Source organism: Ambystoma mexicanum, chromosome 6q (assembly GCF_040938575.1).
Source record: "Ambystoma mexicanum isolate Mex_15411 chromosome 6q, UKY_AmexF1_1, whole genome shotgun sequence".
In the NCBI taxonomy this organism is placed as follows: Eukaryota; Metazoa; Chordata; class Amphibia; order Caudata; family Ambystomatidae; genus Ambystoma; species Ambystoma mexicanum.
The window spans coordinates 1,246,606,420-1,247,759,852 of record NC_090937.1 but is presented as its reverse complement, the minus strand read 5'-3'; the positions used below and the strand labels follow the sequence as shown (position 1 = coordinate 1,247,759,852).

The 1,153,433-nt window shown below is 46.4% G+C and overlaps 1 protein-coding gene across 1 annotated transcript; it reads left to right on the top strand.

The window, feature by feature from the left end:
- Positions 1 to 201,250: 201,250 nt before the first annotated feature.
- Positions 201,251 to 1,105,845, top strand: STIM2 (stromal interaction molecule 2). Its single transcript, XM_069631845.1, has 12 exons — positions 201,251 to 201,608; positions 503,114 to 503,244; positions 707,947 to 708,061; positions 855,272 to 855,383; positions 969,959 to 970,074; positions 1,030,101 to 1,030,278; positions 1,059,737 to 1,059,914; positions 1,074,211 to 1,074,378; positions 1,085,115 to 1,085,215; positions 1,085,459 to 1,085,697; positions 1,100,908 to 1,101,109; positions 1,104,458 to 1,105,845. The coding sequence occupies exons 1-12, from the start codon at positions 201,392 to 201,394 to the stop codon at positions 1,104,921 to 1,104,923; spliced, it is 2,223 nt and encodes a 740-aa protein (XP_069487946.1). The 5' UTR covers positions 201,251 to 201,391; the 3' UTR covers positions 1,104,924 to 1,105,845.
- Positions 1,105,846 to 1,153,433: the final 47,588 nt, after the last annotated feature.

Sequence of the window (1,153,433 nt, the reverse complement as noted above, 5' to 3'; positions counted from 1 at the left end):
GGGAGATAAGGAGGCTCTCTGCGGGAAGCCATAGCTCATTGGAGCTGGATCGGCTTCTGCTTGCTGGCTACACACCTGCATAGTTCTGTTGCTTAGAAAAGACTGCATCCACTCTTTCACTTGCTCACTGAAGTTGGCTACCTCCTGCAGTTGAATCAAAAGCAGAGGGTGGTCCACTAAATCAAAAGCGGATGATATGTTGGACATCATATTAGACTTCAGCTCCAATAAGGCTGATTCTGTACTGAAGGCTAGTCTAAAGCCCGACTGACTGCCATTCAAGATAGGGTGGTCTTATAAATGGCTCAAAAGTTGCTCCTAGGCCACTCTGTCCATAATTTTTAGTAAGAATGGGGAGTTAGATATTGGCCAATAATTGGTGGCCATTTGGGGTCCTGCCCGTGTTTTTTTAACAGGGGAGTGATCCAGGTACTCTTCAACCTTATGGGCACCAGTCCTTCTTTACAATTTTTGTTATGGAGCTAATCAAAAGCTCCGAACAGGCTTTAAAGGCTGTGGCTGGGAATGTGTCCCCTTTGCAAGAGGAGGGTTCAGTTTGGCCAGGATAGCGTGAAGCTCATCTTCGGTTATGTTCCTAAAATCGAATTTCTGTATACTCTGAGAAGTCAAAATATATATCCATTCGCAATATTTTTAGCTGGCTTAATAGGCCTGCTAATTTTATTCTCTTCATTAGTAATTTATATCTTCTCTGTGTTATTTACCATGGCCTTTTTAATATGAGCACACCACTCCTGATCTTTGCGAACAGGTTCCTGAAATTTAATTTCAGGTTTCTCCAATTCCTTAAGAATAGTAAAAATCACTTTGGAGTCGTTTTGAGCCTGATTTATCAGAGTATTTTTTTGCTTTAATAATAGGCAGTTTAGAATTCCTGACGACAGCTGATAGGATAGCTTATCCGACTCTGTTTTAGATCTTGTCCATTGGTAGAAATTCTTCCTCTTATCTACTCGTAGTAATTTAAGGTTATCTGAGAACAAAATGTTTTTGGGGTGAGAAATCACCTTCCTGTTTTTTTAAAGCTGCTAACGTATTAATGACTTCATCCAGTAAACCAACCTGATTAAAGATCAAAAACCCAAATCTACTACATAAATCTTTTAAAAGAGTGGAAGGTAGATGCAGTGGAAACATCTTCTGTGACCATCGCCGCATTACTGACAGATGGAAGCCCAGAATCAAATTTAGTCTGTCCTGATTTAACATCTGAACAACAGGGGGATATTCAAGATCTTTTGCCCTAGTTTCCCGATATCTTTAATGGAAAACCTTGCGGGGTTAAAAATTGTATGCACCACATCAGAATCCCCGTCAGAAAAGGTGGTGAATTTGAAGCCCTACCTCATCCCCATGGTTAGGAAGGAAACAATCATCAGGGAGGTAGATAACATGTTGGAGGCAGATATCATCGAGCCCCCAGAGAGCCCTTGGTCCTCGCCAATAGTCCTAGTCGCTAAACCAGATCAGCCGTGGAGGATCTGTATTGACTTCTGAAAGCTACATTCCATCTCCCTTTTTGACAATTATTTTATGCCTAGGATTGACAATTTAATTGTTAAACTGGTACCGGCAAAATACATCTCCACGATTGATCTGACAAAGGGCTATTGGCATGTCCTACTGAATCCCTCTCACAAGGAAAAAATTACTTTTTCTACTCCCATGGGGTTGTTTTAATATAATGGGCCTCATCACGACTTGGGCGGTAAATGTGGTGGATTATCCGCCGGACCTAAATGGCGCTAACGCCAAGGCACCCGGCGGATAATCCGCCAGATCACGAGTTATCGTACACGGGCCCTGGTCCAAGGCGTGAGCGCGATTAGCGCGAACCCTTAAATCAGGCGCACCGTGCGCTACTGCCACCTCGCGCTTATAGCGCGCGGGAAACGCCTCACCGCCGGAACGGGAAATAAAGCGGCGGCCATCTTGGAAATCACAATCCGTCGGAAATCACAGCCACTGGAAGCCATCCACGCGATCTGAACCCTGAAAATGAGTCAAGAGCGCACTAGGGGAAAGTCTGCACTGGACAGGGTCAGAAAACCCAGGTTCAGTGACCAGGAGCTTGAGGTACTTGTGGAGGAGGCACTGACGTACCATAATGAACTGCAGCAGCATAAAACCAGAGCCCAGCGCAGAGGCCAAATATGGAGATCCGTCGCACAAAGGGTCAGTGCAGTGGGGCGCGTGCCCTGGGATGGGGAGGACTGCCACAAGCGGCTGAATGACCTGCGCGTGCGAGTGCGAGGCATCCTGTCCCAGCACAGGAGTGCAAGAAGGGGCACAGGAGGAGGGCCACCACCCCCCCACCCGACCTCACACCATGGGAGGAGACATTGACGGGCCTCATCGACGTTGGAACCATTGAGGGCATTGGTGGAGCGGAGGCAGGGACTGGCATAAATCCAACAGCAGGTGAGTCCCATCCCCAAATACATGCATCTGAATGAGAGTGAAGACATGTGTCTGAGGCACTGCATACACCCGTAAGTGAAGGCCACATCCCTAGAACGGTAGTGCTGCCTAGACGACCCTGTACGTGCAGTGCATGAATGACAGGGGCAGAGGATAGACTCCAAAACCCATAGGACAGCTACATAGAGTGGTACTGTGCATCAACACAACCACAAAAGCCTGAGCGCAGTCCACCCCAACCACGCGTTCCCATGCAGTGTACCTCCATCCACATCCACAACAAGCACCGCATCGTGACTGAACGGAATGCAAGTTGACTGCGTCATTGTTACTGTCTTCATTCACACTTGTTTGCATGACCTGCATCACACAAATGTATGTAGCATTGTACTCAAACCACCCCCTATGTACCGCACAGGCACACGTCGATCCCAACAGCCTGGTGATGATGGTGATGAGGCCACACCGACAATGCGCCCACAACACCGTGCCTCCACCAGCACCCCCCAAAGACGCCGCACCCATGGGAGACAACACAGGGGGACACCCACCTCACCCCAACGCAGCCCCGCCAGACAGCAGCGGCAGCCACATGGCCGCAGGGAGGCGACTGGCAGCTCACCAGAATCCACCATCCACAGCCCCGATGCCGAGGGAGAGAGGCCTGAACTGGAGCCCGACGTGGGAGCAACACCTCCACGTGGGCATCATGCCGCCGCACAACACCCGCAGTAGTAATGGAGAAGGGGTGTCAACACCCCATGGGAGGCATGCCCAGGCAGACACCAGGCAGGGAGTTGCCATGTGCCTGTGCATCGCTGCAGCACACCGCAGCCCGATGTGGACACTCCGTCCTATGGCAGTCCAGAGGGCCAGCGATCTGAGCCAGGCAGCCCAGTCCAGTCTGGTGGCATGTCGCCATGCAGCCCTCCCCCCCCACAGCGCCCAATTCGCGGTCCACCACCTGACGCACCAGGAGAGGCCTTTGTCACTGGGGCAGCAGTCATGGTCCGACTGGATATCATTGAGGCAAAACAGGCCCGGGTGGAAGGAATGGCAAGGGTCCAGAGCCGGCACATAAAGGCTGTGTGTAAATCCATCCGGCATGGGTGCAGGTACATTGCGCTGGACAATGCGCGCACATGGCAAGTTGTGCAACAATGCACCGCTGCCCTGACAGGCTTTGGGCAACGAGTCCGCGAATTCACGGAGGCAGTGTCAGCACTGGCAGAACAGCAACACGAGGCCAATAACCTCATGCGCCAGCACATGATGGCCAGCGCTTCCATACCCTCTACTTCCACAACGCCCACAGAGGGTTCACTAGACCCATCTCCGAGGCACCGGTCCATGCGCCACCTGAGGGCACGCACACCGGAGGGTCCTGGGAGAGGGAAGCGCCCGTGCCCATCCTAGTGGTGCATGGCAACATTGTTGTTGACCTGATGAGGCAACTGCACAGTTGGGGGTTGTACACTGGGGGGAGGGGGGATTGTTGGGTGTCCACTGGGGGGAGGGGGGATTGTTGGGTGTCCACTGGGGGGAGGGGGGATTGTTGGGTGTCCACTGGGGGAGGGGGATTGTTGGGTGTTCACTGGGGGGAGGGGGGATTGTTGGGTGTTCACTAGGGGGAGAGGGGATTGTTGGGTGTTCACTGTGGGGAGGGGGGATTGTTGGAAGGAAAATAAATCATGTTACAAAAAACACAATGCATGGACAGTAGCGATTGTAACAAATGCAATTTGATGTTGAAGTGACATGTTCACAATTTACTTATTACCCATTTCTAATGGAATCCATCAATCAATCCCTGTCTGGCCAACCTCCCTTCCCTCTGCCAAACCCTTTGTGCATGTGCAACAACTTCTGGCACTTCATTGCGCTCACTACCATCATCATGTGGCTGCAAATGTGCATCAGGGGGCAGTGGCACATTTCTGCGACAACAGATGTTGTGCAGCATGGCACATGTCAGTACAATTTTTCCAGCTTTTTCTGGTGCATACATCATTGCCCCTCCCGTGCGGTCGAGGCACCGGAAGCGTGCCTTCAGCAGTCCAAATGCCCTCTCCACGCAGATCCGTGTACGGGCATGGCCAAGGTTGTATGCCCACTCCGCCGTCGTGTGTGGGTGACGCACAGGGGTCATGAGCCACGTGTACTGGGGATATCCAGAATCACCTGCAGGGGAGAGGAAGCCGGTATGGGGACAAGGTAAGTCCAGTGGGTGTACAGAGCACTGTCATCAGTGTGATTTTGCCATAATTGGCATCTGGCCTATAACATTGTGGAGTATGCTGTCCTACGGGCACGATTGAATCAATGGGGTACTCTCCACTTGGTACGCCTATGTTTCTGTATGTAACAGTATTCATTCACTTTTTGAAGGATGAGGGGGCCCTTCCATCTACTTCTGCTTGACAGAAGTGGCTGCTGCATGTGTCATTGCAAATCCATTTGGCTGCAGTTGAATTTGCTGCTCTTCACTATTCTGTACTGTTCTCCATGCATTTCCATGGCCATTTTGGGGACAGTGTCTGTGGGATGTGCATTGTCATTACTCGGCCTACTTATGTGTGGAGCATTCGTGGATGTGCCAGCTCATGGTTTGGAATTACATTACTGTCGGATGGCCATGATGGGATATCTGGACTGTGTCAGTGTTGTGAGCCATGGTGCTACTCACACAGGAGGCTTTGTTGTGGTGGGGATTCCATGTGTCACTGTGCCGCCACATGTCTTACATCCTGCCTGGGTGTGTTCTGCTGTGTAGGACATGTCCAAGGTTCATCGTGCAAGGTGCTTGAATGTGTATGCTGCTGTGATGCTGCTGACTATTGGGAATGATGGATTCTGTGACAGGCACCATCAGTTGTGGATTGACATGCTTTGTGGGATACATTTGTACTCACCCAGTGGCCATGGGCCTCATTACGACCCTGGCGCTAAGTGAAAAACGATGGCGGTATATGGTTACCGCCATTGTTTTCCGCCAGGTCCGATCATGACCCGTGACCGTTAACTACGATGCCATTAGCGGCATCGTAGTTAACGCTGCCGCTAACTGCGCTAAGGGTGCACGCACGCGACCGCCCACACCGCACTTAGCGCCATGGCGGAAAGGTACGCAAATGCCGACCCAAGCGGACATGCACCTAACGCCATCACCCAGCCCGTTAAGTACCTTACCGCCATGGTGCTAATAACACCATCGCGAACCAACCGTAAAGGGCCATGTTAAGTGAATGCAGCTGCCACAGGTGCACAGAAACAGCACAGGTGAAGGCAATACAGACTCAGGAAGTACAAAAAGAGCACACCCCACCCCTTCCCACACCCAGTCACACTCCACAATGATACCAATACGACTAGCAATGTTGGGGCTGGAGGACCTGATAGCAATGCATGTGCTACAACAGCAACTACAACAACAACAACAACAACAACAACAGGCAGCACAGAGGAGACGCAGGAGGAGAAGGAGGGCAAGGCAGGCCCAGCAAGCCCCACCAGCACAGCCAGTGCCACCACGCAGGCAGCCCCCAATCCCACGCATCAGAGCCAATCCATTCAACCTCACTGCTCAGCAGATCCACACCCTGTGCCGTTTGGACCGGGACACCATCACCGCCATCGTAGACATGACACACAACGACATCGTCAGCATGATAGAAACTCCAACCGCCATCCCCCCCTACTGAAGGTAGTGTCTGTACTCCACTTCCTGGCCACAGGCACCTACCAGCACACAGTGGGGCACCTGCATGGCATTTCACAACCATTATTCTCACGAACACTCATCCAAGTGCTCAATGCCCTCCTCAAGCACACAGACGACCACATCTCATTACCACGGACTGGCCAGGAGATTGCAAACACCAAAGTGGGTTTCCATGCACTAGCCGGCATACCCGGTTGCATTGGTGCCATCGACTGCACCCATGTGGAATTGGTGGTTCCACGTGCCATGGAGGTACCGTACCGCAACCGGAAACAGTTCCACTCAATCAACGTGCAAATGGTCTGTGACTCCAACAAGATCATCACACATTGTTGTGCCGATTCCCCGGATCAACCCATGATTCTATGGTCCTGAGGAACTCCACAATACCACGCTACATGGAGCGACATGCAGGGCCAAGATCCTGGCTACTCGGTGAGTCCAATGTCATGGAAGTGGGCAGGTGAATGACGTACCGATGCATACTCCACCTGGCTGAAAGGGGGGGGATGCATACTCCACCTGGCTGAAAGGTGGGGGGGATGCATACTCCACCGGGCTGAAAGGGGGGGGGGATGCATACTCCACCTGGCTGAAAGGGGGGGATGCATACTCCACCTGGCTGAAAGGGGGGGTGCATACTCCACCTGGCTGAAAGGGGGGGGATGCATACTCCACCTGGCTGAAAGGGGGGGATGCATACTCCACCTGGCTGAAATGGGGGGGGATGCATACTCCACCTGGCTGAAAGGGGGGGTGCATACTCCACCTGGCTGAAAGGGGGAGGATGCATACTCCACCTGGCTGAAAGGGGGGGGATGCATACTCCACCTGGCTGAAAGGGGGGATGCATACTCCACCTGGCTGTGAGTAACACAGAGAACGGAGACAGAGGACGGGCACTCACAATGCACACAACCCCTCTGCATACATTGGGTGATGGCATGCAAACCAGGCCATGGGAGCGATGAGCATATAGTGGTAGCATTGTGTTAATCAATTAGTGCATGTAGAAGTGAGCCAAAGTAACAGTTGGATGCAAGCCATGGTGGAACATCATGTTCTTGATCAGACAACATGACTGACACATACATTCTCGCCTACATACAGGTGATGCAGGCTATCCCCTGAAGAGGTGGCTCCTTACACCAGTCCGGAACCCGCAGAACCAGCACGAGGAGGACTTCAACCGTGCACATACACGTACTCGTGTGGTCATAGAGCAGACATTCGGCCTATTGAAGGCACGGTTCCGAAGCCTCAGCAGGTCTGGTGGGGCACTCCTGTATGGCCATGAGAAGGTGGCAAAGATCGTCATGGCATGTGTCATGCTACACAATATGTGCGTCAGACGGAATGTGCCCCTGCCCCCTGACGCAGAACTGCAACCACCTGACGATGAGGATGAGGAGGGTGCATATGGGGCGGCACCCCATGGAGGAGGCGATGCACAGGAGGGGTGTGCAATGCGCCAAAGTATCATCGACCACTGCTTCTAGCACACACGGCTGGTGTGTATCACATGGTGACTGCACTTGGGGCACTGTGTGGCTCTGGGACATGCACATTGTGGACTGTACACCAATAAAGCACACATACGCAATGAAAATGTCCACACAATTCTTTTTCGGAAAGAGTATTCAAACTATGAAACGTAGTGACACACCCCCTCCCACCTCCCCCCTGCAGACCCCAACACACCCCCCACCTCCCCCCTGCACACCCCAACACCCCCCCACCTCCCTCCTGCACACCCCAACACGCCCCCCCACCTCCCCTCTGCACACCCCAACACACCCCCCTCACCTCCCCCCTGCACACACCAACACACCCCCCCCACATTCCCCCTGCACACCCCAACACACCCCCCCACCTCCCCCCTGCACACCCCAACACACCCCATGTAGGTGTCAACAGATGCCTGTGACAGTGGCCACAGGCTGTTACAAGCCCCCTCTCCCGGCCCCCGGGGCACCCCTGGCTGTGGAGCGCAGGTTACGTCCGGCACGTCGCACGGGGCTGCTCTGTGCAGAACTGGCAGTGGAGGATGTCCCTGCCTGCCCCCGTGCATGCACGTCCTGTAAGGTGTGGGTGTGCTCAGTGAGCGCACGACGCAAGGCGGCAAGTTCAGCACAGATGTCCCTGGACATGGCCTGCATGGCATCCCTCAGGGTGGCAGTGCTCTGCGCTACTTCGGCCCTTAGGGTCTCCGTGGCCTGTTCAATGGTTGCCCTAGCCCCCACACATTCCGCGGCATGCTCAGTCAGCATCGTGGATAGTTGTTGCTGCCGTTCTGTGATGTCCTCGAGGGTCTGCTGCCCCTGCTGGCCCATGGCTAGTGCTGGTGGTGTGATGGAGGGGCTGCTCCCTTCCTGTGGAGTGAGGACTGGGCATCGGGTGGAAGCCCACTCCTCTACCTCTGTGTGCCCCTGTGTGTGATCCTCATGGGGGCTGGCGTCTGAGAAACAGGGGGAATGTAGTAGGTCAGTGGGGCTTCTGACCTCGTGCTCCATGTCTGAGTCTGAACATGCAGCTATTGCAGCTGTCTCACCGATGTTGCTGCTGGCCGCTGACCCGGTGCCTTCTGTGGCAGGCAATGTCGGTAGAGGTGGAGCAGCTGCTGCTGGCCTGCTGCCTACAGGGGTGCTTGCCGGTGGGACGTCCGGTATGCTCGCAGTGGGTCCTGCTTGTTGTGGGGTCTTCCTCACTGCAGCTGAGGTTGAGGGTGCGGGACGGTATTGATGGCCTTCTTGGCTCTCTTCGTCGCAGGGGTGTCCTGGTCCTCAGGGTGTGAATCTGTGCCTGTGGTGGAGCAAAGGAGGGAGGGCGTTATTGATGGGTCTGCGGACTTTGGAATGACAATGATTGACATTATTCTGGTCAGTAGATGAGGCAGATTTCAGGCAGGGCCATGCAGGTTGTCTCCTTTTAGTGTGGAATGTGTATGCAGGTATGCGGGTGCCAGCAGTGTATACAGGGTGGTGCTCGCATGTGGCTATGGACAGTGTTGAAATGTGTTGCATTTACACTGTAGGGCAACCTTGTGCTACACATGAATGGACTGCAGTGACTATGGCATGTCTTGTTTGAGGCACCTACCTTCATCGCCTGATGTCGGAGCTCCCCTTTCCATCCCTCCAACGCCTTCAATGGATTCCATGCCAATCGTGGTTGCACAGATCTCCTCCCACGGTTGGAGTTTTAGTGGGGATTCCGACCCTCCACCGGTACCCAGGGCAAGGTTGCGGTTTGCAGAGATGACGGCTCTGGCCCGTATGCGTAGGTCATCCCAGCGCTTCCTGCACTGCTGTGGGGTGCGGGGTACAGTCCCCACCGCGCTGACGCGCTCAGCCACCAGGGCCCAGATGGCCTTCTTCTTCGCTATCGCTGTCCTGGTCATTTCCGGGGAGAAAACGACACCTGCGTTGTCTTGCAGGGTCTCCGCAAGCATGCAGAGTTCCTCCCGGCTGAATCTCTCCTGGCGCTGGCGGTCACATGCCTTCTTTACAACTTTTGGCATTTTCGGGTACTTGGATGGGTGGCTGATTGGTTGGGACAGGTGTCAGGGTTGGGTCTGGTGTTGTTCGGTAGGATGGCAATGGATTGTGTTTTTAAAGATGGCCGACGTGCTGTTTCCCGTTCCGGCGCGATGACGCTATTTCCAGTTCAGCTTTTTACGGCCACCGCAAATTACGGTGGCCGCTAATTACGTTGGCCGCTAATTACGGTGGCCGCTAATTACGGTGGCGGAGGTGCACCTTGCTCGCTTTACGATGCCGGTAGGGGCCTTTTCCGCCATGGCGTTAATTGCATTACCGCCATGGCGTAATGCTCGTGCGCGATGGGTCGTAATGTGGCGCTCTTTACGCCATCGGCCCACAGCGTAAACGCTCATTACGCCATGGCGGTAATGACGGAAGATTACCGCCTGGGTCGTAATGAGGCTGCATATGTTTTGGCCTCAGTGCCTTTCCATGAATGCTGGCAGAGTACTGTTGCGTAGGACCATGGAGTCGTGGGTGGATCCTGGGTAGCGGGCACAGCAGTGGCTGAAGGTGAGGCCAGGGCCACATGTCATCTGCACGTTGAGGGAATGGTACTGTTTACGGTTTCTGTAGGCAGCCTCATGTGCCTGGGGTGGTACAAGTGCGACATGTGTGCAGTCCAGGGCTGCTATTACATTCGGGACTTGGGCAATGGCATAGAATTGACCCTTAAACTGGTGCACCTGTGCCTGTGTGGCTGGCAATGCAATGTGTTCGTTCACATGATTCAACAGTGCATCAGGCACCTGTCCCAGCATGGCACTGAATGTGGACTGGGCCATTCCATGCATCATGGCAACGGTATGTTGGTAGCTGCCAGTCCCAAGTAATTGAAGCACAGACACGAGCTTCACTAGGGGAGGTACTGCCGTGCTGGTGGCTATGCGGCTGCATATGTCACCCTGGATTGTGTCCAGCAACTGGGTGATGGTTGCCCTGTCCAGCCGATATTCTGTCACCAACTGACCATCAGTTAGGGCCCAGGGTGTTGGCCTGACCCTGGGGATGGCTGGCCGCCTTGCTGGTGCTGCTCTCCTCCTCTTCTCCTCATCCCCACTGCCCCATGCACTCCCAGGGGCCTGGCCTGGTTGACTGGCCTCTGTAGCTCCAGACGCAGCTGGTAGAAGTCGACATCAAGGCTCCCGGCTCCAAATGGCAGCATGGTGTTGGGGAGGGTGTGTTGTGCATGGGTGGGTCCTTTGTAGGCCTCTGATTTGCATTGCTTCCATCTGGGCCCTCATTGCTGTCTCTTGCCTGCTCCTGCTGGTGTAATGGGGTTGGGGAGGGTGTGTTGTGCATGGGTGGGTTGTTTGTAGGCCTCTGATTTGCATTGCTTCCACCTGGGCCCTTATTGCTGTGGCCTGTGTTCTGTTACCTCCAGCTTTTTGCTGGAGGTATTTTCGGCAGATTATCTGCCGCTTTTCTGGCGCTAATACCGCTTACGCCGGACTTGTGATTGATGATGTTTTAGCGTGAATGGTTCCTGGCGCTGTTATGGCCGGCGCTTGTACAGCCGGCTGTCCTTGCGCCGGCTGTTATTGCGCAAGCGGTATTTGGAGTCGTGATCCGACGGACCCTTAAAATCGGCGCTAAGAGCGTTACCGCCGATTTTAAGGGTTACCGCCTAAGTCGTGATGAGGCCCAATGTCTTTCCTTTTGGACTGCAAGGCTTCCCCCACCCCCTTTTAGAGGCTTATGGAAAAGGCTTTTCTCACTTCTGCGGCACATACCAGGATGATTTTCTAATCCATAGCCAGACTTGGGAAGAGCACGTCCAAATAGTGAGGGCCATAATGACGGCTGGTCTGACTACTAACCCCAAGAAGTGCTATCTTGCTCAGTCTGCTATCAAGCACCTTGGGTTCTGCTGTTTTGGTGAGCAAAAGTTTCTCAGTTATTCTAAAATGTCCAGCAGTGGTTGAAACAAAATATGCAATCTACACTATTGACTTTAAAAGTTAAATCAAGCCTTAGAAACTATTGCAATCCAAAAATTGTTGCTATAAAGTTCTTTACAACACATACAACAAAATTGGTACCACTCTCTCAGTTCCAACACCTTACCTTGACTCTCTCCCAACACGCCAAAACTCTACTCCAAATCTCAGCATCAAGCCCTGGTTGGAGGGACTCCTCCCTCCAGTGCCAGATAGAGGAAGCCATTGAGTTGGCATACAAAACGATAGGTATCATTACAAATTCAGCTGTAATTCGGCAGTAAATCTATGGAATGTCTCCCAAAACAGATTAATTTTACTGCCACTCGGTCCTGTGGATTAACCACAGGATCACAGGTGGTGGCATAATGGTGTTAATCCCCATTTTTGGAGTCCATACTACTCCATGGGGGAAATTTTCAGAATTACTTTGAGCAGTAATTCTGCTGTGGTAATTCGGACATTTTTCAGCTGTAAAGTAGATGATTTAAGCCAGATTTCTTCTGGAGGTATCCCCTTTACTGCCTAAACTCAAAGTACTGCAGAAAGGTAATGGGGTGGTAATCAAATTATTACCACTTTACTGCTGTTTCACGTGCAATGCCATAATCCTAATGATGTCCTATGTTTTTTTTTCCATGGCAGATAAAACACACTGTAAAAAGATCAACCAAAGCCTTGATAAAGCACATGTCAGCTTACACTATCTCTTTTTGATGATCCAATGTAAACCGCTTTGCATGGCAAGTTCTTTGTATATTTGTATGTATGCCTATCTAATTGAATACATTATTATTATTTTTTTTTAACTTTATTTATACGGTTCACGTCAAAATCAGTACATTTAACAAAACAGCTATAACATGCCATAAATCAGGTAGTGCACAGATATAATTTACATAGTGTTGCAATGACAAAAACAGAGCAAACCAAATTTCCCGCCAAAACATATATATGAATATACAGGCTCATGATGAGTGGCCAGTCACAGACAACAAACAGCAAGTTTTCCAACTCTAATAGGAGAGACAATCTATAACCTCATCTTAGGCCCTCACAACATCGTTCACTGGAGTAGAGACCTCTTTCTGACTGAGCAAGGAGGAAAGAGCGAAACGAGCCCCAGACATCCCGAGGTCTAGCAGCCACAGTAAACATGGTACAGTAGTTATGTTCAACCTCACAACCCCAGTTCATTGCATCCAGCTACGACTCACGGGTGGGATCAGCTAGGTTGTTTGAAGGCATCATGAAGTAGACACACAACAGATTCAAAATTGGATCTCAAAAGCTTTATTAACTTCAAAGTCAGGATGGAGTAAGGACTAACTTGCCATTTGCTAAGGTGGAATTTCCCTACCTAAAGAAAAGTAAGGATAGTCTGTGTCAGGAAGTTTGAATCAAATGGCCGTCTGTGTCCAAAACCTATACTTGTCCTCACAACTAACTGAATACAATGTGTAGGGATGTCAGCATCAAAATGAATATTGTTCAAAAGCAAGTTCAGTGCTTCTTTCAGCTCTTGGCTTATAACTGGCTTCCCCTTCCCTAAGTTCAAACCAGTGCACATCGGATTGGGATTCCCTTCTCCAAGAGTTCAAATCTTCCAGCTTTTCAAAACAAACAACACAGTTTCTTGGGATGCTTCCCAGCTCCTTTGACATCAGTACTTTGTACTGGTTCACATAAGTAGTTCTGTTTCCTGACTTCAAAATCACACAAGAGGTTGTTGCAAAACATAAGCTTCTTTATGGTTACTTTCATTGGCTTTTTCATGCAGGGGGCACTTGGTCTAGGCATAGTTGTCGGACCACATGGTCCACCAATTATAGGTCACGCAACCGGTACCTCTTCTTGACTGCTTTCCATCATCAATTGGCCACTGCTTTCCTTTAACAATGAAGCTTGGTTCTTTCATCTGTGTCATACTCTTCTCACCGGTTTTTAGTCATATTTTTTAAATCAATAATTTCGAATGCATTATTGTCGAATCAATAATGTCGGGAAAAAAAATTAGCATTTTTTTGTAATGTTTTTTTTATGGGGGGGGGTTCCTCCCCAACCCCCATTTTTTTAATAACCCTTATTTTACTATCAAAACCCCCAAAAAACATATCAAATAAAAAAAGAAAATATTCCCAAAAAAACATTTCGAAATTTTTTTCTCGAATTTAATGCATTAGAAATTATTGATTCAACATTTTGACTGCACACCCTTCTCACTCTGTAACCTGGCTTGGTTGGCCACCATGCACTTTGTTATACTTTTCTGTCGGCCTCTGGCACTTGCCAATACAGGTTTCTCCTTAACCTGCAGTTCCTTGAACTCCCATAGCTTTGATCAATAGTTTCTCATCTCATACCCTTTGTGGTATTCTCTTGGCTTTGCCAATACGTGTCTCCCAGACAATACATTCCGTGGTATCTGCTACATGCACCACTTCGCTTTCACTCTGCTCACGAGTGCTCAAAACTTGCTTTTTACTATGTGCGGCATTCAAAAAGTGCTTACGATAACATTTAGTTTGTTTGGTATTCAAAAGTACTTATTTCGGCATTCAAAAGTACTTGCAATGACTTTTATTTTGTTCACTTCGAAGATGTGGTCCTGGTACAGGTAGTTGCCCACGTCATGTAGGAGTAGAATTCCTCCTACTAATGTATCCCTCTACTGAGTATATTTAACCAGCAGTGGAATCTATTAATCGAACGATGTGGAGGACACAATACGAAGCACCACTGGCTGCAAAGACAAGACAGTGAGTCAATGCATGCACAGATAATTGAACTTGAAACAAATACTGTAAATGCCAGAGTTTCTCACCTAGCCTTAACGTGAAGACAAGGATAATAGTAATGCATTGGTTTTCATGGATATGGTACGCCCCCTAAAATAAGCAAAAAACCAGGTCAATGTAGGAAGCAATGTTGCCAAAAACAGGTCATAAAATACCAGACAGGCATTGTTCTTACCACTGATGGTGTAAGTTCTTCTTATGGTTCGTAGAAATCCAGGAATACTGAATTCTGCCGGCACAAGGACGCCTAAAGTGTCCGCAATGTTCCAGGAAATACCATCTATTCCTGACGGCACAAGGTCGCCTAATCCAGGTAGGACATGCACCAAAAGGAAGTCTCTAGTCCGTGCAGTGTCCCTGGATGACAAGGATGTGAGACGAGGGAAAAGGTCGAACAAAGGCAGTCCAAAAAGGTAACGTGGATCTGGCAAGCGAGCAGACCAACAGAACAAAGGCAATCCGGGTAAGCAGTCCGAGTCGTTAATGAGCTGGCAGCACGGTACAAAGCAGAAGGCACGAAGTCCATAGTGCGTAAGCAGCGTCGAAGACCAGAGTGTCAGAGCTTGTTCAGGGATCAGACAAGACAAAATCCGTAGGCAAAGCAAGGTTGGTACACAAAAATACAGAGTGGAGCGTACAAGATACAAAGTTGCTACGTGAGATAATCAGAAGCAGCGAGCGTCTGAGAAGGCGGTAATTAAAGGGATTCAAGTCAGCTGAGGACGCTGAGTACGGCTCCTGCAGGACAGCGTACACCGTACTCTGCATCCCAAGAACCAGCGTTTCCATGTTAACACCCAAAGGGAACGCAACGCTACCTTCCAAGCAAACGGCATTGCCGGATACCAGTAAGCGGATCGCGGATGACATGGGACAGAGTATCTCATACTGCTTGTAGCTCTAGAAGTAGTAGATGTGCGCAGAGGAACATGTGTGTGGGCAATGGGGGGCATAGACTTCTGTGGTTTCCTGACACTTTGTTAAAGGTTCCCGGAGCGCCCCGGTATGAGTGTTTCCCTGGTTTCCACTCAACGGTTATACACGGCAGCTCCCTTCTGTTTGTTGTTCTTCGCAACGGGCCTCTCAACGCTCCTGCTTATGCCTTCCGGATTCCCTGAGCACCCCATTTACTTCGCTGCAGCCACAGAGAGCACTACTCGCTCTCCTGGTTTGCCACAGCGGCTGAGGTTCTTGGGAGAGTCACAGCACAGTCACAGAAAAGGTGTTCCTCCCAGGTTTTTCTGTGGATCAGTATATCGTTCAGGAATGCACCACAGAAGTGTGAAAAGGGCCACAATACCTTGTCTATCAGCCTTTGAAACAGTGCTGGGGTCCCATGAAGTCCAGAAGGCAGGACTTTAAATTGGAATAATCCCAGGGGGAGGTGGAGAAAGATGTTTTTTCTTTGTCTGAGGGTTTTAATGGAACCTGCCAATAGCCCTTTGTCAGATCAATCATGGAGATATAGACAGCTGGTCTAATACTGTCAATTAGATCATCAACCCTAGTCATAGGATAATTGTCAAACTGGCAGATAGAGTTCAGCTTTCAGGGGTCTATACAGAACCTCCACAGCTGATCTGGTTTGGCAACTAGGACTATTGGCGAGGACCACTGGCTTTCTAACAGCTCTAATATGTCCTATGAGGGGTCAGAAATGTGAGGCAGACACATTTTAGATTTCTCAACCTACTCCAATTTATTAAATCATAAATTGTATCCAATGCCTCAGTATGCCTACCCTGACAAGGATTTCCCTGCCTATCAAAAACTAAAATAAAGAAACAATCCAACTAAGGATATTTGGCCCCCACACTTAAACATAAAATACACAAGAGAATATATGGCAATTCACAACAAACATCAACAAGAATATCTGCCATATATTCACAGTCTCTCTTTATAACCTGGGTGAGCTCCCCTTCCCCAGATTTCAAGTTAAGTTCATTTCCAATGTTCAACATAAAGAAACAAGGAAATCTGGTTTTGCAACCAAGTTCCAGCTTAGCTCTTAAGTCCCCACTTTGTCAAAAGGAAGTTCTGTTATACAATGTTCAATCAACAAAAAGATCTCCTCTTCTTCTTGATATAATGATTTCCATTTCATCAAACAGCATCAATGATGTTCTGGGTCACAATGCTTTTGCACAATTTTAGAAATGTCATAGAAGAAATGCAATTAATTGTCAGGTTCAAGAAACACAATTCCTGGCAAGACAAAAGAACACAACCTCTTGGTAGCATTTCTCCAGTCTTTCTTTATAACCTTATGAGTCAGAGTTTAGATCTTTTTCAGGATGACTTCACAGCACCACTACTTCCACCAGGATAATCCTCACACCTGGTAAACTTCTGTAAGGATTCGCCATACGGGTCTACTCGCTTGCTCCATAGTGCTCCACATTCAACTGGGCTTCTGAAGTTTAAATCTACTGGCAACAAAAGTTTTATCACAGCTTCAACAGTCTGCAACCTGGTGATTCTTAATAGCTTTCTAGAAAAGACAATATTAACATCAGTGCTCCTCAACACCTGCATGTAGGGAAGGCATGCATCCTCTGAACATTTACCTTTCAGAAGGGCAATCTCTTTGCCATTTTTCTTTCTGCAGCATTAGTATTTACCACAACTTCAACAGTTTGTGCCTTAGTAACTTTGAACAGCTTTTCAGAAAAGACAAGATCCACTTCAGTGTCTCTCAACACTTCCAAGTAAGCAAGACACTTTTCTTCTGAACAACCACTTTGTCAAAAAGGCAGCATCTTTGCCGCGCTTGTCTTTCTGCCACAACACCACCAAAGTTTTCCCTTATGGATATAATTCTAGCTTTTCTCCTTATGCCATTAGTAATGTGAGCAAAACCAATTTTGAAGGAACATTTACATTCAGCAGTTTTCACCTTTTCACAAACTTGTATTTTCCTCTTTACTTCCTGCCCACTAAAGCAGCCTGATGGTATCCCTGTGTTTAGTCTATTTTGGCTGAAGACAAAACCTGCACAATTCTTGGCTTGGACAATGCGTGTACACTCTTGGCTTGGGCAATGTATGTACCCTCTTGGCTTTTAAAAAAACATACTGCTTTCAATCTAAGCCTAGGCAATGCCGGCTTCACTCTTTGCTTGGGTAATATGTGTTCCCGTCATAAAGTACTCATCGGTTAACCTTTACCTCAGAGTTAATTCTTAAGCACACATGACCAGTCTTTCATCTGTTTCAGATAGTTTTAAATTCAATTTGCAGGATTTACAGCGAGTGCTACTTCTTAAAACTTCTCATTGTCCAACAATCAACGGTCGATTTATTGCTTTCACTCATACGCAAGTGATTCTGCTGGACTACAGTTGCCTACCGTTCTTTGTGCAAGGGATCAGAACACTCAGTAACACTCACCGGCTTCTGTCTCGCTCCCTTCACATGCAGCCGTACTTGCACTGTTTTTGGCTTCCTTTGGACACACACCCCTCTTAGGTAACAGTAGCTTCCATCCTGCCACACCACTAAGTAGCCCCTCTCATTCCTGAGACCCTCAACTGCACAACTTCTTTCAGCCATGGTCTCTGGCCCGTTTTCTGCTGCACAATCTCTGCAATTAGGTTCACATGGGGAAAAGCAATCTTCCTTCACGCCTTCTGCTGCGCAGCCTCTGCATTTTAGATTTAGGGGGACAGGACCCTCTCAGGACAGGCAGTTGATATCTGCTTGGTCAAAGTCCCAGCGTCCCTCCATCCCACCAACGTCTGCCTGGATTGCCAACAACTTACTTCTGCTCTGCTGCTACTACGGTTGCGACTCTTAGTAATGCTTACCTGGACTCCTCTGGAGTGTAATACCTTCACAGCCTGTGGTCCTGATACCTTGGAGCCTTTAGGATTCCTTTTCTGTTTAAACAAACAAATGACAACAATAGAAATGTTATGACATCTATTTACTGAGATAATACCAGATGAGATGTGTATTCCCTTAATCACCCCCTTCCAACTCTAGGGCTGAATTCCCTTCTCACCTGTGTTTTATTATTGTGGAGCTCTCCATCCTGCTTTACTACAGTGGCGTGTTGAGATGGAGAAACTATGGTAACATGGGTTGCTGGTGAACTCTATAGCTTCTTGCCTTGAAATGTCTATTCTTTGGAGAATGAGTCTTTGGGTAAGTAAACAGGTGAAGATATTGTAATCCTTAAGGGCGTGAATTGATTCCTACGTTGGAGAGATCTCTCTTTCTAATTACTTTTGTCTTCTTTCTCTTTTTTGCAGGTTCTAGGAATTCAGGAAAGAATTAGGGCTGCGGATGGCTCCAGAGTTGCGCAGGTTGAGAAAACGTTTAAAAAAACATACGTTTGCCAATACGGAGTAACGGCAGCCTTCAAAGTGAGCGCAGTAACAACTGTGAAGTGAAAACTTAAAGAACATTCAGGTACATAAATGCTTAAAAAACGTCTCCTCTGTTAAACTGTTAAATTTGTTTTTAACTTAAATACCTCTTGTGTTGTCTGCAGGTTTTCAGAAAGCTGAAGAAAAAACCTTCAGAAGATGCAGTGGCTGCGGAAGAAACTTCTGACTGAAGATGCTGCGGCCTCGAGTGAAAAACTGCTGACTGAAGATGCTGCAGTTGTGAGTGAAACTTCTAACGGAAGATGCTGCGACTGCGAGCGAATAAATGTTCTTACTGAAGATAACAACGTGAGTGATAACTTCTGTCAGGTAAGTCTATTCTGTGAACTATGGCACTCTGTAACTATTCGGAAAACTAATGTCTCTAATATCTTCTTTCTTTGACAGGTTCTGTGAGGAGAAACGCCAGTAGCATTACCCGCTGTCAGCGGAGGCGGGGCTTAAGTAGCTCCCTCTGAAAATATGAATACAACGGTGCTGCTACTTGTAAATGGGTTTTGCGGCGGGCATGTTAAGTGTATGAAATTACTGTTGAATATCACGGGTGCCTATGGAAGTGGATGCTGTGAATGGTGTAAATGCCATATGTGCCAGGCCAACACCCACCTTTGACCTGCTGATTGATATGATGTTCCCTGCCTAGTCTGAATGCCGGAATGAGGACTAAGCTCACTGACTGGGATCATGACACTCTTTCAGTTACAGCTCCATATACAACTAATGGCCTGCACCTGAGGGTGCTGTTTAAGACTCTCTGCTCCCTTCAGGTATAGGTCATTGTGCTTAATAGGCTGACTACTCCTGCAATATTGCTCTTGGGCCCTCTTCCTCATCGCAGTACCTAAGGGGTTATGGGACCCATGGTCCCAACTAACAGAATTAGATTTTCTTATCAACTTCCTATTTTCAAATGCATAGTTATTTTTCTGAAATGCATTTAATGGGGGAACATTAAAGTTCGCTTGAAAAGAGATAGGCAGTTTGTTTAAACCAATATTTGTAGGTTTCTTTTCACTGGACCTTTGGGAGTAAGGGGACTTTTTAATCTTGGAAGTCTCAAATGGTCTTTCCTTCCTGGGGATATGTAAAGATGTCACACCGGTTTTTCTTGCATCAACAAGTTTAATGGGCATTTCAGACACATCATAATGACAAAAAGCCATTACATGTCTCTGTACCTTTAAAAGGTTCGCCCCCTTTTTTAGATACTGTGTCTTATACCAAAGGATCTTCTCACCACCCTGGGCCTTGTCTCCTCCCAGGTGATCCTCCCGCAGTACACCACAACCAAGGTCAGGATCAGGAAGCATCTGCCTTTCCCTTGCCACATTGGGGGAGACTTTAAGCAGGGTTTTAGGGACGGATCTATAGCATTCATCACAGTCCGCCTCTGTCAGTGAGCATAGTCCTCATTCAGGCATTCAGGCTAGGCAAGAAACATTAGAATCAATCAGCAGGTCAAAGGTGGGTGTGAGCCTGGCACATATGGTATTTACACCATTTACAGCATCCACTTCCATAGACTCCTGTGGTGTTCAACAGTAGTTTTATACACTTAACATGGCCACCGCAAAAGCCATTTACAAGTAGCAGCACCGTTCTATTCATATTTGCAGAGGGAGCTACTTAAGCCCCGCCTCTGCTGGAACGCGCGCTTCGCGTCTGCTCCGGGTAACCCTACTGACGTTTCTCCTCACAGACCCTGTCAAAGAAAGGAGATATTAGAGACCTTAGTTTTATGAATAGTTACAGAGTACCATAGTTCACAGAATAGACTTACCTGACAGAAGTTATCTCCAATGCTGTTATCTTCAGTAAGAACATTTATTCGCTTGCAGTCGCAGTATCTTCCGTCAGAAGTTTCACTCACAGCCTCAGCATCTTCAGTCAGCAGTTTCTTCCGCAGCCACTGCATCTTCCAAAGGTTTTTTCCCCAGCTTTCTGAAAACCTGCAGACAACACAAGAAGTATTTAAGTTAAAAAAAAACTAATTTAACACTTTAACAGAGAAGACGTTTTATAAGCGTTTACATACCTGAAGGTTCTTCAGGTTTTCACCTCACAGTTGTTACCGCACTCTACCTTGAAGGCTGCAGCTACTCCGTATTGGCAAACGTACGTTTTTTTAAACGTTTTCTCATCCTGAGTAACTCCGCAGCCATCTGCAGCCCTTATTCTTTCCCGAATTCCGGGAACCTGCAAAAAAGAGAAAGAAGACAAAAGTAATTAGAAAGAGAGATCTCTCCAACATAGGAATCAATTCAAGCTCTTAAGGATTACAGTATCTTGACCTGTTTACTTACCCAAAGACTCATTCTCCAAAGAATCGACATTTCAAGGCAAGAAGCTATAGAGTTCTTCAGCAACCCAAGTTACCATTGTTTCTCCATCTCAACGCGCCCCTGTAGAAAAGCAGGATGGAGAGCTCCACAATAATAAAACACAGGTGAGAAGGGAATTCATCCCTAGAGTTAGAAGCGGGTGATTAAGGGAACACACATCTCATGTGGTATTATCTCAGTTAATAGATGTTATAGCATTTCTATTGTTGTCATTTATTTGTTCAAACAGAAAAGGAATCCTAAAGGCTCCAAGGTATCAGGTCCACAGGCTGGGAAGGTTTTACGCTCCTGAGGAGTCTAGTTAAGCGTTACAGCCTCCAAAATGCTCTCCACTTTATGAAGGATAATTTCCTTTCACATCTCAGGGATCCTGTAGGGTTTCAAATGAACCACCTTCCTGGGACTGGTGTGAATACAATGCATACAATCTCAAACTCTCCCTGGTTCACTGTTGAAGACATCTGGAAATTGGTCTAACAAATCCTGGATGTCTTGTTGTCGGGATGTTAAATCGGGAGAGATTACGTTGTTTTCTTGTTTTCTGTGATCCCTCTGTTAGCAATGTTGCCCTCAAAACTGAAGCGGTTTCTACTGGTTCACCCTCCACTCCTTCAGGAGATTTATGTGCTATATGTGGGTTTTTACTTTCCGGTCAGGTTAGGCTACCCGATAATTGTATGGTCTGTTTTTTTCCAATATTTTGTACGGCCCATACCATTTTGAAAGCCTCTTGTGTTCCGCTGAACACAAAAGAACAAGTAACTTTTGGCATACAGAAAAGGAGCGATGGGGCAGCCCTTTGTGTCACAGGTTTCCCCCCTTCTCACCTGTCTGTGTTGTTTATTGGAGTTCTTTGATGGAGTCTTCTTGCGCACAGTTCGGTTCTTGTGTAACCCTGTGCGTACGTCCTCGGGTTCCAGCGTGCGTTCAGCGATCCAACTCCTGGAACGTTCAGAATGTCCGGGAAGTCCTGGAAAACGATGAAGAGTGTACTCTGAGACGGGTACACGGAGTTCCGGGATGCAAGAGGTAATAAAGAGGAAGGGGATGAATGACGAGGAAAAATAGCGGCCAGGAACCAGGAATCAAAGAAGTTAGCGAGAACGAACTACGATAGCGCACGTCTAGCCACTGCAAGCGGTAGCGTTGAGACGCGTGGGGCCACGGGGGCGTGGCTTCTTTATAGAATGTGCTGCGCCCGACGCAGAAGCTGGTAAACAGCGTTCCGTGTTTGACGGCCATGTTGGGAGAACTGCTGAGTGCAATCCCCTACGTGTCAGGGACCAGGAAGTCCAAAAGGGGCGCGTCCGATGGTTCATGACACTTTGAGCACACTGAAGCTCATCCTATGCTTATTTACTAGCTTTCTCACAACAGCCATGTGTTCTTCCAGGCGTTGTGTGGTTTGTGATGTGGGAAGGGCATCTTCTTCCCTCTCTTCCCATGTTTTCTGGAGCATGTCTAAGACATCTCTCAAATCACGTCCATAGAGAAGCTCAAAAGGAGAGAAACCTGAGGAAGCCTGAGGAGACTTTCGGATGGTGAATAGAGCCCAAGGGATCAACGTGTCCCAATTGCTCCCATTAGCTTCAACCAGCTTTTTAAGGATGTTTTTCAAAGTCTGGTTAAATCACTCCACTAAACCATTAGCTTGCGATTAGTACACAGAGGTGCATAAGGTCTTTATCTGAAGCATCTCTTTAAATTCCACAATTAGCTTGGACATGAAAGTTCTGCCCTGATCTGTCAAAATCTCCTTAGTGAACCCCATCTGGCACAGGAATGGAATTAAATGTTTCAAGATCTGCTGGGCTGTGTTATTCTTCAGGAGGAATGCTTCTGTATATCGGGTAGCATAGTCGAAAATGAACAATATATATTTGTTCTCCAGTTTTGAAGGTTCCAACGGACCCACAATATCCATTGCAATTCTCGAGAAGGGCACCTCAACAATAGGAAGAGGTTGTAATGGTACTGGTGGTACCAAATGGGTATCTGTCTTTTGGAATAGGGCACACATAGTAACAAAGTTCTTAATGTCGGCATGAACCCCTACCCCTAACCAGTAGAATCGTGAAATGATCGGATTTTGGATTTTTGTAATTCCCAAATGTCCCGATGTTAAATGGCTATGGGTGATTTCTGAACTATCTGTCTGTGGCTATAGGGAACCACCAGTTGGGCTCAAGAGAACCCTTTGGGCATCATATTGCCTCAATATAAGAGCTCCTTTTTGGGAAAAAAGAAAGGTTCCCCTTGTGTTCTACCCTCAACCTCTGAGATGCCTTTTGAAAACGCTTCCGTTAGGATCTAGTCATTGTGCTGTGGAAAGGCCAAATCTGGTAAGGTCTCGTTTTCGTTAGCTACCGGTGTAGGTGTTTCTGCGGTAGTTGAAGCATCTTTTTGTTTCTAGGAGTCTTGATTTATCTGAGATGTTTATGTTGGCTTCCCCAACACCCTTGGTGCCCCCCACTGTGAGTTCCTCTCTTGAACTTCCATGGGTTTGGGAAAGACAGCATACTCCAAAACCCCTTGTGCAATTGTTTCACCTGTTCTTACATGATATGCTTGCTTCCCCTTATTATGAAGCAGAATTTGTATGTGTCCCCGATAGCCGGGGACTATCACACCTGCCACAACAACCAGGCCGTGTTTCCAAGCCAACCCTGACTTGGACACCAAACGGATGCAAGTACCTTTTGGGGGTGATAGAATTAACTCTTTAGGAATTAATTAGCGTTCTCCTACCTTAATGGCAATGTCACTACTGCTGTAAAGGTCAAAACCAATAGATTTGGGAGTAGCAACACTTGGGCTGGAGGCATTAGCACTCAGCTTACTAAATTTAAGGCATCCCCATTTATATCAGTTGGGCACAACCCCATCAACGCACAATATGTGGCACGATGGAGTAAGGAGGCTGACAAGGAGTAATCATTTTGACTATAGAATTTTATTCAAATACAGAAAAGAACCTGTTTCTAGAGGGTTTTTCCCTACCTCAACACGGAATAACATGGGTGCTCGTAAGGATGTAAGTCAAAAACAAATATACTGTCCTCTGTCCAAGCCAACTTCTCCATCCCTACCACTAAGAAATAAACTAAAAAGCATCCAATGAACTTCTTATCAAAGCCACCAGGAGAATGGCTCCCTTCTCCTGGTGAAACAATCCAGTCTTAGACTGACTTAACAGCAGTCTCTTGTTCCGGGGTCTATTTACCAAATATACATAGACCAGGGGAATGACTCCCTTCTCCTGGTCTAACTGGAAGAGTTGTGGAGACTATCCCTTGATAGTCTTTTTTACACATTTTTAGAAGTCACTTCACTTCCTCCAAAGGATTTGCTAACAACCTAGTTAAGGCTTTATCAACTCTTCTTATTGCTGACACTTTGTCAGGACCTTTTATATCTTGAGTATTGGGGAGATTACTCCCTGACAGTTATTTGTGCTTTTGGTATCTTTCACATGTGTTGGATTTCCCACTGTGAGGTGGGAGTGTACTCCTGAGACACTCTTGAGATGTATGTTTTTTCGTATCCCCACTATGACGAGGGAGATCACTCCAGAGAAATACTTGACTCTTGAGTCTCTGGGTATCACTACTGTGATGAGGGAGATCATGGCCGGTCTTACAACAGATTGCACCCCAGGCGGGAAGCATTGTTGGCGCCCCCCTCCCCCGACCTGTGATCTCATGCATGTGTCATGGGCTGAGCAGCGGGAGTGGGGACTATGAGTTAACAAAATTGTCAATGCTGGCATCTGCTGAATTTCATGAACCTCGGAAAACAGCAATAAGAGGGTCAAACCCCAACAGGCCTGGTTATGTTAGTCTGCTTTTGCTCTTCAATTTTAGTAACAATGACCAGTTTGCTGCTGTGACTCAGGTCAGAGAATCGACTATTTCAGATCTACACTAATGTCATTCGGATGACCTCAAACAGTTAGCCACTCTTAAAAGGTACTGCACTGGTCTTGAACAGTGTTACTCAAACTTCCAAGAACAAGCACCAGCAACATACCCACCGATAGCTGTACAAGCCGTCTATCTCAGCATTAAAATACATGCATTTATGCAATATGTATTGCATCAAATATTTCACGGGAAGTTAAATATATTTAGGAGGGACACACGTAAACAATATCACTACTCCATGTGAGTGGTAAAGTCTACTTTAAACATATGCAGAGAGTTAACATGCATGTACAATTCAACATAGCTCCCAATGTTAATGTTGGAAAGGTGGCGTTCTAAAATTATGACATTACAATGTGGACTTTACATTGAAACACACTGCAGTGCATTACTGCGGCAGAGAAATGGCAGTTCGAGTATTGGGGTTTGTTTTGCTCATGCTTGTGAACTCTCAAAATTCTTAAATGTTTCCTTCGTGATCACTCATTTGTGTTCCGGACAGCACCATGAAACCGTATGATCGCAAAGAAAATGGATGTCTACCATCCCAACATAAAAACAAAAATAATCAAATTCTTAAAGGGTGGAAGATGACCTTTTCTTGGGACTCGTTAAGTTTACTTTTTGCAAATTACTAGTCGCGTGCTGCTTGAATAACAGCAGCCCTTGCACATTGTGCAGTGCAAAGACACATTTCATTTCAAGGGATTTGGAGTACTGTGGGTATCAGGGGAAGCATCTCCAGTGTACCCCAAGCGTAGTGCGCTTTGCCCTTCACCCTCACCCCCAGCCTTGCAGCCCTGCGCTTTTTCACTTTCTCCATTATGGTAAAGAACATTGTCCCGATCATGGGAGAGAAATGGACTATGCAGACGGAGCTACCTCCCCAGGGTGTGTTTAGCTGCTGGTGTATCAAATGCAGAAATGGGTAGCATCAAGAACCCCACGCTCTGAAATATCTTTTGCGCACTGGTTGGTCACACGACAGAAAGCGAGAGCAGTTGATTCCCCAACACTTCAACCATTCTTTAGAGACCTGGCTTTGATTAATGTGGCGTTAGCTAGTCATGGCCATTTGCCAGCGTTCGTGTTGAAGGAGATCGAAAGCTGCACCGTGCAGAGTATTTTAAAGACCATGAATTGATGCTACAGCATGTCGCCCCCAATGGAACAAAGAAAGTGAAGCATGCATCCTGCAAGTCTGGATATTTGCATTATACGGAAGACGGGCCAACCGTCCACGCAGACAGTTTCTACTGTAGTTGCAGAGTCGCTTTCCCAAGCCACCTGCTGTGCAGACTTCGCTCAGCTTTTGGTCCAGCGCCTGCATCTATCCTTCACACCATCATTCACAAGGCGCGTTTGAGTAGGTGTTTGTTTATCTCGTTAGACTAGCGTGATTGCTATTCGAAACAAAAGAAGCACAACGACAAAGAAGAGTATAACACAAGTCGGAGCGAACAGTGAAATGTATGAAACTCTTGCACTAAAATAAAGTCAGCAGTGCATTCCCAGGAAAGAGTGAACGACAAACAATATGCTCCTCGCCCTCGAAGCGATTTTGGCCCAGCCAATCCAACCCCGCTGGAACGTGCAACTGTCTAAGATCTGCTGACGGTGACACTCTGCCCAGGTCTTCCGAGAACCGGCCTTCTGATCTCCTGAGGAGAGTCCACCACCAGTGCTCGCTTCTTTTCATGACTACTTGAGCCTTGACAAAAGTATCTAGCTTTGTGGCCTCCAGAGGCTGTTCTTGGATGGCCCAGTCATCTCCGCAATACCATTTTAAAATAAATAAAATGCCTATGCAGCAATAGGCCTCACCTGCAAGGACGGGAGCAGGAGGAAAGAAGTGTGCTTGCCTCGGCAGGCTGTAGTTACTGCCGGGTTTCTTGAAACAAGGCCAATCAGCGAGGGCAGGATGCAGCAACTGTTTGTATTTGCTGAGTCTGCTGCTGCTTGGCAGTGTGTGCTTGTGATGGGAACAACTTCAGGATGTGGTGACCCACTCGCTCCTCTGTTCTGTAATGGCTGGGCCGACAACACCAGCCAGCCCCAATCGATGCACACTTCAGTGTCAGTGCACGCCCATAGCCTTGAGAAGGGCACACCGCACGTGCGCCTATGGGCCTGGCTGGCGCCAGCGCCACCTGGGGCAGGGGGAAGGTAATAAACCAACAAATGTTGCACATTTATTTGCCAATTGTCCTGCCCTGCCTGAGGGCCGAGGCCAGGCCCGTTTCTTGGCCCGGGTGAGGCAGGCAATGGCCCGGGGCGCAATAGCCCTTGGGACACAATTGCCTCAGTCCCTGGAGCCTCTGGAGGGGATGGAATTCCGCAATTTGTGGGGCGGCTCATTGACGTGGGGAAAGTTCCGCAGGTCAGGTGCAGGCGCTGCCCCTTCCGACTAATGTCACGTAGTACAAAAGTACTACGTGACATTACAGAAGTCAGAGGCTCCCTCTGACCACTTTCATGCCACTTGGGGTGGGGGGCATAAGCACACCAATAAAAACACTTTAGGTCCCCCTGCAGCTAAGACCAGCCCCTTCCATCACAATGCCGACAGGAAACTGCTAATGGTGGCCCATTAGTCACTAAATGGTTTCGTGCTGGCATTGAGATGGGAGGGGAGGTTCAGTGGGCTGTGGGGAGTGGCATGCCTTGCAGGGACACACCGTGGGCCCCGACACGGTACAAACGGAGACCCGTTTGGGCCCATGGTGCGTCCCTGCAAGCCCAGAAAATGGCCAAAATAATAGTTTAAAGCAGCGCTATTTCTTTCATGCCGCTTCTTTTCAAAACTATATATCAATTAGACTTTAAACCACTTCCATGGCACTGGTGATGAGTTACTTCACTATGCAGATAATAGTTTTGACAAGTGTTGCTGAGTTAATATTCTTTAAGCTACGAACCGGTTAATTTATTTATGCAATGTTTGTCGGATACCTGTATCCGACACACATTGCATAAATAAATAAGCAGGTACCCGACAAACATTGCATGAATAAATAAATAATCCTGGTCCATGTATCCTTACAACAGTCAAGCCTTTACTGTATCCAAGCATACACTTGATTCCCATTCAAAGAATGTTAAAGTGATTGTTTATTGGGTTCAGGTGTCTCCTTGTCATTGCCCTTTTGGCTTAGGCTGCCCCCAAACCCCTTTCAGCATCTTGTGTTCTTTGTTGGTTGTATATGCTGCATCCCGTGCCATATTCATGGTCTCTTGGTTGGTGTGCCCAGTCCTCATTATCTGCAGCCTAAATTAGACTGGGGCATAAAATTGTCTTGGGCACCAGTGAAAAAGTGGCCCACTGTTGCAAATGGCAATTCATTCCTTGTGTGACGGACTGTTTGACTTTGGGTAGGAGTTCTTTAACGGTGTAGTTTGGGAATGGCACGCAGGGTGCAGTGGGAGTGGTGAGCAGGGTGCGGTGGGAGTGGTGCGCGGTGGGAGTGGCGCATGGGATGGGGTGCGTGGGGGGCGCATTCCTAGTGTTTCGCCCTGGGCACCAAATGGACTAGAAACTGCCCTGGCCGAGGCCACAGCCTGCAGCAGTGCCAGTGGTAGAATACACGTGTAACACGTTCATTTCCTAACATTATAAAAATGAACAGGCACATTCATTTTTATAATGTTAGGAAACAAACTTGTTATATGTGTATTCTAGCACTGGCACTGTGGACTGCTGGTGCAGAGCCCCCTAGAGGCTGACTGACGTCAGGCAGCCGCCTGGGCTGCCTGACGCAAAGACTGGCCCAGAGGGAGATCCCTCCTGAGGAATACTTGACTCTTGGTTTTCTGGGTATGTAACGCTCACCTGAATCCCTCGGAGGCGCAGGTCTGGGCTGGGGGTTCTCGGAGTCTTCTAGGGTCACGCGCAGGCCTCGAATGCCACCCTGGAAAGGGCCTTTCCTCACTGAGATCTTGATCTGAAGGGTGAGGTGTCTGCAATTATGAGAGCAAGGGGTTAATATGGATATATAAGCCTGACTGGGTAAGCTGCCTCCCCTTCCTGGTACTCCCAAGTAGTTCGTAGGCTAAATGTGCTCACCTTATGTAGGTGAAAGCAGAGGTCTCCATCCTGCGTCTGTGCAGGGGCGCCGAAGCCAGTTACTTCACTGGTTAATTGTCCAGCCTCTTGGTTGCAGAGGATGAAGATTTGGAGCTAGGCCGTTGTTAGCAGCATGAACGGCGGTTGCTTGAATATGGAGGTCCGGAGAGCGATGGAATGGCAAAGGTATTGCAGGCAAGTAAGTAGAAAATGTCAATTCGAAGTTAAAAGCACTTCTTAATGTCTCTTTTCCTTTTTCAGGTCGCAGAAGCAGCTGGGTAGAAAAATGGATGTCGAGGAATGCACCGAGGAGTGAGAAAGATGAGCGCTGCCCAAAACACGTGCGTATAGATGGAGTTTTGTATTTCTTAATGATGTCCTTTTGTTTTGCAGATGCGAGTAGCAGCGTCGGCGGAGGCGAGAAGAATGCAGCGCAGGTAAGGAAAGTTTCATGGAGGTTTACTAACCAATGTCTTTACTTCCACAGGGTGCCGAAAAAATGGAAAGCTGCAGCCCGTGGCTTCAGATGCACCGATGGATTGGGTAAGTGCTGCGCTGGTTTTTATCTCGTGCTAACCTGGTGTTCTTTTCCCTTTTCAGATGCTGCTGAAGACGAAGATGGTATTTCGAAAGGTAAGATTGCGGATTTCTCTTCCCCAGATGCAGAAGTTGAAGATTCTCTGGAGCTGACACGGTGAGCGTCTTGCTGCTATTGCAGAATAACGCGAGTCACAGCTTCCAGAATAGTTCCAGTATCCAGTCCCAGGGAGTGATGCTGGCCACACCCAGAAGGTAAAGTAGTTCCAGCCATGGATGGATGAGGATTTCATCCTGCAGGTGAGTGAGCAGCATGGTCTGCAGCAGGTAGGTCCACCCAAGCACCATTCCTTACATCATGAGCCCGGCACGTCCTGTGCCGGGACTGGGTCCCCTTATGAGCCTGGCACCACTGGCGCCAGGACAAGGTCCATAAGGCCCCTATGGGAGCCGATGGGTGCCTGGAAATGAAGTTGTGACCCAGCTTCCGAGGCAGTTGGGCTAAACCTGACTCCTTGGAGGCTGCGGTCATGACAGCACCCCCCCTCAAGGCCCCTCCCAAGCTTGTCTTTTCCGGAGGTTTTGGCTTGTTGGGAAAAGCCCGATGAAATTTTCGGACTAGACGAGGTGCATGTACATATTCTGAGGGTTCCCAAGATCTCTCCTGGGGTCCATATCCTTTCCAATCAATCAAGTAGTATAGTTTTGATTTGGAAATTTTGGAGTCCAAGATGTCTCGAATTTCAAATTCGGATTCTCCGTCAACTTGGATTGGCTCAGGAGGTTTAGTCAAACGGGTTCCGGGTTGCACAGGTTTCAGGAGAGAAACATGGAAGACAGGATGTATCTTCATTCGAGTAGGTCATTCTAGTTTGACAGCCACTGGGTTAATCACGGCCGTGATCGAGTAGGGTCCTAACTATCTTGGGTTGAAGGTGCGTGGCCCTTTTAAAGATAAATGTTTAGTGGACAGCCAGACTTGATCTCCTTTTTGATATTGAGGAGCCTCTTTTCGATGTTGGTCTGCTCCTTTTTTGTATGATTCTTTAGCTCGTTGAAGATGAGCTGTGGCTTCTTTAAATGCTTGAGTTATCGTCGAATGCAGATGGTCAACAGCAGGTGTTCCGAGAGCTTGAGGTGGGTCCAGATTTGAGGTTCGAGGATGACTTCCATACAGCAGGAAAAAAGGGGTTTTTCCCGTCCCAGAATGGATTGAATTATTGTAAGCGTATTCAGCAATCCAAAGGACATCCTTCCAAGTACCCTCGGATTGATGCAACATGCAGCGCAGATATTGTTCTAAAGTTTGGTTAGTTCTCTCAGTCTGCCCGTCGGTTTGAGGGTGATGGCTGGTGGAAAGTCATACATCAATTTGTGCTAAACGACAACAACTCCGCCAAAAATGGGAAATAAATTGGCTCCCTCGGTCAGAGATTAGTACTGAAGGGAAACCGTGCAACCGGACAATGTTTTCAAGAAATTCTCGGGCTAGAATGGAAGCTGTAGGTAAACCCTTCAGTGGGATAAAATGAGCCATTTTTGAAAAAAGGTCCACGATCACTAGAATTGTGTTGTATCCGGAGCAAGGAGATAAATCTGTGATAAAATCCATCGAGAGCGTGTGCCAAGGGCCTGGTGGAATGTCTATTGGACGTAGTAATCCTGCTGGTTTTTCCTTCTGACTCTTGTTTTGTGCACAGATACCACAAGAAGCCACAAACTTTTTTAACATCTTTCCTCCAAGATGGCCACCAAAAATGCCTTTTAATTTTCTCTGAGGTTTTGGCAACTCCAGGATGTCCTTCCATTAGAGAATCATGGTAGCAGGTGATGACCTGTTTTTGTAAGTCAACGCAGGGTAAGAATAGTTTTACTTGGAAATACAATAGGTTCTGATCTATTGTAAAATCCTTTCCTTTCAATTGCCAATTCGATGAATCTTCGGGAGTTATGAGTTGATTGACCCTTGCTTTAATCTCTTCGAGGGATAGTGTGTTGATTGCTCCTAGTATCTTTTGTTCAGGAATTATTGGCACCGGTTTCGGATTAGCTGTAAGTTCGTCTACCCCTATCCGGGAAAGGGCGTCTGCTTTTCCGTTCCTAACGCCTGGTCGATATGTGATTACAAAATCGAATTCTGCGAAGAATAAAGCCCAGCGTAGTTGCCTTGAAGATTGAGCTTTAGCTGACTTCAGGTACTGGAGGTTACGGTGATCCATGATTACAGTTACTGTGTGCCGGGCTCCCAAAAGATAATGCCGCCAGGCCTTAAAGGCGGACTTAATTGCCAAGAGTTCTTTGTCCGTAATTGTGTAGTTGATCTCAGGAGCCGAAAATTTGCGAGACCAAAAGGCTACAGGGTGTAACTGGTGCGTTTCGGGGTCTCTTTGTGACAGCACCGCCCCCATTGCAAGACTGGAAGCATCTGTCTCGACGATGTAGGGAAGTTCTGGACGGGGATGCCTTAAGACTGGAGCAGAGATAAATTTGGCTTTTAATTCTTGGAAGGCTTGTTCGGCTTCTGGAGTCCACTCGAATTTTTTATTCTTTTTCAGAAGAGCCGTGATAGGTTGGACTACCCGAGAGAATTCAGGAATGAACCTTCGGTAAAAATTAGCGAAGCCCAGCATGCTCTGTACACCTTTCACGGAAGTTGGGGAAGGCCATTTGGTGATAGCATCCACTTTTCTTGAGTCCATGTGAACTCCGTTGGGTGACAAGATGAACCCTAAAAATTCCACTTCCTTTGCGTGAAAGGTACACTTCTCCAGTTTAGCAAACACGCGGTGTTGGCGAAGTCTCTGTAAAACCGCTGTGACGGGTCTACGATGATCAGTTTCTGAGGCTGAGTATACCAGGATATCGTCAATATAAACGACTACGCACACATCAATAAGTTCTCTGAGGACATCATTCATGAAAAACTGGAAAGCGGCCGGTGCGTTACATAGTCCGAAGGGCATTACTTGATACTCAAATAATCCATATTTAGTGCGAAAGGCCGTCTTCCATTCGTCGCCCTCCTTAATGCGTACCAAATGGTAAGCTCCTCTGAGGTCTAACTTTGTGTATATGCAGGCGCCTTTTACCTGGTCCAATAATTCAGGAATCAAGGGCAACGGGTATCGGTTTTTGACTGTAATCTGGTTCAGGGCGCGATAATCGATACAAGTTCTTAGGTCACCTTCCTTTTTCGGGACGAAGAACAAAGCTGAGGAAGCCGGGGATTTCGAGGGGCGGATGAATCCGTTAGCCAAGTACTGGTCCAAGTATTGCCTGAGATGGAGGTTTTCTGGTTCAGTGAGGGCATATATTCTACTGCACGGAGGGGTGGACCCAGGTATTAGGTCTATCTGGCAGTCGTATGACCGATGCAGAGGCAGGGTGTTGGCTTGATCTTTCTGAAAGACGTCGCTGGACTCTTGGTATTCCAGAGGTAATCGGGGGTCCTCAGAAGTGATGGCTGCTAGCTTGATTTCGGGCTGAGGATAACAGGTTGAAGCGCATTCTGGAAACCGAATTACCTTGGCTCGCCAGTCTATCTGAGGATTGTGCTTTTCCAACCAAGGCATTCCCAGAATCACCTGAAACTGCGGGGCCTTGATTACATCAAACACGATCTTCTCCCGATGTCCGTCCTGACATAACAACGTTACCTCCATGGTGGTATGAGAAACTGGTCCGGAAGCTATTTCAGTACCATCCACTATAGTGATTACGTCCTTTACCATCTTGGGACGTAGGGGAAGATCCATCCTGATAGCCAAGTCTTGGTCCACATAATTACCGATTGCTCCGCTATCAATGTATACTTTGATAGCATGCATGCGATCTGGTCTATTGGGACTTATGAGGACCATAGGCATTACCAAATGCGAGGTCAAGGAACTGGTTTTAACGCTCGGCAAGCGGACCTCTACGCTTGTCGGGCGAGGTCGTTTCCCGATTCCAGTTTTTCAGCATTTTTATCAGAAACTCCTACGGTCTTCTTGACCGGTTTCACTGAGCAATCACGAAGGAAATGTCCAGAATTCCCACAGTATAGGCACAGCTGTAATTGCCTTCTTCTTTCCCGTTCTTTCTGAGTTAATGGTCCTTTTACTACTCCTATTTGCATTGGTTCCACGGAGTCATTCCCTTTAGCGGAGCTCTGAGGTCTTGAAAGTACCCGGGTTTCAAATCTGGATCGATCGGTCTTCCTGTTCTGTAGCCGATGATCTAATTGGACTACTAGGTCGATATAATCTGAACAGTCTTGCGGCGGATTAACCACCTGTGCTAAAACGTCTTTAAGTTCCCCACGTAGACCTCTGTAGAAGAGCGTGATTCTCTTATCTTCAGGCCACCTGGTCTCAACCACCAGTCTATTAAAGGACGCTCTGTAAGCCAGGAGATCCTGATTACCTTGTCTGAGTGACAGGAGTTCATTGTCCAAGGCCTGCCCCTGTGAATGTCTTGCGAACAACTTTTCCATACTGGTCTGAAAGTCTTGAAAGTTATAGAGGAGCGGGTCATCCTGTGTCACGAGAGGAATGGACCAATCTGCAGCACTACCGCTAAGATAGGAAAGTACTAACGCTACCTTGGCTTGGTCCGTTGGGAATGCGGCGGGTCTACACAGAAAGTGCAAGCGGCATTGATTGATGAATACTGCATATCGCTTTGGATCACCGGAAAAACGTTCGGGCGGGGCCAAAGGCACATTCCCTGGCAGATTAATTTGCACCGGATTACTTGAGGTTGTAGGAGTGCCGCCCCCTCCATAGGGAGGCAGTGGCGTCTGTCCCGCTAGAGCCTGTAGCAACTGTCTGGCCAGATCATCCGTCCGTTCCTTGGCAATGATCAACTCCCTTCGTAAAGCGTTTGTTTCTTGGCGAGATGCGTGTACTTCTGCCCTTAGTTCCCCAAACAATTGAGCCAGTTGATCTGTGTCCGAGGTTTCCATTGCGCCTGGGTGGGAAAATTGCGGTAGGCTTTGCGTTCTGTAACGCTCACCTGAATCCCTCGGAGGCGCAGGTCTGGGCTGGGGGTTCTCGGAGTCTTCTAGGGTCAGGCGCAGGCCTCGAATGCCACCCTGGAAAGGGCCTTTCCTCACTGAGATCTTGATCTGAAGGGTGAGGTGTCTGAAATTATGAGAGCAAGGGGTTAATCTGGATATATAAGCCTGACTGGGTAAGCTGCCTCCCCTTCCTGGTACTCCCAAGTAGTTCGTAGGCTAAATGTGCTCACCTTATGTAGGTGAAAGCGGAGCTCTCCATCCTGCGTCTGTGCAGGGGCGCCGAAGCCAGTTACTTCACTGGTTAATTGTCCAGCCTCTTGGTTGCAGAGGATGAAGATTTGGAGCTAGGCCGTTGTTAGCAGCACGAACGGCGGTTGCTTGAATATGGAGGTCCGGAGAGCGATGGACTGGCGAAGGTATTGCAGGCAAGTAAGTAGAAAATGTCAATTCGAAGTTAAAAGCACTTCTTAATGTCTCTTTTCCTTTTTCAGGTCGCAGAAGCAGCTCGGTAGAAAAAAGGATGTCGAGGAATGCACCGAGGAGTGAGAAAGATGAGCGCTGCCCAAAACACGTGCGTATAGATGGAGTTTTGTATTTCTTAATGATGTCCTTTTGTTTTGCAGATGCGAGTAGCAGCGTCGGCGGAGGCGAGAAGAATGCAGCGCAGGTAAGGAAAGTTTCACGGAGGTTTACTAACCAATGTCTTTACTTCCACAGGGTGCTGAAAAAATGGAAAGCTGCAGCCCGTGGCTTGAGATGCACCGATGGATTGGGTAAGTGCTGCGCTGGTTTTTATCTCGTGCTAACCTGGTGTTCTTTTCCCTTTTCAGATGCTGCTGAAGACGAAGATGGTATTTCGGAAAGTAAGATTGCGGATTTCTCTTCCCCAGATGCAGAAGTTGAAGATTCTCTGGAGCTGACACGGTGAGCGTCCTGCTGCTATTGCAGAATAACGCGAAGCACGTTGCTCTGATCGGGCGTGGTTTAAATAGCTTACTGGAGTGCTTAGGTGTCTCCTTCCACAGCATCCTCGCCCAGGTAAGAAGTCCCAGCTTCCAGAATAGTTCCAGTATCCAGTCCCAGGGAGTGGTGCTGGCCACACCCAGAAGGTAAAGTAGTTCCAGCCATGGATGGATGAGGATTTCATCCTGCAGGTGAGTGAGCAGCATGGTCTGCAGCAGGTAGGTCCACCCAAGCACCATTCCTTACATCATGAGCCCGGCACGTCCTGTGCCGGGACTGGGTCCCCTTATGAGCCTGGCACCACTGGCGCCAGGACAAGGTCCATAAGGCCCCTATGGGAGCCGATGGGTGCCTGGAAATGAAGTTGTGACCCAGCTTCCGAGGCAGTTGGGCTAAACCTGACTCCTTGGAGGCTGCGGTCATGACAGGGTATCACTACTGTGATGAGGGAGATCACTCTCGAGGAAAACTTGATTCTTGGTTCTCTGGGTATTACTACTGTGATGAGGGAGATTGCTCCAGAGGAATACTTGACCCTTCGGGCTCCCTAGACCCCACCCGGCTTTTCTGCAACTCCTGTTACCTGTATCCTCAATGGGGATCATTACCAGTTTTTCCTGGGATATCATGTTGCACATATTCTTGCTTTTTTCTCCTCTTTGGTCTGTGTGGCTCAAAGGAGCCATTGCTGTGGTGGTCTCGGCATGTTTTATGGACCACACGGTCCACCTCGAGAGGCCACGCCACCCCTGGGTTCTTCTTGCTTCTGCAGTGAGTCTGGTTTATTCTGGTGTGCGTGGTTCCTTTTGGCTTCTTCTTCCAAGATCGACTGTCTCTCAATGCTTTCGGGCAGTGGGGTTTACATTTCCTGGGCCCTGCAGGACGGATGCCAGCTTCCCTTGCTGCTCTTCCTGCTCCTGAAAACCCCTAGTCCTTCCTCAGTCTTTACTTTATATTGCTGAGCCCGTCCCAGCATAGAGTCAATGTTTGTCGTTAATGCCTTTGAAGTTATCTTCATGTCTCCTAGTGGCTACTTGGTCACAGTTTGGTAATCACTTCTATCCTTGTTGTGTATGTTTCTTTGGTTCTTCTTCATCTCAATCCTATCCAGTTTTACAAATGCAATAGTAGAGACTTCACAATAACACACAGTAACCGTTTCAAGATGGGAGGGAGAAGGAGTTAATAGGCTAGGGCCATGGCTTCTGGGAACAAGGGTTTAGGGAGGTCCTTCACAGGACAGGATTATTTTCGGGCAGTGGGGGTTTACATTTCCTGGGCCAAGCAGGACTAATGCCAGCTTCCTTCACTGCTCTTCCTGCTCCTGAAAACCCCTAGTATTTCCTCAGTCTTTACTTTATATTGCTGGGCCTGCCCCAGCATAGGTCAATGTTTGTCGTTAATGCCTTTGAAGTTATCTTCATGCCTCCTAGTGGCCACCTGGTCACAGTTTGGTAATCCCTTCTACAGTTGTTGTGTATGTTTCTTTGATTCTTCTTCATCTCAATCCCATCTAGTCTTACAGATGCAATAGTAGAGACTTCACAATAACACACAGTAGCAGTTTCAAGTTGGGAGGGAGAAGGAGTTAATAGGGTCATGGCTTCTGGGAACAAGGGTTTAGGGAGGTATTTCACAGGACAGGATTATGTATCCCCTGAGCGGAGTCTCTACCTATGAGGCCCTCCTGCTTTTTACCACCCCTAAGGGAACTATTGTTTAGCCGCCTCACCTCCCTAGTCTCATAGGGAAGGGCTCCCCACTGGGGGGGGAGAATTGACAAGATGCTGTGAATCCACACAGGCTCCAACATAGACTCTACCTATCCACGGTAGGAGCTAGGCAAATGTTTACTGCACGGGCAGCAGACAAGTAGCTCTTGTCAGCTCACATTTCCGGCGCTGGGACAGCCAGGCCGATGGGGGAGGCAACTTTACCTACCAGGCATGAAGGGATGTGACCCCAAGTTGGTGGTGGATGCAAGCTGATGATCGAATAATGGGCTGTTCCCCTACCATCTGGCCCTTACCAATAAATAAGGTTGCAGTCTTTAACTGAAAATTGTGTATAATGTCTTTATTACTTCTAAGCATTTTATTTCATGTTTCCAGTTATTAAGTATGTGTTTGCTACATATATGAATAAACTCAATGAAAGAGGGTGGCTGACCCCAACATAGGTCCCCTTCCATTCCTGCCAGCACTATAACCCCCAGGGCCTCAGCATTTGGTCCGGGTAGGAGGGGGATTGTGAGGTGGGAGGGAGGATGCCTGCTGCCTCCCTCCGGTGCCAGAGAGACAAAGCCATTGAGTTGGAAAACAACACTACAGGTGTCATTACAAAATCAGCTATAACTTGACAGGTACTCCCAGGAAATACTCCCAAAACTGTTTCATGTTACCGCCACTCGGTCCTGTGGATTAACCACAGGATCACAAGTGGTGGCATGTTGGTTTTAAACCCTATTTATGTCTCAATGGGGAATCTTTCAGACTCACTTTAAGCAGTAATTCTGCTGTGGTAATTCTGACGCTTTTCATCTGTAAAGTGGATGATTTACTGCCAACTTTTGTCTGGAACTATGCCACTTTACTACCTAAACTCAAAGTACTGCAGTGGGGTAATGTGGGGTAATGGAATTATTACCACCTTACAGCTGTTTTACCTGCACTGCCATAAACGTAATGATGTTCTATGTTTCTTATCCGGGCAGGTAAAACAAACTGTAAAAAGACCAACCAAAGCCTTGATAAAGCACATAGGTGCGAAACACTTGTCAGTTGTCATTCTCTCTTTTTGATGATCCAATGTTAACAGCTTTGTATGTCAAGTTATTTGCATTTTTTTATGTATGCCTATTTATTTGAGTACAACATTATTATTGGATAAAAATCCGATAATAAATATACTTATCCTAAAGCTATTTAGCCCATTGTTTAACTTTCTTATACATAAAAGTTTAGATAATATAGGCACTTATCCTCAGAAAAAGTATTAACAAATAGAATTGTCAATGAGTGACTATAAACTATAGGGGAATATTAAACCAAGGGGTTCTGAGTTACATCTGATAGAGAACATGTTGACTATGTTGTGACTGTGAACCCCAAGGTGGAATATTTCACCTTGTTTGACTGAAACCAATATACAACATAAAATTGTAAAATTGCACATGGGTGACCATCAGCCTGTTGATAGTGTCAAAGAACGGCAGGATCCTTTCCTCTTACAGATCCCAGATTTCCTGTTTCCAGAAAGGCCTACATGGATAATATGGGCTGCCTGGAGGCAGGGTGTGGACTGGTGTGAGGCATTGGAGATAGCGGCATGAGTAGGAGCCTGCCAAGGAGTTGAACTGGGGACAGTAGCAGCAGATAGGTGTTCAGTTTTGTGATTTTACTGTACTGAAAAATGACTTTCTTATTTCACTGTGGTGAGATCATATAACTTTCTGAGCAGCTATGTCATTTGGGGGTTATTAGGGGTCACAATGGCGACCCCTCATGACTCCCTTGCGACCTCTGGCACCGGCCTCTGCAACCCCTGGACCAGGGATCACAGATGCAGTGCCAAACCAAAAGTAAAGAGGGGTGTTTCGAGCCCTGTTTACTTTCGGCAATGGGACCCCTCAGACTTCAAATAGAAATAATTTAATTTGAAGTCACTCTCTCTCAGAAATACATTATGTCTGCTCTGTTTTTTCAGTAACAGAAATAATTTCTTTTTTAAGTCAGCCTGGTGGGGGTGAACTAAAACATAATTTTAATGGGCATCCTCGATAAAGCAGGAATGATATGTGTTATTAGTGCCTAGACTGGCATTCTGGTTCAGCCAGTCTAATCATTTCTTCGCATGACATTTTTTACTGCCCATCTGTGATAAACCAAGCATAGTGTCTGTTATTATTTGGCTAGAGTGGCATTTTGATGCAGCCAGTTTGGACATATTTTCTCATTGTGGCATCACATTTTGAATAGCAAAGGCAACAGGAATATGTCCTTACCTGGGGTTACTACCATATATTGGCAAAGCCAGCCTGGACATGTTTTCTTATAGCATCATTAATGGCATTATGCAAAAAGCAAACATGAGTATTTTCTTACATGGAAATACTGGCATATATAGGCGCACCCATTAAGGCCATGCATGGGCACAGCCAAGGTGAAAGTGTTTTTATACTGGCATATATTGTGGGCACAACCATCATGGAAATGCTTTGCGAAATGCTCCTGAGCACCGTTTGTGAATTGCATCTATTGCATTTTTGTATTAGAGTTGTACTACAAAACCAACTGAAAACTGTCTGGCTTTTTACCCAAGTGTGCTGTGTATATAATTGGGCATGAATATGTGCGTGCAAGGCTGGGGCCCAGGCAAGGGGCATTGGAGAATGAATTTGTTCTTATATGTTTGACTGCTATTTTTGGGAAAAGCCAACTTGATGAATGTTAATACATGGAGGAAGTTTTCTGGTGGGTGTGTATAGCACAATCGGACATGCAGACTGGACAGTTTCTTTCTTCAGCATGGCATTTTTTACTCACATAAGGGGAAGGCGAATATGATGTGGGTTCTTACAAGGGGAGGGTGCAGGCATTGGTGCAGTCAGCAAGTAAATGTTTTCTTATGCTGGCATTGCATGTTTTACTGGTGTTAAAGGCAAAGTCAACATGATAAGTGTTCTTACATGTTGGATGGAGATATACATCAAGCCAAACATAGGAATGGTTCCTTAATTTAGCATTGCATGTTTGACTGGCATTGAGGGCAAAGTCAACTTGAGTATTCGTGATTGGTGGAGCAGGGTTTTGGCAAGCATTTGTGAAGCATCAATAACATGTTTTCTTCTTGTGGCAGGAGAGTTCTACTGGCATTAAGATCAAAGCAAACAAGAGAAAGTTTGTGCATGGGCATATTGGCATATAGTCAGAGCCAGCATGAACATGCTTTCTTATGGTATTATTACTGTGCATATTGTCAGTGGTCACACAGAGTTTTGCTGGCACATTTGGGTGTCAGGACTCAGGCGCCAGATACAGCCCCCTTGTTTCTAAGCTAGGTGAATGATTTAAGGTTTGATTAAAACGCATACTTTCATCTTTCACATAGTGCAATGCGCAGTGCATGCGTGGTGGTCCAGACCTGCTCGGAGTGTGCAGTGGCCTGTGCTTTGTTGCTGAGCTTAGGGGGGGCCCCTTAGCGTGACTTGCAGTGGGCCCCACATTTTGTGTTACTCCACGGTAGGCAAAGCCATCACGGAAGCACCGGCACCGTTAAGAACGGTGCCGGTGCTTCCGTGTCCCCACTCCCATAGTGTCCTATGGGACTCTATGGGAATGGGGATTAACAAAATTACCAGTGCCTGACTTCCCGGCCGCTAGACTTGTAATAGCCTGGTGGCACCGGGAAGTCAGGCATTGGTAGCACCAGCAGAGTTACCGACAGACCCGTAATGAGGCCCATTGAGTTTCTGGGGGAAGATGAGGAAAGGGAGAATGCCGCTGGGGAGGTGCAGTTGAAAGTAGGCCTTCTTGTCAAAGTCTGTGATGTGAGGAGAGAAAGAGAGAGAGGATTCGAAGATGACACCAAGGTTTTTTGCCTCACAGGAGCGTGAGGGGAGGTGTCCCATGGAGGGGATCAATGCTTCCTAGATAATGACTGAGGCCTGCTCCTTTTATTACGTGGCCAGGACAGTATATGAATTGGTTTATGTCCAACCCCAGACAGCACAGTGGTTGGCTCGGGTCCTCTGTGTGCAGAGTCATCACTGATTCCCTGGTGATGATCTCTCACATGACCTGCGGAAGGCAGCCGCTACCCGATCCTGATCCTGGGGGTGGTATTATGTGGAGGATCATGTGGGAGGGAGGTGTAGAGGAGGCATGGTATCACAAGTATGACACTGACACAATGGGTACAATTTGTAAAACCTTTAAATTAGTGGGGTTGGAGAAACTCCTATTCTGCCCTATAACTAAGATGGGAGTAGTCATTTTTTTTTGCAATTCAGATTTTATTGATCATATGTAAGGCGCCAACAATGCAGTAAAGCCAACAATTCTGCAACAACGAAAAAGGCTCCAACCAGAAGCCCCATACAGCAAACATCATTAAAAAGAAAAAGGGTGGGAGGAGAGGGAAAGGACCGAACCAAAATAACATATAAAACATGCTAATAAACCATGCTGTCCCAGAGCATTGAACATAGAGCATAAAATAGCCGATAAGCATTTCTGTCCATCAGGCTTAAAGTACATAGAGCAAGAACATCAGGGCACTGTAAAGGCCTCATGTTGTGAGGTTTATGGTGGAGCGCAGGATTATTATTTTCAGCAACATATTGAAGGAAGGGCCCCCATTTGCAAGGAATGTGGGCATCTCGCTTTTTTGGGCTGCTTCAATCTTACACATGGCCAGAATAAACCACAATTTAGTCCACCATTCTCGGATGGCTGGGGCTACAAGTGATTTCCAATTACGCGCTACCACGACCCTAGCTGCTGCTAAGAAGTGCGTAATTAGTCGAGAGATTGCAGTAGACAGTCTGTAGTGTCTACCGGGATTTACATCCCCGAGAAAGTAGCACCAAGGGTTCCAGTGGAAGTTCCACATCGGTGATCTTTTTTTAATTTGGGATGGAACCTCCTTCCAGTACACCTGAATTAATGTACAGGACCACCAAATATGGCAGAGCGACCCAGGGGCCTGCGCACATCCTGAGCAACAATTGGGAACGGTGGGATTCATTCTGTGAAGTCGTGAGGGGGTAATGTACCAGCGAAATAGTAGTAACTGTTGTCTTTCAGGAGAACACACCTGGAGGATTTAGATGCTCTGGTCCACTCATTATACCATGAGAGGTCATCAATAGGGGTATTCATCTCCTCTTCCCAGCGCAACATGCAAGCATGTGGGGGCTTAAAGCTGCATGCATTAGGGTACGATACAATGCAGAAACCCTACAGGGGGATCCCCTATAAATAAGTCTTCAAACAGCATAGTGTCCCGTTTGGCTCCCCGGGAAACCTCAGCGTTAGAGGCCCAGTGACGCAGTTGAATATAGGTGAACTTATCTATATCTCGGACCAAGAAGAGCTGCTTGCATTTATCAAAGGTCTGGGGTTCTCCAGATTCAAAAAGCTGCCCTAGGCGCTCCAAACCCCCCTCCACCCACCTGCTAAACCGAGTCGGTGGACAGCCTGGGGGAAATTCTGGGATGTTACAAACCCGTTTTAGGGGCGAGGTGAATGTGGTCCCTCGATACTTGCCAGCTGCCTTGTCCCAGTATTCCATCAGGACGCTAGTCGATGGGAGGACATCTGCCGCTTTCTTACGAATTACAGGTGATCTCCAACACCAGTCATGTGGAGGAACTTGGATTTTAGACTGCTGGAAATTTAACCAATGCTTAGGGTGCCAAGCAGCCTTCATGCTTTCGAAAAGGGGAGCTAATTGTGCTGCGTATAAATAACTTTCTATGTCTGGGACTCCCAGGCACCTCTTATCCCTTGCCGTCAGCAACATGCACCGGGGAACCCTCAGGGATTTCTTGGCCCAGATAAATTAGAAAATCGATGATTGCAAATCCCTAAAACCTGTTTGGGAACCCAAATTGGGAGGGCTTGGAATACGTACAGTAATCTAGGTAGTAATGTTATTTTGTGGGCTGCAACTCAGCCCAGCCAGGAAATATCTGATAGAGCCCATCAAGCAAAGTCAGCTTTGGAGGAAGAAAAAAGGTCCGGGATAATACGTATGTACAGTTGGGAATGTGAAGAGGCGTTATGAACCCCCAGATACCTAAGAGACGACTCTGACCGCTGAAATTCAGAGGCTCTCTGGAGAACCCTCTTCATGTCGGGGTACACAGACACGTTAAGGATAGTGGGTTTAGAGTAATTCATTTTAAACGCAGAGACCAGATGAAACGATTCTAATAAAAGAGTTATCGGAGGTAGAGTAGTCAGGGCCGTATGCATGTAAAAAAGTAAGTCATCGGTGTATAGGGCAACCTTATGCTGACACCCAGCAATAGGGATGCCGCAAATGTAGTCAGCTAGCCGGACCTTATTTGCTAAAGGCTCCATTGATAGCACAAAAAATAGGGGAGACAGTGTGCACCCTTGGCGAGTGCCTCTAGACAAAGCAAGTGGTTCAGACAGGGCCCTATTTAGTTTTATACGAGTGGTTGGGTGAACAAATTTGGCCAATATCATTTTAGTAATGAGTGACCTGAAACCAAATCCCCTCACCACCTCCAAAAGGTACGTCCATGCGATCAAACGCCTTTCTGCATCAATAGATAGTACTGCAAAATCATGGTTGTGCCTCCTCGCATATTCAATCACATCTAAGGTTCTGTGGATATTATCAAAGGTTTGGCGCCCAGGAATAAACCCAGTCTGACCCATCTGAATTATGCTCGGGAGGATGTCTGCCTATCTGGCCACAAGAACCTTTAGAGTAGATTTGGGAGTGATAATTGTGAACTGCAATAGGGCGGTAGGATGTGCAAAGAGTGGCGTCTTTATCCAGTTTGCCAATAAGCAAAAGCAGGGAGTTCCCCATGGACGGAAAAACCGCACCAGAGTCGACAAAGCTGTTAAATAAAGTCACTAGTTGGGGGGCGAGTAGGTCAATACATTTCTTATAAAAAAGGGCTGAATAGCCATCTGGCCCTGGGGCCTTATTATTAGGGAGAGAGCGTATAACCTGGGCAACCTATTCCGGCGTGATCAGGCGTTTAAGTTTCTGCCGAGCTTCAATGGATATAGAGGGTAAACTCGCTTCTCTGATAAAGGATTTTTGTGCTGCCATATCCCATTGATGTGCGGCGAAGAGGGATGTATAAAAGTCCATGAGGATGTGTAGTTTAGATGCTTCATCCTCTTTCAATTGGCCAGCACAATCACATAGTTTAATAATAGTGTTTTTAGCTTTTTCAGACTTCAATTTATATGCAAGGAGGCAAGAGGCCTTGTTGGAGGTGCTGAAGTAGAACTGCCTCGTCCGGAGCAATTTATAGGAAATATCTGACGCCCATAATGCTTTAAGTTCAGCCCTGGCCACTTGAAGTTGTCTATAAACCTTGCGGGCACCCCCTGTTTTGTACAATGAGTCCAACTCAGCCACACGCTTTTCCAGCGCCTCCATCCAAGAACGCAACTTTCGAGTGGGCTACTTCCTTTCGCCAGACCACTCCATTACTTAGTATAACTGATTGTGCAGCTGTCTTTTACTTCAAAGTTCATTCACAGGTCTGCCTTTCCTCGCGTCTCCCCCACACGCATGCAGCCTTCACTTGTGATAAAATGTTGCTATTTCAAACTTTAACACACACCGGTCTTTCAGGTTGCTGGCTGTGTGCGTCTTTTTCTTGGTTTTTCAATATCCAATTCACGATTCAAGGTTAGTACCACAGGTTTGACCTCACCTCCCCATCTCTGCCGTTCACCCGGGAGGGTCACTGGTGTCCTTGGAACACAATGCAGTCTTCACTTGTGGGATCTGGCCTTCTCCAGATGATTTCCACGGCCTGTCAGAGACAACTACCTCCGGTAGGGAACTCTTGGAGTTTTCGACCCGCTGCTCTCGCCCCTTGGTCTGTCGCTCTACTCCAGTAGGTTTGCCTTGCTTCCGGAAGTTCTGCTTGTACTCGTGTTCCATCTTGCTCAGAGTGTGTCTTTGGATTCTGCCTTTTATTCATGTGAAGAGAGCTAATTGGTATCAGATGTATGCACTTAGAATCAAGTGCCTGACTTTACCTGACCCTATTAGTGGGACATGTCCAGTACGATTTGTGAAAGTTAATGTTGTTACTCTGAGTCACCCTCTTCCTCCGCCCATTGTTTGTGTAAAAAAGCCGGGGTTTGGGACCTCAGAGCATCCTAAAACATAGGATGGGTTGTATAAACAAAATAAGGGGGAATACTGTGTTGCACCGTCGGCTATCCTACTTCCATCCCCTGAAGACTCCTCACCCAGGTGATCCTCTTGCACTGGTCCATCCCCAGGGTCTGTATCCATAGGCGATGGCCAGGCCCTGGCCACCTGACAGAGAGATGCCGGGGACTAGCATGGAGTTTCTCACGGAGGAAACGACTATCAGGAGGAAGTGATGACTTAATTAAAAGAGACACAGTATTCTCCCCCCCACCCGAAACTATAACTTCTAAAATTCTGATGGCATATTGTAAATCTGAACAAAATACCATTGCACAAAATACTCACTTAACATCTCCTATTTCTGACAATCTTAATTTGAACAAAGATCCAAAGCAATACAGCTTTACAAAGTCTAAAATTCCTATGGACTCCAACTCCCATAAAACATATAGTACTGGGACGAGGAAGAGGAGAAAGGAGTTAATGTGAAGCCGAAAACACACCAAGGTAAATGTGCAGTCTAGTTGTTGTTATCCAAATCAGCTCTGCAGGGATTTTAAAAATAGTGTGCCTTTTCAAATGAAAAGGAGAGAAGGAGAACAAGAGAGATGCAGAGCAGGTGCAGCGGAAAGCAAAACCGAAGGCAGACACATGCGAGCGGACAATGCTGAAGGAGGCAGGTGCTTCTTACTGGAAAGGAGAGAGACCAGGAACAGCATAACTGATGCCGACGGGAGACCGCTGAGGAGCCGGCAGCAATGGAGACGCTGTGGGGGATGCGGTCAACACGGACTGCAACGCAGCTAGAAGCAACGGGTCGAAAATGCCAGCAAACACTGATGAGTCTGCTCAAGAGTAATGGGAGCCCCGGGGCACACCAACAAAGATTGAATTTATCCAAGTCTCCATATATGAGATGTCGATATGGGGAAAGTAGACATCTCTCCTCTGCAGGTGCCTCCCTCTGGAATGGCCTCCCTGGCCCTTGCAGACTTGAGCCGGATCTCCTTAATTTCCGGAAGCTTCTCAAGACCTTCCTTTACTCTTCCTCCCTCCCTCTACCACTCCCCAGCTAATTTCCACTTCTACCTCTTGACTGGCTGCTTGGTTCCTTCAAGGCACCAGGCCCTCCACGTCCAGTCTTCCGCTGCACTTGGTCTCCCCTGCCATCACTGTTTTTGAGTGTTGTCTAGATGCTGAATTGGATCAATTGAACACATATACATCAAGGAGTTTGTGTAGTTCAACTATTCTTCTGGTTGGCAGGTGAAATACGTAGTGGGTAGATTGACATTTTCCACTGGTGATTGTTTTACTTACTTCTGGTCAAAATGTGACCTGCAGGGACAGTCAGGATAGGAAACATCTTCACTGACCGAAATGCTATATCAAGTCATGGTGTCAAAGATCACGTGATATGGGTGGCATCATTATGCAAATTACTATTTTTGAAGCTTGAACAATACTACCTCTACTGGGACAAAGAAAGCTGATAGTAAATTGGTACGGGTTGCCATACATTTAGAGAGGTGACTGGCACGTGTACATGTGTATTCTCGTGTTTCAAGGGCGGTTGACAGTAACACAGTTGGGCATGTATGTATAGTCATATTTAGAGAGGTGGTGATGGGTAGGGTTGCAACCACATGATACGCGGGATTAACAAGAACGGCATTTATTAGGCAAGAGCGCAGAGAGTAGCAGGCACCTCTGCCGAGCTCCTTTTCATCTGAAGTCTTGTTCCAGACCCACAAGTGGTCCTGAAACACCTTACAGAACGTAACACATCTTTGCCTTTAACAAGGAATTAACCACAGAGAATACAAAAGTGAACAATGAACAATTGAAAATTCATTATGGCAATTCATTAGTATTGTTGCTGTATGTGGAACTATGTATTGACACCACTAAAATTTAAATTTAAACACAAACGAAATAATTATACTTAATGGGACATTGTTTAACACTTCCACTTACACGTCCCCCATCCAGCACTGTTCTTCTCTCACCAAAACTCTCCACTTCTTCACCACCACCTCTCACTTCCTCACCACCCTTACTGACCACAACTCCATCATCTCCATCCTTAAAGGGAGCTGACCCCTCCTTGCTTAATGCCAACCTACCTTTTGACCATACTTTTCCACCATCAATCACCGGCACACAATTCCTCACTGCTGCAATCCTTTTTGGTCCCAAAAATGTGCTCTCTCAGCATTTGAGACCATACCTAGGATTCTTAATCAGAACCCAATCTCCAACCAGCCATTCACGTTCCTTTACTTTTAAATGTTAATCAAATGCTCCTTTATATTGATATTGTGCCTCTTCCACCAATCTCCAATTTACATTCACACTGCACGCCAACCCTATCCATCCCAGACACAATTTTGTACCTGGTTGACGCCCCTTCAATGAGACAAAAGGGGACACCTTTGTGACCGAGTGGGGTGTGACGCAATAACTCCATACCATGTTTTTCAACACATCACTCCACAATAGCCCCAACCTCATAGCCAGTTGAATACCACCCTTAAGGAATCTATTTACACGTTCTACCAGCCCATTTTCCCTGGGGTGGTATAACGCTGTGCGTGTGTTTAATACCAAACTACATCAAAAATGTCTTCATTGTTTCTGAACAGAACTGCACACCATTAACAGTTACACTTTCTGTGGGAACCCCCTCATGAAAGAAAACCTCTTCAAAAAATGTCACCAACTCTACGGTGGTTGCTTTTCTTACTCCCTTCTACTCTATCCACTTCGAGTGGTAATCCACTAAAACCAAAATTAACTTGAAACCCTCTCCCAGCCCCTGAATGGAACCCATTCAATCCACTGCATCCTTTGCCAAGTTTCCTCTGGCACTTGCACAGGCCGAAGTGGTATCTCACGCACCACTTTACTCTTGTCGCTCGCTAAACAAATTTCACTTTCCCTTATTTTTCTATCAACTCCGCCATCCATTGCTGGCCACCAGTAACTCTGTATCAGCATCCTTTTAGTACTGTTCATTCCACAATGCCCTTGAAGAGCAATTTCCATCAGTTTATCCGTAATACCATCAGGGAGAACCACTTTATGACCCCTCCTGAGTCTCCCTCCAGACAAGAACACCTCATCTCTCACCTCATAAAAACAAACAACCTTCCTGTCCACATCATTCCTGCAAGGCCAACCATGCAATGTCTGCTCCGTCACCTTGCTAAGCACTGTGTTATCTCTTTCGCCAACCTCCATTCCTCTTCATTCAAAGCACTGTGATGAATATTATCAACAACAATTTCTTCTTCCTTCCCATCTACCTGTTCCCCCTCATTACCACAATCCGCTGGGAGACGAGGGAGACAATCTGCCACCACATTCTCCTTACCAGGAACATAACACATCTGAAAATCATACATGTGTAATCCTAATACCCATTTAGAAATTCTGGGTGAACCCTTGGACCAGTTTCCACCAGCTAACACCTGTACCAAAGGTGTGTGGTCCGTTTATACTGTTAACCGTTGGCCCCACAGAAGGAACTTAAAATGCATAAGGGCCCAAAACGCTGCCAAAGCTTCTCTCTCTCAACAACTGAATATTTTTTTTTCTGCACCCCTCAATGGTCTAGATGCAAATGCTATCACATCTTCTTCCTTCCCACAGTCCATTTGTTACAAGGGTGCTCGCAGACCCAATAAGCTGGCATCTAGCATCTAATGTCAAAAATGTCTTCTGTCCACTCACATATCCCCCTAAAGAAGGTGCATTCGAGATCCCTTTCTTAATCTCCTGGAATGCTTCCATACACTAATCTGGTCACAAGAAGTTGACTTCCTTCTTTAGTAACGCTCTCAATGTTGTCGAGATGAGGGCAACATTTTTGACAAACTTGTGATAAAACTTTGCCATGCCCATGAATGACCTCAACTGATCCTTATCCTGTGGTGCTGGGGCCTTACTTATACTTTCTACTAGACTGTGCTTGTGAGAAATTCCTTGAGCTGGAATTTTGTGCCCAAGATACTCTACCTCACATACTCCAAGCTTACATTTGCTGCGCTGCACTGTTAGGCCAATTTCACATAACCTTTTCAAAACATTCCTCAATACCATGTCATGTTTTTCGACATAATTAGCAAAAATGAGAATGTCATCCTGAAACACGATCGCATTACAGACACCCTCTGAAACCTTTTCCATTACACGCTAAAAGACACCCTCAGCTGATGCCAAGTCAAAGGGCATCCTAAGGTACTTGAAAGTTCCTTCCAGTGTAATGAACGCTGTGACGTCTTGACATTCTTGTGACAAAGGTACTTGGTGATAAGAACCTAACAAATCCATGACCGTAAACCAACTTGATTCTCCCAACACAGCCAAAACCTCTGTTATGACTGGCAAAGGGTGTCTTTCCAGTAAAATATTTTTATTAAGTTCTCTAAAATCAATACATACATTGATTTTCCAATTGCTCTTTGCTACTAGGACCTCCAGAGATACCCACTCTGTGTAATGCACACGTTCTATCACCCCTCTTTGCAAGAGTCCATTGAGTTCCCCATGTAGTTGCTTCTTCATGTGGTGAGAAACTGGCCACACCTCATGCATCACTAGCTGATACAGTGTTCAAAATCTTTTAGCTTCACCAAATTCTCTGTGAACACCATTGGGAATTCTGAGGCCCATTTATCGTCCACTTCCGCTATCGTCACTGGGATAGGTGCACTTGCCTGATTACGAACCCCTAGGTTCCTTTGTTCCTGCTATCCCAGCAAAGATGATCCTTTCTTTGTCACTAGGATGTTTGCCGTACATTCCCTTCCTTTATAGCCAACGAGTCCTTGAAACTTCCCTACCAGTTCGATTTCTGTCTCACCATAGCTACACGGCTGGATGTGGGGCAGTTGTTAAGATGGAATTCTGAACTCTGACCTGGTGGGCAGAGGTTCAGAAGGCCAGCCTGATTTCTTGGAACAGGGTAACCTTTTGGTCAAGCCAGACCAATCAAGGTAGCATTGGCGGCGGTCAAGATCAGTTTTCAGGAATGGTGAGGGTGACTGAAAGACCTCAATGAGCACACAGAGTAAAGGACACTTACAAATCATTCCCAGTCAGGTGCATATATATTTAAAGTACAAATGCATTTATTCAAGGCCTTTGAGTTTCAACACAATAGTTATTAACAGTAACACATTTAAGCCAACACAATCCTACTGAAATACATATATACAAGACCAAGTGGCCTAAAGGGTTAATGAATGAAATTTGTCCACAACCTATAAAGGGAAGGAAGCAGGTGGTGCAAATAGTCTTTAGGCAGTTCTGCAGAAATCCTAACTGAAAGGCAGTCCTATTGCTCAAATGTACTTGCAATGCTGGCGCACGCAGTAGTGCAGATGTGCAAACCGGGGTCTCTTGTAGGGTCTGTAGCACCTCAGGAAGGTGGGTGAGGTGATGCAGAATAGGTTCCCACTAGTCGTAGAGGGTCTACCCAAAGGGGCAGAGCAGGTTCCAAGAGTTGGGAACCGATCCATAGATCAGGCTATCTGTGGAAAGCAAAGGGGCCCTCAGGGGCCACTTGTGCGTAAAAACAGGTGGATGCACTAGGGGTCACCGGTAAGGGTTGCAAATACTCACCAACCCCTGGCGCACTCTGGACCAAACTTTGGCAGTCGAGTCCAATTCGGTTGCATGTTCAAATGCTGCAATTATGTGGCTCTGCGACTTTCATCGACAAAGTTACAGCGTTGATTCCCAAATGGGACGGTGGTGATATGTCGCTTCTGGTGGATGGATCAGGCCAGTTTCACTGTAGCAGGCTTCAGGGCACAGAGGGGCACAGCTGCAATGCACCTGCAAAGTTTGTCACCAGGGCTGGGCGACACGGTAACCGCTTATACTCCTGTTTGGGCACTCTCTCTTTACTCCAGACCTGGAAATGCCAAGTGTACGAAATTTGGTGCGAGAGTGCTGTGAACACAGAGCTTGCAATGTACCACGTTTCGAGGGCCTCCTCGAAACGGCAGCAGCATCAGAGCAAAGCTCCTGCGCAAGCTAGTCAGCCCACTGGTTGGCCCAGGGGCACTTCTGAGAAGGCTTATTTGCACGGTTTGATGAAGGTGCAGAGAATAGTTGGTCCCACTATTCCAATGGGTCGAAGCGTCTTCGCAGACCTTCTAGTCCGATTAGATGCAAAGGGGTCCATCGGGACTACAGCGGGCTCAGTGTGCCAAACCTTCCAGCGGGTCACCAGTGGTTCCTCGACTCAGCTTCTTAGTTTCAGGATACTTGGATCCTATCCTTCAGTCAGTGATAACTCAAGGGATCGACATGGTATGGATGATTGGAGCCCCCTCTTATCCAGAATCTCTTTCGCGCCAAAACAAAGAGGACCCAATGGGAGATCTGATCACATACAGGCACACCATATGTGGATCAATCATGAACCACGGTGGTCCCAGGCATTCACAGCACACCAGACTCTCTGGTACCCAGGATGTGTATTGGAACCAGACAGTCCAACCCACATCCTGGAAGCACACACACAAGGCATGCAGAAGCCTGCGAAAGCTAGGCGTTTCGCGGGAGAATGCATGCCCAAATAAGGCTCGACCTGGGGAAGGTGAAGGGACAAGATGGCCAAAGGACAAGACAAAGAACCTTGTGGCATGGCCATTTTGGAGCCAGGCCACCTATTTGTGCCAAACGCAGTTTACCTGGCAGGAAAGGGTTAAAAATATATGAAAAGATAAGCTGCCACCAGCCCTGTCCAAGGCACATCTACACTCCTCCTAAACAAATCCTTTGAGAGTGCCTTTGAGAGTGCCTAGGGCCTTTAGAAATGACAGGAAGACCCAAATGCACTATACTGTAAGGTACATTGTGCACTTGCAACATGTTGCAGAAAAGTTGCAACATTGACAAGGACTAAGGACAAAGGGAAACAAAGTCTCCCAGTACTGACTGTCTGTACCGGCGTATCAGTTTCCACATAATAAAATGAGCGAAAAGCCCAGGGGAGTGCAGCTGGAGCCTGTGCTCCACTGGCAAAGTCAGACTATGGTGTTAAACAGCAGCAAGAATTTGGGGGGTACACAACTGAAGGGAAGACTTCACATTAATGGGAATATTTCCTAACAGCTGTGCTAATTCTTACAATTTTCTTGACAATTTTTCAGTGAATGTGTCCTTCGAGATAATATTCCACGGAGAAGCACTGTCTACCTTCTACCTGTTTGTTTTATGTGTTATATAATATATATGTGGTGAAGAAATAGTGAGTAATTTAAGAAGACGGGAAAAGGAAAAACACGAGATTTGGAAATTAATCATTTGTTTATTTAATTGAATGGATGGTGTTCAGTGAATAAGTAGATCAGGATTAAACATGATATAGAAGGTTTGGAGCTGCGACGATTGGTGCATGCTCATATTGTGTTATTTTTCTGAAACATATTTTTTGAAGGTGTAAAACATAAAGGTGAGTATTGATAGTCAAGTGTGGCGAGTCAAAATGGAGGATATTACTCTGCTTATAGATTTATGGAAGCAGTTACCAAAACATGCACCCAAGCTTAAGCAGTACAGTGCAGAATGGGTTAAAGGCACGGCAGACAAGATGTTCATGCCATGGCCACAAGGGGGATCACTATCAAAGGCAGTTTTGCAACACATGACGACATACTTGCACACAGCATACACGGGAAAAAAATTAGATAAAAGGCTAGCGAATTTAGAGCTCTGGAAAATGTACCAGAAGGAAAGGGAAGAGCCGCCTCCTGAAGACTGGGTACTTAATATATGCAAAGAGGGGGGTGAGGAGCCTGCTGCTCCCCCTGCCGCACCTGAAATAAATGGCGATTGTACGAAGGATGACAGAGTGTGCCCATTGAGAGAATTTAAGGCCGCAACAGGGTACAGTAATCCGGCATATGAGTCTCCTGCACATAGCAGCGACTAGAGTCCAGAGAAGATTTCTGAAAGAGAGGTGATCTCTAAAGTCCTGAGGGACAAGGAGAGAAGGGACAAGGAAAGAAGCGACCGACCGAGTACATCCTTAGATATAGGACAGGAAATAAAGAGATGGAAAGGAGAGAAAGATAAAGCTGATGAGGTAGTGATCATACAGAACGAATGGATGGGCGGTTAGATTTTGCTCAAACTTGATGGAAAGAACATTGAGGAAGTAAGGCAAAAAGAAGATCAAGACGTATCAGAAGGAGTCATATCCAGAGTCCCAATAGTAGATGACGTAGGCCACAAACACGTTTAAAGATTGTTCAAAGGGAATGACTCAAACTCTGTAGGAGTATTTTTAGGGGGCGTCACAAAGATCATTGAATGAAGATATAGTCTCGAGGAGCGTAGACTGTGATATACGTGGGCCGGCCAAGTTTGTCAGTTTGTCTGTTTGTTTTATGTTTTATATAATATATATGTTGTGAAGAAATAGTGAATAATTTAAGAAGACGTGAAAAGGAAAAACATGAGATTTGGAAGTTCATTATTTGTTAATTTAATTGAATTGATGGTGTTTTGTGAATAAGTAGATCGAGATTAAACATGACATAAAAGGCTTGATGCTGCAACGATTGGTGCACGCTCATATTGTGTTATTTTTCTGAAACATATTTTTTGAAGGTGTAAAACATTAAGGTGAATATTGACAGTCAAGTGTGATGAGTAAAAATGGAGGATATTATTCCGCTTATACATTTATGGAAGCAGTTACCAAAACATGCACCCAAGCTAAAGCAGTACAGTGCAGAATGGGTTTAAAGGCACGGCAGACAAGATGTTCATGCCATGGCCACAAGGGGGATCACTATCAAAGGCAAATTTGCAAAACATTTTGACATACTTGCACGCAGCATATACAGGAAAAAAGTTAGATAAAAGGCTAGTGAATTTAGAGCTCTGGAAAATGTACCAGAAGGAAAGGGAAGAGCCGCCTCCTGAAGACTGGGTACTTAATATATGCAAAGAGGGGGTGAGGAGCCTTCTGCTCCCCCTGCCGTGCCTGAAATAAATGGCGATAGTACGAAGGATGACGGAGTGTACCTATTAAGAGAACTTAAGGCAGTGACAGGGTACAGTAATCCAGCATATGAGTCGCCTGCACAAAGCAGCGATGAGAGTTCAGAGAAGATTTCTGAAAGAGAGGTGATCTCTAAAGTCCTGAGGGACAAGGAGAGAAGGGACAAGGAAAGAAGCGACCGACCAAGTACATCCTTAGACATAGGATGGGAAATAAAGAGGTGGAAAGGAGAGAACGATAAGGCTAATGAGGTAGCGCTCATACAGAAGGAATGGATGGGCGGTCAGATTTTGCTCTAACTTGATGGAAAGGGCAATGAAGAAGTAAGGCAAAAAGAAGATTGAGACAACAAGATAAAAAAGAGAAGGGGCGTGTCTTGGAGCACCATCGATGTGCTCCATTAAGGCCTGCTGTGCGAAGCGCGTCGCAACTCGAACATTAATGCGGTCCCACGCACATGTGCAGGAGCCAAATTAATCTAGGGCATCGGAACGCCTGGGCACCTATGGGCCGAAGTGGGGAGCGGAACGCTCTCCAGCAGTGAAGTTATCCGCCCCGGTCCTCCGGGCCGACTCCAATGCCGGAACACCCAAGATGGCGGCCACGCCTATCCCCCGGCTCCGGAGGTGTGGGTGACGGCGCCTGAAGCCGCCTCCAGCAGCGATTCGGCCTGCCGGGGCTCCCGAATCCGGTGTGGGGGAGTCGTGCAGGTGGTCCCCTGGCTCTCCCTCCCACGGCATCCCCGAAGCAGGTGCTTCACAGCAGGGCTCTCTGCTAGCTCTCCCGCCTCCCGTGCTGCCCGTCTGGGCCGATTGGCAGCCCCGCGAAGTGCAGCATCTCGCCTCCGAAGCAGACAATGGCACGGACGCTGCCTGCCAGGTAGGGGCTGCTGGAGGATGAGGCTCGGTTTGGGGGCCCGTCTCACATCCTTCCTGGGCTTCTCCAAAGGAGCCCTCAAGGCGCGCTCCACTTCTTAATGGAGGGGATGCCCCCCCCAGTGGCCCCCAGAACATGCTCCAGCCTCTGCTCCTCGCTCTCTGATCCACACCGGATGGTGCCTTCCAACTGTCCTGGACCCCATGCACTGCATTCCTGGGGCGCCCCGGCCCATGCTCTCACCTGGTGCCTCCTACCTGGCCTGGGACCTGGAGGTCCCTTCTCACCACCTTCTCCGGCTGTGAGATTGAGGCTGGGCTGTCATACGCAGGGCGGTCCCTGCCTGGCCATCGTGGGGGGCCTGCACACCCCTCTCCCTGGCTCCACTATCTACTCGACCTGCTGTCTTGGGCCCTCAGCCTCTCTTGCTGCTTCCTGGGGGTAGCTAGACCTACCAAGCAACGACGCCGCCCACCTGGAGCCCCAGCCCAAGGCTCCCACTTATGGCCCTGGGCACAGCTGAGCTGACTCCCATGCTAGGGCGCCCTGCCTAGGCCTCCCCCGTCTCCGGATAGGGAATTCCCCCAGCTTCAGAACACTTCCAGAGGCAGCGCACTTTGGCTGCTCACTTCCTGGGGTGCCCCGGCCCACTGCTCCGTTTTGCGCTCCTTCTTCTGGCCAGATCCAAATAGGTGCCGGGCAATCTGTTCGCCCCCCGAGACCTGCGCACCTTACCTCCGCCCTCCGCCCTCCACCAGACGGAGGGGACTTGTCCTCCATACAAAGCCTTCAAAACTAGCGATCTTGTTCCTCCACACTAAGCTGTCATGCATCGGCCGATCTCAGGACCAGCACCCTTGTCTTTTAACCCGGTGCTTTGGTGACTGAACGTGTGGTAGGCCTCTTTAGCTCCTCCTCCACCTCACGGTCCGCCACCATGTCCAAGCAGACGAAAACGACCAAAAATGCGGACATTGCCACCATGCTCACCGCTCCAGACAGGGGAAAGAAACCTGAACTTGTTAAGCCCACCCTACCAACTTCCCAAGGTGGGGGAGACACCCCTGCCACCAGAGGCGACCTATTGGCTTTTATGGCAGACATTAAGACTGAGTTCCGGTCCTGTATGTCAGAGCTCACCACCAAACTGGAGCAAACTGACCAGAGGGTGACCGAGGTAGAGCAGAGGCTGGGTGAGGTTGAGGTCCGCTCTCAAGACCAGGCAACCACATTGGGAGACATCCAGCAAGCAGTAAGAGCTCTCCAAGACAAGTGTAAAATCCTCAAATTCAAACAAAAGGACTTGGAAAACAGAGCCCGCTGCAACAATCTTCGGATCTGGGGAGTTCCATCCTCAGTTCTTGACAAAAATCTGCCAGATTATATAGGAAACCTCTTCCAGGCCCTCCTCCCACACCTAGACAAATCCCAGCTTCTGCTGGATCAGACTCACAGATTGCGCCCGCGCAGAGGAGTGGACTCGGACCTGCCTCCGGATGTCATCACGAGAGTCCACTACTTCTCCACGAAAGAACCCATCTCCACCATCAGCTGCTCTCGTGATGAGCTCTCCTTCCAAGGCCTCCCTATTCAGATATACCAGGATCTCTCCCTTCTGACTTTGCAAAGAAGAAGGGCTCTCCGACCCCTAGCCATCTTCCTTCGGGAGCGACAAATCAAGTACAGATGGTTCTTCCCCACGGCACTGCAATTCTCATTCAATGGCTCTCTCCGAAGAATTTCCCACTTGGAAGATGCTACTAAGATCATGCATCAGGCCTCCCCCGAGGGAGCCACCTCGCCGATCCTGGAGGCATTGGGGAGCCCCAAGTCATCCCCCCCCCTCAACCCAGGCGGTCTTCGTGGTCCAGGGCCTCCCGAAACAACAGGAGGAGGTAATTAGACCCTGAGCTACGTTAAATATCCACTGCCGCTTTATCTGCCCAGGCGCCCATCGGCCTCATGGCTAATCTAAAAGCACCACCTTCGGCCCTGCACAGATCTACGATCCCCCATTGCGGCGGGCTTCATCCACGGTTTATGCCCGTTCCAAGATTCATTCCATCTTAAAGTCCTTGGATACATATGTCATTCCTTCAGTCTCAATTGGCTCTGTTGGCCAGGGGTTGGGCTACACCCACAAAGTTACCCACCCCGCCAGTTAAAAAGTTGGCCTCCCGTTGGGGGCCTTTGTTAAAACCGCAAGTGCAGCACAGGTCGCTTCCAAATCACCATTATGATGGCAACTAATGGACAGCCCGTCAACTCCCCCCCCGACCCTGGAGCATCAGATGCTGAGATGCCTTTCATGGAACGTTAACTGGCTTAACTCCCCCCCCTAAGCGTAAATCAATCCTTCTGAAATTACAAGATGAGGAGGCCGGGGTGGCATTACTCCAGGAAACCCACCTCCTCTGGCTGACTTTGGTCGTCTTCGATCCAGCGTCTATCCACGCCAGTTTTTTGCCTCGGGAGACGCCAAGAAGGGGGGCACGGCGATCCTCTTCCGGAAAGATCTACATCCCCAGATTTTGGACTTCATGACATGCCCAGAGGGCCGCTTTGTGGCCGTCAAATGCCTCCTGGTGGGGGACCTCTACACCTTTGTATCTGTATATGCTCCTAACTCGGGGCAGGCAACCTTTTATGACTCATTGGGCTCCTCCCTCTCGGGCTTTGTAGAAGGCCAAACAATAATAGGAGGGGACTTCAATGGAGTACCAGACCCCACCAGAGACAAATCACACCCCCCCGCCCCTGCCGATTTCGCACAGGCCCTCAGCCTCCTGCGCCTCTTCAGAACCCTGGAGGTGGTGGACACGTGGCGGGTGCTCCACCCTACCGAGAAAGACTACTCCTTCTTCTCCTTCGTTCATCGGACACTCTCCAGAATTGACTTCCTCCTATCCTCACCCCAAACTCTCGCTTTCACCATGCTCCGATAGTAATGGAACTTCGCATCCAGAACCCCAACGTTAACGCCCCACGCAGATGGGCGCTGTACGACCCGATCCTAAACGACATGTCAATCTGTGACAAAATTGCTACCACCATCAGGAACTACTTTGAGGAGAACCCTGTCTCAGATACCTCCTCTGCTAACAACTGGGATGCGATGAAAGCTGTGGTTAGGGGAGCCCTGATAGCCCAAGGGGTAGCATTCCACCGAGACCGGAGACGCATCCGGAAAGCCCTGAAGGAACAATTGCAGTCAGCTGAGGAAGCCCAAAAGAAAAACGGCTGGTCACCCAGATCTCAACGAGCTCTCCGATCAGCCCGAAAAAAACTGGAGGCCCACTACGCTGAGCATACTGCGCAGCTACTGGCTGGCTAAGACCAGACAATTCTATTACGCCAAAAACAATAAGGCTAACAAGCTTCTGGTGGCCAAGCTGGCCAAAACAAGACACACCAACACCATTGCAGGGCTCCGAGACCCACAGGGGGTGATTCATTACTCTGAGCTAATGAAACGACAATTAGCTACGGACCACCTAACCCAGGTCATGACGGTACCTCCACATGATCGATCCAAACAAAAAGCATACCTGCGAAAGGCCGCCCTACCACACCTCCCCAACTCCACGCGAGCGCAGCTGGAGGCTCCAATAACTGACGAAGAGGTCAACAAAGCTATCAAGGCCCTCAAATTGTGAGCCCCGGGCCCAGATGGGTTCTCTCCAAGGTTTTATAAAATATTCAAACCCCAACTTATCCCCCACGTGGTATCTCTTTTCAATTCATTCAAGGGGTCGGGCTCTGTGACCCCCTCAATGCAAGAGTCTATGACTGTCCTCCTTCCTAAGCCAGGGAAGGACCCGAGAGATCCAGCCTCATACAGACCCATCGCCCTACTGAATATTGACGCCAACCTGTACTCTAAGATCCTGGATAGCGGCTATCACTCATACTTCCGGACATTATCCACTCCAACCAAACAGGCTTCATCCACCACCGATCTGCGGGGGACAATATCCGGCAAACCCTGAACCTGATAGATATTTCCCACTGAAATTCCCAGGGTCTCGCCCTAATGGCCCTGGATGCAACCAAAGCTTTCGACAGAGTTGATTGGTCATTCATGGAATGCACCCTGGAAGCTTTTGGTTTTGGCCCAACGTTCCGGTCTATGGTCCTAGCCAACTACAAGGCCCTCAAAACTATCCTGAGGATCAATGGCGCCCTCTCAGCCCCAATCCCCATGACCTGCGGGACAAGACAGGGCTGTCCATTATCTCCCCTTCTCTACGCCCTCACTATGGAACCCTTCGCCCAGAGGATCAGGCAGAATGAACTTATCAGGGGCCCGCAGGTGGGCCCATCTCAACTTAAAATTGCCCTGTACGCGGACGATGTACTGTTGATGCTCTCAGAAGCTAGCACCTCAGCGAATCATGCCCTAGCTGAAATAAAGAACTTTGTGGAGGTCACCGGCTTCACTGTCAACTTTGCCAAATCAATGGCGCTGGGAGTCGGCCTCCGACCGGAGGAACGGGAGGCGCTAACTAGACTGTGCCCAATTAAGTGGCGGGATCAGTCCATCCCTTATCTGGGAGTCCACATTCCAGCAAACCCGAAGGACACCTACCAGGCAAACTTCCCCAGATTGTTTCGGAAGTAGAGGGAGACTTGAAGCGCTGGACCACGCAAGAAATCTCATTAATGGCCCGGATCACAACCACCAAAATGAACTTGCTTCCGAGATTCCTTTACGCCTGCTCCTCCCTCTCCGTTCCCATTCCGACGCAAGAAGTCCAGGATCCCCCACAAGACCCTAGTCGGTAACACCAGGCTTGGAGGCCTGGGGGTCCCCGATCTACAGGCTTACAGGGCAGCGGTGCAGTTAGCACACATCCACGCCTGGCAAACAAGCACAGCCCGCCCCAGATGGGTGGAACTGGAACAAGCTCAACTCCCGCTCCCCCTCCGCTTCCTCCCACACATCCAGCCTCCACTTAAGGAACGCTGGAAGAACATTCTGCGGACAACGAAACACACCCTAAGCTCCTGGGACTGAGCCTTGAAACGGAAGGGAATCGCGAGAGGCCAAAGCCCTCTCTCACCGATCTTTCATAATCCAAATTTCTCTCCGGGGGCCCATCCCCGCAACTTCCAAAATTGGATAGATGGGGGCCTCGAAACCCTGGAACAGCTATATTTTGGAAATAAACCCTGTACCTTCGAACAATGCAAAGAGGTCTTTCGGCTCCAGGAGTGAGACAGATTTACGTACTGCCAGCTCCACCACTAGTGCTCCCACCCCTAGACCTTCCACGCGGCCACCCGCCCCCCAACGCCCCTTGAGCTAACTCTCAGAGACTTGCTAGCTAGAGGCAGGACCTCGACCTTATATAGATGCTTTCTGGGGGATTTCCTGGTGACAAAAACTCGATATATGGCCCAGTGGGAGGCGGACCTGGGTCATCCGATTGACGACCAAACATGGGTAGACATATGGACCCGCACCCACTCTTCTTCCTCCTGCGTCACCAACAAGGAATGTGCCTACAAACTCACCCTGCGATGGTACTACCCCCCACTCAGACTTCACCACATGTTGCAATACGTAGATGACATATTCGTCTGTAGCACCTCAGAGGAAGAGTGCAGACATGATTCAGTTCAGTTAATGATTATTCTGGCAGAGAAAGGATATAAAGCAGACAAGGAGAAATTGCAGTATTGTCAAGAGGAAGTGTTGTCCATAGGTCAGTTAATCTCGCATGAAGGAAAGAAAGTTACTCCTGAAAGAGCTGAGGCTATTTTGAAAACAGCAAAGCCACACACGATAAAGCACATGCAAAGGTTTTTGGGACTATGCAATTATGTGAAAGCATGGGTCTTCGATTGCAGTTCATATATAAGGTCCTTGTTGCAGACTCTGAAAAATGCGCGGGCAACGCAGGAAAACATTGTCTGGACTGAGGACATGGAGGAAGTGTTTGATGGGTTGAAAAAAGCAATTGGCACAGCTCCAGTTCTAGGAATTCTCAATTATGCTGAGGAATTCTTCTTATTTTCACACATGAATGGCACAGTCATGACAGTAGTTGTTACGCTCACCTGGCTCCCACAGGGACGTTGATCTGAACTGGACAGCTGCGGCCTCCACCAATGTGACGCGTAGTGCCGAGATGACGGACTGGACTGGCCCACCTAGCTTCGTTTGCTTGGCCGTAGGAATATTCTTCTGCAAATGGAGAAAGGGAATTAACCACCCGTGGAGATGAGCGTTAACCCTCCCCCACTCCCGCTGTTCTCCCCACTGATCACCTTTGATGTCCCCTCTTATAGTCTCACCTGATGGTTTGGAAAGATGAGCTCTCCATCCTGCATTGAGCGCAAGGGCGCGTTGATAACCAGTTGCTTCACTGGCTCGAAGGAATTGGTGAGTTCCAGAACAATATTGACTCTGAGATTCCCAGCAAGACGCCGTAAGTATGTAGTTCGTAAGAGTTCAAATGTCTGACTTTCACTCTTGTCCGATTCCTTGCAGGTTGCAGCTTGACCCTAGCGAAGAGTTCCTCGTGGCAACCGGTAATGTTCAGGTAAGGATTTGTATTATCCAACACAGTTCAATAAAATAATGTCAATATGTAACCTGTTGCTTTCTCCCTTATTCAGGCGCTGAGAGAAAATATTAAGTCTCGGGGAATAATGCCTCCGGCGATAAAATCAGGTAAGTCTATTGTGGTGAGGAGGTTTCCCCTTGTTTGTCCCTTTGTTTCACCTTGCTGTCCTTTTGTTTCCCCTTAGGGGCCGGGGTTCGGCTAGGATGCAGTGGAAGCTACGCTGACCCGTGAAGAGGAATAGTACCCCCGGTGGTAAATCAGGTAAGTCTATGGGGGGTAACTAATATTGCCTCTGTGCATCACCTTTCTGTTCTTGTCTTCCCCTTAGGTGCCGGAGCGGGGCAGGAGAATGCAGAAGGATGCGGTGGAATGTGAAGATGCTGCGAAGGCCGGTGAGTTCAGCGCGGTGCTGCTGCAGGCGAGGGGACACACATAAAATAACTTCTTTCTTCCAGCTCGAAGGCACGATGGATCGGGAATTCAGGTCAGTATCAAAGGTATTGCTCTTGTTCTAACCTTTTCTCCTTCTCTCCCCTTTTTCTAGGAGCTCCAGACTCGAGGCGGGCGTGGCAGAAGACTGGATGCAGACTTGCAGGCACGGTGAGCGTAACGCTGCTGGATGCAGAATAACGCGAACGTGTGCTGCTCTTCGCGTGTGGTTTAAATAGCCTCCAAAGTTGTCCCAGGTAACTATTCCTCCCAAGCCCCACCCGAGTAAAAAATAGTCCCTTAGGTAAAGTAGTCCCTTCCAAGCTCCTTTGGCTTCGAGCTCTTGCAGCATGGTCTGCATCAGGTGAGTTTGCAGCATGGTCTGCATCAGGTAAGTTTTAATCTATGAGCCTGGTGCCTATGGCACCAGGACTGACTCTCCATATGAGCCTGGTGCCTACTACACCCAAATAGCCCCTAGCAGGGGTTGTTGGGTTTGCTTAGCATAACTTGATGCCTGCTTCCGGGGTTGCTGGACTTGGTCTGGGTCCCCGGGGGTAGGCATCATGAAAGTAGCACTCACGCAGAGAACTACGTTGGGATACAAGCCCCTAGCATATTACAGTGGGATTTTGGACCCAGTAATGAGGGGTCACTTCCCCTGGGAACAATCTTTGGCAGCCACCGCGTTCGCCATTGAGAGGGCTGCCAGATAGTAATTGGGCACTCCAAGACGTTATTTGTAAAACATGCTTTGTTTGCTGTTTTGGAAAAACCTAAAGGTATGTTGACTTCCCAAAGGGCTTCTGCCTACGAGGTGGTCATATCGAATCCAGCGATTAAAATAGTTTGATGTAGAATAGTGAACCCTGCCATGTTTATAGCAGAGCCACTGGCAGAAGACAAGCATGCACATGATTACTCAAACTATTAGGCGTTCTATGGTGAGATCCCGAGGGTGAAAGAAAATGCTTTGGCAGCTGGGGAGATTCTCTTTATTGACGGTTCGTCTAGAATCAATCAGAATGATGGACAAAGATATACAGGTGCCGCTGTGGTGAAGCACAGGGTCAATGGGGAGTTTGAAGTATTGATAAGTCCACTACTACTGTCTAACTTTTCGGCACAGGCTGCAGAATTAGTTGCACTGATTGTCACTCTCAAGAAAAATGCAGACCAGGAAGTGACCGTGTACAGTGACTCTGCCTATGTGATGTCGACAGTACACACAGGGCTAGCACGTTGGAAAAGAAGGGGCTACCTCCGAGCGGACGGCACTCCAGTGCAATATGCCGCCTTATTGGAGAGACTTATTAGAGCACTACAACTCCCAGTAGCCATCGCAGTCGTTAAGTGCTCAGAACGTGGATTGAGACCATACTACAACTGGATTTGAAGAACAACATCTTCCCAAACTTTGCCCCGGCGATGACATCCTAATTAGGAATTTCACGAGGAAGTGGCATGAGCCACGTTTCAACAGTCCATTTGTTGTGGAGGATGAGACGCCGACAGCAGTGAAAGTGCTAGGAAGACGTGCGTGGATATTTCTTGGAGACATAAAAATCTATGCTGGAGAATCCCTTTCACCCCCACCCCAGTCAGAAGCAAGCATCGGAGAAGAACCTCAGCATATGCAGACTAGATCCATGACGAGGAAGAAGGATGCAGAGGCTGTCCAATAGACAGATAAAGAGTACATTGGACTGTGGTTCTTACGGGACACTCTTTTAAATTGCTAAAAAAAAGGAGTAAAAGAAGGTTATTTGTTCTTGAGCCACAGAAGCTTGTTATCATTGGACTGAGACACATTTAAGTCTTGATCGAGAAGGAAAGATGCCTGATCTGGAGTTCCTTTTCGGCGACTGGAAGAGGGAACAGTTCCCTGATTCCTTTCTCACTGAATTTCTCCAGCTTCCTGAGTACAGTTTGGAAAGTACACATACCCCTATCTGATGATAATGCTCATAGACTAGTTTGAATGGTCTTCTACTATTTGATTAAGGAATGCCCACATCTTTTCTTAAGACAAACTGATGTTCGCACTTTCTTTTTTTTAAACATCTCTTTATTAATTTTACAACAGTGTTAACTTTGCCCCCCCCCCCCGCTCCCTCCACCCCTCCATCCACCCTATCCTCCCCTTCGGGCAGTAAATTGGTCCAGTCGGGCTCTTGTGTCCGGTGGGCTTTTGGATCAGTGCATGTCCAAGAGTTTCAGTCTTTGCTGGCACCATTGCGCTATAAAGTTTCCTTTCAGGAAAGTGAGTGTTTCTCCCAAGTCTGAGGCAAATTTCTATAGGTTGTTATTTGAGGCGTATGTGGCCCATTCCAGGGACACCAATTCCTAAGTTTTTCTGAGCCAATCCTGCTCAGTTGGTATCATGGGGCCCTTCGACTTTTGTGCTATAGGGTCATAGCTGCTAATGTTAGTATCAACCTGACCCTTTCCCTTTCCCTTCCCTGATGCTCCACCTCTTCCTCCTCTTCTCTCATGGCCATGAGGATTAGTTTGGGGTCCTAGCCTCTCACCAGAAGCCTCTGCCTGTGCTTGGAGGACGGCCCACCAGAATGGATGAATCCTGGGGCATTCCCACCATATGTGTGTTGCGGTTCCCTCTCCCCCACACCCCTTCCAGCAATCCTGAGATGCTCCCGGGACATACTATGTAGGCGTGCCGGCGTGTAATGCCAGGCATACAGATATTTATACCATGCCTTCTGCAGCTGTGCCGCCCGTGCTACTTTTGGTATTTTCCTTCATAGTCTTTCCCACTCCTTAGTTGTTATCGCCTTCCCTAACATTCGTTCCCAGCGGTCCATGTATGGCCATCTTTGCTGCAGCGCCGCCCCTTCCAGTGTTTTGTAAAGGTTTGATATTAAGCCCTTGGTGCTGTCATTTGGCAGAAGGAACTTCTCAAATTGTGTGAGCTGTCTGGTGGCAGCCTGACTCACTTCCTTATTCATGACACAGTGCCTTATTTGGAAATACCTCAGCCTTTTGCCTTCCCTCACCGCAAAGTCTTGTTTGCATTCTTGGAAGGTTTTTATCCTATCTCCAGTGAACATGTCCCTGATCTTCCTACAGCCCCCCTTCCACCTGCTTCCGTCCCGGGTGGAAATCCTTGTCATTTAGCACACTATCCCAAATGTCTGCTAAGGCTTTTGTAAACGCACTCTTGTATAGATTTTGTGGTCTGCTATTGCGAGGGAGCCACAGGACCTCCCCCAATTCGTGTTGGCCCACCGCTCTGTCCATCTGAGTCCATTGCTTCCCCCGGTCTTGAAGGAACCATTCCCGGATCACCCTCATTTGTGCCGCTACATAATATTATTGGAAGTTAGGGAGGGCCAGCCCTCCCCTACTCCTTGGTGCCTCTAGTAAATTGCAGTTTATCCACACCTTTTTGCCTTCCCATATGAAATCCCTTGTCATCTTTCCCAGTTCCTTAAAAAAGTCCCTAGGCATTAGTAGCGGGAGTGCTTTGAATAGGTATAGCAGCCGTGGCAGTGTGATCATCTTCATCGCCGCCATCCTGCCCATTCATGATACCCTCTGATTCCTCCATTTCTGGTAATCCCCCTTAATAACATTTAAGGTGGGTAGGTAGTTAGCTCCTGATTTTAGGGTGGGCAGGTAGTTCGCTCCTGAATTTCCTCTGTCTTTGTGAGTCTGTGCCCCTTTTCATCATTCACTGCCACTATTGTATTCATTCCCTGCGTTTCCCTTAGCAGTCTAGCTAGTAGACTAGACTTTGTTAGCTTTGGCATAAGATTTCTGCCTCATGTAGAGCAACGCACTCTCTGCCTTTTTGGTTCTGAGTATCTCGAGCTGCCCCACTGCACTTTTGTAAGCCCTAAGCCTCTTCTTGTTGGTGAGTTTGCTGCCTTCCGGTGTGCTTTCTCCACCTCTCCTATTAGTTGCAGCTCTAGGGCCTTCATCTGTTTATCCCTCTGTGCCTTTTGGGCAATAAGTTCTCCCCATATAGTGGCCTTAAATGCGTCCCATCTTGTATTTTCGCTCGTCTCTGAGTTTTTGTTCACCTCAAAAAACGTTTTGATTTTCTCCCCAATTTCCTCTCTCATCGTTGGGTCTCTGAGTAACTCCCCCGGAAGCTTCCATTTCCAGACTCCCTGTCTGTGGGACGGTGTGCTCAGAGTCATTGCGACTACCCTGTTGTCGGCTCTTCCCAGTTGGCCCACCTTCACCCCCCTAATTCTGCCTATTAGTCTGGCTGAAGCCCAGATATAATCGATCCTGGATTGGGTGCCGTGGACTCCTGAGAAGAATGTATGCCCCTCCTCTGCCCCTACAGTGCTCTCCAGGTGTCCCTAAAACCCAGGGCCTCTAATTGTTCTCTGAGGTGAGGGGGGGCTACCGCACCCCCTCCTCTACCCTCTCTCACCGTCCTGTCCACCCTCTTGTCCCAGGCTAAATTGAGGTCCCAGAAATTGCTATTAAATCCCTTTTTCTTGGTCGCTGAAAATACAAAATACCGGTCCAAAACACCACAAAAACATCCAATATCTTTGCTGGGTGTTACCCGCCACTTCGTTTAAGTAATCATTATGAACACACAATGTCAGGAAAAGCAGAATCTATCATCAAAATATCCACAGTAAAAAGTGTACTTGCCTGTGAAAATCTGTCAAAATATGGGCGCAGTACCACCGGCCACCTGTATGACAGCTGTCATTAGTTTGCATCAGAAGTTTAAACTTGTGCAAATTAAATCAAATGTCTGGAAATTAAGTGACCTGTTATCAAAAGTAATATAGGTTGCAACTATTTAATCTCCATGGTTTAGAGACTATAATTAGAAATCTAGTTGCCTGTTATAAAATTGCAAGTTTATTTTCAACAAAGAAAAATGTAACAAAGTGACTTTAAAGTAAGCCTGAAGCAAGCACAAACTACAAAGCAACTTCCCCACTGGGCAAGGCACCTCCCTTCTACTCTCTGGACCAGGAACTCACATTCAGGTGTTGATTAAGAGGGGAGGGGCTGCTCCTGGGAGAGACAATGAACCTTCCTTGGCTAAAAGGATATGCAAATTGTAAAGTGTCAAAGTGGCCTCTCCCAGAAGGAAGGGGGCGGATTGCTTCAGACCTGCCAGAGAGCCAAGGAGGCGGGGACAGACAACCATTTGTGGATTCACAAAGCACAGTAAGCATATTTTTGAAAAAGACTAATAAAGGACTGTGCGAATTTGTAAAAATTATAAAATTAATAGCATTGTTAATGTGATTTTTTTTGTGCAATTTTTAAGAGGTGCCAGAAATCTGTGCAATGTTCAGGGAAGACACAGTGAAAATTCTGATTTTGTAGCAATTGTATTTATGCCAGAAGCATGAAACTTCATATGATTATGCCCAGATATCATGTGCATATACGTATAAAATTGTGGACAAATTAGATATTGTGTCCCGGACAAAAAGTGCAGAAACGTGTAAAATCCAGACCCAAGATCTCCCAGCAACGAGGCTTGGAAGAGGGTGTGCTCCACAAAATATGTGATCTATGCATGTTATTGTATAACGATTGTACACATGTAAAGATATATTATATCAAAAATAGATTTTATGTGCAAACGGCAAAGGGGAGGATGTTTAGCCTCATAAACAACATTATCATGGTCACACACTGTTTTCTCCTCCAATCAAGGGAGAGAGAAGACTTTAGCCAATAGACTACCTAGGGGGTGTGCCTAGGATAATTCAGCATACCCACCCCTTTATGAAACACATAAATCGAGACAGCTGAGGACCTAGAAAAACACACATTCACCCACATTCACCCACCAACCGATTTGGCGAAGCACTCTGACGGAGATCCATCCATACTCCTTGTTCCAGACTACAGAAACTTTGCAAGCAGAAAAGCTCAGAGCATAGCTGAACCACTTTCAGCTGGGCCTAACTTCCAGAACCCATCCCTCAACTTAAAAGGGAAACCAAAAGAAGCAGCCAGGCTGTGCTGTAACTGCTTGCTTGCCAAAGAATTATCTTCATAACCAGAAGGGCAGATTAAACCCTGTCTGGTGCCGTGCTGTGCTGTGCAGACCAGAGAGCCATTGCAGTTCCAGTCCAGTCATGCTGTGCAGTGTAGACCAGAGCGCCTTGCTGTCCCGTCCTGCCGTTGCGGTGTCCAGAGTGCCTTGCTGATCGTGGAACCAGACCAGTCCGATGTGCCCAGCAGTCTGTCCCAGAAAGTATCCCTGACCAGAATCCCTGACGGTTCCATTCAAAACATTGGTAGTGAGTACACATAGTATAGGATTGTCCCTAGCCTATGTACTATCCATAATCATCCCTATCCAAATCAAATCTTATATCCAGAACTGTATTGCTAGAAATCATTTTTGTCTTGCCTGAACTCTCTCTCTTATCCTATAGTCCTTCTGTAATAATATTGTTAAAAATCATCTTTGCGCTGATATAGTTCATCTGAAGAAGGCAAGCGTCTCGGCGGGCAAAGAACATTCAGAGACGTCCTGGTATGGTGGCTGTGCTATCGTGTAGTTTGCATCTTCATAGTACATCCTTAGTGTAAAGAAACCTTGTTTGTATTTAAAAGCGCATCCTTGTTTTACAATTTTGCCTCTTTCTGAAAAAAATGACCTCCAAGAAAACGTTCATAACTTCTTCATCTTTTATGCTAGAAACAAAATTTAAGTGTCTACATGAGGCTAACACTCTAAGATTTCTAGAGAACCCGAATCCTCAACTCCTTATAGTTTTTCTGCAATCGCAAATTTTACGTTTGGCCAAAATCTATAACGTGTAAAATAACTTTTCATTGCACCCGACCTCAAAATTAAGTTTTCTACTTGCTTATTACTCTCTAATAAGCTAGTGTTTGTCTGAAACCATACAAAGTGGCTCGCATAAGTATTTAGATAATTTCAGTAACTTAAAACCATGTTCAGTGTTTACCTATTCCATTCAAAGCCAACTTTAAAACCGTTTTTGACAAGTTTGCCAATCAATTCTGTTTTTCTCTGGTGTTTGCTGGGGGGAAATTGGGATTGATATATTTGCTTGAGTTCTGCATTCCTGAAACCTGTTTTCTCTCATTCTATTTCTTCATATTGCATATTGGGGGGATTGAAGGGTGCGCAGGGGGAAATATTAACCACATTGCCATTTGATTGAACACACACAAAAGTATGTTCTGTGCTGCATTATATTTGCTCATTATTACTTCTTGTGATTAAAGAGATTGTTTAGTGTGACATCACCCCACTGGTGATTATTGTATACCCATTAAAAATAGTGTGATAATACTGTGAATACATAAATAAATATTTTAACTTTGGAAACCAGCCTGCTTCCTGGTTCAGTGTGATTGAGGGGGTTAAAGGAGAGGGGCGTGATATAAGTGGCACATTGTTCAGAATAAAAGAACTTATAGACACAAATAAATAAATAATTAAGGGTTTCAGTTGTGCATCCCACGCTAGGCATTGACTTAGGTGAAGTGCCAGATTGAAATCACTTACAATGGACAGATCCAGAGGAAGATGCTTATGTCCAAGACACAAAGTCAAGGCTAAGAATGCATACCAAGAATCACGTGATCAGATACAAAAAGCCAGGAGTAAAAGGAGCTGAAATCAGATAGAAAGTAAACAGAAGACTTGAAAGTCCAGGAAAATCTGCAGAAGAAATGTGTAGATGGAAGAATAGAGGCCAGATGAAGATTTGGGTATCAGTGCTTTCACCAGATGGATGGGAAGAAGGAGTGGTCACATACAGAGCCTGAGTAGTCATTGGTTTCTATCAGCCAACTATTGACATTGTACGGAATGGATGCAAGCCTCTATGACCTAGACTTGCTAAGTTGCTGACATGCGTCAAAGACAAAGGAGAACCTTTGCAGATAGTGCCTTTGGAAAGTACAAAGCTTGTTTCAGAAACAATGGCACAAGAAAAGTCAGAGAGAACCAGAACTGTGGTCGAGTTTTTGATGTACCAGTAATGAACATTGTGCAGCAGTGATCATTGATCACTACTGGGATTGTGGATCGAGAGCATACATGAATCTGCTCAAGGATTGGGGAGGACGATGTTCCATAGTAAACGTTCATGTTCCAGCGTTCATGTTCCTAAAAGTGACTTGGACGTTGGAAGCTTTCCAAAAGTAGATGCTCTCCTGAGGAAGAAGAGATCTGTAGAGCTGATAAATCGAATGAAGAGAGAGAACTATTTCTCAGCTAAGTCAATAGAAGCCTTTGACTTCATCCCATACGAGCACAGATTGTTCAGCCAGACTTTGTTGATATTCACAATGATCTGTATGCCAAAGATCCAAACTGCAGCAAATACTAAGTGGCTGCAGATTACCAGGTGAGAATTGTTGCTGACAATCAACACTACCAAAAAGGGATCCAATTCTATCAGGGAAGATCTGAGAGCCATACGACTGATGACACTTCAGAACAGATATGTCCTAGACATGATCACAACTATGGATGGAGGTGTTTGTGCCAAAATTGGAGAATCGTGTTGCACGTTCATACCTTCTAATGACGACGAGAATGGCACCTTGACAGTGGCCATAAAGATGCTGACGGTTCTACACGTCCAGATGATAGACAAAGTGGAGGACATTGATGATGATAGCTGGTTTGGATCACTCTTTTTGTGGGTTCCAAAATGGATGGCAGATATGTTCACGTTCCTTGGAGCCCTGATAGTGATGATCATGCTTGGATTCTGTGTGATCAGGATAATAATCTCACAATGCAAGAAGATTGCAAAGAAAGCCATAGGGATGAAGATCATGATTGATGTTGAATCCGGATGGAAAACCAAAGAGTTGACAGATGAAGAAATCAGAGATTTCGTGAAAGCAAGCATCCATGCACCTGAGGAAACGAAGTTCCTTTACCCAAAAAACCATAAGAAGTATGTGCGAAAATGGATCTATTGCACTCCAAGTGGACAGTGCATGCTCATGACTTGAAATAAGGATGAGCATGTGAAATCAGCTGGATACCTGAAAGGAGTAATCAAGATATGGGTCCTGAAAAAGCATTTCTTCAGACAAGGATCTCTAGATGTGAAGAATGATGAATCACCCAGAGGGGAGTGTATAGAGAAGGAGCCAAGTACCCCCCCCAAGCATCTCGCCCATATTGCCTATATGTTGGGAACCAGAGTGTGAGACACATGCAGTACCAGTGAAAATACTGAAACCAAGGAGAATCTTGGAAGCAAGGTTCCCATTGAGAAAGCCATACCTGCATATGAGACAGTATGATGGCCATTTGAATGAAATCCCAGAAGAAGCATGAAAAGAGAACAAAAACGTAGATTGGTGACGTCACACAAAGTAATACTGATGCACCTAGAAGAGATGCAGAGACAAGAGGATGTAGATATTCTATAAGGCATGAAGAATGTTTCAAAGATAAGTGAAATCTCGGGCTCGAGATGAAGAGGCTTATGCTACAGAAACAATAAAGATATCAAGTTGTTTTACACCTGTACAAATGCAAAGAAACGCAAGCAGACAAAGTATTCTTGAGGCTAGCTAAGTAGTGAATAGACTGTGGCAAGCGCCAACTTATATATTCATGAGTAAGTAAATTATGGATGATTCCACTACGTATTTTAGCAGAGTTGGACCAAGAAAGGTAGGCCTTTTCCAGTGTGAAGCAGTTGAAAAGCAATTGAATTACAGAAGTGAATCTCAGAAGGGCGAATCCGGTCCACCCCCAAGAAGCCAAGGTCCAGTCAGGTCCATGAACAGACATTAGTTACAATTGTGTGCAAGAACAAAACTCCTGTTCAGAAGATGTGCATGAAAACAAGAAAGACGTCAGAGGTTTATTAAATAATAGTATTTTAAATGCACCAGTGCTCAATTTTGTGGTCTTCAGTCAGGTGGCGGGATGGAAACGGACAAACTTGATGAACCAAACCTATGCAAACCTATGCAAGGAGACAGAGCGTACCTCCACTCCCTCATTTTCTCCAGAGCAAAATAAAATTTTCAAGGCCAAGTTCAAAGCCTTAATTGACGTGCAGACCACTGAGGTGATGATAGATGATATGCTAATTGGTGGGAAGCTATGGTTATGACCAACCCACCAGCACCTGGAAGTCCAGCCTGCATGCTGCTAACGTAGGTGGAAAAGTACTGACGGATGTTAGAGTGCCAACCAATTATAGGGGGCCACGTAATTAAGGGCCCTCGAGTTTGTGTAACCAATAGGGCATTGTGTATTTAGTGACGTTCATAATGACCTGTTTGAGGGGAGGACTAAGTAGCCCCACCTGATGCTAGAGACCCTATCACTTTCTTAGACTAGTATGGAACGTATACTTAGATGTTCCCTCAAAGCCTATCACATTTGCCATTAGGTTTTTGTAGTTTGCCACGTAGGTTGATTTCGGCAATGACAAGTTTTTGCTATAAAAGTAATGTTTTTAATGAAGTCATGCTGTGAGACGTCCATTGATGTCCGTTGTACTCCCTGTTTTAGATAATTGACATTAAAACAACTGCCAACTTCCTGAGTCGTTTTGATTATTGGTGTTTGAGTATCTTCTGCATCCCCATTCATCTCAAAATATTGCTACCTCGTCTTAAAGGGCTGGGTCGGCTGTCCCGGTTCATCCTTCATGTACTGCGTTGTCTGCTCAATACCCCTGGTGAGTTCTACAGCTTGTTCTAGGGTCATGTCTCTTCCCAGCAACATTTCTTGCACCCTAGGATTGTTAGTGCATCTCACCAGTTGATCTCGGATCAGGGAATTTGTTCATGCACCAAACTCACAGGTATGTCTCAATGTCCTCAGTACAGACACATACCCTTTCACTGGTTCCATTGGGTCTTGTGTTCTTTGAAAGAACTTCTGTCTCTCGATAGTTACATTTTTCTTTCGCTCAAAATGTTGCTCAATGTTGGCTTCTGTGCAGCCAAGATAAAGTCAACCAGGTCCCCCGCTCCTTCACCTTACAGTTCTGGAACACCATCAAGTACGCTGAAGCCCTCCGGGCCCAAATTATGCAGTAATGAAGCTTGTTTCCTGGAGAGGTTTGTTAAGGTTGACCCCCCCGGCAGGTAGAGCCATCTGCTAGGAGCCCACAGGTGCGGAACTTGTGGAAGGTCTAACTCCTTCCCAGCCCAAAAGAACGCAAGGTCCACACAAACAGCAAAGTATAACTAAGATTTATTACAGCCAACAAACCACAGGGAACAGGTGCACGGCAGCGCTTCCGGGCACCTCCTGTAAAACTCTGGCTCGCAGGACAGTTTTAGTGATGAATAGCATCACAACTTGCGTCACACTCTGGGTCCTTCTCCAAAACCTAACTTCACTCTGGATGGGCTGTTGAGTTGTAGTTCCCCTATAGGAGCCCATATAGGTGTTAAACCATTGGACTAGGCGATGTCAGGTGTCAGGTTTGGACTATCCCCAAAACTGCTACTAGTAAATTGGTGCAGTGTGCGGACCCCATGATTGGTCGGTGATCCCAGCTACGCACTCCTAGGGCCATGGATTCTGATTGGGTGATCCGCGGGCCTCCAAGCCTGGGACAAACTCTGTTCCCAGCCCGCAAGGCACCTGTGAATGGTGCATGTGGAATTATGTGTCTGTGACTATGTGTCAGCATCATAACCGTGTGTGGACCATTATTGTTGTGAGCATGCTCCGTACCCAGCCCGCAGGTGTAGCTTGGCTGTAACAAATTTGTTGCGACCATTTTCTGGTCTGTGAGACAGTTTGCTCTTCCCAGCCACCAGATCTTCGCAGCCCCTCAGCTCGGCCGATCATGTGTTTGTAGACCACATTACGTTAGTGAGCGCAGGGGTCTGGATTTATTCTGTATTTTATGGAGACTGGCCTCTTTGGCGGCCAGTGTTACTTCGATTCAGGGTGAGGAATGTCACTTGCAACATTGTGACCTTGGCAGTGGCTTTGTTCCCTCTGCAGTGATTCTGCTTGCACAGCATCCTGCAGGATCTCGGGTTTCTCTAAGATGATCATGGCCTACTAGGATTTCCCAAACCATGGTCTGGCATCTACTGTATACGTCTTCCATAGCATCCATAGGTTAGTGTGTTATGGCTGCTAGGTCCCTTGAGTGCTCCTCCAATTCCATATGATTATTTTCATATAAGCATTTGCAAGCATTTACACGTGTCCTTCTTGCTTCTTGCGTTTCTGTGTTGCTGCGACAAGCTAATGGCAAAAATAATAAACGTGCAGACCGTATGTACTGTAAGTGACTCCAATCAAGCAATCCCACTAAGTCAGTGCCTTGTCTGGGATGCCCAAGGGAAGCCATTATTTATGTATTTTTATGGCAAGTTATAATCTGGATGATAAACCCTTGTATAACACCCCTCTCTTAGAATCCCCCTTGACCCCAGTGAGCCAAGAAGTAGGCTTGTTTTGCAAATTTAAAAGGTTTATTTGAAAAATTAAACAATATATATATATATATATATATATATATATATATATATATATATCACACTTCTATAAATAAATTGATAATGGATAGTACACTTGTGAATATGAGTAGTAATCAGCAAGAGGTAATCCTACAGTAGCACAGTTCTTGGTTACTTATGAATAGGAACAGAAGAATGAGGTGGGAAAGAATGCTTTATATGGTTCAAGGAAACGCAATGATGAATGAAATGCAGTACAGAAAATAACTTGATATGGCTTCAACAAAAGACAATGTAATCACTTTTCCTTGACAATTCACTCCCCCCCCCTTTATGCAATATAAGGAGATGGAAAGAAGACACACAGTTCTCAGGAATGCAATCAAATATAATTCAGTTCCCCCCTAGCAAGCTTAGAGGAAAACAGGTATGAGTTTTAACACAGGCAAGATACTTTGATGTGGTTGCAATTAAGTGAAAAATATGCTAAAAAGGCTTTTAATTCCCTATAGGGGGTTCAGGGTGGGTGATATCTAGTTTATATTAGTTCAGGCTCACTTTAGCAATGCTCTATGAGTAACTAGCAGGTTAAAACGAATTTTAGCAAAGGAAAGCAAGGAGCTGCTGATTTTTACACGTGGCTGAAATTGTGCAAAATGTCAAATCGCGGCAAATTTAATCATGTGCATCGAGTGTAATTACGGAGGCCCTATAAGGAGTAGCAAGTCGGTTCCAGGTTCGTTGGAAAGCCTAGAATCTTAGCTTTAAGATGACAGTTAAAACTCGCTCCTAGCACAAACGGTTCCGGAGATACGGCCGATTTAGTCAAGGTAGTTTTTCGGATTTGAAATTTTAAAGCTCAGAATGACAGGTGACAGTTTTCAGTTTTAAAGATGACAGAATGACATGATTCTAGGAGGCAGTTCTAATAGGCTAAAATAGTTTGGATTAGATTATTTTAAACTAAGAGATTGGTTTTTGCACAGTGAGTACTCACTCTATATTTTTGAAATAAGCCGTCAAGGTCTGGTCAGGTTGGACGGGACTTCCGGTGGGTGGTTCTGAAGTCCCGGCTATCTGGGTCAGCTCTGCTCTCTGGGTCTGTCAAGCACCGGTTCTGCTCACAACGGTCTGGTTTGTGGTTCTCTCTGGTTCCGGATACAGCACTGCTTTCTGGATATTGCTACAGGTTCTTGCAAAAGTTCTTGGCCAAAAATTCAAACAGCTCGCCCGGCTGTTGAATAGTTTGGTTAGTTTTGAGGCCTGCTGAAGAGGATTCAGCTTGTGGATTCAGGCCTCTCTGCTACAAATTCTGGAGTTAATTTCTGCTACAGGTTCTGGAGATTGATGGATTTGAAGTCTGGATCTCTGGATGTGAAGTCTGAAGGCTCCCGGCAAAGCGTCCCGCAAGAAAGTGGAAAGTGAATGTCTCTACCTGGGTTTCAGTGGCACTTTTTATGTGTTTAGAAAGTGGATGTGTGCGTGGCATTACTGAGCCTGCCCCCCTCTACTTGTCATTGGCCCAATTCTCCCCTCTCCCATGATTGGGGGAAGTAAATGGATTGTCATCATGATGAGGTCTGTTTATGGGTCAGAGGATCTTCCCCTGGTCAATTTGCCCACAAATCTATATTTGATTCAAATACATATTTCCCAGATACACAAGTGGTTGACATTACATGTACATATTACAGATGAATTAAGACATGTCTCTGTTCAAGCACCATGTTCCTGCGAGCTGGGATTCAGAAATGACAACATTTTGCGCTTTTTGGTCGGTTTACCAATATCAGACATTTACCAAAAATTACACAAATGTGTGCAAGGAGTATGGACATTAATTGATGAAGTGTCCGATTTTTAACATGCAGACATTTGGAGTAAAACCCTATTTTCCGCTAGCAACCCCCCAGAATACACCACAGGGTCCTAACAACTCCTAAACATGCACAGAAAAATCACAAGAATAATAATATTACTTATATAATTCTGACAAGTCCGTACTAGGAATTATCCATCTTTTTTTTTAAATTATGCTCTGGCCCAAAGGGGTGTGGTTTCCCCCAAGCACATGCTGGAGTTTCTGGTTTGTCCACTTCCCCCAAGTTCAGCTTGCTAGCAGAGGCACTGCCCCTCCCAGTTACTCCCAAGAGGAAGCCATTTTACGACCCCCCCAATATAACATTTGCCTGAGTCCAGGACAGGGCTTTGTTCAACTTCCTGCAGTCCCCAGGTGCTCCTCCCCTAACCCAATCAGAGAGGTGTCATCTCCTTTTGGCAGGGGCAGCAGGATGCAGCTAGGCCTGGGAAGAGTGGCTGAGCCGGTTTCTCCTGTCGGGGGTAGTTGTCAGGCAGAATTCAGCTAAATGTCACTTTAGTTCCCAGTTTTCTACATTCAAATCCAACTTACATCCAGTTATTTTTATATATACATTAAATAATTACTTCCTTCAAGTCATTTCAGAATATAGTTTTACATTGTATCCACCTCTTAGCAAGTCTTTCCTTAGCCTGGTTTGGGTTCATTTGTTCAGTTTTACACAAAGTTCTGGTGGTTTTAAAACGCCGGCTTTCTGATAGTGGTGAGCACCAGTATTGCATCCCTTTTGACATTAATAAAATTAATTCCCCACAATTCTGGGTTGCTTTTGGCAATCAGCATTGCCATTCCCAATGGTTTCAGGCTACTGTGTGTGTTGCACAATGGTGGTTTTAGGCAGTGCCCACCTGTGCTCACACCATAGGCAAAAATGCGTGGCAGCCTATTCTTCATGTTTTCCCTGTGCACTCTCTGGGGAGTTCTGGCCATCATGATGTTTTCAATGCCAGTACTGCACAGTTTTATGGTAGGGCTTGGCTGCATGGGTAAAAACATCCCACAGTACATGTGACTGTTCTCTAACCCGTAGTACTGTACGCAAATATTCTTCATGTAGTTGGGTGTGTGAGTGTCCCGAATGTGCGGATGGCACGTGTGCTTCATGTCGGATGCAGCTATGTTGTTGTGGTGACGCTAACGACTTGAGGCATGGCTTCTTGGTGTTTCAGTCGACTCTGTCTATGTGGTTATCTCTGGCTCCGTCTTGTGCATCTTCGTCCACTTCGGGTAGTGTTTGTACGGCTCCTGGGTTGTAGAGTCTGGTGTGAGGATATCTCTCGTGGTAGTGGTCCATATTCATCCCCCATCTGGTCGACTTGTCAACCACACCACCAAAGTCTCTTCTGTCGTCTACCAAACCCCATACCTGTCATGATCCCTGCCCCCAAGCCTCTGGGACAACATACTGGAGCCAGGCCTCGATCACCCACATGGACCGTAAAGGCCTCACTTGGAGTCAGACCTGGCGCCTGTGGCGTCAGGCTCATGCATAACTCTGAGGACAACTTTGCATTGGACTCTGTAATGCACTGTGGGCAATATGGATGCCCCCACATAACTCAGTTCTATGAACTGAACTATGCGGTCTAGCTTTTTGGGTGTGGTTCAACCCAGGGATGCCTGGGATACCTGGAGGCTATTTAAATCATGCCTGGACAGAGGAACATGCTTTGCGTTACTCTGCACCTGCAGCGTGACACTCAGCGTGTTCGGATCGGTCTCCTGTAGGCCTTCGTCTTTTCCTCCGCGTCTCGTGCACCTGCAAGAACAGGAACAGCGTTAGTAGTATACTTACCTTGGTGAGTATCCTGCTTCCATCCATCATTCCTCCAGTCCTGTGGGCAACATCACGGCGGTGTCATCTCCATCTCGGCACGCCGCATCCTGGAAGAAACGAACAAAAGGAAAATACATTATTAGGCTTTCTCGTATTCCAGCTCACTCGAAAACAGCAAGAAGAGTCAAACGCTTACCTGGACTCGAGCCGCTCAGGGTAACTTCAGCTCCGGAGCACTCAATCGACCTGCAAAGGGAAAAGACAAGACAGGTTAGCACATAAAGGACAAGAAGGCGCTGCATATCGCGCTTACTCACTGCACCTTATTCTCTCATCCGGCAGCCACACTGGTAGATCGCAGCACCTGTAGGGGACAGAGAGAGAGAGAGACATTGATCAACTCAAGAAAAAGCGAACAGCGCAGCGCATCGCACTTTCACTCACCAATTAGCGATCAGCTCCCTTAAGCAGCACAACACTATCTCCGACCCCGCCAACACCTAAGGGAGAAGAGAAAAGTTATAAGGGACCCAAAGACAAGAAAAGGACAATTCATTGAGAATCAACAAACCTACCTTGTCAGACCCAATTGGGCCCGCACCAGTGAAGCAACTAGGTTGCATAGCGCCCACATCAACCGACGCAGCCCGGCACTGAAGGGCAGGACGGAGAGCACATCACACCAGAAAACAAGGTGAGGAGAGAACATAGGGGAAGGTTTGGTCCCCAAGGGAAGAGGGGGTTAAGCATCCAGAGACAACAGAGTTTAAATCCGCAAATCCTGTGTTTCAGGCCCAGTCTCCAGCCAAACAGATTCCGGGGAAGGGTTCGAGGTCGTGAGAGGTCCAGGCAGGCTGAGTGACATCCCCTTGGATACCAGGTGAGCGTTACAGAATGCAAAGCCTCACATCATAATCCACCTGGAAGCCATGGAAACATCAGAAACGGACCAGTTAGCCCCAATGCTGGGGCAGTTACGTGCCAAAGTACATGCAGCCAGGCAGGAGACCAATACCCTGAGGATGGAGTTGATAGTCGCTAAAGAATGCACTGATGACTTAAGGCGACAACCTCTCCAGTCACAGGCGGGACATGCACCGTTACCCGGTAACGTGTCTTCAATGCCAGTACCATCAGCTAACCCTGTTCAGATCACCTTTCCTGGGGCAGTTCCTTTGGACCCACCTGAACGATTCACGGGAGATCCCAGGAAGTATGCAACATTTATGAACCAATGTTGTCTGCATTTCCTTTGTAGGCCAGGGGCCTTTCAAATGGCCAATCATGGGTTGCTTTCGTGCTATCCTATCTGAGCGGTAGTGCTGCAGACTGGTCTGTACCCTTTGTCAGTCAAGATGATCCTTTGCTACATGACTTCAGGGGTTTCCAGCAGGAGATGGAAAAACTATTTGCTCGTCAAATTCATGGACAGGCATTAGACAACAAACTTTTGTCCCTTTGTCAAGGAAACCAAGACCTATTAACATACATAGCCACCTTCAATAGGCTTGTGGTTGAAGCAGGATGGCCAGAGGAAAAGAGAACCGCGTTATTCCATCGGGGCCTACGAGGGGAGCTAAAAGATGTTCTCGCACAAGTGGTGGAACCCCCGAAAGACTGTGCAGAATTTATTAACCTTGTTGTTCAATTAGATCATAGGTTGCAAGACCGAAGAGCAGATCGAATCAGACTGGATCCTCGCCCTATGTATGTACGTTCAAAGGACAATGTTTCTCGAACAACAGAGAGTTCAGGGGAACCAATGCAAATCGGAGGGGTCAGGTCCCCCTTGACTAAGGCAGAAAGGGACAAAAGAAGACAGCAGCAGTTATGTTTGTACTGTGGAAATTCAGGCCACTTCCTTAAAGAGTGTCCAGTGAAACCACCAAAGAGAATTGTAGGGGCCGCGGACAAAGAAGATACCAACCAAGAATCGAAAAACTACCAAGCTCGGCAAGTGTAGGGGTCCACTTTGCAAAGAAAGTGAACTACAGACCTCCCATTTTGCATTGTCTGTGATCTTGATCAACCACCAACAACCATCTTGGATGCACGCAGTAAAAGCGTACATAGACAGTGAAGCTGTTGGGAACTATATGGACCAAGATCTCACAGCAAAGATGGGGCTTCCATTATGCCTTAAGTCAACCACAGACACTGTCACCACTGTTGATGGCACGGAAATAGCTTCTGGTCCAGTATCCCAATGCACTGCAGTGTTACCCCTTCTGTGCCAGGATGGACACCGGGAATCTATCGCTTTCACCCTCATCAAGGCGCCCCAGTTTCGGTTGATTTTAGGAATGCTGTGGTTGGTAGCTCACAATCCTCAAATAGATTGGCGTGCAAAAGAGTTGGCCTTTCCCGAAAGTTGTGCTCACATTTGTTATCGCCTAGGGGAAAAGGCAAGTGATACTACTAGAACTCCTACTCATGGAACAGTGGCAACAACTCTGGAGGCAACTGGTACCTTACCAAGTTAATACCAGAACTTTCAAGATGTATTTCAGAAAGAACAAGCTAATACCTTACCACTGCACAGACCATACGATTGCCAGCAAGATCGACCTGATACCCGGCGCACAGATCCCGTGTGGGCGAATCTACGGACTCACCGAACCTGAAAACCAGCATCTAAAGTCCTACTTAGACCAATACCAGGCAAACGGATTCATCTGCCCCTCGAAGTCATCAGCAGCGTCTCCCCTATTCTTCATACCGAAGAAGGAAGGGGACTTGAGGATGTGCATCGACTATCGTGCACTAAACCAGATCACTGTGGACAATCGCTACCCCCTACCACTCATTCCCGAACTGCTTGATCAAGTCAAAGGCGCCCAAATCTACACAAAATTAGACCTTAGAGGAGCATACCACCTCGTTCGAGTGAAAAAGGGTGACAAATGGAAAACCGCCTTTCGTACCAAATATGGCCTGTACGAATATCAGGTAATGCCCTTTGGCCTTTGCAACGCTCCCGCTGCATTTCACTTCTTCATGAACGATGTTTTAAGGGAATTAATCGACATCTGTGCCCTAGTGTACATTGACGATATCCTGATATATTCTGCATCAAAACAGGACCAGGTCAAGCATGTTCGATCCGTGTTGGCAAAACTCTGCCAACACCAACTCTATGCCAAACTTGAAAAATGCTCATTTCCTGTCTCCGAGGTGGAATTTATTGGTTTCATCCTCACCCCAAAACGAATTCGAAAGGATGTACACATGGTAGATGCTATCCTAAATTGGCCATCACCAGATTCATTCAAGGGAGTCCAGAGCATGTTGGATTTCGCAAACTTCTACCGCCGATTCTTCCCGGGGTTCTCGCAAATAGTGCATCCAATCACATCATTGCTAAGGAAATGCAATAAGAAGTTTCTATGGACAGAAGTAGCCTAAAAAAAGCTTTCTGGTAAATCAAGGAGAGGTTCAGTTCTGCCCCGATTCTACGCCATTCTCGTCCAGACCTCCCCCACATGGTAGAGACGGACGCCTGAAGTATGGCAATGGGAGCTTTCCTCTCACAAAAGGACCCAGAAACGGGTCAATTACACCCTGTCGCCTTCTGGTCACGTAAATTCACACCACTTGAGCTCAATTATGCTATCACGGACAAAGAACTCCTAGCCTTCAAGTCTGCCTTTAAGGCCTGGTGACATTATCTCCTAGGAGCCAGACACACGATCACCGTAATAACTGACCATCGAAATCTCCAGTACCTAAAAACAGCAAAGGCTCAATCTTCGTGGCAACTACGCTGGGCCCCTTTCTTCGCTGAATATGATTACGTGATCACGTTTTGGCCAAGAGTGAGAAACGGAAAAGCCGACGCGCTTTCCCGTATGGGTATTGATGAACAGGGATACAAGGTTCCCGACCCAATAGCCATTATTCCAAGTGACAAACTCCTAGGAATCACAGCAACCATGACTCAGTACGAGTTACATGAAGAAATCCGAAGCTTGATGAGTCCCGAGCAATTGCAAGAGTGGAGTACACAAGGGGAACATCACACAATAAAGGACCAGCTACCCTACTTCCGGGACCATTTATTTCTGCCAAAGAACTACGAGAACAAGTCATGTCCGGTTATCACGATTCCTTAATCGAAGGCCATCCTAGAATTGTAAAAACCCTAGCCAAGTTAAAACGAAGTTACTGGTGGCTCATGTGGTGCAAGGACATTATCCAATTCATCCTATCCTGTGGAGTGTGTGCACAAAATAAATCATTAAAGCAGAAACCAGTTGGACTCCTTCAACCATATTCCACCAGCGCCCTGGCACACGCTGTCCCTCGACTTTATTACCGACTTACCACCCAGTCAAGGGTTTAACACCATTCTAGTGGTTGTGGACCTGTTTTTCAAAATGGCACACTTCATTCCTCTTAAGGGTCTCCCAAATGCATCCACTTTGGCAAAAGTGTTTATCGAACATATCGCATGGCTCCACAGGTTCCCTTCAGTACTGGTCTCGGATCGAGGTACTCAATTTGTGTCCAACTTCTGGAGGAAGTGCTGTTCTATGGCTCAAATCGACATCTGGCTATCCACCAGACACCATCCCCAAACGGATGGTCAAATGAAGAGAACGAATCAAACGCTCAAGCGGTACCTCCGCTGTATGCTACATCAAGTAGAAGGAAGTTGGACAGACCTGTTATGGATAGCTGAATATGCCTACAATAATTCTCTACATACCAGCACTGGGCAGACTCCCTTTTTTACCAAATATGGCAGGCATCCACGCACCTCGGAGTTAGATGCCCCATACGACCCTGGAAATGCCAGCAATTAAAACCTTGCACACGACCATTTCTCAAACATTTAAAAGGGCAGTCGAACATTTACTCCAAGCTAAGAACCATCAAAAGAAATTCGCTGACCAGCGCCAAGCACAGGCCCCCAATTACCAGGTTGGAGACAAAGTCTGGTTGGCATCTAAACATGTGCCCATTAAAGGAAACCGGACATTCCGCCCAAGGTACCTAGGCCCATTTGCCATGACCTCTGTGATAAATACAGTAGCAGTCAAACCAGCCTTACCATCCAACATGCAAATTCATCCTGTGTTCCACATATCTCTCCTGAAACCTGTTCAACCTGGAGCCCGTGTTACAACACCACCAAAGCCAGTAGTAATCAATTGGGAACCAGAGTTTGAGGTCAAGGACATTGTGGACTCAAAATATGTCAGATCTAATCTATACTATCTAGTGGACTGGAAAGGGTATGGACAGAACATGGGAACCTTGCAAGTACATCCATGCACTCTGTTTGCTCAAAAGGTTCCATCAAAACCATCCAACCAAGCCAGGGCCAGACAGGAGAACCACCGTGAGGGGGGCCTTAGGGGGGAGCGTTGTCATGATTCCTGCCCCCAACCCTCTTGGACAACATACTGGAGCCAGGCCTCGATTACCCACATGGACCTTAAAGGCCTCTCCTTCTTATTTGAGACACACCTTGAGTCAGACCTGGCCACTGTGGAGCCAGGCTCATGCATAACTCTCAGGACAATTTGGCATTGGACTCTGTAATGCACTGCGGGCAATATGGATGCTCCCACATAACTCCGTTCTATGAACTAAGCTATGCGGTCTAGCTTTTTGGGTGTGGTTAAACCCTGGGATGCCTGGGATACCTGGAGGCTATTTAAACCACGCCTGGGCAGAGGAACACGCAAAAAGGACAATTCATTGAGAATCAACAAACCTACCTTGTCAGACCCAATTGGGCCCGCACCAGTGAAGCAACTAGGTTGCATAGCGCCCACATCAACTGACGCAGCCCTGCACTGAAAGGTAAGGACGGAGAGCACACCACACCAGAAAACAAGGTGAGGAGAGAACATAGGGGAAGGTTTGGTCCCCAAGAGAAGAGGGGGTTAAGCAACCAGAGACAACAGAGTTTATATCCGGAAATCCTGTGTTTCAGGCCCAGTCTCCAGCCGAACAGATTCCGGGGAAGGGTTTGAGGTCGTGAGAGGTCCAGGCAGGCTGAGTGATACCAGGTGAGTGTTACAATACCTTCATTATCCCTGCCGGGTGTCCATAATAGTTGATGTGATCTTCAAATGACCAGTACAGATAGATACAGCGACCCTCGGGTTTGCACCATACCCATTTTCCTACATTATTCTTTCGGTTGCGTGGGTTTTTCTACCTTTGTTCCAAGTGGGAATATGTCAGAAACTACATTTCTGTCTTAGTCTCTCTCTTTCCTTTACAATGCCATCCATTGCTTCTCCATTCTCCAGCTCCATGAGTAATTGCATTACAGCTATCTCTTCCGCTGTTTTCTTGCACCTTCCAATGCATATCTTTATTCCACACAGCGATACAGCGATCCAATACTAGTGCACCCACTATCACCTTCAGCCTGTTAGCCAGCCAAGAAGGCATCCATGACCAGAGTGGCGAACCAGCTCTGGTCCTTTTCAGTGCCCTTTGATTCTTCATCCATCTTTGCGTGCACCTGAGCTAACTGGGCTACTACGTCTGAGAGTGTTCCGTTGTCTTTGTCATTGGCAGGTGTGAAGGTGGAACAGGAACTCCCTATTTTTGTGCAAACTCCTCCTTCCATAGCTGTGAAGAGATCCAAAACATATCTATTCTGGCGGGCCACCAACCTTACTGCTTGAGCTCTTCGTTTATTGCGTTGAACCCATCCACCGTTGAGTTTATGGTTACTATCAACTCCCAGCAAGTGATCTGTAGCCATTTGGCGTTTGCATAAGCCTGTACTCCAGGATATAGTGATGCAAATAACATTTGTGTTCTGCTGAACAATCTGTGAGATGGCGTGACTTCATCCAATACTTCTTGTGATCTTCCCTATAAATTGTACCCCTCTCTCTTCACTCTATTGAGTGTTTTGTGCTGGACGCCCTTCGTTGGTTGGACAGTTGCTGCAATGTTCAGCGTTCTTTTCTTCCTGTTGTTGGATTGCATCTTTGGGAACTCAAAAGGTTTGACATCGTTCTTTGGTACCACTAAGGAGGGCATGTTGACGTGTGCTAAAGAGCACACCCCTCCCCAGTTTGGTGGCAGCTTGTTTTATGCCTTTGCTCCGCAAGCCCAATAGTGGTCTATCAGAACTACTGTCCCTGCTCCCATTTCCGTGATTGTTTCTATTCTTTTGCATCCAACGTTTTATCCTACCTCTTCTTCCCCATTGTGCTGCTAACACAGTGCTAGTTTAGTGAGGGGGATTATCAGCATCGTTGTCCATCCATGTCACCAATTGTGCGCTTTTGTCCCCCTCCTTAAGGCACTTGTCATTTACTTCTTGAACCTTGTTTACTGCTGCCTTTGCTAGAGTTAATGCTTTGCTTCCCACCACTCCGTTTTCCCAGCCGTCGTCTGTGTATTGATCAGCATTTGTGGCCTCTCCCAGCACACTGGCTCTCCTCCTATTTCTCTCGCTCTCAACTTGCATGGCAGGTATTGAAGTGTGATTGTCTTTGTTTCCCCTTTCTCGGGTCCTTCTGTTATGTACTCCAGCCCTTCACTGAGTTGCCAGTAATTGTTCATCATGGGTAGCGTCTTGATATAATTGTCTTCGTATGGAAAGGTCGCCTTGGACATCCATCTCAATGTTGCTGTTCTCCCTTGGACTCTTCCTTGTGTTTGGAACATTGCTAGGTACATCAGGCATTGGGCTGTTGCTGCAGGTATTTCAGTTGCTACGACGGTTCTGGAGGTGCCCAAGGCATAGGGTATTAATGAGCAGACATAACTGCTCTCCCCAGTGGTGTCCCTACCAATTTTGGACATGTGCTTATGCCACATGTTGTTTGTTATGTGTGCTGTGTCTGTGAGATACGTATCAAGTACTTTCATGTCTGTGCCAACACTGCACTTACCTCTCCTTACCTTATCAGCAGTGTCTTCACTTCCACCTGACATGGTAGTACTTGCTGCTTGTGTCTGTGAAGTGTTAGTGTGAGACACAGCGGTGACATACAAAGCAAAATATAGCTGCCAGAAGGCAGTACCTAAGAGCCCAGTAGATAACAGGATACACACGACAAGCATGACAATCTTTATTACATTTACCATAATCACTTACGCCGCTATTGAGCAGCTGATGAGATGATAAAGTTGCCCGCCTGAAAATCGCAAGAAAAGGCGTTATTGTGTTTGTATTTGTAAGTGATATTAAGCTCTGTGTACTAAATAATTACTCAGTGCCCATGCAAAGATCTCTTCCCAAATGTTCTGTATTTATGAGTTTCGTAACTTGGGCAGGACAGGGTATGCACTGCGTTTAAGCTGTGTGTATGTTTGAGCTAAATACTCTATAAACACCAGGAAGTAAATTCCTGGGGATCATGGCTAAAGTGTTGGGGTCTTCGTATAGCATGAACAAATTGATTGGAAAATGCATCGGGGTGACCAATAGGAGGTAACACCAGAGAGCCTTCTATAACAATCATATTACAGTCATAGTACCCTGCATGTGCGAGAAAAGAGAATGTTAAGATAGTGTTACTGTTGTACTCAGGCACAACTTCAGGGGTCAGAATATTTGGGACAGGGTAGTGTCAGTTCAGGGGTCAATTACTTGGGACAAGGCAGTGTTCTTCATTGGTCAACTTACACCACTGTTGCTGTGGGGACCATCATCACTACGTATTTTAGCAGAGTTGGACCAAGAAAGGTAGGCCTTTTCCAGTGTGAAGCAGTTGAAAAGCAATTGAATTACAGAAGTGAATCTCAGAAGGGCGAATCCGGTCCACCCCCAAGAAGCCAAGGTCCAGTCAGGTCCATGAACAGACATTAGTTACAATTGTGTGCAAGAACAAAACTCCTGTTCAGAAGATGTGCATGAAAACAAGAAAGACGTCAGAGGTTTATTAAATAATAGTATTTTAAATGCACCAGTGCTCAATTTTGTGGTCTTCAGTCAGGTGGCGGGATGGAAACGGACAAACTTGATGAACCAAACCTATGCAAACCTATGCAAGGAGACAGAGCGTACCTCCACTCCCTCATTTTCTCCAGAGCAAAATAAAATTTTCAAGGCCAAGTTCAAAGCCTTAATTGACGTGCAGACCACTGAGGTGATGATAGATGATATGCTAATTGGTGGGAAGCTATGGTTATGACCAACCCACCAGCACCTGGAAGTCCAGCCTGCATGCTGCTAACGTAGGTGGAAAAGTACTGACGGATGTTAGAGTGCCAACCAATTATAGGGGGCCACGTAATTAAGGGCCCTCGAGTTTGTGTAACCAATAGGGCATTGTGTATTTAGTGACGTTCATAATGACCTGTTTGAGGGGAGGACTAAGTAGCCCCACCTGATGCTAGAGACCCTATCACTTTCTTAGACTAGTATGGAACGTATACTTAGATGTTCCCTCAAAGCCTATCACATTTGCCATTAGGTTTTTGTAGTTTGCCACGTAGGTTGATTTCGGCAATGACAAGTTTTTGCTATAAAAGTAATGTTTTTAATGAAGTCATGCTGTGAGACGTCCATTGATGTCCGTTGTACTCCCTGTTTTAGATAATTGACATTAAAACAACTGCCAACTTCCTGAGTCGTTTTGATTATTGGTGTTTGAGTATCTTCTGCATCCCCATTCATCTCAAAATATTGCTACCTCGTCTTAAAGGGCTGGGTCGGCTGTCCCGGTTCATCCTTCATGTACTGCGTTGTCTGCTCAATACCCCTGGTGAGTTCTACAGCTTGTTCTAGGGTCATGTCTCTTCCCAGCAACATTTCTTGCACCCTAGGATTGTTAGTGCATCTCACCAGTTGATCTCGGATCAGGGAATTTGTTCATGCACCAAACTCACAGGTATGTCTCAATGTCCTCAGTACAGACACATACCCTTTCACTGGTTCCATTGGGTCTTGTGTTCTTTGAAAGAACTTCTGTCTCTCGATAGTTACATTTTTCTTTCGCTCAAAATGTTGCTCAATGTTGGCTTCTGTGCAGCCAAGATAAAGTCAACCAGGTCCCCCGCTCCTTCACCTTACAGTTCTGGAACACCATCAAGTACGCTGAAGCCCTCCGGGCCCAAATTATGCAGTAATGAAGCTTGTTTCCTGGAGAGGTTTGTTAAGGTTGACCCCCCCGGCAGGTAGAGCCATCTGCTAGGAGCCCACAGGTGCGGAACTTGTGGAAGGTCTAACTCCTTCCCAGCCCAAAAGAACGCAAGGTCCACACAAACAGCAAAGTATAACTAAGATTTATTACAGCCAACAAACCACAGGGAACAGGTGCACGGCAGCGCTTCCGGGCACCTCCTGTAAAACTCTGGCTCGCAGGACAGTTTTAGTGATGAATAGCATCACAACTTGCGTCACACTCTGGGTCCTTCTCCAAAACCTAACTTCACTCTGGATGGGCTGTTGAGTTGTAGTTCCCCTATAGGAGCCCATATAGGTGTTAAACCATTGGACTAGGCGATGTCAGGTGTCAGGTTTGGACTATCCCCAAAACTGCTACTAGTAAATTGGTGCAGTGTGCGGACCCCATGATTGGTCGGTGATCCCAGCTACGCACTCCTAGGGCCATGGATTCTGATTGGGTGATCCGCGGGCCTCCAAGCCTGGGACAAACTCTGTTCCCAGCCCGCAAGGCACCTGTGAATGGTGCATGTGGAATTATGTGTCTGTGACTATGTGTCAGCATCATAACCGTGTGTGGACCATTATTGTTGTGAGCATGCTCCGTACCCAGCCCGCAGGTGTAGCTTGGCTGTAACAAATTTGTTGCGACCATTTTCTGGTCTGTGAGACAGTTTGCTCTTCCCAGCCACCAGATCTTCGCAGCCCCTCAGCTCGGCCGATCATGTGTTTGTAGACCACATTACGTTAGTGAGCGCAGGGGTCTGGATTTATTCTGTATTTTATGGAGACTGGCCTCTTTGGCGGCCAGTGTTACTTCGATTCAGGGTGAGGAATGTCACTTGCAACATTGTGACCTTGGCAGTGGCTTTGTTCCCTCTGCAGTGATTCTGCTTGCACAGCATCCTGCAGGATCTCGGGTTTCTCTAAGATGATCATGGCCTACTAGGATTTCCCAAACCATGGTCTGGCATCTACTGTATACGTCTTCCATAGCATCCATAGGTTAGTGTGTTATGGCTGCTAGGTCCCTTGAGTGCTCCTCCAATTCCATATGATTATTTTCATATAAGCATTTGCAAGCATTTACACGTGTCCTTCTTGCTTCTTGCGTTTCTGTGTTGCTGCGACAAGCTAATGGCAAAAATAATAAACGTGCAGACCGTATGTACTGTAAGTGACTCCAATCAAGCAATCCCACTAAGTCAGTGCCTTGTCTGGGATGCCCAAGGGAAGCCATTATTTATGTATTTTTATGGCAAGTTATAATCTGGATGATAAACCCTTGTATAACACCCCTCTCTTAGAATCCCCCTTGACCCCAGTGAGCCAAGAAGTAGGCTTGTTTTGCAAATTTAAAAGGTTTATTTGAAAAATTAAACAATATATATATATATATATATATATATATATATATATATCACACTTCTATAAATAAATTGATAATGGATAGTACACTTGTGAATATGAGTAGTAATCAGCAAGAGGTAATCCTACAGTAGCACAGTTCTTGGTTACTTATGAATAGGAACAGAAGAATGAGGTGGGAAAGAATGCTTTATATGGTTCAAGGAAACGCAATGATGAATGAAATGCAGTACAGAAAATAACTTGATATGGCTTCAACAAAAGACAATGTAATCACTTTTCCTTGACAATTCACTCCCCCCCCCTTTATGCAATATAAGGAGATGGAAAGAAGACACACAGTTCTCAGGAATGCAATCAAATATAATTCAGTTCCCCCCTAGCAAGCTTAGAGGAAAACAGGTATGAGTTTTAACACAGGCAAGATACTTTGATGTGGTTGCAATTAAGTGAAAAATATGCTAAAAAGGCTTTTAATTCCCTATAGGGGGTTCAGGGTGGGTGATATCTAGTTTATATTAGTTCAGGCTCACTTTAGCAATGCTCTATGAGTAACTAGCAGGTTAAAACGAATTTTAGCAAAGGAAAGCAAGGAGCTGCTGATTTTTACACGTGGCTGAAATTGTGCAAAATGTCAAATCGCGGCAAATTTAATCATGTGCATCGAGTGTAATTACGGAGGCCCTATAAGGAGTAGCAAGTCGGTTCCAGGTTCGTTGGAAAGCCTAGAATCTTAGCTTTAAGATGACAGTTAAAACTCGCTCCTAGCACAAACGGTTCCGGAGATACGGCCGATTTAGTCAAGGTAGTTTTTCGGATTTGAAATTTTAAAGCTCAGAATGACAGGTGACAGTTTTCAGTTTTAAAGATGACAGAATGACATGATTCTAGGAGGCAGTTCTAATAGGCTAAAATAGTTTGGATTAGATTATTTTAAACTAAGAGATTGGTTTTTGCACAGTGAGTACTCACTCTATATTTTTGAAATAAGCCGTCAAGGTCTGGTCAGGTTGGACGGGACTTCCGGTGGGTGGTTCTGAAGTCCCGGCTATCTGGGTCAGCTCTGCTCTCTGGGTCTGTCAAGCACCGGTTCTGCTCACAACGGTCTGGTTTGTGGTTCTCTCTGGTTCCGGATACAGCACTGCTTTCTGGATATTGCTACAGGTTCTTGCAAAAGTTCTTGGCCAAAAATTCAAACAGCTCGCCCGGCTGTTGAATAGTTTGGTTAGTTTTGAGGCCTGCTGAAGAGGATTCAGCTTGTGGATTCAGGCCTCTCTGCTACAAATTCTGGAGTTAATTTCTGCTACAGGTTCTGGAGATTGATGGATTTGAAGTCTGGATCTCTGGATGTGAAGTCTGAAGGCTCCCGGCAAAGCGTCCCGCAAGAAAGTGGAAAGTGAATGTCTCTACCTGGGTTTCAGTGGCACTTTTTATGTGTTTAGAAAGTGGATGTGTGCGTGGCATTACTGAGCCTGCCCCCCTCTACTTGTCATTGGCCCAATTCTCCCCTCTCCCATGATTGGGGGAAGTAAATGGATTGTCATCATGATGAGGTCTGTTTATGGGTCAGAGGATCTTCCCCTGGTCAATTTGCCCACAAATCTATATTTGATTCAAATACATATTTCCCAGATACACAAGTGGTTGACATTACATGTACATATTACAGATGAATTAAGACATGTCTCTGTTCAAGCACCATGTTCCTGCGAGCTGGGATTCAGAAATGACAACATTTTGCGCTTTTTGGTCGGTTTACCAATATCAGACATTTACCAAAAATTACACAAATGTGTGCAAGGAGTATGGACATTAATTGATGAAGTGTCCGATTTTTAACATGCAGACATTTGGAGTAAAACCCTATTTTCCGCTAGCAACCCCCCAGAATACACCACAGGGTCCTAACAACTCCTAAACATGCACAGAAAAATCACAAGAATAATAATATTACTTATATAATTCTGACAAGTCCGTACTAGGAATTATCCATCTTTTTTTTTAAATTATGCTCTGGCCCAAAGGGGTGTGGTTTCCCCCAAGCACATGCTGGAGTTTCTGGTTTGTCCACTTCCCCCAAGTTCAGCTTGCTAGCAGAGGCACTGCCCCTCCCAGTTACTCCCAAGAGGAAGCCATTTTACGACCCCCCCAATATAACATTTGCCTGAGTCCAGGACAGGGCTTTGTTCAACTTCCTGCAGTCCCCAGGTGCTCCTCCCCTAACCCAATCAGAGAGGTGTCATCTCCTTTTGGCAGGGGCAGCAGGATGCAGCTAGGCCTGGGAAGAGTGGCTGAGCCGGTTTCTCCTGTCGGGGGTAGTTGTCAGGCAGAATTCAGCTAAATGTCACTTTAGTTCCCAGTTTTCTACATTCAAATCCAACTTACATCCAGTTATTTTTATATATACATTAAATAATTACTTCCTTCAAGTCATTTCAGAATATAGTTTTACATTGTATCCACCTCTTAGCAAGTCTTTCCTTAGCCTGGTTTGGGTTCATTTGTTCAGTTTTACACAAAGTTCTGGTGGTTTTAAAACGCCGGCTTTCTGATAGTGGTGAGCACCAGTATTGCATCCCTTTTGACATTAATAAAATTAATTCCCCACAATTCTGGGTTGCTTTTGGCAATCAGCATTGCCATTCCCAATGGTTTCAGGCTACTGTGTGTGTTGCACAATGGTGGTTTTAGGCAGTGCCCACCTGTGCTCACACCATAGGCAAAAATGCGTGGCAGCCTATTCTTCATGTTTTCCCTGTGCACTCTCTGGGGAGTTCTGGCCATCATGATGTTTTCAATGCCAGTACTGCACAGTTTTATGGTAGGGCTTGGCTGCATGGGTAAAAACATCCCACAGTACATGTGACTGTTCTCTAACCCGTAGTACTGTACGCAAATATTCTTCATGTAGTTGGGTGTGTGAGTGTCCCGAATGTGCGGATGGCACGTGTGCTTCATGTCGGATGCAGCTATGTTGTTGTGGTGACGCTAACGACTTGAGGCATGGCTTCTTGGTGTTTCAGTCGACTCTGTCTATGTGGTTATCTCTGGCTCCGTCTTGTGCATCTTCGTCCACTTCGGGTAGTGTTTGTACGGCTCCTGGGTTGTAGAGTCTGGTGTGAGGATATCTCTCGTGGTAGTGGTCCATATTCATCCCCCATCTGGTCGACTTGTCAACCACACCACCAAAGTCTCTTCTGTCGTCTACCAAACCCCATACCTGTCATGATCCCTGCCCCCAAGCCTCTGGGACAACATACTGGAGCCAGGCCTCGATCACCCACATGGACCGTAAAGGCCTCACTTGGAGTCAGACCTGGCGCCTGTGGCGTCAGGCTCATGCATAACTCTGAGGACAACTTTGCATTGGACTCTGTAATGCACTGTGGGCAATATGGATGCCCCCACATAACTCAGTTCTATGAACTGAACTATGCGGTCTAGCTTTTTGGGTGTGGTTCAACCCAGGGATGCCTGGGATACCTGGAGGCTATTTAAATCATGCCTGGACAGAGGAACATGCTTTGCGTTACTCTGCACCTGCAGCGTGACACTCAGCGTGTTCGGATCGGTCTCCTGTAGGCCTTCGTCTTTTCCTCCGCGTCTCGTGCACCTGCAAGAACAGGAACAGCGTTAGTAGTATACTTACCTTGGTGAGTATCCTGCTTCCATCCATCATTCCTCCAGTCCTGTGGGCAACATCACGGCGGTGTCATCTCCATCTCGGCACGCCGCATCCTGGAAGAAACGAACAAAAGGAAAATACATTATTAGGCTTTCTCGTATTCCAGCTCACTCGAAAACAGCAAGAAGAGTCAAACGCTTACCTGGACTCGAGCCGCTCAGGGTAACTTCAGCTCCGGAGCACTCAATCGACCTGCAAAGGGAAAAGACAAGACAGGTTAGCACATAAAGGACAAGAAGGCGCTGCATATCGCGCTTACTCACTGCACCTTATTCTCTCATCCGGCAGCCACACTGGTAGATCGCAGCACCTGTAGGGGACAGAGAGAGAGAGAGACATTGATCAACTCAAGAAAAAGCGAACAGCGCAGCGCATCGCACTTTCACTCACCAATTAGCGATCAGCTCCCTTAAGCAGCACAACACTATCTCCGACCCCGCCAACACCTAAGGGAGAAGAGAAAAGTTATAAGGGACCCAAAGACAAGAAAAGGACAATTCATTGAGAATCAACAAACCTACCTTGTCAGACCCAATTGGGCCCGCACCAGTGAAGCAACTAGGTTGCATAGCGCCCACATCAACCGACGCAGCCCGGCACTGAAGGGCAGGACGGAGAGCACATCACACCAGAAAACAAGGTGAGGAGAGAACATAGGGGAAGGTTTGGTCCCCAAGGGAAGAGGGGGTTAAGCATCCAGAGACAACAGAGTTTAAATCCGCAAATCCTGTGTTTCAGGCCCAGTCTCCAGCCAAACAGATTCCGGGGAAGGGTTCGAGGTCGTGAGAGGTCCAGGCAGGCTGAGTGACATCCCCTTGGATACCAGGTGAGCGTTACAGAATGCAAAGCCTCACATCATAATCCACCTGGAAGCCATGGAAACATCAGAAACGGACCAGTTAGCCCCAATGCTGGGGCAGTTACGTGCCAAAGTACATGCAGCCAGGCAGGAGACCAATACCCTGAGGATGGAGTTGATAGTCGCTAAAGAATGCACTGATGACTTAAGGCGACAACCTCTCCAGTCACAGGCGGGACATGCACCGTTACCCGGTAACGTGTCTTCAATGCCAGTACCATCAGCTAACCCTGTTCAGATCACCTTTCCTGGGGCAGTTCCTTTGGACCCACCTGAACGATTCACGGGAGATCCCAGGAAGTATGCAACATTTATGAACCAATGTTGTCTGCATTTCCTTTGTAGGCCAGGGGCCTTTCAAATGGCCAATCATGGGTTGCTTTCGTGCTATCCTATCTGAGCGGTAGTGCTGCAGACTGGTCTGTACCCTTTGTCAGTCAAGATGATCCTTTGCTACATGACTTCAGGGGTTTCCAGCAGGAGATGGAAAAACTATTTGCTCGTCAAATTCATGGACAGGCATTAGACAACAAACTTTTGTCCCTTTGTCAAGGAAACCAAGACCTATTAACATACATAGCCACCTTCAATAGGCTTGTGGTTGAAGCAGGATGGCCAGAGGAAAAGAGAACCGCGTTATTCCATCGGGGCCTACGAGGGGAGCTAAAAGATGTTCTCGCACAAGTGGTGGAACCCCCGAAAGACTGTGCAGAATTTATTAACCTTGTTGTTCAATTAGATCATAGGTTGCAAGACCGAAGAGCAGATCGAATCAGACTGGATCCTCGCCCTATGTATGTACGTTCAAAGGACAATGTTTCTCGAACAACAGAGAGTTCAGGGGAACCAATGCAAATCGGAGGGGTCAGGTCCCCCTTGACTAAGGCAGAAAGGGACAAAAGAAGACAGCAGCAGTTATGTTTGTACTGTGGAAATTCAGGCCACTTCCTTAAAGAGTGTCCAGTGAAACCACCAAAGAGAATTGTAGGGGCCGCGGACAAAGAAGATACCAACCAAGAATCGAAAAACTACCAAGCTCGGCAAGTGTAGGGGTCCACTTTGCAAAGAAAGTGAACTACAGACCTCCCATTTTGCATTGTCTGTGATCTTGATCAACCACCAACAACCATCTTGGATGCACGCAGTAAAAGCGTACATAGACAGTGAAGCTGTTGGGAACTATATGGACCAAGATCTCACAGCAAAGATGGGGCTTCCATTATGCCTTAAGTCAACCACAGACACTGTCACCACTGTTGATGGCACGGAAATAGCTTCTGGTCCAGTATCCCAATGCACTGCAGTGTTACCCCTTCTGTGCCAGGATGGACACCGGGAATCTATCGCTTTCACCCTCATCAAGGCGCCCCAGTTTCGGTTGATTTTAGGAATGCTGTGGTTGGTAGCTCACAATCCTCAAATAGATTGGCGTGCAAAAGAGTTGGCCTTTCCCGAAAGTTGTGCTCACATTTGTTATCGCCTAGGGGAAAAGGCAAGTGATACTACTAGAACTCCTACTCATGGAACAGTGGCAACAACTCTGGAGGCAACTGGTACCTTACCAAGTTAATACCAGAACTTTCAAGATGTATTTCAGAAAGAACAAGCTAATACCTTACCACTGCACAGACCATACGATTGCCAGCAAGATCGACCTGATACCCGGCGCACAGATCCCGTGTGGGCGAATCTACGGACTCACCGAACCTGAAAACCAGCATCTAAAGTCCTACTTAGACCAATACCAGGCAAACGGATTCATCTGCCCCTCGAAGTCATCAGCAGCGTCTCCCCTATTCTTCATACCGAAGAAGGAAGGGGACTTGAGGATGTGCATCGACTATCGTGCACTAAACCAGATCACTGTGGACAATCGCTACCCCCTACCACTCATTCCCGAACTGCTTGATCAAGTCAAAGGCGCCCAAATCTACACAAAATTAGACCTTAGAGGAGCATACCACCTCGTTCGAGTGAAAAAGGGTGACAAATGGAAAACCGCCTTTCGTACCAAATATGGCCTGTACGAATATCAGGTAATGCCCTTTGGCCTTTGCAACGCTCCCGCTGCATTTCACTTCTTCATGAACGATGTTTTAAGGGAATTAATCGACATCTGTGCCCTAGTGTACATTGACGATATCCTGATATATTCTGCATCAAAACAGGACCAGGTCAAGCATGTTCGATCCGTGTTGGCAAAACTCTGCCAACACCAACTCTATGCCAAACTTGAAAAATGCTCATTTCCTGTCTCCGAGGTGGAATTTATTGGTTTCATCCTCACCCCAAAACGAATTCGAAAGGATGTACACATGGTAGATGCTATCCTAAATTGGCCATCACCAGATTCATTCAAGGGAGTCCAGAGCATGTTGGATTTCGCAAACTTCTACCGCCGATTCTTCCCGGGGTTCTCGCAAATAGTGCATCCAATCACATCATTGCTAAGGAAATGCAATAAGAAGTTTCTATGGACAGAAGTAGCCTAAAAAAAGCTTTCTGGTAAATCAAGGAGAGGTTCAGTTCTGCCCCGATTCTACGCCATTCTCGTCCAGACCTCCCCCACATGGTAGAGACGGACGCCTGAAGTATGGCAATGGGAGCTTTCCTCTCACAAAAGGACCCAGAAACGGGTCAATTACACCCTGTCGCCTTCTGGTCACGTAAATTCACACCACTTGAGCTCAATTATGCTATCACGGACAAAGAACTCCTAGCCTTCAAGTCTGCCTTTAAGGCCTGGTGACATTATCTCCTAGGAGCCAGACACACGATCACCGTAATAACTGACCATCGAAATCTCCAGTACCTAAAAACAGCAAAGGCTCAATCTTCGTGGCAACTACGCTGGGCCCCTTTCTTCGCTGAATATGATTACGTGATCACGTTTTGGCCAAGAGTGAGAAACGGAAAAGCCGACGCGCTTTCCCGTATGGGTATTGATGAACAGGGATACAAGGTTCCCGACCCAATAGCCATTATTCCAAGTGACAAACTCCTAGGAATCACAGCAACCATGACTCAGTACGAGTTACATGAAGAAATCCGAAGCTTGATGAGTCCCGAGCAATTGCAAGAGTGGAGTACACAAGGGGAACATCACACAATAAAGGACCAGCTACCCTACTTCCGGGACCATTTATTTCTGCCAAAGAACTACGAGAACAAGTCATGTCCGGTTATCACGATTCCTTAATCGAAGGCCATCCTAGAATTGTAAAAACCCTAGCCAAGTTAAAACGAAGTTACTGGTGGCTCATGTGGTGCAAGGACATTATCCAATTCATCCTATCCTGTGGAGTGTGTGCACAAAATAAATCATTAAAGCAGAAACCAGTTGGACTCCTTCAACCATATTCCACCAGCGCCCTGGCACACGCTGTCCCTCGACTTTATTACCGACTTACCACCCAGTCAAGGGTTTAACACCATTCTAGTGGTTGTGGACCTGTTTTTCAAAATGGCACACTTCATTCCTCTTAAGGGTCTCCCAAATGCATCCACTTTGGCAAAAGTGTTTATCGAACATATCGCATGGCTCCACAGGTTCCCTTCAGTACTGGTCTCGGATCGAGGTACTCAATTTGTGTCCAACTTCTGGAGGAAGTGCTGTTCTATGGCTCAAATCGACATCTGGCTATCCACCAGACACCATCCCCAAACGGATGGTCAAATGAAGAGAACGAATCAAACGCTCAAGCGGTACCTCCGCTGTATGCTACATCAAGTAGAAGGAAGTTGGACAGACCTGTTATGGATAGCTGAATATGCCTACAATAATTCTCTACATACCAGCACTGGGCAGACTCCCTTTTTTACCAAATATGGCAGGCATCCACGCACCTCGGAGTTAGATGCCCCATACGACCCTGGAAATGCCAGCAATTAAAACCTTGCACACGACCATTTCTCAAACATTTAAAAGGGCAGTCGAACATTTACTCCAAGCTAAGAACCATCAAAAGAAATTCGCTGACCAGCGCCAAGCACAGGCCCCCAATTACCAGGTTGGAGACAAAGTCTGGTTGGCATCTAAACATGTGCCCATTAAAGGAAACCGGACATTCCGCCCAAGGTACCTAGGCCCATTTGCCATGACCTCTGTGATAAATACAGTAGCAGTCAAACCAGCCTTACCATCCAACATGCAAATTCATCCTGTGTTCCACATATCTCTCCTGAAACCTGTTCAACCTGGAGCCCGTGTTACAACACCACCAAAGCCAGTAGTAATCAATTGGGAACCAGAGTTTGAGGTCAAGGACATTGTGGACTCAAAATATGTCAGATCTAATCTATACTATCTAGTGGACTGGAAAGGGTATGGACAGAACATGGGAACCTTGCAAGTACATCCATGCACTCTGTTTGCTCAAAAGGTTCCATCAAAACCATCCAACCAAGCCAGGGCCAGACAGGAGAACCACCGTGAGGGGGGCCTTAGGGGGGAGCGTTGTCATGATTCCTGCCCCCAACCCTCTTGGACAACATACTGGAGCCAGGCCTCGATTACCCACATGGACCTTAAAGGCCTCTCCTTCTTATTTGAGACACACCTTGAGTCAGACCTGGCCACTGTGGAGCCAGGCTCATGCATAACTCTCAGGACAATTTGGCATTGGACTCTGTAATGCACTGCGGGCAATATGGATGCTCCCACATAACTCCGTTCTATGAACTAAGCTATGCGGTCTAGCTTTTTGGGTGTGGTTAAACCCTGGGATGCCTGGGATACCTGGAGGCTATTTAAACCACGCCTGGGCAGAGGAACACGCAAAAAGGACAATTCATTGAGAATCAACAAACCTACCTTGTCAGACCCAATTGGGCCCGCACCAGTGAAGCAACTAGGTTGCATAGCGCCCACATCAACTGACGCAGCCCTGCACTGAAAGGTAAGGACGGAGAGCACACCACACCAGAAAACAAGGTGAGGAGAGAACATAGGGGAAGGTTTGGTCCCCAAGAGAAGAGGGGGTTAAGCAACCAGAGACAACAGAGTTTATATCCGGAAATCCTGTGTTTCAGGCCCAGTCTCCAGCCGAACAGATTCCGGGGAAGGGTTTGAGGTCGTGAGAGGTCCAGGCAGGCTGAGTGATACCAGGTGAGTGTTACAATACCTTCATTATCCCTGCCGGGTGTCCATAATAGTTGATGTGATCTTCAAATGACCAGTACAGATAGATACAGCGACCCTCGGGTTTGCACCATACCCATTTTCCTACATTATTCTTTCGGTTGCGTGGGTTTTTCTACCTTTGTTCCAAGTGGGAATATGTCAGAAACTACATTTCTGTCTTAGTCTCTCTCTTTCCTTTACAATGCCATCCATTGCTTCTCCATTCTCCAGCTCCATGAGTAATTGCATTACAGCTATCTCTTCCGCTGTTTTCTTGCACCTTCCAATGCATATCTTTATTCCACACAGCGATACAGCGATCCAATACTAGTGCACCCACTATCACCTTCAGCCTGTTAGCCAGCCAAGAAGGCATCCATGACCAGAGTGGCGAACCAGCTCTGGTCCTTTTCAGTGCCCTTTGATTCTTCATCCATCTTTGCGTGCACCTGAGCTAACTGGGCTACTACGTCTGAGAGTGTTCCGTTGTCTTTGTCATTGGCAGGTGTGAAGGTGGAACAGGAACTCCCTATTTTTGTGCAAACTCCTCCTTCCATAGCTGTGAAGAGATCCAAAACATATCTATTCTGGCGGGCCACCAACCTTACTGCTTGAGCTCTTCGTTTATTGCGTTGAACCCATCCACCGTTGAGTTTATGGTTACTATCAACTCCCAGCAAGTGATCTGTAGCCATTTGGCGTTTGCATAAGCCTGTACTCCAGGATATAGTGATGCAAATAACATTTGTGTTCTGCTGAACAATCTGTGAGATGGCGTGACTTCATCCAATACTTCTTGTGATCTTCCCTATAAATTGTACCCCTCTCTCTTCACTCTATTGAGTGTTTTGTGCTGGACGCCCTTCGTTGGTTGGACAGTTGCTGCAATGTTCAGCGTTCTTTTCTTCCTGTTGTTGGATTGCATCTTTGGGAACTCAAAAGGTTTGACATCGTTCTTTGGTACCACTAAGGAGGGCATGTTGACGTGTGCTAAAGAGCACACCCCTCCCCAGTTTGGTGGCAGCTTGTTTTATGCCTTTGCTCCGCAAGCCCAATAGTGGTCTATCAGAACTACTGTCCCTGCTCCCATTTCCGTGATTGTTTCTATTCTTTTGCATCCAACGTTTTATCCTACCTCTTCTTCCCCATTGTGCTGCTAACACAGTGCTAGTTTAGTGAGGGGGATTATCAGCATCGTTGTCCATCCATGTCACCAATTGTGCGCTTTTGTCCCCCTCCTTAAGGCACTTGTCATTTACTTCTTGAACCTTGTTTACTGCTGCCTTTGCTAGAGTTAATGCTTTGCTTCCCACCACTCCGTTTTCCCAGCCGTCGTCTGTGTATTGATCAGCATTTGTGGCCTCTCCCAGCACACTGGCTCTCCTCCTATTTCTCTCGCTCTCAACTTGCATGGCAGGTATTGAAGTGTGATTGTCTTTGTTTCCCCTTTCTCGGGTCCTTCTGTTATGTACTCCAGCCCTTCACTGAGTTGCCAGTAATTGTTCATCATGGGTAGCGTCTTGATATAATTGTCTTCGTATGGAAAGGTCGCCTTGGACATCCATCTCAATGTTGCTGTTCTCCCTTGGACTCTTCCTTGTGTTTGGAACATTGCTAGGTACATCAGGCATTGGGCTGTTGCTGCAGGTATTTCAGTTGCTACGACGGTTCTGGAGGTGCCCAAGGCATAGGGTATTAATGAGCAGACATAACTGCTCTCCCCAGTGGTGTCCCTACCAATTTTGGACATGTGCTTATGCCACATGTTGTTTGTTATGTGTGCTGTGTCTGTGAGATACGTATCAAGTACTTTCATGTCTGTGCCAACACTGCACTTACCTCTCCTTACCTTATCAGCAGTGTCTTCACTTCCACCTGACATGGTAGTACTTGCTGCTTGTGTCTGTGAAGTGTTAGTGTGAGACACAGCGGTGACATACAAAGCAAAATATAGCTGCCAGAAGGCAGTACCTAAGAGCCCAGTAGATAACAGGATACACACGACAAGCATGACAATCTTTATTACATTTACCATAATCACTTACGCCGCTATTGAGCAGCTGATGAGATGATAAAGTTGCCCGCCTGAAAATCGCAAGAAAAGGCGTTATTGTGTTTGTATTTGTAAGTGATATTAAGCTCTGTGTACTAAATAATTACTCAGTGCCCATGCAAAGATCTCTTCCCAAATGTTCTGTATTTATGAGTTTCGTAACTTGGGCAGGACAGGGTATGCACTGCGTTTAAGCTGTGTGTATGTTTGAGCTAAATACTCTATAAACACCAGGAAGTAAATTCCTGGGGATCATGGCTAAAGTGTTGGGGTCTTCGTATAGCATGAACAAATTGATTGGAAAATGCATCGGGGTGACCAATAGGAGGTAACACCAGAGAGCCTTCTATAACAATCATATTACAGTCATAGTACCCTGCATGTGCGAGAAAAGAGAATGTTAAGATAGTGTTACTGTTGTACTCAGGCACAACTTCAGGGGTCAGAATATTTGGGACAGGGTAGTGTCAGTTCAGGGGTCAATTACTTGGGACAAGGCAGTGTTCTTCATTGGTCAACTTACACCACTGTTGCTGTGGGGACCATCATTTGGGAGCACCTGACTGACCATGGGGTGGCCAGTAGTCTCTAGTTCAGGGGTGTTTGGGACAGTTGTTGTTGCTTGGGGATCATTGATAGTTTCAGCGTTGGCCCTGTCGATCTCTGCAGTTGCTCGTTGGGGCAAGGCCTGGGCTTTGTAGGGCTTGCCATTCTGTAGATGGTTCCAAATAGATTGCCCTTGCAATTTCACTGCTCCGTCTGTTATTGCCTTGATGATGTGTAGGCCAGAAAAGTGGAGCGCGTTCCAGCGACGAACAACATTTTTGAGAAGGACGTGATCTCCGACTTGCACAGGTTGTTACTTGTGAGCTTCCTGTTCCTGTTCATTAGTATCTTCTTGAACATTGTCTTCAGGCCTGCCCTGGGTCTGTTGTATCTGGCGAGAGATAAAAGAAGCGCTAGAAACCAGTGAAGTCACATACTCATACATCTCTTGTCCCAATACATCAGCCACATTTTCGGAGTCCTTCAATGCCCTAGTGGGAGGAGCCAGTGGGAGGTGCATGCGTCGTCCTGTTACCACCTCATGGGGCGTTAAATTGTGGTCGGACCCAGGTTTGTTGCGCAGAACAAACAGTGCCAGTGGCAAGCAATGGAGTCAATTATTTTTGGTGCTTTGTTGAGTTTTGGCAATTCGCTCCTTCAGGAGACCATTGAGGCGTTCACACACTCCATTTGCTTGTGGAGGGTACGCACATGCAAATTTGTGTTTTATTCCTTGCAAGGTAGTGATGTGCTGGAACAGTTCTTTGGCAAAGTGAGGGCCGTTGTTGGACTGCAGGACTTCACAAATGCCCCATCTTGGGAAAACTTCCCGTAACAGAAATTTTGCAGCTCATAGAGCGTTGGCATGGGTACAGGGTCCAGGCTCCACCCATCTTGAGAAGAGGCAAACAGCTACTATCATGCAACGGTATCTTTGATATACTTGGATCATGTCCACGTAGTCAACATGGAGGTGCAGGAATGGGCCTTCGGGTCTGGGTATGGCTCCTCTTACACTTCTGAGGGTGTATCCAGCGGTGAACTGCTGGCACGTCAAACAATTACTGATAATGTTCGCCACATGTTCATTTAGGTTGGGACAGAACCATGATTCTCCAATACCTGCAGCAATGACCTCTTTCCCTGTGCGTGTGGGGTGATGCAACTGGGCTAGTGCAGTTTTCAGTAATGCGAGTGGCATGACCACCTTTCCTGTGTTGATTTGTCGCCATAGGGCGTCTGTGGGGGATATTGAACTGCCTCTCTTTACCCAGAGTTCTTTTTCATCCCTGGGTGCAGCTCCCTACAGTTCCATTATCTATGTTTCTGGAAGGTAATTGTATCCTTCTTTCAACAGCATCTGCCTCCCCCTTCTTTCTTTTTGTGCCCCCTTCAGTTCCCACATCTCCCCAAAGTATGATGCACACTTTGCCTTATGATCTTCTGCTTTGTTTCCTTTTGATAGTGTGCCTTCCCCATTAGTGTGTGCTTGGCACTTCACAAATGCTAGTTCCTGTGGTTATGTTATTGCCTCTATCAGTTCTCCCAACAGCATACCATGCTGTACTGGAGTTCCATCAGCTCTTCTGAATCTTCTCCGGAGCCATCTGGCTAATCCTGAGTGTACTGCTGAGGTTACATAAGGGTTGTCTGAGTAGATTGTTACACTCAGCCCTACAGTTTTTTTAGTGCCAATATCAGTGCCACTAATTCCAGCTGCTTGGGCTGAGTAATGAGAGGTAATCGAACGCTTGCTACTGCCTCACTTGTCCCATCTTCTTTCATCCTCACTACAGCAGCCCCAGTTCTCCTGATGCCATCACTTTGATCAATAGTTGAAGTGCCATCAATGCATAGTACTTCTCCCCCCTCTATTGCATCCTTGTCTACCTTGCGTGTCTCAGTGAATAGCTCAATGTTTTTGGTACAATCATGGGCCCACGCATTTGCTTGGTAGTCATCTGCTAAGAACAGTGCAGGGTTTACATTTTTGCATTTCACAATATTTAATTCTGGTTTTGAGAGTATTATCTCATACCCCGGTACTCTTTGTGTTGTCAGTGTGCTTTTTGGCTTGTACAGTATTCCAAAGAGGGTGTGTTCTATGTACAGGGTGGTAGTGCACCCCATGATTATTGTTGAGGCCCTGTCTAGTGCAAATGCTGCAGCAGCCAATGTTTGATCGCACTGATAATGTCCTTTCATAACTGGGTTGAGCTGTCCACTTTACTAAGCAATTGGTTTGTGGCCCATGCTTGTCTTTTGGGTTAGAACTACCTTCATAACCACACCGTCTGCGTGTGAAAACAGGAGGAATTCTTTGTTATAATCTGGGGTCCCTAACACTGGAGCTGTAGATATTGCTTCTTTTAGCTAAATTAATGCTTCTGTCACTTCTCTTGTCCAGCCCAGTGGCTTTGCCTCTCTGTGTGCTTCTTTGAGAGCAGTTAATAGTGGGCATGTGTAGGAACAATAGTCAAAAACAAAAAACCCATGCTCTACAATAGCTGCACAGGCCGAAGAACCTCTGCAGCTCCCTCACTGTTTTAGGTTGTTGAATGTCACATATTGCGTGGGCTCTCTTTGGGACAATCTGTCTTCCATTTTTGGAAATCATCTGGCCAAAACAGCACTTCCTTTTGACAGTACTGGAGAATGGCCTTGTCTACCTTGTACCCCTTCTCTGCTACTACTGTGAGCATGTGCACTGAATCTTTTCTGCATTATCTCTCCGTTCTGCTGCAGATGAGGATATCGTCTACATACTGCAATACTGTTCTCTCAGTTTGTACATTGCCCAGATCCATGTGTATCGCTCTGTTAAAGATAGATGGTGACTAGCAATACCCTTGTGGTAACATGGTGTGTTTCCATTTCTGGTTGCTGTACATGAGCTTGTCAGACCTTGTGAATCTGGGTGTAAAGGTATTGAGAACAAGGCGTTCTTCAAATCAATAACAGCGAAACAAGTGCCTTCTTCTGAGATGCCACATAAGATCGCTGCAGGGTTTGCTGCCTGCTGTGGGATACTCTGCTTCTACAATGTGGTTAAGAGGGCGTAATCTTGTTTGAAACTCCATGATCCCCATTGGCCTTGCGCACAGGGTACACTGCAGTGTTGTATGGAGATTCTGATGGTACCAAAATGCCTCTCTCAATGAGCACGTTTATAGTTTCATAAATGCCCTCATTTGCTTCTTTGTTCAGGGGGTATTGCTTCACCCGTGGCGGCCTTGCTCCAGGTTTTAATTTTATCTTCACTTCCACTATTACATACTGTGTCGGGTACTTTGGCCAGGTCCTCCTAAAAGAACGGTGGTGGTACTTCCAGTGCCATTGCCATCCTCTGTGCAACTGTAGAGGAGGAGCCAAGTACCCCTACTGCACCTACTCTGCCTACATTACCTGAGAAGTATGAACCAAAGTATGTGACATATACTACACAGATCAGAAGGCAAGAAGAAGAGCACTGACTCTGTGCTGTACCCATAAGAATGCCTATATCTAAGAGAATATGGGAAGTAAATTATCCATTAGGGAAACCATACATACATCCAAGACAATATGATGGCCATTTGAATATGATTCCTGATGAAAAAAAGAAACTGAATGACCAGGATGAATGGTGACGTCATATGAACTGAATCGATTCCATAGATAGAAGATAATCAGACCTGAGAGGCAGATGATTTATGAACAATAAAGAAGTACTAAGGAGAAGTGACATTTTGGGACCAAGATGAAGAAACTTGTGCCACAAACCTAATGAAGAAACATAGTTAGTTTAAACGTGTACAGATGCAATGAAATTCAAGCAGCAATGCAATCATGAAGCTAGCAAATGCTTATAGTAAATAGATTGCGGCAAGTACCAACATATACATATATACCACATAGATACATGTGGATTGAATAAAGAATGAAGATTCCACTACGTATATAGCAGTCTTGAACAACAAGGAAGGCCTCGAAATCAGTGTCACAGTTACTAAAGCAATTGAATTAAACAGAATATATTTCAGCTAAGGAGCTGGATGAGCCAAAGAGCCAAGGTCTTATCAGAACTAAAATTGGCTGACATTAGCTACAATTAACGTGAAAGAACAGAAGCTCCTGTTCAAGAAGGTCAAGTATAAACAAAGATGTCAGAGGACTATTGGAAAATACAGTTAAATTCACGAAAAAGGCTCAATTCATGGTGTCCAGTCACATGATGGAATAAAGTTGGACGCATGAGGCGATCACACCTTTGCACAGAAGCCAGACAGTGCCCATCCTCCTTAAAAAATCCCAGAGAACACTACAAACTCAAAGCCAACTTCAGATACTAATTGACACTGAAACATTCAGGTGATGATGGAGTTTTCTTTTAATTGGTGAGAAGCTGGTATCGAGACAAGCTCACCTGCACCTGGTTGTTCAGTCTGCATGCTGCTCATGTAGGTGGAAGGTTATTGACGGGGGTTAGTAGCCACCCAATTGTAGAGGCCCAAGACATTGGGGGTCCTATAGTTGTGTTTCCAATGGGACGTCATACATTTAGTGACGTTCACAGTGGCCATTTTGAAAGGAGGGCTTAGTTGCCCCACCTGATGTTAAGTATCCAATTATGTCAATCTGTTACTCTATACAGACATTACACCTATATCTAGTAGTTCACTTAAATCCAATCCTGCTTCCTGATAGGTTTTAGAAGTTTGCCATGTAGGATGACATTGATAGTGACGCAGGTCTACACGTCAGTAGTGACACATTTGGTCTATAAATAATGTTTTTTCTTAAATAAGTTGAGAGCTGAGAATCAAGCGATTGTTGATGTTCGTTGTACTCCCTGTTTTACTTACTTACATTAAAACATACAAACTTTTTGCCAAGCTATTTGTGTCATCTGAATTATTGATGTTTGATTAAAATCTGCATCCCCATCCATCTCAAGGGTATTGCTACTCATCTTAAAGAGCTGGAAGTCCCCGGTTCACTTGGTAGCAGAGGATGGTTAGATAAGATACCATCGGCCGTCGCCATAAGTAAACTTTAGGGTCTCAGCAATATTGCACGACCTTTGCCATTCGGCTGACAGAATGTGTAGCTCCCCATAGATCGTGGTTAGAAATAGAACCCCAAAACACTTGCAAGTTGGGTGTGATGGGACCCCTAGTTTGCATAGTAACCCCTCCCACATCTATGAGAAGCGGATCTAAAAACAGCTTGAAGAGGCGGTAACGAAGGCGGTGATCCGGAGGGTCCGAAGACAAAAGCATGCGAACGGTGAGTGAAAGACCAAAAAGTGTGGCAAAAAGGATGCATGCACAGTAAATAACGGCGGGATAAAATATAATGCAAGAGTAAGAGCATAAAATATATGTATATAGGAAAGATATTGACTTGAGTGTTTCCAAGTAATATATGAGGAAAATAGTTGTGAGGTGTAACCACGCTATAAGGATATGCCGTTCCTAGATTTTAAAGAATGCTAGCAGAAGCCTTAATTCAGAGCCCTTTTTTATGAGGGACATATAGGAGACGAGATAAGTTTAAAGACTTTCTTAAAGGAATTGGCTTAAGTTCCAGTCGGAACAAAAATTGTAGAGGGTAAAATGAGTCCTAAGGAAAGGATCATAAGGTGCACGTACATGTGACTGGTCAAGTCTGTCTGTTTTGTTTTATGTGGTTGAAAAGTGTGGTGACGTCACAGTTGAGAAAAAGAAATCTTTTAAGTGATAAAGAAGTGTGGAAGTAAAAAGCGAAAAGCGATATTTTGAGATTAAACTCTGATGGTTGTTTTTTAGCAAGATTAAAGTAAAAAATTGTATTTTACGGGATTGGAGCTTGTGACGATTGGTGCTCGCTCATAAGTGTATGTCGATTGAAAAATAAAACTAAAACTGTAACCACAACATAAACGAAGTGTTAATAAAAGGAGAAATAAAAGTTAGAAATGGAAAAAGTTACGCCATTAGTGCATCTTTGCAAACAGCTACCAAAGCACACACTTAAACTTAAACGTACAGTGCAGAATGGGTTAAAGGGACCGCAGACAAAATGTTTATGCCGTGACCCCAAGGAAAGTCATTATCAAGAAACAGTTCTACGGTATATGATGACATATTTGCATGCTGCATACACAGGGACAAAGTTAGAAAAGCACCTAGCGAGTCTAGAGCTTTGGAAAATGTATGAACACGAGAAGGAGGAGGAGCCTCCATACGAATCACCTATGGAAAGTAGTGACAAGGGCCCAGAGAAAGACATGGAGAATGATATAACCTCCAAAGTCGTCCTGAGGGACAAGGAGAGATGCGATAAGGAGAGAAGTGATCAAGCAAGTACATCTCTAGACAGAGGGAGAGAAACAAAGAGATGGAAGGGAGATAAGGATAAAGCTGATGAGATAGCGCTTGTACAGAACGAATGGTTGGGAGGTTAGATTTTACTTAAACTCAATGGTAAAGGCATCGAAGATGTAAGACAAAGGGGAGATCAAGATGAACAAGACAGGAGAGACAAAGAAAGGGAGGATCGATTGAGAGACGAAGGAACGAGAAGTAAAGATAGACAAAGACGAGAGCAGTTATATCAAGATGAACAAGCTAAAAAAGAGAGCAGAAGAACAAGGAAAGTGTGATAATAAAAGAAGAACAGCTGAGGAAAAAGAAGGTCTAGAAGCCGATGAACAGGAAAGGATAAGAGAGAAAAGAATACAAAGGCGAAAGGATGAGGAAAGACGAAGGGCAAATGAACAAAAGGGATATGAAAAGGAAAGAGGAAGATAAAATAAGAGAAGTGGCGAGAAAGCACTGAGAAGTTGATGATGACATGGAACGCAAAAGGAGACAGAGAGTACGCGGTCTTGAGTATTTGGAAAGGGAAGTAAGAGATCCCAATTCACAGGTAAACTGGGAAGACATCGAGGAATTCTTTCCCAAGTCCGAGCCATTTCCAAGCACTTCTGGAGTAAATCTGGAAGACGAATTTGATTCACAAAGCATTGGGGAAATGATCGATAAAGTATATCACAAAATGCAAGCTCAGAAAGAAGCACAAAGGAAGGGAAGAAATGAGCATCTTGAGAGTACGCAGTTGTATGATACGGGGGAAGCCTCTTGTAGTACGAGACAAAAGGAGCTGTCTTTAAACAGGTTAACAATAAATAGAGACAACGATGAAAGGAGTTGCACAAGTTGGGCACAAGAAGTATCAGACGAAGAAAGGGAAACCTACTTGAGGGTAGTTAGGAGTTTTATAAGTGAGCTAGAAGAACATACGCTGTTGGATAAAGAAGTAAAATGGTCGGATTACAAATTACCTCCTATGACTAAGGCATCAGAGCCACTGACACAGTCAGACCGACATAAGGGGCAACCCCATGGCCAGAGGGGGGAGTCCCCGCCCTATGTAAGCAGGCTAAGGTCATTGCCAGGTAGGCAGCGATGTGGGAATCTTACTCCAGCAGTAGATAGACAAATGATGAGAGATGAGAATGAATTTGGAGCATCGCAGTTCCCTTTGTTAGAAAAAGGAGGAGCAAGGCCACAGTATATACCATGGCCCCAAATGGACAGGGAAAACTTAAAATGTAAACTCCCAAATTTAACTTCCGGCGCTGGAAAATGGATACATGAGTTAGAAAAAATGAAGGGAGGGAATACATTAGCTATAGGAGATATTAAAGGTCTTCTAATCACCATACCTGGTGAAAGAGCTGATGACGTATGGTCATGAGCAGGTTACCCTGCTGTGACTACAGTCAACACCGCGCATGATGGAGCACTGTTTAATAACTATAAGCAGCGATTTGGAAAGCGCTTTGAGTGCTATGTCCAGACACATCCGATATGGGAGCTATAAAGAAAGTTGAAAGAAGGAGAGGATCTGTTGCTTTATATTCAAATATTTCAAGACGCATGGGCGCTTGAAACCCGAAAGGCATGGGGGAAGTCTATACCTGTATTTTCTCATATATTATATGAAGGGCTGCCAGAACAAGTTCAGAAGCAGCTCAAGAAATTAGTGGGGTAGAAGCAAAACCATGGTAGGAAATTCAGTTGACCATCGCACATTATTGCAGACACCTACAGAATAAGAATCGCAAAAAAGACGATGCACGAAAAGGTGAAGGAGCAAAGTTAGTGCAGAAAAAGTTATCTAAGTATGCCATTGAAGGGGAAATGTTAACTAACGTAGGCGGATCAAACCACAGCAAGCAGTACCTTTGCCGTAAATAAATAACCGAAAACAGTTTGATCTGACAAATAATGGATATGCTCCAAGAGGAAGGGGATATCAAGGGAGAGGTTGGCAAAGTAATCAAGGATATTGGCAGAATAATCAAGGAAGTTTTCAGAACAACCAACAAGGGTTTCAGAATTTTCAAAATGGTAATCAAAACATGCAATTTGGGCAGATGGGAAGACAACCGCTTGTGTGTTGGACATGTGGTATGACAGGGCATATAGCTTGTATGTGTAGTAGCCAAGGGATGGTACATAATGTTCAGTTTATAAGACAGGGTATGCCAAATCCACCTGCATATTCTGGCAGAGCACAAATGGAGTTGCGCAAGATCAAACAGTGCAGTAGCAAACGCCGAGAGTGCAGCAAAGCTTGCAACCACAGCAAATGACAGGTAATCAACCGCAAGGACAATCGCAGCAATCTCCTATGCAACTTCAGCAAAACACAAAAACAGAGCAGCTGTTCTGTCTTGATGGTCGTGTAGATTATGAGAACCTCCATCCCCAAGTACCATACGGGGAGATAGTAAAACAACTACCCGTGCGATCCTTGAGGCCACAGGTGTTGAGTGCCAAGAGACAGGAACCAGGAACGCCGGAAACCCCCCTGACCGCTGTAAAGCAAGCAAGGGTTAAGTATAACACAATGGCAATGCAGTTGATACTCACAAATGGATGTGAATCACAACAAGGCTTACCTAGGCGAAAGAGGAGTGGGTGTTAACCATACCCCGAGTAGGGACAAAACAGGGCAGGATCATGCGAATATCCGCAGCAGCAAGAGGTGAGAGAAACCCTGGTTAGCACTCCAGATGGAAACACACTATGCACCTGTAAAGGCAGTGAGGGTCAATGTTCAGTAATCAGAGTGGGATAATCCGTAAGCAGTCCAAATAACGATCCGAGATCAGGAACCAGAGAGTGAAAGCAAGTCCAAGGGGTAATCCAGATCAAAAACCAGTTAGCAGTGCCAGGAGTCGGTAGCCCAAAGACAAACACAAGGCAGTCCGTAATCCGAGGAAGAAACACAGGAATCCGTTAACTTTCCGTAGTCAAGAGCTGTGATCAGAAGGTGAGGAGAACGCCAAACAGTAGTCGAAACGAAGCAGCTGTGAAGCACTGTGTCAGCGCGTACTTGCTTTTCTTAACTGCACTGATGAGTCAGGTGACACACGTCTCAGTGTCAAGTGATGCTTGTTTCTCCAGGCGCTTCCACGTCACGTGTTCCATGATAACATCAGGTGACTGCCTCTTCCTGATCACGTGACACGGAAGCAGGCTGGGCCGGCGGCTACGGCACACCGTTGAGTAACGCCACGGCAATTGCCAATGGAGGAACGGTCGCAATGACCTCGGGCGGCCATCCATGCCCGTCTTCCTCCGGGTGTGCCAATTTTGATCACCATACTGCTGCTGCCGGGTAAGTGGGGGTGAATGGGCAGAAGGGGAGTTGGATTGACGGGTGCCTGGAGGGGTGGTGTTACTAGAATGATGGGGACTCGTAACAGTGTGCATGACAGAGCCCCCCCCAAAGGCCCACGACCCTGTGGGCTGGACGAGTGATCCCGATGGAAATGGGCAACCAAACGAGGGGCATGGACATCCCGAGCAGGAACCCATGAGCGGTCCTCAGGACCGTAACCCAACCAGTCCACAGGATACTGCAACCGCCCTCTAAGGAAGCGTGAACCCAGAATGGTGCTGACCTCGAACACATCGGGGGACACAACAGACACCGGGGCTGGAGGAGTGACAATGCGGGAAGGGTCAGGGCAGGGTTTGAGCAAAGAGGTGTGAAACACCAGGTGAATGCGCCAGGCAGGAGGGACCGAAAGGCGATAGGCAACAGGATTCAGGACCTTGGATACCCAGTATGGACCAACAAACCGAGGGAGGAGTTTGCGGCATCCAGGTATATGCAAGTGATGGGTAGACACCCAAACACGATCCCCTACGTGGTACTCGGGAGCCTCCACCCACTCCCTATCAGCAGCTGCCTTCATAGACGACTGAGCCTCTCGCAGGTGGGCAATGGTGTGGGCATGGACCGTGGCGAGGCCGCGGGCACAAGCAGTGGCAGCAGGAGTCCTAGACGATGTTAAATCAGGGAATGGGAGGGTCCGTGGATGTTGGCCATAAAGGGAGTAGAATGGAGAGAAGCCTGTGGAGGAATGCAAAGCGTTGTTGTAAGTGAACTCAGCGAGATGTAGCAAACTGAGCCAGGGCTTCTGGTACTGGAGAGATAAACAACGCAAGTATTGCTCCAAGGCCTGGATTACCCTCTCCGTTTGCCCATCGATCTCCGGATGGTAAGCGGAGGAGAACCAGGCTTCAATACCAAGCAGTTTGGAAAGAGCCTGCCAGAAAGGGGACGTGAACTGTGATCCCCTATCAGACACTAGGATTGTTGCTAGCCCAAACAGACAAAAGACTGACTTAAAAAACAGTTTGGCCAAAGTGGGGGCAGAAGGGATACCTGTACAAGGGATAAAGCGAGCCATCTTTGTATATGAGTCCACCACTACCCACACTGTATCGTAACCTTGTGTTCGGGGCAAATCGGTTATTAAATCCATTGTGACGGTATGCCAGGGTTTTGGGGGCACCGGTAATGGTTGGAGCAGACCTAATGGGCGACCCCTTCGTGATTTGCACTGGGCACAAAACAAACACGTATTCACATAGTTCTCTACGTCGCGTCTCATCGACGGCCACCAGCACCAGCGTTTTAACAGATCTAGAGTGCGTTGTTGACCCGGATGTCTGTTGATGGCGGCGTCGTGAGACCACTCTAGTGCTAGATTTCGGGTGTCACTAGTGGGCAAGACCAGTTTCCCCTGTACAAAAGGCAGTCCGTCATGATAGACGGGATCCCACTCGGATAGCAAGTGAGGGTGTTGAGTGACCCAATGGCGTATAGCGGACAACCTGGGCTGTGAGGGTGTACAAATACAAACTACATGACCTTGATTGAGTACTGTATCTGGAAAGAACGGGAAAGACACCCCCCCAGGGGAACGGGATAGCACGTCCGCCTTCCCGTGGACCACACCCGGCCTATGTTTGATCAAGAAGTCATAGGCCGCAAAAAACAGATGCCAACAAGGTGAAGCGAGATCCTGCAGGTTCCTATGGTCAGTGTACACAATGGTTTGGTGCTTAGCCCCCAGAAGGTGATGTCTTCAGACTTGAAATGCGTCTTTGATGCAAGGAGCTCCTTTTCAGTGACTGTGTAGTGTGATTCAGTTGAGGTGAATTTACGTGAGTGATATGCAACCGGGTGTAGGTGGCCAGATGCTGGGCATGGTTGGGAAAGAACGGCCCCCAATGCAAAGGATGAAGCGTCTGCTTCCGCAATGAAAGGGAGTTCCGGGTCCAGGTGTTGGAAAGAAGCTTTAAGCGACTCAAAGGCCGCTTGTTGTTCGGCAGACCACTGGAAAGGGACGTGAGGGCTGGTCAAGGCTGTCAGAGGAGCAACGATGGAAGAAAACCCAAGAATGAAACGCCGATAAAAGTTGGGGAATCCGAGAAAGGACTGTAGAGTTTTGAGATTCACCGTAACTGGCAAGTCCGTAATCGCGCGGATCTTGGATTGGTTCATGGTTAGTCCGCCTGGGGAGATGTGGAATCCCAAGAACTCTACCTCCTCTGTATGAAAGTGACATTTTTCTGGTTTAGCAAAAAGTGCATTCTTGCTTAAGCGGGATAATTCTTCTCTGACGTGGATCACATGTTCCTCCAGCGAAGGAGAAAATACTAAGATATTGTCCAGGTATATCACGACATAGGTGTCCAAGATGTTGCTGAACACATTGTTAATAAAACGCTGGAATGTGGCGGGTGCATTACACAACCCGAAGGGCATCACTGTATATTCGTACAAACCCTGTCGGATGCAGAATATCGTCTTCCACTCATCCTCTTCACGGATACGGATCAAGTTGTACGCCCCCCGGAGGTCCAATTTGGTGATCACGGAAGCATGAGTCAACCTGTCTAGAAGGGTGGAAATTAGGGGGATAGGGTAGCGGTTCTTGACCGTAATGGCGTTCAGACGCCTGTAGTCCACACAAGGGCAGAGGTCTGCCTCCTTCTTCGGAACAAAAAATATTGGGCTTGCTGCAGGTGAGGTCGAGCATCGTATGTGACCCATACGTAGGGCGTTTTGTATGTATTCCTTTAAAGAGTGCTCTTCGAAAGGAGAGAGGGAATAGATCCGGCCTTTTGGTATTGGGGCGTTAGTGACCAGGTCTATGGGACAATCGTATGGTCTGTGCGGGGGCAGACCCTCTGCCGATCCCTTGTCAAACACAGCTCGAAAGTCATGATAAACTGTAGGGATGCCAGCCAGGACTGCGCCTACCGTATGCAGGACTGTAAGTGACTCATTGTCCTCAGTTATTTCAAGAAGGGCAACTGCACCAAGTGCTCGTGCGGGTGTAGGTACCCCCTTGGGTTCCACCAGACAGTAATGTTGGCATATCTCGGATTCAAAAAGGACTTGACCAGTTCCCCAGTTGATCAGTGGGTTATGTTGCCGTAACCAGGGTATGCCCAAAATGACCCCAAACTGAGGTTTGGAGATAAGGTCAAAGGAAAGCGGTTCCCTATGGGTACCCTGTATGACTACCTCAAGGGAGGCGGTCTGTTGCCTGATCGGGCCGGAAGCGAAGGAGGTCCCATCAACGGCCTGCACTGGCTCAGGGCATTTCTTGGTGATCAGAGGCAAGTTAAGTGTGTTGGCCAGCGTGATGTCAATAAAGCAACCAGTAGCCCCTGAGTCGATCACAACCTGAATGGGATGTGTGGAATCAGGGGTTGGTCTCAACAGAGCCTGGACTATGATAGGTCTTATGGACCCAAATGCAGGGGTCGACTCGGAGGGGGTCTGATAAGTGCTCACCCTGGCCCCCAATCTCAAGGGCGAGCTCTCTGAAAACCCTGGTTCTTGTTTCTTGGGCGACGAGGGCATTCTTTGACATAATGTCCATTGAGTTCGCAGTAAAAGCAGGCATTATCTGCTCTTCAGCGTTCCCGTTCCGTATAGGTTATGGGACTACGTATCCCACCGACTTGCATGGGTTCACTGGATGCACCAGTTGGAGGGAGCGAGTGAGTGCCAAAAAGACCAGCTTCTGCCCTCCGCTCGGTTCTTCAGGCGTCTACCTGCAAAGCCAGGTCGACCAGGTCAGGGTATACTGCCGGGAGGGATGGTACCACCGAGAGGGTGTCTTTCATAGAACTACATAACCCCCTATAGAACACCACAGCCTTTTTGTTCTCAGGCCAGGAGGTTTCTGCTGACAACTGATTGAAGCGAGTTATATATTCGATGAGGGTTTGTTTGCCCTGAGCGAGATCAAGCAGCTCCAAATCCCGGGACTGGGCCTTGTACCTAGTGTCAAACACCTTGGACATTTCGCCTACCAATAGGTCAAAGTCATAGAGGGCTGGATGGTCGTTTTCTAGCAACGGGTTTTCCCAGGTGGCTGCAACTCCAGACAAATGGGATAACAAGAAAGCAGCCTTGATGGTGGAGGGAGGGAATGCCTGAAGTCGACAGAGAAAGTGGAGCTTACACTGATTCAGAAAAGTGCTGTATTTCCTGGGGTCCCCATGGTATCTTTCAGGGGCTGCTAAAGGAAACGGGGTAGGGACCACCACTGGGACGGGGGCTGGAGGAGTATTGGAGGGACCTGGGGTTTGGGGTGTCGTATCCCTGAATTCGGAATCCACTGGCAGGGGGTGGCGTGTACTCTATATAGAGTCGAGGCGATGATGGATGGCCGTTGTAGCTGCAGCCATTTCTGCCCTAAGGACAGTGACGGCTTGCAATAGAGCGGCCACGGGGTCCCCGGCTGAGGCCTCCATAATCCGGATGACCAGTCAGGCTTCACAGTCTGTTCTGTCTTGATGGTCGTGTAGATTATGAGAACCTCTGTCCCCAAGTACCACACGGGGAGATAGTAAAACAACTACCCGTGCGATCCTTGAGGCCACAGGTGTTGAGTACCAAGAGACAGGAACCAGGAATGCCGGATACCCCCCTGACCGCTATAAAGCAAGCAAGGGTTAAGTATAACACAATGGCAATGCAGTTGATACTCAGAAAACAGGATGTGCATCACAACAAGGCTTATCTAGGCGAAAGAGGAATGGGTGTTAACCATACCCTGAGTAGGGACAAAACAGGGCAGGAGCATGCGAATATTCGGCAGCAGCAAGAGGCAAAAGAAACCCTGGTTAGCACTCCAGATGGAAACGCACTATGCACCTGTAAAGGCAGTGAGGGTCAATGTTCAGTAATCAGAGTGGGATAATCCATCAGCAGTCCAAATAACGATCCGAGATCAGGAACCAGAGAGTGAAAGCAATTCCAAGCGTAATCCAGATCAAAAACCAGTTAGCAGTGTCGGCGTAGGTAGCCCAAAGACAAAAACGAGGCAGTCCATAATCCGAGGAAGAAAGACAGGAATCCGTTAACTTTCCGTAGTCAAGAGCCGTGATCAGAAGGTGAGGAGAACGCCAAACAGTACTCGAAACGAAGCAGCTGTGAAGCACTGTGTCAGTGCGTACTCGCTGTTCTTAACTGCACTGATGAGTCAGGTGACACACGTCTCAGTGTCACGTGATGCGCGTTTCTCCAGGCGCTTCTGCGTCACGTGTTCCGTGATAACATCAAGTGACCGCCTCTTCCTGATCACATGACGCGGAACCAGGCTGGGCCGGCGGCTACGGCACACCGTTGAGTAACGCCACGCCAATTGCCAATGGAGGAACAGTCGCAATGACCTCGGGCGGCCCTCCATGCCCGTCTTCCTCCGGGTGTGCCAATTTTGATCACCATACTGCTGCTGCCGGGTAAGTGGGGGTGAATGGGCAGAAGGGGAGTTGGACTGATGGGTGCCCGAAGGGGTGCTGTCACTAGAATGATGGGGACTCGTAACAGTGTGCATGACAGCAGCCTATGACGCGTAGAATCGGAGGTGTCACTGTAGATGGAGGAAATCCATTCACACGTGATGGAGTGAGGATGTACCCACAATAAGACAGCTCACTGGGGGACCTGATGTGTTCATTCCTATCTATTATGCCAAATCCTCATGAGGAACCGAGGATAGACGTAATTATAGGCGGCAAAGCTTACTCCTTCCTAGTGGACACGGGTGCAATATGCTTGTGTGTACGTGAGGGCACATTTTTTATGTCTGGCGATGCAATGAATACTCAAGGCTTTACAGGAGCTACGAGTCGTGTTCCTTTTACGGAAGAATTACCAGTCTCTATAGGAGAGTGTGATATGAAAGTGCCACTGCTTTATTCAAGGCAAACACCTGTCAACATATTAGGACGAGATTTAATGACAAAAATAAATATGACCATTTCATTTACAAATGATGGCATAGTATGCTCTACATCGGGGATGCATTATTTAAACGTGTGCAAAATGATTAGGGCATACGCAACAAATAGTGCCTAGAGCAATACCATTGGAGCCCGAAGTGTTCCATTATGGGATACGCATTCTGTTAACAAGTCTGCCAGGTCTAGTAGGCAGAACGATCAGAATACCAGATGAGTTTCTATTTAGACCACAGATACCCATGGATGAAGAAGAGGGGTGAATTTTGCCCTTAGACATAGAAGCAGCTATAGTCTGAGGAAATATGGCTTTGCTTGATGCAAATTATGACAAATGTAGACGATGGTGCACAGTGATTGCCATCGAGGAAGGCCGCAGAATGACTGACGTCACTGATGAAGATTTGTTTGGAGATGACAAATCTGACAATTTCATGATATCTGAAATGTGTATTACTTATTGGGTCAAAGCGATTAAGAGGGAGGTCCTGCAGAGAATGATGCTAGCAAAGAAGCGTCCTAAATATTTTGATGAAGATATGGCAAAAGTGCCAATCTCATTGTGGACTATAGGTCCCTATGACGTAGGCTTCCTGAAAGGAGTGGGGGAAGTAAAGAAAATTGAAACCAGGAGCGATTTTGCCTCTAGCACAGCAATATCCCATGTCTCGAGAGGCAGATGAAGGAATTTTTAAGACAATTTATTTATTTATTTATTTATTCGCATTTATTAAGCGCACATCAGACCGAAGGCATCGTGGCGCTGGTTACAGTGTTTCTTAGACTTAGTTACATACAGTTGTGCCCTTGGTTACATTGGGCAATGGTTATGGTTAAGGTACATGTAAATAGAGAGTAAGAGGGTGGGCAGGTGCGCATGTTAGTTGAAGAGAGCAGTTTTGAGTTGTTTCCTGAAAGAGAGGAGGGATGTTTCTGCTCTGAGGTTAGTGGGCAGTGTGTTCCAAAGCTTTGGTGCCAGGTAGGGGAAGCCTATACCTCCTGCCTTGGATCTATTGATGCGTGGCATGATGAGACGGTTGGTGTATGTAGATCTGGTAGGTCTTATGGACTGGGATCTAGACAGGGTGTCGGATAGGTAGGATGGTGCTGTATGGTTGATGCATTTATGCGTCGTGGTGAGGATTTTGAAAGCAATCCTATCCTTGACTGGGAGCCAATGGACAGCTTTCCTAGCTAGAGTGATGTGCTCTCTTTTTGGTATGCTGAGCGCTGCTCTGAGAGCGTTATTTTGGGTGGTTTGGAGCTTTGATAGGTTGTTCTTGGATGTGCCGGCTAGGAGCGCGATGCAGTAATCCAGCTTATCTCCAGTTTGGTCTTGGTATGTACGGGCAGTTATCTTTAGTTAAGAAAGGTTTTATTGCGTTGATGAGTTTGGTGCTTAATGCCGAGGCTGAGACTATTGCGCTTACTTGTTTATCAATAGATAGGGTGGCATCTATGTGGACTCCTAGTGTTTTGACTGATGATAGGACTGTGATAATGCAGTTGTCTATGTTAAAGTTAGTGTATAGTGGGTTGAGGTTGGCGAGAGTGGGCTTCTGGCCTAAGATGAGGATTTCAGTTTTGTCCCCATTCAAGCAGAGGCCGTTTTTGGCCATCCAGGCTTGTATGGTGGAGTAGATTAGTTGAAGGGCGGTGGAGTCTTGATGATAGTTACCAGTCATGGGCAAGAGTATCTGCGTGTCGTCAGCGTAATTTGTGTAGGTGATCCCCATAGCGTCCAGCTTGTCGAATAGGGGCTTGGTAAAGAGATTGTATAGCGTTGGGGCCGTGCACGAGCCTTGTGGGACCCCGCAGTGGATGATGGAAGGCGCTGCATGAGCTGTGTTGGAGAAGACTTTCATAGCTCTGCCTTGTAGGAATGAGGTTACCCATGAGGCAGCGTCTTTAGAAAAGTGTGCTGCATGTGTTAGATGGTTGGTGAGTGTGCTGTGATCTACCAGGTCAAATGCTGCTGATAAGTCGAGGAGGAGGAGGAGAGCGGGCTTGCCTATGTCGAGAATGTTGGTGATTTCGTTTTTTAAATCTAGGAGGGCGGTTTCAGTTCCATGTCCCTTACGGAATCCAGATTGCCTTTTACCTAAGATTGCGTTAGATTCCAGGTAGTGTTGGATCTGTATATTGGCGACTTTGTCAAGTAATTTTAGAAGGAATGGAACTGTGGTTATGGGTCGATAGTTGTTGGGGTTCGTGGGGTCAAGCGTAGGTTTTTTTAGGAGGGGGCGCATCCAGGCCTCTTTGAGGGTGTCTGGGGCTATTCCTGACCTAAATGATGCGTTGATGAACGCAGTGAGGATGGGTGCGAGCTGCTCTGCACATTCTTTGATAATATTTGGGGGGCATACGTCACCCTTACATAGTGATGGTTTGAGATGTTTAAGGATGTTGATGACCTCAGTATTGGAGATTTCGGTGAAGGTGAACTTGGGTATGTTGTTGGCTTTGACATTAGGTTTCATAGGTGTGTGTGAGCTTTGCTTGGGTAAGGAGTTGTAATTGTGTGATATCTTTTTTTGGAGGAGTTTGATTTTTTCTAGCATGGCTGTTTGTATGCCTGTACACCAAGCCTCATCCTTGACGATCTCGTCTGAGCATGTGGGAGCTATGGTTAGTTCTTTAAAGATGCAGAATAGCTCTTTAGTTTAAGAGTTCGCTGTGGTGATGCGTTGGTTGTAGGCTTCGGATTTAGCTAGGAAAATGGCCTCTTTGTATTTTTTGGCTACGGTTTTGAATATATCTTTTGTGTTGTTGCAGGGAATGCGTTGCCAGTTTTTGAGCGCTTGGCGTTTGTCTGTGCGCATTGATTGGAGATCCTCTGAGAAACAAGTGTTGGAGTGGAAGGATTTTTTCTCTTTTTTGCTTTCTAGGGGGGCGGCAGTGTTGACTGCCCTTGTGATGGAATCTTTGAATATTTCCGCGAGTGTATTAGGGTCTGATGGGAAAGGGGGCTTTAGACAGGGCACGTTGAGTAGTGCACCGATGTTGGCTGCTGTGAGTTTTTTGGAACTTCTAGCTAGGGTAGCCGTAGCTTTGGTGGGTACTCTACTGCTCTTGGTGCTGGGGATATCGAAGAGAATGAGATTATGGTCTGTCCACGGGAGGCTGGTGTTGGCTGTGATTGCTATGTTGCAATTGTGGTCAGAGATCCAGTCTATGGTGCGTCCTTTAGCGTGTGTAGGCGTTACGATTTTTTGAGAGAATCCTAGATTGTGGAGGTCCTTGGCTAGAGATAAGGCAGCTTTGTTCTTGAGGTCGTTGAGTCCTAAGTTTAAATCTCCTAAGAGGAGTGATTTCGTGGATTATTTTATGTTATTTCCTACTAGATGGTTAATTTGGCCTTGGAAGTTGGTGGCGGGGCCAGGTGGATGGTAAATAGTATGAATATTAATAGTGCAGTTCGGCGAAGGTGCTAGTTTGATCGATAGGATGTCAACATTTCCCTCTTCTTGGTGTGGTGTGGTTCTAATGGGTAGAATTTCTTTGTGTATAAGGGCAACCCCCCCTCCTGTTTTGGTCAATCAGTCTTGTCTGATGATGGCATACCCTGGAGGTAGGGCTAGAGCGATGGCAGGGCCAGACGCTTGGTGAAGCCATGTCTCGGTAATGGCTAGTATGTCTAGGTCATTAGTGGTTAGTAGATCATGTACTTCTATGGCGTGGGCGTTGAGGGATCTTACGTTGAGGAGAGCGCACTTGTATGGAGTATGGCCGGAGTTCTGAGGTCCTGGGGTAAGAGGATTTGGTGTAGCGGCAGTGTTAATTGGGGTGCAGGGATTGCTGCTGGGTGTATAGACTGTAGACTTACTAATGTGGTATGAGGTATTGTTCCTATGATAGTAGGGTGTGTTGACTTTCGTGGTACGTGAGCTAAGTCTGTAGTTTCTGAGTGTTGTGTGTGCCGTGTTGGCCTGGTGTTGGATGGGGGCTGTGGGGGCTCTGAGTCGGACTAATCTAGTGTTCGAGTCAGGTGTTAGTGCCGTGAGTTGTAGTGACGGTGTGCGTGTACTGAAGCGGTCCGTTATAGTTGAAGGTCTCTGTGAGTGTAGGTCGTGAGGGTGAAGCTCTCTGTTGCTGCTGAGTAATGTGATCATGAGGGTTAGTAGCGCACACAATAGGCAGGTGTGGAGGAGCGGGGGGGACATACTGAGCGTGTGTTTGTTGCGCGGGGCAGACTACCACAATGCTGGCAGGCTAACACAATGCTGGCAGGTTATCATAAATGCTGGCAGGCTAACACAATGCTGGCAGGTTATCATAAATGCTGGCAGGCTAACACAATGCTGGCAGGTTATCATAAATGCTGGCAGGCTAACACAATGCTGGCAGGCTAACACAATGCTGTCTAGGGAGATGCTATGCAGTAACATTAGCAGGCAAGTGGTAGTGACTTACGATTACTGTGTCTTCCGTGAGTTAAGATTGAGCTCATTCTAGTCCATAGTCATTGGCTCAGGTGCCAGAGTTCATGGGTGAGAGCCTTCGTTAGAGGAGAGCAAGCAGGGGGGATCATGGATTTCATGACGATGCAAGGGGGGTGTTTGCCGGGCTCGGAGGGAGAAGAGGCGTTAGGACTGCAGGGCAGCGTCTCACACCGTAGCGCAGTGGCGGACAGGGGCAGACAGGAAGGACCCTTATACTCCATGGCCCTTGTGGACGTGGGCCGGCTTCCGCCTCCGGTTGATGGCGACGGCTGAAATAGGAGGCTTTGGTGTGTTGCTAGGCAACCAGGATGCTATGGAAGCGTTTCGATGGCCGCCATTTTGAATATGCTGGTCGGCGGATTCTCGTGGTGCGGGAGCAGGTTGGGGCAAAATGGCAGCAAATGCAGGGGCCAACGTGCCTGATTGCACAACCCAGGCTGCAGCAGCTGTGTGGAAAGGTGCTTTCACTGCGAGGTGAGGCCGCGCTCCGACGATCACTGGCAGCTGGAATCCTAGCTGCTCCTGCAGCGTGGATCGGGTGCCGGCAGCACGCACGGTGCGTGGCTGTTGTTGCGGGCTCCTGCCCTCGACAAATGTGGAGCTGAGGGGCAGACAGGAAGGACCCTTATACTCCTTGGCCCTTGTGGATGTGGGCCGGCTTCCGCCGCCGGTTGATGGCGACGGCTGAAATAGGAGGCTTCGGTGTGTTGCTAGGCAACCAGGACGCTATGGAAGCGTTTCGATGGCCGCCATTTTGAATATGCTGGTCGGCGGATTCTCGTGGTGCGGGAGCAGGTTGGGGGCAAAATGGCACAATCTCCACATTGATGGACCAAGGTATCCTAGTGATATCAGAGTCACCATGTTGTCAGTCTAGAAAAATGAATACCTCTACTTTGTGACCGAAAACGTATTTTGGTGGCCGTGGGCCAACCGTCTCATGCACGATATGACAGAATATAGGTTTTCGAGTTTGCCAGTGAACGGCCATTTTGATGTAACAAGAATCGCCATTTTGTTTTCTAACCATTGCTCATTGCTTTCTGTTCCTATTGCTTCGCAGTATATTTTCCGCTTACACTGCTCGACTGTAAAACATTGTTGTCTGTATGTGAAAAGGACAAGGCCGCAGGGCCGAGAGGATAACAAGAGTTCGTTGAACACAAATGTAGGCAGCGCCAGGAAGAATGCCCGGCGCCCTCCCGAATGTAGCCTTGAAGCAGAGCTGCAGGGCATTTAATCATTTCGCAGCTGCCAGCCAGTCTTGTTATATGGTAGAATATGTTAGAATAATACCGCTAAAGGCTTGAATTATGCTTTTCTTACGGCCCCCTTTGCTGAGCCCGCTAGAGCGTGTCGGCTCCCAGGACACGAATAGCACCTAATAGATAGCAAGGTCCGGAATGAAACTCTTCTCCCTCATATGTAGCTCGCTTCCAAGAACAGAAGCGCTGTGTTCTATTCAACAACTGAAAGATGCCATTACACTCACAAATTGCAAATTGTTACTAGAATAAATGTTTGAAGGTGTCATAGTAGTCGGAGATGCCCATCATCACAACAAGTTCAAAGAAACCCACTAAAGGCGGCTGTTAAACATGTCATAGCTGATTGTTTTATATGCATTTTGTATATATGTAACTGATGTACGTAATTCACTCTCTTGCGTCCCTCGAGGTCTAGAGATACACGTCGCGGGGCGTGAGACCGAGTTGGCCAACTGAGACTTTTTGCTTTGCAATAAACCCTAGCTTTGGGAATACAACCTTGTGTCTGGCGTATCTATCGTGTGTGGTGACTTGCCTTGTTTCCATAGACGTCAGGGTCCCCTAGGGGCCACTTTCAAGATTGCGCCCGAACAGGGATCCTCCCCCACTTGTTCCATTGCATAATGTTGTAAATGAGGAAGGCGGAGAACGGCGAGTACGGGACAATCGAGCCGGGATCAAGAGGTGTTCGGGGCGCCCTGTAAAAATGATGAGAGACTCCTTTGCAGATCTGCATACATCTGATCCCTGATCGACGTGCCTGGCTAGAGAACAAGGAGGCGAGGGTCCCAAAACGAGGCGGAAGCCAAGAAATGCAGACACAACGTCCTTTGGTGCGTCAGTATACAGACGACTTGATTTATCAGGTGAGTCATTCCCCGATTCAAAGTAATCCTGATATTGGTTGAGAGTTGACTTTGCAAAATCAAACGCCCTAGGTAAGGTTGATTAACCAGGGGGAAGGTTGAAACATGCCTGGGGTATTGTCCACCTTAGCGGGGTTTTTCCGCTGTGGTAGACAATCTTTGGAAGATGGACAAATTGTACCACCTGGGGGAACGCCGGCGTATGAGATGTATGTGAAGTATGGAGTGGGTGCGATAATATTCTGTGAGACTTGGCATAGGCAGACCAGAAAGCAAGAAGACCATCGGTGGCTGATTAATGGTAGTTTTGAGATAGCGAGGATAGACAACCTGGAAAGGGTGTTGATAAGAAAGAAAGCGCGTCCTGCAGCATTTGAGACTATTAAAGACTGGAGAAAGGAAGCAATGCTCCGATTTAAAAGCAGAGCGAAGCATGCGCGCAGGCATAAATCAAAAGGTGAAGTAGCGGACGAGAAAGAAGAGGAGGAGTGGACTGAGAGTCTAAGAAGGGCAGGTAGGCGAGACCAGTTGAATATAGAAAAGATATATCCGCAACGGGAATTACACATAGCAGATGAATTGATAGAAAATATATTGACCCATACAAAACAAGGCCCAAGATCACAAGTAAGACCAGACACGTCAGTAGCTATTGCCCAGACCCCGCCCGTAGCTCAAGCTCCCCCTCCAGTAGCTCACGCCCTCCCACAGCCACAGACCGCACGCGTAACACTTCCTATTAGCCAACCAGGCCCACAACAGACACTCCCTATTCCCATTGTCCCATCCGCGCCTCCCGCCTCAGACACAGACTCGGTACCGTCCATCCCTCCCGGGGTTGAAGTTGAAACCACGGGGGCAAGAGGCAGGACTGACCAACGGGGATGCACGAGGGTAACTCGCAGTGCAATCAGCAAAGAAAGGAAGGCGGAATCGCAGCAACAGGCAGAGATGTATATAGACGGGAATGATTGGACGACAACATTGGCTTCGATATATGACTTGCGTAGAATCAACGAAAGACAGGTAGTGTTGGAATGCATGGGTGAATATTTGGTGGAGAAATGGAAACAGTTAATTGGGAAATTACCACCGCAGCGATTGTTAGATCTGAATGCATTAGCACGCTGTAGGGAGAGGGATGAAGAAGTGACAGAACATGTATATAGACTTTTTGAACTTAAAGATGAATTAGATAATGATTATGCCGAAATGTTTGCTACACCTGGGTACAGGAGTAGGGATATCGGGAGAAATAGGAAGGAAACTGTAGAGCCATATATACAACGACAACATTAAATATTGTCAGTACAAAGGGGCGATAAATTAAAAGTATGTATATGTGAAGCGTTTTGATAGATGTTGGATCCTAGTATTCCCACAATGGAAATACACGAGATATTTGATGAATATTCCATGCCCATGAAAAGAAAAGCACTACAGTCGATGGCTGAACATTTATTAGACTGAGATATAAAAAACGATAAGGCCAGCCCACCCGAAATAATGGCAGTATATAGAAGAGCACTAGAGCGAGGGACAGGAGAAACAGCCCTATCGTTGGATCTGAGAATATTGTTACATCTAAGAGAGGGGGGGTCGGTAAGTGGGGCATTTCCTATGAGAGAGGTCCCACCTACCTTTGTGCCCAAAGTGGAGGTCCCCGCAGTGGGCGGTGCAGCGGCGCAGGTAACAGCAGCCCATTACACCGCCCAATATTTGCATGTCCCCTTTTCCAGACAGGAGGTGAACAACATAAAGCAGACGATTCCTGATATAAGAAAGAATCCTGCAGGGTTTTACAAGGAAGTAGAGTCCTGCCTACAATCATCCGTGCTTACCATGGGTGATATAGACCTAATATTCCCGGTGATCCTGCCAGCAGACATATGGAAACAAATAAGGAAGGTAGATGACCCAACAGCCTTTGGCGCCACATGGGCGGACTTGATAATAGAAGACAGGAATAAAGCGGTTGGAGGGACACCAGGAGCAAACCTGGTGGCATTACCAGCACGTATAGTGCAGAAGTTAAAAGAAATTGTCCCAGAGAAAAGAATTCAATGGGACAAATTGACTGCATGTGTACAAGGCAAGGATGAGTTGGCTATAGATTATGTTAATAGATTTGAAGAAGTATTCACAGACTTCAGTGGGCAGGATGTGGGCTCGGAAGCGGGAAAGAGGTTATTTGTTGACAAATATGTGAGGGGGTTAAAACTTCCAATTCAGGATCTAATAATGACATCAGAGAGTGCATGTCAAGCAAAAACGTTGGGCGAAGTATTACATATGGCCCAATATTATGAGCGCAGAGTGACTGCAGGAAAAGAAAAAGAAGAGAGTGATAGGGTAAATCTGAAAACACGGGTATTAATGCAGCAAGTAGTAGGACATAATAGAGGGCGAGGGAACACACAAGGAAGGAGTAATTCGAATATGCATGGGGGACCAGTGGGACCAAAGCAGTCTGCGTATTGTAAGGAGGAAGGACATTGGCAAGCGCAATGTCCGTATCTACAGAATAGAAATGGGTCTGGTCAGAGGAGACAGCATAGAGGACACCCAGGAGTGAATGGACCAAATAGGAATAGTATGCAGCAGCATCACAATAACGGAGATAATCAAAACCAAGGCCAAAACCAAAATGCCCCAAACCAGAGTCAGGGACCGCAAAATCAACAATATGGAAACCAGAGTGGGGGAAATAGAGGAAAGAGTGGGAACGTTTTCGATAAACAGCCAAACACGTATTACAGTAATAGTAATGATTACACTTCGGATGATGTCTTATTTCCCCAATAGGACAGCCCAGGACAGTGGTCGGAACCAGTGTCTATTCCTGTGAATCAGAGAGGACCCTACGTAGAAATGAGAGTGGGGAATGAGGAGCACCGCTTTCTTGTAGATACAGGAGCACAGAAGTGTTCAATAGACCATCACTTGGTTCCGGATATACCACTGTCAGGGCAAAAGAATACTTCCGTAGGGTTTGCAGGTACACCAGTCATAAACCCAGTGTCCAAACCAGTCCCAGTTACCATAGGACCATTTACTGAACATTGTCCTTTCCTTTTAACAGAAAATTGTGGGGAGAACTTGTTGGGATTAAACTTGTTGAAAAAACTAGGTTCCGTTATATATTGCACGGCAGATGGAGTGTTCCTAATGATTTGGCCACACAATGCCCCTGTGTCAGAATTTATGTCTGAAGCGTTACCAGGGGAACTAAGTAAAGTACCAACCAGTATATGGGCAATGCATGACAATGATGTAGGATGTTTAAAGATAGAGCCAGTAAAGATCATTTTGAAAGAAGGTGTTACCCTACCGCGAATACCCCAATACAAAATTTCGGCTGAAGGTGAGAAAGGATTGAAAAGTATTGTTACAGATTTGATAAAATTAGGGGTAATCGAGGAAATTACAGGCAGTACATGCAACAGCCTGATTCTTCCGGTTTATAAAAAAAGGGGCAATGAGGTACCATACTGTTTCATAATTGATTTGCGCGCATTGAATAAGGTAGTAGATCCACAATTTCCTCTAGTGCCAGACGTCACTACAATATTGGCAATGACACCTGTTTCAGCAGAATATTTTAGTGTAATAGATTTGAAAAACGTTTCTTCAGTATTGCAGTAGACAAGGACAGCAGATATTTGTTCGTGTTCACATTAGGAGGACGATCATTTACATTCACGCGGATTCCTCAAGGTTACACGGAAAGTCCAAGTATTTACAGTAGAGCATTAAAAGAGCAGCTAGATATGCTGGAATTACCCATGGGTTGTGTACTCTTGCAATACATAGATGATCTATTGCTAGGTGCAGACACAGAGGAGATTTGTAAAGAAAGCACTGTATTACTACTGTCACACCTAGCGGCACATGGCCATAAAGCTAGTTTGAAGAAATTTCAATATAATCGAAAGGAGGTGGCCTATTTGGGCTACCTACTTTAGAAAGGAGGGAGAAGACTAACCCCAGAACGCATAGAAAGTATTTCTTGTATGCCTATTCCAAAGACACAAAAAGGAGTCAGAGCCATAATAGGCATGGCTTCATATTGCCGACAATGGATTGGTAATTTTGCGTTAATTGTGAAGCCGCTGGTGAATTTAACTAGAAAGGATGCGGTTATGCCTTTGCAGTGGGATGAGGAATGTCAGAAAGCATTTGATGGATTGAAAACGGCATTATGCTCGGCTCCAGTTTTGGGTACGCCAAATTATGAGAACATTTTTAGACTATTTGTGTGTGAAAGTGAAGGATGTGCATTGGCGGTTTTGACACAGGAACAAGGTGGAAGAAATAGGCCGTGCAGTTATTTTTGTTCTGTGCTGGACCCTGTAGCGTGCGCACTACCACGATGTTTGCGATCTGTCGCGGCGGCTGCTGCGTCAGTGAAACAAACGGAAGGGATGGTATTGGGGCACACTTTAATTTTGATGGTGCCACATCCCACAGACGTTCTATTAAATAGGACACAGACGCAACACCTCACCTCTGCTAGATTGACAAGATATGAGATTATCTTGTTTGCGCCCCATATCCAAATTATGAGGTGTAGCGCTTTGAATCCTGCAGAATTAATGCCACCAACCCTAAAAGAAATTGGGAAGGATGAATCACCCCCCCACGATTGTTTAATGGTCACTGAGGAAGAAACCAAGGGGAGAGTTGATTTAAGTGATATCCCACAGAAAGAGCCAGATGGAGAGTTATTTTGTGACGGCTCATGTTTTAAATTACCAGATGGCACGACAACTGTCGCATATGCTATCACTACCCTAGAGAGCGTTGTAGAAAGCAAAAGAATTCCCTATAATTCAGCACAAGCCGCAGAAATAATAGCATTAACCAGAGCCTGCGGGATTTCTGAAAATTTGAATGTGAATATACATACTGATAGTATGCTTTTGGAGTGGTTCATAACTTTGGTCGACTCTGGGCTGAGAGAGGGTTTTTGACATCACATGGCGCCAGAATTCAACCTGGCCCTTTGCTTGTACGATTGCTATCTGCACTCATGTTTCCAAAGCGCCTAGCAATAGTGAAATGCGAGGCACATAAAAAAGTAACATGCAAAATAGGAGAGGGAAACGCGTTTGCAGACAGAATTGCGAAACAAACTGCCACTGATTTGAATACCAAAATGATGACGGTTCAGACGGAGGAAGTACCCTGTATGATAGAAAATGGAGTTGCCACTGTTAAAGAAATGCAGGCCGAAGCTACGGACGATGAAATACAGGGGTGGGCAGAGGGATCTGCTGAGTTGGATCTGGAGGGTTGTTGGATGGACAAGGGAACTAGAAACTGGATGTTGCCAAATTCGTACGTGACTGCAATGGTCACAATAGCCCACAGCCCTACGCACATCTGTGCGAAGAAAATAATACAGCACCTTTGTACAGTTTGGCAGAATATAAACATAAAAAAGAATGCAGAGAGGTTGGTGCAGAACTGTATCACGTGTTTGCAACACAATGGGGGTCATTCCGAGGTTGGAGGTAAGGGATTACCGGCGCCTGTAAGGGCACCGATGGCGGTAATCCCTTACCTCCGTATTCCGAGTTCTCTTTGCGGGTCCCTCTTTACCTCCTGCTTTTAGCAGGAGTAAATTACGGGACCCGCAAAGTGACCTTGGAGTAAATTACGTCACCGTAATTTACGGTGCCGTAATTGACTCCTTCCCCATTCCCATTGAGCCCTATGGGGCTGAAATGGGAATGGGGAAGGGCAAAAGGTGAATGGGGAATTACCGGTCCCTCCAACCCTGGAATGGACCGGAAATTACTCCATTCACCATGGAGGAGTCGGAGCGGTATTGGAGGCAACCATGGAGTAATTAACTCCATGGTTACCTCCAAACCCGGAATGAGGCCCAATGTAGGGAAGGGAACAGTGACTGCAACAGGCAGTTTTGGCCCGCCCTCCATGCCATTTGAGGTGATTCATTTTGATTTCATAGAGATGTAGAGGTGCCAAAACTTAAAATACGTCTTGGTGGTGATCTGTGCATTCAGTAAGTGGGTGGAGGCATATCCCTTGAAGGACTGCACAGCAATGAGCACGGCAAAAGTAATGTTGAAGGAGTACTTTTCCAGATTTGGCTTGCCCCGTGTCCTATGGTCTGATAATGGACCACATTTTGTGGGCGCAGTGGTATTACAGATATGTGCTGGTCTTCAGATTGATAAGAGATTCCATAGTTCAAGGCATCCGAGTTCTGCCGGTCTTGTGGAGAGGCACAACGGGATTCTTAAATCAAAGATTAGCAAGATTTGTGTGGGAAGCAAGTTGAGTTGGGTGGATGCATTACCAATAGCACTATTATGCATGCGTACGTCTTTACAGGCTAAAACTGGGCTCTCCCCATACGAGATCGTGATGGGGAGGCCGGCAAATGTATGGTGCGCACCACAGCCAAAACGACTTAGTGAGGTAGAACATCCTGTGCTTAGTACTTATTGTGGCCTTTTAATGCAGGAATTGCGTTTGATTCATCAGCAGGTGCAGGAGGCATTACCAGTGAGATACACCGGTCCGGGGCACGCGCTGGAGCCAGGAGACTGGGTGCTGCTAAAGAATTTTGAGAGAAAGTCATCATTAGCACCCAGGTGGCGCGGGCCCTATCAAGTACTCTTGGCGACACAGACGGCAATACGGGTGGATGGAAGGAAGTCGTGGATACATGCCACCCATGCCAAGAAGATTCCAACTGCACTGAAAGACTTGCCTCACACTGATGACCGGAAAGAGACAGCGGTCCCAGAAATGAAAGAAATTGTTGCCAGTAAGCAGCCAACTGATCTGCCAAAACGAGAAGTGAAACTCGAAACAAAGCCTGAGACGATTGCCAAAGAGGGGGAAGGACAAAGAGTGCCCCAACGTTGTCCAGCAGAATCGACATCACTGCTAGCTGACATGAAATCTGCCTTGCAAATACCAGCAAAAATAAATCGTGTACCCCTTTGGCGCCCACCAGCACTTACCAGCACGCCAAAGAACGGATCTGCATCATTGGCATGGCGCAAACCAGCACCTGCAGTAGCGCCACAGGCTGACTTTGAGCCTGAATCTGGAACTGCAACGGCACTGTTCACGGATCATACGATACCATGAGCAAGGCGATACAACTTGCGGCCTCGGAAGACAAAGTGATCCGCAGTTCTTTTTGGTGTTTATGTCAACCTCTGGTTCAGCTCATGGACGGAGAAGGAACCAGAGGTGTAGAGGAGAGAAGCGTGAGAATTGTGCAAGTCGGACAATTCAAGACTCGCAGCTCCTCGGTGCAAGCATAAAAGTACATGTGTCCTGAACCAGAACGGACAAGCTGGGCGCACATGGTACTATGGCAAGTGAGATAACTGATTAAAAGTACATGTGTCCTGAACCAGAGCGGACAAGCTGGGCGCACATGGTACTATGGCAAGTGAGATAACTGATTAAAAGTACATGTGTCCTGAACCAGAGCGGACAAGCTGGGCGCACATGATACTAAGGCGATAAGATAACTGATCAAAGGTCCTCTGAGTAGTATAAGGAAGGACAAGTGATCTTGCCTAAAAACGAATAATCGAATCCAGGCTAAAAAAAAGGACAGGCCGAACTGAACTGTGACAATTCCATTGAACTGATTAACATCAGAGCAAGCGCGACGAAGAGAGATATCCACAACGAACTGTGATAAGAAAGAAGAAGGATGACGAGAAACATGCCGGGACCGGTTCCAGCCTCCTCCTGCACCACCACCGCTGAGAATGAGTCAATTATAAAGACTGTAAGCTTAAGAAAAACGCATGGTAAAACAAATTGTATGCTGGTACTGACAATAATAATGTACTTTATGAGCGTGGTAGCACCAATATCGACAGCCCTAATATTATGGTGGGTGGAAACCATACACCCATTAGAAATGTTTTTACCAATAATTAATGTATCCACTACTGAAAGCCCGGTTCAGGTGATCACTTATACCCTGCCCCCAATGGAAGAAAGACATAGGGAAGGTTTTGGAAATAATACTTTGCTGTTGATCATGAACATGACACATGCAATTCTGAAGAAAACAAATTGCTGGGTATGTGCCCATTTACGACAGCATGCTGGGAGAGGAATAGGGTGGTATGTGCAGCCACTACCATTAAGTTCTGCATGTAGTGCATCCTTAGGTGCAATGTTCTATGGGAAATGGAATGAGAGTAATACAGGTCAATTAGATAGAACCAACAATAATGAGTTTGAGGAGATAATAATGAAGCCTGTGGATTGTTCCATTTTCCATAAAGCACAAGTAATAGCCCCAGAGCCCACGAGGAAAAGTACACGAAAGATAACACAACAAAATAGATGAGATAGATTGTCCCCACCAGAAAAAACATCTGTAATGACGTTTCATGTAAGAACAGAGGGGGACAAAGATGCAATTCCCCCATTTTACACGGTGAATTATAGCCCATGAACTGTCCCTTTTTGTCTAAAAAAGAAAGGGGCCCTCATTACGACCCTGGCGGAAAGCGACTGACCGGAGCGCCACAGCGTAAATAGCGTTTCCGCCATTGCACGAAGGAGCAAAGTGCGGCCCATTCCGACCCATCGGGCACGAGCACCACGGCATGGCGGAAGTGCAAAGTCCGCGATGGCGGAAATGACCCCAAAACGGCCCACACCGCCGCCGTACGGCGCCCTAGGTGCAATACCGCCACCCCTCTTAGCGGTCACCGCAGTGTGCGCCTACCGGAAAGTACGGTGGCCGGAAATATACGGAAACGGAAGCTAAAACATGGGCCCGGAACGGGAAACATCCCGGCGTACACCTATAAATACACTAAAACCACACAACCACTAAAATCACTACCCCGAAACACACCCCAACCCGCCAACCACCCTAGCGAAACCAAGAATAATGGGAAAAGCAGCGAAGAAAGCGTGCGACCGCAAGCGGCAGGTCCACTTCTCCCGTGAGGAACTCACCGTGCTAACAGAGACCCTCCAGGAGAATGCTGCCGTCGTCTTCTCCACGCAAATGACCAGGACGGCACTTGCAAACAAGAAGGCCATATGGGCTCTGGTGGCACAGCGGGTAAGTGCGGTGGGGACCGCACCCCGCACCCCACAGCAATGCCGCAAGCGATGGGACGACCTGCGGATACGCGTCCGCAGCATACTCTCTGCCAACCGCAACATTGCCACAGCCACCGGGGGAGGTCCTGAATCACCCATCAAGTTGACCCCCTGGGAAGAAATCTGTGCCTCCACCATCGGAATGGAGAGCATAGAGGGAGTCGGAGGGATGGAGAAAGGAGTGCAGACATCCGAAGATTCAGGTAGGTGGCCCAGATAAAACAATGCCAAATCCACAAAGTCCATTCATGTGAAGTACCATGTGTCCCCATAGTGCAACAGAAACACATGTCCAGGAGAACGTCCACACACATCGGCCTGATAGCGCACGTTAAAACCCACAATAAATACATAATTAATTAAAAACCCCTAAAACACGCACCACACGTGCAGCAGGCACACCCTAACTGCAGGCTGCCAAACAACTGCACCCTCACTCCACACACAAATGAAACCACCCCCAAGACCCCGACCCAAATCACCCTCAGGCACCACCCCAATGCATGTGATACAATGCCATTCCAATTCCCACTGACCCATCAATAACCCTCGCCCTCCTTTACTCCACCACAGGGTCCGATCCGAACGACGAGCTACAGGACACCCCTACCAGCACACCTGCAAAGAGGGCCAAGACCAACGGCCAGAGACCCTCCACCTCAGCTGCACGCATCAAGACACGGCAGCAGCACAAATCAGGTGGCAGCACAGAGGAGGGAACATCAACAGGCACCCCAGCAGCCAGCATGCCCACAACACCAGCACCACAGGTCCCCCCAATGGATGCCACAGAAGGCACTGCCTCCGGTGGCAGCAGCACCATAGGTGACACCCCATTGATGGCAGCATGCTCCGACACAGAAGACGGGGATGTCGAGGTCAGATCCATCCATGACCTGTCCCAATCCCCCTGTCTGTCCCCTCCCGTACAACATGAGGATACCACGCAGGGGCACCCACAAGACGACGACTGGCCATCCCCCACAAGCCCTGTGGCAAGGCAACATGAGGACAACAGCCCCTCTGTGACACCACCGCAAATGGCCATGGCCCAGCAGAGGCAACAGTCCCTCGACAAGTTAATCGTCCAACAGCAGCAAATGGCCACACTCCTCAAGGGCCATGCCGATGAATGTGGGGGCACCAAGGCAGACATAGAAACATCAACAGAGACACTTAGGGCAGAAATGGAGAGAGGTACAGAGACGCTAAGGGCACAAATTGAGAGTAGCACCGAGAGCCTGAGAGTCCAAATTGAGAGTAGCACCGAGAGCCTGAGAGTCCAAATGGAGAGTAGCACCGATAGCCTGAGAGTCCAAATGGAGAGTAGCACCGAGAGCCTGAGGGGGGAACTGCATGCGACGTCCAAAGACGTATGTGCCGAACTTGCCGCAGTGCGCCGTGTGCTCACTGAGCTCTCGCAAACCCTTAGGGACATGCATGGACGTGAGCAGGCAGACACATCATCCGTTGCAAGTTCCGTCCAGGGCAGCCCCCAACGTAGATCTGGAAGGAACCTGCGCTCCACAGGCAGGGGTGCCCCTGATACCCGCAGAGGGGGCATGCAATAGCGACAGCCCACTGACAATGAGCATCTTTGGACACTGGTGTTCGGGGGGGGAGGTAGGAGGGTGGAGGGGGTGTGTTGGGCTCACTTGGGTGGCGGGTCGATAGGGTGTTCAACATGATGTCACATATGCCATAAAAAGTGCACGATCAACCGATGAGAAGTGTGGACATTGATCTTTGTGTACTAGGCCATCATAGGCGTACAGTCCATATTGTGCATGTCCCAGACACACGCAGTGCCACGAGTCCCGTGTCCATGCATCAGCCACCAGGCGTGAGTGCTAGAAGCATACATCAATGAGATGCTGACGAATGTCACGGCCCTCCGGTGCCTCGCAGACTCCATGAGGTGCTGCCACATCCCCACCCTCATCATGACCATCTTCAGGTGCTTGCAGTTCTGCGTCAGGGGGCATGGGCACATTTCTACGTACGCACATGTTGTGGAGCATGACACATGCCATCACCATCTTTGCAACCTTCTCATGGCGGTACAGGAGTGCCCCGCCAGACCTGCTGAGGCAGCGGAAACGACCCTTCAGTAGGCCGAATGCCTGTTCAATGACTACACGGGTACGTGAGTGGGCATGGTTGTAGTCCTCCTCATGCTGGTCCCGTGGGTTCCGGACTGGTGTGAGGAGCCATCTCTTCAGTGGATATCCAGCATCACCTGTATGTGGACGAGAAACGTATGATGTGGAATGCCATTGATACGTACGCACACCCCCCCCCCCCTTCCTGGCAGGTCATTGCCGCATCACATACCCCACATCATCATGCATGTAATGAGACTCACCGAGTAGCCAGGATCTGTTCCCTGCGTGTCGTTCCATGTAGCGTGGTATTGTAGAGTTCCTCAAGACCATAGAATCATGGGTTGATCCAGGGAATCGGGCACAACAATGTGTAATGATCCTGTTGGAGTCACACACCATCTGTACATTCAGGGAATGAAATTGTTTTCGGTTGCGGTACTGGGCCTCCATGGCATGTGGGACGACCAATTCAACATGGGTGCAGTCGATGGCACCAATGCAACCCGGTATGCCGGCAAGTGCATGGAATCCCACTTTTGTGTTGGTTATTTCCAGCTCCGAGCGTGGTAGAGAGATGTAGTCGTCTGCGTGCTTCAGGAGGGCATCGAGCACTAGCAATAGTGTCCGTGAGAACAGTGGCTGAGAAATGCCATGCAACTGTCCGACTGTGTGCTGGTAGGTGCCTGTGGCCAGGAAGTGTAGTACAGACACCACCTTCAGTAGGGGTGGGATGGCGGTTGGGCTGTCTATCATGCTGACAAGGTCAGCCTGTGTCATGTCCACAATGGCGGCTATGGTGTCCCGGTCCAGACGGTAGAGGGTGTGGATCTGCTCATCAGTGAGGTTGAACGGATGTGCTCGGAGGCGTGGTATTGCGGGCTGCCTGCGTGGTGGTAGTGGCTGTGCTGGTGGGCCTTGCTGGCCCTGCCTTGGCCTCCTCCTCCTCCTGCGTCTCCTCCGTGCGGCTGGTTGTAGTTGGTGTTCGTCTACTTCTTGGAGTCGGAGCACTTGCAGTGCTATCAGGTCCCCCAGGGCCAACATCGCGAGTCCTGCCGGTAGCATTTCGGTGTGGTTGTGGGAGGGGACTGGCTGTGCAATTTATGTGTTTTCAGGCTGTATGGCCTCCACCTGTGGTGATTAATTCCACCTGTGCAAACTGCTCTCCCCTTTGGCCGAGCACGTCCCGCGCACAACGCTGCAATTCGGGGAATGGCATCTTGCTATTGCAATCATGTATTTGTACCCGATGGCCGTGTAAGATTGGTTGATATGTTCATTCTGCTGTGGTCCCATTGTTTCACGTACTATCTGTGCAGTCGCGAACAGACTTGTGAGGGGTCAGTGGGACGTAGTACTCGGTTAACGGTGGGCCCTCATGCATCACTGTACCGAGTTGCAACGACGGGCGGGGCGTCCCATTCGTGGGTGAAGGCAGTTGCCATTTTCACACACAGCCGCACTCGATGGGATGATTAGTGATTTCAAACGGCCACAGATGCCTTTTCGACGTGATGTTGCAAATGAGGTATTCGAAGGGCGGCGCTTTCGGTTTCCAGCTAGCGGCGAGGAGATGCCCACAGGTCTGACTGCAAATGTAACGTTCTATTGTTCTATGTCCTTGAGACAGGGCCCATGGCGAGGGAGCAATGATTGATATGAATAGTTTGGGATGCGCAATAGCTACGTGGGCGATGAGGCCGTCCGTTCCCAAATACATGTTACTTCACAACACTGGAATTACGGGCTGGGGCACTGTGGATTTAGCAGGCTGCATAACGCACAGACTCAATGGATGTTTCTAATGTCATGTGAGTAATTATTCAGGCATTTTGATCCCGGGATGAGGGAATGATGGATGGATGCATGGGCAGGTGATTTGGTACAGAGTTTGCCATGTACAGGGCTTCTTGGGATCTATCCGCCTCCCCTACGCTATGTGATGCAGGGCTGCCATAGTGGGACCATCGTCCATCTGGCCTTGTTGAGCCCTCCCTGTCTCGAGGCGCCCTCAGACACTCGTTTGTGATGGTGTTTGCACCTCGATATAGATGGTTGTGAGTCGCAAGTGGTTTTGGGGTGGTGATGTTCCTTTGGAGTGGGCTAGCATGCATATGGCTGTGGATTTCGTGTGATCATTGAAGTGAGTTGTTCGAATGTAGTTCTGATGGCCATTCTGTTCTTTTTCTTTTCTTTTGGTTGACAGGTATCTCCTCCCCTTTTGCCACTGCCATCTGTATGCCACTCCTGCAGATGGATTTTACTCCCGACACCTGCTGCTTCGTGTTAATCAGTGGAGCAGCATTACGATCTTATGGGACGATCGCCAATGGCCCACATGCCCTTACGCAGTACTGGTGGCTCGGAGCAACATTTCGGCCTTTCAGCTGGACTAGTGCCTCCCCATTGGGACGGCCCTGCGGTTCTGTGCGCTTCCATGTTGCCTTTTCGTACGTGAATGTGGCTCTGTGTACCATGGGGGAACAGGGCGACACACAGGTAGTGGCTGGTCGTTTCTTGCGGAAGCAGCCCACAATGGTGGTTGGTGTTTTGGATTTCATGGCCTGATGGCTGTATGTGCTTGGTGATTTTGATGTGCATAAATGTCTATTCTGATTTGGCCCGTGTAGCGTTTTTCTTTGCAAGTGATGTGGCATATGCCTATTTGGGGGGCGATGTATTGTGAGGAGATCTGCATTGGGTTCCAGCTTCGGGGTTTAGTTGCGTGGTACTGTGCTGTGCGCGTTTGCCTACGAAGCCCAGTGAGGTCAGGGATGGGGGCTGCCAATATGCCAGTTTGAATGTTGTCATGCTCAGGGGCGGGGGATTGGGTTTTGTGTAACAGATGCCGGTCAGCCAGGTGGACTGGTTGAATGATGTGGTTTTCGGTATATTGCTGGTCACAGGTGCCTGTGTTTGCGTGCGTTTCTTGGTGGGGGACTGTGGTCATGTCCATTGGGATGGCTTGTGTATTCGTGCCATCTGTGCCCTGCAGCTCCCATTGGCCCCTGTTGTGTTTCTTTTGTTCGTTGGCATGCATGGGTGACTTGTACATTTCAATGGTTGCATTGTGGCTTCATTGCACCTACGGGGAGTTGTACTTTGTGGGCAGGGAGCGGTGTACAGGCATCATGCCTGATGGCGTTAGGTACATGTCCGCTAGGGTCGGAATTGGCGTACCGTTGCACCATGGTGGTGTTTGCGGTTTGGCATGGCGCGCGCGCGCGTGCTTGGTGCAGTTAGCGTTGGCGTTCACTACGGTGTCGCTAATGGCATCGTACTTTGCGGTGACGGGTCATAGTCGCACCGAGCGCTATTCGATGGCGGTATTGCATTTCCGCCATCGTTTTTCGATTTCCGCCAGGGTCGTAATGAGGGCCAGGCTCTTTTTCAGTCAGAACATATACTGGTTGCATGAATACGGTGGTATTAAAATGGGAAATAGAACCAGTATATGCAGGTGATCCAGTTTATTTTATATGTGGAGAGAAAGCATATCTTTGGTTGCCCAGAAACTGGGGAGGTACATGTTACCTAGGGCTACTGTTCCCAGGAGTATTCCTCTTAGAAACAGCAGCCATGGCCAGATTATCCAGAACTAGAGTCAAAAGGACTGACAAGGGTGTTTTAATAGCAGCTGATGTAGCAAAATCATTCATTCCATTCTTAGGGCAGATAGTGAACTCCTATAATATAAGGCAACTGTCCAGAATCCTAAAAAATACAATAAACACAACAACAGATATACTATTTAACATGACGTTGGAAGAAAGAGGAATCAGGTTAATGACGCTGCAAAATAGAATGGCTCTCAATGTGATCCTGGTTGATCATGGGGGAATTTGCAAAATAGTGGGATCAGCGTGTTGCGTTTATGTCGATGACTATTCCCCCACGATCTTTGAAGCAATAAAAAAAATGCACGTCCTAAGCTTTGAACTCCCTACTTGAGAAGGGAGCTCGGGAATAGGATCTTGGTTTTGGGGAATACTACATTCTTGGGGATGGAAGTTGATCTCAATATTAGTAGTGGTGTTTGGAATATTCCTAACGTGTTGTTGTTGTATACATTGTTTGCCCATAGTTTGCACTGAGGTAACTGAGTGATGTACGGAAGGATGTATGCATATGATGACAAAGAAAAAACAACCTCATGATTGAACTGACCCAGACCCAAATGAGATGAGAGCAGTAAGAGGCAATAGATATTGATAAAGACAATGATGTCTACGATAGCATGCAAAATTCAGACATAAGTACTTCAGACTCATCATCACTAGAGGAGGTTTCAATAAATAGATGAGATGTTTGGCATACGGCCAAAGGATGGTTTGTCAGTCTAGAAAAATGAATACCTCTACTTTGTGACCGCAAACGTATTTTGGTGGCCGTGGGCCAACCGTCTCATGCACGATATGACAGAATATAGGTTTTCGAGTTTGCCAATGAAAGGCCATTTTGATGTAACAAGAATCGCCATTTTGTTTTGTAATCATTTCTCATTGCTTTCTGTTCCTATTGCTTCGCGGTATATTTTCCGCTTACACTGCTCGACTGTAAAACATTGTTGTCTGTATGTGAAAAGGACAAGGGCACAGGGCCGAGAGGATAACAAGAGTTCATTGAAACACAAACGTAGGCAGCGCCAGGAAGAATGCCCGGCTCCCTCCCGAATGTAGCCTTGAAGCAGAGCTGCAGGGCATTTAATCATTTCGCAGCTGCCAGCCAGTCTCGTTATATGGTAGAATATGTTAGAATAATACCGCTAAAGGCTTGAATTATCAAAGGGAAGATCTTGGAGGCTAATCCAAGATTTACGCCCAATAAACAAGATTGTAGAGGCCAAGTTCCCTCTAGTCCCTAACCCGTCCACGATTCTATGTAATATGCCTGTTGATGCACAATATTTCACGGTGATGGACTTGAAAAATGCATTTTTCTCAATACCATTGCATAAAGACTCACAAGATTTGACATTGTTCACTTTTAGACAAGTGCGATTAAAAAGCACATGGCTGCCCCAGGGGTACTGTGAGTCCCCATCGATTTTTAACAGAGTCCTCCAGATGGACTTAAGCAATATTGCTTCAGAAAGCTTTGTGCTGCAATACGTAAAGGACATTTTAGTTTGCAGCACCACAGACACGATTCTGTTCAGCTGATGATTATACATGCTGACAAAGGATATAAGGTTGACAAGGAAAAGTTACAATATTGTCAACAAGATGTGTTGTACATAGGCCAGCTGATTTCACATGAGGGAAAGAAAGTTACTCCTGAAAGAGCTGAGGCCATTTTAAAAACAGCCAAGCCACACATGATAAAACAGATGCAGAGTTTTCTAGGATTATGCAATTATGTTCGAGCATGGGTCTTTGACTACAGCTCATACACTAGGCCGCTTTTACAGGCATTAAAGAAAGCACAGGCTACGAAAGAGAAAATTGTGTGGACTGAAGCAATGGAAGAAGGGTTTGACGAACTGAAAAAAGCCATTTGCACGGCTCCAGTTTTAGGGATTCCAAATTATGCAGAGGAATTCTTTTTATTCTCGCACACAGATGGTACTTTGATGATAGCAGTACTTACACAGAGAACTACATTGGGGTACAAACCCCTTGCATATTCCAGTGGAATTTTTTTTTATTTGTTTTTTTTTTTAGTTCATTACAAACCTTTAAAAAAGTAATTTTTACAAACTGTTTAAAATATTGATTACATTTTCATGTTTGAACTTGTCTACAGACAGCAGCTAAGTATCCTAAAAAAAACAAAAAATGAAAAACAAACAAAAAAATGAAAAAAACAAAGGATTTAGGATATTCTGAGCATCATCAAGGGCTCTCATTCAGTGCACTTGCTCATTTGCTATCACGAGACTCTGACTAAACTTTTCCAGAAAAAAAGATAATGGAAATGTTATTTTGTTGTTAGTGCCCTCCTGCAGAATCTGCCACCAATCCTCTCCACATCGCGCTGGATATTTTCCCAGTTCAGGACCCATATAACTCGTTCTTTCCTCTCTCATCTTGGACCAGATGTTTCAGGGATTCTTCGTGGGAATTACAGAGCCTACATATAAGGTTCGTTTTTTTTCCACATCCTTCATGCCATATCTGACATCGCGTGTATCAAGATGGTTCAATCTAAGCTTCAAGAATGTTGCTCTTATGTTCTTCCAAGGGAACTTCAACATATATTCCGGTATCACGTGCAGTTTTTTAGCTTCTATCGGAGCATTTCTCATTCTTGTATGTTGGATTCTTTTTTCATTTGTTTCGATCCAATCGTGCTCATATAGTTTTTTTTTACTGCATTTGGGTTGCATATTAGCCATTCCTTGTCAGTGTTCAATTGCACTGGTATATTTTCGCAGGCAATTTTCCATTGATTTAGGAGGCTATCCATCTCATTGTCTGTGTCATTATTTAGTATTTTGAATTGAGGTATGTGGTCACCTCCAATCATCTTTTGATATAACACCAGAGCATTCCACATCACTGCAGCTGTCATAGACGATTGGCTGACCTCGTACCTGTCCAGGAGATCCCCCCTTCTCACCTGGGTCCGTTCTTTGCTGGAGTCCTTGGTCGCTGCCTTCTTGCGGACGGACCAGGTTTTGAACAAGGCTGCCCGAGTCTCTTCCGACTCCAGAGTGCGTTCAGTTTCCTGGACGCGGGTCCAGGAATCCGGGACACTAGGAAAGGTGCAACTAGCACACGAGTCGAGGAAATAGGAGGAAAGAAAGGGGCAAGGAACGGGTAGATAGACAGGTACAAGGAAACAATACCGCGAGCTACGGGACACACGTCGGATCGCTACTTTGCAACAGCATTGAGACGCGGGGAGCCGCGGAAGGCATGGTTATTAATAGAATACGTTACGGGTTTCACGCTGGATGACCATGTTGGGAGTATTATGGAGTGCAAGCCCCGTTGTGACAAGGACCAGGAAGTCCAAAAGGGGCGTGTTCTGTAGTTCATGACAGTACCTTATACAGGCTGTTGGGAAGCCTTTTGGTAAATTTAGGATCCTCCTCCAGATAACATGTTCACATCTTGTCCAGATCTCATAATGGCAACCAAACAGCATCTCCTCACCATAGGTCAAGACTGGAATGATTTTGTTACGATAAAAGCGGATAACGGGAAGCATCGAGAACTTGCCATACTTTATATGCAACCTGGCCGCTTGTGCAGCCAACTAGTTGCATTTAGATGCAATTTTCTTCGGCTCATCATTAATATTTGAGTTTATTGTAATTCCCAAGTATTTTGTTTTCTTGACTACATTTAGGGGCTCCTTTCCAAGCGTCCAGACAAACTTTCTTTGTTCTGGTGTTCTTTTTCGTCCCTTGTTGATTTTTAAGCACCAATATCTCAGATTTCTTTACATTTATCTCGAGACTATTTTGAGTAATATAATTTCTCAAGGCATTGATTTTCATTTGGAGGCCGATTGGTGTCATATCAAGGAGAACAATATCATCAACGTATCTCAGTGTGCTAACATGAGTGCCATTGATTTTTGGTGGAAAGGAATGGGCTTCTTCTACAAACCTTCTTGCATCCGAAATTAAGAAGTTAAAGAGCGTTGTTCCCAACGGACATCCTTGTTTCCCTCCTCGCGATGTTCTTATGGGTGCAGTTACATGTCCTGTTGTATCTAGCCTGATTTGTATTGATGTCTCTGAATAAAGCACTTTTATGGCAGCAATTAAGCTCACAGGGCAACCTTCATTAGACATTTTTGCCCATAAGAGCTCACGGTCCACACCATCAAAGGCGTGGGCCAAATCGATGAAGGCGACATATATCGGCGTCTTCTTCCTTATCTCCTCCATTTTCAGGACATTCAGAATAAACAAGTTTAAACTGCATCTCACGCCTTTAACAAATCCAGCTTGTCTAATGTCGGCAACGCCGGCTTGCTTGATCCACATTGTTAATTGGCATAGTAGCTGAATAGCAAAAATGTTCCCCACTACATCAAATAGCGCTATAGGTCTGTAGTTCGTTGGTTGAAGCCTTGACCCTTTCTGATAAATAGGGACAATTATGGCACTTTTCCAGGTTATTGGTACTTTCCCATTGTTTAGTATCATCTTAAACAGTTGATAACAAAAATCCACCCATTCTTCTGGGTTTTTTTTTAGTATAACATTCGTTAGACCATCAGGTCCTGGTGATGAGCTGAGCTTCTTGAAATTATTATAGATGTCTTCCCTCGTGATGACAATATTCCATGGTTCTGCTATTGTTCCTCCTGGTTGTAACAAGGATGTTGTTTTTGGAACAGCTCACTGTAATGTCTAATCCATTTTTCTTCAGTCACCACATTGCAGATGGTGGAATTCTGGGGACACTCTATTTAGTTTACTGTTGCCCAGAAATCTCTAGAATTTCTTTGTGCAAGACAGCTCATCACTCGTTTTGCATCATTTTGTTCCATGGTAATTCTGTGCCATTTTAGCCAGTTTTTATATTTCATTCTGACCTTCTTTTTTTCACTGTTTTTTTTGTCTCGCCCTAGGAGAGATTGCTCTATTTCTCTCAACTTCCTTCGCAGTTCTCTATTTTTGTGTATTACATTTGAATCATACACATGTTTCCTCACTGCAGCTTTTTGGTTTCCTGAATTCTGGGTTTTATATATTTCTAGTAAGACTTTGTATTATAGACCCTTCTTTTCATCTTTCGTGTTTTGATCTACCAAAACTTCAGACAGATTAATGATTTTCTGGCTATTTAGTCTTAGTCGTTTCTTTCCAGGTACAACTTCAAGTTTCTGGTCCTACTGGTCTCTAATTTTCACCATTTCATTTTCAAACGAGTTAATCAGCAGATTAGGATCGCTTTGTTCTGTTTTAATGACTTTCAATTCACAAATCTTTTTCGAGGTGATCATGTAATCAAGGATAGCTCTTCCAGAACCGATGTTCGTAATTTCTCCTTCAGTGCCTTTACTTTTCATCTCTTTGTTTCAGCTAAGAGATCCAAATTAAGATCGCCACACAGAATAAGGCAAGCATTCGCTTCCCCAGTTGTTGTGTTGTCAAGCAGTTCACATATCTGTTCAATGAATTCCATCGTGCCTGGTGCTTTATCCTGCCAATGGACATTAATGATGTTAATCGTTGTCATGTCTATTTCAGCATGATCTCTCAACCCAATCGTGGTCAGCTGGATATATGTGGAAGGATTTCTTGACTTCATCATTTCAAATCCACTTTGCTGTTTGATCAACGTGATCAGTCCGGCCATAGGTCGTCCTTTGGATTGAGTTATCATGGGGTTGAATGCTACTTCATACCCCTCAACAACGGGTGGATCTTCCATCCATGTCTGCTGGAGGCATATAATGTCAAGCGGTAATAGAAGGTTTCGAGATCTCAATATCAAATGCCCAAAGCCTCGGGTATTCCAGCAGCCAAATAGTTTCACATCATCTACCTTTGTGTCCGGGAGTTAGCTCTCCTTCTTCGCATTGAGAGAGCCAACAATCCAGCTCCAATTTTCCTCAGCCATGTTGTTAGTTTTTGAGGTTGTACTACTTGTAGCTATATATTTCCCTTGAGGCTGAGTTTCAATTGTGATTTTAAATGGTTTTTTTCAGTTTGTTGAATTCCATAAATTCTTTATGTGCCTCCTCATGTTCATCGATTTCGTGAGGACTATTTTCAATGAGCGTTTTGTACTCTTCTGACATTGATGACTGAACCATTGACGTCAAGGAAACAGACCCTCTTCTAGCAGGCATCATTTCTCAAGCTCTTTCTTCAGCTTTTTTCGGTGTAATCTCGGTTACATTGAATCCTACATCCCAAAAGTCCTGGGCATTGTCCATTATGAGGTCTCCGACAATTTTAGACTGTATGTGTAGCACAATCTGTCCAATGAAGAGTCTTCAATGAATTCCACAGTTTTTAAATCGGCAGTCGGGATCCTTTTCATGGCAGGAGCATGGTGGAGCAATTGTAGCACGTTAAATCTGTTCATGGTCAATCCATCATTGACTAGTTTGTTTCTTTCCATAAGTATTCGGACTGCCACTTCCCCGCTCCAGCCTTTTTGCAAGATCTTTTCTTTATTGAGGTCCTTAAATCATTGATCAACTCTTCAGGATTTGTTATCCTCAGAAATGGTTTGTTTTTGTTTCTTAGTCGTCTGTTCCGCCACTCTTTTCAGATAAGCTTTATTATAAGCTTCCTTTGGTTGGTCTGCATTCACGGTAGCCTTTTTGGCTTAGCCTACTGACAAGAAACCTAGCGCTTTATGCATTCCCATCTTTCTTCGATCCTCAAATGTTTTAAAAACATATAGATGATTCGCAGGAGTAGTCTGCTTCTGCGGATCGGATCCTACTTTAATGGGTGAATGCTCAAGTACCACCCTTCTCCAGACTTGTTCTTGAGGCATGCCATCTACTGGTTTTGTTTTTATTTCCAGCTCTGCATCAACATCTGGTGGGGATATAGTTTGCTGTTTTGGGCTCATCTCTTGCACTCCGTCTTCGTCTTCTTCATCCGTAATGTCATATGTAGACATATTTAAGAGGTCATCCATAGTACCAGCTTCTCTATCTCATCACTCTCGTGGCAGATTTGAAGGCACACTGGCTACCGTTTTAGGAGATTTTTCCTTTACCTTTTTTGCTGTCAACTCATGCTTTTCTTTCAATTTCTCGACATTATTTTGGATCGTTACATTCAAGGCTTTCAGGTTTCTCAAAAACTTGCCAGTATTTCTGGCATTAGAGTTCTTACAATTTGTCATGTTTTTTGTTTTTTTTCAATCTTTTACATCCAGCTGGTGCCACATTTGCCACATTTATTGGTTTTTCTTATTAAACGTTTGTTTATTGGCAGGAAATTAAGACAGGTATAGCATATTTTACACAGAGATAAACAGAAACCACAGTGTCGCATTGGGCATTACATCATGCACTTTGGAACCAGCTCAAAATGGGGAGGAGGGATTATTGACAACACGAGGGGGCGTGAGGTGCGCAGTACTTATGGTGATGCGTCGGGCGGACCCGGCGGGGGGTGGAGCTCCACTCAACCTCGTCTCTATTGTTCAGATAGCTGCAGAATTCTGTCCACACATTCTTTGGGCGAGATGGCCTGGGCAGGGATCTAATATACTCCTCTTCACAGATTTGTACCCACGTGAGGGCTTTCAACCACATCTCGAGGGTGGGGGGGGGGCTGCGCTTTCAACCTTGTAAAATGCATCTTTTAGCAACAATAGCACTTACATTTAAACATTTTGACATTTTTTTGGCATTTTCTCCGGACCATATTCCAAACAGTAGGGCTAACGGGTCAAGGTCTACTGTGGACCCAATTATCTCTGTGAGCGCTTTCATTACCTCCAGCCAGAACGCCCTCAGCGTAGTACAGGACCAAAACATATGCATGTGATCTGCCTCTTCAGAGTTACATTTCGGGCATGTGTGGGTCGGGGGGTGTGTGTAAATTTCGCTACTCTGGGCGGTGTGTAATAAAGTCTGTTGAGGAGTTTATATTGTATGCAGCGAATCTAGCGCTAAGGGAGACTTTGCGCGTGTGCCCGCACATTTTGTTCCACATATCATCAGTGATTTCTATCTCCAGCTCTCTAGCCCAAGCTTCCCGTGGTTTAAGGGACGTGTTCCCTCGCTTTTGCAGCTGCATTTTATACAAAGAGGATATTATGCCCCTACCGCCTGTAGAGGTGGCTATGTATTGGAGTTCGGGTGAGTCTGGGGGCTCGTCTGGTTAGGAGGGCCATATTACATGGAGCGCCGCTCTTAGCCTGAAGTATTGTAGTAGCTGAAGCACTGAGTTGGAGTGCTCGGGCCGCCACGTTTGGGGGGTGATGAATTTACCGTCGGTGTATAGATCAGTTAGTACTCGATATCCCAGGGCCTCCCAGTGTCGCATGAAATGCTGGTCGTGCGTGGGGGAGAGTCCTGGGAATTGTCGTATGGGGAGCCATTTATAGTATGGGTGATGCTCTTGTGTCGCTTTGAAAATCCTACTCCATGCTCTGATCGTGGTGGCCACAGGGTCTGCTGGAGCGTCTGTCCGGAACGTGTGGTGTAGTAATAGGGTCATGATGTTGGTCCTATCCCCTGCCAGTTTCTCTAATTTGAGGTGGGGGGGCGTGTGTACCAGTGCGTAGCATGTTGGGCCTGTGCCGCAATCCAGTACAGGGTTAGGTCTGGGGCTGGAAACCCCCCTTTTTCATAGGGAGGGGTCATATGTTGCCACTTCTTGCGGACAGCTCTGGAATGCCAGAGGAATTGGGCGCACGCCGCATGGAGCCTTTTGAAATATTGCTTCCCGGGCCACACTATTACGTTGGCAAAGATATAGAGGAGCTTAGGGACCATGATCATTTTTACTAGGGACAGTCTGCCCGCCAGGGACAGAGGGAGGCTATGCCATTTAAGCATCTTGGATTCAATGAGCTGTGCAGTTGTCTCGTAGTTATCCTTCAGTAAGGGAGATTTGGTTAGTGCCACTTGCACCCCTAGGTACTTGATGCCCCCTGGGGACCAGCATAGGGGAAATTCACATGATGGTTGCTGGGTTGCCGCAGTAAGGGGGAATATTTTGGATTTAGAATAGTTTATGGTAAAGCCAGAGTACGTTCCTATTTTTGTTATGTCTCGGATGCTCGGGTCCAGGTGTGTGGAGGGGTTTCTGACATATAGAAGTACGTCATCGGCATACAGTGAGATGATTTCCGGTGTATCCTGTAGGCGAATACCTTTGCTGGTGTGTCGGTCCCTAACGTGGTCTGCCATGGGTTCAATGGCGAGCGCAAAAAGGATGGGGGAGAACGGACATCCCTGGCGGGTACCCCTGTGTAGCGCAAAGGGAGAGGAGACGATGGAGTTGAAAAGCACCCTGGCCATTGGATCAGTGTATAGCAGTTTTATGTAGGAGATCATGCTTTGTCCTATTCCCATTTTTTCCAGCACAGCCCATAAGTATTTCCATGAAAACATATCAAATGCCTTCTGGGCGTCTAGCGTGACCGCCACTGTGTCCGCCTTCGGGTCAATACTGGACAATACATTGAATAATCGGCGGATATTGAGTGCAGTAGAGCGGCCAGGAACAAATCCACTTTGGTCTGCGTGGACCAGGTGGGGCATAAATGGAAGAAATCTATTCGCAATTATTTTAGCAAAAATGTTCATGTCCGTGTTGATAAGCGATAAGGGCCTATAGGAATTACATTCGTCTGGGGGTTTCCCTGGTTTGGGGAGGACGATGGTTAGGGCTTCCCTTAAGGAGGGGGGGAGAGAGGCTAACCAGAGTGATTCGGTCCATACCCCGTGCAATATGGGAGCTAGGATGGCAACGTGTTCCTGGTAGAACTCAGATGTGAGCCCATCGGGACCCGGGGCCTTATTTTTGGGAAGGTAAGAGATTACCTGGACTATCTCATCTAAGGTAAACGGGGCATCGAGTTCTTCCTTGGTGCTCTGGGAGATGAGGGTCATAGGGATGCGTTCTAGCAGGTCGTCTAGGTCGTGAGCATTGTGTTCCGGCTGGGGGCATATAGACTGGCATAAAAGCTAGCAAAGGTGTCAATGATGGGTTGGTCGGACCAGTGTCGTAGGCCCTGTTCGTCTAAGATGCTATCTATTTGGGACCTGCCTCCCTCCACTCGTACTAATTTAGCTAAGGTTCTACCGGGTCTGTCACCCTCACCGTACCGTCGGGCAGCCACGGGGGGAGCAAAGTACCGCACCTCGCTCAGGGCGTGAGGTTCAAACAGTTCTAGTTCTGTTCTGATTTTTGCTAGGATTGCCGGAGGTGGCGCAGAAGCGTGCTATTGTTCTAGAGTTCTGAGCTTCGTTTCTGAGCTGTTTAGGGCCTGCCTTATGGCTTTGAGAACCCCGGCCTCCCTTGAGATGCACATCCCTCTGATATATACTTTAAATGCCTCCCAGCGGGTCCCCTCGGGTGTGTCATGCGTGTTGTTGTTCTCGAAAAAAGGTGTTTATGTCCGACAGGATCTCAGCTTTAAAGACGATGTCAGAGAGAGCCTCAGATTTAAAGCGCCAGCCGGGGCGGGCTTCCAGAGTGTTACCCAGTTGGATCTGCAGCAGCACGGGGGAGTGGTCAGAGAGCGTGCGTGCGAGTATCTTAACGTCCGACACCCTGCCCACTTGGCACCCCGACAGTAAGAACATGTCTATTCTCAAAGAGCTGTCGTGTACTGTGGAATAGAAAGTGTAGTCTCTGTCTTGGGGATGAAGCGCTCTCCACACATCGTGTAAATTCAGGGAGGTCATGTGTGTAAGGAGTCGTTTGGCGGCTCGAGACATGACCCTGTGGGTCTTGGTTGTCCTATCTAGGACATTGTCAAGTATAAGGTTCATGTCTCCCCCCCATATAATGGGAACTTCCACATATCTCATGAGGATGGCGGTCACGGCATCTATAAATTCAGTGGAGTCAGTGTTGGGACCGTATGAGTTCACGAGCAAGCATTCCTCGTTAGCCAGAGTGCAGTGGAGGATCACATAACTGCCCTCTGTGTCGATGTGGGATGCGTGGAGTGCAAATTTTTACGATTTGTGGATGAGAGTCAGGACTCCTCTGGATTGAGTGGAGAATTGGGTATAGAATCTGTTGGGGCCCCAGGACTGTGCAAGGTTGGATGATAGGAGTTTCAGAGCATGTGTCTCCTGCAACAGGAGTACCTTGATTCCGTGTCTTTGTGCATCTGCTGTGATCCTATGGGACTTTGTAAAATTCGTCATCATTTTAATAGCCATGCTGACAGTTTATGGGACATCCCAACTAAAGGGACTAAAGGATCTGCCTCTGTTTACCAACACATGTGCAACCGTGGCACGGATGCGCCTCTTTTCAAGACCAGTCATTCCTTTCCTGATGATTTTTTGATAACATTCCCCAACTTCACCACCCCCCACCCTCACCGCCCGGAACAAACTAGCAGTGTAATAATACCCACCTCTAAAGCAACCAACTGCGTGCCGTTCCCAATTTGGCAACGCTTGACTGATAGCCCAACAGGGGCTTAAACATAAACACTCCACCTTAGAAGGCATTACAGCTGCAGTGGGGGCTACCGCTGCCGTCTGACCAACATCTGTTAACGCATGTTATGATGATGATACATTATTAATCTTTTGAACGGCTGATGAAACTTAGGGTTACAAAAAAGAAACAAGTATGTTCTTAGGTCCTGAGAACTGAGCAATTACTGGCATAGTTCAGTACCTAACAGTTAGGCTGAGGAGTCGAGGTTCAGGACCAGTGTTTTCTATTTTGGTCAGGTACTTTAGGGATGTACCCCCTTCCCTGAATCATGCTCTTGAATATAGCTGTTGGGGCTGTGTAAGGCCCAGAATAGTGCAGAGCAAGGGGGGACAAGTTCGCCCCCTGGGGGGCAGTCTCTAGATAGGGCACGGTTGGTGAGGCCTCCAGTAGGGTCATGCAAGCTTTGATCTTAGTCGTCGTTCATTGGTCCATCTGTGGGATCCGCTAGTGGGATTTGTGCCTCGATGAATTTGACTGCCTCATCGGGACCGTGAAGAAGTATAGCTTGTTGCAGTGAGTGAATTTTAGGCGAGCCGGGAAGAGCATTGCAAACTCGATTTTCCTGTCTCTTAGCATCTTTTTAACACCTCCGAATAGGCATCTCTCCATCTGCACCCCTACAGAAAAGTTGGGGAAAATCCTAATGATTTGTGAGTCCAGCCTTAGTTCCGCTTTCTCTCTGGCCAAGCGAAGTATATGGTCTCTGTCTTTGTAGCTTAGCATTTTTGCAATTATTGGTCTGGGCAAGTCTCCTGGTTTAGGCCGGGATGCCAGTGAGCGATGTGCTCTTTCTACGGTGAAGAATGGTGGTAGCTCAGGGTTATCGAGGAGGTCTTTGAGAAGTTTTTCGACCGCGGTTTGCATACGACCCTTCAGAGCAGATTTGGGAACCCCCACTATGCGAATGTTATTTCTTCGCGACCTCGATTCGAGGTCGTCGCACTTAGCTTTCACCTGTTTCATGTCGCGGACGAGCTCCGTGACTGTGCTCTGTAAGGTATGAACATTATGCTCGTTGGTTCCTATTCTTTGCTCTGCCTCCGTGATTTTGGCCCCATGTTGGTCTAGTTTGGCTCTCAGGGAGGCTACATTTGCGTTTATATGATCCAGTTTTTCATGGAAGGCTGCAAAGTTTTTGGCCATGGATTCCATCATTATAGTTAAGTCAGGCTGAGGTGTGTCCGGCCGGATATCTCCATCTTCGTGTACTATGGAGGAGGACGCTTGGTCCGCCCTGGGCGCTGCCTTGGTGAACTTATCCATGGGCCTACTTTGTAGCTCCTTGCGATCTGTTGGACATTGCTACGATGGGGAGCAGCTCCCAACTGGGCGGGTTTGGTGCTGACCATAGTACAGGAGTCCTGTAGTGGGGGGTGGTAGCAGGCCAGTAGTTTTGGCGTGCCGGCAATTCACACCTAGTATTTGCAGGTATTTGGCCCAACCAGTTGAGGGTGGCCAGCTCAGCGTGGGCAGTGGTAGTGAGCGCTGTGAAGAAGGGCTGGCCAGGGGGCTGTATAATGGCGGGCTCAGCAGGTGCCCGGCGACAGCCGCAGGCACAATGGGTGGAGATAGCAGAGGGGAATCAGGTGGGCTCCTGTGAAGCCAGTATCGAAGTAGGCTTCTCTGGGCAAAATGCAGTGGACGAGGTGAGTGTGGGGGCCCACCAGGGTGAAGAGACGTTGTTGCTGCAGGCTGCAGGCGCTGGTGGAGCGGGGTGCCTTCACCCCTTGTGGTGTACTGTGCAGACCCAGCTCCCCTGTGGTAGATTACCCGCAAGTGGAGGGTAGAAGCCTTCTGGTGTGGGAAGCAGCGGCGTGGGAGGGAAAGCTGGGGAAAATAGTTTGTCCTTGTGTTTCTTGCCGCCTCAGCCGGCGCCAGGGCCAGGCTGTAGCCGCTGTCTATGAGCGGATCTGGAGTCTGAGGCCGGGCTCCCGGGAGATCAGCGAGTGATGTTGGGGCAGGGAGACCGGGCGGCGGCAAGCGTCCCCTCGTAGATCCGGGGCCCAGATACGGGTCGCCGCAGACCGCCCCGCACCCAGGAAGGGACTGCAGGTTTTGCTGGGGCTGAGGGGGAAGGGGAGCAAGCCGCAGCCACCTTGTAGATGCAGCAGGGGCCCGCAGGGGCTCTGGCGAGGCAGCAGAGGGGGCAGCAGTGTACCAACACACCCCCCAGGGCACTCACCATTGCTGCCCCCCATCGGCAGGGCCCACAGCAGCAGATTGGAGGGAGCTCCAGCTGGTGTCGCAGAGCGGCAGTGCGGCCCTTTGTCCCACGGCGGTCGAGCCACACCGGCAGCACATCGGGAGGGCCGTTAGCAGGTTTCTCTCTGGCCCAGCAGCGGTGTATCTCGGGGCTGCTCAAGCGCCATCGCCCTCTGAAGTTTAAGGAGGCAGGCCCAGTGGGAGTACAGAGCCGACCGGCGTGGTCGGCTGTATCACGGCCGCTGCTGAGCCGTAGGTAGCGGTTTTAACGCAGTATGTGTCCCGTAGTCAGGGGGACCGTCCGGTGTAGTTTTTAGGTGTAGAGATGACCGGATTCTGCTGTGTTCGCTGATGTTTATCTGTGGGTCCCAGAGCTCTGTAGCTAGGCGGCCATCTTGTTGGCTGCTCAACAGCACCCCCTTTATTGGTTTTTCTGTTACTTTTTTTTCTTTCTCAAATATAGAGTACATCTCTTTTACGGTCGGAGTCAGATCTTCATCAACCGACGGTATCAAGTCATTGTCCTTTACTTGGTTGTATTCTATAAACAACACTTCTGGCTAGGCCACCGCCTCTTCTTTAGACTCCGCTTGAGAATCATCTTGGATCGTAGTCACGGAAGCCCTCATTTCCTAGTCAGCAGAGGGGCCCTGCGCCTCTTTGGACGTGGAGGGCAGCTCCACTAGGGCTTTTTTGGACTCGTGGCTCAGCAGGGATTTAGATTTCTCATGACCTGATGGGCCAGATCCCTGATCCTGAGTAGATTTTCGCTCCAAGGTTCTCTCTTGTACTGGCATTCACCTTAGCTCTACGTCCGTGTTCTCTTCATACTCTTTGCCCTCCGCTCTTTGCTTTTTTTTTAAAAGAGCCAGAGCGTCTTTTGCCACCTCTACTAGTAGTCTCTTATCCTCTCTTGAGGATTTTAAAGCATCCCTTAAGATGTTTGCAGAATCTCTTCTTTATGCCTATCCATTTGAGTCTGGGTTTTGAGTTCCTGCATATCCATTTCAATTTTTATCATGTTTGCATTTACTAGCGCAACAAGAGTGTTCTGGTTTCTGTAGCTTTCATTGAACTGCTCATAGATTTTATATTAGGGGAGCAATTGTTATTGTTGTAGCAGACATCAGGATGGGCTTTAGCTCATTAATTATACTTTCAATTATTTGTTTGGTACCCCCTCTATTCTCCTGTTTTTCAGTTTAGCTAAACCCGGCTGCTTTGCAATCCTGTAACTAGGATCGCAAAATCAGATGGTGCCCAAATTTACATCAGATGTATCTGAGGATTCGCTTTCTGAGGACGATTCTGAGGTTTCGAGATACTTTTCTTTTACTTTGGCATTTCTCCCCTTCTTGTATATACTAGTTACTTCTCTCCTTGTGAGTCTTTTTTGGGAACAGCAAACAGAAGATGGGGGGCTCGAGTCGATTCTCCTTCTTTTCTCTGGTTGCTTTCGCCCAAAATATTGTTTGCATTTATCGTCTTCACTATTGTGATTATTCGCTGCTTGCGAGGTGTTACAAACAAGAGTTCTCCTCATCATTCTCTCAACCTCTGTTTGTAAGGTCAGACTCGTATCGTTTGACACTCTCTCATTTTCTTACTTCCTTATTTGCATTTATTTGTTTGTTCATCTGATTCAATTCAAGCAGGAGGCGGCATCTGAAAGTCTCCCTCAGCTGGACTGTAGTTCGTGGAGGGAGCACCAAGCACATTGGAGCTTTCCACTATTGTATAAACTTCTCTTTTTTCGGCAATATCCTCAATGCCGTCCTTAAATACTGCATCATCCTCATTGCCATGACCGTCACTATGACTATAGATAAACCTCAAGGGATTACCCGGCCCTTTGCGTCCAAGAGAGGTTGTATCTAATTTGTCCCACAGCAGCTTCGGGGGGCCTGGTAATTCTGGTTGTTGCCCTACAGTAATGCCAGCGACAAACTTGTTAGTTGGTTTGCTCCCTGGCGTGTTAGCACTCTTAGGACAATTAGTTGCGGAACCCGTGGCTTCATGCCAACTTTGATTGCTCTCCGTGGGTGGATCCTCATAACTTTTGGTCATGCTTAACGATGCTGTGAATAGTCTAACCGCCTTTCACTTTCGCTTTTATTTGCAGATTCGTTGTCATTCTCAGTCCGAGTGGTCTCAGAGGGGGCCACTTGCATTGCTTGCATGACTTGTGTCACCAAACCCGCACCCACATGTTCACCCACAACCTCATCCACAGGTCCACCCCAGCAATGTAAATGTCATTGCCATTGTCATTCCGCACACTCCCACATTCTCGCTCACTTACTTTCAAGCTTGATTCGAGAGGGCAGCGCGGCCACGTTGAATCCCTCAACTGTCTCGGGTGCCCCTCTGGAGGAGCAGGGCGAGCTCCCACCGTAACTGACGCGGGAGCAAAGTCACAGCGCCTCAGCTGTGCTCGCGTCAGTGGCTTCTTTCGCGGCTCCATTATACCAGATCCTTTTCTAAGAAAATAGTAGGGGTAGAAAGATATGGGGCCACACGCCACCCGTATCACACAGAACACTCTGTCTCACTCCGTGACGCTTCGCGTCTGAGTGTTTTAAAGGTTCCGCCTCCTCAATCCTGGGCAATGAAAATGAAAGTAAGACTCCTCCAGCAAACTCCAAATTAACAGCCACACAGAACACTCCATCTCACTCCGTGATGCTCTGCGTCTGAGTGAGTGTTTTAAAGGTTCCGCCTCCTCAATCCTGGGCAATGAAAATGAAAGTAAGACTCCTCTAGCAAACTCCAAAGTAACAGCCACATAAAACACTCCATCTCACTCATGGAATTTTGGACCCAGTAATGAGAGGTCACTTTCCATGCGAACAAGGTTTGCCAGCTGCCGCGTTCGCTATAGAAAAAGCAAAAAACATAGTGATGGGATGCTCCATGACGTTATTTGTTCACATGCATTATTCACAATTTTAGAAAAACCAAAAGGCACGTTGACTACTCAAAGGGTTTCTGCCTATGAGGTAATCATATCGACAACAGCGATTAAAATAGTCAGATGTAAAATAGTGAATCTAGCTATGTTTATAGCTGAACCAATCACAGAAGGAGAACCTATACAAGATTGTGCAAACTATGAAGAGTTTTGTGATGAGCTCCCTAGCGTAAAGGAGAATGCATTCGCAGGAGGAGAGATTGTATTCATTGACGGTTCTTCCAGAATCGTTAAAAATGACAGGCAAAGATATATAGGCACCGCGGTAGTGAAACATTTGGCAAATGGAGAATTTCGAGTGCTTGTGAGTACTCGATTACAACCTCATTATTCAGCGCAAGCTGCAGAATTATTGGCGTTAGGACTCGCAATTTAGAATCACGCAGACTAGGAACTGACAATATACAGCGACTCCGCCTATGTAATGACAACGGTGCACACAGGATTAGCGCGCTAGAAAAGGAGGGGCTACCTCCGAGCAGACGGTTCGCCGGTGCAGCATGCAGCCTTATTGGATAGGCTCATTAAGGCACTACAACTCCCAGTGGGCATAGCAGTCATTAAATGCACAGCTCACACAAAAGGCACAGATTTTATCTCGCGCGGAAATCAAGCAGCAGACACTGAAGGCAAGTGCGTAGCAAATACAGATATAGAAATTATGAATATTCAAACCACTGATGTAAATGAAAAAATGACTGTAATATTAAATATGGACGAGGGATACAACCATATGGCTAAAACACAGATAGTAGAACTCCAAGGGGAGGCACTGGAAGAAGAAAAGAACTTATGGAAGCGAAGAGGGTATTCTTTAAACCCCTCCGAAGCATTGTGGTGACAAGACAGCACTGGTAAACCAGTAATGCCTATAGCCTTATTAAAGATAGTGCTAGAACAATTACACTATCCAGCCCATACAACTAGGGAGAATCTTGCTGTAACCACTGCTGAGGATTGGTTTGTACCAAACCTAATGGAACATGTTGCATTTTTTACGGTAAATTGCATTATTTGCCAAAAGTTCACGGCTGGTCATACACTATGCATACTGAGGGGGGTGATCCCAAGACCAAATGGCCCTTTTCAGCACTTGCATATCGACTATGTCGACATGATACAAGTTTGTAATGGATACAGATATCTTTTAGCTGAAGTATGTCCTTTCTCTAGATCAGAGGTCTTAAAACTGTGGGGCGCCCCCCCCCCCCCCCAGGGGGGCGCAGCCGCCTCCTAGGGGGGGCGCCAGAGCCCAGAATGCAATGTGTGTAAAAAAAAAAATTTTTTTTTTTTAGATTGGAGGAAATGGGGGGGGGGGCAGCTCACATGGACCATAAAACGGTCTTGGGCACCAATGAAAACACAGGCAGCAGTTGCAAATGGATATTCAGTCCTTTAGTCACAGACTGTTTGAATAGTACCCAAGGGGTTGCTTTATTCAAATGTAAACAAATTGTGATATTTAAAGAATATTTATTCAGCAACAATGGTCAAAACTACTAGCTGCATAGTGAAGCAACTCCTCAAACTGGCCCACATTGGCCAAAAAAGTGGCCCATTTTGATTGGCCTACACTAGCATTTTGCATTTTTGGTACAGTCATCAAACTATTGCCCTATAGGCCAGTCCAAGCCTGCCGACTCATCCATAATGGGTGAGGAGGCGTCCACCCACTGCCCACCTCACCCATTATGGAGGAGCCAAGGAGCCAGCGCAGTGAAACACTGAGCACTCCCTCAGCTTCGTCATCCAGCTGAGGGAGTGCTCCTGGGCCGGCTGAACTGTCAAAGGGAAACACTGTTTGCCTTTGACAGTTCATTTCCCCAGCCGCACATGATCACTGAGCCATGCAACGTTGGGGTTTTTTTGCTTCGCCAGCCTTGCATAGCTCATTGGAAATGCTGGCTGGGGCACTGCATGTATGTATGTGCGAGGGGGTGCTCCTCCGCCTCCTCGCACATACGGGCAGAGCAACCTGGAGTGGGGCATTTTGCAACCATGCGCAGGCCCCTGCAGAAGGTAAGTTTATGGCGATTTATTTTTTATTTAAATGTGTATGTGTGTGTTTATGTATGTGTTATGGGACTGTGGTGGGAGCAGGAAGGGCGGCAACACTAGGAAAGTGGTGAGAGTGGGAGGGAGCTCAGGGTCTGTACTGGGAGTAGGGTGCAGTGACGGCACGCAAAAGTTCATAGCGATTTCTACATACTGTCCATCCGGCACTTTTAGGGGGGCCCGGCCTGTCCAAACTTGGCTCAGGGGAGGCCCGAGCCAAAAAAGTTTCAAGACCACTGCTCTAGATGGATAGAGGCAGGTCCATGTACGCACCCAAATTCTACATGTGCAGCCAGGTTTTTGGTGCGGGAAGTGTTTCCCAGATGGGGTGAGTGTGAAGTAATGAGATTGGATAATGGACCGCATTTTGTTAACACAGTTTTCAAGCAGATCACTTTGCTGCTCGGAATAAAACATTGCTTTTCTTCGGCTTATCATCCGCAAGGAAATGGTATCTGTGAAAAGCTCAATGGCCTGTTAAAAGAAAGAATAGCTAAATTAAAACTTACTTTGAAAAAAGGGTGGTTGCACTGCCTACCACTGGCATTGTATGCATTAAAAAACCAACCAGGTTCTGACCACCATCTTACGCCGCACGAGATTGTGACTGGCAGGAGAATGAGAATTCCTTAAATGCCTCCATCCTGAGTTAAGTGATGCTCAGCCAACATCAGAAGAGTTAGGACTTGAATTTCACAACTACTTGAACTGTTTAACATCTAGTTTTTCTGTAATTTCAGGACAGTTGCAGAGACGAGGGTGTACAGCAGTACAGAACACAGAAGGAGATGCTTCAACAATCCAAACTCCCGAATTTATACGCCCAAGAATTTACCCTGGTGACAGAATCCTGATTCGTAATCACACAAAGAAAAAGTGGGACGAGCCCCGCTTTCACGGTCCTTTCATTGTCGAGGACGTCATGCCATCTGCTGTCCAAGTACAGGGTAGGCGAGCTTGGATCTTCCTGGGCGACATAAAGATCTACACCGGAAAGACACCTATGCTTACAACCCACCGTGAAGAAGTTACAATTATCGGGGAAGAACCACAGCACATGCAGACGAGATCCATGACGAGGAAGAATGATGCATAACCTGTCAAGTGGAAAGCAGGAAGAACTCTTGGGCACTCCCTTTTTTTCAGCTATATGTAAAAGGGTAAAAGGACACATTTGAACACTCTGTGCATCCTAGTTGCGCAGTAAATGAAGATTTACAGTCGTGAAAGCCACAGTAGGTTATTGACTTTGGACTGAGGCATGTTTAAAGCCTTGATAAAAAAGTGTAAAAGGGTTATTAACTTTGGACTGATGCACACTTAAGCCTTGATAAAAATAAGGATATGCCAAACTTTGATCCTAGACACAGCAATTGGAAAAGGATACAGTATCTAGAATCGTTCCACACAGAGCTCTTGTTCAGAGTTAAATATGGTGTTACTCAGTGATGAGCTTTCTAGGCACATACTCACTTACTTTGAGTTGGTATTGCGTGCATATCCGCGACTGGCGGGTTGAACTAGTCGCATACCAGATTTTCTTGGCAATACTGACAACGAAAAAATTGTTAGACGACTGCTTATAATCATCACTGAAGAGTTTTTTGAAATTACCTGAGTTCATTGAAGAAAACACAAATGCCCCTATCACCCGACGCAGCACATAGACTGGTCATTGTGGTCTTCTTTTGTTTAATTGAAGACTACCCGCATCTCATTGGAAGGCACACGGACGTGGTGGGTGTCATTTCTACGGGACCCAAGAAATACTGCAAATTTGAAGGTGTTCCTGGAAGGCATAATAATCCAGGTGGCGGTCCATTGTGAAAGAAACCACAGAGCTGTATGATACTTTTCCTCCGAGGGACAGATCGAGGAAGTGATCAAACTTAAAACTTTGTTCATGCTGACATGGAAGCTACAATGTCATCTGGTCTGAAGCAGATTCGAGGCATCGATTGGGAACTAATAAATGAAGCAGATTTCATAGAGGGTCACCAAGGACATTTTTCTTCACGATAAAATAACATTTGCATCTTGACTGGTGAAAAAACTGGTTTCGGAGAGAAACAGAAAGACACTTCTTAAAGCATCCAGAAAGCAGCTAAACTGATAGAGGACGAATGCCGAATGAAGACAACGGCTACCAGAACGCAATCTAAAAAAGCAGAGCTATTAAGGATATTTTTCCTTCCTTAGGATCAAATGATCGAGATGGGTAACCAGAGCAGCAACTTTGTGCTGCCCCAAGAGGAGAGAAGGTCATATTGCCCCAGAAGCAGGTGCTATCGGCTCACCTACCATTGCATTGTTTACACATGTATTGTATTCATACTAATATTGCTTTCACTGACAGTTAGAACTGCTTTCTATATAGGAGCAAATGATGCAAACGTTCCTATATATGTGTCTGAGCAGAAGAAAAAAGTAAACGTGGTAACTACAAAACAGGCCATTTGTAGTGATGCCCGTCTCTAGAAACAATTGACAGATACTTGAGATTGAAATAGATGTTATTAGCAACACATCACACATAGTATTTGCTTCAAACACTACTTTTGAACGCCGGAGACAGGGTCGGCAAAACAAGCAAAATAAGTGATTGACAACGGTTGGGCTTACACAGATAATGCATGCAGACACACCTGATCTAGTGACAAAAAGCCCAAGCACAGGTCCCACAAGACAATCACGTACAGAGATGATAGCAGAATCAATATGGCTGTTTATAGCCATTGCCAGAAAGAGACAGAGAGATAAAGAAAGACTAGCTGAACTTTCTTCTACTCAGGAATCCCGGATCGATGTTCCTGCAAATCAACCAGCCAGAAGAAGCTATACCAATGTGTTCAGAGATGTGGTTATAGGAAACTAGAAAAGGACTTTGAGAATTAAAAGAAGTACCCAAGAAGACAATTATGAACTAAATGATTATCTAGACAGCACAGCACACCTGGGAAACAACATATGGTACCAACACATGAAAAAAGTTGGAAGAAGGACATCAGAAGAAGACTGCTTCGTATGTGCACTCTTGCCATACAGCATGGGGAAGTCAAAGATCTTCATAGTAATTGAAATTGATGTCCAAACAGCGCATTGCCTGACGCACATAGCACTCTGCAAGACAAGAGGTCAATTTATGGGAAGCCATGCTTCTCTTAAATGGGCAACTGAAAAGACAAATCCAGATGAAGATGACTACATACGAGATATAAAGACAAGAAACAGAGCCCATATGCGAAATCCCAAGATTAGATATGAGAAGCCAGGAGTGAAAGGAGCTGGTATTAGATGGGAAGTGAACAAAAAACTTGATGTCAAAGGAAAAACTACAGAAGAAGCTCGCAGATGGAAGAACAGAGGACAAATGCAGATTTGTGGAACAGTACCATCACCAGACGGATGGGAAAAGGGAGTTGTGATCTGCAGAGCCTGGATGATCATTGGATATCACAAAGAAACAATTGAGAATGCACAAATGTTATGCAAGCCATTATAGCCAAATCTTGCTGACATGGGTTGAAGACAGGGGAGGACCATTGCAAATAGTACCATTAGAAAGTTCAAAGTTGTGCTTCAGGAACAACGGTACAAGAAAAATGGGAGAAAATCAGAACTGTGGACGAATATTTTGCATCAGGAATGGTACATGGAACAGCAGTAATAATGGATCATTATTAGGCTTATGGATCAAAAGCCTACATCAGACTGCCTAAAGACTGGGGAGGAATGTGCACAATAGTGAATGTCCATGTCCCTGCATGGGTGATTCCTAAAGGTGACCTGAACATTGACAGTTTTCCAAATTTATTTTTTATTATTGTTTTTAGCTGATAAATCAACTTTTACAATAAAATGTTTATATAATACATATCATCAAAAATAAATACAAGCGATTTAGCTTAATGAAGTTCATTGTGTTACTAATTCTCAAATTGTCATATTATAATTAGGTTCCATATTGTCCCTCTTATTTACCCTTCAAATATTGCTTCCAAAAAGTTTTTAATTGCAATATGAACTGACAAACGCTGAGTCTAGAAGAGTAGATTCCATCTGTCATCATCATTGAAGGTAGTAAAATGCATATAGTGTTTGGTTAAGTGCAATTCTCTCTTATGAACTAGATTGGCACACTCTAAAATAACATGTTGTAAAGTCTCAGTTTGATTTACATCATTACAAAAACGACAGAAGTTAAATGAATGGCTGAGTAATTTACGTTTAATCATTACCACTCTAGTAAGCCAATACCTGAACCGTAAAAAGGCTGAACGAAGTGCTACAGAAGGGTAGCGAGTCAGATAATGTTCACATTCTCTGAATGTTTTCCTTGAGAACAGGTTTTCTCTAAAATCTTTATATAGGCAGCATTGGTCTCTCGTTTTTTTATCCAATCATACAAGTATAGCTTTTTCTTGGCTCTATCTGGATCTTCTAATAGAACATGCAGAGGAAGCTCTGCCAAAGCCATTATATTGAAAACTGTGGTTTTCCATTTAGTTCCAAAAGCATGATCAGATTTCAAAACATAACAAGAGAGGGACGAGAGCAAAGTGTTCAAAGTCTTAGCCAACATGCATTTTCTCAGTAAAGCACACTGGCGCCATTGATAGTTGATCGTCAAAGAAAGTAAGCCAATCTCATGGCGTATAAACGCCATAGGAACACATTGAGGTAAGTTCAAAACTGGTCTCCAGTGTTTTCCTTCAAATCTTTGTAAAATGTTATTCTCTAGATGAAGCCATGTTTCTGGGCCATATAAAGGTAATGGGGTTGTTTTTTGGTTGCAATAAGTTACAGCTGAGGATATCAATTTGTACGCCCAAATAGGTATACTGTGATACTACTTCAAGCTTTGTAACTTCCATCTAAATCTATTTGCTTTTGTTTTGGCTACATTGCAGATCATGATCTTAGATTTAGAGATATTAATTGTAAGCTCTTTAGTTTCCATATAACGTGATAACGCTTGCAAAGAATGGGAGTTTTTGAAACTAAGATCAGATCGTCAGCATATAATAGTGCCGTCACTCTCTCTCGTCCCAATCTTGGAGCAAGAAAAAGTTAAAGAGGGCCGCGGCAAGGATACATCCTTGCCTCAGACCTCTATCAACCTGTATCGGCATCGAGAGCAAGACCTCGATGTTCAATCTAACTTGCATTATAGTGTTTGTATGCAATTCGAGGATAATATCCAAGATAGTTGCTGGGCATTTGGCTTTTTGTAACTTTCTGATCAGTAGTTCTTGTGAGACAGAGTCAAAAGCCGCATGTAGGTCAATGTATGCTAAATACAGTGGTTGTTTTGAGCTGTAATGCTGATGTTTAATAGCATATAGCGACATAAGATTGATTGCTTTGCCCATTACAGCCACAAACCCTGTTTGATGAGGATCTCGTTTGGATTTTTGTTTAGTCCAGAAGTTAAACTCTCACAATACAAAGCGAGCGAAAATTGTACTCATTACATCCAATAAGGAAATGGGTATGTAGTTTCGAAGAGCAGATCGATCTCCACTTTTATAAATGGGCACCACCAATGAAGATCGCCAAGATTTAGGAATCGATCTATTCTCAATAATGTTAAGGAAAATGTTGAATATAATTATTGACCAGCTGCTTGAATGGGCTTTTAACATAGCACTACTTAAGCCGTCGGGTCCCGGGGCCCGAGATCCACTTGATTTTTTAATAAAGTACTCAATGTCTTCTGTTGACATTTGGATTTGCCATGATGAGCATGATGTGGGTATGAGCAATATCTTATCCAGTTTATCCATGTTATATAAATCTTTAAAGTGTTGCAGCCATTGTTGTTCAGAGACTCATTTGTTTGGGCTGACGCTTGAGTGTTTCCTGTAGTTTTATTTAGCATCAACCAGATTACAGCTGTACTTTTGGAATGTAGAGCTTTTAGCATATTTTCTCCATCGCATTGGTATCTTTTAGCGTGTCGACCTCTGGTCCATTTTCTATATTGGCACTTAATAACACTCAGAGCTGGTGCTCTTTCTAGCTCCGGTAATAGTTGAATTGCTTTTTTTGCTTCTTCACATTTCAATTTTTTTAATTTTCTGATCAAGATCAAAAGAGTGAGTCGATTGCACTTGTTTCTTGATGAACGGTTTAGTATTTATCTTAAATAATGAGAGGGTGGTTAGATATTGACTATTTCAAAAGATCGCAAGATTACTCGACAGAATGGAGTTCAATACAAATAAACGATGCTCATTCCATTGGAATCGTGACTTGCTATACTTGACTATGAGATTAGATTCATAATGTTGTCTATTTTTTAATTCAGTGATATTCCAATTCCAGGTTAGTTTTAGCATTTTATGATCACTATAAATCTGATCAATCACCTCAAATTTGCTTGCTTGATTGTGTAGTGTCTTGTCAACATATACAAAGTCAATTATGCTTTGTGAGGATCCTCTTGACCATGTGGCTCGGGTGGAAGGTCGCCAGGTAGCGATCCATTTGTAAGAACAAAACTTCTTTCTGCCATTAAAGAAGTCCATTTTAAAGAATTGTTCCTATGATTTGATAGGCTGTCAAGGCAGCATAAGTTCAAATCCCCTGCTAGAATAGTGGAAGTGACTTGGGAATCTAACGCCACCAGATCCAATAAACTTTTAAGATCTTGAAAGAACTTTGAATCCGATATGCCTTTCGGGTTTTTATTAATGTTTACTAGGGCTATCACCCGGTTATGTTGTCAAATTCTTACAAGTTGTAAATAGTTGTTTGGGTCAGCCCATGGCTGTATGGTGAAAACTGTACTTATCTTTACAGCCACCATAAGTCCAGACATTGGTCGGCCTTTTGTGGCAGCAATGGCAGGAAGTAGCTGTATGCTGTAATCATTCCACGTGGGGTCTCGCGGAGCCAGGTTTCCTGGAGTGCAAGTATGTTGCAGTCCTTCAAGTCATTTCTCAGTGACTTTGTGAAATTAGAATATCCGTGGGTGTTCCAGGAAACAAATTTGATGTTACTTGATGTTCCAACTTTGAACAGATCAGTCAAATAGGATAGTTATACTTGGTTAGGTAAATCAGACAATTGTGGCGCCGCATTGCGGCAAATCGATACATACTTTTCAATTATAGGTTTGTAGGTCTTACCTGGGCACATACTCCTCGGGCCTTGTTGGATAATGATTGAATAGTTCAACCTTAGCCATCCAAATAGCATTGGCCACCAAGCCAGAGGGAATCTATAGTCGGACCGTTTCAGGTTCATATAGATTAGAAAATTCTACTCGGGCTATGTACACTGTTGTGACATCACCAAACATTGTAGTATCTTTGAAAATACTTAGGATATTGGCCCGACATAAGGTGGCTTGCTTAAAAGGAGCGGGACGGCACTTCATAATTACTGTGTGCTGTGCCATTTTAGCGTTATTGTTATCTTGTTTTGTCTTTTCCTCATTACGTCAAAGAATAGTTGTTGTTTCTTGCTTTTTTGTGAATTGATTTTTTGTCATTGCTGGTTGGTAAAGATCTTCATTCATCTCTGAAGCAGGATTGGGTAACATATTTGGTGCTAGCTGTTGGTGGCATCCACAATGGCTAGGATCCCTTTTAGTATTTGAGTCCGCAATAGCCTTTCCTGTCGGTTGAGCTGTTGGTTGAAATTAATTCATCTAAAGGCGGGTGGTCTATTGTAATATCACAGTTATCATTAGGCTCTGTGGTTTTACCTGCTTTCCGCAAGTTCTTGTACTTATTGATAATCGCTAGACTAGCATTTTGTTTTTGCACGGAAGCAATTTTCTTAAATAAATTGTCTAGAAGAAGATTTAGTGTTGGCACAAGTAGAATTGATGTTCTTGGTTTTTTTCGTTTTATTCACCTGTGTTTTTTTCGCCATTTTTGTTCTCTTTGCTTTCTTTAGAAGGGTGATCCAGTTGAAAGATGTCATATGTTTGCAGTTTTATAGAAATTTCCAACAAGGGATTCACTTTATCAGATGTGCAAAGGTTTTGGGGTTCTCCAGGAGTAATTTCGTCTATTACTGGTTGAATCACTTCCCTGAAGACCGGTAGGGCAGGAGTTAGTAGCGCCTCTGGGCATCGATTTCTTCGACTCTTCTTGCAAGGAATTTGTCGGGAATCTGTTCACCCTCCCAATCCTTCTCACCTGATCATTCGGAAGATGTGTCCTTGGCAACCGTAACAGATGTCTTGCGGTTCTTCTTCTTGTCAAATGTCAGCCTTTCCTTAAGCTTGCAGTCCTTCCGGTCGTGTAAATAGGGTCTGGCTCCCCCGGAGGCCACCTTGACAGAGATAGAAATCTGCCCTCGGGGGAACCCGGGGAGCCAGCCCCAAATTCAGGGAAAAAGCCGAGAGGCAGAAAAAACCCTGATGACTAAGAATGCAGGAAGGAAGTCTGTGGTCCAGATTGTTAAAGGCTGGATTGGCTAATTTGTTGACAGGATACTGCAGCAAGTGGAAGCCAGATTGGCCAAACTCGAGAAAGGGGTGCCAGGTGCTTCCGTGGAAGGGAGATCCTAACTAGGATAGGTTAAGAAAAAGAATACGGGAGTCAGAAGGGGAACGAAAAGGGAAAGAAGCAGACTAGCTGAGAAGGAGTCCCAGGATAAAAAGACAAGATTGGATTAGAAGGGAGAGAAGAAGAGCTAGTGGCTAGGCTGGAAAGAAGCGAAAATAAGAAATATACACATAGTGTCAGAAAATAGAAAATAGTAGCATACACTGAAACGGACGCTGCCGGAAATGCGGAGAACTGCAGAAAGGCACCCGTATCAAGAGGTAGATCGGGTAAGTAAAGAAAGGCGGGAGTACGCCCAAGGGTAGGTATAGAGGGTGACTTGCGGGAAGTCACGTAAGACACCCGAGTGAAACGGCTTATAGGGCAGCAATTAACGGCTATAGGAAGCCGAAAGTAGGAAAGTAAGGTGAACCGCAGAGGGTCGCGGGAAGCAAAGGAGGCGAAAGAACGCCGATGGATAGAATCCGAGGGAGGAAACGCAGGGTGCCGCGAAAGACTCACAAAAAGCAAGAAAGGTTAAAGAAAAGCCAGCTCGTATGGAATGGAGAAAGATAGAGAGTCACACAGAAGCTGCTGAAGGAATGTCAGACGTGACTGACAAAGGTACACAAGAGGAAAACACCAAGAGTGTGCCTCGGAGCGCTGTCTCTGGGAAAAAACAGATACAATGCACCGAGAGGGGGGCAGAGCCTGGTTTTATACGTGATACCGCCATGTTGGATGAGGACTAGAGCGGGGAGAAGATATAAGCCTAATGTCTCCAGTGATTCCACAGCTTCCACCCAGGGTTCCTGACAGAATTGTTCAAAGTATTTGATTCCTTAAAAGCAGTCAAGGTTTCTATTTTCAGATGTTATTGTCTCGTAATCCAATCCATTATTTGTTTTATTTCAATCGATTATTGTGTTAATTTTCCTTCAAGACTTTCAAATAGAGTCCCCAGGCTAGCAATAGCCATATTAATTGAGGTTAATGTGATTTCAAGCAAGGACTGCTGTTTTAGCTCAATGTTTTGAGAGGATGAAGCGATTGGGCCCCTAGGGGTTGGCGCTTTGAATGAAATTGATACGTTAGGAGACTTGCTAGCTTCTTGTCGGAAAAGCGACGGAGAGCAAGACAGATTTCTAATGTCAGCAAAGCTTGCATGAATTGATATATCTAGCAATGGAGAATGTGCTAGATCTATCATGGGAGGGAGATCATTGGCCATAGGGGTTGAAAACTCATTACTTTCATTCAAGGAGGAAGAGTCATCTATCGAAATGGCCAAGTGATTCATTTGCGAGCGTTTAAATTTCCCACCTCCAAGTTTTGAGTGATGTATTTCTTTAAGTTGTGGTTGAGCAATAGACTCCTGGGCCTGTTTCGAGTTCAAGTTTTCTCCATTACCACTAATTTGGGTCGGTATTTCAGATATATCGAGTGTTTGCAGTCAGTTTTCACTGTTAATTATTTCCTGTCGCAGGTTTTCATTTGTTACCTCTGTATTGGTAAGCGACTGGGAATTAATTCTCCATAAGCTATGGTTAGTACAAAACCCTTGAATATCTGGCATGATAGAGGGTTTACAGTTCACAGGTGTTAAAGTAATTGCTTTTTTGATACACGTCTTAAAGACGCAGGAGTTGTTTGTTTGATGCTCTTGATGAAATTTGGGGGTGCGGGCATGTCAGTTCTTAACGTATACATCCCAGCTCTTCTCATTTAGCAACACTATTGTGTGCAGTGATCGTCACAATAAGAGCACAAGGCGTTACTTGGTGCTACTCACTTCTGTAAGCAGCTAATTTTCGAACAAGTTATCACTGTATTCAGTAAAGAAAATCCGGGGCTAACAGTGGTTTATAAAGTATGATATGTGACAAACAAGTTAAAACATCGATAAACAAAGAACAAGAAAATACTCATAGTAAAATAAAATAAATCAGAATCCCTCGTCATACTTTATAGTACTTTGTGTCAAACACTTGTTAAACTTATGGTAACCTTCAGACCACTGTATACCAAAAGGGGGGTCCCCCAGCGCCCCCAGTCAGCCCAAGACAGCCGTAGACAGCCCTTGCACAACAGCCCTTACTCAGGAAGTGCACGCGCATGAAGAGTGGATTTCCTGTTCTAAATGGATTCTGGGCAAAGAGGGCGGCAACAATTGTACTTAGAAGAAAACCTTCACAGTGAATCACTGTCGAGTCGAGTAGCAGAAGCAACGAGGTGCAGAAAGAAGCAGCGTTCGCAGCCGTAGACAGCCCTTGCACAACAGCCCTTACAGAGGAAGCGCGCGCAGTTTTCCAAATGCAGATGCTCATCTAAGGAGGAGGAGATCTGTGGAGCTGATAAGTCAAACAAAGAGAGAGAATTACTTCACTGCTAAATCAATAGAAGCCTCTGATGCCATTCCATATGAACACAGGCTGTTTAGCCAGTCTGTAACGCTCACCTGATTCCCGCAGAGGCGCCGGTCTTGACTGGGTGAATGCCGTATCTTCAAAGGTGATGTGTAACACACGGTTGGCTCTTTGGGCTGGACCTCTGTGCACTTTATGTCTGACTCGAAGAGTAAGATGTCTGCAGATAGAAAATATGGGATTAATGAACTGGGGTTATTGGGTGCCTCTCTCCTCTTCCCTTTCTCTTCTCCTGTAGAACCCCAAAGGTTAACACCCTCACCTTAGGTAAGTGAACGCCGAGCTCTCCATCTGCCTCGGGCAGGGTGCCGTAACCAGTTTCTTCACTGGATAAGGGTGCAGGCCTCTTGACCTCAGAGGACTGCTGTCCGTCGTTAACTGCACGAACGGTAAGTTCTGGGCATTTCAAATGTCTTAAAAGTCTTTTGTAATGATATCTCTTGTTTTGCAGGGTTCCGGCGATGGCGGATGGCGGGCTGATGAGAGTTGAGGATCGAACCCGCGTGAGGAATAGAAGCGCCTGGAAGCACGTAAGTAAGCGCTTGTAGCCTGCTTCATGATGCGCACTAACTGTCCCTTTTATCTTGCAGGTACAAGTTCGGAGCTTTAGAGAAGCTGAAGGGTGCTGGAATACCCACTGGATTCGGCGTGGGAAGGAGTAATGGCACGTGAGTAATAAAGTTGCCCAATGTCTTTAAACGCACCTTCTTTTGTCTTTCAGATGCGGGATGCAGCGCCGAAGGCCTCCGGAGCGTGCGAAGAGCTGGTAAGCTTTTGTCTTTCAGATGCCGGAATGCAGTGCGAAGACCTCCGGAGCATGCGAAGAGTAGGTAAGCTTTTGTCTTTCAGATGCCGGAATGCAGCGCGAGACGTTGGTGACAGCCGATGGACTAGGTAAGAGATGCGCTGCCACTGAAGACCGTAGTGCTAACCTGTTCTTTCTTTGTCTTTACAGGTGCTGCTGAAGACTGGATTCCAGGATGGTAAGCCTTTGTTCCCTTAGGCCCAGGATCAGAAGCAGAAGACACGATGAGCGTTCTGCTGCAGAGAATGCAGAATAACGCAAAGCAAGATTCATCCATCGGGTGTGGTTTAAATAGCCTCCTGTAGTGCTAAGGTGTCTCCTTCCACAGCCACGCCTAGGTAAGAAAAGAGTCCCTGCTTTCCAGAAGAGTTCCAGTGTTCTGAACCTAGGGAGTGGCTCCTGCCCCACCCAACAGGAAAAGTAGTCCCAAACAGAAGAGGATCAGGGGTTCAACTGGCAGGTAAGTAAGCAGCATGGTCTGCTGCAGGTAAGTCCACCCAAGCATTATGAGCCCGGCACTTCCATCGCTGGGACTGGGCATCTTTATGAGCCTGGTGCCACTGGCGCCAGGACAGGGTCCAAAAGGTCTGGAATTGGGACTGGCTGGCACTCGGAACCGGGGTTATGGGTCTGCTTCCAAGGGAGTCGGGCAAGTCCTGATCTTTTGGAAGCAGAGATCATGACAGCACCCCCCCTCAAGGCCCCTCCCAAACCGGGCTTCTCCGGGGGTTTGGGCTTGTTAGGAAATGTTCGATGAAATCTTTTGATTAGACGAGGCGCGTGGACATATTCTGCAGGTTCCCAGGATCTTTCTTGGGGACCGTAGCCTTTCCAGTCAATCAGGTAAAATAGTTTAGATTTGGAGATCTTGGAATTCAGGATGCTTTTGACTTCAAACTCGAGTTCTCCATCAACTAGAATAGGTTTTGGAGATGTAGTTAGTCGGGTTTGAGGTTGCACGGGTTTTAATAGAGAGACGTGGAAGACCGGATGTATCTTCATGTGAGGGGGCAAGTCCAACTTGACCGCTACTGGATTTACTATGGTAGTGATGGAATAGGGACCAAGGTATCTTGGGTTGAGTGTGCGTGGTCCTTTTAGAGGTAATATTTGGTGGATAACCAGACTTGATCTCCTACTTGATATTGGGGGGCTTCCTTCCGATGTTGGTCTGCTCCTTTCTTGTATTGTTCTTTAGCCCTTTGAAGGTGAGAAACGGCTTCCTTAAAGGCTTGGGTGATTGTAGAATGCAGGTGGTCTACTGCTGGTGTTCCAAGATCTTGGAGTGGATCCAACTCCGAGGTTCGAGGGTGACTACCGTATAAAAGAAAAAACGGGGTCTTCCCAGTTCCCGAGTGGACAGAGTTATTGTAGGCATATTCGGCTATCCAAAGGATATCTTTCCAAGTTTTTTCAGTTTGTTGTAGCATGCAGCGCAAATACTGTTCCAGAGTTTGATTGGTCCTCTCGGTTTGTCCGTCGGTTTGAGGGTGGTGGTTGGTCGAAAGTCTCACATCAATTTGAGCCGACCGACAGCAACTTCGCCAAAAATGAGAAATAAATTGACTACCTCGATCCGAAATTAGAACTGAAGGAAAACCGTGCAGTCGGACGATGTTTTCGAGAAATTCTCGGGCCAGAGTTGCTGCTGTTGGTAAGCCTTTGAGTGGAATGAAATGCGCCATCTTGGAGAATAGGTCCACGATTACTAGGATCGTATTGTATCCGGAGCATGGAGGTAGATCGGTGATGAAGTCCATAGAAAGCGTATGCCAAGGGCGAGGCGGGATGTCAATAGGGCATAAGAGGCCAGCTGGTTTTTCCTTTTGACTCTTGTTTTGGGCGCATACTCCACAGGACATTATAAAGTCTCTGATATCTTTTTTCCAAGACGGCCACCAGAAGTACCGCTTGATCTTTTCCGAGGTCTTGGTCATACCGGGATGTCCTTCCAATAAAGAATCGTGATAACAAGAGATTACCTATTCTGTAAATCTGTGCTGGGCAGGTATAACCGTTCTTGGAAATATAATAGGTTGTCCTTCACCGTAAAGTCCTTTCCCTGCAGATGCCAATTCTGTATGTCTGCTGGAGTTACCAGTAGCCTGGCTTTATCCTTAACTTCCTCTATGGATTGTGTGGTGATTACACCTAGAATTCTTTGTTCGGGAATGATAGGTACAGGTTTAGGATTGATCAAATGTTCTTCCACTCCCATCTGAGAAAGGGCATCAGCTTTACCGTTTTTTGTACCAGGTCGATAGGTAATTATGAAGTCAAACTCGGCAAAGAATAGTGCCCAACGGAGTTGCCTAGAGGATTGAGCTTTTGCGGTTTTCAAATATTGCAGGTTTCGGTGATCTGTAATCACAGTAATGGTGTGTCGGGCCCCCAGAAGATAATGCCGCCAAGCCTTAAAGGCGGACTTGATAGCTAGAAGTTCCTTATCAGTAATAGTGTAATTGATTTCAGGAGGCGAGAATTTGCGGGACCAAAATGCCACGGGATGCAACTGATTGGTTACTGGGTCCTTTTGTGATAGAACTGCCCCCATGGCAAGGCTCGAAGCATCAGTTTCAACGATGTAGGGGAGTTCTGGGCGAGGATGTTTTAAGATCGGTGCAGAGAAAAATCTAGTCTTTAAATTCTGGAAAGCTTGTTCCGCCTCGGTAGACCATTCAAAACGTTTGTTTTTCTTTAACAAGGCGGTGATGGGCTGGACTATTCGAGAGAATTCGGGGATAAACCTGCGGTAAAAGTTAGCGAAGCCTAACATGCTTTGAACACCTTTTACGGAGGATGGTGATGGCCATTTGAGAATTGCATCGACCTTCTTTGAATCCATACGCACTCCGCTAGGTGATAATATGAATCCCAAGAATTCAGCTGCAGTCACGTTGAAAACACATTTTTCCAACTTAGCGAAAAGTTTGTGTTGACGCAATCTCTCAAGGACCATTTTCACGTGTTTCCGATGTTCAGTTTCCGATGAAGAATAAACGAGGATGTCGTCAATGTAAACAACAACACACACATCTATGAGCTCTCTGAGGACATCGTTCATAAAATATTGAAAGGCGGCCGGGGCATTGCAAAGTCCGAAGGGCATGACCTGATATTCAAATAGCCCATACTTGGTGCGGAAGGCCGTCTTCCATTCATCGCCCTCTTTTACTCGTACCAAGTGGTAGGCTCCTCTAAGATCCAGCTTTGTATATATGCATGCTTTTCTGACTTGGTCCAGGAGTTCAGGGATCAAAGGTAATGGATATCTATTCTTAACGGTGATCTGGTTCAGGGCGCGATAATCTATACAAGTTCTAAGGTCCCCTTCTTTTTTTGGAACGAAGAACAAAGCTGAGGAAGCAGGGGACTTGGAAGGACGAATAAACCCATTCGCTAGGTATTGATCCAGGTATTGTCGGAGGTGAAGATTCTCAGACTCGGTGAGGGCATAAATTCTACTACAAGGAGGAGTAGATCCAGATATCAGGTCTATCTGGCAGTCATAAGACCTATGAGGAGGTAGAGAGTTAGCCTGATCCTTCCGGAAAACATCTTGGAATTCTAGGTATTCAGGAGGTAACTGAGGAGCCTCCGAGGAAATTGCTGCCAGTGCAACACCAGGTCGAGGGTGACAAGTAGAGACACATTCTGGAAACTGAACCGTTCTTGCTCGCCAATCGATCTGAGGATTGTGCTTCTCTAACCAAGGAATTCCTAGAATAATCTGGAACTGAGGGGCCTTGATCACATCGAACACGATCTTCTCATGGTGTCCATCTTGACTTACTAGCGTCACTTCTTGGGTGGTATGCGTTACTGGTCCGGAGGCTATCTCCGTACCATCCACTGTAGTAATGACGTCCTTTACAGCCTTTGGACAAAGAGTCAGATTCATCCTCAAAACCATTTCATGATCCACATAATTGCCGATGGCACCGCTGTCGACGTAAGCTTCAATAGCATGTAATCGATCCGGATGTTCAGGGCTAATGAGGACCATAGGTATCACGAAATGCGAGGTCACGGAACTGGTTTTAACGCTCGGCAAGAGGACCTCTTTTCTTGTCGGGCGAGGTCATTTCCCTGCTCAGAGTTTGTGACCCTGGTAACTGCAGCTCCTACTGCCTTCTTGGCTGGTTTCACCGGACAGTCTCAAAGAAAGTGCCCCGAGTTTCCGCAATAGAGGCATAATTGCAGCTGTTTTCTCCTTTCCCGCTCCTTTTGTGTTAGTGGTCCTTTCAGGCCCCCTATTTGCATGGGTTCCCCGGAGTCTACTCCTTTGGTAGGAGTTGGTGGTTTGGAAAATACTCGAGCATCAAACTTGGAATGATCGGCCTTCCTGTTCTGCAGTCTGTGGTCAATTTGAACGACTAAGTCAATTTAGTCCGAACAGTCTTGCGGGGGATTCACTACTTGGGCTAACACATCTTTGTGCTCTCCACGTAGACCTCTATAAAACAGCGTAATCCTTTTGTCCTCAGGCCATCGAGTTTCCACTATCAGTCTTTTGAAAGACGCAATATAAGCCAAAAGGTCTTGATTACCCTGTCGCAATGAAAGGAGCTCATTGTCCAAGGCCTGCCCCTGTGAATGTCTTGCAAACAGTTTTTCCATACTGAGCTGAAAAGCTTGAAAATCATGGAGAACCGGATCATCTTGATTAACTAGAGGGATCGACCAGTCTGCCGCATTGCCACTAAGGTACAAAAGCACGAAAGCTACCTTAGCTTGATCAGTTGGAAAGGCTGCTGGCCGGCATAAGAAGTGCAACCGGCACTGATTAATAAATACTGCAAACCTCTTTGGGTCACCAGAAAATCGTTCGGGCGGAGCCAGAGGTACATTCCCAGGTAGGTTGATCTGCACTGGGTTCGTAGAGGATGTTGAAGGAAGATTTGCCCCTGATGCGGGTAACGGAGTTTGTCCGGCTTGTGACTGTAGCAATTGTCTAGCGAGATCGTCTGTTCGCTCCTTGGAAATAATCAGTTCCCTTCTTAGAGCATTTGTTTCCTGACGGGCTGCATGCACTTCTGCTCTTAGTTCCCCAAGTAACTGGGCTAGCTGGTCGGTATCCGAGGTTTCCATAGCGCCTGGGTGGGAGTTTTGCGATAGGCTTTGCGTTCTGTAACGCTCACCTGATTCCCGCAGAGGCGCCGGTCTTGACTGGGTGAATGCCGTATCTTCAAAGGTGATGTGTAACACACGGTTGGCTCTTTGGGCTGGACCACTGTGCACTGTATGTCTGACTCGAAGAGTAAGATGTCTGCAGATAGAAAATATGGGATTAATGAACTGGGGTTATTGGGTGCCTCTCTCCTCTTCCCTTTCTCTTCTCCTGTAGACCCCAAAGGTTAACACCCTCACCTTAGGTAAGTGAACGCCGAGCTCTCCATCTGCCTCGGGGCAGGGTGCCGTAACCAGTTTCTTCACTGAATAAGGGTGCAGGCCTCTTGACCTCAGAGGACTGCTGTCCGTCGTTAACTGCACGAACGGTAAGTTCTGGGCACTTCAAAAGTCTTAAAAGTCTTTTGTAATGATATCTCTTGTTTTGCAGGGTTCCGGCGATGGCGGATGGCGGGCTGATGAGAGTTGAGGATCGAACCCGCGTGAGGAATAGAAGCGCCTGGAAGCACCTAAGTAAGCGCTTGTAGCCTGCTTCACGATGCGCACTAACTGTCCCTTTCATCTTGCAGGTACAAGTTCGGAGCTTTAGAGAAGCTGAAGGGTGCTGGAATACCCACTGGATTCAGCGTGGGAAGGAGTAATGGCACGTGAGTAATAAAGTTGCCCAATGTCTTTAAACGCACCTTCTTTTGTCTTTCAGATGCGGGATGCAGCGCCGAAGGCCTCCGGAGCGTGCGAAGAGCTGGTAAGCTTTTGTCTTTCAGATGCCGGAATGCAGTGCGAAGACCTCCGGAGCATGCGAAGAGTAGGTAAGCCTTTGTCTTTCAGATGCCGGAATGCAGCGCGAGGCGTTGGTGACAGCCGATGGACCAGGTAAGAGATGCGCTGCCACTGAAGACCGTAGTGCTAACCTGTTCTTTCTTTGTCTTTACAGGTGCTGCTGAAGACTGGATTCCAGGATGGTAAGCCTTTGTTCCCTTAGGCCCAGGATCAGAAGCAGAAGACACGATGAGCGTTCTGCTGCAGGGAATGCAGAATAACGCAAAGCAAGATTCATCCATCGGGTGTGGTTTAAATAGCCTCCTGTAGTGCTTAGGTGTCTCCTTCCACAGCCACGCCTAGGTAAGAAAAGAGTTACTGCTTTCCAGAAGAGTTCCAGTGTTCTGAACCTAGGGAGTGGCTCCTGCCCCACCCAACAGGAAAAGTAGTCCCAAACAGAAGAGGATCAGGGGTTCAACTGGGAGGTAAGTAAGCAGCATGGTCTGCTGCAGGTAAGTCCACCCAAGCATTATGAGCCCGGCGCTTCCAGCGCTGGGACTGGGCATCTTTATGAGCCTGGTGCCACTGGCGCCAGGACAGGGTCCAAAAGGTCCCAATTGGGACTGGCTGGCACTCGGAACCGGGGTTATGGGTCTGCTTCCAAGGGAGTCGGGCAAGTCCTGATCTTTTGGAAGCAGAGATCATGACACAGACCTCATCAGTGTTCACAATGATCTTTATGCCAGGAATCCAGGTAGGAGCAAATACTAAGTGGTTACAAATCACCCAATGGGAATTACTACAGACAATTAACACAACCATAAAAGGATTCAATGCAATCACGGAAGAACTGAGAGCAGTAAGACTAATGGCTCTCCAGAACAGATATGTTCTGGATATGATTACAGCCATAGATGGAGGTGTTTGTGCCAAAATTGGAGACTCATGTTGCACATTTATACCTTCTCACGATGACAAAATGGAACTTTGACAGAGGCAATAAACATGTTGACAAAACTTCATTGTCAAATGATAGAAGAAGTAAAGATATTGCTGATGACAGCTGGTTTGGAAATCTCTTCTCATGGGTTCCACAATGGATGGCAGATATATTCAAATTTCTTGGAGCGTTGCTATTGTTAGTGATGCTTGGAGTCTGTGTGATTAAGATAATGATCTCGCAGTGTAAGAAAACAGCAAAGAAAGCCATAGGGATGAAGATCATGATTAATGTTTAACCAGGATGGAAGCCTAAAGACTTGACTGATGAAGAGATCAGAGACTTTGTGAAGTCTACCATCCATGCACTCTAGGGAACAAAGTTCCTGTATCCAAAGGACCAGAGGACACAGGAAGTATGTGGGAAAATAGATCTACTGCAGTCCAAGTGGACAGTGCACGCTCATGATATTGAACAAAGATGAGCATGTGAAGTCAGCTGGATGCCTAAAAGCAGTCATAAAAATATGGATCCCTAAGAGGTACTTTTTGAGACCACGACGTCTGGATATGGAAGAAAATGTGAGAGTGGTCGATAAATCGCCTAGAGGGGGAAGTGTAGAGGAGAAGCAAAGTACCCCTACTCCACCTACTCCGCCTACATTACCTGTGAAGTATGAACCAAAGTATGTGACATATACTACACCAATCAGAAGGCAAGAAGAAGAGCACTGACTCTATGCAGTACCAATAAGAATGCCTATATCTAAGAGAATATGGGAAGTAAAGTATCCATTAAGGAAACCATACCTACATCCAAGACAATATGATGGCCATTTGAATTTGATTCCTGATGAAACAAAGAAACTGAATTACCAGGATGAATGGTGACGTCATAAGGAACTGAATCGATTCCATAGATAGAAGATAATCAGACCTGATAGGCAGACGATTTATGAAGAATAAAGAAGTACTAAGGATAAGTGACATTTTGGGATCAAGATGAAGAAACCTATGCACAAACCTGATGAAGGAATTTAGTTTAAAACGTGTACAGATGCAATGAAATGCAAGCAGCAAAGCAATCATGAAGCTAGCAAATGCTTATAGTAAGTAGATCGCGGCAAGCGCCAACATATACATATATACATCATAGATACATATGTATTGAATAAAGAATGAAGGTTCCGCTACATATATAGCAGTCTTGAACAACAAGGAAGGACTCGAAATCAGTGTCACAGTTACAAAAGAAATTGAATTAAACTGAATATATTTCAGCTGAGGAGTTGGATGAGCCAAAGAGCCAAGGTCTTATCAGAACTAAAATTGGCAGACATTAGATACGATTAACATGAAAGAACAGAAGCTCCTGTTCAAGAAGGTCAAGTATAAACAAAGACGTCGGAGGACTATTGGAAAATACAGTTAAATACACAAAAAAGGCTCAATTCATGGTGTCCATTCACGTGATGGAAGAAAGTTGGACGCATGAGGAGATCACACCTACGCACAGAAGCCAGACAGTACCCATACTCCTTAAAAAATCCCAGAGAACACTACAAACTCAAGGCCAACTTCAGATACTAATTGACACTGAAACGTTGTGCTGATGGTGGAGTGTTCTTTTAATTTTAACATGCTGCTCACTTAGGTGGAAAGTTATTGACGGGGTTTAGTAGCCAGCCAATTGTAGAGGACCAGGTAGTTGGGGTCCTATAATTGTGTATCCAATTGGACGTTGTACATTTAGTGACATTCATAGTGGCCATTTTGAAAGAAGGGCTTAGTTGCCCCACCTGATGTTAAGTATCCAATTATGTCTCTCTGTTACCCTACACAGACAATACACCTATATCTAGTAGTACACTCAGAGGCAATCCCGTTTCCCGATAGGTTTTAGAGGTTTGCCACATAGGATGACATTGGTAGTGACGTAGGTCTACACGTCAGTAGTGACACATTTGATCTACAAATAATATGTTTTTTCTTAAATAAGTTGAGAGCTGAGTATCGAGCGATTGCTGATGTTCTTTGTGCTCCCTGTTTTACTTACTTATATTAAAACAGGCAAACTTTTTGCCAAGCTATTTATGTCATCTGAATTATTGATGTTTGATAAAAATCTGCATCCCCATCCATCTCAAGGGTATTGCTACTCATCTTAAAGAGCTGGAAGTCCCCAGTTCACAACCTCTCTGAATGTGAGAGATAACCAGAATCACACACTCATCTCCAACATCATCTCTGTTTCCCCTCCGTCGTCTGAAAACAGCACCTCATCTGTTACATGTGTCAATCTGCAGCATTCTGCTACCGCAATTACTGCCCTCCATGCCGTCCCTTGGTCATCAATAGAATGCACTGCCACCAAAAATCTTTCTTGCTACAATTCCCTCAATGTCAATAGATACCATTTTCCCCTCCTTCTCATCCAGGTTTGTCTCTGGCCTGAATAGGTACTCACCTTGTCTCCTCCATACCTTCCCTGCTATGCCTGGCATACATGCAAGGGCCATATCTGTCCCGTACTGGAACATCTTGGGGTCTGCTGGATCCCCCCTCTGCACTGTATTTCCACAATATGCTTGAACGATGTTTCTTGCAGTTAACATGTGTATTGTCTCGGGAGGATAGCTCAGGGGCAACGTGCTTGCCTTGGAAGCAAGACAACACAGAGCAACACAGGTTCAATCCCTGGGTCCGCGCTTAGAAACCTTTGGGTATTAAGCACGTTATAAATAACCAATCATATCATATCATATTCTTGGCATAGAACATACTATGCCCTTGTTTGTGAATGAGATGGTCATATTCATTCTGCTCATTGTGTCGCATCCCAATATGTTTACAGGTGCTTGTTTGGAGTAAAGTAAAGGTAAAGATAAGTTGTGATCTCATATAGATAAGGAGATGTTATCAGTAAAGGAAACCACTTCTCGAGCCCCAGAGAATCGTTAGTGTTCATGGTATCGCCTGACAACGCATATGTCCCTTCCCGGATGCATGACCTAGTCGCACCAGTGTCAATAAGAAAGGAAAAAGTTTTGTCACCTATCACCACCTTTATGCGAGTTTCCTCCGCAGGATTGGGTGTGATCGACAGGATGGTACACAACAAGTCTGTCTGTGGGCTGTCCTATTGTGGGTACAATGATAGTCTGTTCCCTGTGTAAGGGTTGTTCCCCACTATTGTTACCCCTCCCATTTGTCTGATGGGTACCGTTGCCATCGTGCCCATAGGTTCTGGGGTATCCTGTATTTTAGTTAGCTAGTGTGCTACTTGTGAGTATTGGTGTATTAGTGGTGCTGGTGCTGCTAGTGTTTGGGGTTCTGTCATGGGTGGTATCGTCAGTGCAGCCTGAGGCTGTGGCTGTACTGGAGATGCGCCTAGTTGTTGTATCTGTTGTACTTGTCCTTGTTGCTGCATGTCCTGGGGTAGTAGGTGTCCTGCCCTCCTTGGTAGCCCTGCTGCCCCTGCTCACCCCACCCCTGTGGCACCTCCCTGCTTCAGCATGCACGTGAAATGTGTCCTAGCTGCCCGGAGGTCCAGCACTGGGGTGGTTCTTTTGTTTGCCATGGGAAGCCTCCTCCCCCTTCCCCTGGTCCTTGTGACATCTGTTGTGTGTATCCCCCCATGGGTTGGTTTGATTGTGGCCCAAAGCTTTGCCCCCTTTGAAGCCCTCCCCTCACCCCTTCCCATGTATCCACCTCCCATGGGCGGTGTATATTGTTGTATTGGGTTGGATGGCATCTGTTGTTGGTACTGAGGCTGAGGCTGGGTCGCCGTTGCCTGTGTCAGCAGGTTAGGGCTTGTTATTAATGCTCCTTCCAGTCTTCTTTTGTACTCATTTTGCTTCATCCACATTTCTTTCTTCTGCTTTTTGTTTTGCTTTCTCTTGCCATAGCCTGCAATGATGTACTATAGTTAGTTGAATTTCTGGCCAGCCTCCTGCCTCCATCCCCACTAATTTTTTTAAACTTTTCTGTACTGGTTCTGGTAATCCCTGTATCAAGTTGTGATAAAAGATTTCTATTGTTTTGTCCGTCCCACAGCTCTGGAGTTTCAAGGCGCCCAAGCTCTTGAATGTCTTGAATATAAGCAACAGGGTCCTCGAGTCACACATCTTGTGTGACGTGATAGCTCCTATATCTGACGTGTTGGGGTATTGTGTTCACAGGGCCTGCTACACTACTGCCCTGCAATTTGCAAATGGCGCTCCGTCGTGTTCAGTGTTGTGGATTGTCACACCTGGGAACCCCGCTCTCTTCCAAATGTCGTCAGCTGCGTCACCCAATATTGAATTCAGGAGACCCTTGACATCACCCACTGCCAATCTATGCCCTGCAGTCAGCTTCTCCATTTCATAGATCCATTTTTCCTCCCCGACACTTAATGAGGGTAGTTGGTACTTGACATTTTCTTTGTCTGTGTGCTTCCAAGGAACGTATTGTGGTTTTCATCCCTCCCGCTCTAGAAATGGCATTTGGGAGTATGCTGTTCTTTCCTCTGGTGTCCGTCTGTACTGTCAGACCTGGATAGGCCCCCTCTCGTCTTCAATGTCTGCACATGTGCCTATCATGTTTACTGCCGGTGTCCGTTATGGTTGGTCATTGGTCAGGAGGAGCAGGAGTCTCCCCTTGATTCTACAACCATTCCCTCATGCCTCCAACGCCCCCGACCCCCCTACCATGTCATGTTTTTGTCCGTGTGTGTCGTGCTCTCCTCCCCCTTGTTCCTGTGATCGGCATTGCCATGATGCCCCTTCACCTGTTCTAGTGAGGTAAAGCTTGCTGGGCCTCCATCCCTCATCCTCACCACCCCTGTGCTTGTCGTCATGGTCAGAATCTTTGTCTACGTTACTACAGAACCCGTTTGAAAAGTCTAATTTTCGTGTTTTTTGGTTAGGACTATGCAGTGCATTAAGATCGATGTCTGTTAACTTGTATATGTTTTCTTCCTCCTTCACCTTCAGGTGTGCAGCGCCATTCTCTACCGAACCCTCTCTAGGCACACCAGCGCTTTCTTGTACCCTCTGCTTCTCCTCGTCCTGTCTTTTCCTTTCCAGCTCCAGTGCAATTTGTTCACTTACCTGCCATAGCACCCGTGCGTCCTCATCCTCCCTGTCATATTCCCTTACCATTCTCTCCAATCTTAACTGTTTCAACATTTTCTCTTCATACTTACGTGATTCCTGTAATAGTATTTTCTTCCTCCATAGTGCCATTTCTCCCTCATTCTCCTCCTCTCCCTTCTTTTCCCTTTCTTCCCTCTTCTTTTCCCACTCTTCCTTTTGTCTTGTCTCCTTCTGGTCCCATTCTACGATGTCCCTTCATGCCCTTTCTAACATTGCCAGGTACTCTTCCCGTTCCTGTTCTCGTAACCTCACTTCCATTTCTATTTCCTGCCTCCGTTCCCTGTCCTCACGCTCGATCCTTACTTCTTCATTCGGTGTTGCTCCTCCGTTTTCCCCTTCGTAGTGCTTCCATGGCACCCACATCCCAGTTCCAAGCCCTCTATTGCCTTTGTTGCCCCTTCGGCTGCTCCCGTTGTCTTTCCCTTTAACTTTAGAAGTATCTGTGCAGCTATCCATTCCTCCACCCCTATCCCTGCAAACTCTGTTTTTGCCTGCTGCTGCCCCTCCTTGTCAGGTACGGGGCTGCTGGACACCTGCCCTTCCCCTCGCTGCTGTTCGTCTTTTGTGAATGGTGGTGGTTTATACGTGGGGTTGGAAAACCCCTCTGCTGCTTTTGGCTCTCTTAAGGGTTACATGCCCTGCTCCTCCTCCTCTACATCATCTGCATCGTCGGATACTACACTGGGTGGTGCTGAGGCAGAGCAGAGGGATCTGATCCTCCCTCCTTTATCTCCTGTGTCTCAACATTCATGGCTTTTCCTCTTGGAACATGTGCCATCGCTTGAAGATGGACATATGATTTGCTAGCTTCTTCCCCTTATATGTGCTTTGTAAGTGTGTTAGCAGTGATTGCAGCACGTCTTTGGAGAACCTGCTGCTAGGGGGCCATGGTCTTGCAAATTTGCCTTCTGTCTCTTTGGACCACTGTATGCTTAACTTCACTATGTTATCTTTATACGGGGCAGGCTCTTACAAAGATACTGTATGGGGGTCACTGTCCCGTTGTACATAGAATACTGTATGGGGGCTATTGTCCCCTTGTACACAGGATACATAGTACACCGGGTGTTCTTACCGGACCTCTAATCGAGGGTTTCGATATTCCACTGTCAAGTAGAGAAAATTACAGTACGATGGTTATCACTTTCAGTTGTTACGAGCCCAAGCGGCTCTACACCTTACACAGGGTGCTCCATTTACAGTCCCACCTTCACCAGCTCTGCCGCTCTCAGGAACCTAAATTCTGCACAAGTGCCTTCCGCGCAGCGCCACTGGCTCACCCCTCTGCCAGCCCCAGTTCCACAATGATAGCTCCTCACCGTCACAACACACCATCCTATGCACCGACCTATGGGTGACCGCACCAAGCTAATAGTTTATCATGTGGACAGACAACTTACACACACAGCGAACAATTACCTGTAGCTTCAACCCCGCCCAGAAATCCCACAAAGCCACCCACCCACAGCTGTCTTTCCACCTCTCTGTAGTGTAGTATACTCTTTAAATTCTTGTGATTAACTGCACCCCTCACGTCACCTAACGTGTGAAACGCCTCTCTCCAAGAGACTTAACCAGCTAATGCTCCTTCTGCAATCCAGGATAGCTCCAGCTTACCCTTTCAGGGATACCAACATCTATGCTTCAAGCTAAAATGCCCAATTCATAGGAATACCTAATGTACATACTTCAAAAGTCCAAGCCTATCAAATCCATAGCCCTGGTTGTTCATGAGGGCTTTTTACCTCGAAGACCGAACATTCCCTAGACATAAAAAAGGGACTTCTACCTCTGCTCAGGTCCCTACGATCATGCACGTGCTATACTTATTCACTGAACACTATTCACCATTATATCTCACGCTGCTCTGCTGCTGGCTCCCCGTCAACCGCTCATCTCGCCCTTCTGGTCTCCCTGGACACCTCGCCAACCACGGGCGGGATCATTTTTTAAGGCGGCTCCCGACGACCTATCTCTGGTTGCGCTGGCCGGTTGTCTCGCAATTCCTGCGAGGGTCCTGCAGCCTTCCGGGTCCGATGGCTAAGGAGGCAGCTCCTGGCTGGGCTGACATCTCAAACTATCTCAGCAGTGCCTCCAACTTGTTATGATCGACCCTCAGGCAAGCAGAGCCGTCTGCTAGGAGCCCACGGGTGCGGAACTTGTGGAAGGCCTCCTTCCCAGCCCAAAAGAACTCAAGGTCCACACCAACAGTAAGGTATAACTGGGGTTTATGACAGCCACCAAACCACAGGGAACATGTGCCTGGCAGCGATTCCAGGTACCTCTCGAAGAACTCTAGCTCGCAGGCCAGTTTTAGTGATGAATGGCGTCACACTCGGGCCCTTGTCCAAAACCTAACTCCACTCTGGATAGGCTGTTGAGTAGTAGTTCCCCTATAGGATCCCATATAGGTGTTAAACCATTGGACTAGGCGATGTCAGGCGCCAGGCTTGGACTATCCCCAAAACTGCTACTAGTAATTTGTTACAGTGTGCGGACCGCATGATTGGTCGGTGATTACAGCTACCCACCCCTAGGGCCATGGATTCTGATTGGGTGATCCGCGGGCCCCCAAGTCTGGGACAAACTCTGTTCCCAGCCCGCAAGGCACCTGTGAACGGCGCATGTGCAATTATGTGTCTGTGAGGTGCAACTATGTGTCAGTGTCATAACCGTGTGTGGACCATTATTGTTGTGAGCGTGCTCCATTCCCAGCGCACAGCTGTAGCTTGGCTTTAACAAATTTGTTGCGAACATTGTCTGGTCTGTGAGATGGTTTGCTCTTCCCAGCCACCAGATCTTGGCAACTCCTCAGCTCGGCCCGATCACGTGTTTGGAGACCACATTAGTGAACGCAGGGGTCTGGATTTATTCTGTATTTTATGGAGACTGGCCTCTTCGCTGGCCAGTGTTACTTCGGTTCAGGGTGAGGAAAGTCACTTGCAACATTGTGACCTGTGGCAGTGGCTTTGTTCCCTCTGCGGCGATTCTGCTTGCACAGCATCCTGCGGGACGTCAGGTTTCTCTAAGATGATCATGGCCTACTACGATTTTCCAAACCATGGTCTGGCATCGACTGTATGCGTCTTCCATAGCATCCATAGGTTAGTGTGTTATGGATGTCTGGTCTCTTGAGTGCTCCTGCCATTCCATAGGATTATTTGCATATAAGCATTTGCAAGCATTTACACGTGTCCTTCTTGCGTTTCTGCGTTGCTGCGACAAGTTAATGGCAAAAAATATAAACATGCAGACCGTATGTACATGTCACTGTCCAATAACCCGTAGGACTGTACGCAAATATTCTTCATGTAGCTGGGTGTGTGAATGTCCCAAATGTGCAGATGGCATGTATGCTTCATATCGGATGCAGCTATGTCGTTGTGGTGTCTCTAACGACTTGTGGCATGGATTCTTGGCGTTTCAGTTGACTCTGTCCCTGTGGCTGTCTCCAGCTCCGTCTTGTGCAGTAAGTTATGTCTATTTTGGCTAGTATTCGCACGGCTCCTGGGTTGTAGAGTCTGGTGTGAGGATATCTCTTGTGGTAGTTGCCCATTGGGGGAGCAGTGGGAATTGGTATGAGCTCATACGATCGTCGACCATATTATTTTTGGTGCTTCTTCTGGTTGGAGGGTCCTCCGGGACGGGAGGTGTATTCTTGCCTTCCCTCTTCAGGTTAAACTTGTCTCCACCCAGGGCCACAATGTATGTTTCGAAAATCTTCTTCCACCTCTATCTTATTGGTGGTGTCCCTGAATAAGCTAGAAATGGGGTTGGGGTGGTATAGCTGCTGTAGCCATGGCTGTTTGTGAGCAGAAACTTTAAATTGCTTTATAAACTGTGCTGTGTGGCTATTCACTTATTCTTGTCTCAGCGTTCCTCTTTCCTTTCTGTAGACGCTTCCCAATGTCGTCTTGTAGGCTCTCTATGAAAGGGAACACCTTCCCTCTTTTCTTTTTCCTTTTTTTCCTGTCAACCACAGCACATCCTGGTTGTTGTGGCGACGCTTTGCTAATGCCTGCTAAAGGAGAGAGGGCGCTCGTGAGTGTAGTGTGTTGCGTTGTCCTGACAATGCTTTGCGATGCTGACTATGAGGGTGAGGTGCTTGTGAGCGTAAAATCTCACGTTGTTCCTTACTTCCTTGTTTTGGTGATTGCTGCTTCACCCATGCCTTGGACCTTCGCCCTCTGCCAGCGCTGCTCATCCGCCCCCTCTCACCTGGGTCCGGTGACGGATGCTGTGTCGACCTCCTTCGGTGCCTGCCATTGTCTGGAGGGGCCTCTGGGCTCTCCCTTCGCCCCCTTGTGTGGACTTTGCCACCTCATCACCAAAGACAGGTAGGGTTGCAACCACATGACATGCGGGATTAACAGCTTTACAAATGTGAAACAAATTAAACAAATAAATAAACAGTTGTTATTAGGCCGCGCGCAGAGAGCAGCAGGCACCTCTGTCGAGCTTCTTTCCATCTGGAGTAATTTTCCAGAACCATATGTTGTTCTGGAACACCTTACAGAACGTAACAGGTAGTTTGCACAGGCAGGCACGCCTCTGTTCATAGTGAGGGGGTCAGCTGTTAGAAGTAGACATGCGTAGACTCTGCTCCGTTTCTTGGCCCTGGCGGAGCGGGCGGCGAGCTAAACAGCTCAGGAGGGGGAGTGGTGTGCAGTAAGAGGCCCACCCAGGAAGCTGACTCTGAGCTTGCCGGACAACAGATTGAACAGTCTGATGTGCCGGTGAGTCCTCCTCTGTGATGTGCGACTGGCTGCTCTCTGCTGACTTGTGAATGACTGCGATGCATTTGGAATATGCAAACAAAGGAATGCATATTCCAAACCCAGCGTGTGAGATGCTCTGGAGTCACACACTCTGTGGGCCTCATTCTTTGTGCTGACAGCCTTTCAAGTGGGGCAATTTATAAATCTGGATCATTTAACACTTCATTTTATTTGCACAGTATGTGCTTACCGTTTCAGTGTTAAAAACTGAACTTGGGGCATTTTTATTCACCAGGCCAGCACAAGTATCCATTAGCTGACCAAACATGTGCATTCTTTAAAGAGACATCCCAAAACGTTTTTTGTTGGTCTATTACTTTTTTGTTACATATGGCGCATCCCTGGGAAGGTTAACTCTCATTTTCTGGCTTAAGCATTCTAGTGGCTGCTTTGGAACTTTGACTAGATGCATCTGCTCAGCATCAAATGTCTTTTAATTGTCTAAACAAGCCCACCACTGCCTAGCAAGCCCACCAAAAGGCAACTCAATGTCACTTGGCACCTTGATTAGGGAATCAGGGTTCATTGTGTGTCACCATGCAGACAGTAGTCCATGGCAAATCAAAGCAGTGATATGTGTGCTGCAATGATTTGTGTGCTGCACAAGCCACCACCCTATTGGTTAATGGCGTCTATGTTGTGCTCCCTTATGGAACAGCACATACACCTGTTTTTGTCTGATATGCCCAATGTCCATACAAGAGCACACTGGAATGCTTTGTGTATGTGACCCTGACAAGCATACCACCATACTGTGCCCACACTTAAACACTGTGAATCACTCTCAGTTAAAGTGCCCCTCTCCAATGACCAGACCTTAAATATCCACCTAATATACCGCCCACCTGGCCCTCCTGGAACATTCATGGATGATATTAACTCCATTTTAACTAATAACCTTAAAAGTACCTCACAAGTACTTCTTCTTGGAGACTTGAACATGGGTTTTAATGACCACTCAGACCAGCTTGCCATAACTGTAGCTAACATCTTGTCAGACCTGGAATTCACCAAAGAAGTAACACTGCTACCCATGAGAAAGGCAGGATCCTTGATTGGGTCGCAGACTATAACTGTCAGGCTAACATCCTCCCCATCTCGCCTCTAGTTTGGACAGACCACCATCTAGTGTCCTTCCTGCTTTCGACCAACAAGCCTCCACCCCCTGTGGCCATCAGGGCACCTCCCACTCTAACCAGAAACAAAAAAAAACATTACTGCGGACAGGCTCCTACCAATACTACTCCCTACTCTTAACTCTCTTCATGATAACTCAGACCGTGAGAGCTTAGTAGAAGAATTTAATAAAATCATGATGGCCTCCCTGAACCAGATTGCCCCAGCGAAACTAAGACCAAGCAAACAAAAAACTCATTTGAATAATTGGTTCACACCATTTCTAAAAGGCCTATGACAACAAAAAAGAAAATGCGAGGCCATATGGAGCAAACATCCATCTGAAGCCAATAAACGCAAACTTGCTAAACTGTCCTCTGTATACAAAAAAGAAATTTACCTTGCAAAACGCACTTCCTTTGACACACGCATATCAAATGCCAAGTCCAACATAAAGGAATTGTTCACCATTCTTAAAGAAGTAGAGACCCCAATAGCACCACCTGATACTTGCATAAAAGACAAAAAATGGTGCGAGGACATCCAATTCGCCCTTTCTAACAAAATAGCCACTCTTCAAAATAAAATCTCCCGCAAACGAATCAGCCTACCTGATCCCTCTGCCTCCAATTCCACAGGCAAAGCCAGTAGAGGCGATGCCACGCTATTCAACTTCACCAAGGTCTCCATTATTGAAGTGGAAAGAATAATTCTATCCCTCAAACCGTCAAACTGTCAAGGGGATCTATGTCCGGCACAACTTATCAAGGATGCAGCCCGCGACTTATCGCCTTTCATTACCAAACTCATCAACGCATCCTTCACCACCGGCATTATTCCTACCAACCTTAGACAGTCATGGGTACTCCCTTTGTTAAAAAAAACAACTCTCGACCCATCCATACCCACCCACTATAGGCCCATCACCATGGTGCCTTTTCTCCTAAAGATTTTGGACAAGGTAGCTTATACTCAAATTCAAAAACACCTGGAACAACATCACCTGTTAGGAGCTAGACAATCCAGATTCCGCCGCCAGCATGGCACGGAAACTGCCCTCATTGATCTAAAGACACAAATTGACGAGCTAACACTCTATAACATCTTCACTAAGCCCCTTTTCGATGATCTGGATCATCTTGGTATCACCTACACTAACTATGCAGATGATACCCAGATCCTCCTCCCGCTTTCTGGGGATTATGAAAAGGATTTGGCCTTGGTGAATAGAGTGTATATCATCATCCAGGCATGGATGGCCACTCATGGCCTATGCCTGAATGAAGATAAAACTGAACTTATCATCGTAGGCACCCAATCCAACTTACTAAAACTAGGACCCAATTACTCATCGTTCATAATTGATGGCAACATCATAAAAGTAGAGCATGAGGTTAAAACACTCGGCTTCTACCTTGACTCTCAATTATCATTCACAAAACAGGTTAACTCCCTTGCATCGTCTACAACCTACACATGCAAATTGATACGCACAGGTAAACCATTCCTTTCAGATAACAGCTGCATTACTTTGGCCAGAGCTCTCATCCCCTCACGCCTGGACTACTGTAATGCACTCTACCTAGGATCACCCAAAGCCATTATCAAACGTATCCAAATCCTTCAAAACAATGCCCTGAGAGCGGCCCTAGGAATGTCCCGAAAAGATCACATCTCCCAGATCAGTCGACAACACAACTGGCTCTCAACTCACGAGAACGTACTCCTAAAATCTCTATCTCTGACCTATAAATCCCTCAACAATGCTGCTCCCATTTATCTAATAGAGAGATTCCACAAGTACACATCCTCCAGATCTACCAGATCTGCCAACAAAGACCATCTTGTCGTATCCAATTTCAAACGGGCCACAATCGGAGGCAACAGCTTCACGGTGAAAGCCTCTAAACTATGGAATAACCTTCTGTGAGAGAAGGGCCTCAACGACCGGTGGGGGGTGTCTGTACTTCCGCTCCCTATGTGGTGGAGGAGAGGCACAGGAGACCCCAGCCAAGATTCTCTATTATGGTAGCAATGGTCGAGCAATCAAGGCCTAGCTTCTCAGGAGGTGATGCAGGCTGGTTCTTAAGTACAGTGTAGTCCCCAAGCCCCCACAAAGGAATATCCACACTCTGTATTGGTTAGAACACAGTCTTTATATAATCAATATTTAAGGTTATGTACATTTATCATAATAACTCACTTTGTACTCCGGAAAAATCAATAATGGCAAATATATACAATCCTAAAGTGGTACCACCCTAGATCTCATTATAGTGCATGAACAATACTGTACAATGTCACACAGACCAATAGAGTGAAACCAGCAATAGAGAGAGGAGAGAAAATAAGATGGTTGAGCAATAGGCAGAATACTGGCCCCTACCACTGGACACAGTTCTGTGTGGAGATCCCCCCAACTGGGAAACCTGTAAATAAAGATATAGCACAAGCCCAGTCCATATATTGCTCTGCAAGTCTTATTCTCTCCTATAATGTTTTTACCCCCCCAATGTACCTGGTGGAGTCGAGCTCCTTGAAGAGACGTCGACAAACGTCGAGGAACTCGCTGTTCGGCGACGGGGAATCGACGGCCCTTCTTGAATGCCTTCCCTTTCAAGCGGGAGGCACGGGGCGTCGAACGTCCGTCGACAAACGAGGTAGAACGATGTCGATGAGGCGGCAGCTTCGTCCGAGCGGTGCTCGTCGGCGTCGGAGCGTCAGCGTCCTGCAAGGCGGAGGCGTGCGGGGCACCTCGGTGACAATAGTTCTGGACCGCAAAGATTGTAGAGACGGAGGCCCAGCAAGGGCGTCGAGTCGTCCGAGTCTTTGAGGTCGTCGGGTGGCGGGAAACCCACCGGCAGGTTTCTCCTCGGCGCGTTGGTCGTCCTCGACTTTCTCCGGCAGGATAAGCGGTCGACGATGCGGTCGAGAGAGTCCTTCGATTGAATGTTCTTAGGCAAAGGGGCGGACGGCTCCAGTCGTCGGCGGCACGGCGTCAAGTGGTTCCCACGGCTGGGCAACACAACTTCGACGCGCCTCCAGCGGTTACACAAACCTGCGAACCCTGGTCGACGGCAATGGACTTCGACGGCGTCGATGTCCGGGTGCTTCACTTCGATCTCCTCAGCGGTCCCGTCTCGGGCGACAGCCTTTCGAGGGTCTGTCTTCCAGGGCGCTTCGGCCAAGATGGAGCGGTGCTCGATGGTCCCTCGGAGCACGGGAAGAGGGCGCCTTACCAGGTCCTCTCTCGGGTCAGCCCTCGACGATCTCGTCAGCCTTCAGATCGGTCGAAGCAAATGCCACAGCAAGTCTTCTTCTTCCAGCTGGACATTGAGGATCAGCAGTTCCAGTTACTCGTAGAGTGGAGACTCAGCTCCCTGGCTGCTTAGGAGCACAATGGTCGCTTCTCAACCAAAGGTCCCTTCTGAACACTTTTCCAGTGGTGAGAGGTCCCCAGATATAGTATCCTCTCTCTCATCCACGCTGCTGGCACACACTCAGCAGCCAATCATACTGCAGGTCATTCATGCAGTCAGTCAGCCAATCAGGCACACAGTGCATTCAGGCCACACTCCTCCCTTCCAGACACTCACAACAGGGAATGTGGATTGGGACAAGTACCCAGCCATTCAACACTACACACTGCATTCAGGCCAGTTTCGGGCAGGGCTGTCTCAGTCTTTGTCTCTCATGCCAGACACCAGACAACCACAACAAGGAGTGTATATTGGTCACACACTCCATTCACCCAGGTCCCACCCACAGGAGGTACCCACAACATACAGTCACTGGGAAGGCTCCAGTCAGTCTAGCTGGGCCTTCACAACAACACCATACATGGAACTTCCACCCAACAGCCAGTCAGGGGGAAGGGACAGAGACAGGGCTTCCCAGGACTTTGGGAAAACAAGAGAACAGGCAATAGAAAGCAAGAGGCCACAGGGGCCATCTTGTTTTCTATCAGTAATCAACTGATCCCAATGGCAGGGCCTGGGTATCCCCAAATGGAGGACACCCAGAGCACCTGTCAATTTCAGCATGGAGCTGCCACCAGCCCATACCCTGCTCTGGGGCCACCCACAGGTGCCCAAAAACATACACTAGGGGCACAGGGTTGTACCCCTACCCATGGGTGCCATAAGGGTATCCCATGGGTCTGTTCACCAAACCAAAAGAGAGAGCTGCACTGCCAGGAGTCCCACATGGACTCCTGGGCAGAAAACATGACAGAACACACGGTAAAAACAGTAAAAGGACAAGGATTCAGAGGCCCTCTCCCTCAGATGCATTTCCAGCATCACAGTCGCCCCCCCCAGACTGAGGTGGAGGGTGTCTAATCTCCTACGGGATAGACACCCTCATCCAGACGGTCAACATACCTTCTGGAAAGGCCATCTGCATTATCGTGACTCTTCCCTAGTCTGTGCTCTATGGTGAAGTCTATCCCTTGCAGGCTAATGGACCACCTGAGCAATTTCGGGTTCTCACCCTTCATCTGCATAAGCCACTTCAGGGGCTTATGATCTGTTTGGACCTTGAAGGTAGACCCCGTAAGGTAGGGCCTAAAACGCCTAAGGCTCCAAACTATGCTAAAACACTCCTTTTCAACAGTAGCCCACCTAAGTTCTCTACCCTTGAGTTGTCTACTGATGAATATGATAGGGTGTTCTCTCCCTTTGTCATCTAACTGGGACAAGACAGCTCCAATTCCGGTGTCGCAGGCATCCGTCTGGACGATAAAGGGACGGCTGTAGTCAGGCGCACTCAACACAGGTGCCCTACACAGACTTTCTTTCAAGCCATCAAAGGCCCTCTGACAGTCTTCGGTCCAATTAACCTTCCTAGGCTGTTTGGGTGACGTTAGAGCTGTCAGGGGGGCAGCTATGGTCCCATAGTCTGCCATGAAATTGCGATAGTACCCAGTGAGGCCCAAAAGGGCTCTCACCTGGTTTTGAGTAGTGGGAGTCTCCCAGTTCTGTACATCCTGTACTTTACTGGAGAGAGATTGGATTTGACCCCCTCCTACCTCATGACCAAGATAGGTAACTTTCCCCTGAGCTATCTGGCACTTGGTGGCCTTGATAGTGAGGTTAGCCCTTTTCAATGCCTGCAACACCTTATCCAGATGTGTCAAATGCTCTTCCCAGGTGGAACTGTAGACGGCAATGTCGTCTAAGTAAGCCACACAAAAGGCTTCCAGCCCACTGAGCGCATGGTTGACCAATCTCTGGAAGGTGGCATGGGCATTCTTCAACCCAAAAGGCATGACCCTAAACTGGTAGAGTCCCTCAGGTGTTGAGAAGGCCGTCTTTTCCTTGGCATGGTCCGTCAGAGCTATTTGCCAATAGCCTGAGGTAAGGTCAAAGGTGCTCACAAACCTGGCAGCACCGATGGTGTCCACGAGCTCATCAGCCCTGGGCAATGGGTGCGCGTCAGTTTTGGTGACTGCATTGACTCCTCGGTAGTCCACACAGAACCTCCAATCCTTGGTACCCGCCTGGGAACTTGCCTTGGGGACAAGGACCACTGGACTGGACCAGGGACTGGTTGAGGGTTCAATAACACCCAGATCCAACATCTTGGCGACCTCATCCTGGATGTGGTTCTTGACGGTATCTGACATACGGTAGCACCTGCTTTTGACAGGCACACTGTCACCAGTGTCAATTTCGTGCTTACACCACGGTGTAAGGCCTGGCTTCAGTGAAAACAGAGAGGCATACTGTTGGAGCAAAGCCCTACAGGCCCTCTGTTGCTCTGTTGTCAAATCTGGAGAGAGATGTACTCCCTCCACTGAGCCATCCTGAGGGTTGCTATGCAGCAAATCAGGAAGGGGCTCACTCTCATCCTCTTCTTGCCCGGAAGCTAGCAAGAGACATGAGACTTCTGCTCGTCGGTGGAAAGGCTTGAGCCTGTTGACATGGAATATCTGAGGGGCTACCCCAGCGGCTCCCATATCAACCAGATAATTGACTTCGCCCATCTTGGAGATGATCCTGAAGGGTCCAGTCCACTTGTCTGCCAAAGCTCTAGGCTTGGTAGGCTCCATCACAAGGATTTCCTGTCCCGGAGTCCAATCCACTTGTGAGGCTTTAAGGTCATGCCAGTACTTATTCAATTCCTGGCTGGCCTTGAGATTTGCTGTTGCCTGACCCATCATCAGTGTCATCCTCCGTCTGAGGCCTAACACATAGTCCCCCACTTGTTTGGCGTGACCCGGAGGGGTGGCTTCCAAGCCTTCTCTGATCAAGGCGAGGGGCCCCCTTACGGGATGTCCAAAGAGTAACTCAAAGGGGCTGAAACCAACACCCTCTTGAGGTACCTCCCTGTAAGCAAACAGCAGGCATGGCAGGAGGAGATCCCACTTCCTCCTTAGGGGTTCTTCCAAAGCCCCTAGCATGCCCTTGAGAGTTTTATTAAATCTCTCAACCAGACCATTGGTCTGGGGGTGGTAAGAGGTGGAGAACTTGTAGGTTACCCCACACTCTTTCCACATGGTTTTCATGTAACTAGACATGAAGTTGGATCCTCTGTCAGAGACAACCTCCTTGGGGAATCCAACACGGGTGAAAATGCCCAGGAGAGCCCTGGCAACCACCTTGGCAGTAACAGTCCGAAGGGGTATCGCCTCAGGGTACCTGGTGGCATGATCTACCAAGACCAGGATGAACCGATGTCCACCTGAAGTGGGAGGGTCAAGGGGACCGACGATGTCAATGCCCACCCTCTCAAATGGTGTGCCAACCACTGGCAACGGCTGCAGTGGGGCAATGACACTGCCTCCAGTCTTGCCAGACAACTGACAAGTTGGGCAGGTCCTGCAGTGGGACTCCACCTCTACTCCCATCCGTGGCCAGTAGAAATGGGAGAGAGCCTCTGCTTAGTCTTCTTGGTCCCAAGATGACCAGCCAAGGGCACCTCATGCGCCAACTGCAGTAGGAAGGGCTTATAAACCTGGGGTACCACCAACCTCTTGCGGGCACCAGGTTCAGGCTTAGTGGGCTCACTAACAAGGAGCTCACCCTCCCAATAAATCCGAAATGTCCTAGGCACTTCTCCTGGTGCCTGGGCCAGGGCCTGTTTCCTCAGTCCCTCGAGAGAGTGGCACTCTCTCTGTCCCTTACAGAAGTCCGCCCGGGAGGGTCCCCCTTCAGCTAACAAGCATTGAAGGTCAGGATGATCCTCCGGGTTGAGAACCTCTCCCACAGGAGAGTCTTCTGTCTCTTCTCCCACAGGAGTTGAGTTCGGGTTTTCCATTGGACCCAGCCCGTCCGGAGCATGGACCCCAATGGGTGCTGTCAGAACAGCAGGAAGAGAAGATGCTCCCTCCACAGAGGTGGCCTTCTTGGTCTTCCTTCTTCTTGCCTTAGGCCTCGCCTTCGGCTCGGGTACCTGACCCACAGCCAGACCCGGTGTCACCTGTGACCTAGTGACTGCAGCAGCAGTCATGGGAAGACCATCCGAGATCAACCCCAACTCTACTAGATCGTTTCCTAACAAAATGTTAGCAGGGACATTGTCCTGAATCAGGACAGGAAGCTTTGCTGTCTTGTCTCCAATCATGAGTGTGACTAAGGCTACAGGTGATAATTTGGGAGGCCCACCAGCTAACCTGGTGGTTTGCAGAGGAGCACCTTCATAGTCCTCTGGCTTGAGCAGGGTCCTGTCCACCACTGTCATGCTTGCCCCAGTGTCTCTCAAACCAGTAGAAGGCTGGCCATTCAAGAGGACACTTCTCAAAAATCTACGGGTGTTCTGTGGGATAGTCGCCAGTACTTCCGCATACTGGTCCCAGGCCCCAAGGGACACTAAGGAAATCTCCACCGGAGCACCAAATGTGATCCCGGCAGAGGAGGGGAGGACAGTGGCCTCCACCTCAGACACGGGGTAAGGGTAGGTCAGGCTGACAGCCTGTACTCCAAGTGCCTTACCTTTACACTTGGGGTCACCCCTTTTGTGATCCAGAGCCCCACAGTCCCAACAAACGCCAGGAGTGCGGGGTACGGTACTGGAACCACTGGGAGCCTGCTTTGCAGCAGGTGGACCACTACTCTTATTCCCACCCCCAGATGACTTATCCCCACTAGATTTTTGGGTCTTAGGAGAAGAAGGTTTTGGTTTACCCGACTGTGACTGCTTGGGGGACTCCTCAGCTTTCTGAGAGGCCCCCTTCTCTTTGTCCTTGTCCTTCCCACTGGAGTCCTTAGGGGACACCCGGTGGGAGACCCACTTGTCAGCCAACCTAGCCAGCTTAAAGGGGTAAAAAATGTTCTGGTCAGCCACATACTGACGCAGCTCTGGTGAACAGGCTTCAGAGAAATGCTCAAAAAACAAAAGGTGGGACAATTCAACAAAAGTCTTAACCTTGTATCCATCAATCCACCCAATCATGTTCATGTGCGCAGCACTCACCCAGTCAACCCAAGACATATTCTCCTTTTTCTTAAAATCCCTAAACCTTCTAAGGTATTGGGTAGGTGTCTTGCCGAACTTGGCAATCAAAGCAGACTTCATACACTCGTACTGACCCCTTTCTTCCACACTCAGCTTCAGAATACAGTCATACCCGGTTTGAGGCACTCTGCTTAACAAACACTTCGCCCAATCTCTTTTATCAACATCATGAATCGCACAAGCCATTTCAAACGCTTCGATCCATTGGAGGATATCCGAACCCTCCACAAATACACCAACCAAATCTTTCATAAACTTGGTGGCTGGGGACCTGACACTCTCACTGGTTTTAGCTGAAGTCTCCACCCTAGCTTTCTCTAGCTGGATCCTCTGACATTCAGTGTCCTGGCTCTTGAGTTCAAGGTCCTTATTTTTGAGCTCCACTTGTTGAGCCAACTCCTCTTTCTTAAGCTCAGCATCTATTTCCAACTTGCGGTATTCAAAGGCCAATTTCATCCTTAATAACTCAAGCTCCAAGGAATTGCTGGAGTTTGGAACAGAGGCAGCAGGAATGGCGGCATTCCCAGAAACAGATTCAGCAGAAACCCCAGGGGCAGAGTCCTCATTGGTTGCATTCCCCCCCTCATCAAGAGTTTCACTATCAGTCTGGTAGTCCACCAGGGCAGCTATCAGCTCAGCCCTAGACTTATCCACAAAGTCTAACTCCCTAGCTTCACAAGCACTCTGGAGAGCCTCCAAGCTCATCCGAGTTAATTTGCCATTCGCAATAGACTCCATTGTTTGTAATGCAGTTACCTTGTACACAACTAAACCTTAATTTAATAAAGGGCAAATATCCTTTGTAAGTGGCACGGTTATACACTGATTCTTAAAACCATAAGCATCCCACCGCTGCCACCAGTGTGAGAGAAGGGCCTCAACGACCGGTGGGGGGTGTCTGTACTTCCGCTCCCTATATGGTGGAGGAGAGGCACAGGAGACCCCAGCCAAGATTCTCTATTACGGTAGCAATGGTCGAGCAATCAAGGCCTAGCTTCTCAGGAGGTGATGCAGGCTGGTTCTTAAGTACAGTGTAGTCCCCAAGCCCCCACAAAGGAATATCCACACTCTGTATTGGTTAGAACACAGTCTTTATATAATCAATATTTAAGGTTATGTACATTTATCATAATAACTCACTTTGTACTCTGGAAAAATCAATAATGGCAAATATATACAATCCTAAAGTGGTACCACCCTAGATCTCATTAAAGTGCATGAACAATACTGTACAATGTCACGCAGACCAATAGAGTGAAACCAGCAATAGAGAGAGGAGAGAAAATAAGATGGTTGAGCAATAGGCAGAATACTGGCCCCTACCACTGGACACAGTTCTGTGTGGAGATCCCCCCACCTGGGCAACCTGTAAATAAAGATATAGCACAAGCCCAGTCCATATATTGCTCTGCCAGTCTTATTCTCTCCTATAATGTTTTACCCCCCCCCAATGTACCTGGTGGAGTCGAGCTCCTTGAAGAGACGTCGACAAACGTCGAGGAACTCGCTGTTCGGCGACGGGGAATCGACGGCCCTTCTTGAATGCCTTCCCTTTCAAGCGGGAGGCACGGGGCGTCGAACGTCCGTCGACAAACGAGGTAGAACGATGTCGATGAGGCGGCAGCTTCGTCCGAGCGGTGCTCGTCGGCGTCGGAGCGTCAGCGTCCTGCAAGGCGGAGGCGTGCGGGGCACCTCGGTGACAATAGTTCTGGACCGCAAAGATTGTAGAGGTGGAGGCCCAGCAAGGGCGTCGAGTCGTCCGAGTCTTTGAGGTCGTCGGGTGGCGGGAAACCCACCGGCAGATTTCTCCTCGGCGCGTTGGTCGTCCTCGACTTTCTCCGGCAGGATAAGCGGTCGACGATGCGGTCGAGAGAGTCCTTCGATTGAATGTTCTTAGGCAAAGGAGCGGACGGCTCCAGTCGTCGGCGGCACAGCGCCAAGTGGTTCCCACGGCTGGGCAACACAACTTCGACGGGCCTCCAGCGGTTACACAAACCTGCGAACCCTGGTCGACGGCAATGGACTTCGACGGCGTCGATGTCCGGGTGCTTCACTTCGATCTCCTCAGCGGTCCCGTCTCGGGTCGACAGCCTTTCGAGGGTCTGCCTTCCAGGGAGCTTCGGCGAAGATGGAGCGGTGCTCGATGGTCCCTCGGAGCACGGGAAGAGGGCGCCTTACCAGGTCCTCTCTCGGGTCAGCCCTCGACGATCTCGTCAGCCTTCAGATCGGTCGAAGCAAATGCCACAGCAAGTCTTCTTCTTCCAGCTGGACGTTGAGGATCAGCAGTTCCAGTTACTCGTAGAGTGGAGACTCAGCTCCCTGGCTGCTTAGGAGCACAATGGTCGCTTCTCAACCAAAGGTCCCTTCTGAACACTTTTCCAGTGGTGAGAGGTCCCCAGATATACTATCCTCTCTCTCATCCACGCTGCTGGCACACACTCAGCAGCCAATCATACTGCAGGTCATTCATGCAGTCAGTCAGCCAATCAGGCACACAGTGCACTCAGGCCACACTCCTCCCTTCCAGACACTCACAACAGGGAATGTGGATTGGGACAAGTACCCAGCCATTCAACACTACACACTGCATTCAGGCCAGTTTCGGGCAGGGCTGTCTCAGTCGTTGTCTCTCATGCCAGAAACCAGACAACCACAACAAGGAGTGTATATTGGTCACACACTCCATTCACCCACGTCCCACCCACAGGAGGTACCCACAACATACAGTCACTGGGAAGGCTCCAGTCAGTCTAGCTGGGCCTTCACAACAACACCATACATGGAACTTCCACCCAACAGCCAGTCAGGGGGAAGGGACAGAGACAGGGCTTGCCAGGACTTTGGGAAAACAAGAGAACCGGCAATAGAAAGCAAGAGGCCACAGGGGCCATCTTGTTTTCTATCAGGAATCAACTGATCCCAATGGCAGGGCCTGGGTATCCCAAAATGGAGGACACCCAGAGCACCTGTCAATTTCAGCATGGAGCTGCCACCAGCCCATACCCTGCTCTGGGGCCACCCACAGGTGCCCAAAAACATACACTAGGGGCACAGGGTTGTACCCCTACCCATGGGTGCCATAAGGGTATCCCATGGGTCTGTTCACCAAACCAAAAGAGAGAGCTGCACTGCCAGGAGTCCCACATGGACTCCTGGGCAGAAAACATGACAGAACACACAGTAAAAACAGTAAAAGGACAAGGATTCAGAGGCCCTGTCCCTCAGATGCATTTCCAGCATCACACCTGCCTCCTAGCTTAAGACTGAACCAAATTTACCACAAATTCAGAGCTAACACTACTGTATGGCTAAAAACTAACAACCAACTCTCCTAACCTAGCAATGAGACCTACCTATATGACCACGCTAGCCTGCCTCTAGCCCTTACTCTGTATCTCTCGCTTTGGTCCTTTGTATATTATGCTGAAAACGTGTCTCCTTGTAATTAACCCCCCTTGCCTGCATTATGTATATTGATGTGTATATAAGTCTTGTATTACTCTATGTATAATTTTTGGTGTATACTATTGTATAATTCTGTGTGTAACCAAGTCTTGCATATTCTTGTATCTGCTGCGCACTGTTACCCCTGGGTATGACGCGCATTCCAAATAATAAACAAACAAACAAACAAACATAAAGCAATCAAAGAATTTGCCGTAAATTGTAAATCCACTAGGCCAAACACCCTTTCTACACTGCCATACCATGATTTTTACTAGCTGCAGGCCAGCACAAAGAGATGCTAATGTCAGCCCTGTTAGATAAAGCATGGGCCTGCTCTTTTTGCCGAAATAACCCCTGAGGCCTTCGTAATAGTGAGCAGGTACTGGCTGATGAACTGTGGACTCTTCAGCATGCATTAGAAGCTGGTTTTCTTTAAAACGCTTCATCAGCTTATTACTGGTCAGGCTAAAGTCTGAAAGAAGTTCAATACTTTCTGTGTAGATTTTCTGTGCATTGTTGATTGGGTCTCTCTTGTGAAGAATCCTGCCCTGTCTGTAGATATAATTCTCTAAAGATGTTTCTGGATTGGGGTTGGGCATGCCCACACTGAGACCCAGCCCTTCCTCCTCTAAAATTCTTCAGCACCAAGAAGCAAAGGAGTCCTGGTACCCCATTTGAATGGCTGATGTTGAAGCCATTTTATACTCTCATCCAAAAACGTAAGCTGTCTAAGTGAGCATGTATGGTTTGTGGTTACAAACATTTTAACCGTGATGTGAGCACCAAGCCATGCACCCGTTATTAATTTGAGATTCACACATACAATCCTTTCATCAAAGACTTGTTTATCGAATGTAGAGATCTCTGATCGTAATTGTTTATTTGGAGAGCGCTTATGCACAAATGAAGTGATCACTGTTAATAGTTCTGAAATGCTCTGTGATTTAATGTAAAGTATACAGGAATCCTCATTGGTGCTATTTGTCCCCTTTCCCACTCTCAGAGAGGTATTTTGAAAGAGTACAATAAGAGTGTACCAAGTGTATCTTGGAATGATAACCTTCTATCAGAAAATAATTTATATGGTTAGTCTGGTATTGCCCCTTGTGAAATTCAAGTGAGGTGGTACGACATTCAAGTGAGGTGGTACGACAGAACACCTGCAACAACACATGGCCAGGTCAGTGGGCCCTTGGTCCCCAGTAGGCTGTACACACCACTGTGTCAGTATGGACAGTCTGAAACAGCATTCAGGCAAGGCCTTTCCTAAGAGCAGGTGACATAAAAAAATGTACTTGGGAAGCAACAGCTGTGTTTTCACGTTAGAAATCTTCTGTAAAGTACCTGAATTACAATGTAACGTAACCAGCTTAATGTATATACAAATTATTTATTCATATTGACGGGATGTGTCGCCCGACAGCGGTGTTGTTTGAGGAGTGACGCGTGCGCTTCTCGGGTGGGCACATGCTGATGTTTCGCCCTGGGCACAAAGTTGGCTTGAAACTGCCCTGCGTATACTGTCATTGTGTGGGTGGTCGGCCCAGGTGGGCGAGTACATGTATTCTTGGGGAGACATGGGGCGGCTGGCAGTGGCCGCTTTTTGTGCGAGGGTCGGTTGGCACGGATGACTAGGCCTGTAGTGAGTGACTGGTTGCCGGGACACCGTGAGTCAAGGGCAGGATTGGGCCGCGCCTCCCTCGCTGATGCGGCAGGAGCCCCGGGCCACGGTGCTCCGTCCCCCGCCTCGCCGCCTCCCCGCCGTGACGCGGAAGAGCCGTGCGCGCTGACGTAGCGCTGCTGCTGCTGCTGGAGCCTCGCCGCCGGGGCTGAGCGAGCTGCTGCGGGCGCAGCATGCACTGAGCCTTGGAGCTAGAGGCGCGCGCGCGGATCGTGGGGTCGCTGCTGCTGCCGGCAGAGGGTGGCGGACGCGGCGCCGATGAGCTGCTGCAGCAGCGGGGCGGGCGACAGGAGCCCGGCGCCCGGGAGCCGGCGGGAGGATCGCGGCTGGAGCGCCGGGGGCCCGCTGCTGCTCATGATGCTGTGCCTGGTCGCCGCCGGAGCAGCCACGGCAGCCCAGTCCTGTGAGTCCGGCTCCTGCAGCCCGCATACGGTGGAGGAGCCAGGGGCCACAACAGCGGCACCCACCACCGCAGGTGAGATTCTATTGGGCTCTGGACACCCACCACAGGGTGCATCACGCAGCAGCCAGATCGGGCAACCGGGGGCGGGAATATATGATTTGGGTGATGGTATAAATCCGTGTACGGATTTTTGCCCTGTGGCAAGGGTTGATGAAGAGATCTGTGCCCATATATCGGAGCCAATGTTAGTTATGTACGTTTAGACAGTCCCGGTATTGCTCTACCGGTCTAGTACATAGTGCCGGATGTCTGTACCTGCAGATAATGTAGCAGTTTAAGCAGTGTAGGTGTGTGTCCAGGTAGAGCGTTGGGTGGGGTGATCAGTGTGATGGAATATGTTTCTATGGGCAGTGTTGGATTCTGTTCCCCGGTGACGGTGCGGTATCTGTCCCCAGTGTTGGGTGACGGTGCCCAGTAGCAGTTCGGGAGCAGTGTTGGTTTGTGTGCCCAGTCAAAGTGTGGAATCTCGTCCAGATACAACATGCAGCTATGTACCCAATGACTTTGTGAATTATGTGCTCATAGTAAGAGGTTCTGCATGCCTCGAGTTTAGCATAAACCATGAAATAAATTCTCTTTTGGCGCCTCTTCCTGCGTAATGCTGTATTCATTGATTCGATGAGTCCTGCCCCCCACCCTCTTCTGTTGCATACTCAAAGATGCCTGGGGCCGGGCTGTTCCTTCTCCCCTTGCACTGGGAAAGTGGCCTCTTTGCTGAGTGCCTGGGAACTGCTGTGTCTGGTGTGGCTGTGTGTGCGTAGCTCTCTCTGCAGGTGCAGTAACTAGCCATCTGTCATAACAATTAATCATGTGCTGCCTCCTGCACAGGACCGAGGCTGCATTTCTGCTGTCTCTGGATGCAGAGCCTGCCTTGGACATTGGTGTCATTCCTGCACTTGTTGGGATTCGAGACCATGCTTTGCCCCGTACTGTTTATATAAACCGCCTGTGTCCTACTTTCATATATGTAATCTGCTTCTGCATCATTATTCAGCATTTTTCTAGCGGAGTGTGGTCTAAAACGTAACCTCGTTCCATATGATTTTTGTGATGTGTAAGTAGTCGTTTATTGTGTGAATTCAAGGTATAACCAAATACCATCCGCTTACGCAGCGTTGAGGAATGCTTACAGCAGCTGCATAATACATGCATCTATCAACATGCCTAGCCGTGGCTGCCACAGCAGCGGGCATGCCACTAGTGTTTCGGAAGCGCCTCGGTGGAAGGGGGAAGGCATGATGTTCGGCCCGTGCTCCGCTTCGTTTGCAAGCATACAGTGTGCAAAGGCACCCAGGAGGCCGTATATCCTATCAACAACCCAGTAAAGTGTCAAGCCGACAGCATTCCCCTCTGCTGCCAGCCAGCCAGCACAGCTGTACGCCCCGGGTGCCAAGAGGACAGATGTTCTACTTTGGAAGGCAACCTTGCGAATTGTGAGTGCTGTCTCATTTGGCAATTGGCACAACGCGTAACGTCACTCCATTTGCCCCCTTTTTGTTTTTGTTTAAACAATTGACCTTTAAAGAGCTAATTAAGACGGATGAGCAGGGAACAGGCACGCTTACATTAAAACCAGTTACATACCCATTTTGAGTTTAGTCGTTTGCAGAAGACATTTGAATTAAGATTGAGAGTACACACGCTTTGCCGCAAGTTACATTTGTGATGGTTGGCCAAGGTTTTTTTGAGGGGCGGAGGGGGGGGGGGGGTTATTAATGAAATTCATAGGCCAACACACGTTCATGAGGAAACAAAATAGCCAGGTGTTTTCCTTTAATGGAAAAGTGATATTTAATCTATACTTTTAATAAAATATTATATATGAATGAAGCAACATAAGGTGGTTTGAGTGTTTTTCGCGGTTGAAGAATTGGCACTGGGGCCAGTATGCTGTGTGCTACTCTACACATTTCACTATTTAATGAGCACTGCAGCCGCTAAAGGGCTTTGCGTTATTTAGATTAGTTGGGAGCACGCGCTCTCAGATTGGCCCATACATAACTTTAGCTACATGTTGTACGTCCCCCAGCAAAGGTTTTCAGTGGCCATCCGTTTCGATAGTAACGGTCATCGTGTACTGACAGGAAGCCATGTTAAAATATTATACGCAGTGTCATCTTACTTGCTCTGGTGGTGTGAAATAGATGGGAAGGGTAGCTTCATTCACACTTCAGTGACTCACCAAACATGTCCAATGTACACATATTGTTGGTTCCAATCCTTTTTTTATTTTAAAATAGTTGTACAACCCCACTTTTTGTGTATGTATCTGTGTATATAAAATATAGTTTTGTGTCATTATTTCTCTGCCCTGTGCCCAAGAAGTGTCTATCTGCATGCTTTTAATTTAAGTATAACTATTTGTTCACCTAGCATAGCAGGGTGGGTTTGCTGTTGCCTGTCATAGCCCTCTCTGAGTTTTTGTTACCCGAGGCCTATCCGACCAGACGGATGCACGTGCAGCGTTTGTGATCTTTCAGAATCCATCTGGTTGCATGCTGACATGAGCAGGAAGGCGGCTTGGGGCCCGATAACACTCAAGCCTCCGTAGAACCATTTTCAGTTGGTATGGAGCCCGCACTTCCCCACTGGACACTGTTGGCTACCTGGCTTGTCACGCCCATTAAGTATTTGATGTTCCAAGTGTGCATAGTGCTCTGATTTACACCATCCCCGCCGTAGACGGCAAACTCTGGGCTTTCAACCAGGCCTAAAAAACGTTGGCTAGCAGTGTCTGAAACTTCGGTGTGCAGATAAGCGACAGCTGAACGATAGGGAAGCTTTGGAAAGAAAATCCACGCAGCATGTGTGAAGCTGCCTGCTGGTGGGTGCAGATAACAGCTTGTAGCGCTTTGGAAATCTTAAAACACTGGCACAGTTTGCAAACACGACGATCAGTGAGTGAAGTGGAGTGTTCCTAGATATTGCTGAATTCAGCTGGCTCGACGTATGTTGCAGTGCTTACAGGATGGACCGGTGCCCACGGTCGATCGATATGCTTATGGAATTGCAAAGGAATGCTCCCCATTGAGAGGTCAGAGGGTGCAGACTCCGAGCCAGGCCAGTGAGGCACAAGCGTCCCGTAGACAGTTATGAGAGTGAGCACGCCTATAGTCAGCTGGAAGTCAAGAGCAGCTTGGAAGGGGAAGTGCTCTCTGGCCGTCCTCTTTCTCTGACGCCTTGAGTTACCCGCATGCATGTGTGTTTGTGTTCTGGAGCAGCCTTGCAAAGCCTTCCTCGTATCATTGTGGCACCAGTGTGATATTAGTGAGATTATAAACAAGAAGCGATTTGTAGTGATGGCAAATACCTTTTGTTGTTTAGGTTGAGGTAATGTGCTGCACCCTTCCTGCACTGAACAGTAGGTTTATTTTTTGCATTGTGCGTTGCTGATTCGGGAAGCTGTTGCATACCAGAGCGTGAGGGGCAATGACCCCGTCTGTAATTACCCAACAAGAACGTGAAATTAAATAATACGCCTTCATTATATCACGCATGGGATGGACCAAGTACAATCACCAGGCCGTGTTCTTTAAATGCAGCCGAAGGTCGTAGGCCACAGGCCATGCACCCAAGACTCTAAGCCCTGGGAACAACCACCGCAGCATAACGCATCCATAGAATGAAATAGCCATCAAATATCCACAAATCTACAGTTTGTGTATTGTTTGATTTGTATAGTTTGTATGTGAAGTTTTGGCTACGTCATGTAATTAAGATTGTAGAGTTTGGTAACAAGGACTGCAGTATAACATATCCGTGGAAGTAAGTGCTCACGTAACGTCTGGAGCACAATCGCTTGCAGCAGGCACCAAGTGTTGTGAAGGAGCTCTTCATGCGCACCTCACTGCATGTAGACGACTTTACACAGTCCGTGGCCCAGGTCATCAGGGCGGATGGTCGTGGGCCGCCAATGCCACACGAGGACTCTTTATGTGCACAACTCTGTGCAAGGACCATGGCGCACTAAAGTTAATGTGGGTACCAGCCCTGTGCCCGGCTCACTGTGTGTTGCTCTGGATGCCCGCAGCCAAATCTCCTATGTTACGTGGTTTGCACGGCTCAACGAGACGGAAAGTCTGGAAGTGCCAGTCAGCCGCAGCTACTCCCGCTCCGCCGCACCACTCCACAGCTCCCGCAGAGCAGATTTATAGGAGTCTCGGACTGCAAGTTTCCTGATCCAGCAGCTGCACATCGAGGTCGACGGTGATCAAATTAGCGGTGTGCAACAGGATCTTTTGTGCATCAGGACTTCAGTGGGACCGTAGCTGTAACCCGAGCCGCCATCTTACTTGTTGCTCAGCAGCGCCCCCTGATAATTGATTTGCTTTAAGAATCCCTGCATTGGTTCAACTATGTGTCTGCGAATACCATAACAACAAATTAGGGATTGACTAATTTTTGAAAGTACAAGTCTTGTGACACAATTAATGGATGGCCTTGATGAAGTGCTTATTGGCGAATGGCTATAGGGTCGGCAATGTCAATTGTAAAATCCATTTATGATTTTTGAGGCAATGCTGGTTGTACAAGTCTAATGCAGGCAGTGTTTATTAAAAAATACATTGACAGAATTTTGATTGAGGCAATGTCAGATGTATAAATCCTATGTAAGAAATGTGATGGAGTCAGTTTCAAAGGTAATCAATTTGGATTGAGAATTACAATGATTATGTTTGAATAAACACAGATATGTTACGCAGTTCAATTTACGCGCCACAGACCAGTATATGTTTTCTTGCCATTGATGGCATGCACACTTCATCCTGGCAGTGATAGTTCAAAGAAGCAACAGTCTGGTATGGAAAGGTGATGTAGTTACCCTGGTAAAGCAATTCGTCTTTTTCCCCATTCAATGATCTTCAAACAATTGAAAATCATTTCTCAACCAGATATTGCAGTTTGGCAGCGGAGTAAATGTAACCCCTTTTGCTTAAAGAGGACTCAATACTGGTAGCTCACCCTTGCATTAACAGTGTATTGACCATTCATCAACCTATGTGCAAATCTTTACCAGCATTTTTCTGGCCCACCCCAGGCCAGCACAACTGACACGGATTTAGTGATGCACATTTATGCTCTTTAACTTGCGTAAGCTGAGAAAGGCAGAGCCCACAGTTGAGGCCATGCCGTGTAGCATTAGACATCTGGATCAATTGCCACCAAACTATCTGCAGCCATTTGGCATTTGTGACTGCCTTTATTCCGGGGCCAGATAGTATGCAAAGAACAGTTTCCATAAATAACCTGTACTGGGTGGATATCTTCTCCAGGGAATCGTCTGCCTCCTTATTAAAGTAATTTGATCTCTTTGTGCGTGATAGTCTGTGGGTCCTTCTGTCCTTGCACTGTTCCGGCACTGCAGGGAACTGTGGTTTTCTGTTTGGGAGTGAATGGTGGTTTTCCAGGATAATGAGTACTGGGACATGAAGGGTAACCAGGGAACACAAACCATGCCAGGACAGTGGTAGATGAAAGTAAGCTATGATCCTGCATTGCCAGAAAACCTCCATTATTGTAGCAGTTCCATCACGTAATGCTGGCATGGTGAAAGTCCTGTTGCAGTTTAAATTTTGACCAACAGGTACGCTTCCTTTGCCCCTGAAACAAATTGAAGATAGAGCGAGTTTCTGTGGTTTTACTGGTTGTTCATGTTGCCGCATACTTGTAAACCTGCTGACATGCAACGCCCATATACCTCTGCATTTTTTATGACATCTTCTGTATATCCCACCTGTCCCTCTGCTTTAAATGCTGCACACCCCTTCACACACTTCTTGATCCAGTACAGTGCACTGGCTTTATACATCTGTGGTCTTACAGTATACTTGTTATAATCTTGTCATTTCTTTCCATGCACATTCATTTTTGATCTGTTTCTTTGAGTCTGGCATGTACTGTGTGTCTTTGGAACTGTCCTTGTTTCTTGGGGTGACAACCGCATGCAGGATACACACACATATATAACATGAATCCTTATACTGGGTCCTGCCTATTTCTTTCATTGCATCATATGACATATTGGTTCTTTCATAATGATGCTCATCTATTATATTGGCATTCATGTTTAGTAATGTTTGAATTTCTTTTCTATGTCTAGTCACAAGGTTACTTCTAATTGGTGTTAAATTCACTACTTTAGTCATTATTTACCTGCTTCTAGTCCCTATGTTTTCTGTTTTCATCATAGAATAAGAACGAAGGAGAGGGAAAAACGGACAACATACCCCTATATTCATTTTTTTGTTTCTTGCTTGTACTTCAAAGACTTGTGTTGACCTCTCAGTTCTGGGTTGCCCAAATGGCCATACTGTGTCTATACAAACCTTCATAGTCTCTAGTCGGATATGTGTTAAAAACCACATTCTGAAAAGCTTGTTTCAAAATTACAAAGCCGACTTGGTCGCATTTTAGCACAAGCTTTTGGGATCTGTTCATTTGTCCCCGGCTTTCCCTTTAATTTATGAGGGGACATCCCTGCAAGCACCACTCAGCTAGTTAGGCATTTTCGGATTCGTCCTTTTCAACTAAGCTGAATGTGCAGAAAACATGCATTCTGCATTTTATGATACAGTAGTTTATGGCAATACCCTCTAGTCAACTCAACGTTCGTTGATGGTGCTCTCTCTGGTGTCTGCCTCTTGCTGAGGCTCTGCTGTTGTCTCTTTGGGCGTATGTCAAGTACACTGAGGTGCGCCGGTTTTTCAGCTTTACTGCTGTTGGTGTTGCGTAGATGACCTCATTTTGGCCTTTTGCTGTTGTGTTGTCTTGTGTAGACTCGGTCTCCAGGTAGTAGATAAGGTATACATTGAACTCTTCCCCAAGGATATCTACACTCCTATGAGCATCTGCTGTTTGCGTTGGGGAAACAGGAGTGTGCATCCTCCTACCTGTCACCATCTCATGCAGTGACAATTGATGATCCTTGCTTGGCTGGTTGCGCAAACCGAACAGTGCTAAAGTCAGCCAATGTAGCCAGCTCCTCTTTAGTGTGGCACATATTTTTGACAGCTTATTTTTTTTACTTTAAGATAAAACTGGGCAAACAAAGAGTACATACATGTAATCCTGATCAATGGACCAGTACGCATGGAAGTACAAACAATTCATATATTATCATCGGGTCATTGCATTGACTGTACTTTGTTATAGAGGGAAATAAAGAAAACATTGTTCCAAAATAAATTGATAGTAGTGATTCCCTTTTGAATTAACCAATAATGGCTAGATAAGCTCGTAGAGAGTCCAAATGATTTTGGGCCTGCACTTAGGATTCACTGTAGCAATATACATTTCTTCTCTATCAGAGGTATAAATAAGATCACGCAACCACTCGGCGTGAGACGGTGTGCTCGTTGATATCCAATAGCAGAGTATAGATATTTTGGCTCTAATACAAGCTATGTTCAAAAATCGTCTAGCTACCACAGACACCTTGCCAATGTCCCCATGGGAGTTACTTGACAGGCGTTAATACAGGGGGAATGTCCCAACAACTCATGCAGGGTTGCAGCCACACTTTCCCAAAAATAGGCAATGCTAGGGCAATTCCAAGACATGTGAATTTTATTAGCCTGTGAGCGTCCTCACTTCATGCACCCATCTGAGGCGCCCAATGTAAATGTAGCTATTTTTGCCAGTGTATAGTGTAATTGATTAAGGAGTTTGAATTGATTCAGTCTATATGGAGCACATATTGACACCTCTTCTTTTGTAAGTGTGCACCACTACTGCCACTGAGCATCTGAGAATTGGAACCCCAAGTGGCATTCCCATCTCGGTCGCAGACTGATTTGTGAGGGTTGAGCATTTAGAATTAGCCTGTATAATTTAGATACTAGGCGCCTGGGCTCAACCCATGTAACTGTTGCCTTCATAAGCGGGTGGGTCTCTGGTTCAAGAGGTAACATCGGTCACAGATGTTTCGCTGCAGTTCTCATCCGATACTAATGCAGTGTCGTAATAGAGCTACTGCCCAGTTGATTCAGAAAAGCATCTAAACTCTAGATTCATGAGCATCCCACCCGGAAACGGGTCAGCCAGCATTAAGTCAGTGTTCTCTCCCCAGGAGTTCTGCAGGTCTGCATCAAAATTGTGCGCTAAATGTGAGAAATTCTAGAGCAGTATACATTTGTGGTAGAGCACAGTAAATCCCAATCTGTGAAACGGCCTAGCCCAAGCATTTACAATCAGTCATATGGACTGGGTCTAAGGTACAGGAGTCAATGTATTTGTCACAATTAAGGTTGGTAGGGCCGACCTGTATTACTTGAGCGGCAAATGTGCCACTTGAGGCACCGCCAACCCACCTCACTCATATAGTTCAGTAAGCTTCTCCCAACTCATTCTAGCCGCAACAGTTCCCTTAAGAACCCAACAGTCATAGAGCATATTGATGTGAAAAAGGACTATCGTATTTAGCAAAGAAAGTCTTCCATGTTGGGAAATGGAAAGTTTAGCCCAAATTCTAAGTTTAGCCTCTAAGTGTTGCATATAGTCGGCATAATTGTCCACATATAAAGAGCACTGTTATCTAGAACCATTAATGCCCAGATATTTGAACCAGTAACCTACCCAGACAAGTCGGACAAGGAGAAGAGTGGCAGGAGTACCTGGGAACAGCTCTGATTACGTCCTGTTACTACTGTACCGGGAATTCCTAGTGAATTCATGGATCTAGTCCATCATAGGACCAAGATTTACCTCCGGGTCCCGAATGTATAGCCATGTATCATCGGCACACAGTGATGTGACCTGTCGGGGTCCCTTTAACAATGTTGTTTTCACAGAATGTTCCTGCTTTTTATAAGTGAAAATGTGTCATGAATTTACATCATTGTTACTAATAACTAGCTGGGGTACTCAGCGTTGCATGTGTCCTGATCGAGTGGTATCTCGTGTGCCCTGCAGGATGTTGCTCTTGTCTAGGGTAGGGGTAGCCTATGACTCTTCTCTTCCTACTATATGATGCCTTTTTGAGTCAGGCCCCCCTCTAACAAAAAAGAAGGCTCCCAGCCCCCCCTTTCCACCTGTTGCTCTTGTCGGCAAGTCTTGCTTCAGTTTGCTCTGGTCTCATATGCCCTGGAGAAAGTTGCTCTTGTGCTCTGGTTGGCAAATTGTGCTGCTGTTTGTTGTGTTTCAAAAGCTCTTGGTATTGATTTTCGCTTTGCATCAGATGGAGCTTTTCCAAGTGATGTTCGTTTTTTGTGCGGCATGTTTGTCACTCAATGACTTCAGCACATTTGAGAAAATGTCCAAGAAAGATTGATTGATTGTGCTCTCTTCTTTTGAATGAAATTAAGTAAACTGTAACCTTGCCCATTCCCATTTTTGGAGTGGTGTGACATAACATTTTTTTATTTGTTTAAAATCCCCTTTAAAAATGCTTTAATAAATACTTTCGAGCTGTATACAGTAGTAATACATTTCAAAGGAATGACCAACACAGCAAACATTTTGCTTCAGATACGTTTCCACATTTTGCCTCCTTCTAGTTCCTACTGTAGTGAATCAGGGTGAGCATCAGTAAATGAGGGTGTCTACGGAGTGAATTTTTTGCATCCAAACATAGACTACTATCTTGCCCCAGACAAAAGACGGAATCCATGCAAAATGTGCTAGATGTGGATTTGTATAGCCGGACAAACATACACACATACATATATTCAGCTTTATATACAAAGATCTTTTAACATATATGTAAGGACTGTAAACCTCCTTAAACCTATCTTTTGCAGTGCACACTGATGTGTGTCATCTTCCATGCGCTTGCTGGTGATGCAAGTCCTGGTTTGGATTGCATAGGGCATGAGGCTCGACCAAGACTCGGGCCCCAAAAAACCACCCTCGTTATAGACTGCACTTAACCTGCAGCCAGGTCCAGTGTCGACTATACCCCCATAATGTGACCAATGGCCAGTGTTCATGGCTTGCATCCATGGCCAGTGTCCACACTCCATGCAGCATGGGCTTGGTCCATGCTCCAGGCTCGAATAAGCAAAGCTGAGTAGACCTTTGTCATTGCCGGGGGCCAGGCACACTGCACAGGCACCAATGATATATCACTATTTTGGGTACCTACATTTTGACACTTAGGTCAATCTGTTAAGTGTTTTGTTTTCTCCAATGTATGCTTTCAGGTCCTTGCTGATGCGCCTCACGCAAGTTTCCTGCAAACTCGCCCAGCACTTCGGGACTTAGTCCATCATAGGACCAAGATTTACCTCCGGGTCCCGAATGTATAGCAGGGTGTCATTGGCATACAGTGATGTGACCTGTCTGGGTCACATTTTCAGGCAGTAGCTGCAAGCAGAATTTGTTTCCGTTTTCATGCCTGTCCCGATTTTTGAGAATTTGACCCCATAGCTGGTGGCCATGACCACTTTAACCCCATTGATGGTCCCTGGTGGCCATGGCCAGTGGCCAGATTGTTCGCCCATGCTCCGGACAATCTGGCCACTGTCCATGGCCACAGGATGTGCCTCATTTGCATCACTTAATTTTTTTGTACCTGTCCTTGCTAGGAACTAGGCCCACTGCCCACTTTAACCCCATAGCCGGTCCCTGATGGCCAGTGGCCAAAATGGTCTGTGGCATGGCTGAGGCTATGCCTCAGGCACCAAAGTTGTATCACTATTTTTTTTGTATCTCCATTTTGACACAGGACAGACCTACGAAAGCATGCTTTTGGGTCCTTGCCAATGCTCCTTGCACAAGTGTGTTGCATATCCGTACAGCACAGAAGCCGCAAGCCGAATAATTTTTGTGGTTCAGGCCTATCCCATTAAAAAATGTTGGGACCCCCCCTACAATTTTGCCCCTCTTGACAAAATCCCTTCAGGTTTTGCACAAACATTCAAAGTTGGGTCTAATATATTTGCAAACCTTTGTGCAGATTCGTCAAACGGCACCAAATTTGGGACCAGCCACCCCCCTAATTTTGCCCCCTTTGATTAAACGGCAAAATACTTTGCTACAACATTCAAAGTTGGGCCTATAGTTTTATTAGAAAATGTCATGCAGGTTTGTTGAACGGCGCCAAAGTTAGAAGCCATGTAATAACTGCTCTTTATCGACCATGTAATGCGCACACATGCATAGATATCAATTTCACAAACTCACAGCAATGCCCCTGAACATCTGAGAAGAAAAACACCAGATGTCAGGCTTTTTATGGACATATCCCATACCATCCTCATCACCCCTTGCTTCCCCGGAGATTGTTTAAGTTGTTTGATAAGTGTAATATTGTGTTCATGCCAATTTTTACTGCAATGTTCATGGACTATGGGTGCAGTTCGCGAACCCAACATAGCGTCCATTTCAAACCTTTTTGACCCATCTGATGTTTTTAATTGGCCAATCACTGGGTGCGTAAGATGCCAGGGGCATTTTTTAAAAGTCTACTGGGCGGATTAACACCAATTTTACAAAAGCACGTTTTCAGGACCGGGCCACCGCTCCTCACAAAAGTTTGCTGCAAATCCGTCCATCGGTTTGGCTGTCTATATCTGATTTACAGCAGTTTTGTGCCCCTCCTACCCTCTATAACACCCCCCGATATAATATATCTGCTCCCAGACATGGGAGGTACACTATTCTATGTAATTTGAATCAGGGTTACCCACAGAGTAAGGCAGCCTTTGGCTTTTGGAAGTTTGGATTCCAGCAGGCTGTTTGCAGGAAAGCCCATGTTACTCTGTAAATCTTCTGTTGCCAAACTACAAGGCTGCTGGGTGTCGCGGTAGACAGTCCCAGCCAGCCATACATGATTACACCTGTTTCAGCATGCAGCTTTATGAAAGTAAGGTCTGATGTTTCTTTCTGTGATAGAATTAATAGCAACATTTTGTATAAAACAATTACAGGCTTGCTCACCTGCACAGATGGTATTCTGTCACACTGGCCATTAAAACCCTTTTCCAAATTCATGTACCCCTTTCACCTCCCTCAGAAACATCTACTCTCTCACCCCCTACCATGTCTCTTCCCTTTAATCTCTTGGACACTGGATCGCCCGATCTCCCCGCAACACGATGGCCTTCCTCTTTATATGCGTTGATTCTTATATTCCTTCTTCCTCTTTGATGGCAATCATGTGTATCTGGATTAGCCGTTATGAAACAGCTATGTTTGTAACTCTTCACTTAGGCTTTGCTACCTTCTCCAGCTCTCCTGGCACCACAGGCAGGGGTGACGAGGTGGGCATTTTGATGAGCAAGACTTTTCCTCCTGCTAGTCAACTCCTTGCAACACCTCCTCCCCCTTTATATTTCTTATCCTGCCAATCTTGACTTCTTCTTGACTGAACTTGGCTTGCTACTTGAATCCTTTCCCTCTGTGGTCCCAAGAGTACTTGAGGATTTTAACCTCTCGAAGATAACAAAGGCTCACAGACTGCTTTGTCTGGTCACTATCTGGCCCTTCTCAAACAGCCACTTGCATACTTGCTAACTTATTTGACTTCCTCTCTTCTCTTAATGCTGCTACACATCTATTAATCCCTCACCCTCTGACCACTCCCTCATCACTTTTATTGTCTTTGACACTCTCGACCGCCCCCTAAATCCTCATTCGTAAATATAAATTCATACTTGACTTGTGGCTCAAAATCTGCACTCTCCACTATCCATTGGTGACTAGTAATGGACTCTTTTCAAGTAAGAAATGGTGTGCTCAGTGTATGCAGAGAACTGAGGAGGTGAGTGACTTTCTAGGCATCGATCTGTGCCAAGTTGGATTCTCCTTTAAAGTTGCTGCTCCTACCATCACCGGCCCCATCGACCGGCCTTCCTGGAATTCTGTTAAACACTTGTGGGTCTGTTTGAACATAATCATCCTGCTCATTCTTTCAAAAGGCTCCACCTGTATTTACAACCGTGGATCTCAACATCCATCTGCCAACTCTGAATCACCTTTTGCTCCATGTTGATTGTGTAAAACACACATCACTGCCCTTAATGCCGCCTACAAAGGATCAATATTTACTCTATCCCGGACTCTGCAAAACCTTTCTACCATACCAACTGTGAGACAGGCATGGTATCAAGAGAGACACATACTCAAAGAAATTAGTTACAACACCTCTATTTACTAAAGTTCCTGGGTAGGTGTAATGCCTAACTAGCCTTAACACTAAAGGGATGGTTCCCTTAACTGATGTTTCTAAGGGCCATCGAAGTCTGGAAGTCCAAAATAAAAATCTTTGGGCCTCATTTCACGGTAGACGGCAAGGGTTTACCGGTACCGGTAACCTTACTACGAGGTCCTTTTGCGGGACCCGATCTTAACGGCTGGTGTAGACCAGCCGTTAAAGTTGGGACCCGCAAAGGGACCTTGCTGCTAATTACGGTACCGCAATTTGCGGTACCGTAATTAGCCCCTTCCCCATTCCCATTGAGCCCTATGAGGAAAAAATGGGACTGGGGAAGGGCCATGGAGAAGGGGGGAATTACCGCCCCGCCAACCTTGGAATGGGGTGGTAATTCCCCTTTTCTCCATGGTGGTACCGGTATGGTATCGGCGGCAACCATGGTGCTAATAGCACCATGGTTTACCGCCTACTGTGTAATCTGGCCCTTTGTGTCTAAACCTTTGTGCTCACTCTTTGACAAAAATGTGTTACGAAGTCTTTCAAAAGCAAAAAGTGGCGGTTAAACAAAAAATAGGAAATTAGGATTGGTTTCAGGTGGTCTTCTCACCAGATGTAGATTGGTCAGCTTCAAAATGAGTTAAATCAAAAAGTACTGTTAGTAGGACCGTCTCCATAGTTCAAACAATGTCAATGTCCTAAACGTCTCATGGTTCCCTTTCCCAAGCTTCAATTCCTCCAATAACACAAAATAACCAAGATTTCTCTTTGATAGGCCTCTTAAGGTTGCCTTCCCCAAGCTTAGTCCTCTCTTTAAGTCAAGCCAAAATGTCAGCTCTCAGTGCTCCCTTGGCCCAAGATTAGGCCCCTCTTGAGATCCAAACACAGGATCACCTCTTAGGCCTCTCAGGGTTCCCCTGGGCCCTCTTGAGCTTCAAGCACAGGTTCAACGTTTGGGCCTTTCAGGGTTTCCTTCTCCAAGCTTAGACCCCTGTTGAGTTTCAAAAGTTCAGTTTGTCAGGATGCACCTTTCTTTTCGTATACAGTTCTTTCAAGGGATAGCATCAGAGACTTTCGTAAATGCCAGATTCTTTGCTCCTTGTAAGTGCGACCACTCTGAGCTTTAACCCCTCTTTTATTTCCTGCTCTTAACCTTTTGCCTTCAGAGGCTTTCTGCGCACCTTCTTGTTCTCCTCTGTTTTCTTTCTCATGCCCACTGGCACCTTTCTTTCCTTCTCTTGCACATGTGCACCTTGCTTTGCTTCTTGTGCCCACTGCCACTTTCTCCTGCTTCCTCATGGACACTTGCACTCTTTACCTTTCCGTGCCCACTGGCACCTTTTCCAGCTTTCCCGTGAACACTTGCACATTTTTTTTTTTTTTGTAAAAATTTTTTATTGGTGTATACATATAACGGTACAGTATAATAAACAGTGCACATCATTCAGAACATCTTGAGTGTACAGTTTCATGTCACTTTTCCCCCCTGTTACCCTCAACTCCCCCCCCACCATTCCCTTTGGCCTACATCCCGCTGTGCACCTCTGTTGTGTCCTTTTCTGAGAGTCTGTCTCTTACGTTTTTTCGTCCCACTTCCCCGTCATCCCGGTCTGAGATTGATATTGTAGCCACTAATTGTCTCCAGGCCACCAATGTTCCGGCTTCCGCCCCCCCAACCCCCATCTCACCCAATCGCCTCTTGCCACACCTTTGTTTCCGCCTCTGGCCATTTCTCACACTTGCGCATTCTTTATCTTTCTGTGCCCTCTGGCACCATTCTCGCTTTTTCCTGTGCACACCGGCACACTTTCCACTCTGCCAGGTCGCTTGCACCATTCTCTCTCGTTTTGGGTCGCTCACACCCTATTTATTATAGTTCTTTTCCTTCACGCCCCTTCCACACTTTGCTTTACTTGCTTTCTCTTACTTTCTCTTGATCTTGTCACTCGTCTTTCAATATATACTGCTTCGTGGCCCTTTCTGCTTTCCTTTTGCCCGCTCTGCTTCAGTCAACTGCATGCCCCGAGTCGTCGTCCTCTCCTCTCCTCCTCGCCTCCTCTCCTGAGACTCATCCGGCAGCAGCGTGGTGATAGGCCGTCTCTTCTTGCTGTGCTCACCTGATGTCAGAGGCTCACCACCTGCCCCCCAGACACCCAAGGGGCTAACAAGTCCCAAGGTAGCGAGCAATGTTCCAACTGCCCACAGCAGCCGTCCGGATACTTCGCTCTGGCTCTCTGAAGACATGGCTCCATAGCCACGCTACAGCCCCTCAAAAACACTGGGCCAGTGTCTCGTCACACCGCTCTCCTCTGGGCCGTCGATCCTGCTGCTCTTGGCTCCTTGGCTCCTCTGGTTCAAATCACGTTACCTAGCTGGCTCATTCACCTGTGCTGATCCACACCTTTTATAGTTGAAAAAACGGTCAAGTGGAGTCAGATGTGAATGATGATTAGTAAATGCGTGACTCTTGCCTGACTCTATCATTGGGACAATTTAAGTTCTTTCTACAGTCTGTTTCTCTTACACTCCCCATGTTATTCCTATGAAAAATCTTTACTGTCCTGGTTGCCTCTTCCTTGTCCCAGTATTTGTTGGAAGTGGGTAGGGGGAATTGGAATGAATCTGGAAATACCCCATGAAAGCTGAGGGAAAAGGGTTTTCAGGTAGAATGGGATTGTAGGGGAAATTGTGTTAATTTTAAAGGGAGTGGTCTTGGTTCATAGGACACTCTCTTTTAATCTCGTCTGCAGAGTGATTATAGGAAAGGGGTCTTGAGGAGGTTTATGACTTGGACAGGTAGAGGATGAAGGGATCTCAATACAAGAACTCTGCCCATGTGTCACTTGGGTCTTCTCCCCCCCCTCTCCCCTCGGCTAACTGACTCCTTTCTTCCTCTTCTTTGGGTCATAAATGACAGGATAGGAATCACAGGTCATGACTCCAGAATATAAGTTGTAGGAATCAACATAGTCTTTGAAGGCGTCTGGGATTTCCTTTTCCTTCCCTATTGCCCCGTTAGGATACCACGTTTTGCCTGGGGTATCCCACTTCAGACAGCGCGGGTGCCCCTACCCAGGTAATCCTCTCTTGCTCGCCCACCCATAGGGTTGGGCTCGAAAGAGACTGCCGTCCCCTGACCAGCCGAACAGAGGATTCTCTGGGTCTACATGGGAGAATACCCCTAGGTTTCTCACACATCCACATTTATTCTCAGCACCGTAAGTCAGTCCATGCTCATCACACCTGCTCTACTACTCATTTTCTGCAGTCCGCCCCTTACTTGTTCTCAACTCCTGTTCTCACCGATCGCCTCAAATTAACTTAAGTCGCCTTCAAGAATTTGGAGCCTGACTCAACATGAGCAAATTCTTACACAATCCTGCTTGATTTGTGTATACTGTTAATTATTTACTGAATACTGTAAATATACAAACTAGGTCTGTGTGTGCTGTTCCTATATAGTTTCCATCAGCTACCTCCTCTAAATCACCACCACTGGTACTGCTCAACCCTTTATTTGACCTTTTGTAAAATGTTTCTGTTTGGAACACAGTTTAATCCTCTGTAAACAAATGCAAAATGAGACAATATGGGTTGGAGAGTTGGTAGAATTGTTTCTATTTCTACACACATAAATTGGGGCACAACAGGAAGTCAAGGAGGAAGAACAGGACCTAGCTAGGGGACCGAAGATATTAGTAAATATTAGGTCCAGTATTTTGGTGGGTGAATTTTATGTGGATTTAGGGTTATCTAAATCTGCATCTGCATTTTAGATCCTGATCACTTCTGCTTCAATGGGTATAGACAGTAGACTGTGAGCAAAGGTGATATGGGAGTTGCTGCTGGGAGAATTACAAGAAGCACTCTCAGGCGTGACTGGTGCTCTAAGAATAACATGTTGTAAGAGTGGGGGAAGCATGTCTCACAATGCTAAGGGGCAGTTAGTTCATTAATAAGGCTTTGGTGGGATAGCGAAAGATCTTTGGGTTGTAGTCCAGGTTATTTGTAAGAACTGAAAGTCCGACTGGAGTTTCATTCAGATTTCTTATTAAGAATGATATTCTGGGAGCGTTTGTGGTGAGATTTTAGACTGCTTATACAGGGCCGATAATGGAATTAGCCCGAGAAGGTGCGATGTGTGATTACATTTGCAAAGGAGATGAAGAGAAAGATGAAAATGGAATGCTGGCTGTACAAAAAATGACGCCTACTCTGCAGACGTTCAGGGATGAGTAGTAGATGAAACCCATGTTCAGCCCCACCCTGCTACCAAACCAGTAGTGATCCAAATCCTAAAAATGAAATGGCTACAGCCCGATTGTAATACCTTCTTTGCCTCGTGCGATAATGTGGGCCGTTAACAGGCTATCATCTTCAGGAGGGATATGAGCTAGCACCGACACATTCATAACCACAGTAGAAGTGTGGTAGGTACCAATAAATAAAAGAATGTTCAACCATGGTTTTATAAAAATAGGAAACTTTAATTAAATTAAAAATAGAAGCACACTAATCAAAAACATGGTATCCCCCCCTGTAAGAGAAGACACAGAATATTCAGTCTTTGTAATGAAAAAGGGGCACTCTGGGTCTGAAGAGCAGGGTGCACAGGCACTATTTTCAAAACTAAAGACGTTGTTTAAAAGGTAAGAAGTGTACTCTTAAAATGTCACTTTGGCCCCTTAAGGCAGGCTGGGTGGACTGAAGCACTTCAAATACCTTTTGGGATTGTCCTTGGGTCCCAACAGCATAGACTATTTGTTCCACTGGGTAGATTGATCCAAGAGGGATTGAAAAGTGGCGGATGTCAAAGGCAGCTTTGGGTGATTGCAGCGGCTCAATAAGCAACAAGAAGCGGATGAACTGGCTTGAAAGCAGATTGATGTTTGTAAACCGTGCCCAGAGCTGGGTCCGATTGCTGGGTTCCAGTGGTCTTCATTCAAGCCGGCCTGGCTGAGATGGCTGAGGGAAAGGGCTTGCTCCTTTTTGGAAATCTTTGTCTTCACTCTGCTTTGAAGCAGTGGATCTAAGCTAACCCCCTGGGATATTTCATTTCCTCAGGAGAAGGTGAGAAGCCTTCCCAGCTCCCGAGGAGTGTCACATGTATGCACTGTACTTTTCAGCATGGAGCATTCTGAAAGTAGGATCCGATTAGCAGATCTCACTTCCAGAGACAGATTTACCTGCATCATATTCTATGAAGAAGCTCAGGTTATTCTGTCATCACAGATGGCATTCTCGTACACTGGGAAGGCAGACTGACGGGCCAACCTTATGAACGCATCTAAAGAGTGCAATTATTTCCTCTTTGCAGGTACACCCACCCACCCCATCCCAAAAAGACATTGACACATTTCTCGTAATTCTCCAGTTGATTGGGCACTTGGTATACTATTTAATATCCCAAGACTGTCTGGTTTCTTATGCTAGCATTAACAAGGTGGTCACGATGGCGATAAATGTTGCCACCAGGCAAGAATGTTAAAATATCATATGAGAAACTCATGTGTCATAAACTAACCCTGAAAATATTATTTTGTGAATTATTATGGACCTCCAGAATGGGGGGAGTTTGGTTGTCCTTTTTAAGAAACCGTATCAGTTTGTCTGCCCACTGTGATTGCAGCTGAGTCCATAGTGCTTAGCCTTTCAATCAATGACAACCTGACCCACAAAATTCTCCTTTTACCATCCTCCAGATCCTAAATGTTCTTGGATAGCATTTCCAAACACCCCCACAATGGGATAGGGAGCTTCTTGCTCGTTTATTGTGGGTGACTTTAATTTCAGGGTGGATGCTCCAATCTACTCAATATAGTGCCAAGTACCTCAACCTTTTTGTGGCTCATGATCTGAATCTACTGACTACCAATATTTCTTAGGCGAAGGGGTATTGTGTGGACCAAGTTTCATCTAGAAATGCTTGACTTTATCAGGAGGCTATTCAGTGACTTGCTTACCAGGTCTGACTTTGTTCTCTCTTTAAGACCGGGCCAGAAGTCTGACCCTCTCTTAAAGGGGGCAGCAGGGGGAGGAGGGGGCCATCTCAAGCTAGGTGGCCTACCAGGGCAAGGCCAGAACCATACACCAGAGGTGGGGAAAGTGAGTTGAAGGGGACCCCGGCTCCCCGGTGTGCATGGAGCTGTTGATGTATATTGGTTTCCTGAACCGAGGCGTATTTGTTTGTCTGGCCTGGTCTATGTCTCTTATCCTTTTTTGTTTTTTGTTTTTAAATTCTTTTTTATTAGTTTACATAATCATAACAAGAACAAAAATGACAGAATATACAAATGAAAACTGTAACCTCAATAGTGATGCAGGCAGCATTAGTGGCATTAGTTATCCATCAAAGTCTCTGGAACACTGGGGAAGTGACGTGCACAGGATATTAGATACGCCACCTAAGGCCCCCAAATATTCTTTGGCCTTGCGGCAGAATTCAGTGTGTATTCAACCTCTGTCATGTAAATACAAAATATCTGTTTTTCACTGATACAATGGAAGGTGTCCTGTCCACATACCATGGTGACTCTCCACCTCACTAACATCAGCAGAAGGCCCAGGAGACATCTAACATGCCCGCTGCCTCTTTTGTGTACCCCAGCAAGGAAACCAGAGCATAGGGGGCGATACTCTCTCCAACAATTTTGCGTGTAGTGTCAAAGACCTGAGTCCAAAAAGCATAAGCTCTGGAATGATAATAGATGTAGAAGGGTGGCCCGGTGAAGAACCATATCGCAGGCATGCGTCGGATGTCTCAGGGAAAAATGTACATAGATCAGCTATGGTGAAATAGACCTGGTGCAGGAATTTAAATTGAAGCAACTTGAACCTGCTGCTAATTGCTACCCTTTGCATCTGGGCACAACAATGCTGCCAGACTCCATCCGGGAGAGGAACACCAAGGGAGTTCTCCTACTTTACAAGGGAGTCTTCAACCCAACCCACTGTGTAGTCTATTATGTTTGCATGTAGCACCGATACAAACCTCCCACTGCCCTCAGCACTGACCACTCTAGGCAAAACCGGGGCCACATGGTGTGCCATGGGGAAAGAGTGGAAACAATCCCTTAACACAATCTGCAGCCAGAAATATAAAAACACAATGAGTGCTGAAGTACCGCCCTTGCCTCCTAAACTCATCAATCGTTAAGAATTGGCCCCTAAAAAAGACGCTCGGCCAGCAAGAGATGCCCATCTTAGCCATACATTGTATAAAAACCCTTTCGCTGGTCAGTGCAATCCCATTGACATGCGTTACAGGTAGGATCCCGTCGTCCGCGCACATTGAAAATACCAGGCGATGTGTAAACTGGCTTATTCCCTTATGTATATGTATCTATAGTATATGCTGGGATCTGACTAACTCTGCCAACGGTTCCACCGCCAGGGCGATTGGGAGAGAGGACAGAGAGCACCCCTGCCTCGTTCCCACACCCCATCTTAATGGGGTCAGTCAACTGTGCACCCTCAATTGTGTCACCAGGGCTGTGTATAGCAGGGTGACTGGAGACCAAAATGCCTCTCCTGCACCCTTGCGCAGGAATACTGAGAATAAAAAGAGCTGCTCCATGGAGTCGAAAGTCTTCTCCGCGTCAAGAAGGGCCTTTCGATCAAGTGTTGAGAGGAGGACAAACACCCTACGTAGTCCGTACAAAGTCGACCTTCCTGTAATAAACCGTGCCTAGTCTGTCTTAATGCACTTTAACATAAGTGGCCCAAGCCTAGTTGCAAGTCCCCTCGCCAATAATTTACTATCCCGATTTCTGAGAGAAATCGGCTGGTAAAACGAGCATTCCTTAGCGCTCTTGCCAGGTTTTAAGAGCAAGGTAACAGCCTCTCGCTTCGACACAGTGAGACCCCATCCCCCAACGCCTGCTGGTAGACCTTCAGCAGGTGCGGCACCAGAATCGGCATGTAAGCCTTATAAAAGTCTGCAGAGAGGCCATCTGGGCCTGGTGCCTTCCCGAGGGTAAGACTTTAATTGCAGTGTGTATCTCCTGCGTGGTAAGCGGGCCCCCAACCAGTCTTTTTCCTCCTGTGCAAACCAATACAGCACTACCTGATTCAAGTAGACCTCCACTGTGGACGGACTCACCAAAGTTTTGGATGAGTACAATGTACTGTAATAGTCCACCAATCTCTTCATCTTTATGCAGTAGAACCCCAGCTGGGGTCCGGATAGCCGAAATATGGGATCCTGGGGCTTCCACCCTAACTGCGCATGCTAACAGTTTGCCAGGCTGTTGTCCCTCACCATACTGACGCGCCATCACACAATGATATAAAAGCTTCACTTATTGCTCCGCTATATCCCTGAACCATCCTAGTTCCTCATGAAATCGCACCTTTTGCTCATAGTCCGTAAAGAATACAGCTGCAACCTCCAGTCCCCTCAAGTTGGCCTCAGTAGTGGCCAGTTCAGCCAGTATAGTCTTAAGGATCCCCGCCTCCTTGGCAATACACACTCCACGGATCACACACTTAAAGGCTGCCCATAACACAGAGAATGAAGCCACCGACCCCTCATTGTCTGGAAAAAAGGCAATAATACTCTTCCCCCGAAAGGCTACATCGCTGAGATTCTTATTCTTGAAAAAACAGGTTTTGGTGCCCTGCCACCTCCCGAGTATAGCTATTGTTGCGACCACAGAGGGATGATCTGACAGGGTGTGTGCAAGGATATCACAGTTGGATACCCATTCCCTCCTCCACCCCCTTATCGAGACCAGTATGTAATCCGGTATGGTGCACAGAAGACTTGAACGTGTAGCCCCTATCATGTTGGTGACGCTCTCTGCACACATCTACCAATTCCGCAGTGATGCAGATCTGCTGGAGTTTCTGCGTGGGCCTAGGGGCTGTTCTGGTAACCCCCCAGACCTATATCCAGATCAGGTTTTAAAACTGCATTAAAATCCCCTGCCAGATGACCATGTTAGCCAGGTGTTTTCTGAAGTGTCTCAATAAACCCCAATGCATCAAGGGTATCCGTATTGGGTCCATAATAATTGACAAATGTAATCCTCTGGCCCTGCGTCTCCTGCAAGAAGGCCACATCCATGTGATGTCTTTGCATGTATACTTTCCGTGTTTTGGACGGACAATTTAAACCACGCACATTCCAAGACATGCATTTAACCCCAGTAGCGGCCGTGTGAGAGCTAGAATAAAACATTCAGTAAGGCTGGTATGCCACCACTGTTCACCCATGCCCTGAGCCATAAAGCAGATGTGGGAAACAGTCACAGCCATCCCAAGGGTTGACTCCTTGGCTCCTGAGTGAGTAGCGAGCCCTCAATGAGTCTACGCATGTTGACATCCCTTGTCACATAAAAAATGTAACATAGGAGCTCTCATCCCCCCCGCCTCCTGAGTCGTAATCTCATTGTCGCCCTTCCTCCTTAATCTACACTGGGCTCTACCAGATCATAGCCCTCGGCACCATCCCCATAAAGGTGGAAACAGCCTGCCGTTGTGAACAACAAAACAATAAACCAATCCACTACGAACTCCCCCCAACAATAGTAGCTTGCACAGAGGCATGAGGCCCTCTCTAGGCCCATCCACCACCAACCTCCTGCATGGTCACTATATGCCGCATAATTGAGCTTCTACAGCCTCCTGTGCTTCAAAAAAGAAAAGCAAAATAAGGTATAATGCACACAGGTCATCTAAGGTCTCTGTCCTGAGGCTTGCCAGGATTATTGTTTGGATTCAGTGTCTCTGATCCATTTGCCACTGTATCCAGGAAGTCGCTTGTCTCCTCTGGAGTCTGAAAGAAAAGTGCTCTCCGATTATGTTCGACACAAAGCCTTGCAGGCAACAGCATGGCATATTTGATCCCTTTCGCTCCGAGTCTCTGTTTGACATGATGATGATGATGATGATGAAGTTACGCCTGGACTTTATTAGAAAAGTCAGAGAAAAGCTGAATTTGGTCGCCGGTCTAAGTGAGGTTGCCCAGTTCCCTGGAGCAGTGGAGGGCAGAGTCTCTATCACTGTAATTGAGGAGTCTAGCTATAATCGGTCTGGGCGGCGCACCGGGTACCGCAGGCTTCTCTCCCGGAATAGGGTGCACCCACTCCACTACAAACTCTGACAAGAAGCTATCGTGGGCCAAGGCATCATGTAGGATGGACTCTGCTAGAAGCTCCATGGAGCCCTTTTCTGCCGCTTCCAGGACCCCCCACTATCCTGAGGTTATTTCGGCGAGATCTTGATTCCAAGTCGTCCTGCTTCTCAATTGGGGAATGGGTAGGCCTACTGGATGACACGCCGGCATCACTCTCCTTACTGCTCGTCTCTATGCCCAAGATATCTGCCAGATCCACATCTCCTCCTGCGGGGCTGTGATCCTGCGCGTGTCTCTCATTTCAGGCCCCCGGATCCAGTTATCTGTGAGGCTGGGAGCACAATTCACACTGATGCCTGCTGTTCTGCTGAGGGCTGCTGACGAATGTTTGCTCCTTCCACCGGCACTTCCTATCACAGGGACCGCCGTGTGTAGAGTTGTTTCTTCCACGTAGCTGGGCTCCGTACCCTCTGTCACCACTAGCCTGTGTGAGGAACCTGTCCTCTTTTCCCCCCGGTATCCTCTTCCCAGGTGGTCATTGGTTTTGGATCCCGACCCTCGGGTGGATATGTGAGGGAAGATCATCTGGGTGGAGGAAACCTTGGGAGTGGGGAGAGGATTTCCTTGGGTGAGACATGGTATCCCCCTTTTGCCTTTCACCACAAACCCTCCATCTCTCAAGACTTTATTGGCTTTTGCCTATTTTCTATGACTCTCCTAAAATATTCCCCAAATTGCATCAGTATGGTACTGGGACGAAGAAGAGGATGGCTAGACCAACACATCCTCATGTTAAACATTCAACCCCAGCCAAGTACTGGGAAGAAAAGGAGGACAACTGGAGCAAGGCAGATGGTGAGCGGTCTAATCCTTTTTGTAATGGAAGTGAAGGTGGGAACTTTGAAAGATGCAAGCTGAAACCAAATGGAATCAGCTGTGAAGCACTATCAGCTGTGGAGGCACAGTCAGCTGTGTTCAATTGGACCTTTCTGGTGTGGCGCCATGGGAGGAGAAGTGCTCAGGGCCGAAAGGCAGTGCAGAGCATATGCAGCGGGTAGCAAAGGAATATGGAGCTGGTAGCCAGTGGCAATCTATGAGGAGGAGGCTGGTGGGACTGATAGAAGTGGTCGGAAGTATCCGGCTTTGCTGAGGAAGCTCTACTGGGTATGTGCGAGCCACAAGAGAACCGCCAGGAGAAGATGTGAGGACCCGCAACGGTGGAAGACCTCATGAGGAGTTGTAAGACCGTCCGGTGAGTGCAACAAGGAAAGGGGAAACACTGAGCTGCCTGGTGGTGATATAATTAAAATAAAGCAAGGCATTTTGAATATCGAATGCAACGAAAGCAAGTGAAAGCAAATGAAAGGTACTTTGAATATTGAACGAGTTGAAAGCAAAGCGTTTTTAATACCGAACGAGATGAAAGTAAAGCATTGTGAATGATGAACAATAGCAGAGCAGGGTATTTTTGAATACCGAACGAAATGACAAAAGTTGGGAACACACTGGCATATTGAGAAGAGTGAAAGAAAGTTTGTGAACCATAATGAAGAATGTTTTGAACTGCATTAACTGAGAACAGTGCTAGCAAAGCCAAATGGAGCATGGAGAGTTGTATGCGGTATATGATAAATCCAACATTGGCCACAGCCAAGAAACTACAGAGACCTGTGTATCACAAGGAAACCAGCATTGGCAAGAGCCAAGGAAACCTAAGAAGGTGTAACAAGCGGTAGGTGGCTAAATGAGCTACAATACAGTGTTAGGAGAGTGTGACACGTGACTGAAGTAAACCTTACTGCTGAGGAGAAGCAAAAAACCGAGGGTACCGATTGCGTGACCTGTAATGGGTGGACCATGCGGTCCGACAACTGTGCCTAGACCGGGGGCCCTTGAATGGAAAAGCCACTGAAAACACCCAAGAAGAAGCTTGTGTTGTGCAAAAACATTGTTGTGATATTGAACTCTTTTTGTTTGAAAGCTGGGCGATTTGAGCTCATGGGGTTGAAAACCCCTGTATTTGATGAACTACTTTGAACTTGGGGAAGGGGAGCTGATTACAAGCCAAAGAGCTAGAAGAAGCTCTGAACTTTACCTTGAACACTATTTCCTTTTGATGCTGACATTCCTACACATTGTATGCAATTAGTTGTGAGGGCAAGTATAGGTTTTGGACACAGACATATGTTTTATTTTGGACTTCCTGACCTAGACTATGCTTAGTTTTTTTTGGTTATGGAAATTCCACCTTAGCATAGGGCAAGTTAGGCATTACTCCAGCCTGCCTTTTAAGTTAAATAAAGTTCTATTGAGAAAACTTGAACCTGTTGTCTGTGTCGGACTCCTGCTCCCTTTACACCTGCCGCTGCCAGGATTACTGCAGCACTGTTCCCGGGCTCGCTCTCCTCGCGCTTATCCTCCCCTGTAGGATGGCGGGCGTTATACACTATGCTGGGATTTCTAGAGTTTAGGCTTTCCACCCGCAGTTGGTTGGGACCTTCAGCAGACTGTGTTTCACGTCGCTCTAGCTCCAGTATCAGAGGATTCTGTCTGGATTTATTGCGGACGGATCGGGAGCTCGCGCCAGGTTGGCCATCGTGGCTGGACCTTCGAGCGCCCTCACGTCTCTTCTCCTTTAGGTGGTTCCTGAAAGTCTACATTTACCAGTATGCACCTGGTATGTGTAATGGTTCTCAGGAGGGTGCACTATCCAAATAACTACAAGTGACACAATTCATTTGGGCTTAACAGATGAGGCCCGGCTGGAAAAGGAGTAAAACATTGTTGCTCTAATGCGGATGGACTAGGCTTCCCCATTCAGGAGCTGAATGGGAGACCAAACACCCACTACAGACTGCTCCGGCTTAATATAGAGGAGGAGCAACAACAGCAGAACCGGAGCTTGCAGAAAAGCACACGGCTGGGTACAGAAAAGAGCCACAGAACAAACTGTAAGGCTAGGTGGAAAGGGGAAGAGTTCGGATCATCTTAGACAGAGATTGGTCCAGGTAAGAGGCTGTCTCGGGCTGCCAATGGGAGCAGAGCGAACCTTCTTGGCAGGATGGGTGGCTATCAAAAGCCAGCAAAGTCGGTCAGCAATGAGGTGCTTTGGTGAGGTTGGAGGAAGACCATGCAAACAGATGTGAGTGTGCAGCAGGTGGGGGGAGGACCTGGAAGAGACTTTTGGCAAGGTTGGACCACCTGATGTAAAGGTGTTGGGGTTAGAGAACGTGCTACTAATCTTTGTTGTATGACTGAGTTGTGAGTGAGAAAGCGAGAGTGATTGAAGGAGATTAGGGGAGAGGGTGGGAGAATTCGAGAAAGACAATGAGAGGGGGAGAATCGGGGAGAATGGAAGGAAGGAAGGAAGGGAAAGGGAGAGATAGATATGGGCAATCTGGAATGTTAAGCTCGAGTGGAGATGGGAGGGGTGAGCAGACCGAGCGAGGGGCGGAGAAGGAGAGGGAGATATAGGAGGTTGGCGAAGAACTGAGATGTTGGAGTATTGAGGGGAAGAATAGGCTTAGGAGAGAGATGTGTAGGCAGGAGAAGTGAGTGAAATGATAAGACCAGGAGGAAGAGTGTGGATGGGCAGAGTGACAGACGTCGAGAGAGAAAAGGGTTGTATGTCGAAAGAGGAAAATAATTTACCTGACACCGGATTCGAGAGGGCATTCTGACTACCCTGAAGGTGCTAAATAGATCAGACCCTAGGGCCCCCTTATGGTTGGACCAATTTAGACTGTAGGGTAAACTGGGCTGAAGTGAAGCAGTATTTATCAAGACCTTCTGGGAGTAAGAAAGCCTGGGCTAGGGAGATGGGAGGCCCCCCCCTTCAAGGTAGAGGGAAAGCATTCAGGGACCATCCCTATATTTGGAACCTCAATTTCCTGTTTCTTGTATGGTTTATTTTTTAAATAAAAACTGAAAATGTATTTACTGGCGATACAACTTATTGAGAATTGTAACATCGTTTAAACTCTTCGACAGCCCCATCATTGGTGCTCACTTACCTTTCCTCCTGAGGATTGATTGATGGGCGCCAAAAATAGGTTCACCTCTCTCAAACTCGAGTCCCCATACACCTCTAAATACTTGTACATGACAGTGTATCCTGCCCAGCTTTTGCCAAAGCTTTTTATGTGGCCATTGAGAGAGCCGGTGATCTGGTTGTTCGGTCTACAGCAGCCAGGTTATAGCAAAAAGAAATTATCCCTGGTTTTTGCTTTAACCTCTCCTGCAACCAACGGCCTTTGAAATTCTGTAAAGGGGATTTGAAGCTCACCTAAAAAAAAACCCAATCTTGCTATAAGAAGACTACCCTTTAAGCTAAAAAATGTGTTACACAACAGGTGGCCCAAATGTAATGTGTAAACGTTATTGAAGATGTTCTGGTCCTTTGTGACCTTTATGCCCTCTCAGTAACTCTTTGAGACAAACAATGTTTTCTTTTTGAGAAAGGTTCCTGGCCTAGTTGCTACCCTTCGTTTCTGCAAGTGTCTTACCTGTATCTCACCCCCATCCAGGTTATGTCTGCTAAAGGGCATGCCATGGCTCTAGCTCCTTTTTAATCTCCCTGTCCACTTGTTTTCTCCCTCCAATTCTGAAACCGGCCACTCTGACTGCATTGCACCTGAAACTGCCTTCCTCACTGTGCATGGTATGGACACACTACGCCATTGTGGAATGATATCCTTGCAGGAGCTGATGGTTGGTGCAGTCCTTTGTCTTGCCCTGTATGCCCAAGGGTTCCCATGGGCAACCTGCAGTGGAGGGTAGATACAGGTGTATAGGAGAAGGGTTAAGCAGTTGGGGCAGAAAGCTCTCTTTTTATATACACAAGAGGTAGGCTACGCTCAATCCTCTCTAATAGTCCTTTAGGAATGCCATGACTACCTTGCCCCAGGCCACAAGTCTAGGTGTGTTGGTCCTCACCAAGTCGGCAGGTGCCATGATTCCTCACCCTAAAATAAGGATGCGCCACTCCAGGAGTTGGAACAAAACACGGATTCTCATGCATACTGCCATTAGAGGTGACCAGTGGAACCTTTCTTATGACCTTATCAGCTTTGAAGGTGCATCTCTATTTCTCTCCAGGTACACCTAGTTATTGGTTCAGGTAGGAGAGTCATATTCCATTTCCTCCTGCTGGTTCTCCTTTCTTCCGTTTAGCGGAAGACTAGAGCACATGCAAGCAGCTACTCTCTATCATTCTGTGCAGTCTTCCAATGTTTTCCTTCTTTCTCTGTTTCAAAAAACAAGAGTAACTGACATTATTTGCTGCACCTTTGACCCAGACTGCACATTCTCAAAAATCATAATCCATCAAAACCTGTCCGCTCATCCAGACTTCCACAGCCATAGAAGCTCATGCCATCTGGTTGTAGTGTATTGGTCCAGGTGGGGAGGCGCGCTCTAGTCTCTCGCTAGCTCGCCTTTCTCTCTCTCCAATTGCACACTCTCAGGTGGTGTGGTATGAAATGGTTGGAGCCAGTACTGAGCAGAGAGGTCTCTGTGGCAATCTGGGTGTTTTAGAAGTCCTTTTTTATGTTTCAATTAAGACATGTATTGCCCACTTCCTCATGTTGTCTGTTTTTGTCCACAAAGCAATATTTGGCACATGCTCCAACTTTTACCCCGTGTATTCTATTGAGTCTTTGTAACATCACATCTTTACGGACACAGAATAGTTTAGCCATTCACTAGTGATAATTGACTCTTGGTAAGTAAAACATGGTGTGCTTTCTACCTACAGTACTGAGCTGGCGAGTGGCTTTTTTTGGCTGGCTAGTAGCTTGCAACTTTAAATGTTTCCTTTACTAATCACATGGATAATTAATCCACTGCTAATCTGAACCATGGCCGAGTGATGTGATGTTGCTGTAAACTGATTTCCCAACCCCACCAGTTTCTGTATACATTTCTTTAGAGTGCAAAATTTGCACTTGCCACTCTGGCTAGTGATTTTTGACTGTTGGCGAGTAAGAAATGGCGGCTGTTGGTATGTATAGAATTGAGGTGGTGAGTACATTTTGTATGGCTGGCTAATAGCTTGCAACTTGAATTTGATTTGGGCCCAGTAATGTCTTTCCATGTTTGTGTAGCAGGTTGCAAGCCATATCAAAAGCAGTAACAATGAAGATTAAAGTTAATAAGGTCTTTCTATTGGTGAGAGTAAAGTGTAGATCAAAGGCCTGAGCATTTTCTACATAATTCCCGTGGCTGGGAAGTGTAAGTATGAGAAATGAGATAAGTGCTAATATGAGCAGCGGCTAGGTGGACCATTTTTAATTTTTTATTTTGTTTAAAGCGCAGTCCTAGATCGAAAGCAGCGCGCTGTACAGAGTGTGGGTAGCCAGCATTTGGGCTGGCATCTTTTAACAGTAGTGCAATACTGTGATGTATGTGCATCTGTATGTGAATCCATTGGGATTAGTCCTGGTTGGGTGGTGTTGAAAAAGCAATGCTTTGAGAGATTTGTGAAATTGGAGAATTGTGGAGGCATTCTGAGCCGACACCGGGATCGAGCTCCAGCGGGTGGGTGCGTGACAAGAAAAGGATTGTTTGCGGGTCCTCCCTTTGCGGGAGAGTTGTGATTCAAGCCAGTTGGTTGATTTGATGCGTGAGGTGCATGTGCCACTAGATATGTGTAGTTTAGCCGCCAGGTACGCTGGTGTGCTATTCGGGACTGCTTTGTAGATGATACATGCAATTTTGAACAGTATCCTGTCTTGGAATTGAAGCCAATGTGGTTAACATAGGATAGGGTGATTCTGACAAATAGATGTGCTGCAGCATGGTAGGCTTTTTTTAGGGGAGCCAAGTGAACCGCTGGGAGCCCTATTAGGAGAGCATTTCCATCATCGATGTGCAAGTCCACCAGGGCCCGCACTACAGTCTGGAAGTCTTGCAGCAAGATGGGGGGTTTGGTATTTCGAAGGGTAGAGATTTCGAACCAGGCTATTTGGGCCTTCCTGGCTATGTGTTTCTGGAAGGATAGAATGGGGAAGCCTAAGGATTTTGCTGAGTTTGAGAGTTGTGGATCAAATCCTTCTAGGTGCATATCATCGAGCCATTGTTGGACAAGTTATCTTATATAGCGGGAGCACCTACGAGGACAAATTCAGCCTTCAATGGGCTTAGTGTGAGGTAGGTATTCAACATCCAGGTCTGGATGATGGCTAGGTAACTGCAGAGACTAATTATGTCTTGCGCGCTATTTACTCTCATGTACAACAATTTGTGTATTGGTAGTTGGCTATATTGGCATCTTTGAGAAGAGTGTCCAGAGGGCCCATGTAAAGGTTAAAAAGGATGGGTGAGAGGAAGGAGGTTAGAACGTAACAAGTTCATCTGGGCAGCCTTGTGTCTGCCTGAGAGCTAGGAGATAAACCCATTCAGGACAGTGCCAGAGAATCACATCCTGTCAGCAAGGAGGGAGAGAAGGATACGGTCGGCGATGTCGAATGCAGCTGAGAGGTCAAGGAGGACGAGGAAGCACAAGTCTCCGTTATCCATGATTTGGAGAGCATCAACGCCCACCTGGACGGTGACTGTCTCGATTCTACACTTGGGGCGGAACCCCGACTGATATTCATTGAGGAGGTGGAGTTGTTCGATTCTGGCAAGTAGTTGTGAAGGAACTACTTTTTCCAAGATTTTGCCATTACACTTCTATTACTGCCAAAGCTTTTATGTTGGGGTAGGGACCTGCCATTTATCTGTGTGTCTGTGTGTGTAAGGTCCAAATGCTTGGTAGAGCATTGTGGCCCAACTGCCCGACTCTCTAAGCCTGTTTTTACCCTCCATTCCAGAGTGTGTGTGTGTGTGCGCGTGCCATTTGGGGGAGGGGGGACGGTCATCACTATGTGTATAGGATGAGACAAAGGACAGTGTGAAGACTGATAATGGGTCCCTCTCACTTCTTCTCCCCATCCTCTGTTCAATATCTATTTGATTCTTCTCTTAAAATGCCTCAACTCCCTTGGGATCCAATATTTGCATGTGAATGGCATACAGATTTTTAATCATCCAGCTTATGGTTTCTCTGAACTTCCCTTTGATCTCAAATTTGTTGGCCTCTGGATGAAATAGTGGCATCAAGGTTAACTTCTCCTAAATGGAAGTTCTTCTGGTGTGGTTTGGCCACTTGCTGTGCGATCCGACCCTCCATGTTCTCCTGTTTCGCCACAGTCCCTTTGTGAATTTTTGGATAAAGTTAAGAATCTGGCACTGCCTTTGTAGTCCAAGTTCAGCCTTGACACTTATATGTGCACATTGATTAAGGGTTTATTATTTTAAACTTCATGACCCACAATGTGCTCTTCATTCCACGGGACCCTCCTTTACATTGTGCTGGTTTTCTCTTATTAATGCCAGACTTGGTTATGTTGATTTTATCTTCCATCCCTCCAGGCTCCGCGTTGCGGTGTGGCTGCTCTTCGCCTGGAGAGAAAGAACAGGGCTGTGAAATTTCTATAGCCTCATTCCTAGGACAAGTTCTTTGTTGTCAGGGACACAAAGATTTCATCAACATATTGACCTCTGGGCAGGTAGAAAGTAGGTAAAGTCTGGGTAAAATCTGGATAGCTGTTTTGGACTTTCCAAATACTCGCTTTGAACTCCTGGGAACCTAGGAGCATTGTAGCTTCCAAGTGTGTATTGATGAGCAACTATGTTTTGGTTACATCGAGGTGGGAGGACTCTATTGCCAGAGTGGTTGGAATAATGCGATCAGTTTTCCTTTAACGTTGTAATGCTGGTCCCACTGAAATTGCCAATTAAAACGCAGTGATATTAGGTAGTTCATTGGCTTTTCATATAAGTAATTATGATGTATTCAGGTCAGAGGTCTAAAATTGATATACACATTAAGAGTGATTTAGTGTTTAGAATGAAAAGGTCTTCGGCCAAATTTGTCTGTTTTGTGATGCATCTGAGGGGGGTATCAGTAGTAGCAAGGGAGGTGTTGGGAACTAATGGAACTGGCAATGCAGGGAAGAGGCAGGCGATAGTCTTCTGTGGGTATGTAGAAGTGGCTGCGCTTTTTAGCTAAATATGGGCCCTTTGAATGTCTGTTTAGACCATGGAAAGTGGTTAACTACAGGGCAGAATGACCATTTGGAAGGATGCAACAATGCAGAGTGATTGAACGTTTTCAATTAAATATAAAGGGAAATTATATGGGAATCATGGCTGATCCCAGCTAAAATGTCTTGTCTGAACTGTTAATCACACCCTTTCTGTGCGGAACCAGAGGTACCCCAGACATGCTTGTGCAGAATTGATTGTCATCAGTGAGGTTCATCTTGGAACAATAGGCCCATAACCCATAGGATACACGTCTGAGAAGGGATGGGCCAATTTAGGGCAATTGGACATCCCAATTTGACATCTGTCTTTGTTGTACTGAGCCCTTTTAGTAAATAAAATATTAGTCTCGGAATTGAGTGGGGTTTGTTATTAGCATAAGGCGTCTGGGGACGACCTTAACCCCTTGCTGGGCATGTAGTGAAGTCAAACAATTTTCTGTTTTGTGAGTAATCCCTTAGAAGACAACATATTGCCCCTGTTACAAGAGTGAAGGGCATAGAGCTGCATGGTGGGGTAGTAGAGGAGAGGGGGCCCATCCTACAAAGCGCACGACAGCGCAATCTCATGAGACAATATTGACTGAGGTGTTGGGCCCACCTTAGCCAGGCCCAGAATGCATGCTTGTATGTGTGAATGCAGCCTTCTTTCCAAGCTTCCTGATTGGCTAGCGTCCCAGACAAGGGGGCTAATTAGGCGATATAGCACACCTTGATGGGCTGGCCTTGCCAGTAACACTCTGCCATTCCTGTTACGTGCCTAGGAGAAGAGAGAGTCCGTTAGCGTAGGCAGCAGTGTCGTTACCAGTGGGTTCGGCTTGCTGAGGCATGTTCTATCCCCATTAGCACCTGCAAAATTAAAAACGCAGGTGCTAAAACTTTGTACAACAATAGACAAATGAAACAAAAATAAACATACCTGTAGCATCGACAGCGCCACAGGCCTTTGCCGTTTTCAGTGTTCGTTAATATACCAGAAAATGGACTACAGTCGAGCAGCGGTGTTGCTGACGCTTCTGGCTTAAGAACCCTTGTTTTGAAATCATGGACACAGATCACGGAGAGTAGGTATGTGCCTGATGACAGGACGAAATGTGCAGCTCACAAGCTGGTAGGAACGCATACTTGTACTGGAAAATAGAGCTCACGTTCAGAGCTGCCTTGTTTGCTATGCGCCTGTTGGAGAGAATTCTCATTGCTGTGCTAATTCCCTTCAACCTTAGAGACCCCGAGCTATTTTGCTGGTCTTTAGGACTTTTTAATTTTAGCCCTGGAGTGAGTGAGACCTTATACTCACTCTCTCATGTGTTATGACCTGATTTGGATAATGTGTTTCCTCTGTTTTTGGAACCTGACAAACTCCATAGGCGTCTACTTTTTGTATGGTTACACACAGCACACTCAGTGCAGGGTCATAGAGGTTCTTGTGTGAACTACGGTTCCCAAGAATAGTAAAGTGAAATTTACTTTACTTACCTTTTATCTTTGTAGATGCAACCCACCCGATCTTATGTGGAATGCTGGTGGGGTTACCTAGTAGCCCCTTATCCTACACTCTCATGTACCATTTTTTTTTTTTTTTAATGTTACCCTCACTACTTTAAATGGCTTGTGGCAGTTGTTTAATTTTCCTACCATTGTGCTTTTCTACTGCAGGCTGAATCCTCCGCTGCAGTATAGCACCCATGGGCTCTGGTCTTCTTTTTTCGTCATTTTCTGTTTGTGAGGTCGGTCTTGGGTTTTACACTGTATGGCGAGGCTGAGTTGAGCCCTTTGTTAGTTTTGCCTTTGGCGGGCTTCAGTCCTGAAACCCGCCTCTGGCTCCAGTGTGTCTGGAAAAGCAGGATGTGAGAGGTTCCTGAAACTCCCCTGTCCTTGTTTCAGGAATTTCAGAACAGCTACCCTGCTGTGTGATTGACAGCCTAGGCTGTGCATGAAACCTTCTTAAAAGGCGAGGGTTTTGGGACTAGAGTCAAAAGTCGACCACTGGGAGAAACACCCGACAGAACCGTGAATGAAGCTTACTGCATCCTCCTGGACCTTTGAATTGCCCAGGGAAGCCCTGCTGCGCTCAAACTCCTTTTTCTGATCAACAAGAGAAGCTCCGGGAAGGGACGACTTCTGCAGGAACCAAGTGCCGGGTGTCGAGAAATCCGTAGTCAAGTGAAACATCTGAAATCTGGCCAGAAGCTCCAGGAGTCTCCCAAGGACCCACAATAAGCAGAGGGGACTCAACCAGAGCTTGTGCCCCCTCACCAGAATGCAGGACTCAATGAGTGAAGGAAGCCCAACCTGTATCTGAAATCTGCGGTGGTGCTGTTAACCGCACGCTGAAATTGCGAAGTGCTGCTGACCCGAAAAGAGCCCATAGCTGCCGATAAACTCCAAATCCCTGCGGCAGGAGCTGGCCTCCCTCTTGTCCCCTGACTAAGGCTCAGGAACCCCCAGTCTGCACCGCTACAAAAAGACAGAATCCAGCTGGACCACTCTTCTTCAAACCAGAGGTACTGTTGAGGCTTGGGGTACTTACATGTTATGTTATGTTATTCGATTTGTAACGCGCCAAAGCCCGTGGGCATCCAGGCGCCGAGCAACAATAAGGGAGGCGAAATGCTGAGCATGTAGTTCTAGTAAAATAGCATCGTCTTCAGCTGTTTACGAAACACAAGGTGGTCCTTTGTCTTTCGTAGCTGTAGGGGGAGAGCATTACATGCTTGAGCCCCTTGGATGTGAAAGGTGCGACCTAAACCCTGTGATCGTTTTATCCGGGGTAGTTCCAACAGGAAACATTCGGCAGATATTAAAGATTTCCTAGGTCGGTAGAAGATGCAAATCCTTTCCTTCAAGTATAAGGGGGCTTTACCATAAATACATTTATGGCAGGTCGTGAGCAGTTTGAACTGAATATGTGCTGCCACCGGGAGCCAGTGAAGTTTTTTTTTTTTTTTTTTTCTGGCTGCACTGGTGGGTTCTGAGTGTTTCATCTGGTAGATGATCTGCACTGCAGCATTCTGTATCTTCTGTAGATGTTGTATGTCAGCCTTTTTGGCACCTCCCAGTAGTTCATTACAGTAAATCTACACGTGGCAGTATCACTGCCCTTACAAGTTTGATACGATTTTCCACCCAGATTAGTGGTGCCACTTGTCTGAGGACCTTAAGGTGGTAATTGGTGTTTGTGGAGATAGCTGTAACATGCGCCTCGTAGTCTAGACTTTCCTCCATGTATGTACCTAGTGTCTTAACTTTCTGCACTACTTTGATTTGGTTTCCCTCGATGGTAAAATGGGCGTCCCTGTGATCTAATTTAATTTGGGCCTGTCGAGGGCCAAAAAAACATTAGTTAGTCGCATTTAAACAAAGCCAATTCGAAGACATCCATTGTTTTATGACCTGGTAGGCTGCTGCTAGTGTAAGTTGGTCAATGCCATGGTTTCCAGTGATATTTACACCAGTTGGAAATCATCGGCATAGTTGCAAAAGAAGATCCCTAAAGATTCTATTTCAACACACAGAGGGAAGTTGTAAAGATTGAACAGCAGGGCCGAAAGACAGGCCCCCTGCGGGACTACGCATGTCGTGGTCTGTACCTCATTGTCTCTTTAGCTGTGCTCTTCTTAGTTGAGACTTGCATTGGCTTCTTTTGTTGGAGTTGATTCCAACTCTGCTTTTCACAAGTGTAACAGCCTTTGACCCTAGAAGTGATCTCTACAAAACTCTCTAACTTTGTGCAAGACTTTTATTAACTGAGAGGTGCCTCGGCTCCATAGACTGGGCTCCAATTGACTTTGGCTGTCCTGGCTCCCTGCAGACTTGTGTAGTCCATTGACTTTGATATTTGTGTCCCTCATAGGTGGTAACTTGTTTGAGACTGTTATTGCTGGGAAACGCTTATCTAGACTTATTGGAAGATTTAAGTATTCTCACATGCCATGAGAACCTGTTTAACCTGTTTCCTTCCTTTAACCATTCCTTTCTGCAACCTCAGAATCTTCAAGTATAACTAGTGATGTATAAATGCCATTACTTTAATTATGAATGAAGTCTCCTCCGGTTGTAGGAAGTGTGTAAAAAGCATATCCAAAGAGTATCAACTAACTTGTGCTGATTCTGGAGAAGTATTTTAAAGTATATTTGATTGTTACATATCTTGCCCTTTTTAAAGAATGCTTGTTTAAACATTGGTGTTAAATAAAAAAACTATTTATAACTGAAACCTTGGGTGTAAGTGTTATTTGGATACTTGTATTTGCAAATGTCTTTGCTACAGCTCTACGGCTCACAGTTACCCTCTTGCGATAGGCCTGGCTTCTCAGTCACACTACCAACTTGTGTAGTGCAAACCTATACCAAAAGGTGGGTTACCTAATACCAAGCAGATAAGTGTTGTGTAGTATCACACAGTGTTACCACATCATTTCTTGCCTAACAGCACCCATCCAGGGGGCTAACGCAGAGATCTATACAGAACTGTAAATGGTACAATCCTTAGTATTACAGAAAGTAGTTAGGGAACAAGTGCTAAAAGAAAAGCGTGGATGGGTGACCAATTAACATTATCAAATGTGATGCTGCAGAACATTATCAAATGTGACGCCGCAGAAAAGAACATATTTTAAAGTGAACTATAAACATTAATTCAATTGGCCTTTCCTTATGGAAGTGCACAGGACATATAATAGATATTACTTTCAGGAGAAGAAAACACCAGAAAAATACATTGAGAAAGATGTTCCTATAACGTGATTGCCAACGTATGAGAGGCACGTACCTTTGAAACCAGACTCTGAACAGAAAGCATTTGGAGTTTGCTTTAAGTACGTGTTTGTGTGGTCTAGGGGGTACAATTGAATGTGTTTTTGGTTGGTTCCGGCTTAGGCACTGGCTGGTCGTAGAGGCTGCCCAACAAGCTCTACTAATTCAGCTAAATTGTATATGGAATGTTTTGATTTCTAGCCTTAAAACATCCAATGGGGAGACGTCTGCCCTTTTGACAAAAGTGGGTGGATACCGTCTGCCCACATGCCCCCTCGACTTGAGTGCCCTAGCTTTCATTAATCTGGTGCTAATGGAAGCCTGCTTGGTTACCTCTGAGATTCGACCCTGTATGTAATGCACCACACTCTACAGGAAGCACCAGATACCCCACCTCCCCCGTCCCGTTCCCTGGGCCACTCTGAGCACTGCCCTCTCCCCCTCCACATTTTGTGGCCCAAGAGCCGTTGAAAAGGCAGATTTTGTTTTCGGTGGGTGGAAGCCCATTTATTTTAATTTCTTATTTGTGTATTTCTTGAGCACAAACCTAGCTTTGGGAAGCAACTGAGCGTGTTCCAATGATATGGGAACAACATGGCGAGGGAAGCAGAGAAAAAGGGATCAGACAGCTAACGCGGGAGGGTGAGGAATTGGCAGCAGGGGATCTACAAGCAACCAGGGGAGGAGACGGTAGGGAGCAGATCACAAATCCCAGTTAGGTTGGGGAGTGCAAGGTGTTTGGACCTTGGTGTTAGGGAGGAGCCGTTCCTTGAAGAGAAAGGTCTTGAGCGCTTTCCTGAACTGTAGACGTGAGGAGGCATTGACTTACTTGGGCGGGTGAGAGAACTGCGAGAGGTATGAATTTGGATTGGACACGAGGATCATTTATTTTCTCATTCAAAGCAAGCTGATTGATTGTATAATGAAAGAAAACCAACCACAAGACTTCCATTTATCCTAGAGTCAAAAGATGACTACCAGAAAAACGCCGATCATAAATGTGGTTGTCTTTGCTGTATGTGACCTATGCCGGTTTTAGGTTTTAAAAATATGGTTACCATACAATGAAGCTCACGTATTTGTGGGACAGGGGAGTTTGGCCGGGTGCAGTTGTGTCCAGAAACTGGAATCTATTCAGGTGGTTGTAGGAGGTTATGGCGAGACGGAACAATGGGCCAGAGGCTGACTGACTGGTTTCTTGTTTAACAGTGGGTTGGGGGGGTAGGGTTGATTGAAGCTGTATTAGTTTGGTTAAGTATTAGGTGATGAAATCAGAATGCTGATTGGTGTACATTGCATCGATCACTGTGGGGACTCCTCCTCGTGGGATCCTGCCCCTGAGATCTCGCAAGAGTTCAGGAACATGAAGCGCGCTTCCCGAAAAAGCTCAGCAGGAGGTTGAGGAATGCAGTCCAGCCCACGGCGCTCCCCCTGCTGAGACTCTGCTTCAACACCGCCTGCACAACCCAGACCACAATAGCAGAGCGTAATTCCAAGGCTGAGGGCAGCCTCCTGAGTGCTCTTGCTGTTGAAGGATGTCACCTGTGACTCTTGATATGCAGTGATGTTAACTGGAGAGACACAACTGTGAGTACAGACACTGTTGCTGCCCTGGACCTAATACCCCCTCCACCGTTTTCCTACACCAGGTGTCTCAATGAACATCCCTCCAAATCACAACAGTGTCCTGTCATTTGTCCAGGCCACCACATAATTGGCGACAAGGACTATAAAACACCTGTGCAGCAACCATACAGGGTGCCACACCACCCCCTGCATTACTCCCATCCCATGGCACGCCGGCTATCCTGTGGCAGCAATGGGAGCCGCTGTTCTCCATGTAACTGGAAGCAATAGGAAGCACAGACTACTCGCCAGCTAGAAAAAAAAACATGCTGCTCAACGCCATGGGAGTTGAAGGGCAACAGATTATTGCAGGATTGAAGACCATGCCCATCGTGGACGATGACGACTATGTCTACAAGGAGGCGGTCTGCCGCATCGTCAAGAGATTCACCAACAAAGAAAATGTGGTCCTCCACAGACTCGAATTATACACAAGGAAGCAGGAGAGCAATGAACCTGTAGATGATTACATCACCAGGATGAGGGAACTGGCGGCAATGTGCTGGTTTGGGGACAATGTTGAACAAATCATCTGCGACATGCTAGTAGTCCACACTAATTCCTGCAAAGTCCAAGACAAATTCATACAGGAGAAAGAACTGAATCTGGATAAGGCCATACAAATTGCCAGAGCCGAAGAGGAAACCTGGAGCAAGCGCAGAGAAGTCGGAGGGCCGTCACCTGCACACGAGACGGCCGCTGTGCAGTGGAAAGGGCGCATGGAGAGACAGCTCTGAGATACGATCAGGGAAAAAGGACCCAAATCCAGGGAATCGTCCAAGTGTTACAGATGCGCCAGCACCAAGCACATGGCGAATGATCAAGATTGTCCCGCGAGGAATAAGGAATTCTCCAAGTGCAGGCATTTCAGCCCCGTGGCCAAAGCATGCACGTGGCGGGAAAAGAAGGTCACCCATGTCAACGTGACCGAGTCGAGTGATGACAACGATCAGTTCGACAAGCCCATGGTGATTATGGTCAACTCGCCCCGAGCAAGGAGGGAGAAACCCCATTGCCTGGTGAGGGTGGATGGAATGGAGACGTGCGTCATGGCCGATGCTGAATCCGTCCTCCCGCATTCAAACATGTTAGTGCGCGGTACAAATATCCTTTAACATTATCACCACCGGAGTGGTCCTCTGGCGATCTGGTGGCTCTGAAAGAAAAGGGCGGGGTGAGTTAGTGGGAGTAAGCTGGAAAAGCGCAAGAGAGCAGAGAGCAGTGATGTGCTTTTGGCGGCTTCAGCCCGGTCGGTTTGTTGGCTGAGCTTGGGGTGTTTTACGGTCGGTAGTCCTCGTGTGATTTTGTGCGAGTCTATGTGTGGTTTGTTTTGTTGTTGCAGTGTAGTGAAGTTTGTGCGGATTGTTGTGCTGTAGGCTTGTGGTTGCGTTTTGGTCAGAGTTTGAGAGGCGTATGCAGAGGGTTGAAATTGTTAGTGGATTGGTTAATTCCTTCGCCTGGAAGCTTCAAAGCAATCACCGGGCTTACTATCCCCTGGGACCCGGGAATCAAGCTGTCTGGACATGAGGTATTAAATATCTGCATTCTCTCCACGAGGGGTGCGGGAGCATCACTGTGTCTGTCCTGATCTGGGCCATCCGATACGCACAGTCCCTTTTCTTTTTTTTTTCCCCCAACATTATTTTTATTATTTTTGGCACAACAAGCTATGCAAATCTTCAAATGTTACATACTTTTCACACTTGTTATAGCGTTTAAGAAAAGAAAACAGCGCTGGGCATAGCTGAAACATAGCAAATCATGAATATTCTTCAAAAACAAAATCACTAATAACTGGACGGGGTAAAGGGGGTGGGGAAAAGGAGCTATGTGTAGAGTAGGAACAGAAGACTGCTTCACTCAACGTTGGTGTAGCATAAAAGTCTTTGTGTAACTCTGTGTCTGGGCTTAGGATGGGTTCCTTCGGCGGAGGCCTTTCCGGGTCAGTGTCTCTAGCCTGTTCAGCTTTTAGCGACTCGGGTGTATGCAGGGACCTTTCCGCACATTGACCCTGTCTTGTGTCCCATTCTTTTCAGTGCTGGGTTTCCATCCAGCACAGCGCCGGGGGCTGTCTAGCTATGCCAGGGAATTGCTGCACGTAGCCCAGGAAGGGGGCTCAGGTACGCTCGAATTTGGGCCTATTGCCTAATCTGATGGCCGTAACTTTCTCAGCTGCTACAACTTCCCAGCATTTGGACCACCACATTTGCATAGACGGACCCTCCGGATTTTTCCATAGTTAGCGATGGCGATTTTGGCGGCTGTGAGGAGATGGGAGCAGAGGTCCGCCAGGCAGCCTGTTAAGGGGAATTGGCCATCTCCTGTCGCCCCCAGTAGCTCGATTCCCGGGTCCCAGGGAATAGTAAGCCCGGTGATTGCTTTGAAGCTTCCAGGCGAAGGCTGGGGCTAGCTGAGCTGCGAGACAGTACCTCGCTACATCTGGGACCCCTAAGCCACCCATTGCAGCACTCCGGAGCATGATGCGTTTCGGGATACGTGACTTCTTTCCTTCCCAGACGAGGTTCAATATATCCCCTTGCAGCTTTCGTAGGGCCTTTTCCCGGATCACCACTGGAAGGACCTGTGTGAAGTACAGCAGCCGTGGGGTTAAATTCATTTTTATCGCCGTGATCCGGCCAAACCATGAGATTTCTTGTTTTCTCCATCGCCCGATGTCTGATTTCAATTCTCTGAAAAGTTCTGGGAAGTTTGTCTTGTACAGCTTCTCCGTTTTGTTGGGTAGTTGAACTTCTAGGTAGCTGATGCTGCTTTTTGCCCATGGGATCTGAAACTCGGCTTTGAGTGTGGTGTTGAGCTTTCTTGAGACGTTGATGCCCATTTCCACAGATATGGAGATATTTATTGTGAACCCCGAGGCTGCTCGGAATTCTTCGAGGGTTTGTCATAGGGCTCTTATGGATTCTATCGTATGGGTCAGTGTGAGCAGCTCACCGTCCGCGTATAAGGCTATTTTGTATGATTCCCTTTTGATTGTGAGCCCGTGTATCGATGGGTTCAGGCGGACCCTGTCCGCGAATGGCTCCATAGTTAGGGCAAAGATGAGTGGGGAGAGTGGGCATCCCTGTCTCGTGCCTCTGGTTATGTTGATTTTGCCGAATTTGGCCCCTTTTAAGCGCAATCTCGTGGAGGGGCTTTGGTAGATGACCAGGACCCATTTTATGAAATTTGGGCCAAAGCCAGAATGCCGTAGGGTTTCCTTCACGTAACCCCAGTCAAGCATGTCAGATGCGCATCCAAGTAGAGGACTGTCGGCTTCGAGCCCATCCTGTTTGCTGAGTCTATAATGTTGATGGTTCTGCGGATATTGTCCTGAGTACCCCGCCCCAGGATGAAGCCTGCTTGGTCCGGATGGATGATCTCTGGGAGGAGCGGAGCAACCCTGTTTGCCAATATTTTGGCGAATATTTTCGCATCGTTATTTAGAAGAGTTATAGGCCTATATGATGCGCATTGTGTTCGGTCTTTCCCAGGTTTTGTAATCAGCAACGTTATAGATTAGTTCATGGACGCCGTAGTGGAGCCAGTGGAGAGGAATGAGTTGTATAGGTTTGCCAGGTGGGGTGCTCGCAGGTGAGCAAACTTCTTGCCGAATTTTGAGGTCAGCCCGTCCCGTCCGGCCCGGGCGTAGTATTTTTCAGATGGCGGATCGCCTCGCTCACTTCGTCCTCTGAGATTGGGCCCTCCAGGTCAGGCATTAGGGGAAGTGGCTGTCTCTTTGAGATTGGGGCCAAGAATTGAGTAATGGCTGGGCCTGGTGTCGGAGGTCCTGCCATGATTTCTCAAGCTTTTCTGGATCCAGGTGGTGTAGGGAGCCATTTTTGTCGACCAGGGCTTGGATGTAGTTCCTGGTTTGGAGCTTTTTCAATTTGTGTGCTAGGAGCCGGTTCGTTTTGTTACTATTAAGGTAGTAAAACAGCTTAGTATAGGTTAGTGCTCTGGCGGCCCAATCTGCTAGGTGCATCTCCAGCTCTCTTTTTGCTCTTTTTATTTCTCGTTTCGTTGTTTTCGTGTAGCGTTGTTTAAGCTTGTTTTCCAGTTTTCCTAATCTTTCCTCCAGCTTTCGTTGCTTCAGCGGATTTTGACGCTTGAGTCTAGCTGTTGTCCATTGCCACCCCTCGGATCACCGGCTTCATGGCGTCCCACACTGTTGCCATTGAAGAGTCGGGGGTTGTTGTAATGCTCACCTGATATCCACGGGGATGCCACTCAGCCGGTCCGGACTTCCGACCATTTCAAACCCTTCCCTGGACTTGCTCAACCAAGCACTGGGCCTGAAACACAGTATTATCAGAGGTCAATTCCCTATTGGTCTTGCTTGTCTGGCCATCACTTTCTTCCCTGGGTCCCAACCTTCCCCCGGACCTCTCCTCACCTTGTTTTTTGATGTGGGGTGCTCTCTGTCCTGCGTTCGATGCAGGGGTGCGTTGGGTGATGCGGGCTGGAGGGTGCCTAGTTGCTTCACTGGCATGGGCCCGGCGGACGGGGCTTGCTGCGGCTCCAGCCCAACCGGTAATTGGAATGAGTCTTACAAAAGTTCTGATGGCTCTAGTCCCTTTTAATACTGTGTCTTTCTTTCCTTAGGTAATGAAGGTCTTGAGGATGGTGATGCGCTGCTGAAGTAAGTAGGAATGCGGAGTGTGATGCTTATTGGCTTCCTTAGCACTAACCAATGTTCGTCTTTTCTGTGTCCTTTTAGGTGCCGCAGTAACCCAGCATGGAAGCGAGCTGAGGAGATGAGCTGTGGTCAGAGAGCGCGATGTGCGACGCCTCTTAAATGTTTTGTGCTAAGCTGATGTGTCTTTTCCCCTTTTTCAGATCGGTGGGATGCTCCGGAGCAGAAGTTGTCCGATCGACGGGAGTTCAGGTAAGGATTAAACTCTATTTGCAAATTCGAGAGAGCGAAGTATTGCAGAATGCTTACTAACGTCTTTTCTTCTATTCTTCTCCCCTTTGGTAGGGCGCGGCGTGCCGAGATGGAGATGACTCTGCTGTAGGAATCCGCAAGACTGGGAAGAGCTGGACAGAAGTTCGATGCTCTTCGAGGTGAGTATTGGCAACGAAGTTCTTATTCTTGCAGGTGCGCAGACGCTGAAGAAAGAAGTGGGCCTCTTCAGGAGATCCGAGCACGGTGAGTGTCACGCTGCAGGTGCAGAGAAACGCAAAGCATGTTTCACTGGCCAGGTGTGGTTTAAATAGTCTGTAGGTATCCCAGGTATCCCTGGGCTGAGCCACACCCGAAAGACTAGACCGCTCATCCAGTTCAAGGAACTAAATGACATGGGGGCATCCATTGCGCCATAATACATTGCTAGTCCAATACTAAGTGGATCTCAGGACTGTGTGTGAGCTTGGTGCCAAAGGCGCCAAGTCTGAGTCCAAGTAGGTATCTGGGGAGATGGAGAGGCCCTTCGGGGCCGACTAGGTGGCTGTGACCTGGCTCCAGCCTGATATGCCGGGGGGCTGGGGGCAGGAATCGTGACAGTTGTGTTCTCAGTGAAGTAGTTCTGAATCGCCTGAGTGAGGTCGGAGCTGGCCGCTACGTCGGCAAGGATGTGGTCTTGCATTTTCCATTGCCATTGGGTAGGTTCTGGAGATCTATGTAGAAGCGGCGTCATCGTGACTGGCGCATTATCTGAGATTGCTATATGCCCAATTTGGATTTCCTCCACATAGGGGGCCATGGTGTTTGCAGCCAGCAAGAGGTCGATTTGCGAATATCCACTGTGGACATGCGAGAAGAAGGTATAGTCCCTTTCTCGCTGGTTGCGCATTCTCCATATGTCGATTGTCTCAGTTTCCCATAGGAATTCGGCCATGGCCAGGGATTTGCTGAAGTCTTCCCTTGGGTGGAAGGGTCTGGGGGAGGTTAAAATCTCCTCCGATTAGTAAGTGGCCAGCAGAGAAGGCGGTGATGGTAGGGAGGAGGTTGAGGAGACACTGGTCTTGCTCTTTGTTTGGACCGTAGATTGCCACCAGGGTAATCGGTAGTTCAACTAGGAGGCCTTTTAGGAGCAGGAATCTCCCCTCCGGGTCTCATGATGGTAATCTGAGTTAATGGCCGATCTTGACTCGGCAGGATTGCGACTCCTCTTTTTTTCTGTGCGGCTGAGGAGAAGTAGCATTTAGGGTAGCGTCGGAAACGTATCCGCTTTTCATCTTCTGCTATCAAATGAGTTTCCTGGAGATAGACAATGTCAGCTGCTAATTGGTCTAGTCTGTGTTCCCCCGACGTCCGCTTTCTTGGTGCGTTGAGACCTTGTACGTTCCAAGTCGTAATGGTAAGTGTTTTGTTTAACAAACCCATCCTTTGAGCCCAAGGTAGTTAAATTCGTGGTCTTCCCTGAACGTTACTTGTTCCAAATTTTTCAGCGCCTTATTCCACCAGGCCCCCCCCCTATGAGGATCTCCCCCCCCCCTTTTTAACACCCCCTCCAACAATAACAAGGTTTCCGGACCAGCCTTCGACCAATGGGGCAGTCGGCCGGACCGGTGTAATAACTCTGATGGAGGCAAACTGTGCCTCTTCTGTTGACCAGTAAAGTACAGGTTGAGGATATTCGGCGTTTGTTCATTGGCGGGGTTGAGATCAGTTTCCGGTGGTGTTCAGGTCACCCACCCCGGACTAGGCAGGCTGATGGGTCGCCTGGGCGTCTGGGCTTGAGGGTCCTGGGGGATAACTAGTCCATGTTATGGGATCAGCCGGAGCCATTTCGGTTAACCTTCCCGTCAGGTAGGTGATCAGTCCAGGAAGGGGCACGGTGCCCCCCCCCTCGCTTAAAGCTGCAGCTGGTGTGAGCTTCTTACTTAGAGGTTGTTATCCCTTTTAGTTTTGCTTGGTGGACCTTGGGGTATGCGGCGCCCCGCCACCTTGGTCCAGGACCTGGAGGGGTCCCTGTGGAGTCTTTCTGGGGCTTCTGCGGCCCCTACGGGGGCCCCCGCCTCGATGTCCGGGTTCATGAAGCGCTTGGCTTCTCTCAGGGAGGGGATTAGTCGTGACTTGCCCTCCCAGTTGAAGATTAGAGCTGTGGGGAACCCCCGTCGATAGGTCGTTTTTCTCTCCCGCAGCATTCGGTGAGTGGTTTAAGGGCTTTTCTTTTTGCAAGTGTGACCGCTGCCAGGTCTTGGTACAGGGTTATTTCGGCATCTCTGAAGCCAATTCGGGCCGAGCTTCTAGCTTCGCGCATGATTTCTTTATTGACTTTGTAGAAGTGGACTCTCGCTAGGACATCTGGCGGGGAGGTTGCATTTTGTTTGGCTCTAACCCTGTGAACCCTGTCCAATTCCAGGGGGGCTCCGTCTGGGAGCGTTAGGATGAAGCGGAATAAGTCGTTGACATAGGTGTTGAGTTCTTCCTCAGGGATGGAACTCGGGATTCCTCTCAGTCGGATATTGTTGCGCCTAGAGCTATTTTCCGCTTCTTCTTGCTTGTTTTCAAGGGCTTCACATCTGGCCTCTAGCGCAGTGAGTCTGACCGCCCCCTCCCCGATCTCGAAGTTTTGCTCAAACAGGGTTGTTTCTATTTCTTCTGTCCTGGTTTCGACTTCCCCTACTCTCCAGATTTTGCCTTTTAATTCTTCTGTACCTTTTTGGTACTCCTTAGTTATGACAGGTAGGAGCTGCTGGAGGTCTGCTTTAGTAACTGCTTGGGTTGGCATCTCAGTGTTGGGGTCAAGGGGTGCTTCTGCGGTATTATTATGCTCCCCTTTCTTAGTCTTCTTCTCCATAGTGGTGGACAGCAGGGTAGCTATGTCAGTTTGTTTCGACGGTTTTGGATTCCTGGACATTGTTCCCTGCGATTTTAGCGGGAAACAGGGCTGCCCCTCGCCCAGAGTGGGCTGTTTTAGTTCACAGGGGGCCCCCTTTGGCATAGGCCCCCGGGGCTGATCTGTTCTGCCTAGTGGCTCTGACGTGGGGCGCTGAGCGTGACTGGCTGCAGTGCTCTATTAATATCTTAGAGCACCGGTGGGAAGCAGCAGGGCCGCAAACCGCACCCAGCCGGGTCCCCTCCTCCGGGGGCTGGGCGGAGCCTCTGGGGGAAGATGTGCTGGGCTCCCCGGAGCTGCGGGTGAGATAAGGGGGGAGGGCCACGGCCTCCTTTTCGAGTTCAAGTTCGGGCCCCACTCCTGGGGTGATCCGTGGCCGATCAGGTGCCCCACACCCTCCCCTGAGAGCTGGAGCAGGAGAGCTGGCGTGTGAACCCGTGGAAGATCCTGTATGATGCGGCTGGTGCCGCCCTTCCCTCCTCCAAGAGCGGAGCAGACGCTAAACCTTGCACCACTGGAAGTCCCCTCCTCCCCTCGCTCCCGATTCAGCCGAGCTTAGGAGTGGCTCGCCGCACACCCGACTACAGGCGGGATGCCCGCCCCGAGGCACAGGCGGTGGAGAGCTGGTGGGCTTGGGGGGTGGGGGCGGCGGTGCTCCACACTGCTTTCTTCTGTGGCAGGACTCTCCCTGCTGTTGCTGGCTTACATCAGTCCACTAGGTCTCGTCGGGAGATGGGTCCTGCCGCCTTCGCCGTTGGTCTCTGCGGCTGCCGCCCGCTGGTGCGCACGTCTCGCGGGGGTTGCTGGGTGGCTCCGATTCTTGTCGGACCGGAGGAATCTGCCATTGCCATCCCCCGGGTGAGCTCCCGTCACTCCCACCCAGACCGATCGGTGAAAGGAGGCCGGGCTGCGCGACTCAACGGTCCGCCATCTTGAGATCCCGCCACTGCCGTGTCATCTCGCCGGGAGACTTGTGCAGAACTCAGTCCCCCTCCAGGCTAGGACATCGAGGTTGAGGCATAAGCTGCAGCAGCCTCTCAGAGCGCCGACTTTGCTCGCAGGAACTTTGATTTTACTGGGGCATTTTAGGTAAACACACGGTCACGGCCGGGAGCTCTCATCGGACCAAACCGTTCACCATGGCGCCAAGCCACGCCCCCTCGCACAGTCCCTTTCACACATGGCATCCATTCATATTCATAACCTTACCCAAGTTCGGCCTCGACCACATACGTGACACCTGTCTGTATGTGGGGCAGGCAGGCGTTTGTGTGTCCCTTCAAATCTGGCCCAGAGAGCGTTCCCAAACCAGTCGGTGCCAGCCAAGGCTACTCCATCCATATGTGGCAGGTGGTTGGCATTCATCAGCTCATTCAGTTGTTTATGCAGGCTATCGCTTCCAGCCCCTTCGAAACATGGCACATGCCAACGCTTGCAAGTGCCCACATTCACACAACTCTATACAAGTATGATACTGTCGTGGCCACTGGTCAAGGGCCATAAACTGTGTGCCCTGCAGGGTCCCAATGGACCCAGTCCTGGCGCCAAGCTCATTTAAAAGTGTGCTCTGCACACAGTATACTTAAAGCACATGCATCTAGGCCGGGCGTGGCCATACAGAGGCATTGGAAGCACGTGCAGAAGATGGGGGGAGTGGCAAGGTGGGACCACAGGGCAGGGCCTTAAGGGAGTGGCTATATAAGCCAGCCCCACCTGCATGCTGGCACCTCACGTTAGTAACGCTTACCGCCGTCTACAGATCCTTACCTGTTCAATTGCCGCACGAGCATCGTAGTCTCCGTCCTGCATTTTACCTGGAACCAGCCGTGCCATTGCCGGAAGCACTGCTATCTGCTTCCCACTCAGCAGCTACCGTGCGCATCTTACCTGGAACCAGCCACGCCATCGCTGGAAGTACTGCTACCCGCTTCCAACTCTGCAGTCACTGCGCGCATCTTTCCTGAGGCAAGCCACGCCATCGCTTAAAGCAGTACTACCGCTTCCAACTCTACAGCTACTGCGCGCCTCTTACCTGTCTCCTCAAAACCACTACTTGCAGCTCCTTGCATCCTTACCTGACCCGAACGCCCATCAACATGGAGTCCTCTTCCGGCGCAGCATCCTCGCGGATCCTTCGATCTGGCAGTCGGCAGGAATTCAGAGTACCGCTCACCATCAAACACAGAAGGGCTTCACCTGCAAAAGAGACAGAAAGCACAAGGTTAGCAATTGCATAAACTTTAAACGCTGGGCAGCGCAACTCGCAAACTTTGCGCATCATCCGGAAATGCCAATTTACCTCTTGTAGGTTTTCTGGATTGGACTCGCTTCCATTTCCTCATACTTGTGGGGCCAGCTTCATACCTGGAAGGAGAGGAAACGACAATATAACGTTAAGGACAATAATCATTGGAGAAATCAATACGGACAATAATCATTGTTATAAAACACCTACTTTCAAGGCGGGATTGGTCACAGCCGGTCTGGGCCACCACGCAAAGGACCATGACGCATGTTGGGCCCAACCACGGTGCCCTTGCTGAGAGAAAGCAGGACAGAGAGCTCATCCTTATACTAAAACAGGTGAGCTTGCATGAGCAAACTCTTGCTCACTTCATTCTGGCACGAAATGGTCGACGGGAATCGCGACACCACCACTCCATTCTCATTGCCTCTAATCTTCCCTCGGGCAGTGCCAGCATCCAGAGCCTTCGATTTCGCAGCAGCTGGGGATGAGAGTGGATCCAAGGGAGCCAGGTCCTGGGAGGGCTCCAACCATGCCCCAACGTCCCCGCAGATACCAAGTGAGCATAACAGATTCCTGGTAGCAATTATGGGGAGGGTGAGGTTGTTGGCTGGAGTTGGCTAGGGATGCCGATTTCTGTCCTCATGAGTGTCGCTTGTGTCTTATTCGTCTTAGCATAGTCTCTCTTGTTGTAGTAAGAGTTTCTTCTGGTCTGTTCTGGGTGTTGTCAGTGTCATCCTAAATTTAGTCATCCTTTCTGTGTGTTTCGCGTTCGGTTGTTTCGGTTTTTCAGTTTGAATATGTGGTGTTGAAGAGCCAGGTTTTTAGTAATTTTCTGAATTGTAGGTGGTCTTTGGTGTGAATTATTTCTTTCGGGATGTTCCAGTTTTTGCGATTAAGTGGGAGAAGGAGGACTTCTTAAGGTATGGTTTTTGTTCCATGTTCCAGGCGGATTTCGTTGCTTGATCTGAGGAGTCTTAGTTGGCTTGTAGATTATTTCTTTTTTTTTTGGAATTCAGCTCCTTGTGTGCTAATTGCCCTGTGTGTTATGCACATTGTTTTGAAGGTGATGCGATGTTTGACAGGGAGCCAGTGCAGTGTTCTTAGGGCTGGTGTGATGTGGTCTCTTCTGGATAGTTTGAGGAGCAGACTGTCTGCTGTATTTTGGATCAGTTGTAGTTTCTTCAGGATGTATTCTGGTAACCCGAGATTACTGTTTGCATAGTCGATTCTTGACATAATGAGGGTGACGATTGTGAGTGTTTTGTGGGTGAAGGAGAGGAAAGGTAGGATTCTTCTTGCCGTGTGGAGGAGGAAGAAGCATTTCTTGATGATTGCATTAATTTGTGGTTCTAAGGTTAGAGTGTTGCCCATCAGGACTCCCAGATTTTTACTACCTTAGATGGTGTAGGTGCAGTTCCCATTTCCGTTGGCCATGGAATGTAGGTGGTGTTCTCTTGGTTTTTGGGTATAATCATGATTTCTGTCTTTCCTGGGTTGATGTTCAAGTTGTTGGCATTCATCCAGTTAAAGACTTCTTTTATACACTCGATTAGGGTTCAGTGATCGGTTTCAGTGTCTTCGATTTTGTAGATTTGAGTGTCATCTGCATAGTTGTAGCATGTAATGTAGTATTTTTTTGAAGAGTCCGATTACTGGAGTCTGATAGATGTTGAAGTACAGTGGTGATAGTGAGGACCCTTGTGGTACTCGGCAGTCGTTGACTCGTGCGGTGGATTTGAAAGGTTTTATCCAAATTGTTTCCATCCTGTCTGCTATTAATGATTTAATCCAGAGTAGTGCCATGTACGTTATGCCTATGTCTTCTAGTCTTTTGGTTAGGGTGTCATGGCTAACTGTGTCGAAGGCTGCGTAGAGGTCGAGCAGAGTCAGGGCTGAGGTTGTGTCGGAGTCTGCATTGGGTTTTAGGTCGTCCCAGATGGATAGTAGTGCTGTTTCCGTTCCTCTTGCAGGTCTCAAACTGACTTGTGCTTGGTCTAGCAGGTGGTGTTTTTCTACGTGTTCTTGGGTTAGTTTGTATACATAAGTTTCAAGGAGTTTTGCTGGGTAGAGAATGTTTGAGATTGGCCTGTATTTGTAGAGGTCTTCTACGTCGCCACTTGTGTTTTTTTTAAGAGCGATTTGCTATATGCAGATTTGAAAGCTCTTGGTACAGTTCCTGTTGTATGTGAGAGATTTAGGCGGTTTCTGTAATATTCTGATGGCGTTCCTTGTATGAGAATTGATTTGTAGATGTCAAGGGGGCAGGGTTCCATGGGTGATCCTGCTTTCCTGCTCTGTTTTACCAATGCCTCTGCTGATTTATCCGGAAAAGGTTTGGAGTTTGTGCTGTGCCTCTGTGTTAGGTCTGGTAGGTTGAATGTTGTGGTTGGTTGGTCTGTTTTGTAGGTCTGTTTTGTATGATTTGTCGGATGTCGTTGATTGTGTTCTTGAAGTGGTCTGCTAGGTTGTTGCAAAGTTTCTCTGAGGGGGTTGGAGTGTTGTCGCAGCCTAGTGGGTTTCTAATTTCTTTAATGATGTTGAACATTTCTTTTTGTGTGTTGGTGGCATTGGTGATTCTGTCATCATAATGCCTTCTCTTCGCCTTTTGTATTTTCTTCTTGTATGCACAGATTTGTTTCTGGTACAGTATTTTTTGGTCTGGGTTGTATCTTTTACTCCATTCCAGTCCCATCTTCTTGTTGTCCTTTTTCATGGTGTTTAGTAGTGGGGTGAACCATTTTGCCATTGCTCTTTTATTTTTTTTGATGGGTTGAATGGTTTTTCCGGGATGATCTTATCAATTGTATCAGCAATCCATTTGTGTAGTAGCTCCGCTTTCCTGTCTAGGTCAGCCAGCTCTAGTTCTATAGTTGAGGGTTTGGTCATCGCCAGTTGTTCGAATAGGTTGCTTGTATTGACGCTTTTCCAGTTTCTTTTTGTGGTGGTTGTGAGTTTGGGGAGTAGGGTGCAGACTTGAGTTGGTAGTCTGATCACGAATGGGATGATGAGATGGTCACTCCACAGTATATGTATCGGTGGTGCTGTGGTGATGAGTTTTTCTTTGGCGAAGATTGCGTCGAGCGTGTGTCCTGCCGAGTGTGTTGCTCATTTGGCCAGCTATTGTAGTTTCATGGTTGTAAGTTGTCCAATCAGTGAGTTTTGGGAGTTGGTGTGACTTTCTTCAAACCAGATGTTGAAGTCCCCCAGGATGATTAGATGTTCGTGCTTGATGGCTATGTTGGTGATGGCTTCTATGAATTTGTCGACGAAGGTTGCATCGTATGTCGGTGGTCTGTACACCAGGAGGAATGTGATGTTGGTTTTTGGGTTTGCTGATCGGTGTATGACTATGGTTTCATAGTTTATGATGTTGAGAGGTTTGTCTGTTTTTATTTTCAGGTGTCCTTTGAATGCTACTGCGAGGCCTCCTTCTTTTTTCTTTTTCTTTTTTTTTTCCTGTTTACTTGAAGGAATTTGTGTCATGATGCCTACCCCGGGTAACCAGACCAGGTCCAGCAACCCCGGAAGCAGGCATCAAGTTATTTTGAGCAAGCCCAAAAACCCCTGCTAGGGGCTGTTTGGGTGCGGTCCTGGCGCCTATGGGGCCAGGCTCATATGGAGAGTCGGACCTGGCGCCATAGGCGCCAGGCTCATAGAGTAGAACTTACCTGATGCAGACCATGCTGCAAGCTCACCTGATGCAGACCGTGCTGCAGAACTCCAAGCCAAATGAGGCTTGGAAGGGACTATTTTACATAGGGACTATTTTTTACTCTGGTGGGGCTGGGGAGGAATACCTACCTGGGACTACTTTGGAGGCTATTTTAACCACGCCCGAAGAGCAGCACACACTTCGCGTTATTCTGCATCCAGCAGCGTAACGCTCACCGTGCCTGCAAGCCTGCATCCAGTCTTCTGCCACACCCGCCTCGAGTCTGCAGCTCCTAGAAAAAGGGAGGAACAGAAGGAGAAGGTTAGAATAAGAGCAAAACCTTCGATCCTTACCTGAATTCCAGATCCACCGTGCCTTCGAGCTGGAAGAAAGAAGCATTTTACGCGCGCCGCCTCGCCTGCTGCAGCGTCGCACTGAACTCACCGGCCTTCGCAGCATCCTCACGATCCACCGCATTCTTCTGCACGTTCCCGCCGCACCTAAGGGGAACACAAGAACAGCAAAGGTGAGCCAAGGGACTAAACAGAGGCAATAGTAACTACTCCCATAGACTTACCTGATTACCGCCGGGGGTACTATTCCTCTTCACGGGTCAGCGCAGTCTCCATTGCATCCTCGCCCTACCCTGGCCCCTAAGGGGAACAAAAGGGACAACAAGGTGAGACAAAGGGACAAACAAGGGGAACTCTTCTCACCACAATAGACTTACCTAATTTTACCGCCGGAGGCATTATTCCCCAAACTTCATATTTTCTCTCCACACCTGAATAAGGGAGCAAGCAACAGGTTACATTCTGGCCTTATTTTATTGAACTGTGTAGGATAAGCCAAATCCTTACCTGAACTTCGTCAGCTACCACGAGGAACTCTTCGCTGGGGTCAAGCTGCAAACTGCAAGGAATCGGATAAGAGTGAAAGTCAGACATGTGAACTCTTACGAACTACATACTTTTCAATATTGTTCTGGAACTCGCCAATTCCTTTGAGCCAGTAAAGCAACTGGTTATCAACGTGCCCCTGCGCTCAATGCAGGATGGAGAGCTCATCTTTTCAAACCATCAGGTGAGACTATAAGAGGGGACATCAAAGGTGATCTGTGGGGAGAACAGCGGGGGTGGGGGGATTTACGCTCAACTCCACGGGTGGTTAATCCCCTTTCTCCATTTGCAGAAGTATATTCCTACGGGCCAAGCAAACAAAGCTAGGTGGGCCAATCCAGTCCGTCATCTCGGCCCTACGCGTCTCATTGGTGGAGACCACAGCTGTCCAGTTCAGATCGACGCCTCTGTGGGACCCAGGTGAGCGTAACAATTTGAAGTTGGTTCGGAGGCAGCTTTGGAGTGTGATTTTTGTAGTTGTCGTCCAGCCATGTTTCTGTGATGAATAGGATGTCAATGCTGTTGTAATCGAGTAGGTCAAATATCTGAGTGTTTTGACATGGATCTTGCATTTATTAGATTGCAGTGGAGTTTAGCGGTTTGGTTTGGGCTTTATTGTTGTGGTCGTTTTCTGATCGGTGTTGAGGTTTTCTTCCAGGTCGATCTCTAGTTGAGGTGTTGGTACAGGTGCGTCTGTGTCGTCGAGAAGTTGTTCTAAGTTCAGTCTTGGGTTTATGTTTTCATCAGGTTCTTCTTCCAAGAGTTGTGGGTGCCTTGAACGAACGCCTTGAAAGTCAAGGCGTTCGTGTCCAGAGATGCTGTGCCGCCTCGCCTAGCCCAGACAAACACATTAAGATACTGTCACGTTTGGATGATCTGGGATAGGAACCACGATTCACAGTGGGTGTCTTCACCATTTTGAACCAAGAAGACACATCTTACCATTTGAGGTAAACATTTGTTCCCTCAACGACGCATTGAATGCCCCAAAGATAACTATACCCATGATAGATTATCTTACTTACCCTTACACTGGATACATTTTTGATAGAGACCCGGGACTACCATCCATTCCATCACACGTCCTAATGAAGGCCTGCTCATAAAGCTGCACTATACAGCTCCTCGAGGCCGAAACACCTTTGTGTCGACGATATCACCATTTGAACAGTGCACATTTGAAGCATTGTTAATGTGCTTTTTGTATATATTTCCATTGATGTGGGTTTGTTTTTTCTTATGACTGCACAATTGAAATGATCAACCAATAGTAGCAGTTATCTGTTGTTGTTATTGTATTGAGATCCAGCCTGTCTTACTGGATCATACCTATATGTATTGTTTTTTCTAAACATCTCTGGGTGCTCTATCCCCACCACAATTATCCAGATGTCATTAAATACATTTTGTGAAGAATAATGCAGTTAGAAGTGGCTGTTATATTTGCTGGAACTATGTGACCTCTCACCCTGAAGTTTTTGTTATTTTATGTGCAAAGGTTACATACAGAGCAAATAGTCAAACAAAAGATTATGCAATTTGTGCAAAGGTTGCATACAAAAGAGAGCATATAAACAAACATACATAATAGTAAACAAGATAACAGGCAATTCAATATACATAAGTTACAAAGCAGATGTGGGTATAGCATGAGGCATTCCAAGTGTCTTTATATAGTGGGCTGGAGTATGGAAGGCAGGTGTGCAGAACGTGTTTTAGTGCTGGTTGAAGAGCCAAGATTTGGTTTTGGGCTTGAAAGTGTTGAATGATTCTTCAGATCTGATTGTAACTGGGAGGGCATTCCATAACTTGGAAGCTAAGACAGGGAGGTTTATGCCCCCCGCTTTTTGGAGTTTGAACCTAGGGATCGATAGATAGTGGGTCTGGGCGGTTCTTAGAGGTCGGGATGTCGAGTGACGGGACAGCCGACTGCAGAGGTGGGGGGGGCCTTATTCGCCAAGCATTTGTGCGTGAGGGCAAGTGTTTTCAGTGAGATTCTCGGTTTGACAGGTAGCCACTGTAAATTGGTTCTGGATTCGGAGATGTGATGATTTCGAGAGATGTTAAGGGCGGCTCTAATAGCGTTGTTTTGGGTTGTTTGAAGTTTATTCAGGTTCTCTTGGCTGGTTCCTACGTAGAGGGCACTGCAATAATCCATTTTGGCCATAATGAGGGTTCTGGCTAGTCTGACACTATTGGGAGTGGTAAGAAACGGTCTGCAGGCTGCAATGAGTTTACATGTGTACTGCATTTATTTGTCGGGATAAGGATAAGGTGGCGTCAAGGTAAAAGCCTAAAGTTTTGGTGTCTTTCGAGACTTGGATGGTATTGCTGTCAATGGCAAATGACTTGTAGGCAGGCTCTAGTTTGCTAAGGCGTTGCGAAGTGCCCAAGATGAGGAGCTCAGTATTGTCGTCATTTAGGCATAGCTGGCGTTGGGCCTTCCAGGCTTGGATGACCAGGTAGACGTTGTTAAGGGCCTTGGAGTCAGCTAGATAGTCACCTGTGATGGGAATGAGTATCTGGGTGTCGTCTGCATAGTTTGTGTAAGAGACACCCAGATAGTCAAGCACATTGAAGAGTGGTTTCGTGAAAATGTTATTGAGTATAGGTGACACGCAGGATCCCTGAGGAACGCCACAGTGAATCGGAGATGGGTCTGCGGCTGCGGATGGAGCAAAGACCCTCCTGGATCTATTACTCAAAAAGGATTTGATCCAGGCCGTGGCTGAGGTGGAGAAGTGGGCAGCACTTGATTATGTTTTTATTTTTTGCGATGTGCGTTCTTCTGTGTGGTTGTGTTTTGTTGTCTGCTGTTGCTGATTGTAGCGTTAGGTTGGTTCATTCTGGTTACCGGTTGTTTACGAGGTATGGAGTTAAGTAGAGGGATTTGTCTCTTCTCTTAGTGTTGGTTTGGTGGTTGTTCTTGTCAGTGGGAGTGTGTTCTGTTGTTGTGAGTCTTTGTTGCTGTTCCGGTGTGTTTGTTCTTTCTGCTTTATTTCTTTCCCTCGGAATTGGTCGTTTGCGTGGCATGTTGTGGTTGAGAGTTGTTTTGGTCTTATTTTGAGTTGCTTTTGCTTTGGTGCTGGTGTGTTGTGGTGTAATACTGGGTGTAGGGAATTGTCTGCTACGAGTTTGGCTCTGTCTGTAGGTGGTCTAGTGAGTTGGTATTACCGACTTGGTCAATCGCAGTCTTGAGTAAGGTCGGGGAGCTTGTATCATTGGCTGTTAACGCTGGCTGTTCTTAATATGCGTCTCCCTGGACGAGGTTCACTGGGTGAGCCAACTATGACTCTGTGGGGTTAGGAACGATAGCTAGTAACTAAAGAATTGTCCTGATGGGCGTAACTAACAATCACTGTGTCATTTTATGAGGCGTGAGTACCTAATCACAGTATCATTCCACAATAATCAGCCAATGATCTGTCTCACTCCCCAGTTATGCTCTCTAGATGTGTGTTGGTCAGTCACATATGAGCGTCCTATATAGTGGGAGAGAGGCCGACAATCGTCAGTGCAATTTGAGATAAGGCGCCACCAGATTTGGGCGTACCGTACAGTAGGAGACGTCCACGCCTGACGGATCAAATGGGAGTTGTACCAAACACAGCTATGTTTTAGACACAGGTGAATCAATGATTACAATACTAGACCCAGCAGAACTGAGACAGTTGGCCACAAAATTACTCTAAATAAACACAGCTAGATTTGAGAATCCTGCACAGTGGGAGAGGGGCCCACACCCAACAGGTCAAATGGGAGTTGTACCAAACACAGCTATGTTTTAGACACAGGTGACTAAAGATTACTATAGTAACACAGTTAGGTTTGAGACACAATTGAACCAATGAGAACAATCCTAGACACAGCTAGATCTTGAGAGTCCTGTATAGTGGGAGAGAGGCATATCAATGCAACCTGAATGCCAGACAGTGCAGTTTAAAGCAGGATACAGCTATATTTGAGAGACCTGTATAGTCCAAGAGAGGCCTATCAATGCAACCTGAATCCCAGACAGTGCAGTTTAAAGCAGGATACAGCTATATTTGAGAGACCTTTATAGTGGGAGAGAGGCCTATCCATGCAACCTGAGGGGCCTGTGAGTTTGCAGGAGTTTGGATTAATACGATATTGTGCTGATTTTGACAGTGGATGGGATTCTAGGCCCCCCTACCGTACTGGTCCTGGTAGATGCTGGTTGACGGCTGGCCACTGGCTTCCCGGCTTCCCGTGCGGACACCTGCTGACACTTTCTGGAGCTGTCTCTGTAGGAGCCGTCCTTTGCCTTGGGGCCCTTAGCCACAGGGGCTGCCTGGCAGAGGGCTGCCCTGGTAGGGTCAGTTAAGATCAGGAGGAACAATCAATCACAGGCCGTGGGCGGGGTGGGAGGCGGGCTGCAGGGGGAAACCACAGAGGAGATGCTTGGGACTACAAGGCCCACGGGCCTAGCAAACAATTTAAAACCCTAATTTGCTCAGACGAAAGGAGTCGCGCACAGTGGTTCAACTCACCTTCTTCCAAGGATGTTAGTGGCATGATGGGTCGCGACCAAGTTGAAATCGGAAGCACCAAGCAAAAGCCAACTGTATTCGGGGAGCCACTGTACCCTTTTGGGCTATATCAAAGCAAAAATGTAATTCAAGGACAAGTGCACCACGAATGTCTATTTTTTTGTCTGTAAGCCCAGCCGTATTGGGGTGGGACAACCAACATAAGCTGAGCATACGACTAGACCCCACTACCCCAGAACAAGTGCTGCTGGTCTCCTCAGGAGGAGCGCCAAACCTAAAACCAGCATTTCCGAAGTTGTTCTCCGAAACACCCGGGAAAATAAAAAAAACTATGTGCACAAAATCTGTGTCAAACCTGGTGCTGTACCAGTAAAGCACAAGGTTAGACTGGTTCCAGTGTGCATAGATCTATGCAGGCTGAATCTAGAGCTTGTCGCAGACAGCTTTCTGCTTCCCAGCATAAATGAAATCATGCTTATGATGAAAGAAGCAACCATATTTTAAGACTTGGCATGCGTGATGCCTAGCATCAAATAGATCTGCACAAGGCTTCATGGTTGCTCATAGCATTCATCACCCTTTTTGGCACTTATCAATACACAAGAATGCCATTTAGTCAGTCCTCCGCAGTGTTAGGGAGAATTCTCAAAATGTGCTAATTTCCCCTACCTTTTGAGACCCCCAGCAACTTTGCTGGATTTCTAGGATTTGATTTTTCTACCTGGGAATAGTGTGAGCCTTTTTCCCCACTCTTCCATGTATTTTTATGTGTGTTTTTATTTTTGTGTTCTTTGGTTATTGAGTTTTAAAACAACTCCATGGGTATCATCTTTTTCTGTGTGTCACACAGCACCTTCAGTGCAGTGGCACAGGGATGTCCTTCAGACTTCCCAAGGTTTAAATACCTTCTCTGGGACTGACTACCGTCTCCCTGAGCATGTAAAGTTAAATTGACTTTACTAGTCTCTTTAAATTTACAGACCCAGCACACACTATCTTCCTATAGAGTGCTGGAAGGGTAGCCTAGCTTCCTCTGAGTCAAAACACTCATTTAACAATCAAATGTTACCCTTTCCTACTTTAAATGGCTGGTGGCAGTGGTTTAGATCAAACTACCGTGATTTTTCCCGACCGCTAACAACGGTACCTAATAATCAGGTCAGCCATGTTTTTCAATATGGCGCCCAAGACCTATCTGTAAAAACAGACTCCTGTCAACTTTTTTCGCCATTTCTTTTAGGAAAGGTCCTTCTTGTGTTTGTCTCTGCACGCCAAACCAGGTTTGGTCCCTTCGTTCGTTGGCCTTTGGTGGGCTTCAGTGCTGAAGCCCTCCACTGGCGCCAGGGTGTCTGGGGTGGACAGGATGTGAGGGAGGTGCCCGAAACTCCCTGTGCTTAGTCTCCTAGGAGACTTGAATGCACTCTGGCGTGATTGGCCGGCTGGCTGTCCGGCAAAGACAGACACCCTGCTGTGTGATTGTCAACCAGGCTGGAATGAATGGGGAAAAACTGTTTAAAAGCAGGTCTCTGGGACTTGGAAAGCAGAGTTGACCACTGGAACAAAAGACCCGAAGACTAGCTGACGGAAGAGGACTGCTGCAGCTCCTGGATGACCAGTGAAGCCCTGCTGCAGGTTTGAATTGCCTGAAACTCGATCGATAGAGAAACCCTTCAAGGTTAACTTCTTCACTTGAGTTTGGTGGGAACAACCAACTTGTAAGCCACCTGGACACCGTCGCCATCAGGTCGAATTTTCATCAGAGTGCTGCTGAAAACCGGATAGCCAGAGGAAAGGAAACCAGCTTGAGGACTTTAAGGCACTGGCACCTTAAACCGACGTCTTGTAAAGCTTTTGGCCTCATCCCTGGGCAGTGCAGGAACCTCTCGATGTCCTCCTCCTTGTTCCCACGACTGAAGCTCAGGAACTGCGAGATCTGCTCGAACTGCCAGGAACAACTGCCGCAGCTACAGTTCTTCTTCAATACAAAGGTACTGTGCAAAAGTGATCCGGAAATCTTTTCGGCCATTGCGAAAGTTCGTAGTAACTTTCTCAACTTCGAAGGCTTGCCCTTCCCTAAATATTCGTCAAAGTTTTCACATAGCCAAATTCTTCTAAACTCTGTAGCAAAGACTTATCCGTTTACTACCAGAACTGTGCTATCCTATACAAAGACTGTGAACCATTGACTTTGGTCCAGGCCTATGAACTGAATTGCTGGTTGCAGTTTACTGAAACCATTTGCCCTGCCTATGCAAGTATTTGTGCTGTCTTTTCTTATAACCTTCTCTTTTTACCCCATTTGAAAGTATCTGAAGTGCCATTTTGCTCCCACTACAGGGGAGCTGAACTTGTTCATTTACTTACCGGTTGTGTATTTGTGGTTTATTAGTGTGTGATATTGAGCTGCTCTTGCTAGTGTAATGTTTTCAAACTGACTGTGTAAATAAATGTATGTTCTTTTACCAAGAAACCTTGACTTGGTGTTTGTTTGAATCACTGTAATTGTTGGTCCTTTGTGTAACTTGTTCTACTGCTCACTTTACTCTTGAGATAAGTCTGGCTGCTCAGCCATCGCTACCAATTTACTGTGTAGTGCAGGCTTGTACCAAAGGTGAAATTGTACTTAAACTTGTAGTCTTAATTGTGTGTAGTGTTCCCAAAGGGTACTGCACATGATTCTGCCTAACACGCAGCATCAGCATTCCAGAGAATGATGAGCTCCTTGCTGCACGGCATCGCAACATTTGTTGTACTTCCAAGATGACACCTTGATATATGCCAAGTGCTGAGCAAATTACAGAGTGCTGGCGTCCACCTGCGCCACGAGAAGCGCATATTTGGTGCCAGTGAAGTGGAATACCTGGGGTATCGCATCTCGAGTGAAGGGGTGAGCCCCAAGAAAAAACCTGTTAGAAGCCATAGTAGATGCTCCAGCCCTGATGTCGAAGGACGCACTTCAGTCGTTCCTGGGTCTCGCGGAGTATTATGCAAAATTCGTTCCCGCTTTTCCGAAATCACCTCGCCTTTGAGACATCTCTTGAAGAAAGTCACAGCATACTCATGGGAATCCTAAACAAACTGAAGCATTCGCTGAAATCAAAAAAAGGTGCCTGCATGCACCCTGTCTCAAACAATTTAATCCCGAATGGGAAACCTGCATCACAACAGACGCCAGCGCATACGGTTTGGGTGCCACGCTCACCCAAAAGAAGGGGGACATGGAAAACATTGTTGCCTTTGCGTCCAAAGCATTGTCCACCTCAGAAAAGAACGATTCCACTGTTGAAAAAGAGATGCTGGCGTGTGCCTGGGCTGTGGAATATTTCAGGTCATACATATGGGGGAACCAGATTCCGCTTGCTCACCGAACACAAACCCCTGGTACACATGCGGAGTCCTGGCGGAACCAAAACAGCAACCCCACAGCTAGCAAGAATCATTGCAAAACTTCACGAGTATACATACGAAATAGCCCACATCGCAGGGTGGAAGAACGCACAAGCAGACTGCATGATGTCCAGGCTACTAGACCAAATTACCCCGGGCACCACGTTCCTCGAAGACTAATGTATAGTGGCATACATGGGTGATCTCGGGAACAGAGACGAGTGAACCATATTGGCAGGAAGAGATTCAACAGGATGATGCCTTGGGCCGAGTAGCAGAATGGGCCCAAGAAGGGTGGCCCAATGAGAAAGCAGTTCCAGAAGGTATGCGTCCATATTGGAAAGTAAGCGACGAAATCATAGTAATGTATGGCCTGATAATGAGAGGCAACCACGTGATTCCCCCAAGAGGCATCCGCAAAGTAATATTGTGCAGAGTCATTTGGGCAGCAATATGACACGATGCAGGATACGCGGCGCATAGTGTTGGCCCTGGATGGACCGAGACGTGAGGGCAATGATTGAAAGATGCCATGAATGCACCAACAGTGACAAAGGTCTGAAAGTGAGGCAAGCACCAATGATACCCACAGAAATCCCACAAGGTGTTTGGCACAAAATAGGTCTGGATTTCATTGGGCTGCTGGATGGCTTGTCGGCCGACCACAGGTACGGAATAGTAATAGTGGACTACTTCTCCAAGTGGATTGAGATTGAATTCGAACCAGACATCACCATGGGCACAGTTATATGGGCATCTGTGCTATTTTTCAAAGGGAAGGGCTCACTAAGGCACTAAGGAGATCGTAACGGACAATGGTGTGCAGCTAGTATCCAGGGAAATGGAAAGTTTCCTAAAGAGGCACAATATCCGTCGGCTAAGAGCAAGCCTGCACCACTCACAAGCCAGTGGCCTGGTAGAAAGGGCAAACCGTTTCATCTAAAGCGCCTTACAATTAGCATGTGCATCAGGCATGAATCCATACAAGACTGTCAAAGAGACGGTTGCAGCTTATCGCCTCAACCCCAAATGCCATCACAGGAGTATCTCTGTTACAGTTGTTGAGAGGGAGAAGGGCTGCATCCACGCTGGTACCACTGTGGCTACACCAAGTCAGAGAGGATGAGGACATCGACATAAGTGACATTGTGTTCCGCTTGCAAAGGAACAAAGAGATCATGAAATCTCAAGGTGACAAACGCAGAGCAGCACACCGCACAGTGATCAACAAAGGAGACTGGGTGAAAATACGCCTACCCCACAAAGACGCCAGCACGGGTTCCAAATACAGCAAGGCTATAGAAGTAACTCGGAAAGGAACCAATCATGTCCACACCAGCGACGGAAGACGATGGAACCTGGAAAGAGTGGCCGTGTACTGGAAAAGAGCAACACCCATCCCTCCATTGAAGCAGGCGATGGCCATGAACGATGGGGATCGGAAAGCGACCCTCAACAACCAGAGACGGATGTCTCAGAAGGAAGGAACCAACAAGAACATGCCAACATGGGCCCCAGTCCAGAGAACCGCACAGGGAGGCAACCCCAATCACCACATCCTGCGCTAAACACCTTGCACCACCACCCAATCCCCAAGAGCCTCCACCAACCAGGACAGGCCCCAAGGGGAAAGACGAAGGCCAACCAGGTTCTCCGATTTTTGTCAAGGACTAGCAACCACCCTTTCCCACGAAAGGAAGTGTTTGCGGACTCCTCCTCGCGATATCGTACCCCCGAGATCTCGCAAGAGTTGGTGAGAGTGAAGCGCGAAGAGCGATTCCCGAGAGAGCTCGGCAGGAGGGTTTGGAATGCAGTGCAGCCCCTGGCGCTCCTCCTGCTGAGAGACTCGGAATTATGCTCTGCTATTGGGGCCTGGGGTGTGCAGGCTGTGTTGAAGCCAAGGCTGAAGGCAGCCTCCTGGGTGCTCTTGCTGTTGAAGGATGTCAACTCCTGCGACTCTTGATATGCAGTGATGTTAACTGCATGTGCTGGAGAGACACAACTGTGAGTACACTGTTGCTGCCCTGAACTTAATACCCCGCCACCCCTCACTGTTTTCCTACACCAGGTGTCTCAATAAACACCTATCCAAATCACAACAGTGTCCTGTCATTTGTCCAGGCCACCACAATGGCCCACCTAGAATTCGGGATCATTACAGTCGTCTTCCAGAAAGTCTTGTTATAGCCGAGCACATGTTTTCCCCCTCTAGGTACATGTAACAACATCCGTCTCAAAATGTGAAATCCCGGTTCCTTCTAGTTGCCACGTTTCCGATATTACTTAAAAAAGCCAATAAATGCTACTGGTGAGGTGCGACGCTCCTCAAATGCAAACAAACAAACAAACAAACAAGCTTCGCACGCACTTTTTGAACGTACGGAAATGCCGTTTAGGTGTCTTCGTTGCAACTTAAAACATTTTTCCCACTCAGTGTGTTCTAGCCCAGTGCAAAGGAGTCGCTCTTTTTTGTTTGCAATTTGTTGTATTTTCTCCAAGTAGGTTCAAACCGGGCTTGAAAACGTACAGTCAAACTGGCGCACGTCAAAACCGGTAAGGAATGTGTGTTTGTCCACTGAAAATACTGTTTGCAATGATTCTTAATTTCAGCTCGGCGCACAAGTCTGCTCCGGAGATTGGTGCCTGTCTCGGAGATGCCACCGCGACTGGGCAGTGCCCAGTACCTCATTATTGGGACAACACGGGCGAGGTAAAGCCTAGTACGAGGTAGCGACGGTTTACTGAGGGTGGGCGGCGGTGTTCGTGCTCTCCTTGCACAAGGAGAGCGCTTGTAACACAAGAACCGGTCTGCTGTAGCACGAGTAACGACCAACAGACGGGCCCTAGAACGTGTTACTCGAGTGGTATGCCGAGTATGTAGAACAGGTGCTTTGAGACCATTCTTCCCATTTTCTCACTAAATTCCGATACGTTCCTTTCTGGCCAGGGTTATTCCTTTTTGAGTTATCAGCACATGATGCCAGTGACTGCATGCCATTGCTCTGCGATAGTTTAGTAATTCAAGTTAATAAGGAATCGTGTGACTCATGACTGGCTACGATGAGCACCAGTGTATTCCAGATTATGCATAAATGTTTTGTCAGCTGTTCATTGGTTTTCAGATCGCGCCGCTGCTTACAATTAGGTAGTGTTAAGAAGACTTTTGGACAGAAAGCTGTTAACTTTCTTTCCGAGGGTCTATATTTACAAGTGTAACATCTTGTCTTGCATCTTAGAGAAACCCTGTCTCGGGACGCCTATTTTTAACACGCTCCTTATAACTTGCTGCAACTTGTAGCCTCAATCGCTGGGATACCACACCCGATTTGCTTGGACTTATATGTTCTATTTAAACAGCACTTCATACCTACAAAAGTCCAAATATGCATATTGTAAGGGAAGTACATACAGCAATACAAACGCAGTTTTACTGCACGAGCCCTCGTGATGATGGATGTTGAGTTTTCACACATGATTTGCGGGCAAAGAAATTGCCATCCTGCTCGTTTATATTCCTCATAGGGTATTCTCCAAAACCTGCATTTTCAACAGCAGCGGATAGAGGGAATGCATGATGGTACAACCCACTCACAAGAGGCTCTCAAATCCTTCCTTCCTTAAAATTGTCTGCCTGCGTTCCGAACCTGCTGTAATCTGTTATGTTTTCTTCTTTGCGCAAGGGAGATTAGACACGTTGCGTGAAAAGAAGTGGGGTGGAGAAAAGCTGGAGGTGGTGGAAGAGGAGGAGTGGGTTGGGGAGGGTGGTTCAAACCGTCTTGGAATTGTGGAGTAGTGAGTGTGTGTGTGGTGGGAGTAGGACGTTAGTGACGGAGGCTCCAGAGATGTCCCCTGGATAATGGCAGATACAGGGAAGGGACAGTGGAGCCAGGGGAAGGGGACAGTGTTTCTGGGGTATGGCCCCCGATTACCGAGGTGGGGTGTGAGGAAGTCGGCGGGGAACAGGGAGTGAGAGAAATTGATTTCAGAACTCTTATTGCACAAAGAAGAGTTGTTTGAAGTGGGAAAATTACAGAATGAGCACACACCGTCCTAGAGTACTGAAGAAGGCCCATGCAGGACAGGAAATGTCTGAGATAACCGACTTTATGGATGGGAGTAAAGCGAGTGCTCAGAAAAATCCCCCTATTTGAACTAGATCTGTTAACTGGGGAACATAGCATGGAATGCCCTGCACCAGTGCCATAGAAGAAAGATTACATTAAGAGCAAACAACCATTGTCTTGTCCATCAGGTACAAGTGTTTGCAATAAATACAAAGATCTTTTTTTGCAGAGGCTCAAAGAACAATGTTTGTAATTGACCACCTAATATTACAGTAGACATTGGGTGTCATCTAAGTAGTTGTAAAATGTAAAGCCTTATGGCTTCATCAAACGGTATCTGTGTATAAATATTGAAGCAAGGAACAAGGCTAAACCTTGAGGGATGATGGCTTTTTGAAAGGGAGGGAGGGAGATTGTGAAAGCTGGGAGGTTTAGGATGAGAGGTCTTCCAATAAGGTTTGATAGGGATCCTGTGTAAGGTTGCTAAATGAATGAAAAGATTACGCTCTCAACAGTGCCATCATCCACATCGAGCATAGCCTCATATACGCCTGATGTCAACATTGATACCGGCCAGCTGCATGGTTGAAAACCTGCTTCACCTTGACCAAACTAATGGTAGTATTCAGTGAGCTGCTGCCTTTGTTTCATGGGACTACCTTCTTCTAACTTGGGTCAAGGGAGGTTGGCAATTATGCATAAATTGTCCTGCTTTCTATGGCCAAGATTAGTTTTACCAGTATGTATAACATGTGAATGTGTGTAGTGGAGCATTTTGTTGTGGTGATTATAGATTTTAAAGACATTTCGCTCTCTGCAGAGTGGATTGTAATGCATCGAGCCCTTGCTTGGGTATGTGCACAATCACTGTTGTCTGTTCGTTATGTGCATCACCCTGTTCCACACAAAATAAAGGGATGCTGTAAACTCTTATTAACTGCTATTTTGCCTGCAGAAGGGAAGTGCCCAAGGTGGATTTTGTATGGAGATACCAATAGCGGGTGTAAAATAGTTTTCATAGCAAAAGGCAGTTACACCACTAGGGGCGGTGGGGAAGGTGAAAAATCCTTATTATCACGTAAGCATGTACTATAACAACATGCAGGATGCCCATTAGGTTGAGAACCAACTTTATCCACCAAGATGTTGTCGATCCCTACTGGTAATGAGCAATTGTTGCTGTGAGTAGCTGTCCTAGGTGTCCTTTATGTACTGGATATGCTGAGAACATATTTAGTTTTAATAGTAGAAGAAGGACATGGAACAGTGCTTCACATAAGCAAATGAGCTGGCATCCTTAATCAGATATTCTATGTTTGCATAAACAGAAGATATAAACATTGTCTAGCCTGATGGAACTGCACACTTGTCACCAACAAAAGAACTAGCTGGGCCTTAAATCCATTTCACAATCATAAAACCTGACCATTAAAGATTTGTTCAAAACTCTTACCCCTACAACAGTGTTAATGCACATAGACCGTGCATCAATTAGCTGAGCAATTCATCATATCATTATTAAAGGATCACTAGCCCAGGGCATTTTTGCCACTAGAATCGTTAATGAGGAATTGCCTGTGTAATAAATAAAAATGAGTCCTTGTTTCCTTATATTCCCTCATTCTGTGGTCTGCTTGCTAGCCGTCAAATAGTCCCCAGTCATGTAGAATACAGCTGAAAAATCATCTGAATGTTTGTTTTTTATTTGCATATGGTTAAAAATACATTCAACCCTTTGCAAAACATAAAAACGAAAATTCGAAACAATAGCAAAGAAAAAAGAATACATTAAATACCTTACAATTCATCCATTTACAGACATTTAATTTTAATTTAAGACTCTTAATAAAATCCACTACTGCAATTGCCACTAATGTGGGATATCTACTCAACAGTCTATTCCACAATTTCTCAGGATCTATGAAGTCCAATCTGTGAACCAAATTCTTAAAATACACCATACGTAAAAAAGGCAGCACTGTACACTTTAAAAACAGGTGATTCATAGTTTCCTCTGAATTTATATCCCCAGAAAGTCTACAGTAGTCTTGATCTTTTTCTATGATTCCTCTCCGCAACAGAATCTGACCTGTGGGATGAATATTGAATCTGAATCTAAAAGTTCCCTCTCAACTGTTTACATTGGTAAAGGCTAAGAAACGGTGCAACAGTCGCCATTTTCAAATGTTCAAGCGAAGAATATTTATGTAGGCTGTCAACTCTGCCCATTCCTTCTCAAATAACAGCTGTTTGACATGACACGATTTATCTCCAAGATCACATTTTCCCAACCCTCAATTGTAGCAACAAGTTGTTACAAAAATACACCATGTTGTTAACGCACATTTCCTTTTTCGACTTCAGAATATTCTCAGTCACCATACATTGAGTCTTTCGGGGATCAAGATTTAGTGAAATGATCACGAGACGCCATTCGGCTCTGACCCTTAGTGATTTTAGGCCAGGTTTGTACCTTAAAGCCGGCAGAGGGATACAGTCCGGCATACGCAGGGCTTCTGCCAAATAAGGGCCTTGAGTAGAGGTAATTTTTTTGAGGATCCAGAATGGGAGAACTTCAACCCCATATCATATTTTGGGTACGATTTTTACCCTCATAAAATTTAAGAAGGGGCTGAAATGAAAACCTGCCATATTGTGAGCCGGTTTTTAACAATTGCCCATAAAGGGCAAGTGTTTTTGTTTTAATTTTATTTTAAGTCAAAAAGGGACCCTTTATTTGGCTTGTCCATTATGGGGGAAACCTATGTATATCATGTTTCTTCATACCACCAATTTTGAATTATTCATGTACCACTTGAGATGAGACCTTACGGGAAGCAGTCAAGCGGATCACCTTGGTTTTTGTGGGACTAACCCTCAAGTGATTTCCCAACGCAAACTTAGAAAATGAAGTTATCAACCTTTGCAGGCCGATAGATTTTCAAACAAAAAGCATGAAATCATCCCTGTATGCTGCACATGTGAACCCAATTGCACCAATCTTGAGGCGCACAACAGAGGCTTTCAGGAGTTAATCCTCTGCATCCGATACATAAAGGTTAAATAAACACAGAGCAAGAATACACCCCTGTCTTAGTCCAGAGGTTGTGGAAATTGGCCTGGACAATCCTCCGTCCATGTTTAACCTAATGCTGATGCAGGAGTTATCATGGAGTCCCACGTCTGCAGGGATTCCCCGTGATTGACGTTTGGACCAAAGATGACTGTGGCTGACCAAGTCAAATGCACTCGAAAGATCAGTTGACGTCCAGTATGAATGAACGTCAAAATAGAGGAGTGCCCCACCTGACTTTTAATGTCTAGTATACGTTTTTTCATGAATGTACCGAAATGTAAGCTAATTACCTGTGGTGGTCGATGTTTCTCGCTCCTAGGATAGGTCGGAAATGTGAAACGGACAAGTATATAGAGTTTTCACACAATTAGCAATTCTTTTGATCAGTTAGGGTGAGACAAATGGCTAACTCTCCCTAACATCCCAAAACCAAAAGCTAAAGAAAAACGACCTAATGTGCAAACATCTCTGTCCTTCACACTTATTCTCACAACAAACTCATAAAAGGGGTTATCTGGCTGTTCAAACTTCACAACATAACATTTAAGTGCACATAGAACATTTATAAACCTAAATCCTTATATCCAGGGTTCAATCCACTTCCCCTGGATCATTTCAGAATATTTCCAACGTAAAGTCAAAAATAAACAAGTTCTTTAATTAGCCAAGTTCAGGTCACAGTATAGCACAAAGTTCTGTTCCACAGGTTCTTCACTTGTCAACATGATTGTCTTATATCACTTTGCAAGACAATGTTCAAAGTGTCCACAAACTGCTGTTTGATCAATCAAAAAGACTTCTTTAAATGCAAACACAGTTTTGTCAGGATGGTTTCACAATAGTTTCACAACTGATGTACTCTTCCGTTCTACTACAACCTCCTACCACACTGTGGTACTTCAATTTATTCCTGGTCCACTCGCCTGCCAGGACTAACCACTAAGTTTCCCTTTCCTGGTTTTCTCGCCTGCCAGGACAAAGCTCCTACAACTATTAGTACCTTGTGGTGAGGCTTGCTCTAAACTTTCCACACTTTTAATCCTCAATGGGGAAAGTTACGTCAGCAACTGTTTCATGCATTGGCAATATAATTCACACTGTTTCACTTGCCTTCGGCAATGCAGATTATATTTCTCTCCCCCATGACAATTATCACGAGGAGGGATTCTGTTCTGTCAACTGTTTTCCTTTGCTTGCCTTGTTTTGGCTTAGTACAATCTCCTTCTAACAGTTTATCAACTTTACCTCGCTTGAATATTGTTCACTTTTGGCTTTGGTATTGGTTGGTGCAATATTCTTTTTCACTTTGTTTAAACCAATGTTTCTTTTCACCTTTAAGTATTTTCCCCTCTTGGCGTGGACAATGGTGGTTACAAAATCTTGCCCCCTTGTGGCTTGGACAATGGTAAAAATAGTTCTCTTCATTCTCCCTCTTAAAGCGATAAATTGCGCCCAATGTGCCTTAATCCACTAACTCAGTATTCAAAATCATGTTGTATCAGCGGTCGGGTTAGGAGCGCCCTGCAGTCACCTAGGCAAGGCCAACTCACTGGTCTGATTACGCTTCTCCTCCGGACGTGCTGTCTGTATTGCTGCCTTTGGCGGGGAAACACTTGCTCTTGACAGCACCGGTCAGTTTTCCTTTCTCTTGCGTCTTCCGCAGATGGAGCTGCTCTCGCTCCAAGTACGCTCAGGTGAACACGACGCACTGGAGTAGTACGCAGAATGGGGAGAGCATCTTTCTCCCTCTGGGCAGTCAGTTTCTTTACTGCTTCCCGCTGCACACTGTCTGCACTTCACAGGTCTCAACTTCTGCCACAGCTACACCATGGCGTCCAGCTTTCACATCAGCTGCAACCTTGTCTACTGCACAGCATATAAACTGCTGCTTCTGCTGCCTCTCACAACTTCTCCTTCTCTTTCTTCTCTTTATCGCCTGCACCTGTAGGTGTTTTAAAAATTTGAAGGTCCCGCTCAGGTGTGTCATCAGAACCACTAGACTGCATAGTAGTGCAGTTCAGATCCTCTGAGCCCCTCTTTCTCGACTCAGTTTGTTTAATTCCAAGATTTTCAACTTTACAATGGGCCATACGTAGGGTATGGTAAGTAGGTAAGTTATTTATGGTATTCTCCCATTCTGCCTGACCTGAACCTCCCCCCATGTGATCCTCCCACATATTACCGCCCATGGGTCAGGATCGGATAGCTGCTGCCTTTCCCTGGCCACATGAGAAGGGGTCCAGGACAGAGTTACTGGGATGACCACCTCTGATTCATCACACTTAACATTTGTCGTGAGCCCCTTTAGTAAAGAGGAGCTAGCTGATACAATTAAATCTTTGCAACTCGGTTCACTAGTTTCTCAGCCATCCTATTAGTCTTTGGGGATGAAGATGTCCTGTTCCTTCTTCGACTTGTGCTGTAAAAATATTAATTGTAATCCTATAATTATTTCAATCCAATATGTGTAAGGCAGCCTGCATAAAAAGGAATTGTTTTGTTAAAAACAACAAAATGGAACTTATGATTATAGGGACAAGTCCCAGGATATCCAGACTAGGAGACGAATATCTAGAGTTCAAAATAGCAGACTGCAAAATCTCCACTAAAACGAAGATTAAAACGCTGTTTTCTTTGATCAAAATCTCACTATGAAAACTCTACTACGTCTTCTTATTATATAAGACTACTGTCTCGCATACATCCATATCTATCTACTAAGAGCACTAAGACTGTTGCCACAGCAATTATAGGCTGAAAGATGGATTATTGCAGCAGTCTCCTAACTAGAGTCAACAGTGCTATTAGAGCTATAGTTGGACTCAGAAAATATGATCATATCTCAGAATTTAGGAGGTTACATTGGCTCCCAGTTGAGGCTAGGATACACTTTCATCTGCTCACTATCATGCGCCAATGTTTGAACCCACAATAGCTGGCATAGAGGATACAGGAAACCCTCTGGAAAATATTTGAGTTAGGATAAAACTAACATGTTGGTCGACCCAAGTGCTAAGCTGGCTCAAGTCAATAAAAGTGTGTTTTGGTATAGCAGCACCATTCCACCTGACCACAGAGGTGAAAAATAGCTGGATAAGTTCAAGAAGAAACCGAAGACCCTTCTCTTTAGATAACCCTGTATGTTAAGCAGTGCTTCTCCTGTTTGACCGTCTGTTTTTAGGTGATTTCTTTTTCTTCTGTATGTTTTTTTCCTCCCCTACAGGTTGCCATTTCTGTGCTTGTATGCCTCCGGGCCCTTTCTGGTGTGCGCAGTATAAATCAATTAAAGTAAAGCGGTTGGACAATCAAGAAATCTGTAGGTTGATAAGCAGCTTTTTAAATTGGTGGTTAACCCCTGTCTAGAATGGCCACACATATAGATGGTGAATGTTCTAGGGTCAGACCAGTGTTTATGGGAATGATTGAGCCCCGTTAACCTACAATTTATAGTATTTGCTGCAAGAGAAATGACTGTCTTCATAAAAAGGTGTGCATCCTTTATATTCAGAAGTTGCATCTGCCCTCCACTATCTATATGGGGCATTAGGAAATGAGTTAAAGTTTTCTCTTATTTACCGAGGTTCAGTCCGTTCCTGTCCGAAGTGGAGCCGTTTGCTCCAGGTAGTGGGTATTGGAGTGGTATTCTGTCTGGCCTCAAAAGGTACACTCTCCACTAGCCATTGGCTAGTCATAATTGATGTTTGGAGTGTAAGAAATGGTGTGCTCTGTGTTTGAGGTGGCAAGCTACTTTTTAGGCCTTGCTAGTAGCTTGAAACTTGACATGTTTACTGCTGATTATGTCCTGCTCCTGAAGTGAGCAGACTTTGCAGTTCATGCTAGTGCATTGCTGCATACTCTAGGCTTGCAGGCAGCACTGAATGCGGAAGGATCGGTTTATAATCCATCCTAATGCAGAGCAGAACTTTCATGACTTTTGTATCGGTCTAGGAATTGTCACTTCCCATTACGGTTTGTATATCCCTTTAACCGGAAATGGTGCCAGCAGATCTGTAAAGGTGTAGAGGAGCAGGTGGGCGTAGTTTCCCTAGCTTCCGTCCCCTCGCCACCGTCATATTGGAACAGCAGGAGAAGCACCCTATATGTGACCTCATGTGTTGTCCCTATACCGCATTAAATGTACGAGAGACGATACGCACTCGGACAACCATACTGAATGTACCCTTACACTGGAAGAGTGGAAGGATGTCAGCATGCACCATTGGACAGCATTGAGCACTGAGTGAAATCTGATGTGGGCAAAGTGATGTCATAAAGCAGATGTACGAAGACATACTGAAACAATATGAAAATACTTAGTCACAATTTAACTGAACCAATAAGAGAAACATGTATGAAATGATAAAGTAATCATATATGGAAAGAAGACAAAGTAACTTGCTGACCAATAAGGGTAAATACGCAGTAACGCAAGAAAGATGATTAGATATAGAAGCTTGCTATAGAGGCAAATATAACATGACTAGGATGGCCATAATGGGAAGATGGACGTCAGCTTGTGTTAAGACTCAAGCCAGCTACCTCAGAGACAGACCAGGCCTGCAGTGTCCGGAGACGTTGGAGAAACAGTTTTTTGTGTAAAAATAAAGAGGAGTTTATGTTGGCCTGGGATCAAGGATGCTATTGTAAGGAATGTTTAGACACGATCAGCCCTGCAAAATCTTCCACCAAACAAACAAAACATTTATCACAAACCATGAATCACTGTGAAATATTTCCCACTTTGAGATTTACAGGCCGATTCATGGAATCAACGTGCGCCGAAAAAAGGGCGCACGCGTTTGAAAACGTGCGATTCGTAGAGAAACAGCGAAAATCGCAGTGCAAGTGCGATTATCGCACAGAAAACATCGCACATCAATTCATGGAAGTCCGTGCACGCGCGAAATGTGGGATGTGCGCTGAGAAAGTGCGTGGCGCACGCTGGCGCACGTTGGCGCACAGGTCAATGAACGCTGTGCGATAAGGCCACAGCGAATTCGCACATAGCGCGGCGCACATAACAAAAGTAGGCGTAACACGGGGCGCCACACGCAGAATGGGGAACAACTCGTGAAAATGTGGGCGTCACGGGGGAAGTACAGGAGGCAAGTGCGCAGAACGCCCACAGGCTCGCCTACAACACGTATTCATGGAATCGAACAGGGAAAAACAGCGCACAGCCAAAGACGCGCACAGGCCCATACATGTCCGCCACACGAAAGCAGGCGGTAGCGTCCCTGCGCAGGAAAAAAATGTGCGCCAAAGTCCTACACGCGCGAGAAGGCCCACACGCGATCGGGCCTGGGGGAGCGTGTGCGTGTGCGTGTATTCCAGGGGCTTGCGGGTGTTTTTACACGCGATCGGGCCTGGGGGAGCGGGGTACGTGTATTTCAGGGGCTCGCGGGTGTTTTCACACGCGATCGGCCTGAGGGAGCAGGGTACGTGTATTCCAGGGGTGCGCGTGAAGTTCCATACGCGATTGGGCTGCGTGCAGGTATTTCAGGGGCTTGCGGGTGTTTTTACACGCGATCGGGCCTGGGGGAGCGGGGTACGTGTATTCCAGGGGCTCGCGGGTGTTTTTACACGCGATCGGGCCTGGGGGAGCGGGGTACGTGTATTTCAGGGGCTCGCGGGTGTTTTCACACGCGATCGGCCTGAGGGAGCGTGTGCGTGTATTCCAGGGGTGCGCGTGAAGTTCCACACGCAATTGGGCTGCGTGCGGGTATTTCAGGGGCTCGCGGGTGTTTTTACACGCGATCGGGCCTGGGGGAGTGGGTATGTGTATTCCAGGGGTGCGCGTGAAGTTCCACACGCGATTGGGCTGCGTGCGGATATTTCAGGGGCTCGCGGGTGTTTTCACACGCGATCGGGCCTGGGGGAGCGTGTGCGTGTAATTCAGGGGTGCGCGAGAAGTTCCACACGCGATTGGCCTGGGCGCGTGTATTTCAGGGGCTCGCGGGTGGTTTCACACGCGATTGGGCCTGGGGGAGCGTGTGCGTGTATTTCAGGGGTGCGCGAGAAGTTCAACACGCGATTGGCCTGGGTGCGTGTATTTCAGAGGTGCGCGAGAAGTTCAACACGCGATTGGCCTGGGCGCGTGTATTTCAGAGGTGCGTAAGAAGATCCACACGCGTTTGGCCTGGGCGCGTGTATTTCAGGGGCTCGCGGGTGGTTTCACACGCAATCAGGTCTGGGGGAGCGTGTGCATGTATTTCAGGGGTGTGCGAGAAGTTCCACACGCGATTGGCCTGGGCGCGTGTATTTCAGTGGTGCGCGAGAAGTTCCACACGCGATTGGCCTGGGCGCGTGTATTTCAGGGGCTCGCGGGTGGTTTCACACGCGATCGGGCCTGGGGGAGCGTGTGCGTGTATTACAGGGGTGCGCGAGAAGTTCCACACGCGATTGGCCTGGTTTTGCGATCTTGATGGCTTTTCCTTGCACGAGGGCGTACTTGGGGGCGTAACTGGCGCTGCTGCAGGGTCGCTGTGCCACTCTGCGCCACGTCTGCTTTTGGAGGTGGGAATCCATGAATACGCTGTGCGCGGAAATTGATTTTATCGCACGCGGCTGGCGCAGACATACGCACGGGCACGCTGTGCGCCAGCCGCGTGCGACACTTTTGGAAGGAATTACATGAATCGGCCTGTAAGTATCCAGTTACTGAGAAAAACATCATTACGTGATGATCCTTCAGATAGTGTCACTTCTCCCAGTAGATCCCCTCTCCATGAGGCTAGGGAGGTGAGGCTGCTAACCAGTAGTACCCCTTAGGGAGGTAATATGTGGGAGGATCTCTTGGAGATAGACTCCTCTCCTGGTGATAAGGCTGCGATTGAGAGGCAACCCGGTAGGCTGACGGTAAGACCTGAACCATATTGGTCTAAAACCATGTGTTGCTGAGAAACATTGAACTACCCTGATGGTTTGGTATCGGTAGAAATGAACGGAAAAAAGTTTGACCTATACAAAAGATCGTAAATGCATCACACCAAAGGTTTGAACACCAAAAGTTCGATCCTTTGGGGGGCATGCATTTAAAATAAAATACACTGCTGGGGCTGCAGGGGTGTCCCCCGCAGCACCCCGCTCACCATACTATACAGTATGGTGAGTGGGTGTTGCGGGGGACACCCTTGCAGCACACCCGAAGAACAGAAAAAAAAAAACAGAAATAAAACAGAAAAAAAACAGAAAAAAACGGGGGTTGCGGGAGTGTCCCTCGCAACACCCCGCTCACTATACTAGAAAGTATAGTGAGCAGGGGTTGCAGGGGGAAACCCCTGTAGCTGGCCACAAAAAAAAAACAGAAAAGGACCCAGCAGCGCCGGTTCCCGTTCACAAAAGTGAAAAGAAACTGGTGCAAGGTAAGTAAGGGTATGCGTGGGGGTGTTTTGGGGGTGTGGGTGGTGGTGTGGGTTTTGTAGTATTTTTAATAATATGTTTGCATGGGAAATGTACGAACATTTTGTGTTTGTGCATTTCCCATGCAAACTTTTCCATCGCAGTTAAAGAAGCCGCGGTCAGATCACACAGATCCGATGGTTTAGGTACTGAGACGAAGTTCCTGAGAACACTACAAGTGAGTGGGGAAAAAAAACCAGAACAGCGGTAGTCATTGGAATGGATGTTGCATCAGGACGGACCCTACTATATCAGGGCATCCGAAACAAACAAATGCAGAAGGGTATCAAAGGATATCCGAGAGAGTACTATAGAGGAAACCGGAGTGTAAAATCGAGAACCAGAGAGAGATCGAAGCTGAGAGAACACCCGAAGGCAGGCCCGAGAAGCTCGAGCAAGAGACATGGACTGTGTAGTTCAAGAGAACACACAAGGTCGTTTTGCAGGCTGACAGTGTGTTGGCCATGGAGAAAGCAGAAACAAAGAAGGGAATAGGCGTCCCGCATGGAGGCAGAACCCCAAATGCTATACAACTGAAAGCTGGTGGCCGGTGGGTGAGAGACAAGTAGAACAAGAGGAGTGGCAGAATACCCCGGTTGACCAGAAGTATATTGTTCATAACATGCAGGGAAAGGGCCATACCAGTCATCCAAGATTCGGCCCTACCGAACGACAGAGATTGGATCACGGTGGCGTGACCTGTATGGGCCGGGCAGTCCCACAACTGCACTGAAACTGCTAACCCTATTCGTTTGGGGTGGTTATAGTGACCTGTGACCTATGAAAGTACAACAGATGGGCCCATAAGGGTTGGATAACCGGGGATAGTTTATACTCTCCTTCTCTATCCGAACTTCGAATAGCTGGGGAAGCCCCTGCCAAAGGAGAGAATCAATGTACACACTCCAGAATTGTATAGGGCGGGACCATAGATATAAACCCCAACCGTCTTCTGCCGTCAGTCTGTTACACATTGAGGATTGGTCAACACCAGGTCCTGCCAAGAGTTCCGTCTTTTTCAGCTCATGCCTTAACCATGCCTTCTTCAAGATACGAAGAAAACCCTTACTGTTATTTTCTTCGAGCTTGAAAAATTTGAAAAATCAAGAGCCCTTCGAGTATATAAGTCATAAAGAAACAGAAAAGACGGTAAACCATTTTTGTGATACAGTTCGCTGGCCGTCCCACAGGAGGGTGGTACTGCAGAGTTGAGAGGAACTCCAGCAACAGCTTCATTGTCCCAGTGGGACGGATCAAGAATTGTACAAAACCGAACGACAGTGAAAACCTCCCTAAGGGAGCTCCTAACCTTATTAAGAATTGCGGAGGACATTGGGGAACCAGTTAGGAGGAGGGAGTCATTCTCTTAGCCCCACTAGAACTTTGTCAATAATTAACTTTCTCTTGGGTTACAGAGACCCCAGACCTTTTGTGGTACTTTTTTCTATGAGCAGCCTGAGAGGTGTTTAGATGCTTCAGATTCAGGGGAAGGCAGTCATTCTCCTGGATTACGAACAGTAACTGGACTTTATTATGTTGTAGTGACTGGGATAGAGCAGGAGGCTTTCGGACTGGGACAGTTTTTTTGTTTAGGTAGGGGAAACCCCCTTAGAGTTAGGGATAGATAGGTTTGGTTTTCATTTACTAAGTGTCTGTAGCAACCACTATTGCACCACTTGGTCAGTCTCTCCATTCCTTGTCACAACAATAAGCATCTTAATGAAGTTGAATGAATGTATCCTTCTGCATTTCTGGCACATTTCCTCAACCGCTTTAGAAAATTGGACTCCCATCACTGTCCCACACTTGGCTACAAGACACCAGGATTGACCAAAATGGTACTTGGACGTGATTAGAAGTAATTGGAATTCGAGCAGAATTTTCAATATTTGCCAGCAGTCAATAAACTGGTAATAATGACAGCTGCCAGGGGATTGGCAACAATGATCCTGAGGCACAGTTAACAACACTGACAGTGGTGTGCGTAGGAGCACTGTGCAAGTGACTATAACATCACGCCACCACAATTGAAGATCGGCATCATTATTAAGACTGCTACTTGTTTCAGACATAGCCTACCTTCCAACAACTCCACATGCAAGTCATCCCATACTAACGATTCAATCAACAACACCTCAGACACATTTCAACACTCCGCCCACTCCCCATAGGCAGTTTCACACTGGTGAGTTGAGCACATTCCCAACAGTACCACTGTAGGGGAGGCATTGTATCACAAGTATGACATTGACACAAAAGATACAATTTATAAAAACTTGATTAACTTTGTGGGATTTCGAAAACTCCTATTTTGCTCTGTAACTAGGATGGCAGTCGTTTCGACAATCTAATAAAGAAAACCGTCTTAGTCATGTCTGTCAATTCAAAATGGCCTATGCTAACAAAACCTAATGTCTGCCCTATCTCTAGTACAAAAAAGTGTGTAAAGGAGGTATGTATATAAAAGGAAAATCTGTGTTCGACAAAGAATAAATGTTGTTGAATCAACTCTCCTCTCCTCCCCACGTTTAGACAGCACAGAGTAAGGCGCTCTCTATTGGCAGGATGACACACTCAGACTCAGGCTTTAACACAAACAGTTGGGAATGTGGATCGAGGCCTACCTGGCCTTCCACATTAAAGGCTTCTGTTCCAGTCGTCCCCAAATAATGAAACACAAAGTTCACACCGGTCCCCCTCTGTCTTGCTCAGACATCTTCAAAGAAAACAAAAGTTCAACGTTGGTCCCCCTCTGCCGGGCTTAGACCTTGCACAGTTCAACGTTGGTCCCCCTCTGCCGGGCTTAGACCTTGCACAGTTCAACGTTGGTCCCCCTCTGCCGGGCTTAGACCTTGCACAGTTCAGAATTGGTCCCCCTCTGCCGGGCTTAGACCTTGCACAGATCAACGTTGGTCCCCCTCTGCCGGGCTTAGACCTTGCACAGTTCAACGTTGGTCCCCCTCTGCCGGGCTTAGACCTTGCACAGTTCAACATTGGTCCCCCTCTGCCGGGCTTAGACCTTGCACAGTTCAACGTTGGGCCCCCTCTGCCGGGCTTAGACCTTGCACAGTTCAAAATTGGTCCCCCTCTGACGGGCTCAGAACTTTCACAGTTCACCAACACTTGCCGGGGCTCCCTTCCCCAAGCTTTTTACACTTCGGGTCTCCCTCAATCGGGCTCAGACTGCTTTCCAGATGTCGAAGACTGTGCGGGGCATCTTTTACATACAACCTCAGGACCACTTTGACTCAGAATTCAATGATCGGCTTTCCCTTTCCCCTTCTCTCTGGGTTTGCTTTGTTCACTTTCGCTTTTACAGTTCATTTACTCTAATCACCTCAAACAATGCACCTTTCACACAGACTTTTGAGTGGGCTTCTCTTCTTCGCCTGACCACTCTATTACTCAGTATAGCCGATACAGCAACTGTTCTTGCTTTAAAGTTCATTCGCAGGTCTGCCTTTCCTCGCGTCTCAACCACACGCGTGCAGCCTTCACTTGCAATATATTGTTGCAAACTTCAGTCTTTCTTAGCACACACCAGTCTCTCAGGTCGCTTTCCGGCTCACTGGCTGTGCCCGGTTCTCTCTTGCATTTTTGATTTCCAATTCACAAGTCTAGGTCCGCACCACAGCTTGGCCTCGCCTCCCCAACTCTGTCGTTCACCCGGGAGGGTCGCTGGCATCCTTGAAACACAATGCAGTCTACAATATTGGGATCTGGCCTTCTCCACGTGTCGTTCACGACCATGTGGAGGCAACAACCTCCTGTAGGGATCTCTTGGGGTTTTCGGCCCGCTGCCCTCATCCCTTGGTCCGTCGCACTGCTCCAGTATGTTTGCCTACGCCCCGGAAGTTCTGCTCGTACTTGTGTCCCACCTTGCTCAGTGTGTGTATCTAGGTTCTGCCTTTTATCCGTGTGAGGAGAGGTAATTCGAATCGGGTGTATACACTTTAAGTCAAGTGCCTCACTTTGCCTGACCCGATTAGCGGAACATGTCCAGTACAATGTAGAAGAGTTAGTCTTGTTACTCTGTCGCCCTCTTCCTTGGCCTAGTGTTTGTGCAGAAAGGGGGGTGGGGAGTTGGGGCATCGGATCCTAAAAAAAGGAGTGCTTGGATGTATAGAAAAGGGGGAATACCGCGTCTCACCATCGGCTGCCTCACCCCTCCGAAGAACCCTCACAGGTGATCCTCCCGCATTGGTCTACCACCAGGGTCTGGATCCAAAGGCGATGGCTGTGCCCTGGCCACCTGAGACAGTGAGATCCTTGGGGACTAGCGGGTAAGCCACCCTCTGGTTTCTCACAACCACACACGTGCAATCCCCCTTGCATCTTATCAGCAAATCACCTCCCATCACTTATCTCTCAAATCTACATGGAATACTGCATCTCACCATCGGCTGCCTCCCCCCCCCCGAAAATCCCTCACACAGGTGATCCTCCCGCACTGGTCTACCACCAGGGTCTGGATCGAAAGGTGATGCCTGTGGCATGGCCACCTGAGACGGTGAGATCCCTGAGGACTAGTGGGTGAGACACCTTCTGGTTTCTCACAACCACACACATGCAATCCCCCATTTGCATCTTATTGGCACATCACCTCCCATCACTTATCCCTCAAATCTACATGGAAGTAGCCCTACCTTCTGTCTGTACCCTTACATGCCCAATATTACTCCACGTTTCCTTAACAACCACAAGCACATGGGAGGAGAGGAAAACGTGGGGAGTCGAGGTCAAACATGGGGGAACGTAAACAGTAGGTAGGTGGGCAAAAGCAGAGGGGGTTAAAAGCAGAAGCATGAGAGGGGTAAAAGCTGGGGGTAGAACCGGAGGGAAGTCGGGGAGAAAGTTGACTGGACATAAAGAAGTTGGGAAAGCAGGGATAGAAGAGGTTTGGAGAGGAAAAGGCTGGTAAGGGACACCATTGGAACTGGAAGGTCTGGGTCCTAACCTTGATTTCCCTAACATCAGCAACATTATGAAATTTTGGGACGTTCAGTCTCCATGTGATTGTCTGCCAAATGTGGGCATACTTCGAAACAAAATGCGCAAACCTCATAAAACATTGTATTAAACCCAAAAAAGACTTACTAATAAAGAACGTACGTGGAAGAGTGTTTAACAAGACTTGGATTCTAATACCAGCTTCCGCACTTCACCACCATTGTGCAATCCTGGGCACCTCACTTTAATCCAGATTCTTCATCTGCCAACATCAGTGTGGTGAGAAATCAGGTCCGATAGCACAGCGAGTAGAGCGCTCACTTTGACATCTGTGCAGAGCCTGCTGATGCAGGGTCGAATTCCGGCAGGGCCGAACTCAGCCTTTCATCCTTCCGAGGTCGATAAATGAGAACCACACACCATGGATGATAATAAGCAGCGCTCAGATACCTGAGGGTTCGTAGCGTTATATAAATGCTAAATTATTATTATTATTATTATTATTACAGTATACACCATAATGTACGAAAATGTAAATTTATACCATGTACAACAGCATATTTAAAATATTGGAAAACCACTTGGCAGATGTATTTGTGTTATGTTGAATACATTGCTACATTGCAAGCATGCTGTGAAGTTACCGACCTTGGAACCAAAAGATCTAGGTTCTAATACCGGCTTCTCGTTTGATTCTGGACATACCAATCTCTGTCTGTCATTCATTTATCTGAAACATTTTAGAGTGGTCACAAACAAACTGCGCACCAGTATACAGCACACAGGTACCCTAAATAACGTATAAGAGAGACCTTAGTGGTAAAATCATAGACTTGGAAATCAAAAGGACTGGATTATAATCATGGGTATAATTTCACTACAGCGCTGCTGCTTGCAAGCACTGTGGACTGCTTTACAGTCTCTGTGATTTAACCAATCGGACTACTGATTTGTTAAAATTGAGTATGCCTGTAACTTTGGTTGTGTGGTTAGCTAGGGGCTTGTAGCATTAATAAAGTCACATTCAACGTGCTGCAAATTCTGGGTTTAAATAAATATTTTTAAAATCTATATTTACCCGTCCTTTGGTGGCAGACCATTTGATATCTTCCTGTGATATCGATGGGTATGTGCAATTGCACGTCCACAACCTCTGTGACTTTGGTGAAACAATGCCACTAATCCTGAACTTTTCTTTCCCCCTCTGCTTTGGTTTTCTTACCTGACACTTGTTGGCATGCTTGGTAATAAACCGAATACCATTATGAAGGTTATTAAATAAAAAAAGCTTGGCAAGGAGGGAAAACACACAAGATTTGGTCAATTGAAAATGCTGATTTCGGTACCTGTAATGTGAAACCTAATCTTGGCTTTCCTACTGGACCAAACGGTTTGAATTTGTGCAAATAGCTACCCTACTTTGCTTCCGTTTACTCCTCTCCCCTTTTTCTGTTTTCCTGCATTAACAAAATCTAAAATATTCAGGGCATGCAAATGAGAAACTGTAACTTCGCCATGTTCTAATGTTAGGTGGGTATAGCCTACAATTCTGATCCGCCCATGTCTAGGACCCGGACTGGGCACATGTAGCGAATGAGCCATGCTATTGCAACTTATATTCGCTAAGTTTCCCGTCATTTGCTTAAACTCATGTGATGTGTGCTTTTGCCCTTGCTTGTCCTCTTCTCATTTAAATCCCCCAATCCAAGAATTGACAAGAATTCAATACTTCCAACAGTGAAATTTCCCGCGAACCTCGGTTGCCTGTTGGGTTTGTCTTTCACACCTACACAGGAGCTCTTAGTTGTAGGGCTTATTCCCTTTTAGAGGAAAAGTAATTTTCTTCCTTTTCACATTTTGGTATAGATGGCTCCTCTGTAGCAATCTACCTGTAATCCGCCTGCTGGTCACATGTTCGTACACATTATGGCAGGGTCAACTCTTCTGCGGTTGCTAATTATTACCATTTAAATTGGATATTGGTAACACTTATTTACGGTGGTAAGAAAATCTAAAGTCTACAGTAGTCATTTTTTTGTAAAACAAACCAGTTGTTCTCTTGATTCTCTTGTGGCTTCCTTGTCTCCCACAGCCTTAGCTGGTACCATTCCTTCACAGTACTCTTCACTCACGTTTTGTGGCTATGCCTTTCTTTTGCTCATCCCTGAATTTGATTTGGTTAACGTATTCCCAGTTCAAATCCGTGTGTTTACTGCAGTTACTCTTGCGGACTTAGTGCACTAGTCCGCTAAAGCCGACAGTAATGGAGGAGCTCTGTGAGCTTTCCTACTCGGACCATGATGTTTTATGTTTAGGTGTATTTGAAAAGCATTGGACAATACCCAATGCCTTCTTAGAATGCATGATGCTAGAACAAAGGAGGGATGAGATCGAGGGGAGAGGCAGCACATCAATTAATAAAGCATAGTTATTGGACCGCCTCTTGAATCCAACTGGTTTATTGTCCATCCTAAGGGCTTGATGACATTGAATGGTTTGCTCTTTCTGCTTTCTGCTGGCATAGACTCCTGTGTGATGTAGACCTGCACCCGTGTAGTCTGACTGAATATCTGCATTCTGCTTTTAATACCTGAGGATTTAACTTTTTTGGCGACATCTGAACTTGGGGCTATATGCCTAGGTAGAAATGTCAACTCTCGATCTCTTTGCAGTGAAGGTGCTGATTCAGCGCCATACAGGGGGGCGCACTGACCAATTGGGGGAATAAGCGGGATGGGCTGGGACACCCAATAGGGTGGAAACAAGGGGGATTCTGTGAGCTATAGCAAGCACTTTGATCAGGCCTGGAGGGGACCAAGGAGAGGGGGGCACCTTGTTCATGACACATCGACACAAGAAACTTTTATGCAGGAGTATGAGATAGAAGAAACCACAGGTAAGCGCACACTATGGCAAGTTGGGATTCACTCTGACGGATCACTTTGAACACATGACCTGTGCACCACGGTCAAGGGGCGGGGCGGGGAAAGCTGCTCGTCTCTAGCATACCGTAGTCGCTGAGACAGCACTGGGTGATGTAATCAAGGCCGGCAAGCCAGTCCCACGGCTGCTCATGTTACTCATCGACTATCAGGAAGCTGGAGCTTAATCACGATCAATAGCCTTCCCAACCCGATCAACTTGATACTAGAGCCTGGGTTATTCCTTAACCCAGGCCTCCTCTCTCGAGGGAGCTCTTCCTCTAGATATACCTCTCTGCTGATGTCAAGACTGACCAGACAGAGGAGTCGATCAAGTCAAAGAGCGGGTAGCAACACCGCTAAGGACCCAGGCTGCAAGGAAAAAAAAAGGACAAGGTTATTAGCAACCAACACTGTGAAATAGAAAGCAACGTCTGGTATTATAGCAACCTGATTAGAAGGGAAGAGGACTGGGTCGAGCGGAATCGGGTACAGGAGATATGGTCGGGTGTGCTGTTCCTTTGTGCCCAAGGTCAAAATATAGGAGTGATTAATACCCCGGGAAGGGAGTGCCTGTCTATTATGCCAGGAATAACCCCAGAAAACCTTTCTTACCAGATCACACAATGGAAGAATGATTTGGGAACCAACGACAGGAGAAAATAACAAAGAGGAAGGTTAGTACAGGGATCTAACCCAGTCGGAACGAGGGTCGTTCTAGATCCGGGTTGGTGCACTCCGCAACTGCTATGATCAAGGTGGAAGTCCAATTGAAATATCCCAAAGTCTTAGGTAAGGCAAGACAACACACAGGAAAACAACAAGGAGTTTATACCAGTCACACTGTACAGAATGAAGGTAGCTGATAGAACGCTGGGAGAACGAAGCGTTCTGTTCACAGCCAAGGAACGTGATGGACCGCTTGCCTCACCCAGCTGCTTAGTGGAGGACGAAACAGGAGATCGGGACTGCAAGGCTCTGAGGCAAAGCAAAGATGCAATCCTGGGGAAGGTGAGTCCGGTAACTTGCTGGCAGACCGAATCGGAATTAGAAGGCAAAAGGAAGTCCGATAGAACGCCGGGTTTGTTTAACATGCTGGCAGACTAAAATCAGAATCAGAAGGCAAAAAGCAGGTCGAAGAAGCAGGCTGGAGTCGGAATAGGGAGTAGATCGAGTCAAAGAAACAATGTAGTGCTACTGTAGAACAGAATCAATCAGAAGCACTCGACCAACGTTCGGGGCGTGTATTTAAGCGTGTATTTAAGCTAACGTACAAGACGAAGGCTGTTGCAAACATCAGCTGAATTAGTCACATGACCGCCAATGCCACAAAAACGGTGCTTCCATGTGGTGATGGTATAACAGCACAGTCCGGGGAGGGAGGTAACTGGGGCAAGAGTTGGCCTCAGAGCCCCGATTCATGACATAATGGGAGCTGAGGAAGTCAACCTGATGCAGAGAAGCACTCGCATGACACCAAGGCAGTCTTAAATTGCCCGTTGGCCAGCGTGTATGGGAATGGGGAGGTGGAATGGAGATGCATTTCATGAAGAACCAATCAGATGGTAGGTTCTGGTGTCCCTGGAAGGTAACCAACCCCCAGAATATCCACTACAGTGTCAGTGAAGGTTGCTATCTTGCACTAATGTCTGGCACTAAATGTCTCCCTTCCGACTAGTTCAGGGTGCCTTGTGTTCCTTCCGCTTTGGTGCTGGCCAATGGCAAATGAATAAAAGTCAGCACAAATGTTATTACTAATTGCAAAATGTTTAAGGGTGGAGCGGGAACCAATGCGGTGCCACATGGGGAGGAGATGAGCTGGGGGAATGCAGATCTGTTTGCTCTAATCATGTTTGACTAACGTATTTCTAGCTGTAGGGGTATGACGTATTTTAACCAGTAAGCTTTGTGGTGTGGTGGCAAAGAGCCTTGCAGCAAATAAGTAATATAAGCAAATAAGTTGAGGGACACAGACTGATGGTAAATCATGCTTCTTGTGTTAGATTGTGAATACATGACATACAGCAGGATCAGCAGTGAACACAGCATGCAAGTGTTCAAACAGTTTGGCGCACAAAGCTTTCTCTAGCGGCCCCACCCTAGATTACCGGTTTATGTTGCATATAACAGTACTATCACAATGGGGCTGTTACTTGGCACAATATTGCAGATCTTTGGCAAGAACTGTCGACATCTCACTTGTGACCTTGTGACGCAGCCCTGCAGGGACATAGTGTTGTATTATGAATAAGAAGCATTTGCAGAAACCCCTTCTGTTATCTCCCATATATGGGGCTATGGCTAAACTTGTAGAGAATAAGCGGAAGGGAAGGTCTGACGTGTCCTCTGCCCTAGCAGGGGTTTGGGCCTGTCTGGGATGCTGCATGTAGAGCAGGCAGCGGGAGGTGACATGGAGTGTCCAAGGCAAAACTTTAGCCCAATCAGTGTTGTACATCTATCCTTTCCTATTCATGTGAGGCATCCTTTGAGGCGTCCTCCGTAATATGAGATGTCTCTATTTCAAGTGGCAGCAGGCTGGCCTTGATGGGCAAGTTTGAGACCTAGCACATCATGACAGAAGGCAGCGAATAAGAAAAAGTATTCTTGCAAAGGCAGCAGGTATAACAAAAATAATTAAAATACCATGTCGAATGGAAGAGCTCAGTGAACCCAAAAGTGCTTGTTAGCGGTGAAAAAGATATCTGAGCATTTGGAACAAATTTCGGTGGGTCTCTTAGGAGGCAGTGTATTGGCGTAGCTGGGGGTAGAAGAATCCATGGGAAAAGGGATGGGTCATCTTTGGACAAAAAGAGTCACTGATAAGGAGGTTGTAACGCCATTCAGCAAGATTGAACGGGACAGGGATGAAGGGAATTTCCCCCCAGACCACCCCTCGGGCGTACATAGGAGTGTGGGAGCATATCTAGCCCTCGGAGGCATCTATTAGGTCGGTGTAGGCCTGAGAGAACGAAAGAAAATGAGAAAGGTGTTGGTGTCTGGGTCTGGGTGTAGGATGGGGGATGTCGGGTGTTGCAGAACAAACACTATGGTAATGAAAAGTAACATGGTGCAAATACTTCACATTTATTAAAGTAATAGCAGCACTATTTCTAGCTTTAGCAGTCCCACCCTACGCAGATTGGGGCCTTATGCTCAAATGTTCCAAAGAGTTTTATCCGTTAAAGGACCCGGTAGGCAAGAGAGAGGGCGATGCAAATGTTCCGGATCCCTGCCAGGTTGATGACAGATGCGTAGAACTGTAAGAAATCAGCTGCATCGCTTGGCACTCTCAGCTGGCCTCCAAATCCCTTTGGCTGGGCTACTTATGCACCTATACTCCAGGTGTGCAGCGTTATCGTGGCTGCTTGGTGACAAACGCTTTTGAGAGCGATGGGCCACCCATATGAGACAAGGGTAGCAAACATTTGGGAGCGATGGTTCACCTGCTGATGTCGGGTGAGATGGTGGCCACACTCCGCAAATTGTACCTTGGGACAGGTAGCAGAACTTCGTCACTGAAGAGTGCTGGAGGAGTAGTCACCAGTGTTTTAGCTTCTGGGAACACAATGGGCCGCTGAAGAGGGGTTACGTTCTCCTGTATCCCTGCAAATTGCAGCTTTGCTGTGTCTTTGGTGATGGCGGACAACGGGTTGTCTTTGTCCTGGACATCTTGCTGTTTGTTATCGAGTGGAGGTGCTGCTTTCACACTGGCAGGCGTGGATTGCAGCACGGGTTGTTGGGAACTTTACAGTGAGGATGCAGGGATTATTTCCGCTGATGCAATTTCAGGACCACCCAGCCCCCCGGCAGGAGGCAGGTGGCACAGCATTTCAGGCAGTCAAGGCAGAGACTCTTATATTTGCTGGAAGTGAGAACTGACAACGAGAATTAGTCTTTTGCAATATGACACAAGATCATCATTCAGTTTTAAGTTTGAGTTCAGGGGAAGGTGGCACAGTAACTTGCCTTATCATGGGTTTCGTGTGGGGGAACAGAACTCTGTCAGAGTTTATGAAACTGGAAGGCCAGTATGGAAAGAGCTTCTAAGGGGGTCCTCAAATCATAGGTGAAACAGCGCCACATCAACAGGAGCCGGAGGGCCATGGAGGGTGCTGTCAGAAAGTAGACTGTGGGCCCTGCACTTCATAATGGCCAACTATGTATGGCGTAGAATTGCAATAAGCAGGGCTTCAACCTAGGGTGCATTGAGAAGGGCACTACCAATGAGATGCCCCCACCTGGGCAACCTGTAAAATAAAGATATAGCACAAGCCCAGTCCATATATTGTTCTGCAAGTCTTATTCCCTCCTATAATGTTTTTACCCCCCCAATGTACCTGGTGGAGTCGAGTTCTTCGAAGAGGCGTCGACAGATCCTTCTTGAGTGACCCCCTTTCAAGCGGGAGTCACGGATCGTCGAGAGGCGTCGAGAAGCGTTGAGGAACTCGGCGTTCGGCGGCAGGGAATCGATGGCCCTTCTTGAATGCCTTCCCTTTCAAGCGGGAGACACGGGGCGTCGAACGTCCGACAACAAACAGGGTAGAATGGCGTCAATGAGGCGGCAGCTTCGATCCAAGCGGTGCTCGTCGACGACGGAGCGTTGGCGTCCTGCAAGGCAGAGGCGTGCGGGGCACCTCGATGACAATTGTTCTGGACCGCAAAGATTGTGAAGACGGGGGCCCAGCAAGGGCGTCGAGTCGTTCGAGTCTTTGCGGTCCTCGGTTGGCGGGAAACCCACCGGCAGGTTTCTCCTCGGCGCGTTGGTCGTCCTCGACTTTCTCCGGCAGGATAAAGCGGCCGACGGTGCGGACGAGGGAGTCCTTCGATTCAACTGTTCTTAGGCAAGGAGCGGACGGCTCCGGTTGTCGGCGGCACGGCGTCAAGTGGTTCCCACGGCTGGGCAACCCAACTTCGACGGGCCTCCAGCGGTTACACAGACCTGCGAACCCTGGTCGACGGCAATGGACTTTGACGGCGGCGATGTCCGGGTGCTTCACTTCGATCTCCTCGGCGGTCCCGTCTCGGGTCGGCAGCCTTTCGAGGGTCTGACTTCCAGGGCGCTTCGGCAAAGATGTAGCGGTGCTCGATGATCCCTCGGAGCACGGAAGAGGGCGCCTTACCAGGTCCTCTCTCGGGTCAGTCCTCGACGAATTCGGCAGCTTTCAGATCGGTCGAAGCAAGTGCAACAGCAAGTCTTCTTCTTCCAGCTGGGTACCGAGGATCAGCAGTTCCAGTTACTCTTAGAGTGGAGACTCAGCTTCTGAACGCTTCTGAACAATTACCAGTGTTGAGAGGTCCCCAGATATACTATTCTGTCTCTCATCCACACTGCTGGCACACACTCAGCAGCCAATCATACAGAAGGGCATTCATGCAGTCAGTCAGCCAATCAGGCACACAGTGCATTCAGGCCACACTCCTCCCTTTCAGACACTCACAACAAGGAATGTGGATTGGGACAAGTACCCAGCCATTCAACACTACACACTGCATTCAGGCCAGTTTCTGGCAGGGCTGTCTCAGTCTTTGTCTCTCATGCCAGAAACCAGACAACCACAACAAGGAGTGTATATTGGTCACACACTCCATTCACCCAGGTCCCACCCACAGGAGGTACCCACAACATACAGTCACTGGGAAGGCTCCAGTCAGTCTAGCTGGGCCTTCATAATAACACCATATATGGAACGTCCACCCAACAGCCAGTCAGGGGGAAGGGACAGAGTCAGGGCTTCCCAGGACTTTGGGAAAACAAGGTAACAGGCAATAGTAAGCAAGAGGCCACAGGGGCCATCTTGTTTCCTATCAGGAATCAACTGATCCCAATGGCAGGGCCTGGGTATCCCAAAATGGAGGACACCCAGAACACCTGTCAAATTCAGCATGGAGCTGCCACCAGCCCATACCCTGCTCTGTGGGCCACCCACAGGTGCCCGAAAACATACACTAGGGGCACAGGGTTGTACCCCTACCCATGGGTGCCATAAGGGTATCCCATGGGTCTGTTCACCAAACCAAAAGAGAGAGCTGCACTGCCAGGAGTTCCACATGGACTCCTGGGCAGAAAACACGACAGAACACACGATATAAAGCAGTAAAGGACAAGGATTCAGAGGCCCTGTCTCTCTGATGCATTTCCAGCATCACACTGTGCATTGTGTGGTGACTGTGCAAGCCTGTGTTAGGGCAATGTTGTCAGCTTTTGTAAGGAGGAGGGTAGCGTCAGCTACAGGTCTGAGACATTTGGGAAAGGCAGTGGCTACAGGGTATAATTGTAAAGGTCTTTCTCGTGTTTGACTCTTTGTTTGCTGACCTTTGGCGGGCTTCTGCACAGAAGCCCTCTTTGGGCACCTGAAACTCTGGGTAGGCAGGATGTGAGGGAGGGGTTTTAGGCCCCCTGCCATGGGTTCCCTTGGTTATCCAAGTCACACTCCTGTTTGATTGGCTAGGTGACTATCCTGCCAGGACAGCCACCCTGCTGTGTGATTGACAGCCAGGCTGTGTGAATTTGTGGAAAACTGCATAAAAAGCAGGTCTCTGGGACTGAGAAGGCAGAGTCACCACTGGATCGACAGCACCGAAGAGAAGCTGACAGAAGAGGACCTCTAGCACGACTGAACCTCCCGGTGAAGCCCAGCTGCGCGTCCGAATCTCCAAACTTCGACAGGGAAGATCTGCAAGGAATCGTCTCCCGTTGAGCTGGTGGGAACAACGAGTTTGCCAAACTGCAAGCCAGGCCTCCCTCCTCTGGTTGAATTTCCTGTGTACAGCTACAGTGAACCGGATAGCCAGGAGGATTGGGCCCTGCTCGGGTTTTAAGGAGCGCACCTTTTTATTTGTCACTTTGCTCAGCTGCTGGTTTCTTCCCCGGGCAGTGCAGGACCCTCCAGTCTTCCTCCTTCTTGTCAGTCCGACAGTCGCTTCAGGAACCGTGAGCTTGCAGGACCTGCCAGGAACATCTGCCACAGCTACAGCATTCTTCTGCTCTAAAGGTACTGTGCTAACCCGGTTGTTCGTTTCGTCCATCCGCAGTGAAAGTGTTTGAAATATTTTGCCAATCCGAAGGCTTCTCCTTCTCTATTCTTTAAAGTAACTTTTCATCCGACCAACTTCGTTCTGAACTGTGTGATCATCTGCAAAGACTTTGGTCCATTGACTTTGGCCCAGGCCTCTTGATTTGATTTCCTCACTGTAGTTCCTTTTTCTAGATTTCCCAGCTTACTTACTTGTTGGTGCTGCTCAATTTCTGTCTAACTTTCTCTTTCCCTCCCTTTTAAATTAATGGAGTGCCATTTTGCTCACTCTTCATTTTATTCATTATATTTGACCGCTGATATATGGTCCATCTTCAGCAGAATATACAAGTTCACTTTGCCCTTCGTGGAGACTTTGATTGCGAATGACCCGGATAGCAGCTCCAGACAGTTTATGTGCATCTTGAGCTCTTCTGTGCTCCATTTTCCCCATTTCTAGTTCCGCACAGCGGGCTCCCAGCCTGCTCTGTTGGCATCAGACTTTATCACCAGATCGGGTCGGTCTCCGAATATGGCCTTCCCGTTCCAGGCGTCCATATTCTGTAACGACCATTTGAGTTCTGTGCTGGATTGTACATCGAGGGGTACTGATTGGTGGTACTTTAGCCCCTGCTGTAGTTGCTTTATTTGTAGTCATTGCAGCGCCCTGTAGTCGTTGTAGGTGCCCTGGACATATTGCCTGAATCGATTCTGCTAGTAGACCCACTTCTCTCGCTGTCGTCCTCAGGGACACTACGCTCTTGTCTAAGCAGCTTCTTATCTCTCTTTTTTTATATCTTACTTTTCTGGCTGGTAGTTCTAAGGTAGCTGCCTTGGTGTCTATGATGAACCCGAGGTAGTCTATTCTCCTCGTTTGGATCATGTCTGACATCTCTCGATTCACTAGGAAGCCTAGTGATGCTAAAAGCTCCTTCACCCTGCTTGTCTGATACTGGAGCGTCTCTATGCTGTTCGCCAGCCGCAGGATGTCATCCAGGTAAATAATCATACTGATCCCCTTTTTTTTTCCTCAGATCGGTGCCGGCTTCATGAGCTTCGTGAAGGCCCATGGTGCTGAGGATAGCCCAAATGGCATTGTCGTAAATAGCCAAAATCGTCCCAGTCGAACGCTAGGAAGGATCAGTAACTCTTTTGGACTGGTATAGTGAGGTAAGCGTCCTTTAGGTCGATCCCTGTGAGACAGTCTCCTTGTCTGAGGCTATCCGTGAGCTGGTGGATCTCTTCCATCTTGAAATGGTGGTATGTCACCCAGCTGTTCAGCTCTTTATTACGGCTCTTACTTTCTTTCCTGCGCACCAGGAACATGTTGCTTATGAATATTGGGGGTGTGCTGCAAGGCTCTATAGCCCTCTTCTGCGCTAAGCTTCGCAGCTCTGTACGTAAAGTCTTTCTTTACCTGCGCTGTGTGCAGTGGTTAGGGGGGTTGAAGTCTGCGTGGTTACCTGTATAAATTCTAGTTGTAACCCTTTGACTGTGTGCAAAACCCAGGCGTCGTTGGAAAGTAGCGCCAGTTCTCCCAGAAACTGTGTGTTCTGCCCCCAACTGGCGGGTACGGAGTATGTCTCACCTTTGGGGAAGCTTTGTCCTCTTCCCTGGCCTCTACCCCGTCTTCCATTCGGGAAGCACCGTCTTGTGGGGAAGAAAGCATCTTGTTGCTTATTGTCCCAATAGTGCGCCCTGTTATTTTGAGGCCTCCTCGCGGCTTGATAATGACCGGTCGCTCGGCATGCATACCGACCGGTCCTGGAGAAATCTCTGGCTGGGAATATCTTCTTTATAGCTGCCTGGACCTTCTCTACGGAGGTGTAGGTGCCCTCTAATCTCCCCATTTCCTTTCTGAACGTCTCCCCCCAAATAGGAGGTCTTGTTCCACTTCTCCCGCCTGGTAGGAGGCTAGGTCTCCTAACTTGGATCGATCTTTAGGAAGAGGCCTCTTCTGCACGCCGAGGATATGGCACAGTTTGCATTGCCTAAGAAGGAAACAACTCTTTGGGCCCAGTTAGGCAGTATGTCTGGGTCCATCTCTTCCCCAGTGTCCCTAATCTTGGCCAGGGGCCCAGCGATGTCGAGGATCTTCTCCTGACAGCTTTTCCAAGACCTGTCTATCCCCTTCCTGTGGTCTCTGGAGGTCATTGATATGAATGCCAGCATTTTCAGGTTGAGTTCTGACTCTTCCGCCACTTTCCCCGGCGCTTTCAGACATTCGGCCTACATGCGCTGCCTTGCTTCTCTCTCGAGCGTTTTGCACAGCCTCTTGAGTCATATATTTTGTGACTCGTGGTGAGGGCAGCCAGTCTGACGATTTAGGGTTTCTGATATTTTCTGGCTCAAACAAGTCTGCCATCTCATTGTCCTCTGTTTTTAGGTTTCCTTAGCCTTTTCTTAGGAGTAGGCTGTGGCTAGTCCTCTTCTTCCAAGTCCTGCACCTCATCATCTGCTCCATCTGTTTGACCCGGGAGGGTGGGGGGGTCAGAAGAGATCTTTCTTCCGGGTCTTGTTACACTATTGGGGGGGGCCCTTGGGCGTGGCCCCTGTGGAGGTGCTTTCCTCATTATCGGTGCCTTTGTTCTTCTGGCTTAAGAATGTTTTGATGGTTGCCAGTCTCATGCAGGGGTCTCACCTCCTGTGCCACTGTCTCTACCAGTGAGTTTCCCTGCACTTCTCTAAAGCTATAGGCCAGGTCTTCAGCCTGCTCCTCCTCACTCGATTCGAATTCTGCCATTGTATGTGCTGAAACGGTGCCTTGTGTACCTGATTGAGGTGTTGTGGCACGTCCACTCACTCACTGCGTCTTATAGCGTGGCTGCACCAGTTTTGTCCTGCTGAGCAGGCTTCAGAATGTGCTCTTCGAGCTTGTGACCTGCAGCACTTGTCTTGCTGCCAATCGAGGGAGTGGTCGCTCGCTGATATAATTGTTTGGAAAAGTCTTGTTTGCTATGCAACCTCTCCCTGCTTCAGGAGAGGTCAACTGGGTGCACCGTTGTGCGCAAATTCACTTTCCCACTGTGTTACTATTTAAAGCGTGTACTGTTCGTACTGTACGATGCTTCATCCTAATTTTTTCGGGAGGAAGCTCCTCCCTTCCAAGGGTGGGGGCTCTTGCTCCTCGGCTTGCGCTGTGAATGCTCGTTGGCCGAATCGGGAGGCTTGGCCCCACCTCTCTGAGGGTGGGGGCCGCCCCCGCTCGCTCCACCCTCCTGGTGGAGGGGGCTGGAGTCTGCTGTCACCCTGCGGAGAGTGGCAGATCCCCAGGCATGCCGTGAATGCGGCACAGGGGCCGCCAATTGCGTATTACTGATATGCTTACTTAGTTACACAAGTAACTCAATATACAATATACATATGTGCTACTAGGAAAGCCTGCGCTTATCGCTTGACCATAGCTGCGCGCGCTCAATGCCGAATAAATACACTCAATAGGTACTGCGCTAGACAGCTATATAAACAGTTGACTTATCTGCTTAGAGAGCAGGAAAGAAGAGGGAGATGAGAGGAACAGGAAGGACTATGATTGCGTGCACAGGGCATGATGGACTACAGATAGACTGAACCTAAGGGAAAATGTAGTTTTTAAGAAATTTAAAAAAAAGAATGTGTTTTCCCATCTGGGAAGTTATAACGTTTTGATTTTGTTGAAACTGCAGGAGACAGGAATAAATGTGAAGATGAAGCATAATGCTCACCTCCGGTCTTGACATAGAATTGTATTTTACTATATCTGTATGCAAACGACACCCAGTAGCCCAAACTAAAAAGAGATAGCAGCAGTAAAAAAGATATTGTGGCAGCAAAAACTTAGTAACGGAGATGAATGCAGTAACGGTGTAGTGGCAGAGTTATGATGTAGCACTAAAGACTAAATGAGAGATGGCAGCAGGACAGAAAAACAGACACAAAAGAAATGTTAAAGAAATAAAAAGGAAAGCAACTGAAAGAGAATGTAAATACTGAGGACATGTAAAGCACCATGGCAAGCGACACAGGATTCAACAGAAACCGTCTGCAATAGAGTGCAAGACAGAGCAATAGAAAGAGGGTTTGAAGGAATGCATATTTTTAGGGGGATGTCAGTTTGGAAAAAAGAGTTTCACAATCATCCAGGCACCCCATTTATGAGACCGGACTTTAAAAGCGGCGGGCCACGATAAAACCTCTGGCCAGAGGAAAATCACGAGACCCATGATCTGCTTCCAGCCCCTGCTCAATGAATTCCAATTATGACCCCTGCCATTTCAAATGAGGCTTGCAACTATTCAACAGCATTCCACAGAAGGGATGCTTTACTTTCATGGGACAGAACTGGAAACTCTGTAATTTAAGTGGTTTGTGCCTTAATTTTGTACCAAAGTGCACTGTTTTGTATTGCATACATGCTTTGCCGTCCCTTTTAACTATTTTGAATAAGAAAAGACACGCGCACACTCACACATGCACTCATTCAATCACACACTATCGTACAGCCCTCATCAGTATGAAAGCCCACCACTCCTTTTTAGTCTGAGCTATTAGGGGGTCTCTAAAGCACCACCTATAAGCCAAAACGATTGTCTTAGCGTACAGTTGGGAATATTGGCCTATGAGGAGAGACACACAGCTTGTAGGTGTTGTTTGGTATGTTCCCATCCATTGACTGCATTTGGCCATGCTAATCCCTATGAGCATTCCTACGCAGTTCCTTTGAGCTAATTTTATCAAGCCTTACCATTAAACTTTGAAAGAACACTGGCAAGTCAGTAGGAGAGCCAAAGCAGTCTTGAGAGTGTTAAGGACTTAATTGGAGCTGTAAACGCGCTACTGGTGTAATAAAAATATCTTAACCGGGTCTGCTTTCAGCCACTCCATTTATAATCACAATCTGTATACTTGACAAGTCCTGTTAAAAACAAACATTGGCAAAGCCAGCAGCTTTGGCTGGCTTTTGTAGAAGTATTAGGCATTTGCCAGTCGTCACTGCTATTATGTGCCCAGGTACTCGCACCATTTTATAGTTGCTATCATCAATGGCCAGTTAATACCACAACAACAGTGCCTGGCCAGTGCCTTTCCCATGCCTGCACAAAATCCCAAACTATTAGCATTGCCAATGCGTGTTTATTTTTATTTTTTTATTTTTTTTTTTACAGCAGACTGGGTTTGTTTTGAACATTTCATTAGAGTACAGAAAATTAGATTTACCACATTGCCCTCACACCTTGATGCTAGTGGGACACACTAACATTTTGACTTGACAAATGATTTCCAGCCATCAACCACCCCACAAATCCACAGTCTCAATAAAGACCATGCCCTCCTTGATTGCTGACTGCATATACTGACACTTTCAATGCAGAGAAGTATTGGAGAGGATCAGATGCAAATGATATAACATCGATAAAACAGGACCCTGACTTTCACTTGACTCCAGACCCAATTCCCCCTTTTCCGCTTAACCTGCTGTATGGGGCTCCGGCCTTAAACTCAGGTCATGCATTATACTATCTTAAATGATTTATAACGGGTTTCATCACCCCATTCGGCATCTTGGCACCATTCTCTCCTTATTTATGAAAGAAACTTGTTGTTTTTTGTAGTTAACACAACTTTTTTATGACTTTCTACATCTTCAAAGTTAGAACTAAGTGCGCTCCAGAAAGTGGATTTTATGTAGAAGCAAGAGTGCCTACAGGCTCTATCTGTGCAAATCCGGTGATGGCCATGAGGATCCTCGGGTCTATATTTTTTTTAAACTGAAACGGAAAGAGCAGACTTGTTTCATAAAGGGCATGATGGACCAATCAAAGGGCCTTCAACTGCATCAGTCACTTTACTGGAAGTCAGTGCCGGGCCCTCGGAACCAATGTGATATATTCACAACATGAACTGTTCCATCAAAAATAGGCCCCAGCATTGTGACATTTATGCCACGTTTTCTATCCAGAACTTTAGCAGGCCCAGATTAGATTGTTTGTGTAATCCAGATCTGACTGGACCAAGGCTCTAGATAGGATTGAGCTGGAAAAGGAAATGATTTATTTAACATCGTCAGATGGAAGAAACCTGCTTTCACCACATTAGAAATGTGTGGGGAGAAGGAAAGCTCCTTATACATTTTCCAACCTATGATGAAGGTGCCATGCATGTCCCCATGCTCTCAGGCCAAAAGAAGCCTGGGTTCAGTGAACCTATCATCAAGATTTCAGTCTTGGTGGGACTAAACTTGGAGAAATGTTTTCCTATTTGGACTAAGGCGGCAAGCATAGGATATTTAAAAAAAGAAAAATCACAGGAGAAGCTGCAAGGTTTATCGCACACAATCAGAATGTTGTCCGTGTAGTTGATAAAACAGAAGATGAATGAAGGAATCAATTGGGCATGAGGGCGACGATGGACATTCAATAATAGGGGGGTAATGCTGATCCTTGCCGGGCTCTGCATTTACCTCTGATTTGTCAGTGTGGCAGGAATGGTGGTCTGTTGCATGAAATTAGAAGGATAGGAGTGAATTCATTTCAGCAAGAGTCTCTGCTTCCCCCATCCCCAACTCACTAATGCCTTAACGTGAAAGGAGAATGGGATGTTCGACTGTGGTGAAAGCTTCCAAGCCCCATGACACCTGTGCACCCTCTCCGCCTTTGTTAGTGATTGAATGGAGTTCCTCCACAGCTACTAACAATACTGATTCTGTACCTATGTCCAGTCGCAATCTGGCCTGCAAAATTCACAGCAGATTGCAAGTCTGAAAGTTCTGAAGTTTGGTGGCAACAATGGTCTTCAACAACTTTGCTAGGTACGGAAGGATTGGTACTAGGGTACGAATTTGCCAAACACTTTGGGTTTAGTGTAAGCTTCTTTAAAAGACGAGTGAGACCTTCCTCCATTTAAGACCCAGACACACTACCCTGAGTGAGAAGCATTGAAAAATATATCCAATAACATTATCAGATGCAGAGCCAGTTCCTTAAAGCGTGTGCACGGGGGTTTAGAGGGGTGCCCAAGATCTTGCTGGAGGTAATGCATTCATGGTGTTGACTCATGAAATAAATGAGTACTAGAATAAAATGGCAGACTACCAGCCAGGTGGCAGGGGAGGGAAATATACCCCCAAGGCCTCGCCAATGGGACATTTTATTCTGGATTTCTCTAACTTTTCTGGATCTTGGCCGTAAAGAACTAAGCCAGATCATCAGAGGGATTGAGGATGCTGGATAATAATTTCTCCAGAGGACGCCATTTTATAGCACCTAAGAATTCTCAAAAGACCTTGTTTATTTGTATTTTTTTTATTTTTATTGGCCTTTAAAAAAAAGAATAAGGATAATCCAGTTTCTACATATCAAATACATAAAATAGGTTCCCCCTCAGTCAATGAAGACCTTGACTTCATTGACTGAAGCCGCCCTACCACCCCTTGTGCAGAGAGAATTTGTGGTTTCAAGAAAGATTTGAAACTCATCTAAGAACAACGTTAAGGCAAATGTCAATTTTTTGTTCTCTCCAATGTACATCATGTGCCACCACTCTTCAGCATCCCATACCTTTTTGATTATTGGGGGCCTCTGTGATCTGTTGAGAATAAGATTTCTTTTTAGATATAATATCTTTATATAAGATAAGGTACAGATGGAAAATAAATAGCTGAAAGGCATTTTCAATCGAGCAAACATTTTTTTAAGTTGTCAGATCGGACGAAAAGTAAGCCGTGTGTTGGTTGATTTGTTTTTGATATGGACTTCTTTTGCAGGGTGACAATTTTATCAAATGGCCTTCACATCTGGCTTAAAATCCCACAGGTGAGTGCTGCAGGAAGTCAGAACAACCGTTGATGTATGGCTTAGCAGATTAGATTGACTCTGAGAAAGGCGAAGTACCGCTGCAGGACTATTCAAGGTTCAAAAAGATTCCTTCATTTTCAAAAGAATAGTTCACTTTAAAGTGTCCAAAGAGAAAGCAGGAATTGCTATGGAGATTGTAGCATGGTCACCATACTGTGGTGGATCAATTTGATTTGTGTCGGGACCTGAACACGTCAAGGATATGGCCGTAAGAATGTGTGGCACCCTTAACACCGAAGTTGGGTTGTGAGTATTTGGGATGGCCACAAGGTTTTTTTAAATTTTTTGGCTGGGAGGATAAAAGCACTGCCGCGATGTTAAAATCTCCCAACACAGTAAGTGTGGGGAAAGACTGTTGCGAAAAGGCAAATTTATGAGCAAAGAAGAACAGCAGTGTGGGGGGAGTAGAAGAGGAGTATGCAATAATTAAGCAATAGGCCTCGAGCCGGGGGGGGTCCATTACCAAGTTAGACTTGGTCATGCCTGCCCTCCCCCCGGCTCAGGGTTTATTCCTATTGGTACCCGGGCCTGTTAGACCAGGGTACTAATAGTGTTTTTTTTTTTCGGTTGCGAGACGCTTCAGTGTTTCGCAAAAAATGAAAAAATTAAAAATGCCTGCCACGTATTGGGGGTACAAAGTCTGTTCTCCCTTTCCATAGCGGCCATAGTAAACAAAGAAGATGGCCGCTATGGAAAGGGAGAAGGGACTACACGTAGTCCCTTCTCCCTTTACATGGCGACCATTACAAACATTGCAAAAGAAGATTTTATTTTAAAATGGTCCCATGGAACGGGAGAAAGGACTACGGCATGTCGCAGTTTGAGAGCAGACGCGCCAGGGTCAGAAGTGTTTCCGGTGCGTACGCTCCAGCAAAGGACCAAAAAGAAGGTAAGTCGGGGTGGAAAGGGAAATCTGTGGATGGGGGGGTAGGGAGGGGACCACTTACCTTGTTCCCCGGTGGGGAAGATGGCAGCCTCGGAGCAGGGGGATTACCATGTGATAATCCACCCCCCCGTTCCGAGCCTCCTCTTTGGCTGTGACACCCTACCACCCCCCTCCCCCCTGTCCGCCACTCCCCCAAATACAAAATAAAATAAACTGATATGGAGAAAAACATTACATTGTAGGAAAAAAATAATTGTGGACCGTTCTAGGATGTAGAAAACGGTTGGATTGCAAGGAATTTTTGACAAACTAAACATGCCTGCCATCCCCCTTAATATCCCGATTAACCAGGTGACATAAATTCTGTTTGATTTCAGCAGGATCATGGCCTGATTGGTTATCCACTTTTGGTCAGACAGAACTGAACAGACGCCCACTCCGTGGTCTCCAAAATAGTATAAATCTCAAAGCAGCGTTTAAACGCAGATCTGACATGAAGTAATAAAAAAGCAATAGATGAGGAATGGCTAGAATGTCTCAGGTAATGGGAAGTCCTGGGTTGATCGCTGTAACGTTAGCGACTCGGAAATGGGCAATACTTATTTCAATAATACAAGTTCCATGACATAAGACCTGCTGCTTAATTGTTTAGAATTGAAAGTGTCCACAAAACTTAATCATCTTGTAGAAAATGTAATTGTTAGATGGGCGATCGTTTTTATTTAATATGTTAATTTGAAAGGCCACTTTGCTTAGTCCATACAAGATTTACAGTGGCGCAGAGGATATTTGTGTAGTTTTATGCAGCATTGTTTTTGGGATGGAGGAGGGCCAAATATAGGAAGCAAAAACGTGGCTTGTCTGAATGTTAATTTTGAGGTCCCTTCAGAAGACAACTTTTTTCTTAGTTATTTTCCCGAGAGGAGCACAAAATCTCCATTTTATAGATGTGTTGCTATAGATAGACGCACAGAGAAGGGCAGTGGGAAAGAGCTCAGAGATATCACAAAAAGGTGTCTAGGAATGCGAGGCTGCGGCAGATTCAGTTATATGTCACCCATAGGGTGTATATGACCCCCCGGAAGATCACCAGATTTGGGAGTACTGAAGTACAAAAATGCCCCAAGTGCAGGGAGGTGGATGCTGGGATGATCCATATGTTCTGAGCGTGCCCGGAGGTGGGAAAATTCTGGGAAGAAATTAAGCTATGACTATCTGAAAAGGGAATCAAGTTAGATGTGGAATCCGTGTGGGCATGCATGATGGGGGGGATTGACCAGACCACGCAACCTGAAACGTGTGCAAACTCAAGGACCAGGCCTACATTCTAGCCAAAAGGAGAATAGCTATGAGCTGGAAGGCTAGCCATAGACCCAGATTAGAGGTATGGTGGAACGATCTCCTGAAATCGGCAGACGCTGAGACAGCAGTATGGTATGAGGCAGCTAGCAAAGGGGAGGATAATGAAGTGGGACCTGTGATAGCATGAAGACAAATGGTAGCCACATTGTCGGGATCCTCCCATGCCAATTCCAGTGAATATGATACGTCCGAGAATGGCAAAGGGGATTAACCCTAAGAGACGGGAAGCCCGAAGAACTGAAGTGGAAGCTCGAGTTAAAGCGGGGGGGGAGGAGACAGTAATAAATAATATGCAAATGTATGCTAAGAATCTTGTAACCGAAAATGTTGGGTGTGATGGTTATGTTTGCTGTAAAAATCAATAAAATGTATGTAACAAAAAAATAAATAAAAATAGACGCACAGAGAAGCCTTGTCTGCAGGCGGTCCAATTATAGATGGTGTTATTGATTGGCTCAATGCTACTAATTTTGTCAACCTCGAATGAATGAAAAGTTGACTGTATCCTGTAATCGGGTTCCATAGATTTTGTCAGCTTATTCCATCGCAGAAGAATTCATCGAATTTCTTTTTTACAGGACGATATTGCTGCAACTATATTGAGCTCCTCTCTCCCCGTTAACCCCCCTACATTAGTTATTCACCTAAACCCTCCCCCACATATATTTGCGGCAAAATCCATGGTAAAAAACTCGATTAATTCTTCCAAGACTAAATATGATGCAGTAAAAACTCCCATTCCCCGTCATCGTTGCAATCTGTGCATTTTAGGCAGTGGGACTGTGCGTCTTACAGGCTAGAGAATTGTGTTCCGTTTTCAGCATGACCTCATTCAGCACACTACTTTGCTGATTTATCGTGAACTGCTTCGGGATGCTTGCATTAATTAGAATTGTTTGCTGAGAGTCCAGGCCAGCAGATACCACGACATGGGTTTATTCCAGCGTGAAGGCCCTTGACCATCTGCAACCAATAGTGGTATGTGTTTGTAGTTTTCAAAAGGCTTGGGGGAATATCCATTTTTAGTGCGTGTCTGTATTTCCCGTTTGTGTTCTATTATCAGTTGAAGTTAGTCAGTGTTTCGAAGTGTACTGTTTTCATATTGGTATCGATTCCATCGGCAACATTTGGCAATGTCAAGCTATTTATCAAAGCTGAGATTTCCAGCACTTTTGTCCCTTGGACTTGAAGCGTATGCAAGCTGCAAATGTGAAAGCTCCTGTTCTTGATGTACTGGAACAGAGCGTCTCTGGCGAGCTCTCCAAAACGTGACCTCTTGCTTTGAAGGGAGGCGTACAGTGGCATTGTTTAACTGTTCCAGGCCATTGAGCGTTCTGCTTCAGCGGCCACTGCACTACCCAAGCACTGCTCATCACCTGCCGGTGGCCTTCAAGGCAGTTCACCCACTGGCTCAAACCGAGTTGAGATAATCAGTGGTGCCTTTAAAAGGTGGAATAACAATCAAACGTTTCAAAAGGGCTGGTAAACATCACTTGAGAATAAACGTGTGAACATAAAGGGCCTTATTACACGTAGTGCGGTAAACCATGGTGCTGTTAGCACCATGGTTCATGCCGGTAATTTACCGGTACCGCCTTGGAGGAAAGGGGAATTACCGCCCTATTCCAAGGTTGGCGGGGCGGTAATTCCGCCTTCCTCCATTGCCCTTCCCCATTCCCATTTTTGCCCCATAGGGCTCTATGGGAATGGGGAAGGCGCTAATTATGGTACCGCAAATTGCGGTACCGTAATTAGCACCTTGGTCCCTTTGCGGGTTGGTTTTTAATGCCTGCTAAGAAGCAGGCGTTAAAGTACCAACCCGCAAAGGTACCTCGTAGTAAGGCGGTAAGGGTTTACCGGTACCGGTGCTCTTACCGGTACCGGTAAACCCTTACCGCACTACGTGTAATGAGGCCCAAAGTCTGTAAATTGACTCGAAGTTCGATACATTTCACAGTTTATTGATGACATTACCCTTAACCGACCATATCATTTATACTATGCACAACACCCCAGTAGTAGTCTTAAAGCGTCAAGCCTTGTCCGTGTAGATGTGAATAGGGCCCTGCTCAAAGCAGCATCCAGACCCAGATCTGTGGGGGAAAAAGGAAAAGCAAAGCCAAAACGTACATATTTAACTCTCAACATGTAGGGAAATACAAATATAAGGGTGAGTGATACTGATCATCGGGATGAATGTATAGTTTTCAGTGTTTTGACCAAAAGAAAATGTTATTAAAAGAAGCAACGAGAGCTTCACTAATTGGCGGTATAACTTTCATGGAGGCCATTACTAGTAAAAGGTTGGTATTATGTTAAGTCACGTTGTGAATGGCTTGATAGTCTTGAGATGTGCTCAAGAATTCCTGGGATTTGTATGGGCAACCAACCAGATAATTGTATTTGATCCCTTCGTGTAGATGGCCGGAGGGTGTCCTGCTAAATGGGAGCCTGCTGCTGGAGGTGTCCGAGTCGCGAACTAGCTGTGTGCAGAATGAGGACTGGGGATCACACATTGATAGTTCAACCAAAAGGAGAACCCCCACCCCGGGCCATACCAAGATCTCCTTGGGTGGGGAAGAGAAAACAAGCCCTTGTATATTGTGAATTGGTAAATGAGCCACTGGTATGCAGTATGAGCAAATAAAATTAGAGGTAAGGTTGTAAAATAAATGTAAAACAGCTATTAAGGGCAACACTGTAGGCAGCACCTATCCACTATAGGGCCAGATGCAGAGGACCTCTGGCATCTTAAGAACAAGCTCTGAGGCCTACCTGCGCTGCCCAGGGGTATTCAAGTGATGTCCAAAGGTGTTGTCTTCCAGTTGCTCTGAAGCCCACAAACGGCCAGCTCCTATAGACTGCAGCGATGGGAGGAACTATGGGTGATCTTAAATGAGGGTGACATTTGGTCAGTAAGCTCTCTTAGTAACTTCCTTATAGCCGTTCATGTGCCTCTGCCAGTTTCAATAGAGCTTCGGACACTTGTTGCCCCATCTCCATCAGATATGTGGACCAGGTTGTTACATGTACATATGCACACGGGGGTTCACGCCTCCTCTCCATCAACATATATGTAATGTTTTGCCTGGTTGTAGCTTGAAGGGCCATACTGTGCCATCTAATATATGCAACGTTTTATGAAGCTTGAGATGCTATTCTTTGACCAACATTTAACTCTCCACCTTGGTACCCTAGCACCCATGTTCCTGTACACTGGTAGCCACCATCTACCGAACACCACTCTACCCATGAGATAAAGTAAGTTTCAATGCACACACTAATGCATCTTTTTGACGTTCACATAACAAACTGATCAACGTGCCAAAGCCTAGTTACGCTTATGCCAACTCAAACCGTAATATCACCTCTGCTGCCTACCGTCAAGCAACAAGACCATCCGGGGGAAATCATCATGCAACAAATAAACGCAGTACCACATATCTGCATCAAAGCATGGTTTCTCCAATCTGCCGGGCCTCGCCACATTCGCAATAAACATCTAAAATTAAAAATCATACCTAGGTCCTTGCCGGCAGGAGAGAATACTCTCTCTAATCTGTCTGGCATCATCACATTACCAAAATAACTGTTGCTCTTTGTAGTACTGTCCACCCACAGCTCCACTTCTATTACAAGACCCAGGGGACGCATTATATAATACCCAAAATTTGTATTTGTATTTATTAGGTTTATATAGCGCTTTACGCCAAAGCGCTGCACATTTTAACAGGGTATATTTAACGATAACAAATTAACAGTAACAGTAGAAGCCAATTACAATTATGAATTTTGAATCAGACCAACAAAACAGTATGTAGAGCAATTGGAGAGAGGGGGAGGGGAGAGTAGTGGAGTAGAACTGGGAGGGAGAAGGAGGGATGGGTAGGAGGAGGAGAAGGGGAACGGGAGGGGTGAAGGGGGTGTGGAAGGGGGAGTGGAGGGGGGTGATTAAGGGGAAGAGGGGAAAGGTGGGAGAGGGGGAGTGATAAGGGGGAAGGGAATCATGGTGGAGAATGGAGAAGGAGAGATTTAAGGGAGGTATAACACTATTCTTCTTTAGACATGTTCATTTTAGGACAAGGAATCCACTTGATAACAACAAGTGTTGTATGTGTGCATTTATTTATCTTTTTTATAATGCGCCGGAGCCCGCAGGCATCGGGGTGCAAAAAGATTTGCTCAGGCAAACAGATCATAGAGAAGGAACATTTATTTAAACAGAATCGTCTTCAGGCGCTTCCTAAAGGTGTGCAGATCTGGAATCATTCTTAGTTCCACTGGCAGTTTATTCCATGTCGCTGCAGCTAATGCTGGGAAGGAGCGACCATTACCCCTAGCTCTATTAGTATGGGGACAGCGAAGGAGCGTTGTCACTTGACCTGGTAGTCCTCATAGAGTGCTTCAGTTGAATGCTATCCCGAAGAGAAATCCGTGCTGAGCCATACAAGCATTTGTGGGTAATCCTCCCACCAATGGCTAACCAATGAAGATCTTTTATGTTCATTAACAGAAGCTCCTCTGGGAATATTTGTAACAATACGGAATGCATCATTTGGCAGTACCTGCATCCTATGGATGCACCTTTTGTTAGCCCCTGCCAGAACGGCATTACAGTAGTCCAGCCTTGGCATAAGCATTAGAACTAAAAGCAGTGTTACTATGAAAAGCAGGTGAAGGAGCCTGCCAACACCCCAGCTTCCAAAATCTTCAATTAGTATTTGCAAAAGAGTAATTTTCTGTAAGCCTCAATACACACCTGAACCATGTGCCATACGTGGAATGGCAGCCTGCAATGTCTGACAGAAGAAGGAAAGAAACCAAACAGGCTCACTAACATTTGAAAGAATGCATCAGCAGTGGCTCAATGGTTATACTTTGCACCTCCTCCCTCTAACCCGCCTCCAGCCACTAGTGTCTGTAGCTTATGCAACATGCAATGCTTCACCACTTTTCCCACATAAGTAAAGTGAGCTATTTGGGTGTGTTAATCTGCAAACAGGGATCGACGTAGTAAAGATCACTGACAGAAAAATACATTATTTTTCTTCTATTTAAGGAAGCTGTAACATAATATTCCAAGGGTAGATTGTCTTATCTATAATAGGGTTTTAAAATATGAGTCGCTTTAAAGCTGAAGCATTCCATCCCTACATGTAAGTGTACTAATAAGCATCACCAATGAGAAGATAGGAGTCTTTTAAACGTGTCTTGATCCTTAATGTGCAGAAATATAATTCTACCCCCCTCAACCTTAACACTTACATTAAAATGCATTATATACGTGTTAATTTAACTCCTGAAGTGAGGTCCACTAAAGAACTACACAAATAGGAAGAAAGTGTGATCTAAGCACCCTAATTTGGTTTCCATAAAAGAGAAAAGTGCCACTTGGGCATTAAACCTGCTCATGGTTACTCCCCTAATGATCTGCTCCAGAACATCCTAATATTGGTGCTAGTATTTGGGTACCAAGAGATCTGCCTGCCACCATGACGTCCTTCCTGGAATAACCAAACTATCTGTCTTAGAAGAAAATGAAAACCTACCTAAGAGGCAGAAGAGGAACCAACAGAAGTGGAACGGGCAGAATTAGTTTCATCACTCGCTTAGCACTGATGCAGCGAGCACGCACCCAACAGACTGTTCTTTATGGTCATAGTTCCAACGCATCAAAGGGTGTTCCTAGTGGACAGAGTTAATTCTTAATTATGAATTAGTTCATCGCAGAATAAATCTAATGCATTATTTCATAGGTATCAACAGTGGTTTAGGGTCAAAGATTTGAATACAAAGGTTCGAATAACCATACTCTCGAAACAAAAGGACCGGAAAAAAAAATCGAATGCACTTTTTGTTTTGGGGGGGGGTACTCCAAACCCACGTTTTTTGGGCCAAAAAACATTATTTTTACCTATACCAAAACCAAAAAAGAAGACATTAAAAAAAGGCATTCAGTCTTTTTTTTCCCGGTCCTTTTGACGCTAATGTATGGCATTTGATCCTTTTGTTTTCGAATTAATGACTGGACACCATCAACAGCTGGAGTTCAGAGTAATGTATTCGCACATGATGAATTTATATTCGGGTTACAACAACTCCTTACTTCAGTGACATTATCCAATTATATCACATATAAGGCATGTCATAGTTCCCTGCTGCTATTAATATAAAGATACAACTGCTCAGAGTTTCATGTACAATCAGTGAAGCACAGTGCACTTCTGTGGTACTGGACACAAAATATAGATGAGGGCATAGATTAAACATGGGGACAGATTGAATAGAAGGTATAATCATATGGCGTAATGGGGCATACAAAAATAACAGAATTTAAATGCTGTAAAACTTATCAAAATGAACGGCCGATATAAATGTTTATCATCTTGAGAAAATTCTACTTGGTGTCCTTTTGGATTTTAAAAAGTGGCCTGAGCTAGCCACCCCGTGGTAGGGCCTCCCTGAATGGCATTACATTGAACCCTAGAGGCCCTTTTACTCAACGTAACATGTCGTACTCTGGATGGGGCGCAGAATAACTTCTCAAACTAAATAATGAGACCGACTCAGGAAGTTGGCAAATAACTCTCTTAATATCAATTGTCTAAAACAGGGAATATGACGGACATCAACGGATGTCGCACAGCATGATCTCGAACCATTTCATAAAAAACACATTTATACTAAAGGTTTGTCATAAGTGAGGTCATACTATGTGGCAAATTAAGAAAAGCTACGGGAGATTGTGGTTGGCTCAAGGGGAACGTCTATGTATACTTTCTATATGGGATAGGATTGTGATTTGGTCTCTACAGGCAGGTGGGCACTGATGCCCTCCCCAAGTGCAAGTCCTAGTGCAAATCATCTGTGACAGTAATTAGAAACAGAGCACTTCATTGGCTCTTAAACTATAAGGCTCTTCGATATACGGCCTTCCACAATTTGTTAGCACGCTTGTACCCTTCTGGAACATTTGATGCTCTAGCAGCACGTAAGCTAGTACCCCAGGTGCTGGTGGGTGAACTTGATCGTATCTCCCCACCCATAGCCTGACATCTCTCCTCACTCATGCCGTCTGACATTCACATTGTCTTTGAACTCGGCCTTGTAGTAGCTTCTCGTCTCTGGGAATGTAAGGGGGTGTGAGCACTCGCTATCTTAAATCTGGTGCACCATGCCATCATCTATTTTCATCCTCGCTCCCGTGATCAGAGACCGTGAATTTGCTCATATAATGGTATTAAGTTGTCTTTAATAAAGAAACTTGGCACTCGTGGTGTTCTCTCCTTGCAACTTATCAAGGGATGCCTAGGCTTCTCATGTTTTACTGTTCTTCGCAGCTGATAACTAGTTACTGGCTGCTTCCAGTCTTTGACATCCAGCCATGTAGCCTCTTTGGTCTTGATTCAAATTCGAGCCTATTCTTTGCTGCAACACACATAGCTTCCAATCAGTCTTCCTTCATGGAGACTCGCTTATTAAAATGTATCATCAATTGTCCAGAACTCTAAATACATATGTTGGTGGCACCGCCTGCAGTCTATATACTACATATAGCCAGCTTTATGGATACTTAATCTACTTGCGTTGCAGTGTCTGTACAATTGTAAAACGACCTGTGTTTTCTGCAGTGCTCTTCACACGAGGGGCATCATGCCAGGGAAACGGCTGTCAGGCAAAAATTGATTTTCGTCATTTCTTTGTGAGGCGATTGTAGCTAGAGCATAAATCCCTGGTCCTTTACCTGCGAATAATGCCTCTGCCTCCAACAGTCTTTGGATACAAGCTGAGTGATCACCAGGGCTTGAGTTTAAAGACCCACTGTTTGTAAGTGAAAAGTCGGCGGACACAAAGTTCGCCTGATTTCGATCTGCCGACCGGAGATGAGACACTGGGAAAACACACATCTTCTGTGCCCAAAAATCCCTCTAAAACAGCGCCCACTGTCATCCAAAGGCCTCCCCTTTTGCAAACGTGCCTTGCTCGCCTGTTGTTGTTAAACATAAAAGAACTGGAATTTCGTTTGAGTGATGTACAGAGCAAGGGACACATCGACAAATATTTAAGCAAACCTACAAAGCACAATACGTCTGTCTGTAGCTTGAGGTCTACAGAATTCTGCAGAATCATGCCTTTGAAATTAAAAAGAAAATGCCTTGGGAACAGGATGACCAGAGGCACGGTTCAGACTGAACCCAACAGCGTGTGCATGAGTGCAGTTCTCATATCTTATTAGACCCGAGGTAATACAGCTTTCCGCCAAGCTTTGCAGAGCTAAGAAGTAAGGGAAGAGTAGTTGGTGGTAATTAAGATATGTAATGTCTGTGCAAGTACAAGTCTGTGTAATTTGTATTTTCCCTTTTCATCCCTGCAGCTCCACACAACTCCCAACCCTGCACTTTTTTATACAGACCACCATGCAGCATGCCACCGAAGAAACCACAAATGCATTTAAATAGCATCATATAAGACAATATCCACATTGAGGAATTCACTGACCTGGTACAATGGGCAATGTCCTCTCTTGTACTGTCAAACTTTCATAGCACCTAAGCAATACAGAAAAAAAGTTACACATTTGCTCTCTTAAATACCATTGGCTCTATCTTGCTTCGCATGATTCATTCTCAAGACTTAACCATGAAAGCTGCGATGGTGGATGCATGGAGCAACCTATCCAAATCACAACAGTTTTAAGGAATAGGAATGTAATTAAAAATAAAGTATTTTGGTTAGAAATTAACAATTCACTCTTCAAATCACACAAAAATGCAGCTAACGATCATCGGAAAAGGTGGGCCTCATTCCGAGTACGGCGCTAATGGAAAAACGATGGCGGTAAAGTAATTCCGCCATCATTTACCGCCGTGGACTATTCCGACCCTTCACACCGTAATTACCGCCACCGTAAAGTACGACGCCGTAAATAGCGTACCAGTGTCGCGCGCCCGACACACCACGTCGGAAATAACGCCAAGGCGTAAACCAGTGCTGATCCCAAGTAAAGCGGACACGGTAAAAACGGCCTCCACAAGGGCGCAAAGTACCTTAACGCCATGGCGTAATTACCGGCATCGCAGAGAAGGTGTTAACAACCCTGAACAGTGCCAGAAAGAGGAACAGGTGCACCCAATCAGCACAGGTGGAGTCCATAGAGTCAGGCACAGCACAAAAGGAGCACACCCACACACCACACCCCCTCCCACACCAAGATGATACCAATTCTCGCAGCATTCATGGAGCTGGAGGCCCTGCTTGCAAGGCAGCAACGACGACAACATCAACAACAGCAACCACAGCAACCACAGCAACCACAGCCCCCACCACAGAGGATACACAGGAGGAGAAGGAGGCAGAGACAGGGCCAGCATGCCCTACCGGTGCAGCCACAATTACCACGCCGTCAACCCCCAATCCCACGCATCAGACCCACCCCCTTCAACCTCACACCAGAGCAGATACACACCCTGTACCGCCTTGACCGGGACACGATAACCACCATAGTGGCCCTGATACATAACGACATAGTGAGCCTAATAGAAATCAGCACTGCCATCCCCCCTCTACTAAAGGTAGTGTCTGTGCTCCACTTCCTTGCCACAGGGACCTACCAGCATACAGTGGGGCACATGCATGGCATTTCACAGCCCATATTTTCCCGGATACTCAACCAAGTGCTCGATGCCCTCCTCAAGCACAGAAGGGACTACATATGCCTCCCCCGGACTCCCCAGGAGACATATGATACCAAAGCTGCTTTCCATGCACTTGCAGGCATGCCAAATTGCATAGGTGCCATCGACTGCACCCACGTAGAATTGGTGGTGCCCCATGCCATGGAGGTGCCGTATCGCAACCGCAAGCAATATCACTCCATCAACGTCCAGATGGTGTGTAATGCAAGTAAAACCATCACACAATGCAATGCCCGATACCCCGGATCAACTCATGACTCCTTGGTCCTGCGCAACTCTACACTACCACGCTACATGGAGCGACATGCTGAACGACGTACCTGGCTGCTTGGTGAGTAACCGGAATGGGCCATGGCAGTCCATTGGGGCTGTGAGTAGGCTGCCAGCATACTCCACCAGGGTGGTAAAGGGTGGGGTAGAGAGATGCATAAGGTTGGGGCAGTCAACGCCATTGTACGATGTAATGGGGTCACTGTATCCTGGGACATGTGTGCATGGCCAGTGAACACCTGCTGCAATGTCAGATTAGCCCATTTCTCCACCATGATTGCACGAACACTTACCTTCATTCCACTCTCATGCAGGTGATGCTGGCTACCCATTGAAGGCATGGCTCATGACCCCCGTCCGCAACCCACAAAACAGGCACCAGGAGGACTACAATAGATCTCATACCCGTACACGGGTGGTGATAGAGCAGACCTTCGGACTTCTGAAGGCACGATTTCGTTGCCTCAGCCGGTCAGGTGGGGCCCTCATCTACAGCCACGAGAAGGTGTCCAAGATCACCATGGCATGTGCAATGCTGCACAACATGTGCATCCATCGGAACGTGCCACTGCCCCCTGACGTGGGTCTGCTCCCACCAGAGGAGGAGGAGGAGGAGGAGGAGGAGGAGGAGGAGGAGGAGGAGGAGGAGGAGGAAGGAATGGCAGGACAGCATCACGGGGCCGATGCACAGGAGGGACGTCACGTGCGACAAGCATTGATTGACCAATATTTCTGAGTCACAAGTCAGCTGAGGGGGTGAGGATGACAGGACATTGGGCACTGGGTGTGGGGATACGTGTACTACATGCACTGTGAGACATTAAAAGACACATGCACAATGATCAATGTCCACTCTGTTTTCAAGGAAACACCAAACTGTGTATTTTACAATCATGTGAAAACGTGTACAAATAATCCTCCACCTTCCCCCCCCCCCCAACTCCCACGCACACCCTCACCCCCCTCCCCCCCAACTCCCACGCACACCCTCACCCCCCTCCCCCCCAACTCCCACGCACACCCTCACCCCCCTCCCCCCCAACTCCCACGCACACCCTCACCCCCCTCACCCTCCCCCCACAACAGCCCCACAATGGTCCCATCAATACTACATAGGCCACATGTGTGTGGCTTCATAGTCAATGGGCACGCCCCGAGCATGAGGAATCATTTACGCATTGTGCGTTGTGACCTGCGGACCGGGCTGGTCTGCGTGGAGGAGCACTGGGAGGGTGGTTCCTCCTGCTGGGGCTGAGGTCTGGGGGTAGCTGCCTCCAGGGCATCAGCAATCCTGCCGAGCACCTCACAGAGCCGGTTTGTTGATGTAGTGATGACCTCGCCCAGAGCCTGCAGGTCATTGTGATGCACCAACCCTGATTCCCGGTTGTCCCGGAGAAACTCCTCAATCATGGCCGTGAGGTTCTGGGAGTGCACAGCTTCTGCGGCCGTTGTGGGGGATGTGGTTTGCAGGCTCGGTATTGTGCCTGCAGGCCTCTCAGGTGTTGCGCCAGGGGATGTGGGCTGATGTGAGACAGGTGTTGCCCCTTCGCCTGTGAGGCCTGGCCCATCACTCGACCCGGAGTCGCTGTGTGCAACCTGGCTGTATGATGGTGACTCAGGGCTGCAGACGTTGGTCTCCTCCACGTTGACCCCGGAATGGGATGTGGGGCTGTCTGGCACACTAAGGAGGCACATGGCAGCATTCTCCCCTGACATGCTGGATTCCTCAGGGTGCAGCGTGGGGCATGTTTCCTGCGGAACTGCAGCCATGTCCAGGTGCGCGGGTGGGGGTTGTGTACCCTCCATGGGGGTTGCTGGAGCAGGTGGCGTGGAATGGGCCTTATGTCTGCCAGCAGGTATGCGCTGTACCCTGCCCCTGTCCCGGGAGGTACTTGGCCGGGAGCCTTCCTGCTCCTCACTTTCATGTCCGCTACCTGTGGGGGGCAAGAGGGAGAGAGACAGCATGATCAATGATCTGGGGGTCATCATGACTACAAGCCTATGGTAACACATTGGGAGAGCAGCGTCTTGGTGATATTTTGGTTGGTGAGAGAACTTGGCTTGGATGGTAAAAGCATACTGTTGGCGGGGTCAATCATGTTGGCGGAGTACAGTGGTGAGTGACATTGGCCAGCTTTCTGTGTGGAATGGCCAATATGGGTGTCTGCCTTGCACCTGACATCATCCTGGGTCCCACTTGTTACGACATGGTTGCGGGGGGGGGGGCTACGAAGCAAACATGATGTGACTCTTTGGGCGGCCCTTTGCGGTGAATTAAATTAAGGATGCATGTACTGTTTGGACTCATGACACTCACCTGCATCAGCGGATGAGGGGTCACCGCAATCCATTTCGCCCACACCTTCGATGGCTTCTGTGCCCATCATCTCCGCACATGTTTCCTCCCAGGGCATCATTTTAATGGGTGAGCCTGGGCCTCCTCCTGTCTCCAGGGCCTGCTGACGGTTTGCTGACATGATGGCCCGCACCCTGAGACGAAGGTCATCCCACCGTTTGCGGCAATGCGTTGTGCTGCGGGGGGTGTTTCCAACGGCGCTCACCCTCTGTGCGACCAACTCCCATATCTCCTTCTTTCTGAGGATGGTGGGCCTACGCATGTCGCCGCAGAATACGATATCTGCATGTTCATGCAGGGTGTCGACCAGGACCTGTAACTCATCCTGGGTGAATTTTTCTTTTCGGATGCGCGCAGCGCCCTTTTTCAGAACTTTTGGCATGATGATCTTCTCTGTTGTATATTTGGTCGATCTGAGTCCTGTATGGAGTCCTGTATGTCCTGTATGGTGAGGATTGCAATGGATTGTGATTTTAAATATGGCCGCCGTGATGCTTCCCGTTCCTGTGCGATGACGTTATTTCCGTTTCCGGTATTTAACGGTGGCCGTAATTTACGGTCAGCGTAACTTACGGTCACCGCTAATTACGGATTCGATCGAAGGCGGTGGTGTTAAATGCGTCTAGGCTTATGGCGGTAAGGGGTTTGACGGGACCTTTTGCGCTATGCCGCAAGGGAGTTTACCGCCATGGCGGAATACTTGTGCACGCGAAGTCGGAATATGGTGGAAATAGCGCCTTCCGACCACATCGTACATGGTATTTACGCCATGGCGGTAATTACTATTACTTACCGCGAGACTCGGAATGAGGCCCAGTGTGTCAGCGGTGTGTGGGGCAAGCCCAGTGTTCCTCCTTGTCCTGTTATCGTGTCCCCCACCATCCCTGTGTATCTGTCAAGGTACAGGACCTGGACAATAAACCTGTAGTATCTTACCTGGAGTCTCCGAGCTTCACTTCACTACATTCACTACAATGCCTATACAATTATATGGCACCATTCAAAGCAAAAACAGATGAAGAATGGTGGGAAGACTTCTTACAAGGAAGGAACCAGCGATTTACATGTGCTGGAATAAACTTCCTAGATAATTTAATGCAAGAGCAAGAACTGTCGCAGGAAATTGACAATATGTACGGAGCATTCTACTATGACAGCAAAAAACTTTAGACGGTATTTGATGACCGGCTAAACTTAAGATTAAGGAATAAACGTTTTTTTAATTAGGAAACGAATTGAGAAAAGAAACAAAAATTGACATAGAACTTTCTTTTTGTCAAAATGGAATGTATAAAAAGTTTAATTTTAAAACTAAGTCACAATACAAAAATAAAAATAATGTAAAAAGAATTTACAATGATACCCTAGCTGAAATAAACCTGAGCAAACTGTCCAATAGAAATGTAAGACTTTGGTGCCAGAATAACATCATCTCATGGGGGCACGTTAAAATGTATGGTGTTCATTTTATGTGTTGCATGTTTTGTCGTCGGGCTGTTTTTTTCTTTTTGTGAACTTGTGCCCCTCAGTCTCCTTGAAAACACTGGATCATCCCAAAGCTTTACGGTTCTTTACAAAAGGTCCTCCAATGAAGGCCAAAAAGTTGATGTACAACCTCTTGATATGGGTGTCTATCAGCAGACGAGATCTAGGAACTGCTTCTTCAGGACAAACGCAGGGATTCCAGCAGTCTTCGTTAACTGATGGCTCTGAATATAACTGCAATGTAGAGAAAAGGTTCCCGTTTACTTATGCAGCCCACACACCTGCCTTGTGCTAGATTCTTTTCAGTCCATGCAAATCTGCGTCCACTAGGAAGTTTGAAAGCAAGATACCTTTCTAGGCATTGGGTCCATGGCTGCTGACCTTAAGAGTCTTGTGGTGTTAAGCATTTCATCCTGCCATAGCCTGGTATCTTTACAAATGGCCAACTTTTATTTTTTAAACTATTTTTATTAGCATACAGTAACAAGCAGGTATCCGGTTTAGTTACACAGCATCTAGTAAATAGTTATAAAAATAAAAATGTTCTTTGTATGCCTAAAAGATAAAACCCAGCTGGAGGGTCTCTTCCGTGCATGCTGGTATGGTTGCAGGTCAGCAACATTTCCAATCGTAAACCGCAGCTCTGGCAGTTCACAATTATATCCAGACTATATCCCCCTAATTCATAAGCTATGTCATCCTCTGACAAGTGGCTCTTGCCAGTACATGTGTTAACAGGGGTTCAAGATCAGAGGGGGCGAATATTACCTATTTGAGTTCACTCCAAGCGGCCACGTCTATGCTTACTTCTCTCATGCCTCTATACTGCTCTGTACCACGCTGTGGTATCTGCCATCGCCCAGCGCTCTAAGTCTGCCCATCATGCTTCAATCCTGGGTCCATCAGCCGACTTCAAAGCCATGGTTATTCTGCGTTTAGTCAACACACAGATTAGCTCCTTCATCCCAGTGAGGTATGCTGTGTGCTTTTTCCTTTTGGGAACAACCCCAGCAAGCAGGCCTCTGTGGGCTAGGCCTGCATCTGTATTGCTCCCCTGGTTGCTTTATGTGCAACCGTCTGCCAGAGTTTCTTTATCACTAGACAGGACCAAAACATATGCATTATGTCTCTATGTCATGGTCGTAAATGGGGCAGTTCAGTTATTTTGCTCCATGGAACTGAGGCCTTTGAGACCTGCTAGGGGGAACAAGCAGGGCTTTTCGTGGTTAATGTTCATGCCAGGAAGCTCTGTAAAACAATCGGTTATGTGAATAATATGCAACAAATTGACTTCCGGGTGACCAATGTAAAGTAGCATATTGTCCGCATACAGCGAGACCAGGTGCCTGACCCAGTTGATCCGGATACCAGCGTCCGCATATTCTGATGTGAGGAACACTGCCAGTGATTCGAGGGCCAGGATAAACCTTGGGGACAGTGAGCAATGCTGTTTGGTCCCTTTATGCAGTTCCCATGCTTTAGAGATCTGCTTCCCTGTTTGCACCCTTGACGTAGGTTTGGTGTATAGCAACTTAAATCACCTAAAAAATGCTGCCCCAATGCAAAACTGTCTGTGTCTCATGCAGTCAATCCCATCCAACGGAGTTCACTGCCTTGACTGCATCAAGTGAGGCCACTGCTCAGTCCACCTTTGTGTTTAGTGTTGCCTATCGTGTGGTGACGTCTTCACAGATTCAATGAGGTTTTCCTGCCAGCACATAACGAGTCCAGTCAATATGGTTCAAGGCCCCAATCACTCTCTTAAGTTTATTTGCCAACACTGCAGTATGGATCTTGCAATCCTGGCTGAGAATTGAAAGGGGCCTCATACGCCTCTGCAAGCATCCCTAAGAGTTTAGGCGCTAGTATGTCTGTATATGTTTTGTAAAATTCCCTCTTCGGTCAGTCTGGCCCAGGGGTTTTACCAGCCAGTATCTTTATTATGACAGTTTGGATTTTGTCAAAAGTGAGCGGGGTGTCGAGCATTTCCACCTGCTCCCTATCAAGTCTGGGCAAAGCGATCTGGGCCAGTGCCTCTTTGAGATCTTTCCTGCTTCCTTCCAACCCCCTCGAGTACAGGGCTTCATAGTATCCTGAAAATACGTCATTAATCTCTCCCTGTGTTCTCACAAAGACCCTGTTTTCATCTGTAATAGCAGTAATCATTTCACAGGGCTCATCTCTAAAGCACAGCCACAGCAATCGTCTCCCATTTTTGTCCCCTCCTGCATGCAATTTCTGTGTACTTGGCGAAATCAAATCTGCCCAGCCTCTTCCATTCACATATACATGGTTCGAAATTGAGAATCGACGAGGAGTTAAAACCAGCTCCTGGGTGTCGGGCACCACCCTGTAAGCAGGAGTTACTACAGGGGAACCAGGAGCTACCAGATATGCTCCTTTAACTGTCCCTTGCGTATGAAAATTTTGTTTAAATGTGTATTAGATGTGTTCTAATTATTTTTTATTAACATTCTCAAAGTTAATGTCAGATTTATGTCAGATTTATGGAAGGCACCAGTTGGTCCTAAGAGCCAAAAGTAGCGCCTGGTAACTGTTGGTGTCAAGCTAACCAGGCTCTACTGTGCTAGAAGAAGGAGCTAAATAGCTCTCCTCAATTTCGAACCCTGTCTGTACATCCCGCCCTTCTTCCCTCTGCTGCCTCAATAGCCGCTTCCACTTCTGTAAGGGTCTCTAATATGTCTTTCCTGAGTCCTCCCATCCTACAAATGGCTGCCCATCGGATAACCACCTTGGAAGCATCTCATGTTGTGCTAGTTCTCTCAACACTGCCCGTATTAATCTCAAAGTAATCCTTTATTCTGTATTATGTAAGGTCAGTGAGAACCCAAGACATGTAATCTATAGCTATGAACTCGCCCAAAGTCTCCCACCATTGAAAATATAATCAATGCGTATATGCACAGTGTGCAGGGCCAAAAAGGGTGAGTAGCCTCCTGCATCACTGTGTGTCAATCGCCAGTTGTCCCCCGAGTCTAGGTGTCTCAGAAGGGAGCTTAAAGCTTTAGCTGTGACGGGGGGGGATGCGCAGGCAGGTTTCTAGTATTTATCATCAGACCTATCTACAATTGGATTAAGTGTGCAATTAAAGTCTCCTCTCCAAATCCACATCGCACTCATATATATGGCCAATCTCGAATATATTGCGTTAAAGAAGGCCGTCGCATCGTGATTGGGGATGTAGATGTTTGATACACACCTCCCTAATTTTAAGAAATCTGCTCACCAGTACCATCCTACCCTCATCTTTCTATTTGGACTCCCATCAGTGTGAACAGAACCGATGGTACCCATGCAAGTACACCTCTGGCATATGTTGAAAATGGGGAGTTGTCCAGGCCTCCTACCCCCAACTTCCTAGCTATCAAATTTTGCCTGTTGGCCATGAGATGCGTTTCTTGCAATAAGGCTATTTGTACCCTCATTCTCAGTAAATAAGCATGCACCCTTATGTTCTTTATGTAGCTGTTAAGGCCCCGAACATTCCAGGGTACAATTTAGTTTCCAACCCATCCTCTTGTTTCCCGGGTCCTTTTTGCCCATATAGGTCCCACCCATGATCCACCCCGCATTATCGTTGACTTCCCCAATCACAAAAAATCCAGCGCAGTCAGTAAGGAAAGCCACTGTGAACAAGTCAAACCTACCAAACCAAAAAAAGTGAAGAATAGGAAAAAAGCCTGCGATACAAAACCAAAAACATCTCCCAAACCATATAACAATGGTCCAGTAGCAGATCGCATGCTCGGGCCCAGCTGCCTCTCCCACCTCCTTCACTCAGGTTGCCCACAGCAGTGTGATGCCATACAACGGGCATTGTAAAGTACAGTGTCGGCTAGGGTGTTGCAGCCTCCTGCAGTGACCGCCGGACAGGCTCGAGCTGCATGTTTGCGTGTCTCTGTGTTCTTTGCTCCCGCAATCTGCTACTCTTTCATAGCCCCTCTTCGTGTAAAATAATGAAAATAAAAAAGAATCAAAAATAATGAAGGTGTTTGTCTCGGTTGTCTGAATGCTACAGTGCATTATTTCTCCTGTCAGGAAGCTAGGCTATTGCCAGCGGGTTTATCCAGGTGTGTGCACCTCTGCCGTGGCCTCGAAGCATGTGACCTGCCATTGTGGAGCACCTCGAGTTTTGCGGGCTAAATCAACATGCATCATGAATTTGCTCATCGTAGTTGTTCCTTGTAGGGTCCAAACATAGCTCTGTGCCACTGCACCATAGCTCTGTTTTCCAGGTATATGGCCAGCTTTGAAGATGCACACTCAATAGTCCCTCCCTCTCTGGAAAAAGCCAAAATCCTCTCTGTCAATATAATTCGTGATTTTGGTGATCAGCGGTCTTGGAGGGGCACCAGGCGGAGGCCTTCTCGCCAGGGACCTATGTGCGCGTTCCACCGTAAAGCCTTGCATTGGTGTGCCCGGGCCTACCTCCTGCAACAGTAGATTTTCAACATTTGCCAGATCTTTGCCCTCTTCTCCTTCAGGGTGGCCAAGAATCCTGATGTTTCTTCTGGCCTATTTTCTGCATCTCAAACTCGTTACTCCAACACCCGCACTTTGTCAGCCAGTTCAGTTACTTGGGACTGGGTATTCATTGTGTTGGTCATGTTGTCCCTCACTTGTTGTTCTGCTGTGCCTAGACAATTTGCCAGAGCGCGCACCTCTTGTCTCAGTAACCCAACACCCACGATGACTGCATCGATTTTGTGTTCTAGAGACATCTTAAGTGCTGCGATGGCTGAGTATATGGCATTCCCCCTGCTTGTTCACTGATGATTAGTCAATTCCATCTGCCATGGGAGTGGGCTGTTGAGTTGCGTTCCCTCCCTCGATTCTTGCATGCAAAGGCCTCAATGACTGACTGTTCGGCCCTACCCCTGTGCTGCTTGCCCGGCATTTGTAACTGGAATGTGAGCTGCTGTTGAGGGTATGCGCCATCAAACAATGCCAAGTGCGTCAGTCCAATATACCTATCAGTCGTGTATGTACAGTTCCAGAAGTGACCTAGGCGTCAGCTGGGATGGTGCGTCACCAGGTTCTGTACTTGGTAGTCATTCATGGTATTCCTCTGAGCTATGTCTGCTACTGGACCAAGTATCGGTTCATGCACCCTCAAGGACACGCTGAAGTGATACCGCCCTCAGTCATCAGATGCTGCTTACATCTCCCATTTCGTCCTTCTGTGAATCCCCATTGTGCTCTGTCAACAATTGTGCCTGCACCTCGCTCCCACGCCTCTCGCCAAAAACCCCCAGGACCTGCCAGGATTCAAGGGGCACCTCCAGGTGTCTGCTTCCGCTGCCGATCAACTCCCTTTAATCACCATACGTGCATGTCTACACACCGTCCTGCCGTGTGGTCCACTGCGCAGTTGCAGCTCGTCTTCTTGCCTGCATCAGTCAAGCACCCAGTGCCACACAATCACCTCTGCCCAGTAGGGTCCAGGGTGTAACGGGCAATTACAGCCCCCCAAGCTGCCGGGAACATAAGTAGGGACAGTGCAAGGAGATGATGCCCCACCCTCCACGTCCACTGCGCCACTCAGTGCCTGCGCACACCCCAGGGCGTCTGCGCACACTCAGGCAACGGGATCTTGCTGTATTAAAGGAATGGTTCGGTCAGAAATAAGCATATGGGAGAAATGAAAGAACATTCGATCACCTAATCTCTGGAATTAAGGAATGTGTGGATAGTATGGAAAATCAACCACTTAATCAACCAGCATCTCTCCGTAACTCTTGAATGTGAGAATCCAAACTAGTATGTGAAACGGGATCCTGCTGTATTAAAGCTTAAAACCATTCAAATGAATATGCCAAATAATGTCCAATTGACCAAGGGCTACTGTTTTTGAAGTTTACCAGGAAACAAGTCAACGTGCTGAGGAATAGAACTTGACTTGTTGACTTGTTTCCTGGTAAACTTCTAAAACAGTAGCCCTTCGTCAATTGGCCATTATTTGGCATCTTCATTTGAATGGTTTAAGCTTTAAAGGAATGGTTCGGTCAGAAATATTATTGGCCAAAAAGATGGCCAATATTAAAACGGATATCTAAAATGTATATTTTTTTCCAAGTCCCTATGGAAAGTTTCGAGCAAATGAAGCTCAAACTTTAAAATTGGAAGCACTAGTGGGCATCCATTTTGTGATTCCAGGCAGCCTCCTCAGCTCTGCCCTTGCGGCACTAAACAAGCAGCAAAAGCTCCCTAGTGGCAGCTTTTGCTTACTGCAGCCTGAGCAGAGCTGAGGAGGCTGCCTTCACTTTCATTTTACATTTTCTGTGCTCCCCAAGCCCAGGGAAGCACAGAAAACGTAAAATGAAGGCTAAAGCTGAGGCGCACCAATTAAAAATATAACGTTGTATTTGTGATTGCCATGGTTGGAAAACCACGGCATCACAAATACAACAATGTTGTTATTCTGACAGCGGCAGCTTTCGCGTGGAGTCTCCTGTGATCCCCCAACTCTGAGAGAGGCCAGGAGACTCCCAGCGAAAGCTGCCGCATTCAGAATAACAGCGTTTTTGGATTTGTAAATACTGCACAATTTTCAAATACAAAAACGTATTTCTCACTGCGGCAGCTTTCGCTAGGAGTCGCCTAGACTCTCTTGGGGTTGGGGGAGCCCAGGAGACTCCACGCGAAAGCTGCCGCAGTGAGAAGCACTGCAGCATTTCAAAACACCCGTATTGTGTTTCTGCCTACAGCAGCTTTCACTTTGGGGCTCTCGGGCTCCCACCGGGGAGCCCGAGAGCCCCAAAGTGAAAGCTGCTGTAGGCAGAAACACTGCGACATGGAAACACAACCGCGTTGTGAGCACCGGAGACAACGTGGTTGTGTGTCAAAAACGCTTTGGTTTTTCTTTCTAAGTTTCTCAGGCTCCTCCGGCACGAAGGAGCGCTAGAAACTTAGAAAGAAAAACTGCAGCGTTTTTGAAACACAACAACGTTGTAGTTTGCTACCGCAAACATAAATACGTTTTAAAAGCTGCGGTTTTATTTCTACGTTTTCAGGGCTCCTCCAGCCCGGAAAACTTAAGAAAAAAAAACACAGCTAGTGCTTATTCTTTAAAAGAAATTGCACTACCGAGATGCAGCTGCAGCTTTCCTGCCTGTAGGCTCTGGTCCCTGTCCTCTGAGTCCAGCACCAATGAAGCAAAAGCCACCCAATGGTAGCTTTTATTTACTACAGCTGGCTGGCTTTTGCTTCATTAGTGCTGCAAAGGCAAGCACAGGCGGCATCCATTTCACAAAATGGATGCCCCCTAGTGCTTGCAATTTTAAAGTTTGAGCTTCATTTGCTCGAAACTTTCCATAGGGACTTAAAAAATATATATATTTTAGATATTTGTTTTATTATTGCTCATCTTTTTGGCCAATAATATTTCTGACCGAACCATTCCTTTAAAGCTTAAACCATTCAAATGAAGATGCCAAATAATGGCCAATTGACGAAGGGCTACTGTTTTAGAAGTTTACCAGGAAACAAGTCAACAAGTCAAGTTCTATTCCTCAGCACGTTGACTTGTTTCCTGGTAAACTTCAAAAACAGTAGCCCTTGGTCAATTGGACATTATTTGGCATATTCATTTGAATGGTTTTAAGCTTTAATACAGCAGGATCCCGTTTCACATACTAGTTTGGATTCTCACATTCAAGAGTTACGGAGGGATGCTGGTTGATTAAGTGGTTGATTTTTCATACTATCCACACATTCCTTAATTCCAGAGATTAGGTGATCGAATGTTCTTCCATTTCTCCCATATGCTTATTTCCTCAGTTCCTTATTAGTTGAGATTGAGTTTCCATATTACTCCCCATCTGACATACGTTTGTGTCCACTACTATCATGAAGCTCTTTCTAAACATGAACATTCCCATTAGCCCCACATTTTTTTCTCTATAGATGTGTTTTTTTATCTATCTTTATTAATTTGATCCTTTTTTAACAATTTTTGTTACCTAAATAAAAACCATGTTTGTGTGGACCCAATAGTTTTGTCACTACTTTGTCATAAACACTGTTAAGGACATTACACTCGTCGGATGCAATTTTGAGGAAACCCAACTGGGAATAGATGATTAAATCCTATACACCTATAGGGAAGTACGCTTCGACAATATACCCGAGACATTTTCACTAAAACTTCTTTCTCGTTGCAAACATCTGGCCTTTGTTGACCTTTCATTGCAGTTCATATTCTGACCTATGTGCAGTGCCCATCTGCATGCCTTGTACGTAGATGAGTGTACGTCAGGGCGAGGCTCAATATGGCCTGGTGTGTAGCTGGTTGCACATACTGAAAGAGGAGAAGGAAGGGGCTCGAGTGGAAGAGGGAACTGATAGAGGGAGGTACCTGGATGAGGGAAGTGCCCACCTGTTACGCCAGCAATCTAACACACCCTCTTTCCAGCACATGGACCACTGCAGCTACTCAACCTAGACTGCTTCAACGTCTGGAAACTTTGCCTCTAGACACAGGGGTGAACAGTTTAAGTTGAAAGATACTAGTCGAACATAAGAAGTCACTTGCCACCTCAATTCTACACATTCACACAGCACACCATTTCTCACTTGCCAATTTTCATTAACCACTGGCAAGTGCAGATTTCTAGACCTTCTCTAGACCCCTTTACACTTCATCCTGTGTGGGTACAGCATGGCAATGGGGGGTGTGCAATCGGTGGAAAATGCAGAGAATCAAGGATATCAATTACAGGCCAGCACCAAGGTGGAGTCAAAGATCCCCTTATACCTCTGATGCTGATGTTCAAACGCTGTTGTCTTAAGCATTCCTAGTGTCTCTTCTGGTGGAGGCCTTCGCGACCCGAGGATGCTGTCGAGCTAAAACTGCAGAATACAGTCTGCTAATAAAGGCTCACTACATGAAGGAACAGAAGCCAGGAGAGAGCAGAGAGTAGGTCAGCGGCTGAGTGGCCAATGCTCCATCTGCCTCTGCACAGTACCCTCTACACTTTCCTGTCCAGAGAGAGCAGCAGGAACATTTGGACCAGCCTGAGAACTGCATCCGTCTCTAGACCCAGCTCTCGTCCACTACAAGTCTGGTTGTACTTGGCAGACGTTAGCCTATTTTGAAGGCTGATTATCGTGTTTTAACTGCTCAGAACCTGCAGTTTATATGTGGAAAAATATTATTTTTCAAATTAGACACTTGCCCTGTGGGAAATAATCACACATGTGGTAGTGTTAAGTCTGTGTTGGTATGTTTGACAATGCCTGTGCCCCTTTGAGTCTTCCTGTCCTAAGCTTAGTACTGCAAGGAACCAGGCACTATATTTTCATTCAAGATGCTACTGCTAAGTCTATTTTGTATATGCTGGGGTGTTTGCTAGAGCCTTGTCCAGTGGTGCCTCCAGCAAGATTGTATCTGCAAGCCAATATACCAAAAAGCAACCAAAGAACCACTGTCCCAGATAAGGTATCAGGGTTTCATGAACCCCTAGCATTCTGCTAGTCCACTTAATCTTTTGATACCCAAGAAAACTGCCTTTTCGAAGGTTTAGCTAGTTCAACCAAACCGGAACTTTTCAGGATGTTACAAACACTGTTTGTATTCTTAGGCCTCTGCTTTTATGCATGTTGTCTATTTTTGTGTATTTTTTCGGCGTGTGGATTTTACAGGACTGTCTGTGTCTGGACAATGTTGGTATTGTAATGTTTTGTTACACCATATCGACACCCATTTGTCCACATCCTGTGTAGCTGAGACTTGATATTGGGCCACTGCTACAAAGGGGGAGGCAAGGAAGCTTGGAGTTCTGTTTTGCCTTATTAAGAATTACCAGCCTGCTGAGTGGTAAAGGAGCACATGTAACAACACCGTTGAGCCCATACAATGGACCCTTCATTCTACAGGCCAGTGAATGACTGACATGTGTTTGACTGGCCGAGATAGGTAATTTCTGCTACCACTCATATATTACTCTCTAGTGCATCCTACTTTTTAAGCTTTCTCACATTTAAAGACTAAAACAGGCTGTATATCATAATTGTTTTTTTTTTTTTTAAAGGAAAAGTTACTCACGTTTTAGAGGTGCACTCATCAATGCTCGCTGACCTACCCTTCCGTTTTAACCGTCCACCCTTTTGTTTTCTCGGCTAGTCAGAATACCAGTCTTGTCACTGACTGTGCCGCCAGAAGTAGCTGGTATGGTTCAAGGTGCAGTGAGTCAAGGGTTGTGCTTACTTATTTGAGCTCTCTTCAATTACGCAGGGGCCCAATTTACCATGCTTTTCGCAAAGAGGCAGCGTGTGCATACGAATTAGGAACAACACATAAGTGATGTAACCTATGTAGGTAAGACCTATCTATGTCTACCCCCTAAGCTCTTGCTTCAGAAAGGATGTTTTCATCTTGCAAGTCCTCTGTTTTCTGCCAGGGCGCAGCCCCTCATTCTCTTAAAATGTAGACAGACCTTTTACCTTGTGAGTTTCATTTTTAGGCCAGGGGGGATAATTTAAGATATTCTGTAACCTCAGTACTGTCTCTAAATGATCTTGGGCTCAAACAAGCGAATAAACGTATAGGGCTTAGCATTGTCTCTTTTCTACTCCAAATCATCTTAAGTGAGTCGAGGAACTGACAACCTCGGTGGCCTGCGTTCTTGGTATAGCCCCCAGAGCACGCACGACTGTAAACATGCTTTGACATTAGTCCTGAGACTATTGTATTTTGTTATTGGCCCTGGAGGCCTCCTTCCAGAACCACCCTCTGCTCTCTGAATGCCTTATTTAGTTACACAGAGAGGTAGGCATATACTAGCCAGACAAAAAGTGCCATTAAAAAACAAATGAGGTGTCGCAGAGATGATAACCGTATTAGGCGAATAGGAGTCTCAGTGGGAGACACATGAAACAGCCTAGTGAAGGTAGCATCTAGATACTAAAGGTGCTCGTTTCTTTTCTTTTCAGTTTCCCATAGTGACTACGTGCCCCCCCCCTTTTACGCGATTGCAGCATTCTGCTAGTCCACTTTCGTAATGTGTTTCTGCTGGAAGCTCACTTCGCCTATCTCCTAATAAACACGAAGTATAAGCACACAGCTACTACATTGCAGGCATTTCAACAGTACACACCTGTCTTCTATGCATCCACTTAAGAAACATGAAATGCTTTTCACACTGAAGATAAGTACCAATTATTTTCACCATAAAATAATGACAAAAGCACTTATCGCAGACGTATAATCAGCCAACACGCTTTTGTTGTACCGTTTTACAGTGCCAAGTGAAAGAAATGACGGTATAAATACCAAATTTCTTGCCTACGTTCTGCATAAATGATTTTCTAGGCAGCGCGTTATCTTATGCACAAGGTATCCATGGCGTGTTGCTACCTATAACCCCCCTGTTCCGCAAAGCGCCCGGTGGAATGCGACCTCGGAGCCGCGTTGTTAAATATGCCTTGTTTGGTCAAATTCCACGATTCCTGAAATGAGAATACAAGGCATGCCTGCTGCCGCCACTGCCAAGTGCGACCTGATTCCATGTCGTGCCTGCAGTGGCAGGGCTGTGGAGCTAAATGCGGCCTTTTTCTGAAGGAATGAAGGCCGCCTTTATTAGTTACCGGCCTCGTTTCTCCCCTTCTCAGATTGCATTGCAGCTGCACAGTATTCACGCTGCTGCCACCTGAGATGCACAAGGCTCGCAACTTGTTCAGAGTCCGCTGGCCTCTTTGTCAGGGAGTTGGACTACTCTGTTCATTTGGGCATTTCTGATTTGCAGTATGCAACCGGCGGCCCTTATGTCATTTCTGTGATGCTTTTCCATGATCTTTCTTTTGCTATTTGCGCATGTTTGCTTAGAAGGCCCCCGAAAATAAAACCAACGACTCCTCATTCAGTTTGTTTTGATGAACTGTTATTAAAGATGTGCTTGTTTTCCGGGACATTTAATCTTGGCACGTGTGGGTAACTGAAGCTTTTGCATACAGCGGCTTGCAAATGAACCCTACCTGAAATAACAGCAAAGGAACTGGCAGCGCCAAGTTCCCCTCTGCAGCTCAGATTTTCCATGCAAAGCCTCGACTTCTTGACCCATGCATATTTAAATGCATTTACCTGATATTTAATGAAGGGTTTTTAAAATGACTCGCTCTGCATAGATTTCCTTCGAATGGATTGTGTCGTCCAACGTATTCCACATCTTTGACATGTAATGTCCTCTGCTGTGCACTTCAGAAACTTTTTCGGTAGATGGCGTCCTGCGGCGATGGCGTCGGGTCAATGTCCCTCAAAGCCCTCCGTCGAGGGCGACGTCACAGGATGTTATAAATAGGACGTACGGCGCCCGTAGCCTCAGTTCTGTTTTTTCCACGAAGGTGCTAACTTCATGAGACTCGGCGTGCCTTGTGTGTTCATCATTACGATGGCTTTCTCTTCGACCCCTCCGACTCCGCGATCCTGGCTTCACGACCTGCCGGGATTGCAAGTCGAAAATGTCACTCACCGACCCCCACCGCATTTGTTTGTGGTGCCTGGGCGGGTCGCACGACACTGTTGACTACTCAAAATGCCAGTAATTGACTGCCAAGGCCTTGCGAGAAAGGAAGGGGAAGCTCCAGGTAAGTAGGGGCTCTAAGCCTGTTAAGTCCCGGACTTCCAAGTTCAAGGAGGTTTCCACTGACGACTTGAGGGGTGACTCTCCGTGTCGGAAGGAGTCCCGGGGATCTTGGTCCCGGAGTGGTTCCCGCCACTCGTCTTCCTCGTCCCGCCGCTCTAGGAAGCGCCGTCAACGGTCGACTTCCCCGTCCTCATCGGAGGATGGTGCCTCAAGGAAGGTTACGGTGCCCTACGATGTCCTCAACTCCGGAGGAATGGGCGGCGGTTAAATCGTCCATGTTAGCCATTTTTTAATCACAGGGCACGGGTCCGGTCGCGCCTTCTGACGAAGCCGGCCAGAATCGGTCTCGTACCATGGCTCGCACGCCTTCGGGCTCGCGACTTGCATCGGGAGCCTTCGAGGTCCCGTACGGACAAGGAATCGAAGAGTCGTAAGAGACGTATCTCTAGGTCTCGGTCCTCGTCTCCAGCGAGACCGCAGCAACCTATTGAGGGCTCGGGGCCGGCGTCGACTTGTTCGGCGCCGTGTCCGTCCAATTCGGACATAGACGCTTTGCCGTCGTATCAGCCCACGGCACCTGTGGCGATGACGACGTCGAGGTTGTTGACCCTCTCGAAGTCGAAGCCTTCGGCGCTATCAGCGTCTTCAGGGATTTTTTCTCGAAATTTGCCATTGGAGTACCCGGATATCGTGGATCCTCCAAGGAAGGCTACGTCGAAGTCTGTGAGGCCTGTTTTTGCCTCCATGCCCTCTTCTGTCCCCAGGCCTGGGTTTCAGCTCCCTCTGGATGACATTTATGAAGAGAGGTCTGAGGTTGAGGAACCTGGTGATCTTGATAATGATCCACTTTTTTCTGGAAACAGTCAGTTGTAGGAGTTGCGGCAGACCCTCCATGATGCCAGTGGGTTGGACACTTATCCGGAAGTGGAATTCGGTAGGCCTGCAGAGTCTTCGTACAGAAGGCTAATGGCGAGGGTCTCGGAGTATCTGAGCTGGTCCAGTCCTCCTGAAGACTTTGTGCAGGATGATCTAACTGACATTTTAGATCAAGGCCTGTCCTCTGAACTTGTTTTGCCTTTTCATCTTACCTTGTAGAAAAGGGTGGCAGCTACTTGGCAGTCCCCGGACTCTCTTCCGGCTGTCAATAAGTCTTTGACCAGGAAATACTGTCATCCCGTTAGCGACCCCAGCTGTTTATCTACTCACCCCACTCCCAAGGGTTTGGTGGTTCAAGCGGCAACGGCCACCACGAGGCAGACTGCAAACCTACCATCCCCCCGGATAGGGACGACAAGCGCCTCAACGGTTGGACGCGGAAGGTATTTTCTGCTGGGAGCATGGCCCTGAAATCGGCCAACTCCACGTGTGCCTTGGCAAGGTTTTCCCACACTCTGTGGAATTGTTTCCTTGGTGGCTGAGCATATTCCTGAGGGGGAAGAAAGGGAGGGGTTCTTTGCTCTTGTGCAGGATGGCAAGGATGCCATGTGCGAATCCCTTCAGTCGGGTTTGGATACGGCCGACAGTGTTAGCTGATCCATAGCTGCCAGTACCGTTATACGCAGATTTGCGTGGTTGCGGAAGTCGGGGTTTGCTCAGGATGTGCAGGCCCGTCTTTTGAACATGCCCTTTGATGGCGCACATTTGTTTGGCAGCAAGGCTGACAAGAGCCTTGAGAGGTTGCAGACCTCAAAAGCTGCAGCAAAATCTTTAAGCGCTGTGGTGCGTCAACCTCTGCCTTTTCGTCCTTGGGGACAGCAGTGGAGGGGAGGTTCATTTCATTACTCCTCCTCCTTTGGTAGAACGAGAGGGGCCGCCAGTCAAAGGAGCCCGCGAAAAAGTACCTGTGGTGGTCGGGGAAATCCTGGTGCCAAAGCCACTCAGGCAGCTTCCTCTTTGCCTTCAGGCACTGCCGCAGCCTCAAACAGTCATGAGGCCATGTCCCATGGTTCGCCGGTTGGGTGCAGACTGTCAGCATCTCGAAGAATGGCGTGCCATTACTTCAGATGAGTGGGTTCTGGATACCATTGCCCACGGCTACTGCCTTCCCTTCCTTCAGCGGCCTCACGACAATCCACCGGGGAAAATCTCTTTGAAGCTTCCTGATACACTCCTTGCGCAGGAAATCTTGAGCCTGTTGCAGAAAGGCGCTATAGAAATGGTGCCTGTAGCGGAGAGGAACATTGGATGGTATTCCCCTTATTTTTTGATCCTGATGAAAAACTGAGGATTGAGACCCATTATGGGCTTGCGTTGGTTGAACAAACTTCTCAGGAAGGACAAGTTCAAGATGGTGACTCTTTCTCAAGTCCTCCAGGCCCTTCAACTTCAGGATTGGTTGGTGTCTCTGGACCTCAAGGATGCTTACTTTCATGTGTCGATTCATCCCGCGCACAGGAAGTACCTGAGGTTTGCAGCTTGCGACTCGCACTTTCAGTTTCGGGTCCTGCTGTTCGGATTGGCCTCCGCCCTGAGGTTCTTCACCAAGCTCATGGGGGTGGTGGCAGCGTACCTCAGGCGAAGGGGATTCACGTTTAGCCCTACCTGGACGACTGGCTGATCCGGGCGCGCTCTCCTGAGCTGGCGTTGGAACATCTCGGTGTCACCTGCCGCACCCTCCACAGGCTGGTCTTCTCCCTGAATTTCAAGAAGTCCCATCTGACACCTTCCCAACAGCTCTAGTACAATAGGGCTGTATTAGATACGTCCTTGGGGAAGTGTTGGCCTCACAAGGTAAGGGCTCATCACGTTGTACAGATGGTGGACAAGTTTCAGCATGCCCATAGTCTCCCGGCTTTCGAATTCTTAAGGTTGCTCATCCAAATGACATCCTGCATTTTTCTGGTGCTAGAGGCCTGGCTGCGGATGAGATCCCTGCAGTGGGTTCTCAAGATGCAGTGATCACAGTTCTCCAGCAAGATGTTTGATCCCGTTCAGATTCCACTCGCGGTCTCACAGGATCTTCTGTGGTGGCCCGACGAAGGGAACCTAATGAAGGGGGAACAGTTTTGGCAACAGTGGCCGGAGGTGACAGTAGTGACGGATGCTTCCCTCACAGGATGGGGTGCTCATGCCAATGACTTGACTGCCAGTGGTCGTTGGTCTCCGTCGGAGCCCAGACACCACATCAATCTGTTAGAGCTGAGGGCCATCAGGCTAGCCCTGAAGGCTTTTCTGCCCTCTGTACGGGGAAAGAGTGTCCTGATCATGACGGACAACACAGTGGCCATGCAGTACCTCAACAAAAAGAGGGGGGGTGGGGTCATTGCCGTTGTGCAGAGTGGCAATGCAGCTCTGGTTCTGGGCCATCTAGCAGGAAATTTCGATCTTGGCAGTTCATCTGGTTGGAGCCGAAAATGCGGCGGCGGACGCACCAAGCAGGCAGAGCACGGTCTCCCACGAGTAAGAGTTTGCTCAGGAAGTCCTTCAGGAGATGTTCACCCTTTGGGGAACCCTGCAAGTGCATCTATTCTCCACCAGTGTCAACCGGAAGTGCGAGAGATCCTGCTCAAGGGAATTTCCTCCAAGAGGAGCATTAGGAGATGTGTTCGTGGTAGATTGGTCATTCCCACTGCAGTATGCATTTCCTCCAGTCCCTGTCGTTCCTCAAGTGTTGCAGAGGTTACGGTGGTTGGGTTCCCACATGATCCTCATTGCTCCACGAGAGCGTGTTAACCGGACCTTCTAGAATTGTCCATCTGCCCTCCATGCCATCTTCCCTTCCGAGTGGATCTGCTCTCGTGCGCCTTGGGGGGTGGGTTGGGGTTCAGGTTCTCCATCCAGAGGTCAAGACTCTAAACCTTCACGCTTGGTAGCTGAAAGGTTGAGGTATAAGGATTGGGACTTCCCGGATGACATGATGGAGGTGTTGCTTTCGGCCATGTGGCCTGCAACAAAATCCCTGTACCGTTGGCGTAAGTTCAGCGACTGGTGCAGGGATCACAATGTTGATCCTTTTCAGTGCTCCATTCCTATGATTTTGTCTTTCTTGCTTTCTTTGGCCGAAAGGGACCTTCAAGTGAGTACCATTAAAGGATACCTGGCAGTGCTGTCTATTTTGTAACCGCTCGTATGAAGAATGTTCTTACTTTAAGATTCCTTTTGATTTTCTCAGTTTCTTAAAGGACTAATGTTTTCCTGCCGTCCCCTTTCCAGGTGCCGGTTTGGGATTTGAATTTGGTTTTGAAATTTCTCATGGGTGCTCCGTTTGAACCTTTGCACTCTTGTCCTTTGAGATTAATGTCCTTCAAAACTGTGTTCTTGGTTGTGGTTACTTCTGCTCGCAGAGGCAGTGAATTGCAGGCACTTTCATCTAAGCCACCCTTTACTGTGTTTCACAAGGACAGGGTTGTACTGCAAGTACGTCCCTCCTTTTAACCTAAGGTAGTTTCTGAATACCGTTTGAGTCAAAAGGTGTTTCTTCCATCTTTCTACCCTCTTCCTCATCCTGGTAAGGTAGAGGAGCAACCACATTGGTTGGATCGTAGGAGAGCTGAGCTTTTATATTTCTAGGATGTCCAGGGTCAGAGTGGACAATCAACTCTTTGTAGGATATGCTGGACACCGATTGGGCCAGGCTGTTTCCAAACAGACCTTGTCCAGGTGGATTATCCTTACCATTACGGAGTGTTACCGAATGGCGTGTAAGGACCCTCCTGAATGGTTGAGAGCTCATTCCACTAGGGGCGTGGCTACTTCCACCGCCTTCCAGTGGGATGTTCCTATTAGGAATATTTGTGATGCCACTACATGGGCTTCCAACCACACCTTTGTAAAACATTATTTCCTGGATACAATCCGTGGTCAGGATATGGTCTTTATTCCGCAATCTAATTGGGTACTCTAAATTCTTTTCCCTCCTCCATTTACTGGTACTGCTTTGGGAGTCTGTCAAAGATGTGGAATATGTTGGAGGACACAATCCATTCGAAGAACAAGTTACTTACTAACTGGTAACGTTCTTTCGACTGGATGTTCCTCCAACGTATTCCACATCGCCCTCCCAGTCTGCCCCTCAGGAGAATTTCCTATTCGATTGCAGCTTCCGTTTCCTCAAGGCTAATTGCAGTCAAGCAGGCATGAGACTGGTGCAACACGATCTGAGGGAAAACACTTAAACTGAGGCTGCGGGCACCGTGCGTCCTATTTATAACATCCTGTGACGTCGCCCTCGACGGACGCCTTCTAGGGACATTGACCCGACGCCATCGCCGCAGGATGCCCTCTGCCGAAAAAGTTTCCGAAGTGCACAGCTGTGGACATTACATGTCAAAGATGTGCAATACGTTGGATTAACATCCATTCGAAAGAACGTTACCAGTTGGTAAGTAACTTGTTCTTCTGGGGCAGAGCAAGCGTGTGGCGAGGCAACAGGAAACATCCGAAGGCAAGGAGGGCACCCACCTGCAACTATTAACCCATCCTGACAACACTGTCGGAACTGACTGAGAAGCCTCGGCTTGAGTCACTCGGGCACCCAAAACAGCCTTTCGCCAGTCCCCTAGAGCAGGAGAATGTTATGTTAAGAAGATAATAATGGTTGCTTAGGTGGGCTGTGGACGGGCAATGTTGTTACTGGAAAGTGGCAGCCATTATCGCCTTTGTTAGGCGTTTATGATACGAATGTGCTGTTTTGCTGATGAAACCCAAAATATATTCGAGAATTGTGTTCTTTCTGCCTACATAAAATGTATTTCACAGTGTCACGGACATTGATGGCTTCACAAACACTCTATAGTATGGATCAAGGGCCCTTATTAAATATAACTCAAAATGGTTCAGTATGTTAAATGCCATGGCCTTAGCTAGCTCGTGCTCTCTCTCCATCCATCGCTCCCTCCCGCCCTCTCTCACTGCTTCTCCATTATTATTATAGTATTTGAGTACGGACCTAGCTTCGAGAAGCAACGGATCACTTTACAGCGATATACAATACAGATACACAACTGAGTGCTTTACATAGGTATACAACAATAATAAGTCATTATAATGCACACATAATTGTTCATTTATAACACGCTTAAAACCAATGAATGGTTTCTTAGCGCGGGATCTGGATTCAAACCTGTGTTGCGCTGCGTTGTCTTGCTTCCAAGAAAAACGTGTTGCCTGAGCTATCCTTCCTCCCCTTACATAACAGAGCACTTTTCAGAGGTAGCAGAACAGATATACAGCTGGGGGTAGGATACAGAGGGGCACTGAGGTGGCGGGGAGGAGAGGGGCGGACGTCATCTAGCGAGTCAGGTGGCGTGGGGATGAAGTGATGGCCTATGTGTTGAGGAGGAGAAACTCCTTGAAGAGGTGGGTCTTGAATTATTTTCTGAATTGTAGGCGGGTGGCGTCTTTCCCCCTTTCCTCACTCCCACTCGTTCTCTGTAGTTCTCTCTAGTCTCTCACTTGGATGACCACTCTTTCCTTCTCTCTCGCTCTCTCTCTTTCTCCGTTTCTCTCTCTCGGTTTCCCCCCCCTCTCTGATGGTCTCAGTCCTGCTTTTCCCTTTTACTCTCCTTTCTCTCCCCTCATCTTTGCTTCCCTCTACTCACTCCTTCCCTAACTCCCTCCCCACCCATCTACACTCAAGTTTGCATGCGCTCACTGTCGGGTACCACTCTCTACCAACACCTTACCTGTAGCAATCTACTGTGTGACCATAGGTTCTTACACAATCATCCCCACTGACCTTCCTCCTTTTGGTCTCTCAGTCCACCTCTGCTCCACCTGACTGCACCTAAACACCTTTCACCCGGTCTTACATTCTCTGCCATTTTATAGTTTTCTCTTCCTGTTTCTACCCTTCCTCTCCTTCCATTGGGCTGCTCGCTCACCTGACACCAAGGGCCAATCTGGGTCTGTTCTATCTCCGGGGTGATGGGTCTTTACACAGTAAGTCTTCATAAGCCACCCTTTGTCCCCAGTCAGGATTAAAATTCATTTTTGTCCACTGTGGGAAGCCAGATGAAGGACTCTGAGCAGAGGACATGGTTTCCATGTAACTTTATTCAACTTAAAAGAAAAACGCCTCACTAACTCAACTGATAAAGGGGTAATATTCCCTTCCTATCAAAACTAAACTAAGGTGCTTGTCAAAAGAAAAATATTCCTTGGTTCAAACCCAACCACTAAACTGGCCATATCAATTAGCAAAAATGTAAAAGAAAATTAGCTACAGTGTTCTACACGCAAGGTTGTTTACCGCAATCCGGAATTTCTTCCTGACTCTGGTTCGACTGGGGATCCATAACTAACAGTTCTCCTTATTTAAGAGTACTTGGCAGATTATCAAAGACTTTCAAGTTTCCCAAGTTACTGCAAAAACAATCTGACCTAATTTAGGTTGGTGGAGGGATATTTCCCTGATCCCTCACCACCACTTGGGTGGGTCTCTTCCCCACTTGGTTCTGGTGTTGGGTGTCTCTGTGCTCCCCTAGTATCCGTTCTGTGTTCTTTATTAAACCCCTTTTGCTCCCTTACGTTCCTCTGTCCCAATGTCTCTTGTAACACTCTGGGGTATTGTAACCTCTCTCTCCTTGTGACTCTTTGCTTTTGTGGGTTACTGTGACCCTTATGGAGGTTGCGACTACTCTGGTTTGTCGGGCTGTGCCCTTCTCCTTCTCTCGTGCTTGCTCTCTCTGGGCCTCTTTGACCTTGGTATGTGTTTAGGGCAATCATTCCTTCTTCCCCAGTCGTTCTTTCCTCTCTCTGCCTCCATCCAACCTGGGCAACACATGTAACTTCATTGCTGCAGGGCTTGCTCTGTGAAGGATGCTTCTCTTGGGCAGCGGTGGCATTCTCCATGGTTTGCCGCTCCCACAAATTGGGTATGGGCTGTTCTCAGAGTCCACTTGGCTCTGTATTCTCTTGCCTTTTTGCTCTCGCGTTGAGAGTGGAAGATTCACTCCTCCGTCGTTTCCTGGTTTCGGAGTCAGTTCGCGGGCACCGGGTCCACCACGTCCTCAGAATGGTCGCGCCTCCAGGTACATTTTTGTTTTGTGCAGCCTTTGCTTTGCAGGCCCCGAACGTCTGTGTTGGGCCAGAAGCATCTCCATTCACCGTCCACTTAGCTCCGCGCCACAGCTGGCTCTGCTGTTCAGCATGACTCCACCCTTCGCAGACGTCCCCAAGTCAGATGCTCGCCTCTGGGTATGGTTTCTCTGTCCCCATTCAAAGGTTGTTGGGTCTTTATTGTTGCTCTACGACTTCAAAGGGGTATGTTGTTCCCTGTCAGCTGAGGCTATGTCAGGGCAGTCTCTCTTACTCCCATGTAGGCAGGTAATATCATAGCTATAGGGAATTCCGCATTGGAATGGGGGTGCTTGTTCCCTGGAGTGAGGTCAGTCACAGTGAAGTCTCGCTTCTTAAGGGTTTTGGAGAGGGTTTTGCTTGGCCTTAAAGGGAGTGGGTGGCTCCCCCTACGGAAGAAAGGGCGAAGTCTCCAGATTAGTCACACCACCGTGTGGTCTGGTGTATGTGCCGGGTTGCTATCGCCATTCAGTGTGTAAGTGCTTCTGCAGCAGTAAGGTGAGTGGCTCATTGAAACAGGTTTTCTTCAGAGTTTTAGCACAGACTGGCGGTTTACCTCAGTATTCTGCTACCATCTCCTGTGGTTGCTGGGCATATTGGCATGTGAAGTTCTGTAGCAAAACAAAAAGAACATGGGCCAGCATCCAAGCAGTACAGAGTTGGGTGACAGATAATGAACCTGGCGTAGCGAGCATGGCACTACTAAAAGTCACCCACCCGCTTCTGCGGCAGGACCAGCTCTGATAGAAACCCTGGTAGCCCTTCTGCCTCAGGTCGGGAATGGTCCTTGTTACCCCTTGACAGGTCAAGCCTCTGACCCCGTCAAAACCGGTGATGGAAAAGGAAATCCAATGTTTTATAATGTGCATTAGCTTGTGTGATTTGGCTTAGAATTGATTCCAGTGGCAGTACATAAGCTGTGGGGACCGCAATAGGAGGTAATGCATCACTTGCCTGCAGTTATGTGCTGTTGCTCAGCTCATTTGTAGGTTTGCAAGTAGTGCAATCCTGTTTACAAACAGGAGAAACAAAATGTCTGTCACAAAAAGCAAAGGGAGCCCTGGAAAACCCATCTTCTCTTCTCATGGTGCCCAAAATGGGCTTAAGCAGGAGGATCTGGGAGCAGCTGACTAGGACAAGGGTGGGTGACTGGTAGGTTTTTTTATTAACTTTCTATTTTAAAACAAGGTGCTGGTGAACAGGTAGGGGTGGCTGGTGCTTTATGGTTAAGGCTGCTGGGTATTCCTCCCATCAACTGTACCATCAGATTTAGTTTGCTTTACGAGCAATCTAATTGTGACATACTACATGGGTGCTAATTACCATTTTTTAATGAAGCATTTGCCATTACAATTGCTTCTGTGTGTGGAATTATACCTGGCCATCAACGAATGAACCTGGGACTTAACCGACAATATACTGTGGAAAGTGTTGTTTCTTCAGCCACAGTGAGATGGAAAAGTAGTTTTATGTAAGTGAACACCCTGTGCCCAAACAGCCTGTCCCACTATGATGGTGAAGGACAAATGCTAAGGTGGAAAGTTTGGTAGCAACTTTTCTTTCATGTAACTGGGGTCATATTATAGGTCACCCAGTAGGCTGTACTGCAAGACTTCAAGTTTATGGTTTCTAACGTTGGCAGTCAGTGTAGATGCTCCCAGATCAACTTCTTAGATGAAATGCTTTTTGCGTGTGTTTCATTATTTTCAAATAGCAGCTGGGGAAAGGGAAAGTGTGCCAACTTGACTTCTTCCCTGCGGGAGTATAAGGATGAGCAGAGGCTAATGTGCCTACTCTGTCCGCACACTGCTACAAAGCAAGAGCCAACACAATCATAAAGGAAAAACAGGCACAGTTAATAGATATATCTCCTTCACCTTTTGGTAATGAGGGACGAGCAAAGGCTTTGCTCTCAAGAGGGGACTAAATTGTGTGAGTCATTAGGAACACAATCGGTGAAGTACAACATTCCAAAATAAAGAAATATCCAATGGAAGTTCAATACAATGTATATATTTTTAATGAAACCCACCTTATGCAATAGTGACTAAATGGAAAAACAGTACATAAAACCACCCTTGAGGAAAGAAGACCGAATAGGCAAAGATGACACGATGCAGCACTCTATTGAATGGCAAGTAAAAGCCACAACGCTCTTGATGGGGATATGTTCTTGGGTGCAAAAGGGATACAAGTGACCCTAACCAGTCTCTCGGGCCCACAAAATGTACCAAGGGGCGGATATTAGTCAGTAGTGCCATTTTGCAGTTCTTGGCTTCTCTGCATCGAACCAGGCTTCGAGTTGTTGTGCAGGTGGTTCGAGCTGAGTTCAGGTACAGCGTGTTGTGTTGATCCAAGTGGCAAGCTGTCATCGAGCTGGGGCATATGCAGTGCTCAGAGAGTTTCAAAGGCGGCGTCCAAGCGATGCAGATTGTAGTGCTCACCAGGATCCATTTGGTGTCGAGCCGGTTCGAGTAGGGGTTGTAACCTCCCGTGATTCGAGTCAAGGGTCGGCGACTTTTTGAAGTGGTTATCATGATGCTCCGATGTGTGGTTTGACGAAGCAGCAGTTCAAGGTTGAGCTGGAGTCAGTCGTTTGTGTAACAGCTGGTTCGAATTAGCCACTGTCTGCATATGGCATAGCAGTTTTTTGAGTGGACCAGGTGATGGGGTCCACAAGGCATGATGCAGCATCGAGCTGGTACGAAATGCAAGCACGTGGGTTAGAAAAGTTTCATTATGATATTGCATTTATAACGTGCCTATACACAAGTGTTTCAAGGCGCAACAAGGCAAAGGAGGGGAAACAGAGGGAAGACAGAGACCACAATCCTACTAGGCAAGGTGAAATTGAGATTGTGCAAGTGAAGGGGAGGGGGAAGGGGAAATGTGCCGGGGGGAGAGAGGAAGGGGAAGTGCAGTATATAGGATAACAGTAAGTAAATAAAGACAATAAATAAATGTGCGGCTAGCTGGTGGCCAGTGCAAGGGTAAGTACAGACATCGGGTGTCAAGTGCTAGTAGGGGCTGTAGGGATACTGAAACAGTCCCTGAGTGCAAGAGTTGCCAGGGGGCAGTGCAACTGGCGGGGAGGGGACCTGGGCCCGAGATCAGAGGGTAGCCAGGTAACCAGTGCAAGTTCGGGTTCAGCCAGGAGATCAGCAGGGGAGAGCAGGTGAGAAAGCAGAAGCAAAGAGGAAGGTCTTCAGGTGCTTCCGGAAACGGAGATGGTTCTCCTCAAGTTTCAGAGAGACAGGGAGGCTGTTCCAGAGGGAGGCCCCAGCAGCAGACAGAGATCTACCACCAACTCGCTGCCTGGAGACGCGACTAACCCTGAGAGAGTTGGAGGCGGATGAGCGAAGAGCTCGAGAAGGAAGATATTTAGGAAGAGAGAGTTGGAGGTATTGAGGTCCCAGGCCTCAGAAGGCTTTGTGGACAATGCAGAGGGTTTTGAACTTGATCCTTGCCGCCACTGGGAGTCGGTGCAGAGATTTCAGTCCTGGAGAGATACGATCCCTGTACTTGAGGCCAAGGACAAGTTTGCAGTCTTGTTTTGGATAAGTTGCAGAGGGTGGAGAGTAGAGGCTGGCAGATTTAGAAAGAGGCTGTTGCATTAGTCCAGTTTAGCGAGAACCAGAGCTCTGGAGACAGTGAGCTTCTGGGGGAAGGAGAGGGAGGGAGGGAAGGATACCTCTGAGGATGTGCAGCTGGTAGTGTGACTTCTTAGAGATGTCAGAAATATGAGGAGAGAAGGAAAGTGTGGCGTCGAAGATGACCCAAGGTTTTTAGCCTCACAGGTGGGTGTAGGAAGAGGGCCAAGAGAGGCCGGCCAGAGAGTGACAGTAAAGGAGGGAGCAGGTGTGCCGATGAGGAGAATCTGTCTTACTGGAATTAAGGCAGAGATAATTGGCGGCACACCACTCCTGGATTTTGGACAGACAGTCGAAGATGAGAGAAGAGGTGGCAGAAGGGAGCCTGAAAATTAGTTGATTGTCATCCGCACTCAACTAGTGCATAGCACTGAAAGTTGGGGCAGAGAGCGGCAATGCGGTGGGAAAGAAGTGCCAGGTATTGGTCGAATAGCCAGGGAGAGGGGTTAGACCCTTGGGGAACACCACAGGTAGAGATAGAGGAGAGGAAGGATCCAAGTTGGACCTGGGAGGGTCGATCAGAGAGGAAGGAGGTCAGCCAAGCAAGGGCTTGATCAGTGATACCCAGGTTGAGCAGGATGGCATGGTTGACCATGTCAAAGGCAGAAGAGTGATCAAGTAAGATGAGGACACGGGGTGTTGAAATTGAGGTTGGAGAGCAGTTCTTCACGGATGTTCAGGAGAGCAGTTCCCGTGCTTCTGGCAGCTCTGAAGCCAGACTGATGGTCAAGGAGACAACCAACAGATTCAGAGTGAAGATTAAGCCGGGAGATGGCCAGCTTTTCCAGGAGTTTGCCCAGGAAAGGAGTGATGGAGATTGGACGATAGTTTGCCGGGCAGGAAGGGTCGGCAGAGGGTTTCTTAAGAAGAGGGTGCACAAGTGAGTGCTTCAGGGGGGAGGGGGAAGACTGGTGGTGAAGGAGTGGTTGCAGAATCCAGCCAGAGCCAGCAGGCAGGGTGTCAATGTGGTCCTTGACGGTTTGGGAGGAACAGTGGTGAACCTGTTTTGAGGAAACTTTCATAGATCATACTTGTCTAGAAACCTCGTCTGAGGAGAACAGGGAAAGGCAGAGAAGGAGGGAGGAGAGGTGGCCGAAGAAGGGCCAGAGGAAGAGCAGGGAGTAGAGGGAGGTTAGGATGTCTTGAGTTTTAGAGATGAAATGAGAAGCCAGGGCTGTGCAGAAAGCCTGGGAGGGGACATGAGAGGTAGAGACTGCAGCAGGATTGGCCAGCTCCTTGCAGATTTTAGAGTTCCGCCAAGTTGTTAGATGCCGCAGAGATGCAGGCTTGGATGAGGGCTTTCTTCTTGGTGCGGATGGAGAGCCGGTATTGCCTTTGGAGCAGGCGGCAGGTCAGTTTGTGAAAGGATGTGCCAGAAGCACGCCATTTCCTCTCAGCCACCCTGCACTTGAGTTTAAGCGTGACGAGGTCTGAGTCATACCAAGAGTTGCACTTGGCTTTGGGCTTCAAGCGGATCCTCATGACCGGGGCAAGAGCATCGAGAGTATCAGATATAGCAAAGTGGAGCATGGAAAGGGCTGTGTCAGGTTGTGAGTCAGCCAAAAAGGAACAGGGGTGGGGGAGAAGTAGCGGCGAAAGCCTCAACTGACACACGCTTAATAGGCCGGATAACTGAGAAGGTAAGTGGCAGTGCTGGAGTTGGCTTGGCCTGAGGGGTAGAGAGGGTGAGTTGGGAGGCAAGGCGGAAGTGATCACTCCAGGAGAGAGGAGTGGTGAGAGGGATTGAAAGGGGAAGGTCTGAAGAGATCAGAACATCCAGGACGTGCAGAGTGAGTCGGGCCAGAGGGGAGAATAGAGATTGAGAGTTGCGAGAGTCGCAGAGGTCACAAGAGTCCAGTGGAAGGACAGGAAGCATCTAGGTGGATGTTGAAGTCTCCAAGAAGGAGAGTTGAATGGTTGAGACCAGGACGGAAGAGGAGAGGTCCGCCCACTCACAGAGGAAGGAGGAGATCTGACCAGGTGGTCGATGGATGGTAGCCACAGTGAGGGAATGGCCAGGAGAGAGAGCTGCAGACGAGGCATTTGAAAGAGCAGTAGGCCTGCGTAGGAATGACAGAGGCAGGAATCTACTGAGGGAAGATCAGGGCTACACCCCCTTCAGTACGTTTGGATCCGGTACGCGGAGAGGATCTTGTAGCCATCAGGGAGGAGAGTGTCAAAGCTTGTCACAGAGCTGGCCGTGAACCATATCTCGGTAATGTTTATCAAAAAGGGCACCTGGTTGATGCCTTGCTCTACCCAGGTGGGTAGTCGCATATTAAAGAGCAAAATTGAGCAAGGTCATAGGATACCTGGCTGATTAACGAAGGGTGAACACACACCTATGGGGGTTACACCTTGGTAAGTGTGTACAAGTAACTGTGAATGACTTCTAACACAAATATATATCGGGACAGTTCTGGGTACTGCAGTTAGATTTTTAAAACGGCAGTTTGTGTTTTTAGATACACTTGATAGAGAGTAACACAAGATACAACAGTATTTACACATTTTGAAGGTATAGTAACCAGTTTGTGAGTGACAAATTTCAAATATTTGGAAGGAGGAGAGGGCAAGGTAGCCAAGGAGGAGAATGCAGGTGAAGGCGAGGCAGCGGTGGAGGCGAGTGAGTGGAGAGCAGGGGAAGAAAGGAAATTGATGAGGCATGGGAAGTGTCTACCAAAGAGGAGAAGGTTGGCTTGAGGGCCTTGGACCAAGACGATACCATTCAAGTAAACATTAATGATGACCTTAGAGGAGTGGAAGGAGGTCAGGAGGGCCTCCCACCAGGTGCCACCATTAATGGGAGAGAAAGAGAAGGGAGAGAGAACATAGTCCATAAGTCTGGCGAGGAAACGACAGAGGATGTCGGTCAAAGTTTGCCTGGAGGAGGCACTGGTATAGGTGTCAGCGATGGGGAGGCCTGGGTTGGAGACCAGGATGTCCTTTTTAAATTTCTTGCTACCAGACTTAGTGAGGAGAGCAGAATAGTCGATAAAGAAGCAGTTAGAAAAGATAGGAGCGAAAGAGAGCACCATTGAGTAGTTATGGAGTGGAGAGAGGAGGAAGGGAGTCTGAAGGGGTGGGGGAGAACACTAGGGAAGGACAACATGGCAGGGAGCAGAAAGACTAGACAGAGAGAGACGAGATAAGTTGACAATTGGACAAGACAGACGCTTAGATAGTGGTAGAAAGGTTTGCTAGATGTGGGCATCCTATGCTAGGAGGCAAGCTACAGAACGTCACTACTTTCACAATGCAAGTTTTAATACAGGAGGAAACACACCTTGATTGATTGCCAAAGGCAGCACCAGTGGGTCCTTTAGCTCGAGATGCAGTGAACCCGGTTCGGAAGCAGTGTGACCGGATCAGTGCAGTGAAAACAGGGGACCTGGCTGTCTTGACCCTCAGGATGCTGTGAATCCCAATACAGGGTACGAATGGTCATTGTCCTTGTTCTTGGGCTTCGGAACACAGGGGAAGCTGTCACATAACTGCTGGGGTCCTTCAACATGGTGAGGTATTATGTACGGGTGTAGCTGGCAGAGAGGTAGTATTGTTCCAATAGGAGTTCACCCCCATCGGTCCCAGGAGATGGTTAGGGAATAGAGTTTCTCTCTGCTTTAGACTCTGTCTTCACCTCACTGGTAGAGGAAATATCAACTCTCCCAAGAGTTGGCCAATTGATTATTTCTTACGTTTTTGTCCGAAAGTGAATTAGAGAAGGAGTGGGAGATCTGTCTTTTAAAGGCAAAAACCCACAGGTGATTAAAGCTAGCCTGCTTTAGGGTGTCCAATCCCTGTTTTTGAAATAATTGGACTTTGCCTTCTGACATCACATCCAAAGTGCTTTGTGCTACAAAAATTGAAGAGGGCAGGAAGGAAAGATAGTGGCAGAGAGAAAGAAGATGGTGGAACTGTCCTCCATCTGCAAAGAGCTCACTGTCTACACAAACCTTGCCCCTTCCCAATAGAATCAAAGACCTTTAGATATGCAACACCATGGCGCGAGGATACTCTTTTTGTGAATGGGTGCCCTTTGATTCCTGGTCCCTTTACAGCTTCCTGTGGAGAGGCTGTTTTTATGGGGAGGGTGCCACCTGCTCTCACAAAGGAACAGAGGCAATCCCCATCCCCCTCCCACCCCCAAGGCTATATTCCTGCCAGTTGTAGCAAGAATAAACTTATCTGGGAAAAATCCACATAATCCCCTGACAGGGGATATGAAACGTATGATCTGAAATGCTGTGCCCGTAATAATTATCAGAAATACCATCCATGATACCGTAACTCGGGTATGGCATACATTTAAAGATGTATCTCCCTCCAGGAGGCTAGACTTTTGATGATTGGGTTTTGGTAAAGCAGTGCATTTCCCTGCACTGCAATGACTTCGCTGTCACTTCAGATGTCAAATGGGCACTTACAACCTAAAGAAGCTTTGGTGTGGGATCCAGCACCACAAGGATTTCAGGGATCCATATTAAACCCTTGGATATATAATTCTTTATTTGTCAAACCGCATTTGCAAAAGTGAGGGTGCTTGAATCAAACTGAGGTTGGCCAAGTATGAAGAAAATTCTATTTACATATCTTAAGCTGAGAAAGCATTGCTTGCCCCTTTTAGTTGAGTCAATAAGAAGGGGCCAGGAAACATTGAAATTCCTGTTTTTTGTATAACAAAATGTGACCATCACTTAAGCGCTTAAGAGTCACAAACCTGCAACTGGTCCTGAGTATGTGGGGGTAGGGAGGAGTGGCGGGGATGTGTGTGTGAAGAAGAGGCCCTACCTATTTAATATAGTTTGCACTCTAAATGATACAGCATATTAGTTTAATACGGTTTGTTATTTTTTCATTAAATTGAGAAACTAGTGTACATAATTTGGGATTTTGTAGAAATTTGGAGGATTTGTAAGTATTTTATGAATGGTTTTGTTTTTTTCTTTTCATTAAAGCTTCGTGTTTTCATTTTTAAATCAACTTTACTTATTTCATGTTGTACATGCCTATATTTTAACAGCCATGGTATGTATAACATTTTTAACTTCACCCCGGTTTACTATATTTATATAGATTGTTATATAAAGAGGCGTATTAAGACTTCTGTTATCACTGTGAAACAGAGGGAGCAGGAGAAACCAGTAGTCCCTGGGCACTAGGGCGATGAGGTCTATCAAGCCTATTTTCCCATACTCTATTTTTAAATTTGCATCTGGTTACAAAACTGCTATGTTGGAGAGTTATCCCAACCGCCCACTGGGTGTTCTTGTGCCCGAGATTTTCGCCAGTTATGGTAAGCTAAGCAACCATAACTCGTGCCACCACCGTGCACTGCTAAGACTAACACCCAGGACATCAAGATTACATCACAAATGTCATTGATGACATCACATATCTGGTCCACTTGTTTTTGTTCCTTGACATATATAGGCCAGATGGTTTTGTTCACTGGCATTCAGAATAATACAATTTAAAAAGATGCTATATATCTAGATGTTAACCTTGTCATATGTTCTTTAAGTACTTTCCTTAGGGTTTGGTCTCAGCTCATGGTGCACATACACGGTGAAATGAGCAGGCCTCAAACACACAATTCATTTGTATACATGAAGATAAACTTTAATGTCATTAACATTTTCTGATGATGCAGTTTCTTCCTTACTTTAGTTTCCCTGTATGTGCCTCGGATTTGTATGCATTGTGGTGCTTCATATGGATTGTTTGTACCAGCACAAGTGCTGTTAGTCTTGAATTGTTAACTAGTTATTACATGTTTAACATTACTCAAAACTCTGATAAGGGAGCATTCATAATTGTACTATCCAAAATTACAATATTATAAATAGTGTACTTCTATGGTGCATGCTGCAGTCATTGCCTAGGTTTATATATATGATTAGATTTCTGTATTAACAACACTCCAATACAATGATATTAGATGAGTACATTCTTTAATAGGTTGAGTAGTTCATGATGGGTCTCCCGATCACTCCTGACATCTTGTTATCATCAATATAAACACAACTCCTTGTAGAGACTTCATCAAAATGTATTTCACATGTGATGTCATCAGTGATGTCATAAATGACATTTGTGATATCATCTTTGATGTCTTGGGTGTTAGTCTTAGCAGTGCACGGTGGTGGCGCGAGTTATGGCTGATTAGCTTACCATAACTGGCGAATTTCAGGGGTTTTTCGGTTTTACTTGGAACCATAATGTCAGTTTAACAAAGTTTTTTCATTGAATTTCATAGTTTTTTACCAGTGCATGCTATTTTCCTACAACTTACTAATATCATACTTACCCGATATAGCAGTATTTGTGTCCAATTTCCAAAGTTTCACCTTAAAACTCTGCCATTTCCCACCATCTGGAATAATTTTTAACACTTCTATACACTTCTTGCAACTATTTCAACTAGTTTTGCATCCGTAGACGTCTACGAACATCTGACTTCATAGCGGACCTTCCGGACAGTGCCACATGACCATACACTGGCACACAGCATGATGACGTGTCTGAAAACCCCTCCACACTTCACGATAGGATCTCTGCTTGGCGGACAGTTCGGAACTGCATTTTCTACTTATCTAGGAACTTTCAACTTCAAACTTTCCCTTGCACAGCTCCAACACCTATTCCTACTCATTATCCATTAACAATTTAGTACACAGTACAAACTTTTAGCAAACGTGCTATTTATCTTAAAATGGCATCAGCTAATGCCATCCCTCCTCCCCAAGTGCCACCACCACTGCTGTATTCAAGGAGCATGAGAAACAGTGCCCCCGAACTTAGAAATAACACACGCGCAACATTTTCCCTTGTCCACCTAACCCCATATTAGTGTTTGGTTGGTCTTCCCTCATTTCCCTCCCCACCTTTCGTTCTCAGCTCTCCTGCCAAAAATAAATACATCCAAAAACAACAGACAACATATTCCTTTAGGAGCCACCCTTCACAGTGAAAAAGTAGAACTAAAAAAAAAATATGTATAGACTCCATCTACTTTATATTTCACAGTAAAGTATATAGACTAAATAAGATTTTTCAACATTTCCATTTGCATTTTGTGTTATGCTAATGGGAATATTGTGGCGTTCATCATCTGTTCCAGGGACTGGAATGGTGGGTACTGGCCCAGCAGCCCAAGTTATCAGCCCAAGCGAAGCAAAGGTGGATAACGAGGTCTCTGGACCATTATCCCCCCATTCCAGCCCCTATAATGGTGGATGAAGGCCATTAGCACCCTAGGTTCCCAAAGAGGGAACCCGGGGTGCTAAAAAATAGGATTTTTCTTCCAACACCAGGGACGCTTGCGGCGTCCCGGTGTAGGAAGGAAAATCCTTTTCCAGGATGGCCACCATGGAAAGGGAAGGTGAGGGTTCCATACAGGGCCTCTCTTCGCTTGCCGTAGCAGCCCGCAGAAGGCAAAAAGAGAACCCTATGACCATATTACCACGAGCACATTTTTCTTTCCTTTCAAATTTATCCTAATTTCGAATAACTTTACCACAAAGCCAGTCCCAGGTGGACATGGCCACTTTAATATTTTGTTTTGTCCCTTGTGGTCGTGGCCAGTAGCCAGATTGTCCCGATCATGACCTTATTCCATGACCCGGACAATCTGGCCACTGCACATGGCCACAGGCTACCCCTCAGTCACTAAAGGTATACCTCTATTTTTTATAGTTACATTATGACACTTATCAAATGATAAAACACTGGCACATTTTCAAAACCATGCTTGTAGGTCCTTGCCAATGCTCCTTACTCAAGTTTGCTGGAAATCCACCCATGTTTTTTTCAAAATGTCAAATGTATGCACATACAATTGTCATATAACCTAGCCCCCACTTGACAAAATACATTCAGACTTTACGAAAACATCTAAATCTAGATCTATAATCTTTTTGTAAACCTTTGTGTAGATTTGTCAAATGGCACCACATTTATAAGCCTTTCCAACATTTTGGGACCCCCACTCTAATTTTGCTCCCTCTCGACAGAATCCCACCAAACTTCGCAAAAACATGTATATCTTGATCTATTATCAGTTTGCCAAATGAAGTGTAGATTCGTCAAATGGCACCTCATTTATAAGCATTTACATTATTTTGGGACCCTCCCTCTAATTTGCCGCCCCCTCATGACAGAATCCCACCAACCTTTGCATACTCACTCAGAATCAGCCCAGGAATATACATGCACAATTTCATGCAGTTCCATTAAGTGGTGCCAAAGTTATAAGCCATCAAAGAACTGCATTTCACCAACCCTGTAATGCTAAGGTGTTCGCAAACTTTCACAGGACTGTTCGTGAACATCAGGACTGTTTGCGGACTTTCGTGGCAAAAAACACCCGTTTTTTTTTGCTTCAAGCAGCCATATCCCATCCCATCCTCATCACCCCTCTCCTCTCCATAGATTATTTAATAAGTTTGACAAGTGGAATGCTGTGTTTTTTCATATGTTTTTACTGCGAATTCCGCGGACGTCGGCCGCTGTCCGTGAAGATGGCGGGCGTTTCCAAAAATCTGATCCACTTCACGCTCCTCACCATCCAATCAGCAAACACGTTGCATGTCCGCGGACATGACGCAAGCCGATTAGCCAATCAGGACACTGTCTGCAGAGCAAACAGGGAAGTGTGTCCACAGACCGGACATAGATATCACTAATTGTTTGTGACCTACTTTTTGGTCATTTTTAAAAAAACTACTGCATGGATTTTCACCAAATTTACAAAAGCACGCTTTCGGGACCAAGCCGCTGCTCCTGCTGCAACTTTGGTGAAAATCCATCCAGCGGTTTGGGCTGTAGGCGTGAGCAAAATTGTTTTCCCCATTCAGTCTATGGGGAAAAAAAGAAATTTTGGGACCCCCCCTATAACTTTGCCGCCCCTGGACCAAACCAAATTTCATATTACCGAAGCACTAATTGTGACAAAATAACTGAAGTATTATCTTTCTGTGCAGTTGTAATTTTCCTCCAATAACAGAGTGCAGAATCTCTGCGTTTGCAGGGTATGACTAGAGTCACCCTTGTTGACCGTTAATATTTCCTCTTTGAAATGTTATGCTTGCCCACATAGCTTTGTGTATCACTTTGCATATTCTTTTGCTCTTGTTTAAAATCATGAGACGTAATTTTCTCTTGCTTGTCCATTCATTTTGGCTCCATAAGTGAATTACCATCTCACTGTGTAGGTGCCATTTTTTTAAACCATCCGGCGAGTGCTCATTGTCAGCGTTTGTAGGTTGCCGCTATATTTACCCGTGGTCAACCCTAATATTTCCTTAAAATGTCATGTTTGACCACTTTAATTTGTGTACTACATTGCACAATGTTTGTGTCTTTTTTTTAAAAATGTGCTAAAAGTTGGGTATTGATAAATATTTTCTCGTACGTTTTCCACCTAGCTACATCTTGCCGTACTGTGCTTCTTTGGATGCCAAATGCAACTGCTTGTGACCGGCTGTGTGTCCATTACAATTTTGTGGGATGACCGGCCAGGCCCCCTTTGTTCCTACGCTGAACTAGCTATAAGGAGTAACATAACTTCATTTATGGCGGTGTAGGGCAAGGGTCATGGCGCCGTCTTGGAAATCACTGTGCAAACAAAGCGGGTGATTTAACAAAAACGCATATTGTGCGTATGGGAAAATAATTACGTGTGCCTCACCATGAACATTTTCAATGACGCCCTTACAACCATTGTTACAATGTAATTGAAAATGGGATTAGTGCGATGGTCTCTGACAGTTCTTTGTTAAATAAAACTACTTTACAAATTTTAAAATGTTAACGTTCTTTTAATATCCCGTATATCATTTCAAAATGTAAGATACTACGTTGTACCTCGCTGTATGTTTATTTACAAGTTCTGCGTCACGGCACGTACTTTTGCTTTTTGCAGGCTGCCATGGAAAGCGAAGAGGGGCCATGTATGGAACAACCGCCTTCCCTTTCTATGGTGGCCATCTTGAAAAAGGATTTTGTTTTGTAATCGGGCCCGCCACAGGTGGGCCAGATTATAACCAAAAATCCTATTTTTCCGTAGCACACGTTATTGCTTTGCAAATCTATACTATTACTGCAAATCTTATTGCGTCTATGTCCTTTGATGAGAAATATAAAGTACATGGAGTGTATGATATATATATTTTTTTAATATACTTACACTGTGAAAGGTGGTTCTTAACGGAACATTTACTTTGCTAACGGATGGCTTTCTTTTTTGGTAGGACAGGTAATAAGGTAATTTGTGAACGGAAATAAGTAAAGAGGCACCAAGTGGAAATATGGGGGGTGGTAGGTGGACGGCACAACATTTTTGTGTGTTTTGTTATTTGTAAGGTAGGGTCAGTGTTTGTCATGCTCCTTCATTACAGCAGTGCTGCTGTTTCTTGGGGAGGAGGGATGGCCTTAGCTCATGTCATTTTCAGATACCTAGAACGTTTCATAAAAGTCTGTAATGTGTACTACATTGTTAATGGCTGACTACCAATAAGTGTTGGCGCTGTACAAGGGAAATGTTGCAGGTGGACGTTCCTACATCAATATAACATCTGTTTCCACACTGTCCACGAGGCATAAATCTTACTGTTAAGTGTTTACGGATTCTCAGACACGTCACTGTGCTGTACACCAGCATATTGTCATGTGGTATTCTCTGCAAGGTGTGTAAATAAGTCAGAAGTTACTTTACATTATGGTTACGAGCCACTACTATAAACCGATGCTCTTTACCAAATATAATTGGTAAAGGGACGGTATGGTTAAGTTGCCCTACTAAAAACCCGTAAAATTCACTAAAAAAAACTTTAAGGGGACGTTATGGTTAAGTTGCACTACTAAAAGCCTATGCAATTCACTAAAAAAAACTTTGCTAACAGAACGTTATGGTTCAAAGTAGAACCAAAAAACCCCTGAAATTCGCTAAGCAACCATAACTGCCCACACCGCTGTACACTGCTAACACTAACACCCAGGACATCAACGATGACATCACATATGTAGGCCCTTTGTTTTTGTTCACTGCCATATCTAGGCCAGGTGGGTTTATTTACTGACAGTCAGAAAGTTAACTTTCAAAAGGTATTATATTTATTGATATTGCTATTCTCACATGTTCTTACAATACTTTCCTTATAATTTAATCGCATCTTATGATGTACATATATAGGGGAAGAAGCAGGCCTGAAACACAGCAGTCATTTTTGTGCGTGAATACAATTATGTAGATTACACACATTTGCTAATGATACTACCTCTTATTTGCTTACTTTACTTTCTACATATAAGCCCCATATTTGTATGCATTGTCGTCTATTTATGTTTGTGTTTATTAGTAGAAATATATAGTAAGTGATGTATTATTGGCTACTTAGTACATGTTTCACGGTATGGAAATGTCTCATACAGAAGCGTTCAACTTTCTTTTATATAACTTTGGAACATTACAAATATAGCTCCTCTGTGGTGTATGCTGCAGCCAATACCTACATTCTGTATGAGTAGGTTCCTGTACTAGAAAGAACACTGCAATGGAATGTTCTTTAGAACACTACATTGAGTAATGAAGTATGTTGTTTATTACACATCTCCGATAATCCCTGATACTTTTTTTTCAAAATTACATTCACAACACCATGTCCAAAAAGTAAATGCACATGTGATGTCATCAGTGATATCATCAATGACATGTGTGATGTCATCTTTGATGTCATGTGTGTTAGTGTTAGCAGTGCACAGTGGTGTGGGCAGTTATGGTTGCTTAGCTTACCATAACTGGCGAATTTCAGGGGTTTTTCGGTTTTACTTTGAACCATAACATTCCGTTAGCAAAGTTTTTTTTTTTAGTGAATTGCATAGGCTTTTAGTAGTGCAACTTAACCAGAACGCCCCCTTAACAACTTTTCTTTTAGTGTGTGTGTGTGTGTGTGTGTGTGTGTGTGTGTGTGTATATATATATATACATACACAAATGTATATATACACACACTATTTTTTTTATTATGTCACAGCTGACGCGTATCGACCTTTCATAATATAAAACACATTTGTTCCAAACAATTGGAAAAATCTTCAGTTCATTAAAACAGCAATAAACCTAATGTTTGCTGAATTTTTAGAATTTCATTAGTTTGTAAAATGGCATGCCCAGCAGTTAGTCTTTCCCAAAACACTTCCATATACAACCCTTCTTCTCTATGAACAAATCTTTTCAGGAGTTTGGTTCTTAGATCTTGAGTTCCTGCACATTCCATTATATGTTTTAAGTTCTGCACAATGGGCATTTGACAATACGTGCAGGAGCTGGTATATGGAGATTCTTGATTTCAAAGTGACCTTACTTCACCTTTCGGTAGATGATTAAGGTGGTACCTTTAGGAAATGTGTTTTTCCTGTTGGACTTCGAAATTTCCTGAGGCAAGAAAACCCCCTCGGTGTGTCTAGTTCAGACATTGGTCTTGCCACCTTTGCCTTTCGCGCTTGTGTGATAGGGTTTGTCCAGTCATTTCTTAGCAGGGCAATTTTAGGTTTCTGAGGATTATTCAATAGTTAATTTTCTGTACATTCACAGATTTTCAACATTTCACGAGCATCACAGTGAAGCTTGATTAAGAAACTGTTGGTACACGGTTTAACATTACGTTAATATTTTCCAACAGGGATCCTGAACGGGAGAGCCGTATTAGTCAAAACAGTGACAGAACCTTCCAATCCACCTGTGTTTTCATGGAAAAAAGACACAGCTCATATCTCAGGCAGTAAATTGGAAGGCACATTGGTAGACCAAGCACTTTTTTCCATATTCAGCCTTCCAGCCGTGACAAATTGAAGTTCCTAGTCATCGGGTTTACTTCAACACCATATAACAATAACCTTTGATTTGTCGAATCTTATTGGTGGACGTAATTGGAATCGACAAAAGGAATATAACAGTTTCTTCATCTGACATATTAGTTATGTTTTGGTGTCTAATGCAAGCTCCAATGCAGCCAGTGTAGGAAAATCTCTGTTTGAAGTCTAAGTATGTAGTTTCATTTATAATTGACACTATCTGTTAATTCAATGTCCACCTAAATTTCAGAGATTGTTTGTGGGGTCTTTGGAATTAAACTATGTATGATTTAGCGTGGTTTATGGATGGGTCATTAAGGTTTGCATATTTTTGCCAGTGTATTCAACATCCTTTGAAGTCTGACTGGTGCATAATCTACGAGAGCCAAATCGTCTGCATATGCAATCCAATTTAGGGCCTGATTCATGTAACGTTTTCCTATGGGATTGTGCCATTATAAAACACTTCCATGAATCAGCCCCTTAATCTTTATCCCCCTACCTTTGGACCGTTAAGGGCAGATGTCCCAAGTGCCTCTCCCAGATCTGCGAGATAAAGATGGAAAAGGGAGGGTAGGCCATGATGCAACCCTGTCGGACGCCTCTTTCCGTAGCAGTATCATTAGTAAGGTGCCCTTCCATGTTCCATCGCACTTGTAACTTCGAGTTGTCATGAAGTGAAACTATGATTGCCAATAATGGCACGGGTATGCCCCAAGATTTGAGTTTGCTCCTCAGGCGTTCTCTATTTATAGTATCGAACGCCTGCGACAGGTCATCCCAAGCTCCATACAAAATGGGTTCTGCCCTTTTTCCATGATCTTTCACATACTATACTTATTAGCAGGCATTTCTTTTTTTTTTTTTAAACTTTATTTTATTGATGCACACAAGCCAATCACATACATTTCACCATTCCGGCGTAATTACACATCGATAATGATACACAATCAGGTATTCTCCAATTCTGATTCTTCCGCTGTAGCCTTGTCCGCAAGGTATTGCTTGTACCGGTCCCATATATTTCTGGGTCTGGCTACGGGTAGTACAGAGTCCATATACATTTCTTCAGTGTCATTAGTCCACAATGTCTTTCTCCCAATCTGCCTTAGTTGGGGGGGTTACACTTTTCCATTTCAACAATATTGCCCTTTTGGCAATTAGTAAGCTCAAATTTAATAGTTTACGCCACAACGGGTTCATCTTCCCCACCACCCCCAGCAAACATAACTTTGGTGTCCACTGGACAGGTAGATCCGCCATCTCAACAAGCGCAGCGCAGACCTCCCTCCAGTACTCTTTCAATTTTATACATTCCCAGAGCATATGGTAGATATTTGCGCCCTCGGCATGGCATCTCGGGCACAATCCCGAGGTGGAGGGGTAGATTCGCTTAAGCTTTGCAGGTGTGTAATGCAGCCTATGTATTATTTTATAGTGTATAAGCTTATATCTGGAGTTGCACGAAATACTTTTGGTCAGCATACATATTTGCGTCCATTCGTGGTCCTCTATTTGTTGCCCCAAGTCTAGTTCCCAGTTGGTCCTGGACTGGTGGACCCCTTCCGGGCGTGTTTGGGTTATGATTTTATAGAGAGCAGCGGCTGTGACTTTTTGGGTCCCACTCGTGAACATATAGCCCAGCCCCATATTTATTTCTGGTTCTTCCGGGAAGGAGGGGTAGGCCCTTTGCATGGTGTCTTTAATTTGGTGGTATTGCCATTTGTGTCTATTCGTGTTCCCCACTACTTCCTTTAGGTCATCCCATGTGGCAAATAGCCCATCCCGGAACAGTTGGCCACACTGCGCAATCCCCCTGGAATTCCAGTGCATAGCCATCTCCCCATCGAGAGAGAATGGGGAACGCGGGTCCCCCCATATCGGCATACTCGGATGATACAGCTTGCCCTTGCCAAATATATCCGCTATCTTAGCCCATGCTGTGGCTGTCACCTTCGTGGGGTCTAAGGAATTATGGTGTTTCGGAGCTGGTTCCAGCATCTTATGTAGAGCCAGTATTGATTCTCTAGCTTGTTGGCCATGTGGGGGAGGCCCCGGGTCAATAAAGTTAGCGGCCCAGTATGCAGCATAGTAAGCCTGCGCCGAGAGGTAATATAGCTCCAAGTCCGGAGCCGCCAGCCCCCCCCATTGGTATGTGTTAGTTAATGTATTCCAGTTAAGCCTGGGTTGCCCGCCCCAGACGAACAATGTGCAGGCACTCTTTAACTTGGAAAACAGTGTGCGCCCCAGCCAGACCGGGACTGTGTGGAACAGGTAGAAAAGTTTTGGCAGTATGATCATCTTAACAAGGGCTATTCTCCCCATTAGTGATATAGGAAGGGCGCTCTAGCGTTTCATTTTTGCACATAGGGAGTCAGACAATGCGTTATAGTTTAGCGCTCGTGTGAGCTGAGCCGTCCTCGCAATGTATGCTCCCAGATAGAGTATATGTGTGGGGCTCCATATGAGGCCGCATAGGTCACTGGGTTTTGTTGTATTTTTTGTGAGCGGGAATACCTCCGATTTACTAGGGTTGAGTCTCAATCCGGAATACCCGCCAAACCTATTCACTTCCGCTAATACCTTGCCCAGCGTGCGGTCCGGGTCCCTAAGATATAGTAAGATATCATCGGCATATAAGGTGATGATCTGTCTCCTGCCTTCCAACCATATTCCGTATGCGCCATAGCGCACCCTGAGAATGTCAGCCAGCGGTTCTATCACTAGGGCGAACAGTAATGGCGACAGGGGGCAACCCTGTCGAGTGCCTCCTAGCAGTTCCAGGACTTCCGTTAAAGCGCCATTGATTCTGATCCTGGCATAGGGGTGAGCGTATAAGACGTGAATCCACCTCATGATATTGGGGCCAAAGCCATAGTTGCATATCACCCCAAATAAAAAGAGCCAATAAACCGTATCGAACGCCTTTTGCATATCTAGTGAGACCGCTACTCCTTGGGTCTCTGGGGATATTGTTGCTAGAATCTTGTGGCATCGTCTGATGTTGGTTGCTGTGGATCTGCCCATAATAAACCCTGCCTGATCGTCGTGTACCATGTATGGCATTAACGATGATAATCTGGTTGCCAGCATTTTAGCGAAAATCTTCGCATCTGTGTTTATTAGTGACAACGGCCTGTACGAGCCACATTCCTCAGGTGGTTTCCCCTGCTTAAGCAATAGTGTGATCACTGCTTCCCTTGTTGTTTCAGGGAGTTCCCCTTTATTCAAGGCCTCCATCCACACAGTGTATAGCCTGGGCACAAGGAGACCGCTAAATTCTTTGTAGAACTCTGCTCCCAAACCGTCTGTGCCTGGGGCTTTCCCGTTGGGCAGCGCTTTTATCGCTTCGGCAATCTCTGCCTCTGTGATCGGGGTCTCGATCAGCCAGAAGCGTTGTCGGAATTTGGGATAGGTAGGTGTCTATCTCCTCATCAGTACTGTCACATTGAGGGGAGTAGAGTTTCTTATAGAAGTCATAAAATACCTTCTTCACCTTAAGATCGTCAGTGGTCACTGTGCCATCCGGCAGATGTACACACGGTATCGTTGTCGTGCCTCTCTCACCCCTTACCATTCTCGCCAACAGCCTCCCTGGTCTTTCACCCTCCCCATACCTTCGTGCAGCCACTGGTTTGTCGAAATAGCGGATCTCCTGGTCCGCTGCTTCTTTGAATTCATCCAGTCCGGTTTTAATATCAGCGCTTGTTTTCGCTGAGGGGGAGTGTGCATATTGAGTTTGCAAGGCGGCTATCTGTGTTTCTAGTCGTGACAGTCTGCCCCTAATGTCCCTCAGGACTCCGCATTCAACAGCTATAGAGCTGCCTCTGATGCAAACCTTGAACGCCTGCCACAGTATTGCTGGACTAGACACCATTCCCTCATTGATCTCAAAATATTCCTGTATTTTACTAGCCATTGCATTTCTATAGACGAGATCTTGGAGAGCCAGCGGCTTGAACCTCCATGGTGGTTTACATGCCCTGATTCCGGGATCCTTTATTGTTAGCTGTATTGGGGAGTGATCTGAGTACGTCCTGGGGTAAATATGTGTATCTGTAACCCAACCCAGCAACTCATTGTCAATCAGCCATAAGTCTATTCTTGAGTGCATGTCATGTACTGAGGAGTAGAATGTGTATTCCCTTTTGGACGGATTTAGCGCTCTCCACGCATCTTTCAGGTTGAGGTCAGACATGTGAAGATGTATTTTCTGTGCCGCCTTGGTGAGTGTCCTAGACCTTGTTGACGTGCGATCTAGGTTTACATCAAGGATGGTGTTGAAATCCCCCCCGCAAATTAAATGGGCCGTCGGGTAGTTTGCCCATTTTTCGAATATTCCAGCATAAAATTCTGGGTCATCTATGTTCGGCCCGTACACATTGAGGAGGACCATTTCGGTGTCACTAAGGGTTCCATGTAATAATATGTATCTGCCCTCAGGGTCTATTTCGGAATGTAAACAGTTGAATTGAAGTGATTTATGAATAAGGATCGCCACCCCCCCTCGCCCTTCTCGAGTAGGTTGTAAAATATTGATGAGGCCCCCAACTCGGGATTAGATGTCCAGTTAGTTGGGGCCCTAGATGTGTTTCCTGAAGGAAAACCATTTTGGGGCCTATCCTGTTTATGTATGCTATTATCTTTCACTTCTTCATGTGTATACCCAAACCGCGTACATTCCAGCTAAATATTTTCAAGCCGTCAGTGTCTGGTCTAGCCATTATCTAACCATTGATTATGACCATTTCTTTGGATGTGTAGCCCAACTGTATATTCAATAGTTGTAGTGTCGAAGGCTTGTGCGCTTTTCAGTTTAACCTCAACTTTTTCATAACTAGTATCCCAAACCATCTGCCCATTCCCTCCCCCCTCCCTCATAGTTCCCCGAACTTTAACTATGCTTATTGATCCCACCCTCCCTCCTCCCAACATTTAACATGCACCTGCTACAGGGGGGGCTGTAGCGACCACCATTGCCCGGACCTCTCTTCGTCATTTCCAATATGACTGGTTCTCAGTTGTTACTCTCATACATGTCAGCACATGCGGGTGGAGCTAGCATATGTGATAGTTCAGTTTAGTCTTAATCTTCCCACATGTGGGCCACCCGGTAGGGAGCCTTAGCTGTTTGCAGTCCCTTCTGAATCAGCACCATAGTAGCTTTTAGTCTCCCTTATGTTTTATGAGTCTTCCTCGTTTCCAGGTCCCCCAGCAGGGGCAGGGATGTGTGTCTCGACAAAGTTCGCCACCTCCTCAGGGAACGTAAAGAAGTATGTCTTGTTTTGGTGCTGTATTTTAAGCCTTGCCGGATAGAGCATGGCGTATTTTACTTGTCGTTCGCGTAGTAGCTTCTTTACACCCGTGAACAGTTTCCTTTCCTGCTGTACCGTCATAGTGAAGTCTGGGAAGATGCGGATTATGTTGGTCTCCCATCTTAATTCCTGTTTCTCCCTGGCAGTTCTCAATATCAGATCTCTGTCTCTGTAGTTGAGCAGGCGTGCGACAATAGGCCTGGGATATGCCCCAGGTTTCGGTTTGGGTGCCAGTGATCTGTGTGCCCTCTCCACGATGAACATTGCCGACCGGCCAGGGTCCCCCAGTAGGTTACGGAGGAGGTCTTCCACCGCCTTCTCCATTGACCCCTTTAGAGCCTCCTCTGGAACCCCGATAATGCGGATATTGTTCCGCCGAGACCTGGCCTCCAAATCCTCACACTTAGATTTCACTGTTCCCAGTTCAATCGCCATTGTAGACACAGTGGTCTTCAACGCCTCAAGTGCGTCTTCTGCTCCAGAAATTCTTGTCTCCGCCTCTGTAATGCGCGCTGTTGTCTTGTCTAGCTTGTTTTTAATGGATGTAACCTCAGCTGTTATACCATCCAATTTGACATTGAGCGCGGCAAACCCCTGCTGCATAGCTTGGAAGACCGCTTGCGGATCCATCATGGCCGATTGCTCTCGTGGGGGCCCGTCTTCAGACATCAAGGGTTGTGCTCCTTTATCGAGTGCTTTCGTGAATCTTTCAATGGATCCCTTCCCTTTCTTTTGACCAGGACGATTGGGCATTGTTTGTACGGAGTCTACTCCTCACCCCCCTCCTCACGAGGGTCTGGGGACTGTCCTCAACCCGCTTACGTGTGAAGCTTGTGGTATTTCCTCCAGGCTGATTAATGCTAGCGCCGTGGCCTGAGTGCACGTTCCCGTTCCTGCCACCCCACCTATTAGTTGCTTTGTCCTCCGGTACTGGGCCTACTTGTCCGCTGTGATCGCTGTGACCACGCTAGCCCCAAACAGGGAGCACCCCCATCAGCTCCACAACTCCTCTGGCCCCAAGTTCTTCCGTATCCTCTCAGCGTGTTGGGGTGTGATGTCTGCGATAGTGGTAGGCCATATCGGAGTAGTCGGCCCTTATCCTGCACGTGAGGCTGCTGGCTGTTGCAGTATTCCCCCACCGCCAGTGACTTCCAGAGCGCCGCAGGCCCGCCGACCTCAATGACCACCGCCCCCGAGGGCCACTGCCCACCAGCCCCCTCCAAATGTGCCTTCGTGTCTGTGCCCAGTTGTCGAGCGACTACACTCGCGCCAGCCGTGGGATGTCCTTTTGGGGGATGGGGGGGCCTTTCGCCGCCGAGTGTCCACGTTTATTGAAGGGATGTGGTATGGAGGGACGCGCCAAGGCGCCCACACGCGTGGGTGGGAAGGGAGAGCTCCCCGCTGGCCCTCCAAACGGGTTCCTCGGAGTCCCCAGATGCGCGTTAGTGCGGGGAGGCCCAATCCCTCGATGCAGACCTCCCACGCGCCCCGGGAGCAGCAGTCCAGCCTGGCACCCGCGCCCTCCTACCTTGCGGGCCGCGGCCCTGTCTTCGATCCTCCGGTTCGTCTCGTGCCCAGGTACGGGTGGGAGGGGGAAGGCCAGCAGGCGCTCGACGGACTCCGGAGCGCCCGCGTCCCCCACCCGGCCTGCTGTGCCTCCTCCGCGTCCCCGGCAGCCCGCGCTGCCGTCGCCGGGCTCCTCCCCTCTTCCAGCAGCGCTCTGAGCCGTATGATCTTTCTCACGGCGCGGTTCTGTCAATTGAGCAAGTTTCTTCACGGGACTTCGCTTGCAGTTGGATGAGGTGTTGCTTTATAAGTTATTCGCGTTTTTCATGCGAACCAAGTCGAATTATTCATCGTATTGGCTTCCAGGCCTTGGTCGTCGCAGGAGCTCACGCGAGTGCGACCATTCCGTCTCGCGCGCAATAGCGCCCCTCATTAGCAGGCATTTCAATCTTACTATTTCTCCATACATTTTCTTTAAAATTGTGGCCCAAATGTCTATATCAGACTTCAGGATCCAACTCACATGGGAAATCTGCAAAGTACTTCGGTGAACACAACTTCTGTATCTCTTAGTCTGATGCAGTGTCTCAGAGATGTTTGGTATTTTGATTTAGAGTGAGCCCATTCCTTGTGAACTTTGTAATCTCGTTTCTCCCTTCATTAACAGTTATTTCACCCATATACACCTTTATTTTTTTTCAGAAGGGAATGCAAATTTGGCTACTAGCATGTTGTGGTCGCTAGCTACCTGCTGCCGAATCTGGAAACCTTTGCATTTGGAGAACAGAAATTGTGACAAAATTATACAGTCAATATAAAGCCCTCCATACCCTTTTTCCAGGTAAATGTCGGGGGTATGTCACCATCAATGTTCCCGTTTGCCATTTTCAAAGCCCAATCAGCCGTGAAGGTAATCCACTGTTTACCTTTGCTGGTGATCTGACTCGCTTTTTGTATGCTACCTTGTGTATTACCAAGGACGCATTGCGAATTAAAATCGCCTGCAATCAATAGTGTGAAATCTTCATGTGTGTTTTTCAATGCTCGACACCACTGACATTAAAGATTGTAGGAATGACGTCTGACTTATTGCCATAGGATTCCAATATATATTTACTATGGCTATCTTTAGGGAAGATGCATCACCTTTGATTACTATGCCAATGGCCAAGATTCCGGGGAATTTATGACAGATGAGAAAGGACCCTGATATAATTGAGTTGTGGACAGCAATTAACAAACCAGCCAATGGTTGACTTCCCCTCTCTTTTTTTTTTTTTATTTTATAAACACTTTTTTATTAGTTTAGGTCAACTGGTGAGAAGAACAATAAACGGTTAGCACGATTATGCCTACAGCTAGGTTACAATCAACATAACTTCATGGATGAGCGGGAGGTCGCCTCGAACACCAGGGACAGGGCAGGGAAAAGAGAAAAAAAAGGGGAATGGGGTAGAAGGGACGGGAGGAGAAGGAAAATAGGTCTCACTGATTGTCCATCCATTTTCCCCAGACTTTTTGAAACTTGTGTGGGCACCCTCTTGCCATGGCGATGCGCCTCTTCAAGGAAGCGCACTTGGAGACCACACTAGACCATCGAGTTAGACTCCGTGCAAGGCATAAATTAGTTTTCAAATATTGATTAGCAGAATTTGCTAATTAAAATATTTTTGATTAGCAATTTTGTACTCCTATTTTAAATGTCACCAGAAGTTAGTTTTACCCCAAGACATACAATTAGCAAGCATACAGCATTTCTATGTACCTCTGAAGTAATACATTCGTGCAATGAGTGTAAAATGTAAAGGTTCACTGCATGAATGGACTACATAAATAGATCTGATAAAAAAAAGCTCCGTAAAAATGTTTCAGTTCAACGCTCTGTGCAGAGTGATGGGCTCAGACCAATCCACTGACCTGACCGCTACATGACTTTGCCCTGCACTCTGGCCGGGACAGGCTTTAGGTGAACCACCAGTGAAGGCAAGTGGCAGAGCGTGCCACCATCTGCATATTAGACTGTGGAGGGTATCAGTCTCCATGTTGTTCAGTTATTTATCTTGCACTGCAGGAATAAATATGTATTGCCCGGGCTGCTGCTACAGAGCAGTGACAAACGTTGCCTACCAGATCTGTGTGATTACCGTCTGTGAAGGTAGGTAACTGGTGTTAACTTACGTTCAGAATTATACATTTTTAACATTTGAACATCTTTCCATCTTGTGCTGTTGGGTGGGTTGTGTATTTTAGAACGCTCCAGTGGTGCCAACAATGCATGTTTTGTATTTTCCTGTGATATAATTGTTATACAAAGCATTAGTTTTGAAACTTGAAAAATCCTACATCTTTTTGGCCACAAAATGTTGGCAAGTATGCTGCAGGCCTCGGTGCTTGGAAATTGGCAGAAATAATATTTCTCCCGTCCGTTCGGGCAGGAGAAATATTATTTCCAGCCACTTTTTAAGCACCCAGGCCTGCAATAATAACATACCCTGCTTGCAGAGGGCATTTTCTTTCAGTCTTGTGATTAAAGCTTTAATCACGAGACTGAAAGAAAATTAAAAATCCCTCTGTAAGCAGGCTACGTTATTACTGCAGGCCTGGGTGCTTGGAAAGTAGCAGTAAATAATACATCTCCTGACCATACGGGCGGGAGAAATATTATTTCCAGCCACTTTCTAAGCACCCAGGCCTGCAGTAATAACATAGCCTGCTTGTAGATGGCATTTCAAATATTCCTTCCTTCTCGCGAATCACGAGAAGGAAAGAATATTTGAAAGGCGATCTGCCAGCATGCCATTTTACTGTGGGGCTCGGTACTAGCAAGTGGCTGGAAGTAATACTTCTCGTGGCCACTGGCTAACACCCAGCCCTGCAGGCAAGGGGCTCCCCCTCCTCTAACTTCCCTCAAGCACCCCAGCATGACTCCTTACCTTGGATGGAAGCCGGGTCTGTGAGTGGAGCTGGGGTGCTCCTGCTGAAGTCTTCTCCGTGTGACTTCGACGCTGCTCCCGGGCTGGGCTCATACATTGATACAATGTATTTAGCCCAGCCCGGGAGCTGCTGCCTGCTGCCTGCACACTGTCAGTGCACCGAGCGCAGAGTTTAAATAAACGGGCACAGTAATCTGTGCCTTTTAAACTCTGCGCTCGGTGCCATAAATCATATTGCAGTTTCTGCGACATGATATTAAATTTAAAACGCAAACCGGCAGTATCGTATCGCAAATTGCGATGCGATACCGCTTATTTTATGCCTTGCAGTGTAGCATCGGACCCCCAATTTGCAGCGATCGTCCTTTTTCCAGCTCCCAATGCTACTGCCACAAACTGTTTTTCATACTTGGTAAGGCCCAGTTCTCCCCATATCCCCAGCAGTATCAGCTTTGGATCCAACAGGATCTGGGAACTCACCATCCCAGAGATTATGCGCATGCAGTCTCTCCAAAGGTTCAGCACCACATAACACTCCCAAATCATGTGGTAAAAAGTTCCCTTTTGGAGCTTACATCTCAGGCAATAGTCTGCGGTTGTTCCACCCCATTTAGCCAACTCGGTGCCGGAGTAGTAGGTTCGGTGCAATATCTTGAGCTGGATCAGGCGTAGTTTCGCAACTATACCTATTTCGCGAGGGAATATCGGGGCCGCCACCCATTCCTCCTGCTCCAGCTTGTCTATGTCCCTTTCCCATTTACCTTTCAATGTAGTAAGTTCTTTAGTGCCAAATGAGTTTAACGCCTGGTACAGCGTGGAAGTAACCCTGGAGGGAATACATTCTACAAGCACATTAGTTTCTAGCGGGGAACAAGGCGGAACCTCTCCCACGTCCGGGAACTGAGTATATGGCATGTGCAAGTTGCAAGTACCTGAGACATTCCCCAGGCCACAAATCAAAGCGCTCCTTAAGGGTGTCGAACTCAACCATGCACCCCCCCCAGCCCCCCCCCTGAATTACCTGATCCAGTGTATGTATCCCGCGCCTTTCCCAGTCCCCCAAAGGCCCATTTTTTTGCATTTCGGGTAGGTATGCGTTGTGCCATATAGGTTGAGCCAGTGTAGGTCTAGAGCCCCAGCCGATGTTTATGTGCTTCTTCCCAAGTACGACGGATATGAAGTGTCATGCATGGGGTTTTGGCCGTTTTGTCCCGGGGACCGTACAGGACCTAGAGAGGGGGGGCGTTCTAGGCTGCACAGCCGATAGTTCTCTATAGCGAGAAGGAACAACAGGGGAGAGAGAGGACAGCCTTGTCTTGTCCCGCACCTCAATGGAAATACTTTGAATAGTTTACCCTTTACCCCAACTCTCGCTATGGGGGATTCGTATAGAAGCTTGACGCATGAAATGAAGCCCTGCCTGAAATTCATCCCACCCCACCGTGTCGAATGCTTTCTCAAAATTGACCGACAGCACTGCTAGCGGGTCCGATATCATGTGGGCACGGTCCAACGCGAATTGGAGTCTGCGTAGATTCATGCGGGTTGACTTGTTCGGCATGAACCCGCACTGGTCAGGGTGGACCAGAGACTCACTACTAGTAACCTGTTCGCTAGGGCCCGGGCAAGGATTTTGGCCTCCCCATTTATCAGTGAGATGGGCCTATATGAAGCTCTGTGGGTCGGTCTGGCTTGGGCAACACCAGAATGCAGGATTCCCGGAGGTCCGGGGGAAGGGCACCCACGTCTCTGCTCCAGAGGAACATACAGTGCATGTGTGTAGTCAGTGCTTCGCCCATTCGTCTCCAGGCTTCCACCGGGAACCCTTTGGGTCCTGGAGTTTTCCCGGTTTGGAGATGCGCAAGCGCTGCTTGTACTTCGTTCTCTGTGAGTTCAAGGTCCAGAGCTTATTTCTGTTGCGTGCTAAGCCATGGAAGCATAATTGTGTCTAGGAAGTTTGAATGGCCCGTCACAGGGCTCCCACCCAGGGGAGAGTAAAGTTGTTCATAGTAGCCTGCAAAGGCATCTGCTATATCGGAGTCCTCCGTCATTTGGATCGCCTGGACATATCCTTTCCGTTGTTCCCGCCTCTCCAGCCAAGCTAGTGTTTTCCCCGCCCTGTCCCCCCACTCATAAATCTGCTGTGAACCGACCAATGGGGGGCCCGAGCATTTTCTAGGGCCAAATTCCTTAGGCTTTCTTGTGCCGTTTCCAGGTCCTCCTTTGAGGCCTCAGTGCCAGATTTCAAAAACTGCCTTCTGGTCGGCCACCTGTCTCTCCGCCTCTGTAAGCTCCCGAGTGTGGTTCCGCCAGTGGACGATCACCAGGGAAATAGCTTCCCCCCGTAGGACGGATTTATATGCCTCCCAGAGCATAATTGGGCAATTCACAGATCCCTCATTAAGTTCGAAATATTTGTTTGATTTGTTCATCAGCCCTTCCGCAATTTCCGGGAACCCTAGATAATGTGTTCAAGCGCCAGGTGGCGTCCGGCTTCTGTTGTTTACTCTTTAGGGTCACTAACAAGGTGGAGTGGTCCGAGATACCTCTGGCCAGAAGGTCCGCAGATATAAGTCTGTGGGATGAGCTCTGGGGGATAAGAATGTAGTCTAATCTAGACACCGTTTTATGCGCATGAGAATAGAACGAGAACCCCAACTCGTTGACCGGTTCCCGGCGGAGGAAGGAGACCTCTGAAGACAGCCCATCTATTTTCATCTGCACGGATGTCCTAGACTCTCCAATGGCTGTCATTAAGTCTGAGAGGGACAGTGCCTGACTCGTTTCGCCGGGTGGGTTACCCCGCCTGCCGCGGTCATCGGTGGTGGTTACCTTGGCCGGTATGGCCGTGGTATACTTGTCCATTTTGTTCTGCGCCGTGGTTTTGCGAAGCATGTGTAGCCCCATTTAGGGCCCAGGAGTCGGGGACCGGATTATTGCCCTGAGGATTACCCCGGCTTGAGCTCCAGCGGCCACCTCGAGGTCGTCGGTCACTTCTGCTTTCCTCAGTTACCTAGGGCCCCGGGGCGGGGCTCCCCAGTCCTGTCTGCCTTCTGCAGGTTTCTCAGGAGTCTCACTTGCCCGCTCCTTGGCCCACCGGGTCCCGATCCTCCCCGGTCTAGTCCTCGGCACACACCATATTTGTGCGGGTGATATGTCATGGGCAACCCCCCTCTTAGTCCCGGCAGATTCCTTTGCTTATGCGCGGCTCCAGTTCTCTACCACAGACAGTGTGTGTTTATGTGCCCAAGTTGCCCACCGTTCATCCGTGGGATGCTCCACCACTCCTGCGCTGTACTGTGTTAGCCCTCAGTTCCTGTTTGCTGGTGCAGGACCCCCCAGCCTCCACCCCTATGTGCCTCCAAGGCAAGTGAAAATGTCGGCCCGAATGACCTCGGACACCTGTGGATCTTTCTGGGTCCTCCCTCTTGTCCCAGCGCTCTCCCCGGGATGACCCCCAGCAGGGCCACAGGGGGCAGTGTCCTTATACCTCGCTTCTTCACCCACCTTTCATCTGTGGGGTGCTCCGCCGCTCCTGCACTGTACTGTGCTAGCCCTCAGTTCTTGTTTGCTGGTGCAGGGCCCCTCAGCCTCCGCCCGTGTGCCACTACGTGGGGCAAGCGAAAATGGTGGCCGGAATCAGCGCGGACCCCTGGGGATCTTTCTGGGTCCTCCCTCGCTCTCCCCGGGAGGACTCCCAGCAGGGCCGCGGGGGGCGATGTCCTTGTGCCCCGCCTCCACACCTCAGTGTGGAAGGGAGTTGGCGTCCCCGCACCCTAGTAGGGCTAGATGTCTTGGTGGCCTCCCGGACCCTGGCGCTCCTCACCTCCCGATCCGGAGGTCCCGGCCTCCCGGGTGCTCCTCTCTAGGCGCCATTGGGGTCGGGCTTCCTCGCCCGGACCTGCGCCGTCAGCCAGGGCAGAGTGGGTGGGGGTTGTTTCCCAGTGGGCCCTCAATCCAAGCCTGGCTGTCCCTCAGTTCGTCACAGGCAGCCGCGCGGCCGGCCAACTATGCCCCGTCCTTCCTTGGTGCCATGCCACAGCCCCTGAGGGCGAGCCGGGCCAGAGGGGATCGCCAGACCAATGCCGCAGGTTCCTTCACTAAGGCACAGTACCTCAGCCTCCACACAGTCTCCTTCTCCTCAGGGCCGCCGCCGGTTTGCTGCACTCACTTGGTCTGCAAGAGTTGCGGAGGGAGGTGGCGCTGCCCCTCTGCGACCGGCCCAATCCGTGCCGCCATCATTGACCACCCTCCCGCGGAAGAGCAGCTGCGGCTTCCCGTCCAAGTCTCTGCACACCGATTCTGTCCCGATCTTTGTCCGGATGCTGTCGGCCCTTATTAATTCTGCAGGAATATATTTTGAGTCGAATTAGTTCGGGATAATGCAGGATATTGCAGGATTACGGGGAGCCCAGACGAAGCAGCAAGAGACTACATCGGCATCCATCAGCTACCAACAGCGCCCCCCGACTTCCCCTCTCTCTTGATGCCAATTGATCGAATGTGGAGAAATCATCTACCCCCATACGTCTCAACAACCTGGTTTCCTTTAACAGTACTAGATTGAAATCCCCAAAAACAAAACCCCAAACACTTGGGTGTCTGAATGAACTGGAGCCCTGCGTGTTCCAGCCAAGCATACTCGTCTTCTTTCTAGCTAGAGAGATTAATTCACAAGCCCCAATTTCATAAAGACCTGAGTAATTATTTCTGGTAGGAAGTGACAAATCTTTGATTTCATGACGCATCTTTCCTCTTCTTTCTCTCCTCATGGAATGTTTATTTTTTCCCACTCACTCTCCCTCTCATCTGATTCTCTCTATTGCTTTCCTGCAATGCGGTTAAAGGGGGGGATTCTGTCACTATAATCCCAACTTTCCTCAAGTCGGGGCTTGCATCCATCAGTTCACTAGCACCCATCCAAGAGTTTAAGCCCAGTTACACAATGTGTGCGTGATTTCTGTGTGGAAACTGCACATATTCTAAGTCTTGGGATGAGAAAAAGTACAGTGTCGGGATTTTTTTTAAAGATGGATATCAGAGTGCTCCTGTTTAGTGCCTTGTGGCCTCTGCCGCTCTGAGCCTTGCATCCACAGTCTCAGAATGGCAAATGGATTGTCTCTACTTATTGTTTGTGGGCTTTCCTTCATATTTTTCAATCTCTGCAGTCTGGCCCACTAGTTTTTTATGGCCCCACGTCCCTTCCCTTCTCTATCCATCTTTTCTCCATTTATCTTATTCTCCCGTGGTCTCTCACCCATAGATTGCTCTGATGGAATTGAAGCATTGTTTTCTCTTTGACTGACTTTGGACTGAGACGCCTTCTGCCCCTTGAAGATTGGCGCCAGCTTCATCGCCAGAGTTTCCCTTCTTGGCCCATTTTTACTCATAGCATCATTCAATTCACCTGGCAATTTTGGAATTTGATTTTTTGAGTATTGGGCATGATCTGATGGTATTCAAGCTGCGCAAACAGATCTATCTCATTGCGTGTTCTGTCTTTCCCATTTTTTTCTGCTGTTTTGTGTTATCAGATTTTTTGGACTAGTATCTGTCTCTTCTGTCTGGGGCAGAGATATCCTGCTGAAAAAACAGGTATTTGTCACTCTTTTTCTTCTTTGGTTGTTTAGCATTTCCTGCATTTGAGACAAGGGGATACAATGAGGCAACTATTTCTGTGGACTTATTTGGAATTGGCAGCACTGTATCGGGGGCCCCATTGCTCTTTTTCTTTTTCCTTTGAGATTTTACCTGACCCTGCTCAGATGTTAGAAGTACCTGTAGGGGGATCTTACCTTTACGCAGTGTTAATTGATGGAGAGATGGAAATAATTTCACCTACTGTTGTTACGCCCGGGTCATCTCATATTTGTGCTAGCCTCATGAACACTTCTAGTACAGATTCCGACAAAGGAATGTCAACCAGATCACAATACATTACAGCTTCTGTGCCAGGATCTGGGCTATCCCCTTTTGATGGCAATGACTGGAATTTCTCTTCCAAGAAACCTATTTTACCTTTTAATAATTCCATGTGTTGGCTCTTTATTTTGAAGGTTTCATGCATTTCCTCAATGCTCATTGTCTCTTTGATGGCTTCTATTTTCAGGTCTTTTAGGGCATCCACTATTTTTAGACTTGGAACTGTTTGGACATCAACCACAGCTAGTTTGCAGTTTTCCATTTCTTTGGTCATCTCCATTAATGCACTTGAGTGAACCTGAACTTTATCTTTTACCAACTCTAATATATTTACAAGCGAGTTCAGGACGAAACTCGAAGCAGAAAGTGTATTGCTGTTCACTTTCTCCGCTTCTAAATGATCAGTCTCCTGTCTCTTTGATAGAGAGAGATGTTTTGTGGCACCTGGAGGCTGATCCCATGTAATCCTTCTTGTGCCTCCTCAGTGTTTATACTCGTTCAGTTTGTTTATGAATTCATTCATCACTGGAATTTTGGGCGAACTGGGGACTGCACCGTTATCAACTGTCCTCCACATCCTATTGCCCTCTGGAGTTTTGGCATGGTCTCTATCTGCTTTTTTGTTTGGCATGAGATTTATATTGGTGCAAGGTCGTCTCATGTCTCCCAAGCTGCAGCATTAATGAATTTAGAGATAATCATTAATTTTGGCTTTTATTGTTGCAGCTGTAGGGGTATATACCAGGCTCTGAGCAAGTATGAGATCCAGGTCTTGCCTCGCGTTGTCTGCTTGCTCCTCTGACAACTTTGAACAATTGCATTTGTCTTTTTCATCCTCATGTCTCTGTCTCTCTGTCTAGAGAGAGAATGAGAATGAATATATATATTTAGTTAGTTTGCGGGCCTCTGAGATCATCATGTAACAGTCTGCCATGAGGATTGTATGGCCGAGACATTTTGCAACTGCACCCTCTCTTCAGAGAGTAGCAGTTTGTTGTGCAGACGTCAAAATTTGTCTCGGAGCAATGGGTATTTATGGTCCGTGGTAATCTGAGGCATGTATGGAACTTAGTGCACACAGGAAAATAGACTCAATGGGCCACATTACGAGTTTGGATCTAAGTAACTGTCCTTACCAGCATGGAGAAAATACAGTAAAGAGCCCACTAATAGAGGGCCATTACAAGTATGCGAGCACGAGTTTTGTGCCATGCTGGTAACGACATTACTGGCATGCCGTTAAACTCCCGAAAATGGCACTTAGTGGCATCATGGAAAGCGCAGAAAGCACTACAGGCATCAATTGAAACGGCATTAGCGGTGACCGATATCAGCGGTCAATGCTATTAGTGGTCTCCGTTATCAGTGGTCACCGTAACTAAGCAGAACTGGAAGTAGCGTCATCGCACAGCAGCGGGAAAAAGCACGGCGGTCATGTTTAAAAACACAATCCATTGCCATCCTCCGCACCCAGGACCTGGAGCATATTGCGGAGTACATAGATCAACCTCCAACAACTATATAATGCCCAAGGCAGTTAAAAAAGGCGCCTCCCGCCAGCGCAAGGAGTGCTTTAACGAGGATGAGCTCACCATGTTGGCTGAGACCCTAGGTGACAATGCCGATGTCGTATTTGCAAACAGCCTCAAGCGGGAGGCAGTCCTCAAGAAAAAGGAAATTTGGGAACTAGTCACCCAAAGGGTCAGCGTGGTAGGCAACACCCCCCGCACCACAAAGGACGTCCGTAAGAGTTGGGATGACCTTTGCCTGCGAGTCAGGAACATCCTGTTCGCAAACAGGAGCCAGGCCATGGCTACTGGTGGAGGAGCAAGCTCACCAATAAAGCTGAGCTGGTGGGGGGGCGCTGTTGAGCAGCCAAGGAAGATGGCCACCTAGCCTGGGAGCTCCGTTATCGCCCACCAGATTATCTGCTGCATCAGTGTTCATCCTCGACATTCTTCCGTGCTGGTGCCACGATTTTATTGCTGGGGCTCTTCAGCTGCTTTGGCCGGAATTTGGGGAGAAAACGCGGCTTGCATCCAGAAGATTGGGCGCTTGGGCCCGCTGCGGCCTCTCGGCCTGTGGGGGCGCTCTGGGCGCGGGTGCTCCCCCGGGGGCTGGGCGCGGTGCTGACGTCCCGGGCGCTGTCACCTGCCCGCTACCTGTTGCGTCCCGCTTCGCGGGGTGCCCTCCTTGCATCGGGCGGACCCTGGGCCTCCACGGAGCGCCTGCTCGGAGGCCGGTGGGCCGTGTGTGGGAGCAGCCTGCCCCGAGGTGCAGGGGCTGGGCTGAGGATCGGCGCTCATGTGCGCGGGTGCGCTCCCCCCCCCCCCTCTCGTGAGGCCTGGATTGCTGGGGTGGAGCGCCGAGCCGTGCCTGTCATCTTCGCCAGCCCGCTGGATGTGCGGGTCCTTCCCGGCTCGCCTCGTGGGCTTGCCATTGGGCCTGCTGCGGCCGCCTGGGTGAATTGATCTGCTCTTACTGACCTGCAGGGACCCATCGGATACCACCTACTCCGTTCAGTTTATGGTCACTGCGGTTGTGAGGGGCCCTTACCCGCTGCCTTGCCTCCCGGGATTGGGGCAGGCCTGGACTCCGGCGGTGGCGCCCTCGTTATTACACGGACTGTCTTGCGTTGGAGACACGCGGGTTAGCTACCCGATGCAGTGGAGAGGTGGGTGTTCTTGGATGTGCCCCCCTCCTTCCCCTCTACCTGCCTTCTCCCAGTGTCGCTGCTTGGGGGTCAGCCTGCCCTGCCTCCCCCTGATATTCTCGGACAGTGAGTGCATGGCTGACCCCTCTTGTGCGGGGACTGTACCAAATATCACCTCTTGGACGTCTTGATGGCTGCATGCTCGCACTTGCTGGAACGCCCACGCCGCGCACATATTTAACTTAAAGCACTAAAGATAAGGGGGGGCAGCCTCTTCCCTATTACGTTCAGAGGGGGACAGTGTCACCTGCATACGCCGGGAAGGGAATCCGCCGGCCTTGCTGGGGGCGCACTGTCTGTTGAAACCAGCCGTACTCTGGTGCCACTGCCTGCGACGTTCCCTCGGACTACTCCCCCTGGCCTGTTCCCCCTGTGACAGCTTTGGTGCCGCCACTGCTCACCTATCTTCCCGGCGGTAGGAACCCTTCCTCCACCAACACCTATATCTCCGTGTCAGCCTTGATTCTTACCCGGGACAATGTCCAACAGATCGCGTGGCGCTGGCAAAATGGGCGCTATTGACAAGTTCGCCAAGGCGACGCCCAAGGGAGATCAGGCATCATCCGCTTCAGCTCAGGAGGAGGGCGACCTCCTGCCGGACCCTCCGCAGCCGGACTGGGCCACTATGATGGAATCTATGGCCAAAAACTTTGCAGCCTTTCATGAAAAGCTAGATGACATTAATGCAAATGTGGCGTCATTAAGGGCTAAGCTTGACCAACACGGGGCTAGGATTGCCGAAGTGGAGCAGAGGACTGGCACCACTGAGGAAAATGTGCATGATCTACAAAACACAGTGTCAGAGCTGGTCCGAGACATGAAACAGGTCAAATCTAAATGCGACGACCTCGAATCACGGTCGCGAAGGAATAATATTCGCATAATTGGGGTCCCCGAATCTGCACTCAAAGGGCGCATGGAGCTAGCGGTGGAAAAACTCATCAAAGATCTCCTGGCTGACCCCGACCTTTCGCCATTCTTCACGGTTGAAAGGGCTCACCGCTCCTTGGCACCTCGGCCGCGGCCGGGAGATTTCCCCAGGCCTATCATAGCTAAACTGCTCGGTGTCCAGTCAACTGGTCGACAACAAACTGGTCGACTGCAATTTGGTCGACACCATTTGGTCGAATTTTTTTTTTTTTTTTTATTTATGTGTTTTGTGGGTTTTCGTGTGGGGAAAAAAAATAAAAAAGAAAAAAAAGGGGTTTGGGGGGGGGACCCCCCCCAAAAAAAATGGGTAAAAAAAAAAAAAAATTCGACCATTTGGCATTCGACCATTTGGCATTCGACCAAATGGTGTCGACCAAATTGTCTGTCAACCAAATGTTTTCGACCATTTGACTGGTAACCAAACTGCTCAGCTATAAAGACAGGGACCACATACTCCGTTTGGCCAGGGAAAAGGGGGAATTGAGGCTGGACTCACAAATTATCAGGATCTTGCCCGATTTTACAGTGGGGGTGCAGCTGGAGAGACGCAGATTCGATGGGGTGAAAAAAATGCTACGGGATAGGAAGATCGAGTACGCAATGCTTTTCCCCGCACGCCTTAAATTCACCCATCGGAACAGGCTCTACTTCTTCACGGTCCCGGACGAGGCTGTAAAATTCATAGAGGCGCAGATCCCGCTGGTGAAGCCCCCCGAGGTACCGATGGACAACGACTAGAACCGGCCGCTTGCTCTCCCCTTATGATTATGTCCTGATGCCCTTCAATACATGCATCCTTGCTTTGTAACCTCACTTACATCAGCCGATCTTCAAATTAGGTTGTTTAATAGTAATTTGTATTATTACTGGTGGGCGGAACGGCAGCGGCGCCCCCACTGCAGCTGCAATTCCTGTAGAGTCTAAATGTTTGTGTTTTTGCCCCGGTTGAGCGCTTTTCCAGGCATTGCCAAGTTGGGGATGGCACACATTAGGTCACTCTAAGGGTGGGTATTCACACACCGCTAGTTGGGTCAGGGCGGTAAGGGTGGGTGGGGTGGAAAGTAGGGGTAGGTTACAATCAAAATGGCGCAGGGGTTGAGACAGGTTACAAAGGGTGGCACAATTATGATGTGGCAGCACTCATGGCGTTTATCAGTGGCAGGTCCTTTGCTTGGGATGTCCCGTAGGCTGCCTACATGGCGATTACAATGATGTCATGGAATGTTCGCGGCCTGACGAATTTCACGAAGTCTCGTAGGATTGTGGCCTACGCACAAAGGCATGGGGTCAAGGTACTCCTACTACAAGAGACACATGCTCTTAAACACCTATCATCGAACATTGCACTAACTTGGGGTCTTAATAGATATTACACCCAATACTCCACCCAAGCTAGAGGGGTCCTGACCCTCATCCACAAGTCAATCCATTTCACTCTCCGCTCATCCTACATCGATGCAGAAGGCAGATATGTGATCCTACACTGCACCTTGGCTCACAAAGAATGCTTACTGGTCAATGTATATGGGCCCAATACTGACTCCCCCAAGTTTTTTGACGGAGTGGCGGCCATACTCATGAGATATATAGACATCCCTATAATATGGGGTGGAGACATGAACCTGATACTGGACAATTTACTAGACAGGACGACGACCACTCGCAGACCCACACCACAAGCGACCAAACGTCTCCTCTCACACATGGACTCTCTCAATTTACATGATGTATGGAGAACGCTCCATCCCCATGACGGAGACTACACTTTCTATTCAACTGTACATGACAGTTCCTCAAGAATAGATTTATTCCTCTTATCTGGCAGACTGGTGGGGAAGGTCTCGGATGTCACGATCCTGGCACGCACGCTCTCTGATCATTCCTCTGTGCTCCTGCGGATACAACTCGGCGATGCATCGCCGTCGAGACCCGCCTGGCGCTTCAAATCCACCGCCCTAGCTGACATTGTCTTTAAAGCCGAGATCCTAGCGGATATAACCACGTTCTTCGAACAGAACAATGCAACCGACGCATCTGAAGGGACTAGATGGGAAGCCTTTAAAGTTTATATCAGAGGGATGTGGATTTGCCATCCTGCTAAACCGCCTCCGTGATAACCTGGGTATCACTGGACAGGCTCTGGCATGGCTGACCTCCTTCCTTTCCGGTCGACCCTCCCAGGTCCAAATGGGCTCCTTCCTCTCTGACATCTTTTTCTCCACCTGTGGTGTCCCCCAGGGATCCAACCTCTCTCCCTGGCTTTTCAACCAGTATCTGGCACTCCTTGCCCACCGCATCGCCGCTCTCTGCCCCTACTTCCAGTGCTATGCGGACGATACCCAGCTCATTTTCAGGCTACCCTCGGCCTCCTCCTCTCCTTCCCTCATCTCCGACTGTCTGTCTACTATCAAGGAATGGTGTGCCGCCAATGACCTCTGCCTTAACGCCAGTAAGACTGAGATTCTACTCATCGGCACACCCACTCCCTCCTTCCCTTCAGCTCTCTGGCCGGCCTCCCTTGGCCCCCCTCCTGCCCCTACCTGCAAGGCTAAAAACCTCGGGGTCATCTTCGACTCCACACTCTCCTTCTCTCCTCATATATCTGACGTCTCTAAGAAGTCTCACTACCAACTGCACCTCCTCAGAGGTATTCTTCCCTTCCTCTCCTTCCCCCAGAAGCTCACTGTCTCCCGAGCCCTGGTTCTCTCAAGGCTGGACTACTGTAACAGCCTCTATCTAAATCTGCCTGCCTCCACTCTCCGCCCTCTGCAACTTATCCAGAACAGAACTGCGAGACTTGTCCTTGGCCTCAAGCCCAGGGACCGTATCTCTCCTGGACTGAAATCTCTTCACTGGCTCCCAGTGGCTGCGAGGATTAAGTTCAAAACCCTCTGCATTGTCCACAAGGCCTTCTGGGGCCTGGGGCCTAAATACCTTCAACTCTCTCTTCCTAAATATCTTCCTTCACGAGCCCTTCGCTCATCCGTCTCCAACTCCCTCATGGTCAGCCGCTTCTCGAAGCAACGAGCTGGGGGTAGATCTCTCTCCGCAGCAGGGGCCTCCCTCTGGAACAGCCTTCCTGCCTCCCTGAAACTTGAGGAGAACCATCTCCGGTTCCGGAAGCACCTCAAAACCTTCCTCTTCGCTTCTGCCTTCTCTCTCCCTCTCCCCTGCTAAACCTGCTTAACTCCCCACTGAATTCTGCACTTAACCTGCATCTGGGCCACTCTCAGCGACCTCGGTCCAGGGCCCAGCCACTCTCCTCTTGCACTGCCTCCCCTGGCCCCCCCTGCACCGTGGGACTGTCACTGTATCCCTACAGCCCCCTTCCCAGCACTTGCTCTGCACTTACCTCGCACTTGCCACCAGCTGGCCCTTTTTATTCATTATTTATTTTACGCTACTTACCTTGTACTGCACTTTCCCCCCCACCTCCTCCCCTTGCACTTTCTCCTTTTTCCCCTTACCTCTGCACTTGCGCGATCTGAATGACACCTGGCCTAGTAGGATCGTTTGTCTGTCTTTCCCTTGTTCCCCCCCCCCCGCCTCGTCGCGCCTTGAAACACTTGTGTATAGGCGCGTTACAAATACCATATCATATCATATCATATCATATCTCCAGGGAAGCTGGAGTCCTGAAAGCTATAAGGCAAGCCCTAACCATCTCTGAAATCAAACAAAGAACTCGAACAGGAGTACCTGGCCACTCAGTCCCCACTGACCCTAGCTGCGATCAGAGCAGAGCTGGAAAGGTTTGAGTCACAGGCTATGAGTGAGGTGCTATACTATACATGCCCTGTTGCTGCCCGTAAATATGGGGAGGGGGACAGACCGGGCAGAACCCTGGCCAGGTTAGTGCGTGCCGAGACTGGTGGGGCCCGCATTGATAACATCATAGACGGGAGCGGAGTGAGACACTGGGCAGATCAGTCCATATTAGACACCTTCACTAGCTTTTACGCCAATCTGTACGGTCCCCAACCGGAACATTCGGCCCTAGACCTAGACGACCTACTAGAGAGCATCCCTATGACCCTTATCTCCCAAGACACCCGGGAAATATTAGACGCTCCGTTTACTCTGGAGGAAATCGTTCAGGTAATATCAGACCTTCCCAAAAACAAAGCGCCTGGCCCGGACGGGCTCACGTCCGAGTTTTACCAGGAACATGTGGCTATATTGGCGCCTGTTTTACACGGGGTCTGGTCCGAGTCACTTTGTTTGAAATGCCCCCCCCCCCTTAGGGAAGCTTTAATAACAGTCCTTCCCAAACCTGGAAAACCTCCGGATGAATGTGGGTCCTACAGGCCCCTATCCCTTATTAATACTGACATGAAAATCTTTGCTAAGATAATTGCAAACAGGTTTCTTCCTTTCATGTCCCACATGATCCACGCGGACCAGTGTGGTTTCCTCCCTGGTCGTTCCACGGCGCTTAACATCCGCCGCCTGTTTAATGTGGTGTCCAGAATTGATCCAGGCGCCGATGCGGTGGCGGTAACGCTGGATGCCGAAAAGGCTTTTGATATGGTCTCATGGCAATATCTGTGGGCCGTGCTGGAGAAAATGGGGGTGGGTCCAAATATGACCTCTTACATAAAACTTTTATACACGGACCCACGAGCTAGGGTTCTTGTTAACTCTGTTCCCTCCTCTCCCTTCACACTACACAGGGGCACTCGTCAGGGATGCCCATTCTCTCCCCTCCTCTTTGCGTTCGCCATCGAACCCACGGCTGACCACTTTAGAGGACGCCACAGCAATAAAGGCATTCGACTACGGGATGCACCAGAGATCATCTCTCTATACGCAGATGATATGCTCCTATGTCAGAAATCCCTCGACGAACCTGGACCCGATCATCCGTGATATTACCAAAATAGGTACGTTCTCAGGTTTCACAATCAGCTACTCTAAATCCGAAGTTTTCCCTCTAACTGTGGCAACTCAACAACCGTCTTGTGAGTACCCTCTACGTTGGTCCCCGGGTGGGGTTAAGTATCTCGGAGTGCAGATATCACTAGCCAAGTCCTCCCTATTGACAGACAATTACGAGGCCGCGGCACAACTTGTCATCTCCAGGTTTTCCAAATGGCGCAATTTACCCTTATCCCTGGCGGGCAGACTCTCTCTAATAAAGATGATAGTGGTCCCCAAGCTCCTGTACGTCTTTAACGTACCGATCTGGCCTGGGATACAATACTTTAAAAGGCTCCACTCGGAGTGTGCACAATTCCTCTGGCACCCGGGTTCGGTCCGGAAAAAGTGGCAACACATGACGCTGCCCTATGACAAAGGGGGTTTCACAGCCCCAGATCTTCGCCTGTACTGGAATGCGGCACAGGCCCAGCACGCCTCCCATTGGTACACGCTCCAGAATCCGCCCATACATGTAAAACTTGAAACTGGCGGGAGGGAGGACTAATATCATGACCCTGCTACTGCACCGCGCATTCCAAACTGACGCTCAGGCAGACCCGGTGGCCACCACGCTCAGGGCATGGAGGAGCATCCTAGGCTCTGACCAAGAACAGCACCCATACTATAAGTGGCTTCCCCTGTGGCAGTTTCCCGGTCTCCCTCCCACACATGACCAACATCTGGTACACCACTGGGAAAACCTGGGCTACAGTGCCCTTACTGACCTCTTCCCTGATGGTGCTTTTATCACCCCTCAGACATGGCGCCCTGAACATTCCAGCTCTCCGCTCGAAATGCTGCAGTATTATAGGCTTAGAGCTGCAGTGCGGACTATGTGGCCCTCATGCCCTATTGAACCCCCAGACTCTCCTGAAATACAATACATAGCAAACTCCGGAGGCGCCAAGGGTATAATATCCCATCTGTACAAAATGCAGCTGAGTAAATCTGCGGATACCTCTCTCAAACCACGCGAAGCGTGGGCTAGGGAACTCGGAATGGAAATTACAGACAATCTCTGGGGCACAATGTGCACACACACACGAAGGGTCTCCCTTAGCGCTAGATTCTGCTGCATACAATTTAAGCTCCTTAATAGGCTCTACTACACACCGTACAGAGTTGCGTCATTTATAGGAACCCCGACTCCCGTGTGCCCTAAATGCAAATCCCGCGAAGCAGATCACATACACATGTTCTGGTCCTGCCCCGCACTCAACACGTTCTGGGCGGCCGTAACAGAGCCACTCTCCGAAATAGTTGGTTCTCCGGTGAATAGGGAGCCACTTGCCCTATTGTTTGGTGCTTGGGAAGGTGAGAATGTAAGGAAAATGTCAACATTTTTGAATGTAAGTGCTATTGTGGCCAAAAGATGTATATTGCAATGTTGGAAGCGCCGCAATCCTCCCACTTTCACGATGTGGCTGAAGGCCCTTACCTGGACACAAATGTGCGAGGAAGAATACATTGGATCCCTGCCTTCGACATCACGACCCAAAAATGTCTGGTCAGAATTTTGTAGCTACTTGAATAGTAGAGATGAGGTGGAATTGACTCCAACTCCCCTACCAGGTCAGCCCGATATGCCATGTGAAGACTAACTTTTCCTATTGGTTTCTCCTTTCCTGTATGTGCTTATGGACGCCTCTCTGCGATATCACTTTATGTTATTTTCTGATTTTCATCTTAACCATGGTGTGCTGCCAAATGTGTGGTTATGTTGTCAGCTCATTACTATGTAGGTTGTGCTGTGCCTGTCTTAACCTTTATGCCAATAAACAAAAGTTTAAAAAATAAAAAAAATAAAGCTGAGCTGGTGAGAGGAGATCTGTGCCAGCACGATTGGCATAGAGGCCATCGAAGGCGTTGGCGATATGGAGTATGGCGCCACGTCATCGGCAGAGGGAGGTGAGTTGCCTAAGAAAACACTAATGCAAAGTCTGATGACAGTCCACCAATTTGTCTGTCTAAAGAGGCAAGGCATGGCCCAATACATACACATTCCCAGCCTAGTTGTCGTCTGCAGCACAGACAAATGCACATGCCTGCAGCATGGCAATGCCATACCTGACACACACCACACAAATATGAAAATGGCATAAGCCACACTGCACGCAGGCCACAACAGAGATGCATGTCACATAGCATACAGCCGCCCCCACATGAGTCACCCTGACGGATGCCTGCATGATCCACCCATATAGCAAGCAACTTGATCATCAAAACTCCACTGCCTATTCCCCTCTAATATGTAGATGAGCAATAATACAAATATTTGCATGATGCTTGTCAGACCATCACTCATGCCGTCCCTCTCTTCGTCCCCCAGAGGCTCAGATCCTGACCGCGAGGCCCGGGGACTCACAGCCACCGACGAATACACCACGGAAGAGGCCCAGGGATGAAGGCAACATGCCTTCCACTTCCAAAGCCCCACACAAGCCACGACAGGCACCAAAGACCAAACCAGCCGTGCATGCCACGGCACTGGTGCCACCAAGATCCATCACCACAGTACCCACAACACCTGTGGAACCTGCAGAGGAGACAGTTGAAGGGCCACAATCTGCAGAGAACAGCTTTGTTGGGGGTGCGGCAGCTACAGGACCCCTCACAGATGACGTGCAGGGATAGGTGTGTGTGCTTGTCGAGGACGACTCTGCCGACCTGCCTGCTACACCAAGTCCAGCCCCATCCCCCCAGCTCACACCTGTCAACTCATACCATGACACCACCCCGGAGCAGTCTGGGGGGTTGGAGGGGTCCATACAAGGGAGCATGAGTCCCATATAGGACCCAAATGCAGTTGCCCATGTAAAACATGCACCCTCCACCTCCAATGGTGTACTGGCGGGGGTGCAGCAGGCAGGACACTCTGCGCAGCGGCAGGAGGAACTCACTGCCCTGGTGAGACAGTTTGTCACAGACAGGGCCCAAGCAAGGCAGGAGGGGCGCGACAACACTGCCTCCCTGAGGGAGATCATCGTGGAAAGCACCAATAGATTGTGTGAGGAGGTGTCTGCCCTGAGGCAGGTCCTCACCCGCATTGCTGATTCAATGGAGGCTGAGCGTCAAGCTCCAGAATGGAGCAGGCGGCCACCCCATCTTCCTCAAGCTCCACGCAAACCAGCCCCCTACGCAGGTCGGCGGGCACCCTGCGCAGCTCGGACATGCCGCCACCTAGTGCAGGGAGTGGCAGGATGTAGACGGGGCAGCCTGATGAAGGCAATAGACAATTGCTTGGACACCATGTGTGGGGGAGTTGTGGGGGGAGGGAGAGAGGGGAGGGTGTGTGGGGGGAGATGTACGGGGGGGATGAGGGTGTGTGAGGTGGAAGGTTTCAGCACTTTAATATTTTTTGGACAGTTAAATACACCTGGTGTGTGAAAAACAATTCTTGAGTGGACATTCCTTATTGCATATGTTTCATTTATTGATATACAGTGCATATTGTACATCTACTCCCACACCCAGTGCCCTCTTTCCAACTTTGTCAGCCTTTGCACCCATGTGTGTCAGAAATATTACAATCACTGACTGACACACAGCACGTCCCTCCTGTGCATCGGTACCGCGATGATGTGCACCCACATCTTCTTCATCCCCTTCTCACCAGGTGGTTGCAGTTCAATGTCAGGGGACAGGGGCATGTTCCGTCGGATACACATGTTGTGCAGCATGACACATGCCATGATGATCTTGGCCACCTTCTCATGCCTGTAGTGGAGTGCCCCACCTGACCGGCTAAGGCAGCAAAACCGTGCCTTCAACAGGCCAAAGGTCTGCTCGACGACCATACGGGCATGGGAACAATTGTAGTCCTCCTCGTGCCTGTTCTGTGGGTTTCGGACAGGGGTGAGGAGCCACGGCTTCAAGGGATAGCCACTATCACCTGCATGAGAGGCAATAAAAGGTATATGTCAGTCGAATAATGTTGGACAGCTGTACTAGTCACAAATGCCTGCAGATTATCATTGGTCAAATGCACATGTCCCTGGTTGTATGCACACAATTGTAATGCCCTCAATGTGTTCTGTGCCATGGATTTATGGTGTGGGTTGCCTCTCCAAGATCATACACGGTGTACACTGCCTTGATGTTGCTCATGCATTGTGGATGTATACCGCTGTGTTGTGTCAAATTTATGATGTGTTGTGTTCTGTATGATTTTCTAACTGGCAGCGTTGGGAGTAGGCTCTGCAATATTAGGCATTGAGTGCTGATTATTACGATGGTGACATGCTGCACTTCTGTGGTGGTGGCGGCGGCCCTGTGACCAGCTCTGGATTCCCTTGGTGATTTTGTTCAGTGCACTCCCATGGATGCTTGTCCTGTGTAGTGATTTGCTGCTGACGTTTACATAGTGATTATTCACAGAATGTTGCTGGATTGTGTTACGGAGGGTGAGGTACTATGATGGGTGTTGGACGTGTTGCGGCATGTGGGGTGTTTTTAAGTTTGGCATGTTGTGATAGGGGTCTAGCTAACTTCATTTCTATGGGATTTGGGTGTCATGTTCAGTTAGGGATGCTCTGGGGCACAGTGTTTTGTAATGTGCACATCGTGCTGTCACATCAACAATGACACCATGTTGGTGTGTGCATCTATCCCCCCATTTCACTGCCATGTGCCTGTCATGCTACTTACCAAGCAGCCAGGCACGTCGTCCTGCATGTCGCTCCATGTAGCGTGGAGTTCCGCAGGACCATTGAGTCATGAGTTGATCCGGGATATTGGGCACAACAATATGTGATGATCTTGCTGGCGTCACATACCATCTGCACATTGATGGAGTGGTATTGCTTGCAGTTGCGGTACACCGCCTCCATGGCATGCAGGACCACCAACTCCAAGTGGGTGCAGTCGAGGGCACCTATACAATTCGGCATGCCTGCCAGTGCATAGAAGCCAACTTTTGTATCAAAAATCTCCTGGGGAGTCCGTGGGAGGGATATCTAGACCCTTCGGTGCTTCAGGAGGGCATCCAATACTTGGTTCAGCATGCAAGAAAATAAGGGTTGTGATATGCCATGCATGTGCCCCACTGTGTGCTGGTAGGTGCCTGTGGCAAGGAAGTGGAGCACCGGCACTACCTTGAGTAGAGGGGGATGGCGGTGCATATTTCAATGAGGCTGACAATGTCGTTGTGTATCATATCCACAATAGTGGTGATAGTGTCCCGGTCCAGATGGTACAGGGTGTGGATCTGCTCAGGGGTTAGGCAGCACTGCACATAGAAGTTTACGGGTGCTTCGCGATGCTGGTATTACCGGCATGCTAGCATCCCCTATTAGCGCCTTCATGATGCCAGTATTTGCATGTCCGCCTGACTTGTGATGTCCTCCCATTAGCGGCATACCGGTATTGCCGGCCTGAAGGGCCGCGTGCCCGCGCCCTTGCCACTATTAAAGGCACCGTTATTAGCGGTGCCTCTAATACCGGGTCTTAGGTCGGAATAGCCCAGAGTGGTATGCAATGCCGGTAATCCTTTACTGGCATCGTTTTTCCATTACCTCCAACCTTGTATCTTGACCCCCAATGTATCTGTTCAGCAGGAGTTCAAAGGAAGCTTTCCCACAGTCACTCCCACTGAATGTCCCAAGTGCCTATTCATCATGTGGAACCGGGATATGGTCAAAAGGCTGCCACTCAGCACGGGTTCAAAGGAAATCTTCCCACCGTTGCCCCAGCTGAATGCCTTGTATTCTGCAGATCTCCCGCACTCTCTGCATCGCTCCGCGTGCTGCTGCAGTTTTTGAAGGTGGGCTCACACACTCACGAGAAGCAAACAGTTGACACGGAAGAAAGATGCCTGTCTCAATGTAAAATTCGCCAATGGTCTCCGAACACTCCGGCACTCTCCGCTTAATTATATTCATTTATCTGCTTCCTATCAAAGCAGCAGTGACAGAAACCCAATATGTTAGTGAAGTGCTGCAATGGACTTCCATCTGCTAGGGGGACATCTCACAGATTTTTGTAAATATTAAGTATTAATATTGATATTTTATTTCTATCGCGCTCGTACGCAAGTGTTTCAGAGCGCGGCAAGGCAAGGGAGGGGAACAGGGGAGAACAAAACAGCGATCTTACTAGGCACAGTGACATTGAGAACACGCAAGTGCATGGGAGAGAGGGAGGGGAAAAGTGCATGGAAGGGGAGAGAAGTGGAAAGTGCGAAGCAGAGGAGAAACAGATGAATAATAATAAATAATAAAGACAACAAACAGTGGTAGTGCAGCCAGCAATTTGCATGTGCTAGGTTTAAGGCAGCAAACAGGGTAGGTCTGATAAGTGCAGGAAGAAAAAAGAGGGGGGGCTGTATGCGTACAGATACAGACCCCAGTGCAAGGGTTGGACTCTGCTATACTATGCGGCCTCACTCTGCTTCCTATGGTGCGAGAAACAGCAAAATGGCGGCAAAACCCTTGTGCGTGCCAAAACATCCAAAACCGCGTTTTTTCAACACACAAAAAGATGGCTGCACAACCTGCCCCCCATGGTGCATGTGTGGTGGAACAGAGCACACGCTGCAGAAAAAGTGCCAGTGGGCTCCATGACAAGTAAACATGGAGTACAGAGGGAGAAGCAGCGCTTTACAAGTGAAATTCCAAAATTTGCCTGTAAATGACATTTACTTTGCTGCTGAAACTTCAAAATGTCTGTACATAACACTTTACAACACTCAATCTTGCTTGCCGCTAAAATTTAGTTAATCTAATGAAGCACTGTGAATTTACAAAGTCCTGAAATGTTAAGAGCAAAACATTTTCTCAGCAAAACTGGGCTACCTGTGAGTGACAGCCCCTGTCAAATGGGCTTTCCTGATTAAACTTTAAAGTTGTCTAAAACTAAAGATCTGCCGGATTAGCAAATATAAAAGGAATGTTGCTGAAAGGAAAATGGATCTCAGTTGTTTTGATCCCACAGGTTTAAACCTAAGAATATAATTTATCTACGTCATCTGATGCAACAAGTTTCTTTTTATGCTGGATTTCAAGTCAAGAAATAAAAAATTATCTTAGGCTGGCTGGGGCTGCAAGAGGTTGAAAAATAGGTTTCCACCCAAGGGGAGGGCATTGATCTCAGCAGATGATCACTGACAAATAATTGTGGGTAGGCCAGACTTTTGTCTGCTACCAAGGACTGAACAATGGCAGATTCTCCAGGCCAGGAAATGGACGTGTGAAGAGGTCGTAAACTAGGCTTGCAGAAGGAAATCCCAAAGGTGTGGGGGCTGCTCCTTGCCTCCAGAGACAGACAAAAGGCTGATCATTTGCTGCTAAGAATATGTAATGAACATGTTTAGAGACTTATAAACTCGCTATCTGAAGTGCTGAAAAATATAAAAAGGGCAGATTTGTTAATCTAATTTTCTTCCCTATATTTCAAAACGTGGAACTATGTAGCATATTCTGAACAGGAATGGCAATATATGTGGTTTTATGGGAACTGTATTTATGCTAGAATTGTTAAACTTTGCACACACATTCCTATGGTAAGCGCGCATATTTGTGGAAATTTGGAGAACGTTTGGAAAATGTGTTCATGGCGAAATGGACAAAATGCTGCTAAAAGGCGAAACAAGGTCTCACAGCTGTGAGATTTTGATGAACAGATACTCCATAAAATATGTAATCCTTGTATGTGATTTTCATAGAGGTTACAAATGTATAAATATGCATTTAGGACAAAATTAGATCTTATTACTAGGGGAGGTTTCTAAGGATTGTAAAAACTAAACCATAAACTTGACATCATCTGTCTTTGATCCAATCACTCGGATGCAAGGCGGAGATGAGGCTCTGATCCAATCCCAGTTCACAGGGGTAAATTTAGTTAAGCCGGCCCATACACCCATTTTTGTGATGTCATTTGAAAGGATAAATGGAGACATCTGACAACACATACACACTCTCCATTCTGATTCCAGCAAAGCTCTCTGATACAGCATTCAACATCCAGCCTTTAACATCCTTCCAGATCCAGATGCCAATCACCAGGCCAAGAAGTAGCTGAACCATTTTCAGCTAGGCCTCAATCCTCAATTAATCCTCAACTAATCCTTACAACCCAGTGAAGCGCTGTGGTGTGGGGAAGCATCCTGAAACTATCTGGCTTGCTACCATAACGCTTGCCTGATGAACTCGCCATCCCGCTGATCTGAAATATCCAGAAACAAGGAGGACAGATCCCGTGCAGTTCCTAGCTGATCCTAGCTGATGTGCTGTCCTTCCCTGATAGACCCGAGCCATTGACCAGAATCTTTACAGGTCAAACATCTTAAATCCCAATGGATTGTGAGTATTAACAGGACGCTAGAGAACTATTGTATACCTTGCCTTATCTTGTTCCACCCTAACATCTGAACTATCCTTACTTTCATAAACAGTGACGGTGTCAAAATCTTTAGTGCTATCTTATTCTGTCTATTTGCTAAAGCGTCATTTCATAGTCATTTTTATTTGTGTAACTCTGGTCCAAAAATCCCACTTCGAGTGTTTGGACTGGTTCCGCCGGGGAAGGCACTGGGGATCTATTACTGAAATCATGAATCAGTCTCAGAGCTTACTTTGTCCCAAACTGGTTGTGTAGCCTGCATGCTCTAGTTTTGAGTAAAAGCATAATCCATAATTTCTGGTTTTAAACTGAAGTTCTTGTCCAAATTTGTGTCTTTATTTTCGAAAAACACCTCCCACTAAAACCTCCATAACTCCCTCAGTTTTAAAGATAGAAACGAAATTTCAACTCCCACTGATACCTAACATCCTTCGTTACATCCACAACCCAGAACCACATTGCGAAGGTGTAGTTGACCCGTTTTAATCAAAAATCACATAGTAAAAGATTGCCACGAATTTAAGTTTTGCAAAAGTTTTACACATGTGAATTGTCTTTAAATTATTTCCCACTTTGCCTTTGAGATTCCAATTGTTTTCTTTTGATTACATCATTGCTTTTGATTGCTTGCATCTGTTCAAAGCGGCTCCTGCAGAAATGTATAATAATTTAAACATTTTTCACCACATTTAGTGTTTTTGCTCAGCCAGTTTCAAAGCCATTCTGACAGTTGAAAAGTCAAATACGCTTTTCTCTTGTGTTTAAGGGGGGAATATGGCCGTGATATTCTGTTTGGTCTGTATTATTCCTGAGTACCTGCTCTCTCCTCACATCTATTTAAATTGCCTATTGGTGGGTCGAGGGGTGGCGCAGGGGGAACCTCTAACCACAGTGCTATCTGTTCCAAACCAATTCCAAAGTATTATTTTCTTTGCTGCATTCTTTTTGTGTTCATTACCTAATTCCCAGTGCATTAAAGATAATATTCATTGTCTTTGTCACCCCTTGGTGATTGGTGTTAACTATTAAAAATATATTGTGTTTTAAATTCTCAATCCATAAATATTTACCGTTACAAACTAGCCTGATTCCTGGTTCAGTGTGACCGGGGGTATTTTGAGAAGGGTGTGATATGAGTGGTATATCATTCAGAATATTGAATTTACAGACAAAAATAAATGAGTGTTTCCTTTGCGCACTACATGCTGGACGAGACTTGGGTGTGTGCAGGTACCTGGGCCCGGAGGACCGAGGGTGGCCAGGTGCACAGTGCCAAGAGAGAACGGATCAGAAGGGGCGAGGGGCAGCAAAGGCAGAAGAAAAGAGGATGGTCTTGAGGTGCTTCCGGAATCGGTGATGGTTCTCCTCAAGTTTTAGAGTGGCAGGGAAGCTGTTCCAGAGGGAGGCCCCAGGCGAAGACAGAGATCTACCCACAGTTTGTTTCTTTGAAAAACGACTGACCCTGAGAGAGTTAGAGGTAGAGGAGCGAAGAGCTCGAGAGGGGAGGTATTTGCGGAGGGATAGCTGAAGGTAAAGTAGTACCTTACTGAGCTAGTAAATGGTTTGTGCCATGAAGGTCCGGTATGCTAAACAGCGCTCCGTTTTAAAAATAGGTGTTGGTGGGTTTGTACACAAATGGGCCTACCGGCCATTGGAGGATGTAATTAAACTTGCCAACATCCAGGTATAAAATGCCACATGTATACTTTCTGTTGGTCATCCGTAATTGGCACGCCTGCAGTGCTTTTGTCCAAACAGTACCTAGCATAAACAGAAGCAAATGTCACTGTTTATAGTGGATATCATTGATATATCTGTAGCAAGGGATGCCTTCTGTGTATCCTGTAACTGAAGCCACTGTCATGCTGCTCAGATTTGATCTTCTGACTATCCTTATTCACCGACGATGAGGAATGTTTAGTCCCTCATCTAACAATATAGCTTAGGTCCCTCCAGATACCCGTCTGCCATACCGGTCTGTGTTACTCCCTAAAATTATAGTTATAAAACGTGGTGGAACCGTGTCTGTCCTTTGTTCCTGCACTGCTATGTTGTGTTTTAGCCAGCAGCATAGATAGTATACGCCACAGAGGTGTACTATTGTGTCATCTGATAAAAAGGCATCCTGCAAGATAAATATGGTCAATACTGTGAACAAAGAAAATGCCACAATTAATAAGAACTACTTTTTCCCTTTCTGTAAAATATCTTTTCTCACAAATGATCGTCCGTGATAGTTACTTTGCAACATGTATTGATTTATTTCAGTGTTTTATAAGACACCATGGGTAGAAACATTCTACAGCTGAGTACCAACAAGGATACAGGTTCAAGAATTTGATGTAGGAGGCAGGAGTAGAGGGATGGCCTACATCACAGGCTCCCAAACCTTGGTGTGCAGGGTCCCCTCCGATTGAGTAGGAATATGGTTGGTACCCACTTCTGCATGATGCCTGATCTCCTTATATTTCCTATCACCTTCCACTGGCTTGCATTCACAGTGAGACCAGAGATAACATTCCCCGATGCCGATTAGATTTTATTTTTTTGTTACACAGGTACTTACAGAAGATGTTATGTTAAGAAGCAAGCCAAATGGTTCAACAAGAAACTTCAAGGAGGATCTTCTTTTTCAGTTTTATCCACGAAACTGTGGAACACCCTCTCCAAACCTCTGTCTGGAAGTGAACCACCTGACTTCAGGAAACTGCTTCCGACTTGGCTTTTCAAACAACCACTTTGAACGAAATGTAAAATAATAGCAACCGACTAAAAACTATGCGCCAGAAACTTGGGCTAATTTATAACCAGCAATTTTCATAGCACTTGGCACTACTAGCTGCGGGACACCTATCTGATTCATGCCATCTCTGCTGTGTCACACTAATCTGCACCTTACTCTCAGTAAAAGAACCAGGAATCCGCAACACCCTTACCCTCCTCCCTCAACAAACCCCTCACTGAAGGAGTGTGAGAGGGGTAAGGATGCAAGATTTAGCAGAGGACATTTGGGATATAGTGTACTTACCATATTCAGACCCTATCAATCTTCTATCAACAACCATGCTGTAAGTGTTTGCACTCCACAGTCCTGGGACTGCCCATATGGCCAACCTGCCTGGTCAGTGCCAACCACAAACAACATAGAGATTTCCATATTATTGGTACACAAGTAAAGGTACTTCTGACCTGTATCCATCAACCCCAAGGGTTTCTGCATCTGCCTTACTGCTGTCTGATGAACACACCCTGCACTCCTTATAGAGCCATGCACAGCAAGGCCAACATTATTGTCAGAAGAGCATCATATAAGAGCACTTTACATTACATCTGAAATCAAGTGTTAGTTGCTCATAGTGATGCCTCATATGTGAGCATAGTAATAGGGTTTAAAGGATGAGACTATGACTTTGTGCAGGCTGTGCATGGCATTGGTGTCATTCAGCTGACCTTGGGGATCATCTATTCCTACTCGGTTGGCAGGCTATAGGAGCGCAGCTCTAAATGGTGGTGAACTCAACACTCCAGTTCTGGCACAGCACAGGCTAGCTCCTTATGCCCTGGTTAAGGACCCTTGTTTGATTGGGGAATTTGCTGCTGGTTTGGGACTTCCACAGGCCTGCTGCAATGATCGGCGCAAAAGAATCTATACCCTCTGCAAAACATTCCTGTCAAAACAGTTACTCGTTAAGATAGCTGCACACTGATACCAATGTGCGTGTTCAATATAGATAAGTAGCTGGCTATTTGCTGTTCACTAGTTCAGATCATGATGTCATGTCATAACCTAGAGAGCCGAATATATTCTACAACACTACTTAAGTTCCACACTGTCTAACATAAATCATGGTTATAATGACCTGTATCCGTAAGACGTTGACCTGCTGAGGGGGTAAGCTTGTCCCTCTTAAATGGGTTAATTGCCTACCATTGAGGTAAGCTGTGTATCATTTTACATGAAGAAAGTGTGCAATAATAAAAATTAAGAGGTTTAGATGAACAACTTGGATATCTCTCTTTGTAATGCATCTCTGTAGGAAAGAAGCCAGGTGAAGCTAAGGCGGATTCTGACCCTTGCTGGCCTAGAACTCAGTTGAACCGGTAAGGTTGATCATCGCAAATCTCCTTGATAAACATGGCGCCAGACTAGATACAGCTGTATAGAACATCTCGTCTGTGCAAAATAACAATCTCATCAATGTCCTCAGATTTGACTAGGACCACCAGTCTAAAGATAAAAGCAGAAGAAAATGAGGATCTCGAGAGTAGAGTTGGTAGGAATAATATTCAAATAAAAGGTGTGAGCAACAAGGGCGGCATAGACTCCATGGAGCAATTTTTTTTACTTTACTCAGACTTGTTTGGAGTGAAGTCTTTCCCGCCATTTTTCATTGTAAAAAGAGGACACAGAATTCCACTTGCTAAACCTGCACCCAGGGCACTTCCTTGCTCTATTATAGTCAGTTTCCTTATCGAGATGGAGTGCTAAGACTAACTAAATAGAAAGGAAATTTGCAATATAATGTAGATAATAAACCTATATTTACTGATTTCTCTGTTGTGGTCCAGAAAATCCTGCTCAAAGGTAAAGTAATCACTGTGTGCAAAGAACATTACATATGCCATGATATTACCTGCCAAACCTAGGGTAGAGTTTGAAAGACATGCTCATTTTTTTAAAAAAATTTTTGACTCAAAAAACGGCTTCTGACCTCACTGGAACTTTAATATCGACACCTACTAATGAAAACCTACAAACATTGAATGACTAGTACCCTGCAGTAAGGTGTTCTAGTCAATCATAAGTGAGGAATGTTTTGGTTTTACAATAAATGGCAAAAGGAATAGTAAACTATGGTACTGAAACTAATATGAGAAAGAATGCAAGAGACACATCCTGATAACCTGTTGTATTGTCAATGCTGTTAATCCTGCTGGGTGGTTTGTCGAACCCAAGGTGCATCCCCAGTGTGTGCCACTAAAATGTGGGTGTATTTATTTGGTGGATGAGGGTTGCACTGGTTATTTCAGATTGTCTGTGAGGAAGGAATCAAGTTTGGGGTTATTGGTTTTTCTGATGGTTGTACACATTGTTATAGATGCAGGGAACGTGTTGCAAACTGTTGAATTTAGCCTTTATAAATTGGAAGAGTTTTCTAGTGTATATCGAACGTATTTATGAGTGACAGGTAGAAATGATAAACAGACTGTGAGGAGTGGGTTGAAAATGCAAATATTTTTATGCTGCCGTAATATTTTGGTCGAGGGATGGCAGTACATAGAGATTTGAATGTTGAGGAGGGCAGTTCTACAGATCTAATTGTAATTCAGGCTATTAGCTAGCGCTGAAAGCACTATCTTTAAACGCCCAAACTATTGTCATTAACAGAAGAGCTTCAAATATGGGCTTTCAATGACTGTAATGCTTTTCCAATGGCGATGACATTTCAGGAGGGATTCATGGTGTAATCCCTCCCATTCCCGCCTGTAGCCATTGCAATCCCTATGGCTAATACCACCCATTTTTGCCGATCTCGGAACTCTTTGATTTTGTGTGAGCTCTTCCATGGAGGCAGCCATCTTCGATGACTGCCTATAAGGAAGCTCTCCACAAAGCTAGCAGCCATTTTTTAATTGGAAAGATACCATGCATCTCATGTGTGTAATCCGTTTTTAACTCACTAATGTAATTTGCAATAATTATAATCATTGATATTATTCACTTTCATGTTCTGTATGCTTTTTTTACCTTCAATTAATTGTGATTTTATTTTAATTTTATAAATAATCACATTAACCATGTTTTAATTATTTCTGGGGTTATATTTGCTTTTAACTTAATTCTTTAGGTCGATGTACTTTATTGTAAGTAGGGGTGTCACGGTATTAGTTTTATGGCGGTATGATAACCTTCTTGCCAAATGACAGTATATCATGGTTATCGCGGTTTAGCAGGTGTAGTTAACTAATCTTAACAAATATTTTCTTAAAGGTCATAAATTGTCCGAATTTTGAAACTTGTCGCTGCACATTTTTTAGCTGATCCTCCAGGAATCTAAGGCTGCTGCAGATTTGGTCTTTCGTGGTGCTCACTCGTTGATCACCTTGAATGAAAGCGTGGCTACTGGAATTGTTAAAATGCACATTTTGAGCAATGAGCTTGCTGGTCAGTCACAGGTCATCACTTTGAAAATCGGCCTCGACCTGCATTATTTTGGCTTGGGCATCATGACCCCTCGCTGCGATCAGTCAAAAAAGTTTGTTTTGATAACTCTTTATCCCATTAAAAGGAGAAAAATCACTCATGTGTCGTCTGAAACCCCATGTCATTGTTTCTTTTGTCAAAATGTCATAGCCAACACACACTTACTGAAAGGTTGCATATTGATCAAATCACTATAGCTTGTTTACCATCTTCCTGGTGTATTATAAAGGTCTGATGTTGGAGTCACCACTGACCATGTAATCCTAACAGGACAGCGTTCAGTGTGCGCTGTTGATTTCTTTCAATACATGTTCATTTAGCTTCTTAAAGATAGTGAGTGGCACAAAAACATTTTGAAAATAACAAAGTTAAAATGCATATCGGCACAAATATGGCCTAGACCACCACCTCACCACAGCCCCATCATTACCAGGAATGCTTTCGTGGATGGTGTCATAAATAGAGGATAGACCTGAGAAGTATCTCACCCCCATTGCTCTGAATACTTCAAATTGAATGTAGAATCTGTCCTGCTTGCTTGAGTGCAGTGCCATATGCAGAGGGCAGGTGAAGGATCAAGCGAAGCAACAACTCTAGTGCGAATGTGCAAATCTACAGGGAGGGCAATGGGGGGCAGTTCCCACACAATTCCCACACTCCTGCACTGCCTGCCTGGCATCCCCCGCACTTGGGGACTGTTTCTGTATCCCTGCAGTCCCCCTACCAGCACTCAACACCTGTTGTCTGCACTTACCCTTGCACTTGCTGGCCTTAACTTACTTATTGCTATTTATCTATTCCCATGTACTACACTATACCCCCCTTCCCATGCACTTGCGCAATCTGAATGACACCTGGCCTAGTAGGATCGTTGTCTGTCCTCCTCTCCCCCCTACCTCCTCCCTTGCATCTTCGCGCCTTTAAACACTTGTGTATAGGCGCGTTATAGATGGCATATCATATATCATATCATATATACTAGCACAAAGTACTGATAAGGCCCAGTGTTCATACAGTCTTACAGAGCTAACATTTTTTGTGGACATGCATCAGAATGGCATTCAGTTCATTCCCCCTCTCTGAATTCTGGGATGTGTAGTTCCCCATCTTTCAAATTGGTGCGAAAACTACAAATCGGCTGATCTTTAACCCGACTCCACTGATCACAGAGAAAGAGCGGTCACAGCATCAAAGCTGCATTTACTAATGTGTCCTCACTTTCCCTTTGTTCTTGTCTGCCAAACAAGTCCCCCTGGCAGATGCCACATCCCACAGTGCAAGATCCAGACTGTGCAGCACTTGCTTACTGCAGCCTTTCCAAATCAGATTGAAAATCTCACTTAAAGGAATGGTTTGGTCAAAACATTTTATTGCCCCTACGGGTCGGCCATGTGTTTTTAAGCCTAAGTCGCTCGATTTTAGAAAAATTTCCTATGGACCTTACCCGAGTTTTCGTCCATTAAACGCACGTGAAAACAGGTACCAGGGAGCTGCCATTTTGTGATAATCCTATCATTTCCCCCATCGCCCTGGCTGACCTGCTTTTGCAGCACTAAATCATATCCCCCGCCCCTGAGCCTGTCATCAGCAGACTCGTACCGTCCATTTCCCAACGCCAAAGCACGTCTTGTGTCAACATTCGCTGCGCTTCAGCTAATGACGTGTCGCCATGCAAATGGCAGGACGCCTCTTTCCTCAATAAGTATAAACAGACCGTTTCACAACACACAGCAGCGGATTTTCGATTCCATTCCTCTCTCTGTGTTACTTTGAGTATTCTGTGACTCGTTTCTGTGCTCTGGTCAGCTACCTTTGTTGCTTGTGGCCCGTGTGAACATATACCAGTACCACCACTATCAATTATTTTAGTTTGTTTAACACACAATGGATACAATAATTCCCTACATGTACGAGCCCGAGTATACCGAGGAGGAACTACTGGAAAGGGAAACGCGCGAAAACGATGGGTCTTCGGACGGCAGTTGGGAGGACGATTCAACAGCTGAAGAGCCTGGACCTAATCGCATGGAAGGTGTTTCCACCTGGTGCACATGCAATCGGTGCAAGCTAATGCCAACCGAGGACGAGAACTGCTGCTGCTGTGAAAACTCGGGATGCGTGGCCTACATTTCGGAAGGTGAGCCACGACCGCAATGCTTCACCGAGCTGCCAGACTTCAGGGCAGCCTGCCTCACACGGTCTGTGTTGAGGATAATGATGGTGCTTATGCACAAACTTCGCAACTGTTCGTCCTCGTAATCCGAGTAACGAGTAAGTATACTCTGCTTGTCATGCCACTCCCATTTCATGGTCTTCTACTATATCCAAAATTACATATACATATCATTGTAACGCATGAAAGTCGTTCAATAGCTGCAGTGTCTAGATAGCATTTGTCCGAGCAGAATGCCATTAGTTACAAGAATTGTCATTGACAACAAACGTTTATTAAACTTATCTTGGTCATTTAAAAACAGTTTTGTATTCCTTTTCACAGGTGGTACAGGCTGGTGGCCTATCGTTCCTTTACATGGTGGCTTCACGGGAGGCTTGGACACCGCGTTCGAAGAGTGATAGCCGCCTGTGCCGTTCGTGCCATAAGAGAAACGTTCCCGAGTGACAGCGGTCACAACAGGGGATTTTCTCTCGCTGTGCTGCAACCTGAACTATACAATGTGTAAAGTTTTGTATTTTTGTGTCATCAAAATAAGCTACAAAATAAAACACCACATATATTTTAACAACGGTTGTTTCGATTTTTTAAATCAATCAAGTGTCTTCATTCGAGGATGGACGTCAGACACCTGTGCTCGGAATGGGTGAAGTTCAGGTCGCTGTGAAGCGGGGTGGTCACTATCTAAGCTAACATAATATATTATCAATAATGCATGCACTAAATAACACTTGTTCAGTCTTTCAGTCGGTTATGTCTCTATAAAAGTCACACATATATCTATACTATCAATTAACATTGGATTATACAGATGTATTAACTATTGACATGTACATGTGTGTTCGTCCTCACGTGCGTTTTATGCTAACAATATTTTGATACACAGTAATGAAAATACTATGTTTCAGGGAGTCGATGGAGCCTCATTCCGTGCTGTCTAAGCAGATACAGAAAATATAGTCGTTGCAGCGCAAGAGGAAGGGGAGACATGCGGATACGTATCGGAGCAACAGCGTGCAGATGTTGAAGGTCGAGTCAAAAAAGTTGCAAAAAAAAGAAACAAAAATAAGGTTAGTTAAAAACAGTTCATAACTTTAGAATTTTTTTTGTGCTGGGGACTATTTTACGTTTTTTTAAAGTCAGTTGTACTACACTTTATCTTGTGTTTAAACTGAACATCCCTTTTCCAATCTGTCCTCTAGCTACCCGTGGGTCTACGAACTATACATACACAGACAGTGAAGCGAATGAGAGATGTTGCTTGCCAGACCATTTACACTATGGAGGCTATGGAGGAACTATTAATTCAGACGCGGCGTGTTGAGACTCGGGATGCTCATGTCCAATGTACAGAAAATGAAATGAATGTGTCCGGAGAATCCAGCAAAGTTGTATTGGACCATTGCTACAGTACGACCGCACCACCGCAACAACATGATACTGGATGTATTGAAGATAGCTCTGAAGTAGTCGCAGATCAATTTACACAATCTACCCCCGCCATAAAATTGCCACCAAAAAAGCTGTCGACATTGTTGTGTTCTCCCATCAATGTTGAAGTAGCAGATGTTGAAATGACAGAGAATGAACCAGCAGCAGCATTCACTGACGCATCAGAACTTGATAGCAGCGATATTTCTTTCAAATGTGGTGATATGTCCTCAACGTCACAGACCGAAACAACTTTGACGCAGGATGACAGTCTAATGAAAGAGGACAAATACATAGTATTTGACAGTTGTTTGATGGATATTATAATTCTCCAGCATTGGGTCTGGCATGGATTCACATGCTCATGAATATTCCCCGTCGTCAGGCTGGGAATCCTCGGTAAAGAAAAAATCAGTATCAGTTTCGTTTCTGATCTGTCTTTCGTAGTAGTAACCAATCACTGATCTCTGCGTCATACTGACCACAGCCAGTGGCCACCTAAGCCCCGCCTCTGGCAGCCATCTTCAGATTTTTACTGCACGTTCAAGTGTTGGGAGTCCTCGTGCTTAGCTCTCGAGCTTTTACTGCGTGTTTCGCGTTTTTTCAGGTGAATTTTCACTTTTTTTCGGTTAATAGAGCCTCAAGCTCCACCGTTTCTACTCCCGTTAACGGCTACCCGTTGCTGGATTTTCCTACGCCCATCAAGGGTGAAGATTTCATCGAATCAACTTCTTGGAGGATTCCAGAAGATTTGCGGCCTACCTCAAGATGGCCCAGGATGCGAGTTCGTCGCCCGGACCCAAGCTGTTTCGCAGCTGCCCTGGATGCAGGCTGCAGAATGTGTTTAAGGAAGACGAACATTCGCGATGCCTCTACTGTCTTCATGGGGACAAGACTCATGTAGAGAAGGACTGCCAGTTCTGCAAGAACTTGTCGGAGCGGACCATGAGGGACCGTCGATCCCGTCTCGCGAGCTGGTTGGACAAGGGCTCGACGGGTGAGAAGAAGAAGAAAGGGTCCGAGCGGGCTTCTAAGTCCTGTGCGGGCGCCCCGGCGACGGGGGCCCAACACCAGGCCAAGCGCTGCGAGTCCGCTGGCTCCGGGAGCGCCGAAAGATCGGGCTCTTCGGTCGCCAGGCAGGGCGCACCTTCCCCGGCACCGTCAACCACGAGCCAATGCTCCGGTTCGGGGAAGAGAAAGTCCGAGACCCCGGGTAAGCTTCGGGAGAAGCCCCATCCGATCTCGGAAGGGGGGGAGCGAGGCGTCGCCCCTCCCCGAAGGAGAAGGCCCGGAACGCACCTAAGGTGGTGAAGGCCCCTACCCAGCAGGCGAAGGCCTCTATCGAGACTATCGCGGCGACTCTGGCCAAGCCGGCAGAGACGCCGCCAGCGGAGACTGCCTCTGGGACTAGAGTTTCCCTGCCGCCAAGGAGAGAATCCTCTTTTCAGCCCATCGTTGTGGCCGCCATGATGGAAGAAGCGAGGGGGGGCACGGTGCCCTTCTCAAGCTCGGAGTCGGCCTCGGAGGAGGAACTGACCGAGGACGTGAGGAACCTCAAAGTCCAATTCGAGAAGGTTCGATCCCGTCAGGAAGATCCTCGGGAGATAACCGAGGAAGACGACGAGGGTGAGGAAGAGCGGCCTTCCCTTCCGGCGCAGCCGGTCCCTAGGCCTCAGGATGGCTCGGCGGCCATTTTGTCTGCCATCCAGTCCTTATGCTCTGAGATAAGGACGAGATTCCCACGGCCCAGGCCGGAGGACCCGCACCCTGGCCCGTCGGGAAGTCCTCAGAACAAACAACGGAGGACCCAACCCTCTCCTCCGCTCGCCCCCGCAAGGCCTACAGTTCCCTCCTCATCCTCCCACGAGTCGGGAGATGACGGTGCGTTGGGCTCGACGACGGGTTTTGAGGGCGACTACGACGGAACGGGTCTCCCGCCGCCCGACGAGATTGGCTCATTCCACACCATGATCGCCAGGGCGTCCGAATTGTTCCAGCTCTGCCCGGAGGAGCAGAAAAAGGAAGGTTTCCTCTATCAGCACCGGGAGGCCAAGAGGAAGAAGGTCATCGCGGTGCCACTAATCGATGACATCTGGGAGGAGGGCCTGTTGGTTCTCAAAAACCCCACCAGCCAAACGGGACCGGTACGAGAAGAAGTACCGGGTCCCTGAAACCGCTCCCCTGTGCCTCAGAGCCCAGCCAACGCCAGACTCGGTTGTCTCGGCGGCGGCGAAGAAGAAAGCGGCGGGGTCAGGAGCCTTGACGCCGAATTCCCCGCCGGACGGCGGGAGAAAGCAGTTGGATGCCATTCTGCAGCGGGTCATTTCGTCGTCGACGGCGACGACGATCAAAGCGGCCAACGCCCTGGCGATCGTGGCCAGTTACGACAGGGAGCTCTGGTTTAAGCTGTCCCCCATATTGGACTTCCTGCCGGACGACAAGAGGTCCGAGGCCCTGGAAATACTGCAAGAGGGCGAGGTGGCGTCGGACCACGCCATAACGGTGGCAACTGATATTGCCGATACCGGGTTCCGCCAGCTGGGCAACGGTGTTTGCCTACGCCGACGAGGTTGGCTCCGGGTGACCGACTTCCATCAGGACGTCCAGACCAGGGTATTGGACATGCCGTTCGATGGCAGCAACTTGTTCGGGAAGGCGGTGGACGAATCCCTCCAAGCCATAAAAACGGAGACGGCCCGCGCCCTAGGAGCCCTTCAGCAACGACGGCCCTTTCGGAGCTCCGGAGGCAGACAGGGTGCCTCCAAGGGATCCAGCGGTGGCTCGTCGTCCTACCGCCAGGCGGCACGCTCCTCGTCTCAGGAGGCCTACAGGGGTTGCGGCAAGCAGGGAGCGCCTCGCCGCCGTCGGCAGGGTGGCCAGGGCAAGGCCACCACCTCCAAGCAGGACTGAACCGGCCGTGGGCTCGGGCCCCCACCGAAGCACCCCGGTGGGAGGCCGGCTTACGAATTTCGTCGGCGTGTGGAAGTCCATCTCCACCGACCGTTGGGTGCTGGATACCCTGGCAAGAGGACACTCTATCGAATTCTTGAAGAAGTGCCCTCACGTTCCACCTGTGGCCAGGAAGGAAAATCACGTCCCGCAACTGCTGTTGGAAGTATGGGCGATGCTCAGGAAAGGCGCCATCGAGCTTGTCCCGAAGAGGCTCCTCCCGTCTCTCAAGGGCAAGGTGGTGCGGATCTTCACGGACAACACCACGACAATGTTTTACATACGGAAGCAGGGAGGCACCAGATCCCCAGCCCTATCCAAGGAGGCACAGGATCTGTGGCACTGGGCGGTCGCCCAGGGGATGTTCCTGGATCCCTTCCACCTGGCAGGAGAAAGAAACACCATCGCTGACTCGCTCAGCAGGGAGCTGCGCGCGTGTCACGAGTGGGAACTGCGCCAGGATCAGGTGGATCAACCAAATCGACCTGTTCGCAACAGCGACAAACTCGATGTGCAAGAGGTTCGCCAGCAGGTTTCCCCAGCCGAGAAGCATGGGCGATGCGTTCTAGTTCCCCTGGGACGGCCTATACCTGTATGCGTTCCTTCCGTTGCCGTTGCTGCTTCGACTCATCAGCCAGCTCAAGAGGTCCCGGTGCAGGATGATCCTCGTCGCACTGCCGTGGCCGAGGCAGATCTGGTTCCTGGACCTTCTGGACTTGTCAGCGTCCCCTCCCATCAAGCTGTCGGCAGACGCGGACCTACTCTCCAGAGAAGGAGGCGCCATCTTCCACCACGACCCGGCGTTGCTGAACCTGCAGGCTTGGCTCCTGCAGCGCTAGAGTTTGGAGGCTACGATATACCGGCCGATTGCAGAGAGCTTCTTGAAAAGGCCAGGGCGTCCTCGACTCTCAAATGCTACGGTCATAAGTGGAAGAGGTTCTCTATCTGGTGCCGAGCACAGAAGATCAGCCCCCTACGGCTTACGGCCCCTCAAGTGCTGCCGTACCTGCTATCGCTGGCGAAGGCTGGGCTAGCCCGTGCCTCCATTAAGATTCATCTGGCGGCGATCTCCAGATATACCAGAACCACAGGAAGGACGTCCCTGTGGTCCTATCGACTGGTAAAAGAGTTTATGAAAGGACTGTTCCGGTCGTTCCCGCCGGTGAAGGCCCCGGCCCCAGCGTGGGAACTTAACGTGGTGCTGACTAGGCTCAAGGGGCCCCCATTCGAGCCGATGCACTCCGTACCGATGAAGTTTGTGTCATGGAAGACTGCATTCCTGGTGGCCATTACCTCCGCACGACGAGTGGGAGAGATCCAGGCCCTATCCTGCAAAGCACCGTACTTGACTTTCCATGCCTCGAGGGTGGCGCTTAGGACGCACCCCTCCTTTATGCCCAAGGTGCCGTCGGACTTCCATCTTAACGAGCCCTTGGTGTTACCTGTTTTCTTCCCATCTCCTTCGTCGCCGGCCGAGAGGACTTTGCACTCGCTGAATGTGGCTAGAGCGCTGAAGTTCTACGTGGACCGCACGAAGGGTTTCCGGAGGACATCACAGCTGTTCGTGAACTTTGAACCTGTGAATCACGGGAAGGCTCTCTCGAAGTCTTCTATTTCCAGATGGCTCTCCGGCTGCATCATGCACTGTCACCGGTTGGCTAACCGACTGCTGCCAGGCCGTCCGAGAGCCCATTCGACCAGAGCGATCGCTGCTACTACGGCGTTCTTATCTGGTGTGCCCCTGCTGGACATCTGCAGGGCTGCTACGTGGAGGTCGACGCACACCATCACGAGATTCTACTGCGTCGATCGGGATTCCAGGGAGGAGTCCAGGGTCGGCCAAGCAGTGCTGCGCAACCTGTTCACTTAAGGTGAGCCTGGTGAGGAGGTAAGACATGCTTAATGTTGACTCTTTGTATTGCTTAATGTTGAGCCTTTTTGCCACCTCCCGTGGTTGTGCATGTGTGTACTGCTATGTATTCTTATATTCATGAGCATGTGAATCCATGCTAAACCCCATGCTGGAGAAGGAACAAGTTACTTACCTGTAACTGTTGTTCTCCAGCATGGGTCCGGCATGGATTCACATGCGAACCTTCCCGCCTACCCCTCTGCGGCTCTTCACTTGGTCATACTGCCACTTCACGTGCTACCAAATCTGAATATGGCTGCCAGAGGCGGGGCTTAGGTAGAGGGCAGTCATTGGCTGTGGTCAGTATGACGCAGAGATCAGTGATTGGTTACTACTACGAAAGACAGATCAGAAACGAAACTGATACTGATTTTTTTTCTTTACCGAGGATTCCCAGCCTGACGATGGGGAATATTCATGAGCATGTGAATCCATGCCAGACCCATGCTGGAGAACAACAGTTACAGGTAAGTAACTTGTTCCGTATGCTGGAATGTGGGCATTCCGTCAGAGGGAAAGTATGTGGGAAGCTATTGATTCATGTGACTCGTCAAAAACAAGGCAGTAACGTCACAATACATGCCGCCTGTAGACTACATCATACGTTCTCATGGTCTGCACAACCGATGCTGGGGAAACTGGCAGCAGGCAATCTACTGTGTGCAGCTGCATCACTTTTTAGTGGCTCCAGTTTTAGAAAGTTAGTCTTTCTTTCAGTTTGTGGGACTCCATTTCATTTCAAAAACGCAGTACTACAAATACCAACATGATTATTTGTTTCCGGCCATTAGTGATGCTTGGAAAATTGAACAAAGTACATTCGAAGGAAAACTATTCAGGCTAGCCGGCGATGGACAGTGCGACAGCCCTGGATTTTCTGCCAAGTACTGCACCGACCACTTTCAGGACATGGATAGTAAGAAAATTGTGAGTTTGGTGGTCGTGCAGGTAACACAATGTACATCCTCAGTGGCCATGGAGAAACTAGGATTTATAAAATCAGTGGAATATCTGCAATCGAGTGGAATGCACATCGACCTCACAGCCACGGACAGACACGTTTCAATTGCCAAGACAATGAGAGAGCAGTTACCACATATTAAACATCAATTTGATGTATGGCATCTTGATAAATCAATCAATAAGAAAATCTCGGCTGCAGGGAAAAAAAAGGTTTGGAAAGTATTTCAGAGTGGTCCCAGTCTATCAGCAACCATCTTTGGTGGAGCTCCAAAACTTGTGAAGGGTCAGTGGAAATACTACTTGAAAAATGGCGGTCACTGATGCACCACTGTACCAACGTGCACCGCTGGTCAGAAAACCTACATTTCCACCAATGTGAACATGGCCCTTTATCCCCAGTGAAGGCGCGGAAGAAGAAGTGGTTGAATCCATCTTCACCGACACACAAAGCCATTGAGAAGATTGTTTTCGATAACTCTATCAAGAGATTTGAGGGGACTGACAGAATTCTGTCACACTGGAGGTTTGGAGGTGTTCCACAATATGTGCCTAAAGTACAGGCTAAAGCGCTTGCATTTCAGCATACAGGGCATGAGACATAGGACTCTACTTGCCGTCTTGGCCCATAACGAGAATCTCGGCCGTGAACAATCTAGGACTAAGGGTAATGTAAGGATGCCTCGCTACACTAAGGCCTTTTCAAAAAGAAGTAAGCCATGCGTGATCAAACCAGTCTATGAGGAAATGGAGTTCGACTTTGTCAAAAGCCTTATTGTTGCTGTATTGGAGAAGCACAGATATGGAATTTTGAACATTTCTGTGCAGAGCACTGATCCATTGCCACCCAACATTGCCACTGTGCCATGTCCACCCAAAGGAGAGCTGGTTGTGAAGTACAAATCCCGGTTTAAATAATTGTAATACGATTGTCTTTTTGTAAATAAATGTTATTGTACAGTGTGCATACAAAGTACGCTAACCCTAACCCCTACCTTCACCATCCTGGGTGCCGAACTACCTGGGTGTCATTTTTGAATTCTCTCTCTATTCACCTCATATTGCTGACCTTGTCTCTATGTGTATGTATATATTTTTGTTGATGTAACTAATTTTCGCAATCTCTTATAAATGCTGGGCACTGTTAACCGAGGGGAGGCTTGCGTATTGCAAATAATACAACAAACAAACAATAAATCTCACTTTCAACTCAACTCCTCGGGTACTTTATACTTTCCCTGACCTTCTCCAAAACAAAGTCTCAATAGTTATGGTTCTTTGGGGCTTCAAAGCTCACAGACAACGAGGCCAAAATTGGGGGCCTTAGAACGCTCCAAGCGAGCCGTTGCAGATGGGAGAGAAGCCAGTTCGCATTTGCACATTGAGGCGCAGTACATAGATGGATTTGAAACTTCAAGTTCTCACAGATGGCTTTACTACGGGATGTTGCAAAGAAAGAATGTATGCTCATTTCTAGTGAAGGTCAGCGGCTTTGATTTTCAGCTCGCGCCCTGAAGAGGCCCACAACTCGCACTTGCAGTATAAGGTTCTATTGTTTTTTGACCTTGAGAGACAGGGACCATGCCGAAAGAACTTCATTTGAAGGGGGGGTTGGTGGGTGCAATAATGTAAGAGACGATAAGGCAGAACATTTTTAAACTAGACCGAGTTTCATGTTAGTTCAGTATACGAAAAATCGTTGTCAAGAGCACAGTGGGATTTACAGACTGCATTACGCAGAGACACAATGGAAATTGCAAATATAATGTAAGTAACTCTTTAGACGCTTTTATACCGGAATGAAGAATTAATGAATGGATGCATGAATAAATGAATGAATGAAGAGCTTTGAAAAGGTTTGTGGGATCGTCCTTGTAGCGGGCACATGGGCATGCAGGTCCACATTCCACACTCATGTAGACACCGTTGTTTCTCATTGTGTACTAACCTCGATTTATTTCGTTAGTTTTCGCATTGATTTTAGAGCCGAACATACTCCATTGCACTATCCTTGAAAGCAAATAGTTTCAGCTCGGCCGTAATAAATAAAATGAATAATATTAATAAAGATCGGCTGGCGAGACTTATTATACATTTTGTTTTCAAAACAGGTATATTCTTCCATTTTGCCACTGCCACCAGTTTCAGACAGCGGCAGACGGTTTCTTCAGCCGCCAGCTGCAGCTTAATGTAAACACTGCACCATTCCGATGATCTTATGGGACGATCGCCAAGGGCCCATATGCCCTTACGCGGTACTAGCGGCTAGAAGCAACATATCAACCTTTACGCTGGCCTAGTGCCTACTTGATGGAACAGCCTTGCGGTTCAACGTGCAACAAAAGTGCTTCTTTGAACGAAAACCAACACCCTGTGTACCATAAAGGAACAGCGCGTGACTCACAATAAAATTTTACGGATTTGCGGATAGAGATAAAAGAAAATAAATGACTTTCGGAGTTCATATGGCAATTGCTGAATATTCTATAAACATTTAATGTCAAATAAATGTACTTTACCAAATTTACTGTGTTGCTGTTTGATTTTAAAGTACAGTTTCATATTCTGAATTGTGGAGCGCTGTGTTGTGAGCTGATCTGTGTTGGTTTCCGGGTTCTGTGTGAAGTCGCGTAGAAGTCGACTGGGCGTGTTTGCCTACGCAGCACAGAAACGTCACAGAGAGAGGCGGGGAATATGAATGTTTTGATAATGTCAGGCTCAGGAGCGGGGGATATGATTTAGTGCCGCCAAAGCAGGTCAGCCAGGGTGATGCGGCGAGTGATGGGATTATCACAAAATGGCAGCTCCCTGGTGCCTGTTTTTGCGTGTGTTTAATGGATGAAAACTCAGGTAAGGTCCATAGGAAATGTTTCTAAAATCGAGCGACTTAGGCTTAAAAACACATGGCCGACCCGCAGGGGCAATAAAATGTTTGACCGAACCATTCCTTTAATAGCTGCAGGCCCTAAAACGGTATACCGGTATAAACAATGTGACGGTTATTATAGTTCAGTTAAGCTGTTCACGGTATCTATAATAGTATACCGTTATACCCCTAATTGTAAGTGTGTGAGTGGTCTGCAGTTGCTTTGACTCCGGATAATTAGGTACAGCAGGATATTATCAACCTCAACGAATGGAGTAGTCTACTACAGCTTTCTCGGTAACCACAGGAAACAGGTTTTCTGAGAGTTACTTCCTTGCTGAGGCTTGGACAGGGTGTTTGCATGTTATTTTGCATATTATTTTGGATGTAAAATGACCCGCATCTACAACTTGCGTCCCTCCTCTTTCCCCCTACTTGTTTAAAAACCTCTCCAGGATTGGGAAGAAACTAGAGTGGTTTGGCTGCGAGATCATTGTCGTGCAAGAAAGAAAGCGAAACGCAAGGGTGTGTGCAAAACGCGGTGTGCGTAATAGCTGGGTGTGCTATGGCATGCAAGTGCATTTTTGCAGGAGCGCCATCCAAAGTCGCTCTTACCTCTCCCTAGAGGGAGGGCCTCAAACTCGGGTTCCTTAGCGGGTGACTTACTCCCTATCATGGTCAGCAAAGGTGAAACATTTCTCTGAATGACTGCACTTTCGCTCTGCCACCATTTCCAATAAAAACAAACATCTACAAATTATAATGAGCTATAAACCCGCAGGCGCCCACATTCACCTTTGGTCTGGTAGGTGTGCACTGTGCCTCTTTCAGGTAGTAATCAAAATCCCTGCAGGTGGCATTGCCTTTCCAAGGGATTGACGTGGTGTATCAAGTGCAAGCAACGTTTCCAGATCGCACTAAATAGAATTCTAAAGCATGCAACATGTGTGCAGGTTATTTTGATGGGTGAAACGTGGGGGAAAACATGAAAAATAAAGAGCAGAGTATAGCCACGGGCAGTCCAAGCCACAGATGACCTGATATTTTAAGTGATATAGAAGGAATAATAAACAATGACATTCACTTGTGGTAAAATCTGCGGATGTAAAGATTCAAAATAAATATTTTGCTATTGATGTTGCAAGGGAATATTGTCCTTTTGAACACCTCTAACTGTGCTAGGCCCCATGAAACGAAGGAGCTTTTGCAAGAAAGTCCCGTTATGCAATTTCTGACATTTGCACAACGAACTACGAAGAACATTTATAAACACAAGCACAGTCGATTTTACGCCTTCCATTTTAGTTTGGGGTATTAGGTGGCGCTGAAAGCGCTATACTTTGCTGGGTGGCATGCGAGAGCTTCCCGCCCGACCCCCTCCCCCCCCCCACGAGATCCCCTGCCCAGGCATGCACAGCCATCGAGCGCATCTGATGCTTTGCGTACTGGTACTGTTGCTGTCATTATTTGTGTTGCTTCTCTTACCATAAGCCCATATACTGCTGAACTACCGCCAGCATCCGCTAGTGCCCATGCTCACGGATAGTGTTGGAAATAGTCTCATCACGCGCTTTCAGATGGTATCTAGAACAGATATGCTGACATTCTGACACATCTACTGGATTACACCCGAGACATTCTCCTGCCAAACTCATAGTGTTTAGGCTGCATCTCAGAGCACCCTGTTGAGGTGGTGGTTACCTTAAGAAGTGGCAGCCCTTTGTTAGCAAAATGTTGAATTGCGCTCCGAGGATGGGATTACATTGAAATCAACAGACCTGCTGTCTAATTTCTATGTTACTCTACAATGTGTGATCTTGGGCAACTAGTTTATGGTCCCTGGGTTATGATATGATATGTTATTTACAACACGCTTAATACCCAGAGGTTTCTAAGCGCAGACCTGGGGATCGAAACCGTGCTGCTCCTTATCTTGCTTCCAAGGCGAGCACGTTGCCCCTGAGCTGTCCTCCCGAGTTGTTAGATTTGCACCATAAATTCCTGTCAATCTGTTTCAACGCACTCATAGTGGGGGGAGCAAAACAAAAATCTACTTGAACTGAGGGATGATCACATCAACTAGCTGAGTTAAATTCTGAGGTGCCTTTTAAGCAGTAAATACTCCATCACTATCTGTACTTGATCAATCGGGTCCTCTGGATTTGCCAAACACCTGACAATATAAGGAGACCGTGTACTTGTCAGCTCTGCCTTTTTTATCCTCCGTGTTTATCTTCGTGGGTTCCTTTTTCTCTAGTGAAGAACGAGCGTGCATTGAGCTCCTTTAACCTTCTTAAAACATTTGATATATATTTTATTTGAACAAGCATATGAAAATTGTATTAAAATACAGAACGGTGCTGCTGTTAGTGTTTGCAATCATCAAATGTGTGCTGAACTAAAACAGCATGCAAATGATAATGTAGTCACGCGTTGTTCTAGCTCTGCTCATGCTCTGGACCACGTCCTTTCTCTGATTCTGTTATTTCTAAGCCGAGTTGTGTACTACATGCCCGCAGGCAAACCCTTTCTACTTAAGAAAAACAGGAACTATATTCCAATTGTAGGGTCGTTTTCTCGCTGTGTTAAGTAGGACGATTTTTGGAATTGTTACCCGAGTTGCCTTTCTTTCTTTGTGCACAGCTAACCCTCATACACTCGTTCAACTAAGTGGGTCTGAATGGCGCACGTTCAATAAAATCATGCTAACACCTCCTCTTGGGAACTCTTTGAGCTCACTTTAATCACACTTTGCACTTGAGTGCCTGCCATTGTTTTTTCAATGCATTCTGAGAGTTAATTACCTACTTGGGGTTGTAAACTCGCTACTGGCGTACTAAAATGTTTTTACACGACTGCCTTTCGCCACTGGATTTATAAGCACTCTGTGTGCCCTTCACTGAAGTGCTGTTAAAAACAAGCATTGGCGAATGCAACCGTTTTGCCAAATGCTCACATGGTTCGCATTGCAACTGCTTATTTAATATGCAATATTCTATATCTCAACAGATATGGGGTAAAGGTGAGTTTCTTCAAGACTCACCAGAGCCCTATGAATGAATCTGGATTTTCTAAAATGTGGGGGGTGTAAAATAGGTACTCCTTCTCAACACATTAATGTACCCCTCTTTCGGGTTCAGATATGATGAACCCCATGTTGATCCGGAAGGGCGATCACTTATAGTAGCTGGTAGCATCCAGTATAGATTCCGCAGAATATTATGATTGGATTGCTAGTAGACTGATGAAATTTTCGGACACCCTGATCATGTGGTGCGGGGGAGGAGAGGGCGGAGGGGAGGTTTAACAGTGATGGATGCCCATCTAGACAGGCTTTCTACAGTCTCCTTTATGATTTCCAGGTAAACCAAATAAATATTGCAATGTATGGAGGACTTTACATCCAATCCAAGTGAGAGAGAATTTCATATTTTATTCTGCATTCCACACTCCTTCTCTCGAAAAGACTATTTCTTCATGTTACGCGGGTGAGGGGTGGGGGTGTTTGAGCAGAATATTATCCTTCCACTCACACAGTCTGACCACACACATAATAGGTGATGCAGATATAACCCCATCTCTTTAATGGATACCGTTTTTTAATCTGACATACAACAGGAAATGGATTCATTTTTTGAACTGAACAAGAACTCTTTAGATTCCAAAGGAATCATTTAAGTGCTATAATCGGGGAATATGTATCTCCAATGAATCAGTTCCACAAACCATTCTGAATGTCCTAGATAGGCATGATAGAAAGATAAAATAACTTGTGAAGTTCTAAAGAGAGGGAAGCTGCCCTCTCCTTGTAGAAATTCAACTAGCTAAAGGACAATTGCACAGTACTGCTGACATTTTGGGGCAGGACTCTCAAGCAAGGAGTTATGGTGAGGTTGAAAATCCCAGGAAGCTGTTAGCGAGAGTAGCTGGGGCTGGCAAGCAGGATACAAATATCTGAGTGATACAGGATGAATCAGGTATGTTACACAATCCAATAAAGGACATTACTGAGATCTTCAGACGTTTTTATGCAAAGTTCTCTTCCCCCACTGCAACAAATTGAGCGTCATGTAGGTTTATACTGCGTGGAAAAGGAAGAACAGGAGATTATGAAAAGGCAGATATATTTACAGGAGATTAAGAAAGCCATGTTTGATTTTCCCCGAGTAACCCCGTTCTGGTGATTTGACACCAGGATTATATACAGTTTTCAGAAACTTTATGGCACCCAAACTTCTTGGGGTATATCGAGGAACTATCTTAAGAAAACCTTGACCATTTTGAAAACAAATCTATTACAACACCCCTCCTTAAGCCCGAAAAGGTGCGAACAACGGCTCCTTGTATAGACCAATTCCATTAATAAACTGTGACAATATAATCTTTACAAAAATGTTAGCGAGCATGAGACAACCATATACAGCTTAGTGGGTGGCAGCCAATCAATTGGGATTCATCCTGAATAGGTCCACCTGCTACAGTTTGAGGCGCCTCTTTGGTCTGATGCATTTAAATTAGCCAAATCTATCTGTAATTGGGGTCCTCTTGATGCCATAAGGCAGAGCTTTGTGGACCACCACCAGTTGAGGAGTGAGTTGAAAGGTGGTGTTGCTCCAGGAGACAGAGAATTGGTGAGGTGCAAGCTAGGATTCAATCCAGGCAAGAGTTTGATCGCGAATCCCATGAAGAAAGGGAGTATTAAGGAGATCAGAGTGATCAACCGCGACAAAGGTAGCAGACAGGTCAAGGAGGATTGGGATAGAGGATAGATTGAAGTGCTTAGAAGAGGTGATAAAGTTGGTCACATTCATGAGAGCAGTTTCGGGGGTGGGGGGTGATAGGAGCTGAAACCTGCTTGTAGTTGGTCTCTAAAGTTATGCATGTTGAAGAAATTGGTAAGGAGGTTGAACACAAACCCTTTCACTCACTTTAGAGTAGTGCAGAAGGAGAGACACAGGGTGAACATTAGCCGGTAGGTTTGGGTCAGCCCCTTGCTTTTTTGTAGAGGAATGACCGTGGCTGTTTTGAAAAAAGAGGGGGAAAGCAGGTATAGTCGAAAGACAGGTTCAAGTATTCAGTGAGGTGAGCGGCCACTAAAGGGGCAATGGACTTGACTTGCTGAGGCGCAAGAGGGTCTGATGGGGCACAAGAGGGATTAGCCTTCATCTGTAAAGATATCACTTCATCAGTATTAGTGTGACCAAAGTGGGAGATAGACGTAGAGGATGATGGTAGAGTAGGTCGTGTGTAAACTGTAAGATAAATGAGTGTGAGGAAGGTCAGTCTAATTTGGAAAGTTTTGCTGCAAAGTATTCAGCTAAGTCATTAGCTGTGAGAGTGGGGTTGATAGTCATAGACCTGGGAGGAGTGACTTTAGGGTGCCCTGTAGCTGGCAAGGATGGTTGGAGTGAGAGTAAATGAGGGTTGGGTAGCATTCCCTTTTAGCTCCATCCAAGAGTGGACTTGAGAGAGTTCAGGGCAGAGAAGTAGAGTTGCAGGTCCTCATGCGGGTGGGTATGCCTCCATTTGTGCAGCAGCCAACACACATCTGTGCGGAGTGAGCCTATGATTGAGAATGCTGAGACTTGGGGGTGACAGTAAGCAGTGGGAATTAATAGGGGAATGGGTAGTATACTAGGGATTGGAAGCTGGAGAAGGCAGTGTTGGTGCACGAGGTATCCGGTGTGAAGGAGGAGAGTGAGAACTGTATGTCGGAGAGGAAGTGGGGAATGGTAGAAGGTTTATATTTTCTTTTACAAATCAGTGAAGCAAGTGGCGAGGTAAGGTAGGAGGGTGCAAAGGAGATGGTTGTGGAAACAACTCGGTGACCATATATGGATACTGTGACATTAGTATTAGTGACTGAGAGAGGAATGGAGATGTATAAGAGATCCAAAGAGTTACCCCCTCTGCGGGTAGGTAGCTTATGGATCGAGTAGAGGGCATTGTCACTAAGAAAAGACTGAAGTTCAGATTTCTGAGAAGTGGTTGGAGAGAGAAGGAGGATAGATGGAGATGTAAACCTATTGAGGCAGAGCAATAGTAGAGATGGTGAATTTAAGAGGTACGAGAGGACGTGGCATTGGAGATTTCTGAGGCATTGAGGCCGGAAGAGCATAGGTGTTCGACACCTCCACCTCTGCCAGTCAGTCGAAGAGAGTGAATGAAGGATAGTTTGGAGGCATTGTGACGCTACTGTGATGAATCCTGCAGTCATCACAGAATCCCAGGGTAAAGTCTTCTCCCATGTGGCCAGGGTAAGGCAGCCGCTGTCTGATCCTCAACATTGTGGTGGTATCAGGAGAGAGGATAAAATGGGAGAAGACTATCAAGGGAATGTAGTGACTCAGTCAGGGGGGACACAGTGTTCATCCTCAACAGAGGATGAGGTTTCCCAAGTGCCTGAATATTATATTGAATGCCATGTTGTCACAGTAGGGATTCCCCTCCCAGACTTATGCAAGGTGTCCAGTATGAGAACCCAGTGTTTGAGTTATAGATCCAATAGAAAACCATTACTTCTTTTGAAATCTTCCCTTAAAAGTACATCCGCAAACATAGTGGGTAAAATAATGTGAAAACAAATAAGAACATTATGGTTTAGTACTGAGACAAGGAAGAGGGTGCAGAGTTAACCATACTATAATGAGCAGTCTAGTTGTTGTAATGGCCCCCACCTGAGCGGGACCTTTTTTCATTTGTTTACTTTTTTAAACAACTTTTTATTAGGTTTCAAAGCACACATGGCCTCAGGAAGCAACACAACAACGCAGTGTTCACCATTTCATTTCCAGCTACCACCCCCAACCCACCTCGTCACCCCAATCCCGTTCCCTTCCATAGTGTCCATGCTCCCCTCAGACAAAAGTCCACATTCGTCTCGCCCTCTGCCCATCCTTCCCCTGCTCAGATTTCCCCTTCCCCCTTCACTCCCAGTTTCCCCACATTTTCATATTTTCATGGACAGCGTCTCTTCTTGTACACAACCTGCCCCCACTTTTTCACCACATCCATTCCCGACCTCCATGCTGCGATTTTATGAGGGTCTGGGCTCATGCACCTTCCGCTAGCGCCCTTTTGGCAATGATGCGCGCAACGATTAGAAAGGTCCTTTCATACCTGTAATCCTCTTCTCCTCCTCCCCCCCTAGATCTCCAATATCACTCCCATAGGGTCCCAGTGTATTGGCCTGTTCTGGGTTTCTTATACCCCCTGTTGCAACTTTCCCCAGTGACTCAGCAAGTTCGGTCATTGCCATATCATGTGCACGAAGGTCCCTTGCTGGGTCCTGCACTTGCACAGACTGCATCCTCCCCTCTGCCCATCTTTTTTTAATCGTTCCTTGGAGTAATACACCCTGTACAGATATTTTAATTGTACCAGCCTAAGGCGGGCCGCAACAGAGACTTCCCTTTGGTACTGTAAATCTGTCCTCGAGTCCTCCTCATCTATCTCCCCCAAATCTTTTACCCATCTCGCCTGCAGGTTATTCTGCTGAATAGCGGAGTGAGAGCATAATGCCCTGTAAAACGGGAATTCTGTTTCCTCTCTTTCAGCATCAAATACGTTCTGCTCAATTGGAGAGGCTTGGGGGATTTCATCGGGTCTGAGCAGGTGTGGTTGTAAAGTATATCTAAGCTGCAAGAATTTATAGTAAACCTGTCTGTCCAAACCCCATTTTTCCTTTCTTTCTTGGAATGATCTAATCCCCACAACGTGACCACATCCCCAACCGCCCCTATCCCCCCCAGCTAAAATTTTGAATGGCTTTGATATGCCTATTCCCCCAAATTGTGGCAGCAAGTGTGCACTTTGACCCCCACCCTATGTGTTTCTGGGCTTGCATATATGCCACCCCACTGTTGCTAGGTAGGGGAGGTCTCATTAGGGCGCATAGATCCATATAAGGGTCCCTCCCATCCCTCCCCATCAACTTTACCTCTGACTCCTCCATCTTCTTTACTCCTCATCTTGGACCTTGCCAAGAAGGTCCACTTTCACCTTCATCTCCTTATAGGAATTCTCAGTTTCTTCACCTTCCCCCAGGTCCTCTACAGTCTGGATTACAGCCCATTCCTCAACCTGCCCTATTCTTCGCTCCGTCGTATTCTACTAATCCAGAATGGTGCCGCAAGGATCCTTGGCTTCAAGCCCTGGGACCATATCTCTCCAGTTCTAAAATCTCTCAACTGGCATCAGTTGTTGCAAGGATCAAATTCAAGACCCTTTGCAGCATCCACAAGGCTGTCTGAGGCATGAGACGACACCACCTGCAACTCTTTCTCACTAAATACTCTCCTTCCTGATCCCTTCGATCTTCCTGCTCCAACTCTCTGCTGATCAAACACTTCTCCAAGCGGAGAGCTGGGGTAGATCTCTCTCCTCAGCTGGCTCCCTCCTATGGAACAGTCTCTCTCTCTCTCTCTCTCTCTCTCTCTCTCTCTCTCTCTCCCTTTCTCTCTCTCTCTCTCTCTCTCTCTTTCTCTCTCTCTCTCTCTTCCCCCCCCGTCTTCAACTAGACCACCTCAAGTTCCGCAAACAACTCAAGACCCTTTCCTTCTTCTCCTCCTTTCCTCTCCTGTGCTAACCATCCCCTCTGTCACAGAGATTGGCGGCCTCGTCCCTCAAGAGTCCAATAGGGGCCTGGCCTTCTGCACAATTGCCCCCAGCACACCCCCTCAACCCAGCTCCACTGCCCTCTGGGCTTACTTGTTTGGGTGGTAGACCTCCCTCCTCCTCTGGGATGTCTCAGTCCTTGCACTTTCCCGTTGCCTCCCCAACAGGCACCTTTGGCACTTCCTCCCCCTAATGGACCTAATAGCACTTACCTCCAACCCCCCTTTTTCTTTTTCTTGGTACTGCACCGAATGTCACAAGGCCTAGTAGGACTGCTGTTCTTTTCTATTTATTCATTGTCCTTGTACCCTTCCCCTGTGGCGCTTTGAAACAGTCTTGTTGTATAAGCGCCTTTATAAATATCCAATAAAAAATGAATCAACTAGGGTGTCTTTCCCTCTCCGGTATGCCGATCCATTTACTATGGCTAGCTGTGTCACCCAGTAATAAAGTCTTAAATTGGGTAACCCCAGAACCCCTTCCGAAGTGTAATTGGATAAGGTTCCAGTCTTCACCCTGGGTGTCCTCCGTTCCCACAGGAATCCTCACAATATCTCATAAACTCCATCCAATTCTCCCTTCTGCAGCCTGACCAGAGCGTGCTGAATAATATATATAAATCCAGGCAAGGTCACCATCTTATATAATTCTGCTCTTTCCATAAGAGAAATTGGGAGAGTCATCCAGTGTTAAGCATTCTGTTGAAATCTTATAATCGCTGGGACGAGATACAGAGCCACAAAGGCAGATTCCTCCTTGTGGTTTTACATCAGTAGGCACTGTAATTCTCCCGTCTCGGTTCTCAGTGCTGGGTACTGCCTTTGACTACCCTCCCCCCATTCTACTGGGTAGTTGGTGGATCTGTCCCAGTTGAGGGCCAACCCAGAGTACATGCCAAACTCCTCGAGGATGGCCATAAGTCTTGGTATTGAGGTCTCCAGATCAGTGACATAGAGCAGGATATCACCTGCATAAAGCAATAACCACTCCTCCCTTCCCCCGGCTACACAAAACCTGATAGCCCTGGATCTCCCCTGATCCAGTCTGCCAGGGGTTCCAGTGCAAGGGACATCAACATGGGCAAAAGTAAACATGCCTGTCTGATGCGGCGGCCCAGTGTGAACCCCTCAAAGATCCTCTCCTTAACCTTCACCTGGACTGTTAACCTATTATATAGTATCTGGACCCAACCCACAAAGCCTTCTCCAAAATCCATCCGGGGTAGTACCGCAATAAGATACTCCCATTCGATGGAATCAAATGCTTTCTGGGCGTCCAGTGCAAGATTGTCCAGTGGGCACTGCGACTTTTTCATCTCTCTCAGAATCAAATGGAGGCGTCTGATATTTAGTCTGGTCGGTCTGTTTGGGATAAACCCACATTGGTCCTCTTTCACAATGTCTGATATTTTCTTCAGCCTGTTGGCTAGGGCCTTGGCAAGGATCTTGGTTTTGACATTTATCAGGTATATTGGTCTACAAGACCTGCATTGCTCCCTTGGTTTCTCCTCTCTTGGTATAACTATGATTGTGGCATATCTGAGGGCATACCTCTCTCCCTGCTTTCCCTTAACATTTCCCACATTGGCCACGCCGCCTGCTCCTGCAATCTCAGCCAAAGTTCCAGTGAGAAGCCATTGGGCCCAGCTGTTTTTCCCATAGCCTCCTGTATCTCTTCTGCCTGCAGGTCCCCTTTGAGGGCATTTCTATGTTCCTGCAAGAGCGGGGGCACAGTCTGATTTTCAAGAAATCCAATCAAGGCTGTCTTCCCCGTTAGTTGTGATGTGTGCAGCGTCCAGTAGTACGCTGAGAAGGTCGGCACTATCTCCTCGAGTCTTCTGGTCGTTCCAGTGCCCATCCCCTTGCTTATCTCGTAGACATTGCTTCCTCCTTGCTAGTTAGCCAGGCCAGAAGTTTCCCCAGTCTTATCCCCCCATTTGTGTATCCAGGCCCCTCTGTACCGCCAACTCATCCTCACTCACTCCAGAGCCCCCATCTTAATCTCTTCTGTCAACTTCTGTAGTTCTCTTGCCATCTCTTCTGCCCTAGCCTTTCTCATTCTGCCCTCCAGCTTGACCACCCTGGCCTCTTTCTCCTAAAGCACCCTATCCTTCCTCCTTCTTTTGGCTGTAAACCGTGCCATTGCTCTTCCCCGTATTACCACCTTGTATGCCTCCCATAGTCTGTTTTGAATCCACTGAGCCTGAATTGATTGTAAAATATTGCTCTGTTTCAATCCTCAGTTCTTCCATGTCCCCCTCATCGAATAAGTGGTGGGCTCCCATTCGAGAATAAATCCCCCCCCCATCCAATCTGATTCTACATGTTAGCGGTGCATGCTCTGAGAGAACACTGGGTAAATAACTCGCCCCTTCTATCCTGTCCGTGTGAATCCCAGAGGCAAACACATGGTCTATCTTAGAGAATGACTGGTGGGCTGCAAAGAGAAAGGAAAACACTTTTGCCATTGGGTGCTCCACCCTCCACAGGTCTACCATCCTCATTTGTCCAGGAAGGTCCTCAACTTCATGTCCTCATTTCCCCCATTGAGGACCCCCGCTACCTATCCAAGGAAGGTGTGAACACTTACATGGAAATCGCCTGCCACTATGGTAAAACCCGGCTGTACTCCTAACATCCTCCTCTTCACCTCACCCCTTAGAGCGTGTCTTGTAGTAACGTTGGGGGGGGGGTATACAAAAGTAAAGGAGACAGTCTCCTCTCCCCACCGACCTTCCACCCCTACTAGCCTGCACCCCTGTCTTGGAACTCAATTTGGAACTGTGGCAATCTTTTCATAAGTGTGCCCACCCCCGTAGAGCCCCTGGTGAATCCAGTATGCAGCAGACTTCCCCCAAGAGGCGAGCCTCTTGAAGCAGCGCCACCTCTGGCTTGAGGCATTTCAAATGTTGGAGCACTATGCTTCTTTTAAGCTTATCGTTCATCCCCTTAACATTCCAGCAGACACATTTCACCTCTGCCCTGTTGCCCATTGTTGTCGTCATCCCAGATCCAATGCCCTTGCCTCTGCATCTGACCCCCCCCCCCAGTCCCCTATGGTGCTAGGAACACTTAACATATTCATCACAATTAGCACCCAATGTAACCCCTAACTTTGCTCTCATACCACCCACTCTCTTTCGTATATCCCACGGCCCCTCCCCATGCTTTCACCCCAACTGAGATGTAGCTGCCACCCTAAAACAATAAAACCTCTACTAACTCCACTGCAACTGTAACTCCCAGGAATAAAAATAGACCACCCACGCCCTCCCTCTGCCCCTCCCCTCTACACTACCCCGGCTCTTTTTTCCCCCCTTCACCTCTAGCCCCTCCTTTCGGGCCCTCGGCACAATGGGTTCCCGCCAGGTCCCCCATTGCTAGATTAGCCATTCCCCACCATCTTGGGCTGCCCGCCTTTGCTGTCAGTCCCCAGGCTGGTCTCTCATCTCCCCCGTCTGGGGGCTATTTTGCTGTGGCTCTTCTCCCTCACATTCTGGCTCAATTCTGCAAAGCGTCCCTTCCTTGGCAACCCCAACTCTGTAAGACTCTTAACTCCTTTGTGTTGTCCCACCGCTGTCGTAGGTCACCTCCTTGGGAGGGTGTCTGTGCTCCCCACCCCACGAGGCTGGCGCCAATCCATTTTCTGCCCTGTGGGGGCCGGTCCTTAAAGTCCATGTTGTTCTATCCACTCCCCAACCTCTGCGGTTCCTCATACACCCAGGATCTCTCCCCTTCCATGATTCTTAGCTTTGCTGGGAACATAAGCATGTACTTCACTTGGTTATTGCGTAATATTCTCATGGCCTCCTTGAAGGATCTACGTGCTCGTTGCACCTGGAGGGTGTAGACTGGAAAGATGATCACTCTTTTTTTCTCCTGGATGCTTGAAGGGTAATGTCCCTGTCCCTGTAGTGGAACAGTTTGGCAACCACCAGCCTTGGGGAAGCTTCCGGCAGGGGAGGCCCATCAAGCACCCTATGGGCCCTTTCAACCGTGAATAAATTGGTCAGGCCCCTTGGCTGCAGAACATCCCTGATCCATTTTTCCAAGAATAGATCAATTTCCGGGCCTTCAATGCGTTCTGGCAGACCTATAATCGTAATGTTGGCTCTCCGGGACCTCTCTTCAGCATCCTCCACGGTCTCCTTCAGGGCATATGATTTCGCCTGCAGCCCTTGGAGCTGTGTATGCAGCGATCTCGCTTATCTTCCAGCTGGCTACTCTTCTCCCCTGTTTCCCCCACTCTCCCCAACACGGTCCTCAGATCCGCCCTGAGTAGGTTCACTTCCACCCACACCTGCCCTATCTTCTCCTCCATACTCCTCCTGGAGTCTGACACCACACACATCACTTGTTCCATCGTGGGCTTCTGCTCCCCCTCCACTGTGGGGCCTCCAGCATTGTGCACTGTCTCCCCCGGGGGGTGGGTGGGGTGGTTCCCCTCGCCCTAGTCACTGGTGTTATTTCTTTATTTTTTCTATTGTTCATTTATAACGCGCTTAATACCAGCAAGTGGTTTCTAAGTGCAGGATCAGAATTCAAACCTGTGTTGGGCCACGTTGTTTTGCTTTCAAGAAAAATGCATTGCCCCTGAGCTATCCTTCCTCCCCCAAGGAAGGATAGCGCCTAGTGTTCGTGCATAGCACTCCATTTTGCTCTGCAGGGCTTTACTGTGCTGTTTGGAACAAGCCTTACCACAGAGTGCAAGTTGTAGTAGGAGTTTTATCCTGGCAGGCGAGTAAACCAGAAAGGGGGCATAGTAGTTAGTCCTGGCAGACGAGTGGACCTGGAAGAAGATCAATTGAAGTACTGTAAAAGTGGTAGAAGGTTGTGGTGGAAAAGAAGTGGCAATTCCACTACTGGGTTTGATGAACTGTTGTATAACCATCCCGACTAAAGTATATATTTTTAATGAACCATCCTGACTAAGGTGTTGCTTATGAAGGAGAAATACAATGTGATAACAAAGTGATTGGTTTGCCAAGCAGATGATTGGGGAAACTTTAACAACTGTCTTTAAGCGTGAGAAACGCTTTGGAACTAAGATTGTCGCTTTACCAAGTCAAGGACATATGGAATGAAAATAACTTTATATTCTACCTAGACTGGAACTTGGCTAGTGAAATGAAAAGAACCTTTCTGAAATTGAACTTTGGTAGGAAATATCCTGAATTGATCCAGGGGAAGGGGATCCAGACCCTGTCACAAGGATTTCTGTTTATATCTTGTATGCTTGCATTGATGTGTTCTTTTGTGAAGGTTAAACAGCCAAATCATTTATGTATGATTTGTTGTATGTATTTGGGTGAGGGACAGATATGCTGGGACATTTCGGTTTTCCTTTAGCCTTAGTTTGTTAGGTAGGGAAATCCTTGTTAGGCTTGGCAAAGTTAGGCGTTTGCCTCACCCCTTATTATTTATAAAATGGCGACTTGTGAGAAAACACTACCTATGTGTCCGTATCTCATTGCTGACCCTTGACAGTACCATGTTACCTATTAAGGAGAGTGTTCTGGGAGTACCTTCTTAGTACAGATGACACAGTAGCCTCGTGTCGGAAAGGAAATCTTGTTTACTTAGTTAAAGGTTTCATAGTTACAGGATATAGGTACAAGACTGGGACACGTCCACCGGCCATCTTCTCTCTCAGCCCTTGTCTCATTAACTGACATTCACAAAACACTCAACAATGAACATTCACTCAACGTTCTACATCCAGGCATTCATGACCTCCCATGCATTCAGAGCAGAATAGAAGGTAAAGGCAAGTCAAAACAGAGTTGCGAGGAGCTGGGCATAAAGCTCCCTGGAACTACCTTCAGAGGTCATTGGCTATGTGGCTGGCTGAGCATTGTGCAGAGGAGGCACTAGATAATGCCTGCTAGGACAGTGGCTCCGCAGAATCGTTTGTGAAGTAGCACAAAGCTCTCCAAGCCACAAATAGGAGCTTGCAGGGCCTAATCCATGTAGGCACAAGTTGGTGCTGTCATAGACTGGCCCATACAAGGCTTTGGGTGGAAAGCGTGATCTCAGAGCCCATTTTTCTTTTATCTTCAAATGCTTGTGGTTTCACCCTAAGTCGATAAAGGTAATCCAGGTGTGACCCTCTTGCTGAAATACTGCATCACCGCCACACCGCTCTGACGACACCCATTAAGTCAAAGACATGTCCTGAGTTTTGATGTTTGTACTCTTGTTCAGATGAGTTGCCCAGCATTTCAGGGTTGGACTGTCTTTGCGGATGAGATCGGAACAATATGCAAATGGAATTGTTTTCTCCTTTGATAAAGCACAGCAAGTGAAAAATTGATTGTAGGTCGTCGTGAGGGGGCACCTTCCCATAGAACCGGTTATTTGGTGTTGCTCTTTGTCAGTAGACGGTCAGCGAGAGCCACATTTGGGAGAAGTGAGGCAGTGAAAGACCCATGAGACAGAATATGGGCGGTGAGAGTGGTATGGGTGCAATCCATGGCACAGTGGGTTCTGAAGTATTGGAATATTGTATATGCATCACTCTCATTCCACCCTCAAACTAAGCTGCAAAATGCACCTTTGTGACTCCTTTTTTAAATAAACTTTCATAGAAGAGAATCCCTTCAATGGGTTCAAGCATGCTTGCTCTCACAAAATTGGCAAACACATTCATGCCAAATTTCAGCAGAGGGCGCCATGCGTTGATGTCGAGTCGATGGTCCCTCAAAGGCCTCCGTCGAGGGTGACGTCATCGGGTATACAAGTAGCAAGCGCAGCGCCCGTTGGCCTCAGTTCCGTTTTTCCGCGGTACACGTTGCTTCGGAGATTCGGCGTGCCTCAAGTTCTGTGACGCAGTGAATATTACTGATATATGTCAAAATCTCTTCGTCATCAACGCGGACTACGACCCCGAGATCGGGTTTCAAAAAGTGCAAATCGTGCAGTTCGAAAATGTCTATCACAGACCCTCACCGAGAATGTTTGTGGTGTCTCGGGTAAGGCCACAACATGAGGCCTGTACGAAGTGTCAGGCGATGACGGGGAAGGCCTTGCGAGAGAGGGGGGGTAAACTACAGGTAGGTCATAAATCCGACCTCATGGGACCTCAACTCGACGCTAGAGGCAGGTCCCCCTCCACCTCATCCTCGGATGAATCCCCAAAAAGGATGAAATGACCCACAAAACATTCTTCCTCCGAAGAGTGGGAAGCATTCAGAGCCAAAATGATGGAGGTGTTCGAAAAAGCGAAGCCTCGGTCCGTGCCTTCTTCGGAAGCCAGCCGGGAGCATAATCGCTCAGACACTTGTGCGCCCTCGTGCCCGGGGAAGAAGGAAAGATAGAGAACCTTCCAGGACGCCGAGTGAGAAAGACTGCTCGAGTCGACCGCTCGAGGACACCAACGCCATTCGAAACCCAACGCACCTCGAAGGGCACATTTTCAAAGAGCGCCTCGACGCCCTCGAAGCCGGCTCCGTCGACGACCACTACTACGTCGACCCCGAAGCCATCGGCGCCAAAGTCTCCAGTTCAGCCAATTCAGCCAGAAAAGGGGAACGAGAAGGCTGCAAAGCCTGTAATGCCTTCAGGGCCCACTAACACACCTCTCCCACCTCTCCCAGAAAAGGTTTTTAAACCTCTTCCTAGGAAAGAATTTTTCAAGTCGCTGACTTCAATTTTTGAGGAACAGGAGAGATCTGATGAGGAGAGTGTACCCTTTGGACTGGAATATGGCAACCCAAATGTCCCAGAATGCCTGGTTTTGGAAAAAAGCAGGATGAGGGACCTGGTGGAATCCTTACATAATGCAAGTGGCATGGATGCATCTCCTGAAACAGACTTTGGCAGACCAGATCCAGGAGAGCATGCCAGACCCTCATACCGTCAACTAATGACAAAAGTGGTCGATTATTTAGGATGGGCTAGACCACCAACCCAATTCATCCAGGATGATTTGACTGATATATTGGACCATGGTCCCACCGAAGATCCAATACTACCCTTTCATGTAGCCTTGCAAAATAGGGTGTCCAAGAATTTGGAGACCACGGATTCTATTCCTCCAGTGAATAAATCCCTTACTTCAAAATACCGCTCTGCCAGTAGCGACCCCGGCTATCTGTCTAAACATCCCACTCCTGAGAGTCTGGTGGTACAGGCAGCCACAGCTTCAAACAAAATGGCGTACCCTTCTATCCCTCTGGACAGGGACGATAAGCGTGTGGATGGCTGGGCACACAAGGTATTTTCAGCTGGGAGTATGGCATTAAAATCAGCCAACTCCACATGTGCCTTGGCAAAGTTTTGGTACACTCTGTGGGAGGGCATTGCAATGGTGGCAGAGCACATACCAGAAGGGGATGAAAGGGAAGGATTCATAGCCATTGTTAGAGATGGAAAGGAGGCCATGCAGGAATCCCTTCAATCTGGACTGGACAGTGCGGATAGTGTGAGCAGGTCCATGGCCACTAGCACGTTAATACTCAGATTTGTGGGGTTACGGAAGTCGGGTTTCGCACCAGACGTACAGAACCGCCTTCTGAACATGCCCTTTGACGGGTCTCACATTTTTGGCAGCAAGGCTGACGAGGTTGCAGACCTCAAAAGCAGCTGCCAAGTCTGTAGGAGCTGCTATCGGGCAACCTCAGCCTTTTCGTGCGCCAGGAAAATCTTGGAGGGGACAATCCTATTGGTACTACTCCTCATATGGAAAGGCGAGAGGAATGGCCAGTCAAAGGGGCCATAAAAAGGCCGCTCGTGGTGGATGAGGAAAACGTGCAAAGCCACTTCCAGCTGCAGCCTCTTTGACATCAGCGGCCGCAGCCAACCGCCACAAACCACTTTGAGGACTTGCATCACAAGACACCGGTGGGAGGCAGGCTGTCGCAGCATCTGCAACAATGGTGAACCATTAGTTTAGATGTTTGGGCTCTAGAAATAATGGCCCAAGGTTACTGCCTTCCTTTTCTAACGCAACCTCAAAACAATCCACCAGGGAGACACCCTTTGAAGTTTCAGATCCGCTCCTACTGCAGGAAGTTCTAACCCTGCTGGAGAAAGGTGCTATAGAGCTAGTACCTGTAGCGGAGAGAAACAAGGGATGGTACTCCCCGTATTTTTTGATTCCCAAAAAGGACAGAGGACTGAGACCCATCTTGGACTTAAGAAACTTGAACAAGTTCCTCAGGAAGGACAAGTTCAAGATGGTCACTCTTTCTCAGATCCTTCAGGCCCTTCAACTTCAGGATTGGTTGGTGTCATTGGACCTCCAGGATGCTTATTTTCATCTGCTGATTCATCTCAAGCTCAGAAAATACCTGAGGTTCTTAGTTGGCGACTCACACTATCAGTTTTGTGTCCTGCCATTCGGATTGACCTCCGCCCGAGGGTCTTCTCCAAGTTAATGGTAGTGGTGGCAGCGCACCCCAGGAGAGAGGGGGATTCACGTCTACCCCTACCTGGACGATTGGTTGATCAGGGCATGTTCTGCCGAACGAGCGCTGGATCATCTGAAAGTCACCTGCCACTTCCTCCACAAACTGGGCTTCTCCCACAATTTCAAGAAGTCACAAATGACACCTTCCCAACAGCTCCAATACATAGGGGCTGTATTAGACACATTCTTGGGAAAGAGCTCGCCTCCCAAGTCGAGGGCTCAAGACATTCTTCAGATGGTTTCCAAATTCCAAAATGACCAAAATCTTCAGGCCTACGACTTCTTAAGGTTACGCTTCCTCATGGCATCCTGCATCTTCCTAGTGCCAGACGCACGCCTGAGGATGAGATCCCTTCAATGGGCTCTAAGGCTGAATGGTCACAGTTCTCAGGTCAAATGACGGATTTTCTCCAGATTCTGAACAAAGTTCGGCAGGATTTTCTGTGGTGGACTTGCACAGATAATATCGTAAAGGGAGAGCATTTTTGGCAAACATGGCCGAAGATTACAGTAGTGACGGGCGCCTCACTCATGGGGTGGGGAGCTCATGCCAACGATCTGACAATCGGGGGTCGCTGGTCTCCATCGGAGTCCAAACTACACATTAACCTTTTAGAGCTGAGAGCAATCAGACTAGCGCTGAAGGCTTTTCTTCCATCTGTCAGAGGAAAAGATGTCTTCATAATGTATGGCCACTGTGTTGTCCGTCATTATCTAAACAAAAGAGGAGGTGTAGGGTCACTACCTCTGTGCAGAGAGGCAATGCAGCTCGGGTATTGGGCGATTCAAGAAGGAATCTCCTTAACAGCAGTTCATCTAGCCGGGGAGGAGAATATGATGGCAGATGGTCTGAGCAGGCAGAGCACGGTGTCCCACAAGTGGGAACTGGTTCAGGAAGTCATTCAAGAGATCTCCGCCCTTTGGGGAACCCCTCAAATAGACCTATTTGCGAAAGGTATTGCTCAAGGGAATGTCCCCCGAGAGGAGCCCTAGGGGACGCGTTCGCTATAATACGCGTTTCCTGCGATTCCCGTCATTCCTCAGGTCATCAGGAGACTGAGACGGTTCGGAAATCGCATGATCCCAATTGTCCCGGATTGGGCCAGGAGGACGTGGTACCCGGACCTTCTAGACATGTCCATCTGTCCCCCGGTACGTCTTCCACAGAGAGAGGACATTCTCTCACAAATGGAGGGTCAGGTTCTCCATCCAGAGGTCAAGATTCTTAACCTTCACGCTTGGCATCTGAAAGGCTGAGATACAAGGATTGGGATCTTCCAGATGATATCGTGGAGGTGTTGCTTTCGGCAAGAAGGCTAGCAACAAAATCTCTATACCGTTGCCGTTGGAAAAAGTTTTGCAACTGGTGCAAAGAAAATAATGTTGATCCTTTTCTATGTTCTATTCCGGAAGTACTGTCCTTCCTCTTGTCCCTAGCACATAGAGGTCTAAATGTTGGGACCATTAAAAGTTATCTTGCAGCGCTTTCCATCTTCAAGCGCTCGTCGAAAGAATGCTCCTATTTCAAAATTCCTATAGTAGAACAATTCTTAAAAGGACTCGCCAATGTGTTTCCTCCTTACCCTTTCCAAGTACCAATTTGGGATCTTAATCTGGTTCTAAAATTCTTAATGTGTGCCCCTTTTGAGCCCTTGCACACTTGTCCATTAAGATTGCTGACATGGAAAACTGCTTTCCTAGTTGCTTTAAAATCTGCAAGAAGAGTGAACGAATTGCCGGCACTGTCTTCTGTGCCACCCTATACTGTGTTCCATAGGGACAGAGTGGTATTAAGGGTTAAACCCTCAGGGTTTACCTAAAGTTGTGTCCGATTTTCATTTAAATCAGAAAATAGTTCTACCTGCATTTTACCCTCCACCTCATCCTAGTAAGGAGGAGGTAAGATTGCACAGGTTGGACCCGAGAAGAGCTCTAAGATTTTACATCTCTAGGCTTTCCAAGCTTAGAGTGGATAATCAACTGTTCATTGGCTACACCGGAAGGAAATTGGGTCAATCAGTGTCAAACCAAACCATATCACGTTGGATTGTGCTTTGCATTTCAGAATGCTACAGATTAGCAGAGAATGACCCACCAGAAGGCCCATTGCACCAGAGGCATTGCCTCTTCGACAGCCCTTCAAAGAGGTGTTCCCATAAGATCCATTTGTGAAGCAGCAACTTGGTCTTCGCTGCATACTTTTTCAAAATTCTATAGTCTGGATGCTTCCCAGTCTAAGAAGCTGAATTTTGGTAAAGCAGTACTATATTCAGCCATTTAAGGGCATCAAAAAATCTACTCCATCCTCCAAAGAAATTGTCCATACTGCTTTGGGGGTCTATCTAAGATGAGGAATATGTAGGAGGACACATTCCACTCGAAGAACAAGTTACTTACTAACTGGTAATGTTCTTTCGATTGGATGTTCCTCCAACGTATTCCTCATCGCCCTCCCAGCCTACCCCTCTGTAGATTTTTCCGGGTTATTGCCACTTCAACTCTCGCAAGGCTGATACCTGACTACACAATAGAACAAAAGTGAGGGGGAAAAACAGAACTGAGGCCAACGGGCGCCGCGCTTGCTACTTGTATACCAGATGACGTCGCCCTCGACAGAGGCCTTCGAGGGGCCATCGACTCAACGACATCGATGCACGGCGCCCTCTGCCGAATTTTTTTATCCAAAGCAGCTAAAGCTGGATGCAATACATCTAAGATGAGGAATACGTTGGAGGAACATCCAATCGAAAGAACGTTATCAGTTGGTAAGTAACTTGTTCTTCTAGACAAATGCTTTCCATTCTGCGGTACCAAGCAATGCTGTAAACCATCAAAAGCAAATGTAACAAATAATATAAATGGTTAGAAGTGGAAAAATGTTATAAGTGTTTGCTATTTGTTTGCTTTGCAAAGACATTAAAGTTAGCCTAGCAGTTACGATCACAGTTGGGGTAAATATTAACAAAAGCCCCAAAGCTTCAGAAACTGCAACTTTCAATTGTAGGGTGGTAGTCCTTCAATTCTCTCACTTGAGTACATTCTACTTCTATGGTTTGGGAGTAAGCAGCGTTGTGCTCTTAAGTGTTCATGCTGCTGCCATCATCTCTGCCTTCTTGTGCCCACTCAGAAACGTACTTTGTTTGTACTACAACTCGCAAGGAACAAGTTGCTAAGTGGGAATCCATTTGAGAAGGATGTTACCGGACCTTTTTCCTTCACTGGTTTTCCCACCGTTGAGATGGTATTGCCCGTACTTCGAAGGAATGTTGCACTCTTTTGGTTTCTGGATTTGAGTAAGGGTCCTCTGCTCACACTTCCCTGGTGTGTAGTCTGTCCTGCCCATGCTCATGAGTCTCTGCAGACTTTTTATGTAATGTTAATCTACCAAGCGACTAGGATGAACACTGCTGCTTCGCTTTACCTTTTTGCATGCTTCGAGGATTTGCATATGACACTCTTTTTAGTCAAAATTTGTCTGATAGATGAACTGATAAAGAAATGGTGTATTTACATTAATGACACGCCTTCGTGCAGCCACGTACATTAAGTGTTGCCTCATGCTCTTTAGAATGTTCGGCCATCACTTGCTGGAGAATCTCAAGTCAGTTACGTTTTTCCTGTTTGTCATTTAAAACAATATATTTTATTGTTTGAAGAAAGAATTACAACTTTTATAACACGCTTATTTCTGTAGCCATTTGTCGTCATTCTGATCCACAGAAGGGGAAACATAGGGCCTCATTACACGGTAGGCGGTAAAAATCGCTAATTACCGGCATGGCGTAATTAGCGTGTCCGCCCTCGCAAGAGGCCGCAAATTGCGTGCCATTACGAGATCGCGGGCACGAGCCTACTGCCATGCCGGTAACAAGCCTACCGCCATGCTGCAAAAGTCCCCAAAAAGTCCCTTAACGGCATCGTCGAAAGCACTGTTAGCACTTCCGACCTGCCGCCACATGCAAATAGCGGTCTTCGCAAATAGCGGTGACCGCCATTAGCGGTGACCGCTAATAGCGGTTACCGTAATTTTGTGGAACCGGAAATAGCGTCATCGCACCGGAACGGGAAAGAGCACGGCGGCCATCTTTAAAAACACAATCCATTGCCATCCTCCTTATCCAGGACACCTTACCAGGAACCACGTTGGAAAATACACCAAGGACACTGTTAAGATGCCCAAGGCCGTTAAAAAATCGTCTGAGCGGCAACGCAAGGAGAAATTTAGCAAGGAGGAGCTCCTTATGCTCACGCAGACACTAGCAGACAATGCTCATGACGTATTCAATAACGACATGCGTCAGGAGACCATTGTGAAGAAGAAGGCCATCTGGGAAGAGGTAGCCCACAAGGTCAGCGTGGTAGGCACCACAACCCGCACAGTCAAAGACTGCCGAAAGAGGTGGGATAACCTCCGGCTCCATGTGCGGAACATTCTATCCGTGAACCGCAACCTGGCTACGGGCACAGGAGGAGGCAGTGAATCGCCAATCAAGCTCACTGAGTGGGAGGAGACATGTGCATCAACCATCGTGGTGGAATCCATCGAGGGAGTTGGACAAATGGAGCATGGCGTGGCCGTTTCGTCCGATGGAGATGAGTGTATGCATCAAACAATGCACAGTGAAGTGTGATGTTCCCCCCAATCATGTGTCCATATGAATGCCGTGGATCCAGCCACAAACAGACATGCATGCTTCACCACATACCCGTACAACACAGAGTCATTCATGCATGACCCACCCAACATCCCCATTACCTGCATCCACACTAAAGAGCCCGGAATGCATAGAACGGCATGACGTATTCATTTTGCTCAAGGCAGGTCGACCCATTACTGATGGTTGTCAACATTTCTCACCCTTACAGGATCACACACTGACACTGAGGAGGCACGCACTTCCACACCTGCTCCCACATCCAGCAAAAAAGCCAGGAGGGATGCCACAGGGGACACCGCCACATCCGCAAGGGCAGCCAGGACGAGTGACCATGACCACAGGGACAAAGGCAGCCGGAACACCAGTTGCACGCATCCACAGGCCATGGCTGCTCCCGTCGTGGCACCCACGGAAGTGTCTCTCCCAGCAGGTGAGGGCAGCATCGAGGGAATGCACTCTGCTGCCACCAGCTCAACGGGTGAAGCAGCAGCCACGGCACCACCTTCAGATGAGGAGGAAACACCTGCCATTGATGCTGATAGCCAGAGCCCCAGACCAACAAGCCCCTTACTGGCAAGCCCGAGGTACTCTTCAGGTCCGGGTAGTCATGGAGATTCACCCACCCCTGAAGGGATATGGAGCCCCCAGATATCCTCTCCTGATGCAAGTGCAATGGGTCCAGGTGCATCAGCCATCCCACCAGCACCCACCATGCGACATGACCTCTCGACCATCTTTCAGAGGCAGACCGAGATGAGTGGCCTAGTAGGGCAACATGTGGCAGAGACAGCCCGCCTGAGGGAGGACATTGCTACACTTGCACAGCAGACAACCGAATCTGCAGTGAAATGGCCCAACTGCGGCAGGCCATGAACCGCATAGCAGACGCTATTGAGCGTCGGTGCCCACTCACGGCCCAGGAAGAACCAGGCACCTCCTCGTCTGGGAGTTCACGCCATACTAGTCCCCTACGCCGGTCTATGCGGAACCTGCGGCGCACGGCTTCACAACCACCAGATGACGATGCAGGCACTGGCAAATAGGGCCACCAGGATTCGGGTGCCACATGTGGCAATGGCCACATTCACGTCATGAGACTCACATGGGAGTGTTGAGGGGGGAGGGGGGTAAGGGTGTATTTGGGTGTGTTGAGGGGGGAGGGGGGTAAGGGTGTATTTGGGGAGTTGGGGTAATGCACTTTAGTATCACATTATGTCCAATAAACACTGTTCTGAGTTTGAAACCCAAGCGTGGTCTCCATTATTGTGTATGTGTCATTCATTGTGGACAGGGTCCTTTGTGGGCCTCGATACATGCACCAGGGCAACAATTCCCATCTACGTCCATGCTATTTCACCTTGGTGCATGATGAGATTACAGAATCAGATGCTGATGCACATCGTGTGCCTCCTTGGCACTGCCTGTTTCATGTCCTGCCGGGGCATTCCACCCTCACTCATCACCAGCCACATCATACTCTTCTGGTGGTTGCATGTCAATATCAAGTGGCATAGGCACATTCCATCATATGCACATTTTGTGATGCTCTACACGTGCCATGGTTGTCTTTGCCACGGCCGTACAGGAGTGCCACACCCAGGCCGCTTAGGCAGCAGAGCACTGTCATTGGAGGGATGTACATTGTTGTTGTCCTCTTCCTGATGGTTCTGTGGGTTCCGTACAGAGGTTAGGAGCCACCTCCTCAGTGGATAGCTGTCATCGCCTGTATGGTGTGAGGAATGGGTACCTGTTACGGCTCACCTCTGGTGCTGGCTGTTGTTGTTGGTGCTGCACTGCTATCATGTAGTCAAGGCTGTCATGTCATGCTGCTGCTATTGGGACCATCTTGGTGTGGGAAGGGGTGTGGGTAGGGGTGTGGTGTGCTCTTTTGTGCTGCCTGTCTCCATTGCATGCACCTGTGCTGATTGTCTCCACCTGTAGTTGATGGGTACACTGCTCAGGTCTCTTAACGAGTGCTTTTCAATGCCGTTATTAGCGCCATGCCGGTAAGGGTTTTTTGGGTGTTTTACATGCCGCTAATACCATGTCTGCATGGCTTGTGATGGCCTGGTATTAGCGCCTTGGCGCTAATTCCGGCATGGGGGTGGCGCGCCCGCGGCCTTGCCGCTATTAGTGGCACCGTAATTAACGGGTGCGCAGATAGCGGTGGGTCCGGGTCGTGATTGGCTTAGGGAATTAACGGTACCGGTAAATCTTTACCGGTATCGGTATTCCATTACCGCACAACGTGTAATGAGGCCCATAGACTGCCCTGGACGGCTGCCCTGCTCAAAAGTATGCAAAGAAAGTAAATGCAACTTGAGTGTACAGGATAGCAGAGGTATAAGCACTATCATGTTAAATAGGGACCCTTTTGCGAAATTTCAGTACATTCCTTTCTGCATTGTTTCCAATCGTCTTGGAATTGCACCTCTTTGTGGCGAGATGAAAGCAGCTAGACCTACACACGAGCACTTTCCAGAAGGAACCCTTTAGTTGCAAGTTGGGAAAGCAACGGTATGCTTATTGCAGTAACTCCACAGTTTCAATACCCATCTGAAGAGGTTTGTGGAGCCCAATGTATATCGGAATTCAACCATATCTGTCAAGGTAATTGATCAGTGCGCTGTCAATTCTTATATTGAGACTGGTCTGGGCCTAGCCAAATCCCGTACGCTTTTGCTTTTCGTCGCGGTCTTAGTAGCACAAATGGTACAGGAGAAAAGAGAGGAATACTACTTCACCATGCTGTCCTGGCCTCGGTACTGATGTCTTTGGCAGCCCTAACACACACTCTGATTGTGATAAAGCAACACACTTTTTTTCAGTATTGAGATCTTCATTAATACCACAAGTCTATTCAGACTGCCATCCTTGTAAGGTTTTAGTTGAATCTTTTTACGGTGTGGTCTGTGCACTTGAAACACAAGAATTGACAAAGGTAATGAATCTGGGCTTGTAAATATTGAGGGCGCCTTTCTTGTAAAGCCAACAAACAACAAAAAAGAGTATACACTATTTTTACAAAGCCAGATCCATCTGCTTTGCCAATGCTTTTTATGATAGATGTGACATAGAAGAAAATGTCCAGTGCTTATGCTTCATAATGTCTGCCAAACTTCAAAGGGACCCGTTTACTCTGAATGGTTCGGTCAAAGTTTTTTATTGCCCCTATGGGTCGGCCATTTGTTTTTAAGCCTAAGTCGCTCGATTTTAGAAATATTTCCTATGGACCTTACCCGAGTTTTCGTCCATTAAACGCCCCTGAGCCTGACATTATCAAAACATTCATATTCCCCGCCTCTCTCCATGACGTTACTGTGCTGCGTAGGCAAACGCGCCCAGTCGTCTTCTACGCGACTTCACACAGAACCCGGAAACCAACACAGATCAGCTCACAACACAGCGCGCCACAATTCGGAATATGAAACTGTACTTTAAAATCAAACAGCAACACGGTAAATTTGGTAAAGTACATTTATTTGACTTTAAATGTTTATAGAATATTCTGCAATTGCCATATGAACTCCGAAAGTCATTTATTTTCTTTTATCTCTATCCGCAAATCCGTAAAATTTTATCGTGAGTCACGTGCTATTCCTTTATGGTACACAGGGTGTTGGTTTTCGTTCAAAGAAGCACTTTTTTTGCACGTTGAACCGCAAGGCTGTTCCATCAAGTAGGCGCTAGGCCAGCGTAAAGGTTGATATGTTGCTTCTAGCCGCTAGTACCGCGTAAGGGCATATGGGCCCTTGGTGATCGTCCCAGAACATCATTAGAATGGTGCAGTTGTTTACATTAAGCTGCAGCTGGCGGTTAAAAATCAATCTGCCGGTGTCTGAAACTTGTGGCAGTGGCAAAAGGGAAGGATGTACCTATTTTGAAAACATAAAATGTAAAATTAGTCTCGCCAGCTGATCTTTATTAATATTATTCATTTTATTTATTACGGCCGAGCTGAAACTATTTGCTTTCAAGGATAGTGCAATGGAGTATGTTCGGCTCTAAAATCAATGCGAAAACTAACAAAATAAATCGAGGTTAGTACACAATGAGAAACATTTTTGTCTACATGCGTGTGGAATGTGGACCTGCATGCCCATGTGCCCGCTACAAGGACGATCCCACAAACCTTTTCAAAGCTCTTCATTCCTTCATTTATTCATGCATCCATTCATTAATTCTTCATTCTGGTATAAAAGCGTCTAAAGAGTTACTTACATTATATTTGCAATTTCCATTGTGTCTCTGCGTAATGCAGTCTGTAAATCCCACTGTGCTCTTGACAACGATTTTTCGTATACTGAACTAACATGAAACTCGGTCTAGTTTAAGAATTTTCTGCTTTATCGTCTCAAACATTATTGCACCCCCCAATCCCCCCTTCAAATGAAGTTCTTTCTGCATGGTCCCTGTCTCTCAAGGTCAAAAAACAATAGAACCTTATACTGCCAGTGCGAGTTGTGGGCCTCTTTAGGGCACGAGCTGAAAATCAAGGCCGCTGACCTTCACTAGAAATGAGCATACATTCTTTCTTTGCAACATCCCGTAGTAAAGCCATCTGTGAGAACTTGAAGTTTCAAATCCATCTATGTAGTGCGCCTCAATGTGCAAATGCAAACTGGCTTCTCTCCCATCTGCAACGGCTCGCTTACGCAAGCCTCCCCTCGGTTAACAGTGCCCAGCATTTATAAGAGATTGCGAAAAATAGTTACATCAACAAAAATAGATACATACACATATAGACAAGGTCAGCAATATGAGGTGAATAGAGAGACAATTCAAAGATGACACCCAGGTAGTTCGGCACCCAGGATGGTGACGGTAGGGGTTAGGGTTAGCGTACTTTGTATGCACACTGTACAATAAAATGTATTTACAAAAAGACAATCGTATTACAATTATTTAAACCGGGATTTGTACTTCACAACCAGCCCTCCTTTGGGTGGACATGGCACAGTGGCAATGTTGGGTGGCAATGGATCAGTGCTCTGCACAGAAACGTTCAAAATTCCATATCTGTGCTTCTCTAATACAGCAACAATAAGGCTTTTGACAAAGTCGAACTCCATTTCCTCATAGACTGATTTGATCACCCATTGCTTACTTCTTTTTGAAAAGGCCTTAGTGTAGCGAGGCATCCTTACATTACCCTTAGTGCTAGATTGTTCACGGCCGAGATTCTCGTTATGGGCCAAGACGGCAAGTAGAGTCCTATGTCTAATGCCCTGTATGCTGAAATGCAAGCGCTTTGGCCTGTACTTTAGGCACATATTGTGGAACACCTCCAAACCTCCTGTGTGACAGAATTCTGTCAGTCCCCTCAAATCTCTTGATAGAGTTTTATCGAAAACAATCTTCTCAATGGCTTTGTGTGTCGGTGAAGATGGACCACTTCTTCTTCCGCGCCTCCACTGGGGATAAAGGGCCATGTTCACATTGGTGGAAATGTAGGTGTTCCGACCAGCGGTGCACGTTGGTACAGTGGTGCATCAGTGACCGCCATTTTTCAAGTAGTGTTTGCCTTCACATGTTTTGGAGCTCCACCAAAGATGGTTGCTGATAGACTGGGACCACTCTGAAATACTTTCCAAACCTTTTTTTTTCCCCTGCAGCCGAGATTTTCTTATTGATTGATTTAGCAAGATGCCATACGTCAAATTGATGTTTAATATGTGGGAACTGCTCTCTCATTGTCTTGGCAATTGAAACGTGTCTGTCCGTGGCTATGAGGTCGATGTGCATTTCCCTCGATTGTAGATATTCCACTGATTTTATAAATCCTAGTTTCTCCATGGCCACTGAGGATGTACATTGTGTTACCTGCACGACCACCGAACTCGCAATTTTCTTACTATCCATGTCCTGAAAGTGGTAGGTGCAGTACTTGGCAGAAAATCCAGGGCTGTCGCACTGTCCATCGCCAGCTAGCCTGAATTGTTTGCCTTCGAATGTACTTGCTAGAGACAATTGTTCAATTTTCCAAGCATCACTAATGGCCAGAAACAGATAATCATGTTGGTATTTGTAGTACTGCGTTTTTGAAATGAAATGGAGTCCCACAAACTGAAAGAAAGACTCTAACTTTCTAAAACTGGAGCCACTAAAAAGTGATGCAGCTGCACACAGTAGATTGCCTGCTGGCAGTTTCCACTGCATTGGTTGTGTAAACCATGAGAACCTATGATGTAATCTACAGGCGGCATGTATTGTGACGTTACTGCCTTGTTTTTGACGAGTCACATGAATCAATGACTTTCCACATACTTTCCCTCTGACGGAATGCCCACATTTCAGCATACTTATAATATCCATCAAACAACTGTCGAATACTATGTATTTGCCCTCTTTCATTAGACTGTCATCCTGCGTCAAAGTTGTTTCGGCCTGTGACGTTGAGGACATATCAACACATTTGAAAGAAATATCGCCGCTATCAAGTTCTGATGCGTCGGTGAATGCTGCTGCTGGTTCTTTCTCTGTTATTTCAACATCTGCTACCTCAACATTGATGGGAGAACACAACAATGTCGACAGCTTTTTTGGTGGCAATTTTTTGGCGGGTGTAGATTGTGTGAATTGATCTGCGACTACTTCAGAACTATCTTCAATACTTCCGGGATCATGTTGTTCCGGCTGTGCGGTCGTACTGTAGCAATGGTCCAATAAAACTTTGCTGGATTCTCCGGACACATTCATTTCATGTTCTGGCCATTGGACATGAGCATCCCGAGTCTCAACATGCCTCGTCTGATTTAATAGTTCCTCCATAGTGTAAATGGTCTGGCAAGCAACATCTCTCATTCGCTTCACTGTCTGTGTATGTATAGTTCGTAGACCCATGGGTAACTAGAGGACAGATTGGAAAAGGGATGTTCAGTTTAAACACAAGATAAAGTATCGTACAATTGACTGGAAAAAAACATAAAATAGCCCCCAGCACAAAAGAATTTCTAACGTTATGAACTGTTTGTAACTAACCTTATTTTGGTTTCTTTTCTTTACAACTTTTTTGACTCGACCTTCAACAGCTGCACGCTGTTGCTCCGATACGTATCCACATGTCTCCCCTTCCTCTTGCGCTGCAACGACTATATTTTCTGTATCCACATAGACAGCACCGAATGAGGCTCCATTGACTCCCTGAAACATGGTATTTTCATTACTGTGTATCAAAATATTGTTAGCGTAAAACGCACGTAAGGACGAACACACATGTACATCTCAATAGCCAAACACGATTTAAACATTGTGTGGAACAATCAAACGACAAGTATTCGAGCTCTGATGACCTAGTTCGATGGAGATGTCCGTATCCATACCTCTGGCTCTGCATGGACTGCCACAAATGATTGTATTGAAGAGGAGGCATCAGCAACTCCCTGAAACACAGTACTTGCGTTAGTATGGTTTTCAATATCGTAAACATAACACACACTTGGGGTCGACGGCACAGGTACATATAAAGAGATAACCACAAATGTTGCATTGTCTAAAGGAATCAAGGAATATTTGAAAATGATCAGATTTAATCGACTTATTTCTCCGATTTCTTTACATCTGCATCATCTAAATGGGATCTTGTGATTGTAGTGGAAGCTCCATCATCTCCCTGAAACACAGTACTTGCGTTAATAGGGAAGAAAGTATAGCAAATGGAATCACGTTATATGATCACGCTCCATGGAGCTGTCAGTATCCATACCTCATGCTGCTGAAGAATATCTAGGGCTGTTGTCAATGTGGTGCGCACTTCCGAAAGCTGTTGCGTCGATTCGTATCCGCATGGTCCCGCTTCCACCGGAATTACTTGAATGTCAGGCTCCACATCAAGTGCGTGGGTTGACGATTCAACAACTGCCTGAAACATAGTATTTCCCTTAGTAAGGATTAGAATATTGAAAACACAACACACGCTTGGGGTCGACCGCACAGGTACATATCAACGGCTAACCACAAATGAAACATGGTGTAGAACAATCAAACGACAAGTGTTCCAGTCCTGATGATCACGGTCAGTTGAGCTGTCAGTATCCATAACTAGGGCTGCTGAAGAATATCTAGGGCTGTTGTCAATGTGGTGGACGCTTCAGCATCTCCCTGAAAGACAGTACTTGCATTAGTATGGATAACACTAATTATAACTGAAAACAAACACAAGGGGACGACAACTAAGGTGTATATCAATTGGAAAGCACTAACCAAACAATTAGTAAAATAATCACACAATACATACAAACTATTACTTGACATGCATAAAACAAGTCTGTAGCGGAATAGCCAAGAATGATTACCTGATACGCACTAAAAGTGGTTGATAACTGCAAGCACGTGACGGAAGTAGAATGTTCTTGCTTCAGATTCAAGGGATAGTCAAGAAGTTGTAAAGGTAAATTATTGTTTGATAATGAAATGCCAATATTTAAAATTCCCATGTAAGGAGACAGAATACTTGAGTAATGCGCAATATAGCACAGTTCCCTGTGCCCATATATAGATTTCGTTTGTGGGTTATGAAATCTCAAAATAATATATTGATAAATGTCATTATTCAAAAAGATATACACTCATATGAATGTCTAAAGTATTACAAATTGGAAACAACACCTAAAATATCAATGAATCCATTCGGCTACCTACATACTACCGTAAGGCCTAAAGCTAAAAACGGACACTTGACTCACCAGTGGCAGATTGTGGATGAATAGAGTGGGAATAGCGTCTGCGAGCAATTTTCGTGTCGATCGCCGTTTGTTCTTGTTACCCAAGATGTGGCGTACATGTTCGAGGGAAAGTGCCGGCTGCAGATGCGGTATCGATCACCCCTCTTGTCCTCAAAGACTTGTTGGACTCTACTCTCCAGCTCATCCAGTGGATATCCGCAATGTTTTCGGGAATACATGCATTGTAGTGCCTTCAGATTTAGCATGGGTCTTCGAAGGGCAACCGCTAATCGAACAGGCAGGCATTGTTGAAAATTCTGAAAAATATCAAGATTATTATAAAACCTTGATGAATAAAAATGTCATAAAAAAGTAAATGAACCATACCATGCTCAATGCAAGGTTTGTTTTAGTCGCCGGAACTATACCAGTTCATAATGTGCGGCTTAGTATCTGCATAAGTTACAGAAATTTCTGTTTTGTCTTGCACGAAAAGGAACCATGCTTACATTATAGACTGGACCCCCGAAGGATGCAATTCGATGACAATTGACACAGATGAAAATAAATAGATCTATTGATAGCATAACAATTGAAACTCAAGTCAATAGCAATGAGTCCAATGACTGTGTCCATACATTTGGTCGACTGAAAACTGGTCGAATGACATTTGGTCGACGCAATTTGGTCGAAAACCAAATGGTCGAATTTTTTTTTATTATATATTTATTTTTCGGGGTGAAAATAAAAATAAAAAAATTCGACCATTTGGTTTTCGACCAAATTGGTTCGACCATTTGTCCAGTTGACCAATTTATTTCGACCAAATGACTGGTAACCACCAATGACCATAGCTCTATTGGGTACTGTAATAGCAAATAGATTGAAATGTAAAAATGACCGAAATATGACTAGGATACATGGCCTTACCTTGACCAACAAACAGTTGTATTCAGCAGGCCGAGCAGTATGTTGCAGGAGAACAGGTAGATTGCCACAGGTAGCACACTGATGAGTTCGCTCGAAGCGGTCACAGATAGCACTGCGACGAGCAGATTAGCATAGATCTCAGTGCTTCTCAGGTAGAAGGTTCAGGAGTTGACTTGCAAAGCACAAAGATGTTCTCATGAGACATATGAAGTGTTTTATAAAGTATTAGAAACAGGGGTGTGTTTGTGAATGAATGAAGTGTGTATGTCGTGGTATTATGTTTATTGCAGGGGGGCAGCCTGCCTCAGGGGAGGCCTGCCTGGAGACACGGGGTCTGAGGAGGCCCTGTGAGCGGTGGCCCCTGGGCGTGGGATACCTTTTGAAGTGTACATGCTGTTTGGCACCTTGGCCGTTTGCGCCCGTCCCTTGCCCTTATGTGATAACTTTGCATGACATTCGCGTAGATGGGAACACTGAGCAGGACACGGGGCATCCATTTTTGTACCCCCTTTCCACTCCATTTTGGTGACCAGGCCTCACTGCGATAGTACAGCGCGCAGAGCACATGGCCCACAGCCTCGTTCCCACTCTGACTGGAAAACTCCAGAGGTATTTGCAACAGCTAATAAATGTAACACATCACTCTCTGAGATCACGGTCCTGCATGTGAACCGGCCTGAACCAAGCACATGACTCGTTCATCTCCACAAACGTGTCCTTGCCCACGCACCCTCGCCAATGGAAAGTTACTGCCATTCTGACCCTGTGTCCCTGCAAGGTATTCTCTTCATGTGCCAGACCACTGACCACGCCATGATGGCCACCTAGCAGATCCCCAACTAACATTAGATCCCTACTGCAGTATATCGTTGCCTATCAATAACAAATGCCACATATCGGAGATTCTTGTGAGCACAGACCCACACTTCAAACAGTGTATTATAGTGGTCAAGACCCTTGACCTAAGGCCTGTAAAATCCAATGTTAATTGATAGTATTGATATATGTGTGACTTTTATAGAGACATAACCAACTGAAAGACTTTGAACAAGTGTTATTTAGTGCATGCATTATTGACCTGAATTTCACCCATTCCGAGCACAGGTGTCTGACGTCCATCCTTGAACGGAGACACACTTGATTGATTTAAAAAATCGAAACAACCGTTGTTAAATATATGTGGTGTTTTATTTTGTAGCTTATTTTGATGACACAAAAATACAAAACTTTACACATTGTACAGTTCAGGTTGCAGCACAGCGAGAGAAAATCCCCTGTACTGACCGCTGTCACTCGGGAACGTTTCTCTTATGGCACGAACGGCACAGGCGGGTATCACTCTTCGAACGTGGTGTCCAAGCCTCCCGTGAAGCCACCATGTAAAGGAACGATAGGCCACCAGCCTGTACCACCTGTGAAAAGGAATTAAACAAACTGTTTTTAAATGACCAAGATAAGTTTAATAAACGTTTGTTGTCAATGACAATTCTTGTAACTGATGGCATTCTGCTCGGACAAATGCTATCTAGACACTGCACACTATTGAACGACTTTCATGCGTGTATATGTAATTTTGGATATAGTAGAAGACCATGAAATAGGAGTGGCATGACAAGCAGAGTATACTTACTCGTCACTCGGATTAGGAGGACGAACAGTTGCGCGAAGTTTGTGCATAAGCACCATCATTAGCCTCAACACGGACCGTGTGAGGCAGGCTGCCCTGAAGTCTGGCAGCTCGGTGATGCATTGAGGTCGTGGCTCGCCTTCCGAAATGTAGGCCACGCATCCCGAGTTTTCACAGCAGCAGCAGTTCTCCTCGGTCGGCATTAGCTCGTACCGATTGCATGTGCACCAGGTGGAAACACCGTCCGTGCGACTAGGTCCAGTGTCTTCATCCGTTGATTCGTCCTGCCAACTGCTGTCCGAAGCCCCATCGTTTTCGCGTGTTTCCCTTTCCAGTAGTTCCTCCTCGGTATACTCGGGCTCGTACATGTAGTGCATTATTGTATCCATTGTGTGTTGCACAAACTAAAATAATTGATAGCGGTGGTACTGGTATCTGTCCACACGGGCTACAAGCAACGAAGGTAGCTGACCAGAGCACAGAAACGAGTCACAGAATACTCAAAGTAACACAGAGAGAGGAATGGAATCGAAAATCAGCTGCTGTGTGTTGTGAAACGGTCTGTTTATACTTATTGAGGAAAGAGGCGTCCTGCCATTTCCATGGCGACACGTCATTAGCTGAAGCGCAGCGAATGTTGACACGAGACGTGCTTTGGCGTTGTGAAATGGGCGGTACGCGTCTGCTGATGACTGGCTCAGGGGCGGGGGATATGATTTAGTGCCGCAAAAGCAGGTCAGCCAGGGCGATGGGGGAAATGATGGGATTATCACAAAATGGCAGCTCCCTGGTGCCTATTTTGGTGTGCGTTTAATGGACGAAAACTCGGGTAAGGTCCATAGGATATTTTTCTAAAATCGAGCGACTTGGGCTTAAAAACACATGGCCGACCCGTAGGGCCAATAAAACATTTTGACCGAACCATTCCTTTAAGTGCTCAGATCAGCACCTATCATGCATGCTCCGGAGATAAGCTCAATCTCGTTTGAAGGCGTGTTTGGATTAGCCACTGCTCTACGCTAAATTGTTCTTCTTGGGTAACACTTTTCCAATACAGTACACCAACAAATATTACAAGGTGCTTGAAGAAAAGCACTGCACCCATCACTGTCCCCCTCCTCCAAGTAACTCTGTAATACCTAATAGAAATGGACACAATTAAAGTAAGTATCTTGCAAAAACACAAATGGGTAAGCAAATATTTTCTCATCTTCTAGATTAGTAGGGATTCTAATGTTGCCAGCCTCTCTTGTAGGGGTCTAACGCCTACTGCCACTGCATCTATGAGCAAGCTACCTAGGACTTCCTTGAAGTTAAGTGCTAGATCCTGCGCTTGCTACTTCTGCATATCCACTGCCCGTCCGGTGTGCTCTTAAACCGTGCGACTGTCCCCTTGTGTTGGAGTTTAAGAACTCCTCCTTCGTTTTCTCTGTATTTTACAGTTATCTTTGGGTGTACCCATGTGCGAGCTGCCTTTTGATGCGGCCGCTCTGGATGTGTTTATAGTAGTACTCCAATGCAAGCCTCTCAGAGTTATCAGGATTCCGACATACTCCAGTGTTTTGGATTTGAAGTGATCCGCTTCGTGTGTTAAGCCCCTCCCTCCTAAGGGTGGGGGCTGTGGCGCTCCTCTTAAGGCCCAGGAATGCTGAACAATTCAAGCATGGTTTCTGGGGGGGGGGTGTGTGTGTGTGTGTCTGCTGTGACAAGTTCACGCAAAGTCTATAAATCCTACACTAAATACATTTGCAATCCACTCTCCTAAGTCTCACCAGACTATGAACATCTCAGTCTTCCTCCACTATGTCGCTAGGCTCGGCCTACATTCATTATTACTGTTAGTACACTAAGCAGTCTGTAAGAAAGGGTACTTATCTTGCTGAAGAGGAAGGGCATAGAGTCTGGGTCCGAATGCTAGACAGACACAGGAAATAAGGAGAACTACAGAGACCATAGGGAGAAATGGGAAATGTAGTTTTAGTGAGAGAACAAATGTGAAAGTTGTATGACATTTTCTGTTATTTGTTGGAACGGCTGAAGAGTGGAAAGTAATGAAGTTGAAGCATAATGTCGCCTCCGGTCTTGACATTCAATTACAGTATCTTTCAAAAAGACGAATGGGTAAGCAACAAAAATGTTCGAAAAAAAGAATGCAGGGATTCATTCACTATAATGTATTATTGCATTCGTAGCACAGCTCAAGGTTTGACACACAAGTAAAACACAGTCAATAAACACGTTTTCATGGAACTGTCACGGGTAGAAAAAATGACCTTGTCGGGCAGGTCCTTCCATTCCAAGAACGGGCCAGTGAAAATACTGTTTTTTTTAGATGCGACAGTTCACTGAAAAGCACTCTGTAAAATGGCCAACAAATGATGGGAGGCCTTGTTATCATGTACTTTAGACACACTAACAGAGGCATCCACTGACACAAAATAAGGCAGTTCTAGCAACCAAATAAAGTAATGCCGCACGGAAGTATGGAACAAAAATGAATTGAGCAGCACGGAAACAAAAGCCCTTAACTAAAAGCAATATTCGACAAATCTCTCCCAGCTTACATAGAAGAGATAACTTCTACAAAATGGCTGACGCTACAACAGAGCTTTAACCATGGTGCACCCTTTCTGCATCATGGAGCAGTCAATTAAAACCAGATCCCGCCTTACTTACTGCAGCAAGAGCTCTGGCAGAGAACTGAAACGTTCTAGCTAGACATTACAACCACATCTCAGCCTTTCATTCCCATAGATACTGGGACCGTGTTCCACTCGGGCAATCTAGTCACAGTAGATCAGACAATCTAAATGTCCATTCTAGTTTTAGTCTATATATTGGTTCACTTTCATTTTATTGCGTGTAGCAATGCAGTTTGTGCTATATTTTACATATTCTTTCTGCAAAATTGGGAACTAGGAGATTAGGTAAAAACTGTACAGTCTCTACACACTAACTCGCCTGTTGGGACTGATGAGTCCGATCCTGTCAGGTTAGCAGAAGAGGTGATACTCATAATATTGCTGTCAAATTTAGATGCTGTTTGAAGTTCAGGTGCCCACTTTTAATGCTCTTTTAAAGCAAAAAAATAACATTCCCAGTGTCCTTGTAAATAGTACCTAAAAGAAGTTGCAGAGCAAACACCAACTGTTCGTTTTTGGGATAATGGTCAGTCACCTACAGCTATGTAGAATTATCTCAACAGCTTAAGGCAGCCGAATATGAAATTGCTTGCTCTCAATGTTAAAATGCAGAAATATAGTAATACTCGATTGGTGTAAAGCAGAGGCTACATTTGGGAACATAAGTGAGTTGTCTTAAGAAATAAGCTGATACATTTTATTAAATGGGCTGAGCTATAACAATTGAAACACCTTCAAGTTGTAGAAAATTTGTAAAATAGTTTTTTAATCTATTTTTGAGATTTTAATTTGCTTGTGATTTAATATCTACAAATGTATTTGAATATCACAAAGATATCGGGGCAGAATCTCTTTTTTTAACTATAGTTATGTTGCCTTAGGAAGTAAAAGTTGAGGGTTTGATGAATTGGGCTACATGACATTTTATGCTATGTGGAGAGTGTTTCTTTTTAACTTTTTAATGCTTAAAAGATTGTTAAATGTGGTATCTTGGAAAGTAATAGTATTTGGATAACATAGTAATACCACATTTTGTGTAGCCCTTTTAGTATGAATGTGTATGAAGGGTAGAGAAGTCCTTCTTATATATTTTATAATTTTTAGTTGATTAAAAATGTGATGAGATGCGAGGAATGTCTGTCGCACTTTTTTAAATATATTCTTTCATGCAATAATCTTTTGTATTTTCTATTCACCCGTTTTTTCCAAACGAAATACACAACTGCTTTTGTACATTTATCTTTGGATTGTTATTTGTTTTTATGTTTTTCTTATATAAAGTATTGGATTGAATGCAATGCTTGACACTGAAATGCCATATAATTAATAACGTTAAACAGCTAATACAAAGTTACAGGAAACGCATGCTATGTTGAAGGTTTTTATGAAAAAATTATGTGATTTAAAGGAGTTTGTTTGCTATCATGTGAAGGAACATATTAAACGGGGCAACTTGAATTTTTATATTCTATAAGGAAATATTACACAGAATGTTATATATTACATACGAGATCCAGTATATTTAGAACAGAACCTATCGTTCCATTGCCATTGTAGTTAAACACAGTTTAAATTGCATATTTCTGTTACATGGGATTGGATATGTTTTATGAAGATTTGACATTCTGTGAATCTAAGTTTCCGTATCACCCACAACTGTATTTTTGTGCATGTATCAGTTTATCTATTCTCGGACATTCATATGAACATGCGCTGTTAAACTGAAGCAATTATTAATTGTTGTCATGTTGTTGATATCGTGTATGGCTGTAAAACCTAATAAAATATTGCTATTAAAAAAAAAAAAACAGGTATGCACAAGTCCCATTTATCCTTCACTCTGATCAAGGCAGGGAAGACTTAATTGACAGTATTTTTTTTACTTGAAGACCAAGACCCCATTTCCAAATGACAAAATAAATGTTCAATTACCAGTCCATGTCCTTATATTTTTAAGCTGATGGTAAGGCCAACAATTGTAGTGTCTGGTGGATCAGTAAGCGATTACTTTCTATGACTTTGCAGAATGTTAAGGTCTGGATTGCTAGACAGTTCCATTAAGCAGCTAATTAAAAGATCCTGTTGTACTCCCATGTCCTGTCACCCTTCCTCCTTAGTTGTGAGTTTCCTCTCCTGGGGACAGGACTAGAGACTTTTTAGTTGCATAGCAAATAATCACTTGATTTTGACTGACCGTACATATGCACATGTGGGTACAATTACGTCCCTTCAGGCATCAATCCTAGTTTCGCACCGCCAGTCTTTTTCTTTGCGCTGGATGGGACAGAGCAGCTTGGGTGCTGTGTTCCTTGCACTATTTCTTTTTGCTCCCTTTTCTTTTTGTTTTTCTATCTGATTTAGTGGAACTGGTCCTGCGACACTTTGTTGGTCTGTGTGCTCACTCACCTCCTTTAATATTGAGAAGAAGAAAGGCCTCCTCTGCGACATCTTCAAGCGTTCCTGATGGTGAAGAAGTGACGGGGTGTAAGCGATCTTCCTCCCTTTTTGGGCACACTGGCCTGAGGACTCCATCCTGGGAGTCGTCTTCTATGTCCGGGAGGGGTTCCAGTGCCCCTGTATCTTCCAAAGTTTCTAAGGTGATTCCCTGTTCTATGGCAAAGTCTGGAGGAGACCCAGAGGTAGCCATGCCCAGGGGCCTGTTCTGGGAAGTGTCAGAGGATCCCCACAACGGGTCCAAGTCTGGGAACCGACCTGAGATTACCTAGTCTCGGGCTAAGACCAGGAGGATGCCTGAGGTTCCCGTGAAGAGTTAAAAGGGCTATGTTGCCTGGTTTCTCCAAAGGAGGGGGTAGTCGTGATGGGCGGGTGTACCGGCATGGCAAGGGTTCATCAGAAGGCGCATAAGCATGCCAAATGCTTTCACAAGTTGGTGGAGTGTGCCAGAAGTCACAAAATAACAGTCACTACAAGCAGGTTTCTGGTGAAACAGGAGACATCTGGGTCTTAAGGCTAGTCTTTTGGAGCTCTGACCCTTTTGCTCTGGGTTCAGTAGCTAGCCCTACAAGAATCCTTTTTCTTCCAAGTTCTGACCTTCTGTCCTTATCCTCCCTGGCAGTGTTATTCTACTTGTAGTTTTCAGGGTGCAGTGGGCCATCAGGGTTCCAGCCTGTCAGTCATTCTGGTCCTGGCTGGTCCAGCATCAATCCCTAGCCTTAGGGGAGTTCCCTGTATGTAAGACACTGCTGTCCCAGCCACCACCCTCAGTGGTCTCATTGAGCACGTATATTCTCCAGCATGGCATGGATTCACATGCTCATGAATCTTCCCAGTCGCCAGGCTGGGAATCCTCTGTAAAAGAAAAAACGGTTTCACTTTCACTTCCAAACTGTCTTTCTCCTGTAAACCATGTAAATCCATGACAGGCCACATGCTGGAGAAGGAACAAGTTACTTACCTGTAACTGTTGTTCTCCAGCATGGTTTGGCATGGATTCACATGCAAACTCTCCCTCCTGCCCCTCTACAGCTCCTCTTAGTCATACTGCCTCTTTACGTGCTACCAAATCTGAAGATGGCTGCCAGATGGAGGGGCTTAGAGAGAGGGCCGTCATTGGCTGGGGCAGTATGACCCAGAGCTCAGTGATTGGTTTATAGGAGAAATATAGTTTGTAAGTGAAACTGGTTTTTCTTTTACCGAGGATTCCCGGCCTGACAGGAAATATTCATGTATTCATGAGCATGTGAATGCATGCCAGACCCATGCTGGAGAACAACAGTTACTGGTAAGTACATTGTTCCTTGCCATGCCTGTGACAGGTTTTCTTTCTTAGGCCTTGGTGGGGGGCCCTCAACCGCTGGCTTCATTGACTCAGTGCCAGAACCCCTCCTTTACCGCCACAGCCCTCTTTGCCTGTGGGACTCCCCCCCTCCCCCACCCCCTCGTACCAATGCTTCCTGCTAGGCACCCATCTAACCCTGTAGACTTGAGTGAAATGAGTGAACAGGAGGAAAAACCTTGTACAGTGAGGGCATTCCACGGTAGGTAAGGGGGCTACTTGAGTTCCTTGACATCCTCCTGCTAAGAGGGTGTGCTGTCAGGGGTGGTTTTTGCATAGATGAGTGAGAAGTCGTGCGGCATTACCAAAAAGTCAGGGCAGAGGCCCTGAAGATGACTTGAGCCTTATTTGGGCCCTGTGGAAAAAAGTCAGATTGATGACTGCATGGTAGCCTGCATGCCTCATCTCTCACACCTTCAGCCGTTTTCTTCCATCATGGCTGCTATCACTCTCCAATGTAGATCCTCAGTCAGCTCTTTTGTGGCTTCAGTCTTGGGGAAGGAGGATAAGCTTGTTGATACATTTGGCTGGAAGGTTTCTCAAAGCTCTGCCTTTCAGCTCAGACAAGCTAAAAGTTAGACTTTGCTAGCAGTTGCCAGTCAGAATGTGTGGCAGGAGCTTGCCTATTTCAACGGTTTCCTCCTGGGTGACAAACAAGAGGCTGTACACGCCAGTCTTGCTGAGGGTAAACCGGTTGTTCAGGATATTCTACAGTCTGCACCTAACCACGTGGAGCAGTCAGCCTGGGGGATGGCGTTCGGGTTTGAAATGAGGAAGCAGGCCTGTCTACGGGCTACAAAGTTTGTGTCCAAGGCATGGGACAAAATTGTGGAGGGCAGTGACCTGTTTGATTCCTTTACTGATGAGGAACCTCAGAAAAAGGCGGCCAGTACACAAATGGCCAAGTCATTGGCAGTGTTGGCCAAATTGCCTACCAAATCTTTCTCCTCCTCCCATAGATCATCAAAGAGCAGGTCACGTTCCTTTGGGGAGTTTCAAGGGCTTTCTAGTGAGTTGGGCCAGACAGGCGGATTGCTACCCTTCTGATCCCCGGAGGAAGCAGTAGCACTCCAGCCCCATTGGGTCTTCCAGAGGCCTTCTCCCTCCCCCCGCAGAACCTGAATGAAAGCAATGACAAGCTTGTTCGCCTTCATTCAACACTGGTAGGAAGGAGGATTTCCTTCCATCTAGAGGAATGGAAGACAATTTCCTAACTCTTTGGTCCTTTTGGTGGACAGGTGAGGGTATCACCTTAATCATCATCACCTACTGCAGCTCAGCATGCTCTGCTTAGCTACCAAGTAACTGAAGCTCCTGGACATCAAGACAGTGGTGGAGGGTCCCCTTTCCGGGAGGGAGACAGGTTGTTTTTGCCAGCTATTTATGGTACCAGAAAACCACCAGGCGGGACTGTACACCATCCTAGACTTGTCTGTCTTAAACACCTTCCTACCCATGGAATGGTTGAAGATGATCACACTGGCAAAGGGCCAGTCTGCCCTCTCTCAGAGTGGTCTGCACAGTGGATCTGAAGGCTCCCTATCTGCATGTCCCCTTTTGAGAACTGCACAGGCGATGGGGAGGTGCCAGTTTCAGTACAGTGTCTTGCACATCTGGCTCAATGCAGCTCCTATAGCATTTACGAAAATGCCTAGGGTGGGGGCCTTTCTCAGACAAGGGAAGGGGGTCATCCACATTTACCCTTACCTCGATGATTGGCTTGTCAGTGCTTGCAGTCCATCAGTGGTGGAGCTTTTTCTCTGTGTCCTACTAGACCTGATGTACCACCTTTGATCTTTTTCTTTCTTACTCTCTCACTTTCTCTCTTTTCGCAGGACATGCTCTGTCTTTTTGACCGCTTATGACTAAAGTTTGGTGGTTAAAAACTGCTCGGCCTTATGGCCTCCTGCATCTTGTGCATGCCCTATGCCAGGCTCAAGGTGAGCAGGACCAAGCTTCACCTGTCGCTTGTTTGGTGTTGGATGACTCACTTTCATTTGCCACTGTTACAGATCCCCTGTGCCTTAATTCCAGATCTGAGGTAGTGGAGTGACCACACCTGTCTTGTGACAGGAGGGGAGTTTTTGGTGCCTCTCCCCTCCTGGACTATCACCCCAGACTCATACCTGTGGATTGGGAAATGACTCTGGACGACTGGCAGGTGCACGATTTAAGGGGCTCTGACAAGTGCTTAATCCAGATAATCATCCCGGAACTACAGCATATTTTGCATTATTCTTGCATCCAGATACTTATGAACAATACGACTACAATGTTTCATTTGAACAAGTATGGTGGTACCATGTCCTACCAGCTCGTGGCTCTGGCAGTTGAGCTGTGGGACTGGGCCATTGATAAGAACATTAATGTTTAAGCTCTCCACCTTCCTGTGGAGCAGAATCTGGAAGCAGATGCTCTCAACAGGCTGGAGGTCACAGTCCAAAAGTGGGGAACTTCATCCAGTGGTAGTTCAGGACCTCTTTGCTAAGTGGGGGTTCTCCTCTGGTTAGCACCTTTGCAGTGCCCAGCAATGTGAAGTGTCCCATGTATGCCCCGGGCTGGGCAGGCAGAGGAATTCAGTAGATGGTCTGGAGAATCCTTGGGAGTGGATTTTTCCTTATGAGTCCACTTCCCTTCCCCGTCACCCACAAGGATCTCAGAAAGTTCAGGGAGTTGATGCCTTGCTCAGTGTCTGGTGGCGCGCCTGTGCACAGCTGAATTCCGGTTTTGCGACCACAAGAGCCTCTGTCCAGGATTCACCTGTGGGTGGCCCTTCTGTCTCAAGGCGGTGGGAGGATCTTCAGTTGTCAGCCTTTTTCCTGAAGATGTGACCCCTGGGTATCTTGGGTTGTTGTGGCTGCTCGTAGACCCTCTGTGCGTCTGGTATATGGGTGAATGGACATTGTTTTGCTATTCGTGCTTTGATAGGTGGTTGAACCCTCAGTTGTGCAGCTCAGTCCCAGTTTTTTCCTTTCTCTTGCATCTGACATATGGGTGTTAGTGGAATCATGCCATAACTACCTGTCAGTTGTAGTGGCCTACAAGAATATGGAAGGGGTGGGTCCTTCTCTTTCTTTCGTGATGGCGAAAAGACACTTTGAGGGTCTCAATCATTTGTTTTTACCTGTGAAGAACCCTCATCCAATCTGGAACTGCAACATAGCTCTTGTGCTGGCTCAGAAACCGTATGAGCCTGTGGCCTCAGTGGACGTGAACCTGCTTGCATGTAAGATGTGTTTCTGGTGGCTGTCAACTCGGCTCAAGAGTCAGCTAACTGCAGGCTCTGTATGCGGTTCAGTCATTCACCACTTTTCACAGCGACAAGTTGGCACTTTCTACTTATCCCTCCTTTCTGCCTAAGATTGTTTCTGGTTCCCGCATTAATCATGAGATCTTCTTGCCAGTGTTCTTTCCTGATCTGCTTTTGGAAAGAGAAAGGACACAGCATAATCTAGACGTTGGTCGAACTCTCAGATTCTACTTGAATACAACAAAGGAGTTCAGGCCATGTTGGCAAGCTTTTCCTCCTTTACAGAGGCTTAAAGCTGTCATTGCTTGCTGGATAATCTCTTGCATAGCACAGAGTAACAGATGCCAAGGACTCCGGAGGGCCTACATGCTCACGCAGTTATGGCCAAAGCAACCTCTGTGGCCTTCCTGAGGCACTATCCTTCGTAGATCATTGGCTGGGACGTCACTTGGGCCTTGACTTCTGCTTTATGTGCAGTCACTGTGTAACTGGCTTTCTCTCACTCACTGATTCTCACTGTTTAGCCATCACAAGAATGGATCATAGCGTAAAACCCCAGTTTGGACCATTCAGCAAAATAGCTATGCATGACCACTTTACATTACATGTCAGGCAAGCGTGTAATAGGTGGAACTGTCCTAGCATAACCAGCGTTTTAGAAGTACTTGCATGCGAGAAGTGATCTTGCTTTCCTAGAAGCGAGCATGTTCGTCTTAGTGGTAGGTTTGATTTACTGGCTTAGGTTGGTGAATGTGGATCGAGCTGACCTGGCCTCTCCACTTGATTACTTTACAGCCGGGATACGTCTCTATATCTCTGAATACTACCAAATTGTGAATGATTTCAATAAGGTAAATTGTTGAGTATAAAGTCAGTTTAGAGCAATGGCTGTACGATATTCTTCATTAATGAGCACAATTGCTGAACCCAATGTTTTTCAATATCATTAATCACGGGAACTACCACAGTGACATAGATGGGTACTCTAGCATATGTGCGTGAGTAGCACTACAGATAATCATACCAGCTGCTATTATTAAAAAATAAAAAAGGGAAGTAATCTGTTAAAACAAAAATGCTCTTAATAAAAACTCTAAATAGGTTTCCATCGACGCAGCCCCGTTGATATGTCCGCATCAGTTGGACCAGCAGAGCAGTGCCAAAGGAAGGAACTCTACGGTCAAAGGGGACCTTTTTAATGTGTATGAATTACTACGTGCAGGTAAGTATTGATTGCAAAACAATATCTTCATCATAATTTAATGTTATTGCCTAGCAAACATGATTGTTATAGCAAAGGATGTTTATACTGCGCACTATCACTACTGGAGTGGTCCCCTGGTGCTCTGGCGGTTCTAAAAAGCAAGAGGGTAGAGTAAGTTAGTAGGACTGGGTGGGAAAAAGCGCAAGAGAGAGATGAGGTGCTGTTGGCAGCTTCAGTTCGGTTTACACTGTTCGCTGAGCCTAGATGTGATTTTCCAGTCATAGTTGTCATGTGCTGTTATGCAAAGCTATGTGTGGTTTGTTTCATTGTAGCAGTGTAGTGGCGTGTCTGCGGTTTGCTGTATAGTTCAAACATTAACATAAAACATGCATTGCAATTAATAAACCTACAATACTATTGATAAAACAGATCCCTAAGCATACCAAAAACACGGTAGAGAAAAGGTTACACCAAAATGTCATCATTCACACCCCCACTTCCCATAACTCTTCACATCGATCAGTACGAATTCCATAACTCTGTAAAAAAAAATAAAAAGTACATCCTTCCAGACTGACAAAAGGTAACTAGCTACTACCACCGTTACCACCACATAGTCAGCGTGTACTCCAAATTCCACAACTGCCGTACATGTTTTAATGTTGTCTACCTTGAGTAGGGAAATGAGTTCGCTGTTGTCTCGGTAGTCTGGTTATCACATTCACAGTCTCCATTGGAAACCTTCCAATGTAAATTGCTTAAATAGCTTCCTAGACTTTTTTGGTATACTTAATGCCACATATGCCTCCAACTCCCATACTACGTTTGTCAATATTACCATGTTAACATGGGGCGTTTACCTGGGTTTGCTGTCATCTCTTCTTCAGTCCCAAAATCTCTGTTCCCTCAGAGCATGATAATTTGTTATTTACAAAGCACTGTACATAAAACATCTTACATACAATTATCACCTAACTGAAGTTGCCACTCTTTTATCAACCTCTGAAGGATGAAAGGCAGTTTGCCTTCACGGGATTCGAACCTGCAGATTACACACAGATCACAGCAGAGAGTGCTCAACACGCTGAGCTATTTTTCCGGCGTATGTGATAAGAATCCTTGGTAATTGTAGCTGGAGGTTCTCATAGGGATCCCAGTGTGAATACATACGTTTTTTTGACAGAGGCAAGCCGTGGGATCTACCTATAGATCTCTTAACCTTGGATGTACTTAATTGTGGCTTGATAAACTCCAATGTGATCTACATATCATTTTACAATCTACTTTAAACAACAGGCAGTAAAATACTTTCACTTCAAAATCTTATCTGGGGCTCTATGCATGACTTTGCTTAGACGTGTTCCACTTGGCGATGACAGAGGAATGGGCTATGGAGGCCACGTTTTGGACTCATGTCATACTATACCTGGTCAGCCTCTCGCAGGGCTAATCCTGTCAATTCGTGGAGTGCTTCATGACGTATTACTCCAGCTTGTACACCGGAGGAATATAGCCAGTGGTGTAAACATTACCCACTCAAATTATTAACATTGGAACATTGGGAGCATGGATGGCTGAGCCAGCCCAACTGGGGCAACAAACCAATGACCCATGGCATCGCCCTGAAACGAAGGCAAGCAAGCAGGCAGTGCCCAAGCCATCCCCTCAGCATGTTGTGGCCTCCATGCTTAAGTAGCCTGTTATTTTGGAAGGTGCCAATAGATTTTTCTATCTGTTAGGAAAGGATCTACAACATGCTGTGCCTGTAAACAACCAGTTGGGGGGGAAGGGGAGTACAAGAAAAATGGTTGCCACAAACTGCACCGCCTAAACTTGCTAGACCCTGATTGCGACATATGTCCATGCTCTGTTATGCAGGTTAGTGTACACGATACCGCCAAAACCTTTGACCACTCCTATGAAGGAGGCACTCTCAGTATATCCATGACCCTCCAGCCTTCTCCTGACAAAGACCATTTTGATTCCTAGATCCAACTCCTGCTTCGTCATATTATTCAACTGGGAGTGCTATTTCCACCTGTAGCACGCTGACTGCTGCCAGGGCCTAAGTAACTGTTACATTCTGATCAGCATGGTAGAGAATTAAGCCCCAGCCTAGGCATCCGTCTACGACAAAGCCTCTATATGAGATGCCTGCGGACTTCACAAAAAAACATTTTCCTCCAGTGCGGAGCTAGTCGAGGGATGTGATCTGATGGAACAGAGTGACAACGACGATGTGAAATATGACCCAACCTAAGCTTGCTCTTTTCCTCACCACTTCCTTGGAAGACCGGTTTCAAAGCATGATCGATATATATGCTGTTAGAATTATAGGAGGAAAAAGAACGCCCAAATACAGTTAAAACGGCTCACTTATCCCTCCTGAGTGGATCGTCTCACTGTAAGATGTGAGCCTCGTATGCCGGAATAACAAGGGGAAAAGAACAGCATTTGCGCTGTGAAAGATCCACTTATACGTTTCTGAAACTACACATGCCCAAGACACTCATCCATAGGCATTAGACTTAGTGTGCTTCAGTACAGCGTCTGACAAACAGGAACACGCAACGTTAAGCTGTTCAGCCGGGGGTTCAGCCGGGTCGTATAGGCCATGCAAAAGGAAATTGGCAAGCAACCCAGCAGTCGAGAATTCCGTGCACGCACTAAAGGAGAGCACCAATGTTCTTTGCTTTCCCTAATCAAGATGGCCGCACCTGCTTCAGTCTACTGCAGACCATTTAGCAGGAACCTGCTCAACACTCCGAGGGGGCGAGTCTCATGGTGCAGTGAGCATGCTAAACAAGCTTGCTTCACGGTGCCTTTTCCTGATGCCCAGGGAAAAGCATATGCGGAAGTGGTCCTGGTTCGGCGCGGAGCACGGCAGTGAATTGGCTGCATCCGCCTGTTTTCGGAATTTAGAGACGGATTGCAAGTCTCTGCAGCAGTTTCGTTAAATTGCATGATAATAGCATTTTAACGAAAGTGCTGCCAAAAATAGCTCCTGGCACCCCTGCTCTGAAGAAACACTGACAGGCACTTCCAGCAAGTTTCATGTTAAAGAATGACAACGTAAGCTCAAGAGCTCCCAGGACAGTGTGCTGTGGGCGGCAAGAGGCAGGAAGTGGGTGGGAATGGTCATAGGGATTAGCCTGGCAATGTGCAGTGAAAGGAGGGGGGGGGGCAGTAAACAACATAACACCTACAAGCATTGTGTCCCTCCACATATGCCACTACAATCCTCTAGTGTTGCTGCTCCACAAAAGGGACAGTGAAATAAGCAGACCGCCACCAAAAGAGGTACCGTATATGTGCGCCAATTCCAGACTGCCCCTATTGTGAAGGAGTGCTACCAGAATCACCGAGCAAACCAAAGTTTTCAGACATTTCTGCTTGCTATGTTGCTTTCCAGCTAATCCTAGCACCTGGCGCACAGGTTCCCAAAGTGGTGCTTTCTGTTCAACATCTTAAAAATGTGCCTGCTTCAGAATAGGTGTTAATTACCAAAAATGTTGGTAACCCTTTATATGATTTTTCTGGTAATAAACACCTCATTGAGAATCAAGCTCTGAGACGTGCCTGGCATGGAATGACTTCAACTTCCGGGGCGGCAAAGCTTGATGCATTCCACCGCAGCACTTGCCCAGCTGTGTCATTTGTGGTATCCCTGTTGTTTCTGCGCTAAGGACTGCCACACAGCAGGGACCTTGGAGTGTCTCTCACCTGCCCAGTTCACCAGCTCGCCATGCACAGTTTTTTGGGAGAAAGGAGTTATACACTGTTGCCCCTCAATGCTCAGCAGTGAGACGATATTCTTGGAGCATGTGGCACGACCAGTGCCCCAGATAAGATTTGGAAGTTGGAGTATTTTACTCCCTATTTTTTAAAGTTGGGAGTGAAGTGATTTTTAGGGAGTAAAAATGGAAGTCCAATTCCCAATGAGAGTATTTTATGAGCAAGTAAAAATATTTTAACTGAAAAACAAATGTTTTTGTAATGCTTCTTTCTTTGCACCTAGTTATTCATGCACATTAAAAGATGCATGTTTACTTTTTCCAATCAGGCAGTTAACCTAGTAGTTTCTTCCTGTGGTACTTAGTGAACTACTGGTCCAAACATATCCATGGTATGTGAGGGTGAAAGCAGGAGCGCAAACGTGTCTTTTTCCTATTTTTTGTTGGCAGTATTTTTACCCCCTATTTTTTTTTTGGGAGCATTTGCCAATGTTTAGGGAGTAAAAGTTCCTGATAAACCCATTATCTTTAGGGCTGGGTGTAAAGACCGGAGGGGGGTGGCTGTACTTTGGCTCTCTATGTGGTAGAGGAGAAGCACAGAGGACTCCTATTGTGGTGGCAATGGAGGAGCAATCAAGGCCTTGCTTCTCAGGAGGTGATGCGGGCTGGTTCTTACGTACAGTGTAGTCGCCAAGCACCCACAAAGGAATGTCTGCACACTGTATTAGTTAAAACAGTCTTTATATAATTAATATTCAAGGTTATGTACAATATCACGATAACTCACTTTGTACTCAGTTATCTATAATGGCAAATATACAGTTCTACGTGGTACCAAAATTACTATTAGATCTCTTTGAAGTGCATCAACTGTACAGTTAAATGGCGCACAAATGAGTTTGTAACGGAAACCAACAATAGATATAAGAGGAAAGCAGTTGGTTAGAACAATTGGCAGAATACTGGCCCAGATACATAGACACAGTTCTGTGCAGAGATCCCCCCACCTGGGCAACCTGTAGAATAAAGATATATCACAAGCCCTGTCCATATATTGTTTACAAGAGACTTTCCAATAATTCTGCAACCCCAAAGTACCTGGCATTGTAGTGTTCCTCGTCGGGGAATCGACGGCCCTTCTTGAGTGCCCTCCCTTTAAGGCAGGAGTCACGGGTCATCGAACGTCCGACGGAGAACAGGGTGAACTACAACGGTGAAGTGGCAGCTTCTTTTCTAGCAGTGCTAGTCAACGGGGAAGCATAAACATCCTGCAAGGAAGAGGCGTGCAGAGCACCTCAGTGTCGATAGTTCAGGGCCGCAAAGAGTTTGAAGAACTGTGGCCCAGCAAGGGTGTCAAGTTGTCTCCGTCTCTGTGGTCTTTGGGTGGCAGGAAAACCACGGGTGGGTGCTCCTCGGCGCGGTGACGGCCTGGCCTTCACCGGCGGGATAAGGCTGGTGGCGGTGCGGACGAGCTCGTCCGTGAATCGAAAGTTCTTAGGCAACGGGAGCACGGCGGCTCCGGTCAGCGACGGTCGTCATCTGTGGCAGACAACAGTCCGGGCGCTTCTCCTTGGGATTCCGCGGCAGTCCCCGGCTCCGGTCGGCAGCCTGTCGTAGGTCTGTCTACCAGTGAGCTTTGGCAAAGATCAGCTGGTGCACGATGGTCCCTCGTAGCTCGGGAAGAGGGTGCCTTACCAGGTCCTCTCTGGGTCAGTCGTTGGGGACACAGCAGCTTTCAGATTGATGGAGAGCGACAGCAATTCTTCTTCCATCAGGGCTTGAAGGTTAAGCTTCAGTTTTACTCCAGTTACTCATCGTAGTGAACTTCAGCTTCTGAACACGAATTCTAGCAGTGAGAGGCCCCCAGATATAATAGTTGGTCTCCCATTCATTCTGCTGGGTCACACTCAAGCAACCAATCGGTTAGAAGGGCATTCATGCAGACAAGCAGCCAATCAGGTGCATAGTGCATTCAGGCCATTCACTTCTCTCCAGACACTCGCAACAAGTTATGTGTATTGGGACAAGTACCCAGCCATTCAACACTCCACACTGCATTCATACCAGTTTCGGGCAGGGCTGTCTCAGTCATTGTGTCAAACACCAGAAACTAGACATCCACAACAAGAAGTGCATATTCGTCACATATTCCGTTTACCCAGGTCCCACCCACAGGCGTACCCCCAACATTGTCCCAGGAGGATAGCTTAGCGGCAACGTGCGCGCCTTGGAAGCAAGACGACACGAAGCAACACAGGTTCGATCCCCGGGTCCGCTCTTAGAAACCTCTGGGTGTTTAACCGCGTTATAAATAAGCAACTAAGACAAAAAAAAAAAACAATTACGCAAAAAAAAAAAAACGAACTATTCCTGTAACAGCGCCTCGATGCCCACGGGCTGTGTGAGCGCTTTAAAAAGGCAAAATAAATAAATAAAAAATACGGTCGTTGGGAAGGCTCCAGCCAATCCGGTCGGCACTTCCCCACACTACCATATATGGAACTTCCACCCAATAGCCAGTCAGGGGGAAGGGACAGAGTCAGGGCTTCCCGGGACTTCGGGAAGATCAAGGTAACAGGCGATGGAAGGCAAGAGGCCACGATGGGCCATCTTGTCTTCAACAGGAACCTACCGATTCCAACGACAGGGCCTGGGCATCCCAAAATGGAGGATGCTCAGGGCACCAGTCAATTCAGCCCAGAGTGCCACCAGCCTGTACCCTGCTCTGTGGGCCACACACAGGTGCCCAAAAACTTACACTAGGGGCACAGGGTTGTACCCCCACCCATGGGTGCCATAAGGGTATCCCATGGGTCTGTTCACCAAAACCAAAAGAGAGAGCTGCACCGCCAGGCGTCCCACATGAACTGCTGCGCGGAAAAAACAGAACACACGATAAAATCAGTAAAGGATACGGAGGCCCTGTCCCTGCAATGCTTTTCCAGCATCACACTGGGCACAACCACACACCCGGTCCTGACTGAAGGAACAAAACTAAAATAATTGAGAGATTATGGGATAGGAGAGTTTTTATACTGCCTGGCAGGGGGAAGCGGGAATTAAAAAATAAAGCCGAAAATGCGTTCCTGTCATGTAGGTTGGCACCGCAAAAGAAAGTACTGAGAAGAGGAAGAATGGAACGGGGAGGCAATGTTCTTTTAAAGCACTCGTACTTAAACATGTTAAGTGCTATCTTGGAAAATAGTAATACATTGCTTGACGTTCCATACTTCGTAAACTAGAATGTTGAGTCTAAAGACATTTTGAGAAACAGAACCTGTCTACATGTTTTTCATTACCATTTGCACGACGCTACTATGTTTGTGCCCACAATTAAAGAACATGTACTTTTGCAATGTATAGCCTTTTGATTTTTTAAGAAAGAACGACTGTTTATTTTAAGCACAGACGAGTAATCTGTCAAATGCCATTGGAATAATGCATGAGGTTAATTATGCCCCTATGCATCACTCATCATGAGTCGCATGCAGAAAATGCTCCACTACATGCCTAGCAAGTGCATAATCCGTTAAACCGGAATATCGTGCTCTGAAATAGCCCAACTTTTGACAGCTCAATTGAGGGTGTCATACAGAATGGGGTCAACCAGGGCTCAGCATTCACGTGCCAGCCACTAAGTTATTTGCATTTCGAATGAATGCATACCATGTTGCGCATGTTCATGGATACACTTTTTTAATGCTAGTCTTTTTAAGCGAAATATTTATTTTGACCTACAAATAATATCCACTTAGTGGTTAAGTCATATTTTCATAGTTATTTTACAGTTTTTCAGAAAATATTTAATTTTAGTCTCTATCCTTAGCCATGTTGCCATCATATTTTGTCTTGTAACCTCCCAGAAACCAAAAAAAAAGTGATGGGTGGAAGTTTTGAATTAATCTGAACCACTGGCACTGCTCAGGGCAACCTTCCACATCACTGTTGTTTAGCCTGGCACAGACAGGCTAAACAACAGTGATGTGGAAGGTTGCCCTGAGCAGTGCCAGTGGTTCAGATTAATTCAAAACTTCCACCCATCACTTTTTTTTTGGTTTCTGGGAGGTTACAAGACAGATAAATACAGTCACAGAGAGAATCCTCATGTCTGGGGTTGCTTGTGTGTCTGTGCAGAGGGTCCAGCCATATGCAAATCAGCTAGGTAGCCACCAATGGGAGAAGCCCTGCCAGAACTGCTATGCCTGGTCCCCTCTGCACAGACACACAAGCAACCCCAGACATGAGGATTCTCTCTGTGACTGTATTTATCTATGTGTAAGACTTATATAGCTCAATATGCGGGCACTTAAGTCGGCATGAGACAAAAAAACATCTTTAATGTAATAGTTAAAACTGGTAGTGAATCTGATTATAAGCACTTCTACCCTTTGCTCAGGCCAGGCTGAAGATGTGTAGGGGCCATTTCAACGTGATGGTGAAGATGTGTAGGGGCCTTTTTAACGTGATTCCTTGCTTGGAGAGGAAAAAGTCTGAGGCACCCCTCAGGGGGCATACATTACAATGGCGACAAAGGTCACGTTAATAGCCTCCGAGTATCAGGAGAGGGCCATCCAACAGGGATCTTAAACACTAAATGCCCACTGAAGAGCTATACACCATGCTTTGCGAGCAAGTGGCTGATGTGAGGAGCCAGTATTAGAAGGAGGCAATTGAAGTGACAGCATGAAGGGCTCGAGGAAACGCAGCTTGTAATGCGAGCGCTGCAAAGCGCACATTTTAATCCCCGGAAAGGAATATATTGCCGTGCCACAAGACTGTTGACATGGGGGCAGTTCTTGGAGGCGCCCCTGAGGCTCGAGGCCCCTTTCATTTGAAAGGCCCTGCCGCTATCCCTGCTTTTTGCGAACGTGAAGGCTGACCCAGGGAACTGAAGTAATCTCACTAGGATCACAACGTGTGCAGTGGTGACCTGCAACCTGCTGCTTTACAGATGTTCTGGACTATGATGGCTCAATCATTGGAATACTTACGAGGGTTAATGGCATTTGAGGTGCAGCGTTTCCGGAGAGCGAAAGATTGAACAAACCTGCTGTAAAGGGAGGGTGAAGATGAGGATGATGAAGTAATGAGATTGCCTTGTGGGCGGAGCGTTATTTCCGGACAGAGATGCATGGCTGACTGTGGTATAGGTGCAGCACATCTAATACAATCTGCACACATGTTCAACCCCACTATCTCCATAACTAACTTGTGTTGTGTGTAATTCGGGACGTGAGTGTACTCCCTAACGCGTAAGCCCATCTACGTGACTGCAATTATTATTCTATAACTTAAACCACTCATACTCTTGAATGAAGGTTCCTTTTAAAACGACTCAATACACTTTTTTTTAAAAACGTGGCACCGGAAAACCGTCTTGGAATGAACTGTGCGGTAGATCAAGAATTCAAACGAGTGGGCCTTTCAGACGCGCCCCCGTGAAAGAAATGCTGAGCAACCTGCCTGTGGCTAAGGAAATATTCAGGGATGTGTGGTGCCAGGTGGCCATGCGCGAGAAACCCAACCCCGCCGAGGCTGACGCGCTCGGACCTTCTTTGCACACTCGCCTGACACCATTGTATGAAGACGTGACGGAAACACAACCATATTTGCATATTTTCTGTTGCTGTCTCTTCAGGAAGTACAGTTTCCTTCTTCCAAAACTATTAGTTGGTGGCAGTTGCAGTCGTGCCTCTAATGTCTAAAATGGGGCCAGGTGTTTACAAACGATCTAGTTACAATTTGCATGTAGAGCTGCATTTAAAAAAACAATAATTTACACGGAGTACCACCACCGTGCGGCTCGTACCCACTGAACGGTAGTTTTAGCCTCTGTGAAAGGCATAATGCGGTCTTCGATTTATTGGGCACTTGGTTTCGTGAATGTCGAGGTGTTTTGTGTTTTTGCTTTGTATTACTATTTACATTGTTCGTCCTATCAGGGTCGGCCTTAACTCTGGCGGTGCCCGGGGCGGCAAAACAAAATGTGGTGTCCTCGCCACACCCAAGGCGGGTTTAGGGAGGGGGAGAGTGAGGAGGGGGTGCCAAATGTGGTGGTTTTCTGCTAAATGGAGCGCCCCTGCCAAACCTGCATAGGACAGTCTTTGAAAGGCTACCCCATGCTAGTGTAGCAGCAGCAACCGATTGAAATGAAAAACACCCCGCTGCCGTGCAGGCTCGCCAGCAGGAGAGCGGGGCTCAGTCAATTTCAATAGAGCACCCTCACCTTGCCAGCACAGGGGAGCCCTTGAAAGACTCCCCCCCCCCCCCCCCCAGCTGGAGCGGCATGGTGGCTAATTAGGCGCCCCGTCACCCACGTCTAAATCCGGCCCTGCTTCCTATTGTGGGAGTGTCGAACTTGGCTTTATCTGTGCGTGGTGCATTGTAGTTTATAAAAGGGGTATTGCATTAACCATTTGTTTGATTTTAGATATAGCGTGGATTTCTTGTAGCATTGTTTAGTAGACGGCTAACCTTGTTGCAGTTGGAATTGTGATAGCAGTTTCAAGACTGGCTGTAGGGTTATGAGTGCGCGTCCTCCGATGACATCCCAGAGCCAAACAGAGATGCACAGACCAAGGGTGGTGGTTTTCGGATTAATTGCCAGGCTGTGATCGCTCCTCTCAAGGGTAGCACTAGCACCCCCCCCCCAGTCACTCTACACGCCTGGAACCTATCCTATAGAAAAGTAGGCTCATAACTGTCAGCGTGTCTCTAGCACCCTCCTGTTTCCCTGAGACTGAAAGGACGCCAGTAATTATCTGCCTTGTGTCACTTCCCTATAGTGTATTAGTGTTGCAGGGGCTATTTGGTGTTCCCAGCCCTCACACCATACATCCTGCTCACCCAGATGGTGTCAAGCCTTCCCAGCAGAGAACAAAGTGCTCCCTGGGCATTGTGGGTGTGCCTCATCAAACAAGACACAATGCATAAATGGCTTTGCTGCAAGAGTCACAGGAAACCAATTGATAATAAAATGATTGGGTGTTGGCAGTTTTACCTAGCTCCTCATATGCTACTATATCAAACTAGTAATAGGTTTATATTTATATTCAATGAAAAAACGTTAGTTTCAAGGGTTTTGTTATACCATCGTATTTTTATGGGCTACTAGCCATGGCCTTCCTGCGTGTACACCGTATATGTTCCCCCCCAAATGTTTATTTTACACCCAATAGGTGGCTTAGCCAAGCCCACTCATTTTAAAACGCTACCGGCCACTAGTCACGGATCTTGGCCGTGTCCACTATACATATTCCCCCAATATGTTTCTTTTTCGTCCCACTAGGTGGCCATGGTCACTATACATCTCCTTTGGGACTACTAGCCAGGCCTCCGGCCCTGTCCGCTGATCACGTCCTTCAGCGGTGCCCACTGTACATTTTACAACACTACCAGGCCACTAGCCATGACCTTGTTTCCCCAATATATTTTTCTCGTCCCACTAGGTACCGTACAGACAGGCACAGATAACTGGGTATCTGCAGGAGGGGCTATGAAAGCTGTAATGCTGTGATGTTTTTCAATGCTTCATTTCATCTCTGCCTGAGGAAGTGGAGACCTTCCACAAAAGCTCACAAAAATATGCAAAATAAATGACTTTGTTAGCCTAATTAAAAGTATTGACTCGTTTATTTTTGGATCAACATTCTATTCAGCCCTTGGCTAACACAGTATGAAAGAAAAAATAAATACATACAGTTTTTGTATACCAAGAAAGTTATGGTTGGTTTAAAAAGGTTTGGAAAAAACCCTTTCACCTGAAATGTGAAAGTATGAAAGTCCACTTGAACCAAGTCGCACATTCCACAACGCCACCTAGTAGACATTGTTGGAAGAAGTTTACCTCCAGGTTTGAGCAACAACAGCAGGGCATTTTGGGTATGCAAATTAGCTCAGATGCAAACCTTTTTCTCCAGGATATTGTTTTTGTTTAAGAGGGCAGTGCTACTTTATCCATAGCCAAATGCTTCAACCACAAGGCTGTCGGGACCATACTGCACTGATGATCCCTAATAGGGGTGAAACCAGGTATGTGGTTGTCCTGGCAGCCTTGCAAATTCTTGTCTTGGGTTGATTGAGCTATGCATAAAGTAGCCCTGCCCTCTTAGACAAAAACAATATCCTGGAGAAAAAGGTTTACATTTGACCTATTTTTCATACCCACAATGCCTTGCTGTTGTGGCTCAGAACTGGAGGTGAACTTCTGCGATGGCTACTAGGTAGCGTTGTGAAATGTGTGACTTGGCTCAAATTGACTTATCTACTTTTTAGGAACAGGGGACAGCCCCATGTCTGTGTTGAATATTAAACAAATTACTGGATGCATTTACCCCAATCCAGTCAAGGAAATTAATTCAGTGCTTGTGCCCAAATTGTTTCCTATTTGGTCCAAAAATGCCCAGCGGTTTTCATGCGCCAGCTGTTCAAAAGTGGCAAAATTAATGAGAGTACACAGAAAACAGCTTTTTTATGTTTTCTTTACAACTTTTTCATTTTTTAACAAATTGTTAGCAAACATTTTTGGGGGCGGTTGGGGGCTCTCGACAAACCTTTGGTTTAGAAAATGTCATCCAAATCTGTCAGGCAAGTCAAGATATTAGCCTCTCTCAACCTCATCCTTCAAAGCACCAACACCAATAAAAAAGATTTTAAGGTACATTAGTGCCCCGGCGAGAGACAATCAGAATGCAACAATCATTCTGATTGGCTCTTGCCAGGTCCCTACCCGGCCGGGAATCCCTCCATCGGGATTCCACGGCCTTTGTCTCCAGCAGGGGGCGTGGCGGCCCCTTAGCCAATGAAGAGGCTCGAAGCGGGGCCATCCCCGCTCCGAGCCTCCCTGTTGCTGAGAGGCTGCCTTCGCCCCCCGCTGGGTACTCGGGTAAGTATTTTTTTGAATTTTTTTATGTTTCCCTTCCCTGCCACCCACCCCCCCAACTTACCTTCTTGATCCTGCGTCCCCGGCGGGGGACGAGGGAAGCCTCCAGCCGTATGGAGACTCGGAGCGCGGCCATCCCTGCTCTGCGCCTCCACACGGCTGGGGGCTTCCCTCGTCCCCCGCCGGGGACGCAGGTACTTTATTATTTATTTATTTTTTATTTTTTCCCCCGTCCCACTCCTGCCCTCCCAACCCCACTTACCTTTTTTTTATCCTTTTTCGGGAGCGGACGCGCTGGGAACACAAGTGTTCCCAGCGCGTCCGCTCCCGATGGCCGCCATGGAAAGGGAAAACGCACTCTGTTTTCCCTTTCCATGGCACCGGCCATTTTCTTGGTCGTTTTTTTTTCTGTCCCAAAACGCTGCAGCGTTGAAACGCTTTGGCGTTTCGGGACAGAAAAAAATAGCCTTTAGTACCCCGGTCACGCAAATTTTGCGGGCCGGGATACTAATAGCAATAGAACCCGAGCGGCGGGGGCATTACCGACTCAGGTAATGCCCCGGGGCCTTTGGTAAGGCCCTCGCTTCGCTTGGGTCCTTACTTATGGGCCCCAGGGCATTACCTGAGTCGGTAATGCCCCTGCCGCTCGGGTTCTATTGCTTAAATGGGCATCTCCATCTCGGTCTAATATTAAAAAAACGCCTCGATGGATATACCCCAAATCAGTCAAGGGAATGAAGTCAACGCTTTGTGCCCAAATTGTTTATTAACCGGTGTTCGAGCTACGGCTGTTAAAAATGTAAAAATAATGCACTTTTTTATGTGGGAAAAATGAATGGGCTGAAAACTGAAACTGTGGTGCTTTTGTTAGCTTAATAACGTTTTCATTTTATAGCGATTTGTTGACAAAATGTGCATTTTTGTGCGAGGGGGGGCCCTGGCAAACATTTTTTGTAAAAAATGTCTATTTGGGGAAAAAAGTGGAAGTACAATTTTGTTTGCACACTTGCAGCCAAATCCGTCATACCAGTCAAAAGTTATTAGCAATTAATTTTTTGGGTTTCCTATGGTACTTGATACTCCATGTCATTATAGTACGGCAACTGCCGCACTATAATGTGACCGTTTTGCCACCAGGACATAAGGAAATGCAGGTAAATAGTTTTAATCAATGGTTCCCACTGTTAAAGGGGATCTACGTGAAAATCACGTTGTTGAAAACAAAATGGCAGAATACTGCATAGTCAAAAGCTTTGCATCACAAAAATTGTCCCCCGCATTTCATCTAATGTAAGTGGGGGACACACCCACAAACCCCCAAACCCATAATGCTGAACAAGGGGAGCCGGGGCAACCCTGCTCCCCTTGTTCGTTATTATGGGATTCAAAGTTTTCTGCCATGCCAAATGCACACAAAAGCGCATTCGGCATTTTATTTTCGTTCTTTTCTGCCATTACCGTTGATGGAAACCCGTGACTTTGGGAATTCGTTTGATTCCAGCAGGCTTTTTCAGGAATGCACCCATCTCTCTGTAGCTTCCATGTTGCCAAATCGCATTGCCACTGCTGGTGTCACTAGACCCGGCCCAGCAAAGTTCACACGTTTGAACTATACTTTTTAGCTTTGAGCTTTGGAAAGTGAGCAGAGATCACTTTCTGAGAGAGCAGAAACCAGTATCATTTTGCATAGCTAAAATAAAAAACGTGTGGTATTGCAGCCCCCCCCCGAGATGGCATTCTGTCCCACAAGGGTGCTAATGTTTTGTGCCTGTCCAGACCTTTGGATTCAACCCTTTCTCCTGTTGTGCTCCACACAGGCAAACCACAGTTCTGTGAATCCCCTAGTCACACTTCTACCTCTGCACACCTCTGCTCTCCTACTGAACTCACCCTTGGTCTGGGAAATGCTTAATCTTTCACAATCTTTTTCACTGACTTACCACTTGCACTCCTATCACCCCAAACTGTTTTTGATGGCTGTCACAGATACGTGGATTCTCCCAATTGGCACTCCTGTGCTGGCTGACTTTGCTTCTTTCTCTCACTCCCATCGACTGCCCCTCTTTCCCTCTGACTTAAACAATTTTTTTTAATTTTTTTTAACACCTCTCCCTCCAACTACTCGCTCCGACCCCTCCCATTACCCGACTCATTTTACTGTCTTCCCAGAACTATCAATCTCTTCTTTCATGAGCTCGATCTACAGCTGGAAACTCGCTCAGTTTATGACCCTGCCATCAGCCTGGGTAACCTCAAACTCACTAGCCTGATCAGGGCCCATCAACTGCAGCTGAACTCCATTTCCACTATTTGGTAAATCTACACAGCCATGTTAACACACTAGACTTCATATGCCTACCTTCCCCAGCTTTGTCTCGACCTTTCACCCACTTAAGCCATCTTCACCCCGCCACTTTGTTTGCCTTCACGCATCCATTTCTACAAGATCATTATCTTGACCAAGCCAGCAACTCGCTACAAGCTCTCTCCTCACTTGCTCTATTGAAATTGCCTTTGTGGAGTTGAACTCTGTGCTCCCCCCCCTTTAGAACATCACTTCTCGGCTCAATCTTTCACTCTCTCCACCGTGTCATCCAACAACAGCAGAGGGGAACCATGCTCTGTCACGTGCCGCGGACACACAGACCACTCCCCTGTGTCATTGAAAAATGTAGGTTAAAATGCGTAGTACTTGTAAACTGAAGAAAATAGAAAATCTGTAAATTGACTGTTCTACTTTCAGGCTAGGGTGTATAAGCCCTCGCTGGCCTTGTTTAGTTGGAGGAATCCAGCTTGCTTGTAAAATGGAATTCTGTTTTGTCATGCAGAAACTTGAATATGCTCACTCGCTTGTTAAGTAGCAGATCTGTTTATGTAACTCCGCTCACTTTTTTAAATTTAAAACCCAGCAAAGGCTGACTTCACTTCAGAGTCCCTGTAAAGACTGTAAATTGAATTCTAATGGTCACTCACAGCTGTACTGATAATATTTAGAAGCGTTGCAGAGTTGGACTCGAATTGCATTAATAGTTTGAATGTGAAGAAACGTAAAGATAATTTGGAAGCCAGAGAAACCTTTTTAAATGAAGTTGGACATTCTTACATTCTTTACCACTCACATAGACACCAATTTATTTTAAAACATATATAAACTGAGACCTAGAGACTGGTGACCCCAACGGGATTGGTACGTTCGTCTGAAGTTGTCTTGTTTTGCACGCTTCCGTGTCATTTTGTGTTTTGCTGCTATTTAACTTTTATCTGCTTTACCTTAACTACATACTGATGCCGAGTTTTCCCTTGTAAATGGCTCTCCACTTAAAAGGACTCCATCCTTGACCAGTGCTCTAGACTCTTACAAGTCCCTCATCTTAATCCCATATCCACTCGCTTCTCCTGCCCTTTCAAACTATTCATAAACTTCCAGGCCATTGTGATGAATCTGACCAGGTCTTCACTTCTTTCCCGTAGTGGCCTTTCGCCACGTGGCCAGGGGATGACAGCCGCAACCTGATCCTGAACCTGGGGGCAGCAATTTGAGGGAGGACCACATGTGGAGAGGCAACCCTCAGGGGATGGCACAGCATCGTCGGGTGAAAGTGCAAAACCCCTTTCCCTTTTAGGGAAGTCCCTCCTTACCTCAAGCCTTTACGGCGTACTATGAAAATTCTCCTCCTATTTCCACCAAATCTACTAATGACCGTTTTCAGTATCTAATGAATAAGCCTCCAAGGACTACCTATCAATCCCCTATGCATAGAAATACTGGGATGAGGAGGCTGGACAGGATAACATAGATCATTGTGTCTGAGAAGCACATGACACGCTCTATTGTTTTTCAAACCTGTGATAGGTGCCAGGAAATTTAAAAATCTCAACCAGCATGGCAAAAGGAGACGCTGCCTGGGAAAGCTTTGTCCTCTCATGCGGACTCGGGGACTATTGAGCCACTATGAAAACCGTGGAGCCAGTGGGCTCAGAGGGACGCAGAAGGGAAGGAAGACTGCAGATGATGGTTCGCCATGTCAGAGCCGTGACAGGAAGAAAAAGGAAGTCTCCTTGGAAGCCACAGGAATGAAGCATCAGCACTGAAACCGTCTGAACATGGAGAAGGACTCCACAGCAAGGCGAGAGCCGCGACGGAGGCAGGAGCAGCTGAATGAAGCCAGTGAGAACGTACAAGAGAGGCGGGAACCTGGAGCACTGCGACCCGTTTACCGTGGAAGAGCTGGAGATCCCCAACAAACGCTGCAGTGTCCAATGAAGGGAAACTGGGCACACTAGAGCGCTCCTGAAATATTATCAAGGACCGAAATGAGCAAGCAAAGTGAAAGAAAGGGATTTTAAGACCCAATGTCTCCAATATAATGTGAATGCGAGAAAAATAGAACAAGGTGAATGTGTGGCAAAGGCAAGTTTGCAAGTGTGCCACACGATAAAAGCCCTGGGAGGAAAGTATACCAGGCAAAGTCAAGTTTAAAGTGTGTAAACGGAAGTCGCATGAGAAATTCCTGGCATGGGAGTACATCAGGTAAAGCCGAGTCTAAGTTGTGTTGTTGACCAAAGAACCCAAGGAAGACTCATGCCTTTATGAGTTTCTAAATGTTTTACAGAGACCTGGGGCAGGGAGATAGCTCCCCAGTAGTGAACTGCAACATTAAAGGGAAGGAAGTATCCTCTGAGGCAATAAAGAACTTTGGTTCTGTAAGTGATTCATTGGGTTGGTGAAGGGCAACCTGTGGAAGGGAGTCAACTCCTGGAACTGTGATCTTTTGTGTTGGAGTTAGATTTTGCATTTGATCTACCTTCAAGCCTTTGTGCTCATCAGGGCCTTGGCGGTATCCCGGTGGTAATTGCGCCGGGATCTGCCAACGCTATTAGCATTACCGCAACTCGATCAGGCGCAATTTGCCCGAGTTGCAGTGATGCTGTAATTCCCAGGTTTTTTTAGAGTCCCTAGGGCTCTTTGGGGTTTTTGCAGCGCTATTACCGCCAGCGATAATAGTGCCGGCGGTAATAACACTGAAAATGGGCAGAAAGCTGGAGATTTACCTTCAGCTCAATCTCCAGCTTTCCGCCCAAACTCTGGATTGGGTGGAGCAGTAGCTAATTACGCTTTCAACATGGACAAATGCAGTTACGTCATAGATACAGAATTCGAGTAAAGATGCAAAATTAAGTTAGTTATGCAGGGCAGTATGTATGTACAAAGTACTTCCAGCAGGCCATATGTTTAAGGATGATAGTAGGAGCACATTACTGCTCATGTGCCAAGAGCCATATTTTCAGACTTCTTCTAAAGGACCAGAAGGAAGGTTCCGCTCTTATTGACAGAAGTAGAGTGTTCAAAGTTTGTCAGCTATCACCGGGAATTTGCTGCCCCCTGCTTTCTGCCGTTTGTATCTATGGATAGTTAATAAGTGTGTCTGGGTTCAGCGTGTTGGTATGTTTGTTTGGGTTTTGGTGAATTTATTGGTCAGATATTTGGGAGCTGAATTGGAGAGGCACTTGTGCGTTAAGGAGAACGTTTTGAATGAGATTCGATCCTGCACTGGCAACCAGTGGGCGTTCCGTCTTGCAGTGGTAATGTGTTTTATTTTAGAGATGTTGAGGGCCGCTCTTATGGCGTTATTTTGGATCACCTGCAGTTTTTTTGTAAATTGCAACGGTTCGTGCCCACATACAGGTTGTTCCAGTAATCTAGTCGGAATAACTTTACTGCCACATTTATGCTGCACCCCCCAACCCCTGATGAGGCCCATTATCCTTATCACATTAGTATTCCCTTTAGAGCGCGAGGGCTACAATAGTATCTTGGACACAGGACATTTTGTTTTGGACATCTCGACACGGGACAAGCCCTTAGTTTTTGGTGTGGTAGGGAATACCTTTTAGGGTAGGGACAGCGAGGCAGTTTCCAACCCCTTTTGATTTTGAATAAAAGTTTATAGCCACAACTATGAGCTCTTTGTCCGCATCTCATTCCTGGCTCCTCACACCATGCCCCAATTTTGTCCCTCTTTCTCTGCTGAAGATTTTGTGACCTCTACTTCTAAAATCACAAAAATATTGACACGCTGTCGACCCTTCTGTTTACTGCCATTGTATATCAATAGTCCACCATCCTATGTCAAAACCCTACTTCTGTCCCTTACACTTGGAACTAAACTAGAGATAAAGTAGACCTTCTTGGTCCAGAAGAATGACTCCCTTCTTCTGAACTGGGGATAAAAATTCACTTCCAGGTTTTGGTTTCTTCTTGGGGAAATGGCTTCCTTCACCGGGTCAAAACTGTTCTCCAGCACAAAAACGCAAAGTTCAAACTCTTCTCCTTGGCAGACACACTGCTTATTTCTTTAACACTCTGTATGAGCAGAAAGTCTTGTAACTTTTGGTTACCAGGAGAAATGACTCCCTACTCTTGGTATCTTGGCTTCACAGTTCAATACAATCAGGGGTAATGACTCCCTTCCCTGGTCTCTTTCCACATGGTTGCAAAGTTCAACACCACCAGTGGGAGTGACTTCCTACTTCTAGCTTCTGCTGTTTGGCTTCTCAGCAATACAGTTCATACTCTGGTAGAGTCCTCAACCCAGGCCTCCCCACTGTGGCACACATGGTTCACTATCCTGACATGTACTGCCAGTGGGTTTATCCATACAACTGTAATGAGGGACTCTCCCTCTTAGGATTACAGCTTGGTGGCTGGGGTCCTCGACTCTTCCCTGGTGGCCAGTGGGTTTGACTTGACCACTGTGACGAGGATAGGAGGCTTATAGGCTGTTCATCCTTGGGGTGCCACTCTAGTGATTGGACTACATAGAATTCCAGAGAGCAACCTGTGCCAGTTCAAGGGACCCTATCGCTTCCTCTCCCGATCTCCCATGCCACCCCTGATCTCTCTGGGTTTTGGGATATCCCCGGATCTTCAACAGGCGGCGAACAATCAGCTGGGCTTCCCCGGTGTCTAGTGTCTGCTGCGCGGGTGGGACAGCATTCCTCACTGTAGCCTGCGCCTGCTCGCCTCTTCACCGGCCCTCTGCCCAGGTCCCCTCCTGAGGTCCTCTCTGGTCACTTATGCAAGTTTGAAACTCCTGCGTTTGGTGCACCGCCCACCTGCAGTGACTCGCGGCTGCCTCTCTCCTTGCAGTCCATTTTCTGTTTTTAAACATTGTTGCCAGCTGCATCTGGTCTGGCTGTGCAAGTACTTTGTCAGTTTATTTTGTTCTTCCTCCAGGACTCTGTGAGGCCAACTCATCCCAGGAAGTTAGTGGTTAACACTCCTGCTGCTCTTCCTCGTCCCAGTACCACCTACTTAGCAATAATGCATAGAGGTAGAAGAGGCAGAGAGGAGAAAGAGGGGGGTTACAGACTTCAGAGATGTAAGGGGGTATACCTGGTAGGGGTGGGGAGGGGCAAGAATTGGTGGACTGTAGTGGTCTTACTGCGTTCTCCCTGTTCCCCAAAGGGGAACCTCTCGCCATGATATCCGCCCACTGAGTACTATCCCCAGGGGGTCTATGGGGTTGTGGCCTCACCCCCTACCACACTCACCTGCTCTTCATTATTGCACTTCTTTCTTATCTGCCCTGCTGAGCTGACATCCAACCTTCTCTCAGCCAACCCCTCCTGTTGACCATTTAGCCGCCAAACGGTGAAGCAGCCCGTATCAGTTGGTCCTCTCTCTCTCTCTCGACTGTATTTTCCCAGCCTGGAATAAGGTGGCTAAGGTCATACCCATCCAGAAGAAATCTGCTGCTGATGCTAACAATTCCTCCTCCTGCTGAACCATCTCCCTTATCCATCAGTATTCAAAATTCTAAGCATATTGCTTTCAAATGTATCCTGAACTGCATTGAACCAACACTCTGTGTGACCCTCCACTAATTTGGGTTGTGCAACAGACACTCCACTGTGACGACTGTCACTTGTGTCTTAAACATTCATACCACTGCTCACATCGCTCCTCTCCTCCATTACTGTTGCTTCCTTGGTTGCCTTCACCACTGTGGATCATCCCCCTCCGTCACTGAATAGTTTTTTTACTTTGGTTGTAGGGGCACCATATCCGATTGGGGGGCCTTATATCTCTATGAATGCTCCCTCACCATCTCCTTGAACTCTTAATAAATCCTCATTCACTTCCCTCCCTGTAGATGCCCCACAAGAACCAGTCCTGGGCCCACTCCTCTTAAGTCTTTTCACCTGCTACAAATGTAGAAACACTTCACCCTTTTGTTTCGCACACCAGCTCTTTGCTGTTGATACCAAGACCAACTTCTTGTTTGCTCTCCACAACCCTGACATCTTGGAGCACATCACTGATTGTCTCTGCTATTGGATGGCTCTGCACTGTTTTAAGTTAAACGTGCATAACACAGAAGTCTGCTTACTTACGGCCTCCAATGCCAACCCCAGTCACCCATCCCCTGATCTTCCGATGCCAACACCCATGCTTGCAACCTTGAGGTGCTCTTTTCGACAGTGCACTTACAGTACATAATTTAATCTCTCCCCTTGTGGCCAGTGTGACTAGGCGTTCAGTGAGCCACAAGACAAGCTAGATATGTTTTCAGTTTTTATTATAAAAATGGTTTTACAAAAGAGGCAGTTGAGCTCACAGTCCCCAGGCTTCCTACTCCAAAAGGTCTTATTGCTGGTCTATAGTCATCCTAGGGTGGGCCTAAATGCCGTGGCTTCACTCTTTGACTCCACCAGGGCATGCCTTGTTGACCTATGTTGTAGTCTAGGTGTCCTGGCACCTTTTCCTCTAGAGTATATTGTCTCAACCTTTTCCTCACTTGCCTGTCTTCTTTCTTCTTAACCATCCTCTCTGCCTCTTCCTCTGCCTCCATATCTCTCTCTCTCTGCCTCTTTCTCTCTCTCACTCTTTCGCTCTATTTCTCCCTCTCTCTCTCTCTCTCTGTCTCTCTTGATCTCCCCCCTCTCTACACTCCATCTCCTGGTCTTATCTATCTCTCTCTCTCTCTCTCTCTCTCTCTCTCTCCCTTCTTCTGTCTCTACTCTCCATCTCCCTCCTGATGTTATCCGCTTACCTCCAAATCTCACTCCTCCCAACACTACCTCTGTCTCTTCTCTCCTCTACCTTCCTGCTTCTCCCTCTGTCTCTCACGCTCCCCATCTCTCTATATTTCTCTCTCACACTCCTAATCTCAACCCACTCTCCTTCCCGAACGGCATCCACTCTTTCACTAACAAACCGCCAAATGTGTACCACTCCCTCAGTCCCAACTTCTCCACATATTCCAGAAGTCTTCTTTCCACCTGCCACACCCTCTTCTTTGATATCTTTGTCTTACTTCAGCTCAGTCCACCACACCCAAACACCTTCCTCTGTCAACTTACACTGCTGGCATTTTATAGCCCTCCCCTTCCTGCCTACAAGCTCCCCTCTTGTCTCATTGGTTACCCAAGCCCATGCTTTTCATGGCCAATCACCATCTGAGCTATCCCTTTTATACTCCTACGTCCCGTCCCCTTTCCTCCATACTTATGGGACATCTCTCCGTCCTGTGGGACGAGACCGGAGCACTTTGTAAAAAGCATACAAAAATGTTTTTCCAAAATGTGTCCTTCCTCTCTTTCTTGCGGGGGGGCCCGGCATGTGGCCGTAACCCCACCCACCTTGGCTGCGCCCCGTGCATCGCCCATCAGTCCTTTTCTCCGCTTGATCGGGACTGGACGCACTTGCGTCCTTGGAAGATTCTCTTCCCTTTTTCCTCTCTGGCTCTCGCTAGCGATCGTGTACTAGTCTGTCTGTCGTTCAAACTAGACTTTCCAGATTGTTCATCGTGCCACCGTCGTTTCGCGAGGGTGGATCCCCATCCTCTTTGCTTAGAGTGTTTGGGTCCGGATCACCGTTGGGACTCTTCTGTTTTTACTGCAACTCCCTTTCGGTCCGGGCACTTCAACGTCGGTTGGAGCGGTGGGAGGAGGTGTTCCGACGAACTCCTCCTTCACATTTACAGGCGTTCATCGACGAGAAGAAACAACGCCTGGTAAGTTCTTTACTTTTCAGAGCACCCCGGCTGGGGGGGGATACCTTTCCAGGTTCCTCTCGGGCCGGGAGGAGCGTTGATCGCTCTGTTACCGGGGTTCGCCCTGAGGTGCCTGTTGGGCCTAATAATTGTACTGGAGTTTTCTCCGAGGGTCTCCGTAAGGGGCCTGTGGATACCGGAGCACGCTCCGAGGCCCCTCCTGTGAGGGCTGTTTGTAGACCCAGTTCTGCTGAATCGTGGGATACTGGAGCTCGCTCTGAGGCCTCTGTCGGCTTCCCTCAAAAATAAGACCGGGGTGGGCCCTGAGGCCTTGGTGGGGCTTGCTGTCACCGAACGGAGGTTCGAGGCCCGCGCAGATAAGGCTGTCACCGGACATGGGTCCGAGGTCCCTCTTTCAGAGGCTAAAGCTACCAACATTTCTGAGAGGCCTGACATGGCCTTGCCGGTGAAGGCTGTTTCTCACCGTTCCCGCTCTTGCGGCGACACCAGATCTGTTGAGGGGGCAAAGAAGGAAAGTTCTTCTTTTACCGTTAGTGCCGAGGTCCTTCCTGGGAAGGCTGATTTGGCGGTTGATATGTTGCAGAAACATTCCAGGCCTCATACTACCGGCTCTGCCGAGGTTCCTTATGTTAAGGCTAAAGTTAAGAGCCCTGATCCATCGACTGGGACCCCTGCCTCACTTCCTCACGTGCCGCAGTGCCCCTCAGACGATGACAAAATGACGCCCGTTCCCGCCACGACCGCGGTGGACATTTTGGGTGCTATCCCTACAACTACGCCATCAGCATCAGGTGTAGGGCTTGGTTCCTTGGGTGAACATAGAGTCCCTTGTGTACATCCTTATCGGCCAGTTTATGATTGGAACGCCCGGATGCCTCTTCCGCACAATGTTTTGTTGCCTGCAGGGTCGGCGCCTTTGATTTATGTGTACATGTCGGTGGAGGGGCCAGTTTGGTACCCGTCCCCGTTACGTCCCTGGACTTGTCCACCTCATGAGAGGCCTCCTCAGGTTCCAAAGCAGTCCCCGGAGGACACCTTTTTCGGTAAATTTCAAATGCTCATGCGTACCTACCCCATGAGGGAATATTTCAAAGGGCTTTTTAGGGAGATATGTCCGCCCCCGCCTCCGGCCCCACCCGTTCCACCGGTGGTTCCGCCGGCGCCTCCCTTGCCTACGGTGCCTTCCCTGACTCTTCCGCCTTTGCCCCCATTGTCCCCCATGGACAAGGCAGCGCCCGACACGGCTCAGCAGGATCCTGACCTGTCGGATGACGCGCTAGGCGATCAGGACAACGAGGACCTGACCCGCTGTATTAGAGCTGTTCATGACCGGCTACTGGACATGATGTGCTTCTTGGATGTTCTGGTGCCCGAGGCACCTGCTCTGCAGGAGGGCGTGCTTTCTGGGGCGTTCACCCTGTCTCCTTTGGAGCGTACCGGCCCGTCCTTGCAGAAGGACGTTCTGGCCGAGGTCCGCAGGGTATGGGAAAAGCCACACTCTGGACTTTTCGTCAATAAGAAAATTGACGCGAGATACAGGCTGCATTCTTCGGAAGAGGTGGCCCTGTCATCTTTTCCGCCCCCCTCCTCCACAGTGGTGGCTGCGGCCACTTTGCAGTCCAGGCCTGCAGCATCCTCTTCCACGACGGCTACTCAGGTTCTGGGAAAGGAGGACAAGCTCCTGGACTCCCTTGGGAGAAAAATCTTTGCCAACTCAGCCTTGCAGCTCAGGCAGGCCAATGCCGCACTGGTGTTAGCGGGGGCTAATATGCGGATGTGGAAAGGTCTGTCCGAGTTTGAGGAATTCATCCCGATCGCGAAGTTGGAGGACTTTAAGGGTGGTTTATCTGACGCCAGGGTCTTGGCCGGGATCTCCTGGAGGCTGCGGCTCATCACTTAGACACCTCAGTTCGGGGCCTTATGCTGGGGGTTGATACCTCACGGCAGGCGTTGCTGCATGCCACTAAATTCTCAAAACAAGTGCAGGACAAGGTGTTGGACCTTCCGTTCGATGTTAAGGAGCTCTTTCATTCTACAACAGATGTAGAGCTCACCAAGACGAAGGATAGCACTCAGACAGCTAAGTCCTTGTCGGTCCTTGTTAAGACTCCTTTCAAAACCCAGAGACCGTTGTCCCAAAGCCGAACCTCCTCTGGCTTTAGGGGCTTCCTCCACCGGAAATCTCGCAGAGTGGATACCCCTTCAGGGAATAACCGCCGTAGGCAACAACGGACTCAGTTTTTCTCCCGCTCCTCAGCCTCCTCCTCAGGTTCAGGTGGTAATACCACCGAAAAACCTACTAAATTAGGGTTCTCTGCGCTCGTACGAGACCCCCTTGGGAGGATGCATTGCGTCTCATTGGGAGGCGTGGCAGACCATCACCGAAGACAGATGGGTCTTGTCAGTTGCTCGGGCGGGCTTCCCCTACCCCCTACCCCAGTCCTCAACCCTCCTTTTCAGCTGTCGGGCTCGCCATCCCTCAAAGCCAAGGTTCAGAAACTTCTGGACCTCAGAGCTGTGGAACCCGTTCCCCTCGTGGAGCGAGGGGAGGGCTTCTACACCTGCTTGTTTACGGTGCCCAAACCCAACCAGGCTGGCCTGCGCACCTTCCTAGACCTTTCCCAGTTCAATCTTTTCCTACCCCAAGAGAAATTCAAGATGATCACGGCCAGCCTGATACGGTCCTCCTTGGAATCCTCACAGGTGAGATCTGTTTCTTTTTGGGAGAGGAGCACTTCCAGTTTCGATTGCTTCCTTTTGGCCTCAGCTCGGCGCAGCGTGTCTTCACGAAGATAATGTCGGTGATTGCGGCCTATCTTCGTCTGCAGGGTATCCATGTGTATCCGTATTTGGACAACTGGCTCTTACGCAGCCCTTGTCCGTTGAAAGCAGCGGGCAATCTTCAGTCTCTCCTTCAGCTCCTGTTCCATCTTGGGCTGTCGGTGAACTGGCGGAAATCTTCGATGACGGTCTCGCAGGACTTGATTTTCCTGGGTTTTCGCTGGAACACGAGCGACTGTAGAGTGTACCTGACCGGGAACAGGATGGCGGATCTGTTAGCCACGTGTCAGATGTTTGCACAGTCGGAGAGCATGTCGGCCTGGTGGTTCCAGAGGCTTCTGGGCCCCATGGCCTCGTGCATGTTGGCTCTTCCTCTTGCTCGCCTCAAGATGAGGCGGACCCAAATGGCTCTTCGGAGTTCTTGGCGTCAGGCTGTGGACCCGGATTCCAAGCTGATAATCATTCCGGCTTCCATGAGAGTGGACCTGGAGTGGTGGTCATCTCTCAGCAACCTGTCGGTGGGTGCAGGGTTTCAGGACGCTGCCCCTACGGTGACTATCACGACGGACTCCTTCCTCCTGGGGTGGGGTGCAACGTTAGATCTTCTTCAGGTCTCGGATCTCTGGTCGCCTCAGGACAAGCTCCTCCACATAAATCGTCTAGAGCTTCTGGCGATCTTCCTAGTGCTCAGGGCGTTCAGACCGATCATTGCCAACAAGGTGGTCTGCATACGCACGGGCAATGTGGTGTCGATGTATTACATCAACAAGCAAGTGGGATCCATCCAGATTTGGGAGTGGGCCGTGCTTCATGGTGTTTAGCTGCTTGCAGTGCACATCCCGGGGCAGCTGAATGTCACAGCGGATGCCCTCAGCCGGCGAACAGTGGTCAGCTATGAGTGGGAACTGAAGGCGGAGGTCCTTTCATGGATTTTCTTGCGTTGGGGCACACTGGAGGTGAACCTCTTCGCTACGGCGGCAAACAAGAAGCTTCTTCAGTATGCTTCCAGACGGGGGCTGGGACCCCCCTCTTTGGGGGATGCTCTCGAGATTACATGGCACAACATGAGAGCTTACGCCTTCCCGCCTCTGCCTCTAGTCCATCGGGCAATTTGGAAGCTGAAGAACTCGGTGAACTGTTCCCTTCTACTCATAGCCCCATGGTGGCTGGCCCGGTTTTGGTTCTCAGAACTTAAACACCTGTCGATGTGTCCGCCGATCAGGTTATCAGTGACCCCCGACCTTCTTCATCAAGGGGGAACAGCAGCTGTGGCACCCCTCCCCGCAATTGCTCAGCTTGGCGGCATGGTGCTTGAGTTCAAGTCTTTAGAAATTCGTAACTTGTCTGCGGATAACATGTGTATTATCCAGGCAGCCAGGAAACCCTCGACTAGATCCCAATACAGAAGTAAATAGCTCAGGTTCTGTCATTGGTGTTTGGGAAAGCGGTTGGACCCAAGGGAGGCTACAGTTGACACGGTGCTGTCCTTCATATCCTTCCTAGCAGAGTCGGGTGTTCACGTTCTGTCATGAAGAACTTACCTTTCAGCGGTCTCTGCTTATCTTTCTACGGACCAATGGTCTTACTCTGTGTAATCCAGTGGTTAAGAGGCATTTTGCAGGTTTGACACGCCTATACCCTCCAGTTCGTACTCCGCATCCGCCATGGGATCTAATTGTAGTCCTCACGGCGTTGTGCCATAAGCCTTTTGAACCCATGGCCGCGGTGGACCTCAAGTACCTATCCTGGAAAGTGTCCTTTTTGGTCGCCGTTACGTCAGCAAGGCGGGTGAGTGAGCTCCAGGCCTTGTCGGTGGAGCATCCCTTCTTGGTTTTTCAAAAGGATAAGGTAGTCCTACGGACGAATCCTGCTTTCCTGCCGAAGGTGGTAACTGAATTCCATCTGAACCAGTCGATCTCCCTTCCGGTCTTTTTTCCGAACCCTACCTCGGAGGCAGAAAGGGTTCTGCATTGTCTCGATGTCAGAAGGGCTCTTAAGTTCTATCTGGACAGAACATCCGAGCTTAGGAGTTCTGCTCAACTATTTGTGACTTTTAGTAACCTTCAGGGTAAGTAGGCGTCTAAGGCGACTATTTCCCGGTGGATCGCCGCCTGCATTACGGAGTCTTTCACCGTCCAAGAGCGGAAACCTCCTAAAGGTATTCATGCACACCTCGTGCGGGGCAAAGCAGCCGCGGTTGCTTTTCAGAAATATGTTCCCTGGGAGTCCATTGCTAGGGCAGCTACTTGGGCCTTTCCATCTGCTTTTTGTAAATATTATTGTCTTGACATGAGCTCAAGAGCTGATGCTCAGTTTGTTCAGGCTGTGCTGAAGAACCTTTTTCAGTAAGGGGTATTTCCATCCACCCGTAGATCCTGTTAGGAGTGCTTGGGATTCTCCCATAATTATGGAGGAAAGGAGACGGGACGTAGGAGTATAACCAGGTTACTCACCGTAGTGACCACCTTAATCCTAGTCCATAGTCCCCTTTCCTCCATACGCCCGCCCGCCGTCCCATCTAATAAGGTTCCTTTGTTATTGCTAATAGGTCTTTGACCTGGCGATAGAAAAGGACTGATGGGCGATGCGCGGAGCCAAGGTGGGCGGGGTTACGGCCGCGTGCCAGGCCCCGCGCAAGAAAGAGAGGAAGGACACATTTTTGAAAAAATGTTTTGGATGCTTTTTACAAAGTGCTCCGGTCCCGTCCCACAGGACGGAGAGATGTCCCATAAGTATGGAGGAAAGGGGACTATGGACTAGGAGTAAGGTGGTCACTACAGTGAGTAACCTGGTTAAACTCCACCACCCCCTTCCCAAATGCCACCCCGGAAGTGTGCTGAAGGACTTTTAGCCTGGCCCCATTTTCAGCCTCCATCTTTGCTATGCAGTTGTTTGTTCTGTGTTCAAACATCAATCTGTAAATTGTTGATCCAACTGGATTTTGGGAGTGTTCCCAAGTCTTCCTTTTCTTTGGCAGTCTCTAACTCCTACCACAGTTGCCCTTCCAACTCCAACCCATTTGACTCCTGAATGGGCCAGTTTCCTTCTGTTCCAGGCTGTGTGTTGTCTGTTTGACCTTGTTGCATTGGGTTACTTGTCCATTTTAGTCTCTCAATCCACCTGGAAGAGAAGAGTCCTTGTCAAAACAGACACTGATGAGCATTGAGTCTGAGAAAGGGGACACTAATAGACATAGACGGTTCCAGGCATACTGCGGAACAGGAGACAACGGTTCCCCAAAACAACCCCACACCACCTCTGGAGTAGGCATGGCTCTCGTGTTGCCCTGTTTGGTTGCCTGTCCAGATGGAGAGGGGTCCTGTGTCCCCCTATGACGGGGTCATACCCTTGACTCACCAGGATGAACCTTTTAAATGTCAGGAAGATCCAAGTGCACCTCACCCACCACTCTGTCAAAAATCTCTGTTCTTCAGCCCTGGGTCACATTAAACTGGGTTACTGCTCTAGTCCGCTTATGTGGCTCCCTCTCTACTCCTTTGCTTCCCTCAATAAAATATGCAACTTTGCCACACACACACCCACCACAACCTACTTAGTTCTCCTGGACTTAAGTGAAAATATATTTTGACCGAATTAAGCAAAGATAGATTTAGAAAGACCCAGGGGTTGACAGGCATGGCAAGCCCAGAAGAGGGAAGCCCTGTGTTGGTGAGGAGGGGAAATGTTTGTGACTGGGAAAGGAGGGTGGAGGGGTACGGGGCGGGGAGCAGGTAAATGTAAGTGTGTTTGAGCGTCTGTGACGTGGTGGCGGTTGCAGGGAATGATTTTGGCGAGGAAAGGAGTCTGTTGTGAAGGAAAGGGGAGCACAGGGGGTGAAACCCTCCCCCCGTTTCTTCAAAATCCTGCAAGCGTGGTGGGTGTGAGGGCAGGTAGGGGAACGGATTCCCAGGGGACTGGGGTGAAACCCTGCCATAGATGTGATATTTGCACTTGGGAAGGCTTTACAAAATCACCTGTAAAAAAAAAAAAATATCTTTTTTTTGTGTGCAGCCTTTAAAATGCGGAAATATCGATATAGAAACCTTCTCCCACCCCATCATACCGTCTACATGCTAGTAAGTATGCAGAATTGCTCCTGGAAGTTCCTTATGCAATCCTGGGAGCTGCAGTTCACACCTCGCAGCTCCCCCATTTCTTCCCTTCCCGTATAACTTTCCAAACCAACCGTACGTTTTAAAAATGTAGTTATGTAAATCCTGCCTTGTTGCTTAATTCTGTAGTATATTTATGTATGCCAATGTGTTGTCATTTGTCTCCCTTTCAAGTCCCCACATCCTTCTCCTCCAACACATACTACTGCCATACTTCAAAGAACTCTGTATAATGTGACAAATCTGGAGACTTCGTCCTTTCTTCCCTAGGGGGAGCTACCCCTTTGAGGTAGGGAGGTGAGCCCGCTCAGCAAAACCTTCCCTAGGGATGTTGGAAAGCAGGACTCACTGGGAGTGACTCCCCTTCAGGGGACAAGGATTCCCATGGGGAACTCCCTAAACATACAGTAGTATCTGCCTACATGGGAGTAAGAAAGACTAACAACACATCTATGTGTTTAGCTCAAGGTACTGATGAACTTTCTACAGGTGTGACGGCAGGAATCTTGGAGCGACAATAAAGGGCCAACAACCGTTGAATGCCTGAATGGAGGCGGAGAAACCCTACGCTGAGGCAAACCTTTGATGTGAGAACAGTGACGCGGGGCAGAGCCATGCAAGAAAGCGGATGCCCGTACGAGCTGCGAGGCCTGAGAGGCAGAGGCTGCGCAAAGAGAACCATATACCTAGAGCAGAGGTCTAAATGGGCAGAGGGCCTCACATGGTCGGACTGGAGCATAAAACGGTCTCAGGCACCAATGAAAAGTGGCCCGCAGTTGCAAATGGATATTCATTTCTTTAGTCACAGACTGTTTGAAAAGTACCCAAGAGGGTGTTTTGTGTTAAAATGTAAGCAAATTGTGATATTTAAAGAATGTTTATTTAGCAACAGTAGTCAAAACTACTAGCTGCATAGTGAAGTAACTTACCAAACTGGCCCACATTGGCCAAAAAGTGGCCCATTTTGACTGGCCCACACTAGCATTTTGCATTTTTGGTACGGTCATTGCCCTATTGCCCTATAGGCCAGTCCAGCCTGGGAGCTCACCCATAATGGCTGGAGGGGCGTCCACCCAGTGGCCCCCCTCACCTATTATGGAGGAGCCGAGGAGCCAGCCCAGTGAAACGCCGAGCACTCACCAAGCTGCTTTTTCCAGCTGAGGGAGTGCTCCTGGGCTGGCTGAACTGCCGAACGCTGTTTCTCTTTGACAGGTCAGATCCCAAGCTGCTCATGGTCACTGAGCCATGCAAGGCTGGGGGCGTTCTGCTTTGACAGCTTTACATAGCTCATCGGAAATGCTGCCTGGGGCACTGCATGTCTGTATGGGCGAGGGGGAGCTCCTGCGCCTCCTCGCACATACGGACAGAGCAGCCTGGAGCGGGGCGTTTCAGCACCCAGGCTCAGGCCCTACAGAAGGTACGTTTATGTTAATTTCTTTTTTATTTAAATGTGTATGGATGCGTGTTTGCTTGTGTTATGAGTGAGTGTATGGTGATGGGTGCTCGTGTGAATGGTACTGATTGCTGTGTGAATGTGTGTGTGTTTTTTTCTGTCCATTGAGCTGATTTCGGCGTGTGTGAGGTAGATGGGGGAAGGAGGGTGTTGTACAACCCCACTACCCACCAGCCAAAATCAGCTCTCCTTCTGAGGCGCTGTGGAGCGCAGGGATGGTATTTTTTTTACTGGATATCTATCATAGATGTCCAGTCAAAAATACCATGCTTTCCCCCTTTGCCCCCAGCACCTTGCATACACACATAATCATGTTGATTGTGTTAGGCACAGTGGGGCCCAGGGGACAGGGATGGTATCTTGTTACTGGACATTTATCATAGAGGTCCAGTAAAACATATGCCTGCCCTCTGTGGCCCCCCAGCGTCAATTGCAAACTTTTTGGCTTTTTACCCATTTTATTTTAAATGTTTGCTCTAGAATGCAACATTTTAACCCATTATTTAAAGAACATTCACGAGGGGAACTCCCACCACCGAATACCCCTTAATGGGTCCAGAATCTCTCGATGCGTACGGTCGCTAGGCATATCTGGTTGAAATATTTATGCCCCTCCACTTAAAAAATTCACCAGCCACCACTGGCCCTGGGACTATGCTGGGAGCAGGGTGGGGGAGCCCAATGACTGTGGTGGGAACAGAATAGGTGGGAGCCATCGGATAGTGGTGGGAGCAGGGTTTTGAGAGCCCAGGGTCTTGGGTGGGGAGTGGATGAGGTGTAGGTAACATGAGGGATAGCTTTAGTAATGCTGAAAGAAATGGAGCTCTAGTAAAGTGGAAAACAAAGGGTGGGGCTCCCACCACATATCAGTTGGTTGACACTACTCTCCTATTTGTGTGTCTACTGCGTTGTATCAGTTTCATTACGTATTCAAGCTTCAGAAGTGAGCTAAATATCCCATAGTGGAATCGTTTTTTTTAAAGGATTTAATCCATGCACATATCTTGGAACAACAATTATTTGCACAAGAAACTGCTTTATTTAGCAGGACATGCCCTGTGGCTAGGCAAACATCTTTAGTACTCCTGCTTCATCAAATGAAAACAGTACAAATTGTATAATACTTGGTACGGTACTGAGTCAAGAAACCAACGTCTGAATCAATGGTGTGTTAGTATTGTTTGTGTGGTAAATATTACATCCTATTTAAACCATATTGTGAAAAACAAAGTAAAGAGTGACAATGTTTACACATAGAGGATACAGTAGTGCGCAGGGGGTACACATTTCCTGGGAATGATTCGAAGCAGAAACATGCTTGGGAACTGTATCTGAAGAAGGGTTATAGCTAGTCCATTAGTTGTAAGATAGCTTTGAAGCTGGGACTTGCTAGAGTAACCAGCTGTGTGGTGGGTTAGATATTTCCACAGAGGACCAAACCGTTGGAGAGGTTTTGGAGGGTTTGGAGAGTCCAGGGTCCGGGGTGGGGAGTGCACAAGGACTGGGCTAGGAGTGGATGAGGGAGCCCAGAGACTGATGGGAGCATGTGGGGGAGCCCATGGACCATACTGGGAGTCTGGTGCGGTGGCGGCGCACAATAGTTCATAGGCATTTGGACTTACTGTTTATTTGGCATTTTTGGGGGGGCCCGGCCTGCCCACATTTTGCTCAAAGGGGGTGGGGCAGGCCTAAAAAATGTGAAGACCACTGACCTAGAGGCACGCCCATGTATAGGATGTGATGTGCCCGAAGCCCGCAAACAGGCTCCGAATCCAGGAATGAAGGGAGGACTGGGTCCTCCACTCTCAATCCGAGAGCCAACCACAAGCGGAAGGCTAAAACTGCTCATAACCAGTGTGAAAGACGGGCAAGCCATGGAGAACGCTTCTGCTGCTGATGAGATGGACCATCACTGGAACAACCCCTGCAACACAGAAGGTACGTTGGTTTTGGAGGGAGTAGAGGAATGAACACGTGGGGGAGAGGGTAGGACTACCCTAACCCAATCTAAGGGTCACAGGGACCAGAGAATAGAGGAACACAAGATGAGAAGGGTTGTGGGAGGCTGAGAACCCAGAGCAGTACAAACGTCCAGAAGGGTCTGAGGGACCGACGAGAGCTAAGAGAGCCTGATAGGCGGGTCACCGAAACACCAGAGAGTTAAGTGAGACATTGGGACAGAGGAACCCAACTGTGCCACAGGGGTCAAATAAACAAAGTGAAGAGCAGATATAAGGGGTGCATGTAGGCACCCAACAGTAAGTGGGCAGAGATCAACCAAAGTGGTGGAGAGGGATCAGGCAAATATCCCTCTACCTAAAGAAATGTGGACATTTTGTGCTTTTAGTGACTTAAGACTTTTGTTCGAACTTTGGGAAAAGATTTGACAAATCTTTATAGACTGCCAACAACTGTTTCTTTCGGTGTAACTGTTGTCAACTGATAATTATTGGATCCAGATGCAAGAGGAATTCCTGGGATGCCACTCAACCTATTTTCTTTTACATTTTTCTAAGTGGTAGGGCCAGTTTAGTAAATAGGTTTGGACTGAGGACTATTTATGGACTATCCACGAGCAGTACTTCTGGTTGAAGCGCCAACCCTACCGCCCCCATTTTCAAATGAGACAAAATATGCATTGATTGTCCAGGTTAAAAACAGGAGGGCCTTATTATTACAAATAGACAACTAGGAAGATAGGCTGTGATATAGATCACAAACCAATTGGGCACTTGGAAGAAGGAGAACATTTGACATTGAAAGAAAGGCTGCGTTCTAGAATGAAGGTCCAGGACCATCAAAGAAACGGACACATTTTGGGATTTTGAGACTCAAATGAAGTATGTGGGCTATGGGCATCCTCTGATTTCTAGACAACCTATTGTAGTATTGACAGAAGGAGCCTTAAACTCTAATGTTGGCGTTTGAATCCCTTTATTTTAGTTTGCCGGTTTGCAACATAATGCCAATGCTCAGTCAGTAATTCCAGCATATTGGGATCTTTCTTTGCGTGAAGGGGGGTTAAAGGGAGACTTTGTGGCTCGAGAGGGTACTATGTTGTGTGGTCTCCTGCATTTGATTAGTGTTACCTATTTGCCCAAAATTCTTACCTGTTCCAATGGCTCTTCTTTCCCTGTGGTACAAAAGTAGAAGTCCATAGACGTGTGTGTTGAGATTTGTCCCGTCCGCCCACCCATTGACTCTGCTGAACTGGATTGCATTGTCTCCCTTTCTAAATGTGAGGTGGTAATGATGATGGTGGGTATATACAGGGATTAAAATAAAGGTATGAGGAGCAGGAGCTAAAGGCGCCACCCAGTAAATGGGAGCCATCCCTGGGGAACAAGGAGCTAGTGCATGGCATGCTGCAATTTAAACGTTCACATTAGATGCAAGCTGTAACCTTTCATCCAATTTATGACCTGCAATTCTATAAATGTCTTCTTGATGTGTGCATGGGCTCCTTAATACACAGTCCTAAACACAAAGTGTTTGGATGACACCAGATTACCTAAGAAGTAAAAGTTATTCCTGGTAGCCGATCGTGTCGAAATAGCCAGGCTCTTCTAGGCTACAAGCAGTAGCTTGCATTCGGCGTTGAACTGCAGCAACCAATGTACTGCCCTTTCAGTGAGCAGCCACAGTGGATCATAATTAAAGCTGAACTTCAGCTACTGCCCTGTCACCAGAATGTAATACATTGCGCAATGGCATGATGTAAATATCGGCGAGTTTACAGAGAGAAACCGCAATAGTCGATGAATGTGTTTTCCATGAAACATTCAGCTCCTACGCCCATCCATCCCCTAAAAGCATACAAATTAACTCCTTATTTTAATATGACAGGACACCCTTGCAGGTTACCCTCCCAGACTTACTTCTTTTAACTTGTCAAGCAAACTACGATTTGCAGAAACTTCACTACCGTTCACTTTTTTAGCCGCTCATGTTTTTCAGGAGTTTATCTAGTTTCAATATGCTACTTTATTAACATTTTATGAGACATTTTAATTGCAGTGGATCGTTTTTGTGGTCCTCGCCTCACCTTGGAGCCATCTTCACTCCTCTTAAGTTTACTCCTCGCCACATGTTCACATACTAGGTTTACTTATTAATACTAATTCAGTCTCATAAGTCTAGGCCTCAGTTGCACATAACATTCACTGTAGTAATATCTCGTTCTTAATTAGTCTCCCTAATTGGGAACAGGTTATGAAGTTGCCGGTCATTATTTGCTTGGTGGGAAAGAAACTGACCCTGGCCCTCTGTCTTTGCAGCTATTGGGAGGTGAGCATGGCAGCTAACTGCCACACCACTCGTGACACCAACTGAATAACGAATGGGAGAGCACAAAAGTGGGCCTGGCTGATTGAGGGAATGTGTGCTGGCCTGCAATTTACATTTCTTAATACTGAGTAATGCAGAGGTTGAGTGTGACAAACTATGAGTGAGATCACTTCCAAGTGTCGAAAGAAAGGAGTGTATGGTACAGCAATTGCATCCTTTGGTAGCGAGGTCGGAAGTAGAATTTCCTGCACCATGGGTGAGATATTTAAAGGGGCAGAAGAACATGGGAATGTGCCTGTCGATTTATTAGAGTAGGTTGTATAGTACAGAGGCTGTAAACCATGTGTGTTTGAAATCACAATTTACCGAATTTCCTTGTCCTCTCAAAACTACATAGCATTTGTTATTGTGAGTATTTGAAATAGCTCCAAGGGATGTGACGGGTCAGGGTAATAGATATGATACTGTTAGAGCATCGCAGGAACGCCTCTCAACCAGAGCCAGACATACCCCAGAGGTACAATGAGGGAATTGAAAGGGACTCCTGTCCCTAGCTCCCCGGAATGTTTGGACCAGGGTTTGAAATTGCTCGCAGCTAGGAGCTATTCAGTTCGTGTTGGTAGCCTAGAAGAGCCTGATTACGTTGACATAGCTACCAAGAGCTACATTTAGCTCCCCAGGCCGACTTGGAACAAACATACCTATATAGCAATAACTTTGTTTATTTAGTTGTAATGCGCGCCAGACCCAGGGGTATCGGGGCACAGAAGATAAAGAGGATACATGCATACTTTCAGATTATCGTTACACAAGTTACAGGAGAAATATACAGGGATTTACAAATTAAATGCAATGCAGATTATGTGCAGGTTAAGTACATGCACCATGGTGTACAAAGTAGGGTTCAGCATAAAATGAGCTATACAATATCTATGTACAGTTAGATCTACAGGGAGGTCAAGAATCTTGGAGGCGGTCGTCAATTGAAAAGTTAGTGGTCTTTATCTCTGAGCCAATTGCTGGTGTTATGTCTGAAATTCAGAAAGTTTTGATCCGCTCTCAGGCAGGGGGGGAGAGAGAGTTCCATAGTTGTGCTCCTTTCACTGGGAAGCTGCTTCCACCAGATTTTGTCAATTTAAACCTAGGTATGACTAGACAATTTGCATTCGCGGACCTAGTGGGACGGTTAGAGGTTTTTCTGTTAATTCTCTCTGCGAGGTAGTGGGGTGCAGCATTGTTCAAACATTTATGGATTAGCAACACGGTTTTGAGAAGGATTTTGCCGCTGATGGACAGCCATTTGTTCTGTCGTCTGACCTCTGAAATATGCTCTTTTCTAGAGATGCCCTGTGCCGTTCTCGGAGCATTGTTCTGGAGGATTTGGATCCTATCGATAGTGTGCTTGCTAGCGCCCAAGTAGAGGGAGTTGCAATAGTCCAATTTGGACAAAATTAGGGCTCTGGCTAGCTAACTTGGATAGAAAGGGTTTGCTAGCTCTGATCAGCTTGCACGTGTATGCATTTGCTGTTAAGCAAACGTGAGGGTAGAGTCTAGGTATAAACCTAGTGTTTTTACCTCATTTGCTACTTTTATGAGGTTACCATCAATGTTATAGGATGTATATTTGTGACCAAGTTTATTGAGGCTGGAAGTGGTTCCCAAAATGAGGAGCTCAGTTTTGTCATCATTCAGGCATAGACCATGAGCAGCCATCCATGCCTGAATGATGAGGTAGATTTTATTTACGAAGGCCAAATCCTTATCATAATCCCTCTTAAGTGGTATGAGAATCTGGGTGTCGTCTGCATAGTTTGTGTTGGTGAAACCAAGAAGGTCCAGATCATCGAATAGGGGCTTAGCAAATATGTTCTACATTGTGGGTGAGACACAGGAGCCTTGTGGCACACCACATGTAATAGGAATAGGGTCTGTCGACCCTCATGGTCCGTTTGCTCAAGAAGGATTGGATCCATGCTATGGCATATTGTGAAAAGTGTGCCGCTGAGTTAAGGTGGGTCATGTCAAAGGCAGGCGAAGGATCTAGAAGCAGTATACTTTGTGTATTTGGCAATGTGTATGAAGAAGATTTAGGGCAAATCCAGAACCCATTTCAAGCCCATTAGATCATATATAATGGACAAAACGTTTACTTTTGTCTCTCGGATGAAAGTTACATTTGCAGGTCTCAATGTACTAGCTCCTGGCACCCCATAGGTAGCTCCTTCCTACCGGGTGTTGCCGGATACCCAGGAGCTGGCTTTAACTCCTGCTCATCAAATCTCAATTTCCAAACCTGTGGAGGAGGCATGTATGCATTTTGGTACCCCTTTCCCTGTCCCGATTCCCATCAGTCTCTGCTCTGACCAGGTCTTTCTTTTTGCTTCAGGTGATTCCCAGGACAAAAACACAATCAGGGAGGTCAGGACCCCGAGGATGCAAAAGGGCCCAGGACACCAATCACAAGTGTGGGATTAGCAGGGGAAGGAAGAAGGGAAGGAGGGGGTAAAGAGGGGAGTCTTAAGGAGCATCCGGAATTTAAGACCATCCTGCTCAAGGCGCAGAGCGAGGGGGGGAGGATGTTCCATAGGAGTTAGCCAGCTGAGGAAAGTGAATGACCACCTGCCCTCTGCTTAGCAAAACGCTTTACACACAGAGAGTTAGAGCCAGAGGAACTTAACCTAAAATACTAGCTCTGTCCAAAACCTTTGTCCAAAATATACTTGCCCTCCAACTAAAGCTAAACAATGTATAGGGATGTCGGCAACCAAAGTAACAGTGTTCAAATGAAAGTTCTGAGCTGCTTCCAGCTCCAGGGTTACTCTTGGCTCCCTTGCCCAAATTCAAGACAGTTCCACAAAATGGTTTCAGGGTTACCGTCCCCAAGTTCAGCACAGTTCTTTAGGCTTCAAGTTCAGTCTCCTCAACATGTTTAGTTTGCCTTTTTTTTCCCATCGCTTGAACAATGTAGGCCGACCAGCCTCAGCCTCTTGACGTCTCCTGGTTTACTCCAAGGAAGGATTCCACAGGGCATGTAACCGATGACCCATGGCAATTTATAACCGTTCATTATTTCTCATAGGACTTCCTTGACAACACAGGTTTCCTTATAAGTCTGCTTATATTTCTGGTTCACTTTACTGGCTTCTTACTTTTATCAACATGTGACCCTCACACACTTTGTTTTGTGATTGTTCCCCTGGTTACCATCTTGCTTTCACACTGTCCAATAGTGTTTTGATTTTGCTCTTTTCACTTTGCTTGCAAATGCGGTTTCTTTAAATTCCTCTCGTTCGCAAATGCACTTCACTTTCAGTTTCATTTGTGCAATTTTTCTCATATCCTTTTCTTTAATTCAGCATTCAAAACTTATTCAGTGCTTTTCAGCTTATTCGGTATTCAATAGTTCATATTTGGTCATCCGACCCATTTACCACTATTCAAAACTCATTACTTGCTTGACCGTTCGTTCGGCATTTAATAATTGAGTTTTTGTAATCAAGACCCCTTTCTCATATATTCTTGCTTGTCCGTCATTCGCTGTCAACCACACCATGCCCCTGGGGGGCCCTGGTCTGAGCAAACCTTCTGTTCACTCAACGGTGTGCGGGCGCTCTTCCGGGTGCTCCTGTCTGGCTTCTGGGTACTCGCTCGCTCCTCTCTCACTCCAGAGGAGAAGAATTGGAGACCAAACACCTACTAAAGACCTCCCAAGCATGCTACAGGGGAGCAGTAGTAGTGAAGCTGGTACCAGCAGAACACCAAGCTCTAGGTGAGCCCAGAGGACACTCCCCAATGTGATTACAGACATTAACTTACTAGTGCCATGAGGGAAATGGGTACCAAATGATGATGAGGAGATAGCATTGGTAGACTGAAGGAAAATGGAGACTATGGGGGCAATGCTAATGAGCCCTTTTTTATATGGTTTAAAAATCCTTTACAAATCAACACAGAAGGGAAAAAGATTTTTTTTTACAAATCATCATGGCAATATAGCTCATTATAAAATCAACATAAATCATACATTTTTTAAAACTTTTTTAAACCATTAGAATCTTTAAAAGAGCAACTGAACTAAATAACAGAAGGATATCAACATGGATTAAAACATTCAAACACCTAAGAGGATTAAAATAAGGTAGAAACAGTAGAGAGGATCTAAGAATTTCCGTTTGATGTTATACCACCAATTTCAAGAGCGATAATAGTCTTTTCATTTTAGTTGAAGATTTGAGAAAAACCGCTACGGATATAGTAGTGTTTTCACAATCTAGACATCTACGCCAGGTGTGTTCTTCGGTACACCAGTGACATCAGGAGAACATTTTACCTAGATAGCTCATCCTCATTTCACTAATTGCTGGACAGTACAAGATCAAATGTCGAGTTGTTTCTATGATGTCTTGTTCTTGCATAATCTACATCCAGAATCTGTAGCCATGATCAGACCTCTCTGCAAGAGGATTTCAGTAGAAGGCAGAATATTCCATCGGAATTTAAGGAATATCGCTCTGTGCACTTTATCAGGGAATCAAACTAGATAAGATGGTAATGATCCCCGTTGTTTGTGTTCATGGCTGAGATGACACATTGATGATTAACTGTGGAGTTTCTCTGTTCAATCCAGTCATTATCGTATAGGCAGTTTTTTTTTTACCTTTGTAGGATTGTCAATCAAAACCCCAGTGTTCAGATTTAAATTTTGCAAGATGTTTCACTCGACATACGGATCTGACTGATATAATTTATGGTTTCCCTCGGGGATAGTAGTTCATGCACTCATTCATATCATCATATAAAGAACCATTAACCAGAAGGAGTAATTGTCTACGTCTAACGATAGTAGCATACACCCTAGGTGTGCTCGGATAGAGATAAGACCAAACTCAAATCGTATTGCAACCAGGGGAACTGCATTCAGTACACCAAGAACTCTCCTCCAAATCTTATCCTCTGTCAAGTCCAACCATTTAGGGCCTACATGAAAATATAGTTCTTGTCCATAAATAAGTGTTGGAAATACATTTCCTTCCTAGAATTTCAATGCAGGGATGATGGAAAAGAGTCTGAATTTTCGGTTTATCATAAGAAGTTGGGTGAGCAGAAGAGCAGAGTTTTGGTTGAGAGTTTAATGTTGCAGTAGCCTGATGACGCTGATACGGGGAAGCCCAGATATGTCACGTTAGGCGCGTATTTAATAACCGTGTTCTCCCATGACCTCAACTGGACCCTCCTTTTCTTGCTTCTTTAGAGGGCTAAAACTTTAGTTTTCTTTGGGTTGATCATAAGACCATTATCACTCGCAAAAGATGAAAACGCAGCAAGTAGTCTTTTTAAGCCCACGGAGGATTTATCAAGAAGTATGAGGTCGTCGGCGTAAGCTAGCTAAGCCACCTTCAAAACACCTACCATTGGAGACACCAGTACGGCCAAGCTCAAATAATCATTTGTCTGATATGTATAGGTTAAATAAACATGCGGCGAGAATGTAACCCTGTCTAAGGCCAAACAGAGTGGGGATACAATGAGACATTGCCCCTCTCTATTTAGCCTGGCCTGAATACTAGAATTTTCATGAATCCCTATTATATGTTTCAGCAGGCCGTTGGGAATGCCCTAACCTGCCAATTTTCCCCATAATCTAAACCAGTCAACACAATCAAAAACAGATGACTGGTCGACCGAAGCAACGTAGGTACAGTCATCAGGGGTGGACGAGGTGGATTTCTGTATGTATCTCAAAGTGAGACGATTTAGGTTCATACAATGGGCCTTGCGGAAACCCAATTGTAATCTAGATAGCCTATTGGATGTAGAGGCTCATCATTTAAGATGGTGAAGTAATATAGATGCAAAGATCTTGCTATAAACATCTAACAATGAGATGGGTCTGTAGTTCTTTGGTTCAGATCTTGTGCCTTTCTTAAAGATGGGGACGACATGTGCCATTTGACATGATTTAGGGAAAGTTTTAGTAACAACTCTTTCAAAGTATTATTAGAAAGACCATTTGGCCCGCTGCTTTTGATGATTTGCATCGGGTGATCAGGTCCAACATCATCTTGGCTTCAATCTTGATGTATATTTTGTTTATCCATCTCCTTATCTGATCTAGCGTTGAAGGTCTTGGCTTTACCAGGCTCATATAAGTGTGAGAAGAACATCACCCAAGCTGGCTCAGCAACCGCATTTATCTGGGAGGTAATGACCGGTAAGTCTTGTCCATTGATTAAAGCCCAGAACATACCCAAATCCTTTTTAGATGGGACTTGCATCATGATTTCTATGTCTCACTGTAACAGGACAGATCGTCTCTACTTGCAATAGTTTCTATATTTTTGTTTTCCAGCTTTACATCTGGATATATGAGTATCAAGGCGAATATCAAGGCTCTTTATTAGTCTTAATGCTAATCTCATATCTGCTTTCTTCAGCCAAAACTGATCGTCAAAGGCGTGAAGGTGTTTCTTAGAAGGGTTCTGACGAATCAACCTAGGATTATTTGTAGTGGCATTTAATTTAATCTTCAATTGGGGAATCAAAATGGTCCACATTGAAAACTTTGATTTTCCACTCGAGAGTCATATGGGACATCATATGGCTGAATTCTTTGGTCAATACCACTTTTTGGTGGAGACCAACGGACCGCATTTCCCCTTGGGGTTGCCTTCAGATTGGTGGAATGTACTAGTTCCTTCTCTGTGATTTGAAAGGGTAAGCTGAAGTTGGCCCTTAAAATGGCAGTGGTTACTCCATGTAGTTTGTTTTATCGTCAAGTTTGAGCAAAGCTCAAACATCTGCTGGTCAACAAAAATATAGTCTAATGTGCACTTAGCCTACATATGATTGCCCTGTCTAGCCTAGAGGTACCTGACTCTTGCAAACCAACTGCTCGCGCCTAAAACCAGGTCACAATGATACTAACTTTTATTTACCTGTCAGCCTTTTGGACCACAATGCCAAAAGTAAACCACCAACCGAGGCCTACACTACAGGGCATACCGTCCGTGGATGAAGGACTCTTAACTCCCCCCTTAGAACCCAGCCATCAATCCTCACACTCACTTATTACCCACCAATCGCTAACATACCTCCCCTGTGACATTGCAAGTAGAAACGCAAAACTACGTTCAAGATTACCTAGAATTTACGAACCATTAGCTAGACTCAATACCTCTTGCAATAGAAGTAACACTAACATCCGAAACACTCCTCATATAAAGATTGACCTCCATCGCAATAACCGCCCAAATAAGCAGCCCAATACTAATAATAGCATACCTAAAAAGAAATGTAATGCCACCCAGGCCACAGCAAAGCCGAACATCCAACTGAAGTGCGCTCTTATCAATGCCAGGTCACTAATAGCACACGCTACCGAAATTGCGGATCTCATTCAAATAGGAGACTATGACATCCTCGCCATAACAGAAACTTGGCTGCACCAAGCTGCAGGACCTGCCCTAATGCTTGCCTTACCCCATAATTACACCATACTCAGAGAAGATAGAGTCAACTCTCGAGGAGGTGGCCTAGCTATTATTGCTAAAAATAATCTCACCCTAAAAATTGAACCAAGTTCAACGACTAACTCCTGCGAATCATTAACTGCTAAACTCCTCGCATCTCCCTCTCAAACTATTACTATTCACCTTATCTATAGACCACCAGGCCCTATTGGCACGTTCGAGGAGGACATTTCCACGATCCTCTCAAACAACCTAAAAACTTCATCCCAAGCTATCCTGCTAGGAGACCTAAACCTAGGCTACAATGACCCTAAAGACCTGCAAGCAACTAATGTCACTAATGTCATCTCAGAACTAGGCTTCTCCCAAAAAATCCTACAACCCACACACGAAAAAGGCCGTATACTTGACTGGGTCGCTGACTATAACTGCAATACAACGATTGTCGATATCACCCCACAAATCTGGACAGATCATGCACTGATAACTTTCCTCCTAAATGTTAACTTGGCCCTACCTATTGAAATTGCTCTGGCTCCCCCCTTGCCAACCAGAAACAAAAAACTTATAACTACAGAAAACCTGCTACCACTCATCCTCCCCAGACTAAACTCTCTACCTGACTTATTGGACACCTCATCACTAGTAAATGAATTAAACTCTTCCATGGCTACAGCTCTAGATACTATTGCCCCACTGAAACTTAGAAAGAGTAAGCCCAGAGCCCACCTAAACACCTGGTTTACTCCTCACCTCAAATCTCTAAGACTTGAAAAACGCAAATGCGAATCTGCCTGGCGACTAACCCCAACAGAGACAAATAAAATTGCACTCATCAATGCCTCCAAGACTTACAAAAATGAAATAAAGAAAGCAAAAAGAGAGAACTTCAACAACAGAATACTGCAGGCCAAATCTGGAACGAAAGAACTATTCCTTATACTAAAGGAACTAGAAAACCCCATTCCTGTCCAGGATAACTGCGACAAAAATAAAATATGGTGCTCGAACATCCAAAAAGCACTAAATGACAAAATTGCCACACTCCAAACAAAAATTGAGATAAAGAAACAGAATATTCCACCCTCAACCAACCTAAGAGGCAAACCTCCAACCAGCACTAAACCAGACCATAAATTTAACTTCTCGAAAGTAACTATACTTGAAACCGAAAAGATAATACTTTCACTCAAGCCATCCAATTGCCGAGGCGACCTATGCCCAGCCCAACTAATAAAAGACGCGGCCAGAGACCTCTCCCTATTCATTTCTAAGCTTATTAATGCCTCCTTTGCCTCTGGCACTATACCAGATAACCTCAAGCAATCTTGGGTCCTCCCCCTCCTAAAAAAACAAACATTGGACCCATCCATCCCGACTAACTACAGGCCTATCACAACGGTACCTTTCCTATTAAAAATCCTAGATAGGGTAGCCTACCTGCAGATCCAAAAACATCTGGAGCTGCACCACCTTCTAGGCACAAGACAATCAGGTTTCAGACCTCAGCATGGAACTGAAACCGCGCTCATCGATCTTAAAACTCAGGTCGATGAGCTGAGAGACTCCGGAAAGATGGCCCTACTCCTCTTACTGGACCTCTCTGCAGCCTTCGACCTGGTGGATCATGATGTGCTTTGCACCCACCTAGAAACAGCTGCCCACTTCTCCACACATGCCATCGCATGGATCAAATCATTCCTAACCGGTAGAACTATGAGAGTCTTCTCTACTTCTGCTGCTGCTGACCCTGTATCCATCACATGTGGAGTCCCACAAGGTTCTTGTGTCTCCCCCACTATGTACAACATCTTCACGAAGCCCTTGTTCGATGATCTAGATAATCTGGGTGTCACCTATACTAACTATGCGGATGACACTCAGATTCTCATACCACTCTCAGGGGATTATGAACAAGATTTGGCCTTGGTGATTAAGATTTATCTCATCATTCAGGCATGGATGGCCACCCACGGGCTATGCCTGAATGATGACAAAACGGAACTCATCATACTGGGGAACACACAAAACATCAAAAGATTAAAAGAAGAATACTCCTCCTTCGTCATAGACGGTAACACTATCAAGGTAGCAAAAGAGGTAAAAACATTAGGGTTTTACCTTGATTCCCACCTCTCCCTAACCAAACAGGTGAGCGCAATGGCATCCAGCACCGCATATACCTGCAAGCTGATTAGAGCCGCAAAACCATACCTATCCACTGCCAACTGCCTAACCCTTGCTCGAGCATTAGTGCTGTCGAAATTGGACTACTGCAACGCACTCTATATAGGGGCCAATAAACATACGCTGCAAAAGATTCAAACACTACAGAACAATGCTCTTAGAGCTGCCTTAGGAATTCCAAGAAGGGAGCATATTTCAGAGGCTAGAAGACAATCCAACTGGCTCTCCACAGCAGACAAAATCAAACTCAAGACAGCTTCTCTAACTTTCAAAAGTATCAACCATCTAGCACCCAAATACCTAGCTGTTAGATTCAACAGAAAAATCTCCACTAGACCCACCAGAGAAGCATACTCCAACCAGTTAGTGATACCCCCATTTAAACTAAGTACGGCCGGAGGAAACAGCTTCCCGGTCAAAGCTGCCCAGCTTTGGAACTCCCTCCCGTCCGGCTTGAGATCTCCCCAATCCTACGCTCTCTTCAGATCTAACTGTATCAATTGGATCAAAGAAAATGACCGATAGTCCTGCCCTACACCAACATAACCACTGTTCTACAGACGTACTATGTACATAATTATATACTCTCTATCTTCCTACTGCATATTTCCTGTATATATTATGTTATATGTATATATTATGCACAATGTATATTCTCCTTACTGTCCTGCATTATGTAATTTCTACCATGTATAACCACTACTTGTAAACATGCGTAACCTGTAAAGTTTAAAGTATCCTTGAACAACGCGCCCGGTTACCTTCGGGTCTGGCGCGCGCTATAAATAATAAACAAACAAACACTTTCACCTCCAGACCAGGTGTGTCTGTCACCCTCCGGCCCTCCAATGTGACCATTACTTAGTTGTACATTCAGGGAGGCCATAGCACAGTTCCACTGCCAACCAGCTAGAGATTTTCGATCAGAGGTTGGGTAGTCAGTGTCATTCTCCCACATAATATTTTCTAGGTTCATCGGTACACAGTTGGCATTCAGATCAGCAGCCATAAGGATGTATCGAGAGCCAGTTCTAGCTTTCCATTTGGAAACTAGCTTGAAAATAATGTGTAAGAATTCCTCCAACTCACCCAGCCCTTTGTGCCAGTATACATGAATCAGTAGGGCGTGAACATTGTCTATTGGTGTTGAGATCTCCACAGCTAGCAGTCCAAAAGGGAGGTTTGCCATCTGGAGGCTAACTAAGTAAATATCACTTTGTAGGGCAATAATAAGGCCACCAGAGGGTCTACACCCACAACTAGGTTTTGCAAGTTGAGAGAAAACCTGGTAACCATCCAGGGAGGGAGTGGATGTCCTCCAGGTTTCCTGAAGCATTAGGCAATTACAACTTCTCAATCTACTGTTTCATTATGTCTCAGCAGATGTGCATGGCCTCTAGAATTCCAGGAGAGTAATTTCAATTCTCCCTTGTTAAGTCCAGTAAGTAAAGGCTCAAATTCATCATTGTTGCGGCCTGTAGCCAAAATTGTTACGCCTCTCTGGTCTCTGCAGTCTAGATTCTGGTGTTCTATCTTGGTGACTTACTCTATTCCAATTATATTGAGAGTCTTTTGGATAAGTAGTTTGGGAATTGTCCTTTCACCACGACATCTGCAAAGTTTTCAGTTTCTCCGTGGGGAGCCCGAGAGACCCAAATGGGAAATCAGCTGCAGGTAGAGACACTACGCGGCATGTAAACATAACCGCGTGTGTTTCTGCCTGCTGTGGCTTTCACTTTGGGTCTCCGGTGCTCCCCTGGGAGCACCGGAGACCCAAAGTGATAGCCACAGCAGGCAGAAACAACGCGGTTGTGTTGAGGTTGTATCCTCCAAGCCGGAGGAGCCTGAGAAACTTGGAAAGAAAAACCGTAGCGTTTTCCAACACAATAACGTTGTATTTATGTTTGTGGTCGATTCAAAAGCGACCGCAAACATAAATACAACGTTTTTAAAGCTGCGGTTTTATTTCTAAGTTTTCCGGGCTCCTCCAGCCCGGAAAACTTAGAAATAAAACTGCAGCTAGTGCTTATTTTTTTTTAAAAAAAAATAAATAGCACTTACCGAGATTCAGCTGAAGCTTTCCTGCTCTGGTCTCCGGTCCCCGTCCTCCGCCTACAGCACTAACGAAGGGAAAGCCACCCAGCGGTAGCCTTTGTTTACTACAGCTGGCTGGCTTTTCCTTCATTAGTGCCGCAAAAGCAAAAGCCAGCACAGGAGGGCCTCCATTTCACAAAATGGATGCGCCCATGTGCTTGCTTTTGCGAATTTTGAGCTTGAATAGCTCAAAATTTTACATAGGAAGTTTTAAAACGGAGAATGCTAGTATTATTTTTTTTATGTTGCCTATCTATTTTTTAAATAAAAGTTTTTACTAGACCATCCCTTTAACAAAGTCCACCTCCCGTTGTGTGCTGAAAAACCATAGCCTATAATTTAATTGGGTAATCCATTTTGTCCTGTTAACCCGACTTCTTTAAGGAAGAGGGATGTCTTTGTTTTACATCTTTTTGTACAACTTTACCCAACACAGGCCTTTCAGTGGAGGGAGGTCTGAAATCCAAAATTCTTCAATCCTCCTAATTCTTCTGTCAGACTTCCCCCAACCCGGACTAAAGTAGCAGGGGGTGAGGAGTGTCTAAAAACAAACTGCTAAATCACCCTGCTTTTTATTTTAAACCAAAAGTGTGGGTGAACTCATTATTTCCATATGCATTTGTCCAAATATGAAAAACCAAACTGCTAGCCTTTTAAGTGCGCAGGAAAATTGCACAGCACTAAGTTTGTAAATTGTGTTCCCTGACCAGCGCTAATTATTTCTTGAAGTGAAATTTGTAGAAAGTAAAGAATTGTTGCGTGTTCTTTTCAACTAACTTGTGTGATTTATGTATGTTGAAAGAAGTGTGTGGTGTGCCATGGATAAAGTAGTGTTTGACATTTCAATGCGAGTTTTGTAACATCTAATTTAAATAAATATATTTCCTGTACACGGCCTGGTTCTTGGCTCATTGGTAGCTCAGGAGGAGGGTTCCTAGCGGTATTAGATGAATTGGAGCTAGGGCTAAATAAAAGAATCCATTAAACAGGTTGTTGCATGACACCTTGAGTGAGAAGGGAAGAAACCCCCCGTGTTGAGGGTGGCCTCTCAATAAACCGTTATAGGAATGACGTTTTTAACAGTTCCATAAGGAACTTAACAGCACAGGGGAAGGGACTCCCACCTGGCAAGGCCCACCTGCAACAACTGCATCAGATTCTGCAGAAGGGAGGTTAAACAAGCCAGGACAGAGTCTGATGTGATACCAGAGGATACAATGGTAATCAGTGCCTCTGAGATTTTAATTCCTAGTTAAAACCATTATTCAGAAATACCTTGCACCGCTTTTATAGGGCACATGTTCTCGATTTTTGTAAGGGGCTACATTCCACAAATGGGCTCAGAGCACACAGATTGAGCAAATTCTCAGGGCTTGGAAATTATTACAACATGGCCACCTAGCTGTAAACAATAGGTTTACGTTTCTTTCCTAAAATTCGGATGCGATTGGCCATTCCTTAGTGTAGATAGTCAAGAGTCCAGAGCTAAAACCGAGAAAGTTGTTCACCTTCTTAACATTTAAATGACAATGGAAGGTATTTCAGCTTATTAATTCATTTGCAAATGGAAATGCCAAGAACTTAAATTATCAAGAAGTATAATCTATTACATGGCAAGTATTTGAGCACAATTCATGCTACTTTAAATTAAGCTTGATTTTTCACCTGGCAACAGTTGAAGCACAGCACTTGGAATAATACAATGCACTCTTGTTACTGGCTTCATCTGAATGCTTACAGCTTTATTGGAGCTTGTTCAGTTGTCTCGTCAGTACTCTGAAATCCAGACTGTTCCAGTAACTTATCCATGAGAACAAGATGATCGTTAAAATTCTCGTTTGTTAGTACACTTATGCATTTTCAGCTAAAGGGCCTGTTATGTGCCCTTAAAAGCTTTGTGCCACTCTTGGGTTTCACTTGTGGCTTTTCTTGGTAGCTCTGATTAATTTAATGTTAATGAGCATGCATAAGGCACTCAAGTGCAGGAATTAGGTTGTTAGATGAGTGATGGGAAACATGACCACTTCAAATCCTCTGCCAACGGTTTGTCCTGAGGTTTGAGAGTAGGGATCCCCGAAATATGTAAAATCTCCGCACACTTCTTGGTGTTGATAATGGGTCGAACATAGTGGGTTAACTTTTTAAGGTCAATGTGCATCCTATCTCAAGGTGATTTTATTTTTTTTACAAGAACCTGGGAGCGCTTGACCTTCACAACTACATTTTAAATGCAAACCTGGTGTGTCTCAGAAGCTGCAATAGAATTGCTTCCTTAGTTTAAGTGTCTGTTTATTTTATTGTGCTGATGCAGCACCTTTACAACCCAATTTAGAACCCATTATCACATGTAGTTCATTATTGGCCTCCTCTCAGCCAATCAGAATGTTCAGACTACAGTCGATAACTACTGGTATTGACTGCTTTCTGAAATTCTGTATTCAGAAGCACAGAGGGAAACGGCAACGACATTTCCAGGCAAGATTTCTTTCAACAAGACATTTCCGCTCTGGGAGAACTATTTTTTTGTTGCAACATACTATTAACACACGAAAGGGAAAGGTAAAACATGATCAAATGTTTTCACCTTCTTATAGAGAAACCATGTACTTTTCCTTGATACCTTACGGATGCTCATGTTAAACCTGTTTCAGTTCACCCAGGTTTTTAATTACAATGTTTTACTTATGAAGACAATCATCCTATTTAAATACTACAAAATGAAACCACATTTAATTTACTAACTCAGTTTGTCTATTTAATCTACTTCCCCACCTCATGGCCGTCGGCGATCCCGCATTAATGGCCCCATCCTCATTCTATAAGTTTATGGTATAAGGAATCAAAAGACTAATAATCAAGGACTTTGAAAACTTTCTGTGCTGGGTGTATGTTTTACTGTGGCTAAGGTTTTAATGTAAAAGATAATAGAATGGCACTGAAAAGATCATCACAAGGCATAGCATCACAGATGGCATGCATGGAAGGGAGTACAGGAAGCAAGGTAATACTGTAAACGAACAAGTTACATTTACAGGTATTACTAGTAAAAACGATGTAGTCAGTGGCTCTGGTCATAAGGCTTACCTGGTCTTACCTCATGAGACAGATTTTCTTGCCTCGTTCCTCTTTGAGTTGTTTTGAATGTGAAATTTGCAAGGAATCCTCTATTTTGTTATCTGTAGTTGCTTGACTGTCCGGACGGCCCGTCCTACTGGATCAGTACATTGATTGGAACAGGCAAAAGTGTCATTGTACCAGATATTTGTGTTCCTTTAAACAATCTGCTTAGCTGTCACATTTCAGAAAGTTTAACTTTCAAAATTAAGATTTTATGAAGACCCTCATTCCAAATGTACAACTTGATGCTATTGTAATTGCACCATAAACCAGTTTCCAAAAAATGCCCACATAATCCCCCAAATCATCAAAGCAGGGCAAAGAATTGGCTATGCCAAATATGACTGCCTTGTAAACAGACATTTTGTTTCAATCAATGAAAAGTTGTAATCGTCTGAATGTCAAATCCTCCATTAAATGTGTCCTGCCATACTTGAAATCACAAGGCCATGGAGAGAAGCTAGAGTATTGTTTAAGGAAAATAAAACCAGGTCTTTAGAGATTACTTTATACAAGTCGTATTCAAACGTTTTTATGCTGAGCCCTACCAGCAGTAAAATATTGTTGCCAAGCCCCTATTGAGTAAAAATATTACTGCCATACCTGTTTATTTTCTATTAAAAGCAGCCACTGTGCTCCCTTTTTGAAGAGCCTCGCTGCCCCACTACTCTCCCGAGGACATTCTTCGGCCCACGTAGGGGGGCCAGCCCTACTCTTTGAAGACCATTGCTTTAGACACCGGCTCTTATTGAGGTGACTGACTGCAAATGGAAATCTAACACTGAGATGTTAGTAGCTCTTCATCACACAACTGGTGGCCCTACTTTTGTCTGCTCTCAGCCGATAGGCCAGAGCAAACAGGGTTCACATAGGTTTTCCTGCCTCTGCTCCTGTAAAGAATAGTCCTTGGGTTGTATTCTCCTGAAGGGACTTAGCCCCGTCTGAATTTCCCCATAGGGCCTGAAGACCTCCAGCCCCCACGTAGTCTTCTCCACTGGCAGGGAGTCGTAGTCCAGTCCCAGTAAAAGAGTGTAATACTAGTGAAGAGCATTATTTAGGCATAAGCTAAAGAGAGAAAAGAGGGGCATCTTGACAAAAGATGAAACATCTGCCTGTTGCTGGGGTTGTCCCAAAAACCATACACAACTATTGACTGCAGTCTCCAATTTATGAAGATCCCAGCCCATACCCCCTCTGATTGGCCAAGGGGTCGCCACTCTATGCTTTCACAGCTGCCCATGGAAGGCATAGTTCTGCCTTGTTTTTGAGTGCAAAATGAGGGGTCACCGTCAGGAACTTGGTCTTGGTAGAGACTCTGAATAGAGTTTACAAAAGTAGACGGAAAAGGGGAAAATGGAATGGAGGGAGAAGATAGCTTGAAATCAGTTTGTGCGTCTCCATCGCCAGTCCATTTTAGATCACCTGCAACTAAGATTTCCTGCCATTATCTTAAAAAAATCACATTATGCTATAACCTGCTCCACAGGGTTCTGTGGGATTTGTTCCCTGTCCAGATGTATGGGAATAATTAAGATTTTAATAGTTCTTTGAGCAGTATAGCTGTATTCCTATGTTGTGCATTGGACTCTGAAATAACTTTTAGTGAAGAGCTACGTTGTCAAAAACAAATACGGATTGAATATGGTGGATGTACTGCAAATATACCTAAAGAAGCCACAATGTGTAGCTAAAAGGTAAATGTAATAAAGCCCATATGCAATATGGTTATTGATTGTGATTTTATTGTTTATTTTAAGTGGTTCCTATTTATTCTAACTGTACAGGTGGAGACACTAGAGTGCATTACAAGGGTCGGGAAAGGTACAAAAAGGTAGGGAAGCACCACTGGGAAGACATTTGGATGGATGGAGGGCACGTACCATGTACTGAACTCAGGAAGCCATTAATACCTGCAACTCGTTTCCAGTTGTTCATGAAAGGTAGCGCATCTAACCACAAAATATGGGTTGTACTGAAGTATGTTTGGACTAATAAGCATGGTACTGATACTTTGTGGGATTCCACATCACATGCTCATACAAAGAGTGGTGACCTCTCTTGGGGCGGCTCTTGATTTCTGGAATGTGCACTGCTGCAAAGGTTCTCAATAGCCTTTCTGTATCTGATAATCTCACAAGAAAGGTATGGGCGCGTGAATGTTCAATTATAATTGTTTATATATTATATGGTGTCTTCGCGCCAAACACTAATCGGGAGTAAAGATGGTGCCTATGTGGTGAGATTCCATTTCCTATATATCTTCTTGTTTTCTCTTACGGGCCACACAGTTCTTTTCTTCTCCCTTCTTCTTTCTTAGCTGTTTCTTATCACCAACATGCTTAATCAGTTTCATTCGGTTTCTTTTCTTGCCCCTACACTTTGGAAAGCGTTTCCTCTTTCATCGTACTTGAGTCACACGACAAATTCAATACGTTTTCAGTTTTTATTTGAAAAGAACTGTGTGTTACAGATGCAGGCAATCGGTACACCTTTTCTTCAATCTTTGAGGGGACTACCAGCTCCCTGTCCCAGTCTCCCTACTCTAACAGGTTTTAATGCAATGCCAGTTCACTAGAGCCAGGCTACCCCCAATTGCCTAGTCTCTCCCAGACCTAATTCGGCCCTAAAGACCATAGCCTTATCCCCCAGACTCCATCAGGGACTTCCTAGATGACCTACCGGGTAGTCTGGTTATCCTGGTACTTTTATTCTCCATATGACTGCATGCTAACCTTTTCCTCACTTGCATCCCTTCTCTTTCTTTCACTGCTGTTTCCCTTTTACTTCATCCGCCCTTCAGTTCCCTCCAAATATCACTCCTCCCATCACTACCTCTGTCTCTACTCTCCTCCCCTCCTTCTACATCGCTTCCCACTCCATCTTTCTTGCACCTAATCTCAGCCACCTCCCCTCCCTTCAAAATGATCTTTAATAACTGTTACTCACATGCCAACTGCCCAATTGGTAATGCTCCCTTGATTCCCAACACCTTACATTCACTCTTTTTCGAATACTCTGAATAAATGTCTCCTCTAAGTCTTCTTCCACCTGACACACCCTAATCTATTGTCTCTTGGTCCACCTTCTCCTTCTCCCCCTTCTTTGTCAACCTACTCTGCTGGCTTTTATAACCCTCTCCATCTTGCCTAGAATCTATTATATGCTCCCATTGAATACCTGATATAGCTGCTCCCCAGGGCCAATATTTGTCTGAGCTGTCCCCTTGAGGGCTGGGGCCTCTCCTAGCAGTCTTCATAAGAACCTATAGCCCTACCCCTTTGTCAACCTCCATCTTTGCCGTGCGATTACTGTGGTACTTTGTTCTGTGTTTCCCTTCACCTTGTAAGTCAGTGGTCCAACATGGTTTGGGGAGTTTTGCTAGGTTTCTCTATGCCTGGGTAGTCTCTTGCTAGACCCTGTTCCGCCACTACTGTCCTATTCCGAGGCAGGGCCATGCCGCTGAACTCCGATGCATTGTGGTACTTGTAGTAAATGGTTCTGCTTCCCAGGGACGTTTATTCATTGCAAGTGTCTGATGTCTTCTGATCCATGGAGTGTCTTGAGAGCCACCTGGAAGAGAAGAGCATGAGACCTGGCCAGGCAGAGGCTGATGGACATCGGGTCAGAGAAAGAGGTGCCAATCTGCATACACGGCTCCAAGCCTACCAGACCGTGTCCGCCCTCAACTCGGGCACTGACACCAAAGGCGCTGCTGCATGAATTTATATCATGGGCATACACATGGTCTTTGCAGTTCGAATGGTACACTGTGTTTATCTGAACCTCACTTTTGCATGCATCTGCTGTTCTGTATCATTCCACATTATGCTCTTGAAAGGTGTACACTATCACTAAATCTTGACGTCTGCTCCAGTTCGACTTGTACAAAGAGACTATGTAATGAAAAAAAACTATTTGGTTGCTAAAAATAGATTTTGAAGTTCTACTACTGATTTTGCAGATCTGTGTATATCGCTTATCCCGCCGTGCCTTACTGAAGAAGACCGACATAGCTTAGAAGCCCTCCGCATGATTCACAAGCAAATGGATGATGACAAAGATGGTGGCATTGAAGTAGAAGAAAGCAGTGAGGTAAGGGATGAATATTAACACAAAATGACTTGCTTGCCGGTCCTATGCAAATATGCCATAAGGAACAGAACCCCGACAGAATCTTTGTGCTGCACTGCGGGCTGTGCCTGTGAACATGTTTTGAAGTCTCCAGAGTAAGTGCTATGATATATGAATCTTACTGCCTTAAATTTCTACATTGAATATTACCATTATTAGGGTGTTTATGGAGTACAGAGCAAACTTTGGGAAGCAACTGAGCACTTTGCAAGTCATAGTGGGAAGGACACGGTAAGGGAAGCAGAGATATACTCGGGGTGGCAGGTAATTTGGCAGTAGGGAATGTATGATCTGATCTGATATGATATGGCATTTATAACGTGCCTATACACACGTGTTTCAAGGCGCGACGAGGCAAGGGAGGGGGAAGACAGACAACGATCTTACTAGGTGAAATTGAGATCGCACAAGTGCAGGGGAAGGGGAAGGGGAAAGTGCAGAGGGGAGGTGTGAGGGGGGCATTGCATTACATGGGATCGACCTTAAAAATAAATAGAATAAATAAGGCAATAAGTAAAAGGTGTGGCAAGTGCAAGGGTAAGTGCAGACATCAGTGTAGGTAGGGGACTCTAGGGATACAGAAAACAGTACTCAAGCGCAGGGGTTGCCAGGGAGGCAGTGCAGGTGTGCAACTGGTGGGAAGGGCACCTGGGCCCGAGATCTGAGGGTAGCCTGGTGACCAGTGCAGTATCAGTAACGGCCAGGAGTTCAGCAGGGAGAGGAGGAGAGAAAGCAGAAGCAAAGAGGGAGTTTTGAGGTTGAAAGCAAGCGTCCCCAAACAGCACGATCCTCCCCGCAATGAGAGACAATGAAGGACTCTCCCAAGATGGGAATAAGGCCAAGACAGAGTGCGGGTGAGCGTAAATGGGAGTTTATCAATCAGAATAGGGCATGCAAAGAACTCTGCAAACTCCGAGAGCGCTCTGCCTGACAATAGCAAAGGCAGGCGTATATATTTACAAAAATGGTCATAAGAACCTACACACTATAGGGGGCACAAGCTCAATGGGATTGGGTGGCGACGACTAACTATAGGTGCTGCTGCGATGTGGTTGGCTTCGGCTGGAAGACGTCACTGGTCAGCCTCGTGGGTTGGGCTGGGCCTGGCAGGGTGGCGGAGTTCATCCAGGCGGTGTTGTGGGGCCATCGCGGCCAGTGGCAGAGATGAATGTCTTTTCCTGACTTATTAGCCCTATGCCATGCACACCGCAGTCATTCAGGCATTTTGATATTATCTTCTTTAGTAAATCTTTCAGTAGGTTATACGACAGGTTAATGCAACACAGGAGGAATGCACCTGGTGAGGGGACTGGAGGTAATACGTCAGGGCATGGTTACCAGTGTCCTGTTGACCGGGGCCATAGGTCGAGGGGCTAAGCTTCAGGGCCTGGGACGGGCGGTACATGTCTTTCTGCCTTGTTAGAAGTTGTTATGGATGTTCTGCTGTGTGTTTGTCAAAGTGTTGGGTGTCCTGATTGCACAGGGCCATAAGTCTGAGATGGTTCGGTGGGTTGTGAGGTTTACGAGGGGGCGCGTGTGTTCAGGCAGAGGTTTACTGCTGTGCTGTAAATAATGCAGGTGGCGGGTGGTGGCCTTGGGTGCTACAGAGGGGGTTACAAGTCTTTGAAGCGGCTCCAGTCTGGTTGGGGGAGGTAACGCAGCGCGGCGCGGTCTCTGCTCTCATGCCTTGGCAGCCTTCGCAGGGTGGGAGGGGGAATGGCCTTGCACGTATTTCACAAAGGTATCTCCCTCGTGTGTTGCCGATTTAGGTAAAAACATCACAAACATTTGAACACTCTATAATACTTATTCAAAACAATACAAAACATGCATTTAAACTTTGCTGGATGTGTCTCGATTATATCCAGTCTGAGCACCTTATTCATACATTATGTTTTAACAAGTACAGTATTTAGTTATATGCATATATATTTGCAGTAAGTGAGGTAGAGTTAGGATTGGTGGAGAACATAGAAAGTAACCCGCCACTTGTTCGTGACGGTGGTGGCACATGTGGGGCCTAGACATGCACACATGACATGCGCCTTTCCGTGCATCCTTCACATGGGCCCTCTGTATGGTTACATTCGTTTTCTTGTGTCCTCTAGCAGCATTAGTTCAGTTATGGCGCGAGCCCATGGGGTGTAAGTTTCCCAGTAATACACGTAACAAACAGATTCCTGGTGCGTTCCTTTATTATTAGCACCCAACTGCAATGGTATAGGCTCACCATCGCTTATATCATGGAAGCATGATTTCTTGTAATTATACATTTTACAGGCTTTTGTAATATAAGGGATTTTGTGGAAGAAAAGCATCCTTTGCAAGTAGTCTCAACATTAATATACAAAGATTGTCTGTCATCTAATGACTATTTTACTGTTCTTTTCATTGCCTAGGCCTGCTGGCCGGGTCATGCTGGGAGCGATGATACACTGCGGGAGGTGAACTGTTACAATGTTAGTGTATTACACTAGCTCATGTCCGTCTTGTTCGTGGGAACGTGCTCGCAGCGGATCTGCCAGGGTGCTGCGGCAACAAGGATGACTGAAACCCTCCAAGGGTGGGGGCCGCACTACAGTGCGCTGAGCTCACACCATCTTTACCAGACAAAATGGTTTCTAGGCCTAACTAAATTTTAATACATGTGGGCAATTAATACGTGCGGGCAATGTCTTCAGTGGGTGAACCCTCCACCACCTGGGCCCGGGTGGCATGAGGGGACGCCCAAGAGAGCCATAGTCCTCACCTGGGGAGAAAGCGCAGGCGAGGGGGGTCTTCTTGGACCAGTCCTCCCCTACAAGGTGCTTACGCAACCAGAGATGGTTCTCCTCAAGTTCCAGGAATGCAGGGAGGCTGTTCCAGAGGGAGGCCCCAACCGAAGAAAGAGAGAGACCACCAACTCGTTGCTTGGAGAAGCGAATGACCATGAGGGAGTTGGAGGCGGATGAGTGAAGAGCTCGAGAAGGAAGGTATTTAGGAAGAGAGAGTTGGAGGTATTGAGGCCCCATTCCCCAGAAGGCCTTGTGGACAATGCAGAGGGTTTTGAACATAATCCTTGCAGCCACTGGGAGCCAGTGCAGAGAATTCAGTCCTGGAGAGATACGATCCCTGGGCTTGAGGCCAAGGACAAGTCTCACAGTCCTGTTATGCATGAGTTGCAGATGGTGGAGAGTAGAAGAAGGCAGATTTAGAAAGAGGCTGTTGCAGTAGTCCAGCCTTGAGAGAACCAGAGCTCTGTAGGGGGAAGTAAACGGGAAAATGTTTTTTGGGTGTTGATGAGTTATGCAAACTAGATGGGAACGGCAAAAGGTGGAGATATACAAATCCAAAGCTTGCATAGAAAACATGCAAAATGACTGATGATAAATACAGGCTCAGAACTGATAAAGAGCGATGTTCTGGGAATGAGACTGTAGGTGCAGCACCAAACCAAAACAATTGCTGTCCTGGCCGAATTTCCATCAAAAAATAAGAAAAGCTAAATTAAAACGGTATAGGACGATTTTACCGACGACAAATGGTCGCAATGACCAAAAGTTCTAAAAAATGCTACCACCAAAGGTTTGAACACCAAAAGTTTGAACCTTGGTGCTAGCATTGTAAAAAAAAAAAAAAAAACAGGGGATGCAGGGGTGTCCCTCGCATCTCCCCGCTCACTATACTTTATGGTATAGTGAGCGGGGGCTGCGGGGGACACCCCTGCAGCCTTGCGTTAAAAAAAAAAAGAAAAAGAAAAGGACCCTGTGGCGTTCCCGATCACGGAAGTGAAAGGGAACTGGCTATGCAGGAACCCAGCGTGAAGATGAAGGTAAGTGGGGTTTGTTTATGTTGGGGGTGTGCTGATGGTGTGGGTGGGGGGTGTTATGGGGGTGTTATGGGTGTGTTGTGTGTGAGAGTATGTATGTGTGTTCGCATGAGGAAAGGTGCAAACTTTTGGTAGTTCGCACCTTTCTCATGCGAACGTTTCAGCCGCGGGCAAATCACTTAGATTCAATTAAAACACCTAGCAAGAATATCAAATTCTGGGAGGTAAAACATTAGACAGGTGAGATCAACAGATAAAAAGGTACCCATATTGTGGTGACATTTAGGCATAGTGTGCATAATGGGGCCTTCAGGGAAGGGAAGGAAGCAACAGAAGCCTGCTTGAAGTAGAGAATTAGGCAACTAGCTACAAAGGGGAGGCACATTGTGGATCTACAGTTTTCAATATAATTCGACATAAAGTTTATAGCTTTTACATTTTATTTGTTTTATTATTCTAAAATCTCATCTTGTAAGAGTCTACAGAATGAGCAGCCAGCATGAAATTGCCTGAAGATGTAGATGTATGTATCGCCAGCACCCTTCAGTAAAGCATGTGTAACCAGGAAGAGCAAAGTGAGAGATGACAATGGTTTATGCTGTTTGCACCTGTGTGAAAATTAGGGACGTTGACTTGACCAAAGGACTGGTTTACAGATGTATATGCAGCTTTTGTTTGTGGGTTATAGCAGTGCAATAGCCTTCTCGCGTATCAAACAATGGAATAATAGCCTTGTGTTTTATGGGAAATCCTCCTTGTTTATTCGGGTTATCGCCTGTGACCAAGTCTGGCTTCTTTAAGAATGGATTGGAGAGGGTTTCTTGGTCGCTGTGTATTCACCAAAGGCCTGCCCAATCCTTCACGTATTTCTGTGGAGTTTTCCTCATAAGACTTCTGTGGGCTAGGTGCCTGTTTTATTGCTTAAGCTTTAATCAGTTTACGTTTTAATAAGGATACATATTGTGCACCTTTTATTATGTTCTGGCTTACTGGAGTCCCATGAAAGGGATTTACATAATTTATACTTTAAACGCAGAGTTAAATCTTCCTTGGATCAGGCAGGAATGTAGATCCCTTGTGGTACTGTGTGTACTTAGTTGACAACTGCAAAGGTCAAATTCAGCATCAACAACTTTTAACAATGATTATAGCATCTAGTTTGACGTCAACATCCAGTCCAGAAATGTAGCTTTCATTTAGGGTCATTCAGAAAAGTCTGAACCTTTTCTAACAGTCTTTTGTGGGGACATTCTTCGATGTTTTAACTGTTAATTTCTCATAGGACTATGATTTAAATTGTAAATTGGTTGATGTACTATTTCCTCTCTCAGATTATGGATGTAGGATTTATCTGCATCACTTTGTTGCAATGTATAAGTTAGATATCTTCTCTTATGAAGATGATTATAACTATAGCTTTAACCGGTGTCATTTAAATCTTGAAGTCTTGAATCTGTTTACAATTGGAAGAAAAAAAACTTCGGCTTGAAACCGGTTTGAAAAGGGTTGCTGTCATAACATTTTTTATTTTTAATTTCTTTCAAAAGTTGCAAGTTGGGGCATCCGGCTAATTTACTACTTGTGCGTTTGGCATAGTGAGGTTGTTTTTTACAATATACTTTTCAAATTGTTATTCCTCTAGTGTCCAGTTTGTGCTTGATGTTGTCAATGCGTGTTCACTTTGATTCTGATGTTATGTACGCTTGTAAACACTGTATAAAATGTCATTTTCTGATGAGCATTTGCTTGCACCCTCCTTGCAGAAATATATGTGCTTCAGATTTTGGGGGTTGATATATGAAGATGAACCCAGAGGAGCCCAGCACTTATCTAATGAGGGTCCCATGCCAATCAGCACAACTCCTCAAGTGCACCAGAGTTTGCTGCCAGGTTGCTAGGGCTGCCTGGCGACAGCGACTTTGGGCACTACACATTGCACACAGCCTTCAAGGTGAATCACACACCCAGCCGAGTTTTTCACACGTGCACCTAGTTTTCTATAGAACCACATGTTTGAGGGTTCTAGACCGCCAGCTTTTACTCTAGTTCATTGAGGATCACTTCATTTAATTATGCTGTCTGAGGCTCTGCTTGTTTTCTCATTTGAGCATGCTTACTTGGGAGTATATGGAAGGCAGGACTTAAGGTCTGTATAAAACCCCTAAACATGTAAACAAAGCAATGAAACGACCTCAAATGTGCCAAATGTAACTGAGATTAATTACAAATCCACATACAATCGCACTATTTTTGTGAAAGATGCTTCAAAAACCCAGTAGATTTTTTAATGTAATGCCCTGTGGATGTATTTGTAAAATAAAATGTTATTGTGTGTAGCAAGTCATTACAAAAAATCTCATTACAACAGTATCACAACATCCATTTGAACAAATCAGTGTCACTAAGCTTTCCTCCGGATTGCAGATATCAGTCTCATTTCAATGTCTTCACCGTACACCTTTTAATTTGATTCGCTTCAAGTATAAAACATAAACCTATCATAGACCACGTGCATCACGTGAAAATAGAAATGTTAATAAAGATTTGACCGTGCGTACTGCGCTTTTCAAGCATGTTGGTCTGAGGTTCTCCCTTCGGATATCAGAAAAGTGGCTACAAATAAAATGTGTTGCAAACCACCACTGTCCCAATCACAGATGTCCGTTCCGGTTGCATCCTTTTTGAGCAAGCCCAATTCATGGCAACAATAGGAAGCTGATCCAGTCTTGTTTTGGACATACACCTCTTTGAATACTAGTGGCCAACCGACGGAAGTATGCTTCACTTTCACAGAAATGTTGAATTATACTTCCTTTTGGATAAGCTGCTCCTGTCAGCCTCGCAACTTGGCTTTCTCAGTTGTGCTTCTAATCAAGTTTTGGTGTCTAGTTTTGAGCAGCTGTCATCCTCTCCGTTTTCTAGAATTCCAGTATTTTAGTGAAGCATAATTCAGAACCTTACATAATTTTCAAATGCAGAGAGTGTTGGGCCAAAGATATGTTTTTGTGATATCGCATACCTACAGCACCAAGTAGAGGAAAGGCGCAGGGGGGAACTCTGGCAAAAACATCCACATTTGGTATTAGTTATTGCCAAAGAAGTTTTTTAGGAAGATATTTTCGCTATTGATTCATGGATGACATCGTCATGACCACCTCAAAGTGTGGCTGTGACAAACCTATAGATATTACTCTTCTTAAATACTACTGGTTCAGTGCTTAAATACACATTTTGTTACATTTCAGTAACATCAGCAATGAAATGTTTGCTTTATTGATCGTTATGTTCTCATGTTCCTAACTTCGAAACCGTGCTTGAACTTCAACCACGGTAAGAAGTTGTATTCAGTTAACTGACCGTGGTGGGCGCTGGTAAGACAGCAATCCCCTAACTGAAAGATGCTACCTGTCAAATTCTATTACCTGATTTTGCTGGCATTTATATTTAAAGTATTTTGAAATAGTAGTTTGCTATTATTACCAGTTGCTTCTGGAGACCTACCTTAAGTCTGATCTAGAAAAAGTGTGATCTCCATACATTAAGCAATTCACTCTTATGTCAACACATTTTGCTGAAAACGCATCGCCTGGATCGATACTTGAGGCTGGTTCAGAACACATCCTTGTGTATAACCATTGAGAGCTTCTCCCCTAACCCACCGTGGCACAGGGGTCCGTATAGAGAGCTTTCATGGTGTTCTGTAGGAAAACTAGCTGGCCCCGGGCACCCCCTTGGAATGCCCTGTTGAAGTTCAATAAATAACAAAAGAAGCCCTCTTCTTTATCCGCCTGATCCAGCACTGACTAGTAAAACAAGGACTCATTGTTCCTGCTCTCCTGTTAAAGCCAAGCTGATTAATGTTGTAATCCTACTCGATTTTTTGTTAACCTACTCTGTTCTTAATGAAAGGTGTGGTTTGCAAAATCTTTCCCAACTGCATCGATCAGTGTAACTCATCCGTTAGAACTCTGCATCTTTTATAGTTTCTTTTTAAAAGTGGTCACAACCGTAGACCCTTACCAGCATTCTGACTCCACAAATTGTTCTACATAGGGACTTAAACACTGTAAGGACCCTTGTTGTTACCCATCAGGGGTTTCATTCTGTTGCGGCATTTGGCAGGCCAGCGGTCCCCCAACCTCTGCTGGAATTCATTCTCGTTACGATTGTTTCAATTATCCATGCTGTATGATTCAGTGGGTAATATCTGTTTCTGGGTTGATTGTCTCCAATATATTTCTAATTTTGACTATTGGGTAGTGCTTCCTATAAGCCAAAACTGTTGGCATGAGATGTGAACATCAGAGAAAGCTGGGATTGCAGGAGCGGGAGGACACGGCCTGTTGGTGGCGTTTGGACTTTTACCCATCCCTTAAAGGGATGGTCTAGTAAAAAATGTTATTTAAAAAATAGATAGGCAACATAAAAAAAAATACTAGCATTCTCCGTTTTAAAACTTCCTATGTAAAATTTTGAGCTATTCAAGCTCAAAATTCGCAAAAGCAAGAACATGGGCACATCCATTTTGTGAAATGGATGCCCCGCCTGTGCTGGCTTTTGCTTTTGCGGCACTAATGAAGGAAAAGCCAGCCAGCTGTAGTAAACAAAAGCTACCGCTGGGTGGCTTTCCCTTCATTAGTGCTGTAGGCGGAGGACGGGGACCGGAGACCAGAGCAGGAAAGCTGCAGCTGAATCTCGGTAAGTGCTATTTATTTATTTTTTTAAAATAAGCACTAGCTGCGGTTTTTTTTCTAAGTTTTCCGGGCTGGAGGAGCCCGGAAAACTTAGAAATAAAACCGCAGCTTTAAAAACGTTGTATTTATGTTTGCAGTCGCTTTTGAAGCGACCGCAAACATAAATACAACGTTATTGTGTTGTAAACGCTGCGGTTTTTCTTTCCAAGTTTCTCAGGCTCCTCCGGCTCAGAGGAGCCTGAGAAACTCGGAAAGAAAAACCGCAGCGTTTTCAAACACAACCGCGTGTGTTTCTGCCTGCTGTGGCTATCACTTTGGGTCTCCGGTGCTCCCAGAGTAGCACCGGAGACCCAAAGTGAAAGCCACAGCAGGCAGAAACACAACGCAGTTATGTTTACATGCCGCGTAGTGTTTCTACCTGCAGCTGATTTCCCATTTGGGGATCCGGGCTCCCCGTGGGGAGCCCGAGAGACCCAAATGGGAAATGCTAAATGCTGCGTTGTCTGCCTAAATCTGCTTTCCCATTTGGGGCTCTCGGGCTGCCCGTGGGTAGCCTGAGAACCCCAAATGGGAAAGCAGATTCAGGCAGAAACAACACGGTTGTTTTCCGCAATGCCGCGTTGTTTCTGCCTGAATCTGCTTTCCCATTTGGGGCTCTCGGGCTCCTCGTGGAGCCCGAGAACCCCAAATGGGAAAGCAGATTCAGGCAGAAACAACGCGGTTGTTTTCCGCAATGCCCCGTGGGGAGCCCGAGAGCCCCAAATGGGAAAGCAGATTCAGGCAGATACGTTATTGTGTTGGAAAACGCTGCGGTTTTTCTTTCCGAGTTTCTCAGGCTCCTCCGAGCCGGAGGAGCCTGAGAAACTTGGAAAGAAAAACCGCAGCGTTTTCCAACACAATAACGTTCTATTTATGTTTGCGGTCGCTTCAAAAGCGACCGCAAACATAAATACATTTTTAAAGCTGCGGTTTTATTTCTAAGTTTTCCGGGCTCCTCCACTTAGTGCTTATTTAAAAAAAAAAAAATAAATAGCACTTACCGAGATTCAGCTGCAGCTTTCCTGCTCTGGTCTCCGGTCCCCGTCCTCTGCCTACAGCACTAATGAAGGGAAAGCCACCCAGCGGTAGCTTTTGTTTACTACAGCTGGCTGGCTTTTCCTTCATTAGTGCCGCAAAAGCCAGCACAGGAGGGCCTCCATTTCACAAAATGAATGCGCCCATGTGCTTGCTTTTGCGAATTTTGAGCTTTAGCTCAAAATTTTACATAGGAAGTTTTAAAACAGAGAATGCTAGTATTTTTTTTTATGTTGCCTATCTATTTTTTAAATACACATTTCTACTAGACCATCCCTTTAAATATGCTCCTGGTGTACTAGAAAATGTCCCAAACTAGTGTGCATTCAGCCACTTGATTTGTAACCAATGTGTGTGTTCTTGCAACTGTTCTTTGCACTGAAATCCTTTAAAACACACACATTGGCAAAGCCAAATCTTCTGGACATTAGATAGGCCTTTACCAGACTGTGCCATTGTATGCTAAGGTACAAACACCACGCTAGGTACTACCATTCTGTCAAATGCAGATCACATGCCTAAACAAAAGCTACAGTTGTTCAGTTTGTCAATGTTAGTATATGAAGTGTAAAGGACACTCATGACTTGCATGCTTGTTGCATACAACTATCAAGTTGAATCATAATGTCTTATAGAGGCAAAATTGATTTGTATGTTTTCTCTGAGGAAGGGATTTATCTTTGCTTGGCAGGATAGGTCAGGTCACCCCAATGCCTGTGTGGTATCAAGGATGATAAATGACTCTCCATTAAAAGCCTGATAAAAATGAGTTCTACTCAAAGAGAGTCAATTTAGACTAGAGTATTCCAAATTGAACTCTCTTCTTGTGTAAATTCTAATTTATGATACTTTTATTGCTTCATTTGTATTTTGTGATGTATGAAATTATATAATTTGATGTTCATGGAAACGTACGTCAAGCTACTATGTAGCCACATGGTCAAACATATTTTCCCTTAATTACCATTATGTAAAAATCTGTGTTCAGTCAAATTGCGAAGAAGTGCTGCTTTCAAAAAGGTTGTGGACACTTAGGTTTTTTTCATCTCCTAAGCCTCATAACACTGATTGAGGTGGAACTACAGGCATCGCCTAGCACAAGCTTTCTCTCTTGCTTACGAAATAAGGGATCTCAAATTCCTTCACAAACTGACCTCTGAGTCTCTTCACTGAAATGCCAAATCTTGTTGGGAGATATTAATCCCTCTTCCTTCCAGGATCTTCTTCCACAGAGCTTACTTCTGTAATCACTGATGGATTTCTAATTTCGATCAGATAATCAGTATGCATCTTTTTCACTGTGGCCTCTGTGCTGATAGAATGAGAACACGTTTTTTGGATGTGTCTATGTTTTGGTTTGTCTATCTGAGAAAACAGTCAAATCTAAGGGATGTCAGGGCAAGCCAGTCTGCCATATAATGCTAAAATACCCTGCATGGTACTGCTGTGTATAGTACCCCTCCTTCCTTAAGATTATTAGGTGTCTGCTATTCATGATAGCGTGACAGAATATTTGTTGCTCAGAAAACAAACGTAAAAATGGCATGCCAGCATGTATGCATAACCATGGTCTTATTTGCACGTAATGGCTTCCTACTGATTAGTCATTCTTCTCTGCTGATTGAGGCGAATTGTTCCTTGCGTCAACCATGTTATTTACCTCCTTTGTTTTCATATGTCACGTCACCCTTTACCTTTACCATAGAAAGCCAAATTATAAGCTCTATTGTTCTCCACCCCGTTTCCGCCCCATTGCGTGTGCCTTCTCTGCCTGGGGCTCACGCTTCCCTGCTTTGTCTATGGTTTTTCATGTTCACCTACTTTTTGCTTCTTAACCGGTTTCTGTGTTGGCTGTATCTTTTTTGTTTCTTCATCTGTTCTGTAAGACTTTGCAGGTGAATAAGCATTTGTTGCAGGCCCTGTGACTTGGTGATAACATTTACAATGGTGAAAGGGTTTCTCTAAGCCCCGGTATATTCAGTATCCTCTCTTGCAGGGGGTAGCCCTAAGCCATTGCATGCCTAATACCAGGATTCTCCCTGTGGTGAATTCAAGGGCAAGACAAATTGATAAACACCCTCAGGTGCCTTCAAGGCCTTTCTTTCTTCAACTTCCCTCTGAATTTAAAGTTAATTGGACATGCATTGAGATGCTAAAGCAATCCAAAGTCTGAGCACATTCTGAGGTACTTGGAGCGTCTAATACTGAATGCAATTTGAGATGTTTCATAATGCAAAGACAATTTGACCGTGATACCATAGAACCCCATTGGCAGGCCGTACGTTATTTGAGATCACTGCATCATCTTCTTGAGGCAACCTGGACCTTTTTACCAGGTTTGTTTTTACTTTTGTTTATTAGTTGTGTTTCAGGGCAAGGACAGCAATGATCTCGTGGTAGGCACAACTGCTAGGTTTTTGACTTTAGATGTTATTTGTAGGGACCCATCCGGCAAGGTCCACCTTAGTTCCTTTTAGTTACCACTCTAGGACATGCTTAACCTTTAAAACTCCAACACTGCTGTGTCTTTCCAACCTTTCACAGATGAAGACCCAGCCACTGATAAATCATATTCTCTTGGTCTGTTTTACGAACTAGGTGATTTGAAAACTGGATTGTTTTCTTTCATGTTATATTACATAAAGATGTGGATGGGAAAGGAGGAGGACACCTCTTGACCGACTGAGATTGAGTATTGACCTCACTATGTTCTAAAATAATACTACAGGCAAAAATAATTAAGGTGGTGATCGATAACTGCCAAAGGGGACATGGCTCTCTCAGACCGGTGTGCTTCTCCATCCAGTCATCTGCACTGTCCTTTATGATCTTTTCAGCTGTGAGCAAAAGAACCCGATTTCTCTTAATCCTCTCCTCTTCCTAGATTAGATGGGAAGAAACATGTTTTACCAGAATTCCTTTGTTAGGGTACAGAAGCAAAGACAAATATCACGTGTCGATGTAATGACCAATAATGATCTTCCTGAAGCCAGACAGGCAGATTTTTCTGCCATTATCAATGGGGATGAGGATACAACATTCGTTCGGCTGTTTTTTCAATGTTTTTTTTGTACTGAATTCTTTGTAAAATATATGGGGGGTAAGGGTATATAAGGGGTTTGGGGAGCAGGGAATAGAGTAAAACTAATATGGGAAAAGGGGATTGGGGGGTACCCCAAAAATAAAAGACCATTTTCAATGGGTTTTTCCCTTTGGGGGGATCGGTAAAAACCCATTGAAAAAACAGTCGATAATGGAGATAAAACCGGGGTGAGAATGGTGTTTTTCATGGATCGGTTTTGCACTGGACATGTTGATTGGACAGTCTGAATCCTGAATTTGGACACTGTTCTATTCAGCCATGCCAGGTTGCCTTCCTAATACCTGATAACTGAAACCTGCCAGAAGATCATGGAACCTCCCAGATGTCCAGCTCAATAAGTGCAAGCCTGTTTAAGGTCCTGCAGCTACTACCATTAAAGATCATTTCCGGGTTTCTTTAGTTTCTCCAACTGCCAAAATAGAGAGGAGCGCTCCATCAGTGGCCAGTGACGATGGTATATGTCATCGAACTGTATCTTTGACACTGACTTCTTGTAAGGAATATGAGATGCATAGTTGGCTTTCCTGTCTGTATTATTATGGTATTTGAGTGCAGACTTGACTTTGGGTAGTAAGCAGGCTTAGAAGCTCCCTTTTGGGGGGGGAAAGCAAACCAGGCTTCCTACCAACCTGGAGAGTCAGCATAGGGGACTGAGGAATTCTCTTAGTGGGATTCTGTAACATAAGGTTACTCCCCCACTCCTCCACTAATCCTGCCTCTCCTCCACTAATCCTGCCTCTCCCTTCCAATGGATTTACCACACAGTGCCTCCTAGAGACCTAGTGCTGGGAACACCAACTTACATGAAGGAAGTCATCCACAACATGTAATTAGAAATATAGCATATGGCGAAATGTTGAGAATTAAAAGGAATTTCTCTGAACCACAAGAATACGAAAAAAAGTTGTTGCAAAAATACAAAGAAAGAGGCTACAAAATAAATGCCTAAAAAGAAAAATCTATGAAAAAACAAGACCAAGAGCAAAACTCCTAGCGAACAAACAGACCCACCAGATCCTCCAACGCAAACCTGCTCACAGTTCTCAGGTTCAAACGCATCAAAATGGGAGGTAACGGCTTCGAGGTTAAAGCTGCCCAACATTGGAACGCCCTACCACCCCCCCTTAGGACACCCCAAACCTACGCACACTTTAGACAAAACTACATCCAATGGATAAAGAATAAGGACCACTAATAACATTCAGTAACATAGGAAGTATACTGAGATGTAAATTTGACAATTATATGCCTTCCTGCTTGTTTGTAAATGTGTAAACTACTCTGTAAACTTGACTCTGTAAATCTGTAAATTTCTGCCATCGCTGTCACAATGTAATACTGTATTGCATAAGTAACCTGTAACCAAGTTGTGAATAACCTGTTGATCCTGTGCCCAAATACCCTCAGGTCTGGCGTGCATTACAAATGAATAAACTAAACTAAAAAACAAAAACTTAGATTTATTACTTCATACATATCTTAAAAAATGGACCAGAAATTACAGGACATCTTGAGGATGATGTAAATATCACTTTCAAAAAAGCCAAAAGTCCAAAAGACATACTGAGTCATTCTCATTTTTCATCAAAACAACCTAAGGAAGGTCTACCACAACTATGGGATAGATAACTCCTTAAGGGAAATTTCAGATGTGGAACATGCATAAGTTGCCAATACTCAAAAAATGGAAAACAAACTATCCAAATGGAAAGCAACACAAAATCAGACTTCATAAATTGCAATACCAAAACAGTAATCTATGCAATCAAATGCATATGTAATAAAATGTATGAAGCACAATGAGGAAGCTAAAGACAAGAATTCAGGAGCACTTTAGAGCCATCATCAGAAATGACATGAGATACCCGCTAGGATGCCATCATTTGACAGAACACATAAATCAACCCAAAAAAACGAAATTACGTTTTTTGATGTTGAAAAGATAATCAAGCCACAGAGAGGTGGGAATTTGGTAAAAAATATTAGATCCCATGAAGCATTTTGGATATGTACACTTGACAGCTGCCATACGGGTTTAAACACAGATGCCGAACTGATTCACCTTCTCTAATGGAACTATCACCAAAACTGCCCAGCCAGAGAGAATTGAACTCTAGAGACAATTATTGTAATGCATGTAACAAGTTGAAAATTGTATGTTAACACACAGCTCCAAATTGAAAGAACAAGTGCTAATGTATATCTTATGGGTACCAAGAAATTGTCAATATTCAAGGACCGGTATGTTATCAATATTGTGTGTAATAAAAACACGTAAGGATACAAAATTGCAGAATAGTTAAATTCCCAATTCAAAATGGTGCGCTCACGCCTAAAATAATTGCTAAGTAATGCGGTAGCGAAGAATATATTTAAAAAATGTAGATATCTTACAAATATCAGCGCAACAACTATGAGACTAGAGGCTACTATGTAGAAAAATAGTACATAGTAGGTTAGTCCTAACTACTATCTAACTAAAAATAAACCGACTAGGAACCTCACATAGGTCCCAAACCAAAATGGCGGACTAGCGGTCACGTGATAATGAAAATCACGGGACCGCGATTCGATACTAATCAAAATACGGAAGCTAAACCATCTTGAATGCAGGTTATCATGCTGCAATAGAGATCCCACATCGGAAAGGAACCCTCGCTAAAACGGAAAATCCAAACATCTATCGGTAAGCAAAATACATTTCTTACTTTCCGTATCATTGAAACAACACATAAGACTAAGGATGGAAAGTAAGACATTGAATCTAGACAGAACCAAAAATACAGAGCTGCTGACACAATGCTTTCCCTCCCTCCTGAACAAGTGACTGGAAGAAAGGGAGAGCATGAGATAAAAATCAGGAAGCCTTTCAAAATAAGCAGAAAATTCATAGCTTCTATTAGAAAAAGTGAGTGCACCTTTTCTTCCATTTTATTTTCACTTTCATCTTTTAATTTACTTTACAGTGTTTGTTTAGAACAATAAGACACACTGTCTTTGGATATTGATCTGTAAACAATGTTTTTCGTTTAAGTGATGGAAACACAAACCATAATTGTGAAACTGTACTTTTTATCTTATATTTCAGCAAATGTTTATGAATCATAACCAGGCCAAAGATAGGCTTTCCTTCCCTCCTGAGGAACTGTCTGACACAAAAAGACAGAGAAACACTTGTCGAGGGTGTGAGGATGTTGCTTTAAATTTAAATAAAAAACAATAATAAACCCAGTCAAACAATTTTCTCTTTTTATTAACAAAGTGACAATGAGCTGAGGGCGCAAGCTTTAAGGTTTCTGTCTTTCCAAAGATTATACACTGATTTCTTCATAAGTCTGATCAGCCTCAAACTTGGAAACCTAAGTGCAGCCCAACGCAAGACAAAAAATAACAAAAACATAATACAAAAACAAACTTTAATGGAAGGCTCGCCATAAGGTTGTGTTAAGGCTGAAAAAGGACATCTGGATCCTCAAACTATACCTCCTAAAAACCTAAGAGTTTTTGGAGGTTCAAGTGAACCCAACCAGCCCTTCTGAAATCCTCTCAACCATTTGCATAGGCAAGTACTTTCAAGGAGTGTCCCTTCTGAAATGTTTGCAGGCACACATTTCAGTGCTCAAAAACGTCCTCTAGATGGCAGTGTTGCACCAGGTAATCCCAATTACCTGGAAGTTAATCTTTGGCAGTCTGCCATCCAAAACTGTTGCTGAAGGCAGTCATGGGGGTGTGGACCCTGGCATCACTCTGAGGTGGGTGTCCATTGAGAATCAAGGAGTCTACCTGCCAACGGGTCAGCTTGTTTCTGCTTTCTATAAGAGAACAGAGAGGCGTTTCTGGGACCTCTAAGTAGTTAGCCCAAAAATAAATATATCCATGTGGCCTAGAACTGATTTGACACAATCAAGATGTTAGATTGAACTAGTCAATAGGCCCTTATGCAAGGGATTAGATTGTGTAAGTGTCTTGTAATAGCATTGCTAGAACAATTGTTAGTGTACTTTTAGTATAGCTTAATTCTTATATAAGCGCAGCACGCCCATAGGCCTCAGTGCGCTGGCAAACATACAGCAGCATAGACATAACATATAATGAAGCAACAACATAATCAACCAGTAATTTAAAAAAGGCCAGAATAAAGGTCCATAATTCCGCAAAGATTTCAGTCCAAAATAATTCTTAACTTGGCATGGGATGACACATTCCGCAGGTTTTTAAATTGGCTCTGAAACAATGGTAAGTTACTTTAGCCACATCCTATAACAATGCAATCTGTATTGCCAATAGAACACCAGTTGTAAATGTGCACCCTACGGAGGACTCTCAGGTCCTGTGTTCTAAAGCAACTTTGGCCCACTCTTTGTTCTCAACGTTAGTAAGTATTATGTTCCTTGGGTCCATAATAAAACCCCTCATGGTCGGGTCAGTAATCTTTGACATGTGGGACTTTCTTATACGAATATCCTTTGAAAGTGAGTCGGATGTAATATTAGACATAGTCCCGGATCCAACAGTCTTTGCAGATGATGAAATAATACCATAGCAGGATTCTGCTACTGTCCTAAGGAGATTCATATATGTATATTTGGAATGTATAAGCTTAATCCCAAGAGTGTGATAGGCTTGGTAGCCCAAGTTCCAGTGTTGATGATGAGAAGCATTGCGAGGGGTTTGAAAAATGAACCTATTTTCTGCAACAATTATTTAATTTCCTTTGCATGGTGGGCACTGATCTGGGAAAGGCAGAAGCTCCGGATGTATCCTGGGCTGGCAAGGTTGGATGTGTTCATGGAAGGAAAAGGATTGCTGGACACAGCAATTGGCAGCAGTCGAGGTGGCCTGCACCAGACCCTGTATGAATTGGAGAGTGACAGGCTCAATTTCCTAGGCTCCAAGTGCAACAGATTCAGCAGCAAGCGATGGGAAGACCACTACAGGCTCATTGAAGGTCAGAGAACCCAGAGCGGTAACTACCTGAGCTTCATGTGGAAATATTTTTCTATAAAGAGACTATGAAATGTGAGGAGTTGTTCAGAACAATGCCACATTGACAAGATCCTTTGGTCATTTGGGCTCTTTCTGTGGACTTTCCTGACAGGGCAGATTAGAAGTGAGGGGCAGGGAGGGAGGGGCAGCTCCAATGGAACCCAGTGTATGTGGCATCCCTTGTTGTTGTGGACACAATGCAACCAATTCCTCCCTTGGGGAGGGGGTGGACAAGTTATCCAATGTTGAGCCTCAAAATAGATATGTAAATGGTTGTGCTTCAAGTAAAGTTGGCATACTGCTCATGTAGTTTGGTTCTGCTCGTCCATTTGAGTGTATATTGGGCCAACAGTAACCAGAAGCCTGTAGGCACTCGTGCACACCTCTGCCACTTCTGTTGTTCAGTAAGTCACAGATAATTATTGTTCGGCTGAAATTTTGGGGTACAAAAGATTGACTCTTTAAACACAAACTATTACTCATATTAACAAAATTTGCTTTCTGGTAACATCCTGTTCTATTTAATACTACTTTTGTTCAATGAGTCCAAACACTAACTCACACTCTAACAATTTGGTAGGGCTTGGCTGATTGTCCATTTTGTATCGGATCATTTATCCGAACCCAACTCCAATCCTAATTGTTAGACTTTGTCGAATGGATCGTGTCCTCCCACATATTCCTCATCTTTGATATCTCCAATATCCAGCGTTAGCAATTTTCTTTGGCAGATGGCGCTGTGCATTGTTGCAGTCGTCTCGATGTCCCTCGATGGCCTCCATCTGGAAGGTATATATAGAACATGCAGTGCCTGTTGGCTTCAGTTCTGCTTTTTTCAGAGTAAGCTTTCACTTTGTGAACTACGGCGCGCTTCATATATTTCTATGAAAATTGTCAACAATGTCTTTGTCTTCGGCTCCAACACCCCCGAAGACTGGGTTTAAAAAAATGCTAAGACTGCGACCCAAACATGTCGCTGACGGTACCCCATCGGGTGTGCTTGTGGTGTCTCGGTGAAGTGTCAGTCGGTGACTGGAAAAGCTCTGAAGGAGCGTGAATGGAAATTGGCAGTAGGTAGAATTCCCCATAAATCCCTTTAAACTACCCTGTTGAAAAATCATTCTTCCGACGAAGTGAGAGACGACTCTCCTCGACGGAAGAAGACTAAAAGATCCAGGTCACGGAGTGGCTCTCGCCACTCCTTGTCATCAAGGGAATCGAAGAAAAGGCATCATAAATTACCTAATTTGTCTTCCTCATCCGACTCCTCCCCAGAGAAGACTATATCTTGCCCCACTAAGGCCTCTACTCCGGCTGAATGGGAATCATTCATGCAGGAAATGCTAAAGGTTTTCGAGAGCCAGAAACCCTTGAAGCAATTAGGCCATGCTCCTACCGCACCTTCTGAAGCTGGTAAGGAAAGGGCTCGAGCCAAGTCCTGTACGCCCTCAAGCCCGTGATGAGGGCTAGATTCTCATTGAGAGCCGTCAAGGCCTCGACACAATGAAAAGTCATCGAAAAATCCTTCAAGCCATCGAAGTCTGTCACGGACAAAGTCCACGGACAAGTTGACGTCAATGTCATCTATGCCATGGATGCCAGTGAGGCCTTTACCCCCTTTGCACCCACCGGTACCATCAATGCCCAAGACGTCTTCATCCAAGACATCAATAACTCCATTGGCACCTGGCTCAAAACCATCGAAGCCATAGATGCCTCTACCAGTTATTCAAAAAACCTTCACACCTTTGCCTAGAAAGGATTTTTATAAATTACTTGCACCCATTTATGAAGACAATGTGCCTTCAGATGACACTGATCCACCTTTTGGATTGCAATATGGCACTCCTAAAGTCCCTGATAGCTTTATATCAGAGGAATCTAGGATACTTCACCAGAGTTGGATTATGGTAAGCCAGAACTAGATGATCACGCAAATGCATCTTACAGGTAGTTAAGGACCAGGGTCATTGATTTTATGGGATGGACCAGGCCTGCCCTCCCGTTCAAACAGGATAAGCTCACGTATATCCTGGACAAAGGTCCTCAAATGGATCCTATCCTACCTTTTGATGTTGCTCTACAAAAGAGAGTACGCAGAAATTGGGAAGCACCGGAATCGAGTCCGGATGTCAATAAAAATTTGACAAAAAATGTAGGCTGCCAAGTAGTGACCCCAGCGTCTTGTCAAAACATCCTACCCCAGAAAGTCTGGTGGTGCAAGTAGCAACCGCTACCTCCAAGCAGGCTGCGTATCCGACCATCCCACCAGATCTGGATGATAAATGTGTAGCCTACCCTGCAGTAGAATTTGCCATGTTATTGTAGTTTACGCTCCTTCACATTCTAGTATGCTCTAAACCACATTAATGCTGGTAGTTCTACTGTAAGAATGACACGAAAAAACAGAACTGAAGCCAATGAGCGATGCACGTTCTATATATACCTTCTATGACATCATCCTCAGGACGGAGGCCCTGGAGGGACATATTCGACTGCATCGACGCACATCGCCATCTGCCAAAAATGTTTTATTCTAAAGCAGCTGAAGTTGAATTTTGGAGGTATTAAAGATGAGTTGTACGTGGCAGGGACATCTGGTCGAAAGAACGCTACTATGGGGTAAATAACTTGTTCTTCTAACCCTAACTTGAACCAACACGCTCTAAGCGTGTCACCCAAATATGTTATAACCCTCATATCAGCCTTACCTAATGGTAATGCACATGTGGGGGATCTTTTACTCTATGCAGTCTATAGGAAATTGTATACCAATATGTCCTGGAGGAGGAGAATATTGGAAAGGAACATTAACAGTGGTGATTTTTTTTCATGCGTCACTGTTTCTTTCTATACAAAAAATATAATGCCATCTGGTTCATGGGCCAAGTTAATTTCTCTTAACTAGGTCGATTAGATAAACTAAGTTACATGATCTGCAGGTGTGACGGGATTGTAAAGATTGTTTGAGGACTGCACACATTTTCCTGGGAAAGGGGGACGCTTGGGTTCTGATTCTGCTGCCTAGAGGAATGCATTTGTCTGCACACATCTTTTTTTATTGCGGTACATTTTTCTAGATGGCCACCCTTGCACCATAGTTTCACCCCTACAAAGGAGCAGTTTTGTTTTTACAAGGATGGGCCATTAGTATACACATTCCTCTGTTAATGTTTTTGCTCCATGAGTTGTTCTCTCTGCAATGGGACAGTGCTCTCTATAGACAGTGTCTTAGGCTATTCACATCTACCCCTTGTTTCATTCCACTCAGAGGGCTACAAATTCCCTCGGTCTAGCTCTTGGGCTGTTACGCTGTTTGGAAATTGAATTCAATATTCAAGTTGGATAAGCATTTCCACCACAAAAGGATATTTGGATCTTCAACATGCTTTGTCTTTCACCATAGATTGGTAGTTCAAGAGAGCCTTAGATGTGATATTTTCAGATTGCCTGTGACAGTCACATTGTATGGGCCGCCTGAGGGAGTAAGGTAGACGCTGGAGGATGGGAATGCACACAATCTAGGCAATGTGCTACACAAGGAATTATGCAGGGGATCTCCAAGTCCTTCTCTATCGCCAAATCTTTGTGCCTTATGTAATCAGGAATCCATGCCATATCCCCTTTTATTAGCAGGAAAGGAGGAAGGGAAGGGGTCTGCTTGTGTCAAAGACAAACCTTCTGCCATCTGCATCCACCCATCCCACATCCTCACACACTCCATTTCCAGTTCTATGTGAAAAAGTCCCCAGGAAAATGTAGCTATGCGAAAATGTAGTCAGTAAACATTTTTTTTTTTAAATGTAGTCATTCCATGCAAGCAATCCAAAGTGTGAAAATGTTACCACTAATAAGGTTGCCAAAAAATATATTTTTAAATACACAAAAGTACAAGACTGTTACACTAAATATGACCCAAACCTCTAAAATCCCCACAATCGCCCTCACTTAATTCCTAAACCTTCATCCTAACTCCAATTTTATAACCCTTATTCTATCCTGAAGTCTTACATAACACTAACCCTTTAGTGCGCTAAAGCATTTTTCGTATGTTACTCAATCCAAAATAAATGGAAAATGAAGAGTGAACCTGTCTTCAACCCCATCACCAGTTTGCCACAAAGTGTATAGCCCTCGCCCTAATCCAAACCCTTGCTCTAATACTAACCCTTACCTTAACTGCAACGCTATCTGAATCCAACTTGCCCTAACTCTACCACTTTCTCTAATCGCTACTTCACCATAACCACTAGGTGTTTCCTAACCGCTATCCTACACCAACATTGCCAGCCATCTCCAACCTCCCTATCCATTTCTTTAACTCTTACCCAAACCATTACTCTATTAGCCCTACCTTTACATTAACCTCTACTCTAACACTAACCCTGACACTTAATCTACCCTAATGACTAACCAAAGCCCGTCTTTACTCTAACTCCCAGGGCTCCAGATAAGGCGAGTACTAGGCCTTTTTACACATGAAAATCTTGTAAATACTGAAGCTTTATTATTTTCCTGGGTACATTTACACGCAAGTTTAGAGCAGAGTGCAGTGCAAAGGTCCGGTTACTTGACAGAAACCAGAAGGCTTCTTATGATTTTTATCTACATGGATGTAATTGCAATCCACCTCTGAAACTGAATGTATTTCTCTGAAGCCTTTCAAAAAAATAAACTGCACACTGATAAAAGGAATGGTTTCTTTTCATTCAGCTTCAGAAGCACTGTGCATGTTTTTCTAGAATATTAGAATTGCATAATTAATAAGATGGAAAACTAAGTTGCAATTGAGAATTTTTTTTTTTTAACAAGTTATGCTTTTTTTTACAGTGAACGCAAACAAGTATTGCAAAATGTGTATTTTTCAGAGGTCCGGTGCTGTGTGCATAATCATGCAGAGGCAGATCATTTTTACACTTCTAATTTAATTTACAGTCTAATTATAAAAACATTGTGTAAAATGACTATGCACAGTCTAGTTTACATCCATTCAACCCTGCAGTCAATGGAGTACATTACTATAAATGGTCAGCAGAGTCTTTGCTCAAGGGTGAGTACTTGTCATTACACTGATCACAGGTGTTCTAACCTCTCAAATCCTAAAGCGTACAAATAAAACATCCAAAACCTGACTCTCAAAGTTCAAGCGCTGTTCAAAAACAAACAAATGAAAGTTACATTGGTAATTGAAATAGAAACACCGCAAAACCTGTCCCTGTGATAATCCAGATAGGTATTTAACTTTATGTAGCGCTTCATAAATGGTTTGTCATACATCTAGGTACTGTGATCATTATACCTCAGTCGATACTCAGTTAACCAACCTCTGAAGGATGTTAGCCAATTAGATAGCTCAGCCGGTTGAGCACTCGTTGCTGCAATCTGTGTGATCTGTGGGTTGCGGGTTTGAATCCGGGCAAGTCCAACTCAGCCTTTCATCCTTTCTAGGTCGATAAAGAAGTACCAATTTTTGGTTTGGTGGTAATTGTGATAAATATGTTCTGTGTACAGCGCTTTGCCAAAAGAGCTATATAAATAACCATTTGACCACTAGATTAGATATAGAATTTAGCATGGAGTCCATGCCTCTCTGCACTGTTGTATCATAACATTGGCATACCATTAGGTAGTAATAGCTCTGGGAAATGTTACCATTAGGTAGTAATAGCTCCGGGAAATTAGGACTTTCATTAAACATTAAAAGACAATTCTGCTATTGAATCTCAAAAGAAACAATACAAATTCATGTATGCTTTACTATATAATTGGCTAGGTTTTAGTGATTTCGACATTCAAATATATACAGGAGAGCTCAAATGGCCAGAAATAATGAAAGGTGTATTCTGTCACAATGCAGAAAGCTGCTGCATAGTAATGATTTCCATACAGTTTTCTGCACATGTCGGCTCAATGTCGTATACATTTTACTCTCTTGCGAAGGAGAAAAGTCATTTTTACTCTCTTAAAATCACATTTACTCTCAAAGTTTAAAAATAGAGAGTAAAATACTCCCACTTCAAAATCTTATCTGGAGCACTGCTAACCCCTATCCTTAACCCACAAAGCACAGACCCACTAATCCCTCCTTAATCCTAACAGTTACCCTTGAAGCGCTACAGTTTGGGCTACTTTTCAGCTGCATTTCTTGACTACATTTTGCTTTTTAACTTGTTTACTGAAGTCCTTTCACCACATCATTTTCGCAGATTATGGTCGGCTACATTTTCACTGAATACCCCAGTTCCTTGTGCAAGGAAAATCATTTGGGGAGGTCCGCAGCTTATCCATAGAGCAAGCAGTTTCTCTCCCTCTCTCACAATTGCGCAGACCTGAGAGTGTATCCCCTTCCTGGTTCTGGGACAGCAGATGGGCTCACAGGAAAATGACAGTGACAGCCAATTGCCATATTGCAGAGCCTCGCTGATGATTAAGCACTTCTGCCCGACTTGAATATGGTGGACCAGGGTTTTATACCCTTAGTCATAATGAGATTAAGAGGGGGGAAATATGAGAACGGAGAGCTGAGTGGTGAACAGGAAAAACCTGGAGGAATATACAGGTGATCAGAATAGGGCTGAAAATGGAACCATCAGAAAACAAGGCCGAAATGGTACGTACAAAGAGATGTAGGGGATAATCGGGGCAATCAGGATAACTTTAAAAAGGCCTAGCAATCCAGAGGCATGTATTTCAAGGAAGAAGCCAAAGAGTGAGAGCTGAGAAGTAGAATCAGGTCCTGAATGAATCTAGAACAATCAAAAAATAAGGAAATCTACATACTAGCGGAGTGCTGTATTGCAGGCCTTGGCTGGAGCCAGAGACTGAAAACCAAGAGCTTGTTAAAGCGAAAGGTTTGACCTACAGGGGATTGGGGAAGGGGCGGGGGAGACCCATAGATGTGGGGGAGAATACCGCAGTCCTACAAACCCCCAAAGCAAGGGGGATGATATGCTTTCTGGTAGGAGTGTACCATAGGTAATGCATGAACCAGGGGAGCGTGGGGGCGGGGGCATGTTTGCTTGTATGCGGATGTCATAGGTAATGGCTTAAGCAAGTGGGGCGGAAGTACTTTTTGTTAGTATGGGACTCAGCAAGGTGCTATATCCTTAAAATATACCAATAGGCACTCAGTTGTATAGCTCTAATTTCCAAGAAACAATCGGGCCGCTCGATCCCTAGGATTGCCAAGTAGCGAGCTAGGCGCTACAGCCCTGGGACTGAGAAATGAAGGGGTGTGCTGTTCAGGACTGTTCCGAGTTTGTATTTTGAGCAAAGAAGCCAATGGATGCTAATTCCCGAATAATGAAAACCCGGGAAGCCTGAAGATGATAATGGTCCCTTATTATTTTTTTTAACATCCTTTGCTCTTAGTTCCCCATTCTTAATGCTTTAGTGAGTGTTTATTCCATAGACTATCCCACAAAGAGGCAAACCTAGCATGTGTAGAAACCACTGTCGCTTAGTTAAGTTCATATTATAGTGGAGTTATTCATCCTGACTGACACTTATGTGCTTAGTTGAAGCCCCTGGGCTCTGTAGGTGCTCAACCAACCCCATCCTGTTTGGAGGGTGACAGTGTTGAACAACCTCCCTTATTCTTGAGTTGATCCTTTATCACATGGTCTGTTTTGCATGTTTGGGAATGCTGAAGAGACACCGGTAACTCAGTTCCGTTTGGGATAGCAGTCCACTCCTTCGTCCGGTAGATCACCATATTTATTAGAGAAGTTGTGATGAAAGATCTTTGGTGACATAAAATATAGCGCTGTCAGTCTGCATGAGAAGCATCTTCAATGTAAGTAAGGAAGATTGATGTCAAGAGAAATGGTCTGTGGCTACAGTATATGTTATGACTGTGGCATTTGTCATAGAACAACCACAAATCATGGCCAATGAGGCTTCCAACACCTAAGCTCCAAATAATCCTTCATAATCTTGCTATGAGAGTCTTGAGGTGGCGAGTGGATTCATTCAATTGGTCTGGACCCAGGAGTTTGCACTCTTCCAAAAGGGTACCCATGCTCATGAGGACAGGGATGAAGTGGTATCAGTAATTACTTTTTTTCTTACTGTATATTATAAAACCTTTCACATAATATGTATTTAAAAATTGAAGACAAAACTAGAGGACACATGCTTGCATATAAAATTACATCGAGTAATACATTTCATTCAATTTACGATATAGCTTCATTGTGAAGTGACCTGGTTCCATGTAATGAAGAACACACAGATCCATGGTGAGTTGGCAAGTTCCTTTGTTCTTGTTCCAGACCATCCACACCCAACCAAGCTCTGCTTCCAACTGTCACTCTTGGAACACAAACCCGGCTCCACTGACATTCCATCCAAACATTCCATGCACGCTTTGAAGCATTCCAGCAAGCAGACTACTGCACCTCTCCAGCCGTACCTTCTGCAAACATTCACCCAAAACACTTCTCCCAAACGCTTGGGTTACAAGAGCCCAGAGTGCAGAACTGAGTAGGCACCCACACCAACCTCCTCTCGGAAACCTTTCCTCTCAGAAACCTTCACTCAGAACCCATACACCATGCAGTGGTCTTGGATGAATTGGAAATGGGGGGGGTCTTGGGTATCTAGATAGTTGAAGGGTGCAATGTTTAGGTGTAGAGGCCTGTAATTCTTGATGGTGTGACTTATGTTGTGGCCTCATTTCAGAATGCTTGGGGTTGTTTTTGTAATCTTCAATTGCATGCAATCTTTTTGTTGTTATTTTTATTTTATAACTACAATCGCCCAACAACAATAATGAAGACAATGCAGTACACCTAGTCCATAAAAGAATATTGTCAGTAAACTACAATTTCCCTGCGGAACCGGTCATTCTCCTAGCAGGTGTTTTTAATATAGTTCAAAGAGCTAGAAGTATTGAACAGCTTTTTGTTTGAGGACAAGGCCACTGCTTGGGATATTCCTGAGCTAATGGCGAAATACCCAAAGAGGAGACACAAGTTGGCCTTCGAAACTGCCTTTACCCTTGACAACCTAGAACGTTGGGCTTCTAATGGCAGATTACCCAGTGATCAACCTGCTGGACTGTCATTTGTGAATGGAGTGAAGAGTATTTAGGAAGATAGCATTGTAGAAATCCTTGTGGACTATGCAGAGGGACTTGAACTTGATCCTTGCAGCCACATGGAGCCAGTGGAGGGATGTCTGCGCCAGAGAGATGTGGTCCCTGGGTTTGAGGCCAAGGATAAGTCTTGCGGTTCTGTTCTGGAAGTTGAAGAGGTCGAAGAGTAGAGGTGGGAAGATTGAGGAAGAGACTGTTGCAGTAATCCAGTCTGGAGATCACCAGGGCTCTGGAAACAGTGCGTCTATGGGGGAAGATGAGAACATTTAGAATACCTCTGAGGAGGTGCAGCTGGTAGTGGGACTTTTTGGACATGTCCGAGATGTGAGAACAGAAGGATAGAGTAGAGTCGAAGATGACCCCCAGATCTTTTGCCTCATTTGTGGGTGAGTGTGCAGGACCAAGCATGGTCAGCCAGAGTGAAAGTGGGAAGACTGGAGCAGGGGTCCCCTGGTGTGCTGCCAATGAACTCTGCCTTAATGCCAGTAGGACAGAGATCATTGGCAGCACACCAGGACTGAAATGCGGACACACAGTACGGGATGAGCGAGGAGGCAGAGGGTAGCCTGAAAGAGAGCTGTGTGTCACCCTCATAACACTGAAAGTTGGAGGTGAAGGCAGATATCATATGGGCCAAAGGGGCCATGTAGACATTGGAAAACCAGGGGGATAGATTAGATCCCTGGGGAACACCAGAGTAAGAGAGAGTAATAGTGGAGAGAAGAAACCGAGTTCTACCTGGGAAGGACAGTCAGAAAGAAAAGGATGCTAGCCATGGCAGGGCTTGATCAGTGATGCCCGGGGTCTCATGGAGACAGGAGATCAGGATGTTGTGTTTTACCATATTGAAGACACAGAAGAGTTCAAGAAGAATGAGGACAGAGGGAGAGTTAGAGTCAAGGTTTGAGAGCAGGTCTTCACTGGTGTTCAGAAGAGAAGTTTCAGTTTCTAGTCGTGACAAGACAAGGGAGGGGATCACAGGGAGGACAAGACAAAAGATCTTACTACCCCTTGTCATTCAGATAGTGCGAGAACGAGAAGTGTAAGGGGAAAGGGAGGATGGAGTGCACAGGCGAGGGGAGGAGAAAACAGGGCAGCGCAGCTCTGGGTAATGCAAGGAGACAAGGAACTGTAGGGTTACAGTTACAGCCACCAAGTGTGTGGTAGGCCCGAGGCACTTTAAGGATGACTGATCAAGAAAGTCGGTACAGCAGACTGGTAGGTCAGCAGGGGAGGGAGGGAGAGAAAGCAGAGGAGAAGAGGAATGTTTTGAGCTGCTTCCGGGAACTTCAGGTGGTCAGTCTCACGTTTGAGGCACCTGTAGAAGAGCAAGATCTAACCTTCACTCTCTGCCTGGAGAAGCGCCTGACCATTAGAGAGTTGGATCTTGGGAGCTTTTATCTCTATGAATGTCAGTGATTGAAAAAGGTTTTCTCACTCCCAATACATGATTGGTCATGATTCTTTTCACCCCTGTTGAGATAGATTGGGAAAATAAAAGCTGTCTCTGACAGCAAGCCATTACATATTTCGGTATTCCTGTTACTCTTTGAGGAATTTAAATACCACATCTCATCCAACAGAGTCATCCTGTTCCGCTGGGGTCCTTCTCCTCCCAGCTGATCCTCACGTCTGTCACCCCCAGGGTCAGGATCTGGAAGCGTCTGCCTTTCCCTGGACAGCTGGGGGGATACTTTAGGTAGGGTGTTTGTGAAGACTCTGCATGATTCATCTTATTGCTCTTTGTTGACCACGTGGTAGCAGGGCATTTTTTTCGGTCGGTGTCCAGCAGAGCTAACAATCCTGCCTACCCTTCCGATATGCCACCTCTGCAGGGCGTTTCCACCTTTGTCTGGAGGCAATGAATTGTAAATGATTCCAAGTGGATACATGTACACATCATTGATTACTGCAGTGTAGTTAGAGATAACTTTTTGTTTTGAAAACTTCCTTTCCACTTTTTTGAGAAGACTTGATCATGTTTTTTCTTTAGAAGCTACAAATCAAAGAATGTATTGAGTTTTTGATGATGGACTAGAATAGTGAGAATGGGAATCCAGCACTCTTTCCACACAGATTGCTGCAGCAAATACACACATCTCTACATAAGCATACGTAATAGCCCATGGTTCCCCGATAGGTAGCTCCTGCCTATTGGGTGTTATCTGATAACCTAGAGCTGGCTTTAGCTCCTGCTTATCAAATCTTAATTTCGAACCTGTAGTCACTTTGTTAGGTCAGATCTGCGTGAAATTACTGAATACAAAAGTCCGACCTCCAAAAGTCTGATTTTTATGTATTTATTCCCCCCCCCCAATTTTTCAGCAAATATATATGCCACCCCACCTTATTGGAAAATTGGGGGTCAGACTTTTGGGGGTCGAACTTTTGGTATTAGGTAATTTTGTACAACCGTTCGGTCATCCATGTGTAGTTTAAAGTATGGTGTGACTGATTCCATAATTTAAGTTTCAATTACTAGTTATCCAATTTTGATTCTAAAAAAAAACAAGAAACAAACGCATGCATTATGTTACATGAATTATGTGACAAATCTGGACTATTTATCCCTTCTCCCTAGTGGCGAGCCACCCCCTTTGAGGCTAGGGAGTTGAGCCTGCTCAGCAAAACTCCCCCTTGGGATCTTGGCAAGTGAGACGTCCCTGGGAGTGACTCCCCTCATGGAGACAGACTTCCATTTTGGAAGGAACTCCCGGTGCAGAGTACACTATCCACCTACATCGGAATCGGAAAGACTGTTGTTGACCCGGTTTTGCATTCCGCCAATCTTGACATGTCTTCAATCTCTTTGGCTTCAGGTAATGCTGGATCTTGCCTGAACTCCAGTCAAAGAGGAACGACACACCCTTTCGTTGGTGATGACGTACATAAAACTGCAAAGAACATGGAAGTGGAGAGAGGGAATTGTATGCAAAGATGTGCCTCTGACAGGAAGACGTTGTGGAGCGGCGCAGCCAAGCGATACGACCGAGCCAGAGTAGCATGGAGAGCGAACGAGATGCTCGCAAGATGCTGGAAGTCTGGCGTCCTAACCGGCAAAGAAGCCTGGGTCAAGAAGCAGAAGGGGTCAGCAAAAAGTGACGGGCTATTGCTCCGGCCTTCTTTTTGTTGTATTTTTTCTTAAGGGACTAGTTGGATGATGGGATTTGGAAGGAGGACTATTTCTTTTGGATTTTGACAAGCACCCCTTACTTTTTATTTTGTTAGGCAGGGAACCTCACTCATAAAATATCCTTAACCTGATACATCTTAGTGTGAGTCATTCTTCTGGTATGGCACACTAATCAATATTTAACCCCTATGGGGCTTTTGTTTTCAAGTGAACTCCCCATTTGGCTTCTTCTCTTAAAAGTGCCTGTTGCCTTTGCTACGTCGATGTGTTATAACAAAAAAAGTCAAACTATTTGTATTCTTTAACATGTCCAGCAACAAGGTAAGCACTGTTCTTTATTGCCTCCACATGACCAGCAATCCTACATTTTCTTATTAAGACTTTGTGCAGCATCTTAGTAGCCTTACCAGAATGTAAATCACATAAGTCGTATTGCAGCCGTGCAGGCAATTGACCAACTGGCTCATATCATAACTTTTCCACAAAGAGAGGCCCCGAAAACGGAACTCTATCCTGGAATCGGCACAAATGCCTCGACAATACTCTAATGTTATGCAAATCTCTCAAAACGTGGCTCTTCCAGCAACACCTATCCAAGGATTAATCCCAATGGATGCACAAACATTAAAAGATGCCCAAATGCTGTCTACCCACACCCTGTACATCGCTCCACTGCTCTCCAGCTAGGTCTGCGCTTAAAATAATTTAAATTGCAATAATACAGTCTGTGCTATGGGTTTTTCTTATGGGTTTTTCTTATTCCGTTTTGGTTGTGAAACTATGTATGATTTTCTTTTTTTTTTTTACAAACATTAATGTACCCCAAAATGAGGCTACGCCAGAGGCTTTGTTCCCAACCCTGTGTTTCTTTTTTTTAATATATTGATAGAAATGTTGCTGACTGAATTATTTAAGTTTAAGTTTGGCCGTTTCTGATATTTTTAGTATGGTTCATACATTGTCCTTTAAGAATCCATTCTTATGTAAGATTCTTCTCATCTGTGGCGCCTCGTTGCTAGAAGTAGTTATAATTCTAATGTAGGTATTTAACATCATTTTTTAATTTAATTTATTAACTCATATTGTCTTTTTCTGTAGTCTGCCTTATGCCGACCTTCCTAGATTCAGATACTTTTCGTAACCGCTGCACCTGACCCCCAGTGGGTCATTATTAACTGTTCTTATCCTGTTTTCTGTTCTTGTTTGCTGTTCTTATGATGATGTAAGACTGTGCTTTAGATCGAAATGTACATATTACCACATGAAACGCACTTGGACTGGCGACTGAAGAAGAGATTGTGAATTTTCAGTATTGTAATCGGACTCGGAGTGTCGTTGTTTGCGTTGTGTAGTTTGCTTTCACCAGGAAATTGCGACATTCCATGTGCCCCAGACTAGAACTTGGTTGTGGTGTTCTGGAGATGAGCACTCTCTAACCTGATCTCACTTCAAAAGCCTGGGGTTACCTACATTTGGAGGCAGCATAGGGAGACCGAGTTAGAGGGCTTACAGCACACATTCTTTATTAGATTTTGCAAGTGGTATGTATATTGTTCTTGTTTGCTGTTCTTGTGATGTTTCCACGATGTTCTTTTGATGAAATGATGCATTTTACCACAGGAATTATTTCTCAGTGCACATATAATAAGGGACTTTTTTAAACGAAATGCGACAATTTGATACCAACACAACAGTAGAGGAAACCAAAATGTATGAAAACACTTTTATTTGTCAAAGTTGACATGTTAGGTTGTGGATTAAGGCTTGATAAATCAATGGGCCTCATTATGAGTTTGGTGGTGTGGGAAAAAGTGGAGGGAATTACATTTACTTCTGTTTTTCCTGTACTGCCAAACTACAATTTTGGTGTTATTTCCTCTGGTGGAATTACCGGATTGTAATACCTCCTAAAAATCTGTGGTATTACCATCCAGTATTTCTGCCGAAGGTAATACCGCCTAAATCCCCAATATAAAATGGGGATGTACACCACCAAACTGCCACTTGTAATCCGTCGGTAATACCGCCAGACCGAGAGGTAGTAACGGTAATACCGTTTGGTGGTATCTCTGTGGTATCACCGCCGAGATAATTCCAAACTCGTAATGAGCCCTAATGTGTCAGAACTAAGCAGGATATCCTACTTGGCCTAAGCTAATCAGACAGTGGTTTGGATGGGATCAGATAGTAATGTTCGTTTTTTAAAAAATGTTGGTTTGAAAAAAATTTGGTCTGAAAAAATCATTGCCTCCCTAAAACTGTCAAACTGTAAAGGAGACAACTGTCCAGCTCAAATAATTAAGGGTGCTGCCAGAGATTTAGCCCCCTTTATCTCTCAACTCATGAATGCCTCATTTTCATCTAATACTGTCCCAAGTAGCTAAAAAAAATCCTGGTTCTACCCCTTCTCAAAAAACAAACTCTAGACCCATCCATCCTTACAAACGATAGGCCCATCACAACGGTCCCATTCCTCCTTAAAATAATAGAGTGGCCTATCTTCAAATTCAAAATTACCTTGAGACTAACCAACTTTTAGGCTCCTGGCATTCGGGCTTCAGACCCCAACACGGCACGGAGACAGCATTAATAACCTTAAAGCTCAAATTGACGAGCTCAACGACAAAGAGCATCGGCTACCCACTTTTCGAGTGAAGCTATAGCTTGGGTCCAGTCCACTTCAGCATCAGCAGACCCAATTCAAACCACTTGCGGCGTCCCTCAGGGCTCCTGCGTCTCACCAACCATGTATAATATATTTGCTAGGCCTTTATTTGACAAATTGGACAGACTGGGTGTCACCTACACAAATTATGCGGACGACACCCAGATCCTGATTCCCCTTTCGGGCAATTTCACCTCAGATACAGCCTTAGTAAATAAAATATACATCCTCATTCAGGCCTGGATGGCAACCCATGGCCTCTGCCTGAATGACGATTAAACGGAGATCCTAATTCTTGGCTCGGCCAATAACCTAAAAAAAAACTCGACACCAACTATAACGCCTTGAACATCGATGGCAACATAATTACAGTTGCCAAAGAAATGAAGACACTTGGCTACTACCTGGATTCCACGCTACTCTAAAAAAACAGGTAAACTCCTTGGCCTCATCCACTGCCTACACTGGCAAACTCATCAGAGCATTTAGACCCTTCCTCTCACTAGCAAGCTGCATCATATTAGCTAATGCTCTGATTTTATCAAAATTTGACTACTGTAACACACTGTACCTAGGAGCCAATAAATACATCAAATTACAGACACTGCAAAATAATATGCTCAGAACGGCCCTGAACCTCCCCACCAGAGAGCACATATCCAATGCTAGGAGAAACCATCACTGGTTAAAGATTAGCGAAAGGATCCTATTCAAAACTGTGTCATTAACCTTCAAATGTCTTAATAACGTAGCCCCTCCATACCTGAAGGAAAGAATAATTAGGAGAACTTCTGTACGACCTTCTAGGACAGCCAACACCTACTGCCTCCAAATACTTAGATTCAGACTAAAAAAACAAAAGATAACAGCTTCCCAGTAAAAGCTGCCCAGCATTGGAATGCACTACCAGTTAAGCTCAGAAGGGATCAGTTTTACTATAGCTTCAGATGCAATACCCTCACCTGGTTACGCCTTACTGACCACTTAGACTAATGATTGCATTTATATGTTTATGTGTATGCTCCATACCTGTACATTTCGACATCATGTAACTAAGCATCAAAGCTTTGCTTTACATCTTTATTTCTGTAACTAAGCTATAGGTATTCTTGTTATGCTGTGCGCCCATTTACCTAAGGGTTTGGTGTGACCTACAAATTAACAAACAAACAAACGATATAGCCTCAGAGGAATTCCTAGGCTCTGTAAATCTAATGGTTAATCTCGAGTTGGGTCCCCTGACTTTCCCTTCTGAGTCAAGCGCCTATCGGTATGGGATGCAAGGAACGCCTGAAAGGGGTCAAAGGGTTTCCAGCAATAACTCAAAGGGGGTAGCGATGCACAGTGTCAGGATGTTAATCTAATCTTGTGGAAGTGCCCATCTGAGAGGACTTCTTGTCGTGGTTTGTCTCCCTACTTTAATACACACTGTATGAGACGCAGCATCCAGTTCCCTTCATGAGCCACTTAGACTTAAGGAAATAATACCCAGTACGCTTTTTGGCTTCCCTTGGGCTCCTGACTGGCACATCTCTTCCCTCTGTATGACCGCAGGTCACTTTTCCTGGTCCTTGTTGCCATGGCTGCACGTGCCTACTAGAAAGTACTTCTTCCTCCACCATTTTTTAAGGAGTTACCTTTGAATTTACCAGCAGATAGTTCTTGCTCTTTGCCAGGGTTCCTGTTGGATTGTTATTGCCACATACATGCCAGGCATTCATCTTCTAGGCATGAGTCCTCTGCAAGCTCTAGCTTTCTCCTGCCGGTCTCTGGCTTCTGCTTGTGACCGTTTCTTGACCGCTGTCAGGGTGTGAAAGATAGTCTTCGGGAGGCTGGTTTTTCTTTCTTCCCTTTGCTTTTCCTCAACTTGCATATGGTGCTATAGCTCTGTGGCTGTCTGACTTAAAGTTCTCATTTCTGGGCCACCGGCCCAACTGTGCCATCTTTTGTTCTCTTTGGCATTTTAATTACTTTGATTAAACAATAATCTCTGGGATTGGTCCTTCAACTCTCATCCTTCCTTGACCTGGAAAAGGTTTTTCTACAAGTTTCTGTCCTTTACCTGGCTCTTCCTCTTTTCTAACAAGGTTACTGTGGTATTGTGCCCTACTCTTTCCCCCTTTGTGATTGGCTCCCTGCCTTCAGCTCCTGGTATTGAATTAAGGCTTAAAATCCTGGGTTGATATTTTGCTGTCAGACGGAAGTGGTCTGCAGTTTTACACACTCTGCACCCCGCTTCTGATTTTAAAGACTCTCTTCAACAGCAATGGTGATTATGCCTGTGCCAGGTTTGTTACTGGAACAGTTCACTGGAGACATGGCCACCTGTCAATGGATGGTTCTCAAAAAGAGCTTTAACGCTGCTGAAGCAGGGATCTTTTCCTCAGTCTGCAGAAGATTTCTAAAGTATCGCATATCTGCAACACAGAGATCACCCTGTGTGACGATGGTGAGAATATATCACCTGCTATGGGGGTTCTTTGAGATATGAGGAAAGTATGTACCAGCATCACAAGTCTGTGTCTGAGGTAGTGTTGTGATTGGCTGCCTTTTCTAATTCTATGCCCCTTTGTGTCTAGCAAGCACCAGAGTTTAGGCATCTTTGGTAGATCCCCGTTTATCACTTCTGGGTAGCTCATTACAGCTCTTGAGGCTATCCCTGCGCCCCAAATGTCCTTAACCTCTGCTGATGGATCCGTCAATGTGGCTTCGTCACATGTGTTTTTATGGTGCGTGTCCTTTTATAGTGGTGTGCATCTTAGAAATTGGAGTGCAAATGTTTGTCTCGATTTGAGAAGTTACCACCTGAGTCAGTTAGGCACTTGCTCCTCAGGATAAACGTCACCAGAGTCTCCTCCTCCTCCTTCAAATAATCAGCCCTCTTTAATCAGTGCATAATACAAAGACGTTGTGCTTTTTCTAGATCAGTGTTTTCCAAGCTTTTAGGCAGCAGGCCCCTTCTCCAAATTTCAAGATTATATATATTTTTTTCTGGTTTTATTAATATATATAGTCACTGCTTTCCCTTACAAGAGTCTTGTGACCTCTGGACATACCCTCGCTCTCCCCTAGGGGTGTAGGTCACAGTTAGAAGACCACTGTTCTAGATTCGGTTTTACTATGCTAGTTTGATCATTTGCACAGTGGGAAATAATACCATACAGCAGAGTGCCCTCACTTTGTAGTGCCCCATCTCCCTTTAAATATTAGGAGGGAAAGGTTCATATTTAGGGTAGGTAGGAATAATGTCTCTTAAAACATAGTAGCTGTAGCAGACCGTGTCCCTGCACTGTGTCAACTGCAGAAGCAGCAGCGGATGCAGGAAGTGTGTGGATGTTATGATTTCCTTCGCTGTGCGGTGAGCATGCATTGTGATGTGGAACAGGCCTTCCTACAGTTTTTGCACATTTCCTGTTGCTTTAGTTAGAGCGCAATACTGGAAGCCAGCCGCGTTTGTTTATGTGAAGGTAGAAACTGTGTAAGGTGTTTTCTATTATTAATCATTTGACGTTGGATCAAATTGTAGCTTTAGTGTCTGCTTTTTGGGCGCATGCAGTGTGTATAACCACAATTGCAGTCTGCACTGTTCATTGGAAACCCCCTCACCACGCAAGGTGTGAGCATTTCAGAAATGTTTGCCGCTTCTCATGCGTAAATGAAGTACTTAGTGAAAAGCCGACTTTTACATCCTCAGCCAATTCCTGTTGATTTTTGCCCATGTTTGAACAAATCTGTCATCTAAAAGATCTGCAGTTTTACCGCAAGAGAACCGGTTTTGACGTGTACTCACGCACGTCCAAGCTAGATAATGTCCTGTCTTGTTTGCATTTGTCCTGTTTCTCTGGTGTGAAAGAAAACTTTGCTCCACCTTACTTTCACAGAACTCTCGAATGTATCACAGGTGTGCATTTGAACCTGGTAGCAGCCTGTCTTGCACTTACCAGTGACAATCAAGACCTAGACACTCTTGACTCGTTTTATTCAACATTTTCCCCGCTACTCTCCTTCAATAATTCCATCACCATACATTCCTTTCCCGTTAACCCCATATAAATGTAGTTTTCGTGGCATTTAGAAGGCCGCAGCAGCTTGATTGGTAACATTTAACCTCCACCGAGCGTAAGAATTTAACGCTAGCTTGAGTCCAACCTGCAAGTTTCTCTTATTGACAGCATTTCCCCTGTCTTTTTGTTTCTGACCCAAAGCATTTGTGTTGCATCTCTTTACATGTCTTGAAATGCTACGTTTCCTCCCATGCCTGCTCCAAGCTTTCTCTCTTTTTCATGCCCCAGGCTTCCACAATGTCCCTGTAGCCTGGGGTACCGGACGCTTAATGCCCACCTGAGATTGCTGGACACCTTTGGCCAGTGAGCACGTATCTCCTTGGATATAACATGTAACGCCACCTCACTGGCCCTGGATAGTGCTTTTTTTGTGCTACAGCATAGCCGTTAATTACAATGTGCACATCCGTTATATAATCCTGGTGATGGTGGGTTGATTATATGTTCCCTCCCACTGATTCCTCATCTATAATAATCCTATCACAGCACAGCTCTTATTTTTTAAACCTTTCTGGTGCAAGTAGGGGCAGCTGAGTCCTCTACATGCCCCAAACCGGACAAGACCTTCAAGTCAGTATATATTGACGCGATTGCCTCGTGACCTCCGTTCCTTTTTTGTGCGCACGCAGTAAGTCTCCTTCCCTCAAGTCGCAGCCATGCAAAATATGCCACCAGACAGATAATTTCACGCACACCACGGATCACTGTAAAATATTTACCACGATGAGACCAGGTATGGAGTTACCAAGTAAGCAAAAATAACCATTTTAAAGCAGTCTACCAAGATTGATTTTAATTAGGGGCACAACTGCATTTCGTGCAAATGTATTTCAAATACGTTGGCTATTACGACCCATATCATTGCTCCTTGCAGAGCTATAATGACGTCAGACCAGCCAAGCATGAAGAATCACTTGAAAGGATTAGGAATGAGGGTTATCGAGCAGAATTTTAAACACTGAACAGCTGACCAGTGAGCAGCAATAATTATAGCAGGCAAGGGACGTTAACAATAGTGCGTTTAAGGCAGAGTTAGCAATACAGATGTGCACGTGGTTGTGTATTTTTTTTTATAATGACCAATTGGCAGTGTATTTTATTTAGTAGTATTTTGTAATGCTCTTTTTACAAATGTGCTTAGGAATGAGAAGTAATGAGAGCAGGCAGAGGATTGATATTAATTGAATGCAGAATTATTAGCAAACCCTATCACATTTGATGAACCAGACTGATCGCCTGCTGGATTACTAAAAATTACACATTAGTCAACTCAGGCATTGTATTACTTGTGTCTCCAACCCATTATCATTTCCAAGTTTCATCCTCTTGTCCAGATGGAATCCCACACTCCGATCAAAGGCATATTCCCAGCCTCCATTAACTGGCCCCATTTGCACATTCCCACACTCGACCCTTCCAAACACTCCAGACATATTCTCAGAGTCCACCCACCCTCTTTAACCCTTCAAAGATCCACCCGTCTCCTTTTTATGTGCATGTCCCCACCGCTGATCAACATCCTTGCTTACACTCTTTCCATCCACCCCACAGACACATTCCCACAGACCTATTCCCCATTCTGTCTACCCTCAATCCCCTTTCAGTGCCACAAATCCATAACAATTATGACTGTTGTGCTTTATGAATAATGTTTAACTTGACATATAGGGACAGTACCAATCTCTAGACAAAGGAACTTTCTACCACACAAACAAAATCCACCCTTGGAGAAGCATCCACCAACATCCATGCAGGTCCTAACGCGCCCAGCACCATCCTTGCAATCCATACTCTCACAAGCACATGTTCACAGCACCTCCACACTGACCAGAAACACCCGGAAAGAGAAGAAATAAGAGGACAGGGGTGAAGAGTATGCGAAGGGAAAGGGAGACCAATGCCATCTGTGAATCAAGACGTGAGTTGTAATCCATGCTTTCCAACTTGACCAAGTGTCTGACTTTTGGGCCAGTCGCTCCTTTTCTCCTGTTTGCTTATCTGCCACATATGGGTGCGCTTATGACTAGATTGATTACCAGTTTAACATGCTTTATTAAACAACACAAAATAAGAATGAAAGGATGTGGCATAGTGGCTAAACTGCAGTGTATATTAAAACAAAATGGCAGATTGAGGATACAATTGCAGTAGACAAATGTAATTTATTTAAACGTATTCCTTATGAAAAGCCGCCTCAGCTGGCTCATGATTTAATAGCAACACATTGTAGACGAATTCATAGAAATAAAACCACCATTACAATATACATGTGTACAATTCTCATGAAGTTCGATGTGTAAAAAGTGACATAATAGAGAATATCCCAAACAGTGGTCCTAAAAACCTAAAGACACTACCAAACCACCTAAGAGGACACACGTATACATAGGTGTGCCACAGCCTCAATCAGTGGTAAAAGACAATGCTGATCCACCCGAGTGGCCAAACATGTACATGGGAAGAAAGTATTAAAGCCACTGCAGTCCAGAAGACCAACTATAATTCGGGTTTCCAAAATTGCCCAAGATTGGGTGGTCTTGGACGCATGACTTCAGCTTCCTGATCTCCAGCTTAATTATATGTCAAGTGAGGGAATGTTTAAATATGAACTGAACAACCGTGCCACTTTTAATCAAAAGGATTTGAGGGGAGAAGAAAACGGGCTAATGTAGCCTGGTAGCAAGTTGCAGTCTTTAGAACCGGAGCATCCAAGTTCTAATCCGTGTTACCCATTTGGCCTACATTGTTTGATCTTGGGCAAATTGTTGAACAGTATAAAGTCGATATTATACCAAACCAATGGTGAGGAGGTATGGTCTAGTGACTCAATGACCCATATGGTCTGCATTATAATCATTGGCACCATTTTGATGTAGCAATTGTGCTAGCCTTGTGTTTTTGTGTGCACCCATTATGAACTGCTTTGCAACCTCCCATTATCAATCACCCTTTTTAACATGCCGCATCTGTTTTCCAGTAAATATTGTTTAACAGTATACGTAGAACAGTAGACTAGTGATGGGGGTTGACAGTAATATGGGGTACCTTCCTGGGTTATCATTGATGGGCCAAGGGGTGTGTGATTTCTTCTGGTGATTGTGATTTTGGAGAAATCCTCATTCACTGAGTGTAATGCCCAGTTTCCCTACTTGTCTAAAATGATGTGATCTTGGGCAAATCTCTTGCCATCTGCATCAGTGTTTTTATTGAATACATTATTTATTCCTTATAAATAAACTGGAAAGCAATATTCTGTGTATCAAAAGGCGAAGGCAATGAGAGAAAATGAAGGTGATATAGTAGAGTGACAATTTGTAGAATGTGTACACAGAACATCAGGATCCTAATATTACTTGAAAGTGGTTTGATCCTGGGCAACACATTTTATAGTACTTTGCTTCACTTTCCATCTCGGACAAATGTTTTTCTATTTCTGATGTAAAAATGCAAATGGCTAAATCTCCCATTAATGAGCATCTAATTTTTTCGTGTTTTAGATTTGTTAGGTTGCTACAACCTGCCTTTATGATCGATTTCTGTGTAGTAGAAGGAACAGATCCATGGCACGTTAATCTAGTCGTTTTTGCTGGTGCTTCAATATACTGCCTGTATTTCATTTATTTGAATACAACTCGGTTGTAGTGTGTTTTCCTCGCACTAAGCACATGGTCATTGGAACTCAGTAATTCCAGGCTTGAGAAATAAAATAGACAATATTTGAAATTTCCCACAAATCGACGAGATCCATGTATACAGCATATTTTGCGCACGTCAAGTCCCGTTCGGTATTTATTAATTCCGTGAAATAGACATTTAATCTACATAAACATAGGAAATCACGCTTTTACAGTGTGCACACAGGTCGCTCTTGAATGGATAGAAGTGAACAAGAAATCAAGTCTGTCCTAAAGATTCCATTTCTTCCATTCCCGGACCCGAGGTTGTCGTCATTCATTGTCCACTTCTAGCTCGCCATCATCCTGATTTTTACCGTCGTTTTGACTTGCCTTCGCTATTCTTCTCGCATTCTTCTGGTTGGGTACGCGGTTCTTGTACACATCTTGGCAGTGTTGGGTCCTCCGTTACCACTGACGGGCACTTTCCTTTGGCTACTGCTTATCCTCTGTATGGTAAGTAGCGACATTCGTCATCGTTTGTAAGTTTTCTACCCATCTGCTACCGTTTTGTGTTTGTTGTTAAAAAAAAAAAAAATGATAAACACAGATTATGGACAAATACAGTGTACATCATACACGAGTCTTGATCGTTTCGAACGTGTTAAAAAGGCAGTTCTTAAGTGTAATTATATGCGTTAGTGCTTTGGGAATTTGCTGGAGCGCGTAGACGATAATCCGCTGCTTTTCTTGCCCTGGTTACTTATTAAGCAGGTTTTACTCTCCTTTGATGGACACCTAGAGCGTGCAGAAGCCGCTCGTGCGCACCCAATCTTAAAAGATTGTGAAACTAGATCGTAGATAGAAACGTGGCTTTAGTGCAGGTGCAGCGCTCTTCCGACGCCTCGACATTCGAGGCGCTCTGAAAGTAAACGTAAAACAACCCTCCAGTTCTCTACTTGAGAAGTAAGAAAGGTTCCTGCAAGCTTCATTTCCGGTGTGCGGCCTATCTTGTATTGTGTAATATTTCATCCGAGTATTGCCATTGCGAGTAGTCCCTGAGTCTTTAAAGAAGCTTCCGAGCCAGCACCCTGGTGAGTCACGGTTGTTACACTGGGTGCATAAGGAAGCAGTGAAGCGGCCAATAGGCCTGGCCCGGCCCCCAGATAACCTCTTAAAGTGAAAGTATTTTGCTCCATATATACAAGTTGGGAGTCAAGCGAATTTAGGGACTTGTAATTCCAGTCCCAGCAGCGGAATGTTAAAGGGATTAAAATAACCGCAATTGTAACTAGTTTGCAATCCATACATTTTTGCATACAATTATGCAAATTTAGAATTATTTTTATCTTGATGTTATGAAGCTCAGGTAGTAATAATCAAGGCTCCCTGTTTTCCTTGTTTACTCGTAAATACAGACGGGAATAAATCTTTCTTTCTGTATTTTTTTAAATTTATAAAATGAGAAAAAAACGAGAAAACGGTCTCTCTGCTTGGTTCCTTATAGGGGGTCAATGATTTAACGCAAGCCAATCGCATCGCAGACTGGCACATGGAGAGTTTAAAGTTGTAAAATCAGTACTACTAGAGTTACTAAACTAGCAGATAACATAGAACTTAAATAGGCAGCAATCACAAGAGCAACCCTCTGCTGTTCTGGTGCAATCGAGCCGACAGACCTGTAGAATAACAGGGTTCCATTTGTGATCAGTATAGCTAAGTGTGTTTTATTAAATGCATTGAATTCATCCAGATAAAAGCAGAAAGATATTGGTTGACTATAATGACCGAAAAATAAATATGGATAAGTACAGAATGAAATGGTAAATAAATACCAAAAAATTGAGAGCCTTAATAGTAGAGCTCCTTCCTGTGGAACTGCTTTGCTGGCTGCACGTCCATGAGCACCACATCACCTATCCCGTTCCCCCTCCCTTCTGCACTTGCACGTTCAGAGCACTCACAAGGCATAGCAGGTTCGTCTTCCCCTCCCCACTGTATTGATATGTAACCCCCCCCAAGCCATCCCTTTTCAGCCTGCCATGCCAATACAGAAGGAATAATGTAGATTACCCCTGCTAACTGCGCAGGGAGTATTAATTCTATTAAAGACTAGGAGGCGAGCATTATGCTTCATCTTCCTTTATTCTACTCTTCACAGCAGTTCAACAAACACAATAAAACTCTTGAAAAGTGACCAACAACAAAACTTTTCTTTTAAAACTACAAAGTCCATGAACTTCTGTAGTCCAGGCTCCTTCCGACAGCCACAACCCACTTCCTGTACGTGGGCTCCTCCTCTGCTTTTACTCGCTCTGAATGTCCATATAACTCTCATAACTGTTCCTCGCTAACGGCGCGAAGCCTCCATCAACTTGGTAACTCAACTGCCGAACTCGGCCTTCTAGACTCTTTTGTCTTCAGTTACTCTTCTGGTCTTCCCCTAATAATTAAAACAAATAGAAAGTCTTTAGGGTGGTGTCTACGTGTTGTATTTACTAACATAAGAGCAATACAAATGTAAATCGACAGTACAATACTCGGGTGGGAATTTAATGCTCGCCTCCTAGTCTTTAATAGAATTAATACTCCCTGCGCAGTTAGCAGGGGTAATCTACATTCTATGACAAGACTGGAGGCGAGCATTATGCTTGTTCAAAGCTCCCCCAACACCGTAACTGCTACATTCTCTGTTGGTTTAAAATAAAACTCTTTGAACGTGCGTTCACACGACCAGTCTGCTGCTAACATTATTTCCTTTAAAGATACCCCAGCCCTTACGGCTCTCGAGGCCATTGCCCCTCTCACAGAATGAGCTCCATACATGCTCACATTCACTCCTGCAGCCTGCATAATCTCTTTTACCCATCTCGCGATAGTTGCAGCAGTTACTGCGTGAAAAGGCTTCCTACGAGCTATCAGAAGCTGCGTGGTGCCTACTGCTCTATATTCCGCCGTCCTGCTCTCGTATTCCTTAATGCAACGTGCAACGCACCATTTCCCATTACTCGGAAAATAGGGATAATGTACCGACGTGGTCCCTGTCTTAGTTCTCTTCACTATCGAGAAAGTCACTCCCTCCGGCCCGAACGACCTCCTGGACACCTCCAATGCTCTCACGTCCGACACTCGTTTACAGGATACCAGGCACAATAGCATAGCCAGTTTGCCTGATAACTGCTTGAGAGAGAGGTACCTATCTGATGGCCAATCTGCTAGTAATCGTAGCACTATCGCTACGTCCCACGTCGAGCTATATCTGGGCTCCGGTGGCACTTTAAACTTTGCTCCTCTAATGAGCCTTACTACTGCGGGGTGTTCTCCTGCCGGCCCTCCTTCAATCGGCAAATGACCTGCTGAAATGGCCGATCTGTATACTCCTATGGTACGGAAGGCTCTTCCGTCCTGCAACAAATGCGCCAAGAAGTTCAAAATTTCCACTACAGGCGCTGAAATGGGATGAACACCTCTGTTCCTACACCAGCTGGACCACCTAGCCCAAGCTGCGTCATAGCTCCTCCTAGTGGATGGCGCCCAGGATTCAGCGATAAGCTCCGCAGCTTGCTTCGAAATTCCTGGCAGCGCCCAGCGTCTCCTGATATCCTGCACGCGACTAACGGGAGTGTCCCTCTCACTCTCAGAGGATGAGATGACCCAACTGGGTCCGTGAGTAGTCGCTCTCCATCTGGTAGTACCCTGGGTAAGTCCGTCACTAACTCCATGAGCGTCGGAAACCATACCTGGGACTTCCACCCGGGCACAACTATCACCAGCTCCGCCTTCTCCCTCCGACATTTCGCTAGAACTCTGTCCAGCATCACAAAGGGAGGGAAGGCGTAGTGTGTGCCTCCGGACCACTCCTGCAGGAAAGCATCTGTTCCTTGTGCCCCTGGGTCTAACCTCCAGCTGAAGTAATTCCTTGTCTGGGTGTTGAGACGGGAGGCAAATAGGTCTATGTGCACCGGGCCCCATCTCACGTTCAATTCTCGAAATACTACCGGATCTAGTCTCCAGTCGCTGGAGTCCGTCAGATACCGCGAGTTCCAGTCCGCCACTGCATTCAGGGCGCCTGGTAGATATTCTGCTGTCACTGACGTCTTCGATGCTAGGCAGAAGTGCCATAAATCCTTCGCTAGTTCCGCTAACATCTTGGACCTTGTCCCCCCTAGGTGGTTGATATACCGTACCGCCGATATGTTGTCCATCTTCAACAGGACACAAGATTTTACTCTGTCTCTCGTGAATGCCTTGATCGCAAACGAACCCGCCAAGAGCTCCAGACAGTTTATATGAAGACGGAGTTCCTCTTCGCTCCATTTGCCTCCGGTCTGTAAAGACCCGCATCTGGCTCCCCAGCCCTTCCGGCTGGCGTCCGATTCTATGATCAGATCTGGCCTGTCTCCGAATATGGCACGCCCATTCCAGGCGTCCATATTCCTCAACCACCATTCTAGTTCCGTAATGGATTCCGAATCTAGGGGTACCGACTGATGATACTTCAACCCTTGCTGAAGGTGTCTGATCTTCAACCGCTGCAGCGCTCTGTAATGCAGCGGGCCCGGAAATATGGCTTGGATAGATGCCGCTAGCAATCCCATTATCCGCGCCAAAGTCCTGAGCGATACTTGCTGCTTCTCTAAACATGTCCTGATCTCCCTCTTGATATCTTTTATCTTTCGAGGTGGGAGTTCTAGAGTCGCTTTCCTGGTATCTAGCACAAACCCCAGGAAATCTAACCTTTGTGCTGGCGTGGTGTCGGACTTCTCTGTATTCACCAGAAACCCTAGTGATCCTAGAAGGTCCTGCACCCACTGTGTCTGGTACACCAGCACCGCCCGATCCTCTGCTAAGAGTAAGAGATCGTCCAGATAAATGATCATCCTCACTCCCTTCTCTCTGATTGCCGCTGCTACCGGCTTCATCAGCTTCGTGAAAGCCCAAGGCGCTGATGCAAGACCGAATGGCATCGTTTTGAATTGCCAGAACTGCCCCTGCCAGTGAAAAGCTAGGAATGATCTGCATTCCTCGAGAACTGGGATTGTCAGGTATGCGTCCTTCAAGTCGAGACGCGTCAACCAGTCTCCCTCTCTCAGGGAGTCTCTTAGCTGATGGATACCCTCCATCTTGAAATGACGGTATATAATCCATCCGTTGAGCTCTTTGAGATTTATAACTGGCCGCACTTTCTCCTTTCTGCGGACCAGGAACATGTTGCTCACAAACCTTGGCTCTGCCTCGCATTTCTCTATCGCTTGCTTGCGCACTAATTGCGCTAACTCGCTGTCTAAGCATGCTTGCTCTGCTATTGCTAGCTTCTGCCTCTGAGGCCTGCTGCACTGTACTGGGTCTTCTACAAAATCTAGGAGCAAACCTCTGACGGTCTGCAATACCCAGGAATCGCTTGAAAGCGCGCGCCAATTTTCCAAAAACCTGCGCGTCCTCCCCCCTACGGGGGGATAAACCTTCGCTCTCACCTGGTGTAAAACCTTGGCCTCGCCCCGATCCTCTGGATCTGCGTCCTCTCGGGAACCTCCCTCTGGACGGGAAAAAGGTGTCCTGGCCCTTGTTCTCCCAGTACTGGGCTCTGGATGTATGGGATCTTCTTCCCCCTTGGCCGCGACCGGCTGCTCGACCCCTGAAACGGCCGGTCCCGCCAAAAACTCTACTTGGGAAGATCCTGCGGATCGATGCCTGTGCCTTCTCTAAGGATGCATACGTTCCGACAAAGCGTCCCATCTCCTTCCCAAATGTCTCACCAAACAGGAGACTCTGAGCTCCTTCTCCCGCTTCATAAGACGCCAAATCACTAAGCTTAGGGTCAATCTTCAGAAGGAGACCTCTACGCCGCTCTGACGCAATGGCGCTGTTAGCGTTCCCAAGAAGGCAGACTGCCCTCTGGGCCCAGCCGGCGAGAGCCTCGGGGTCCACCTCTTCCCCGGTATCCTTTGCCCTCTCTGCGAGGTCCATAATCTTCGCCAGCGGGCCGGCTAGGTCCAAAACTTTTTCCTGGCAGCTCCTCCAGGATCTATCGATGCCCTTGCGCGGGTCCTTGACTGATTTTGACACAAAGGTCAACATCTTTGGGTCGAGTTCGGGTGCCTCAGCTACCTTTCCCGGAAGGTCTGGGCGTGGACACTCAGCCCGAAGGCGCTGTCTTACTTCCTTGTCTAGCGCCTTGCGCAACCTTGCTGCCATATATTGCGTCACCCGGGGACATGGCTGCCATTCCGAGGACCTTGGGTTGCGGATACTGTCTGGGTCGAACATATCGTCCTGGGGCTCCAGGAGATGTTTCTCCTTTCGCACCTTCTTTCCTCCGCTTGGGATGGCCCAGTCGTCTTCCGCGACTTCCTCGTCTCCCTGCGAGGTCCGATCCTCTACCAGCTCTTCTTCCGAGCTAGGGTCTTCTCCAGCTATTTCTTCCCCTGGAGATGGGGTCAAGAGGTGCGGCACTGTCTGACGCTGCAAATAAGCCTCCTTCAACTTCGCAAACGCGTCAACCACCTCTGGGGCCTTGTCTTCTGCCCCTTCTAAAGAGCCCCGGGGGTCGTCAGAGAATTTTCTCTTAAGGGCTGTCTTACTCCCCTTACTCCCCTCTTCCGAGGGTTCTGCGGGCGTGCTTTTCCAGGTCTTGGTGCTTGTACTGGGTTGGGATAGCCATGCTTCCAATGACTCCAGTCTCCTCTGCAGGGGCCTGACCCCTTCCGCCACTGCATCTGCTAGGGAGGTACCCAGCACTTTCTTGAAGCTGGCAGCGAGGTCCTCATTCTGTTCCTCCTCGCTCCACTCGAACTCCGACATTATGCCGATGTGCTCTGTGCCTAAAATACCTGCCACAGGTGTCTTAGCACGCCCCTGCTCCCTTAGATGCACTGCTATACGAATATTCACTTTTTTTTTTTTTTTTTTTTTTCGTGGCTGCACCGACCTCTTTTGCCTTCTGGCCAGCTGCGAGACACCTCGCTTCAAGCGCTGTCTTTCTTCTGCACTGGGCTTCTCACTGCCCCTTTCCTCCAGCTGATCTCCCTCAGCTGTTGATCTGCAGCGCTGCGACCGAGGGATCGCGTGATGAATTACAGCTGAAGCTGTAGTAACTATCTCTCGAAGCCTTTCCTTCTTTAAAGTCGCTTCCGACTACGATCGGCTTCTGCGCGCGGCAGAACTCGCTATTGGCTCCTCCCACCCGCGGGTGGGGGCTCGCTCGTGAGAGCGCTATTCGCTCGTTTCCTCCCGATCGTAGCTCCGCCCACCCGCGGGTGGGGGCTCTGAGATCGGCGCTTCCCGCGCTAGCGTGTGCCGGCTCCACCCCTCCAAAGGAGGGGGCCGTTGCGCGAGCAGCGATGAGCTCTGCGCCGCTCGCGAGGCCGGCCGCACCCCCGAAGTGCCGGTAATGCGACACGGGGTCGCCGCCTCGCGAGCCTACTCCACTGCGTCCCCGCGGGAACGCTACTCACCTGTGGGCTCCTGCGACGAGGTCGCCGCCTAATATAAAAACACCTACTGTGCCTGCCGCGCCGCGCCGTGCCGCCCGCGCGCCCTGTGAAACACTGCCTATAGAGGCAGAAACAACCTCTACTCGCCTATTAGTGCATAGCCCTGCACTGATAAAGCTGTTTGCTACCCCAATAACCACTCTCTCCAGTCAATCCCCCCAGACACACGGAGAGGAAAAATGAGGTACTTATCTGCTTGAAGAGCAGTAAAAGAAGAGGAGGAGCCCACGTACAGGAAGTGGGTTGTGGCTGTCGGAAGGAGCCTGGACTACAGAAGTTCATGGACTTTGTAGTTTTAAAAGAAAAGTTTTGTTGTTGGTCACTTTTCAAGAGTTTTATTGTGTTTGTTGAACTGCTGTGAAGAGTAGAATAAAGGAAGATGAAGCATAATGCTCGCCTCCAGTCTTGTCATAGAATGCCATATGCAAACCAGACCTGGTCTCACCCCAAAAGGAGCAGTCCAGACATAACAGTTAGGCCAACAGCAGACGTGTTCCAGCCTCATTGTTCTTCATCAGTGAGGTGTAGCGTGTCTCTCTAGGAATGTTTCTGCCTCATTGGGTATCTTCAGTGAGATGCAGCTTGGCTGTGTGCTACAGTCACTGAGCCTAACATATCTTTGTAGCTGTCTGGATGGGAGCAGGGGAGCAGGCATCCATTTCATTATTGTTTTGTAAGCAGCATTTGCCTGTTTTATGGATTAAAACTGACTGGTACGCAGTTTATCTTTAGGGCCAGGCCTGCTGTTAATTTCACTCGAAGCCTGACATGCCTAGGTACAGTAACTATATGCTTTGTACACGCTCGGATACCCAGGTACTGTCCTTCTTATTGTTACTTTCCTTCTGTGCCCTTACTGCCTGAGGTTTGCCTAGCCTGATTCATATCTCTATGCATCTGTTGCAGTGTCCTCAGACATCGAAATGGCCTGGTTTTATTTTAGATGCCTTGGTTACCCTCTCTCATATTAAGATAACCAATGGAATCTTCTGATTTGCCCATATATCACCTGACCTGTGGCTTAGACTTTGTGTCATAGGCAAGTCCATCTGTGTCCAGGACGCTTGGACACAGATGGCCTACCCAGCAGCGGCTCATGCCACTTCGGGTATGTTGTCTCTCACCATCGCATCCTTTTGAAGGATAATGGCCTGAATGCAATCCCCACGTTTATTCTGTGATAAAAACAGTTATAGTCTTGGCACTCGCACAGTCTTGTCTACAGATATTCTGCATGTCAAATCATCCTGGCTAACAGCACGGCCAGCCTTGCTCTCACGCCACTCTCTCCCGCTATATAATCCTCATTGCTAATGTCCTGTTTTGCACTCTCTCCACTGTTGCTATTTTCAGGACTCTTTTAACGTCTCTTGCTGCTGCCTTATCATTAGCAATTTAAGCTATGCTAATTAGATTCCATATCTCCCCAGAGCAGACTGTTGTTGTTATATTGGTTAATTGCCTCCTCCCGTTCCCCCTGTGGACTCTCATTTCGCTGTTTCATTTGCGGAGTTAGTGGCTAATCTTCCCGCCACTCAAAGGGAACTTTTCATTGCTGGGTATTTGAATATCTGGCCTAACCGTTGCCTTCTGCACCATGTATCCCACCTTACTAATAAGACATTTTACTAAAAGACTCTAGCCATAGCTATCACTTTTGACATATGTTTTAGCATTCCCAGATTATGTACTTGGGATTTGTGATGGGTGCCTAAAATAAAAATTCTACCTCACAATTCTGACCAACACCACATTTTAGGACCATTGCATAACCATGCTTAACTAATTCTAGTACTTCTTTAAGGTGCCAGAACATGCCATCAGTGGAACATGATTGTTACCACAAGTTTTCTTGGCTTCTTCCTTTCTAGATCAGCATTCCGCCTTATCCACGGCTTGCTATTACACATGCACCCTTACTTATGAAATCATATTCTCTATACCAGAATCCGAGCGAATGTTCCCAATTTGTTTGGCTCTGCTCCTCCCAGTTAGGACAGTTTTTCTGAAGTGCTACCAACTTCTTCAAAACCATTCAACTGAGGCAGTACAAGGCTCCACTCTTAGTATAAGGCTGTACCACCTGAGCACATGGTAGCGTAGACAGAGCAACCAGGCTTATCGTAGGAGGGATGGAGCAGGGTTTTAGAATCGGTACAAATGGACCAAAGAAACACTGACACACTATGTATGTAAAAATAAAGGATTTCTTTAAATACAGGTTGGCCCGGATAAATCTAGGGGAAATAAGTACTAACACATTATATGAAATCACAATTATAAAAACACAACACTATAAAGGTACGCAGACCAAAGTATAAACCTTATTTCTCTAGCATGGGGTCTGGCATGGATTCACATGCTCATGAATATTCCCCGTCATTAGGCTGGGAATCCTCGGTAAAGAAAAAATCAGTATCAGTTTCCTTTCTGATCTGTCTTTCTTAGTAGTAACCAATCACTGATCTCTGGGTCATACTCCCGCCAGCCAATGACTGCCCTCTCCCTAAGCCCCGCCTCTGGCAGCCATCCTCAGATTTTTACCGCACGCTCAAGTGTTGGGAGTCCTTGTGCTTTAGCTCTCGAGTTTTTGCTGTGTTTTTGCGCTTTTTCAGGAGATTTTCTCATTTTTCCGGTTTAATCGAGCCTCAAGCTTCACCGTTTCTACTTCCGATAACGGGGCCTCGTTTAGGAATTCTTCTACGCCCCTCAAGGGTGAAGTTTTCGTCGAGTTTACACTTCTTGGAGGATTCCAGAAGATCTGCGGCCTACCTCAACGGACATGGCCCAGGACAAGAGAAGCTCGACGCCCGGATCCAAGCTGTTCAGGTGCTGCCCTGGATGCGGATTGCAGAACGTTTTCAAGGAGGACGAGCACTTGCGTTGTCTCTACTTCCTTCATGAGGACAAGACGCACGTGGAGAAGGACTGTGCGTTCTGCAAGAACCTTTTGGAACTGACCAAACAAGATCATCGTCCCCGCCTCGCCGCCTGGCTGGAGAAAGGCACAGCAGGTGAGAAGGCGAAGAAAAAGTCTGAGCGGGCTTCTAAGTCCTGTGAGGGCGCCCCGACGACGGGGGCCCAAAAGAAGGCCAAGCACCGCGAGTCCGCGGGCACCGGGAGCGCCGAGAAGGTCGGGCTTTTGGCTGCCAGGCAGGGCGCTACTTCCCCGGCACGTTCGACCACGAGCCAGCGCTCTGGTTCGGGGAAGAGGAAGTCCGAGAACCCGGGTAAGCCGCTGGAGCGGACCTGGTCGATCTCGAATGGGGAGCGCGGCGCTGACCCTCCCCCCCAAGGCGAAGGCCCAGGATGCACCTAAGGTGGTGAGGGCTTTGATCCATCCGGCAAAGGCCTCTGTCGAAGTGGTCGCTGCGACTCTGGCGAAGCCGGCTGAGACTACGCCAGTGGAAACGGCCTCTGGGCCCAGAGTATCCCTGCCACCGCGGAGGGAGTCCTCTTTCCAGCCCATCGTTAAGACTCCCGTGAAACCCCCGGCGGAAAAAGAGGGGGGGGCAGGTGGCCATTACAGACTTGGAATCAGCCTCTGAGGAGGAGCTGGTTGAAGCCGAGAAGGGCCTCAACGAGAGGTCCATAGGCCTCAACGAGAGGTCCGTAGGCCTCAACGAGAGGTTCGAGAAGGTTCGATCCCACGGGACGGTCCCCGCTGACGTGATCGAAGATGGCGACGATGGTGACGTAGAGGGCCCAGTGAAACGGCCATCCCATCCGTCGCAGCCATTACCCGAGCCCCAGGATAGCTTGGCGGCCATTTTGTTGGCAATCCAATCCTTATGTACCGAGATAAGGATGAGATCACCACGGACCCCGATGGAGGATCCAGAACCGGCCCCGTCGGGAAGCCCTCAGAACAAGCGAAGGACAGTCCACCCCACTCCGCCCTTCATGCCTGCGAGACCTGTGGACATCTCGTCCCCGCCAGACCCTAGAGAGGATACGGCGACTGACACAGCGACGGGGACGGACGATGACGGTGGCGATGACACAGCGGACATCCCGTCATCACCCCCTGCCCCCCCCCCCGCGGGCTTCCCCAGCCGATGAAATTGGCTCTTTCCACGCCATGAGCTCTTCCTGCTCTGCCCTGAAGAACAAAAAAAGGAAGGGTTTCTGTACCAACGATGAGGCCACAGGAGGCCAAGAAGAAGACGGCCCTCGCGGTGCCTTTGCTCGACGACATCTGGAACGAGGGGCTTGCTGTCCTCAAGAACCCTTCCACTGCTCCCGCTAAGAGGGACCGGTACGAGAAGAAGTACTGAGTCCCCGATGCCGCCCCCTTGTGCCTCAGGGCCCAGCCCACGCCGGACTCTGTCGTCTCGGCAGCGGCTAAGAAGAAGGCAGCAGGTGCGGCGGCTTCAACTTCCCCGCCGGACAGTGAGGGCAAGAAGTTGGATTCCATGGGACGATGAGTCATTTCAACGGCGGCGACGATGACGATTAAGGCGGCCAATGCCTTAGCGATCGTGGCCCGCTACGACAGGGAGCTCTGGTTCAAGATAGCTCCCCTGCTAGACTTCCTACCTGACAAGAGGGTGGAGGCCCTAGAAATTCTGCAGGAAGGCGAGGTGGCGTCGGATCACGCCATAACGGTGGCAACGGACATTGCCGATACTGGATTTCGCCAACTGGGCAACGGAGTTTGCCTCCGACGACGAGGATGGCTCAAGGCGACAGACTTTTGCCAGGACGTCCAGACCAGAGTGTTGGACATGCCGTTCGACTGCAACAACCTCTTTGGTAAGGCGATGGACGAATCTCTACAGGCCATCAAGACCGACTCGGAGACGGCCTGGGCCTTAGGGGTGCTTCAACAGCGACGGCCCTTTCGGAGCTCCGGAGGCAGACAGGGTGCCCCCAAAGGTTCCAGCGGTGGCTCCTCCACTTACCGCCAGGCGGCCCTCTCCTCTTCCCAGGAGGCCTACAGAGGTCGCGGCAAGCAAGGGGGATCCCGCCGTCGTCGCCAAGGAGGCCAAGGCGGCAACGCCGCCTCCAAGCAAGACTGACCCGGCCATGTTGTCGGGCCCCCACCGAAGCACCCCAGTGGGAGGCCGGCTGATGAAGTTCGTCAGCATGTGGGAGTCCATCTCCACCGACCGTTGGGTGTTGGACACCCTGGCCTAATGGCACTCCCTGGAATTCCAAAAGAAGTGCCCTCGGATTTCTTCCCGTGGCCAGGAAGGAAAATCGCGTCCCTCAACTGCTGCTGGAGGTAAGGGCGATGCTCAAGAAAGGTGCCAACGAGCTCGTCCCCAGAAGGCTCCGGGGCTCCGGAGTATACTCAAGGTACTTCCTCGTCAGGAAGAAGACAGGCGGTTGGCACCCCATCCTGGACCTGCGCCACTTAAACAAGTACATCAAGGCGCAGAAATTCATGGTTTTCACCAAGTGCCTGGCACCAGTGGCGGCGCGGCTGCGCCTGCAGGGGATCCACGTTTACCCCTACCGGGATGACAGGCTAATCCGGGCAAAGACAAGGGAACTCACCGTCGAACACACGGCGAGGACCATCCGGTTGCTCACGGAGCTGGGGTTCGACCATCAACTACCCCAAATCCCACCTAGTTCCATCGCAGATAGCACTGTTTCTGGGAGCGAAGCTCGATACAGTGGGGCGATTGGCCTCCCCTTCAGAGGAGAGGACCAAGACCATCCTAGGCAACGTGCGGCGCTTGCTAGCCACGGACGTGGCCAGGGTGAGGTCCGTCAAGTCCCTCCTCGGGATGATGTCCTCATGCATCTATCTTGTACCCCTTTGCAGACTTCGGATGCGTCCGCTACAGGAGTTCCTCGACGCCTGCTGGTTTCAGGCGACGGGCTGTTTCAAGGACAGGATCCCTCTCAACGAGGAGTTCAGTCGGGCGATCTTATGGTGGGGCATCCCGGCGTTTCAGGAGACGGTGACGACAGACGCCTCTGGAGGGTTGGGGGGCCCACACCGGAGACCTCTACGCAAGAGGCCTTTTGGCTCCCGTCCCTCAAGGGCAAGGTGGTGAGGATCTTCACCGACAACACCACCACGATGTTCTATATATGGAAGCAAGGAGTCACCAGATCCCCAGCCCTATCCAAGGAGGCCCAGGATCTGTGGCACTGGGACGTCACCCAGGGGATGTTTTTGGTTCACTTCCACCTGGCAGGAATAAAAAACACCATCGCCGAGTCACTCAGCAGGGAGCTGCGCTCGTGCCACGAGTGGGAACTGCGCCAGGATCAAGTGGACCGACTCTTCCAATGATGGGGCAAACCCCAGATTGACCTGTTCACGATGGCGATGAACTCCAAGTGCCGGAGGTTCGCCAGCAGGTTCCCACAGCCGAGGAGCATGGACGATGCTTTCTCGTTCCCTTGGGACGGCCTGTTTCTATACACGTTCCCTCCATTGCCGTTGCTGCTCCGCCTCATCAACCAGCTCAAGGAGTCCAGGTGCAGGATGATCCTCGTCGCACCGGCGTGGCCAAGGCAGATCTGGTTCCCGGACCTTCTGGACTTGTCAACGTTCCCACCAGTCAGGCTGCCAGCGGACGAGGATCTTCTCTCCAGAGAAGGAGGCGCCATTCTCCATCACGACCCACAGTCGCTGAACTTGCAGGCCTGGCTGCTGCAGCACTAGAGTTTGGAGGGTACGATATCCCGGCTGATTGCAGAGAGGTTCTTGCAAAGGCCAGGGCGTCCTCAACTCTCAAGTGTTACTGTCATAAAAGGAAGAGGTTCTCTGTCTGGTGCCGTGCACAGAAGATTACCCCTCTGCGGATTACAGCCCCTCAAGTGTTGCTGTACCTACTGTCGCTGGCCAAAGCTGGACTGGCTCACGCCTCCATAAAAATACATCTGGCTGCCATCTCCCGATATACCAGGACTACGGGACAGACGTCCATGTGGTCTCATCGCCTGCTGAAAGAATTTATGAAGGGACTATTCCGATCATTCCCTCCGGTGAAGGCTCCTGCCCCGGCATGGGAGCTTAATGTGGTGCTGACCAGGCTCATGGGAGCCCCATTCGAGCCTATGCATTCGGCGCCTTTGAAGTTTCTGTCATGGAAGACAGCGTTCATTGTGGCCATCACCTCTGCACGACGAGTGGGAGAGACTCAAGCCCTATCTTGCAAGCCTCCATATGTGACTTTTCATGACACGAGGGTGGTGCTGAGGTCGCACCCCTCCTTCATGCCCAAGGTGCCGTCGGACTTCCACCTCAACGAGCCCTTGGTGTTACCAGTTTTCTTCCCGTCGCCTTCGACTGAGAGGACTTTGCACTCGCTGGATGTAGCTAGGGCGCTGAAGTTCTACTTTGACCGCACAAAGAGTTTTCGGAAGACGTCAAAACTGTTTGTGAACTTTGGGTCTGTGAATCAAGGGAAGGCTCTCTCGAAGACTTCCATTTCCAGATGGCTCTCCGGCTGCATCATGCATTGTCACCGTTGGCAAACCGACCGCTCACGGCCGTCCGAGAGCCCATTCGACCAGAGCGATCGCTGCTACCACGGCGTTCCTGTCTGGTGTGCCCATGCTGGACATCTGCAGGGCTGCTACGTGGAGGTCGACGCACACCTTCACAAGATTCTACTGCGTCGATCGGGACTCCAGGGAGGAGTCCAGGGTCGGCCAAGCAGTGCTGCGCAACCTGTTCGCTTAAGGTGACCCTGGTGAGGAGGGAAGATATGCTTAATGTTGAGTTGTTGTATTGCTTAATGTTGAGCCTGTTGCCACCTCCCGTGGTTGTGCATGTGTATACTGCTATGTATTCTTTTATTCATGAGCATGTGAATCCATGCCAGACCCCATGCTGAAGAAGGAACAAGTTACTTACCTGTAACTGTTGTTCTCCAGCATGGGTCTGGCATGGATTCACATGCAAACCCTCCCGCCTACCCCTCTGCGGCTCTTCACTTGGTCATACTGCCACTTGGCGTGCTACCAAATCTGAGGATGGCTGCCAGAGGCGGGGCTTAGGAAGAGGGCAGTCATTGGCTGGGGGCAGTATGACCCAGAGATCAGTGATTGGTTACTACTAAGAAAGACAGATCAGAAACGAAACTGATACTGATTTTTTCTTTACCGAGGATTCCCAGCCTGACAACGGGGAATATTCATGAGCATGTGAATCCATGCTAGACCCATGCTGGAGAACAACAGTTACAGGTAAATAACTTGTTCCTTGTAATACCTAACAGTAGTTCTAGGGAAGTCAAAACCTTTTAATTCACATTCAGTATAGGTCGCAACTATTCTTGGGGAGTAAAAACCAATGGTTACTTTCACAATTAAATTCAGTAATGCAAGGGCAGAAGACCCTACCAGTTGTACAGTGACTCTCAGTACAAATCACATAATCATTCAACTGGACAATATACTTTTTTGTGAATAGTGGAACACTTATTCCAGGTACAGTAAAAACCTATAACTACTTTTGTGATAACCCCCAGTTTTACTTTCCCTGTGCTATCTAACCCAGAGTCTGTGGTTCAACTGTCCCTTACAAGTCCTACATCAGTCATTCGTATAGTTGGTAAAATTCTAACCTGGACACCTTGTGAGATATAAAAAGTATATGGGTTTTACTTACCTTGCGTTTGCTGTGTGACACCCCAAAAATAAGTTACCAGAGTTACTGCTTATCTGAATCTGTGTTTCACTGATCTCAAAAGCACCTGTGATTGAATATTACATCCTTGGGGTTTACTCACCTAGTATAACTGGGGGTTATCACAAAACGCAAGGTAAGTAAAACCCATATACTTTTTATATCTCACAAGGTGTCCAGGTTAGAATTTTACCAACTATACGAATGACTGATGTAGGACTTGTAACGGACAGTTGAACCACAGACTCTGGGTTAGATAGCACAGGGAAAGTAAAACCAAATGTTGCACTTTACTGAATGACTCAGTTATTCTAGGTAGGCAACAACCTAATACAGACTTATTCTGGACAGGCTAACGGCAAAACAGGAGAGGCAAGACCCATTTGGGGGAAACTCATACAATTATCTTAACAGGACTAATATGGTGATACCAACAGTTGGAGGACACTCGTACAATTACCCAGCAGGAATAATCTGGTGAAACCATCACATTACTTTTGGGAAGAGACAAAACCTAATCACAGGAGAGTAATACCTTCAAATCTACTTTCTGTTAGAATGGTCAAACAGTTTCTAAGGAAAGAAAAGATGTTAACCCTACTTATAACAATAGTGCACCACACATCCAAGGGAAGTAAGAACTTTTGTAACTGTTCACTCTTAGAGTTACAGTTACCAACCAACTCTTTACAAGGGGCGCAATTACCCACCTTGAGGATGGCTCGAATTGCCCTGTGGGTGCATTTAGCTTGGGGCATTTAACTTGCTCGAGTAGAGTAGAGGCAACAGGTGCTGGCAGTGCCTCTGATTTGATCTCATTACGTGCTTGCCCCTGGTCACCATACTCGCAGCTTTCGTGCCACTGCTTGAGGGCATAGAAGGGTGCCTGGGGCAGTGTTGTCATGTCCGCTTATAATCAGCAACTTTGGGCTTGTTGCGTATTTTATTTCTGGTCGCTTGTCGCAGGTTTTGTCCGCTTATAGTGTTACTTGGCCGCTTATTGTTGCACTTGTTTCCTCATAAGCACAACAATAAAAACAGTTCAGTTGCCCCAGCAGCTAAAATGAGCCCCCTCCTTTCCATCAGAAGGGAGCGCACAAAACTACTAATGATGGGCCATTAGTCACTGAATGGTTTCATGCCTGAATTCTGATGGGCGGGGAGGTGCACTGGGTTGTGGGTAGTGGGCATGCATTGTAGGCAGCTTTGCCTCTCTGCAGGTGTGCATGTGGATTGGAGGGGTAACGGAAGAGTCCTGGGAAATGCAGAGAGATGGATTTTTGTGCGCAGCAGCTGCAGTCTCATAGTTGGGGGCAGTGCTTTAAGCGGGCCTGTCTCCAAAAAATGGAGCTCAGCCGGGGCTCCCGGCCTGCCCACGACCACGGCAGCAACCTCAACAGGACATTTGCACGCTGCCATATTGAAGATAGGGCGGAGCAGCTGTGACTGAAAAAAGCACTAGCGCAACGCTGTGGCTGGCACTTCTGCAGGAAAAGCAAACTGTAACTTCCTCTGGTGGACCCCATGCAAGGTCACCAGAGGAAGTTAGAGGCCTCAGCCAGGACCCAGGTTATTTATGTATGCAATTTTTGTCAGATACATGGACCCGGATTATTTAATTTTTTATGCAATGTTTGTTGGATACCTATATCCGACAAACATTGCATAAATAAATAAACATACAGGTATCCAACAAACATTGCATGAATAATAAATATCCCTATTAAAATTGGAACTATCCCACACTATGCAGCCACCCAACTGCTTTCAACGGGGAGCTGCAGGAGCTGTGCCAGGTGTGGTTCAAGTAAAAGAAAACGTTGCTTATGACGATCAAAAATCAGCAGATTTTAAGAATTTGCTTGCAGGACAATCCCTCGATTTAAACCAGGATTTCCCCACAGGTGATCTGCTCTTTCACCATTCGCTAGGGTCATTGCTCTTCTTAATGCTTCTTGCACAGTCCTCCTCTGCATCAGCTCAGATCGAAGTGCAGACTGACATTGCTGTTGCTAGTTTAGGTGCATAGATGCCTTGTACGGTCTGCTCCCGTGTACACGTGCAGTCGATTCTCCTGTGTACTGAGTATTTGTGGTCATCAATATAAATGACACGTTACTTTTCAGGCAATTTCAGTATAGGTTGTGATGATTTGAAAACGCTGTTTGTGTATTTGACCATACATATGTACAACTATTTCTGCATGTGCAAACAGCATTTGAACATTCACAAATGTTTCCTTATACTGCCGTTATGGTTCTTTCCCATGCAAAATAAACGCTCACCCGAACATATCCTATAGAAATTGAAATATGGGAAGCAGATTTTCAACATCATTAGAGCCAAAAGTCCATGCACTCGGCCTTGATAAGTCACAGGCATCTATGCTGATAATTTGAAGCACTGTACATCTACCCTCTTTACTACATGGTATCCTGCACCTGTTGAAACATATCAGAGCCCCCTGTCGACATCACAGCCTACATAGTGGGCTACATACCTAAATACTGAAGTAACTCATCAAACTGGCCTACATTGTGTAAAACGGTATGCAGCACATTCATCGTACAAAAACACATTGGTTGGGTAGGAGTTACTTAACTGCACGGTGTATGTAGTATGGGAGCGGTGGGTGCTATTTAGTGTTTCGCCCTGTGCACCAAATGGACTAGAAACTGCCCTGCCTACAGCACTGTAGAGTAAGCTAAAGAGAAACCTAGATCCATATTTATATGCACTGCGTGTTTGTGTTCATAACTCTTTACCTCTTCGAGTAAACATGCTATAAAGAGGAATATCCCACAATTCTAGATTGTAAAACATTTACCTGGCAAGTGAGCTCTACTGTAACAGCTCCGCGATGCACCACGGTCGCTTGTGCACTTTATACATTTAAATAAATAAATCTTGGTAAATCCACCATCTTTGACTAAAAGATTGACACCTGGCAGAGGAAACCTACAAATGGGGAATTCACATGCGTACCCTGTGTTACTGGGAGGAAATTGTGCAGAGCCTAACTGGGGCGAGTGGCTGGATTACTGCAACAATGGGATTGGTGAGGATTGCCAGTATGTCAAAGTGTATTGCCTGCCATCAGGGCCGGCCTTAGGGGCAGCAGCGCCAGGGCGAATTGGCGCCCCCCTCCCCTCCCCTCCCTTCTCCCGCGTTCCCCTGGTCAACAGGGGGCGGGGCCAGGAAGTGTCACTTTTAAAAAAATATATTTTTTTATTTTATTTTTTAAACCTCAATCTGGCGAGGAGGTAATGCTATGACTAGGGTGCATCAGCACCCTATCGGTCTTAAATGTGCTCCGCTGCACGGGCGCATTGACTAACAATGAGGCTCCTGCTACGCCCTCTGCCACTATGCCAGCTCGGGGGAGCCCTTGAAAGACTCCCCCGAGCTGGCGTGGTGGGGGACTAATGGCTCCTTTTTGTTGTTGAAGGTGCCCGCAGAGGAGGTGCGCATTTGTTGAGCACCCTATTGTCATTGAATGTGCCTGCCTGCCGCGCCTTCTCCTCCTACGCCAGCTCGGGGGAGCCCTCAAAAGACTCCCCCGAGGTGGCGGGGGCCAATGGTGCCCTGGGGGGCATGGCGCCCTGGGCAGTCGCCCGGCTCCCTCTCCCACCTCCCCCCCTCCCCCCAAGGCGGGGCCTGCCTGCCATCACTTATAGGCAACCGATGGCGGGGTGGAGAGAGAAAGAGAGCACAAGACAGACTGACCCACAAAGCCCAGCTCCTGCTGCTGGCTCAGGCAGCGCATGCTCCGGGTTTTCGAGCTGGCCTTGATAGTATCTAAAAAGCTACCCAGTGCTGAGAAAGTGCGGACCCTCAAGATGGCCCCCAGTCAGGGGCGCAGGCTGCTCCCTCAATCAGGGTGCGCCTTTCGGTACCTCCGAGTATGACAGGTGCTGTAAATGATACAGCACGCACTGCAGAAAAAGGCAAGCACAAAGTAAACGGGCAGAGCTGGTCAAATGGAGGAAACGAGTTCAGACTATGTTACAGCATTCTATTAAAAGAAACAAACCAAACCCAGGAGCACGCCACACTAGACATTACAGTACCAATGGAATAGGAAGAAATCTATTTTCCGTAGCAATAGGTCTTGTCGTTCAGTTCCGTAGTACGATATTACTTATAGGGCCCGGATCATTCACAGAAATGAAAGAATGAATGGGGTGCGCTTTGTTCACGAACAATGTACAATATTACCCACATAGGAACTAATGTCGGCTGCGGAAACCTAATGGCCAGAAACGAGCGTCTGCTTTAGCCCCACACTCGGAATACGCAAGGAGCAATTACAGAATAGAAACGGGAAACTCTGGGAAGCAGGAAGCAGCAAGTAACAACTTGAAAGAAACATTGCAAAGTGCGGAAGGGTGCAGCTGTTGAGACTCCAAGAACATCTGGAAATAGAGATGTGTAGTTCTTTTTTGGCAAGGGCAACATCATTCTGAGGCTGCCACAGAGGAAGTGAAACGTGTTGTGCCTCCCTGGCACCTAAGAAGAGAAGTGCCATAATTGATCTGAGAACAGGCAAAGCCTGTATGGCCCCCAAAAAAAACAAAAGTCCCCATTGGCACAGAGAGCAGGCAGAGCAAGGTTGGCACGTCACAGGCAGAAACAAACGTGGGCCTGTTGGCGCAGTCAGCTGCAGATTGGCACAGGAACATAGACGTTGTTCGCAGAGATCTCAGTAAATGCTCCACTAGGAAACCGAAAGACCGGCCTTCAAGACCGTTTTGTCGAGTGTTTGGGCCCGAAATAGTCCATTCCTTTTAAACTGACCGAGCTGGCAAAAAAATCGGCAAATGGATTCCGATGCATGACATTACGTACACCTCCCTTGAAATAATTTGTTTTTGAAATACCAGCACTTGAGGTGGTCTATTGTGAGACCGGTTTCTCATTGATTATATCGTTTATGTATGCCCCCACATGACTAAGGCGTATACTAATTCCCCCACATGCTATCCCCTCCCCATACTTGTGCCACTCTTAATCACTCCATACCTCTGTATGAGGATACTGGCCAGTCTTTTCCTTCCAAGTTCAGGCAACTACATCTACTAGCATTATTGTTGCATTGCCTGCAATAAGGCAGCCCACCAGAGCCTCCAGCAAGACATTGCCTGTCAAGAGATCTGAGCAAAACAGAAAGGTGATGGCTGGAAGGTTTTGAATTAATCATAACCACGGGCAAAGCTCTGGGCAACCCTCCAGACCATCGTTTTTCAGCCTGCCAAGCCATTACAGAAGGGGAAAAACCATATGCAAATCAGGCTTGCTCCTACCCCAAAAGGGGCAGCACAGCCCGAACCGCGAGGTCACATCCCTTCTGCACGAGACCACAAGCATCCCCAGACATGTTTCAGCCTTTTTGGGCGTCATCAGTGAGGAGTAGCTTGGGTCTCTAGGCCCGGCAGACTCGGGACCCACGTCTGTGCATACCCGTCCCACTCGGGGTGACTTTAGCAAAACCGAAAGGTGATGGCTGGAAGGTTTTGAATTAATCATAACCACGGGCAAAGCTCTGGGCAACCCTCCAGACCATCGTTTTTCAGCCTGCCAAGCCATTACAGAAGGGGAAAAACCATATGCAAATCAGGCTTGGTCCTACCCCAAAAGGGGCAGCACAGCCGGAACCGCGAGGTCACATCCCTTCTGCACGAGACCACAAGCATCCCCAGACATGTTTCAGCCTTTTTGGGCGTCATCAGTGAGGAGTAGCTTGGGTCTCTAGGCCCGGCAGACTCGGGACCCACGTCTGGGCATACCCGTCCCACTCGGGGTGACTTTAGCAAAACAGAAAGGTGATGGCTGGAAGGTTTTGAATTAATCATAACCACGGGCAAAGCTCTGGGCAACCCTCCAGACCATCGTTTTTCAGCCTGCCAAGCCATTACAGAAGGGGAAAAACCATATGCAAATCAGGCTTGGTCCTACCCCAAAAGGGGCAGCAAAGCCCGAACCGCGAGGTCACATCCCTTCTGCACGAGACCACAAGCATCCCCAGACATGTTTCAGCCTTTTTGGGCGTCATCAGTGAGGAGTAGCTTGGGTCTCTAGGCCCGGCAGACTCGGGACCCACGTCTGGGCATACCCGTCCCACTCGGGGTGACTTTAGCAAAACAGAAAGGTGATGGCTGGAAGGTTTTGAATTAATCATAACCACGGGCAAAGCTCTGGGCAACCCTCCAGACCATCGTTTTTCAGCCTGCCAAGCCATTACAGAAGGGGAAAAACCATATGCAAATCAGGCTTGGTCCTACCCCAAAAGGGGCAGCACAGCCCGAAACTTTGTTTTTGCTATGTCACCCCGAGTGGGACGGGTATGCCCAGACGTGGGTCCCGTGCCTGCTGGGCCTAGAGACCCAAGCTACTCCTCACTGATGAGCCCCAACAACGGCGAAACATGTTTGGGGATGCTTGAGGTCTCGTGCAGAAGGGATGTGGCCTAGCAGTTCGGGCTGGACTGCCCCTTTTGGGGTGGGGCCAAGCCTGATTTGCATATGGTCTTTCCCTTCTGTAATGGCTTGGCAGGCGAAGAACGGTGGTCTGGAGGGTTGCCCAGAGCATTGCCAGTGGTTAAGATTAAGTCTAAACCTTCCAGCCATCACCTCTTTGTTTTTGCTATGTCACCCCGAGTGGGACGGGTATGCCCAGACGTGGGTCCCGTGCCTGCTGGGCCTAGAGACCCAAGCTACTCCTCACTGATGAGCCCCAACAACGGCGAAACATGTTTGGGGATGCTTGTGGTCTCGTGCAGAAGGGATGTGGCCTAGCAGTTCGGGCTGGACTGCCCCTTTTGGGGTGGGGCCAAGCCTGATTTGCATATGGTCTTTCCCTTCTGTAATGGCTTGGCAGGCGAAGAACGGTGGTCTGGAGGGTTGCCCAGAGCATTGCCAGTGGTTAAGATTAAGTCTAAACCTTCCAGCCATCACCTCTTTGTTTTTGCTATGTCACCCCGAGTGGGACGGGTATGCCCAGACGTGGGTCCCGTGCCTGCTGGGCCTAGAGACCCAAGCTACTCCTCACTGATGAGCCCCAACAACGGCGAAACATGTTTGGGGATGCTTGAGGTCTCGTGCAGAAGGGATGTGGCCTAGCAGTTCGGGCTGGACTGCCCCTTTTGGGGTGGGGCCAAGCCTGATTTGCATATGGTCTTTCCCTTCTGTAATGGCTTGGCAGGCGAAGAACGGTGGTCTGGAGGGTTGCCCAAAGCATTGCCAGTGGTTAAGATTAAGTCTAAACCTTCCAGCCATCACCTCTTTGTTTTTTTTTATTTTTTATTTATTGAATATAGTTGAAATTTACATCAACTTTTTCAATTTATACAAATTAGAAATTCTTAGGAATAAAATCTAGATAAAACAGACAAAAAGAAAAACTATATCAATTCATATTATACAATCATCATCATTCTAGGTTCAAGGCCTGTAAAAAGTTGATTGTTGCAATTCTTATACTCATACATTCAGTAGCAGCCAAGGCGACCCATCTATTTTTTGGATCAAGTTGTGCAAAGTATGCAAAATGATTAACAAAGTGCAATTTTCTTAAAGTGCTAAGTGCAGGACATTCTAGTATTAAGTGTTGAAGAGATTCTACAATCATAGCATTTTTACAGAACCGACACCAGACAAGGTCAGCAGCAATTTGTTTCCTTCTTGTTTTGACTTCCCGAGTAGGCCAGATGTTGAACCTTAACCGCAGAATCGCAGATCTTAAAGCAGCAGATGGTGCTAAACGTAAATAGGACGCAATGTTTTTATAGCGTTTTGGACCAAAGATTGTGGGATCAAAGTCTTTATAAGTTAGGCACAAGGTTCTGGTGTCAATCCAGTCCATCATGTACACCTTCTTCTTCGCCAGCTCTGGATGAGCAATAAGCAGATTTAGTGAAATATCGGCATGTATCATGATTGTTAGAATTTTCATAGTCCAGTATTTCGGAAACAATTCTATAGAATTAGTCAAATAACTTGATATGGTTGATAATGTAGAGTGACCATATGTAGATAGTAAACATTTGCGAAATAGAGCACATAATCGCCAGTTATATAGTGCACTTAGAGAAATTAACCCCAATTCATATCTTATTAACACTCCTGGGATACATTGAGGTAGATTTAAGATTGCACGCCAAAACTTGGCTTCTAATAAATTCAGAAACCCTAGGGGGACAATTAGTGTTTCCAGACCATAAAGGACGGTTGCTACCACATTCTGGTCCCAATAAGTAATGGCCGCTTTGATGGAAAATTTACCATATTTAGAAGTGATTACTCATGTCTGACAAATTGCTGTGGTTAACTTCTGCTTAATTTTATTCAGATATGAGTCTGACGTTGGGGTGCCCTCAAATATCAAGCCCAAATAGACATAATTTGGTACCGTCTTTAAGGGTATCCCGTCAATCTGCCAGTTCATTAAATGTTTGCGTGTACCTTTAGGAACATATGTAACGATTTGTGTTTTACTCGTATTTACTACAAGTTCATTTTCTTTAAAATAGGAGCATAAAGCTAACAGGAGATTTTGTAAACCACTTGGGGTTTTTGATACTAACACAAGATCGTCTGCATACCACAATGCACAGATTTTTACATTATTCAATTTAGGAGCATCATTGATTACTTTATGAAAAATATCCTGTACATCATTAATAAAAAAATTAAATAAGGCAGCTGCCAAAATGCATCCCTGTTTCAGCCCTCTAAACGTTAGAATAGGGGTTGATAAAAGCCCCTCAGAGTTTAACCTTACACAAACCTTGGTTTGTGAGTGGAGGGCAAAAATAATGTTAATAAGAGTAGATGGGCAATCCGCTTTCACTAGCTTATCTATGAGTTTTGGTCTTGAGACCGAATCAAATGCGGAATGAAGATCTACAAACGCAAAATATCTGGCTTGCTTCTTATATATTGCTTGTTGTTTTATAGCATTTAAGGTAATCAAATTAATACCCGTGCCCAGCCCTGATACAAATCCAGTCTGTGCTGGGTCACGTTGATTTACTTTATTTGTCCAATCATTAAAATCTCTTAGCACCAGTCTACAGAAAATTTTTCCCGGTACGTCCAATAACGTTATAGGACGATAGTTTTTCGGGTCAGTTCGATCACCCTTTTTATAGACTGGAATGATTACAGAAGAACGCCATGATTGCGGAATATTTTTAGTTTGTAGTATCTGCTGAAACATATTATTCAAGATTAAAGACCACTCTGTTATATTTTGTTTAAGCATTACATTGGTCAGTCCATCTAAGCCTGCCGCTCTAGATGATGAGGAAGCTTTAATGAAGGTTTGAATGGACATTTTTGTATAATGTAAAGACCAACTATTTACAACATTACTATTGTAACGGTGGTCTGGAGGGTTGCCCAGAGCATTGGCAGTGGTTAAGATTAAGTCTAAACCTTCCAGCCATCACCTCTTTGTTTTTGCTATGTCACCCCGAGTGGGACGGGTATGCCCAGACGTGGGTCCCGTGCCTGCTGGGCCTAGAGACCCAAGCTACTCCTCACTGATGAGCCCCAACAACGGCGAAACATGTTTGGGGATGCTTGTGGTCTCGTGCAGAAGGGATGTGGCCTAGCAGTTCGGGCTGGACTGCCCCTTTTGGGGTGGGGCCAAGCCTGATTTGCATATGGTCTTTCCCTTCTGTAATGGCTTGGCAGGCGAAGAACGGTGGTCTGGAGGGTTGCCCAGAGCATTGTCAGTGGTTAAGATTAAGTCTAAACCTTCCAGCCATCACCTCTTTGTTTTTGAAGAGATCTGAGCCAGCACTGGGCAGAGAGCTTCTATGCAGCACAGTGGCAACCATACACAGCAGCAAGGAAGCCCACCCTGTGTCAGCTGACACCAGACACTGGTAAAGTCACTACTTCTAAGCATTCCAGAGTCCTTTCCTGTTGTGTTTCTTCAGCTATAACAGTTCTGACTGATATCAACCACTCCCTTCATCCAGTCCTAAAAAAAAAAAAATACATTGTACTCCTCAGAAATGTATCCACGGGCACCTGCCAAATGTTCCAATGCAATAAGTAAATTAAAGCAAGTGACATATTTTAAAGACATTTTATAGCAAGATATACTGGGTGCCATGGATACATGAATGAATGTTTCCCTCAAGTATCCACCAGCATTATTTCTCTGAAGTAACGCAGCCATTTTGTGAGCCCATTATAAAGGTATTGTGCCTAGTTGAAACACTGGATGCCGTATGGTGCCAGGAGAGAAAGAGTATCACCTACATGCACTAAGACATTGAATGCTATATGTGAAAGCTGTACACAGCAGTACTCTTAGCCATGAGGAAAATGGGGAATATCGTAGGTGATCACTGTATGGAGTATTGACCCCAGAGAAATAATTTCCATCAGCAATAGGTCCTATGTGGAATACTTTGGGATAAGCATTATTGCCTAGAGGTTAAAAAAATGCTGCGATGTACCCATTTGCTTACTTGGGTTTTTGTAAGCATGCAACATTTTAACTGCTTTGCTGTGGTGAGAGGTTGGAAATATTATGGTTGCATTCAAGCCAGTTCTTTCAGAAGGATGGTAGTGGTTTAGTTGTGCACTTGTGGGATAGTAGAAAAGCTCCAGATGTTCGTGTCCTTTTCCTATTTGAGAGAATAATCTCTGGGAGAAAATGGATGTCACAGAAGTGTTGTTAGGATACACAACTCCGTCATGGGCATGTTAAACTTTGAAAAGATGACTGACTAAATCAGTACTTGAGCATTTGAGACTCAAGGCATAAAATAAGCAGCATCGCATAGCAATTTGCTACGCAATTCTGTTGATTTGCTAATTAAATTGACATTTGTGTAGCAAAGTTAGCTATTTAAGTCACCATGTTCAACGAAAGCACTGCTCACCCTGGATTCCTCTCTGGCTTTCCCCACCCTGTTTACAGTTCATTGCAAGTTCAGAGGGGCTAACAGAGAGAGAGTTCAATAGTAATCATCTTCTTTGCTCTTAAGTACCATAGGGACGTGTGGGAGTGCTAGGCAAGAATTTCTTTTTGTTTTTCAAACAATTGAAAACCAGAAGTAATCTGGTTGATACTTTTAAACTAAGTATATCCTCTTTGACAAAGACCACTATGTGTGACTTTAGTAAAAGCAATCCTGCAATTTCATTTCTAATGATTTAAGTTGAATCACAATGCATAACTACAGTATTGCTTATGTAAAACACTGCATTGTCTCCATTGTTTACAGTAAAGTTTAGGTTAATGTATCTAAATCTCACAATGTCAACTAGATTTCTTTAGCTGGGGAAGATGCATTGCATTAAGTGAACACTTTCAAAAATGCACATGATCACACAGCAAACTTCTTTTAATGGAAAATCTAGTTCTGTGAGCCGCTGGTGGCATTTATCTGTCCAACTGTTGCTCAACGCATGAGGTTTTATGCCAGTTACCCTGAAAGTGGAATGGCAGCAACCTACAATATTGCACCTAGTTTGACCAGTTCTCTGCCTGCTATGCCATTTACTCTTCCTAGTCTCTTACATTCTTTCCTCTTACATAATGAATACACAAGGCTAAAGTTTAATCCAGACTGTATATCGACATATCTACTGCAATACCACACACTGTAGTTAGCCTCTAGAGCTCACTTTGCTCTGATTACGGTTGCATTATATATTAGCACCTGTGGGAGAGAGCTGGCCAAACTGTTTTCAGAGCCTTTTTATCATATCTATTTATTTGTGTACATTCATGCAGCTGACCTTTAACATTTTACAGACACTCAGCCAGCGCTCGCAAAGTACAGTTGCCCACTCGCATAGTCAAGTAGATTTTATGAAGCGTGAGTACCATTTGCAGGAGATGTTTGAAACTTATGTGACATTTACTTTTTACAGTACATGTCAAATGGGTTTCACTGAGCATAGTTAGCAGCAGTGCGCCAAGCATATAGTGGATTTGTGGTGACATGTACCATTTTACAGAAAGCATATTTACATTTGTTGTTACCCGTTGCTTTGGGTCGAGTGAATTTCTGTTAGGTCGGGTAGGTAAACTAAATTATTCAACCTTCAGGTCTAGTGGAATTTTAAAGAATTTGCAAGGCCTTATTCGTCTCACTTATTTTACTTCAGCGGTACACAAAAATGCTGTATTGATGCTCATTTGATGTTTTGGATGCAAATAACATGGAGTGACATTACAAATATTAGAACAACATTGCTAATCAAATGGGTGTGTTTGCTAATCAAGAACATTTTAATTTGCAGACTCTGCTAATCAATTTTTGAAAACAAATTTATGCCTTGGAGACTGTTAGGCTCTCTTATCTCTTTTAGGTCCTCTTTCACATACAGAAGGTAATCGGCGGTGTATCTTGCTATTGCCCTTCAGTTTTGTTAAATTCATTTTTGCATCTTCTGATCTGAATTTCCACCAAAGCAGGTTACAGGACTACTGAAGAGATCAAAATCTCGTAACTTTGTCAGCCCACTGAACCAGACTATTGTAAGGTCACCTTTGTTACGTATGTCTCTGGCTTTAACAGCTATTATATATCCAAGTAATTGACTTTCTGTCAAACCCATCCGGCTCTCTGGTTTGCCCGGTACCGCTAAAGAATGAGACAGGTTAACAAGGGTATGGATGGTGTACCCATCAGCATCCAGATGGTAATAGCTGGATACTGCACCTGATTTCCAAATGATAAAAAAGCAGTTATCCTGACTAACTTAAATAGTGGGCAGAATAGAGCACTCTTTAAAGTAGTATTCTTCTGGACTATTTATTTATTTTATTTATTTGTTTATTTGTACTGCGCCGAAAGCCCACAGGCGTCAGGGCGCAAACAAGGAGACAAAGACAAGACAAAAAGACACAGTGTTCACAAGAAACCTATGGGTATCGGTACAGTTAGAGCAGTTCTTGGCCTAATGGTGAAGACGGATCACCGTGAATCTATTTGAACGGGAAGGTTTTTAACTTCTTTCGAAAGGTGAGGTGGTTGGCCTCCAGCCTAAGGCTCAGCGGCAGTTCGTTCCAGCTTACCGCTGCACGGTTAGGGAAAGCTCTTTCCATGCCGTATTCTTTCTTGTAAATCATTCCTTTTATAAGACCCTGGGCTTCTGATCTTAAAGCTCGGGTGGGGTTGTAGAAGGTGATTTTAGATTTCAGATACACAGGTGCTTTTCCATACAGGCACTTGTGTGTCATGGTCAATGATTTAAAGTGTATGCGGTCTTTGATTGTCAACCAGTGAAGATCGCGTCTGGCTTCGCTAATATGTTCCTTTCGTTTTTTTTGTTTGATGGTTCTGATCATATTGTTTTGGATCAGTTGAAATTTGTGCATACTTTGTTTACTGGCTCCTTGCAAGGAGTGCGTTTTCATAGTCCAGGCGTGATAAAATAGTAGCTCTGGCTATTGTAGTGCAGTTTTTCTCATTTAGAAATGGTTTAATTGCTTTGAGCAATCTGATGTAGTACGCACAGTTTTTACTTATGTACATTGCTTGGTCATCTGCATTCAGAGATGCTACTAATGTCATGCCTAACGTTTTAACTTTACCTGAGACTTCAATGCAGGATTCTTTACTTTTAAATGATTGGTAGTCTGGTGAGTTTGTCCCGCGCCTGTTTGGAGCCAAAGACCATTAACTTGGTCTTATTGCTATTTAATCACATCCAGTTAGTATCCATCCAGTCTTCTATGCTGTTATAGAGGTTGTTAATTTTAGTGCTGTCCTTATCATAATTCCCATTCAGTTTCATGAGTGTCATCAGCGTAGTTGGTTAAAAACACCTGGATATGATCCAACAGTTCGAATAGCAATCGTATGTACAAGTTGAACAGAATTGGAGAGATGCTGGCACCCTTTTGGACACTGCAAAAGATGTTGGATTTAGATGAGAATTTGTCTCCCCAGTGTACTCGGTAAATTTTTGCTTCCTAAGAACAGTTAGCTACTTTTTATAAGGCAAGTTAGAGTAACTGATGGTCAAGCAGGTCAAATGCTGCGCTAAAATCAAGTAGCATCAGTAGGCCAGCCTTGCCCTTGTCCATAATCCATAACATTTTAGTCTGTAGATCAAGCATTGCTGTCTCAGTGCTATGGACAGGCCGAAAGCCCGATTGTTGAGGGTGCAGGATTTTGTTACTTTGTTACTTTCAACGTATGCCTGGAGCTGTGCAGTTGCGATCTTGTCCATAACTTTCAGGGTGAAATTACAGTTTGTGATAGGTCTCAAGTTGTTAGGGTCACGTTGGTCTAAGTTGGTCTTTTTTTACCAAGGGTGTAACAGGGACCTTTTCTATATTTCTTGGTACTATTTGATCTCGAAATGAGGTGTTGACTATTTTAGTGAGTAGTGATGCAAAGATGTCGGGATTTTCAAGAATGGTTTTAGGGGGAAGTATGTTCTCTGCGCAGTAGGACAGTTTCATAGATGCCAGGGTTCTCAGCATATCTTCAATGGAGATTTCCTGGAAGTGGAATGTCTCCTTGCAATCAATAGTCATTGTTGCTACTGGTTGGTTAGGTTTGGACTTATTAGTTTGGGCGAGGGCTATTCGTTCTCTGGCTTTGGTAATTTTATTAGTGAAGGCTGCCTGCGTGTTTTCACATTCAGTTTGGGATGGTGTAAAGGCAGGTGCTAATGCCTGAGGCTTGACTAGTCCTACAAGATGCTTTCCTTCATCTGCTCCCTCTGTACAACTCTGCAAAATCCTTAACACTTTCTTTCTTGACAACATCGCCAATATGAGAAATAACCTGGAGGCTACTAATCTATCTGTCCCTCTGATTGGTCTTCGGAATTGTTGTCCATCTTGTGCTATGACAGCCGAGACTCTCCTTTCATTCTTCAGTAGGCCAATTAAACGATAGGACTTCTAAATTGATTGCCCACACTTGAGCTACAGTAATCCATTGGTAAACCCAGCACCAGGTTGGCTCTTTATTGTACACACAGTTTTAGTTGCCCAATTGCCACATCGTGGTTAATTCCTCCATGCACTTTAATCGGCTGTTATTGCTGGCCCACTTAAGTATGATCTGGACACACCCTTTCTTGCACTTTTTAAACCTATCATCAAATTATCAATCCTTTCTAAACTGATGGAGAAGATGGTGGTGGTAGGTACATTTTGGTTATGCTGTCAAGATGTCTTAAGCGTAGCACTGAAACAGACTTTTGGGGGTATTGGGATAATGGCCTAGCAGCGGTGGATAAAGAGGACGAGGCATTGTTGGACCTCACACATTTATACTGTGGACTGTCAGTTGCTACTTAATTCTTATCAGCAGAGACCCTCAAGTCCGACACTACTCTGAAGTGATTTGGATCTTTTAAAGAGGGGAGAACATAATATGTGCCACTTGGGCTTTTGAAATTGTTTGTGTTGCCTCTTTCTTGTGGTGTACCTCGGCCTCCCGACCCCAATCCCAGTAATGGTCCACAGCCATATTACCCACTGTTGAACACCTTTACAGATTTTTTGTAAGCATTCAATAGTATGCAGATGATACTCAAACTTATTTCTAAGTTACTGAAGAGTAGTGAGAATTTGTTGAGATTTGTAAGCACTGCCTATTTTCAGTTCAGCGCAAATATAGAGCTAAGCTTGTTGGAGACAAAATAGGAGTGGTCTTGAGGCAACTTCAGTTCTCTCTCTACTTTAACCTCCCTCTTGAGTCCAGTTATGAAGACTTTTCTTGTACTTTTGGACGAACAGATGATTCTGATACTTCAGTTTAGTAGTACTGTGGGTTTGTTTTGGGCCACCTTAAAACCTCACGAAAGTTACGCCCGTTTTTGAAACTCAATTTTTACACTTAATTAAGGGTACATCTATGAACAAACCAATGGGTTGTACTTGGTGTGTATAGTGAATACAGCCGCGCTCTGAGCATTCTTATTGATGATTGGCGCCTCCCAGGGTGTTAATGAGCAGGCGTGCTGCCACGTTTTGGAGTCTTTGGAGTTTCTTTAGTTGAAACTCTGCAGCGCCTAGGTAGAGGGAGTTTGCGTAGTCTAGGCAGGATAGGATGATGCTGCTGATGGCCAAAAAACAGTTGGGATAGGTGAGGTAAGTGAAAATATGCCTGAGAATCCGTAGATGGAATTAACTGGCTTTAGATATGGAGGTGGGTGTTGGGCGAGGGAAACATTTGTGTCCAGCATGCAGCCAAGGTTTCTTACCACCTTTTTTTGATGTTGCCAGTGCTTGTACTAGGGATTGAGCCATGGAAATCTGTTGGGGAAGGAGGGCTGTATTCCTGCAAACTAGGATTTCAGTTTTCCCAGGGTTGAGGATTAGTTGGTTGGTCGTCATCCAGTGGTCAATATCTGAAAGGCATGACAACAGGTCCGGATTGCCAGAGCCTTGTGATTTTGGGATTTTAAGGATGATCTGGGTGTTGTCTGCGCAGTTGTAGCAAGTAAGATTTTATGAGCGGATGATTGCGGGCATGGGTTTTAGGTAGAAGTTGAAGATTAGGGGAGATGGGGATGCTCCTTGAGGGACACCTTTTATTACTGGTCATGAGATGGATGTGAACTGGTGGAGGTGCATGATCTGTGAGCGATTTGAGACGAAAGAGGAGATCCATGAGAGGGCTGTGTTTCTGATTCCTAGTTTTTGTAGCCATTGAGTGCATCTAGCCATGCTAATCCAAATGGCCGTTACCACCCACTATCTGTCTCTCCTCACCAAAAACACCTACTATGCCCTGCTCCCACTGCCCCTCCTCCCAGATCTCGTTGAGCTAGCGCTGTGCTTTTTGAGTAGCTTTCTGAAAGGTGTAATGGTTTAGTTGCAGCTATAAACCAGCTTCTTAATTTAAAATGTGTAAAGTGTGCCTTCGTCCATTTGATATGAAAGCAGTGTTGCTTTGCATCTATTCCTTGCAATTAATTCCTGTTAAAAAGAACTCAACAGTTTTGGATCTTATATAGGCATTTGCCAGGCACCGCCATAGAATGCCAAGGGGATTACTATGAATTTACCGAATTAGAAATGTTCGAGGGAGAACAAAACAAGTAATTTGAACGAAAATGACGTTCGGATTTCACTCCCCCGAACAGTTCTGGCAACCTACTGCCCCCCGACCACCTTACTTGCTTCTTGGTGGCACATCTCCTTGCCTGCCGCCATCTCCTGTTTCTCTCTGCGACAACGGTTCCCTTCACTTACGTGAATGGGAGCTAGTGCAGCAAGGTCCTCCCCCCCACCCCCCCATATTTTATTCAGTAGGGAGTGTGGAACAACCCCCGACGGCATTATAGTGAACAAGGGTGCGGGGGGACACCCTGCAACACCTGCACATTATAATGACACCGAATGGGGGATTTATTCAACATTTTTGTCTGTAATAATTTATGTACAGCCGTTTTTTGAATAAATCTCGCATTTTATTTTTTATTCGAACAAATATATGGATTCCATGCATTCCATGCATTTGTCAGGTGTTGCCATCTTATGGCCAACTAATACCATTACGGCAGAGCCTGACAAATGGGAGAGAGAGAGAGAACCTACATTTGTTTAGATATTTTAATTTAGCATAGAATGGCAGTGCAAACACTAATATGTCAGTACTTAACGAGGTGTTATTAAGCAATATCCACACCATAAATAATCCATACATTGGTACTGCCCCTCTGTCATTATTCCCCGTTTAATGCTTCTATGTGAAGATTTCCTGTTTATTAATTTACTTATGATCTTTTGTATAGTGCCACAGGTTAAGAGCGCATCTGGAAACTGCAGTCAATGAAAGTGGGCGAGCAAACTGATTGATAAAAAGGCTTTTTAGAACTGCGAAAGTCCTTCTGCCCAGTGTAGATATATTGATATGGCAAATGGGGAAAGTGATATTCTTGTCAGACTGATGTGATGTGCTGTTTTAGACATGTTGTGATGGTGTTCCGTAGGCTGATTTACGTATGGTGATCAGAAGTCCGAATGTTGACTCATGCAGTTACTGGGAGCCTTTATATAATTTCCTTTAACATCTGCCTGAAGCCTAGTTCAACTTTGTAGGTGGACTCTGTGAAGCATCTAACTGCTGAATCTCAGACATGCGCTATAACCCAGAGAAGACTCCAGTGTTGATTTTGATGGAGGACAGATTGATGTTCTGTTTTGAGACTGTGCGCAGGATGGTAGTGACATTTTATCTGCGTCTGATAGAGATTTAGTCGACAATTACTTGCAGATTGTTAGGCAGAAACCTGTGCAGTTCCCTTAGGGACCAATGCAAAAGATTTAGGACTACAGGTGGTTGGCAGTAAACCCAATTGGTAGCAGTCTGTACCACCCAGATTTACCTGGTAGCTGTGGCTGAGCAGTCAGACTTCTCTCAAGATGAGTTAGGCAGTATATAGAGTATACACAATGGGTACAGAGACATAGTAGCACAAGCAAACACTGATCAGAGCTCTGGTGTAAAAGTATAGAATTATTTATTTAAAGACACACTTGTAAATTACACTAGCACAAAAAGAGGTAAGTAAATTCAACACACCGTGACTATTATATATATATATATACAACCCCGATTACTTATTAGACAAGTCTTGGTGAGAAACACCACTTATTTTCAGACAGAGGTGAGCGCTTAACCTAAGATGGCACTCTAATAAGTTATATAAAAAGGGAGGGAAAAGGCAGAGTTATGAAAGCACACAATTTCAATACTTTTAAAAGAACCACAGTGAGGCAGGTTAGACAAAGTCTACTGGAGAGCAAGGAAATTCAAATGTCAGGCCCACTCTTAGAGAGAGCAAGCGAAAGGTGTCCAGGATCATACAGTGGGGTTATGCCCAAAGAGTCTTTGTAGAAAGCTCACAAAAGATTGAGATCAAGTCAGGAAAAGTTAGTTAACAGGCACCAGGCTAGCCCAGGTTAGAAAGTCGAGGATTTACTGTCACCCGAACGATCTGTCGCAAGGGAAGCCAGGCGGGACACAGTACCTGAAAATGGGAAGAACGCTCCAGCGGGGGCAGTTGTTGCTGGCAGCGGGTGAAAGTCGGTGTTTCGTCCAGAGGAAGAGGAGGTCTCGACGTGGAGGAAAGCTGGAGGTCGTTGCACTGCCAGGGAAGAAACCAGCCGCGGAGTTTCCCGGTTACAAGGTACCACCCTTTTCTTCGCGGTAGTGGTTAACCGTGGTATTGGGTCCAGGAAGGCGAAAAAGGCGGGCAAACTGGTTATCCCCACCAGTCAAAGGAAGAAGACTCTCCGGACTGGAGATCTCCTCTGTCGTCGGGAAAAGTGGTGAGACGGCTTAGCAGGGCTCCACCAGTGGTGTCGTCGTTGCAGGTCGGCTCAGCTTCTCCCTCCTCGGATTCTTTAGGTCCTGTGGCGACTTCTGAAGTTCCAGTCCCCAAAGCCCTGCTTTTATGCAGAAAACCCCCATTCATTCAGCCTAGCTGTCACTAAAACATGCTAAGTGGTGAGCCGGGCGGCTCACCACTTGGGCCAGTCACACAAAGGTGCGACTTGAGTTACCGAGGCAACTCAGTCCAGGGTGCCTAGACAGAGTGGCACCACTTTTGGACACCTCCTGTGGTACCTAGACAGAGTGGCACCACTTTTGGAGGCATCTGTGGAGAAGCCCGCCAAAAAGTGGAACAAAGGGCTCGACTTGGGTTGGAGTCACAGAAGCGAACACAAATGCCATTTTGGAACCAAGTTTCGGCAAAAAATACCAATCGGTGAATTTATATTAATTCAATAAACCGGCGGTATGTTCGAGGCTATTTTAAAAAAGTGGTAGCCTCGAACAATGGGAAAATCCCATAGGAATATATTCGCGGTCGAATATAAAAAGTAGTATCCACTGCCACCAGCCAAAACTCGGTCGGGAGGAACTGGACTGTGCCCCCTCGAACAACAGACCCCGGGGCAATCGAATTGCCCCGACCGAGAGAGAGAGAGAGAGAGAAACTAGGCAGTGTGAATGGACTACGTAGATTGACTGATGTTGACCACAGAAGAATCCCCATCATTTGGATGCTTCGGTTAGTCTCCATTACTTCCATATGCAAGTTTCAGCTGCTGCAGCCATCACCTAGTTGAAGTGCACTGTTAGATATTGACAACACATTCTTATGGTTTCTAGATTCAAAGACATTCCTGTGCTTCTGCTTGGTTTCAAATTGGCGCCCCTTGTACGGGGTGACTGGTATCAGGAGCGAGGGAACGAGGAGATAGTTTCATAAGTCTCCCTATGACATGAGACGCAAGCAGTGTGACTTGATGTTCATTGGAAGCGGAGATATACATTAGATACGTTCTGTAAAAATCGTAATGCATCATTGTGCAAGGACGTGATAACTTAAATCCATAAACCGTATAAATATGGTGGATGAATGTCTCCCTCTGTCTTGACCTGATCATGAATTACTGTGAATAGCGAAAGCTGTTATAAATGTTTGATTGGTCTGTTGCACTAATTTTTCCAGCTGTGAAATAAAAAAATATAAATAAAAAAATGCATCTTAACAGCAACTTTCAAAAGCCGAAAAGTGAAAGGTTGCTTGAGGGACAGGAGCCTAAAGAATTTTATTTTAATCTAATCTGGCTCCTGCCCAGGGCTGGACTGACCTCTAGGGTACTCTGGAGATTTCCTGCTAGGCCTCTGCATCCTGGGCCTCTCTTGTGGGGTATTTTCACATTTTCCCATAGGAAAAGGGTTGGGTTTACTGAAAATGTGTCATGTGGGGCCATTTTGAAAATTATTTCCAGGGCCTCTTTTGGTTCCCAGTCCACCCCTGCTCCTGCCTATTTGGATCATTGGTTATGGTGCTGTGGCCATCCTGAACCCTTGTCCATCCAGATCCCTCATGCTGGTAATGGGCTGCCTCGAGCCACTTAGTATCCGTTCATGGTTGATACTGGCAGAGCCACAGGGAACAGGTACAACATGAACAGTTACCGTGGCGTGCATAAGACTGGAATATCTGCCAGAGATTGACTGTACATAAACTGGACCATTGGGAGCCGCCTCAGGCAACGAGTTTCGCACAGGCCTCTGCTGTTTCCCCTTTGATGCCACCACAGATAACCAGGTCCCAAAGCTGCTAACAGCCCATTAGTAAGAGAAACTTTACCTGCACTTAAATACCTTCTTAAAATGACTTCCATATTGTTCGATCACAACATTAAGATGGAGAGTTTTAGAATGTATCACGGTTTCTGCTATTACTTCCTTGTTTGTTTTACTGGTCTGTCGTCCTCCTGATCAAGATTGCGCTTTTTGGAACGATTTTCCAGTATTTGTGTCTGAACTTCATTTGAAATACCCCAACTTGGTGGTTGTTCGTGATTTTAATCTTCCGGTTAATAAGACCAGTGTGTTGTCTGTATCTCCCTTTCTGGCGACTATGCTGGACTTTGGTTTATCTCAGCAGGTTATCGATCCGATGCCTCAGCTGGGCAATATTCTTGACTTTGTATTCTCCCCTGAGGCATTAACTCCAGTTTTTCCAGCATTTCCTGTTATTTGGTCTGATCATTACGTCGTACCATTCTCGATCTGTCTTCAGGCCTCTGTTTCTTGTGGCTTGAGACAGGATATGTGGAAACGTAGCTGGCACTCCGCCTCCTGCCAAGATTTAGGTACTCCTATTACTACAGATTGTGCCACGACTGACTCCTGTACATTAACTATCCAGACTCCTGCATCTAGTAATGCTGCAAACTCCATTGCTCCTCTTAAACTCTGCAAAAAAAAAGAATGAAAGTCTGTCTGAACCATGGTATACCTACAAACTGAACACTTTTAAGCTTGTACCCAGGCAGGCTGAAATGAATTGGATAGCTGGTTATAGATCAGCTGATAAAGTTCTACGTCAAGTCACAGTTGACTATCAGAAGGCCATTTTTTCTGCCAAGCAACCTTTCTTTAGCGTAAAGGTTGAGAGTGCTATTAATATGCCTAAAGCACTATTTGATCTTGTGCAGTCTTTGTCTTCGCCAGCCAAGCCACAATCTGGTATTGTTCCCTCACAGATTCTCTGTCTGCTTTCTTTGATGAGAAGATTGATACTATTCAGATTAAAATTGCTAACTCATGCCATCGTTCTTCTAAATCTAATTAATTCTCTCCTGACAATGCTAACGGGTCAATGCAGAAAGGTCTAATGCTGTATGGTCTACTTTTCCTGTCTTTACCTTTCACAATATATTGTCTGCCATTAATAAGATTAAATCTGCTTCTCCTCTTGATCCCATTCCTCTTTCCTTTCTCAAACATATTTCATCTGACATTATTTCATGGATCACAATGACAGTCAACTCATTTTCTTCAGGACAAATTCATAATGATTTGAAACATGTACTTATAATCCCTCTTCTTAAAAAAACCTTAATTGGATTCTTCTGTTTTGTCTAATTTTCACCCTATTCCACTCCGCCGTTTCTTATGAAACTACTTGAATCTCTTTTCTTGAAACTTCAAAATTCTTTGATCCTTTCCAGTCTGGTTTTGGACCTGGCAGGGGTGCTGAATCGGGTTTCGTTTCGGTGGTCGATGACCTTGCACGTCTGGTGGACTAGGGTGGTGTTGGGGCACTGAGTATGTTAGATCCTTTGACCACACCACCCTGGTCGCTGGTCTGTCCTTAGCAGGTCTGTCTGGCCAGGTGCTTACCTGGTTCTTTTCCTTTTTGTCTGGTCGCACACAGTCCTCATTTCTTTCTCCCTTTTGTTCCACACCAGTGCCTCTGACTTGTGGAGTCCCTCAAGGCTCCACTTTGTCCCCTATCCTGTTCAACATTTACATCCAGCCACTTAGCCTCATTCACTCCCATGGCTTCTTGTGCTACTCCTATGCTGATGATACACAGATCAGATTGTTTGGATCGGTCTGAGCCGGACACGGCTGCTCGGCTTAGGGGTTGCCTGGAGGCCGTCGGAAGTTGGATGGCCAAGAACTGGCTTAAGCTGAACGGTGAAAAGACAGAGGTATTGGTGGTAGGTTCTACTCAGCCCCTAGACTTTTTAAACCCTGACTGTTGGCCTTCTATTCTTGGGGCTTTCCCTCTTCCTGTTACTATAGTGAATGATCTGGGCATAAATATTTCGGCCTCACTCTCGATGAATGATCAGGTGAATTCTATCTGCCAAACCAGCTATTTTAAGTTAAGGACACTTGGTAAAGTTTTACCTTATATTCCATCTAATTTTCATGCCCCTGTGGTGTCCTTGTTGGTGCTGAGTGCTATTGATTATTGCAACGCACTCTACCTGGCCCAGTCTGCCTATTTAATTCACTGCCTCTAGTTGCTGCAGAATATGGCAGCAAAAGTTGTGTTGTATCCTCCTTTCGACACACACATGACACCAATTCTTCGCCAGCTACACTGGCTTCCTGTTGAGAAGCGTGTGTCATTGAAGTCCTTGTGCATTGTGCATAAAGCCCCCACTAGAGCTCTTCGATCTCAATTCTCCTTGATTTTCCAAGTCCTCAGGTAAAAGATCGTCATATAGGTGGACATGCTTTCTCCGTGGCGGCAGCGAAAGCATGAAATTCTATTCCACTAACTTTGCAGGCAACTGATAATCATCTGTCCTTCCGCTGTTCTTTGAAGACCTTTTTATTTTAAATGTTTTGTTATGCTGTCCCTGGCCATTATCTGTTGGGCTAGGGCCAAGATGCCTCTGGGTGAATGTTGCACTTTACAAGTCAAGATAACATAATTTCTGATGCTTGTTAATCTGCTTAGAATCACATGCTGTGCATAGACCGACATCCAGTGGTCACTGCGGAGTATTGCATTTTGTTTTTCGTAGTCGAAAAGGGGACGTCGACAAAGGGTTGTCTGTAATACTATCCCTATAGTGACGTGCAGTGTACCCAAAATCCCACGCGCGTCGAGGTCCCTCAGATTGTTTTTTTCCACCCAGAATACTGGTAGCCTTAATGCGGAGCTCGTTAGAGGCAAATTGCCAATACCATTTATTCGACCCTTGGTCATTTTTTGTAAGTTATTGTTAAATCCTAACCCTCCTTCGACGGCTAAGCTGTTTTCACTGCCGATCAAGATCTTCGACGGTGGTGATTTTGACAGAGGCGATCCTTCGGCGCTGCCGAACACGTGGCCCGGCCTCGCCGGCCTGTACAGTAGGGAGAGTGGGGGTTGTGGGGACACTTCTATTTCCTTTCTAGAATGCCTTTCTCTTTCACCCCCCTTTCCTTCGGGGTCGTTATCACTTACAACTGTATCCTCATCTATGGAGAGGACTCCTTTTAGATTTTGCCCGCGTTGTAACGGCAAATTCACCTGGAAGGATAAGCAGGATGGCTGTGCGGTCTGTAAACTTCTTCACCCAAAAACTTTAAAGGACCACATGGTCAAGAGGTGGGCAGCCTACGCTATGTCTAAAGCTGATTCCTCACCCGCTGCCGCCGCTGCCAAATGTGACGAGGGGGATAGTGATAACACTACTTTCGTATCGGAAGTTGTTGACCTCTCTAAGGAGCGTTCCCGCTCCTCCGCGTCTGTCCCCAGCCCCGACAAGTTCGGCTTACGCCCTACTTATGAGGATGTACACCCCGGCGACGCCGAAGCACATAGAAAAAATAAGGATAAACACACAACCCACGGCACTCCTTCGACTAAGTTGAAGAAAGCCCCAGCGCCAACAGAGACGGCGGTCCTCCGGCAGCCTCCGCCGACCGCAAGGGTCGCAAGCCCTCCCCGCAACCGCATACGCGACTAGCGACTGGGCCGTCCACAAATAAGGGCGCTACCACCAAAACACCAGACGATGCGCCTTGTAAGAGGGCGACTGTCGGCGAAAATGTCTCGGCACCGCCTAAAACCATGTGAGAAGAGCCCTCGACGGACAGTTTAGTCGTCGAGAGCTTGGCTAGAGTAGTATCCACTGACGCTCAGACGGACGGCGATGGAGTCGCCGAGCCCCGCTCACAAGGCCAGGGAGATGCCAAAACAGACGGAAAGCAGGCAGGAACCTCCCCCTCCATCGAAATAAAGACCTAGCCCACGAGAAGGTTTCTCAGAGGGCGAAGGGATTATATCCTCCACACTATGGGAGAGATCTCGATGGCTACAGGGGGAAGAGCTTCCCTTTACGCCTCCAGACCGTTCAGGGTTACCCCAGTGGATTTTAGAAAGATTTCAATCATGTATGGACAAACTAGATAGGTTTATGTCCACCCCTGAACATGTAACACCCAAGAGATCAAGAGAGATACTTCATGAAGACCCCATGGCCAAATACCCAAGACTATGTGACCCACTTCAAGAGGAGGTTTATACATATGACCTCACTGAAGAAGACTCTCACTTTCAGGAGGATGAAGAGTTCCTAAATATTGAGGATCAACAAGACCCTGAAGAAGGTTTTGAGGAATACCCAGGCATGGGTGGAGGGGGCTTTCGAAAAAGACCCAGACGGACATGGCTCACAGCCTTGCAGTCTCCAGGAGCGTCAACAGACCCCGACGTTCTGGATCTGTCCTCTCCTCAGACCACACCAGTCAGAAACCCGTCACCTATAGATGACCAACCCACTTTCAATGCGCTGCTACGTAAAGCAGCAGCACATTTTGAAATTGATACAGGGGAAATTACTCCAGAAATAGGCTTTGTGGAGAAAATCATTAAGGAGAAACCACCTACTAGTCAGGCCATTCCCCTTCTCGCCTCAGTCAAGAGACGACTTATTCCATCTTTATCAACACCTGCATTGGTTAGAGGGGTCAACCCAAAAATTGAGAAACCTTTTGGTCCCTCACCCTCGGACCCATTATACATTAAGGGTCACTCAATACCGGATTCCTTGGTAGTAACCACCACAAGGAAAAGGGCATGGGTTCCGCTATCTCCTAGCGAAGCACCCCCAGACAAGTAGGGAAAGAAGCTTTACGCCCTGGGAAAGAGGATTACAGTCTCGGTAGCTTTCTCCACCAGAATTGGCAATAACAATACCTTACTGGCAAGCTATGCTGATGCCCAATGGGGAAAGTTACGCCAAGACCTCGAAGAAGTCCCTGAGCCCTTACAAACCCGTTTGTTAGCCACTGTAACAGAAGGTACTCTGGTTAACCAGAGCATCATTTAAGAACACGCTAGATGCTGCAGAGACGGCTGGCCGGTCTTTAGTTCAGGGGGTACTTCTCAAGCATCATGTCTGGCTCAGGAACTCTGGTTTTAAGCCTAGAAACCCAGGCGTCGCTCATCAACAAATCAATTGAGGACTCAAACCTGTTTGGTAAGGTGGTGGACGGCGCACTGGAGACAGCTAAGAAGGATTGTGATACCCTAAAGACTATACACCAGATCACAAGGCCTCCTAATAAGCAAGGTTACGGCAACAGACACTTTTTCCGTGGCCAACGACAAAGCCAACGGCAGCAACAACAACCGTACTCCTCAGCAGGCAACTGGTCCTCCACTCAAGGAACCAGCGGACAATACGCTCAAAGAGGACAACGTCGTGACCAGGGAAGAGGTTGGGGCCTCACTCCTAGAGGCTCCCCGGCTACTAACACTAAATGACCCGATGGTTCGGGCCCCCTCCCATGCATCACCGGTCGGGGGCCGGTTAACATCTTTTCTACCAGCATGGGAGGTATAACAGACGGCTGGGTATTGTCAACCATAGCCCACGGTTACTGCATAGAATTCAGTCAGTCCCCTACGTTCAGACCCCCAAGGGGAAGACGCCTATCACCAGAGCACCTCGACATCCTTCTTCAAGAAGTCGAACTGCTACTAGAAAAAGGAGCAATAGAGGTCGTGCCTCTATCACAGGTAACGGAGGGTATTTATTCAGTGTACTTCCTTGCACCCAAAAAGGATTTAACCATGCACCCTGTACTAGATCTGCGCCCAGCAAACAAATTTGTCAAACCTCAAAAATTTCGTATGGTGACCTTACAAGAGGTAATTCCCCTGCTTTCACAGGGAGATTACATGGCAACACTGGACATGAGATGCATACTTTCATATTTCAATGTTGCCAGCACACATGAAATACCTCAGGTTCATGATAGAGGGCAAACGCTACCAGTTCAAAGTGCTACTCTTCGGCATAGCGTCAGCGCCGAGGGTATTCACGAAAGTACTGGCAGTGGCAGCGGCCAACCTGCGCAGGTTGTCCATCCCAGTATACCCTTACCTCGACGATTGGCTCATAACAGGGGATTCCTACGAGACATGCTTCTCAAATACCCAAAAGACTGTAGACCTTTTGTTCCAACTGGGCTTCTCCATCAACGAGAAGAAGTCCAGCCTAGACCCCAGCCAGGTCAAGCAGTTCCTAGGGGCTCTAATTCGAACAAAGGACGGCCTCGTCTTCCTCTCCAATGAGAGGGTCCAAAATATTCTGTTCGAGGGGATTGGGTCCTCCAACGTATTCCATATCTATGACAGTAATCACCACAGCTGTGCTGCTTTGGAAAATCTTTCGGGGTCTGCGTCCTGCGTCGATACGCCGTCCTTGAGGACCTCCTCCGACGGCCGACGTCACTAGATGTTATAAGTACGATGCATGACGCCCGTAGCCTCAGTTCTGTTTTTTCCGCGAACGTGTCCACTTCGGAGATCTCGACGCGCCTCGACTCTTTGGAGTTTGGTTCTTTCGGTTCTTCGAACCTGTTCGTTTTTGTGAATTATTCTCGGGATGTCTTCCGTTTCAAGAAGTGTGGGGAATGCGGGTCCATGATGTCGGTGACTGACTCTCACGAAGCCTGCCTCTGGTGCCTCTGGGAGGCCCACGACACAGATGATTGTGTCGACTGCTAGTCGCTTACGTCCAAGGCCTTGCGGAAATGTAAGAAGAAGCTGTCGGTCGGAAAGGTGTCCAAGCCCCGGAAGGCGAGGTCCACTGGGCTTTCGACGGACGATTCGAGGGGCGACTCTCCGCATCGTAGTCGTAAGTCTAGGGGGTCTCGGTTCCGGAGTGGGTCTCGCCACTCCTCTACCTCTTCGAGGCACTCCCGGAAGCGCCGTCATCGGTTGCCTTCCTCGTCCGAGGACTCCACCCGTTGGCGGGTTTCTTATCCCACCAAGCGTTCCTCTCCGGAGGAATGGGCTTCCTTCGGGAAGAAAATGTTGGCGATTCTTGAGTCGCAGGGCTCCGGTCTGTCCGCGCCTCAGAGAGGGGTCGGCCGTGACCGTACTAGAGTCTTCCGCCTTCGGGCTCGGGTGGTTGGTACGATTCGCGGGAGAGGTCCCGCTCGGACAAGGCGAATTATTCTAGTCACGCCCGTTCCAGGTCCCGGTCCTCGACGCCCTCGAGACCGCGTGCACCTGTGAAGTCTTCGAAGAAGACATCGACGCCTATGGCGCTGAGGTCGTCGACGGACTCTCCCGAGGCCCCACCTCCGAGGAAGTCGTCGACGTCATCGACGCTGAGGCTGTCGAGAGACACGCTCGAGGCCTGTGTCGAAGCCGTCAATGCTATCGGCGTCGCGCTCGACATCGACGCCGATTCTGTCGACGCCTTTCAAGGCGGTTGTGTCGGAGGTTCCCCGTGGCCCGGTGGATCCCCCGAGGAAGGCTCTGGCCAAGGCAAAACATGTCTATCCCCCTTATTCACTGCCCACTTTCCAGCCTATGGATTATATTTCACAGGTGGAAGAGGGTTCTGAAGATGGGTTGGTTCCTCGTACGGTACCGCATGAGATTCGTTCTGGTCATAGCTAATTTGAGGACCTACGCCATTCACTGCATGACGCCAGTGGTCTGGACACCTCTCCGGAGGTGGAGTTCTGTAGGCCTGAGCCTGGCACCCATGCCGAGTCATCGTACCGGCGCCTAATGTCGAGGGTCACATACTACTTGGGGTGGTCGGCGGCCCTGGTTGGTTTTGTTCAGGATGACCTTATGGACATCCTTGATCAGGGTCCACCCACTGACCCGGTACTGCCATTTCATATGGCTCTGCAAAGAATGGTGGTGGTGGCTTGGACTGCTCCGGAGAGTCTCCCGGCAGTTGGCAAGTCTTTGCCGCGAAAATACCGCCCAGCCAGTAGTGACCCCTGCTACTTGACCACGCACCCTACTCCGGAGAGTTTGGTGGTGCAGGCGGCTACGGCCCCAGCTAAGCAGGCGTCGTATCCTACCATCCCTCCTGATAGGGACGAAAAACGTTTTGATGGCTGGGCGAAGAAAGTGTTTTCTTCCGGGGGTATGGCGCTTCAGGCAGCCAACTCCGTATGTGCCTCGTCTCGTTTCACGCACACTCTGTGGAACTGTATCTCCTTAGCGGCTGAACATATTCCCGAAGTGGACGAACGGGATGGTTTTCTTGCTATTATTCAGGATGGCAAGGATGCCATGTGTGAGTCCGTTCAGTCAGCCGGTCCATGGCGGCAAGAACCGTGATACGCAGGTTTGCATGGTTGAGGAAGTCGGTGTTTGCTCCTGATGTGCAAGCAAGGCTCCTCAACATGCCCTTTGATGGTGAACATCTTTTTGGCAGCAAGACTGACGAGAGCCTTGAGAGGTTGCAGACCTCCAAAGCTGCAGCAAAGTCGTTGGGCGCTGCAGTCTGCCAACCTCTGCCTTTTCGTCCTAGGGGATAGCAATGGAGGGGAGGTTCCTTTCGTTATTACTCATCCTTTAGTAAAGCGAGAAGAGCAGGGGGGGCGTGGCTTGGCGCCGATGGCGAGCGGTAGCTGATCCGCCGAGCTCCGGCCGAGACGCCGTTTCCTGATCCTTTTTCTCCGGCTCGCGTGCGACCCCGACTTCTGAAAAGGAACGAGCGGTTGGGCGAAGCAGCCCTGCACCTGAATAGTTGTTGGGCCCACCAAATTGGACCCCCCTGAGACTCCGGTGGCCCTGAATCGGTTCTCCCCCCCTCCCGTTCTTACTGGATCCAAGATGGCGCCCCGCACAGCATAGCGGTGCCTGCGAGGGGTACCCCCTCCCCCAACGGATTCCAGGGCCCGGCGGGGAGAGGCAGCAGCAAAAGAGAGGCTCCGCTCTTCTAGAGACCACCTCTACGGACCACACCATCACACACGGGGGCAGACCACAGCTCACGGCCCGATATTTGGCCAGGTGAAGGGCCCCACCAGTGATCTCACAAGTGAACTAACTTTTGAGGCCTAAAACACCCGCAACCATCGCCCCAAGATGGCCGCCAAGAACAAGACCAGAGCCGCCACCATGGACTCCTTTGTTTCCACCAGGGCGAAGACCCCCACTCAATCCAAGGCCAGCTCCTCTGAAGTTGCCCAGTCGAGCGAAGAGGTGGCGGCCGATAACCACTCTCAGATACTTGATGCTATAGCCTCGCTAAAGACGCATATAGACTCCAAGATCGACGAATTCAAAGTCGATATTCAACTGATCCGCCAAGACGCTCGCAACTTAACGGAGAGGGTCGCGACCGTTGAACAGTCGGCAGAGGAAGCCTCCACGGCCATCACAGCCATAAAGTCCGAAGTTATCCTCCTGAAGAGGAAAGTCACCTTTTTGGAGGAAAAGGCGGAGGAGGCCGAAGGTCGGGCCAGACGGAGCAACATCAGGATCCTGGGGGTCCCGGAGGGGAACGAGGGAGTAAATACCACATCCTTCGTCGAAACCCTTCTGCTACAAGAAATAGGGGCCGGCAAATTGACCCAGGGATTCTCTGTCGAAAGGGCCCACAGATCCCTTCAGAGGCGCCCTCCCCCCGGATCGCACCCCAGACCCATAATCGCTAAGATACTGAACTTTCAGGACAGAGAAACTATCTTACGGCGATCCAGGGAGGGGGGCCCCATCGAGCGAGGAGACTCCAAAATCTCCATTTATCCGGACTACACGCAGAAGGTACAAAGAGAGCGGAACTCATTTGTCCCGATAAAAGCCCGGCTCCGACAACTGAACCTAAAATATAGACTACTTTATCCATCGCGCCTAAGGGTTGTCTACAAGGAGAGAGTGGTATTTCTCGAGAACCCAGATGCGGCCAACATGTGGCTTGAGGATAATAACCTGGCGGATGGCAAGGACAACTCACAGACTGAGACCTAACCCCCCAGCGACCCCCATGTAAGAAACATCGCACGTGAGACCGGAATACAGAAGATAATCCAACTACAGTTTTTTCACTTGGAAACGGCCTCGTTCGGCTCTGCCGCCAGGCCCTTGCCCCACCCCCAGCGTAGTATTTACCCGGTCTGGGCACCCGCCTGACCCAGCTCGCGCCCGACTCCCGGATGGGCTCCGACGGCTCGAGAGCGCCTGAGCACCGCGACAATGTTGTAGTTGCTGGGCGCACCAGTTTAAGTTTTGTTGTTAGTTTTATTAGTTGTACAGTCTTCATGCCTCTTTTGCCAACGCAGACCGAGATGGGTCTGGGACATGACACCGATGAACGAAATGCAGTGGTATCCCCCCTGCAGCCCACCCGAACAAGACTAAAGTGGAGTCGGACCCCAGAGTCCCACACCAAATCTGAAACTCGAACCGGATGGCGGCACAGCTTACTGTAATGACCTGGAATGTGCGGGGCATGGGCTCATACCTCAGGCGCAATCGTATACAGTCCTACCTCAGGAGGAAGAAAATCTCCATTGCACTCCTTCAAGAGACTCACCTCACGACGGAGGCCATGTCTAAAATTGCAGACCGATGGGCTGGGACTGTTAGAGGGTCCCCCTACTCTAAATACGCCAGAGGGGTGCTAATATGGATAAGCCCGGACGTCCCCTTCCAGATGGAGGGAAGTGAACAAGATAAAGAAGGGAGATTCACAGCGATTTGGGGCACATTGGAACAAACCCCAGTCTGCTTCATCAACTCTTACTTCCCTCATCACGGGATATCGGCGTACCTCGCCACATTGATAACGAAGCTGACTCGGTACCGGGACCGCACCTTCATATGGGGAGGAGACTTCAACTGTGTTGCTGACACGAGTGCAGACAGATCGCTGCCCCCCCCACGCCCGAGCAGCCTCACATCCGGTGCCTTGAGGGAAACTCTGGAGCAACTCAACTTAGTGGACATCTGGAGGGAACACCATCCGACCGACAGGTCCTACTCCCACTACTCAGCTCCACACGGAGTTCACACAAGAATTGACTATCTGTTCATCAATAAGGAACTTACCCCACACATAGCAACCACAGAATACCTGGGGCGGACGATCTCCGACCACTCCCCACTGACCATGTTATGGCAAATGAGAGGCCCCAGACCCCCGATCCCCATGTGGAGGATGCCGACCGCGGCACTTGCGGACCTCGAGTTCAGGGAAACCCTTGCCGAAAAATTGGAAGAATACTTGGAGAACAACATCGGTTCGGTCCCCTCCTGGGGCACATTATGGGAAGCAATGAAGGTGGTGACCAGAGGCGAAATCATATCGAGAGCCGGCGGAACTCGCAGGCAGTTGCGGAGAACCCTGGAAGCACAGGAAGCTGAGATCTCCCGACTGGAGTCCACATGCGACAACTCTATGGAGACAGAGACCAAGCTGAAGGAAGCCCGCACAGAATGTCAGCAGGCATGGGAAAGACTGGAAAAATTTGATTTCGCCACGCACACCGCCAGATCTCATAAAGAATCGGACAAACCGGGAAGACTACTAGCATGGCTCTGCAAACGGGAACACCCCAAACATCTCCCAGTGGAGATACGGGACGCTAATGGGTCATCCCACTCGACTCAGCTAGGGATCAATGAAGCCTTTGCTAAATTCTACACAGAACTGTATACCCACAAGACCCAGATTCCTGCTGCAGACATCATAGACACACTCGAGGAGATAGAACTTCCCCACATTTCGCTCGAGCAGAGAGAGGAGCTGGAAACCGAGATCACTCTTGAGGACGTTCAAGGGGCAATCAGGTCCCTCTCCAACAACAAAGCCCCTGGCAGTGACGGCCTCCCACCTGAGTTCTATAAAGCGTATGAGTCCATCCTTGCCCCAGTTCTCCACGAGGTCTACCAGGAGGCACACACGGATGGGATTCTCCCCAACACCATGAAGGAAACCATAATAGTCCCCATGCTCAAGCCACACAAATCGCCCACCGACTGTGAGTCCTATCGCCCTCTGGCTATGCTAAACTACGATGCCAAGATCCTCACATCCATATTGGCCCGCAAGCTAGCCAGGGTGGTGGGTTCCATCGTTCACGAAGATCAGAACGGATTCGTTCCTGGGCGCAACACCACTGCTAACCTCCGGAGGTTGCAGCATGTAATGGCCGAAACATATGACAGGGACGAGGACCTGGCGGTGTTGTCGCTCGACGCCATCAAGGCCTTCGACTCCATATACTGGGAGTGGATCAGGGAGGTCCTGAGAAGATTTGGCTTTGGAGGGGGCTTCATCAGGTGGGTTGAGGTCCTCTACAATTCCCCGACGGCGAGAGTAAGAACGGGAAGAGTGGTTTCAGCGGCTTGGGATATACAAAGGGGAACAAGGCAGGGCTGCCCGTTATCACCCATGCTGTACATACTGGGCCTGGAACCGATTGCATTATACTTCAGGCAGCAGCTTTTCGATGCTGGCATTAAGGTGGGCAATGCACACCACATAATATCCTTGTATGCAGACGACGTCCTTCTTTACCTAAGCTCCCCCGAAGTTAACGCGCCAACCGCGTTGGAGATACTGGACAACTATGCGAAGTACTCAGGGATCCGCTTTAGTAGGAATAAGTCCTCTGCCTTCCCCTTGGCGGGCTTACGCAACATTCCGGAAAACAATCTCCCAGAGATAGGAATAAGCTGGCAACTGGTCCAGTTCCGTTATTTGGGGATCAACATAAGCCACACCCCGCTACTCATGCATGAACACAACACCGAGGCCGCCATCACGAGTCTCCGAAGTTCTATAAAGTTTTGGTCCAAGCTCCCATTGGCCATGGTGGGCAGGGCAGCGATTGTCAAGATGATCGTACTCCCCCGATTCCTGTATTTCTTCGTAAACATTTGCCAGTACATTAGACCGTCCTTCTTCAAGAAGCTGGAGGCCATCATCAGGGACTTCCTTTGGGGCCCACACAGGCATAAACTGTCGCTGTCCGTCCTCTCTCTCCCACACAAAGAAGGCGGAATAAAGTTACCGGATCTCCAGTTGTACTACCTGGCTGCCCAGCTGAGTCACATAACGAGATGGCTCTCGGATGAGCCTTCAGCAGAGACCGAACTGCTGAGGCAACCCTTGGACAATGTGATCCCCAAGGAGATCCTATGGCACCCTACATGGCAACCCCCGGTCCCCTCCATGGTGATTGACCTGGGAAGAAAGATATGGGCCAGGTCCTGCTGCATCAGGCGAATACGACACCCATACTCTCCGGACAATCCCATCCTAGCAGACACCTGTCGAACGGCTGCAGACATCTCTACGGCAAGGAGGTGGGAAGAGGCCGGCATTTACACATGGAGCGACATGTATGAGGAGGGAGAATTCAGGGATTTCGAATCTCTTAAGGCTGCCGATGGAATTCCCCCGGGCCAGTTCCTCTGGTACCATCGCCTCAAACAAACTGCTAAGAAACAATGGACCGGATGGCCGGAGGAGCCCTCCCCTGACCCTCTGCTACAAGAGATGCATGACCTCTCGGACGGCTGGAGACCCGTCTCCAGGCTTTACAGCAGACTATGTGATAAAACCAACCCTAAATGCGAAGATCTGAGGACAAAATGGGAGGCGGACCTTGAGACCCCGATTTCAGATAAAGAATGGGAAAGAGCGCTGATATTTCCCAAAAAAGTATCCAGGAACACCAGGTTTGGCCAGATCCAATTGAACGTTCTTTACAGGACATACATGACCCCACATAGGGTTGCCTCCTTCAATAAGACATCCTCCCCTGCATGCCCCTGGTGCGGGAATGATAAAGCAGATGTGATTCACATGTTCTGGACCTGCACCAAGGCGATGGCACTGTGGTCCAAGGCCAAACAGACCTGCATGGACGCCGGAATGACAAGATACGAATGGACTCCTGGCGAGTGCCTCCTGGGGACCTACCCCAGACCTAGCAAATCCAAGCACGCTGTTAAATTAATGGACATCTCATGTATCCTGGCTAAAAGAACAATAGCGATGGCCTGGAAGACGCCGTCGGGCCCCAGGCAAGAGAGATGGCTCAAAGAACTCGAGAGATGGACAACAGCTGAAACCAGGGCCTGGCAGGAAGGAATCACGAACAGTGGCGAAACCGAAGGTGGCACTTTGGAATCATGGAAGGCCCTCCTCAGAGACATACGCTTCAGCGCTGACTACAAACCCCCCTGAAGTCCCACACCACTGCATTGACACTGCTCGGATGCCGGCATTGGTGGAACCACCCCTGTGTTTGACCCCTCTTGCTTCCTGAAACTTTGGGTCATTGCCCCTAACCCACCCGTCCACTGTAAGTTTGCTACAACATGAAGACTGTTGTTGATTTGTTTGTTCCCCCCCCCTTGTTTCCCCCTCACCGTCTCCTCCCCAGTTCAAACCAATGTTGATTTCTTGTTGTATTGCACGTTTTCTTTTTCTTTTTTCTATCAAAACCAATAAAATACGTTTTAAAAAAAAAGCGAGAAGAGCAGCGAGTCAAAGGGGCAACCGTAGGAGTGCCAGAGGTGGAAAACAAGGTACTCGATGTGCCAAGGCCGCGCGTGCAGTTGCCTCTTTGCCCTCAGCCAATGCCGCTACCGCTCAGTCATGAGGCCCATGCTTCACCGGTTGGGGGGAAGGCTGGCACAGCATCTTGTAGAATGGGGTGCCATTACTTCAGATGTGTGGGTTCTGGAGATCATAGCCCATGGCTACTGTCTCCCCTTTTGGCAGAGGCCTCACGACAATCCACCGGGGAATCTCTCTTTGAAGAGTCCGGATCCGCTCCTTGCGCAGAAAATCTATTCCTGCTGGAGAAAGGCACCATAGAACTGGTGCCTGTAGCGGAGAGGAACAAGGGATGGTATTCCCCTTATTTTCTTTATCCTGAAAAAAGACGGGGGATTGAGACCCATCATGGACTTGCGTTGGCTGAACAAGCTCCTCGGGAAGGACAAGTTCAAGATGGTAACTCTTTCTCAAGTCCTCCAGGCCCTGGATGGTATCTCTCGACCTCAAGGACGCTTATTTTCATGTGCCAATCCATCCCAAGCACAAGTACCTGGGGTTCGCGGTTGGCGACTCGCACTTTCAGTTTCAGGTCCTGCCGTTCGGATTGACCTCTGCCCCAAGGGTTTTCACCAAGCTCATGGTGGTGGTGGCAGCGCATCTCAGGCAAGGGGGGATTCACGTCTACCCCTACTTGGACGATTGGCTGATCAGGGCGAGCTCTCCCGAGCAAGTCCTGGATCATCTGTCCGTCATCTGCCGCTCCCTCCACAGGCTGGGCTTCTCCCTCAATTTAAAGAAGTCCCACTTGACGCCAACTCAGCGGCTCCAGTACATCGGAGCAGTGCTCGACACTTCCCTGGGGCAGTGTTTTCCTCCCCAGGTGAGGACTCTTCACATTCAGCAGATCGTACACAGGTTTCGACATGCCCAGAGTCTCCCAGCGTTCGAGTTCTTGAGGCTGCTCGGCCTCATGGCATCCTGCATTCTTCTGGTGCCAGAGGCTCGACTGCGGATGAGATCTTTGCAGTGGGCCCTCAAGATGCAGTGGTCACAGTCCTCCGACAGGATGTCGGACCCCGTTCAGGTGCCGCCCTCGGTCACCCAGGACCTTCTGTGGTGGGCCGAAGTAAGCAATCTGATGAGGGGGGCTCTGTTTTGGCTACCTTGGCCGGAGGTGACAATCGTGACGGATGCATCCCTCACGGGATGGGGAGCTCATGCCAACGAGTTGACAGTCAGTAGTCGTTGGTCTCCGTCGGAGTCCAGACTCCATATCAATCTGTTGGAGCTGAGGGCCGTTGGGCTTTCCCTGAAGGCTTTTCTGCCGACTATGTGAGGAAAGAATGTCCTGATCCTGACGGACAACACAGTGGCCATGCACTACCTCAACAAAAAAAGGGGGGGGGGCAGGGTCACTTCCCCTGTGAAGGGAGGCGATACAGCTCTGGTTCTGGGCCATCCAGCAGGAAATTTCGATCTCGGCAGTTCATCTGGCCGGATTCGAAAACGTGACGGACGTTCTGAGCAGGCAGAGTGCGATCTCTCAAGAGTGGGAGCTGGCTCAGGAGATTCTCCTGGAGATCTTCGCCCTTTGGGGGATCCCTCAAGTGGATCTCTTCGCCTCCAGTGTCAATCGGAAATGCGAAAGGTTCTGCTCGCTGGAATTTCCTCCAAGAGGAGCCTTAGGAGACGCGTTTGTGGTGGAGTGGTCCTTCCCACTTCTGTACACGTTTCCTCCAGTCCCCGTCATCCTGCAAGTGCTGCGGAGGTTACGGAGGTTCGGTTCCTGGATGATCCTCATTGCTCCGGCATGGGCCCGGAGGACGTGGTACCCGGACCTTCTAGATTTGTCCATCTGCCCTCCACGTCGTCTTCCCTACCGAGACGATCTGCTCTCATGGGAGGGGGGGGGTCAGGTTCCCCATCCAGAGGTCAGATCCCTCAACCTTTACGCTTCACTTCTGAAAGGTTGAGGTAAAAGGATTGGGACCTCCCTGAAGACGTGATGGAGGTGTTGCTTTTGGCCAGACGGCCGGCAACAAAGTCCCTGTACCGTTGCCGGTGAAGAAAGTTCTGCGACTGGTGCAGGGTTAAGAATGTGGATCCTTTTTCATGTGACATTTCTATGGTTCTGTCTTTTTTGCTTTCTTTGGCCCACAGGGGCCTGCAAGTGGGTACCATCAAAGGTTACCTGGCGGCGCTGTCTATATTTAAGCGCTCATCTGAGGAGTGTTCTTATTTTAAAATCCCTTTAATTTCTCAGTTTTTGAAAGGGCTCACTCATGTTTTCCCTCCATCACCTTTCCAAGTGCCAAGTTGGGATCTGAACCTTGTTCTCAAGTTTCTAATGGGTGATCCGTTTGAGCCTTTGCATTCTTGTCCTTTGAGACTGTTAACCCTTAAAACTGTGTTTTTAGTTGCGGTCACTTCCGCTCGCAGAGTGAGTTACAAGCACTTTCAGTTAAGCCACCCTTCACTGTGTTTCATAAGGACAGGGTTGTCCTTAGAGTTCGTCCTTCCCTTCTTCCGAAGGTCGTGTCGGAATTCCATTTAAGCCAGAAAGTTATTCTTCCGGCATTTTATCCTCCTCCACATCCTGGTAAGAAAGAGGAGAGGCTCCATAGGCTGGATCCTAGGAGAGCTTTAAGCTTCTACATTTCACGCATGTCCCGGGTCAGAATGGACGATCAACTCTTTATTGGTTATGCCAGAAGGCGTTTGGGTCAAGCCGTCACGAAGCAGACTTTGTCTCGATGGATCATTTTGGCAATTTCTGAGTGTTACCGCTTGGTGGGTAAGGACCCTCTGGTTGGCTTACGGGCCCATTCCACTAGGGGTATGGCTGCCTCTACTGCCCTGCAGAGGGGTGTTCCTATTTGTAACATCTGTGATGCAGCCACCTGGGCTTCGGTCCATACTTTTGTACGTCACTACTCCCTCGATTCTATCCGTGGGCAGGATCTGGCCTTTGGCAAGGCGGTCCTTTACTCTGCAATTTGATTGGGCATTTTGAAATTTGTATATTCTAAATTCTTTTCCCACCTCCTTACGTTGGTACTGCTTTGGGAGTCTGTCATAGATATGGAATACATCGGAAGACCCAATCCCCACGAAGAACAAGTTACTCTCTTACTGGGTAACGTTCTTTCCATGGGATGGTCCGATGACGTATTCCATATCGCTCCCTCCCTGCCTTCCCCGCTACAGAATTTCTTATGCGATTGCAGCTTACGCTTCCGCAAGGCTTTCTGTGGTCATACTTGCAGACGATAGGTGCCACACGTTCTGGGAAAAAACTACAACTGAGGCTACGGGCATCGTGCGTCCTATCTACAACATCTGGTGACGTCGACTGTCGGAGGAGGTCCTCGAGGACGGCGTATCAAAGTCATCGACGCAGGACGCAGATGCCGAAAGATTTCCGAAGCAGCACAGCTGTGGTGATTACTGTCATAGATATGGAATACGTCGTCGGACCATCCCGTCGAAAGAACGTTACCAGGTAAGAGAGTAACTTGTTCTTTCAGATCCCTCAATATGTAGCGGTCGAGAAGTGACGGTACGCAAAGCAATGCGATTGCTAAGAATGATGGCGTCATGTACATATTTGATAACTCACGCGTGACTGCGCATGCGTCCAATGCAAGAGTGGCTCAACAGCCAGTGGTGTCAGGCCAGCGGACAATGGGACGATCTAGTGGTGGTCTCACAGGCGCTGGTTTTCTCGCTGCAGTGGTGGTCGAAGGAAAACCTCGTAATAGGGAAACCATTCGCCACCCCCGCAGTGGAAGCCACTCTAACCACAGACGCATCCCTCACAGGATGGGGGGCTCACCTGTCCCATCAGACTGCACACAGAGTTTGGACTCCGAGTGTAGCGTCCAAACACATAAATCTGCTGGAACTACTGGCGGTCTTCAAGGCACTGAAGGCTTTCCAGACACACCTTCAAGGGAAGACAGTGCTGGTCCTCACGGACCGCACCACAGCCATGTATTACCTGAACAAGCAAGGGGGCATTCACTCTCCAGGACTGTCGAAGCTGTCCCAGAACATCTGGAAGTGGGCTCTCAAACACATGTTCCTGTTATCACAACATGTACCAGGGGAACTCAGTATGCTGTCAGACGAACTCAGCTGAGACTTCCCTTTGCCCGCAGAGTACGAATGGCGATTACGAGAAGACATTGTCTTCGACGTTTTCGCACAATGGGGTTTCCCAGAAATAGATCTGTTCGCAACTCTGGAGAACACCCAATGCCCAGAGTAAGCCTCCAGGTACCCCCACAGAACTGCTCCAAGGATAACGGTCTCTGGATAACATGGTCAGGGAAATTTGTTTACGCTTTTCCCCTGACTCCCCTTCTCAACAAGATAGTGCACAAGATGCACCAGGAACCAGTTACCATGATACTAGTGGCCCCAATGTGGGCCCGGCAACCCTGGTTCGCTCACCTAATGGAGATGTCACTGTCTCCACCGGTGAAACTACCCTGCCCGTACAACATGCTGTCACAGGACAGGGCCAGAACGCTGCACCCATGCCCACAGACCCTGAATTTAGCAGCCTGGCTCCTGAGGCCATAGAATTCGGACATTTGCAACTCCCTCAGAGATGCATGGACATCCTTAAAGAGGCAAGGAAACCGAACACTCGTTACTGCTACTCTAGCAAGTGGAAACGGTTGGTCATCTGGTGTAGGGCTAAAAGCATCAACCCCATTGACTACTCTCCCACACAAATTGTTCTTTACCTAACTCACTTATTAGACTCAGGGTTAGTCTTTAATTCTATTAAAGTTCACCTAGCTGCACTTTCCGCATACACTACGTCTCAATATAAAGTGTCATGGTGGAAAGTTCCAGTTATCAAAGCCTTTATGGAGGGAGTGAAAAGGATCCACCCACCTATATCTAACCCAGCTCCTGGATGGGACCTAAATGTGGTACTAACCAGGCTTATGGGCTCCCCATTCGAACCCATGCACAAAGCAACACTTAAGAACCTCACTCTTAAAACTGCTTTCTTAATAACTATCACCTCCATTAGGACAGTAAGTGAACTACAAGCGCTCTCTATACTAGACCCCTTTGTAACGGTTCACAAAGATAAGGTGGTTCTATGCACGCATCCTAGGTTTGCACCGAAATTAATTTCTAAATTCCATATCAACCAGTCTATAGAGCTACCAACGTTCTTTCAAAACCCATCAAACTTGGGAGAAAAAAGCCTGCATACACTTGATGTGCGCAGAGCGGTCATGTTTTATATGGAAAGAACTAGACCACTGAGAAAGACTAATCAGTTCTTTGTCTCGGTGGCGGCAGGAAGAGAAGGAGATGCAGTTTCAAAATCCACTATATCTAGATGGATTGTCCAATACATCACTCTCTGTTACACTCTTGCAAAGAGAGAACTACCCTTCAAGCCAAGAGCACATTCTACTCGAGGCACTGGGGCTTCCATAGCATTCATTGCAAATGTCCCTCTTGAGCCCATTTGCAAAGCGGCAACCTGGAGTCTGTACACACCTTTACAAAACACTGTCTAGGTGCCCATTCTAGATCTGATTCCCAGGTGGGACAAGCAGTATTAAGACATCTTTTCTCTACTGTTCCTTCTCACAACCCACCTCCAACTCCGGGTACTGCTTGCTAGTCTATGCACAGCATGTGATTCTAAGCAGATCAACAAGCATCAGAAGACATGCATTACTTACCGTAAAAGCATTTCTGATGATTGTATCTGCTTAGATTCACATGCGCCCACCCTTCCTCCTCGCTCGGATGGAAGGAACATAGACATCTTATTACTTTTCTCTCTTTTCTGTACTCACGTCTAAGAAGGCTCCCTCGGGGCAGAAAAAAATACAAACAGGGGGACCTCGAAGCGTGAGGGATTATGGGTACACTGCACGTCACTATAGGGATAGTATTACAGACACGCCTATGTCGACGTTCCCTTTGCGACTACGAAACACAAAATGCAATACTCTACAGTGACCACTGGATGTCGGACTATGCACAACATGTGAATCTAAGCAGATACATTCATCAGAAATGCTTTTACGGTAAGTAATGGGTGTCGTACTCAGCCATTCAGGTTAATGCTGGTAGTGATGAATTAAGGAAATGTCCGCACCCAAGACCCAAGCATCACCATCCAGGTTGAAAATATGGAGCTTGCCATTATGGGTGACCCTCATCCATGCAGACTACAGACATGTAACCTGTGTCCTCAGTGTCATCCCTTCAGTAAGTCCACCAATATGATTTTCCTCTGTTGCATTCTTTAACCCAAGTCTCAAAACAGGATACTGAAGCCCTAGTTTAGTTTTTTTTCTTATCAATAGTTTTTGGAAGAGTTGCACTGTATTCTGGGCTCCCTGTTTTGATCCGTTTGATCCTGGTTTGTTAGCCTGAGGGCACAGATCACCTCCACTGTCCAGTCTACTGAAGGTATAACAATCTCTTCCAGTCTGGACCTGGCCATTCTCAGAGTTTCATGTTACTCTTTAGCGAGTAGGCCCACAATGTGAACGTTTGCTGTTTTCATCAGATTTGCCATTCGTTTATTCAAGCAAAACACCTTATTGTCCAGGCTGTAGGCTGAGCTAGTGGCACAATGCTGGAACAAAGACAAATTCAAGGTCTATTGTGCTTTTGCAGATCCATTAGGGTTTGCTTTAAACTTGCCATTGTCTCTTTGTTTTTTGCAAGTTGCCATTATTCATTTATTTCTCCTCTACAGACATAACACAGGCCCTATGTTTTTCTAAATATTTTCAGCCTTGTCATGATCTATTCAGCCCCTTTATCAACACGTCTGTTACTCCTGCTACCTCACCCCTTTTTGAGCTAGCTTTAATCAAGCTTTACCATCTAACTTTGCAATCAAAGTGCCTGCCAGTGTTTCTTCAAAGCATTCTTTTGAGAGTTAATGATTTAATTGGAGCTGTAAAGGTGCTACTGGTGTATTATAAATGTCTTAACCAGGCCTGCTTTCAGCCATTCGATTTATAAGCATTATGCATGTACTACACTGAAGTCCTGTTAAAAAGCAGCATTGGCAAAGCCAACAGTTTTAGGCTTGTGTATAAGTATTAGTCATTTGCCAGATACTGTTATTAGATGCCCAGCAACTCGCCCCATTTTGTACCAGCTACCATCAATAGCCCGTTAGCATTATGGCAGTGCCTGGCAAGTGTCTTTCCAATGCCTACACAAAAGCCCAAACTGTTGGCATTGGCAATGCTTGTTTTACACATGACTGGAACCTTTAGGAAATAATCTGATTGAATGTAATTCTCTTCATTAAATAATCCAGATTTAGAAGGATGTACATTGAAAATATCTTGTATTGGATGCTTTACTGAATAACAAAATGAAGTAATGGGAATTGTCTTCTGTGTTTATGTTGCCCTGTGCAGGATTACACAACTTGTATTTTACTATTCGAGGAGATTGTGTCCTCTGACATATTCCACATCTTTTTCGGCGAAGGCATCCTGCGTCGATGACGTCGATACGTTGTCCATTGAGGGTCGACGTCACCGGATGTTATATATAGGACGCACGACGCCCGTAGCCTCAGTTCCGTTTTTTCCACAAACGTGTTTGCACGGAATCTCGGCACGCTCAGTTCTTCTACTTCGAATTCTACGCTGTCTTCGTCTTCTACCCCGAAGTTAGGCCTTAAAAAGTGTTGGGACTGCGGTTCGAAGATGTCCATCACGGACCCGCACGACGTCTGCCTCTGGTGCCTCGGCGAAAGCCACGCCATCGACGACTGCGATGAATGCCAGTCCCTGACATCGAAGGCCTTGCGGAAACGGAAGAAGAAATTAACGGTAGGTAGGGTGTCTAAGCGCCATAAGTCAAAATCCGCGTGGCTTTCCACTGACGACTTGAGGGGCGACTCTCTCCGCGTCGGCGTAAATCCAGGAGGTCTCGGAGTGGTTCCCACCATTCCCCTGCCACATCTAGGCATTCGCGGAAGCGCCGGCATCGGTCGCCTTCCCCGTCCTCGTCGGAGGACTCCGCCAGAAGGCGGTTGACTTGCCCTACCAAGTATTCGTCGCCGGCCGAATGGGAGGCATTCTGCCAGCAGATGGGGATTTTCGAATCGCAGGGCACTGTTCCGTCCGCACCTTCGAGAGAAGCCGGCAAGGAACAGGCTAGGGCCACCACTCGCACGGCTTCGGGCTCGGGCGGGCGGCGCGATCATCGGGAGCCGTCAAGGTCCTGATCGGACAAGGTTGATCACCATAGTCGTGCCAGATCCAGTCCTCGACGCCATCGAGACCATTGGCACCTGTGAAGCCTTCCAAGAAGGCGTCAACACCATCGGCGTCTTCTCCGTCGAGGGACTCTCTCGGGGCTCCGGCCTCGAAGCAGTTGTCGAAGTCATCGATGCCTCGGTCGACGTTGACGCCGATTCGTGGAGGATTTGCCAGAAGGTTCCCCGGAGGGCTGTGGAAACTCAGAGGAAGGCCCCCCAGTAAGACCGTGAGGCCTGTTTTTGAGCCCTTCTCTATTCCTCCACCCAGAGTGGATTTATTCCAACCTTTGGATAATATTTCAGAGGTGGAAGAAGGGTCTGATGAGGAGATGGTTGTGCCTCCTGATGTACCTGATGACCTGTTGTCTGGTCACAGTGAGATGTAAGAACTCTGTCAGTCCTTGCATGACGCCAGTTGTCTTGATACCTCCCGGAGGTGGAGTTTGGCAGGCCTGAGCCTGGTACGCATGCCGAATCCTCGTATAGGCGCTTCGTGTCGAGGGTGACTGAGTACTTAGGGTGGTCTGCTCCACCTGTTGATTTTCTTCAAGATGATCTGACAGATATCCTGCACCAAGGTCCACCCACTGACCCGGTGTTGCCATTTCATATGGCTTTGCAAAGAAGGGTGGCGGCGGCTTGGATTGCTCCAGAGAGTCTCCGGCAGTGAATAAGTCTCTTCCAAAAAAATACCGTCCACAGTGGTGACCCCTGCTACTTATCGACACACCCTACTCCGGAGAGTTTGGTGGTGCACTCGGCTGCATCCCCTGCAAAGCAGGCTGCGTACCCTACCATCCCTCCTGATGGGGACGATAAACGCTTTGATGGTTGGGCAAAGAAGGCATTTTCATCTCGGGGTATGGCTTTGAAGGCAGCCAGCTCCGTTTGTGCCTTGGCAAGATTTACTCACACTCTGTGGAATTGTGCATCTTTGGCGGCTGAGCATATTCCCGAAGGGGAGGAACGGGATGGTTTTCTAGCCCTCGTGCAGGACGGCAAGGATGCCATGTGTAAAGCCGTTCAGTTGGGTTTGGACACGGCAGACTGTGTCAGTCGGTCCATGGCTGTGAGCACCGTGATATGCAGATTTCCGTGGTTGCGGAAGTCGGGGTTTGCTCCTGATGTGCAATCCCGGCTTCTCAACATGCCCTTTGATGGTGTCCATCTGTTTGGCAGCAAGGCTCACGAGAGCCTTGAGAGGTTGCAGGCCACCAAAGCTGCAGCAAAGTTTTTGGACGCTGCAGTAAATCGATCTCTGCCTTTTCATCCTAGGGGACAGCAATGGAGGGGAGGTTCCTTTCGGTACTACTCCTGCTTTGGTAGATCGAGAGGAGCTGCCAGTCAAAGGGGCCACCGTAGGAGTACCAGACGTGGAAAGCAAGATACTCGAGGTGCCAAAGCCGCTCGGGCAGTTGCCTCTTTGCCCTCAGGTACTGCCGCAGCTGCGTCCGCTCAGTCATGAGGCCATGTCCCATGGTTCACCGGTTGGGGGCAGACTGGCGCAGCATCTTGGAGAATGGCGTGCCATTACTTCAGATGTGTGGGTTCTGGAGATGATAACCCACGGCTACTGTCTCCCCTTACGGCAGAGGCCTCACGACAATCCACCAGGGAAGCTCTCTTTGAAGAGTCCGGATCCGCTCCTTGCGCAGGAAATCTATCCCTGCTGGAGAAAGGCGCCATAGAACTGGTGTCTGTAGCGGAGAGGAACAAGGGATGGTATTCCCCTTATTTTCTTTATCCCGAAAAAAGACGGGGGATTGAGACCCATCATGGACTTGCGTTGGCTGAACAAGCTCCTCAGGAAGGATAAGTTCAAGATGGTAACTCTTTCTCAAGTCCTTCAGGCCCTTCAACTTCAGGATTGGATGGTGTCTCTCGACCTCAAGGATGCTTACTTTCATGTGCTGATTCATCCAAAGCACATGAAGTACCTGAGGTTCGCGGTTGGCGACTTGCATTTTCATTTTCGGGTCCTGCCGTTCTGATTGACCTCTGCCTCGAGGGTCTTCACCAAGCTGATGGTGGTGGTGGCAACGTATGTCAGGAAAGGGGGGATTCATGTCTACCCCTACCTGGATGATTGGTTGATCAGGGCACGTTCTCCCGAGCAAGCCCTGGATAATCTGTCCGTCACCTGCCACTCCCTTCACAATCTGGGCTTCTCCCTCAATTTAAAGAAGTCCCATTTGACACCTACCCAGCGGCTCCAATACATCGGAGCAGTGCTCGACACTTCCCTGGGGTTGTGTTCGCCTCCCAGGTGAGGGCTCATCACATTCTGCAGATGGTGGACACATTTTAACGTGCCCAGAGTCTCCCGGAGTTCGAGTTCTTGAGGTTGCTCGGCCTCATGGCATCCTGCATTTTCCTGGTGCCAGAGGCCAGTCTGCGGAGGAGATCTTTGCAGTGGACGCTCAAGATGCAGTGGTCGCAGTTCTCCGGCAGGATGTCGGATCCTGTTCAGTTTCCACCCTCGGTCGCACAGGATCCTCTGTGGTGGGCCGTCGATGGCAATCTGATGAAGGTAGCTCCATTTTGGCAACCGTGGCTGGAGGTGACGATTGTGACGGGCGCATCCCTCAAGGGGTGGGGAGCTCATGCCAACGAGTTGACCGCCAGCGGTCGTTGGTCTCTGTCAGAGTCCAGACTCCACATCAATCTGTTATAGCTGCGGGCTGTCAGGCTTGCCCTGAAGGCTTTTCTGACATCTGTGCGGTGGAAGAATGTCCTGATTATGGTGGACAATACAGTGGCCATGCACTACCTCAACAAAAAAGGGGGGGGCAGGGGTCACTCCCGTTGTGCAGGGAGGCGATGTAGCTTTGGTTCTGGGCCATCCAGCAGGAAATTTCGGCAGTTCATCTGGCCGGAGACGAAAATGCGGCGGCGGACGTTCTGAGCAGGCAGAGCACGGTCTCTCACGAGTGAAAGCTGGCTCAGGAAGTTATATTGGAGATTTCACCCTTTGGGGGACCCCACAAGTGGATCTCTTTGCCACCAGTGTCAACCGTAAGTGCGAAAGATTCTGCTCACGGGAATTTCCTCCAAGAGGAGCCTTAGGGGATGCGTTCTTAGTAGAGTGGTCCTTCCCAATGCTGTACGGGTTTCCTCCAGTCCCCGTCATTCCAAAAGTGTTGCGGGGGTTACGGAGGTTCGGTTTCTGGATGATCCTCATTGCTCCGGAATGGGCCTGGAGGATGTGGTACCCGGACCTTCTAGATTTGTCCATCTGCCCTCCACGTCGTCTTCCCTACCAAGACGATCTGCTCTCACGGGAGGGGGGGTCGGGTTCTCCATCCAGAGGTCAAGTCTCTCAGCCTTCATGCTTGGTAGCTGAAAGGTTGAGGTATAAGGATTTGGAACTCCCCGAAGATGTGATGGAGGTGTTGCTTTCGGCCAGGCGGCCCGCAACGCAATCCCTGTACCATTGCCGTTGGACAAAGTTCTGCGGCAGGGTACAGAATGTGGATCCTTTCCAATGTTCCATTCCTTTGGTTTTGTCCTTTTTTGCTTTCCTTAGCCCACAAGGGCCTGCAAGTGGGTACCATTAAGGGTTACTTGGCGGCACTGTCTATATTTAAGAGCTCGTCTGAGGAATGTTCTTATTTTAAGATTCCTTTGATTTCACAGTTTCTAAAAGGGCTAACGAATGTGTTTAAACCGTCTCCTTTCCAGGTGCCGGGATGGGATTTGAATTTGGTTTTAAAGTTCCTGATGGGAGCTCCGTTTGAGCCCTTGCATTCTTATCCATTGCGACTGTTATCCTTTAAAACTGTATTTCGAATGGATTGTGTCCTCCCACGTATTCCTCATCTTGTGATAATTCGTTATCTCCAGCTTCGCGGCTTCGGAAAAAATAATTCTCGGCAGAGGGCGCTGTGCTCGAGGTCGTGGCGTCGATTGTCCCTCAACGGACTCCATACTCTGTCGACGTCACCAATGGTATAAATAGCTCGAGCCGCGCCCGTTGCTTCAGTTCCGTTTTTCCGATCGATTCGCTATCGAGAACGGCTCGCTTCTATTTTCTGTGAAGAAAATATCATCATCATCTTCAACTCCTTCGACACCCAAGACGGGGTTCAAGAAGTGTGTAGATTGTGGATCTAAAATGTCGATCACCGATCCCCACCGGATTTGTCTCTGGTGTCTCGGTTCCAGTCACCGAACCGACGACTGCGGGTCCTGTCAATCCATGACCGAGAAAGCTCTTTGTGAGAGGAGAGGTAAACTGTCGGTGGGAAGGGAAGCCTCTAAGAAGGCTATGTCAAAAAGACATAAGAAAGCGACTGATTCGAAGGAATCGGATCGCCATAGGCACTCAAAGAGATCTCGATCTAGGAGTAGATCGAGACACTCTTCGTCATCATCTAAAAAAATGAAGAGGGGACATAGATCTCCCTCATCATCATCTTCTTCTTCAGAGTCGACCGAAGAAATTCGATGTCTGACTAAATCGGATTCTCCCAGTAAGTGGGAAGAATTCCGCAAAAAGATGGAGGTTTTCGAGAACGTGGCCTCGAAAGACCCTCGAAAAAGCCATACCCCTAAAGTCGCTCCATTGGACGACAAAGGGAAGTCCAAGACTACCATGGCAAAGACCGATAGCGTCGAGGAATCTAAAAGAACTCGAGTTGACGTAAATCCGTCGAAGACTCTTCGAGAGTCGAGCACTAATCCAGTGCCATGGAAAAAACACAAGCCGTCGAAGACATCGACGACTTCGTCGATGCCCTCGGTGTCAATAATTTTGACTCCAAAACCAAAAACATCCTCGACGCCAGTATCGAAGTCATCTTCGAAGTCTTCGAAGACCCCTTCGACAATTTCAAAGGATTTATCAATTCCTTCGACGCGGATAGTAGAGGAAGAAAGGAGATTAACTCCATTGCCCAGATCAGACTTTTTCAAGTCTGTCAGCAATTTATGAAGAATCTGCTTCAGAAGAGGACAAAGTTACTCCTCTTAGAGTTTCTTATGGTACAAGACAAGTTCCTGAGGAACTTAATGATCAGGAATCTAGAATGAGAGACCTGAGTGATACTGTACATTCTGCCAGTGGAATTGACACATCCCCAGAATTAGAGTTTGCCAGACCTGATCCTGCAGAGCATGCAGATGCTGGGTACAGGGGTCCTATGACCAGGGTAATTGAGTGTATGGGTTGGGGGTAATACTTCACCCATTTTTGAACAAGATGACATGACGGATATAATTGTCAAGGGACCTCAGAAAGATCCCGTTCTCCCTTTCCACAAGGCCCTTCAAAGGACTGTGGAGAAAAACTGGGAGAAACCAGAGAGTATTGCTGCTGCAGATAGCACTTTTCCAAAAAAATATAGACCAGCTGGAACGGATCCTGAATATTTGAATAAACATCCGACTCCAGAGAGTTTAGTCATTCAGGCAGTATCCACTTCAATACAAACTGCTTATCCAACTATCCCTCCAGATAGAGAGGATAAAAAAGTTGATGCCTGGGCACGTAAAGTTTTCACATCAGGCAGTATGGCACTTAAGTGGGCAAATGTCGCCTGTACCCTAGCCAGGTTTACCCATACCCTGTGGGACTGTATTTCGGCGGCGGCTGATCATATTCCGGAAGGCGAGGAAAGGGAAGGCTTCCTGAATATAGTTAGATGAAGAAGGCAATGGGGGAATGTCTCCAGTCTGGACTGGATACTGCGGATAGTATCAGCAGATCCATGGCTGCAAGCGTTGTGCTATGCAGATTTGTGTGGTTGAGGAAGATGGGGTTTGCACCAGACGTGCAAGCTAGACTCCTCAACATGCCCTTTGATGGCTCGAGGCTCTTTGGCAGAAAGGCCGATGAAAGCCTAGAAAAACTTCAGACCTCGAAAGCGGCAGCTAAATCACTTATCGCCTCTTTGCGCCAGCCTCTAAAACCCTATTCCGGCTCATCTTCCTGGAGGGGTCATTCTTTTCGATACTACTCCTCTTTTGGTAGAGGAAGAGGACAGGCTTCTCAACGGGGCAAAAAAAACTTCCCTTGTGGAGCACGAGGAAGAGGTGCAAAATCAGCCTCAGGAGTGGCATCTGTACCCTCAGCCACTCCTGCAGCCGCCTCCAAATCCCTCTGAGACCTTGTTGCACAAAACACCAGTGGGAGGCAGGATCTCTCGGCATCTGAAGGAATGGCGGGGCATTACCTCAGATGCTTGGGCACTGGAAACAGTAGCCCAAGGTTACTGCCTCCCCTTCCAAAAAAGGCCTCAGAATCATCCACCAGGAGCTAACTCTGCCAAAATTCCAGATCCGCTCCTGTTGCAGGAAATGTTAACCCTGCTAGAGAAAGGTGCCATAGAACTGGTACCTGTAGCGGAGAGGAGCAGGGGTTGGTACTCCCCATATTTTCTCATCCCAAAAAAGGACGGAGGACTGAAACCCATCTTGGACTTGAGAAACTTCAACAAGTTCCTCAGGAAGGACAAGTTCAAGATGGTGACTTTCTCAGATCCTTCAGGCTCTCCAACTACAAGATTGGTTGGTATCATTGGACCTTCAGGATGCTTACTTTCATGTGCCAATTCACCCAAAGCACAGAAAGTACCTGAGGTTCGCGATTGGCAATTCTCATTATCAATTTCGAGTTCTGCCATTCATGTCGACCTCCGCTCCAAGGGTTTTCACCAAACTGTTGGCGGTTATGGCAGCAAGTCTCAGGAGAGGGGGCATTCACATCTACCCCTACCTGGACAATTGGTTGATCAGAGCAAGTTCTCCAGAACAAGCTCAAGAACATCTTTCGATCACCTGCCACTTCCTCCACAAATTGGGCTTCTCCCTCAATTTCAAGAAGTCCCACATGATACATCCCAGAAGCTACAGTTTATCGGAGCAGTCTTGGACACCTCCTCGGGAAAAGCCTCGCCTCCCGAGGTGAGAGCTCTCCACATCCAGCAGATGGTAACAAAATTCCAGAATGCCCAACGTCTACCGGCCTTCGATTTTCTCGGGTTGCTTGGCCTCATGGCATCCTGCATTTTCCTAGTGACAGAGGCCAGGTGGAGAATGAGATCCCTTCAATGGGCACTCAGAACTCAGTGGTCCCAGTTCTCAGGGAATATGTCGGATCTTCTGCAAGTCCCGAGCGCAGTTGCTCAGGATCTTCTATTGTGGGCTTGCAACGACAACATTCTCAAGGGAGAGTCTTTTTGGCAACCATGGCCTGAGATAACAGTAGTGACGGACGCCTCACTCACGGGGTGGGGAGCACACACACCAACGTTCTGACAATCAGTGGTCGTTAGTCTCCATCGGAGTCCAAACTACACTTCAACCTTTTGGAGCTGAGGGCAATCAGACTAGCTCTGAAGGCCTTTCTGCCCTCTGTACAGGGAAAGAATGTCCTGATAATGACGGACAACACAGTGGCCATGTACTACCTCAACAAAAGAGGAGAAGTAGGGTCACTACCACTGTGCAAAGAGGCAATGCAGCTATGGTTCTGGGCAATACGAGAAGGAATCTCTCTATCGGCAATTCAACTAGCCGGAGAGAAGAACACAGCGGCAGACGCTCTGAGCAGGCAGAGCACAGTCTCTCACGAGTAGGAGATAGCTCAGGAAGTCCTTCTGGAGATCTTCGCCCTTTGGGGAACCCCTCAAGTGGATCTGTTCGCCACCGCGATCAACCGGAAGTGCGATCAGTACTGCTCAAGGGAATTTCCTCAAAGAGGAGCTCTGGGAGACGCATTCGTAGTGGAGTGGAAGTTTCCACTGCTGTATGCGTTTCCCCCAGTCCCTGTGATTCCTCAAGTAATCAGGAGGTTGAGAAAGTTCAGGAAAACCATGATCCTAATTGCCCCGGATTGGGCCAGGAGGACGTGGTACCCGGACCTTCTGGACATGTCCATCTGCCCTCCAATACGTCTTCTGCAAAGAGAGGATCTTCTCTCGCAAGAGGAAGGTCGGGTTCTCCATCCAGAGGTCAAGACACTCAACCTTCAAGCATGGTTTCTGAGAGGTTGAGATACAAGGATTGGGATCTTCCGGATGACGTAATGGAAATATTGCTTTCGGCCAGAAGACCAGCAACAAAATCTTTGTACCGATGTCGCTGGAACAGGTTTAGTAACTGGTGCAAAGACAAGGATGTGGACCCTTTTCAGTGTGGCACCCCAATGGTGCTTTCTTTTCTATTACATCTAGCTAATCTGGGGCACCAGATAGGAACAATCAAAGGATACCTTGCTGCGCTGTCCATTTTCAAGCACTCCTCGGAAGAGGTTTCATATTTCAAAATACCGTTAATCATTCAATTCTTAAAAGGGCTTACTAATGCATACCCTCCAGTACCTTTTCATGTACCAACTTGGGATTCAAATTTAGTACTAAAATTCTTGACTTACACACCTTTTGAGCCTCTGCATTCATGTCCATTGAGGCTTTTAACTCTAAAAACTGTCCTTCTTGTGGCCTTATCAGCCCGCAGAGTTGGTGAACTTCAGGCTCTCTCATGCAAACCACCATATACTATTTTTTATAAGCATAAGGTACTCCCTAAAGTTAAACCTTCGTTCTTACCAAAAGTGGTCTCGGACTTCCATTTGTCACAAAAAATAGTACTACCAACTTTTTATCCTCCTCCTCATCTGGGCAAGGAAGAGGAGAGATTACACAGACTAGATCCCAAGAGGGCTCTTAGTTTTTACATCTCAAGGATGGCTAAATTGAGACAAGATGACCAACTATTTGTGTGTTATACTGGTCATAAATTAGGCTTATCTGGTTGGTCACCCTGAGTAACCTGGGGGCAACCAGACGTGGACTCCCTGCTCACTGTGCTCAGAGAGGCACAGCTTCACTTCACTGATGAGGCCCAACAAGGCTGAAACGCGTGTATGGGGTTGCTGTTGGTACTATTGTTCAGAGAGGAATTGCCATAGCATTTCGGTGCTGGACTGCCCATGTGGGCGAGACAAAGACTGATATGCAATTGGATATTTCCCATCTGTGAAAGGTACAGTGAGCAAAAAGCATGTGCTGCAAACTCTCTTCTCAGAGCAGGTTATCATGCCATGTTCTTTCTGGAGAGGAGCGCCTGCTACCCTTTTTTGACTTGAAAATAGTTGTACAGTAATTGTCATATTTGCCAGCTTCATAAATGTATATATTATTTTTACGCATATCAGTCAGGCAAGGTGAGTGGGGGGGAGAGGGGCAATATTCTATTTTCTCATACTGCCTGTCCCATGAAGCAGACAAATATTGTAGATCATGTGGGAAGCGGCCGGGAGACCGGTGAAGCTTTACGTGCTGAGGGACTTGTTGCAGAGTCCTCTCCTCAAGCACTGCCTCTGTGGTTTGGTATGGCAGCGTTGTTCCACTGCCTTTTCAGAGTTGGCTGCAGTGCGTGCCTAAATTGTGTTTTCGGGACCCCTGCCTGATGTTCGGCTCACCTCGCCTTGCACACAGTGAGGTTTACCGAACTAGTGGAGCAGTAGCACTGCAGGCGGAGTCTGTTTTTCTTTTGTCCTCTCTCTTCTACCATTCACTATGTCCGGCACTGGTGAGTGTGCTACTAGAGGATTTTCTGAATATCTAACGAAGTCTGACTTGCAAACTAGTCCATCTGAAGGCAAGACTGTTCAGATAAAGACACCCACACGGCCCCTACAAACCACTGATAATGCAGGATCTGGGGGTCTTGTCCCTCCAGATATTAGCATTATAAGCGGTAGTGGGATTGTGACCCCAAATGGGACCTCACATCAGCTGTCCTTAGTTCTCGCCAAAAGTGGTATGAAAAGGCACCACCTACAGAAAAACAAAATTAAGTTTACCGTTTCAGATATGGACATGGGGTCATCTCCGGTCGGGTCTAAGACCAACAGTGAATCAGAAGCTGTTCCTTCTTATAAAGACGATGCGACTTCATTGAAAGAATTTTCAGGAAATGTTAATTTATGTACATCTACTAAAAATTTGGAAATTGTTTGTTTAAAAGTTGGTTTACAGAGAACAAATTGGTCAGTGCTGGTAGTCACAAAGAAAACTGGCAACCTATTATAGCGAACATTATTTCTGATGTCAAAACGGTAATGAGTTTGGTTGTTGGTTCTAAACTCTTGCGATAACTATGTTACAATCGCCACTACCTGTTAGGGTGGGTGGCCAGTGTCAAACTGATTGTGAACAAGGGCTCCTGGAAAAAAAATCTATTCTGCCAAGGAGGGCTCAATAATTATCAAAATACAGATGCTACAAATCATAAAAATAAGTATTGTAAAAACTTAGGTGTGAATCGTGAATGAGCGGTAAGGGGGCATGCTGGTCGCACTGACCCGTTCACCTCTGTTTTGATAATCAGTGTCAAACTGATGCTGGTCAGATTTGCCCTTCCATGACAAATACAGCATGTCAAACGTATAGGGCCGTTGTAGGTCCCCCTGTTGGGGTACATAATGAAGTTTCTACACAATCGGCTGTCATAAAGGATGCTGCTACGACAGTTTTATCAAATGCCTTGAGTGCCGGGAAAAACCGTTATCTTTAAGAATCGGGAGTGTGGCGAACTTTGGTGATAAGCCTAGAACTTAGGTTGTAAAAGCAGAAGATGACTGAGATCTCGGATCCCAAACAAAGAAGCTGTATAATGGTCCTAAGGAATTTTGTTTTAATCAATGTAAATACGGCCAACCGATGGGAATCCAAGCAATCCTTAAAGATAAGGTCTTCCACTGCTTAAATGTAAGAATGGGGACTGGTTGTATTAGAATGCATGACTTGAGATTCTTACGCAGGCTCCAAGCTAAAGGCTGGACTTCTGGGGACAATGGTGATTATATAATTGTGGGTAGTGGTCGTAGTAACCTTCCTGCTTCCTTGAGTCATTGGAAGTCCCTATGGAGCTTTGGCGCGATATAAATATATTTAAAAAAAATACTCTGTTTGGGAAGCGTAATACCACTAAGGTGCTGATCGGTGCAGTATTAAAACATCATCACGTAACAGACTGCATACCATTTTTGGTCTGAAGTTCATGTGTATTGATTGTTCGCATTCTCGTCTGGTTCCTTGAGCACAAGACTTTTTAAGGCAAGCTGGAATACATATTTTTAATGAGCAGCGAGTGAGTGGAAATTTGGGAATTTTAAATTCCTTGTAACCGTAGCGTTCCCAGGTGGATGCGTATGAGGACACTAGTGTGCGCATGAGCTCTAGCCTTTTGCTGCAGCTTTCCTTACATTTACCTCGGTTTCAATTACGATCCCCAGGTCCTGGGGAACGGTGTTCAGCTCAGTAACTCTTGATTCTCTGAAGTAATGTAACACTATTTTAACGAGCACAATTCCACATTTTGCGTTTCCATAACGAACCGTAGTATGCACATCTGGCAATAAATTGAGATTTAACTGCCTCCCCTGACTTTCCAGAAGACTTGTTTGTGTTGGGATTGCTGTTGTTTATTAATCTAACACATTCACTTGGATGTAAATTGCGTATCCTTCTACGTGGGTTCCTGTCACCTCGTGTAGCCCCTATATACTTGTAGTGGAGAATATAGCCAAGATCTTAGTATTGCTCGTTCCCTACAATCGAGCACAATCTCTTACAAATGAGATATTAGAAAGCCTCAAGAGTTAACATGATTTGGAGGAATGTTCCCTTTGCCACCACCGCCTTTTTTAATTTTTTAACCTTTTCCTTAACAGTGCCTCATATATAACGTTTACCACCAGTCCGTCACAAAAGAGTGCTTCCATCTACTTGGGGTGAAGGAGCCTGTTAATTTCTGGGCTAGTTTATCTGCCTGTGTACAGCGTTGGGTCATGAGCTTTGAGTAAAGCAGGGGCAGTCCAGCTGGGCTATACATGCAAGTTCGTGGCAGAGTTCCGATTGGGCAGCTCACCTGCATGCATCTAAATGTACGTTGTGTATCTTCAAAAGTAGCTCAGGGTAACTGTTGGTGTCAAACTAACCAGGCTCCTCTAGGCTGCAATCAGGAGCGAATGGCTCCCAGCAGCCCTCATTTTCGAACCCCACATTAGGGCATTAATGCCTGATTAATATCTCACAATTCGTGATGGTGGCACAAGCAAATTCAGACTAAGCGAATGTTCTAGCACTTTTGCAGAACATGTGAACACGCTGCTTCCTGCCTTCAACACTGCAGCTCTCTTTACAAAAAAAAAATGTATTCTTACACTGGAAAAAAAATATCCAAGCAGGGGCATAACGTTACCTATTGCCACATACATGTCATATCCGGGTTATTATTGATTACTGAAATCTTCTGCATGAGTAAACATCATTGCTGCTATGATGGCTCCATAAAGGCCTTCTCTCTGTTACCCAGGCAGCAGATGGTAGATCGCCTCAGCTTCTGAAATCTATCTGCAGAGCACAGATGTGTTAGCTTAAGATAAGTGGAGAATGCCCCTTGTGCTGTTGCTTGTTTATATACCTGTTACCATTTTCAGCATCAAGAATCTACTACTGGTTCTCAATACGAACTTGTAGATAATTTCTTTTAGCTTTGAATGATTCCCGCTTAGTCACAAATGCAAATGATTTCTGGCTCATCTATTTTAGAAATAATGATTTAATTACTTTAAATGAATTTCTTTAAGGAGAGGTGATCTAAGGTTGTTTTTTTTGGGAAGCAAAATAACCTTTCTATAGTGCAAGGAATTTTCTAAGGGACTCCACTGCTCTTGTTGCTGGCCAACTAAACGGATTCTTGGCACTCTCCCTCAAATACACACACGCTCTCTCTCCCCTACTGTCAATACCTCTTTTTCTCTCTATCGATCTTCCTATGCTCCACTCGTCTTCTATCTCTGCTCCTCCCATCGTCTTACTTCCCTACTCAGTCCTTCACCACTCCTCTGCTATTATCTCGTCTTCTCTCTCCCTACACGCTACTCTTTCCACTCTCCCTTCTCTCACCACTTTACTTCAGTCACCTTGTCTCAACAACATGGCTTCTGTGTCTTGATCTTTCCACATACTCTCCTGCTATCTTCCCCTTCCACCCTATGCTCTCCACCCTCACCGCTACGACCCTTCTGTCACACACTGAAACCCAGTGTTCCATACACTCCCCCCTCATTCTCCCTAGCCCCTACCTTTCCGCTCACCTTTCTCCCACTCTGACACCTTACACACACTTCATAACGCTCCACTCAGTTGCTACTACTTTCTCTCTCAATACCTTAGCTGCATTCTTTCACAATGCTGCTGCAATCTCTTCAGCACTCCTCTTCCCCAGCCTGATCTCTCGGTCCACCTATTCCAGTCCTGACCTGACTGCCTTTCATCCATGTTTGCCTTCTACGGGCTTCTGTACCCCACCTGTTCTGTTGTGCCCCCCAGTTCCCCTGTGGTCTGTTGGTTTCCTAAGTTACCTGCTCTCTTGGGCCATCCTCTTCCTGCTCTTTCCCCAGAGGTTTGGGACTGCTTTTCACATGTTTTAAAGTACTCCCAAGACCTCCCGCCACCCCAACTCTGGCCCCATCTTGGTCTTCTACTTCGTTACATTGTTGCAGAGAAAAGCAGTTTGCATTTGCTGCTCTGCCTTCCCACACCGGGCGAGGTTGTCTTTTCTCTTTACCCCCATACAGTTCTATCTAGCATTGATGGGCTCGTATCCAAAGACGACGTGCCTGGACTCTAAGATAACTGGAATTCAGTAGTGGTTAATTTGAATATGGTCTCCCTGTGTTGTGGCATGGGGACGTCTGGTAGATCTAGTCGCGCAATAGATGAACAAGAAACCTGGCCTGGATATATAGGCTGACTGGCACTGTGCATGGGACAGTGGCAACGCTTACACCGTATCCTGTCATTTCGCTGACAGTAATTACTTTGTGGTAAATTACCACAAAGTAATTACTTCGAATTTTCATTTAAATATTTAGGGAATTGTGTGGTATGGTTCAAAAAAGGGGTTGGGAGGGTTTTGGGGGTAGAGGCAGTAATGAAGGGGGGGGGGCCCAAATAAAATAAAAGATGAAAATATCCAAAGTAATTACTTTGTGGGAAATGACCACAAAGTAATTACTGTCAGCGAAATGACAGGGATCCTGCTGTCACCCCACAGCAGACACTTTGGGGAGTCAGGGACTGCTGCCCCTGTCAACTCTCTCACTCCACCTCTGGGGTAGGACCGTCGCTGGCAATGCCCTGGTAACTTTGGCATGCTGGATTAACCTCTTCCAAACAATTGTTAGGCATGGGGCCATTCAAATTGGAGATTGTAGGTAAAATTTGTTAAACGTTTCAAAGTGTATTAAGAAAACAAAAATTGCTGTTTTCAGCATATTCCCATTCAGTGCTTCTATTGAACACCCTTACACCAAATACTGCTGGATGAATTTGCATCAATTATTAAACAAGTTGGGCACAAAGCGTTGCAGATGTTCATTTTTTTGGTTTGGTGTAAATCCGTCCAGTAATTTAGAAAACATTCTACAGAGAAAAGGGGGTGTCTCTGGGTCAAAAGCCAATTTTGTTGCAGGTTATTTTTATCTTACCACGGGAACGTCATAAGATGGGTTCGGGCTGGGTGGGGGGTGGGGGGTGGTGGGTGGGGGGAATCACGAATACAAGCTGGTTAATGGGAATAACAGGAGCGTGTCTGGCAGTATTTACAGTGGGTGGCAGGTGGGAGGAAAGCTTGAAAGGAGGGCTGCACAGAGAGTCACAATGGGGTTGATTGGGTGCCACTTCAATGTTGCTTCCTTGAACCATTTGTCAACATGGAAATAAAGCTTCATGAACAATGCTCATTCATCATGAACGATATTTATTCATAAAATAACGTTTTATTTTAGTTTTGGCAATAAAGTGGTGCTAAAGCTAGTGTACAGCTAGGAGATAGGACATGTTAGGAGTGACATGGCATGTGAGCTTTATTTGGCAAGTTTCCCACCTATTGGCATTCTAATACCTATGGCCAGTCCCATCCCCTACTTGCCCATCCCCACCCAAAACACATCCTCTTGGAATCTCTTTGAACTGGCTCTATCAAGCAGGAACATCAAAATGTGTCCTGACAGTGTTAGGCCTAAGCAGTCTCCTGAGAGTTAATGGCTTAATTGCATTTGTAAATGAGCTGGTTGTGTAATAAAAATTAATAAAAATATCTTAACCATGCGGCCCTTCAGTCCTTGATGTATATTTTGTCCTTGCACAGAAGTCCTATTAGAATAAGCATTGACAAAGCTAACAGTTTTGTCTTATGATGGGTATTAAATGTGAATTTTACAGGCACTGCTATAATATGCCCGGTAATCGACCATTCTCCAGCAGTTACCATCTTATGTTGTGGTGATTTATACCGCACACCGCTAGAACTCGAGGGCAGTCTCCAGGCTCTCATGGTCAATAGTACCATTAAGACCGTGCCTGGCAAATGCCTACCCCATGCCTAAACAAAAGCCAGAACTGTTCAGCATTCACATTGGTTATTGCTAATTATATGTTAAACTGTCACTCTTAATCGTTCTGTTGTGACATTTGACAGTATTCCATTATTTAAAGTTTTCTATATGGATTGAGCAATTTCAGGATTGTTTGAGATTCTGCGCTTGTGTTTTCAAATGTGCCGATTTAATGTAAGTTATTTGACACAGCACCTTTAGTAAAATTATAAATGATCTTTTAGCAATTAGATTCGATATTGATTGTACATAAACCACTATGTAGTAGTGTCGCAAATTTTGTTAAACATTACATCAATACTGTAAATCAGAGAAATCAAAAGTGACTCTAATGTAAAAGCACATTAATTTATATGTTCCAATTCAAATCTAATTGATGGTTAAAATTCATTTAGTTGGCTTTTCTTAGTGGACATTCTTCACCCCCACCCCGTTTTGAATCTTGATTTATTTTTCCCCAAAAACCAAAGCAATCTGTATAGATTGATGTTTTCCCGTGGATGTTGTAATTTTCCAATGCAATCCTAATGCACACCGATCATCCATGTTTTTGATATGCCTTATGTGTTCAGCATGGCAAATTTGTGATGCAATTTTCGTGCTGCCAAGTTATAATTTATTTCATGCAAATGCTATAACATAGCTTACATAATTGAAGTTGCAGCTAATTAATGGTTTTATTAGTACAAATCATGATCAGAGATTTTATTGAGGTTCTGCAGTTTAATGCAAAGGCACAGATTGAACAAGTGCCACATTTGAAGAAGCCTTTTTGGTAATTATAGTATTCATGTGGTAGTAACATGTTTTGGAATTTTCAAAAAAACGTGTAGGGATTAAGTTTTATCAGGGGATGTTTTTAAGATGTGCATTAGCAGCCTTATTTAATCTTTGGTGCACAGGAAAAAATGTTGGTAACGGAATTATCTCCACTTTTCCCACCCCGCCATACGAGTTTGGCCCTGGAGTGGGGGGGTTTACCTCCAGCATCATGCTGGCAGTAAATCCTCCCACTTTCTGCCAAAAAAAAAATAGGCGGAAATACTGCTGCAGTAATTCCACCGAAATCCCCAATGGAGTCCTATGGACTCCAAATTAATGAGGACTAACACTGCCACCACCACTTATAATCCAGCGGTAAATCCGCCGGACCAAGTACCGGTAACAGTAATTCTGTTGGACGGTATTGCGGCAGATTCTCCGTGCGAATACCGTCCTACTCGTAATGAGGCCACTTCTCTTTTAAGTCTGTCTGTGAACCTAGTGCTCTAGAAATTGGCCCTGCCTGATTAGACACATCATCACATGTGATGGTTGTCACATGGGCTATGTTGCGGACGCTGTTTCCCAGATGCATGGGGCACTGGGAACTTGTGAAACTGCTTCAGACACGGCACTGGGAGAGCTCCCTGTTATCCAGAACGTTTCTATATCTTCCGGACGTGTCACGAGTATTTAAAAACCACAAAGACCTTGGGGTTTGTTACATTACGGCATGAGGTACGTTCTATTCCTAATTTTCAGCACAGATTTTTATAGTGCAGATTTAATACGTTTTGCAGATCCTAACAGAGGATGCTTTCGCCAATGGACTTTTTCCCCTGTTTGTTTTTACACACTGGTAGGAGATTCTCCCTTAATTGTGGAGTATTGGAGGTGGCAGATTGTTACCCATGATGAGGTGGGAGACACTGTAACTGTTCTCATTGTTTCTGTTGTTGGCAGTGTAGATATACCACAATAGGTAAGACAAATAATGTTCGTTTTTCCTTTGTTTGGTTTGTGTTGAGCGATTTTTGAGCCATCGTGATCGAAGCACTTCTGAAAGCAATTAGTGAGTGTATACTTTTTTAAACTTTGGACTAAGTTGATTAGAATTTAAGCTTCCATTGTTTTGTTAGGGCATATTGATAATTCCGTCATTTTTAGATATGGGTGGTCAGTCCTGAAGATAAAATTGCCAAATTCACGTTAGGGAAATATTGAGACTAGGAAGAATGGGAAAATATAAGACTCTTCCAAAGAGCTAAATTTTTCATGAAATCAATACACAATTGTCTCACCTAGTAGACTGGGTCTTATTTGAAAGTGGCTCAATTTTGTTTGTCTTTCCTCTCAGGAGGTTTAGGCAAACAGTCGAGAAGGGTCTGAGCCTGGAAGAGGCGGATCCAAGTGTGAAAAGTCACCCACCAACCTCTGAAGGCAAGCTAGAATATCTTTTTGAACATAAGCCAGAGTGAACCCAACAGAGGGAGGGAGGCTGATATTCGAAGGGGATCAGAGCCTGGAAGAGAGTGACCCTGGGGTGAGTAATCCTCACCTCAAGTACAATTGGAAAGACACTTTTTGTTTGCTTTGAATATATCAGGCCATCGGAAACAAGAGAGCTGACTACCAAAGGGCCTGATATCGCTGAGAACTGTTTGTAGATCTGAGCCTGGAAGAGGGGAGATCCAGGGTTGAAAAGTCACCACCCAACGTACATTTGAAATTAACTTTTTCTTTGTTCTTTATGGAGGCTATCGGGTCCTCGGAGGGAAGAGTCTTGGGACTGTCATCTTGTGCTGGGAAAGCTCGAGCATGTGCTGTGCTCAGGAGTCCTGCTTTTTCCCGTGCTCAAAACATGGGAAAGGGAGACACCCGGCTACCACATCCTGACTTATCATTTGTGAACATTTCCTTCTTTCTTGTAAAACTTATCCCACACCCTTTTGGTATTAGTTGTAAGGATTGGCAATAGGTTTTCCTTAGCATAGGCCTTTTTATTTGACCAGACGCCTTTAGGACTGCCTTATTATTTGATGGCTGTAGCTTTCTACCATCTTAGATTTAGGTTTAGATTAGGTGTTTTTCCAACCTTCCTATACAGTTTAATAAACGCCCTTGAACTATGATCACTTGTGTCTGGCTCTTCCTGATACCATGTATCTGAATACTATATTGATGTCTTCCTAACATCCTCCACAGTTGAGCTCGTGATTAAGACATCCTCTACATATGCCATGTTACCCCTTGCACCCAAATCGGCCCTGGCCTTATGCAGGTAGATGTGAAAGTCATTGCTGGAGTTTATGTATCCAAAGGGAGTTCGGGGGTCCATGTGTATTGCTGCCACCCGAAGGTAAAGACAAACTTGTACTGGTCGTCCCTACTCACGGGTACTGTCCAGTAGCCGTTGGTCAGGTCAATGGCAGTATACACCTTTGACCCTTAGATCTGGGCCAGGCCCATGATCGATGTAGGGAAGGGCCCATCTTAACATGTGGACCCTTTTTTTTAACTCCCTATGGTCTGTGCAAAGTCACCATTCGGTTTGAGTATCTCCAGTACCGGGTTGTTAAAGGTACTGTGGATTGGGCAAAGTTTTTAATAATCTGCTTGAGTGACTACATAGACGCGAGAGACAACCGGTATTGCTTCACAAATACTGGAACCATCTCAGGTTCCGTGGGTATGGTGGTTGAATGTATGTCTGTGCGTCCACAATTATATGAATCCACTGCAAAGGTATCCTGAAAATCCAAATTTCACCTGTTTCAGCTTCTGTTTTTTCTCCTTGGTCTCACAGGCATCACCAAGATTGGTTTGTTCTTCAACCATCTGCTTAAACCCTGGAAAGACGCCAGGCTTAACAATTTCAGCAGCATCCTCCTGTTGGGTGGAGAGATCTCTTGTTATAGTGCTGGCCTGGACGTGAGGTTCCAAGGAGGGAGGTTGTCACTGTTTTTTTTTTTTTTAATTAAACATTTTATTGTTTTTCAAGTAACATAAAAACATACAGCCTCGCGTTGCGAGGTAACAATTACTTCCCTTACCCGCCAAACATCGAATTCACACCATAGCCACAGTTTGATTAGTCTCTTAACACGTCTAGTTACATTTACTACACCAGTGTCTCGTAATCCTGGTTCCCTTCACATGTCCTCAAGTGATGGTACGGTCTGTCGGTACAAACCTCCCCTCAGTGTGCATCTTCCCACTTCTGCCATATTTTCTGAGCTTTCTCAGGGCATCCCCTAGCTGGATAAACTCTTTTTTCCATTGCAATACAGATGTCCACATCTGTGGTCCATTGCGCATAGCTCAGTGTCGTCTCAGAACCCCAAAGTTGCGCTATATTTCTCTTGTTCAATGCAGTGGTGGTGGATAAAAACAATTTTTCGTATCGTGACAGTTCAACCTCCTCCTCTATCCCCAACAACTGTTTCTGGTTTCTGTGAATCATTTTGCCCATTACCCTTGACAGTTCGTCGAAGCACTGCTGCCAGTATTGCTGAATATGAGTACATTCCCACAGGATGTGGTAGAAAGAGCCTTCCTCACTTTTGCATCTCAAACAGGATGGGTTGCTGGTTTTCCCCCAACTGAATAACGCTACCCTTGGGTAATACATTCTATGCAATATCTTCAGTTGGATTAGCCTGAGCCTGGAAGAAATAGTTGATTCTCTGGGAAACATCAGTGCAGCTACCCATTCTTCCGGAGGTATGGTACCCACATCCCTCTCCCATTTGGTTTTCAGACCTATTAGTTCATTGGTCGCAAAAGAGGTTATGGTACTGTACATAGTAGACGTGACCTTATGCTTAATCAATTCTGGGAATAGGTTGCATTCCAGCAGGGTATAGTCAGGCATGTCAATCATTTCAGGGAGGTGGGCCTGCAGCGCGTGTTTAAGTTGCGTGTAGTGATACTGCTCATTTGGGGGAGGGAGTGCAAAGGTGGTGGCTAGGTCTGTGAATGTTATTATCTTGTTTTCTCTCACGACATCCCCAATTTTTGTTATGCCTCGTTGTGACCAAGAGGGCCATTTAGGTAGTTTATTCACTTCTGGGATGTGTGTATTATCCCACAGTGGTTGTACTGGGGTTAGTTTTTTGTCCCAGCCTAAGTATTTGTGTGTATCCGTCCATACTTGAGTTCTATGTGTCAGCATGGACGGGGCAGCTGGCCGGTCCTTTTTGCGATAGAGGTATTTCATGATGGGCCTTTCTTGTGGATTCAGGTCTTGTGTCCTATTGTGCGGCAGTGTGGTGTCTCTGTGAAGTTTATCGTTCACTATTGCCATTTGACTGGCCCAATAGTAGGTTTGTAGCCGAGGGAGTCCAATCCCTCCCTTCCATACGGATCTTCGTAGGGTGGTGAGTGCTAGGCATGGGTGACTGCCATTCCATAGCAGTTTCCTAAGTGTCTTGGTCTATTTTATGAAATTCACCAGGCGCTGTGGGTAACGGAGCGTTTTGTAATAAGTAAAGAAAGCGGGGGAGAGCCATCATCTTGAAAAGTGCTGCGCGTCCTAGTAGTGTTAGTGGTAGGGACATCCAGTGTCGGACGTCGTCTTTGAACCTTGCTGTTATTGGGTGTATGTTTTTGGGCACCGAGTCCGTTAGATTATTCGTAATTTGTATGCCTAGATACCTGAATTGCTCTTTTTCAATGCAGTAGGGGCATTTGTCCGGCACTGCGTTATCTGTTTGCTTCAATGGGAATAATGTGGACTTAGACCAGTTGACACGAAGACCACTAAACACGCCATATCTATTTAATAATCGCGTCATGGTTGGACAGGATTCTCGCTGGTTTTTTAGGTATATTAGCAGGTCGTCTGCGTATAAGGACTCCTTGTCCTCCCAGCTATCCGACCACTTAAAGCCACTCCATGTTTGTGTGGTTCTCAATAGGATTGGTAGAGGTTAAATTGCTAATGCAAAGATTAAAGCTGAGAGGGGGCAGCCTTGTCTTGTACTCCTACCTAACTGGAAAGGGTTTGAAACATGCCCATTCACCTTTGTTACTGCTTACGTGGAGTTCTATAATAGTTTGACCCAGCTCATGAAGTACGGTCCAATGCCCATTCGCTGCATAATTACCCAGATAGCTTCCCAGTAGACTGAGTCGAAGGCTTTTTCAAAGTCTATAGCGAGTAGGGCCAGGGGACCTTGGAGCTCGGGTAGTTTTTCTAGTACTGTATGTAGTCTGTATATATTCTGTGTAGTGGATCTTTGCGGCATGAATCCACATTGGTCCGGATGCACCAGTGTGTGTATAACTTGTTGCAGCCTATTGGCCAGCACTTTCGCTAATAGTTTGGCCTCACAGTTTATAAGGGAGATGAGGCTATAGGAGCTGCACTTGTCAGGTGGTTTCTCTGCTTTTGGCAGAACTATTATCGTGGCTTTTCTTAGGTCTGGGGGGAGGCAACCCTGTGAGTGTGAGTGCTGTAAAAGGCGTAATAAGTGTGGGGAGATTACATTTGCGCCTATCTTCTTCCATACATCGGGGTAGCCATTCGGGCCTGGGGTTTTACCTGATTGGAGTTCTGACATGACCAGGGTTATTTCTTCCTCAGTGATTTCTTGTTCTAATAATTTAAAGTTTTGTTCGTTTAGAGTGGGGAAGGCAATTTCCTTCAGGATGTCGGCTGCAAGCGGTGAGGATGTTGCTCTGTACAGCTCAGCGTAGTACTTTGTGAGCCTTCTGCTATGTCTTGGTCTGCCACCAGTGGTTCCGATTCCCCTGTTGTCAATTTCCTAACTTGGGTGAAGCCCAGATCTCTACGTTCTAGCCATGCCAGTATTTTCCCGGCCTTGTCCTATGTTTCGTATGCCCTTGCCCGCATCGCTGTGTGTGCTTGTTTTGCATTATCTAAAGCTATGTGTTGCAGTTGTTTCTGTGCTAATTGTAGTGCACTGTGTGTTTCTGGTTGGTCCAGGGTCAGGTGGGCAACCTCTGTGTTTTGTACTTTTGCCTCGGCTTCACGTATTGCTTTTAAGTGTTTTTTCTTGTGGGCTGTGGTCCAGGTTATGATTTTGGCTCTGAGCACTGTTTTTAGTGCCTCCCATAGCGTTCCCGGATTGTCTACAGAGCCGGTATTTATCTCAAAGTATGATTCAGTGATCTTCTGGATATGTTCTACCAGTTCTGGGAATCCTAAATAGTAGCTATTCAGTTGCCAATTGGGCGGGGGGACCGATCTGTTGGTTTTGATCGTTATTATTAGTGGGGAATGGCCCGATATGCCTCTGGGAAGTAGTTGTGCTTCACATGCTTCATGTATGTTACCTAATGGTAAGAAGAAATAATTTAGTTTGGACAGTGAGGCATGTGCTTGAGAGTGGTATGAATATTCCTTTATGTCGGGGTGTAGTGTCCGCCATATGTCTTGCAGCCCCAGTGCGTTAGTGAATGTGGCAAGTTTGGTGCGTACGCCTGGGTTCCTGGATCGTACTTGTGTTCGGTCAAGGTCTACATTCACCACTTTGTTGAAGTCTCCTCCAATTAGTGTGAGATCTGTAGAGTTGCTGGCGAGTAAGGGCGTGATGTCATTGGTCAGCAGGGTTAGTAGATTAGGTGGTGCGTATACGGCAATCATGGTTATGGTGCGTTCCCAGAGAGTCCCTGTTGTGTGTACAAATCTACCTCCCGTGTCTTTTGTGATGGTAGAAGGTATAAAGGGGAGTCTTTTGTGCACTAGAATTAGTACCCCTCGTGATCCCATGGTGAATCCGGCGTGTAACGCCAGCCGGTATTTAGTGCGTTTGAATAGTGTACAGTTTGTTCCAGCTAGGTGTATATCCATTAGGAACGCTACATCTGGAGAGTGGCAATTCAATAACTGTAGGACTAAGCGCCTTTTGATGCTGTTGCCAAACCCGTTTACATTCCATGTCATCACTCGGATGGTTCTATTTTTATTCCCATTAGAAATCCCTACCATTTGAGATGTGCATAAGTGGTTGCGGCGTTTGTTGGACATCTGGGGATGCTGGCTGATTTAACATCATAGTGAGGGATTTGGTGCGTCCATGTGTGGGGTGGTTTTTGACGGGACATGCTTATTTGTTTGTGTGACGTGACTTACTGGTAAGGAGAGTATTATATAGTACGTGTTAGAGATGGTGTGATTCTTATCCCTATAACTTTGATCCCCCATACTCCACCCAACTTGAAGCATCTGTCCCCCAATATAAAAAAATAAACACACTATTGAAAATAGACAGTTAACCCAGTAACCATTAACCAACTTGCCTCCCTCTGCTTGTTCTCGTTCCCTTCTTCCCCAGGTACCTGCTGTTTACGTCCAGAGCAGGTGACAACCAGTTCTCCTCGTGGCGCGGGGTTCCTAAGACGCCACATGAGAGAGGGGGTAAGGGGACATTCACTTCCTTGGTGGCCGCCAGAGTGTTTATCATCTTTTGGTCAAAATGCAGCGTAGTGTAGATTGTGTCTGATGGTTATCATTCACTGTCACTCCATCTCTTCGTTTTGTGGATCCATCGCTGGTTGTTGTGGACGCACTGGGTCTCTCTCTTGTCGGGCACGTGGATTTCTCTGTCTGTTGTTCCTTGGGGCTCTCCAGTCTCCTTCAATATGGGTTTCAACCCATCTCCAGGCTTCTTTTGGATCGGTGAAGTGGACTGTTGTTCCGTTGTGGTATATTTTGAGTTGGGCAGGGAAGAGGAGGCCGTATTTGACATTGAGGACGTGTAGCTGTTTCTTCAGGTGATCAAAAGATTGCCTCGCTTTATGGACCTCCCTCGTGTAGTCAGGAAAGGAGGCAATTTTTGCGCCGTTGTACATAAACGTCCCTTTGGCTCTCGATCTCTGAAGCAGTGCGTCACGATCTCTGTAATTGAGGAGTTTCGCTATTACAGTGCAGGGATGCGCCCCAGGGATCGGTTTTCCAGATGGTATGCGCTGTGCTCTCTCGATCGAGAAGAATTTGGAGAAGGTGTCAGATTCAAACATGTCTGTAAGCCACTGTTCAAGAAATATCTACATATTAGGCCCTTCTGTTTTCTCTGGTAAGCCCAGGATCATGACACTGTTGCGCCTGGATTGGCCTTCACTTTCGTCGATTCTTTCAGCCATTGTTTTAAGCTCTGTCCTGACCCCTACCAATTGTTGCATTTCTCGTATACCATCCTCGGCATCAGAAATGCGCTGCTCCGCTTCCCCAGTATGGGATGTCAACTTTTGTAGGACATGGCGCAGGAGTGACACATCCATACTTACGCCGTCCATTTTTTGCTCCATGGAGGCTCGCGAGTCAGCTATGGCGGCCATGACATATTTCAGGGACAGTGCTGTTTCTGGATTGGGAGCGCTGCCGTTCATCTCTGGCTCGTCCGAATTTTGTTCGGACAGGGTAGTGTATTGGTCCATTTTGTGCTGTACAGCTTTGTTTTTTTACTTTATCTTTTCCCATTGTGGCTGTGTTCACCATCCCTGTTGTCTAGAGGATAGTATTTCTTGATATCAGCGCAACAAAAGGCGCATGCTCTTGTTCGCAGCGTTGACTTGGATTCGAATGGGTCAGCTTGTTTTATGCGGATAAGTCGGTTCTTTATTAAGTATAGTGGGGTTGCGGGAGGATCGCTTGCACCGCAGTGTTAGTAGCACAGTTTTGTCCTTTAGTGAACCGTATTGTCCAGAGTAGGGTGTTCTCCGTGTGGTGAACAGTTTTCAGCAGACCTAGCGGGCTTTTCACATCAGCCAATTTTGCCGGGGTTTTACATTAGCTCTGGCGACAAAGGACTCGGTTGGAAGTGGCGCACTGCCACTACCGGATTAGGAGTGCGTCCGTTAGGGACCTTGGGGCAACACTGATGGTTGTGTTGGCAGCGGTTCCGTCACCACAATGCGGCCCTTTCAACACCCTCCCGGGTCGGGGTGACCCAATTCCAAAGTTTCAGAGGATGGGTTCGCAGGCCCGCAAGGGCAACAATTCAGGTGGGTTCGGCACCCTCTGGGTTCAGGCCACGAGGGAATACCACGGGGCGCACAGGTCGAGTGTCTATGGTACGGCAGGGACCAGGTCCACAATGTTCAGTCGGGGGACCCCTCAGTAGCCCGGCAAGTTTGCTATCTTGTTGGGCAGGGCACTGGACTGCTTGCTGGAGTTGTTGGATCAGGGGGTTGTCCGTGTTCGGGTCATTCACCACTCCTGGCTGTCTTGGGTGCACTTTACTGGGTGAGGCATTGGTTTATGCCCTGGCTTGCTGTTTGTATGAGTGGTGGGGCGCTCACCAACTGCTTATGCGCTGTGGAATGGCCTCCGCAACGCCAGTGTGTTCCGTGACGCTCGTGTTTCGAGCCACAGCGTCCGCTATGGTGTCAGGGTGGCCCACTGTCCATCATCTCCTGCCTTACTCAACGGGGGGTGGTGTCCCTTTGGTGATGCCGGCCCAGGTCACTCGCAAACAGCCCCCACGGGTCAGGCAGCTTGTTAAGCCGACACAGTGAGCGCACTGCCCCTGGCTATCCCCCCGTATTTCACTTGCCTCAGTGTTCGACCGTTGCTGTTGCACCTCCTTTGTTCTTCCCGCACTCGGCAAGTACGGGTACAGCCACCGGGGCGAGCCCCCTTCTGGAGGGTGTCTAGTCTAGTCTCCGCCGTGGTGCTCCGCCGGGACTCAGCAGTCAGGCAGTGGGGTCCGGGCGTCGCGGGACTTCGCCGCCGGACGTTTCCTGCAGTTGTGGCCTTCCGTTTTTTCATCCTGGCCCGTTCAGTATTGGATCCGCTCGGCAGTGGATCGGAGGGGACTTCACTCTGGCCCAGTGCTCTGCCTGTTAGAATGCGTCTGCTTCGGACCCGTCAGTCGTTACTGTTGTTCATTCTGCTCCGTCCGCCTTATTGATGGTCCTCAACGTGATGGTCTCACCGGCGAATCTCATTCAGCAAGGTCGGTCCTCAAGCTTTGTCTCGATCGTCTGCTTCTACGCCTCATGCCCTATCGCTGCATGCTTTTCTTTCTGTGGTTTGTTACACTTGAACAGGATATCTTTCAGGATGTTTAATGGCGGCCGCGGGAGCTCACAGACTTCACGTCCGCATTGCCTGCTAGCTGCCCAAGCCCCCGGAGGTAGTCACTGTTGACTCCGAATACCACATCATCCTTCCTGATGTCACAGGTCACCTCTACCCCACCATTAGGGCAGGAAGGGTACACCACGGAATTGCCTCCTTGCCTGGTGAAAATCTTTTCCATAGGGATACCGTCGTTAAAATTGTAGCAGTCAGGTCCAATGACCTCATTACCTAACTCAATAGAATAATGTTGGGCATCAACCGCCATTTCATTAAAGGTGTCTGTGCCCAAAGTGATACTTGGAGGGTCGCTGTTATCCTCCAATATTCGAATGGTGTCATGTTCTAGGTCAACAAAGGGGGTCGGATGTAAATACAAACCTTGCTGTTGGAGACTATAATTCACATTTGTATAGGTGTCCTTGTTTTTGAGGTTCTGTCCTCATTTAATTTTTATGGGAACTGTAAATTGTCGCACCTGTCCTGGGATGTTAACCTCTCCTCTCACTTGAACTTCACCTGCATATCGCAACAATTAAGCAGACTGAAATGCTTTCTCAGTGTTGTCAAAGCCCATGTGGTTACCCCCCCAGTCAGAACCAGGCTTTGCTATTAATTAGGTCTGAATTAATTGCAAATCTATTGAGAATGTCACTGCCTAAGTAAAAGGTGGAGGGGACGTCTCTCACAACCCAACAATTATGTTTTATGCTTTTGTCGCCAACTGACATTTTTAGCATGCACCTGTTAGGCAGGAGATGTTTTGAATTTGGAGTTTCCAGGCGGCCCATTTCCCACTTATCAATCAATTTAAATGTGGGAATGGTCTGATCTTTTGGGAGCTCCTGTATTATGCTTTGCTGATGAAGCTTCTTCCGTTATGCAGGCATACTCTGGTTAGAACAGGCTCCTCCCCTCATTTACCTGAATGGGGAAACACAGCTGTTCACCCTTTATCTGGATGTCGGTCAAACTTTGAGCTGGTTTGTCATCTTTTGTCATGGGATTTGGGTTTTCTTCTTATTATAGATTGGTATAAAATTTCCTTCCAGGGTGGAATGCCACTTAAAACCGAGCTGGAGGTCGATTTTCAAAAATGGAGACGGGTTACCATCACCAGTTTGTTCTCCTACAGAGATGACGGTGATGTCTGGGACTTCATTGTTCCTAAGATGGGATTCTATTTTGTCGGACCGTTGTTCAATCATGTGGCATTTGCCATTCAAACTCACATAATTTGTACTTTGTTTTAATTAGATTAGCCGGTTAGTCTGAGTCCAGAGGACCTTGTTCATGCAGTCAATCAGGGGTGATAACCTCTGAAGGAGGTCATTCCCTAGTACACAAGGTGTGCCCTCTGGAGTGACGACTATCACTGGGTTTATCACCCTATGTCGCCCAATTTTGGACCCAAGAGTCTCCTCTTCCTCTCATTCTGCTTGTTGGTGGGAGGAGTATTTTTAGGCGTCCCCCATCTCCAAGTCCAATGTGGAAGTATTTTTCACCTCCGTTAACTTTTCAGAAGCTGGTATTTTTGATAGTTTGGGGTTTTAGTGTTGTTCTTGTTTTCAGAGGGTTTTTGGACCTCATAAATCCGTGTGGCCTGTTCCATAGCCCAATCCAGGCTTCTGTGCTCATGGAAATCCTTTCTAGTTCGGTTCATAATGTATTTCGGGAGCGCATGGAAGTATGTGTTGATGAACTGCCGGCTATTGGTGTTCACCCGCATAGAGGTCTGTGCAAATGCTCGCTTCAGCTCCTGCACAAACTCTCTAGGCGCTTGGTCTTCATCACACTGCAGGTTGTAGGCCGCCCTGTGGGCCTCCTGAGGGTTGTTGTGAATCGAGAAGTGTTTTAAGATGGACACCTTGTAGATGGACCATTTTTGGTGATCTTGGTCCACCAGCCCTGCAAAGAAGCTGAGTATTCAGGGGAAAATGTCCATTTGACAAACTCATGGAATTACTATCCCTCTTATTACCAAATGAAGTGATCATCTGGTAATAAATCTCTAGATACTCCCGTACTGAATATTTGGCATTCTTATGGTAGGGAGTCCTAAAGCTCTTTGTGGCCTTTATCTGCTGAATTGGGTCTTTCACAAGACCTATGTTTGGCAGGCTTTCTTTTCCGCTGCACCTGGGTCCACTCACCCTCTGACTCAGAGCTGCTGCTATTGGTGGTCCATTCCCTGTCCTGTAGGCGCGCCCTACCTCTGAGACTGGGAATTCCTCCCAGAATGACGAGGTCTGGTCTCTTGTCCCCTGTGGTGCAGTGGGCTCTCAGGGTCATTTCCCTTGTACTGCCGTTTTCGCACAGGGAAGTACTCATCCTCCTCATCCCTCCTTCTGGGTATGGTGGGGAATCCCCCCGCCCCCATATCCCTGAATGTGAGGAGGATTGTAAGATGCTCTTTTTAGGCCTAGACTCTGGTTCTTCTCTGTCTGCAAAGCGGACCAGGTGTAACAGCTCATTAACCTGCCCATATCAACATTTGCAGAGGTGACCTCCTGCATCATTCTAGCTTGCCATATTTCATGTTCTGTTCGACCCATTAACCTTTAATAAAGAATTTGGATAGGAGGTTCTCCGTGGCCATATTGATTTCTACGGCGCTCATTCTGAAATCTGTTCTGCACCTGATATACTCTCTATGCAAGGGCAAACATCTCAACCCTGTTCCTGCTTAGTTTCCACTCACAGTGACAACTCAAAATCAACACTGTTTTATCTATACACTGCCCTGGAAACCAGAGTACAAGTCTGGCACCTTCACAAAGCAACACAACTTTCCATCCACTGAAATGGAATCGCACCCAAATGAATAGTCTGCTGCTACTGCACTGTCACAAGTGAAGACTTTCAACCAAAACCCAGCCCAGAGCCCCCAGCTTTGTCGCAGTTTATTAGGCGGTCACACTCAAACTCAGGGAGTTCCTCTCCTCCTCCCCAAGGAAGGTGGCGTGCACCCAAAGTGCTTATACAGATTCACCTTTGGTGAGGCCTCCCACTTATTTTGCACCAGCCCCAACAGATACCCTTTGTTACCAATGGACTAGGAACCAGGCTGGTGTATAGTAACAATATATATATATATTTATTTAAGGTTTGACAAAGAAGGCTAGCAGCCAACATCAACCACCAATGCTGTGGCACCACACAGTATCACAACTCCAAATTATTTTTCTGTTATTAAAACAACAAAGGTAACATTTTGAAATATGCAGTTAATTGCAACTTAAACAACAGAAAACATTATTTATGTATTTATTCATATTTGTAGAGCGCACAGCAGCCTGTGGGCATTGTGGAGCTTGTTACAGACAGTGAGCAGAGCTTAGTTACAGTAGAGAGCAGGTATACATTTTACAAATTTTGTAATATACAATGAATTAATGGCATGGGGAGATGTAGGGGGTATGATGTTGGCGTGGAGAGATGAAGGGAAAGTGTTAGTTGAAGAAGGAGGTTTTCAGATTTCTTCGAAAGGCAAGGAGTGAGGTTTCAGCTCTGAGGGAAGAAGGGAGCGAGTTCCATAGCTAAGGTGCTATGTAGGGGAAACCTAACCCTCTTGCTTTAGCCCTGTTGATGTGTGGGATGCTGAGTTGATTGGTGTAGCGTGTTCTGATGGGTCGGGCTCAGATGGTTCTAGATAGTGTTTCTGATAGGTAGAAGGTTGCCGTTTTCATTCACAGTACAATTGAAAAATCATTTTGCAACACACATTCAAAGGACAGGCAGTGCTTTGGGATTCTGGTTTGGTAGGGGGATCAATGGGCAATTTCGTTTTTTGCAACACACATAAAAATGAGATGTACGGCTTTGTAATTCTGACTTTGGAATCACTGAGAATAAATGGGAAGTTTTGTTTTTTACCCTTTTCATTCACTTAAAAGGTAGCGTTCAGGATCACTTCTTTTGGGATTCAGGGCCCCCACTTTTGGACAGAAGTCAAGGGTTTCAGAAGGACAGTCACCCAACTCTTTATTGTCTATACCGGCTCTAACACACTGGGCATGAACTTGGTTAGTTTCGAATTCTAACACTCACTCCGTGATTTTCTATAGGGGAATTAATTGATATAACTTCAATTCAATGCTCTAAGGATCTACACAGCTTCCCCCCCTCACAATGTAATGGAAAGGATTAAGGCCGGTTGTTTCCAACACAATTCAATTTAAGTGGATAGGATGAGTATCTATAGTGGAATTCATTTTAATTGGATTTAATACAATGTGCCAAGGGCCTATACCAGTACCACCCCCCCACCCCAACGGCTATGCAAGATGAAGATTAAGGCTGGCAGTTTCCCCCTCACACTTTTGATGGCATTTAGGATATCTCTACTTACATGGGTGGCTATGGTCAGGGAAAAACAGCAATGTTCCTCCTTGGACAGCACAGATCTGGTCAAGGATTTTCAGTGAAGGATTTTCTCCTGCACTCTCCCTCTGGCTTCTCCGCTTGGGTCCCGGCCAGCATCTAGATATCCCTGTCACTGTCTCCAATGCAAGGATTCAGGCCTCCCTGTTAGTTGTTCCTCACAAGAGTCCGACAGCAGGCTATCTCCAGAAATAACAAAGCTCTGTTCTGATGCAGAATTGACCTCTTATAGGGCTGATGACACTCCTACATCATCATAATTCCCACAGTAAGGATTGGCTAGCACTCTCCCTTCACCTCCCACCAAGACGCCCACTGGCTGCTGATAGGACCAGAAGATGAGAGATACGAATGATGTAGGCTGAGGGAGGAGAAAGATTTGTCATCCCGAAAAGACAGGTGGGATTTACCTTTTTTGGGTTATGAAAATCTTACATGGCAGCTATGCAAATTTTTCAGATAACTACATAAATCTATATATTTTTGGATTCTACATTTTATGGCTAGTTGGAAAATACACCTTTTTATTTCGGCACCCCCTTCCTGGGTGAAGCCACCGTTTTATCGGTTTGCTGCAGCGCAAAAATAGTTACAACACTGACACTACCTACTTCAACATTAATTACACTGTCTATTAATCTATCACTATTTCCAATTCCTCAGATTTATGAAAATGCCAGAATCATAATTTTGATCATTACTTAAGTTATGTACATCACCAAAATTTCATTTTTACATGGTCCCAACTGGCTTTTTATCGCCTTTAAAATTATCCTGGGGTGAGCTCGATGGGATACATAATGCACTTTCTATTCAAGAAAATGTATTCAATGTTTAATCACTGGCACTGCATAATAGGTGCTCCCAGTTTCAGATGGCCCCTCCAATTCTTAAATTTCTATTTTTCCTTAAGCATGTGACCAGCCACCTGCTCAGGCCAATGTATTTTCTACCCTCTCCTCCTGAGCTTCAAAGGGTCTTTGTTCAGAGCTAATGCACCATTAACGGGGAACCTGACCTTCAAGGTCATTTCTGTTGGTTATGTTATCTGTGAGTCCCATAATTTCAATACTACTTTGTATATCTTAGCATTTAAATTGACACCCAGACTGGGGTCCTCAGCCAAAGGTCTTGTTCAAATGTTCAAAGGCACAACCCTTTCAGGTTTGTGGGGAAAAACACCAGCTGCGCCCAGCCTTCAGAAAATACAGCTTTAAATTGACGTGATGTGATTACATGTAACATTTTAGCATTACATTGAGGCTTGCTGTTCATAAATGCAATCTTTCTTTTCTACTACGTTAGAATAGATGTAGATTCACTATTAATCTTGTGCACACAGATAGGCCACAGTTACAGAAGAAACCGTGTTCAATTATGGAAAAACTAAGTGGGCCTTTCTCTATAAATGTTGTCATTTTATGCTGAAATTATGTCTCTTTATTCCTCATGAAGGCAATGTGTCATTCGACTTTATTTTTCCAATGGAAGGCATCACTGTCTCGGGAGGATAGCTCAGGGACAACGTGCTCGTCTTGTTTTCAAGATGACACGGAGCAACACAGGTTTGATCCCCGGGTCTGCGCTTAGAAACTCTGGGTATTAAGCGCGTTATAAATAAGATTCCTCCTTTAGCTTCCAAATGCACAGTATTTCAAATGTATTTATTTCCTTTCATGTGCACTTTACAGAAAGTCAGCATCTGTTATACCCCATGTCCTTGGAATCCATTGGACGCAGTTAACAATATTCCAGTTCTAAGTCTCACTTTCCTTCGACTGAATGCCTGTACATTCTAAAAAAAGGGAGGGAGACCCATTCTCGCTCATTCACTAGGCCTCATGTTGAAATCACCGTTTTGTACTGGCTTTTATATTTCATTGGAACTCCACACTTAACCAGCTTCACTCCTACAGTGGGGCCTAGCATGGCCTCTCCATCTCCTGTCGCTATGGGGCTGTCTTTTTACCCCACAGACCCCAGTGATGGGGATCCAACAAAAAAAGTATACCTTGATCTGTCATCCGGCTCTCCAATCCAGAGGAACCCATTTACTCTCCACATTTGTTTTAGAATGCTCGGATTGATTTAAGCTATCCTGTGGTGCGGTTGAAATTATGCCATAGGAACGTTATTTGAATCGTGGTTGCTAGCATCAGGGGTGAGACATTTCCCCACAATACAACTTGAGGGTCTGAGAAGGAGCCCTGTGAAATCCCTTGTTAATATTGCAATCTGCAAGAAACATTGAAGCACATCTTTTTAGGTTTAAAAGGTGTGCACGTTATATACGTTGCTGACAGCATTATAAGAAACTGGGCTATTTCCCATGTGTTCATGATTAATCTTCTGATGGGCTTAACGGCAAATGTTTATGGGGGAGAATGAAATACCCCTGCTGACCCCTCCCTCTTTTTACCCCTCCCCACCCTCTTCAATTGCTGGTGCCTGGTGGAATCCTCGAGTAAAAACAAAACCTTTTCCAGCACTTACAGTGCCTCATTTCACAAGGTGAATAAAAAAATAAAAAAACAATGGAGTGTCCGGAAAAATAATTCTAGCACTTGATACCTGCAAAATAGTGCATCAATCCCATTGGTGGCATCTTGGCTCTTTGCGTTCAGGCCATGTCGGTGCTCAGCGACGCTTCCAAACAAATCCACTCCACCTCTATGGGAGATTTTGAGGCTGCATAATGTGGGGTGTCACATCCATTTATTTAATCCTGATTTAAGCAGCATTCTAGTTGACTTCTTTTTAAACTGCAAATAGTACCGTTTTCCAAGCTGAGCAACTCTGTAGTGCAATTTAGGAAATTGTTATAAAACATTGTATGTACTCATTTTTTACCATGTCTCCCAATCCCGTCAGGTTGGATCTGAAGCTTCGCCTATCTTCTTTCATTTTCAAAGATTTGCATTGCAAGTCTATGCTGTCTAAAGATGCCAGTTCACCGGTCTCTGAAGTGATCTGAATCAGCTGTCCACCGGTGTGATGTGGTTTATAAATGCTGTATATTTAAAAACAAAATGAGATGTGAATAGGAATGTTTTGTCATCTGTTGAAATATTCCAGGAATGCGGGTATCTCTGATATGACACCAGCTTCTCTTTCGCACCAGCTGCGAGCAATCCTGTCACCAGCCCCAGTCCCCAACGCCCAGCCTCTTTCAGCATTCCTCTGCTGTGTGATACTTAAATATCGTCCTTATGTTTTAGGGATGGAACCCGGAAGTATTTTCATTATCATCTATTTTTGTGCTTTATCCAATTGGACAACAATTAAAGCTCTCCTCTTCAAACTGCAGCAATCATGAATGCGAAGTGCTATTATGCCCTTTCGAGTTAAGACAATTAACACTTGGCAGTTTGTTTACCCAGGTTCAGGTGCTGGAACCTGTTCAGACACCCCATCACTCCTCCCCACTCCGTAGGAGTAAAAAAGTGGTCAAGCTCATTACCCTGACATCCCACGTATCCCCTTTGTCTTTACTACTTGTGATTACCAGCATGTTACCAGAATGATTCCAAAGCTTTTGCTCCACCCACTTCTAATGCTGAGGCGCCTTACCCCACACCTCATTATGTATACAAGGCCAGCCCACCATGGGTCTTTTTTTTCCTGTCACCTGACAGAATGCGGGTTCTTCTACCCCTGTGGACTCTGCTGTGAAATGCTGGTCTGTCCACCATGGATTTCCTGCCTGCTGGGCTTAGTGTGGAATGGCAGAGTAAATGAAAATTGCAAACTCCCGGAGGCCCTGGTCTGCTGGGTCTTGGTTGAGTAGGAAGATGTAGTCACCTGAGGTAGGCCAGGGATGTTTCCCCTGGCAGATCCACACAGCTTTTGGAGTGGATGAGTAGACTAAGGAGGATCAACACTTAATTGGGAGGTCCCCTTAAGTATGGATCACTGCACCTGCGATTTATGTCTGCCCACATGCAGGCGAGTCTGACTCTTGTGAACTAACTGGAGTTTAGTCCTCGGCTAGCTTTTGGAAGTGGGCTGGGACACTGGTGAATTGCTTGTTTTGCGGTTGGAGCAGATTCCTCCACATGCTCTGCCTGATGAGTGGGGGAGGGAGTGATATTGCACATAGATCTTTATGCCTGCTGTTGGTATAGAGGATGGTCGTGATCCCTGCTGCAATCTGCTCAGAGAGACCGTTAGATTCAGGAGAGGTGCCCTTTTCACTTGGTTGCAGTGATTTTAGTACAGTCCTCGATGTGCATCTAGGGCCATGGGATTTGCTAATACAATCAAGGATCATCAGCGGTAATGGTAGAAGTCCAGGGCAGCTGCTTTGTAAAGCACTGTGGAATCCCATTCAGTAAATGTTTGCCAATAAAGTGTCTCCCTCCCTCACCCAGTTAGATTACCTTCCTGGTAAAATGTGTTGTTTACATACAGCACACAGTGCCCTCCATATATGCTCACTAGTTCAAACCAATACAGTTGGAAGCACAAAGTCCTGCATTGCAGTAGACGACTCTTAGCACTGTGTTTTAGGCATAGCTAGTTCTGCTGTGGGGACTCATGGTACATTGTTAGGGCATGATGGCTCTGCTTATGTTATTGGTTGGACCAGGAAGTATTCCTTAGACGCCTCTAGGCGGATCACTACTGTTGACACTGACAGGGTCACACTTTTCTTTACTGGTGTTGCCAGGTTGAACATTTTCTTTGGGGTCGGTGCATACTGTTCTGTACGTACTACAAACATGTGGTTTAAGTTATCATATGTACAGTCAGCAAATATACACATACACTTAATGGATACACATTATAAATAAATACCATCTTTGCTTCGCTTGCAACTATTGAAGTCAAATATTGTAATAATTAACTTTCTGCAAGATTTGCCTATCTTCAGCTTACTTTACATAGCATGGTGTTCTTGGAGCAACGTCACTGGTTATTTTCGTTTTTAATTTGTCTTGTTTAATACAATCAATGGCTATATAATATATAAAATAATATAATTGTTCTTTTATAATACGCTGTTTCTAAGCATGAGGCTGGGATTTAAATCTGTGTTGCTAGGCGTTGTCTTGCTTCCGAGACAAACCTGTTGCTCCTGAGCTATCCTCCCGGCCTATCAACTTAAAGTATAATTTTGACCTCCTATCACTTAATGGAAAGCATTACATTCATTCTCCAGCATGGGGTCTGGCATGGATTCAGATGCTCATGAATATTCCCTGTCGTCAGGCTGGGAATCCTCGATAAAGAAAAAATCAGTATCAGTTTTGTTTCTGATCTGTCTTTCTTTGTAGTAACCAATCACTGGTCTCTGGGTCATACTGCCCCCAGCTGTCCCCTACGCCTACCAAGAGGGACAGGTACGAGAAGAAGTACCGGGTCCCATACGCCGCCCCTTTGTGCCTCAATGCTCAACCTACGCCGGATTCGGTAGTCTCAGCGGCAGCCAAGAAGAAGGCGGCAAGGGCGACAGCCTCAACCTCTACTTCCCCACCTGATGGCGAGGGTAAGAAATTGGACGCCATGGGCCGACGGGTCATCTCGTCGGCGGCAACAACAATTAAGGCGGCCAATGCCTTAGCGATTGTGGCCCGTTACGAAAGGGAGCTATGGTACAAGATAGCTCCCCTACTGGACTTCCTACCAGAGGACAAGAGGGCGGAGGCCCTGGAGATTCTGCAGGAAGGTGAGGTGGCATCGGACCACGCCAAAACGGCAAAGGACATTGCCGACACCGGGTTTCGTCAGTTAGGCAACAGTGTTTGCCTTCAACGACGAGGCTGGCTCAAGGCAACAGACTTCCGTCAGGACGTGCAAACCAGAGTTTTGGACATGCTGTTCGACGGCAACAACCTGCTTGGGAAAACGGTGGATGAGTCGCTGCAGGCCCTCAAGGACGACACAGACGGCCTGAGCCCTGGGAGTCCTTCAGCAACAACGGCCCTTTCGGAGCCGGAGCCGGAGGCACACAGGGGGCCTCCAAGGGATTAGGCGGTGGCTCCTCTACGTACCACCAGGTGGCCAACTCCTCATCCCAGGAGGCTTACAGAGGTCGCGGCAAGCAAGGAGGATCTCGGCGTCGTCGCCAAGGAGGCCAAGGCGGCAAGGCCACCTCCAAGCAAGATTGAACCGGCGGTAGCGTCGGACCCCCACCGAAGCACCCTGGTGGCAGGCCGGCTGGCGAAGTTTGTCAGCGTGTGGGAGTCCATCTCCACCGACCATTGGGTGCTGGATGTCCTGGCCCACGGGCACACTCTAGAATTCCAAAAGAAGTGTCCCTGCATTCCTCCCGTGGCTGCTGTTGGAGGTAAAGGCGATGCTCAAGAAAGGTGCCATCGAGCTCCTCACCAAGAGGCTCCGGGGCTCCGGAGGATACTCAAGATACTTCCTCCTCAGAAAGAAGACAATCGATTGGCGCCCCATCCTGGACCTACGTCAGTTGAACAAATACATCAAGGCACAGAAGTTCAGGATGGTCACTCTCCAGTACGTGCTGGGACAGCTGGAGAAAGGCGACTTCCTATCGTCGTTGGACTTGGAGGATGCTTACTTCCCCATCCTAAAAGGACACTGAAAGTTCCTCAGATTCGTAGTCCAAGGACGCCACTACCAATTCAGAGCTCTGCCATTCGGATTGAAGTCGGCACCCAGGGTGTTCACCAAATGCCTAGCACCAGTGGCGGCGCGGCTGCACCTGCAGGGGATTCACGTCTATCCCTACCTGGACGACTGGCTCATTCGTGCAAGGACAAGAGAACTTGCTGTCGAGCACACGGCGAAGACCGTCCGCCTACTCACGGAGCTGGGTTTCTCCATCAACTACCCGAAATCCCATTTGGTTCCGTCGCAGGTGGCATTGTTTCTGGGAACGTAGCTCGATACAGTGGGACAATTGGCATCTCCGTCGGAGGAAAGGAGGAAGGCCATTTTAGGTAAGGTGCAGCGCCTGCTAGCCACGGACGTGGCCAGGGTGAGCTCCATCAAGTCCCTCCTTGGAATAATGTCCTTGTGCATCTATCTAGTGCGCCTGTGCAGGCTACGGATGCGTCCTCGACGCCCACTGGATGCAAGCGGCGGGCAGCTTCGAAGACAAGATCCTGCTCAATGAGGTTTTCCGTCGGGCGATTCAGTGGTGGGGTACCTGTGCACACTGCACGGCGGGCACGGACTTCCAGACCCTGGCACATCAGGAGACGGTGACGACAGAAGCCTCCCTGGAGGGATGGGATGCGCACACCAGAGATCTCCACGCAAGAGGCCTTTGGCTCCCGGAGGAGAGGTCTCTCCACATCAACATCTTGGAGCTCTGCGCCGTGTTCTGGGCGCTCAAGTCGTTCCTCCCGTCCCTCAAGGGCAAGGTCGTGAGGATCTTCACCGACAACACCACCATGATGTTCTACATCCGGAAGCAGGGAGGCACAAGATCCCCAGCCTTATCCATGGAGGCCCAGGATCTGTGGCACTGGACCGTCGCCCAGGGGATGTTTCTGGTTCCCTTCCATCTGGCAGGAATAAAAAACACCATTGCCGACTCACTCAGCAGGGAGCTGTGCTCGTGCCATGATTGGGAACTACGCCAGGATCAAGTGGATCGGCTAACCCCAGATCGACCTGTTCGCGATGGTGACGAACTCCAAGTGCCAGAGGTTTGCCAGCAGGTTTCCCCAGTCGAGGAGCATGGGCGATGCTTTCTCGTTCCCCTGGGACGGCCTGTTCCTGGATGCGTTTCCTCTGTTGCCACTGCTGCTTCGACTCATCAGCCAGCTCAAGAGGTCCCAGTGCAGGATGATCCTCATCGCACCGGCGTGGCCAAGACAGATCTGGTTCCTGGACCTTCTGGACCTCTCAGCGTCCCCACCAGTCAAGCTGTCGACGGATGCAGATCTTCTCTCCAGAGAAGGAGGCGCCATTCTTCATCACGACCCGGAGTTGCTGAACTTGCAGGCCTGGCTCCTGCAGCACTAGAGTTTGGAGGGTACGATATCCCGGCTGACTGCAGAGAGGTTCTTGCAAAGGCCAGGGCGTCCTCAACTCTCAAGTGCTACGGACATAAGTGGAAGAGGTTCTCTGCCTGGTGCCGTGCACAGAAGATCAACCCTCTACGGATTACGGCACCTCAAGTGCTACCATACCTACTGTCGCTGGCCAAAGCTGGACTAGCTCACGCTTCCATCAAGATACATCTGGCAGCGATCTCCCGATACACCAGAACTGCAGGACGGCCGTCCTTGTGGTCTCATCGACTGGTGAAGGAATTTATGAAGGGACTGTTCCGATCGTTCCCGCCGGTGAAGGCTCCAGCCCCGGCGTGGGAGCTCAACGTGATGCTGACCAGCCTCATGGGTCCACCATTCGAGCCTTAGCATTCGGCTCCGTTGAAGTTCCTGTCGTGGAAGACAGAGTTCCTTGTTGCCATCACCTCTGCACGTCACGTGGGAGAGCTTCAGGCCCTATACTGCAAGTCTCCATACTTGACTTTTCACGATACGAGGGTGGTGCTGAGGACGCACCCCTCTTTCATGCCAAGGTGCCGTCGGACTTCCATCTTAACAAGCCCTTGGTGTTGCCAGTTTTCTTTCCGTCGCCTTTGTCGCCGGCCGAGAGAACTTTGCAGTCCCTGGATGTAGCTAGAGCGCTTAAGTTCTACTTGGACCAAACGAAGAGTTTTCGGAAGACATCACAGCTGTTTGTGAACTTTGGACCTGTGAACCAAGGGAAGGCTCTCTCGAAGTCTTCCATTTCCAGATTGCTCTCCGGCTGCATCATGCACTGTCATCGGTTGGCCAACCGACCGTTGCCCGGCCGTCTGAGAGCCCATTCGACCAGAGCGATCGCTGCTACTACGGCGTTCTTGTCTGGTGTGCCGCTGCTGGACATCTACAGGGCTGCTACGTGGAGGTCGACGCACACCTTCACGAGATTCTACTGCGTCGACAGGGATTCCTGGGAGGAGTCCAGAGTCGGCCAAGCAGTGCTGCGCAACCTGTTCGCCTGAAGGTGGGCCTGGTGAGGAGGTAAGAGTTGCTTAATGTTGAGTTTATGTAATGCTTAATGTTGAGCCTTTTGCCACCTCCCGTGGTTGTGCATGTGTGTACTGCTATCTATTCTTATATTCATGAGCATGTGAATCCATGCCAGACCCCATTTTGGAGAAGGAACAAGTTACTTACCTGTAACTGTTGTTCTCCAGCATGGATTCACATGCGAACCCTCCCTCCTTCCCCTCTGCGGCTCTTCACTTGGTCATACTGCCACTTTACGTGCTACCAAATCTGAGGATGGCTGCCAGGGGAGGGGCTTAGGGAGAGGGCAGTCATTGGCTGGGGGCATTATGACCCAGAGACCAGTGATTGGTTACTACTAAGAAAGACAGATCAGAAACGAAACTGATACTGATTTTTTCTTTACCGAGGATTCCCAGCCTGACTGGGAATATTCATGAGCATGTGAATCCATGCCAGACCCATGCTGGAGAACAACAGTTACAGGTAAGTAACTTGTTCCATCAGACGATATATTACACAGGTGATATCTGTCCCCGACACCACACAGTGCCCTTCTTGTTGTCACGTGTCTGGGAGCACTTTCACTTGCTAGAGTGGGAAAAAAGTCAGGTGGCAGGAAGGCACTGTGATAGGCAACCTATGCAAGACACCAGGGTAGTCGAGCACACAAAAGATGGGCTGCTCTTTGGGAACTACCGTAATGCATAAGAAAATCAGAAGCATGGCCTGACAAATGTCCTCACAAGTGGACGTACCTGTCCTTTGCAGGTCCCGAGAACACCAGCACAAGCAGCTCTTCGTCCTCCAGCCATCTCAACTTGCCCAATCACTACTGCCTTCCTGGCGTGGTACCATCCACCTGCAGAACCTTGTTCCCACAGTAACCACCACTGCAGCTTCTTATAGATGGCCCTCTGGCTATTTGGGCAGACCTGCACGGTCCGAATGTTTGCAACCAGTGCCTGTATTGCCAGGTGACGATCAGACGCGGGCAGCTGGCCCCAGAGCATTGGTGACTGCCTTGGAGGAGTGCATGGTCTCTCGCCGCCTTGGCTTCCTGTAGCTAATTGAATTGGGTTTGGTTAAGTGAACAGATAAGGGATGGTGGAGTGACTGCCCATAGAGCTTAAAGGATAGCCCCCACAGGTGCTTGGGGATGGGCACTACAAGTGGGTCACAGTGAGTTGCACCACTGTCTGCAGAGTTGAAAAGGTAGTGGAAAAAAAGACGAGAAAGTAGTTGGACTGAAAGGCGCTAATCCAAACTGGAATCAAATGAGTCGACCAAATGTTGGCCCACATGGTTGTGAGTTACTGTGCTAAATTGCTTTGAGACTGCCATAAGATCCTCAAATGGCAGCATTACTATGTATTTTGTTTGTGAATTTTCACTTCCTTTAAACCTAACAGTCTGAAAGGTTTAGGGTCCAAGCCAGGCAGTGACCGCAGGAGGTAAGAAGTCCATTTTCGACCACACAGAGTATGCCTCCCCTGCTTTGGGGAGGAGCATAACATGAATGAGTGTGGCACATGCTAATGAATGCATTCTAAGGCCCTCCAGGTGCATGGCACAAATCTCCATAAAGGTGGGAGGCGGACACTGTTGAAGCTGACAACGTCAGAACTTTCCTCCAAGAAGATTTGGGTCCATGCGGAGCAGCCTGATGAAGACTGATAAAGAAGAAACACTGCAAGAGATCCTGTTCTCAAAGGGACACCTTTTAAGAAGCACTCTTAATCTTCATCTAGAAAGGGTAGCCATCCCTCCATTTCCAAGGATTTGAGGAACCCCCACCAAAGATACTGTTCCTCATGAGCACAGTCACTCTGGAGCAGTAAGAGGCCTTTCTGGCATCACTGGCTTGACATCTTTGCCAAGGAAGTCGGTGCTTCAGCCTTGGTGCCGGGGTGGAGCCATAGCACCCACACTTCTGGAAGCAAGCAGAGACACCTCTTTGGCCAGCAAAAGCATACTTGCAGTCTCACTTCCAGCTCCATCTGTGGAGACTGCTTTCCTTCAGTACCACTCTGTTCCGTCTTTGGGTGTTGAAACTGATCTATAGGATCCGACCGCGGCTGATTTTCCCGCGGTCGGAAAGTTTGCATGAGAAATGTGCGAACCACAAAAGGTTTGCACATTTCCCATGCGAACACAAGTACACAACCCCTACATACCCATACCTCCACCCACACCCACGACACACCCCCGAATCACACCCTCAACACACTCCCACCCCCAACATAAACATACCCTACTTAACTTTTTCTTCACTCTGAATCCCAGCGGCGCCAGTTCCCTTTCACTTCCGTGATCGGGAACTGGTGCTGCAGGTATAGTGAGCAGAGTGTTGCGGGGGACACCCCTGCAGCCCCCGCAGTTTTTTTTTTGTTTGTTAATACTTACCTACAATGCTACCACCAAAGGTTCGAACTTTTGATGTTTGAACCTTTGGTGGTAGCATTTTTAGAACTTTTTGTACATGCAACCTTTTGGATACGGTCAAATTGGACAATGCCGTTGAAACCAAGGTGCCAGCTTCCTTAGCTTTGGCTCTGGTCGGTGCCAAAGCCTCCCTAGTTTACAGGGGTCAGTAAATATCAAAGGTGGGTCAGGGCTTTGAGGAAGTGGATGCCTTAGACTCTGGTGATGTAGAGGACTTTCCTGAGGCGTTTTATGGCCAAGATGAAGACCTTATTACATTGGTTTCCCATTCGAGGGACAGCAGTGGGTTGTATGCCACTCCAAAGCTGGATTTCCTGCAGGCCGCGGCCTATGGGAAACCCCACATCTTCTTAAAAGACCATTGCCGAGATCCTAGCCACATTGCTGAAAACTGGCTTTGGACTGAGACCTCACAAAGAAGCATCATCTGGCACAGTTGGATCTAGGGGTTTTGTCCATATACCCTACACCCAAGAGCCTTGTGCAGGTCTCCATTGCCGGGTTGAATTGTGCTTCTTTACATGGGAAAGCAAGATGTTTGATGCCATGGTTTTCAATGTGTTTGCTTCAGGCAGCCTTACCTTGAGGACTGTGAATGCCACATGTGCCTTAACGAAACACACCTACACCCTGAGAGTTTGATCTCTGAAGCTGCGGATAACCTCTCAATGGGGAGATGATGCGTGATGGCTTACCTGTCTGGTGGAGGATGTCAATTGGAGTCCATGATAAATACTACAGTCTGGTCTTGATTCAGCAGATTGTGTGCCTGTTGGTATCGCCAAAGAAAACGAAACTGTGGACTTCACATCAGACCATACTCATTGACTTGTCTTTAAAGGCACGCACACTATTTGTGGCTAAGTGATTGAAAGCATCCTAGGCTACATACAGCCCTAGTTCTAGCTGTCAAAAGCCTGCTCCCTCAGCTTCCAGAGGCTGCTCCTTTTGGTTCCACACCTCTTTTGCCCACTGTGTTAGAGGGCAAGTGCCCTCTGGCAAAACAGTCCCAGTGATGTTTCCCTCGCTAGTGTAGGGGCAGAGGTTCCCATCCAGTGAGGCAGTGTTGCCACCTCCACCATTTCATCTGCAATGTCCGGTCCAAAACATCCAAATTGCCCTTTTCCTTCCACTCTGGCGGAAAGGAAGTAATCCCAGTATGTTTGGGAGTGTCTGTGTACCATTTCTTGTTACAGGGCTACTTATAATATATGATATATTTTATTTAGCGCACCCATACACAAGTGTTTCAAGGTGCGAAAAAAGGCTTCCTCTTTTTTATCTACCCACCCAAGTCCTCCAATGACTATATTGCACCCCATCAGATATCTGCAGCATCTGATGTTGTACCTTCCCAAGGATAATTTCAAGATGGTCGCTGTGGCTCAGATTCTGCAGGCCCTCAAATTGCAGGAATGGCTATCACTAGACTTTCAGGAAACCTACTTCTGTGTATTATCCTTCTTAATGACAGGAAGTACTTTAGCTTTGTGGTTGCAAACACCCATTATCTGTTAGGGACTTGCCTTTTGGCTTTTCCGTAGCCCCAACTGGCTTTCTCAAGCTGTTGGCAGTGGTGGCTGCTAATTTTACGAGGGAACGGATTCATGTCTTTACCCACATGGATAAATCCCTCATTCAAGCGCAAACCCTCAGACCTGGTGTCAACCTACCTCCACTGCCCTCCTCATCCATAAGACAGCTTGGGCTTTTCTCTGAACTTTTAAGCCCTTTGTGCTTCAGTCCAGTTCATATGAAGGATTCTAGACATTTGTCCAGACAGTGCTTTTCTTCCCCAGGTGGGTAATCATTGTAGAAGGTACAATCTTCTGATCCCAAACTCTAGGTTCAGACTTTGGCCTTCATCACGAGCTGGGCGGTAGCCCTCATATGCGGCAGTAATGCTATTATCGCCGCATTCAAGTGTCCACACAAAAATGGGTGTGGCATGTTTACCCCCAGCTCAGAGCTGATGACTCGGCTTATAGGCGAGAAACACAACAGGATGAGGAGTCTTAAGATGTCTCTTACCTCGAGGTGAAAGCCAGGGGCGCCAGAAGAAATATAGATCTGGTCTTGGCGAAAAATGCAGACAGAACGTGATCCTTTTCACTATTCTCCATACAATTTAGAGAGAATCAAAATGGAGGATGACTTCCACTACAGGGAAAAGGCGGTGGAGAAGGGAAGGTTTCAGAGAACACACAAGCGCACTAAATGTAGACAAACAAAATTTGGTCATACTCAGGCTGACTGGTTGCCAAATGGCAACAACAGGCTAATTTTTCAACAAAAGGCTAATTGACAACCCTAGAGTAACTAATAAAGAACTGAATCGAAAAACTCTATAGTGAGGTGTAACGCGTGTTGGTGCTTACCTATGCTCGCGTTAGTCAAGTACGTGTCTAGCGCGTCCCACGGTCTGCAAGGATAGTGCTCCAACAGATTTAGTATTTGAAGGGAGAGAAAGGACGGGTCCTCAAGCCCGTAGCCAACAAAACGTGGCCGAAAAAGGAACGCGTCTGCAATTAAAATAATGAATCCCAGCGGCGCACGGGAGGAGCAGAGCAGCATGGTTCGCCATAGTGGAATAGTCCCCTTCGGGGAAGGACAAGGCCTTTGTTAGTATCTATAGGTGGGCTAGGTCTGCTGTTAGAAAACCTTTAGCCATTGAGTAATGGTCCCCACAGGTGACCAACGAGTCCTTTGTTAGTATCTATGAACCTCTCCATGTCAGTTACAGGTGCGCTCAGGCCCCTAGTGGTGAGGAAGCATATTACACAGTAAACAGTGGAAAACCTACTGTTAGCAAGATACAATCTAAGGTTATTTAATTTTATGCCACGCAATTACATCATTAAGCCCATAGAGATCACTACGGGTTTGGAAGATGAGCTGTTGTTCTTTTTGTAAAAGTTTAGAATTTTGAACTGATAGGGTATCAGCTCTAACCACCAACAATACTGTCCAAGTGAAACTTTCAAAATTGTGGGCTTTATCAATGAAGTGTTTTACCATGGGTGCCTGGATAGTTTTATTCTTAATGCAACTTTTATGTTCATTAATTCGAACTTTGATTTTACAATTGGTCTTACCAATATAATGGAGACCACAAGGGCATGTAACCATGTATACTACATGGTCCGTGTTGCAATTAGAAAAAGATTTCTGGGTCCAGATTAAATCACGGCCTATGTTGACTTCTTGAGATTTAGATGTAGTTTTACATGCCACACATTGTCCAGTGACCTGTGATGGGAGGAAGGCCCCATTGACTAGTAATGCTGGTCTTAGGTACAGAAGGGTTCCGAAATCTACTTTGGCTGACTCCATTGCCTATAGAGGTGGATTTGGTATATGCAAAAAGGGGGATATCCGGATCAGATTTAGTAGTTTTAAGCACCTTCCACTGTTTAGAGATAATCTTGCGAATGGCTAAACTTTGATTAGTGAAAGTGTTTACACACACTATTCTATCTCCCATATTCTTTTTGGGTTTATCCTCCAATAAAGCTGATCTGTTGTAATTAAAGGCGCGTTTGGCTGCTTTTTTAATGAGTCTCTTGGGGTAACCTCTGTTCAAGACTTTGGCTTTAAGATGTTGAGCTTCTTGTTCATAAGACTCTCGGCTAGAACTGTTACGTTTTAACTGAGAAATTGCCCAAAGGGTAAATTATCTCTCAGATGTTTGATATGATGTGACTTATAGTGTAGAAGCGAGTTCTTCTCGGTCTGTTTATGAAAGGGCCTAACTCTAATTTTGCCATTTTCATGGTATGGGGTTAAGTCGAGAAAGTTAATTGCCTCTTGTTCAATAGTCAAAGTAAATTGAAGGTGTCTGTTGAGACTGTTCAGCCAGTTCAAAAAAACAAGAGCCATTTCGCGTGTGCCTTCCCATATCACGAGCACATCGTCGATGTAGCGTGACCAGGCTTTGATGTTATTACTAAAAGGAATAAGCGAAAAAACAAACTGTTTCTCAAAAAATTCAACATATAGGTTTGCCAGGCTGGGGGCCATAGTGGCCCCCACAGCGGTACCCTCTATTTGTTGGTAAAACACGCCTGCAAACTCAAAAAAGTTTTTAGTGAGAGCTAAAGAGATACACCACATTATGAAAGACTTGTGCACTGGGTCAGCATCTAGTCGAGTCAAAAGGAGTTCTTCAATTTTATCCAAAGTCTCTTGTTGTGGAATATTAGTGTATAGAGATACTATATCCAGAGTCAGCATCAATTGAGTTTCTTGGTTAAAGTCCATGTCTTCAAATTTGTTGATAACATCTTTAGGGTCTTTTAAATAGGATTTCATCAACGATGCATACCCTTTAAGGTAGTGATCGGCAAAGATGGAGAGGGGTTCGAGAATTGAATTTATACCCGCTACGATCGGCCTACCCGGGGGATTCACAAGAGTTTGATGGATCTTAGGGAGGCAATAAAAACAGGGGGTACTAGGATTTTTATTGATCAAAAAGGCACTTTCTTGGGAGCTAATCCATTCTCTTTCTTTAGCTTTCGAGACTTTTAGTTCAATGAGAGAGGCAAGTTCTAGGGTAGGGTCCCCACTGAGTTTTTTATAGTAAGTCTCATTCAAAAGTTGTCGATTACATTCGTTGACGTAATCTATCCGATTCAAAACTACTATTCCTCCTCCCTTATCAGCTTTCTTAATTGTAATGGAATCATTAGTGGCCAGATTATCCAAGGCTATAGACTCCTATTGAGAAAGATTTTGGAATGCTCTGGTATTGGTATATCCGAGTTTGGCAACCTAAGCCAAAACTCGCTTTTCAAACACCAAGTATTCTGGAGAGAAAGAATGGGCCGGGGGGATAGAAGGCCAAAGGTGGAAAGGAGGCCGGTATGGTTCGTTATGCTATTCGAAGCAACTACATTAGATGGATTAGCAAAGAATTGCTCAATGTGATTTTTGCACATTAACTTGTGAAATTCAGTACGAAACTCAAATGAATTATGCGTCTTGGTAATTACAAAACCCAGGCATTTTTCTAGGACGGATCGTTCATTATTAGTTAGAACATAGTTGGACAAATTAACTAGAAGCGATTCCCGCTCCGTGTTTGTTTGTGGTTGTCGTTCCAGGTGCCCCTGGAGAGGCCTTGGTATAAAAAAGCCCTCTGGGAGTTGTTCCGGTTTCCTCGTGCGGGTCTGAAGTAAGCATTGCCTCTGCCTCTTTTGGGTGGTCCATTGGAGCTTCCTATAGTGAGATCGTCTGGGTCATTAGTGCTGCTATCATTGCTGCTACTATAAGATGTAGCACGAAACCGGACTCTTCTAGATCGGTTGTTCTGACTAGGATATTGAGGGGCCGAAGTTTGGTACCCTTCTTTGGTGTATGGAAAAGCTCTCTCATGAGAAAATCTCGCTAGATCTTTCTTAAGTCTGAAGATACGGTCTAGAGTATTCATTTCTTTGAAATCTTTCATCTCTTTCTCGATCTCTTCTATTCTTTTTTTGTATACATCAAGGGAAGTCAATTTTTTGATATCTTCTTCAATTTATTTAAGGTCAGTTTCTATTTTCGCAGCAGTCTCTTTAGCGGATCAATGATAAGGATTAACCAATCCCTACCACATCGATTGGATATGTAGCTCCATTGGAGTTTGAATTTAGGGTTGTCAAGAAACAGCCTCGGCTCATTTGGAACTATCGGCCCTTGTGGTAAAGATTTATTCTTTAAGTACCCGAGCATAATTGCTCCGTGCAATTCAGTACGGATGAGCCTTTTTTTAAAAATTGAATTACTTCATCCCATTCAGTGCTTTTATCATTATTTTCTCCCAAGGTACTGCTGTTAATAATCGAAAGAAATAGCGTTCATGAGGGCAGTAGCATAATCATCACTATACGATAAAGTTCTGTTATCTGTCATATCGATGAACAAAAAAGAAGGGAAAAGATTAAATAAAAAATCAAAAATAATAGACAGTGAACGGTAAGTATATTACAATATAGAGCAGCTATAGTAGTAATAAGTAGGGTTAGGATAGAGAAGACAGACTCAAAAGGCAGGACAGCTTAGGGTTCTAAACCGTTTTAAAGTTTCCTGTGACACAGCTGCCACTATAAACATAATATATTAGGAGGAAACACTCCAAAAACAATTACTCCGTAGGGTAGTAAAAGAAACCTCTAACTTCAAGAAGGGATAATAGAGACAAAATACACAGCACAAGGTAGAGAAAAAGTAAATCAGTAAATCGGCAGCAACCACGAATTATCACAAAATACAGCTTTTATTAATAATTGTTAAAAAACATCATAAAAAACATGCAGATGTTAAAACCTAGTAAAAATAAAAATAAAGTGCAAGTGACACAATAATCACAATCAAATTGTAACAATTTGCCTCTAGTCATTCAGTGGACTAGGTACACAACTCCTATTAACACATTAATGTAGTATATACAGGAGGAAGAAATATTGGTCAATGACGACCTAAATACATAAACCAGTATATCTAATTCCTGGTAGTATGCCTCGACATGTTTCAGTTCCTGTGATTTCTTGAGAACTTTCTTCAGGAGGAAGTATTTTGATCCATCACTTTCTAATTAGCATTCACTGCCGCACTTCAAAATTCTAAAAGTGCTTAACCAAAAGGAAGTTGCTGCTGGAAAACATTTAAAACACTCTGTAAATCTATCAATTAAATACAGGACAGAAACAGAATAAATCTGCATAGGCAGGGTCATCAGAGATGCAAAATACATCTAATACCTAGCCTTTAGGGTTTTGGAGTAGTACAGGGGAAGGCTGGACAAAGTACCGTCTTCAAGCACAAAGTGCACCCATTGCAGATACAAATTCTGTGGAGATGCATACACATCAGTGCCATACCCCTGTGTCCAGGGCCTATAGAGTGTAGCTTTGGAGATGCGGGCTCCCCTGGCAGACATACCCCATAATCTCCTTCTGCAGCCTAGCCAGAGATCAGGCTAGGATATTAACCGGGAGTGCCTGAAAGTGTTACAGCAGCCTCGGTAGAATAGTCAACTTGATGGCCGCAACCCTCCCAAACTACAAGATAGCTCTCAACCCCAAAGAGTGCAGGTCATCTTTAATAACCTCAAACAGAGCCGGGTAGTTGGTTTGAAGAAGCCATCACATGGGGACGTGAGATAGATCCCCAGATATTTTAGTTTCTCAGCTGCCCTTCCAGTGCAAATAGGAGATGTTATAGGGGACATCCCTGCCTAGTACCGCGGGAGAGCTTGAAACCGCGAGATATCGCACCATTAGCCGATACCTGTGCTGTCTGGCAAGAATTCAGGGCAACACCCCTTTAATGAAGCCATCCCCAAAGCTGCACCTATGTAGCACCTCTCGGAGAAAGGGTCACTCCACGTGGTCAAACACCTTCTCGGTGTCCAGCCCTAGCAGTATGGCCGGGGTGCCAGTACGGTGAGCTAAATCTGTGAGGTTTGCAATTCTCTGGACATTGTCGGCCCTGTGGCAACCCTTTCTAAATCCCACCTGGTCTCCCACTTCCCCCCAAGAAGCGGCAGTACCTTTTCTAACCTCACAGCTAAAATCTTAACATATTTCTTACATCAGTAATTAGCACCGCAATGGGCCGGTAGGAGGAGCAAGTCCTTCTCCAAGTCCTTATACGGCTTCGCTATGAGGAAAATCCTAGCCTGTCTCATGGTCTGTCTGCAAGGTGGCGCCCTGGGAGTTAATTCGGTTAAACAAGGTGTGAACAGGTTGCAGGAGACTGTGCGAGAATTTCTTGAAGGATGTCGTCATACCATCGAGCCCGGGGGCCCTTACCCACCAGCAGGGGACGAGATCACCTGAACTATCTCCTCGTTAGTGGTCTCCCCTCTCTAAAAGCTCATGCTGCTCGGCGGGCAGGCAGGTCAAAGGGCACTGATTTAGAAACCTCACTATAGCGGCCTGGTCTGGTTGGCCTGAAGCATACAATTTACTGTAAAATGTGTGAAACTCCCCCAGCAGGTCACGATTTTTAATCAGCAACTTTGCCTCCCCATTCCTAATTCCATTTATGCCCCCGGACGTGACCTTCTGCTTTAATTTCCATGCCAGGATATTACCGGCTCTGTTCCCTTCTTCAAAATTTCTGCTTAGTACGCAGGATGCTAAAATCTGTCCATAGGCATCTTTCTCAGGCTCACAGCATGTGTAGTTTCATTTGTGTTGTATTCTCTTAATTCTAATGTATGCAGAACTGATTGTGATAAAATGACAACTGTTCTGCAGGAGTACAGGGATGCGTAGTGACTAACGTACTCGGCCCCAGACTACTGCTAAATACAATGATCCTATCTATAAAGGTAAAGCAGCTGCCCAACAGGTATACCTCCTTTGCCTTTTGTGGTAATGGTGGCCGAAGGAAGACTATATTCTTCAGGAGGGGTGTGACCTGATAACCATAGAAACGTAAACAGAAATAATAGTTTCCAAAGTGAAAGAATATTCAACGTAGTTTGTATATGATTATAGACATTAAATTAAACAATAACATACAAATTACTGACTAAAAACACAAGCAAACTCCTGTCCCCCTGCAAAGAATCCGATAATGAAAGCTGTTGTTGAATAGCACTCTAGGTAAATGAGCAGGGATTTTGGTCAGTTGACCAAATGTCCGTGTTCAAAAAACTGCCTTGCAAGACAAAAGGCAGAGAAGGTGGGGTTGTAAGTAACCATGTTCCCAAAGCTGGACCAAAGGACAGGCTGCCTTCACAGTACCTTATTTATGTGTCTTGTGTGCCAGAAAGTGTTGAGCCAGGCTTCTATGCACTTTTCTATGGTTGAGTTGGTGTTAAGGTGAGCAAGTTGCATTGTTCCAGTGAAGAGTCGGTGTCGAGACTGGGCTCAAGACCATGTGATTCGATGGGTTCCAACTGGTTCGGGTCAGCAGTCTGGTCGAAACTATGCTTGCCCTGGGTCAAATTGGCATGTGACACGATTGCTTCCAGCGGGTGAGTCTAGCTGAGACGAGGTTCTGTTGGGTCGATGCAGTGCTTGAAAATGTGGTGAGTTGGATGCTTCCACAGCGGTGAGCTGGCGCCCGAGTTCATGCTGCTGTGATCTTCACCGGTGCGACGTAATGCATAGACAGCTAAAAAATGCAGGTAATCTGCTCAAAGTTTGCAGACTACTAAAAGCAGTACTACGAGCCCTGTGTCAAATTGAAGGACATCAAGCATGTTGAAAGCAGCTCGAAGACTGCTTGAAGAAGAGAAACAGGATTCCAGCTGCGAGTACCAATCCAGGAGAAGTTTAATCCTTCCAATACACTCCCACTCCAGGGAGCCTAACTGCCTCCTGCAGTGGTTCTTTACCCTCCAGTGATAGCATCCGGTTTCCAGTACGGCCACAGTGAGGCCTTATTTCAACATCAGTTTGACCACAATACGCGCTGGGAAAGGTTGGGAGAAGAGCTTCCCTCTGCTTTGTATGTCCTCTGTCTTCACTTCCTTGGCAGAGAAATTTTGGAAAGAGTGGGAGGCGCGCTGGGATTGTGGAGCACAGGGGCGGGTGGGGGGGACACATGGGTTGGTTGGCAAGCAGTACTTACTAGGCAGCACGTTTACTCTGTGAGGGTAAAAGACTGTGCGACAGTTTGTGTTACAACAAAGTATTTGTAGAGAGACTCTGGTGACAACAATAGTAACTGAACTAATATGGAAGGTTTTGAAAACTTATCATACATAAAATAATGCCAACAAAATGCAAATAATTGAAAGGCAGAAACAACCTCTGTGTGTTGTATTTAGAGTAAATAATGAATGGACAAATAATGTGCAGAAGCAGTCCTTTTGAAGGACATTTATAGAGCTAGAACCCTCGAGAAAGATGGCAATTGGCTAATGGTTTGTTTTTTAAGACGGCCTTGCTCACATGTATGGGATGAGCATCCACCAGGGATATCAAGCCTGTTTGATATGGTTCCATGTGTTAATATCCTCGCAAAAATATTGCCATACAAAGATATCACCCTATTTTTGTGCCAATATTAAGGCATGGAATCTGCAGGGGACACCCCCACATTATTTTTAAAGGAGCGGGGGACACACCCACAGGTCCCGCTCCCAAAAACACCCAAAATGATCCCCCCAAAAATATCACCTATGGCCTCTTCTGTCGACCATATATTTATGGCGATATTTTTGGTGGGGATAATATGTAGTGATACCTTTTGATATTGGTAGTGTGGTCCAAAAATAAAAGACTTGGTCTAGAGGCCACATAGCTGAGTTTGCTATTTACAAATAAAACTGAAGTTCAAAGTGACGTCGCTACTGGTACCATTGGTCAGTGTCTGGGATTTCTCTGTGGGTAGCTTTAATTGCTCCCCTGGGTTTGGCTGCTGAAAATTCGTAAAAACGTGAACATTGGAGAAGATAGAAAGGGCATGTTCTGAGATGCCCAATGGCATAAATTCACCCACTGGTGAGAAATTGGAACTGCTGGCAAACGTGCACAAAATGCAGTCTGGTGCCCACAAGATGTTAATTTTCAGATTATCCCTTTACTAAAACAAACTGTGAAGTCAGTTCAAAGGGAAGTATCAGGCAGTAAGCTATTTGAGGAGGCAAGAATTGGATGTTGGCCAAAACACGATGGATTTCAGAATGAAGTTGAACTTGAAATTGGCATGATGGTCAAGGGTCAATAGAAGATAAAATAGAACCAGGGACAAGACCAGAGGTCAATGTTGTTGACTGTTATTGTTAATCTGGAGACTACACTGCAGCGAGCAACCAGCACAACACACCCACATAAAAATACATTGATCTTTTCATTCCATTTGTAAGGCAAACCGAAGTACCAGAACCTAGAAATGGCAGTATTGTTACTGAGAGCTTCCTTCTATTCACACGAGTGCTTTATCATTACCATGATTTGAAAGATTTATTTAGTTGATTTTTTGGCGCTTTGGTGAGTTTTGGTGCGTTACATCCAGCTAAATCTTGCATTCTCTTCAGTTGATATGTAATGTCTACCTGTACAGCATCCCTAGCTGTTCTTCTTCAGAATATTTCTCTTCATAAATGCCATTTTACGTCGGCTTCGTTTCTTTGACATTTTCCGTATTCCTTCCCCATTGTTGGATTTTGGTAGATAGCCGCCATCCTTATGTAAGCCTATATTTCAACCTCAGGCCATACATGATGTAAAGCTTTTGACTGCCAGTGGGATTCCAGCTTCACATAGTTGTTTGTAGCTGAGCCCTGGGCAAGAAGAGTCTGAGTTCTTTTGGGGCGGCTGGTAGCTGCCTTTTGTTGTGTCTACTGCAAAGTGTTAATTTGCCCAACGTGCTGAGTAGTTGTGGTTACGATGGCTGCCGTCTCGTTTAAACAAGACTGCTACTAAAATTCGTATTGCAGGCACTTCCTAAATATTAAAAATGATCTTTTTTTCTCGCAGGAAGAATGTTTTCTTTTGACAAGAAAAAGGTAGTCTACTGTGAAAATCTTGATATATATTTCCTATAGTCTGTGTGCAGATCCCCAACTCTGAACAAACACGTATTTCGGTATAGTTTAGCTTCTCCGGGGATCATGTTACTTTAATAAATACATTTGTCTTTTACATTATTTGTTCATATCTGTCATACTTAAAAAAGAGAACGATGAGGCCTGAGGTGTTAGCTTCAGATAAAGGGATCATGAAAAGATGACCATGCCTGTAGCACTACACTAATAACTTGAGTCAATGCCTTGCTTGCTTCCAAAATAGCGGAATCGTTCCCAAAGACAAAATAGTTGATGCAACTAATCCCACTTATATTGTAGAACAGTTGGTCCCCCCCTAAAAATAAAGGCAAATAGTAACTGCTAGTGATTACAGAGCTTTGAAAAATATCTGAGCCTCAAACACTTAAAATAAAGATTACCTTTAAAATCCCTAATGCCCAGCAAATACATATCAGATTTGTAAAAAACTATGCGACAAGCCACAGTCAAGAGGATTAAAAAAAACGTTGTGTGCTAATGTTATGACTATCATCTGGCATAACTATGGGCCTGCTCTTGTTGTAACCCAAACAAAACTTTGCAGCACCGAGGGTGGTGAAAATAAAACTTCAGCTTTGCAGATCTTCAAAATTGTAAGTGCACAGTAAGGTAAATGGTCTCCAATGAGCAGTTATTCTGCATTTTCACCTGCATGAGCTATCCGTCTCATCAGGTGCTTCAACCAATAATTCTGCTCAATTAGAACGGGATGAAAGGTCACGGATCTACCTTGACCTAAAGCATGACTCCTTACACCATCATGAAGTGCTGGGCTTTCAAGCACAGGATCAGGGCCGGTCTTATAACAGATTGCACCCCAGGCGGGAAGCATTGTTGGCGCTCCCCTCCCCCGACCTGTGATGTGATATACATGTGTCATGGGCTGAGCAGCGGGAGTGGGGACCATGCGTTAATAAAATTGTCAATGCTGGCATCTGCTGAATTTCATGAACCTCAGAAAACAGCAATAAGACGGTCAAACTTGAACAAACCTGGTTATGTTAGTCTGCTTTTGCTCTTCATTTTTAGTAACAATTACCAGTTTGTTGCTGTGACTAGGGTCAGAGAATCGACATCTTCAGATCTACACTAATGTTATTCGTATGACCTCAAACATTTAGCCACTCTTAAAAGGTGATGAACTGGTCTTGAACAGTGTTACTCAAACATCCAAGAACAAGCACCAGCAACATACCCACCGATAGCTGTACAAGCCTGTCTATCTCAGCATTAAAATACATGCATTTATGCAATATGTATTGCATCAAATATTTCATGGGAAGTTAAATATATTTAGGAGGGACGCACGTTAACAATATCGCTACTCCATGTGAGTAGTAAAGTCTACTTTAAACATATGCAGAGAGTTAACATGCATGTACAATTCAACATAGCTCCCAATGTTAATGTTGGAGAGGTGGCATTCTAAAATCATGACATTACAATGTGGACTTTACATTGAAACACACTGCAGTGCATTACCGCGGCAGAGAAATGGCAGTTCGAGTATTGGGGTTTGTTTCGCTCATGCTTGTGAACTCTCAAAATTCTTAAATGTTTCCTTCGTGATCACTCATTTTAGCTCCCGACAGCACCATAAAGCTGTAGGATCGCAAAGAAAAACTGTCTACCATCCCAACATAAAAACAAAAAAAATCATATTCTTAAAGGGTGAAGATGACCTTTTCTTGGGACTCGTTAAGTTTACTTTTTGCAAATTACTAGTCGCGTGCTGCTTGAATAACAGCGGCCCTTGCACATTGTGCAGTGTACAGACAAATTTCATTTCAAGGGACTTGGAGTACTGCGGGTATCAGGGGAAGCATCTCCAGTGTACCCCAAGCATAGCGCACTTTGCCCTCCACCCTCACCCCCCCAGCCTTGCGCTTTTTCACATTCTCCATTATGGTAAAAAACATTGTCTCTAGCTTTGGAGAGAAATGGACTATGCAGAAGGAGCGGCCTCGCCAGGTGTGTTTAGCTGCTGGTGTATCAAATGCAGAAATGGTTGGCATGAAGAGCCCCATGCTCTGAAACATCCTTTGCGCACTGGTTGGTCACACGACAGAAAGTGTGAGCAGGTGATTCCCCAACACTTCAACCATTCTTTAGAGACCTGGCTTTGATTAATGTGGCGTTAGCTAGTCATGGTCATTTCCCAGTGTTCGTGTTGAAGGAGATCGGAAGCTGCACCGTCCAGTGTATTTTAAAGACCATGAATTGATGCTACAGCATGTCGCCCCCAATGGAACAAAGAAAGTGAAGCATGCATCCTGCAAGTCTGGATATTTGCATTATACGGAAGACGGGCCAACCGTCCACGCAGACAGTTTCTACTGTAGTTGCTGAGTCGCTTTCCCAAGCCACCTGCTGTGCAGACTTCGCTCAGCTTTTGGTCCAGCGCCTGCATCTATCCTTCACACCATCATTCACAAGGCACGTTCATGTAGGTGTTTTTTTATCTCGTTAGACTAGCGTGATTGCTATTCCAAACAAAAGAAGCACAACGACAAAGAAGAGTATAACACAAGTCTGAGCGAACAGTGAAATGTATGAAACTCTTGCACTAAAATAAAGTCATCAGTGCATGCCCAGGAAAGAGGGAACGATGAACAATATGCTCAGGAGCGGGACCTAGAGGGGCGTAGTAATCCCCAAACCGGCCCAAGCGTGGTACCAGCCCCCAGGGCCTCGCCCTCGAAGTGATTTGGTCCGGCCAACGGACTGACCAATCCAACCCCGCTGAAACGTGCAACTGTTTAAGATCTGCTGACAGTGACACTCTGCCCAGATCTTCCGAGAACCGGCCTTTTGATCTCCTGAGGAGAGTCCACCACCAGTGATCGCTTCCTTTTTCATGACTACTTGAGCCTTGACAAAAGTGTCTACCTTTGTGGCCTCCATAGGCTTTGCTTGGATGGCCCAGTCATCTCCGCAATACCATTTTAAAATAAATAAAACGCCTATGCAGCAATAGGCCTCACCTGTGAGGACGCGAGCAGGAGGAAAGAAGTGTGCTTGCCTCAGCAGGCTGTAGTTAATGCTGGGATTTCTGAAACAAGGCCAATCAGCGAGGGTAGGATTTAGTGACCCACTCGCTCCTCTTTTCTGTAATGGCCGGGGCCGACAACACCAGCCAGCCCCAATCGATCCACATTTCAGTGCCAGTGTGCGCCCGTAGCCCGGAGGAGGGCACACCGCACGTGCGCCCATGGGCCTGGCTGGCGTCAGCAGTGGCGGCGCCACCCGGGGCCGGGGGAAGGTAATAAAGCAATTTATTTGCCAATTGCCCTGCCCTGCCTGATATCCGAGGCCAGGCCCGTTTCTTGGGCTGGGCGAGGTGGGCAACTGCCTGGGGCACAATAGCCCAGGGGGCGCAATTGCCCCAGTCCCTGGAGGGGATAGCATTCCCCAGTTTGTGGGGCGGCGCATTGACGTGGGGAAAGTTCCGCAGTTCAGGTGCTGACGCTGCCCCTTCCGTCTGTAATGTCACGTAGTAGAAAAGTACTACGTGACATTACAGAAGTCAGAGGCTCCCTCTGACCACTTTCGCGCCACTTGGGGTGGGGGGCATAAGCACACCAATAAAAACACTTTAGATCCCCCTGCAGCTAAGACCAGCCCCTTCCATCACAATGCCGGCAGGAAACTGATAATGGTGGCCCATTAGTCATTAAATGGTTTTGTGCTGGCATTGAGATGGGAGGGGAGGTGCAGTGGGCTGTGAGGAGTGGGCGTGCCTTGCAGAGATGCACCGTGGGCCCCGATACGGTACAAACGGAGACCCGTTTGAGCCCATGGTGCGTCCCTGCAAGCCCAGAAAATGGCCAAAATAATAGTTTAAAGCAGCGCTATTTCTTTCATTCCGCTTCTTTTCCAAACTATATATCAATTACACTTTAAACCACTTGCATGGCACTGGTGATGAGTTACTTCACTATGTAGATAATAGTTTTGACCAGTGTTGCTGAGTAAATATTCTTTAAGCTACAGACCGGTTTATTTATTAATTTATGCAATGTTTGTCGGATTCTTGTATCCGACAAACATTGCATAAATAAATATGCAGGTACCTGACAAACATTGCATGAATAAATAAATAATCCTGGTCCATGTATCCTTACAGCAGTCAAGTCTTTACTGTATCAAAGCATACACTTGATTCCCATTCAAAGAATGTTAAAGTGATTGTTTATTGGGTTCAGGTGTCTCCTTGTCATTGCCCTTGTGGCTTAGGTTGCCTCCAAACCCCCTTCAGCATCTTGTGTTGTTTGTTGGTTGTATATACTGCATCCTGTGCCATATTCATGGTCTCTTGGTTGGTGTGCCCAGTCCTCATTATCGGCAGCCTAAGTTGGATTGTGGCATAAAATTGTCTTAGGCACCAGTGAAAAAGTGGCCCACTGTTGCAAATGGCAATTCATTCCTTGTGTGACGGACTGTTTGACTTTGGGTAGGAGTTCCTTAACAGTGTAGTTTGGGAATGGCGCGCAGGGTGCGGCGGGAGTGGTGCGCGGGGTGCGGCGGGAGTGGAGTGTGGGGTGCGGTGGGAGTGGCGCATGTGATGAGGTGTGGGGGGGCATCCTAGTGTACTCAGCCTTGAAACAAGATCATGTCAGGCACGTTCGTTCAGTCCTCACTAGCTCCATCAATATCGCTTATTTGCAAAGCTTGAAAAATGCTTTCTTCACGTCACCGAAGTACAGTTTCTTGGTTTTATCCTTACGCCAGGAGGCATCAGAATGGACGTGCACAAGGTAGATGCCATTCAGAAATGACCTTCTCCGGCGTCTCTGAAAGGGGTACAAAGCATGCTGGGCTTTGCGTATTTCTACCGCCGGTTCATCCCAGACTTCTCTCAGGTTGTGCACCCAATCTCAGTACTATTACGAAAAAACAATAAAAAGTTTGCTTGGACCGAAGAAGCAGAAGAAGCCTTTCAGGAACTTAAACAAAGGTTTACTTCCGCTTCAATCCTGCGACATCCTCATCCAGACCTCCCTTATGTTGTTGAAACTGATGTGTCCAGTCTAGCAATGGGGGCTGTCCTTTTACAGAGAGACCCGAAAACTGGCCAACTACATCCTGTAGCCTTCTGGTCAAAAAAGTTCACACCTCCAGAGATTAATTATGCCATCACAGACAAGGAACTCCTGGCTATCAAATCCGCCTTTAAAGCCTGGCGGCACTACCTTCTGGGGACCAGATACACCATTACAGTCATCACAGACCACCAAAACCTGCAATATCTCAAAACAGCCAAAGCCCAGTCCTTGCTCCAATTACGGTGGGCCCTTTTCTTCGCCAAATATGATTATGTAATCACGTTTCGACCAGGGGTAAAAAACGGAAAGGCGGATGCCTTATCTCTTATGGGCATAGATGAAATGGTATATACAAGTCCAGACCCAGTACCTATTATACCTGAAGACAAACTCTTGGGTATCACGACAGCCTTAACACAAGCAGAACTACGAAAAGAAATTCAACGGACAATGACTCCTGATGCTTTCCTCACATGGCAAACTCAAGGAGAACAATATTCCATCAAGGATCATCTACCCTTTTTTAGGTATCGCCTATATGTACCCATGAAGGAATTACAACAGCATATTATTTCAAGTTATCACGATTCACTAATCGAAGGGCATCCTGGGATCGCCAAAACCCTAGCTAAGGTGAAAGAGAACTTTTGGTGGCCTACCGGGCGTAAGGACATCATTCAGTATATTCAGTCCTCCGGTGTCTGTGCACAAAATAAATCACCGAAACAAAAACCATCTGGTCTCCTACAACCATTGGACATTGCTCCAGTTCCATGGCACACTTTCCCTTGACTTCATCACTGATCTACCTCCCAGCCAAGGGTTCAACACCATCCTTGTAGTTGTGAACTTATTCTCGAAGATGGCAAATTTTATGCCTCTCAAAGGCCTCCCTGACGCATCCACGTTAGCAAAAGTATTCCTGGAGGGCGTTGTTAAGCTATATGGCTTCCCTTCAGTTCTGGTCTCTGATCGAGGCAGCCAGTTTGTATCTAACTTCTGGAAAAAATGTTGTGCTATGGCGCAGATTGACGTTCGGCTATCTACCAGGAACCATCCCCAAACAGACGGCCAAACTGAGAGAACCAATCAGACGCTCGAGCAATATTTACGGTGCATGCTGCACCACGAACAAAGGAATTGGAAAGACTTACTGTGGATAGCCGAATATGCATATAACAATTCCTTGCATTCAAGCATGGGACAAACACCCTTCTATACCCTTTATGTCAGACATCCACGTACCTCTGAACTAGACCTTCCAGCCAGCCTGGAAATGCCAGCGGTAAAGACTCTACACACAACCATTACTCAGGCTTTCAAAAAGGGGAAGGAATATCTTATTCATGCCAAAGAAAAACAAGAGATTCGCCGACCAACACTGAATAAAGGCCCCTGATTATCAAGTAGGAGACAAAGCTTGGTTAGCCGCTAAATTCGTACCCATCAAAGGAACCCGGACCTTTCATCCCAGATACTTAGGACCCTATACCATTAAGGCAATTATCAACCCAGTAGCCGTGAAACTGGATTTACCACCTAATCTACAAATCCACCCGGTATTTCATGTGTCCCTCTTGAAACCAATGCAACCCGGCACACAGATTGGGACACCACCTAAGCCCATACTTGTTGACAGAGAACTAGAATTCGAAGTCAAAGATATCCTGGACTCTAAATACTCTAGCTGCAAGCTATATTATCTGATCGATTGGAAAGGATTTGGACCACAAGATAGATCCTGGGAGCCCAGTGATAACATCCACGCACCACGTCTAATCAGGAAATTCCATCGGAACTTCCCAACTAAACCTGGGCCAGACAGAAGGAACACCGTGGGAGGGGCCTTAGGGGGGAGTGCTGTCACGACCCTCGCCCAAAACCCCCTCTGGCAAACCCATTGGCCAGGTGGAGTCAGGACTCGGGCCTCTAGAGCCTGGCATCCTCTTCAAAAGCCCTCCTGGAGCCAGTGCTGGCGCCTATGGCGCCAGGCTCATACACCGTGTAAACATGTGTTTGGGAACTACTTTATTGTGTTTGTCAGCCAACATGGAGGCATCCACATAGCTTGGTTCCTAGGAACCTAGCTAGGAACCAAGCTATGTGGTCTAGTGTTTTGGGTGTGGTAGGCTAGGGACTACTTTACCTGGACTATTTTGTTGGGGCTATTTAAACCACACCCGAGCAAGACAACACGCTTCATGTTACTTTGCAGTTTGCAACGTGACGCTCACCGTGTCCAGCTATACCCACGAACCTCGGAGAAGCAGAACCTGTAAGGAGACAAAAGGAACATCATTAGCAGCAGCATCTTACCTGCAGTCTTCACCTTTAGTTACTCGCAGCTCCTGAGAACAGCTTCCTTGAATCTGCATGCCTCCCGGGCTGAACGACCTGAAAGAGGAAGATAGAGGCAACATTAAAGAAAGCAGGAGAGACATTGCAAATTTCAAACTACTCTAAAGGGTTACCTGGCTGGTCGCCTCTCGGCTGGCACCACTCCGGAAATTCCATGCTCGCTGAAGAACTCTGCGACCTAAAAGGAAAGAAGGAAAAAAGAGGTTAGCAAAGGCAAGACATTGCAGCGCTGCGCATAGCTCTTACTTACCGCATCATAGCGCTCTTAATGCGCCATCATTTACCAGCGAGGCTCAACCAAGCCAGTTCGCTGCGCTGAAGCTCCACATACCTAAGGGAGAAAGAGAGACATTATTAAACAAAGAAAGGCATGCAAGATAGCAACAGTACTAAAGAACAGCAAGAAGACCTACCTGAACGATATCAAACGGGCCAGCGTCAGTGAAGTAACTGGACCGAACATGCCCACGAAAAACAACGCACCCCTGCAAAGAAGGCAGGACGGAGAGCATGCCTAACTCTACCACAAGGCAGAACCTTCCCCGCAGACCACATCTGGGCATCACTGAGAAGTATACCAGCGAGTAACCCGGCTGGGTGGCGTCCCTGTGGATACCAGGTGAGCGTAACAGGCCATGGCGGTGGTCTCACAGGCTCATCATGGAGGTTCTAAAGGGCCTCTGTTGGACTTTTCTGCCGGTGAAGGCGCCTGCTCCGGCTTGGGAGCTCAACGTTGTTCTAACTAAGCTCATCGGGCTGCCATTCGAACCATTGCAACAGGCTCCTCTGAAGTTCCTCTCATGGAAAACTGCTTTCCTGGTAGCCTTCACCTCAGCCAGACGGTTTGGGGGATACAGGCACTTTTCTGCAAGCACCCATACTTGACGTTCCATGCTACGTGGGTGGTGCTACGGACCCAACCCACCTTTATGTCAAAGGTTCCTTCTGAATTCCATCTCAACGAACCCTTGGTTCTTCCATTCTCCTTCCTGAATCCTTCTACGCCTGCTGAAAGGTTGTTGCAATTGCTGGATGTTGCTCATTCCTTGACGTTTTATGTGGCCACACGAAGGCCTTTCGGAAAAAATCTCATCTTTGTGAATTTCATGGGAAGGCCCTTTTGAAGGCTTATATCTCCAGGTGGATCTCCAGCTGCATCATGAACTTTCATTGTCTGGCCTACTTAGATTCACATGCTATGCATAGGCCGACATCTAGTGGAAGCTGCAGAGTATTACAGTTATTGTTTTCGAAGCTCGAAAAGGGATGTCGACAGGGCATGCCAGTAATATTAACGCTAGTGTGACGTCCACTGTATGAAAAGGATGTCCGAGAGCCCATTCCACCAGAGCCATCGCATATACAACAGCGTTTCTCTCTGGTGTTCCCCTGCTCGACATCTGCAGGGCAGCTATGTGGTGGTCTATGCACACCTTCACGAGATTCTACTGCATTGAAAGGGATTCCAGGGAGGAGTCCAGGCTCGGCCAGGCGGTGCTGTGCAACCTTTTTGAGGTCAGTGTTCCAGGGGTAAGTGTTTGTACTTCTCTAGAGCTTTGCCACCACCTGTGGTTGTATATATGTGTACTGCTGTTCATTCATATTCATGAGCATGTGAATCCATTCCAGATCCCATGCCGGAGAAGGAACAAGTTACTTACCTGTAACTGTTGTTCTACAACCTGGGTCTGGCATGGATTCACATGCGAACCGTCTCACCTTCCCCGTTGTGGCTCTTCTCGGTTCATACTGTCACTTCACGTGCTCCTTTCAAATCTGAAGATGGCCATCGGGTGTGGGGCTTAGGAAGACGACGGTCATTGAAGGGGTGCTGTATGAACCAGAGAACAGTGATTAGTTTATGGGTGAGAGGCAGTTTTTCAAGCTTAAAGCAAGACGGCTTTCTTTTTACAGAGGATTCCCGGCCTGACGACTGGGACTATTCATGAGCATGTGAATCCATGCCAGACTCATGCTGGCGAACAACAGTTACAGGTAAGTGACTTCTTCCTTAGTGTGCTACTTCCAAGACTTGCATATATTTGTTGGTTGTGCTCGCTCTACAACCATCAATCCAGGCCCGTCACAAAAGCAGTCCCAGGTAAAAACATGTGATGGCTCCTATATACTCTAGTTTGCACCCAACTGATTATGACATGACTGATCATAATCTGTCATGCTATGTCTGTTATATGTAATCTCATGAGATTTCATTATGTAATGTGAAATCAAGATATTTCATGTGAAATCACTTGAAATTCCTAAGGTTCAAGTTGACTTAATTCCAGCATTCTGCATTGAACTAGCACATAGAGAAAACCAACATTAGCAAATTTTGAGATATGTCACTATACAAGCATTAGCCATGCTTCCCTCAATATAGGTTTCTGCAAATGACTGTCACTCATCACATATGCCTCACCCTATGCAAATTGAACCACCGGGCTGCAGATACTATAATTCAGTCTCTCACTCTGTATGGAACCCACTTAGTGGACTATCAGTCCGTACCTCTGTCCCTTTAGTTACAATTCTGTCACTTCACATTGCATCTCATAGTTTAGACCACATTAGACTTCTCATTGCAGAATTAATTCTAGATCTAAATAAAAAGCCTCCACAGGACTGTGGGCCTCATCAGAGCCTTGGCGCTTTCACAGCGGCAAATCCCCTGGGATACCACCAACGCAAATATTGTTTACTGCAACTTGGTCCGATGCTATCAGCACTGGATCCCGAGTTGTGGTAAGGCTTTTAATCCCCATTTTTGTAGAGTCCATAGGACTCTAAGGGGCAGTAGCGGTGCTATTACTGCCAGCGGTATTGGCGCCGTGGTAATAGCACTGCACATGGGCAGAAAGTGGAGTTTTACCTCCAGCAAAAAGCTAGAGATAAACCTCCAACTTTCCACCCCAGCACAGGATTGGGCAGAGTGGTAATGCTGTGGTAATAGCGCTACCGCTGCATTTCTGCTGCTCTGCCCAACCCCTGATGAGGCCATGCGTCTTTTAGACCACACTGCCTTCCTTGATAGATTCCTTAACAGTACTATATGTTGCCGTTGCAAATGTGTACTCTGCGTCGCAGTGTGGACCACCAACACACAGAAGACTACATGTACCCAAATACATAGTATTCTGTTTACTTTCTAAACATTCATGTGACAAGAGGCACTCTGCCACACACAGTTCAGATGCCTCCCCCACTACACACAATACTACATCACGGAGTATAGAATTTCTATTTCTATTTGCTATTTATTATAGCGCCACACACGCAAAGGCCTCAGAGCGCTCACAAGACTCACAAACCCAACAACATAGTAGAAGAAAAAAATATCAGCAAATTAATTACTTTACCCTTGTTGAAAAGATCTTTAAACATTTTTTAAACTATCTAAGGACATGAATCGTTTTCAAAGCAAATGGCAAAGCATTGCAGAGTGAGGGGGCCCATACATCAAAGCTATAGCCTTCCAAGTTTTTTTTAGAGAGACCCTGGGACAGTTCAGAAGAGAAACTTCGTTAGAGCGAAGAGTTTGCCTAATGGGTGCCTTCTTAATTTGCATAGTAAGATAACATTGAGCATTGCCGAATAGACACTTTTGGATCAGAGTGAAGGCTATATATTGCACTCTCTGGGAGCCAATGCAATTTACGGCAGGCTTCCGAAATATGGGCTCTCTTCCCAAAACTGCAGATTGTTGGTACAGACCCATTCTGAATAACTTGAAGCTTTTTTATGTTTGACTTGGATGTATTCACTGGGAGGCTGTTACAATGATCATGTTTGGTATTGATGATGGCAGTCCACCATTGCCCTATTCTTCTCAGCAAGGTAGCGGTGAATTTGCCATAGCAGTCTAATCCAACATGAGCAAGATGCACTGAGATGTGCCAATAATTGTGATTCCAGGAAGACACCCAGCATCTTAACATGTTAAACAGAAATGGTTTCCCATGCGATCATGAATTGATCATATTGGGGGTCTAGACTCCTCAGCCTATTTCGAGTTCCAATAATGATCAATTCAGTTTTTCTGTCGTTTAAGGCCAGAGAATTAAAAGCCATTCAAGACTGGACAGCCACATACCCTTTATTCCCCTTGCCTGCATCTTGGGTGTAATCCTCAAAGCTCAAGGAGAATCTGTGAATCATCCACATCATTAGCAAATTGCACACACAGGGACCTAATGTAAATATCAAATAGCATAGGGGAAGACAGGATCCTTCAGGTTCACCGCAGGTAAGCAGCACAGGAGAAGAACAACACACTCTTAACAACTATAGCTTTCCATGGGCCCAAGGAAGACTTGAGCTACTGTGCGGCCTGCTTTGAACACTTACCTACTCGGCACGGTCTATTAATCATTAATGAGTGATGAACCAAGTCGAACGTAGCTGACCGGTAGAGCAGCAGAAGTAGGGCAGGGTGACCTTTTTCAATAATCTTAACAATGGTCTATTTAAGATCCAACAAGGCTGTTTCCGTGCCATGCTTTTTGCAAAAGCCACACTGGCCAGTATTCAGGATCTGATGCTTCTCAATGAAGTCATTGTATCAACAATAGACAACTTTATCTAAACATTTTAAAAGAAATGGGACATTGGTAATTGGTCTAAAGTTTGGACGAGTCGTGTATATATGCATTCTCTCATACACAGTACAGATGCCTCAGAGGACTACATGTTCCAAATTCACTTTGCATCATTAAATACTGATGCCATCATGCGATTTCCTGAGCAAAAATACAGTCTCCGTTATTTCAGAGCTCTCCCTTAAATAGCTAAATATCCCAACATGTACTTTGGCCCTTTTATTGCAGATGTTCACACCAGGTCACCCATTTTACAGCCACCTGCGGCTCCCTAGGTGTCTTTGAATGACTCCCATGATCCCTTACCATTGCCTATGCTGGCCTGGCTTGACTGGAGTTGTATTTCACAACATTGGGAGAGCCAAAGGCTCTTGAGTCCTATATCACTCTGCTTAACATAGGGCAGATGCCATAGAAAAACAGCATACACCAGAATACCCCTTGCTTCAGTTCAGAGACTCAACTCCTGCAACAGGAATACCTGTCCAACAGTATAAAGGACCGAAACAAAAAGATGGGTGTCCCCTTAATCATGGGCATCTGGGAAATAACCATTGAGTAAGTGCAAAGAATGATGCCACATTGATCTATCATTTCTTCCTATTTCATATTCAGGACTCAAGACAGTAACGAAAAATGTGTTGGGTCAGTGCGAGCTATTAGTTCATCATAAAACCTGTGTTTTTTATTTAAAGATATGCATTTCAATTTCAAAAAACGCAATGCAAACGATTCATATTTCTAAAAACACCTTTTTCGTACATATTCAGAAAGCATTTACAATGTGCAAAAAGCGCAGAGCATTCATGTGCAAATAAGCAGGTAGGAAAACAGTCGCTATTAACTACCTGCACCATCTCCACTATATTTGTGTCCATCTATGGCAACTGTAAACTGACAGTATATTCCAATCTTTATCACAACCGTGACTCATTGCAAGCGTAGGTCAAATGAATGTATTCAGGAGAAGTATATAGAAACGCCTCTGCTTTCAATTTATTAATTTCCCTTTTCACTTACTTTCGACGGAATTCTCATCTAGTTCCACCAGAGCTGATGTCCGTCTTCCTCAGGACTTGAAAATGACAGATAATTTATACTTTTTTGACAAGAAAGTTTTAATATTTATAGATCTTATTTCCTTTTTCCTACTTTTATTTACACCTTCCAATGGTAAAATCTAAATAGTTCCTTCAAAAAAATCAATAAAAGCAAAATACAAAAAATAGAAAACACTGCCAATTCACAACTCTTCACACGATCTCATAAGTGCCCATTATTTAATTTTGAAGAACATTTACCAATATTTTTCTTCCTGGTTGTATGACAGGGGGTTGTCTCTGTCCTAAACCGAATGCGCAGGATAAGCCTTAATTATCTGCAAAGACATAACACAGAATAGGGAGTTAACCTCTTTTTCTGATCTGTGGAACCATACTAGTACAATAACCAAAAGCCATACAGCACGAGACACTAACTTCTAATGGGTGTCTTTCTCTTTTTGTCTCTTTTCTTTATGGCCTTTGGATCTATTTCAAAATGGTAAGGTAAACTAATAGTTCTCCCGCTCCTCCTCTCGTATAGCTTTGACTTGCTTCTGTTTAGAAAAACATAAGTGATTGCCTTATATAGACAAGTGCAATACTTAGTATAACCTGAGAAGAAACGCGAGATTTCTATGCTGTTATTCCAAATATGTCAAAATTGCTGCATATCATCACGTGCACTGCGGAGCTCCCATACAACTTCGACTTGCATCTGCACACAAACACATGCCTTATATAAACCAAGTGCGTTTCTCGTTATTCTCTAAGAATGAAACACACTGTTATTCTGTGTGTATGCCAAAATTGCTGTATGTCATTGTCATTACGTGCAGCGCTAGTCTGCACTGTTTGTTACGAAAGATTTCCATTTGTGTTATTTTCCCTCCAGTTGTGTACCCCCCAACTTTTTGCTGGCGTTTAAGCACCATAGTCTGACTTTTGCCAGTGAAGCTCAGCCTGCAGCTGCACTCCACTGGGATTTTGTTCACTTTATTATGGGGAAACTGACATGCCCTTAAAGACATTCAGTACTGGGATACTTTGTTTCCCTTAGTCCTTTCTGATGTTACAACTTTACTGCAACATGTTACAAGTGCACAATGTACCTTCCAGTACAGTGCACTTCGGTCTTCCTTTCGTTTCCAAAGGCCCTAGACTCACTCACATAATTTTTTGGTAGTGTAGATGTGCCATGGACAGGGCCGGTGGCAGCTTATCGTTTTGCTTAGTTTTAACCCTTTCTTGCCATGCAAACCGCTTTTACTGCGGTTGGCACAGGAAGGTGGCCTGGCTCCAAAATTGCCATGCCACAAGGTTCTTTGTCCTGTCCTTTGGCCATCTTGCCCCTTTACCTTCCCCAGGTCGAGCGGGTCAGTCCTTATTTGGGCATGCATTCTCCCACGAAACGCCACACTTTTGCGGGCTTCTGCAAGCCTTGAGTGTGCCTCCAGGATGTGGGCTGGACTGTCTAGTTCCAATACGCATCCTGGGTGCAAGAGTCTGGTGTGCTGGGAATAACTGGGACCACCGTGGTCTGCGGTTGGTCCACGTCTTGTGTGCCTGTATGTGAGCAGATCTCCCATTGGGTCCTCTTAGTTTTGGTGCGAAGGAGATTTTGGATAAGAGAAGTCTCCAAACACCCATGCCAGGTCGATGTCTTGAATCACTGAAACTAGGATAGGATCCAAGTGGCCTGAAACTAAGAAGCCGAGTCGAGGAACTGCTGGTGACCCGCCGAAAGGTTGGGCACCCTGAGCCCGCTTTTGTCTTACTGGACCCCTTTGCATCTGATTGAAGCAGAAAGTCTGCAAAGGTGCTTCGACCCATTTGAATAGTGGGAATAACTATTCATGGCACCTTCATCTGAACCTGCAGGTGAGCCTCTTCGGAAGTGTTTATGGGCCAAACAGTGAACTGACCAGCTTGCGCAGGACATTTGCTCTGAAACCGCTGCCGTTTCGAGTTGACCCTTAGTAGATCGTAAGCTTTATGTTCGCAGCTCTCTCACACCGAATTTCGTACACTTGGCATTCCCAGGTCTGGAATAAAGGGAGAGCACCTGAACCAGAGTACATGCGGTCCCCGTGTCACACAGCCGTGGTTACAAACTTTGCAGGTGCCTTGCTGCTGTACCCCTCTGTGCCTAAAGCCTGCTACAGTGAAACTGGCCTGATCCCTTCACCAGGAGCGGAGAAATCGCCACTGTCCTGCGAGGGAATCATTGCTGTATTTTTGCTGCTGAAAGCTGCAGAGCCGCTTAACTGCCGCATTTGAACCTGCAACCGTGGACTCGACTGCCAGAGTTTGGTCCGGTGTGCACCCGGGGTCGGTGAGTACTTGACACCCTTATCGGTGGTCCCTAGCGCATCCATCTGATTTTACGCACAAGTTTTCCATGAGGGCCACTCACTTTTCCACAGGTAGCATTTACTACCGGCCGATTCCCAACTCCTGGAACCTCTCCTGCCCTTTTGAGTAAACCCTCCTAGAATAGTGGGAATCTATTCTTCATTGCCTCACCCACCTTTCTGAGCTGCTACAGCCCCTGCAAGAGACCAGGTTTTTTCACCTCTGCACCCTTGCGTTCACCTGCACCTTAAAGTACTTTTGAGCGACAGGCTCCACTCTTCATAGGGACTGGACTGCCTCTTAGTTAGGGATTGATTGCTGAAGAACTGCCTACAGACTAATTGCACTGCTTGCCCCCTTTCCTTCCAGGTTGTGGACTCATCCTTGTGCATTAATCCTTTAGGCCACCTGGTATTGTATATATGTGTTATAGTAGTGTTCTATTGGTTTGAGGTATTACTGTTAATATTTGCTTTGTGTTTGATTTCAAAGGCCTAGAATAAATGTTATGTATTTTTAATATATACACCTGACTGGAAGTGATTTGTAGTGTCCTTTGCTGTGGGTGCTCATTGTGGGCTTTCAGTCACCCTCACCCCTGCTGAGACCTAGTCAAGACCGCCTCCAATGCTACCTTGATTGGTCTGGCTTGTCCAGAAGGTTACCCTGTTCCAAGAAACTAGACTTGCCTTCTGAAACTCTGGCCACCAGGACAGTGTTCAGAGTTCCATCTCAACACTGCTTACCTCTTGGATATTTATATGAAGATGGAAAAGTATCCATTAGGGGCCGTCGCTGCTTGTCTGGTCGCATTCCTCACTAACAACGCTAACCGAGGGGTTTATGGCCACATAGATCCACTGTCTATTCAACAAGGGTACAATGGCAGATATCCCCTCTCGTAGTCTGTGATTAAGCAAAAGTTGCCATAGAACGAGGACTATCCCCTCACGTAGTCTATGGTAAAAAATGTAGAGGCCATTGAAAGCGGACTAGGTATGGAAGCCCAATACCTCCGGGTGTCTTTGTATACATCTACTGGCATAGAGAGTAAAGCAAGTGTTAACACTGGATACTGTAGTTTCAAACCGGATCGTGTTCATTAATATAGTACTGATACTATATTAACAATATATAGAATAATATATGAAAAAGATACTTGAAAGAAACTCCCACAACATGCGGAAGAGCAAGTAGAAGATTTGAGGGATTCTGCATTGGGTAAAGCCCCGGCTTCCTTCTCTCAAGGCCATCACTCTCCCTCTTCTGGGCATTCACCATTCTTCTACAGCTGGCACTTGTTAAATGACTGGAGGTGCGAGTCCTTCACTTTAATTGCCTGACCATGTGGAAGCCAATTAGCTGGACATGCCTGGCTATCACAATTGAACTCCTTCAAAGCCTTCTTTCTCGTCTCAGTACAAAAGTGGTGTGAACGAATCGAGGTATGCATAACTCCTGGTTGTTTCCACTTCGTCCCAGTTCTAAATTGAAATGAAATGGCCTTTGTTTGGCCACATGAGCAGACTATGCCGGGGGGAAAGAAATGAGGACACCCTCCAGTTAATCACAAGAGAGGAGAAGTCCTGGAAATATTTCTAGTCACAGACATATGTGTAATTTCTTTCTTATGGAAGTATGAATTGGGCAAAGCCTGGTTCTCTTAAAAATGAACAAAAAGTATTAGCACCCCAGATAGCAGCTCAGAGTGCTAATAGCAATAAATGCAAATTTCATGGATGCACAGAGCTAGAATGTGATGCTTGGGCCTTTCTGGCCTGTGATTAAGGAGCTTTAGAGGCTGTGCCCTCCCCCAAAAGTTGTATTTAACGCTATATTGAAAAAAGGTGCTATCGATGACCGGCAAAGGCTATCTTGTCCACCTGAAGTTGACAATTACCTTGCTTGCTGCAACACCATACTAAGTACTGAGTCTCAGGCTATGACGTTCGCTTAACATTGAGAACTTTGATTTATGAAACTTCAGGACTTTGTCCTTGAACAGCAAATGACGGGTCAAGCATAAAATATACGTGACACTGCCCCGTGCCACACTGATTGCACAGAAAAAAGTTTTCAGAGCCTTTTCATTATATCCATTTGTGTCAATTCATCCAGCTAATCTTTACATTTCACAGACACTCATCTCACTGAGACCATAGTAAGCCCCAGCTCGCAAGCAGAAGGCCTCCCTTTCATTCAAGGAGGCGTGTGGTGCAACGTTGTAACCACAGGCTTCTTGAATGAAAGGTCTGTCTGCTGCTGATGGCTCTTTACTCCGAAACAGGATGAGAGCTGGACTGCCCAGCTCTCCTTTTGTTTCCGAGTAAAGTCATTGTGCAGCATGAAGCCAAGGTGCTTAATGCTGCTTGATGACTGTTTACTTGGAAAAAAAGGTGAGCTGGGCAGTCCAGCCCTCCTCCTGTTTCTGAGTATGGAGACATCAAGCAGCCTGTGTAGCCGAAGCACTGCACGGTTAGACAGGCTGCTTGCAGGTTTTAACACTTCGGTTTAGAAAAAAGAAAAGGCTATACCTTTTTTCTTTTTGCTAATCCAAAGTGCCGACACCTGCAGGCAGTCTGTGTAACCACAGCGCGTCTGCTACACAGGCTGCCTCAAGTGTCGGCATGGCTGGGGCTAGTCGGTCTTCCTAGGCAAAGTTCATCCTGTAGTAATTTGTAGTCCTTTTCAAGCCAGTTAGTATCAGGTAGTTCTCCAGCATGGGGTCTGGCATGGATTCACATGCTCATGAATATTCCCCGCCGTCAGGCTGGGAATCCTTGGTAAAGGAAAAAATATGTTTCAGTTTTGTTTCTGAGCTGTCTTTCTACTAGTAACCAATCTCTCGTCTCTGGGTCGTACTGCCCCAGCCAATGACTGCCCTCTCCCTAAGCCCCTCCTCTGGCAGCCATCTTCAGATTTTTACCGCACGTTCAAGTTTTGGGAGTCCTCGTGCGGTAGCTCTCAAGCTTTTACTGTGTTTTGTGTTTTTTCAGAGTGTTTACTCTTATATTTTCGGTCAATCGCCTCAAGCTCCACCGTTTTCACTTCCGATCAACAGGGACCCGTTCTCAGAATTTTTCTACGCCCCTCAAGGACATTTTTTCATCGCGTTTCCACTTCTCGTAGGATTCCAGAAGATCTTTGAGGCCTACTACGCGTGGACATAGCCCAGGACAAGGGAAGCATGACGTCTGTTGGAGCCAAGCTGTTCAGGAGCTGCCCTGGATGCGGGCTTCAGAACGTCTTTAAGGAGGATGAGCACTCTCGGTGCCTCTACTGCCTTCACAATGACAAATCGCATGTGGAGAAGGGCTGTGCATTTTGTAAGAACATGTCCGAACGGACGATGAAGGATCGTTGTATTCGACTCGCCAACTGGCTGGAGGGGGAAGAACCCAGCAGCGGGTGAGAAGAGGAAGAAATCCGAGCGGTCTTCTAAGACAATTGAGGGGGCTCTGGCGACGGGGGCCCAACAAAAGGCTAAGCACCACGAGTCTGCGGGCACCGGGAGCGCCGATCGGTCGGGCTCCTCGGCTGCCAGGCAGGGCGCATTGATCACAGACGCCATCAACCACGAGCCAACGCTCTGGCTCGGGGAAGAGGAAATCGAAGAACCCGGGTAAGCTTGGGTAGAAGCCCCGGTCGATCCCGACGGATTCAGCCAAGGGGAAGTGAGGGGGTGACCTTCCCCCCCAAGGTGACGGTCTCAGGCACGCACAAGGTCGTGAAGGCCCTGATTCACCCGGCTAGGGCCTCGATTGAGGGAGTCGTGACGGCCCTGGCAAAACCTGCGGAGGCTTTCCCAGTGGAGACGACTTCACGGGCTAGAGTTTCCCTGCCACCCCGGAGGGAATCATCTTTTCTGCCCATCGAGAAGACCCCCGTGAAACCCCAGCAGGAAAAAAAGGGGGGTCGCGATAGCCTTAACGGACACGGATACCACCTCTGAGGATGAGTTGGCAGGCGTCCAAAGGATCCTGGACAAGAAGTTCGAGGTATCCAGGGCCCACGGGAAGGATCCCGACGAGGAGAGCAATGAGGGGGCCGATGAGGAAGATAGGACCGCAGAGGACCCCACGACCCATCCGTCTGTCACGTTGCAGTCAGTACCCTTGCTGCAGGACAACTCGGGAGCTATCGTGATGGCGATACAGAACCTGTTCACGGAGATAAGGACGCCCTTACCCTCCTCCGATGACTCAGCAGGGCCTGGTCCGTCGGGGAGCCCGTCTAACAAGCAGAGAGAAGTTCATCCTCCTCCACCTTCCAGCCTTCATCCCCATCCCCTCTTCCGAGGGATGAGACTGGAACAGAGACGGCAAAGACGGGGACGGATGACGACGGTGGTGATGACGGTATGGACCTCCCTTCACCACCTCTTCGGGCATCCCTCACCCCCTCCGACGAAATTGGCTCCTTCCATGTCCTGATCGCCAGGGCATCTGAGCTCGTCCAGCTCTGCCCCGAAGAACAGAAGGAAAGTTTTCTCTACCAACGACGGGAGGCCAAGAGGAAGACTGTCCTCTCTATCCTGATACTGGATGACATATGGGACGAGGGGCTGGTGCTCCTGAAGAACCCGTCCACGGCTCCTGCTAGGAGGGACCGGTAAGAGAAGTAGTACCAGGTCTTGGACTCCGCCCCTATGTGTCTCAGGGCACAGCCATCCCCCGATTCGGTGGTCTCCGCGGCGGGCAAGAAGAAAGCCGTGGGGGCGACGGCATCAACTTCAACAGCCCCACCAGATGGCGAGGGAAGAAGCTGGATGCCATGGGACAACGGGTCATCTTGTTGGTGGTGGCGACGATCAAAGCGGCCAACGTCCTCGCGATCGTGGCATGCTACGACAGGGAGCTGTGGTTCAAGATCGCTCCCCTGCTAGACTTCCTCCCGGACGACAAGAGGGCTCAGGCCCTGGAGATCCTACAGGAAGGCGAGGTGGCTTCGGACCATGCCATCACGGTGGCCACGGACATCGTCGACGCCGGCTTTCGTCAGATGGGCAACGGCGTTTGCCTTCGCCGACGCGGTTGGCTCAAGGCCACTGACTTCCGTCAGGACGTGCAGGCCAGGGTACTGGACATGTCCTTCGACGGGAACAACCTGTTCCACAAGACAGTGGATGAGTCACTGCAGGCCATCAAGGCGGACAGCGAGACGGCTCAGGCCTTGGGTGTTCTTCATCAGCGACAGCCCTCCATTCGGAGCTCCGGAGGCAAACAAGGTGCCTCCAAGGGATTCGGCAGCGGTTCCTCGTCATACTGCCAAGCAGCCCGCTCCTCGTCGCAGGAGGCCTACAGAGGATGCGGCAAGCCAGGAGGATCCCGTCGTCGTTGCCAATTAGGCCAAAGCGGTAAGGCTGTGGCAAAACTGGACTGAACCGGCCGTGGCGTCAGGCCCCCACCAAAGCACCCCGGTGGGAGGCCGGCTGGAGAAATTCATCAGCGTGTGGGAGTCCATCTCCACTGACCATTGGGTGCTAGATGCCCTGGCCCGCGGGCACACCTTGGAATACTGAAAGAGGTGTTCCTGCATTCCCCCCATGGCCAGAAAGGAAAACCACATCCCACAACTGCTTCTGGAGGTACGAGCGATGTTAAGGAAGGGAGCCATAGAACTCGTCCCAAAGAGGCTCCAGGGCTCCGGAGTTTACTCGCAATACTTCCTCGTCCGAAAGAAGATCGTCGTCTAAACAAGTACATCAAGTCCCAGAAGTTCCGGATAGTCGCCCTCCAGCAGCACGTGCTGCGACAGCTGGAGGAAGGCGACTTCCTATTGTCGCTGGACCTGGAGGATTCCTACTTTCACATCCCCATCTTAAAGGGACATTGAAAGTTCCTGCGATTTGTGGTCCAAGGGCGACACTTTCAGTTCAAGGCCCTTCCCTTCGGATTGAAGTCAGCGCTCAGGGTGTTCACCAAGTGCCTAGCACATCTACCCCTACCTGGACGATTGGCTCATCCGAGCAAGGTCAAGAGAACTCGCCGTCGATCACACAGCGAAGACCGTCTATCTTCTCCCGGATTTGGGATTCTCGATCAGCTTTGTGAAATCCTACCTGGTACTGTCGCAAGTCTCCCTGTTCCTGGGAGCCGGGCGCGACACAGTGGCGCGATTGGCTTCACCGTCGGAGGAAAGGATGAAAGCCATCTTGGGCAAGTGTAACAAGGGTGTAACTGTATATGGTGCACTCAACTTTCTCAAATCATGTCTGAATGCAGCAAAAACTACACTTAAGGTTACCCTTGGTGCCTCAAAGTAGTAATGTTGTTGCACACAACAGATGAATCAATCATAGTATCCAATACTCTTGACGTAGGGTTCCTATCTCATAACAAATCCAAAAAGAAAATATCCAATATGTGAATGGTGATTTTTAATTCAAGTACAGCCGACACGTGTTTCGACCATCAGGTCGTTTTCAAGGCCAAAATGTTGCTGTGGGTTGATCCCAAAAGACTTCTGACAGAGTAGCTTCATAGATGGGTATGCATTGATGCAGTGCATAAGACAATGGTTTCTTGTGGTGGGTATTAGCGGGGATTGCTCACTTTCAGTATGGCTCAAATGCCTTTAAAAAGAAGAAAGAATGGTGTACTGCACGTTGGCCTGTTCACTCAGAGTAGGGATCTTCAACTAATGTAAGGTTCCCAATACCTTGCGCTATAGTAGGGGATGAATCCCAAAGCAGTCCTGCAACATTTGGCCCTACCTCAAGAGTATTGGATACAATGATTGATTAGTCTGTTGTGCGCAACCTAACTATACAACATTACTACTTTATCCATTTTGGACAAGGTACAACGGCTGTTGACCATGGACGTGGCCAGGGTGAGGTCCATCAAGTCCCTGCTCGGCATGATGTCCTCGTGCATCTACCTTGTGAGCCTATGCAGGCTGCGGATGCGATCCCTACAGGAGTTCCTTGACGCCCGTTGGAGGCAAGCAGCGGGCAGCTGTATTGCTCGCCCAGAGTGCACGGACAGTCATTAATCACCAATGCAATTGCAGAGCCTATACTTTAAACGCAGGTAGACGACGCAATGACTTACAACCACCCGCTCTCTTAGAAAATAATGTGCACTTATACGGCTATTTATTCAAAGCTTGGAAGCAACAGGTGATAACACAGAAATAAATCACAGAAAAGACAGAGAATTCAAAAGAAAATACATCACCGTGGGCGTAACTGAATCCCTCATCTCGCCAGAAGCGGCTGGAAGACCCTGATAACAGCAGTCTGAGAGCACAACAGCCCACAGGTATGCCGGACGGAAGCGTCCCCCTCTCCGACTGAGGTCTTTGTACTTGTCCCGTCTGACCGTTGAGGGGTTCCGCATATATGCACTCCTCAAAAAGTGGTGGTAATGTCTCGAACCTTTTGGCAAATGCACTTGCGCATTGATGGGCAACTGTTGGTTGCCAGCTGGGTCAACCGACAGTAACCTCAAGGAGCAAATCACTTCCCTCCTCTAAGAACAAGCGCCACGGAAAACAGTCCCATAACTCATAACAAGACATAACAAAGCCAGCTTTCCCAGCAGAATGTCCTTGACTGCATACCAGGTTTGTAAAGCATGTTTTCTTCAGCAAAGTAAATTCAGCTCTCAGCAAAATAAGTACAGCTTTTCACTGCGGCATGAAGTAAATATCCATTATGGCTCTGAGTGCTCCCAGAATACACTACGCACCAGCGCCATGTTTTAGCTCAAGCATAACAGCAGCTTCGAAGACAGGATCTCTCTCAGTGAAACTTTCCGACAAGCGATCTGGTGGTGGGGCAACCGCGCGCACCTAGCAGCGGGCATGGACTTCCAGACCCCGGCGCATCAGGAGAAGGTGAGGTCGGACGCCTCCCTGGAGGGATGGGGAGTGCACTCCGGCGATCTCCACTCAAGAGGCCTCTGGCTCCCTGAGGAGAGATCACTACACATCAACGACCTGGAGCTCCGAGCGGTGTTCTGGGCCCTCAGGTCATTCCTCCCGTCCCTCAAGGGCAAGGTGGTAAGAATCTTCACTGACAACACCACCACAATGTTCTACATCTGGATGCAGGGGGCACCAGATCCCAAGCCCTATCCAAGGAAGCGCAGAACCTGTGGCACTGGGTCGGCGCCCAAGGGATGTTCCTGGTACCCTTCCACCTGGCAGGAATAAAGAACACCTTCGCTGACTCGCTCAGCACGGAGCTACGCTCGTGCCACAAGTGGGAACTTAGGCAGGATCAGGTGGATCTCCTATTCTGACGATGGGGCACCCCCCAGATAGACTTATTCGCCAGCAGATTTCCCCAGCTGGGGAGCATGGGCGATGCCTTCTCATTCCCCTGGGGCGGCCTGTTCCTGTATGCGTGCCCCCCACCCCCCATTCCCATTGCTGCTACATCGCATCAGTCAACTCAGACGGTCCCGGTGCAGGATGATCCTCGTCGCACCGGCGTGGCCGAGGCAGATCTGGTTCCCGGAATTTCTGGACATGTCAGCGTCCCCTCCGGTCAAACTTCCGACGGACGCAGATCTTCTCACCAGGGAAGGAGGCGCCATCCTCTGTCACGACCCTTCTGGCTTGAGCAGCCACTTTTGAATCCCCAAGTCCCACCTCTGAAATATTTAAATCAGAATGCGTTAACTTATTAGCAATGCATTTTCATTGGTACCCTCTTCCCCAAGGTGCAATCCCTCTCTGCCAATAAGTCCTTGGAGTTCTATGGTTGAAATGATGCGAAGGATGGATCTACTCACGTGCATGACCTTTTTTTTTCACACATGATATTTTGCACTGAAAGTCCTAAGTGACAACTTTCTTTATTTTACACATAAACATAGTAACCTAGATATTTTTAAGACTCCTCTACTCTGTCATGACCACTGTGACGGGGCACAAGTTGTGCCACAAGCAGGCTCCCACTAGAACCCTGAGGGCCTTAAAACCACTGCAAAAGGGCTTCTGGAACCATTCCTGGCGCCTTTGGCACTAGGCTCATATGTAGGAAGGAAGTGCTGTTCAAACTAGGTCCCATTTATGTACATGGGCCTTTAAATCCAACATGGAAGCACCCACACAGTCTAGTTCTAAGAACCAAGCCATGCGGTCTAGTGTTTTGGGTGTGGCAGGCCTGGAACTACTTTCTCTGGTAATACTTTACCTAGGCTATATAAGCCACACCCTGACTGTAGAACACGCTTCGTTATTCTGCAACCCGCAGTGTGACGCTCACCGTGTCCAGCTCCTGGTCTTCAGCATTTTTCTGTAATCCTGCAAGAACAACATTATTCTGCCTTACCTGAGAAAACACCATTCAGCACTCAGCATCTCAACTGGGCTGCAATCTGTGGAAACAGAGAGAAGAAGAAACATCACTCACCTGTGAGTAGTATCTGAAGGACTTCCGGCGAACCGCTACCACAGCTGCTGTTCGAACATTGCAACCTGCAATAACGAGAAAGGGAAAAAGAATATTAGAACGCGCGCTTCCAAAACATTGAATTCCATCAGTCTTACCTGAATTCCATCGCGCTACGCCACGCTTCCATCCGGAGCACCACAGCAACATCTGCAAAGGAAAAGAGACATATTCAGGTTTCAATATTAAACAACCGCACAGCGCTGTACTTACCTGAACAGATTCCAGGGGCCTGTTTTTCATCGCGCTTTCATCCACTCGCAGCACCACAGCGGCCCACGAGGAGAAGAAGAAGAAAACACAGGTTAGCTGTAAAAAAAAATAAAGCGCTGCGCTTCGCACTTTCTCTTAACTAGAAATTTTGCCTCTCCATCCGGCATGCCAGCATCAAGACCTTTGCACCTGAAAAGAAGGAGATAAAGACATTAACGAATTCCCACCATTAACAGAACAAAGACTTACAATTAACAAACCTACCTGCCTACCAGCAGATTCGGGGGTCACAGCCGTCCTGGGCCCAAGAAAGGTGTACTGCACCAGTGAAGCAACTCGGGCAGCTTGCCAACAAACATCAAGCGCCCCTGCACAAGAAACGCTGGATGGATAGCTCACCCTACAAATTAGTAAGATTCATTATTCATCATTGGGCAACTACACATACAGGGTTCCAGATCTCATAGCCTTCCAGACGCCCCCGGGGATATCAGGTGAGCGTAACACATACTCATGAAAATAATACCTGCGTCGGCAGGACGTTGCACGCCCAACTAGCCGTTTTTCGCACTTTACACATCAATTATAATAGTGTCGGCAAACTTTACAGACAGTTACATGATTCCCGAATCCACTATCTCCCTGAGTTTTGGTCTTGTGACATTGCAAAGAAGCTAATACCACATTTTCGATTATAACTGGAGTCCCGGAATTTGGGCTTTGATGAAACTTGTGGCCATGCAACAACCTTGGAATAAGCTTTGAAATTACACCTGAATGGCCTCTGTGCGACTTATCATTAATAATAATTAATAATAATTTAGCATTTTATATAGCGCTACAAACCCTCAGGTATCTGACCACTGCTTATTATTACCCATGGTGTGTGGTGCTCATTTAGCGACCTCGGAAGGATGAAAGGCTGAGTTTGGCCCTGCCGGGATTCAAACTTGCGTCAGTAAGCTCTGCACAGATGTCAAAGTGAGCCCTGTACTCGCTGTGCTATCGGGCCAGCCTGAGAAAATCCCTAGATTATGATTCTGCATACACTCATATTGACATCTCTTAATTATATGCATATTTTTTTATGTGGCAGCTGAAGACGAAAGGCTGCCTTTGTGTCTGTCAGTTCACAATGTGACTTTTTCATTCCTTTCTGCAGTCTAATTTCATTTTTCATATATTCCTTGTTTCAACTGCAGAAATGCACACGTTTTTGAATTTGCTAGGCAAACTCCTGCAGTGTTGATGTTTTGAGGCTGGCTCTTCAGTCTGCCTGTGTGTCTTTCCATAAGAAGAATGTATTTCTCATTAGAGGGCTAAGCTGGCCTTTTTGTTTTCCTGGGCTGAAAATATCCAACACCATCATGTTCCCTTATGTGTGTGCCCTAGTGGTTGTTTACTGTCACGCGTGCACACACTTTCTCTTCTCCCCGTCACTCCCTCCTTTCCCCCTTCACTGCCCTCCTTCATTGAGGTAACAAATCCTTAATGCTCTTTGCAGAACTCTGCTTTTCCTACCAAATATTCTGGGTCAGAATATTTGCTTATACTGCCTTACTTCTCTGTGTTGTGAGGAGCCAGGAATGAGACACGGATACAGGGGTTTCATAGTTTTGGTCAAAGACTTTTATTAAAATAAGAGGGTTGTGAAACGCCTTTCTTTCCATGCTCTCAGAGGTGTTTACCTACCTAAAACGAAAACTAAGGGGCTGCCAATGTCAGAATGTCCAAAGCAAAGCCATCCCATGCACAAAGTACTAGTCTGGCCCTCACATTCTAAAAATCAACTCTAAAGTGAAAAGGGAAAATGTCTTTGGCCTTTAGTAGTGTACAAATGTTAAAAAAGAAATGCGTAACTCCAACACAAAAGGTTCCAAAAGGATACAGCTCCATGTTCCAGAGGTTGGTTCCCTTCCCCTGAATTTCTCTTCACTCTATTTTATATTCAAGAATGTCAGTTGCTTAGGTTTCTCTTGATCAGCAACACAACTGTTATGCAAAACAACTTTGCTGTAAGTCTGTATCTTGTTAGAATACCTGGTATAATCTCCTGCCAGGTTTTCAATCCTCTTTAATATGTTTTCACAGCCTTTTGCTAGTCCTGATGTACCCTTATCCGGGCTTCCTTGGGTACTGTGTATTACACACTGTTCAACTTGACGATGCCTGATGTGCTTTTCGGTATCCGGTCATATTTTCGAAAACTTATTTTCGAAAGACCATTATCTCAAACATTTTCCTGAAATATTTTTTTTCTCTTTATTATTTTTAATTTTGTTTTTTTTAATTTCGTAAGTAAAAAAAGGGTTAAAACAAATGGGGGGAACCCCCCCATTTAAAACATAAAATACAAAAATTAAAAAATGCGGAAACATTTTTTCGCCAAAATTAATTTAACATAATGGCATTCGAAAATAAGCCATTCGAAATACTCACTATAAACGGTGCTTTCCTGCCAGGGCTTTCTCACATGTACACACTTGCAACTTGCATCTGTTTGATATACTCTCCTGTCGGCTTTTCATACAGTGGACGTCACACTAGGGATAGTATTACTGGCACACCCTGTCGATGTCCCTTTTCGAGCTTCGAAAACAACTGTAATACTCTGTAGCTTCCACTAGATGTCAGCCTATGCATAGCATGTGAATCTAAGCAGGTACAAGCATCAGAAATACGATTACAATTTAAGGAGATCCGCCTCAAGACGGAGGGAGAAAGGCAGGCTATTCCAAAGGGCGGCACCTGCTGAGGATAAGGATCTCCCGAGAGCCGGCTCACTCGCTGAAGGTTGGAGGTAGATGAGCAGAGGGCGCGTGAGGAACAGTATTTAGGTAGGCAGCATTTCAGGTAAGTAGGACCCAGGCCCCAGAAAGCTTTGTGAACAATGCAGAGGGTCTTGAACTTGATCCTTGCAGCCACTGTGAGCCAGTGAAGGGATTTCAGCACCGGAGAGATGCAGTCCCTGGGCTTGAGGCCAAGGATAAATCTCGCACTTCTGTTCTGTATGAGTTGCAGAGGGCGCAGGGCAGAGAAATGGGGGTTGAGGAAGAGGCTTTTGCAATAGTCCAGCCTAGAGAGAACTAGGGCTGTGGAGACAGTGGGCCGCTGGGGGAAATTGAGAAAAAGTACAGCACCTCTGAGGAGGTGTAGCTGATTGACTTTTTTGAGATGTCTGAAATGTGAGAGGAGATGGAGAGAGTGAAGTCAAAGATGACCCCAAGGTTTTCTTACCTCGCAGGTGGGTGTTGACACAGGGCCAAGGAATGCCGGCCAGAGCGAAAGCGGGAGGCGGGGTCGCAATGCGAACGATCTCAGTATTACTGGCGTTGAAGCAGAGTCGAATATGAGTGAGGAGGAGGAGGAGGCGGCTGAGAGTAGCCTGAAAGATAGTTACGTGTGATACGCATAGCACTGGAAGTTAGAGGTGAAAGCTGTAGTCAGTGGCCATGGCTAAAAGCCATTGCTAGTGGCCATTAATATGTTAGAATATACAGTCCGCACAGCCAAAGGCCGTTGCCACTGACTAGTATTGTGTTGAAGACCATGGCTAGTGGCTGGTTGGTGTATATAATATACACTGGGCATGGCTGACGGCCATCACGTATTGCATTTTATTATTTTAAAATATATAGTGGACATGGTCAAAATATGTACAAACTGCTCAAGGTCAAAGGCCATGGCTAGTGGCCCATTTATATGTTGGAATATATACTTGGCACAGCCAAAGATTGTAGCCACTGGCCAGTATTGCGCTAAAGTCTATGACTAGTGCCTGATCAGTGTATATAATATACAGTGGATACGGTTGAAAGCTCTATCCACTGGTAAATGGCAAAAGCTATGGTTGGTAGCCTGTCAGTGTTTTAAAATATTCAGTGCACATGGGAGAAGGTTGTGACCATTGTCCAAACTGAAGGCCATGACTAGTACCCATTCAAGTGTTAAAATAGATTTGGCCATGCACACTGACCATGGCTGAAGGCCATGCTTAATGCAAGCTACTGTTGTAATGCAATTAGTGATGTTATCTGTGATGTCATCATTGTGGTCATAGGCTGCGCAACAGGAGGCTCGAAGTTAAGGTAGCTTTAGCTGAATTTCAGATGTTTTGTTGCATTAAGTTCTCAACTTAACCCTGCAACTAAAGTGTTTTCCTTGAATTTCAAGGGTTTTGTCATTCCATAGATTTTTAGAATGCTCCCAGACCAGTAGAATGGTATTTCGGCCATGGCCGGAGGGCACGGGCACTCTATATTTTAAAACACTTGCAACCTATCGCTGAAAGACGTTCATCAATCACAAACTGATTTTGTCCTGTTTTGACAGTGGTGTTGTTATGTCTAAATGATTGCAGTCTTTGAGAACAATGCGCATTGAGATAAAATGATTTGCCATGAACCGCACACTTTGCTTAAGCAGTGTTGTACAAACCCCTTGTTTTATGGCCGGTCTCTTGGTGACTGTTGTGGTACATCGTACAACCCCAACTAACTGAATTAAAGCAGCACGTAAAAGGGAAAAAAATTACGAGCTGCAAAAATAACACTTGCCAGGTACATTTTCCCTCATAGCGAAAATCAAAAGCTGGCACCCATGAATATATGTACAGTAAGTGAATATATATCTTAAAGTGAAATATAAAAAATGTAGTTCACTACGCCTACTCCTTAGAAGAAAGTGCGCAAGACAAAATCGCATTGGACTTTAAAAAAAAACGAATGGACTCCAGATAAAACACATGAGAGGAAATCTTTTAAACCGAGCAATCTGCAGTGAAACATTTCATGGAAAAAAAATGCCAATAAGAAACAAGTGCTTGTGGGTAAGCGTATGCACTGGGAACATGACAGCCTGAGTAAAATCCTGGTATCCAACTACTTGAGCTTGCTTGCCAACCTCAATAAAACCCAGGGGGATGCGCCCGCCCACTGAAAAAATGATACGTTGTCCACCCACATGTGTCCTTTGCTGGTGACCTGAAAAGCAGCCACAAAATAACTGCACCAGTGCCAAGAATTGCAAACTCTCTTGCCACATCATGACTTGCTTGCCCTCATTATTTCCCCTCCTCACCCCCATGTCTGGCTTTCAACAATACTCTGCTTCAAAAAGCTAACTTGAAAAGTACACATACCATAGTGTCACTCAAATATATACATCCTTATAGAACTATGTTAGGCAAAACGTGTACAAATGTGACATTATTCCCCCATCTTCACTGTGAGACTACAATTACCAGAATGCAATTCAGCAAAAGGTAAAAAAGATATCCTGAGTGCAAAACTTTCAAGAACTGACAGTAGTACGGTTAAAAAATAATAATGTGGATGCTGTGTGTTATGAGATTTTTAAAACTAAGAAAACACACAGCATTCGGGACTGTGAACTGTCTCCCATCCATGCAATGGACCGGGACTGACCCTACTTAGTTTCAAAGCAAGGAAGGATCCAGCCCCCTTAGGCCATGTTTCTCTAAGTGATCTTGTACGGTGGGCTCATTTATTAAGCAACATGGCTGTAGGGGCCCGACCCCTTCCTCGCTCTGAAGCTAAGCAGGGTTCGTCCCAGTTACTGCAGGGATGGGAAACTCTCTGTTGCTGTAAAAATATATATTTTTTAAAATATTGACTGGGAGACTACAAATCCCAGAATGCAATTCAACAAAAGGCAAAAAATGGTCTCTGAGTGGAAAACTTTCAAAGACTGACAGTAGCACGGCTTAAAAGAAATGAGGGTGCCCATTTGGTCACCCATCCATGCAGTAATCAGGATTGACCCTGCTTTGCTTCAAAGCGGGACTGACCCTGCTAAGCTTCAAAGTAAGGAAAGGGCATCCCCGTTTCTCTAAGTGGTCTTGTAACGTTGGCTCATTTATAGGGCACCATGGCCTAAGGAAGCTGGCCCCTTTCTCACTTTGAAGCTAGGTTGGGTCTATCTTGGTTACTGCATGGATGGGAGGCCTGGATGGCAATCGTGTCACTGGCCGTGGGCAGTCATTTTTCACCCCTGATGTCACTATAGCTGTAAAAATATCCCAAAAAAAACCAAAACAACTAACCGCAGGTACTGAATTACACATAACCTCGGCTATCGGTAGTCCTTTATAGCCTCGATTATTGCCACAAATATCAGATAAACCGCTTTAAAAGAATATGCTTTCCTGCCCCCGCAGGTCCTCACCAAGTTTCCCTCACCTCTGTCCCAGCTCCCCCACTTCCCAGATGTCGTCCTCCCCTCTCCCTTTCCCCCACAGCACACGCTGTTTCCGTGAAACAGTTTGCTTTGAGATGTTGACTATTAGCGGCTATAGCCGAGTCTACAGAAAGCTTCGTGTTGCAAACTCAGTTCCTAGACCCCCCTCCAACTCTGAAATTTCACTTGGTGGCCTCTAGCCACACCCCCTCAGCCGGATGGTATTTGAATGATTTTTAACCTGCAAATTGCTTTTTTCCTGCGTTTTATTTTCCCGTATCCTCGGCTATAACCTCAACTATCTCTCGCGTCGAGAGAAAAACAAGATGTCTGCTTTTTCATTTATGAAAACCATGATCCTGCAACGCACCATGAGATATAACTATCAATTTTTGAGAAGGGGGACCCCTTCTCCTCCATCAAATATTTAAATAACTAACTACTGCACAGAATAACTCCGAAACACGCATGGATCGCAAGTCGACGCTTCGTGCCCAAGTTGTTTAGGACCTGGTCCAAATCCGTCCAGCGGTTTGGGCTGTGTGCTTTGGCAAAAATGGACCTTGTTTGTCTATGGGAAAATTAATGGAAAGTAGGCCGCAACTTTGGCGCAAACATTTTTTTGTCTTCTTTAATAACGTTCTTATTCTTCGACGTATCTCTATGAAACTTTGCAGTCTGGGGAGGGAGCTTGGGGGGGCTGAGGCGCAAATCCCTAATCACTTTCAAAATTCCAGTCAAATACATTACTCGAATCAAAGGTTATTAACAACAGAATTTTGAGGGATTTCTTTAGGAGTCTGACTCACCTTAACTATAGGGCGGCTATATATATATTATTTTTTTCTGATGCTTGTGGAATCCGCTAAGGTCACATGATGTGCATAGGCCGACATCTTTTGCAAGCTGCAGAGTATTACAGTTGTTTTTTTGAAACTCAAAACGACAGGGCGTGCCAGTAATACTATCCCTAGTGTGCGTCCACTGTACCCATGATCCCTCACACGTCGAGGTCCCTCAGATTGTTTTTTTCCACCATGCTGGATGGACGCGTATATCGGAGTTCCTTTCTGCGATAAGCCATTGACTTTATACAATTACGATAGTTTTTCTTTCTATCCTTTCATCGACTACTGTAACACCACACAGAGGAAAGAGAAAGAAAACTGCCCGTCGGAGACCTTTGCGACGGACCGTACCGCCTTGCAAGGCCGCCCGTGCCTCGGCCAAGACAGTAGGGAGGGAGAGGGGGAGAGGCCATTTTAGGAGGACATTTTAGAATGCATATTCTCCCCTTCCTACACTTTGTTCGCCCAGCTGCCATTCCCATAACCAATAATTATGGAAAATACACCCTTTAAATTTTGCCCTAAGTGTAATTGCAAATTCCTCTGGGTCAACAAACACTTAGTTTACAATTTGTGTCTCCCGAGAGACCACGTCAAAACGTCTTATCGAGCATGCAGGCTCTTCAAGCCTAAGACGTTGAAGTACCGCTCCACCAAACGCTGGGCCCACTACACCAGGCAACTCGAGGCCATGGAAGTAGAAGGAGCCTTTAGCAATGGCAGCGACGCCGCACTTTCGGACGGCGAGGGAATCGGAGTAGCTTCAGTTACTCAAGCGCAGACACCCGACCCCGTAGGACAGGCTGGCAGCCATGTTGTGGGGACTACATCCGGCGGTAGCAGCGCTACAAAAGCACACACCACCAAGCACATAAGCCCCAGTCGATATTCGGCAGATGAGTCAAATACTCGACAACGTTCGACACCCCGTGAAAGGTCCACCGATTCCCGGTCCTCTGGGCAATCTCGTTCAAGATCACCACACGACAGGGTTCAACCGTCGAAAGACGGCAAGGGGGTCGCATGAAAAACTCCTTCCGAATAGGGATGTAACAGTATAACGGTATACTGTTAAAGATACCGTGAACCACTTAATTGAACAATGATAACAGTCACATTGTTTATACCGGTATACCGTTTATACCTTTTAAGTGTGCTTTTCAATCTGCTTTGGAAAGGCTGCAGTAAGCAAGTGCTGCGCAGTCTTGGTGGTGCACTGTTGGATGTGCCATCTGCCAAGTAGTTTCAGTTGTAACAGTTTTTAATGCCATTCCATAAACCACACGTGCCTTACACAAAATCAATATGTTAGCAATAGGAAGAATAAATACAGTGTTACCATCAGCGTCCATTGATCTGTGGCATTCAGGTTATCACAATGGCAACATGGTCATCTTCACCAGTAGCCAGTGGAGGAGCTAAAAGCCCAAATGACCACTTAAGAAAAGCTATTCAGTTTTCTTTGCCAGTCGCAGCAGGCCCCCCCTCTCCACAAGTGTGTTTGGTTAGAAGCAAGGGGTGGCATTTCAGTGGAAAGTATGTTGAAAAGCCCAATCCTGGCCCTGCATGCTTGTTTTTGTTTGTGATGATAAATCAGACAATTTATGGCCTTTTAGAAAATATTAGTTAGGATTAGTTTACTCCACCTGCTATACCGTCATTTGGCAAGAAGGTTATTGTACCGTCATAAAACTAATACCGTGACACTCCTACTTCCGAAAGCCGTCCACGGATGAAGCCTCGTCTCCCACACCGGAAGTTCGACGTTCATCATCTGATAAAATAGCATGCCCCAAGAAGTCTGTTAGACACTAATCTGGGCCCCGCGGTGGGGGAAGCATCATAAAAAGTCTTCTAAGACCCCTCATAGGGGCAAGAGTCCTACTAGGGACCAGTCATCACAAAAGGGTATACTGTCCAAGCCTATAGAGAAACCTAAAGACTCTAGGCCAAAGATTATATCTCCCACGAATGAGGATATCCCACTACTAAAATTGGTAAAACGCAAAATACAACCTTCCTTAGTGGCTCCCAATCTCACACAGGCTGTTAACCCACGTGTGAAAAAACTGTTTAGGCCTGCACCTTCAGACCCCTTATACATAAGAGGCCAATTGAGACCAGACTCATTGGTTGTCACCACCACAAGAAAAAGAGCAGGCACGTCCCTTGCTTCCTCTGAGGCACCACCGTATAAGGAAAGCAAGAAGATATATGCAATGGGTAGAAAGGTCGCCTCTTCTGAGGCCTACCAGACGACAATAGCCAACAACACTACCCTTTTGGCAAGTTATAACTGCCATAAGTGGGAGAAGGTGTCTGCTTTACTTTCGTCCGTCCCAGAGCCACTTAAATCACAACTAGCTCAGGTGACAGCAGACAGAAGGGCCATGTCTACTTGTCTCCTCAAGTCAAATTTCGATGCAGCTGACAATGCCGGGAGAGTCATTGCAGAGGGGACTATTATAAAGAGGCATGTATGGCTTCGCCCAGTCAGGCTTTAGGCCAGAAACCCAATGCTCTCTTTTAAATATGCCAGTGGAACCTAATGTGCTCTTTTGCAAGGCTGTAGAAGACGCACTCAAGACAGCAGAGGATAAGTATAACATTCTAAAATCTTTAGGTCAGCTCACAAACAAGCCTACTGGTCAAAGGGATAATGGTAATTTGTGCCGTTTTCGGGGCCAAAATTCACATAGGATCCGGCTACAATGAAGGCCAAGGTTCCTGTGGCAACAATCAAGGACAAGCCTTCCAAGGCTATCCACGAGGACAATGCAGAGGTCGTGGTGGTTAGGCAGAGGCCCAGCTCGAGGTGGCACCCTACCTCAGAGCAAGTGACATTCCGCTCCAGGTACCCACCCATGCATCTCCAGTAGGACGTATTTCCAACTTCACCCTCGCATAGGAGGATATCACCTCGGACAGATGGGTGCTGTCCACGGTAGCAGGGGGCTACTGCATAGAACTACTCCAACTTCCTCACGACCACCCCCACGACAAATTCCACTCAGAGGAACATCAGCGGATCCTTCTAGAAGAAATAACAGCACTTCTATTAAAGGACGGCATATAAGTGGTCCCAAACAACCAGGTAAATAGGGGTATTTATTCAATGTACTTCCTTGTGCCAAAAAAAACAATGTGTCCTGTATGTCAAGCCACAAACGTTACGCATGACTACGCTACAAGAGGTAATCCCACTACTAAAAAAGGGGATTACATGGCAACACTGGATATGAAAGATGCCTATTTTCATATTTCAATGTTCCCAGCGCACAGGAGATTCTTGCGTTTCAAGATAGCGAATGAGCACTACCAATTCAAGGTGCTGCCCTTTGGAATAGCCTTGGCTCCAAGTGTATTCACTAAGGTACTGGGGGTAGTGGCAACACACCTGCGCAGGTGAGCAATCCCAGTGTATCCTTACTTGGACGGCTGGCTCATAACAGGGGAATCGCCTCTGATTTGCAGACAAAACATCCAAACAACAATCAACCTCCTCTTTCAATTGGGCTTCTCAATCAATGAGAGAAAATCGAGCCTAGTGCCAAGCACTTCCAAACAGTGCCTAGGAGCTATCCTAAACACAGAGGAAGGATTGGTCTTTCCCTCAGAAGAAAGAGTAAAGAATTTGTAACTGCAAATACCACATTATCAGGCCGGCCGCCAGATAAGGGTGCACAAAGCAATGCGTTTAATGGGCATGATGCCATCTTGCATGTACCTGGTTCCTCACGCGTGCCTGTGCATGCGTCCCATACAGGAGTGGTTGGCGAAAGAATGGTCTCGGGCAGGCAGTCAGTGGGACAATCTAGTGGTCGTTTCGCCAACACTTGTACAAAATCTGCGCTGGTGGATGAGAGAAAACCTAACGAGAGGGAAACTCATCTGTGACCCACAGGTACAGGCAGTGGTCACAACGGACGCCTCACTGGCAGGGTGGGGGGCTCACTACCTTCACCACGCAGCTCAGAGTCTGTGGTCTCCCACTGCAGCTCAGAACCACATCAATGTGCTGGAACTTCTGGCAGTATTCAAAGCCCTTCAGGCATTCAAACCCCATTTAAAAAACTTGTCGGCGCAGATCCTAACAGACAGCACGACAGCGATTTTTATATCAACAAACGGGAGGGTACACGTTCTCCAAATCTATCCAGACTTGCACAGAAAATCTGGAAATGGGCACTCAGTCGGAAAATGTTCCTCTCATCGCAACATGTTTCATGGGAACTCAACGCTCTAGCAGACTCACTGAGCAGATATCCCCTACCAGAGGAACACGAGAGGCGTCTACACAGAGAAGTTGTAGAACACCTCTTCGCTCAATAGGGTTTCCCAACTATAAGACTTATTTGCCACAAGCGAAAATCATCAATGCCCAGACTTCGCGTCCAGGTTCCCCCAGCCAGGCTCCAAGGGAAACGCCTTATGGATGAACTGGTCAGGGAAATGTGCCTACGCTTTTCCCCCAATTCCTCTCATGAGGAAGGTAGTGAACAAGTTACACAAGGAACCGACAGCGCTTATCCTAGATGCTCCTATGTGGGCAAGACAACCGTGGTATCCACATCTGCGCAGACTGGCGCTGTGCGATTCCCATCAAGCTCCCGTGCCCTTACAACCTACTCACCCAGCACGAGGGGCTAACAGTGCACCCACAACCACACTCAATGAACTTGGCAGCATGGCTCCTGAAGTCATAGAGTTCGGACATCTCAATCTATCACAGAGATGCATGGGTATCTTGAAAGAATCAAGAAAACCAAATACTAGGCACTGTTACTATGATAAATGGAAACGATTCGCTCATGAACCTTCTCACATCCCACCTCCTTCTTCCACTGCTCACTAATCTATGCACAGCATGTGATCTAAGCAGATTGCACAAGCCTCAGAAGGGATACATTACTCACCGTAATCGTATTTCTGATGCTTGTATCTGCTTAGATTCACATGTGATCCACCATTCCTTCCCCTCAGAGAAGGCGCATGGATGCTTATGAGCTTGTCTGATATGTATCTTCTTGGATACAACTGTACTCACACTACACCTCCTGTCAGAAAAATAACAATCTGAGGGACCTCAACGCATGAGGGATCATGGATACAGTGGACGTCACACTAGGGATAGTATTACTGGCAGCTCTGTCGACGTCCCTTTTCGAGTTTCGGAAACAACTGTAATACTCCACAGCTTCCACTAGATGTCAGCCTATGCACAGCATGTGAATCTAAGCAGATACAAGCATCATAAATACGATTACGGTGAGTAATGTATTTTATTTGTGCATATATATATATATCTTGTAACTGACTTGAGTCTGCCTGGTATACTGTCCTACCAGGACCTTCCTTTTAGGTGTACTGCATACACTCACAAAATTGATAGTCTCTATACATATTCTGGTCAGCCTCTTTGAGAAATATTCACATGCTTGTTCGTTCTCATATACTTCATTGACGGTTATTCGGTTTTCGCAGGGTTGCCAATATGCCATGGTGTCCCCTCTTCCCTTGGGTGGGCTCACCAGCTCTTGCTGGTGCATGTTGGTTCTACTGCTGCAAGCCTGTGGCAGTCTTTCAGCATTCCGCTCCCTCTCGCCTTCTCTGCCTCTTGCGACTCCCCCTCATCTGTTCCGCGTCTTTCTTGGCTTCAGTGGTGTGGAAGCTGCCTTCTAGTACCTGTGAACGCCCAGAAGCCTTTCAAGCTAGAGTGTGTTGGAATGCACTAACCCTTTATAGGAAGACTTTACTTTCAAACCCAGCACCTCAATTCAAAATTCTTTATAAACCAAATAATGACCTGGGATACACGGTTCTTTCCAAATGGAGTAACCTTTGTACCGAAGTCCTTGACGCAAATAATATAAAGATCATAACTTTGCTAGAAAATCCAGACAAAGCAAAGTTAAAGTTCTGGAGAACAGACTGGCATCAACCTTGCGTAGACAGAGCAAGCTATCGTCTTATGATGGACGCCCCTTTGGAAGCAAGAGAATATATCAAACTACAGCTGTATTTGATCCAATCCCCAGACCAAACTCTAGATTACTATTCTTACAATTCCGACTTAATCTTTATTTAACTAAAGATCGTACAAGAACATGGAATTTAAATGGAAATTCAAATTTAATTTGCCGTTTCTGTGAACACTCTACAGAGACTCTTAAACATCTGATTTTATTTTGTTCAAAATTTAGATCATTACGAACGAAATTGTTTGGCCCACTCATTGAGGGGCGTCTAACTTATTTCTCAATTACTGGTGCAAATCTATGTTTGACGGCTCAGAAAGAAAAGTTATGTTTGGATTAGTGATGTTTTTGAAAGACTTGAAAATGTGTCTAGTTGAACCAAATCCCACATCAGTGATGCCTGTAACAGATCATTTAGCGCAATCATGAGAAACTATGAAATGGTTGTGAACATTTTGAAGGAAAGTGTGGGTTTCTATGATGTCCCACAATTGTATGATGTTCCACAATTGTAAGTGAACTTCTTTAAAGGTTTCTTTTGAAACCAAATGAAAAATAAAAAAAGAAGCCTTTCATTTGCTAATGGCGTTCTCGCAGTGTACTCCCGTTGCAGTGTACTGTCGCTTGCAGTCTGCTCCCTTCTTCCTTGTCAGCGAGCTGGTTGGTTCCATGGACATCGCACCAGCCCCACGGTCCTTCAGCCAACACAGAGAGAGTAGCGTTCTCCAGCCAGCGTCTACTCTTCAATAGAAAAATTACTGAATTATAAAAACAAATAAAATAGGGAATGTTTTCATTAGGAATCTCTATGGTAGTGTTAGAGGATAGGGCTTGTTTAATCTATTGCTGGGGATGTCTATACTTGCAAAAGAGAGCTGCATGGGGCACCAGGAAGCATCAGGGCCTCACTGCTGGGATAACCAGGGGTCAGTCAAGGATTCTCTGTCCACCAAAGGGTCCCAAGTCAGCTTACTCCAGCTCCAGGCTTCCCTGCAAGATCTAGGCCTCCCTCTGCAAGATGGTTCCAATTTGCGGAACTGCTCACCTCAAGAATTGGAAGGAGAATCCTCATTTGAGGTGGAGCAAGCTATTTATACGGCAAATGACAGCACTCCTGAGGCATCTTCCTCACACGTGATAGGGCAATGTTCTGGGGATCCCCCCCCTCTAGGAGTCGGTAGGTCCAGAGAATGGGGGGGTGATTTGAGAAGCCAGGGGAGGATACCCCATCAATCATTTCACTGGGTCAGGGTCTTGGATCTGGACTTTGCACATGGAAATTTCACATGATGACAAAGGCCCTTTCTCATATTACGCCATATGTGCCAGCATTTTTAGATACTATATTTTTTGTGAATCAAATGATCCGACCTAGAAGTTTGTAGGTTATTCTATAGCAGAGTTCGTTATTCCTCAATTATCCCCCCCCCCCCCCAATATTCATGAAACATGTGGCGCTCGGGGTGCAGAATATTGATCACTTTATTTATGTTCTCCCAATTTTTCATATTTCTCAGTCACACCCAGAATGTCCCACAATATTGTCCCAAATAACTTGGGTTGGGTAAGTGTCGTTTTTGTCTCACCAGAAGCAGCTCACTAACCGTTTTTCATAAATCCAAACATGGATAGTGTACGATTAATATTTCCCAAGTTATTGCATAAACAGCATATCACCCATTCTGTGCAATGGCTTCTGAAACCCCTCATTATTCTGCCCCCTCCTTTGGGATCTGGTTTTTTGGGCCCTGACGTCAAGGGGGAAGTATTTGTTGAGAATAGCCCCGAGCTTCAAAGGCTAAATGACTAGGTTTTTGACGGCCTGAGTGGTTTTAGCCATAAAGGGCTGATGACATTTGGACATGAGCAGGCTATTCGGGTGTCACGGTGCAGAACACTGCTCACGATGGAACGCCACTTAATAATTGTAGAGCAGATGTCTGTAGGGGCACTCTGGGTACAGTATCCTGATACGTCAGATATGGGTGCAATAATGGCACGTAAGATGAAAGATGATTAAGATCCGCTTGCTTACATTTAAAGTATTCAGGAGCAGTGAACTCTTGAAACGAGGGAGCTGTGTGGAAATCAGTGGCAGTATTTTACCACATTTTGTGTCAGCGATTGCCAGAACAGGTACATAGACAGCTTAAGAAATTAGTGGGAATGGAAGCGAAGCCAGGGGCAGAGATACAGGTGACTGTAGCACATCACTGCTGGCTGTTACCAGATAAAAATAAGAAGGAAGATGCTAGAAAACTTGAGGAAGCCAAGTTAGTTCAGAAGAAATTGTCAAAGTATGCCATAGAAGCGGCAGTATTGACAGAAAGGGAATAGGAATGCAGCAAGCAGTGGGTACATCGCAGACGAATATTCAACGCCAGATGGACCAAGGAGGGGATGGGTTTATACCGCGACGCAGAGGAATGGGTGGTTTTCAAAATAACCAAGGCGGGTTTCAGAATATGCAGAGTGATAATCAGAATGTGCAAGGGGGATTCAACCAAGGAGGGTTAGTCAGAAGAGCTCCTCCTATATGTTGGACAGGTGAAATGACAGGGCACATCGAACAAACAAGCGGAAGCCAAGGGTATGTACAGAATGGGCATTTCTCAGGAGTGGGGGACAGCTTATCCTCCAGCATATAGCTCACAAACTAGGGATGGGTTTTCCCAAGATCAGACAGTGTATCAAGCACAAGCACCAGCAAATGCAACAGGCATTGCAACAACAGCAATTTGAATCCACTGCCTGGGCAGTCACAGCACGCACCCGCACAGATACAGCAGAACGCAAACACGGACAGTTATTGACACCATGAGTAGGGGGTGTTACTATGGTGGGAGGAAGTCCTTTTACAGGTACACGGATAACCATGTTACCACAATAGGACAGCTCACAGGGTGACTTGATGTTTTCAGTACTATCAGTGACGCCAGACCCCCAAAAAGAACCAAGGGTTGATGTGACATTAGGAGGCAAATCTTGCTCTTTTTTAGTAGACACAGGTGTAACTCGCTCATGTATACGAGGGAAAATATTCTTTATTGGGAAATGCCACGAATGCGCATGTTTTCTCTGGAGCTACAAACAGAGTTCCTTTTACTGTTAAATTTCCAGTCTCTATAGGAGAGTGTGACATGTCTGTTCCATTATTGTATTCAAGACAGACACCAGTTAAAATTCTGGGATGAGATATGATGACAAAGCTTAATATGAGGATTTCTTTCACTGATGAAGGCATAGTATGTTCCATTCCAGGGATACATTATATGAACGTGGGAAAATGTATATTGGCATTTACAGGGCAAATGGCTCTGCGAGGAATGCCATTAGAGCCAGAAGTCTTTTTTTATGGGGTATGCATTTTGTTGACATGGCTACCCGGCCTAGTGGGGAAGAATATGAGAATACCTGAAGAGTTTTTGTTCAGGCAGCAGATACCTATGGACGAAGAGGGGAGGGGGCAGACTAGTCCCCTAGGGTTAACTGCAGCTATAGTGCGAGGGAAATTGGCCATGCTTGAAGGAACAGATGACGAGGGCAGGCCACGAAGAACAGTGATTACCATTGGGGAAGGGTATAGATTGACTGACGTCACTGACTAGGAGATGTTTAGAGATGATCCAGCAGATGATGAAGTAATATTCGAGATGAGTATTAGATATTGGATCAGAAGAGATAAGAGATGTCCCACAGCGAATGATAATGCGGCAGCGCCTAGCCTTTTTTTATGAAGATTTGTAAAAGGTTCCAACCTCTTTATGGACTACAGGCCCCTATGATGTAGGCCTATTGAAGTGGGTAGGGTAGGATTAAATTGGCATTTACAGGAACAATTTTACCTCAGGCAAGACAACACCCAATGTCTCGAGAGGCGGATGAGGGTATTTTGAAGGCTTTATCAGCCCTGATGGAACAGGGTATCTTAGTGATGTCAGAGTCACTGTGTAATACCGTAGTGTACCCTGTGAAAAAATCAAAATGGGGCTTGTGGAGACTAATTCAGGACATTAGACCAACGAACAATATTGTAGAGGGAGAGTTTCCTTTAGTTCTGAATCCGCCGACGATACTATATAGTATCCCCACAGAGGTACGATATTTCACAGTGATTGACTTGAAAAATCTGTTTTTCTCAATCCCGTTGCATAAGGACTCCCAAGACCTTACATCATTTAAGTTTCGTCAAACTAAGCTGAAGAGCATCCGTTTGCCCCAAGGGTACTGTGAATCTCCATCGATCTTTAAAAGGGTCCTACAGATGGAGCTAGGCAGTATTGATTTGAAAAGTGTTGTACTGCAGTATGTAGATGACTATTTGGTTTGCAGAACGACAGAAGATGAATACAGGCAAGATTCGATTCAGTTAATGGTTATTCTAGCAGACAAGGGATGTAAAGTGGACAAGGAGACGTTTCACTACAGTGCAAAATGCAGGATTATTGGACAGGCTTATCAAGGCACTACAACTCCCTGTAGCCATCACAATAGTTAAATGCGCAGCACGTACTAAGCAAACTGATTTTATCTCACGCGGGAAGGAAGCTGCAGACTAAGAGACCAAAAAGGTTGAATATTCACCAGATATTACAAGTATTGATACTCCAGATGTAAAGAAAAAGGTATGATTGTAAATGAAGGGTTTCATCTTTTGTCAAGAACACAGTTGATGGAGTTTCAAGGCAGTGCTCCACAGGAAGAGCAAGAATTGTGGAAGTGAAGGGGGTGTACTTGATTCCCCCTCTGAAGTATTGTGACAGTACAGCACTGGAAGCTGGTGATGCCTATAGCCTTGTTAATGTTGGTAGCTCTTGAGCGGCTGCACTACCCTGCGCATGTAACTGGGGAAAGCTTTGCAGCAGCTATTGCGGAGGACTGGTTCGTACCAAGCCTGTTAGAACATGTTGCATTTTATGTAGTAAATTGCATCGTATGTCAAAAGTTTACCGCTGGGTACACACTGCGAACAATCAGGAGTGATTCCTTGATCTAATGGTCCTTTTCAGCATTTACATATTGACTATGTTGATATGCTGCAAGAATGTAGTGGATACAGGTATATGATGGTGGTGGTGTGTCCCTTTTCGAGATGGATCGAAGCAGGTCCATATACACACCCTGATGCCACTTACACAGCCAAGTTTTTAGTCCGAGAAGTCTTTCCTAGATGGGGAGTAAGTGAGGTGCTCAGAACCAACAATGGGCCCCATTTTGTTAATGGAAGTATTTGAACAGATAGTTTAGCATAAGTGTTTTCCTCTGCTTATCAAGTGAATGGGATATGCGAGAGACTCAACGGTCTTCTCAGAGAGAGAATAGCTAAATTGAAATTGACAATGAAGAAGGGATGGCTTTATTACCTGCCCCTTGCATTTTATGCATTAAGGAATCGGCCTGGGTCGGACCATCACCTCACACCCCATGAGTTAGTGACGGAGGCAAATGAGAACGCCCTTCTCCCATCCATCGAGGAGCAGAATTGATGCCCAGACGTCTGCAGAATTGTTAGAAAATGAGTTACTTACGTATTTGACATGTATGACCGCTAGTATCTGTCATTTCAGATCAACTCAAGCGCAAGGGGTGTCAGTCTCAGGAGACTGATGAAGACCATTCAGCAACCAGACTTCAAGAATTACTTCCTATACCCAGACTGTTTATCAGAGATGCAATCCTAGTGCACAACTTCACAAGGAAGTGGCACAAGCTCTGTCTGTTTTAGTGGTCCCTTTATAGTGGAGAATGTTACACCTTCAACAGTAAAAGTCCAAGAAAGACACGCCTGGATCCACTTGGGCGATGTGAAACTGTATGCTGGTGAGACCAATGCACCCCTAACCATTGATTTGGAAGCAAGACGAGAAGAAGTTGTTCAGCACGTGCAGACTTGATCGATGATGAGGAAGGACACTAAGATTGCTGATTAAATAAATGCAAGTGTGCATTTGGACTGTGGCTCACCCCGGACACTCTTTATAGATATTATAGCAGGAGTGCGAAAGCAAAAGTTCTTGAGCCACAGGAATCTTTGAATTGGATTTTAGAAAGTGCTCAAGTTCTAAATATGCCAATCTAGACTTTGAGTTTGACGACTGGAAGAAGGAGCAGTTTCCTGATTCTTTCCTCACTGAGTTTCTCTTTGGTTAATCCCATTGTCCCATCTGATGTCGATGCTCATAGACTACTTCTCGCTGTCTTTGTATACATACTCCGAGCCTATCCTGCTCTTGTCGGGCATAGTACTAATATCCGTGTGTTTTTTCAAGATCCTAAAAATGGCGCTGAACAGGAGGATACTTGTGGTGATAGTTGAGCAGATCCTGCTATTACCTGATCATTTAACAAGGTTGCCTGATTTGAAAAGGTTTTTTCTTTCCTTAAAGTAGTACACAGGCCCAATGTGAATTGTCGAATAATGCAGTTCCGGAAAGTGAACGTAATCAATGATGTGTGGAGAATCGAAAGTGGTGGGGACTAATGTATTGGTGCATAATATATGTGTGCTCAGCATTTATTATTGTTTTTCTGATTTTGCTAATCCATACTGTCTACTTCATTGGTCCCAAAATGGTAGGAGTCCCTTTGATTCTTCCCACTCCAGTGACTTATGCAGAATTACCGGTTGCAAAGAGACCATGGCCATATGTGATTATCCCTACATCAGTGACATGTTAAGTCACCCATTTCTCTGACAAGTGTTCCTATGATTCCCCCTGTAGGAAGGTCAATTTTCTATGTACTCATGATCATTATGCGCAAGCTCATTTTGCAAGAGGGAGACACAAGAAAAGCACAAGGAAAGATGATTACACGTTAAATAATTATCTAGACAGTACAGCACATTTGGGGATTAACGTGGCATCAGCACATGGAAGATGTGGGGTGAAAAAAGGACCTCTAAAGAGAGTTACTATGTTTGTGCTCTTCTACCTTATGCTATGGACAATTCCAAAATATTCATAGCTATAGAAGTCGCAGTCCAGACAGCTTATTGCCTGACACACCTTGCACTCTGCCATATGAGAGGTCAGTTTCAGGGTTGAACAGCATCCTTGGTATGGGTGACTGAACGTACAGCTCCAGAAGAAGATGATTACATACAAGATTTAAAGACAAGAGAGACCGCACACCAGAGAGAATGTGATAAGATACAAACAGCCTGGAATGAATGAAGCAGGAATCAGATGGGAAATAAATACAAGGCTCAATTGTCAAGGAAAGAATGATGAAAAATACGAAGAAGCAAGGGGAGAGGCGAAATGCAAATCAGGGGAACAGTACTTTCTCCAGATGGTTGGGGCGAAGGCATAGTTGTATGCAGAGCGGTGGCAGTAACAGGACGTCATGAACCAGTTATAGATTGTGTGGAAAAGGGATGCAAACCTCTCCGGCCGAAGCTTGCAAAGTTGCTAACATGGGTTGATGATAAAGGAAGCCCGTTGCAGACAGTGCCGCTGGCTAGTGCAGAACTATGCTTCAGAAACAATGGCACAAGACAAGTCGGAGAGAATCAGCAGTGCGGTCGAATCTTCGATGTACCAGGAATGAAGGACGGAATAGTAGTGATAATGGACCACTACTGGGCCTGTGAATCCAAAGCATACATGAAGTTGCCCCAGAACTGTGGAGGGCTGTGTTCTATAGTACTTGTCCATTTTCCAGAATTGGTGATTCCGAAGAGTGATCTGAACATTGGAGAGTTTCCAAAAGCAGATGCTCAACTGAAAAAGAGGAGAACAGTTGAAATTCTCAATCGACCAAAGAGGGAGAACTACTTTTCAGCTAAATCAATAGAAGAGTAAATCTATTCCGTATGTACACAGGTTGTTCAGTCAGACTTTGGCAGTATTCGCAACAATCATCATGCCAGGGATCCAGATGATGGCAAATGGCTACAGATTACCAGATGGGAGCTCCTGCAGACGATCAACACTACCATAAAGGGATTCAATGCTATTTAGGAAGAATTGAGAGCCATAAGACTGATGACTCTTCAGAATAGATATGTCCTGGAGATAATTACATGTATGGATGGAGGTGTTTGTGCCAAAATTGGAGAATCATGCTGCACATCACGATGAAAAGAATGGGGCCTTGATAGAGGCCATAACGATGCAATCTGGTTTGCACCAGTCTTCTCATGGTTTCCACAATGGTTGGCGAATATCTTCAAGTTCCTCAGAGCCTTGTTGGTGATGATCATGTTTGGATTCTGTGTGATCAGAATAATAATCACTCCGTGCAAGAAGACATCAAAGAAAGCAGTAGGAATGAAGATCATGATCGATGTCGAGTCAGGGTTTGGACCAAATGAGCTGACAGATGAAGAAATCAGAAAGTATATAGAAGCCAGCATTCATGCACTGGAGGGAACAAACTTCCTGTATCCAAGAAACCACAAGAAGTATGTGGGAAGATCGTTCTACTGCAGCCTGAATGGACAATGTAGTCTCAGGACCTGGAGTGTTGATGAGCATGTAAAATCAGCAGGATCTCTGAAAGGAGTAATGAAGACATGGACTCCAAAGAAGCACTTTTTCAGACAGAGATGAACGCGAGAAGTGAGACGAGCTTCTGTTGAGGTGTAATGGAAAAACACTAGAAGTGCCCGGTTTTATTCATTTAATAATGTTAAATGCAAAGAAGGAGCTCAAAACACAGTCTCCTGTCACATGGTCAGATGGAAATAGACTTTGGGTGAGCTGCACCGAGACCAGAAGATAAGACCATGAAAACACTCTCTTCTATTCTCAGGTGCAGTGATACTTGCAAGGCTGAGTTTAAAGGACTAATTGAATGGCAGACAGCAGGAGTGATGACGGATGACGGCTAATTGGGTGGGTAGGCATGGTCTAGTACAACCCTCCAGCACCTGGAGTACTAGCTTGCGTGCTGATAGGCAGTGGAATATTCCAGAAGGGTACAAGCATGCCAACCAATTGTAGAGGGCCACATAGCACAGAGCCCTATAGTTTGAAAGCCAATGAAACATGTATTTCTATGACACTGAAGATGACTTGCGCTGGGGTGGGCATAGCTGTCCACCTGACCTAAGAGACCCAATTACGACCCATAGAAAGTATACTTGGATGTTCCCCTTAAGCCCATCGCAAACCCTGTAGGTTTTTCCTTCTTTTGCCACGTAGTATGATGCCACGTATGATGAATATTTCTTAGAAATGTGTTTTTTCATGTGAATCATTGAGAGAATGCTTGTGCGGCGGCCGTTGATGCGCGTTGTACTGCCTGTTTTGGATACTTGTTAATACAAAAACTTCCTGAGTCGGTCCGACTATTGGTGCAAGAGTAAGATCTGCATCCCCATCCATCCCAAAGAGTGCCACCTCTCTTAAAGGGCCTACAGGTTCAGTACCCAGTCTGATCCGATCTTGGAAACTATTGCTCCTAGGCGTAGCTGGGGAACTCGGGCATTCTAAACAGCGAAGTGCATCTCTATTCTTTTCCTTTGCTTTTGTGCAATTCTGCCTTTCCACTGGTGATTGCTTGCAATATTTCTTTGTGAAGGGACCTTGTCGTTTCTACCAGTTCTTATACAGGAATGGCTTCCCAGGGAGACAATTCTGTATACATACCCAGTTGACCACTACGAAATACTGTCTTCGTCTGATAACTTCCCTAAATTATAATGTTTGCATGCCCAACTCTTTATATGGGTAAAAAGCAGGGCACGAATACATGTTAAAAGATCTACTGTAAGCTTACAGTAGTTTTTATACGCCGAAGATAAACATTTGTGGGCAGGATCAAATACATAGCGAATATTTTCCAGAATTCATCCTAAAATGCAGACACACCTTCAAGACTGGCTAGGAGCGATGGACAGAGGCCTTAATTTAACAATTAAGAAAAGTCCTCTGGTGTACGGGAGGGGCTTAATGTGGAGTAACGCCTTTTGGGGTAGCTAGAATGCTGCAGAGCACATGGCAGGGGGTAGACAGAAGGGTTGAGCCACTGTACAGGAGCCGGTAGATGAGATGTAAATGGCCCAAAATGTCGGCCTTTTTTTTCTATCCCTCCCCTTACACCACATATATATGTGGGAGGAGTATGGGATATAATAGTAGTTTGGGGAGGACTGCGGGGGACGCCCAAGCACAGTACATAAAAAAAAAAAACTGTGCTTACGACCTCAGACTTATGATGTCCATTAGACCCTTCATATTAGAGGTCAACTGCGCGACCATAGCTAGAGCTACTATCATGTCGCGCCTTGACTATGTCAACACTCTGGTCCTGGGTGCCCCTAGGCAGTGTCTGCAAAGCTACCAAGTTGTCCAGAACAATGCGGTAAGAATCGTTAAGCTCAAAATCAGATCAGAGCACATCAGCAACTCCAGAAGTGACCTACATTGGCTGAACATCAAAGATGGGGTATATTTCAAGACCTTAACTATCGTGCACAGATGCATTAACGGAAAAGCCCCGGCTTACCTAAAATCTAGGATTAAACCATATGTTCCAAGTAGAACACTGAGATCATCCCACCTTGGTAAAATCTCAGTGGCCCCACACAAACTTAAAGCGGCCTAGGCAGATCTTTTCCGACGCAAAAGAGGAACCCACTGAGAAAATAATACACACTCTCCAGTCTTTTTAATAGACGTTCTTGCACCTGCCTGACGGAGAAAGCTCATTAAAGGTTCTAGAATTTCATTTGGAAAATGGCAGACACACATATAGTCGGGAACGGCTACTTATGTGTTTTTAAGCACGATGGAGTGTACTTACTCGCAATTGTGAGTTTAGTGATAGAGATGTATCCATCCCTACCCACTTCAATAAAATAAACTGCGAGTTCCTAGTGTGACCAGAGTATTGGGCAACCCACAGTCGTAATACCCAAAACAATCCCCTGTGTTTTACATAGTCACTCCGACTTCCACCCATTGATGGGTCTTCTCCCAATCCACTCTACTACTACTACTCCCTTCTTCACCCTACTATAAATTATTTCACCACACTACTACAACTTCCTTCTATACACGACAACGTCCTTCTCCCCGCTTCTGCAACTCCCCTCCCCCCACTTCTGCAACTCCCCTCCCCCTGCTAATGCAATTAAAAATGACTACCCAAACACCCTCTTTTAATTTGGTATCATTCACAAACACTACTTAGACTAGCACTCCTAACCGACTTGTCTCACAAACATGGACTCCCACATTGCAGCATCCTTGCACTCATTAAGCCAATAACTCACCTTTCTCCAATAAATGCCTCAGGACTCTGCCACTCCTTCGATCCATCCATCCATCCATCCTGCTGCTGGTCTCTTGGTCCACATCCACTACTTCCTTTTTCCTTTACCCGTTAAATCTACCTCCTTCTGCACTAACTGGATAGCTGTCCCTGGACTGTCTTTGCATCCATGGATGTGGATGTGCATACACTAATACATTCCTCCTTTTATGCTTCTAATTACCTATCACGCACTCATTAAATGTCATCCTCACCTTGAAATCCCCTCTGTTGAATCATTTACTGCCCCGATTTGTTAACTGTTATTAAAGCAATAAAGAGGAAGGCCACTTTACATAACACCCCCTTTAGTTTGGTGGATCCACTGCTTCATTAAGCATAGACATCGAGGTTAGGGCGCCAATAACCTGGAACACTTGGCATTGGACATACATCACTGCAGGAAACCTGTCCCTGACCCAACACCTCACCGTGGGCAATCATGTATGGCATGGTATCCAGCCTTATTAGGAAGAATCGCCTGCGAGAAGAACATGTAGAATAAAATAACATAACTTGCAGAGATGTTTAAATCCAACTCACAAGGCTCTACTCCCTTTTCTAAAAGTGTGTTCGACCTTAACAATGCTCTGGTTACGGTGCATGTAAAAATGTGTGTAAGCTTTGACACAACATTGTACGCCGCTATACTTTAGACAACCAATGCTCCATAAGTGCATTTTAGGTCATTGCCCAAAACAGTTTACAATCAAAAGACCACAAGTTGAGCACTGGTGGAGAGCTACAAACTCAGTTGCCACTGCTTCCGCTCTTTTTATGTTGCGTTCAAGCCTCTGCACTACCAATGCTATGGGGATGAAGCACATACAAGCATCTACAAACTTGAACAGAGAATGTCACGTCGCTATGTGCTGTGCTCAAGCTTGGACCTGCCTTCAGTGACTACACTGCAGCACTTTGAAATGTGACACGTCCAGCACCACAAGGAGAAGAGAGGAGATGTGTAGTTTGTTGTCCTTCAGAGATAGCGACAGAGGATAACATATGTTGGAGGTGGCTGGATGAGATGCTAATGGCATACGGTATATTTTGTGCGTGCAAAGATTGCTATTGTGCCTTGCAAGTACTGCACGTTTGCTTCATTCAGCCACGTTCGTGAGTTTTACTTTTACATGTCTGCTATTCACACACACACCTTGTTACTAGAGGACGTAGGGGTGAGGACCTTTCACCCTGTCTAGTGCTAGGATATGGATTTTGTAAAGAATGGAAAAGTGAGATTTTCATATGCCTTTTAACCTCTGATTCCCATTTGTTTGTGGTAATTAGAGATGTTTGGGCTGTGTAAGTGAATGGTAGTGTTCCATGACGCCAGAAAGGCATCAAAATACATCTGTGTGGTCAGGTTGTTGGTGTACTGTACACTTTTAGGAAATGTAAATATTAGTTTGTTTTCAAGCAGTGTACACAACCTAATGTTGACGACTACAATTACTCTTGCTTTGAAAGCTTACCCTGATATGCGTGGACACCATTCAAAGCTGAACTCTTATCTGCAAAGAGGAGAGGGGACACTATTAACTGCGCAGAAACAAATTTCTATTTGTTGGTCAAATATGAACAATAATGCATAACCTTTTCATCCTAACACTTCTAAATGAAGCAAGATAATTGATGAGAAAATATATTTCTTTGTATAGTTCCTCAGAGAAGATATGAAGTACAAAGATGCATCCAGTAAGCACAGCCACCTTCACAGGGAGGATAAACATATCACGATTGAGGACCTTTGGAAACGCTGGAAGACATCAGAAGGTAAGAAACTACATTAGCACTGACGCTTCTTGATTGGATGGACGTAAAATGCAGCTTTTGAAGGGTAAAACACAGTTAATGGATAACACAAATAACTGTGTTTTCTAAGTGATACAATTGTTAAAGAGCTACTTTTAGTCGTTTCAGTGTGTGCCAGGAAATTAGAAACACACATGTTGAGCGCTCTGCCATGCCAATTCTTCCTCCGAGCCGAGTCTGCACCCTGAAGATGGAAACTATTACTTACTTTCCTGAAATTGTATTAGGATCTTAAATTCCATATCTTGACCATGGGTATAAATAGGAGGAATCCTCCCCCCTTCAAATCAACACACACTACCTGCGTTTGGCTCCAGATGCTGACATAATCTTGCTGAATCTGGATTAGCTAGGGTACCATCCCATTTTTGTCTTATTTTCCATTTTGCCTTTAAAACTTTATTTTCATGTTGTGTCTTAAGTACATTAAACTTAAGAGTAGGTGTCTCTGTTTGTTAACTAGCTCTGAGATGTCTGTCGGCCTGTTTCGATTCTATATAGGACTGTTTTACCAAAGACGTGTGACATGAAAGCAGACTATCACCCACCAATCCACAATACACGAAAAAATACTTCCACGTTGTTTGTTGGCCTGAAAATAGTGATAATTTTTCCTTTTTCCTTTCGACCTTGATAAACGGGGCCCATAAATCTGAATATATTTTAAGGAAAAATTAGACGGTACAGCAGGGATCTTTTCCATTGTCAAGGTATCAGTTCTTTCCCCATCAAATCTGCACGCTTGACCCATCTGGTCATTTTCAACATTGGGCTGTTGTTAATCTTGCTGTATTCAGCATGTGGAAAATTGGAATTGTGCCACGACATCGGGCAGGTACCCTTCCCATCTGTCTACTCCAATTCAGTAACCAAAGGGTCTAGCGGCAACTATATTTTACCCCTGGCCAGGGTCTGTTTCCAAGACACTTGAGCTCTCGGGCAGGACCTGCATATGTGGACAATGTTGGCTGATGTCCCGCAGTTCTGCTGACAGAGGAAGGTAGATCAGTATCTTCTAGTGCATGTGTCACAGCCCACATTTCTTATTCGCCAAGAGCCAATTATCACCAGCCAATGGCTAGGGGCGAGTGCAAATTTTGGGCCTTGAGCTATAACATATTCTATAGGCACATTCCTTAATTATCGTACATTGGGATGACTCATGGGCCCTTTCCCATATATGTTCCCATGAACCAGGGCATATCGCTATCCCTAGTTCTTCCTCCCACCTACTCATATCTGTCAACTTCTTCTCTAGTCCTACCCTATCCAACAAATTGAAGAGCAGTATGATGTGACCCTTACTTTCTGCAAGGGCATAGTCGTGCAGGAATACTATGCTGTTTGAAAAAAACACTTATCTGTGGGTTAGAAACCCATACACGCTGGGTCTAGGGGAAACACTTGTATTCACAATTTTAAATTCTATTCCTCAAATGTTTGGGCATTTACCTCCATGGTTCCAACGCCTGAGGGCTCCTCTCCTAAAACAAACTATATAGTGAAACCAGGGCTTTTGACAGTAGGGAGGCAGTGGGCGCAAGCACAATTTGACCTTTCATAGTCTGAACATTTTGTCCCAATCATGAAGATGGTTCCATGTGGAGCTAAGGGGAAATACCCAACCATTCGATCTACCCACCTTACTCCAGAAGGTTAGATTGAAAAACACTAACCATGGATACTTTCAATTGCAGTTTCACCCGGATGCAAAGGCCATTCCACTAAACAAAAGTGTGGTAATTGTGACACTAGCATATAGTTTAAAGTTTTAACACTGGAAATGCCCAACCACCCACTAATACAGCATTCATTGGGACCTTTATGGGTGACTCAGAAATTGCCTTGATCAGATAAATGAAAATATTTTCTGTTTTAGGGTGTGGACAGTGGTTTTATGATTTCATCCTGAAGGCGCCCATTCCCCGACACGATATCCAAAAAACCAAATAATGGACACACCCCGCTAGGGAATGAGACCAAGAGATAGATTGCAAGTAGAAAAAAGTTTTATATAAGATAAATTGTGCACGCAGAGAAATCTGCTGCCCTGAGAGCGCTCTGCACTACATTAAAAGGCCAGTCCGATATAAAACAAAATCACGTCACTAGTGACGTCACGCTATAAGTACACAATTCTGCATTACAATTGGTGAGACACACTAGTACGTTATACATCGTTCCGCAATGACCATGTTGGATTGGCTGTTGCTTGGGTGTCACTCCCGCAGCATGTGGGTCAGCTGGGCTCATCTCTGTGGGGTGAAGGTCAGGCTGGCAGAGTGATACATTCCCTAACTGTCTAAGCTAGAATAACAGAATCTGAGGATATGAGACAAATTACCATCATAAATGTTGGCCCGAATAGGAATACTTTCCAAGTTCACTAACAGGTTTTATATCTATATTGTACCCTTTGCACCTTGGCATCCATAAACCCAGTGCCCCCACCCGGTTCCCGTCTTGGAGGTATCTACCTAATGCCTCATGATACGGACAGGCATGTGTTAGCTTTAGTAAGAATACATTGATGTCGGCGATTGGGGCTATTACGGGTGTTCTCATCTTGGTCACTGGAGGGGTCAGCTTGCAACACAAACTCCTACTACATAGGCGCCTATAACATGCGCTACAATCACATATTCAGAGTGTATGAGTTTTGCAGTTGGTACTGTGGCAAACCAGTTGAAGGACTCTGACTAAGAGGTGTTGCGTTAATGAGATTCTTATTTAAATAAAGAGAAAATACTTATCCAGCCCTACTGCTATGGGGGGGAAGTTCCCTGCTTATCCAACTAAAAATAGGGCTGCTTGTCAAAGTCCAAAAGAAATAGTCCTTTGTCCAAATGCTATTAGCTAACTAGTCCCTACCACTTAGAAGAAAAATAACAAATAAAAAGGAGGCCGGAGCAATGGCCTGTATCTTTGGCCTTCTGCCTACTCCAATCGCTTGGATCTCTTTCCAATAGGTTCTAAAAGTGTATCGGTTTCTCATAACACACTTCACAACCGTTCTGCAGATTCGGTAGTCCAAATGCTTCTGTCTCCAGGAAGAAAAGGTTTTCTTAATCCAATTAGATTTTAAAAGTTGGCCAATGTCTTGCAACATACAACAACATTCTCTGTAGGTTCTGTATGCCAAGTCTTCCTTCCATATGGCTTCCTCTTTCCAGATAGATAGGCTTTCTTAATAAGATAGCCCCATTTGCAACTTGGAGTTTGACAGTGTGCTGATTCAATACTTAAGGTGTCTCTCTTCCCTCAGTTCGGACTGTGTCTCAGTAGCTCAGGGCTCTCCAAGACCCTCTGCTCTTCTTGCTTTAGCTTGATTTCGATAGGGCGTCTGTAACACTTGTGGCTTTCCCAGCCTCTGGTATTAAAGTCTCTAGATTTGATTTCTTAAGACTTTCCAAAGCGCTCCGGTGCCCCGATTGGATGGTTTTAGTTTTAGTTTTATTTTGGTTGGGCGTACGCCCACTAAGGAGCCCGTAACCTTGATGGCTTCTCTAGCCTCGGATATCACTGTTCGCCTCTCTTTGCTTCCCTTCTGCTCCTTGACTTGGCAGCTAATGGACTTCATGTGTGAAGCTTGGGGTTCCGATCTCTCTGCTGCAATCTGGTCTTTGCGTCAGTTAATACGCCCCAGGCCCACCACGGCTTTCATGTGGTCGTGCCACAAGACAAGATGGCCGCTTTACCGTCCCCTTCTTTACCCAGACTTCATCGCCGGTCAGGACACCAGCCTTCTGGCGTCTTGCAATCATTTTGTCCATTCGCCACACTATCGCTGACTCTGCAGTTTAGCATGGCTCTGCACCTCCAGGACATCTTTCTGTCAGACTCTCCTTTGCATAGGATTTACTCTCCACAGTTCAAAGTTCCTCGTGATTTTACATATGACATCACAAAAAAAGGTGTGTGTCGTTCATCTTTGGCTGTGGTGTTCAGGCGGGATCCAGCATTACTTGTGAAGCCAAAGAGATTGAAGAAATGTCACTATTTGGTGAATCCAAAACAGAAAAAAATTCAACTGTGGAGTCGGTCAATCAAACCGGTTTGAACAAATTACAAGCTGTAACTTGCTTATGATTAATAGAGATTGATTTTGATGAGGATTCAGCAGCAGAAAGAGGTGTTGACGCATATCTAACTTTGGTGGTGTCCATTTAGGTCGAGGGTATAGATTTTATCGGGGCTCTCATACTATCTTTGAATTTCTTGTCCTCAAAGAGGAGTCCCTCCCAGTGAGATCCCGCTTGCCCAAAACCCGAGCGAGGATCTTGCGTAGCTAGCTCATCTCTCTAGACTCAAAGGGGGTTGGCTCTCCCTTGGTGAGAAAGGACGAATACCCTGAATTTGTCACAATACATTACACAATTAACATCTTAAAACTCAAATCAAAGGCAAGTCATTGAACTGTACACAGTGAATGAGTTTTACTGTTTGCACACTACATAATTAACCTCTCCTAAAAACTCACATTCAAGCCAAGTCGCAGCTGACTTTGATGTTAGTTTTAAAGTAATGGAATAAATGTACACTTTTCATATGTACTGTACACAGAGCCTATGAGTTTTACCGTTCGTGCATTACACAATTACCACCTCCAAAAAACGGACATCAAAGGCAAGTCACATCTGACTATTTGATTTTCATGTATTTTTTTTACAATTTATTAATATAGTTTATGGTACCTTAACGTTACTATTTCTGATGTTTTTAGACTTTGTTTTTGTTGATTTAACCTTGACTCTTTTTCTACACTTGTTTCAAATAATATATATATATATATATATATTTGTATCTAATTTACCTCCACTTTCACATTTTGGCATGGAAACCACTGAATATGGTGGGGAAGGGACCCCTTATGAATCATAATCTGGATGCAAGGAAAATGTATATAGGTCTCAGTATCGGGTTCATTTTTACAGGCAATATCCTTCCTGTCCATGCTATGTCTGGATTACCTCACTTATTGAGATCCTGTCTGAAGCCCTAAAATATTGAGGGAATATTATATTTCGCATGTTCTTAAAGGATGGCTCAATTTTGTCCCTCCAGCTAGTCATCCATTTGAATGTATAATCCACCTACAGCTTTGTCGTAGTGTGCTGTATTCTTTGATTTTTAGACCCATGGTCTTTAAGTAATTCATGGAAACTCCCAAATATCTTCCAACTGAGCCATTTCCTGTATCAATGAAGAAAGTTTTGATTGAGGTCCTCAAGCAGAGGAGCACTTTGTCAGGGTAGATTGCTATCTTGTGAGTAACCCACTAGACCAAAATGCCACAATTTTAATCTCTTGTGCATTCTCTGTGTAGATGTTGCCGTCGAAAAGGCACAAATCTGGAGGTTTAAGGGGCAAACCCAGGTGAGTCACTTTAGTAGTCCTAACCTGCTTAGTGCAGGCCCCATTTAGCCACATTATTGTGAATGGAGCATGAATGCTCCCTAAAATGTAACTTATGAAGGTTGTGCCTGAACCCAAATGAAATGAGTGTTCTATGAATGACGTGACAGTCAACTTGGTCAAAAACTTAGTTTGCACCCAAAGCCAAGAAAGCAAAGATTTATTTTGCCCACTTCTTTGAATTTGACAAGTCTCCTGATGATGTTAGTTTTCCGTTGAATTATAAAACCAGCCTATTCAGCTCCAAATAGAGAAGGGAGAACCCTGTCAATTTACAAGACAAAAACTGGGCATACGTTTTAGCGTGCACTTTCAACAGAGAAATAACACCTGTAATCCATATCCTTTTTCTCTAGCTTCAAAAGCAAGCTGAAGTCCACCATTGTCCGAGCCATAGAAATAGAAATTCAGAAATTATTAGTTTTCCAAAACAGTGGTGAAACCCTAAATGGCCCTACACTGTACTGATCTAATAGATCCTCGCAAGGTCTGTGTCTTCACTAGTCCTCCAGTTAGGTTAGGTTATGTTGCTATATGTCACGCACCGCTACCACCCAAGGGCAGTCTCTAAGCGCTCCAGTTCCTTTATTCAGTCTGGGTGCCAGAGATATTCTGCTTGCACCAATATCGTGATAGTTCATGTCTAACTCATGTAAGTAACGATCACTGAAGTTGCCAATCCCTATTTGTATTTTATGTCCTTGATCCATGTTGTGACTTCCTGGAGGGATCCATGTACAGACAGGGTGGCGTGAGCATGGTCTTAGAACAGCTTTGTAATAAGTATCTCTGAAAATAATATCCTTTGACTACCGAGGCATCTCCATTATTCTTTGCTTTGCTAGATGTGGACTCGTTTTAGGGTGCTTGGATTGAGGTCTCTTTGCTGTTGAACTGTTGAGATAACCCAGTGGCCTGTCTTGCATAATATTTGCATTATCCTACAGGAAATGATTACTGCATAACAAATCTTGTGTAATATGCCCCACAACAAAGTCGAGCATATGCTTCAGTATTCCTGTGATGTGAAAGTTATACTGCCTCAATCTGTTTTCTGCATCCTCTTGCATAACCTGTATAGATGCACATTGGTTTTGCATAGAGATCGTAGTAATGCTGTCAGGCTGAATCCTCCACCTCCTCTCTGCTTCCAAAACGTGTTTATCCAGGCCGGTGACCTTTTTGGGCAGGCTTTGCAATCCGACTATGGATCTGATCCAATTTTGCTGAGCAACTGTTTGGGTTTGTATTTGGTCACACAGAAATTCAAAACATCTGCAGAGGTAGGTTCCTTTCAGACCTCAGCTACTGTCACCTTCTCTGCTTTTTTTGGATTAAACTTGAAAATTCATTAGTGTCTAGATATCTTCCCCCTTTCTGTCCTTTGAGCTGGTTAGCCTGCATTGCTCTTATCAGCGGGGGGCTCCAAGCTGTTTTATGTAGTTTCTCTGCTAGACCACCTCAATCAGATCCACCTATGGCCTCCGAAAACACATGCACCCTAAGTCTTAACCAGAAACCTGCAAGACTCCACTCCATCCCAAACTGTTTTCTTCACACTGAAATTCAGAAATTATCTATCTCTCCTTTGATTTTTGCAGGGGTCTCTGTGGATACACTGAAACAGTGCAGTAGCACCACTCCCCACCCAGCATCTCTACTAGGAGATCACAACTGTATTCAGTGGGGCACCACTTGTGGGTGGTCAAAAAACCAAATGGGGCAGGCTCTATGTGGATGCATTGCTCAGCCCGTTCATATTTCAAATCCTGATGCTTTGTTTGAGCCAGGCTCTGCCATGAATCAGATGGTGAAGTCGGAGCCGAGGGAGCCTGGGACCAAAAGGTCGCAAAACTCTTCTACATGGAAGCAGTTGAGGGTTACTTATCTCCCCTCACTCAGCAGCACCCCTCGCCCCCACTGAGGGCCGTTCATTGCTGCTCCATCCGCAAGAGCCAGTAACATAGCGCTGGCTTCACTCCGTGAGCAAGGTGCCATCTTGATGTTTTTCCCAAGAACAGGTTTCTGAGACCCTCTTCATTTAAGGAAACAAACTCGACATAGGGTCACAGCCCTGTCCCTTGACAGATTAGTAGTTGGCACAGCAATCTGTGTGGATTATCACTTCTGAAGTCCTCTGACCTTCTATCATGCCAGTCCACAATGCCCTCCACCCCACCCACCCCACATTTTTCTGATTTACTAGTATTGTTCTTTAACCTGCAAGGTGTCAGCAGACTCCTAATTGAATTCATTGTAGTTATATTCATCATACCTGCTCTGGGTGAGAAGTAGAAACCGGCAGCCTGGCTAAACACATGATAGAAGTTTGCAATTATATACCTGCCACATTACAAATCTGACAGCAGCATACTGGGTATCCCGTCATATAACTACTGTCCCAGCCCTTTGCCAGCTCTCCATATGCCTTTGTCAGACAATATTTCATACAAAATGGAATACTCTGTTTCAGCACCAAACATATCCTACTTTTTTTATATGTGGGTGTATGTTAAGTATGTTTTGTTCTGGCATGCATTTATCCTAAGTAACTGTGTTTTGGGGGAAATTCTGCAGTAAATCTGGCTTCCACGAGTCAAGCGGCATAATGGAGGTAAAGAACACACAAATGCAAAAGCACAATGAAATCTGCATGTGTTGCAGATGATATCTTTGGCAAAGTAGTCCAGAAGCATCTTGGAAGTACATACACCTGTGAGGCTAAAAACCCTAATAAGTCACACTACCAGCTGTACCTCCTCAGAGGTATTCTTCCTTTCCTCTCCTTCTCCCATAAGCTCATTGTCTCCAGAGCTCTGGTTCTCTCTAGGCTGGACTGCTGCAACAGCCTCTTTCTAAATCAGCTTGCCTCTACTCTCCGCCCTCTGCAACTCATCCAAAACAGGACTGCAAGACTTGTCCTTGCACTCAAGCCCAGGGATCGTATCTCTTCAGGGATGAAATCTTTGAAATCTTTGCACTGGCTCCCAGTGGCTGCGAGGATTGTTCGAAACCCTCTGCATCGTCCACAAGGCCTTCTGGGGCATGGGGCCTCAACACTTTAAACTCTCTTCCTAAATATCTTCCTTCTTGAGCTCTTTGTTCAGCCGCCTTCAACTCCCTCCGGGCCAGTCGCTTCTCCAAGCAATGAGTTGGTGGTAGATCGCTTTCTTCTGCTGGGGCCTCCCTCTGGAACAGCCTCCCTGCCTCTCTGAAATTTGGGGAGAACCATCTCTGGTTCCGGAAGCACCTCAAGACTTTCCTCTTTGCTTTTGCTTTCTCTCCTCCGCTCCCCTGCTAAATTCCTGAAACTGATACTGCACTGGTCACCTGGCTACCCTCTGTTCTTGGGCCCAGGTCTCCTCCCCACCAGTTGCACACCTGCACTGCCTGCCTGGCAACCCTTGCACTCTGGGGCTGTTTCTGTATCCCTACAGCCCCCTACCAGCACTCGACACCTGATGTTTGCACTTACCAGCACCTGCCTCCAGCTGGCTGCACTTATTATTATTATTATTTATTATTTTTATTTATTTGCTGTTATCCTATGTACTGCACTTCTCCTCCCCCTTCCACTTTTCCCTTCCCCCTTACCCTGCTCTTGCGTGATCTCCATGTCACCTGACCTGGTAAGATTGTTGTCTGTCTTCCGTCTGTTCCCCTCCCTTGCCTCGTCGCGCCTTGAAACACTTATGTATAGGCGCGTTATAAGTGCTATATCATATATCATACAGCCGAAATGTCCGATTGGCTCAAAGGCTTTCGGCAGAATACAAATTTGACACTACACACATCTTAGCGACTCTATCAGATGCACGGGTCATGTCTCTGTGGCCACCTGTTGCCTTCCCACATAGATCAAACGCAGTAACACACTTGTAAAGTAGTCTAGAATGCGGTGTGTCACATATTTAAGGAAGCACACTACGTATGTGAATGGCACAAGGGACATTAGTGGAAAGCATAATTGACTCTTGAAGCCTAGTACAAGGTCATCAGATGCCACTTTGCAGTTGCTGCCAGAAAATGTTTTGTCTGTAGGGCGTCAGTGTTGGTGCAAATGAATGCAAGTTTCCACAGGTATTAATGTAATCCCAACGGGTTCTGAAAGGATTTTTGATGTATTTCCCAGTTTATCTGCTGCTCAAATCCCCATTTATTCCACTGCTAGCAAAGCGCCTAATTCTGGGAGTCTGCTTTGCAGTGAAATCATTTGTGTTGTAACTGGTGTTAAGGCAAACCTGCCTGTTGGCTTTAAAAAGCGTTCCAAGAGACTGTCCTAAGACTATGGTCACGAAGACTGTGCTGCACTGTAGAAAGAATGGGCTGTCCACTAAACTGAGCTGTTTCCCAAAACTATCCGAGTTTCCCTCTATTGCCACCTGGTAACCAAACTAGGCAACTGCATCTCCAGAAAGGATTGGACAGAGGTGGCTTATATGCAGATTATTTCCTGTGTAGCCCATCAACTGTCTGAAGTGTGGTCCATGCCCCACAATCCATGTATCCTACCTAATAGGTGTGCTGCCATGGCCCAATGACTGCTCAGGGGAGCAGCATCAGGTCTGAATCCTCAGTGGGGAACCTGCATATTGAAATCCATTCTAACCTGGAAGTGTCTTCAAGGTCACCCACTTATCCCTCCCATAGAAATGGCCGTTCCGATCTCTGATGCTGATGCTTACATGGTTGTCCTGTAGCCTGCAAGATGTATTCGCCACCCCTTAGTGCTGTGAGGTCACCTTACAGTGGATCGAAGCACGATCTAGGATGCACACACAGTTTACTTTATATAAAGAGACTGACATAATGGTTACTTAATACTATCTATCTATCTCTCTCGCTCCTTTCCCTTTCCTTGCCAACATTTGCCTCTCACACGTCCTACTCTAGGATGAGGCTGCTCTCTCAATTGTCTTGGCAGTCCCACAATTCGTATTTGTGAAATGTACATGTTGTACCCAGGGTTCGAAATTAAGATTTGAAGAGCAGGAGCTAAAACCAGCACCTGGACGTCATGCATCCCCCAGTAGGCAGGAGCGAGTGCGCACCGCACCAGAGTCTAACTTCCACACGAGATGCACCCTTTTTGCCCATTATGTTTAAATGAGTACTAGAAGTCTTCTGATTCTTATTTATTAACATTCTAAAATACTCACATTTCATGTCACATATGCATGTTTGTGTCACATAAGCATGTTTGTTAGGCACCAGTGAGCAGGGAAGTCAAAAGTAGCTCCTGGTACCTGTTAGTTTCATACTAACCAGGTTCCACTTGGCTGGAAGCAGGAGCTAAAAAGCTCCCAGCAATTCCGAACCCTGGGTATCGTTAATTAACATGTCAGGTATTTAAATCTTACACTCAGAACCCCCTCATTCACCCAACACAATTGCCTTAAAGTCCTAGCAGGTAGATCTGCTCAACACATATGCTTCCGTGTAACCTCAACAGACTATAGTGCATCCATTCTAATGGACAGACACTCAACAACCCTAATACAAGCATATAGATCTGCCTCCCTCCCTCCCTGCACCTGCATACTCGTTTCCCTCCTCTTACTTCACCCTTGCTCATGCTATTCCCTCCAGCAGACTAAAGTCTGGTTTCCTCGGGTGTGGGGAATAATAGGCCTCAAACAAGGATTTGGGCGTGATTCTGTGCAGTATTAAAGAATAATAACATACAATATATCTGATGATGTTAAAATGAAGCGCTCTGTCTATGGCCAGAACCCGATTTCTGAAGTTCGTAGATGAGCTAGAACCCACGCAGTCTAGGATGACCCTTTGCAATTTAGTCTGAATGTAGGTTACGCAAAACTAACAGCAATATTGAGTTTCAGGGATTAAGAAATTAGAGTTTAGCCCAGAGTGGAATTGTAGTATTTGTGCATAGTTTGGTATGAAATGTTAAATATGCATTGACGACGTGTTCTTAGAAAAATGTAAACTTGAGCTTGCTATGAATTTTACGAGACGTACAATTAATAATAGTGCTTTATATTTATTTTCATTCAAGTCCTGGAGCAGGTACTCATTTAATAATATTGATTTTTCCATGAGTTGGTAAATTGTAATTAATAGGTTTGTATTCAAGCTTTTCATTACAATGCCGGGGAACTAGGCTCTCATGATACCGTCTTCTGCTGCTGCCCTGCACGGTGGTGGCATGGCTAAACGCGGAAGTGCTAGCCCAGACATGGCTAAACGCGGAAGTGCTAGCCGAGCCATGGCTAAACGCGGAAGTGCTAGCCGAGCCATGCCTAAACGCGGAAGTGCTAGCCGAGCCATGCCTAAACGCGGAAGTGCTAGCCGAGCCATGCCTAAACGCGGAAGTGCTAGCCCACTGAACACTTCACTTATCACCGCGTGAGTCGGAAACACCTACGTCGAACAGATTGATATTTTCAGAGAATAAGTGAGGACACCACGGATAGTTGGGCAATACAGAAATCGAAGATATAGAGCACATATTTTGCAAAACAACAATGACGAATTATCGGTTTTAGACCAAAGACTTATGTCTCATTATACAGAGAGAACATTTCCTCGTATTGGGCACACATTGTTATGCCGTTTAATGGTTACCCGTTTACTCCAATGTTTTCCAATTGAATGCAAAGCTAACTAATATTTTGGTTTAGATCACGTTTATGGGAGATCATAGTTTGAAAACGTAGTGATTTGCCCACGAGTCCGTTTTCATAATCCTTTGCCAAATCATATTGGAAGTGTTTACTGAGTTGCTAAATTTGATTAGGAAGCACGGGTTGCAAGGTGCATCCGCCCACACAATTCACACTAAAGTACCATTTACTAGTTTCATCCCTATCAATTCTGAGCTACCAAGGCAGCATTGTTGTCTGACTCCTACCAATGTGTGTTTTATTGTGCAAGTTGTAAATACAAACACTTATAATTTGTTTGTTCCTAAATTGGATGCCTTGCAAAGATAACGATGCTCCCACCATCCCCCCAGTTCCACAGAAAACTAAAAATGTAGCTATTTCAACTATACTTGCCGTACGAATAAAAAGCACCCTCCTCACCCCCACACAGACAATATTGTCCTTCTGTATAAAATGCCAAGCCCAATGCAGGCACCTTCCTGGTGTAAGCTGCTCTGCTGCTCGTGAACAATGCATCCTTTATAAGCAAAGTAATATAAAATAAAAAAATGTTTAACGAGCTCTGAGCGATCTTATTTGCCATAGCCACCTACATATTTATTGATTGGTTGTATCATGCTAATGCAAGACATCAAATGTTGGTTCCGAGCATGTGGCAGTTTGACGATGGAGTATATGGTGATGGGAGAGCGAACAAACGTAGACCTGAGAATGTCACTGTTTAGGCTTGCTCTCCCTTGCATAATGGCCGGCAAGTGCCTACATGTAGAGATTACGTAGCTAGTGTCAGCAGAGCACAGAGTACAACCCAACAGTGTAGTATGGCTGTCCCCTCTTTGTTCACGTGGGATATACAGCCTGTGTGTGGAGTCCTGGCTGCCCTCTCTGAACTCGACCTTCTGTCTGTGAAAGCCAACGCTTAGCACTCGGCCACCGTAACCTTCATTTCCCGAACTCAGAGGAAAGGAAGGGTGGGGGAGGAAGGGGTTCTCTTGGACAATTGACTTGTTCACTGCCTTTCACATTCCGAATGGAACATATTTCCTGTTCGGAAGGCCTTTCAGATTCCACTGAACGACCTTCCATTCCACTAATTAATTACACTTGTGCACATTATCCATATTCGGTTTAATGCATACACTTTAACTTATGATGCTTTAAATGTCAAGCATTGTAGTCTATTGGAAGTTGTTGTTTGAATAACAATTGAGAGCATCTCCAAAAATGCATCTTATATTCTCAGAATAAATACCCATTTGATCTGCGTGTTTTATTTCTTTATAGTTTCTTTTAAACATTTCAAATGCATTAAGCCTACGTTTATCTATTTCAGTTATTTATGAACCACGCCAAACATTTTAGTTCAGTTCCTGCTAACCCTAACACACGTATGCATTTAGAAGAGGCACTATACATCAAAAAGTGTTTCCAGGCGCCAAGGAGTCCCCATAATGAGCTAAACGGTGTGCTAGGTAGAATTTGTGGCACTGCGGAGGGTGGAGGGGGTGGCGGGTTTGCTTGGAAGCAGGAATTTTCCAAAGAGGCTTTGCTACTTGTTGATATTGGCTGGTTGGATGAGAAGGGAGGCGTGGGCTGTATGCCTTTGATAATAGGGTGGACCCGACTATACGATTGGTCTACCTGTGAAATTCCATTACTGCAATCCGTATTCTAATACAGCAAAGCATGCTGCAAAATGTTTTCTCAAGAGTTTTGCTGGGCATTTATTCTCACCCAGGCCCTGCTCTTGCATCTCTTTTGTGCGTGCCGATTGGTGCATCATAATAGATTCCTGTTTGAGATGGAACTTTGGCAGATAGTCAAGGCGCTTTGGAGCTGCTTCTGTGCAAAGTGACAAGGACTTTAAATTCAACCTTGCCCTCCGCTTGAAGACCATTAATTTCATACGTTTATGCTCTCTTGGCTTTGACCAAGAAAACTCTACCCATGCATTTATCTGGGTGTTTGGAGGATAGGTCTCATTCGAAGATTACCCTACCCTAGTCCCCAGCACGTGCATAACGATGGACTAGATTGCAAAACGATCAGTTCTATGTTTGTGTATCATCTTAAAACGATATTCATCTTTTAATATACTTTTTTTCTGGTGATCGATTGCTGATTAGTTCTTAAACCCCCACCTCAGTTCTCCTCTGGCAGATTCTTAGTCCATCGGCCACTCCTTCGCTTTAGGCGTCTCTGGCCTGAGCAAGGATCCCTCTAATTATTTTTGTCTTTGTGTGGAAATAAAACATTTGCATGCACGATTTTCTTGGCCGCGTGTGAAATAGAGGTGGTGGAATTGAACACTGCTTACTTCAAAGATGGTAGTAATTTTATATTAAAAGCTACATAGCTTGCATTATCCATATTAACGCCTGTAAGTTATTTTCTTATTAGTCTACTTGTGATATCACTTCTCACTTGCATAAGAAAATGACATCCCCACTTCAACTGTAACAACTTACTGCAGTGGAGTTCTGCCTGCTGCTAGAGCCAGCACTTAGCAGAATTCCTGCTGCCATTGTGGGTACGCCCTCTTTCAGTAGTGCCCTTTTGGCACGGCACATTCTCAGCATTACACCTTTCACCCCACACAATATCATATATGCTGGTGCACCTCTACATATGCACTACATTTTAACAATCGGAAGCGTGCTACGTACTGTTTCAAACAAAATATATTCATGAACTTAAATGTCAGGATGGTTGAAGGCCTAACTAGCCCCATGCTAAGGTGGTATTTCCCTACCTGAACGGAGCTAAGGACAGAGAGTTCGACTTAAAAGTCCGCCGGTGTCCAAAACCTATCCTTGCCCTCGCAACTAAAGCTAACCAATGTGTAGGTATCTCAAATTCAAAAGAAATAGTGTTCAACTTAAAGTTCTGAGCTTCTTATAGCTCATAGCGTTCTTTCAGCTCCCCTTCCCCAAGCATAAGAAAGTTCCATGAAAAGTCTCAGAATTACCTTTCTTCAGTTCAAGGTGATACAGTTCAGAACAAATCCTTGGGTATCCCTTCCCCAAGTTAAATGTAACAAAATGCATAACAAAAGGTCTTGAGACTGTTCTCACGACAAGTGTGGTTCCTTAAGTCTCAGGGTTTCCTTCCACAGGACTTCAACTTCGCCACTTATGCTTGCTACAGTTTTTTCACCAAAAGTCTCATCAAAACACCAGGTCAATCTGACCCTCTTTCTGGCTTGGCAGTTCAGTTTCAGTGGTTTCATTGGGCTTCTTCACTGTGTCCTTATCTTTCGGTATTACCCAAATTGACCTTTTACAATTGACCTTTTGCACAATTGACCCAATTATAGTGGTCCTAATTTGACCTTCTGCACAATTGACCTTTATATTATTTTAGTTATTTTATATATGTATTGGGTTGGTTTTGGATTATAAATAATATAAGGGGATTGGGTGGGGAGTTGCAGGGGATTTTGGATAGGGTGGGGGATATATATATATATATATATATATATATATATTCCTAATTGACCTTCTAAATTAGGTAAATTCTCCCGCGGTCAATTCTCGCGAGGTCAATTGTGAAAAGGTCAATTAGTATACAACCTATCTTTCACATTCAGGGCTCTCTGGTCTAGGCGCAGTTGTTAGACCACACGGTCCACCCATCACAGGTTAAGCAACCAGGTTCCACGGTGTCCTCAGCCCACACAGGATCCTAGGCACTTGCTCCTGTGCACCAAGTTATCTTCACTTAGTTCCTTATATTGTCTTCACGTGTATTCTTGCTCTCCTTTTGCTTCTTCTTGCTAGCCTCATGGCTCTGCCACCATGGCTCGACAATCTGTGGCCTTGTCAAACTGCATTCACTCTTAAAAGTTCATTGTCTGGCTGCCTTGAGCCTTTAATATACTTGACTTCACAGTTTGAATTAAATTGTTGTGCAATATGCATTCACTATTATGCATTTTCAATTCAGTGTTCAACGTGCACTTATGTTGCTTAATTTTAAGTTCTCATTCAATTCGGTATTCAACATGCACTTATTTGCTTCAGTGTTAAGTTTGCATTTAGTTAAGTATTCAATATGCATGTATTTTTTTACTTTCATGCACCGTTATTCACCTGTGGTCTTGTAGGAGCGCCTCAGTGCCTGAGCATCATCCCCGACACTCACCGGTCTTCTGTGTCTCCTCCCGGTGGTTCCAGCGACTTCCACTCAGCTTCCGAAGCCGTGAAATCCACCGGTGTGAGCCTCGCTCACCTGCTTTGCATCTTCTTCTACACTCCAGCAGCTCTGATGCTGCTACCAGTATGCAGACAGCATCCTCTCAGCTCTGGGCTCCTCAGCAGCTCCTGCTGCTCCCTCTGGATTATGGAGGCTCCCAGATCTGTGGGAAATACACATCCCACTCTCATCCGGCCCCATGGGGTCCCTGAGGTCACTGCCAGCGTCCTGGCCCTTTCTGGGCAATTTCCGGGTCAGTGGGACAGGGATAACAACACCCCACATCCACCTCTGAGATATAGGGTTCTCATTGAAAGAGAAATGTGGAATACTGTGTCTCACATGAGCACATCACATTCCCACTCCCCAAGGACCCTCCACCCAGGTGATCCTCCCTCGCTTCTCCACGCCCAGGGTCAGGATCCAAGAGCGATGGCCTTTCCCTGGCCACTTGAAAAGTGGATCCAAGGGGGATATATGTGAGGACGCCTTAAGGTTTCTCCCAGTACCCTGAAGACAGAAGCCAATGTAGCAGTGATTTTCCCACAAACCAAGTATTGATACCCTGAAGCTCTGCATGATTTAGAGACTGCCCTGGCAAAGGACAAAGGGTACAAAATGCAATGGCCATTGTCTCTGCCACTAATAAAATTATGAACATGCAGGAGCTGTAATAATAAAGGATTTAAATTGACAAGGGGGGTCCTGGGAGTCTCTCTGCCAGACATTAGTCCTGGTTACGAGAGACTTACCCAGAGTCTTTAGCTCACTATCTTTCACAGAGAAGAAATATCCCAAACATATCAGTCTTTGTCCTGCCCTGGGGCAGTCCAGCACCGAAATGTTAGGCAATTCTCCTCTGAGCAAGAGTACCAACAGCATCCCAATAAAGGATGTGACACAAAAGGAAGATTCATTTAATTATTTCTAACTGTATAAAGACGTGTATGTACTGATTGCTACAAGGGTGCTGCTGGAGACCCCCCAGCATCTAATGTATTCTGGTTTTCTGGAAAGTGAAATACAGGTTTGGCTAGCACCTAATGCAATACTTAAAGAATATTTTGAACAATACATAATTTATTCAAGACGGCGGTGCCCGTTTGCATTAGTATCTTCCCTAAGGATGTTAGAGCTGTATTGTAACTGAACGCTCCATTCAGAAATATGTTACTGGGTCCTGCATGTCATGTATGTTGCTGTTAACGTACATGAAATGTGGGACACTGCAACCTCTTTGTAAATAGAGAAATCTGATAAAGTACAGCTCCATTTTCTGAGTGCGTAGTATTTTTTTTAAAATATACTGTCAGTATCGGATGGCAATATGTTTAAGGAAACAATAACATACCAGGATTGACAGGTGTCTGCACTCTGCTGGCCGCTGTTAACCAGGCCTACTGAAAGGGGAACTCTGGGGAATGCGCTGAAACACATACACATCCCACTAGACCTGTAGGGAGAGATCCTTAGTTTACATAATCCAACTCCAAGCATGTACATACTTCACCCCGACTTCCTCCTTTCATTAGCAGGCTGGCTGGCTAACTATTCAAAACAGGGCCAAATTCAAATTTCTCCTACTAGTGCATATATCCTTCCACGGTAAGGCACTGCCATGTCTATCATGCGAAGATTCTTCCTTTACCCCTGCTACTAATAACAAGTTGGCAGTGAGGCTGACACCACACAGTGTTCAGAGCCTTTCATCAAAGAGCTGCCCCCGCTTGCTTGCATCAGGTTGCACTGTCAATACTTAGAATTGTTTCAAGTGTTTGTAATTCCGATTGTTGTCTACAGTACATCCCCCCTGAAGAATTTCCAGTGAATAATTCTCTTGAACTATGGGAATGAAACATGTCGGGTCTCTCTGACTGTGAGATAACTGTCACGGTTTTAATTAGGCATTAAAAGCTGCTGTCTACTGAGAAGCAATAATAGGATCTTAATATTAATGTAATAGATCCATAATTAGACATCAGATTTGTATTCATACTTAAGATGCTAATGTTATATATTGTGTATTTTTTATGTATTGTTTAGTATACAATTGGATGTGTGTGTAATATTATTCACAACCTTTAATGAGAAATATTGATTACTTTAATTGCTTTGCTGCTTTTCTCTCTATTAAAGGTGCATGTGTTCCTTTTTAAGTTTAACACAGAACCCCTTTAGTTCTATCTTTGGTGTTTTGTTTTCTTTCCTGACTTTTTTATATATTTTTTTAGATTTTTTCACCTGAGGTTTGTTTTGTTGCTCTACATATATGAATTACTGTGGTCGTAATGCTGGTTGTATATATCTGAAAAAAACTTTTTAATATGGAATGAATTTTGTAATAAAGTATATATATACTTTTTCAATGATGGTTGTGAGTGCAGTCTGTTGCAACTGAGGACGGTAGTTCGTTAGGTATCCAAACCATTGCTTTTGGATCCTTAAGGGCGAGGACCTGAGAGGAGCTAAGACCTTTTGTTTGTAATAATACGAGTTCAATTGGGCATTGTCCTATGCCTCTTTTCATAAAAAAAATCCAGTCCTTTGTTTGTTCTTTGACTGCCATGTCTATCATCTTCAATCAGCCACTTGCAAATGCCTTTGCAGCCTTCGCTCTGTCTCCTCCACCACCCTTGAGGCACCTTGCCCACCCTGTGTTTCCTCTCGCTTCTGCTCTTTCACTCTTCTTGCTTCGCTTACTCCCTCCATTCTACAGTTCGAAACACAGTCCACATTGATGTCTTAAAAAATAAATTGAAAGTCCACCTCCTCGCTTCTGAGATATCCTCTTGATTCACCTATCCAGCCTTACTACTAACACCTTCCCTCACCACTAACCACACTCTTCCCTCTCTTTTCTCTACCATACTAGCACTGAATAGTTTGAGGTCACAGCTATTGCCCAATATACCCCTTCTCAAAACCGGTCATCATGCCACTCAAACTCTCCCCAGTATAAAAGGCTCACTGCCTCCAGTTTATCTGCTATTTTACCTTTTGTGCCCAAAGGAGCTTGTTTCCCTGTATGTACGGATTGCCATTTGGTAAGGGTGTAGGAGCTCTGGCTTTTTAAAATTTGTATTGGTTTAATAAAATGATGCAAGTAATTCCATCTCTGAAAGGGTGATCTGCTGATCAGATTCCTCAAGTGTCCAGTCAACTGGTCGAAAAAAAACTGGTCGACTGCAATTTGGTCGACGCAATTTGGTCGAAAACCAAATGGTCGAATTTTTTTTTTTATGTATATATTTATTTTTCGGGTTTTCGTTTAGTAAAAAAAGGGGTTTTTAGAGAAAAAAAGGGGGTTGGGGGGGACCCCCCCAAAAAAATGAAAAAAAAGGGTTAAAATAAAAAAATAAAAATCCGACCATTTGGTTTTCGATCAAATTGGTTCGACCATTTGTCTGGTCGACCAATTTGTTTCGACCAAATGTCTGGCAACCGATTCCTCATTCATAAGGTCCATTCCAAGACCATAGTGTGTACTTGCTCCCCGCTGCATCAGTAGCCTGATCTGCAGCACCTGCTCTACCAGTGGCACAGAGCAGGTTCAGAGGTCACAGGTGCCCGTTTGACAGCTGCAGCGACAGCCAAGTCTCTGCAGCACAGCGGCTGCATTAAAGATCTCTGCACCAGAACCCTCTAATTATGACTACCTCTTGGTGGCAGAATAATCTTTAAATATAAGACATACCTTAGTTATGGTGGATGGTATTCTCAAAGTTATTACAGCCACAGCAATGTGATATATCATGTATCAGCCCTCTGAGCCCTGTCTTAGCTGTGGAAGGATTATGTATATTGTCTTGTTCTCCCTTTTATAAGGCTTGCCATGAAATATGTGGCTTCTTGGTTTTTTGCGCCCCTACTAACCTGCTCAACAATTCACTTTCTACACGATATGATGATGCTGCTTCAAATGGTCCCATTTCTGCTTCTAGGTTTCCTGATGTATTCGATGCGTTAGGATTTGCGCCAAGGAGTCCCGCTCTAATTTTGCTGCCGTACGGCCCACTGTAATTTTGCTACACTCTGATTTTGCTCCTGTGTATCCCAAAGTAATTTTTCCCTTCTGTGATTGCACTTCCAGGATGTCAGCTGCAATTCCGCTCCTAGGTGTTACTATTGGTGTTGGGTCATGGTGTAACCCCTAGTTCGAGTCAGCAGGTGACTCTACAGCGGTTCATGTGGGGTGCTGGTGTCAAGGGGCTGATTGAAGCCTAGCAGGTGACGGGCTCAGCGAGTGCACGATGTAGTGTTGAATGGGCTCAAGATACAGGCACTTCGTTGAAGGAATGTCGAAAAGTAGCACCGTCCGGATCCCGCAGCACTGAAGGCAGCTCAACATCAGTTCAACCGGCAGAACGGGGAGCCTTGGCTGATCTGGTCCTCCAGATGGTGTGAGACCACTTCAGTGGTTCAAGGACAGGATGAGTCAGTTCAGAGTCTGCTCTCACAGCTTCAGGAGATTCGGTTGCAGAGTGGCAGGTCCTGGTCCACAGCAAGAGTCACCACCAATGTGCCCTGGGGTGGATAGTGGAAGAGCTTTCCTATGCCTTGGACTGCTCCTCCTCGGTCGTTCAGGGCTTTGAAAAGTAAAACTCTTCCAAAGAGATCCAATGAATCCTTTAAGTGTTGTTTCAGAGTTAATCAATGAAGTGGTGCAAGACAGGTTTTCTTAAAGATAAAAGTGCACAGATGATTGGACTAACGCTAGCCTGCTTTAGTGTTTCAATCCCTGTCCTTAATTAAGATAAATGCACTTTTCCCTTTTGACATCACACTCAATGTCCTTTGTGCTAAAGGAGTTAGAGGGGACAGGAAGGAGAATAGAGGTAGAAAGAAAAGAGATGGCAGAATCTTTATTCGTCTGTACAGTGCTCCCCCTGCCTACACTAACTGCTTCTTCCCTTCTCAATAAGATCAAAGGCCTTTTGAAATGCAGCACCCTGGTGTTAAGCCAAGTCTTTTGTTAATGGGTGTGCCTTTTGATTCCAGTTCCCAGGCCAGAGCAACGGTCTTCTGGGAAGGGTGTTACCTACCCTTACAAAGGAACAAAGAGAGGCACTCCACCAAGGCTGCAGTCTTCACAGGAGTCGCAAGGTCCAGCCTGTCTGGGTACAATACACATAGCAGTGCATGAAAAGGTGTAACAGGGCAAAACATGGTTTTGTCATTGCATTCCTACTGCTGGCCTCTGCAGATGGCTCCCATTTCACTTTTTGCTTTGCCACTGCTATCCCTGTATCTCACTCTTAAATATACTATTGGGCATGGTGCAAGAAGCATTGGGAAATTGGCAGAGGACAGAAGGGGGCTCAATGGCGACTCAACTCGTTACCATAAAGGAAATGCTTTGAGAACCATGAACTGTTTGGCTCATAGAGAGTGCATACAGACAAGACAAGGGACATCCCTGCTGGGCAAAGAGCAGTGTGTCAGGCGATCTGGACAGAGGCGGAAAACCTGTTTCTCAAGCATGGGGTCTGGCATGGATTCACATGCTCATTAATATTTCCCGGCGTCAGGCCGGGAATCCTCGGTAAAGAAAAAATCAGTTTAGTTTCTGATCTGTCTTTTTCAGTAGTAACCAATCACTGGTCTCTGGGTCATACTGCCCCCAGCCAATGACTGGCCTCTCCCTAAGCCCCGCCTCTGGCAGCCATCCTCAGATTTTTACCGCACGCTCAAGTGCTGGGAGTCCTTGTGTTTAGCTCTCAAGCTTTTGCTGCGTTTTCGCACTTTTTCAAGGAGAATTTCTCATTTTCCGGTCAAATAGAGCCTCAAGCTCCACCGTCTCTACATCTGAGTAACAGGGATCCGTGTCAGATTTTTCTACGCCCCTCAAGGGTGAAGATTTCATCGAGTTACGCTTCTTGGAGGAGTCCAGAAGTTTCTGCGGCCTACCCGAACATGGCCCAGGAGAAAGGAAGCTCGACGCCCGGAAAGCTGTTCAGGGTTTGCCCTGGATGCCAGCTGCAGAATGTGTTTGAGGACGAGCACTCAAAATGTTTCTACTGCCTTCATGAGGACAAAACGCACGTGGAGAAGGACTGTGCGTTTTGCAGGAACATGTCGGAACGGACCATCAGTGACCGACACCTTCGTCTCTCCAACTGGCTGGAAGGAAAGAGCCCGTCAGGTAAGAAGAAGAAGTCGTCTGAGCGGTCTTCTAAGTCCTGTGAGGGCGCCCCGGCGACGGGGGCCCAACAGAAGGCAAAACACCACGAGTCCGCGGGCACCGGGAGCACCGAACGGTCGGGCTCCTCGGCTGCCAGGCAGGGCGCACCCTCTCCAGCGCCATCAACCACAAGCCAACGCTCTGGCTCAGGGAAGAGGAAGGCCGAGAACCCGGCGAAGTTTCTGGAGAGGCCCCGGTCGAGCTCGAAGGATCCGGCCGAGGGGGAGCGAGGCAGTGACCCTCCCCCCCCAAGGTGAAGGCCACAGGCCCACACAAGGTGGTAAAGGCCTTGAATCACCCAGTCCAGGCCTCTATCGAGGAAGTCGCGGTGGCCCTGTCGCAGCCTGTGGAGGCTACACCAGAGGAGGCGACCTCAGGGCCCAGAGTCTCCCTGCCTCCGCGGAGGGAAGCCTCTTTCAGACCCATCGAAAAGACCCCCATGAAGACCCTGGCGGAAAAAGAGGGGGGGGGGCGTTGGCCATTGTGGACACGGACACAGCATCCGAGGAGGAGCTGGTAGAAGTCTTAGAGGGCCTCGGCGAGGCCGTCGAAGAGGCCTGTTCCCACGGGAGGGATCCCGATGAAGGTGACGACGAGAGCGACGGCGGCACCGGCGAGGATCCTAGTCACCCGTCGCTTCTGGAGCTGCAGGATAATTCGGCGGCCATTTTGTTGGCGATACAATCCTTATGTTCGGAGATAAGGATGAGATTGCCCTTACCACCAACGGAGGATCCAGAACCAGACTTGATGGAGGAGCCAGAGCCAGGCCCGGCGGGAAGCCCCCCGAACAAGAGAAGACAGATCCATCCAGCCCCGCCTTTTCAGCCCTCGCGGCCTACTCAACCTTTGCCCACGTCCCCCGTCCCTGGGGATGACACGGGAACAGACACGGCCACGACGGGTACGACGGGACGGAGCTCCCATCACCCCCAGCCCGGGCCTCCCCACCCGACGAGATTGGATCTTTCCATGCAATGATCGCCAGGGCTTCCAAGCTTTTTCAGCTCTGCCCCGAAGAGAAGAAGGAGGAAAGTTTCCTTTACCAGCGGCACGAGGCCAAGAGGAAAACAGTCCTCACTGTGCCTCTGCTGGATGACATCTGGGACGAGGGTCTCACCCTTCTCAAGAACCCGTCTACGACGCCTGCCAAGAGGGATCGGTACGAGAAGAAGTACCGGGTCCCTGACGCGGCCCCTTTGTGCCTTAGGGCGCAACCGACCCCTGACTCGGTCGTCTCAGCGGCGGCCAAGAAGAAAGCGGGGGGGGGGGGCATCGGCCTCAACGTCAACTTCCCCGCCGGACGGCGAAGGAAAGAAGCTGGACGCGATCGTGGCCCGCTACGACAGGGAGTTATGGTACAAGATCGCCCCCCGGTTGGACTACCTAGCGGATGACAAGTGGGCCGAGGCCCTGGAGATCTTGCAAGAAGGCGAAGTGGCGTCAGACCACGCCATTAAGGTGGCAACGGACATTGCCGACACCGGTTTCTGCCAGCTAGGCAACGGCGTTTGCCTTAGACGACGAGAGTGGCTCAAGGCGACGGATTTCCGCCAGGACGTACAAGCCAAGGTTTTGGGCATGCCGTTAGACGGGAACAATATGTTTGGGAAAACAGTGGATGAGTCCCTCCAAGCCATCAAGGCGGACACGGAGACAGCTAAGGCCCTAGGCATTCTCCGGCAAAGAAGGCGGTCCTTTCGGAGCACCGGAGGCAAGCAGGGTGCCTCCAAGGGATTCGGCGGTGGCTCCTCTACCTACCGCCAAGCGGCACGCTCTTCGTCATAGGAAGCCTATAGAGGACGAAGCAAGTCGGGTGGACCCCGCCGTCGTCGCCAGGGAGGCGTCAAGGCATCCTCCAAGCAAGATTGAACCGACAGCGATGTCGGGCCCCCACAGGAGCACCCCGGTGGGAGGCCGGCTGGTGAAGTTCGTCAGCATGTGGGAGTCCATCTCCACCGACTGTTGGGTGCTGGACGCCCTGGCCCAGGGGCACGCCCTCGAATTTAAAAAAAGTGCCCCCGCATTCCACCCATGACCTGGAAGGAAAATCACGTCCCTCAACTGCTATTGGAGGTAAGGGCGATGCTCAAAAAAGGTGCCATGGAGATCGTCCCGAAGAGGCTCCGGGGCTCCGGGGCTCCGGAGTATACTTAAGGTACTTCCTCGTGAAAAAGAAGACAGGAGGATGGCGCCCCATCCTGGACGTGCGACGACTGAACAAGTACATCAAGGCACGGAAGTTACGGATGATCACCCTCCAGCACGTGCTGGGACAGCCGGAGGGGGGCGATTTTCTGTCGTCGTTGGATTTGGAGGATGCGTACTTCCACATCCCCATTCTAAAAGGATGCCGAAAGTTCCTCAGGTTTGTGGTCCAAGGACGGCACTACCAGTTCAAGGCCCACCCGTTCGGATTGAAGTCGGCACCCAGGGTGTTCACCAAGTTCCTCGCACCGGTGGCGGCGCGGCTGTGCCTGCAGGGGATCCACGTCTACCCCTACCTGGACGACTGGCTCATTCGAGCAACAACAAGGGAGCTCGCCGTAGATCACACAGCGAAGACCGTCCAGTTGCTCATGGACCTGGGATTCTCCATCAACTTTCCCAAATCCCACTTGGGCCCGTCGCAAGTTGCACTGTTTCTGGGAGCCAAGCTCGACACAGTGGCGCCTCTGGCCTTGCCATCGTAGGAAAGGACGAAGGCCATCCTGGGCAAGGTGCAGCGTCTGCTGGCCACAGACGTGGCCAGGGTGAGGTCCATCAAGTCCCTCCTCGGGATGATGTCCTCCTGCATATATCTCGTGCTCCTGTGCAGGCTTCGGATGCGTCCTCTGCAAGTGTTCCTCGACGCCCGCTGGATCCAAGCGACGGGCAGCTTCGAGGACAGGATGCTGCTCAATGAGACCTTCCGATGAGCGATCCGGTGGTGGGGCACCCGCGCTCATCTGACGGCGGGCACAGACTTTCAGACCCCATCTCCCCAGATAACGGTGACGACAGATGCCTCCCTGGAAGGGTGGGGTGCGCACACCGGAAAACTTCACGCGAGAGGCCTTTGGCTCCTGGCGGAGAAGCCGCTCCACATCAACATCCTGGAGCTCTGTGCAGTGTTCTGGGCCCTCAGGTCCTTTCTCCCGTCCCTCAAGGGCAAGGTGGTGAGAATCTTCACCGACAACACCACCACGATGTTCTACATCCGGAAGCAGGGAGGAACCAGATCTCCAGCCCTCTCCAAGGAAGCCTAGGATCTGTGGCATTGGGCCATCGCCCAAGGGATGTTTCTGGTGCCATTTCATCTGGCAGGGATAAAGAACACCTTCGCCGACTCACTCAGGATCAAGTGGATCGACTCTTCCGATGATGGGGAAAACCGCAGATCGACCTGTTCGCGACGGCGGCGAACTCCAAGTGCCAGAGGTTTGCCAGCAGGTTTCCCCAGCAGAAGAGCATGGGCGATGCTTTCTCGTTCCCCTGGGATGGCCTGTTCCTATATGCATTCCCTCCGTTGCCGTTGCTGCTCCGACTCGTCAACCAGCTCAAGAGGTCCCGGTGCAGGATGATCCTCGTCGCACCGGTGTGGCCGAGGCAGATCTAGTTCCCGGACCTTCTGGACTTGTCAGCGTCCCCACCAGTCAAGCTGCCGACAGACGCGGATCTTCTCTCCAGAGAAGGAGGCGCCATACTTCATCATGACCCGAAGTCGCTGAACTTGCAGGCCTGGCTCCTGCAACACTAGAGTTTGTAGGGTACGATATCTCGGCTGACTGCAGAGAGGTTCTTGCAAAGGCCAGGGCGTCCTCAACTCTCAAGTGCTACGGACATAAGTGGAAGAGGTTCTCTGTCTGGTGCCGTGCACAGAAGATTAACCCTCTACGGATTACGGCCCCTCAAGTGCTGCCGTACTTACTGTCGCTGGCCACGGCTGGACTGGCTCACGCCTCCATCAAGATGCATCTGGCTGCGATCTCCCGATACACCAGAACCACAGGACGGGCGTCCTTGTGGTCCCATCGCCTGGTGAAGGAATTTATGAAGGGACTGTTCCGATCGTTCCCGCTGGTGAAAGCCCCTGCCCCGGTGCTGACCAGGCTCATGCGGGCGCCATTCTAGCCCCTGCATTGGGCACCGTTGAAGTTCGTGTCGTGGAAGACTGCGTTTCTTGTGGCCATCACCTCTGCACGACGAGTGGGAGAGATCCAGGCCCTATCTTGCAAGCCTCCATACTTGACTTTTCACGACACGAGGGTGGTGCTGAGGACGCACCCCTCCTTTATGCCCAAGGTGCCGTCGGACTTCCACCTCAACGAGCCCTTGGTGTTACCAGTTTTCTTCCCGTCGCCTTCGTCGCTGGCCGAGAGCACTTTGCACTCGCTGGATGTGGCTAGAGCGCTGAAGTTCTACATGGACCGCACAAAGAGTTTTCGGAAGATATCACAGCTATTTGTGAACTTTGGACCTGTGAACCAAGGGAAGGCTCTCTCGAAGGCTTCCATTTCCAGATGGCTTTCCGGTTGCATCATGCACTGTCATCGGTTGGCAAACCGGCCGTTGCCTGGCCGTCCGAGAGCCCATTCGACCAGAGCTATCGCTGCTACCACAGCGTTCTTGTCTGGTGTGCCCCTGCTGGACATCGGCAGGGCTGCTACGTGGAGGTCGATGCACACCTTCGCGAGATTTTACTGTGTCGACCGGGATTCCAGGGAGGAGTCCAGGGTCGGCCAAGCAGTGCTGCGCAACCTGTTCGCCTAAGGTGAGCCTGGTGAGGAGGTAAGAATTGCTTAATGTTGAGTTGTTGATGTAATGCTTAATGTTGAGCCTTTGCCACCTCCCGTTGGTTGTGCATGTGCATACTGCTATGTATTCTTATATTCATGAGCATGTGAATCCATGCCAGACCCCATGCTGGAGAAGGAACAAGTTACTTACCTGTAACTGTTGTTCTCCAGCATGGGTCCGGCATGGATTCACATGCAAACCCTCCCTCCTACCCCTCTGCGGCTCTTCACTTGGTCATACTGCCACTTTGCATGCTACCAAATCTGAGGATGGCTGCCAGAGGCGGGGCTTATGGAGAGGGCAGTCATTGGCTGGGGGCAGTATGACCCAGAGATCAGTGATTGGTTACTACTGAGAAAGACAGATCAGAAACGAAACTGATACTGATTTTTTCTTTACCGAGGATTCCCGGCCTGATGACGGGGAATATTCATGAGCATGTGAATCCATGCCAGACCCATGTTGGAGAACAACAGTTACAGGTAAGTAACTTGTTCCTTATTTCTGGCATACATTTTACCCTAATGCCTCCAAAAGGCATCATACCCCTCTCTGACAGCACACACAGTCACAAGTCAAAATGGAATCCCCACCCAGCCCCCTTACCTCGTTCTAGGGCAACACCATAATATAGCTTTCAAAATGTAGCGTAAACTCTTCATGGGGTTCTCGTCTGTTGGGCAAATGAGGGTGCCTCTGCTGCAGATGAAGAGGCACATGTTGGCAGTGAAAGAAAAGGTGTTCTGCAAGTTAGGATTAAAAGTAACCATGTCTAAGACTGAAAATTATATCAGAAATCAGAAAAGTGATTTGTTTGGCCGCAGGCAAGTGATGTGAAGGTTGCCTACATCCATCGGGTGGAGATAGTCACAGGCTTAGGTACTGTGGGGAATCAAGAGTTAAGGAGACTGAATAAAGGTGAACAAGGTAAACAAATACTCCTGGGTCAAAGAGAAGGGGGATTGGAGGAATGCCTTGCTGGCCCGAATACCAAGAGGGGTTTACCTGCCTCAACAAAACTAAGGTCTCTGTCAGTGTCATGAACCGAGGCTTCCTCCCCCAACTCCTCACCTGGATCTTCTGGGAAGGATTCTTTAGGGTTGGCCTCGGGCTTCTTCTGATCCTTTCTCCTTGAGGGAGTCTTATCCTTTGGAGTTCGGACCTTCTTATCGTGTAGGTAGAGTCTGGCCCCTCCGGAGGCCACATTGGCAGAGATGTAACTCTGACCTCGGGGATCCCCAGAGGGCCAGTCCTAATTTCCAGGGAAAAAGCACAAATGCAGAAAAAACCCTGTTTCCGGATGGGTTCAGATGGGGGGTAGTCGGTTCCTCTCAATCGAAAAGGAAGGCGTAGCTTCTCCACACCAAAGAGGAATACTTGTAGAATAGAAGTCAGATTCCTCAATTGTTCTGACTGCTGGGAGTATAAACTGCATAGAACTCCCGAAGTTCTCCTAATAGAATGCAGATAAGAGTAAAGGATATAAGGTGAAAAAGGCAACACCACGTGACATTATGACAAAAAGAATATCCTAAACAGTTTAGGCAAGGCTGACCGAAAAGAAAAATAGAAAAGTATACAGATCTAGTCTGTTGAGTAAAGGCAAAGTTTCCCAGGGTGAGGTCAGAGCAACAGGGACCCAAACCTGTGAAGGGCTAGGCAGCGCTAATAGAAGTAAGGATACCGGCACCTACAGTACAAAATAAATTTACAAAAAGGATAAACTGAGTGGCGAAAGGAACAGGAGCAAATAGGACTAACTAAAGGCAAAAGCACTGAACAGGCGGCGCCGAGACACCAGGAGTGGAAAGATGAAGAATTATAAGGCGGGAGAGAAAATAGAGCAAGCAAACAAAAGAGGCACGGCAGGTAGGAGGAGGGTGACTAGAGCAGGAATCAAGGCGGTAAGTAGATTCGCTGAAGGCACAGAAGGATCCAAGAGGAAACTCCAACACACGAACCGAGCGTTGACAAACAGATACAACACACCGGCTTGTGGGAGGAGCCAGCCTCTTAAAGGTACGGCGGCCATCTTGGGTGAGGACTGGAGCGCGCGCTGATCATAGCCTCCAGTGCTTCCACAATCTCCAGTTCCTGACAGTCAGGATGTCAAAAATGAGTCATTCGTCCTGTGTCCAAAAACCTAATATGCCCCTCAGTCAACTTAAAACATATAACAGGAGAAGAATGGCTCCCGGCTGGTCCTCTGCAGCCTTTTTCTTTAGTTCCAAAAGAAAGTTTTTGTGAAACGGAGTGCTCCAAAATAACATTTCCAACACCAAATGTATTCCAAAATTAAAGTTCCATGATAATCAAAGGGTTGCCTTCCTTTCCCTTGTATCATCAATTTTCCTTTTATATAGTTTCAGTTGGACTCCACAGTCTTGATTTACTGTTCTACCCAGTTCGGTATGTGTCTGTTATTTTCACAGGTTCTTTGTGTTCCACATTGGCTCACAGCCTTGGTTTACTCTCCTGTCAAGGTCTATGTGCCTGCTTAACATATCTAGTATACTTGGTTCACTAACCTGCCTAAAAGTATTTATTCATTTTCCCAAAAAGCTGGCCTGAGGAATAAGGTTTATATGAATTTGTCACATAGGCACTGGGGTATAGTTTGCCTATTTGTGATTTCTTTTTTCTGGTAAGGTGGGTTTACTTTCCCACTTGACTTAACCAGTCACTTCCCAGTCACAATGGTGCAGTTCATCTCAAGTTCTTGTCCTTTTATTAATTAATTCACCTCTGCAGGGTCACTGTCCTCTTCTATCTCCAGATTCCCTTTCTCCCCCCAGACAAGTACCTGGTCTGATGTCTTGCCTATTCTTGGCTTGGTTTCAGCACTCCAGAGTCTGGGGGAAGTCCCTATCGTCTCCTTAGCTTGGTGCTAACCCTCAATAATCAAGCCGCAGTGGGAAAGATTTTCTGCGTTCTGGCACCGGCTTCTGACCTGCCCGCTGCTTTTGTCTCGCTAAGCAAGACACATCGAGAAGTGCTTCACGCGTCGGTGAACCGGCTTCTGGTTCAGGAGCCACTTTGTGCTGAGACGATGTAGTGACTTTGGATCGAAACAAATTGATTGACTTACATGCCATTGGTGTTGCATTAGAGTAATATGGTACTTGAGGATTTGACTTAGGGAATGTTTTGGGCATCTTTAGGAGCTGCCCTGGTTTTTGATATGGGAGGGACATTTCTTTTGGTGAAAAAAATGGGAAGAGCCCCTCTGACTTGTCACAGTACTCTTGTCCATGGTCACAGATTATAGATGAAGCTGTGGCAGGGGGCCTTCAGCATCTCCCGTAGAGCAGTGTGCATCTGCCCTAACCTAACATTCTCCAGTTCTCAGAAGTAACATGCATTCTCGCGGAAGCATGCAATATTGACCAAGTGATACGGAGGGGCTATGTGGGTGTGAATTGTTCCCACATGGGCTATCTTGGTGTCTGAAAGGAACCCCCTCGCCACTAAACAGCAATTCAAAAATGGAGGTGGTTGGGGTTGGCATTCAAGAATATATTGATTGTTTAACGTTACATCTAATATTTGTATTTTGGCACAATTTCACATCATTTCTTAGATGGGTTTCAAAACATTAAGTTCAGTAATGTCATGTTTTGGGCGGCCTCCTCCCACCCCCAGTCCATCTAACCCTCCCACCATCCAACAGCAGACACACAGACCTATGTTCTGTGAGGGCTACGATGGTTCGCCCTTTTCCAGCCAATTACCAATTCTCACGAAAATGTGCATCAGGATTTCTTTCCTGTTTCTGCAGATATTCTTGTTGTCACCCCAGGTGTGCCACTACCCCACTGTTTGCCGATTTTGACTTATCCCCTTTCTTAGACCAGCGCTGCTTCTTGCACAGCGGTTTTCTTCCTTCATAGACTGGATGCCCCGGTACTGTGGGAACATTGTTATGACCTAGACCGGGAGTGCACAGGAATCACATTACTGGCAGGTAAAATGACTATCCTCTCAAAAAGATTGATTGTAGCATAAATATTTAAATTGCAGAAACAGAACATCATTCCTGGGGCTCGTGAATCTGCTTTGCTTCACATGGTTTGTGTAGTCTGCCATCTAGTGATTGGCTCGGTATAACCTATCCTTGTTTGAATTCGAAAAATAGGGCTTTGTTGACACACTATTCCTATCCTATTTGTACAGGTGTCCATGATCCCTCACGCGTCGGCATCCTCAAATTTCTTTCGACCATCAGTTGGCAGCATCTGCTTCAGAGAAAAATGATTTATTGCCATTAGATGTGTGGTTGTCCAACTTCGAAGCCAAAGCATCGACGAGCGAGAGCATAACTTAACTCAACCGTGCAGTAGGGAGGCTGGGGGCACAATTTATTATTTTTTCTCTCTTGGATGCCTAGAGAATGTCTTTCCACTTTCACACACTATGCTAAGGCCGCATCGTTACCCTAAGGCCCAAATGGAAAATACACCCTTTAAATTGTGTCTGGATGCAATTCTGAATTCTCCTTGAAGTAATAGTTATCTCCCCTAGGACCACTCCGAAGATCACTGCTCGGTGTGCCTCAAATTTAAAAAGAAAGCACTGAGCTGCATATGCCTTGCATGGGAATGGACAGTGGCTGAGGCCGACATTTGCATGTCGGAACTAGAGTTTGGGGTTTCAGACACAGGGGTTGAAGCTTACCTCAACAGGCTACTAAGGAGCTGCCTACCGGCATGGTCTTGTCAATCCCCAGCTCTGACTGCTCGACCTCATGACAAGTTGAAGAGAAGGCCCACAGTGATTGTGAGGCCACCAACATTTACAAACACAAACCTCATAACAATGAAAGTTTTGAGAAGAACATCGACCGGTCAAACTCGACCAACAATCGAAAAGAGACAACCTCTCTGGCTTCAAGCGTAGTATCTGCCAACAAAGGCACAGACAAACATGGGTTTCAGGCTTCACAGAAGCAAAAACAGACAGGGAAGCGGGTGTAGAAAATACAACCACCACCACTTTATTCCCAACGCCTGTCTCTTTGACATCCATCACATATTCACACAATAGCATGCCACATCCTTTAGCCCGCATACAGAAAACGCTGTAGACGTCTCAGACTCTGAGGAGGAATGCGGAAGATGGTGACACCGGCATTGAAGAGTATATTGAGGCCGAAACACTGGAAACTACCCCTATGCATAGCTCTACTGCCACACCTCGACGCCAAAAGGAAAGGTCAATGCAGGACTTCACGGAAACCATGACCAAAAAAGTGCCTTTCATGGAAATACATAAAGCACTATTTTAAAGAGAAAATGATGCACAGCATTTTGTAAGCCACCACAAAAGAGAAACCATATCAGATTCCCAGGAGGCATTTTCATCTTGATGCCTTTTCAGACCATGAAGAATGAGGACATGGGCATCACCCGTTGGGCAGAAGCTACACCTGGAGAACTAGGAGCTAGTACATAATGCACAGCAAATCTAACTTGTGCTTAAGATGCCAACTCTTAACTTTTTGACGATTAGATATTATCCATGCTTTAAATGTTTCTTAGGTGTGTCCTTTACTCTCTTTTATACGCAGTCCCAAACCTTCACAGTTAATAATACATTGCTGTTTGTATGCCACCATTTACCTGGAAAGTCGCAGGTAGCTTCTTGTAGCTCTTGGTTTCAAGCTAACCGTGCTCCCTTTGGCTGTAACCAGGAGCTAAATAGCTCCCAGCAATTTCGAACCCTGTATAGGAGACACAGGACTTGATTCACAGAAGATTTTTTATAATAGCGCAATCCCATTGAATTAAGATCTGTGAATCAGGCCCACAGACTCCCACCAGGAGTATCAGGATGTCATTGATTCTGATGATTATATCATGGCTTAGATTTACTCAAAAGCAACAGCACGCTCCTCACTGAAGATCCGGTTGAGGATTTAGATTTTATAGAGGACATTCCGGAACAGAAAAAGTTAGTTTCTCATTGCATCCCCTTAGTAAGATCTATTAAAACGTGATAGCACCCTCTTTACCAAAACCACTCTCCACTAAAGGATTAAACCAGGGTGGAGAAGAAGTATAAACCATCCTACACATACCCCATCTACATCAGCGGTCAACTTGCCCCCGATTCTTTAGTAGTCACTTCAGCTAGGAAAAGGACAAGTGGCCCACGTCAGCAACTGAATTTCCACTGGACAAGGAAAGTAGGCACGTCTACTCCTTCCGGTGCAAAGAATCAACCTCTGTGGCATACAGTGTCAGAATTGAAAATGCCACAGTCCTAATGTCCAGATATAATGGGGCACAGTATGAAGGAATTAGATAAACACATTCCCTCAAAGTTCCAAGGTATCTTCCGTAAGATCATTCAGGACGGAAATTAGTTGGCAAAGGCCATAATCAAAAACACTAGATGCAGAGATGCAGAAACAGGAGGACATCAGGAGGTGGGGCAACTGTCATCAAGCACCATGCCTGGCTCAGAGGACCAGGATTTAAGGCAGAAACACTAGTAACCTTTTTGGACAACAAACAAAAACCTGAGGCCCTCCACTGCTTATTACTTTGTAGGTAGGGAGAGCATTGAGATCCTAAGACAATACAAAATCGCAATCTCCCATAACACATTTAAATGTCAACACCGTGATTTTTTTCAATATTGACGTCGCACAACTGATTTAATTATAAATATTGTAACATTTCATTGGTATAGTACAAATTGTGCTATCCATCAAAGATTTTGCTATGTGACATTTGTCATTCAAAAGTCAATACAATTAACAATTATTTCATGTATAGTCAATCATACTCAGTCACACCAGATCACACATACTCACTCAAACTCACAACTTGTCGGACTTATGAATCACTATGAGCAATAATGTGCAAATCAGCTGAAGTGTGCAAAATGACGCAATTATGTGCAAAACAACATCCATTCAAATATCTGCAGCGAAGATGACTCTTAATGTTCCAGTCTGGCAACATTAGTATAAGAATACATTTTGCCAATAATACAGTTCAAGCCTTTACTGCTGCTCTCAACTGCATCACTAAAAAAGTATTTACTAATCCTTTAGATGGACCAATGTTCCTTCATTGATCACCTACTTGAGTTTCGGCTCTGGGCCCAGCATTTCGCTAAACAGGCCAAGCCTTCATCAGGGCAGAAAAGTATCTCGAAGAATACAAGATGAGTACAGTCCTTAGAATGTGGGACAAGGCACTCCATGTGTCACCTTATTGGACAAACAAGTTGTGGAGTCCTCACTATTCAGGAAAGCTGCAGACGAAACTCTGGAAAGAGCTAGAATAGAGCATGACACCCTTAACAGTTTGGACCAAATATCAGGTAAAACCTTTCAAATAAGAGGCACTCCTGCTAATAAACAGACCTTTTGGGGAAACACATATTCATATCTGCCCAATATTCACAGACACAAGCACTGGTTCATTTTTGGGCTCGCAACATCAACATAGATACATTTCACCCTTCAGGCAACTTCGTAGAGGGAAACTATGAGAAGAGGACAAACCTCTAAAGGAGCGTCCTCTTCTGCTAAGAAATTACTTGGAGATTCAGGTCCCTTCTCATGCTGCTCCTGTAGGAGGAGGAAAAACATCAATCCCCTCGAATTAAATACAAAATATGTGTTTGTTTCTTAGCTAAAAGAGTTCACTTCTGTGGAAACAGGTTCTCCTGATCTGGTTTAATTTGTATTCACAAGACCTAAAACTGCTTTTTTGCCAGCTTGAAATACTTTAAGGCTTGAGTGTTTGGGGTAATTCACTTGCTCGCTCCTGCTCGAGTTGAGGCACTTCTTATCCCCTTGTGAAATGTTTGGTGTCTTGGTTTGACCTTTGCTCCTCAGCATTTTAGCTTCTATTGGTAGGTTCATTCTCTCCCTTCCCCCTGAGTACTTGTATTCACAGCCTGACGTGGGCTGCTTAGCTTTCTCACCCCTTCTTTGGTTATGCGGATTCACACTCCTGCATGGGTTAGTGGCTTTCTCAGCCTGGCTATGTTTGTCATATCTTTCACCCTTTCGTGCAATATGTGGATTCTTAGCACTGCATGGCCGCTGCTGTGGCCTTACAGTCTTTCATCCACTTCTTGTACGAGGCTGCACCATTGGGGATGTGGTCCTCTGGTCAGCCTGGACCCATGCTCCTATCCTTGCTCCAGTCCGTATGGTTGGGTCTCTCTTGTTGGTGCCTCTTGCCCTGGACTGATTGCTTTTTGGTGTTGAATAGACTGGATGCCAGTATGCTGCTTCTGGTGGAAGCAATGGATGGTCTCATTCAATTCCAGGGAGGAACATAAAGGTCCTTGAACAAGAGCACAGGAGGTGATAATGAGACGGAGAGCGAGAAATGTCGACTTGCACAGCCGTGCAGATGAGGGAGTGTCTTCCTTACAGGAGGAGCCTGGAGTAGGATCCATGCCGTCCCCATGTTGGGTGGAGAGCCAAGGAATCCCAAAGAGCTTAGCTTCCGTCTGCCTTGGTGGCTCTAAGCTCTCCTGTCTCCTTGCCTTCTCTGGGTCAGAAAATGCTGAATGTATGCCTCGAAGAAAGAGATAATTAAATCCCAACATAGGCCCATCTTCTACTGGGTCGCCGCTCCATTCCGCATGTCTTACCACCATTGCCTATTAAACAAGTTTTAAAAATCTCCCACGGAACAGAGAGCTGAGCCATGACACTAGTGATTCCCTTTTTGCTGTGCTAGTGTTGGGGTGGGTCCCTGTGTATCAGTTACCTCAAAGATGCCATACTCATTTCCATAAAGATACCTATGGTAGCTTAAAATAGGGTATATGTAACCTCACCCAGCTCTCTGTTGTCTAAGTATTATGGCTTTGTTTTTGCAGATCTGGAGGATGAACTTCTTGTCCCTTTTCCAGCGAACAATGTGCGGTAAATTTATCTTATGGTTGTGGTCTGGGTCGGAATATCCTGTCCTGTCTTTGGAGTGATCAAATTCCCTCTAAAGTTTTCACCTCACTAGCATGCAGTATGACAACTTTGGGTGGGTGGGCGAAGCCTTGACCAGTAGCGGACGCAGATTTTGGTGCAAGGTGCGGCTGATAATAGGGCATCAACCAGAGGCTGGGGGCAATAGGGAGGGCATCCCCCGCATCCACCCTCGCTCCGCCATTGGTGCTGACCTCAACGTTTTAATTTTTGTGTTTAATAATTACCCGTTTTTGGGCACTAGTTACAATCGGACATAACTTCAACGTTAAAATGGTGGCATACAACATCGCCACCGAATGTTTCCGTGTTTAGCCATGCATCTTGGAGCAGGCTGCTGCCTTCACAAAATAATGGAGCCCATAGGTTTACACAATGCCCTAGTATGGGTAAACTAAATCAACATTCTACAACCCTAGCCTCAATTTACACAGTAGCCTTAGCGTCTATAAAATGACTGATTATGTGTGCACACAAGCAATTTTGCACAATTTGTCATAGAGCTTGCGTGCTCCTCCTGTGTGTTGGAGATCTCTATCTTGAATAGAATCAGCTATTCTAGCTTGCCGTGGAGGGAGGAGAATGATGCATCATTTTTTGTGGTCACAAAGCATTTCTGTTTAGCCACGCACACGGAGCTGCCTTTTCCCTTTTGAAAGCAACATGTTGAATCATTAGGAATGCAGAACATAGGTAGAACAAATGAATGCACTACAAAATCCTGTGAAAAATAACGACGCACAGATTCATATTCCTACATATAACCTGGACAAAAGTGACTCAAGCGTTTCATTGCCAGACCATCTATTAACCATGTTTAGTAATCAGCCGTGCAATCAGCATGGGAAGAAAACGTGCTCTTAAAAGCTTTATACAACCGATCTTTCCGCAATGTAGAGGAAGCTCAAGGCGCAGAATAAAAGTGAAACATGTGGAAAAACATCAATACACGCGAAGCATGCGGAAAAAAGCCCTGTAAAGCAACCATCGGCAAACAACTGGTCCTGTCGAAATGGTTGCTGCTGTAACAATGCTTTGAGCAGTCTGCACTTGTTAAGCATACTCGAGCAGGTGACTGACACCAGAGCCCCTCTTCAATGTAACTTCATTAGATGTTTCTGGCAACAAACAAAGCGCACCCTAACCAGACCTACACAGGGATAGAATGTTATTTTAAAAAGCACAAGCTGAGGTCCACAGCAATCATCCCGGGTTAAGTGTATAAAGGCAACAGGTGTAGGTAGAAAGACACTGTTTAAAACACAAATGGAATGAAGGTAAGTATACAGAGGTGTCGAGACTCGGTTTAAAAGTCTGCTGCTATATCTGAGGCTCTTGTATTATTTTCAGGGCTCAAGTCGAGGGTACACGCGGGGGGGTGAGGGGGTAGTTGACCGAGTTCACCCACTTTATTCAGAGGGTGGCTCAGTCCCCCCTAGCTAAAAGAGAAACCTTTGATGTCCTCTTTGAATTTACGAATTAAAGCCGACCTCAGGGATCGAACCGCAGTCTCAGGTTTGCAGGCCAAACACTTCACCACAGCACTATGACCTGATGAAAAATAACAAATAACTAGAGGTGAAATAACTCATTTCAGTACTGCAAGTCCCAGGGAAACATTTGTATTGGTTCTTGGAGTTTAAAACATGCACACCTTATAAAGTTTTCAAAAACACTATTAGAAGAAAAAATCCTATCTTGGTTTTGTGTGTGCTGATTTTGCAAAAGATTCGTCCTGTGCAATTTAGGAGGCTATGCAAAGTCAATGTAATGAATTGTACATATTTCACCTTGATATGCTATTTGTTGACGAGTCCCCCCACTTACATTTTTAGGACGTGACCTCTGATTATTTTATTGGGTTTTTATAAGGCGCTAGACATAGATACGTAGTTTTGTAGCGCATCCCTAAGAAGGGGAGAGGTCAAGGGGAGTCTGATTTTCAGTCATCTGTGGATATTCAGACCGCTTAAGTGTATAGGGAAGGAATAGAAGAGCTAAGTGGAAACCAACTCCCAACTGACAGAGCGCATTATATGGCATATATAATGCGCCTGTATACAGGTGTTTCTAGGCGCGACAAGACAAGAGGGGGAAACGGAGGACAAAACAAAGATCTTACTAGGCCTTGTCATTCAGATCTGCAAGTGCAGGCAAGGGGAGAAGTGCTCAGGGTGTAGAAGCGCAGTTAATCAAAAAGTGCAGCTAGCAGGTGGCTCAGTGCAGGTAATCAAAAAGTGCAGCCAACGGGTGGCACATAAGTGCTGAGAGAAGGGGCTGTTGGGTTACAGATGCAGACCACAAATGCTCGAGGAGCCAAAGGCAGTGCAAGGTGCAACTCGACAGGCAGGGACCTGGGCCCAAGTTCAGAGGGTGGCCAGGTGACCAGTGCGTGGAGCAGACCGGTCATCAGCAGGGGAGAGGAAGAGAGAAAGCAGAAATGAAGAGGAAGGTCAGGAGTTGCTTCTGGAACCGGAGGTGGTTATGCTCAAGTTTGAGAGAGGCAGGGTGGCTGTTCCAGAAGGAGGCCCTATCCCAAGAAAGAGATCTGCCCCCAACTCTCTTCTTGGAAAAACGACTGACCCTCAGAGAGTTGGAGGTGGATGAGCGGAGAGCTTGAGAAGGGAGCTGTTTAGGAAGAGGGAGTTGGAGGTGTGTGTGCCATGCACCAGAAAGCCTTGTGGACAATGCAGAGGGTCTTGAACTTGATCCTTACTGCCACTGGGAGCCAATTAACAGATTACAGAGCTGGAGCGATACGATCCCTGGGCTTGAGGCCAAGGACAAGTCTTGGAGTCCTGTTCTGGATGAATTGTAGAGGCAGGAAGATTTAGAAAGAGACTGTTGCAGTAGACCAGCCTTGAGGGGACCAGAGCTCTGGAGACGGTGAGCTTCTGGGGGAAAGTACTGAAGGGAAGAATACATCTGAGGAGGTGCAGCTGCTAGTTTGACTTCTTGGAGATGTCGGAGATGTGAGGAGAGAAGGACAGGGTGGAGTCGAAGATGACCCCAAGGTTCTTAGCCTCACAGGAGCAGGAAGAGGGTCCAGAGTGGCGGCCAGAGAGAGCGAGAGAGAGGAAAGGAGGGAGCTGGTGTTCCATTGAACAAAAGGAAAACGCAAGACTGAAGAGGATGCAATGAGTGTCAGGAATTCCAAATGTAAGGACTCTCTGCATGCCATCCCAAAGGAGTGTAACGGATTTTAAGGTACGGCACACTCCAACCATAGACTTCTTCCCCTGACACTGAAGGTGGCGCACAATAAAATGCCCTTTTTATTTTTTTATTTGAATCCTGGGTTCTTTTTTGAAGAGGCACCCAAGCTGTCACACACCCACCTTAACAAACACCCCGTGTCGCAGTGGACCATGAACTAGGCCGGTGTGTAACAAAGAAATATTTATTTTTAGAATTCAAATGAAAAATCAGAGCTAAACAAATTTTAGGGCAGCAATCACCAGTGTGGTGACAATATAATGCAAAATGTTATACTACCATTAATTCAACTTTCTGACTTCATCAATATAAACTTTACATAGAAATTGAAGCAAAATTACTTTTTTCACACTCATAGATGGCACTTGTGTAATGCACTCCCCTTCCAACACTCCACCAAACACCTGCTAACTGAATTCTGTGTGGATTGAAAGCAGTGGTAGGAAGTCAGCAAGAAGTGGGAAAAACGTTTTTTAAATTCGGCCCACCACCCGAGAATGTGAGGCCAAAAACAAAAAATGAAAACATTCAAATTGAGCAAAATGGCATACTTGGATTACACTTGTATCAATTTACATTTGTGATTGGATAGAAAGGACAGAATTTGTGTGGCTGTACTAAAGAAACAAGGAATCCTACAGGCTACTGAGCAGGGTACTAAAGCAACATGAACACAGGAGAGAAAATAGATTTTAGGAGGAAAACAATGCTGCAAAATCACACATGGCAGAATTGCAATTTCTTATTTCACATAGGCTTTAAATTGGGAAATATCTAAGAAAATGGGCTTTGCAGGCAAAATCGGAAATCGGTTTTTGGGATGGAAACAAAGGTACAGAACAGATAGGATACTGAGGGGGAAGGGATGACTCTTATAGGATGAGGATATAGGTTTTTTTATGGGAAAAGCAAATCGGATTTTAAAAGGAAAGCAAATACACAGGCAAAATCGGTTTTGTTAGCACAATGATTAGTTCCACTGAGACTAGATTTTAAAGACTATAATTGTTAAAGAATGGCTCTTGTCATGAAGAGGTTGAGTTCGAATTACAACCAAATCACTGCGAATCTCTTTATAGGGGAATTCATTTGAGTTATTCCAAATGATACTAGGGACTTACACAGATAACTGAAGAAACAAAGAACAAATATGCTAACAGCTATGGGCTAATCAGATTCTTCCAGGGAAAGGGCGAACAGAGGATACTGGCAATTTGAAAATGACTAGGGTTTTTATGGGATTTTAATAGGGTTTTGAACAAAATGCAAGGTAAAATAGCGGGATATGCGGTTTTTGGGTGCTGGGTGATGGGATACTTACAAGGCAAGCCGAGGTTTGGTCATTTGGACAGCCAGCAGGGTCTCTAGGCAGCGGGGCCAAGGATCTGGTCACGGGCAGTGGAGTCAAGAGATCTGGGCACTGGGTCCGCTGGGCTTTTCTTGTTGAGAACAGCTGGGCAAAGTCTGGTCAATGTGGACAGCGGGTTGGATCAGCTAGGCAAAAAGGTCTGGTCACTGGATTCTCCTAAAGGGATCAGGGGGCTTTTCTTCCCTTCTCCCTGAATTATTGGTATGAATGTGGTTCTGGATAGGTGTTTCTGCCTGGATCTGTGTTAGCTACCTCTGGACCTGGTTCTGGAATCTTGGAATCTTGCAGGGTGAATTTTGAATGTTGAGTCTCCCCGTCTACCTCTTATATAGGCAGAGTGACATCATCGAATGTTTACAATATGGGCGGAAAGATCCTGGACTTACCCCCTGAATGGGATAGGCCAGGCTATTTGGGTCGCTGCCTCACTCCGGGCTGATTGGTCCATGGAAGTGACATCAGTTTAATTTTGTGCGTTTTATGACTTGATTTGTCTCACCAGTTACTTTTTATCAAAATAAGTTATGGAACAAAAATCTCATATAAACAACAGTCACCATCATAAAAATCAGATAGGCAGATCCCATATTTTACAAGGAATATGCCGATTCGAATGCCAACTCTGTGCGATGTTGCCTCACCCTTGGGCACAGTTTCGCTGTTTTTAGGAAAAACATATTACCTAAAATTCTGCAAATGGCTACACATAAGCATAATATAATTTGGCATATTTTCCCCAAGTTTAATACCTGTGCTATTTATGCTTCTCCCCAGAAATGCATTTTCCCTGCCATTTCATTTCCCCATGTGCCAGAGAGATACACATAGTCTTATTATGCTTGTCCAAAAAACACATTAAAATTGTCATACCATCACATTACTGCTCATTGAGATTGCAGAGAAAAATGTCTTAATATGAAAAGGTCTTTAAATCAAATGGGCTGGATTTGTCCCCAAATGTGGGTGGTCTTTCCAACCCCCTAGCCAAAATGTCTTCCCTGGGTCAGCTTGCAGTGACTCCCTCTTCGAAGTCCTCCAGTGGATACTGGGAATGAATGCACAGGGAATCATACCTACGAGGCAAACACAGGGCTTCCGCCCATCCTTTGTCCTTGGGAGCAGTTCTGCCTGGAAATGTTGAAGAACCTGTAATTATCACGCGGCCAGTGCCATGAGAACAGGGCACATGCCCTTGCAGCCTTAGTCACTAGTAGGTGCAAAATTAGCCTTTAAACCAAACTGGTTTGACAGGAATGCCTGGGCCCCAGCCAGGCTGCTGGTGTCCGTTTTGGGGGGAAAAAGCATAATACATATCTTTCCAGCCCCTCTCCCCAATGTACAATTGTGTTTCTGTGCGAGCTACAGTATTATTTCCCATTTAGCTTTCCCAAGGTCATTCTCTGCTTTGCAACAACAGATTTACAAGTGTCCATTTTTTTCTCTCATGTTCATTTCACAAAATGCGTTTTTTCCCACACATAGCTTCCCTTTGAATTTACTTTCTAAAATACCTTTTATAGATCTAGTCAGTTTCTAGAAACAGATATGTTTGAAAATGGTTTCTTAGTAATTGACATGAAGCAAGAGAGAGCATCTTTCCTTTGAAGTTCTTTGCGTGTGTTGGTTTATTTCAAAAAGGTAAATCGAAGCAGTGCGCACTTGAAGCAGAATTCTTTCGCTTTTCGTGGACTTTACTGATAAAACCATGTGGTTTAATAGAACAAAACTGTGTGATGTTTGAAATAAAAGTAGACACCAGTGTGATGCCTTTCGGAATGCAGGTCATTTTCTTCTGCAGCCTGGAATGTTTAAATGACAGAACAGCAATGCACAGCCATTCTGAATTTGATTTGTTTTCTCAGGATTCACATGAATAAAAACAAAATGCATTCATCCTTGGTGTGGCTGTGTTCAACGCTCGCCCCATATGTGCTGAGCCGACCAAAAGCACAGCCATTTTCTTTGTAACTGCTGTTTTTGTTCTAGGGAATTTCTGTGGGGCTGGTAAATGTACCCCACAGGAGCACCTAAAAAGAAAAGTATTAAGTCTTCTGAGGAAATGGAGGTGATTCTCCTACATTATCATGGCCAAGGGCAGATTGCTGCTGCAGAGGAAGGAGCCTGTATCTGCCACTGTGACAGAATGAAACCTGGGAGCTTGGGGGACATAAAGAGCCTCATCATTTTCTATTTGTTCTTATTAATGAAGTGATGCAGGTAATGAGCTATGCTAATCAAGCTCAATCTCATAGTGCTCCATGTCAAAAAAGGATGGTGCACCTATTTACCTCTGCTGCGCCTGCCTAATGACATCCTGCGACTGCATAATGACACCTGCCTTTCCTCGGCCTCCTTCCCCACTGCTTTCAAGCATGCTACTATCATTCCGATTCTGAAGAAACCTTCTGCTGATCCCCTGCTCACCTCCAACTTCCGTCCAATCTCACTTCTCCCATTCCGCTCTAAACTTCTTGAGCGCCTCGCCTACTCGCAGCTCTCTACCTTTGTCACTAATCTCTCTCTCCTTCCCCCTTCTCAATCTGGTTTTCGCCCCAAACACTCTCCTGAAACAGCCCTCACTTACATCCTTAACACACTCCTCTCTGCCCGACACGATAAGCAATCCTCTGTCCTTATTCTTCTTGATCTCTCTGCTGCCTTCGACACTGTTGATCACCCCCTTCTTCTCAACACTCTCTCTTCGTTTGGTTTCAAAGGTTCTGTACTCAACTGCCTATCCTCTTACCTCTCCTCCTGCTCTTTTACTGTTACCTGGGGAGGCCGCTCCTCTCCCACCCACCCTCTTGAATAGGGAGTACCCCAATGCTTGGTCCTTTCTTATTCTCAATCTACACCTCCTTCCTTGCCCCTGTTATCTCCTCATTTGGCATCTCTCACCATTTCTATGATGATAACACGCACCTCTTTCTTTCCTTCTCTTCCTTCTCTCCTGATCTCCACCTTAGACTTTCCACCTGTCTTACCGCTATTAAGAACTGGATGTCTTCTTGCTTTCTTCCTCGTAACTCTGACAAAACTGAAGTAGTTTTCTTCCCTTCCCCCTCCCTCTCCTCCTCCTTTCATACATTTTCCTCCCTCTAATCTTTCTTTCTCCCCCCACGCTCGCAACTTAGGCTTTCACTTCGACTCTTCTCTCACTTTTTCCCACCATATCTCTCACCTCTCGTGCCTGTCGCTACCACCTCTTTAATATTTGCAAAGTCTGCCCCTCCCTTACTTTCCATGCTACTAAACTTTTAATCTCCTCCCTTATCTTCTCTCGCCTCTTCTACTGCTCTGCTCCTCCTTACTCTTTGGTCTACCTACTTCACATCTCGCCCCCCTCAAATCCGTCTACCACTCTGCTATCCGTACCCTCTGTCTCCTCTCCCCCCCGAGACTCCATCTCTGCTTCTCTATCCTCCATTGGCTGGCTTCCCTTTTACTCCCAACTTAAATTTAATTTTCTCTACCTAGACTTCAAATCTCTCCACAATCTTGCTCCCCGTTATCTCTCTTCCCTTATCTCTTTCTACACTCCCTCTCGCTCCCTTCGTTCCGCTGACCACTTCCTCCTCACTGTTCCTCCCGCCCCTTGGGCCTCCTCCCGTTTATGCTCCTTCCAACTACTGGCCCCCCTCCACTGGAACTCCTTACCTCTATCAATCTGCTCTATCCCTATCTTTTCCTCATTCCGCACATCCCTTAAATCTCTCATTCTCCATTCCCTGCCATGATTCCCCTCCCTCTTCCCGCTCCCCCTCTCCCACCCTCCCTCCTCCCTCCTTAAGCCTCTCCCTTCTTTCCCCCCACTCCTTCCTCACCCTCACCCCCTTCCTTTCCCTCCTCCTACCCTTCGTCCCTCTTCCTACCAGCTCTACTCCACTTCTCTCCAGCTCTACTCCACTTCTCTCCCCTTCCCTCTGTCTAATTGCTCTAAATACTGTTTTGTTGGCTGATTCAAAATTGTAATTTTGCTTCTTCAGTTACTATTATTTTGTTATGTTAATGTATCATATTGTTGTTAATGTGCAGCGCTTTGGTGTAAAGCGCTATATAAACCAAATCAATACAATACATCCCCTACTAGCTGTCTGCAGGGGCAACTGGGCAGGTTCAAAGGTCATGCATGTTCCTGAACACAGATGCTGGAATCCAAACTTCCAACAGACAAGTTTGGTCCTTTAACCATGAGCCTCTCTGGTTCAAAATATCATTATTGTGTGCCCGAGAAGTCAGGTGGCAGTTTATAAAACTAAATATAAGCCATTTTTGTTTTCGACATGGTGGTTCTGGGATTAAACAGTTATACGTCCACAAGGAATTCACGTTATTTCGTTGAATTGGTGGAAACTGACTCCTCTATGGCAGGACCCAATGTGTATTAATCTGTCTGGGCTCTGTACCCAAAAAACCCCCAAAAAACATTTGGGTTCCTGACGGTAACTCTTTGTTCCCCCCAAGAAGGATTGACACATTCTCTCGGGATCGCTCCCTGTTGGTCCACCTGGGTACTTGCGCAATGGCCACCTCCAACTAGGTTGCTGATTACCGGAGCCCTTTTGATGCAGACAGGCTGAGGAATGGGTGTGGAGTTAGCACTTCAGTTCACAAAATTGTGTCCCACCATCTTGCATTTTTCTAGGACTCCCAAACACCCTACAGACCCTAGGCGTGATATTATCAGGCAAAGGAGACTTGTTACAATCGGCATGATTGGTGGCTAATACATGGCCCAATACGTTTTGATTTTTTGCCTTTTTTGAAGACCCATCTAAGTTGATTCATCTTTGGACTCTGAAGGATTCACCTGGAACTATGTTGGGAGTACAATGGCAGAATACATATATGGTGTACAGTAGCTCTGCTATAAACGTGAACAAGCCCTTCTCCCCACCCAACCTACGGGAATATTTGGGTTGACTGCTGTGTACCAGGGCCTAGCTTCTGCCTGAGCACTGGAACCAAACTTTAGCTCATTGGAGGGGTTGAAGGAACCCTGCAGGTGCCCCCTGCCAACCTTCCTGCTGTTGAAGTGCCATATTAAGTGATATCCTTGCTCCTACGGCCGTGGACCTGGTCCTCCTGCAGTTCCGAAGCAAGCATGTCCACCTCCTTGAGAAGTTCTTCACGCAAGTTTGGCCATGCTCAACAAAATTTAAGGCACTACATGACCTGTCCTGCTGCCTTTGATACTCTTAAGTGCTATGATCTGCTTACCTGCATTTCAAGCCATCTCAACCACCGCCTGAACTTTGTGGCATCAAACAATTTGCCCTGTCACCGACTCAATCCAGCAGAAGAATAATTTTGGCCCGACTCGAACGCCCACTCGACCCGCTGGAAGTCATTGACTCACCCGTCTCAAGCGCTGACTTGGTCGAGTGGGAACCCTCACCTCGAATCTTCTTGACGTCAACTCACCATTGGGGAAGTACAATTTGACAGTCTTGACACCAGCTCAACCTCAGTAAAGCCCCCAGAAGACTTCCTCGATATTGTTGAGCCCCAAAGACAAGTATTTAAAGGTATTTGAAGTGGTCATGTCCTCCTGGCCTGCCTTAAACTTGGCCCTAGTGACTTGTAAGTCCCCACGCTCTACCTTTTGCACAGACCTCTCCAATAACTCTAGCATTTGCAACCGTAATCATAACCTGCGCACCCCTGTCTTCAGCCCAAAGTACCACCTTTATTTTAAAAGTTTGCATTTTCTGTGTTTCCCTTTAAATTGGTGGATTGTAGTGTTTTGACTTGTTTTGTTGAAGTAAAGTACCCTCTTTTTGTGTAGAACCTCAGTTGAACATTTCAATTTTGGTACCACAGTACTGTTTGGTTTGCCTCTGTACCTGCTCACATCCCTCCTGAAGAATGTAGCCTGCCCACGGCCTGTGTTACTCTAAGAGGAAAAGGTGTTGTGCAGGCTGTGCCTGTTTCAGCTTTAAGATTTAGATTGTTGCTGGTTTAGTAGTAGTCTGGGTCTGAATAGGAGTTGTGTTCACTACTCATCCCTGCACACCTGCAGAGCAGTGACCATTTTGTCAGTCATAATTTATTTTTTCTTGAAGTCTGACACCACAAGAGATTTTGAACCAGAGAATCGCCAATCTCTAGCAAGTATGCATTTTCTGTTGAAGTTACAGTGGGCTCTGTGACAAAAGCAGAGGATCTGGATGCCAATCCTGGCCCTAACCGGGCTGTGGTCTTTGGGATGGAGGCCAATTATGAGCCCAGTTGCCTTATTTTGAATCACGTGGATAAGGTTCTTAGCAAGCCCAGAGAGCAGATTGTTAGTAGTACTAGGGTAGATGTGGCCTGGCATTGCGCCATGTTAAGCAATGGGAGGATGTGCTAGTGATGTGCATTTGAAATGGAGTTATTTAGTAAAATCTTGGATTTGCAGTGCAGAACAGACTTTATTTTTGCAGGGATGGCGATGGTAGGGGAGAGCAAGGGTTGGGGGCAAAGGGAAGTGTGGGGAGGGATAGAGTTGCTAAAGGAAATTATCTGTCTTAAAGGCGTTTAGTCAAAGGCTATTGCCACTCCTTTAGTCCTGGATTTGGAGGCTTCAGGAAAATCCCTGCCTTTTCAGTCAAGGCTTACAATACCAGCTGTTCTGGAAGGCATCTCTTGATTAACCTGTCTTGCGGTTCTCCTTCCTGAATCATATGATCTGAACTATGTCATAGCCTGTATGGAAAGAGACACCTGTGCCTGAAGACATTGTCTACTTGGTCCCTGACCAGCCCATTCTCCCATGAAAGATCTCCGCTCCAAGCCCATCACTTGCTCAGTGTGCTATCTTAACCCCTATACCAACCCCCCACCCATCTCTAACAGGCGCTCTATTCCTGAAGGAGATTTCTGTAGAGATTATTGACTTTTTGTACGTTGTCTTTTTGAACGTTGAGTCACTGAGATGCTAACACAATCTACACTCCATGATTCTGTGGCCAAGAAGACAATAGCGTGCTCCCCTATGTGATCATCTCTCTCACTTAATCTCCTTCAAGATTGGGTTGGTTCCTAAGGACCGCAGCCTCTGGACAAGCGTGCACTGTGGTTGTACCCTGAGTAAACAGTCGCAACACACATTCTGCATTATCCCTAGATCAAGGAAGCTACGAGAGGCTCCCTTACCTCATGGATTCCTGCACTTTATCATCTTCCTACTTTTGATCCTCTGGGTCATTGAATGTCATGGTCCTTTTCACTTTCTCCTCTCACTGCTACATTCACCCCCCCACCCTGCAAAGCTCTTAACTTTTGTATGTTTGCACTGTACAAAACATGTCTAATCCCTCACTTCCAGAAATCCATCCCCAATTTGAATTCAATCAGTCCCACGATGACCCCTGAAAACCATTGGGCTCAACAGATGTGGGATGTTTTACAGCACATTTATTCAAAATAGAGAATCTGAGCTGTAAATGCCACTCTGATGTGCTCTAGCCCCCAATTATGCCTCTGGATGTATCGAATTATCATTAAAGCAGAAGATCCTTAACCACACGTAGTTGTAGAAGAGCGGTACCTGCAGATGTTCAGTGCCAGAAGTAGTTTGGCATTTGGGCCTTGGCACATCAGTTGTCTGCATCATATGTCGCCCCATAGCCAGGCTGGACAAGCTCTGCCCATTGTTCTGACACTATTATAATTTTGTGTTCAGGCAAGTGTGAGAATCCAAAGGGTGTCTCACTTACTAGTCGCTGGGGATCTCTCTCTCTCTCTCAGGTGGCCAGGGCACAGCCATCGCCTTTGGATACAGACCCTGGGGTGGACCAGTGCGGGGGGATCACCTGGGTGGGGGATCTTCGGGGAGTGGAGGTAAGACAACCGATGGTGGGACGCAGTATTCCCCCCTTGCCTGTGTCATACCCCATCCTATTTTATAGGATTCTCCCACGTTCCAACCCCCCACCCCCTTTCTACACAAACACTGGGCTGAGGAAGAGGACGACTGAGAGTAAAGAGACTAACACTTACATATCTCATTGGACTTGTCCCGTTAATCATGTCAGGCACTTGACCTTAATCACATTCATCTGATACCCATTAGCTCCCCCCACTCTTCCTCCTGATTGCTGTCGTTCTCTTCCCCCTGATTGCTCGCTCTCTTCCCCAGATTTCTCACATTCTCTGCCCCCGATTTCTCACTTTCTCACCCCTGGTTTCTCTCTCCCGCCCCTCTCGTCACCCTCTTGTGCTCCAACTCCGCTCCTCCCCTCATCTCACCTCTTCCCCTGTCTCTTCACCTCACCCTTGTCTAACTGCTCTGGACTTAAGCACATGCAGTAACCTGGAAGGTGTTGGTCCCATTGAACCTCTAATGCATGTGCGTGGGTCCAGAGCAGTCTACTGCATTGCACAGTCTCTTCTCCTACTGCTTATATCCTTCTACTCTCCACCCTCCCCACTACTACCTCTGCTCTCACCACCCTGCTGCCAAACACTCTTGCACTAACACTGTTATTCAATCAGTCCATTCTCTCTCTAGCCCCTATCCTTCCTCTTACCTTTCTCGCGTCCTCGGTCTGACACCTTTCACACACTACACTTAATTGGTACCACTCTCGCACAATATCTGACCTGTACTCTCTCATATACAGGCTCTTCAGCACTCTACTCCACTGTCCGTTGTCCCCCGCCTAGTCTCTTGGTCCACCAACCGCCCACCCCCCAACCTCATTCAAACACCTGTCATCCATATCTTGTCGCTGTATGTTTTCAGAGTCCAACCAACTCTGCTGTGTGCCTCCCACTTGTTAAGTCATTAAATAGTCTGCTTAGCCCCCCCCCTGGGCGTCCATCCCTCCATGGAACCTGGATATAGTTTGTTGGGGCTGCGTTTGCTCCCGAATCCGTTAAGTGTGTCTCGCTTACTCTGGTGTTGTTCTGTCTGCTAGTAATGAGGTCCAGTCTCTATAACTTGCACTCTGTGTGGTTTGGGCCTTGTGTTGCATGGCAGTTAATTTTCTCTGGCGGCTCTGCTCCATGTTTTCTCTGCCCTTTAATTGATGGCTTCCTTGCGAAGAAGTCCTACAAAAGAAACACAAGACACCTTGTCATAACAACGGATGATCGGCATTGCGGAAGAGACAGTGTTACCAAGATTCTCATTGAACAGTGAACACTTCGGAGAGTCAGGCACTGGGATCCCCGTCAACTCCCTTTTCCAAGCTGTGGGGTATGACAAGCACTGGCAATACCTTGGTAGGCCGCCTACCCCAGGTTGAGAGGGGTGCCTTCACCCTTCTGACATGACCCGTTGGGTACCCTTCAGTGAATGGTTTTCATTAAGTTTTATCCATGTAGATGGCTACTAGCTATCTGGAAGAAAGTCCTTTTTTAGTTTGGGCTATTAGGTGTTGCTTATGACACCTATAAGCCTGAACTATTGCATTAGAGTACAGGTAGGGAGAAATGGCATATGAAGAGAGACACACAGCTTTTAGGTTTTGTTGGTTGTTTGCCCACCCTTTCATTGACTGCCCATGGCCAGGCTAATACCTATGGCCATTCCCTCCCAGTTCCTGCCCATCAACGACCAAAGCACCTCCTTATGGGAACTATTTGACCTCACTTTAATCAAGTCTTAGCATCAAACTTGGCACTGGAAATGCCTGCCGGTGTTTATTCAAAGTGGTCTTTTGAGAGTTAATTACTTAATTGAAGTTGTAAACCTGCTATGGTGTAATAAAAATGTCTTAACCAGGTTGCCTGGTAAATATAAGGGCACCTGGATATGCCCTGAAAAACCCAGGTGGGCGTAGTTAAGTAAACAAAACGCAATTTCAGGGTGAGAGGACAAACCTCTCACCCGGAAATTGTGTTTTGTTTACTTAACTTAACCAGGTTGCCTTCAGCCTCTCGCTTTATATGCACTATGTGTGTCTTTCACTGAAGTCCTTTTAAAAACCAGCATTGGCAAAGCCAACAGTTTGGGCTTTTGTGTAAGTATTCGGCATTTGCCAGGCACTGCTATTAGATGCACACATACTGGCACCATGTTCTTACCTGCTGTTAGGCAGAAACCTGTGCAGTTCCCTTAGGGACCACTGCAAAAGATTTAGGACTACAGGTGGTTGGCAGTAAACCCAATTGGTAGCAGTCTGTACCACCCAGATTTACCTGGTAGCTGTGGCTGAGCAGTCAGACCCCTGTCAAGATGGGTTAGGCAGTATATAGAGTATACACAATAGGTACAGAGATACAGTAGCACAAGCAAACACTGACCAGAGCTTTGGTGTAAAAGTATATAATTATTTATTTGAAGACACACTTGTAAATTACACTAGCGCACAAAGAGGTAAGTAATTTCAACACACAGTCACTATTATATATATACAACCCTGATTACTTATTAGACAAGTCTTAATGAGAAACACCACTTATTTTCAGACAGAGGTGAGCGCTTAACATAGGATGGCACTCTAATAAGTTATATAAAAAGGGAGGGAAAAGGCAAAGTTTTGGAAGCATACAATTTCAATACCTTTCAAAGAACCACAGTGAGGCAGGTTAGGCAAAGTCTACTGGAGAGCAAGGAAGTTCAAATGCCAGACCCACTCTTTGAGAGAGCAAGCAAAATGTGTCCAGGATCACACAGTGGGGTTATGCCCAAAGAGTAGATAGTTCACAAAAGATTGAGATCAAGTCAGAAAAAGTTAGTTAACGGGCCCCAGGCTAACCCAGGTTAGAAAGTCGAGGATTTACTGTCACCCCGAACGATCTGTCGTAAGAGAAGCCAGGTGGGACACAGTACCTGAAAATGGGAAGAACGCTTCAGCGGGGGCAGTTGTTCCGGGCAGCGGGTGCAAGTCGGTGTTTCGTCCAGAGGAAGAGGAGGTCTCGACTTGGAGGAAAGCTGAAGGTCGTTGCCCTGCCAGGGAAGAAACCAGCAGCGGAGTTTCCCGGTTACAAGGTACCACCCTTTTCTTCGCGGTAGTGGTAAACCGTGGTATTCCGGTCGCCGGGGTGCTTGGCACGGGCAAGGCGGCCACGAGATGGTCCAGGAAGGCGAAAAGACGGGCAAACTGGTTATCCCCACCAGTCAAAGGAAGAAGACTCTCCGGACTGGAGATCTCCTCTGTCGTCGGGAAAAGTGGTGAGACGGTTCAGCAGGGCTCCACCGGTGGTGTCGTCGTTGCAGGTTGGCTTGGCTTCTCCCTCCTCGGATTCTTTAGGTCCTGTGGCGACGTCTGAAGTCCCAGTCCCAAAAGCCCTGCTTTTATGCAGAAAACCCCCATTCATTCAGCCTAGCTGTCACTCAAACATGCTAAGTGGTGAGCCGGGCGGCTCACCACTTGGGCCAATCACACAAGAGTGCGACTTGAGTTACCGAGGCAACTCAGTCCAGGGTGCCTAAACCCCCTCCCACTCCCCCTGTGGTACCCAGACAGAATGGCACCACTTTTGGAGGCTTCTGTGGAGAAGCCCGCCAAAAAGTGGAACAAAGGGCTCGACTTGGGTTGGAGTCACAGAAGCGAACACAAACGCCGTTTTGGAACCAAGTTTCGGCAAAAAATACCAACCGGTGAATTTATATTAATTTAATAAACCGGCGGTATGTTTGAGGCTATATTAAAAAGTGGTAGCCTCGAACAATGGGAAAATCCCATAGAAATATATTCGCGGTCGAATATAAAAAGTAGTATCCACTGCCACCAGCCAAAACTCGGTCGGGGGGTCTTGACAGTGCCCCCTCGAACAACAGACCCCAGGGCAATCGAATTGCCCCGACCAGTACGTCCACAATATGATGGTTTGTACTGGTTCTGTTCACAATTTAACACTAGTAAAGCCAATGGTGACTTTACATACCCTGGGAGACAGTAGTCAGCCCAAGGGTATGGAGTCTATGTTTGGGGGCCGCTACGACACCCCTGGGTTACTGCACGGAGGGTGCTGTGTAACCCACACATCAAAAACACATGAAACCCTATGGGGTAAAGGACCCCATAGCCCATAGAACACATACAAAGTCAAAGGAACACCTCAAATCATGTCTAAGAGTGGGAGGAAAAGTCTCACTCTTAGCAGGAGAAAAAAATAAACCCCAAAAATCCAGCAAAGCTGCTGGGGGACTCACTAGGTTTGGGAAATTAGCCTTTACAGAGAATTCTCCCTAACACCTGCTACCATCAATGGCCAGTCAATACCACTAGGGCAGTGCCTGGCAAGTGCCTTTCCCATGCCTAGACAAAAGCCCAACATTTTGGTATTGCCAGTACTTATTGATTGCCAGAGATATAGATTTCCTTCCTTTGCTCTAAACTTTAGGAGTCCCCTTCTCGTCGAAGCAAATCATTTGATAATACTTATCGTCTCGAGGGTATTATTTGTTCTATCTTACGAGTCAAACTCTTGCAGAAACTTGAAATCACCTATGCATAGCTTTCTTTGTTGTATCATTTCCCAATGCTTCTAAAGTTATTTTTTTTGTGTGAGCTAGGGGGGGTATTCGACATGGGGAAAATATTGTTACTAGTTAAGAATTCGTTCGTGAGGTTAGAGTTGCATACACTAAGTCGGGCGTATACCTCCTTCCTGATTCCATTACCTTTCCCAAACGTTCTGATTTACCTAGGAAATGAATGTCGAAGATTCCCGCCTTCGATTCTTCACTTGCCTGAAACGAAAACCTGTGATTTATGAGCACATTGCACTGCAAATCCAATGCTAGGTTATGGTAAAGCAACTGCTGCCCTCTTGTGGTTTCGACGTTGTTAAACGACTTGTGATTAGTGTGTCAAAGAAATACTTTTTTTGTGACTGAAAAAAAAATCACAGCAATCCCAAATTTTAGGAACAATTTCTGTGAATTTTATTTTCTATGTGTTTAGTTTTATTTGTGTTTTGGTAAAAGGATGAGACGGTTACAGATTAGGGCACGATTGTTCATAATGCAATGCTGGGTGGATGGCCACTGTTGTGATTGGGGTTACCTGGAAACATTACATCACGTAGCCTTGTGTACAAAAGGAGTTCCTGGTAATGTAAGTGGTCTTGTATATGTCCCGTCTGCCTCTATTAGTGGCCTCGCTGCGCTTGGCTATTTAAGAAGACAAGGGGGTGGTGTTCTTAAGTGAGACCGTGGGGAAGGCATATGTGACACTTGTGGTGCTGAAGGATGCAGGTTGGAAGTACCCTCTTACAATCTGCTTTCTATGGCTTTGGTGGAGAAATTTGGGATTATGTTATTATTAGGGAAGAGCCCAAGATAAACAGCCCTTTGGGTCTGGTCAGCCACTGATGTGGGAGATGGAGGCATGCCAAGAGACCCCTCTGTGGGAGAGACTTGTCTGTCACTGCCGCTGTCAAAATGGGCATCAGTGACCTTGGACCTACTTGGTGCCACGTGTAGAGCAGGCGCTGCGAATCAGGATACTGATGCAGCAGGTCTGCAGATATACTATGCCTTTGGCCTGGAGCTTGCAAAAGGAGGAGTCTTATCAGCAGATTACCCTTTCAAAGATGCAACTATACGCATCACTTTATTTTTCAATTAAAATAAAAAAAGACAGGGCTTTGCACCCTTGCCAGATGGCAGTTCCTCACAGGCGCACACTAGCACAGGTGCAGCTTTTGGAGACTGTCAGAGCTTGTTTTTCATCTTTCATGAGATAATTAATACTGGGCAGATACCGGCGTCCTGGAATAAGTCTCAGCTGATCCCGATGTACAAAAAAACGCTCAAGAGAATCCCCTGCCAATTATCAAATTTTGGCCATGGTTTATTAAAGTACCAAGTACCAATTATAAGAGATAATTTGGCAACTAAATTCACAAAATTTAATTAAAAGCTGATATTTGGGATGGAAATGCCCGTACCACTTACTTAACAAATAAAATTAAATATACAGTATCCCAAGCAATCTTTCCCGGTGGATACTCATTGCGAGTACATAAAGATTCTGCAAAATGATAATGGAAGACGCTTTGTAATGTGCCTAAGATTAAATCAACTCAGCATTTTATTGAATAGGGGTGCATGGCACAAAATGTCTATTGAAGAGCGCTTATGCAGACTGTGTAAAAGTGAAATTGAATCTTTGAGACACTTATTGACTGACTGTATTGGTCTGTCTTCCTTATATAGAAATGATTATGGTAATCTCGTCCACGATATGAATTTTATCCACTCTGATAATTGTTGGTCTTATTTGTTCAACAGTTCAGATTGGTTTGTTGTATTTCTATTCTCGTTTTAATCTTGGTATGTATGATTTTAATTGTATTGAAATGGTTTTGTTACTTGTAAAATGTTTTGATTAACCAATAAACGCAATAAAAAAATAAGAAATTCTATATACTGCTTCGCCAAAGCACTTAGCCGGCTTTAATTAATACCAATGGTAAGGACGGGTGGTATAAAACAATCAGTTTGAGAACGTCAGACAAAAGTCAGTAGTTGGAGCAGAGAGAAGAGGATTCTTTAGGCGTTGATGGCAAATATGCAGAGAAGTTGAAGAGCGAACTGACGAGGGAAGAGAATTCCAATGTTTGGGTGCTATTAGGGAGAATGATCAAAAACGATAGGAGGCACACAGAGGCTTGGCAACCAAGAAGAGGTGAACAGATTGGTAAGAGAATGTGAAGGGGAGCATAAAGTGATGAGAGGGGAGAACTAGGATGAAGCGAGCCATGGATACGTTCATAAAATGACTTTATTTTAAATAAGAAAAGACAAAAGTCCGGAGAGAGAAAGAAGAGAAGTAGTAATGAAAATACACAGGTATAAAGAGAACATAAGATGAACAGTTGAGTTATGAACTTAGCAGAGATATGCATGATTTACAACCAGGAGATCAATCGGAAGGGTTGAACAGTAAGCAAGATGAGAGATGATTAGGAGTTTCTTAATATGAGAGGAAAGAAAAGCTCAAACCCAGCGGATGTTATGAAGAAGAAAATAACAAATGCAATCAGTGTTGAAGATGTTTGTAGAGAAGGGGAGAGGAGTCGCAAATAACCCCTAGATTGCGAGCTGTTGGAGGAAATAACAGTAGTGAAGGAAGAAAGGATAGAGACCAGGAGTCAGATGGGTCGATTAGAGGAAACAGGAAAAAAGATGAGATTTAGTGGGATTAAGATTGTGGAATTGAAAACGCATCAAGTTGTGTATGCCAAAAAGGCATTTGGGGAAATGTGCAGGTCATCTAGATAGACATGGCATGAAAGACTGAAAGAAGATACAAGGGCAGATGGAGGAATAGTATAGAGAGAAGTGCATCCAGTACAGAGGCCTTGGGAGGGGGATCATCACATTAAAGGGGATGGGGACGGTGGGACATTCGACCAGCCCAGAAAAACTGAAAAAGTGCAGTCAGAAAAAGATGCATTAAACCAGTGGCGTATAGTCAGAAAAACCAGCCAAGAGGTGATAGATGAGTGAAGAGTGGGGTGGTCAACCGTGTCGAATTCTGCAAATACGTCAAGAAGAATAAGGATAGAGGAGTGTTTGTCGTGACAAGTAGACAGCTAGAGACATGAAGAAGAGGAGTTCATTGGAATTGAATAGAAGAAAACCATATTGAAAAGGTGCAAGTAAGGAGTGAAGTTTTGGATAGGAAATAACGTGGGTATAGACAACCCCTAACAGCAGTTTGGAGAGAAAAAGGAAAGGGAAAACTAGGGTGAAAATAAGCAGGTAGGGTAGGATCCAAGTATATTTCTTTCCAGAATTGGAATGACTACAGCCTGTTTGAAGGATGCAGATATGAGGAAAGAGAGATTAAAGAGACAGATACAATAAGGGACAAGCTGGGGATAGATGATAGGAATCCGGGAAGATGGGATTTGCTGGGGTGAAGCAGTAGGATGAGCACAAAGTTAGTTCCTGATTTTTCAGTTCTATGTGGGTGACACAAGCACACCATGCTTCAGTGACTGGCACCGATGATGTTCACTGCGTGTGCTTTTTCCAACTGTCACTGTCCTAGTGATCATAGCATAGGATGGTCAGCTCTGTTCTGCCGGCCTTACCTGTATATGTCTGGAAACCAGTTGATGTTCAGGACGGGACTGATGTTTATACTTATGTCGAACATGTTGTGTTTAATGAGCTTCAGTGGGATTTCCACATTGGATCCCCTGGCATATGAAGAAAGATTACCAGATTTATGTTTGCAGTATTGCAGGAAGTGATGACGTATGACTTGTGACACAGGGGACACTACATCCAATGCCACCAAATTACCTCTAACCTTGATGGCCTCACCGGGAGTGACATCACATTTGTAAAACTGATAAAAGCTTGTAGTTAATAAAATACCAAATAGTTCAGGGTGAAAAATGTGCACTCGCCACAATCCACTGGCTAGTGATATTTGACTTTTGGCGAGTAAGACTTTGTGTATTATGTGTATGTATAAAATTGAGGTGGCAAGTCACTTTTCTATGGCTGTGTTAGGCAGAAACCTTTGCAGTTCCCTCTGGGACCACTGCAAAAGATTTAAGACTACAGGTGTTTGGCAGTAAACCCACTTGGTAGCAGTCTATACCACACAGATTCACTCGGTAGCTGTGGCTGAGCAGTCAGACTTCCCTCAAGAAGAGTTAGGCAGTATACAGAGTATTCACAATAGGTCAAAAGAACACAGTAGAATAAGTAAACGCTGACCAGAGCTTGGTGTAAAAGAGATATAATTATTTATTTATTGTCCAGCACATCTAGTAAAACACACAGGCACTAATATTAAGCAGTTCAAAAACACGGTCACTAAAAGATATACACTCCCTTAAAAGAATATTAGACAAGTCTTAAGTAAAGCCCCACTTATTTTCAGACAGTGGTGAGCGCTTAACGCAGATGGCACTCTAATAATTCAGTTTAAAAGGGAGAGAAAGGCAGAGCATAAATTGAAACAGATCCCAACACTTTCAACAGAACACAGCAAGAGAGGGAGGCAGAATCAAACCGTGAAGTTAGAGTTCAGAAAGCCGGATCCACTTTAAGAGGATCAGAACGAAATGTATCCAAGGTCACACGGTTGAAAGGTGCACAAAAGTCTCAAAGGTTCAGAAAGAGTTGGACCAAAAGAAAGTGACCAGTTAGATGGTCAACGCGGCCAGCTCCTTCCAGAAGGTTAAGGGATTATTACCTTGTAGCAATCTTTAGAAAGGGAGGCCTGGTGGACACGGTACCTTAAAGTGGTGAGAATGCTCCAGCGGGGGCAGTTGTTCCTGGCAGCGGATGCAAGTCGGTGCTTCGTCCGGGGGAATAGAGGATCTCGTCGGGGAGGAAGACAGGAGTCCGTTGCACCGCCAGGGAAGAAACCAGCCGTGGAGTTCTCGGTTAAAAGGAGCGGTCCTTTTATTCGCGGTCCAGTGGTAAGTGGCTATCCGGTTGCCGGGGTGCTTGGCACAGGCAATTCGACCACCAGACGTCCTGGGATGCGAGGAAAAGAAGGTAAACTGGTTGTGCCCACCAGGCAGGAGAAGAAGACTCTCCAGGGAGATCTTCTCTGTCGTCGGGAAGTGGTGAGTCGGTTCCGCAGGGCTCCACCGGTGGTGTCGTCGTAGCAGGTCGGTTCAGCTTCTCCCTCGTCGGATTCTCAGGTCCTGTGGCGACTTCTGAAGTTCCAGTCCCCAAAGCCCTGCTTTTATGCAGCACACCCCCATTCACTCAGCCTAGCTGTGAATCAAACATGCTAAGTGGTGAGCCGGCCGGCTCACCACTTGGGCCAATCACACAAGAGTGCGACTTGAGTTACCAAGGTAACTCAGTCCAGGGTGCCTAAACCCCCTCCCACACATCCTGTGGTACCCAGAGTGGCACCACTTTTGGAGGCTTCTGTGGAGAAGCCCGCCAAAAAGTGGAACAAAGGACTTGACTTGGGTTGGAGTCACAGAAGAGAACACAAACGCCATTTTAGAATCGAGTCCTGGCAAAAAATACCAACCAGCGAATTAATATGAAATAAATAAACCAGCGGTATGTACGAGGCTATGAGAATTAAATAATTAAAGGTGGTAGCCTCGAATAATGGGAAAATCCCATAGGGATATATTCGCGGTCGGATATAAAAAGTAGTATCCACTGCCACCAGCCAAAACTCGATCAGGGGGGACGGAGACATGCCCCCTCGACTAACAGACCCCAGGGCAATCGAATTGCCCCGACCAGTACGTCCACAATAAGATGGTTTGTACCGGTTTCTGTTAATAATTTGGGACTAGTAAAGCCAATGGTGACTTTACATGCCCTGGGAGACAGAAGTCAGTCCCAGGGTATGGAGTCTATGGTGGGGTGTCACTATGACACCCCTGTCACTGCACGGAGGGTGCTGTGTAACACACATAGTAAAAACACACGAGACCCTATGGAGTTAAGGACCCCATAGCCCATAAAACACATTAACAGTCAAAGGAACACCACAAATCATTTGCAAGAGTGTGAAGAAAAGAGACTCACTCTTGGCAGGAGAAAAAAAACAAACTCCAGAAATCCAGCAAAGCTGCTGGTGGCCTTACTAGGTTAAGAAATTCAGCCTAAACAGAGAATTCTCCCTAACAGGCTGGCTAGTAACTTGCAACTTGAAAACTTTAGCTGCCTTTTAATGTATGGAACCCAAGGAATCGATAAATAATTTGCCTCTGATATGATTAAAGAGTGCACGGCAAGGGGTTGCTTTGGTGTTCAACTAGACTCTGACCCAGAGCTTACTGGCTCAGCCGAAATTGCGTCTTCATTGTATGACATACCCAGCAGTTAAGGAAACCTAGAATGTTTAAAAAAATGATTTTCTTCAATCTGAAGACAATCTAGACTGGCCACAGCCCACAACCCTGTACCATATTTTGCAACGGCTTTTGCCTTCGATATATAGACACTTAACAATAGGATCAGCGTTAGAGAGATGTATGATTTTGCAAAATGCAATGCAACAAACCTCGTTCAACCTATGAGTTAATATAAAGCCTAAGTAAGTGTAACTTGCACATACATCAATTGAGTCAGTGCCAGTTCTGAATACTGGAATTGTATGATGTTTGTGGCCGAATTGGCACACCATGATAGCCGATTTGGAGGCATGGATGGATAAATCTGAGCTAGACATAAACATCACATAGGCTATTATTCAACGTTGCAATGATCTTTGGGTCCTTAAAAGCATGTCACCAATGGTTGGAACATCAGCACGAATTTCTACCAGATGGTTATAAAGGTTGTTGATGTACAGTAAAAACATCAGGGGTGCAAGGACGCAACCCTGTAGGACACCAGCACCAACATCAAACCATGGTGTGCAATGGCTGTTGACGCCTGATCTTAGAGAGGCCTAGCTGTTAGCGTGGACCATTGACAATACACCAACTGGATCCTCAGTACAGCCCATCAAAACAAATAAAGACCATAGTTTGCACCTGTTAACCCTATCACACGCAAATCTGCCTCCATAAAAGCTCTATACAGTGACTTTCTTTTAGGTAAATAGCATGGGAAATCACAAGGTCTAACCCTAACGCCTAGTTGAGTGGGTGTCGAAATATCCCTGACATCAACCTAACCTTGCAACCTTGCTAAGATCGCTTTACCAAAGATTTTGAGCAATGAGTCTAATAAGGATATCAGCCAATATGATGACCGGAGACTTTTATTTATTTATTTGTTTTATTTTTTTATTTTTTTTTGTATAGCGCTGGGCGGCCCTTGGGCATCGTAGCGCTTGTTACAGAGTGCTTAGACGCTTTCATACTTAGATTGCATACAAAGTTGCATGCGTGAGGCAAGCTTACAAGTTCCTTACAAGGTTACAGTGGCTTGGTTTGGCAAGAGTAGTGCAGAGTATTAGTTAAACAGTTTAGTTTTGAGTTTTTTTCTGAATACAGTGTATGATTTTTCATTTCTCAGGGAAGTGGGGAGGGCGTTCCAGTTTTTTGGTGCCAAGTGGTGGAAGCTGGTGCCACCAACTTTGGCTCTTTTGAAAGAGGGTACGTAGATCTGGTTGGTGAGGTGAGATCTGGTGGGTCTGGAGGATGTGCAGGGTGTAATCCTTTCCGAGAGGTAGGGAGGAGCATTGAGTGAAAGCCACTTGTGTGTAATGGCCAGTGTTTTGAAGAGAATGCTCTCTTTAACTGGGAGCCAGTGTGCGTCTTTTCTTGCTTGAGATATGTGTTCCCTTTTGGGGATACTTAGTGCAGTTCTCAGGGCGTTGTTCTGTATCACTTGTAATTTGTGTATGTTTTTTAAAGAGGTGCCCAGGAAGAGGGCGTTGCAGTAATCAAGTTTGGTGCCGACAGTGGCTCTAGCAATGGATAGGCAGTTTTGTGTAGATAAGAAAGGTCTGACTGCGTTGATGATTTTTGTGGTGAGTGCTGTGAAGGAGGCTATGGCATTAACCTGTCGGGTCATAGATAGTGAGGAGTCGAGGTATACCCCTAGTGTTTTTACTGCTGAGGATACTGTAATTGTGGTGTTATCGATATTAAAGGTGTTGTATTGTGGAGAGAGTTTTAGTGTTTCTTTGGTGCCTACAACAAGGATCTCAGTTTTATCTCTGTTGAGACAAAGTCTGTTTGCTGCCATCCATGTTTGGATTGCAGTGTAGATGTTTGTAAGGGTTGCTGCATCTTGTTCGTAGATGCCAGTGAGAGGGATTAGGACTTGTGTGTCGTCAGCATAGTTGGTGTAGGCTATGTTGCGACTATCCAAATCATTAAAAAGTGGAAGAGTGAAAATGTTGTAAAGAGTGGGGGCCGTGCAGGAGCCTTGAGGCACCAACAGTGTATGGTGGTAGTTGGGGCAGAGGCAGAGTCGGAGAACACTCTAATGAGTCTACCACGAAGGAACTAGTCAATCGAGGCTGTGGCTTCTGGTGAGAAGTGGGCAGCGTTTTTTAGTTGCTTGCCTAGAATATCGTGGTCGACGAGTTCGAAGGCAGCGGACAGGTCTAATAGAAGGAGAAGTGCTGGTTTGCCTTTGTCCATGATATCTCTAAGTTGTATTTTTAAATCTAGTAGAGCGGATTCTCTTCCATGGCCCTGCTGGAATCCAGATTGCCTTTTGCCTAGTATTTTCTTTTCTTCTAGGAATTGTTGTATTTGTGTGTAAGCCACCTTATCCAGAATTTTTAGCACAAACGGTACAGTGGTGATGGGCCTGTAGTTGGTAGCTAATTCAGGATCTAGTGTGGGTTTTTTCAGTAGCGGACGTACCCAGGCTTCTTTTAGGCATTCAGGGACTGTGTTCAAGTTGAAGGAATCATTGATGAAGGTTTTGAGAAATGTGGCTAGTGTTTCGGAGCATTCTTTGACTAGTTTAGCCAGACAGGCATCGCCTTTGCAGTTGGAAGGTTTGATTCTTTTGAATATTTCTATTACTTCTGGTAAAGTGACTTCCCTGAAGGAATATGGTTTTATTTTGTTTTTCTGGTTGATCTTGCTTTCCGGGCAGGATGTGAGATTGATGTGTTTGGAGAGGTTTTTATGATGTTCCATGATCTTGCCCTGCAGGAGCTCGATTTTGCCTATTAATGCTGTTTGCACACTGGTGCACCATGCAACATCTTTGGAGATTTCTAAGGATTTGGTGGCTGGGCTGGAAAGCTCTCTAGAGATGGCGAAGAGTTCTTTGGCTTCAGATGTGGCGTTGGTAATTCTGTTGTTGTAGGAGGAGGATTTGGCGGTTAATATAGCTTTTTTATACCTAGCGGCAATGGCTTTGTAGGCTTATAGCGTGGTGTCTTGTGGAGATGCTTGCCAAGTCTTTAGAGCTCTCCGTTTTAAGGTTCGGAATTCCTTGAGTTCAGTGGTGAACCAGGTGTTGTTGTGTTTTATTTGTTTAGCTTTTTTTGTTCTGGAGGGGTGCGATGGCTTCAATGGCAGATTCCATAATGGAGTTGTATGTAGCTGCGAGTACAGTGGGGTCTGAGGAGATGGGGTGATGGATGGACGGTATGTCTAGGAAAGGGCGGATGTTCTCTTTAGTTAGGTTTCGGGCACTTCTGGCTAGTGCCTGTAGTATGATTGAAGAATCTTTGGATGTGCTAGTGCAAGTGGGGATGAAGAAATGGATGAGGTGGTGGTCAGACCAGGGGATAGGAGCGTTGAAGCTGACATCTATTTTGCAGTTGTGCTCAGCTACCCAATCAAGGGTGCGACCTTTGCAGTGTGTAGGTGTGATGTTTCTTTACAGGAACCCAACCTCAAGGAGCTCTTGGGCTAAGGCTTTGGCTGGTTTGTCCTTGGGATCGTTGAGGCCCAGGTTGAGGTCGCCTAAGAGGAGTGTTTTGGAGGATGTTTTGAGGTTGTCACTTAGGAGATGTATGAGGTTGTCATGAAAGTCGGCTATGGGGCCTGGAGGCCGGTAGACTAGATGGATGGTGATGGTAGTGTTGGCTGAGGTGGCGATCTTTACAGTGAGGCAGTCGGTGTTCTCCCCGAGGTGTGATATGGTTTCTCTTATGGACAGGTGGTCTTTAACTATGAGGTCTACGCCTCCACCTTTGGTTAGGGCTCTTTCTTGTCTACAGATTGAGTGTCCTAGCGGGAGTGCTATAGAAATGGCTGGTCCGGCGGCTTGGTGGAGCCAAGACTCAGTGATGGCCATGATATCTAGGTCGAGATTGGTTATGAGATCATAGATTTCGGTGGCGTGAGCTGGAAGGGATCTGGCATTGATGAGTGCACATTTTAGGTGGGGGGGTTCCTCGGGTTTAGGAGTTTGTCGGGGAAGGGTTATTGTTAGCAGTAGTAGTGGTGTTAGGTAGAGTTTTGGTAATAGCAGGTGTGGCTGTGGTCCTAATGGTGGGCTGTGAGTGGTGAGTGGTAGTGTCGGACGATGCAGATGAGGCTGAGAGAAGAGAGATGCCTGTGGGCTTCAGTAAGGTGGTCGGTTGGGCAGTGCGCGAGCGTAGCCCAAGGAGCTTGTTTCTAGTGTAACAGGTCTGGGACGTGTGGTGGATATGGTGGTATTGTGGGGGAGGGTTTGTAGGGTTTTTTTTGGTCCCCGTGGGTCTGGGGGGTGAGGTAGTGATTATGTCGAGGGCCTTACATTGAGGGTGGGCTGAAGTGAAAAGGGGTGGGAGGAAAGGTGTTGGAGGGATGTATAGGAGATCGGTGGGTGTGGTGGTCTCCATGTTGTGTGGCCTTCTAGTGGGTAGGGGCGAATGTGGAAGGTGTATGTTCCAGGTGGTAGGGGAGTGGTACAAAGCACGTAGAGGGTGGGCTGGCTAATACAGTGATCCAGAATAGGTGAGCACAGATACTAACATGTTGCAGCAGGCGTGACCATATGCGAAACAGGCAGGTTCACAGTTTTACAAATAATTGTTGACTATCGGCATTGGTGAAGCTGAATGAGGATATGGTCAGCTAAGCAATGCATAAAGGTGCAAGGTATGCGGGCACTGTATCTATATAGCAAAGAGGCACATCACAGTATAGTAAGTATGTAGCATGTTAAGTTAGAGGGCAAGGTACTGTTGCAGGAGCGAGGTATCTTGTTAAAGCATACATGGATAAGGAGAGCATATACGCGATGTGGGAAGACTGAAAGGTCTAATCTTACCGCCGTGATGGCTGTTGCAGCATAGGCATTTGGAGTCATGAGACTAAAGTTTAAAGGTAAGGTCCTGGGCAGCCCTCAGCCCTTCCAGCCCTGGACAGGCTCAGGACAGGGCCTTTTGAGTCGAGCCTTCGGATGTCGGGCCGGCTTCCGCCTCCGGTGCCGATGGTGCACGGAAGTGCTGGCAGTGAGGCAATCAGCTGGTCAGATGGCTTTGGCAGCCATTTTCATGGTTTCCACGGAAACTGGAGCAAACGCTGACGACGAGGAAATCGAGTCGTGGGCAAATTGTTGATTCCTGCTGCTGGTCTGCAGGCTTCGGTAGTGCGAGGAAAGATGCACTCAGCTGATGTTCAATCAGACTTCTTGGGCCTTTCTTTGTATAATGGACATATGATAGCAAGGCTCTAAGAATCTGGAAGAGTACCAATGGAATTAACGCCAACAGTAAATAGGAGTAGAGAACGCATCAAGGCCCCGAAATAAGTAAGCAGGAATTACCATCAGGCTCTCGACTCTTATTAAGCAACTGCTTCCTTATTATTCCTTATTACTTGCTCATTTATTTTAATTAATACTATCTGCTCCGGCGGGAAGCAGGACTCCCAGAGAAGGACTCTTTTCTTGTCCCAGGTTATGTCCATCCTGTTTTCCCTCTTTGTGCCCAAAGCAGCTAACAGGACTTGATTTGTCTCGGCCGCATATGCCAGGGTGAACTACAGGAACTGGTTTGGTTCTGTTATTGGTGCGCGAGTGCCTATAACTCATCAGGGCCTTAGCGGATATCCTCTTCATGTCTACAGTGGCGGGTCAGCAGAAGGAGACGCTTGTTACTTCCATTTTTTTTTAAATAAAAGGTGAAAATGCTGAACATTCCCTAAACAATGGTTTGCCCTGCCTAACAAAACTATCTAGGGTACTTGTGGGTCATCTGTGAGTCAAAGATGAGTCTGTCTACTGTCCATAAACTAAGCTATTTTGGCCCTACCACTGAACAAAATCACCCAAGGCACAGGTGCTTATTTTTCACCATCTTTCTTCAATACTGTATTCTTAATCTTAAATAGTTCTTGGTAATGATCAAGTGGTACACTTCGTTCAATGGGACTTGACCTTTTTCCTTCTCTTACTTGTCTTGACCTCCTGATATGTTATAGATTTGATCTCCTCTTGTTACTGTGGTTTCTCTGCTCTTGGTTTCTCACACAACTTGTAAAGTATTTTTTGTCTTTCAATGTCCAAGTCTTTTCTTGATTAGTAACAATTATGATGTTCTCATTAGCATTTCCATTCTCTTTAGACTTTTCCAGCACTTGTTTATAATTACTACTCTTGTTAATTACTGGGACGAGTAAGGACTCCCTAGTAAAAGTTGGTGTGCCTTTTTCCACTTTGTATCTCACTGGGACAAGTTTGAGTTTGCCAGTGATAATGATCACTCTTCGTATCCTTCTGCATTGTTCTGGGACTGATGTAATCTACCCAGAAATGTATCTCAGTCTTTTTGTCAATGTTTCTTTCATTGGGACGGACGAGTATCAGTTCCCCAGTGATCTGCCCCACTCTTTTTCTCAACTCCCCTCTCACTGACATGAGCATGAGTGTGCCAATCATTATCTTTCTCCCTTTCCCTAGGACAAGTATGAGGGTTATAATCATTATATTTGTTTCTCTCACTGGGACAATTATCAGTACACCAATTGTTACATTAGCCTCTCTCACCGGGTCTTCTGCTACCGTTACATTCATTATAATGGGGTTGCGCCACCAGGTTGGTGTTTTCCTCTGTCCTTTCTTTCTTGTCAGCGTGGCTCTACCACTCGGTTCGCTTCCTCTCTCGGAACATTCCACGTGCCTCTGCACAAGCGGTCTTGGCTTCAGTAAGGGATTTCTGTCTCCCCATCTAGCCATCTTGAGTCCCTCCCAGGACTGGACTCCAGTTTATAGGCTCTCTAGCCTGCTTCTCGAATAAGGCAGCTCATGGACCTGTCCACTGCAGCTTCCTCCCTGCTTGGCAAGCAACATTGACCCATCTACATCAACATTACTCCAGCAGCTGATTGGAAACGTCTGGGTCTCACATGTTCTCTCTCCTTCCATATTTATGACTCTGTGCTGGAACTTCCCCAGTGTAACGTAGGAGTCCTTCTTCTGTGTGTTTGGTTCGTTATTATTCCAGAGATTTTCTTTGTCGCAGTACCAGCCGATTACATTTCTTCAGGCTTTTTGAAAGTTTCCACATTACAATAGCATACATCCACTGATCTTTCATAGTCTCTGTCAACAGATGTTGTTATTTCAGATTGAAAGGGGGATTGGATAGGGAGTTCCCAACAGGAACAGGAGTTCTTGTCGCCAAGGCGGGCGTCTCACCCAGTGAGGTCCCAATTGCCTTTACCCATAGGGAGGGTATGGTGTAGCAGGCTGATCTGCCTAGCCTAAGAAGGAAAGGTTCTCCACTGGGAAAAAGTGACTGGATCCTGCAATTCGTCACATTGCGCAGCAGGCCCAGAGCAGTTTCTTTCCCTCAGCCCACTCTCCTAAATGTGGTCTCGGACTAAAGAAGCTGAACTTACTCTCCTGCAGTGCAGCCTGATTCTCACATACTGGACCACTGCGAGATATCTTGGAAATCCTTCTATGCTGCTTCACCCTGAGTACTGGGCCCGGGACTTTTTGGTAGCCTCCTACTCTGATGGTATTATAACTCAGGCCCACTGGAGCACTGCCTTTCCAGGCACCCGGCTTCTTGTGTGTTTTTATTTAGATTTCTCCCACTCCTTCCCCCTTGTGTTGGGGAGCTCAGCAACAGGCCCCTCTAGGCCCCAGAGGGGGTTTCCAGTGGCAGGAGCCACACCCCCTCTAAAATGCCTGAATGCTCCCTAAAGAGGAAGATGTTGGTTCCACTGGTCCCCTGTTGCCGGAGGTGATCAGTTCTAGCAGGCAAGGGTTAAAAGTTCAGGAGAGAACTGTGGGGGACTACACCATTGCCCACTATCTCAGGGCTCTAAGGTGAGTGACATAGGTCTTGGAAAATGGAGGCTGGTTACATATATATTTTGGTCTCATAGATTGTGTTTTACACAAATAAAACTTTTATTAACATTTCACAACTCCCTCACAGGGAACACTTTACACTGTAATGCACTTCATGTTCAGTTAAATGAACAACGTGAGTTACATTTTGCATGCAAATAAAAGGTCTTCTCACAATAAATCAATCCATTAAATAGGAACATTGGGACTGATTGAAACAGTCGGATTACATACATACGGGTGTGTAGGATACAGAGGTGGACCCCCGTATCATAGAAAATAAAGTGGATTGACTCATCAATTACTCTAAAAGAGGTGCATGTAATCACCTGTAACCTTTCCAGAGATGAAGGTTGTTTTGCATTATGAGTCGTGACTGCATTTTGTCAAATGAAGCACAATGCTCCAGAATCCTCCCTCTAAACATTTCTGAAATTGTAGAGTCCATCATAGAAAGCACTCCTCTCCTGTCTTGCTGAACCAGGCATGAAGATTACACCTTGGTTTTAGCTAAAACCTGAAAACGAGCAATGTTTGCATTTATTCCTTGTGCCTTGTTTGGTTTTCATTTTTGAATTGCTGTCACCCTGTCCTAGATTCTCTTCCCAAGCTGATGTAAGCATTCAGTTTGAAGACTGTACTATTCGATTTCTTCATGATCTGCTTTGAAATCAAAATAAAATGTTTAAACAAAAATGTCCTTTCTTCCTGGAATTGCTATGTTTAGAGGTATGCTAGGCTAATTTAATTTACAGCAACATATAACAAGATTCTATATTGATCTACAATGGTTATGTTAGGAGAATGTGATGTGAAAAGTGACTGATATGCTTCTGGGTTCAATAAAGGTCTATGGTCATTTCCCGGGACACGTGATGTTTGCTAACACTCGAAAAACCTCATGGAGCACTACAAACTTTATTACACAACATCAGCAGCTGTTAATCCTTAACATGTTCTTATTATACAGGTTACACATGTATTGCTTTAGTTTGTGTAATCTTCATGGGTTTACGACATAAGATTTTCCAACTTGAATTCATATTGGGAGGGAATAATGGATAAAGACTCTCGTCTCTTTTAGAAGTTGTTTCAATGTCAAACACATCAAATAAATAATTGCAAACATATTTGCAAAGGACCATGTGTTGTAATGTGTAATCCGTATTTGATTTGTGCTTCGAATGTTTATCCTATATATTTTCTTTTTTTCTTTTTTTATAATGCACCCAATACTGTACTACCAGTTTGTTTTCTAAGCGTGGATCCGGGATTCGAACCTCTGTTGCTCTGCGTGGTCTTGCTTCCAAGACTAGCACGTTGCTATCCTCCTATGCACAACAGAATTATGAGAATAGGCTTTTTATATGTTTTGCCAGTAAACAGACTGATTTTTCTACTCTACTTAACGTGTAGCTCCACCTACCCTGGCCTGTACCTTTCTAGAAGCATGATGACTATTTTAATAAGAAAATGCAAATTGTATTTGATTTTTTTCGGTGTACGGATCCGATAAGGTGGTAGGTACATTTTTTAACAACCTGGTACATTGTATTCCAGATCAGCAGGAGCAGCTAAATTGTCACCTTATCAACATTTAGTATAAATACACTTGTTTTGATAACTATAGACCCGCAGGTACACAGACTTTGTTGAATTTGCTTAGAAGTGAGTGAAGCGAAAGGCATCTACACTATGTGCAAGTGAAACATTAAAAATAGCAATAAAGAAATGTCATTTGAAATCCAATAGATATCACAGAAAGGGCTGCATCTTATTAAAGTGTACAGTTAGCCAATACTAAATATATAAGGAAAGGCGGTCTCCAAAGTTAGCGGAGACTCCTGTCCCCTGCACAACCTTAAACTGAATAACAGCCAATAGTGTAAACCAAAACATATGTATATAGCGTAAATTTATAACCACACACTTTCATACCAAATGTTCACTCTATAGGTAAAGGAAGATTCATGGACTCATCATAGTCGTCTGTTTCGTAAATTCCATCGTCTTTAATTGGCAAAATAAAAAAACCCAATGCATTTCCGGAGAATACTCCCTTCATCAGGGGTTATGTACAACAGTAATCAACTAGATAAATTAACATCTGTATACAAAACATAGAGGAAAATCACTTCAATTCTAATCACCTTGGAGAACAACAATCTTTAATATCAATCATACGAAAGGAGGAAATTCAATCCACACCCACCAATATGAATTCTAAGACACACCATTTTCGTTATATGCATTCTCCAAAGGCTACTAGACGATGATTGCAAAGTTGGGCAATGTTGAATAAAAATGTTATAATGTAGATGGAAAATAGTAAAAAACTAACTCGTCATATAAATACACCCACAGTAAAGAGTGAATTTTGAAAGAAAGATTAACTTCGCCCTGTGAAAAAGGAGAGAACAGAAAAAGAGTATGCAAACACACCAAAAGTGTATTGATAATTCTGAAAGTAACTGAGTAAGTCCCAATAAGGGGCACTAATAATAACCGCTACAGAGCCTGAAGGAGAAAAGGGGAAGTTAATACACAAGGCACTTAAGAAGAGCTCCAATAGAGCAGACCAGGTAAAATCGGCGCGAGACTAGATAAAACAGGACACCCTTTTTATTATTATGGTATTTATTGAGCGCAGTCCTAGCTTTGAGAAGCAACTGAGTGCCTTACAGAGGTATACAGCAGTATATATGCATAACGGAGCAATTTTCAGTGGAAGAACAGATATACAGCGGGGGTAGGATACAGAGGGGCCCAGAGGAGGGGTCCATCTCACAGGGTGGCGGGGAGGAGAGGGGAAGATGTCGTATAGGGAGTCAGGTGGGGCGATGTGATGGTCTAGGTGTTGTGGAGGAGGGACTCCTTTAGGAGGTGGGTCTTGGGTTCTTTTCTAAATAGTAGGACCATGAGGGCGAGTCGAAGGCTTGTTTTCTGGTCCTTTCCTTTTTGCAGTGGCAGATGATTTCAAGTTGGCACGTGTCCTGGCTTCTGGTTGTGCGCTATCTGCTGAAGATACAGAGTTTATCTGTGAGGTAGCTGGGTGACTTGAGGGAGACTGCCTTATTTTCATTTCATCATGTGTATAGCGCCTTTCATCATGGGTAAGTTCCCATCATGCTGTAGGTTGAACGCCCTTGGAGGGGCCAAAGTATGGGAAAGTCAGGAGGTGCTAGTATGTGTGTGTGCATAATGGGCATGAAAGGTTACGAGGGCTTGGCCTAGTCCCTGCTGGTCACCCATGTCTAACTACCATGTGCATGGGTGGAGAGAGGTACACTAGGGAAATAGGCTAGGGGTGGTGTAAGAGGATAGTGAGTTGTGTGTACCTACAGTTCGAATCTTTTGTCGTGAAAGGTTGCTACATTCTTATGGCAGAAGTGTTGTGCAAAGTGTCATTCAAGTTGTATGTGAAAGCAAATGCATGCGGGGATGTGGCCACACATTTGGCTAATTACAAAGCGCGGAGTGCAAGAGGAAAAATTCATTGGTTATAATCAAGTGAAAGCCTAGAAATGGTACATACAGCAAATCCTGAAACATTTGGGTTGATAAATTATGGTGGGTGCATGCATCCAGCTATCATTTAGTGGCTGCATTCACTTTTAAAATACATGCACTGAACACCAGCTGACATTCCAAAATTACCGAAGGAAGTCATTATTTACCAAAAAAATAAAATAAATTATAGTTGTACATTTTCCCATTATAATAGCTTGCAGTGTAATTTGTTTACAATTGTAATTCAGGGCCTGATTCAAAATGTTGTTAACCGTCACAACCAAGGTGAAGGGTATTGGTAGCCCCTCCCAAACCACAGAAGCTGACTGTGTATGACCCCCTCCGACCTTGGTTGGCAAGGGGTCCTGATTTTAGACTCACAGGTAACCACGAGACAGTCAGTGCTGGGGGGGGGGAAGAGGGATTAGGAAGAGGTTGTGGATAGCTACAGGGTTTTAGCAAAACCAAAAAAAGGGTTAGGGTAACAAAATTGGATAGGACGGTGGACTTTAGGGATTAAATACCATACACTTGATAGTCACTCTTAATTGTAACTCCTCACGCTCACCTGAACACTTTCTGACCAACTGAAAGCTATTCCACCTTCCTCCTAATTCACATACAACCTACAACCTGTGACTTGTGGCATGAAACAACAGCCCCGTGACAGAGATGCCATGCTAGGCCCTGATGTGAGAGTGAAGTTGGCTAATGTGGGGTACCATTGAAATATAAAAGCCAGTACATACAACACAGTGCTTTTTGACATAAGGCCTAGTGAAATGGAGAGAAATGAGCCTAGCCAACTCTACTAAAATGGACAGCTGCACAAGTGATAGGGAATCTACCCAAGAGCTTAAAACTGATGGATATGCCCCATAAATGTGACATAACATGTGGGGCTGCATATGCTGACTTTAGGCGAACTGGGAAAAGGCTCCTCTGGACAGATTCAAAAGTGCAGCAGTACACATGGGAAATATACATGGAAAGGATAGGCACATGAAAAATACCAAGGCGAAAGTGTGCCTTATATTTAAAAAGTGGATCCAAGTGACAGATTTCAGACAAAGGCACCTTTCACAAATAAACTGACATTCAAATGGAAAGGCCCACTTGGATTTTTCTATTTAACTGTGGCCTATGTGTAAATAATACCTAAAGTGAACTTAAATCTCTCCAAACCGTATGTCAAGAAAGATTGAATTTTAAACCACATGACCAGATATAATGTAAGAACATCTTGTCGATTTAAAACTGTATTAGATGTTTTGTTTTCCCCACTGAACTGAAAGGTCTGTGCCTTTTGAACTCAAGACCTGGGCTGGTCCTCCTAGGAAAAGCAGGCCTGGCTTTCAGCTGCAAATACAAAGAATTAACATAGAATTAGATAAAAATGGTGGGAGTTACAGATAAAATAGCTAGCAGAAATTACCTTCAAGGATGTCTCCCCGTTAACTGTGCATTACATCTTTTCAGGGCTAACTCGACCTCACAAAATGGCTTCAGAGCCAATAATGGATGATCAAACATTGTGTATGAAACAGATTGCTGATAAGCAGATGTTTGGCTCAGGTGACGATGGAGAAATTATATAATGTTTCATTGGTTAAAAAGTCAAACATGTATAAGAACAATCATTAACTTTAAAAAAAAAAAAAAACCTTAAACATTCTTTGTTGCTCAGAGAAAGAAAAAAAGAAAAGGCCATCCATCACTTGCCACAACAGCCATTCCACTAGGAGTAAAACCTTTTCCCTTTGCAGCTCCATTCTAAATACCATCCATAGATACTATAGCATACCCTCCACCACCTCAAGAGATGATACTATGTCAGATTGACATTAAGACAATCGGGATATGCATCAATCCCAGAACTCTCTTAACCCCCCTCCTCCCTCCCTGTTTCCCTCTGATTGGTTAACACAACCTCCAACATTTTCATTACAGCTATAATAGGCTTGTCACCAATTAGCATCCACTTCCACCATTCCCCTTTTGAGAGAGTTGTTTCCATCCATGAGGACTCCTCTAAATATGGCACTTGAATCTTAGTCAGAGCTTCACAGTTCATTAATAGATGTTCCGGTGTTTCCACCAAGCAAGAGCTCATGCAATATCAAAAGTTAGCACTTTTAATCCCCACCATTTTCCTCTTAAACAGAATCTCTCTTGAGTGTAATATATTTAGGCGACATCTAAGCAGAAGATCTCGATTTGGGATCAGGGAATTTGACCATACATTTTGGAATTTCGTTAACTCTGCCCCCCTCCACGAACAGGGAATCTTTAGACCTTAAACCCATGCACTGATCCATGGTGGTAATCCAATCACGGAGCAGCAGTTTCTTTCTCATACTCACTGGGTTAGACAGTAGTAGGTCAACGGGCACATCTTTATCCCGCAAACTATGGTTCAGGTGACAATGGAGAAATGCAACTTGGGAATTGGTGGGGGCTATGTGAAACTGAGGGACCCATGTTATGTCTTGCCATATGATTAACATTGGGCCACCTTTTCTTTAACAAAAAGAGAACCGTATGTCCCAGTGACCCCATCCCATAATCCTATTAAAGAGGATGAAAAGCCTGTCGGTACCATTTAAATATGAATCCTGTGTGATGTATACAATTTAAGTTATGAAGACAATTATGATTCCGGCCTTCCCATAATTCCCAGGGAATAGAAAGTTGGTGTGATGATTGGTTATGGGATCGGGAAGGAGCAGATTTGTGACCATTTCGGTTTAGGAGTACATCGATTAAAAACGGTAGCTCCTCCCAGGAAGGGCATGCCCAGATATGTTTAGTATTTTCCGACACGCCATGAAATATAGAACTCAAATATATATGCATATAATATTCATTTTGGGATGATGAATCTTTCTCCTCCCTCAGCCTCCATCATTCACACCCCCTAACTCCTTGTCCTATTAGCAGGCAGTGGGCATATTGGGGAAAGGGAGAGAGAGAGATTTGGCCAATCCATAGTGTGGGAATTATGATAAGTAATGGGGTGTCACCAGCCCTATAAGAGATCAGTTTTCACTCTGAGGGGGTATCTTTCTTGGACTTTTCAACTCTTGGGACCGTTCTTTGGACTTTTGACTTTTTCCTGGACTTTCCCACTCTATTGCTGGGCCTTAAACATTGCATGGGAGACGGAGACTGGGAAACGTAGAAGCTCGCTGGGCCTGCCATTTGAGGAGCCAGAGGAAGTCTGGGGCTGGGGACTACCCTTGACCGAAGCCTTTTGACCAGATCTGTGCTGTCCTCCGAGGATCCCTGCTGTTTCCCTCGATGCCCCATAATCAAGGCCTCCCATGGAAGTAGATTAATCTGAATGTGTGGGGGGGCAGGTGGGGAATCTGCCAGCCCTGATCTCCATTTCACATAGCGGGTAGGGGAGATGGAACTGGGGAAGACCATTGGCACATTTTATTAAATCCAACTCAAATTAATTCCAGTATAGAAAATCACCCTATTCATTTAAATTGTGTTGTGTTGGGAACTGCCTGCATTAATCCTTTCCATTAAATTGTGGACAGGGGGGGAAGCTATGTGGATCCTTAGCACATTGAATTGAAGTTAAATCAATGAATTCCCATATAGGAAATCATGGGATGGGTGTTAGAGTTTGAAACTAACAGAGTTCATGCCCAGTGGGTTAGAGCCGGTATAGGCAATAAAGTACTTAGGTGACTCTATCTTTCGGAAAACCCTGCCTTCTGTGCCGAAGGGGGGTGTCCATAATCCCAAAATAAGTTACCCTTATACGCTGCCATTCAAGTGAATGTACGAAATTTCCCATTTATTTCCTTGCATCTCAAAACAATTTTTCCAAAGCCCTGCATTCCTTGCAAATAAAAAGCCCAAAACGATTTTCCCATTGAATTCCTTTCTTGACTTTGCCTTTCAAATAAAAAACCCAAGATTTTTTTCATTGTCTATTTGTCAAACCCTGCCTTTTAATAAAAAGCCAAAACAATGTTGCTACTGTATTCCCAAACCCTGTACCGTGCCTTCAAATTAAGGGGTCATATATAACTGATGCCTGGCGGTGGGGGTTGCTGGAAGAGAAGAGCATTGTGATAACCCAAGCAATCACTCGGGGTTGTTCAAATGTCATAATAGTTAATGTGCAAGAAATCCTCTGTGTGTTTTTTATGTACAGTCTCTACATTTTATGTGTGTGTGTGTTTGTGTGTGTGTGTATATTATCTGTAAGATCAAGGAAAATAAAAGTTAGTCAATTGGTGCAAGTCATTTGAAATTGTGACATTGTGTGGTGCCACGGGGTTGGTAGCTGATGTTTTGGTTTCCATTCTTCTTTGTCAAACCTTCAATAAATATTTATTCCTACTATACACCGGCCTTGTTCTTAGCTCATTGGTGGTACAGAGGGTATTTTCTTGGGTGGTGTGAAATAGGTTGGAGGCCTCGCTAAAGTTGAATCTGTATAAGCGCTTTGGGTGTGTGCCACCTTGCTTGGGGGGAGGGCGGAAAAGGTACTCCCTGAGTTTAGAGTGACCGCCTAATAAACCGTGACAAATGCATACCCCCTAACCTGAGCACATGGGATGCCAGAACTCCAGCCAACCAGGCTGACCTGTTGCAACACATAACAATCATAACATACACCGTAACGTGAGACTCATGGATTCAGATATAACATAACACTCATGAAGTGGTGAAACATGGATGATTGCATGAAATGGATAGTACAAAACATGTACATTGAGACAAACTAAACAAAAACTCTTGTGGGCAGCACTATGAAACGTCTATCGCCACGTGTTAACTTCAATATTAATTCATACATCAATGTGGTTCATTCTTCCATGCGTTTCCTTGTTGACAACTGCCACATGTTACACTTTATACGTGATTCTAATCATATTGCAGTTCGTACAGGTTGTACTTATCTGCCCCACGAGGTGTCCTGAGCACAAGTTGCAGTCCATTAAATCAGCCTGATGCACTGTCAAGAGTTCACCGCCGCAAACCGGGTTGAAGATGTCACCCCCGCAACCCGGGGCGAGTAGCCTGCCTGTGCCGTTCAGCGTTCGTCTGCAGGTGCGGTTCAGCGCTAGTGAGGAATGCCCATTTACTTTCCGCCGCGGCCCGGGAAAGCAGCCTGATGACATCCGCATCTTTCCGTGATGGCCTCGGCCTGTGCCTCTGACACAGACAGAGGTGTGCCTTATAAGTCCAAGCGCAGGTGACACGCTGAAATGTGACACAGTACTTGACTGCTTTGAAGAAGGATCTGCTTTTGTTGGTGTTAACACAGTAGGAGGCCTTGGCTGTATTTAGTTGGCGGGTTGCTCAGAATTCCTTGACAAGAGCCAAGTCTGATGCGGTCCTGGAGCGGATCCAGGTTTTCTCTTGTTTCCTGATGACTCTCTTGCTGAGGTTGAGTTCTTGCATCTACCAGGGTGCTGACAGTTTCAGTTTGCAGGTACATTGTTTCAGAGTCGTGTGTCGTTCAATGGAGGTGGAGCGGGTGGCGTTGAGTGCTTCCAGTAGAGTCACAGTTCAGTTGGGGGTGTTCGGTCCATATGAGGTGTAAGCTTGCAAGGTCGTCCATCGAGAAGTTCTGGAAGGACCTGAAGGTTTGTCTGATGGGTTTCTGCTGGGATTGCTTGACTGGGGTGGTGTGCAGGATGTTGAAAGACTCGGCCAGGTGGTCAGACCAGTCAAGCGGGAGAGGAGAGCTGTAGTGGAGGGAAGGCAGTGCTGTGATGATTAGGTTGAGGATGTTAACTTTCTCGTGCGTTGTCTTTCGTGTGCTGTGTGAGGTGAGGATATCGAGGGCAGATGCAAGCTTTCTTTATCGATTTGGCGGCCTTGTTATCTGGGAGGTTGAAGTTGCCTAGGAAGATACACACACTATCAAACTTGAGGGTGGTTGGAAGTTGATTTAATTTGCATGTAATAACTTGTATCAACCACTGTGATTTAAACGCAGTCTTTTTAGACACTGCAAACATTTTAAAGTATTTGGTGAAGGCATTGTTAATGTGTGAAACCTCTGTAAAACCTCTACATGTGTTTCTCCACTTAGATTTCAGTGGATCATCAGGAGGATTTTATATATTGTTACGGTTGGGTTAATCTAAAATAGGATTGTAGAAAGAAAAAATGGTGAACAAATGTCCATGTATCTAAAGTATATAACATGTATTATAGGTGATATAGTTCAACATAATCACTTTATAGATTCTCAATTACCCCACATTTTCTTCCATTACTACTCCTCTATTGGCTGACCTACTACAGTCTCCCAGCTCTGCATATACCTCTCGTCCCCGGGTCCTCCCCTTGCTTTGCCAGTCTATAAATTGCGCCCAACAAGGTGATCATTTCCTGGTTCCATTGTTGGCTATCTTTCAAATGGAGACAAGGTTCAGGTCGGCCCTTCCCTTATTGGGGCCTGCATTACCCAATGTATTATTTGGTTATGTCTAAACCTTTCCCCCTCATCAAGGCCAAAGTCCTCCTTACATTGGATAAAGGTTTTAACTCGAGACCCTCAAACATATCCCAAATTTTCTGGCAACCCTCTTCCTTCCATTTTCAAAATCCCTTACCCCTTTCCCTTGGACAGAACTGAGAATTGGCAAAAATAGGAGTAAAAGGGGACAGGAAGGTAGTAATGTGTGCCCTCCTTACTAAGTCATCCCAGGACTCTCCAACCAGCTCTATTAGCTGACTATGATACATATTCTGAGGTCTATCTGCTTTAGGTTTCTACAGCATCTCCACTAAACTCCCCCCCCCCCCCCCCTATCACTGCCCTGTCCATGTCCCTTCATACCTTGCCCCGATCTTCCCTCAACCAGTCCCTAATGACTTGCACCGGTGATGCTAGGAAGTACACCCTAAAATCCGGTTCTCCCATTCCCCCTTTATTTCTAGGCATCCTCATCACCTGTCTCGCCAGTCGCGTTTTATCTTTATTCCAGAGAAACCTCCCAGTATATTTCTGAAATGTTAGAATAAACGATGGGGGCTTGTATCGGGGCCTGGGAGAGCAGTAAAATAATATAGTAGTTTTGGAAGCATCAGCATTTTTAAAACATTAATACTAGCCATCCATATAATGGTCAACGGGTCCCAATCCATCAATTTGGATTTTATCCTCTCTAGGAGGGGTGGATAATTGGTGACACATTGTTTTTGTGAGATATACCCGCAAAGACTTTATGGCCCCATGAACCCATCTATACGAAGTTCTTCCTTGGGTACACTTTCCATGGTTACTGGAGTTGCGAGATTTAATACTTTCGATTTATGAGTATTTATTTTTAGTGCAGCGACTTCCCCAAATTTCTGCAGGTCCCCTCCCATTGCCTTCATAGATGTCTCCAGAGATTGTACTGTTAACAATATATCATCCGCATGGGCAGCAATCTTTTACATTCCTCCTCCAAACGAAATCCCTTCTATTGCGGTGCTTGCGCTGACCGCCTCCAGTAAGGGTTCCAAATGGATCGCATACAACAATGGCGATAGAGGGCAACCCAGCTTCATGCCACTCTGAATATTAATAGGGGCTTGTACTTGGCCATTTATTGCTAAGTGTAATAAAGGGGAGTGATAATTGGCTTTGATCTTAGAAATGAAAATCTCCCCAAAGCCCATCTTCTTCATGGTGAAAAACAAGAAGTTCCATTCCACCCGGTCATAAGCCTTTTCAGCATCCAGGGCAACAAGGAGACAAGCAATATCTTTCTAATACTCATTTTCAATAACATGAGTTATCCTTCTGATATTGTAACTTGTTCGCCTGCCTTTGATAAATCCCAACTGGTCTGTGCTCGCTGAACAGGGGAGTATCTGATTTAGACGGTTTGCTACATTTTTTGTATAGATCTTAGCATCCACATTAATTAGCGCAATCGGTCTGTATGACCTGCATACAGAAGGATCCTTACTTTCCTTTGGGAGCAAAACCACCTTTGCTTGTTCCATAGTTGGGGCAATCTTTTCCTCTGTCCCAAAGTTGTTAAAAAGGGGGGTAAAGTATGCTATTGAAGATTACCTCAAGGTTCTATAGAATTCTGAGGTGAATCCATCAGGATTTGGGGACTTATTAAGAGATAGAGAAGAGATGGCCTGTCTTAGTTCCTCACTAGTTATGTCCTGTTCCAGTACTCCTCTCTCCTCTTCTGAAATAGTGGTTAGTTTCACATTATATAAGTACTTCATTTTCTCATCTTCCGATGCCCCTTCTGATTTATGTAAACGGGAGTAATATCTGCAAAATTCCCTTGATGTCCTCCGTTTCCGTATACATGCCACCCCCCTTCTTAACTATTTTCAAGATGGTTTTAGCTTTTTCTCCCATTCTCAGCTTTCTCGCTAATAGCCTGTAAGACGTATTTGCCTTAATTTAATACTTCTGTTTAAGGAATAATAGGGAAAGTTCCACCGCTCTTGCCTGTATAATTTGTAACTGGCCCTTATGCCCTAAATTCTCTTCTTCTTTCCACATTCTATCCGACTCCCATTTGGGTCATTACTTGTATCAACCTCGCCTCAAGATCCTCCTCCACCTTCCATAATTCCCTTTCCCTATGTGCTTTAATAGCAAAAATCCTTCTCCTTATAGTTGCTTTAAAGGCATCCTGCCATGTCTGTAGCGAGGTATCTTCTTCCTTATTATCACCAAAGAAAGTCCCAATCCCTTTCCTAATCTCCTCCCTCAGAGTCTCATCTTTAAACACACCAGCGGCATACCTCCATTCCCACACTCCAGAGGGACCCCCACTTCCTTCTTATCTTCAACATTAACGGGGCATGGTCCGACAACCCCATAGTTCCCACCGTCATAGCCATCACCCGACCCACCAAAACATAGGATGCCCAAGCATAGTCAATCCTAGACGAGGAGCGATGAACATGGGAAAAGAACGTGTAATCTTCCCTGACCCTCTATACATCTACTACCCCCAGGTTCCCACCGTCCTTGCCATCACCCGACCTACCAAAATGTAGGATGCCCAAACATAGTCTATCCTAGACGAGGAGGTATGAACATGGGGAAAAGAACGTGTAACCTTCTCTGTCCCCTTATCTTACCCTCCATACATCTACTACCCCCATGCTCTTCCATCTTCCCAATCAGTTCCTTGGAAGGCTTTCCCTGTGTTGTTAACCTTTTCCCACTCCTATCCTTTCCTGGCTCCCATGCAGTGTTAGTCACCTGTAAGTACTACCAGATTCTTTGTGAACCTCTCTAACTAAGATAATGATCTCTGGAGAAAGTGGTCTTGTCTATTATTAGGAGCATATACCGTAGCTAGTGTGTAGCCTTCCCCTCTCCTTTAACATTTAAAGCTAGATACCTCCTGGTGGCGTCCCTCTGCATCCCTTCTACCGTGAGATCGATGTTATCCCTGAAAGCTATCATTACCCCCTCCCACCCTTTTTGGTTTTATCGTTGGCCTGATTGATTTGTCGGAGACCCCTCAATTTTACCCTCTTTATCCCAAAGTTGCATGTGAGTCTCTTGTAGAGTAATTCTATCAGGCCCCTCCCTCCGAAGTAATCTCTCTAGTTTCTTCATCTTAAACAGGGAATTTAAAACACTAATTTTCATAGAGATGATCACCAAACCGTTGGAATTTCCCATTTTCATCTAATAAGGGCTCTGCTTCTAAAACTCTTACCCCTCCCCCTTTACCCTCCCCCCTCCACCAATGCCCCCACCAGCCCCTCCCCCAACCTCTAGCCCCCCTCGAATCACTCATTCAAGAATTGAGCATATTTCCAACCCCAGCACACGCCAAAGTTAGCATACCCCTACCCATTCCTTGAGGTCGCCCGCCCCCCCATCCCTTCCCCGGGTCTTACCAGAATGCTTCCAGATTACATCCTCTCCAGGGCTAGTCTTTAACCAATTCGCCCCTTTTTACATTGAGTAATTCCCCCTCGCCTCAGTCTCCCAAAAGGGTACACCTTTTCCTGCGATCGTCACCCTTCAGGACCCTTCAGCTGGGGTTGGGACTCCCTTTTTTACCGCTTCTGGATCTTTTAGTAGACCACTCCCAGCTTCGAGGCCTGCTCTGGGCCCCAGTTGACGGCTCTCCTACACCCTGTTCCTCCTACTCAATGCCCAATATTCTTGCTCCTTCTTCACATGAGCCAGTTAGTCTGGTCCAGGCCCTCATGCTGTCGACTGTCTCCCTTCTCAGCTTGTCCCGGTGCACCCTCTACAGCTTGAGCCGAGCCCAGCTGCCGACCCCACATCTTCTGTAAATTACTGTTGTGAGTTTTCTTGGATCCTTTTGCTGGTCGGATTCCGTCTTTGCCCCTCGTTTTGGACATTGCAAATTTTACAGCGTACCACGCCCCCCAATGATCAAGCTACAATGTAGAGCAATGCCTTGATCCCCAAAGGAGGATTGCCAGACGTTTTCTCAAGACTCCCTTAAACAGGATGTATCACAGGTCTCAACAGCTTTGTGGGCCAGAGGAAGTGTTAAGATGTTGCTGATGGTCCTTTTCGTAATCTTCAAAGCCTTCCTAACTCGCTTTTCAGCTTATATGATAAGCGTTTACTGGGAATGTAGCTGGGGATGAGCGCAACTGCCCCAATATCCCACGCTCTTATGCAGTTTAGGGTGCAGGGCCGAAATTAGTACTTATTTCCCTAAGAGTAAATGAGTAGCCGCCAGGTGACTCCAGTGGGGATGAATTCCCCCTTCTCATACACCGATAGGAGCCTCAATTTACCAAGTCTAAGTGAGGGCGTGCCTCCTGTTCTCACCACCTTCACCGCGGAAACATCTCTTGGGCCCCCGCCTTCCAAACAATTCCAGGCGGAAGCCCCCGTCTCCAGTGCTCACGGGGTGTGTCCACTCTCTCATCCCCAGTCTCCCGGCAGGTCGTTAGACAGCCACCACATCGACGGAGTCCCATCTCCTATTTCAGCTGCACAGTCCACTGACTGGCGGTATCGTCTCCGTCCTGCTCCTTTCCCAGCTCTCCGCACCAATGGATTGTCATCCTGTCCTCGAAGCAGCGCCTATTATGTCACCTGCGCTGAGGGCGACCAGAGCGCTTTGGCACTTGCCCTTAGTTTATCCGCTTATCGCTCTCGCTGGGGCTGCACCATCTGGGCGTTGCCATTGAAGGCAAGCGTCCCCAACCAGCACGATCCTCTCCGCAATGAGAGACAATGAAGGACTCTCCCAGGATGGGAATAAGGCCAAGACAAAGTGCGGGTGAGCGTAAATGGGAGTTTATCAATCAGAATAGGGCATGCAAAGAACTCTGCAAACTCCGAGAGCGCTCTGTCTGACAATAGCAAAGACAGGCGTATATATTTACACAAAACGTCATCAGAACCTACACTCTATAGAGGGCACAAGTTCAATGGGATTGGGTGGCGATGACTAGCTATAGGTGCTGCTGCGATGTGGTTGGCCTTGGCTGGAGGACGTCACTGGTCAGCCTCGTGGGTTGGGCTGGGCCTGGCAGGTCTGCTGGGTTCATCCGGGCGGTGGTGTTGTGCCACTGTGGCCAGTGTCAGAGATGAATGTCTTTTCCTGACTTATTTGCCCTAGGCCATGCACACCACAGTCATTCAGTTATTGCAATATTATCTTCTTTAGTAAATCTTTCAATAGGTTATTCTACAGGTTAATGCAACACAGGAGGAATGCACCTTGAGAGGGGTTTGATGGCGATTCATCAGTACATGGTTACCAGTGTCCTGTTGACTGGGTATCATAGCTCGTGGGGCTAAGTCTCAGGGCATGGGACAGGCGGTACATGTCTTTCTGTCTTGTTAGGAGTCGTTATGAATGTGCTGCTGCATGTTGCCATAGTATTGGGTATCCTAATTTTACAGGGGCCATAAACCTAAGGTGATCCGGTGGGTTGTGGGGTTTAAGAGAGGGCGCCTTGGATTTGTGTATTCAGGCGGAGGTTTACTACTGGTCTGTAAATAATGCAGGTGGCGGGCCGTGGCCTTGGGTGCTGCAGAGGGGACTAAAAATCTTTGAAGCGGCTCCAGCCTAGTTGGGGGAGGTGGAGCAGCGCGGCGCGGGCCTCTGCCCTCTCGTCTGGCAGGTTCCACTGAGTGGGAGGGGGAAATGGCCTTGCATAAACTCACAAAGGCATCTTCCTCGTGTGTTGCCGATTTGCGGTGAAAGCATCATAAACATTCAAATAACTTACAGTACTAATTGAGTCATTTCAAAGCTCACATCTTAACATTGCTAATGCCTCTCGAATATAGCCAGTCCGAACACATTATTTGTACACTATGTTTTAACAACTACAACATTGTGTTATATGCATATACATTTGCAGTTAGTGAGGTATTAGTGAGGTTGGTGGAGCACATTGGAAATGACTTACCACCGTACATGACGGTAGTGGCACATAAGGGGCTTGGACTTACGCACATGGAGGGTGCATTCTTGCGTGTCCTTCACATGAGCCCTCAGTATGGTTGCATTTGTCTTTCTTTGCACTCTAGCAGCATTAGTTCGGTTGTGGCGCGGGACCGTGGGGTGTGAGCTTTTCAATGATGCACTTAACAAATAACCCCCCGGGACACTTTTATTATTTGCACACAACTGCAGTGGGTGGGGGTGCTTCATTGCTTATGCCATGTGGACATGTATTCTGCCATATCTGTACGTTTTACAAATTTTCTAATCAAAGGGGTTTGTGGAGAAAATGCACGTATTGCAGGTAGTTTTGGCATTAGTATTTGGGAACTTTTGCTTTTACTAAAGGACCATTTTCCAGTTCTCTTTCCACCCAGGCTCTGCTGGCCGGGTCATGCTGTCATGCCGGGAGCAGCGATACACTGCGGAAGGTGAAATGTTACAGTGTTGGTATCTTACACTAGCTCATGTCTGTCTCGTTCGTGGGAACGGGCTCACAGCGGATCTGCCAGGGAGCTGCGGCCACAGGGATAATTGAAACTCTCCAAAGGTGGGGGCCGCGCTACAGTGCGCTGAGCTCACACCATCTTTATTAGACAAAATGGTTTCTGGGCCTAGCTAAATTCAATACGTTTGGGCAATGTCTTCAGCAGGTGAGCCATCCACCACCTGGGCCCTGGTGGTAAGGAGGGGACGCCCGATGAGCCATGGCCCTCACCTGGGGAGGGGATGTAGGCAAGGGGTGTCTTTTGGACCAATCCTCCCCTACACCATCCTTGTCGTGGAGCAGAAGCCGCTTTAATCACTCTCCCCCATTGCTCATAGCTTTGTCTGGGGAGGGTGAAACTGCCTTTGAAATGGATCTATTAGGCCTCTGGGGCCAGGAGAGAATCTCTGACGGAGCTCTTCTGATGGCGGCCATCTTGGAATCTTTTGTCAGCCATTTTAGTGATCACTTCTTTGTCTTTTGAGATCTGATAGCTTGCTTCTCTTGAATTGTGAGAGTATGTTTGATCCTAGTTTGTTTGCCAGATAGTTGTCTCTTAATTCTGTAGAGACGGCTTTGTGAAAGAGATCTATCACATGCTCATTCGGATGGGTCGGGATGAATCTCAATTTTGGTTTTAGAGTGGTCTCTTCAGAAAGGTTAATTGTTATGTCTCGTTCTTTGAATCTCTGGCTTGTGTATACATCCTCTATCTCTTTTCAGATCAGTAGCGTGATTGTATCTTCTGTATGTGTTACTGAGAGTTCTGATAGTATGTGTGATCTATCTGGTCTAGTCTTGGTATCATAAATGTGTTCAAAATATCTTTTCAATTTGAGGCATCTACAGAATTTGAAAATGTCAAAGTTGGCTTGGAGATACTTTGAGTAGTTTGAAGAGCTAACAGATAAGCCCTTATTTAGGGCTGAGGAGAGGTCTGCAGTTATGTGTATGTTAGATAGGCTAACAACCAGGTCTATCTGTTGTAACCTTGCTTCTTTGATCTTGTTTGCATGCCTATGGTGTTGTTTCCTTGGTTTTGTGATGCTCCCCTCGTCCCCCTCCTATGCAGTTTCTTTATGTCAAGGTATTTTGTTGCATAGCTTCTCATCTGATTGGTATTGGATATTCCTGTGGGTTGTTAGTTCATTCTGGAGCTTTTGTGTCTCTTGAGCTCTTCTAAAAAGGACATTCAATCATTGTGGGGGTAAGAATAGGTGTTACTTGCTCTTTCTCACTTCCGCTAGGAATACGTTGTTGGGGTGCTTGAGGGACATGGTGGTGACCAGGTTGGTGAAGTCTCTGATGAAGGCAGTGTTGGATTTAGTGGTCTGTAGATGAGATGGAAGGTAACTGTGTCCATCGGGGAGAGCAGGAAGTGACAGGAGAGGACTTTGAAGGAAACAATGCTGTCAACGTCATGTCTAGTGAAGGAACATGAGGTCTTGTGGATGACTGCGAGGCCTCCACCTGTCTGGTATGGCTGGTCTCTGTGTTGCATGCTGTAGCCGTCGAGGACAAAGATGTCTAGGATGTGGGTGGAAGTGGATGTCAGCAATGAAGATGGCTTCATGGTTGCGTGCAGTATTGAAGTCGGCAATGTCTGCTGCATGGGTGATAGCTGAGCGGGTGTTGGCGAGCATCAACTTCCGTGTTGTAGATGGTGATGGGGTAATGATGGGCTTGAGGTTGATGTGGGTGAGGTTGTTCCATTGCAGAGTACATGCCTTAGAGGAGGGGCGATGTCATTGACGCTGCCAGGTGATGATGGGGATGCCCTGTGGGGACAGAGGGAGAAAACACATGTTGGTGCATGCCTACCTGTTGTCTGAGCAGGGGTTTGGTCCCTGGGTCCTCCTGGTCCAAACAGTAATTGCACTTTTGTTTGTCTGCCCTTCACTTCGGGCACCCAGACGAGAGACGCCCTTAATCTAAGAGTTAAGAGCAGAAATAGCAACGAAGGGTCTGAGCAGATAGCACAGCGACCAGGTAAGATGACTGTGACCAAGTCACCTAGCATCAGCTAATGGGTAAAGAAAAAGCCGCAGTTGAAGGTCATGTGAGCAACACGGAAAATACGCGATAACGTGTTGTAAGCATAGAAGGAAGACTAAAGATAAGATAGTGATACAAAGTCAAAGCAAGAAAAAGGTACTTAAACACTAGTTCTGAAGCAAACAAACCTTGGAATATAAAAAGGTAAAGGTACTATTAACGGTGTTGTTCAACATCACTCCATTGTGTAGGTGCTTTCCAAATGTCACCAACTGTAATTTATTCAGTATATACTACTCCTAGACTGACCCCCTTCAACCCAAACACTCATTAATCCATTAGTAATTTGTCAGGCAGACTTCAAAAATATGGTGTGCACTCAGTTTGTCTGTTTGCAGATAATAAATATTTCACAACCCTGGCCAATCAATTTACTTAGAGGCTTAAGAACTAAAACTCCTAAAGGCACACTGACAAATCTTGTTATGCAATATTAATGTCATTATTATTATATTTAGTCGTACAATAGTTTTATTCCTGGCTAGTAAAGGTAGTTTATGAGAGAAGGTTCTCTCCATATTAGATTTTACTCATTAAACTTAATCACACAGCTTCCAGAGCAGAACACATTCATATACACAACAGGCAGTCAAGAACAACGGAAGCCAAAATCTAAATCGGGAGAAAAGGGGCACCCAGCTGCACTGTGTCCAGCCCACCAGAGCAAATGAGGTTTCCGCATGATAGAGTTGGCCCAGCTATAAACTACAGAGAACATCTTATTTGTACTCCTGAATTTCAGTATGATCATTAATGCACCCTGAAGTAAATAAGTGACAAGCGCCATCATAGGGACATTTTGCTTAAACAGTTTATTTACTCCGAGCGGGATAGATAACCTGTTTATGGTAATCTAAATTCCCTTCCGAACTACCGAATCTGAAGACTTCCTACTCCTTCTGAGAGGTGCAGTTTAGCAAGGATTGTTTTTGAGCTAGTTTAAGTATCTACAGGTTTGAATGGGCGTCTATTTATTGAAATGAAGTTATCCCCACATTAGTTGGTTTCACTGAACTGAACCTAATCGATAACCTAGAAAATTCAAACTTCCATGTCTATTTGCCCGTGTTAACTAATCACTGGCGATGTGCTCACTTGGAAAATTATATATCATGTAGCGATTGCATTAATATTTGCTTTAGTTTTCTACATCCTACCAGATACATGTGACATTACTCAGATTCATGGTCATATACCTGATGGTTCATTGAAAGAGTAAAGTGAGTGCGATCACAAATGTATTTGTCTGTTTGGGTTGCATCAAATAGAGATTATACTTGGTGAGAAGTTATGAATGCAATAAACTATGCGTTGCTGACCAGTGATTAGGTGATGGCAGTGTTTGATGGTGTTAGGGAGAATCATCTGCAGTGCCCTTAGGGACCAATGCACACAATTAAGACACAATTTCCCCTTTGGTACAAGCCCGTACTACACAGAAAGAGTGGTAGCAATGGCTGAGCAGCCAGACTTATATCAAGAGCAAATGAGCAATAGTAGAGATTACACAAAGGGCTACAATTACTGTGACTCAAGCAAACACTGACTCAAGGTTTCTGTTTAAAAAATAGAAGTACATTTATTTTTAAACCATCTGTTCACAAAACACTTCACTTCTATTAAAATAAAACCACACTTCAAATGTACTACACACAACCAATTCCCTTTATGCAGATCAAATCAAGGTAAGTACATTGGCTTTTGACAAACCGGTGTTGTGAAACAAAAGACGTTACTGTGATTTAATACGCAATCACTTTTTGACAGGAATGACAGTTCGGTCTTACGAGAGAAAAGCGTACCCACAGGAAGAAATGTAACCGAAGTCAAACACACTTAGCACATGAATTGACACAAGAGAGTTGGGGATAAAAATCATAGGCAATACTTTTGTCAAGGCAATTTGAATCAGAGGACACTCTTTAAATGTTAGATAAAAGTCAATAGGCCTACGCCAGTGTCAAATGTTACAGGTGTTCTGTTGCCGAGGATCACACGGTTAGAACAGTTCATGATTCGAGATTGCTAGGAGTACTTAGATATTGTCACAAAGAGAAGCAAAAGCTATAAGAGGGAAGGAAGAAAAAGACAAACCTTTGGTGAGGAAGAAAGCTGTTGCCACGGCAGTTGTTCCTGGTAGTTTCTGCAGACTCACGATTCCTGGAGCTTCAGTCGTGGGGACAAGGACGACATCTGGATCGATCTGCACTACCCAGGGATGAGGCCAGCAGCAGCGAAGCAACAGTGAATAAAAGGTGCGCTCCTTTAAAACAGGAGAGACTCTTGTGGCTATCCGGACCACTAGAGCTGTGTGCAGCAATTCCGACCAAGAAGAGGATCCTCTGGCTTTGGAGGATGAGCTGGTTGATCCCACCAGGCTCAAGGGAAGAAGACTCCGGACTGGATCCGGAGGGTAGATAGCTCAGGACTGCAGCAGGGCTTCACCGGGACTCGCAAGTTGCAGCAGCCGCCTTCTTCTCCGCTTCTCTTCGGTTCTTGCAGTTCCAGTGGTGACTCTGACTTCCAGCCCAAGAGTCCTGCCTTTTATGCCAAAATCCCCCATTCACACAGCCTGGCTGTCAATTACTCAGCTGGAGGGGGGGGGTGTCCGGCCCGGACAACCACCTCAGCCAATCGACCCAAACTGCGACTTAGGTCTCCAGGTTGACCCTGTGCAGGGGTGACTAAACCCCTCCCTCTTATTCAGCCCACCTAGACACCCAGACGCCAAAGGAGGGCTTCTGGACAGAAGCCCGCCAAAGGTTGGCGAACAAAGAAGGCAAACCTGGTTTGGCGCAAAAAGTAAAACACAAGAAGGACTTTAACAAAAAGAAATGGCGACTAAACCTGACCGGAGCCAAAATAAAAAGTATTTGGTAAAGCGGGTTTATGTTTGAGGCTAATATAATAGCCAAAAACAGTGGCACGTGTATATACTATATTCGCGGTAGAAATGTTAGGGTATGTACCACTGCTACCAGCCAAGTCTTAATGTTAAGAGAACGAATCAAAGCTCCAAGAGGCACAGACAAAAAGGGGTAGGAATTAACCCTTTCCAATACTCCATGTAAAATGGGGTGTACTGGGTCTGTAGTTTAAAGTGACTATATAATGTTAATGGCAACTTTACATGTTTCTGGGGGACAGTAGGCAGCCCCAGAAAAATGGAGTCAGGGGGAAGTCTCAAAGACAACCCTGTGTCACTGCACTGAAGGTGCTGTGTAACACACACAGAAAGTGGGGCTCATGGAGTGGTGTGGCTCCAGAGCCCAAGATCACACAAAAAGTAGAAATACACATGGCAAAACACATGTAAGAGTGGGAAAAAGGCTCACACTCTTACCGGGTGGAAAAAAAAATAAACTCCAGAAATCCAGCAAAGCTGCTGAGGGACTCACTAGGTGAGGGAAATTAGCCATAAATGAGATTTCTCATTAACAGATGGTTCAGTATTGAATGAGTTCAGGGCGTTTTCTGAAAGTGCTTAAATCATAATGTAATATCATTGCTTGTGTGTGTGTGTGTGTGTGTGTGTGTGTGTGTGTGTGTGTCTCCATGTTTTTACATGGACACAGTAGCGTCCATGTAGTTATGGTTAAGTTGAATCCTCACCAAACTTTGCATAAAAAGTATTAGGTCTGGGGGGGGGCAACGTTATAGGGGGGGTCCCAAAACTTTTGTTTTTTCCCATAGACATAAGGGGAAAACATTTTGCGCACGCCTACAGCCCAAACCGCTGGACGGATTTACAACAAATTTGCGGCACGAGCAGGGGCTTGGTCCCGAAAGCATGCTTTTACAAATTTGGTGTAAATCCGTCCAGTAGTTTTTTTTAAAATTACCAAAATGTAAGGCAAAAAAATTAGTGATATCTCTGTTCGCTCCGCGGACGGACTTCCCGGTTCGCTCTGCAGACAGTGCCCTGATTGGCCGAGCAGCTTGCGCGATGTCCACGGACATCCGACGTGTTCGCTGATTGGACGGTGTGGAGCGCCTCAGATTTTTGGTGGTGCCTGCCATCTTGCATTCGCGGACGACCGTGGACAGCGAGGTGAAACTGTGTTTAAAAATTGTATTTTTGGGGAGGGTGGGGAAGTATGAGATAGGTGCAATGTTGTATTTTTTGTGTGCTAGACGCTTTTGGTGTGTTCGATTTGTCTGCGGACAACACGGCTGCTCTGAAATGTTCGTAAATAAACAGAATGGAATCGGTGTCAAGTTGAAAGTGTTCTAAGAAGACACGTGGGGTCCTGGAATGTTCGCAGGGGGTGTCCTGAAGACGTTGTCTGTATTGTTCGTTGTCAAGCTGAAAGTGTTCTAAGAACACTCGCGGTGTCCTGGAATGTTCGTACATAAAGAAAATGGGTGTGTCCTGATGACGCTGTCCGTATCGTCCTCTGGCAAGTTGAATGTGTTCTAGGAACTTCCTTGTGTCCGCGGACATTAAGATGGTTCAAATGCTTGAATCTATGGGTGTGATATGCTGCGGTGGTTGTGGCCAGGGTATAGAATGTTGGGTGCATGGCCGTTTGGCCATGCACCCAAGACTCTATGCCCTGGCCACAAGCACCGCAGCATATCACACTCATAGTGGCTTATAACTTTGGGTCAAAAACAAATATATAAGGAACAATGTTATAAGGCAGTATGGGTGTGATATGCTGCGATGGTTGTATTTATCATATTAGTAACGGGAGTCAATGTTTTTCTTTTTCATTTTTGTGATAAAAGAAAATAGCATGTTAGTATTAGTATTTTATAAAGACTTATTACATTGTACAATCACAATTTTTTCTTTTTTTTGACCCACCTATTTAGTAGATGACAAACCAGAGTACTGTGCAATTTGCTCAGTTTCTGTGTTTGTTGCTAAAATCATTGGGTCTGTGGGAGAAAAAAAATCCATGTTGGATTAGAAAAAAATGTTTTCTGTTATGCTACAGTTTTTGTTTGTTTGTTTGTTTTCAGTGTTTACTTGTTGTTTCTGGCTAATGCTTTATACATTGGATTGTTCCAGTTTTTGGGAGCAGTAAGATATTCAGTATTTGTTTGGATATTGTAAAATTTTGGAGCAGTTAGATACCAGTAGGCGTATTCTGTTTATTTTTTTATATAATTTCGTGGTATTGCTTTATCTATTTGGATATTACTAAATTTTGGGACAGTTAGATACCAATTGGCGTATTCTAACTGTCTATTTTTTGCTCTATTTGAGTGGTATTAATTTATCTGATTAGTTGTAGCATCTTTGGGCAGTTAGATAACTTTTGGAATATTGTGACAGTTTATATTTGTTTACTACAAGTGTACTTAAGGTTTAAGTACAGTTTAGTTATCAAATTTTGGTTTTAAGAACATTAAATAAGATTTGCTGGTAATCTCTGCTTTAGAGTAACAGTACTATCATTACATTCAAACCATCCACATTTCTTTTTTATATATGCAGTGTAGTGCCCTGAGTTGGTTGTGGCTCCTGCGCGGTACATTATACCTATTGTTGTGAAGGTTTTCCTACCAAGTGATATTTGACCATGTGTGAATCCAGTCAGCTTGCAGTTCTTTTTGGTACCATCTGCATTGTAACGTAGAAGCATTAGTATTACTTATTTACTATGTGTTTGTATTACTAACGTGGAGCGATTATCTGAATTACAGCTGGAACATAATCTACCGTGCTTTGCATTTTGTACAAGTTGCTGAAATGGAACGGATTCACAATTACGTATTGATATATACACAAAGCGCTCATTGGGGATTTGTTCTTGCGTCACATTGTTGCAGAGAGTGCATGCATGTTTCCACATGTATGAAATCTGGAAGATTTCATTTATAGGTATGTTTTTGTTTTCCAGTACTAATAGTAAGTACATTAGAAATTCTTGTGGATCTTCCTGTGAGTTTATAGTGAATTTCACCATTCCAGCACAGTAGTCCAATTGTTGTCTTATTCCATGAACACTATACGTGTTGTCAGGATTGTTTGCTGCATTTCTGTGAAGTACTAACATTTGCAAACACAATGGGTCTGTACTGTGTAATTAAATGTTCTCAACAATTGGTGGTAATTGAAATAGAATATTCATTGCTACATTTGCGTAGCAACTTACACCAACTATATTTGAGAGTTTAAATGGACCAGGTAGTTCAGTATCTGACTGATTTTTTTTGGCGTGTCTTCCTTCTTTGAAGAAGTACCTGGTTTACTTTCCCTAATTGATTCTTTTTTGCTTGTGGCACTTGATGAAGTATTACTTTCTTTTACTCTCTTTGGAGGATTTGCAGTGACATCCTGTTGCTTTTCTGTTTGATTTATTTTTCTTTTATAATGTTTTACTTTTTGTGGAACAGAATATGTGTTTAGATGGGGAGTGTATAGTGAACCAAGTCTATTGTATTTTAAAATGCAAGGAATATCCGTGTTTATTTTACTTGCATCAAAGTTGATTAGAAATAGACCCTCAAGTGTACGTAAGCGTGTTAGTGCTAAGTAGCTCATGCCTTCTTTAAAGACTGTTACCAATGCCTATCATTGCTTTGTCTAGGGTCAGGCCTTGCGATTTATGAATGGTGACTGCGTATGCAAGAGTTAGAGAAAATTGTTCTCTGCGTACATACATGTCTTTGAAGAGAAGGAATCGAGCTGTTGAGCGTCCTATTCTTTTTACTTCTGAAAGTTTGTCAAAGAGAATATTGACAAACTGAATTTTGTTATCACGTGGGTATGTTTGAAAGCCAACAACTGTACCCAGTGCTCCATTAACTAGCCCTTGGTCCACGTCAAGGTTACGTTTCAGCATTACTCTGCAATTTAAGGATATTTTTAATCTTTTCTAAGCCTGCTGTGTTTGAGATTGATTTTTCTAAACTATTTAGTCTTGTTGTGGCTTGGTCACACATGGGTAGTGTCATTCCATGTACATCTAGTTTGTCTGTGGCGCTAATTTCCATTATTGGTTGCATTTCTTTACTTAACATTATTTCATTGAATTTGAAACAGCTTGCAAGAGTTGGCATTAAGGCCATACAATTGACATTTTTGTGGGCTAATTGTTCCATAACATCTGTAGCACATGCATTATCACCATAAAGTGCATGAATGTGCCGGGTTTTCAATATTGCTTCTGCTTCTTTAGAAAGTATACCAACTCTGATACTTTTTAAGATGTTGGCATACGTGAGATCTGCAGATTGGCGCATGTTTTCTGTTAATTCTCTGTATTGGAAATGTTGCCAAAGGCTGACATTTCCAATGCTGCCAACAGTTTTACGGCAGAGTTTGTGTCCTAATGTTTTAAAAATAGGCTCACCTTTTACTGGTGTCAATTGAAGCAGATCTCCAAAAACAATAATGTGTTTTCCTGCAATGAGCTCTTCATAGTTTGTTTTGAGTACTTCTTGTAATCTAAGGTGAATCAAAGCCAACATTAGGTTGGACACCATGCTCACTTCATCTATTAGTAGCATTTTCATTTGTTTCAATACTCCGCATAGTTCCATTGCAGCTTCTGCAGAAAGTTTGTAATAATCTAATTTGTTTTGGTGTTCTACTGGCAGGAGTAATAATCGGTGTAAAGTGACACCACCTATGTTGTAGGCAGCTAAACCTGTGGGGGCAGTGACAACAGCTGACAGTTTGTTGTTTGTCAATTGTTGAAGGAAATTACTGATGATTTTGATTAGGAATGTTTTGCCAGAACCAGCTACACCACTGACATACAATAGTATAGGTTTGTAATTTTGACAGCTGCATTCTTTGTTTTCATGTTGTACACCATGTGCAATTTCTTTTGTTACTTCTTGAAAAATGCTACGTTGCTCATTGTTTAGCTTTGATTGTAGTATAGTTGTCTTTTTTCTTCATACTGACACATGGTGTTTTCTACTTCTATCATAGCTATTTCTGCCTCTTTTGTTATTAGTGGGTCTCCCAGTGGTTCTTGGCTTCCTGTGATAGAAGGTTGACTACTGTCAGGAGTGTCCTTATCTAGTTAGGCCTGGAGTTCTTCTTCGTGTTGCTGACCATTGTGCAACATTGTTTTGTACTGTGCAAAGTTTACATCAGTTATACTGCTTTCATTTGCTTTGAAAGCGTCTTCATATGAGTCATAGGTATCTAGTATTTCTTCTTCTTTTCTCCATGGTTTAAAGAGTTGTAGCAGGGACATGTAATATACTTCTTTATGTTGAAGAGTCTTTAATGACAATTTGATATGATTAATTACATTTGGTTTGGTGAGTTTTACTAAGCTGCCTTCACAGTTTGTCACTTTGTATTTACGGTTTTGTTCATCTGGTTTTATATTATTTTTGTATGTGTAGTTTTGGGCTATGTGGTATAGACTCATGGTTTCCAAAGTGGGACTCCTGTTTGGGTAGTATGTGTCCAATAAATTGTTTTTTAAAATGTCTTGGCTGTTGGGATCTTGTTTGGCTATTGTTTCTATATCTTCGTATGATTTTAGAACTCTTTTTCTAGATTTAGCTGGACCAAGATTTAGCCATACTATATTTGCAGATTTACCATACAATGCAGTACCAGTTAATCGATCTGCTGCTTCATAGGATCCACATTCTCTATGGGACAGCATTTTTATGCCCAAGCTGTATAATTTCTGAGATACTGTTTTATCTGATGACAGGTCATTCCAGAGGTCTTGGAGCTCTGTCTTTTCTGATTTGGTTAAGTATGCTGTGACATATTGTGCAACTGCAGTAGAATTGTCTGCAATGTACTGCACGTCTATGTTTGCATTCCATAAGTGGGCAATGATTTCATTGTAATCATTGATATATTTTTCTTCTTCTTTTCTTTTTATGCAATATGTATTTTTAGGTGACTTACCTTTAACACTATGTCTAACTGAAGACATGAGGTTGTTAACTTGACCTGTATTTGTAACTGGTCTAGGGAAACCAAATCAGCATGTGGTGTAGTATTTCCCTTTGTTTTTGTATTTGCGACGACAATATTTGCCACATTTGTGTCTTTGGAATTGTAACATTTTTGCATGAAGATCACTATTTGCGGATTCTGATGGAATTTCACAAGTGACATATTTTTCAATAAACTGTAAAACAGTGGCATCACTGTCTTGACCACATTTAGGAGCATCTTTAATCCATAAAAGCATGTGGACATGTGGTACTCCTCTTGCTTGGTATTCTTTTCTCCAAAAGAAGTGTTGCACTTCTCCAAGGGGAGGAACAGTTTTGTTACAAATAAAATGTAGCATAGCAATGAAGCGATGGTGAAAATATCTTGAAACATTAACAGGATCCTGTGAACAAAGTTCTCCAGGTGTTAGTATATCTGTTTGTTTTGTTTTCGTTTGATATGCGTAGGAAAGCATGTAAATCTTCCCATGCATATTCTGCATTACTTAATGTAACAAAGCAAGTGGGTGGGCCAAGGTTTCTTTTCTGATCATACAACGTACATCTCCATGACGTTGAAACCAGTACTCTTTAGTACCACACATATTTGCTAATAGATTTGTAAGATTTGCTTGTAAAACCTCATCTTTTTGTTGAACCTTTTGTAATAATTGTGTAGCTGTCATATTTTGAAAGTGTGATCCTGATTTTAATGTGTGCAACTCCGTAACATAAAGTTGCTAGTTCACTTTCAAAGAGTAGGTGGAATATGTATTCCACATTTTGTCGAAATCTGGGATCTTCAGAATACATTCGTAATCAGCGATATTCTGATGCTGATATTTGAATAGGTCTATCATCGTATCTTCCTCCTTTGCCAGTAGGAAAGAGTAGAGGAAAAGCACATGCTTCTATACTTTTTTCCCATATGCTGATTGGTGATCCTTTTGTTTGACGCATTTGGTACGTTTCCAGTGCATCTTCTATGGTGTCATTAGAGTGCAATGGATGAATTGTATAATGGTCTAAAGTGTTTGATATTGTTGCAGGATCTAGGAGCTCAAATTGACCAGCTTCTTGTCTCTTGAATTATTTCAGTTGTATCTTTCAAGTTTTCTTAAATATTAATTTCTTTGTAATATTCATTATTCTCTTTAAGATATTGCAGGGTTTCTCTAACTTTTTGTAAATCTACCAGTTGTTGCCAATTTTTTTTGTCTTTTGTAGGTACTCCATTTACCAAGATAATTAAAGATTGCTGCATTGGATGTTGCACTCCTAGAATGTGCACATTTTCTTTTAGATCTAATGGTAAATACACTACTTTTCCACAAATACCTTTTACTAATTCAGAGGGAGGTAATTTTGCAGTTTTTGGTTGAAGGCGTATTATTGCTTGAAATGGGTGCACTGTTTGAATTATGATACTCTCATATAAATTAAGTTGTTGAAGGGGTTTTGGTAGTGGATATAATTCCAAGTTATTTCTGATATCACGTGAAGGAGTTTGGTTGTTGTCAAGTTTTGTAGTGCAGTAACTGCAAAGTATTATGGGGCCAGTTATTTTGTATTTGTTTTCTGCTATAAGGTAGAGAGCTAATTCAAACCATTTAGAATCTTCATTGTCTTCTATTTTGTATGATAGGTCTACAGTTTTTGTGTTACTTTTATAAAAAGTTCTGCGGCAACATACACACACGTGGTTTGGTACTTCAGCTGAAGTACTTTCAAATTTTAGTATTTCTTTTTTGTATGTGTGTAGTGAAAGGATGCCATGTGCAGATTTGTTTCAAAGTTGGTTTACAGCTAATTCATCTTGTAAGTGGGTTTCACTTCCAAAATATTTTGTCTGGATATAGTCGATTTCTTCTAGTAGGTCTTTTGCTGCACCATGTAGAAGAATGTTATTTAAATTGGCTAGTGCTAAAGCAGGACTTTTAGCATAGTACAGTTTATAAACTAGATTTCGTATACTTGCATGATGTGTTGATATCCTTTTGATATCATGGAAGGGTGTTTTGCAAGTAGGTCCTGTAATGCAGGCTAATGAATGTCCTGGTAGTCCTGTGTACTTGCGTACTGGACAAGCATCCAAATTTTGCAGTAGTTTAATTTTGATTTTGTCTTTGCTTTTCACATATTGATTGAGGAATTGGCGTAAAGACTTGAACATTTTTTTGGGAATGTTACACATTGACGTGCATGGCCATTTGTACACTAGATGTTCTGATTCAGTTGAATGGAGGGGTAAATCTACGTTTTCAGGGCATATTTTTGTAAGGAGTACTTCTTGTTCCATTATGGTATTAACTTTTTCATAACCTCGACCACTGCTATGTATGGCAATTGTATTTGTTTGCTTTTGTTTGTAGGCTTCTTCATTAAAGTATGGTTCCGTGCTTGTAGTGTGACTCCATTCACCTCCATAGATATTTAAGAAGTTATTTCTGTTGACATTTCGTTTATTGAGAAGTCTTTTTTGTAATTTAGTTATTAGTTTTGTTAGTGGTTTCATTCTGTTTAACACTAAAATAAATAACTTTCTTTTGAGAAGAAGTGCACTGTCTATCAACGCTTCTAAGATTACTTTCCTACGATAGGTTTGAAGTGTTGAACCTGGTTTCTGTCCTGTGTTTATAAGATTTTGATGGACTTTGTGACGGAACATTTTGGCTAAAATACTTTTCTTGGTATGCTTACTTTGTACTATATCAAGATTTATAGAAGAAGTTTTATTTGTAGTGCTAGTTGATTTTCTGTTAATTGTTTTTTGGGTTGTTTTTGTCACGAATTTCGGTGATGTCCTCTTCGTCGGACGAAAAGGCAGACTCTCCCCCTTCCCCCAACTCCTCACCTTCCACCTTCTTCTTGGGTTTCCCTTCCTTGCTTCTTGGAGGCTTTTCCTTTTTTTGTGTAGGTAAGGAGACCCTCGATAGGATGCCACGGTGCCTCTAATATAGGGGCATGGGGGTTATCCCACCGGGAGCGCCACTCAGGGGAAAAAAGCCAAGAGGCACAAAAAAAACCCTAGAAGGTGTCCTTCTTGTAGGATGAGCGAAGATGGCAGAGTGCGCTGAAGGATGATAGGTAATGGGAGGGCAATCCGGTGGGGAGGCACGGGTCTGGTAGACAGCAGGTCAAAAAGGTACCAGGGATAGTCACAGGCAGTCCGGTAAACAGGCAAGGATCTGGAAGGCAGCAGTTCAATCAGGTACAAGGGACAGACACAGGTAGTCCGGTAAGCAGTCAAGGGTCTGGAAGGCAGCAGTTCAATCAGGTACAAGGGAAAGACAAGGAAGAGAAGAGAGAGGTAAAAGGCAGACGAGCAGGGAAAGGAAGAGGAAGGAAGGCACTAGGTTAAGAAGCACAGCGCGAGGGCAGGAAGCAAAGGAGGAAAAAACAGAAAAGCACGGGAACAGAAGGCGAAAACAGACGGTGAAGTAAACACCAGTAGCGGGAGCGGCAGCAACACAGGAGGGAACCCGGAAACGTTGCAATGCGTACGTGACCCGGAAGCAGAGTAATTTATACTTCCGGTCACGTTCGCGTGCAACGACTAGAACGGTGCGGTGAATGGCTGTGAAGGGAAACACTATGGCGGACAAAAACGCCAGCGATTCCACACCCGCCAACCCTGCCGCGGCATGACAGTTTTACTTTTTGATAGAGGAGGCAAAGTTTTTGTACTTCTGTTTTACTACATTACTGTATTAGCTGTTGTGTTTCAACTTTTTTTTACTAATTCTGCTGTAGATGGATGTTTATGTTGGAGACTTTTCTTTTCATTTGCTCTACTTCTGCGTTCCTTTCTACAGAGTTGCTTTTTGGTAGGCATGCTTTAGGGTCTGTTGAAAAAAATACAGAAGGTATGGGTTGGGGTGTTCTGCAATGCATGTGTGTTGTGTGCATGAGTGTTTGAGTGAGATGATAAAGATGTATGTAATGGTGTGTGATTGTGCATTGGGAAGTATAACTACTAGGGATGGGTATTCTGGCATTAATGTGTTAATAAACTGGGGTTCAGATAACAGAAAAAAGTAAGCCAGTGGTGTGGAGAAGTATAAATAGTATAGCTAAAGCAATACAATTAAAACAGTTGTTTCTTCTACAACATCTAAATTCTAATGGCTGAGTTGGGTAATTTGTGTGGCGAAAAATAGGAATTTGTGGGCCATTCTGCCAGTTAATCACTGTTTAAGACGGGAGGATTTTTGGTCAGAATGGTGCAGAATCTCTATTTGTAGGCACAGAAGTAGCATGAATTAACATTAGAGTGTGTTTGAGTAATAATTCAAATATTATGGTAACAATCTTCTAACTTTTTTCTAAAATGAGCAGTTTGCTTCTTAGTTCTTTGTAATTCAAATTCGGCTGCTTGTTTTCAGGAGAATGGTCTTCACTGCAATTGTAAAAGAAAGAAATTAGTAATTCGGTTTGTATATAGCACTGTTTTTAATTTAAACATAGATTTTTTTAATTGAAATGCTCAGCGCCTTCCTCAAAACCATTAAAACTATCTTATGACTAACTGTAGGAAAGAAAATATCTTTACTATGGCTTGTCAAAATCATAATGTACCACTGTATACCACTATTCCTGTAACTAAGCTTTTCCACGTAATAGTGAGTCCATGTGATAGCCTGCTTTTCCACGTAAGAGGGGGAGTCAATGTCATAGCCTGCTTGTCCTATATAAATGTAAGTAATTATATAAACTAAAAGAATTAAAACCAAGTATGTGTTTGTACAAATATTATTCTTTGAGATTTGATGATAGTGTGCATGTAATTTTGTTTGATCATATGTAGTCTATATATTTTATTTCAAAAATGTTAGTTTAACATTATTTGCGTGTGTGTGTGTACGAAGAAATTAAACGGTATAAAGGTTTGTAAGTCACAGTTCATTTTAGGAGAATGAAAAAATGTTTGTAGATTCATTTTACAGATTATACAAGGTAAAAGTCGGTTAGAAAATGTGTTCATGTACTGTATAGAAAATATAATACCTGTAGTTTGTGTTCATGCATATGGATATGGACGAAGCTGCAAGTAGAAATCTTGAAGACTTGTCTAGTATTTCTCGTAGATCGTGCTTGCCAATGGTATGAGACTTGTAGTCCGAGAGATTCACCGTACATTTGCAGTGCTGATCTATGATGATGCAGTTACATGTAGAGGTCTTGGATTTGATTGGTGGATGGTCATGTGATTTCTTAGCTACGTCCAATGAGGGAATGGCACAGAGAGTGAAGTGGAAATGGTAGAAGGGCTGTCCATGTTACGATATGTTCGCGGACATGGCGGTAGTTCTAGGACACCGTGTATTACATCCGGGAAATTTGGGGTGGGGAGGCATGCAAATGAGATTGAATGTAGCAAGGGGTTGGTCAGTAACGTTTAGTGAGTGTGTTGTGCTAGGAGAGGTTTTCTCAGATATTCTTTTTGCTGAGAGAAGAACAGATAACTATGGCTGAGTGTTTCAAAAAACAGATTGTGTGGATTTTGGGAGACTCATGGATACATTAGTTGAAGGTGCATGCAGAAAGCTGTGGAGTATCTATAGATCTTGGATTCTCACATGTGGAAGTGCACTGGCATGGAATCCGTGGAATGAAGTGGCTGGACTTGCTACCTCTCTGTGCAACTCTGAAGATAGAGGAACATCCAGACATAATTGTAATTCATTGTGGAGGGAACAGTTTAGGACATGTGTCTGGAATTTCTTTGCAATTCGCAATGAAAGAAGGACTTCAGAAGATCATGGACATGTTTCCAAACTCCAAAGTAATTTTTTCACGGATTGCGCAGAGACAAATGTGGCTTCGTTCTTTCTCATGTGGTCCACAAATGGAGAAAGCAAGGCGTAATGTCAATAAGGCTGTTTGTGCCTTCCTAAGAGATTTTGGCATGTCCTCTTTTCACAATGAAAATATTATGTTTCGTAGTACATACATTTTTCGCAGAGATAGTGTCCATCTTACCTATGCTGGCAATCAGATTTTTCTGAGAAATGATCAAAATGCATTGCAACCTTTTTTAGAAATGCAGCATGCATTTCGAAGTAGGTGTTAAGTATTTATAATTTTTGACATACAAACACCTCCCAAAGGCTCTTTTCAGAGCCATCACTTCCTCCCAGAGAAAAATGCAATGGTTACAATAGGGTAGCATCCCAATTCTTTTTATGTTCGCGACTGTCCGCGGACTTTTAAGAAATAGAAAGGGCCCTGCGCTATTTATCTTTACTTCTGTTTTTTAACTGTGAAGGCGACTCTGAAAAAAGCCTCATTTTTTTTTTGTTATTTTGTATTTTTTGGGGTTTTTACACACGACACACTAGGAGAGGAGGGTAAAGGGGGGGGGACACCAACCACAGGGATAAGAAAGGGAGAGCTGAGAGAGGAAGATGTAGAGTGGGTTTTATTTGGGTAGTGAGCAGGTCTTCTCGTGCTCTGAGACGATAGTCTCAAAAGCAATGCGAACTCGCAGGTTGCAGCAAAAATCTCTTTGCAACCTTTGATGCCGCAGACAACGCCGGCAGATTGATAGCAGAGAGCACTGTTATCAAAAGACATGCTTGGTTAAGACAATCGGGGTTCAAACCCGAAACGCAAGCATCTTCAATGGACAAACCGGTGGAGCCCGATCTACTGTTTGGCAAGGCAGTAGAGGACGCGCAAAAAATGCCAAAGATGAGTACGAGACTCTTAAATCCCTAGGCCAATTAACCAACAAACCCCCGAATCAAAAGTGGAATGGCAGTTTTTGTTGCCCACGCGGCCAAAATTCCCAGAGAGGCTCCAATTATTCCCAGGGGCAGGGTACACCATAGAACAACAACCAGCAGTCTACCCAGGGTTATGGCAAGGGTAACGAGAGAGGTCGTGGTAGGGGTAGAGGCAGCCCCAGTAGAGGCGGCGGCGGCACGCCTCCCCCAAAACAGTGACGTTCCGTTCAGGGTCCCTTCTCACGCATCCCCATTAGGGGGACGCATTTCCAACTTTACCCAAGCTTGGGAAGGGATCACATCAGACAGATGGGTGCTGTCCACAGTGTCCGCAGGATACTGCATAGAACTGTTAGAGCGTCCCCGAAACCACCCTCCACGACAGAAAGTACACTCATTAGACCACCGGAAGATCCTCCTCGAAGAAATCTCCAATCTTCTAGCAAAGGACGCGATAGAACTCGTCCCGGGACACCAGGTAAACAAGGGTATTTATTCAACTTACTTCCTTGTGCCAAAAAAAAGATTTGACAATGTGCCCAGTATTGTACTTACGGCCTGCAAACAAGCATGTCAAGCCCCAAAAATGTTGCATGACTACTCTCTAAGAGGTAATCCCCCTCCTAAAAAAGGGGGATTACATGGCAACATTGGACATGAAAGATGCCTATTTTCATATTTCCATGTTCCCAGTGCACAGAAGATACTTGTGCTTCAAGGTGGACAGTCAGCACTACCAGTTCAAAGTACTGCCCTTCGGGATAGCCTCGTCTCCAAGGGTATTTACCAAGGTACTGGCGGTGGCGGCAGCACACCTACGCAGGGAGGCAATCCCTGTGTACCCTTACCTAGACGACTGGCTCATCACGGGGGAGACCCCAGTAATTTGCAGAACAAACATTCAAAGAACGATCAACCACCTCTTCGAATTAGATTTCTCCATGAATGAGAAAAAGTCAAGTCTGGTGCCAAGCACCTCCAAAAAGTTCCCAGGAGCTGTCCTAAACACACAAGAGGGGTTGGCCTTTCCATCAGAGAAAATAATTCGGGATATACTGCTGCAAATTCTGCAATATCATGCCGGTCGCCAGATAACGGTACGCAAAGCTATGCGTTTGCTGGGCATGATGGCGTCATGTATTTACCTGGTCCCCCACGCGTGCCTGTGCATGTATCCCATGCAGGAATGGTTGGCGAAACAGTGGTCACAGGCAAGTGGTCAGTGAGACGATCTAGTGGTCGTTTCGCCAACACTTGTACAAAACCTTCACTGGTGGACAAGATCAAATCTGTCCAAGGGGAAACCCTTTTACGATCCCGAGATACAGGCTGTAGTCACGACGGACGTGTGCTTGTCAGGGTGGGGGAGCATACCATCTCCACCACACAGCTCAGGGTCTCTGGTCTCACTCAGTAGCCAAGAATCATATCAATCTGTTAGAGCTTCTGGCATTATTCAGAGCGCTTCAAGCGTTCAAGCCCTACCTGTTGAATCTGTCAGTGCAGATCCGGACAGACAGCACAACAGCCATGTTTTACCTGAACAACAAAGGAGGGACTCGTTTGCCAAATCTGTCCAAGCTTGCCCAGAAAATTTGGATATGGGCACTCAGACGGAACATATTCCTGTCATCTCAACTTGTTCCAGGGGATCTCAATTCTCTGGCGGACGCTTTTAGCAGAGACCCCTCCCAGAGGAACACAAATGGTGTCTACACAGAGAAATCGTAGTAGATCTCTTCTCTCAGTGGGGTTTCCCCACTATAGACCTATTCGCCACAAGCGATAACGGACAATGCCCAGGATTCGCATGCAGGTTCCCAGAACCAGACTCCCAGGGGAACGCCCTGTGGATGAACTGGTCAGGGATGTTTGTGTACGCTTACGCTTTTCCACCAACACCTCTCATCAGGAAGGTGGTCAACAAGATGAACAGAGAATCGATGACACTCGTCCTAGTTGCTCCCATGTGGGCGAGACAACCGTGGTTCCCGCACTTACGCAGACAAGCGGTCTTACAACTTACTCTCCCAGCACCAAGGTCAGAAGGTGCATCCTCAACCCAAATCAATGAACCTGGCAGCATGGCTCCTGAGGTCATAGAGGTTGGACATCTCAATTTACCAGAGAGATGTATGGACATCCTAATGGAATCTAGGAAGCCAAACACGAGGCACTGCTACTTTGACAAATGGAAAAGATTTGTTATCTGGTGCCAGAATAAGCAAATCAACCCAGTTGATTGTACTCCTTCCACAATTGTCACATGCATGCTCCACCTGCTGGACGCAGGGTTGGTTTTTAATTCACTGAAGGTACACCTAGGTGCCGACCACTACCTTAAGCTACTTTTGTCCTGTACATGCTAATGTTCCGACTGTATGTGCAAACTCCGTATCTAAATGGTCAGTATTCTCTCCTATTAGCCTGCTTTCCTTTTAATTGTGTACCTCCCTACTAGCCACGGTGTATTACTTCCAACCATATGTGCAAACTCGCAACTAGATGGCCTGTGTTCCCTGCCACTAGCCACTTCTGATATGTGCTGTGCCCTATGGTCGCCAATAGACCACATTTGATTTGTATTGTGCCCTATGGTCGCCAATAGACCACTTTTGATTTGTGTTGTGCCGATGGTCGCTAATATACCACTTTTGACTTGTGTTGTGCCCCAGGGTCGCTAATAGACCACTTTTGATTTGTGTTGTGCCCCAGGGTCGCTAACAGACCACTTTGATTTGTGCTGTGTCCTAGCCTCATACGATATGTCTTATAGTCACTGCTTGATTGCCATATCTAGGTGCCCCCAGTCCCTATATTTCAGCCTACCATGCTATGTATTATAGTCACTGTTTGATTGCCACATCTAGGTGCCCTCAGTCTCTATATCTTAGCCCTGTTGGAAGAGGTGCACTTAGGTGCCTCCCATGCTATGTACTCCAGACATTGCCCACTCGTGCCTCATACTCTTGTGCCCTTACAAGTGGATGGTGCCTAGACCTTACAGATCCAGACACACAGCCTTAGACACAAGTCATGACATTTAGTACCTTGACGACCAGTAATCCCAGTCCATACACACCAAGTGGCATTGCCAGCTAACAGGAATAGCTTTGCACTATATCCAGCCCACTCAACATTTACTTTCTAATGATCATGACCACACTGTACGCCTCCCCCAAGAACAGCCACACTGAAGTTCCCCCTTGCAAGCCAGCCCTCGCGCCTCCTCTCCTACTCAATTACACTGGCCACATCAGCCCTGTGCACCTGGCCATGCCTGGCCAACTAGTCTACACCTCTCAGCCTACCCCAACTCATGAGAGAAACCTTAAATTACGCGCCAGATTTAATAAACTCTATGAACCTCTTAGAAGATCCCTCCCCACTATAAAACGCACAACGAAAGACCAACATATTAGAATAGGCACTACACCTCCTCTATTCTCCCCATCAGTGAATACAAACATGATTAAGAAAGATACCAATTCACCCAACTCGGTCACAACCAAAATGGACCCTAAAGGACACTCCCTCAAGGGAGCACTCCTTAATGTAAGATCCCTAGTGGCACACGCCATTGACCTAGCTGACTTAATCACAGAAGCCAATCTAGACTTTATTGCCATAACAGAGACCTGGCTACACAATGCGGCAGGCCCATTGCTCATGTTGGCCATTCCTGACGGTTACACCATATCTAGGCAGGACCGAGAAGGCTCCCGCGGAGGTGGAGTCGCCATTATATCCAAAATAAACTTATCACTACGCCTAGTCCCTACCACAACTATGCAATCCTGTGAAACTCTCAATGCCAAAATTCCCATAAACAACACCCAAACTCTCTCAATTCACCTAATTTACAGACCACCGGGTCCACTTGGCACCTTTGAGGAGGACCTGCACAGCCTTCTGTCTAATAATACCAAAACTACTTCCCAATTGCTGATATTAGGGGACTTTAACCTTGGTCTCAATGAGCAAGTAGATGCCCATGCTGCCACTATCGCCAATACCCTTCAGACCTCGGGACTTACCCAAAAAGTTAGCACCCCCACACATGCAAAGGGTAGAATACTTGACTGGATCGCTGATTCCAACTGCTCAGCCACAGTATCCTCTATTACGCCACTCTCCTGGACAGACCACTCCCTGGTGTCCTTTAATTTACTAACTACCAAACCACCCAGTCTTGACCCACAGGCAGCTCCACCATGCCCTACAAGAAACAAAAAGAATATTACAGTAGATAATATTATCCCCCTGAACCTTCCTACCTTAAATGCACTGCCAGACAACCTCGACCCTAGTGCATTGATCAATGAATTCAACAACATCATGCGCACCACTATGGACAAAGTCGCCCCTCTCAAAATGCGAACAAGCAAACCCAAGGCACACTTAAACAAGTGGTTCATGCCAGAACTTAAGGCCTTGCGCCTAAACAAAAGAAAATGCGAATCCGACTGGAAACTATGTCCAACCGAAGAGAATAAAGCTAATTCAACTAATATCTCTCGGCATTATAAATATTAAATATGTCTAGCGAAACGCAATTCTTACAATGCTCGCATTGCCAATGCCAACTCAAGTATGAAGGAACTCTTCTCCATCTTGAAAGAACTTGAGTCCCCTATTGCTACACCAGATACCTGCATTACAGATCAGACCTGGTGCACAGATATCCAAACAGCCTTAGCAAATAAAATCACCACACTGCAAAACAAAATCCAACTAAAAAAAGATTCCCTAAACCTCACAAACAAGCTGCCACTCAGCAACACCATCAACGACCCAACCAACAAATTCTCCATCACTAAAACTACCATCTTAGAGGTAGAGGAAATCATCCTCTCCCTCAAACCGTCGAACTGCAAAGGTGACATCTGTCCAGCACAACTAATAAAAGACGCTGTCAGAGAATTTCCACCGTTCATTTCAAAATTGATCAACTCCTCCTTCGCCACAGGTAATATCCCGGCGAACCTAAAACAATCATGGGTGCTCCCACTTCTCAAGAAGCTGACCCTTGACCCTCTCATCCCCACCAATTATCGGCCTATCACTACCGTACCTTTCCTTCTGAAGATACTAGACAAGGTCGCCTATACACAAATTCAAAGACCCCTTGAATCTAATGATCTACTGGGAGCCAGACAATCTGGTTTCCGTCCACTTCATGGTACTGAAACCGCACTCATTGATCTAAAGACCCAAATAGACGAACTGAGAGACCAAGGTAAGACGGCACTCCTCCTCTTACTTGATCTCTCAGCTGCTTTCGATCTGTTGGATCATAGGGTCCTCTGCAAACACTTGGACAGTGCTGCACACTTCTCTACGCATGCCACCAAATGGATTGAATCCTTTCTGAGTGAGAGAACAATGAGTCTTCTCCCCCTCGGCAGCAGCCGACCCTCTTCCAATCACGTGCGGCGTCCCTCAAGGCTCCTGTGTTTCACCAACCCTGTACAACATATTCACTAAACCCCTTTTCGATGATCTGGACCTTCTAGGTATCACCTACACTAACTATGCAGATGATACACAGATTCTCCTCCCGCTTTCTGGGGATCACAGCAAGGACAGGGAGTTGGTGAATAGGGTGTACCTCATCATTCAGGCATGGATGGCATCACATGGCCTCTGCCTGAATGATGAAAAGACTGAGCTGATCATTCTGGGCACGCAGGCCAATATCAACAAACTAGTCAAGGACTACTCCACGTTTAACATAGATGGCAATTGCATTAAGGTCTCGAGTGTAGTAAAACTCTAGGTTTTTATCTTGACTCCACCATGTCTCTTGCCAAACAAGTTAATTCCTTAGCTTCCTCGACAGCCTATACCTGCAAATTAATAAGAGCAGGTAAACCTTTCTTATCCAATAACAGTTGCATGATCTTAGCGAGAGCCTTAATACTATCAGGACTCGATTATTGCAATGCCCTTTACAGTGGCGCCAACAAAACTATCACCAAAAGGCTACAAATCCTCCAGAATAACGCCCTTAGAGCCGCTTTAGGCATAAACAAAAGGGAACATATCTCCTTCACTAGACAACAATACAAATGGCTCTCCACCGACAATAAAATTCACCTAAAAATGCTCTCCCTGACGCACAAAGCCCTCAATAACGCTGCCCCATTTACCTGATGGACAAAATAAAAAGAAAAACCTCTAGCAGACCTACAAGAACGCCCAACTCCAACTGTCTGGAAATTCCAAGATTTAAACTTGCCAAAATTGGCGGCACAAGCTTCCCTGTGCTAGCCGCTAAGTGGTGGAATGCACAACCTTAGATCAGACCAACCTTTCCCCCACTTTAGAACGAACCTCATCAAACACCTCATTGACAATAACATGTAAGGTTTGAAAGACTTTATTTGTGTTATGTTACTCATCTGAATGTATATATGTACCTTCAAAGATTCATCACTATTGTAAATTTTAATTATGCAACATTGTAATTTGCTGTAACATTGTAATTTCTATGCAACTTTGAAAGCTTCGTATATTCTGCTCACTGCGCCCGGTTACCCTTGGGTCTGGCGCGCAATACAAATAAACAAGCAAACAAACAAACAAACACCTGGCAGCTCTGTCAGCATACACCACCTCCCATAACAAGGCATCGTGGTGGAAGGTACCAGTGGTTAAAACCTTCATGGAAGGAGTAAAGAGACTTCACCCTCCAATTTCAAACCCACCACCAGGATGGGACCGTAATGTGGTACTAGCTAAACTCATGGGCCCCCCATTTGAGCCCATGCATAAAAGCAGTCTCAAACACCTGACTCATAAGACAGCCTTCTTAGTAGCTATTAAATCTATAAGAAGGGTCAGTGAAATTCAAGCTCTGTCAGTGCAGGATCCTTTATTTACAGTTCATAAAGATAAACTGGTTTTACGTACACACCCTAGTTTCTCACCTAAGTTTATTTCTAAATTCCACGTGAACCAGTCCATCGAGCTTCCGGCTTTATTCCAAGACCCACAAAGCTCGGCCGAGGTGAAACTACACACACTAGATGTGCGTAGGACGGTCCTATACTATGTAAACAAGACCAGACCGCTAAGGAAAACAGACCGACTGTTTGTCTCCGTAGATACAGGCAAAGAAGGAGATCGTGTCTCTAAAGGTGCCATCTCTAAGTTGATTGTTAACTGTATCCAGCTGTGTTACTCCCTTTCTGAAAAAACTTTGCCTTTCGCGCCAAGAGCCCACTCTACAAGAGGCATTGGGGCCACTCTGGCTTTCATTGCAAATGTACCACTTGACACCATTTGCAAAGCAGCTACCTGGAGCTCTATTCACACCTTCACTCAGCACTACTGCATTGACGCCCATTCCAAGACAGATACTCAAGTGGGACAAGCGGTTCTAAGACATTTATTTCCTCATGACCCTTCTCACATCCCACCTCCTTCTTCTAACACTGCTCGCTAATCTATGCACAGCATGTGATCTAAGCAGATTCCACAAGCCTCAGAAGGGATACATTACTCACCGTAATCATATTTCTGATGCTTGTATCTGCTTAGATTCACATGTGACCCACCCTTCCTCCCCTGTGAGAGAAGGCGCATGGATGCTTGTAGTCTTATCTATCTGCTTGGATTGTGTGTACTCGCGCTACTCCTCATGCTACCTCATGTCAGAAAAAACACAATCTTAGGGTCCTAGACGCGTGAGGGGTCATGGGTACAGTGGACGTCACACTAGGGGTAGTATTACTGGCACGCCCTGTGTCGACAACCATTTTCGAGTTTCGAAAAACAAACTGTAATACTCTGCAGCTTCCACTAGATGTCAGCCTAATCACAGTATGTGAATCTAAGCAGATACAAGCATCAGAAATACGATTACGGTGAGTAATGCATCATATATATATAAGTCCAATCCCATGGCAGAGTTGGAACAGACAATGAAAGTATTCCTGGATAAATGGGAAGAAAGAGGCATAATATCTGAAGACACAGCAAAATTTCTGTTGATCAGTCATGCTATAACACCTACTATATGCTTTCTACCAAAAGTTCACAAAAACCTACCTGAAGAAACCACCAGGAAGACCTATAGTTTGTCTCATAGGGTCTGCTTTGGAAAATGTGTCCAAATATACAGATGAAGTTCTGTTTCCGTTTGTTTCTTCCCTCCCGTCATACATTAAAGACACCACAGATTTTTTGTGCAAAATTGAAGACATCCCTTGGGAAGCGGAATATCTAATGGCAACGATGGATGTGGTTTCTTTATACACATCCATCGGACAAGAGGATGGCAAAAAAGCATGCCTACACTATTTGAATACGAAATCATTGAACTATTTAGAACATACTCAAATGGTGATGGAAATGATCAATCTCTGTTTTAACGAACAGTGTCTTCCTGTTCAACGATGAATTCTTTAGACAGGTTCAAGGAACCGCAATGGGTACAACATTTGCGCCTCATATGCCAACCTTAGGATGGGAGCATGGGAGGAACAAGAAGTCTGGGCAGAGACGAATCACAAATTTACACAAAATGTTATCTTATGGCTCAGATACATTGATGATTTGTTCATAATCTGGAAGGGTACTGCAAAGGGTTGGTTGGACTTTGTCGAGAAATTGAACCAGAACTCCAAAAACCTAAGATTCACTGAAACCCATAGCAGGACGCTTATCACCTTTCTAGATGTCAATGTAAGAATAGTGAACAACAAAATCACGTGTGAACTACACAGGAAAAAGGTGGGTTCAAATACCCCACTACATGCACAGAGCGGACACTCTAAGAGCTTGATTTGGAGTGTCCCCTATGGGGAATTCGTAAGACTCAGACGGAACAATACGACCTTAGAAGTATATGATAAAGAGAGCAAGATCACAGCTGCTCGTTTTCACCGTCAGATGTATCCAAAGCTAGTCATCGAAAGGGCTTTTCTGAAAGCTAGACAGCTAGAAAGACATACTTTATTAACAAGCTGTCATAGCAAAAAAAAAAACAGAAGAAAAGAACAACACGAGACTTATTCTCACCTTTGAAAGAGAAGCCAAGTCCATTAGACACATTTTGCAAAAATATTGGAACATTCTCTTAGCAGACCCAGACCTCACTAAAAGCCTCAACAGTCACCCACAGATAAGTTTCAGGAGAAACAGATCTTTCAAAGACAGCCTGGTTCAGAGTTTTATGACCAAAGATGAGTCCAAGATACAAACCAATTGGCTGACTATGAAAAAGAAGGGGGTTCCATAAGTGCACAAGGTGCAATATTTGCAGGTATGTAACAAATTGTGAAGCATTCATACATCCGGTGACAGGCCAAAAAAGTTGGATCACACAATGGATCACCTGTGAATCTGACCATGTGGTGTATGTGCTAACGTGTCCCTGCCAGAAATGGTATATTGGCAGCACGAAGTGTAAACTAAAAATTTGCATCCAACAACACGTGCGTGCAATCCTACATAAAGATGCCAATTACCCCATGGCTAAACATTTCTCTGATTGTCACCAAAGCAATATTGCAAATTCTGTTTTTTTTTGGAATACATAAAATATAAATGGGCCCGAGGGGAGGAAACAAAGAGAAACTACTAAGACAAAAAGAAACTCGTATCCTGGACTTCGAAAGTAAACAACCCGATGGACACAATATCGATGAAGAGTTGTATACCTTTCTGGGGTGCTAAATAAACTCCCCAAACTCCCACATTTCCCTGGCACATATTCTGATGAGTGGCGTATAGGTATTAGTCACTGACTAATAGTGAAACCTCTACTTAGTACACTGTTGACTCCCAAGCATCCGGACCGAATGGTTGCTAAGCGAAAACTGTGATGTTGGTGAATCGTAATACCACTTACCCAAACAAAGTTTTAAAGTTTATAATTATGGTTTTAAGGTTTTTAATTTTCTAATGCTTTTTGGGTGATTGTTTCTTTTTGCACTGATGCCTATTATAAAACATGTAATAGGTATATGACTTGAAAGAGGAAGCGTAATAAGGTATTACAAAAGTATGCATTGCATTGGACATCATGGAGATCAGCATGAGTGAAATGTTAGTACAATAATAATCAGGGCCTTCGGCAGATAGGTATGGCATAATGATCAATATGTTGTGCACTACGCACTTTACAACTATCCGATTATCGGAAGAAATGTTATCGAGTTGGAATTGTGAAATAAGGACATTCTGCTGCTAAAGCACAACGCACTTTAAAGATGTCATTGGGTTAACTATTGGGAATGCGGTCTTTTATTCTCAATTGCACTATGCACTTTATGATCCATAAGGGTTACAGAGATACATTTAGATGTGTGATAGAACCACTGTGGTATGAATAAGTTATAATGACTAAATGTTAAATACTTCGTGGCACTTTGTATTTTATCAATTTAATAACATTGCTGCTAACGCACTAAGCACTTTACTTTGTTAAAAAAGATCGCCAAAACAGATGGTAGTTATATCATTAATCCCCATATGCAATATTTTGAACCCATAATATGCAAAATGCTCTATGGGCATCTGCCCTGTCACTATTCTCCAGCAAGACATATGACATATGCATTAATCTCTATCAGTCCCAAAAGACAAACAACTTTCAGAGTACTAAAGCATTTGTAAAGAATATGCCATGTGTATTTAGACAATGACTGTAAATATCTTACCTTGCACACTAAGAAAGGACACCCGCAGAAAGTTAAAATTGTTGGTTACCTTTTCAAAATACAAGGCCCATATGGCCGACATATAAACTTTGTGATTGAAGTAACCTAAGAAAATTGGTCTCTCTTTTGTGTTTACATCTAATTTCTGTGTGTAGCCCCTCTTTCATGTCTCCTCTTTTTAAATGTTTGTTTGACAATGAGGAAAATTGTTGTGAACAAGCGGCGAGTTGGCCGCGGAACGCGTGAACGCCCCAGCAAACTGTTTGCTGCACTTGGGAGGACCCGTGTATTTTGGTCGTTTGAATTTTAAAGGATTTCCATGTTTTTTGTATCATATGATTTTCCCTGAAAGAAAAATAAAGGAAGGTAATTTTGGAAAACAAAGTGTGGATCTGGCAGTATACCTTCTTTTTCCAATTGGGATTGATTTGTGCCTAACTAACACTGTGGAGAGTGCAGGTCAAACTTTCTGGCATGAGAATGACAGTACTTTGAATATAGTATATATACACCACACACACAAGTTGATTAGCAACTACATTAATATGTTGTGTAGTTTTTGATTGTGAAAAATCAGACCAGTAATACAGCTATCAGGCCAGTTGTCGTAAAGCATTATATGCACCTCACGGTAACCTTTGTAAAGGAGACAGTCGATGAAAAATGTTTTTAGTTAAATGTTTTGCTAATGTGACCATTAATCATTGAAGTTTTAAAAGAAAGGGAGAGAACCATGAGAAACCAAAGGGTGTCTCACTTACTAGTCCCCAGGGATCGCTCTCTCAGGTGGCCAGGGCATGGCCATCACCTTTGGATCCAGACCCTGGTGGTAGACCAGTGCGGGAGGATCCCCTGGGTGAGTTGTCTTTGGGGAGTTGGGGTGAGACAGCAGATGGTGAGGAGCGGTACTCCCTCCTTTCACGTGCCCATACCTCATCCTTTTTTTTTTATAGGATTCTGCGATGTTCCAGTCCCCCTTCGTTTCTACACAAACACTGGGTCGAGGAAGGGGACGACGGTATGAAGTGAGTTTGTCGAATAGAAAACAAATATCATTTTCTAACTAAAGAAATATGTAAAAAATGAATTTTGGAAAAGTATATGTATGGGGTTAGGAATGGGAATAGTGATTTTGGGGTTGGGGGAAAGGTATTTTTTAAAAAGGGGGGCTTGTGGGAACCCCCCAAAAACAATGAAAACAAAATGTTTCTCTGTTAAAATCTCATGTACCTGAAGAGAACTGAGAGTGAAGAGGCTAACACTTGCATATCCCATTGGACATGTCCCGGTAATCAGATTAGGCAACATCGGGCACTTGACCTTAATCACATGGACCTGATAACCATTAGCTCCCCCCACACGGATAAAAAGTGGAACATGGAGACAGGCTCTGAACAAGGTGAGACATAAAAAGGAGCAGATCTTCTGTGGCGAAGGCAAACCCACTGGAAGAGGATGACCGATCAGGGGACCTGAGCGAGGGGTGGGGAAACCCTGAAGATCCCTGCAGGAGGTTGTTGCCTCCGGGAAACTGTAAAGGATATGCGGAGAAAGCTAAATCCCATACAAGAAGAAGCCTGTGTTGTGTTTTAAGGATGCCAGCGACCTTCCAGGCTGAATGGCAGAGTTGTGGAGGTTAGGCCAAGCCTGTGGTATCAACCTTGACACGTGAATCAAAGCCGCAGAGAAAAGAAAAAGAATGCACACAACCGGTGAGTAAGCGAAATACATGAAAGGCTGGCTTGCGTCAAGGAAAGATTAAACCTGCAACAGTGTATTTCCCAATTGAAGGTGACACGCATGCTGATGGGACGCGAAAGAAAGCTAACCTGTAGTGAACTTTACACTCACCGATAACTGTAAAGACAGTGATACAGAGTTGCGGAGTGGTCTGCTGAAAGGAAACGGCCCACTCTAAAGTCTCTGTGAAATGTTTGATGTCTTGTTATAAAGTGACAAAGTGAACAAACTCTGAAATGCGCAATGGTCAAGATTAACTGTGATGATTGGGGAAGTTAAAAGGTACTTTAAGAGAAAGATTTCTTTGAAATTGTCTGATTGTGTGCTGGAACTACCAAGACCAAGAGTCACTTGGGCAAATACCATAAAAGAGAGCTGAAGTGAAAGTTGAAGTTGTCCTGCGGACGCCTATGGAAAAAGCCTTGCACACTCGAAAGTCTTCGACATCAGTGAAAGTTAGGAGAAGGGAAACCCTAACGAAGGTGAATAAAGATTGGGGAAGGGAGCCCCTGTAAGTGCTGTGATTGTGAGGTCTGATTCCCAGCTGAAGGAGATCTACGTTGAATCAGGTACTTTTGTTGTGAGATGTAGGGAAGGCATGGTATCAAACAGTGAAGACAGACACAAGTGATCACAGTTCAAGTGTGTTTATTGAACTTTCAAATGGGTTGATAAAATGCCTATCTAATCCTAAATCTAAAGATGGGAGCAAGCCATGACCATCAAACAATAACGCAGTCCTATTAGAGTCTTGTCAAAATAAAAGGGCCAATACTAATACATCTATTGCCAATCCTTGTCAAACACAAATGGTGTGGGAAACAATGTTATGCAAAAGAAAAGTTTTCAAGAAATGACATGTCTGGATAGTTGAGCCGTTGGCTTCCCTTCCCCACATTTTCAGCACGGGACAAGCCTGCACACTCGAGCTTAGCACATACTCTGGCTTCTCTAGCATGAGGATGCAGTTCAGCACCTCAGTATAAGGGCCTTCTGTGCCAAAGTCTCTTTGCCATTCAAAGTCTCTTATTACAGAGGGACAGATGCGACAAACAAACATTAAAGTTCATTTCTTTTCAGGAATTTCACATGCACAATTTCTCGCATGATTCACTGTTCACCCCGGGTCCCCTTCCGAGCTCAGACCTGCTTTAACATATTGTTCTCAATTGATCACCCTCTATCGGACTTGCAACATTTTATCTCAGTGTTAAGGAATGGTTTGCTTCCCTAAATTGGGCACACATCAACACAAATCTAAAGGAGCTTGTTTAAGCAATATTTAATCCAAGGAAAAAACAGCTGACACGTGTTTCGAGCAATGAAGCTCTTTTTCCAAGGCTTTTGGAGGCTTGGTTGTAAATTATTTGCAGTTAATTATAGAAAATATATGCTCGGGTGATTTCACCAGTTCCACTATATAGTAGCAGTTGCAATATAGTGATTGGCGTTTCCGCACAGCGTCTGAGAAAGCAACAGCCATTTTATCTCATGTTCAACTCTCTGCATCAAAAATCGAAGACTTTCGACTGTGCGTGGGATTTTGCTGGACCCATCGCAGGACTACTTCAGTTCAAAATTTCTTTCTCATTACAACTCTATAACTTTCACTTTTGCCATTTCTGGGCTGGATACCTTAGAGTCCTTCGATTGATCACCCACATGGTGCCAGACCACTCTGTCAATGGTATTGTCTGTTTCCTTTCAAAGTTCAAGCATTCATCAGCAATGTTGCTGATTCAACCTTGACTTCAATGCAGACGGGTCTTGTATCGGTTTCCCCAACTGACTGTCTGTGTTGACTTCTCACGCTACCTCGTTCTTAAAGCCAAGGACAGTATCACGCAGCTGCTGCTTCTTACAGACTTGATTAGTCATGTAGGAGGACCGTGGGTATCTTCGACACACAATCGCAGTCTTAAGCTGTCTAATCTCGAGGCCTCTTGAAAGTAACGGTTCTTTCCCGGAATGGTGAATGGAATTTCCTTTCTTGCACAGCCCTCTTGGTTTGCCATCTTTCTTCTCTTGTTCAGCTGCTGTCTCAAAACTGTCTCAAAACTGCTGTCCCTTCGTGTGCTTTGCTTGGCTCAGTGTGCTTTCGTGCTCCGCCTTTTATCCATGTGGGGAAGCTTCATGTAAGTCAGGTGTGAATGATAGTCAGTGATTGTCTGACTTCGCCTGACCATTGTATTGGGACAAGTCGGGTATACTGCTCGGGTGTTAGTCTGTTTTCTCCCAGAGTGGACTGTCCGTGTGAAAGTGTTTGTTTAGGAAAAGGGGGCTTGGGGTAGAGTTCCCACGTATGCTACCTGGTGGGGCAAAGGTGTCACAGGGAAGGGGATACTGCGTCTCACCATATGGTGTCCCACTCCCCGAACACCCCTCACCTAGTTGATCCTCCTGCACTGCTCCACCCCCAGGAACTGAATTGAAAAGTGATGGCCGTGTCCTGGCCACCTGGATGACAGATCTCCAGGGACTAGTGGGTGAGATACCTTTTTGGTTTCTCACAGAGGTCTGAGCCTGACTGAGGGACACCTATGTGAATTTTTGTTGAACTTTTTGTGTGCTAAAAATAAGTGACTTTAACTTGGAAGTCCAGGCAAGCCTTGGCCCACCTTTTGAACTGCCTTTTTTTGATAACCTGAGCCAGAGTGTGTCATCCTGTCTACATTGACTTGATAGCAGATTCTTTTGAAAATAATCTGAGGGTTTCTTCCTTGAACAGGGGATGTATGCCTTCTTTTCAGAATTAGAACCAAGGATTCACGTATAGCTCAGCTGTGTATTATTGCTGGAGCATATTGATTATGTATGTTTGATAAGTACATTCTATGAATACTGAACACCATTTTTTGTAAGCAAAGTTTTTTCGTTTTTTTTTTTTTTTTTTGCGCAGTGAATGGCTTTCATTTTTTCTGGGGTATGAAACTTGTGAAGGCCCAGTAAGTAAATATTTCTAATGAATGGATAAAGTGACTCTTCTTTGTGGTTGATTTGTTATATTGCATTCATTCAACATCACCTGATTGATAGCATTACCGCACCATCTTTTCGTCTTGGTCATCCTTTTGTGGCCGTTTTTCCTCTATTGCATTGACTTGCCAATTAATATTTCTGTATTAACGATTTCAAAGGCTGTTTAGTTAACATTTTATAGTCATTAGATAATGCAATATTTTCTTAGAGCCGTTCTCCTCAGGCTTAATCTCTAGTGATGTGCATTTTTGTTCTAGTTGCCTGATGTTCTTCTTATTTGCTGCAAACGAAGGTAGTCTTTCTTCTATATTGCAACACTAACCGATGCAGAACTATTTTTTGTACTCTTTCTATACAAAGCTATACCCAGTCTTGTATAAATAGTCGCCTAATTTGCAAATCCTGGTGCAACATTTAATCTAATTCGAGCATGGTCCACAAAACAGATCCCTCCCACCTTGACCCTGTTCTTCAGCTATAGGTCTGTCTAAGAATATGCTTTGTGAACATGCAAGTCTTTTATCCCTTGGTGGCAGCTGCAACCATCAGATCCAATTCCATTTTTTTACCTGGAGTTCCACGGGGCTCTTCCCATTTTGCTGGACCCTGCTAGCTCCTTGCTAGGACCATCCATTACCAGATTGAAACCCCTTGTGGTATGTGTGTTTGGGGTTTAAATTCAGACAACTATCATTTTTTTATTCCCCCCAACCATTCTTTTACCATCACAGGTGTTTCTAGATGCACAATACAGCAATATGCGTGTGGAGAGGCAGAACCATTGTGAAAAGGATAGCTACACCTACTCTTTATCATCAGCTGAGGCAAGGTATTTCCAAGAAAATCACTGACTTTACGATCTTGTTTGGCCAGCCACCTCAAGATGCTTTCACTTGAGACCCATCTAACATGATGGTGCATATTTCAGATGTTGGTGTTGAGAAAGTTATTTTTTGTGCAGATGAACACTTTCGTATCTGCATCTTATTTGAAGTCTTGTGGACTATCACTTTTGCAATGGGTGGTACTGGTCTCTCCTTGTAGCTTGCCAATGGTCCTAATTACTGTGGGATCCTAATTTTTGAGGATGACTGGTCATTCTACTTACTTAATGCTGCTTCTGGGTACAAATTTGATAAATGCCAAGTTCTAGATAACCACTGATCACTATTTGGGGTCTACATTTCCACTTGGGTGACATAAAACAGTAAACATGCATTTGCATGTGGTCATGACTCTGTTCATTAAGTGCTGCTACACGACCCTCTGCAATATATTTGTATTTAAGAATGGTGGAGAAAAAGCAGTTAGAATATAAGGGCCATGGACACGTTTGCATGACTTATTTCTAAAAATAAAAGCACGCCAACAATGTGACTTCAGTAGCACCTCAGAATAAGGTTGCCACTCATTTCTGGACATATTTATGGACATTAGCAACCTCATGGGAAAAGTTATAACGACCCCAGAATCCAGCCTTCACTTTCTGTTGCAACCGGACCCATTTGTTTGGCTAATTCAAAGCTTTGACATTAAGGCACAAATTGAACTGTAGCCTTTGTGGTCATCTTCTCCTTGTCCACAACCCATACGGTTCCCATAGCCAAAGAATTTCCTCTAAAAACGACCAACAGGTGTAGCCATTCCCTCTGCAAGAAGGACAGCACCTTCCACATCCTTTCAAGAAACTGTGAGCAGAGACAGACACCCAAACCCAGCCAGTGGAGGTGGGGTAATTCCTCTAAAAATTGCATGGTTTGAAATTAAGATTGGATAAGATGGAGCTAAAAGCATCTCTTGGGTACCCCCCATTAGCCTGTGACCAGGAGCTACCACTGGGCAATGTGGAGCTAGTACATAGCGTCATGGAAATCTTACTTGCACATCCGATCCAAACGTATAATTTTGGCCATTACTTACTGCCCTTTACGCTTTCAAGGACATATAGATGTATGCTAATGTTTGTTTATAGAATGACCCAGTTACATTTACAATGGTGTGTATTCTCTGCATTGGTTTGCATGGGGGGCCAAAAGTGGCTCCAGGTCGCTGTTGGTGTCAAGCCAACTAGGCTCTTTGAGGCTCCAATCAGGAGCTAAAAAGCTTCCTGTTCCCCTCAATTTCGTACCCTGAAATTGCATTAAGAAAAAGTATGTGTGTGGCCCCCACAACTCAAAGCATGATTTATAGAAAGGTGTCTGTTACGCCAGCTCGCAACAGCTTCAGTCATACAAGGCGCTGTTTTCAACCATAACGTATTTCAGCAGTCTGAGTATGGCTTGATAACACCATGGTTGTTCTAGTGGCTTAAACTGATATCTGCATCCCATGCTGCCCTTCTGATGCAACAGACGACCTATGATTATCCTCCATTCTCACCTTGCTGCTACTCTACTCTGACCTTTGCGTTCTGTTCCCTCTCTTCTACCTCCTTCTGGGGCTTTTCTAAGATCAGAAAACCTTTTTAGGCAGGGGCCTCACCTCCGGAATTTCCCCTCGAAACATCTTGTACTTCTTTCACTGTTGATGTGTCGTGCAGGGTGTTTTTAGACTAAGGTAATTCCTAAAAGGCTTTATGTTCTCGTGTGCATCTCTATGGTTAGCCAGATAACATTCCACTTCTGCAGTGTCTGCGCTGACCGGTCTTCAAATATCCAGCATGCTCGCCCCTGAAGTGTTCTCATTTGCATTCCTTATGCTTTTCTTAGTTTACCTTAGTTGATTTGACTGCCCACACTGCATTTCTCATTGTTCCACGCCTCTCAGAACAGGTAAATCTCACACTACATTCGTTCTTCTTTACACTTGTTCTTCAGTACCATGAGATGGACATGTTATGTGGGGTTGAATAATGTGGTGTTTCTTACCTCTGGGTCGCCTTTGGGACGTACGCGTTTTGTATTGTTACTTTAACTCATCCTTTGGGACCCCATTATTGGCTACCTGAGCATTTAATGTTTCCAGTGATGGCATCGGGATTGTACTTGCGATTTGCTGCTGTATGGTGCTAGCATCATTGTTGTCATTCTTTTGTCCTAGTGGGGCGACTTTGCAGAACGTCCTACACCTCGACATTTGCTATGATGTTCCCTTTGTACCTGTGTTTTACTGCGAAGTTACATGGCAGCAATGCCTAATCACTCTTTCAGGAATAGCGATCTCTTATATTTTCTCCCATTAAATGATTGCACTTTAGTTCCTAATCATAGTCGGGCACCTAATGGAACTGTAAGAAGGCTTTGTATTAAAATCCACAGTTGTATGCCATCTTTTCAAAGCTCACAAACTCTTTTCACATGTGGGCATGTTACTTAAAATGGCTATCAGATCAGTTAAGTTGTGCTGCAACAGCACTGCTGAGTCAAGGTAAGAGGATCTGCTCAATTTGATTGCATGTGATGGCCTATCATTCTCTGCACACGTGCACTGCATGTCACACTGCAGGCATATCATACAAGTTAGGCCCATGAAGAATATGATTCAGCTGTCACATAGTCTCTACCATATGCAGTTACACTGCATGCAAATTATAGTGGATTCCTAAACTGTAAATACTTGTCTTAGTTCATACACTGTTCCTTCATGTTACATTCCTCTCAGAGAGCTGTACCACATTGCATAAAGCTGAGACCTACATATACAGCTGTCCCATTGCTTCTATCACCCACCTTCCATACACTCCTTGCCCTTTCCCTATCCTCTCTTCAGCTTTCACTGTCTTCACACTAGACTTCTCTTCAATTCTGCTGCATGCATTGCGCTGCTCCTCTCATCTTTTCAGACTATATTCTACTAAAGACTTGTGCATCCTGCAGCACTTCAACACCATTACATATATCGGGAGCTACTATCCAAATATTTGATACCATATAAACCTTTCTGCGATTATCTCGTTACTTGGATTCCATTGTTACCTTTGGGCTAATCCTTTGCAATATATCCATGATTGTAAGCTTAACTCTTCACCCTCTGCATCATCCTCTAGTTTGTATGCAGATGATCATTTGCAGTGTCCTTGATCAATACAGCACAGACAGCAGGCACAAGTGTCCATTCACCTTGCTCATGGATTGTTGATGTGCCACCATCATGGCATGGGTTCATAATGTGACCCTTTGTGGTTCCCGACTCTTTAACCATGCCAAGTCACGTTTCTTTGTATCAGGGAAATACCTACTGATCTTGTTTGAGCAAACTTCAGGACTCTTACCTGCCTCCTCAAACATGAGGCTAAGATTGTGCATTCACTAACCTAATCTCTTTTACATCTGAAGTTGAGTGATTGAAGTTTAGATAGATGTTCTTGTTGACTTTACAGGGAGATGGCTGCTTTCTACACCCTTTCTAGAGGTATATTTGATCGGTTATTTTGTTTACAACAGGTGCCTCATTCTTCAACATCCAGACATCTTTGATTCTACAGTCATAGGGAATGTATACAGGACCTGCTGCCTGTTCATTAGCTAATTTCTCTGCAAGCCGCTGATTTCTAGAACACCATTTCTATTCTGGTCGTTTGCATTTCCACTGCAGGACGCTCAGGCCACACAGATTTATTAAACTGTAGTTGGCTTTTGGTGGCACCACATGATCAGACATGGTCAGAACTCTGACCCTCATTCCTCTGGGGCTCCTCGTGCCAGTGCTGAATGTGCGCAACTGTGACACACCACCTGCACTTGAAGAGTTGTGACTCCTGGTCTGCTATTGAGGCATGCTTCATTCAGCAGGGGCAAAAGTTCCCCCATGATCCATCATTGCTTCCTCCCATTCTGCATAGCCTTCTCATATCAGAAGCTATAGGCTCGCCAGATATCTTGGAGATGAAGCAGGCATCCGGAGAATGTCATTGGGAAAGCTGCACCTCCTGGCTTTTCCGCCTAGGAGCCTTCCACTCCTGTTCACCATTTTGAAGATACGCTCAGAGACTTTTAGCCAAAAATAGGCACTGATAATAATAATAATAAGAAGAAGAAGAAATGATGCTCCTGTCTTTCACCTTCAGGCTCTCTAATTTAGTGTAGGCAACATTGTGAAGGATTTCAGCCGCAGCGGCTCAGTTTGTGCTGGTTTGTTTGTTCTAAATGATGATGGAGGCCAGCTGTTGCAGCCTTGCCCCAAAGAGCCATATCCCCATCCAGTGCTTTAAAGCAAGCAGGCACTGCATGTGCACCGAAGCTGCCCAATCTGTTGGTGTAGGTTTGTGCTGAGTAGAATACCAAGGTGCCCATCTCGAAACTCCAGTAGTGCATTAACGAGAGTGACCCTAATACCCCCACTACACATCACTGCAGGATCAAGTGAAGGATCCCACAGACGATCTGGCTCGATCGTGTGTTGGAGAGCTAGGAGCAGAGGGTCCCTACCTGCCAGAATAGCATTGTTTTAGGGACAACCAGGGGCAAAGGGGACCCATGAAACCATAGGCAATACAAAGCCCCAGAATGGTGCTAAAAAGCTGCACACGACTTCCAGATAGTAGAGAAGCACTTGCGCGCTCCGGACTCCACAAGCAAGAAATGAGCAGTACAGGTCAGATCAAAACGAAAGTGCAGAATCTGCCAGCAGCGTGACTGGGAGCAGAAGAGAGTGATGGCTGCCATCTTATATAGTGATTTCCTTCTCATCAGGGCACTTGCGTTTGCGCATTCTGCGGGGAACAAGAAGAATTCCGCTGAAAAACAAATGTAAAAAATCCCCATCGTTCTTTGGGAAGCAGCAGGAGGAATAATGCAGCATTTCGCGTGGAACTGGCACGAAAGCAGTACAATTGCTATCTATATACTCTGACGTGTGGAAATAACATTATGTAATGAGGTCTTGTGGACGTAACTATATTGTGTGCGAAAGTCAGCTTTTCAGAAAACGAAAACATGCATCCGTCAAGGGCAAGGGTGATGGGTTTAGTCTATTATCTTTGCTTTCAAGACGGCCCAGATCGCACCCACGTTCAGTTGCAGTCCAAGTCCGTTATAAGTAGGCGCATGTACAGTGTGTGACTGGAAAGGCGAGGTTTGTCACATCAGTGATGGTGCTTAGGGCTCCATTTTCGGCACCATAATTACTGATGATTTGTCACGTTTTCCCATATTCACATGTCCTACTGGGATTCGATTAAAGATATAGAAAAAAATAGATTCATCCATTTTAAAGACCTAGTTGTGTATCCATGTACTGCTACCAAACGTGAATTAATAGACGTTTTACTAGACTTCAAACACTGTCACTGAATATAGTTTGGCATCTTTAGGGAATGTCACACAATCAAGTGCAAGTGTTGCAGCGCGTCAGTGCTTCCGGCCGCGACACTGGAGCACTGCAATGCAGCTCGCCCGCCAGCAGGAGACATCAGTCATGCTAATGTGGCCATTGTTAATCCCACTGACAGCATCCAGGAAATGTCACCGCCAGGCCAGCCTGCCAGTAAATAGCAACGAGGAAAGAGCGACATGAAATGCATCCTGCAGATATGCAATCGGCGATGAAGCCCACGCACGTGCTTCTTCTTCCTGTACGAGCCACTCTCATAGCGAGGAACAAAGTACATCAAAGCCGCGCTCCTGAGAAGCAGAATGCGGACGTCATCTTCAGCAGAAGGAAGCCTCATTGCAAGCATAACCCAACAATTTATTTTTAAACCAGGTGACAAATATCAGGACGCCAAGAATAAACATGACCTCAATACATAAACACAAAAACTCAAACCAAAGTACTAGGTTTTACAATCGCAAAATACCCAGAATAGGACTTTCAATGAAAAATGAAATAGGCATCGGTATAGAATTTCAGTGCCATTAGCCTATTCGTTCTTGGTGTAAACAGAATTATAAATAAGTTGCATTTTAAGGCGAACATTAGCGGTTAACGACAAGGGAACATGTGTTCTAGCATAGGTACAGGGCGCTTCATCAATAGCAGCCACGAGGAAGGTACCCGACCAAGATATAAATGCAGGACACAGATCATATGGAAAAGGTGCACATAATCCAGATCTGCTTCACAGAATGCAAAAGTGCTCAACCGCGGACTGAGAAGGCCAACTGCAAGCAAGGAGAGAGCTACACATCATAGTACATGATATGATATGACATGATATGGTATTTATAACGCGCCTATACACAAGTGTTTCAAGGCGCGACGAGGCAAGGGAGGGGGAACAAAGGGAAGACAGACAACAATCCTACTAGGCCAGGTGTCATTCAGATTGCGCAAGTGCATGGGAAGGGGGAAAGGGAAAAGTGCGAGGGGGAAGGGAGTGGGGAAAATACAGTACAAAGGATAGTATAATAAATAGGATAAATAAAAACGGCCAGCAAGTGGCAAGTCTATGGTAAGTGCAGAACATAAGTGCTGGTAGGGGGACTGTAAAGATACAGAAAACAGTCCCCAGGTGCAGGGGTTACCAGGGAGGCAGTGCAGGTGGGCAACTGGCGGGTCTGGGCCCGAGATCAGAAGGGAGGCCAGGTAACCAGTGCAGTTTCTGTCAGGAAATTCAACAGGGGAGAGGGGGAGTGAAAGCAAAAGCAAAGAGGAAGGTTTTGAGGTGCTTCCGGAACCGGAGATGGTTCTCCTCAAGTTTCAGGGAGGCAGGAAGGCTGTTCCAGAGGGAGGCCCCTGCTGAAGAGAGAGATCTACCACCAACTCGTTGCTTGGAGAAGCGACTGACCCTGAGGGAGTTGGAGCCGGATGAGCGAAGAGGTTGAGAAGGAAGATATTTAGGAAGAGAGAGTTTGAGGATATTTTGGCCCCAGGCTCCAGAAGGCCTTGTGGACAATGCAGAGGGTTTTGAACTTAATCCTCGCAGCCACTGGTAGCCAGTGCAGAGATTTCAGTCCTGGAGAGATACAATCCCTGGGCTTGAGGCCAAGGACAAGTCTCACAGTCCTGTTCTGGATAAGTTGCAGAGGGCGGAGAGTAGAGGCAGGCAGATTTAGATAGAGGCTGTTAAAATAGTCCAGCCTAGAGAGAACCAGGGCTCTGGAGACAGTGAGCTTCTGGGGGAAGGAGAGGAAAGGAAGAATAACTCTGAGGAGGTGCAGCTGGTAGTGTGACTTCTTAGAGACATCAGTGATGTGAGGAGAGAAGGAGAGTGTGGAGTCGAAGATGACCCCGAGGTTTTTACCCTTGCAGGTGTGAGTGGGAAGAGGGCCAAGAGAGGCCGGCCAGAGAGCTGCAGACAAGGGGGGAGTTGGTGTGCCGATGAGTAGAATCTCAGTCTTACTGGCATTAAGGCAGAGGTCATTGGCGGCACACCACTCCTGGATGTCAGACAGACAGTCAGAGATGAGGGAAGGAGAGGAGGAGGCCGAGGGTAGCCTAAAAATGAGCTATCATCCGCATAGCACTGAAAGTTGGGGCAGAGAGCGGCAATGCAGTGGGCAAGGAGTGCCAGGTATTGGTTGAACAGCCAGGGAGAGAAGTTAGATCCGTGGGGGACACCACAGGTAGAGACAAAGATATTGGAGAGAAAAGACCCAAGTTGGACCTGGGAGGGTCGGTTGGAGAGGAAAGAAGTCAGCCACACCAGAGCCTGACCAGTGATACCCAGGTTATCACGGAGACGGTTGAGCAGGATGGCATGGTTGACAGTGTCAAAGGCAGAGGAGAGTGTTACGCTCACCTGGCTCCCACAGGGGCGTCGATCTGAACTGGACAGCTGCGGTCTCCACCAATGTGACGCGTAGTGCCGAGATGACGGACTGGACTGGCCCACCTAACTTCGTTTGCTTGGCCCGTAGAAAGGGAATTAACCACCCGTGGAGTTGAGCGTTAACGCCCCCCCAATCCCGCTGATCTCCCCACTGATCACCTTTGATGTCCCCTCTTATTGTCTCACCTGATGGTTTGAAAAGATGAGCTCTCCATCCTGCATTGAGCGCAGGGGCGCGTAGATAACCAGTTGCTTCACTGGCTCGAAAGAATTGGTGAGTTCCAGAACAATATTGACTCTGAGATTCCCGGCAAGAAGCCGCAAGTATGTAGTTCGTAAGAGTTCAAATGTCTGACTTTCACTCTGTCCGATTCCTTGCAGGTTGCAGCTTGACCCTAGCGAAGAGTTCCTTGTGGCAACCGGTAATATTCAGGTAAGGATTTGTATTATCCAACACAGTTCGATAAAATAATGTCAATATGTAACCTGTTGCTTTCTCCCTTATTCAGGCTCTGAGAGAAAGTATGAAATCTCGGGGAATAATGCCTCCGGCGGTAAAATCAGGTAAGTCTATTGTGGTGATGAGGTTTCCCCTTGTTTGTCCCTTTGTTTCACCTTGCTGTCCTTTTGCTTCCCCTTAGGGGCCGGGGTTCGGCGAGAATGCAGTGGAAGCTGCGCCGACCCGTGAAGAGGAATAGTACCCCCGGTGGTAAAATCAGGTAAGTCTATGGGGGGTAACTAATATTGTCTCTGTGTATTCCCTTGGCTCACCTTCTGTTCTTGTCTTCCTCTTAGGTGCCGGAGTGCGGCGGGAACATGCAGAAGGATGCGGTGGAATGTGAAGATGCTGCGAAGGCCGGTGAGTTCAGCGCGCCGCTGCAGCAGGCGAGGCGACGCGCATAAAATAACTTTTCTTCCAGCTCGAAGGCGCGATGGATCGGGAATTCAGGTAAGGATCAAAGGTATTGCTCTTGTTCTAACCTCCTTCTTTCTCCCTTTTTCTAGGAGCTCCGGACTCGAGGCGGGAGTGGCAGAAGACTGGATGCAGACTTGCAGGCACGGTGAGCGTTACGCTGCTGGATGCAGAATAACGCGAAGCGTGTGCTGCTCTTCGGGCGTGGTTTAAATAGCCTCCAAAGTAGTCCCAGGTAAGTATTCCTCCCCAGCCCCACCCGAGTAAAAAAATAGTCCCCAAGTAAAGTAGTCCCTTCCAAGCCTCTTTTGGCTTGGAGCTCTTGCAGCATGGTCTGCATCAGGTAAGTTTTAATCTATGAGCCTGGCGCCTATGGCGCCAGAACTGACTCTCCATATGAGCCTGGCGCCATAGACGCCAGGACTGCACCCAAATAGCCCCTAGCAGGGGTTGTTGGGCTTGCTTGGAATGACTTGATGCCTGCTTCCGGGGTTGCTGGACTTGGTCTGGGTCCCCGGGGGTAGGCATCATGACAAAGAGATCAAGTAAGATGAGAACACACAGGGTGTTACAGTCAAGGTTGGAGAACAGGTCTTCACGGAGGTTCAGGAGAGCAGTTTCCGTGCTTCTGGCAGCTCTGAAGCCATACTGATGGTCATGAAGACAACCAACAGATTCAGTGTGGAGATTGAGCTGGGAGATGACCAGTTTCTCCAGGAGCTTGCCCAGGAAGGGGGTGATGATGACGGTGTAGACAGTGGCGGAAGATTAGAAGCTACCACAATGGTATCCATATCCAGACAGACTGAGATTACAAGAGAGACATGGTTTGCAAGTAGTGTTGTCATTACAAAGCAAATAAACGAGTGGTTGTGGTGTGCAATGCTCAACATTAATATAGAGGAAGCAACACTAGCCAGTGAAACCATGAGTGAGACTTTTTTGAAGATCACACCCTGAGAATGAAATCCATCTGAATGGTGACGATGTTGAAAGGTTTAGGGACTGGTAATTTGGACAGGTTAGGGAATGCAAGATTAAATGAGATGGGGATCACACATTGGTTAAGAGGTCACGCTGGGATGTGTGCCCACTCTCCAGATTAACGCTGTGGCTGCCTAGGTTTTACAACCACCCATTTGAATAAAACAATTTCTAGAGCTTCTAGGGAATAGTAATTTTCGTCGCTCACGCGGCCAAAATTCCCAGAGGGGCTCCAATTATGCACAGGGACAGAGTGCATCGTGGGGTGGCAACCAACAGACTATCCAGAGTTACAGCAGAGGTAATAAAAGGAGCCGTGGTAGAGGAAGAAGCAGCCCAGGCAGAGGCGGTATGCCTCCCGCAAAACAGTGACGTTCCGCTCAGGGTTCCTTCCCACGCATCCCCAGTAGGGGGGGGGGCGCATTTCCAACTTCACCCAAGCATGGGAAGGGATCACATCGGACAGATGGGTGCTGTCCACAGTGTCCGCAGGATACTGCATCGAACTGCTGGAGTGCCCCCGCAACCATCCTCCACGACAAAAGATACATTCCCTGGACCACCAAAATATCCTCCTCGAGGAAATCATCAATCTTCTCGCAAAGGACGCGATAGAACTCGTCCCGGGCAACCAGGTAAACAAGGGTATTTATTCAACTTACTTCCTTGTGCCAAAAAAAGATTTGACAATGCGCCCAGTATTAGACTTACGCCCTGCAAACAAGTATGTCAAGCCCCAAAAATTTCCCACGACTACGCTCCAAGAGGTAATCCCCCTCCTAAAGAAGGGAGATTACATGGTAACTTTGGACATGAAAGATGCCTATTTTCATATCTCCATGTTCCCGGCGCACAGAAGATTCTTGCGCTTCAAGATTGCTAGTCAGCACTACCAGTTCAAGGTGCTGCCCTTCGGTATATCCTCGGCTCCAAGGGTATTCACCAAGGTACTGGCGGTGGTGGCGGCACACCTACGCAGGGAGGCAATCCCAGTGTACCCCTACCTGGACGACTGGCTCATCACGGGGGAGACCCCAGTAATTTGCAGTTCCAACATTCAAAGAACCATCGACCTCCTCTTAGAATTGGGCTTCTCGGTCAATGAGAAAAAGTCAAGCCTGGTGCCAAGCACCTCCAAACAGTTCCTAGGAGCTGTCCTAAACACTCAAGAGGGGTTGGCCTTTCCATCAGAGGAAAATTCGGAATATACTACTGCAAATTCCTCAATATCAGCCCGGTCGTCAGATAAGGGTGCGCAAAGCGATGCGTTTGCTAGGCATGATGGTGTCATGTATTTATCTGGTTCCCCACACGCGCCTGTGCATGTGAGCCATGCAGGAATGGTTGGCGAAACAATGGTCTCAGGCAAGTGGTCAGTGGGACGATCTAGTGGTCGCTTCGCCAACACTTGTACAAAGACTTCACTGGTGGACGAGAGAGAACCTGTCAAAGGGGAAACCCTTTTTCGATCCGGAGATACAGGCTGTAGTCAGTACAGACGCGTCCCTATCGAGATGGGGAGCACACCACCTTCACCACACAGCGCAGGGTCTCTGGTCTCACACAGTGGCCAAGAATCACATCAATCTGCTAGAGCTTCTGGCAGTCTTCAGAGCGCTTCGGGGGTTCGAACCCCACCTGATGAACCTGTCAGTGCAGATGTTAACAGACAGCACGACAGCGATGTTTTACATGAACAAACAGGGAAGGACTCGTTCGCCAAATCTGTCCAGGCTTGCCCAGAGAATTTGGACATGGGCACTCAGACGGAACATTTACCTCTCATCTCAACATGTTCCATGGGATCTCAATCCACTAGCAGATGCCTTAAGCAGAGATCACCTCCCAGAAGAACATGAATGTTGTCTACACAGAGAGGTCGTAGAGGACATCTTCTCACAGTGGGGTTTCCCCACTATAGACCTATTCACCACAAGCGAAAACTGGCAATGCCCAGGATTCTCATCCATGTTTCCCCAGCAGACTCCAAGGGGAACACCCTGTAGATGAAATGGTCAGGGATGTTTGCCTACGCTTTTCCACCAACCCCTCTCATGAGGAAGGTAGTCAACAAGATGTACAGGGAATCAATGAAGCTCAACCTAGTTGCTCCCATGTGGGCAAGGCAACCGTGGTTCCCACACCTACGCAAACTAGCAGTGTGCACAGCTGGCACAACCTACTATCCCAGCACCAAGGTCAAACAGTGCATCCTCAACCCAGCTCAATGGACTTAGCAGCATGGCTCCTCAAGTCATAGAGTTTGGACATCTCAACCTACCCCAGAGATGCATGGACATCCTAAAGGAATCTAGGAAACCAAACACGAGGCACTGCTACTTCGATAAATGGAAAATATTTGTTATCTGGTGCCAGAATAAACAAATTAACCCGGTTGATTGCACTCCTTCCAATATTGTCACATGCATGCTCCACCTGCTGGATGCAGGGTTGGTATTTAATTCACTCAAGGTACACCTGGCGGCGCTGTTAGCCTACACCACCTCCCATAACAAGGTGTTGTGGTGGAAAGTACCAGTGGTTAAAGCCTTCATGGAAGGGGTAAAGAGACTCCACCCTCCAATTTCAAACCCACCACCAGGATGGGACCTTAATGTGGTGCTTACTAAGCTCATGGGCCCACCATTTGAACCCATGCATAAAGCCAGTCTCAAACACCTGACCTATACAACTGCCTTCTTAGTAGCCATTACATCCATAAGAAGGATCAGTGAAATTCAGGCTCTGTCAGTGCAGGATCCTTTCTTTACTGTTCATAAGGATAAACTGGTTCTAAGAACACACCCTAGGTTCTCACCTAAGTTAATTTCTAAATTCCACGTTAACCAGTCAATTGAGCTTCCGCCTTCTTACAAGAACCCAAAAGCTCTGCTGAGGTGAAACTACACACTCTAGATGTACGGAGAGCGGTCCTCTACTATGTAGACAAGACCAGGCCGCTAAGAAAAACAGACCAACTGTTTGTCTCCGTAGCTACAGGTAGAGAAGGAAATTGCGTCTCTAAAGGTGCCATCTTGAAGTGGATAGTCAATTGTATCCAGCTATTTTAATATCTTTCTGAAAGAACTCTGCCTTTTACGCCAAGAGCCCACTCTACATGAGGCACTGGGGACACTCTGGCTTTCATTGCAAATGTACCCCTTGACACCATTTGCAAAGCAGCTACTTGGAGCTCTATTCACACTTTTACTCAGCACTACTGCATTGACACTCATTCCAAGACAGATACTCAAGTGGGACAAGCAGTTCTAAGATACCTGTTTGCTCATGGCCCTTCTCACATCCCACCTCCTTCTAACACTGCTCGCTAATCTATGTGCACAGCATGTGCTCTAAGCAGATTTCAAAAGCCTCAGAAGGGATACATTACTCACCGTAATCATATTTCTGATGCTTGTATCTGCTTAGATTCACATGCTCCCGCCCTTCCTCCCTTCTGAGAGAAGGCGCATGGATGCTTGTAGTCTTATCCATCTATCTGCTTGGATAATCTGTACTCCTGCTACTCCTCATACTACCTCATGTTAGAAAAAATACAATCTGTGGGAGCTACACGCGTGAGGGATCATGGGTACAGTGGACGTCATACTAGGGATAGTATTACTGGCACGCCCTATGTCGATGCCCATTTTCGAGTTTCGAAAAACAAACTATAATCCTCTGCAGCTTCCACTAGATGTCGGCCTATGCACAGCATGTGAATCTAAGCAGATGCAAGCATCAGAAATACAATTACAGTGAATAATGTATCCCCATATGAACACAGATCACTACAATGAGTGATTACCACACTGAGCTAGCTTCTGAACCATTGCGGTATTGGAATTTAGCAACATGTATTTCAACTTTAGCTATTGCACATGCTCAATATAATTCTCACAGAAAGGTGAAAATGCTACAGGAGTTGTGCTTTATGGAATGCACAAATTATGTGTAACGCAGTGAGCACAGAGAGCATTACGGGATGAATTAATCAGAGCAGAATGTACTTGTCAACAACAGACGGGCCATGGCTTTAGCGTCTCAGTATCACACCATAGTGCTGACTTTTGTGTTACCGGTGAACCATTTTGATATCTGGCTCCCATACGTAGAGGATCCAGGGAGAGATTGTTTTGTACTATGCTGGAGTCTATTTTTCTTTCAAGGTATTGGGGAGTCTGTCTCTACTTGTGACTAAAGAGGAGGAGAATCCACATATACACGGAAGCGCAGAGCATGAGCAGTGTGTGGGCTGTGTGTTTGGTGTTCGGTGGAATACCGAGGAGCGGAGAGACCTCAGTGAAGATCTCTACTGGACGCTACTTCCTCGATGAGTCACCACTTTCCCTCTTTCCTCCCCAGTCTTTTATTTTTGCCCCAATGTGCTTCTATTCCTAACAATTTGTAAAAACATGGCATACTCATTGTATTTAGCTATGCTGTGCCAGAAATTGACTCTCCTGCATGTTGATTTGCTGGTAAATCCGGAGTTGTCAGGAAAACATTTCTATCAACAAAGCATGATGACAAACCAATTAATTTGGACAATACTATTTTAACAATAAAAACATGGGACAATAATCCACATTTAACTACTTTTGCTGAAGTTGTGGCAGGAAAAGGGAATGAAGATTAAATAAATCTGCAACCTCCCTCCTTAATGAAACAGACAAAGGTCATTGATATTGCGACTGACCAAAAGGATACTGTTTCAAATATTTCCGTAATATCATGCTCTTTGGAACATTTGGATCTGGATGGCATTGAAAACTGTCTTCATAGAGACCTAATGGCTGATGGCTCAATGCTGGGACCAACAGTTTCCCATGAGCTAGCCAAGTCGGTGCAACTCTCCTTGGGTCTGGAAAGGGCTGAGTCGCCAGCTTGCGACAAAAGAGAACATGTCTGTCTTTTCAGAATCCCTACGCTACTGGGCAAATCATCCCCAAATTCGGAAAATAAGACCCGATTGGAACCAGCAGTTCTGGCCGACCATAAACAATATTCATGCCTGCCATCAGTAGCTGAGGAGAGACATAATATTGTAGGTTGTGATAAGTGGCATCAAAACACTCAAGTCTCATTATCTCCGGTAGAGGAGGTGGTGGACACTTTTTGGTGGGGTTACGTCAATCCCCTATAGCCGAACATAGGTTAGTAAACAATTATTGGACCAAACATTTTCACTGCCCCCTGGTCCATCACCTCCCCTGTGGCGTCACATTCTGCTCCACTCCACCCCGTTGGTTGTTACTACATGCCACGTAATCGGGCTGACCTCCGGGACTTTGTTTACCTGCCATTAGTCAACACCCATCAGGGAAAAAAACAGGAGACATCCTGAGTTTGTGGGACAAGAGACATTCACACAGCATCCGACCAATGAGGTGCTCCGCCGACAACATCGAGAACACAAGATAAATTTTAGTCAGCACCCATCACGGAAAAAACACGAGACATCCTGAGCTTGTGGGACAAGAGACATTCACACAGCATCCGACCAATGAGGTGCTCCGCCGACAACATCGAGAACACAAGATACATATTGCTGTTCAGGTACGTACCTTCTGATTGCACCCTTCGCGTATCATCCCTTGCCCAACATCTTTCTTCCCAGGCCCACCTGCCAAGGGGCAGTGTGAAAGTGCTGATCTTTGCCATGACTGCACCTTCCCAGACCTGTTTCTGTGAGCTTAATCTTACCCTGACAAGCGCCTGAGGGCTTGGCCCGTCAACCTTGTGCTTATCAACTGGTTCTGTTCCTAGTGACGGCCGTCTCCTGGGGAACAGTCTGTTTGTGTGACTCTTTCCCTCCTCCCCCACCCTACTGCCGTGAAAGGGCAGTGCCATTTTCTTGGTGACCCGCCATGCAGGGTCTGTCTGGACTCTCCCCATGCAGTCTACTCACCTGTCGCTTTCACCTATTTCGACGAGTGGGGTGATGCCCTATACAATTTGCGCAAGCGGGCACATCATGAATGCCCCCAGATCTCCCCCCGATCATCTCCACCCCCTGTCAGCCCCCTAGCGCCCCAGGCTGTGTGCGTGCTCGAGGCACTTAGTGCGCAGCAGTCAATGATGCCCTGTGCCCTACCGGAGTGCCCTCTCCCTCGCCAATTATTCCCACAACTGGTAGATGCGCCCCATTGGCAGCGCTGTATCAGCACTTTCATTGCACTTTTTTGACTCCGGGCAGAAGACACCTCTTCAACATGACTCTGTATTGATTGCCTGATGATTCAGATTCTGTTCACCTGCAATGGCTAATGAGCAGGATCCCGCTCTGATGTCCCCTACTGGACAGGGGGCTTGCCCGATGGTCTTTGATGGGGTTTGGCAGTCTGTTCTTTGACAATGGCTATCTACCCAGTGGTCCTTTCCATTACCCGCCAATAGCTTTCTTTGGTGTTCTTAATAGATTTTAACCTTAACTGCATGATTATCCGAGGGTGGTATTTTTTCCGAAGTCTTGAGGTGTGGACTCAAACTTCGCGTCACTATTCCACCAGCATATAGGCATTCAAATAGCATCCTGCCAGCTAATGAGTGATGGGCTCCACAGAGAAGGACATATCATAAGTCAGGGCACCACCCAGTAAGGTATTGAGACTTCATCACATCTCTCAATACACTGCCTCTGGTAAGCTTGTAGCAGTATCATTCTTGCACAGTTAGGCAGGCTACCTTGGGCAGCACAGACCCCTCTGAGGTCAGTGACAAAGACCTTGTCACACATTGCAGGGAACTCCACAGAAAATGACTTATGCTACAACAAAATTGGAGAGGAGATTCCACTTGAATTTTAATTCAATAAGCATATTCCATGCATAAACAATGGTCTTACAAATGCCCAGACTCTGTAATGTGATTCAACAATTTTTTTTTATTGTGAAACAAAACAAGAAATTCAGACTGTAATGTACCAGATTTCGTGGCACACTAAGGATCGTCACTCTCTCGTCTTCCCATGGGCTCCTACCTCCATATCCCAGGTGTTTCTAACCCCACAGTGGTTACTAACAATAGGTCACACCTACTGTCTATTAACGGACTATGCTTTAGACCATAGACTTATCTCTTCAGTGTTCCAATTAGAACTTCCCTATCATAAAGCTCCCGTAGGCCAAATTGTGCCTTAACAGGTACTTAGCTCCTCTTTTCACATACTTTGTCCCATTACTTTCCTTAATGTTTGCATTCCTGCTCTCTAGTATGTTCTACTCTTGTCTGTCTCGCCATTTCTCGTTTTTTCTGCCTCCCCTTCTCTCCTCGTCCCTCTGATGTTCACACACTGTCTCTCTCCTGCTCCCCTCTATTCTTTTCTCGCAGCAAGCCGCTCTCTCTCCACTCCCCTCTCATTCACTCACAATCTCACTTGACACCTAGTCCCGTTTCACTCAGCTAACCAACCAATCAGTCACGCCCTCACTCTCGCTATCTGGTACCACTCTTGTCACTACCAACATTTAATCTGTAATAATCTCTGCCACAATCTCCTCAATGCTCTGCACCACTGTCCTTCCTTTACTTTTTCATTCCTCCACCTTCTCGCCTCCTAACCTCACCTGAACACCCCTCGCTCTGCTGTTTCTGGGCCAATCTTCAATCCCCTTCCCTTCCTGTTCCTTTCTTTCCCCCTCCCCTCCACTGGTACAATAGCACTTTCTGCCTGCAGTGGGATTTCATGTGGCGAAACTTGATGAGCCCCTTCTGGCATGGAATTCGAGTTTTCACTCTGGGAAAATGTTGTGTTGACTCCGCTCTGCCTTTCTCAGTCACTGCAGTAAGTATAATTTGTTCGGCATGGTGGGCGGCTCTCTATATGTGGGTGCTTCTTAGCTTTCCTTATGACTGCCGGTTTCTTTTCCAGTTTGCAGGATTCACTGCTAGTGCTCGTATGGATAGAGATTTGCCGCTAGTTCACCGATGGATAGGGAACTTGCAATTTAGAAATAAACACTAGCAGAATAAATTGTTGTTGTAGTGTATGAACAGCAGTATTTGTTTGCTCAAATTGGTATCACCTGGTCTACCCTATTTGTAACGTCATATTTCTGTTTTTTTATGTTAATTGTAAATGATATGCACAAGCACTTCATCTTAATATTATTGCACTTTCTATATGTTTATTTTATTTAATTTGATGTGATATAGTTTTATATGCAAATAAAACTTTACACATTAATTCAAGTGAAATCAACTAAAATGAACTTTCTCATAAATAAATGAATAAAATTGGACATAAGATAAATTAGAAAGAAAATTAAAATGATACAATCAAACTCCATTTCCAATTTGTTACATCCTATCTCGACACATATCATAACTGATGGGGAGATAAAGCCCCAAATTCAACCATAATTGGCCAAAATTAAGAAGCCATTCGATCAGCAACGTCAGAGTTCAGAATTCCCAATATGCCCATTGGTTTCAGAAATCATATTTACATTTCATTTCTAATCACTCTACAACTCTGGGTATTGCACCACAGCTATATAGTCCCATCCTCTTATACGCCGTTCATAAAGGCAAGTAGCTGGGCCGACCGATCTTGTAGTATATTCCAAACCATTGAGCGTCATCTCATTTGATTGCAATCGCACTCATCTGAAATCCTATTGTTCTGGTGACAGTTCATGGTCATATCTATTGCTTTCTTCACTTTGTTTGCAATCCTTCTATCGAGTAAGCCAGATGACAGGTCTGAGTTCATAATTTTGTCGCCGTCATTCCAAACTCTGAAAAGAGCCATCTGTAATCTTGGATTGAGAGTATTAACACATTGATGCCAAAACTCTGTCCATAATGTGATCCATGCTGTGTACGTATATACCATTCTCCAGCATGGGGTCTGGCATGGATTCACATGCTCATGAATATTCCCCGTCGTCAGGCTGGGAATCCTCGGTAAGAAAAAAATCAGTATCAGTTTCGTTTCTGATCTGTCTTTCCTAGTAGTAACCAATAACTGATCTCTGGATCATACTGCCCACAGCCAATGACTGCCCTCTCCCTAAACCCCGCCCCCGGCAGCCATCCTCCGATTTTTACCGCACGTTCAAGTGTTGGGAGTCCTCGTGCTATAGCTCTCGAGCTTTTGCTGCGTTTTCGTGCTTTTTCACCGAGAATTTCTAATTTTTCAGTTAAATTGAGCCTCAAGGTCCACCGTCTTTACATCCGATCAACGGGGACCCGTTTCGGAAGTTTCTACGCCTCTCAAGGGTGAAGATTTCGTCGAACAACGCTTTTGGAGGATTCCAGAAGTTTCTGAGGCCTACCCCGGACATGGCCCAGGAGAAAGGGAGCTCGACGCCTGGGAAGCTGTTCAGGGCCTGCCCTGGATGCCAGCTGCAGAACGTGTTCAAGGAAGACGAGCATTCCTTATGCCTATTGTCTTCACGAGGACAAAACGCATGTGGAGGAGGACTGCGTTTTGCGGGAACATGTTGGAGCGGACCATGAGGGACCGCCATCTTCGTCTCGCCAACTGGCTGGAGGGAAAGAGCCCGTCAGGTGAGAAGAAAAAGAAGAAATCCGAGCGGTCTTCTAAGTCCTGTGAGGGAGCCCCGGCGACGGGGGCCCAACAGAAGGCTAAGCACCGCAAGTCCGCGGCCACCAGAAGCGCCGAACGGTCAGGCTCCTCCGCTGCCAGGCAGGGCGCATCCTCCCCGGCGCCATCGACCACGAGCCAACGCTCTGGCTCGGGTAAGAGGAAATCCGAGAACCCGGCCAAGCTTCTGGAGAGGCCCGGGTCGATCTCGAAGATTTCGGCTGATGAGGAGCGAGGCAGGGAGCCCTCCCCCAAGGTGAAGGCCACAAGCACACAGTCGGTGACTAAGGCCTTGATTCACCCAGCCAAGGCCTCTATCGAGAAGGTCGCGGCAACCCTGGCGCAGCCTGCGGAGGTTACACCTGTGGTAGCGACCTCGGGGCCCAGAGTCTCCCTGCCACCTCGGAGGGAGGCATCTTTCAAGCCCATCGAAAGAACCCCCTTGAAGCCCCTGTGGAGATAGAAGGGGGAGCCAGCGGCCGTCGTGGATTCAGACACAGCCTCCGAGGAGGAACTTGTCGAAGTCCCTGAGAGCCACGACGCGGGCAGGGAGGAGGACCAGCCCGTCAAGAGGCATCCCGACAAGGGGGACGACGAAAGCGACAGCGGCGCCGACGGGACCCCAGACCAACCGTCGCGTCCGTCGCAGCCAATGCCGCAGGACAACTCGGCGGCCATTTTGATGGCAATTCAATCCTTATGCTCTGAAATAAGGACTAGAGACTAGATTGCCTTTACCCCTGACGGAGGGGCCACAGCCAGGCCCGACGGAGGAGCCAGGGACAGGCCCGTCGGGAAGTCCACCTCCCAAGAGGAGAAGAACACATCCTCCTACACCCTTCCAGCCCTCGAGGCCTGCTCAACCCTCCTTCCCGTCCACGGTCCGCGGGGATGGCACGGACACGGCCACGACTGGCACGGACGACGGCGGCGACGACGGGGTGGACCTCCCGTCGCCCCCCCCCGGGCTTCCCCGCCCGATGAGATTGGATCCTTCCATGTGATGATCTCCAGGGCATCCAAGCTTTTCCAGCTCTGCCCTGAAGAAAAGAAGGAGGGGTTCCTCTATAAACGTCGAGAGACCAAGAGGAAGACAGTCCTCGCAGTACCTCTACTGGATGACATCTGGGACGAGGGGCTCTTCCTCCTCAAGAACCTGTCCATGACTCTGGCAAAAAGGGACCGATACCAAAAGAAGTACTGGGTCCCCGACGTGGCCCCTCTATGCCTTAGAGCACAGCCAACCCCCGGATTCAGTCGTCTCGGCGGCTGCCAGGAAGAAGGCGGGGGGGCATCGACATCGACTTCACCGCCGGACGGAGAGGGAAAGAAGCTTGACGCGATGGGACGAGTCATCACGTCGGTGGCGACGACGATTAAGACGGCCAACGCCCTGGCTATCGTTGCCCGTTACGACAGGGAACTTTGGTATAAAACCGCTCCCTTGCTGGACTTCCTGGCGGACGACAAGAGGGCAGAAGCCCTGGAAATCTTGCAAGAAGGCGAGGTGGCGTCGGAACACGCCATAACGGTGGCGACGGACATCGCTGACACCGGTTTCTGCCAGTTGGGCAACAGTGTTTGCCTCAGACGGCACGGATGGCTTAAGGCGACGAATTTCCGCCAGGACGTACAAGCCAAAGTGTTGGGTATGCCCTTCGACGGGAACAACCTGTTTGGGAAGACAGTTGATGAGTCCCTGCAAGCCATCAAAATGGACACGGAGACAGCCCGGGCCCTGGGAGTTCTCCAGCAACGACGGCCGTCCTTTCGGAACACCGGAGGCAAGCAAGCAAGGGGCCTCCAAAGGTTCCGGCAGCGGCTCCCCTACCTACCGTCAAGCGGCCCGTTCCTCGTCGCAGGAGGCCTATAGAGGACGGGGCAAGTCTGGAGGTTCCTGCCGTTGTCGCCCGCCAGGGAGGTCAAGGCAGCAAGGCGGCCTCGAAACAGGACTGAGCCGACCGTGGCATCGGGCCCCCACTGAAGCACCCCTGTGCGAGGCCAGCTGGCGAAGTTCGTCAGCGTGTGGGAGTCCATCTCCACCGACCGTTGGGTGCTGGAAACCCTGGCCCAGGAGCATGCCCTGGAGTTTCTAAAGAAGTGCCCTCGCGTGCCACCCGTGGCCAGGAAGAAAAACCACGTACCCCAGCTGCTGCTGGAGGTAAGGGCGATGCTCAAGAAAGGTGCCATCGAACTCGTCCCAAAGAGACTTCGGGGCTACGGGGTCTACTCAAGATACTTTCTCGTAAAGAAGAAGACAGGAGGTTGGCGTCCCATCCTGGACCTGCGGCGACTGAACAAGTACATCAAGGCTCAGAAGCTCTGGATGGTCACCCTCCAGCACGTGCTGGGACAGCTGGAGGAGGACGATTTCCTGTCGTCGTTGGACCTGGAGGATGCCTACTTCCACATCCCCATTCTAAAAGGACACCGGAAGTTCCTCAGGTTCGTGGTCCAAGGACGGCACTACCAGTTCAAGGCCCTCATGTTCGGATTAAAGTCGGCACCCAGGGTATTCACCAAGTGCCTAGCACCGGTGGTGGCGTGGCTACCGCCTACAAGGGATCCACGTCTATCCCTACCTGGACAACTGGCTCATCCGAGCAAGGACAAGGGAGCTCGCCGTAGAACACACAGCGAAGACCGTCCAGCTACTCACGGACGTGGGGTTCTCCATCAACTTCCCCAAATCCCACCTGGTCCCTTCACAGGTCGCCCTGTTTCTGGGAGCCAAGCTCGACACAGTGGCACGGCTGGCCTCGCCATCCGACAAAAGCCATCCTGGGCAAGGTGCAACGCCTGCTAGCCATGGACGTAGCCAGGGTAAGATCCATCAAATCCCTTCTCGGGATGATGTCCTCCTGCATCTATCTGGTACGCCTGTGCAGACGTCGAATGCGTCCACTGCAAGAGTTCCTCGACGCACGCTGGATCCAGGCGACGGGCAGCTTCGAGGACAGGATACCACTCAACGAGACCTTCTGACGAGCGATCCGGTGGTGGGGCACCCGCACTCATCTGACGGAGGGTGCAGACTTTCAGACCCCAGCTCACCAGGTAACGGTGATGACGGATGCCTCCCTGGAAGGATGGGGAGCGCATACCAGAGATCTCCACGCGAGAGGCCTTTGGCTCCCGAAGGAAAAACAGCTTCATATCAACATTTTGGAGCTCCGCGCAGTGTTTTGGGCCCTCAGGTCCTTTCTTCCGTCCCTCAAGGGCAAGGTGGTGAGGATCTTCACCGACAACACCACCAAGATGTTCTACATCAGGAAGAAGGTTGGAACCAGATCCCCAGCCCTGTCCAAGGAAGCCCAGGATCTGTGGCGCTGGGCCGTCGACCAGGGGATGTTTCTGGTACCTTTTCATCTGGCAGGGATAAAGAACACCATCGCCGACTCACTCAGCTGGGAGCTGTGCTCATTCCACGAGTGGGAGCTACGCCAGGATCAAATGGATCGACTCTTCAGGCTTTGGGGCAGATCCCAGGTCGATCTCTTTGCGACGGCGACAAACTCCAAGTGCCAGAGGTTCGTCAGCAGGTTCCCCCAACCGAGGAGCATGGGCAATGCTTTCTCGTTCCCCTGGGACAACCTGTTCATCCATGCTTTCCCGCCGTTGCCACTGCTACTCCGGCTCGTCAACCAGCTCAAGAGTTCCCGGTACAGGATGATCCTCAGCGCACCGGCGTGGCCGAGACAGATCTGGTTCCCAGACCTTCTGGACTTATCGGCGTCCCCACCAGTCAAACTGCCCGTGGACGCGGATCTTCTCTCCAGAGAAGGAGGCGCCATTCTTCATCACGACCCGAAGTCGCTGAACTTGCAGGCCTGGCTCCTGCATCACTAGAGTTTGGAGGATACGATATACCGGCCGACTGCAGAGAGGTTCTTGCAAAGGCCAGGGCGTCCTCAACTCTCAAGTGTTACAGACACAAATGGAAGAGGTTCTCTGTCTGGTGCCGGGCACAGAAGATTAACCCTCTACGGATTACGGCCCCTCAAGTACTGCCGTACCTACTGTCGTTGGCCAAGGCTGGACTAGCTCACGCCTCCTTCAAGATACATCTGGCTGCCATCTCCAGATACACCAGGAAGGGTGTCCTTGTGGTCTCATCGCCTGGTGAAGGAATTTATGAAGGGACTATTCCGCTTGTTCCCGCCAGTGAAGGCCCCAGCCCCAGCGTGGGTGGTCAACGTGGTGCTGACTAGGCTCATTGGGGCCCCTTTCGAGCCTATGCATACGGCACTGTTGAAGTTCCTATCGTGGAAAACAGCTTTTCTTGTGGCCATCACCTCCGCACGGCGCGTGGGAGAGGTTCAGGCCCTATCTTGCAAGCCTCCATACTTGAATTTTCACGACACGAGGGTGGTGCTCAGGACGCATCCCTCCTTCATGCCCAAGGTGCAGTCGGACTTCCACCTGAACGAGCCCTTGGTGTTACCAGTTTTCTTCCCGTCGCCTTCGTCGCCGGCCGAGAGGACTTTGCACTCGCTGGATGTAGCTAGAGCGCTGAAGTTCTACGTGGACCGCACAAAGCGTTTTCGGAAGACGTCACAGCTTTTTGTGAACTTTGGACCTGTGAATCAAGGGAATGCTCTCTCGGAGGCTTCAATTTCCAGATGGCTCTCCGGCTGTATCATGCACTGTCACCGGTTGGCAAACCGACCGCTGCCCGGCCGTCCGAGAGCCCATTCGACCAGAGCGATCGCTGCTACCAAGGCGTTCTTGTCTGATGTGCCCCTGCTGGACATCTGCAGGGCTGCTACGAGGAGGTCGACGCACACCTTCACAAAATTCTACTGTGTCGATCAGGATTCCAGGGAGGAGTCCAGGGTCGGCCAAGCTGTGCTGTTCGCCTGAAGGGCCTGGTGAGGAGGTAAGAGTTGCTTAATGTTGAGTTTATGTATTGCTTAATGTTGAGCCTTTTGCCACCTCCCGTGGTTGTGCATGTGTGTACTGCTATGTAATCTTATATTCATTACCTGTAACAACAGTTACAGGTAAGTAACTTGTTCCTTCTCCAGCATGGGGTCCGGCATGGATTCACATGCGAACCCTCCCGCCTACCCCTCTGCGGCTCTTCACTTGGTCATACTGCCACTTTACGTGCTAGCAAATCTGAGGATGGCTGCCGGAGGCGGGGCTTAGGGAGAGGGCAGTCATTGGCTGTGGGCAGTATGACCCAGAGATCAGTGATTGGTTACTACTAGGAAAGACAGATCAGAAACGAAACTGATACTGATTTTTTTTCTTACCGAGGATTCCCAGCCTGACGACGGGGAATATTCATGAGCATGTGAATCCATGCCGGACCCATGCTGGAGAACAACAGTTACAGGTAAGTAACTTGTTCCTAATCTTTTATGTAACTAGTGGCCATGCTGGGGCAACCTGTAATGTGTTTCGCTGTTTCTGGCTCAGAATGATTCTCACACAACCTACAATATCTAACTTTGGTATTGACCTCTCCGGCCCCATAGCCTCTAGAGTAGATAGGTGGTTAATGCGTAAGAGCAAGAATCGCCTCGAGACCTCTTTTAAAAAAAAAATGAAAACAGAACATGTGACACAAACTCATATTCTTTTAGGCTCTCCAAATGTAAATAGTTGTTCTGCCAATCCCACAAATTTAAACGTTTATACAGATGATAGTTCATGTACTCAGTCATTACCCCAAGGCGGTGTCCAACATATTGTTTCAAACAGCCTATCCATCTCTGCTGCCAGCTTAGATTGCAACCTCTGTCCTCATTAAGGCATTTCAATAGTAGTTGCTAATGAACACTCCTATCAGAGAACACCCCAGTACATTGGCTGGGGTGTTCTCTGAAAGGAGTGTTCATTAGCAGCTCAGCTTTTGAGGTATGCAGTCATTGAAATCACTTTTAATCTAATCTCTGTGTTACCCAGCTAGGTTGCATGCAAGCTGTTCAGGTGTGACCGAAATATCTCAATTTTTGGCTGGGTCCTATGAGATTATTTAAGGTAAGGAAAGAGTTGTATCATCTGAAGATGGTAGAACCCTCATGTCGCTACCTGGTTAATTTGTTGGTCCAGTGAGAGCTCTGGATCAGCCACCGCTCCCAGACGTTTACTGAGTTGGCTTCCATGGAGCATCATCCTAATGTGAAGGTCCATATAGTGGTAAAATCTGCTTTACGAAAAAGCAAGTCAATGAGACCCGTGCCGGTGGTCTCTTAGGAAGGAATCAATTCAACATAGAGCATAGCCTCTAATGCTTATGGTGTCCAAGGTACTGGAAAGATCCAACAGCACCATAACTCCACCACTCCTTTGTCTCTGATCAGTTTTAACTCATCTAAAAGTGTTGTCATAACTGATTCTGTGCTCCTACCTGGCTGAAAGTTGACTTGCATTAAGCAGATGCTTCTCTTAAACAAAAGTCTAGGCTACCGTTGCTATAGTACCCTCTCCAGTAGTTTTCCCAGTTAGGGAAGGTTAGAAAAAAGAGATTGTTAGGGTCACCTGGATAGAGGCACAGCTTTTTAAGTCATGGGATGAGTAGTGCATTTTTAACTTAAGGGGTACCAAGCCATGGCACAAAAAGGCATTGATGAGGTTTATTCTAATTTGAACAACTTTAGGAAGATGTGGCCAAGGATTTGTAGGAACCGGATGGCAGAATAGATTTATTTCGGCATGGGGCCCCAAAGACAAACAGTGATTATATTCTGGTTCATGGTGGTAGCCATGATTGATACATCAAGGTTGTTCCAATCATCGTATTCTTGATAGCATCATATTTTGTAAGTATTTTATGTTCCAAAACTGAGGCCAGTTTGGTGCATAATGCTGTGCTAGGTTTGATCGTGGAATTAATTGGCATCAGGTTTTTAAAGCAGTGAATCAATTTAAATAGCACTTACTGCTTCTCCCATTGCTTTATCAATAGTACAAGGTAAAAGAAAAGAAGTATCTTGGTTCTGCATAAAGCAATGTGTCTGGAAAGGGCAACTTGATCTTCTACACAAGATATGCACTTTGCCTTCCAAAGGGCATTTTGTAGTCTTGTCATGAAGCGTTAGTGCAGATGAGGACTAGGTAGTGTATTTTAATTTATTCTATTTAATTGTTCTGCCAGAGGGTGAGAAACATACAGAGCTTCATCTTTAGAGCTGAAAAATTTGTCCAACACCCCAAATATTGATGAATGTGTCTACATAGTCCAGAATCGACTAATTCTGAAGATGAGGGGATGGGAAGCTAAACCCACACTATCAATGACATCACATCAAAAGATGTGTTTGCATCTGACTTGTGGTTCAATAAAGCATTGATTTGAATCTTTTTTTTTTATTTTTATTTTTTTTTAAAGAACGTGTTTTGATCAGATTGATATGCCCCTCAGCTAAGCTTAGCAGGTTTGGCCCATAGCGTGTTATGTATAATGGCTCACTATCTGCAATATTCCTAATAAAATAAGATTTTTATGTGGTGTATACCAGTCCTTCTTGATTTCCGAATGCTTGATTGAATGTGTTAATAATCAGTACTATTACCCACATTTGTTCTGCTCCATTTGTGGCCTTGTAAGGGGGATGGGAAGAGTCGGCCTGACGTAGTTATAATTCCTTGTCGTTGTGACCCTCCTAATCAAAAACCTAGTCCATGGCAGCTAATATGACGTTGATCTGTACAGTGTAACCAAAAGTGGCGGCAGTAGCTTTTATAGTCACTTCAAAGATGTTTGCACAACCGACCCGAGATTGCTGACATTGACTGGCAGGCAATTGTCAGTTGTGGTAGAGTATTTCTTTGGCAACTCTTGTCAATGTTTTCAGTCTTATGGTTTTATTGAAGGCATAGTGTACTATGGTGTGGACACAAACCTGTCTGCAATCCTTGCGGGTCATGATCTTGTGGTTGGAGTCAATTAAGGAACACTCTATTACCTACATGCTACTAAGGTGTATATTGTGATTGGGTTATGGGTAAGAGCGTATGGGTGGGGGACTAGGGGCCACTCTCTACAATGGGTAGGCGGCATATCATGCAACAAACAAGCCATGTCTACCCATAGGTGATGTGGGTAGATCTCTGTCCCTGACTCCCCATTATGCCTTGAGCAGTGTATACACACTGGTGCTCCTTTCTGTGACCCAGTTCCTATTTGCTTCTGTCCTGACCAAGTGGTTCTCAAGACTACAAAGGCCACGATATACCTAAGCCGAACGAGCAAGACCTGTCCTAGAAGAGGACAAAACCAGTAGCTCAAATAGAAGTGGATTAGGCGTCCCCATTGAGCAGCTGAATGGGAGACCCAACAGCTATCCCACAGACCACAGCTTAGCTACAAGGAAACAGGGCAGCTCCGGCACAGCAGGGACTAGCAAGAGACAGCCCAAGAATCGGGGAGACCTAGGATCATTCCTCTAAACTTGTTGGCCCACTGACTTAACAAATGAAGGGGTAATGCAGAGAACAAACAACCACAGAGACTGCATGACAAAGATGTAGGCTAAAAAGATAACCAGTGTTAAAGGTGCTTATCAAAACATTCAGGGGGAAGTCCTGGCTCACAACGGAATAGCTCAAACAGAGACTAGCCTAGGCATTCATCTGACTGTGGTAACCAATGGGAGCAAAGTGAAACTTCTAGGCAGCCAGGGAAGTGCTGTAAAAAAGAGAAGTCTGTTAGTGAAAGGTGTTTGGGTGACAGTGAGCCAAATTCCATGTCTTTGGGGGGGAGGGTGAAGGTTTGGTAAGAAAAATGGAAACTCATTGGATTGTTCTTGTGTACCGTTGAATGCATTGTCACACTATATGAATGTTGTGCTCAAAGGAAGGTCTCAAAGTCTAAGAGGCTGCTAGAGCAGGTAGTAGGTGGGCGGGATATCATACGTTTCTCATTCTCATAAGGAAGCCGCGAGGCTGTTTTTTAGCCCAGCATGTGCAGGTGAAGGTTTGTTTTCTCCATGTATCCTGGGGCGGGGAAATTGGGATCATGGATTTTGGAAGCTTTCATGGTTGGTGCTCGGAGAGGACATTTTAAGGGTATTCTAAAGGTTCCCAGTTGATCAATTGATACTGTATTTAATTTGATCTTAAACCAATTCAGCAAGATTGGTTACCACTGGGTAGGCTTTAAATTAGCATACTGCTCTTCTTGAGTCAGTCTTGCCTTTAAATGGAGATGGACTATTTTGATTCTATTGCAGACACGAAGCAAGCATTATCCCTACCTGGTAGCATAATTTAGATGTACCAACGTTTCATTATATGGACACTGCCCTCTGAAGTACCTTTAATGTGTTTTTCGTTACTTCCTGGTGATGGGGGTCTAAAAACCTAGAGCAAAAGTTTCAAAATGCCAAAACCCCCTGTGATGAGGAGCTTGTACAAACAAGCTTAACGATCTCCATAAGTGCAAGTTTACCACTTCATGGGAATGCACTGGTACCTTTGTTGCAGGCACCTAACACCACCATGATCTAATCAGACTCCTATTATATAGGCAGTATTAGAAATAGCAACCACAGTTACTAGGCTAATGTTATCACTAAAAACATTCATATGACAAACATGCAATGAAGCTATTATGTAATGGATATAAGGCATAACGATGTAAATGTAAAACTATGACCAGCAAGTATACATTCTGCCTTGGCGTTCCAAGCGACAACAGGCAACTAGAGCAATGCTCTTTTCTATTCGATATTACTCCAAAACCAAAGATGAAGTATTAGCTTCATTGTTGATAGTTCACATACTACAATTACTTATATACTTAGATTTCTTTTATTACTGTCTCAAAGAACAGTGTCCCTATATTCTGTTGTGGTGTGCAAAAGTGGCATATAAACTGGAATGGACACAACCATTGATATAAATGTCACATTTTACTATCTCTGTGGAAAATGGTATCTATGAGAAGCCCCCACCAATTTGTTACCTCACGATTGAAAAAGATAACCCAGCCCATTGTAAGATTTGTATATTCATAAGTACTCACAATGCGCCAAAGATGGAGAAGAGTGTAAGTGCTATATGATTAGAACTACATGATTGAACACAGATTGGTATAACCATTGTCTAATGACAGAGGTTGGATGAAGACATTTAGGTACCCAAGATACTTGATAGATTTCACAACTTTACGAACGATTAGGACAAACATGCTCAGTGACTGAGCTTTTTAGCTGATCATTTTGCATCTTTTGATGGATGCATACTCTAACCTATCAGCTGGGTCTTGAACTTGGATAACATTTTCACAAGGGCAACCAGTCGTGTTTTTGTTTTGAAGAGCTGTATTAACATTGTAATTAATTAACTGGTGTAAGCTAATAAACCTTGTTTGTTTTTTGAAGTTCACAACTGGACTATGGATGAGACTTTGCAGTGGCTTCATGAATTTGTGGAACTCCCCCAATACGACACATCGTTTAGAGAAAATAATGTCAAAGGAACAACTCTCCCCAGGTGAGTTTCTTTGTAAATGTAAAACATATTAAGCAATTTTCTTGGCATACATAGATCCATCTTCCTTGCTTCAATTTAGGAGTAGGACCCCAGGGATATAGCTCATTTATGAAAGTCCTCAATGGTGAAAAATGGTTTTGTGAGTAATTCTACTTATTTGTAGGAGGTACATGAACATTTCTTTGACTGGATTATTCAATTTGAAAACAGTTCTACTCCAGCCTATCATGCATGATAGCTTTCAGGATCACTTCACTAATGTCAGGAGTGCATGTATCAGCAATGATGTATGTATCTTGAATTGATGCACCAGCCGGAGAATGCAGCAATTAACGCTATTATTAGCAGGGCGCTTTCAAACCAGGGTGCTAATAGCGTTAGTGCCGGTGATTCAAGCTCTGTTCCTATTCTCTTGATTGGCTGGTAGCACTCCTCTTGGTACTAATTAACATACAAGGGCCATTGTGTGTGTTTAGGATACGATTTTTGTAACATCTATTTAATGGTTTTCAAGACATGAAATACAACCATAAATGAAAACTGAACCCCCCTTCGCCCCCCACTCACAATCCCGTCAAGGTCATTAGTCGGATCACGCACGCAAGGCAAGAATTTCCTATAATCACAGTTCAAACCAACTCCCAATAGTTTCAGCCTTTGGGGCCACCACTGGATTCTGTAATCCTCCTTAAAGTCAAGGAACTCCTTCCAATCCATGTTGAATCTAGGAGTCTCATTAATCATTGCATATGATGCTCATTTCAGAGCGACAAATTCCAAGCCCTTCCTGAGTCAGTTTTGAAGGGATGGCATTTCAGATCCCTTCCAGCATTGGGCAATAAGCAGCATAGCAGAGAGAGTCAGAATTATGCTGGCTTTCCCAGGGACACTCAACCCAACTGTTGGCACCCTTGTTTCCTCCCCGAATACCTGGGCTAGGCCTCCTGTACCTCCTTCCAGAAGGACTCAAGTTTGGGACAGATCCACCAAATGTGGGACCAAGAACCCACTCCCCCACACACTCTCCAGTAGACCTCCGATGCTCCAGGGTAAATCCTGTGGAGTTTACGGGGAGTGTAGTGCCAACGGAATAACATTTTATACCATATCTCCTGCAGTTGCGGGGAATTGACTGTCTTGGGAATTAGTCTCCAAAGCTTGTGCCACCCATCCTTGGGTATCTCCCTCCTGAAGGTGCCCTCCCGTTGCTCCATATATGACCAAGATTCTCAGGGGACTGACTCATTCAACGTCCTATATAGGCCTAAGATGAGTCCCCTGGTACCATGTTGTGTTGTAAGGAATTCTTTGAAAAAGGTTAGTGTCTATTTTGGAAATACTGCAACCGTTCCTTTTCGTCTACCCTGAAATCCTATTTGCAATCCATAAATGATTTAATTTCAGACCCCTGAACCATATCTCTAATCCTATGGCACCCCCCGAACGCCATTTATGGAAAGCCCCTGGATCGGTTCCCAGAGAAAATACTGGGTTGTTAAAAATGGGCATCAAGGTGGAGGGGAAGGAGGTAATGTCATATTTCCTGGAGAGTCTGTCCCACGTGTCTGCTATGAGTTTCGTTATTGCACTGAGGTACATATGCTGTGGCCTATCTGATCTCCACGTTCTCTCTTAATTTTCAGTGTTATGCTGATGGCACACAGCTCTCTTTCAAGCTACCCTTCTCTACCTCCTTTCTCCTCTCTCATTCCGGACTGCCTGTCCACTACCCAGGTATTGTGAACCACTAATGATCTCTGCCTTAATGCAAGTAAGATAGAGTTCCTTCTCATTGGGACCCCTGTTTCCTCCTTCCCGCCCACTCTGACCACCCTCTTTGGGCCCCCTCTCCAGACGCTCATGTGAAGCAAAGAACCTTGGTGTCTTAATTCCGACTCCTCTTTCTCCTTCTCCCTTCACATTTTGGACTTCGCCAAGAAGTTCACTTTCATCTACACCTCCTCAGAGGCATTCTCCCTTTCCTCACCTTCCCCCAAAAACTCAATGTCTCCAGAGCTCAGGTTCTCTCCACGCTGGACTATTGCAACAGCCCCTTCCTCAATCTTCCTAACTCTTACCTTTGCCCCCTTCAACTAATCCATTATAGTGCTGCAAGACTTATCCTTGGCCTCAAGCCCAGGGACCACATCTCTTCAGCCCTTAAATCTCTCTACTGGATCCATGTTACTGCGAGAATCAAATTCAAGACCCTCGACATAATCCACAGGGCTTACTGGAGCCTGGGACCATGTTATATCCAACTCTCTCCCTAAATCCATCCCCAATAGAGCCCTCTTCTAGCTCTGTCTGCAAATCAGGTGTTTCTCGAGGCAGAGAGTGGGGGGGGGTAGATCTCTTTCCTACGCAGGTGCCTCCATCTTGAATGGCCTCCCTGCCGCTCTCAGACTTGAGCCGGATCTTCTTAAATCCAGAAGCTCCTCAAGACTTTCCTTTTCTCCCTCCCTCTCCCCTGCTAATCTCCCCTCAGTCTGAGACTGATGCCCTGGTTCGTTCAGAGTCATACAGAGTACCAGGCCCTACCCAGTCTAACTCTGCACTTGGTCCTCATTGACCACGCCCCCTTCTTGCACTTTGCTCTCTTTGCCCCCCTGCCTTTTTTTGGCTGGTTGGCTTCAGCCCTTGGAGCCATTCCAGCCTCTTAGCATGCACTTATTTGTAGACTCCCTCACTATCTGCCTCCCCCTGGCCCTGTCCACCTGGCCTCCCGAGCACTCTTTTCTCATGGGCCCTCCCATCCATCCTGCACTCCCCTATAGCCCCACCCCCTTCATGCAGTTCTTGTTACTGCGCTCGCATGATCTGAATGTTGTAAGGCCCATTAGGATTGCTAATACTCCCTACCTTCCCACCCCCCCCCCCCCTGTCTTGCTGCGCCTCGCAAAACACTTGTGTATAGGCACATTACAAATGAAAATAAATACAAATATACGCTGAAGCAACTCCCCCACCTTCAGGTCATGTTTCACCACAGCCCTGTCCATACCCACCCACAGCTTCCCCTCTTCCCCGATAATCCATTCCCTCATTTTTCAGATCTGTGCCGCCTCGCAGTACAGTTGGATATTTGGGAATCCCATTCCTCATTCCCCCTCTCAGGGATGTTAGTTGAGAATGGTTGATTCTGGGTTTCTTGCCAGCCCAAACAAAATGACTCACAACTTTGCAGAGTTCTTTGGAAAATCTCTGCGGGTCCGATACCGGTAAGCCAGAGAAGAATAAGCATTTAACCGCGGCTAGCCTGCTTACCCAGGAGACCTTAAGTGCGTTCCATGTACAGAGGTCGTTCCTGACTGACGCCAACATCGGAGGAAAGTTGGCCACATACCAATACGCTATCGTCGGGGTGATGAACACTGTTTAGGATACGATTTTGCAAAGCAGGTGGTGAGTGGTCTTACCAATAAAGTGTGAGTGGCAGAATAACTGAGGCAGTTAAGTGGTGCTGCTCTGCACAGCAATGTATTTAGCTTAGTTATGTGTGGTGGGACGAACAGTATGGTATGAGGTGAAATGTGAAGAGGTGGCGAAAGAAGAATTCTCACATGGACTTTTGGTGGTGTTCACAGCGATAGTTAACTCACTTCAGAAGTGAACGGGATCACCCAGACTAATGCTTGGCACAGGCAGGTCAAGTGATCAGCATCATACAGTGTGATCAGATGAGGGAGATAAAAATTGACGCCATCTGAAAATAGGATTAGTAGAACTCCATCGCACTTGACAATGATCACCAACCCACTATGGATGTGAATAGCATGGACCGCCTTTAAAATAATTCAGTCTAGCAAATCGCCAGCCATCCGTGCCCCGGCGCACTTGTAGGCTCAAAAAATTTCAAATAGTAAATAAGTGACAAGACTGCAAATCCCATTCCTCATTAGACCTCACCTGGCTCTGGGAGCTCCATAACCAACGTAGAAAAGGTACTTTATTAACTAAAGCCAACTTCTACACCATCAATAAATCAAATTACATCACCTTTGCCTGAACTGTTTGTTTGATCTACCCGTACTGCTATTCTAACTTTGCAACTTGTAAACTCTGCAACCAGCGCTTGATGCCCCTGGGATTAGTGCGCTCTATAAATGAAAAAATATATAAATACATCCATCAATTGCAACTAAGTTCTATTTTAAGCAGTGCACTGCTACATCAACGACTCCCACACAAATCAAAAAAATCGCTCCTATAGCATCCCTTGGAACAATAATTTAAAGACAAGTAGTTTTGCCATCTCCATCCGCATGTAGATCAATAAAATCCTTCACCAGTGCCAACCTACCTTTCTGACCTCAGAACTGTATGTCACGCAGCACCTGCCACTAACCAAGTGGTGGGTGATGCATCTACAATAGCAGCGCTCCTTGCCCCACTAACCCTCTTTTAGTTGGTTACAGTTGACATAGTTTCTTGCACAAGCCTAACCAAGTGCATTGGTTTGAGGAAACATTGATCAGTAAATTGTATTCCTTCCTCAGACAAGCAGAGATTTTTCAAGATGTGCATCTCACTATCCCTAACCCCCCTCCTTTCAATCATCAAAAACGTCAGCAAATATATTCCGTTGGAGATATGAGGTGTGGTCTTACAAAACCCACTGTCAAGACTGGGCCACTGGAGCACCAATTGGCACCCATTGTAGAATATTTGGGACTTATTCATTGCCATAATCCTCTTTGGACAATGCATATTCATATTCTTGCATTTTGGTTTTCGTTTGCAAGACTTTGGTATTTCCTTATTTAATTTCACAAACTACATATCCCATAATGCACTCTGTGGCAGTTCTCATTCCGTGGCTATTCCCATGCAGCAGTCCTAGAACCAAAATCCCCATAAGCCTTTGAGATCCGTGCTGCTTTCACTTTCCCTGTACCGAAAGGGAGGAGGCAGATTACCTGCTAACTATTATAATTGTTCTTTTATAACACGCCGTACTTACATGCTCAGCCCACCATAGAATCAAAGTCCATTCCAAGCTTGTTGGCTGCAGGGAGCCATGTTTAAATAAGGTTCCGCAAGGGGAGATGCCCTGATTTCCGTTGGACCAGGATAGTAGCCTTTTAAAGCGAGAGATTTTTATTTGCTTTTTTAGTCATATGGCAAAACAGCATCCAGTAACTTATTATTATATGGCATGACAGTAACAGACATTGTTCCTACAAAATGTCCTTTTCCCACTCTCCCCTCCCTTGGTTATCCAGTGCTCCCTACTTTTCTTTTCTCTACCGCTCTCTGCTTTTCATCAACACCCTTTTCCTCATGATCCCTTCCCTGATCCCCCCGCACCCTATCATTCTCATCCCTCCCACATCCTTTCATACTTTCACTGACATCCCCTATTCCTGTACACCATTTGATCCTACCTCTTGATGGTATCCATGGCGGATCTTCACCTGGCTAGGCTCGGGAGAGGAGGAGAGGAGTCTGCTTTCATGCAGTGCATAGCTATGCCCTTTTTGCTATAATGAAAGAATGAAAGGTATATTTAGAAATGTTTGTGATACCTATGTCATCCAAATCCCTGGTCACATGCATCTAAGCTGAGTTCTTTTTGGCTTCTCTAGGACCCCCGCCAATTCTTTGACCACTATTTTCCCAGAACCTCTGTATTTTTGGGGTGCCCCATACCATATGGAGAAAATGAACCTTCATCTGTACTTCATTTGGGGCAGATGCCATTCCCCCCCTTCCAATTGTTTTCAGCTATTCCCGTGGATTAATAGATCTGTACAGATAATTCAATTGTATCATTTTCAATGTTGCTGCCATAGCCAACTATCTGGGGTGTGTTTAGGGCACCCCTCCATTCTTCATTATCCATTTCCCCTCAATCTCTTTCCCTCCTATGCTTTAAACTCATCCAGCTTTCTGGGGGATTGGCAAGGTGATGCCTTATCGAGGGTTGATACTAGTTTGGAATCGATCTGCCCATCTAATACTTCTCTCCAGTGGGGAAGCTTGTGGGAGTTCTTCCCTCCCCCTGGTGTGTGGCCCCCAGTGCATGTATTATTTGTAAGGATTTATAGTGGTCCCTATATTATTCCCCCAGGTGCTGGCATAATTCTATATTCTGGGTCTGTTTCCCGTCCCCCACTGTTGTGATGCCTTTATTTCCCCATTCCCTCACCCAATCCAAGTGGTGTATTCCCTTGATCTTGGCATTTGCCCAAAGTGGTGATGTACGCGTCAGTCGCTTGTCCCATCTTAAGAATATTCCGTGCCCGGTACCTTTGTAACCTTAGGGATCACCAGTTGAGTTACCCCTTGGTGCAGGAGTTTTTCCCACCAGTCCCTCCCCCCCCCCCCTAGTAGCTGTAGTTCTGTGTCAACTACCGAGTGTTTGCCTTTAAGGTATTTCCAATTGTTCACTATGGCAAGTTAGGAAGCCCAATGAGGCCACTGCCCTCTCCAAATCCACAACAGCATTGGCTGTACTCAATGTATCATGATTCAAACACACTCCCAAGGCTGCATCTTAGACTGGCTTCTGGACCATGAGAGAGTAACATCACTGTTGTCTCTAATCTTCTGTGCCGTTAGTCAGATCACCACACCATCACCTTCACCATCCCCCACAAATGCAGGCAATCAGGTGCCGAAACAGGCATCGCCCCCACGCCCCCATTCACCATTGCTGTCTGTAGTTCCCGTAACCTGACCAGTGCATGTATCCTCTGTTTACTCTGCCATTCCATTCCCCCTCTCTAGAACACCTCTGTCCCGGTTGACCATTACATTTCTATGCTAGATAAAGCAGTTGACTCCTTGGCCGTTCTAAAAATCCGGAAAGCAAAAAACTCACTACACACAACACGTGGTTCGCCCCTGATGTCCGGGCCATACGAGTCAATTAAAGGGCAGCTGAAGTTTCCTGGCATAAAGACCCTACCACAGCAAACAAAGGCCACCTCTCCAAAATCTCTTTGCACTACAGACATTCGATTCATGCCACCAAAGCTGCCTCATATACCAAATGAATCAACACATCCTCCTGCTCTTCTGAACTGTTCACCATTCTCTGTGAATTAGAGACCCCCATTTTGATGCTGGAAATGCATTGGAGGAGACAGGGCCTCCGTATTCCTGTCCTTTACTGCTTTTTATCCTGTTCTGTCGTGTTTTCCGCACAGGAGTTCATGTGGGACACCTGGCGGTGCAGCTCTCTTTTGGTTTGGTGTACAGACCCATGGGATACCCTTATGGCACCCATGGGTGGGGGTACAACCCTGTGTATGTTTCTGGGCACCTGTGTGTGGCCCACAGAGCAGGATATGGGCTGGTGGTAGCTCCATGCTGAATTTGACAGATGCCCTGAGTATCCTCCATTTTGGGATCCCCATGCCCTGCCATTGGAATCAGTTGATTCCTGATAGGAAACAAGATGGCCCCTGTTGCCTCTTGCTTTCTATTGCCTATTACCTTGTTTTCCCAAAGTCCTGGGAAGCCCTAACTGTCCCTTCCCTCTGACCGGCTGTTGGGTGGAAGTTCCATATATGGTGTTGTTGTGAATGCCAGGCCATACTGGCTGGAGCCTTCCCAGTGACTGTATGTTGTGGGTACACTCTGTGGGTGGGACCTGGGTGAATGGAGTGTGTGACGAATGCGCATTCTGTGTTGTGGATGTCTAGTATCTGGTGTTTGACACAATGACTGAGACAGCCCTGCCCGAAACTGGTATGAATGCAGTGTGGAGTGTTGAATGGCTGGGTACTTGTCCCAATACACATAACTTGTTGTGAGTGTCTGGAGAGAAGTGAATGGCCTGAATGCACTATGCACCTGATTGGCTGCCTGCCTGCATGAATGCCCTTCTGACTGATTGGTTGCCTGAGTGTGACCCAGCAGAATGAATGGGAGACCCACTAGTGTATCTGGGGGCCCTCTCACTGCTAGAATTCGTGCTCAGAAGCTGAAGTCCACTACGACGAGTAACTGGAGTAACTGAAGCTTGACCTTGAAGCCCTGCTGGACGAGAAGAATTGCTGTTGCTCTCCTTCACAATCTGAAAGCTGCTGTGTCTACAAGGACTGACCGAGAGAGGACCTGGTAAGGCGCCCTCTTCCCGAGCTACGAAGGACCATCGTGCACCAGCTAATCTTTGCCAAAGCTCCCTGGTAGACATACCTTTGACAGGCTGTCGACCCGAGACGGGGACTGCCGCGGAATCCCAAAGAGAAGCGGCCGGACTGTTGTCCGCCACTGTCGCCGACCGCCATCGCCGACTGAAGCCGCCGTGCTCCCGTTTTGCCCAAGAACTTCATTTTGGTCCAAGGACGCTCTCGTCCGCATCGTCACCTCTGTATCCTGCTGGAGAAGGCCTGACCATCGACCACAGAGACGCCGACGACTCGACCTCCTTGTTGGGCTACAGTTCTTTCAACTCTTTGCGGTCCAGAACTATCGACACCGAGGTGCCCCGCAGGCCTCTTCCTTGCAGGACGTTTACGCTGCCCCATCAACGAGCACCGCTAGGAACGAAGCTGCCATCTCACCATCGTAGCTCACCCTGTCCTCCGTCGGACATTAGGCGACCGGTGAGTCCTGCTTTAAAGGGAGGGCACTCAAGAAGGGCCGTAGATGCACCGCCGAGGAACGCTACAATGCCAGGTACTTTAGGGATGCAGAACTATTGGGAAGTCTATTGGGAACAATATATGAACTGGGCTTGTATCTTTACTCTACAGGTTGCCCAGGTGGGGGAATAAAGGTAGCGACCAGTATTCTGCCAATTGTTCAACCATCTTGCTTTCCTTCTTCTCTCTACTGCTGGTTTCCTCTTTATTGATCTGTGTGACATTTTGAAAGTATAGTTGATGCACTTTAATGAGATCTAATAATATTTGTGGTACCACTGTAGAACTGTATATATTTACCATTGTTGATTCTCGGAGCACAAAGTGAGTTATTGTGATAGTGTACATAACCTTGAATATTAATTATATAAAGACTGTTTTAACCGATACAGTGTGCGGACATTCCTTTGTGGGTGCTTGGGGACTACATTCTACTTAAGAACAAGACTGCATCACCTCCTGAGAAGCTAGGCCTTGATTGCTCGACTATGTTACCAATAATAGAGAATCTTTGCTGGGGTCCTCTGTGCCTCTCCTCTATCATATAGAGAGCAGAAGTACAGACACCCCCCTCCAGTCTTTACACCCATCTCTCCCCTCTGTCCTGAAGGACCTCTCCTGGTGCAGTAACATCCATGATCATTTCACGGGATAAATCCGACAACTGCAAGTCAAAATAAAATCAAAACAAGCATACAAACTAGCCACTTCACCTTCTGTCTTCCAGCACGCTGCACCTAAGAGCTTCCCTCTCTTCCACTTCCAAACAGTTTGCGCATCTGATCTCTCCATCATCATCAAAGGTCTCAAACCCTCACGATATAAAGGTGACACCTGCCCGGCCTCCATTGTAAAGGAATGAACAGAACTCCTGCTTCCACTCATTGCTGCCATCATTAATTCCAAGAATCTTGGATCTCCCTGCTGCTCAAAAAGCCCACCCTCAACCCAGTGATCCCAACCAACTGCCGTCCCGTAACCACTGTCCCCTTCTTCTTGAAAATAATCGACCAAGTCGCTTACCTTCAAATTCAGCTCTTCCTCGAATCCCACCACATTCTGGGCTCGTGGCAATCGGGTTTCCACCCAAGACAAAGGGCGGAAACCACCATTCTGGACCTTAAGAATCAACTGGACGATGGAAATGACTGGCTAAACCTCTCCCACCTCCTACTCCCTGACCTCTCAGCAGCCTTTGACCTTTTTGACCACCAGATGATTTGCCACCTCCTCAGCATATTTTTTCTCAGACGCTGCCAAATGGATTGCGTCCTCCTAGCTAACAGAACATCTCAGGTTTTTGTTGGTCGACGCTGTTGCTAGCCCCACACCAATCTCTTGCGGTGTGCCCCAAGGCTCCTGTGTCTCGCCCACACTGTATAATGTTTATACTAAACCTTTCTTCGCCCACCTTGACTCATTAGGCATCTCGTACACTAATTATGCTTATGACACCCAAATTCTCATCCCCCTCACTGGTGACCACATACAGGATCCTCTCAAAGTGAATACCATCTATGATTCTATCTAATCTTGATGGCCTCACACATCCTCTGTCTCAATGGCGAGAAAACAGAGCTACTCCTGATCGGCCCACCTTGCCAAATTGGCCCACAAAATCAAGGCCTTCATCATTGATGACCACAAAATCCATGTCGCCACGTTGGTAAAACACTGGCCATTTACCTTGACTCATCACTCCACTTGTCACGACAGATTAACTATATTGCCTTATCGTCTGGCTACGCCACAAAGTTCATCAATGCTAGCAATCCATTCCTTTCCTCCAAGAATCGGCTTTCTGTCGCATGAGCCCTCATCGGCTCCAAACTAGACTACTGTTAGGCACAAATGTTTGGCACGTCAGAAAAAGATTGGAACAAACTATAAATTATATAAAACAATGCCCTCCAGGCAACAATGGGCGTAGGCAAGCATGAACAGATCTCGGAGGCCAGAAGGTCTGCACACTTGCTCCCGGTCAAAGGCAGAATCAATTTCAAGATCCTTTCCATCGCCTACCACTACCTATCGAACAATGCCTCCTCATGCCTTGCACAAAACTCAAGATACGCACCCCAGCGAGAGCCCAAAAATCAGCATACAGGCACTGTCAACCGTAATAAGGTGGGTGGATCCAGCTTCCCACTGCCACCCAGTGGAATAACCTCCCCGCCACCTGCAGAAATGAACCATTTTACACCATGTTCAGTAAGAAACTCAAAACCCATCTCTTCAAACTCATTTCTCCATGCCTCTTAATCATTTACCCACTCTCTAACTATATTTGTAACACTGTTACTAGTGCCTAAATGCCCATGTGTGCTTCTGTAAATGTTAAAATAAATAAGATTTGGATTTGGGAGTCCAATTCTACCTTACAATTGGGAGTTATACAGCGTCTCAAGTCTCACCCGTGGCATCTTATTTTGTCAGAGGAATTCCTGTAGACTTTTATTTACCTTGTCAAAGTCCTCAGCTTTCAACGTCCTTGGGGTGTGCTGGACTGTATAGAACAGTCAGGGGAGTACCATTTTGTACAGTGCCACTCTTTCCAGGAGTAGAAGTGGGAACGTTTGCCAGTGCTTGGTTTCAGTCTTGAAGCATTTAATGGTGGGGGATTAGGTTCAGGTTACTAAAAAGGTTATCGTCTTTATGCATGAATAGTCCTAGGTATGTGAAGCCTGCGTCCACCATTTGCAATGGTGGGTGCAATGTCCCCCTGTAACTGGCGCCCCCCCCCCAGCCCCTCATGTGATTGGGTGGTGCATCGATTTATCACAATTTATCTTTTAGAATCGCATATTTTACTAACTCCTCTACCATCTTCATTGCCTTTGGAATAGAATCCCCCGGGTTTGTTAGATGTAGTAAAATGTAATCGACGTAGAGTATTAGTCCCTCAAGCCAAATATTATGGGTGACGGGGGGCAGCCCTGTCTAGTTCCCCTTTCTAGTGCAAAGCTATCTGGGAGGGCACCATTCACATTCACCCTCTCTACAGGTTTATTGTAGAGGAGGTTGGCCCAGCTTTCCTGAAGCCTATCCTGGTTAGTATGTTGAACATATATCGCCACTTGATCGAGTGAAGCACAGCCACTCACTCTTGAAGGGGACTTGGGAAAGGAGAGGTCTTGTGAGAGGCATCAAGTAGGGCTGCCTTTCGTTCATAAAGCTCCCTATTATGTGGCTTTGGCTGGAGATAGACAGCGGGGGGGTGAGATACAGAGGGGCACAGAGGAGCGTTACAGCTGTCCTGGGTGGTGTGGAGGACAGGGGTGGGGGGCGTCTAGCGAGTAAAGTGGCATGCTGTGGAATGTGATGGCCTACGTGTTAAGGTGGAGAGATTCCTTGAAGAGGTGGGTCTTGAGTTATTTTCTGAACTGTAGAAACATCTGGGTGGGTTAGATGCTGATTGGGAGAAGATTCCATAGTCTTGGGATGTAGGGAGAGAAGGCTTGTTTTCCTTTTTTTTTTGGCAGGTTTTAAGTCTGCACGTGTGCCTGCTTCTGGTGGTGCTCTGTCTGCCGTAGATGCTGCTTTTCTCTGCAAGGTAGATGATGCTGCAAGACTTGAAGATGATAGGTTCTTGCAGTGCAAGCCAGTGAAGGTCAATGAGGGCCGGGGTGATATGGTCGTATCTGCCTAAACCCTTGATGAGGCGTTTGGCCGTGTGTAGGACACTTATCAGGGGCACAGGGCGCATGACAGGAGGCCTTTGAGGAGTGCATTGCCCCGATCCAGGTGGGGTAGGACCAGTACTTGAACAGTGGAGCTAAAGCTGTCCAGAGTGAGGATGGGCTTGACTTTTCGCAGGAGGGAGAGCTGATACCAAGCGGTCTACATTTTCTTAGCTATGCGTGTTTTTAAGGAGAGGTGTTTGTCGATGTGGAACCTGGGGGACTTGACGCAGGGCGTGAGCTCATGTGTGAATCTCTGAGTTCATGGTTAATAGCCAGAACTGTATTTCTGGGTGTTCAGTGTTGTTGGTGAGAAGTAGGAATTCGGTCTTGGAGGGGTTGAGCTTCAAGTATGTACTGGACATCCAAGACTCCATCAACGATAGGCAGGTTTTGAGCCTATGGATGTCCATGAAGGAGTCGTTCTTGAGGTATACCTGTGTGTCATCGGTGAATTGGTGGATGTTGTGTGTAGCTATGAGGGCTCCCAGTGGCTCCATGTATAATTGAAGATCACTGGGAAGAGGATGGAACCCTGCAGGACTCCACAGGTGACTGGTAGCATTGGGGATCAAGAGGTGTTGATCTGAACAAACTGGTGGTAGTTGGCAATGTAGGACTTGAACCAGCATAGGACAAGGTTGCTGATCCCCATTGGGGATTCTGTTGTGTCTTTTGTGTGCTGTGTGAGGCTGAGGGTGTTGAGAACACTGAGGAGAGCATCCTTCAGTTAATGGGCCTTGTTCCTTGGGAGGTTGAAGTTGCCCAAGATGATGATTTTGGCATGTGTGAGGCACATGGTGGTGACCAAGTTGGTGAAGTCTCTGATGAAGGCAGTGTTGGGTTTGGGTGGTCTGTAGATGAGAGGGAAAGTGAACGTGTCCCTCAGGGAGAACGGGAAGTGGCAGGAGAGGACTTGAAAGGAGCCAATGTTGTCGACGTCAAGTCTGGAGCAGGGCCACAAGGTCTAGTGCACTGCGAGGCCTCTGCCTGACTTGTTTGGTCGGTCTCTGGGTTGGATGCTGTAGCGGTTGGGGACAAGGACGTCTAGGATGTGAGTGAAGGTGGGTGTCAGCCAGGTTTCAGTGATGAAGATGGCGTCAAGGTCATGTGTGGTGATGAGGTCGGCGATGTCTCTTGCATGGGTGATAGCTGAGCTGACATTGGCTAGCATCAGCTGCCGTTTAGTGGACAGTGAGGGGTTGCTGATGGGCTTGGGGCTGATGTGGGTGAGGTTGCTGCATTGTATGGTCCATGCCTTAGAGGAGGGACAATGTTGTTGTTGGTGCCTGATGATGGTGGGGGGTGGAGGGAGGAAACACATGTCAGCTTGTGTTTACCTGTGGTCTGAGCAGGTGTTCGAGCCCTGGGTCCTCCCGGGCCAAACAGGAATTTCCCCCTTGACTTGGGCTGCCCCCTTGACTTGAGCTGCCCCCTTGACTTGAGCTGCCCCCTTGACTTGAGCTGCCCCCTTGACTTGAGCTGCCCCCTTGACTTGAGCTGCCCCCTTGACTTGAGCTGCCCCCTTGACTTGGGCTGCCACCTTGGCTTGGGCTGCCACCTTGGCTTGGGCTGCCACCTTGGCTTGGGCTGCCCGTGCAAGAGACACCCTTCATCTAAGAGTTAAGAGCAGAAATGAAGAAGCAGGGCTAAGAAGGTGGGTGGGACTTAGGCCTGGTGACCGAGATCCACTTTCACCTGCTAATCAACTGCAAAGTAAAAGATGCTTAAGTATGGAAAAAGAGCAGCAAACGAGGAAAGCATCAACAGTTTAGAGTGATTGACAGGTGGGCAGGGTTTAGGGCAACTTGTACACTTGTACAACTAATCGTTTGTAATATATAGCGCTTTTCCTCCTGTAAGTGTTGTTTGCATTTCTATTTTTTCACTTTCATTTTATTCTGGTAGCATACATGTATAATACTCCTATACTTGGGACAACACGTGTTTCATTTTCACTTGCCATTCTTCAAGGCCATATATACTCTGTTGTCCCGTACACTTTAAGGTTCTAATTCACTTAATGTTGTAACGTTCTCCTTGATTAAGTTTGTGGTATAATCTTACAGAAAAGATGCAGTCTGTTCTCCAAAAGTATAAGCTGTCTTGTTATTTGAAAGTTTCTTTTGTTTGTACATGCAAATGAAATTTAAAACGTCAAGTATCTACATTTTCATATTCAAGATATTTGCTTGACATTTCATCATTAGGCGGCACTGTGCTTCATGTTTATCTAAGTATCTTGTTCAGGTGTGTCGTTGGTGTCTCCTTTTATCTGTCCGAGGGTCATAAATTGAGTACCGTTAAATTGGTTAATAAGAACACCTAGTATACAATGCATACACTTAAGTGAATCCGGTAAGGAGTACTGGAGGACCAAGATATGCTGTTATACATATGAAAGCAGTCTGAGCCTGTCTATATCTTCTAACAAGTTCTACAGAACCGCCAAACCTTTAATACCGAGCCCATCATATGATTGTTAGACTCATTGCACAATTCTAGGATCCAATCTCCCTACAGGCCACTGTGCATTTCTCATCCAAAACAAACAAACATTAAAAGGCGGCAACCAGTGACTTTAGACCAAAATCCTCATGCTCCCATAGCCCTTTGTAAGAAATTCTGGGCTTCCTCTACATGACACACCCAATTTCAAAGGACTGCTGCTTTCAACAAAACCTCCTTCTCAAAGGAAAGCCTGTCTAACCTCATACCAACATTTTAGCAACAGTCTAAGCCCTTGTTGAGTGCCACATGGACTTGTGCAACTCTCTCCTTGCAGGCCTGTCAGGTTCAGCTCTAACCCACTATTTCCCCCAAAAGGACTATTCCACATCACTCTAAGATGTAGGAAATTGTCACCCATCTCCCATTCTGATAATCGTCCACTGATCTACAGTACATGCTTACAGCCTATATTACCTGTAGGACTATTTTAAGAAAAGCAGAGGCGTGTTATGATGAAACGCTCCCAGCAACCTAATCAGGGGGGCCACAAGAGAGGTATACCAAGAACTCACTTTAGAGGAGGTTTGTACAAGCTTAAAGCATATTCTGTTTGGCATTCTTGCATTTACAAAGTATGATCACCCCAAAAAACAAGAAAGTGGAATGTAAGGTCCAAACTAAGTACTTAAAACCTTTGAAGCCTGTATGTGATTGAAAGTTTGATTCCGAAACAACACTGAAAGAATGTCTATGCGGGTCTGTCTTCTTTGGCTACAGAAATGTAACCTAACCAGCAGCACCACAATGAGATGAAATAATCCAGGAGAGGAAGAGGTCAAAATCTTTGTCTGGTGTGCACTCCATGTTTAGTGCAGAGCCTTTGCCAGGTGTACCATCACCTAGAAGAAAATACGTCTGAGATACATTGCCCTTTCGGCAGAGGAACAATTGAGAAGGTAGAAAGAAAGGCCAAGGCATGAAGAGATGCTAAATGTTGGTCTTAGTGCCACTGAGAAAGATTATGGCCATGGAGGGAGCTGCCAAAGCATGACAAACCAGAGAGAAGTGGAGAGTAAGTAAAAGATGTGTACTGCCGGAGCTGAGCGAAGCAACCAGTTGCAGTCTGGATGTTTGAACACAACCAAAAGGGGACGGTGTGATAAATTGTGCATGTGAATGTCTGCACTGTAGCAGGTTAGACATCTTGCAAGTGTATGCCTCAAACCAAAGTGAGACAAAAAATCTGGGAGGCAACAATCCCAACCAGAGAGGACATTTAAAAAGACAAATGGAGAAGATATGCTGGGAACTAAACTTCCAAAAGTACACTGGGAAAGAAATACTGAACGATTAGATAGCATGCTGGGTACAGACGACAGAACTCATGAAGCATCTTAAAAAGACATATTGAAGAGTTTCAAGACCAGTGATAAATTGCACCTGTCACAAAGCTCAACCCGGACTACCTTTAAAAACCAAGATGATAGGATGTTCTTTCATTTTTACTTTTGTATTACAATCTTTTATCGAGCCTGCCCTATGTAATTGGAAGAATAATTTGTGGGGGGAAAAAAAACATTGAGGAAAATGGGGCTTACTATTTCAGTGTGGGTTCGAGGGTCTGTTGATGTTGGGCACCGGTCTAAGTCATTGAAAGACACCTAGTTGGGCCAAGTGTCCAGGTAATACTGAACCTTGAGTGAACACACCCACTCAGAGCAGGGAATTGGGGTTGGTCAAGAATTGTACCTTCACACTTCGTTTTTGGCATGGAGCAAAAATCAGTCCAGCAAGCAAAACTGAAGGTGGAGTGTGAAAACAGTCCCACACCCCAGGTATATTTGCTAGGAGCTTGTGGTGAGGAAGAAAGTTGAAGATCAATACTCCACTTGAAAATAGTTAGGCTCTGATAGCCATTGGGAAGGCAAGAATGGTGGAATGGGTAGCTGCATTGAATGGGTCAGTTCTTTTGTAGATTCTTGGCCATTCAAACAGGACTACGAGGTGTTGCTGGTGGGGTGAAACAGAGGGCCCGTTAGACACAAACAACGGTCTTGGAAGCTCACACGAGATGTTCTTTGAGGATTTTCATTAATTGGTGCTCAGCACTTCTTCGGGTAATGCATTCATGACTTTCCTCGGCTGATTGCTGAAGGTTGTCCCAGTCCTTGGATGGGTATAGGGCTTTAACAAAGTTTACCACTGGGCCGTACCTAATAGAATGTGCAGATTTCTTTAGGCTATGCTATTCATAATGTTCACAGCATAAGAGCAGGGACAACATTCTATGAAGTGCGGTCCAGAAGTGCCCCTAACTCAAAAATACATTTGATGGGACAACCTGGCACATTTAGAGAGTATCCAGAAAATGAGAACTATACCTGCCTTAAGATAGGAGTAACTAAGCATGTCATGGCCCTGGCAAATGATGGTGACACCTGGGCCTCTGATGGCAGTAAGTGGCTAATTTGGAGTACCTGAGCATCAATACAGGGTACGTGGGGAAAGTATCTGTGTACGATAATAAGAAAGGAAAGAAAACTATTTGAACCATACAGCAGCCCAAACAATTAGCTTTGCCTTTGTTAGTTGTCAGTAAGCCATAGAGAACACCTTTCCTAATTTACCCATTTCTTATTGTCCTCCTTCTGGCTGAATTGTGGAAGTTTTAACCTGAAGGAAAAAATTAAAATGTTCATCTATATTGTGGTTAGTTCACTGGGAACTTTACACATATATTATAAAAAACACGTTATAACTTCCTGTATTTAAAAGAAAATCCTATGCATTTAAAAAGGAATTTCTAAAAACTTATATAAGTAAAATATTTGTGTTAATATTCACAACCTAAAACATTTCAGAACCCTTTGCAAGACCTGATATGAATGCTTTTGTTTTTCATGTTGAGGCAATACTGTTAAAAAGCTTCTTCATGTATACTTTCGTAATCTTGAACAAATCCGCCCAATACACTCATGTACAGACTTCCTGTTTCTTTACACACTGTGAGTATGTGTCTATCAGTCTCTCTCCTAGTTGGTAATTTACAGTCTACACAATCTGTCTTCTTCCAGAATACCCACCTCTGGACCAACTACAGCTGGGACAGGCAAACAGTTTATTTTAATTTGTAACAAAAATCTTCGCATATGATTTGCAGGAGATAGCATCAAATAACTCTGTGGGCATTTGAATTTGTGCACAACTTCCTTAATTGCACTAAATGTTTTCAATTTTTCCGTATGTCTGTAATTCTCAGCCCAATCCCACATTTCTAATTATTTAACCACATTTTATTCAAAGATGGTATAGCCACAATATTGCATTCCTTCAAATGTTTTTCTCACCAATTCCGTACAAGTGTCTGATTCTGACCTTGCTGCCCCAAGTGATTCTAATAATGGACAGACTGGGCCCGTTCTAGATGTAATATAAAATAACCGATTCCTCTTAATAGCTAGAGTAGGTAAGGAAATCGGACCAAGTTCATGCCTTAACAATTCAATCAGAGTTGGGGGTGCAACATTCACAACCTTTCTTCAAAATGTACCTTCTATTACTTTGAGCCACATCAGGTGCTTTGTTGCCAAGGCCTCAAGCCCGTATAATATTGCTGAACAAAAGCACTGCTTATACAAGAGGAGAATACTTGCCAAACTAAAGCCCAATGTTTCCCCCGCATATTTAGTCATATGGGCACTTAATGCAAATGCTCTTCCCTTGGCCGTAATGAATCCGTCATAGTCCCCCTTCACTGTAATCTCTACATCTAAATACTTACCGCAATCAGCAAATTCAGTCCTGTGTCCTTTAACCACCAGACTCAGTCTGTTCACTCTTTTTTATTACTAAAGTGCATCACCTTAGTTTTCTCTAAATTGATAGTCAAACCATTCTCATCCATGTATTCAAATAATTTGACATTGTCAGTTTGATCCCAGTAAACGTTCTATCCAGGATCACTAAATAATCAGCGTACATTTAACAGTTTATTTGAGTGCCCTTTAGTAAACATGACAGTATTCCATTAAAGACGGGCGCCAAATTGTGCATTAGGTAACACTATTGTATTCTCCATAGTGTGGTGCCCATTTATGATGACGCGTGTTTCGGCCAATGGCCTTTCTCAAATCAGGGGATAGTTATTTTTCAAAGTTCCTTTGATGCAATTCACTCTTTGTGATGAGGGGTTAAATCCCCATTCGCTCAGAATGTTCTGTCTCATGCGTCGGCTCATCAAGGACACTCCACAAAACTAGCTTGTCCACGATACATCATAAACCGGACTCATCGACGAAGAAATCCATGGAAAAAGACTGCTCAAACACGGTTCTGTCGCCCGACCTACGATCTCTGCAAAGGGGAAGGACACATCTATAAGTCCCAAGAGACCACGAAAAGAGGACGCTTTGTTGACACTGGTGACAACCACGTCGATGGAGAAGCAAAAACGTCCTCAGGAGATGCCTCCGTAGCCGGACGTGCCACGCAACCGAAACCCTTCAGCCAAGCCTCCCCTATGCAGTACTCCAATGTCATTCCAGAGGAGATATTACAGTAGGAAGTTGACACCGACTGAAGGGACAGACTCGTAAAAATCGGTTGTCATACAGGAGGAGACTCCCAACTAGGTCACAAACACCAGGGAGTCCCATTCCGGAAGGGGACTGATCAGGCTGACAGCCACAGGAAGAGGTAAGTCCAGCACCGGTCAGTAGGCCAAAAAGGGGAACTGCAGACACTGTTAGCCAACCCACAGGTCCTACTATCAATGCAAGTACTCTCTTTTCTGCAAAAGGTCATCGTTCAGCTCGATGCAGCTCTGATGAGGCCAGTGATGCCGGCATTACAACCGCCTCAACCAGCAGTGCCACAGCAATCTCTTCGAGACCCAGGACTACATTGCAGGGAAGATCAGTGAAGTCCTCCTGAGGACACTCGCAATCTAGGTCATTTTCCCCGTCCCCTTTGGCATCCCCCGCTCTTCAACCAATATGCTGCGCAGGAGTACATCCCTGACCTCTACCTTATGAAAAAGGAGCCGTACCGTCTCACCACCAGTACGTTCAGTGCTGGAAAAAGCAGAACTAACAGATATGGACAAACCCTGCGACTCTTTGCAGCGGGACGATGATTGGGACACAGATTCCCCACAAGAATTTCCCCAGGACGAGGAATCATCAAAACAGTCACTGCCGACAATATCACAGGGTTCCATTCTACAGTCAGTTTGCCTCCTCAGATGAGAAGGAGTGTTTTTTATTTGACAATATGGGTAAATCCATCCTCGACCACATCTGGCAAGAGAGCCTTAAAACAATGAAACAGACATTCACAATCCCAGCGGTGATAGGCTGCCTCAATAAAAAGTACAATCTACTGGAAAATGTTCTGACATGTCTCACTTCTCATCCTTCTCCTGAGTCAGTAGTCTCGGCGGCAGTGAGCTGGAAAGCAAAATCTGAGAAGCAAATGCGCCACCAGACAATGAGGCATGAAAACTGGACACCTTTGGGAAAAAGGTCTTGGCAATTGGGCCCACAACGGTGAAAGCATCCAACTCCCTAGCCATCATAGCCAGAAAAAACAGGGAGATATGGCATAAGCTCTCTTCAATTCTGGAGCATCTCCCAGAGGAGAAGTGTAAAGAGGCAAAAGTGATCCTAACGGAAGGGGAGGAGTCCTCCGACCTGGGGATCAACATGGTTGGTGGACCTGGCAGAAACAGGTTTTAAACTGGTGGCTAACAGTGTGGTCCTGAGGAGCCAGGTGTGGCTCCGCTGTACGGATTTCTGGCTGAATGTCCATCAGAAATTAGTGGACATGCCCTTCAAGGGTGATGAGCTATTCAGACCCAAGAAAGGCAAAGCTCTTAAAACGATTAAAACGGACAATGACACAGTCAAGTCTTCAACATCTCTACAGAACCGTTGGCCTTTTTGTCATTTCATAGGAGCAATCGGCAGAACATCTACCTCCTCATCCAACAAGATATGGCAATACTTTAGGGGCTCGAAATATTACTCCAAGGGTACAAGAGAGATTACCAGGTATACTAAAAATCAAAGGACTATAGACAAAATCAGCACTGCAAGCAGTCCTCTGTATCCCAGACCAGCTGGCTGGGCAAGGCCCAACGGTTACAATCCATCCCCGGCGCCCTGGGAGGGAGGATCTCCAGGTTTGCCCGAAACTGGAGAAGAATAATAAAGGACTAATGGGTGCAGGATGTGCTATTGTAAGGGCATCTACTAGAGTTAAAAAAAATACCCCCTTCCTCACCTCCAAACCACCAACCGCAGGCGCACAAGACTGCGCTCCTACAAGAAGCGCAGCTCATGCTGCAAAAAAGGGCCCTAGAAAAAGTCCCAGGGGCCAAAGGGAGTATACTCCTGGTATTTCGTCAAACCAGATAGAAAATGGAGCCCTATTCTAGACCTACAGAGGTTAAACAAATTTATAAAGTACCGGAAGCCAACTATAATCGCACAACAGCAGGTCATAGAAGCAATGCAGCACCGCAACTACCTCATGTCCCTGGATCTCTAGAACGCATACTTTCACATTCCCATCCATCCAGGGCACCGGAAATATCTGTTTTGTAGTTGGAAAGTTGCACTACCAATTCAAGGTCCTTCCGTTTGGCTTGAAGTCGGCTCCGCTCACCTTCACAAAGCGTCTTGCACCAGTGGCAGCCAGCCTCCCCAAATAGGCTCACCACGTCTATCCCTATTTAGACTGGCTGTTTCGCACTCCATCCAGGAAGGGAGCACAGTCTTCTATGGAAGCGACGGTGCATCTATTACAAAAATTAGGCTTCCCCATAAATCACAGAAAATCCTTCTTACAACCATCCAGGAAGTCTCCACCCAGGAACCGAGGGTGCCCTTGCAAGCCTGCTGAAGATGTTCACGCCAAACAAAGTACGAACAGTGCGCCAATGCATGCAACTTTTCAGGTCGATGGCATCTTGCATACCACTAGTCCCGCACTGCAGACTCCATATGAGGCCGCTACAAGAATTTGTGGCAGCGAACTGGTCCCAGGTCACTGGATCATGGGGAGACAGTGTGTATCCCTCCCAAACTCTGCTCGCAACCTAAATGGTGGATAAGCAAGACAAATATCTGCAAGGGGAAAACATTTCAGGATCCAACACCCCACAAAAGGCTAAAAATTGGCGCCTCCCTCCAAGCGTGGGGCGCTCATGTGGATCGGTTACTTGTCAGGACTATAGACTTCCCGGGAGACACCCCTACATATAAATGTGCTCAAACTCAGAGCGGTTCGGTGGGCGCTCTGCCCAATACTGAAGAACTGGACGTTAAAAGTCCTTACAGACAACACCACCAAAATGTATCATCTGCGAAAGCAAGGAGGAACAAGATCCAGGACATGTCCAAGGAAGCTCAACTGACCTTGTGCTGGGCCATTACCCGTGGGATCAGCAGCCAAGGCATTCCACCTTCTGGTGATACAGGATCTGACAGCGCAGAGCCTCCGCAGGCAAGTGTCCGAAAACCACAAATGGCAACTTGATGCTGCAGTTGCTATTCCAGTGCTGGGGTCAGCCAACAGTGGACCTATTTGCCATGATCCACAACAAAGTGTGCCAGGTACGCCAGCAGGATGCCTCAATGGGAAACATTTTTTTCCCCATGGGACAGCCTCGTTGCATATGTGTTCCAGCCGTTCCCACGCAGGGCAATACAGACAATCAAGCGGCACTGCTGCAAGGTGATCCTAATTGCACCAGACTGGTCCCACCAGACCTGGTACTCCTATGCAGTTCAGCTATCCAGGGGTACCAGGGGTAAACCCATCTGACTCAACAATAAACCAGACATCATAACGCAAGGCGAGGGGAGGATTCTACACCACGACCTGCAATCATTCCGCCTGATGGCATGGCTCCTGACTTCACGGAGCTCATAGGCCTAAACTTGATTAAAGTGCATTTGGCGGCTCACTGGGTGTATCCCTCCTAAGGGTGTTATCCCAAGCAGATCCCAAGAATCCCTTATTCAGGTGGCCAGGGAAGGACCGGCGCTCTCGGATCCCAATCCTGGGGGTGGACGAGCAAGGGAGGATCACCACGGTAGGGGAACTCGGGTGATGCTGCGGGGGGATACCCCAGGCGAGACGCAGTATTACACTGCAGAAGAGGACGAGGAGGACGAAGTCGCTGAGGCTTTCATAGGCTGTAACCACTCAACCTCCCTTCTCCCCAATAAGTCTCCCTTACCAGAATCAAACAACCCCTCTATGTCTAGTAAACCTATTAGGAACCCAAATAGGGTTGCAGTGATAAACTACATCTCCCAGAATCCTTGTTTTCCTGTTATCTGCCAGAGGACTCCCAGTCATTTTTCTACCCGCCCTTCTCGTTTGAAAAAACACCACATTTCCCACAATCTATTCATTTCACAAACCCTACAAATCTCAGCCTTCCTAGGACGAGGGTTAATGAACTAGGAGGTAGAAATACTCCCCAGGCGAATACGAGGGATATAATTCCTTATGAAAGCCCGCCATGGTGTCCCAGTTTTGAAGCAAGATGGACTAACACCAGCGCTGTATACCTGACATGTCCCAACACAAGGGGCAGGCCGAGTCAGGCAATTGCAGAGAACTACACACACCTGACTGCCCTTTCTCTTCCCCACAGGATAAAAGGCTGAGCACTAGAGCACACTTTGAGCTAAGCCGAAAGTACGTGAAAGCAGCTATTCAGGGACGGCAGTTCAAACGGAGAAGAATGGCGGTGGAAACTGAAAGGACAACATGGAGGGACACCCTCTTGCCCTTTTCGACCCATACCTATGAAGTCTTCGATAAAAGAACCGCAAGACCAGGAATCGTGGCTGGCGATTGGTGTGACAAATGTCAACAGTACACAGAGTCCTCCCGCGCTGATAGCCACGGCGGGGAATAGAACTTGCCGCCATGGTACCGTCCTTGACTCTAGCGATAGAAAAACCAACCAGTTCAACACAGCCGGTGAGTCCGAGAAAATTGATAGTGGACCGGACTGTGTTAAGCTCATGGTTGCAGTGGAACATTTGCGTAAAGAAAAGAAGATAATAGACAAAGGTCTTTTGTGAACAAATGAGGTATCAAAGGGTCCAACACCACATGGGCACTCATTAAAATAACGAATACCCCGCTCTTGAACAAGGAGGATATTTTGAATTGAGAAAACAAGAAACAAGAGGCCCTAGGGGAGGCCGGTGTGAAATGGTCATACAAGGGTTAAACTGTGATGCTGGAAATGCATCTGAGGGACAGGGCCTCTGAATCCTTGTCCTATTTCTGTTTTTACCATGTGTTCTGTTGTGTTTTCTGCCCCGGAGTCCATGTGGGACTCCTGGCAGTGCAGCTCTCTCTTTTGGTTTGGTGAACAGACCCATGGGATACCCTTATGGCACCCATGGGTAGGGGTACAACCCTGTGCCCCTAGTGTATGTTTTTGGGCACCTGTGGGTGACCCCAGAGTAGGGTATGGGCTGGTGGCAGCTCCATGCTGAAAGTGACAGGTGCTCTGGGTGTCCTCCATTTTGGGACACCCTGGCCCTGCCATTGGGATCTGTTGATTCCTGATAGGAAACAAGATGGCCCCTGTGGCCTCTTGCTTTCTATGGCCTGTTATCTTGTTTTTCCCAAAGTCCTGGGAAGCCCTGTCTCTGTCCCTTCCCCCTGACTGGCTGTTGGGTGGAAGTTCCATGTATGGTATTGTTGTGAAGGCCCAGCTAGACTGACTGGAGCCTTCCCAGTGACTGTATGTTGTGGGTACCTCCTGTGGGTGGGACCTAGGTGAATGGAGTGTGTGACCAATATACACTTCTTGTTGTGGTTGTCTGGTTTCTGGCATGAGAGACAAAGACTGAGACAGCCCTGCCCGAAACTGGCCTGAATGCAGTGTGTAGTGTTGAATGGCTGGGTACTTGTCCCAATCCACATTCCCTGTTGTGAGTGTCTGGAAGGGAGGAGTGTGGCCTGAATGCACTGTGTGGCTGATTGGCTGACTGACTGCATGAATGCCCTGCAGTATGATTGGCTGCTGAGTGTGTGCCAGCAGCGTGGATGAGAGAGAGGATAGTATATCTGGGGACCTCTCACCACTGAAAAAGAGTTCAGAAGGGACCTTTGGTTGAGAAGCGACCATTGTGCTCCTAAAGCAGCCAGGGAGCTGAGTCTCCACTCTACGAGTAACTGGAACTGCTGATCCTCGACGTCCAGCTGGAAGAAGAAGACCTGCTGTGGCATTTGCTTCGACCGATCCGAAGGCTGACGAATTCGTCGAGGGCTGACCCGAGAGAGGACCTGGTAAGGTGCCCTCTTCCCGTGCTCCGAGGGACCATCGAGCACCGATCCATCTTCGCCGAAGCGCCCTGGAAGACAGACCCCCGAAAGGCTGTCAACCCGAGACGGGACCGCCGAGGAGATCGAAGTTAAGCACCCGGACATCGACGCCGTCGAAGTCCATTGCCGTCGACCAGGGTTCGCAGGTTTGTGGAACCGCTGGAGGCCCGTCGAAGTTGTGTTGCCCAGCCGTGGGAACCACTTGACGCCGTGCCGCCGACGACCGGAGCCGTCCGCTCCTTTGCCTAAGAACATTCAATCGAAGGACTCTCTCGACCGCATCGTCGACCTCTTATCCTGCCGGAGAAAGTCGAGGACGACCAACGCGCCGAGGAGAAACCTGCCGGTGGGTTTCCCGCCACCCGACGACCTCAAAGACTCGGACGACTCGACGCCCTTGCTGGGCTCCCGTCTCAACAATCTTTGCGGTCCAGAACTATTGTCATCGAGGTGCCCCGCACACCTCTGCCTTGCAGGACCCCGACGCCGACGAGCACCGCTCGGACGAAGCTGCCGCCTCTTCGACATCGTTCTACCTCGTTTGTCGACGGACGTTCGACGCCCCGTGCCTCCCGCTTGAAAGGGAAGGCATTCAAGAAGGGCCGTCGATTCCCCGTCGCCGAACAGCGAGTCCCTCGACGTTTGTCGACGCCTTTTCGAGGAACTCGACTCCACCAGGTACATTGGGGGGGTAAAAACATTATAGGAGAAAATAAGACTTGCAGAGCAATATATGGACTGGGCTTGTGCTATATCTTTCTTTACAGGTTGCCCAGGTGGGGGGATCTCCACACAGAACTGTGCCTAGTGGTAGGGGTCAGTATTCTGCCTATTGCTCAACCATCTTATTTTCTCTCCTCTCTCTATTGCTGGTTTCACTCTATTGGTCTGTGTGACATTGTACAGTATTGTTCATGCACTTCAATGAGATCTAGGGTGGTACCACTTTAGGATTGTAAATATTTGTCATTGTAGATTTTGCCGGAGTACAAAGTGAGTTATCATGATGAATGTACATAACCTTAACTATTGATTATATAAAGACTGTGTTCTAACCAATACAGAGTGTGGATATTCCTTTGTGGGGGCTTGGGGATACACTGTACTTAAGAACCAGCCTGCATCACCTCCTGAGAAGCTAGGCCTTGATTGCTCGACCATTGCTACCGAATAGAGAATCTTGGCTGGGGTCTCCTGTGCCTCTCCTCCACCATATAGGGAGTGGGAGTACAGACATCCCCCACCGGTCATTGAGGCCCGTTCTCTCACATAAGCCAAAACCCCTTGTACAGTTGTCTTTGACACGTTGTGAAATGAACTGTGTTACTGGGGAAAAGGGGTAAACCCGTACTTGCCATAGAATTACAGAGTGACCCAGCGAGACGTGACCGCCCTTTGGAAGTCTGTGTGAATTGGCAAGTGTTGTGGAAAGCAGGTGAAGGAAGGTCTGAGCCTGGATCTGGGGCACGTAATTAAAGGGGAGAAGGTAACTAGGAGAATTGTTTAAAAAGACATTAAGACACCTGAATATTGTAAGGTGATGATGAATTGAAAAGCTTAGTGAACTGACTGAGGGATGTCCACAGCGAGTTGTTGGTCTGGGCCCGATTGAGGGAGGCTGAAGTTGTGAAAGGGGATCGGAGCCCAGCTGAGGGGGATCCTCGGATGAAGAGTAATCGCCTGACGTGAAGATTAATAGAAGGTACTTTTTGTTTTGTTGTTTATGATGAATCAGGCCCTCTGAAGCAAAAGACTTTACATAAAAGAGACTTGAGCACATAAGGCCCTGATATCGTAAAAAGGAACTGAGAGTTCGGGCCAGAGAAGCCCAGAAGTGTGCTGTGCTCGAGACTCCCGCCTTGTCCCGTGCTTCAAACGTGGGGAAGGGAGAAACCAGCCATAACATCCTGACCTATCATTTTGTGAACATTTCTTTCTTTTCCTGTTAACATTATCCCACACGTGTTTGTAGCATAGCGGTAAGAATCGGCAATCGTTTGTTTTTACTAGACTCCAATAGGACTGTAGATTTAGGTTTAGCTTAGGCGTTTCTCACCCATTTTTACAGTTTAATAAACAACCTTGAACTGTGATCACTTGTCTGTCTTACTTTGATACCATACCTTCCTTACAGGACGCAGGCTCATAAAGCATTTCCTCAAAGGCCTTTTTAGAAGTTTTCCACCAGTAAAAGGATATAGCCGGAATGGAGCCTTAATACCGTCAGGACTCATGAGGAAACCGTTTGAGCCTACGGCCTCTACACCACTAAGATACCGGTTGTGGAAAGTGGCCTTCCTAGTGGCTATTATATAGGTTGGGAGGGTGCCGAAGCTGCAAGCCCTCGCAGTTAACCAACCCAATTTGCGTTTACTGTTCATGATGAACCGACGATTCGTTCTCAAAGTCCCCACGGATTTTCACAAGAATTGAACGATAGCCTTGCCAACTTTCTTTAGCAAGCCTTTGTCACCGCAGAGGTGGCGTTGCACTCGCTCGACCTCAAGCGAGCGTTAAAGTACTACATTGACAGGACAAAGTCCTTCTGGAAGCCAACGCAACTCTTCATAGCATATGGCCCGACACATAAAGGCAATGCTCTTTCCAAGCAAAGCGTAGTGAGATGGATCTAGTCGGCCATTGTTTTCTGCCACAGGTCTGCGTAGAAGTGCTTTCAGGCTCCTCTGCATGCACATTCAAGGAGAGCTACAGCGGCATCGGCGGTATGGTGGTCAGGGGTTCCAATCAGACATCTGCCAGGTGGCTACCTGGCGGGTGCCACATACTTTCACAAAGCACTACTGCCTGGAGAAGCAACATGCCGAAGAAGTGTGTAGAGCAATCCTACAGTGACTATTCCAATAAGGTATGACCCTATGGATTTGCTGTAAGGTGTTTTAGTGGGGTTTTTACCTGTATGCACAGCCAGTATCCATGTACTGCTGCATAATCTATTCACAGCATGTGAATCTGTGAAAGATCCAATGCTGGAGAAGGAGAATGTTTCTTAACTGTAACTCCTGCTCTCCAGCATTGGTATCTTTCATAGATTCACATGCGCCCTCCTTCCACCCCATCAGGTAAACCTACATATACTCTGTGGACATCTATAACCACGAGGGTCAGAATCTGAGGGGAACAGGAGGGTCTAGTGTAGGGCTACCCGAGGTCCCATTGGGGGGGGGGGGACCAAAAGCACCCATAACAAGGGTGTTAGGCTACAAGGGGAATAAAAAAATAACCGAGGATTACCAGCCTGACGGGGTAATATTCAAAGCCTGTGAATCTATGAAAGATACCAATGCTGGAGAACAGGAGTTACAGGTAAGAAACTTTTTCCATCTCTTTCCTGTTTTATACACTGGTACTGGCAATGACCTCTTCCACGACTTTGGGATTTTACCTTCTTTGCACATCTTACTAAATCAGATCTTGAGGATTATAGCCCATTGCTCCGGATCATTCTTTAGGATATTAGCCAGTCCGTTTGCACCTGGCAACGCAAATTGCTTAAGTTTGCTATTTTTGTCATAATCTTTCCTTTATCTTTATCATGAACTTCTTACTCTCACTGTTACTTTTTTGATCCGCTGTCTCCTGGGAAAGATTTGCGAGATTTGCGAGAATATAATCAGTCCGCTGCTGTGCACTAATGGAGTTGACGACCATTTGAGCTTTCATTTTCTTGTAACTTCTTAAAATTCTCATATTCTTATATTCCATCCATTGAGTACTGACACTAATTTCTGGCACTTTGCATTTCTGTGAGAATAGCGCCACCACTTGATCCAACGTCGTTATCTATTTTTAATCAGTCTAGTTGTGGCAATCTTATTTGATGTCGACGTAGTATCAAACTTAAGTTCCCAAATTTCTCTGCGCGTTTCTCTTTTTTTTTTTGTTGCTGTCTTCTCTACCATAATCATGCGTTTTATCCATTTCCTTCAAAACTATTTGCCTGCCGTTAGTGATTGCAATTTCACTAGTTGTTGACACTATCCATGACTCTATTCCATCTGCAGTAAGCCCCCTAAGGTTCTTAATATTTCCCTTTTATCGACCCTCCCATCATACTTGCATTTTTCAGGCTCTCGTTTGTCCAGCTAATTCTATTTCCGACATGATTAAAGTTGAAGTCCCCTATCAGCTCTAGATTAAGTGAACTTTCGCTTGCTTCTATTTTTAAAGTTACTGTGGCGTGGTCACTAAAGTTTTTCTTAGATACACTTAGACTTTTTACCCTTGGTAATAATGTGTCACTTACAAAAATGTAGTCTATCTCCTTTGGTCCAAGTGTAATGACCCGGGATGTCCCCCATTGTGTGCCCCTTTAACATAGTTTACTCCCATTTGCTCATAAAATCTTGCCAAAAAATACCTTGACAATTTGCTGTATTTTGTTTCATTATACTATCTAACAACAAAATGTGTGTCAGGGCATTCACTACGACAAATACAACATGTGCTCAGATTGCCACAAATAAGTATTGGATTATGTGTTTTATTTATCACGATGAAATATTCTACTAAATGCTCATGATACCTCCTGTATGTTTGCTTCCAGGCGGATCATATACATTACAAACTACGGTCTTATAAGTGCCCCCATGTCCGGTAACCTCAACAAGTACACCTGGGTCATCTTTTCCTATTTCATTAATGCTGCCATTCATTTTATACTTTGTACCAATGGCCAGTACACTATAAGGGCGCCCTTTCTCTCACATATTAGCTATTTCTTGGAAGATCTGATAACCGTCAATATATATTTTGTCCATCAAACAATATTCCTGAAACACAAATGTATCATTACTTAGTAACATTCTCAATGATCCTGCTTGCTGCAATAAATGACTGAACCCTCAGGTGTTCCAGGAAATAAAATTATTTCCGATTTCCTTGTCCTCATTTTCCGTGACCACATCCAATAACAATGAGTAGTCTGCATATATCTCCCTTCTTATTCCCCTTGTTCCAACTGCTGTTCTTCGTTTCACTAAGATCTGATGTATTCAGTTATGTTGTCTGCTCTTCTCTGTTCTTCCAACTTAGGGTCTCCTTCTTCAACATCTATTTGGTAGCCCACATTTAAGGACCTGTTTTAATGCTCACGTTTCAGTGTAAAGTTTCAGCCTTTCTACAATGGATCCGCGTAAGATTGAGGTTTGGACATTCTAGAGGTTCCACGAATTCAAAACCCGCAGATTCCAAGATGCGCAATGGAAATATAGCCCATGTCAATTTTAGAAAGCCTGATCAGTTGAAGTACGTCTTGTTCTTCTGGGCCAACCATTTTATGGTATAAAACATAGGTTATTTGACTGCGATGGAATCTAGCATGTCCTTGTAAGAATTACTATTCACCATCTTACCTGTCTTAGCTTGGAAATAACTTATTGCTACACTGCTATTAGGGTTATCATCATGTTCTATTCTATTGACAGATTCATCCTCGTCTTCCATGTCACTAATATTGGGAAACTTTTGCACATATATGGTATTGTTGTCCTTAACCAAGTGGTAAGAGTGCCTCTCTCCTTTTTGTCGTTATTCTTTTTCCTTGTTTGCTTTTCTCTTTGCTTTTTTTGAGCACCTCCTCTTTTCCCACTCATATTCAATCATGTATATGGGGTCATCTTCTAAGCGTGCAGTACCTTGCTTTGCTTGTCGCTTTTTATGCAGCCGACATTGCTTCCTCGTTGAGTATACTTCAGATATCTGCAAAGTAGCATCGTTGTTAGACAATTTACAAGGGCCATTTACCACAGCTGCATCCGTCCTGTATCCAAAGAGGTCTCGACATAACTTTTATTTCTTCCAGAGACCTTGTTGCCCGCACACTCAGGTTTACTTCTCGTAGTCTGTCGTCTCACCTCCAGTATTTTGCCACAAAGTTTTAACAGGACTTTCATTGCGAACTGCAAAGGCGACATTGCTGCCTGCAGTTCAGTTTGAGAGGTGACGCATATTGCTTATTAGTTAGTTATATTGTCCTTAGTTGTCTCAATATGCAAGTTAGGCATAGCCGATAATCGTGCATTAATTTCCTCCTCAATGTGTGGGTTGCCCGTTCTTCGGGTGCGACAGATGTGTTTAAAATTGCCTTTGTACCCATAAAGTTTGGTAGGCTATAGTATAAGTCCAACAATGAATTGTTCTCAATGTCGGCCAATGATGCTTCCGCACTTTGCGCAATCGAATGTTTGTTTGTTTTAATATTTATAATGCACGCCAGACCCGAGGGTATCGGGGTGCAAAAGGCATAAAGAGGGTTGTTCACCTTTGGTTACATTGCTGTGACATATCTCACAATATATACACATTATGTGCTACCTGTTCCACTTGTTACCCTTTCTGTGTCAGCAGCTTGTTAAACAGATCTTGCAGAAAGGACGCAACACTGGGGTCTGAGGAAGAACTTCACTTTATTCCTCTCCTTACGACGTACATACAGGAAAACCCCAACTCCTACCTTTCCTCCCACTTCCCGCCTGGTGTCCTCCTTGTGTCTTAAAGACATACAGTCTGTAACATCACCCACGGACAAATGTTCTGAGGTTGTTTCAGCATTCCTGCATCCTCTTCTCAAGAAACCCACAGCTGATCCTTCCTGTCCGGCTAACTATCACCCAATCTCCATTACTCACTTTCTGGGCAAACTCCTGGAAAAGCTGGCCATCTTTCAGTTTAACCTTCATTCTGACTCTGTTTTCTGTCTCCATGACCACCAGTCTGGCTTCAGAGTGGACAGAAGCACAGAAACTGTTGTCCTGTACATCCGTCAAGATCTGCTCACCAACCTTGACACAAACATTCCCTCTGTCCTAATCCTACTCGATCTCTCTTCTGCCTTCGACACGGTCAACCATACCATCATGCTCAACCGTCTTCGTGATAACCTGGGTATCAGTGATCAGGCTCTGTCCTGGCCGACCTCTTTGCTCTCTGATCCACCCTCCCAGGTCCAACTGGGGTCATTTCTATCATCCTCTCTACCTGTGGTTTTCTCCAGGGGTCTAACCTCTCACCCTGGCTTTTCAACCAGTACCTGGATACTCTCGCCCAATGCATTGCCATTTACTGCTACAATTTCCAGTGCTACGCTGACGACACCTCCTCTCCCTCTCTCATCTCTGATTGCCCAACTGTCATTCAAGATTGGTGTGCCGCCAATGATCTTTGTCTGAATGCCAGTAAGACTGAGAGCCTTCTCATTGGCACACCTTCACCATCCTTTCTCCTCGTTCTCTGGCCGGCCTCTCTTGGCCCTCCTCCTACCCCCACCTGCGAGGCTAAGAACCTCGGGGGTCATCTTTGACTCCACACTTTCCTTCTCCGCCCACATCTCTGAGGTCACTAAAATGTCAAACTTCCTACTGCACCTCCTTAGAGGTACTCTGCCTTTCCTCTCCTTCCCCCAGATGCTCACTGTCTCCCAAGCCCTGGTTCTCTCTAGGTTGGACTATTGTAACAGCCTTTTTCTTAATCTACCTGCCTCTACTTTCCGCCCTCTGCAACTAATCCAGAACAGGACTGCAAGACTTGTCCTTCGCCTCAAGCCCTGAGATCATATCTCTCCTGCTCTGAAACCTCTCTATTGGCTCCCAGTGGATGCAAGGATTAAATTCAAAACCCTCTGCATTGTCCACAAGGCTTTCTTGGGCCCGAGTCCAAAATACCTTCAGCTATCCCTCTGCAAATACCTCCCCTCTCGGGCTCTTAGCTCCTCTTCCTCTAACTCCCTCAAGATCAGTCATTTTTCAAAGAAACAATCTGGTGGCAGAGCTCTTCTGTCTTCGGCTCGGGCCTCCCTCTGGAACAGCCTCCCTGCCACTCTAAAACTTGAGGAGAACCACCTCTGGTTCCGGAAGCACCTCAAGACCTTCCTCTTTGCTTGTGCTCTGCTCTCTCTTGGCACTGTGCACCAGGCCACCCTCTGTTCCCCTGGGCCAAGGTACCTGCTCACCCTGCCATCCTCCTGCACTGCCTCCTGGCCACCCCTTGCACTTGGGGACTGTATCTGTACTCGTACAGTCCTCCACCGCCCCCCAATTTCTTCTTTTTCTGCACCTATCAGACTTACCCAGTTCTGCTGCCTGTAACACAGCACTTGCAACTTGCTGGCTGCACTACCAGTGTTTACTGCCTCCATTATCTGGTTATTTGTATTTATTTATTATGTATCTGTTCTCCTCTGCTCTGCACTATCCACTCTCCCCCTTCCATGCACTTTTCCCCTTTTCCTTTCCCATGCACTTGCGCCTTCTCAAAGTCACTGGGCCTAGTAAGATCGTTGTTGTGTTCTCCCCTGTTCCACTACCTTGCCTTGTCGCGATCTGAAACACCTGTGTACGAGCGCGATACAAATAAAATATCATATCATATATCATATCATTACTCCACTAGGCGCATAGTTCTGAGTATGGTCTGTGTGGCGGAGCCCATCCTTTACTCGGCCCAGTGCCTTCTCGGTCATATGGCACAGCGGACAGCATGCTCCTCGCTTCCTCTGGGGGTGTCCACAAGTCATCACAGGTTTCCTTCGCCTCTGGCTCCCGGTCCGCTTGGGGCACATTGTTGTCCTTATTCTTGATCAGGTGCTTAAAGTGTGAATTATTTCTTGTGATTATCCCGCGTGTCGTTCTGTGCTGTCACCATGGAGCCTTTGACGGCTACTACCCTGAAAGAGTGTGGTGAATATCTTGGATCTGTCTTCCTGATTGGTGTCTGTCTCACCAGTACTTTGTCTCCTGTCACAAGTACTTTGTGTATTGCTCTCCTTCTGATATCTGTGTCATGCTTGACCTTTCCTTTCCTCAAGTGTCTCTCGATATGGTTTCTGGATTGAGCTCCTCTTGATCATCGTTTGTAACAAGTCTGGTGTGGACCTTGTACCGCATCATCACTTCTGCCGGTGCTTTGTTAGTTGCTTCGTGTGGTGTATTGCGATAATCCCAGAGTATCCTACAGAGAGCCTGGTGCTGGTTGGTGGCCTCGATGTATGCTCTTTGTATCATCTTTTTGATTGATGCCATAATGCGTTCAGCCATTCCATTCACCTGGGGCCATCATGACGTGATCTTTTTGATGAATAAAACCCATATGTTTCGCAAATGTAGATAAATTGTGTCCATTGAACGGGGGACCGTTGTCTGACTTAATCGTTCGTGGTATGCCCCATTCACTTAGTACCTCATCGAAAATGGCTGCCACTTGGGGTTATGATGGTGTCGCGGCTTTCTTTACAATGGGAAACCTGGAGTATTTGTCAGTGAAGACTGTTAAGTATTCCCTGACTCTAGGGGTCCGTAGAAGTCGACTGCAACCCGATCCTATGGTTGCTCTGGTATGTGTGTTGGCTGTAGGGGTATGGGGTGTTAGGGAGAATTCTCCAGAATGGCTAATTTCCCTTACCTACTGAGTCCCTTAGCAGCTTTTCTGGATTTCTATGATTTATTTTTTTCACCTGGTAAGAGTGTGAGCCTTTTTTTCCCACTCTTACATGTGTTTTGCTGTGTGTGTATTTAACATTTTCTTGTGTTCATAGACTGTGGAGCCTCACCTACTCCATAGGCATCTTATTTTTACTGTGTGTTACACAGCACCTTCAGTGCAGTGACACAGGGTTGTCTTTTCGACTTCCCAACTCCGACTCCATTTTCTGGGGCTGACTACTGTCTTTCAGAACATGTAAAGTTGCCATTGACTTTATTGGTCTCTGTTAAAAACTCACAGACCCAGTACAACTATCTTAAATAGAGTTCTGGAAAGGGTTAATACTTATCCCTTTTTGTCCGTTTCTCTTGGAGCATTGTTTCGCTCCCTTTTCATTAAGACTTGGTGGCAGTGGTAACTACCCTATTTTTCCTACTGCGGTTATCTTAAATAACCCTGGTATAGTTTTAGGCTATCTTGGTAGCCTCGAACTTAAACCCACTAGACCATATACATTTTTATACGGTTCCGGCTGGGTTTATTCGCCATTTCTTTTTGTAAAAGTCTTTCTCGTGTTTTACTTTGTGCGCCAAACCAGGTTTGGTTCCTTTGTTCGCCGTCCTTTCGCGGGCTTCTACACAGAAGCCCTCCTTAGGTGCCTGTATGTCTGGGGGGGACAGGATGTGAGGGAGGGGGTTAGGACTCCCTGCACAGGGTCTCCTTGGAGACCCATGTTGCACTCTGATCTGATTGGCTGTGGTGACTGTCTCGGCGGGACAGCCACCCTGCTGTGTGATTGACAGCCAGGGTGTGTGAATGGGGGAAAACTGCATAAAAAGTAGGTCTCTGGGGCTGGAAAGGCAGAGTCGCCACTGGAACAAGAGAACTGAAGAGGAGCTGAGAGAAGAGGACCCCTACCCCGACTTAACCACCCAGTGAGGCCCTGCTGCAGGTCCGAATCTTCATACCCCAACAACAGGGAAGATCTGCAAGGAATCTTCTCCCCTTGAGCTGGTGTGAAGAACCAGTTTACCAAACTGCTTGCCAGGCCTTCCTTCTCTGGTCGAATTTGCTGTACAGAGCTACAGTGAACCGGATAGCCAGGAGGAACGGACCCTGCTTGCATTTTAAGGAGTGCACCTTTTATTTGTTGCTTTGCTCTGCTGCTGGTTTCTTCCCTGGGCAGTGCAGGACCCTCCCGTCTTCCTACTTCATGTCAGTCCGACAGTCGCTTCAGGAACTGTGCAACTGCAGACCTGCCAGGAACGTCCGCCTCAGCTACAGCCTTCTTCTCCATTTAAGGTACTGTTCAAATCCGGTTGTTCGTTTCGTCCAGCTGCAGTGAAAGCATGTGAAACCTTTTGCCAATCTGAGGGCTTGTCCTTCTCCTTTCTTTAAGCTAACTTTTCTGCCGACCAACTTCGTCCTGAACTCTTGGCAAAGACTTAACCGCAAACTACCCTGAACTGTGTGATCTTGAGCAAAGACTTTGGTCCCTTGACTTTGGGCCAGGCCCCTTTAATCTGATTTCCTCACTGTAGTTCCTTTTTCTAGATTGCCCTGCTTACTTACTTGTTGGTACTGCTCATTTCTTGCCTAACTGTCTTTCCCTCCCTTTTAAATTACTGAAGTGCCATTTTGCTCACACTTCATTTTGAGCCTAACTTGTCCAGAATCTATTGGGTGCAGTGTAGTGTATTAAGAGTGCGATTTTTGACTGGCCACCAGGGGGCGCACGGATGACTGCCTGTCCCGTGTGAGCTCCGTCTCCGATGGTCCGCGTCGCATCCCCCCTCCCCCCCGCGGAAACAAACCCGTGGCCTGGGCGTCAGAACACCCCCCCACGGCATAGGAGAAAACCCGAGAGAAATCGGGGCCGGGAAGCCCAAGAACGCCCCACTGGAAGTCTCGCCTCGGTGGGAGACTGAAATCGAAAGTAAGAAGACTCGTTGCGGCCGTGCTGGAAGGCGGGCCTGCCCGGAGGAGAACGCTCGACTTTCAAGGTACCTGTCAGTGCATCCTCCCCGGCCCAAAACGCACAGCTTTGAGGTGCCCCCGCTGACTCCCTGGCACGGACCCCCACCCCTGCACGCGGAACACCAGCCTGGAGTGGAGAGACTCCCCAGGGAGGTAAGCTCTACCCTGGGACCGGGCGCAGTCCACGGAGCCAACTGAGGCCACGGTGCCTCGGAGCGCCGTGGCCAGAGATCAGAGCACCGGTGCGTAGTGAACGGACCCGGGCCCTCTCATCTGAAAGTGCCTGCCGAGAACGAGCAGCGCAATACGCGACTCCAGCCCTGCAAGTCGCCGCCTACAGATAAACGCCCCAATTCTTGCGGAGGTGGCGCAGGACCCACTGGAAAGCACCCGACCTCCCCCAGGGAGACTACAGCCTCCTTTTCCCTACGCCCCACGGAGCGGTTTGCGCGTAGTAGTGTGGACTTGACCCCCCCCAATGCAGGGGTAAATCTGATACTGAGATCAACAGATTGAAGACATAGCAAATGGCAAGACCCTGGAATTACTTCTCAGCCCCCCACAAACTGGCACACTGAAGCTACATAGAAATAGCACCCCCCCAGAGGCACTGTCACTTGCACGCACGGACCCCGAGAGCACAACGCCAGGGGAGTAGATTGAAGCACATGATTGAGGATCTACTAATCACTGCCCCCTCACAGGAGCAACAGTATACGAGCGTACTGCTGGGGACACTCCATTTTGCCCAAGTAGACACACGGGGACCTGCAGCCCAGTTGATTCTAGCGCCACACCACTTACTCTGCCCCGGGCAGCTACAGCGCAGGGGCAAAAGGGGACCCCTTGAGGTCACCGATGTGAGCTGAAGGTGCGCCAACGTTGCATGATAAGCATAGGTCACTGACGGACCTGGGGAAAGCACTGAAGCTCCCTTACTCTGAAGAACTACCGGATATATACAAATTACACCCCTCGGAGCCCAGAATTCTCAAACAGCACCCCGCACTGACAGTAAGCAACGAGCACTCCGAGGTGGAACCTGCTCCCTCAACCCTGCACACAAATTGGTCCCTGCCCATTAGGGAACCCAGAGAACCTTCATACCAACGCCTCCTACACACTCTATACCGGTATGGTGGCGACACGTGCCCGCCCCTTGTGATCTACGCTTTGAGGCTCTTGGTGCTCCTGACAGACGATGATACCTCTAGGAACAAGGTACCAGATCCTGCCAGAACCAATCCTCCCTCCCACAGAGCACAACTCAGGTAGTACTATTTGAGGAACTTGCTGCACGTCGCCACGGAATGCACACCCCACGTCCCGATGGCTGTACGTCGACTTGCACGAAATACCAAAGTTAGGGGACAGCCTTGAACCTGCAGTCCTCCACATTGTCAAAGAGGGTAGGGCCCCCTACTTAGGGGCGGGTGCCTCCTCTGACCCGGGTTGCACTGTATGGACCCACTTCACAAACTAGCCAGATTTGCCTACGACCCGTCCCCTCCGCTGAGCAGACCTACAGCAACTATGTCCATGGACACATCCGAAGCGAGTGCTGCCGCCACCAAAGGTGACATCACCACACTATTGAATGAGATAAAAAACATGGGGGCCAATTTAGGTGGTAAAATCGATAAAATTACCCAAAGAATGAACAGATTTGAAGAACGTGTGAAGAATAATCGGGCTTCGATAGACACCCTTGAAACTCAGATGGACGTATGGATCCGTAACATTGAAAAAAGAGAGGTTGAGGCGCGGCTCAGGATAGATGATTTAGAAAACAGGGAGAGGAGGAACAATCTCCGCTTTTTTGGTATTCCAGAGCGCGAAGGTGAAACTGAAAAGCACCTCAAAGACACCATCCATGACATCATAAAAAAAAAAGAAATTGATGAGCCTAAGACCAAACGTATACATCGAGCTGGCGGACCGCCTGGTGGCCCGCATTCCGTCCTGGTTAAATTTCATCGATACCAAGACAAAGCCAGGATCCTGGAGAAGGCCAGGTCTGGAGGCCCACTCACAATGGGGGGCGGCCAAATCACGATCTTTCAGGATTTGTCTTCGCTAACATTAGCACTCGGGCGCCTTTGCAGCCCCCTGACGAAATGGCTCAAAGACCAGGGCATACGATACAGATGGGGTTATCCTTTCTTGCTCACCTTTGAGCACGGGAGCAGAAAAATTGTCCTACGCTCTGAAGACGAAATCAAAGACTGCATCGCCGACTTCCTTGGCACGGGCCCGAAGGACAACGAAGGAGGTGACAATGAGCAGCCGGGATCACAGTGGGAGCTCCAGGGCCCCAGGCGTAAGAGAGTAAAGGTTTCAAGAATATATAGACGCCCTAACAACACGCCTGACAAGGAATAAGCAAGAGGAAGAGTGCACGACTTGACCCGACTGCAGCCACGGCTGAAAATGAAACACCGCTCCCAGCAGAGGCCGCGAAATGGCAAGAATCGTCGTGTGGGCGCCACCGCTGGCGGGGCACCCCTCTGGCTTGTGAGGTGATGTGCACTTCTGCGAGAGGTCCCGGGGAACACACGTAACGTTAAACATTTACATGTTTGTTGTTACTATTGTTGAAATCGCATAATGTTTGGGGGGGGGGATATCGAGATGGGGGCTCACCCTTAAGTTGTGATGGTATATCTGACCGGGACCGTGAGGCAACGGTCCCCACTGATGGTCCGCCAACGGACTGCACAGTGTCATCCAGTCTGTTCCGGACACCGTCAACAGCTGCCTATGCAGCATCTCCAGTTCCCAAGCTCAATCGAGCACCACCAGCTATGGCGGAACAGGAGGAAAGGGAACAGGGGTAATAATCACTTGGAAAATGTACATACATCACTGGGCTCACCTCAATACATTACAGTCAAGGTGGCACTGGGAGCTTGCATGTCTCTCTGGCCGCAGGAGATGAACGATCCTCGAACACTAATCACCGATGGCATCACTTGAGAAGTCTAAGGGCAAGGGTCTCTTCCGAATAGGGACTATCAATGTGAAGGGACTGAACTCACCTACTAACCGATCGTTGGTGCACAGAGAATTCCGCAGATCTGATATTGACATTCTCCTCATCCAGGAGACGGAATTTGCAAGGGGGGAGGAGCAGAGAGTTGTGGGGAGGCGGGGAGGCACGGAATTCTGGGGCTCTGGCCCGCTCAGTAAGGCAGGGGTCGGAATCCTCATCAAGAAGGGGATTGGGTTTGAATTGGAAAAGACTTGGTCGGATGTAAGTGGTCGAGCCCTCCTAATAGTGGGGAAAATTGCAAGAGTTCAGGTCACAATTGCTACAATATACTCACCCAACAGCGGACAGGCCGCATTCCTCAGGAAAACGATCCCCAAAATAGTACTAGAAACCGCAGGTCACCTCATTTTAGGAGGCGACTTTAACCAGTGGGTGGACCCTTCCGTAGACTGGAGACCAGGCAAGCCGGACATGAAGATCCAACATAGAGGGGACCGTACTGAATTTGCCGTCATGATGGAGCTATACGAACTACGGGACGTGTGGCGGTCTATGCATCCTGATGAAAGTGGCTTTACATTTTACTCGAACCCCCATGGCACATTCAGTCGAATAGATTATATATTCCTTTCTCCTGACCTCGCAGAGTCCACAAACCACTCTGGAATCGTCCCGATAACATGGTCAGACCACGACATGGTCCTGGCGGATGTCAATTGGACTGACCTACCTGTCGCCGGAGGATCCTGGTGCTGCATTGAGTCCCTCTGGACTGATGTGTTTAAAAACGAAATGGAGACCGAGATCGAAGAATATTTCAAGGTGAACAACAATGGGGAGGTCTCCAAGCAAGTGATTTGGGAAGCTGGGAAAGCTACTTGGAGGGGGATACTGATACGCGAAGGCGCCTCTAAAAAAAGGGAACGTAAGATCGTAGAAAACAAACTGCGCAATGAAATACATCAACTGGAGGCGGAAGTAAGAGATAATGCAGAGGTTGACCCCATTAAATTAGATATAGCACACCGTAAAAGAGAAGAATTGCGATTGTTGGAACACAGCCAGGTTGTGAGAAAATTGCAACTCCTTAGGCAGACATACTACGAGAAGGGGGACAAGGCCGACGCATTATTAGCTGCCAGGCTCAGGGAACGGAGGGAGGAACGTAAGGTGAGGGAGATAACAGAGACCACTAATCCCACGGTGCACCCTCCCCACTCAATACCCGAGTGCTTTGCCAACTTTTACGAAAGTCTATATACCTCTGAGCTGATTTCTGCCCAATCTGATATATCCTTCTACCTGTCCTCAATCACCATGCCTACAGTAACACACACAAAGGGCCAAGCTCCTTGATGCCTCAATAGTCGAACACGAGATACGTGACGCAATCAAACGGCTAACACTAGGGAACTCCCAGGGTGAAGACGGTTTTTCGGCCGGCTTCTACAAGACCTTTAGCGACCAACGGTCACCCTTCCTCACGGAACTCTTTAACGAGATAGTGGACTCTGGGGCCGTTCCAGACTCCTTCAAGAAAGCCCTCATAACAGTCATCCCTAAGGAGAGCAGAGATCCCAAGTTATGTGGGTCATACCACCCCATCTCCCTCCTCAATCTCGACATTGGCGGCAAGACTGGAAACCTTAATGCCTAAATTGATCCACTCCGACCAGGTTGGGTTTATTCTTGGGAGGCAAGGTGCCGACACCATGCGTATAACCTTACACCTCATCCAAGCGGCGTGCAGTCTACCAGATTAATCTGGTTCTCCTATCCATTGACGCAGAAAAAGCCTTTGATAGGGTGGAGTAGGATTTCCTGGGAGCTGTCCTCCAGAAAGCAGGGATAGGTCCCAAATTCCGAGATGGAATACGTGCAATATATGCCTCCCCCAAAGCATCAGTATTCGTGAACGGGGAATATTCCAGGTGGTTTGCGCTACAGCGAGGGACCAGACAGGGATGCCCCCTCTCCGCGATCTTGTTTGCACTCTCCCTCGAGCCTCTAGCCCAAAAAATTAGAGAAGACTCCCAAATAGAGGGTATACGGTTGGGAAGGACGGAATATAAGACAGCGTTGTACGCAGATGATATCCTTCTACACGTAACTAAACCTAATAACTCTATCCCCCATGCCCTAACCTTAATAGAAGAATACGGCCAATACTCCGGCTTTAAAGTAAACAAATCCAAGTCCATACTGTTCCCCCTCCAAGGTACCCCCGACGAGAATGATACCATGTTTCTTTCCCTCGGGCTTAATGTAGAGCACACGAAACTGCAGTACCTGGGTATTCAGATCAGCAGAACCCTAAGTGATCTATATGAGGCTAACTTCCCCCTTCTCCTCTGACGATTTGAGACCGATCTCGAGAAGTGGAGCAGATTGACGATTTCCTGGCTGGAGCGTATCAACGCCGTCAAGATGGTATGCCTCCCCCGCTTTCTCTACCCCTTCCAGATGCTACCAATTGAGATGCCTAAAAAATTCTTCATAGACGCCCGAAAGATCATGATGCGATTCATTTGGCAGGGGCAAAAGACCGAGGAACGCATATGACACATTTATACTCCCCAAGGATAGGGGAGGAGTAGGTCTTCCCGATTTAAAGACCTATTATAAAGCCGCCCAGTTGCGCGTCTTAATCCCACACCTTAGGGACCACAAACACCTACAATGGGTACAGATGGACAATCACTACATGTCCCCCGCCACAGTAGCAGAATGGCTATGGTCACCATACCGACGGGTCCAAAGGAAAATTAAACACCATCCCATACTGACTACCATATGGAACATATGGCGCACTGGGAAAGAGATGCGAGAAGTCACAACCTGGCCATCCCCACTCAGTCACTTGTGGTCTCCTGGCATAAACGACCACATTCCAAATCTAGAACGGTTCCAGTCATGGTATGAGGCGGGCCTGGAGAGGGTGGGGCAACTCCAAAGAAAGGACTCGTTCATCACGCTACCAGATCTGACTACAGCATTGGGGATAGGCAACTTATCGACGTTCCACTTTATCCAATTGAAAGGGGTGCTAACAAAACCTGAGTGGAGAGGAAAATTGAAAAGAGACCTTACCGCCTTTGAGAGACTACTAGACTCTAGAAAAGAAATGAAAGGTCTCATATCCATAATGTATCAGACGCTAATAATGGCGGGAGGTGGATCCACGGACTCCCTTAGGGCCAGATGGGAAAAAGATCTGGGCGAAGAGATACTCCCTGGCCAATGGGATTTAATGTGTAGAGCTGCACCCAAGTCCTCCTTATCCAATCAATATAAGCTCCGTGCCATAAAGCTCCTACATAGGTGGCACTATGACCCACTCAAACTCTCTAAAATGTCCCAGTCAATGAGCCCCAGATGCTGGAGGAATTGTGGTGTAACTGCCGACTACTGGCACATGTGGTGGAGCTGCCCACATATCAAGGTGTTTTGGAACGAGGTCTTGGGATGGATTAAGGAGGTAGGTGGAATCCAAAGGGAGCTCGATCCATTCCTCGTACTTTTTGGCCTCGAAAGGACAAAGAGGATTGGCTCTGGGTGAAAGGTCTGGCCCCCCAGCTATTGTTGGCGGCGAGAGCGCTGATAGCGACCAAATGGAAATCTCCTCTGGCCTCAGGAAAGAATGAATGGATCAAACTCGCCACGAACATTTACGTGATGGAAACGATCACGGCCTCTCTACATAATAAATCAGCAAAATGTGAAACCTTATGGATGGACTTTAAGAATAAATATATCACACCTATCATGGCCTCCCAGTCAGAGGAACCCTCAGAAACTTGACCTAGCAATGCCAAACTCATAAGAACACTAGAAAGGGTCAGAGACTCATTTTCAGCGGCCATGGTGCTGGCAGATGTTCCACTGAGTTAATAACGCGCTCCCAGTGCTTATGTTATATGTTAAATGATTATACCTACGATGTACACTACCCCAAGTGGGGGAGGGGGGTAGGAATGGGTTGAGGCGAACAGTCTACAAGACATACCCAGGCAAATGGAACTGTCACAAGACTAGACGATACCAGTAGCGTCTCTTAATTTACATTGATTATTTGACATGTACCTCTGGAAGATGTATAATTTTATTTGATTACTGTTTGCCTCTCTTTTGTTGTTGTAAAACCAATAAAGGAAAACATTTTTTTTAAAAAGAGTGCGATTTTTCAACTGCTTTACTTTAGTGAAATGTTTTACAACTGATGTGTAAATAAATGTATATGCTTTTATTCAGAAACCTTGAGTCAGTGTTTGTTTGAATCATAGTAATTGCTGTCCTTTGTGTAACTATTGATGCTGCTCACTTGAGATAAGTCTGGCAGCTCACATCACTACCACTTTACTGTGTAGCACAGGCTTGTACCAAAGGTGAATTTGTACTGTCACTTGTAGTCTTGATTGTGTGTGGTGTTCCCAAAGGGTACTGCATATCGTTCTGCCCAACATGGGGGCTTCTGCCGTAGTGGTGCACTGGCATGGTAGACAGCTCTTCACCCAATTGTCCACTAAGCAGTCCATGAATGGAAACCAGACATTTCACTGGAGCTGCTTCTTGGTGTATATTGGTGTTATTGGCTACCCTGTGTCCCTCATGTGATGTCTTCATGACTACTGCTCTGAGTGTGGCCGGGATGACGAGCTTGCACCCTCTCAGTAGTATGGACTGGTCTTTGACAGCTAGTTCATTGTGCACTTTCGCCAGTCTCTCTATTTCCTCTTGACTTACTCCTGCATGACTTTTTATGGCGCGTCGGTAGTCCCTCCACTTGTTGCTGGTGAGAGCGATGGCCAAGGCCATGGATGGGTCCTCTGCTGAGGCGGTGGCGACGGCCTTCAGCGATAGTGCAGGTGGTAATGCATTTTCTGCGACATAGTTGATATATTCAGTGTCTCCTTTTCTGGTTATCGATGAATCTGTTGGGGTGGCGTGATATGTAATCCGCAGGGTTTTGATCACCCCCCTCCCCCCAAGGTCAATGAATGATTATGTAATCGTACTCTTGTAAGCGGATGCCTCATCTCTCGATCCTAGCCGGAATCTTTGTGCAAAGGCTCCCGAACAGGGAGAGCAAAGATTGATGGTTGGTCACCAGGGTGAATCTCTTGCCAATGATGAAGTTATGAAAGTGCTTGCACGCCCAGACTGCCGAGAGCCTTTTGTTTTTGGCCTGGGAGTAGGATGATTGCGTTTGTGTAACGCTCACCTGATTCCCACGGAGGCGCCGACCTGTTCTGGGCTGCTATGACCTCTTCTAAGGTTATGCGCAGGACTCGGAAGACGGCCTGGACCGGACCCCCAAGCCACGCCTGTCTGGCCCGTAGAAGAATCCTTCTGTAGATGGAAAAGGGGATTAACTGTCGGCTGGATAATGTGTCGGATTCCCCCCTATCCCCCTCTCACACTCCTCGAAACCCCTCCGCGATTCCCCGTAGAGTCTCACCTTAGAGTCTGAAAGGACGAGCTCTCCATCCTGCTTCCGATGCAGGGGCGCGTTGATTTCCAGTTACTTCACTGGATCTCGGGTTTGGTGAGTATTCAACTCCGTTTGACTTTTCCGATATGAGGCCGTAAGTATTCAGTTGCAAAAGTTCAAGCCTTAATTGTCCGTTGTCCTTTTCTCTATTTCAGATGCAGGATGAAGAATCTGCGTAGAGGAATGGATTTGCCGAAGGTAAACTCTGGTGAGTCTTTTTGATGGATGGTTCCCTTAGTGATCTTGCTTTCACCCACTAATGCGTGTGTCTTTTCCCCTTAGGGGCCGGGGTACGGAAGTGCCAAAGAAGCGGCGCCGACCCGAGGTGAGGAAAGATTGTCCCAACAATAATCAGGTAAGTCTTAAGGTGGAAGAATCAGGCCTTCCTCAATCTGTTCCTTCGCTCACCTTTGTTTTGTCTCTTTTTCTCCTTAGGCGCTGAAAGGCGACAGATGGTGCCAATGGTCCGTCGCCCGAGGGCGCCTCGTGAAGGTGAATGGAACGCGGCATGCAGCGAGCGATGCGATGCGCTTCTAAAAATAATGTCTTTTCTCAGGATCGTCGGAGTGATGGTTCCGGACTCCGGATGGAGGTAGGTAAAGTTCAATTGTTCACCTATCTCTCCTTTCCTTCCTTTTCAGGTGTTCCAGGTTGCAGGCGGGCGTGGCTGGAGCCAGGATGCAGGAGCAGACACGGTGAGCGTCCAGCTGCTAGATGCAGAACAACGCGAAGCGTGAGCTGCTGTCTGGGCGTGGTTTAAATAGCCCTCAAAGTGGTTCCAGGTAAGTATTCTTCCTCAGCCACGCCCGAGTGGTAAAATAGTCCCATAGGTAAAATAGTCCATGGTCTGCATCAGGTAAGTCCATCCAAGCACTCCCATAATGAGCCTGGCGACAAAGGCGCCAGGACAATGTCCAAAGAGCCCCTATAAGTGGTTGCTGGGTCCCTCCCTGGGGACATGATGTCTGCTTTCGGGGACGCTGGGCCTGAACTGGCTTCCCGGGAGTAGGCAGCATGACAGCTTGAGACAGTGCTCTGCTTGCATAGTTAACTATGTGTTTGGGGTGCGTGTCTTCTCCAGTGGTCTGGGCGAGGATGGCACCCATTCCAACTGGGCTGACGTCGACAATTATTTCACTGTACCATGACTGGTCAAAGTAAGCGAGCTGTCAAACTTCTGCATGCAATGCTTTGATGCCCTTGAACTCTGTTGTGGCACTTGGCAGACCAGTCTAAATCAGAGTCTTTTCTAGGGAGCCTTTGCAGGAGCTCAGTGAGCGTTGCGTAGTGCGGGATGTATTTTGCACAGTATCCAGCCATGCCAAGGAAGGATCTCATGTTCGCCACTTGTGTCGGAGCTTGGAGGTTGGCGATGGTGTTTACTTTGTCTGGAGTCATTCTTTAGTCTGAAAAGATGTGCCCTAGGAACCCCAATTTTTTCTTGCTGAACCTGCATTTTTCCAAGTTTATTGTCAAGTCCGCGGTTTGGAGGGCGATGCAGGTTTCGAGAAGGGCTGCGTTGTGCGTTTATTTCGACGTGCCAAAAACCAGGATGTCATCGCTGTAGTTTAGTGGCAGTTTTATCGGGCGGATTACCTGCCTGATGGCCGCCTGAAACATTTCTGCCGCGGAAGAGATGCCAAAGTTCAAACGGCGGTACCGGAAAAAGCCCTCGTGCACGGCGAATGTGGTGATAATTTTGGATTCCGGGTGTAGCTCGAACTGGTGGTATCCATGCACGAGAAGATGGTCGCTCTGTTTAGCTTGACTATCATGTCCTCAATACCCAGACCGGAGTGTCGTTCACTCTGGATAGCAGTGTTTGCCATCCTCATGTCGACGCAGAGTTTGATGCAACCCTCACCCTAGGGGACAATGACTAGAGGCGACACTCATGGGGTCGGGCAGGTGACATGGTCGATGATTTTGTTTCGAAGGAGTTGGTCTAGTTCTTGCGAGAACATGTCCTGAAGGTGGAAACCCACTCTTATCGGGTGCTGGGGTACAGGACGGACACTTTTTTCAACGTGCAGCTTAACAAGCCTCACCTTGAGTCTCCCGAGCCCTGTGCATAGCCTAGGGAACTTAGATTGGATGAACTCTTTTGAGATGGTGCTGCCACCTTCTGTGCTCGTGCTGAGCGCACATATGGATTCTCTGCTGTTTGTGCGTTGTGGTTTACTGGATCACTTCCCCTTCCTGAAATCGGATGTCATAATAAGGCAGAGGCAGCTCGCTGTGTGGTAACTGAGTAGGCAGCTGCCTTTTGTGGGACTGCGTATGACGTGAAAGGTGTTTTCAATGGGATTTCCATTGTGTAGCAATGCAGGGGCTGTGTTGCACCCCATTAAAATATTCTTGAGGTGTTCCTTGCAAGTTTAGTTTTTTCTGGCATGTGTTGGAACTCCTGTTCTCCCATGATGTTTACTGTTGCACCTGAATCAACCCCAAAGCAGTATAGTTTATTTCCTATGTTTTATGGATGAGGTTGACATATTCATCTGGTTCATTCGGGTCATGAGGATAGGGGCTACTCTTATTACTCTTCACGCCATGGCCTGTACACCAGGATAGATTATTTTCTTCGTAGAGCGGATTCAAATGTCTGAAATAGGTGCAGCACGTTATCTGGGTAGACCAGTTTCCGATCACTCCCCACTATTGATGGAGTGGAATATAAGCGGTCCCTGGCCCCCCATCTAGATGTGGCGCATGCCCACTGACGCCTTGATGGACCAAATCTTTAGGGATGGGCTGAAAGAGGCTGAAGGAGTTTTTGGAGCAAAATGTGGGCAGTGTAAGGGAATGGGGCACTGTGTGGGAGACACAGAACGTGGTAGTTAGGGGGAAGGTAATTGCTAGCGTGGGAGGTGTCTGGAAAACGTTGAGGGCTGATTTGGAGGGGCTGGAAGATGAAATACGGGACATGAAGACTAGAGAGGCGGGACAACAACCTGGCTAGGTGGAGCTCGCCAACACTAGGCAACACTGCCTGGAGACTTGGAGAGGCTGTCAAAATTCGATCATACGGTTAGAATCACCAGAGCTCATGCAGAAGGGGACAGACCCGGTAGACTCCTATCGTGGCTCTGTAAGAGGGAGCACCCTAGACACCTAACCACGGAGTTGAGAGATGAGGAGGGCAATATGTGCAGGACACAGCTAGGAATTAACAATATATTTGCAAAGCTTTACTCCCAGCTATATGGGCATGAGAACCTAGTTCCTTAAGAGGAAATATTGGGTACCCCATGAAGAAATAGGGCTGCCTAGACTGGAAACAGCACAACAAGAAGCACTTGACCAAGCCATAACGGTTGAGGAGGGGAATGAGGCAATTATGTCTCTGGCCACTAGTAAAACCCCCCAGAATTCTACAAAACATAATGCGTCTGTGGTGGCCCCAGTACTGCACAAGTTATTTGAAGAAGCCTACACAAAGGACGAGCTCCCGGCGAGCATGAGGGAAACCTTAGTAATCCCAATCCCCAAGCCTGGGAAACCCGCAGATAAATGCGACTCCTACCGGCCACTAGCCATGCTAACTTATGACATGAATATTTTGACGACAATATTAGCCGGGCGGCTCCGTAGAGTGATTGTGGGCTTGGTACACAGGGATCAAAATGGCTTCATCCCGGGTCGCAGCACCGCCCTGAATTTGCACCGCCTGCAACACATCGTTGCGCAGATTAATGACTTCCAGGAACATTGTGCAGTTGTGTTACTTGACACGATTAAAGCTTTCGATTCATTATACCGGGAGTGGCTGTTTGCAGTGCTGCAGGAGTTTGGGATCAGGGAACAGTTTATTCACTGGGTGCCGATCATGTATGCCTCGCCAGTGTCAAGGGTTAAAACTGGAAGGCAGGTATCGGCGGCTTGGTACATACAGAGAGGTACGAGTCAAGGGTGCCCGCTGTCACCCATGCTGTATGTGCTGGCACTAGAGCCAATAGCAATCTACCTTCGTAAAGAGTTTCTGGAGGCCAGTATATGGGTGGGAGCAGCGGGACATCTGATCTCATTCTATGTAGGTGATGATTTGCTCTACCTCAGGAACCAGCAACATAACCTGCCCTTAGTCTTAGAAGTGCTAGACAACTTTGCAAAGGTGTCTGTAATTTTTTTCAACAAGGCAAAGTCTAGTCTGTTTCCACTGGCTAGCCTCTGGGGGCGTGCATGCAAGGGAATTACCGGAAGTGGGGCTCCCATGGTATTTGGAATCTTTTAGATACCTGGGGTATATATCATGCACACATTTGAGGGCATGCACGGCCAGAAGTCAGCGGGTGTGGGAGAAGGTCCATGACATTGTGGTCAAATCTTCCATTGTGGCTGATTAGCAGGATTGCCATCACGAAAACCATAATTCGAATTGATTGTGTCCCCCCACGTATTCCTCATCTTTGATATTCCCATATCCAGCTTGATGCTTTGGAATTTTATTTTCAGTAGAGGGCACTGCGTGTCGATGCCTGTCGAGTCGATTTCCCTTGGAGGCTTCCATCTCGACAACGACATCATCACAAGTATATGTGCGCAGCGTCTGTTACTCAGTTTCGTTTTTCCGTGCTTCATGAACTTCGGGAATGTAACGCTCAGTTCTGTTAAGAAATTGAAAAACTTTGAGTTATTTCATCTAAACTCCTTCAATCATCTACGCCCTGATCTGGCTTTGGAAAATGTTGAGATTGTGGGGCAAAGATGTCCTTGACGGACGCACACAGAGTCTGTCTGTGGTGCCTTGGGGCAGAGCATTCATGTTCGGAATGTGAAGAGTGTTTATCTATGACTTCGAAAGCCCTAAGAGAGCGCATAGGGAAGTTGGAGAGAGGTAAGGCCCAAAAATCCATTACCCGGTCTAACCGTACCTCAGATCAGTCGAGACCATCGTCTCCTCGTCGTAAGAAACACTCTCGTTCACAATCTCTGAGCGGTTCATGTTAGGGATAATTCTCCTTCTAGGGCTAGTTTCCCTCACCTAGTGAGTCCCCCAGCAGCTTTGCTGGATTTCTGGAGTTTATTTTTTTCCACCTGGTAAGAGTGTACATCCTTTTTCCACTCTTACATGTGTTTTGGCCTATGTGTTGTTACTCATTGTAACAACACATGTATCTTGGGCACTGGAGCATACCACTCCAAGTGCCCCTGTTCTTGTATGTGTTACACAGCACCTTTAGTGTAGTAACCCAGGGTTGTCTTTTAGACTTCCCTCTGACTCCATTTTGTTGGGGCTGACTACTGTCCCCCCGAGAAAGGTAAAGTTGCCATTTACTTTACATAGTCATTTTTACCACAGACCCAGTACACCCCATCTTGCATGGAGTACTGGAAAGGGCTAATCTGTACCGATTATATTAGATAAACGTGGTACTGTTCTTGGCTATTATATTAGCCTCGAACATAAACCCGCTTGACCAAATCCTCTTTCTTTTGGCTCCGTTTGGTTTTATTCGCCATTTCTTTTTGTTAAAGTCCTTCTTGTATTTTACTTTGCACGGCAAACTAGGTTCGCCTTCTTTGTTCACTGTCTTTTGGCGGGCTTCTGCAGAGAAGCCCTCCTCTTGATGCCTGGGTGTCTAGGTAGACTGAATGTGGGGAAGGGGTGTAGTCACCCCCTGCACAGGGTATCCTAGGAAACCCAAGTCGCACTTTGCCATGATTGGCTGAGGTGATTGTCCCAGCTGGACAACCCCCTTGCTGCTTGATTGACAGCCAGGCTGTGTGAACTGGGGTTTTGCGCATAAAAAGGCAGGTCTCTTGGGCTAGAAGTCAGTTGCCTCTGGAATTACTTGGAACCGAGGAGAAGCGGAGAGAACGACGGCTGCATGCAACTATCCCGTCACGGTGAAGCCCTGCTGCAGTCCTGAGCTATCTATCCTTCAACGACTAAGAGAAGATACAGTCCAGAGTCTTCTTCCCTTGAGCCTGGTGTGGATAACCAGCTCATCTTCAGCCGGAGATCTCCGCCGTGGTCAGAATCGCTCCACACTGCTGTAGTGGTCCGGATAGCCACCTGCCGAGCCTCTCCTGTTTTTAAGGAGCACACCTTTGCATTGTCGCTGCTGTCGGCTTCATCCCTGTGTGGTGCAGACCCCCATCAGACGTCCTCCTTCACAACGAAGCTCCAGGAATCGTGGGTCTGTGGGAAAACCAACAGGAACTACTGCCAGGGCACCAGCTGCATCGTGGAAATAAAGTGCTGTGTTCTACTCTAGGAAACTGGGTGAATTCTGTTTCTTCATCCTCAAGGCTCATGCTTGTCTTCCCTTCTTCTTATAACTTTTGCTTCCGAACATTGACAATATTCAAGTAGTTTTTGGCTGTACGGAATCGTGAACTATCTAACGGTGTGATCTTCAGCACAAGCCTCTGCTGTCACCTAAACCTGGCTCCGACCCTTTGACTTTTGAACTCCTGTTTCTGAGTGTTTCTCGATACTGTCTGCCTAACCTAAATATTGCCTGTGATTTTTGCCTCCAACTCCGTCTGGGTATCTCAGGTGCTAAGTGTGTTTTTGCCCCGGTAGCATTTCATGTCACAGATACGCGTTTATTTAGTAGACCGAACTGTCAAAAAATGATCGCAACCTTATCCGTGGTATTGTGTTTTGTTCATAACACCGGTTCATCCAAACACAGGGTACTTACCTTGAGACTTACTGTACAAAGTGAATTGGTTAGTTGTAGTATATTTACCGTGTGGTTTTGTTTAAAGTTTAATAGAGGTGTTGTGTTTATAACTGATGGTTTAAAAATAAATGTACTTATATTTTTTACCTGAAACCTTGAGTCAGTGTTTGATTGAGTCAAAGTAATTGTGGTCCCTTTGTTTAGTCTCTGCTACTGCTCATATACCCTTGAGATAAGCCTGGCTGCTCTGCTACTGCTACGACTATAACTTAGTAGTACAGGCTAGTACCAAAGGTAAACGTTGTATTGCCACCTGTAGTCTTAATCAGGTTTAGTGGTCCCTAAGGGCACTGCACAGGATTCTGCCTAACAGATCACACCACTCATCCACTTCAAGGCATAGTAAGAAAAGGCATCCTAGATCGCCTTCCACTTCATCCTCCAGTTCACCGAAGAGAGTTACATGTCCCACTAAGCACAGCTCAGTGGGAGGATTTTCGTTAAAAAAAAATGCTAAAGGTGTTTGAGAACGCGGCCTTGCCCCCCTCAGAGACACCTAGAGGTGATACCCCAGGAGAAAAACCTGGTACATATAAGAGCCGTGTATCTTCACCTCGGCAAAACAAACTCCTTGAAAGCATGAAAACCCTTGAATTGAGATAAAGGTTCTTTGACGCGCAAGAAATCACTGTCAACTCATAAGTCGAAGCCAAATACGCCCTCGGCGACGTCAAAGGAGAGGCCATCGACGCCTAGAATGTCGACTCCCTCGATGTCAGTCGGTTCCATACCCTTGACAACTTAATCGAAGACATCGATGTCAAAGTCGATTCTATGGACGACCTCGAAGCCAATCACGAATCCATCAAGGCCAATGACGTCCACATTGATGATTCTTACTATTTCTCCACCTGTAGTGACCGCTATTACCCCTAACTCATTGGAAAGGAGCTACATACCTCTGTCCCGCTCAGATTACTTTAAAACCTTATCCTCAATTTATGAGGAAGGGGAGGATTCTGATGCAGAATGACCCTTTGTTCTGCAGTGTATGAGGCCTTCCATACCTGAAGAATTAGTCTCAGAAGAGGCCAGATTGAAAGACCTGCAAGAGTCCTTACAGGAAGCAAGTGGGATTGATACTTCCCCAGAGATTGATTTCAATAAGCCTGAAACAGGGGATTATGCAGATAGTAATTACAGGACACTTATGAACAGGGTGATGGAATATTTGGGGTGGTCTAGGCCCACACCTGTATACGAGCAGGATGACCTCACCGAAATACTCGATAAGGGACCTCAAGAAGATCCCATCATCCCCTTTCACAAGGCCTTACAAAAGAAAGTATCTACAAACTGGGAAACGCCAGAGGTGATCCCTGCAGTCAGCAAAAGACTGACAGCAAAATATAGGGCATTAACTGCAGATCCCCTATACTTGTCAAAACACCCGACCCCAGAAAGCTTAGTTGTTCAAGCTGCAACTTTGTCAGTAAACAGACTGCATAACCTACAGTCCCACAGGATTGTGGTGATAAAAAGTTTGATGCCATGGCCAAGAAAGTTTTCACGGCATGCAGCATGGCCCTAATGTCTGCTAATGCCACATGCACGCTGGCAAGATTTAGGCACACCCTTTGGGAGTGTGTTTCAATGGTGGCTGACTGTCTCCCTGAAGGGGAGGAGAGAGACGGTTTCTTGAACATTATCAAGGATGGAAAGGACGCTATGTGTGAGTTCGTCCAGACCGGTCTTGACTCTGTTGATAGCATCCGCAGCGCCATGGCAGCTTGTACAACAATCTGCAGATTTGCGTGGTTGCGCAAGACTGGATTTGCTCCAGACGTACAGTCCATACTTGCCTATTTGGTAAGAAAGCTGATGACAGTTTGGAAAGGTTGCAAACTTCCAAGGCATCGGCAAAATCCCTTGGAGCTGCGATAAGACAAACTCCAGACTGCCACACAGGTGCGCCCTGGAGGGGCCGTCCTTTCGCTATTATTCCGCATTCGGAAAAGGTAGAGGACAGACAGCTCAAAGAGACCAGAGATGATTCACCCACGATGGACGGGAAAGCTGCAGCAGCAGGGGCTACCTTACCCTCAGCCTCTGCATCAGCCGCCTGAAAACCTCTCTGAGGTCTTATATCACAAGACAGCAGTAGGAGGCAGGTTAACTCAACATCTGACAGAATGGCAGCTATTACTTCAGATGCTTGGGCACTGGAGACAATTGCCCAAGGTTACTGCTTGCCTTTTCTATGCACACCTCAGAGTCATCCACTGGGGAACAACTCTTTGAAGTTACCAGACTTGCTCCTTATGCAGGAAATTCTAGACCTGCTAGAGAAAGGTGCCATAGAACCGGTACCTGTAGCGGAAAGGAACAAGGGTTGGTACTCCCCTTATTTTCTAATTCCGGAAAAGGACTGAGGAATGAGACCCATCTTGGACTTACAAGAATTGAACAAATTCCCCAGGAAGGACAAGTTCAAGATGGTTACTCTTTCTCAGATCCTTCAGGCCGTCCAGCTTCAGGATTGGTTGGTATCTCTGGACCTTTAGGATGCTTACTTTCCTGTGCCAATCCATCAAAAGCACCAAAAGTACCTGAAGTTTGCTGTTGCCAACTATCGGTTTCGGGTTCTGCCATTTGGGCTAACCTCTGCCCCAAGGGTTTTCACCAAGCTAATGGCGGTTGTGGCAGCGAGTCTCGGGAGAGGGGGGATTCACGTCTACCCCTACATGGACGATTGGTTGATCAGGGCCAGTTCCCCAGAACCAAGCCCTAGAACATCTAAACCATACCTGCCACTCCTTCCACAGGCTGGGCTTCTCCCTCAACTTCAAGAAGTCCCACATGATACCATCACAAAGACTCTAATTTATTGGAGCAGTCCTGGATGCATCCCTGGGAAAAGTCTCACCACCAGAGGTGAGGGCTCAATACATTCTACAGATGGTGACAAGATTCCGGAATGCCCAACATCTCTTAGCCTTCGACTTTGAGTTTGCTCGGTCTCGTGGCATCCTGCATTTTCCTGGTGCCAGAGGCTCGCCTGAGAATGAGATCTCTCCAGTGGGCTCTCAGGACTCAATGATCACAATTCTCAGGAAGGATGTCGGATCTCCTACAAATCCGAGACAGAGTCTCACTGGGTCTTCAGTGGTGTGCCTGTCGGGGAAAACATCTTGAAAGGAGAACCTTTTTGGCAACCATGGCCGGAGATGACAGTAGTGACGGACGCCTCACTCACGGGCTGGGGAACCCATAGCAACGATATGACCATCAGCAGTCATTGGTCTCCATCGGAGTCCAAACTACATATCAACCTTTTAGAGCGGAGGGCAATCAGACTACCAATGAATGCCTTCCTGCCATCTGTACGGGGAAAGAATGTCCTGCTAATGATGGACAACACGGTGGCCATGTACTACCTCAACAAGAGAGGTGGTGTAGGGTCACTACTAATGTGCAGAGAGGCAATGCAGCTCTGTTTCTGGCAATACAAGAAGGAATCTCTGTCTGCAGTTCACCTAGCCGGAGAGAAGATCACGACGGCGGATGCTCTGAGCAGGCAGAGCAGTCTCCCATGAGTGGAAACTAGCTCAGGGAGTCCTTCAAGAGAGCTTCGCCCTTTGGAGAACCCCTCAAGTAGACCTGTTCGCGACCAGTGTCAACAGGAAGTGCGAACTATTCTGCTCAAGGGAATTTCCCCCGAGAGGAGCTCTAGGGGACGTGTCTGTGGTGGACTGGGAATTTCCAGTCCTCTACGTGTTTCCTCCAGTCCCCGTCATTCCTCATGTAATAAGGAGGTTGAGGAGGCTCAGGAAAACCATGATCCTAATTGCCCCAGATTGGGCTAGGAGAACGTGGTACCCAGACCTTCTAGACATGTCCATCTGTCCTCTGATTCGTCTTCCATAAAGAGAGGATCCTCTCTTGTGAGAGGAGGGTCAGGTTCTCCATCTGATATCAGGACTCTCAGCCTTCACGCATGGTTTCTGAGAGGCTGAGATACAAAGATTGAGACCTCCCGGACGACGTAATGGAGGTTTTGCTGTCGGCCAGAAGGCTATCAACCAAATCTTTACACCGCTGCCGTTGGAACAAGTTCTACAGCTGGTGTAGAAATAAGAATGTTGACCCCTTCACATGTAATACACCAATGGCGTTATCCTTCCTTTTGCACTTAGCAAATCTGGGACTCCAGGTTACCTAGTAGCTCTGTCCATCTTCAAGCGCACTGTTGAGGAACCCTCTTACTTTAAAATAATGTTTATCCCCCACGCCCCAATTCCTTTTCAAGTCCCCTTGTGGGACCTAAATTTGGTCTTAACATTTCTAATTGGTACTCCTTTTGAACCCCTTCATTCATGCCCATTGAGACTTCTTACTCTCAAAGCTGTCTTTTTGGTAGCAATAACATCTGCTCGAAGGGTGATTGAGCTACAGGCTTTATCCTGCAAGCCTCCTCACATTGTCTTTCACAAGGACAAGGTGGTTTTACAAGTCAAGCCTAACTTCCTCCCCAAGTTTGTTTCAGAATTTCATATCGCCCAAAAATTAACCTTGCCTTCCTATTGTAGAGTGTTACAAGTTGGCAGGTAAAGACCCTCCATAGCACTTAAGGGCTCATTCACCCAGGGTTACCGCAGCTTCGTCAGCTCTTCAAAAGGGAAGTTCCATTAAAAGACATCTGTGCAGCTGCCACATGGTCGTCTGCACACACCTTTACAAGGTTCTATAGCTTGGACTTCTCCACTAGCCCAGAAACTAAATTCAGGAAGGCAGTGTTGCATTCTGTGCATACTTAAATAATTACAATTTTTACTCCCTCCTCCTATATACATTCTGATTTGGGAGTCTATCAAAGATAAGGAATATGTGGGAGGACACAATCCATTCGAAGAACAAGTTACTTACCCATGGTAACGTTCTTTTTGCATGGATTCTCCTCCCACGTATTCCTTATCGCCCCTCCCATCCTTCCCCGCAGTAAAACTTTGCTCGTAATTGCAATCTGCGCTCTCTCAAGGGTAGTAACCGTCTCATTCTGGACAACATCAAACACTTCAAAACGGAACTGAGCAACGGACGCTGCGTGCGACTACTTATGCCTGTGATGATGTCGTTGTCGAGACGGAAGTCTCTGAGGGACATCGACTAGACAGGCATCGATGCGCAGCGCCCTCTACTGAAAAAATAATTCCGAAGGAGCAAGCTAGATATGGGAATATCAAAGATAAGGAATATGTGGGAGGAACATCCAGTCGAAAACACATTACCATGAGTAAGTAACTTTTTATTAATTTTACAACAATTAACTTATAACTTCCCCCTGCCCCCTCCCCCTGAGATGTTATGCGTCAACTCATTGTTCCGGGACTGCTACTTTCTTCTTCATCTAAATAGGTCCGTTATCATTATGTTGTGGGGGCACCACTGTTCCATGTAGTTACTTTGAAGGTAGCCCAGGGTCTCTGCCCACTCGTCTCTGAATGTCTGATTACTTCCTTGCAGATTGTACGTGATTTTTTCCATCGTTATATGTGACCAGACTCTTCTTATCCAATCCAGTGCCAAGGGAAGATGTTTCTGCTTCCACTTTTGGGCTATTTCCAGCCAGACTCCAATCAGTAGCCCCATGACGTTCCATTTCCGTGTTTTCGAAACTGTCTTGTCTCTCGGGTCCCACATTCCACATAACCAAACTTCCTCTCCCCTGTCCCCCATTCCTGGAAACATTTGCTGCATGTGTGCCTTCACTCTCCCCTCTCCCCCCAGTATTGGTGTCATTTTGGACATTCCCACCAGATAAGACGTCAGTCCACTTCCCCTCCAGCATACATTGGGGGAATCCCAGAACATCGCATGTAGTCTTTCTGGTGTGTAGTGCCATTGCAAGAGGATTTTCATCCACATTTCTTTTGGCTGTATCGCACTCGTTAGTTTGGGTATCATCTCCCAAATGTGTTCCCATTTTTCCATTGGGATTGGTGTTCCCAGGGTCTTTTCCCACCTTTTCATATATTGCCACTATATTTCTTCTGTGTGTGTGATTTATATATCTGTATGTGGTTGAGACAAACTTTTTCTTTCCATCGTGTGTCATGATGTAGGTTTCAAAGGGGGTAAGCTCCCTTATTGCTGCTTCTTTTATTCTGGGGGTGGCTAACCAGTGATACAGCTGTTCATGTTTGTATCTGCCCCTGTCGTTCAAGTTCAGTAGCTCAGTGCACTCTTCAAATGACCTTATTTGGTGGCCCTGGAACATGTCCCCCACCATTTTACATCCTCCCTCCTCCCACTTGTGGAACGCCCTTTTCCCGATTCCTGGAGGGAAGTCTGGATTTTTTAATAGAGGCATGAAGGGGGCTGGGGTTTTTGTCAGTGTTCCTTCCTGTGTTGCCTTATCCCATAGGTCTAGTGTCGCTAGCATGATTTCGCTAATCTGTAGATTGGGGTGTCTGTTTCTTTCTGATCCATAGAAAGTGTCTTGTAGGTGTGGTTGCCACTGCTCTGTCTTGTGCTGCCCACATTTTTTGTGAATTGTCTTGGATCCATTCCTTCAGCACCCATAGTTGGGCCGTCTCATAATATTTCCTAAAGTGTGGGAGGGCACACCCCCCTTCTATCCTTGGGGCTGTTAGAACCTTGTTCGATACTCTCTGGGGTTTCCCTTGCCATATGTACTCCTTGACGGCTTTTGTTAGGGATTTGAAAAAGGCCAAAGGGAGTCTTATCGGTAGGGCTTGAAATAGGTACATCAATTTGGGTAGGATGGTCATCTTAATCGCTGTTATCCGCCCACACCATGAGATTTTTAGGGGGTTCTATTTCCCCAAGTTTTGCTTGATGTGTCTTAGTGAGGGTAGTTTTGGGAATATAACTCTTGAATCTTGGGCGTTGGAGTGATTCCCAGATAATTGACCCTGGCCTCTGCCACTTTTAGATGTAGACCGGCTGTCACTGATTGAATATGCAGTTTGTTTCCCGCCAGAATCAGAACTTCTGATTTCTGCCTATTAATTTTCAGCCCTGACAGTGACCCGAATGTTTGTCTCCTTCATGAGGTTTGGGAGGGAATTCTTGGGGTCCCCCAGGATCACCAATGTGTCTGCGTATGCCGCTATTTTGTGCGTGGTACCTGCCATTTGTATGCACGTTATTTCCCCCCTCTCTCTTATCTGTGCGAGTAGTGGCTCTAGGAAGATTGCGGACAGTGGAGGGGGTAGGGGGCAGCCTTGTTTTGTCCCTCTCTCGATCTGAATTTTATTGGATAGTCCACCATTCACCGCTACTCTTAAATTAGGCGAGTTGTAATTAGCTTTAATCATTCTGATGGAGTCACCCACCCCCATTCTCTGCAGTGTGTGAAATAGAAGCGTCCATTCTACTCGATCGAACGCCTTTTCGGCATCCAGAACGAGTATTATTGCTGGGGATTGCGTTATTCCTACCTTCTCCACTATGTGTAGAACCCTCCTGATGTTGTCGTGTGTTTGTCTTTCTGGGACAAAGCCGGATTGATCCTGATGGATCAATTTAGGGAGTACCTGTGTCAATCTGACGGCTAGGATTTTGGTGTACAATTTAGCTTCCTGGTTTATCAGTACGATTGGGCGATATGAGGACGGTTGCTCCGGATCCTTGCCCTGTTTGTGTATTACTAGCAGCTTGGCCTCGTTCATTGATTGGGTGATGTTTGCTTGGTCTTTAAAGGAGTTAAACAGATCGGTTAGGATGGAAACCAGTATTTCACTGTAGGTTTTATAAAATTGGGCGGTATACCCGCCTGGGGCCGGGGCTTTATTTCTGGGAAGGTCTTTTATTGCTTTAGCTACCTCTTCCAGAGTGATATCTATATCTAGTGCTTGCCTCTCTGTGTCCGTTAATACTGGGAGAATTGTCCCCTCTATATAGGCTTTTTGTTGGGAGACGTCTGGTTGGTCCGTTGAGTATAGCTGGTGATAAAACTTCGAGGGGATATTCCATATCTATGACAGTAATCCCCACAGCTGTGCTGCTTCCGAAAATCTTTCGGCATCTGCTTCGATGTCGTCGATATGCTGTCCTCGAGGGCCTCCATCGAGCCGACGTCACCGGATGTTAAAAGTATGACGCACGACGCCCGTAGCCTCAGTTCCGTTTTTTCCGCGAACGTGTTCGCTTCGGAGATCTCGGCGCGCCTCTGTTCTTCTGAGTTCTGTTCTTCCAGTTCCTCAAACCTGTTTATTTGTGAAGATCCATGATGTCTTCGTCTTCTTCTACCCCGCGGCCGGGTTTTAAGAAGTGTCAGGACTGCGTGTCCAAGATGTCGTTGACGGACTCGCACAATGCCTGCCTTTGGTGCCTCGGTGAGGACCACGACACTGATGATTGTGTAGACTGCCAGTCGCTTACGTCAAAGGCCTTGCGGGAGCGTAAGAAGAAGCTTTCTGTTGGTAAGGTGGCCAAGCCTCCGAAGTCGCGATCCACTAGGCTTTCGACTGACGATTCGAGTGGCGATTCTCTGCATCGTTGTCATCGGTCCGGGGGGGGTCTCAGTCCCGGAGTAGGTCCCGCTATTCCTCTGCCTCTTCGAGGCACTCACGGAAGCGCCGTCACCTGTCGCCTTCCTCGTCCGAGGACGCCGCCCGTCGGCAGGTTGCTTGTCCCAACAAGCATTCCACTCCTGCCGAATGGGATTCATTTCGGCAGGAAATGATGGCGATTTTTGAGTTGCAGGGCTGCGGTCCGTCCGTGCCGTTGAAAGACACCGGCCGTGACCGTGCTAGAGACACCACTCGCACGCCTTAATGCTCGAGCGGTCGTCGCGATCACCGGGCACCTTCGAGGTCCCAGTCGGACAAGGATGGTTGCTCTAGACATGCCCGCTCCAGGTCCCGGTCCTCGATGCCCTCGAGACCGTCGGAGCCTGTGAGGTCTTCGAAGAAGACATCAACGCCTTCGGCGACAAGGTTGTCGAGGGACCCTCTCGAGGCTCCGCCCCGATGAAGCCGTCGACACCTTCGGCGCCCAGCCTGTCGAAGGACACGCTCGGGGCTCCGTCGTGGACTGTGACACTGGTTTTATCGACGCCCTCGACTCCTTTCAAGGGTGCCTTGTCGGAGTTACCCAGTGGCACGGTGGAACCCCTTAAAAAAGGCTCTGGCCAAGGCTAAAAATGTCTTTGTCCCTTTTTCTGTGCCCTCATTCCAGCCTCTGGATTATATTTCTGAGGTGGATGATGGGTCTGAGGAAGGTTTGGTTCCTGAGGAGGTACCTGACGAGATTTTGTCTGGGCATAGCCAGATTGAAGACCTGCGGCAATCATTGCACGACACAAGTGGTCTGGACACCTCTCTGGAGGTGGAGTCCTGTAGGCCTGAGCCTGAACCCATGCCGAGTCCTCGTACCAATGCCTTATGGCGAGGGTCATAGAATACTTGGGGTGGTCTGCGCCACCAGTGGATTTTCTGTAGGATGACTTGATGGATATCTTCAACCATGGTCCACCAACTGACCCGGTACTGCCATTCCATATGGCCTTGCAGAGAAGGGTGGCAGCAGCTTGGACTGCTCCGGAGAGTCTCCCGCCAGTGAGCAAGTCTTTGCCGCGAAAATACAGCCCAGCCAGTAGCGACCCCTGCTACTTGACCATGCACCCCACTCCGGAGAGTTTAGTGGTACAGGCGGCTACGGCCCCAGCAAAGCAGGCGTCGTACCCTACCATCCTTCCTGATAGGGACGACAAGCGTTTTGATGGCTGGGCGAAGAAAGTGTTTTCTTCAGGGGGTATGGCTTTGCAGGGAGCCAACTCTGTGTGTGCCTTGTCACATTTCACGCACACTCTGTGGAACTGTATTTCATTAGCGGCTGATCATATTCCCGAAAGGGAGGAAGGGGATGGTTTTCTTGCTATTGTGCAGGATCGCAAGGATGCCATGTGTGAGTCTGTTCAGTCGGGTCTGGACATGGCAGATTGTCAGCCGGTCCATGGCGGAGAGCACCGTAATACGCAGGTTTGCGTGGTTGCGGAAGTCGGGTTTGCTCCTGATGTGCAAGCCAGCCTCCTCAACATGCCCTTTGATGGTGAAAATCGTTTTGGCAGCAAGGCTGACGAGATCCTTGAGAGGTTGCAGACCTCAAAAGCTGCAGCAAAGTCGTTGAGCACTGCAGTTCGCCAACCTCTGCCTTTTCGTCCTAGGGGACAGCAATGGAGGGGAGGTTGCTTTCGATATTACTCATCCTTTGGTAGATCGAGAGGAGCTGCAAGTCGAAGGGGCCACTGTAGGAGTGCCAGAGGTATTAAACAGGGTACTCAAGGTGCCAAAGCCGCTCAGGTAGTTGCCTCTTTGCCCTCAGGCACTGTCGCAGCCTCTTCTGCTCAGTCATGAGGCCATGTCCCATGGTTCGGTGGTTGGGGGAAGGCTGGCGCAGCATCTTGTAGAGTGGGTTCTGGAGATCATAGCCCACGGCTACTGTCTTCCTTTCCTGCAGAGGCCTCTCGACAATCCACCAGGGAATCTCTCTTTGAAGAGTCCAGATCCGCTCCTTGCGCGGGAAATACAATCCTTGCTGGCAAAAGGCACCATAGAACTGGTGCCTGTAGCGGAGAGAAACAAGTGATGGTATTCCCCTTATTTTTTGATTTCAAAGAAAGACCGGGGATTGAGATGGAGTTGCGCGGTTTGAACAAACTCGTCAGGGAGGACAAGTTCAAGATGGTTACTCTTTCTCAAGTCCTCCAGGCCCTTCAACTTCAGGACTGGTTGGTGTCTCTCGACCTCAAGGACGCTTACTTTCATGTGCCGATCCATCCCAATCACAAGAAGTACCTGAGGTTCGCGGTTGGTGACTCGCACTTTCAGTTTCGTGTCCTGCCGCTCGGATTGACCTCTGCCCCGAGGGTCTTCACCAAGCTCATGGTGGTGGGGGCAGCGTATCTCAGGAAAGGGGGGGATTCACGTCTAGCCCTACCTGGACGATTGGTTGATCAGGGCGCGCTCTCCCGAGCAAGTCCTGGATCATCTGTCCGTCACCTGCCACTCCCTTCACAAGCTGGGCTTCTCCCTCAACTTAAAGAAGTCCCATTTGACACCAACTCAGCGGCTCCAGTACATCGGAGCAGTGCACGACACGTCCCTACGGCAGTGTTTCCCTCCCCAGGTGAGGGCTCATCACATTCAGCAGATGGTGCACAAGTTTCAACATTCCCAGAATCTCCCAGCGTTAGAGTTCTTGAGGTTGCTCGGCCTCATGGCGTCCTGAATTCTTTTGGTGCCAGAGGCCAGGTTGCTGATGAGATCTCTGCAATTAGTTCTCAAGATGCAGTGGTCACAGTCCTCCGGCAGGATGTCGGACCCCATTCAAGTGCTGCCCTTGGTCGCCCAGGACCTTCTGTGGTGGGCCTTCGAAGGCAATCTGATGAGGGGGGCTCCATTTTGGCCTCCCTGGCCGGAGGTGACGATCGTGACGGACGCATCCCTCATGGGATGGGGAGCTCATGGCAACGAGTTGACAGTCAGCTGACTGTCAGTAAGTCAACGGTCGTTGGTCTCGGTCAGAGTCCAGACTCCATATCAATCTGTTGGAGCTGAGGGCCGTCAGGCTAGCCCTGAAGGCTTTTCTGCCGACTGTGCGAGGAAAGAATGTCCTGATTCTGACGGACAACACAGTGGCCATGCACGACCTCAACAAAAGGGGGGGGGCAGGGTCACTTCCTCTGTGCAGGGAGGCGATGCAGCTCTGGTTCTGGGCCATCCAGCAGGAAATTTCGATCTCAGCAGTTCATCTGGCCGGAGACGAAAACAAGACGGCGGATGCTCTGAGCAGGCAGAGCGCGATCTCTCACAAGTGGGTGCTGGCTCAGGAGATTCTCCTGGAGATTTTCACCATTTGGGGGACCCCACAAGTGGACCTCTTCGCCTCCAGTGTCAACCGGAAGTGTGAAAGAAGAGGACCCTTAGCGGACGCATTCATGGTGGAGTGGTCCTTCCCACTGCTGTACTCGTTTCCTCCAGTCCCCGTCATCCCGCAAGTGCTGCGGAGGTTCGGTTGCCGGATGATCCTCATTGCTCGGGCGTGGGCCCGGAGGACGTGGTACCCGGACCTTCTCGACTTGTCCATCTGCCCTCCACGTCGTCTTCACTACCGAGACGATCTGCTCTCACGGGAGGGGGGTCAGGTTCTCCATCCAGAGGTCAGATCCCTTATTCTTCACGCTTGGCTTCTGAAAGGTTGAGTTTTAAGGATTGGGACCTCCCTGAAGACGTGATGGAGGTGTTGCTTTCGGCCAGACAGCCGGCAACAAAGTCCCTGTACTGTTGCCGTTGGAGAAAGTTCTGCGACTGGTGCAGGGTTACGGATGTGGATCCTTTTTCATGTGACATTCCTGTGGTTCTGTCATTTTTGCTTTCGTTAGACCAGAGGGGCCTGCAAGTGGGTACCATTAAAGGTTACCTGGCGGCGCTGTCCATATTTAAGCGCTCGTCTGAGGTGTGTTCTTATTTCAAAATTCCTTACATTTTTCAGTTTCTGAAAGGGCTCACTAATGTGTTCCCACTATCACCTTTCCTGGTGCCCGGTTGGGATTTGAACCTTGTTCTAAAGTTCCTAATGGGTGCTCCATTTGAGCCTTTACATTCTTGTACTTTGAGACTTTTAACCCTTAAAACTGTATTATTAGTTGCGGTCACTTCCGCTCGCAGAGTGAGTGAGTTGCAGGCACTTTCAGTTAAGCCACCCTTCACTGTGCTTCATAAGAACAGGGTTGTCCTTAGAGTCCGTCCTTCGTTTCTTCCGAAAGTTGTGTCGGAATTTCATTTAAACCAGAAGGTCATTCTTCCGGCATTTTATCCTCCTCCGTATCCTGGTAAGGACGAGAAGAGGCTCCATAGGTTAGATCCTAGGAGAGCTTTAAGTTTCTACATTTCACGCATGTCCCGGGTCAGAGTGCACGATCAGCTCTTTATTAGTTCCGCTGGAAGGCGTTTGGGACAAGCTGTTACTAAGCAGACTTTGTCTAGATGGATTATCTTGGCAATTTCTGAATGTTACTGCTTGATGGGTAAGGACCCTCCGGTAGGCTTACGGGCCCATTCTACTAGGGGTATGGCTACCTCTACTGCCCTGCAGAGGGGTGTTCCTATTCGTAACATCAATGAAGCAGCCACATGGACTTCGGTCCATACTTTTGTAAGACACTACTCCCTAGATTCTATCCATGGGCAGGATCTGGCCTTTGGCAAGGCGGTCCTTTACTCCGCAATTTGATTGGGCATTCTAGATTTCTATATTTTAAATTCTCTTCCCTCCTCCATAGGTTGGTACTGCTTTGGGAGTCTGTCATAGATATGAAATACGTCGGAGGACCCAATCCCCTCGAAGAACAAGTTACTTTCTTACCTGGTAACGTTATTTCGATGGGATGGTCCGACAACGTATTCCATATCGCTCCCTCCCTGCCTGCCCCGCTACAGAATTTCTTATGCAATTGCAGCTTATGTTTCCGCAAGGCTTTCTGTGGTCATACTGGCAGAAGATTGGTGCCACACGTTCTGTGAAAAAACTATAACTGAGGCTACGGGCGTCGTGCATCCTACTTATAACTTCTGGTGACGTCAGCTCGACGGAGGCCCTCGAGGACAGCGTATCGACGTCATTGACGCAGACGCCGAAAGATTTTCCAAAGCAGCACAGCTGTGGTGATTACTGTCATAGATATGGAATACGTCATCGGACCATCCCATCGAAAGAACGTTATCAGGTAAGAAAGTAACTTGTTCTTCTCGAATATGGCCCTTATGTCCGTCGTTTGTGTCTTTCTATCCCCTTTTTCATCTCTCATCAACATCACTGTGCATTCCCAGGCTTTGCCTTTTAATTGTCTAGCCAATAGTGGGTCTGCTCTGTTAGTCTTTATGTAGTACCAATGTTTCATTCTAATCAGTTGCCTTTCTGCTTTTTTTGTGCGGAGAGATTCGAGTTGGCTTTGTACGTGGCGCAGAGCTTTTTGTAACTTCAATTTGGGTTTCTGCAGTATTTCTGCTTGAATTTTGCTAACGTTTGCTGCTAGCGCTTTTTCCCATTGGAGGTTGAGTTTATCCCTTTGGGCTTTTAAAGAGATTATATGTCCCCTTGTGACTGCTTTTAGGGCTTTGCATTGGGTTTCTAACGATATTTCTGGGAGGTTATTGTTCATGAAATATTCTGTTATATGCTCTCGGATGGTGTTCCCATACAACGGGTCCCGAATATCTCCTCTAAGAGTCTCCAGTTCCACAGTCCGGGGGCCTTTGGGTTTAGTGTTCTCTGTGCCCACAGGGGAGGGTGATCTGAGAGCATTATAGAACTGTTCTCTACCTTCCGCGTCTTCCCCAGTATTCCCGTTGAAGCCCAGAGGTAGTCTATCCTTGACATCGCTTTATGAACGTGTGAGAAGTATGTGAAGCCTTGTTGACGAGTGTTTGTGTGCCTTCAGATATCTCCCAACGCTAAGTTGGACATTTTCTGTTTCAGGGGGGTGCCCTGTCCCTGCTGTCTCATGGCCGATCTCTCTAAATTGGGGTCCCATGCTATATTCAAGTCTCCCCCCAATATTATCTCCCCCCTGGCAAACCGTTCTATTTTGTCCATTGTGTTTTTGAGGAAACCCTCCTGCCCCGTTTTGAGAGCATACACTAACGCCAGTGTGAGGGGATATCCTTCCAAATCGATGTTTGCTAGAAGATAACTCCCCTGTTTGTCTGCCTCGGTGCGGAGTATCTGTACCTTTAGAGAGTCACGGAAAGCGATCATGACACCCGCTGTTTTGTTTTGCGCGTTAGCCTGAATATTCTTGGTGTACCCTTTTAGCCTAATCTTTGCCTTGTCCTGCCCTCTGACGTGTTTCCTGGAGCATTATTATGTCGTATCTACCTTGTTTTAGGAACTGCTCCACCTTTTTCCTTTTGACTGGAGAGTTTAGCGCTTGAATATTGTATGTCAAGATCCTAGTCCCCATCTCTGGTCGGAGGTTTGTGTCTCTGTTTGTGTGTCCCGACGTGTTCCCGGTGCCTTGAGCAACATCTCAGTTTCCCCCCTCCCGATTTGGCAACCCCCAACTTGCCTAATAGCCCCCCCCCCCCCAAACTGCCCTGAGGTGAGCTCTGGTTCCTATGATCGATCAGGTGTTGCACCTTATGCGCCATGCCCATTCCTCTCAGGAATAACTTGTAGGGTGTTCTAATCCCTCTGTATTCCAAGGAGTGTCCCAAGTGCCCTCCTCCCCACCTGTTAGTATTGAGGTCTCTCTTCCCGAGTGGATGTAGTTTGAGGTTGGAGGAGTGACCGGCCATCTCGGGGCCTGCTTGATTGGATCTTATCGATTCTTCACTCGGTCGGAGTCAGCCTATTGTCTAGGCGGTGGTTATTTCCCCTTTCTGGCTGTGGTTTTCCATTGCCACTCTGACCTTTTCCGCATTGGTCCGTCTCTCCTTTTCCCTTGGGTTTCTTCGTCTTGGTCCTGTAGCCCCAGAATTTGTCGTCCATCTTCGCTTGTCGTTACCCTTCTTCGCCTCTCCTCCCATGTGAAGAGAAGGCCAAAGGGTAACGTCCATTTATATTGATTTGTTTCGCCGCAAGGGCCTTCACTACCTGGCCCATTTCCTGGCATTTCTGTAGCGTGGATTTTGCCAGATCTTGGTATAGCTGAATTTCCTGTCAGGTCATTCTGATATGAGACATTGTGCGAGCTTTCCGTAAGATTGGTTCTTTTTGGGGATGGGAGGAGAGGGCCACCAGCACATCTGTTGGTCTTGCTCCTGGCTCTTCTGTTCTCCTGGGGCCCACCCGATGTGCCCTGTCTATCGCTACTTCTTCCTCCTCTTTTGCATCCAGGATGTCCTTAAATACTTGCTGGACTGCCTCCCTTAGGTCCTTGTCTTCTACCGTTTCTGCCATGTTCTTTATTCTAATGTTTGACCTCCTAGAGCGATTTTCTAAGTCCTCTGTTTGCAGTTAGAGGTTATGGGTCCGACGCATCAGTGGTTCCTGGATTTCTGCATTTTGTAGTGTTTCCTAGTCTAGATTTTGTTATTTTCTCAAGGGTGTTCGTCCTGTCTCCTAGGTTTGTAATCTCCTTTCTCAAGTCTTGGACCGCTGTTTTCATATCACTTTTCATTGTCTCAAATTGTGTCTGCATGGACGACATAAACTGAGCCTGAAATTCCCCGAACCACACTTTCATGTCTTCTTTGGTCGTCATGTCTGGGTCTACTGTGTCCTTACACGTCTTTGCTGCTTGTTCTTCCTGTTTTTTTTTCCTGGTCGTGATAGATGGGGTGGGTATTTCTGAGCCCCAAATTTGCGGCATGCTCTGGTCCTGCTTCTTCAGGGGTGTCTTTTGATTTGGTTGCACTGATCTGCTCTTGGATTTTGACATATGTGCTGTTAAGTCTTTCGTGTTTCTTTCTCTCCCTCTGTGCCTGTTCCCCTGAGATCCTTTCCCACGTTATTTACTTTGCCCCCTCCTCAGCGCGGCTCCTGTTTAGGGTATGGGTGGTCCCCGCTGCACATTCTCTATTCTGTTGAGGTCCCCCGTACTCCTTGTCGCTTCATCCTCACTGGGGAGCCTGTGCGCCTTGGTAGTCGCTTGATGTGGGGTGCTCCTTCCTCCTTGGGGTGGTGGCGGGGCTACCTGTGTTTCCAGCCCTTCTGTGGTGTTCTTATCTGGGTCTTTTTTATTTTTATTTTGCCTTCCTCCCCCTGAGATTGGTTCTCGGTGGGAGTCAGTTTGTTGCATTGTATGGAGGTTTGATTCCCCTGTTCGTATCGTCTATGCGCCCCTCCCTGCCTTTATTTCTTCCCTTATTTTCTCCCGGTCGAGGGGGATGGTTCTTCGGATTGTAGGGTATGGGGGTCCTCTCTGATACCTGTAGACAGCTTAGGGGGGTTATTTGGGCTGGGTGAGCAGAGGGGGAGGAACATTCCTTCCTTTGTCCCTCTTCTTCTTTGGGGGCCCCTGTCCCATTGTGGTGTCCGCAGCGTGTTTTTCAGCGCTGTGCCTTTGTGAGTGTTTGCACTCTCTGAGGTGCGCAGGCCTGGGCGTTGCTTCTTGTGTGGGCCCTTCTGTTTTCTGATCCCCGTTACACTTGCTTGTGGGTACGGGGGAGGATCTTAGTTTTGGTGGTGGTGCCCGCTGCTCGCTGGATCTTTCGTTTCTATGCCGTATGTCCTTGGCTCTCCCGTGCTAGTCTCGGTGTGTGCTACGGGGCTCCGGACGCTCTGGTGCTGGTTACTGTCTGCTTGCACGATGCCGCCTGTCTCCGCAGGGGAGGGGGGTTTCATGGATCAGGCCGTGACGCCTGGGTGTTCTTGTTTTCCTGAGTGTTTTCGGGTCTTCGGGGCCGCACTTGCTGGGGGGGGCTGTCCGTCTCTGGTTCCCGCTGTTCCTCACGCTTCGGGCAGAGATGGGTCCTTTCCTCTCTCCCGCCTAAGGAGGCGAGTCTGGCTCCTCTTCTCGTTCGTGGCTTCTTCCCTGGGCTTGGCAGCTCCGCTCCAGTCCCGCCTGCACAGCTGGGCTCCGCCGGTGTCCGGGCCGCTTCTCGTGGGCGCAGTGGACGGCCCATCTCCTCCTCCTACGGCTGACTTCGGATTGCTCCCGGCTTCTGGGGGGGTTCCCCTCTCTCGGTCCCTGCAGCGGGTGTTGGTGTGCCCCGATGTACCGTGTATGCCTCGTCCTCTTCTTAATCGTTTCTTCTCCAACCTCGTTAATGTTTGTGTGAATTCCTCTGCATTATTGTGGAGCTTTAATGTCGCGGCCTGGATGGGGGGGACAGAGCGACGCTCAGGCACGTCTACCTCCTTTCGCCGCCATCTTGGAATCCGTTTCAGTATTTTTTTTTAATAATGTCCACCACTACATCAAAATCCCCTTTTTCAGCCTATTGGAGTCACTGCTTAGGGAATTCCTTTGGGGTTTGTCTTGCCACAAGTTTGCACTAGCAACACTATGCCTACCTTATAAGGAGGGAGGGGTACAACTCTGGGACCTGGAAAGGTACTACTTGGCCGCACAGCTTAGCTTTGTCGCCAAATGGCTCTCGGATGAAGCCACATCTGAATCTGTGTTGTTGCAGCAATTGGTGGCTCCTGCATATCTTCAATAAGTATTGTGGTTGCTGCTGAGTTGCTTGGGAACCACCCCCGTACTGGTAATACTGGGAAGATGGGTGTGGCAGAGGACCCTGACATTGTTGAAACTAGAACGCCCCTATTCACCTGAGATCCCGATAGCAGTAGATGTATGCATGACCGGGGATGATTTGGTGGCAGTATGACTCTGGGAGGGCCGGGGACTCTATACTTTGGGGGGATAGGTATTAGAATGGTAAATTTAAGGAGATCAGGGCCTTATTTGAGCGGGCAGGGATACCCAGGGGTCAATTCTTGCAGTATTTGCGAGTGAGGGAGGTGGCCAAATGGACATAATGGCCTGTGAAACCGGAGGCGACTCCACTGTTGACCTTGATGTTCTCTTTAGATGATGGTTGCAAACCAGTGAGCAGGTTGTATGGTCATTTAGTGAACGAGCCCAACCGTCTGAGTTCTACACTAAAAACACGCTGGGAGGTGGATCTTGGGGAAGACCTAGAAGAGAAGGAATAGGAACGTATATTGGGTTTTCCTCGAGAGGTGAATAGGAACCCCCGCTTCAAATGGATTCAATTGAATGTGTTATACCGCACCTACATGACACCTAGTAGGGTGGCTAGATTCAGCAGCAGTACATAACCAACATGTCCTTGGTGTGGCAGCATAGGGGCAGACTTAATTGATATGTTTTGGGGCTGTGTGAAAGTACAGGGTTTCTGGGCTTGCATTGATCAGGCTTGCAGGAGGGCTAGGGTCACTAGATACACCTGGAACCCCGAAAGAGTGCTTGTTGGGTGCATTTCCAAAAAATCGTAAATATAAACACTTCATAAAATTCATGGACATGGCGTGCATATTGGCTAAGAGGTGCACCGCCATGGTGTGAAAGTCAGGTGGGGGCCCGCAATACACACACTGGCACAAGAAGTTTGAGTTCTGGGCCGAGGCAGAAAAAAGAGGGTGGATTGGTGCAGTGCACAGTTTAAAGGCAACCACTAGTGCTACCTATGATTCTGGAACGTGTTTGTTTGGGTCATGTTTCACCCCTGAGATGACAAGCCTCCATGAAGGCTATGTCTCCCTACACAATGTTGTAATAATACACTACCTGCACGAAAGCAAGGGCCCAGTGGGACGACACCTGAAAGCCGACAATCGGAGATGATTTCATTTGCGCCGAGTGAGTGCGCTGCCTGCAGTGTTTTCCCGCACATCTGACCTGAACAAGGGATTTGCATATGTGTCACTAGGTTCAAATGCAGGAAGAAAGTTCCATTGTTATGTTGAGTTGTCTTTGCAGATCTGTAATCATCTTAAGTTTAAGCGTACTGAGTTGGCAGTAGAGGAGGAGTTGGAAATTGTAAGACTATATGTGTATAAATGCCAATAAAAAGACCTTAAAATAAACTGTTTGATTTGGGTCGTATTCGGCACCGAATTCATATTGGTACTGGTATTGTTGGTATGTGTATTGCTGGTAGGTGTTACAGGGGTTTGTCATACTCCTCCCCATAGCTGGCGTATTGGTCCTGCGGATCTTATTCTTGGTTGGGTTCTTCGGGTGGCATTTCTTCCATTGCCATCGCATACCTTCTCTGGCCCAATACTGTGATGGGGTGTATCTCAGCGGGTAGCCTGGGGGGCGGTGTTTATCAGTTGTAAGGTCTCCTTTGTAGTAGTAGGTTCGACCGTGGAGTGGGAATCGGTCTCCCTTCTCTGCAAAACGATTGAAAATTTCCTTCCCTTCCGCAGTTTGAACACCTCTGGGACAGAGCCAGGCTGGTCCTGGAGTGCGGAAAGTTAATGCCGCAGCTGTAGCATTGTCGGAGTGTTCTGGGAGGCACCTGGCCTCCTGGTCTTCCTGTTGGCATCCCTCTCTCGCCCGGCCTTTGTGTTAGTGGTTGTACTGCTGTGATGGTTTAATAGCGGTCGTGCTTGGGTCCTGGATGTTTTTCAATGGAGGCAGCCTGAGCATCTACCCTCTCAAAGATCCTGCCCAGCTTCCTCACTTCTATGGTCAGGGTTTTTGTAGTAGTTGCTTCCAGAATGCGGGTGACATGCAGCCTTCGATCACTTGTAGTCTTATAGCCTCGTCTGTAGAGAAGAGGTGGAATTGGCAGTGGGTCAGTTTCACGCGTAGGCGTGTGGTAAATTCATCAACGGATTCTTCCGGCTTCTATTTGCACTGATTAAACACCTACCGCTCATATCACGGTTGGGCTCAATGATGAGTTTTTTGTTGAGGGCCGTGATCAGGGCAGCAAAGTCAGTATTTTCTTCTGGTAGTATGCTTTGTACAATAGTTTTAATTTCACCACCTACTAGGTTGATGAACATGTCGCTTAATGTGGGGGGATTTGTCTTCTCCTGCTGCTTTAACAAAATTATTCAAGTCCACTATCCATTCGATCCACCGCGTCCCTTTGTCACTCTGGGGCATGAGAGTAAATGGGAGTTCGTTCCTCAGCAGGGCTGCTTTGGATGTAGGTGGCGCGGTGGGGGCTTGAACCCCGGGGTGAGTGGGGGCGCTCGGACCACTCATTTTAGCTGCAGCGCTGGCGTGGGCTCAGCAAATGGCATTGGCGCTACGTAATCGGTAGCAGGGTTTGTGCAGTACCTTTTGTCTTCGGGTGCCTTCTGGTGCTGCTGTGATTGGGTGTGCAGCGATCTCTCCCTCTGGTGGGTGTAGGTTGGCACTCTGTTTCATGGTCGTGTGAACCCCCCTGTTGGGCCTGGGCGCTGCCTGGGAGGCGGTGGCTGCCGTGTGATTGTCTTCAGAGGCAGCCTAGTCCTTCCTCGTGGGACTGCTGTAGGGGCCGTTTAGCAGCCGTGCTGTAACCAATGGAACTGAGACTTTGCGCCTTTCTGAGGGATGGCTGTATGGAGGGCGTCCTTGTGATGGAGTTGCTGTTCTTGTTTTCCCTCACTAAATTTATAATATATATATATATATATATAAATGTGTGCGAAGCGGGACAGCCTTTCTTGCTTCCGCAGCCTTTGGTGTGCAGGAAATGCCTTTGCCTCTCAGTTAATGATGGGGCAGGATCGCCCTGGGGTTTGCAGTGGACAGGAACACCCCGGAGTACCTTGTGTTCAGGGGGGAATGCCCTGCAATTGTCACACGGGACTGCCAGAGTATCCTGCAGCTTTGGAGAGGATGGAATCACTCTGAGGAGGTATGCACCGGAACGTGGGCTGGATCGCCGGATCTTGGAGTGGGACGGTGTTGCATAAGGAAAGTGGTTGTGATTTGCCCACAATATCACTGTTTGTAATGGGTGAGATGTAGTCGCCCGCTAATTTGTAGACCGTCACTTCTTCTATGCCAGATTGTTCGCCCATGCGCCCCCAAGGCACTTCCACACACACTCCATGACGTGCGTCGGCGGGATTATGAGCCTGCAGTAGAATAGGTGTGTTAGTCGAGCACCGAACCGCAACAGTGATCCAGGGAATCCAGCCAATGCCAGAGCAGTTTTTTCACTCTTACCGCTGTTCAAATACAAAGTTCATTGATTTCAGGTGTATTCAGTTAATATCACCAGCAAAGAAGAATGCACGCTGTCACTGGAGTAAATCTCGGAATCCGTCAAGATTGTGGTATCTTCTTCTTTTTCTGGGAATCCCTTCTTTTTGAAGAGGTATGGTCTGTTTCGGGAGCTCGCCACTTTTGTTGGACTGTAAAGCAGCACCTACAAAAAGTGCGTTCCCCCGGCGCAAGCGGCACAAAACACCCCTGTTGAATGTCTTAAATCGAGCAATAGTCAAAGTCCAGTAAATGTTCATGAGTTGGATTGCTCCAATGTTGACTCTTCAGTTCAACACCATAAAAAGGTCAGCTGAGCGTAGAATGGAGTTTGCCACAGAGACGCCAGTGTTCAGTTACACCGCTGTAGAAGACGGTCAGGATGCTGTAGTAAACACCCTATGCATTCGGGGTGCTTTAAGGGTACTGCAGGCGTACTGGTACTTGTGCCTTGTTGGGCGTTGCAATCTGTCAATGGTTGCAGGTCTCACCTTCGCTGTCACTGGAGGAAATCTCGGAATCCGTCAAGATTGATGTATCTTCTTTTTCTGGGGATCCCTTCTTTTTGAAGAGGTAGGGTCTGTTCCAGGAGCTTGCCACTTTTGCTGGACTGTAAAACAGCATCAACACAAAGTGCGTTCCCCCACCGCAGCGCTATTGGGGAAAAAGCCAAGTGGCACATAAAACCCCTGTTGAATGTCTTAAATGAAGCAATAGTCGAAGTCCAGTAAATTGTGAGGAAAAGCTGGTTGGAATATACATTGTAAAAAGTTCCTGAGATGGATTGCTCCAATGGTGATTCTTCAGTACAACACCATAAAAAGGTCAGCTGAGGGTAGAATGGAGTTTGCCACAGAGACCCCAGTGTTCAGTTACACTGCTGTAGGAGACGGTCAGGATGCTGTAGTGAACACCCTATACAGGCGGAGTGCTTTAAAGGTACTACAGGCGTACTGGTAGGCAGTAAAGGAAAGAATCGATATGGTTAAGAACCATTTTACGAAAAAATGGGAAAAATACTCACAAGTACTAAACAAAAATAAAAGGAAAGAAATATGAGAGAGCAGGGCTAACAAAGGAGGTAAATAAGCGAGCCGTGTACTGCGAGCGGAAACGCAGGAAAGAAAAGAAAAAGATATATAAACTGCTTACCGGAGAAACGGCAAAAGGTGCCCTGTACCGTGTAGATGCGGAGAAATCACGAGTAACAGACGGGGCGGTCCCAGGGCGGACGAAAGATCAAGAGCCCGAGAAATTAGGTGGAGCTGATAGAAAGATACAGATAGTACGATAAAGACAGACAGAGCTGTTGGCAAGAGAGCGCGAGAACAGCTTGAACCGGCTGGAAAAGGTAAATGAAAGGAAAAGGAGCACAAGAAGGCAAGTCAGCAATAAGGGAACAATAAGAAGGCAAGAGGGTAAGCAATAGTTTTACCAAAGGTAAAATGAAGCGAGCAGAGTGGAAGGAAATTTTCCTAGAGTTGCAACGCACTGAGCCAGGGGCCAAGGAAGTAATATAGGAACCACGTTACAAAGACTAGACAGTCAACCTGAGCACTGATGGCACGTTAATGGTGGAGCTTCTATAAATGCTATTCGAACATGTTTGGTACATTTTTACCAAATATCAGGTTTTCTCTTTTCGAAAAAACGAAAGCTGGTTCATTCGTGCTAAACTTTGGTTTAAGTCAAACGTCAATGTTCCTCATTAAAACAAAAGGGAAAAGTAGCCCCACAATGCAGGCGATTGACTTTCCAAATTATTTATGGTTTTGTACGACTGTTGACTTATGAAGAGAGGATGTCCCAGTGGTCTTCGTACACAGATAATTGTTGGTTATCTGAAGAGCCATAAAAGCTCCAATAAAACTCCTTTCAAAGGGGAACTTGCATGGTAACTATATTCTGCAACACATACTGCTTGAAAGAGTTCTCAGCATCGCTGGGTTGATGGCCTCCTATGTTCATCTGTGTAACTACTACCCTGTCTGCTTCTAGTGCGGTTTTCTTCTTCCGGTAACTTGCATGATATTTCTCATGCGCTACAGTGCCTTTACCATTCCCAATAGAGTGGCCAGGGACCCATTTTAGTAAATGCGCTTTGAGTGTAAATATGTATTAAATTAGAGATGAAGCAAGAGACTCCTACTTGAGAACTATATGACAAATGAGCTTTTTTTCCATTCGCCTTTTATTTGTACAGACTGTAGTGCTTGCTACATTGTCAAGATTTCTGGTACAGATTGCTGTTTCCAAATCATACATTAAGAAAACCATTTGTCCAACCCGAAGAATGCTTCACATTTATGGGAGTGATGTTCCTTCAAATCAGGAAAGGAAAGCATCCACATGCAAACCTATGTGGGAGACTATTGTGGACTGGCACGAATAATCAAAGTGGAAAAGACACAGCCTTCTTTGGATTGCTCTGTGCGCTCTGCCCCAGACTGACCTTTCGAAGACACGTATGAGATGTATCTGTGGGTATTGGGAAGCGTGAACTTAGTTAGGAAGCAATGGAGCGCCCTACAAAACCCGCCACCTGGCTCGCTAGACGCCGCCTGCCCCTCTCCTCCCGGCCACCCGGTACATCTGTACCCCTCTGTAGACTAGCCCACTATGTAGATCTGTTCTGTAGTTACCAGTAAAAAGCACTCTATTATGCATCTGTTGTACACCTCTGTAAAGCGCTCCGTTATGTATCTGTACTGGTGTATACCTCTGTAAAGTGATCCGTTGCTACTCGAAGCTAAGTCCGCGCTCAATAAATAACATAATAATAATAATGAAAGGGATGCACCCACAAGGTTTTTATTTAGGGCAACCATGCTCACTATACCGCCCTCTCTTACCCTCGATTCTTTCTCTTTTTCTCACTTGCTAAATTCTTTCATCACTAAATTGTGGACCTGGCTGGGCTATTCAGCTTTCTTCTAATGGTTTTCAATCCAACCACTAGTCATTTGCTTCTCCCGAGTGCCATTTGAATCCTTCTAAACGCTCCCTGCCCTTTCCCTCTTAAGTAATGCCCCTCTTTACCATGGGTCTCCCCTAGTCTGGCACGCCACACTCCGCTTCTGGAACTCTCAGATCTACACTGCACTTTCTAAAGAGGCACTGCACTTTTTGCAGACAGTTACTAGGGGGATGGTGTCATCAATCATATCCATGTAAGAAAACACATGGGGAATCACCATTTGATATGGGCTTACAAGCAGCCCTAATGCTCCTTTTTTGGGGGTTACTCTTTCTGAGGATGACATTCGTTACACATATACATAAGAAATTGTACTGTCACCATCCTTTTCGTACTACATATTTCGCTTTTACAGAACCCCAATCTAACCCAAATTGTGTCCAAGCCCATGCTCATTTCCTAACCCATTCAGTTCCCACGACTAATCTTAAGTAACTTTAATTTCTGGCTTGAAAAGGACAAATCCCCAAGCACCATGTCTTTACTGACTTGTCTCTTTGACTTTGGCCTTAGTCATCTTGTTCAAGGCTCCAACCACTCATCCGGTGACACACTGGGTGGCGTGTTTCACCTTGACACCATCATCTTGGTCCCTCCCCACTTCTGTACCTTGGGCAGACAGTTATGGTTCCTCTTTCCAAATAATCGTTGCAAAAGAGCCTACAACACCAAACCCATGGGGAAATGGTCTAAAGTTAATATGTTCTATTGACCTGCATTATACCCAAACTGAATCTAACCAAACCCATTTACGGGACCCATCACTATTTCTTTTTTACTTACGACACACATAAGGTTGGCCTTGGACACCATTGCTCCACTCGTGTCCATTCAAATCAAGACTACAAAAACGCCTAACACAAATGGTACACACTGAGTTCCTAGAAATAAAAATGTAGCCTATAACAATTGTAATGAAAATGGCGCAGCAATTGAGGTCCCTAAACCAGAATCATCTTGAAGTTCAGGTTCCTATGATACAGAAACCAGATCATCAATGTTATATTAAAGGATTTTTATACCGCACACTTATCACCACCTGCATGGTCCCCTTGCGCTCTGGCGGATCCGCAAAGCTAGAGGGTTGGGTATCGGGTAAGTTAATAGAACTGAGTGGGAGAAAGGAGCAAGCGAGCGGTTATGTGCTGTTGGCAGCTTCAGTTTGGTTTACACTGTTCGCTGAGTGTAGGTTTGAATTTTCGGTCAGTAGCCGTCATGTGCTGTTGTGCGAGGCTTTGTGTGGTTTGTTTTGTTTTGTTGTTGCGGTGTAGTGAAGTGCATGCGGTTTTGTTGCGCTGTAGAGGTATGGTTGTGTTAAGTTGAGATTTTGAGAGGTGTATGCAGAGGGGTGACTTTTTTTGTGGGGTTTGTTGGTGGTGATACTTTACCGTACCTCCTCATCTCCCAATAAGCATCAGGTGTAGAAATCCAAAACCTGGAGAAGATTCCAGAACGACTGTCAAGGACTAAGGGAAAGATATGCTATGGAGTAACACTAGCACCTCTAGAGAGACACCCACAGGTGTGGATTCTTGAAGGGGAAAAACCTAACTTATTCCAACCTACTCCATCCCCACTTGCGCTGAAGCAGCACATGTGAAGGGGAGAGGTTTTCACACAGGTGGGAACTTACCCTTCTGAACGGCACATCTTTAGTCTTCTGTGAGTGCCAATATACTCAGTGCCAAGATACCCTGGGTGAACATTGTTTTATAAACGTAAAGCATTCTGATGTACAACACAATCATTGACCTCCCAAAAGGGGCTACACACAAATTGTTATGTTAGGTTCAATTGTAAAGTGTGCATATGCCATAAATGGCTCCTTTGTGCGCAAGTAGTTGCCCTACCAATGTACTCATTGTTACGTCTGAAAGATATGGGTTTTAACAGCTTCTGGAAGTGGAGATGATCTATGGTTTATCTAATGGTAAGAAGAAATTCCAGAGGGGGGGAAGGGTGTATAATGTATAACATTTTGTAATACAATAACCAGCTGTCCACCATGAGATTTGTTTCTTGACTGGGAGCCAATGTAGGGCTGTCTCAGAGCGGGTAGGTGGCTGCATTTCCGGAGTTTGAGTGGAAAGTGAGCAGCCAAATTCTGAAACCTGTGTAATCTTTCAAGCATGTAGATGTTAACCCTGACCCTGATGTTGCGAGCTGGATACTCCTCATCGAGAATGAGAATGAGGATGAAGTGATAACTGGTAATTGTGAGCCCGAACTTAGTGCCGCTGGCAAAGGGCAAACAATACAAAAGAGTCCAAAAACATTCAATTCAAAAGAGTAAAGGGTTCAAGTGGAATCGAAAACACTCAAAGCCTTGCAAAAAGAAGTATACAAGGATCATTGAAACCCTTCAATTACCTTCCACTTTGTTATAAGGAGCAATGGCAATTATGACTTGGCACCTACATTAAAGGCCACTGTATTAAGGACCTTCCAAGTGAAAGAGTGTAAAGGTTAAAGTTAAATCACACAACGTAAGACCAATGTGGGATTGTGAGGCACTAGAGCGGATGCTTGAGCCTAATCCTAACGGTAGTTTATTGCAAAAAATCCTTGCTACAACATAGATAGCTATGGTGAGGCACAAAAAAGCAAGACTGGGTTTTCTCCATGGAGAGGGACTCTTCTCCCAGGGTCTCTGGCGCAAGCCTTCAATAAGAGATGGGAGAGGTTCAGTGAAAAGGCGTTGAATAGAGTAGGTAGATTTTCCATTTACTCCCACGTCCCGTCCCCTTCCTCCATACTTGTGGGACATTCCGTCCTGTGAGATGGGACCGGAGCACTTTTGTAAAAAAGCATCAAATTGAAAATGTGTCCTTCTCTTTTTACGCGGGGTACTGCACACGACCGTAACCCTGCCCTCCTTAGCTCTGCCCTGCGCATCGCCTTTCAGCCCTTTTCTCTGCGCGGTCGGAGCTGTATGCACTTGCATCACCTGGAAGATCTTTTTTCTTTCCTGTTGTCCTTCTCTCTTGCTCCGGTTCTGCAGTTGCGTAGTCCTCCGTCTATGCCGAAGCGTCTGGGATTTGCCACTTGTTCTTCTTGCAAGCGTCGCTTCGCTAGGGCGGATCCCCATTCTCTCTGTAGTGTCTGGGACCGCATCACTGTTGGGGACTCATGTTTCTTCTGCGACTCCCTTTCGGTCCGGGCACTACAACGTCATCTTCGCATGTGGGAGGAAATCTTCCAGAAGGTTCCTCCATCACATTTCTAACTCTTCACTGATGGAAAGAAGAGAGGCCCGGTAAGTTCTTTACTTTTCAGGGCACCTCTGCCGGGGGACTCCTTCCCAGGGTCCTCCAGGTCCCGGAGGGGCTTCAAAAGCTCTGTTTCTGTGGTTATCCCTGAGGTGCCACGCAGGCCCAATAGGTGTACCAGGGTTTTCTCCAAGGGTTTCCGCGAGGGGCCTGCCTATACCGGATCAGGATCACTGACCAGGTGCTAATAGCCAGCAGTCGTGCTGAGGCGTTGGGTATCGGAGTTCGCTCCGAGGTCTCCTTGTCTGGAGCTTCCCACACAGACACTGGGGTGCCCCCTGAGGCCTCTGTTGAGGCTTACTGAACTACGGTTCGAGGCCCCTCTCTAGGAAGCTGTTAAGACCGGACTCTGTTCCAAGTTTCCTCTTAACGAGGCTAAGGTGTGTATCAACAGAACTGAGAGGCCTGTAAAGGTCTTGTCTGTGAGGTGGATTCCTCAACTTTTCCGTGCTCGCGGAGGTACTGGTTCTGTTAAGGGGGCACAGGGAGAGGTCGTTGACCGTAACTCCTCTGTTACCGGCATTGCCAAGGTTCCTCCTTTGGAGGCTAATTCAAGGGACAGTAGAAATCCAAGGCCCCATAGTACTGGCTCTGCCGAGGATCCTTGTGTCAAGGCTAACATTTCAGTCAAGTCCCCTGACCAATCTGTGGAGTCAACTGCCTCATCTACACGTGTCGCAGTTCTCCTCCGATGTTCACTAAATGGCAGGTCTACCCGCGTGGAGTACGGTGGCCATTTTAGATTCTTCCCTCACACCCACGCTATCGACGGCGGGTGCTGGGAACCTTCTTTACAGTGGACAACCTTTTCCATGCGACAGTGTGAATCAGTTCCGCCCTTCCTATGGCTGGCGTGCTCAGATGCCACTACCACATGCGGTCTCGCTTCCTCCTACATCTGCCCCATTGGTCTATGTAGATCTGGTTAGTGGCGGACCCTCTTTGCAGCCCTCCTCACTGCGTTTGTGGGGTTATGCTCCTCATGAGGCCTCTGCCCACTCCAGCGCCTAAGGTCTCGGTAGAGGATGCCTTTTTTGGGAAATTTCATAGTCTAATGAACTGTGATCCCATGAGGGAGTACTTTAAGGGCCTTTTTAGCGAAATCTGCCCTCAGACACCGTTGCCTGCCCCGACCGTTCCTGTCATGGCACCTGTCGCCCCAGCTGCAGCACCTCTGCCTCCCTTGTCACCGGTGGACAAGACTCTGGCAGAGCGTGATGTCAATCTGACGCTGGTCGCGTCTCAGCCGGGGGACCCGGATGCTCTAGACAACCCTTTGGCGGATCAGGATAGTGAGGACCAGCCCCGCTCTGTCCATGCTTGTCACGACTGGGTACTAAAGTGTTAGAACACAAGTGAAAAGGTCGGGAAAACAACAAAATGAGAGCCACCTCCCTTAATCCTCAACTCAATTTCTTGGCACAATGATGTGTGAAGAAACACACCAAAGACAAAAGAAACTTGTTTTTATATTTGGTTTTCAGTATCTGTTTTCTTTTACAGTTAACAATATATTTCTGAACATCCGTGAATTTAACAAAACAAAGCAACCACAGTTTGCATAATTGGAATACAAAACACAAGCAAGTTGGTAGTCTTGCACATATTTCTATACAGGGGACAACATACAGTTACTACTGTCGCTAAAGGACGACAGGGGTCAAAATACAATAGACAATTGTGCATCAAGTATATAATACATTTCTTAGTTGTACAGTATAAGTTAGTGACACTGTGTTTGAGAGAAAGTGTCTACACCAGGTGTTTCGGCCTTATACTGGAGCTGAGTGATCCAATGTCGTTTTAGGGCCTTCATCAGGACAAAGAAGGACTATGTAGTCAGGATGTTCAGGGATTGCTGCAAGAATGAATGAGGTATAATGAGGGGAAGCTAAAAGCATATTAGGTAAAGAGATGTGACAAAAATCCCTATCAGTCTTGCGTGTATTAAATGCACATCGCTTACCTGTGGCGACGAGGGTCAAGCCACAGGCAAAACTGTCGAAATGCCCATGGGTGGAAATCAAAATGGACTCCTAGTCTGAACAAATGACAGAGAGAATAAAATTACTATATGATGTTGGGGAGGATATCTAACAGCCTCGGTCATACGGTCTTACCTAAATTAAGGTAGCCGTAAGCATGATCCAGGTGAAAAATTCGGCATGTAGATCATGGCTGTGATTCAATTGCAGAGCTGTAAAACATAGAAACATATAACCAGCCGCATCAATAAGTATGCTGGTATGGGTATATTGCTTCTGAGTGCAGTTCAATCTAAAGCTATTGTAAAGCGTGCTTACCTGATTAGAGAAAGCCGCATGGTAAAGAGATCGTTGTGTCTCTGTTAAAGCGGTCCGCAGCCCGTGGTGCTGTAAAACATGGTGGAAGGATATTAGCAGCGGGCCATCGCGGACGTTCGATTCACATAAAAAGAGTGTTGGGGATAGTACCTTGCTGGAGCCCTTCCTTTATATTTACGACTGGGTCCTAGACATGTCACTCCTTGACATACCAGTGCCTGAGGCACCCGCTCCGCAGAAAGGGGTGTTTTCGGGGCTGGTAACCTTGTCTCCACAGGAGCATATCAGCCTTTTCCTTCAGAGGAACATCTTGGCCGAGGCCCGCAAGGTCTGGAAAAAACCCAACACCGGGCTGCGCATTAATAAAAGGATTGACGCCCGTTACAGGCTTCATACCTCAGAGGAAGTAGCCTTGGCGTCATGTCCGCTCCCGTCCTCGATGGTGGTAGCGGCCGCTGCACTGCAATACAAGCCGGCCTTGCGTCTTCCACAGCTGCGGCTCAAGTTCTGTCCAAGAAGGACAAATTGCTCAATTCCTTGGGCAAGAAGATTTTTGCCAATTCGATGCTGCAATTGCATCAGGTCAACGCAGAGCTCATCCTGGCGTCGGGGAATATGAAACTGTGGAGAGATTTGGCTAACTTCCAGAGGTTCATTCCTGTTGACAGGCTAGAAGACTTTAAAGGCGGTTGTCACTGGTCGCCAGGGTGTTCGGCGCAGGATATGCTAGAAGCTGCTGCGCACCATGTTGACACCTCGACTCGTGGCCTCATGATAGGGGTGGACACCTCTCCTCAGGTTTGGCTTCATGCAACAAAGTTTTCGAAGGAGGTCCAAGATAAGTTCTGGACCTGCCTTTTGATGGCAAAGAGTTATTTCATTCTTTTTTTTTTTTTAAACTTTTTTTTATTATTATTGCGTTAACTAGGAAGAAACAAGTACAAGTCAACAATGACATAAACATAAAGAAAAAGAAATGAGTCGAACAAAACCCCCCCCCACCCCCGTGGCACAGCACCCATGGGCCTCACTCCGCAGCCACCCCCCCCCCCCACTGAGTTCTTAACCAAAGATGTCCAGTAGTTTAAGTCTTTGCGGGCACCATTGTTCTCGAAAGTCCCCCTTTAAATATTCCAAGGTCTCTCCCCAGTCTGCGTAGAAAGACTCCAATTTATTATCCGCAGCATATGTGGCCCACTCTAGCGAAACGATGTCCCACATTTTCCTCAGCCAATCTTGCTCCGTAGGGATCGAGGCCCCCTTCCACCTCTGCACAATGAGGGACATCGCCGCCAACGTGAATATCACTGACGCCTTGGTGCGTCCGCGTCCTACGCCTTCCTCCCCCAGCCCACTCTTCCCCAGCAAGATCTCCCGAGGGTCCTGAATGGCATACCCCTCCCAGAGCCTGGGCTGTAGCCCATTTGATTCTGTCCCAGAATGGTTGGATGATGGGACAGTCCCACCAGATATGTGAGGCCGTACCCCTCTCCCCGCACCCCCTCCAACACTCCCCCGGGGTGGCAGGGTACATTGCATGAAGGCAGGCGGGGGTGTAATGCCATCCCATTATGCACTTATACCAAACCTCCCGCACCTGGATTGCCTTCACGATTCTGGGGATCTGTGCCCACAATCTCTCCCAGTCAGTCTGCTCCATTCGGACCCCAGAATGCTGCTCCCAGTCGGCCATGTAAGCCCAACCAGTGCACGGGCGACCTTTGTCTAACTGCTTGTACAAGTCTGAGATAAGCCCCTTAGTGCCCTCATGGGATGTTAAGAACTTTTCAAAGTGGGTTAGATCCCTAGTCGCCGCCTGCCTTATGACCGGAGACATCACCCAATGCCTGATTTGGAAATACCGATGCCTCTCCCTTTCTTCCAAGCTGAACTCTTTTTTTGCATTCCTCAAATGTTTTCACTCCATCTCCAATGAACATGTCCCTCAAGGTCCTACATCCCCCCTCCTCCCAGTCCAGAAACGCTCCACTCTCCATTCCCGGAGTGAAGTCCCAATTCTGAAAAATAGGGGTGAACGGCGATGGAAAAGTCGTGGTCCCCCACCTCCCTACAGCACGATCCCAGCTGTTCGCTACACTTTTCGTAATATCGCTCAAATAGAGGTGTGGAGGTCGCAACCGTCGCGGGAGCCAAAGAACCTCCCCCAGATGATGCCGAGCCACCGCTCTATCCATCTTCACCCAATGCTTCAGGTAATCAAAGAATGGTTTTCGAAAGATTATCCTGAGCTGTGCCGCGTCATGGTAGCGAAGAAAATCGGGGAAGGCCAGGCCCCCTCTCTCCCTAGAAGCCATTAGTAGCTGCCTGGATAATCGCGATATCCTGCCCCCCCCCCACACAAAGACCCTAGTCAACCTGTCCAGCCTCTTAAAGAAGCTCTCCGGGACCCTCAACGGAATGGCCTGGAAAAGGTAGAGCACCCGGCGGAGTATCACCAGCCTAAGAACAGTCCCCCCTTACCCAGCCATGAGATAGGTAGGGCACCAGCCTCCATAGATCTTTTTTAATGGCTAAAAGCATCGGCTCGTAATTTGCTCCATACCAGCCGGCTAGTGAGGGGGTGATCCTCACTCCCAAGTACCGCAACCCAGATGGGCTCCACTTGAATGGGGACATCTCCCTTACCTCCCTCGCCTCCCCCCCCACCCAAAGAGAGATTCATCAGCTCCGACTTCTGGAAGTTAACCCGCAGACCCGAAACTTCTCCAAAGGTGGTTAGTAAAGCTACGCATGCTGGGAGAGATTCTCTCGGCTTGGTTAGTGTAAGCAGCATGTCATCGGCGAAAGCCGCTACTTTATGTTGCCCCCCTCCGAAAGGGATCCCACTGATTTCCGCCGTCTGGCGTATCGCCAACAGAAGTGGTTCTAGGTAGATGGCGTAGAGTAACGGGGAAAGGGGGCACCCCTGTTTTGTCCCCCTCCGAAGCCTAAAAGACCGGGACATCTCCCCATTAATCAGGATGCGTGACGTGGGGTTTTTATAGTTGGCAGCAACCAGATTAATGAATCCCTCCCCGAGCCCCATTTTCTCCATCACCTGGAATAGGAACGACCACTACACCCGGTCGAACGCCTTCTCGGCATCTAGCACCAAGAGGATCGCCGGGGTGGCTGTTTTACGGGACTTCTCTACTAAATGAGCCACCCTCCTAATGTTGTCAGCGGTTTGCCGTCCCACTACAAAACCCGACTGATCTTGGTGGATCAGAGAGGGGAGGTGCCTTTCTAGCCGCCTTGCCAAGATCTTTGTGAAAATGTTTGCCTCTGTATTGATGAGGGCGATAGGACGATATGAGGTACATTCCTCCGGACCTTTCCCAACCTTATGAATAAGGGTGATCTTAGCCTCCTCCATCGTCTGGGTAATTCCGCCTTCGGCGCAAAACGAGTTGAATAATTGTGTCAGATGCGGAACCAAAAGGTGAGAAAATGCTTTGTAAAAAGAGGCGGGGTAGCCATCCGGGCCCGGAGCCTTATTCTGGGGGAGAGAGACAATAATTGCTCTCACTTCATCCTCTGTGATAGGACGGCCCAGCTCCTCGGCCACTGCCCTGGAAACTTGCGGAAGGGGCAAGTTCCCCAAGAACTCCCTCTGCGGGAGAGGGGCCGGTCCCTGAGAGGAGTAAAGGGCCTCGTAAAACTCCACTACTCTCTCCTTTATCTCTTCAGCACGGGTTAGTCGTCCACCCCCTTGGTTTCTAAGGGCCGTGATTAACCTCTGTTCCCTTTGTCCCCTCAAGAGGCGGGCTAGGAGAGAGCCTGCTTTATTGGCCTTGGCGTAAAAAGTTTGCCTCACCCTCAGCATGGCGTCTTCCGCCTTCTTATTTCTCAAAATCCCCGGTTGGCCCTCTGCCAGCCTATACGCCTTAAAGACCTTCCTCGTGGGGGTTTCCCGCAATTGGACTCTAGCCGCCTCCACCTCCCGCTGAAGCTGGATCTCCAAATCCCTCAACCTTTTATTCCTCTCCGCCTTGAAGGCGATGAGGTCCCCTCTCAGAGTAGCCTTGAAAGCGTCCCACCTAGTACTCAAACTTGTGTCCGTGGCCGTGTTCCTCACAAAAAAGCCCTGAATCTTGTCGTCCAGCTCCTTTCATATCACCGGGTCCCTTAGAAGCTCCCCCGGGAATTTCCACCCCCATACTCCCAGCTTGCGCCCCCCCAGCTTGAGCCTCCCCAGCCTCAGATCCATTTGTACCACCCTGTGATCGGCAATTCCTAGAGGGCCCACCTCCACCGACTCCACCCCTCCCATTAGACTGGCGGATATCCATATATAGTCAATTCGGGATTGTGTCCTGTGAACATCGGACAGGAATGTGAAGCCCTCCTCGCTCCCCCGCAATGAACGGCAAACATCGCGGAGGCCAGCCCCTGCCCATCTTTCCCTCAATTGGGGGGAGGCCACACTGCCCCCCACCCCTTTCCGTGTCTAGAGCAGTCTCCAACCCTATCCCAAGCCAGGTTAAAGTCCCCCATCAGAATCACCTGGCCCCTGGCGAAATTCTCGATGGTGCTCAGGGTATCTCGTAAGAACTGGTCTTGACCCACATTCGGTGCATATATAGATGCAACGGTATAACAAGAATCCATTACAGTCCCCCTTACCACAACGTATCTCCCATTACTATCTCTGAGAACCTCCTGCAGCTTGAAGTCAATACTCCTTCCAAAGGCAAGGGCCACTCCCCCCCCCTCTTCGTAGGGCCAGACGCGAACCATATCAGGGGATAACCCTTGAGACGCAGCCGAGCCTGATCCTGCCTCCTCAGGTGAGTCTCCTGCAGCGCCAGCACATCTGGCTTGTGAGACCTAACAAATTGTTCCAGCTTCGTACGCTTAAGGAGGGAGTTAAGTCCCCTCACATTATGTGTTTGCCACTTAAAGGTATCAAGCGGGCGTATTGCGCCATTACCGTCGACCTTCCAGAGTATCCAGAAGGCATCCGGCCAATATCCCCCCCTTTCTGTCTAATACGGGACCCAGGTCCCTCCCCCACTCCTCCACACTCGCCCGCTCCCCCGCTACCGGTCCCGCAGGGCAACGCTTCCATGTTGGGTGCTGTGACCATCCCTCAAACCTTCCCCCCCCCTTCCCACACCCCCTCCCCTTTCGCCCAATGAACACCCCTCCCCTGCCCATCCCTTCGCCCTCCCAACCCCAACTTGGAGGGCGGACCGAGATCCCACTCACATTTCCCCAGACTCACTTGTCCTTGCATGATCCAAGAAATGCGCCTCCGCTCCCCTCCCATTTCCACTAATAGCCGTCGTCCCATCACCCCCCTTTAATATTCCATCCTGGTTCATATATCCAGGATCATCCCAGGCCAGGCTCCCTTCCCTCTTCCCCTCCTCGAGCGGTCTCCCCTCTCCCCTCCTGCGGACGCTTCCGGGCCATTTTCTTCCTTGCTTTATCCCCTACGGTCGACCAATCCCAAGGTTTGACCCTGTCTCCTTGAATCGATTGGGTCATTTGGGCCCCCCCAGCGTTCCCCCCCCTCTCAAGGTCAAGGTGGATGACAGTAGCCGCCTCCTGCAAAGTAGTGGCCCTCCTTTGAACACCCTCCCACTCAAACACCAGCCCAAACGGAAAAGTCCACCTGTACTTGACGTTTTTCCTAGCGAGTTCTCTGAGGACAGGTCGCATGGCCCTCCTTTTCAATAGGGTACTGTTTGCCAAATCCTGAAACAGAGTGATCTCCTGACCCTTAAATTGCACCGGTTCACAACGCCTTGCAGCTCGCAGCACCTCCTTCTTTTGGGCGTACCGCGTGAACGCAGCCAGAACATCCAGGGGTCTAGCGTCAGGGCCGCGGGTGAGCCGGCCCACTCTGTGCACCCTGTCCAGCTCAATCGCCTCGGGGTCCTCTTCGCCCAGCAAGTCCATGAAAATTCTCTGAACTTCTCCCTTCAAGTCCCTGTCCGCTACCGACTCTGGCAAGAGTTTCACTCTGACATTGACCCGTCTCGACCTATTTTCAAGGTCCTCCAGTTGGATGTCTAGGTTGCGAGTCGCTAGGTCCAGGCGATCGATAGCTTCCCCGTTGGCCGTACCATCCTTTTCCACTTCCTGCAGGCCGCTCTCCAGTATGTCTGTTCTTTCACCCAAGTGGGCCACCTCCTGTTTCAGCTCCCCCAGAGCCATATTTAAATCAGATCGCAGCAACTGGAACTGATCCTGGAAGGTTTTAGCTAAGGTCTCACCTAGGGCGTGCATCTCACCCTTGAGGCCCCCCTCGTCAGAGGCTCCCGGGTCTCGGCCTCGTCGCGAGCCGTGTGCATGTTGTGATGCCCATTGTCCACTCCATCATTACCCCTGTCATCCATCACCGACCACATGGAGGGGAGGGTGCCTAGGGGGTCTCCCAACCGCTGGCTGGAGCGCGGCGCCCTGCTCCTGGGTTTGGAGGGCATTAGCTCCTTTGCGCTCCTGGGGGACCCGACGATGTGGGAGAAGGGAGTCTGCCCTCTCCCAAGCGAGTCACAGCACACCCCCAAGTCCTTCTCGGCACGCTGTGAAAGGCCCCCCTCCACAGCAGACTCCCCGGTCGGGGCAGTAATTACCGCAAACGGCGTCGAGAGGGCCCCCCCCTCTTGCGGCAGTCCCAGCCAGGGGATCCCAGACCCCGGCACAATTACTCCACCAATGCCGCCGTCCCCCCTGGGGACTCCATAGACGTCAGGATGGGGAAGGGGCCCGGTATGCGGCTCCCCCAGGGCCCCCCCCTCAGTTCTTGCTCCGGGTCAGGGCCTCCACAAATCAGTTCTCCCTCCTCATCCACTCTCCTGGGGGCAGCCGCGCCGGTTCTCCTGCCCCTGGCTGTCCGGAGCAGGCTACGGGGGGGGGAGATCACCTCAATCCTCCCCCCACCTCCCCCCCCGAGACTCGCCCGCTCCTCACCTGCTCGGGTGCCTGGTAATCCCCTCCGGCTACTCTCCTCGCCCCTGAGCCGCCTACCCGCCAGCGAATCCGGCAACACTCCCCTCGGTGGGATGGCCCAGGACCCGGGCGGCCCACTATCTCCGACGTGTGTTCCCGGGACGCGGGACAATGCTGGGCTGCCCCGCTCGCACGGGGACGCCTTCCACTCGCCGCCACCGTCCTCCGCGGCGGAGCGCTCCACTGGGGGCAGACACTGGGCCCACCGTTCCTCCTGTGTCAGGAGCCCTCTTGCCCACCGAGGGCGGGTCACCGGCTCTCACCGCCGCGGGCGGGCACACTCACTCGCAGCAGCCAAAACACGCCGCCGCTGTAAAGAATCCCGGTTCGCGACACCCGGTGTCCCGTGCCGCACGGCCTCACCAGTACAGCACCACTCCTCTGCAGCTGCCAAGTGCCCTCGGGGGTGGTGGGTCCCGATCGAAGGCATCAGGGTGCGGGAGCAGCCGTCGGCACGTCTAATCGCTGCCGGCGACCATCTTGAATCGTTATTTCATTCTTCAACAAATGATTAGCTCACCAAGACTAAGGCGAGCACGCACATTGCCCAGTCTCTGTCGCTGCTCGTAAAGTCCCCAGTCAAAGGTCAGAGATCTGGGTCCCTATCTCGATCCTCTTCAGGCTTTAGAAGGTTCCACGATTGCAGGTCACGCAGGACTGATCCTCCGCCGGGTAACTCCCGCTGGAGGCAGAAACGTGGCCGGTTTTTCTCTCGGTCATCAGCCTCCACTTCAGGGGCAGGTAGTCTCTCCGCCGAAGTGTCTGCAAAATTATATTTTTTGGCGCTCGCACGAGACTCTGGTGGGAGGACAAATCTCGTCTCATCCGGGGGGGTTTTGTCCATCGCTTGTGCGGGCTTCCGCTTGCCCCTGCCCCCTCCCCCATCCTTCAATCCTCCCTTTCAGCAGTCGGGGGTGCCCTCCCTCAGAGCCGAGGTCCAGTAACTTCTAGATCATCTGGAAGCAAGTATTACTGCCCAAAAGCCTGCAGATGGAAATACTAAGTTATGAGCTAGGCTTAAGATCGTTCAAGAGCCTAGTAGCTGCTCTCCTTGTTTAGATCCATCATGGCGCCAATGTCAAATAAGCTTTATGAAGATCTTTTGGATCACTTGAAGTCAGACTCTTCCTTAACTTTAAGAGAACTCCAGAAAAACACAGAAGAGATTCTGGTCTATTGTGAGCAAGACAATTATACATTGATCACTAATCCTTTGAAAGTTAAGAAAGCACTCACAACGAGAGACTGGATTACAACTTTAGATACTGTGAGGGCTTCTTCAATTCCTGTATCTTTTTTCAAGTATGGCAAAAAACAGGGTTACGTTCCAAGGTATCTAACGAATTTTCCCGATATGAAAGGAAGGCAGAATTTCCTAAGAGTACGTCTGAACTTGACTAAGACAGGTTCGGTTCTGGCCAAATGGGGTTTAACAGAGGGGGCTCGGATTTTGTGCCCCGAATGTACAGACCCGAGAGATCAGACGATTGAGCACATATTGAGATTCTGCCAGGGAACATGGGACACCAGGGTTAAATAATTGGGTAACACAGTTCAGTCTATTGACCGTCTTTCATCAAGTGCTTTTTGGGAAAGAATGATGTCTTGGTACGAGACTAAACTAACACTGAATGTTATAGGAGTGCTACAGCATACAGGATTCATTGCACAGGAATTTTGGTAATTTCCCTACTGTTAAAATGAAGGTTTTACTTATTTTTCCTTTTTTTTGTTCTTTGTCTAATTTTGTTTTTGTAAAAATGTTCTTTCGTTTTTTTAAAGAAGATCATTTGTATTGAAATGATTTAACTGTATGATATACTATTTTATGTAAGAATGTTTGTGTAAAAAACCTAAATTGGTTATGTCACAATAAAATAAAAAAAAAGAAACTTCTAAATCTCAGGGCTGTAGAGCCCGTTCCCCTAGTGGAACGAGAGGAGGGCTTCTACTCTCGTCTTTTTACGATACCAAAACCCAACCAGGCTGGCCTGCGCACCATTCTAGACCTTTCCCAGTTCAACCTTTCTCTTCCCCAAGAGAAATTTAAGATGATTACGTCCTCTCTTCAGAAGGGCGACCTTCAGGATGCTTATATGCATATCCCGATCTGGAACCCGCATCGGAAATATCTGCGGTTCTCCCTGGGAGAGGAGCACTCTCTTTCGAGTGCTCCCTTTTGGTCTCAGCTCTCCGCTGCGCGTCTTCACAAAGATGATGTCAATCATTGCAGCTTTTTTAAAGCTAAAGGGTATTCATGTGTATCCATATTTGGACGACTGGCTTCTGCTCAGCCCCTGTCCGGTGAAAGCCTCAAGCAACCTTCAGCCTCTCCTTCAGCTCCTGTTCAGTCTTGGGCTGTCGGGGAACTGGTGGAAATCATCCATGACGATCTCTCAGGACCTGATGTTCCTGGGTTTCCGTTGGAACACGATCGATTGCAGGGTGTACTTGACGGTAGACCGGATGGCGGATCTGTTAACCATGTGTCAAGTCTTTATTAAGTCGGAGAGCATATCCGCTGGTGGTTCCAGAGGCTTCTGGGCCTCAAGGCCTCGTGTGTGCTTGCTCTTCCCCTGGCGTGTCTCAAGATGCGACTTACGCAGTTGGCTCTTTGGAGCTCCTGACTCCAGGCAGTGGACCCGGACACCAAAATGATTTTGGTTCCACCCTTCATGATGTCAGATCTCCTTTGGTGGTCTTCTTTCAGCAATCTGTCAGTGGGTGCGCCTTTTCAGAAGCCTTCTCCTCAGGTGACCATTACAACAGACTCCTCCCTTATCGGGTGGGGCGCGACGATGGATCGTCTTCTGGTTTTCGACCTGTGGTCACAGCAGGACCAACAATTTCACATAAATTATCTGGAGCTTCTGGCGATTTTCCTGCCGCTCAAAGCTTTCAAGCCAGGGATTGTGAACAAGGTGGTCCGCATTCGCACAGACAATGCAGTATCCATGTTTTACGTCAATAAGCAGTGGGGGTACCAGGTCATCTCCCCTTGTAGACCTAGCCATTCAGATTTGGGAATGGGCCATTCAGCACAGTGTTTGGCTGTTGGCAGTACACATTCTGGGCTAGCTGAATGTGACGGCTGACTCTCTCATCCGGCGAGCGATGGTCAGCTACGAGTGAGAACTGAACACTGAGATCCTCTCTGACCTTTTTCGCCATTGGGACACTCCAGAAGTGGACCTCTGTGCGACGTCATCAAACAGGAAACTTCCTCTTTATGCTTCCAGGAACGGACTCGGAGGTTGTTCCTTGGGGGATGCTCTCGAGATTCTGTGGAACAACATGAGGACCTTCGCCTTCCCGCCTCTTCCTTTGATGCACCGGGCGTTATGCAAGCTCAGGAACACGTCGAATTTCACTCTCCTGTTCATAGCCCTGTGGTGGCCAGCCAGATTCTGGATTTTGGAGCTTCAGCATCTGTCAGTCTGCTCACCGATCAGGCTTCCGCTGATTCCCGACCTGCTTCACCAGAGCGATCAGCAGATGTGGCACCCCTCCCCACAATCGTTCAGCTTGGCGGCCTGGTGCCCGAGTTCAAATCTTTAGAAAGCTTCAATTTGTCCGCGGGTAACATGCATATCATGCAGGCAGCAAGAAAGCCTTTGACGAGGTCTCAGTACAGGATCAAATGGCTCAGTTTCTGTCACTGGTGTTTAGTGAAAAGGCTGGACCCCAGAGAAGCTGTCATCAATACGGTCCTGGCTTTAATTTCTCATCTGGCAGCTTTGGGCATGCATGTCTTGTCTTGTAGGACTTATTTGTCGGCTATTGCTGCTTACCTGTCCACGGACTCTTGCTCTTTTTCTTTGACAAACCGTGTTAAAAAAAAAAAAAAAGGGAACGTTGCAGGTCTATTGCATCTATATCCACCTGTACGCAACCCACATCCCAAGTGGGATCTTAATGTGGTCCTTACTGCTTTATGCCATAAACCCTTCGAGCCCATGGCTATGGCAGACTTGAAATTAATTTAATGGAAAATGGCCTTTCTGATTGCGGTAACTTCGGCAAGGCGTGTAAGCGAACTTCAGGCCTTTTGGTAGAGCATCCATTTCTCACCTTTCACAAGGATAAGGTTGTCCTCTGGACCAATCCTTCATTCCTTCCAAAGGAGGTATCCGATTTCATCTGAACCAGTCTTATTTCCTTACCAGTCTTCTTTCCAGAACTAGCTTCAGGTGCCGAGAGGGTTCTGCATAATCTGGATGTAAGGCAAGCTCTTACGTATTATTTGGATAGAACATCTAATCTTTGGAGCTCTTCCCAACTCTTGGTGACCTTTGGAGATCCGTGAGGAAAGCTGGCTTCGAAAGCAACTATCTCCCGATGGATTGCTTCCTGTATCTTATGCCATTCAGGGCCTTCAGTCTACAAAGGGTATTCATGCCCATCTTGTGCGGGGCAAGGCAGCCGCCATTGCCTTCCAAAAATATATTCCCTGGGAAACCATTGCTAAAGCAGCTACATGGGCTTCCCCATCAGCTTTTGTGAAATATTACTGCTTAGATCTGAGCTCCAGGGCTGATGCTCAGTTCGGGCAAGCTGTTCTTAAAAACCTCTTTCAATAAAGGAGTTCGATCCACCCGTTATTCTGTAAGGAGTGCTTGGTAATCTCCCACAAGCATGGAGGAAATGGAACAGGACGTAGGAGTATAATAAAGTTACTCACCGTACTCCTAGTCCATAGTCCCCTTTCCTCCATATGCCCGCCCGCCGTCCCCTCTAATAAGTATCCTCTATTATTGCTTAGATGGTCTCGGACCTGGCGATAGAAAAGGACTGAAGGGCAATGCGCGGGGCGGAGCTAAGGCGGGCAGGGTTACGGCCACGTGCGGTACCCTGCATAAAAAGAGAAGGACACATTTTCAATTTGCTTTTTTACGAAAGTGCTCCAGTCCCATCCCTCAGGACGGAATGTCCCACAAGTATGGAGGAAAGGGGACTATGGACTTGGAGTAAGGTAGCCACTACGGTGAGTAACTTTATTAAAATAGCATGCGGTGCTCTTCAGTGTCAAAGATTCCACTGCTGGTCTGTTGCTGGTTTAGGTTGCCTTGCTGCATGGAATCATTATCTCAGATAGAATACTTGAAGGCACGGAGCAATGCATGTTCGATCGCTGGGTCCGTGCTTAGAAACCGCTGGGTATTAAGCGCGTTATAAATAACCGATCATATATCCTATCATTAGCACATGACAGAGCCTCTTTATCAAAAGGTGTGGAAGCTTCTCTCCACACCCCCTGTGGCAGTGCATTTGAGCAGAGAAGCATTCAGAATGGTGTGTGTGGAGGGGGATTTATTTATATATGAATATACTGATGAAGCTGGAATATGCTCTTTTTCACAAAGTGGAATAAGATGGTCTTAAGAGTTCTCAAATGTTTTATGTTGGATCGTCTGGCTTATTCAGGTCTGGTTTTTGCTTTGTATTTTGGAACTTTTAGTACTTTCTAGTATTTATAATTTCCAAGGATGTAATAGAGAAACAGGAATTAGTGGACTATCCACTCCTGATATGGGGCACGTTGAGCACTCTGCTCATATTTTTCCTATGTACTTTGTGAGGAATATGAGGGCATCCTCACTTCTTTCCCCAATATAGCCTCCTCACAGGTGGCCAGGGAAAGGTTGTCGCTATTGGATCCTGACTCTGGGGGTCGATATGCGAGGGAGGATCACCTGGTTGGAGGAGAGACTTTGGGAGTGGGGATGAGACACCCTTAGATGAGACACAGTATCCCCCATTTTCCTTTCACCATGAGTCCACCGTCCCCCAAACCTTTATAAGCTATTGTCAATTCCTTCCCTATTTTTCCCCTTAATCATTGCCCATTCGACACCAGTTTGGTACTGGGTCAAGGAAGAGACCAAGTAGAGAAATACATCTGCTCATTATTGACACACATGCATACAAACACCAGTTATGTACTGGGACGAGGCGGAGACCTGGCAGGAATGCCATAAGCACCAACTGGTGAGTCAAACTAGATAGGGTGACACCGGGACGGTAGGCAGGCAAGTAAAGCTTATGAACACTTTCATGAATGCCAAACTAAATGAAAACAAGTCTTTTTTAATACTGATCGGAATGAAAATGAAAGTAAGCACTTTTGAATACCGATTTGATTGAGAACAATTTTTTGAAACTTCCTGATATAAGGAACTGTGTCATTTGAGAGAACAAGCATTGGCAAACACGTACTGGCAAGAGCCACAAGAGTAAAGGGAACTGTGCATCTTGAGTGAATAAGTATTTGCAAGAGCCAGGAGAGTATGTGAAAGTGCATAAGTGAATGTTGGCAAAACAAGCAATGATAAAGCGTCATGAGGATGTGAAATGAGAACGAGCCAAGCACCACTGTAGAGCTGAAGCAGTGGCAAATTGCATATGAAGAAGAAGCAAGTAAAGTGTGGTGGTTGCCTGACCTGTAATGGGTGGACCGTGTGGTCCGACAACTGCACCTAGACAGAATGCACCCATCTATGGAAAAGCCAATTAAAGCACCACAAAGAAGCTTGTGATTGATTCTAATGGAAATCTTGTATAACATGAAATTAAGGAATTAAACTGTATGAAAAAGCTGGGAAGACTTGGAAGTTTGGGTAAGGGAACCCCTTTTTGCATTGTGAACTATTTGAACCTTGGGGAAGGGAAACCCTTTAACAAACCAAGAGCTTGACAAAGCTCTGAACCTTTATTTGAACACTTATTGTTTTGAGGCAGACATCCCTACACATTGTATACAAAAAGATATATGGGCAAGTATAGGTTTTGAACGCACAGACATTTGCTTTGGACTTACTGACACAGACTAGCCTTCGTTTTTATTTAGTTGGGGAATTCCCACCTTAGAATAGGGTGAGTTGGGCCATTGTCCAACCTTCTTTTCTTTCGAATAAAAGTGTATAGCCCTAACTTTAATTGCATTGTCTGTGTCTACTTTATGATGCCTTAAAGGAATAGTGCGCTCAAAAATGTTATTGTCCCGAGCGTTCAGGCATGTGGTTTTAAGCAAACTGTGAACAATTGTAAAAACATTTCCTATGCACCTTACCTTAGTTTTTGGCACTTTTACTCATGTGAAATCAGGCAGCAGGGCACGGCCATCTTGTGCTAATCTTATCCGTTTCTGCATCGCCCTAAATTTTACTGCCCTCGCGGCACTAAATCATATCACCCGCCCCTGAAACTGACATCACCATTCCTAGCGATATTCTCCACCTATTTTCATGACGTTAGTGGGCAACTTAGCCAAATGTGCTCAGTCATCACCTACGTCTTAAGTTAGTTGACGCAGAACCCAGAATGTCAACACAAACATCCTCTCAAAGCACAGCACGTCCCAAATCGGAATAGAAAACACTATTTTTGTCATGATCTCTGCTTCCAAAAGATCAGGACTTACCCGAATCCCTTGGAAGCAGACCCATAACCCCGGTTCCGAGTGCCAGCCAGTCCCAATTGGGACCTTTTGGACCCTGTCCTGGCGCCAGTGGCACCAGGCTCATAAAGATGCCCAGTCCCAGCGCTGGAAGCGCCGGGCTCATAATGCTTGGGTGGACTTACCTGCAGCAGACCATGCTGCTTACTTACCTGCCAGTTGAGCCCCTGATCCTCTTCTGTTTGGGACTACTTTTCCTGTTGGGTGGGGCAGGAGCCACTCCCTAGGTTCAGAACACTGGAACTCTTCTGGAAAGCAGGAACTCTTTTCTCACCTAGGCGAGGCTGTGGAAGGAGACACCTAAGCACTACAGGAGGCTATTTAAACCACACTCGATGGATGAATCTTGCTTTGCGTTATTCTGCATTGTCTGCAGCAGAACGCTCATCGTGTCTTCTGCTTCTGATCCTGGGCCTAAGGGAACAAAGGCTTACCATCCTGGAATCCAGTCTTCAGCAGCACCTGTAAAGACAAAGAAAGAACAGGTTAGCACTACGGTCTTCAGTGGCAGCGCATCTCTTACCTGGTCCATCGGCTGTCACCAACGCCTCGCGCTGCATTCCGGCATCTGAAAGACAAAAGCTTACCAGCTCTTCGCACGCTCCGGAGGCCTTCGGCGCTGCATCCCGCATCTGAAAGACAAAAGAAGGTGCGTTTAAAGACATTGGGCAACTTTATTACTCGCGTGCCATTACTCCTTCCCACGTCGAATCCAGTGGGTATTCCAGCACCCTTCAGCTTCTCTAAAGCTCCGAACTTGTACCTGCAAGATAAAAGGGACAGTTAGTGCGCATTGTGAAGCAGACTACAAGCGCTTACTTACGTGCTTCCAGGCGCTTCTATTCCTCAAGCGGGTTCGATCCTCAACTCTCATCAGCCCGCCATCCGCCATCGCCGGAACCCTAAACAAGAGATATCATTACAAAAGACTTTTAAGACATTTGAAGTGCCCAGAACTTACCGTTCGTGCAGTTAACAACGGACAGCAGTCCTCTGAGGTCAAGAGGCCTGCACCCTTATCCAGTGAAGAAACTGGTTACGGCACCCTGCCCCGAGGCAGATGGAGAGCTCGGCGTTCACTTACCTAAGGTGAGGGCGTTAACCTTTGGGGTTCTACAGGAGAAGAGAAAGGGAGGAGGAGAGAGGCACCCAATAACCCCAGTTCATTAATCCCATATTTTCTATCTGCAGACATCTTACTCTTCGAGTCAGACATACAGTGCACAGAGGTCCAGCCCAAAGAGCCAACCGTGTGTTACACATCACCTTTGAAGATACGGCATTCACCCAGTCAAGACCGGCGCCTCTGCGGGAATCAGGTGAGCGTTACAATTTTTAAAGGAAACACTAATACTCTGCAATTCAAAATGTGCTTTTATTTCACAGTTAACGCTCCAAGAGCATCCTCCAATTTCCATACTCAACCACTTTAATTTCTTTATTTTCAAACATCAAATCTTTATCATGAGGCACACGGTGTTCCTTTCGGTAGAAGAAGCACATTGAACGCACACTGAATCGCAAGGCTTCGGCATCAGTTTCTTGCTAGACCACTCTAAATGTTTTCAGGTTGCTCCGTGTCGCTGGTACTGCGAAAGGGCATATCGGTCCGGGCGATTGTCCCACATCAGCTTAATTGTAAGCCAGCCATTTAGGTGTATCTGCCACTGCCTGCTGAAGAACCCGTCACTGGGTATCTGGAATGGATGACATTCACAGAAAGGAAGGATGTAGCTGTGTAGAAAAATAACAAATATATCTCAGTAGCCATTCTTTATTCTAATTTATCCATTTACCCTTTAATTCTGCACCGAGTCAAACCGAATAATGAACACAAACCAGAAACAATAGAAACACAGAGAAAACATTGTGGAAAGGGGAGTCTACGATGTGCTTGAGAGGTTATTGCTGTGGAGTATATTTAGCTTGCAATGGGATGCGAATGCGGAAGCTGACAGAAAAATTCGAACAACACATAGACGGCATTATAACGGAATATTAGCGATGAACTTGGCGTTGGTGGAACCTCGGGGAACCCAGACGTGGACTCCCTGCATTTTGATGCTGACTGCCCTTGTGCCCGGGACAAAGACAAATACATTCAGATTGTGTTTGCGTTTCGTCACAATATGCCCCAACCAACAACCCATTACAATGTAAGCCAGCAATACCGGTCAGAAAATGAAACCTTGACTCGTTCGTCTATAAACTTGCGACAGTAAAACTTACATTATATTTGGTATTTCCATTGGAAGGGATTGGGTCCCCCAACGTATTCCATATCTATGACAGGTAATCAACACAGCGCTGCTACTTCGGAAAATGTTTCGGCGTCTGCTTCCTATGTCGATAAGCTGTCCTCGAGGGTCTCCGTCGAGCCGACGTCACCGGATGTTATAAGTAGGACGCACGACGCCCGTAGCCTCAGTTCCATTTTTTCTGCGAACGGGTTTGCTTCAGAGATCTCGGCACGCCTCAGTACTTCTGAGTGTTCGTTTATAAAGATTTCTGTGATGTCTTCGTCTTCTTCTACACCTCGTCCGGGTTTCAAGAAGTGTCGGGACTGCGGTTCCAAGATGTCGCTGACGGACCCGCACAAAGCCTGCCTCTGGTGCCTCGGTGAGGACCACGCCACGGACAATTGTGACGAGTGCCAGTCGTTAACATCGAAGGCCTTGCGGGAGCATAAGAAGAAGCTTTCTGTTGGTAAGGTGTCCAAACCCCGGAAGTTGAAATCCACTGGCCTTTCGACTGACGATTCGAGGGGTGACTCTCCGCATCGTCGGCGTAAGTCCAGGAGGGTCTCGGTCCCGGAGGGGGTCCCGCCATTCCTCTGCCTCTTCGAGGCACTCACGGAAGCACCGTCACCGGTCGCCTTCCCCGTCCTCGTCCGAGGACTCCGCCCGTCGGCAGGTTGCTTGTTCCAACACGCATTCCACTCCTGCGGAATGGGATTCATTTCGTAAGGAGATTATGGCAATTTTTCAGTCGCAGGGCTGCGTTCCGTCCGCGCCGTCGAAAGACGCCGGCAGGGAACGTGCTAGAGACACCGTTCGCATGCCTTCAGGCTCGAGCGTTCGTCGCGATCGCCGGGCACCTTCGAGGTCCCGGTCGGACAAGGTGGATCGCTCTAGCCATGCCCGCTCCAGGTCCTGGTCGTCAGCGCCGAGGCCGTCGAAGGACTCTTTCAAGGCTCCACCTCCGAGGAAGCTGTCAACGCCATCGGCACCCTGGCTGTCGAAGGTCATGCATGGGGCTCCGCCCTCGAGGCCTGTGTCGATGCCGCCGGCGCCAAGCTCAGCGTCGACGCCGATTCTGTCGACGCCCTCGACCCCTTTTCGAGGAGGCTTTATCAGAGGTGCCCCGGAGACCTGTGGTAACTCCAAGAAAGGCCCTGCAGAAGTCAGTAAGGCCTGTATTCGAGCCTTTTTCTGTACCCTCATCCAGCCTCTGGATTACATGTCTGAGGTGGATGAAGGGTCTAAGGAAGGTATTTTTCCTGAAGAGGTTCATGACAAACTCATGTCTGGTCATAGCCAGCTAGAAGACCTGCATCAGTCCTTGCACGGCGCCAGTGGTCTGGACACCTCTCCGGAGGCTGAGTTCGGTAGGCCTGAGCCTGGCATGCACGCCAAGTCCTCGTACCAGCGCTTTGTCGAGGGTGACGGAATACTTGGGGTGGTCTGCGCCACCAGTGGATTTTCTGCAGGATGACCTGACGGATATCCTTGACCAATATCCTCCAACTGACCCGGTACTGCCATTCCATATGGCCTTGCAAAGAAGGGTGGCAGCGGCTTGGACTGCTCCGGAGAGTCACCCGGCAGTGAGCATGTCTTTGCCGAAAAAAATACCGTCCAGCCAGTAGCGACACCAGCTACTTGACTACGCGCCCCACTCCGGAGAGTTTGGTGGTGCAGGCGGCTATGGCCCCGGCAAAACAGGCATCATACCCTCCCATCCCTCCTGATAGGGATGACAAACGTTTTGATGGCTGGGCGAAGAAAGTGTTTTCTTCAGGGGGTATGGCTTTACAGGCAGCCAACTCTGTGTGTGCCTTAGAACGTTTCACTTATACTCTGTGGAATTGTCTCTTTGGCGGCTGAACATATTCCCGAAGGGGAAGAACGGGATGGTTTCCTTGCTCTTGTTCAGGATGGCAAGGATGCCATGTGTGAATCCGTTCGATCGGGTCTGGACATGGCAGATTGCGTCAGCCGGTCCATGGCACCGAGCACCGTAATGCGCAGATTTGCATGGTTGCGGAAGTCAGGGTTTGCTCCTGATGTACAAGCCCGGCTTATCAACATGCCCTTTGATGGTGAAGATCTTTTTGGCAGCAAGGCTGACGAGAGCCTTGAGAGGTTGGAGACCTCCAAAGCTGCAGAGAAGTCGTTGAGCGCTGCAGTTCGCCAACTTCCGCCTTTTCGACCTACAGGACAGCAATGGAGGGGAGGTTCCTTTCGATATTACTCATCCTTCGGTAGATCGAGAGGAGCTGCAAGTCAAAGGGGCCACCGTAGGAGTACCAGAGGTGGAAAACAAGGTACTCGAGATGCCAAGGCCGCTCGGGCAGTTGCCTCTTTACCCTAAAGCACTGCCACAGCCGCTTCAGCTCAGTCATGAGGCCATGTCCCATGGTTCGCCGGTTGGGGGAAGGCTGGCGCAGCATCTTGTAGAATGGCGTGCCATTACTTCAGGTGTGTGGGTTCTGGAGATCATAGCCCACGGCTACTGTCTTCCTTTCCGGCAGAGGCCTCACGACAATCCACCAGGGAATCTCTTTGAAGAGGCTGGATCCGCTCCTTGTGCAGGAAATCAAAGCCCTGCTGGAGAAAGGCGCCATAGAACTGGTGCCTGTAGCGGAGAGGAACAAGGGATGCTATTCCCCTTTATTTTTTTTTTCAAAGAAAGACGGAGGATTGAGACCCATCATGGACATGCGTGGTTTCAACACGCTCCTCAGGAAGGACAAGTTCAAGATGGTTACTCTCTCTCAAGTCCTCCAAGCCCTTCAACTTAAGGACTGGTTGGTGTCTCTCGACCTCAAGGACGCTTACTTTCATTTGCCGATCCATCCCAAGCACAAGCAGTATCTGAGGTTTGCGGTTGGCGACTCGCACTTTCAGTTTCGGGTCCTGCCGTTCGGATTGACCTCCGCCCGAGGGTTTTCACCAAACTCATGGAGGTGGTGGCAGCGTATCTCAGGAAAGGGGGGGGATTCACGTCTACCCCTACCTGGACGATCAGTTGATCAGGGCGCGCTCTCCAGAGCAAGTCCTGGATCATCTGTCAGTCACCGGCGACTCCCTTCACAAGCTGGGCTTCTCCCTCAACTTAAAGAAGTCCCACTTGACGCCAACCCAGCGGCTCCAGTACATCGGAGCAGTGCTCGACACATCCCTGGGGCAGTGTTTCCCTCCCCAGGTGAGGGCTCATCACATTCTGCAGATGGTGCACAAGTTTCAACATGCCCAGAGTCTCCCAGCGTTCGGGTTCTTGAGGTTGCTCGGCCTCATGGCATCCTGCATTCTTCTGGTGCCAGAGGCTCGACTGAGGATGAGATCTCCGCAGTGGGTGCTGAAGATGCAGTGGTCACAGTCCTCTGGCAGGATGTCAGACCCTGTTCAGGTGCCGCCCTCGGTCGCCCAGGACCTTCTGTGGTGGGCCGTCAAAGGCAATCTGATGAAGGGAGCTCCTTTTTGGCTACCCTGGCCGGAGGTGACGATTGTGACGGACGCATCCCTCATGGGATGGGGGGAGCTCATGCCAAGTTGACAGTTAGCGGTCGTTGGTCTCAGTCGGAGTCCAGACTCCATATCAATCTTTTGGAGCTGAGGGCCATCAATGCTTTTCTGCCGACTGTGAGAGGAAAGAATGTCCTGATTCTGACGGACAACACAGTGGCCTTGCACTACCTCAGCAAAAGGGGGGGGGGACAGGATCACTTCCTCTGTGTAGGGAGGCGATGCAGCTCTGGTTCTGGGCCATCCAGCAGGAAATTTCGATCTCGGCAGTTCATCTGGCCAGAGATGAAAACGAGATGGCGGACACTCTGAGCAGGCAGAGCACGATCTCTCACGAGTGGGAGGTGGCTCAGGAGATTCTCCTGGAGATCTTTGCCTTTTGGTGGACCCCACAAGTGGATCTCTTCGCCTTCAGTGTCAACCAGAAGTGTGAAAGGTTTTGCTCGTGGGAATTTCCTCCAAGAGGAGCCTTAGGGACACGTTTGTGGTCCTTCCCACTGCTGTACGCGTTTCCTCCAGTCCCCGTCATTCTGCAAGTGCTGCAGAGGTTACGGAGGTTCGGTTCCCGGATGATCCTCATTGCTCCAGCATAGACCCGGAGAGCGTGATACCCGGACCTTCTCGACCTGTCCATCTGCCCTCCACGCCATCTTCCCTACCAAGACGATCTGCTCTAACGGGAGGTCAGATCCCTCAAACTTCACGCTTGGCTTCTGAAAGGTTGAGGTATAAGGATTGGGACCTCCCTGAAGACATGATGGAGGGGTTGCTTTCGGCCAGACGGCCTGCAACAAAGTCCGTGTACCGTTGCCTTTGGAGAAAGTTCTGCAACTGGTGCAGGGTTAAGAATGTGGATCCTTTTTCATGTGACATTCCGGTGGTTCTGTCTTTTTTGCTTTCGTTAGCCGACAAGGGCCTGCAAGTGGGTACCATTAAAGGTTACCTGGCGGCGCTGTCCATATTTAAGCGCTCGTCTGAGGAGTGTTCTTATTTCAAAAATCCTTTAATTTCTCAGTTTCTGAAAGGGCTCACTAATGTGTTTCCTCCGTCACCTTTCCAGGTGCCCGGTTGGGATTTGAACCTTGTTCTAAAATTCCTTATGGGTGCTCCATTTGAGCCTTTACATTCTTGTCCTTTGGGACTGTTAACCCTTAAAACTGTATTTTTAGTTGCGGTTACTTCCGCTCGCAGAGTGAGTGAGTTGCAGGCACTTTCTGTTAAGCCACCCTTCACGGTGTTTCATAAGGACAGGGTTGTCCTTAGGGTTCATCCTTTTTTTCTTCCGAAAGTGGTGTCGGAATTTCATTTAAGCCAAAAGGTCGTTCTTCCGGCATTTTCTCCTCCTCTGCATCCTGGTAAGGAAGAGGAGAGGCTCCATAGGTCGGATCCTAGGAGAGCGTTTAAGTTTCTACATTTCACGCATGTCCCGGGTCAGAGTGGATGATCAGCTCTTTATAGGTTACGCTGGAAGGCGGTTGGGACAAGCTGTTACTAAGCAGACTTTGTCTAGATAGATTATCTTGGCAATTTCTGAATGTTACCGCTTGGCGGGTAAGGACCCTCCGGTAGGCTTACAGGCCCATTCTACTAGGGGTATGGCTGCCTCTACTGCCCTGCAGAGGGGTGCTCCTATTCGTAACATCTGTGAAGCAGCCACATGGGCTTCGGTCCATACTTTTGTACGTCACTACTCCCTAGATTCTATCCATCGGCAGGATATGGCCTTTGGCAAGGCGGTCCTTTACTCTGCAATTTAATTGGGCATTCTAAATTTCTATGTTCTAAATTCTTTTCCCTCCTCCATACGTTGGTACTGCTTTGGGAGTCTGTCATAGATATAGAATATGTCGGAGGACCCAATCCCCTCGAAGAACAAGTTACTCTCTTACCTGGTAACATTTTTTCGATGGGATGGTCCGACGACGTATTCCATATCACTCCCTCCCTACCTGCCCCGCTACAGAATTTCTTATCCGATTGCAGTTTGTTTCCGCAAGGCTTTCTGTGGTCATACTGGCAGACGATTGGTGCCACACGTTCTGGGGAAAAAACTACAACTGAGGCTACGGTCGTGCGTCCTACTTATAACATCCGGTGATGTCGTCTCGACGGAGGCCCTTGAGGACAGTGTATCGACGTCATCGACGCAGGACGCAGACGGCGAAAAAATTTCCGAAGCAGCACAGCTGTGGTGATTACCTGTCATAGATATGGAATATGACGTCGGACCATACCATCGAAAGAACGTTACCAGTTAAGAGAGTAACTTTTTCTTCTCTTGGCGTAGAGCAGAGTGTCCGCATGAAATGAAATTACATGTTCCTTTGTCCAGTTTTGAAATGATGAGTCTTATCATTTTTGCGGGTTTTACACACCTCCCGTCATTCAATCCATAGCGAATCCTCCCTTTCTTACAAGGACAAACAACAATTGAACCTTCTTAGGAGCGCGTATGCTAAGTTTCCTTTTGGTGAAGGAAAGCCACAAATCAAAAACAGACTGTACAGGATGCGTTGGTGTGAACAGCCCACAAGCAACATGAAACGCAGTGACCTTCACTCCCATGGGAGCAATTAGGCCGGCCGACCAATGTGCATTTGAAATATGTTCGAAAAACAAACTGTTTGCTGGCATCCACCAATGCCGCACTATCGTGAATACTTTTTACTCTTCTATATTGATAGTGATTTAGTTATTTTATGACAACAGTTTCAGTTGGTGTCCTCCCCATTGTCACATCTGCGTGCGTCCTGTTTTCGTGCAGGAATGTGCACTGTGGATAAAGTGAGACACTGACAAGTCATAAATCCAAGTGCCCTTCCATCTCCACTGAACTTCCCGTGCACTAACAAATGTTGGAGGAGAGGCGGTATATCCCGCTCCCCTGCACCATTCTTGTACCGAGCAAATGATGTATAAGCTAAGGTGGGAGACATCTCCACCTCTCCTGTTTCATATAAGTGTATTAACGCTGTGCTAATGTGTATTCTCTGAACTCCATTTTGTTTCTTTCCAAACGCCTTCTTTTTTGAGGCCCTCTGCCCCTCTGGCGTACTGTTCACTCTCCCTCTCCCAGCGCCTCACACAGCCAGCCCCCACCACCTCTGTCCTCTGTCAGCTCAGTGCGTCTCCTGTTCTCACGGAAATGCAGCTATTCATTTTTGCAAGTAGCGTGTATAGAGCCCTGGCAAAATGTGCTCATCCAAGAATGAGAGACCAAGGCTTGCTCCAACCTTAGTGCCCCACCCATCTCTGCTGACTGACTCATGCCATCTCCAACCCCTCCCTGCCAGGCCGTGGTCCCCTGAACACATGACCACTATTACCTTTGAACGCATCTGGTCACCAGACCCTACACCCGCACCACCTCAAATTCACCTACCATATACCTAATCTAGAGTGGTCATAGATTTTGTTAACACTAACATCTATCCCCACTGTGTTTGAAATCGTAAGACTCCAAAGGCCGCAAATCAAAGATCAGCCCTTCTGATAAGGCATCCGAAAGCAACAACCCCTAACACATGCCCCCATAAAAATATAGGTCAGAATGTGCCTATTTCACACCAATAGCACCCATTCATGCAGTGTTTTGCTTACAGTCATTAGTTTGTGAATGCCAGGTTTGTTGTTTAGCTTAGGTCTCATTTCTTAGTGGGACGCATATTTATTCTGTCTATTTGGACATGTGCATGCTGAGGCAACTGCAGACCCTGCAGTTGCTTTCATGCTGATATCCATCTGACCCTCCTGCGCCCTGATCAGTGAAGGACCCACAGAGCTGGCCAAAAGCAGGAAGGTGTAAAACAGAGTTACACTGTATGGCATCCTCCAACAGGCACTTCTTGCAAAACAAATTGACAAAGAGGATACATTTGAAGACATTTTGGATGCTTAAGACTTCTTAATACTTTTATAACTTTGAAATTCAAGTTAAATAGATTTCCATTGGTAATGTACAAACATTGTGGAACATACACACCGCTGCTAATCATGTATTCCGGGAAGTCAACTGTTCAACGAGGTCCGCTTTTGGTGGACAGGGCACATTTGCAATGTTTTGTAGCAATGTATGTGTCCTAGGAACAAAATCATGATCGATTCCTTGAGTATGCATGTCCAACCAGTCAAAGTGAGATCTTTCACAAAATCGAATTCCATTTCCTGGTATATTGGCTTGACAACCCATTTTTTGCTTCTTTTTGCAAATGGCATTGTGTAACGAAGCATCCCAAAGTTTCCTGCAGTTCTCGATTGTTCTCTCCCTATGTTCTCGTTATGCGCTAATATCACTAATAATGTTCGATATTGCGGACCGTCTACGCAAAATGCAACCTCTTGGGCATGTACTTTAGGCACATATTGTGGAACACCTCCAAATCTCTGGTGTGACAGAATACTGAGAGTCTCTTCAGGTCTCGTGAAAGTTTTATCGAACACGATCTTCTCAAGAGCTTGGTGTGGAGGTGAAGAAGGAACCAACCACTTCTTCTTGCGTTCCTGTTCTTCCGATAAAGGTCCAAGTGAATGTTGGTTTTCTGTCCACGAGTGAACGTTGGAACATAGGTGCATCAATGAGTTCCCCAGACCCATCACAAGTTTTGGAGCTCCACCAAAGATGGTTGCTGAAAGACTGGGACCACTGTAAAATATTTTCAGAACCCTTTTTTTTTTTACCTGCAGTTGTGATTTCTTTATTTGGAATGTGCCATACATCAAATTGATGGCGAATGTTTTGAAACTGCTCTCGTATGCCCATGGCTATTGAAATATGTCTGTCGGTGGCTATGAGGTCTATTTGCATTCCCCTCGATTGAAGAAGTTTGAGGGATTTTATGAAACCATGTTTCTCCATGGCCACTGAAGATTTACATTCAGACACCTGCACAACCTCCAAACTCACAATTTATTTAGTTTCCATGACCTGAAAGTGGTATGTGCAGTACTTTGCTGAAAATCTGGGGCTGTCACACTGTCCATCGCCAGCTAGCCTGAACCGTCTGCCAGAGAATGTCCTTTCAATTGACATTTGTTCAATTTTCCAGGCTTGACTAATAGCGGGGAATAACAATTCTCTTTGATATTTGTAGTACTGCATTTTAGCAAAGATCTGAAGAGCTGCTGTACACAGTAGATTTCCAGCTGGCACTTTGCTCAGCATGAGTTGATCGGACCATGGAAGTGTATGATGGAGGTGGGCACAGGTGGCTTGGATTTTCAGGTTAGTGCCTTTTTAATACACGAGTCACAATCCACAATGGCTCTCTGCATATTTTCCCCCTCACTGGATGCACACATTTCAGCATCAGTATAATCTCTACCAGGCAGCTGTCGAATACAATGTATTTCTGCTCCTTTATTTGCCAATTGTCCTGCGTGATTGTGGTTTGTGACTCAACTGTGGTGGACAATTCACCCAAACTAGGCAAACTGTAGTCGAGATCTTTGGCAAGTTCATCGGTCAATTGCGCTGAAGCTTCAGTCTCTGTTAGTTCAGCTTGTGTTATGGAGAAACCATCAACATCGAGTGTTTATTGGGTGGACCTTTTTTTGCGGGTGTAGCTTGTGTCAAGTGGTCCTCGAGGAATTCCAATGCATCTTCTTTATATTCAGTTTCATCTTTATCTTGTCGAGTTCTCACATTGTAGCAATGGTCCAACAATGCTTTACTGGCTTCGCCGGTCACATTCAATTCATTTTCTGGCCATTGGACATAAGCATATCGAGTCTGCTTATTGACTGGACCACGCTGCGCCTCAAACAGTAGTTGCTCCATGGTGAAATCTGTTTGGCAAACAGCATCTTTGGTTTCATTTGTTGTCTGTGTTTATACTTCTTTTCCTTCTGGGCCTGTAGGAGATGGGTTGTAAAAATGTTCTTCAATGTAAATCACACATACAATAGATAGCACTTTAAATAAAAAAAACATGTTATGAAGAAAACACCAGCCCAAAACACTTCGAGAAAATTAAAACGATTTTTTTTATTTACCCTTGTTTTCTAGATTTTTGGTGAAACCGTGGTCTTCTCTGTAACGACCGCACTAGCAAGCTGGTCCATCACCTCTGATCCATGTGTACATTCCTTAAGTATAATATTGCTAAAAAAAGAATCAAACATTATTGAAATTAAAATCTTTCATCGCTTACATACATACCCTTGTAAACAGCGTACGTCATTTAGTCAAAATATACATTTCGATACACCTGATTGATGGCAAGTGTACTCGATCAGAGATCACTGTGCCAAACATACTGATTGTAATATTCCCCTCAAACATTTTGCAATGTATTCTGCATTAGGGAGAAATTGTAACGTTGGAACTGAAATGATAAAAGTTTGAAAGACTGCACATTTATAAGAATGTCACTATCTAATAGTATCCTATGTAGGATTTACTTTTTCATTCAAGGGAGCTGTCAGTACGCATACCTCATACTCTGGACCAGCTCCAAAGGATGATGTATTTCTAGTCGAAGTACCAGCATCCCCCTGTAACACAGTACTTGTTTTAGTATGGATGAAAACAGCAAAATCGAACAGAGACAATGGGATGCAGACAATGGTACATATAAAGAGCAACCCTTAACTGACACGTAGTGCAAACAACCGACAGGATACACAAACAATTTCATATTATTTGAAATTCCAAGCATAATACATTCACGTAATTAAAAAGTGAAATAAAATTACCTGATATGCGCTAGAAGTTGTTGTTGACTCCGGAAAAGAAATGGATGCAGAATCTTGCTCCTTCATTTTCAATGCATTGTCACAAAGTCCTAAAAGGGAAAATTAGATTTGCATTATATGTTGGAAGATCCAACTCTTGATAATATGAACTTCTGCAAGTCTGTAGGGCTCACCATTGGAATACTGGACGTGTCGGTGGTGTCGTCACTTGCGAGGGTCTGTTGTCCAGTCAGTATGCTCTCCTAAAAAAATGGACATGTCAAGCACACGATTAAAAAAAGTTTATGCTCCTTTTGAAGGGCACTATGGCATTGTTTTCTATGGCCCTAATTACTTTCTGTGATGCTCCATAAACTAGGGACAGATGTGTAGTAAAATGTGGTATAGTTAAAAAGTAATACAATTTGGTAAATATGCAATTCATCATCCGGGACTCACCTCAGGCAGCGTGTGCACAAATAGTTGGAATTGCATTTGGAAGCAATTTACGAGACGTTCTGAGTCGATGCTTTTGTGTACTGCGATTGGTCGTACATATCCGGGGTAAAGTGCAGGCTGCAGATGCGGAATCAATTCGCCCTCGAGTCTCCCAAGACAGCCTCGACTTTCAAGCTCGTCCACCGGAAATCCACTATGTCGAACCCATTGTCTTATTAAATCAATATTTGTCTGGTATTTATGCATGATATAGTGCCCATACTTTTGACATGGCTCCTAGAATGGCAACTGAAAACTATACAAGCAGGCATTCTTAAAAAATCTGTACAGTTTCAAAAAAATTCTACTGAATGCATGAGATTGATGGGATTATATAAAAGTTTTCCATGCAATGTTTCTTTTGGTCAAAGAAGCAAAACCTGTGTAGCGTAGTCGAATATACACTTTCATACAGAATTGATTAATGCAACTTAAATCGTAACGTGTTACTCGTCCGTTGAAGGTAATTTCATGCATCAAAAGGAAACATGTTTATAGACCTGGTTCAAGAAAGATGCAATTCTATCACAATTGACACTGATGAAATTTGCTATATATCGAGATTGGAACATTTAAAACAGTAGACAATGGTAAAGTCATTGAGATGAATGAACATTACACTCCTAGGTACATTTGTTCGAAATAGATCAAAATTTTGAGATCAGAAAGAGATGATTAGGTGACCTGCCCTTACCTTGACTAACAAACAATTGGATTCAGCAAGCAGGGTAGTTAGTAGCAGGGAACAAGATAGCACAATCACAAGTTGACTTCCAGTGCTCAAAGATATTCTTAGGGTAACTATCAAGGGGTTTATAAAGAATTAGAAAAGTGGGTGTGCATGTGATGCAGATTTGGGCCAGAAAACTGCTGAATGGAGGCACACTTGTGGATTGCAGGGGTGCGGCCTGCTTCAGGGGAGTGTGCCTGGAGACACTGGGTCTGGCTATGCCATGTGAGCAATGGCCCCTGCGCGGAAGTTATCTTTGAAGTGCACATGGTGTTTGGCACCTTGGCTGTTCCCACCCTGCCAGCCCTGCTAGGACAAGTGAGCATGTCCTTGATTCAATGAAAAATTGAAACAACTATTCATAAAAGAAGATTTTTATTTTATTTTGTTGCTGGTGCTGATGGCACAAATGTACTACAAATTGTATACTTGGGGTTGCAGCACAGTGTGGGAAAATCCCCTGTACTGACAGCTGTCACTGGGGAATTTGGCTCGAATGGCACCAACGACAACCTTAGTTGAAAATGCAATCTTGTATCCTATGGCCTGAAGTCCTGCAGCTCGGTAACGCATTGCAGCCGTGTCTCGTCTCCCGATATGTAGGCGAAGCATCCAGAGTTTTCTCTGCTGCAGCAGCTCTCCTCGGTTGGAATAACCTTGCACCGATTGCAGTTACACCAGATGGATATGTCTTATATGCAACTAGGCTCTGGCTCAGGATCCGGTGATTCGTCCTCCCAACTGTCGTCCGATGCCCCATTGTTTCTGCATCTTTTTCTTTCAACTAATTCCGCCTCGGAATACTCTGGCTCGTACTGGTAGGGCTGTATTGTTGCCATTATACGACAAAATTAAAATCGATAGAAATGCTAGTACTAGTTTCTTTTCACATAGGCTATGAACAATGAAGATAGCTGAACAGAGCAGAAACAAGTCACAGGATATACAAAAAAAAACATTGAAACGATTGAAAAAGTAACTCTGATGTTGTCTGATGAGCAGCGGTCAGTTTATACTTATTGAGGAAAGAGGCATCCTGCCATTTCCATGGAGACACGTCATTAGCTGGCGCACAGAGAACGTTGACATGAGACATGCATTCGCAGGTGCATAGGAAATGTTTTTACGATTGATCACAGATTGCTTTAAATCACATGCACGAACGCTCGGGACAATAACATTTTTGAGGACACTATTGCTTTAACAACTTTAACACAGCCATTTTGAAAATGCTCCTGTGTGTACTGTTGGTGATGTGGCACCTTAGATTATTATCATGTGTGTATCCTACTGAACAAATTGTATGGCTTGCTAACCCATTTTTGTCTATAACCGTGTTTTAAAATGCTCCATTTCCACTCATTAGTTAAAATATAATTCTCAAGTGTGGTTTCCTTACATTGCCTAGATGTCCCCTCCCACTAATGGGGTGTGGGAGGGGAATTTCTCTCCACTGAAAATGTTAATCAGTCACAACTGACCTTGAATCATTTAAAATGCCAGTGCCCCCTCAGGAGCCACCTTCCCACTCCCCCTGGCATTAAAAGCGGCCTCTCCCACTATGTGTGCATGCCACAGTAGTGTCAGCTGCGTGCATCGTAGGACATGACGGCCGACAGAATGAGCAGCTTAAGTGCACCAGTCACTCAAACTACAAGACGATGATGCATCCTGTCGCTTTCTTGGCTTCAAGTGAACGCTGCTCCTAAATCTCCCACTCTTGCATGTTGTGTCTCACATGCTCATATCTGCTGAAAGCAGCATAGTAAATTATGGGGTTCCATCACACAGCCTTGCTGTGAGGTTCATACTGATGTTACCACACTCCTTCCTTCACGCAGCATCATATTTTCATTGAGTTGCCAATCTTCACACTCATGTTGCCATCCCTGCATGCTTATTCAATAACCCATACATCGCACCATCCATCCATACAAAATCATGTACTCTTAAACTTTCATTCATTCATCTTCAAACTCTTTGATTCTTCCCTCCACCACCATACGCTTAACGACTCGTCTATCCTCACAATCATACATTCACACATCCTCCCTCATAGTCACATTCATCACCCATCTCTCATGCATCTGCTCTCCGTTATGTCGGCTTTCCTCTCACTATATCCACCATCTACGTAAGTGTATCTGTCTCCATGAACTCTGAAAATGTTTTCACCATTCATTGTCATTGCCTGTTTTTTTGTTGGCTTTTCAGCTGGTATTTTGATGCTTCTTTCGTAAACCCACTTATAACTGTAGCTACGAACATGCTTGTCGGGGAAATCTCACTGCTTTTTTTTGGCACCTAGTATGGTGAAACTATTGCCACGAAAGTATGGATAGTGGGCAGATGGATATGAAGAGAGATGCACAGCCTGTGAGGGGTGCTTGGCTATAGCAAGTACAGTGGCCATATTGGAATGGGGGTGTTCTAGCCTAACCCTTTGGGGTCTTCACTCTCATGAAGCATCCTCCAAAAGTTGTTTTGTCGAGCTCATTATTATTTATAATATATCATCTACGCATCTACACACACACACGCACATGCAAACACACACACCACACACGCGCACTCACACACACTACGTGCACAAACGCTAGCACTGTATGTGCATGCATACCACCCAGCACTTCTGGCATAAAGACACACTGTCTGAAGGTCAGCTGTGTGCACACACACACCTCACTACCAAGCAGCATGCACACACACCTGGCCACAGCACTGCCCAATCACAATTGCTTACACCCCCACAGAACCTCTGTACATGCACATACACCATCCTTAGAACGGTATTCACTGTGGCCAACACAGAATGTGCGCTTTACCTGGAACATACACATGTAAATCCACAAACGAATGAGCTGGACATGCTGGTATCTGGGATTACTACTGTGGACTCAATGATTACTAAGAATGTTGGTGTATGACCTTACTGTGCTAACCAGGCACAAAGGAATATGGCATAGCTGTTGTAACTGTGCATAAATATATCTGGCCTTAACGAGATAAGTGGCCAACGTGGAACATGGGATTGCTGTTCCAATCGATATAATGGAATTTTAATGAGATTTGCTAATTCTGTATAGCCGATCTTGGCACGTCTTAGTTAGGTGGGCATGGAATGATCTGTTACTGCTATGCTAACTGGGCAGAGTGGAACCTGGTGCTGCTCTATCATCTACACATTCTCTTGCCACTATGGCTTCACAATGAGTGACACAAAGTTCCATGTTATGCTGCCATATGCAGGGCTATGCAGTTCTATAACTTGCTGTCTTATGCCAGCCTAACCTTCTGCCTTTTTAAGCTTAGACCTGCTAAAGATCTTTCCTATGTTTAAACTGATATGTTAAAGCAATGCAAATGCAATACGATTAAGCATATTGTATTCTGACTTGCCACTGAGAAAGTTGTAGCAAGAATGGGCACAGGGGTTTCTAACGTTAATCAACCTCTGCATCCAGCCAGAAAACTGCAAAGTAAAGCATCATGTTCATTATAATATCCTATGAACCCCAATAGCAAAGGATAACATGCCATTATATAATTGTCACATTTACTCTATCCCTGCACTGGGAGCTATCCTAGGGTAGCTCGGGGTGGGAAGATACTGTCATATTACACTCTTGTTTCCCCAACTTTCACTCCGCACACAGCCAGTCTTGGCTCGGATACCTCTGCCAGTGTGTTCAGCATCACCGGGTCTCACGAGGACTCCTCATAAGGGAACTCATTATGAATACCTGTAATTAAAGCTCCCACAACTTGCAGAAACTCTTCAGTACATCACAAGGCCATCAGACATCCATAACTCGATTTAAAATATAACCAACATCACATTGCACTACTAACTGACAAGAGAATTGACTTGTCCAATATGGACAGTTCCTGGTTCTTTTGATGACCTTTTTGCATCTGAAGCCATACTACTTCCATCCTACTATGCATGCATCTCAGAAAGCACGATCACTCAACCTTATGTTATCTGCACCCTTTTGTTGTGACCTATCTCTTGTCTATTTTGTTCTCCAACTTCCTCTCTTTGCCACTTCCGGCTTAACTTTTCCTCTTTTCTTTTTTACCCCACAGACCAACGGTCTGGTTTACACCCTGGGTAGAGTCAGTTCGCCAACACAGACAAGATTCTGGTGATTTAATGAACACCTCGTCCTTTGATGCCATTACTGCTATAAGATAGCAATATCTACCATTTGAGAACCTGAGCATATTATGTCATTACCAGTGCTATTACTGGAAGAAACAAAAAAGAACGTTGTTGGGACAACGATTTTTCCCTCACACTTTTCAGTACTTTCCGCACACATTGTAACACTAGAGTTGGTTTATATATCGATCCTAAAATTTTGTGGAAAGGCTGCTGAGAAGTGGGGGCATTGTAGGCCTGCATAATGTTTTTTTTTTTTTTAAGTCCAATAATGTCACATAGAATCATACCTGACAGATGATGCCACTTCCCTGGCATATAATGGCAATAGTTGCAGTACCTGGAGACATAATTGCAATGCCTGCCTGCGGATCATCCGATATTATTGGCTTTGTCAACACATGTTTTCTCTGTGACTTTTTCTGTGGATACCATAAGTAACGCTTTTTGTTATGCCGACATACATTTTCTGTGTAACTCCTTAGCTGTTTCTCTACTTCTAGTCTAACGCATGATTTTTCGTTCACAGGGTAGCAGTTAATGAGCCTGTGTTTATGATATCCCAATTAAAAATACTTGACCGCAGTCACAGGCAAAAGCTTACTTTGAAGGCTCTGGATGTCGTTTTGTTTGGGCCTTTAACACGTGAGTACTTCCATTGTGTCTAGAGATTGTCACAGCAAAACTCCATCTGCAATGCATAAAAATGAAACCGGTTGTTGGGATGTCGATGATCTTGTGAAGGCATTACTGATGTTGTTCAATAAAAACCGAAGCTTTTTTTAGGTTATAACAACTCGCATGTTGAAAATACTTTTATTTAAATTATGGCTGGCTCGCCTTGATTTCCTTATCAAAAAGCTTTCAAAGGGAAATGTTTTAAAGCACTGCAGTTGCACTGCCAAACCAATCAAACATGGCACCCTTCATACTGCACCTTAGAAAAAATGCACACTGTCTTTAAGTAACAACCCGGTAAACATTCTGCCGCTGGCAATGTTGTGTTTATAGCTGAGTATTTGTTCCATTTGTTGCGTTTGTCCCTACCAAAATAGAAAACATGCAATGCACGTGATTATTTGGAATACGAACATTTCGAAGACAAAAATCTCGCTTTCTAAATGTTCGTATTCTAAATGATCACCCCATTACTAAATGGGCTTTCAACACCCTTCTCCCCCACCTCCTTACTTACCTTTTGGCAGCACACCTCACTGTGTGCCACCGAGTGAGTCCTCCCAGCGCCACTTCCCTTCTCTTCCGTGGGTGGCAACTGGATCTGCATTGTCCTTTTCTTTTTATTTTTTTCCTCTTCAAAACTTTTTTGTTTTGGATGCGGGGGACGCCGCCGCCAACCCCGATTCCCTTATAACGAACAAAGGTGCAGGGGGGACACCCGCAATCCCCTCTTCCCTTATTCGCTATAATGAAACCGTAATTTTGGCACAGCCGAAATCCGAATATTTCTACCATTGTTTTTTATTTACAATATTTTGGGTCATTACCAAGAAAATGTCCATGAAACGCCTGATCCAAACTCCATCAGTTAGCTGTGCAGTCCCACAGATAAGTCAGTCACTTTTACGCCCTAAAAATAGGCAAATACTACCGAAAAATAGGCATAAAATACTCTTCACAAAAAGTAGGAAACAGACACATGGGGGTTTCTCCTGCTTTAACCCACACAGCTGCATGGATCTTCTTTGATCAGTAGCACATGGAGAGCCACAAGAAGAATCTCTACTATTATTACTGCCTGATCTGAAGACATAAAACAATGGGCCTCATTATGAGTCACCCAGTATGGAAATAACGGTGCCGGTAAACCCGCCGCCGCCGTTGTTTCCATACCGGGTGATCTCGAGTCCTGCAGGCGGAGGTGTCATTCCCGCAAGGTCTGACCTGGCGGGTTTAACACCACCCGCCTGCAAGCAGACATGGAAACACCGGCACCATCACGATGGGACTCAATGGGAATTTACCGAATTCCGCCTCCGGAATTCCTGGGTCACAGGGGTCATAATGCCCCGGTAATTCCGGGAATCACGGAGGCGGAATGGTAATACGAGTACGGCGCTAACCTGCCTTGAATTTCAGGCACGGTTACCGCCAGACTTGTAATGAGGCCCATTGTGTCTTTAAATGTGCATGAATAACGATGTGCAAAGAAATGTGTATTGCAGAAACTTTTCTCTTATATTTAAAACATTTTTACTTGCGTATAAAGTACTTCCACTATTCCATTATTTTTACTCCCTAAATAATAATTTTACACGCAGTTTAAAGAAATGGGGAGTAAAATTCTCCCACTTAAAAATCCTTTCTGGCGAACAGGCTGTGGGGACTGCAAAGATGAATGCTTCTATGACCATGCAGACAGCATTTGGCTACATCCACATTTAATACCTTGCTGCAGAGTGAGTGGTTTCACATATTCCTAGAATAAGTCCTTTACCTTGTCCTGCCAAAATATAATTTAGCTGTGCCCAGTTGCTGCATTGTGTTTTCACCTTGTCTTGCCAAAATCGCATTCAGCTTTGCCTAGTGCCTGCTCAGTGTCTTCATTAGCTGTGTGACCTACTCTCTGTCTCCCCCTTCCCTTGTGCCCCCACGCCCTTCCTCCATGTGCATCAGTGCTTCAGACCGCTAAGCCTCCCTGCCTCCCTCTGTCTTGAGCCTGATCTTCTTAAGTTCCGGAAACTCCTCAAGACCTTCCTCTTCTCTTCTTCCTTCTCTCTCTCTCTCTAACCTTCTAACCTAGCTCTCTGCTCTTTCCCCCTCTCTCTCCTCTTCCCTAGAGCTTGCTGACTGGCTGCCTGCTGTACCTCAGTCTCCCAGGTCCCGGGCACCCCCGCCAGTCCTCTCGCACTTGCCTCAGGGCCCTACACCCCACCCACAGTTACTGCACTTGGGAACTTACCCTAGAGAGTGGCTCTGCCCTTACCCCAGTCGCCACCGATTGGGTGCACTTGGACTTCCACCTCCCTCTGACCGTCTGTGCACTTGCACAATCCGAATACACTGCGCCTGAAGATCATCTGTCTGTCTGTCTTCATCCCAGAATGAACCTGGTAAAACTGCAGAATCGCTCTTCAGGCCTATTTGCTTTGTCTCAAATGTTAAATGTATTATATGCACTTACTCTGCCTGTGCAGGCTATTATCATCTTATAATTTCAAGGGCTCCGAGTGACCCTTGTTTTCCCCATGTTCCCACCCTCCTTGAGCATTTTGAAACACTTACCTGTATATAGGTGCTTTATAAATAAACATTGGCTAGAAAAACTGTGGAAACCACCCCGTAGCACCCAGTGCTCACTATTGCTTCCTACCATGAAGCTAAATTAATTCCTTTGGATTTTGTAAAATTCTCTTAATGTTGTTGCTTTGTATATGTGGCTTAATACTGTAAATAAGTATAGTCCTTTATGATAACCAGTTCAAAAATGCAATTTTAGCCGCTTGTTTTTTTCAAATCTTTACTATTGCGATTGTGTTTGTGTCACACAATTTTTAGGCGGATTCACAATTCCACTACATATAGTCACAGCTTTTGCCAATGCATTTCGGTGCCTAGCACCATCTTCAGGGCTATATTTGAACATATTTCACATCACAAACAAAAATGTTTAAATTATAAATGTACATAACAGGTGAGTCAGTCCCATCATGTAATCGGGTACAAAAGAAAAATTACATTGCATTTGTTAGTGACCCTAGCAGTATGAAAATGCTTCGTTTCAATATTCTTATTGTCCTCCCTTAGCTGTACATGCAGATCTTTACCTTAACTTCTTGCACAATCGTGAACGCCTCATGAGTATACACATGTCAGTAGAGTGTCCCTGTCAGGAGAGAGGGATAATGAGCCTTCTACAACTCTCTTATAACATATCTCAATTCTATTAAGTTGCCGTGTCAGGCAGAGCGTCTGACCTTCACACGGCTCTGTTTTGAACTCCTCGTAAACCGAGTTGCGGCTGCGCGTACCCGTGCGAGGCTTCGTTACGGCGTAACCATGGAGCTTGCGGCGACGCCCGTCGTCCCCAGGCATTCTGTGTTTTACTGTGAAGTGAAGAACTGCCACTGGAACTGAACGCGTACCCGATTTGAATTTCCAGCACACAGCACTGCGAGCCGAAGCTCCTGCTGTGAATTTGCCTGCTTCCTGGAGGAGGCGGGATTAGTTCACGTCACGTGACTGATCACGTGACACTTGGCAAGCATTTATTGTGGCTCAAGCCACCCTTGCGGCGTTAAGCCCATTGGAGTCAAGTCCACTGGCTGTTGTGCGGCTGTTAGGCGTTGGAGGCGCGTACTATAAAAGTAATAAAGTAGCAGCCTGTACATAAACCTGGGATACTAATCTCTTGAGGTGGGGATTTTCATCTCTAGCGCCATAACAACTCCCCGTTCTGATAGGGGGAAGGAGTCATTATAGGGAGGTTTAAAATTGGGAAAACCAGGAAGATCGTCTTTTTACCTTTTTATAAATAAACAATAAAATAAATATTTTAAAAAATCATTTTTTTTCTTCTCTTAAATCCCCCTCCAATATGTCAGTACCCTCTGGTGGTATTGGCTTTTTAAATATCCTTTACAACCATCAAATTCACCAAATGAGACTTCATAGCTCACCTGATATAGAAGACATGCTTGATCAGGAAGGCTCATATTTGGGCGAAGGGGAGAAGACGGGGAGTGCCGCCCAAAATACCCCATCTAAACTCCAATTTTGGCAGCCCCAGTTGTCACACAAGCCCTCATCCATACGAATGGGCAGCAAAGAAGGGAGGAAATTGCCTCCATCTCCCTCATTGGAAGAGGGGATTGGAATTCACAATCACAACAAAGAAGATACAGAGTCGAATAAACGACCATTTTCCTAGGAAAAGAAAGAAAAGTACAAATGACATGGCTGATCTATCTATTAGCACTTGGCAGCCCTTTGATTATACCCAAGAGGGTGAAGAAAGGATATCCCCCCTTGAAAGACCTCAAAACAGCCTCTCGCCTGTAGATACCAACATACAAAATGAGGCATTATCTGCCTCTCCTCAAGTTCTTTTGGAAGGCCTTGTGATTGCCTCCAGCAGAGATTCCTCCCAGACCAGTGATAGCACATTGGCAGCACTCAGTTTTGTATTAAACTCCCTGGTTTCAGTTTTTGAACTTTTAAAATCGGAGGTGCAGACGCAGGCTGGCCTATTGTTGGAATTAACCAATGAAATGTCCCAGAATGAGTGAACCATGGTGTCTCTTAGTAACATGAATACCATTTTGGTCCCCACTTTAAAAGAAATTCAAGTGGAAGGTGTGAAAAAAGGGTTGGACATCACCCAAATTTACAGCATACTGAATGAGGGTACCAAGGGAAACACTGTTACGCACGAACTATTAAAAGATCTCCCAAGGAAAGTTCAAACCTCCAAATGTGGAGTCAGCCCAGCAGGGAAGAGGCCCTCAAGGATGCTACAATTTTTGACGATACCCCATTATCAGACTCAATCCTAGACGAATTTAGGAGATTGGCCAAAATGCACATTGAGGTGTTGGAAGAGATTCCTGATGATTCTCTGGATGGGAAGGATAATGCCCAAAAAGGCTTGTCTCGTAATGAAATAAACTGGATCCCTGTGGCCTCTCATGATTTCAAGGGTAGAAAGAGGCAAAAAAGGAAAAGAGTGCGCAGTGCAAAACCTGCAACGTCATTCCCGCAGAAAAAAGAGCCCAAAAAAAACAAAAAAATCCAGTTATGAAAAATACAGGTACTAATTCTTTTTTTAAAAATCTGGCTCTGCCAACCGATCTGCAATTGTCAGAAACCATTGCATCTGTCACATCAATTTCAGATTCACCACAGAGCTCTAGTCCGAACCAAACCTACCCTATCAAATCAGCTACAGGGAAAAAAGGGAACAAAAAGTGTCTTATGCACCAAAATACTGTTCATCAGAGTCCAAAAGCGCAAACTTCAAATGTCGGTCTGCAAACATACCCTGTAACATCCCCAAAAAAGGATCAGAAGACACAAGGTCAAAAAACAAGGCTTGGAAACATGAAGATTGCCCCGATATTCATAAAAAAAAAATAAGATTCTGAAGATCCATCAAGAAAACTTCACTTGGGAGCCCACAAAAGTGTCTTCTAAAGTCGTTGTGAAATTGGGACCGATATTCTTGAAACCTATGCAAAAACCAGCTCCATTATCAGCTCAGACTGTCTCTCATTCCTTGCCCCATACACAAGAGGAAGTGGATTTAAGATCTATGCCAAATGAGATTGAAAGTCAGAACGGTGTGGGGAAACATAGAACATTCGCATTACCCACTCAGGGGAATGAGGGACCTTCGTACACTACACCTGTAAAGAAAAATGAAGAACAGGATGTGGGAGATTTTAAAATCCCAAAAGCATGGTTGAGATTGGTCAAGCAAAATAAGAATAAATCACTTTTAGATCTGTTATACTATCCGAGATTTTAAAAAATCATAATTTATTCTTTTTTTCATCCGAGGAGATCGAATATGTTACGTTTCCACTAAAGGAAGACTTATTTTTTGTGGAAATTGGATTAAACTCGAGCAGAGCCCAACAAGCCTTGTTGAACAACAAAAAGGATCTTGCCAAAGAGGGCCTGATGGTCTATGAGACCAGTGAGGAGGCTCTATCTGAGACTGTCCTCAGAACAAAACAAACAGGGGTGGAGGAAGCCCAAAAAAATGAAGTATCAGCGGAGAACACAAGAGAGTTAGGCAGAACCATGGTATTGGGTCCGAGCATAAATGAGAATCTTATAGCCAAACTACCAGAGATTATCTCCCAAATAATTCTGAAACTGGGTGCCGCGGAAAATAGTCTTTAGGCAAAGGGGTTTAAGGGAAATCTCCTGGAACACAAGAGGACCAAGCTTTCTAAAAAGCAAGAAAGTGAAAGAGGAAGTTTTAGGTCCAAATGACATCCTTCTACTCCAGGAAACATGGCTTGTAAACCCTATTGAGAAAGAGTGCTTCACAATCTTAAATCTCCAAGCCTCACAAAAACTAAAAGGAAGACCAGCAGGTGGGATGATAATTGCACTTAAAAACTCCAGTTTAAAAGAAATTACATCTTTATGTAACAATGGAGTGGGGATCCAAGCCTGTATAGTAAAACTGGAAATGGAAGCCTCTCATCTTACCATTGCAATCATCAATATCTACTGGAACCCCACCAATTCTAAACTTCAGTACTTCCTAGAAACTTTGGACTCAGTGCTCACAATGGTGAAGACTGAGTGTGAGGGAGCACATATCTTAATAGCAGGGGATCTAAACACAGATCACATACACCCTGGGAGCAGTCTGGTTGTACAACCAAAGCTGAGTAAAAAGGTCAAAAAGGAAAACTGAGAGTAGTAAAATACAAACAGGGTGGAAAAACACTGAATAAACTCCTTGAAGTGCCTCCCTCAATATGGCAAGATGAATTTCATCCAGAGAAATTCGGAAACTTTGTTTGGTCCATCTGTCCGCCAAGCGAATTAAAAGTTGGAGATAAACAAGATCACCTGCACCGTTTTGACGAAGAAACACAAAAGAAAAAAAGAAGTCTAAGACAAACTCTTTGTCGTATAAGAAATGGACAAAATGATCCAATCTCACGTAAAGAAGAACTAAAATGGGCTAAGCAGACCTACAGAAATTGGTCAAAAAACCATAAACATCAGAAAATTTAAGAAGACTGAGAGAAAATGCTCCATCTACTAAACGCAAATAACTGTAGAAACTTCTGGGCGGCTTTGAACCAATTGGAGAGTGGTCAGAACAGCTCTCTTTGTAATTTGGTCCCAGCGAAAGAGTGGGTGGCATATATGTCCAACAACTTCAAACAAACAGGGTCCATTGACTTTATCTTACCATCAGATATACACTAGTCTCTCACTCTTGAGGAGCAGGATATTGTGGAGCTTATTCGATCGTCCTCCACATCGAAAGGGGCAGGCCCCAACGGACTCGCCTACCAGGTCCTTAAAGATAACCCAAAAATGTGGGCTAAACTGCTCTACTGCCTCTTTAAAGAAATCCTGCAAAACAGGGCATTTCCACCATCATGGAAGAATGCATTGGTAATTCCATTCGTTAAGGGGGGCGATCGGTTAGGTCCGGCAAACTATCGCCCCATCGCCCTCCTGGACATTGACAGTAAAACTTTCATGCGGCTACTGCTAAAAGATCTTACTCTCTGGGTGGAGTCCAAGCTGATCCTCTCTCAAAATCAAACAGGATTCAGAAAAGGTCTATCCACCAGCCTCAATGGGGTCATCCTGAATCTCCTCAGTGAAAACACCAGTGAGAAAGAAGGTGTCCCCCTCTGTGGTGCTTCGGTTGATCTGTCTAAGGCATTCGATCAGGTAGATAGATCACACCTGTGGCGGAAATTACATAGTTGCGGGATTCCAACTTCTCTACTTGTAATGCTAATGGAGTTGCACAGGAATACTACCATCAGAGTGAGGCTGGATCATTTGGGTAATCTCTCAGACAAAATAGAGGTCTTCAAAGGGGTAAGGCAAGACTGTCTTGGAGCCCCCTTGTTCTTCAATTTATTCCTATCAGATCTTGGAGATTTTCTGGAGTCCTTCTCAATGGCCAGCCCGAGTCTAAATGGGAGGAGAAACCATTGGTTGGCATATGCGGACGACCTGGTCCTGTTAGACAGCTCGGCAAATGGTCTGCAGAGGCCTCTGTCCAAATTAGGGGAATATTCTACACAAAATGGGTTGCTAATCAACCCTTCGAAATCCAAGATTCTTATCTTCAAACATCCCAAAAAAAACCTGGGCTCTAGAAATTGGGTCCTGGACGGAAAAGTAGTCCCTCGGGTTGAAGAACTTACTTATCTTGGCTATGAAATTTTAGCTTCCCCTTCTCTGAACAAAGTGTCAACAGTTATGTTGAACTAAGCCACAAATATGATCTCCCAAATGAAGAAATTGAATGGTAAATTTTGCAAATTCTCACTCCTTCCACTTGTTAAATACTAAATGGTCAAAGCAGTCCCGGTTCTCCTGTATGGGCTAGAAGCAAAGCCCCTGCTCTGGCATTACAACTGGGACAAAGTCGAGGGGCTCATGTGGAAAAGATTGTTCAACCTCCCAATGTGCACCCCATTAGTAAGCCTCAGATTTGAGCTGGGATTGACTTCGCTGGATTGTTGAGCTGATTGGAAACTTCTTTCCCTGTATAGTGAAATAACAACAGCTGGTCAGTCCACTCTTTACTTCGAGGTAAATGAATATCTAAAAAAAGCTAAATCAAAGCAACTCAATGGTTTGAAGAAGAAAGTGGGAAACATTTTGACTGGGCTCGAAACAACGCCAGAAATCCTTATTTGCAACCCATTGAAAGTAATAAAGCTCCTGGAAACAAAAGGCTGGATCACCACCACTGACGGAGTAAGAAACCTGAAACCTCCAAATCTTTTTTTGAAAGTAGACAAAAAACTGGGTTCTCTTCCTCGTTATCTTCAAAAATATCCAGATAGAGCTATAAGAAGTAACTTTTTGAGACTAAGACTCAATATTGTACACTCAGGGGAAATACTGGCCAGAAGAAACCAGGGTGACAAAGCTATTATACTCTGCAGACACTGCGACCCTCCAAGCCAATAATCCCTCAAACATTTGCTATTGGAGTGTGAGGGCACCTGGGAAATAAGATCGCAGTTGCTCGGAAGATTTGTGGCGAAAGAGGAGAGCTTAATGTGTGATCTGTTTTGGAATAGACTGATTGCAGGCCAAGAAATTATGCTCACGGCTACAATAGTAAAAGCTCTCCATACTATTGAGCCCTGCAGACCTGAATAAGTCGTAAGAGCACAATGAGGACTGAGCTAGGTCCTAGTCAGGTCACCCTTGGCTACTTCTTTGGTTATTATCTTGGGTTCTAAACACTTGTTTTTGTATTAAGGAGATTTTTCCCCTTTTGTGAAGGTTTTTCATTTAAAAACAAAAATAAAATGTTATCAACTTCACAAGGATGAAAGACTGAGCCCGCCCAGCTGAGATTTTAGTCATCCACTAGTTTGCTGACTTTTAAGTGATCATAGATGTTATATTGCAAACCGTGCCCTAACAGGCCACAGTGCAGATCCCCTCCCCCCCACTTTCCGCCCTCTGATATGGGAGCAAGGCCTGTCCTGGCAAAACAAAGTCAGGGCATTGCCTCTCCGTAATGCCTGCGAAAAACAGGCATATCCTACCTATTTTGCCTACCTAGTCAGTTACAAATTCAGATTTTTCCAATTGCTCTGGTGGAAAGTAATGATTCTATTAGTCATGAGGTGAAGACTGTGCTTTGCTTTCTGTATTTAACGGAAAGCAGCAAAAGTAGAACAGAGAGAAAGAGAGGGTTTGGTTGTCTTTAATCTTGCCAAAAGCTACTGGAGGATCAACAGCCTTTGTTGCAACTGTTCTTCGAGCTCAGGAAGCCACCGGGCCACCAGTTCCTGCTTTGTCCAGCTTTGGTGAAAACTCAGGCACCAAAAACTGGGGGCTGAGCTTAGTTAAGAGCCACATACATGCCTATGATCTGCCAAGCTCTTGCATAAGCAAGTTTCCGAAGTGTAGCCCATTCACCTTGGGCACACCTCAAACACCACCAGATCCACTAACTTTGAGTCAGTGTGCTCAAGATACTACTACCTCTTTCAGCTGACATGGCACAGTTGGTGTTACCCAAAATGTAGATCTCCCTTTGAGCTTAACCTGCCAAGATATTCAGCTCAATTGGTGAGCCCTACTAATTTCTGTACACCCACATTACCAGAATTATGGTGAGGAGCCCCATCAAATCCAAATGTTCATCCTGGCATTTCCTCCAGGACATGTGCAGCCTTTTTTTGGGTGTCCTCCATGTCTGCCCCACAGAGATCTTCATACGGGAGTCCAATTATGGAGTCAGAGCAACCTTGTCCTCTTTGAGGGATATGAGACACTCTGCTTCTGGTGGGCCCACACCTTTTTGTCAAAGGATTTGAAAAAGCGTATCTGAACATACTCTGCCACTCTCTCAGGTGGTGGTCGGTCCAAGGTGCCAATGTCCTCATGCCTGAATGTAATCATCTATACTGGTTTTGGGCATCTCCTGGAGTTCTTTACGGACCTTCTTGTTCAGTGGTGCGCCTTGTGGGCTGATTTCATTATAATGTGCTCAAGCTTCTCTCCACACTGATAGAGAGGTGGAAGGTTTGTCTTTATTCAAGGTATTCACTGCTCTCTTGCTCTTCTTATTCCTTCTCTAGGGCACAGGTTGAAAGGCCATATCCCCTTTTCCTTCCGATGTAGGCATCCACCAATCCCGCACAGCGTCACCTTTTGGTGTTCTGTCTCTTTCCTGCCCCCTACTCCGGCTTTCTATGGGGGGGTTGTGAACCAAGCCTCCATGGAGGTTTGTCTTTGAAGTAGATGGTGCTGACCTGCGACTGCTCTTGTCCGAAGTGCCCAAAACCTTCCTAAAGCAGAGGGCGAGCTGCACTTCAAGTTTTCATCCTTCTGGAAAGGTTCTCCCATTCCTGATGCTGGGGGGGTTTAGGAGGGTGGGGGGCAGTTGCCAATATGGTGCTGCAGAGTTGAGGCTGTCGGCGCAGTATCGTGGACAGTGTTTCCATGCTCTCTATTGAGCGTGTGAACGCAAGGAGGACTCAAGTATTAAAACCCCTTTGAACTGCCGTGCATTGTTGGTCAGAGTTGAGGCAGTCAGTGTGGGACGTCCTGTCCATCCGGATTGCGGATGAGTCTGTTTGAGCGACCGAACTTTGTCGACTTGCTTCTTCTGTATTCCATTTGATTGCTGACCTCGGAAGTGCTCCTTTACGGAACTGCTCTGTCCCTGGGGATTTCATAGATGGCCGGCTACCTGTGACGCTTGCTTGCGGTCGGCGAGCGTAATTTGACTTTAACTCTTGTGACAATCAAGAGGGTGGTCTCCTGCTTCAGCTTATGTACTCCCTAAGAAGCAGTAAAATATGATGCCAGCTAATCATGTACAGATTTTTGATGCCGAAATGTTAGCCACTATAAACCTACTCCTGCGATTCTCGCTTTGGGTGCCTATCGCCAACACAAGGAAGACCATCTGACCCCTTGGTGCCCAGAAAGCAAAGAAATAAGAAGATTAAACCTTCTTTTTGACTGCTTTTTGCAGCAGGGTTGCAGCCTACCTTCTCTATTACCCCTCCCCCTGTGGATAACTTTATAACAGTGGATTCTTCCATATCTTGTGTTCTAGCACCTATTGATCTCAGGGGTGTTATAACAGTCCAGAAGTCCATGCCTCCTACTCCAGTCAATCAAATGGCTCCAATCGATCTGAGCGCAGTGGACACTCCTCCGGATTTGAGCTTTTGTCCCTTGTCTGTTCGGGATCGTAATTACTCTCATGGCTCGGATTCTTTTGCTTCATCATTGGAATCTACGTTGGTACCTCTAGCTCCTAGAAGGCTTTGTGCAGCCCTGAGCAGAAATGATTATCGCAGTGGGGATAGCTAAAATGGACCCTTGGGCGAAATCAACCAAGTACTTTGTATTTTACTTTCTCCGTTTGAAGTTTTGCAGTGGTAAACTAAATCCAATTCCATCCTCTTGAATTCTTGGTGTTCAAATTTGACAACATAAATTTGCATGTTGCCATTAAAGAATTTATGTTCAATAATAAGAAAGCCCCTTTACAACTCTTACTCTCTGTCTCCTGTGATAAGGTGACCATTGTACAGGATCAGTCCAGCTCAGTGGAGTTTTAGCAGGGCCCTTGCGCTGAGTTAACTTTGCAACATGACGAAGCGCATTCACAAGTGAATAACAACCTCCTTATTCTTGTTGATTAGCAATACATAAATGCTAGTACCTCCTGCAACTAAAAAAGTCCCACTTCAACATTGAATCCTTCAGTTGTTTCAACTGAAACAGAGTCTTTGCAAAGTGGGGGTTCCACATTAAATGCTGAGATTATCTATGTTGATGACTTGATTAGTGGAGACACTTTAAACGCACTTTTGGCTACCAGTGTTTATTTCCACCTTATATCTCATTGAGATGCAAAATATGTGGTTCACAAGCAATAAAGCCCAAAAATTGACTCCTTAAACAGTTAAACAAACAGTCCTCACGCAAATTCTTGTGCTCACATTTTGCCCAGCCTGCGGTGAAAGCTGCCTTGTCTAATTTGCCAATAATTACCTCTTCATCTGACTTGTTTGTTCTCAATTTAATTTAGTTGAGGCCACACCTGGCACCACTAGTAAGTCTTTGGTTCACAGGTTATCCTTGGCAGTGGCGACACCGGCTTGTGTGAATGAGGCTGTAATTCACCCTGAAGTACCAAAAGCTACTCCTGTCCCTCATGGCTCTTTGAGGAGTGCCTCTGAAGGTAACCTAGCTCCTATTGTTGTTTCAAGTTAAGGCTCGAGTTCTTCTTTTAACATTGGTAGTCTCCCCATAAGATGAACATTGGGCCCACTTTTACCAATTCAGGGTAACGGACCAGCTGTGGTCAGCATAGGGCATCAGTTGGACTCATTTGATTCTTTAAGGTGTCCTCCTCATATTAATACTCAGGAAGATGGCTTTTTCAAACGTTTGCCCACTGGCCCAAGGGGTCCCCAAGTACATGAACATTTGAACGCCGGCCATAGTTCTGAAGAACATGCATCGAGCTGTCCTTTTAGGATCTGATTGGAAAGCGTTATCTCAAACCCTAGATCTCTGGTGCTGAACCGAAAGAACATCCTTCGTCTTCTGAGTGAGATCTCAGCCTTGTCAGACATTTCATTTAAGGACTTGGAAAGGACCGATTTTTATCAATCTGTATAGAACTGATCGATCAGTTGTATTTGTGAAGTCCAAACTTGTGTTCGACATTATCCTCATGGAATGTGACAATCTCTGTGTGTGGGGCTTTGATTTGTTAGCTTTCACTGAAAATATGTGTGTTGGAGAGATTTCATCTGTGGATAGGAGTTAGGTGACTTCTGTTGATTGCATGGGATGTTGTGATGTGTCATAGGAGCAGGTTTCATCATTAGAAAGGACAATGAAAGTTTCCGATGGATGTAGGGATTGGTCTTGGTTGCTGGGTGTGTCGATTGAGAGCTCTCTGCAACCTCTTACCCCTCCCCTCGCAAACTTAGTTTTATTTCCTTTTTTTATCATTGAACACTCATGGTCATCAGCATCTTTTTAACAGTCCTGAGTTGGGTCTTTGGCTGAGGAATTACACTATCATTACCCTACAAGAAACATGGGGCAAATCTACTCCTTCTCTGGATGGTCACATTGTCTACTTTCAGGGGGCCCAGCAGGGAAACCTCGGCCACCCATATGGTGTTCTCTTAACCTTGGTGAGATCTTGTATTCAAATAAGGGGGGTGGTGATAACTACTTCAGTGTTGGTACCATGGCCACACACATTGAGATCCGTGGATAAAGCTATTTCCATCTGCTGATTCTCAACGGGTATTGCATTCTGGCCTAATCCTACTGCATAACGATTAGGCCATCCCTTGTGGGACGGTGAGGATCTGAGGTGTCCGCATCATCTTAAACTCATTAATGGGAGAAAGTTGATTGAAGGGTTAACTGGTCTGGGTATGTCTCCTTTGAATGGGACTGTTGTAGGAGATATTTCAACTCAATCAACCTGGTCTAATGGGACTGCACATTCCACCATTGATCACATCTTTGTAGGCACTTGGTTATTGGAGATATGTTCTTCTTTGGAAATCAATCCAACTGATTTTAGCGACCGCTCCATGCTTATGGCCCATTTTGACACTCTTGCATTGGGAGGAACTAGGAGGGAGCAGAGACTGACTGACATCATATTGAATAATGGTGGCAATCGAGTATCGTGGAACCCCCACTTTGGCTTGTCCAGTAAATTAAACTCTTGTCAGATGTTTAGCCACCTCCTCCTTGGACTGGAAGCTTAAAACCTTTGCAGTAGATAGCTTTTAATGTTTTGTACATTACCTTGTGGTGTTTAATCTGCCCTGGAATAATCAGAGTGGGTCAAGACTTAAGAGGCAGCCTCATGCTCTTCATGGTATGATATGCTTTTATTTCTATTGCGCTTGTACACAAGTATTTCAGAGTGCGACAAGGCACGGGAGGGGGTCGGGGGACAACAAAACAACAATCTTACTAGGCCCAGAATGCGCAAGTGCATGGGAGAGCGAGTGGGGAAAAGTGCATGGAAGGGGGGAGAAGTGGAAAGTGCGGAACAAAGGAGAAACAGATAAATAATAATTAATAAATAATAAAGGCATCAAACAGTGGTAGTGCAGCCAGCAAGTAGCAAGTGCTGGGTTTAAGGTCGCAGAGAGGGTAGGTCTGATAAGTGCAGGAATAAAAAAAAGGGGGGGACTGTATGGGTACATATACAGACCTAGTGCAAGGGGTGATCCGGAGGGTGGCAGGGTGAGCAGGTACCTGGGCCCGTAGGAGAGAGGGTGGCCAGGTGCACGGTGCCGAGAGAGAACAGATCAGCAAGGGAGGGTTGGGGCGAAGCAGAAGCAAAGAGGAAGGTCTTGAGGTGCTTCGGGAACCGGAGATGGTTCTCCTCAAGTTTTAGAGTGGCAGGGAGGCTGTTCCAGAGGGAGGCCCCAGCCGAAGACAGATCTACCCCCAGCTTGTTTCTTTGAAAAATGACTGACCTGAGGGAGTTAGAGGAGTGAAGAGCTCGAGAGGGGAGGTATTTGCGGAGGCATAGCTGAAGGTATTTTGGACCCAGGCCCCAGAAAGCCTTGTGGACAATGCAGAGGGTTTTGAATTTAATCCTTGCATCCACTGGGAGCCAATGGGGAGATTTCAGAGCTGGAGAGATAAGATCCCAGGGCTTGAGGCCAAGGAATAGTCTTGCACTCCTGTTCTGGATTAGTTGCAGAGGGCAGTGAGTAGCGGCAGGTAGATTTAGAAAGAGGCTGTTACAATAGTCCGACCTAGAGAAAACCAGAGCTTGGGAGACAGTGAGATTCTGCGGGAAGGAGAGGAAAGGCAGAGTATCTCTGGGGAGGTGCAGTAGGACGTTTGACTTTTTGGAGACATCCGAGATGTGGTCAGAGAAGGAAAGTGTGGAGTCAAAGATGGCCCTGAGGTTCTTAGCCTTGCAGGTGGTGGTAGGAGGAGGGCCAAGGGAGGCCGGCCAAAGAATGAGGAGAAAGGATGGTAAAGGTGTGCCAATGAGGATGATCTCCGTCTTGCTGGCATTCAGACAAAGATCGTTGGTGGCACACCAATCTTGAATGGCAGTTACTCAATCAGAGATGAGGGAAGGAGAGGAGGTGGTCGAGGGCAGCCTGAAAATTAGTTGAGTGTTGTCGGCGTAGCATTGGAAATTTGAGCAGAAATGGCAGTGCAGCTGGCGGGAGTTGCCAGGTATTGGTTGAAAAGACTCGAAAGTCTCAACTGACACACGCTTCATGGGCCGGATGTCAGAGAAGGTAGGTGCCAATGTTAGGGGTAGGCTTGGATTGAGGGGAAGAAAGGGAGAGGATGAGATGGGAGGAGAGGTGGAAATGATCGCTCCACGAGAGAGGAGTGATCAGTTGGATGGAGAGGGGCAGGTCAGAGGAGATCAAGACATCCGAGTGTGTACCCTGCAGAGTGAGTCGGGCCAGAGGGAATGAGGAAATTGTTCTCAGGAAAAGAATGAAAAGGGCCGTTAGGCAGGTTCACAACAAAACATGGTCATCGCTCTATCTGAGAAAGGTGTTTGATTCGAAAAGCCTGAAACTCTTATAAAAATTGGCTGTGTGGATGTTGTGCACTTAGGTGCCAGGCCAATGCTGAGGCCATGTTGGCTTTCCTGAGTAATATAAATGCCCATGCCATTTGGAGAGTGATCAGTGACCTGGATTCTACGCAATCATGTCAACTGGTAAACTCGGTCGCAGAGAAAGATTGGGTATCTCATTTTCAGTCACTCTATGCACTGCCTGATCGCACTGTGCTTAGTGCGAGGGAAGCTTTTGTGAGTAGTGGCAAGGCGTATAACATCAACTTAAACTATGGGTTTGTTTTGGATGTAATCAACAGGATTAGTTCCTCACGGCTCAAATAAGCTTTCAAACTACTAATTTAAGTCTGACCTGGTAATTTGGGCAACCACTTTGACCATATTGTTTACTAATGTGGTCAATACTGAGCTCTTTCCATTGTCTTGGTCCCAGGCACACATTGTCCCAATTTACGAAAAGGGTGCTAGATCAGATCCTTACAACTACAGACCGATTGTGATCCTTGATGCTGATACCAAGGTTTTTGCCATGATCCTGCTTCAGCACCTGGAATCCTGGGCACATAAATAGGGGCGTATTGAGAAATGGCTGTCAGGCTTCCGAAGAAATATGGGTACATCATTAAATGGTCTTATCGTTAACTGATTCCAACACCTTTCATCGGGGTAGAATTACATCTCTGTTTACCTTGCCTCTATCGATCTTACAGCAGCCTTCAATGCCGTTGACCACAATTTGTGGTATAAATTGAATAAGTGGGGTATTCCCAATGGTTTATTGAGACTAATGACTGGCCTATATGATAATTCCAACTAGCATTCAAGTTTGTTTGAATAATCATGGCCTGCTGTCTCACTCAATTCCCACTTCTCCAGGGATGAGGGGGGTCAGGCAGGGTTGCATCCTGGCCCCCTGTTTGTTTGACCTGTATATGACTGACGTTGGCGACTATCTGCAACCCAAAGCTTTTATTACCCCCAAACTGCATAACCTAAGACTGTTCTAGTTGGCTTACGCTTATGATTTTCTCATCTTTGACTGTACGCCCATAGGCTTGCAGCGTCTACTCAATGGCTTTTCTAATTGTGTTGACACACACTCCCTAAAGTTTAACTCAACCAAATCAAAGATTATGCAAATTTCAAATCAGAAAGAGAAAGCTCCCTTTAGTTGGCGGATACAGTCTGAGCAGGCCAATACGACTGACAGTCTTCTTTATCTTGGATTCTTTGTCACCTCGAAAATAAATAAAATCAAATTGTGGTCCTGTCTGAGAACCTGTGCCATTGCTTTGGCAAAGCAGCGGAGTAGGGTGGCCTTGCGCTTCAGAGAAATGCTCTTTGTTGACTTTCATTCCTTTTTACATAGGGAAAATAGTACGGAAGATTCTACATGGAATTACCTACCTGTACCCGAAGCCCAGATTTGGAGGAAAGTCTTTCGCAATACGATACGAGCTGGACATAGATTCCTTGAAAGCTGGAGCTTAGTGGAAATGTTTTTCACTTCATAGGAAAATCTTGTTGCCCAGTGAGGGATCTTTGCTTGTGGATCTAAAAGAATTCTTGTTGCAAAAGGGATGTGGAGTATTGCAAGAATTCTATGGTTTTGTACAGCCTTAATAATTGAATATGGTTGTACTACGAGTGAGCTGATGGGGAATCCAACTAAAATAAAACACGCCTTCTACAAACTTGATTGGATACACACTGTTGAGAGGTTGGGAGCATTAACCCCCTTTTTGGCAATCTATCTTCATAAGAGCACCCAGCGTTTATTTCTTGGGTTTTAATGGAACATTGTGCTTACCAAAGAAGTTTTACTCGATTTGAGCAGGAAGAGCATGTATCTTGCAGGTTCTCTCAGGATAAAAGATCAACACGAAAACCTTAAACATCTGTTTGGTCTACTGCCCTGGGGTCCATGGGTTGAGGTGGAATACTTTTAAAAGGTTCATTAACTAGTTGAGTTGGGCAGAAAATGAATTAATCTGGAAATATTGTTTAGCTGTATTTACTACTTTTGTTGTTGTGCTGGTCACCAAGTTTTTAAGAGCATTGAATATTGAAACAGAACAGTGTATCAAATAGAATTTTTATTTTTCTGTATGTTTGAATTTCCTTCCGGTTTTCTTTTTTATATCATTCTTTAAAATGATTTTGTTGTAACCTTTTAATATAACAGTCTATTCTAATGTTAACAAATTTGAAAATGTTTCTTTTCAAAGATTTTTTTTTAAACACATTTTTTTTTTTAAAATAAAATGTATGGTGCTGCAGTGTGACACTTGGATGCTATGGACTGCAGGACCAGAGAGTTGTTCTCTTGGCAAGCGCAGGTATCAGACATATGTATGAGAGGCACCCAACAACCTTGAGATTGCTTGGTGAGCCGTAAAAAAAGATTATAGTTCTGAGCGCAGCACCTGTGACTGTGAGCCTTTTGATATTGGGGTCTACTGTGGAGCTCTGTGGCTGTAAGTGGTACAGCGCGCACCAATGCTCTCTGAGGAGTGCATTGGAGTGGGCGAAGACTAGCCCCCACAAGGGAGTCTACCACACAAAGGCGAAGCTGCAACTAGAATTATCTTTCCTTTTGAGGTGGATCGGTGATGCATTTTCCTTTCTGGGTAAGTGCCCCTACATGTACAATGCCCCAGGGCCGATACAGCCTGGTGTCACCAGGTGCGTGAATCATGGTCGCAGACAGATGCTTTCCAAGGGTTTGCCAGCAAGCTTCACCTTCAGCCCTGCCTCAGGCATAGAAAAGGAGGCAGTTAGCAGGGAGCCACTGTAGCTAGCAGCACGAGCGAAGTGCGGCATGGGCTGTAACACGGGAAGATAAAGGGCGAGCGTGCCCCATGGAAAATAAAATGCACTCTAAATGGCACGCTGCCGGCGGGGTCCATAAGCTACCCGTGGGCTCTCGAGCATAAATAATGTGGTGCGTCTAGTCAAATTCCTTTAATGTAAACCGCAAAAGTGCATGACTAATTGTCTGGTGTCCCGAGTGGCTGCTCAGGCACGGGATATGACGACTACATAGGAGGAAGAGGCTGCGATTGGTTTTCTGAGACTTCGGTCTTGCCATACAATGCAAGTGTTGGTTGGGGGTGTAGAGGTCTCTGTGGTCGTCTAGCAAGCAATCCACGGCTATTCATCATGTAACGTTTAGCCTCTGTCAGTGTCTCTATGGCTGTAACCTTGGGCTCGCTTTGATATCCTCCTGATGTTATCTACCCCATGTTTAAAATGAGTGTTAAGTAGTGGTGTCAGTTAAGGTTTCATTTGGCGGGGGAGACTATATTTGTACATGAATATCTTATTTGCATCTAGTGTTTATCAAAACCTTAACATTGCTATTTCCAGCATTTGGAGACTACTTTTTTATAAAAGTTGTCCTTAACTTTAAAAAATATTTTTTCACTAATTTCTATTATTCAGTTTATTTACATATTAGCGTATTGGGAGGGTACATTTTTCATGGCATACAAAAGTACAAAAGGAGATACAAAACTATTACAATTTGTTTGCCACTGAAAAACTGCAAATGCCAAAACTCTTCCCTCTGCCAAGGCTAGTTATATCGCTTTCACCTCCCCCCCCAAGCCGGGATTGAGGTGGATGCTTCATTATTACAGAGATCGCCTTTTAGTTTCTATCTCGTCTCCTGGCTTTCCTGGGTTTTCTTACAGTAAAGAGAAAACTTAAGACAAGAAAAGGTTTGTGTCGCAAGGCAAAGAACGGGTTGTAACAAAGGTCTGCCCAGATATCATGGATACGTGTCCACCATATTCGGGGTTTAAGCCTTAAATGTGGTATGCATCTTTATGCAAAGGAGGCCCAGGCTTTTGACCAACCACGGGCACTATGATGATATGATAGGTTATTTATAACGCGCATAATACCCAGAGGTGTCAAAGCGCGGGCCTTGGGGATCGAACCTTCGTTGCTCCGTGTCGTCTTGCTTCCAAGGCGAGCACGTTGTCCTTCAGCTATCCTCCCGAGACAACCACAGGCACTAGGTTCTAATGTGATGTTTAATATTGGCAGTCCGGGAGAGGGGGACATTTTGGACCCCAAACAGCCACATCCAGAAGTAATCTCGATGGTTCACTGTCGGTCTCCACCCAGCTACATAGGGTCCAAGGAAACATGCCCAGGTGAGAATACATCATGTAGCTCCCCAAAAATCTGCAAAACCCCAGGACAAACATGCTGAGCATGCCAACTCCTTGACAGTGAGTATTTAATATTGTGGCAACCAGGAGTTAACACATCAAAATCTTTCAAGCATGCCTTTTTCAACACCTCCTGGCCAAGGACTAATTCCAATAGAAACACATACCGACGCACACATCTTAACTCATTGTTGCGCTACTGTTAAAAGCTGGAAGCCCAAATGCTAGCTTAGCTACACTCTAGGTCTGCCCTTTAAACAATAACATTTTTTAAAAAGGAAAGTAAAAATAAAGTACTGCGTGGGTTAAATGGCACCTACTCCTACAACCATCCTAAAATGGCTAGATTCAACAAGCCTCCTGGCCTGTTACCAGAGAGCATATTGGGATTGGCTAGACCCACTTGTTAAGCACATGGCAGGCAATCAAGGCACAAATGCAAACAATTGTCACAGAAGTACAATTTGCTTCTAATGCCATCCTAAAAGGCTGCCTGGGCACATCAGAAACGGGCAGAAAATTCAGCAGTTGTCAAGGGGCATTCGTGCCTGCCCTGGTTTCAAAACGGAGACACAAGCAGCACTGCTCAGTAAGCCTTTAGAAGATGCAGCAGAATATATACTTTTAGTGTAATTTGTAAGGGCCCCCAGTCAGTTGACGCACCTTCTGCAGAAATCTATGTTCGCGTAACTTTACCTGTCATTTATTGCCTGATTGTCTGATATAGTTAACCATTTTGTTAAGCATGATGAGAAAAACCACTATATTCCCACAAATAACACACATAGTCTAAATTACAGAAACCAAAATTGTGATTTTAGGTTTCAGAAATTAGTTGTAGTCAGCCTGCTTGAATAAGTGTGCCACCTCACTTAGAGGTGTGACTGGCCCTCCATCTCCCTGGTCATTTGTACTTTCATGGCTGTGGGGCATAAATCATTGTCCAAGGCAAGTAAACAAATCCTGGACGGGCCTCCTGCAAATCAGCCTCTCATAATGATGTCTTTGAGATTGCTGCTGCATATTTAGAGTGACATCCACCCCCCACTCCCTCGGTTACCAGTGGTGTATAACACCACTGACATGGCCCCCTTTCTAGAGGGGCCAGAGGCTGGCTCTGGGGGGGCCTGGCCCCTCTGCTGGAGCCGGGCCTGGCGCATAGAATTGAGAAAACCCTCCCACAACTTATCCATAGAGATCAGACTGGCTTTATCCTCGGTCGCCACTCAGTAGACAATGTGAGACACCTGCTGCATGTTCTCGTCGGATGGGAAGACCCCAGACACAATAATACTGACGGTCGATGCTGAGAAAGCGTTCAATAAAGCCTGGTGGGACTTCATGTTCCGGGCACTTACAGCTTACGGATTCCCACCAACGATTCTCTGGTTCATACGATTATTATCGTATGAGCCTAAAGCCTCAGTGACCACTAATGGGACCGTCTCGAACTTCTTCTATCTTTACTCGGGCACCAGGAAAGGTTGCCCCTGGTCTCCCCCACCCCCCTTCTGTACGCACTCTCAATCGAACCACTAGCCGAGAAGCTTCGCAATAACCCACATTGGAATGGTGTGATGAGAGGCGCTGAGGACCATCGAATCTCCCTGTACGCTTATGACCTACTGGTTTATATAAGCAACCCGACGGTATCACTCCCTCGGCTACACTTGCTCCTCCAGGAATATGGGCCCATGACGGGATATAAGGTAAATTGGACGAAATCAGAGCTTTTACCCCTCAGACCTGACATACCAAGGTGTTAGGCAGAACTATATGCAGTACCCTTTGGGAACTCTACACACAATTAAGACTACAAGTGACAGTACAATTTCACCTTTGGTACAAGCCTGTACTACACAGTTATAGTGGTAGCAGTAGTGGAGCAGCCAGACTTATCTCAAGAGTGTGTGAGCAGTACAAATAGTTACTCAAAGGACAGCAATTACTATGATTCAGGCAAACACTGACTCAAGATTTCTAAGTAAAAGAATATATATTTATTTACACAAGTTGTATAACATTTCACCATTCTAAGCAAGTCAAAAATCACAATCATAAATACACCACACCACTTCCCTTAAATTCCAGACAAGTTAAGCTCACAAATGAAGTGGGAGCAAAATGGCACTCCAGCAATTTAAAAGGGAGGGAAAGACAACGTTATTAGAAATAGGCAGTTCCAACAGGTAAGTAATCAGGGCAAAAGAACAGGAGAGACTACAAGGTTAAAATCAGATAGCAAAGGCTTAGGGCCAAAGTCAATGGGTCAAAAAGTCTTTTGCTCAAGATAATATGGTTCAGTGTAGTTCGCGGTAAAGTTCGTGGCACAGATTCCGGACGAGGTTGGTTGGTAGAAAAGTTAGTTCAAAGAGAAGAAAAGGACAAGCCCTCGGATTGGAGAAAAATGTCAAACGCCTTCACTGCGGCTGACAGAAACGTACAACTGGATTTGCACAGTAACTTTAAAACAGAGACGGAGCTGTAGCTGAGGCGGACGTTCCTGGTGGTTCCTGCAGGCTCACGGTTCCTGAAGCGACTGTCGGACTGACACGAAGTAGGAAGACTGGAGGGTCGTGCGCGCCACCCAGGGAAGAAACCAGCAGCAGAGCAAAACAACAAATAAAAGGTGCGCTCCTTAAAACCCAAGCAGGGTCCGACCTTCCTGGCTATCCAGCCCACTGTAGCTCTGTACAGGGAATTCGACCAGAGGAGTGGTCCTGGCTTGTAGTTTGGGCGAACTAGTTGGTCCCACCAGCTCAAGGGAAGAAGTTTCCTGGAGGATCTTCTCTGTTATCGGATTTGGAGATTCGGTCATGCAGCAGGGCTTTACCAGGCGGTTCAGTCGTGGTAGGGGTCCTCTTCTTCCAGTTCCTCTTTGGTTCTTTCGTTCCAGTGGCGACTCTGCAGTTTTTTTATGCAGTGTTCCCCCATTCATACAGCCTGGCTGTCAATCACACAGCAGGGTGGCTGGCCTGGCAAGGCCAGTCCCCTTAGCCAATCAGACAAGAGTGCGACTTGGGTTACCACATGGCAGGGGTCAGAAGATCCCTCCCTCACATCCTGCCTACCCAGACTATCAGGCGCCTTAAGGAGGGCTTCTGTGCAGAAGCCCACGAAAAGACAGCGAACAAAGGAATTTTCCCCGGTTTGGCGCGCAGAGTAAAACATGAGAAAGACTTTATCAAAAAGAAACTGTGAAAAAACCCAGCCGGAGCCAAAATAAAATGTATTAGGTCAAGCAGGTTTATGTTCGAGACTATAATAGCCTAAAACAATACCACGTTTATATACTATAATCGCGGTAGGAAAGTTAGGGTAGTTACCACTGCCACCAGCCAAGTCTTAGTGTTAAGGGAGCGAAACAAGGCTCCAAGAGGCACAGACAAAAAGGTATAAGAGTTAACCCTTTCCAATACTTCATGCAAAATGGGGTGTACCGGGTCTGTGGTTTAAAGTGAGTATATAAAGTTAATGGCAACTTTACCTGTTTCTGGGGGACAGTAGTGAGCCCCAGAAAAATGGAGTCAGTGGGCAGTCCCAAAGACAACCCTGTGTCACTGCACTGAAGGTGCTGTGTAACACGCACAAAAAGTGGTGCACATGGAGTAGGTGAGGCTCCAGTGCCCAAGATCACACACACAGAAAAAATACACACAGCAAAACACATGTAAGAGTGGGAAAGAAACGCTCACACTCTTCCCAGGTGAAAAAAATAAATCCTAGAAATCCAGGAAAGCTGCTGGGGGACTCTTTAGGCAAGGGAAATCAGCCATTTATGAGAATTCTCCCTAACACGAGGGACCTGAGCGGAGCAGCCCCTTTTTGCGACTGCAGTTACATTCTATCAAATATCTGGGTGTCCTTATCACCCTACCCATCCATGAAATCGCAGACCTGAACTATCCACCAACTGTAGCGAAGATCAAATCTGGCCTTACCAGATGGATTACACTGGCCCTGTCCCTGGTAGGCTGCATTCAAAATGAACTCCCTCCCAAAACTCATATACCTAGCGATGATGCTATCCTGTGCCCCATCGCAACAAATGTACAAAGACCTAGAGACACAACTGTCCAATTCAGTCGGGCCAATTATGCTGGGCTAAACGATGGCTTGATGCATCGGTTACATCCAGCTGGCGATCCGTGGAACTTGCTCCGTATACCCCATCAGGAATCCAGGCTATCCCATTAAACAAACTTCCTAAACGTATTAGATCACATCCAATCGTAGGCCCAACATTGACGCAAAGGCATAGGATGAGAGAGACCTGCCTGGATCAGCGTAGAGGCAATCCTCTCAATCGGCCTAAACCACACATTGCACAAACATCAAGACTCCCTCTGGCATGAGATCTGAGTGTTAGATCTGTATGACTGTGATACACCCTTGGGGTTCCAAGAAGTAGGCCAAATACTAGGACTATGAAATACAGAGAGGCTATAGTTTTTTACTATACTTGCTATACTTGAGATGATTATATCCAATACAACCAGGCAGATGCTACAAAATACTCCCATCTGTGGGAGAACTAGAAATGGAACAGAACCCATCGGAGTTCCTGAGACAACACTCATTCTACACCATCTGCACTCCTAATAACATTAAACGCAACTTAATACTAGCAACTCAATGGTCTAATGACTTAAAAGTCCCAACAGATGCAGGCGGTATATCTATGATTATTTGATAACATAACATCACATAATATTTGCAACAGAGAAATACAGTATAAACTGGTCCAAAGACGTAAATATACACCTAGTAAACTCTATTGTATGGGTCTCACTCAATCCCCCGCTTGCTGGCGACAGTCCGAGTAGTTGGGTACAGTTGGTTACATCATGTGGTCATGCCCATTGATCAAGGGATATTGGAAAATAGTTCACAAATTAGTTACCCGGTTTCTAATGTCATGATCGACATGGCCCCCGGACCAATGCTGTTCGGCTCGAATAATGAAGATTGGCATATTGATCCAATTATAAGAAAATTGACACACATAATTCTCTTCTCAACTCGCAAACTTCTAATCACTCATTGGAAAACAGACAAGGCCCCCACCAAACAAGCCTGTCTTGCCATGATTACCATAAATTGCTCACTTGAATGCTCAGTCCTTAGATGACGTGGCTAGACTGTAAAAGCAGACCAATTTAGGAAACTATTAGACACATACATCGACTAAGACTGCTATATATGTAAAACCCCCACCTACCTACCTACCTTTCAGTCATTAGGGTCAGTTGCAGGCTAAAACAAACAGCACAAACATGGGACGCTCATATACTACCTCTTAATTGATACTGCTAGTGGGGTGGCAACACAGTAATCTCAACCGAGAGGACTTCATCTATGTATGCAATACTAAACAATCCAGCAACATGTGTGTATTATTATTATTATTGTTACTAATGTTATTTTAGGCTGGGCGCTTTACCTTTCGAATATGAATAAAGAGGGGAAGGATGTATTTTAGGGTAGGTCAGAGGCAGGTGTTGGGCTAATAGGTATGGATCATTGACATTGATGCCCGGCCCTGGTTTTATGTCATTTGGGTGTCTAAGCGGTTTATTACATGCTCTGCAAATACCTAATAAAAATAGTTTTCCAAAAAAAACTGTAGGAGATCTGTGGCAGGAATTAAGAATAGGTCCAAATATAAGAGTCTACTTTAAGGGCAATAGATATCACTATAGAGATATAATCACTTCTGGCACTCACTTGAAAGGACAATTGTTGAACATGGGTCCCAAGGCGGCAGACACTCACCATCTGGCTGATGAAACTGAGATTTGTGATGCTTGTTATAGATGTCTAACTGTTAAAACTCCTCCATCCCAAGTCACTGCACCCCTTTATTTTCTTTGCTGAGGCCAAGTTATGGGTTGGACGAGATAAAAAGGGTATCTTAATCTCCTATATTGATGATAACATACAGAATATCAAGTTAGTAGAAAGTACATTTGAAAATAATATTCTATGAATTGTATGATTTTGGCATGAAAAAATTCCTGACACTCGAAGGGGGTCAACACTATATGGAGTTAGTGAGATGAAGGGTGCCAGCTGGCAATCTAGTCGGACCACACTGTAAACCCAAATTGAGTGCAAAGTGTGGTCTGTCCAGATTCAGTGGGAGTTCTTCATCTCACATTTCATACAAATTAATGTTATAGTTTCACACACACACCCACAACGTGCCACATCTTGTAGATGTGGTTAGTTCCTATTCACGTGGTAGCAAGGTAAACATAATGTTGGCCATGGGCAACTCTGTAGTAAGGCCTTGTGTAGGGAGCAGTCGGCCAATCCATGTCTAAAACAGAATTGAGGGTATGACTAGTGGAACGTTCGGAAAGTAGTACATGAATAACTTTTACTAATCAGAATTTATCCTCATGCTTAATTATAACACTGTTTCTGATGCTTATTAATCTGCTTAGAAGCACATGCTGTGCATATAGTCCGACATCCAGTGGTCACTGCAGAGTATTGCATCTTGTCTTTAGAGAATCGAAAGGGGACATTGACATGGGCGTACCTGTAACACTATCCCTAACGTGACGTGTAGTGTACCCAAAATCCCTCACGCATCGAGGTCCCTCAGATTGTTTTTTTTCCGTCCAGCATACTGGTTGCTACATATGTGTGTTTGTGTGTGTGTGGCTTGTGGAATCTGCTTAGATCACATGCTGTGCATAGGCCGACATCTAGTGGAAGCTGCAGAGTATTACAGTTTATTTTTCGAAACTCGAAAATGGGCGTCGACACAGGGCATGCCAGTAATACTATCCCTAGTGTGACGTCCACTGTACCCAAGGTCCCTCACACGTCTAGGATCCTCAGATTGTTTTTTTCCGCCATACTGGTCGGAAGCATTTTGCAGAGTCCCCTGGCCTTAGCCATACTTTTACTAAAAATTTAAAATAATAATCTATTGACATCCTTCCCCACCCCAACGTCGAACTTCGACACTCGACGCCGGCTGGAGAAGAAAACGACCGTCGGCTGCTGCACGACGGATTTGGGCCTCGGAAGGCCGCTGGCCTCGGCCCGGGCCTTGGAAGGCCTCTGGCCTCGGCCCTGCAAGTAGGGAGAGTGGGGGGTGGTACATACTCTACACTCTTAGTATATAGGTACACCTTATACATTTCCTACACTTAACAGCCCGCTGCCGCAAGGTGCGTATGGAGGGTACCCCTTTTCAATTCTGCCCCAAGTGCAATCACAAATACCCTTGGGTCGACAGGCACGCCACGTGCAATCTCTGCTTGCCGAGGGACCACCCCGAAGCGAACTGCAGAGCGTGTAGTAGGTTTAAACCTAAGACACTTAAGGACCGTTCGACGAAGCGTTGGGCCCACCACGCCAGGCAGGCGGCCATGGCAGTGGAGGGCGACTTCAGTGACGGCAGCGACGCCGTACTTTTGGACGGCGAGGGCATTACGGCGTCGAAAGACAGCCGAGCGCAGGTCCCCGACCTCGGAAGGTCGTCCGGCAGGGCGGCTATGGGGAAGACCCCCGGCGACACAAGCGAAGTGTAGGAAATGTATAAGGTGTACCTATATACCAAGAGTGTAGAGTCTGTACTCACGCTACTCCTCATGCTACCTCATGTCAGAAAAAATACAATCTGAGGATCCTAGATGCGTGAGGGATCTTGGGTACAGTGGACGTCACACTAGGGATAGTATTACTGGCACGCCCTGTGTCGATGCCCATTTTCGAGTTTCGAAAAACAAACTGTAATACTCCGCAGCTTCCACTAGATGTCGGCCTATGCACAGCATGTGAATCTAAGCAGATACAAGCATCAGAAATACGATTACGGTGAGTAATGTATCCCATATATATATATATACTGCCTATACAGTTGGGAGAGTTGGGGGAGGGGTGGACCTTGTCCTTTCCGAGAATGCCTTTCCCTTTCCTCTCTTTGTTCCCTGGGTCTCTTCGTCACCTTTTATTTCCTCAGCTATGGCGAGGACTCCATTTAGGTTTTGTCCTGTTTGCAGGGCCACATTCCCTTGGAAGGATAAACACCATAAATGTAACCAGTGTTTAACTCTTAATCTCTATGAGATGGTTTGTGCGGATTGCAAGCTCCTGCGCCCGAAAATTTTGAAAGATCGCTATGTTAAGTGGTGAGCGGCCTACAGAAAGTCGCAACCCGAGCCTGGTTCTCCCTCTGCCACAACCGACGATGCTGACGAGGGGCAGAGTGACGAACAAGCCTCGATTCGGAGGCGATTGACTTCTCGGCAGAGCATTCTCGCTCTGCGTCGGCTGTCCCCAGCCCCGCTAGGCAAGACTCAGGACCTGCTTTGGGAAATGTACACCCCGGCGACATAGATGCACATGTTCCCCACATTAAAGACACAACCCCAGGGACGTCTTCGATGAAATGGTCGAAGCGGTCCGTAGCGCCAACGGGCACAACGAAAGCTTCGGCCCTGCCCGCCGACTGTCGGGGTCGGCAGCCCTCCCTGCAACCGCAGGTGCGTCTTGCGACTGGGCCTGTTAAATCGAAGGGCACTGATCCCAATATCCACCATTCCATCGAGACACATCGAAAGAAAGCGTCCACGCCCGACAAGGCCCTGGTTCCGCCGAAAGTAGTCACGCAACCAGAGGCCTGTACTGTAGAACTTCCCGATGCTGAAGTGATTTCTGAAAGCATCGTCAGGATCATTTCGGCAGATTCTCACAAGCAACAATCCAAGGATTCATCGAAACCCAAGGACGAGCACAAGGATTCGTCAAAACCCAAAGATAGGCCGAAAAATTTACTAGAACCTACGGATCGGCCCACAAAGAAACAAAAGGACACGCGTCAACCGTCAGAACCCCAGAAATACTTTTCGGAAGCTCCTGAGGGGATTTCTTCAGGGTTAAAGAAGAAATCTCAACGTTTGCAAAAAGAAGATCCAATAGAATAGCCCTTTCCACCCATGGACCGCTCTGGTTCATCTGTTTGGACCAGAGAAAAATTTGAAGGATGCATGGACAGGCTACAGAAATGTATAGAGCTCTGAGAAGTGCACACCAAAGAGGTCTAGAGAGGAAAATCCCCCTCTCCCTGTGGCTAAGCTGCAGAGAGTCCTTGACCCTACTCAAGAGGAAGAGTAATATGTTTGACCTCACTGAGGAGGAGGCTCAAAATGAAGCTCTTTTTGTCGACTCTGAGGAGGTACATTTAGATCCCACTGAGGGTTGGGGAGTAGACCCAGATCCCATTGATCCTCGCCCCTGGCAGTCACCTACTCCAACACCGGAACCTGATGCCTTGTGCTTGGACTCCCCTCCAACCACCCCCACTCGACAGGTCACACCGGTTGACGATCAAATGGCTTTCAACGCTATATTGAGGAATGCAGCGGAACACTTCAACATTGCTACTCGGGAAGCTGTTCCAGAAGCTGATTTTGTGGAAGACATTTTGAAAGAAAAAAACAACTGCCAGCCAAGCTATTCCTCTACTAAATTCAATTAAGAAGATATTGTCCCCTTCTTTATTAACACCTGCACACTAGAGCAGTGAATCCAAGGGTAGAAAAACTTTTTCGACCCTTCCCCTCTGACACCCTCTACATCAGGGATCATTCTACTCCAGATTCACTGGTTGTGACAACTACCAGGAAAAGAGCAGGGGTTCCCCTATCTACTGGGGAGGCACCCCCTGACAAGGAATGTAAGAGATTTTACGCTCTGGGGAAAAGGATCACTGCGGCGGCGGCTTACTCCACTCACATCACAAACAATACAACGTTGTTGGCCAGCTATGCTGATGCGCAATGGGCCAAGCTAGAGGAAGGCCTTCAAGAAGTCCTGGCGCCACTGCAAGCCTGTCTGCTCTCAACAGTGGCAGAGGGCAGGCAGTTAACCAAAGTATGTTGAAAAATAGTTTGGTTGCAGCAGAGATGGCCGGAAGGTCTTTGGCTCAAGGTACCCTCCTGAAAAGGTACGCATAGGTAAGAAGCTCTGGGTTCAAGCCAGAAACACAAGCTTCACTTATGAATAAACCAGTGGAGGTGACTAATTTATTTGTAAAGGCAGTGGATGAAGCCCTCGAAACTGCAAAAAAGGAGCATGACATGCTTAAGACTCTGGATCAGATCACCCAGAGACCCTCACAAAGAAGGGGGAATAGACGTTCCTTTTGTGGGCAACGATTCCCTCAAAATCAATACAGCTCAGGAAATAACTGGTCCTCTCCCCAAGGAACCAGCAGCTACACCCCCCCCACACCCCACAAGGGGGCAAAGACGTGTTAAAGGAAGGGGCCGCGAGGCTCCCCTGCCTCAGGCCAGAAATGACCCGCAGTTGCGGGTCCCCTGCCATGCATCCCAGGTAAGGGGCCGGCTAACATCTTTTCTTCGAGCATTGGAGGGCATAACTACAGACCAGTGGGTGTTGTCGCCCACGGGTACTGTATAGAATTCTGCCGGAACCCACAGTTCAGACCGCCAAGAGCAAGACGCCTGACGCCAGAACATCTGCGCTTCCTACTACAAGAAGTCGAGACCCTGCAGGAAAAGGACGCCATAGAGGTACCTCTTCTACAGGTAAACAAGGGTATTTATTCAGTGTACTTCCTTGTACCCAAAAAGGATCTCACCATGCGCCCTGTACTAGATCTGCGCCCAGCGAACACATTTATGAAACCCCAAAAGTTTCGTATGGTCACTCTGCAAGAAGTAATTCCCCTGCTCTCACAGGGGGATTACATGGCAACATTGGACATTCAACATGCATACTTTAATATTTCATTGTTGCCGGCACACAGAAAATACCTCAGATTCATGATATAAGACAAGCACTATCAGTTCAAGGTACATAGCCTCTGCACTAAGGGTATTTAAAAGGGTACTGGCAGTGGCAGCAGCACACCTATGCAGGCAATCAATCCCAGTTTATTCTTACCTCGACGACTGGCTCATAACAGGGGATTCCTACGAAAACTGTGTCAAATACCCAAAGAACAATAGATCTTTTATTCAGTCTAGGATTCTCCATCAACGAGAAGAAATCCAGCCTAGACCCCAGTCAGGTCAAGCAGTTCTTAGGGGCTCTAATTTGAACAAAGGACGTCCTTTTCTTGCCTTCAACGAGAGGGTCCAAAGCATGCAGTTTCAAATCCCACAATATGTAGCCAGTTGAGAGGTGACGGTACGCAAAGCTATGCGACAGTCTAGAATGACGGCGTCATGTATTTATTTGATTCCTCACACACGTCTGTGCATGTGTCCAATGCAGGACCGGGTCAACAGCCAGTGGTGTCAGGCCAGCGGATAATGGGATGATCTAGTGGTTGTCTCGCCAGCCCTCGTTCTCTCGCTTTGTTGGTGGTCGAGGAAGAACCTCTTGAAAGGGAAATCCTTCACCACCCCGCAGTGGAGGCCACTCTAACTACAGACGCGTCTCTCACAGGGTGGGGAGCTCACCTGCTTCAACAGACAGCGCACAGAGTTTGCTCTTCAGACATAGCATCCAACCCCTGTTGGAACTGTTAGCGGTATTCAAAGCACTGAAATCTTTTCAGACTCAACGCCAGGAAAAGACAGTCCTGATCCTCACAGACAGCACCATGGCCTCTCTCGCCAGGGCTGTCCAAACTGTCCCAGAACATTTGGAAGTGGGCTCTCAAACGCAACATGTTTCTGTTGTCTCAACATGTTCCAGGGGAACTCAATCTTCTGGCAGACGTACTCAGCAGAGATTGCCCACTACCAATAGAGTATGAATGGCGATTACGCAAAGAAATAGTCTCAAACGTTTTCGCGGAATAGGGTTTTCCAGGGATCAACTTGTTCGCAAGGGGAACGTACTCTGGATAACATGGTCAGGGAAATGTGTTTACGCTTTCCTCCGACGCCCCTACTCAACAAGATAGTGCACAAGATGCACCAGGAACCAGTCACAATGATATTGGTGGCCGCCAACCCTGGTTCGCTCATCTGATGGATATGTCCCTATCTCCTGCAAGACAAAGGGGAGACACTTCACACCTGCCCACAGACATTGAGTTCGGGCACCTGCAACTCCCTCAGAGATGTATGGACATACTCAGGGAGGCAAGAAAACCTAACACACGATATTGCTATTCCAGTAAGTGGAAGCATGTTGTCATCTGGTGCAACTCTAAGTTGACTGCTCTCCTACACATATTGTTTTATACCTGACTCATTTACTTGACTCAGGCCTGGTCTTAAACTCTCTAAAGGTTCACTTAGCTGCTCTTTCAGCCTACACTAGATCACAACAGAAGGTGCTGTGGTGGAAGATACCAGTTATTAAGGCTTTCATGGAAGGAGTAAAGAGAATTCGCCCTCCCATTTCTAACCCAGCTCCCGTATGTGGTGTTCACTAAACTTATGGGGTCTCATTTCGTGCCCATGCATAACGCAAGTCTCAAAGATCTCACCTACAAGACTTCATTTTTAATAGCTATTACTTCCATTACGAGAGTAAGTGAATTACTAGCGCTCTCAGTTCTAGAACCTTTGTAACAGTTCACAGAAATAAGGTGGTTCTGCGCACTCACCCAAGGTTTGCGCCTAAATTCATTTAAGTTCCATGTGAACCAATCCATAGAACTACCAACGTTCTTTCAGAAACCCTCAAACAGGGGAGAAAGAAGCCTACACACGCTGGATGTCCGCAGAGCAGTCTTGTTTTAAATGGAAAGAACTCGACCACTAAGAAAGACAAATCAGTTTTTCGTTTCAGTGGCGGCGGGTAGAGAGGGAGACACTGTCTCCAAATCTACTATCTCTAGGTGGATTGTTAAATGCATCACACTCTATTACACTCTTGCTGAGAGACAACTGCCCTTCAAGCCTAGAGCTCATTCTATTCGAGGCACTGCGGCTTCCACAGCATTCATTGCAAATGTTCCCCTAGAGTTCATTTGCAAAGCGGCAACCTGGAGTTCTGTACACACCTTTTCAAAACACTATTGCCTAGACACTCAGTCTAGGTCTGATTTTCAGGTGGGACAAGCAGTACTAAGACATCTTTTCACTTCTGTTCCTTCTCACATCCCACCTCCAACTCCGGGTACTGCTCGCTAGTCTATGCACATCATGTGATTCTAAGCAGGTTAACAATCATCAGAAGACATGCATTACTTACCAGAAACGCATTTCTGATGATTGTATCTGCTTAGATTCACATGCGCCCACCCTTCCACACCAATCGGATGGAAGGAACATAGACGTCTTACTACTTTCTCTCTTTTCTGTACTCAATCACGATAGTCATATGCTCCCTAACGGCAGAAAAAATACAATCAGAGGGACCTCGACGCGTGAGGGATTTTGGGTACACTACACGTCACGTTAGGGATAGTATTACAGGCACTTCCATGTCGACGTCCCCTTTCAATTCTCGAAAGACAAGATGCAATACTCCGCGGTGACCACTCGATGTTGTACTATATGCACAGCATGTGAATCTAAGCAGATACAATCATCAGAAATGCTTTTACAGTAAGTAATGCATGTCTTATCTTCCCAGTGTGTTCAAAGTTTTTTCCATGTGGGGCTATATTTCAAGTGAAAGTTATGTCAAAATGCAACCCATTACACACAAATAACACTAAGTATCTGTCTTTTACTAATCACCTGGGCTCCTTCAAGAATACTAGAACAGGTCTCTGCCCAGAGTTGCTAATTACATTTTTGTTTTTTAGTCACTTATCATTAATGCCAAGAGGCCCTATGAAACCTATGCTTAATCCTAATGTATTCAACCTTGAGGACTCCAATATTCTGCTGTTGTCTTGTACACAGTAAGGTGCACCATTTCATACTTGTGATTAATGGTTTTTGGACCAGAGCATCTACCAAATAGCTGACAATACTCCAGCATGGGCTTTACATTGCCTCATGGTTGGAAAAGTAAATTAAGGCATCTGAATACAAACAGATGTTATGTACTCCTTACTTCTTTAGTAAGGTGGGCCTTTATTCTTTGCACCACCATATTGTAAAGAGAACTGCTAAGTATTATATTCAAGGCATGTGAATTCATTACAGATTTAATGCTGGAGATGGAGTAATTTGCTTACCTGTAACTTCAGTTCTGCAGGATTTGTATCCTTCATTGATTCACATGCACCCACCTCCACCCCAGGTATAAAGGCTACAGAATAAGTAGAATAAGTAGTCACTCAGGGGTTAGCATCTGAGGAAGGCCCAGGGAGTGGAGCTTGATACTCTACGTCTCATTCGATGGGACTCAATGAACCCAAAAGGATGTGGACAGACTACAAAATAATCCTGTTTTTTCTTTATATAATAAAATAAGATGTGTAACTGAGGATTCTCACCCTGGCGACGTGGAATATTCAAAGCATGTGAATCAATGAAAGATAGCAATGCAGGTGAACAGGATTTACAGGTAAGCAACTTACTCCTTCTGTTGAGATCAGCTCCCAGGGTATACACCAGGATGTTGCTCGCAGGATGGTATCCTGGGCTATAGCGCAAATGCAATGTGGTCACCTTGGAAACAGGGTGATCCCATGTGTCATGGGTTATCTGCCCTGGTCGGATCAACTCTGCCCTTCAGCCCCCTGGTCGATAAATCATGGTAATAATTAACTGTGGATAATAGTGGTGGTAATATTTAACATTCGTCACCAAGGGCTCTGATCAGAATTCCTGATGCGAGTGGCACAATATAAAATACCAGAATTATTATTATGTTTGGCCCCACTAAGCTTACTTGGATGACTGGTTTATCCAAGCCTCCCCTGCTTTTCCTTACCTCTCTACAGCGAACATTGCAATTGGGATTGGTGTGGACCTTTCAGTCAATTATAAGAAGTCACAACTGACTTTCCGCAACACTCTTCTACATAGGTTCAGTGTGAGTCACTTCAATAGGCAGTGTTTTCCCTGCTCAAAATTGGATTCAGGATTTGTTGGATGTTGGCACTCATGTGAGAAAGGGGTTGCATATAACTGCCTACAAAATGGAAAAACTGCTTCAATTAGCAAAGCACTGGTCTCTGGACGGATATCTAATACCTCTTTGTCCCTCCAGACCCCAGTCCTTCCCTGTCTGACCCAGTTGCCATGCAACAGGTTCTTCATTGACAGTTTGGGAATTGGTATATGGGGGAAGTTCACAGCTTGTGAGGCCCTCGTAAAGAGAATCGCATAAATATGCTCACCCTATTGCTGGGCTTTGATCCTCATGGAAAACGCGTATGTGATTTATCAGAAGGAAGGGGGAGATCAAGTAACTGGAATTCTCTAGTTAACAGTGGTTCTTTTCAGGGAGTGACAAACTTAGAAGGGGCACCTTAATTTTCAAATGGATCAGCTGCGTGTCTGTAGTGAAAGAGATCTTTTCCATGCTGAGTTTTCCTAGATCCTCTTTAATCTCTTTGCCACACGCGACAGCAAGCAGGGGCCTGTCAGTAAACTCTTTATGGGATGCATTCTTTCTCCCCGGGACAGTCCATTTTTCTATGCATTTCCACCTTGCCCCTTTCTGACAAATGTGTTTTCAAGGCATAAAATAAGCAGTGTCGCAGAGCAAATTGCTATGCAATTCTGTAGTGTTGCTAATTAAATTGGCACTTGTTTAGCAAAGTTAGCTATTTAAGTTACCCTGTTCAGTGAAAGCACAGCTCACCCTGCATTCCTCTCTTGCCTTGAGAGTTTTCTCCACCCTCTTTTCTCTGTTTACTGCAAGTTGAAACTGGTTAATGGAAAGAGAGTGCAGCAGTAATCATTCCCTACACTCATGTGCCAAAAGGTCTATGTGGGAGTGCTATGCATATTATATTTTTCAAATAATTGCAAACCAGAAATAATTGGGATAATAGTGTTATTAAGCTAACTGTATCCTGTCTGGCAACGACCAGTATGTTTTAGTTATTTTTCATTTAAAAAGGCTTTCAGTTCCTTTTCTAAAAATGTAATAGGTTACATAATGCATAATTACAGTATTGCTACTGTAAAACAATGCATTTTCTCCATGATTTACAGTGAAGTGTATCTAAATCTCAGTGCCAACTAGATTTCATTTTGTTGGTTAAGATGTATCATATTGACGAGTGGACCCTTTTGAAAATATACATGACCATGCGGCCAAATGCTTTGACGGCAAACCCAGTCCTGTGGTCTGCTGATTAACTGGTGCCCTACCCATGAGCTAATGCTATACTCCTTGACATTCTATCTTGCCTTGTTGGCTTATACCCGCTACCCTGAAAGTGAGATGGCTACAAACTACAATACCCTGCCTAGTTTACCCAGTAGTCTGCCTGCTATGCCATCCACTCTGCTTAGCCTTTTACATAATTAATACACACAACTAACTTGAAATGTACCTAAAGTAGCAAACAATAATTCCATCCAGTCTGTACATCTACAGACCTATTGCCAAACTGTACACTTTAGTTGGCCTCCAGAGCTCCCTTTGCTCTGTGATTATGATTGCATTATATATTTGCACCTGCAGTAGAGAGCTGGCCAAACTGTTTTAAGAGCCTTTTTATCATATCTATTTATTTGTGTCCATTCATGCAGCTATCCTTTTTACAGACACTCATCCAGAAATTGCAAAGTATTTTCTCCAACTCGCAGTCAAGTAGAATTTAAGACGGGCCAGTACCATTTGCATGGGATGTTGGAAACTTTTATTTAAACTTTGCTTTGTTTGCAGTAAATGTCAGATAAAAGCTTCTGTGCATGGCTGGCCTCTGGGTGGCAGCACTGTGCCAAACTAAAGTGAGTCTGTGGTGACATGCACCATTTTACAGAAGAATTTGCAAGGCCTGACTTATCTCACTAATGTCTTACTTCAACTGTATACAAAACTGCATATTGTTGCCCATTGTATATCTTCGGTACAATTATCTTCTGGTGGCATTAAAAACATTAGTACAAAATTGCTAATCAAATGAGGTTGTTTGCTAATAAAAAAAAAATGTAATTAGCAAAATGCTAATCAATTTTTGAAAACAAATTTATACCTTCTGTTTATATTCATGTCTCACTTGGAATTTTCAGGAATTAAGCTGGTATTCATGCAGAACATATCTTCTGGCTATTAGTCTAGATTCATGTGGGATATAATTCTTCTTCTTCCTGGCCAATTCAGTAGTCCGTATACACTTGAATGGGTTGTTAAAGATTCTGCTTTTGGTCAGTTCTCCTTGTCCATCCTGGGATCTGACTGTCATTGCCGTTGTTGGCTCATAAAGCATTAGATCCCAAGGCTCAGCTGGACTTTGGCTGGTGTTGTGGAAGACTGTCTTTCTTGTGACAATCACTTGTGCCCATCCCATTTGCAAGCTACAGGCTCTCTGTAGCAAGGAGCATTACCTACATGTTTACAAATAAAATGGTTTGGTGTGCTTTTGGCCTTTCTCTCTAAAATTGTGTTGAAGTATAAAATTGGTTTAATATCGATCTCCCTGCATGCTTTCCTGAACCTCAGATAAGAGGCTTAGTCGAACCCTCTTGATTGGACATGGCTAGAGCCCTCAAGTTTTATCTAGCACATACTAAAGATTTTCAGATCAGCTAATTGTCACTTGTAGTGTGTTCTGACTTGAGTGTCGTGTAGACCGTTGAGACCTCCGTCCCCAAGTGACGCACAGGGGAACCAAAAGAAACCCGCTGTGCGACCTTTGGGGCCACAGGTGGGAGAAGTTACTTCCCGGATCCACAGAACCTCTGGAACACCGATGCTGCTGCAAAAAGAGCGAGGTTAAGTACCAGGCAATTACAATATATCACAAGAACCAAAGGATCTGAATAGTCTTACCTATCCGGTGTTTGGAAAACCCAGGAAACCTAGGAGGGAGGTTCGAGACTCAGATGAGGCGGTCCCTAGAACAAGAGGAACGCAGACAAGCGTGGATACAGGATAAGCCACCTGTAGAGCTGAAGGCGTAACTTGAATCCCAAAAGGGAAATGGCGTAGAAGTTCAACAAAGTACCAAGGGATGGGCCGAAGACAAGTGAGGGTCGTGTCGAAATCCAGCAATAGGTAAGCAGTTCCAAGCAAAGGTACAAAAGGATAATCCGAAGGAGTCCAAGTGAGAGTTCCAAGATCAAGGTAAACCAATAGTGTTATCAAACGTAGCGCCAAACAGGGTCTGAAGACAGCTGAGAAGCGATGAGTGCTCCGTGCATCAGGCTTTATATACTGTGCGTTTCGGGGTCATGTGACGCCCACCAAGGTCACGTGGGAAACGCCGCTCTGAATCACGTGAGCAAGTGAACGATCGACGTGGAGGTGTTCCGCCGCCCCTTCTGCTGTATGTTCTCCATGGCAACCGCCAATGCAGGAAGGGCTGCAACCGAGCCCGTAAATTCTACCTGGTACGGAACTTTCGGTCCTTTGGGTAAACCGAATCACATGAGTCTCGAACCCTGGAGGGAGTCGTGTGGGAACCCGAGGAAGGTGTTGGGGAGATGTGAGCAGTGTTCTGGTGTGCAGAGGATCGTCTTAACATAGTGGTACTGTCCAGGCTTGATGAAGCCTTACAAGGCTACTATACTCAAACTTGTGTGGGTGTCGAAGAAGGAAGCTGACACAAGTGTGTCATGTTGGTTGCTATAAACATTTATTTATTTATTTCTAAACTTTTCATTTCTATACATTACCTTCATGATTTTCATTTACATACATTTATTTATAGTAAAATAAACCCTCACTATCCGTATCTTCTAAGAGGGGTGTCTCTGCCTCAAATCTTGTATGACTTAACTTTATGGACAGGAATGTCAACTCCCTTCTCCTGGTATTCGGGTATCGTTTCCAAAATGTTCTCTTGTAAAAAGGAGTGCCTTGGGGAATGACTCCCTTGCCCTGGCTTTTGATTCCAACAAAATATTGTACAGCTTAACTCTCTGAACTAGGTGAATGACTCCCTTCTCCTGATATTGGTATGCACACTCAAATATGGTTCACAACAAGGCCAGGAGGAATGTCTCCCTTCTCCTGGCGTCTATTATATATATATATTCAGGGGCTAGAGGTTGCTCACCAGGAGAATGACTCTTCTCCTGGTGTTCGAGTGTTCTTTTCTGTATCTTTCAAACTTGGTGTTTATTTTACCACTCTCTCACAGTATTAGTAAATAAAGTCCCTAATCCTTCTCTGGGTTTCAGTGGACTTCTCTGCCACTTCAACGAAGAAGATTTCCTAGGATCTATGTTTTAATGGCTTTTTTTGTTCTTCGGTGGACTTCTCTGCCACTGCTGTGAGGATGCTTTCCTCTGATGCTTCTTTCCCTTCTTTCCCTTATGTTGGGGTTCCGGACCATTCTCAGTGGGTGATCAGTGGGTTTATTTCTGCCACTGCTACAAGGAAGATATTTGGATGTACAGCTTACCCTCCTTAGACCCTAGGTGAGAGTCACCTCAGCCTGCTTTGATTGCACCGCAGTGTCCCCACCGGGTCTCCCGTACCACCTGTTCTTTTCACTGGGTCTCTGGTACGTCGTCGTGGCTTCCTTGGACTCGGGGTTATCTCTCTGGTTCTACGGACATCTCCCCTCCGTTCTCGCAGCGTCTCAGTGTACAGCACCGCTCGGCTCTGCTTCTCCTCGGTCTTGTGCCTGGGTCCGTTCCAGCAAGACCCCAGGAGTACTCTCTCAGCTGCTCACCAGCGTCCTCCAGGCTTCTTCTGCTTGGGTCTGCTGTCCAGGTTTGCAACTCCCGCGTGAGACAGGCTCCACCTCTGCTGCTTCTCCCAGCTGGGCTTGACAAGTTCTTTAGCCCATCGTCTCTTCTTATACATTATTGCCAGTTATAAACTGGCAGATTGCCAAAGTCCTTTGTTTCTTTTGACACCTTGCTATGCCTCATCTGAGCTACCTTGTACAAATTCTAGCACAGACAGTAATAGTCATGTCTTCTGTGCTCTTCTTGGTCCTGTTATTTTCTGTTTTGGCTGTATCCCATGCACTACAGTAATACATTGGTCTACTCTCAAGGAAGAGGTTTGGAATGGGGGGTGGAGGTTAGAGAAGGTTGGGTTGTACTGCAGGTGGTCGTCCTTGTCCTCAGAAGGGGAGTCCCTCCCCATGAGATCCTCCTGCATTAAACCACCTCTAGGGGGACTATTGGGTTGCGGCCGAGCCTTCCTCGCCTCACGGGAATGGGCTACCTCCTGGGGAGAAGTGACAATACCTGGCAAATTGTCACAGTGTCTTATAATGTTACAGATCTATGTTGTTACTTCAAGGAAGGGTTTAATCTACTTTTTGAATTTTTATTCCAATCTTCTCCCTTAACCCACCTCTTATTGAGGGTCCCTTATAAGCCCCCCCAGGGACACTTCACTCCCACTTATCCTCCCACTAAACCTCCCTTCCCCAATTATTTATTTTCAACAGACTTAAAATGGGATGCAGAAGTCAATTTTTGAATTAAGCGGTGTTTGCTAATTTTCGTAAGATAGACCCCCTGAGGGCTTCTTTGCCCACCTGTGCAGGGCAAAGGCATTATCTGTTGCATTCATGAGACGTTTTCCCTAGAAGGAATTTTCAGGGTGTTCGGAGGGGACACTCCTTATACATTCTTATTTTTTTTAACTTTATTTATTGTGCTTGACATTACAACAAGAAAACAAGCAGTATACACATCTTTGACAAAACATATGGTAGGTGTACACAGATCGGTAAAAAAATCCTACTAGGTCAAATGGGCCAGGTGATGGCACCTTATTCAAAGAACACCTGAAATAATGGCAGGTAAGGTAGGCAAATTAAACGTCTACGGGAGCTGAGGAGGACAGGTCGCTAGTATCATCATCATCATCATTATCAGCAGACAGTGAGGAGATGTAGGAGCGAAATGGGATCCAGATGTTCTTGGGTCGAAACTTTAACGGTTGTTGAGCATTCCAGTACTCCTCTGTATCCGAGTTCCAGGTTACGGCCCAAAGCCACTGGGTGTGTGTGGAGGCCCTGGGTCAAAGCAATAGTATGCAACGGGTTGCTTGTATCATACAGAGCCCTCTCAATTTCCTGGAGTCTCGCCCAAGTCAGAGAAATTTGTGAAATAGACACGCCTGTGGAGATGGAGTAACCGTGTAATCTAATATTGCAGACATTGTAGTACATACCTCATTCCGAAAGAGGGTGAGGCGCGAACAGGACCAAATCATGTGAATATATCCTGCATCATCAGAACCACATCTTGGACATGTGGGCTAAGTTTAGCTAAAGGGGTGGTGACCCTGGTCTGAAGTAGGGTGTACAACCTGGAGATCTTCCCTCTGAAGGTTGTCAGGATTTCGGCTATAATCCGGGCATCTGTTCTTGAGTGAGAGGCGGAGGCCCACACAATGTAACCAATGGGAGGGCCTACCACGCATGGTCTCCGGTAAATCAGGCCACTTGAGGAAGACACCTTGTTTAAAGACATCCCGGATAGCCCGGAGACCAGCATTTGCCCAGACATGTGTTGTCATGGAGTCCACGCAGAGAGACTCCGGGAGGAAGTTCCAAAGTGGGAGATCGCCATGGAAGGAACACAGGGTATTAGCTGAAGTTTGAAGTTTAGTCTATTTGTAACGCGCACCAGGCCCGTGGGCAACCGGGCGCATAATCATAGTGAAGGTTACAACAAAGTATACACATGGTACCAAATAGACAATCTTTAAAAATTATGCATATACAAATTTGCAAGTTATGATGGTTACAGAGTGAGAAATGTACATAGAGATAGTTGTGGGTAGAGAGCCAGGCTGGCATGAGGAACCTTATGATTTCTGTGTGAACAGCCAAGCTTTGGCGTTGTTCTTGAAGGTTAGGAACGCAGGTTCAGTTCTTAAGTGGGTTGGCAGAGAGTTCCACAATTTGGAAGCTAGAACAGGGAAGCTCGCACCACCCGCTTTTTGCAGTTTAAATCTGGGCAGGGTTAGGCTGTGAACTTGGGCTGATCTGGTGGGGCGGGATGAGGAGTGAAGTGTGAGATGCGAAGAGAGGTATGGAGGTGCGTTGTTATTCAGGCATTTGTGCGTCAAGGCTAATGTTTTCAGGGCAATTCTGTGTTTTACCGGGAGCCAATGTAGGTCAGATCTGATGATGGAAATATGGGACCGTCTGTGGATATTGAGGGCTGCCCTTATTGCATTGTTTTGAATAGTTTGGAGTTTATTGATGTTGGACTGACTAGTCCCTAGGTAGAGGGCGCTACAGTAGTCGATTTTGGACATGATGAGTGTTCTAGCCAAAGTAGTGCAGTTGTGAAGGTTCAAAAATGATCTGCAGGCGGTGATAAGTTTGCATGTATAGGCCGAGGCCGATCTAACCGTATTTGTTTGTTCATGGAGCGGGTGGAGTCCAGATAAACGCCTAAAGTTTTGGTGTCTTTAGAGACCTTGATGACGTGGCCGTCAATAGTGAAGGCCTTGTAGGCTTGGTCGAGTTTGTTAAGACGATAGGTGGATCCTAGTAGTAAGAGCTCCGTCTTATCGTCGTTAAGGCAGAGTTCATGTTGCGCCATCCAGGCCTGGATGACCAAGTAGACATCATTCAAGGATTTGGTATTGACTGTGTAGTCACCAGTAATGGGAATGAGTATCTGGGTGTCATCTGCGTAATTGGTGTAGGATACACCCAGATAGTCAAGCACATCTAAAAGAGGCTTGGTGAATACATTGTATAATGTAGGCGACCATACACGAGCCTTGGGGGATGCCGCAGAGAATAGGAGCGGGGTCTGCCGATGCTGAAGACCCGCATGGATCGGTTGCTGAGGAACAAGTGGATCCAGGCATTGGCAGAGTCAGAGAAGTAGGCAGCGGATTTAAGATGTTGGCAGAGTATTTGATGATTGACCAAATCAAATGCTGCGGAGAGGTCGAGGAGTAGGAGTAACGCTAGCTTTCCATTGTCCTTTAGTGTCTCCATCTGAGTTTTTAGATCAATCAGGGCTGTTTCATTGCCGTGTTTGGGGCGGAAGCCTGATTTTCTTAGCCCCAGGAGATTGTTGGACTCAAGGTAGTCTTGAATCTGCAGGTAAGCTGCACGATCAAGAATCTTAAGCAGGAACGGGATCGTAGTGATAGGACGGAAGTTGGTCGGGATGTTGGGGTCGAGGGACGTTTTTTTAAGTAGAGGGATAACCCATGCATCCTTGAGATTGTCAGGGACAGTGCCCGTTTTGAAGGAGGCATTTATGAAGGATGTGATGAAAGGGGCAAGGTGGTGCTAGGCTTCCTTAATGATAGGAGCCGGGCAAGGGTCGCCTTGGCAGTTAGAAGGTTGAGGTTGTTTATGATTCCTTCTATTTCACGGGTGGTAAGGGGGGAGAAGGCGAATGGTTTAACAGCCCGGTTAGCTGAGTGTTGGGTGCTAGGTGTAGATGAGAACAAAGGTTGGTTCAGCTGTAAAGACTTTTGCTTATCTCTTTAGTTTGGAGGGTGGCAATTTTGCCTAGGAGTGCTGTCTGAATATTCGTGCACCAGTTGCTGTCTTTAGGACAGGAATCAGGGGGGGCTGCAGGTGTCTCGAGTTCCTTAAGAATTTTGAATAATTCCTTTGTATTTGATTGTTCTGATGTGATACGGTTGTTAAAGGAATCTTTTTTGGCCTGGAGTAGAGCTTCTTTGTAGTTGAGGGTGGCTAATAAGATGCTGTCCTTGTGGGCGTCAGAGGGGTGACTTTTCCAGCGTGCCTCTGCACTACGTTTCTCTTTGCGTAGCACTCTAAGCTGTGGTGTAAACCACGAGTTAAGGTGTGCGTGTTGTTTAGGTCTTCTGAGTTTAAATGGGGCGATAGAGTTTATGGCTGAAAGAACTGATTGGTTGTAGATGTTGGCTAAGATAGTGGGGTCCGAGCAGGAGTCAGGCATTATTGAGGGTAGGGAGGATGAGAGGGAGTAATTTTTCACTAGTTATGTTATTTTTGTTTCTGGTGATGGTAGCTGGGGCGACAAGCGGCGTTGGTGGCAAGGCTGCTTCAATGCTGAATGTGATGAAGTGGTGGTCCGACCAAACGCAAGGGATGCTAGATAATAAGCGGATGTTGCAGTTGGTGTCACTGAGCCAGTCTAGGGCTCGCCCTTTGGTGTGTGTAGGTGCTTGTATGTGGTGAGAGAAACCTAGGTCTGTTAAGGTGTTAGCAAGATTGAGGGCCGCAGGGTCATTGGGGTCTTGGAAACCTAAGTTAAGGCCGCCGAGGATAATAGTTTGAGAGTTTGTTTTAGCTTTGTCAAGTACTAGAGCAGTAATGTCATCCACAAAGGAAGTGGGGGGGGGCCTGGTCGTCTGTATAATAAGTGGATGGTAGCTGTTTGGTTGGCCGATAAGGTAAGTTTAGCAGAGAGTAATTCTGCGGAGTCCATCTTAATACTCGGTAAAGTTCTAAGTCCTAGTGAGTTTTTATATATGAATGCAATTCCTCCACCTCTAGAGGTGCGGTCACATCTGGTGATGGAATAATTCGGAGGGATAGTCAGTGAGAGGGCTGGGCCGGAGGCGGGGTGCAGCCAAGTCTCATAGATGGCGATGAAGTCAAGCTCCTGAGTCTTGATAAGATCAGCAATGTCTAAGGCGTGAGCAGCTAGGGACCAAGCATTAATCATGGCGCCTTGATCATGCCAGTGTTGCTTGGCTTTGCCTTAATCGGACTAGTGACAGGTGCAGCAAGCTTGGTCAGCGGGCAGTGGGGCATGGGTGAGGTACGGGTTTGGGGGGACAGGCTAGGCTTCAGGGTTTTCTGAGGTACGCTATGGTACATGGGGTGACCCTTCTTGCCCATAAGTCTAGAGCCCAGTCTTAGGTTTCTTAAGGCGGTGACGCAAGGTTGATTCGGTTTAGGTTTTTTAGTGAAGTGGTCGAGCCATAAGGCTGGTGCGTTAAGGTAAATGTTAGGGTGCTGGGTGTAAGTGCTAGAACAAGTGTCAGCAGGTCTACAGGTAGGGGCCATAGTTGCATTGTGCGGAATGGAGTGCATCAGTGTACTGAGGGTGATGTAGAGAGCGCGCTGATGGGTGTCCACAGTACAAAGAGTAATCTTAATAGTGAGAGGGAAATGTTTTGGGTGGGTAGGCGTGGCAACAGGATACCTGAATGGGGTGTGGGTGGGACACTAGACTGAAGTAAGAGTCACTGAATGGACAGTGCACCATACAGGAAGGCTGAGGTTAATGGGCTCTGCAAGGTACTCAGAGCAACGTGCACTAGCGCTAAGGACGAGTGTCAGGTACATCAAGCTGGGCAGTGTAAAAGGCTACGGTTAATGGGCATGCCTAGAGAGCAATGCAGTTTGCACCAGGTTGATGTCAATTGGGAGGCTCAGCAGTGCAGAGTACTAGAACAGTGTACACAGTAAGGCTGAAACAATAGCACATTTTAGCAAGCTAGAAAGCAGGGCAAAATGCAGCATGGCATCGAATATGGGCTCAACAAGGTATAACAGTGCAATGCAGCAAGGCAAAATTCGAATGTGGGGTCAACAAGGTATAACAGTGCAATGCAGCAAGGCTAAATTCGAATGTGGGCTCAACAAGGTATAACAGTGCAATGCAGCAAGGCTGAATTCGAATGTGGGCTCAACAAGGTATAACAGTGCAGTGCAGCAAGGCTGAATTAGAATGTGGGCTCAACAAGGTATAACAGTTCAATGCAGCAAGGCTGAATTCGAATGTGGGCTCAACAAGGTATAACAGTGCAGTGCAGCAAGGCTAAATTCGAATGTGGGCTGAACATGGTATAACAGTGCAGTGCAGCAAGGCTAAATTCGAATGTGGGCTCAACAAGGTATAACAGTGCAATGCAGCAAGGCTGAATTCGAATGTGGGCTCAACAAGGTATAAACAGTGCAGTGCAGCAAGGCTAAATTCGAATGTGGGCTCAACACGGTATAACCGTGCAGTGCAGCAAGGCTAAATTCGAATGTGGGCTCAACACGGTATAACAGTGCAGTGCAGCAAGGCTACATTTGAATGTGGGCTCAACAAGTAATAACAGTGCAATGCAGCAAGGCTAAATTCGAATGTGGGCTCAACAAGGTATAACAATGCAATGGGGTACGATCAGTAGGCCACGCAGTGCGGGCTACAGCCAGGATAAATGTCAGTAATCCATGTACCTTAGGATAGTCAATGCAAAAGGCGCATCAGGGACGGAGATCAAGATCATAGTAGTTGTAAAGGTAGTGATGTATGGTTCTGCAGCTTTGGTGGAAGGGGGGGAGGCCGTAATAGACTCGGTAGAGCACTGTGCTTGCGCAGATGAGTGAATGCGAGCAAGAACACTGCTACTTAAGCATTCTGTAGCTGTATGGGAATACTGATGTCGCTTGGCGCTGGCTGCGCTCGGTCAGCTCAGTCAGTGTCAAGCCTTCTTTCCGTCGCCTTACTTCCGGCTCCGACTGCCAGCTCCGCCTGTCGGCGAATCGCATTGCTGCTTAGGAACAGTGTATTGGCCAATCAGCCTTGTTCCCCATCATATTCAAAGCTAGTGAAGTGGAGCCAACTGGGTCCAGTGGTTCAAATTTGGAACAATGAAATGGGTCAACTAAAGAGTGAATGTCGCAACCCTGTACAGCCAGGCGTTCAGGTCCAGCATGCAGTGGAGGATCCAGGGATAAGAACCAGTGGGATGCGTAATGAGCTTGGGCTGCTATCCAGTACTTCGCAAAGTTAGGTGCCCCAAAGCCTCCCAACGACATAGGGTGGACAATGTTTCCAGCTTCAGGCGAACCCCAATAGGCCTGGAGGGGGGTGGTGACATCCGTCAGTTGAAATAATATAGATTTAGAGCAGTTCACTTTAAGGCCCGATATCTCACCAAAGCGAACAACATCTTATATCACTTGAGCTAGGTTGTGTACAGGAGAGCGAATAAAGAAAAGCGCATCATTCGCACTCCATCTCAGGGAAATTGTTACCGGGGAATGGTCTGAGAATGTTCTTGGAAGAATGGACATGTGTGTAATACTCCTAATTAATATATCCAAGATGAGTCATCTATCAATGTGGAAGTGGGAACCATGCACTGATGAGTAGGAGAAGGAACGAGAGTTAGGATGAATCAGCCTCCAAGCATCAGACACTGCCAGCTGGGCCTGAACTCCTATGATGGCCTCTCGGGGTTCCGTCTTCGAGGGGGTCGTCGATGCCGTCGGCACCCAGGTTGTCGAGAGACACGCTCGGAGCTCCGGCTTCGAGGACTGTGTCGACGCCGCAGATGCTGGAGGCGTTGCAGCTGACGTCGACGCCGATTCGCTCGACATCGACGCCTTTTCTGTCGACGCCGACTCGTTCGGTGCCCTCAACACCTTTTCTGCCGGCGCCGACTTTTTCGGCGCCCTCAACACCTTTTCTGTCGACACCTGCGCCGACTCATTCAGCGCCCTCAAGGCCTTTCGAGGCGATGGTGTCGGAGGGGCCCCGTGGCACGGGGTTTGCCCCTAAAAAGGCTATGGCTAAGGTCCGGCACTGCTTTGGTCTGCAGAGGTCTTCCTCTCCCCGCCTGGAGTACATTTCAGAGGGTGATGAAGGCTCTGATGGCGGCCTGGTTCCGGTTACGGTTCCAGATGACCTTATCTTGGGCCATAGTCAGTTTGATGACCTGAGGCAGTCACTGCATGATGCCAGTGGACTGGACACCTCTCCGGAGGCCGGAGCCTGGCACTCATGTCGATTCGTCATATCGGCGCCTTATGTCTCAGGTTACCGAGTACTTGGGTTGGTCAGCTCCCCCAGGGGAGTTCGTTCAGGATGATCTCACGGACATCCTTGATCTCGGTCCACCCACTGACCCGGTTTTGCCTTTTCATATGGCTCTGCAGAGAAGGGCGGCGGCGGCGGCTTGGACTGCTCCAGAGAGTCTCCCGGCAGTGGGCAAGTCTTTCAACGAAAATACTGTCCAGCTAGTAGCGACCCCTGCTACTTGTCTAGGCACCCCACCCCGGAGAGTTTGGTGGTGCAGGCGGCTACGGCCCCGGCAAAGCAGGCGTCGTATCCTACCATCCCTCCGGATAGGGACGACAAACGTTTTGACGGCTGGGCGAAGAAGGTGTTTTCTTTGGGGGGGTATGGCGCATCAGGCGGCCAACTCCATATGTGCCTTGTCTCGTTTCACACACACTCTGTGGAACTGTGTTGCATTAGCGGCTGATCATATTCCTGAAGGGGACGAACGGGATGGTTTCCTTGCTATGGTTCAGGATGGCAAGGATGCTATGTGTGAGGCCGTTCAGTCGGGTTTGGACTTGGCGGATTGTGTCAGCCGGTCCATGGCAGCGAGCACCGTAATGCGCAGGTTTGCGTGGTTGTGGAAGTCTGGGTTCGCTCCTGATGTGCAGTCCCGGCTCCTGAACATGCCTTTTGACGGTGAACACCTTTTTGGCAGCAAGGCTGACGAGAGCCTTGGAGGTTGCAAACCTCCAAAGCTGCAGCGAAATCGTTGGGTGCTGCAGTTCGCCAACCTCCGCCTTTTCGTCCTAGGGGACAGCAATGGAGGGGAGGTTCCTTTCGCTATTACTCGTCCTTCAGTAAAGCGAGAGGAGCTAGCAGTCAAAGAGGCCATCGTAAGAGTGCCAGAGGTGGAAACAGAGGTACTCTTGGTGCCAAGGCCGCTCGGGCAGTTGCCTCTTTGCCCTCAGGCAACGCTGCAGCCGCTACCATTCAGTCATGAGGCCAGGTCGGTTCATAGACATAATTTCGAATACAAAATATTCGAAAGTCAAAAAGTCGAAAAAAAAACGTCGAAAAAAAAATGTCGAATTTTTTTTTATTGACGTTTTTTTTTCGAAATGGGGGGTTCCCCCCCCAACCCCCCCTTTTTTTTATTTTTACCTATTTTTTTCACAGAAACTAGAGCCCAAAAAAAATATCGAAAAAAAAAACAATTCGACATTTTTTTTTCGACATTTTTGATTCGACTTTTTTTACTTTCGAAATTATGTTTTCGAAATTATGACTGGACACCGGCCAGGTCCCATGGTTCGCCGGTTGGGGGAAGGCTGGCGCACCATCTTGTAGAGTGGCAAGCCATTACTTCGGATGTGTGGGTTCTGGAGATTATAACCCACGGCTACTGTCTTCCTTTTCGGCAGAGGCCTCACGACAATCCACCAGGGAACCTCTCTTTGAAGAGTCCGGATCCGCTCCTTGCGCAGGAAATTCAAGCCCTGCTGGAGAAAGGCGCCATAGAACTGGTGCCTGTAGCGGAGAGGAACAAGGGATGGCATTCCCCTTATTTTTTGATTTCAAAGAAAGACAGGGGATTGAGACCCATCATGGACTTGCGCGGTTTGAACAAACTCCTCAGGAAGGACAAGTTCAAGATGGTGACTCTTTCTCAAGTCCTCCAGGCCCTTCAACTTTAGGACTGGTTGGTGTCCCTCGACCTCAAGAATACTTACTTCCATGTGCCGATCCATCCCAAGCACAAGAAGTACCTGAGGTTCGCGGTTGGCGACTCGCACTTTCAGTTTCGGGTCCTGCCATTAGGATTGACCTCCGCCCCGAGGGTTTTCACCAAGCTCATGGTGGTGGTGGCAGCGCATCTCAGGCATGGGGGGATTCACGTCTACCCCTACCTGGACGATTGGTTGATCAGGGGGAGCTCTCCGAGCATGTCCTGGATCATCTGTCCCTCACCTGCCACTCCCTTCACAGGCTGGGCTTCTCCCTCAATTTAAAGAAGTCCCATTTGACACCAACGCAGCGGCTCCAGTACATCGGAGCAGTGCTTGACACGTCCCTGGGGCAGTGTTTTCCTCCTCAGGTGAGGGCTCTTCACATTCAGAAGATGGTGCACAAGTTTCAGTTTGCCCAGAATCTCCCAGTGTCCGAGTTCTTGAGACTGCTCGGCCTCATGGCATCCTGCATTCTTCTGGTGCCAGAGGCTCGTCTGCGGATGAGATATTTGCAGTGGGCACTCAAGCTCCAGTGGTCTCAGTCCTCCGGCAGGCTGTCGGACCCCGTTCAGGTGCCGCCCTCGGTAGCCCGGGACCTTCTGTGGTGGGCCGTCGAGGGCAATCTGATGAAGGGGGCCCCATTTTGCTGCCCTGGCCGGAGGTGACGATCGTGACGGACGCATCCCTCACGGGATGGGGAGCTCATTCCAACGAGCTGACAGTCAGCGGTCGTTGGTCTCCTTCGGAATCCAGACTCCATATCAATCTGTTGGAGCTGAGGGCCGTCGGGCTAGTCCTGAAGGCTTTTCTGCCGACTGTGCGCGGGAAGAGTGTCCTGATTCTGACAGGCAACACAGTGGCCATGCACTACCTCAACAAAAAGGGGGGGCAGGGTTACTTCTGCTGTGCAGGGAGGCGATGCAGCTCGAGTTCTGGGCCATCCAGCTGGAAGTTTCGATCTCGGCAGTTCATCTGGCCGGAGACGGCAACGAGACGGCGGACGCTCTGAGCAGGCAGAGAACGATCTCTCACGAGTGGGAGCGGGCCCAGGAGATTCTCCTGGAGATCTTCACCCTTTGGGGGACCCCTCAAGTGGATCTCTTCACCTCCAGTGTCAACCGGAAGTGCGAAAGGTTTTGCTCGCGGGAATTTCCTCCAAAAGGAGCCTTAGGAGACGCGTTTGTGGTGGAGTGGTCATTCCCACTGCTGTACGTGTTTCCTCCAGTCCCCGTCATCCCGCAAGTGTTGCGGAGGTTACAGAGGTTCGGTTCCCGGATGATCCTCATTGCTCCGGTGTGGGCCCGAAGGACGTGGTACCCGGACCTTCTAGACGTGTCCATCTGCCCTCCACGTCGTCTTCCCTACCGAGACGATCTGCTCTCACGGGAGGGGGGTCAGGTTTTCCATCAGAGGTCAGATCCCTCAATCTTCACGCTTGGCTTCTAAAAGGTTGAGGTATAAGGATTGGGACCTCCCTGAAGACGTGATGGAGGTGTTGCTCTCGGCCAGGCAGCCGGCAACAAAGTCTCTGTACCGTTGCCGTTGGAGAAAGTTCTGCGACTGGTGCAGAGTTCAGAATGTGGATCCTTTTGAATGCGACATTCCCATGGTTTTGTCTTTTTTGCTTTCTTTGGCCCACAGGGGCTTGCAAGTGGGGACCATTAAAGGTTACCTGGCAGCGCTGTCCATATTTAAGCGCTCGCCTGAAGAGTGTTCCTATTTTAAGATTCCTTTAATTTCGCAGTTTTTGAAAGGGCTCACTAATGTGTTCCCTCTGTCACCTTTTTTGGTGCCAGGTTGGGATTTGAACCTTGTTCTTAAGTTTCTTATGGGTGCTCCGTTTGAGCCTTTACATTGTTGCCCTTTGAGGCTGTTGACTCTGAAAACTGTGTTTTTGGTTGCGGTTACTTCCGCTCGCAGAGTGAGTGAGTTACAGCACTTTCAGTTAAGCCACCCTTCACTGTGTTTCACAAGGACAGGGTGTTCCTTAGAGTTCGTCCTTCTTTTCTTCCAAAGGTGGTTTTGGATTTTCATTTGAGCCAGAAGGTTGTTCTTCCGGCTTTCTATCCTCCTCCACATCCTGGTAAGGAAGAGGAGAGGCTCCATAGGCTTGATCCTCGGAGAGCGTTGAGCTTTTATATTTCGCGCATGTCCCGGGTCAGAGTGGACAATCAACTTTTCATTGGGTACGCTGGGAAGCGTTTGGTACAAGCTGTGACGAAACAGACTTTGTCTCGTTGGATTATTTTAGCTATCTCCGAGTGTTACCGCTTGGCGGGTAAGGACCCTCCGGCTGGCTTGCGGGCCCATTCTACCAGAGGAGTGGCTGCGTCTACTGCCCTGCAGAGGGGAGTTCCTATTCGTCACATCTGTGATGCAGGCACCTGGGCTTCAGTACATACTTTTGTACGTCACTATTCCCTTGATTCCATCAGAGGGCAAGATCTGGCCTTTGGCAAGGCAGTTCTCTGTTCCGCAATTTGATTGGGCATGCTAAATTTGTATTCTAAATTCTTTCCCACCTCCTTGCTTGGTACTGCTTTGGGAGTCTGTCATAGATATGGAATACGTCCAATCCCCTCGAAGAACAAGTTACTTTCTTACCTGGTAACATTCTTTCGATGGGATGGTCCGACAACGTATTCCATATCGCTCCCTCCCTGCCTTCCCTGCTGCAGAATTTCGTTTGTGATTGCAGCTTGCGTTCCGCAAGGCCTTGTGTGTCTGACTGGCAGAAAACTGGTGGCACACGTTCTGGGAAAAAACTATAACTGAGGCTATGGGCGTCGTGCGTCCTACTTATCACATCGGGTGACGTCGGCCGTCGGAGGAGGTCCTCGGGGACGACGCATCGACGCAGGACGCAGACGGCAAAGATTTTCCGAAGCAGCACAGCTGTGGACATTACCTGTCATAGATATGGAATACGTCGTCAGACAATCCCATCGAAAGAACGTTACCAGGTAAGAAAGTAACTTGTTCTTCCGGTTTGTGACGGTGGTTTAGGAGTTCCAAATTTCAGGTCTATCACTTGGCCTTTTTTTCTCATGCTTTCGTCCCCTTTTTGAGTCCTTAACCTGATCAATGGGCTCTAGCGGAGTCGAATGCTTTCGGTCCTCTCGGACGGGAGGCTTTGTTGTCAACTAATACTAAAGATCATGGTTGCCATTCGCTGGTTACGACATCTCTGCGCACTGCTTGGAGCGATTGTAACGCTCACCTGATTCCCGTAGAGGCGCCGGTCTTGACTGGGCGTATACCGTATCTTCAAAGGTGATGTGTAACACACGGCTGGCTCTTTGGGCTGGACCTCTGTGCACTGTATGTCTGACTCGAAGGGTAAGATGTCTGCAGATAGAAAATATGGGATTAATGAACTGGGTTATTGAATGTCTCTCTCTTCTTCCCTTTCTCTTCTCCTGTAGAACCCCAAAGGTTAACGCTCTCACCTTAGGTAAGTGAACGCCGTGCTCTCCATCTGCCTCGAGGCAGGGTGCTGTAACAAGTTTCTTCACTGGATAAGGGGAGCAGGCCTCTTGACTTCAGAGGACTGCTGTCCGTCGTTTACTGCACGAACGGTAAGTTTCGAGTAATTCTAATGTCTTTAAAGTCTTTAGTAATGATGTCTCTTGTTTTGCAGGGTTCCGGCGATGGTGGATGACGGGCTGAAGTGAGTTGAAGATGGAGCCCGTGTGATGAATAGAAGCGCCTGGAAGCACGTAAGTAAGCGCTTGTTGCCTGCTTCACGATGCGCTCTAACTGTCTTTTTATTTTGCAGGTACAAGTTCGGAGCGGCTGCAGGGTGCCGGAATACCCACTGGGTTAGATGTGGAAAGGAGTAATGGCACGTGAGTATTAAAGTTCCCCAATGTCTTTAAACGCACCTTGTTTTGTCTTTCAGATGCGGGATGCAGCGCCGAAGGCCTCCGGAGCGTGCGAAGAGTTGGTAAGCTTTTGTCTTTCAGATGCCGGAATGCAGTGTGAAGACCTCCGGAGCGCACGAAGAGTAGGTAAGCCTTTGTCTTTCAGATGCCGGAATGCAGCGCGAGGCGTTGGTGACAGCCGATGGACCAGGTAAGTGAAGAGCTGTCACTGAAGACCGTAATGCTAACCTGTTCTTTCTTGTCTTTATAGGTGTTGCTGAAGACTGGATTCAGGATGGTAAGCCTTTTTCCTTAGGCCCAGGATCAGATGCAGAAGACACGATGAGCGTTCTGCTGCTGAGGATGCAGAATAACGCAAAGCAAGATTCATCCATCGGGTGTGGTTTAAATAGCCTCCTGTAGTGCTTAGGTGTCTCCTTCCACGGCCACGCCTAGGTAAGAAAAGAGTTCCTGCTTTCCAGAAGAGTTCCAGTGTTCTGAATCTAGGGAGTGGCTCCTGCCCCACCCAACAGGAAAAGTAGTTCCAAACAGAAGAGGATCAGAGGCTCAACTGGCAGGCAAGTAAGCAGCATGGTCTGCTGCAGGTAAGTCCACCCAAGCATTATGAGCCCGGCGCTTCCAGCGCTGGGACTGGGCATATTTATGAGCCTGGTGCCACTGGTGCCAGGACTGGGTCCAAAAGGTCTCAATTGGGACTGGTTGGCACTCGGAACCTGGGTTATGGATCTGCTTCCAAGGGAGTTGGGAAAACCCTGACCTTTTGGAAGCAGAGATCATGACAGTGATGTGTTGTCACTTCTAGGTGTAGATGCATTGAGGTGCTCAAAGTCATCTATCTGGCTGAATCCTAAGATTAGAGACAATACAAAAACAGTTTTATGGCCAGATTGGTTTCTTGTTGGCATTAAACAAATGGGTGATCTGGTGAGGAATAACCGCTGGATGTCTGCCAATGAATTGAGGGAGAGGTGGGATTTTTGGGATTTGACGGATTCGGTATACAGGCTTTTGAAAAGATGTGTGGGGACCATTGATTGGACAGATGTTGTGAATTTGTATATTTTTCTGGCTGCTTCTGAGAACAAGTCTGGTGGCTTAGGGAGTAGGGTGTACAGGTTGCTTGTGTCGAATTATCGCGGTAATGAGACGCTACAGAATACTTGGAGTGAGAGTATTGGTTCGGAAATCACATCTGATTGTTGGAGTAGCATTTGTAGGAATGTCTCATTATGTTCTTTGAACTTAGGTGAACGGGCGAGACAGCTCAAAATTGTGAACCGTGTTTATTGGACTCCGGAGGGGTTACAACGGAGGGGGATGATTGATAGTGATGCATGTTGGGGATGTATGAATGCTGTTGGATCCTTGGAACACATGTTGTGGAACTGCGCGAGAGTTTGATTTCTGGTCTGAGGCATGTACTGCGGTTTATAGTCATAATATCGAAAAAATAATGTCGAATTACAAAAATGTCGAAAACACATACATATAATAGAAAAAGTCATTAATTCGAAAATAAAATGTCGAAAAAAAATCGAAAAACCAATGTTAAAATAACTATGTAAAATGTCACACATACTAACGTTTTTTATTGGGGGGGGGGGGTCCCCCCCAAATCCCCCATCCCAAACCCCTACCCCAACCCTCCACTCCTCCCCATCCCCCCCAACACCCCCCATGGATATACCTTTAATTTTTTTTAAAAAAGTATTTAATAAAACATTAATTAAATAATTAATTATTAAAAAACCCCATCCCAAACCCCTACCCCAACCCCCCCTCCTCCCCATCCCCCCCACTCACCATGGATATACCTTTAACCATTTAAAAAAATTATGTTTTATAAAATATAATTAATTAATTAATTATTTGAACATTAATTCGAAAAAAAAATCGACATTTTTGTAATTCGACATTTTTATTTTCGACATTTTTTTTGTTGACATTTTGACTTTCGACATTATTGTATTCGACATTATGACTGGACACCATGTACTGCTTGTATTCAGGTTTCTGGTGGGGATCCAAATTTGGATTTCAAGACTATGATACTGGGAGATGATTCCAAACTGGACGATCTTTGTTCAGCCCATAAAAAAAATATTTTTATGGGCGCAATTGTTGCAAAACGTCTGATTCTTTGGGGTTGGAAAAGCAGGGTTTCCCCATCGTTGGAGGACTGGACAGATGAAATGCATAAACTCTCAAGAATTGAGAAATTGATCTTCAAAATGAAACTGAAATTGTCTCTCTATGAAAGGATTTGGAGTAGGTTCAATGATGTCTTCTAAATACTGTCCCTTTTTTTTTTTAAATAACTGTTTTATCGTTATATGCATATCTATAGAAAGTGTTGTTGTATGTTTCAAATGCAACGTTTTAATATGTAAATTTGTAAATATTTAAATTTTAAAAAAAGATACGCCAGTGATAGATCTCACTGCAGAAAGGAGGGTAAAGCACCAGTCACCGCAGCCCGGAACCCATCAACGAGGTGTGCGGTCCAACGCGACAAGCACCCCTCCAGGCCCGAAGCTCCATCACTCAAGTTTGAGGAAGTCCGTCTCCCATGGAGGCGCAGAGCAGGTCACAGAGTAGTTGTCAGGCGGTCCCCATCAGACACCAATTTCTTAGTGGCGGTCCCCTGCAGGGGGACGCCAATCAGCCAGTACATGAAGAAGGCTGGTGGGAACCCTCCAATGGGTTTCCTCACGTAGCAGCAGCACCACAGCAAATTGATCGAAAGATCGGATCTCCCTCAACACGGAGCTACTTGTTCAAGTGGCCATACTTCATGAGCGCAACAGCACCCCCTCCTTATACATTCTGAAAGCACTATTCATTAGAGGCCAGCCCAATAACATAGACAACTATTATATTTTTTAGTGTACAGTCTTAATTTTGAAATAAAACAAAATTTTGCTGTGCAACAGGCTCTAGTCCGGTCTCCGTCCTGCAGACGACAGCCCATAAGTATAGAGGAAATGGGGGACTAAGGACTAGGAGTACAGTAGCCGCTACAGTGAGTGACCTTAATGTTATATGCTACCTTTACACATGATCAAATTGGTTAGATCTTTCCTGGCGGGTGGAATAGGTATACCTACCAATTGGGAAAATGTTAACAAAGGTTCCCGACTAAAGAAATCCAAACAACCTTCTTGTGGAAGCTCCATGCTCTTTTTTTTCCAGCGCCAGTGTTCACACACCAACCTCACCATTTGTGAGCTTTGAATTTATAACATGCTGATGTCTCTTATAAGAACAAGCATGCAGCGTGTGCTCTTTAGCTGCTAATTCAAATGTTCTTTCCCAGGCATCTAGCTTATTTAAGACAGTATCTATCCATGTCTCCCAGGATTCCTGAGGCTTTTTTGGCTTGCTAGATTTTCTCAGCACATACTTCCTTTTGTCTTCGTACTCTCTACTTTACCCTTTGTAGGGACTTTGCTAAAGACAGACCCCATTGGTGTTGATCCTAGGGATCTCATGTGCTAGACTGTGGCATCCACTTAAAAGCAACTTGTGGGAGTGCTGTCAATTGAGATGGCTGATTTGGTCTTTAAGGTCTCCCATTCTGTCCGTCTCATTTTTCTCTTGAGTCAGTCTCTTTCCCCAATTTAATTCTTTTAGGTGTGGTAGGTCAGAAGAAGGACACAGACTCTGATTAAACATTTCACTGGTAAGTGTATTAAAGAAAATGAATAAAGCCTATCTTTCCCTATATTACATGACTACCCTACCTAACGAAACTAGCTAAGGTGCTTGTTAGTCGTCAGTGAATGTCTAGAAATTAATCTGTCCACCGTCCAACTCTAAGCCTGTCTGACCCTACCATTATATTAATAACTCAATCTGGAGAATGTCTCCTTTCTTCTGAGGTTTTTGGTTTCTCACCAACTGCTTTTCAATAGATGATCTTTAGATAATTCTCTACTGACTACTTTTATCAGTTCGTACAGTTCATCCACTGTTGTATTGGGATTTTGTTTCTTCTCTTGTTTGATTCTAGAAAGTGATTCTTTTCTCTTCCCCAAGTAAACTTATCCAACAAATATCTATTCTTTCTGAACTGTTTCTTACTCTTTTGAACATTTTATACGTTTTGGTTTCTTCCTGTTCTTTGACTTTATACATATTTGCTGTCTACACCTTGTTCTGGGGTTCCCTTTTTATAACTTGATTCTCTATTTTGAGTAGACCTTCTTGGTCTGGACTGGTACGGAATGGGTAATTCCCAGTAAATTTCTCATTCACTTCTTCGTACGGTTTTGCATCACTTTACTCTTGACTGAGATGAATATGAGCATTCCAATACTGATTCTCATTCACTCTCCTTTCTGGTATCGTTATATTTATCTCGACTGTGACTAGTATGAGCATTCAATAATGATTCTCTTTCACTCTTCTTTTGAGATCGTGATATCATCTTTCTCTTGACTGTGACGAGTATGAGCATTCCCAAAATTGTCATACACTCACTGGAGTCTTGCGTTGTCCCTATTACCGTCTGTTCTAAGGGTTAATGCAGGCTCTCTCTTTGCATCCCCAGGCTTCTCCACTTTTTGGATTTATGTAGCCATGGGGCTTCCCTTGCGCTTGCCTTTGTTCCTTTTTCCCTTGTGGATTCTCTACTCCTCCATATGTCCTCTTCTTTGCCCTGGTGGTATAGAAACTTAAAGGGAACTCTTCTATTTCCTGTTGGAAATAGCACATACTGGTTCTCACTTAACATATATTTTCAACAGAAAGGTTTGAAGATGTTATTTTGGAAGGTCCTCTAAGGAGTTCCTCATGGGTGCGGGAGTCCTTGTCCCCAAAGGGGGAGTCTATCCTGCTGAGGTTCCACTTGCCTCTACCCCAGGGGATGATATTGCGGAGTGGGCTCACCTCCCTAGCCTCACAGGTGGGGCTGCCCCTTGGGGTGAAGGGATGAATTCCTGTGATTCATAACATGGGCTATTTTCTTTTCTGAGCTGGCACTGAACTGCTGGTACCTCCTTCCTGCTCACCTCTACAAGCTCTGGAAGAGGCCAAACTGCTGCTGTTTTAGAGAGGCTTGTATGGTTAAAGTGATTTATTAAGGATGTTTTCACATTAAGGATCACTTGGATGGAATTATGAAGGATAGCAAGTGCCACACTTAGACAGAATTGTGAATATTAGCATGTTAAATGTCATATAACCCACTAACCAAAAAAAGCTCAACATTTCTGCATACTTATCTCACTGAAAAGAATTTGCACAACCATCTCTCGCATAACAACCTGCACACACTTCACAACACCGCAACAACATATAAGCTGCACCAACAGCACACGAGGACTGACATCGATCTGATACATGCAACAAAGCTCAGCACCCAGTGTATACCGAGTTGAAGCTGCCAACATAACTCCACTCCTCTCACTGTCCTCCCTCTTCACCTTACTAATCCATCCCACCTTCTCATTTGCAGATTTGCCAGAGCGCCTGGGGACCAACTCCATTGCTTCAGGCTTATACCCTATCTCCTCAAACGCTAGTAGACCTTTCACAAGCTCCTCTCGTTTGAGTAGCCGTACTTCTGTGCAGGAACTTGTCGCCTTGGAAATGTGTTTATTCAATAGCCCCCATCTTTGACCAATCACAAAGTAATGCGTCTGAAATGTGATGTGTTTTTTTTCTGAAATGATAGTGTTCTTTTACAAATATGCTGTTGCAGACCCACTTTGGCGGAGAGGGGGGCATAGAATAAGGGTTTAACACAGATCGCAAGCTCCTACCACACCTGGACTCTGCTAATCAGAGACAAATACGAATCAAAGCCTCACGTATTTAGTTGGCCATGCTCGTGGCTTATACCCTTTAGATGGTAATATGGAATGCAAGCCACTAATTCAAAACAAAAATAAAATTAGTTGAAGGGGCAAAAAACAATTAAAGGACAAAATAAACCATAGTGGTTCAACAGTGATACAATATAGGTATCACCCAGAGGAGCTACTTGTGGTCAGATTTATGATGATTAATAACGAGGTATTGGTTATTGAATTGTCATTTAATCTTCTGAGATGGAGCACTTCTCTGAAGCAAATATTATTAAAACTTTTCATGCCCTAAGAAGCCACTTCTGCACATTAAAGAACATTTCGAAAACCAGCAATTACTTTCCACTAAAAATCTTTTGTACCCATCAGTTGATGAAGGTGAAGATTTCTTTCAGCGAAAGATGTTGCATATTACTCCAAAAACAGTGTGAGTAGACAAATGCTCAGGCACTGTTGTCGTTATCATTTGTGCTAGATTTTTCACACTAATGACAACATGTACTATAAAACGTGCAAACAAATGATTTTTAGATTTTTTTTTTAATGCATCAACTTGTTTTCTTCAGACAAAAGCTATCTGTTCAACATCAACAGCAAATTAAATCATGTTTCTTGCTGTTTTTTATGTGCTTAATGTTTTTTTTCATTATGTACATTTTTCAGGTCCGCCTCACAATTGGGTGAAGGATTTTATCCTCACCATTTCCATAGTGATCGGTGTCGGAGGCTGCTGGTTTGCATACACCCAGGGCAAAACCTCAAAAGAACATATTTCACAAATGATGAAAGACTTAGAAAGTCTCCACAAAGCCGAGCTAAGCCTGCTTGAACTCCAAGAAAGGTATGGCAAGACTGATGCATTTGATGTTATGTTATATGTTCGGAATGCAAGTATTATACTAGGTTCACTGGAAAATTGAATGTGCCAAAGTAAAAAGTAGTTATCCTTTCATGCTTCATCTGACATAATATTGATACTCTATGGAAGAACTGCAAGAGGTCTTCAATAAATAGAGAGCTTTTGGAAGAAGGAACAATTTTGTTAGTGACCAACCGGTGTGAGATACCTGCAGGCACTCTCACAATTATTCCCCTGGGATCTTCTGCTCAGGTGCCCAGGGAAGGGCCTTTGCTTTTGGATCCCGACCCTGGGGGTGGACTAACGAGGGAGGATCACCTCGGTGGAGAATCCTTGGGTATTGAGGAGAGGGTGCTGGAAGGCGAGACATGATATCCCTCTTTTTTTGACACTGACATATCCTATAAAGTCTGAGGGAGGGTAGGTTATTGTTGTTTATATCCTAAATTTCCTCTTGAATTTTCACCAATTACTGAGAGGAGGAAGAAGCCTCCAAGAGTAATGTAGATTTCCTATAGGATACACCACTATAGTACTGGGCCAAAGAGGAGGGATCCTGACGAATACAGGACTGAAGGTCAGAAATGTCACTGTAATTGGTCTAAGTGGAGTCCGGCAAACCTGGCAAATGTGTCACACCTGAAACCCCTTGATAGGGTGCTGGTGTATAAAAGGTGGAGTACATGTGAGCAAGAGGGGAGAGAAGCAGGAAGGCCAGCCCAACCAGCGATGCGCCAAGGGAGAAGAAGGGAACACCTAGACGCTGAAGGACTGCAGGGTGATGCAGGGTGTAAATACATGGCGAGGGAGCTGTGTCTCCTCGGAGCCAGTGGAAGCGGGAGAAGGGAACCGTGGAGAGTGTTGGTCCCTTTGTGTTGGCAGAACAGTGCTTGTTCCCCTAAGTGAAGAAAGCATCCGAGGGGTATCTGAGGGGCAGGCGGTGAGACCCTGACCTCAGAATGCAGACGATGGAAAGGAAGCAACCAACAACACGACCAGTGAGTTTCAGAGAATGCAAGAAACCCAGTGCGCTTATGGAAGTTGATGAGCCACATTGTATCGGAGTGGTCACATGTAATCAGCAGGTTCTCGAAAGACTCTGATTAAAGAGGAATGAGGAAACAAACTAAGGCAGTGAAATATAATGGATTGTCCAGAAACGAAGTACCCGAGTGGTCACTTATGAGAAGTATTACGTGTTCAAAAGTCTCTGAGGAATTGAGGACAATTAGAAAGCCGCAAAATCAACCAATGTTACAGAAAAGAGATTATGAAGGCTCTGAGTGAGCTGCTGAGGGGAGCAGTCGTATTGGTAAAACTGAAGGCTGCTGAGGGGAGTAGTGAAGTGTGAGCAAAATATCGTACTGGCAAACTAAAGCTGCCTAAATAAGGAAAAGGGCTATCAGTGAAAGCCGACCAAGTAGAAATTGATTAGGATGTTAGAAGAGGTGACAAGGAAGATCTCTTAATAACCAATGAACTTTTGAATTGTACATTAATTGTGAACCAACACAAATCAAGATGATACAAAGTTTGGGAGAGGGCCACTGGTCGTGTGACCTGTGATAGGTGGACTGTACAGTCTATCAACTGCGCCTAGTCCAGAAGCCCCAACTAAATCTTAGAGAACTGTGAAAACTTGGGGAAGGGAATCCTAAGCTCCTGATGAATGTTTAGAGACTGCTTTTGTGAAACAATATTTTGAGCTTGGGGAAAGGATTCCCAAACTCCTTTTGCAACACTGTGAACCCAGATGAACATTGTATACTGAAATCAAGTGTGCTTCGAAAGGGAATCCAAGTCCTGGTGGAGGATCTGAGACCTACAACATTGAGAACTATATCCTGAACTTGGGGAAAGCAGCCAGAAGCAGCTTGAGCCTTTATTTTGGACACCAAGTTAATTTTGAACAGCCCTACACTACATTTAGTATTAGATGTGAGGGCAAGCAGAGGATTTGACACAGACTTACTTTTGATTTGAATTTATGGACATGACTTTCCTTAGGTAGGGAGAATCTGACAATAGTTACAGGGTAAATTAGGCATTACACCATCCTGATAATAAATACAAATGATGTTGTTGAATTTGAGATCTTTTGACTGTCTCATTTCTTGATACCATGCCTGTATATCACCAGGCTGCTTCAATATAACATAACTGTTATATTTTCCTCGTTGGCACATACAACTTTAAGAAGACCTCTAAATACTGGAAACCAAAACATCTGTTTCCATCTCAAGTATGCTATTCTCTTGTATTACAGGTTGCTGTTCAGTTCTTAATAGAGCTGATCTTTTTTGGTGCAGCATGGAGGTCCTTGTCATAGGGTCACCATCCCCCTTTGCATACACATTTCTTCTAATATCACTGTGTCCTAGCAACTTTCAATTACATTTAACCCCAGCCGCTACACTAGTATTATAGATGGGCCTAAAGCTGCATGCACTCATTCATGCACATAATTGTCCATGGGTCAGGTCTCCCTTCTAGGTCCATATGGGTTTATGAGGCATAGCTAGTGAGACCATCTAGAGCAATCAATCAAACCTCTGTGTCTCCCTTTCTACTTTAATGTACAACTTGATGTCGTCAACAAAGGATTGAAAGGCAAAGTCCCTTTCTGTAATCATGGCCAGTATATAGCAAAGACAATGTGACAGTAGTCACGTAGTTCATTTTAGTGGAATACATATTTTTCTAATGTACGATTCATTTGTTTATTGCCATTTCAATGAGAATATTTTGGCTATTTATTTTTCTAGGACCTATAACAAATACAGCAAGTAGTTATTTTTGTGAGAAGAGTTTAGAAATCTTTTCTGAATGAAAAATCAATGTTACCTGTTGCAGCAAAGATTCTTTGAGAAACATTTGTTGGCTGGAGGCTTGTATTATTTTGACATTTGTTTGTCAAATTAATGTGTAACTGAGCATGTTTGTGCTAATTTTGTAAGATCACAATGTTAGTTATTTCTCCGAGATCATTCCATGGAACCACATGATTGCGGACATCAGTAGGTTTGTCTAACCCATTTCTCTAATGGAAATTGTGAATCCAATTTTGATAAACACTTTGTATTAGCTCTACCCTGATTTTCATTGGTTTGTCAAGGTAGTTCCCTGCAAGAACTATTGACATGGCACACATTCATTGCTGGCTCAGTAACTTTCTCTAGAATGCACATATAGTTATATTGTCTTCAAATGACCATGTCCGTCAATTCGGGTCCACGTGTTAGTGTTATTCTACCTCCAGCGGCTCCATTTAAAAGATCCATATTTAGATTACCTTATTCTTATTGCAGAACATGGATGTCAATTTCATTCAGAAATGACTTACAAAAACAAATTTACAGACAGCGAAAACATTCCCACGAAGGATGCCCGTACAATAGCATAACGCTGAGAATCAGTTTGATGGTGTCAAATTGTAGATCTATACTAGGTATAAAACAAAACAAACAGAAACAAAATGTTTATTTATTAACATGTGACTTACAAAGGTAACATAAGGGGACAAATGCTTCAAACTAAAGAGGAGTAGTAATTTAATATACAAAATTACATTATTAATCGTCACTGGAGACAGTTGTGGGGTCAGGTAGTGAGGATGCGGGAGAGGTCACAGGAAGATCCTTCTTGAGGAAGTAAGTTAAAGATCCACAGTTGGAGTGGCTTCGATTGTTATGGGCAGCGGGTTCTAGTGGAGTGGGGCGAGTAGGATCAAAGCGCATAAGCAAGAGGAGGCACAATGAGGTTCTGGGAAGGTGAGGTTGAGTGTAGGAAGACCGGAGGGAGCAAGATGGTGATTAAATTGAGATATAATCAGGCAGGGTAATGAGGGGCAAGACCATTGGCAGCTTTGTAGACTAGGAGAAGGAACTTTAAAAAAGAGTGGTTGTGCATAGAGAGCCAACCAGCATTTTGTCGGTAGTTAGAAGTGGGGAATGATCTGAGTAGGCTGTGGAGAGTGCAGGTAGCAAATTTGAAGACTTTTTCTAGAGGGAGGAATGGGTAGAAAGGGAGGCCAAGGAGTAGCCTCGAGCAGTAGTCCTGTTTGCTGAGCACAGGAGTGGGGATTAGCATTTTGGTAGAGTGGTTAGTAAGAAAAGGATGACCTTTCTGAATGCTGGGTAGTTTAATATTAGCAGTAAAAACAGCACTAGTGAATGCAATTTTAGAGTCCTAGGCTGCTATCAAAGAGGACCCCAAGATTGTGAGCCTGAGGTGAGAGAGCAAGAAGTTCAAGCGGCAAGGGGATGGAGGGAACGGATGGATTGGAAGCTGGAGAAAGATTACTTCTGTTTTCAAAGAGGTCAGTATGTGGCAGCAAAGAGCCATTCTGTGACAAATTGCAATGAGACAGTTTGTAGTCTGTTCTGAGATGGCTGGGGTGAAGGAGAGAAGTATTTGCGTGTCATCAGCAAAAAGGTGATAGTGAAAGCCAAAGAGTGAGATCAGTCTTCCTAGGGCAGAGGTATAGAGGGTGAAGAGCAAAGGCCTATACTAAAGACTGATCCTTGGGGGATGGTGACAGGGAGCAGGGTGGGGGGGCAAAGGTTTGTGAGTGCCAAGAGATTTTAAAGGAGGCATTCCAGGCAAGAATAGATTTGGGAAACCTGAAGTCCTGGAAAGTGAAGAGTGTTTGACAGTGTCAAAAGCTGCAGAATGGTTAAGGGTAGAACAGAGTTCGGAGTGATGAGCATTAGAGAGAAGGTTGGAGACATGCACAAGTACAGTCTTGGTGGAGTGTTTACTGTAAAAAAGCAGATTGAAGTGGATCTCGAAGGCCATTGTCCTCAAGGTTCTTAGTGATCCGGTTGATGACCACCTGCTCAAGGACTTTTGAATAATAGGGAAGGAGCAAAACTGACTGATAGTTTGCTGGGACATTTGGGTCAGCAGAGGGATTCTTCAATAGGCGTAAGACCGTTGCAGATTTGAAGGTAGCAGGGTAGAGTCCAGCGGGGGGAGAGGGGTTGAAAGGCTCAGAGGGACAAGGGCAAGTGATTGAGACAAAGTATTAGATCAATTTTGGGAGCAAAAGGGTTAATAGGAGCGCAATAAGGGTTGGCTACTGCAAAGGATTGGTGCTAATTCAATAAGACAGGCAGGGGAGAAGTAGTCAAGCATAGGAGAGATATGGGGAGAGTTGGTGGACAGAAGAAGGGTTGGGGAGAGAGAGGGAGAGGAGCTGTGAGTGTGTCACATTTTTGGGAGAATTTAGAGGAAAAGTAGTGAGCAAAGTAATTAGCAGAAAAGGAGGCGGCGAGGGATATAGGCTTGGGAGGTGTGAGCAAAGATTGGAGGGTAGGTGGAAGTTTGCGCGGTGAGTGCAAAGGGAGGGAATTAGGTTTGTGAAGGAGGACTTGACAAGTGCATCAGTTAAGGGGAGCAAGGGAATCTTTTAGACTACGAATAGTCAAGGCGTCAGTAATTTACACTAGCGCCGTAGTTCACAACGCATGTTTGTTTTGTGGGTCTGAATTTCAGATGTGATCCAAGGCTGAGGACAGGGACGGGAAGTTGTGAATGAGCGAGCAGGATAGTAATGGCCAAATGAAATCATAAGTGGATAGTCGGAGAAAGCATGAACAATGGAAGATGCATAAATAGGGGATGGAGATAGGGGAGGTCCTCACAGCATCAAGGTAAGGGGCGAGAGAGTCCTGCCTGAATTTCCTCTTAGTTATTGAAGAGGGTAGATGAGGAGTAGAAGGTGGATTGACCAAGATGATAAAGTGAACAATTGAGTGATCAGAGGATGAGGGGTCAATGGAGAGTTCGGTGAAGGAGGACGAATTAGAGGGAAGAACAAGGCCAAGAGAGTTCCATCAGAGTGAATAGGCTGACCATTTAGGGAGTAGAGGGAGTCGTCCGATAACAGGGATTTAAGTTCAAAGCTGTTGGCTTCAGAGACCGTGTTAATTTTCAAGGACCTCAGCATGACAATGGGGATATTAGTAGGAGGTACCTCAAGGAGAGAAGGGTCAGATCAGTGAAGGAAGAGTTGAGAGAACCAGGGTGGGGTCAACAGAGACCCATAACAGTGAGAGGATTAGGAGGGCAGAGTTGAATAGTGGAATATTCAAAAGAGGAAGAGTTGATGTATTTGTATTTATTAGGTTTATATAGCGCTTTAATCCAAAGCACTTTACAATATAACAGGATACAAGAATAATGAAAGAAGTATATTTACAATCATGAAACAAACCAATGAAGAACAATTTACCTAGGTGGAAGAAGGTGAGGGGAGGGATGAGGAGTAAGGGAAAATAGGATTTAGTCAAGGGGAAAGATGAAGTTTCAAGGGGGATAGGAGGAGGGATAAAGGGAAAGGAGAGGGTAGGAAGGTGGGTAGGAGGGAAAATAGGGAAGTAGGAGAGGAGTGAAGGTAGGGAAGGAGGTCGGGGGAATGGGTAAGAGATTTCAGGGAGGTGCGGAAGGAGGAGTAGGTGGGGATGGAGCGGATAGAGAGAGGTAGAGTTCAAATGTAGCGGGTCCAAGAGCTGAAAGGAACGGAAACGCGAAGAGGCGATGGGGATGGGGGGGGGGGACAGTGAGTAAGAAGAGATCAGCAGAGCAGAGAGAACGGGAGGGAGTGTAAAATGAGAGGCGAGACGAAAGATAGGAGGGGGCGAGGTCATGGAGAGATTTGAAAACAAGACAGAGGAATTGGAATTTAAGTTGGGAGTGAAAGGGAAGCCAGTCAAGGAGAGCGAGGAGGAAATGGAGTCGCGAGGACCAAGGAGACAAAGGGTACAGATAGAGGAGTGGTAGAGGGATTTGAGGGGAGCTAGATGAGAGGCAGGGAGTCCAAAAAGAAGAGAAGAGCAGTAGAAGAGACGAGAGAAGCGATTAAGAGTTTAGAGGCATGGAAGGTGAGGGGGGGTGCGGATCTTGCGAATATTGGAGAGATGGCAGCGACAGTCGCGAGAGGTGAGAGAAATATGGTGGGAAAAGGAGAGGGAGGAGTCAAAGTGGAGACCTAGATTGCGAGCAAGAGCAGAGATGGGGAGATTGGAAGGGGGAAGACGATGGAAGGGGGGAGGAGTACGTGTGTTAGAAGGAAAGAAAAGGATTTCAGTCTTGTCAGTGTTGAGGAAGAGAAAGTGGGATGACATCCAGTTTTTGATAGCCGTAAGGCAGGAAGATAAGTTGAGATGGAGGTCAGGAGTGAAAGAAGAGGAGAGGAAAAGCTGGGTGTCATCTGCGTAGACATGGTGAGAGATACCGAATGAAGAGATAGCAGGGGCAAGAAGGGAGTTATAAAGTGAAAAAAGAAAAGGGCCGAGTACAGAGCCTTGAGGTACACCACAGTCCAAGATGATGTTGGAGGAGGAGGTGTGGCCGCCCAGGAGACAGCAAAGGAACTATTGGAGAGGTAAGAGGAGAGCCAATTGAGGACAGAGCCTTTGAAGCCAAAGGAAGAAAGAGTATTGAGGAGTAAGGGGTGATCAACGGTATAAAAGGCAGCAGAAAGGTCGAGGAGGATAAGGACAGAGGATTGCTTAGCGTAGCGAGCGGTAAGGAGGGAATTGAGAACATAAGTGAGAGCAGTCTCAGTGGAGTGTTTAGGGCAGAATCCAGATTGAGAGGGGGAAGGAGAGAATGAGTGGATACAAAAGCTGAGAGCTGAGGCGTTCTCGAAGCTTAGAGAGGAATGGAAGGAGCGAGATTGGATGAAAGTTGGAAGCAGAAGAGGTTTAGCAGAAGGTTTCTTCAGGATGGGGATGATAGTAGCATGTTTGAAGGCTGAAGGAAAGGTAGCGGAGGCGAGACAAATGTTGAAGAAGGTGGTTAAGTAGGGAATGAGGAGAGGGTAAATCTTAGGAATAAGGAGGGTGGGAAGGACAGGCAAAGGGAAACACTGGATGGAGTGACAGAGAAGTGAGACATGCAAGCAGAAGGGGGAGAGAGAAGAGGGAGGAGGGGAATTGGAAGGGGAGAGGAGGATGTTTTGGCATAGGGAGAGAATTTTGCGAGGGTGTGAGGCTAGAGTAGAAGGAACGTTTGGCTGAGTTGAGGGAAGAGCCATAAAGAGAGTGATATGAGAAATAGGTTTGGTTTAGCCAGAGAGCAGGATTTGAGCCAGCGTTGATCAAGGCGACAGAGGAGACTACGCATGGACAGAAGGTGAGGGGAAAGCCAAGGTTGAGAAGGTTTGCGCGACAAGAGCAGAAGGAGGTAGGGTGGTAGAGCTACAATGTTGGCCATGAAGGGGGGGATACAGGTTTCTGTGATGGCAAGAAGTGAAATGTGAGGGTGATGAGAGTCGAAGTGGTCAATGATGTAGGAACGCTACTTGCAGGGGGATTATACATTCCAGAGGCCAAGTTAGAGTGACAGGAGGTGGGGGTGTGAAGCAGGTTTTGTGCAGGTTTTGTGCAGTAAGCAAGGGGGATAGATGAGGTTGGAGATCCTTGGTGCATGTGCAGGATGAAGAAGGAAGATGGGAAGGCTGGAGGCTGATGCTGAAGTTGCACCAAATTGACACTGAAGGCTTTTCGAGAAGGGGAGGAGAAAAATGAGTAGAATGAGTAGAATGAGTAATGGAGTAAAATTAAGATGAATGACGGAGGGTGGAAGAATTAGACAATTGAAGATAATGAAGAAAGAGTGCCGTCCAAGAGAAAGAGGTAGGAGTTGGTGGGTAAGCAGAAAGGGGAAGGGTAGGTGGATGAATGACTGTGGCTGACTGAGTTGAAGCAAGTGTAAGTTTTGAGTTGGGCTTCAATGGGGCTGTAAGTAACCAAATGACAGATAACGGATGTTGGTCCTTTGCGGTAAGAGGAGCTCTGCTGTGGATGGTCAATGGGTGGAAGGATCCCCATCGGTGGAGGCAGAAGTTGGGGATGGGTGAATTTGGTGAATTGCTGGCTTGAGCAAAGCCAAGACCAGAATCTGGCTCTAGTCCTTTTCCAGCCCCTTTCCATCTCCAACGGGCCGAACAGTTATCTGATCTTTGCTGCTTTTGTTCCTTAGCTGCAATCGCCCAGGGAATACTGACTAAGGGATGGCTTTGAAGGAACGCCCTTCTATGCTCACGCCAGAATAAACGCAACCCACTAGGGAAAAAAGATCCAGAGATGGCTTGTACAGAGAATACATTTTTATCGCACAAAAGGCAAAGGTGCAAGCAGAGGACTCTGGTGCTTGGACGTTCTGTAAAGAGTCAGCATAAACAGCGTCATCGATTGCCTCGTCACATATAGTCGGAACTCGCAAGACTGGTTGGTTGGGCCCTATGCATGGGCCTGCTCATAGGGGATGCCAGGCTATTATTGGCTGCAGCCTTGTCTGCTTGTCTCTTCTCACATGGGATCAGATGGGCTCATCTTTCTAAGCACCGAAGGTTACGCGTTTCACATGTTGGCATTCTATGGTTACTTTTACTACGATAACACTACTACATCATTATGGAAAGCACCTGGGAAACTTGGGGACTGTCCGGGGCGGGGTATGGGGCACGGCCATGCTGACTCACACATTCTGTGCTCAGTTCATATCGCACTCTATGCACCCAAGGCTTCCACCCTCGTTTTGAACTATAATTTATTTCTCCCTGTACCTCGTACTACAAAGGATGTATTTATGGGATAAAGTGAAATGGTCATGTTCAGACAGATCTTTCATGGCCATAAGTTTTATTGTCAGTGGCTGGAGATCGGCCACTATTGTGGAATTCAGGGGTTCTTGGACTGGGTCAGTGGGGGTGCTGTTACGCCTGGCAGGCTGGGTGAGGGTCAGAGGTCTGCTGTTGGCCTGGCTGTGATGAATGCACACCGCAAGGAGCCTGGTGCAGTCTGGCCTTGCTGGGTGCATTAACATCTGGCATAATAAGTAATTGCAACAGTTGAGGAACAAAGGGAAGTTTCTGTGAGCATTTGCAGCGCATGTGCATCTGCCTTCATTGGGGCCTGTTCATGTTTCTCCGCCAGGCCTACGTTTACTGCGCAGCCATGCAAGACTGAATGTGTCTACCGTAACTATAAAATGGCGTCTTGTTATGTGCGCGCTCTGAGTCTGTGCATCTACGTTCCCTGTGATATTGTACTTGTGCCGGGTTTCTTAGCACAGCCCTCACCCAACCCCCCTGGTACAGTGCACGTCTACCTATGGGCCTCTCCTCACTCTACAACGCCCAGGGGGATGGGAAAGGCTCATCTCCTTCCCAACATTCGCCCCTTTTGTTGCTTCTACAGTAACAAATTCCTCTGCATAGTTGTGCTTGTTTTCCCTTCTCACCGCAGCCTCATATCGGGGCGTTCCCTTTATTGACATCCATGCCCTACATACGTTCCTGCAAGCTCTCCCCTGCTCGTGCATACTCCTCAGGTGTACATGTCATATGAATGCAGCCCGTCCCCCGCTAAATCTGCCCACACTTTTTTATAGGTTTCAGGGTAAAGGGGGGGGGGGGGTTTAATGGTGTGGTACTAACTGTCTGCCTCGTCTCCGTAGGATATGTGGACCATGTGGGGGACAGGGGTACTCAGTCTGCACTTCTATCTCCTTTGTATTATGAGCTACTTTTGAACCACCAGTTGACACCATCATCATTGTGCTATTAGGCACAACACCAGAGTCCCAATTGGCACGTGCAGAAAATTACTAGGATAAACACGATGATGGGCACCAACATCTTCACCAGTGCTCCAGCCAGGACGGGTCCCACCTGAAGGCCAGCGCAAACCAGTCCTCCTCTTGAATCCCAGTTTCTTTCTGCATTGTGATCCCTAGATCGTGCACTGCAGCAATGACATGTGGTCCCATTTTCTGCATCTTCAGAAGGCACGAATGTGCAACATGAACTCCCGTTCTTTTTGTACACACCTCCTTCGATTGTTATCGGCATATCTAGAATGTATCGGTTCTGCATTGGCATCAGTCTTAGTGCACACAATTTGACCCTTAGGACGTGAAACCCTTGCTCAGTGTCATTCTCCAACTTAACCTGTTCCCATCGCACATTTTTGTTTTGGAGCTATTTGACATTAGCTCATGCTTGAACACCAGGTAGCAATAGTGATGCAAAAAAATGTCTCTGCTGAGGTGAATAGCTTCTATTATTCTGGTATTTCTTCAAGCAGTTTCGGTGAGTCTTTAGATAGATAGTTTGATGATCTCCCTTTCCTCTGCTGCTGGCTCCTTCCCAGGGAGGATGAGAAAGTCTGGTGGTGGCAGCGTGTTTTGTTCTGTGATCATTGGAGTCACTGTCAGTTCTTCGTCGGTTAGTGGCCCCCTTTCAGGTGTTCTTCTGGGACTACTGATAGGGCTGAGTGTAGCATAGCTAGCGAACACTAACCCCTCCAGGAAGTTGGGAGGTGCAAGTATGCTTATTGGCCACACAACCAATAGTAGTCCATCAGTGCTGCTTTGCCGCTCTTTAGATCTCAAATTAACAATGTCCTGTTGCATTGCTTGTTGGAGCCGACAAAGACAGTTCCTTCGCTGAAAAAGTCCAACTCGTATTTCTTTTCTTGCTGCACTTTTGCTGGTTTCTCAATTTCTGCAATCCATGTCAGTCTTATAACGTGCTCTGTCCATATCTGTGCGCACATTCATGTAACGAGGGCCACAGTTTTTTCTCTGAACCCAAAGAGGCTTTCAGCTCGGCGAGGAGGGTCGTTTCCTGCCACTTCCTGGTGAAATTCCTTGCTCTCTCGATCACCAAATATGGTTGCTTCGGACAGTTGGTGTTTTTGAGACTGTTTTTGGATTTCTGGGCATCTGGATCGACAATGCACGTTGTGTGCCGGAAAGGTGCCTTTGAGCATACATAGCGCAAGATGGATTTGGCATTGTCTCTATAATCAGTACTTCTTGTGGTACTAGAAATGTGGGTGCCCCAATGCGTGCAGTGTCAACGAGCATACATAGTAACTACTGTTGGTTGTTAGTCTACCCACTACACTCATGTCAGAGTACCAGCTATTCGAGTGCTTGGGATGACGGATATCTTCAACCGCATTCAAGCCTAGGCCATGGTATGCATCATATTTGAGCCTACATGCTTGTCTTTTCATCCGGTCATCGCGCAATATATACCTCCTTGGTGATATACTCCCGCTAGTGCTATTACTACTATCTGTGTTACAAAAGAGGTTTTTAAGAGTGGGAAGTAGTATTTCAAACATTTTACTTGTGCATACAGTCATACGGGCGCTGGTGTTACTACTTGCTTGGGACATGTTATACATATATACAGTTATGTTTGACAGTTTAGTTACATTGAGAGGTGTGCTTTTGTTCAGGGTCCAGTTCTCCCTCTTTTAGATGGCTCACCCAGATAAAAGACGACCCCCCAATGTATTCCCAACAATAACACGAGGAAGGTGAACAAAATGGGCGTAAAATGTAGGCTGCATTGATACATTCTAGTAGAAATAATGACATTTATATTGTTGACGTTGAACGATGCATTTTCTTTCACCTATAATGGGAATGAAAACGGGTATGGAAAAAGGAGTAGTAGGGGGAGGGGGATCAGGGGAGGTAGTGGAAAGGGGAAAAAAGAGGGAAAGGGAGAGCGAGAGTTTGTTTTAATTTACAGAGCTTATGCTTTTAGCAGCAGTGCATGTTTGGTGTCTTTGCACATGCACCCATTTTGACAGCGTTAAGCTTCGTAAGGTAAGGTAGACTGGTCATGTGAACTTTAGGGTACTGATGAGGAATTCGGTGCTGCCCTTCGAATGTCTGAAAGGTCTATCCAATATCGTAGTCCTTTCACATGTACTGCGAGAGGGGTGGAAAACAACACTTCATAGGGCCTATGGAACCTGGGATTGGTCCACGTGTGCACAGAACTGCTGCATCCTCAAGTGGAACTGTTTTGTTTTGGGTGTGGGCGAGGTGGTGCGATTTGTCATATATGTGCGATTTGTAATATATTTGATTGCACGTGTTAAGTTTGTCAGGTATTCCTTGAACTCCTCTCAGAGAACTGTTGCAGCTCTGCTGATTCCCACCACACAGGGGATTTAGGCGTGTGCATTCACCTATCTGTCACTATCTCATGTGGTGAGAGATGGTGGTCCTTACTTGGCTGATTGCGCAAGTTGAACAGGGCCTGGAGCAAACAATGCACCCAGTTCTTTACGGTGTAGCAGAGTTTGGAGAACTTGCTTTTAAGAAGGCCGTTGATTTGTTCTACAACATCATTGGCTTGGGGGTGATGAATTGAACACATGCAGTGCTTTATTCCTATCAATGTTGTGATTTCCTTGAAGAGCACATTGAAAAGGTGGGTGATATTATCGGATCTTAAAATATCACACACCCCTCACCAGGGGAACACTTTGCACACAAGGAATTATCTGGCAGATATGGCACCTGGGCGGGCCAGGGGCTGGCCTCAAACCACTGCGAAAATGGACACACCATTGGAATGAGATACCGAGCCCTGTTGCATGGTATGGTAATGTTTATTTGTAAAGCACCTATACACAAAGAATGTGTTTCAAAGCGCTTAAGGCGGGAGGGAACAAGGGTAAAAAACAACCGTCATTCAGAGCCTTTGAATTTCTGAAATATACACGTCTGCACAGGCAGAGCAAGTGAATATAATACAATTAACAGTGCAGATAACAGCAAATAGGTTTGACAATTCTGCTGTTTTTCCAAGTGCATTGTGTCTGAAATGTGTGTGGAGAAGGAGAGAGTAGAGTCGAAGATGACCCACAAGTTTTTATTGCCTCACAGGTGGTGGGTGAGGGCGCAGGGCCAAGGGAGGCCTGCCAGAGTGAGAGTGAAAACCAGGAGTAGGAGTCCCAATGTGAACAATCTCAGTCTTACTGTCATTGAGGCAGAGGTCGTTTGCAGCACACCATGACTGAATTGCAGACAGTCACATATGAGCGAGATAGAATAGGTGGCTCAGGGTAGCCTGAAGGAGTTGTGTGTCATCCGCATAACACTGGATGTTAGAGATGAAAGTGGTAATTGCACTTTCCGGGGCAGCCATGTAGACATTGAAGAACCAGTGGGATAGGTTGAAACCCTGGGTAATGCCGCAGATTGAAAATGTGATCGGAGAGAGAAAGGACCCAAGTTCCACCTAGGATGGGTGATCGGAAAGGAAGGAGGTTAACTACACCAGAGCCTGACCTGCGATTCCCAGGCTGTCATGGAGACGTGTGATCAGGATGTTGTGGTTTACCGTGTCAAAGGCATAGGAGAGGTCAAGAAGATTGACAGAGGGAGTGTTAGTGTCAATAATTGAGAGCAGGTCTTCACGGGTGTTCAGAAGAGCGGTTTCCGTGCCTCTGGATGTTCTAAAGCAAGACTAATGGTTGTGGAGGCAACCAGCGGGTTCAGTGTGGAGGGTGAGCTGAGAGGTAGCCAACTCCTCCGGGAGTTTGCCCAGGAAAGGGGTGATAGAGATTGGGCGGTAGTTTGCCAGAAAGGAGGTGTCGGCACAGGGTTTCTTAAGCATAGGGTGAACAATGGAGTGCTTAAGAGAAGTAGGGAAAACTCCAGTGGCAAAAAAGAGATTGCAGAGCTCAGCTAAGGCTGGAGCGAGAGAGTCAATGTTGTCCTTGATGGTTTTGAAGGGGCTGGGGTCCACCTGTTTGAATGAGGCCTTCATAGAACGGACTTGTCTGGGGATCTCATCAGGTGTGGTGGGGGTGAGAGAAGAGAGGGGAAGTGGTGGAGGCGCCAAGGGCATCTCTTTCCTATATCTGCGTAACCAATATGGTGCTCGCGGACCGGCCCAATGGGGCGGGCCAAGGTAGCTCATAACATACAGAGAGTCATTCCATTGCTAAACACTTGGCATGTAGTGCATTGTATGACCATTGTTGAGAGGTGTTCTTGGAGATTTGGTATGAACAGATCCTCCTGTGAGTCTACTGCAATGTGTTGATTTGAACTGTGGGAGGGGTAGTATAGTTGTTTGAAGGCAGTGTGTAGCAGTTCCATGGGCATTACTGCCTTCCCTGTACATTGCTGTCTCCATAGGTGATCAGTCTGTGATTGTGCACACCCGCGCCTGAGCCAAATGTCCTTCTCTTCCTGTGGGATTCTACATTGGAGCTCTACTATTTGTGCTATGGGCAGTGCTGTGTTATGGGTCTTTCTTTGCTTGTGTGGAAGTGGTAGTAATAACCTATTCGTCAGGGATGGGTACTGTGAGGTACGCTGCAACTTGGGCTGCCGCATCTGTGACCGCGTTTCCCAACAAGACTTCATCAGTGTTATTGGTATGGGCAGCGTATTTCATGGCAGCCATTACAGATGGTTCTGTCAGGGCAGAAATCAGGGCATTTAATAGCCCTGCATGATGTATGGGGGTACATCTGCTCATCGGAAGTCCCTTCTCCTCCAGTGCGAGAGACCAGTGTGCACTCCTGTGGTGAGGTATGCTGAGTCTGAATAAATGGTTATGTTACATTCCTTTGATGCTCAAAGCACTTCTATCAGCAATACAAGCTCTGCTGCTTGTGCTGGGTAATGTATGGGTGGTCTTTTCATTACTAGTGTTTCATATTCTCCCGCTTCTAAATGCACCACTGCCTCCCCAGAATGCCTTTGTCCCTTCTCTTGCTCAATTGTTGCTGACCCATCAACAAAGAGCACCTCCCCCTCTCCTAGTGGACTATGCTTTGCTCGGAGTGTGTCATCTTCCTTGCCCTCACAGGTGGCACAATCATGTTGTTGCAAGTCCTCAACTGTGCATGGTTCCGTTAGGAACGTGGCAGGGTTCACTGTTTTGCACCTTACAACATAGACATTTGGGCTTGAGATGATGATGATGATGATCTCGTAGGCCGATGCCCTCTGGGTGGTGAGAGTAGACTTCGACTGTTCCAGGATTACAAATACTGAGCATTCCACGTACAATGTCACTGAACACCCCATTACAATTGTGGAACTTTTATCCATTGCGAAGGCAGCTGCAGCGAGGGCTTGTTCGCACACAAACTGTCCTTGCATCACGGAGTCTAATGTACCGCTATAATAGGCCAGTGGCTTGTGGCTCATTGTGCTCTTCTATGTCAGTTCAGCCGTCATAAGTGTGCCATGTGAAAATATGTAAAATTCCTGCGTGTAATCTGGGGTGGAGAGGAACGGGGCTATGGAAATGACTTCCTTTAGATCATTAAAACTTTGCACCATTTCTGCTGTCCACTCTAGTTTATGGCTGTGTGTTTGTGGTTCTTTGAGGACCTGGAAGAGTGGTCTAGTGTAGGCTGCATGGTCCAGAATCCAATCCCTGCAGTAGTTGCACAACCCCAGGAATTTATGCAGGGCTTTTACTGTAACTGGGTTGCGCGTGGCACGCACTGTTGCTGCTCTCTCCGGTATAATCCTTTTGCCATCTGCTGAAATGAGCTAAAGTACTTCAATCTAGTATTATTGGAGACTGGCCTTATCAGCCTCATAGCCCTTGCAGGTTAGCAGTTGTAGCATGGTGATAGTCTATGTGGCAGTCATGCTTACTTCGACTGCACACTAATAAGTTGTCTACGTATTGGATGACCGTTCTGGGCACATGGATGTTGCCTATGTCTTCGTGTAATAGCATGTTAAATATGCTGGGGCTCTCGCAATATCCTGGGGTCAAAAGAGTGTGCTCGTAGCGCTTCCCGCCATGTGTAAATGCTGTGCGATATTGTGAGTCTGGGTGCCACAGTATTGACAAAAAGGCGTTTCGACCACTGTGAAGTGCGTCGCTTCTTTGGGGATACTGCACAAGATGGAGGCCAGGTTTGGAACTAGAGAAAACTCTTTATGTACTATGTCATTGAGGGGACGGAGATCCTTGATCATTCTCCAACTATCCCCATTGCCTTTTTAACAGGGTATCTGGCCGCGTTGATGGTGCGGTAGAGGGTACTATGATCCCTTGGTGTAGCAGGGCCTGTATTGTGTCTCTTATCCCATCTTCTGCCTCCCTCAAGAGAGGTTACTGTTTTACTCGGACAAATATCGCTCAATTGTTTAGTGTGATTCTCACTGGGGTCACTTCTTTTAGGAGTCCTGCATCGTGCGTTTCAGTTATCCTCGGCGACACAGCTCTCCCGCGGCTACAGGAGAGACTCAAGGTCCGACAGAACGTAGCACGTAGCGATTTACTCGCAATACCAGGCAGAAATCGAATAAAGCCTCGTATTTGACCACACATGACGCAATGCCATAGAGACAAGCCTCACAGGATGACTAGTGACCTTATTTCCTCGCAATGATGGCCAGCTTGAATTTTTGCTACCTAGAACACAGCCTCATTGCTCAATTGAAAACACCATCTCTAGCTTCCAGACTAAGCCTAGCTGAAGCTACTTTCAAACAGAAGCAGAACTCTTCCTGCTCTTACAGACCTGAGAATGTGATTCCAGGACACTTCCCCATGGCAGTTATGCCCGGTGGGGCTTTTCCCCACAGAGCTCTCCAATCCAGAGGCCCAGACAAAGGCTTTCCAACAAGCAGCCGAAACGCCCTTGGACAAAGCCCTGAGCATGCTTGACTGTCCATACCAACTAGAAAGGGGGCCCCTGGCCCTGGCGTAGACCAATGGTTTTGGTCCTCTGTTGAATTTATTTCACTCCCCTGATTTGATTTTTCAGTCCTCATAGTATAGTTAAGCAACTAGCTAGCCTTGCTAAACTTCTGGACCAACTAATTGGTTATTTTTCAACATCTGCCGTAAAATTGTTGAACTTCATTTGTATACAACAAAAATAACTCCATATGTTATCCTTTTCTGCATGCTTCAATATGAATCTGTAGCACTTGAATGATACTAACCCACCAATGATGCGGAAATTGGACAATATATTTTTATATAATCTACAACCTTTTTTGTACATTACATTTCTTGCATTGTATTGATGTCTTATACAAACCATTATTTTAGATTATGACTTGTACTAAAAAAGAAAAAATTGAATAGAACTACTACTAATATAAAAAAGCGTTGCCCTTATATATACTGGATCCATATTCATCTGGTAACCTGACTGTTTACTTGTAAGGATACTTGGCTTACTATTTTAAGCAGTACTTTGAAATAAAGCGAACAAAATAACTTAGGCATTCTAACATAAGTGTAGTGTCAACAACTATATTTGTGGTTGGAGCTCCCATTTTTGTTCCCTATTGTATAATAGCCCTCTTATCCTTCCACATTAGGGGCCATCCCTTCCGTTACAAAGTCCACAACTGTATCGGCAGATATTGTAAGTCGTTTTGGGTAAATGGGAGCGGGGCGACAACACTCTCCTATACTGCACCATAATATCGCAGGGGATGCAAATCTCAAGTATTATTTCCCCATCACTTCATTGTCCTCCAAATGTTCTGCGTCTGTTGGTTCTTTAAGCGATACAGTTGAATCAATGCACAGGACGGTGTGCCATTGGCATCCGTGAATGTCAGTACCTAGGACCACAATTCCTTTTGCTGATATCAACTGCTCCTCCAGATCTAGAGACAGTATAGTGCCTGCCACTAACTCCGGGTACACTACAGGGCAGAAAATGAAGTCAGTTGGCACACTCAGTTTTTGGTGATTTGCGGTACTGCCTGTGCAAGTACTGTTATGCGTAAATGAACATATCTGGGTCTACGGGGTTGCCTCGCGCCACCACGTCATGTGCCATGGCGTGTTGTATCAGGAGCATCGCTCTCATTGAGCACATGCCTGGTTTGGAGCACTTTCCACTTACATCCTCACAGGCTCCATTGTCACCTGTTTCTACGGACACCCGGGTTCTTTTGCCAGCTATGCCCACTTTGGCTACCTTGCCCCCTACTAACCTCACTGCCTCTCTCACAACTGCTCCTTTGGTGCTTGCAACGGTACAGGCTGTCTTGCCTACTCGCACGGCTCCGACAGCCTTATCAGCCTCCACCTCTCTGATGCCCTTGGCACCCACTTTCATTGCATCTGAGGCTCCCTTGCCCCCTGTGGGCCCTCCTACAATGGCTCCCTTGCCTTCTACTACTGTCCTGGCTCCCTTGCCTACACTCCCCTCTCTGACATCGTTGTCCGCCTCGGTACCTCTGCCCCTTCCTACCTCTGTCTCTCAGGCACTCTCGCCACTCACTGGGGGCAGGTGGCACTATCCCCTGTACCCCCCTCGTAAGACCTTCAAAAACAGCAATCTGCTCCACATTGCCAAGCTTAACACTCGCTCTGCTGTCAAGCACTCCTATGATATCTGCCACCTCCTTGAATTCCTGGATCTCGATGTCCTAGCCCTTACTGAGACATGGTTCAAGGTGAGCTTGGTCACGAGTTTTGACACACTTCTACCTGAGAATACAAGATCCTCTCTGTGCCCAGGAGTGGGAGTAGCCCTGGTCTTTCCTGAATGGATCCCTGTCCATCATTCCCACTTAGGTCTACTCTTCATTTGAATGTCTGGGCTGCAGGATCTCTCTCGCTCTCTCTCGCTCTCGCTCTCTCTCGCTCTCTCTCGCTCTCTCTCTCTCTCGCTCTCTCTCGCTCTCTCTCTCTCTCTCTCTCTCTTTCCTCCTCCCCCCCCCCCCTATCGGCCTCTTCTCTCCTTTCCTCCAACTCCCTTAAGATCCATCTTGATTCTTCAGACTCCTCAGGTCCCTTCCGCAACCTATGCAACTCTATTTCTTTTTCCATTCTACCTTCTGGCCACGCTCTGGATGCTTTTATCTACACAGACATCCCTCTCATTACCTCACTCTCCTGGACTGACCGTGATCATCTGTCTTCCCAAATGAAGCTCCCTTCTCCGCAAAGCACGGCACTCCCTTTGCTACCTCCTACCATCAAAGTCTTCTGACCCAGGAAAAGAGTGACAGTGGCTGCCTTTGCCTCCACCTACTCTCCGCCCTTGTCATGAGGGTCTGTCTGAAGCCTTCAAAAAAGTGCAACTCTTGGTACGACTTTGAGCAGGCTGCCCTTAAACAAAAGTGCAGAACATCAGATTGCAAATGGGGAGCTTCAGGTGCACCATCTGACAAACTGGCCTACTGCCTTCTTCAATGGCAATATAGACTCTGCATCCGCTCCAAGAAAAGAGTCGATATTCAAGCCCGCATCTCAGCTGCATCTAACACTGCTGAACTCCTCAAAGTCTACAAGGAACTGGCCAATCCTACTGCGGCCTCATCCGCTAGTGCACCCACACAGGCCCTTTTCTCGTCGCTGGCTGCACATTTAACTTCCAAAACACGTGACATCCTGTCCTCTGTCTCCCCCACACCTTGACCTGCACCCACATCTCTTGGGCCTCTCTCGGCCATCCCTCTCCCTTCTCTCCTGTCCCTCCTGAGCAGGTCTCTAGACAAGTCCGGTCCATGAAAGCCTCCTCCAAACAGGTTGACCTTTGCCTTCCTAAGCCCATCAAGGACAACATTGATTCTCTTGCTCCAGCCATGGCCAACCTCTGCCACCTCTCCTTCGCCACTGGAGTTTTCCCCACTTTTCTCAAGCACTCTTGTGTGCACCCTCTGCTCAAAAAACCCTCTGCTGACTCTTCTATCGTGGCAAACTATTGCCCGTTCTCTCCCTCCTTTCCTGGGCAAACTCCTGCACAAATTAGCTATCTCTCAACCTATCCTCCATACTGAATACTGTCTCCATGACCATCTGTCTGGCTCTAGAGCAGCCAGAGGCACGGAAACTGCTCTTCTGATCACCCATGAAAATCTGCTCTCAAATCTTGACTCTAATTCTCCTTCTATCCTCATTCTTCTCGATCTCTCTTCTGCCTTCGTCACTGTAAACGACATTATCCTGATCTCCCCTCTCTGTGATACCTCGGGCATCACAAATCTGGCCCTGGCGCCGCTTGCCTCCTTTCTCTCTGACCGTCCTTCCCATGTGGAACTTGGGTAATTTCTCTCCTCCATCACTCGCTCCACTTGTGACGTCCCCAGGGATCTACCCTATTCCTGTGGTTCTTCAATGTCTACATGGCCCCCCTCTGGCCCCCCTCTGGCCCACTTGATCTCTACCTTCACCTCTAACTTTCAGTGTTATGTGGATGACGCACAGCTCTCTTTCAGACTATCCTTAGTCTCTTCCTCATCCTCGCTCTTTCCCGACTGTCCGCAATTCAGTCTTGGTGTGCTGCTAACAATCTTTGCCTCAGTGCCAGTAAGACAGAGATAGTCTTTATTGGGACCCCCGCCCTTCCCAATTTCCCACTGGCCAGCCTGCCTTGGACCTGCAATCTCACCTGCTAGTGAGATAAAAAACCTGGGGTCATTTTTGACTCCACTCTCTCCTTCTCTTCTCAACCTTCTCGGACATCTCTAAAAAGTCCCACTACCAGTTGCACCTCCTCAGAGGTATTCTACCTTTTCTCACCTTCCCCCAAAGGCTCACCGTCTCCAGATCCCTGGTTCTCTCTAGGCTGGACTGATGCAACAGCCTCTTTCTCAATCTGCCTACTTCTACTCATCGCTGCTACAACTCATCCAGAACAGAAACGCAAGACTTATCATGGGCTTCAAGCCCAGGGACTGCATCTCTCCAGCGCTGAAATCCCGCCACTGGCTCCCTGTGGCTGCTAGGATCAAGTTCAAGACTGATTAATTGATTGATATTTTATTTCTATCGCACTCGTACACAAGTGTTTCAGAGCGCGACAAGGCAAGGCAAGGGAGGGGAACAGGGGAGAACAAAACAGCGATCTTACTAGGCCCAGTGACATTGAGAACGTGCAAGTGCATGGGAGAGGTGGAGGGGAAAAGTGCATGGAAGGGGGGAGAGGTGGAAAGTGCGAAGCCGAGGAGAAACAGATAAATAACAGTAAATAAATAATAAAGGCAACAAACAGTGGTAATGCAGCCAGCAATTTGCAAGTGCTAGGATTAAGGCAGCAGACAGGGTAGGTCTGATAAGTGCAGGAAGAAAAAGGGGGGGCTGTATGGGTACAGATACAGACCCCAGTGCAAAGGGTGGCGCGGAGGCAGTGCGGGAGGGTGGCAGGATGAGCAGGTACCTGGGCCCAAAAGACAGAGGGTGGCCAGGTGCATGGTGCCAAGAGAGAACAGATCAGCAGGGGAGAGGGGGAGCGAAGGCAGAAGAATGTCTTGAGGTGCTTCCGGAACCGGAGATGGTTCTCCTCAAGTTTTAGAGTGGCAGGGAGGCTGTTCCAGAGGGAGGCCCCAGCCGAAGACAGAGATCTACCCCCAGCTTGTTTCTTAGAAAAACGACTGACCCTGAGTGAGTTGGAGGTAGAGGAGCGAAGAGCTCGAGATGGGAGGTATTTGCGGAGGGATAGCTGAAGGTATTTTGGACCCAGGCCCCAGAAAGCCTTGTGGACAATGCAGAGGGTTTTGAATTTAATCCTTGCATCCACTGGGAGCCAGTGGAGAGATTTCAGAGCTGTAGAGATACGATCCCAGGGCTTGAGGCCAAGGAAAAGTCTCGCAGTCCTGTTCTGGATTAGTTGCAGAGGGCGGAGAGTAGAGGCAGGTAGATTTAGAAAAAGGCTGTTACAGTAGTCCTAGCTAGAGAGAACCAGAGCTTGAGATACCATGAGCTTCTGGGGGAAGGAGAGGAAAGGCAGAGTACCTCTGAGGAGGTGCAGTCGGAAATGTGACTTTTTAGAGACCTCAGAGATGTGGGCGGAGAAGGAAAGGGTGGAGTCAAAGATGACCCCGAGGTTCTTAGCCTCGCAGGTGGGGGTAGGAGGAGGGCCAAGGGAGGCCGGGAAGAGAGTGAGGGGAAAGGATGGTGCATAGTCCACTCTGCATAGTCCACAAGGACCGCAAAGGACCCTCTGCATAGTCCACAAGGCTTTCTGGGTACAACACTCTCTTCCTGAATACTCTCGTTCCAGAGCCTTCGCTTGGCCTCCTCCAACTCTCTGCGTGTGAGCCTTTTTTCCAATCGGAGATTTGGGGGTAGATCTTTATCCTCTGCAGGTGCCTCCCTCTGGAACAGCCTCACTGCCTATCACCACCTTGAGCCAGAGCTCCTTAAGTTCCGGAAACTCCTCAAGATTTCCTCACTCCCTTTCCTTTGCTAACCTCCTCTCTTTCTCTCCAGCCTCACTCCTCCATCTCTCCCTCCCCTAACTCTGTTCAGTTTTTGGTGACTGGTCGCCCGGATCACCTTCAGAGCCTCACAGGCCCCAGATACCCCTGCCAGTCTTTGCACTTGCCTCCAGGCCACTGCATGATGCCCAGCACTACTGCACTTTCAGCATTCGTTCCATGAGAGGGTTAAGCCCTCTGCACTTCACCATATGTTCCAGGAGAGAGGTAACATCTCTGCACTTAACCCATGGCCTGCTGCACTGGGCGCACTTGTTTCCCCCCTCACCCTCCTCCTTTGCACCACCGCACACATGGATGACCTGAATTTACTAGGCCTAGTAAGTTCTGTATTGTCCCCCCTTTGTCTCCCCTCCCTAATCTGGTTGCGCCTGCTAAACTTTTGCACTTGCCCTAGGTGAAATGCCGTCAGGCATAGTACGCTAGTTAAGTTTTTTGTTAGATTATTCGGTAACTTCACGGCCTAAGAATGACTACTGTTTTTCCCTTGCTCTCTCCCCACCTTGAAGCGCTTTGAAACATTTCACTTGTGTATAAGCGCTGTACAAATAAACTATTACAATGCTGCTGTCTGTGAAGGAGATCGTCATGTTCAACTTGATAAGCAGATCCCGACCAAGCAAGTTGACCGGATAGCTTTCAGAATAGAGTAGGGGGCACGTACCACCCTCTCTCATAGCTTCACATCCAAATCTTTCATATAGGGAACCATTGAAACAGCCCCAGAGAATCCCTACATGTCGAGAGTTTTGCCAGCGGGAAGTCACCTTTGCTGATGCATGATTTCTCAGCTTCTGAGTCTACCATAAAGATGAACTGTTTATTCTCTATCTCTGCCCCCACCAAGGGTTCCTCTTCTGGCTTTAGGGTCATCAGCAGGACTGCACACACATGTGCTCTCTCTGGGCTGTTCTACTCGGGAAATGTGTTTGTCCCTGGGAACGCAAAAGGATTTCCCCCCACCACTGTAGCGCCCTGAAACGGGGCACCTGTGTTCCCTGCTTGTGTGTGATCTGTTGTGGGTGTCGCATTGGAGGGGGCAGGCATCTGTGGGGGTAGCTGGGTGTAAGCCTGTTGAAACTTGTATGGTATTGAGGTCATTCTGGCAGGGTAGTCCTGGGGGAGGGGGGCGTCCGTTGGGGTGGGGGGGCATAGATCTGCTGGCCATAGTCATACTCCATCCCGTGCCTACTTCTGCATTCCCTTGAAAAATGTCCCAACTTCCCACGTGTCCAACAATGCCTCGTTCCTCCCCCCCTGGTCCCAGTCCCCTGAATCCCCTCAAACCCCCCCCTGATCATCTGAACAAACCTCGTCCTCGCTGCTGCCCACCTTGCCACTGTGGCCCAGAGAATTGCATGTTTCTGCCCCACTGTCCTTGTCCTCCTTCAGCGCACACTGCGGCTACTCTTGCATTTATGAAATTGGGGGCATATCCTCCCTCCTCGATCTGTGCTGTGTCGGTCCTGATGCAACCACAGTCACTTTTGCAAATTTATTCTGTACTAGTTTTGCTTCCCCTGAAGCGTTGCTTTCTTTCGCTCTTTTAGTCTCCTAAAATGATGTACTATAAGGCTTTGAATCTTGGGCCACCCTTTCGCCTCGGTCCTGGCGATTTTGTCAAGCGCTTTTTGCACTTCTTTTGGTAAGCCTTGTTTTAATATAAAATAGAGAAAGGGTACCGACTGGTTTCAAGCGTTACCTGTTTCAGCCCTCCACATCTCTTGGACTTAAAGAATTAACTGCCCAGCGTCATCATTATCTCCCATGGACTAAAAATCTGGCGTGTCTGGTAACGCTCGCCGCTGCACATCCTACACTCTTGCTCTGATCTTATTGAACACAATGCTCCATCGTGAGCGTCGTTTGTCAATGTTACTCCCGGGTATCCTGCCTTTACCCACATATTGGCAGCCTGGTCCCCAACTGCAGCTACTAATAAACTTTTAATGTTGCTGATTGCTAGGGGTACGCCCGCTGTGTCTTTTTCAAAGGACTGTATCCATTTCCCCACGCCCGCTATGAGTGGCGGGAGCGCCTTAAATTGTTCTTATCTATCTGTGCCCATGGTATGTATTGTGGCCTCCCCTCATCCTTGTGTATCAGTGGCATTTGCATTCTCATCTTGCTCCTTCTGCCCTTAGTTGCACGCCCCTTTTTTCTTGATATTGCAATCCGGCCAAACCGTTCCCTCAACCTACCGTCCCACAGACTTTCCACCCTTGGTGTGCATTGAGGCGCTAACTCTGCCTCCCCATCTTCACCTTCCTCATCGAACTTGCTCCACTCCTCTTTGTCTCCCCTTCGGGATCCAACATTCTCGTAGCCCAAGCTATACATATCGCTGTCACGCTCTACAGGGATGGTCTTTATGGGCGCATTGTCTATTCTGAATACAAAATCTTCTGATTTCCACTCATCTCCCGCGGGCTGCATCAGTGTCTCTGCTTTTGTTATGTCACATGTTGCCCGCAATCAGGCTAACTCTGTTCACGTTGATGCTAGTGCTATTTCTAAATCTCTCATGCTTCCACCAGTGTGTGCTGTGTGCACCGTGACCTCTGGAGGGGAGACGTATGTGGAAGGTGGCACCGTAGCTGGCGTCGATACAACATATGTTGGGTTTGTGGACCACTCTGCAGGATGGGATGCTAAAGGGTATATTCTTTCTTCCCTGCCAAGCCCTTCCCTTCCTCCAAGACCATATGTCTGTCATCGCCTTGTGGTCCTGTTTCCTCCTACTGTCCTCTGGATTCTCGAAAATGTTCCAGAGGTTCAATATTTCCCTTCTATTCTCTAATGGTCTCCACGTGTACTTCGCTGTTAGGAAGGCAGATGTGTTCCAATGCACTTCTGTCAAAGGAGACCTGCTCTGGCCAGTAGCGGGTCATCGCCCCTTTTCTAGTCTCAGTCACCTATTGATTGTGATATTTCTTAATTTTTTTGCGTTAACAACGGCAGAGCCTTGTGCATGTACTCTATGGGCGTTTCTCCCTCTCTCCTCATGGTCGCGTCCCCCATGTGTCTGCTTATTGGTGCTATGCCTGTACTAATGCGCTACAGTTGTACAAATGTCGTGAATGAACAAAAAAAACAGTCCAAATCCCCCCCCTCTGTTCCCCCTTAAAACTTCTCATTCACACAATCTGCACTCCCTATATACTCATACACACACACACGTCCCCCCCCCCAGTGCCTGGGCCTCTTCCATACACAATAAAAATACAACAACAAATAAACTAACATAACAAATTAAAATAACTACCACTACTATTCCCTATCTCTCTATTTATACAGAGCTCCTATGTATTTACTCCTTGTCTTCTCCGTTAAACAATAGTTGTGGCGCCACCTTCCCCCCTCACTCAGAGAGACTCCCTATCCCGGTTTTCCTTTTTCCTTATTATTCCCCTTAAAAAATCTATAAAACCAAAAAACCATCACAATTAACCATTTACCGCGTGTTCATGGTATTCACACTTCCCCATACATTCGTCCCCAATTTGTTATCCCTTGCAAGCTTATAGTCGCATGTGCGTGTTCACTCAAACTCCACCGTTCACGGGGTTCCAACAACGGCCTGCACCTCTCATTGGGGCCGCTCCAAAGAGAAGACTGGATTTTGCAAAGACGGCTCCTGCACGGCCACAGAGAAGTACGTGTTTTGGGGCTGGTCGCTGTAGGTGGATGTGGCCCTTCCGGAAAGGTCGCTTGGATACTGAATGCAAGTCCCTTTTTTCACACACTCCAGAATAAGGACAACCTTCGAGGGAAATGGGCCAGGAGATAGCATTGCAAGGGAAACAAGGTTTCATTGTACAGAATATAAATATCAGCATAGGACTCTGCTGCTCGAGAGCACTCTGGGCTTCCCGCTACAAACAAGAGCTTAAAAGGCAAAAATACGTTATCACAAATAGTACAAAAGGGTGCTACTGTTTGGTGGCACCCTACACATGGGCTCGCTCCATAGGGGATGCCAAGCTACCAATGGTTAGTTCTTTCCCGTCTATCAGGATCCACATGGGTCAGCTGGGTGGAAGTCGGGCACACATATACAACATCGTTTCTTTCTTAGCTAAACATGCTAAGCTTGGTCACTATATCATTGTGGCATGCACCAGGGTGGCGCCGGAAATGGTGCCGGGGGAAGGGAGGATAAAATACAGTCACGCTGACCCACGTGTTCAGGGCTTTGTTGATACCGCAGTTCCCACACTCAAAGTCTCCACCAAGGGTTTTGATCTTTAATTTATCCCTCCCTGTACCTCGTGTTACAAGAGACGTGTTTTCATGCTTGAAGAAATACAGCCGCACATGCTTAGATCTCCTGTGGACACTTGATTTGTGTTGGGACAGGGCGATCGCTTGTTTATCAGGGATTGCAAAGGTGTGGGGGCTGGCTCTGTACTAACTGTGTGGGGGTTACAGGCCTACTGGCAGTTTAATGGAGACGAATGGCAGCAGCACGGATCCTGGTGTTGTCTTACGCTCTTGCAGGCCACATTCCTCTGAAAGATACTAAATGTTTTCAACAGTGAAGGGGGAAGTGAACTTCCGTGAGAACTGGTTCTGCGGATTCATTCTGTTTTACTGAGATTGGTCCTAGTGAACTGGGTTCGCAGACAGCACAATCGTGTAAGCCTAGGCTTTTTAGGCCTAATACAAAATGGATTCATATGCTGTGTGTTTTTCTAATGCTGCGCATCTACCATTACTGCTACAGTGCTTCTACGTGGTGTTTACTGGTGCGGTTTTGCTCCCCCTTTACACACTACATCACCTCATATGGTGTTCGCCTCACCTGAAAATGATTTGCGCGGGGGGTGGGGTGGGCCGTATAGGCTCATTTCCATCCCAACAATACCTCCGCAGGTACGGGGCGCTGGGATCACGTCAGGGTCACCAATTGAAGGAACACCCCGGTAATTTTTAATCGCACAAAAGGCAAAAGTGCAAGCAGAGGACTCTGCTGCTCAAGAACCTTCGGTCAGAGTTTGCATAAACAACACATTATAAGGGTATCCAGTGTCATTGATTTACATCATCACATATAGATGGAAATCGCAAGACTGGTTGTTTGGGCCCTATGCATGGGCCTGCTCCATAGGGGATGTCAGGCTATGATTGGTTGTGGCCTCGACTGCTTGTCTCTTCTCACGTGGGGTCAGCTGGACACATCTCTCCATCTCAGGCAATTCACATCTTGCTGTTGTATGGTTACTTTTACTACGATAACACTACTACATCATTATGAGATGCACCTAGGAAACTTGGGGACTGGACTGGCCGGCCAGGGGGTGGCAGGGGTCACGGTCATGCTGACCCACACATTCTCTGCTTGCTTCATATCGCACTCTACGCACCCGAGGCTTCCACCCTCGTTTTGAGCTATAATTTATTCCTCCCTTGACCTCATACTACAAAGGGTGTATTTATGGAATAAGGTGAAATGGTCGTGTTCGTTTAGATCTTTGATGGCCATAGGTTTTATTGTCAGTGGCTGGAGGTCGCCCACTACCGTGGAATGCAGGGGTTCTTTGACTGGGTCAGTGGTGTGTGCTATTACTCCTGATGGGCTGGGTGGGGATCGGAGGTCTACTGTTGGCCTGGCTGTGATGAATGCATGCCGCGAGAAGCATGGTGCTGTCTCATGGCCTTGCATAGCGCATTGCTCTCTGGGATAATAAGTAATTGCAACAGTTGAGGAACAAAGGAAGGTTTCTGTGAGAACTAGCAGCGCAGGTTCATCTGCCTTCATTGGGGTCTGTTCATGTTTCTTTGCCGGGCCTACGTTTACTGCACAACCATGCAGGACAGAATGTGTCTACCATAACTATAAAATGGTGTCTTTTTATGTGCACACTCTAAGTCTATGCATCTATGAACCCTGTGATATTGTACTTGTGCCAGGTTTCTTAGAATGGCCCTTTCCCCCCTGGTACATTGCACATCTACCTATGGGAAAGGATCATCTACCTATGGGAAAGGATCATCATCTTCCCAACAGCTTCCACACTTGCAGGCAGAGTCCTGGGTGTTGTAGGCTTGGGGAGCTTTTTTTGTAGGCGGGACTCTCAGATGGTGCACAGGAACCTCTGGCAAAGCAGGTTCTCCTCTCTGGATGGAGCAGCACAATATCCTAAACATTCTAAAAGTTAAACATTTCTCTTTTATATTGGTTTTGTTGTTGTTGGGGAAACATTAACTGTATGGTTGCAGCTGAAAAACTTACAAAGTTATCCTTCAACCCATTGAAAACATTTACATTTTCTATTTGTTCTATCATTATTAAATTATCTTGCTCAGGACTGTTATAAGATGTAGGGCCAGTGAGGACATCTTTTGACTTGAATTTAATTGTAAATGAAGCAAGATGAGTATTCCTTTACATTTGCATACATAGTTTTTCTCACTAATCATTGTTGTCTTTAAATACTAGGCTTGATAAAGCACAGGAGGAAAACCGAACTGTTGCAGTTGAAAAACAAAATTTAGAGCGCAAAATGATGGATGAAATCTGTGATGCAAAACGAGAAGCCCATCGCTTAAGAGAGTTAAGAGAAGGCGCCGAGTGTGAGCTCAGCAGACTCAAATATGCAGAGGAGGAGTTGGTGCAGGTTTGTGAAGTACATGGTTGACAAGCCATCTTGAATGTTGCAAGTGCATCATATACATGAAAAGGCATTAGCATTAACTGGTAATGTTCTTCGGGGGTGGAGAATGTTTTGTCCAATAGCTGCTAGTGAGACCAAATGTGCTGAGGTGCTTGGCAGTACTCTGCTTGCAACTAATTCATCAGCCCATAGCAGGGAATGAACATCTTCCTTGGTGACCGCATTAAGGGCTCTGCCATCCATACAGAATCTCATGTTCTTTGATCCTGTTTTTTGTGCTAATACCACTGGGCCATGGCCGACTAGAGGGCTTGATCATCTTGATGTGGTCCCCTATTTTGTCTGACATTATGTAGACGTAGCTTTTGACAATGCCGCTTTCTCCTTTTTCAATTTCATGTTGACTTTCTTAGGTTGTTAAATCAAACCCCCCTATTGCACAAAAGTAGCACTTGCACACCTTGCATTACTGCCACATTGGAAACCAGTTTAACTGACCGGTAAGACATTCACCTTCTCCCTCGCCAGCCATATAATAATCTGATCCTGCAAATGGATCAAAGGAGGACCAGTTAATGTAATTAATAATGATGTTTCCAGATCATTCACTCTCATTTAGACGTTTAACCTCTTCCTGTACATAAGCACAATTTATGGATGGTAATACTCTGCACTGCAATGTGCCTATGGGATTTCATAGAGCAGCTGACACTTTAAACTCCTCCACGAATAATTAAATCCAGCTGTCACATAGTCACTGACATAACATTCCACGGTGTGCCTGGTGACTCTACATTGCACAGCTAGTATAATATCTCTAAACGGTCTCTGCTAGCGAATGAACTGTCATATGCATCATATATACTATTTGCATGCAGTTGGCGCTATACAAATAACAAGTGACATAACGTATCATCAATCTGTACTCTGTGAATTTCATCATGGGTTGGGAGACTTTAAATCATAGGCGTGCTTTCACCTGTTCACTTAGGGGACAACATTTGGAAGGGCCACATAAATCGAGAGAAGGCACAGAGCCTTAGAGTAGTGAGAGCACATGGCCGGTGCTCGATTTAATACGGAGGAGACTGGTGATCCAAGCAGACAATGTGGGAAATGAAATTAACAAACCTTCAGATTACATATAGAACATTGCGGGTTCTAATTTTTTTTTTTTAAATACCATCCTTCCTGTATCTTATTTCTGAAATAAATCCCTTCCTTGCCTTAGTTTGCTTACTCCTCTACCACAAAAATGAACCCTTATCATTGTTCCACTCGTGGACTAGGCCTCTGAATTAAGAATGACTTGCAAGTCCCAGAAGTACCATCTGGGAAATATGCACAGTAATTTAAATGAATGCAGCACATATATTAAGCCAACACCTCTATCAGGATTGCCCGTGCACGTTCTTGAGCCCCTCACACGTCCAACACTAATCGATATTTAATTCATAGCTCTCCAAAACTGCCCTGGAACCAAATTACTTTTGTTATCTGAAGACTTATATGTATTCTGTAACTCTCTAGAAGACAATCCATATAAGATTGAGTGATAAACATCCATCCTTACGTAAAGCACTTCCATGTGCCCCATTTACCCAAATAGCCTCCTTTCTTCCCACTCTCCCCACTTGCATTTCTCTGTTTCGCTCACTATTACCCAAGCAGACTGAGGTCTCAAACTAATACAGTGGTGATTTGGCACAGAGTAACATTACATACGGAGGCTAACGTTTCAAAAATCAGACTTCAAATAGAAAGTGCATAAAGGTGTACCTTTTTGTGGTGTCTGGTCATCTTTCCAAGAAATATGCAGTATTTACAGTAGCACGTGTTACTCTATCCTCCACTGTGCTGAGCAAGGATGTAAATTCATGGTTGGAACAAGGTAAAAAGGGGTTCTTAAGGCAACTTAACAGTCGCTGGTATGGCATCGTCTAATTTACAGAATTAGAATAACTTGGATGGCCTGTAATGCAGCAGAGGAATTTGCATTTTCGTTATGGGAGTGCCTCAAATAAAGAAAGATAATATAGCTACTGCATCTCAAGACGTTAATTCAGCCATGCACATGAAAAAGACAATGCTTCAATTAATTTCCTTTATCTGCCAACTCTCAGATGCTTGTTTTTGTTGCTCATGGGATACAGTGTTTCTCCAGCATGGGGTCTGGCATGGATTCACATGCTCATGAATATTCCCTGTCGTCAGGCCGGGAATCCTCGGTAAAAGAAAAAACAGTTTCACTTTCATTTACAAACTGTCTTTCTCCTATAAACCAATCACTGAGTTCTGGGTCATACTGCACCCAGCCAATGACTGCCCCCCTCCCTAAGCCCCTCCTCTGGCAGCCATCTTCAGATGTTTACCGCACATTCAAGTGTTGGGAGTCCCTGTGTTCTGCTTTGAGAGCTTTTCTACGCTTTCCTGCTTTTTACGTTAAAAGGTTCCTATTTTTGTCAAATAGAGCCCATTTGCTTGTCATTTCTTTGACTGGATAGAACGGCCATATGAAATATTTTTAGTGGGGATAATATTTGGGGTTTTTGGGAGCGCTCCCTTTAAAATAATATGCAGGTTCCATGCCTTAATATCGCTGCAAAAATATGCCAATATTTTTGCGGGGATGTTAACACATGCAACCGGCTAAAGGGGCTCTCGGAGACCCCGACGGCACCCAGAGTGGCTCTCCCTCCCAGGCGGGAGGCTTCGGTCAAACCGGTAGAGAAGAGGATTCCAGCCCTGAACCCCAACCCCTCAGGACGCAAAGAAGGTGGGGAGTGGAGGCCTCTACTGTGCTCCAGGGCACAGATATTTCTTCTTCGAACGAAGAGGACCTGTTGTCCGTTCACACGGTCCCGGCGGACGTGGGGAACGACGGCGGAAACACCAAAGAGGACAACAATGGCGGAAACGCCAAGGGGGACGACGGCGGGAATTCGCCGCCACCGCCAAAGAAATGGAGCTGGGCCCAACAAGCCTATCCTCACCCCCCCACTCCCGACACCTCCCAGGGACGTATCGCAGGACATCATTTCAACTCTCCCCACGCTGGTGTCAGAGGTCCAGAAGAGGATACCGATGGCACGCCCAGTGCCGGCCCCTATGGCCCCGGGGCCTCCGCCGGCGAAGAAGACAAAATAGCACCCTACACCGTCTCATTAACCGCTGCGTATGCCCTCCTCCCTAGGAATACGGGTACGGACACGGCGACGATGGACACGGATGACGATGGCAGCGTTTCCCCGTGGCCGAGGGCTTCTCCCCCGGACAAATTGAGATTGTTCCACGCCATGGTCGCCCGTATGTCTGAGCTCTTCCAGCTGACGCCAGAAGAGACCAAGAAGGAAGGTTTCCTTTATTAATGCAGGGAGGCCAAGAGGAAGACCATTCTTGCAGTGCCCTTCCTTGATGACGTTTGGGATGAGGGCCTGGTGCTGTTGAGGAACCCTGCCTCAGCCCCGGCGAAGAGAGACAGGCTGGAGTCTGCACCCAAGTGCCTGCAGTCACAACCCTCGCCGGACTCATTGGTCTCGGCGGGTGCAAGGTCGAAATCTTCAAATCCCTCATCCTCCGCCTCTGTTCCTCCAGACAGCAAGGGTAGGATGTTGAACGCCGTGGATAGGAAGGTGATCTACTCGGAAGCAACGACTGTCAGTACAGCGAATGCACTTGCGGTCCTGGCCAGATACGACACAGAGCTGTGGTATAAGATGGCCCTGCTGCTGGTATTCCTCCCCTACGACAAATGGGTTGAGGCGCTGGAGATCCTCCCGGAGGGCAAGGTGGCATCGGACTATGACATCAGCGTGGCCCTGGACATCGTGGAAACAGGCTTCCGACAAATTAATTCGTCGTGGCTGGTTGAAAGCCACCAACTTTCAGCAGGAAGGTCAGACGAGAGTCCTGGACATGCCTTTCGACGGGGACAATCTCTTTGGGAAGTCTGTCGACGAATCGTTGCAAGCCATCAAGACCGACACGGATACTGCCCGTACACTTGCCACGCTTCAACAGCATCGTCCTTCCTTTCGTGCCTCAGGAGGGAAATCCAGCAGGTTGATGGGTTTGGGCAGGGGATCATCCTTGTACCACCAGCCCTCCCATTCCACTACCTAGGAAGCCTACAGGGGTCGCTCCAAAGGTTTTCGGAAGTGGCCACCGTCGTCGTCACTCCCAAGGCGGCACGCAGGTCCTGAAGCCAGATTGAACTGGCCATGATGTCGGTCCCCCACCCTTGCACCTGTGGGAGGCCAGCTGGCGGGCTTCGTCAGCGAGTGGGTGGGAAAATATCTCCACTGACCGATGGGTGCTGGACGCTCTCACCCATGGACACACTCTAGAATTGCAGCAAGGGTGTCCACGGATGCCACCGGTAGCCTGGTCGGAGCAGCACATCCCTCAGCTCCTGCAGGAAATACGGCCAAAAAAAAGGAGCGATAGAGCTGGTTCCAAAGCGACTCTGGGCCTCCGGAGTCTACTCCAGATACTTCTTAGTAAAAAAGAAGACCGGGGACTGGAGGCCCATTCTCGACCTGTGACATCTCAACAAGTACCTCAAGTCCTAAAAATTCAGGATGGTCACATTGCAGCACGTGCTCTGCCAACTGGAGGAAGGAGACTTCCTGATGTCACTGGATCTGGAAGACGCATGTTTCCACGTCCCTTTCACAAGAAGCATCGAAGGTTCCTGTGCTTCGTCGTACAGGGAAAGCACTATCAATTCAAGGCCCTTTCCTTCGGACTGAAGTTGGCACGCAGGGTGTTTACGAAGTGCCTCGCACCAGTGGTGGTCCATCTGAGTCTAAAAGGGATACATGTGTACCTGTACCTAGACGACTGGCTCATCCGTGCCAAGTCAGGGGAAGTTGCAGTCGAACACATGGAAGGGACCGTCCGGCTGCTGATGGATCTGGGATTCTCCGTGAACTATCCAAAATCCTGCTTGATTCCATCGTTATAACGCGCTGTTCCTGGGGTCCAGGCTCAACACGGTCTCTTGCCTGGCAGCCCCCTCGGAGGAGAGGATAGCAGCCGTTCTGGGCAAGGTGCAACGGCTGTTGGCACTGAAGACCGCCACAGTACAGACCATCAACTCGCTACTCGGCATGATGTAGTCATGTATTTACCTGATCAGACTCTGCAGGTTGCGGATGCAACCCTTTTAGGAATTTCTGGACGGTCGTTGGGTCCAGGTGTCCGGAATCTTCACAAACAAGATTGTTCTCAATGAGGAGTTCTGTTGAGCGAAAAGGTGGTGGGGCGTGCGCTCCAACATCTCGGGGGCACGGATTTCCAGAGCCTGCCATACCAGGAGACGGTTACCACAGACGCTTCCCTGGAGGGGTAGGCAACCCACACTGGATGTCTCCATGCCAGAGGCCTATGGCTACCGGAGGAGAGGGATCTCCACATCAATGTCCTGGAACTGCGAACAGTGTTCTGGGACCTCAAGTCATTCCTACCGTCCCTCAAGGGCAATGTGGTGACGGTCTTCACGGACAATATCACCATGATGTTCTACATCAGGAAGCAGGGGAACACCAGATCCCCAGCGTTCTCTAGAGAGGTGCAGGACTTGTGGCATTGGGTTGTTGCCAGGGAGATACTCCTAATTCCTTTTCACCTGCTGGGAGTCAAAAACACCATTGCCGACTCCCTCAGCAGGGAGCTGCGCTCTTGCCACGAGTGGGAACTTTGGCAGGATCAAGTCAAGTGGACAGCCTCTTTCTCAAGTGGGGCAGACTTCAGATTGATCCGTTTGCGACTGCAGCGAACTCCAAATGGCAGAGATTCGCCAGCAGGTTCCACCAGCCGTAGAGCATGGGGGATGCGTTTTTCCTTCCTGTGGGAAGGCCTATCCCTGTACGCGTCCCCCCCGCAGCCCTCCATTGCCTCTTCTTCTGTGGCAGAGGCAGAGTTGGTACCCGGACATTCTCAGCATGTCGATGTCCCCTCCAGTCAAGCTGCCAGTGGTCGCGGATCTGCTCGCCAGGGAAGTAGGCGCAATCCTGCATCACGACCCAGGATCCCTGAGCCTAAATGCCTGGCTCCTGCAGCCTTAGAGTTTGGTGGATACAAGCTACCGGTGGATTGCAGGGAGGTCCTTGCCAGGGCCAGAACGTTGTCGACTCATATGTTCTACGGGCTGAAGTGGAAGCATTTTGCAACGTGGTGCCGGACACAGAAGATCAACCCTCTGAGGGTCAAAGCCCTGCAGATCCTTCCGTACTTGTTGTTCTTGGCCAAGGCGGGGCTGGCACCTACCTCCTTCAAAGTGCATCTGGCGGCAATCTCCCACTACACCAGGTCTCTTTGGTCTCACCGTCTAGTCAAGGAGTTCCTGAAAGGACTGTTTCGATCGTTACCTCTGGTGAAGGCGCTTGCCCCGGCGTGGGAACTGAACCTGTTACTGACGAGGCTCATGGGGGGCCCCCTTCGAGCCTATACACCAAGCCCCCCTCTCAAGTTCCTTTTGTGGAAAACGGCTTTTCTCATGATCATCTCTGCCAGGAGAGTAGATCCAGGCCCTGTCCTGCAAGCGGCCTTATGACATTCGACGACACAAGGGTGGTGCTGCGGACGCACCCCTCCTTCATGCCAAAGGTTCAGTCGGACCTCGCGTTAACAAGCCTTTGGTGTTTCTTGTGTTTTTCCAACACCTTTGTCGCCTGTTGAAAGGACTTTGCGCTCTCTGGAAGTGGCGCATGCTCTGAAGTTCTATGTGGCACGCACAAAGTTTCCGGAGGACGTCTCAACTGTTCGTGAACTTTGGTCATGTGAACCATGGGAAGGTCTCGTCCAAGGCTTCCATCTCCAGGTGGCTCTCGGGCTGTATCACTCAATGTCACCGGTTGGCAAACCGACCGCTGCCCAGCTGTCCGAGAGCCCATTCCACCAGAGCGATCGCTGCGATGACGGCGTTCCTGTCTAGTGTTCCCCTGCTGGACATCTGCAGGGCTGCTACATGGAGGTCCAAGCACACCTTCATGAAATTCTACTGTGTCGACAGGGATTCCACGGGGGAGTCCAGGGTCGCCAAAGCAGTGGTATGCAAGGTTGAGCCTGTTCCGGAGGTATTTGCTCCTGTTCAGCATTGCCACCTCCCGTGGTTGTGTAATGTTGTACTGCTATTTATTCTTTATTCATGAGCATGTGAATCCATGCCATACCCCATGCAGGAGAAGGAACAAGTTACTTACCTGTAACTATTGTTCTCCAGCATGGGCCTGGCATGGATTCACATGCGAACCCTCCCTCCTGCCCCTCGGCGGCTCTTCTTGGTCATACTGCCATTTTATGTGCTACCAAATCTGAAGATGGCTGCCAGAGGAGGGGCTTAGGGTGAGGGCAGTCATTGGCTGGGGGCAGTATGACCCAGAGCTCAGTGATTGGCTTATAGGAGAAAGACAGTTTGTAAATGAAAGTTAAATGGTTTTTCATTTACTGGGGATTCCCGGCCTGACGACTGGGAATATTCATGAACATGTGAATCCATGCCAGACCCATGCTGTAGAACAAGAAGTACAGATATGAGCTAGATGAATTAAAAATGTCCAGGGGTAGGAGTGCATGGTTGCAGGTTGTTTTGTGTTGAAAGACCTACTCCCATTTCCCCAGACTAAACGAATCCCTCACAGACTAGGCTAGCCAGAGGCCTAGCCATTAGCATATCCACAGTAGCGGAAACCCGATTAAACGCATTTTTAGCCCTATCACAATCTCGCACATCATCAGGTATCCAGACCCATAGTGCTGTAGTATATCAGATCATGGGCTCTTCCTTATGGATAACATACTCCCAAGTTTCTCTGCCAAACCCATAGAAAGCAGATTGGCACACAGGAACTGGGTACTTCTGAACTCCACCCAACAACACCACAAATTTGCATCTGCCTCCCCCACTGTTGCACCAATGAACCCAGCTTCCCATTTGTCTTACAGAGCCGCAGACGGCCCCTAATTAAGAACATTTGCATTACATTACCCTTTTGACTGGAAAAAGCTTTTTGCTCCTATTACTGATCAGTTGTTTAAAGACGGCATAGCTGGGATGGTTACAGTAAAATCACTTGTCCCCATTACCTCTTCCCCTTCATCCTCAGGTACTCCTTACAACCCTTCACAAGTTTCATACTCTGATTTATCATGTCTTACCTATGCTATATCCAGAGGACCCTGGATAAAGTATCACTCCTCCTAACAAGACTGGACTATGCAAACAGCTTATATCTTGGACTCTCTGAATACCTATTCACAAAACCGTAAAGAAAGCAAAATGCAAATGTCAGCTTACCTCTTTCGGTGAAAGGTTTGCACACATCACCTTTGCACTTCAATAGCTCCCATTATGAAAATAATACAATTCAAACCCCAGTGCTTGTAATGGACAGTGCCCAGCTTGCTTCACAAGGGCATTCCAGCCTTACACCTCTTTCAGAACACTAATGTCAAGTAGCGCTGCCCTAATCCTTATTCATAACAACAAGGCTCCTCTTTCTCCATACTGGCTACCTAACTATGAACACTTCTATATAACCATCTTTGCATGGAAGTGTTCCATCAGACATTCAGAAAACAACTCCAACATGTCGCTTGAATTAACTGAATAGGATAAACAGCAACAAACCAAGACTAACTCAACAGAAATGTCCTTATGACACAGTTCGTACAGGGAAAACACGCTCAGATCGCCAAACGATACTAACTTCCACTGTAGAGTGTTATTGTCAGCTGTATCACCTACTGAAGGAAAAAAATCCAAATCAGGGTTACTTCACCTGGATGTCCATCTCCTCTGACGCACTTAACACAAGACCACAATCGACGAAATAAGGAAATAACTCCACCGCCGCACCCAAAGAAGTCTGAGCATTAACCCCACTGCTCTTTACCACTTGACTAACTCCACTCTGTTGAAATCTTTCACCGCACCACATTCATCCCCATCAAGCAACCCACAAAGTCTAGTGAACTAAACGGACTCTTACCCTGTCCATTTACTATCAACAGCCCCAAAACCTTGCACCCACTTTATGGCTAACTAGCCTGATCTGTCGACCACCCCAAACTTTCAATGCCATACTCAACAAAATGAGACTTCATCACATTAGCAAACACAATTAACATCTTCCTCACTGACCATCCCTCCCAGGTTATCATGGGTTATTTTGCCTCTCCCACCTCTATCTCCACCTGTGGCCTTCCCCAAGGCTCTACCCTTTCGCCCTGGCTCTTTAACATCTATCTCGCCCTACTTGCTCAGCTTATCTCCAATTTCTCACTGCACTTTCCGTGTTATGCAGATGACCCCCAACTTTTCAGACTTCCCTCTGATCCTCTTCTTACTACCTCTATTCCCAACTGCCTGTCTGCTATCCAAACTTTGGTGCGCCTCTAATGATCTCTGTCTCAATGCCAGCAAGACTGAGATCCTTCCTATTGGGACTCCTGTTCCTTCTTTCCTCCCTTCACTCTGGCCACCATAAATGGGCTCTCCCCTCGCCCCCTTCCGACTCCTCTTTCCTTCCTCACATCTGGACCTTGCCAAAAAGGCTAATTTCTAACTCCACCTCCTCAGAGGTATCCCCAATTTCCTCACTTTTACCCAGAAGCTCAATGTTTCTAGCGCTCTGCTACTCTAGGCTGGATTATTGCAACAGCCTCTTCCTTAAACTACCCTCTTCCTCTCTCCGCCCCCTCCAGCTAATCCAGAATAGGGCTTCAAGATTTATCCTTGGACTCAAGCCAAGGGACCATATCTCTCCAGCCCTAACATCTCTTCACTGGCTCCTGGTCGCTGCACAGATCAAATTTAAATCTCTCTGCAACATCCATAATGCTTTCTGGGGCCTGGGACCACACTATCTACAACTTGCTCTCACCAAATGCTCTCCCTCCAGACCTCTCCGATGGTGTCCGGTCAAATGTTCCAAAACAAAGGGTCGAATGATGTTTTGATCGAAAATAAAAGGATCGAAAAAAAGGATAGACATTTTTTTAAAATTTATTTATTTATATATTTTTTTAGTTTGGAATGTAAAAAAAAATTTTATAAAAAGAAAATGGGGAGCTGGGGGGGGGGGAGCCCCCGCCCCCATTAAAAAAAAAATGTGAGCCTTTTTTTTGGTCCTTTGTTGAGAAAAAGGCATTTGAGCCTTTTGTTTTCGAAACTTTGACTGTGAACCCTCTCTCATTCTCTGGATCCAACTCTGCTTGTCAAGCGCTTCTCTAAGCAGCGAGTGGATGGCCGATCTCTTTCCTCAGCTGACTCCCTCCTTAGGAACAGCATCCCCCTTCCTCTTTGTCTTGAGCCGGATCTCCTCAAATTGCACAAGCTCCTCAAGACTTTCCTCTTCCCCTTCTTCTTCCCCTCTCGCTCCCGTGCTAAACCCCACAGTCGCTCAGATTGCTGGCCTGGTCCCTTATGTGTACTTCTGGGTCCTGGCCTTCTGTCCAATCGCCCTCAGCCTCCGCCCTACTGCTGCACTTGTCTTTGAGCACCCACTGGCTTATGTTTTCACACAGGCTTGCACTTGTTGTAATGGCAGGTGACCATTCTTCTACGTAGTGGTCACTGCCTTGCACTTACCTGTTGCCCTGCAACTGACTCTCTGGCAGTTCCCCCCCTCTGTGGAACCTCCAGCACTTACTCCCCCCTCCCCTCCCCTGTCCCTTCTCGCTCTCTGCACCTGCACCTTCAGAATGTTCACAAGGCGTAGTAGGACCGCCTCTGCTTTTGGCTCATCATTGTTAATTTAGCCCATAGTCTTGTTTTGTTCTCTTGTTCCCTCCCCTTGCCCTGTGGGTGCTTTGAAACACAATTCCTTGATGTATAAGCGCCTTACAAATGCACAAATAAATAAAATAAATCTTCATGTGAGACCTCAACCTTAACTCGGAGGCAAGCCACCAAGATAAATGTAGATACTACTCAAATTGCTTGGCACCATGGGCATCAAGCAGCTTGTCACCGAAACACCCCACAACAAAGGCACGCACTTAACCTGCTATTACCAAAGCTACAACCGTCGTTTGTTTTACATCCCCCCACCCCTGCCTTTGGACTTGACAAACCATGCAGCCATACCCATCCTGTTCTGCCCTACTCCACATCCTCACCAAGCCCAATCACGACACATCACTACTTTTTCAATAGTTTGAGAACCATCTGAAATTGTTGCATGTTAGGGAGGCCTGCAGTATCAGCGCTAATGTTTGGAATAGTAATGTTTTTAAATTTACAATTGGACTTTTCACTTGGCACAAATCGGCCTTTGTTAGCCTCGGCCTCAGGTTACTTCCCATCTAGGAGTGGTTGATATGTGGCATCAGTTGCACCTTGACATTAGAGAATATTTGTTTTATTCTTTGGAGGATTACGTGCACTGCAGAATTGATATGTTTTGGCGCACGTTTTTCTGCGTTTTTTAAGGGCTGCACGATGCTTCGTAGGACATACTCTGACCACTTGGAGCGTTGAAAGATATAGTGTTTGAAAATGAAATTGGGACACACATTAACATATACTTTGAGATAAATAATAGTTATGTCTGCATACAGGCTGTATTAAGGGATTCCTTTAAATGTCTCGAGCCTAGAAACGCTTGTGTACAGGCTTGTTATAAATGCCACGTCATATCATGTCTATATTAGAGATTTTTGCACCGTTACAGAGAATGAAGTGTTAAATTATAACATGGGCCTGCAGACATTTGAATCTTTTTGGCATGAATTGGAGAATGATTATGCTGCAACGGATGAGCTATATAAGTTGTGCAGTTTTTGCAGTCCTTAGATAATTCGCATGAATTGACCAATTGCAAGGTGAAAGAAATTGATACAGTGGCAAAGGCAACAAATTATGGTTTTGCAGGTAGACCAGGGAGGACACTTGCTGGATTGCCTAAGGAAACAATGCAATACTCTGAATACGGGATGAACAGAGTATCCCAATTAACTCCATATTCAATTATGTTTTTTTTGTGATTCTATCGAGAATTATTCTCGAATGATGATAAAACATTATCAGAAGTTGATCAATATGTTCCAGATATCCCCCTATCAACATTGAATGTAGCTGTGCTGAATAAATTGTATCTGTTCACTGAACAAGAGTTATTATGCACTATTGATGACTTGCAGATGACTTACAGCTGAAGCTCCAAGCCTTGACGGGCAAATGTCAGTATTGTATACGGACCCATACTAGTGCTCGAGCTCTTAGCAGTCTTGGACGAGTGTTGAGAACTGGGCTTTCTGTCCTCATCGATGGGGGAAGCTCTGATCTGGTTTCTGATGTGTTGTGGTATGGAATCGGATGTATGAGGTCATATTGATAACTTTCCTCATTAAATGTTGTTACTAAACATTTTTGCTAAGGCTCTGACAAATGGGTTACTGACATATATAGCATATCATGTTCACCCAGATAACTGGTTTTGTACGTGACTGGTCAGCCACTCTTAATTTACTCTCCCACGTCTTAATTTATCTCTGAATTGAGTGGTTTCTTGCCAGTATATATCAAATCACGGAAGGGATGGGATTTGGGAATGCTATAAGAAACAATCTAAAATTACTGTACTATTCACCTCTTGCTAAAGTATATACACGTTCAGTTATTTCTCATCCCTTCCTGCCTTTGCGGGGCCGTAAGCAGGGTTGTCCTCTTTTGCCCCTCCTTGCCATTGATATAATACCACTGGCCTTTCTGATCCCTGTGTGTCATGGTAACTTGGGGCTGCAGATGACTTGTTATACGTTGGGGATCCTGAAGTTAATTCAAAGTTCATTTACCTCGGGGTCTACAGTATAATGCTCCTCCAACACCTGTGATATCTCACTATTGACTTATTTCCTCTCCCTCTTGCATCTCCCCTGCCCCCTCTTCATGTTACAGCACTTGCACCACCCCAATCGCCTCCTGGCCTAGTAGGGACTTTTTTTGTATGTCCTCCTCACACTCCCCCTTCGTGCACCGCCCAGGCTCTCCCCTGCTCTCATACTATAGCACTGGCACATTCTGAATGCCTCAAGACCTAGTAGGAATGTTCTTACTTGTTTCTTTTTTTCTTCTTCATCCTTGTTCCCCCCCCCCCTTTTTAACTTGATGCGCCTTGAAAAAGTTTTTTTTTGTAGTGTGCATTACAAACAACCAATAAATAAAATAAATAAATCATGTCCCTAGGTAAACTCATGAGACCCATGCGACTGGTTCCTAGCATAGCCTAGGACTGCAAAAAGGGAATTCGGGGATCTCCTGTGTACTCTCTCTGGGACCAGCATCTACTAATTTGGAGTGGCATCTGGCCCCTGTGACCACCCTGCTTCTAGTTTCCGAGGTACAAGGGGATTCATTTAAAGTACATACATATCCAGATAATGACTTGCTTTGAGTCCGTGGGTATCTGAACTCACTATCTTCTTTGCTGCAAACATTCCAATTGACATTCGACAGCTTCTTATATAAAGCTGGCAGTTTTAAACAGAAATGCTTCTATGGGACACCATTGAATAGAAATCGGAACATGAGTGTGATATTATTGATCTTTGACATTAGCTGTGCTTCTCAATGTGGGAAGCTATTAATGGGACTAATATTTAGGAAGACCTGTCAGGAACGTATTTCCATATTCCTGTCTGTTAATAACAAAATTACAGTTTGAGTCCTCATTTTAGACAGGGAACCTGTTTTCCTTCTCAACTTTCCCCAGCTTAAAATCTAATTCTAAGATATTTTCTGTGTGTAAAGGTTGGACTCCATGAATGAAGACCTAGGGTGTGAAATCAAATCCAAGTCAACAGTTGTGTTTCAACAGTTACTGCCACCAGAACAATCTTGGTATCAGCCTAGCTGGAAGTCATTGAGACCAAGCCCTCCATTGGAACTCCTCCAGCGTGGCTTTAATGTCGTTGACAGAGTGGCAGTACCAGTTCAAAGGGATCCTATTTGATTATAGGCCCTGATAACTCTGGATGCATTCATGTCACATACTTATAACAATTTAGTGAATTGAGCATTGCATTATTTTTTAAATGCTCTGTTCATTTGCCCATTCTTATTCCCGAGTGACATTGTTCCCATGTATGGTGCGCGAACAAACAATAGTGACCCACATGTCATTAAGACTGTGTGTGGGGATAATATCCTTCCATTATGAAATGGTAGAACCTTTCAATGACTCTCAGATCAGAACATGTGCATTAGCATCCAACTCTGCAAACCTATGCAAGATGCTATGGATTTATTTAATGCTGACATTCCACTTTGTTCATGCTTTGTTTTTATCGGTAGGTGCGCATGGCCCTGAAGAAGGCAGAGAAGGAGTTTGAGCTGAGAAGCAATTGGTCCGTTCCCGACACACTGCAGAAATGGCTCCAGTTAACACACGAAGTAGAAGTGCAATACTATAATATAAAGAAGCAGAATGCAGAAATGCAGCTGGCCATTGCAAAGGAAGAGGTAATTCATCTATTCATGATTGTGTGATGCAGAACGACTGAATTGTTTGAATGCTTTAGGCATTTTCATCAGTTGGTTTGATGAAGGTGCTCAGAGGAAATCACGGACGGTGTATGGATTGCCAAGAACCATCATTGTTACCCCTTTAACAAACTAATACATTGGCCCAGAATAAAGTGTTGGATGTTGATTTAGGTGTTATGGGTAATGGTTGTAATTTAGTAAATTCAGGGTTCGAAATTGAGGGGAGCTCCTGCTTCTAGCCTAGGAGAGCCTGATTATTTTGAAACCAAAAACTGCCAGCAGCTACTTTTGACTCCGGAGTCCAAGTGGTGCCTTACAAACATGCATATGACACAGTAACTTTAAGCATTTTATAATGTTAATGAAAATGAGAACACATCTAGTACACATCTAACCATAATGGATCCTACATAATGGGCAAAGAGTTGAAGTGTTCCACTTATGTTGAAGTTAGATTTGCGGTGCGCTGGTACTTGCTCCTGGTTCCCCAGTAATAGCTCTTGCCTACTAGGTGATGTCTGACCCACAGGAGCTGGTGAGCTCTGTGAATTAGTAAATGGATTGAATTTAAGATTTTATGAGTAAACATTTCTCATTATTGTAATCATATGTGATGTTTCTAGATCCAGGGTCTCCAACCAGTGAATCGTGAGCCACTGGTATCTCTCCTGAGTCTTCTCAGTAGCTCCTCACATCAAACACCAAAATGAGTTCTATGTGTTTATTTTGTTGTCTGAAGTCTTTGGGCCTCTTCCCCTGCTCCCCAAGTTTTCTGCAAAGCAGTCAAAGGCTGTGTGCATGGTGAGGGGAGGGGCTGCATCTAGGCTTGAAGGGCTCGGGCAGTGTCCCAACCAAGGGTTAACTAATAATCACAAAACGTAGATGGGGAAATGTGTTTTGTGGCCATTTCAACAAGAGGTGAAAATGATGGCTGATTAGAATGGGAAGGAGTGTTTACATCTGCATGCCATGTGAAACCAAGCTGGGGCTGTGATCGTTTCACTCTGTTTCTTTATATGTATTTTGGTTAGCATCACTTTGCATGCTGGTAATTGTTGGCTTATAATCACAATGAGGAAAATAAAGCTACGGTTGTAAACTTTTTTGTGTGTGTATCCAGGCGTGTGTGTGCGTGAGTGTAGAAAAGACCGTCTGTGTGAGTTCCAGTTTGTAAGAAAAAAGGCACTTCCAGCGGAGCGTGAGCTGGTGAGGTGTTGTGCCTTTAACTATCAGCAGATGTTTTTTCTACACAATGTGACCCCTAGTGCGAGAGCGCGTGCGCAAAGTGTAGGTCGCAAAGTGTTTTGGTGTTTGAGTGCGCGGGTCGTCAGGATGCTGCTGGCTGGAGTCAATTGTTTCATCAGAAGAAGGGGAGCCAAGCGAAGAGAATCCTTGGTAGTCACATGAGCCCCATGAATATCACGGGTAATTTCCTTTGAACACCTGGACATAACTAAATACATCTCTGCAGAACAGTTATATTATAGTGGCATAGCTCTCTTCAGTCGAGTGATCCCATGTGAGCGTGTAGTACACAGCTCTGGTGAATATCTATTTTAGCAAGCATGTGGCATATATATGACTTAAGGAGCGGAGCCCAGGGGATGATTTAAAGGCACCTGAATTTTATGAGTCAGTTAATACTGTAAATCCAATGAGGAAACAGGCGAAGTGTGTATTCAAATCTACATTACGAGGACCCCTAGAAGAGATTTGGATTGTTGGTAACCAGACTCATCAACCTCAGTGCTGAATGATCAGGGGAGGGATGAACGACCTGTGATTTTAAATCCCTTAAATTCAAAGGTGGCACAAGTGAAGAACCTTGAATACACATTGACAGCCACAATAATGAAAAGAACAATAAGGGACTTCTTTCGCAAGCGGAAGTGCCATAGTTTGGAAGACAATGATCAACAGGAGAAAGGGGGGGGGAATTACCCTCCGGGTCAGTCTACTGACAAGAGGCCTCCTATCTACCCCAAAGTCAGTTAGACTAGGGGACAATGGGTCAGATAAGCCTCATACTTTTCTTGAGATGTTGTTCGAACTAAATACCATCAGTAATGGATCCGCAAGAGGGTGATTTAGATGATAAATTAGTCCAACAAAAAGGAAATAATCCAACATGGGGCCGGTGGAGAGAGAAGGACCGGAGGGTCGTATATGATATGATATTAATAACGCACCTATACACAAGTGTTTCAAGGCGCGACGAGGCAAGGGAGGGGGAACAGAGGGAAGACTGACAACGATCTTACTAGGCCAGGTGTCATTCAGATCGCGCAAGTGCAAGGGAAGGTGGGGAAAAGGAAAAGTGCGTGGGAGTGGGGAAAGTGCAGTACATGGGATAATAAATAAACAAGATAAATAAAAGAATGGCCAGCAGGTGGCAAGTGCAGGGTGAGTGCAGACGTAAGTTCTGGTGAGGGGACTACAGGGATACAGACAATAGTCCCCAGGTGCAGGGGTTGCCCGGGAGGCAGTGCAGGCGTGCAACTGGCAGGGCTTGGGCCCGAGATCAGAAGGGCGGTCTGGTAACCAGTGCAGTATCAGTATCAGCCAGGAAATCAGCAGGGGAGAGGGGGGCAGAGAAAGCAGAAGCAGAGGACGGTTTCTCCTCAAGTTTCAGGGAGGCTGTTCCAGAGGGAGGCCCCAGCCGAAGAGAGGGATCTACCACAAACTCATTGCTTGGAACAGTGACTGGCCCTGAGGGAGTTGGAGGCGGATGAGCGAAGAGCTCGAGAAGGAAGATATTTAGGAAGAGAGAGTTGAAGGTATTGAGGCCCCATGCCCCAGAAGGCCTTGTGGACGATGCAGAGTGTTTTGAACTTAATCCTCTCAGCCACTGGGAGCCAGTGCAGAGATTTCAGTCCTGGAGAGCTACGATCCCTGGGCTTGAGGCCAAGGACAAGTCTTGCAGTCCTGTTCTGGGTGAGTTGCAGAGGGCGGAGAGTAGAAGCAGGCAGATTTAGGAAGAGGCTGTTACAACAGTGAGCTTCTGGGGGGAAGGAGAGAAAAAGAATACCACCTCTGAGGAAGTGCAGCTGGTAGTGCGACTTCTTAGAGACATCAGAGATGTCGGGAGAGAAAGAGAGTGTGGAGTCGAAGATGTCCCCGAGGTTTTTTGCTTTGCAGGTGGGAGCAGGAAGGGATTTTGTATGAACAAAACGGCAGTGAGTGATTCAGCCATCTATGCTTTGAATTTTGTGTTGGACTCCCTGGTAAATGTTTTTGGAATGCTGAAAGAGAAGGTACAGGTACAGATTCTGGATGATGCACCTTTGTCAGAATCTATGTTGGAAGAATTTATACGCAAAGCCCAAATTGCATAGAAAGAGCATCCCCATACACAGAGCTTCCTCAGTGATGACTCAATTGCAAACAAATAAAGAGTTAAGGTTGAATGCTAAATGAAGAAAAGACGGACGAAGTCAGCGGAGGCTGAGAAAGAAACAGTACTCGTAGTTCAAAATGAACAAAAAACAAAACATGAAAAAACAAAGGATCCGAAAGGCGGGCACAAATCAATTTGTGAAAAGACTTACTCTGCCATTGGTGACAGGAACTATGATATCACGAAAAAGGAAAGAGAAGACCGCTAAGAATGGTCAGGGACGAGGGATTGGAAACCGACTGTTTAAAGAAAAAAAGCATGGACCAAAAAAACGTGGAGAAGGAACAAACTTGAACGATCCAATAGTAGTGCCAATAACGGAAGGAGTTCAAACAGATACCAAACAAATGCCAGTAAAGTTAGCACCTATATTTATAAGGAGGGCAAAGGCCCGGAAGGCATTGGAAGATCAGGGTATAGCTGAGCCAAATCACTGTGCAATGAAAGGAGAAAGAAATAACAGCATATCACACAAACAGAGCAGAAACAATGGTTTAAATAAGGAATGTCAAATACAAGAACAGGTGATGACAGAACAGAAAGTACATCTGAAGGTGATCAGGGAAGAAGAGACTAAGTTAACGTCATTAACACCTCATTATGATCAAATGGATGGACATAAAACAAAGACCTGTAACTGTATGGTGGGGGACAAGAGAAGAGGAACTGTAATTCACAGGGAGAGAAATCATTCAAAAATGTGTCTCTTGCGATCCCAATGTCTGGATGAAACGTGTGAATAAAAATGAGAAAAAAACAAAATCCTCTGAATCGGGGTGTGATTCTTTCAATTTTCAAGGAAGTTACAGATCTGTTTGTTTTTATCTGCTGATATAGAGTATATAAGGTTTCCTGATTCTTATTGCACTGGTATAGTAGAAACGGGATTAAAATCTTGGTGGGGCGAATGCAATTTTAGAAGCAAAGGATGAATTGCAAATGAGGTTACGATGTATCATCTGAATTGTTATATGAAGGCTATGAACGGAAAGAGGATAAGCAGACCAGAGAAACAGGTTCAATGGGTGGGTCTTAATTTAGCAATGGTGATCTCAAAGATAGTGAGGAGTCAGTCAAGGTGAGCCTACAACCAAATACGAGGGCAAACACATGGGGTTTGCTACCGGAAATCCTGACACAAGTCCTTCAGAAGCTGGGTCTTCCTGGGGTGTCCCTTTAGTAAAACAATAAATTAGACTCGTCAGGTGGAACACTAGGGGTTCCAGCTTGTTTAAAAATAGGTGGCCAGAGAAGAGATTTTTAACCATCATGACATAATTATGTTCCAGGAAACCTGGTTTACATCAGGCTTGAGCACTGAAGGTCAAGAATCTAAGTGGGGATTTATATAGAAGTACATTGAAAAATCTGAAAAACGAATATAAGAACTGGTCAAAAGCATGTTTGTCTCTACGTACTCGGAAAGATGGGGAAATGATGTTGAGAGCTGTGAGCCACCCCAATTCATCAAAACAGTTTCTTTAATATCATATGTACAGAATGTTTACTGAATGATAATAACTCCATATAAATAATTGTTGAACCGTTTTTTACAACGGATTAGTAACAGTGTGCAGGGGACGGGAGGGTTCCAGAGTTTTGGATCCTCGTTTTTAGTCTTTACATATCTGTAGTAGTAGACCTGTGCCAGATATACTTTTTCTCCCCCGCACCTTGAATTCTTTAATATATTGAGATTAATCATTATTCCCCTTTTAAAGTTTTGGAGTGCATCCACATATCTTGCATTTTAGCCACCCCAATTCAAGACATTTGTGGTCCATTATAAATGCATTAACACATTTTCAGAGTAATGTACAGAGCAATTTTATAGGAGAAGAGGGGTGAAACATACACTTGACAGAGCTCTATAAGAAACCGATAAAATCAGAAAGGGATGCTTTCGAAGGAATTTGATGGGTTCTAAACATTACAATAGTCCTAGGTAGATTTAATAAACAAATCACCCTCCTCAAGGGCTTCAGGGACAAATGACCTACCAAATCAGATTTTAAAATCAAATATCCCCCTGTGGTCAAGAATACTTGTGACCCTCTAAAGGGAGGTGGTGAGGACTGGACATCTCCCAGCTTCATGGAGAGTTTCTACGATAATACCAATCTACGGGAGGATCCATGAAATGATTGTCCGATTTCCCTTCTTGATGTGGACAGTACAATATTTGCAGGATATTTTGAGGGAGTTGGAGAACTGGGCAGAGACAAGTGGTGTTCTGGTGAGACCACAAATACGTTTTTGGAGGGGCTCTCCACTTCTCTCAGTGCTCTGTTGCTGAGCCTAGTTAGAAGTGGTTCGTTTGTGAAGGGCAGTCAAACGCTGTTTGGAGCGTGGATTGACCTTTCACAAGCTTTTGATACTGTGAACAGATATTCGTTTGTGGAGTAAGTTAAAGGCTTGGGGGTTACCTCCCACACTGTTGGAAATTATTGTTGAATTACACACAGGTACACAATTGCAGGTGAGGTTGGATAAGATGGGCACACTAACTGGCCCAATAAGGACTGAAAGTGGGATGAGGCAGGGATGCCTGTTAGCACCCTGCCTCCTTAATCTATACCTTGCAGATCTGGCTAAGAGTTTGGAGGGGTCCGGGTTGGTGAGTGGTAATATTGGGAAAGAAAGACTCAACTGGATCGCCTATGCGGACGACATTGTATTGTTGGATTATACCCCCAAAGGACTTCCAACGTTTGAGAGCCCTTGAAGCTTATGCAGTACAAAACGATCTACAGATCAATCCAGCAAAATCCAAGATCTTAAAGTTTCAATGCCCCTTGAAGCGAGATCAATCTTGCACATGGCACCTAGATGGCCAAGTAATAGAAGTTGCTCAGGAAATAACCTACTTGGGTTTCAAATTAAGGTGTATTCCGACTGTGGGATCATTAACCTCAATTTTGGAGAGGAAATTGATGCAACTTGGTGCTCAGTTGGAAGTGGATCTTGCACAAGTACTGTACATTTTCAATAATGCCATTATTGAAGTATTATAATGGTTAGGTAATTCCATCACTGATCTACGGTACGGATGTAAATCCAGTGGCGAGACTCATTAACTGGGAAAAGCTTGAAGCCAAATTGTGGAAATATGGGTTAGTTCTGCCACAATCATTGCCCATAGTGGCCCTGAGATACAAATTGGTCCTCCAGTCCCTCCTATCACGGTTACATTGCTGAATATTATCACTGTACAGATTAATATTGGTTCCACCGAAGAACTTTCTCTATGAAGAGGTAGAGGTAATGTTGAGAAAGAAGAATAATCTGTTTTTGGTGGGTTTAGGATCAAGTGTGTTGGAAAACCTTATGGTGTGTGATGGTGATCAAGGGGATTTGATTCAAAATCCAATTAATGTAAAAGAAGCCCTGAAGGGGGCGGATTGGATAAATACGATCTCAGTGATGCATACATTGAAAATGTCTGTCATTGTCCAGTCTGAATAAACCCAGAGGTTTGGTGTCCAATGTTTTTAAGGCTTTTCCTGGATCCTCGTTGGAGAATGGAATTTCTAAGGGTTCGCCTTAATTTACTCCCTACAATGCTCATCCTTCATATAAGGTCTAGGGAATTGTACACAGACAACCTCTGTCCACTGTGTGTAGGTGGAGAAGAACAATCTCTGAAACATATATTGTTAGTGTGACGGGACTTGGGAGCTAAGGGATTGTTTAGATTTGTAGATAATGACTGGTGTCTCAAAACATCTTTGTTTTGGGAAAGAATGGTAGCAGGACATGAAACAATGCTAAGAATTGCACTACTGAGCATTTTGAAAGTTCTAAGTTTGATCAGTGATTTAAATGCTGAAAATTAAGGAGTTTTAATCAAATGAGCTACTATGTAAATTTTGATTTTTATTCTTCTCTCTTCTTTCTGTATATAAGTGTGTGGGCCCAGTTTTTCTGTTTAGATGTATTTGGAGATGTCTTTCTTATTTAAATGTGTCTGTTCTATGGTGACATTTTGTTATGTGAAAAGCTGTAATTCGGCTTTAACACAATAAAAATAAAAAAATAAAAATGATTCAAACAAAACAAAGTTCGAAAGAATTAGTTGAGAGAAGTGAGCAGTGGTTTGTATGTATATATTTGGATATGTATATGATTAATATAGATTAAACCTAGTTACAAACTAACAGCACTGTACACAACAGGGTGGTGAATATAGGGAGAGAACAGTGAGAAGAGCCTTGGATGGGAAATCATTAATAGGCTTGATCCCCTTTGGCTATGTACACAAACTGGCAGATCTACAGAGATCTGAGGGGGAACGTGTAGGCACATGCTTTAATTCTGGCAGGGAATTTTCAGCCTTTCAATACTGGGTTGAAATGGTCTCATTTATTAGCACTGTTTTTGCTAAACAAAATGGACAAAACAGCATATAATTTACAAGTAATTCTCTAAAAATAATTTTATGTGGCAGGATTTGTGGCGAAGCGTTGTTCCTTATACAATTCCACACCATTTCACCAATCTGCTCCAAATTGTGCATAGTTACCTGTTAGGACCCTCTGGACATTCCTAGCTACATGATATGTGGACGACCCACCCCTTTCCCCAGATTTCAGCAAAAGTCAACATTTGTTTGTGGGATTGTGGCTTGGTGAAATATTGATCCTTCTACAGTTCCACACCATTTTTCATCAGTGTGCACCAAATTTTGCATAGTTACCTGTTGGGACCATCCGGACATTACAAGCTACATGACGTTTGGACAGCCCACCCCTTTCCCCCGATTACAGCACCTTCACACATGGGACGGTTGCCTGAAATCGTCAAAACATCAATGTGATCATAGAAGGACCGGGCCAGCCACGAGGAGCAAAAGTCAAGGTCCAGGCTCTAGGATCAGATTCAGACTACGCTTCCGGGCACAGTTACTGAGTACCACTCAATCGATACTTTGGTGGATGCCGACGAAGCCCTAAACTATCCAATACAATTCCTCAACTCACTCGACCCCATGGGAATGCCGGACACGTCACCTTCGACTAAAAGTTGGGCCACCCATCATGCTGCTTCGCCATCTCGGCCCACCTTCGCTGTGTTTTGGCACAAGGCAATGCATAAAAAAATTGCTGCCTAATGTAATTGAAGCAACAGTTTTCACTGGGAAGTGAAACCAAAAATGTTGTTTATAGACAAGCCTTACAGTGCACATGTACTTTAATAATATTGAACTTTAGGTCCATAGTTGCTGGCACCATCTGCATCTGCATCATGTCACCTATCATGCTGCTCCGAAATCTCTGTTGTTCTCACGTACAGTTAAAAGTTTCAGAAGGAGTTTTTAAGAAGAATACATTTTGTTGTGTAGTCTTTGAGAAAACATTTTTAAAATGAGAAATAATCAAAAAATGTAGTGAATTTTTCTTTTCAACCTTCTTATGGAGCCTTTCCGAAAAGCGTAAAGCACCTTAAGGTATTTCTAACAAATAGTACCTATAAGAAAATAAAACCCTGGACAATCCCGTTTATATCAGCAAGTGATTCATAAATTGTCTAGTTGGATTGTTATGATTTGTGCAAGTTTCAAATCATCGCTATAAAACAAAGTAATTTTAGCCCTGTAATTCCCACTTTTATTGCATATAACTTGATCACATGGTTGCCAATTATTTTGACATTAAAACCTGTAAGGGTAGTCAACAAAGAAGGCTTTGGCTTACTTTTCCTTGGCTGAATTCTTTTACTTGCCGTGTGAGCAATTTGTAAGATTTTATTTCTTGGTAAAGCAGAATGTAGTATTTGCTGAATTGTTTTAATACCTTATAACACATTGATTGAAATACTCCTCAGATTCTTTTTGCACATGGAGCCCCAAAAGAAACAAACCAACCTTGTTCAGATCCTGGATGTAGACGAATCATCCAACTAAAGGCAAAAGATGTACCATTTCCATCCAGATTGGATAAGCAATTTTATTTCATCTAGCGTAAAAAGAAAATGTGCATCTTTAATCTACAGTGCCCAATTTACTGTGGGGAAAAAGAGTAACGTTAAGAGGCATTTTGTAATAATACACACATTATGAAAAAAAAAATCCCAAATTAGATTAATTAAATGCTGCAATGTAAATGCTGTTACAGAGGCATCCTTCAAAGTTGCTAATTATTTGAAGATAAAACAAATCTACTTTTACAGATGGTGCAATTGTGAAGGGTACAGTGACTCCAGTTGCCGAATCTGTTGTAACAGATTTTAAAAACGGTCCTGAATGTGTCTGCCATGCCAACTGTGGCTGTGAAGTAAGTGCCAAATACTATGGCAACGAGGGTACCTGCACTATCAGCCAGTGTGATTGCCTATTGCTGCGAAACTGCCCTTTTCAGACATGAACTTCCTCAAATCAAAACTTTGATCCTCTCTGACCGCATCTGAGTGCTGTTGCTGTTTCAAGCTAGACAAGATTCCTGAGCATACTGGTCGATAGCATGAGCATGCTGTGTGAGCCTTCACATTGAATGCCTGTATTCTTTTCCTACATTCTGATAGGCTTTACAATTTTTAGGAGGCAACTAGTAATACAAAAATATGTATTTAATTATTTTTTAAGTTGTTAATGTCATGGTAAATGCATATGTTCCTTTTTTTATATAAAGAGCAAATTAACCGGGCCAGAAAATCTTGGTACAACGTCTCATACTCATGGACATCACCACACAAGTAGCTCCCGACTATTGGCCATTAACTACAAGTAGCTTTTACTTATGTAAAGGTTGGAAACCAATGATTGAGATATTATTGCTGGACATTTCACAATTGTTGAGGTTTCAGTGGTGCAGTTGAGCCGAAATCTCGTGTGAAAAACAATAGTGCCCAGCTCTTTCGCTTGAACATGGTATAAGTGGTTTTCTATGCAACGGCACAGAAAGACCAATTTGTCCTGATATGTTTGCCCGAAAATCATGTTTGTTACTGAAGGTAAAGCACATGGGTAAATAATGGCTGTAATCGGACTATTAACCAAAGCCTTTCTTTAAATGTAATATTAATGCAAATTGTTCCCTTGGCTTGATTGGGAGTTGTCATGTCTAGAAAATCCACGTAAACGCCAGTACCACAGATACAATCCCTCAAAGTTTTTATCATGTGGCACTCGGCTCTGTTTCTCTGGGGTGCTGCACAAATAACTTGTTAAACAATGCATATTTTTCAATGGTGACTTTACTTGTAATGGTCGTTTTTCAGTGTGGTTTGGAAGAAATACATTTTTTGTGAATGGACACTTACTGAGTGCAACTCTTGCGATTTCTAAAGTTGCGGATTTCATTTCTTCCCATGCTTCTAGGCAGAAAAGATTAAGAAGAAGAGAAGCACAGTCTTTGGGACATTGCATGTAGCTCACAGCTCATCCCTGGACGAAGTGGATCACAAAATCTTAGAAGCGAAGTAAGAGCATGGCTGCACACGGGGCCCACGTCAGTGCATCCTTTCATTTGAGTATGGACACTCACAACTGGGAAACCCTCTATCCTCAGTTGTTTCCTTAGAGAATGCATTGCTGGAATATTAAATTAAGGTTGCCCAGTTTCGCTGATAGATAATTGGTTTCACAGTGGCTGCCTAGCTTGGTGCTTTTGTTGGCTCAATCGCTGTAATTTTTAGGTTCACATTAGTCTGCTTGTATTCTAGGAAAGCTCTCTCTGAGTTGACGACTTGTTTGCGGGAGCGACTCTATCGATGGCAGCAGATTGAAAAGATGTGCGGCTTTCAGATAGTGCACAACTCTGGTTTACCAAACCTGACCTCTACACTCTATTCGGAGCACAGCTGGGTGGTGATGCCTCGAGTCTCCATTCCACCATACCCTATCGCAGGCGGAGTGGACGACTTGGATGAAGACACGCCTCCAATCATTTCACCATTCCCTGGTAGGTGGCGTACTTTCAGTCCTCAGTAAGAGATTTGTTGAGCCTGTTAGAAAATTCTGAATTGTAAGTGTTTCCCGAGAAAGTTCATTGTGTTCAGTTATTGAGAGGTTAGCCTGATGTTTGGTTCCCAATAAAACATGTCCACGGACACCTGATCAGTTTTATACCGCACTCCTAGTGGCTTGGGGTCCAGGAAGTGCGCATGTTTGAATTACCTCTGAGCCACAAACGAAAACTGGGAGCAAATGTATTTTTATTTCTTTGACCAGCTTTGAAGATAATCATATTAAGAGTTTTGTTGGGGTGGAAATTAAAAGTATTTTGATTTCTCAATTTGATGGTACTCAGTAATGCTCAAAGGTCAAGTGGTGCTGCTGTGCACTACACTTTTACATGAAGGGCATCTCGGATGAGGAGACTAGCAGTATAATGTAATGTCTTACCTGAAGTTATACTTTCAAATAGACCCATGCTACATATCACAGTACTCCACAAATTGCTGAATGCAAGATTTAGAAAGGGGGCAGCCTGCTGCCCTTCAGTCTGATGCATTCTTGGATACCCACCTATTAAAAAACACCTCCAGGACGTCCTGTCGGGCAGCACAAGACCATGGTCCAGGCCCAAATAGTTATGTGCTCTGCTAATCAGGTGAAGGTGTTCCAGTCTTGGTCCACCATCACAGACTCTAATATAGGTCACCCAAAACAAGATACTCTCACTTTAAGAAATTCTTAGTGTCTCTGTACACACTTAATGAAGCAATGTCCATCTCATCTACTGAGCACAGCACATCAGTGAACGCACTAACCCATTTGGATCCCTAGAAACCTGGTTTGCATCATGCTTCACTTGTCCTGTTGATGCATCATTGCAGCACATACAGCCCAACCCGGGCCACTACATTGTGACAACCCAAGCAGGAAGCATACACACCATATCAAATGTGATCCTGGACACACACTTGCCTACAAAAGTGTCTCCCAGGTATCACTGCTGCTGGGCATGCACACACTACACTGTGCCCTGTCACTGAGGAGTTGGAAGTACCTTTTAGTATGGCAATGAGTGCGTCTTTGTACATACCCACCAAACCTAGTGCATGCGCAAGTCCTTGGCTCTCAAGATCTCTGTCTGGGTGCATTCCTCCGCCAATTTGTCTTACCTTTGTCACAGGGAAGTAATCAAAATGGAATTTACATCCACAATCTAGAGTGCTGTGGGCTGTTGATTGGACAGCATGCCATTACTTGAGGACCCTGGTGCTGGATGGAGGGAGGTTCGCCACGTCTGTCGTGCATCCTAATTTGGTCTCATATGACAGCGCTGTTGCTCTGGATGCGCAGCTAAGACTCGGTCCGTCTAGTCTAACAGGGTGATATAATCCATGCATCATCACAATAATGCACAGGACCACATGATCTGGTACGTATCCACGAAGAACTGGAACACCTAGTCACTGGGCAGATTCCTGTGCGGGGTGTTTTACTTGATGTGAAGTCACTGCTATTTTAAAACTCACCCCCACTTAAGAGGCAGGTGTGGTTTGGTATATTTCCAGGTTTTATTCACATAAACACTCTACACAAATTTCAACTAACAGTTGCAAATACTGGTTAGTGTCTGACTTTTCCAACTGCTGCCAACCGCATGTTATGTTCTGCTCTAGATGACTCCCAGCACACTGTTCGCAAAGTCAGAAAATAGATGCACATTAGATGTGGCACAAATTAGACATGTGAAAAAGTATTTTCAAAGGCATAAACAATTAAGGAGACATTGTTTAGCCCGGAATGTGCGTGATGCCTTCAGATTGCACTTTTTATATTTCAATCTCTAATTACGTTATGCTGTCTAACCCCAAATAATACCACACTTTTATAAAGCTCTTTATGTTGCTACTAATTGTAAGTGCTGTTATTACCCAATTTATTAAGACTCCATTTATCTATCTGTAAAAAATGAGGGATGAGGCACCAGGATTCAACCTTGAGACTGCTAGCTGTCTGAGGCGAGTTCTTAAGTCACTGAGCTCTCTCAAGAGCCATGATAGTTGAAAATGCAGCTTTAAGATCTCGTGTTTTTTTCTTCTATTTCTATATATAGATAAGTTGTAACTTTTAAGCATGCGTTTTTGTATTTTTAATCTGCTTAACTTTTCTTATGATCTCCTTTACTGGAAAATCAATACACTGTTTAAAAAAAATAAAAAAATATCTCCCGTGTTATGGCGACATTCTGGTCCCTGCCCTTCAAGATGACAGTAAGGTTTCTTCTTGGGTAATGATTAGGCAACACATTAGCCCTCTTATGTGGCAGCTGTACATGGCAGACCCTTTACGTCAAGATACACAATCTTACTCTGGGTTGTTTGTTTTCTTAGTAGTAATCATTATTTCAAGCATTTTTTAAAACCTCTTTTCGAATGGATTGTGTCCTCAAACGTATTCCACATCTTTGACATGTAATGTCCACAGCTGTGCACTCCTGAAACTTTATCGGCAGAGGGCGTCCTGCGTCACTGGATGTTATGAATAGGACGCACAACGCCCGTAGCCTCAGTTCCATTTTTTCCGCAAACAAGTTTGCTTCGAGAACTCAGCGCACCTCGTGTGTTTCATCGTAGAGATGTCTTCTTCTTCTTCGACCCCTCCGACTCTGCGGTGTGGCTTCAAGACTTGCCGGGACTGCAAGACTAAAATGTCGATCACCAACCTGCATCGCATTTGTTTATGGTGCTTCGACGAGAGTCACGACACCGACGACTGTTCAAAATTCCAGTCGCTTTCTGCCAAGACCTTACGGGAGCGTAAGTGGAAGCTTCAGGTGTGTAAACCTAGTAAGTCCCAAAAATCTAAATCGTCCAAGGGGGTTTCCACCGAGGACTCAATAGGCGATTCTCCGCGTTGGGTGGAGGCCCAGGGATCTCGCTCCCGGAGTGGATCCTGCCATTCTTCTTCCTCGTCCCGGCATTCTAGGAAGCGCCGTTACCGGTCGCCTTCCCCGTCCTCCTGGGAGGATGGTGCAGCGAAGAAAGTGGCATGTCCGACGAAGTCCTCGACTCCCGAGGAATGGGTTGCCTTTAAGGAGCAGATGTTGGTGATTTTTCAATCGCAAGGCATGGTTCCAGTCGTGCCTTCTGATGAAGCCGGCCAGGAACGGTCTCATACTGTGACTCGCATGCCTTCAGACTCGAACCCTCGACGCGACTCGCATCGGGAACCTTCAAGGTCCCGTTCGGACAAGGCTCAGGGTTGTCGCAAGAGACGTGCTTCCAGGTCTCGGTCCTCGTCCCCAGCGAGACCGCAGAAACTGCTAAGGGCTCGAAGCCTGCGTCGACTCTATCGGCGCTGTGTCCATCTGATTCGACATCGAGGCTTTGCCTTCTTATCAGCCCTCAATGCCATCGGCACCGTTGTCAACGTCAAAGCCTTTGGCGCTCTTGACGCCGAAGCAGTCGATGCTCTGTGTTGAAGCCTTCGGCACCCTCGACGCCTTCAGGTGTTTTTGGCCGAAATGTACTCTGGGCGGTTTCTAATATGGTGGATCCTCCAAGGAAGGCGACTGCTAAGTCTGTGAGGCCAGTGGTGGACTCCAGGCTCTCTTCACCTCCCTCTGTAAGACATATATGAGGAGGAAGAAAGGTCTGACTTTGAGGACCCTGTTGAGCATGATGTGGGTCCTGTCCTTTCTGGAGACAGTCAATTGGAGGAGTTGAGGCAAACCCTTCATGATGGCAGTGGGTTGGACACTTCTCTGCAAGTGGAATTTGGCAGGCCTGAGTCTGGGGCTCATGCAGAGTCGTCATACAGGCGGCTCATGGATAGGGTCACAGAGTATCTCGGCTGGTCCAGTCTTGCTTGTACAAGATGATCTAACAGACATTTTAGATGAAGGTCCGTCCTCTGGCCCAGTGTTAACTTTTCATCTCACTTTACAGAAAAGGGTGGCGACTGCTTGGCAGTCACCGGAATCTCTTCCGGCTGTTAACAAGTCATTAACAAAGAAGTACCGCCCTTCCGTTAGCGACCTTAGCTACGTATCCACTCACCCCACTCCCGAGAGTTTGGTGGTTCAGGCGGCTATGGACACCTCGAGGCAGGCGGCATACCCTACCATCCCTCTGGATAGGGACGACAAACACTTCGACGGTTGGGCTCGCAGGGTATTTTCTGCAGGGAGTATGGCGTTGAAATCAGCCAACTCCACTTGTGCCTTAGCAGCGTTTTCACACACTCTGTGGAACTGTGTTTCTCTAGCGGCTGAGCATATTCAACAGGGGGAAGTAAGGGATGGGTTCCTTGTTCTCGTGCAAGATGGCAAGGATGCCATGTGTGAATCCCTTCAGTCAGGTTTGGATACGACCGACAGTGTTAGCCGGTCCATGCCTGCGAGCACCGTTATACGCTGTTAGGCAGAATCATATGCAGTACCCTTAGGGAACACTACTGCATTCATTCATTCAAGCCATGCAGCAGAAACAACTACATACCGCTTAGCAATGGACTAGCCAAACTCAGCTGCCCAAGACACCACCCCATCCCCTGCCCCACACCCTTCCTGCCCACCTTGCCTCCATTCCCCTATAGTGCCCTCCCATACCACACCACTAAAACTAGCGCCACCTCAGACAACCGTCTACCCAACTCTCCAGACCTCACCAAAGTTGACTACACCGACACCAACCAGAATTCCCCCAAGTTACCAGACACCGCCTTACAGCCAAACCTTAACCTCACCACCCGCAACAACAGACTAGGCTGTAGACTCCACACCTTATCCAGCAAAGTGCCTGCAACTCCTATGACTAAGGCCTCCAACAAGAACACCACCAATGCCAGCACCGTTTCACTAAAAGGTGCCTTACTTATTGTCGGATCTCTTGTTGCTCACCCCACTGAAATTGCCAACACCATCCTCTCAGCAAATCTCGGCTTCCTTGCCACCACATAAACATGGCTACATGATGCAGCAGGCCCCTATCTAACCCTTGCGGATCCCGACAATTACTCCATCCTCAGGGCCGACAGACCTAATGCTCGCGGAGGAGGTGTAGCTATCATATTTAAATCTTCGCTTTACATTAGATCTGTTACTTCCCTCAATGCGAGCACCTCTCCATTAAAATACAAACCACCCCTAAGAATACCATCACTCTTGAACTAATATATAGAGCCCCTGGTCCCACAGGTACCTTTGAGGAAGACATCACCTCCCTCATAGCAGAGAACTCTAAGCCTCTCTCATAAAATATAATTTTAGGTGACTTTAACCTGGGATACAACGACCCTCACGACATCCCTGCGTCCTCCCTTGCTAACGCCCTCTCTGAACACAACTACACTCAACTCAACACTCTACCTACCCATCAGAAAGGCAGAACCATCGATTGGCTCGTTGCCCACGACTGCAATATCATCTGCAAAGCCCCCCAACCTCTCATATGGACTGACCATCTCCTATTATCTTTTGACATTAGTATTAATAACCTGAACCACAGACAGTGTCCCCCTGCACCAGCATGTCTGACCAGAAACAAGCGTAACATTACCGCAGAAGCCCTCACTCCACTGGTTCTCCCTATCCTAAATACGCTCCCCGACACCTCGGACCTCAACCTATTAGTAAACACTTACAATAACGCCATGACCAAAGCCATTGACGCCGTTGCCCCACTAAAGCTACGCAAAGGTAAACCCAGAGCTCATCTTAACTCTTGGTACACACCTGAACTCAAAATACTTAGAAAAAAGAAAGCCAAGATGGAAACCCTATGGAAAATGATCCCATCAGTGGAAAACAAAACCAATCTCACGAATATCTCCTCCCTTTATAAAAAAAAGAAATAATCTGCACTAAGAAGGAAGCCTACAACGTAAGAATAAACAATGCAGGATCCAGTGCTAAAGAACTCTTTACCATCCTGAAGGAGTTACACGTGTCTGTGAAAGACCAACCATGGTGTACGAGCATCCAAGATGCCCTTGCTAACAAAATCACTGGCCTGCAAATGAAAATTGAGATCAAAAGACTACAACTTTCCAGCAGTAACTCCTCCACCCCTACCTCACCCACTACCTCTAACACCACCTCTGGCTTCACATTCAAAAAGGTAACTATACCGGAAGTCCAAAAAATCATAACATCCTTCAAACCGTTAAACTGCAAAGGGGACAGCTGCCCTGCACACATCATCAAAGATGCAGCAAGAGACCTATCCCCATTCATTTCCAAGCTAATAAACCTATCATTCTCCACCAACTCAGTGCCCAACAACCTGAAACAATCATGGGTTCTCCCTCTTCTAAAAAAAACAATCTCTACACCCAGCCATACCTACTAATTACAGGCCTATTACCACGGTTCCTTTCCTGCTAAAAATCCTTGACAGAGTTGCCTACCTGCAAATTCAGGATTACTTAGAGACCAACCAATTATTAGGATTGCATCAATCTGGCTTTCGACCTCAACATGGAACAGAAACTGCCCTTGTTGACCTCAAAAGTCAGATTGATGACATTAAAGACAAAGGTAAGGCTGCCATCCTACTCCTCCTAGTCCTCTCAGCAGCTTTTGACCTGGTCGACCATAAAATACTCTGTAACCACCTCTCTTCTGCTGCCCATTTCTCCTCCTCCTCTGCTGTCACGTGGATGCAATCCTTCTTGGCTAACAGAACCATGAGTGTTTTTTCTTCAGTGGCAGCAGCAGACCCCATCCCCATTACCTGTGGTGTCACACAAAGATCATGTGTTTCCCCCACTCTATACAACATCTTTACAAAGCCTCTCTTTGACAAACTGGACCTTGTGGGTGTCACCTACACCAACTACGCAGATGACACCCAGATACTCCTCATCTCTGGTAACTACAATGCTGATGTCACCAGGATTCCCGAAATCTTCTCCATCATTCATTCATGGATGGCCACACACGGCCTCTGCCTGAATGATGAGAAGACTGAACTTCTCCTTGTCGGATCACCTAATAACTTACAAAAACTGAGCCCTGACTACTCGAACGTCATCATCGACGGCAACCCAATCTCTGTCGCTAAAAATGTGAAAACCCTCGGCTTTTATCTCGATGCCAATACCAACCTTACCAAACAAGTTAATTCGACCGCCTCAGCTACCGCCTACACAGGGAAATTAATTAGATCCTGCAGACCTTTTCTATCCACCAACAGCTGCCTCACACTGGCTAGGGCTCTCTTACAATCTAAGCTAGACTATTGCAAAAGCCTCTACCTAGGTGCCAACCAATCTATAATCAATAACTTCAGGTCCTCCAAAACAATGCGCTACGAGCAGCACTAAACATTCCTAGGCGGGAGCACATATCCGCCACCAGAATATCATGCAAATGTCCTTCCATTCAACAAAAAATTGATTTAAAAACTCTCTGCCTCACCTACAAAGCCCTTAACCACCTAGCTCCTCCCTACCTTACCAACAAATTCACCATGAAACGGGCCATCAGAACCACTAGGTCTTCCAACACTTTATGCCTCACTATGCCCAGATTTACTTCTAAAAGAGCCAGCGATTCTAGCTTCACGGTCCTCGCTTCCCAACTCTGGAACACCCTGCCCTTGAACATTAAATCGACCAAATCCTTCCAGTTATTCAGGAAACATGTCATTGGGTGGTTACTGACTAAAAATCAACTATAAGCTAGGCCTAGCCCACCACAAACTGTATTTATTGTAAATGCCTCACCTATGCCTTACCTGCAAGCATTAACTACCACTGTCTGTACATACTGTACATAACTTTACTAATGTACTACTGCAATTTTATATTTATTGTGCCTTGTAACTTGTCCTAAGCGCCCTTTTACTCCCAGGTCTGGAGCGCTATACAAATAAAACAAACAAACATACCTACAATTAAGGCTACAAGTGATAGTACAATTTCACCTTTGCTACAAGCCTGTACTACACAGTAAAGTGGTAGCGATGGCTGAGCAGCCAGACTTATCTCAAGAGAAAATGAGCAGTAGTAGAGATTACACAAAGGACTACAATTACTGTGACTCAAACAAACAATGACTCAAGGCTTCTGGTTAAAAAATATAAGTACATTTATTTTTAAACCATCTGTTCACAAAACACTTCAGTTCTTTTAAATAAAACCACACTCTAAATATACTACACACAATCAATTCCTCTTGTTAGGTCAATTCAAGGTAAGTACATTAGAATTTGACAGACCAGTGTTTCGAAACAAAGACGTTACCGTGGGTTAATACGCAATCACTTTTTGACAGTAATGACAGTTCGGTCTTACGAAAATAACGCGTACCCGTGAGAAGAAATACACCTGAAGTCAAACACACTTAGCACATAGAATTAAACCAAGGGAATAGTAGGTAAAAATCATAGGCAATACTTTTGTCAAGGTAATAGAATCAGAGGACATTTGCTAAGAGGTAGATAAGTCAATAGGCCTGCGCCAGTGTGAAATGGAGCAAAGGGCTCTGTTGTTGAGGATCACATGGTTAGAACAATTCATGATTAAAGTTTGCCAGGAGAACTAGGTATTGTCAAAAGGAAGCAAAAGTTATAAGACGGAAGGAAGAAAGGACAAGCCTTTCAAAGATCCAAATGGACACAGTACCTTATTCGGATGAAGAAAGCTGGTGCTACGGCAGTTGTTCCTGCTAGTTCCTGCAGACTTGCGGTTCCTGAAGCTTCAGTCGTGGGGACAAGGACGACGTCTGGAGCGATCTGTACTACCCAGGGATGAGGCCAGCAGAAGCAAAGCAACAATGAATAAAAGGTGCGCTCCTTAAAAACAGGAGAGGGCTCTTCTGATGGCTATCCTGACCACTACATCTGTGTGCAGCGATTTCGACCCAGAAGAGGATTCTCTGGCTGTTGAAGGTGAGCTGGTTGATACCACCATGCTCAAGGGAAGAAGACTCCGGACTGGATCTTCTCTGTCGTTGAAGGGTAGATAGCTCAGGACTGTAGCAGGGCTTCACCGGGATCCAGGAGTTGCAGCAGCCGTCTTCTTCTCCGATTCTCTTCGGTTCTTGTAGTTCCAGTGGCGACTGACCTCCAGCCCAAGCCCTGCCTTTTATGCCAAAATCCCCCATTCACACAGCCTGGCTGTCAATCACACAGCAGGGGGATTGTCCAGCCCGGACAACCACCTCAGCCAATCGACTCAGAGTGCGACTTGGGTCTCCAAGGAGACCCTGTGCAGGGGGTTACTAAACCCCTCCCTCACATTCAGCCCACCTAGACACCCAAACGCCAAAGGAGGGCTTCTGTGCAGAAGCCTGCCAAAGGATGGCGAACAAAGAAACCAGACCTGGTTTGGTGCGAAAAGCAAACAACAAGAAAGACCTTTCTAACACGAAATGGCGAAAAACCACGCTAGGGCCCAAGATGAAATTGATATGGGGTAGCAGGTTTTATGTTCAACTCTGTCACCACAGCCAGAACATTAACACGGGAATCCGTGTCAAAAGGATAGTTACCACTGCCACCAGCCATGTTGAGTTGGGAAGGCGGACACAGAGTGCTCCTTGAGTTACAGAAGGACGGGGTAAAGATATTCCCCTCCAGTACTCCATTTTGAGATGGTTTGTACTGGATCTGTATTTTAGAAGGACTAGTAAAGCCAAAGGTGACTTTACAGGTTTCTGGGGGACAGTAGTCATCCCCAGAAATGCAGTTCACAAGGGAAGTCTAAAAGACATCCCTGTGTCACTGCACTGAAGGTGCTGTGTGACACACAAGTAAAAAGATGATGCCTATGGAGTTGGTGACACTCCCTAGCCCATGAGCACAAAAAGTACAACACAAACAAAAATATACTGTAAGAGTGGGAAAAAGGCTCACACTCTTACCAGGTGGAAAAAATTAACCCCAGAAATCCAGCAAAGCTGCTGAGGGACTCACCGGGTAAGGGAAATTAGCCATAAATGAGAATTCTCACTAACATACGCAGATTTGCGTGGTTGCAGAAGTCGAGTTTTGCCCCGGATGTGCAAGCCCGTCTTTTGAACAAGCCCTTTGATGGCGCACATTTCTTTGGCAACGAGGCTGACGAGAGCCTTGAGAGGTTGCAGACTTCGAAAGCTGTGGCTTTTTGTCCTAGGGGAGAGCAGTGGAGTGGAGATTCTTTTCGTTACTACTCCTCCTTTGTTAGAACGAGAGGGTCCGCCAGTCAAAGGGGTCAGCGAAAAAGTACCTGTGGTGGTTGGGGAAATAGAGGTGCCAAGGCTGCTCAGGCAGCTGCCTCTTTGCCTTCAGGCACTGCCGCAGCCGCTCCAAAACAGTCATGAGGCCTTGTCCCATGGTTCGCAGGTTGGGGGCAGATTAGCTCAGCATATCGAAGAGTTGTGAGCCATTACTTCAGATGCGTGGGTTCTGGATACCACAGCCCATGGCTACTGTCTTCCCTTCCTAAAGCGGCCTCACGACAGTCCACCAGGGAATTTCTCTTTGAAGCTTCCGGATCTGCTCCTTGTGCAGGAAATCCTGATCATGCTAGAGAAAGGTGCTATAGAACTGGCGCCTGTAGAGGAGAGGAACAAGGGATGGTATTCCCTGTATTTTTTGATTCCAAAGAAAGACGGGATTGAGACCCATCCTGGACTTGCGTTGGTTGAACAAACTTCTCAGGAAGTCTCAAGTCCTCCAGGCCCTTCAACTTCAGGATTGGTTGGTGTCTCTGGACCTACAGGATGCTTACTTTCATGTGCCGATTCATCCAAAGCACAAGAAGTACGTGAGGTTTGCGGCTGGCGACTCGCACTTTCAGTTTCGGGTCCTGCCATTCGGGTTGACCTTCGTCTGAGGGTCTTCACCAAGCTAATGGTGGTGGTGGCAGCATATCTCAGGAGAGGGGGGATTCACGTCTATCCCTACCTGGATGACTGTCTGATCCTTGTGCGTTCTCCAGAGCAGGCATTGGATCATCTGGGTCTCACCTGCTGAATCCCTCCACAGGCTGGGCTTCTCCCTCAATTTCAAGAAGTCGCATCTGACATCTTCTCAACAGCTCCAGTACATCAGTGCCGTGTTGGACACGTCCTTGGGGACGTGCTCGCCTCCCATGGTGAGGGCTCATCACATTGTGCAGATGGTGGACAAGTTTCAACATGCCCAGAGTCTCCCGGCTTTTGAATTCTTAAGGTTGCTCGGCCTCATGGCATCCTGCATTTTTCTGGTGCCAGAGGCCATGCTGAGGATGAGATCCCTGCAATGGGTCCTCAAGATGCAGTGGTCGCAGTTCTCAGGCAAGATGTCGGATCCCGTTCAGATTCCAATCTCGGTCTCCCATGGTCTTCTGTGGAAGGCCAACAAAGGGAACCTGATGAACGGGGAGACATTTGGCAACCGTGGCTGTAGGTGACGGTAGTGACGGATGCTTCCCTCACAAACTCCACATCAATCTGTTATAGCTGAGGGCCATCAGGCTGGCCCTGAATGCTTTTCTGCCGTCTGCGCGGAGGAAAAGTTTCCTGATCATGACAGACAACACAGTGGCCATGCATTACCTCAACATAAAATAGTGGGTAGGGTCACTCCCGTTGTGCAGAGAGGCAATGCAGTTCTGGTTCTTGGCCATCCAGCAGGAAATGTTGATCTCGGAAGTTCATCTGGCCGGAGAAGAAAATGCAGCGGCAGACGCTCTGAGCAGGCAGAGCACAGTCTCTCACGAGTAGGAGTTGGCTCAGGAAGTCCTTCTGGAGATCTTCGCCCTTTGGGGAACCCCACAAGTGTATCTCTTCGCCACCAGTGCCAACCGGAAGTGCGAGAGATTCTGCTCAAGGTAATTTCCTCCGAGAGGAGCCTTATAAAATGCATTTGTAGTGGATTGGTCATTCCCACTGCGCAAGTTTTGCAAAGGTTACGGAGATTCGATTCCCACATGATCCTCATTACTCCGGATTGGGCCAGGAGCGTGTGGAACCCGGACCTTCTAGAAATGTCCATCTGCCCTCCATGCCGTTTTCCCTACCGAGAGGATTCTCTCTCTCTCTCTCTCTCTCTCTCTCTCTCTCTCTCTCTCTCTCTCTCTCTCTCTCTCTCTCTCTCTCGCAGAACTCTCAACCTTCACGCTTGGTATCTGAAAGGTTGAGGTATAAGGATTGGGACCTCCCGGATGACATGATGGAGGTGTTGCTTTCGTCCAGGTGGCCAGCAACAAAATCCCTGTACCGTTGCTGTAAGTTTTGTAACTGGTGCAGAGGACAAAATGTTGTTCCTTTTCAGTGTTCTATTCCTATGGTTTTGTCTTTCTTACTTTCTTTGGCCCAGAGGGGCCTTCAAGTAGTTACCATTAAGGGTTACCTGGCAGCAGTGTCTATATTTAAGCGCTCGTCTGAAGAATGCTCTTACTTTAAGATTCCTTTTGTTTCTCAATTTCTTAAAGGATTGACTAATGTGTTCTCACCGTCCCCTTTCCAGGTGCAGGTTTGAGATTTGAATTTGGTTTTGAAATTTCTAATGTGTGCTCTGTTTGACCCTTTGCACTCTTGTCCTTTGAGATTATTGTCCTTCAAGACAGTGTTCTTGGTTGTGGTTACTTCCGCTCGCAGAGTGAGTGAATTGCAGGCACTTTCATCTAAACCGCCTTTTACTGTGTTCCACAAGGACAGGGTTGTTCTATGGGTACGTCCTTCCTTTCTACCTAAGGTGGTTTCTGAATTTCATAAGAGCCAGAAAGTGGTTCTTCCTTCTTTCTATCTTCCTCCTCATCCTGGTAAGGAAGAGGAGCAACTAAATAGGTTGGAGCCTATGAGAGCTCTGAGCTTTTATATTTCTAGGATGTCCAGGGTCAGAGTGGACAATCAACTCTTTGTGGGATATGCTGGTCACTGATTGGGCCAGGCTGTTACCAAACAGACCTTATCCAGGTGGATTATCCTCACTATTACTGAGTGTTACCGATTAGCGGGTAAGGGCCCTCCTGATGGGTTGAGAGCTCATTCCACTATGGGCGAGGCTACTTCCACCGCCGTCCAATGGGGAGTTCCTATTGGGAACATTTGTGATGCAGCCACATGGGCTTCTCTCCACACCTTTGTTAAACATTACTCCCTGGATACGATCCATGGCCAAGATATGGCCTTTGGTAAGGCGGTTCTTTATTCCGCCATCTGATTGGATATTCTAAATTCTTTTCCCTCCTCCATTTTTCTGGTACTGCTTTAGGAGTCTGTCAAAGATGTGGAATACGTTGGAGGACACAATCCATTCGAAGAACAAGTTACTTAACAACTGGTAACGTTCTTTCGATTGGATGTTCCTCCAACGTATTCCACATCGCCCTCCCAGCCTGCCCCTCTGGAGAATTTCCTAGGCGATTGCAGCTTACTTTTCTGCAAGGCCATGTGCAGTCAAGCAGGCATTGGATTGGCGCCACACGTTATGGGGGAAAAACATAAACTGAGGCTACGGGCGCCGTGCGTCCTATTTATAACATCCGGTGACGTCGCCCTTGACGGAGGCATTCAAGGGACATCGGCCCAACGTCATCAACGCAGGACGACCTCTGCCGAAAAAGTTTCCGCAGTGCACAGCTGTGGACATTACATGTCACAGATGTGGAATACGTTGGAGGAACATCCTATCGAAAGAACGTTACCAGTTACTAAGTAACTTGTTCTTCTCTGTAAGGTGACCTCATAAGGTAAAGACTGGGATGAGGAAGACTGATATAGCAGTAGTGTTTTTTTAATATTACTTTTTCACTGCAGCTTTCAGTGTAAACGTCTTCTATCAAACATAGGGCAAACGTTTGGTTAAAGCTTAATTTAAAGGCTGAGCCGCAAACTAAAGGTCATAATATTCTTCAGGAGATTGCCAGGAGACTAATCCATCATTTCAAAAGGCACAGGAAAGGCAGCCCTGTGGAAAGGGTATTGGCCTTTCACAGGGTTCTTCTGGATAGTCGTGACAGTACAAGGGTGGTCTTCCATTCTGGAGGTGAATACCAGAGTTTACAGGATAATAGATTGGTGATCATAGCCTGCCTCTATACCGAGGTGATGTCTGATCACCAGACATCCTCTAGCACCACAGACATTCACTGCTTGATAACGACAGTAGTCGCTGATTTCCATCTCCCTTGAGATATGATCCTTCATGTGCAAGTCAATCGACTCCACCTATGCAACAAAGTAACCTTGATATTCTTGGCCACAACAGCTTGTCACCTTGAGCAAATCACCACACAGGTAATAGCGAATAGGAAGTTATTTGCCTCCTTACCCCGCCTCAAGCCTTTATACCCCCCCCCCGAACGTTTGAAGTATACGTGACTTGAGATAGAGGCAAAGCTGTTTTTTCACTGTAGTCAAGGTTTTGTTTAAAAGTGCGCTAAAGATGATATATGCTTGATTGAACTAAAAAAAAGATTGGGTTAGGCACGTTATAGCAATAAAGCAGGAACAGCAGCCAGTATGGAACTAAATGATGAATCAAATATTAAACCCATTAGGGCCGTCTTTTTCTAGTCACTCATTCACGTAGATTTAATCTCCATGTTATTAGACCACAAAGACTGTATGGGCTTCCGAACATGAAACTGTTAAATCTCTGGCATAGTAGTTCAGAATTTGAAAAGAAAGATATTTCGTGCACATTTTTCAAATTTCCATATTGATAGGCTAGCGTAGCGGACTAAACACTGTCTTCAACCTACAGATAATGGGTACGATTGCCTGTGTGTTCATAAAGACTTTCTTCCCCCTGCCCGTAAACAAATAACTATTAAACTGCATAATCATAACAGCAAGAACATTTCCTTGGATTAGTGCTAAAATTAGCGCTAAAAGACTTGTGGGTCTTTCACAAATGGATGTCGATCACAACCTAAGTGATTATGTGGTAAGGTGTTGTTCTCTGGTGTAGGGTGACATGCATTTTGCATTGCAAAAATGATTGCATTTTCCAATGTATAGGCCCAGGATGAATCCAAAAATGTGCAATAAATGATCATTCTTTGACTTTTCCTAAAGATGTGGGATTATAGTTTAGAATTGAAAGTTCACAGGTTATAGTACAGACATGTTTGCTATTAATTCATCTTGTATATTGAGCAAGATGAATTAGACATATTTTCTGTGTGTGAGTTGATCTACTTTTACTGATGTTGTGTGTCATACGATACTTGACATGAATACTTGAACACTACAACAGGATATTTTCCAGACTTTTACATGCCATTCTGTCTCCATTCTTAGGGTCAATCGTAAAGACTCATGGAACATTAGCAAGAAGCAGCAGTTTATGCCGGTCTCGACGGAGTGTTGTACAAGCTTCTCCCCAGAGCCAACATATTTTGCAGTCTCCTGATCCAGACATCCTCTCAGTGGCAAGCTGTCCAACTCTTTACCGCACTGATGCAGAGGAGGAAGCAATATACTTTATTGCTGAGAAACAATGGTAAGAAATGAGGTGCTGCACTTTTGCACAAACGTTCATGCCTGGCCTTAGGATGGTAGCTCATGTCTTTGTGTTTATTTCATGCAAACAGTAATTGCTCACACTTAATCACTCTTGCAATGGAAAGAACCCAACTAGTAGTTCACCTATTTTTAGTTTGGGCCATTAAGTGGCAAAGCCACATATAATCGGAAACGATTTCATTAGACTACGAAGGACACAAAGCTTGAATGTGTTTGGTTATTTGCCCATCCATTGACTGCCCATGGCCATGTTAGTCCCTATGGACATTCACATCCAGTTCCTGCCCCACCGCTCCCAAAACACATACCGCCCCACATTCAGGTCGCTTTAATAAAGCCTTATCAAACGTTTTGCTCGAAGTGCCTGTAGTGTTTTTTCAAAGCAGTCTTCTGAGCGTTAATGACTTAATTGGAGTTGTAAACCTGCTGGTGTAATAAAAATGTCTTTCAGCCACTTGATTTACAAGCACTATGCATATCCTTCACTCAAGTCCTGTCAAAAACCATCTTTGGCAAAGCTTTCCCTGGTACTCGCACAATTTTGCACCTGCTACCATCAATCGCTAGTCAATAAGGGTGAGGAAAGGTTTTCGGCCGCAAAGCAAAAAGTGCGTAATCCGCACTGGAATCCGCTTCCGCCCATTCCTCATTACGGTCCAGCCGCCACTGAAAGTTTGGCCAGTTTCGTGCAGAGTGTGGCGTTTTGTTCCAATGTTAGTTTCTTGCAGCGACAGGACAAACTTTGTGCAGGTCTTTTGTTGATCCGTGCTAGGTACGCAACACGAGAAACGTTGTGCAGGTATTTTTTCTATCAATACCGCGCTGGCTTATTTTAGATCTGTGCTAGTTTGGTGTTGCAGCACGAGAAACTTGTTTTTTTTCCAACCATACTAGATTTGCGCAGTGGAACGAGAATCTTTGTGCTGTTCTTTTTGATTTGTGCTACGTTCGTTCAGCAGCTCGAGAAACTTTGTGTAGATTTTTGTTAGAGTCCTGCTTGGTTCGTGCAGCGACCCGAGAAACTTTGCGCCGCTCGTTTTGATGTGCAGCGGTGGTGGAAGGGCAGATTTCATCGAGGAATTTCACAGTTTCGCCCAGCCCTACTAGTTAATACCACTTCAGAAGTGCCTAGCAAGTACCCTTCCCATGCCTACACAAAGGCCCAAGCTGTGTTCCCATTGCCAATGCTTGTTTATTTCTGATTTGTAATGGGTAACTGGCTTCTTGCAAAGACCTGATCACTTCACTGGGCAGGGTAGTGGGTTGAAGCTGGGTAATGTAAAGTAGCAGGGGTACATTTAGGGAGCTATGTGAGTGTATTTAGAGTATGTTCCGGGCATTTGTACACTTGCATTTCAGAGCTACAAGATTAAAAGTAACTTTACATACAGGTACACAGAAAATTTAGTAATTATGTTTTAGGCATGTAGCAGCTAATTCTTGTGGGAGAATCTAAGTAAGGTTTGCGCATGTATAAATGTAAGCAGGAAAAACAGAAGAATCCTTAATCCGAGTCATTTAACATTTTGATACTGCTGTTTTGAGGAATTATTGAATCATTGAAATGAAAAGCATCTTTGGTTTTAACTAACACCAAATGCACTAATTGGAGGTCCATCCCCTTTCAACCTATTTAGTCTTGCAAGTGTAGAAGTATAAGTGGTGTGCACACATTGCATTTATTTATGTATAATTAACTTTAGTTGCCTTCTCGCGAAGGTCTGTCAGATTTCTGTTCAGTACGGTGGTGATAGCCCATAGTACTGCCAAATGCACTAATATTTATGTAAAGCCTACCATATTCAATGTGAAATTCTCTATCAAAAACCCCAATGTCAAGATAATTCAAACCACTCTGTTATTTTAATACTTGTTTTAATTGTTAGGATTTTGAGGGCTTTTTTTCGAGATTTCTGCTTAGACCATTTCTTGGTTGTAAAGTGCTTTCTGTTATGTGAACACCTGGAAAGCGTGCACTTCTCAGGACATACCCGGACCAATCGAATTGCTCAGGCATGCATGTGCCATAGACTTTATTTCTTGCCTTCATATACTGCTAAACTCTAAATGTTTGGACATGAACAACACACCAAAAAACGATTGAAATGAGGTAGCAACATCTTGGTTTTAAGCCCTTGAATCACATTCAGCTACTTAGCCTAATTGACAGTGTAGTATTGACAAATTGTAATTCTTACTGTAAAAAGTCTATAAAGTTTCAGTGTGGACGTTTTTTCCTCAAATATTGTTTTAACTAGACTGAAAAAGATTCAGGATTGCCAGTAAAAAGTGGAAAAAGGCCATCAAAAGGTAATTGATTGCACTTGGTTTAAGGAAACAATTCTAGTATGACTTGCACCTAGAACAAATTGGTAATTTTCACATTTGTAAATTAATGCAATTCACAAAAGAAACCATTTTAATGTAGATGTGTAGTCCAAATTAAGTGTATATAATAATGTATGCTTCAATTAATATATCTATCTGGGCGTGCTAAGGACACCTCAATATTCATGGGATCTAAATTAGTTGGACCCCGACAGTCCCAAATTGATTTGTATTTGAACATTTTGTGATATATTTCCTACACTACGCTTCCCAGTACACCTCCTGAACACCCTAATGATCCATGTGTAAATGGTGCAGCAAGAGACCAGTTCCTAAAGACAACCATATGACATGTTTTCTCTGCGAATGACTGGTCCTTTTCCTTCACACTTTGTGATAAAGGATGTTTGGATGTACTTTCCTGCATTATCTACACTAGTTCAGCCTTGTCCTTTACAGTGTAATTTGATCTTTACTGTATACATTCGAATTGGGTTTCTCTTTTATTTAATGCATAAAGTACAACATTCCTAGGCGTAAGTCAGACTTGATCCTGAAAAGAACTTTGCTCAAATACTTTAAGCATATTGTAGTTTATTCACAAATATATCTGCATGCTTTTGTTAATCGGACCCAAACATTTCTATGTACATTTTGATTATTTTTTATCCTTCCAATTACCCTAAGTGTTAAATTAAATGATAAGCTTAAAAAAAAACAATTGGAGTTAGACAGAATAATGTATAAAGATGTGAAGGTACCTGACCGCACAACTGCCAGGAGTTAAGCACAAGATCAGTGTGACACATTACCTGCCTGCTCCATGAGTGTTTATATATCATCATGCAAAGCTGCACATTAAAAATAGAAATCTTGACTTTTCTGTAACTTCTATAAACTTGGTAAACTTGGTTCTCCTTTTCTGTGTACATATTTTGTCGATGGTGCTTGTTTGTAGAAGTTGTCCTAACATCTCTCCATCTGATTTCTCGTTTAGGGAAATTCAAGACACTGGTTCGGAATGTGACTCTTTAAATTCTTCCTTTGGAAGGAGGCAGTCTCCGCCAACGACCCTTGAGCTTCACCAAACGGCCGCACCCCGGAAGATATCGCGGGAGGAGGGCTCTTTTGAAGAACCATTTGCAGGGGATTCTCCCTTAAGTGCAGAAACTTCAGAAGTCTTAGGTCTGACCGAAAGTCAAAGCATGGTTTTCAGTCCGGCCAGCAAAGTCTACAATGGCATCCTGGAGAAATCCTGCAGCATGCACCAGATTTCTACTGGTGCTTTGCCCCCAAAGCCTCCTCACCCTTCCTTTCCTTCAACCCCCTGTGACAGCAAACCAGATCAAGAAGGTCATGGCGCCCCAATGTCAAAGAATATCCCCCAGGAACTGTCTCACAACGGGGAGAAAAACAGAAAGTCATCCAAAATAAAGAGCCTTTTTAAGAAGATTTCTAAGTAAGCCCATTGAAACCATAGCAGTGGCAACCGTAGACTTGATTTATCTTTTACTTCTTGTTTTGGAATGTAGCCTCTTTTGGGGCTTTCCAGACTGGATGGCATAGTAGAATGCTCCTTAGTTCAACAGTGTAATATTTTACTGACTCGTAAGTCAAAGATCATGCTAGCTATCACTGAAAATCATTAACATATTGATCTCGGTTTACAGTCACTTTTGCTTATTTATTTCTGCTTTTAAGTTTTCAGTTACGTTTTATGTTTTTTTAAAGCCACTTTTGACTTACTAGCTATAATGGACTCGTAAGCCTGCGTAGGCTTGCAAAGGTTTCTTGTTTACTGGAGAATCTTCTTATCTTTCCACATAGCTAGGATGTTTTCCATACAGGACTTAACGCAAAGGAAATCCAACTAATTGCACTACTGTTTTCCAGACTGGAAAAATATCTCTGCAAGTGAAACTGTATAGGATTTGTAAGCCGACGGAGACATGGAGGGGATTGTTTTCACTTTTAGATCTAATGGGTTTTTAAGTAGAGCCTAGAATTTCTAATTGACGAATTCTGGAAATGAAACCATGCGCTTTTATTATGGGACGCTTCTCTAAATGCATTTATTCTTCTTTTTATTGTTTTAAAGGTTTGAGCCCTGCTGTAAAGATCTTGATTCTTTTCAGGGCTTTCACTGTGATTTTACTGCATTGCAGGCTGTATGAGTGGGAAAGGTAACTTGGGAGGAGGCAGAGGAGGCCCCTGATTCCCTTATGCAAGTGATGGAGGTGCATCTTAAGGACTTCAGACATTCACATGCTTCAAATGGGAAAATGTGGGCACTTGTTTACAAACTTTGAATACATGCAAATAAACATATTTGGTTTGTGAAACTTTGTACTGTGGAAAAGACAATAAATTGGAGGCATTATTGTGTCTTGGGCTTCTGTTTTTGGTTGGTTTATCCTCTTGAGCACGCATACCACTGTCCCCTTTTCCAGACATCACGTTTTGTAGGTCGCACTCGATGTATGAAATGTGTATTTTATTATTTTCAGCATACCCCCAACCCTTTTCCTATCTTTGCATATTGCTCATATACTGAACTCACTAGTCTTGTTTTTAAAGACAAAAGCTGTGTGCTGTTCACCGTACATCGTTCTTTGTAGCCATGCACGGGTTTCATGATTTGAAATCCATTTTGTTGAACTATATCTGGAAGTGCATTGGCTTGCCTTGTTCAGTCGTGTAATCAAAGCAGCGTTGACTCTTTTGTCATATTTGGCCACTATTGGGCGAAGTATCAAAATGAAACATGTCATTATTTTCAACTGGTAGTATGCAATCTTGAAAGAAATCCAGTTTGTAAAATAATTGCATTTCTCTGCTTTGTGGTTTGAGAAGTGAGAGATATTTTAGTCTCTTTTGATTATGGTGACCAACACTGTCAACATTTGGTTTCTGCACATACTACTGGGACATCTCATATGGATGAAATTATGTGAACCGAACATTAAGAGTAGATGAGCCCTCTTGAGTTTTAGGTGAAACATCTGGTCAGCAGCTGTAAGGGCCATTCTGCCTCTTTTTAGATCCAATGTGTGAATCGGACTTTGATTACAGTTTACTAGAAACATTGTTCACTCCTTAGATGCTGGATGACCATTACTTTACACTAATCCCGAAGACCATTCTTTTTCTATGTACAAATGTCATCTTTTGAATATTTCTAATGTTGGACTATCGACTCCAATGTGTAACATAAATATTTCAATAGGTGGGTTGTATGAAGTTAGCAAAGGTCCAGTTACCATCTCTTCCTATTGACCAATGGGAATGGCTCTGGATGGAAACTAAAATGTACTTTTCTACACTTTCATGCAGTAGTGCCACATAGGTGATATTAAAAGGCTATGTGCTATACCTAATAATGAATCCATAACTGTTTAAAATGCAGCACCCATGGAGCCCTTGTTCATATTATTTCAGTGTGCTGCATGACATGGATTTGGTTTTGATGCATCTTTAGGGAATTGGAGAAATTATTGAGAAATAGATTGCTCAGAAGACGCAGCCCAAATACCTATGGTGTGGGTTTAGCCTAAATACGCCATATTTCTAAGGTAACATATATTCTAATCTTCAGAACATTGAAAGCACAACACCATATTACTCTTTGTAAGAGGAGGTGCAATTTTAAGAGACAACAGAAAAATAGACATCTTCACATTTAATTGTTTTGCTACTTACTGTGGCGCAATGATGGAATATTTGTTTGCACGATTGGAGGACATTGGGAATAGTATTGTTGTATTTATTTATTTTTCTTGTTATGAGAGGTGTATCACCTGTATTTTCAACACGACTGAATATCACTCTACGCAATGTGTTTGTTTACCTGCAAAGAAAACAAATAAAACATATTGATTTGAAAAAAGAAATAAATTTAGAATCATCTCTGACGTTTTGATACATGATTTCTTGTCAACATTACGCCCATGTTAGTATCCTGAAGCCTAGTGATGCTCAATAAATGAATAGACAAAACCGTAAGTACTTTGATTTGACATGTTTTGTATTTTGTTACTTTATATTTTTTTTATAGAGTGCTGCATTTGCTAATAAACTGATCTCTTGGACCATCCAGAGGGTATTTCGAGAGTAGGAATTGGTTTAGCTATTTCTAACTTGAAGATGATTTAGTGGTATGCCTTCCAGAGGACGGGGCTAGCATTAAGAATGATCTCCTTTTTGCCCTTTGCTTCTTAAACTGAGGGATGTATACAGGGTTCAGTGGTATCCATTGTTTAAATACTGGTTGATCTTTTCAGTCAGGTACTCGGCCTTTGTCAGCATGGTGGACCATACCCAAAACATCCACGCTTTAGCTTTTTGACGTCTCTGCAAACAATAGATTAGCTAATGTGAATGCCAAGATAAATGCTGTTTTCACAGCCTAGGTGCAAGACAGCCAGCCAGATGGTTTCTTCTGTTGGTTGTTTCAAAGACACTTTCCTTTCACAATAGAAACAGGCATAGGTCCCATTGAGAGATATGTGTCAAAAAAGAGCCACACCCCATACTCCTGACCCAAGAAACCGGTTGCAGACACTCTCCCAAGGCTGGTGGCCTGTAATGGTTGGACAATGTATTTGGTATCACTCTCTATTAAACCAATCTCTTTTCTGTGCAGTTAATTTTAAGGCTAGTCCTGCTCACTGTGATGCTGGAAATGCATTGGCGGGACACGGCCTCCATGTCCTTGTCCTGTACTCCTTTTATCATGTGTGTTCTGTGTTATTTTCTGCAAAGGAGTCCATGTGGGGCTTCTGGCAGTGCAGCTCTTCCTCTTTTCGGTCATGGTGAACAGACCCTTGGGATACCCTTATGGCACTCATGAGTGGGGTTACAACCCTGTACCCCTAGTGTATTTTTCTGGGCACCTGTGTGTGGCCCACAGAGCAAGGTATGGGCTGGTGGCAGCTCCATGCTGAATTTGACAGGTGCTCTGAGTTTTCTCCATTTTGGGATACCGAGGCCCTGCCATTGGAATCAGTTGATTCCTGATAGAAGACAAGATGGCCCCTATTGCCTCTTGCTTTCTATTGCTTGTTACCTTGTTTTCCCAAAGTCCTGGGAAGCCCTGACTCTATCCCTTCCCCTGACTGGCTGTATGGAATTGTGGGGCAGTCTAGGCCAGACTGGCTAGAGCCTTCCCAATGACTGTATGTTGTGGGTACACCTGGCCTGGATGCACTGTGAGCCTGCCTGTCCGACTACCCTTCTGAATGATTGATTGCCTGAGTGTGACCAAGCAGAGTGACTCAGATACCGAGCAGTATGCCTGGGGACCTCTCACTGATGGAAATCATTCAGCAGCTGAAGTCGAAACTTGATGCTTGATCTCGAAGCCGACCCGGAAGAGGGTGGTTAACTTCTGTTTCCCTTCAACGCAATCTGAAAGCTGCTGTGCTTTCAAGAAACTGTGCCAAGAGAGGACCTGGCTAGGAGACCTCTTCCCGAGCTACGAGGGAACATCGTGCACCAGCTAACCTTCACCAAGGCTCCCTTGAAGTCAGTCATCGAAAGGCTGCCGACCGGACACTGGGACCGCCGAGCAATCTGAATTAAAGCACCCGGACATTGAAGTCCATCGCCGTCGACGACCATCAACGACGACCGGAGCCACAACACTCCATTGCCTAAAACACTTGAATCAAGGACTTGCTCATCACCGTCGGCCGTTTTGTCTTGCCGCAGAAAGTCATGGTCGCTGACGAACCAAGGAGAATCTGCTGGTGTGTTTCCCACCACCCAAAGTCCTCAAAGACGCTGATGAATATCCAAAAGCCAGGCGTGGTCGTGTCTCGATCGACTACGCCAAACGCTGATGACCCGACACCTTTGCTGGGCCTACGTTCTTCATTGAACCGTTGCGACAACAAATTATCGTCGTCTAGGTGCACCACACGCCTCATCTTTGCAAGACGTCCACGACTGATCGTCGACAAGCTCCGCCAGCACCGAAGCTGCTGCCTCGACGCCATTGTTCACCTTCACTTCGAGGGATCTCGACGATCCGTGGCTCCTGCCCTAAAGGGAGTTCACTCAAGAAGAATCTGTCGATGACCCGTCATCAAACTCTGCTTAACCAGGTACATTGAGGTAGTGGAACATTTGAAGAAGGAAATAAGACTCTGCTAAACAATATATGGACTGGGCTTATTTATTATCTTATTTACAGGTTGCCCAGGTGGGGGGGATCTTCACACAGAACTGTGACTGATGGTAGGGGCCAGTATTCTTCCAATTGTTTAACCAACTTGTTTTCCTCCCAATACCTTACTTGATACCTTTTTGCTATTGATTTGTATCCCATTTGAAACTGTCAGCAGTTGGTGCATTTTAATGAAGTCAAAGAGTAATTGTGGGACCACATAGAAATTGTAAATTTGCCATTATAGTATTGTCTGAGCACAAATTGTGTTACTGTGTGTGTATATAACTTGAACCTTATTTATATAAAGAACCGTGTTATCACTTACATAGTGTGTGGACATTCCTTTGTGGGAGTTTGGGGGACTACACCGTACTTAAGAACCAGCCTGCATCACCTCCTGAGAGCTTAAGGCTTGATTGCTTTTCCACGTTTACCAAAGTAGAGAATCTTGCCTGGGGTCCTCTGTGCTTCTACTCTGCCATATAGAGGGCAGGAGTACAGAAACCTCCCTCCAGTCTTTACACATATCTACTTACTGATCCACCGTTACTAGGCAGTTTATAAAATTGCAGAAAGCTGGCCATATCAGGGGTAATCTTAAATAAATGTAACTGTACACTTTACACCCAGTCAGCAATCATTTCTATCAGGACGTGAGAACAAATATTAGAGAACAGTGAGCAGAGGATGCAACCTTTTGGAGCCCCACCATCTATTGCAGTAATCTGAGTGAAGTATGTTTGTATATAAATGATCTAACTGCAATCCTCCAGGAAAGATGTTATCCACTGACAAGCTTTTCTCCAGATACCTGCCTCATAGCGGTAGAAGAACAGGAGCTATGGCTGACAAGGGTCAAGTTACACTGATGCGCTGACACCACCAGTGTCTGCTTCCGGTTTCATAGAGTTGAAGATATATAAGATGGCTGCTTTTGTGCTACTCTATTGTCTACATTTTCGTACAGCACAGTCCAATAGATGGCTAGATTCCTTGAAGTTCTGAGGCGGTTGTGACAACATGGCTGCTACAGCACAGGAGTACAGGGATGTGCAGTGGCTTCTAAGCTCCTAATCGGCCTCAAACTACTACTAGAACAGCAGTGACCTCAATCATTAACCAAAAACAGACACAGCATTTCTGGTATATTTCTTTTGCTGCTTATGCTAGCATGGTCGAGGGTAGGCCATACTCTCCAGGAAGGTGAGTGTCAGCATGAAAACATAAAAAAACAATGGTATGCCAAAATTACAAGCGATGCCCGAACAAGTAGCTATAAGAATTAAACGAAAGGGACAAACTATTGAAAACACTGGCAACCCACCCGTGTTCTGAAATATAAAGTGAATGCAGAGTTAGGGAGAAAAGGGCACCGTGGGTATTGATGGTCTGGGCCTGGCGGTAAATTCTCTTGTAGAAAGTCTATTTTTAGGCATACAATGGGGTATTGTATGTCTCTAGGGCCCACAGAACAAGGCCAGGAGGACAGAACCACTGATGAATACTGTATTGCCTTTCAGATTCTCAAAAGCATCGAACTGGTATTCTGGATGCTTTCTGGTGCTTCGATTTGTGTTAGAGATGGTGATCTGGCTTCACGGGATTCAATAATACCAGGTGGTTCGACTTGGTTGTTTGAAGATGCTTGTGCCTGGCAGGGGATTTGGCATAGTTTCAATGCTTGAAAGGGTCCTTAAAGCAGGGAAAGCAGAGATTCGGCTTCAGCTGGTAGTTGTCTGGACTGGATTCAACAAAGGGGTGCAGTCAACAAACGGCAGGTTTGAAGAAGCTTAGGGTAGACGGACGATTTGTGGTCAGCTTAGCCCGCAGGCACTCAAAACAGCTTGAAGTGCAGTGTGTGTGTCAAAAGAAGTTACATTTAAGTCTTTAAGTGGCTATGAGATTGGAATGCTTGAAGAGGCACATAGTTGCTAAGAGAGCTAAAGGCAACTCCTTGTGGTCTTTGTAGAGCTGTGGTACTCTCTGCTGTGTCTTGGAAGAAAGGAGAGTCGGTCGTCTGCCCTTCCCAGCCATAAAGGTTGCTAGGGACACTTGCAAGGTTGCACTTCAGCAGGAAAAGTCCTGGGTACCTGTGTCCGGCAGTCAGGCTTTCGTCAAGCAGGTCCCTTCAAATGTTCTCCAGAAGCGGTTAGGCAGAGTCTCTGCACACTCCTTGGAGGTTTTTTCTTCACCCAATGGATGGGAACTTCCAACAAGGTTCCAGTAAAATCCTGTTCAAGTTGGTCCATGGTTATTGTATTGTATTTGTCATTTATATAGCGCCCTTTCCCCATTTGTATGGCCTCAATGCGCTTTGTGGTTGGAACGCCCTTGCCCACCGCAGTCCATGTGTAGGAGGTTCTAAGAGTTTAAATTAAAGATGCTTGTGTGCATTTTTGATGGGTTATTACTTAGGTGGGCTGGCTAGGCTCCAGTAAGCAGCCCGGAGGCCAGGCGCATTGGTGGATGCTGTTGGTGGTTTAGGATAGAGTTCTAGTGCTGGATATTCAATGTGTGCCCAGCTAGACCAAATTGTTTTTCGTTGGTCAGAGCTGTATACTAGTAGCAGCAGTGTTGAGGTACGTCAGTGGGTTTCAATGTGTACGGCTATGTGTGCTGCTAGACTGGAATATCATAGCCATAGAAGCATTCTAGGGTATATGGATGGCTGGTGGTGCTTGTGGCATGTGTCCACAGACGTGGTGTAAGGTATGCGTACCGTAAGCTAAGCTGGGGTTCGACTGCAGTGTTCTTTTTCTTGGTCCTGTGTAATTGGCTGGTCTCGCTATTCGTGGTCTCCCTGGAACGAAAGTCTGAGCAGAGGGAGAGGGCCCGGAGGGATGATGGGGTGGGGGTTGGGGGTGGGTATTTACCTGGCCATGGCTAACTGGTCTGAGTATTAGGAGCGTGATTTGGGGCACCTGGATACAGGGGGAGGGGTGGTGCGCCTAAAATGGGGTACCAAATTAGACAGTAAAGTTCAGTAGCACCTGGATTTGGGACACCTGGATAGAGGGAGACCCCAATGGGCATACAACAGCAGACTTTAAATGCTGCAGCTTGGGACACCTGGATAGCGGGAGAAACGCCCAAATAGGGATGCAGCAGTATACAGTAAAATATAGTAGGACCTGGGTTTGGAACACCTAGATTGGGATACCTGGATAGAGGGAGAGCGGCCTAAATTGGCATACAACAGTAGACAGTAAAATACAGTAGCGCCTCATTTTGGGACAGCTGGATAGTGCCTAAATGGGCACACAACAGTAGAACGTAAAATGCAGGAGTGCCTAGTTGTGGGACACCTGGATAGTGGGAGAAACCCCTAAGTGTCCTACAACAGTAGACATTAAAATACAATATTGCCTAGTTTTGGGACACTTGGATAGCGCCTAATTGGGCATACAACAGTAGACAGTGAAATACAGTAGCACCTAGATTTGGGACGCGTGGATAGTGGGAGAAAAGCCTAAATGGGTATATTACAGTAGACAGTGAAATGCAGTACCACCTAGATTTGGGAGCTCTGAAAAGACGGTTTAATGCCTAGATGGGTATATAGTGATGAAGGCAGTAGTTATGAAGTTTCGCATACCAGGGCGGAGGGGTAAATGCCTTTTACTGGGAGTACAACAGTGGCCAATTTGTCTAGATGAGAGATGTTTCTACCTGACCCAATCCATCTGGACTAACACAATCTATCTAGATGTGAAAGATGGCTGACAAATAATGGTTAATATTCACAATTCTATCTAAGTGTGACACTTGTCTAATCTTCACTTTTCACTGTAAGTGTGAGGCATGGCTAAACTTCACCTGGATAGAGGGTGAACTCCTAAACTGGGGAACAACAGTAAATGCAAAACACCCAAAGGTTGGTACCTTTAGGTCATTAATTATTTATCTGCTCTCCTCTGCTCTGCACTTTCCACTCTCCCCCTTCCATGCACTAAATCCCTTTTCCCTTTCCCATGCACTTACGCGTTCTCAATGTCACTGGGCCTAGTAAGATCGTTGTTGTTTTGTGTTCTCCCCTGTTTCCCCTCCCTTGCCTTGTCACGCTATAAAACACTTGTGTACAAGCGAGATACAAATAAAATATATCATATCGTATACACAGCGAGTAATAGAAATAATATTTACTAGCTGGCTAATTTTGGTATGCTATGGTATATAGGTAAGAAGAGTGGCATGGCTTTCGGAATATAGAGATTGCTGTACTCATCCAGACCACGCTTACCTTGTCAGTCGCTGCTGGTGGATGGCTGGCTACTGGCTGATCAACAAAAAGGATTCAATTAATGGGGATGGGGGGTCTCATCCCTCATAGTGTTACTTTGCCACAGCCGATTAGTTCACGTCAAGCATTCTGTAAGGGCTGCCAATCCTGCTTTTTGTAACGAGGATTATTCCTTGTGATGGTATCTTGCAGAGAGTCATGTCTGCAGGGAGTTAAAGGCTGTCTTGGGAAGAAAGTGGGGCCTGGGCATGTTAAAGATGGTGGGCGCATTCTACAATGTGTATGTCCCCTCCCAGCTACACTGTACCGTCCCACTTTACTACTCCCTCCCCACCCCGAACGAGTTAACTTGCAGCTGCTGGCGTGTCAGACATGGCCCAGCAGATTACACTTGCGTTGACTGTACTTTTTGGCATGAAGCATTTGAAAGTAATGCCTGTTTATCAGAGCACAGTTTCTGGGAGAGAAAAACACCATAGTTAAGCATTGCAGAAATCAAAAAAGCTTTGTATTGTACATCCTTGCAAGTTGCATTCTGTCACTGTCGTTGGTCCCTCAAGTAGATCAGAACGGTCTGGTAGTTGACATGTTGGTTAGTGACAATACTTTATCGTACCCCCTCAGTTTTGGCCGCTGGTGGCACATATCCGAGCCAATGTCGTACATTGTGGTGTGGTACAATTTCCAGTCCTATTTTCTGTGCAGAGGTGTGGGTTGTTAACAGGGCTGTTTAGTGGTGACACCTTATCCACCCCTTGTGTACAGACTAATGAATGTCAACATCACTTTACCCCCTGGCACATGCCAGTGTACACCATGGCAATGCCGGTGTGCAGCAACCATCACCTCCTTGCAGAGGGGTACGTCTGCCCTGTGCCCTAGAGTTCCTTGTGCCCTTTGGTTCATCTGTTCAGTCGCCACTTTCCCCATTAATTATAATGTCCACTGTGGTACAAATAGGTTGGTCCCATTTCTCCTTTGTTTCCGGAAGAGCCCTCTATGGGAGCGTGTTCACCTGGGTCTCCCTCCCATAAAGAGGCCTCTCTACTTCCCTTTGCTTTGCTGTGGTCTGTCCTACTCCCCCGTCTTTCCATTTGTGCATTCATGCCATGGGTCGTGGGTGTTGCTCATTCGGTTTCGTCCCAAATTGAGTTGAAGAGCTAGGATTTTAGAAGTTTTCTGAATTTTTGATGGTCCTTCATGGTTCGTATTTCGCTGGGGAACAAACAAGTTTAACGGCTAGGCAAGAGAAGGCTGATCCACCAAATTTTTTCCTCATGTACGGTTTAGGTTCCAGGTGAATGTCTTCGCTGGATCTGGGTGTTCTGGTTGGCTGGTAAATGGTGATTTTCTAATGTATTAATTTTGGTCCCTGGATTGCTGTGTGTGTTATGCACATGGTTTTGAATGTAGTTTGTTTTTTGACTGGCAGCCAATGTAGCATCTTTAGCGCTGGAGTGATGTCCCTTCGTGAGAGTTTGATAAGTCTGGCAGCTGCGTTCTGTATAGGTTGCAGTTTCTTCAGTAAATAATCCAGCATACTTCTATGTTCCATCCCCTTTCCTCCATACTTTTTGGACATTCCGTCCATCGGGACGGGCCTGGAGCACTTTTTAAGCATCAAAAAATAACTTGGTTGTCCTTTTATTTTTACGCTGGGCCACCACAAGTGACTGTACCCTCGCCTTCCTGAGCTCCACCCCGCGAATCGCCCTTCAGTCCTTTTCTCCAGGAGGTCAGGGTCAGACTCACTTGCACCTTAGGGAATGTTTTCTTTTTATTCCCTTGTCCTTCATATTCCTGTTCCGGTTCCACGGTCTTCTTTTTTCCATCTATGCCGGAGCATCTGGCATTCATGTCCTGTCTTATTGCGAATGTCGTTTTGTGAGGGCGGGTCCTCATTCTGTCTGGAGTGCTTGGGCCCGGAACACCGGTGGGACACTTGCGTCAAGTGACTTTGGTACCAGAGCTCTCCCTGAGGTGTCCCGACGGGGATCTAACCTTAACTACTGAGTTTCCTCCGAGATTCCCTGTAAAGGGGCTGTCAGGACCGGATCTTCATCCGAGGGTCCCCATCTGGGGGTTAAAGAAGGGCTGTTTTCACCAGGGTAGTTCCCGAGGTTTCCAAGTCTGGAACTAAACGTACCAAGACTAGTCTCGAGGTTTCCAGTAAAGCGACTAAAAGCACTGGGGTTACCCCGAGGATCCCCATCTAGAGGCTATGATTACAACCGGCAAGATCGAGGGGCCCCCTCCGTGGGATCTGGCTTTGGGGGTGAGCCTAAGCCTTACCAACCACAATCCTGTGGTCGAACTGATCATGCTGAGGGGGCAAAGAAGGAAGGCAAACACGTTAAGTCTTCAAGTACTGGCCCTGCCGAGGTTCCCTCACTGAGGGCTAATTCTTCACCAGAATCTAAGGTGTTGCAAAACCGCTCTACATCTGCTAGCATCAGCTCTGCCGAGGTTCCCTGTCACAAGGCTACAATGGAGAAGAAGTCCCCTGATACCACTGTGACAATGGCCTCACTGACACCTATGACACAGTTCACCTCAGGCAGTAACAATATGGCGGCCCAACCCCCGTGGTCTGAGGCGGCCATTTTGACTACCTATCACACCAACGTTCTCAACGGCTGAAACATAGGGGCCTGTTTTTGGGGCCATGCAACCTTTTCCACATATTGTGTGCAATAGGAATTTGTTCCGTCCTCCAATGGATTGGCTTGCTTGTTGTCTGCTACCACACTGTCTTGTTCCCTCCTACGTCTGAACCCTTGGTTTAAGTGGATCCAGCTGGTGGAGGGCCATCCTTTCAACCAGCCTTTTTGCAATCCTGCCGGTATGCCCCTTCAGAGTGGCCTCTACCCACTCCTGCGCCTAGACCTTCCTCTGAGGAGGCGTTTTTTGGCACGTTCTAGGCCCTTATGCACTCTGACCCGATGAAGGCATACTTTAAGGATCTATTCAAAGAAATGTATCCTAAGCCTCTCGACCCGCAACTTGCTCCGGCTACTCCTCAGCAGGTTCCGGTAGTGCCAATCCTGCCCCCCCCCCTCCTCCTCCTCTTCTGGTGGGGCCCACTACCACCACTGCCTCCACTTTCACCTGTACGTAAGACTCCTGTTGCGCAGTCAGGTCTGCCCACGGGGTCCGAGTTGCAACGTGCTGTGTATCAGGCTTCTGTTCCGCTGCATTGGATGAAGATCAATCAGACCAGGATAGTGAATACCTGCCCCACTATGTCAGAGCCTTTCATGACCGGGTTGTGGATATGATGGCATTGCTAGGTATTCCGATACTTGAGCCTACGGCTCCTCAATAAGGTGTACTTTCAGGACCCTTTATTCTTTTGACACAGAAACACCCAGGCCTTTTGCTTCAAAAGTATGTGCTAGCTGAAGCCTGCAAGGTCTGGGAAAAACCACATTCCAGGCACCACTTGAACAGGAAAATTGACACTCGCTACAAGCTGCATGTCCACTCCTCTCTCATCAATGGTGGTGAAAGCAGCTACGTACCAGTCCAAGCCATCCTCTGAATCCTCTACGGCAGCATCTCAAGTCCTTTCCAAGGAGGACAAGGTTCTTGATGCCATTGGAAAAAAGTATTTTTCAATTCGGCTCTTCAGCTGCGACAGGCGAGTACCAAGGTCATCCTGGCAGCTAAAACTCTCATGCTGTAGAAGGAGCTTTCTGAGGTTCAGGAATGTATTCCTCCTGACGGGCTCGAAAACTTTACAGGCCACTTATCTAATGCCAGAGTGCTGGCTCAGGAACTGCTGAAGGCCTTGGCCCATGTTGTCGACACTTCATCTCGGGGTCTTGAGTAGACATCTCCCGCCAATCGGGGCTGCATGCTACGAAGTTCTCGAAGGAGGTTCAGAGCAAAGTATTTGATCTTCCCTTCGAAGGTAAGGAGCGGTTTCACTCCTCCACGGATGAGGAACTCACTAAAACGAAGGAAAGCACACAAACGGCTAAATCTTAGTCGGTCCTTGCTAAAGCAGATTAAATTCAGAGGTCAGGGTCTCAAACAATGTCCTTCTCGAGTTTCAGAGGGTTCCAGGGTTGCGTTGCGTGCCGGGTAGAAGGTCCCTCTGGTGGGCCTCGCCACAAGCAGCAAAGGCAGGGTGGCCGGATTTTCTCTCAGTCAACGGTCTTCTCTTTTCAGCAACAGGTAGGACTCTTGGAGGGGGTGAGTCGGTCCCCCCTTGCGCGACCCTTTCCATGCGTTTCCCCCCCCCAAAAATGCCTCCAGGCCCCTGCGTGCCCCGAGCTCCCCAGCCCGCTTCCTGGTTCTTCCCCTCTCGCTCCCCCCTCCCATCCATGCGTGACCCTTTCCATGCGTTCCCCCTCCCCCAAAATGCCTCCAGGCCCCTGCGTGCCCCGAGCTCCCCAGCCCGCTTCCTGGTTCTTCCCCTCTCGCTCCCGCCTCCCATCCCGCCCCCCGCCCCTGATTGGTTGTTTTGGCCGAGGCAGCGTCGGTGTACCGACCCGCTTCCTGCACCTGCTCCTATTTCCCATCCTAGGAGCAGGTGAGTCGGTCCCCCCTTGCGCGACCCTTTCCATGCGTTTCCCCCCCCAAAAATGCCTCCAGGCCCCTGCGTGCCCCGAGCTCCCCAGCCCGCTTCCTGGTTCTTCCCCTCTCGCTCCCCCCTCCCATCCATGCGCGACCCTTTCCATGCGTGCCCCGAGCTCCCCAGCCCGCTTCCTGGTTCTTCCCCTCTCGCTCCCCCCTCCCATCCATGCGCGACCCTTTCCATGCGTTTCCCCCCCCCCAAAATGCCTCCAGGCCCCTGCGTGCCCCGAGCTCCCCAGCCCGCTTCCTGGTTCTTCCCCTCTCGCTCCCGCCTCCCATCCCGCCCCTGATTGTTTGTTTTGGCCGAGGCAGCGTCGGTGTACCGACCCGCTTCCTGCACCTGCTCCTATTTCCCATCCTAGGAGCAGGTGAGTCGGTCCCCCCTTCCCCTCCTCTAAAATCTCCTCATGGTCCCATCCCTCCCACCCCCCCCTCTGATAGGCCCCTCGTCCTTTATCACTGGTCCTCCCAGGGCAGCCCTCTGCCCGGCAGCCCCCAGCGGCTAAGGGCCCCAAGGCCAAGGGCGGCTCCAACAGAGGTGGCTCCAAGATGTGTCTGCAGGTGTCCGCAGGGGACGCCAAGGAAGCCAGCAGCTAACAGACACCACCAAAACCGTGAGTGTGGGATGGGTGGGGAGTAGAGCAATCACTCCACTCCAGAAAGCCCATGCCACTCTATCTTACCCCCAAATAACATAGACTGCCATAATATTAGCATGTCCGCACCTAGATGGAACTGAGAAATGTTAGCATGCCCACTCTTAGATGGAATTGTTAGCATGTCCACACCTAGATAGAAATGTGAAATATTAGCATGCCCACTCTTAGATGGAATTGTGAATGTTAGCATGTCCGCACCTAGATGGAATTGAGAAATGTTAGCATGCCCACTCTTAGATGGAATTGTGAAAATTAGCATGTCCGCACCTGGATGGAATTGAGAAATGTTAGCATGCCCACTCTTAGATGGAATTGTGAAAGTTAGCATGTCTGCACCTAGATGGAATTGAGAATGTTAACATGTCCACTCTTAGATGGAATTGTGAATGTTAGCATGTCCACTCTTGGATGGAATTGAGAAAGTTAGCATGCCCACTCTTAGATGGAATTGTTAGCATGTCCACACCTAGATAGAAATGTGAAATATTAGCATGTCCACTCTTGGATGGAATTTTGAATGTTAGCATGTCCGCTCCTAGATGGACTTGTGAATATTGGCCTGCGCCGCATCTAGATGGAATTGTGAATGTTAGCATGTGAAAGTTGCATTTAGAAAGTGTGCCCTATAGCCTCTCCTTGAATTTTAGAAATGTGCCCAATAGCCTCTCTGGTAAATGGAATTTAGAAGTGTGCCCAAGATCCTCTGTGAAAGTTGCATTTAGAAGTGTGCCCAATACACACTCTCGAAAGTTGCATTTGAAGTATGCCCAATAAGCTCGCTGTGAATTTAGTAGTGTCCACAATAACCACTCTGTGAAAGTTGCACTTAGAAGGGCGCCCAATACCCCCTCTGTGAAATTTAGAAGTGTACCCAATTACCCAATAACCTCTGTGAGAGTTACATTTAGAAGTGTGCCCAATAGCCCCTCTGGTAAATTGAATTTAGAAATGTTCCCAATAGCCTCACTGGAAAATTGATTTTAATAGTGCGCCCAATAGCCTCTCTGTGGAAAAATGAATTTAGATATGGGCCCAATATCCTCTGTGAAAGCTGCATTTAGAAATTATGCCCAATAGCCACGCTTTGAAAGTTGTATCTAGAAGTGCTACCAATAGCATCTGTGAAAGTTGATTATAGAAGTGTATCCAATAGACACTCTGGAAAGTTGCATTTAGAAGTTTGACCAATAGCCTCTCTGAAAACTTGAATTTAGAAGTGTGCCCAGTAGATGCTCCGTGAAAATTGCATTTAGAAGTGTACCCAATAGCCTCTGTGAGAGTTACATTTAGAAGTGTGCCAAATAGCCTCTCTGATAAATTGAATTTAGAAGTGTACCCAATTGCCTCTGTGTGGAAAATTGTACTTAGAAGTTTCGCCCAGTAGCCTCTCTGGGAAAGTTGCATTTAGAAGTTTGCACATTGAAAAAGCATACAACCCATCATATCACACCACCACGCTTACTCTCTCCTTTACATCACCACTCAACTAGAATACAGAGATACTATGACACCATTCGGTATAACTGTTCTCATACGAACATCCGCCGCTTACTCCACATCATTCTATGTAAACACTGCTGGTCTCACACCCCCAGCCAGGCGTTTTCCTCAGGCCTAACGCAGCCACATCCGTTCCGGATAAATCCTGCCAGAACGAACACATTCTCCTGATCTCTCAACCACCACACCTACCGATAAGAAGCAGCTATTACACAAGTACCGCACGAGCTGCACACATATCCGGTGCTCACACGCACCTTTTGACTCTCCCTACTCTCTCTACTGATCTGAACTGCGGTTCCCAAGGGCGTTCAACCTACCAGCGCCTTCAGACCATACCAATGGTATATAAGGCGCTATATAAGTGCAAAATAACATAACATAACATAACATCTAAATGATGTTTTCCATTGGCCTCACAAGACTCCGGCGGGAGGATGAATATCGTCTCATCAGGAAGCGTGGCAGACCATCACAGAAGACCGATGGATTTTGTCTGTCGCCCCGGGTGGGCTTCCACTTGCCCCTCCCTCATACCCCACCCTCTGACCCTCCTCTTCAGCAGACTGGGTCGCCCGTCCTCAGAGCGAGATACAGAAACTTCTAGACCTCAGAGCAGTGGAACCGGTTCCCTTGTGGCAGCAAGGGGAGGGCTTTTACTCCTATCTGTTTACAGTGCCCAAACCCAACCAGACTGGCCTCTGCGCTATCCTCAACCTCTCCAACTTAAATCTCTTCCTACCCCAAGAGGAATTCAAGTTCATTACACCTAGCCAGATAAGGTCCTCTCTCCCAAAGGGTGATTGGTTCAGTTTGATAGATCTTCAGGATGCCTACATGCATATCCTGATCTGGGACCCACATCAGAAATACCTGCGGTTCTCTGTGGGAACGGAACACTTTGTTTGTATTGAGCGCTACCGTTTGGTCACAGCGCGGCACTGTGTGTCTTTACGAAGATGATGTTGGTCATTGCAGCATTCCTCAGACTGCAGGGAATTCAAGTATATCCATATTTTGACGATTAGCTTCTGCGCAGTGCTTGCCCACAAGCTACGACAGCCAATCTTCAGTCACTCCTCCAGCTCCTGTTCCATCTGGGGCTGTCTGTGAACTGGCCAAAATCGTCTGACAGTTGCTCAAGACCTGATTTTTCTAGGTTTCAGTCCGGATCCTGTCAGTGCTAGAGTGTTCCTGATGGAGGACAGAATTGCGGACCTATCAACCACATGCCAGCTTTTCCTCGGTCCTCCCATATGTCGGCCTGGTGGTTCCTGAGACTCCTGGGCCTTATGGCTTCTTGCGTGTTAGCCCTACCTCTTGCAAGACTGAACATGAGGCGCACTCAGCTTGCTCTTCGGAGCTGCTGGTCGCAGGCTATGGACCCAGACTCCAACAGTCATGTCGGCGGATCTTTAATGGTGGTCATCCGCCAGCAACCTTTCAGTGGGAAGCTATTTTCAGAAGCCCTGCCCACAAGTCATGGTGACCACAGACCACTCCTTTCTACGGTGCAGGGTGATGCTGCGTCACCTCGAGGTGTACGATCTGTGGATGCCCCTGGACAGACGGTCCCATATCAATTACCTAGAGCTTCTGGCTTTCTAGTGCTCAAAACCCTCTATCGTCAACAGTGTGGTTCGATTTTGCACGGACAATTCCTTAGTGATCTTTCTACATCAACAAGCAGGGGGGCACCAGGTCCCTCCTCTGGTGGATCTAGCTATCCAAATGTGGAATTGGGTGATCAGCACAATGTCTGACTTCAGTCTATGCATATACCGCATTGCATCAATGTTGCGGCAGACTCCCTGAGCCGCCAATCTTGCGTGAGTTACGAGTGGGAGATGAACAGCGATGTTCTCACCAAGATCTTCCAGCAATGGGGTTCTCCAGCGGTGGACCTCTTTGCAACCTCAACAAACAGGAGAGTTCCACTTTATGCTTCCAGGGATGGTCTCGGAGTGTCTTCCTTGGTGGTGGACGAACTTGAGATCCCTTGGGACAACATGAAAGCTTATGCCTTCCTTCCATTGATTAATCGGGCGCTCTGGGAACTCAGGAGCGCTTCCAACTGTACTCTTTGCTTCATAGACCCTTGGTGTCCAGCCAGGTTCTGGATTTCGGAGCTGCAGCACCTGTCTGTGTGCAACCCGATCAGGTTGTAGCAGATTCCCGACCTTCTCCTTCAGAGCAATCACCATTTGTGGCACCCCTCCCTTAATCCTTCAGCTTGTCAGCCTGGTACCTTAGATCCGGTCCTTAGCGCAGTTTAACCTTTGAGACGTTAACATGTGCATAATTCAGGCGGCACGTAAGCCTTCTACGAGGGCTCAGTACAAGAACAAATGGCTTAGTTTTTGTCACTAGTGTCTAGCTAAACAGCTTGATCCTCGACAAGCTTCTATCGACTTGTCTTTTATATCAGATCTTGTAACCTCTGGCATCCACGTCTTATCATGCATGACATACCTATCCGCCATGGCGGCTGATCTGTCTACAGTTTCTCCTTATCACTCGCAAACACAGTGATCAAGAGACACTTTGCAGGTCTTCTTCATCTCTTTCCACCGGGTAGGCCTCCCCAAAATGGGATCTGAATGTGGTCCTCACCGCTTTGTCATAAACCGTTTCAACCTATGGCCACTAACGAGCTCAAGTACCTTTCTTGGAAGGTGGCCTTTTTGATTACGGTAACATCTGTGAGAAGAATAAGTGAACTTCAAGCTCTCTCTGTCAAACATCCGTTCCGAACATTCCACAAGGATACAGTTGTGCTCGCACTCCTCTTTCCTTCCCAAAAATATCTCTTGAGTTCCACTTAAATCAGTCAATATCCTTACCATTTTTCTTTCCGAACCCGGTCTCTGATGCCGAGAGGGTTTTACACAACCTAGACGTCAGACGAGCACTGACATTTTACCTCGACAGAACAAGCAAACTTAGAAATTCTTAACAACTCTGTTATGTTTGGGGATCCAAAAAGAAAACCTGCTTCGAAAGCTTCCATCTCACGTTGGATACTTTCATGTATCTCTGAGGCCTATAAAATTCAAGGCCTTCAGCCCCCAAAGGGCATTCATGCACATTTGGTCCATGGCAAAGCGGCTGCTGTTGCCTTCGAGACAAGAAATATGTCCCTTGGGAGTCCATAGCCAAGGCTGCTACGTGGGCTTCCCCTTGAGCTTTTTGCAGACATTGGCCCTCATTCCGAGTTTGGAGGTAAGTAACGTTCCTTACCGGCATGGCGTAAATAGCGTGTCTGGGCTATCACCAGTCCACCAATAGAGGACTATTACAACTTCGCGGGCACGAGCTTTGCGCCATGCCGGTAAGGTATTTTGCGCCATGCCGTTAAAGGCACCAAATGCCGCTATTTACGGTCACCTCTAATAAGCGGAACCGAAAGTAGCGTCATCGCACAGGAACGGGAAGGAGCATGGTTGCCATCTTTAAAAACACAATCCATTGCCATCCTCACCACACAGGACCCCTGGGACTCTGTTGGTATTTGCAAAACATCCACCTCCAACACCACCATGCCTAAGGCCCTGAAGAAGGGAGTTGCCCGCCTGTGAAAAGAAGGTTTCAACGAGGATGAGCTGCAGATGCTGGTTGACACACTGCAGGAGCATGCTGCCATTGTACTGCCAACATGAAGAGAGAGGCAGTGCTAAAGAATGAAGAGATCTGGGCACTTGTTGCCCAGAAGGTCAGTGCTGTGGGCAACACACCACGCACAATAAAAGACTGCCACAAGCGCTGGGACGACCTGCGACTAAGGGTACGAAACATCCTGTCTGTGAACCGCAGCCAGGCCATGGAAACAGGAGGGAGGTACCAGTTCCCCGATAAAACTCACACCATGGGAGGACATCTGCACCAGCATGATAGGGATGGAAGGCATTGAAGGTGTTGGCAAGATGGAGTGTGGCGCCACAACATCGGGCGATGGAGGTGAGTGTCCAAAGTAAACATTGCTATGCCAATTCTGATGAAAGTCAACCAATATGTCAGTTCAAAGAGTCAAGCCATGGTCTCTCTCTCTCTCTCTCTCTCTCTCTCTCTCTCTCTCTCTCTCTCTCTCTCTCTCTCTCTCTCTCTCTCTCACACACACACACACACACACACACACACACACACACACACACACACACACACACACACACACACACACACACACACACACACACACACACACACACACACACACACACACACACACACACACACACACACACACACACACACACACACACACACACACACACACACACACACACACACACACACACACACACACACACACACACACACACACACACACACACACACACACACACACACACACACACACACACATCCACCAAAGTAGGCTGATGCATTACAGACACATGCAGATGCCTGGTGCAAGGCAATATGGTACATGACACATACCACACAAAGTTGGAAGTTCCACGAGTCACACAGCGTGCATGGCCTAAATACTATGCATGTCAGATAGCACTACTCCTGGGCAACATGAGTGACGCCGACGTATGCCTGCATTAACCACCCATATATCAAAGAACGTGCTCATCCAAACACAAATGCCTATTTCCCCCAATAGTGTGGATGAGCAATTGTCCTAATGTATGTATGATGCCTATCAAAACATCACTCATGCCATCCCTCTCTTCGATCCCCACAGGCACTGACCATGACAGCGATGGGCAGGACGTACCTCCTGCACAGGCCACACCCGGAAGAGGTTCCAGGATGACAGCAACCAGCCTTCAACTTCGAGGGGACAACCCAGGGGGCGCCATGTACCATCATGCAAGCTACCCAAGGTACTCATTGCACCGGTGCCACCAAGGCCTGTGGAGGACAAAGCACCACCACCACCTCCACCCATTGGTCAGCCTGATGATACATGTGAGGCACCACAGCTCCACCGGCATCCCCCCTCCCTCCCCAAGTATCGTCGCTCAATACAGAGCACGCCATACCCTGGAGCAGTCTGGACATGAGCAGACAGAGGGACAGTTCAGTCCAATTTACAGGGCTGGGGAGGCTGGGAAGGACAGCCAGGGGCCCAGTACCTCCACAGGTGCACCCGCAGGGCCGCAGCGATCTGATCTGCTAACTGCCCTTGTGCATGAGTTCATCCAAGACAACAGGCTGGCCAGAGAGGAGTGGCGTCAGGATTTAGCCGCATTAGGCAGGTCTATCACAGACGACACTGCCTCCATGGTGAGATCATTCTCTGACAACACCAGCCACCTCTGCGAGGAGGTCTCAGCCTTCCGCAAGGTGTTAAGCCGCATAGCGGATGCCGTGGAGTCAGGGCATCCCGCTACACAACCACAGCAGGTGGCCACACCGTCTTCCTCCAGTTCTACGCAAACAAGCCCGCTCTGTAGGTTGGCCTGTACCCAGCGCCGGCAAGACATGCCACCCCCTGGACCAGGGAGTGCCGATTAATTGTCAGGGCAGCCTCATGTAGGCTTTGGAGACTCAATGGGACTTGTGTGGGGGAGATGTGGGGGGAGGGGGTGAGGGTGTTTGGGGGAGTTGTGGGGGGAGGGTGTGTGGGTGTGTGGGGGAGTTGTGGGGGGAGGGGGTGGAGGGTTTTTGCACTTACGTTTACATTGTTATATTTAATACACCCGTTGTGTGAAAACAAGACCTGAGTGGACATTTATCATTGCGCATGTGTCATTTATTCATTTACAGTGCATAGTTTAAACGTACCCCCACACTCAGTGCCCTCTGTCCAACCATCATGTCACCCTCTGCTGCCATGTGTGTAAGAAATATTGTGCAATCACTGACTGGCGCACAGCACGTCCCTCCTGTGCATCGGCATCACGATGATGTCTAGCCACATCTTCTTATTCCCCTTCATCATCACCAGGTGGTAGCAGTTCAATGTCAGGGGGCAGGGGCACGTTCTGGTGGATGCACATATTGTGCAGCATGACACATGCCATGATGATCTTTGCCACCTTCTCATGCCTGTAGGTGAGTGCCCCGGCTGAGGCAGCGAAATCGTGCCTTCAACAGGCCAAAGGTCTGCTCGATGTCCACAAGGGTATGGGTATGGGAACGATTGTAGTGCTCCTTGTGCCTGTTCTGTGGGTTTCGGACATGGGTGAGGAGCCACAGCTTCAAGGGATAGCCACTATCACCTGCATGAGAGGCAATTAAAGGTAAATGTTAGGCGATTCATGATGGACAACTGTACTAGTCACACATGCCTGCAGGTTATCGTTGCCCACATGCACATGTCCCTGGATGTATTGACGCCATTTTCAGTCCCTCAATGTGTCCTGTGACATGGACTAATGGTGTGGGTTGCATCTTCCAGATGATACATGGTGTGCACTGACGTCTTGTTGCACATGCATTGTGTATGCATACAGCTGTGTTAGTGTCAATTTAGTGAGGTGTTGTGCATGGAAGGCAACATTTGCATCAAATATCTCCTGGGGAGTCCCTGGTAGGGATATGTAGTCCCTTGTGTGCTCGAGGAGGGCATCCAGCACTTGGTTCAGAATCGGGGAAAAAAGGGTTGTTATATGCCATGCATGTCCCCCACTGTGTGCTGGTAGGTGCTTGTGGCAAGGAAATGGAGCACAGACACTACCTTCAGTAGAGGGGGGATGGCAGTGTGTATTTCAATGAGGCTCACTATGTCGTGTATCAGGTCCACTATGGTGGGGATGGTGTCCCGGTCCAGACAGTACAGGGTGTGGCTCTGCTCAGAGGTTAGGTTGAAAGGACTGGCTCTGATGCGAGGGATTGGGGGCTGCCGGCGTGGTAACGGTGGCTGCACTGGTGGGGCAGGCTGGGCCTGTCTCACCCTCCTTCTCCTCCTGCGTCTCCTCTGGTGGCGGCTGTTGTTGATGATGTTGTGGCAATGCAAGCATGTCCTCCAGCTCCAGTAATGCTACTACTATTGGAATCATCTTGGTGTGGGAGGAGGTGTGGTCTGTGGGTGTGCTCCTTTTGTACTGGGCCTGACTCCATTGCCTCCACCTGTGCTGATAGTGTGCACCTGTGGCAGTTGGGAAAACTGCTCAAGGCATTTTATGGTAGGGCGGCGATGCCGGTATTTATGGCATGCCGGTAACCACTTTTTCCGCCTTCATGAGGCCGTTATTTGCATGTCCGCTTCACTTGTGATCTGCTACAGGTTACGGCATGCCGCTATTGCCGGCATGGTGGGTCGCGTGCCCGCACCCAGACCTCTATTAACGGCACCGTACTTTACGATGCCGCTAATAGCGGTCGGGCTGGTTAGAATGGCTCGTAGCAGTAATCAATGCCGGTATTCCTTTACCGGCATCGTTGTTCCCTTAGCACCAACCTTGGAATGACCCCCATTGTCTTGACCTGAGCTCCCGAGCTGGTGCCCAGTTTGCCCAGGCAGTTCTTAAAAACTTGTTCCAATAAGGGAAATGTCCACCCTCCAGTTTTCTTTGGTCAGTGCTTGGGAATCTCCCAAAAGTATGGAGGAAAGGGGACGGGACTTGGGAGTATAACAAAATTACTCACCGTAGTGACTACCTTACTCCTAGTCCATAGTCCCCTTTCCTCCATACGCCCGCTCGCCTTTCCCTCTAATAAGTATCTTCTATTTTGTTAAAATGGTCCATCGACCTGGTGATAGAAAAGGACTGAAGGGCGATGCCCTGGGTGGAGCTCTGGTCCCGTCCTGATGGACGGAATGTCCCAAAAGTATGGAGGAAAGGGGACTATGGACCAGGAGTAAGATATTCACTGCATTAAGTAACTTTTATTCTGAGGTATAGGATGTTTGTGTAGTCTATACTGGACATGATGAGGGAGATTATGGCCAGTATTTTGTGCGTGAAGGAGAGGAATGGTAGAATCATTTTCATCATGTGTAGGTGGAAGAAGCCTTTCTTGACTATCGCGTTTACTTGCGGTTCTAAGGTTAGCTCGTCCATTAGGATTCCAAGGTTTGTGACAATTTTGAATGGTGTGGGTGCTGTTCCTAGTTCTGTGGCCCATGGGATGTACTGGTTGCTTCCTTGGTTTTTGGATATAATCATGATTTCCGTCTTGCCCGGGTTGACTTTGAGGCTGTTAGTGTTCATCCATTTGTAAAGTTCTTTAAGACAGTCTATTAACATTGTGTTCTCGCGTTGTACCTCTTTGATTTTGTAGATGATTTGGGTGTCAAGTGCAGAGCTGTAGCAACTGAAGCTGTGTCGTTTGAGTAGGTTGATTAGTGGAGTCGTGTAGATGTTAAAGAGGAGTGGGGATAGGGAGGATCTTGTGGTACTCGACAGGTGGTTGTCCGTGCTGCGTATTTGAATTGGTTTTTCTCAATACTGTTCCTGTTCTTTCAAACAAAGATTTAATCCAGAGCAGCACTGTGTCTGTGATTCCTATTTCTTCTGTCTCTTGGTGAGGATGTTGTGGCTGACTGTGTGGAACGCTGCACCAAGGTCGAGTAGCATCAGTGCCGAGTTTGTGTTGGAGTCTGCGTTGGTCTTTAGGTCATCCCAAATAGAGAGAAGTTCAGTCTGTCTCTCTCATGGGTCTGACTTGTGCCTGGTCCAATAGTTGGTGGTCTTCTACGTGTTCCAGTGTTGGTTCATAGACATGGATCTCTAATAGTTTTGCGTGATAGGGAATGTTTGATATCGGTCTGTAGTTTTAGATGTCTTCCACATCGCCTGTTGTATCATTGATGAGTGGTTTGATGTATGCAGGTTTGAAGACCCATGGTACTCTCCCCGTTGAGAGTGATGGGTTGAAGAGGTTTGTGGCATTCCAATGGTGTGCCCTGTGTAAGGATTAATGTGTGCAATATATTTATTTTAAGAAAAGGTATGCATTCACTCTGTTGTGCTTTGTCTCAAAGAGGAACTGATAACACGTTGGTGAAAACCACAGAATAGTGTAAAAGTGGTGCAATGAGAATTGCTTATGCAGAGAGGTTGTTGAGCATGGGGAGGTCAAGCGGGTGCATGGAGGTATGTTGGAGAACCCCCATTTAGCAGTGAAAGCAAAGGTGCAGCAGGTGAGAAGATGGAGCCAAATCTACGAAATCTGATTCAGAACAAGTGTGGTGGAGAAAGCATCTGTGGGTGTGCCATATGTAGTCGTATATTCAGTGACTGGGCATTCGGTGGACCAACATAGATTCCAGTAAATATCACAATTAAATACATGAATTTGTAGGCTACTAAACATGGGATTGTGAATCCTGTAGAAAGAGGAGATGGTATGTTGCACAGTGTTTTTTATACTGCGCCAGTAACCACAGTGTTGTGCTAATAGTGCCAAAGCTTGTTCGGAGAGTCGTGTGTTGCACCCTCTCCAGGCATATGCAGACCTTGTTCTATTTGAGACTAGAAAAGGGGTAGAAAAGTTAGAAGTGCATGAAAGATTGACACGGGCAAGAAAATAAATGAGGGGTATGGATAGAGTTTGGAATATTCTTATGTCTGTAAAGTCAGTGAAGAAAGTTCAAAGCATAGTGCTGATCAGAAAAGGGGTAATGCATATTAATGCTTTTGCGAAACAAGCGGATATCTATGTGGGCATTATCTAGTACTTGGTCAGAAATTAGTCAGGGAGTGATTGCATGATGGACTCCAAATGTTCTCAAGCGTACCCTTAAAGCATGTAGACATGTTTCTGTTTTTGTTACCATAACCTGATGACTCCAGAGAGAACTATGGGTTGCCCCACCAACCGTCAGAAGTAATAGACCTCATATTGGACTGTGTGCAAGGTGAGGTGGACACAGCGGAAGAGAAATCTGGTGTGTCCACCTCTGTGTTCCTCCGATTGCCCCACTTGATTGGACACATACTGAGGAATGGGTGCAGTTGGAGAAAATAGTGTAATATTATGGTACTACGTTGTAATATTTTGCCTAAGTCTGCAGTCCACACAGAGCTCAGGTTTCCTGTACAGCGGTCTTGTGCTCTACATTACTGTTACCACACAAGGTTATGGCAGGCTTGTTGCTTATGCCACAGTAAGGACACTCAGTGGGGGGTGAGGAGCGGGAAGGAAACCGTTGATGCTAGAGATCAAATATGAAATCATCAGTGCGTCCAAAGGCCTGTACTGGAGAGCTCCTCAGTCCCATGTCTTCAGTTCTGTAGTAGAGGTAAGTGGGTGACCCTGGGGACGCTTCCAAGATAGTGGCCTTTAGTATGTAGTTTCCCTGCTGAGAATAGAGCCCCGATGCTCCTGCAGAGGCGGCTTATTGGGCCCCACAAAAAAACATTTGGGTATTCATGGGGTGTTGTGGAGACTGGACTTTTCTATGAATAACCTGCATATATACCACCCCTTTTCAACTAGAAACATCTTCTCCCAGAGTCATCCTGAACATCTGCCGTTTGCAGTTTATTTATTTCATTATCCTGATTAGGAACATTAATAAATGCCATACTTGCTCATAAATATTTGCTGTTATGGGTTGTTTTTTAATTTACTTCCCTGAGCAGCAGTTAGCTTAGCAGGAGGTAGCTAGGTAAACCCAGATAAATTCGGGAATAAAAGTTGTGTTTAGTGGTCAACCGCCCCTCTCTACAGTACTGGATTGGATCATTAAAATTGATAGAGGGTAAAAGGAAGAAAATAATAAAGTACAGGGCTCAAGGAGAGCCAAAATCTGTGTACCAAACTTACTTCACCGTTGTAAAATAGGTTGGTCCCTGGGAGGGATTTTGATATATTCCACTGTACCACTGGGATACGAATGCTGTGTAATAGGCTGGACATTTGCAAGAAATAGTCTTAATGCCCAAAGTGTAGAAAATGGGTTTGAAACACAAGTACATTTTCTCCAAAAACAGATTCCGAGCAAAAAGAAATGGGGATTGTGGCAACTGCTAGAATTGGAAGCCCTTTAAAACTGAAGGCGGATTGCTTATAAGGTATGCTTTAAAATATATGCATCTGCTCCAAAGCGGTCTCACACTTTACCAGCAGCTTGAGAAATATAGATTTTGACAATAGCAATGCGTGGAAATCTATTGAAGTCTTCATAAAAACACATGTGGGTTTGTATTAAAACGTTTGGCAATGCACGTTAATTTGCTCCATATCTGGTTCCCAGACTAAGCATTTCCAGTAACAGGTAAAATAGGGATTGGGACAATACATACACTTAAAGTCAAATTGTATTAAAAAGTGTCAAAACACAAAAATAATCTGTTTCATGACTGACTCCCAAGAGAGGCGATGGTTATGTGACAAATGTAAAGTGATTGACTGAAATTGCTAAGGCCTGAAGTCCCAAGGCAGTTAGCGCTGACGTTGCATTACACAAATAGGCAGCATTTTTCATAATGTGTGATGTTAGCATGGTCTGTCCCTTTAAGAAGAGGACAGCGACCACGTGGGTAATGACTTGGGAGTGAGGAGGAGGGAGAAAAAGTAGTATGCAGTAAATGTTCAATAAGGTAAGACGTACAATTCCCTCCGGTGTCGCGTTCTCCTTTATCGGGCCATTCCAGCCCAACAACTGGTGACGAGGCGGTCTCCTCGTGACCCGCAGCCCTCTCCTCCAGCTGGCGGGTGATCCCACCACACTCGGCTCCGCATTCAGCGCTGCGCGCCACATTCCAAGGTGTTCCGCTCCATACGTCTCCGATCCTACTGAGCCTGAAGTTCCTGATCACGGGCCTCCTTCACGGTCCCCTCCTAGCTGTTCTGAGCTGATGGAGCAGCGCAGACCACACCAACGCGGCGCACGGCAATCCACCAGAAGCTGACCTGACTACTCGTGCTGAACCACGGCATCGCACGCAGCACCACCAGGTTGGTGGCTCCTTCCTCTTCCCCACAACGGTGAGTCATGCCATCCCGACGTGGCACATCCGCTGCATGCGGCCCAGGGCCCAAGCGGCCAGCTGAGACACACGCCGCTCGGGCCAGGACCGCACTTGCAGGGCCCATCCAGCCCATGCCTACCGTGGCCCTTTCATCAACACGCCGAGCCTCCTCACTCCGGCAGCGGAGGCACCCCAAGCATCCATCTCTGCACATCACGTGCTCCACGCCAATTACCAGGCCCTACACACCCAGGCACTACCCTGCGTCCAAACCGGTGCAAGTACAAGACTGGCAAAGCCATACCTCATGGTACGCGGAGCTACATCGGCATGCAGACCGGCATGAGTCAAAATAGGTGCAAGTATAACACTGGCAAAGACACACCTCATGGAATGGGGGGGCTGCATATGGCATGCAGACAGGCATATGAGTCAAAATAGGTGCGAGTACAAGAATGGCAGAGGCACACCTCATGGTACAGGGACTTCATCAAGCATATGAGGCATATGAGTTGAAATAGCTGTGGGTACACAGACTGGCTACATCAGGCATGCAATTGCTGGTAGGTGAAATAAAAGAGCAAGTATGCAGTTGTAGGTAACGCAGGTGCACAAGTAAAGCAGTACAAAGCTGTATAGAGTCAACAAAACTGGTGTATTGTAAATAGATTACATGTACAGTGCTAGTCGCCATCTGTGGAGAGGAAGGGGCTATCCTGGTCAATACAGAATAGAATGCGGTCAAATACCGAGAGACAGAGACACTTATTCGAGCTGAAGCCGTTGGAAAGTGTTTGCTGGCTTCACGGACCAGAGAGCGCTCCCAGATGGAGGCGCACAGCCCTTAGACATATGTGGCGGGCCGGCGTGCAGGGCTCTTAGGAGATAAATAGGAACAATGGCGTAATGCGTCAACCAGCATCAACTCGAAAAACCTCACCCTGTATGACGGGGCTATGTCGGCAGAGCTGGTGAAGGGTAATTATGACCATAGGAGATAGTGCTTTGGACACAAATAAAGTCTAGGAGTGTTAGAGACGTGGTAGGAAACACAAGTCTTGATGGTGATGGGGCAAGTGGCAAGTTCAGTTAACATATACATGTACAATGTTGATTCTTTGCGTCAAATTGAACATTCATCCATGACATGCTTAATCATATAGCATACAGCACACTTCCCATCCTCAATTGTATAATTACTTACATTATGCTTTGAGCGTCCATTCTCTCTGTCACAGGAGACAAATGCTTCAAAATACAGGTTTCAGAAATATAATGTGTCTGCTTTTAATATAGTGAATATTATTAATTCTTTGTGGATATTCGCAACAATTGTTCCCTTGAAGTTGATAGTGTGATGGATTTAAGGCCAAAATAACATTGAGACCCTTCATGCAGTGTTTACTGTGAGTTTCTTTTATGCTGATACGCATCCCGTAAAAATAAAAAATATTCTTGGTAAACTGTGCGCTAAAATGCAATGAAATATTTCCAATATTCCGCATACAAAAATATTTAGTTTACATTTTATTGGTAAAAATGCACCCGGTGACACAACATTTACGGATTGTTTTCACAGATGCGCCAGGACACTGTGGACTTGGAAGTGGGCGCAAAGGGTTGAAAGGTTGGACAAATGTGCTATTTCGCACCAGGATGCGTGGAATGTTGCACCCAGGGCCACACGTGCAATGAGCAAGTTGAAAAATAAAATATTACATCATCATAATAATTAATGCATGTCTAGTGTGAGTTCAGCTTTGATGGCTTACTTGGCTTATGTGTGCATCTATTACAGCAATCATCTTCATGTCTGCATTGATTTGACTTTCGTTTGTTGAGTATTTGGAATGTGCCTATACAACAAATAGTGGTGCCAAAAACAAAATGGGTAGGTAAACAAGCAGAGTATCTAAACAATAGCAATACATAAACACAAACTGTACTACTAGGCCCTGTCACATTCGTATTGTGCAAGTTATGTTAGCATTGAAGGAGAGAGGAAAGTGGGTGGGTAGGTGAAGGGTGGTGGACCAATGTATGGGCAAGTGCTGGTCAGAGACTAGTATGTTAAGTGCCATAGTGTGCCATGGGAGGAGCTTACTGGCTAAGTGCTTGTCCACAGGTGTCTCAAGGGGTAGATGCCCAGCTGCCCTGAAGTAATGCGGGGGGACCAAGGCAAGTGTTGATGGTGGTGGGTGCTGGTGTCGACTGGGCTGAGGGCTTGGTAGCCTGTAAAACAAATGGAGCACCAGGCCGCTAGTCACAGCTGATGTGGGCAAACAAGAGACAATGGAGGGATTTTATAGCGGTAGAGATGCAGTCCGTGGGCTTCAGGCCAAGGATAAGTCTTGCAGCCCTATTCTGCAATAGTTGATGGGGTTGAATGGAGGAAAGAGCAAGATTGTTGTAGAAGCCCTTGCACTAGTCCACCCTAGGAAGGGCCAGAGCTGTGAAGAAATTGACCTTCTGGGGGAAGATGAGGAAAGGGAGAATGCACTGAAGGAGACAAGGTTACAATTATGTCTTCTGGAAATGTCCAAGATGTCAGGGGTGAATGAGAGGACTCTTCGATCACCGAAAGACTTTTGGCCTCACTAGGTTGTGATGGTAGAATACCCAAGTAGGGTGGACAAAGTGCTGGAGGCAAACATGGTGCAGGGTCCCCAATCAAAAGGATCCCTGTTTTGCTAGCATTAAGACACAGATCATTGGTTGCGCACCAAGCCTAAATAGCGGTAATGCAATCAGGAAAGAGAATGGTGGAAGAGGAGGTGGTAGAGGGAAGCTTTGTCATCAGCATAGCACTGGAAATGATTACAGGAGGAGGACATCAGTTGACACAAAAAGCTTTGTTCTGTTTCAATCAGCAGCGTCTTCGCAAGATTCCTACTTGCCAGTGAAGTTAGACACAGTATCTGAAAAGACAGTTTGCACCACCATCGATATTTGAATTTGTATTTTATTTATCATTTGTATGGTGCTTTAAGCAACAGAATTGTGTTTGAAAGCACCACAATGACAAACGAGTTGGGCACAGGGGAACAACAATGTCAAAAACTCTAAATATACAGTCTTAGTCATACTATTAATTGAGTTAGTTATACAGCTAGAATAGTGTTTCAAAGCACCACAAGGCAACAAGGCAAGGTAGCAATGGAACAACCAGGACAATGAATGACATTGACAAAAAATAAAAAATTGAACAAGACAACAGTTTTTTTTATTTATTTTATTTATTTATGTGCTTGTAGAGTGCCGAAAGCCTGCAGGCATCAGGGCGCATAGCATAAAACATATAAATTACAGACAAGACTTATAACGCTCTAACCTAGTACGACTGGATATCCGTGGTGCTGAAATTCCATATTTAAAAATGTGAGTTTTAAGGCTCTTTCCGAAGGGCCGGTGGCTTGGCTCAAGTCGGCGGGTTAAGGGTAAATTGTTCCAATTCTTAGGAGCCAGAACAGGGAAAGCCCTGCCCAGGCCTGTTGCACGACTGTGGCGAGGCATAGTGATCTTACCTTGCGCCTCCGATCTCTGTGCACGATTTGGAATATAACGTGCAATATTTTTCTTGAGATAACCCGTAGTGGTGCCGTACAGGCACCTGTGCACTAGTGTCAAGGTTTTGAATTGGATCCCATCTTTGATTTTGAGCCAGTGCGGATCTTTCCACTCCATAGAGATATGATCGCTTTTCTTCAAGCATTTAATAATTCACAAAGTATTGTTTTCCATGATCTGGCTTCTCTCTCTATGCAGTTTTTATTGGCCTGAGCATCAGAGAGTTTCCATAGTCCAAACGGGACAAAATGGTTGCCCTTGCGATCGTGGCACAATTGTTCTCATTTATGAATGGACGGATAGATCTCAGTAAGCGGAGATACTAGGAGTTGTTCTTGTGTAAATAAATAACCTGCGCCTCTGCTTCCATGGATGCCTCTATGATCATTCCAAGGGTTTTAACCTGCTCTGACCCCTGGATGTGTGTCCTTGTTGTGAAAGGCCTTGTAGTCTGGCCCTAGTTGAGCTAGGGCTTGAAGGGTGCAAAAGATCATCCTGTCTTTTTGCTGTTGAGGCACATCCAGTTGCCCTCCATCCAATTCTCTATGATATTATACAGTGTGGAGATGTTGGCACTATCCTTTAGTCGCCCTCCAGTTCTACCACCAGCTGGGTATCATCTGCGTAGTTTGTAAAAAACGCGCCAACGCTGTCCAGTAATTCGCACAGGCAACACATGTACACATTGAAGAGGAGTGGGGATAAGCTAGCCCCCTGTGGGATCCCATAACTTAGGGCTGCCTTGGAAAATGTTACGCCCCCAATGGATTTAAGCCTCCCAGTCGGCTAAGAATGATGTCAGCCATGGCAGTGCTTCCTTGAAGTAGCCGGCCATTTTGTCCAGGACCACTTGTAATAACTGGTGATCTACTAAATCAAATGTGGCACTCCAGTCCAAACGCATCAACAGCACTGTCTTACTCTTGTCAAGAACACTAAGCATGTGGGACTGTAAGTCCAACATGGCGGTCTCTGTACTATGTGCGGTACGGAAGCCCAATTGTTGGTCGTGCAAGATGGAATTAGCTTCGACATACTTCTGGAGTTGTAATGTTGCTATTTTGTCCAGGACCTTGAGCACAAAATTGTACTTGGTAATAGGGCGCACATTCACTGGGACCTTGGGGTCTAGATGTGGCTTTTTGATGAGTGGGGTGATGGTAACTGCTTGTATGCACTTGGGCACAGAGCCTTCCTTAAATGAAGCATTTATAATTTTGGTTAGGACTGTTGTGAAAATCTCCTTATTTTCCAATATTATTTTCGGGGGAATTATATTCTCAGAGCATGAAGTGGGCTTCATGGTGGCCAGCACTCTGACCATCTCCTCCTCTGTGGTGGGATGGAAGTGAATGTGAGCTACCTCCCCCTGTTTGAGTTCCACATCAGGTGCCGGTAGCACTCTGTTAGAGGTTTCCCTGGCCGATATAATAGTGTCTCTGGCTTTCTGAGTCTTGACAGCGAAAGCTCTCTGCACCAACTCAGTCTTCCTGCGTGGGATTAAAGATGGGAGATAGGGCCTTAATGGTTCTCTATGGACTTAAAGATGTCAAATAATTTGCAGGTGGAATTGGGAGCGGATGCTATCAGTTCATTACAGTGTTTCTTTTTTTTTTTGCCTCCGATACCTTTTCTATAATGCATTTCAGTACGTCTTTATTGTTCTTTGTTAGCTGGTGTTGGGTGTTTGAGCCACTTCCTTTCCAAACATCTTTTTTCTATTTTGAATAGCTCACTGTGGAACCATTTCTGGTACCGATTTAAGCGGTGCGAGCTGCTCCACAAGCTCTAAAATCAAGGTGGAGTATTTCTGTAACAGGTCCTCACAAGAGTCCCCTTCCTGGAAGTTCTCCTGTATCTTTTTCAGGCATTGTTCCAGTTGGACAGGCCCTATGTTTTTGAAATTTCTACTTTGGACCTTTTCATGTGGGTTGATGGTTTTCTTGAGGGCGTAACTCAATTGTATCTCAAATGTGACCTTGAAATGGTCTGAACAAATGGAGGGTGACGTTGCCACTATTTGAGCTTCAAGGTTTTGGGTTATGATCCAGTCCATCTGATTTCCCTTGGCTGCCAGGGGTTCCTTGTTTATAACCTTGAAATCGATATTGTTCAAGGTTTTCTCAAGGAGGAGAGCCCCTTTATCTGCCTGGTTCCCTCACCACCTGTTAAAGTCACTGCAAAAATCGGAGCTACGGGAGGGATGTCTGCATAAAACTGTTTGTTTGATGCAGTCGTTCTGCGTAGGCAAGAATTTCAAATGCAATGTTTCGCATCCAGCACATGCGATTGAGGCCTTAAACAGATTTAAGGAGTCTCTGACTACTACTGCAACTCCTCCCCTAACTCCATTATCTCTGTTCTTGTTGTGTATAGTAAACCATTGTGGGACCTCTGTTACATACCGGGCCAATGGGGTCTTGGAGCTAGGTCTCCCTGAGGAATATGATGTCTAACTCCTCATCAATTATGAGGTCATGTACGCTTTGAGCATGTTTGCTAAGAGAGCGGGTGTTCAGAAGACTTGCTTTTAGGGCCTTTGTGTCCTGCTTATATGTTGATTTGGCTTGTGTGTTTGTGTTAGCCGTGGTCGAGTCTTTGCTAACTTTCCTGTTATTCTTTTGCAAGTAATGGCCCTGATCATTGGCTGTTGCTCTGACTGTGGTGGAATAGGTGTATTCGGTCTCATATTCTCCATGGCATTTAAAACAACATTTTGGGCTGTTGCTTACTGTGAGACCTATCTGGCATGGTTTAAGCCTCTTCTCCTACTGGAGAATGGGCCTGAGAGCTGGTAAAGGATGGATCAAAGCTCAGGGTGGCCGTGTACGCTGTGGATGGCGAAGACCGGCTTTACTGTGAAGCCGCCTGAAGCGCCTGACGTTTGTATAAGAGGTAAGCTGGGCCTTCTGGGAGGTGTTGTTTCAACTGTGCCCACAAGTGTTGGAAATCCTTGCAGGGCTGTGTTTCTCTCTTAATATGCAACCTAAATACATTAAATGAGACAAACGCTCTATTCTAAGTAAGCAATGCTGCGGACTGATTATGAAGTTTCCGCCATTTGTGTGCACAGAGTAAATGAACAGCACTGCTTTAAAAATTCACAGCGTGTGTTGTGCACTTCAAGAGGGGGATACTTTACAATCTGGTATCACAACTGAAGGTTTTGCTACTGAATGGAAGCTTAAAGCAGAATAGTACAATTCATCCCCGATTATTGTTTAATGAATAATACGGGCATTCAAATTTCCAACAGTACTTCAACAGAATTACAATGCGCACTGCATGTTATCTTTGCCGTTTCCTAGGTGATTCTAAATAACTCTCCTGAGGAGGCGTGGGTAAGGTCCAAGATATAGGGAGATATAGGAAGGTGTTACGCTCACCTGGTATCCACGGGGGTGCCACACGATACTGGATGGAGCTCTAAGAGCTATCCCGGACCCCTCTCTGCTTGGTTATGTGCCAGACGTTGGGTAGCACCTATAACAGGAGAATGGCGGGTTAATATTCTGGTTCTGTGATGGGTGCACTCCCACCTCCCTCTGGTCCAAATCCCCTCCCTTAGGGTTATTGCTCACCTTAGATTTTTGTGCGTTGAACTCTCCGTCCTGTGTCTCTGTGCAGGGGTGCGTGGTTAGTGCGGGCGTTCCATGGAACTAGTTGCTTCACTGGTCTGTGTGCCCTTATGTTTGGTCCAGACCGGCTGTGACTCTGACTCTACTTGCTGTCTTCCAGGTGAGTTATGTCTTTTCCATCTTTATTCTGTCTTTCTTTCCCTCTGTCTTCTCGGCATCTTGCTCCACTACACTGTTCCCTAACAATGTCTTTTTTCGTTTTCACAGGGATGGTTGCGATCTCGGAGTTGCCACGCCAATGACCACGGTGAGTTATTGATGCAGAGAGCGCTGCACTGTTTATTGGTGTTAATTGCAAACCTGTATTCTCTTCTTTGTACAGGTTGCGGTGATGTTCCGGAGTAATGAGCGATCAAAGCGCTGCTTGCCCAGGTAAGTGCTTTTTTAATGCTGACCTTGTTCCTTCTCCCTTGCAGGTTGCGGTGAAACCCAGAGATGGGCGAGGTAAGAGAAGCGCAGGGTGCTGCTAGGACTTGCTGCTCGCCCAGGTAAGAATTGTTATTAATGCTGTTCTTGTTTCTTTACCTTTGCAGGTTGCAGCGAACACCAGAGATGGGCGAGGTAAGGGAAGCGAAGGATGGATTCAAGGCCGGTTACTTCACAGGTAAGTAATCTTGCATGCTAATTCTGTTCTTGTTCTTCCAGGTTATCCGGATCTAGGGCTTCAGGATCGGGCCGCCGGAGAAGCAGATGAGCAGGAGCTGGACACGGTGAGCGCGTTACGCTGCAGGAGTGCAGAATAACTCAAAGCGTGTTCTGCTGTTTGGGTGTGGTTTAAATAGCCCAGGTAAAGTAGTTCCAGGCCAAGTAGTTCCAGACCCAGCCATACCCAAAACACTAGACAGCATGGCTTGGTTCTAAAGAACTGAGCTGTGTAATAGGCCTCCATGTAGGATTAAGGTCCAAAACTGGTATTGCTTTATTCGTGATAATGAGCCCGGCACCAAAGGCCGGATGGTTCAGATGAAATAGTCTTACCAGGCATGGCGCATGAACGTGCTAACTAGGCTCCCATGTCCTGTCCTGAGGGCCGTATCCCTTCCAGTCCACTAAGTAATATAACTTGGACCTAGTGAGTTTAGAATCTAGGATGTCCTTGACTTTAAATTCAGTTCTCCGTTAACCAGTACCTGATTTGGTGGCGTTTTGACCCAAGTTCCAGGCTGAACATGTTTTAAGAGTGACATGTGGAATAAGGAATGGATCTGCATATTTGGTGGTAAAGCTAGTTTTACTGCCATAGGATTTATAATAGCCTTGATGGTATAGGGTTCTAGATATCTGGGACGAAATGTTCGATTTCCTCTTATGGGCACGTGCCGAGACGCCAACCAGACTTCATCTTCGACTTGGTAGTCTGGGGCTTTTCTTCGGTATTGATCAGAGAATCTTTTCTGTCTTTCTTTGGCTTGGATCAAGTGTTCTGCTGCCTTTTTGAAGACTTGAGTGATGGTCGTATGTAAAGTCTTCACCGCGGGCCAAGGCCATGGGGGTATCTAATTCTGAAGTACGTGGGTGCCTTCCATATACGGTATAGATTGGACTCTGTCTGGTACTGGTGTATAGCGAGTGGTTGTTGGGTATAGTCGGCTATTCACAACACATCCTTATATCTTTCTTCCACTTTATGTAACATGCACCTTAGGTATTGCTCTAGTGTCTGATTCGTCTGCTCTGTTTGGCCATGAGTTTGGGGATGGTGACTAGTAGACAGACAAATATTGATTTGGGCAATTGCACAACTCTTCATCCGGAAGTTAGACACAAACTGACTCCCTCGGTCAGAAATCAGGATGGAGGGGAAACCATGTAATCGTACGATTTGCTCTAAAAACACCTTTGCCAGACTGTATGCGTTTGATAGACCCTTAAGCAGAATGAAATGGGCCATTTTAGAGAATAGGTCAACAACCCCACTAGAATAGTGTTGACAGGGAGGCAGATCTGTGATGAAATCGAGGGAGTGTGTGCGCCAAGGTGCAGGTGTAATTTCCAGGGGTTGAAGAAGGCCCGCAGGTCTTTGTTTCTGGGATTTGATCTGTGCACAAATGCCACATGACAGAATAAACTGCGTAATGTCCTTTCATCAGGTCGGCCACCAATAATTTCTTTTCATCTTGGCTAGGGTCTTGGCAATTCCTGGATGTCCTATCAGGGGGTCGTGATAACCAGAAATTACTTGTTCTTGTAGTGCCTTATTCGGTAGATATAAATGCCCTCTGAAATACGGGAGTTGGTTCTTTGTTGTGTAATGTTCACCTTCAGTGGTCCAGTCTTGTAGAGCTTCGGTGTTCATTAGGAGCCGAATTTCCTTTTGGAGTTCGTCCAGTGATAATGTGTTGTAAGTCCTAGTAGTTCGTCACCTGGAATAATGGCCACCGGGGCTGGGGTTGAATATGCGTTCTCATCAATACCCATGCGGAATAGGGCGTTGGCTTTTCCGTTCTGGACTCCAGGTCGGTACGTGATTATGCAATCATATTCTGCGAAGAATAAAGCCCATCGGAGTTGACTGGATGATTGAGACTTTGTCGTCTTGAGGTATTGTAGGTTGCGATGGTCGTTGATTACTGTGATGGTATGTCTGGCGCTTAGGAGGTAATGCCGCCAAGCCTTAAGGGCTGCCTTGATCGCTAGGAGTTCCTTGTCTGTTATTGCATAGTTAAGTTCAGGTGTACATTTTCTCAACCAAAAGTCCACGGGATGTAACTGGCCTGTTTCGGGATCCCTTTGGGAAAGAACAGCCCCCATTGCCATGCTGGAGGCATCTGTTTCCACTACATATGGGAGATCTGGACGGGGGTGTCGTAGCACCAGGGCTGAGGTAAATCTTTTCTCGAGCTCCTGGAAGGCCACCTCCGCCTCTTCTGTACATTGGAACAGTTTGTTGTTTTTTCCTAATAAAGAAGTGAATCTCAGCGAATGAGTGGAGTTGGCATGTAAGGGAGAGAGGGAAGAAAGAGTAGAAGAAGATATTCTTGCAATGTTTGTGGAACTTGAGGAGATCTGGTTTAAGATGGAGAGGAAAGGGGGCTGTTTCAATAGAGGGGGCTAGCAGAGGAAAGAGATCTGCCGCCAGCTCTATGCTTGGAGAAGCATTTGACCAGCAGAGAGTTGGAGTTGGAAGATGCATGGGATATAGAAGGAGAGTATTAAGTAAGAGTCAGTGGCAGGTATTGTGTCGCCAGCCCAGAGGCCCCATGCCCCAGACAACCTTGGGTATTATGCTGAGGGATATGAACTTGATCCTTGCAGTAACCCTAAGACAGTGGAGACATTTTAGGGCTAGAGACATACGCTCCCTGTGCTTGAGGCCAAGGATAAGTTGTGCAGCCCTATTCCAGATTAGTTTGAGGGTTAGTAGAGAGCTAGAGGGTAGAGTAAGGAATAGGCAGTTGCATTCGTCCTGGAGCCTGGAGAGGACCAGAGCTATAGAGCCATTGAGCTTCTGGGGGAAGGTGAGGAAAGGTGAAAATCCCTCTATGGAGAAGGTGAAAGTAGGTTTTCTTGGCATGGTCCAAGATATGAGGAGTGAAGGAAAGAGAAGAGTCGAACAACACCCCAAGACTTCTGGCTTCATAGGGAAGGAGCGGTAGAATAACACATTTAGAGTGGCCCACGTGCAGGGGGAATTGGGGGACCGGAGTCATGAAAGGAATGATCGCAATTTTGCTAGCAATGAAACAGAGATCATTAGAGGTGCACTATGACTGGACATTGTTGTATTTGGATGTGGAAGTGCAATTGGGAGTAGTGTAGTGGATGGGAATGGAAGGAGGAGCTCAGTAGTGGACAAGTGCTGGAGGAGGGCCAGGAGGGAAGTGCTAAGGGGAGCCAAGGAGGAGAACCTGAGGCTGAGCGCAAGTACAGGCGACTCACAAGGGTGGGATGTGGATCAACCAAGCAAGGGCCAGCAGTGTAGCAGGGGCTGGAGGAGACTGGAATTGACTGGGCGGAAGGGCCTAGAATGATGTAACATTCCCGAAGGGTCAGGCCACCGGTCACAGCGGCGGTGGGTTAATTCACAGTGAAGGGAAAGAAGTAAAGTGGTAGAGCAGAGAATAGTTTTGTGCACTTTCTGGAATTAAAGGAGGTGCAGCTGAAGTGTGATGGTGGCTGGGAGGCGCTTCCGAAGGGAGGCACCATCTGAGGAGAGAGACCTGCCCCCAGCTCTGTGCAACTTGGTAGAATGAAAAATGTTTCCAAACAATTTGTAAACGGTTCAAACAGGCTTTAATTACAAAATAAAAGAATTGTGAAGTGACACACACATCATTTGAATCTTGAAGTCAACCTTTCAACAAGTTTAAGTTTGGGAGGGCAAACCTCTTTGGCAATGTTCTGTGGAATAGACTGGGCCCTGGGAACAAAGTCAGGAGCTATTCCATGCATTTGTATGTCCAGCACATTCAATGTCAGATCTTTTACAAAATCAAAATAAATCGGCTAGAAGATTGGCTTTGCCACCTTAATTTTTTGTTTCTTTTCGTAAACTCCTTGTTGTAATGGAGATCCCTGAATGTTCCGGCAGTTTTTGATTGTTCCCTGCCAATTTACCCATTATGTGCAAGCACAGCTAATCTTGTTCTGGCCTCCATACCGTCTATTGAAAAAATTCAAACCTTTAGTCCTGCACTTTAAGCACATATTATGGATCCTCCAAATCTCCTGTGTGGCAGAATTCGGTGAGTCCCCTCATGTCTCTGGAAAACGTGTTGTCATAGATAATCTTCTTGAGTGCTGTGTGAGAAGGGGAGCCTGGCACCAACCACCATTTCTTACACTCATGCTCCTCCCTCAATGATCCATGTGCACATTCATGGAAATGTTTGTTTTCTTCCCACTATTGATTGTTTGCAGAATGGTGCATCAATGAACATCATTTCTCAAGCAGTATATCTACTGATCCATCCCAAGTTTTTTAGCTCCACCAAAGATGGTTGCTGATAGAATGTGACCAACCTTCTTTTGTCTTCCTTTTTTTCCAGCAGCTGTGACTTTTTTAGAAATTGATTTTGCAACATGCCATACATCATACTGATGCTGTATGTGTGGGAACTGCTGTTGCATGTCCTTGGCTATTGAAACATGCCTGTCAGTGGCTATCTGGCCTATTTGTATTCCTGTGGATTGCAGAAGTTCTTTGGATTTAATTAACCCATATTTTTCCATTACAACCAAAGATCTACATTCAGACACTTGTACCACGACTGAACTCCCTATTCTTTTGGTTTGTATGTCTTGGAAGTGCAGAATTTAGCTGACAAACCAGGACTGTCACACTGTCAATCAACTGCAAGCCTGAGACCCTTTCCATGGCAAGCATAGTCCAAAGATATTAATTCCATTAGTCCTACAAATATCTGTAGTATTGTTGTTTTAAGGAACTCCAGTCCCACAAATGTACAGAAACTTGACATTTTGCTGAACGTTGCTCCGCTAAACAGCAGAGCAGCTGAACAAAGTACATTTCCAGCTGGCACTTTTCCAAGTCTAGGTTGAGCAGACCATGCAAATGTGTTATGGTTCTGTACACAGCTACCCTTGATCTTTACGTTTATGCCTTTACCGACACGAGTAAAGTTAACCAATGGCTCGCTACAAACCCTACGATGTAATTTATGATCACACCTTATCATTTTCATAATCTCAATCAGGCAGCAGTCGAATACAATATATTTTGGCTACCACAACAGCCAATCATCCTGTACTACCTTGGATTGCAATTCAATGGTGGTGGATAAGTCATCAACACTTGGAAGAGTGAAGTCCTGATCAAGAGCACAATCGTTGATCACTTGCAAAGTAGCTTGACATTTCAGTTTGTGATGTTTCAGGATTTTCCAAATGTATTGGTGAAAGAGTTATCATTTTCTCTTTCTTAGATTTTAGATTTTTAGCAGGCGCAGAGTGCTTCTGCAAGCAATTAGAAAAAAGCGTCTGTTATTTCTGTATCTTCATTTCGGCTTATTTTGCTGTAGCAATGATCCATGGTTACTTTACATGGGTCACTGGTGACATAACAGTCAAACTTCGGATACTGGACACATGCATTATGGCTATGAATTTTGATAGGAGCATGCTGAGCATCAAAAAGTAGCTGCCCCAAATTTGCATTAGTTTGCGTAATTGTCTGTGTCTTGACCCTCCTCTTCTTCCTTGGTCTCTAATGGATGAAAAGAAACATGTTTACTGTTTTGTATACATACATAATATTGCAATTACGCCATCAAAATGTAAACTCAAAATAATAGATTGTAAACCATTAATTTTGGTAAAATTGTGTTTTTTAATTTACTTTAGTTTTCTGTTTTTTCCTTGGAATGTACAAATAAACATTATACAAATGTAAAATATTGCGTGAATGTAATAAATGTTGATGACTTCAAATTCATTAATATCTTATGTATACCTTTGGGCCATGGGTATTTTCAATTTCTACCACTTCAGTAGTACATTTCTTAAACATAATTTTTACGAAAAGGATTACATTGTTAAACATTAAATCATTGATTTCACAAACTACCTCTTGAGACAGTTCATCTAATGATTTTTCACCTAAAAATATCAGTTTATAATGTATAAAAACATACGGTTAGTCGGATGATTATTATGTTTGCATTAGTATGGGCATATACCAGAACAATGTGTGTGTAACATTTTAAAAAGACTGATTCAAAAGTGTACCTGATAACCTTCAGAGATGTCATGGGGAGTTGGTGTATGATAATCCTGCAAAACATATTAATTAAATTATGCATTAAATATCTACTGTATAACCATAAGATTTATTTAATAAAGCTGATAATGTTTATGAACAAAAACCTACTCCAATTATATAGTAAGTGAAAGTGTCTATCATTTAGTAACAAATTATGTTTTTAGGAATTTTTCCTTTGCTAATGCCATTACTTACTGAGGGTTATGCCAAGGTAGTTTAGATAATGCTTTGCAATTAGCACACAGTATTGCAAATTCCAACAATATAAATTTAATTTAGTTCAATAAGTTTTCACTTGTTCTACATCATCCTTCAGAACGGTTGCAGTATATGAATAGTAGGTTGTTGAAGTTCCAGCCTCACCCTATATCAAATTAATATCAACAAAGATGTCTAAAAATCTAAAAATAAAACTAAAATTAATGATGGACAATGTTGAAAGTGAAGCCTACATTCCACTTAGACAGAATTCATGGTTACTATACACTGAAACAATTTAATATTTTGAATAATCACATATGAAAGGATTGTTAGCAAAAAATGACTTGTATTTTGTGTGCGGTTGATGTTGACTAAGGAATAGTGGTACATGTACAATCTATATCCTTTAATTGATACATATATTAACACCATTGTTAAATGTATAATGTACATTTGGATTATAAACTGCAACGTATCCAAAGAGAGGATGTAAGTTTATGTGCAAGTCAATTGTCCTCGCCATCTGGATGTTGGAAGTGTCTCTGGCTTTCTCCATGGTAACTGTCTGTACTTCCATCCGTGTCACCTATGTAAAGACAGACATGCTAATGAACAATATGACATTTTTGTAAAACACACAATCTAGGTTTTTATAAAAGCCTCACATTGAAGCAAACTATCAGTGTATACATGACCACAGTATAAAGTAATCTACTGTTATAATCGTTTAAAATGTCATTGTGGCCTTTTTTCTTTGTCAAATGCATTGAGGTTGTTTGAGCTAATGCTTTTCAATTTGCAGATGATGCATTATCCCTTGTCATACCTCATCTTCCAGAACTGTTTCTGCACAAGTATAGTATGTTGTTGACGTTCCAGCCTCCACCTATATCAAAGTAATGGCAATAATAAAAGTAAAAGGAAAATGTAAAACAACAATTAAACTTAAAAAAATCACGGTGGACAATATTTGAATTGAAGCCTACATGCCACTTCGACATAATTTGGGGTTGCTATGCACTGAAACAAATACATCATTTGGAATGGACACATCAGAAGTATATTATTCCACAAATTACTTGAATGCTGAGTGCAGCGGCAATACACTCAGGAATAGTGGTAGATGTACAATGTATATCCTTTGATTGATACATATATTAACACCATTTGTAAATAGACAACGTACATTTGTATTATGAATTATACAACTAGAAAAGGGATAAAGTAAGTTTATATTCCAGTCAATCGGCCTCACCATTTGGATGTTTCACATGGTCTGTGGTCTGGTTTCCTCCATGGTAATGGTCTGTACTACCGCTAGTGTGATCTATGGAAAGACAGATGCTAATGAACACATTTAACAAACTGACCAATTTGTAAAAGACAGTTTTTATTTAAAAGGCTCCCATTGCTCCGAACTATTAATGTATCCATATACAGGTAAAAGTTTGATGGACCATGCTATAACCGAAGGCTGGATAGAAACGGATGAATTTGCATTCTTGGTCAAGGATAACCCAACCATCCCAGCCTTTTATCTTCTGCCAAAAGTGCATAAGAATGCAGTTACGCCACCTGGCAGACCGATCGTGTCGGCTAGAAATTTGGTCCTCGAAACACTATCCATGTATTCAGACTGGTTTCTCAGACCTTTTGTTAAGCAAATGAGGTCCTTTGTAAAAGACACAACGAGTATGGTCAATATCATCAATGAACTACCATGTCAAGAAAACAGCTTGTTAGTAACTCTGGACGTTACGGCCCTTTATACTAGTATTCCCCAGGAGGAATGTCTAAGAATCATGAAGATTTTTTTGGACAAGAGAACAGCTACAATTGATCTTGTGCCTACTCCATTCATTTTAGAATGTATCCGTATAGCATTGACTGAAAATTTCTTTTTAAGCGACAGCTCTTTTTATCGCCAGATCCACGGTACAAGGTTGGGGGCTACATTTGCCCCCGATCTGGTGAATTTGTAAATGGACCAGTACGAAGCCACATCTATATACCATACCGATAATCCATTTAAAGATCAGACTGGACAATGGTATAGGTATATAGATGATGTTTTCATGATTTGGAAAGCAGATGTGCCGCTCCTTGAGGAGTTTCTGGTATGGTTGAATGACCAGAGCAATTTCATCAGATTCACGATGACATGGGATACATCCGCCATAGCTTTTTTGGATCTTTTGATTCAAAGGACTGAAAGTGGAGTTCTGTCAACCACCCTATTCCGGAAACCTACGGATAAGAACACTCTGCTCCGATTTCAAAGTTTCCATCCTCTGGCACTATGGGAAAATCTTCCTATTGGTCAGTTTCTCCGAATCAGGAGAAACTGTTCAAATATAACAGATTTTGAAAAGGAAGGAAAAGATCTGAAAGAAAGATTAAAGAACAGAGGCTACCCGAATAGAATAGTAAACATAGCCTACAAACAAGCTAAACATGCAAATAGGAATAGGTGTCTCCATCCTGAACCTAGAATACAAGAAAACAAAATGACATGCGTTACGACATTTAGCCCTATCAGCAACCAACTTAGACGGTTCATCAAAAAGAACTGGCACATTTTAAAGACACCAGACTTTGAACCGATTAGCACCCGTTTCGCATTCAGGCGACAAAAAAATGTGAGAGACCTAGTTGTGCACTCATACCTGAAAAAAGAAAATTTGCCCACTCAGACCACATTGTGGCATTTGCCACCGGTAGTGGGACATTTTAAATGCGGGAAATGTGTCGCCTGTGCCTCAACCAACAACTTAAAAGAAATTGAGTTAAATGGAAAAAACTGGGAGTTTCGCACCTTTACCAACTGTGGGTCGTCTTGGGTGATCTATGGCATTAAATGTCCCTGCAACCTAATTTATATTGGAAAGACGAAGAGATGCATTAGACAACGCATCTCTGAACACAAGTCATGTCTTAAGAATAAAGTCCCCAATAAGCCTTTAGTTGCACACTATGAGGCAGAGAAGCACAAATACACATGAGATGCTGTGGTTTGTTTTAAAAACGATTCCAGCAAGTACAAGAGGAGGCAATAGAGATGATTTATTGAGCTTGAGCGAACAAAAATGGATATACTCTCTGAACACGGCTAGCTTGGGCCTAAATTTGGCAGTGGAGCGGAATTCTATTATCACTCTTGGGTAATTTCTACGCCTTTTGCATCCCATGCCCTCCTTAATATCGTTTGTCTTGCGAACAATCAGCAATCGCTGGCCTTGTAGTGTAATTTGTGTTTCGGGTAATGTACAACAGGGTTTTTCCTTGGTTGAGGCTTTTGCGTTTGCCCTCTAGTGTAATTTAATAAATTGACACTGCAAACATTAATTGCCCTTTTGAGGGTAATTTGGTAAATAGGCATTGCAAACTGTTGCTGTGTGCTCCACAGTAGCCGCACTACCCCTTTAAAAGGAGTAGCTGCAGTCCTCGCGTGACAAGTAAACGCGTGTATTTAAATCTCAACCACATACCGGTGCAATCGGATTCCTTTTGAGGTCTCGCGAACACACCGGCCGTGGAACGAGAATATTACGAGGAAATTAGGTAAACATCAGGCCATGCCGGATCTCTACTAGGTAACGGCTTGTGTTCATTCACTGTCGTCCCTCTATAAAAGCAATCTCGGAGGGCCGCGGTTAAGCTAAATGTTAGGTAGCGGGTTCTTTAACACACACAATGGTGTTGTTTTTGCCCTCGAAATGGTCTGGTTTTGTGCAGACGGCCGCTGCCGTGGAACAACGTTTTAACTGTATGTCGTTGGACCACTTAATTTTGTTTTGTTTTTGTAGATCTGATGTACCATCGTGTTGTATACATTGGGACGCGATAATCACATGGTGTTTGGCGGAAGTGATAAGCGCTTGGCCAACAACGCGGATCTACTAGCCTCGCCACAATATATTAAAGCCGTGGATATGAGACCAGCTTGTTTACGTAAGTGCAGTGTTTGTTTTTCCAACTGCAACCATATTAAAGGCATGGTCTAGTAAAAATTTTTATTTAAAAAATAGATAGGCAACATAAAAAAAAATACTAGCATTCTCTTTTTTAAAACTTCCTATGTAAAATTTTGAGCTATTCAAGCTCAAAATTCCCAAAAGCAAGCACATGGGCGCATCCATTTTGTGAAATGGATGCCCTCCTGTGCTGGCTTTTGCGGCACTAATGAAGGAAAAGCCAGCCAGCTGTAGTAAACAAAAGCTACCGCTGGGTGGCTTTCCCTTCATTAGTGCTGTACGCGGAGGACGGGGACCGGAGACCAGAGCAGGAAAGCTGCAGCTGAATCTCGGTAAGTGCTATTTATTTTAAAAAAAAAAATAAGCACTAGCTGCGTTTTTTTTTCTAAGTTTTCCGGGCTGGAGGAGCCCGGAAAACTTAGAAATAAAACCGCAGCTTTAAAAACGTTGTATTTATGTTTGCGGTCGCTTTTGAAGCGACCGCAAACATAAATACAACGTTATTGTGTTGGAAAACGCTGCGGTTTTTCTTTCCAAGTTTCTCAGGCTCCTCCGGCTCGGAGGAGCCTGAGAAACTCGGAAAGAAAAACCGCAGCATTTTCCAACACAACCGCGTTGCGTTTCTGCCTGCTGTGGCTTTCACTTTGGGTCTCCGGTGCTCACCTGGGAGCACCGGAGACCCAAAGTGAAAGCCACAGCAGGCAGAAACACAACGTGGTTGTGTTTACATGCCGCGTAGTGTTTCTGCCTACAGCTGATTTCCCATTTGGGGCTCTCGGGCTCCCCGTGGGAGCCCGAGAGCCCCAAATGGGAAAGCAGATTCAGGCAGAAACGGCACAGTTGTTTTCTGCAATGCTGCGTTGTTTCTGCCTGAATCTGCTTTCCCATTTGGGGCTCTCGGGAGCCCGAGAGCCCCAAATGGGAAAGCAGATTCAGGCAGAAACACAACGCGGTTGTGTTGGAAAACGCTGTGGTTTTTCTTTCCGAGTTTCTCAGGCTCCTCCGAGCGACCGCAAACATAAATACAACGTTTTTAAAGCTGCGGTTTTATTTCTAAGTTTTCCGGGCTCCTCTAGTGCTTATTTTTTTTTTTTAAATAAATAGCACTTACCGAGATTCAGCTGTAGCTTTCCTGCTCTGGTCTCCGGTCCCCGTCCTCCGCGTACAGCACTAATGAATGGAAAGCCACCCAGCGGTAGCTTTTGTTTACTACAGCTGGCTGGCTTTTCCTTCATTAGTGCCGCAAAAGCCAGCACAGGAGGGCATCCATTTCACAAAATGAATGCGCCCATGTGCTTGCTTTTGCGAATTTTGAGCTTGAATAGCTCAAAATTTTACATAGGAAGTTTTAAAAAAGAGAATGCTAGTATTTTTTTTTATGTTGCCTATCTATTTTTTAAATAAAATCTTTTACTAGACCATGCCTTTAAGGAAAGTGACATACTTTGGTTTGGACACAGAATAGATTGCACTACTATAGCCAGAGTAATGATGTAAGATATTGTAATGCCCTTAAGACTTAGATACAGAGGTCCCAATAAAAAGAGGGGTGTTTTGAATGAAATAACAAGTTCTCTTCGAGTGTGAATTAACACGAAGGGAACTAACATGCAATTGACTTTACAATGAGCTTGAACAGCATGTATTGAATATATGTTTGGGCTCTTTTATTGCAGAGCTCTTTTAAGCCGTGAATTGGTCAGGCTCAGTGGTGTTAGTGTTAACACCGGAAATAACAATCTGTCTTCACTAAGAGGGACTCGTGTAAAAAAGCTCTAGTGCTACCAAGACGTAAGTAAAGGCTTTCGCAAATTACAGCATGGATATAAATCATAATTGAAAAAATTGCTTAAGCAAGTTGAGGAAAAACGAATGTATGAAATTTAGAGATCCGCTATATATAAAAAAAAGTGGAAATAAGGATCCAGAGATATTGGTATTTTAAGAACGGAACCATCTTGTTTTAACATGCGTTAATTGTTTTTTTGTTTGTATTTTAGATTGTACTTGTTTGGCAACGGGGATTTGGGAAAGCAGTTTGATCTTCTAAAAAGAAATTTGTCTGTCCTGAAGAAGGCCTTGATTCGTTTGTTTATAGGGACACTACGGATAGTGTCCCATATATGTAGATGGCCGAAACATGTCAACACATGACGATAGACTAACCTAAATAGATAATCTAATATCTGAAAAACCAGCTTAAATAAGAGAGTGGTCACGACTAACCTGTTGAACCCCATATTAAATGAATTGTACTTGTTCTATTTTATACAATTGAGAAGAATCTCAAAAATGTGCAATATAGATTTTAATATATGCGTATCACACTATGTTTATCTGTTTTTATCATTGGTGATTGTTTTTTTATTTTTTATTTTTTTAAACATGTTTTTATTTAGTTTCTGTTAACATAACAACATATCGAAAGAACAAATAGCAAGAAACGAAACCTCCCCCCACACCCGAGTGTAACGCTCACCTGATTCCCGCAGAGGCGCCGGTCTTGACTGGGTGAATGCCGTATCTTCAAAGGTGATGTGTAACACACGGTTGGCTCTTTGGGCTGGACCTCGGTGCACTCTATGTCTGACTCGAAGAGTAAGATGTCTGCAGATAGAAAATATGGGATTAATGAACTGGGGTTATTGGGTACCTCTCTCCTCTTCCCTTTCTCTTCTCCTGTAGGACCCCGAAGGTTAACACCCTCACCTTAGGTAAGTGAACGCCGAGCTCTCCATCTGCCTCGGGGCAGGGTGCCGTAACCAGTTTCTTCACTGGATAAGGGTGCAGGCCTCTTGACCTCAGAGGACTGCTGTCCGTCGTTAACTGCACGAACGGTAAGTTCTGGGCACTTCAAATGTCTTAAAAGTCTTTTGTAATGATATCTCTTGTTTTGCAGGGTTCCAG

Excerpts from the sequence above, each read along its gene's own strand:
- STIM2 (XM_069631845.1), top strand. The coding sequence starts at position 201,392 with ATGAGCTGCTGCAGCAGCGGGGCGGGCGACAGGAGCCCGGCGCCCGGG. Across the intron at positions 970,075-1,030,100 it reads TTTGTTTGGGCCTTTAACAC|GTCCGCCTCACAATTGGGTG; the intron begins GTGAGTACTTCC and ends TACATTTTTCAG. Across the intron at positions 1,030,279-1,059,736 it reads CTGCTTGAACTCCAAGAAAG|GCTTGATAAAGCACAGGAGG; the intron begins GTATGGCAAGAC and ends TTTAAATACTAG.